The following is a 1,153,433-nucleotide window of genomic DNA, read 5'->3' on the forward strand; positions in this document are numbered from 1 at the left end:
TCAATTGTCTTCTTCTTCCAGTCTCGTTTTATAAGCTTGAATAAGGATGCCAACACAACATCTGGAGGCCAGAGAATTATGCTGAAATGTGTTATTCCCAGATTGCTTTGTGTTTTCAAAAGCATAGATACCCTGTTTCCCATGTGTTTTCTTACATACTCCTCTTTATTTTTAAAAAAAGATTATTTATTTATTCATAGAGACACACAGAGAGAGAGAGAGAGGCAGAGACACAGGCAGAGGGAGAAGCAGGCTCCATGCAGAAAGCCTGACATGGGACTTGATCCTGGGTCTCCAGGATCACACCCTGGGCTACAGGCAGCGCTAAACTGCTGCGCCACCAGGGCTGCCCACATACTCCTCTTTAAACATAAAGCACCATCTTCACCATTTTCAAATGGACAGATTCTGTTTATCTATCATTAAAAGCAAAGCCACCTGCAATCCCCTCCCAAGGTGGTTGTAACTGTTTTCTAAATGTCTGTGTAATTTATGTGTGTGTGCTATATTGGTTAGATTTTATAAAGATAATATTGCATAACAAATTTCTCTAATAGTGAATTAAAACAATAATTATTTATTATTGCTTATGTATTTATGGGCCTATTGGATTTCAACTGGTGGAGACAGCATTTTATTTTTTTTTAAAGATTTTATTTATTTATCCATGAGAGACACACAAAGAGAGGCAGAGACATAGGCAGAGGGGGAAGCAGGCTCCCTGCAAGGAGCCCAATGCGGGACTCAATCCCAGACCCCGGGATCACTCCCTGAGCCAAAGGCAGATGCTCAACCACTGAGCCACCTAGGCGTCCTGAGACAGCATTTTTCTTACTGCAAATGTATAGATTAGCACATGTTGTTCTTGTCTTCCTCCTTCTGGGACTATTGGATTAACTATTACCAGGGCTGCCCACATACTCCTCTTTATTTTTAAAAAAAAAAGATTATTTATTTATTATAGAGGACACACAGAGAGAGAGAGAGAGGCAGAGACACAGGCAGAGGGAGAAGCAGGCTCCATGCAGAAAGCCTGACATGGGACTTGATCCTGGGTCTGCCAGGATCACACCTGGGCTACAGGCAGCGCTAAACTGCTGCGCCACCAGGGCTGCCCACATACTCCTCTTTATTTTTAAAAAAAAAAGATTATTTATTTATTATAGAGGACACACAGAGAGAGAGAGAGAGGCAGAGACACAGGCAGAGGGAGAAGCAGGCTCCATGCAGAAAGCCTGACATGGGACTTGATCCTGGGTCTGCCAGGATCACACCTGGGCTACAGGCAGCGCTAAACTGCTGCGCCACCAGGGCTGCCCACATACTCCTCTTTATTTTTAAAAAAAGATTATTTATTTATTATAGAGGACACACAGAGAGAGAGAGAGAGGCAGAGACACAGGCAGAGGGAGAAGCAGGCTCCATGCAGAAAGCCTGACATGGGACTTGATCCTGGGGATCTCCGGAATCACACCCTGGGCTACAGGCAGCGCTAAACTGCTGCGCCACCAGGGCTGCCCACATACTCCTCTTTATTTTTAAAAAAAGATTATTTATTTATTATAGAGGACACACAGAGAGAGAGAGAGAGGCAGAGACACAGGCAGAGGGAGAAGCAGGCTCCATGCAGAAAGCCTGACATGGGACTTGATCCTGGGTCTGCCAGGATCACACCTGGGCTACAGGCAGCGCTAAACTGCTGCGCCACCAGGGCTGCCCACATACTCCTCTTTAAACATAAAGCACCATCTTCAATCACCTAATGCAATGGACAGATTCTGTTTATCTATCATTAAAAGCAAAGCCACCTGCAATCCCCTCCCAAGGTGGTTGTAACTGTTTTCTAAATGTCTGTGTAATTTATGTGTGTGTGCTATATTGGTTAGATTTTATAAAGATAATATTGCATAACAAATTTCTCTAATAGTGAAATTCTAAACAAATATTTCTGGAATGTGATGGTAGTATCCAGTTCTATGTATTTTTCTAAATCTTCACCCAGACTCCTCAACTCTTCCCTCTCTAGCTCCTTACCCCAAAATGTGTCCACCTCATACTAGAAGGCTCTGAAATGGTTCTCAGTGATCCTATCTCCTGGTATTCATGTTTTTTTTTTTTAAATCATCTGCTGCCTTAGAGCATGTTGATAGTTATTACATTTTATTGAATGGAATAGCAAAATAATAGGATGTCACTTCAATGTAAAGTTACAAAACAAAACTAATGGCTTAAATCATGGGTGCCCTCTTCCTGGATTTTTTTCACCTGCTTGATGTCAAAAGTCTAAGTAAGCATTTATGGTAAGTATGAATATGTGAATAAATTCCTGATAAAACTGCTAGAAGCATTTTTCAAGAAACAGTTTATTAACTCAGATTAATCTATTTTTTGTTGGGTATTTATTCAGAATAACAAAATGAAATGAAATATTTTAGGCAAGGTTGATGATAAGGGTTTAGGAGTAAATAAGAAGACTGCTATGCATTCACACATCTTCCCAGGATAAGTCTCTTTAAACTATATTCCTTCACATTCTCTACTTTTTTAATAAACTAAAGAAACCACAGATTTTTCAAGAGGATAAGTAAATAAACTTATCTTTGTGTGTGGTAGTGTCTATACTGGGTGTGGAGTATGGGAATTACCATTGGCTATCTTGTTTGTAAAATGCATGCTGAAGTTGAATATTAGATAAAAATATGCATTCTTTCCTCTTTTTTTGCTGCTATAACAAGATTTGTCTCTGAAATACCTGTTCCATTTGTCCTACCTAGGGCCCCACAGATTTAAGTCTGAGAACTTGCACCATTCTAAGTTCATATTCATTTTTCTTCCTGGAAAATTTTTTAAAAAGTAAAATAAGGTTATTCACCCAAGATCCTTCTTTCTTCTTTGTTGTTGTTACTTAAGTGAAGTAACTTTATAAAAACCTACCACAAATGGAAATGTAATATCAAAAGCCAAATAAACAATAGCTGTACCAGGTAGTGCTCTAAGTATTTTTATACGTTAATGCAGTGTATTCTCACAACAGATCTTTGTAACACTATTGTTGTGCCTCCTGTTTTATATTTAAAAAAAGGAAATGTGATACAGAGGGATGAAATGACTTGTCTTTGGTCATACAGCTCATAAGTAGTAGAATCAATATTTGGAAATAGGCTTCAGAATTTACTATTTTTAAGGACTGCATTCAGTGATAACACTTTTCACTATTCCAGTGTGTTCATCCTTCAGGGTTCTAAAATATTTCTTTATGAACTAAATAACTAATTTAGTAACTAGAATTCAGTTTTACTAATTAAAAAATATAAATTGAATGCATAGCAATGAACTAATGAAGAGACTTAAAGATAAATTGTGTCAGTATAAATAAATAAAAATAAAAATCTGCATCTAAAATGAGGAAAAGAGATACTTCCAGTTAATACATCGTTTTGTCTTTAACAGTGTTTTAGGAAGTTTGTACTATGGTGTCATTAGCACCCAGGCACTCAGGAAAATAAGTATTTCTTGTCCTCCAGCTACATGATACAACTCAGTCAAGCAAGGAATACATTTTAGTATTTTTATATCTAAAATGTAAACATTACTGTGAAGTACAAATGAAGTGTATTTTTAAGCTTATTAAAAGTAATGATCATTACTGAATCTGTTATGTAATGTTAACATGATGCTACATCCTACTTTGAAAGTACAAAATCCTTTCCCTGCTTGGAGAAGGTGCATTTGGAGCCCTGGTTGGCCTTTATGTAATTTTTAGAAGATTGGGCACTTCTGCTTCTTCCATTCATGATAAGAGAGGTAGTAAGCTGACAGAAACAATTTCTTTTTATTTACTGGCCATTATGGTTATAAAATACTGCAGACACAAGCTTAACATAAATCAGTTTCCCTCAGATGAATGTGCCTTCAGAGAGGCTTTCTGCCAAGGTTCCTCACCTCGACCATATCTCTCTGGAGTACTCTTGCTCTGTCTTTGGCAGCCCTTCTGAATTTATTTTGCTTTTAATTCTGAATAATCCTCAATCAGAAGACAAACAGAGGCTTGAAACTTTAGAGTTTAAAGGGACTTTAGAGGTTATATCAGTTAGATCATTTGTCTCAGGACTCTTTCTGCTTCAAACGACAGAATACATGACTCAAACTCACGTAAGTAAAAAGGGAATTTATGTTATGGTCTCTGGAAATTAATGATCTGAATATAAGGTAAGCATCAGGGAAGGCTTGATATAGTGGCTCAAAAATCTCATCAAGAACTGTATCACTTTCCATTTCTCCACTCTTTGTTTACAGTATGTACTTCATTCTCAAGTTTTTTCATGATTTCCTTCATAAGGAGTTGGAATGCACTGATTTACTTTAGTCAGAGCCCACCCTTTCACTTGGAGTGTAGAGCCAATACTCCCCAAATGATAGGGCTTCTCTACAAATGGAGATTCACAATGCTAAAAGAACTGGGAAAAAAATGGATGTTAGGAAGGAAGTCAAAAGATATATATACTATCAACCCTGTTATTTTATAGATGAGGAAGAGAGGTCTCTGAGCCACAAAATGGGAAAAGAAAAACATTTATTAGACAAACTAAATTTCTGTGACCAGAAATAAACATTAATTTTATTAAGCCAGTGAGATGTCAGGGTTAACTCTCGACTGTGGGGAATACAGATTTTGTCCATTTGGTCATCTTTTCAACATTAATTTTGAGTTTCAGTCATTAAACTAGGTACTGGGGATGAACATACTCTCCAGGATGTCACTCATCCAGAACACATGCTTTGAATCTTAATCTCTGGTTTTTAGACTTCTGAGTGATCAAGGTTTTTCCCTCAGCAAAATAAGGACAATGAGCAATGTATATAATGATGAAACAAACCATTCACTGGTTAGTTGGATAGCACATGAAGATATAGCTCCAGCGCATTTCCTCCTGTGTTGGGTACATTACTTCTCATGTACTCCTTGAAGTAGTACAAAGAAGCTTGTTTGTTTATTTGTTTTTACAAATGAATAATAGACTGACATGCATTTTCAGATGTTAGGTTACCCTTTCAGGAGATACCTTGTTCAACTAATGTCTGAAGCTGTCAGCTCTTTTGTATGGGACTCATTTATTCAATAATATTTATGGAGGGTCTGTTATATGTCAGGCAGTCATCTGGGCAATTGGAGATATATGTGAACAAAATGCAGATAAATTCTGCCCTTTCTTATATTTACATAACATTATAATGATATGGTACAGAAAGAACATAGATAAGTAAAATATATTTATATCAAATGATATGAGTGCTATAGAGATAAAGTCGGAAAGAGGGGTAAGGTAGGTGGTATGTAATAGATTTTGCTGTGGTTAAGAATCTAACTGACTTAAGTTTTCAGATTACTTCCTGGTTTAGTTCTATGATTCTGTAATTTTGGGACCCAGCCTCCCTGTTATGGGAATTTAGCACAATGAAATAAGACTTGAAGTGTTAATATGTGTCTAGGTAACCTTGCTTTTTAAGAAGATACCTTCATGACCTCGCTCCCCCTTCAAGTCTTTTTAAGATGTCATTATTTCAAGATGTGTATGGTGACCAGTTCATTTACAGTGGTATTACATTACCTGCCCTCATTCTCCTCAACCCCCTCCCCTGCTCCAATTTTATTCCATAGTGCTTATTACTTTCCAACACACTATATAACTTATACGTTTATTACATTTCATGGGTATTTTCTCTCTCTCCATATAAGAATTTAAGTTCCACAAGATAGGGACAATAAATTCCTTTTTATTGCTGCATCTCCTATACCTATCTAACATAATACGCACTCAATAAATACTTATGAAAGGAAGACCAGGAGAGACAGAGGCAGTGGAGTATAATAGTAGAAGTACATGTTTTGGAGATTCACATTATTGGTTCAGACATGCCCTTAGTTAGTCAATACAACCTCCTTAAGCTTTAGTTTATTGATACAATGTAATTTTTTCCTGAAAAAAAATCATTATAGGAATGACACAAAATAAGTATGTAAAGCTTGTAACTTATTTCTTACCCTAAATAAATAATAGATGTGGCTGTTGCTGTTGATCATATTGTGCTAATGCAATTGTTTTATTATTTGACAGATATTTGTTGGATATCTAATAATGTTCTAGGCACAGTGCTAGGCAAATGCGGACATCAGCATATGGTGAGATCCTCTCTTCTAGCCCTGTAGTTTTGGAGCTCTCCCTGTTCCAGAGTTCTGTTTCCAGTTGTGTTATCATCTAAAGCAATGAATCTAGGGCATCTGAGTGGCTTAGTCTGTTAAGCAGTCAACTCTTAGTGTTGGCTCAGGTCATGATCTCAGGGTTGTGAGATTGAGCCCAGCATCGGGCTCCAAGTTCAGTGACGAGTCTGTTTAATATTCTCTCTCACTCTCCCCTAGCCCCTCCCCCACATATTCATGTGCATGTGTGCATGTGTACACACACTCTCTCTAAAATAAATATAAAAAAATAAAGCAGCAAATCTTATATCTCGCTATGAATTTCAAGACCTCAGAGGATTTGCTAAATATGTAGATCTGTGAGATGGAGAAGCCCACCTGGTAATTCTAACAGATCAGGTCCAAAATGGAGAAGGGTAAAAGTGTGTTTTCAGCAGTTTAGGGATGGTCTGTTTTCAAACGTAGCTGATCTTTAAAACAAAATTTTAGGAAATCTAAACCTACCCTAAAACATACCTAATGATTGTTTTAAAATTGTTCTAGAAAGTTGTATTTTCAACCTGGCCATGAGCTTCTGGATTTTGATGCTTATTTGAAGCAAGGAATCAATCTTAAAGATTCGTGGAAATAGGGGAAGTCTTTAAGAAGATTTGAAGTAGGGAGAAGCAAGGTATAGAAGACTTTCTAAACCTTTCAAGTAATATTTGATAAAAGATCACCTTCTTCTATCTGGGAGTTAGTTAACTATCCATATCTTTTCCAATTTTAAGGGTTTTTGAACACAGGGGGGAAAAAAGAGAGAGAGGGGCAAACCAAGAAACAGACTCTTAACTATAGAGAACAAACTGATGGTTACCAGAAGGGAGGTGGGTGAGGGGATGGGTCAAATATATGATGGGGATTATGGAGTACCCTTGTGATGAGCACCTGGTGTTGTATGGAAGTACTGAATCACTATATTGTACACCTGAAACTAATATTACATTGTTTGTTAACTGGAGTTTATATAAAAACTTAAAAAAAAGAAAAGAAAAGAATCTATGATACCTCTGAAAATAATTCTGCAAAGAATTTGAAAAAAAAAAAAAAACCTTCCTGTTATGCCAAGTGGGAATCTTTCATGCTTACTTAGGCAATTTGTCTCTAGGGCTGCAGACACTATGGGCCCTCCTGGAAGCTGCTAAGAGCCAGAGAACTGAAGGGTGTTTACTTTTCATATCTTGGACTTGGCACGGTGCAGCCTTGGGGCAAATACATCACAAGTCAACCTAAAAGTTTTGGCTTAACTTTGGTGTCTTCCAAAATTGTATTTCAAGAGACTCTACAAGATATTTCTACTCAATTAAAACTTTTATCAAAGGGGATACTTCTGGGTAGCTCAGTCGGTTAAGCATCTGCCTTCGGCTCAGGTGTGAACCTGGAGTATCAGGATCAAGCACCACATCAGTCTCCCTGCTCAACTGGGAGTATGCTTTGCCCTCTGTTCCCCACCCTAATTGCACTCTCTCTGTCACTGCTCTCTTTCTCTCAAATAAATAAATAAAATCTTTAAAAAAATTTATATCTAGGGAAACTACATGGAAGGAAATGCCAGCTGAGAATTCTTTTTTTAAATTATTTTAAGAATAAGTTCTCTATCATCTGTCTACCTATAGATACAGATATTTAGATGGGTTATTACGTGATGAGAGAAGTTAGTAATTGGGCATTCAGCTTTGTCATAGTAAGAAAAAGGCAATTTTTTGGTGGAGCAAGAACCTATGAGCAGAAAAACAAAATGAATATGGGAATTTTGTCTCCACAGAAGAAATGGGAACTTTATAAAGAAAGAATAAGATGATGCAGGTGATAAGGAAATTAGGGAAACTGACTTGTAATGTAATTACAGAACCAAGAGAAATCCCACTATTGAGAGAAGAATCTATGGAACAAAAATTTGGCTAACATTTAGAAGATTTTTTTTAAAATGCCAGAAAGATAAAAATCTAATTATCATCATTGTGTTAGAAGGATTTAATAATGATAAAGAAACTTGATGCCAGTTTGGGAAATGCCACATACTCTGGGACCTTATTACACTGTGGAGCTCCAATTATAATGTTGTGCTGTATATCCAGAGATGAAATTACAGGCCCACCATCTGTTTTACTGGTGATGGGATTCATTTGGAGATTTTAGTTTATGCCAATGCTGCATATTTGCAAGGCAAGAGCTGGTGGCTCCTGTCTGTTTCCATGACCCATGCCAAGTCATTTGCACTATCTGGTTTCACCAATAAGAGATAACGTATCATGTGATAAAGATGGTGGCTTTTTAGGAAGGGCTTAGCAATTGATGATACATGATAAGTCTTAAACCATAAAGGCGTTATATTTGAGAAGCATCTATGTCTAGATAGAAAACTGAAAACACTAACTTTTAGCATTTTATATGCTGTGTGGGTTTCCACCAGTAGTTCTCAACAGAGTACTTTTGTCCCATAGAGGATATTTGGCAATGTATGTAGATATTTTTATTTTTGCAGCTTAGAAGAAAGATATGCTACTGTATTATAGCATGTAGAGTCTATGGGTGCTGCTAAACATCTTACAAAACACAGGTCAGGCCCCACACAGCAAAGAATTATTTGGCCAAAAATATATGTAGTGTCAAGGTCAAGAACCCTAGTTTAGACTAACAGTTTTTCTGAGTCTTCCCCCCTTTCCTTATATGAGGATAGTTTCTTACAGAGTTAATCAAAGAATTAATGAGATGACGCATATACAAATGCCTGAGAAATGGTAGATATTTACTGAATTTTGAATATGAACATTTAAAACTAACTAAAAAGTGATTCTGAAACTTTATGAAGTTGGTTGGAATAGGATTCTGAGTGTAGACAATGGGCATCATGTTGTAAGTGACACTGACCTACAGCATTTGGAGCAGAAGTGTATGAGGTATTTATTTTATGTATTTTATGTCTCTTTATTATAATTATGTAATTACTTCCTATTCTGTACCAGAATTTTTATAAGAAGTGTGTAGTTTTTTTTTAAATTTTTTTTAAATTTTTTATTTATGTATGATAGTCACAGAGAGAGAGAGAGAGACACAGGCAGAGGGAGAAGCAGGCTCCATGCACCAGGAGCCCGATGCGGGACTCGATCCTGGGTCTCCAGGATCGTGCCCCGGGCCAAAGGCAGGCGCTAAACCGCTGCGCCACCCAGGGATCCCAGAAGTGTGTAGTTTTTATAAAGAGAGGGCTCTCCCATTACAGTTCAAAGTGGTTTTTTTTAGTCTTATGTTTATGGACAATTTAATATAAATAGAATTATGACATTTTAGGGGTGGATACTTGACACTGCATTTCTCAAAACTCACAAAATTTTACAGCTCAAACTCTGAACTCTACTGTATGCAAACTTAAAACACTGATTAAGATATCAGAGTCACAAGATAGGATGCTGACTGTAAACAAAGACTCTGTATAATGAACATATAACCTTACTGAATAAGGTGGTGGGAAAGGTGCTACACTAAGTAACTTTGGAATTGAGAGACTAAGGACTAAAGACTGTACTACTAAACTGTACAGAAACACTGCATTCTAGTTGGTAAAGTTAGTTTCTACAGAGGCACAGGTTAATAATACTGAAATTGCTATACGTATATAGTTTGAACCACTAAGTAAATAGATGGGGAATGATTAGAGCCAATTTTTTCATTACTGTAGGGAAGGTTTTAGATAAGGAAGGGGAGAAGGCTGGAATGATCCATGGGGTAAGGAGTTAATGCTGAAGACATCCGCATGAGCTCATGTTTAGTTTAGTATAGATATATGCATATTTGTGGGTTAGTGATGCACACATGTAATTTCTAGCTCTGTCCTCTGAGACGTCCTAGAAGCAACACCACCTCAGAAGCAGTGGACACACTGTACTCCCGGTTGTTGATTTCTAATACCATGTGCTCCACTAAAAGGAACCGGAGCTTCTTAGAGAAATAGTTGACTATTATAAAAAACAAAATGACAGGGATGTGTAAAGGGGACAGAGGAGCCAAATGAAAGAGCTCTCAATAGCTTATCTTGCAACAATTAGAACAGTAAAGTATCATAATATTGGAGTATAAAGTAAATGTCCATGAGTCTGTACTGATAGAATTAAATAGCTACATGACTAAATGAATAAATACATACATACATAAATAAAAAGGGACAAACTTCCTGAGCAGAAGAATTCAAAATAACTTCTGTATATTCCACCTTCCAAAAGGTAGAACATAACTACTTTCTCTGTGTGGGCTGTACATAAGGACTTTCTTCTGAAGAGTGTGGCAACAAAAGTGGAAGAAGTTGTACTTTTATAGCATGAAATCTGATAAACAGTTATTTCACTCAAATGAATCAAGGTCAATGTCAACAGTAATGTCATGTTAATGACATATACTCATGATATGATGAGAATGGCACTTTACTTCTGTGGTTTTTCTCTCAAAAGCCTGTAACTTCAGTTCATTCTCGGAAAAAAAAAAATTAGGCGAATCTCAAAATTGGGACATTCTACAAAATACCTGATCAGTATTCCTCAAAACTGTCAAAATCATCAAAAACAAGGAAAATTTGAGAAAGAGAAACTGTCATAGCTGAGAGAAGCCTAAGGAGACATGATGACAAAATGTAATGTGGTTTCCTGGATGGGATCCTGGAACAGGAAAAAGGACATACGGTAGAAATCAGAAAAATCTGATTCAGGTATGGGCTTTAATTAATAGCCATAAATCACTTTTGGTATATTAATTACAAAAATGTATCATGTTAGTGTTAATGTAATATGATAATAGGGAATAGTGGAAATATATCCATTATTATAGATAATAAGAAGAGAAAGTGGGTGTGGGATATAGGGAGATTCTAAATTATCTTTGAAACTTTTGTTTTAAAATTATCTTTTGTAAATGTACATCTATTTTAAAGTTAAAAGTTATGTAAAGAAAACAAAACACCTATGTCTTAGGACATCTCTATAGACTCAGATTTAATTTGCTGGGGTGGAGCTTGAGTTTATCTATGTTTTAAAAGAGCCCGGGGTAGATTCTACTAAGCATCAAATGAGGATTAAAATCCATCAATTAAAAAAAAAAAATGTATCAAATCAGTACTGTGGCACAAATTTCCTTTCCAATAGATCCTAAAATTTGCCTTTTCAGTTCAGAGGTCTGCCCTCTTCCCTAAAGATTCTTTCAGTGATCAGTAAAAGCATCTCTTTTTTTGAGTCAGAGTTTGAGCATCCAAGCCTGAGCACTCTGAGAAAACTCCAATGATATTTCTAAATTTAGTAGTATGTCCTATGTCACTTAACAACAACAACAACAACAAAATGTGGTCTCTAAATTAGAAAAAAACAAGGTTTAAAATTTATTAACTGGGGTCATGGTCCAGAAGGATGAGTTAGTACCAGAATTATGGTGCCTCCAAAGTGGCAACTGAAATGACTACTTGTTGTCCTTTGAGTTACATGTGGAAAACTTGTTTTTTTCTGTGCATAAGTTTGGTTCTGAAGTCACAGCAGGTCAGTATAACAGACATCAGTTAAAGGGATAGGATCATAAACCTTTGAGATTATCTAGTCTAGTGGTTTTCCTCTGGGCCACATATATCTTGGGAGGCTTCCATGGTGTTTATGTAGGATAAGTTCCAACTGCTCCTCTGTATCAATCAGATCAGCTCTAGTATAACCAACTTTATTTTTTTCTGGTGTCTACACATAGTATTCCATTTTTAAAAAGATTTTTGATGCTAAGGAAAAATTAATCACCAAACTAGTCCAGGTACTTGCAGGTAAGTTATCTAAAATCCAAAAGTGTCAAGGTTACATGGTTCTAGTACCCAGTTATGTCTACAATATGTATGTAATAATGTCTAACCTTGATCTCAACGTGAGTGACAGTGATGGCAGCAAATCCAAACTTTGTAAGGTCTGGTATCTATAGCTTTCTGATAACCAGGTGAGTTCAGTTCATAAGCTCAAAAATATTCAAGCACTGATAACAAATTATGTTATTTATGACAATCTCCCTTCCTTCTCAGGTATCAGATGATGTTTTTGGTCTTCCTTTTAAAGGGCAGGTTCCATTTTGTTTCTCTGGCTGTAGATACCTGTTTCAGTTGGATCTTGAACCCATTTGAAGTGAGAAATACCTTTATGTGACTCCTGCATATCTGACTTTGCTGATTCCCAGTAAAACATGGCTTACCATCTTCCTAGAAGTGCCTGGGAATTGTGAGCAAGTGCTGAGCTCAGGTTATGTTCTCCATAAGGAAGTCTTTTCAGCACCACTTTTTTAAAAGACATTTAGACTAGACTTAAGCCAATTGGCTGCAAAATTGTCAGACTGTATTGCAGGAAACTCCAGGCAAGTGGCATCCTAGAAATATAACGTATTCAGCACAATAAAGTTTGAAGCTAATCAACTCCAACAAGATGATTCAACTACTTTTAAGTGTCACCTTGTCTTAACTTTCAACAAACATACCATTGCACACAGAGCTTTGGCCTGTCTGGCGGGTATACTTCAAAAAGCTTTAATGCTTGAAAAACTCAACTGCACAAACACAGGTATGCTTTTATTATTACCAGTTTCTGAATATGGCCGCAAAAAGAAAATGCCACTGTTATTTTCTTTTAAAAGCCTGTAATAAGATAGAACTAGCAGATAGAGTATGGCCCTGAGGTGACTTAACTGTATAACTCTTTTAAAAGTTCTCAAGACTAAATTACGCTTAGTGTCTGACTCAGCATTTTACAAGCTAATATCAGAACATCTACTTAGACCTTATTAAAAACCCTTGAGAGAAGTGTAACCGTGTTTCTGGAAATTTTTTAAAGAATTTAAAGTGTTTGGAAAGAAAAATACTGGGTTGTGTAAGTACGTTTTGTTGAAAATCTCATTCAATTTTATTTGACATGAATTGTGTTTTAACTTAGAAGTAAAAATTAGTGATCTAGTGGAGAGAAATAGCATTTTATTGATTAGAAAACATGTACCCACATATGTAGGTTTTCTGGCTAACTCAACCTTATGTCCTTATGCATTACCTCTTTTACCTCTTTTTAACACAAATAATTTTGTAAAGACTCTGCATGCTTTCTGGTACAAAAGATATTAATTAATCACAGTTATTCCATTAATATGTTGAACACAGCTGTCTGGATGTCTGAATTTGAATTCTAGTTCTGTAACTTGCTAACTCTCTGACTTTTGGTACATTGTTTACCTTCTCTGAGCATTAAAGTCCTCATATAAAAAAGGGGTAATAATTATACACATTTTACAAGTTTGAGAATCAGAATAAAATAATCCATGCAATCCTTACTGACTTGTATATAGTATAAAGGATAAAAGAAACATGTAGTAAATATTAGATATTATTGTTTGCTATTTTTATGGTGATAATTTAATACACAACCCATTTCTATTTTTACCTGTCTGTCAAACTGTCAACTATTGCTTTTCTTTTATTTTCACCACTTCCCTCCCCACACCTCATATCCTTTCCCCAAATCCTTCTATCCTCTACTTTTAATCTTCTGTGGACTGGAAAACTAGATAAGAAAGTTTATAGAGTATAATAAGCTACCAAAAAGTTAATAGACTATAAAGTAATAGTTATACCTTTGGCTTTAGCATAGGAGTTTGGAGCAAGATTTGGCTCTGAGTCAATTTCAGAATTTGAGGATCTGTTATATGGAAGTAGAAATCTGATAGACATATGTAAATATATAGAAATATATTTCTAAAATAGAAATATAGAAATCTGATACATTGTTAAATATGGTTAAATTATACATATTCAACCTAATTCTATATGCTTTCTCATACACATAGCCTACATGTTTTATTTTAGTAATATAGAATAGCTCATCATTTTCTTTTAATATACAATAATTACTTAATTATTGTTTTAAGGCAACTATTATACATTTATATAACATTACATACACATAAATGTTTAGGAATGAACATTTTTAGACTTTTGAGTCATATGACAAATGGAGTTTGTTTTTCATATAAAATCAATATTCCAACAACTTTTAAAATGGTCTGACAAAAGAAGGGGAAGACCTCACTAATTTCAGCATTCAAAGACATGGGTTATTTCCAGTTTTGTGCATTCCCATTTATTTATGTATTTATTTTATTTTTTTAAGAGAGAGTTACTGGGGTGCACAAAGTGGGGGGTTGTGTGGAAGGAGGAGGTGAGGGAGGGACCCACCGAGGGAGAGAGGAAAGAGAGCATCTTAAGCAAGTTCCTTGCTCAGCGTGGAGCCCAACACAGGACATGATCTCATTACCTTGATTTCATGACCCTGAGATCATAACCTAACCTGAAATCAGGAGTTGGTCACTTAACAGACTGAGCCACCTAGGCATCCATGTGTATTCACTTTTAGTAGTTAATTCTAAACACATATACTCTTATATCATTCTGATAAAAGAATAAATTTATAAAGATTAAGAATATCATGCTTCAATTGTTATGTCTGCAAAACTTTAACCTGGGCATAATAGATTTAAAAATAAAGAATTCTTATCAATCATGAACTCAATATTTAACCAGCAAAGAAACCAAGATGTTCCCTTCACAGTAGATGTATTAGTCAATTACAAAGAAAAAAGAAAAAAGAAAAAAAAAAGTAAGAGTGGGAAAGATATATATTAATTTATAGAGGATGATGATGACAAGTATTTCAAATGAAAGCATTTTCAGAACTTTTTCCTTTCCAATCATCTCCTCCCTGATTATGCATATTTTAATCACATACTACAACCCATTATCCGATAAAGAACCAGAAAATCATTTTTCTTGAAGGTTATCAGCATCAAGCAGTGTTTAACCAAACTATGAAATAAATTAAGATTCTAGGAAGTGATTATAGTCAGCACATATATACACACATGAACTGCAACCCTAAAATTTTAAATTATTTAAAGATTTTTTTAACCTAATAGAATTTTTCCATGACCCTTTTTTCCCCCCAGTAATCATAGTTTATTGTCACTGAGTTGGAAATGGATTTGACTTGAGTAATTGTGTTAATAACATTTTCTCTGGAATACTAAATATTCTAGAAGAACAAGGTCCTGAGCTAAAAATTCTCATATATGCATTAAATGGGAAGAGATTGGGTCATACTGTTGTTTTAGTGTTACAGACATGTTGTTTATAAGAACAAACAATGGAGGAAGTCTCATTTTTCTTCAGATATTGAGGTTTTCTTAAATATTTTATGGCTATTAAACAAAAATGTATATGATAATTTTATACAAAAACTGTGAATGATTAAGAAGAGTTATTAAGTAAAGTTTGTTTCATATTATTGTTAATAAGCCCTAAATATTTTTACATGTTGTATCATCTATATATTGAATATCATTTATTCTTGATTTAAATGTTTGTACCTTTAACAGTTGATATTTAGATGGCTAATATGGATCATTGATAAGATCCGTAATTCTACAAATTATGAATGTCTTTACTATTAGTGCTAAAGATTTCAGGGTAGGTGCCTTGTCTGCCCTGACTCTTAAGGACCACAGAGAGTTTGGGACTGAGAAGTGCTTGTTTGTATTAGAAGTCTATGAAGCACATTTTTTCCTAGGCCTCTTCTTCCAGGTTCTACTTTGCCCTTTTCCTTCTTGACGTCCATCTGTCTGACTACGGCCAAACTACATTGTCATGACCATCTTGATTCCTAATTGGGTCTTCAGTTAGTAGTTTTACTTCTCTGTTTCTGACTCTGAGTTGTTACCAAGTTACCCACTCATCACTGTTCAAAAAGAAAAAGCTTCAGCTCCTCTCTTTAGCAAATTTCTTCTTTAAGCTATTGGCCATAAATCTGTTTTCTTCTTTGGATAATAAAAGACATAAAATTCACTTGTATCCCTGAAGTTCACATCAATGATTTGCCAGTCCAGCTGAAAACGACTCTCTGGTTCACCATGATAAATCCATTAAGCAGGCATATTTCAGGTCACAAGTTTCTGATAAAGTGAGTTCACAATGAAAATATAATTAGATCTGAATTGTTCAGATTCCTGAGCCGTCCATAAATATAAAGTGGCTGCTTTCCCAGCTCCCAGTCTTCTACCTTTCTATATTGGAATTGACAGCTGCTATACAATCCACAAATGAAATAACCAGGTTTTGGTAACACCTATTCTTTTGAACTTTGTTCTAAAAAAGACGGCATTAAGCATTATCATTGGCTTGGCACTTAAAAAAGCTAAGTTGATTCTTTCTTCCAGGTTACTCTGCATCATCTTATCTCAGCCTTGACTTAGGGTTTACTAAAGGGATCACACTACAAGGTTCCTCTCCCCTTACATTTTATTTTAGAAATCATGGTTGTTAGTGGTGTCGTCAGCACACCTATGTCATGATTTCTTTCCATCTTAGGGACTTACTGCAGATTCTACTGGGTTTTAGTCTGTTGTCACTATCAAGCCATTAGTTTTATTTTCCATCTAACTTAGCTGCCTACCACTTCGCTGCATTCTTCATGTTAAGGTCATTTTAGAATCATTTATTGTATGTATGGTTGTGCTCATGCCAAGATAGAAGCTCATCCAATGGCAGAAAGGGGAATGCAATACATGACTGAAACTTAGAGGATAATGAAGCTGCTATTATTTGATCTTGTTCATTCAGGCTTAGAGACCAAATAGGTAGGTTGTGCCCAGTTGGTAGAAAATGCAAAAGTAAGAAATTATCAGAGGAAAATCTCACATCAAAAAGGTCCAGCATGACCATAACAAGCAAATCACGGAGGCTGGATTTGGAGGGTAGACTTTTGTATTTGGATTGAGCAATGGCAACTTTGCAGGAGAAACTATTCTCTCAGAATAAAGTGTCAAGATAGAATCATAGGCATGAAATAAAGTGTCATGTGGAAATTGATTGAAAAAACTCACCACAGTTGTTTTCTTCCATGTTTGCCCCATCAAGAAGTGGAGTCTATCTCTCTATCTCTTGAAGCTAGTCTAGCTTTGTGGTTTGGAACTTACTTTGGCCAACAGAATATGGCTGAAGTGACTGATGGAGCTGTTTTAAACCGAAGTATCAAAAGACCTTCCAAGTTTCCTCTAAATTTCTTGGATCCCTGCATGCTCAGCTACATAAGTACACTGGAGAGTGAAAGGCCATATGGAACAAGGGCAGCTGTGCCTGCTGAAATCATCATAGACCAGCTAGTTTTTAGCTGACCTGTAAGCTGATAACCTGCCCATTGGTGTAAATCTAATGAAAACTAGATGAAGCACCTATTCCAAATTACCAACTTACAAAATCATATGCTTAAAAAATGTTGCCTTTTCATATACTTAACAAATGTCCAGTAAACCACTAAATATGAAGATGATTTGATACACATAAATAGCCAACCACTATGACTCCATTTACTGAAATGGGTTATACAGAGTTTGGATTTCATGTTATAAGACAAGATGCATTCAGCCTCAATATAAGACTAAATTAATATTGATCAACAAAGATACTATTCCAGAAGTCCATTTCTTTTTGCATAACATGGGACTTATTATAATTTTGGTATGGGCTTTAGAGCCATAACTCTAGATTCTAACGTGTAGAAGAAAAAGAGGTTATTACTGGAAGAAATATTTTGAAAAAATCAAGTCAATTAAACTACTTTCATTTATTAAACACTATGTATTAAAAAGGGAAGACAGCCCAAAAGAAGTGAAATAGAAAATTTTCTCCAAAATTGTTAAAATTAACTAAGGATTTTGCTAATTAAAAATTCTTAGAAAACAAAAGATAGCAAGTTTTAACAATGATGTGGAGAAATTGGGATGCTTTCATAGTGTTGGGAATGTAAAATAGTGCAACCATTATAGAAGACTGTATGGGGAGTCCTCAAAAAATTAAAAATAGAATTGTCATATGATCTAGCAATCCCACTTCTTGGATTATATCCAAAAGATCTGATACCAGGATCTTAAAGAGATATCTGCCCTACCAGTTCATTGCAGTATTATTCATAATAGCCAACATATGGAAACAACCTAAGTGTCTAGTGGCAGAGGAATGGATAAAGAAAATGTGACCTATATATATTGTGGAATATTATTTAGCCTTTAAAAAAGAAGGAAATATTGCCATATGCAATGACATGGATGAACTAGGAGGACATGCTGAATGAAATAAAGCCAGTTACAGAAAGAAAGGATAGCATGATTCCACTTATACTAGGTTTCTAAAATAGTCAAGCTGATAGAAACAGAATGGGATTGTGGTTGTCAGAGATTGAGGAGAAGGGGAAATGGGGAGTTACTATTCAATGGCTGTATAGTTTTATTTATGCAAGAAGAGTAAGTTCTAGAGATCTGCTGTACAATATTATGCCTACAGTTAACAGTACTGCATTGTGCACTTAAAAATTTGTCAAGAGGATAAAGTTATATATTAAGGGTTCTAACCACAATAAAAAAAATTCAAAGGAATATAATACAAACTATAGTATAATTTTCAGTTGAAATTTTTCCAGATAAATTTAGATAGATGAGATTTAACAGAACTATTTAATCGTTAAATTTCAGAAGAGAAAAGATAGATTATGTAGTGCAGTTTTGTCATTTTTGTAGTTGCTAAAAAGGGTCTTGGATAGGTCCTATAAATAGTAAGCAGCAGAAATTACTGCACAACATTCATTCATTTCTTCTCATCTGGTGCTTTGCCTATTTAATGAGTTATTTCAAAAGTTATACTAGTAGGAAAAAAAAACAAAAACAAAACAAAAAAAAGTTATACTAGTAGAAAATATCTATCTTCAGGGCCAATGTAAAAACAGATACAGCTTTAATTTTATAAAAATTGTCTACCTTGAAAATTTTTGCATTTTTCCTTAAGCACCATTATTATTGGTATTCTGATGGCATATTCCATTGCTAAGACATTTTTTCCCCTACAATAAATTTAAGAGCCTGAGGATGTATTGCCTACTAATTGGTAAGAAAGCCACATTTAGATTAATCTTGGAAAGAAAGAACTAGGTAAAAATGTCATCAAACTTTTTATTTTCAACCTAAAGATGAGAAAGTTGATGGAGAAATTTAATAATGTTCTTACAAATCATAAAGAATTTCTACATTAGCACTGGTGATCAAATTTTGCTCATTTTTTGGTGGACATTAGCACAGTATTAGGCACAAAGAGCCTAAGAAAGGAAAATAAGTATGAGACTTGAGACTTATTTACTGTCTTCTGGTATTTTGTAAGTCAGTTACTGGCAGCATGAAGACAAACACAGGAAAACGTATGCTGCTGTCATCAGCAGTTCAGACTGATACAACAGAATACCATAGACAGCAAACATTTATTTCTTACTGTTTCAGACTCTAAGATGTCAGAGATCAGAGTGCCAGCAGATATGATATCTGGTGAAGGCTTGCCTCCTGGTTTGCAGATGGCTGTCTCTTCCTTGTGTCCTCATGATGAAGAGCAGAGAGAAGGGAAGCAAGCTCTCTTACCATCTTTTTAGGGCAAATCCCATCCATGAAGATTCCACTCTCATTACCTAATCATCTCCCAAAGACCCCACCTCCCAACTAAGGGAGGAGGGTTAGGATCTCAGCATGTGAATTTTGAGGATTCAAACATTCATTCCATAGCAGCTACTATATACAACTTTATGTATGGAACATTTATAGAGACAAAACAGTGCCCCAAGATAACATGGGATTGATATAACCTAGAGTGGCTTGTGAAATCTTTTTTTTTTTTTTTTAAGATTTTTAATTTATTTATTCATGAGAGACACACAGAGCAGAGACATAGGCAGAGGGAGAAGCAGGCTTCCCTCAGGGAGCCTGATGTGAGACTTGATCCCAGGACCTCAGAATCACAACCTAAGCCAAAGGCAGACACTTCACCACTGAGCCACCCAGGTGCCTGGAAAATCCCGTTTAAAAATGTGAGATTTGAGCTTGAAGGAAGGATGGAGAGGAATACTAATTAAGGAATAAAGACCAGAATGCAATTCCAGGAGAAGGGAAAAATAAATACAAAAGTTTGGTCTGTCCCTGCTGAATATTCAGTGAGGTAATATGGAGATCTGTGTGATTAGAGCAGTATAAGGAGAAATAAAGTCAAATTAGCTAGAATAGACAAGATTAATGGGACTATTTCTATGCTAGCATGAAGAAATTAGAATATTATTCTGTAAGCAAACATGATCCAACCAAATGGGCACTATAAACCAAATTAATCTCGTCATTGGCAGACTACTATCTTCTCATCACCTCTGACATACCCCAAGCTTCACTGATATTTTAGTCTCTAACCGTGAAAGACTATGGCATATGATTTTTTCACTCTCATCAAACCTATTCAGTCTAAATATATTAACTCAGTAGGAGGGTCACAGCTCCGAGGATAATTGGCTGAACCATTTCCCATAGTGGACCATGATACTTGCCGAGAAAGAGAGAACCCCTTATTTCTAAAAGGCCCCTGCTGGAATTCCCTTAATTTGGATAAGCTCTTAGCTTTGTCAGCCTAGGAAATCAGGAAACTCACTTTAGACTTTCCAGTATTTCATTGGCACTTCATATATTTCATTGACCTGTCAGTTCTTACTTCTTTAAACTCTAGTTTTGCTCTAAACTGTATCATTGCAGGACACTTGACTGGCTCAGTCCATTAAGCATCTACTTTAGGCTTGGGTCAGGATCCCAGAGTCCCAGGATCAAGCTAGCCCTGCAGAGGGATTCTGCTCCTCCCTATGACTCTTTGCCCCCCTTTCATGCTCACTCTCTCTCTCTCTTTCTCAAATAAAAAACACACACACAAACCCCCCCAAAAAACTGTAGCATTGTATTTGGTACAAAGGAGATAGTTACTAACCTCCCCCTATCTCACTATCTCTCCCTCAAATAAAACACACACAAAAAACTCCCAAAAAACTGTAGCATTGTATTTGGTACAAAGGGGATACTAACTGTTAATCAATGAATAAACACATGGACTCTTTTGATGGTGCTTTACTAAGAGTAGCTGATAGTAGTAGTAGCTGTGGTCTAATGTTATATATTTATCTAAGTAAAGTCCTATTATTAGAGAAGTACTGATGAAATTATCTGGTTTATCATGGATGCTTATTTCCTGACCTTCTTTGTCTTAGCTCTTTAAAAACACTCTGCATTAATTCATAAAGCTATAGAAACAACCTATGAGATAAAAATGCAGGTTTTATTGTAAAGACAAAGAAGCCAGTGTTTTTGTTGATCACTGGCTTTCCTCAGTCTCTTCACTGTGCTCTGCATTTCTTATTGCTCTCTCTAGACTCATGATTCAAATGTTCTACGTGATTTAGGCTACCCAGTGACTCTGAGTTTCTGAGACTGCTTAGGGGAAGCTGAGCCATCTTGTCATGTATTAACATTGTATCTCACAAACCATAAGTGCCAGCCTATAAATAACAACACCAAACTAGGTTCACTGGGCACTTGGTAGTTAATACTCACTCTTAATCTCAGAAAAATAGCCAAATTATACAAAGAAAGCCTTCCCTGATACTGCTGTGTGGCTACTGCAGTCGTATATAATTATCACACTACCTGTCTGGTGTCAGACTTTTTAGAAGCCACATTATAAGTATTATCTGATAATGAGGGCAGTATAGTGTCACAGTTAAAAATGGTAGTTCAAGAGTTAGGATCCCAGATGTCATTAAAACTGGACTTCAAAATATATTAGTTATGTGACCTTGAGTAGGTTGTTCAAATTTTCAGTTTTTTCATATCTATCACAGGTACAATAATAATTGTTGTAAAGACTAAATGAAGTGTTTGGTACATATTAAGTATTCAGTAAATTCCAGCTAGTACTGTTTTTATAATCTAATCTTCAAATAGAATTATATAACTTAGAAGTCAAAGAAGACTAGGTTGGAATCCTGCTGCTACTTTTGAACCTTATGATCATTTTTGCATTGATGGCAAAGGCAAAGGTGAGCACAGGGCGATTTGTATAATATTACCAACTCTCTTTAGAGAAACATATTACATGGAGTTACCAGTGTGAATATTTTAGCTAGGCTGCCCAATATATGAGTGGTAGATATTTACATTTAGCATCTATTCATTTTGGTTGGTCATTGCCCTTATTGTACTGATTATTTAATAGAATGTTACACCAAGACATAAAGTATCAAATTATTTGTTATTGTAGCTGTTTTTATATGGATATAAACAGAGATATTCAAGAAACTTCAGAGGAAGAATAAAGTTACTGTGAGGGTACCTATACATGAAGTTTCAGAAACTGGCAATTCTGTGAATCAGCTATTCTCATTTTTTTCTTGGACCATATGTGGATCCTTTCCATGGAGTTCTTCCATCTTGTTTACACACTACCTATGTGTCACAGCTTCCTTAGAGTTTTTCTTTCGTGTGTGTGTGTGTGTGTGTGTGTGTGTGTGTGAGTGTGTGTGATAGAGAAAGAGAGAGAGAGTTTTGGGGGGCATTTTCTGCTCTATCTTCTCATTTTATGCCTTTCTGTTACTATTAATTGTTCCTATTTCTTTGTGTGTCCTAGTTCAAATCCCTGAGGAGATAGATGATCAGATTACCCACCTCATTTCTTCTAGATGCTGACTGATCTACAGAAAGCTCATCTTTTGCTAACTACGCACCTCAATTCTGTAGTTGAGGCACGGAGTGGACTGTGTCACAAGCTATAAAACATGGCTCAGATATGATGAGGGTAGGCATGTGCAGTTCCCCTTAAAATTTGTGTGACTGGAACAAGCATGATGACCCCTGTCGATTGGTGATAATGCCCATAGATGCCGTAACTTACTTTTGTTTGACATTTCAGTAGTTTACTTATTGCAGCAGTTCTGAAGACCATGGTTTCTGATTCGTGTTGCAGCAAGGATATTAGAACCTAAAATAAGTTAAATCATGTACAACATAAATGATCCAGTGAGAGGAAACATCTAAGGAGGATTTGGGCCACTTCTTTTAAAACACTGTTATGTGTAATTAAATGAAACAGTCTAAGAATGAGCCTTTTAAGCTACAGTGGTGCAGTGACTGTACTGTTTACGGTATGGTGAGTGAAATAGAATGAACATGCAAAAAATTATTAGGATGTGCCATTAGATACTACAGTTTTGACCTGTGTATGTTTATTTACTGATTATTAAAGGATATTTTCAACTGTCCAGAAAGATTTAGCTATAGGTTTTCAGCATCTCTGAAAGATTATTGTTCTTCAATCATAGAAAAGTAACACTGCTATAGTCATATGCTAATGCAGCACAGGATAGTTAAATACTTAGAAGTATTTAATAATGAATACTAATAAAATAAATATTGTTTAAACCATGGAAGAATGAGAATCAATTATTTCATTCCTGTATAGTTCCTTGGGCAAGGCATTTGAGTTTGTTAAGAAATTTACCTCAATCTTTTTTAGCTTTAAATAATCTTTAGTCACCAAAGTGGATTTTGGAGAACCATCACAATACCAGACTTCCCTGTTTGACTTTCTAATATTCAACAAAGCACCAAGCAAGCTCCATGTTTTTAAGTTAATAAATGAATATTTATTTATTTATTTATTTATTTATTTATTTATTTTTATTTATGATAGTCATACAGAGAGAAAGAGAGAGGCAGAGACACAGGCAGAGGGAGAAGCAGGCTCCATGCACCGGGAGCCCGATGTGGGATTCGATCCCGGGTCTCCAGGATCGCGCCCTGGGCCAAAGGCAGGCGCCAAACCGCTGCGCCACCCAGGGATCCCTAATAAATGAATAAATAGCTCCATAAGGCAGATGGAAGGAAATAATAGGTTCTGTTCATTGTGTCAATTTATATAGGTCTTGGCCACCACTGATCTTGTTATAAAGATTTTTTTTGCCTTTTTAGAATTTGATTTTCCCTTATTCTAACTACAATAGTAATTACTTCATAACATCAGTATTTAAGATGAGCTTCTGTGGTGTCAAAGACCGACTTAGGCTGTGTCGGACAGCCTTGGAAAAACAGCAGACTATGAGTAGACTTGCTTTACCCACTGGAGAATAGCTGATTGTAGGTGACACTTGGTTGGTTAGTAGTTTTTGTGCTTCACACACTGACCTACAAAAATAGGGGTTTTCTTACACATATTAATTTTGAGAAAAATTGAAACTAAAAAACAAAACCAAAAGTCTCAAGCTAGTCTTGTTTTTGCATCTTAAAAACAAAGTTTTAGATACTTTTCTTATTTCATCATAAATGACTTGGGTTATTTAATATGCACTTGGCATTTTGCCAATTTAACTTCTTAAAATATTATTTTAATACTGTTTGTGTTACTTAAACAAAAAATAATATGTAAATCATTCTTAACCTTGTAATCTACTCATTGAAATATGAGATATTTAGGTGTTTTCAAATGTTTTAAGCAAAGAAAACATCTGGATTGTGCCAGGAGGATCACATGAAATTGCTGTGTGTAATAGTAGCAGGGCATAGCACGGATAGGTTTCAGCAGAGTTAAGAAGAGTAGAAGCATAAAATACGACTAAGAAACTTTTCCAGACATGATTTATTTGAGGTTTGAAACAGAGTGAAGACCTATGAATGGGGGAAAAAAAATGTGGTTTCTAAGTCTCTGTGCAGAAAATTTAGCATTATTTGCTGATGGATAGAGTGACCAAAGGACATATAAAGATTGCAGGTACTTCCAAGATACCAGGTTAAGAGAATCTCAAGCAATACCCATTAAGCATTTAGGGTAAATGTGTCATGTGTGTGTCTGTGCATGTTTGTCTGTGTGTATGTTTTATAAGATACGATAACTGATGAAAAGTATCACTATAGGTAAATGCTTAGTTCTGCCTTATCTGGACTCTGGTGTCTGGCAATCAAAAAGAGAAGGTTATGACCTGAGCTTGACTTTGAAGAAAATAGGATGTGCATACTTTGGGAAATGCTCCATAAGGCACCCCCCAATGAGTCACTCCTGTGTGATCCTATCCCTTGAGTGTGAGCAGACCTGTGACTCACTTGCTTCTAACACACACATACAAATATATTTCTCCACTGAGCAGAATGGAGTGAGATGTGAGGTGAGCATCCTCCCTTGCTGGATCTGAAGAAGTGGGCTATCATGTTGTCAGAGGAACTGTCACTGCCCCCTTGGAACTGAGAGTGGCGCCCAGCACATGGGCAGCAAGGATATGGCCACCTCGGCTCCACAGTTGCAAGGAACTGAATCCCACCACCAACAACATGAGCTTGGAAGAGGATCCAGAAAGGAGTACAGCCTAGCTGACACTGTTGTTGCCTTTTGAAACCCTGAGCAGAAATTGCAGCTCAGCTGTGTTTGGACTTCTAGCCCATGGAAACTGAGATAATGTGTTGCTTTAAACCACTAAATCTGTGAAAATCTGTAAAGTAGCCATAGAAACTAATACAGATGGATAAGAAAAAAAGGTGAATATATTCTAGATGTGTAGAGCCACATGCACTAAGATGCAGAGATCAAAATGAGGTTGATATATTATTTTATTTACTCATACATTGAACAAGTATTTCCTCAGTGCTGAATATGTGCTAGAGCCCTATCAGGGAATAAATAGGGAAACTGAAGTTCAGAGAGTTTCAGTGACTTGCCCAGGGCTACAAGGAGAGAAGTATAAGAATATAAGAATACTATTGGGAAAATAGTATTCATGTAGCGTGTTCATGTAGCATCACGACTAGTAGGGTCTTGAGCCCTTACTTTCCATCTCTGGGTATGCCTTGTTTTATTTCCTTTACGCTATAATTGAAATTTTGTATACAGGCTGCCTGAAAGCACTTGTTTTTCCCTAGTGTCTAGGGAAGCATTAGAATAATTAAAGAATAAATAACTGGGATTATCTCTGTGAAATATTTGGAGTTTTCTAAAACAAAAATACACTGTCTCTCTACTAAGTTTCCTAGAGGATAGAATAGAATATTGAAAATTGAGAAAATAAATAGATCCTGAAGAACAGTAGGAATAGGAGCTAAATCATTGTTTTGATCTTATAACTAAAAAGCTTAAATCCATAAAATATTAAGAACTTTGAACTTTGACTGAATTTGAAGCTGTTAAATTGTTTGCCTTTCTGGGAATTCTTAGAAACCTCTCTAAACTAGAGCTGTTGCTTCTTCAGCTTTGTTGACTTGTAATTTAAAAAAAAAAATGTTTTTGGCCTATTGTGCAAGAACAGGAAAAGTCCTTTGTGCAATTCAATATTTTGAACAAATGAAGAAATATTTGTAAGTAAAATAAAATCTGGGGGACCCAGATACCTTCTTAAGTGCTTGCTGAAAGAGTAAATTTATCAATGCAGAGTTACCTAAGTAATAGGCATAAAAAAAAAAGATGTTTTAAAATAGGTAGTTGACTTGAATTTTTGTCATTTTAATAGCATTTTTTTCTGAATAATAAAAGTAGTCACATCAGATGCTGAGTTAGAAATAAAATGAAGTGAATTAAATTATCCATACTTGGGATGCCTGGCGGGCTCAGTTGGTTAAACATCCTACTCTTGGTTTTGGCTCAGGTCATGATCTCAGGGTCATGAGATGGAGCCCTACATGGGCTCCATGCTGGGCTTGGAATCTGCTGGGTATTATCTCCCTCTGCTCTTCCCCCTACTCAGTGCTCTCTCAAATAAATAAATAAAATTGTAAAAAGAAATTGTCCATAGCTGTTGTTCATATCTTGGTAAAGGTGAATTTAGAAAAAAAATCTGCCTCTTGTGTGTGCAAAGCCCTAGTTTCTCACAAATCCCTCCCTCCCTAACATCCTTGCTTCTTTCTCAAAATATTGTCTTGGTATAAATGAATGGGGCAGATTATGTATCCTTATTTAAAATGTTTATTATTATAACCAGATTGTCCTACAGCAAGTTGCACTAGCAAATATTCAACCTAACAGTTTAGATATTTAGATATTTTTAGATAGCACTGAGTACATCAGTTTTTATATTTGTAAATAATTAACCAATTCATCTTTAATTTTAATAGTGCTATTTGCCATGTAGGAGTTTAATCCCTTTTCCTAAAAAATTCTTTTTTTTAATTAAATTGAATTTTAATATTATTTAATTTTATTTGATTCTCTTATCACTTCTGGCTTTTATTTCATTCTTGAAGAAGTATGCTTTCTCCAAATAATATATATTTTTTCTTTCAGTATTTTATTTTATTTATTTATATATTTATTTTGAGAGAGAGAAAGTGCACCTGCTGGTGCGCATGATCCCTGGGGGAAGGGCAGAAGGAGAGGGAGAAAGAGAATCTTTTTAAAAAATATTTATTTATTTTTTTATTTTAGAGAGAGTGAGAGTGAGGGGCAGAAGGAGAGGGAGAGAGAAACTCAAGCTGACTCTCCACTGAGCATGAATCCCAAGGCAGGGCTCAATCTCATGACCCAAGATCACGACCTGAGCCAAAACCAGAGTGGATGCTTAACTGACTGAGCCACCAGACTTCCCATATTTCAGTATTTTAAATTTTATTTTCCATCATAAATTCATCTGGAATTATATATGTGGAGGAGGGGGATGCAAGGTAGTCATCTAACATTTTTTCCCCACAAGATGACAATCTACTATAGATAATAACTCATACTACTGGATAGTCCATCTTCCACCTACTGATTCAGAATCACATATTTTCATTTAAGAATGTGTATGTATGTGGAAATTCATATATATGTATGTCTATTCCAGACTCTTCTCTGTTATCCTGATGTCTCATTTCCACTTCAGCACTGTACTGATGTTGTTGCAACTTTAGGATACATTTGCGAATGCGATAGGACAAAATCTCAGGCATTATTCTCTCACTTCAAAAGTATTATAACTAACTTCCTCCATTTATCTTTCCTTCCTGTTTCTGTTGTTCTATGTACCCCAGACCTCTTGGAGAAATCCATGTTTTCTATCTTGATAATCTGATTCTAAACTCAATATATTTGGAGATGTTTTGTAAGGTCTAGGAAACATGCAAATGTAAACAATGCACAGCTTATGAGTAGTAACATTTCTCAGATAATTCTTTTTTAATTCAGCTATAGAGAGAAAAATGCAACTTTCATGTTGTCTGTAACTATATTTGCCTCCTCCAACTTGATCTGAAAGTTATTAATAAAAATTTATTCAATATGTAAACCAAGGCATTTTGAAATTGTTTAGATTATTTAAACATAATCCCCTACTCTGTCTCAAAGACTGTTCTACTTCAAATATCCCTAGTTCTTTCCTAAAGATGATGTTTGGGTACAGGCGAGGGATTGCTTTTGTTTCGTCTTGCCACTCGTCTCTTGCCCTGGCTTCCAGAGTGATGTTCTTTGTCCATCCTGGAGCTGTCAGTCCTGTTGGCTTTTAGGTCTATAGTCAACATCTTTTCTCTGGTTGTAGATAGGGCCCTGTGATACTTTCTGGCTACCTCAGCAACATGTGAGCTCTTGCTGGTGCTTACCCATGCCCTGATTGTCTGACTGTGAATCCCGCTTGGTCTCTAGCCTTGGGAGCAGAACCCCTAATGTGAACTCATCTGCTCAGCATCCCAGCCACATGTTCAACTGCTCCACATATACCTTAGCCATATCAGATCGAAGGGCCACCCAAGAATAGTTTCTCTGCTTTTATGTGCCTGTCCTCCACATGGTTGTGAGAGCAGCCTACAAATCAGTTTCCTTCCATATTAATAGGTGGGTGAAAAACCAGAATCCCCATCACCCATAATTTCTTAAACTATTGAATGTGCTTCCCCAACTGGGACACCTGTATCTCCCCCTTTATGAACTCCTCTGCCCTGACTTTCTCTCCTTTTCATCATCTAAGTGGACAGGAGAAATTGTTTTCCTTGTATTTCCTTTCCATCTTCTTGATTCCATCTGTCTGACTCCACCTGACTTTAATGTGAAATAGAAGTATCTCCTTGAATGTTATTCAGATTGTATTCTATATAATGGCATCCTCTGGAGAAAATCTTTGAATATAGTGAGGATAGTACCTTCTTGATCTCTACACAATGGAGGGATTTTTGCAGTGAGTCCAACAAGGTCAGTCATGTGAAGTGAAAACAAGAGAGACAATAATTCAGCAAATCTCTTATGAAGACAGTAACATGTTTTTCAAGGCTGTTATCCTTCTGAATTTTGACTGTCAGTGATAGTGTTTCCTTTTGGCATTTTTTCTGTAGTAAATTGTGTCAGGCAGACTACTTAGAAAAGACTGGCAATAAGATGAAAACCAGGGCATGTGGGTGGCTCAATCTAAGTGGCGGTCTCTGGCTCAGGTCCTGACCTCAGAGTCCTGAGATCTAGCCCCACATGGGGCTTCCTATTCACCGAGACTGCTTCTCCTTCTCCTCCCCACCTATGTTCTCTCTGTCTCTCTGTCTCTCTCTCAGATAGATAGATAAATGAATAAATAAAATCTTTTTTAAAAAGATTAAAACCGGGTATGATAAAAAGTGTAAGAGAAATTAAAACAATTTTTAAACATCACCCTCATTAATCATACAGAATATGTAAGACAGTATCAGTATGAGAAGGAAAATATTGATCTCAAAGTCATTGTCACCCCAAGCCTCAGGTTTTATATATAGAAGAGAGTATAACATTACCTTTTCTAACTGTTCATTAGATTTTGAGATGAGCCTGCAAAGCACCATGTAAACTATAAAAAGCCTGTAATCGTATTTCTCATCATCTCCCCCTCCCTTTTGCATTTCATCTCAGAGACTGTTTTTTAAACTCAAATTAAAGGCAACAACAGTTCAATTAAAATCAATTCATATTTGTGCAGCCTCTAGAAGTTACAGTGTAGCAGGAGAAAAAGATAAATTAACAGTTTTTGGAAAGTTAACAGACATGCTTATATTTTAGCTTAGTTACATTCACAAGACTTATCTCCATTTTACAGATGAGGAAACTGAGGTTCAGGGGAGTCTGGAAGTCGTTCCAGATCACGAACTAGCAAGCAACAAAGAGCTGAAATCCAGCCATGACAAGCTACAAAGGTATTCATTCCTCTTTCCAAGGCACTTTTTACTATCAAGAGAATATGTTTCAAAAAATTAAAAAAAGGTGACTTTGTGCTTGTTAAAGAGCTATGTGAGTAAGTCAGAGGTCTGTGTGGGATAAATGTCATGCTGCTCTGTGATTCGATGTCAGTAGGTTTTTGGCAATTTCAATTCCTTTGGGTTTTGCCCTTATAATTTCAAGGTGAGATGTAAGAGTAGGCCAGTAAGTAAGTCAGACCGTGTTTTACAAGAATAAGTATCTATCGTTCTTTTAGCCCTGTTTTACTGCTGCCAGATGCCCCATCTTATCTCTTTCCTCTCAAATATACACAATGCCAGTGTTTCAATTTAATCATGTCCATGTTCTCACTTTATTTTTCATTTAACCTTGGATTAGATCTAAGTTATTTCCAGAGAAAAGGTGGCCCACATTTTAGGAATACCTAGATAGATTTAGGAATGATATATGGTACACTCAACCATGTTTAATATTCAGCTTTACTTGCCAGTTAATTCCCCTGTCATTTCCAAACACTTTGGGTGACTGGGACTATGCAATTTGTGTGTTCGTTTCACATTTTATATTGATCCTTCTGACCTTCTGTATCATGCTTCATGTTTTTATTTCATCTTATCAGCCCCTGTCTTATCATCAGACGTTTCATTTTCCTCTATAACTAAGATTTACTGTGTCCACAGGTTCTCAAATTCTAGAGGCTATTTCATTTTAATTTTGTGTCATTTTTTGAAATTAGCTCCATAATATATATGTAGCTTCAACCTGCCTCAAATTGAAGTTTATTATTAATTTCCTCTTGAAATTGGGGCCAGCTTATCTGATACCAGGTAAATGGTTACTTGAACAGTAAATTGGAATGTCTTATTTGTGTCCTAAAAAGCAAAACCTTTGTTGTAAAAAAAAAAAAAAAAATTGCAGGTACCAAAGGTCATAATGGTATTAGCTGGTGTTGTCCTTATATGCAATAGATATTCTATATTTACCAGCATTAATTTTTAACAGGTTTTTTTTTGTTTGTTTTGTATTGTTTTCTGTTTTGTTTTTTTTTTTTAATTTTTATTCATTTATGATAGGCACAAAGTGAGAGAGAGAGGCAGAGACACAGGCAGAGGGAGAAGCAGGCTCCATGCACCAGGAGCCCGACGTGGGACTCAATCCCGGGTCTCCAGGATCGCGCCCTGGGCCAAAGGCAGGCGCCAAACTGCTGCGCCACCCAGGGATCCCTTCTGTTTTGTTTTTTAATAGATAAGCCTTCTCATTGACCTCTGAGCTACCCTAAACCAGATCATGGCTGTTCCAACATTTAGGAGTTGCTGAAATGAGACTACTTATAAATTTAATAGATATACTTATAGGTCTATTTTTAAAGTTCTGGTGTAAATAATTTCCAGTGAAGTTTCTGCATTTTAACTAGCTGAAGGAACCCTGAGAGTACCCTGCTTTAAAAACAATGGCAGACTTTAAAAATAGATAAGTCAGGAGGAGAGATAATCATGTTCAGAATGGACCTTTGTTCCTATAACCTCAAAGTCTCATTTCTAGGAATTTAACTGAAAGGAATAATCAGACATACACTTAAGGATTTATTAAGGATATTTCTGTGGTCTTTTTTTATAGTAGCAAAAGGGTGAAACACAAAATACCCAATAATAAGAAACTAATAAAATATGGATTTTCCATAATAAGCTCCACAGTCTTTAAAAATTATGAGTTTGATGACAAGTAGTGACATGGGAAAAGTTGCACAAAGTGAAGTTAAAAAATAAAAGAACAGTAACATATGAAAAACTATTAAAATTATCTACAGATAGGATACCAGTAAAAATACTATTTTTATACAGAGATAAAGAGATTAAAAGGTTCACCCTAAAATTATAGTAGTGCAGAGGACATGTTGGTAGAATTAGGGCAATTTTTATTGACTTTTTATAAAATTATGAGAAAAAGAATTTTTAAGTTTTTTTTTAACATGAGAAGCATACTATGCACTTTCCAAAAATAGGATGATTCTATCCTCCAGAATAGTCTTAATTCTTGGTTTAAAATTTTTTTTAAAAAGGCAGAAAACAAAGGCTAAGAGAACACCAAAAGGTTGTTATATTATACCATTCTTGTCTACCAAAATAATACTTGTTTCATCTTCTGTGAGATGCCCTTACCACACACACACACACACACACACACACACACACACACATTTTCTCTCTGTCTCACTCTTGTCTCACTCTCTCTCTCTCTCTCAGGTCTGAATCTCTCTTTGCCTAAGTTGAATCCTGTAGTGCTCACCACAAGAGTCATTTGGTGAAAGAAGGGAAAAATTTGAGATTTTAAAAAAATCATTATTTGGGCTCGAGGATAAGTAGTGATGGCATTCAACCATTAGTACATTTAAGATGGCTCCACTAAATGACGCCTGAGTGGCTCAGTAGTTGAATGTCTGCCTTTAGCTCAGGGTGTGGTCCTGGAGTCCCGGGATCAAATCTTGCATCACGCTCCCTGCATGGAACCTGCTTATCCCTCTGCCTGTGTCTCTGCCTCTGTCTCTCTCTGTGTCTCTCATGAATAAATAAATAAAATCTTTTAAAAAAATTTTTTAAAAAAGATGACTCCACTAGGCAGGTCCTCCCCTGTTCCTTGGTAGCATTAATAAACAGTGAAGTGGCATCATTTGTGAACTCAGAATTCTTCCAGAAACCTTGGATGATTTATTCTTAATTGAATTTGTTGTATATAGTGAAATTTATATATTTAGGAAAATATGCACCATTCCTGATGCAACTTCCTTGAGAAACTTTGTTAGTTGCCAGTGGTTAATATTGTTCAGATCCAGTCTTCCACCCCTTTGGAGCCCCCTAGTCCTTCCACTATGCCCACTGGTGCTCACTGTCCATTGTTGATAAACTTGCCTATTTAGTTAGTCACATTTACTCTTACTGAAATCTGATGTCCCTGGGTCTCCCTGCTTTTTCTGTATTCCTCTACAGTGGCCTTCATTTTTCAAAGAACAGGACCTAGGAGTGGGATGGATAGGCTCCTTTCCTCTAATTGCAGCTGGACCGTCTCAAAGCCACTGTTCCTTCTCCCTTTTTGTTTGTTTGGTTGGTTAAGGGCATGTAATCTGTCTACAGCACCTGCTTCACCTGCACAATGTTTCATCAAAGGCTTTAGCAATTGTCCCTCATACTTTTCTTCCCCTTCCCCTTTCCAGTACAGATTTCATGGCCCTCAGAATACACATTTGTTTGCACACACCTGCAATTCCCTTGAACCTTTCTTTCTCTATTGTATTCTCTTAGCAAGATGCCAACCCTCACTGCATCTAGATTTCTACTTATACTGCGAGTACATCTGAGGAGGGAACAACTTGGGTGACTGATACCATTTAAATTTCTATCCATAGACCTCAACTAGGTCCTTAGCTGTCTTGTCATATTTTTTTGGTGATCTGTTCTTTCAGAGGACACACTTATATTTTCTCTTTTTCCGACTCATTTTTATAGAGAAACGGCATTTTATTTCATCTTCTGTGTCACTGCCTCCTCTTCTTCCACACCGTCCCTTTACCAAATCTACCCCTGCACCTGCCTCCCCTCTCATTATAATGAATGGATTTCTCTATGCTCCAAGTACAGCCAACATTAATACATTGCCCCGGTCCACTGTGCTTGTTCACAGAAAGCTGCAGACTCTCATTCTCTACTCCTTTTTCACTGCCATCAACATGCAATCACAAAAAAAAAACAAACAAACAAACAAACAAAAAAAAAACTCTTATATTTAAAAATAAATCCCATTTAGACCCCACAACTTTTCCAACTATTATCCCATTTCCCTGTTTTGACTGATAAAAAAACAAAAAAAATCTTGAAAATATTGTCTGTACCTGCTGTCTCTACTCATTTCTCCCCTTCTTTATTTCTCAGTCTCCTCCAGAAATGTTTTGGGATTCCCCATGCTACTGAAACCACTTTTGACAAGGCTAACAAATTTCCTTATTGCTGCAATTACTTCATTTTTAATTTTAGTGCTACTCCATTTTGTAGAAGTTATATATTGCCAAATAGGATGTTTCATTTAAATTTTACCCAGATTAGGGATGCCTGGGTGGCTCAAGCAGTTGAGTGTCTGCCTTTGGTCCAGGGTGTGATCCTGGAGTCCTGGGATCGAGTCCCATCTCAGGCTCCCTGCATGAAGCCTTCTCTCTCTGCCTGTGTCTCTGCCTCTCTCTCTCTCTCTCTCTCTCTCTCTCATGAATAAATAAATGGAATCATTAAAAAAAAATTTTACTTTTACTGGTTATGCCATTTGACCTGATGAATGGACACATGGCCCAAGGCAAAGGCCAGAAGAGTTTTTTCATATCAGAATAAGCACAGGAAATTTAGTTCTGTTTTGCACAATGAGTTCTTAATATGGGAGCCTGTAGTTCTTGCCACATGGAGATCATGGGAACAGGAAGTCTGAGAGGCAAAATCCAAGAGTTAGCAAGAAGCAGTGAAAGAAGAGAGCAGTCAGGGGGCAGTGGGATGACAAAATAGAGACAGAAAAGTCTGATGGTGTTTTTTCTCTGAATCTAGTTTCCCTTTGTTCTTTCAGTAGTCTAGTACATTAACCAGTAAATACTCATTTTTATAAAAGCCAGTTCCAGTTGGGTTCATGTTTTTTGTACAAATAGAATACCCTGACTAATGCAAGCTTCTTTATAAGGACCTATATTATAACATTACAACTTTTTATAGTACAACATTAAATATGAAAATCATGATGTAACATCCTATATTGAACACTATTATAAGTGGCCTAGAAGAGACAATTAAAAATATATACTTATACATAAAAAGAAGGAAACATATCAAACAATGAAAGATAGCTATCTTTGTGTGGTGGGTTAAAGGGAATAATTTTTTTGAATTTATTTTTTATTTTCTGTCTTGTTTTATATATATATATGTATATGTATATATATGTTTTTTTAAAGATTTTATTTGTCTATTCATGAGAGACACAGAGAGAGAGAGGCAGAGACAGGCAGAGAGAGAAGCAGGCTCCATGCAGGGAGTCCGATGTGGGACTCGATCCAAGGACCCCAGAACCATGCCCTGAGCCAAAGACAGACACTTAATCACTGAGCCACCCAGGTCCCTTGTTTTATATTTTAAAGACTATTTTAAAATTGAAAAATGAAATCATTAGTAGAAAAAATATGAAACTTTTTAATTTATAGTGTTGATTTTAATAAAGAGATATCCTAAAGCAATGATACAGAAGAGAATTACCTGGAAGTCACAGATCCCTGGGCTCCATCCCTAGCCTGCTCTGTTATAGACCCTGGAAATGGGGCCCGAGGATTCACATTTCTTCCCAGTTTCTAGAATGAGAATATCTGGACCTAGAACAAAGATTGTATAAGGTGAAGGCTGGGAGTATCGAGGTGGACATTTGACAGACCTAGATTTGAACTTTGGTTCTGCCATTAGTAACTAACAGTAACTTTGAAGAAGTTATTTGTTCCCTCTAAGCCTTGACTTTTTTTATCTCTAAAATGAGGCTAATTATTTTGATTATGAGCATAGATAAAACAATGTTTATATGTCATGTAACACAATAATCACTATGTAAGCATTCAAAAAAATAAAGTATTATTTAAAAACAAAAATGAAGGCAGCCCGGGTGGCTCAGTGGTTTAGCGCTGCCTTCAGCCCAGGGCCTGATCCTGGAGACCTGGGATCGAGTCCCACGTCAGGCTCCCTGCATGGAGCCTGCTTCTCCCTCTACCTGTGTCTCTGCCTCTGTGTGTGTGTGTGTGTGTGTGTGTGAGGAATAAATAAATAAATAAATAAATAATCTTTAAAAATGAATAAATAATTTTAAAAAACAAAAAAATATATAAATAAAAATTTTAAACACAATAAAAAATAATAAGCCCCATTAGCACTATTATTATTATCCTCTTATTAGCCTAGCATGATGATAATGCAAGTCAATAGAAAAAAAATAATTCAATTACCTGAAGTCATTTTATATAAAATTTTCAGGTTCATTCTGGGTGAAAATATTCTGTCATCTATCTCCAGGGCAGACTCCCAAATGGCATCATTTTCTCTCAAAAATCACCTCCTCATTTAAAAAAAAATTAGTAGAAAGGGAATTGAATTTCAAGAGTCAGTGCTGATGTACTAGTCTCAGAAACAAAAGCAAACAAACAAAAATCACCTCTGGTGTTCTTTGAAAGTAAAAAAAAAAAAAAAGCAGGAGGACATTACTAAAGTTGAATTATTAGGGACATTTACTTGCATCCCAGAGCTACAAGGACATTTCTAGATGAAGCCAGGTAGTCCAATACACAATCTGAGTTCCAGCCAGCCCTTTAACTGGCAGGAAAATTAAAATAATAGGCAAACAAAGCCAAGTAAAGTCATCTTAAGGAAATCTAGGTTTTTGTATCCTGGAGATTTGACAGCTGACAAATCAAAATGCATTAATATCTGATATGAAAAAATTATTATTCATATTATAGCTATTTGAATATAGGATACTTGAATATATTTCTTTTTTTTAAGATTTTATTTTATTTTATTTTTTGACAGAGAAATAGCATGAGCAGAGGGGAGGGGCAAAAGGAGAGGGAGAAGCAGAATCCCCATCCCCACTGATCAGGGAGCTGATGCAAGGCTCAATCCCAGGACCCTGAGATCATGACCTGAGTCTGAAGGCAGACACTTAACCGACTAAGCCACCCAGGCACCCTTTTGTTTCTTTTTTTTTAAAAACCCATACATTATTTGCTGTTCATCTCCTACTCTATGATTATTCCCTCTGGAAAAAATAACACAATTTTCAAAATTATTTTAAATATACTTTTAAATGGAGAAATGAGTTGCATGCTAATATATTTCTGACTGTTATTTCAAAGATAGATTTTTGGGAGATTAAATTGGAGTCAGGGATATTAATTAGGAGTCTATTACAGTATTTTTGCTGGACTAGTCTTTGTATGGGTGTGTTTGTAAATTTTCCTTTACTGAAACTATTTTATACAAGCCAAGTAAAATACATGGAGAGCAGAGGGCATCATGTAATTAAATGATTTATTTATGTTAATTAGCCATTCTTAGTTCATAAGGGCAGAGATAAGGGATATGTGTCAGTTTCATTGGTTTGTTGCTTTGTTTTTTCCTACTGCTCTGCTTTCCGCCACTAAAGAAGTGCCTGGCTTAGAGTGGTATTCAGTAGATGTGTTGGGCATTTTACGTAGGGATATCAATAAGATAATGTATACAGTGACAGACTGAGGATACCTCTGTTTTGTTTTGTTTTAATTTTTATTTATTTATGATAGTCACAGAGAGAGAGAGAGAGAGAGAGAGGCAGAGACATAGGCAGAGGGAGAAGCAGGCTCCATGCACCAGGAGCCTGACATGGGATTCGATCCCGGGTCTCCAGGATCGTGCCCTGGGCCAAAGGCAGGTGCTAAACCGCTGCGCCACCCAGGGATCCCCCTCTGTTTTTTTTTTTTTTTTATCTGAAACGACTCTGAAAACAAAAGAGACTAAAAAAGAACAAACTAACAGATACCTGAACATTTCAAATCACAAAATCATAGGTGATTAGAAAGAAGTGCCATGGGAAGAAAGGATCTGGTGAGATGCCAAAAAGCACTGAAGAAAACCACTCTTTAAAAAAAATCATTAATTTATTTGAGAGAGAGAGAGCAGAACGAGGGGTAGGGTCAAGAGAGAGAGAAGCAAACTCCCCACTGATCAGGGAGCTCTACTGATAAAGTGGGGCTCAATCTCAGGACCCTGGGATCATGACCTGAACAAAAGGCAGATGCTTAACCAGTTGAGCCACCCAGGTACCTCTTGAAGAAAATCACTCTAGCAGCAGAATGCTGCAAAAATTAAGAAGATATCAAATTCCCAAAGCTTGTGCAGACCAAGGGGCCTGAGCAGCAGTAGTTTGTAACAAAAGATCAAAATGCACAGTCTGCTACAAAGGCTCATCTAATTAAAAGTAAATAATATTGCAAAAGGAACCAGCATATTTATGTAAAGGTAAAGGACAGAGGTTGGGGGGGCGAGGAGGGGGGAGGTAGTTGGTGGAGAGAAAAGGAGAAATGGATTCAGAAAACCAAAGGCAAAGAGGGAACATACTTCAGAAAAATGTTGCTATGGGGTAGGTAAATATTGCAAGCAAACTTATTGCCATGGACATAAATAATTTAAAGAAAATCCTAAACTTAAAAAAAATGATGCATAGATATGATATCTAGTAAGAAATTATAATTATCTTCAACAGAAATAGGGGGAACTAAGTTGACAGAGCTCAGGAAATAAGTGAACAATAAAATTATCACATAAATGAAGACACTATCTGAAAGCAAAACAACATCAAGCGAACAAAACCTTGGGGACTATTTAAAACACAATAAAAATATAGAAGAGAAGACAGATTGAATAAAGTAAACACATAGACTAGAAACTGATAATGGATTTAATAGAGTTACTGAAAACAAGTAAAGGAATATCAATTTACGTTCAGCATCCTTGAATAAAATAACCTCCCACCAACCACCAACATGGAAACTGAAAACATTCTAAAATACCATTTAAGAATACATTCTAGAAATTAAAATGTGAAAGCATATCAGGACTAAAGAAAAATCAGTAAGGTAGGTTGAAAATCAAAACACAACCTAGTAAAATTATGTTTTAAAAGTAAGTATATAATTCTTTGAGCATTCCAGCCAGAGGTCAGATAACTTACAAGGGGAAATACCAGGCTATCCTTAAAAATTCCCAACAGTATATATGTCATTAGAAAACAGTGCTGGGATAAACGTACAATCATCCAGAAAATAAAATGTTAGCAAAATGTTTTATCTAGACAGGTTGTTGAAGTAGAAAGAGAAGAGTAAGGGACACCTGGGTGGCTCAGTCAGTTAAATGTCTGACTCTTAATCTCAGTTTAGGTCTTGATCTCAGGCTAATGAGTTCAAGCCCCATGTTGAGCACTATGCTGGGTGTGGAGCCTACCTTAAAAAAGGCAGAGGGGCAAGAGCAGGTATTTTTGATTATGCAAGTACTATGGGAATTTATTTCTTATAAATCCACAATGGCAAACAACAACAACAAAACAGAGGTGAACGTAAAATTCAATTAACTTTAAACTAAGGAAAGAACAACTCTTGGAATCACAATTTCAGTACATAATGTGAATAGAATGACAACAAAGAAATAATATAACTGGTTAAAGTTGGGAGGGGAATCAAACAGTTGTCTAAGAATATAAATTATTTCATGTATTATAATCAGAAGTTTAAAAATATCATTTAGCAGGTTCTCTTCCATCGACCACCTGAGTCTCACTGTAAGAAGCAACAAATTCTCCTCTTCCTCTCTGCCATCTGCTTGACAACCAAAAAGCAGCACCATGAGTGAATGAATCTCCATACATGTTGGCCAGTCTGGTGTTCACATTAACAATGCCTGCTGGGAGCTCTATTTCCTAGAACACAGCATCCAGCCCGATGGTCAGATGTCAGAAGACAAGACTGTTGGGGAAGATAACTCTTTGAACACCTTCTTCGATAAGATAGGTGCTGGCAAGCATGTGTGCAGGGCAGTGTTTATAGACCTGGAACCACAGTCACTGATGAAGTTCACACTGGCACTTCCTGTCAGCTCTTCTACCCTTAGCAGCTTATCATAGGCAAGGGAGATACTGCCAGTAACTACACTCAGGGGCACTACACCATTGGCAAGGAGGTCATTGGCCTTGTCTTGGACCAAATTCAGGAACTGGCTGACCAGTGCATAGTTCTTCAGGGTTTCTTGGTTTTCCATAGCTTTGTAGGGACAGCTGGTTCCAGATTCACCTCCCTGCTGAGGGAACATCTCTCTGTCTATTATAGTAAGAAGTCCAAGCTGGAGTTCTCCCATTTACCCATTACCCTCTGGTTTCTACAGCTGTAGTTGACCCCTACAACTTCATCCTCAATACCCATACCACCTTAGAACACTCTAATTGTGTCTCCATGGTAGACAACAAGGCTATCTATGACATCTGTTGTAGAAACTTCGATATTAAACACATAGCCTACATTAACCTGAATAGGTTGATAGATTGTATTCTCCATAACTGCTTCTGATGGAGTTCTGAATGCTGATCTGACAATTATAGAATTATAGATCTGACAACTATAGAACAACCTGGTGCCCTATCCTCCCATCCACTTCCCTCTGACTACATATGCTCCTGTCATCTCTGCTGAGAAAGCCTACCATGAACAGCTTTCACTGATGCCTGGGCTCACCTGGAACACAAGTTTGACCTGATATATACCAAGTGTGCCTTTGTTTAATAGTATGTGGGTGAGAGTATGGAGGGAGGAGAGTTTTCTGAGGCTGTGAGAATATGGCTTCTCTTGAGAAGGCTTATGAGGAGGTTCATGTGGATTCTGCTGAAAGAGAAGGTGAAGAAGAAGGAGAGAAAGACTAAAGTTAAAATGAATAACAGTGCTGCTTTTACAGGGAAGCTTATTCTGTTGTAAACATTGGAAAACTGTGCTCTGATCATTTAATTTGTGTGTAGCAGTGTATACTCTCATATACAATTACTGACCTGTGATTTAAAACATACTTTGTAACAGACTCAAGCTGTCCATTTCTCTGATGGGTTTGAAGTATTCCCTGTCTTAAAGAAATCATTTATAGCTAATAATTAGAACAGTTGGTGTTTGAGTATAGTTTAAGGTATAGAGTAAGCATTAGGACAACTAATGACTATAGCAATACCTACTAAACTGGTATTGGAGAAAAGGAATTGGAGATACCAGTCCATTATTGTTCCTAGTGTCTACAAAATAGAAGATCAAGTGTACAAAAAATGTTTTAGACATAAAATAAAACATTAAAATGACCCAAAAGAGAAAAGAAAGTTTCCAGAGCATAGTAAGCTACCCAAGTCATGCACAACAAAGTAAAGAAATATACAGAATACAGAAAAAATAAAGCAATAAAAGAGAAAACTTAAAATATGATACTGGAATGAATATAAATAATATATTTTAATATAAATGGGATACACTTATTGAAAGAAAAGTATCTCAGACTGTATTAGAAAGCACAAAGTAAAGTGGTACTGTATGTATGTGATAAATCCAAAGGAGAAAGATTAAAAATAAAAGGACTGTAACAGCATACTGATCTCACACATAAAAGAAAACAAGACTTATGCTCTTATTATAGACAAATATAAGTAAGGGCAAAATGCATTGAATGTGAATAAAGGTATTGTGGGTTGAATCATGTCCTCCAGGAAGATATGTTAAGTCCTGACCCCTGTACCTGTGAATGTGACTTTACTCACTGGAAGTAAGGTGTTTTTGGTGTAATCAAGTTAGGATGACGTCATAATCAATTAGGGTGTGCTCTAATCCAATGATTGGTGTCCCTGGAAGAAAGAATAGAGAGTAGATGAATATGTGAAGATGGAGGGCAGAGATTGGGTGATGCGGCCACAAACCAAGGAACACAAAAATTTGCCAGCAACCACCAGAATTTGGAACTAGGCAAGGATGAACCCTCTCCTAGAGTCTTCAGAGAAAGTGTGGCATTGTTGACACCTTGATTTTGGACTTCTAAACTCCCAAACTGAAAGGCAATATACTTATTTTGTTCTAAATGACCACATTTGTGGTACTTTGTTAGGCACCACAAAAATACACCAGGGAAACAATATTACAATTAATACAATTCATAAACAAAAAGTAGAGTAAATAAAATAAGGCTAAACACATCGGTCATAGGGAAGTCATTTACTCCTCTCAGGCCAGGAAAGATCAAGTATATGAAAGGTACCACAGAAGGCTAAAGGGCAAATTGAAGTAGATGCAGTAGATGTAATGTACCCTGAAAGAGAATGAACATAATTTCCCTGTGCCAATTAAATATTTACTAAAATAATAAATAACAAAATATAGAAATATTACAGACAACTATATCTAATCCCAATGCAACAAAACCAAAAATTAAGATCAAAATTATAAACCATGCCTGACTGACTACTAAAGTAAATGAGAGAAAGCAAAGGAAATAGAGAAGGAAAAAAATATAGCTGGCAAAGATGTGATAGATGGAAATGAATGAACAGAAAAAGAGATCAGGTGAGGATGTTACCTGAATGTTGGTTTAGCAAAAAAATCGAAGTAAAAATTTCAGGATATATAAAAAAAGTGATAAAGAAAATAATGGAATATATGAGATTCAAATAAACAAGTGCTCAGAGAAAATCTTAAAACATTTACATTGTAAACAGTTGGAATGAAAATCAATGCTTTGAACATGCAATTCAAAGTATAGAATTAGTATATGCAAATGTATCTTCCTCCAAAGTCTATATTTGTCCTAATTGGAAAATATTGTAATTTTCCAATGAACTTATGATCAAAAACAAGTATGGTGTCTATTAGAAATATAAATATGTCATTAAAGATTGGAAAGAAGAGGACACAGTATTATTATTTGCAAGGACTACAGTATGCCTTGAGAAGCGTAAGAAAATCAGCTGGGAACTTATACCAAGTGAGAGAATGCAGTAAAATGAGAACAAAATTAATATTAAAAAACTGTGTCCAAACAACTGTACTTTAAAGTGGCAGAAGAGATTCCATTTCTGTTAGAAACAAAGATAAAATACTATGGCTAAACTAAAAAATATACATATATTGAAGGCATATTTACTGAAGAAACTGTAAATGTTATTGATACCTAAAAGGAAACATGAATAGAGGGAAAGGCATACTGATTCCAGATAGGTAGACTCCGTGCAAGGAAGATTTCAGTTTGCCCTAAATTGGTCTATACGTTTAATGCAATTCCAATAAAAATACCAAAAAGCTATTTTTCTCTCTGGAATTAGAGAATCAGATTCTAAAGATCACATGGAAAAAAAGTCATGAGGTAACAGAAAAGTTCTAAAAATGACGACTAGACATAGGTGAAAATCAACTCTCCAAATCACACTAGAGATATTATCTAACTGATGTAATGTCAAATGCATTATTGAAACAGAACAGAGTCCATATATAGAACCAAACAAAGAGGGAATCTTTTATATATAAAAAATGGAGTGAATATTAAGGAAGAAAGGATAAATCAGTTGATAAACACCACAGAGAAAGTTGGATGAAATATAAAAAAGATAAAAATGAAACCATAAAAATACTTGATGAAACCATGGAAGTGCTACTGTTTTGGAGTGAGGTAGACTTTTCTTGGAATGGCTTAAGTCATAAAAACCATACCAAAGAATTGATCCATTCAACTATATAAACATTTTGCCTGGAAAAACACAAAGAAGCCCTATTAGCAGTGCTAAAAAAAAAAGAATACAAACTAAGAAAAAGATATTTCCAACAAATAGCATAAATATAACTAATTTTCATTTTTACTACCTAAAGATCTTTGTATGTATCAGAAAATAAACCAATGGGGGAAAAATAGGCATAAGATAAAAACAATTTAGAGAAAAATGAAATATGGCTTTTAAATACTTAAAAACATGCTAAGCTCTACTTATAGAAATGTATATAAAACTATATTGAGATACCATTTTCCATTCATCCATAAGGGGCATAGAAAAAGAAACATTCTTTTTCATTGTTACAACAGTTTCAATTGTAAAGCTTCTGCAGGAGGTCAGCTTGATAATAAATTCAGTAATAGGTACCAAAGTTTAAAAAGTACTTATGTTTTGATTTAACAAATTCTAAGTATTTTTTCTTCAAGCACTCTAAAATTTAATAGGTACTACAGAAAGGCATATGTATGAGAATAGTCACTCAAACATTGTTTGCGACACTTAGAACTATTTTAAGTGTTGAATAATAAGATACAGAATTCAATCTTCTGCTATAGCTTGATTATATCACCATTGTGCACTGGTGTAGGCTTAGATTGTATTTAGAAGAATTCATACAAAAATGATAATAGTGTTTGTATATTGGGAAGGATACACGAAAATAAAAAAGAGGGAAAGATTCTTACTCTCACTGGATGCACATTTGTAACTTTTGATGTATACTGTGTGCATGTTATTAGCCATTCAAAAGAAGCAGAAAAAATAAAATGGGGTTGGTGGGGCAAGATGGCAGAGGAGTAGGGTCCCCAAGGGGTCACCTTTCCCCACCAACTCACCTAGATAACTTTCAAATCATCCTGAAAACCTACTAATTCTACCTGAGATTTAAAGAGAGAACAGCTGGAATGCTACAGAGAGAAGAGCATGCGCTTCTAGCAAGTACAACTTGTTTTTAGCCACTCTGCACTGAGCAAAATGACTAGAAAGAAGAACTCACCACAAAAGAAAGAATCAGAAACAGTACTCTCTGCCACAGAGTTACATAATTTGGATTACAATTCGATGTCAGAAAGCCAATTCAGAAGCACAATTATAAAGCTACTGGTGGCTCTGGAAAAAAGCATAAAGGATTCAAGAGACTTCATGACTGCAGAATTTAGATCCAATCAGGCTGAAATAAAAAATCAATTAAATGAGATGCAATCCAAACTGGAGGTCCTAACAATGAGAGCTAATGAGGTAGAAGAAAGAGGGAGTGACATAGAAGACAAATTGATGGCAAGGAAGGAAGCTGAGGAAAAAAAGAGAAAAACAATTAAAAGACCAGGAGGAAAGGTTAAGAGAAATAAATGACAGCCTCGGAAGGAAAAATCTACATTTAATTGGGGTTCCAAAGGACACTGAAAGGGACAGAGGACCAGAAAGCATATTTAAACAAATCATAATTTCCCTAATTTGGGGAGGGATACAGACATTCAGATCCAGGAGATGGAGATTCCCCCACCCCCAAAAAAAAATCAATAAAAAGCATTCAACACCTCAACATTTATTTTTTTTTAAAGATTTTACTTATTTATTCATGAGAGACACACAGAGAGAGAGAGAGAGAGAGGCAGAGATACAGGCAGAGGGAGAAGCAGTCTCCATGTAGGGAGCCTGATGTGGGACTCAATCCCAGGTCTCCAGGATCACACCCTGAGGTGGAGGCAGCGCTAAACTGCTGAACCACCTGGACTGTCCCAACACCTTGACATTTAATAGTGAAACTTGCAGATTCCAAAGATAAAGAAAAAATCCTTAAAGCAGTAAGAGACAAGAGATGCCTAACTTATATGGGGAGAAATATTAGATTAACAGCAGACCTCTCTACGGAGACCTGGCAGGCCAGAAAAGGGCTGGCAGGATATATTCAGGGTCCTAAATGAGAAGAACATGCAGCCAAGAATACTTTATCCAGCAAGGCTCTCATTCAGAATAGAAGGAGAGAGAAAGAGCTTCCAAGATAGGCAGAAACTGAAAGAATATGTGACCACCAAACCAGCTCTGCAAGAAATATTAAGGGGGACTCTGTAAAAGAAAGAGGATGCCTAAAGAAATAATCTACAAAAACAAGGACTGAGTAGGTATTTGATGACACTAAATTCATATCTTTCAATAGTAACTCTGAACATGAATGGGCTTAATGATCCCATCAAAAGATGCAGGGTTTCAGACTGGTTAAAAAAGCAAGATCCATCTATTAGCTGTCTATGAGAGACTCATTTTAGACCTAAGGACACCTGAGCCTGAAAATGGAAGGTTGGAGAACTATTTATCAATCAAATGGTCCTCAAAAGAAAGCAGGGGTAGCAATCCTCATATCAGATAAATTAAAGTTTATCCCAAAGACTGTAGTAAGAGATGAAGAGTGACACTATATCATACTTAAAGGATCTATCCAACAAGAAGACCTAACAATCATGAATATTTATGCCCCTAATGTGGGGGCTGCCAAGTATATCAATCAATTAATAACCAAAGTAAAGACATACTTAGATAATACACTAATACTGGGAGACTTCAACACGACACTTTCTGCAAATGACAGACATTCTAAGCACAAAATCTCCAAAGAAACAAGAGCTTTAAATGATACACTGGACCAGATAGATTTCACAGATATTTACAGAACTTTACATCCAAACACAACTGAATACACATTCTTCTCAAGTGCACATGGAACTTTCTCCAGAGTAGACCAAATACTGGGTCACAAATCAGGTCTTAACCGAAACCAAAGGATTGTGATTGTCCCCTGCATATTTTCAGACCATAATGCTTTGAAACTTGAACTCAATCACAAGAAGAAATTCAAACACATGGAGATTAAATAGCATCCTGCTAAAAGACGAAAGGGTCAACCAGGAAATTAGAGAAGAATTAAAAAGATTCATGGAAACTAATGAGAATGGAGATACAACCATTCAAAATCTCTGGGATACAGCAAAAGCAGTCCTGAGAGGGAAATACATCACAATACAAGCATCCCTCAAAAAATTGGAAAAAAACTCAAAAACACAAGCTAACCTTGCACCAAAAGGAACTGGAGAAAGAACATCAAATAAAATCTACACCAAGCAGAAGAGAGTTAATAAAGATTTGAGCAGAACTCAATGAAATAGAGACCAGAAGAACTGTAGAACAGATAAACAAAACCAGGAGTTGGTTCTTTGAAAGAATTAATAAGATAGATAAACCATCAGCCAGCCTTATTAAAAACAAAAGAAATGGGATCCCTGGGTGGCTCAGCAGTTTAGCGCCTGCCTTTGGCCCAGGGCATGATCCTAGAGTCCCAGGATTGAGTCCCGCATCAGGCTCCCTGCATGGAGCCTGCTTCTCCCTCTGCCTGTGTCTTTGCCTCTCTCTTTGTGTGTCTCTCATGAATAAATAAAATCTTAAAAATAAATAAATAAATAAATAAATAAATAAATGGCTAATTAATAAAATCACGAATGAAAATGGAGAGATCACCACCAATACCAAGGAAATACAAATGATTTTAAAGACATATTATAAGGAGCTATACGCCAATAAATTAGGCAATCTAGAAGAAAGGGATGCATTTCTGGAAAGCCACAAACTACCAAAAGTGGAACAGGAAGAAATAGAAAACCTGAACAGGCCAATAACCAGCGAGGAAATTGAAGCAGTCATCATAAACCTCCCAAGACACAAAAGTCCAGGGCCAGATGGCTTCCCAGGGGAATTCTATCAAACATTTAAAGAAGAAACAATACCTGTTCTACAGAAGATGTTCTGAAAGATAGAAAGGGATGAAATACTTCCAAACTCATTCTATGAGCCAGCATCACCTTAATTCCAAAACCAGACAAAGACCCCACCAAAAAGGAGAATTATAGACCAATATCCCTGATGAACACAGATGTAAAAATTCTCAACAAGATACTAGCCAATAGGATCCAACAGTACTTTAAGATTATTCACCATGACCAAGTGGGATTTATCCCCGGGATGCAAGGCTGGTTCAACACTTGTAAAGCAATAAATGTAATAGATCATATCAACAAGAGAAAAAACAAGAACCATATGATCCTCTCAATAGATGCAGAGAAAGCATTTGACAAAATACAGCATCCATTCCTGATCAAAACTCCTCAGAATGTAGGGATAGAAGGAACATTCCTCAGCATCTTAAAAGCCATCTACGAAAAGCCCACAGCAAATATCATTCTCAATGGGGAAGCACTGGGAGCCTTTCCCCTAAGATCGGGAACACGACAGGGATGTCCATTCTCACCATTGCTATTCAACATAGTACTAGAAGTCCTAGCCTCAGCAATCAGGCAACAAAAAAGAAATAAAAGACATTCAAATTGGCAAAGAAGAAGTCAAACTCTCCCTCTTCGCCGATGACATGATACTCTACGTAGAAAACCCAAAAGCCTCCACCCCAAGATTGCTAGAACTCATACAGCAATTTGGTAGCATGGCAGGATACAAAATCAATGCCCAGAAATCAGTGGCATTTCTATAGACTAACAATGAAACTGAAGAAAGAGAAATTAAGGAGTCAATCCCATTTACAATTGCACTCAAAAGCATAAGATACCTAGGAATAAACCTAACCAAAGAGGTAAAGGATCTCTACCCTAAAAACTACCGAACACTTCTGAAAGAAATTTAGGAAGACACAAAGAGATGGAAAAATATTCCATGCTCATGGATTGGCAGAATTAATATTGTGAAAATGTCGATGTTACCCAGGGCAATTTACACGTTTAATGCAATCCCTATCAAAATACCATGGACTTTTTTCAGAGTTGGAACAAATCATCTTAAGATTTGTGTGGAATCAGAAAAGACCCCAAATAACCAGGGGAATATTGAAAAAGAAAACCAGAGCTGGGGGCATCACAATGCCAGATTTCAGGTTGTATTACAAAGCTGTGATCATCAAGACAGTATGGTACTGGCACAAAAACAGACACATAGATCAATGGAACAGAATAGAGAACCTAGAAATGGGCCCTCAACTCTATGGCCAACTAATATTCTACAAAGCAAGATACATCTATGAAGGCAAGGAAACAAACACAAAATGAATTATTGGGACTTGATCAAGATAAGAACCTTTTGCACAGCAAAGGATACAGTCAACAAAACTAAAAGACAACCTAGAATGGGAGAAGATATTTGCAAATGACATAGCAGATAAAGGGCTAGTATCCAAAATCTATAAAGAACTTCTTAAACTCAACAGCAAAGAAACAAACAATCCAATCATGAAATGGGCAAAAGACATGAACAGAAATTTCACAGAGAAAGACATAGACACAGCCAACAAGCACATGAAAAAATTCACCGCATCAGGGAAATACAAATCAAAACCACAATGAGATACCACCTCACACCAGTGAGAATGGGGAAAATTAACAAGGCAGGAAACAACAAATGTTGGAGAGGATGCAGAGAAAGGGGAACCTTCTTTCACTGTTGGTGGGAATGTGAACTGGTGCAGCCACCATGGAAAACTGTGTGGAGGTTCCTCAAAGAGTTACAAATAGAGCTACCCTATGGCCAGCAATTGCACTGCTGGGGATTTACCCCAAAGATACAGATGCAGTGAGAGGGCAGGACACCCGCACCCCAATGTTTATAGCAGCAATGTCCACAATAGCCAAACTGTGGGAGGATCCTCGGTGTCCATTGACAAATGAATGGATAAAGAAGCTGTGGTCTATGTAAACAATGGAATATTACTCAGCCATTAGAAATGACAAATACCCACCATTTGCTTCGACGTGGATGGAACTGGAGGGTATTATGCTGAATGAAGTCAGTCAATTGGAGGACAAACATATGGTCTCATTCATTTGGAGAATAGAAAAAATAGTGAAAGGGAATAAAGGGGAAAGAAAAGAATATGAGTGGGAAATATCAGTGATGGCGACAGAACATGAGAGACTCCTAACTCTGGGAAACAAACAAGGGGTAGTGGAAGGGAAGGTGGGTGAGGGGTTGGGGTGACTGGGTGACAGGCACCGAGGGGGGCACTTGACGGGATGAGCACTGGGTTTCATGCTATATGTTGGCAAATTGAACTCCAATAAAAAAATACAAAAAAAAATATGTATATAATGGGAGTGAAAGTGTTGTAGGAGGTATTTCATAAGTATTTTTATACTGACTTATACTTGGTGTGAAGTTTTCCTTTAAAACTTTAATATTATACTATTTTGTGTATTAGAATAGTTCTGTTTAATTTTTGGAGGCGAATATACACACTGGATTGTTTGACTACACACAAGCTTCCAAATATTTACACTAAGTTAGAAGTTATCAGTTTTTTCCACCATTGATCTGGTGCCCCATTTATGCTTAGTAAGGTAGGAAAAAATTAGAAATTATTTTTCCCCAAACTAGAGTTATCAAATCAGCATTTCCTGCAAGCTTATGTATTTAATATTTGACTCAGAGCTGTTGAATGCTGCCCATTTGCATAGGCCAGTTAATAGGTCCTCCAAATATTTAATTTGTATGTGAGATACATCTAACCCAGAGGCTCTCATCTGTCTTGATTTAATTTGATACTCTATTTCTTTATTTTAGAACAATCTTAATATTTACTACAAAGATATTAGTTTCCACTAAAATTTCATCATGGACCTTTTTATTCACTTTGCAAATATTTATTTAAGTTGTGAGTGTATAAAATACGAGGGGTGTGTGTATAGAAGATAGTGGAACAGAAAATTACATGTAAACATCATATTCTGAAGTGCCTTAATAAGCCTCTGATATTTTGCTGTAATGTGAAATATTTATTTACATTTGCATTCAACTTACATTAATTGGATGGCAAGCACCGGAATATAAAAATAAATGAGCCATGGTCACTGATAATCTAGAAGTGTAGAGATATATATGAATGATTAATTATAATACAATGTGGCAGATGAAGTATGGAAAGATATACATGAGCCAAGAGGAAAAACATATACCCCAAGGTGGAGAATGGAAAAGTAGAAATCTTGCTGGATTTGGTGACTCTGAGTCTGAAGCAAACAGTTGCCCTCAACAAGGGAAAATACAGAGAATATTGCCTAATGGGAAGCAGTAGTTTTGAATCCTAGAATCTAAAACATACTAACTGCATGACCCACGGGAAAGTTATTTAATCTCTTTAAAATGGTGATCATAATAGTCCATTTCTGTCAGCATTGACTGACAATTAAATGAAATAATTAGAACAGTAGTACCTGGAGTATAGTAAGAATAGTATAGATATAAACTACTACTTTTTTAAATTATTAATTGGAGGAGAAAGGGAGGAGGAAGAAAAGAGCCCTGCAGACAAGAAGGAGAAGGAGAAGAAATAAAAGTGTACTGAAGCAGGAGAAGAAATAAAAGCTCTGTTACAGGATGAAGTTCAAGGGAAGAATGGCAAATGATGTTGCTGGAGGCAAAGGCAGAGACCGGAACACTGTGGCCTTGAATATGATCTTTAGGCACTTGGAAATCATGCTGATGTGAGGATAGATAGTCTTTGCAGGGGAATATTGTGGAGATGTGATCCATGGGTCTCATGGATTCCTTCTTGGAACCAGGTTATTGGCAAAGAAGAAAGCATCTGTATAGCAGGGAGATGATAATTTAGGAAGTGAGGCATTATTCACAACCCCTTTTCCTATTTTTTGAAATCCAGAACCTCTCCTTTTAAACAGTTAAACCTTTCAATTTGCTAAAATGTCAGCTCAGTTGAACATTATGGAGAATAAGGAAGTATAAGAGTCTCTCCTGACAAATTATGCCTTTTCTCTGTTGATGTAAATGCTCCCTGAAATCACCCTTAAATTCTCCTCTATTCCTGAGGAACTGGTTGGGAACCGAAGCAGGTTATAATAATTTAATCTCTACATAAATTCATAAAATGGAAGTGACAGGACAAAGTTTCACCCTACTATATTCTGAATGTTCACATCTCATTTCTGGATGCCATTGAATCTTTATCCATTAAAAGAACATCAGATCCTTAAAAGTCTAGTAACTTTCTTCTTATTTGATTCGATGTGGCATTCTGAAGAGATTCAGGACATTTTCCATTTCTGCTTTTACACATTTGAATTCTGTGTAGATGCTTCCAAGGTCTTAGTTGCTGAATCTGCATTGTTGAGATGAAATCATGAGCCTTTTGATTTAATGTAAGAGCTTCATTATTCTCAGCTGTGTCATTTGGTGCCTGTATCTCTGCTGCCTGAAAATGCCATTAGGATTCATCTAAATAAACAAAGCTCTCCTAAAATTTACTTTCCATCTGAGAACAATAGGAAAAGTAGCAGGAAGGGTACAAAGAAGCTTAAAGAGGATGCACAATATAAGTGGGGGATTTGAATGAGAATAAAATATGTACATATTTTTTTGTCTCATGCCAACATTTTGAAAATTTATGATAAATTCAGAGAACAAAACCCCATTTCCTTCCCGTAGAAAAGTTAAGATTAAAGATGTTAGGATATTTTCTCTTTTAGGTCATGGTTATTTTGTATTTCACAAAGCTGAAATGGATGCTTAATCCTATGACATTCATGTTTATATTAATTATGTACTTTCTACAGATAGATTAAATTTAGTGTATCAGAGAAGGTGGAAAAAGTACCCTGTACAACCTTATCTGTGAAATCAGGCTTTGAAATAAACAATTACCTTTTCCAAAGCAAGACCTTACTACTAAAGTGCCAATTAAAGGGAAAAAAATGAGAGGTAGAGCCTGGGAGATCACCTAAGACTTATGTTTTCCAAAGTGGGGGACATATAGCACAGTGATAGGGTAATATAGTTTTGGACATAATACTACAATGGAATTAAATTACATGGAAACAAGTAATAAGGAACATGTTGCTGTTTCAGTTCTCTTTTTGGTGCTTCTGATTACTTCAGGGCTGTGTTGTGTTGAAGCTGAAGTTACCAGAGCTGATGTTTTGCCTCTTCTCTCAGTATGTTCAATAACGTCACCTTAAGACCTTGAAATTATCCATGGCATGAGTATTTACACCACAGAAATCATAAAATACTACAAGTCATCCTCCTTCAGTGGTTAGGCATTGACCAATACCTGTCTGATGAAAGGGATGACTGATCCTTCTTTAAAGACCAGGGCCTGAGGCTCAGAGCCCTCTGCACACACATAGACTCTCTTAACATAATTTTCCTTTCATTGTCTTTGATTTTAGAGTTGCCTTTAATTTATACCAGAATTATGCTGGCTTAAAGTAATGAGGTGTATGAAGTAATGAGGTGTATGAAGATATGAAGTATCTTTCTTTAAATATATTCATTTAAATCAATCCAATAAAAAGTATGAGACAGTTTTTAAAAATGGTAATAATATAGATGATATGTAAAGAAAACCAAATAAGAAAGCGGTACCGGTAAATCTAAATTTGGAGGCACACTGCTCTGGACAATTTTTCATTATTTATTACTGTACATTCAATGGCTTTTAGTTTCCAGTCATAATTTCTACCCTGATAAACTAACCTGGAGGAGTAGGGCCAGGGTATCAAGGAAATATGCTTGCTTTCTCTTTTATCTTTTGTTTTCTCTTTATCTTCACCCAATTCAAGGTTCTGTGAAAGCTAAAAGCTTTAAATGAGGATTTCTCTTTAGCTGAGCCTGGCCCTCTTTTGAATGGTCCTATTTGAATGTTTGAAGTGATTCTGTAGTTTTCTATCTAAAACATAAAAACTCTTGCCTCTTGGTTCTTCTGTTAGGTCTTGGATGTCTTCCCAGGACTTATGTTGTGAATATTGGTGAGGATTAATGGCTGAGGTGGGGGCGGGGAGAGACAAGTAGAAAACTTTGTGGCTTCAGAGACTTTATTTGTGGTTTGTTTTCCTATGTGTTTGAGAAGAAAGGGGAACAGATAGTATGGAGGCCGGAAGAGACTGTGGCAAGTACATTATCACTGTAATGTTGACTTTGATGGCCTTCTTTTGGCCATTTTACTGATATCTAAGATATATAAACAAGACCAATTCCTTCTCATAACTCAAACCAACAGCTGATTTATACAGCTCTATATAGTCTCTTGCTGACATGAACATCAGTAGTCAGAAAGAAATGTGCTCTTTAATCCCTTTTCTGACTGTCATTCTCTTCAAAGACAGTATTTCCAGGAAGATATAAAGGTGAAAATGTAAGAAAATGTGGAAAACAGTTTTAAAATTTGTCATTGTTCAATATTTAGAAGTCAGGAATTAGTTATTTCTCCTTGCTGAGGAATTTTTTTTCTTCCGTGTTCAGTCTCCTAGACAAGCCCAGGATGGAGACAAAATATTTTAGAAGATTTTAAATACAGGATAAGATTAAACCATTGTTCAAATGGTTTTTTGAAAGCAATAAGGTTTGCTCAAACATTTGATCTTGATTTCCATTTGCTCCTTATATAAAAATAAATCCAGGTAGATAGAAGCTGAGTCACCACTCAGGCAAAAGACATTTTATGTTGTCTTTCAAATACGAATGCTATTATAGTGACAATTACACATGTAGAAAATGCCTACGTTGCCTTTTGTTCCTGTGTAGCAGACAGCTGTTATGTGCATGCGTGTGAATGTGTGTATATGTGCCTATGTGTATATAGTACAGCATCATAATGTCCATTTGTTTTTCCACTATACCATGTTCTGTGAACCTCTGTCTTTAAACAGAACAACTTCCATTTCAAAATAAATATTTTGTTAGGGATAGCTCTCTGGACTGGAGAGCCTGTGGGGAGTCTCTGGAGAGACCCATGGAGGAGGCTTCCATGGTAAATCCATCCTGTGCCTTTATTTACCAGCAAAATAAGATGCCAGTCTCAGCGAGAGAAACACCTGGGCCTGTAGAAGAAGGTTGATAGGTGGCAGGAGGCAGGCCTAGGCCTGTGGGTGCAAGACAGTAGTTTGGGTATGAGGACAACAATGGGTAAAAGAGAGAATTGCTGGGAAGAAGACCTCTGCCCCTTATGGGGCAGCCCCTTTGTATACTAACACAAGTAGCATATACATAGATAAAAATGTAAGTGAAAGACTTAGAGTTCTGTCAATAGCCAAGCTTCAGGGACTTACAGCTGAATGAATGAATGAATGAATGAATGAATGAATGAATGAATGAAATATATATTTATATTATATATATATATACAATCAAAATATTTTTTAAAGATTTTATTTATTCATGAGAGACAGAGAGAGAAAGAGAGAGAGAGAGAGGCAGAGACACAGGCAGAGGGAGGAGCAGGCTCCATGCAGGGAGTCTGATGCAGGACTCGATTCCAGGACTCCAGCATCACGCCCTGGGCTGAAGGCAGGCACTAAACCGCTGAGCCACCCAGGGATCCCTACAATCAAAATATTTTATAAATGAATGTAGAGAAGTTATAAGTGGGCATAATTTTCAGACACTCAATGTTTTTTCCTAAAGCATTATCCAAAAATTCATATGCTTGGATGAAAATGTTATTTAGGAAAGGGAGAATGGAAACTGAGCAAGAGGGAAGAAAAGAAGAGGAATTAACTCTGTTTCTAGTATCATAAAATGTTACATCTGACTTCACAAATAATTACATATTGCTGAAAGAATGCGAAGTCATAGGTTCTTCTTTTTATAGAACAGGACACTGGGACCCAGAGCAGGATTTGAATAAGGCCACACAGTTCTTCTAGGCCCTAGACTAGAATCCAGTTTCCCTGTATCCTCTCCTTGTGGGCATTTTGCTATTCCTATATGTAAAAAAATACAATAAAAAAATACAAATTGACCACAACCAACAGCAGTTATATATATTACTTAGTCATCAACAAAATATATTTACCATGAGTATTTATCTGCTAAGGCATAAATTTACTTGATTTTATTTTACAAACCTTTGCACAAATGAATATCATTCAGAATGTATACTAAAATCTGTGTGTACTGACTCTACACATATTTTAGATATATTAAATGTTTCAATGAATTCATACACAAGGGTGGCCTTTCTGCCTTTTACTTCCCAGAGACTGTAGTTAGTGTGGTCTTGAAGGGATGTTTCCAACCTATGCAAATTTGGGCTCATATTCTCCTTCTGTTCATCGTAGAGAAGTGGACAGAAAAACACTAAAGATGAGATGGGTCTAAACAGAATCTTTCTACAGCCACACACCACTTCATCATGTAACTACCTCTTTCCTAAGCTCAACTGTAATTTCCATGGGACATCATTTCTGACCAGGTGGATACCTTCAGGCAGGTTAGATGATTAGATGACCCTTCCCCATTCTACAGCATCATGGTCTAAGTCTGTATTGAACTAGACTCCAAATTCCTTGACTATACCCAACTAGCTACTATAGCTCCAGACACAAGGTGAAACTCAGGTAGTGTTGGTAAAATGATTATATCTAAACAATATCCCCCAATATAAAGTTTCCCTATTCCCTGTCATCTTTTTGTCATCTTTGGAGAGACACTTGCACTTTCTAGCTTGATTTCTCAATATGTAGTCTTTAATTAAATGATATAATGCAAAGCTACTTGAGATCCAAATCTTTAAAATAAGTATTTTGAAATATAGTAACAAATATAAGGCCATGATAGTGCAGACACTTCATGGTTGCTGAAATAGATGTGTAGCTGAATCTTTAGTTAAGCAAGACAAGAACTAACATGGTAAAATCCAAGATATATTGTCCCTGTGGAAGGAGGAGGAAAAGTGGCTGAGAAACATATATGAAGGGGGTGGGGTGAGGAGGTGTGCTTGGCTAACAGAGTTAGAATTACATACTTTGCTACTTACCTGGTTTTACTTCAGGGGTATTTTTCAACCTAGAATTCCCATTCTAACCTCTGATTCTTCCATTCTCTGCACATTCACGTCCCACTACCTTCTCTTACTAGGTAGAAATCGGCTCCTTTGAGGTTTAGTCTAAGAACCACCTCCTGATTTATCCCTGGGTTTCTGAATTACTGCCTTCCAAATTAATCATTTCTTCTCTGATCCCACAACCCCTTGCTGTACCTCTATTTCAAGGTGTCTTAGTAGGGCATTCTTGATATTTTTGACTAGATAACTCTTTAGTTTTGAAGACCGCTCTTCATTATAGGATGTTGAGCAGCATCTCTGGCCTCTACTCTTTGGATGCAGTAGCACTTCCTTCCCTAGTAGTGGCAATCAAAAACGTCTCCAGACATTGTCAAACATCCCCAAGGTGGCAAAATCACCTTTATTTGAAAGTCATCAGTCTTTTAACTATTGTCACCCAATTTCTGAGAGGAGTCCCATACTTAAGCATATTGTTCCAGTTTTTACTTCGGAAAATATTCTTCTGTAACTCAGTATTTTTTAGATTTTATGAGCATTGTAGTCATCTTAGGGGCTTATTAAAACCCAAGTCACTGGCGTCCTCCTACTCTTCCTCTTGTTTCTGATTCAGGTAGGGTCCTTGTGTTGGGTCCCAAGATACTCCCTTTCTAACACATTTCTTAAAAATGATGTGTATGCTCCTTTTCTGGGGACCACACTTTGAGAATCATTGTCAGTACCATTGCTCAGCACTTCTGCTTCAGATTTGCTGGTTAGATTCCCATTAAGCAGGACCATACTTTCTATGTGGTTTCTCTCTGCTCCAACCCTATCCTTTGCACATAGTAAGCCTACATTGAATTGAACAAATAAATCAATGAATCTGAAAGTACTTTGCCAAAGATTAAAAGGATCTACAGATATAAAATGTCATTAGTAAGGTAATGGGATATGCAAGAATTTGGGGTCAGGTGAAGACAGTTCTGTTTCCAGAAGTGTTTTGACAGAGTGCTAAATGAAATGCCTCCAGTGAATTTGAATTCATTGTGAGTCAGACAAAGGATTGCTGTAAATTATTCTGTTGTCATGGCATATCAAGGAAGTTGATGGATAAAGGGACATGCTAATGAGACTCTAAGTGACAATGTGAAATGAAATCAATGGTCTCTGAGAGACTTCTTTTGAACAGGAGTTGGGAAAGCATCTATTCTCATCATTGCCAATTATCAGGATCACTAAGCTTTTTAGGAGGTGCATTAACTTGCAAAGAATCTGTTCTTCTGGACCATATCTGCCCAGATATTAGGAGAAAAGTGATGAGAAACGGTCTTGAGGAGTGTAAAAAGGGAGAAGAGTTATTATGATTCATGATATATTTCACTTCTATGCATTCTATAGCCATGCTTACATTTTCCAAATATATTCACAACTAATACCTTCTGCAATCCCATATAACACCTTGAAGGTAAGTAAGACAAGCATTTTTTTCCAAGTTTAAAAAGAGAGGTTGACACATAAACTTTGCTGAAATATAGAAACTCTTCTAGGTGAAAAAGAGAAACTGAGGCATAGGATCTTTAAGGGCAAAAATAAACTTATAAATGAAATACAGTGTTTAAAATAGAGCTGAGAAAATAAGTATCTCGAATCTTAGAAGGGGGTCCTTCAAAAAAGACTGTACCATGCACATTGAGTACACCTGCATTTTTTCAGCTAAATCTTTTATTCCTTCTTTCATTTGTTCCTGCTTTCTTTTCCTCGGGAATGCCCTTGTTTAAAGCCTGGAATCCTTTTGTCCAATTGTTACAAGACTACATTTTTATTCTTCAGGTGTTTCTCAAATGTTACTTCTTCCAAGAGGCCATTTCTCAGTACTCTCTTTTAAGTTATCCCCAACCCTCTCAGACATAGCACCCTGCTGATTTCATTCATAGAGCTCATCACAATCTGATACTGGCTTGTGAAATTGTTTCTCTATCTCTTATTGGTCTTCTTTCACTGGAATGTAAACTCCTTAAAGGTAGGGGCGTTGTTTGGCTTATCTATCCTTATATTGAAAGCACCTTAACACAGTGCTTCAAAATAACAGACACTTAGTGCATATTTGTTGACTGAATGGATTCATCGTTCTTTGAGTTCCTGTCATGGTCCATGTGCCAATAACAATAATAAACACAGTTTTTGCCTCAAAGAAACTAATACCCGATGCCTTGAGATCATTTGAAGCAGGGCCAATCTCTGTTTTCTCTTGGCTGCACATTATGAGTCTTTTATTACTGTTGCATTAATAGTCTTACAGTAGCTAAAAGATACCAATGATCAATAGATCATTTAATAAGAAGAAATAGAGCATAATTATTAACAGACTAGGTGTTGGAGCCAGATTTCATGGTTCCTTTCCTGGTTTTGCCATTTACTGACTGTATGGCTTTGGGAAAGTTACTTAACCTCTCTGAGGTTCAGCTTCCTCATCTGAAATACAGATAAAAATATCACCTTTGTTCTAAGGACTTAGTAAGTTAGTATGTGTAAAGTGCTTAAAGTAGTGTCTCATCAATACTAGGTATATTATTAATGTAAGTTATAATTATATATAGCCACAGGTGAGAATGCCACTCAAAATCAGATTCCATATAGATCAAGTTAGTGCAGTTCAAGAGATAACCCCCAAAAGCCATGATCACCAGTTGAGAATATTAAGGGATGCAGGGCAAAGTTATCTTAGACATATACATGTTAAGCTAATATATTTTACCTTTACCCTCAAACCTATTTAAATTTCACATGGAGAATATATTTCAATTTCTTTTTTTTTTTAAAGATTTTATTTATTCATTCATGAGGCACAGAGAAAAAGAGAGAGAGAGAGAGAGAGGCAGAGGGAGAAGCAGGCTCCATGCAGGGAGCCTGATGTGGAACTCGATCCGGGGACTCCAGGATCATGCTCTGGGCTGAAGGCAGGCCTAAACCGCTGAGCTACCCAGGGATTCCCCAATATATTTCAATTTCAAGGAAAACAGAATGAACTTAAGAAAATTAATAGCTCTCATAAGATATCATGTGATAAAGCATTAAAGCCACCTGTGATAGTCTGTGCTGAAAAGGGTGACATATGGTTCCACACATTCTAAGCATGCTTTCATTTAAAGGGACTTAAAATGTTTCCATACAGATCCAACAGCAAAGGGAGGAATAAGTAAAGAGAAGAGCTACATCTCAAATAGGAGTTATAGGTATATCATAAGTGCTGCCTTAGCAGCAATAGCTTTTGGCTCAAAGGATTACATTAGAATCACTAGAATCACAACTGAACAGAGATGAAATCAAGTTAGAAACTCAATATGTGAGAAGAAAGCAACAAGATTGGTGAGTTTAAAGACTAATAACCCCACACAAGCCAGAAATGATTCCATGTAAACAACTCCCTTTTAAAAAAATAGCAAAGATCTTTTTACATTATTTTATTAATGTATCATTTCTGTTGTGTGAAAATGTTTGACATCTCTAAAAATTAAGGATCTTAGGAAAAGGTAACAGCAGTAATAATTTAAGTTATACAATGCAATAACAGTGCACTTGAGATGTGTATGTTCATGTTAACCAGAAAGTAAATTTTCTGAAAACCTTAATTTTGCACATAAAGTATGTGTCTTTGGTTAAATGTCCCCAAAACCTTTTCCAGATTGTTTAAAGAAGTCATCATGCTATCACTTGAGCTATTTAATCTCGTTTATGTTCTCTTTATATAGCAGCCACTAGCTGTTTCCGCTTTCTCATTTCCAGACCTTTCACAATTATTGCCAAAAAGCATATCCATTTGACTGCTCTGTTGTAATTTTGCTAGTTCTTTTATTATACCGCTCAATCTTATTCCTGCTCCTGTAGAATTCATACTGTTAATCTGTCTTTTAGATAGTCTGTTAACCTACAGATGACATTATTTTTTCAGCTTTATGTATAGACTTCACCATCCTACTTATTGACTCCCAAATGTCATCTTATCTAGCTCACTGAAAAATCCCATGCTGTCACTTCTACAATAATTTAATATATAAGTATCCTAATGAATGACACTTTTATTTTCCTTGTTTATTTTTCAAAAACAAAAATATCAGATTATAAGTTCTTGGCATGAAAATATATCAGAGACCTAGTGTTAACAACAGTGACAACAGAAAGGCATTATGAGGAATATGATCTTGTTTTTTATTGAAGTAAAAGATGTATTTTATGCATAGAATAGCACTAAAGGGCTAGATAATCCATTCATTGATTATCTCTTAGAACTGAGGTTTTAGGAAGATTTCAATTTGTATCTATTTTATATCTGTACTTTTTCTTAATGGTCAACATCCACTAGCTTTATTATCAGAAAAAAAAAACAATAAAGTCTTGTTTTCCTATTGACAAAACAAAGAAAAATATCTATTTTACTGAAAGAAAGGAGATAGCTGTGAGATAAGCTTGATGGGTTTAATGGTAATAAATGTTTAGTACCAATTATGTGTAAGTCATAAGAGTAAAAGAATAGAAAAAAGTGAAAGATGAGCCTCAAACCTTAAGGTGCTTCACATTAACCTAGACATTGCAATAAATGATTCAAAAATCATGACACTCTATTTATTTTTTATTAAAAAATATTGAAACCCTTTTTAATCAGTGTCAGGAATTCTTGCATGGAGATATCTTTAAACTATCAAACCATTGTATTTTTGTAGCTAACATTTTAGTGGAAGAGACAGGCTACCAGCAAATGAACATCCTGCATGGCAGTAGTAAGTGTGAAGTAATACAATACAGGCTAAGCATAGAGAGAGTGACAGAGCGATGACATTTCAGATAGGACATTAAGGAGCATCTTCTCTTAGGAAGAAAGATTTTAGCAGAGACAGACATAAGGTGTCTCTCTCAGAGGACAGCAGAGGGAACTACCAGTGCAAAGGCCCTGAGGTAGAACATGTGAACAGCATTTGAAGTAACTCAAGAACCACTGTGGCTGCAGAATGAAATCAAGAGGCAATGTGATAGAAAATGAAATCAAAGAGTTGGGGTGAGGTGGGAAAAAAATCAATACAACCTTACAGGTCAGAGTAAAGATTTTTAACAACTTGTAAGAAGCAATTGAAAGGTTGAGGGAAATAAAGTGATATAATCTTATTTATAGTATAAAAGAATAATCTGGCTGTCCTATAAAGAATAGTGTTGGAAATTGAAAAGGAAGAAACATGACCTCTTTCTTGAGAGATGATAGTTTAGGCCAGTGGCTGGCAAACTACAACCCATGACCAAATCCATTCCATTAACTGCTTTGTGATTTAGTCTGAGAGCTAATAATAGTTACTGCATTTCTTAAAGATTTTATTTATTTATTTATTTATTTATTTATTTATTTGAGAGAGAATGAAGCATGCACAGGGGGAAGGGCAGTGGGAGAGGGAGAAGGACAAGCAGACTCCCCGCTGAGCAGGGAGCCTGGTTCAGGGCTCAGTTCCAGGACCTTAAGATCATGACCTGAGCTGAAGTAGACACCCAACTGACTGAGCCACCCAGGTACCTCTCTGTATTTTTAAGTGGTTATATAAGTACCAACATAAAATCCTTGGTTTTGCCTCTTCACTGCAAAGTTTAGGATATTTACTCTCCAACTTTTTAAGAAAAAAATTGCCCATTTCTGACATCAATAACAATGTTCAGCCTTAGGCCCATGCAGTATAATCATTTATTATTTCTCCATGCAAATTTTTATTCTGGAAATAAGATGACAGATGGAATGAAGGACAGGCCATGGGGAAGAAATACATAGTTGAATTTGGGAGGTCAAAGTGACAAGATTTGCTTTTGACTCAGATGTACTATGTGAGAGGAGTCAAGATGATTCCAGGAGTTTTGGTTTGAGCAACTAGGTTGGATGATGATGTCCACTTTTGAGCTGGCAATAAATGGGAAGGAAGATGTTGCCAGGTAGAGGGAATTGAGAGTGTTGTTTTGGACATGTTAATTTCAGGGTTCCTATTAGAGGTCCTCATAGAGATGTCTAATGAATGCCAAGAAGGTGATGCAAGCAATATGTGCCATAGAATTTCAGAAGAGGGCTGGGGACATGGGGGCTGCTACATAGTGTATTTGGCATATGAAAAAGACTAGTAATTATAATGAAGATAGTAATAATTATTTTTAATAATAATAAGGCCTTAATCTGTTTGAAGCATTGTGTATAGTACATGGCAGCCATGAACATGAATCTGGCAGACCTCCAACTATGAGGAACATAACTGATCAAGGGCCCCAGCTGGTGAGCTCTGAAATCCATTGCGTGGGAGCACTGAAGCTGCACCTCCCATGAATGACTCCTAGTGAAGGACTGAGCACAGCAGGGATTCTAAAGCAGGTGGGACTCCTTTAATGACTAACTATAACTCCAGGACACCCCCTCAGCCTTGCTGAAACTTTGTGAGACCGTATGGCAGTTAAGGGCACTTCCACCCAACATTCCTTCTAGAGTCAGGCTGGCATCACAGTCCTATAGCTCCAGTTTTTGAGTCTTGTCCCTTTATCTGTCACATGGCCATTTCCCATATCAAATCCATGCAAGTTTAATCTTCTCTGATTTCTGTTTCAGATACCTGAACTAAACCCAGTCGCTGATATATGCCATTGAACTTTGAGTGATATAGGTGTCAGGGACACTGATCCCTGTGCAGTTGAAAATCTACATATAACTTTTGACTTCCACAAAACTAAGTTGCTAATGCCACCTGTTGTCCAGAAGACTCATCAATTATGTAAACAGTTAATGAATATTCTGTTTGTTATACATACTATATACTGTATTCTTATAATAGAGTAAGCTAAAGAAAAGAAAATGTTATTAAGAAAATCATAAGAGAAAATATATTTATAGAACTGTACTGTATTTATTTTAAAAATCCACATAAAGGTAGAACTGCACAGTTGAAATACATGCTGTTTGAGGATCAAGTATATTATCTCACTTAAATCTCCTCAAGCATTGTTCAAAAACTCTTTAAAATAAAATAAGTTCTTTTATTATTCTCATATTAGAGACCAGGTAAAGAGGTAAAGTGGTTTTTTATAGTTTTCAGCCATTATGTTCACAAGTTATTTTTGTATGCCTGCTGTTGTCAAAACCCAGGGATGGAGGTGATTTTCCTATTCTAAAGCTTGTGGTTAACCAATATGTTATAGTAGTCTTCTCAGTTGGGAGCAGTTTTTCCGGGAGATATTTAACAGTGTCTGTAGACATTCACACAAGTGGGTGGGGTGCTGCTTAGCATCTAGTTGGTGAAGGCCAGGAGTGATGCTAACCATCCTGTAATGCACAGGACAGCCGAATCAACAAAGGATTATCCAGCATCAAATAACAATAGTTATTGAGGCTGAGAAATAGTTCTCAGGCTGAGAAACTCTACATGACAACAATCAAAACTGCTACAGATGAAAAAGTAGTCAGATCCCCGAGATTTATATGAGTATTAGGACAAGCAGGGCAGTGAAGGGTAGAAAAGTAAAAATAAATAAATGAATAAGCTCATTCTTCGTATCTAAATAAAGAAGAAGTAGCAAAAATAACTTTAATTAATTAAATTGTAAATGTCTGCTGTGTGAAAAATCTCACACTCTGCATGGCCAAGGAGAACGGGAGCCAGAAAAAAATAATTGGTTTGGGCTAATTTTAAAATAAGTTGACTTTTGCTGAGCAAGTACCATTTGAGCATTGCCTAGAAAAACAAAAACAGTTTATATGTAACATATATATTTGCATACTTAGTTATGGGCCAGGCATTTATGCCAAGCATTTTATAAGATATATATTATTATTGAGCTGACTTTAAAGATGAGAAAACTGAGACTTTTAAGTAATTGAACTACAGGTGGAACCTAGAGCCTGAACCTGGAACCCTGTGCTCTAAAACTTTATTCTGAATAAGAGACATGATGTGGTTAATAAGAACACTCTTCAAATTTTAAGAGAGTTGATATTAATAAATCATAAGCAAGCTGTCATTTAACTGATGACTATCCATTAATTTGATTTCTCTTTTTACCACCATTTTCTTTTCCTTTTTTTGGTTTGTGATCCTTGGTAGCTCTAGTACTTGAATGCAGGGTTTTATTAAAAACAAACAAGCAAACAAAAAAGCAACAAGGAACAAACAACCCCTGTAGGTTTCTTTATTTTGACATGTATATGTGTTGTGTTGTATATATTAAATATGAATAATAATGTGTTGTGGTTTGAGCAGGTGGTGCTAACGTATGGTAAAAGCACATTATGTTGATTACTTTTTTGTATCACGTGGACAATACAGATTGGCAGTTATTCTCATTTGCATTTTGGATATCAGTTGGTTAGCAGCAGCTTCACATTTAATTTATACTTTTGTAGAGATAGGTATTTTATTGATTGGATCCATACTTAAGAGTTTCATAAAACCATCACTTTCTGCAGGAAAGAGTTTCCCTAGAGAATTTTAAAATTCTGCTTTTCAGAACAATAAACAATGGCTTTGTCATTTCTTGTTATAGCATTTATATAGTATTCCATTGTAGAGAGAACTTAATAATCATTAATAGAGATATTTGCTAAGATTTTTCTAGAGAACTGAGCTGCTTGATAAAAATCAATATCAAGTAGCGAGGGAAATATTTTGGTCATTTTTTTCTGGGTACATTTTCCCTATTACATTGGTACTTAATTCTCTTGCATGAGTTTTATTGGATGTTGGAAATATTTCTTGGAAAATACACTGGAAAAAAATATACAAACACACACCTGGAAAATACACTTGGAAAAAATATGTATATATTCATCCTGGAGAAGAAATGAAAGAAATGAAGACTGGCAGTTTGCACAGAGAACAGAAAACATTCTGAAGAAAGTTCTATTATAGGCTATTTATTTAGAAATAGACTCGACTGATAAGGATACTACTAAGCACAGTGGCTAAAATTTATTAAGCATTATCTATGCTAAACATTTCATCTTTAGTGAGTCTTTACATCACACGTCCTGAGAGGTTGCTTCTAAATTTCCCATTTTACAAATAAGGGAAGAAATATAGTTAGGTTAAGTAACTTGTTCATTTAGTAAGTGGCAGAGCTTACTAACCCAGGTGATCTGCTTCCAGGTAGGAAAATCTTGGCCAAAAGAACTGCAAACAAGGTTGTCCTTGCTGCATCTCTCATTGAACCCCATACAATGACCATTCAGTAAATAAGCATTGAGCAGAATGACCCACTGCACCAACTATATGGAGTTAAGGACCCAGTAGACCGGGTGCTAACTTACAGTATTAAAAGTTTTGGAGAACAATTAAGTCTACCTCTTTGTGTTCATTGTAAAATTTAATGGACCACATTATATAATCTCTGCCGCCCTTCTTTACAAGCTCAACAAATACTCCAAAGGAAAATGTCGTTAGGTTCAGTATTGTTCATGTCTTTTAGGTGCATTCTGAATGCACAGAACTAAAGCCATTTCTTGAAACAGAAGTTTGAAATATGAGATATAAAGATCTTCTTTCATAGATGGGATGCTCTTCTATGCCTTCTATTTAGAAGCACAGAAATAAAAGTAGGTATCCATTCTGTGGGTCTCACATAATTGACCTGATATCAAAAGAATATATTAAATATGAGTTAGTAGGAGCAAGTTCAATAAGTATAATTTATTATACTTATAGTATATACTTATAGTATACTTATAGTATAAACTATTCCTGCATCTTCAGGATTAGTGCCACAGAACATGAATGAGGATGGGCATAGTAGAAGGTCAGGTTTATCATGTGAGAGAATCTTCCACATGCTGGACACCTGAATGTGTCTTATGGTGCATCTACATTTTCCTAAATTGAGCCATACAATAATTTAATATAGTGAGCTAATAAGGACATCAAAATAGTCTTATTATTTATAACATTTGGATAAGGAAAATTCCCCCTCAATGAAAAATAGTTAGAATCTTATCATTCAAAAACTGGTGAGTCAAATACCCTGGAAACTGATTTTACACTCCAAAATGGTGGAGTTGGTTGCACTGGTGAGAAGAAGTACTCATCTCTCTGCCTCACAGTTAGTCTTGATTTTTTGACATTGTCTGGACCACATCCTTCTTACAAAGGTAACACTCTCAGATTTCATCCAATTACAGCATGAGCTCCTGACTTGTTGCCCTGACTTGTTGCCTAGGAATTCTCTTATAAATACAAGGTTATTGTTTCTATCTACCTGATAAAGTACTAATGTAAATCTGTAAATGAAAATGTGTTTGAAATTGTGTATTTGTGCATGAGGTTCATATATGTAGGACTAGAACCCAACACTTGATATAGTCCAAACTGACTGCTTGAAGCTCCTTTTGAGGCTTGCACAAAGAAGCTTAAAGGCTAAAATCTTATAGGTAAAAAGTGAGCTACAGTGTAAGATTATTTTTTTAAGATTAATGGTGCACACCATATTCAAAATCACATAAAATTGCTAACTAAGAAAGAAATCTTGTAGCAACATTCTTATATAGTTTAATTTATCAGAAACTTTTCTCTGTAGGATGTGTGTTTGTCAAAGTATACATGCTTCTATAAAAACTACATCATCCTTTAAAGGTAGCTAATTAAAAAGAAAGTAGAGCCTTAATTTGTTATTTTTTCCATCTTCAATATTATTGACATAAAGTTAGGATGCTCGTAAAAATTGCTTTCCATGTTTCTTATGACTAAAAACAGTTTTTCAGCAATTGGATTAATCCTCATTCTCTGAAATGTTTTCCAGAATTCTGAGATAAAAGGAAAAACATTCTTGCTATGTACACTTCTTGAGAGAGCAGTAGAGGCAAGATTGGAGTCCAAAATTATTCATTTCTGCTTCATATCTTTCTTGAAACATTTTCCATGACTGTGATGTGCAACAAATAGCTGGAGAATTTTTATCTCCACCCCCTCAAGTAACACAAATCATCTGTTCCCCTTTTTCATACAAATATGAAAGAGGGAAACTGTCCATGATGATTTGTGGAGAGTAGGTGTGTGTGAGATCTGCTATTTCCATGGTTAGTTCTGAAGCTGATGTCACGATTGCTTCCTACACAACAATATGGGAAACCACATTAGCAGCAGGAATCCCAGTTGGCAGAATTGCCAATTGTACCTGTTAAGTAGACAGTTTTTTGGGGGTGGAATCCTCAGGACACCTTACAGAAGTCAGTCATTGTTTTATTTAGAAATTAGAAGCTCCTAAAATGGGATTATATATTTCAAAGTCTTTGAGAAGTGAGTACAGTATGACACAACAGTAAGTGATTACTATTAATATTACAGTGTTTGTTATTACTTTCTTTTTTTAAATGCAATTTTATTTTATTTTATTTTTTATTTTATTTTATTAATTTTTTTTTATCCATGAGAGACACAGAGAGAGAGAGAGAGGCAGAGACACAGGCAGAGGGAGAAGCAGGCTCCATGCAGGGAGCCCAACATGGAACTCGATCCCAGGTCCCCAGGATCATGCCCTGGGCTGAAGGCAGCCCTAAAACTGCTGAGCCACCTGAGCTGCCCTTGTTATTACTTTCTTACAGCTATGTGCAAGCCTTTCCTCAGACACAGAAGTTTGTCAGAGAGCAAGAGTTTTGTTAATAACCTCAATGTTAATGAACTTCAGTATTAAACATTTAACATTTCAGAAGTTGCCTGGAAGAAATTTGGGGTAGGAAATGACAATTTGAAGGTAGATTAGGACATGACGGTCTGGATTCTGAGGGAACCAAGGTAACTGTGAACATTCCTTGCCAGGAGACTATGTTACCAGTAAGGCATTAAGACTAAAATACTCATCTGAAATAGCTGGTACTATGTAGATGAATAATGGGTGTTAGTGTAATAGTAGCAGAGCCTGGCTTTGAAAAACTCCAGGGGCTTGTTCATTCATCTATTCATTTATTCCCCAAAGTACCATGGAATCGAAGATACTGCAAAGAAACAGTAATTTGGAAAGACCATCTTAAGAGATCCTTCATAAAATCAGAGTCCTGGTTTATAAGGTATGCATTGAAATCAGTGTCATTTGGTTCTTGTTCTCATAGCACTTCTGCACTGATGTCTTTTCTCCCTTTTTCTCCTATATCATAATGACATCAAAGTGGATTTTCCAAGGTACCAAGCTTCTCTATTCCTGTGGAGGCAGATTTTCTCTTCTTAGAAAGATGGCAGTTGTTCTTATCCAGTCAGTGTACCTGTTATAACAATAATTTGTTACTAATTTCACTTCCTATCTTATTATTCTAGTGGTTCCTTGGAGGCATCCCCTGAAACTAAACATGGGCTGAACTTGGGAACTACTCAGGTTCCAAATATAATGGCTTCCAGACTTCACCTTGACTGAACAATTCTTTGCTCAAAGAGGAACTTACAAAGATGCCCAGTAAATGAAGTAAAGAAGAGGAGCTGTTCTTGCTGAGATTGGGAACCTTGTCTGCTCATTGCCTACTGCTTGTTCCACAGTAGCCACTGAGATGATTCCAAGGACCATCTAAGGTTCTGTCCTATCCAATGTGAAAAACACTGCTTGGGAAAATGTATTCCATTGTCTTCACCTCAATTTCTGGAGGACTATCATCATGTTATTTGAAGATATTCTCTTCCCCACTCTAAAAGTAATCTTGGATTCTAACTCAAAATCTATAACAAGCAGTACAATATTGATCTCTGTCTGTAGAACTGTATATTCCAGGGGTCTTTTGGTTACAAGTGGCAGAAAATCCAACTCACTGTGACCTAACGGGGTTCTGTTGGCCGACATTATTGAGAGGCCTAGGGTTAGGGCTGAGTTTAAGCACAGCTGCCCTCCAGAATGCTGATAAAATACAAATTTCCATCTCATTCTCTGTCTCTTTTCTTATCATTCACCTCATTTTACTGATACTGGCTTTATTTATGTGCAGGCTTTCTTCGTGCAGTAGCCCCCACATAGTCTTTAATGTACTTCTCTTTTCAAGTAATTCTAACACAGTTTTTGGGATTGTGATTCATTGTACCAGTTGTTGTTTTTAATGAATAAACTTTATTTTTTTAGAGCAGTTTAGGTTAACAGATAAGTTGAACAGGAAGTACAGAGTTCTCATACTATTTCTCCCTACATGAACAGTTTTCCTATTAACATCTTGCATTGGGGATCCTGGGTGGCTCAGCGGTTTAGCACCTGCTTTCAGCTCAGGGTATGATCCTGGGGTCCCGGGATCGAGTCCCACATGGGGCTCCCTGCATGGAGCCTACTTCTCCCTCTGCCTGTGTCTCTGCCTCTGTGTGTGTGTGTGTGTGTGTGTGTGTGTGTTTGTGTCTCATGAATAAATAAATAAAATCTTTAAAAAAAACCCATCTTGCATTAATGTGGTAGATTTATTACAATTGATGAGTTAGTATTGTTATATTATTTTTAAAGTCCATAGTTTGTTTATATTATAATTCGCTTTTTGTGTTATAGGGTTGCATGGGTTTTGACCAATGCACAGTGTCACATATGTGACATTACAGTATCATGCGGACTAGTTTCACTGCCCTAAAAATTCCCTGTGCTCCACTTATTTACCCTTCCTTCCCTCCTGTTAGACCTCTGGCAACCAGTGATAGCTTCACTTTTACAGAATGCCGTATAGTTGGAATCATAGATTATTTAGTCTGTTCAGACTGGTTTATTTCACATAGCAATGTATATTTAAGGTTCTTCCATGTGTTTTTGTGGCTTGACTGCCCATTTCTTTTTATTGCTAAATTAGTATTCTATTGTATATACCAGTTTGTTTATCCATTCACCTATTGAAGGACATCTTGCCAAGTTTTGGCAGTTTTGAGTAAAGTTATTATAAACATTTGTGTGCAGTTCTGTGTAGACATAAGTTTTCATTTAGATAAATACCAAGGAGTGTAATTGCTAGATCATATTGTAAGACTATGTTTAGCTTTGTAAGGAGCTGCTAGACTATCTCCCCAAGTGGCCATACCTTTTTGCGTTCCCACCCTCAATGAATGAGAGTTCCTGTTTATCCATGTACTAGTGAGTATTTGTTGTTTCAGTGTTTGAGATTTTAGCCATCCTAAAAACAAACAAACAAACAAACAAACAAAAACGTATAGTGGTATCATTGTTGTTTTAATTGTCAGTGCCCTAATGAGATTGAATCAATTTGAATTGGTCATCTCTGAACCAGTCTCTGCAGTCAGAGAGAGTCAGAATATGTTGATTATATAGGTTTATGTCCTTGGTCTATCAGTCAAGGGTTGATAGTGATTTGCACTTACCAAATTCACAAAGGAGAGATGATTTGCAGTTATCTAAGAAAGTGAATCAGATTCCACACTAATAATCACATCAGATAGTACACACACATATAAATCTCCTGACAAAAATATAATAATATTAGAAGAAATGTTCATGTTTAAATAATTATCAGATGAAATATACATAGGGAATTTCAAAGGTCAAGGAAAGAGGCGGTGTCCATTTGCAACAGAGGTTGGGATAAGTGGTAGTTGGAGTATTGGGCTCAATTTCTACAATTTAAAGCAAAATAGAATAAAATACATGTATTTTCAACATTAATTCTTGGTTGTACATATTGATTCATGAGTATGTATAACTTCTTTCTGTGTGAAACATATCACATAGTGGAGAAGAAATAAACAATCCACCAGAGGTCTTTTATGATTTAAATTAAGCTATTATTCACTGTAATTACTAGTCTGAATGTTTTAAAGTTTCCTGAATAAGAAATATAGAGGTTGTTTACATGATGGTTCATTGCACAATTATGAATAATCAGCAATGACTGTGAGTTGATGATCATAGCCTATGTTTTACTTGAGAACATATTTTTTGGCAATGAATATATAATGGCTATTAATTCAGTCATAGAGCTTTTTACATATGTTGATTCAATAAGCGTTCTTTGAAAATGACTATATTGGCCAAATAACAGGTTTCCAGTCTAAATCCAATTGATGAGATGTAATCTTGCAGTATAGAAGGACTGAGCATGGGTTAAATGTACATAAGTATTGGCACAAGTTAGTGATGTGACTTCAAGAGAAAATAAGGGAGTTAGTGTAAACATTTCATAGTTTTATAATATTTGTCCAATGATTGATTTAATCCTGGGATTGATCATTAGCAAAAATGTGAGCCATATGGCAACTGACGTTTATAAATGTGCTTTTGTCTATTAGTTTTATTCATTGAAGACAACAATTTAATGATTCAACATTCTGTACATTTTTAATGCAGTGTTCTGAAGACTTCATTCAGTAATAAATAATTGTTGGAAAGATTCTACTATGTACTATGTAAGATCTTTGTAGTATCATGGAAAAACGGTGTTAGAAAATAATTTAAGTTGATAGACTGTTTTTATTTCATTCAAAGACTTGTATTTATTTCATCCAAAGTTCTTGTAACATCAGCAGTTAGTGTTTTCAGGAAACGCATTGGCAAAAAAAAAAAAAAAAAGAAAAGAAAACAAAAGAAAAGAAAAGAATATATTTAAATGGGGAATATAGATTTTTATATACTCCATGAAAAACTATATTCAACTTAAATGGCCAAGAAATGATGAGATCTGCTAAAGAGATAAAAATCTTATGTATTTCTATAAATTTAGTCAATTCTTGTCTTTGGTTTTTGATCTATTGAGGTGATAGGATGTGGAAAAGAAGGTAACTGATTTAGCCATTCATTCCACTAAAATCTGTCACTATTGCATAGGCCTATTCAGCCCACCTTTGTATTAGCAAAGAGACTAGCTATTTTTGCCTCTATAACAGCAGGTATAAGACCAAGGGCCATATTTCCTGACTATGAAATGGAGAACTAGGTTCTAATTCATTTATTCAAGTGGTTTAAGATTAAATCTAACTGTAATTTATCATTTAACTATCAGCTTCTGATAATGTAGTACTTTACCATAACATTGTATTTCATTATTATTTTCCTGATCATAACTATTATTGTTGTCATTTTCATCATCATCAACATTTAATTTCCATAGCATTTTATAATTGCCAGGTGAGTGGCACACTGCCCAAGATAATCAAATCAAACATGATGCCCTATTTTGGTCACAGTTATTTTTGGTTTTGAATTTACAGGAGAAGAGAGAAAAAGAGAGTCTAGATTGAAATGAATGGATTTAAAGATGAAGTCCATCAAATAGACAAAACTACCAGAATAGTTATTTGTATCACTGTGTTTTACTGTAGGTACAACACTGGATTGAGGATAGGAAGATACGGCTCAATTATTAAGTGATTTTCCAAAACCCACATATTGATTCTGAGCCTTCATTTCCTCAGCTGCAAAACTGAGAGAGGAGAGTAGAACTTAAGGTCAATGCAAATACTTAGTTTGTATAGCCACTGTCTTTCAAAATATTTGGATTGTGTCAGTGGAATGTCACTTCACGTCTCGCTGACACCTTTGTCACTATTTCAGTTGCCAAAGGAGTTGCCATCTCTCTACCCAACTTATTCTGGGTTGTGTAGCAAACTGGCTTTGGTTTTCTGTTCAGAGTAAGATCAAACTTTATTCTTGGGTGCTTTATTTTAGAAGATTCCTCCTGTGGAAAAAGAAATGTAAAAAGACATATCATCAGAACTTTTTTTTTAATGCTTCCAATCTTGAATGTTTCTAGAAAAGAGTGCTCTTAAAACTTGCTGCTCGTATTTGCCCAGATTCATTTATTCAGTTTGGTCCAGAAAGGAGGGAGGTAGCTATTTTAAGGACAAATATAGGACTCAATATTTCATTTATTCAGAAGGGGGCACACTTGTGCTTTTAATAGCAGACATATTTAGATTTGCTAGTATATGAAATTTATACATAAACCTTTAGGAAATGAGAGAACCATTACTGTTACTGTCAGTTTCTTAAATATATATATATATGTATATATGTGTATATATATGTATATATGTATATATACACACACACCAATTTAACACTTTAAAAATTCTTAAATATGGATAGAATTCAACATGCAGATTTCTTTTGGGAAAAGAACTGGTTTTTAATAAATCTAGAGTCCTATTAAGTTGAAAACTTTGCAATTTGGTCTGATGATTATTCAAAGTAATTAGGTTTGTTTTTCATAAATGCCTCTGTGACCATGGAAATAACATGCTTTTGACAAACTCTGAGAAATTTTAGTTTAGTTTCTGAATTTTGGCAAACATATAGCTCTAAAAATATTTTCCCCACTGGTCTTTATTAATAGTGTGTCATATTTTATATGTGAAGATGACACAAGCTCACTTGGCTGAAGAAGACTTTATGCAATGAGGTATCTTTCTACAGTTGGGCTTGCATTTTTGGACTCATAATCATCTTTTTTGACACAAGGTGGTCCTTGGGATGGTGTTTGCCTAAGATTAGGAGCTTCCTCTGAGGTTTTTGAAAATCATGTCTAGCACCCAAAACTTTGACCTCATGACTGGTACTCTCTACCTAATTTAAGCATTTGGTCAAGAGTCATAAAGCCCAAACACTTTAAATCATACAGGAATATCTGTGATACATAGAATACCAGAAGATAGGATATAATTAAATTTTGCTTTGAGATTTTGTTAAAAATTATGTTGCTTGTATCTTGATGACAATATATATGACAAAGGAAAGTCTATTTAAAATGTAAAGAGTTTTTACAAATTATAAAGAATATCTAAAATAGTTCACTACAAAAACTGAGCAAGAATAAAAATTGTTGTTAGACAATTTATAGTCAGAAGGATGAATGGGAAATTATTGTTATATATTTAATATCTATAGGAGAATCGAGTTAGTCTATATTGTAATCTAAAAACTACATGCCAAACAATGAGATTGAGTTTTGGAACTGTGTGAATATCTAAGATTATTTTAATATTAATAACCAGTGTTGATTTACATGTGATAAAGAGGTATATGTGTAAATATATAGACTTATACATAATACATATTATAAAGTAAAAATATTTCTCTTTAGTGTATGTCACAATCAAGACTTTTTAATTATGTGACCAAAAAGAGAGAGAGAAAGAAGAATGAGATTGCTTAGCTTTTGGTTCCTAGCTGAGTAGGAGTTGTGCATAAGTAATCTCGCTTTCTCAATTCCCAAGGCTGGTGTTTATTACCCCTCTCCTTCCTTCAACATTTTCTCAATCTTCTGTGTTCACAAATACTTCTCTCTAAGATTGATAATGTAGATTCACGTGTAAATTGGAACTTTCTTCCTAGATGGCAATCTGGCAGTATATATCACCAATTTGAATGAGTAAAACCCTTGACTACCATTCAACATCTCTCTCAAGGAAATAATTGAACATTTTAAAGAGGTAACTGCACACATGTTTATTTCTGTGGTTCTTAAAGTAGTGAGCAGTTGGCAACCACATAAGTGCCCATCAAAGTGAATGACCTAAGCAAATTGTGGTGAAATCCTTCAAATAAATATTTTGTAACTATGAACTCCAAAATTATTTTAATAATGACTCCCTTGGTGGGAACATATATTCTTATATAATCTATTTTATAATATCTGATATTTGAAAATCATGTTAACTTACATTCAGAAACTCACAAAATCGTTGCTTAAAACACAACTAGTCTTAAACTCAAATGACTTAAAGTTTCATTTAGTGAAAAACAAACCAAAAAAAAAAAAAAAACAAACAAACAAACCAAAAAACAAAATAATAACTTTGTAGTGATAGGAGAGATGAAGAGAATAGCAGTAAGACATATGAGAAGTGTAAGTAGGTAAGAATTTAAAGACCCTGATTCTAAACCTTTCTCTTCAATTTCCTCTAAACTCCCAACAAAATGAGAAGGTTGAATTTTAATGATCTCTAGGTTCCCTTCTAAGTTTGACTTCTGATGACTCTATGTATAGAAATTAGTTTAGTTCATGCATATTCAACATCTGTAATGAGGTCTTTTATCTGTAAGGAAAGGAGTAAAGATTCTTTGTGGGTGAGCATTGGTGTCTTCCATAGCCATAAAATAAAAGATACATCTCAATCTTTTAAGTTTCCTTCTTAAATCATAGGCTTAAATATATCTTCTTTTCAGGGTTCTTGGGTGGCTCAATTGGCTAAGTAAGCATCTGCCTTGGGCTCAGGTCATCATTCCAGAGACCTGGGATTGAGTTTCAGGTCAGGTTCCCTGTGTAACAGGCACCCTGCTTCTCCCTCTCCCTCTGCTCCTCCCCCAGCTCGTGCTCTCTTTCTTGCTATCTCTATCACTATCTCTCTCTCTCTCTCAAATAAATAAATAAAATCTTTAAAAAAATAAATATTTCCTCTTTTCCTACATAAAGTCATAAGTAACAGCCTCAACTGAGGTTAAGGAGTATTGGGAAAGTATCCATAGGTGGCATGATAGAATCTTCTGATACCCCTTTTGAAAGAGTCCGTTAATATGAAATATTGAAAATCTTATGGTCAGCATGGACTAGATCAACAAGATTCTAGATACTGGCCTACTTTATCTTTTCGAACGAGACCACAAGGTCCTTAAAGAGAATGACAGTCCCATATGCAACAGGTTATCTGTCACCCTCACCCTCCAGTACTCAGCAAAATAATTATTCAGTGAATGTTTATTGAATGAATAAATAAGTGAAAGATTGAATGTGTAAATTAGTGACTGATTCATTGAACCAATGGTCACATGAATAGATAGATGGATAAGGGGATGCTTTAAATTGGTGTGTAACAAACATATCTAATTCTGGTTATGGCATATACTGCTTGTATGTTGCAAATGAAGTCACTTTCTGCTCCTGAATTTCAGCTTCTTCAGATGCAATATAGATTGGTAGGACTACATAATTTCTAAGCTCTTTTTCAATTCTAAGATGGCAAGATTCTATAAATATATGTACACCAGGCAGTTTTTCTGATATATTTTCTCTCATTCCTCACAACTAGTCCATCGATCATTTCTGTTTTGTAAATGGGACCTGAACATTTCCTACTACTGCCACCATCTTGGCCTGCACCATCATCTTTCACCTGAACTCCCGCAGTTCACCTGCATGGTTTCTCTGCTTTATTACATTTGCTTCCACAGAGTGTATTCTTTACATACATAGCCAACAGAGTAACAAGTTTTAGAAAATAACTTGGATCATGTTTTTCTCATGTTCAAAACCTTCCAATATTGACCATAGCAATTTTAGTAAAATCTATATCTTGCCCTGGTTTATAAGGTCCTAGATGATCTAGATCCTGTTTAATTCTCTTTTATATCGTGCTCTTCTGTTGGTTATCATAGATCTTTCTGACCACTGGACATAGCAAACTAACTCCCACCTTTGGGTTTTATAATTGATCACTCTATTCTTCAAGTCACCTTTCTTAGAACTGTGCATTCCTCCTTCCTTTAATCACTTAGAACAGAACATAAATATTACCTAAAAAAAGATTTTCTTGATCATCCTAGTGTTGTTTCTCAAGACATCCTCATTTCTTCTGTGTCTCATTAAGCTGTTTTATTGCCTTCATGGTGCCATTTCCCTCTCCTAATGACCTAGTTTATTATTTAGGTGACGTGTGATCTTTCTCCACTTTCACTCACATGTAAGTTTGCTAAGTACAGGAATGTGTTCTCTTTTGTTTATTGCTCTATGCTTCTTGTGTACAGAATGTTGATAACATATAGTAGGTGCTCAAGAAATGTTTATTGCATATTAACGGATAATTTTTCCTCCAAATATAACCAGTCTTAAATGAGAGTTTTTGATGATGCAGTGATTCATATTCACCTCCCTAGGGTATTTGTATAACACCATTATAAAATTCTGGTGAGTGTGTTATCTGCCTCACAGGGATAGAGAATGTAAGAAGGATTAAAAATGAAATGTTTATGAAAGTTACTTTGTTAGAGGAAAAAAAAAGAAACAACCTTCTAATAGTATTTATTATTGCTATCCTGATTTCACAGTGAGGAACCTAAAGCCCTAGTTGGTATACAACTACCCACGATCATAGATATGAGCTCTTCTGTTTTCTACAGAACACCACAGAGGCACTTTTACATAGTTTTTTGTTTTTTCTTTCTTCTTTTTATTTCTTTTGGGCTGAACATCCCTTACAAAAAGGTCACAAAGATCACAAGGATGTCTCCTGAAAATTAGGAAGAGCAAAATAAAGCTACTCTTGATGAGGAATGGCATATAAATCAGTAAAAACAGCCAAAGGGAATATAGAATAAAAGAATCAGGGCAGAATTTGGCCTACTGGCCCAGATGATACAGGAATAAACTGCTTGTGATGTTTAATGTGAAGCTATAGAAAAGATAATAGGTTTGTGAACAAATGTCCCAAACTCTCAGTTCAGGGTATTAGTTCCCAATTCAAGAAACTTTTCTACCTTGAGGATAACAATTTTTAACTCCGCTTTTGTGCAAAGCAACTGTCACTATTTCATATTTTCTTTTCCTGTTTCCTTAATAAAAGTGTTCAGTATTACTTGGTGGAATTCTTCCCCGTTGTTTGATATCATGACACTTTCTTCCAGGCAGTAAATGTGTTAGAATCATTGGTGCTAACCAGAAAAGTGTGTGATACCAGGAAGTATACTAGTATATTAAGTTACGTCCTGTATTCTTATATAATTCGCAAACCATGAAATCTGTTTCAGAGCTGTGAGATTTCATTTGTAGCACACTTAAGTCACATTTCATTGTCCATTAAAAACGTGCATTATTTTACGTGCTTTTACATCATACAACTAGTAAGTGAAGGAACTCATTTTCCAGACTGCATTATTCGAATTTTTAAATTATTCAGCATTTATAGTAGGACAAACTTTATTTTGCAGCTATCTCATCAATTTCCATATCCAAATGGATATACCAGTGTATTCTGAAATTGTGCAGCTCTGATTTACCAGTATGTGGCAATGTAACAACACCTTGAATGGGATTTACTGCTCATTGTAATGATGGACAGTCTGATGGAGCTGTCCAGAGCTGAACTTGCCACCAGATGGCCACTGAGGGAAGAAGGAAAAGAACAGGCTCATAGGCTTTGAATACTTGATTTTATGCGTATCCAATCCAAGTTTCTAATTAAAGAGTCATCATGTAGCTTCCTAAGGAACTTGCTCTCTTGATTCCAAATACAAAAAGGTTCAGAGGGGTCTAGTTCCATTTTAAAAGTCTGCATGAAAAAATAAATGAAGTACCTTGAAATTGCCAGTGAGAGGTCACCCTGAAAACTACAGAATAAAAAGTGTAAGCTTTCCAGGAGGAAAATCTGTTTTCAAATAAGAAAATGGATATTACAACTTCCTAAATTCCATTCATTCAGAGAAGGTGAATCAACAAGGATAAAAGACCTTGAACAAGACTCTTTTTTCATGTCTATTTAAACAAGAATTTTATTCAATTTGTGATACTATTAAATAGCTTAATATTATATGGCATTTCTTGTTTCCACATATGTCAAGATGATTTTTTATATAATGTTTCATGGTTCATGCTGAGGTGGCTCTGAAATTGTGAACACTTTATAATAGTTTTGCCTAAAATATCAGTAAACTTATTCATTCTTAAATATTCAGATATTACATTAAAATAATAACCATACTATAATCCAAAAATCTAGAATGTAAATGTTCAATCTTGATTTTTATTCCAATTAAATAGGAGCTACAAATATGAGATTGTAACACTTTATTTTTTAGATAGTAGTTTTATTTAAGTTATTCACCTGTTGAATCCTTAAGGATTGGCACATTCAATAGATATATATTGGCACCTTCAAAGTTCTGGCCACTTGATTCCAGCCTCCGTTAAACCTACAGTCTACTGGAGGAAAAGTTAAGTAACCAAAGAGTTTAAATGCAGTCTAATAAAGTGCTCTAATGGCATCAGTGCAGCATATTATAATTACATATTGCAGGATCCTCTTATTTGAACTTGGAGCATCAGGGAGAGTTTCCAGGGAAAGTGACATAGAAGGTGATACCTGATATATTAGTAAGAGTCAGCCAAGCAAAGCAATGGAAAAGAATACTTTAGTTGCAGTGAGCATCATATGTGAAGGTATGAAAGCAAAAGAAGATTGATAATGTTCTTTGAAGAAGCAACAGAGTTTAATGTGACTAGAAGTTATAATTCTTGAACAAATGAAATAAGAACTGGGCATTATAAGTAAGGCTGAAATGATAACTGATGTTGCATCATGGAGGTCCATTATCATTTTAAGCAATTTGACTTTCCTTTTAAGAGCAGTGGGATTCTTAGTAAGATTTTTTTTTTTTTAAAGAAAGCAAACTGGTTCAGATTCACATTGTAGAAACATTATAGTGTGAAGAAAAGATCATGGGCATATGAGCGCAGAGAAACTGGATACTGAAGGTCTTATTTAGAGTCTGCTTTAGAATTCCTGGCAAGAGACACTGTTGGCCTCAACTAGAATACCACTAAGGAAGGATGCAGAGAAGTAGATGGTATCATCAGATTTTTTGGAAGATTAAATTGAAAGGGCTTTGGAGTTGTTTGTAAGTGGAGGAGGGTGAGGGTGAGGGGGCAGGGAACCTAACTTAGATTTCTGGAATCTACAACAGTGGTTACTGGTTCCATTTCCAAATATAGAAAACACAGGAGAAGCTTACAAGTGAAGGCCATGCGATTGCTTATGGGCATAAAGAGTTTTGTGTTTCTGTAGTATTCCAAATGAGATGGCCAGGAGAAATTTGGGTCTATGGATTTTGAAGCTCAGGAATGAGATCTGAACTTGAGATATAAATTTTAGACTTTTTAGCAAGTAGGTGGTAAGTGAACATATAGAAATAGATAATACTCAGGGAAGATATTTAAAAGGGTGATTCTCACTCAAATTTAATTCACTTCAGGTGAATTACCCAGGAGACCTGATGGAATTCAAGGTACCAACTCCGGAGTGTCTTACTGAGTAGGTTTTGGATGTAGTTACAAATCTATGTTTCTGACAAGTAGAGTCCCATCCCTTGATTTTGATCAGATGATCCTCTGACCCCACTCTGAAATAAGGCCTTAGTAGGATTAGCACATAAGAGATGGGCAAAATACCAGGAATCCAGAAAGAAGACTGTGAAGAAGTAACCAGAGGCATTGAAGAGAAACCCAGGAGAAACAAATGACACAAATTCTATGGAAAGATAGTGGGTACAAGAGAAGGAATGGTCAACAGGGTCAAAAGTGTTGACAGATTAAGTAAAGATGAAGGCTGAAATACACCCACTAGATGTAACAAAAAGGAGGTCGTAACAAAGTTGGCAAGAACAGCTTCAGTAGAATGTGGGCTGAAGCCAGATTGCAGTGGGTTGAGGGCTGAATATAAGATGAGGATTCAGAGACATGAAGCAGAGACAAAGTCTTTTAAAAGAAGTTAGTCTTAGAAAAGGGAAGGAGGTTGATGCAGCAGAGCACGGGGTGGAGGCTGAATGATTTAGGAAAGAAACAACTTGAGTAAAAGTCTTATCTCACACCTGACATGATCCATTCCTAATTTCTTGGAATTTTTTTAACAGATTCATTGAAGTATAATTTACATTTTATAGAATTGATTTAAAGTATACATTTCATTGGCATTAGTAAAATTACAAGGTTGTGTAATTTTTGCCATAATCATTGCCATAATCTAGTATTAAATAATTCCATTGCCCCAAAGATATCCCTCATGCCCATTTAATCCCAAATCCCACATCCAGCTCAAGGCATTCATTAATGTACTTCTTTTCTCTATAGGTTTACGTATTTCAGACATTCTGTATGAATTGTACAATATGTAGTCTTTTATGTCTGGTTTCTTTGACTTAGTATGTTGTTAATGATGTTCACTCATATTGTTGCATGCAATTAGTATTTCACTCCTTTTTATTGCTGGATTATATTCCATTTATGGATATACCAACTATTATATATACAATTTATATACATAAATTGATGGACATCTGGATTGTCTCTACATTTTGACCATCATTCTTGAATGGTGCTACTGTAAACTTTCACATGCAAGTCTTTTTTGAAAACCTATGTTTTCATTTCTCTCGGCTACTTATCTAGGAACGAGAATCCTGGATTGTATGTTAAGTTTATGTTGAACTTTCTAAGAAACTGCCACTTTCCTGATGTGCCTCCACCATTTTATATCTCCACATTTCTATAAGCTGATATTTCATTTACATTTGTAACTGGATTCGTTTATTTAGCCTAGAAGGAAAAAGAGCTGTGTTCCTTTAAAATAGTGGGGAGCAAAGTAAGTTGCTGCTTAATGTTTTGTGCATGATGTTAATACTTTATTTAAACTATTGAAATATATCTGAGTATCAGTGGTGGTCTAGATTCCAAGGCACCAGTCTTAGAAATGACTTTTTTTTACTCCTTCCATCACATGCTCTGTCACTCTACCTCTGTCCTTTCCTGCAAACACATGACAGTGGACAGCTGGTTTAACTACACCCAAGCAAAACTAGATGGTACATTCTGGGATCTAGTGGGGCAGGAGGATGAAGTCCCTACATCCTGCCATCACAGCTTAAGCATCACCAGCAAGGGATTTTGGGAATGACACTGAATTTCATTTAAGTTCAATGTTTTCATCTTTACAATGAAGATTATAATAATACCTACCTTATAGGGACACTATAATGGATTAAATGAGGTTGTATACGTAAAGCACCTAACACGGCTCAACCCAGAGTTGGCATTCAAAAAATGCAGGTGTTTGTATTTCATAGTGATAAAAATGATCAAAAAGGTAGTCAAATACTACTATGCAGTTATATTCATGAAATTTATTTGTTTTATATGGTTCTCATTTGCTCATATCTTATGTTTCAAATGGAAATCTTAAATTTAGAACTGGATTGTTTTTACTTGATATAGATAAAAATCATAATAGTAACAACCATAATGCCCTTCATTATTTTAGAGTATTGATATATCAGGACATTTGCTAAAATCTTCCTTATGTAAAATTTAGTGCTGAAACGGTTTTATGAGGTAGGCAAAGATCCCAGATGGTCTGTGTTGGAGAAAAGATTTTCAGCTATATCTTTTCTCAATATATCTTGACTACTTGCTGTGTGCTGGCCCAGCCAGTGGGAATGACCATATCATTATAACTGGTCAATATTGAGAAGTACGAAGACCAGAAAAGTTTGTGAGATGTAGCTCAGGCTCATCTCATGCATGTTTTTTTTGCTCTGACAAAGAGGCAAGACCAGAAATCACCTATATCCGATTATTATAATCAGCTATTTGGCAACATAAGATAACTCAATTCTCCTTCTCACCTCAGTTCAACACTATCTACTTTGCTTTTCACCTTAATAAGCTGAATTATGCCCTAAAATAGCCAAAGTTAACTTTTAACAGTTTGTCTATGTAGACTGAATGCTTATTCTTTTTTTCTCTTAAAATTACTGCAGACTATATTTGTTTAGGACTTATTCTCCGATGGCAGTTACTAAGTTGCTCATTTTACTGGGCTGTTTTATAACTTGAAAGGGAAAGCTCTCCCTTAAGCAAAGAGCATGCCTCTAATATGGAAATCAGGTGTTGGGAGAGAAGAACTATTAATAAAACACTTTGGATAGCCTACCACAGTGTTCAGACACACAGTTCCTATGTGGAAAATATGAAAGCACCTCCCTGGCCAGATGTGATCGGCACTATTGAGGCACATCACATACCTTGGGAGGTGTGGATTGTCTTCAGTATTCAGTTGTCTTGTGAGGGAAATGTGTAAATTAAAGTCACAGCCGTCATGTTGACATGTATGCTAGGCAGCAAAATAGATGGCATTGATACAGATGGTGTCATTAGTTGTTGTTTTCAATGTGGGTCCACATTTGGAAAATAATTTTTCCTTCAGTTCATCAGTTTTAATGTCATCTATTCCATCTAATTTTTAAATCTGTAAATATATTCCAATATTTGAAGAGAAAATCAAAGTGACCCTTAATGATGGCAACTAAAACTAATTTGGAATGCCAGCAAAATTAGTCTTCAGTTTATATGTATCTAAATACTCAACTAGAGGTTCACAAATATACCCACCCATAATTTAGGCTAGAATTTATCAGTTAATAGAAGCCAATGTAAGAATAAATTTGTTTCTCTGATATGATTTTTTAAAAGTCTATGGATACAAATTTAAATATCAGGGGATTCCATATAAATATTTTCACGTGGGCTTTTTTGATAAAGATTTGGAAGTCCTTCTTTAAACCTGAGTAGGACTATGGACAAATGATACACACTTAAACTCTCCTAGTTGTCCAAGTGCCCTTGCATACTTTTGACTTTTAATTAGTATAAATTCATATTTAATCTACTAAAATATTTTAATCCATCTTTTCCCATAGAAATTTGAACCTAAATTTAAAATGCCCTTTCTTTTTTTATGCACTTCAAGCAAAGCTATAATTAATTTAAAGGTAGTTTGGGGACTAATTTAAAAGTGTGTAGAGGGCATGGCAAACATTTATTTAATTTTCTGTGCTGCTATAGACATGATAATACCTAAGAAATATTAAATATTGTGTCACTGGCTGTGGTTTACATATATTACCTCATTTAATTCTCGCAATAAGCCCTAAAGTGGATGCTAAATGCTATTATTAGTTTAACAACAGCCTGAACCTTAGAGAAATAATGCACTTTGCCCAAGGTCACAAAGCTTGTAAGGAGTTGAGCTGAGAAAATCTTTTCTCTAAAAACCTTGTTCTTAACCACTCACTCTCTACTTTATCTTACTGTGACATTTATATCCTAAACTATTTTCAAAGGTATCTTTAAATTTTTAAATATTTTAAATATAGATACTTAAAAACATGACTATATAAATATTTTTCCTCATACTAAACCACGTGCTCCAGATACTCTGCATCCTATGTCCCCTTTAGGTCACAGGAGGCCCTCTCTTTAGGAATCACTCATCAAAGGGGTCAGGGTTGTGTAGCGTTCTCCCTCAGTATTTTCCTTTTTTCCCCTATTGTAAATGAATTATGTATACACCCTGAAGTAATTAGCAAAGACGCTGTTGTTTAGCTGAATTTTAAACTAATTAATCTGACCTAATTCCTGTCAAAAATAATTAGGATGAAATATGTCCTCCCTAAGCAACTCTTTTAAGCTAAGTTGCTAAAGCACAGTATCTCCTGTGTATTCACTTTGCTAAAATTGAGACGGCTATTTATTCAATGGTTTTAGAGGAAATGCTAAAATGCTACTCATGAAATGCCACCTGAGCATCACCTCCTCAGTTTCTGTATGTAAATAATAAACAAGAAGCTGAACTAACAATGAAGATTGTGCCATGCGCAATATCAGTGACCTCTTAATATGTTTGTTTGCAGTTAAAACTTAAAAACTAATTCCTCCTTTTCCAAAAGCCTTTTGGATGAAGATGTGTGTCCCATTCCTCAGCCCATTCAACTTTCCAATTCTAAAAGCTCTTCAATTGTCTTCTAACTCTCCCATTCCTCACCTGTCCATTTTTATTTTTTAACATCCTAAGTGTTCTAATGAAATGGGGAAATGTCTCATGTAGGAAGCAAGTCCTGAGCTGTATGTAGGAAGATAATTTAGGAAAAGTAAATAAGCAAGCTTTACTGACAGATGCAGTTTGTCAACATTTGAGATGATCTCTGGTTACAGTGACTGCAGGTTTGAATGTGATGATGGTGTTTGCTATTTACTGGTTGCCTGAAGCCTTAACTGCTGTCCTGTCATTCTATAGCAGCTTCTTCTGCATGCCCTCTAACCCAGCTCTCTGATACATTGAGGAGCTCTCAGGAGAAGAGAGCACTGTCGAACATATATATCATATCGCCAAGCAGTTCAGAGTTAATAATCTCCTTATTAAACCTATGAACCCTTCATGTTTTGTAGTCTTCCCTCCCCAACCCCCTTCCAAGTTAGTTTCTAGGCAACCAATATGCACTGAATTACATTAAGCTCTTTATTTCAAGGCTGCAGTTCAGGATTTTGCTGCATATTTGTTGGCTCGTTTATGGAGACTGCAGCATAAAATTCATTAATTCTATTTAATCTTCAGTACTTCAGTGATTTGGTTCTAAACCACATTGCCTGTACCTGTTCTTCATGTTTAAATCACCCCATGCTGTGATGCTGTTTTATATGTTGGTGATGTCAGAGGTTCTGCAAGTTCTAATTTGGCACCCCAGAAGCAGAAGTCCCAAAATTTCCAGTTCTTGGTGATCATTCATCATTTTAGGTAGCCTAATAGGAATTTAAAATTTTCAAAATCTCCTGTCTTGAATGGCAAAAGTGTCTACTGACTTCTAATAACAAAGAACATACAGTTTAGGAAATGCCTGAAAATGTAGTAAGCTTTTACGAAAGAGAAGGTATTTGTTTTAACGCACTAAGATTTTGATGTGGAACAGAGGTTCTTGGAAATATTCCTTTGTTGGTGTGAATCAAGAAATCAAGGTTATACTTTCAAATTTCACCCAGAACTGTGTGAGAATGAAGATTAATCTCTCAGCATAACTGTTCTGTTTTGGATGTTGAATGTTTTGAGAGTCTCTCAAAAACTCTAAGCAAGGCAGTTCTGCATGTGTGTGTGCGTGCATGTGCACATGCATGTGCATGCACGTGAGCACATGGGCACCTACATTTACATCCTCACAATTGAGCAAAAATATAAATGCTTGTTTAGTCTGGTTTCTTAAAACACAAAGTAATCATCTGCATTTGTCACCCTAAAGGATGGCTTGAAGAGGAGAAAAGTCAAATTCAAACTCTGATCCAGTCCTTTTCCCTTCATCTGCTTAGAGTCTAGCTAGTGGAATAGAAGGCTGGTTGAAAAAAATGAATTGAATAGTTTAACAGTAGGCTCTGCAAGTTGTCCACCTCAAGTTCATGATGAACAAACCTTCCAGAGAATCTTTTTTCCAAGATGGAGCTTTCGAGACAAGATGTACGTTGCCCAGTTCCCTTTGCATGTATAAGGTGCCATGTTACTGGATTTTCCTCAGAAAATGTGAGAAGTGATGTATGCCTTCTCAGGCTTGTGTCCCAAAAAAATTCCTCCATAGTCTTCTGTGTATCTTTCTTATCCCCCTCTGCCAACTGGATATCAGTAGCTACTCAACCTGAGGCACAATTAAATATCTTGGCAGACTCTATCATCAGTGACCACATGTGAACACCACCTCTCTAGACCTTGCTAGTAAGACTGTTACTAATCACTGAGAATCTGGGTGTATCTGTTCCAACAGCTATTATTACTTTAACTTATAAAAGTACCATGAGCCCTGAGATAGTAGGATCTTAGTCAATAGAACCACACTCTTCATTGCCTGTTATGTGCCATATACCACAGATGTCAAGGATGCAACAGTAACCATGTTGAGAATGGCCTCTAACCCCATTCAGTTGTTACTAGCAGACTATTCAAATTATTGCATTAAATCCATTAATTATATGCATGTATAGAAATAGAAAAGAGAAATCGAATGGCTATAGAGCACATAAGATAGTAAGATCTAACTTAGCACTGACAACTTTCTTTCTTTCTTTCTTTCTTTCTTTCTTTCTTTCTTTCTTTCTTTCTTTCTTTCTTTCTTTCTTTCTTTCTTTCTTTCTTTCTTTCTTTCTTTCTTTCTTTTCTTTCTTCTTTCTTTATTATTTCCGAAGAGTGTGGACAAAGACACATCTGGATTTAATGTTATATTCAGGGAACTGAATCCAGAGTAAAGTAATAGACTTAGTAGTTTAAACTCTTTCTTAAAATAGTTTTTTTTTCTTTCCTCCAAGTTGTAAGGGCACTTAGAAAATATTTCACTTACTCCTTCCTTTCACAAATGAGGAGAAACATCTTTTCCAAACTAATAATACCATTTGCTTTAATAAATGGGATATTTGCTGTTTGCCAGGAACTATGTTATTCTCTTTTTAACAATTTTTTTGTTAAATACTGTATCCATATAGATGAGTCTGCCTTAAATGTATAGGTCAGTAATTTACCATAAAAAGGGCTCCCATGTAATGCCACTCAGGCCTTAAATTGATAACTGCCTGCTCCCCAGAATCACTAAACAGCCCACCCTGATGAGGGAGCAGAAGGCAAGCTAAGGGCAAAGCACAAACTGACACCCCATAACCTACCACCCTCCCAGATGGGATATGTGTAACATTCCTCAGGCACTCCTGATTGCCCTAAAACTAAGGGGAAAAACAAATGGTTAATAGAGATCACAGTCCTGCCAGACAGGAGTCTCTATCAGTTTACCAATGTCTTAGTGATTTATAAGGAAAAAGCATTCTCATCAATAGCCTAACTTTAAAAGACCCATAACTCAATTTTCTGGCACAACATGAGCTTGACAATAGCAAGGCTTCAGGTATCCTGAGAGTCGACTTTAGCAAGTGAAAGTTCTTTTAGACACCTCCCTTTGTTCTTACCTTCTCCAATTCCCAAGTATGTAATCAGCCACCCCTCACCATCCCAGTGCAGAAGCTCTTTCTGCCCATGAGTCCTGGCCTGTGTTTTAATAAAATCATCTTTTTGCACAAAAGACATCTCAAGAATTCTTTCTTGGCTGTGGGTTCCAGACCTTACCAACATTCCAAAACTACATCAATTCCCATTCCAATTCCAATTCCTTTCCTTCTCACCTCTTTACTACCTTTCCTTGTAAGGTCATGACTATTACTTTGCTTTTCTTTATAGTTTGAGCACAGTCACATGCATCTAGAAATGATGGTTTATTTAGTCTGTTTTTAAGTTCAGGCAACCTGAATCATAATACTGTGTATGCTTTTATGTCTGGTTCCTTTCATGCAACTCTACATTTGTGATATTCATTCATGTTCTTGTTTGTAACATTACTTGGGTCATTTTCATCCTATTGTATAAATATGCCACAATTTATCCTACTGTATAAATATCCTAAAATGTCTCCATTTTAGAAAGAATAGCGTTTGGTTGTTTGTTATGAATAGCACAGTACTCTTGTACCTGTTTTGTGGCACACATGTACATATATTTCCATCTTTTAATTCTCAAACTTTGTTTGGTGTGGTGTTGTATCAGGCAAGCATGCTTCTGTAGAATTTAAAGATACTGTCTTATGAAAAGAGGTGGGAAGGAAAGGCTGAGGTAAAATAATAGAACCAGATATACTGAGTTAGTTCCCTAATGGCAGTCTCACAGATTTTTTATTTCAGTGATGAATGAATTAAGATGAGTTCTACTGTGTTTATTGAAAAATGAATATAGAAAATAGATGATCATTGTCTTCTTTAGAATGTCATTACTCATTGTCTGGTAACATGGGTGGGATGCAGGGCCAAACTCTTAAATTTGGCTTTTACCATTTTTATTGTATTATTTCTGTCCTTTTATCAAGCCAAATTTTTCACCCCACATCATGACATATGTTGATCCATTGGACTGAAATGTTCTTATTGTAAAATTCTGCATGACTGATTTTTTTGTCTTATTGTGATCATTCCAACTCAACTTAGGAGTCTTCTCAACTCAGAAGTCCCTTGTAACTCTCAGTTACATTACCCTTTATAATTGCTGTTAGAGTTCATCAATGTTGATGGTTATCCTGTTCATGATACCTTTTTCTTCTTCCTCTCTCTCTCTGCCCTCTCTTCCTTTTTCCTTTCCTTTCCTTCCCTACCCTTTCCTTTCTTGTGATGTCCTTTCCTTTCCTTCCTTCCTTTCCTTCCTTCCTTTTTCCCCCTCTCTTCCCTGCCTTTCTGAAATATAAGCACTAGACATCGCATCTCTTTTGCTGAGCAAGCCCAAGTGTCTGGGACAATACCTGATTCATAATAGGTGTTCAATAAATGTCTAATAAATAAATGGAAGGAAGTAAGGAATAGGGAGTGAGGGAGGGAGGCCAAGCAGTAAAGAGACCATCCACATTTATAAAAATTCTGTAATTCTGCATGACAGGTACAAACAAGAGGAGATTTGTGGGCTCAGATCTTATTAGGAGGCTATAAGCAACCTGAAATGTACCAAAAAATGAAGCACTAGAAAGACACAGTGAGCCCAATGCTTCTACACAATGAGGCAGACTAAATGCAACAAGGGAAACCAAAGACACAGGACAGTGTGTGACCATCATTCCAATTTTCTGTGTATATCTCTCTGCCAAGTTGTATATGTATGAATTCCTAATGGTCTGACTAATGTTCATCTCAAAGAAAGAATCTGAGTCTAAAGTGAACTCGAGGTTACTAGCCATGGAAACAGAGAAGAGAGAGTGTATCATTAGATGCTGTTGTCAAAGAACAAAAAGGGACAAAAAATAATAATAATAAAGAAAATAAAGGAAAAAAAGAATTCAGTAAGCAAGGGTTTGGTAGTCTCTCACATTCATTTGGAATAAATTGGCTGATATCCAAAGTTTAATGTGAGTAAGGCAATTGGGTAACCCTGGGAGAAAAAGTCTTGGAAGGCTTCACAAAATTGCTTGTCTTACAGTCTTGTGATAACAGACACAAAAGGTCAATATTTACAAAGGTCCATAAGGACTGGCCTCTAAGAAATCACAGAGCAATAAAGCTCATAACAGAGGTATAAATTCAAAGAATTTACCAAACTTTTAGCAATAAAGTAAATGTGTATTTGACACCATAAGGAAAAGAGAAGCACATGCTACTGGAAGTAGACTCAGCAAGAATGTAATATAATACTTGTGCTTCTGGACAGGGAAAATGTTTAAATATCTATAGTGTCATAGTGCCATATATTAACCCTTTAATTTAAAAAAATGTTTTCTACTCATTTAGGCTATTTTCTTCCCACCCAAAGATGGCAACTGTAATTTTACCATGAGCAAAAGAAATAACTCATTTTACAGACAACTTGACAAGAATATGAAGTAAGAAAAGGAGGGCATATGAACTGTGTCCTATAGATAACAAATTCCTTCTCTAAAGTCATTGCTGAGAAAATAGTAGAATGGAACAACCCAGGAAGCTCAGGGAAATTACATAAGAGAGTAGTCAATAGATTGCAGAGGGGGAGAAATATGAACATTTCTAAGAAAAAAAATGACTTTGATGAGATGGCTATGACACCTAAATGGAGCAGAGAATCTGGGACATAGATCCCTGTCTCTCATTTGAGAGAGCTCAACAGGGGAATTCTATGCTGAGTAATTCTGCTTGGCAATGAACTTAATACAGCCCTATCCTTCCCCCAATTAAAAAAAAATGCAAAATTAGACCAAGTTTAGCCGAGCTAGATCATCTCCCTTCTAAAGCTGACTAAGCATTCTGTAGAATCTATATATCAAATTCCAAGAACTAGAATATAAAAAGTGGAGTTCATTTTGCTACCTTGCAAGAGGAGCTTTGGCTTCCCATTTCTCCTACTTGTGGTTCACATGGTGAGGAGTCCTACGTGGGTTGTTCCTTAGGACCAAAGAGACCCCAAAGAGTGATAATGGCATCCCAACTCTGACCTCTTTCTGCCCTTACTGTAAACTGCCAAGCGCTGTGGGCACTGAGGACTTTTATATTTTCCCACCAATCGCTAAGAACAAAGGTATGACTCTTTCACCTAGATGTCTCTCAAGGATCCAGAGTGTATGATCTGTTTCACTAAAGTAGTACAGGAAATCCCCAATGCTAAGAAAAGAAGGCAGTCTCAGTACAATCCTATGAAATTTTATTATTTTCTAGTCTGGGGATAGGTAAAATTGAATGAAAATTCTTGGTTCCAGCTTTACTTAGAGGTGGTTCAGGTCAGAGAATGATACAATTTCAGAGCTGAAAAAGATATTTCTGACCATCAAGATAAACTGCTTATCTTCCCAATGAGGATATTATAGATTAGGGAGGAGAAAGTGACTTATATACTTCATTCTTTCATGTCTTTAGGTAATAATTATTTACTGGGCACCAAGCACACATGTGCCAGGCACTTCATTAGTGGTTACACACATAAAATGGCGACTAAGACTCAATTTTTGCCCTCAGTAACTTGCAATAAACTGGGAAGTTAAGATGAGTAAACTGATGAATAGTAGCCATCACCACTGCTCACCACAGCACAAAAGATGACAAGATATGCAGGCTTTAAGAATGTATGCTGTGGATTGAGGCTATCTGAATTTACATATAACACTATTATTCACATGTTGTATGGACTTGGGCAATGGAGTTCACTTAATTATGCTTCAGTTTTCTTTTCCATGAAACGTTGATGTATTTATCCTATAGGATTGCTTGATGGTTAAATGAGAAAAAATATATATTATATATAATTATTATGTTATATAATTATATTATATATTATATATGATGTTATATAATTATATATAATGCTTAGTAAAATATTTTATAATTAGTAACTGATCAATAAATGTATCAGTAATAATTGTTGAAGTAGCATAGTAGTATCATTATTATTAGAATCCAGACTTGGAAGTTAAAAAGAACTCTTCCCAGCAGTAGGATTTGTCAGTCATGATTACATGAAGGCTTAGGAAGAGTGTTCTGTCAAAAGACATTAAATTATTTTCTGGGGTTCTGGTTCTGGTTTCCTGGACTTTATTCCTGACTTTTTGGGGCTTTTTAAATGCCACATTTCTGCCTGGGCATAACTACACTACACATATAAATTTAGGGGTGGCTCTCATGTTCGTGATGATACTAGATTAGTATCTTGTATGCCCCAGTAAGTAACAGTGAAGTTCATGAAGAAGGAGTAGCTGTTTCTAATTCACACAAACTTATTGTTTCAGTTGGAAGTGTGGCTTCCAGGAGTCTAAGTTCTTATCCAATAACCCAAATATGGTACACTATATGGAAACATTATGTATATCATAGAATGTATTATAAATGAAAGTTGGTAACATTTTCTGTCTTCCATTATAGGCTATAAATGAAGTCTAAGATGTTATCCATTACCTACCTCTGAGTAATAAAGTGCTCCAAAACTCAGCTACTAAAACAAAAATAATTATTAAATCTACTATTTGGTCAGAGTTCAGCCAGGATGACTTGCTCTGCTCCATGAAGCATCGGCTAGGGTGGTTTGATTTGAGGCCTGGGATGCATTTACAAGATGGTTCACTCACTTGTCTGGTGAATTGATGAGAGCTATTGTAGTGAACTCAACCAAAACTGGAGGCTTCATTTCCTACTGGCTGCTTATTTGGACTTCCTCACAGTATGGCTGCCTCAGGACAGATTGCTTACCTAGTAGCTAGCGTAAGGCTTCTAAGTGAGTGTCACAAAAAAAAATCCAGGCAGTTAAAAATAAAAATCCAGGCAGAAACTGTAACTTTTTTGGTTTAGCTTCAGGAGTCAAATGACATTAGTTCTGGCACAGTTGCAAGCCCATGCAGATTTTGGGGAAAGAATATAGACCATAATTTCTATATAGGGAGAGTACCAAAATTACATAATGAGAAGGACATGTGAGCGCAACCACATTGAAAATATACAGTCTTCAAAAAAAAATGCTACTTCTGCTTTCCAGCATAGGGTCTGACACAATATTGGTACTTTAATAAATATTTGCTTATTGAATGAATAAATTCATTGAATGAAAATAAATTAAGAAACCCATGTGATTATCCTAGTTCCTGCTTTTTTCTGACTGACAGAGATTTTTGATATTAGACTTGGCTACCTGCTTGAAATTTATTTTTTTAATCTGGGCATTTACTTTTGTATGGCTTCAGTTGATATTGGAGTCTTAAACTCCTTTGGGGAATAAGGAAATGATTACAAAGAAAGATTGGTAGTGCCTTTGAAGAATAGTCATTTGAGTAAATGAGGTGGAATTTAATTGTAAAGATTTATCAAGTCATAAAAGAATATTATAAGAGAGGAATATAATTTTGAAGGAGGGAAATAATTGATGGTAAACCAATGTGGTTGAGATGAAGGACACAATTTGATGACAAGCTATTGGCAGCTTCTGGGAGAACAGCAGCCAAGAGAAGTATCAGCAGAACTATGTTTAATTAATGAACGGCGGCAGAAGAGGGTGCTCTAAAAAAGATTAGAGATAGCAATTGAGGCTGTGCCTCCTGGGAAATATTGGATGACTGAAGTACTTCTCTGTGTGATGTGATTAAAATAATCAACGAGAATGTTGAACATCGAATCATGAATTTAAAAGATTTAGTGCCCTATCTAAAGCTGTAGGAAACATCAAACAGTAATTTCCGATTAATCTTGGAGTATGGGGAAGACCACCGATACAATGGCTGTTTTCAGAAGATTTAGTGGAAATGTCTTATCCTTTGTCCATAACAACCTGGTATATTATTTGTCCATCAAGATTTTAGTTCTGTGTCCTTATTATGAAACATATTCAGAGCTGAAAATTGCAACTTGAACTCTGTCACTTAGTTTACCTTACAGGATAAGTTATAGGTTGTAGATTCCTCACCTGTATCATCTATAATTATTTCTATTTTTAATGAAAATAAAGCAAATAGTTTGTCCAATCTTCTTAATAAGTGGAAACCCTCAAACTTCGGAATAGGGAAAAAAAATGCTGCTGACCATGTCACTCTTGATTGTTTTGCATCAAGTGTTTCTTGAATTCTCCTATAATGGTTGACATTTTACCAACTTTGATTGAAATTAAAGGAAAAGGAATCTGATTTTTTAATTACCATTTTATCATCCTTTTCTAAATTTTGTTATAGGAGAATAACACACACACACAGGGATTTGGATACCAGGTTTCTGAGTATCATGAATTAATATGAGAGCAGTATCATTCCCATATCTTTTGACTGAACCAATCTGCCAGAATCCTATATTGTAGGAATGACTAATAATTACATTGTTATTTTTTACCATTATTTCACTGTACTTCAATAAATACCTGTGTTGCTGAATGTGTTTGATGTAAAATGCGTTTTCAATATGTGACGAAATTTACATTTATTTACATATTAATGAATAGGATTTGGACATCATAAGGTTATCACTGGCTTTAAAAATCCTTAGAATATTCTTGATTTAGCTTCATATTAATGGATAGGATTTGGACATTATAATGTTATCACTGGCTTTTAAAAATCCTTAGAATATTCTTGATTTAGCTTCATTTTAATGAATAGGATTTGGACATCATAATGTTATCACTGGCCTTAAAAAATACTCAGAATATTCTTGATTAATTTCAGATTTGCTATGAGAGATTTAAAATATAGTATTTCTAAATTCAAGGGCTGAGTAAAGACATTATACTGTATATCGTGCTTTCATTGACATTGCTTGCTAAGTAGAAAGTTAATTTATGTTTTGTTGTATGTAAATACATTAGAATTTAAAAGTAAATATATATATTTTCTTTGGCATCATTCAAACTCTCAAATTAAGGTATCTTAAGCAGGCTAGTCATGAATCTAGTGATGGAGATTCCGGATACGGTAAACCCTTACAACAGATAAAAAATGTTGCATACAAATACACTGGCTAAATCTTTAAAATGACATCAAATGTCACCACATAGTTTGTGAAGAAGATCTTATATGAGGGAGAAAAACATTCAGATGGGACTATGGCTACACAATGAGACACTGGCCCACCACTCTGAAGTAGTTTATCTTAGTGATTCTCACTAGCTCCTCACTTACCACATCCACCTTTGAGTATAGTCCTAGTCATCACTTATAATTAGATTTTTATTTGTGCATTAATATGCTTTAACATGTGTCTTCCTCACTACTCTGGGATCTTCTTATGGAATACTATGGATAAGTTGTGTTTCCCTTTGGATCCCTGGTTAGTATAGGATACTGCATGTAGTGGGCACTTCCATTAGGTTTTATTGAAAGATTAAAGTTACCATTTTGGGAAAGACATTTCTCATTTAATTTTAAAGAGCAGCACCAAGATCAGTCCCAAGCATAGTTTCAAGGCCTCAACTTAGGCTTAAATATATGTTAAGTCACCTGCATTGCCTTTTGTCTGGCAGCAGAGTCAGAGTTCAATTCAGGATCTGTGTTCATCTTTACATTTTCCCTCTACATGTCCCATAGAGATACTGTTCCTCTGGACAGCCTCAATATATCAAGGCATGCTATAACGTTTTTGATAGGGTCCTGAGGCATCTGGTAGAAAGCTATGACTAAAATCTAGCAATAAAATAAAATAAAATAATAAAATCTAGGAAATAGTTTCATCTTTCTGTTAGTGGCATGGCCCTCCAGGGCAAAGAGTAAACATTTGGCTGGACCAGGTTGTCAGTCAAAAAAAGGAGAATAAATCTCTGTTGATTTATATTTCTCTCGTTGGAGACTTCTGACTAATGTAAGTCTAGCTCCACCATTATTTGATTGTGCATTTCTTTTTTTATCCCCTGTTCATGTTCATAGCATCTGGCACTTAGTCCATGGAAGCCTTTCAACAGTATCCATTGACTTGAATTCAATCACTCTATTTAGTCATATGGTGGCTGAGGATGGCAGAGGTAGGCTAAAAAACAAAACAAAACAAAACAAAAAACCAACCAAATAAACAAAAAGGAATAAAGGAATTAGAATTTCCCGCCATTCAACCATGAGAATTTAAGGCTGACACTAGCACTTTTAGAGCTGTGTAATCTTGGTTTAGTTGCTTGAACTCTCAAAATCTTAGTTTCTTATTGTATTTGATAAAATGGTGCAATTTTTGTGAAGCTATTGGAATAGTACTAGTGTAGTGTGTGAATATGCCTTCTCACCAAAAAAGAAAAGAATATTTATTAGCCAATACAAAATAAAACTTAACCCTGCAATATAATCCCCTAAACCTTCACAAACTGCCAAAACCAACAGAGTCATAGTACACTAAACTCCTCCATAACTTCAGCATAAAAAGAAGATCAGATCTGGTTTGAACTAAATCATGGAAGATTTGCCAATGACATAAAGAGAAGGATTCAAATCAGAGCCCTTTGTTTCCTATAATGTAGTCTTACTTATCCTGAACAGCATTATAGAAAGACACTAACATATTTGTACCTCTCAGTACTTATTTAAAGGATGCCTTAAAAATGTCTTTTTTTTTTGCAATAGCCATAACACAAAGAAGGTGAGACTCTCACAAGCTTAACAAGAGAAATAGATCAGAAACTTTTTTTTTCTAAATAAAGATCTTATTTTCATGGTGTCTGCTCTCTCTGACCTAAATTGCAGTAATTCAGTATGTGTGAAATTACCTTTTCTAGGACAGGAAGATCACAGCAAAAAAAAAAGAAAAAAAAATGGTGGGAGAAAAGAGAATATACAATATAGGCAAGAGTTCAGGCTGTCTGACAAAGAGTCTGAGACTAACAAGAAACTAAATAGTTTTAAGAAAAACTCAGAAAATTTAACTACTAATAAGGACTAGCAATTATCTCCATTCCTCAGCCATGTTTAGGGGGGGTGAGAAGATCTTTTAAGAACTAAAATAAAATGATGTTCAGGCCAAAGAATGGCATCTAATTGAGTTTTATATTTTTGTGGCTTATTTTATTAAACTTTTTTATCACTTTCAAGTTCATGGTGATGGCATAGCAGATTTATTTCTGTAATTAAATGGATTGTTATTTACCAGGAGAAATAAAGCTGGCATAAAAAGACACATGATCAGTAACATAGTTTAGACTTTATGAATTATTACTTAGGGGTGATGAATGGGATCATTATTTCTTTCTGAACAGGTTAGCGTACTGTGTCCCAGGTCTGAACACTGGAAGCAAATCAGAAAAGCCCAGTAACCAGCAACTCGTGATCAAGCATGTTTCTTTTTTTCACTGCCTCCTTTGTGTCAGAATAAGTCATAAAAATATCACAAAATAAAATCTTTCATAATGCTGTGGTCAGCATTTGAACAACGTGAGTTACAGTCATAATAGTATTGCTGGCAGGTGTTATATTGTGGGTTGGATTTTGTAAACCAGGATTTGATATGTGGGAGCCTCCAATTTGGTGTTGGAGTCCCATATGTTAGGGGTGTATGGTATATGAACAGACAGGTTCTAAATGAGTCAGCATGATACAAGCTGGGCAGTTTTACATGCTTGAGGAAACTTCTAGAAGAATATAATGACTTGATAAGTCTAACACTCAAGGACCTGGGGATCATTACATCTAGAAGGATCTCTAATTGGGCTAAAGAATATTATAAAGGTGTAATTCAGTCTTCATGGCCAGAAGCAGGGATAAAAACAGGGGTTCTGGTCCAGGATCTACAATAAATTTCTGAGTTTTTACAAGCCATGCTGGACCTTCGGAGTATATGTTTAAATGATACTACTCATGAAGTCTACCCAAATTGACCAAATTCAGTTTAAGAATGGAGGATAAAAGAACATTCAATTTTCAGTTTGAGAAGTTTACTAAACCTCTGGCAAGCTGTATATATCATAAGATCAAATATCTTTTTTGTAACAGTCATGGACTTGTAGGAGTCAGCCTTTTGAACTTACATACAAAGGAGAGAGAAAACAAGATAAGATTTATGGGTAATACAGTTTGGGCAGGGTGATATCAATCAAGGTGGATATGTTTATGCTGTGTTAACAAACACAGAGGCTCAAAACAGTAGTCTTTCTCAGGTCATATGTCCATCTCAGGTCAGCACGAGCCTCTGCTTTTCACCAGCTCCACTCAAGCTACGCAGGTACCCTGTGGGCCTAACTTCAGGTGCAATCTGACCATACTTCCAGAATGAGACAAAAAACAAGCAAACATGGAAATACTTGGTAAACAGCTATAGTGACTACCACAGCACCCATCTTTCCTTAATTAACATTGCTCCTCTGAAAATATGTATTTTACTATTATGCATTGCCCTCCTTCCCTCCCTTACTGTTTGAAGTTACACCAACAAACATCCCTGGGGTAGATGAAGACTGTAGTTTCAGAAATGCTGAGTTTTGGTGTTAGAGAGATATTAAAGAATATATGATTTGTCCTCTCGTTTTACAGTTAAAATTGATGAAGAAAATATGACCTAGCTATGTTAAATTACCTACTTAACTTATAAACTAAGTTAATGTCTATAAACTAAGTTAAGGTACACTCTGATTCTCAGTTGGCATCTCTTCTGTTACATTATGCAATATCCTTTGGGATACTATAACAATAACTGAAGTTGTTGAATTTCAATTGGGATTTCAATAATATTCTACATAGAAAGGAAAGCATTTTCATTTTTTAAATTATGCACTGCATATGTTTCTCTTCTAGCACCTCATACCTTCTTTGATAGAAGTACACGAGAGTAGAACATTTGTATTTTATTAGCTATTAGATTACCAGTACCCATAAGGGTATCTGGCACGTGGGAGGTATTGAATTAATATTTGCCATTTTTTAAATCATCTGTTTATCTTTTGCATATCCACCTACCCAGCTATCCAGTGAGTTGAAGAGGAAATATTTCAATTTCATTGGTTTGTGTAGTTTCAGTGCTTAGCAAAATACGTAACGATCAGTAACATATAGTTAAATTTTATGCTGAATGGATAAATAAAATAAATGGTAATGTCATTAATTGTGCTAATTATGAGGACTACAGGGCAAATTTGAATTAGGGGAAGGGCTGAACTGCAATTTATTTTTTGAAAAAATCTGCTTTTATTTAAGTTCACATAAAAGATAAGAGAGCTAACAATATCACTCAGAGGATTCTCTTTCTCAAAGTTATAGCTTACGTGTAGAAATTTACCTGCCCACTTGTGAATTAGAATGAAGATGTCATAGATTTTCCAGTAAATCTGCTTTTTAAAAGTTATTGTCCTTATCTTCATTCTGAAATAACTGCCATGTACCCCATTTTAAATGTTTTTTAAGAGTTTGGAATGTTGCACCAGATTGATCATTGTCTAGCAAATATGGCAAGTGGACTTGATTTGAATTTATCATATTATCCTAGTAATGTCTGTCTTTAAGCTGCTGACTTACACATGCTTAAATGTAGCATTCTTAAGAAGTTACTACAATTCCCTTTTAAAGGAAATTTTATTTTCAAATGATATAAATTGCTCATTTCTTCAGCAAAACATTCAGACCCTAAGTCAAATAGCTCAAGTATTAGGTTGATGCATATACAAAAGATTAAAATATAATTGCAGGTATCAAAGCACACACTCCTTTTGGATGAGTTTCCTCCACCCCACCTCATTTTATTTAAAGTTTCTTGGACATCCAGCAGATTTTTTGTGAAAACTCTGATTGTGTTCTCTGACCAGCTGGTCCCTCTATAGGAATATGTTGGCTTAGTATTATGGTGTACTGAGATTTCTGTGTGTGTGGTGGGGTGGAGGGGCCCCAAGGAAGGGTGATTTAGTACTTTTTATTTCCCTATTGAAGAATGTTAAAAATCAAAAGAGCTGATATAAAAGGCACATGAGCTTGGCTTCTGCGGGATTGCCTGGAGCAAATAGCACTGTTAGCATCTATAAGCAGGATGTGACAAGCTCCTCACTCACCACCTTCAGAGAAGCAAAGCTCAGCATTTTGACATATCCTAGGAGCAACCAACTCTACATTTTATTAAAGAGAAATTGGTATTTTTACTGTTTCATGAAGACCCATGAAAAACAGTCTATATCAGACACCGCGTGACCAAACTTTAAGAAAGCATCCAAATTTCCTTCCAATTTCTTATTTTACCTCCCTTTTCTCCCACTCTTTCTCTGAGCCTTTTCAGTCAAGCTGGTTTCCACTTTCATTACCCTCCCATCTCTCTCCCAACACACACACACAAACACACACCTGTGTGCACATACAAATGCAAGCACATATCACACTCTACTTTTTCTTATCTGAAACAAATGATCTCTCTTGGCTTCTTTAGTAAGGATTTTGGTTCTCATTCTATTCAGTAATATAAAAGGTCTCTTTAGGAAGCAAGACTGTCTACAGCAAAGAATTTTTCTCCTGTCTCTCATATGGGAATTAGTCCACTGTTCTGTGTTCAACTTTTTCCTACAGTTGAACCAACATATTCATTCATTTAGTAAACAAATATTTATTGAGTGACTACAGGTGCCAGACATTTTCCAAAAGATGAACTCAATATTTAATAATGACTCTCATATTCATGGTTTGTTTTACTAAAACCTTCCTGTCATTCTCAGTAAATATTTACTGTGTAGTAATGGTCACAGAGCGTTACTGTAGGTGGTATTTAGAAGAAGAGAGAATGTTTATGATGCTAAGAAAAGGCAGCCAACTCTTGGACCTGTGCAAATGATAGAAGGAACTTTATTTTATTTATTTATGTATTTATTTATGTATTTATTTATTTTTAAAGATTTCATTTATTCATATGAAAGAGAGAGAGAAGGAAAGAGAGAGAGAGAAAGCATGAGCGGGGGAGGGGAGGCAGAGGGAGAAGCAGGCTCACTGCTGAGCAGGGAGCCTAATGTGGGGCTTGATCCCAGGACCCTGAGATCATGACCTAAGCCAAAGGCAGATGCTTAACTTGCTGAGCCACCCAGGGACCCCATAGAAGGAACTTTAGAAAAATGAAAACAAAGCCTAGGAAATGCACATCAAAACACAATGAAGTATATCACCTCACACTTCTCAAAATGGCCATTATCAAAAAGGCAAGGAATAACAAACTTTGGTGAGGATGTAGAGAAAGGAATCCTTCTACACTGTTAATGAGGTACAACTACTGTGGATAACAGTAAGTTACTCAAAAAAATGAAAATGAAACTATCATATATGAGTCAGTAATTCCACTTCTGGGTACTTACCCAAAGAAAAGAAAAACATTTATCCAAAAAGGATATATGTACCCCTATATTTACTGCAGCATTATTTACAATAGCCAAGATATAGAAGTAACCCAAGCATTCATCCATAGATGAGTGGTTAAAGAAGATGTTTGTGTGTGTGTGTATATATATATATATATATATATATATATATATATATATATATATATATAACTCAGCCATAATGAAGAAAGATATCTTACCATTTGTGACAACATGGGTAGACCTAGAAGGTATAATGCTAAGTGAAATAAATCAGTCATGGAAGGACAGATACATGACTTCACTTATATGTGGAATCTAAAAAACAAAAGAAAAGAACAAACAAAATAAGCAGAAAGAGACCCATAAATATAGAGAATAGAGGGAAGGGAGATGGGAGGATAGGCAAAATGGGTGAAGGTGAGTGAGAAGTATGGGCTTCCAGTTATTAATTGAATAAACAATAGCTACAGCATAGAAATCTATTCAATGGCATTGTAATAGCATTGTATGGTGACAAAGGGTAGGTACACCTGTGGCGAGTGAGCATAGATAACATACACAATGTTGAAATTGCTGTGTTGTACATCTAAAACTGATGTAACATTGTGTCAATTATACATCATTTTAAAAGATTTATTTATTTATTTATTTATTTATTTGGAAGAGAGAGAGAGAAGTCAAGGGAGGAGGAGAGGAGGGGAAAGAGAATCCCAAGTAGACTTCCTGTTGAGCACAGAGCCTGATGTGGGACTTGATCTCATGACCACAACCTGAACTGAAAACAAGAGTTGGACACACAACCAACTGAGTGCCCCAAGTACCTCAATTATACTTCAGTTTTTTAAAAAAATCCTAAATGGCCACTTTGCCACTGGATACTTACTTCTGGCTGGAAAGTAAAGTTTTACAGATCCAAGGGTAGATATCAAAGAGTAAGTGAGCTAAAGCATCAGACTAAAGAGGAATGACAGGAAGTCAGAGTTGGAATGGAGCTAGAAATATAATGTCCAGTGTCCTTATTTCATGTTGGTGAGAACTAGAGAGTATACAAAGAGAAGACAGTATTCCAAATCTGGTTAGGTCTTTCCAGGTTTAGAACATGCAATCATGGCTTCTCTTTGATTATTTGAAGATCTATTAACAATGTTACCTATCACCCTTCCAGGTTGAGCACAACTATCAACTTGCTTTTTCAGTAAAGCCTTTTGTGATCTTTCCCAACTCTTACAAAACATTTTGAATACGGTGGAATTTCAGTGATTTTTATTACATTATATTATATATTAGGTATTTATCAGCCTAGAACAAAAACACATCATCCTCCTTGGCTTTATAATTTTAAGCTGCTAAATGTCCAACACTTTATGTATTAAGCATTGTAATGTTGTACTTGTATACACATAACTACTGTTGATGTAAGCATTTACATTTCCATCTTATAAGTGAAAAAGGACTCTCAGAAAAGTTCAGGATCACATAGCAAGTAGAGTAGAGATGTCAGTACTCATACCTAAGTTCTTCTATTGCCAATGTTGGTTTACTTTGTCATAATCTATACTTGTTTATACAATAATGGTGAGATCACTGGGCATTAATCTTTCATATATATGCATTTATACATATATACACAGGCACAAGTATTCACAAGTATTATATACATATAAGTAATTATATACAAACAACTCAGTATTTATATGTAGAAAAATAATTTATTAATGTAAATAACTTGTTTTAATTTGTTTCATCTTTCCACATACTCTTCAGTTTTAAACAGGGTATATGGGAGTCTTATTCTTTTTGGACATCCAGCATCTCTCCTTCCTTGCTAGATTTAGAGAGACCACCCAGGTGAGGAAGTAGAGCCTCCTTTCTACTGTTTGCAGCTAAAATGTCTAAACACAAGCTTTGCCAGCTTAATTTTCCCCCATTGGGTGGCAGACTGATTTTAGGTGTCATTTCTAGTGTTACAGTCACTGGCCTGGATTGCCAATGTTCTAGAAGTCCTAGAAGACTCCTAACATTCTCGTAATAAATCATGTTCCATCTAAATTAACCAGAAAGGTTTCTGTGGTATGGACATCAGAACTCCCAAGTATAGAATATAGTTGAAAGGTTTTGGAATTTTTTTGAGGTCTGTTATTGACTTTTCTTTCTGAATCTTAGCTTTTAAACTATGGAAATTGGGATAGTAATAATTAGCTCACAAGGTAATAGAATTAAGTCATGTGATAATTGTCAAGTTTGAAGTGCTATATCTGGTAACAGAAGTAGAGTTGCATATAGTCCTAGGATCTGGTAACAGAAGTAGATTTGCATACAATCTACAACCCAAGGAATTCTTGGCGAAAAAAAAATAGGAAAGTCTTCACAAAATTTCAGAGAAAATAAAAATTAAACACTGACTTTATTTTGTAAGAAATGGATTACAAATCTCTTTCTTACTGACAAAAATCTGCTTTTGGTAAATGATCTTCCTTGGGAGACAATATGCCATTCTTAAAGTAATTTTCTCTACTCCTAAAAGATCATTTTTTAGTGAATAGAATCCTAGAGTAGAAATCAGCATTAAGAAGCATTTATTGTACATAAGTTTGGTTAACAGATATTTTACATGTTATTTTAATCAATCCCTAAAACTAGTATAAACTTGCTGAAAATACCCAATTATGAGATCCAAAGAGGTAAAAATCTACCAGCTGAAGTTTTAAAATCTGACGCACAAGCCTACTGGAAGCCGTATCTTTTAATTTCTTTTTTTTTTAAGTCTTTTTTTTTTTTTTAAAAAGATTTTATTTATTCATAAGAGACACAGAAAGAGAGAGACAGAGACACAGGCAGAGGGAGAAGCAGGCTCCAAGCAGGGAGCCCCATGCAGGACTCAAACCCAGGAATCCAGGATCATGCCCTGAGCCAAAGGCAGAAGCTCAACCACTGAGCCACCCAGGTATTCCTACCATTCCTTACAATAACAAAATACTCCTTCTTCCTCCCACCTCTTTCCCTGTGTGAGAGGCAAAGACCAAGCTTGCTGAATTCCTGAGAAATTAAAAAAAGAAAAAAGAAAGAAATGGGTGTTATTTCATTGGTCTTTGAAATGCAGTGTATGTTTAGTAGTTTGTTGTTGTTCCTATGTAGTAGTGCAATAAACTCAACATAAGTCAAATGGGAAAGGGGAAATTCATTTCAATTTTAAGTGACCCTCAGGTAGAAATGTTTTTGATACATGTAGTTTTCCTTCTTTACTATAACTTTTTACATTTTCTTGGCACTTCATTAGGCACATGTAAATGCCATTTTATTCCTAATAGTTAAGCAGATCACCTTTTTTTTTTTTTTTTTAAGCAGATCACCTTAAATTTCAACTCATCCAATATCTAGCTTTCTAAGCCTAGGCAAATCATTTAAACTTTCTGTGTGTTGATGTCCTCACCTATAAAATGAGGATTAATGTCAGCACAGACTTCATAGGGCTGTTGTAAGAATTAAATACTTGAAACTTTATATATAATGCAAAATGTCTGTAAAGCATGTAGTGCTCAGATCATATTAACTTGTGTTTCTAAAAAGAAAATATTAACTGCTTTCAACAAATAAATATAGTATGAAATATAAATATATTAAGTATGTAATTTGTATGTATATTAAATATATATACATAGTTGGTTAAATATTATATAAGAACATGTCTTATAAAAGGTAATATGTATATAAAGGTAAGATTTATATAAATATATATCTTATAAAAGGTAAGATATATATATATAAAGGTAAGATATAGATAGATAGAGAAATATACATAGCACCCATGACATCTTTCTAAGGCTACAATAAATTTGCCTCTGTGAGTCACAAAGTTTGACTTTGGGGTAGGGCTGTCTGTGTGAGTACAGTCTCTTTCCATCACTATCAGATACAATTGACTCTTGTTAAGCCGATTCTAGGCCTCAACCACACGTACCAAATTGGAATTCCTCAAGATAAATCTTGGAATTTGCATTTTTCATAAGAACCAGGTGATTGCTATACACACTTTAGTTTGACATCTCGAGATTTTTTTCTTGTCCTTGCTTTGCCAGTTGCCTTAAGCAAGTCATATAACCAACGCTTCTGTGTCTTAGGATTTGATGGGAAAAAAACTTTGGTCGTGGAGACAGAGACTAAAAGCCAATTCAAAGTTGAATCTGCCAATTTTTCATTATATGCCTTTAAGAGCACTCTGACAAATTTAGTCTCCTTCTTATCATATGTAAAATGTAAATATTAATGCCTGTTCAGCCTCACATGCAGGTGTTATGAAGATAAAATTAGATAATAGGAGTAAAATTTGCAAACTCTAAGAGCTATAGAGATGAGAATGTTTTCCTTTTCTGTAAAATAGAAGATAAAGATTTCACAGATGTGATGTGAGGGCAAATAAGATTATTTTGAAAGCATTTTGAATTTTTTCAAAGTTACGTGTTTTTAAAAGGAGATTATGACTTGGATGAGTTACCTATAATCCTATTAGGTTGTATTATTTTACATTGGACAATGGCAATAATGTAGAAAGTGGCTCAGAATTCTCAAATGAAGAATATTATAAATATCCCTATGTTTCCCTTATAATTATGTTCATAATTACTAACTACATAATAGTATAAATAAATGGTAGTGGGTTTTTTCTTTTTTGGATATAATTGCCTGTTAATGGACTGCAGTTTTTATGTACTGAAATAAAGGACAACCTATATATTATTACAACAAATAATAGCTTGTGCTCATTGAATGATAAATCCCATTTGCACATTATTCTACCCCCATTACTGTCTAAGCTTGGTACAGGACTGGAGGTTTATGGGTTCATTTATCAGAATGAGATCCAATCTAGCAACTAATTCTAATGATCTTTTGAACTAAAAAGGATTGTCCCTTCTATTGTTCTGATGATTAAGCCAGATTAGATAAATATTCCTCTAAATCTATTGTTTATACCAGGAACTGGACTCTTGATTCACAAAAATCCATTAGAAAGCACTGAAAATTGGAGGTGTTGTCCTTGCTATATGAATATAATCACCTGGACCTCTAATTCTATACCTTTTTTCTCATTAATAGTTTTTTACATGAAAACATATTGAAATGATATTTCAGATATATTAGGTTATTAAAACTTGTTTTATCTGTTTCTTTTTATTTATTTTTTATTGAAGTATAGGTGACAATACAATATTATATTGGTTTCAGGTGTACAACATCATGATTTGACAATTCTATGCATAATGAAATACCACGTTAAGTGTAGTAACAATCTGTCACCATATAATGTTATTACAATAATATTAACTATATTTCCTGTGCTCTGCTTTTCATCTTGATGACTTTCATTTTATAACAGAAGTTTGTGCATTTTAATCCTCTTTACCAGTTTCACCCATTTTCCACACCCTGACCTAGGACAACCACTAATTTGTCTCTGTATCTATGGGTCTGTTTTTGTGTTTTGTGTTTTTATTTTTTAGATTCCACATGGTATTTGTCTTTCTCTGTCTGATTTCACTTAGCATAATATCTTTTGCTGATTGATGCTAATGGTGAGGAATACCATGGCCACAAGGAAATTCAGGGTAAGGAAATCCCACCTCATTCTCAAAATGCATCTGAGATACTAACTGTGGTTGAGAAACTAAATGGCATTAGGACATGAAAGTTAATAGCATCACACTTGTCACTTATTTCATGCTTAAATTTTGTTTTATTTTGTTTTTCTCTCACTGAATTCTCTTTCTCTTCCCCTCCTCACTCTATTCTTTTTTTCTTTCCATTTCCCTTTTATATTCCACTACCTCCTTTCCATTCTCTATGCTTTCATTCATTAGAAATTAGGAGACAGATTCTTAAATGCGTTCTTAATACAAGCATATATTCCCTTGGCTGAGAAGACATAATGACTTTATATTACTGAATGATTAATAGCAACTCCTTTTCAGAGGGAAGATTTTTTAGGGTATTTAGCAAGTTAAAGGGGCTTTAAAACCAGCTTAGAATTAAGACAACTTCAGAAAAAACACAAACATATTCTTCTAGACACCTTTCTTGCAAACAGGGAATCTTTTTGAAGTTTATCTCTAAGTGACCATGAATGAGGTCTCTACCTCAAATACACTTGGGTTTATATTTTTTGACCCAAATTGTCATTATCTTTGCAGCATCCAAGGCACAAGTTCTAATGATATTGTGTACGTTATTTCATCTTATAAAATTAGAATGGCAGCCCATTTCTGGTGAATAGTGAAATTTTCCAGTTTCTAGTGGAAAACCACCCACAGAAACTGGGCTACTACTCTTTTCAACAAATGGAAGGGAATTTCTTTTTAAAAAAAAAAATTATTTATTTATTTATGATAGTCACAGAGAGAGAGAGAGAGGCAGAGACACAGGCAGAGGGAGAAGCAGGCTCCATGCACTGGGAGCCGACGTGGGATTCGATCCCGGGTCTCCAGGATCGCGCCCTGGGCCAAAGGCAGGCGCCAAACCGCTGTGCCACCCAGGGATCCCTGGAAGGGAATTTCTTAAACTTTTATCTCATCTCAGGGTTCATGACAGAACTAGGAATCAGAGATCAGAGTTTTGCCCAACACAGCCATCAAATGTTGCTCTACTCTCAGTGTCATATAGCCATGGCACCTAGATCTCTGCTTCTCCTGATTCCAGCCAATAGGAATAGGACTTGCTATAGTCAAGCCTAGGTGTGCAATACGCATTGACTTCCTATTGGCACCCATACTCCAAGAGAGTTACCAATGCCGACTTTGCTTCTAATGTGGTGGATTTGGGTTTTTTATTTTGTTTTGTTATTAATTCTTGACATGAATATTACTCACCCCTTACGATTTTTGGAATAACAAGAATCCATGATACAATTTATTTGGAACCTTCTTTAGAGATACATATAGATTGTAGAACAGACAAAAGCAACACATGCAAAGGACAGGCATGCTTGCTGGGGCTCAGAATACTATTTGCTCAGTTTTTATTTAATGTATTACTAATTGTAATTTCAAGAATATATTCTTCACTGCATATCTGAAATGAAATTAGCTTGGCTGAACTCATTCTAAGAGTTTGAAAAAGTTTATCTTCTGTTGAATTAAAACTTAAGCAATGTGCTTGAAGGAAAAGGAGGGGAGAGGGCAGGTCTCCCAAAACGAAATGTCTCCATTAGTAAAAGTTTGAGCTACCTCACTCATCCTTTTAGTATGTTGTAATCTGACCTAACAAAAAATAAATAAATAATTTAGTGAAATATTACTAAACTTCATGATTATTAACTGCAAATATAATTAATGAATACAAAGGTCTTTTGAAGCACATTCTATTTTATAATTATTTATAATTAGAATAAAGATAATAAAAACTTTGGATGGTTGAACTTTTATTAATTGTAAGATTTTATAGGCCTTGCAGTTATTAGATATTGTTTTATTTTTCTCAGAAATAGCTTGATACCTCTCATTTATTTTGTAAAATGCCAAATTTTACAGAAGGTTATGAAATCATCATGATTTGCCCCCCACCAGAATTTTATGTATTTCTCAGAAATGAATTCCACTTAAAACTTTCTGATTAACACAATTACTTCTGAGTGTTCTTGGAAGTAATTTAATAATTTCTGCTTCAGAAAAATGAGATTTGGAAAAATTTTAATAGTTAAAATCATTAAGTGTATGAAATAGGTTTGTTAGTGTACTTCAAAGGGTGTGGGAGATTGAACCACGGACTCAGAGTTTGTAACAGAGGAGGAAAAGAGTAATGGAAACAGGCATTATAACTACAGGGGTACACAGTTGTTAGAACCCATGGCCTGTGGCTATTATGGTCCACAATTAGGATAATAAGAAGGGATCTGGGAGGTAGACCAGGTGTGTGTCCCAAAGTAAATTTGTTCAACGGTATGTGCCCACACTCTTGGACCTCAAAAAATTCTTATTCCTATTGTATAAAACTATTATTGGCTGGAAAAATACATACTCTACAGTGCTTGTACAATTGTCATCTTTGCATTACTAGGAATTGATGGTAGGGACAGAGCAAAGTCAGACAGCTAGGGAAGTGTTTTATGATGGTAAGGATTTCAATAGTTTAGAAAGCAGCTGCCGTCACAGAATTCTTAAATCATCACAAAGAACTCATTACTTTCTGCCCTGTTGGACATTTGATATTTCAAAAATGAACAGCACTTATACTTTCGCAGTGACAACAAGGCCTCCCATGGCTATGATGTCCTGGCTACTGACCAACACTCCAACTTTGTCTAGTGTCACTTTATACCTTGCTTACTGTGTCATAGATACACTGTTTTTATGTTAGATTTTCTATGCTCCATACTCTTTCCAACTCCTAGTCTCACATTTTCCTTCAGAGAGAAGTGTCTTTCCTTCCTTCCTTCCTTCCTTCCTTCCTTCCTTCCTTCCTTCCTTCCTTCCTTCTTTTTTCTTCTCTCTTTTCCTGTTTTGTAATTAGTCACTTCTGGCTTTAAGGCTCTGCCTGACATGTTGCTTATTTAGAGTATGACCTCCCTGCCCACCTCATCTAAATTAGGTTTCTCCATCTCATCTTCAGGTATATCTGCCTCAATGTCCCATTTTCATCAAAGATCTTTTTTTTTTAAATTTATTTATTTATGATAGTCACACACAGAGAGAGAGAGAGGCAGAGACACAGGCAGAGGGAGAAGCAGGCTCCATGCAGGGAGCCCGACATGGGATACGATCCCGGATCTCCAGGATCGTGCCCTGGGCCAAAGGCAGGCGCCAAACCGCTGCGCCACCCAGGGATCCCTCAAAGATCTTTTAAAGTAAGAAATTATTATTATTTATTGTATACTTCTTTTTGTCTTTCTCTCCATTTGAATGTAAATTCAATAAGGACCAGAATGGTTCTCATTTCATTCAAGAATGAATTGGCACATAGTAGAATTAGAAAGCCTAACTTTGGGGTGGGCGGGGGGGGGGTGGTGGTGTTGGTGGTGGTGGAAAAAAAGTTATGATTGGATTTAACAGCTTTAATGAGAAGCAAGTCAATACAACAAAGCTATACTTTTGTGCTATTCTAGTGACCTCACAAGAAACCATGACTACCTGAGAAATGTAATATTGGTGAAAAAGTAAACCTTTATTTTCACATTAGATCAGGGAATAAACTGTGTGTGGGAAGAAAATAAAACTCAACAAGAGAATATTCTATCTACTATTGTCTAGAAAGATTGATAAAAACATAAAAGAGTGAACGAGCAAATCCTTCTAGCAAAATTAACTTTGTTAGAAGAACTTCACTCTCTTTGGATTTTTCTGGAATTAATCTTGGATATTCACTTATGTTTGATAGGGTGGGCAAAATTAGGAATTTTGAGATTCTGTTATTATTGTTGACATAGTCAAGGTATGAAGATAAGTTTTACCCATAGGGGTAAAACAAGTCCACAGCAAAGTCTTGAAACTACACAGTGACTGTGTTATTCTGGGCTGAACTTGTCCTATTTTTACCTGAGGTGATAAGCTTCATGGTCAAACCTTCATTGTAGAAATGGATACAAAGAAAGTAATCAGTTTAGGAATAAGGAGAAGTAATAGACTTCTCTAGCATACATTATTTCTGAATTTGTTTCAAATTCACTGCTGCATTTCTCTGATGGCATTGTATGGGAGATTTGTTTTAGAAAACAATGGGCAATTTTAGAAGAAAAAAAAAGAAAGTAAAGTTGGAAACTTGAGCATTGAAGTTCCACTACTATGACTCTAGAATAGAATTTGCCATTTTTGCTTTCAGATAGTCAAGAAAAATTTATTTTTGGGGAAAAAAGTCAAATTGTTTTGTACCATAATGATAGAGCTATTGTCTTGCTAAACATTTGGTTCTTTAAAATGTACTTTAGTGTTCTTGTGAAGACAGACTCTGATTCATTAACAATATGTTATACATTTCATCAAAAACAGAACTTTTCAATAAAATGCCTCCCTGTAATATGGTGTTATTCTTATTAAATTTATTGGTCTGATTCATCAGCCATGAGTTTTAAAAAATGAGAAAACAAGGCTACAATTAATCTCATACATAAAATAATTCTCCACAGCTCTAGGGCTGCCATATGTTTTTAGGCTACTGATATTTACATATATCAGAATAATTAACTCTGGTACATGAATTCTTATGACTGTCTAAAAACATTTTGAGGGTGTATACTAAAGAGTTTCTATTTTCTAAAACTGCCCATGAATCATTTTAATAAGTAAAATAAAGATGAAAACTACACACTTTCATTCATTTCAATTTTCATTAGAATCAATGGAACAAATCTTGCTTTCTCTGCAAAAAGACCAACATGGTTTCTTCTCAGGCAATTTCATTTTCTATTTTTAGATTTGTGTGTACATATGTTTGAGTGTGTATATATGTGTATAAGTTAAAATGTATATATAGACTTCTCGTAGCATACATTATGTTTGGTTTGGATAGAAGTCTTCTATTTACCATGATTGATCTGATTGGTCAATTAATGACGAAAATAACTTAAAGGAGTCATTTAAAAATGCTTAACATGTTTAATGCACTGCTTTAATTGCCATTTGTTTTCCAATACTTTGAAGTAGGGTTACATTTTTGTTGTTTTTTGTTTTGCTTTTTTTTTTTCTTATTTATTTATGATAGTCACAGAGAGAGAGAGAGAGAGGCAGAGACATAGGCAGATGGAGAAGCAGGCTCCATGCACCGGGAGCCCGACGTGGGATTTGATCCCAGGTCTCTAGGATCACGCCCTGGGCCAAAGGCAGGCGCTAAACCGCTGTGCCACCCAGGGATCCCTGTTTTGCTTTTTGAACATGAGTTTGCTGATTGAAGGACTATCTGTTCCTTATCTTTTATAAACTATAGCTGTAATGCATTGTCTTTAATTTCCTGGTTGTCTTTTTTTTTTTTTTTTTTTTTTTTTTTTTTTACTTTATTAAAATACTGAGTTTATTTCACATGTATATTTTTGTCTCCCCACCATTTCCATTTGTCTGACCACCACTACTACTATGTCCTATCATAACATTCCATACATACTTAAAACCAAGCAAAGGGTGGAGTTCCATCTTTAAAAACTAAACAGGCATTTTGGAGTGGACAGCACTTAGTAGCTGTAGAGGAAGATGCAGAGTCAGAAGATGAAGAAGAGGAGGATGTGAAACTTCTTAGTATATCTGGAAAGCGTTCTGCCCCTGGAAGTGGTAGCAAGGTTCCACAGAAAAAAGTAAAACTTGCTGCTGATGAAGACGATGATGATGACGACGACGATGACGACGATGATGAAGATGATGATGATGATGATTTTGATGATGAGGAAGCTGAAGAAAAGGCTCCTGTAAAGAAATCTATACGAGATACTCCAGCCAAAAATGCACAAAAATCAAACCAGAATGGAAAAGACTCAAAACCATCAACACCAAGAACAAAAGGTCAAGAATCTTTCAAAAAACAGGAAAAGACTCCCAAAACACCGAAAGGACCTAGTTCTGTAGAAGACATTAAAGCAAAAATGCAAGCAAGTATAGAAAAAGGTGGTTCTCTTCCCAAAGTGGAAGCCAAGTTCATCAATTATGTGAAGAATTGCTTCCGGATGACTGACCAAGAGGCTATTCAAGATCTCTGGCAGTGGAGGAAGTCTCTTTAAGAAAATAGTTTAAACAGTTTGTTAAAATTTTCCGTCTTCTTTCATTTCTGTAACAGTTGATATCTGGCTGTCCTTTTTATAATGCAGAGTGAGAACTTTCCCTACCGTGTCTGATAAATGTTGTCCAGGTTCCTGGTTGTCTTTTTTAAGTGAAATGAGAACTCAAACATATTTGCAAAACAATACGAGACAAAAACCTTATAGATTTTACAATCTCCTTCCCAATCTTTTACATTTGTGTTTTTCTGTACATAATTCAGAGCTTTTCTTTTTTTTTTTTAACAACTTGCTTTAAGGATTTTGAAACCATTAAGTATAGTGTTCTAAAGAACTGTTCTCTTCCCATGCTCATATTCCATTAGTTGTATAAATAATGAAAGAAGTAACAAAAAGTACACCTGGAAAAAAAAAGATTTGGGAAAAAATACAAATTATTCTAAGTAAGCATGAAGCTTATCTGGTAGTAGCAGAATTCAGAGAATATTAGACCATAATTTAGTAGCCTTGAGCAGTGCTTGGGTGATGAGCCTAAATTCTGAGTTTTGCAAAGGAAACTGGGATTCTTAGTTAATCCAGTAGGTTAGTTAAGTAGAGGCCAGTCAAAAGGGTTTCTGCATTTACACACTTTTTTTGTATAGTAATATCAATCACGCATATATTATATATTTATTTCCTTTTTTCTCATAGCTTAGTTGAATTCAAGCACTTTCTTGTGGACACATACATATTGGGAATATAAAGATGAATGAGGACTGGACCCTGAACGCAAAAAAGATCATCCAAAGGAGGATAGAAACGTTCATCCATCTTTTCCACCAAGTGAAAAAACTAATAATGTATGGCTTTACCTATTAGAAATAGGCTCCCATGCAATTTATTTTTATATCAGCTTTTCCCCCAGTATTTTCTGGAATGTTTTACTGTATAATTTAGAGCAAATATTAAAGACATAAGAGCAACTAGATGAAAGGGTGTGCCCTCATCACTAATTGTTAGCCTATATTAGTTACAGTTCTTTTAAATATTCTTCATACCACTGTGAGGAGGGTTAAATTTAAATCTTTTTCAATCTCCTGAGATTTCTGAATCATATATGTAGCTCTGAAAAACTGAGCAGGATAGCATTCAGTGCTTTAGCAGATGGCTTTTTACTTATGAACTTCTATATGCCATATGCCATATGCCCTATTCATAACCTCTTTTAACTGATAATGAGTAGATACCATTATTTGGCCTGCCAGTACTTCTGAGCAATATTTGGCCAATGTTATTTTTTTTTCTGATTTTCCTTCATCTTTTTGAAATTTGTAGTAAACACAAAAAGGAATAATTATTTGATAGTTAACATAGTACAATTTTTTAAGTCTTTGCCACTAGATTCAATTTTATTACATTTCAAAATTAGGAAAGTATTTTACCATTACAGATTTTTTTTAAAGATTTTATTTATTTATGTATTTACTAGAGAAAGAGAAAGAGTGTGAGAGGGAGGTGGGAGAAGGAGGGAGAAAGAATCTCAAGCAGAATCCTTGCTGAGTGTAGGGCTAATTCAGGGCTCAACTCTAATCTCATGACCTGAGTGGAAGGCAGACCCTTACCCAACTGAGCCACCCAGGTGCCCCAAGAGAACATAAGACTTTAAAAGGAAATATAAATCACATTCGTTAGCATTCGCATTCTGCTTATACCTAGGATTTTTTATTTATCTTAATAAAATTGTGAGTCCATTGCCTGACATATACTTGGAACTCAGAAAAGTTTGTTACATGAATGTAACTAAAGTTACAATTGCTTATGTAAGATTTCTCTTGGTTTAAGTGGCTTTTTAAATAAGATGTTTTCCATTTTTAAAGAGACATAATAGAGAATTTTAGAAACAAAAAAGCTTTGTGTTTTTTTTTAAAGATTTTATTTACTTGTTCATGAGAGACACAGAGAGAAAGAGACACAGGCAGAGAGAGAAGCAGGCTGCCCACAGGAGCCCGATAAGGGACCAGTCCCTGGACCTGAGGATCATGCCCTGAGCCAAAGGCAGAGACACCCAACTGCTGAGCCACCCAGGCATCTCAGGAACAACAAAGTAATGTTAATAGGAACAGCAGCAATTATCTAGTCCATCTTTTCCAATTTTCAGATGAAACTGACAGCCAAAGAAATTAAGTAATTTAACCAATGGCAAGTTAAACTGATATCAAATTTTTAGATATAATGGTTTATTTAGTTCAAAGTTTTGTTTCAGTCAAGATGTATGAAGTATGTATAGTGATGAAGGCACTCCATTTAAAGTCCTGAGCCTTAAAACCAAAACAAAACAAAACAAAAAAAAACCCAAACAAACAAAAAAGGGAGTGAAATACAAAATTCCTACCCACAAAGAGTTTGTAAACTCTGGACTATTTATTTGGGAACTACAGAAATTTAATTCTCAGACTCAGGACTGGAGTCTGGGTTAGAGATATACTGATTTGAGAGTTGCTAACATCCAGTTGTTATAACTGAAGGCATGTGGTATATACAATCACACAAAAAAGGAAATAAAAGAAAATAAATAATTGAGCTAAGGGTAGAGTCCTAGTGAAGATTTATTTATAAGCTGATACAGAATCAAGGGAGGGAAAGCCACTTAGGAGGAGGAGAATCAGGAGATAATAGTAATTCTTTGAAAATCAAGGGACTCAGAAAATCAAGGAGTGAGGGATGGGTGGTTTATATACATTGCAGGAAAGCTAATCAGGATGGAGACTTAAAGACAACATTGAAATCAGAAATTTGGAGTTCTCGAAGATTCTTGGAGAAGTGCTTCTACTACTGAGGGTATACAATGCAGGCCTGAAGGGCTATAATGCAGATTACAAAGAATTTTTAAAAGAAGAGAGGGAAAGGAAGATACAAGTCAAAGATCAACATTTTCTAGAATTTGTTCTGCTAGCTTTATAGGTTTGTTACTTTTTAAAAATATTTTATTTATTTATTTGAGAGCGAGAGAGAGTGAGAGCACAAGCCAGGGGGGAAGGGCAGAGGGAGAGAGAGAGAAGCAGACTGCCTGCTGAGGAGGGAGCCAGACTCAGGGCTCAATCCCAGGACCCTGGGATTATGACCAGAGCCCAAAGCAGACCCTTAACCAGCTGAGCCCACCTAAGTACCCTGCTTCATAGGTTTTCACAGTTATTACTTGAAAAATATAAAAGAGAAGGTTGGGGCAGCGTTTAGTTGTGAAATATCTTAAGGAAATAATTTAAAAAGTTAATTTTGCTGCAAGACTTTTCAGAAAATTTATTTGGCAGTGGATAATATCCACAAGAGGGTGTATTTGGTTATGTACTTTCTTAAATAAAAAAGAAAAAATAGGGATCCCTGGGTGGCGCAGTGGTTCGGCGCTTGCCTTTGGCCCAGGGCGCGATCCTGGAGACCCGGGATCGAATCCCACATCAGGCTCCCGGTGCATGGAGCCTGCTTCTCCCTCTGCCTATGTCTCTGCCCCTCTCTCTCTCTCTCTGTGACTATCATAAATAAATACAAAAAATTAAAAAAAATAAAATAGAAAAATAATACTTTTTGATACTAGTATTCTACATTAGTCACTTGGGAAATTTTGTTTTGTTATGAAAAGAAAAAACAAAATGTTTAACACTAAATGAGAGGGAAGGGAAGGAAAGAGCAGGACTTAGAACAAACTTTTCCTCAGTTTTATTGAGATATAGATGTGCAGCATTTAAGGTATACAGTGTTGATTTGATACATTTATATCTTGCAAAATGATGATCCATAGTGTGAACTAACACTTCCCTCACATCGCATAACTACCATTTCTTTATTGTGGTGAGAATATTCAAGTATGCTAAACAGTTTTATTAACTATAATCAGCATGCTGTACATGAGATCCTCAAAATTTTTTTATTTTATTTTGGTTTTAAGATTTTATTTATTTATTTATTTATTTATTTATTTATTTATCTATTTATTTATTCATTCATTCATGACAGACATAGAGAAAGGCAGAGATATAGGCAGAGGGAGAAGCAGGCTCCCTATGGAGAGCCTGATGCAGGACTCGATACCAGGACCCCAGGATCACAACCTAAGCCAAAGGCAGACAGTCAACCACTGAGCCACCCAGGTGCCCGAACTTTTTCATTTTAAAACTGGAAGTTTGTACTCTGGTTATAATCTCCCCTACCCCCTACCTCTGGTAACCACCATTGTAGTCTCCGTTTCTGTAAGTTGTTTGTTTGTTAGGTTGCACATATGAATGAGATAATACCATATTTGTCTTTCTGTGTCTGACTTACTGCATTTAGCATTATGTCCTTAAGGTCTATGCATGTTGTCACAAACTCTGGGATGTCCGTCTCTGTCATGACTGATTAATATTTGTATGTATCCACTGCACATCTTCTTTCTCCATTATCTGTGGAAGGACACTAGGCTATTTTATGTCTTGGCTATTTTGAATAATGCTACATTGAACATGAGAGTGTTGACATCTCTTCAAGATCCTGTTTTCATTTATGTATATATACTGGAAGTAGTATTGCTGGATCGTATGGTAGTTCTATTTTTAATTTTTTGAGGAGCTTTCATATATTTTCAATAGCAGCTACACAATTTATGTTCCTGCCAACAGTGCACAAGACTTCCCTTTTCTCCACATCCTCTCCAACACTTGTGATCTCTTGTCTTTTCAATATAAGCATTCTAATGTGCAAGGTGATATCTTGTGGTTTTGATTTGCAATTTTCTGATGATTAGTGATGTTGAGTACATTTTCACGTGCTGTTGCCCATCTATGTCTTCTTCAGAAAAATTTAAGATTGAAAACATATAAGCATCTTTACTGACGATAATAATATAAAACTAGAAATCAATTATAAGGAGAAAACTGGAAAATTTGCAAATATTTGGAGATTAAACAACATGCTACAGAACAACCAGTGGGTCAAAGAAGATACAAAAGAGAAACAAAGGAAAATCTTCAGACAAATGAAATTACAAAATACCAAAACATGGAATATAGCAAAATGCAACATATTATAAATTACAGTATGCAGTTCTAAGAAAGAAGTTTATGTATTGGGAGATACCCACAATAAGTAAAAGGAAAGATCTCAAATAAAAAACAACTTTACACCTTAAGGAACTAGAAAACGAAGAACAAACTATGCTCAAGTGAAAAGAATAAAAGAAGTAATAAAGATAAAAATAGAAAGAAATGAAGAAGAGACTAAAGAAAGAGTAGAAAAGATCAATGAAACTAATAGCTGGCATTTTGAAAATAAAATAAAATACACAAACCCTTAGCTAGTCTTATGAAGAAAAAAAGAGAGAGGATTCAAATAAAGTTATAAATGAAAGAGGAGACATGAGAACTGATACCACACAAATACAAGAGAACGTGAAAAGCTACTGAGAACAATTATACACCAACAAATTGGGATAACTAGAAGAGATGGATAAATTCTTAATAAGTGCCTTTGCTTGTCTTATATCCTTGCTCATTTTCTGGTCCTATAAAAGCTTATTTGCAAATTTTAGTTTAAACATTGTTAGAAAAATCCTGTTAACAGTGAAAATATTGTTTTGTACTTTTTTCCTTTTTTTAAAAAAAATCAGAAGTATTTTTTCTGTTTATGAGACTTTTTTTTTTTTTTTTTTTTTTTTCTATATCAAGTGGTTGCTCTAGGGAGTGACCTTCTATCACTTGTCTTTGTCTCTGGAACATCGTTTGCTCTGTGGCCTATCATTTTAGGCTTTTTGAGGCAATTCTTGAAAAAGCGATCTTTTCACATTATTTGACAGAAATAAAATGGTACCCTCACCTAAAATGTCACCTGCACTAGATGGGCATTATGCTTGAGATTATAAGTATTAGAATAATTCTCAGAGACCTCTCTGTATTTATCTCTAAAATATTTCTACATGATGGTACCTAAAAGAATAGATGTGGTTATTTTATTAGGTCAAACTTGAATCCCTGATAGAGAGCAAAAAATTATAAAAATGGGGCCTAGGACAGATAAATTTTGCTTTGTCATTCAACATTAGTGCTGGAAAGGAAAATAAAGTTAATTGAATTCTGTGGTGAGTAAAATGAATTTAGAAGAATCCACCTCTGGTACCATTGTGGAGGAAGGAGGTGACCTAAATTAGCAGGGTTCTTGGTTCCTCAATTTTCTTCCCCCATGGCATTTGTTTGAGTTTCTTTTTACATTGTGATCTTCTTTATAAGATGAAAAATTTGTTTGAAACCAATGATTTAATCTAAATATTTTATACTGAAAAGGTAGAAAATTAGTTTCTAAGGGACTAAATGATTTTCCCAAGTCATAAGTCTAATAAAAGACATAATTGGAACTAGGACCATAGTTTCTTGAGTTTTAGTGCATTGTGTTTTTATTTCATTTTTTTATTAAGGATCTAAGAACCCAATTGGAATGTCATGATGTATTGGACACGATGCCTTGAAAAAGAAAAAAAGAATAGAAAGAAAAAAGGAAAAGAATTACAAAGAAGATTGACATTCTTTCTCCATCTGTTTGAGTATATTATAGATATTGAAAGTGACAAAAAATTTAAATAATAAAATTTTGTCCAAAATCCATAGGCTATTAATCCAGATCAAGATTTCTCAACCTCAGCACTACTGAAATTTCAGGCTATATCATTTTTTATTTTTTGTTTTCCTGTGCATTGTCGGATGTTTCGTAGCATCCTTGGCCTCAACCAACTAGATACCAGAAGAGATCTCTCAGTTGTGACAATTGAAATTGTCTCTAGACAATGAAAAACATCCACTGGGGGGCAACATCACCTATAGGTGAGAACCACTGATGGAGATTATTTAGATCCAAATTGAGAGACTTAATTGAAATATGTTACCATATGTTAATTATTTTGTATGGACATTTGTTCCACGATTTTAAACAGTACTGTCCAATATTTTGGAAATTCTAGGGAAAATAATTGGGGCAATAAGAAGTGAGGCAGATGTGGGTGTCAAGGCTAAATGTAAACAGATGAAGTAGGCTGCATGTGAGTTGACTATATGCTTGGTGAGTATGGTGAGTCAACAAAAATATTTAATAGAACTCAGTTACCACTAACATTTGTGTGGCCCCACCTGGCAAGGCAGTCAAACTTGAGAGCATGGTGATGGTGATGGGATTTCCTTAAGTTTGCCATTTTGATGCATGGGTGTGTTTCAGAGTGGGAAATGGAAAAAGTCATGAAGAAAGGTCGGTCTTGAGGAATGGACTTTGATATTCTATGTAACTTCTGTCTAGAACTTACTCCTTTACTACCTAAAAACAAGATCTGTAAATTGGCTTCCCAGAATTACAGTAAAAAAGAAGTTATATGTTGGTTTCTCTTCTTCTGCCTCCTGTTTGTATTTAGTGAGCAACTGTTATTTCCAGTTTAATTTTGCTTTTCTGTTATCTACATAGTTCTATTGAGTTTTTCAATCACAGCGGCTGATCACTTCCTGCCTGATCTAAAACATGACTCAGTTTTGCTCAACATTATTACTTTCATGATATTTTTTGTATTTGTTTTATGGACATTGGCATAGTGATCTCTCTATTACTTCTGGATTTTGACCTTTAACAATCCTGTAGGGTGGCTGGATCTGTGATTGTCTTATCTGCCAATGCAAGAAGGCTGGCCCCAAAAGGAGAGAATAAAGCCAACAAGCAGAGAGACGAAAAGGCAAACAAACCCTGAAAGATGAACAGCCCCAAGACATTTTTAAGTACCTGGATCCAGCCACATCTGAAGCTAGTTTTTCCCTTTGGACATCCAACAATATGGCTTAACAAAATTACCTTTTTTTGCTTCATCTAGTTTGTGTGGTTTCCATCACTTAACAGTTGAAAGAGGTTATTTATTATAGTGAATATTCCCGATTAGCAAATGTGGGCAAGGAATTACAAATACAGAGACAGCAGAGTAGCAGCTGAAAAGATGAAAGATCAACGGCATAACAGCAAAGGGTAGAAAGCCCCCTGAACTTTAATGCAGGAATAATGAACACATAAAGAGTGAGTGTGTGAGTTATCTTGCAAGCTTCTTCCTCAAGGACAAGCAAGGCATCAGAGAAAAATGACCTCATAACAGATTGAAATAGAGACGATAATGGAAGAGGAAAATGTCCAGAATCAAACCAGCAACTTTGTCCTTCTATTCACCTATTCTCTGTAAAATCTAGTGGTGGAGGGCAAATAATTCAACTCACCTGTGTAAGAACTGTAAAATTTATTTATTCAACCAACATTTCCAAGTCAACAACCAAGACGGAGAGATTCTAACTTGATAAAGATTGAGTCTCTGGGCTACAGTCTTTATCAGAGATTTCCAGCTATGGAGGAAAAGAAGACAATTCAAGAAGTCATGCAAAGTATGATAGCTACTGCAGTATAGGCAAGCACAGAATGTATGGGAAATTCACTCTATGGTTTGTGGCTTCTTCGGTTGTATGTGACAGAAAACAATTCAAATCAGCTTAAGTAGGAAAAAAACTCTTGTGTGGGGGATGCATTCAGGTACAACAGAACTCAGGAGTTCAAACCATGACACTAGAACTCTGTCTCCTCTATGTCTCTCAGTTTTGTTTACTTCTGCATTGGCTTTACCCTCAAGAAATGTCTTTTCATGTTGTGGAAAGGACCATTTGTAGCTCTGGATTGACATCATTAGAAGTCATAAATTCAAAGGTAAAAGTTACCTCTCTTCCTCAAATGACTTTAGGTGACTCTGCTTTAGTCTAAGACCCATTTCTGGACCAATCGCTGTATCTAAGAGAATGTGTGGCAGCCTTGTCCATGTTCTGTTTCTGCAGTTGGGTGCTGGGGCCATGAGACTAAAAGACCCTCCAAGATAAGAAGTGAGAGAGTTATCTAAAGAAAAAGAAGCTGTAGAGTCAATATCATTTATTTTTGTTTTAATGTTACCATGTTAATTATCATCACTATTGTACATGTGCTTCAGTCTTAACACATCTTGGGTGGGACCTAGGAGATATTAGGTGACATCTGACCTAACTATTAAGCAGTATAATATTTATATTGGATTCGGGTGAAAAACAAAAGGACACATTAATGTAGAAGATGCAGTGTAATTAGGTAGGCATGTTTTGGCAAAATTCACTGATGTCTACATACGCACAAATACTATCTACAATTTACTATTGATCATGTGCTAGGAATTTACTAAGTAAGCTCTTTAATTTGATCATCTCATTCAATTCTTCCAAATTTTATTAGGTAAATATTCCTTTCCTTCTCAAATTGCAAATGAAGCTCAGTGAAGTTAAATTTACCCAACCAGTAAGTGGTATAGAATGAATTGAAACATGGGAAGCATGAAATAAGAACTTGAATATTTAATATGACTTTGTACTTAGGGTGACCATATATCTTAGTGCATGCCTCTTCATATAACTATTAATAGCCTCCCCTTCTACTCAAAAAAAAAAAAGTCCAGATTTGGACAGTGAATTATATGATCACCCTAATACTGCCTCCCCTATTGATATGTATGAACTCCCATATATTTTTATATACACATCTATTATTAAAAATGATTTTGGTAAACTTTTATTTTCGGAAAAGAGCTTCAGATTTTCAGAGAAGTTGCAATGTTAGTACGGAGAGTTCTAATGGACCCCACATCCAGTTTCCCCTATTATAAGCATCTTATGTAATTTTTCACAACTAATGACCAGTATTGACATATTTTTATTAACTAAAGTCCATCATTCATTTTTTCTTAGTTTTCACCTAATGTTTTTTGTTGTTCTTCTTATTGTTGTTATTACAAGATTCCATCCACGATCCTGCATTATATTGAGTTACCATGTCTCCTTAGGGTCTTCTTAATTTTGACAGTTTCTCAGGATTTCCTTGTTGTTGTTGTATTTATTTGAGAGAGGGGGTGGGCTGGGGAGGGGCAAAGGAGAGAGAATCTCCATTAGACTCTGAGCTGAGCTCAGAGCCTGATGCAGGGCTCTATCTCAGGAACCTGAGATCATGACCTGAGCTAAAATCAAAAGTAAGATGCTTAACCAACTGAGCCATCCAGGTACCCTGGGCTGTTCTTGTTTTTGATGACATTGACAATTTTGACAAGTACTCCTCAGGTATTTTGTAGACTATCTCTTAATTGGGATTTTTTAAAATATATTTTTCACACTATTAGAACGGGACTGTGAGTTTGGGGAAGGAAACCACAGGGGTTAAATGCCGATTTTATTACATCAAATCTAAGGTATCTACAATCCACATGGCTTATCACTATTGATGTTAACCTGGATTACCTGGTTGAGGTGGTGTTGGACATGTTTTTCTACTGTAAAGTTACTCTTTTAAAATTATTATTAAGCTTTTCAAGGTATTTGGAGAAAATGCACACATTTTAAGTGTATGAATCCATTATTTTTGACAGATATATGAACCCATGTAACCACTATCACAATCGAGGTGTGGAACATTTCCATTGACTCTAAAATTATCTTAACTTCGCTTAATTCAAGAATCCTTTCAGTTATAATTGAGCCAGAAATGTTCCAACTGTAGCAGACATATCACACAATTTTGAATTACTCTGGAAACAAATAGCTGGGTTGTTAACTATATTTGATTTTTACCAGGTTACTTTTTATAGACTGGCTATCTCTCCATGTATCTTTTCTGAATGGATAACTAGGACATGCAGATTTACCATTCCATGGTCTTAAAACTTTATTCCATAGTAGAAACATGAGCATGAACACATCTCATAAGAACAGAAGATTTAAAAAAAGGAAAAACCATAAGGAACCAACAGCTTCCTTTATAACTGCTGAGTGTATGACAAGATATGAAGTCTGATATGACTTTGACATCTCTGGCATAGAGAAGACTATTTTGGATAAAAATATGGGATACCACTTCCTGAAAAGTGAGGATGTCAGGCAAGAGAATCAGATGATATTTTATAGTTAAAAAATTTCTAACGGTAAACAGGTCCACTCCACTCCACAAGTAGAAGTGAGACTGTCAGTGTTGGAAAGATAATTTTCTAAAACACTTTTATCAATGCCTTTTTGAAAGTGTTAGTTATAACATTAACCAGTGTTTAATTTATGGGAAAATATTTTTTTACAAACAACACAAATATAAGTATAAAAATTCATGAGGAAACATTATGCAAGTTTATATTTTACCAATAATTATAAAAATAATGGGATATACTTAGAGCTGAGAGAAATGTTAAAATTCAAAGAGTAAAGACTCCTCAGTTTATACATGCTAAAAATAGATAAGAGAAGAGCTGAATCTAGATCATAGGATCTGAATCTGTCCAGATCATAGGATTTTTTAACCTTTTATATAAACTTTATTGAGGTATAATTGAGATAAACAGAAATGCACACATATTTAACATATATGTTGATGAGTTTATGAACATATAGACTAGGTAAAATTTTATATAGGAAACACCACCACAATCAACATTTCATTCACCCTGGAAATATCCCTTATTCCTCTGTATTCTGAATCTAGTCCCTGTTGCCAGACCCAGGCTGATCTATTACTATACATTGATTTTAACTCTTCTAGAAATCAATATAAAAGGTATATGGAATGCACTCTTTTTTAAAAAATCTTTCTTTTTTTTACTTGGTATAATATTTTTAAGATTTGTTTGTGTAGTCTGTTTCAATGGTTTGTTTCTTTTTATAGCCAAATCGTATTCCATTGTATGGAAATTCCATAGTATATCTTTTTTTTAAGATTTTATTTATTTATTAATGAGAGACACAGAGAGAGAGGCAGACACAGGCAGAGGGAGAAGCAGGCTCCCCGCAGGGCGCCTGACGTGGGACTCAATTCCGGGTCTCCAGGATCACGCCCTGGGCTGAAGGTGGCGCCAAACCGCTGAGCCACCCGGGCTGCCACATAGTATATCTTTTGATGGTCATTTGGGTTGTTTCCATTTTATAATTTTTTTAGAAAACACCATCACAAATGTAAATTTCTGTGGACATACATTTTAGTTCCTTGGGTAGAAGTGGAAATGTGGGACTGCATATTGAACTAAGAAACTGAGAAAGACTTTTCTAAAGTAAGTTACACCATTTTACATCCTGACTAGCAGTGGATGAACCTAGATGAACCTACCTCTGTGTCTTTGCCAACACTCAAACATCCAGTCTTTTTAAATTTTAGCTATTTTAATAGGTAGTAGGATCTCATTATGGTTTTAATTTTGCTTTTCCCTGATAACTGATGCTGTTGAGCATCTTTTTGTATGCCTGCTGCTTTCTGTATATCTTCTTTGGTGAATATTTGTATTTCTTATCCTGTGTGTGCATATAATCTTCTTTGTGTATAAGTTATTTATCAAATACGTGTTTTGTGAAACATTTCTGCTCCCTTCTTTTCTGTTTTCTGAAAAAGTCTGTGTAAGATTGATATTTTTCCTTAAATTATTGGTTAAATTCACTAGGAAAGCCATACAAACCTTGGATTTTCATTGTGTGAAATAATTTTTACATATTATTTTATTAATCTTACACAGAGTTTTCAAGATATATTTTACTTGTAAATTCACTAATTTCAAGCATATAATTTAATCATTCCTGGTAACTATACCATCAACATAATTGTGCAGCCATCAACATAAATCAGTTTTAGAACATTTTCATTTCCCTTATAAGATCCTTCATACACATTTCCAGTTAATCTTCATTCCTACCACCTGCCCCAGGCAATCATGGGAAGGTTTTAATCATTAAGAAAATTTAAAAGACACAAGCTTTTTTAGGTTTGCTCCTTCTTTTTGAGTCAGTTTTGTTGTTTCTTAAAATGCATTTATCCATTAAACTATCAATTATTTTATATAAAATTTTCATGGCATTTCCCTATTCTTTTCATGAGTCTAGGATCTAGAGCAATCTTTTTATTTTTATATTAATCATTTCTTTCTTCTTTTTTTTTTTTATCTGCCCACCTAGACACGTAATTTTTCTGATCTTTACAAGGAACAGCTGTGGTATTATTGATTTTTCTCTTTTTGCCCTTTTCTATTTAATTGATTTATGCTCTTTATTCTTTATTTCTTTCTACTTACTGTGGCCTTAATTTATTTTATTTTTCCAGTTTCTAATGCAAAATCTGATGGTTGAATTTAAAATATATATGTATTTTCTAATATAAGTATTTAAGTATTTAAATCTCTCCCAAGGGCCTGCTTTAGCTACACTCAATAAATTTTGACAGGATGTTTTTGTTATCAGTTGTTTAAAAATATTTTCTAATTTACCTGGATATTTATGTTTTAATTATTATTTGGAAGTGTATGGTTATTTTTCAAATATTAGGGGATTTCAAGATATTTTGTCAGTTATTTTTAAGTTAAGGCTTATTAGAATGAATTCAATACTCTACATGTACTGTGACTTGTTTGTGGAACAATATATGGTCTATCTTGATTGATGCTTTGTGTTTCTTCAAGTCCATCTCTCCTTTCTCATACAGTGTGCACCTGCTGTTACCCACATGCAGTGAAGTTCAGATAATGTATTCTTCAGCTCTAGACATTCCATTCGGTTCATTTTATATTTTTTCTATCTGTCTCCTCATTGCTTTCATGTTTCTCTCAAATTCTTGAACATATTCACACTAGCTGTTCATATTTATTTCTATTGTTGTGTCACAAACTACCACAAATTCAGTGGCTTAAAACAGCACTCATTTATTTCACAGCTCTGTAGATATGGGTGAGCTCAGCTAGCTTCTTTCCTGAGGCTATCACAAATCTGAAGTCAGAGCATCAGTCAGTAGGGCTGGTTAGTCACCTAGAGGCCAGAGGGAAGAACCCACTTCCAGGCTTATTCAGGTTATTAAGAGAAATCAGTTCCTTGCAACTGTAGGGCTAATGTCTCTCTCTTCTTGTTGGCGATCATCTAGTGGCCAGATAGCTGCTAGGGCCACTCTCAAGTCTCTATGTGGCTTCCTCCGTTTCAGCAGCAGAGAACCTCCATCATATGAAGCCCTCTCACACTTACAGTCTCTGTGATTTAATCTTTTACAAGTGATCAGATAAAATTCTCTACCTTTAAAGGACTTGTGTGATTAAATTAGGTTCACCTGGATAATGTTGAAGGGCGCAAAAGTTCATTTAGATGGCTATGTTCGGGGATTGTGAAAATAGAGCTGTCATAAAAAATAAAACACTCAGTTAATATTTACTGAAATATAGTATACCTTGGTAGATTGGGTTAAAGAGTACACTAATACCATAATAAAAGGGGTACTTGGGAACCAGAAAGGGGGACTCTTTTATAGGTTTTGCACAGAGTTTAAATGAGTCACTGCACATGTACTGCCCATTCTAACGCCTAACATTCTGCTTAATAAAACAGCATAAACCTCACACATTGGTCATAGTTGAGTCAAGAAATCCAGGAGATTCAACTGTAAGGTTCAAATGCACCATTGCTCATAGATAAGCAGTTGGGAATATATAGATGTGATTCTTCCAAATAAGCAAACTCTACTACTTTAGAATTACTACTAGCTATAGACAGGTAAAATAACACACCCTCTATGTTCAACACACATGCAAAAACTTGTACTGTTGCTATATATTTTATCATGAGATGAACATTATATTGTTTTTTGAAGATAATTTAAAAACCCATTAGTTATACTCAAGCCTTCTTAAATTTTAATTTTACTTTTCATTCAAGAGGTCATTGGAAATCACTGTCATTTGGAGTTTGGTATCATATGGTCAAGGTCTGGATTCCCATCAAGAGCTAACTCTAAAATTAATACACTTTCATATGAGAGTTCAAAACTTTCTATAGATTATTCTTATGGGTATTTAAGAATCAGTAGCTGTTTTTCTTTTAATTATGTGCTTACCTTTAAGCAGTAATGATTTAAATTAGCATCCTCAATTTTGAGAAACCCAACTAAGTTGAATTATTAGCCTAAGCAGAGAATGGGATAAATTGGGTGACTAATCCAGACATTGCTGGATTTAGGGTTCCAAATGATCTCATCATGGTTCTACCTTTTTCCCTACATCTTTAATCTGCTTCCCTGCATGAACTGGTTTATTCTCAGAGAGAGAATTCTTTGTTCATATGGTAGGAAAAACTGAGAATCCCCACTTTCTATCTTCATGGATAAGAAGTTAAGAGGAACAGACTTGACTTCTGTAAATATTATTCATCAAATCTCGGGTTCTTTACCTATCTTTGAGTTCTTTGACCTCATCAGGGGAAGGGAGAGCTCACCTCTGTCAACTCTAGATGTGTGCCCACATCCTAGTTTGAGTAGGTAAGGCATTATGATTGATAGTTCCATCTTGATTCATAGAGGCTGAAAGGGGTTCTTGTCCAAAGAAATGGCTGTGGATGTTACCAAAGGAACAGCAGGAATCTCTCCCCCTACCAACGTAGGGGGTGTACAAAATTAGAATTTCTTAAAGGATGGGATCAGGAAATAGATTCTGGGTGGCATAAGACATCTACTACAAATAAATATGACAGGAAAGTATAACAGATGAAAGAGAAAACTTTCTCTTTCTCTCTCCATTAAAAAGTGTCCTCCACTCAGTAGTGCAATGCAGATGTAAGATTGTATTAAAGAAACAAACAAAGAAAACAACAAAAACAAAAACACAACTGTGGATGGAAATTTAGATGAAGGATGGAAACTGAGCCAGAATATCTTAGCAGCAGCAGCAGCAGGAATAGCAGCAGGTAAGGGGAACAACTTTGTAAATTACAAATTCGGTTTAAATAGAGAGGGAATTAATTGGAAGTGGAGAAAGTGGAGAGACATTATTTTCTGCAGAAATACAATGGGCAAAGGAAAATAATAAAGCAAATAAAACTAAGATGATTAAGAAAACACAGTGTTAAAAAGATAAACTTAGGACTGAACCCTTAACTTGAGTTACACATTTTTTTTTTTATTAATCCTTGGGTGAGGACAGGTTAAGGACTACAAAAACCAAGCCTGTGAAAACACTTTATAATGTATGATCTTTGGGCCTAAAACTAGATTCTCTTCCCATTAAATATGGCGCTAGAATGATGACTGTTCCGGTTTTAAATCAACTAGTCTTACACAGAGATTTTTGGTTCATATAACCTCAAAAAAGCACATACTGTGTCACGTGTTAGGTTCCAGATCCTGTGCTCTGTAGCTAAAGATATAAAGATGAATTAGATACTGTAAGGCTTGGATGTCTGTAGATTTGGCAAGCTTAGCATCACTTCCCTGTTTCTCTGGTAACAGATCACTCTTTCCACTCAGTTCAAGTGGTGCTAGTGCCTGGCTTCTGCCCTTCCTCAATCAGCCTATGAGAAGGACCCAAGAATTAACACTTAACTCAGGAAGAACCGATGGAAGCCTCCCTTTATAGTTGATCAAGAGTTTTAAGATTAGAGTATTTCAATCCTAGGCAGTTTTTGTAAGACACAATTATTTCAAAATCTACTAATTATCTTTGAAGTTCTAGAAACTGCACAGTGTGACTAAGAGGGCAGCAACTTATCCGATACTGTTTCTGCTCTGCCCACTTTATGTTTCAGTCATTGTCAAATAAAGGCAGTGGGAAATGGCAAGACCAGTTTTGATTCATTCAACACATGAGTGCTTCCTAGGTACAAAACACCATTCTAAACATTGCCCAGGAGAAAAAGATAAATAATACCAACCCTTACCCTCAAGGATCTTACAACTTGGCAAGGGAAATAAGACATGAACACAGATGACTGCAATAAAAAGAAGACAATGATTGCTGCCAGATGTTTGGGGAGAATGAGCAGAGCAAAGAGAGAGCATAGAGTAAGGCAACATTCCGTAGTCAGCCAAGAAATATTTATTGAGCAACCACAGGATGTGAAATGGACATGGCAAAGTACCACATGGACTAGGACATGGGCAGGTGAAAAATCAGGCGACATTACTTGTTACCCAGCTTTCTAAATATTTTTTTTGTCACCAAGTTCCTAATAAATATTCTTAAATTAAAAACTATATAAGGATATAATCTCTGAGATACAGCCTGGGGCACCAATGCCTCCAAACTAGGATTGTAGTACTGGTATTCCCAAGTATGCCTTCCTATTGCTTTGCTTCTCTCTCCCTTTCCAAATTAGCTGATGGTAACTTAAGATACCCATTTCAGGCCTTCCACCCTTTTTGAGCCGGTGTTTTACAACAGGTGAATTAGAAAGGATCCTTTTGGCTTCAAACAACAGAAGGAAAATAGTATAAAACTGAAAAAAATAATCCAGAGGCAATCTTGCTGGCATGTCTGGATCCAAGAGTCCAGATGTTTAAATCAGGTCGCTATCTCTCTCTACCCCCACCCCAATTTCTCCTTTCCCTTTCCCCTCTTATGTCTTTTATGATAGGATTCAAATGTCTCTCTGTTTATGTGGAAGCTCCTGGCACAGCTACACACTTATATCCTTACTGCTCCAGAATGCCAGGAAAGAGTGGGGGCCATAACAGTGTAAGATTGTAGCACAGTCCCATCTAGACTGATTGATACTCACATTGTACATAGACACAGTATTAGTACATTAATTATAGCATGTTCTCTTGAAAAAGACTGTGCAATGTGTTCTTAGAAAATAAGAATAGTATATTTTCTAAAAGATGTACATGAAGTATTTTGAGGAAGAGGTAGGTTTTTTTTTTTTTTTTTTTTGGTTCTAACTCATTCACATATCGTCTGTTGGATAGTGGTAACCTTGTGTCACTGTCCTGCATTACCACAACAAAAGTCCAGGGATTGGTCCTGGATGGCTCTGGCTGGGCTCTATTCCCATCCTTTAACTCATCACTGTAGCCAGTCACCAGCCCTAACTTATAAGAAGTGGGTTCCATTCTCAAATCATAGGTAATGAAACATGGAGGAGGAGCTTATCCAAAAAGAATTTGATGGACTGTACTATCCCTAGAAGGAAGAGGAATAGATGATGGACAGGAAAAAAAAAGAAAAAAAGAAAAAGAAAAAGTCCTCTGTACTAGAATATGTTTGTAATGTTCTTTGGAGTTTAAAAAAAAAAAAAAAAAAAAGGTCTCTTACACGTAAAGAAATAGAGGATATTGGCCTAAAAGAGAGATCCATGGCCAAAGGGACATGGCTTGTTTTAAGAGGATTTGAGAGTTAACAGATGCCATGGAGAGCACCCAGTTCAATCTCATCATTTTACAGAGGGAAACTAAAATCCAGATAGGAAAACAGAAATGACAAGAGCATACAGGTAGTTGATGGCAGAGACAACCCACTATCTTCTGACTTTGTTTTGTGTGTGTGTGTGTGTGTGTGTGTGTGTGGTTTTGTTGTTTGCTTGCTTTTTGTCCAAGGACATTTTTCTTTAGTACATTAACAACAACAACAACAAAAAGCCTTGTTTCTGGTTTTCATCACTCTCAAATCTGTATAATACAGTTTTGCCGCACTCCAACAGAAAACCTCAGCAAGAGTTAACCAGCCTGAAACCACCCTGGTACCAAGGACAGAGACATTATCCTTCTTTTATATAAGAACTAGGGCCACCTGTTGCTTTAATAGCTCAAGTTTGGTCTCAGCCTGCAGGAGGGGACACCTTTGAAAATCAGCTTCCTAACTGCACTGCATCCTGATTTAGCTACCAAATCTCCAGCCAGAAAAAAAGAAAAAAAAAGATAGAAAGGCATCTGGATCATTGGGGAGACTTCTACCTGCCTCTCTTTCTTCCTCCTACTGTCACCTCTTTCCTGCTGCTTCCTGCCCGCGAAAACCTGTCACCAGCCCAGAAGCATCGCTGGAAATGGGTAGGAGGGAGCCTTGCACCTGTCAGCGCCAGAGAAAAAAGTGTGCTCTGCAGAGTTCTCGGGGGTTACATCTCTGGCGATGAACGGGAGGAGAGAGAGGAGCCCGAGCTTTCAGCCGCAGGTTTGCTGGAGACCGCGGTCAGCCGGAGCCATCCGCCCTGGCCCCAGGACCGGGCGAGGACCGGGGGTGCGCTTACGTTCCTAGCGTTCTCGGCGTGTTTTCCTAGGAGCCAGTTCAGTGCCTCGCCGCGGACAAGTCTCCGGGTAAAGGCTCTTTAAGTCATGAATCAGGCTCCCGCGTATACGCGTGCCTTTCTTCAGGAAGCCTGGCACAGACCTCTGAGCAGTAGAGAGCGGGGTCCCCGGGCATCCCTTCCTCACCGCGCCTCCCTCGCGCGCTCCGCTCTGGCAGCCAGGGCTCGCGACGTGAGGGTGGGGAGCAGGAGGCGTCCCGGCCTCCCCACCCGGCGGCCGCCCGTGCCTCCGGGTGCGCGTGGGCGCGGGCCCGGGCGCGCGCGCTGCAGGCTGCCCGCGTGGGAGCGGAGAGGGAGTTCATGCCTGGCCTGCGACCTGCAATCCCTCGATTCCCCGGGGACCGCGAAACTCCCAGTCGGAGGCACTCCCTGCCTAGCCGCCCACCCATTCCCCCCGTCCTCAGCACGCAACCCCTCCCTGCGTGATGATGCAAACCAGTGGGGAGGGCGGGCGCTGGCAAGGGTGGGGAGAGTCGGGGAGCTGGCGAGGGAGGGAGGGAGGGAGTGGGAGGAGGAGGAGAGGGAGCCGAGCGACCATTTAAAGCGATAGCAATCCTTGCCCTCTCCCCAGTGCTGGGCTGTTGGAGAGCGCGAGCGGCAAGCCGGGGAGCGCGAGCGCGGCGCGCCGGCCGGCGAACCCGGGAGCGCACGGAGCCCCGATCCGGCAGGCGCCGCGGGACCCCCGGTCCTCTCCCGCCGCCCCTCCCCGGGGGCCCCCACCCTCCGCGCCTGCAGGAGCCTCTGGGCTTCCCGGGAGGACCTCACCCCGAGGGGCCCGGACCCCGGCGAGCCCGCCACCGTCCCCTCCAGCGCCGCCGCCGCCGCCGCCGCCGCAGCCGCCGGAGCAGCATGGTCCAGCTGGGGAAGCTGCTCCGCGTCCTGACTTTGATGAAGTTCCCCTGCTGCGTGCTGGAGGTGCTCCTGTGCGCGCTGGCGGCGGCGGCGCGCGGCCAGGAGATGTACGCCCCGCACTCCATCCGGATCGAGGGGGACGTCACCCTCGGGGGGCTGTTCCCGGTGCACGCCAAGGGTCCTAGCGGGGTGCCCTGCGGCGACATCAAGAGGGAGAACGGGATCCACAGGCTGGAAGCGATGCTCTACGCCCTGGACCAGATCAACAGCGATCCCAACCTGCTGCCCAACGTGACGCTGGGCGCGCGGATCCTGGACACTTGTTCCAGGGACACTTACGCGCTCGAACAGTCGCTCACTTTCGTCCAGGCGCTCATCCAGAAGGACACCTCCGACGTGCGCTGCACCAACGGCGAGCCTCCGGTTTTCGTCAAGCCGGAGAAAGTAGTTGGAGTGATTGGGGCTTCGGGGAGTTCGGTCTCCATCATGGTAGCCAACATCCTGAGGCTCTTTCAGGTAGGGAGGCGCTCCCCCCGGGCAGAGCGCGCCTCAGCTCCCCGAGCACTCGATCCTAAAAGCTGGCTGGGACTCCGGGGGTGCGGGGTCAGGTCAGCCTTCGCGCATTTCCACCCCGGAGATCCGGCGAATCCCTCCCACCCCACCCGCGGAGGTGCCTTCCCCGCTTGGTTCATTCCCCTTCCATCTCTCCCCTGTCCGCGCTCCACTCCATCCGGCTTGACATCCTGGATTTATGGCCCCATTTACAAGAAGCAATCTGCGAAAAACAAGGCGATGATTTAAATGGGTTTGCATTAGAGTGAAATATGGTCCAAAAAACAGGCTTGTAAAAGTGCCAGGCTCCTGTGAGAGCCGGCTAGGCTCATGGAATATGAAAGATGAGAAGACGCCTGGAAACTGGGCATTTCTCAACTCCCCAGCTTCCCAGCCCCAAGCCGCCCCGCAAGCCGCAGCTCCCTTGGAAAATTTCGAGAAGAGCTTAGGGAGGCACAGCTTAACCGAGGGCTAGGTCTTCGCCTTCGTGTGTGGATGTTAATTGCCCGTCTCCCTCGGGTTGGATCCCCCGACCTGTACAGCCTGTCTCCGCGAGGGCGCGGGGCGGAAGGCTCGGGGACGCTCCCCAAGTGGGGAGGTGCCACCCGCAGCCGTGACCCCCGGGGGATTTGCCCTGGGCACTTGTTTGCACCGTCTAAATTGCATTTGCAGTCCGGCCACTGGCAGGAGCTGGGCGATCAGCTTTCCACTCCTGCCACTTCAGAGCCCAGAGATGAGCTCATGCTAACTGCGAAACAAAATCGCTTTCGCTGCCTCCAGCCCCCGCCCATCCTTTCCCACGACCTCCCTAACACGGCCCCCCAGCCCCCAAACGCCGCTCCGCGGACGATTCCCGGAGCCTGGCGAGAAGGCGCCCGGAGGGAGGCACTGGGGTGCGCGGAGCGATGCCGGCGGCCCCCCGGCTCCGGGCGCCAGAGGGCAACGGCGACAACGGGAGGAAGGCGGATCCGGGGCGGCCGAGCGGGGGGTTCTACCGCAGTGCTCGCTCTCCGCCTGCTCCTGCGTTCCGTGCCCCGGGGCTCCTCTGCTGCATTGGGTACAAATGGGCGGATTTGGGATTTTAAGAAATTGAGTCACAGGGTCTGTGTGATCGTGGGTTCCCTTGTCCTTATTTCTCCCGTCTTTCTCGTTCTTCCTTGTTTTTCTCTTTTTCTCTCCCTCTCTTTCAATTTCTGCTTCTTTTCTCCCTGTCTCCCCCCACCCTCAAGTTTTTTGTTCATCTGTGTCTTGAGATGGTCTTTTCCTAATGCACAGCTCTCTCCTTTCCCGATCGTGCCCAAACTCGATTAATCCCTTCTTCAGATGTGCTAGCTAACCCTGGTGCCCTGATGCTCCCCACATCTAAAGAACTGGCTCCCTTCTGGTTGCTTTCCCTAAGGGTGTTGGGTTTCTGCAGGGGATTCCTTGCGAGATTCGGGCTGTCACCACCTCAGCCCCCAGGAGTGTGAAGTTTGTGTGTGCACCAAGAGAGGTGTCTGCTCAAGGCTGCAGCCTGGTATGGCCCCTCTGATCTTCTGAGCACCCCTAACCCTTCTTAAGTGTGCCATCCTGGGACTCGCTAGATATTTGCAAACCCGCAGATGCTTTGGGGGCACCCTTAATTCCGAGATGATGCTTTGGGAAGAGGCTGGATTAATGTAAGCAAAACCTAGAAGCGTTTCCTTCTTGTCTGTGCTTAAAGCGAGGCAACTTCAGAGGGCAGTGCTGCAGGAGAAAGTGGGAGCAGAGATGACCTGAGAACCACTGGGGTGACTCACAGCCCTGTGAGCCCTGAGCCCTGGGGGTTGAAGGCACATTTGGTGTTTCACGTTTTTTAATTATTTTGGTGTGGGTTTCTCCTTCACTCAGCACACAGGCAGTGCTGCAGATGGGCCTGTTGGAAAAGAGTGAAATGCTAAAGTCAGGAGAGGGATCGCAGGCTTGGCTGAAGGACCGAGTTTGCTGGAAAAGATTCCAGGGGGAGCTGATTCTTCCTCTGGTGTGTGAACCTGAGGCTCTTGTGAGAAGAACGGGAAATGGCTTGCCTTATGCTTAGTTCCCCCGTTCCCTGGGCTGGGAAGGAAAGGAAGCGAATGCCAGTGTTAGCAGTGTGGGTTGGGACCAAAACCATTCAGAGAAAACACTGTCATTTTCCTCTAATTTGCAAATTGCAGCTATTCATGTTGGATTGAACAGCTGAGGGAAAAAGAGCCCCCAGTTCTCACCTGCATTTATGGAGAAGAGGCTGGTGGCAGGAGGAATGCACCAACTTGTAGCTTGTGCTGTGAGCTGGGTAAAACTGTTGGTGTGGGCATCCTGCTCAACCATTGCCCAGATAGATAGATAGATAGATAGATAGATAGATAGATAGGGATTCCAACAGCCTCAGCCTTTTTTTTTTGCACGTGATGGTAGGAGCTCCTGGCATGCCAGTCTAATCCCCAGTTTCCAAGCCTCTATAAGCCTGCAAAATGAATAGAGAGAATAGTGGTACACAGACCCATTGTTCAAAGGCACAATCAATTTAGAGAGAAAGCGGGAAAGAACCGTAGGTGACTCTTCTCTGGGATTGCAGGGTTCAGCTCAATTAAGATTGTCCTATATAAAGAAGCTTCTCTAAATGATTGAATTCTGAGCTCTCCAGAGAATTGAGTTTTCTTTTCCCAGGCCCTGTAGGTTGCTGCGGGGACCATGCCAAAGCTATCATTTGAGATAAAAATTTATGGTGAGATAAGCTTCTAGGCTGGGTGAAGGAATACTTGGTGACTTAAATGGGGGAGTGCTCCACACTTTGATGGGGTGGGACAGCAAAGAGTAATGAAACAGTGATAAATGTAGCATATGCTGTTGTTGCCAGCACAAACTGAAATGAAGTTCTTTCCTGAGAATTAGGATCTGGGCAAGAATGACTCCTCAGATGTAAACTGTGTCTATGACTTTGAATTTTCATTTGCCTGCTGGTGTAGAAGACCAAAGCTATGAACTGAGCAAGTCCTCTCCACCACCCCCCCTTCCTCTGTATCACACTGAATTGATTAGTAAGTGACATGTCAGAGGATAGGAATGATGTCCATTGGGTCTTTCAAATCTAGGAATTTGAGGCTAATGAAATTAGTGTGTGGCCAGGGCTCTGCCAACTAGAATTAAGTCACTGCAACCACCCTGCAATGCATTTTTAGCCTCAAAGAAGCATCAGGGAGAATTTCTGGAGATTTGTTTCTGAGCCTGTACAAAATAATACTCTCCTAATGCTAAGAAAGATTAAATGTAAATTAATTTTGACTATGAGTAACGTATTTAAAAAATAATCACAGAGTGGGGATGGCTTAAAGTGGAGAGCTTATATAATGTGGTGTCCAAAGGATAAATCTCCCCTGACCACTGTTTTATGAGCTATAAGTAAGATATATTAGAGTGGAAAGTAATGGTCATGTTTTTATTCAGAGCTTCTCTGTTACTGACTTGAGAGCAAACACTCTGAGCGTATAAATTACTCTTGCTACATCCTGACTCTGAATGAACAATATTTCATGGCCAGTGACGTGGTGTAAGCTATGGACTTGGAATTGAATGGTGTCTGTTTCAGTTGCTTTGTTTCTTCAAAAACAACTAGATGGAAAAAGTAGCCAACTTGACTCTTGTTGGGGCATATTGCAAATCTACACCTGTGGACCTTGTACCATCAGTGAAATACATTTGTAAATTTCTAAATGTTGTCCTTCTGCTCATTGAAGCTTGAATATAATCTCCAACTTTGGGGGCATTTTAGATATATGGACCTAGTTTTTTTTCCATCTTTCTTTTGCTCCTTCTCTTCTCTCCTTCTATTTTATGTAATTGGATAGAACTGGGCACCTAGAATGGTGTGGTATTACTATAGTGGGGCCTTTTTTAAAAAACCACTCTAACCTACTCTTTTCAAAATTTCATAAATACAGGTGTCAGTGCCATTTGGAATAGGCTCTATAACAATCTCTGCCTCCACATTTACTGTGTTTCAGGAAATTTACCTAACAGATGGTGAGTGGGCAATTTTTAAAGGGGCATTTTTGAAAAGAGCAGAGAGGGAAGGAATAGAGACAGGCACATACTATATTTGAAGATACCTCTACATGTATATTTTATGATACTTACCCATGATATAAAGATGTCTTTAGGGACTTTTCTCTTCAAATATAATAATGGATGCCTTTGCTTCAATTCCATAAGCATTGAGAGGATATTGAATCATAAATGCACCATTTCCTGTATATATGGGTTGTGTCATGGACTTAAAAGCCCATAGCTGAATGACACAAAGTACACACCAATCTCAATCCTGCCATTAGTTAGCTCTGTTACCCTGCATAAGTCACTTAATTTTTCCAGGTCTCAATTACCTCACCTGATTTTTTTTTCTTTAAAAACAAATGTAGTTTCTAAGTCTTTAACCTTTTTGGGTCATAATTTGCTTGGAGAAAACCCACTGTTGTCCAAACTCCTTTTCCAGCTGCCACTTTGAACTTTGAGTGAGTTTGAGGTACTTTTAAAGAATATTTTCACAGGTATCTTAGTTAATACCAGTGTAGCTGATTTCCCATATTCAGATTTTTTCCCCTGGTTGTTTTGCCAGTGTGTTCCTTAGTCATGTATATCAAGGCTGGTATGGAGAAAAAGGACCTCCTGGGTTAGCTTACTACATGGTGATAAGACACCAGGCAGGGAGTTAAAACTGTGGAGTTTATAGTAGCAGACCTTAACTTTCATTATCCAGTGTTCTGTCCCATTTCATCTTGCAAAAACACCAGACCTTCCCTTGGAAAACTGCCAGATAATGACTTTTGCCTCCTCCCTGGCCCCAGGGATGAAATTCCTGACTGAACTCAAGCAAAGCAGGTGATGATTTCAGGTGTACACTTTTGACTTTGACTAGACCTATCAGAATCTTCCCCAGGACTTTTTGTCAGAGGAAAATGGGAAGATTGACTCTTCTCTCTGGAATTTCAAAGCTGGGGTGATATGACTCTGGGACTCCCAGTGGCCATCCAACATAAGACTTTCTGTAGAATAAAGTCATACAGAGGCAAGCAAGGTTGAGTGATGGAGACAAAGCCAGAGAGCCCTGATGATATTCTGAAAGTCTCAAATCCAGCTATATCTGAATATAGCTGTGTCCCTGAATTTCCAGTACTTGTTCTTAATATAAAGTAATTAATAAAAATTTCTTCTGCTATTTTGCGTTTTGTTTCAAGCCACGTGCAATTAAAAGCCTCCTAGCAGATCAAGTGATTTCTTCTGTTAATGTAAGATTTGCTGATTGGTATTCATTAAGTAAAAAAATTAAACATGATACTTCTTTTACTTTAAATATAATCCTTCTAGCCTAGGTCTGGGATATTCAGAACTCTGCATTCTTCCCTACTCTTCCCAACATTTGCTGTATTAACTTTAAGCATTCATTATCACAGCCTGATGCCGTTGAGAGATAAGGTGAACACTTCTGACGTAGAGTGCAGCATAGAGGCCTCCTATTTGGAAGCTTTAGAACCATACTTGGTTCCCTTCATTAAAGCAAATCTTTTGTTGATGTCTCCAGGGCAGAGAAGCATTTTCCTGGCATAATGGAGTTCAAAGTACATTAAGCTCCCAGGTCACTCTACAGTAAGCATCAAGCCTAACTACTTATCTCCTTATACTTCAAGGAGGCAAAAAAGAACAGTCGGAGACACATTTTCCCAGCAACTAAATTGCATATGTGATTACTGTTTAGAGGACAGTTATGCAAACTATAGTCACTCTAATTAATTCATGGACCTTTTGCCATTCAGCACAGTAAATATATGTGTTTTATGCACTTAATAAAAGCAAACCCAAATCTTTCTATGGGTAAATATCTGAGAAAAACATTGCACCAGCCCTTACTATGATGGCATTTCCATGTTTGACAAGTAACCTCCTTTCAGTTATCCTTACGGCTACATGTTTGCTGGATCAAGTTATTAGATTATAAGGTCAAAAATAAAATAATATGAAGTTACAATAATACAGGATACATATCTCATTTTGTGAGAACAGAAGTCCTCATTTCTTTTCAATAACAGTAGTGACCACAGTAATAACGTGATCTTTGCTATGAGCCATTATGCCAAACACTATAAATATTTCATCTTATTTACTTCTTAAAGTAGTTCTGTAAAGGACATGTTATCATCCCCACGTATAACTGAAGAAAGTGATTCTCATAGCCCCAAGTCACATAGCTGGTAAGTGGCAAAGTCTAGATTCATACAGAGATTTGCCTGAGAGTACCCTGTGTCGTTAACCACTATGCATGCATGCTCAGTTATTGCACAAATGCAGAAATACTTAAAACAATTACAGATTCGCCCACCCTTGAAATTGTAGTTGTTTGAGGACATCAGAGTTGCTGATTCCTTAGCCACATCTATTTCCAGAAAGAAATAATATTTTATTTTAGTTCTGCAATGAGATTAATTCTGTAGGTGTATTGAAACTTGAGCACACAAATCCTCACCTCCAAGTAAAAGATGCTTGTTTTCTGTTATTCAACAGGTAGCCCCAAATGTAGGCAATAAATACATAGTAGGCTTTTCTCTCATATAAATAAGAAAATATGCTTCTTCTTGTCTTGATTCAGTATCCATCATTATGGATTATGATGGCTCTTCTTCCTGAACTTTATTTCATTCACTCCACATTTTCTACAAACCTCAAGTGGGGAAATCCATCATTCAAATATATGTGCAAAGTGAGAGGACTATATTAATACAATTGCCGAAAGTCAAGTTGATAGAGCACAGGAAATACATCCTAATAAATGCAACATTAATGTTTGTGTGGGCCGTGGAGTGAGGGGTAGGAGAATTTTCAGTTTAATGGATTATTTTGCCTCTTGCTATAAAAGTGCTGCAGCTAAATAGTTTTATAATTGGTCATTTACAGAACTCTCCATCTCTGGGTGTTGTGCTCTCTCCATTCTGCGGCTGCCAATTCTTTCTCTTGTTCCAGTTGGAAGATAGCAACGAAGCCACTTCAAAGGCTCAGCCTGCTTTTCTGCATTATTGTTTAGATGAAAATATTTCCATTTGTTAAAGTACTACTTAAACATTTTTGTCATGTTTTAAACTTGACTGTGTTCTGAATGTATTAGCACAAGCAGACAAAATGTGGGATGTTTTCCTGGAGAAAACATACTTTTATCAAAGGAATCATCAGAATTTTCATGTAGGGGTTAAGAATAAGATTCTCGAGTTAGGTCTGAATTTAAATTCATACTTGCCACTTATTGCCAGTCTCACCTTGATCAAACAGGTACCACACCTCTCATCGATTTTGTTATGTTTGAAATGGGAATGATACAAGTGTACTTGTCTGATAAAGTAATTATAAAGATTGCACAAAATATGCATGGAAATATTTTAGCACCGAGTTTAGCATGTGGTGAGTGTTCGATACATTTAAAAGATTTTATTTTATTAGCATTATGCTATTATTAAGTAACACTATTCTTAACGTCACTATTGCTAAATTTACTGTAAAATTACCATAATAATCCGTGCTGAACTTCACTCTTTCTGTTTTTGTTTAAATGGAAAATATTAGGAGCACCTGGGTGGCTCAGTAGGTGGAGCATCGGACTCGATTTCAGCTGGGGTCATGATCTCAGGGTCCTGGCACCTCTGGGTGGTAGGATCCAGCCCCATGTTAGGCTGTCTGCTCAGACTGGAGTCCTCTGGTCCTTCTCCCTCCCTCTCGGCTCCTCCCCCAGGCACTTGAGTTCAGCGTGCTTGAGCTCTCTCTAAAATAAATAAACAAAATCTTGTTGTAAAAAATGGAAACTGTCACACAGATTGAGAGAGAATGCTTTAATGATAGTATTCAGTGAAATGAGAATTTCTATGGCACTGATTAAGGTGAATCAGGAATGCCATGGACTTCGTGACATGAAGATACCAGACAGGCTCAGAGCAGTGGGTTTGAGGTTAGCCAGCCCCAAGTTTGAAGTCCACTGTGACCCTTTTCTAGCTGTAGGACATTGAGGAACTTAAACTTTTTGAACTTGACTACTTGTTTCCTCAGAAATACTTATTAAATATCCTTCTTCTGCATTATTCTACGTGGTTGGACATATCAGTGATGAAAATAGGCAAAGCTTGCTCTCTCCCTTTCTCTCCCCACTCTGTCCTTCCTCCTCTAGCCTTTTCCCCTCCTCCTATCTTTACTATTCTCTCAGCTTATACTCTCTTTTGGAAACAGAAGGATGGTATTAATGAGTCCTAGAGTATGTTAGAAGTTGAGGAGCCCTATGAGATAAGGAAAAGAATGGGAAGCACGCTGAAGAGTGTTGGTTTGGCAGAGTGTTGGTTTGGGAGTGCTGAGGAGTGTACAGGTGGCTCTATTTTTAACTACAGTAGTCGAGGTGGATTTCATAAGGTGGCATTTGAGCAGAGACTTGAAGTGAGGGAATTGTCAGAATGGATTAGGGGGAGACCACTCCCTGCAAGCGGGAACAACCAGTGCCAGAACTCTAAGGCAGAAATATGCCTGGCAGGTTAGAGAAATATCAAGGATGCTACTATGGCTGAGTAAGTCAGGAAGAGAAAGGGGCGGGGCAGTGGGAGGACTTGAGGTCAGAGATAGGTTGCGGCAGATAGATAAGTCCTTGGAAGCCATCACATGCGTTTTGTCTTACCTTAAGTGTAGGCAGTGTGCTAGGATTCTAGCAGAGGTTGGGCATGATCTGTCTCTTGGTTTAAAAGAATTAAGTTTCAGGGCATCTGGGTGGCTCAGTGGTTGATCCCAGGGTCCTGGGATTGAGTTCTGCATCGGGCTCCCCAAAGGGGAGCCTGCTTTCCCTCTGCCTATGATCTGCCTCTCTCTGTGTGTCTCTCATGAATAAATAAATGAAATCTTTTTAAAAAGAATTAATTTTCTCTGTAGTATTGAGGATGAGGGAAAGAGAGGAATCAGGGATGATCTCAGAGAGTGATTGCAGGTGTCTCTGAGATGGTTGTTGATGGCTTGTGCAGCAGATGCTTCAAGAAGTGATACATTTGGAAGATTGTGACAGTATTTCCAGGTGAATTGAATGGGAGATGTGAAAGGAAGAAAGGAGATAAAGCGAATTCAAGATGCGGGGCCTGAGCAACTGAAAAGATGGGCTTACTATCATTTCAGATGGCAAAGGTTTGGAGTGGAGCACATCTGGAGAATTAAAGATCAGATTTGCAGGTATAGGGTTTGAGAATTTTTTTTGACATCCAAGGAGAGATGTTGAGCGCACAGTTGGAAATATAAGTCTGCAGTTATGAAGAAAGGTCTAGAGTAGTGATATATTTTTATAAAATGGAGATATTAAGAATAATTACATGCAAGTGTTCTTTTAAGGTGCAATGAGATAATACAATTAATGTTGTGTATTCCAAAAACATGTACTAACTACTAGCTAAAGACAATTATCTGAAATGAAAGTAAATCCTATAGTTTGTTTTCACAATAAAACTGAACAAAATGATGTCACAGTTATTTTAACAGTATTTGTGACAATTATGTTAAGTCAAGACACCATAACTACAAACATCCTGATACTGTAGTGGTAACTATATTTTGTAAGGTGTAAGTTAGCTGTGATAGAGTATCTCTTTAATTAAAAGTAATTTTGAAGTACCTAGTTCAGTGCAATTTTACATATAATATAAAACTCAGTTGAGAATTTGCATCACTGATACACATTTGTCCCTTGAACAATGTGGGGTTAAAGGCACCGACCCCTGCACAATAGTAAATCCACATATAGCTTTTGAGTTCCCCAAAACTTAACTAATAGTCTACCATTGACCTGAAGACTGATAACGTAGACATTTGGTTAACACATGCTTTATATTCATATGGATTATATATTATACTCTTACAATAAAGTAAACTAAAGAAAATAAAATATAGTGAAAATCATAAGAAAGAAAAAAGATATTTACAGTACTATGCTGTGTTTACTGACAAACTCCACGTATAAGTGGACCCAGATATTCACACCTGTGTTGTTCAAGGGTCAATTATACATGAGAGTTTCAGCAATGGCCCAGGTATTCAAGGAAAAATAATGGGCTTGTCTTATAATGTCCTTTTGGGTACCTACTTTGAACAATGTCACCAGGCATTTCACATCTTCCATTCACTTTGCAATCGAAAACATGGAGGGGAAATTTTTATCTTACTGATTTTGAGCTCCCTGTAGGCTTTTGGCAAATCCTTTAACAGCCTTTGTAGCTTAACCAAAATTCTGTTCCTTATTCATTTGACTATCAGATACTGATCTAAGCATGTCCTTTTACTAAAAAATGCATAGCCATGTTGTCTCTACACATCTATAATTGTATTTTTAACACTGTCATTATGTAAGCTATATTTTAATTGTAATTATAACAAATTTTATATAAACACACATCCGTTTCTAGTGTTCAGAGGGAGAGCAGCATGTAGTAAATTTTATCAAAATATAGCATCTGAAGAACAGAACAGAGGGTAATTGTGTAATTCTGTATTCACTATAATTAAGTTCAGTGGAGTTGGCATAATAGAATTAAGATGAAAAAAAAAAACAAAACAAAACATTGAGGCACCATGGCTCCCTGTCATAACACACCCTTTTCACATCAGAGAACATACACTAAGCATCTTTCTCTACAGAAATGGAGAGACTAAGAATTTAAGAGATGAATGGGAGACACTAAAAGGGTGGGATTATGAAAAGCAACATGGAAACGACATATTGCTTGTAGATTTGGTAGATGGGGAAAATCTACTAGTGTGTATGTCTACTGAGACCACATTTTCTGGAACAATTAAACCCTATGTCAAATATGCAGTCTTACCTTCCTTGTAAATTGGGATGTACACTCAAATCTTTGTTTCCTGTTTTTTGAATGGTTGAGAAGATCTTCGCAAGAACTGTATCTCATGAGCAAAATACATTGTTTTGAAATGACTGACACTCTGTCAGCTGTCGCATTCCAGGCTTGCTGGCTCTTTGTCTTTGTCTTACTCAAGTTTGCAGTTTGGAAGTGAGTTATGGGAAAGATCATTGGAATTTTTATATCTTCAGGAGGCTGTATAGCATAATGGTTAAAATTGCAGGCACTGGATATAGTTCACATTCCTGCTTTCCACTTGCTAACTGTATAGACTTGGTCAGTTTACCTGATTACCTGCACCTCAGTATACCCATCTACTGACGGGTGATGTTAATACTCTATCCTCTTAGGACTGTTTCCGAGATTAAATGAAGTTATCCACGCCAAGCACTTAACACAATGCCTAGAGCACAGCAAAGTCTATTTATCACCATCATCATCACCGTCACCACCAGGCCAGGTACTATCTCTTCTATGCATTATTCCATTATCTCCTGATCCCCACCATTTCTGTCATGTTTCTGTACAAGTGTAGGGTTGTGACAGAGCATTTGTTTCCAATGGTATCTGACCCTTAGTCATCAAGGTGGCTGGACTTGGAGATAGCATTCACTGCTGCTCGTTGAAACAATTCCTGTTTTTGAAAAGGAAAGCTGGATGCTGAGGCCAAGAATTTTCTCTTTTCTTCATCCAGGAGACTGAGAGAAATTTTCAGGCCTAGAAGAGGAAACATGGAAAAGGCAAAATGTTTAATTTCACACTTCAGTAATGAATAATAAGTTAAACAGACTGAATTTGAACTCATTTCCCTTATGTACTAACTATGAGAATTTGGTGTTTTTGTAACTCCTGTGAGTTTACAGCTGACAAACATGTGACCTGCTGCATAGAGTTGTTGCAATAAACGAGTAAGGCGTGTAAACACATTGTTTGGCATATAGTAATCACTTAATGCATTCTAATTTCCGTGGCTAAGATAGTACTATCACTATTATTACTGTTGAGTGGTTGAGCAAATCTAATGTCTTTCCTTTTCTCAAATTGCATATAATCATTTGAATAATCAGCTCATATTTATTAAGGATTGTTATAAAGCCTAATGATCACAGAGGTCCTTCAACTCTGCTTCTTGTCAGAGCCCACCATGGGAGGGAAGGTGGAATCAATACCACCACTACCGCCACCATTACTGCCATCATTGCCACTTAACTGACTGTAGTGAGCACTTCCTGTGTGCCAGGCACCAAACTTGGCCCTGTATATGCACTATATCATGTTTGCACATTGAGGTGGGGGACCTGATTATCATCCTCAATTTACAGGTAAAGACACTGAGGTGTTGAAAAAATAGGCATCTTTGCCCACAGCAAGAGATTGAGCCAGGATATTTAAACCTCTGTCTCTCTGACCTCAACAGCTCTTAAATATTATTTTACTATATCCTGGTAAGAAAATCTGCTGCCAGCCACATAGGGAAGAAAAGATTCTCAATTCGCATATTCCTGTATTCCCCATGCTCCCCTAGCCTTGGTACTAGTACAGAGAGAAAGAGACTGTATCAAAGACCAGTCAAAGGGAAATTACTCCCTTTTGCCTTTCCTGAATCAATTAACTAGTATTTTGTTTCCTTAAGGATCCCCATATGTTACTTTTGGCACTTACCTTGGCCTTTTAGTATTCTTACATTCAGTACATGACTCATCCACTCTATCACATGTTCATTTATATGAGGTTAAGTTTAGGATCTTATCCTGAAACATGGTTTTAGGCCTGTAGCATCTAACTGTGCTTTTCTTCTTATAGTACATCTGCACATATTTATTTGAGTTTTGTTGAATTGTGTTCATCAGTTGTGCATTAAAAGTTATATAAAGCTTTCTTCTAAAGAAAACCCTCTAAATAATTTCTAGCTGGTTATTTTTATGGGATTATTGTAGAAGTTATAGATCTTCAGGGCTTTGTTTTATTTCATTTTTAGATTAAGTACTTCATATTACCTCATTTTAACATATAACAATATATCTATATTGTCTCTATCAAACCTATGAGTCTTCACTGGCTTGTAACTTAGCTTGTTGCATGTGTGTTGTTGACTTTTCCATTTACAGTGACATTATGTGATCCTGGCAGGGGTAGGGCTGGGTGGGAAGAAACATCTCCAAGCCACAAATTGGTTTTCTAGAGAACTAACATAGAGCTTGAGAGTTCCTTTCATATTTCTGCAGAGCTCAAGAATTTTAAGCATGTTTTCTATAGTCTTAATGGGAAGAAAGTAAGCCAAATGGAAGGTCATTATGACCATTGGGACCAGTGGGATCAGAGTCAGTCACTGAGTTTTGTTTTGTTTTCATCTCTGCTCCATGAGTTTGTGTCTTGATAGCTTACTAGGTGCAAGGTACTTAGCTGACCATTGTAAGTGGTTTGTCATTTAATCCCCTGATAGTCACATAGTAAGGATGTGTATTATTATGTCCCCCCCTCCCCATAATGCACACATGGAACAGAGCCTCAGAGGTAGTTATTTGCTCATTAAAATGTGGTAGAAATAGAACTTTGGATTCAAGTCTGTTTGATTCCCAAATCAGTGGTTTTCACCACTAAATTAAAGTTATATGACCTTGTGAGCATGGACTAGATTGTTTCTAAAATTTTCTCAGCTCTAACTTTATATAATTGTTTGATTGCAAGCTTAATAGGGGATGAGAAGGGGGAGAGAGGAATTCCAACTCATGAATGGAATTTTCCTCATGTAGGTATGGGGTCTGTTTTATGATACCAATTCACTTATTAATTGATTCAACATATATATATCTTTAAAGATTTTATTTATTTATTCATGAGAGACACAGAGAGAGGCAGAAACATAGGTAGAGGGAGAAGCAGGCTCCCTGTGGGGAGCCCAATGCGGAACTCACTCCTCGGACATTGGAATCAAGACCTGAGTCAAAGGCAGACACTCAATCACTGGGCCACCTGGTGTCCCTTATTCAACATATATTGAATGCCTACTATGTACAAAGGTATTTGAGAATATACCTATTATAGTAGAGTGAGCACTCCTTCCATAGACTCTCTCATGACAGAGAAGTCTTGGACAGCTTTGCCTACTCTGGGGTGGTGGTTGGTGCTAGGACCCTAGTTTGCCCCACTGACAAAACCAAGACATGCTTATATTAGTTCACAGGCATCTTGATGTCATGATAGAGCAGGCACATGAATCTTACTATTTTTGCCTGGGATTAATGATATAAGGGCTTTGTATTTGGATATAGAAAGGCTTGTTAGTTATACAAATATATGGGTATCATGTATCATTAGCCTGAGGCTACATGCCATCCCCTACTACAACTACTTTTTACAAACTCAATAAGTACCTTCTTATCTTTCCTATGGATAAGCTCTTCACAATGGCACTAGGGCCTATCATCCCCCAGTAAGTACTTCATTGGTTAAACCAATGGTTTTTCAAATACACTAACTAAATTACCCTGGAGGTTGGGGCACCTGGGTGGCTCAGTTGATTAAGCACCTGACTCTTAATTTCAGCTCAGATCATGATCTCAGGGCCATGAGATCGAGTCTGGCGTGGGGCTCTGTGCTGAGCATTGAACCTGTTTGGTATTCTTTCTCTCTGTGTCTCTCTAAATAAATAAATAATAAATAAATAAATAAACTTTAAATTATCCTTGAAGTAGACTGATATTTTACTACTAAGAGCAGAAAATGTAATGCCTTTAGAATTCATAGGGAAAAGAATAGGACACTAGGTATACTTCCTCAATTTAGAAGTATTCATTTATATCCATTTATACACACACACACACACATATACACACACATATAAAATTAGTCATATATGGGGAACAGTTTTAAATTGAGGAAATATATGTTTATATTTAAATTTTGTCTTCTGGGGATCCCTGGGTGGCGCAGCAGTTTGGCGCCTGCCTTTGGCCCAGGGCGCGATCCTGGAGACCCGGGATCGAATCCCATGTCGGGCTCTCGGTGCATGGAGCCTGCTTCTCCCTCTGCCTGTGTCTCTGCCTCTCTCTCTCTCTGTATGACTATCATAAATAAATAATAAAAAAAAATTAAACATAAAAAAAATTTGTCTTCTGCTAAACAGTAACAAATGTATTATTAGCAGATACACACACAAAGCAGAGAAAGAGCCAATCGAATTTGATTCAGTAGCTTGCTTTTTTTCTATAGATTTGTGGTTGATTTTCTATCTGCAGATATATTTGTTGAAGAAAATATTTCTACCACTTTTCACTAAATTAAATTCATTTAACAATAATACAGCATGTCTCAAATGTTTTAGTACATTTTTAATCTATAATGCCATCAGACATATGAATTACAAACATATCCCAAATAATTAATTTTATGGTTTATGGCTTACATTTCCCTTATACTTATTTAGTTTTGTGAATTTAAAAATATAAATATTTAATTCTATTTATCTGTTTCTATTTCTCTGATTGAAGGTGGAAAATACTGACAGAAACACAAAAAGTTAAAATTAAAGAATGTATTATCCAAAAGGATGAATACTAAGAAAATGACAAAGAAAGTCAAAGAATTAAATTTCTAAATGATGTTTTTTTGTGAGTGTGTAGTATTTCTTCTTCTGAAGGAATTAATCTTGAAGCTCTACTAAGACTTTTCAGAAACCTGTTTAATGAGCAACTATTTTGTGTCTGAGACTGCACTATGCACTAGAGATTCTAGAATAATAATAATAATAACAATAATAAAAATACAAATCTTCAGACCTTCCTTGCAAGGAAGTCTGACAGTCCACTGGGAAAACATAGCCTCACATTAAAAATGACAGTGATTCTCAAACATTAATAAGTTGAAGAATCATGATAGACCTGCTAACCATGTCAATTCCTGATCCCCTTCTCCAATTGGTCAGGTGTGAGGTCCAGCAAACTCTTTTTGACAAGCACATCCAGGAAAGTCTGAGATGGATGTTTTCAGTTGCCCTCAACCTTTAGTGAGCATCAGATTTGCTGGGCTTTACCCCCAGACTTTTTGGATCAATAAGTTTATATTTCTAATCAGTCCCTAAGTGTTGCTGACATTGCAACAGTTAGAAGAACTACTTTACCACCTGTTCATGGAAAACATCTTCAAAATTCTGCAGTATAGGATCTTGTGTGCCATGGAAGAGACATGCACAGAGACCCATGGAGGCAAGGGGACTCTACCCTAATTGGTCAAAAGTTACAACAATAGCTAGAATTGATTGACTCAGAAAGTGCTGTAAGAATTTTACTTGCTCATATAATCCTTTCAATAAAGTATGTAGGTGCTACTTCATGTCCCCAGAGGAAGTAATTAATTTGCATAAATCTTAAACCGGTAAGTAGCAGTGTAAGAGTTCAAATCTAGAAAGTCTGATTCTAGAACCCACATTCTTAACCATTCTGAGAGGAGTAAAGGTCATCAGTGGAGGCCTCCTTAGCCTCCACATGTAGATAGAAGGATGGGTGGACACAAATATGTTACTTATTTGGTGTGTGTGTTATGGGAAAGGGAGAGTGTCAGGGCTTCCAGACGAACCAGCCCTCCCCATATCCCTACCCTAAGCACATCTGATAATTCAGAGCGTAAAACAAGAGTATAACTATGGGATGCTGGAAAGTATTCTAGAAACTTGGGCTTAAAATTCTGTATCTTTTAGTAATGACTTTTGCCGAACTAACAGAAAGTAAGAGTGACTTAACCTTACTTCTGGCATGTAACAAGAAGTTTGGAGATTGTCCCTCTAGTGTTAATTCTGCTGCTGAGAATGTCAACAGGGGACTGGGTTCTGTCCATCTTTTAGCTCCCTCTAGGGATCCCCATTGTTGCAAGGTGACTATTGAATTTCTTACAGTGTTCTAACCATTCAGGCAGGAAGAAAGAAGAGGGAAAAAAGGGGGGAAAAAGGGACAAAGGCAGATAAAAAGAGTGTGTTGTGTGTGTGTTGTGGGAGGGGAAGAGTATCAGGGTGACTGAAAGGCAGTGTCTAAATCAGAGAGCAAATTGTCTCCTACAGATCGTCAGCAGATTTCCATTTAGGTCTCAAGCAGTTACAGCTTTACCCTTAAGAATAATGAGGTCCCCTAAACCAGGGCTCTGATAGTAAGGAATAGGGAGAGCGTGATTACTGATTAGAAAACAAGCAGTCGGGATCCCTGGGTGGCGCAGCAGTTTGGCGCCTGCCTTTGGCTCAGGGCACGATCCTGGAGACTCGGGATCGAATCCCACATCAGGCTCCCGGTGCATGGAGCCTGCTTCTCCCTCCGCCTGTGTCTCTGCCTCTCTCTCTCTCTCTCTCTCTGTGACTATCATAAATAAAATAAAAAAAAAAAAAAAGAAAAGAAAACAAGCAGTCTGCACAGAGTTTCTCCCCACTATCTCAAACAAATATCCAGCAACTCTATTTTATTTCATATATTTTACTTTAAAGAATGGTGGGAAACTATACTTATCTGTAAATAACTCTTAGAAAGGGTACAGTTATATAATTATGCAACCTTCTAGAGACCTCCCTTCTTCTAAAACTCTTTGAAAATTGTTCAAGGTTGAGGACATTTTGGTCTTAATTTAGTAACTTGCAGTTGATTATCCTGGAATGACATCCTCTCTTTGCAGATGTCTGTCAGTCTTTAGAAAATTCTGGAAGAAGTGGACAGAGAAGTTTTACAGTAAGTGATACGGATCTCTTCAAAAGAAATTCATTTAGGATCCAAAAAGCACTTCATGTCTGCTCTTTTTTTTCTTCTTTATATTTTCACAAATTTTCCTTTCCAAAGTGCCTTTGAACAAATGTATTAGATATCATGCATCCATTTCTCCTGATTGAATTCTTCATTACTAAACTTTCTTTGGCCTGCTATCTCTCACTCTTCTTTGTCAAAAGCATTTCTCTGGGTCCTCAATGCTTCTTCTTATCCCATATTTGGACTCACATCTCAAACTAAAGCAACAATCTGTTATGACTTCTCCATAGCATAAAGACCCTGCTTCTCTGAAAGAAAAGAAAAGAGAAGAAAAGAAAAGAAAAGAAAAGAAAAGAAAAGAAAAGAAAAGAAAAGAAAAGAAAAAGTAGACATACTGGTTAACTGGGAAGGTAAACAATATGTGGAATGTTTCTGAGAATTAAAAAGTAAGAAAAATGAAAGCACTGAAAGAAACTGAGAGTTGGTTTTGTTCAAATACTTTATCTTACAAATGAGAAAATTGAGGTCCAAGAGAAAAATGTTATTAAACTCTAAGTGATAAAAAAAAAAAAACTCTAAGTGATAAACCATGAATCTCAGTAGTGTGATTCATCGGAGGTTTATTACCCACTCACTTGGAAATTCAGTATGGACTTTTGTTCTTCCTAAGTCTTTTTTCTGCTCAGTGATTGAGGAAACCACCACATTCATCACATGGATTTACATTTGTCTCAAAAGGGAAAGGGGAGAGGAAGTTGCATGCTCAATTATTAATTCATTATCCTTCAGATGTAACCCCTTCATATAACTTTCGGCCACATTCTTTGGGAAAGAACTAGTAATATGGCCATATACCGTTGCAAGTGGGGGATGGACAATATTGTCCCCATGTTGGTTTTAGTGATGCCTCCATAATCTGGAGGAGCTAATTACAAGTTTCTAGTCTACAGCTGGTTATTTCTGTCACTGTGAGTGATCAGCCTAAGGCAGTGGATTAAGGTGTGTGTGTGTGTATATATATACATACACTTGAGTACGAGCTGACACTTGAGGGCTTGTATCAAAAAAGTACAGATCAAATTGCTTCTCTTTCCTAGTTCAAGATGACTACTCTCTATTTTCTTTGATCCTGCTCTTTCTCCCCCACTTCAGTACCAGATGAAAGCTGTGACCTTCACCCATTCACCCTCCACCCCCCGCCCTCCTCCCCTTCCACCACCCCTAGTTTGTTTCCCAGAGTTAGGAGCACTGGGTGTTATTCTGTATGTTGGCAAATTGAACACCAATAAAAAATAAATTTATTATTTAAAAAAAAAAAAGCTGTGAAAGGAATTATTCCAAAGTCTCCAATGCTTTAAAAGATAATAGAATCCCCAACCCCTAAAAGTTTTACTCTGCAACTTTTACCAATTTCAAATGATAAATTTGTGGAAGGTAAATTGAGATTGACCAAAAAAAGGGAGGGGGAGTAGTTTTTCTTTTACACATATACCCTGAGCCATGATGCAAAATGAATGGAAAATTAGAGAACTCTTCTTGTTGAAAATTAAAATAGTTTTGGTTGTTAAAGTAATACTCAGTGCAAAAACTGCAAAAATGAAAAAGATACAAAGAAAAAAAGTTAAAAAAAAAAACCTCAAATTCCCATTTCTGATAAATCATCTCCATAACATTTTTAAAGGTGTCTTTGAGACTTCTTTGTGAGGGAAGGTGCACAGAAACACGATGCTAACGTATTTTTACTTAATACTATATTATGATCTATATGTGATTATGAACTATATTATGATTCCATATCACTTAATACAAACCTGTATCATAATTTTTAATGGTTGAACAGTACTCCATGATTTATCTACCAGTCCTCCACTGCTTAACATTTTGATTATCTCTGTTTTGCCTCTCTAAACAATGAAAGAAGCATCCTTCTTCCCATTTCTTTGAGCAGTTGTACATTTATTTCCTTCGAATGGATTTCTGGAACTTGAATGGTTGATTGTCAACTTTAATGCATACCGACTTACACTACCCTACTTTTCTGCTAGCAATTTTACATCTTGTGTGGTTTTCACACTCTCACCAATACTACTATTATCGCTATTTTAAGTTTTTGTCATTCTGATAAGTAAAATATGACAATTGTTTTAATTATATTTCTTTAATTGATAATAGTAAAGTTGAACATATGTTCATATTTTAATTGGCTGTCTTTCTTCTTGTGACTTTATGACCTTTACCCATGTTTCTTCATTTGATTTATAACACCTTTGGATATATTAATGTGTTATTTGTTACATATTATATGATGCAGTTTGATTTCACTTACTAATTTTTATTTTATGTGTATAGAAATGTAATACTGTCAAGACTATTAAAAACCGGGGCAGCCTGGGTGGCTCAGCGGTTTAGCGCTTGCCTTTGGCCCAGGGCATGATCTTGGAGTCACGGGATCGAGTCCCACGTCAGGCTCCCTGCATGGAGCCTGCTTCTCCCTCTGCCTGTGTCTCTGCCTCTTTCTCTCTGGATCTCTCATGAATAAATAAATAAAATACTTTTAAAAAAGACTATTAAAAACCCCTTTAACCAACACAGACATGTAGAAAATCATCAGTCACCCTCTTGAATCTTTTAATGAATTTATTTCCTTTTGGGCAGTAGAGGACTTATGGTAGGAAAGAATCTACCCCTCTGAAGAATCTTGCCTTACTTATAAAAATGGTATTTGAAGTTGTGTGCTTGCCATCAGATAAAACAGTATTAATTTTTATTTATTTTATTTTTTTTTAAGATTTTATTTATTTATTTGACAGAGAGATAGAGCCAAAGAGTATAAGCAGGGAAATGGCAGAAGGAGAGGGAGAAGCAGGCTCTCTACTGATCAGGGAGCGCAATGTGAGGCTAGATCCCAGACCCTGAGATCATGACCTGAGACCAAGGCAGATGCTTAACTGACTAAGCCACCCAGGCACCCCAAGCTGTATTAATTTTTAGGGTGAAATGGTGATTATCAAGAACAGACTAAAATAGGGCTAGCATCAAGAAGTGAGGGGTTTTGGGATTGGGGGGCATCCTCTGTTCCCTCCAAAAACAACTAGGGGTTTAAACTCTGGGACTCTTGCTTGGGATGTCTTGGTCCAATCAACTTAGCTATTGTGTGCTGTCAGGTTGAGAAGTTGAAGCACTTATCCATGGCCCTTTCAGGAAATGAGCAGAGAGTATTGTCAAGCAGAGGTGGTCAAACCATGATCAGCAGACTTGGGCCCCCCCCCCCATAGTCCTTAAAGTCAGTGTGAGACAAAAATGTCAATATAAATCATATTGATAACATTATCAATGAGGTGACATTTAGTCCTTTAAATGACCTAACATGTTTTTGTAGTATAATATCCATTGGTAAATAGGCAAAGCTATCTGACAGATCTATTTGTTATAATGAATGAATCGGACACTTACATTTTGAAAAACTGAAATTGTATCCATTTGTCAAGAATAGTGGCTACTTGTTCTGTTTTATTCCCCCAGGTGGAACTAGATGACATTGGGAGCAGTAAGATGTTATTGTGTTTCACCCCTAGAGATGTCTAAAAGTTGAAGAAGGTGCCTTATTAGGTAGTTAGCTTTTTTGTCACCAAGAATAGTAAAGTAGATATGTATGATCAGCTAATTAAAGAAACTATAATCTCTAGAACTATCATATTCACTAGGGCATCCAAGCGACTCTAAAGAAATCCTATCAATGAGTTAGGATAGTTTTGAATATTTGATTAGGTGTACTCTCCTAATGATACGATCCATCACTATTTTGACCATTAAAGCATGCCTTTCTTCTCTTGTAACCCAGTTATGTGGTCTTGGGGAAGTCACTAACCTGCTTGAACACAATTTTGTAATGTGATATATAATATTATATGATTTGAAGGACTAAAGAAAAATAAGCAATACTGTTTGTGAAATGACTAGTATATAGCCAGGCCCATAATATATCCTTGTTTAATTATAAATATTGTTGATTTTATTTTTAATTTTATTTCAAAACATTAATCTTTATATGTGGAATTCTAAAATTTGTTTTGAGAGTAGAGGACCTTGGCAACTCAGAAAGCTATTTGGATTCCTCCAATACTCCACATATATAGCTCACTTCTATTCCTAGAATATTTGTATTAATATTAATTTATTAATAGAATATACGATAACTCCAAGGTGATGAGAAACTAAGGTTTAATATATACCTGGAAGTATGGATGGATTTCCATGCCCGATGCTAATGTGAGAAAGGCATTATTTCCGTATCTTAAGGAGATGGTGTGAAGAACAATCAACCTGAGGAGACTCTAGGGTGGGAAATGAGAGACCTCATGCCCAGCTGTGTTCGCCTCACAGCTGCCCACAAGGGCTTTTAAGTCATACAGCAGGAATTCTCACTTTATAGCCTTGTAGTTAGAAGTAAATTATAACACATAATTGATACCTAATAAGTGTTATAATAAAACCATTTAATGATTCCTTTGTGTTAAGCACTTTACAGTCATAACATCTTGAGGGACATATTGTAATGGTTAAGAGTACAGGCTTTTGAGCTAGATAATGCTGGGTTTAAATCTTACCCTCATTACTTCTTCTTTTTTCAGTTTTATTGAGGTATAATTGACAAACAAGAGTATAAGATATTTAAAGTATACATTGTGATGAGTTAGTACAGGTATACATTGTGAAAGGATTTTCTTCACTGAGTTAATTAGTGCATCCAACACCTCATTTATTTACCTTTTCTGTGTAAGAAACATTCATGTTCTACTCTCTTAGCAAATTTCAATTATATAATATAGTATCATCAACTATAATACAATATCTTCAACATCAGCATCAACCACCGTGTTATAATACATTAAATTATCAGACTGTATTTATCTTATAGATAAGCGTCTACCCTTTTAGCCACCTCTCCCTATTTCACCAAAATCCCCCAGCCCCAGCAACCACTTTTCTATTCGTGTTTCTATGAATTTGACTTTCTTTCTTTCTTTCTTTCTTTCTTTCTTTCTTTCTTTCTTTCTTTCTTTCTTTCTTTCTTTCTTCTTTCTCTTTCCTTCTTCCCATTCTTTTCTTTCTTTTTCTCACATTTAAATTATTCTATGCAGTATTTCTCTTTATCTGGCTTATTTCACTTAGCACAATGTCCTCCAGGTTTATTTATGTTGTCACGAATGATTTATGTTGTCACAAAGAAGGATCTCATTTTTTAAAGGTTGAAATATATTCCATTATCTCTTAACTTAGTGACTTTTGATACATTTTTAAATTCTCTAGGCCTTTTTTTCTATAAAAAACCTATACTAAGTTATTTTCTGATATGTGGAATATTTGCTGAACCAGCACATATTTAGTTGAAATGATGAAAGTGACCCTTAGCACTGTATTGACACTTATTATTACTTTCCTTGTTAATTTTATAATAATAATAATAATAGATACTGCCATCCACTATTTTTCCTTCAGAGGAATTTGAAGCTCTGAAAAGATAACTTGCTCCAGATATGAACTCAGGTCTGAATCACTATAAAAATGTGTTCTTAACTACTCTGTGTGTATAATTCCATGTCTGAATTTGTTGGATGTTTTTTTTTAACTTCCAAGTGTTTGATCTGAAATTCCTTTCTTTATTTGGGGAATCTTCCACTTTCTGAGTCTTGGTGAGGAACAGAGCCTCCCACTATACAAGCTGAAAATACCAGATACATTGTTTACTCTCTTAACCACAGTCTCCTTTACAGCTGGAAAACAGTCAAGTGAGCTAGAGTTGGCCAATTACACCCATGTCCTAGATTTTGAGTTAGAAATAAATGATGTGAAGAATCAAGGACACCAGTGCCTGTGTCAGCCTCCTGTATCCTATTCCTGCCGGGTCAGCAAGGCAAGTGGGGACATATAATATTGCTTTGCATGATTATTTCAGTAGTATGGACTTGGCTTCTGATTGCTTAATCTGTTTCTAGTTACTGAGACCTAACCAATAACCTTTCAAAAATTTCCTTTTCTTCTCAAATAAGCCATATCTGGTTCCTGTTGCTTACAAATAAGAACTTTCATGATATGCAACGGTGACCCACTTTTCCAGTTGGTGGTAACATATTCCTGTTGGGGGCACAGGATAGGAAAGTTCCCTGGACATCTGAAAGTGGGAAAAACAACCTAAGAAGGAAGAATTGAATCCTCTGCTTGTGCTATAATTTATCTGCCACTGCCTTTGTTGCACAGATCACACGCCTAAATACCATGTCCCTCACCTGTCACGCACAGGTGAAGTGAACCCAGTGCTGCCAATTCAGAGGTTCGTGGAGCTGAACCATGTACAGTCTAAGATGAAAAGACTTCACTCAATATCTTTGCCACTTGACACCACATTGGTCCTTTGTTTTGGAAGCAGCTTCTTCTGTGTGTGACAAGAATATGCTTAACCAAACCATAAATGGATAGAGGTAGAAGATGCCAAAACTAGCTATAGGGGAAAAAAAACATCATAGGGACTTATGTTTTTGATATTCGATGATGTTAGGACCCAGCATAGAATATGAATCCTTGAAAGGACAGATATGCATTGCCCAGGGAATATTGAATGTCCATGCACAATGTGTCCTTGATTTGCTATGATGATAATGATGATGATGGCCTCAGTAACACTTATCCATGTTTCCTCGGTGACAAGCACATCATTCTAATGACTTTTTACCCCCACTATATCCCTGTGAAGTAGGAGAAATTATTCAAGGTTCTTCAAAGTTCAAAAAAATTAGGAAATATATCCTAGATCACAATTGAGTAGTGGAACAACCAGAATTGAACACTAGCCTGTGACCTCAGCAATTATATGGCCTGAGACAGCTTCATTTAGATGTAGCCACAGCAAAGAACCATGTACCAGCTTTTGAGATTCTAACTCAGAAGCTGTGGAATTAAGTGGAGAGCAGTTGAGGATGATTGAACTAAGATGTCTGTAGACAATAGAGAATATAAAGGAAGTTGTTTAAAGTGTATTTGCATATTGCACTGCACTCTCATACTGCGATTGCTCACCTTTAGAGTAACTCACTAACACACAGTCCTCTCTTGCATAATATTTGACCAAATTGAGGTAACTGTCTTTGTTCATTCCCATAAACACCAATTGAATGTCCAAAACATGCTCACCATCTTATGAATATATTCCTTTACTTATTCAGGGCTGAAGAAGAGCAAGAGAGAAAAAAGACACACAGGTAAATCTCCCAGCACATGAAATATGGTTGTTTTTTATATCCTTTATATTGTTAATCTCTCTTAGCCTTTACTAACTTTCATTAACTTGTATTTTTTTCATATACAAATCTTATTCACTGCATTTTTACACATGGTTTATTATTTATATTCTGTTTTAATAACACTAATAATTATAGACTATTGAGAAACTCATCAGGCCTTATATTTTCATTCCAAAATCAGAAAATAAGGTAGAAAATAAGGTAGAGAGTGAAAAATCTACAAGTATCTTTTCATTGGTGGGATGAGGGACTAATCTAAATATCACTCCTCTAGCATTCCTTTTAAAGTGTGCATTCTTTCCTTGGTACATAATGAATGACCTACAGGACAAATAGCAGTCTTAAGGGCAAACTTTAAGCAAATGGAAAGTTTTTAGGTTATGGCAAAATCAGGCACATTTCTTTTCAGCAATGAAAGAATATTCTTCTTGAAATTTCAACTACCATTAAGTTCCATATTTCTACTTATAAATACAACTTCCCACAAAATTCTGGGACATTTCATTAGTAGAGACTCCTGCTAAGTACTCCTATTTCATCTCTCTGCCCTTTTCCTCCATCTAGCTATATTGACGTTAAATCTACAGTAGAATCACATAGTAAGCAGTTTAAGAAATTGATATGGCATTTGATCTAAATCTCCCAAGTAAATTGTAGATGGAGATGCTATGAAAGTCACATGAGGAAAAAAACCTAGGAATATTCTTATGTTATCTAATACACTAAACTAACAGAAGCAAATCTTATTTCTAGCTAGTAAAATATCATCCCGTAAGTGGTGTTATATTATGGTAGAAATGAAATGTATACATTTATCCTCTCTATCCTGAAAATGCTGAGGACAAAGAAACAAAATTAATTGTTTTGGATTCAAGTTGTAGTTTTTAGTGCTACCCCTTTTAGTGAGTTTTTTGAAGCAAATATAGTTCAGTTACCATCACTAAATATGCTATTATGTAAATTTACCACAAATCGTATACTGTATATTATTTTAAATCATTTCCATAAATCTATCTTTCATTGTTATTATTCTCACTAATATATTATACACTATGTTTGTCTTATATGGTTTAAAAAGGGAATGTATGTTCAAGCTCATTCAAATATTTATTTGGTGTCTACTAAGTGCCAGGCACTCTGCTAGGCAGTAGAGTTATTGCATTAGAGATGGAAAATGTCCTTGTCCTTCAGAACCGATATTGTTCTAAGAGAAATACTAGGTCAAACTGAGTGAAACAGTCTCTTTATTACAGAGCTTACTAAGAGTCTTGTGAAATATACCTTTCTGAGGAGATGTAGTGGGCAGCCAGTCACAAATTTGTTTGAAATGAACCCTTTCCTTCATGGACTTTCTCATAGGATTTGTGATTCACTGAACACACTTGAAGACATCCTAGTATTCTAGTTTTGATTATTTAATTACTTTCTGTTAAGCAACTCTAAACTGAATCTATAGCATTACTCTGGATTTTTGGAGGATGCAATGATGTATAATGATGAACACCAGCATTGTAAGAGTCAGGTTTCGTTGGAAGGCACAGCAGTTTTAACTCAACAAAGACACACACACACACACACACACTCACACACGTATTGATATGTAAGATACATTTTTATATAGTCCATAATGTTTTCTGAAGAAGATAAAATCATTTTCAACTCAGAAGTTCACAAAAGTTGCTGAGCAGAATTTCAGGAAGTTATTTGATTTGAACTATAAGATAAAATCAGGCATTTTCACTGATCAGTTTGACCTTAATGGAACAACATTCCTTCTGGAGGGAATTGTATGATCAAACATGTAGCTGTGGAGATTGCCATATTGTAATATTCTAGGGCTTAGAAAGTACCCAAACATCTGCTTTCTCTATGCTCTGGAAAGTCAAATCTCAAGCAAAATGCAAGTGTAACAGAGGCCAGTACTGTTGGTTTTGCATAGTGCTTCGATTCTTTAGTGTGCAACAGTACGGCAAACTGTTTAAGATTATTGTTATCCAAGATGGTTCTTAGCCACAGGAGTGGAAAAGAGAAACTTCTCTTCCTGTGTTTCTGCCCTCTGCCCATGAGGCAGAGAAGCTGCCAACATTGCTTGCTGACCTTGTCACAGATATCTACAGGGGAGATGTCAAGGCTCACTCTAGTGAAAGGTAATTAGAAGTCCAAAGAACTGCAAAGATACGCTACAATTTTTTGTACACCTTCAATACCTGTTACAATAGATATATCATCTCAGAGGTCCCCTTCCCTAGAAATGCCAGAATGGTTTTGTTTTGTTTTGTTTTCCCTCTATGGGGCAGAACTTTAGAGGTAAAACTGAAATAAGATTGGAGAACAGTCTTAAAATTCCAGTGCCTTGAACAGGGTCTAATACACAGTAAATTTTCAGTAATCTCAACAACCATACTCATAATAATGACTATCAAATTAACTGCTGTTTTGTGCCAAAATACATTACTACATTTATTTTTTGTTTTCAGATTTACAACTTGGGTTCTATAATTTCCATTTTACAGATTAGGAAAGCAAGGCTTTGAGATGCAGTCACTTGGCCAGTATTACACAGCTAGTAAAAGATAAATTTGCACCCTTTCTGTTGGATCCTATTGTTCTTCAAAGTATACCTAAGAACACCTGAATGAATTAATAAGTAAATCTTCATAGTCACACTGACCAGATCATTAAGGTCAGCAAAGTGGGAAAATGGCATAAGAATAGTTGGATAGTTAACACCTGAACTTATTTGCATTGAATTTTCTAAATGATATTTAACTGATGGCTTCTTGAGCACCACCATTTAATAGAAAAGGGTATATTTTGGTGTTTGGGATAAGATTTCACACTGAGTAAAGGTCTGTTTATTTCTAGACCAATATGATATGAATAACAGATGACATTGAGGTGCCATCTAGATGTACTCCTGTGTAGTTCATCATGTCAGCCCAGCCAATAATTTTCAGATGCTCAGAGTTGATAATATATGCAGCCATAAAGCATATTTCTAATCAATGCAAATAATATTTTTCCTATGCTAAACCCAGAGTTAAATTATAACACACAGCATAAGATTAATGGGCCATTTTTTTCATCATCACTTTGTTAAATTACATAGTTTGGAAACCATTCAGAAGGATGTGAATTGGAGCTCTGCTGAGCAGTTGCTATGAGGTTTTGTCTGTAATGAAAGTATTCTCAACTTTGACCCCTACTTTCAGCTTCTCAGGAAAGAATGGAAAATTTCTTCTAGAAAAAGTCACATGCCTAGAAGCTGGCTCTTATAATATATAAAGAAGAGTATTATGTCTTCTAAGCAAAGCCTATCTTGGTATATAAAATATTTTTTACCTACTATTTATAAAATGAATACTGCTTCTGAGGTGAGATCTTTTGCTATTTGACCCCTGGATCACTTTTGTGTATATATATTGCTTGAGACTAACTTTGAATCCAGTATATTTCCATAATGCAGTATATCTAACTGATATACATTATCTAAAATGCAAGCTCCTTGAGTGCAAGGACTGTATCTATATCACTGGTATAGTCATGATGCTGAGCTCAGTGTCTAGCGTTTAGGAAATGCCATTTTCAGTAAGTATGTGTACTGAATAATGTGTGGATCTAATAAGCAAAGTTTGGCTTCCCATTTTAGAGAAGCAGAGTATCTGCACTTGTATTCTGTGAACACAGAGTACAAGAATCTTGCAATGTTATTCTTTAGTTCTCTTTATGAGTTTCCTGAAAGGACATATCCTGTCCTTAGAATGCCCATCTCCTCCTGTTTTCCTGGAGGATAATTCTTCTTTTTAAAAGTACTTAGTCCCATTACTGAATATGATGGAATTTATTACCTCCCCATGAAGGAATTTATTTCTCCCTAACTGTACTCCTCCCCTGGTATATATACATACACACATACACGCACACACACACACAAACACACGAGCACCTATCATACTCTATTACAATAGTTATCATATTGCATCATACTTGTTTACTTACATTTTGCTTGCTCAGAACAAATCCTTAAGTGTGGTGCATTTCTCTTTGCATACATTTATCACCAGCTAATTATCCTAATATGTAAAATGGTGGCTGAATTGTATCACATTGTAATGATAGTATATAGACAATAATCCTTCTTTGTTCTTCTGATTTCTGGCTAGGAATTTAGCTGGAAACTGCTCTTAAAATTTCTGTACTTCATACTGTCCAACAGCTTCTTAAGTCATTTTGTATGGGAAAGTAGTATTTCCTAGACTAGTGGCTCTCAAAGTATGATACCCAGACTAGCACATCAGCTTGTCTGGGGAATTTGTTAAATGCGAAATTCTTAGGTCTCCTCCAGACCTACAGAATCAGACAGTCTGGTAGTGGGACCCAAGGTCTGTGTTTTAATAAGCCCTTCAAATGATGTTGATGCATTCTCAAGTTTGGGAACCCCTGGCTTAGATTCAGAACTTATGGTTTAGGCTTTGGACAGATCTGAGTCCTAAGCTCCACTAAGCCAGGGGAGTGACCATGAACTAGTTACTTCTGATACCTTCTTACTATTTTTATTCCTTACTTAGCTTATAGTGATTTAATTAAATTAAACTATATATGCAATGCATTCAGGAGAGTGAACAAAACATAGTATTTATTCAGTGAATTCTAGCTGTTATCATTTATCATTAATCAGAATTTTTGGACTCATCTTGTAGACACTCTTCTAATAAGTGTAATCATTCAGTTTGAAAAATTAACAGCTTAGTAAAGCATATTAAATTTTTCTGACAAGGTCCCAGCAGGAAAAAAAAATTATTTGAGCAGAATATAGAGAAGTGAGATAGTGCAACATCTTGGGTTTGGTAAAGGCTTGATGACTTTATCACGCCAAGGAGAGGAAGAGAAAGAGAGGCATTGCTAGAGAGAGAGGACTCCCTATAGAAGTTGTGTACCCCTCATAGAAGCTGTACATTAGCTGGCAGTTGTAATCAATGCTCAGGAACTTGGCAGGATGGAAGCTAGAGGAATTAACATCTTGACCTCACTCTCCTCCTTCCCTACAATCTTCTTTGGTGCTTTTCACTGGTAAACTCAAAGAGAGGCTAGAGCAAGGACACTTATGAAGGCAAGTCATGCAAGCCATCCATATCACAGAGTTGGAGAGAAAAAGAATCTAGAAAGGCAAATGGTATATATTTGCCACAGGTGGTGACTAAGCTATAAAATCGCTTGCCATTTTAACATAACTACCATTGTAGAAGCATTGCAGAAAAAATGGTTGGTTCTGAACTGGAAGATCCAGGATACTTCATTGCAGAACTCATATTTGAGTTGGACTGTAAAGGAAGATCTGAACTTTAATGGAGAATGCAGAGTAAGAATTGGTGAAGAACCAAGGGAAAGGGAGAGATTCGTTGCAAGTAGAGAAAAAGCAATGGTATAAAGACAAGGAAAAGCAAGATATACTAGAAACAGCAAATACTCTGGAGCAGGGAATGGGTTGGCAATGGCTGGAAATTAAGCTGAAGTCAATACTTGAGTAACATGAAAGTTCCTCTTTTAATCTCACTTTGTATCTTTTACTCCCTTCCCTAAGATTGGGGGAATGAAACTTGAGTGGGGGAGGGATCAATGGCAGGATAAAGAAAATAGAGAGGAATAAGAGTAGGAAATTCAGTAATACCTTAGTGCAGTACCTATAGCTTTCTCAAGAGCTGCTGTATCTAATGAGAAATGGAATTAAGAGGTGAGACTATTAGTGAGTTCTTAGTACATATAAACTAATATGATGATGATGATGATGATGATGATGATGATGATGATAAGAATTATAGCTACCATCTATTGGACACTTGTTGTGTGCCTGATACTGTACCAATTCATTTACATATCTTTTCTCATGTAGTTTTCTTCTCTCTTAGCTCTCTTTCTATAGACAAGAGACCATTGCTGGCTCAATAATGAGGAAAGTATCAGAGGGAATATATAACAGAAAATTAATTCTTGGGGCACCTGGGTAGCTCAGTGGTTGAGTATCTATCTGCCTTCTGCTTGGGTTCTGATCCCAGGATTCCTGATCCTGGGATCCTGGCATCGAGTTCCGTATCAGGCTCCCTGGGAGGAGCCTGCTTCTCCCTCTGCCTAAGTCTCTGCCTCTCTCATGAATGAATGAATGAATAAATAAATAAATGAATAAATGAATGAATAAATAAATAAATAAATAAGATCTTTAAGAAAAAAAAAAGAAATTTCTTAATGAACCTGAGAGCTTTACAACACAGAGTATGTAAAATGTCTGACAAAGACCTGTAGTTAAAGAACTCAATTAGAAAATCTTTGATAAAGTATTAACTTAATATATAGCCACAAACAGATTGGGGCTTTTTGGAGAGTATAGTAATTTAGTATTAGTGTGATTTCTTTTGAAAAGTCTATGACCAAGAAGGGGTGAGAAGCTCTGAAAGCTATTGGGGAAGGCAAGTCACTAAGACTGAACAGGGGAAATCAGTATGAGGCCAAGTTATTCATTGGCCTTCTAAGAATGAGTCCATGGAAATATTTACAATGATCAGGTGCAAGAATAAAGGAAAACATTTGCTTCATAAATGGTGATTTATTTTAAACATAGGCTAGAGCTAAAAATAATGACAATCTGATGTACTTTTGAGCATATCAGTAACCAAACTGAAACTAAAGAGCATAAACAGCAAGATATTCAGACTTTTAATCAACTCTCTTTGGAGTTGAGCAAAGAGAGCACCTGACACATTAAGGTGCTTTTATGCAGGGTGACACAGTTATCTAGTGGTGCATTCAGGACATAAATCCATTGCTAAAATTATCAGTCTAGTATTCTTTGAGAAGTCAAATATTTGCTTGTCAAAAATAGCTTGAATTTACTTCCAGGAAAAATGTCTAAGAACAAAATAATTTGGGCAGTACAACATACTGATGTCACAGCTAATTTAAGAATCCAAAAGTAGAAGTAAAAGGTGTGCTCACTTCGGCAGCACATATACCAAAAGTAGAGGTAAAAGGTAAAGCAATTATTAGTTAAAAGAATGCACAAGTTCAACTGGAAGAGGATATGGTCAGAGATGGCAGTTTGAAACAGTGAGTCACCAAAAGTAGAAGTTTAAATTATAAGCAGTTTCAGACCCTTCAAGAGAGATTTTATAGATTGAACAACAACAGCAACAAGTTAAGAATACAATATGAGGCTGACATGTGGACTGCAGCCTAGAAAGAAAGCATTACAGAAAATCCACATCAGTCTAGACTTAATATTTCTGTATATTTGAACTGGTAGGAGAGCAATAAAGCAGTGGTTTTAAAAGCTTATAATTTAATTCAATCAGCTGATGAGTAATATAAGGTATTTTTGTATTTACATTAATTAATGTCCATAAATGCCACTTTAAAAAATGAACAAAATCCATAATCCTGATAGTACTACAAGGAATGGAAAGATAACCTTTACCCTGAGAAGACAAGTTAAGGTTGAGGGGAGAGAAATTTCACATTTTTGGAAAAAGTATATTAACATTTATTGCCTGCTACGGTTTTGAAATGTGATGATTAAAAAAAGAGAGAGAGAGAGAAGTAGACTATTGATTTGTAAAAGGTAATGTGTTGGCTGAAGAGAAGAGAAACTTGTAGAGACCTAAAATGTTCTTTAAGAGATATATTTCAATGTCATTTCAAAAAATAAACACATTTCCCATAACAGTGCAGTGAGGTTAATGTAATAATGCAGGTGAAAGCTTTTTGGCCCAAAGAAGTACCATCAGAGCAAGGTATTATGTTTAACGTACCACGACCCAGACCTACAAGTACCAGAACTGTGGCTATTTTTACACGATCTAGTCCAACAGTCATAGTATTTCTGGCATTAGCACGGAAAAAGGATTATTCCACTTGTGTCTTTGTGATTGCCTCCTCCACTGAAACTGGATAATCTGTTCTCTCCTAAACTAGAAAGTAGATTTCTTTATTCAGTAAAACTCGTTATTCTCCAGGATGAGCTTCTCCAAATCTTGGAAGTCTAAAATTAATAATGTGAAGCACACTATATAATTGCTTTCATTTTTATTTAGGAGTGATTTAAGGTTATTTAAATTAATGTAATTAAGTATGAAGTTGCGTGGCAGATGCCTAAACAAATAAATAATCAACAGATTTTCTTTTAAGATCATACATATTATATGACAAAATCCACCTAAGAGCCAGAAATATGGATAAGTATAAAATCCAATTGTTTAAAGGGAATTTGTCTTCCTACCACTTTAGCAGAATACAGTTCATAGGACAGTTCTTGGGGTGGGGGTAGCTTCTGATTTTTTTTTTTTTACTGTAATTTGTCATATTTATGAGAACTTTTCAGAAGCCTTCAGTAATACAGCAAGATTAATGGGTTTTCAACTTTGTATCAACTGATATTTTTGTTATTTTAAATATTCTCTTTTGGCTCTTAATCTTTACTATATCCATTTTCTTATTCATTTAGAAATAAATTGTTCTCAAGACTGCAATCTCTTAACTTTCTATTTGTTGGACTTTCCCGTAGACTACATCAGCATCTTTGTCTAATCTATACATTTCTAGCTTTCTAAATACTTTATAGGAACTTTTCCATCTTAAGAACTCTTTATAGGGGTGCCTGGCTGGCTCCCTTGGTAGAGCATGTGACTATTGATTTCAGGGGTTGTGAGTTTGATCCCAAGGTTGGGTGTGGAGATTATTTAATAAGTAAAAGTTTTTTTTTTTTTAAAAAGAACTCTTTATGTTTGCCCCTTAGAGATGGAATTATGGGACTTTCCTTGGGTTTAACGTAGGAAGAAAAAATAATTTTTGGATGAGAAAGTAAAGGCTTTGTTACAAAGTGAGTTAACATTATATCTATGTTTGAAATAACTTATGGACTTCAACCAGACCACGGAGCTCTTAATCTTAGTGTCTACCTCAAAACACTTACTTTTAATACACTGCACTGCTTTGTATCACTTCACGTCCAGGTAAATTGTTTTGTCTTCTAGCAAAAGGCATTAAATTTTGCGCATTTTTTAAATGACAGCTATCCAAAAATCAAGCTGAATATTTGTATGTGAGAACACAAAAGGAAAATTTCTAGGCCGGTCCAACGTCTTGGTTACAGCATTTAGTCATTTACAGAGAAAATTTAAATCACAAGGTCAGAAGTTTTTAGGGTTTTTATAGTATATACCTCTAGTATATTTGAGTTGTAGAAAATCCAAGTTAAATTAGCTAAACTCTAGAAATAAATTTTACTGCCTTGAATGCTTGGGCATTATTGTTTTGTAAAATCTTGGTTATTATTATGGTATCCATTCTATTAGTTGCAAAACTGGGTTTACTGAACACACACACACACACACACACACACACCAGCATGTACCTACTCTAGAGCTTGGAATTTTAAGAGTAATAACTTTTTTGTGTGCTTCTGGATTAAATGGACTGTGCATTTAGTTGGCATGCTAATTAGAAACTCTGTAAACAGTTCAAACCAGCTTCTTAAAATTCTATCTTAAAGAAATGTCGTTAAATATTATCCCAAAGCAGTTCTGCTCTGACTTTTCAAATTGATTTTTCTCCTTTGGAGGAGTAAGCAGTTGGGATTTTTTTGTTTCTTTGCTTACCTTTCATTGTAAAAAAAAAAAAATTCTCTTAAAAGCTGAGTTCCTTTTGCTTCTTTGGCATGAATGCCACAGGAACAATGGTGATATTTCATCAGTCTTTTGTTGTTGTTTAAATTGAAAGGTTATATGTTTCTACTATGTACTGCAATAATGCTGTTTTGGAATACTTTAGGTCTTGTGATATTTTCTGTTTGTTTTTAAGGCACTTAGACAAAATGGACTGTGTACATCAACTCATGTTACTCTATCATCAATGCATATGGCCCCCTACCTTCTAATATTTTATTTTTTTTTTTTTAGTCTTGACATTCTTCTACCGGGTTTGATTCCTTTCTTCATCCATACTTAGCACCACTTTGGTCTTTTAGTATGTAATTTCCCAACTTACCTTTCATACTTACATATGTATGTATGTATATGTGTGTATATATATGAAAAAATACATTGAATTGTTTTGTTTCCTAATTTTTACAAAAGTAGTATTGACTGAAAATAACACTTTATGTTTTAATTTTCCCCATAGAGTTATAGTTTTAAAATTATCTATGTTGCTTTATATAAATTTATTGCTTATTGCTTCTAATACTTAACCATATGTCAGTACCATGTTTTGCTTCTCTATTACCCTTGTGATCCATACTTAGGTTGTTTTCAATGTTTTATGTCCACAATAAGGCATTAATAACCTATTTTTACATGTCACCTTGAGGAACAGCTCAGTTTCTCTGGGGATTATACTCAGAAAAACAGAGACCAAGGTAGAAGCCACATATGTATCTTATGTGATAGATAGCTCCCCAGAAGAGCTGCATCATTTACCTCTCACCCGTAGTACTTGAAATTTCTTTCTCACTGTATTTTTGCCACTATGATATATTAATTTGCTTTTTAACTTTTGGAAATCTGACATGTAATTCTGCAGTTTTCTGACATTAATAAGATTGACTCTTCATATACATTCCTGCTATTCATATTTTTATTCTGTGAATTGCCTATTCATGACATTGCCCATTTTTCTGCTGACTGTCCCATGTCTATCTAGATTTGTAGAAGTCTTTGTGTCTAAATATGAATCCATTATTGATTTTTAGGTGTTGTACATGCCTTCTATTCATCAATTATTTTTAACTTTGACTTTTATGTCCTTTATTGTACATAAACCTCTAATTTTAATTTAGTCAAATTCATCAGTTTTGCTTTGTACAATACACTTTCTTTAAAGACCAATTTTATTCCTTTCTCTGATTTCACAAAAATATTCTCTTATTTGTTTTATTTTATCTAGGTTGTATTTCTCACATTTCAATATTAAATCTTTTCTATTTTAGATTTACACATGGTATGGGATTATACAATATAGCCGTTAATACAGGGAGCTCTAGGACAGACTGTATGGGTTTACCTTCCAGCTCTGCCATGCACTTGTTATGTAGTCACTTTGTCTCTTGTGTTTCAATTCTCTCACCTGTAAAGTGAGGAAAACAGTTTATGCCACATGGGACTATTTGTAAAGATTAAGAGAGCTATGTAAGACTGAGCACAGTAGGTATGATATCATTAGGTTATGATCCAGTTCTCTCCCTTTATATAATGAGCCTGTTTCTCCAAAAGCTATAATTCAGCTTTATCTGCAGACTGATGGCATTTCTTTTGTGTGCCAACTTCCTATCTGTATATGGCTCTCTTTCTAGACAGCTGGTCTGGTTGAGTTTTCTGGTTTGCCACTTCTTGTAATAGCATTGCACTGTTTTCACCATCATGACGTCCCTGTGTATTTTAACATCTGGTAGGGCAAGATCTTCATTTTGGTCTTCTCTTCCAAAACTTCCTTAACTGTATGAAGAACTTTATTCTTCCAGATAAATGTTAGAACCACTTTTTTGTGTTGTCCCTAGAGGAAAGTATTGGATTTTTATTTTATTTTCATTGAATTTTTAGATTAACACAAGGAGATTGTTATTATTATTGTAAGTCATCTCACTGTTCTTTTACTTATGTGTCCTCTAATAGAGAGTTAAAGATTTCACTACGAAGATTTTCTGCATTATTTACTAGATGAAGCTGTATACACTCTAGTTGCTGTTGCTGTGGCAAATGTATCTTATATGTTATCTGGTTATTAATGCTATTTGGGAATACAATTGACTTAGGCATATTGATTTTTTCCTAGCACTTTGTTGAGCACTTTTCTTAGATTTAATACCTTATTGCAATTTCCTGTGTTTCCAAATAAATGATCAAAACAATCTATAAATATGACATTTTAATCTATATTCTTCTAGACCTTCTCTTTCTCTTTTTCTTGAGACACGCCTTGTTATTTTGGTCAGTTGTAATAGGTCATGTTAAGTGGAGGTGGTAATGTTAGAAATCTTTATCTCAATTCTCTCCTTAAGAGAAATGCTAACTTTTTTTTTTTTAATTAACTTTTATTGGTGTTTAATTTACCAACATACAGAAAAACACCCAGTGCTCATCCCGTCAAGTGTCCACCTCAGTGCCCGTCACCCATTCCCCTCCAACACCCGCCCTCCTCCCCTTCCACCACCCCTAGTTCGTTTCCCCGAGTTAGGAGTCTTTATGTTCTGTCTCCCTTCCTGATATTTCCCAACATTTCTTTTCCCTTCCTTTATATTCCCTTTCACTATTATTCATATTCCCCAAATGAATGAGAACATACACTGTTTGTCCTTCTCGGATTGACTTATTTCACTCAGCATAATACCCTCCTTTTTAAAAAAAAATATTAAGTATGATCATTTTTATTACTGTATACATGTGCCCTGACCTGTATTTTTCATATATACCCTTTATCAAGGAAAGATAGTTCTTATCTGGGTATATTTATATAAAATTTGCTTCACTTAATAGGTTTTGAACTTTATGGGGTACTTTTTAGTCCCTATATCTAATTAAATGATCATATGATTTTCTTTATTTAATTAATACAGTGAATTACATTGATTTTCTGATGTTTAACCATTCTAAATTCTCTAGGATAAAAACCAATTGATCATGTTGTATTTTCATACAAATTAGTTTTTGCTATGTTACTGATTTAGTGGCTTAAAATACCAATCACTTGGCAATTTAGGATTCATCTGGGTGGTTTTTTACTTCTGATTTCATCTGGGCTCACTCACAGCTTTATTCAGTTGATGAATCAGTTGAGTGAGAGCTGATCAGAGAAAGCCTCATTCACATGTTTGATGGTTGGCTTGAGCAATGGAAGAATATGGTGTACTTATCTTCAAAATCTAGTAGGCTAGTCTGTGGCAGCTGAGAAGTCAGGCTCCTTCACTATTTTCTCACTGTTTAGAGCAAGATAATATGCAAACACCCAGAGTCCTGTTGAAGTGGGTGATCCAGGGATGAGGCTGCAGGAAGGGGGTTATACCATCATTTTGAAACATTTTATCACAATATTGGTAAAACATTTTAAAAGTGTGGAATAATATTACATTCAGGTTTTGGTTTTTATTTTATAAAGCAAATCTGACTCTCTTTTTGTATTGCCTCTCCTTGTAACAATATTCTTATACCTCCAGTGTTATCATTCTAGCTTGAGGTATTCATATGTGTTGAAGAGAATAGAAATGAATATTATATTTTAAATCACATTATCTTGGACAGGTGGTTCTCTGCATGTTGAGGATATTCAGAAGGCTCTGCTCTCATCATGGATTCTTGAACCTATATTTCACTTGAACCTATATTTCATTTTGAAGGGACATAACCACAGAGTATATCTCATTTGTACCTTACTAGAATTTTCTCCTAAGTTTTTAGCTACTGTAATCAGTACCTATAAAAGTACACTAAAGATGTGCACCCTTCTTGTACTGGGTTCTTTTTATTTTTTTAATAAAACCCCTGGTGGCGCAGCGGTTTGGTGCCTGCCTTTGGCCCAGGGCGCGGTCCTGTAGACCCGAGATCCAATCCCACGTCGGGCTCCCTGCATGGGGCCTGCTTCTCCCTCTGCCTGTGTCTCTGCCTCTCTCTCTCTTTCTGTGTGACTATCATGAATAAATAAATAAAATCTTAAAAAAATAAATAAAACAAAAAGTAATAAATGCTTTGAAAAAAAACAAAATAAGAAGGAAAAACTCATCATCACCCTAGTCTTCCACCCTCAAAGGAAAACTACTATAAAGTTAAGATATCACTTTAAAAATATTTACAAGATGAAAACAGTTCTCAAATGTACTTATTTCAAAGGGTATATTGAAGAAGCTAAGTAATAGTTTGATCTCTAATCCAAAAGTTACTAGCAAAAAGTAGAAACAGTGCTCTAACAAGATGGTCCAGAGAATTGCGTTTAGATTCAAAGAAGAAGTTTGGGTCATTGGGTCCAGTTTCATAGTTTTCATACAAGGAACCTTGGAAATTAAGAATCATTGAATAATCTATAATTACTTCTAAGTAATTCCAAAACACTATTTTCTATTACAAAGAACGAGAGGGAATAAGACCATTTTGGTTTTAAGAAATCATGGAAAAATGAAGATTTTCATTTCATAAAGTCCTGGTGGATAGAGAACAAGATGACTCATTAAATTAGGAAAATACAGGACATTATCCAGAAAATCATATCAATCTAATTCCAGTGAACCCTCTTCTGGGAAAACATATCTTTAACTTCATTTGTATTACATAGCATTTTATTTTAAAGTTTATTTTTGGGACACCTGGGTGGCACAGTGGTTGAGCGTCTGTCTTTGGCTCAGGGTGTGATCCCGGAGTCCCAGGATCGAGTCCCACATCAGGCTCCCTGCATGGAGCCTGCTTCTCCCTCTGCCTGTGACTGCCTCTCTCTCTCTCTCTCTCTCTCTTTCATGAATTAATAAAATAAAATCTTTAAAAAAAAGATTATTATTTTTTTTATTTTTGAGGGAGTGGAGTGCAGGAGAGCAGAGGGAGAAGGAGAGAGAGAGAATCCCAAGTAGGCTCCATGCCCAGCCAAGAGTTTGACATAAGGCTCAAACTCACAACCCTGAGATCATGACCTGAGTTGAAATCAGGAGATGGACACTTAACTGACTGAGGCAGCAGACACCCCCTGTATTACATAGTATTTTAGTTAATGAAGTTGTTTTTGTCTTTTTAGGTCAGTTTCTTTTATCCATATTAGTTTGTTCTCTGTTTCTCCCTCCTTCCCTCTCTTTCTCCCTTTCCCTTCTTTTGGTGAATTTGAAAGAATTTTACCTTATATATGCTGAAATATGCAACAGCAAAATCCCAAAATATATTTTCTAAAGAAGAATATATTTTCTATATTTTTTTTTTTTAACTTTTGCCGTAAGATTTTTAATGTTCTCAACCTAACAACCAACTGAGAAAAAGGCACTGATGTCTTCATACTTCTCTCATTTTGAAAAAGGCCATTCCTGTGAGCAATGAATCAGATCCCGCTTGATGTTGTGGTCCTATCCGTTCCAGCTCTAACTGTTCAGCAACTTCCTGTAAACCACCTTTGAGATTTTTGCAGCTCTTCATGAGGTACTTCACATCATAAATGACAGGAAAAAATAATCGAAGGATCTCAAAGAAGTCAAGTTCTTCTTCAGGCAAGTTAGAGTTGGTCAGGATTTTGATTAAATAGCCAAAGTCATAACCACTATGAAAGGATAACCATTTGACCCCTTCGCAGAGGACCACTCCTGATGTCATAAGAAGTTCTGCAAAGTACTGGGTCTCAATTCCTTCCTCCTCATGTTTTTTAAACTGGATGCCAGATGTTGTTAGTAGCTCTATAGAGTCCTGAGCATACATGTCCTCCGTCAAATTAAATTTAAAATTAAACTGCCAAGTTGAAGTTCCTGGAGGATATTCTCCTTGCTCATTCATAAATGTCAGTCCTAGCTGAATTATCTTTAACAAGTCTACATTACATCGCAATAGTTGGTACTGATAGTCAGCATTGCTCCTGAATTCTCCAATAGGTCTTGCAACCACACCTGGAGACTCGGTGTCCAACAGTTCTCTCAACTGTTCTCTCTATATATAAAGAAAATATATATAAACATATTTATAAACATATAAACATATATGTGTGTGTGTGTGTATAATACAACCAAAGAATCTTAGGGAAGTAGAAGGAAATTTTGTGTCCTTTTTTATCTTAAAGTAGGTTTGGAAAATAAATTCCAAGTTCTTTTTCTAATGCAGGGATTCAAGATGAGCCTTTAATTTGTTTCTGAAAAACACAGTCAGCTTTCAGAATTCTTTTACAAGGTTATCTTTACCTTTAGACATTCATAATGGTAAAAAGAATATGATGCACTTAGGTGATGTCTTCCTTTTTCTCATGGGCTCAATGTACTTCAGTGTATGGTACTGACCTGTTTAATTCTCCATCAATCCTGAGAGAGAGCAAAAGAGCAGATGTTCTTTCCCTCATTTCACAGATGAGAAAACTGAGGTTCAAAGAGGTTAAATGATTTCACCAAGGTCATTCTTGAGGTGATGCCAGAGCCAGGAATAGCACCCCCGTTCTCTTCTCCTCTCTCATGTGATTCTCTGTCTGCTGGTCCACTCTGACTATAAGAATGCAATGTACCTGTCCTCACAGTCCCTGAGATGTCCTTTTGTTAGGACACTAAGACAATGACAACACTGACCAGACACAAAGAATGCTGTAAAAAAGATAGTCTTTTTTGTTGACTCCATACCATAAAATTCCACAGCCCCACTGCATAAGAAACATGAGACATCCATTAAGATCAAGTTCCCATTAGTTCTAGCTAGCACTAGATTTTGCAGAAATTAAAGATACATCTTGTGGCCTGACTGCTAAAATGAGTGTCTCGGGAATCAGAGATGCATTGCTGCTCAGGTAAGTCAAGAATGCCCTTTGCTAATTGTTTCTCCTCCATTTCTTAGAGAATTTAAATTTCATAATCAGTATCATCTATTATACTTCAATACTATTCATCATTCATCCTGCACATATTTGCAGAAAAGAAAGTTGCCCAAGTCATTAAATCCTCCCATGATTCAAAATCTTACGACCTCAGGTGGCAGCCCAGCAGGTAGCTTACTAGATGCATTAAATCATCTCTGTTATGGACATTCAAGAACATGACCTTCGACTTATCAAGCTGACTCTTCATGACATGAAAATGGAACTAAGAAATTAAGGAAAACTTTTGAAAGTGTCTGGCTCTTGTAGTCACCTAATGAGGTCTTCATTTCTAGCTGCTAATCCTGCCCCTTGCTTGGTGGTTTCCCAAAAATCAATGGTAATGAAACTGCCCAACTCTTTGGAGATATTTTTCCCTCTGTTTTCTATTTCTCAAGAGTGCAATAAAGGAAACCACTGATTCAGCCCATTATCTTGTGTCAGTTACTATTCAGGCATAACTTAAGTCTTCCTCTTTGAGCTTCATCAGGAAAAACCTAGGGCATTATTTTTCACCGCCTTTCAGAAAGGCAGATAGCATTATACTGAGCTACCTTAAGTTCTCAAAACATTAGTTAAATGCATGGATGGGTTGTCAGTGTCATGCAGCTCACCAACAACTAAACTAATTTTGTGATTTTACTGTAAATAACAAGGAAATTACTTTGGTCATGGAAATGTATGCCTAGCACACATGCTAATACTTTTCACTCTTATGTTCATTATCGTATTTGTTAATCTATCATAAGATTCTTCTTTTTGGGGACACCTGGGTGGCTCAGTGGTTGAGCACCTGCCTTGGTCCCAGGGTGTGATTCTGGAGTCCTGGGATGGAGTCCCACATCGGGCTCTCAGGATGATGGAGCCTGTTTCTCTCTCTGCCTACGTCTCTGCCTCTCTCTCTATATATATATCTCTCATGAATAAATAAATGCAATCTTTTTAAAAAAAGATTCTTCTTTTTGGGTCTAGATATGACTTTAGGATCCTTGTACAATATAACCTACCTGTACAATATAAACAATCCTACACTATTTGATTTGAGATGAGACACAAGAAGAATCCTATTTTCTATCAATGACACATACATGGTGAATAATAACTAATTTTTATGTAAAAATATAGATTTGCAGAATAACTGAAAAATAAATTTCAAGAAGTGACCTAGTATAGCCTTTGGGGGAAAATATATTTGTACCTGATTATAGAAATATCATTCAGCCATTTAGCTTCCTCCTTCAAAAGTCATACCACTTTCGATTTTAAGTCAACATATGAAGCCAGAGTATATCAAAACAAACCATAAAGCTTGCAGAGCAGAACCCTTCTAGGTATGATCTCCTTGTGACCTGGTCCTCCGTGATTATATCTCTATAGAAGGATAATGTCAGCTTCCCTATGGGGAAGTTGGGATGGAGAAAGAGACAAGGAGGTACAGTGGATAATTCTAGACTGACATAGTCATCAAGAAGTAGTATGAAGAATAATTTTTGGTAGATACAATAAGTAGGCAATAAGAAATGGCCATGGTTTGTACTGAATATACTCACCTCTGTTCCACTTGTTAATACCAACCAGTGTACCAATTTAGCAATTAATTAGTCAAGGTGAATAATGCTAGGTATTATAACAAACACTCCTTTAAGTCAAATGTCTTGACTCAGTAAATGTTGATTTGTCATGTCAGAGTCCAGTGTGGATCAGATAGTTCTTTCTTAGCAGATTGCCTTCAAGTAGTAAATCAAGAACCCACACCTTCTCCATCTTGTAATGTCATTGTCTTAAGTACATGACTTCCTAAATTATAGCAGAGGGGAACAAGGACAGTAATGTATAAGTTTTCTTGACCAGACCTCGGAGTGCTAGACCCATATCATTTTAGCCAGAATGAAAAAAACATGACTTCTATCCAGCTATAAGGGAGCTTGGAAAAGGTAATTATTCTTTGTGTGTCCAGGAACAGGAAAATAAAATGCATCTCACTGTTTAAGTCACAGTCGAAGACAAGTAATCTGTGGCAGAGGGCAATGTTTGCAGATGGTGATGCATGAAGGTTGAGGAAGATTGATTTCTTAATCATTGAGGAACCCTATCCCATCTAACTGAGTTCTGAATGGTAATAAATTAAATCATCCACTGAAAACTACCAATTTGGTTTGTGTAATAGATAGCAGAAATTATAGTCTTATCATTTATTTCATAAACCAACAAATATTTGCATCCATCAAGTACTGTATTGGCAACTGCAATCTACCTTTTTAATTTTTTTTTTCTGAGCCCCGGATGATTTCTAGTAGTTGGTATCAGGATCTCAGTAATTCACTTGATGTGGACACTAGCCCCCTACAGCCCCCTTGTGAGAGCTTCTAACTATCCTTGACCAAAAAGAAAGATTACTGCTCTTCTTACTAGAAAATTCCTCCTAAATTCTAGCATTTTCCTGGCCACATTCTAATAACTCCTTCTTACTTCATATTTTTCGGCCTACCGAACATATTTTCAAATTCTCCCTCAGTTTTCTTTTGGCCAAAGTATATACAACCACATTTCTATAGCCTTTTTATGTTATATGATTTTGGAATATCTCTTTAGATATTCTGAAATATAAATAAATAAAACAATTATCCTTAAAAATGATAGTGAAAATTCCTTATGGGATTTTGTGCCCTCATGCAACCAGTTTCAGAACTCTGTTCCCCTTTCTTTTTTTTTTTTTAAGATATATTTATTTATTCATGAGAGACACACGGAGAGGCAGAGACGTAGGCAGAGGGAGAAGCAGGCTCCCTGCAAGGAGCCTGATGCAGGACTCAATCCCAGGACCCCAGGATCACAACCTGAGCCAAAGGCAGATGCTCAACCACTGAGCCACCCAGGCATCCCTCTTTTTCCCCTTCTTAATCACTGTAATAATTTCTTATGTGTCCATCAGAAAATTTTTGTGGACACTGGCAAGTGTACATATATGTATATATGTTTCAAAGATTTTTAAATCAGGCAAGTGTACATATATGTATACATGTTTCAAAGATTTTTAAATCAAAAAGAAGAGATTTTTTTCAGAGTTAATGGAAACATCTTCTCTTTTAATTCTTGTTTCCACCTCTAATTCATTTTTTTTTAATTTTTGAAGATTGTCTTTAAGTTGGTTTAGGTTAGTACTAAACCTCCAAGGCAAAGAAAAAAAAAGGCATTTCTTAAGAGAGATTAGCTTAGACTTAGATCAATGGCTATGATGTGAGGGAGCATGTGACAATCATATATAAGACTTTTATGAAATGATTTGCATCATGGCAGCTACATGCAAGTACAACAGCTGGAAGCAAAAAAAAAAAATCTGATTATTAAAGCAACTTTGTAGACTGATGACACTGGATTATTAAATAAGATCTCAATTTTAACCCAAAATTCCCCCATCCCCAGCTATGATCCAAAGAACACTAGTTTATAGTCATTCTATTTAGATAGCTATCTGATTGTTTAGTGTCTTCACCCCAAGATTGTTAAGCATTGTGAATATCATTTATGCTTCCATGAGACATTAGTTGATATAAAGCAGACAAAAAATAAGAAAAAGGATTTTGGAGTAAAATAAATTTGTGAAATGCTGAATTCAATAAAATTAAACATGTTTTTTGACTGGAAGCCTTTTGACATGTAATGAGCTATAATGTGAATTTAATATTCAATTAATTAATATTAATATTAAGCAGGGTTTGGTGTGAAGTGTTTGTTCTTTGTTTTGTTTCTGTTTTTTTAGTATAGTTCACACACATTGTTACATTAGTTTCAGGTGTACAGCATGGTGATATGACAGGTTTATGCATTATGCTAGCCTCACCACAAGGGTAGCTACCATCTGTCTCCCTATATGGCTCTTAGAATACCATTGACTATACTCTTTTGCTGTGCCTTTTATTCTTGTGAGTTATTCATTCCATAACTTGAAGACTGTATCTCCCACTCTCCTTTACCCAGTTTGCCATATGAAGTGTTTTTAAACTTCACTTGGCTACTCAACTCTTTGTCGATGGAACATTTTAAAGGACTCTTGTTTCTAGCAACTTTGGAAAATGCTGTTCTAGTCTCAGTTATGCTGTTGAAATCTTAGCATTTGGAAGGAGGCCCACAGGCAAGCTCATCCAATTTCCAATATAGAAATCTACACTATATCTATGTACAGACTCATTTGGCTGTGGATGCATATTTTGATAACAAAATGCTCACTACCTCAAATCTGATGATTCTATAGTTGGAATGCTCTTCTGTTAGGAAGTTTTAGCTTTTGAAGTGCCTTTTACTATTAGAAAATTCTGACTTTTAATTTTTTTTTCTTTTGGACCTGCGTCTGATCTCTGGATTAAGGCAATTTCTACTCAGGTAAAAAATATTTCTTTTTTGTGCATGAAAAAACAAACAAATGCATACATTTGTCTATGAGTAGTGACCATAGATTAACTGAAAATGCATATAAAAATAATTTTGACTTGAAATTTATGTTGAAAGATGTCATTACATAAATAAAATCAGTAAATTTTCTCTTATATTTAATGAAATTTCGGCAAGGTTATAATTATGCACAGTTGCTAGAATGAAAAAAAATACATATAGTTTTGAGCTATTATTTCAAACTGGCTTATAGAACAGTACCCTGTCCTTCACCATATGTTCAATGTTAGCATCTCAATCGAACAGGATAATTCTGGTGAAAAGTCCTCTAAGGAGTTCATCAGTTTTCCAAAAGCCTTCTTTTAATCATTTGATACTCAAATAAATTTCTTTATTTTTCTTGTATGGTGTCTCTTTCTCTTTTAAAATTGTTAGCCATATATCTTTGCCAGATCCGCTTTTAGCAATGGCTTTGAATGCTTATTCTAGAAAATCTCTGGAATTATTTACAAAGGCTTTATGGTATTCTATCTTAAAATTTAGGATTTCACTTTGAAGTTGATTTGAATTTTATTTCTCTACTCTTCTCTATGATATTATGTTTATTTATGTATGTGTCAGTTACTTATTGAAATAAGATGGGTGGGTTACCAACTTAGAAAAGTTGGAAACGGGACACCTGGTTGGCTCAGCAGTTGAGCATCTGCCTTCAGCCCAGGGCGTGGTCCTGGGGTCCTCGGATGGAGTCCCACATCGGGCTTCTTGCGTGGAGCCTGCTTCTCCCTCTTCCTGTGTCTCTGCCTCTCTCTCTCTCTTTTATAAATATAAATAAAATCTTTAAAAAAAAAGAAAGAAACAAAAGCTGGAATCTATGGACAACTTAAAACGTAGGATGTAGATAATGAATACATGAATGACAAGACACTCCTCCTATGTGAAAATAAGTAAAATGAATTCCCTAAATCTTAACTTCTCTGTTTCTGTATTTCTCCAATCTTTAGTTCTGGGGGCCATAATTGTCTAGTCAATATTGAATTATTGGCTATTTGCAGGCCACTTCATCATCCTCCCTATTTCTAGTTCCAAGTTTGATGAGCCTTTTGGTTTCATTCCTTGATTTGTGAAGTGGTGTTCCTAGTCAAGCTAAAGTGTTGGTCCATTCAGGATCTAAGAGTTTTGGTAGTATTGGTAGTAAGGGAAAGAATGAGTTGTTCTCAACCAATCACAGTCTTCTCCTCAACCCACCTCCTGATCAACTTACTGTGATAGAAAAATAGATAACCAGAGTGAATGATTGAGTACCTAACTCTGACTAGCAGTTTACTTCTCAACCCCCAGGCTCTTGGTCATGACATTCTTTTGCTCAAAAATGATATCCAGGTATTCAAGATATTGCATATTTTAATCCCCCAAAACCCACTTCAAGTTTTGCTGTGCACTTTTTTCATACACTGAATAGCCATTCACCTGACTGATTTCAGTTATCTGGAATACAAGCTCTTTTCCTTCTCTTGCATTCTAACGTATCCCTGTTTCCTCTGCCTAGAAAGTCCCTTCAGATTCTTTAGAGTCCTAAATTCTACTTGGCCTTTACTCTACTACATTTGCTACTTGGCCTTAAGAAAACAATCCTTTCCAGAATCAGTAAGTCAATCACTCATTAAACTGTTAATAGGTTCATAGTTTGTTTCAATGAAGTCCTCCTCCTCAATCCAAATAAAGTTGATTTTTATTAATAATAGCTATATTGCTCCCATAGAAATGTGTTTGAACTCACTTATTTGACTGTATGCTATCTAAAACAATAGTATCATTTTCTTCATCAGAATGCTTATTTTCACATGGTTTTATGTCCCAATGACGGTATCAGCTCCTTGAAGTCTTGAAGTACACATTATCCTATTTTTAATTCATTAGTATCCTGCCCTGTTTCACACTTAGCATTTAGTAAATTTGACTTTGACAATTTAGAGAATGAAGGGAACTTCCCCCAATTCTGCCCATCTCTATTCACAACAAATGTGAGCCCTCTCTTTCTTTCCACAGCATTACTCGTTTTTAGCAGTTCAGCAGATGTGTTTGACAGAAATGTAAGAAAAAGTCTGCATGTTCCAAGATCTAAGCCAATATGCACAGCCATATGAGGCTCTTATTCATCATCATGAATATTCTTAAACACATACAATGGAGAATTGCACTTTTATGATTTTGTGATGAATCACATGTAAAATAGCCATTAATATTTTACATACTCTTTAGAGTGCAGTTTATAGTTTTATTTTTTTATTCATCTGAATATAACAATCATTTCACAATTAAGAGAAGCCAAAATATTACAGTTGATTTTTCTCGTTCTGTTTTATTCTATATTGTATCTTAGAAATATTAGGGAGATTCCTTATATCCTATAAAGTTATGATCTTATATATAATATATATTTTATATATATCTTATATATCTATATATTTTTCTGTACATATGTGTATAATGTTTTAAGAATCACATGTATAAATATTGAATTTTACTATCACTGCATGACAGATATGAAGAAATGTGATTCATTAAAATATTTCCAATTTCATGATTTAAAAATAGGAAGTACTTTCTCAACGTTCATCACCTCATAAAGTTTCTTACTTTAACAGAAGTTACTTAGTTCTATGCATGCCAATGAACTTGAATGTTAAATTTACAAGTTCATGCTAATATGTTCTCTGCTAAATTTGGAAAATTTCTTTCTGTGTATCCATTGATATTTCATTATTCACCAAGGTAGTGTAAATGCTTGGGTGAGTTTGACCTAAAGGCATCCAAATTCGTGGAAATGGATGTGGAAAATGTACAATAGGAATAAATATCACAACTAATGGGTTCGATACTTCTATTTCGTTCTTCACCCAAACATATTAAAAGTAGATTTTTTTTAACCTAAATCTCTGTTCTATATATAGTTCAGCCAGCAGTAGAATTATTCTAAAGCATCCTTTCAAAATATAACTCATCAGTTTCACTCTATATACATAATGACAAAGTCATTGATTGGTTTTTCTTTCTTCTAATTGGTAGTATAGACAGCAAACAGGAACCCAGTTTGAGAAGAGTTCTGGTTGTAGATCCAGAGTAAAATTTTTAATATGGCACTGCTGTTTATGTTATGATCAATTGAATTTATTGATTAAGTCATTTATTATTCATTCATTCAACACTTTTCCTGGATACTTACCACGTGTCAAATAGTGAAGCTGCAGTGTTGAGCAAAATAGACGTAGCCCGTGTAGTTATGGATCTTATATTTTGGAAAGCACGACTGGACTGAAGTTTCCCATAGGAAGAAAGGGTTCAGGCATTAAATAATGACACAGATATATGTGAAGTAAATAATAAGTATGATGCTGTGAAAGCGAGTAAATGGAAAACCAATATTTTTAAGAGGTTTGAGAAAGACTTCTCCCTTTGTCAGTGCCATTAGAACTGAGATCGGAGGCATGAATTAACTAAATGATGTAAGTGATGAGAAGTGTTGGAGAAGAGCAATGCAGAGAGATGAAACTTTATTAATTAATTAATTTATTCATTCAGAACCTCCTATGTGTCTATACCATTCTCAGCTGTGAGATGTCCAAGGGAAAAAAAACACTTCAGTTTTGGGGGGAAGCAGGGAGGGATGCAAGATGAGGCTGATTCAAGGTAACCACTATAAGTAACCCGTAGGACTTTTCCCAATTCAGACATGGTTGTCCCCTTTTGACTAGGAAAGAGGGGTTTCAGATACTCCTAGTGACTATTCAGAAGAATGCCAGCTATGCCAGTCACTAGCTGTGTGACCTCAGGAAGGTTACTTACCACTTTAGGCCTTGGTTTTCTCATCTGTGAAATGATAAGGTTAATAGCACCAAACTTAAAGGTTTTGGTGAGGATTTCATAAGCCTTTAGGACTATGTCTCTATATAAATTTTAGCTAACATATGATATTTTCACCCATAGTCTGCTGAGGAGCGGGTTAAAGAAAAGAAACATAATTAAATAATGGTGAATTTTGACATTGGATTCAGTCAAAGTCATTGCAAGTGATAAACAGAATTTTCTATATAATGTCAAAATTCAGATAGGGACATGGGGAAAATGTTGAAAGACAAATATGATGTGAACCTATTAAAATATATGCATTATAAAATGACACCTATGAAAATTGGAAATCAATGAAGTTTTGTTAATTGCCATTTTTTGGAAAGGGAAGATGGATGTTTGTAATAAACTTAAATGAAAGATTTTTAAAAATGGTTCCTTGGGAACACGGAGGCACAAACAAATGCTCATGATTTTGTGGCTTGGGCTGAAGGATTTCTCAAATGTCCTTGAAAGTTCCCAAAGACAATCTTTCCACAGGAAAGTATTTCTCCTGTGAGTAAATAATGTTCTTGCCTAGAAATGAAATGCAGTAATATATTATATTGCAATGGAACTGATAGCAAGACTGGCAGCAGAAGTTTAGGGAAAAAAAATGTCACATTGCAATCTAGAGTTTGAGGCTCTGTGTCTAACCTTCCATAGCTTCTGAAGGGATACCTTTCATATTAAATCAAAGTAGAGCAGAAAAGAATTTTGACTACTCTTTACTTAACCATCTATTTGAAATTATTATTGTATCAAAATGCCCTGCCTAAAATTTTGTATAGTTCAGCTGTGCAGTTGATAAACTAAGGTTTCTTTTTACCATAAAAAGCTCCTCTTAAAGGGTCCTATAGCAATGACATTTATAATCTCTGCTTGCTTTTGAAGAAAGCTTCATATTTTCCAAAGTGCTTTATATATGCGTCTCTGTGAGGCAGGTAGGACAAGTCCTGTCAACAGGATTTTTCAGAAGAAGAAACAGTTGCTGTAGAGGGAAGCTGCTGGTGCAAGGTCATTCAGTGAATTAAATGAGGGTTTCATCACAGCATTTCTCAAAGTTCATCAAGGAAGCCAGCAGGGGAAGCTTCAGCCTTCAGTCCATTCTTACACAGTATTTTCGTGTGAATGAAAGTTTATGCAAGATGAAGTTCATTAAGGTACCTAGAACCCTCTTTATGTTACTTAGAGTCTCGTGAGGGATTTAGACTGGACATATTCTATCCTGATGAAGATACCTTCAGTTATTCTCACAGCTGATCACATTAGAATTTGGATTCTAGCTCTGTTACTTACACAAAGGAAGTTACCTGATTATTCAGAGCCCGTTTCTCCTTCCATTAAGTGGCAATTTGAATGCGGTCTTATATGTTTATTAATTCATTCAGTTCACAAAGCACCTGCTCCATGTCAAGTACTCCGAATAGCCAAACTTCTCTAGAAGGCCAGAGAGCATCTTTCAGTGGATATCAGAGGTCAGGAGAGGTCAAGACGTGGATCAGGATCAGGTGATGAAGAGCTTCGACAGCAGAGACAACAGAAAGGACCGGTTCAAAGGTTAAAGAGATAAGCCTGAAGACATTGGTGACCCTGGATGCACCGCGCTTCCAGCCTGCTTCCACTCTTGAAAATGGGAATAATGATAAAGCATGTCTCACAGAGCTTATTCGGTAAGGATTAAATGAGGATTAAGTAAGCATGGAAATTGGCACAGGAAGAAAGTGAGAAACCATTATATATGGCAGTGTGTAGAGGTAAATCAATCTCCATGACCTCTTTCCACACCAAGTGGTCACGGCACTCTTTAATTTTCCAGCTGAGTCTGGATATGGGCTTGTAATTTTATTCAGCCAGCACATAAAGCAGCCCTTTTGATTGGTGGGAAATTCTTACCCTTCTGCTGTAAAATAACTTATATTTTAAATTTCGGTTCTAAAGGTATGTGGGTATCGGTAGAGGGAAACTTCAAGAAATATACTTCAGATTTTTTATTCAAAATTTATAAAAAACATTATTTCATTATTTGTCATTTTCCTTCTGGAAGCACTGCTCAGCTACTTTACTTTCTGCACCCAGGCAAAGGAGATTCTGAAGAAAACATTTTAAAACTTTGTTCAGATATATGATAATGGGGAGCCTCTCCCTACTTGATTGAGATTTTTGTTTTAGGAGTATAATATAGAGGAAGTCACTTTTGAGAAGATTCCAAATTATTTCATTCCTGATTTATCAGCGATAGGAAGTTAGAATTTTACTAAAACATCCCTCTTTCCTCTCTTTGCAACCTACCTTGTTCACAGAGGGCTTGTGCTTCTTTGCCTTGAGCTTTTTACCTGGATAAGTTGCTAAAATCATAGGTGAAGCTTAGTTTCTGCTGCTTTAGTTGACCCAAATGAAATGGTGCTTAATCAGCAAATGTTTCTGTGCCTTTTTTAAAAAAAGGTTTACAACATACATGATCTTATTTCCTCATGTTGCTTGGAATTTATATATATATATATATATATAGACACATATATAAATGTTTACATATACATAAATATCCAAGTTCTTACAGAATAGCTTCACCTCCCAATAACTGTTATTTTTTTCTAGTATCTCCATAGTTTTACCTTTCCCATAATGTCATATAGTTGGAATCCTACAACATTTAGCCTTTTCAGATTGGCTTCTTTCATTTAATATTATGCATTTAAGTTCCCTCCAGGCCTTTTCATACCATATACTTTTTATAGAGGGGAGTGCAACATAGTGGTAAAGAGTCAGTTAGACAAAGCTATGTTCTATTCCTTGACTCTACCAATTAATATATAATACATAGAACTAAAAGCTGTAGAGCATGATTAATAAATGCAAGGCATAAGTTTCTTATTTGTTTTACTTTAAATGTATTCATACTTTTCATAATTCAGAAATTTGAGATTGTTTAACTATAATTAATGATATCACAATGATACCTTTAATATATACTTATTTATTTATTTAGGGTAGTTTAGGTTCAGTAAAATTGAGTAGAAGGTATGCAGATTTCCCACATACCCATTGCCCCCACATAGGCACAGCCTCCTCAGTTAACCTCCTCCAGAGTGGTACATTTGTTGCCATCAATAAATCTACACTAATACAACATTAGCACCCAGGATCCACAGTTTACATTAGGGCTCATTGTTTGTGTTGTGTTGTGCATTCTGTAGATTCAGACAAATTTATAATGGCATGTATCCAAGTTCTTACAGAATAGCTTCACCTCCCAATAACTGTTATTTTTTTCTAGTATCTCCATAGTTTTACCTTTCCCATAATGTCATATAGTTGGAATCCTACAACATTTAGCCTTATATATATATATATATATATATATATATATATATATATATATATATATATATATATATATATATATATATATATATATATATATATATATATATATATATATATATATATATATATATATATATATATATATATATATATATATATATATATATATATATATATATATATATATATATATATATATATATATATATATATATATATATATATATATATATATATATATATATATATATATATATATATATATATATATATATATATATATATATATATATATATATATATATATATATATATATATATATATATATATATATATATATATATATATATATATATATATATATATATATATATATATATATATATATATATATATATATATATATATATATATATATATATATATATATATATATATATATATATATATATATATATATATATATATATATATATATATATATATATATATATATATATATATATATATATTGCCTCTTATGAGTTGTTGGCTTTATTCAGCAGCTTACTTTTATTGACTCTACTACCCATGATTGCCATCATTTGGGGCTGGGCCTACCTTTCCCTTTAGGTTTCCAGACCCAGTTGAGTTGTTCTTCATGTGCTGCTGATAGGTGAAAGCCCTATTCCTGAGGAGTGGTCTCTACACAAGTTTCTATTTCATTTTGCCTGAGTGATCAGACATGATCTCAGAATCCTACCTTCCCGAGGATACTATCAGTATGTTTCTATCCAAAAGATAAAGTCTGATCTAAAGGTACTTCTTAGCTGATGGCAGCTTTAGAAAAGCCTAAAGAGGCAGATAATTTTTAAATTATGGCTTAATTATGGCTTATAACTTCTAGAGACTGACATTCTCAGGTAAGCCAATGTGAAAATCACTTCCTCAGGTATTCATCACCTTCGCTTTGAGGAGTCTGTTTCTTCAGCAAGGGTATCAGCCCATGCTGTGTCCTTACTTTGGCTTATCTGTGTGGTTCAGTTCTAGCCCCCAGCAGGAACAAAGACTGCCGAGAGGCAGCTTGTTTGGCTTGGGAACCTGCCCAGTGTGAAAAGTTTGCAGGCAGAATCAGAAAGAGCAGCTGCAGGAGGAGAAATGGGGGTAGATGACAGCTAATGATTTAGAAAGCAATTTGCATGAGAGCCTTCTGCTTACCAGGAAGTGACATGTGCCCGGGTGATGGTTTACCCTCCACTGCCAACCTGGTTTCTATACCCTGAGCCCTCATTCAGTCAATACCAGTGTCCTGAGGGGATGCCCAGCCAATAGGTTCTACTACTTACCTGAGTTAGCACAACCTGCCATCTAGAATTTCAAAGAGCTTTTCATTTATTAGAACATATGGATCCTTTTAATCCTGAGACTGAGGATGCTCAGTCCCACACAAACTGATTTAACAACAAAAGTTTAAATATAAATCCAAGGCTATGTAGATAATATTCTTTGTGTGCCAGGCACGGCACTGTACAATTTATGTACTGTATCTTATTTAATATCAGACCTCTGAAGTGGATGTTTAAGGTTCCTGCCAATGGCTCTGTATATAAGGAATAAGGCAAGAAAAGACCAAAGTTTTATTTATTAATAGTGACCTAGACCCAGGTTACCTCATTTTGGAATTCTAAATTGGGCCCATTCTTTCTCCCTCTTTCTTCTCCCCAAATCATACTAGATCACAGGACAACTCCAAGCTGACATACCTTACTTCCTAAATCATAGGCTGATATCCTGACACATTTGTCACTTTTCAGTGTGATAACTTTACTCATTGCCCAGTTAGCTGTTCTGGTTACTGACCAATAATATTAACAATTCCTATTCCAGGAGTAGGAAGAAAGGAGAAGGCATCAGATCTCCTCTTTCCTCTCAAACCTGTGGAAGGCCTAAGCATGGCAGGAGGATAAGCATATCTCTTTGTCATATGTTTTATTCCCTGTTTTATATAGAAGTTTGGAAAGGCTGAGTAACGTGTCCATGTCACGTCGTCCATGCTTTTTTTTAACCTCTGTTATTCCATATATCCTTCTCACCTATCAATTTGCCTTTTATACTGATGTCCTGAGAATTGGATCAACTGTTCAGGGTAGAAATGAACAATCATAAATAAGATAGAAATGCACTTATATTTTCATTAGCTAAGGTGGTCATTCATTTCCTCTAAGTGAGTTTTTCCATCTTTTTAATGACCTGAGTGACTAATGATGTGCTTCAATTGATTAAATAGACAAGAATTCTCCCAGTGTAATACTCCATAGAAGAATTATATTCCTTTAAGCCCTATATATGCTCTTAGAATTTAGATTCTAAATCATATAGGTTTCTGTTTTTCATAAAGGAAAAGAACAGAGGATTCACTTATAAATTTAGCAACTTTTTCTCCCCAGTTACAAAGAGTGACTATTGTTGGGTTGTTGGACGTGGTAGATATAGCCATATCCTTCAGAAAATCCATTTTAGAAACTCTAGCATACATATAGCTCAGAACTGCAGGAGACCAGAGGAAGACTAATATGCTAGAAAGTATATTAGAAATCAATATTGAAGTAGAGCTTAGCACATAATTTACCTGGAAAGAAACTCAGAACATGATTGTCCAAGTTATTTAATATTCTGTTCAAAGACAATGGAAACGCTGTTGAAATATGGTATTTTGACTGTCGTTGGAATGGTCAGGTTTCAAACAGCAGTGCATTAGTTGTGCTCAAATGGGTAAAGAATGTTGAATAATTAAGTGAAAAGGAAATAGGAGACTTGCATTCTAATCTTGTCTGGGTCACTGACAAAAATAATGCTGACTTTAAGTCCATCATACGTTCATTTACTACCTTAGTTTTTTTGGTTTTTTGTTTTGTTTTGTTTTGACCTGTCAGATGAGGGTGGGACTATAGTTCTTTAACAATCCTTGATGATCTTCAATTGTGTGAGTATAGAAGCATCTTGATTTAATACAGTTTGAGGATTTATGTGCCTAAACTCTGGCAAGAAGACAAATGTTTCTTTACTTCTAAAATGGCCTTGACATTGCATTAACATAGCAACTGAAATCTTTTGAGGGTTGTTCAAAGAATCACCAATTTAGAATTCATCTCCACTGTTGATTTTTATTGTCTGTTTAACTTTTACTAGATCTATAGCAGTTTTATTTTTTTCCTCTGCACCTGGACTGGCAGACTGGGTGATTGGAGAAGTACATAACACTTATTTTAGATACTTTGTTATCAGAGCCAACTCTGTGATCTTTGCTCTATCTATGAATTATTTATTTAATTTGATGTGTTTGTCCCTGGATTCATAGAATTTCCTTTTGTCCTGATGTTTTTCCCCATTTATGGGGCTGTAAATACAGCTGACTAAACCTTTCTAATGGCTGAACACATACCAGGTCTTTTGTGTGAAGGATGCTAGCGATCTTCCTATTGAGAAGCCTGCTGCATTCTCACTTACTCACTTTTTTCCTGCTCACTCATGACAGTAGTGTCTGTGGAATAAAATAAAATGACACGTAATACTTAAATTGAAGTCAGAAAACCCTTATCTTTTCCTAAACTTTTAAAATTTGCTAACTTCATGGTAATATGTACTTCTCTTACTTTTTCCGAATCTCAGTTCACCTTCTGTGTGGGGATAATTATGCGTACCACACAATGTGGTAAACATAAAAGAAATTCTACCCATCTGCTAACATTTTGGGGAAAAATAATTGGATTGATTTTCACCAGCTTTGGAAGCACATGTTTCCAATGGTCTGTTTGAAAATATTGACTACATGGAATACATAGGTGCACTCTGAAGGCACCTCAACAACTAAGATAAAGTGAGAAGCATTTTGACTTCTCATCAGAAGAGAGGTCATCTATGATATTAGCTTTAGCTATGATTTAAAATCTTCTGAGGAGCTTTTAAAAATTGTAAAGACCAGGCTGTAACTTACACTAATTAAATATGAATTTCTAGAGAATTGGGCAGATTTATTTCTGGGTGGGTATGTGAGGATGTTTTCAGATAAGTTTAGCATTGGAATTGATAAATGGAGTAGATTGCTCTTCCCAATGCAGGTGGGCCTCATCCAATCTATTGAGGGCCTGAATAGAATAAAAAGGCAGAGAAAGGGAGAATTTACTCTTTCTACCTGACAGCTGGAGCTGGAACATCAGTGCTCTCCCCTCTTCTGGTGACCTACACCATGGGCTATCCAGTTCTCAGGCTTTCTCGGTCTCCAGTTTACATTTAATATGCATTTATATTTAACATTTAATAAAAATTTAATGTTATATGGTAATATATATGCATGTATATCCCATTGGTATTATTTTTCTGGAGAGCCCCAATAACTCAAGGTGATTCCAATACACAGTGAAGATTAAGAACTACTATATATCTTAAAATATTGTGGCTAATGTATCACAAAAGTGGATGCTCTGTCAGGGTAGCTCTGCTTCTTACATGAGCAACTCTATGAGAATGAGTAGCAATGTGTATTTTTTTAACTCATGGCCAATCAGATATATGGAACTACTTTGGGAGGCTACCAGGCACTAAGTAAAGGAATTTACAGTATGTTAGCATTAAAACCATATTTCTGGGAATTTTAGGGATTCCAGGCCTGTGCTATGGAAGCCTCCACACCTGGGTCATTGGGAGAAATGTAAGGAAAACCCCCAAATGATTGCAATTTTCAGCAAACTTTTGTTACCCTTTTGGGGGTCATGATATCAGAACTCATTGGCCCCTGGATCTTATTTCATAATATAAAGAGGGACCCACAATTATATCAAATTGATACCTGAGACTTCTTTTCATCTAGAATTGTAAAGGACAATTACGCTGAAGCCAGAAAAAGGGATATAAGTGGGGCAGACAGTGGAAAGAAAGAGAAAAGCAAAAGCAATCTATTTAGAGAAGACTTGCCCTTGGGGAAAGCCCTGGACATAAAATCATCAAAATTTCCTATTTCAGGATACATTGCGTGCTTTACTATATATAATCATTTCATGATTTGTTTTCGTATTTTAAGTTCCATTGAAGACATTCACTTTTGCTGGAAGTTTGTTCTGTGAGATCCCAGGCACTTAGAGCAGTCCCTCAATAAGTATCTGTTGAATGAATGAATGAGTCAGTCAGTCAATATGACTTCAAATTCAGTACCCTTCCCAAATCAGTTATTTGCTTTATACAGCGTCTGAGAACACTATACTGTAATATTGTTAGTATCAAAGGGAAATATGATTTGATTTCAGAAGTTGAGATCATTGCTTCTATCACATCACCCAAGGTAGAAATACAGACAGCCAGGTACTGGTCATCCAGCCTTGGGTTGAGCACTTCTAGTGATTTAAATGCTCTACGTGGTGAGCTAAATCTTTCTATATATGAACAGTGTAATTCCGATAAAGTACTTCCTTATATTCACCCCCCTGAAGTATCCCACCCTTTGGTCTTGGCTTGATCTGATGGACCTACAGAGAAAAGTATTACAGTTTTGAATGTCACATTGGCACTTCAGATATTTGTAGTCTATTATCACACCACTGAAGACTTCTCTTTAGGACAAACACTAGTATTTATTTTTTTTTAAATAATCCTGTGAAAGTATGTCTGGGCATTCCATCATCTCATTTACTAATGTTTACACTTGCTTTTGTTTTCAAAAACTTCTTCAAAAAAAGTAGTGCTCACAACTGGATCTAGTGCTCCTAATGTGGTCCATCTGACAAATGAGAAAAGTATACACCCACATATACACACGAGGAAAACTACTTTTTTTTATTTTAAAGATTTTATTTTAAAAAAAAAGATTTTATTTATTTATTTGAGAGAGAGAGTGGGAGAGAGCACAAGCAGAGGAGAAAAGCAGAGGGAGAGGGAGAAGCAAACTCCCTGCTGATCAGGGTTCCTGACTGAGGGCTCTATCCCAGGACCTTGGGATCATGACCTGAGCTACAGGCAGACACTTAACTGACTGAGTCATCCAAGTGCCCTGGAAAACTATATTTCCATTAAGTATAATTCTCATATCATTAAATATACATGTTTATTTCAAAAGTTAAAATACAGAATAGCATAAAATATGCAATATTGTATATAACAGAAGATAGAGATAGAGTAGTATAAAAAAGAGAACACTGGAATCATTTAAGATAACCCATTGCCCAAAGAAAAACTCTTACAAATTCTTTCAGATCCTTTCATCTATTTGCTTTTTCTCTACATTTCTGTGAACATCATACAAACATGCATACATACATTTTTACCAAAATAAAAATGGTACTTTAAACTCATCCTTTAAAATTTAACATACATATCGGATATTATTATATGGCTGTAGATTTAGTCCTACATCAAAGTTTGCAAATTCTTGGCTGATGGATTAAATTCAGTCTACAAATATTTCATTTTCTCCCTGATACTGCACAACATTTGAAAAACCTGGACATTTTGTAGCTTCTCTTGAAAATTGAACAATCTGCTGATACTGGGTGTACAGCTTTATGTGGATGTGATGAAATCTGAGTGGCAGGTGCTTGTTTTTCCCTGGGCAGGCGTTCTCCAGTGGGCATAGCCATCGGCATTGCCTATTTCATAGAAACTGGGACACCCCCTCTAGGATTGAGTTTGTGTTCCCCGAACATCATCTTTTTAATAGCTTTCAAGCTATTTACAATGGATATGCCATATTTTGGTAGGCTTTAATGTTGGTTCCATGTTTCTCTCATTATAAATAGTGTTGCAGAACACATCTTTGTACAGTGTGTTTACCCAGTTGCTTGATAATCTTATGATGAACTCCTAGAGTAGATGAGTAATTGTTTCGCCAAAATAGACTTAGAGGTTTTAGAGCTTGTTTTAGTCCTTTAAACATCATCAGAACCACACAAACAATGCATTTAAAAAATTTTTTTTAGGGTAGCCCTGGTGGCTCAGCGGTTTAGCGCTGCGGTCAGCCCAGGGCGTGATCCTGGAGACCCGGGATTGAGTCCCACCTGGGGCTCCCTGCATAGAGCCTGGTTCCCTCTGCTTCTCTCTCTCTCTCTCTCTGTGTCTCTCATGAATGAATAAATAAATAAAATCTTTAAAAAAAATTTTTAAATTATAGTATAGTTAACAGTGTTATATTAGTTTCAGGTGTACAATATAGTGATTCAACAATTCTATACATCACTCAGTGCTCATTATGATAAGTGTACTCTTAATCCCCATCACCCATCACCCACCTGCCTCCTCTCTCATAACCACCAGTTTTTTCTCTCTTTCTCTATATATATGTATGCAAATATATGTATTTTAAGTAGGCTTACAACATGGGCTTTGAACTCACAATCCTGAGGTCAATACCTAACCTGAGATCAGAGTTGGATGTTTAGCCAACTGAGGCATCCAGGGGCCCCTGTTCTCTATATTTAAGAGCCAAATAGCCTGCATTTTTCACTTAGCACTGTGTTAAGCAAAACCTTGATCACTCTATGTAAAAAAAATTTAAGAAATGGAAGTGTTGAAAAATATATAGTAATTACATTAATTTTATAATATATAATATAATAAATTAATATTTTATTGTAGAAAAGTTGTAAAATAGGGGTGCCTGAGTGGTTCAGTCAGTTAAGTCTCTGCCTTTGGCTCAGATCATGATCTCTAGGTCTTGGGATGTAGCCTTGCTTTGAGCTTCCTGCTCAATAGGGAGTCTGCTTCTCTCTCTCTCTCTCCCTCTGCTCTTCCCACTATTTGTTCTCTCTCTCTCTCTCTCTCTCACTCAAATAAATAGATAAAATGATTAAAAAATAAATAAACTATTTCTCCAAATATTTGGGACGGCTGGGTGGCTCAGTGGTTGTGTCTGCCTTTGGCTCAGGGCGTGATCCTATGGTCCTGGGATCAAGTCCTACATGAGGCTCCCCACAGGGAGCCTGCTTCTCCCTCTGCCTAGTCTCTGCCTCTCTGTGTGTGTCTCTCATGAATAAATGAAATCTTTGAAAAATTGTAAAATATATAAAAATATAAAGGAAAAAATAAACATACATATAGAACTTTCACATAATAGTTATCATCTTTTTCATTTTTACTTTTTTCCACATATATGCATATATTTACATAGTCATATTTTATGCACATATTATTTAATAACATTAAGATACACTGTTTATATAATTTTTATTTCTGTTATATTTTTACCTAACACTATACCATGATTATTTCCCATCTGATCTAATATTCCTTATTTAAGTAATTTGCAAATTGTTTAATATTTCAACATAAGGGATCACATATTTAAAAAATCCTCTATTGTCGAACGTTTAAATTACTTTCACATCATTCTTTTTATACATAATGTTCCAATTAATGCTATTGGGTACAGATTTCTGTGACTTCTATTTATACCCTCTGAATAAATTTCTATAAATGTAATCATTAGGTCAAAAATCCAACTTGCCCTCATACAAGTTTTAAGAGAATCTAAATCAGGCTTTTACATTCACAATTACATCAACTATATTTATTTGTTGCACTTCTTTGTTTTATCCTATTGATAGATAATAGATAGATAGATGATAGATAATTTTAATTTAACACACTCCTCACTGATCTTGTGGCCTCACACCTGTACCACGTCTAGCCACATTTGCACAGTCTAGGTATTAACTAAGCATTTTGGCCAAAAATCAGTTCAATTTTTTTCAAAGATAGTTGCTCAGTATTCAAAGTATTCAAAGATATTCAAAGATATTGCTCTGCTCAGGTACTGAAAATGCAATTCCAATGATTTGTTAACATTGATACGAGTAATCCCCACACTGTTTCTGGTGAGAGCTTAGTATTTGGGGCTGGATCCACAGGAATATCACAGCATTACTTGCACAGTGGAGTTGTATTGATATTTCATGTATAGCTCATGCATCTGAGGAAGCAACATCTGTGAAAGTATTTATATATGAAATAATTATGTAAATGATAAATACTATTTATTACTAAGTATAATTAATAGTTGTCAAGCAGATACTTTTCTGCCAAAGTGCCATGTACCTTTCAAAATGAATGCTTGTAATGAATAATATTTAGATAAGGGGAAAAAAGAGTTTTCACAACTTTTTCATCATAGCCCAGATATTGCCAGGCAAACAACTTTATAGAATCAATAGAAGCATAGTTAAGCAGGTGATCATCTCCTCTTGGCCTCCAATTTATCACTAAATGGCTTTTTCATGGATAGCAGTCATTGAAAGGTTGTAATTGTAGCCTTCTGCTATATTTATCATTAGAAAGTTTCCTTTTAAATGGGACATACTGTGCTAATAAGTAGTGGATTTGTGAGCACTTGCTTGTCATTCACAATTATTGGGTTCCCCCATATTTGAACTGGCATCTAAAATGCCAGTTATAGTATTTGGAAGTGTTTTTTCTATCTGCTTTGTGGGTTAGAAGCCCTACTCAGGTGTGTCGGTAATGTGTTGCACCACTTGTCCCTGCTAGCAAATGAGAGAGCTGCACGGGATGCCCACAGCCTGCTTGGAAAGCTAAGAAAACATTAGAAAGAGATGGTGGTATCTATACCACTGTCAATTTGTTCTGTTCTGTTCTGTGTGATATTGTTATTATAGCACATGCTGACTTGTCAATAAAAATCAAAGTAGTCCAGTAGGGAGGTGTGGGGAAAGAGGTCGTTTCAATTTTCTGAAGATGCTACATCTGGTTGGCAAGAGGGCTCATATTCATCTTGAGTAATACACAGAGCTTCCATTCTCTTTCTTGTCCCTATTCCTAATCTGTTTAGGTCTCTGTGCCTTCCTGACCGCCTCCCCCATCTTGCCAGCTGCTCCTCTCTGTACTTGCTTTGAAATATCTGCTGGAGACAGCACTGAGAGCACAGGGCCTGATCTCTGCAAAAATGAATCAGTCTTTTATGAGCTGCACAAAATAAAAAGAGAATCAGGAAATTAGTGAAAGGGTATATGAGCTAATGTTGAATAATTATACCACAGTACCCTGCTTGTAAAGATGATACAGCAGACTCCAAGCTGCATTATCACTCAGCGGGTGTTCGTTTGTTTTCTTTCTTTCTTTCTTCTTTCTTTCTTTCTTTCTTTCTTTCTTTCTTTCTTTCTTTCTTTCTTTCTTTCTTTCTTTCTTTCTTTCTTTTCTTTCTTTTCTTTCTTTCTTTCTTTCTTTCTTTCTTTCTTTCTTTCTTCTTTTTTCTTTCTTTCTTGGAAGAGAGATTGGTTGGATTCATATCTATCTATTCATGCTTAGGACTCACAGTGCATATTATCCATAATTGTGAAATAAAGCTAAAGGAGAATACAGATGGAGTATTTGGCACCAAGAAGGTGGGTGGAACAAAAAACAGGCTTTACACCTGTCCCTGTTTACAAAGAGAGACTTGTTAAAAGGAACATCTAGAAGAAGATTGAAAAAAAATTATTAGCACCATAAGCAGCCATAAAGAAGGTAAAAGTTGCTGATCACACACATTGTTTAGGTGCTGTCAGTGATTTCAGGGTTGATGGAGGGTACATGAGTCCTAGATCTTTCTAGCATCAGATGGGGACAACTCTATCCCTCACAGCTAACCCACTCTTACCCCTTCTATAAGACAGGCCCCTATAAATGTGGAATATAATTTTCTCTAACCCATGTGTGGCTGTAGAATAAAATAAAGCTAATGTGCAGACAAACAAAGGGTAATGAAAGTCGTTGGAACTCTGCAGTGGGACAGAACTACATTAAAACTCCAATATTACCATTCATTTAGTTGTGTAGATAAACGAGTTCCTTAAATTCTCTGAACTGCACTTACCTGTAGAATGGAAATAGAGTCAGTGTTTGCTGAGTTATTGTACACATTAGAAATAATATATGTAAAATGCACACTACTGACATGCAATAGACCCTAAAAGCAGTGACTATTACTCTAACCCAAGAAAAGTACTCTACCCAACTAAGGCAGTCCAAAAGCAAAATAATATGTAATAAAAACTTACAAGAACTTATAAGTAAGCAAGGGTTAGCTGATTGTGTGACTGGATCCTGTGGCTAGGTCTCAGTACATGAATTTATATCCAAGGAGATTCTCAGCATGGAGTGTAGGCAACATATTTCCAATTCATGTCATCATAAGAACTAAACCTTTGTATTTCTTTGGTTTCTAAATGTTTGATTTTTCATCCTTAATAATGCATTAGAGTACTTCTGAGTTTAGCTCTTACTAAATTATAAATGCTATCATTTTATACCTAACATGCATGGTTTGCTCAGTGCAGGTAGAGAAAAAATAAACATTTTGGTCATACTGACTCTGACTTCCTGGGTTCTGGTCCTGGTTTGCAGATGAAGGGGTGGAGTCAGCAAAGCTGAGGAGATGGTCATTTCTAACTGTACTAGGATTAGATCAAGTTGCTAATTTCCAACTGCACATCCTTTCAGATGGTCCCCTTTGTTTGAGTATAAGGATATTTCTTTCTCTGTATTTTTGAGAATACATTAGCTCAGTTGTCCCAAGTTAAAACTATGAAGTCTTTAAAGGACACTTAGTGGTTCGTTCCCAGCTGGTCATCTCTCTCATCCTCAGGAGCAGCCTCAGATGCTAACTCCTATCAGTTACTGGGATGCCCCATATTTTGCCAATTTCATTGCCTTCACTACCACTGTTATTATAATCACTCCTAACAATTCAGCATCTATAATGAGCCAGACTTCACACCCATTGACATTGCTCACTGCTTTATATATATTAGCTTGGTTTGCTAGCTCATATCTTCCTCAAAAGGATATCAAACCCTTTATTCTTTAGGTAAAAAAATGATATTAGTGACTTAAATCAAGGCAAAACAGTATCATTTTAAATATCCATTTTGAATGATCTGTACTGGCTGCCAAAGCACTGATTTAAGAAAAATTTCAAGGGTGTAGCCCTAGTGGGTTAAGAATACCATGAATGGGGGCAGCCCGGTGGCTCAGTGGTTTAGTGCTGCCTTCAGCCCAGGGTGTGATCCTGGAGACCTGGGATCGAGTCCCACGTCAGGCTCCCTGCGTGGAGCCTGCTTTTCCCTCTGCCTGCATCTCTGCCTCTCTCTCTCTCTTTCTGTGTGTCTCTCATGAATAAATAAATAAAATCTTAAAAAAAAAAGAATACCATGATTAATTAGCAATGTCTGCCTTGGAGAAAAGAAGAAATAATAGACATAGGATATGTGACACACAGGGCTGAAAGGTTGGTGATTTTCAGGCTCCATTTATTAATATTTATTATTTTCTTCTTTCTACCATACAACTTATATGAATTTGTAATTATTTATTGGAATATTTGTCTGTTTATTGTTTCCCTCACTGAACTCTAAACCCTATGAGCTCAAGAACTAAATCTCTCTCTTTCTTTTTTTTAAAGATTTATTTTGGAGACACAGAGAGTGAGAGAGAGAGTAGGGGGAGGCACAGAGGGAGAGAATCTCAAGCAGACTCCCTGTCAAGCCCAGAGCCTGATGGGGGCTCAATCCCACAACTCATGAGATCATGACCTGAGATGAAACCAAGAGTCATACACTCAACTGACTGAGTACTCAGGCACCCCCTCCAAATCTCTTTTTGACCAGACACCTTGTACCTAGCACACAGCTGGGATAGTAGACATTTAATATGTATTTGTTGAAACAATGAATGCACTAAATTTTGGAGATTCAACTTCATAAAACAAGAATCCTAGCTTCACAGAACTCATTTCAAAGGAGAAAGCCAATTAAGTAAATAATTATGGTGTGATGTGATAAAAGAAATATAGATGTAAGGGAATATCACTGCCCCAGGGTCAGGGACACATGTTGGAGAAACATTCCAGAGGTGATGTTGAGATGGATTTTGAAGAGTAAGGAGTAAAAATGGACCTCAATAAATCTGTTAAGAAAAATTGAACACTTTGATTTGTGCTATCTGTTTGAATGATACATTCCACCATTCGAGGTTTTTTTTTTTTTAATTAAATGCCAACTATATCAGCAAATACCTATTGTATGGCTCTGAAAGCATTTAAAAATAAAGATAATGAATATTTTACCTTCAGAGGACAAACAGTTATGCTTTTTCCTCAAGGCTATTCTTTCTTTCTTTTCTTAAGATTTTATTTATTTATTCATGAGAGACACAGAGACAGAGAGAGAGGCAGAGACACAGGCAGAGGGAGAAGCAGGTTCCATGCAGGGAGCCTGATATGGGACTCGATCCCAGGACCCCAGGATCACACCCTGGGATGAAGGGGGTGCTAAACCGCTGAGCCACCCAGGCTGCCCCCTCAATGATACCCTTGATATTAACTCTTTATTCTGCTTTTCCTGGCATATCCATGAATTAATATGATCCAGTGACCTTGATAGAAACTTTTGGTCCTTTTGCAAAGGGTCAGTGAGGATTATGTGACCACAAGTCTCGAGCGTCTTCTACAATTAGGGGGCATGGGGTTACAGTGGAATAATTTAGGGGAATGAAATTGCATTTGGCTTTTTAAATTTAAATATATGACTTGGGGGTAATAAAGGAAAAATAATGACTAGTACAGCACAGGATATTTAATATAAAAGATGGCTTTAGGTATGCCACTAACTTTCTTACAGCTTCAGTGATAAATTGTTAGGTGTATTGATTGTAGCGAGAGGTAACACATCCCTTTGCTGGTTGAAGCCTTTTCCGAAATAAGCTGGAATTTTCTGACTTGATGATTTGTTTATTTCTTTATTTATTTTTACCTATAAGCAGAGGTGAAAGAAGGGAGGGATAAATTAGGAAAAACATGAAGCAAAACATTTCTTTAAATCACATTTAACATGATATGGAGCTTAACAAAATAGAGGAAGTAAGGCAGAAAGGCAAGAGTCACTTAAAAAAAATGCTTTTTATAATTATATTACAGCACTTAAGAGAGCTGTAGTGCTTTGCATGGGCCTCTAAAATTTCCCCAAAACATGCTCATTCACCTCCAGTCAATCAGGTGCAGAGAAGAGTTTCATTGTTGGGTTGGTAAATCAGGAGCATATCCAGGCTCTAATTGGATCCTAACACTATATGCAGCTCTGTATGAATCCATATGTCATGTACAGATAGAAGCAGAAATAGTGTTTAAATCAAATGGATGCTGCTTACTTTAAGATGAAAGCTATCCAATGAATTTTAAATTAAAGTGGAAGAATTTATGCAAAGTCAGTGCTGTATTCAGCCCCTATTTTATTTGGAGTATAGGAGGCAACTGATGTAAAATGCATCTTGCAACTTGCTTCAGATCCAACTAAAATAGGAGCAGGGGGAAACAAAGTTAACTGTAAGTCTTGGCTTACAAGATCAAACCAGAAGTGTTAGTCCTCTTCTTAAAATAATAATAATTAATTCTGTGCCTAATACCTATTTTGTAATCAAACAGGCTACACTTTAGCAAGTGTGTCATTTCAGAAAAAAAAGTCAATAAACAAAAACATTGTTAATCATCTCAAAGTCAGGTACAAAACTGCCAAAAAGGTAATATTATTCAGAAAAGATTAAGCCAAAATAGTAACTCTTTTATTTATCAGCCAATATAAATGACAGGAAACATAGACTTACAAACCTTTTTTAGCTGAGGAAGTATATATAGAAAAAGCCAATAAGATCAAGGTGCAGAGTTAAATAAGCACAAGGTTGGGGCTAAATGGGTAAAGTAAAGAGTTTTCAGAGGTTAGCCAGTGCCAGTGAGTGGCTGGCAAACTCACTCTGACTATAGGGAGAACCCTTCCACCTGTCTGCCAGTAGACACCATGGTACATTCTACAAAAGCCAGGATAGGGTTGCCCACCGATTATGTCCTAGCCTGGTTGCAATCTATTATTCATTCACTCGGATGCTAGGTATTAAAAAACTTACAGCATGGAACATAGAACATATTAGGCACTCAATAAATATCTGTTGAGTGAATAAATGAATGAATGAACCATAAGAAAGTCTGTTTACAAAGAGACACACAGTGACATTTGTTCACTCATTTCTTCTTATTTACCATTCAACAATTTTTTTTTTTTTAATGCCATTTCTGTGTCAGGATCATGCTGAGGAAAGATACAACAGTAAGCAACAATAACAACTGTCTCCTGCCCTCCTGGAATTAAACGATATTGAAAAAGAAAATTACCTAGAGAATGAAGTATTACAATCCAAGTTTAGTTCATGTTAGAGACTGTGATACTTACCCTAAGGTTGATATGAAGAATGTTGAAGGGTTTCAAGGAAGTGTCTGTGAGTATTCGTAGGTCTCTGTAGAGGGTATATGACTAATTTTATTTTTGTGTTGTTTGTTTGTTTGCTTGTTTTTGTCTGGTTATATCTTTGGAAGAAATTTGACTGATGGTATTGTGGAGAAGAGAGATGGAGGAGGAATGTGTAGAGGAAGAGATTATTAGGTTATTGCAATGCAGGTGAAAGATGATCTAGTCTAGATGGGGATCGTGGCTAGTCAAAAGTGAGATATACAAGATTCGAGAAATATTTAGGCTATATTAGAGCAATCAGACTTGGTGAAGTTTGATTTAGTGAAGAGTTTTCAAGGAGGACTCCTAGATTTTAGCCTTACACAATGTTTATATTGTGCCCCGAAGGAAAAGGATTATTGAAAGTTGACAAAACTTTTTAGGGTGGAAGAGTTGATATAATTGGTTTTATCTTAGACATGTTGAGTTTGATGTGTGCTTCAGACATTCCAAAGCTTTAAGATACTGAGTAAGTAAATGGGGAGATGATAGATAGATAGATAGATAGATAGATAGATAGATAGATAGATATAGATGAGATTGCTATGAAGACAAAAGCTGAGTCTTTGACATATAGATGGACATTAAAGTTCTGGCCATGAGTAAGACTACTCAAGGACAGAAAGAAAAGGCCTAGAGATGCATTTTAATGAGCTCCAACAGTTAATAACTGGGCTACTGAATTGGGCTCCCCAAGAAAGAACTTTAGAATAATTGGAAAAATAGAAGGAAAGCTGGAAGGAAGATAACTCTGGGATGGCGTATTTCTTGAAGAAAGAAGATATCAGCAATACCACACACTGTTCTGATCCAGGAATAAGTCTAGAAACCAGATAGAGAAAATGGGAGAGTGAGTGGGAAGTAATTAAAGAGAGTCAATAAATAGAGAGAAGGCATGTTCTTTGTATGAGTTAGGCCTCTTTTGGCTTTACTTTTGATCAAAAGAGAAGCTCAAATATGAGGATACAGATGGTGTTTCAAACCCCAGGGCAAAGATGCATGCACATCTCAGGAACTTACAGAACCCCGGAATAGAAGCCTACTTGGAGACCAGGAAGTCCCCTCTCTCCTCACTAATCTGTCTACGTATCTGCTTCATCTCTAGGATGAATTTCTTTTTCTTGTTCATGCACAAGCTAGAAAGTAAAACTGCCATCACTTACAAGTTTATCTCTCCTTTCAAAAGGACAATCAGGCTGTTAGAGGAAACTCTCAGCCTTACTGTCACATACCCCAGGGCTTCTTGTCATTGGCTGAGCTGGATCATCCCTTAAACCCCTGCCATTCTTGCCTCTAAGTAGAGTTACATTGAAAAGGGTTAATAGGCTAACCACCACTTTTCAGATTCTCAAGGCACATCAGCATTTTACATACCTTGAGAAGCTCAGTAATATGTAAGCTTATTCCCTATAGCTTACTGATCATTTCCCAAAAGTATTTCCCCTTGTACCCAGCTTTCCATCACCCACAACACACTAACCAATATACCTAGAACATACGTTAAGCATAGATTATTTGGAGAACTAGAACTTGATCCATATTATTCCTCCTATTAGATGGAGTATTTTAGGTAGGAGAATGGGAGACAAGTTGATAGACAATTCAGTGATCCTTTTTTCTTGATTCCATAAAATGAGTAAGATTGAGTAGTCTGCCCCTAAATACGCAACTTCCACACTGTACTTTGTACTTATGCTTTATGCTGTGAGTAATTAAGTAAAAAGTCAACATTATTAAATGACGAGTAAGTTCACTGAGTAGCTGAGTTGGTAATTTTACTATTTTTTTTTTTGCAAAGGAAATCTATTTATTTACATTTACATTGCAGGAATTTGGCAATGCTCCAAGAAAAATGTGAAATTAACCTATCATCTCACACTCAAAGAGATCCATTGTTAGCAATTTAATATATACTGTTTGTGCCAGTTTTTAAAATTTATTACCTCTCAGTTCTAAATTCACTCTTTTTTATCTGCTCTGTGAAAATAGATGATAGGCCCTTTAAATAGTTTTTCCTTTGCCAACTGACGCGATTTTAGCCTTTACTAATAGATGGCACTGAAGAGACATTGCAGAAAAAGGTTTTGCTTTGTGATGCTGATGTTGTGTTTCCTTGGAAGTCTCCTGGTGGCTTCTCCAGCCTCCCGCATCTACGAGTCATGTCATTTTCCCAGTACCCAGCTCTGCAATGCAAGCAGTTTCCTCTAGCATTCCAGATTTCTCCAGCACCCAGCTCCTACAACACCAACGGCCTCCTGCGTGTTCAGCAACCACAGTGCACGCGACGTCTCCAGTAGCTGACTTCAGCAGTATCTGGCAGCCAGCAGCTTCCCCCAGCACCTCCTAAGGACAAGTTTTGTAGCCGTGTGCTTCTGGTGAGAAATCTCACGATGAATAGCTTTCCCTGGAACTACAGAAAGTGGATTTCCAGCAAGTTACAGAGGGCATATTTCCAGAAGGTTCCTCCATGAGGCCTCATAGCAACTTCACTATTATCCAGTAATCCATGGACATGCTGATGTAGTTTTCGAATATATGTAGGTAAAATTGGTGGGGTCCAGAGCAGATGGCCAAGAAAGAATTGTTGAGACATCTTCAGTGTAGAATGGTGGTTTTATTAAAGCTTGGGCCAGACCAAGGCCTAAAGAGCTGCTGCTCCTCCCTGCTGCTCCTGCTGCCCTAGATTGTGAGGGACAACTGATTACATACTTTGCGGGGATGGGATGGAGGAAGTAAAGAGAAGTTCCAAAAGGATTTTCATATGCTAAAGAAGACTCAGTGAATACCAGAGGCCTTGCTATTGTCAAAACCTCCAGCAAGACTTTACATTAAGACCATTAGGAGCTTCCTGGAGTAACATGTTCTACTTGCCTCAAGTATTTATCAATGGGCTGCAGGTTAGATGGCCATTTAATTTTATGTACATTTCCTGCCTTTGTTTCCCACATCAGTGCTGAATCTAACCTAGCCTGGACCTTAGTCCTATGAGGAGGGAGGAGAGCTTCTTTCTCAGTGGGAGGGTCAGTGGCTATTCCTTCAATCTGCTATCTGTATATATTTGAGAGTTCTCTTTACTCATCACTAGCCATGCCCTTATTATGATAATTCTGTCACAATAATTTATTATTATTATTATTATTATTATTAAACTTTCCCTGCTCAAATTACTATGTGGCTTTTTCTCTCCTGGTTGAACCCAGAATTAATGACTGGGTTACTATAATTTATTATATATATTATAATGAACCCAGAATAAGTTGCCCAATCTAATACTGGTATGCGTAGTATTTTAATTTTTAAAAGAATTGTGAACCTCTGTGTTCACAACATTCTTTGAGTTTCTACATAATGGTTGCATAGAGTAGTCTATATATAGTAGGAAATATTTGTAATTTTTTTCTTTCATCTATTTATTTAATATACACACAGATATATATACCCACACTGTTTTCGTTTTCAAAATTGTAAACAGTCCTCCAGTAAACATCTTTCGACACATCGTTTGCACATATCCATAATGATTTTATTACAATTAACTCTTGGTCATTTGGACATTTTAGTCAGAAGCAAATGATAACTACATCACATAAAATGCTTTATATATTTCCAGGAGAATACTGAACATATTATTTAGTGCTATAATAAAACATGAGAAAAAAGTGTGGAAGTCATGGTTTTTATTGTCTTCGGCTAAGCATTTGTAGCAAGAATCTGAAAAATCTCTCATGTAGCACAAGAACTGATACTAGATATGAGATTGAGCCATTAAATATCAATTATCACAAATCACTTCTAGCTGCTTCTCTGATTAAATATTTTCCTGTGTTATACAATTGGGAATGCACCTCATCAAATGATGAAGTAAATGATTCAGAGTATCTTGGTGATTCTTGGAGTGGTTTGAAAAAGCAAAGTGTTAACCTGCATAACCTTAAACAAAATGAACTTGACTGATTTGCAGTGTTTACAGAAAAGAAACCCTATAGCCTCAGCTGGAAACCCCAAATCTCTGGCTCCATTTTTTGTTTCTTTTGACATGACTATGTCCCAGGTATAAATAATTTTGAACACTGAGCTAAACGTATCTAAGCTATTGAGGATCTTTCAGGTTAATTTTAATTAAGGGAATGATCATGACTGGCAACCGTTTTAAGTTCCCTCCCACCAGGAAGAATATGGAAGCAATGCCTTCTAGAACCAGACATGTTTCAGAGACTTAATTCAATGCTTGCTTTCAATTTGACACAGATGTTTTCTGAATGAGCAGACAGAAATACTGGTACGGGGTGAGCCATTCAATGGTTTGCAAGTGAGCTTGTACTAATCTCAGAACATGGAAGTGTAACATGTATTTATGTATAATCACAATGTAAACATTAAAATAGATAGACACATGGCATCATTGTTTTCATGGTCAACAAAACAACACAAGCACTGTATAGAGCACCTACTGTGTAGACGAAATACCTCCCATCCATGAGTTAGTTTAGGTCATCCTCACGAAGCTCTTCATAAGTAAGTACCAATAATATCCCCATTTTACAGATGAAGATACTGAGGAAATGAACAGTTAGAAATTTGCCTCTGATCACACAGTTATCCATCCGTTCAGCCAGTGCACAAATTAGACTGTCTGACTCCAAGATCAGGTGAGTATGACGCAAGCAGTATGTTTTACTGCTTCCCGTGTGTTTAGAGCTAAGAGAAATCAAATAGTAGACTTTAAAGAGAATCTTTTTCCCCTTTTATTCAATTCCTTTCAGCTTTCATTTCAATGGAGTCTCTGTTGGACTTAATGTTCATGTAGAATTATCAAGTTAAATGACTGCATTTTCCTCCTTAATTGACCATTTTAAACTGAATTGCTTGGATTTATCAGATGTTTTATAGTGCAATATGGTCTAGCATAGCTATTACCAACTTCTTTCCCACCATCACCACACCTGACAAATAAAATTCAAGTATGACATTCTATCATGTGCTTATCCAGAATTAATACACAAAGCTGTGTAAGTAAAAGTCTGTGTAGCTTATGCCAGGCCAGCTGCAACTCCATTCCTTTGTCTCCCACTTGTCCTAGAGTCTGTAGTTAAGGACCTATAGTCTAGAGAAATTGAAAGAGATGTGATGGCTTGACAAGTATATCTTAAGCACCTATAATATGTAAAGAGCTAGATCACTGTAGTAGGTTTGTCAAGGACTTAAAAATAATAAGACAGCCAAGGAAAGACAGGTGTTGACACCATGGCCAAAAATCCCTTCAATCACAAGGCACTGAAGAAAGGAGCAAGATGGGGAGAAGAACATGTCAGCAGGGAGTGCTGAGTGTGGTCCATTCATGAGTTTCTTAATTGGAATTCTGCTTTTCAAATATGAGTTACTTCTGGGAAATTCTGTACCATGAAGGTTTTTCTCAGTGTTTAAAAAAAAAAAAGTCTGGCAGAAAAAGAAAGGGACTGGCGATCATAGGAGACAGTGCAGGTAACAAATCAGAAAATTGTGTCTCACAAATAGGGAGAGGTCAATCCAAGCTCTCAATCACAAAATATATTCACATCCCATAATATTATACAATTACTATCAGGACACTTGGTGTTTATTTATTAGTAGGCAACATGGCATAAAATCAAAAGAACTCAGTGTATAAACTAAACTCCCCCAGTCCATGTTTGAATTTATAATGAGAACAAATACTTCTAAGATTCTATACTTTTATTTATTTTTCCACAACAAGTCATACAAGATCACAAAAATCACAAGGTGCTCAAGGAAGCTCAATAAATATTTAACGTAAACCGTCATTCTAGAGATGAGGAAACTCCAGCTCAAATAAAAAAAGTGACTAGAGGGATCCCTGGGTGGCGCAGCGGTTTAGCGCCTGCCTTTGGCCCAGGGCGCGATCCTGGAGACCTGGGATCGAATCCCACGTCGGGCTCCCGGTGCATGGAGCCTGCTTCTCCCTCTGCCTATGTCTCTCCCTCTCGCTGTGTGACTATCATAAATAAATAAAAATTAAAAAAAAATTTTAAAAAAGTGACTAGATCCATGTATAACCAAAAAAATCTGAAAAAAGAATTTTAATCAGAAATGTTTAGTTGTCCTACCTCCTCATTGTATGATTCATCTACATCACCATCAATCAAGAAATCTGATCCTTCAAATACAGAATACTTTGGCCTGGCTTCATAGAGGAAGTTAAAAAAAAAAAAAAGTGGGCAAAGGAACAAATAGCAGCAATAATTAACTCTGGAATTTTTTAAAACCAGAGTTATTTGCATTGTTATTTTCAGCTCAAAGTGATAGATTGATACCACATTTAAATGGAAAACATTATCTATTCCATATTTATAAATCTTAAATTCTGCATGTGTCATGAAAAATGTAAGTTTTATGATACTGAGCTATATGAAATTAGTTTCTATCCTGTGTCAAAAAGCTCCATGGTAAGCAATTAATGCATCAAACACTGGTGATTGCTGCCCTAAGGGCTACATTGCCAGATGAAATTACAGATCTCAAATACCATCATTATCCTAGTATTTATTTTTTGTTTGTGTCATCTAGGGAATATATAGTCTAAAATTGAGTGTTTACCTAATCAACAGGCTAAAAGTGTCGTCTGATTTCTGCCCTCTTCAAATCTAGAACACAGTGTCTAGTTGTGAATATTAATACATTGCTCATACACCAGGGTATTAATGCCTACTGTTTCACTTCATGGCACACATAAAATGATAGTTATATGGCCAAACTAGGATAAACTGGAGGGAATCAAAATGGAGCTTGGTAAAAATTATATATCCTTCTTTAAATTAAACAATGGCAATAAAAATAAAATAACTATAATATAAATAAAAATTTTAAAAAATAAACAGCTACAATAGAATGCAAAGTATTTGGGTAGATATTAAATACTTAATTTACATAAAACCTTCAAATGTTTTTTACTAAGAAATTTGTGCTTACTTCCACAAATGTAGGATTTTCCATCAGATTTTACACTTTAAGTGATGACTGTAATTCTAATTAAGATGTTTTAATATTATCTTCCAATTTTTGATAATCACATTCAACAAGAAAATTTTAATCATTTTTACAACTATTCAAAGAAAATTTTTAAGAGTTCTTTTTTTTTTTTTTTTTTTTTTTTTTTAAGAATCTAGTTTTTCTCAGAGCACCTGGGTGGCTCGGTTGGTTAAGCATTAGACTCTTGGTTTTTAGCTCAGATCATGATCTCAGGGTCCTGGGATTGGGCTCTACACTCAGTGCAAAGTCCGCTTGTCACTCTCCCTCACTCTCTGCTCCTTGCCCCTGCTCAGCTCTCTCTCAAATAAATACATAAAATCTTAAAAAAAAATCTATTTTTTTCTATCACGTGCAAAAATTATTGAAATATCATCTTACAGTGTGTATAAGATTGAATTCAATCCAACTTGTTATTGCTTCTATGTCACAATAATTATGGTGAGAGGCCCTGCTGTGCTAAAGCCTTTGCATCTGGGAGGCAGTCATATCATTTTTATGTAAAGGCAGAGATATAGAGCAACTACCTAAAACCATGCTGACAAGTTCTCCCTGAACTTCCACCCTTGACATGAGGTACCCATGCCCTGGCACATGAGTTCTTCCAGCAATCCTACACTTTTTTTTTCATTATGAGCATTGGCATACTGTGCCACTGTTGCAGAAATTGTTGCCTAGTTGGTTGAATGTTGAACAAAAACTGTGGTGGAACCATAAGTGTGGATAATTCTCATTGTGCCTGCCATCTGTGATCACTCTGACCCTCTTTCAGACTCTGCCTCTCTAGGGACACCTTCTTAAGAGACCCCAGAGAGGCTACTCATGGCTGAATGTGAAGAGTTCCAGGATTTTGAGTAACCCAGGCTTTACCTGGCAGCCCCAAAGGTTAAAGGGATCATTGCCTCATGTCCCACTTACAAGCATTAGATTCACAACTATATACCTGAGCAGAATGGTTGGGCCCTCTGCTTAAGTATGTGACTTTAAATAGCTTTGAAAAACTTTCAAAGTAATACTCCAAATGGCAGATTTCTCTATTTTATCTTTTCTTTATCTAGACTAAACCTATAGCTGAAAAGTAGCTGAAAACAGACTTTTCATACTGAGAACACCCATTTATTCTTTGTCTACCACTTAAGACAATCACCAGGTAGGTAACATACTTTGAACAAAAAGTGGCAATTTGAGTTAGGTTGATGTTTTGCCTCAGCTGGGAAGGTTTATGGAAAGAAAGTGAGGAACGAGCAAAATAAACAAGCTCTTTCTGTTGGATTTAAACTCAAAGCATTTGACTTAACTCTATTATTAATGATTTTGAACCAATTTACACCCACATTTCAATATAACTTCAAAAAGGCTTTCTAAAGTCAATGAAGCCTTTTGTTTTTTAAAATATTTTATTTATTTATTCATGAGAGACACAGGCAGAGGGAGAGGGAGGCTCCCAGCAAGGAGGCCAATGTGGGACTCGATTCCTATCTTGGGATCACACCCTCAGGCTGAAGGCAGCCGCTCAACCACTGAGCTACCCAGGGGTCTCTCAATGGAGTCTTTTAAGTGGTTTTGACATAGAAATAATGGCTTCTTACCTCTGTATATTCCATCCTTTTATTTCATTTGTTCATACTTGTGTTCATCCATTAATATATTCATTCATATATTCACCAAGTATTTGTTTAGACTTTACCTGGTATTGATCTAGGTGCTGGACGAGAAAGGTAAAAAAACAAAAACAAAAACGCATTCTCATCACCTTGAAGGCTCTCCTAGCCTTGAAGGGAGTCGTAGTGGTTAACTAATAATTTTTATCCAATTGAACAGTACTACTATAGTCTTACGAACAGAATATTGGAAGAGAAAGATTTCATTCAGTCTCATTATATATTTGACTATTTACCTGTCCAAGATGGAAATCTACCGAATAAAGGTTGTGTTTTTATGGGTACTACCCTTGTCTTTTATCTTACCAGCGTTGCATGCGATGATTTGCACACAAGTAAGTATATTCCTATGTTTCTCATGCAAGAAACTGTATTTTCATTGAATATATTTTCAGCTATTTCTTGCAATCACTTCCTATGTTTCCCAGAAGGATGGATCTTGTTTTTGTAGAGTGGCAATACTACCACAATTTTTGCCAGTAAGAAAATGTGAAGATTAAAAGAAATAATGCATTTAAAGGCCTGATGTTTAACAGCTTTCTGAAGTATAATTGGCATAAAATAAATATGATTAGAATGCACAATATGGTAAATTTTGATGCAAGTATACATTTGTGAAACCTGTCACCACATTATCCAACACTCATAAAATGTTGTTCATGCATTTTTTTTGCTAGTATAGATTTGTTTGTATTGTCTAAAATGTTATAAGAATGGACTTATAAAGTCAGTATTTATCTGGCTTCTTTCACTCAGGATAATTGAGATTTATTCATGTTATTGCATGTACCAATAATTTATGTTTTTTAACTGCTAAGTAGTATTCCATTGTTTGGATATACCATAATTTGTTTATCCATTGACTTATCAATGGGAATTTTTGTTATTTCCTGTTAATTCAGCTTTTAAAAATAAAGCTGCTATGAATATTTATGTACAAATTTTTGTAGGATTGTATATTTTCACTTCTCTAAGGTAGATATATAGCAGTGAAATGGTGGACCATATGGTAAAAGCATGTTTAATTTTTAAAGAAATGGACAACCTGCTTTCCAAAGTGGTTGTACCATGTTATATTTCCACCATCAATGTGAGTTATAATTCTTTTACATTCCCCCATGATTTTGTATAGTCAGTCTAATTTCTGCCATTCTAACATGTGTGTAGTGATATCTCATTGTTCTGATTTGTATTTCCCTTGTGACTAATGATTTTGAGTAGGTTACTTTTTGTCATCCATACATCTTTGTTTCATAATGTATCTCTTCAGGTCTTTGTTCAATTGTTTTCTTGAGTTTTTGAGAATACTTCATCTATCCTAAAGATAAATTCTTTATCAAATATATGTTTTGCAATTTTTTTTTTAGGCTGAGGTTTATCTTTTCATTTTCTTAGCAAGACTTTAAAAAAAGCAAAAGTGGGGCAGACCCGGTGGCACAGCAGTTTAGCACCGCCTGCAGCCCAGGCTGTGATCCTGGAGACCCTGGATCAAGTCCCACGTCGGGCTCTCTGTATGGTACCTGCTTCTCCTTCTGCCTGTGTCTCTGCCTCTCTTTCTCTCTCTCTGTGTGTCTCTATGAATAAATAAATAAACAGTCTTTAAAAAAATAGCAGGAGTGTTTTATTTTAAGTCCAAATTAGTATTTTTTTCTTTGATGGATCATGTTTTTGGATAGCGTCCAAGAAATCTTTGCCTGACCCAAAGTCCCAAGATTTTCTCCAATGTTTTGATCTAAATGCTTTGTAGTTTTATGACTTGCAGTTACTTCTGCAGCCTATTGTGAGTGATTTTTTTTTTTTTAATTTATGATAGTCGCACAGAGAGAAAGAGAGAAGCAGAGACACAGGCAGAGGGAGAAGCAGGCTCCATGCACCAGAAGCCCGACGTGGGATTCGATCCTGGGTCTCCAGGATCGCGCCCTGGGCCAAAGGCAGGCGCTAAACCACTGCGCCACCCAGGGATCCCTGTGAGTGAATTTTTATGTGATGTTAGGTATGGATCAAAGTTCACCATTTTGCATATGGAAATACATTTTTTTCCAGCACAAATTTGAAAAGACTTTCCTTTTTCTGTTAAATTGCATATGTCAAAAAACTGTTGTGAGTTTTACAGAGAATTACAGACTCTGTAAAGTGGTTCATTTGGTTATCTTTATGTCAATACCACACTTCTCAGTTACTTTAGCTTTATAATAAGTATTGAAGTTGCATTATAACAACCATTTAACTTTGTTCTTTAAGATTATTTTGCCTATCCTGAGTACTATTCATGTCCACTTGAATTTTGGAATCAGTTTGTTAATTTTGACAAGATCACCTGCTGTATTTTGCTTGGGATTGCACTGAATTTCCTGATCACTTTGGGCCTTCTGTGGGCCAGAACCCTTACTGATTACATAGATAGTTAACACACATTTTATACGTTATATGCATTTATATGGTATTCTTAGAGTCAAGTAAGCTACGGAAAAGAAAATGTAATTAAGAAAATCATAGGGAAGAGAAAATACATTTAGAGTACTATGCTGTATTTATTTAGTGGGGCACCTGGATTACTCAGTAATTGAGTTTCTGCCTTTGGCTCAGGTCATGATCCCAGGGTCCTGGGATTGAGTCCTGACTCAGGCCCCCCCTGGGGAGCCTGCTTCTCCCTCTGCCTCTCTCTCTCTGTGTCTCTCATGAATGAATACACAAAAATCTTTAAAAAAAAATCCATGTATAAGTGGACCCATACAGTTCATACCCATGCTGTTCAAGGGTCAGCTATATATGGCTTTTCTTTTTTAGTATTTTAATATATCAAATTCCATTGATTAATTTCCAAATGCTATACCAGCTTGTATTTTCTGAATAAACCTATTTGGCGATGATATATAATGCTTTTTATATATTGTTAGATTTTATTTTATGAAACTTGGCTTAGAATTTTTCATCTGTATTCGTGAGAGATACTGATGTGTAGTTTTATTTTCTTATAGTGCCCTTTTCCCCCCTCATTTTAATATCAGAGTAATGCTGGTTTCACAGAATAGGTTAGGAAGTATTACCTCTTCTTCAATTTCTTGGAATTTATTTAGAATTGGTATTGAGTCGGGGATCCCTGGGTGGCGCGGCGGTTTGGCGCCTGCCTTTGGCCCAGGGCGCAATCCTGAAGACCGGGGATCGAATCCCACGTCGGGCTCCCTGCATGGAGCCTGCTTCTCCCTCTGCCTGTGTCTCTGCCTCTCTCTCTCTCTCTCTCTCTCTGTGACTATCATAAATAAATACAAATTAAAAAAATAGAATTGGTATTGATTCTGGATAAATACTTGGTAGAATTTGCCAATAAAGTCATCTCCCCTGTAGTTTTTATTGTGAGATTTTTTTTCTCTATTTGATTTCTTTAATAGATACTATCAGATTTTCTTTTTCTTAAGTGAGCTCCGGGAACTTATGTCTTTCTCCTAAGGTTTCAGCTTGCTGGCAAAAATACTTTTCCTAGTATTATTTTATTGCATAGTTAATATGTATAGAATCTGTCATTATGCTACCTCTCTCATTTCTGATCTTGGCAATTTATTTCTTGTCTCTTTTTTTTTCCTGATTCATGTGACTAGAACTTTATCAATTTCATTTATTTTAAACAACTTTTGGTCTCATAGGTTTTATGTATTATTTTTTCTGTGTTATTGATTTCAGTCTGGTTTTTATTATTTCTTTCTAAAGCTGATGTTAGGTATAATTTTCTCTTTTCTAGCCTCTTAATGTAGTACTTGAAGTCATTGATGTGAGATTTTTTTTTTCCTGATAGAAGTATTTGCTACTATAAATTTCTTAAGTACTGCTTTAGTGGCCTTCCACAAATACTAGTGGGTTGTGTTTTCATTGATATTTAGTTCAGAACAGTTTTTAATTTCCCTTTTGATTTATTCTTTGACCTATGGGTTATTCAGAAGTCTTTAAGTTTATAAATATTTGGAGATTTTTTTCAGAGACCTTTCTCTTATTGATTTCAAATTTGTGGAATTTGAATCTTTTTAACTTTCTTGAGGCTTATTTTTGGCCCAGACTATGGCTTATGTTGATGTATGTTCCAAATGCACTTCAGTGTGAATGTGTCTTCCACTATTGTTGGATGAAGAAGTCTATGAATAAATGTTAATTAGCAAGTTAGTTGACAATGTTGTAAAAGTCTAATACATCCTTACTGATTTTTCCATCTACTTCTTCTTTTGACTATTTTGCTTCATGCATTTTGTAGCTCTGTCTGTTTGCATAGATATTTAGGACTATTATGTCCTTTTGATGAATTACCCCTTTATCATTATGAAATGATTTTTTTTGTTCCAGTAATATTCCGTGCTCTAAAAATCACTTTGACTGGTCTTAACATAACCCCTCAACTTTCTTTTATAAGCAGTATCGATACCGTTAGGTTTAAGCCTATTATCTTGCTACATCCTTTCAATTATTCTAATCTGTTCTGAATCTTAGGTTTCAAATATTCTAGAGCTTTGTCCTGGGATGGATGAAGTTGTGTTCCATGAGACAGTTTCATTCTTTCTGGTCTTGCTTTTAGGCATCATTAGGAAGGACTGGATTCACATTTAGTGTCTACTTATTCCACACACCAAGGCTAGACTCTTTCAGGTCACCTGTCCAAGATCTCATGGATTATGAGATTATCTAGGCTGGGTAGTAGGAGAATTGGTACTCTTCCATGCCCTGGTGCACCAGGCGCTATTACCTCTAATCTCTTTGAAATATTCTTTTCCTGCTTTCTGATGGTTTTTTCACATGCATGTACTAATCACTTAAGGAAGACCCTTTGGAGTTCCCTTATATGCAGCTCTCTCCTTTCTGGCAATCTGTTATGTCAGCTCTAGTGGCCTTGATTTCTCCAGGCTCTCATTTCTGTGTCGTCAACTCAAGGAGTCAGCCAGGCTCTGCTTCATTTCCCCTCCCTGCCTTGTGGTCTGAAAATTCTCTTAATGCAGTAATCTGGGGCAATCATGGGGTTTGCCCCATTCGTTCTGTCTCTTAGGGATCTTCATTGCCTAATAGATACCTAGTTTCCTAAAAATTTGCTTCATATGTTCTACTTTTTTTTTTTTTTTTTTGGCTTTCAGATGGAAGAGTAAATGTCATCCTTGTATTACATCTTAACTGGAAATTGGGAGTTTGTAAGCATACCAAATTGAATTAATGGTACCAAATGACTTTCCTTCCTGTGTTACTCTACTACCAATATCCTCATGGAGAAAATGAAGTTTCACAGTTCCCTGTGGATTTCTCCAATGTAGTCATAATGCAAAATTCCAATGACAATGGATAATTGACTGCACAATACAACATCTGTTCTTAATGAAATAAAAAAGATTCACATTTCTATATTATATTAGTCAGGGTAATATGAGTTAGTACAACAACATATCTCTATTTGTTAGTAACTTGACATAAAAGAAGGTTTATTTCTTGTTCACATAATAATCCAATATGGTGTCTCAGATTTGCTGAGGGCTTTTCTCCATGAAATGAATTAGGGACCCACACTTATTCTGTGTCCTGACTCTGTCATTTCCTGGGGCCTCAAAGACTTTGAAATATAGCTTGAAGACAGAGGAGAAGAGGATATTGAAGGCTCAGTTTTTAATCATCCCAACCCAGAAGTGACATTCATTACCTCAGTCCTCATTTTGTTGGCAAGATCTGGATGCAGGAGATGCTGGGACATGGAATCCCGGCAGGCCAACATTTAGCAACAATTTTGTGCAAAGGAATCATCTCTTGATAAACTTAAGAAACTTTGTGGCCTCTTGCCTCCTTTTAAAATGTGTGTTTTATTATTTTTTTTCATCTCCCAAACTCTGATGATGGGCAATAGCCTAACTATTTCTTTATTGTTTTATCTACTCATGCTGTCAAGGGAATCTTCTTTTGCACAACAAGGACAGTACACTGGGTTTCTTTTCATACTACATTTCTCACATTTGGATAAAAAAAAAATCATGCATTACATTTATTGACTACTGAATAATTTCAAAACAGTGGTGTGTATATAAAGGAAAAGGCAATTAGTATCCAAGGCATTATGGACCGCAATTGTTTTGTTCCCCATAACCAGTTAGGTTAGTACCTGCTGGAGTTTTTTGGGCTTTGTAGACTGCTTCTTTGATTCACATAAATATATCATAGGTTGAATAGGCTTAAGTCATTTATTGGGATTAAATGAGATATTTTATATAAAGTGCTAACCATGGTCTAAGACACATACAGAAAGCAATCCATAATTGAGACTCTTATAATTATGAATTAAGGATAAAATGTTAAGCAAAATTTTAAGTGCTCTTGCTGTGGATGGTGGTAATATATAGAAAAATTTAAACTTATATTGTTTTCTGCAACTAATAATAAGGTTCCAGTGTGTGCTTGCTGTCTGATTTCTCAAGAGAATGGATTTTCCCCATCACCTTATCAGATAGACATTACCTGAATAAGGGCTGAATACCTTAAATCGGCTTTTAGAATTTCACCACCCTGTAAAAGGCAGCAAAGTATACTAACAAAGAACTTTGGTTCTAAAGTCAGTTTTTAAACCCTAGTTCCATTGTCTATCAACTGTATGACCTTGAACATCCTATGTTCTGAATTTGTGAATGTTAGCCAGTGGTGCTACCTTCATAGGGACATTACAGTGGGAATAATATACTATATATATATATATATTATATATATATATATATATATTATATATATATAATATATTGTGATTTATAAAAGTGATTTATATAGATATATATAATATATGCCCTTTTGTTGTCTAAGTGATTTATATATAGTTATATATAGTTAGTGCCTAATAAATGTTATTATAATTACTATGATGATAAAGAAGGGATAATCTACTCCAGTAAGCATATTGGGTTTAGGGTCGGATAATTTAAATTTACATGCATGCTTTGTTGCTTACTCTTCTCGAGCCTTGGTCTACTGATCTATAAAATACGGCTAATAATATTGCCCTCCCAGGGTTGGTAGAGTGATTATAAGGTATAGGAAAGTACATAGAACCCTGTTTAGAACCTGCGCAGTGCTAAATATCTGTGAAAATTCTTTTGTTTACATTATATGTGGCCTTAAGCACATTGATCTTCCTCTCACATAAATTATTCCTTCTACTTGGCCTTTTATAGTTAGTATAAAAAAAACAAACAAACCTCAAGCAACTGTAAGGAATAGTGCTATTAATATTTATTAACATTATTATTTAAAAGTAGAATGGCATCCTTTTCCTGAAGGATTTGGCCACTGGCATTATGGATGAAAACCATCACTGGATTTGTGTGGCAACATCTCTTTCTTTCTTTCTTCTTTCTTTCTTTCTTTCTTTCTTTCTTTCTTTCTTTCTTTCTTTCTTTCTTGATTTTATTTATTCATGAGAGACACAGAGAGAGAGAGAGAGAGAGAGAGAGAGAGAGGCAGAGACACAGGCAGAGGGAGAAGCAGGCTCCATGCAGGGAGCTCAACATGGACTCGATCCCGGGTCTCCAGGATCACGCCCTGGGCCGAAGGCAGGTGCTAAACTGCTGAGCCACCCAGACTGCCCTTGTGTGGCAGCATTTCTTAAACACCTGGCATGGCGTGGGTTGCTTTCATTACAGAGTAGGGGAATGTTAATATCTATGATTTTATAAGCCCTACCACCCCAGGTTAATTAGTGAAGGCTAATATCATGTAGAAATTTCATCTCCTGCTAGAGGCTCTCTAACTACAAATGTTATAGAAAACATAAAAAATAAATTCAGAAACAGATAACTGTAGTTTGTGCCATTGAATACCGTATTCCTAGACAGTTCAACTCTGAGGTCCACAGTCAAAAAAGGGTTTCAATCTATGAGTAATGCCTTCAATGGGCATTGGTGGGAGGAGGTGTGAACATTGCCTGTTCACCCTCCCTCTGTTCTGAGGTGATGCAGGTTAGATAATTAAGTCATTGGGGCACCTCAGTGGCTCAGTGGTTGAGCATTGCCTTTGGCTCAGATCATGATCCCAGGGTCCTGGGATCAAGTCCTGCATCGGGCTACCCTTGGGGTGCCTGCTTCTCCCTCTGCCTGTGTCTGCTTCTCTCTCTGTGTCTGTCATGAATAAATAAATAAAATCTTAAAATTAATTAATTAACTAATTAATTAATTAAAATTTTACAAAGATAATTAAGTCATTGAGGAGAAGCCCTGCTCTCTTGGATACTTTTCTTTGAGACTTGGACAAACTCAAGCACCAGAACATTTTTTAACAAAGAGGAAAATCTGAGAGCTTTCTCTGGTATCTCTCTTTTGCTCTTTATCCTCTTCTGTGTGGATGCCCTTCCTCGATCTGATATCACTTCCCCCAGCTAAGAACCCTTCAAGAGTAACCTCAAAGCCCCTCTCTTCTATGAAAAGTTACCTGTTTAGTACTGCTCATGTAGACCTCTCTTCTCTCTGAAGCCCTAGAAACAGTGTTCATATCTTTCAGTTGAGTAAAATTGTGGAATTTCTTTCATATTATTCAAATATTTTACTATGTCTTGTTCATAGAGCAAATTGGGGCAAGGAATGTTATTTGAAGGGAGGGGCTAATCCTTGAAGGCAGGCATCGATTATGTCTTAAATTACAATTTGCAAGCCAGTGGTACTGAACACACAGGCTAAATAAATATAAATTCAATTAAAATGACATCCAGTGATGGCTTTGCAAAGATGCTGTTGGGAATAACGTCAAGTTTGCATCAAATTGAATATCTAAAAATAGCTGGATGACTACTTAACCTTCCATTTGTAGGCATAGATATAGTACAAGGATTTGCCCACTAGAATTTTATTTTCCATGGTAGGTCATTTCAGATGCCTTAAGTGACCCTACAAGTATCTTTTTAAGATTACCTTAGGACCCTGGTATTTCATCTTAGGACTGCCACCATGTGCATTCCTAAAATTTTTCATAAAGCCCTACTCTTGCTTTCATTTCATGTGCTGTTTCCATTTAGTTAAAATTAATCTCTTGGCTGCAGAAATATCTCCCAGGCCTCAGAGCTTTCCATTCTCGATTAAGGTGTCTAACCTGCCAACTTGCTCAGGGCAGTGAGCTCTGAAGGTAGCTGTATGGCATTGGAACCCCAAAAGTGCTGCATGATATTACTTCATTTCAAAACAGGTGATCCCTGAGGGTTGCATCTAACATCTGGACAGAAGGCTCCTTTTGTACTTGCATTTCCAACACCAGTTGTAAAATGTAAGTATTATTCCTTGGTGTCCCATAAATAGCACTTTTTCCAAGGGATTTTTTTAAATATTTATTTATTTATTTGAGAGAGAAAGCACATGTGTTGTGAGTGGGGGAAGGGAAACAGAGAGGGAGAGAGAGGGAGAGAATCACAAGTAGACTCCCCACTAAGCAAGGAAGGAGCCCTACATGGGGCTGGATCCCACAAACCTGTGATCATGACCTGAGTTAGAATCAAGAGTTGGTGCTTAACCAACTGAGCCACCCAGGCACCCCTCCATGGGATTTTTTTTTTTATTCTGTTTTACCTCTGGGTAGGTTTTTGGGTTTTTTCCCCCCTGGTTTCTGTGTATGTCTCAAGTTAAAGCATTGTTTCTGCCCTATGTCATATTCACCATTGTTCACTCTCCATCTCTCACTTGCATACCATATCACAGTAAGTGGACACTTTTCCTCACATTCACCACTGATCCATCTCCTGTTGCCCTGTCCTTAGAGCATCTGATTTAACAGGAAAGGAGACTCATTCCCAGGTAGGTCCCAGCACAAGTGAGACTATCAATGATTCAATAAATAATGAGACTATCTACTTATTTAACATGTCAGGTATGTAGGAAACAGATCAAATAAGAGGGGCATATAATCTACCCACATGCAACTGACAATTTATTGAGGAAGAAAGATATTAAGCAAAGTGAAAGTTGTTAATGGTGGGACATAGAATGGGGAACAAGTGCTCACCCAATTTGGAAGTAAGTGATCAAGGATAACAGATGGACTTCTTAAAAAACTCAATCAAGGTATAATTTGTATCCAATACATTATTCTTATTTAAAGTATACTAAATAGTATGAGATTTGACATATATACACACACAGAAATTATCATCACAATCAAGATACCAAATAAGGGAGTGCCTGTGTGGTTCAGTTGGTTGAAGGTCTGCCTTCAGCTCAGGTCAGGATCTTATGGTCCTGGGATCAAGCCCAGTGTTAGGCTCCCCGCTCAGCAGGGAGTCTGCTTCTGCCTCTCCCTCTGCCTCTCGCCCTGCTCCTGCTCTCTCTCTCTCTTTCTCTCTCTCTCAAATAAATAAAATCTTTAAACAAATACAAAATATGTTACCACCCTTCCATGTTTTCTTGTGCTCCTTTGCCATCTCTTCTCTTGTCTATGTATTACTCACTATATATTCGTTTACATTTTCTAGACTTTTATAAAACTGGCGTCATGCTCTTTTTTTCTTTGTTTTTCTTTGGCTGGCTTTGTTTGTTGTCTGGTTTGTTTTATTCAGTGTAATGATATTGAGATCCATCCATGCGGTGACATGTATCTCTATTTACTCCTTTATTGCTGAATAGTATTCCATTATAAGAATATAGCACAATTTGTTTATTTGTCACCTGCTGATGGGCATTTGTGTTCTTTCCAGTCTCATCTGTTATAACTAAAGCTGCTATGAACGCCTGTTTACAAGTCTTGTGTGGACATTGTACTTTCATTTCCTTTGCGTAAATATTTAGAAGTGTAATTGCTGGGTATAGTATCAGAACTTTTGCCTGATGCAAGAAAACAGTACAAGAAGTTGGAGGACACATAGAAGTGGATTTTTGAAGGTGGAGAAATGGGACATCTGTTGGTCCCTGTCCAACTGAGTGACTGTATATTTCAAAGATACCTCAAATTTGGCAAATTTTGAAATTCAGTTCTTGATCTTATTTTTCATATGATCTCCTGTCAGTATCCCTTGGTTTAATAAATGATACCACCAACTGTAGAGTAAGGCAACACAGAAAGCCAGCCTTGACTTGACACCTGTTCCTCTTTTATCCCCTTTATTCTATTGGTCTTCAAGTCCTACAGTTTTCTTCATGAAAATCTTTACCATCTGTAGTGCTAGTGCTCTTGTAGGTCAGTGTGATCTACCTTCTGTACCACTGGGACAACATCTTCACTGGTTCCCCATCCCTTGACTTGTATGCTTCATCCATATCTGCAGCTAAGACAAAATGGCCTTCAAAAATTGTGTACTCAATATAAACCTGAGTATATCACCCCACAGATTAAACCTTTCACTAGCTTGCCATGATTCCTGAGGAAAAGCCCCCAAACTTTTACCATGATTTACGCAGTCTGCATATCCATGTTCCTGTTTAATGTACACTCTTAACATTATGACTCAGTATTATCTTCCTGTTCCATTTTGTTGTACCTATAATGAGCTTTTTTCAGGTCACATCAAATTTTTCAAATTCTTCCTTACCTCTGAACCTTTGTACTCTCAATGTCTCTGCCTTTCTGTCCATTTATTTGTTTAATTCTTACTTAACCAACTTAAATATTATTTCAACTGAAAAGCTCACATCTAGGCAAAATAACTTTTTTAGCCTGACACTCTATGCCAATCTTAAGCTATTATAATGTCCAAGATTCTGGCCCACCTCCCTAATTAAAGGTAGGGTATAACTCATTATGATTGCATCCCTAATACTTAATACAGCACTACCTCTGGAATATATAGAGTACTAACACATTCTTTTTTTTTTTTTTTTTTTTTAAGAGAGAGAGAGCCAGCATGTGCAAGCAGGGTTGCAGCAGGGGCAGAGAGAGAAAGAGACGGAGAGAGAGAGAATCTTAGACTCCATGCCCAGCGCTGAGCCTGACCTGACATAGGGTGTGATCTCACAACCATGATATCATGATTTGAGCTGAAATCAAGAGTCAGACGCTTAACTGACTGAGCCACCCAGGCACTCCAAGTCCTCTAAGACATCTGATAATTCAATAAATGGCTGTGACATTGATATGGACCTTTATGTAACAGATGCCTGACAAATATTTAAGAAGAAAAGTTGAGATAAATTAAATCCAAGAACTGTTTCCCAGTAACCAATATGGATGTCACCAATTTTATACATTAAAATCCATGATTTTTCTTATAAGAGAGGTTCTCTAGCTCTCATTCAAAATCTATTTTATACCTTATATAGTTATAGTAAATCAGGCATCAAGTTTCTTATATCAGAAGCAGAAAATCCGATGGCAAAGAGAATTAATTCAGATATGGGCACATATTCAGATATGGGCACAGTCTTCAGCAAAGAGTGAAGACTGACATGAATTCAAAACCACATAAGTCTTGGGCCATTTTGTCCAGAGTCCTATGATTTGATGACATCCTCTGATTAAAGTAGAAGCAAATTTTGTTGTTACCAATTAAAATACTGATCTGATGAGACTACTGATAATGATAGGAAACCTTGATTGTGTTTTATATGCCAGAATTGAAGCTAAGCCCTCTATTCATTATCTCATTAAGTTCTCATAATGACCCTATAAAATAGATATTAATTGATTTTATAAAAGAGGGAAAGAAAGTTGAGAGAGGTTAAATATTTTGACCTTAGTGACATAGCTTTTAACTATGACTTCAGCTTGCTTAGTCTAAGTAATCAAGAAAGGATTAAATGATGTTCTTTTACCCCATTTAAAGAAACGACAAATTTTTTAAAAACTCCATCAAAAACAGAATTTTTTCCTTAAATTTCACATTCTTGAGGAGAGTGTTTAGGTCATCTAAAATAGTACTTATGGTGGAAACATTTATTTCCCAATTATGCCAAATAAATGAAGTTTTTTGTAAATGCTTTCCAATGATTATTTTATACTTCACAATTATCGATGAAACTATGAAAAGACTCTAGTGAACAGGGAATAGTGCTTCCTGAAAAGTTGCAAGAACATGATGCTAATACTAGACATGTATTACCCCATATGGGCTCATTAAGAGCATCGGTTATCATCTTTAATTGCAAAGAGCATATATCCCTCAAATGAGTTTATAGTCTTTTTTAATAAGAGGTACCAGAAGTGTAAATAGAATCTATCACCAGATCCATTTAAAATCCATTTATCTTTATGACTATATGTGTTATGGATCATCAGCCTTTGATCATACAGCCCCTTCAACGTTCATCTTCCTTATGGTGAGTTTAAAATGCAGTGTCTGTAATAGGAAATTAATTTTTTTCATACTTGTGAGTGATAGACTTCTACATTCCTGAATGCATTTTGCTTGAAGTAATTAATTCTCATGTTGCGTTAGGCAAATATATACTCACCAGACCAGCTCTCTCTTTTAAGGTGAGCTCCAGCTTCAGACTATGACTCAAGGTCAGTGTGTCCTTAGTACATTCCTCTGCTGTCCCCAACCTCTTCATAATGGCCGATTCCCAACCTTCCCTCGTTCTGATATCTTGCACTCCTCGCATTCAAGAAGAACCTGAAGAATTGTCTGTGCTTCTGGTATAGACTTTCCTTTCTCCAAGCATGACTTCATTTTGAGCACCTTGGAAGCCCCATGGTGGGTTATACCCACAACCCTTTATATCTCTTAATCTGGCACAGTCTCAAAAAAAAAACTCAAATTGTTTGAAGTACATGCCAACAGTCTGTGCTATTCTGGTTGTCATAATCTTCTATTAAATCTCATTTATATCTCTTCATTTCCTGAATATTTTTGCTTTCAGCCTTCTGTTGCTCTGTCACTATTCTTTCCCTTATTTTTGGAGACTTCAAAAGTCACATGAATAATCTGCCCCAAATCCCAGTTCTTGACCTCTGTGCATTTGTTGATCTTTTCCATCTGACACTAGTTGCTCATTCCTTTGGATGTATCCTAGAACTTATCTATAAGAGTGACATTTCCCAAATTTCAGTTGTTAGCATCTCACATTCTCACAGCTGCCTTCTATCTTTCCAAATCACAAAAATAATCTCACTCTTACAATTTGCGTAACCCTTTCAGATCTCCAGTAGCCCCATGCAAGCCAATTCCTCCTTCCCCAGCTACAGTCCTTGTCATAGTCACTTCCATGCTCATGCTTCAACTCTTGCCTCTTTTCTGTCTGTTCCACTTCTGATAATTCCATTCTAACTCTCCACCTATTAGACCCCTGCACCTAAGCAGCAGGATATGGCTCGAGAAAAACGCATAGGTGTTCTAACTGGTCTCATACTAGTTCTCAATGGAAAGGAAAAATAGCTTAAAACCGCAAAGATAAAAACCGAGGAACATTAATATATTACACCTCCTTCAGTAGGAGTGATGCATTTAATGCAAACAAGAAGAGGTTAAATATGACAAGGATCAGTTAACACAAATAATTTGACTAGGGTTATTCAAATGAGTGATAGTATCAGGACAGGGGTTCAAGCCCACAACTGAGTGGAATGCTTGCTTTTAACCACTGTGCCACACTGCAGTAAGAATTACATTACCAAGGTGGTAGAGGGGAATAGTTCAGGTTTCATCAAGAAGACTAACAACCCATAGGAGAACAGAGAGGATTTCTTCCAACAAAACAAAACCAAACAAAGCAAAACAAAACAAAGCAAAACAAAAACCCGGCAAACATCGTGATCATTTTACTTTTTAAATTTAAGCTGCTTACTTGTCTCTAGCTATTATCAATCATGCAGTGATTGTGAGGAAGTATTCTTCAAGGTTAAATGCAGGGGGAAAACTGGCTTCATCTTTGGAAAACCGCCAAAGGACCCATGTTCAGTTTATTCCTCTGTAGTATGTAATTGCAGTTTTTCTAAATAAGATTAAAAAGAGCCTTGATAGTCTATGGGAGCCCTTATTTTCTTCGGGGATGTTTTTCAGGTGGCCAGTGTTCTGTACAGTGGGTATAGCTGCTGCTTCAGCATAAACATAAAGCTTTGCAATTTTTCCAGGAGAGAAGTAAATTATTTGCCAAAATAAGGCCGTGGAGAAAACTCAGAAGTTGAAGGTTCCTAAGAACTTTTATTGACTGATATTCCCACTTTCTTGAGCCCTGCAACTCCAAATACCTACTCTATAATTGAAACAATATCCATGTAATAAACCTGCCGGAATCCAGATGCTTCTGGGGCTATACCATGCATGAGAATGTATGGGTAGACTGAATAAAAAATATACCCTGCTAGTGATTTACAGCAACATAGACTAGAGAATAAAGGTGGTGAACCTAACACTAACGTTGTTTATCTATACACCCATTTTAGCATTTCTGAAATCAGGGTAGAACTTAAAATTGATGTGGGTTGTATTTTAATTAAAAGCTTTTTTTCCTTATGTAAAAAGAATGATGTGGTTTATGTGATGGCATCCAGACTTCAGTGAAATAAACACTAATATTAAGGGTATTCTTAGTATTAATTAGAGAATACAGGCTTTTTTTTTTTTCATTTCTATCGTGCGTATCAGATTTTGCCAAGCTTAAGTTCTATTGGAGTTTTCTCAATAAACATTTGTTTTTGACACTTCATTGCCTTTATTTTTGACTTCATTGCCTTTAGGCAACTGCCTTCATTTTACCACTTGGTTCCTTTCCTTACAAGGCCATCTACATTTGCTGCCCCCGTGTTGTCACCACTGATTTCCCAGACCCACCCCCATGTTCTTACATAATATTGAAGTGTACCTGCACTTTTCAAGGTCAGCCACAACATCTTAATAACCAAATTTAAAAGTCTCTTGATAGCTTTTGACACCATTAAGCACCCCCTTCCTTTTCAGACTCTCTTGCTTTCCAGGGTGACTTGCTCTACTTCAACATTTCTGATCCCTTCTTTACCTTCTTTTATATCCCTCCATAACCTAAACATACCTTAAGATTCAGTCTTCAACCCTCTGTTCTTCCCACCAAATTCCCCACCTTTCCGGGTATTCTCTATGTTAATAATCCTTAAAGATTTATTTCTATCACTTCTCTCTCCTAAGCCCAGATCTCTGATGACCATTTTCATGTGTTTTTTTTTTTTTTTCTGCTGTTATATCATCTGCAAACCAAACTCATTAAAGTTCTTTTATACCAGCTGTCCCTTCAGACTTCTTGGTATCAGACAGCAATATCATCATTATTTTCCTTGTCTACTGTGTTCAGTACCTTGGTGTCAATTTTGATGTTTGCCTTTTCTTTTCTTTTACCCTATGTTGGATTATTCCCTGGATGCTGTGGATGCTATCTTCCAAATGTAGTTTATTTGGGCTTAATTTTCTCCACTAATTGCTGCCACTCTGGTCCAAATCTGTGCATCTGAGCAATTTATCACTGAGGGAAATCTGAGTACTGGAGAAGCAACATGGCACCCCCCACCCTTGACCTTTGCTAGCCAGTTTGTGCACCCATTTGGGCTCCAGCCTAAACTCCATGTTTAGCATATAGGAGTCAGTATGCCATTTGTCTCACTGAATTGAATTGTGTCATGACAACCAAAAAAGAGGCAAGGAAACCTGGACTGGGGGAGGACAGTGGTAGGGCAGACAGATACACCTCCAGAAGTTTGGAGGCTGGGCTGGTGTGAAAAGACCATGATTTTAGGTGCAGGTGAAAGCAGTGAAACAGCTGAAAATGGTCTTCAGACATCAATTTTGAGTCAGAGAAGGACTGGACTCTAAATTCTGCAAGAATTTCACCCCTTTATTTTGCTTTCTCAATTGTGCTAATATCATTTCCTTTTTAACTTTCTAGAAGCCAAACATGATACTTTAAAAATTTCAAGTGTTTCAGTTTCAAGCCCTTTCAGGTTTGCAGACAACTTTAAAGAAATTTTAAGACAAATTTATGACAAGAACTCTATATTTGTAGTCAAAGATGTGAGATTTCACTGTCACTCACAAGCTAGATTTTATTTTATTTATATATTTTTTAGTAGGTTTCATGCCCAGCATGAAGCCCAGCATGGGGCCCAAACTCATAACCCCAAGATCAAGACCTGAGATGAAATCAAGAGTTGGACACCCAACCAACTGATCCACTCTGGCACCCCACAAACTGAATTTTTAATGTTATTTCAGCTGAAACTCATTTAATTTTGCCCCAGCTTTTTTGAGGTATAATTGACAAGAACAAATTTTATGTATTTAGAAGTACAATATGATGTTGTAATATATATATATATATATTGCGGAATGATTATTACAACCAAGCTGATTAACATATCCATTACCTCACATAATTACCTTTTTTTTTTTTTAATGGTGAGAATACTGAAGATGTACTCTCAGAACGTTTCAAGTAAAACGGTGCATTATTATTAGCTTGTGTCACCATGGCACACATTAAGTCTCTAGAATGTATTCATCTTATAAGTAAAAGTTTGTGCCCTTTAACTGACATCTCTCCATTTCTCCCATTTCTCAGCCTCTGGTAACCATTGTTCTATTCTTTCTCTCTCTCTCTCTCTCTCTCCTTTTTTATGGGTTTGATTATGTTAGATTCCAAATATAAGTAAAATCATGCAGTATTTGTCTTTTTATTCCTCACTAATTTCGTTAGGCCTAATGTCTTCCAGTTCCAACCTTGTTGTTGCATATAGCAGAACTTCTTTTTTTTAAAGGGTGAATAATGTTCTGTTATATGTATATATACCACATTTTCTCAACCTCCTTTAATTTATCTTAAAATGAAGATTATAAAGTCTATCATGCCTACTTTATAAGGTTTCTGTAAAGCTCTTCTCATTTAATAAATGTAAAAACATTAATGTGATTTCTAATTTTATCTTTTCTAATTCAGAGCCCTGTCATATGAGAATTGTGAAGCAGAGAAAGTTTATTGTTCATTTCTTTACCTGTTTTTCAAGAACCATATGAAAACACATGATGTTGACATTTTCTTTAAATCAAAATCCTGGGACACCTGGGTGGCTCGGCAGTTAAGCGTCTGCCTTCAGCTCAGGGTGTGATCCTGGAGTCCCAGGATTGAGTCTCACATCGGGCTCCCTGCATGGAGCCTGCTTCTCCCTCTGCCTATGTCTCTCTCTCTCTCTCTCTCTCTCTCTCTCTCTGAGTCTCTCATGAATAAATAAATTTTAAAAATAAATAAATAAACCAAAATCCTTCCAATGATTCTAAACACTTCTTCTCCTCTCTCCCCAGAAATATTTCTAATCTCTGTTGGCCTCATAAATGCCCCAACTCAATTTTGAACATTGGTGACATTGCAAGAAGTGAGCTGATATATTAATTCACATTAAATGTCAGTGGATGAAAAAAAAAATGTCAGTAGATGACTGCCGACATGATCTCCCAAGATATATACCCATAAACATTTCTTTTTGTTTAAATGCGATATATTAAACAGTATGATGAATTATATACAATCTAAATGTCATTGGGATGCCTGGGAGGCTCAGCGATTGAGCATCTGCTTTTGGCTCAGGGCATGATCCTGGGTCTGGAGCATGAGTCCTGCATCAGGCTCCCTATCTATGTCTCTGCCTCTCTTTCTGTGTATCTCATGAATTTAAAAAAAAAATCTTAAAAAAAATGTCAAAAATGGGGGTACATTCCTAACTATTGAATAATATTCCATTATATAGAATTAATTCAGTTTTATAAAACTTGATAGTCCAAAAATGGGGACATTTCTAATTGTTGCATAGTATTCCATTGTGTGAAGTTAATTTAATTTTTATAAAACTCAGAGTTATAAAACGTGGAGAGGGAGACTGATCAAATGAATTCTTTATACTGTAATACCACCCAGTCATTAGAAATTATGAGACATAGTGGTGCCTGAGTGGCTCAGTCAGTTAAGCACCCAATTCTATGTTGAGGCTTTGGTCATAATCTCAGGACCATAAGATCAAGTTCCATGCCAGGGTCCTCCCTCAATGCAGAGTCTGCTTGAGATTCTCTCCCTCTTCCCTTCTGCTCTGCCTCTTCCCTTCTGCTCTGCCCTCTACTCACATGCACATGCACACTCTCTCTCTTTCTCAAATAAATAAATAAAACCTAAAAAAAGAAATTATTATGTATATGTATATTGACTTGGAAATATATTTGTGAATATTATTTTTTAAAGATTTATTTATTCATTCATGAGAGACACAGAAAGAGAGAGGCAGAGACATAGGCAGAGGGAGAAGCAGGCTCCTCATGGGGAGCCCAATGTGAGACTCCATTCTGGATTCCAGGATCATGCCTTGAGCTGAAGACACACTCAACCACTGAGCCACTCAGGCGTCCCTGTTTGTGAATATTATTATTAAAATCATAAAAGTACTGTAACATTATGTAATATGATTTTGTTTTGTCTATGTAAATGTGCATGTGTTCATCTTAAAAGAATGCACAAACATTAATAATTGTTATTTAAAGTGGTAAAATTACTTTTATTTGTTATTTTTCTTCTCTGGATTTATAAATTTTCATATAGTATTCATTTAAGGTTATAATATTTAAATAAGTTAAATGCCATATATTATCAGAAAGAAATGCTTCACAAATGAAGAGAGAGATTTCATACATGATGACAAGAGGCCACAGGAAATATTTAGAAGGAGAGATTTCATGTTTTTAAATGAATGAATGAGTTCATTCATTCAGCTGGTAAGTTTATTGAGCATCTGCCATATGCTGGGTCCTGTGCTAGGAACTGAAGCAATGTTGAGCAAATAGACCCTGTTCCTACTTTTGTGCATGCCATTGTTTAATGGAGGAGACCAACATAAATCACATTACTAGGCACAGTACAAACACAAACAGTAAGAGCTATGAGGGAAGTGTGAGAGATCTTCTACTTAGGGCTCTGAAATATGCTAGTGTGTTTTTAAAGAAAGCTCCATTGACAAGTGTCATTTTGGCTGGGATCAGAGGGATATGAGTAGCATTGACTGGTGGAGAGGAAGGACATCTGTAACTGTGGGAACCTCCTGTCCAAAGAGGGAGGACAGGAGGGAGCATGCCACTTGCCACTTGACAGGAAGTGGTCAGAGCCAATGTAGCTGAAGCACACAGAGGACTCGAATAAGTTGCTTAAGAACAACCCAGGTCTCCTTGTCATGATAACCGGGTTGTAGACAGCATCTTCTTACCGAGATAGTTTTGTTAGCTGTACCTTCTACTCTCACTTCCTCTCTGTACCTGATAGCTCACATACGTATTCTGAGGAGATTCCTTTGAAATTTAAAATCCGGGATCCCTGGGTGGCGCAGCGGTTTGGCGCCTGCCTTTGGCCCAGTGCGTGATCCTGGAGACCCGGGATCGAATCCCACGTCGGGCTCCCAGTGCATGGAGCCTGCTTCTCCCTCCGCCTGTGTCTCTGCCTCTCTCTCTCTCTCTGTGACTATCATAAATAAATAAAAAATTAAAAAAAAATGAAATTTAAAATCCTAGGCTGCTCTTACTCCTCCTCAGCCCAAATTCTGCCTACATAGGAACAATCACTTTTCAGTGCATTCTGGGGGATAAGCGAGCGCTGTTCTGCTTGCGTCAGTCAAAGGTTCTGCTGATAATAAACAGGCAGGAGAAGGAAGTTTAGCAGCTCTTCAGAATATCCACAAATACTGTCACCCTCAAGTTGAGAAATACTCTCCATACTGAACAGAAATGGTGTTTGATTATCCATATTACCACACCCTGTGATTGGCAGAGTTATCAGAAAGATTTTCAAACCTGGGAGGAGAATTATTTTATAGGGATGTTTTAAAGGGAATTTAAATATCATTGGTGGTTGTATTAAAAATGCGCTTTAGGTTCTCCCTCAAACCAGGTTCCTGTGATAGTAATAATAATTTACTCTGATTCCACCAGTACTGGTTAGATTCAGGGAATTTTTTGTATTTCTGGAATTTATGTATTTGGGTGGCATAATTTTAATCTCCTTCTCTACCAGACCACATAATTAGAGTAGGCAGGAGGTGAAAGAGTTGTGACAAAATAATCCTCTTTCATAATTGATTGTTTTCTTCTACCGATTAAAATAAAATAACCTTAAAAAGAAGGGAAAAATGTAAAGATGCAAGCTTGAATGAGTAACACAGAGCCCTTCTAAGCTGGGGATTTCCTGAGGTCTCCAGCTATAAATGAAAGGTGTACTATTTTTGAAGTTTACGTTTCTTGCAATGAATACATATTCTTAGAAAGCAGTCCCCCCCCTCAAAAAAGAAAGCAGAATCAGATTTTGCAGACTAGTGAATGTTCTAAAGACTTCTCATTAGCTTTGAGTTGGGCAAGAGTTTGTACAACCATAGCCCTGTCTTCCTATCCTCACCCTGCAAAGACACTTTTAAAAACTGAACCTTCTGTTTAAGTTAAATAAATGTGATAAATAAGTGCATCTATTAGATAGTTCCAAGCTTTCCCATAATGAAAAAAATGGGTCAGAGTGAAGGGAGATGTTCTTTAAAGTTGGATATGGAAACTGTGGCAGTGGCTGGTCCGTAAAACAAGAGAGTTTCTGTAATTGCTAATAGGTGAAATAGATGGAGCCCAGATGCTCTACTGAGAGAAACAATTTTGGAGCAGAGGTGTGAGGGTGTAAAATTTGGCTTTGCCATTTATAATTTATGTGATCTTTTGCCACGAGGCTTAACCCCTTTTATCTTCAGGTGCTTCATAAGGAGGAATAATAATACTAGTTTACAGAATTACAATGAGGATTAAAGTTGATTAAGTGCTATTGGGCACATGTATGTGAAAGCACAGCAACTGGGGAATTTGACTCTCAGACAATATTATTAACCACAAGTGGCATTACTTTCGGTGGCTAAACTAGAATAAGACCTTACCAAGCTCTCTGTGAGTTCCTGTAATTAAGTGACCTTTTACACACAAAAGTCTTTTCACATCATTTACAGAAGTTGAAATGACTTTATGTTACCATACATTATAAATTATCATCTTGTTCAGTCTTCACGGAGAGGGTAGTAACATTTTGGGAGGAGTATTTTATCTTCATAATCAGTTGGAATGGATACTGTCAAGTACTGATGTAGAACAAATATAAAAGAGAAACTCTTGTGTCCTATGTGAAATGTGGGATGTCCATGCATTATCTTGAAGCTTGGCTGAGGGGCCATGTGGGTCTGGCCTGGAATCTTCATTCTCTCTTCATGCAGTGCTTCTCAAACCTGGCTGCACAACAGAATCCTCTGTTAATATCACATCAGGCCAATTAAATCAGTGTTTGAGTAGGGAAGGAGGGAAAGTAAGAAGATCTGGGCATTGGTATTCACTAAAAAAAAAAAAAAAAAACAAACACAAATTCATTGCAGTCAATTTGAGAATTTAATAGGTATTTGAGTTAAGGCCATTTCTTTAATCCTCTGTGAAACTTAGTCATTTGGGGCTGCTATCACAAAGCACTACAAACTGTTCGGGTTAGAATAACAGAAATGTATTGTCTCACATTCTGGAGGCCAGAAATCTGAAACTGAGATGCTGGCAAGCAGGGCCAAACTCCCTCTGAAGGGTCGAAGGACGAAACAGCTTCATGCTTCTCTCCTGGCTTCTGGTAGCCTTAGACATCACTTAGCATTCAGATGGTCATCATCTGCTCCTTGTCCTTTAATTATCATCCTTCTGTACCTGTCTCTGTGTCTCAGAGTCATTTATTGTGATATTTTGTTTTATTATTATTTACTTTGTCCTCCCTTATTTTTCTTTTCCCTGTTGAAAGAATTAGCCAATACTTTGGGGTTCCTTTGGCTTAGGGGTGGTTTCGATTACAAAGTCAAGAAGTAGAAGCTGACTGAAGAGAGTTCTCCTCTCCTTTTGAGACGTAATAAAAAGTGCCCCATAATAAGAAGCTACACATACTCCACATTCACCAGGAAACAATTGCTGTTAATCTAACAAAATTAACAAGGGCCCAGATCATCTGATTTTCTGGACCACATCAGAAATTCAAATTGTATGTGAAATCTACCAAATATTAAATGTTGACAACTAACTTGACCTCTGCTCAACTCCAACATCAATGATGTCTGTGGGTAGCTTGAAATTGGCCATGGTGGAAGTATTTACATCACTGAAATCAGCAAATACTATACATCAGAGTTTTTAATTTGTGTGTCTCTGGTTTCTAGTGAGCCAATACTTAAAAGTTTTAAGAACACCCCTTTTATTGCTGTGGTTGATTTTCTTCTTTAATTTATTAAAGTTATAGCTTTAAAAGTTGGCCCCATAGGGTGGGGTAGGTAGTTATAATGTCAGAAGAATTATATATATCCCTGCCTGACTAAAGACCGTCATTATATATAACTATAGCCCCTTGGCAGTTCATAGAAATATTTGTATGTACATAATCTGTTTTCATTTTCAAAATAACAATCGGAAGTTGTCACCATTATCTCCCTTCTATAGATAAAAGCAGTAACTACTCAGAGAGGTTTATTAAATTTCCTGAGGTCACACAGTTAATGAATGGTTAGTGACCTCATGAATATATACTTGAGCCCTAGACTTCTAGCTCTATACCAGTGTTCTGTCCACTGCGGCTCACTTCATATTTAGGGGAGCAATGGGAATATCGTAGACTGTGAGACCTCTTTTTCTGACCTAACACAGTAGAACATGAATGAATAAATGAATGGCTTGGAGAAAAGCAAATTTATCAGTTCTTAGGAGTTCATGGGAAATCTGTGTAACATCACCATGGTTTCACCCTGAGCACTTGTTCTTTTAGAGAATTGATACTTCTAACCCATACTGAGCTCTTCAGAGATATAGGATAGTGGTGGTTGGTTGAGGGCATGGTAGGTCTTCATCCCCAAATATATTTGACACATTGTATCTTTCTAGGCTACAAGAATGTTAGCAGGAAAAGTGAGTACTAGACAGGATTGGAATTGTCAGCTCTTGTTTCCTCAATGCCAACTTTAGAATGTGTAAAGCAGAAATGCAAATATCCTTTCCTACAGAGTCTAAGGAATTTCCTCCTGCCTGAGGTTAGAAGGAACACAACAGATACTCCTCTTACCTCTTCCCAAAACGGAGAAGAGAACTAGGCTGGAAGGTACTTCTTCTGGCAAAAATATAATTCTATATATATCTTTCAGAAGAGAAATTTCCTCTGTTCCACCTGGTTTTTAGCCAACAATGACTCAGGACATCTTTCAGCTCAGAAAGTCAGTGTCCTTTTCTGAAACCAGCTCCAAGACTTTTCCTTTTAATCTACAGGTTGTAACAAATGTCTAAATAAGTGCAGTTTAATTAGGGGATGTTAACTTAGCAAACTAGAGTTAGCTAGGCCTCCCAGCTAAATGACTGCCTTCAAACTGAATATTTTGTCTTCAAAGCTAATTGCTTGTGTTTAAAACAGACATCGAAAATAACAATAAGACACCATGTTAATTGGTCCTAATTTGGATGCATATGTAAAAAACATTTGCTTAAAACCATATGTATTGTCAAAAGAAAAGTAAAAAAATTTGATGGTATTTTAGCCTTTTTTTTTAATCATTTTGAAACAATTACAAGCTTACAGAAGTTTACAGGAAGAACTTTTCTTCCTATTCTTTTCAAATAAGTTTGAGGATGAGTTTGCCCACCTCATGCCCATCATCCCCGAGTATTTTAGTCTGCATTTCCTACAAACAAGGACATTTCTTTTACAAAACCTTAATACAACCATCAAAATCAAGAGATTGACAGTGGTACATTACTACTGTTCCCATTCAAATTTCACTGATTGCTTCAGAGGTATGTTTTATGGGGAAAAAATCTAGTTCAGGATCCTGCATTGCAAAATGTTTGGCTTGATACACTTTAGCCAGATGAATACCAGCTTTCATATACATATTTGCAGGTAATATATTTAGCCCCAAATTCTGTTTTTTTTTCTTGCCACACATTTCAATTCATTCATTTTCTTCAATGAGACAGAGATAATATGGGCTAAGAAACAGCTTAAAGCAATGAGAGAAAAAGTCCCATTGAATAAAATAAAAGCAATAATAATTTTCTACAAGGTTCATCACAGATATTTTACTAAACTAAAAGTACAACTTAGAAATAAACATGACATTTAAAGGACAGTTTTTATTGCATTTTTAAGAGTAGAAATAATAATAAGGGATCCCTGGGTGGCGCAGCGGTTTGGCGCCTGCCTTTGGCCCAGGGCGCGATCCTGGAGACCCGGGATCGAATCCCACGTCAGGCTCCCGGTGCATGGAGCCTGCTTCTCCCTCTGCCTGTGTCTCTGCCTCTCTCTCTCTCTCTCTCTCTCTCTCTCTATCATGAATAAATAAATAAAATCTTTAAAAAAAAAAGAAAGAATAATAATAATAAGTGATGTTTATTGAACATTATACGAATCTCTACAATGTATTATATCATTTAATCCCACACAACCTAACAAGTAGGCCTTATTATTATTACTGTCTCCATTTTATAGTTGAAGTGTGTGAGTGTCTGTCTGCCATTATCTGTGGCTTATTTGTAAAGGGGAAATTTGTAGTATCAGCACAAACTTCTGAGAGATATGTAAGTTGTATTAGATAGTGTTTCCTCACCTCATGGATATCAGAAGACTCAGGGCCTTTCCCTTTTGAAATGTGTTGGCTTCCTAGGGCAGGAAGGCATTCAATTATAAAAGGCTCCTGAGATTTTCTCTGAATTAGATTTTGAGTACACAGGTCTGTTTTCTTTCTTTCTTTTTCTTTCTTTCTTTCTTTCTTTCTTTCTTTCTTTTCTTTCTTTCTTTCTTTCTTCTTTCTTTCTTTCTTTCTTTTCTCTTTTTTAAAGATTTTATTTATTCATGAGACAGAGAGAGAGAGAATGAGGCAGAGGGAGAAGCAGGCTCTATACAGGGAGCCCGATGCGGGACTAGATCTGGGAACTCCAGGACACACTCTGGGCCGAAGGCAGCGCTAAACCTCTGAGCCACCCAGGGATCCCCCACAGATCTTTTCTTAAACTTCTGCAGTCCTCAGGTTTTTCATATTGAGAGTGTTCTGATTTTCTGTGTTCCTGAGTTTTTGGTTAGAAAGTGGAAGATGAAGATGAAGAAGAAAAAAATATATATCCTTGTTTCATTGTTGGGAGAAATATATGATAAAGTATATCTGGTGAAGTCTCTCACCTTTCCTTGCTTTTGGTCCAGTGCCTTCCCTGGGGTGCCTTGGGTATCATCTGTCCATGTGTGCTGGTTTGGATTTTCTGGCAAGTGGATGCTGAGATAAAGACAGTAGTTTAAACGGTTTATTACAGGGGATCCCTGGGTGGCTCAGGGGTTTAGTGCTGCCTTCCGCCCAGGGCCTGATCCTGGAGTCCCAGGGTCGAGTCCCATATCCGGCTCCCTGCATGAAGCCTGCTTCTCCCTCTACCTGTGCTTCTCTCTATGTGTGCGTGTGTGTTTCTCATGAATAAATAAATAAAATCTTTTAAAAAAAAATAAAGGTTTATTACAGAGGAACCTATAAGAAGAAAAGAGAGGAAGCAGGAATGGGCAGAGAGACCCCTTATACTGTGGCTTAGATCTGAGAAAGTCTTTGCCAGGAGTGGGTACCTCTAAAGCATAGGTGATTGCCTAAAAGCAAATATGTCCAGCAGAAATGGTTAGGACTTTGCATTACCACTTTGTTCAGTGCCTGGCTCCCAAAACTGTTTGACCTCAGATCAGAGGCTGAGGAGGATTCCAATGAAGCCAACAGCAAGGCTGTTAGCAATTCATACTCCTTCTGATTAGGCAGCAAGCCATTCCTTGAGGGGCAATCTCAGTGGCAAGCTTCTGTGTCTGCAGCAAAGAAATATGAAATATAATTAGGAGCCATTTCACGGGAAACCAGAACATGAAGGAGAGCCAGATAATATGGTTGTCAGTTTGGGTTTCACTGTGTACTGGCTTTGTCATGCTGAGCCTACTTTGATCTTCTGTAAAATGGGAACATAATGTATATCAACTATAAAGAGAGATAGGAAGGCAAAAATGAGATAATACACATGCAGAGGCTATTGTGGGTTATATAAATGCTTTAAATTTGTATGTAGTTATTATTATTACCACAAACAGAATAAATAATTTATTCATTCATTAGTTGAATAGCTCTTAATTGTGGACTTACTATGCAGCATGCTCCTTTTTAGCATTGAGATTATAGTAGTAAAAAAGTCAGACAAAACTGTTCACAAAGAGCTTACATGCCCGCAGGAATAAAAATGGACAATAAAAAATAATAAATATATAATATCTCAGGTGGTAATAACTGCTTAGAAGGAAATAAAGCAAGTTACAGGAGGAGAAATGAGGGTAAGGATAACATACTACATATGATGGTAAAGGCAGACCTCAATGATATGGTGATATCTGAGCCAGATAGAAAGGGAGTGAAAGTGAGTCAGGAGTATTTGGGAAAGGAACCGTTTGGTAGAATAGCAGGTGCAGAGTCCCTGAGGTGGAAACGTGCTTAGAAGTTTCTAGGACAACAAGGCATCACATGTTGTTGGAGTGAGTGAACAAAGGGAATGTAAAAAGGGAACAAAGTCAGTGAGGTAGACACTGTGGAGACTTATCAATGTCATAAAGACTTTGGTATTGATTGAGGAGACAGTAAGCTACTTTTGAGCAGAGTTGGCATGTATGTTGGGCTGTTGTGTTAAGAATGGAGTGTATGAGAAGTGCTGAATGGGAAGAACAGTTATATGGCCCTACGATAATCCACATGAAAGACGATAGCCAACTCTGTTAAGAGCCATAGCTATGTCAGGAAAGATGGAGACTGAGACCGGCCTATCAGATGTATCACAGTGAAGTTATGCTATAACCATGATGAAGTGTCTTTTGGAAGAGTAGAAGATAGAGGTGGAAACCTGATTGAACATGGTTTCTGGTTTTTGGTTTGTTTTCTTTTCAGAAGAGGGGAGGAAAAGAATTTGGGAAATTGTGTAACAGAAGTCATTCAAGGATTTCTTCTGGAAAGGGGAGGTTTTTGGTTTTTGGTTTGTTTTCTTTTCAGAAGAGGGGAGGAAAAGAAATTGGGAATTGTGTAACAGAAGTTATTCAAGGATTTCTTCTGGAAAGGGGAGGTGGGAAAGAGGTCATGGCAGAGGGAGAGGTAGAAAAGATGGTGCTTTGGGGACATAATAGGGGATATAAGTGCATGCTTACATATTAGTGTATTTGATCTGTAGAGACAGATAACCATGATGCCCAAGAAAATGGAGACAGTTTTAGTAGAGGAATTATCAAATAAGCAAGGGGGCAGGATTTAATGCACAAAGAATGGTTGCCATTAGGAGCGAAGGCAATTCATTTGCTGGAACACATAGTTGAGGGTATAAATGCCTGTTGATGAGTTGCTGCAATGGAACAATATGTGGAGAATCTCCAGATTTCTTCTGCCTTCTGAGTAAAAATCAATGAGTAGAGAATGGAGTGGTGGAATAAGTACTTGAGGTTTGAGAAGAGAGAGAATAATGGTCAGAATAAAATCTACCAGATGATCTCAGGTCCTTGCCTGAGTGATCTCAAGGCAACAGCTCTGATTATAGTTCCTTTCTGAAGAAAGATTCTGTTAGGTGATTTTAAAGGAGATGCATATGAATTTCAACTTGAGTTCCAATTCTCTCCTTTTCTAGCAGTGTGAGATTTGGAAAATGGCTTCACCTCTTTTGGCCTCTGACTATACCATGTAGGCCTCAGACCAAAAAAATCAGGGCTTTCATGTTTATTTGAACAGAACTCTCTTTACGACATTTTATATCAGACTCACTAAAGACACATGCTGATGTAGACATGTGTACTTACAAAACCAAAGTTTAAAAAAGGATTGTTTAATTCACATGTATGTGGTACTGTCTGATATTTTCTATTCTGTGTTAATCTATTTTGTCCTAATGTGTGGTTTGTGATATACTTTAATTTTCATTGGTTTGTATATTTGTTTTTAAATCTGGCTAATCTGACTGTGATATAGGTTTCATAAGCCACTAATGGATCATGATCCACAGTTTGAAAAGAATAGTTTTAAAAGACACTCCTGTAAGTGCCTCCCAATCTGAAATTATGAAATTCTGTGAACTCTTAAAGAGATCATGAGAGATAAAATCATCTCAGTCACAGCAAGCATATTAAAAATATGTGCTTAGAAAGTAAAACTGGACCCTAGGCTGATTTTATTTAAAAAAAAATAGTTATTGAGATTTTTAAATGGGATAATTCTACAGTTTAAATTTCTACATCTAAATTAGAAAACAAACAAAAAATAGAAAAATTCATGTGCCTGTCCTTACTTACTTAGTCTCTCCTGGAGTTCTGCAGTCTGTTTTTTCTCTCTCCACTTGAATCAAGTCACTCACTTAGGCCACAACTCTTCAGGCTATAGGCATATGAGTTTGTCACCCCTGCTGGAATTTAAGGACAATACCAACTGAGGCTTTTTCTTGACTACATTTCAAGAATTATAGATGTTTATTAGGCACTGAAAATATGCCTAGCATTTTGCTAGAAGTTATATAGAAAAAGAGGAGTTTTAAGTGAATTCCTTCAGGAAGATGATAATCCACTTTAGATATTTTAATGAGTGCATAAACTTCTCATAGATAAATAGGAAATCAGGTACCCTGTTGACTCTGATGCCAGAGAACAAAAATAAAACCAATACAACTGAGGAGGCCACACGTCATATAAATGAGGAAGCCGTACACCTCACTTTTCTAGGAACACTCTCACTTTGCACCTATTGTTCAAGTGTAATTGTTAGTAATAAGTCTCCTTTCACTCTTAAAAGTCTGGTTTGGATAACAATTTATATGGTCATTGTAACTATAGATTACTATTTTATTTAATTTTTCTAGAGTCAGAGGAGGCTGCCAGTTCTGAAATCAGCAGTCATTGATTTGTTCCCTCTGTTGGACAGAACATAAGAAGTCCCTCATGTTCACCACCAATTCTCCATTTCTGTTCTAATTGCTAAAAATCTGTGGTCCTAAGCTTATTAATTTACCAGTATTTTCTTTTTTTAAAGATTGTATTTATTTATTCATGAGAGACACAGAAAGAGAGAGAGAGAGAGAGGCAGAGACTCAGGCAGAGGGAGAAGCAGGCTCCATGCAGGGAGCCTGACGTGGGACTCGATCCCTTGTCTCCAGTATGAGGCCCTGGGCTGAAGGCGGTGCTAAACCGCTGAGCCACTCAGGCTGCCCTCTTCTAAGAGTTTTATAGTTTTAGCACTTACACCATTTAAAGCTTTTACTTTTTTTTTCTTTTTTCTTTTTTTTAAGATTTTATTTGTTTATTCATAAGAGACACACAGAGAGAGGCAGAGACACAGGCAGAGGGAGAAACAGGTTCCCTGCAGGGAGCCGGATGTGGGACCTGATCCCAGGACCCCAGGATCATGCACTGAGCCAAAGGTAGACACTCATTCACTGAGCCACGCAGGTGCCTTTTACCAGCATTTTCATCTTCATATCCCATGATTCACTTTTCCTCCTACAGGAGTTCTGAAATAAAATCTCCTGTCCCCACCAACCTATACACAGTTGAGATTAGTTGCAGTATCATTTAAAAGGATATTGATAATAGCACAAATAAATTCCTTTTGTGGGATCACATAAGACTCTTTGGGATCAGTCCTCTACCTCATACTTCTTCTTTGTCCCTTTCAAAGGCAGATAACCTCACCCCTAGAATACAGCCAAGAGATAATCTAGCTCCGTGCAGAGGCTGAGGCTATGATATGAACTGATTGTGAGCAAATTTATAGTCACTAATTAGGCAGCTGCTACATGGCATGATTCCTGGACATTTATTCATTGATCTATCCAAGCAATGCAATACATTTCCTCCTCCCCTTGGTGGCCAGCCAGGAAGGAGTGGTAAAACCAACTGCTAGCCAAGCAGTAGGCTACAGGGATAGTTGGGGACTAGCTAGCATCATAAGCAAGCAAAGGAGACTAGAAGTTAATTACCAAAGCAAGAGGGCTTTCAGGTTGCAATGTATATTATTTTTTGTGTTGTGTTGAGATACATCTCCCATATCTATAATGGCAGATGCTGAATCAGTGTGTGTTTGTGTATATGTATAGTTTATATGGGATGAATGATCGAAATAGGTCTTTAAGATTATTCTATAATGAAAATTAGAACCCCCTAATTTGTTCTTCTCTTCAATGTCAGGGGTTGCTGAAGGTTGGAAATTAGATCTAGCAATACCAACCCACCATTAAATAGAGGGAATCAAACAAATCCACAAAGAGAAGTAAAAACAAGCAAGCAAACCAACAAATCAGCCATAAATATGTTTAAGATCCAATCCAATATTCATTCCTTATGTCGTAGATGAGTACTTTGGTAGATTTTACTAGCAGGGGCCAAGGTGTAGACTGAAGGAGATATTAAGTGCACTGAAATATATGAGTGTTGCCAAATGCTGGGCTCAAATACAACTTTGGTGAATTAAGGACTTAAAATTCTTGGAAAAGTGCCCTTTAATGTAGTCCTATCTGTATCCTACCAGATAGTATTTGGTAAATCGCTGAGTGATTCCAGGAAGATAAAATACTTTTCTTGAAAAAAGAATTGGGAAAACAAAGTTTTGCTTTCACCCTATGTTAATAAACTTACTAGATTTATTTGAAAAGCTGTAGGTGAGCAAGAATAGTGGGTTGAATGGTAGCTCCTCCCACAATATATTCATGTCCTAACCCTCAGAACCCATGAATGCAAGCTTTATGGAAAACAAACAAACAAACAAAAACTTTACAGACATAATTAAAGATCTTAAAATAAAATAACCCTAGATTACCTGGGTGGGCCTGGATCCAATAATGAAAAAGAAGCATCTTCTAAGAAAAATACAGAGATTCAACACAGACAGCAAAAGAGACATACAGAGAAGAGGAGAATCCAAGTGAAAATGGAGAAGAGATGCAGTGATATGTCCACAAGCCAAAGAACTTCTGGAGCCACCCCAAATATACTCAAGGAAAGATTCTCCCATAGAGACTTGGACAGATTACAGTTAAGCCAACATCTTGATTCTGGATTTTTGGTCTTAAGAACGATAAGAGAATAATTTTCTATTGTCTTAAGTTACTGAGTTTTGATTTTTTTTTTAAATAGCTATATCAGTCAGAAACATTTGTTTCAGGAAAGACAGTGAGAATTATCGTTTTCTCTCTTATTAGATCCAGTGATTAACTTGCTGTTGGGCACTGAACTCTATTGTTTTCCAGAATAATTTTCTACAAGCAGAGACTTTAGTCAGATGAGTGCTGGGTGTGATAAAAGTGCAAAATGTGGATGTTGTATCTATTGCTTCCCTTGATGAGGGTGAGTGGGAGTAAGGATAACTTATCTACATTATTTTTCTTAGAGGAGAGCACAGTAGCATGACAGAAAATGAAAAGACCTCTGAGAACAGTTTTCTTAAAAAAAAAAAAAAAAAGAAGAGTTTTTTTCTTTATTAAAAATAATAGGACTTTGTTAACAAGTGGAAATTTAGTAACTCAAAGTTCATGTGTCTGTTAAGCATTTGTTAAGTATTGTTCTCCCAAGTTGGAAGGCAGACATCCAAACACTTCCAGAATAAACATTCATCCTTGATAGTGGCTTAAAATAAAGGAAGACCTAAAAAAAAAAGAGTTCACACATATCTTCTCACCCTGCTCAAGTTCTTTATAGGAAGAGCTGCTGGGAGGGTTTATACATGTTTCAGAGTTGCCTCTCTGCCAAGTATTAAGGAGATAAAACAGATTATTTCAATATAGCCATTGCATTCTTGAAAATGACTAATTGAATAGCAAGTATATATACTAAAATGTTTCCCAGGATAGGCAACCAAAAAGAGCCATCATTTGACTTAAAATTTTTAAATTAATTAATTAATTAATTAATTAAGTAGGTTCCATGCCCAATGAGGCTTAAAGTCATGGCCCTGAGATCAAGAGTCACACACTTCAATGACTGAGCCAACCAAGCATCCCAAAACATTTTAATAGGGAATTTTCTAATGTTTCCTATGAATGATAATAAGGGAATGAATCTAAACTTTAGCAGGGGAGATGTTTCTACAGCAGGGCATGTGAGTAGTCATGATCTTAAGTTACATTATGTTCAATAAGATGTTCAAGGGGAGAAGAACTGTCTGGACTACACTGAGAGCCAAGGTTTTTCTGCCAATGAGTAGAGGAAAACACCTGGTGTCTCTGATATTCACATGAGTCTTAGGCAAACATATCAATATCATGTTCTTCGCAAACTTTCTGATCCAACAGCCATATTTCCTGGTGTTGGGGAGGAAAAGTTTTTTTTTTCTACCCTTCAAAATTCTTTTGGGTGCTCTTAAGAATTAATTTGACATAAGAAAGATTAACAGGAGAAAATAAAATTTAGACATGTACATATGGGGAATCTCTATAAACATGAGGGTCCAAAGGCAGTCAGGCAAAATTAGGTATATATGTCATTCTGGACTGAGGAGAAGGGAGTAGGGATCTGGGGCTTTAAAGAGAAGGGAGACAATTCACAGGAGTAATGGAGAGAATCAATGTTGTAAACAAATGTTTGCTGGGTTTTCCAGCAACAATGGGAAACAGAGAGGAATTTCAATAAAAAGACTTTAAATTCTTCCCTGTTGACCACACCTATTTAGGAATATATTGTAGTTATCTATGGTAATATAGCTCTCTTTCAGGATCAAGTCCTCTATCTAGATAAATTCTTTTAGGTAGTTGGGGAAGGTCAGATTTTCTTCCTGAACCTGTTTCTTAAATATAATCAGCCTAAAATAATCCACAAGGCAAAGAGACACATTTTCAGGTGGCAAATACTGCTCTCCTACAGAGGACTAATGGTAAGCATGTTGATCCATGCAGATTTATCTACAAGGATGTTCAGCTATTCACTAATAGCTGAAAAGTCTAAACAACTTAACATCTGATAGAGTAACTAAATAATTGCCTGTCCAGATTACAGAATTATTAATCAATTTTTAAGAATTACAATTATTTATTGAAAGGGCAGATTGAAAAGTATTAATTACAGCATCATCTCACTTTTGTTAAAAATATATACATGCATGAAAAAAATAAACTAGACAGTTTTATACTAGACTAGGTGGGATATTGTGACTTATAATACATATATTTTTGGCCTTTGACCCAGTTCCTGGCACACATTTTTGAAAACTCTCGGAATTTCCTGTGATAAAGACCACGAAGGTATCTTCTGATATGTTAATGAGGGACTTTGGAAAAGCCTTTAGATAAGCTAAGGATGCTGACTGGTTGCTAGGTGAATCAACCACTTGATTAAAGAGTTGAAGTTTTGGGTACCCACCCTTCCCTCCAGGAGCGGACAGGGGCTGGAAGCAGAATCAGTCACCAATGACCATTGATTTAATCAATCATGCTTCTTTAATGAAACCTCCATAAAACCCCAATGGACAGTGTTCAGAGAGCTTTTGGGTTGGTGAGTACACAGGGGTTTAGGAGAATGGTGCACTTGGAGAGGGAATGGAACTCCAGTACTTTTTCCCATACCTTGCTCTATGTACCAGTTGCATCTGCCTATTCCTGGTTATAGCCTTTTAAAATGAACCAGTTATCTAGTAAGTGAAATGTTTATGTGAGTTCTTTGAGCCTCTCTGGCAAATTAATTGAACTTGACTAGGGAAATCTCTGATTTATAGCCAGTTGGTCAGAAGTACAGGTAAACAATCTGGACTTGTAACTGGTGCTGAAGTGGGACAATCTTGTAGGACTGAGCCCCCAACCTGTGGAAGCTGGTTATCTCTGGGTAGATGGTGTCAGAACTAAGTTAAAAAGAAGGAAATCCAGTTGGTGTCTGGAGAATTGTTGGTATGGGGATACTCTTCCTTCCCTCAATATATATATATATATATTGATGTGCATGTGGCTCTGTGAGAAGTAGCAAGTTCCACTTGGTAAAGACATGGGAATGATACATATAATTAATCATTATTATTGAACAACCCTGAATCTCAACATCTTTTATTTACCATCCAGCTTCTGGCATTTTGTAAATAATGCTCTGTAGGACCAAATGTTAAAAAAGAATATATTTTGCTAACCTTAACTTCATTTCATGTTTGTTCCCTTGTTTGTTTATTTAAGTTCTAATGAAGAAGAAACCTTGGGAAGGAAAAGCAAATAAAATCCTTTCCTGAATAATCATGTTATAATATTAATGTTGAATTCATTTATATGCATCACAGACCCATACCTAATCTGATTAAAACTATTCATCTTTTCTCCAGAAAAATGCACATACACAAAACTTCATATCCAATTTTGAGGAGAAGGTGCTATTCATGAACTATTTGAAGCCCATCACAAATCATTCTCCTTAGTTAGGGGTAGAAACTCCTAGACTGAATAATCTTTGGGATCCTTTCTAGTTGTGTCCGAGACTAAGACAAGTGTCAGTCTTGTATCTCTACCTGTTTATGGCACTGATCACCTTTTTATCTTTGCAACAAATCCTTATAATGAAGAAAAAAACTGAATTGCAATTCTTCCTATTTCATACTCTGGGAGCTTGAATATATACTCTATCTCCAGGGGATCCAACTAACTAGCTCATAAAAGAAAGAAATTCTTCATTTTTTCTTTAAAGATTTTATTTATTTATTTATGACACACACACACACACAGAGAGAGAGAGAGAGAGAGAGGCAGAGACAGTAGAGGGAGAAGCAGGCTCCATGCAGGGAGCCCGATTGGGGAACTTGATCCAGGGTCTCCAGGATCACACCCTGGGCCAAAGGCAGGCCCTAAACCACAGAGCCACCCAGGGATCCCCAAAGAAATTCTTCATATCTGAGAACTTCCACTGTTTGATTATGAAGATATGTATTAAATGGGTCATACATGTCTACATATCTATATCCACCTATCACATGTATATGTGACCACTTTCAGAGTTAATTAAACAAGCATACGCCCAATATACATGTAATGACATGTCTAAAATTCTCTTGGCCAACCATATCTAAATTTCTATTAGAGAGACAAGTTAGAGAAGCTTACTCAGGAGGGCATTGGGTGAGCTTCCCTGCTGGAGAAAGAAAAAAGAATTTGCTTACTATCCTACAGAAGGAGTAGGAATACAAGAGGGGAAAAGTGTAAAGACAGAAGGCTGGGAAAGGCTACAGACTGGGGGGAAATGACCCCTGTCCATGATCCAGCTGATGTAAACTGATGAAATTAGTGAAGTTACAAAATGCTAGGTTAGGAGGGAATTCCTTTTCCCTGATACCTAGACTCAAAGGAGCTAACTTTTTATCTTTAGCCTGTCTTGAGACAGGCTAAAGAAGAACTAAATTAGAGAGAATGGGCACAGAGGTGAAAACAGGAAATCCCGGCAAGAATTTACAGAAATTTTTGTAGGGCCTGGAATGGAATTCAAAGTTCCATCAAAACTCCGAAGGGTGTTGAGAACTAACTGATTTCTGGATTGCATATTTTTGATATTTAAATTATAAATGTTTGATTCATTTATAATTCAGATGTGTTCTTTTAAGGGAAAAATATCTTGGCTTTGAGAACTCTAATATAGTTACATGTTCTATCTAAATTTAGGCATATTATGTAATACACCACAACTTCTGGGTTTTCTTTGCTGTGGGTGTTTTTCTCCAGTAGTTGAAGGTGAACAAGGCACTTGGAAGAAGGCAATGGAAGCTCTCCATCCTTGTTCAAAGTTAGTTAAATGAGGCTTCAGGAGTGTCCTTGGTTCTTTTTATAATAATTGTCTCTATTCAGAGGCTATTGTTGGCTAAGGCCTATCCTTCTTGAATGTAAAAATTGTATTGCAGAATAATTACTTATTGTCCATTCCCTTGGCGGGGAGGTGGGGGGTTCATTTCCCTCACAGATGAATTTCTAGCCACTGATCATCCTTAAATTGACAACCCCTGATTCTGGGTTTTCTAGCTTGCAGGGAAGGACTGCCTTGGTTTCCACTGAAATCACATTTTGTTTTGTCAGAGGATGCTACAAGGAAGTCAGTGGGGAAAAATAGAATGTATAATATAAAAACAAACTACAAGATACTTATGACTTCTTTCTCTAATTTTACTGTTTAAATTCTCACACAATAAAGCCACCTTTGGTATAAAGTTCACTAAATTTTAACACATGTATAGATCTGTAGAAATATTACCATAATCAGGATACAGAACAGTTCCCTTATCTATCCCTCCCCTGCTCCCCCAAAAGTCCCCATGCTATTTATCCCTTTATAGTTAGATTCTCACCCAGCTGCTAACCAGGCAACCACTGATCTATTTGCCATCAGTGCAGTCTTGCTCGTTGAATATTATACATCTGGAATAATATAATATGAAACTCAGCATTTTTCACCTAACGTGCCTTTGAGATTCAGACAAATTGTTATGTTTATTTATAGCTCATTCTTTATTACTGCTGAGTAGTATTCCATTGTAAGGATTTACCACAGTTCATTTATTCATTGACCCAATAAAGGGCATTTGGGTTGTTTCCAGTTAGGGAATATTACAAATAAAACCATTAGAAACACTCATGTCAGGATTTTGTTTTAAAGATTTTATTTATTTATGAATGAGAGGCACAGATAGAGGCAGAGACACAAGCGGAGGGAGAAGCAGGCTCAGTGTAGTACTCCATCCAGAGACCCTGAGGTCATGAACTGAGCCAAAGGCAGACGCTCAACCACTGAACCAACAGGTGCCCCCATGTACAGGATTTTGTATGAATGTACATTTTTGTTTTTCTAGAGTAAATAGCCAAGAATGGAATCATTCATCTAAGGCTTTTGTGGAGAAAAAATGTAATGGTTGAAGATATTCACAAATTATCTGTAACAGGTCTCCACTTTTCTTCTAGAAATTCTACTTTTATTGATTTTTTATCTTTGCGCTCAATATGCAAAAATGAAAGATTGCGAAAACAAATGGAGAATTTAGGCACTATCACAAATCACTAAAAAGTCACACATATCTCTGATTATCCAAGAATATTTAGGGGGAGAATTGCCAATTTAATTACTGCAGAGGAGAATCAATAAATCAATGATAATGAATGTTAGTTTATTCTCAAGACAATAGATAAACAGTTTTGTTCATTTTCAAGAAAAAATTAGGTCTGCTATTTCCAGCCTAGAGGAGAGAAGGAACTGTTATAAATCACCTAAAGAAAATTTCTGGGGGCAGCCCTGGTGGCTTAGTGGTTTAGTGCCGCCGTCAGCCCCGGGTGTGATCCTGGAGACCCAGATCGATTCCCATGTCAGGCTCCCTGCATGGAGCCTGCTTCTCCCTCTGCCTGTCTCTCTCTCTCTCTGAATAAATAAATAAAATCTTTAAAAAAAAAAAAAAAAAGAAAATTTCTCAGGTTTCTGTGGTTAGGAATTTTTAGAGATTGGATAGAAGAAATGTTTACTCTACTTAAAGGTTTAAAGAAATTGATTTTTTATCAAGAACAATGAAGGGATACATCAATGATGTGTGAATTGGATGTTTTCTGAGGGTCTTTTTATTGTTTATCATAATTCTCATACATAAAATGAACTCAAGGTTTATTAAAAAGACATAACGTTTCAGGGGCACCTAGATAGCTCAGTAGGTTAAGTGTCAGAATCTTAATTTTAGCTCAGGTCATGATTTCAGGATTGTGAGATCAAACTCCATGTTGGGCTGCATGCTGTGTGTGGAGCCTGCTTAAGATTCTCTCTCTCTCTCCCTCTGTCCCTCCCCCACCTTGAAAAGAAAAGAATAAAAAATAAAAAGACAAAATTTCATGTTTGACTACAGCATGACAAACTTATAAATTATTCTGGGATATTTCTGTTTTCTGGCTTGACATTATACAATGCAATTCATCTGCAAAATAAACATTGTTGAAGAACCCAACTTTTACAAAAATTCCTATTTATATACTTATGTGCATTAAACTTTTTCCTGCAATCTTACCTTCCAATGACCTTTTCCTTCTTCCTTCTCTGCTCTTTTCTTCTCTTTCAGTTTTCTGAAAGCCAAAAAAATTGATAGATTTCACTGAAAAGACCATCTTATTTAACCTGTAAGATAACCAAAATAAGCCTCGCATGCATTGTTTTCTTCTGTCATCATAAAACAAAGGCTTATGTTAGATATAGGACACTGATGAGTCATTTCCATGGAATAACCTGAAGGACAAATCAGAGCTTACCTGCTGAAAACTATTTCTCCTACTACTCTGCCACATTTTAAACATTCTTTGAATGCAGACAGTACCCTTAGTTAATCCCTACTAAAATATATATGAGTTCCCTGGAACATCATCTTAGAGACAGTGGGGCCTCATGGTTAAGAAAGAGAACTGTGACGTCACGGGTGAAATGACTATAACTGTATTATTATTATTATCATCCTTATTCTCTCATCAATTAGTACCTATTTCATGACACAAGGCAGAGCACAGAAGAGTTTAAAAGGAACAATACTTCATCAGTGAAGTTAAAGCATCTTGCATTGATAATCCTGCTAAAATGGATCCCCCAACTCTTTTGCAGGCTGATATATGACAACAGTCCTTAATAAGAAATACCAGATTTCATTCCATCAATGTTTACCGGATTCAGTACTCTCTTTTTTTCATTAATGCTTGTTTGCCAGGTATTTCATAGTAATCTAGTAATCACAGTAGAGAGCTCCATATCTATGCAACAGCAGTTTATTTTTTCTTCTGTGAACATTGTAGAAGAATTTGTCATAACATGACTAGTATCTATATGTGTCTTTTGGTGGATCAACTGTTTCTGTGGATATTGCAGTCACACTGAATTCTACCTTAAACATTTATGGAGGGAAATTGTCAGACCACCCTTCTGATACGCTGACATATCCCAGTGACTGCTATAAGGTCTGTATTTGCCAGAAAGTGAACTGCAAGGAAAGTAAGGTCATAGACTGTTGAGAAAGGGTTCCTAGAGTATAATAATGCCATTTCCTCTTGGGACCTAGAAAGTAGGTTGCAGGCTTAATGCATTTCATTATGATAAGCATTCAGGTACCAAAACAAAAGTTTGTATATATGCTTCAAGTGAAGAGGCAATCCATTTCAGTGCCTCTCCTCTTTCTTCAGCTTCAGACAGATTAAAAAGGGGCAGCAGCTGGTGAGGGCACGGCCTCACTGTGTTTCTGTCATTTATCACATTTGCAATGTGTTGTTTCCAAACCATTTTCACAAGCATCACGTTGTTTAACCCCCACAACCCAGTTGAAGGTATAACTTATGAATCCCATGATACAGATGAAGAAATTGAGGCTTGAAGAGCTTAAATGACTTGGCCAATGTAACATGGTTAATATTAGGTAGACCTTGGATGCGAATCTCTATTTTCCAACTGAATTCTGTTTATCTTTCCACTATTGTACTGCTAGTGCTGAGCTGGTAAGAAAGGGATGCAGATAATGACAGAAGCAGTGTGGTCTCTAAGTAGCAAGGGTGTATTATGAATACTCAAAATCAGCTTGATTACAGAGGCAGTAAATGATAAAGGCATATATAGTACCTTAATATTTTTTTCTAAAATAATGTGTAAGAAGATAGCCTGATAATGTTATCAAGACTCAAATTCATCTTTTCAGGAGCTTTCCAAACTCCCAGTAATTTCACTACAAGCAGTAATTTAGTTCCTGAAACTTATTCCTAATTTTTCTAACTTATTATGATCACCCTCTTGAGGTTCATACTTGGCTTCTGCCTTATATCCTAACTTGTTATTTTATGATCTTGGAATGAATCATGATGATTTTCTAAGCTATCTTTGCCTCTTCCCCTCTATGCCCTCTGCTTGTAATAGACTTGCCATTTTTCACTTGGCTAACTTCTGCTTGTTCATGAGAATGCCACTTTTCCAGGAAACCTGCCCTGACTTCACCCATATATGAGAGTAGTGGCTTTTCTTCTGAGTCCCACTGCCATTCTTTGCATATTTCCATCTTAGCATTCAGCAGAATTTAGTATATGCTACATAAGTGAATCAATGAATAAAAGAATGATATATTTTTCCAAAATTTGATCTCAGTCTCTGTTATTCAGTTATTTCTTAACCCATTCAACAATAGTTCTGTCTACTGCACTTTTCTCATAAACTTTTTCTTTTCTAGTTCATGTCAAGTGTTTCCTGAACACTTATTTTGTAGCAGGAACAGATAGGAGTTCCAAGAGCAAAATGGAAAAAAAAAAAAAAAAAGCAAACAATTTCCCTGCATTTAGGGTACTAACATTCTAGTATTGGAGAGGAGATAAAAAATAAACAAGGAGTAAACTTATTAGTGTAAAAAAAAAAAAGAAACAAAATGTATTTTCTTTTATGGCAAGTGACTGGCACTATTTTAAATAAGATGGTCAGGGAATACTTCTTTAAGAAAGCGCCATTTATGTTGTGGCTTGGATGATAAGAGGAAACTGTCTTGCCTGGAAGGGGAAAGTGCAAAGGTTCTGAGTCAGAAGTGAGGTTGATGTCTTCAAGGGGCAGAATGAAAGGGAGCAGAACTCTTGAGATGAAGTTCAAGAGCTTTTCAAAGCCAGATTGTGCTAGTTGCCTCTAGACCACTGTTTTCTGAGTGCAATGGGAAGCCAATAGAGAGATTTTGACGGGAAAGTGGAATGATCAAACTCCCATATTTAAAAAATCACAGTGGGTTCTCTATGAAGAATCAAGTATTGGGTCCCAATACTGGAAGTTTTCTGGAAACAGAGAAAGATCTGACAGTGGTCTGGATCAGTTTGGTAGTGATGGAAGCAGACTCATCTCCTTGACTTGTGCTTATCCCAAAAGAACAACATATCATTAAAGGATAAATGCAGGCCCACAGAGTGAAGCTCTCTCCCTGCATGAATTATCCTGGGAGTCAGTCCAGCATTTAGGGAAACTGTGTCAGCTCCAGCTTTTGCTGGTCATCATGGAATACTCTTTCAGGAATTAACACCTGGACCTCTTGGGTGGCCATCAGAAATTCCAGCAGGCACCAGATGGAACCAATATTCTCCAAGAATGCTGGTCAATCACTGAGGGAATAATCCTTCTAAAAACACTATATTTATTTTCCTACTGACTAAGTCTCATAATGGAAATTCTTACTGTTATTCTTGTAATGATTAACTCTAAAGGCTTAGAGAATCAACACTCAAAACCCTAGCTCAGGTGTACACTGTGAAATATGCTTACTTTTGCTTTTTTATTCCCATGCCAAAACTTCATGGTATTTTATATCATATTTCCCAATTTCACAAGGTAGCACTAGAGATTGAGATCTTAAAATTTAATATTTATTTGCAAATCTTCCAAACAACAGGTACTTCCACTGTGCCAAATTTTTCATTGGACCAAAAGTTCCAAATCATTTCTATTTTCTATTCTTTAATTACAAACCATCATGAAAGTTGGCAGTTTCTTTATTCCATACACACCAAAGGTAGGATTTTCCTTAGGTCCTGTAAGTAAATCTTCCTAAGGCAATGTTTTCTAAAAGCTCAAGTTGATTCTTGACATATTAATGGTATTGTCAGGAAAAACTCCTGCTCCCCTATTTTTTTTAATGATAAGTTAACAAAATCAATTTTCTTTAGGATGGGATTTTGAAAATCCTTCAAGATGCAAATATGCCTTCAGGTTCTCTAACTGAGCAGGAATGAGTAGAATGTACCACAGTTCTCAAATCAAATTGGCAAGAGACTCTTATTATGCAAAGCTTCTAGATATAGTGGTCTGTGAATTACACATCAAGAGATATCACTTGAAGGTGCTTCTATGTTCAAATAGAAACTTGAAAGGTTATTTTTGGTCCAAAAGACATAATATGCTTTAGTGCTTTCATTGATGTCAAATACTTTAATACATTGGCTAATACTATTAGCATTGTATAGGTGAACATAGATTAAAAAATCCATGATATCTGGAATGTTTAAAAGGCTGCTCTCAACTTAGAAACAGGAAAATTCAGATCCATTAGGGTTAGTTGAATTGCCTGTAGCAACATAGCTGGTTAGGAGAGAAATCTGATATTCTGTTTCTTATCCCATATTTTTAACTGTGATGTTCATAGCTACCATTTTTGAGTGGAAAACCTACTCTTTTTTTTTTTTTTTTTTTTTTTTTTTATGATAGTCACGCAGAGAGAGAGAGAGAGAGAGAGAGGCAGAGACAAAGGCAGAGGGAGAAGCAGGCTCCATGCCAGGAGCCTGCTGTGGGATTTGATCCCGGGGTTTCCAGGATCGCGCCCTGGGCCAAAGGCAAGCGCCAAACCGCTGCGCCACCCAGGGATCCCGGAAAACCTACTCTTATCTCAGATTTCCTTTCAACTCTTACAACCCATCTTCCTTTTTTCCAAATTCTCATTCTGGTGCATACAAGGATGAAAAACCATGATGGCAAAAACATGAGACATCTGAATCTAGAACCAAAAAGTGTTTTAAGAGAAATTGACCAAACCTAAGAAGTCAAAAATGGTTGTAGGTGAAGGAAAGTTCCAGCTTTTGGGTTCAAAAAGTTGATAATTCAGATGACCTGAGGGTTTTGCAGGTTAGAAGGAGTTGACCACTCGCTGAACATGAATTTATCAGTGTAACATAGCCATGAAAAGAGCTAATGTTATCTTTGGATGCATGGACAGAAATAGAGTTTCCAAAATAAAAGAGGAAGACCCACATATGCTAATTAGTCTTCTCCTGGAGCATTGGCTAAGCATTCAGAAATGTACACAATTGCTTCCACTTATTTTCAGACCTTCTCTTCTCTTCCTTAAGTTCTTCAGATCCTGTGACTTTCGAGAGCACATGATGCCAACTGACTCTCCATATCCTCTTTGAGTTACCTTTATCCATTCCTCCATTTCTAAAAGGCCATGTCTAGTAGAGTTGCTTATTGTTCGTGTCAATCCAGGCCTTTCTGTGGACCTTCTGGATGTTAGATATAGGCAGCCTGCTCCAACTTCCCCTTTTATCTTGAACTACTTGAAAAGTGAAGACTAGTGGTAGTATTCTGAATCTGATCATTATTTTGCCAAAATTTCTGAAAGATACTGGTCCTCTGGACATATATTTTAATCCATAGCTTCCTTAACATTTAGAAGTTCCATGAGAAGAAAATAAAAACTTTAGAAGCAAGCAAATAAAACCTAATGGGAAAACTTCATGGACTCTTTTGGAGGTTCAGAAAATCTCTTTACTTCTGAAGGTCCATTAATCCTGGATTAGGAATCTGTGATTAGGAATTACATATAAATAGAAAAGAAACCTTTTTTTTTCTTCATTTTTCTTACTTAGTGAAACACCAGGCATTCAAGGCATTTAAAAGTTACAACTATTATCCTTGTTAATAAAGTTATTAGTGGGGAACGTAGAAATGTTAATTAACATTTGGTTTTCAAAAAAAAAAAATTGGTTTTCATAATTGTGCCATGTCCTGAGAAACTAGAAGAGGATTCAGAGGTAATAAAGCAGAAAGGTAGAGGTAGAGCCACAGGAAGAAAGACAAGTGAAAAGACAAGTATGGGAGGATAGAGGCACAACCACAGAGTGAGGGATAAAATAGTTTTGAAAATGGGCATTCACTGAGGAAGATTGCTCTTAGTATTATTCTTCTGCTCTATTATGCTGTGTGCACTTTGACATAATTTACTACTATTCCATAGACTCAATTCAACAAGTATTTATTGAGTCTCTACACGTGCCAGACTGGGTATTGATTATCTGGAGTCTGTAACCTGAAACTACTTGCAGTCAAGTGGAAGAGATGATATGCACATACAAATAACAATGCAGAATTGGACATGGGTCACAAAAAAACAGAAACAAATTGTGTTTGGGGGCTCATAAGTGGTAATGTCACCTTTTCATATTAATAAGACTACCAACAGGGACAGAATCTAATTTGAGTGGTTCAGAAACCTTTAATGAAGTACTATGTTCAGAGATGTGGCTAAGTTCCAAGGAACTAACAAGGGTTGTTGAAGTTACAGAGGCTGACAATCATGGGAAACAGTTCCCTTCAGCCCCAAAGAGGCCAGGAGAGGAAAGAGTTTACTGAGCCTGGTAAGGAGTAGAGGCATGAGTGAGAGCTGCCCCACAGGAGTTATAGTCATTGAGAAAAGTGACCACTACCAGAAAATATAGCTTTGAATAAGAAGAGAGTGAGGAAGAAATACCTCCAATTTTCTCTTTCTGAACCTCTTATCTCTTGCCATTGCTTCCTATTGGTCAAGCCAAACTCAAAGTCAACTGATGTGGGAGGCTGAGTAATGCAGTCAATGGGGTCAGCTTTCTGGGACACAGATCAGGAGAGGCAAGATAAAAGACAGAACTGAGGATGAGGAAGCAAATATAGATCCCTTGTTGGAGGTATCAAAAAGGAGCAGGTCACATAATGGTACAAGATTTGGAGCATAAATGATATGATTAATATCAGGGGAGGGCATTCCCAGGAGTGTGAACAGATTGAGAAGAGGCAAGGAAATGGAAAATCAAAGATGATAATTCAGATTGGCTAATAGAGGGCATGTATTAGACACGTGGTCTTGAGCGAGCTATAAAGGGAAGTGGTAGATGCCTAGTGGGATGGTTTGTTCTGTGGTGGGTAGTTGAATGGTTTTGATTTAAAAAGAATAGCATGCTGAAACAATTAACCTATCAGAAAGGATAGGTTGGATGTGATAGAAACTCTATGCAGAGAAACTACTCAGGAGCACATTGTAGTGTTCAAAGTAAGCAAAAATGCTGGCCTGAAAGGATGTTCGCCCTGGAGAGAAAACAGGAAATTCTGGTTCTACAGGGCTTAGCAATGGAGTAATTATGAAAAGAAATATAAAAATAAAGGCTTTGAATAGTCTCTGTCATAGTGGAGCACAATGAAGGAAGTGGGCAAGATATAGAACTGAAGGAGAAACTTGTTTTTAGTTACTTGTACTGGAGGGGGTGTGAAGGTTTGGGAATGGATTATGGGCTCAAGTTGTAGATTTGGGAGTCAACTGCATGAAGATGGTAGTTGCCTAAAAGTGAATAGAGTTGCCAAGAACAGAAAATAGGTTTGTTAGTGGATATTTGGTGAATCAGATCTTAGTACATGTGATTCTATAAAGGGGTTAATACAAGATTTATAGAAATAGGGAAAGAAAGGTGGAAAATACTGGAACATTAGAGTCCGTGGAAAGAGGCATTTTTAAGGTAAAATATTTTAAAATATTTCAAATCAGGGCAAAGAAGAGATTGTTGGATCGTTTAATTATGTAAATTACTCTTGCGGACTCTGATGGTCAAGGAACAGAATGAGTGGAGACCATATGCAGGGAGGTGGTTGGGCAGGAATGTGATTTTTTGTTTCTCTAGAGTGAAGACCTGAGCATCTTTGCAAGGAAAGGGGAAACAATTTTCTCATATTTTTTACCTGGTTTTATATAAATGAAACAGTACTTGTCCTTTTTTTTTTTAAACAGTACTTGTCCTTAAACAAAATTTAGTAACAATATGCTAAGAGTCCGCAGGATGGATGAGCTATTCTTTTCTAAGAGTGACCCAATGAGTAATTAAATTGCTATAATGTCCCAATACTTAAAGCAGAAAGATAAAACCCCCTTTTTTTCCTGTTGAAAATCTTTAAAAGGAAAAATTTAAATAACACTACTGGTTCTTTTATCCTGAACTTGCTAATTCTTTAATCTAAAATATATTTTTTTCTTTTTTAAGGACAATTTACTATTTGCTAGTATGATTTCTTACATTTGTAGATTTTAGCCAGTGATAGTAACATAAAATAGTTTTGCCAGTGATAGTAACATAAAATAGTTTTGCTATTTTTTTACTAGTCATATTCCCATATGGTAGATGCTTAAAAGTAATTTTTATTGGTTTTCTGAAGTCTTCCATGGTAGAATTGTATTATCTGAATGCCTGGAGTAAGTTGAATTTTATACATTTATGTTTGGAAGGAGATTTTATTTGAGGATATAGTGTTGCTATTTCTGGTCCTTCCCACCCAGAGCACACTGGTTACACTCCCTGTCTCCTTGACACTTGTTGGGGTCATGTGACTTGTTTAGCTAATAAAAAGTAAGCAGAAGCAATGTTTCTGAGTCATTGTACAGATCTCTCCATGCTCTTTTCTTCCTTTGCTAAATCTATGTTGCATCCTAAAGGGATAGAGATTCATTCTTCTGGAATCCTGTGTGACCCCGATGAGCATAGTCTCTCTCAGCCAACCTACATTCTTCATGCGGTATGGGTGGAAGTAAAATTTATTGCTATAAGCAGAGGTCACCAAACTTTTTCTGAAAAGGAAAGGATAATAAATATTTTTGGCTTTGCAGGTGATATGGTCTCTGTCACAATGACTCACCTCTGCCATTGTAGTGCCAAAGCAGTCATAGATAATAAATGAATAAGTGAGCATGGCTGTGTTCAAATAAAATGTTATTTATAGAAGCAGGAGGCAGCTATAATTTATTGGGCCATAATTTATTGGCATCTCCTTTAAGCCACTGAGTTGTTGAGGTTGTTATGGCAGCATCACCCAGCCTATACTGTCTTATGTAGCTATTACTACACTTTACAAAGAGACTGTGAGAACTGAAGAATCAATGGCATCTCATGCTTCTCTGGGAGAACCTTTGTTAAAATGAGACCATGTAAAATCACTTGGGGTTCAGATCTTTAATCTGAGTTAGTCATATCAGGAATTAAAGAAATAAGGACCTGAAATCTAATTATGACAGCTATTTAAGGAAAAAAAAAATGGGCCAAACATCTCCACTTTGAACACAGGGATAAAAAAAAAAAAAGGAAAAAGGAAAAAGAAAAAAAGGCCACTTTGAGAGTCTATAATGGCGGTCTGAGAAATAGGATATCTCAGAAAGGGTCTGTGGGAAGAGGTTTTCTGCTTCCTTCATAGCACTTAACCCTAATACAAATGGAAATTGCATTTAAATTATCATTATCCAGGTTTAAAAAGAGACAAAATTAGACTTTTGAGATACTCATAATTTTCTATTTCTCAAGTTCAGTACTGGTTGCATAGACATGCTCTTTGTGAGGAGCACTTTGCAAAAATGTGTCCTGCTGTACATCTGCAACATGTGGCCTTCTCTCGATATATGTTCTACTTCAATAAAAAGATTTCAAAACTAATTGTTTAAAAAACTAGAGTGAGGGAAATCGGTTTGAAATGCTACATAATAAATGCACAATCTGGTTTTAAGGGTGATTTGTAAAGTGTGATTGTTATGTCAGTAAACTTCAGCTTTCTATGAAACAGGAATGGCTCAGGCAATGCTGTCTTCGTGATTTGGCTCCTGATCTCCCTTATTTTCTAAATAATTGCTTCTCTTGGTAAACTTCATAACTATTGGATGTCTCTTTGGTGAGAAAACAGACCAAATTTTCTCCTCCCGTTAGCAGTGAGGGGCCACCTCAGACAAATTTATTACATCCCTCACATTTTCTGTCACAAAGGCAGAGGATATCTTCCTTCCCTTGAGCCTTTATGTCTTATCTCCCGTCATTCATGTGGCTGATTTCCTGTTCTGTGTAAACAGAAACCTGAGCCAAGGATTCCATATGGGAGCTGAGAGGATCTTATTCACCACAATCAAACTCGTGGCAAATAAATCTGGGGAAGAGGAGAGCAGAGAGGCAGTCTGGAAGGAAAAACTATCCACCCAATTCCCTGACCTACAAACACAGATGAAACCCTTCAGAATGAAAAATTACCATGTAGCGGCAACATAGTAAGAAGTTGTGATTAAAAACAAAAACAGATATGTTAATAACTTTAGAATCCTGCTTTTAGTTACTATTATCTGCTTACTGTATATGAGGGTAAAAAATCAAATATGGGTATATTTAATTCTTTACTCTATAGCTCTTGGGTTCTCTTGTTTCTCTTTTTATGGTTTATCCTTTTAAAGTTGGTTTTATTAGCTAATTGGACATTTATATTTTCTTGGTCAAGTGTCATGACTGGGGTTGCCTTTCTACAGGGATAACTTACTTTATCTGCTTTTAATTGAAACTTTGGCTTAAAAACTTAATAGCTTAAGTGAATATGATTACGGTATTTGAAATAAAAGGTGTATTAATTTTATTTTCAAATTAAACTTCACAACCTAATATGTACTTTCAATAATAAGCAGTATTAAATTAATTATGTGCTATATGTACATAGTAGAGTGCCTTACATAATATTTTTCAAGACTTACCTCTCTTAAGTTCAAGTATTCTGTAACCGTATTTTCATTAACATGAATGCAGCTGCAATGATAAGGATACAGGGCCGGACATTTTACAAAGTGTATTCTGAGGTTTCCAGGTATAAAAGGAAAAGCGTGGACTCGAAGTAGAGCCCTTTAGAATGAAGTTTAATTTCCTTCTCTCCACTTGTTTGCTCTGTGATTTGCAACATTTTAATTTCTACGAACCTTGATATCCATATCTCACCTTGCACTATCTGAATTAAATGGGTCAGTAGGCAGTTCATCGGTGGTCATATCTGTTGCCTTTTAAGGATACTGTCTCATTCAACTAAGATAATTTTGAAAGATGATCATTTCAGTCAACAGCTTTAATGAACAGTCCTCAAATCTCCGTGGATTACAACCACAAGCATATGTCAAATGTATCAGCAGCCTTGGACAGACTGCTGATGCAATTCCCTGTTTCTTCTCTTTCTGGGTCTCAAGCTCAAGGGTTGGCCACTATTTAGGACAGTCATTCTCATGAAGTGAGAAAAGCAAGAGAGAGCCAATCTTTTGCTTCAGCATGGCTTTATGTACCCCTGCTCATATGCCATTGGCCAGAACAGGTCACATAATAGAGCATAACAATTGTGCAGGGATATGCACTTTGACTACAAGAGTCCTTGAAGGCATACTTCAATAATGGAAGGCCTTGAGCTAGATCACTGAGGTGCTGGCCTGTCCCTTGCAAGGAGCTGGTAAGGGGCTGGGGGAGAGGGTCGAGTCTCTGCTGGTGCTTGGCCCATCTGCTGTGGAGCCTCTAGTCCTCTGCCAGTCTGGATGGCTCTTGGGGACACTCGTCCTTCTGTTCAGCCTCTCCCCTGAGCCTGGGCCCCATCAGTGAGGGATCATACAGTGACCAGGCAGGCAAGTAACTGAATTTACATTGTCCAAGAGTCAAGTTGGAAAACCAAAGAAATAAAGAGTTGTGGTACCCATAAAAAAAAAAAAAAAAAGGGAAAATTTTTTCCCCTGGGGCTGAAATGGGGAAATTGTGATTAGAAATTGTGTAACATGCCTCAGTGCTACTACCAATTGGGGGATACTCTGTGCAGTAATTCTTCAGAAAGTCCTGAAGTCAGATGATGGTGATAACTGGTGATCTAGCTTTCCAACGTAACCCAAAATGAAGTAAAGAACAATAATATCTTTTAAACCAGACTATTGGACAATTTATATTCATGCAAAGCTTTATTAAAGCTATTATTTTTTGCATGTGAATATGCTCTATTTTAGGAGAAGATGCATATTAACTTTATGTATATGTAATTTATAGGTGAACTAGTGAATTATGAACTTATTTGTAGATCTGTTAAGACCAAATGAAAAGCATATCTATTTGTAAACTGGAAAAAAGGCTCTTCCCCACATACAAAGAACAGCTTGTTTTAGAGTTTAAAATATAATAAGGTTAACTTTTAAATTGAGTTGAAAAAAAGAGTAAGTTACCGATAAATTGAGTTACTAGAGTGGTTTCACTTTTTAAAACTGAATTAAGGGCTTTGAAATTAATTTATTTTTGAACAAAATGTGCTCAATGTAAGCTTTATTAATTTGTCTTTGGACTGACTCTTTTGAATGAAAAACAAACTTATTTTAAAATTTTATTTTTCACATTTGTAGCCCTGCATCAAACTTTTCTCTGCAATAAACATGAATTATATACCATTCGCAGGTGGAAGTCCCATCTGTACATTGATTGACATTGCATGGTCTGTGTCTACAGTATGCACTAGGTGCTCCAAACCAATTACCAACCTAAGACATTTAATTCACTTTAATCTTTAACTATATACTTTGTATTAATGGTGGAAATAATCTTAAATTATAGCATCAACATTTCATTTCAATGGAAATATTCCGGACAAATAGAGAGACTTCCTTATATATCTACTGTTTCAACTTAAAAAAAAAAAATCAGAAGTATAAAATGACAGATAATTTGATTTGAAGATTGACTCATTAAGAATGATGAAGAGAGGCTAATACCTTGAGAATGCAATGATTAAGAGCAGGGGCCCTGAGTCGGACACATCTGCCTTATTTCTAATCTCATTCCATAACTTCCCTGATGAGTGTTTGGGGAAATTAGATAGTCTTTAGTACACTTTATTTTTCCTCATCTGAAAAATGGGATAATGATAGGGTTGTACTGATTGTGACATTAGCACTAATGTGCCTAGCAGAAAGGGTTTACTTGATAAAGTATAGCTTTCCTATTAGGCACCATTCAAGAGATTACACGATATTCAAACATACAGTCTACTGACAAAGGATCACTCATACACACATGTAAGATGCCTAAGTATATTTTGAATACAAAAATGAAAGGATATTATTGCATATCTACTGTATGCTGAGCACTGTGCTAGCCACTGAGCATACAGAGATGTGCCAGAAAGGAATGGTTCCTAGCTTAGGAGTAAGAGGATAGTGCACTGCAATAAACTTATATGATAGTTGCAGTATAATGATTTAAAATTTTTAGATGCTCCTCAAAGGATTATACTGTACAAAACTCATAGATATTGCTGGCGGAACCATGAGTTTTGTTCACTCTAAGACTGATATGTGGAGATGAGTCATTGAGCTAGTAAATGAGTCTAGATCTATGTCAAGCACATGCTCCAATTTTGTTTTATTTTGCAATTTTAGCTAAGTGCTGGATGATTGCTGCTATAGTAGTAATTAATGCAGTGTATTGCTATCCTAGTGATATAACTCAATGGTACATGTATCTATTCCGTGTAATAATTTACCCTTTAAATGTAACAGCTTAAAGCAACAATAACCATTTATTGGTTTTGTTATTTATTTATTTATTTTTAGATTTAAAAAAAAAAAGTTTATTCATGAGAGACACACAGAGAGGCAGAGGGAGAAGCAGGCTCCCTGTGGGAAGCCCAATGCAGGACTCCATCCCAGGACCCTGGGATCACAACCTGAGCCAAAGGCTGATGTTCAACCACTGACCCACCCAAGGTGGCCCTGTTTTTATTATTACTTCATGTAGGGTCTGTGAGTCAGAAATAATTGGAGCTGCTTAACTGCCTCAGGGTCTGACATGGGATTTTAGTGAAGGTGTCAACTAGAGCTGAAGGTTCAACTAGAATTGGAGGATCCACTTCCTAGATGGTGCATTCAAGCAGCTGGCAATTTAGCTTCGGCTGTAGGAGAGAGGACCCAGTTCGTTGCACATGGGCCACCACATAGGGAAGCTTGAGTGTCTTCACATGGTGGCAGCTGGCTTCCCCCAGAGTAAGTGATCCCAAGCAGCTTAAGGCAGAAGCCGCATAGACTTTTGTGATTTAATCTTAGAAGTCACACTCCATCATTTATGCAATATCTCATGGTAATATATGTTACCTCTATGCCATGAAGGAGGTGATTAAGTAGGTGAGTGAATAAAAGGATGTGAGAATAATTGGGGCACATCTTAGAAACTGACTACAAGAGTTAAATTAAAAACAGGAGTTACATGTTTATAGTGAACTGAGATAAACTGGAAGAATTTGAAGGTATACAAATGAGGTTTGGTGAAAATATTTATTTTTTTATATATTATACAATTTTGGTTAGATTTATAAAAGTAATGGAACAGATATGAAATATTGAATTGGGTAAAATGTTTAAATAAAATCTATTTAAGTTATTAATGAGAATCTTGAAATTTCTTTGAGGACAAAATTGTTTGAGAACTAGTTTTATGCTTGAAATGGTTACATGCAATTTCTGATCGAGCCTTTTTTCTATAATGATCTCTTCAAATTTTTGATTGGCATCTTTAACAAGAAACTTCATTCATATAAGTAGATACTAAAAGAATTAAAACCATTTAATACCCATTTGAAATTTATATAAAATTATATTTGAGATTGTAACAGGTCTTTCTTTTTAATTTATTGTGATAATGTGAATGGATTTCAAATCTAATCAAAATTTTTCCATGTCAAGTGTTTCAAAGTAATGATGAAACCCTAATTTATGAAATGCACTGTGTTATTGGATTAGGAATCCGACAACAAGCTTGGATGCCTGTTAAAAAAGAAAAAAAAAAAAGACAAATACCTCGAAAAAAACATGTTGACAACAGACAAAATCCAAGAGGGCTTAGATTTTAGGCTGTTGCCTGGAGTTGTGTACATCAGGAGTCCTGCTTGCCATCCCCATGCACAGTCCCCTCTATAGATTGATCTTTGTCTATACTGCAGGATTTGTAAAAAACCTGATTTTGTCCACATGGAAAGGCTCATTTTCAGTAGCCAGCCAGCTGATGAGATCGATGCCCAGGTGGTACTTCATGTCCCTGACCAAGCATATCGTGGAGGGTGGTATATTGTTCACCATTTTCACTGCCAGTTAGAACCATGATGGGCTTTATGCTCTTACTCAGGGCTACCTTCTACAGATGCTTAGACTATCCTCACAGGTGGAAAGTGACCCATCCCAGTGGCTCTGTCCAATTGGACATTGGTTGGCTCTAATTCCACCCCCAAGTACACGGGATCCCTATCTCTTGCCAAAACTATAACTCATTCATAGCACAGGGGTAATATATTTTAAGAGTCTGATAAATCATTTTAGATTACATATAGGATTACAGAATTCTGTAATCTAATCTTGGCATCTTTAAAGTTGAGAAAGCATCTCAAGCTTTTCAGTAATACTTACTGCATTTTATGAATGAATTTATATTTGTTAATAATGTACACTGATTTGAGTATGTGCAGATATACTAAGATGTGCATCTTGAAAACACTCCATGCACTGTTTATCTAACTTGGTTGATCATGAGACTCACCTGGGAAGGTTTGTTTGTATGATTTAAAAATAATGATGATTCGGCATTGTTGGTTATTACCCTTGCAATAGCAAGCATCAGTAATTGAATTAAATGTAAACATCCAGGATTATTTCAGCACCCAAATCCAGGAACACCAAAAATGGCATCAGAATATTCCTTGGCACTCAGTTTCTCTTTGCTGGCTCTATGTATGGGTAGCAGCAGGCTTACTTCCTATCTTCACGCTATGCTTAGCGTATAAAAGTTGCCTCTTTCCTAACAGCTCTCACAAAGGGCTTAGTATTGAGTCTCCTTTCCCTCTTGCTAAGCCAAGCAGTATGGTCAGCGGAGAGGACTGCTCTAACTGGCCAGAATTGTGTCACATGCCTACTTATGTAATGAAGGGTATAGAGCCAACTGCATTCAAACCACATTGCTGAGATATAGGAGAGGCCCTACTTCTCAAAAGAAAACTGAGATGCTATAATCAGAAGGAGAAATAGATCCTTGGCAGCACTTTTGCTCTCTCCACTCCCAAATACATTTCATCTGCTAACCTGAATTTCAAAAGAGTAGGGCTTTGAATTTTTATTTTGAAAGAGTTCCCTAGGAATTTAGGAACTACTGGTTTGTTGTGTGCCACAGCTTTTTTTCTAAATAGGATAACAGGAAACTAATTGGATCATTAATCCTTACTGAAATTCAGTAGATACCCTCAGCTTCAGAGTCATACCAATTAGATCACCAGGAAGTGTGTGAAGAATATCTCTATTTGTGAAGAACTGTAGTCTGAGAAATCCATAGTGTCATTCAGTGTGAATGGCCATGGATAAATTCCTGTTAATATCAATTCTTGATGAGTTCATGTGCTTCTTTCCATCAGATCATAGAGATTGCTTATCCAATTATCTTTATCTTTTTACTCTGGATGCAAGGAAGCTCAAAGGAAAAGGTATTGTTTTGCCATAGTCAGAATAGTAGTTTTGGTGGCTATTACATATTTTCTCCTTCCCTCATGACTATTTTCCAATGCTTGATTTTACAATAATAATATGAGCCATACTAAATCATATTGGGAGGAGAAGCTAGAAAAAATCTTTAATTTTCATAATTAGAAAAATATTTTATGAAGTTATAATATTACATGTAACTGTGTGTGTGAATATATGTATATGTATGTGTGCTTGTATATATAGATCTGAAAGAGCGTAAGAGATACCGATTTTAATTTACAAACTGGAAGTTTTTTTAATGAATTAAGTTAAATAAGCACTACCGAGCACCTCCTGTGTGTTAGGATCTGAAGGAAATTAAAGATAAAAAAAGAGGTGACTCTCTTTCAAAGACTTGACAAATAATACTGTTAAGAATTTGAATAACTTCAAACAGCTCGAATAACTCTAATATCTCTAATATAAGGTCTGTTTGTTAAGAGTAACAAACTTTGACAGGCAACTTGACTGAGCTAATTCGACTATTATTTCTGGATAGACTGAATATACTGGTCAGAGGTACTTCTACTTGTGTCTCCAGCTTAAAGTAAATTTCTCAAATAATTAGTGACAGTGAGGCTTATGAAGATAAAGCACAGGTGACCTTCTCTCAACTTCTTGTTCTGCAATTTAACAGCTGCTGTGTGTCCCTCATCAACTTACTTTGGCACTTTATATTTCTGTTTCCCCATCAATCAAATGGAAATGAAGGCTGCATCTAACCTAGGTAGTGGTTACAAAGATTAAATGGCACAGTTTATATAAAGCAATAGAAACACCAATACAAATATTAGCTCTTGATATTAATGGTCTTGGAAATCTTCTCTGCAATCTTAACTTTCCTGTAGCAGATACTATATCCCCCCAAATAGAGATAATATCTGTCATATTGTCAACTAACAATGATTCGAGTGAGTCTATGAACAAGTATGTCTCAATACTGGAATAGTTCAAGATCTCTAAGCACAGATTATCTCATGCTCTCATTACTTTCCCAATTCTGAGTAGCACCTATGCCTAGATGTGGCCTCATGGCCTAAAATGAGAAGTTTTGAATTATCAACTTCTGTCTGAGTTTTCTCTGCCCTGAAAAATTTGGCTTGTATTTTCCTCTTACGAGAAATTTTGATATAATTATAAATTATTTTAAGTTATCTAATGCTCCACAAAAAGTTCAGATTCATTCATAGGTTATTTCTTTTTTGAAACAGAAAACACTAAATGTTTTTATGTATGGTAGTTGGCAATGGCTTCAAATTAAATCCAAACTGAAATTGCACATAGGTTTGACAGATTTTAATATTGGGATATAGGCTTTTACCCATTAACTGACTATTGACGTCAAGGACATTTGGTCCTTTGCTCAACTGTTCCTGCAGAACTAGAAATACAAGTGTTGTCCAGAACACTCTTCTCTTTCTGTCCCACATTGAAATGAAGGTAAGTCATAATTTTTTCCAAGGGAAAAGTCCAACATGTCACAAGGAAATGAAAGATAGTACAGACTTGCTTGCAAGATGGTACAATGTTCATCTGGATGATGTCTATAAATAACAATTAGAAGGCAATTTTTAAAAAGTAAATATAAAGTGCTCATCTATAGTTATTCCTTGGCCTTTTTATTGAGGTCACTTTCAATGGATGGATTCTCTCCTTGAGATGAGATGGATCTTTGATATGGAGGTATAAAGTTGATTGACTCTGAAACATCTGTGAAATATCTGGTGCATCTGTGGGAGTTGTCTTTCCCCTTGTCTGTTGTCTATATTGTTGAAGATTCAAGCTCATCCTTTATTTAAGGCCTCGTCATTAAGGAAATTATGTGGTTGATTTGGTCCCAAGCAAACACTCATAACTAATGGGGATTCTGGTGACGACTCACATCATCTTGGGAGCCCTGGGAACACTTACTACCCTATTAACAATTACTATATGGAGGATTTTGTTTCTCTCAAATACAAGTTAATATCTAAAATTTTAAATGAAGTACTTAGTTGTTTTTACATCGTTTTAGGGCTAGAGGTATACTTCAATGCTTGAGTAGGCTTACCTAAAATCTCCTCCATGGCCCAGTCTTCCCTTCCTCCTCTTCTCCCTCCTTCCCTCTCCACCCTCCTTCTTTCCTTCTTTCTTGCTTGCAGTGAGCTTAGAACCAAGGAATTATATTCAAATTGTGTTTGCACTGAATATTAATAGCATGAATTTAAGTAAAACACTTCACTTATCTGAAACTCAGCTTTTCTTATCTGAAAAATGCAGGTGATAATAATTACTATCTCAGAAAATTTGTGTGAGAATTGGATGAAATGATGAATGTGAAAGATCTGCAAAATTGTCTTTATTATTAGGATCTAGCAACTTTTTTAAAGAAATAACTTTAATTTTTTTTTTTTAATTCTTGTGTCATGAAGCCCTTTGTTTATCTCAAGGCAAATAGATTCTGCTTTATTCAGTTAAACCAGTTTCCTATTATTCTGTGCTCAGAAATAAACAACTGGTGCCTAAACCCCTCCTCATCCTTACTTCTGTTTTTTAAGTTTTATTATGTCATAGTGATAATGGTACCTATATCACTATACATAATCACCATTTTGATAACATGTACTGAGCATTTACTGTGTGTTAAACATCAAACCACATTACATAATTAATTCTCCACAACCATGACACAGGAACTATAAACAAACTCACTTTAAAAATGAGGAAATTGGAGTTTGTAGAATTATCCAAGGTCATATAAGTGATAAGTGACAGAGAAGTTTCCATGTCCAGTTCTGTTTGCCTGACCTGTGCACACTGCCTGCATTTAGTGGTTAGAAATGATTGTCATCTTTTTTGACACTCTGTGTTGAGTAGTCATAAGAGAAGGAGTTCTTAACCAATGATCCATGGCTACCTCCTAGATGGGCTTTGGGAGCCTGAGGAAATCTCTGAAATTTAATGCAACATGTAGTTGGCAAACAGTTTACAGATTCTCAGATTGGATTCCAAAATGCCAGTGCACAAGATGGCACTCTAAATTACATCCAGCAACTTTGATTTTCCTCAAAGGGACCCTTTCTCTAGACTCAGCATTTAAAACAATTTGCTTTCCAGCTATACCTACAATCCCAGCTTGAGTCGAAGAGCAGAAATTTATTGGGAAAGACTGTGGATATTTGAGACCATAGAACTTCCAGAAAATGCAAAAGCACTTTCTGTGACATTGAACATTCAAGAAAATGATTATAGAAGCAAAGTAGGGGAAGAAGCGTCTCCCAGATCCTTCAAATTATATTATTGATACCTAGTTTAAGGAAAATGTGCAATGGGTAAGGCCAGGACTGTCAGCGTGCTTAGAAAGTCAAGTCAGATTTCTTAGCTTGGTATCCTGTTTCCCTTTGGGTTAACTCTACAGTTTGTAAGGCTTTAGCCTCCATAGACTTCATTCTCTTATGTGGGAAAGATGCTAGGCAAGAGTGGGTAATCACTATAATTAATTTGTAGGATTGTTATGTGAATTAAAGGAGATGATCTACAGACACGGCTAGAATGGTGCCTGGCACATATATTAACGTTATCAAGGAGAATAATAATTAAGAATACTATTAACATAGACATAATTGAAACCCTATACATAAAAGAGCTATTAATAAATGGAAGAAAATAGGGACACCTGGGTGGCTCAGGGGTTGAGCGCCTGCCTTCAGCCCAGGACATGATCCTGGGATCCTGGATAGAGTCCTGCATCGGACTCCCTGCATGGAGCCTCCTTCTCCCTCTGCCTGTGTCTCTGCCTCTCTCTCTCTCTCTCTCTTTTGCTGTGTCTCTCATGAATAAATAAATAAATCTTTAAAAAAATTAAAAATGAAGAAAATAACCTTTATTACCGTTAGTTTATTGATAAGCCTTTGATGTTCTTAGTGCCAAGTTTTCTCTTTAAACGCATTTATAAGTTGTTTCATTAAATGCCTTAATTTTAAAATGAGTGTTTTATATTTCTTTGGTGGCATGTGACCACCATGTGGTGCTTTTTAGGGCCACTTTTAGTTTTTGTATGTTCCACCTCTCACCTCCCACCCCTAGTTTAATGTAGAGAACAAAGCCAGAGTAATTATCTCCTATTTTTCATTTACATAGCTATCACTCAATGCCAGTGGTTTTAGCAGGGCAAAATCTGCTTAATCTAAAATGGAATCCATTTAATAACACCAAGAACTTATTCCTATAATTGACTAACAAGTGAAAGCAAACCTAGAAACAGAAAAAAAGGCAGTTACCTCTACTGAGAGCCGTGTATGTGATAATGGGAGTCTCTTTTCTTCATTCTTGAAGGATTAAAAAGAGATTTTAAAATGTTAAGTGAATTTGTAATAGAAACAGTAGGAAAGGTATCATTTTACATGTGAGCTTCTACAAAAGCCTTAGGAAATAGCATATCAGCCATTTTGGTGTACAAGGCTCATTTTTATTCTGTCCTTTGTCTTGCAAATGAAGATTCCTAGAAGAGAGCTTTCCTCTAAGATAAAGCTTTTGAATTAACCTTAGAAGGAGGTTAAACTGCTGAATCAGATTAACCCTGCCTCTGAGTTCTCTTGCTTGAGCTGCATTTTCTTTGCCTTCCACTAGAGCACCGAAGCACACTTGCTTTCCAGCCTGGTGCTGCAGAGAAGCCTAGTTTCCCAAGAGGTCAAAAGCGCTGAGTGCACAGGGGAACACTGTACATGGATGAAGCTGGTCAAATAAAGATGATAGGAAGTAGAGTGGGTCATGGTCAGGGTAAGGTAAGCATGGCTTCTCTAGGGAGGAGGTGCCCCTCTCAGTGCTCAGTAACAATTCCTTGTTGCCTGATACCTGGATATTTTAAGATTATTTGAAAACCTGGGATTTTATCTGAAATCCCCTAATTAAAAAAAAAAAAAAATCATTATCTATCAGACACAAATAAAGGCAGAAAATAGTTTTGTTTTGTTTTTTAAGATTTCATTTATTAATTCACGAGAGACACACAGAGAGAGAGGTAGAGACACAGGCAGAGGGAGAAGCAGACTCCATGCAGGGAGCCCGATGTGGGACTTGATCCCGGGGTCTCCAGGATCAAGTCCTGGGCTGAAGGCGGCGCTAAACCGCTGAGCCACCCGGGCCGCCCAGAAAATAGTTTTTAACAAAATTCCAAATACTGAGCTTCCAAATTGATCAATTCATGGTCATTCTTGTCCCTCTCGTCCCCTCTGCTTTGATTGTTTGAAGCATATTATTTCATCCAAAATAATTTCAGTGGATTTCTTTAAATGTCCTGGACTTAAAAAAATATATAATCAAAACATCATAATCCCTAACGATCAGTGAATATATAGTCAGTGTTTAAGTTCTGATATTTTCATAATTTCTTGAATATTTTAAGTGCTTATCTATTTTTGTTTCTTCATCTCATGTAAAAGTTTTCCATTGGGGATCCCTGGGTGGCGCAGCGGTTTGGCGCCTGCCTTTGGCCCAGGGCGCGATCCTGGAGACTCGGGATCGAATCCCACGTCAGGCTCCCGGTGCATGGAGCCTGCTTCTCCCTCTGCCTGTGTCTCTCTCTCTCTCTCTCTCTGTATGACTATCAAAAATAAATAATAAAAAAAAAAAAAAAGAAAAAGAAAAAGTTTTCCATTGAGAGCTAACTAAAAGTAATGCATTATAATTGATCCCTGAGCCTTTTAAGTATTTTATTTGTTCATCTATTAATATGTCAGTTATTTATTTATGTATTTAATTTATTTTTGTTGTAAAGAATTTGTAGAAGAAACTTACTTGTTTCTCCTGTGTAGTTTTCCACAACTTGGATTTTGTTCTTTGTGGTGTTAACATGTGTGTCCTTTCCTTGAATTCTCGATATATTTATAAGTATATTTAAAGGTTTAAACAAATTCTGGTAGTTTGTTTTAAAAGTATGTACACATACTCTTTGTGTGCTTTTGAGTACTTTCCTTTGGATGTTATGATTTCTGGATGCCTGTCTTTTAGTAATGTTGCATCTCTTGGTAATCAATGCTTACATCTATTAATCAATCTACTAAGGGATTAAAATAAACAAAAACTAGATACTATCATCACCAGTTTATGACGCTGCTCTAGAATTCCTTGCTTGTCTTGAACTTGGGGAGTATGTAGTTTGACTCAGTGTGATTAAATTTGCAAGATTAGCATATCTTTAAAACATTTAACATTAACTAAGGTTTTATTTACTATATTCTACCTCAAGTTATTTATCCTATATTTAGTGAATATTAATCTCTCTTCTTGCCTTAATTATAAACTCCTGAAGGAAAGGATCTGTACCGTGTTCAACCATTGTATCCCCAACATCCAGAAGTGATACTTGATAAATATTTGTGGGTAAATGGATGGTTATGATAGTGAATGAGTGATTCAATGAATAAGTGGATTAATACATGCTGTTCCAGGCACTGCGCTTTCAATCTATTATAGAACATAGATAAGTAAATAATGTACCTATCATCTCTTTAATTGTTGTTGCATAATAAATTAACACAAAAACTTGGCATCTTAAAATGAAAAAAATTATTATCTCATGGTTTCTATGGGTAAGGGATTCAGGAGAAACTTAGCTGGCTTCTGGCTTAGAATGTATCAGAGGTTGCAGTTCAGCTGTTGTTTGGGGCTGCATTCATCTGGAGGTTGGATGCGAGCCAGAGGATATGTTTCCAACATGGCTTCCTCATGGAGTAGTTGGCAGATATTATCATTTCCCTGCAGCTGTTGGTTGGAAGGAGCCCTCTGTTCCTTGACATGTGGGCCTTTCCATTATAACTGCTTGGGTGTCCTCCCAACATGGCAGCTGACTTCTCCCAGAATGAGTGATCTAAGAGAGAGCAAGAAGGAGGCCACAGTGCCTTTTATGCCTTAATCTCAGAAGTTATTCATTGTTACCTTTGCCTTTTTCTATTCATTAAAAACAAGTCACAAATTCCAGCCCTCACTCAATGATTAGGGTATACCTTTTGAAGAAAGTGCCAAAGGAGGGGCATCTGGGTGGCTCAGTGGTTGAGTGTCTGTCTTCAGCTTAGGTCATGATCCAGGGATCTTGAGATCAAGTCCTACATCAGGCTCCCTGCAGGGAGCCTCCTTCTCCCTCTGCCTATGTCTCTGCCTCTCTTTCTGTGTCTCTCATGAATAAATTAATTAATTAATTAATTAATTAATCTTTAAAAAAAGTACCAAAGGATGTTTGGACATTTTTAAGCCACCACAATTAAAGAGTACCATGATGTATAGGAAAGCTATAGCAGAGAGGTGTCCAAAGTGATCTAGAAGCATTGGGAGGCCACTGCAGGGGAATAAGCATTAAAGTAAGGGTTTGGAAATCTGAGTTGAAATCCTGGCTAGCTTTATTACAAGCTAAACAGGTAACTTTGAGCAAATTATTATTATTATTATTTTCCTTTGGGTCAACTTTTGATAACTGAAAAAAAGTTGGGAATTGAACTTCATTATGATTATAACAACAGTGAAATGAAGTAACATTTATGAGGTACATACTATAGCACTGAAATTCCAAGTGCTATACATGAAGTACTACCTCTTTCAGTCATCATGGTAACCATTACAGTTCTGTTTTAGAGATGAGGAAATGCAGCCTGGGGAGATTGAGTAACTTGGCCTATATCACCCACTGGTAGAGACAATTCAGACTGCAGTTTTGATTTCAGTTTATACCCTGGACTTTAAACCTGCCTCTTAATTTATTGTTTGTGGCTCTGTAGCATCAGCATCATTTAGAAGCTTATTGGAAAAGCAAAATCTCAGGCCATATTCCAGACCTATTGAAGCAGTATCTGCATTTCTAACAAGAGCCCCAACTGATTCAGATGCACGTTAAAATTTGAGACTCATTTTTTAAAAGGACTATGCTATTGATATCTCTAAGGAAACTTAAAGCCATAAAAATAACTTTAAATTCTATACATCTAATAACCACGTGGAAGATATCTACATAAAAGAAAATGAAACTTTTGACTTGATACTATATTGAGATTTCTGGTATTACCACATCACTCCTTTCCTGACAGTTTTCAATGAAATTAAGAACCATTCAGGGGCACCCGAGTGGCATAGTTGGTGAAGTATCTGATTTTTGGTTTTGGGTCAGGTCTGATCTCAGGGTTGTGAGTTGGGCTCCATGCTCAGTGGGGAGTCTGCCTGAGATTCTCTATCTCTTTCTCCCTCTGCCCCTTCCCACAATACACATGCACTCTCCCACTCTCTAAAATAAATAAATCTTAAAAAAAAAAAGAACCATTCCGAGTTTATAAAGAGGGAGCAATTTGATACTGTACTTTTAATAATTATAATGATTAATAATACAGGGACTTGGGAAAATTTTCTCCATACCCAAGAGAGAATGAAATTTATTGAATCCACGGAGTATCAACTCCTATAAGCACCAAGTCTATTTTGCTAATCAATATTGAATGGAATCCATCATACAGGAATTGAGGAAAATTTCATCTCCTTTAGTGCTCAAAAGTAACTATCTGGAAGGTAATGATACTCTCACAGTCTGTCAGTAATAGTCATTTTCCCCCTAATCTGAAGTAGATGAGATGTGCTGTCTAGACAGGCTTTTCTAGTGATTCGCCACCTGCTACACATTATAACCACACAGGAAGTTCCTGAAACAATATTGATGCCTGGGCCTTCTCCCTAGTGATCCTGACTTACTCAGTCTTCCATGAGGCTCCGTTATTAGAAGTTTTTAAAAAGCTGCCCACATAGATCTAATTTGAAATCTGATTTGAGAACCATTGACCTAGAGAATTCCTGTGAGCTCTAATCTGTCTTTGTACTTCTAGATTGTTCGGTTAGTGCTAGTAGAATGAGCATAAGTGGAGATAGAATGAAAAGTTACATAATAACATTTTATCTATTGTCCTACTAGAGTTACTGGTTAGGTCCTTAGGTTCCAATCACATATAAGTTTAATAAAAGTGAAGGGGAGTTTTCTGGAAGGATGTGAGTAAATCCACCAAGGTGATGATGGTGCTGCTGTCCAACACAAATGTGAGCCACATACCTGATTTTATATTTTGAGCAGAATTTTTTATAAGTAGACACATAATACAGGCAAGATTTTAATTTCAATAATATATTTAACAGATGAAAGGAAAAAAGAACACCTCCACTTTTTCCATATTTTTACTCCCTTCTCAGTACATTGGATATCAGATGTGTGCGGGTTTTTCACACGGTAAGTAATTTTCTAACACATCAAGTACCGGGAATTTAAAGTGTAGACCCCACAGGTTAAAGACCCCGTCCCACAAGACTGCTTCGCCCATGTACACACACTGAGGTGCCATTCAGAATCCACATTGTTGTCTATGCTTCTGATCTCTAGCTATATATCAGAGGCTACCAAACCCCCTCCTCAGGTTTGATAGTTTGTCAGAGTAGCTCACCAAACTCTGGGAAAAAATTTACTTATTAGATTACCAGTTGATTAAACAATGCTATAACTCAGGAACAGCTAGATGGAAAGGATGCATAGGGCAAGGTATGGGGAAAGAGTGTGGGACTTCCATGTCCTCTTCAGGCGTGCTACCTTCCCAACCTCCATGTGTTCGCTTGCTAACCTAGCAACTCTCTAAACCCTGTAGCTCAGGGATTTTTATGGAGGCTTCATTACATAGGCATGATTGATAAAAATCACGAGCCATTGGTGATTGAACCCAATCTGCAGCCCATCCCTCTGCCCAGGAGAGTGGGGAAAAGGGGAGGAAGCCTGAAATTTCCAACTCTCTAATTAGGTGGTTGGTTCCCCTGGCAACCAGCTCCCTTTGGAAGCTCTCCAGGGTCATGTTATTAACATAAACTCCATTGTAGTTAGCAGAGGCTTGTTATGAATAACAAAAGACACACCTTTCACTTTTATCATTCTTATTACTTAGAGGTTACCAAGGTTTTTAGGAGCTCTAGGTCCGGAATGGGGATGAAGACCAGATACATGTTTCTGTATCAATCAGAATATCACAACTGAATATATTCAAAATTTTATTTTCATATGTAATCAACATAATTAAGAAGATATTTGTTTTTTTTTAATACAAAGGCTATGAAATCAAGCATATATTTTATAGTTACAGTACAACTAAATTCAGACTAATAACCATTTCATGTTAGTTTATTTGGGAAATAATACCAGAGAGTTGGAATAAGGGAAAGAGTAGACATACAAAGAAGACAGCAAAGATGTGTTTCGATGTTGGCCACCCCTACAGGTGTCTGGTGTTTAACACTTTCTGAGGAGTCTTATTAAATCTATTTGAGAATTGTTCATCTGGGATGAAAGAAGAAAGTTTGATCCATCACTCTTTGGAGAAGGGTGGCCCCACAGCACTAAATGCCTCTCATTTCTGTGTTGTCAATGCCTGTGGGCCACGCAGGTTCTAATGTAGGAAATGTTGGGGTCTGAAGGCCAAGAAAGAATTCTTGAGACATCTTTGGTGCAAAAATGTGGTTTTATTAAAGCACAGAGACAGGATCCGAGGGTAGAAAGAGCTGCACTGGGGTCATGAGGAGTGGCCCATTATATACTTTTAAGTTGCGAGGGGGTTAGGGATGGCACAAGCCTCCAAGGTATTTGGAAGCAAGGTTTCCAGGACCTTGAGGGGGCTAGCTGTTGTTAGGAAAAGGTCATTTATTACTGTTTAGTAAAAACTCAGTCCTGAGACCCTTAGATGTATGTCAGTGGGTCACATGCTTGGGGGATGATTGCCAACATATATCCTGAGGGGGTAAAGATAAAGGAAGTTTCCAAAGCAATATTTATATATTAAAGTAGACTCACAGGATCCAGAAAGTCGGACAAAGGTGGTCTTTTGCCCTTAAGAAAGTATTAGCACAGAGGCAGTTGAGTTCCTATAAGAATGTGATGATGCCTATTTCACAGATTTGTCAATGGGCTTTAAGTAGTAAGGAAATTTATTTTGTGTATTTATTTTTGCCTTTTTTTCCCACATTAGGTTCCATCAAGTTCTTGCTGTCAGGGCACTCCTGAGGTAGGTAGAGCCAAGAATACTCACTCTATCAGGGGCTGGAGTGGCGGTGGGGCTGAGAGGCTCTGAGTGGCACAAGAGATGTCCTTATACACTGATAATACCAATTCTCCCAGGAAGTTAATAGTATTGCTTAAAAATAAATTTTTGTGAGTTTAAAATTGTGGCAGTGTTGTATGATTTGCCACAACTTCTAATATATTATATTCCCATGTATTGTGATATTTTCTTTTTTTTTTTAAGATTTTATTTATTTATTTGAGAGAGAGAGAGAGGGAGGGGAGAGCATGAGTGGGGTAAAGGATAGAGGGAGAAGCAGACTCCCCAATGAACAGGAAGTCCAAGGTGGGGCTCCATCCCAGGACCCTGAGATCAGGACCTGAGCTGAATAGCAGATGCTTACCAGACTGAGCCACCCAGGAACCCCTACTGGGTTATTTTCAAGAGCATGCTGTAGCATGTATCATTGGGAATGTTTGTTTGTAGCCAAACCAAAGTGAGTTCGCTTTGCTTCATGGTGAGTCAGAAATTGCACAGGGTTGATTTGTCCCAGAAAGAAACGTAATTGTAGTAAATAAGGAGATAATGGGGAATGGCTTCCAAAGCCACCTGAGAGAGGGTGAATGGATTCCTTTTGTTTAGGTTTAGGATGAATATTTAGATCAGGAAGCCTTTGTCGGTATAGGTAGAGGAGGGCATTAGGTCACACATGTGCCTTTAGGAAATATGCCTATACATACATAGTATGTTATGTGAATGAGGCTGAGGCCCTTCCTTGGGCAGAGATTTTAGTATTACAAAGAGGTAAAGGTGATTGTAGGTCATTCTAGAGGGCAATCCACAGTCCATCTGCAGGAGTGTGAGTCAAGTTTAGCTCAAAGAGTCTGGGTGGTTTGAGCCAACAGGTGGTCTTGTGAGGGCAGTTGCCATCACCTGAGGTATGGTTTCAGGCTTCATTTACCTGGGTTAAGAGGAAAGCCAGAAAGAAAAGCTGAGGGAAAAAAATGTAAGAGAAAGGTTAGTGAGTACTAGCAGGTGAGTAGTAAAGGCCAGGTCTTGGGGTCTAGCTGGTGACACAAGGAACACTTTTAGTGAGGTCTATCTTATGAGTGCATCATATATCACATTTTACAGAGATGCTGTACATCTTTGCTACTCAAGGTGTGTTTTGTGGACCAGCAGCCTCCACATGCATTCATATACATTGCCTAACTGCCGCTGGAAACATAAGGGAGATAGAGAAGTCATCATCCGAAGGGCCATAACTGGATATTTTTAGAACGCAGAGTCCCAGGCCCACCTCAGAATCACTGAGAGTCTGTGTTTTAACAAGGTGTTCAGTAATTCATCAGCACACTAGTTTTAAGAATAATGCATTGCACTAGGATATACTCAATTCAATGGTCTGTTTAAGACATGTGATTATTTCTCTGTATAAAATAGGAATATTTCTAAATAGTGAATTATGACCTTCAGTCAAATGCATCATAGGAGATCTCACTGTTGAGAACAGTGTTTCTCAAATTGTTTATCAGAGATTGGGCTTCATTGTTCAAGTAGTGGCACACCTCATACCTACTACAATTTCAATATCTGAAAGTAGGATCAGGACCCTGAATTTTAAAGAAGCTACCTATACAACAAGCATACCCATTAAGCTTGAAAACCACAGTTCAGAGGGGTGTGACTATAAAATCTGGTTATATAAATCTCTCTTTTATAGGTTGAATGGAAAACTATAAAAATCATCCCAATGATCTTGCGTATAAATATGGAATTTTAGTTTATTCATGCTTCATTTATGCACTGGTTTATTTATCTAATCTTTTTTGAGCATCTACTATGTATGTGCAAGACTGTTTAGATGCTAGGAAATTTATAATAAAATAAGATACTATCTCTTGTCTAAAAATGTTCAGTGTGGTTGACAGAACATAGATTATCATTCAGCTTGATGAATGTCAAGTCACATAATGGGAAACATGTTCTGAGAGTCCAGAAGTGGACATCCTCAGCTATGATAGGGCCTTTTAGGAAGGAAGGAGACCAGATCTGTTTTTAAAATGCTGCATGTGAGGTATTTAGAGCAAATAATTTTAAAAAACTGCAAGATTGTGTGTTTCCTAGACACAATTTTTTAAAGATTCATTGATAATATGAATATGAAAATAATGACCAAATCATTATTTTAAAGCTATCAACTAAATGCATTTTCCCTTTCTTCCCAAATAACTCTATTGGCCTTAAGCTGATGCAATCTCTATTTCCCCTATATGTTCACAGGGGCATTAGGGCAATATATATAAATGCATGCATTATCCAACTGACTCAAGAATAAATTCCTATAAAATGCACTAGAGCAACTTCATCTTAATTGAGGAGAAGCCATTAATTTAACCTGACTTTTCCCCCGTGGGGTGGGAATAGGTGTAACCTGCTCATAATTGTCCACTTAGTGCATCAAAAAGAACACTAAGTGAATGAACTTTAAGTTATCCTAGACCTCTGAGTGATGGAAGTGCCTCCCTTACCTAGGAAAGGTCACTTATGTGATAATTGCTAGCGGATCAAGAACCTGAACATCCAGAAGCACTATGGGACACCACCCTCATGTGCCCCTCCCCCACAGCTGCACAGTTCCTTGGGAGGAAGAACATATCTGATGAATGAACTAAAGAGGTGTACCCTTGTTTTAAGACAAAGTATGTTTGAATTTCTGAAGTTTTCTTTTTCTTTTTCATTTGTTTTTTTTTTTTTTTGCTTGTTAACATGGTGGACAAATATTTGTGGAATGGCTACAATTCACCGTAGATCGTTTCTGTAGCAATTAGCACCACTTGGCATTTGGTATGACCTCGGCGTTGCCAGATGCATTACAATACGGGGGGTTTTCATAAAGGAATAAATGATATACAATGCTAACTACATAATTAGCCAAATGTAATATGACCTAAGAGAAAACTATAAAATTATATATGTATATACATACATACATACACAAGATGTCTGTGTGGAGATATATTTCTCCTTGCACTGTCCCATCTCAGTGAGCTTCTGTCTTTTCAGGTGTAGCAGAGTCCACATACTTCTAGGGACCCAATAAAATGTTTTAATTTATTTTAAAATCAGAAGAAAAAAACTAAACTTTTCAGTTATAGAAAATGTTTGAATATATATTAATACATTAATGTACATATCAATGCAGTTGTAAAATATAATTTTATATAATATAATAAAGAGATTTTAATTTAATTAATTAATTTTTTTTTAAAGCAGGAAGAGACCCATGAAAGCAAAAGTGCCTTGAGCCCATGAATGTCATAATGCAACCATAGCAGCAGAAATGGGGGGTTTTCCCATCCTTACCCTACTAGGTGTCCTGGGGCTTCCTTTTCTTTTTTTGGCTTGTAAGCTTCCTTCTGAAGGATTGTGTGTTAGTTTCTTAGGACTACTGGACAAAGTATGCAACCATGGGTGGCTCAAAACAACAGAAACTTGTTCTCTCACTGTTCTGGTGGCTGGAAGTCCAAAATCAATGTGTGGGTAGTTGGTTCCTTCTGAGGGAGAACCTATTTCATGCCTCTCTCCCAGCTTCTTGTGACAACCAGTGATTCCTGCTGTCCCTTGGCTTGCATCTGCTTTATTTCAATCCTCTGTCATCACATGGCATTCTCCCTATATGTCTTTTTTTTTTAATTAATTTTTATTGGTGTTCAATTTACCAACATACAGAAAAACACCCAGTGCTCATCCCGTCAAGTGTCCACCTCAGTGCCCGTCACCCATTCCCCTCCAACACCCGCCCTCCTCCCCTTCCACCACCCCTAGTTTGTTTCCCCGAGTTAGGAGTCTTTATGTTCTGTCTCCCTTCCTGATATTTCCCAACATTTCTTTTCCCTTCCTTTATATTCCCTTTCACTATTATTCATATTCCCCAAATGAATGAGAACATACACTGTTTGTCCTTCTCCGATTGACTTATTTCACTCAGCATAATACCCTCCAGTTCCATCCACGTTGAAGCAAATGGTGGGTATTTGTCGTTTCTAATTGCTGAGTAATATTCCATTGTATACATAAACCACATCTTCTTTATCCATTCATCTTTCGATGGACACCGAGGCTCCTTCCACAGTTTGGCTATTGTGCCATTGCTGATAGAAACATCGGGGTGCAGGTGTCCCGGCGTTTCATTGCTTCTGAATCTTTGGGGTAAATCCCCAACAGTGCAATTGCTGGGTCGTAGGGCAGGTCTATTTTGAACTCTTTGAGGAACCTCCACACAGTTTTCCAGAGTGGCTGCACCAGTTCACATTCCCACCAACAGTGTAAGAGGGTTCCCTTTTCTCCGCATCCTCTCCAACATTTGTGGTTTCCTGCCTTGTTAATTTTCCCCATTCTCACTGGTGTGAGGTGGTATCTCATTGTGGTTTTGATTTGTATTTCCCTGATGGCAAGTGATGCGGAACATTTTCTCATGTGCATGTTGGCCATGTCCATGTCTTCCTCTGTGAGATTTCTCTTCATGTCTTTTGCCCATTTCATGATTGGATTGTTTGTTTCTTTGGTGTTGAGTTTAATAAGTTCTTTATAGATTTTGGAAACTAGCCCTTTATCTGATATGCCATTGGAAGAAAGACAGTCTCTTCAATAAATGGTGTTGGGAAAATTGGACATCCACATGCAGAAGAATGAAACTGGACCACTCTCTTTCACCATACACAAAGATAAACTCAAAATGGATGAGAGATCTAAATGTGAGACAAGATTCCATCAAAATCATAGAAGAGAACACAGGCAACACCCTCTTTGAACTCGGCCACAGCAACTTCTTGCAAGATACATCCACAAAGGCAAAAGAAACAAAAGCAAAAATGAACTATTGGGACTTCATCAAGATAAGAAGCTTTTGCACAGCAAAGGATACAGTCAACAAAACTAGAAGACAACCTACAGAATGGGAGAAGATATTTGCAAATGACATATCAGATAAAGGGCTAGTTTCCAAAATCTATATGACTTTGTCCAGATTTCCCTCTTAGAGGACCAGTCGTGTTGGATTAAGACCCACTTTAATGATGCCATCTTAACCTGATTACATCTACAAAGATCCTATTTGCACATCAGGCCATATTCACGGGTTGTGGGGATTAGGAGTTCAACACATCTTTTTGGGGGACACAATTAAACCATAACAGATTGTTTACATGAGAGTATCAGAAGGGGACCAAACAAAATTTGGTGTCTAAAGTCTAAAACTTTAGTAATGGAAAAACTAGTTTCCTCTCATTTAGGTCAAGAAGGTTTAAACATTAGACCCAAGAGGGAAGGGGACTATATCCTCCTCTGTGGCAAAGAAGCCAACTCCATCCCACTAAACCAAATGCAACCTCTGTGGTTCCAAGGTAAGGCAATCTGGCCATGTATATCCTGACATCAGCATCACACCACAGAGGAGAGAAAAAATTAATATTTCTTAAGAAAGAAGATGGTGAACATAGAAAGCCTCAAAGAAGAAGTGGTGTTGGGACTAGGGCTTAACGGACAAATAGAAGATCACTGGATACAGAGAGATAGCCTTTGCGATAAGTGGGTGGGGCGAGCATTCCAGGTAGAGACCACAGCATGAACAGAGACCCCAACTGTGACAATAGGTGACATGTTCACAACATAACTGTCCAGTGTGGCTACCGGCCTAGAGAGTGTGTAGTGGCAGAACAAGATTGAGCCTACAAAGAGCTCTTGGTTCGACATCATTTTACTGGGACTTTGTGTGGGGAGTTATTGAAAAGCTACAACTGCCTCTGCCCCAGGAATCTCACCACATGAAGGTGGCATTCTAGTGCAGATGCTCCTGGGTAGAAGTAGGAATTGTTAGTTTTCCATGACAGCTAAAAGCAATTACCACAAACTTACGTGCTTTAGAACAGAATATATTTATTATCTTATGGTCTGAACATCAGAAGTTGAAATGAATCTTAGTGGGCTATTGGCAGGGCTGTGTTTTTTTTTTTTCCAGGAGGCTCTAGGAAAGTCTGTTTTCTTACCTTTTCCAACTTCTAGAGGCTGGTCCATGGCTCTCCCCTTCCATCATCAAAGCCAGCAATGACCAATCCAGTCTTTCTCATGTTCCATTACTCTGACACTCTCTTCTGTCTTGCATTTCCACTTATGATGACCATTGTGATTACATTGTACCCACTAGGATCATCCAGGATAATCATCTCCCTTCCTCAAGATCAGCTGATTAATAATCTTAATTCCATTTACAATCTTTTCCCCTTGCCTTATAATAGATATATCTAGGTTCCAGAGGTTAGGATATGGACACCTTTGGGAGAGGGTCCTACCACTAGGAGATGCTAAAATACAGACTTTGGTCCTGCTATGTGAAGAAGTTAAAGGGTAGTTAGTTCATTTTAGGATTTAATATATAGCAGAGTGGATGTCAGCATTTCTCTGTTTATATAGGGCTAGGGGTTAGATCTTAAGAAACGTCTTATGATATGACATTTCAGTATCTCCAGAACTCTCCTCTCAATCATCTCTGTAAAGCCTGGGATGCCAACTCCCCGAGTCATGCCCTTGGGCACATGACTTTGTTTCAAGAACAGAATTACTGGAACATTTCCCTGCCCTATTTTTCTGTTTATGGCCTTCCTACATGTATATTTTGCTCTGCCTGCCTCTTGTTCTAACACTGACCTCCTGTGCTCTTTTGGAAGCCTCATTGCCCAAAAATGTAGTTAAAGGGGATTAGCAAATGACCATGATGGAAGGAATGACATTTGTAGCATCTGCATTTAAAAGGCAGAACCTATTCTGTATGAGATCTATCATTTGGTTATAAGTTCGTAGGAGTCTCCAGCAGCAGAATTATTGTACCAATGTATTTATATCCATTATATCTCATGACACATACCTTGCAAAGCCTTACATGGCTAAGAGAATGTAACTAGGTGACTACCTGTGACTATTTATCATCCCCCCACCCCCTGACAATGACTAAATTGTAGCTTCTCCACGCTGATCACTTGCTTTATACATTAAGCAAAAGGGGGCGAAGGTGGAGGGAGTGGATCCTGGCAGCGTCCTATCAGTCATATCAGAGAACATGATGGGCCCTGCCATAACCCGGTGAGTTTGGGAACATGACTCATGCAACCTCACCAGGACGAGCTGGATTGCACTGCAGGCAGCGGCCAAGGTTGTTATTTATCAGGACCACCTCCAAGTTGTCAGGAATTCTGTGGCCAGTAGGACCGGGAACGACAACTCAGTGCCGGACAGATCTATGCTGTTTAGCAGAAATACCATCATATTTTAGTCATTGCATTCAGAGGAGGATGACTGAATCCTGAATAGAATGTCTGTTTTAGGACCCTATTTTTTATTTCTGCTTATAGGAGACTCATGACATTGAAAGTTCAAGGGCTTCTTTCACATTGGGAGTTTTCTCTGCTGTTTTTGAAAATGAGGTTAAATTTACCTTTACTGAAGCACTTTGGAATATTTATCACCATGACACCTATATAAAAGAGAAATATCCTCCTGGCACTCAGGAGAAGGTGGGGGGAATGCTCATTTATGATAATGCGTGCCCAGAAATTATGCCCATGTAAGAATAATCGCTGATGATACCAACTCAATTTTTCTCTAGTCAGTTCTCTCTTGCCCTTTATTTAACTTGTTTTAACACCCAATGTACTAGTTGCTAAAGCACAATTGTTGAGTCATTACTCCCTAACTGTAGTTCTTTAGAAAATGTGGGATTTATTGTGACATTTTGGGATTGAATTCCAAAGCTTCCCAAATTAATGTATTTGACCCCAATCTACCTTTACAGCTGGATTTACTTTGGCACCGTTACCAAACTCTGGTGCTGGTCAGTTGACTCACCTTCCCCTGGACACCTATTATGCTCTTCAAAACTCATTGCCTTAGTTCATACCACAGGTTCTCTCGAAAATGCCTCCACCTTTCCCATGAAGCCATTCCTGACCTCCATCATCTATCTTGTGGTGAGCCCTTTATGTGAAGAAATCACAAAACTTAATATTCAGTCTTTCTCTTCCTGGGTATTGACATCCTGCCTTTAAACTTTTGTATTATCAGTTGATAACAAGGACCGAAAACTTGTTCCTCTGTAACCATTTATCTCGCAGCCATTTTGAGGCATTCTATACAGTAATGAGAATATCTTAAACTTTTGGATGTCTGGACTCTTGAAAAATTACAATGGCTGGCAATACTGGGTCTGTATTTAAAGTGGCAACAATCAAATAGAATTGAGTGGTAGCCATTCTCCGTGCATACAGATATTTATTTCAGTTTGCTAGACACTATTCCCTTTTGATTTTATCTAGCCAACTTTACTCATTTTTGTCATTTCATTATTATTTCTCCCAGGACCATGACATAGCACACGCATTGACCTTTACCCTTTTTTTCCCCCCTCATATTTGTTTTGCCTCAGACTGCTCACTCTCTATGTGGGAGCTGGAATGATCTTTTAAAAAGGAAGATAAAACAAAACAAAAAGTACATAAGTGATTGTTCTCTTTCCATTAACCTACCTCCCCCAATTATTTTCCAGTGAATTTAGATAAATTGCATATTCCTATGATACTGTCCCTCACCTAAGACCCCTATCCCAGTTACTCATTATTCATCAACCACATTGCCCTTTTTTCTCTTCCTCGAATGAATATGTCAAGTTGGTCAGTCTGTATACATTTGTTTTTCTTCCAAATCTTTTTTCCTACTTTTATTGAAATATAATTGACACACAGCACTGCATACATTTAAGGTGTGCAGTGTAATGACTTGACTAACATGTGTAATGTAATGATCACCACAATAGTTAACATCTGTCATCTCATATAGACACAAACAAAAACCATGTTTTTTTTCCTTGTGATGAGAACTTATAGGATTTAGTCTCTTTCATATTTCATATATACCATCCAGCCATGTTAACTATAGTCATCATGTTGTTGTACATTATATCCCTAGTACTTACTTATCTTGTAACTGGAAGTTTGTACCTTTGACCATCTTCATCGACCAACCCCACAGTCCCACCTTCTTCCTCTAGTAATCATTTATTTAATCTCCTTTTTCTGTGAGTTTTTATTTGTTTGTTTTTTAGATTTCACATATAAATGAGGTCATGCAGTATTTGTCTTTGGCTTATTTCACTTAACATTATACCCTCAAGGGCCATCTATATTGTAGCAAATGGCAGGATTTCCTTGTATTTTATGGCCAAATACTATTCCATTGTATGTGTGCATGTGTATGTTTCTTTATCCATTCATCTTTTGATGGGCACAGGTTATTTCCATGTCTTGGCTATTGTAAATAAATCTACAGTAAATATAGGGGTCCAGATAACTCCTTGGGAAAGTAGTTTTGTTTCCTTTGGGTATATACCCAGAAGTAGAATTGCTAGGTTATATGGTAGTTTTTTATTGTTGATTTTTTGGGAACCTACATACTGCTTTCTACGGTTTCTGTGCCAGTTCATATTCCCACCAACAGTACACAAGAGTTCCTTTTTCTCCACATCCTCACCAATGCATATTATTCGCTCTTATCCTATTGGTGATAGCCATTCTAAAAGGTGTGAGGTAATATCTCATGGTGGCTTTGATTGGCATTTCTGTAATGATAAGTGATGTTGAGGGTTTTCTTCCAAATCTTTAAATGGCTGGCTTCTTCTCATTATTTAGGTCCTAGGAATTATTTGATCACCCATATGAAGTCACCCTCAGTCTTCCTCTCAAATCATATTTACCCTCTTATCCTATCTTATTTTCTTTGATTACTTATCTAACATAATCCTATTTCTGTATTTCAATTCTTATTTTCTCTACTTCCTAACGATAGAATATAAGCTCCAGGACATCAGAAATCGTGTCTACCTTTTTCATTACAGTTTTCCCAGTGCTTACCACAGTGTTGAGCAATTATAGGTGGACGCTTACTGAATATTTGTGCCTACCTGACCCCTGGTTTATGTTATAAGATAGATATTTGTGCTTTTATTGCCAAATGAGTTTTGTAAGCATCTTATAAGTGGACATCTGTCTGCTAATTTCTTGAAAAGTACAACGTAGTTAGCTCTTTACAGTTGTTTAGTAGACATTTGACAATATGTTAATTGATTGATTCAAGAACAGATTTAAAGGGCCAGGGTGCAAAAATGTGCTAATTATGTTAGTTTTAAAGTTTTCAGATAATAACAACTGTGCCTCAAAAATGGTCTATCTAGACTTCCACCTATGGTCAAGATTGAAGTAACAGGTACCATATTTATCCTCTTATTTGAAACAACAATTTTTAAACAAAAACAAACTGAAACACTTAGGAAATAATGTCTTTTTTTCTTTTTTATTGAAGTATGATTACATACAGTGTTATATTAGTTTCAGGTGTGGTATATAATGATTCAACAATTCTCTACATTACACAGTGCTCATTACAAGTGTGTTCTTAATCCCCTTCAGGTATTTCACTGATCCCCTGATGATGCACCACCCTTCTGGCAACCACTAGTTTGTTCCATTTAAGAGAGTTTTAGAGTGCCTATTTAGACTATTAAGCATCCAACTCTTGATTTTGGCTCAGGTCATGATCTTAGGATTCTGGGATGGAATCCTGAGTTGGGCTCTGTGTTCTGTGGAGAGTCTGCTTGAGGATTTTCTCTTCCTCTGTTCTGTCCCTCCCTCCAAATATGGTATTTGTCTTTTGTTGACTGACTTATTTCACTTACCATTATACTATCTGGGTCTATCCATGTGGGAATGTCTCATTCTCTTTATGGCTGAGTAATATATATAGTATATCACAGCTTCTCTATCCATTCCTCTACAGATGGATATCAATTGTGGTGCTTCCATAATTTGGCTATTGCAAATAATGCTGCAATAAACCTAGGGGTACATATATCTTTTCAGATTAGTGTTTTTGTTTTCTTTGGTTAAATACTGAGTAGTAGAATTACTGGATTGTAAGATATTTCTATTTTTAATTTTTTGAGGAACCTCAATACTGTTTTCCACAGTGACCACACCAGCTTGCATTGCCACCAGCAGTGCACAGAGTTTCCTTTTTCTCTACATTCTTGGAAATAGTATTTTTCACGGTTTTTATTTTAGCCATCTTGATGGATAGGGTGATATCTCTGTGGTTTTGATTTGCATTTCCATGATGATTAGTGATCTTGAGTATCTTTTCATGTTTATGTTGGCCATCTGAATGTCTTTTTTTAAAGATTTTTTATTTTAGAGAAATAGAGAGAGAACATAAGTGGGGGAGGGGTAGAGGGAGAGAATCTCAAGCAGATTCCCTGCTGAGCATGGAGCCCAACTTGGAGCTCAATCCCATGACCCATGAGATCATGACCTGAGCCAAAACCAAGAGTCCAATGCTTAACTGACTGAGCCACCCAGGTGTCCCCTATATGTCTTTTTAAGACAGTGAAAATCAAGCAACTAAGGACAAAGATTCCTGAGGGATGGGAAACAAGTAAGGTGTGACACCTATGTTTGTGTCAGTTTATTGCACAAATAAATGCATGGAAAGGTGCTCAACAGAATTAGCCATTTAGAGAACTGCAAATTAAAACCACCATAAAAATACCACTACACAATGATTAGAATCATTAAAATGAAAAAAAAAAATCTAACCATACCATGTATTTGCATTGATACAGAGAAACTGGAAGTGCCAGTGAGAATGTAAAATAATGTAATCATTTACAAAACAATTTGGCAGTTTCTTTAAAAATTGGACAGTCAGAAGAAATTGGAACTCTTGTACATTGCTTGCAGGAATGTAAAAGTGGTACAGCCTCTGTGGAAAACAATATGGTTCTTCTTCAAAAATTGGAACATAGAATTACCATATAATCCATCAATTCCACTTCTGGGCATATACGCTGAAGAGCTGACAGCCAGGACTTGAACAGGTATTTGTATACCAATGTCAATAGCAGCAGTATTCAGAATAGTTTTTCATGATATGGGAAACATCCCAAATATCTACTGACAGATGAATGGGTGAACAAAATGTGGCATGTGAAATTCTGACATTTGCAGTTACAGCATGGATGAAACTTGAAACATTATGTTAAGTGAAATAAATGTGACACAAAAGGACAAATATTTTATTATTCTAGTTGTAGAATGAGGTACCTAGAATAGTCAAATTCATAGAGAAAGAAAGTAGAATGGTGGTTGCCCAGGGCTTGGGAATGGGGAAATAGTTTTAATGGGTACAGAATTTTAGTTGAGAAGATGAAAATGTTGGTAATGGATGATTGTGATAGTTGTAAAACAATATGAATGTGCTCAATGCCACTGAAATTAGAAGTAAATTTGATCTTATTTATATATTGCCAGAATAAAAAAAAAAGTCAGAAATTTCCTTATAATGTGATCTGGCCATTCTACTCCTAGGTTCTTACCTAAGAAAAAAGCAAAACAAGCATCTATACAAAGACTTGTATGTGAATGTTCATAGCAGTTTTCTCATAATAGCCAAATACCAAGGACATTCTAAACATCCATTAGCAGGTAAGTGAATAAACAAATTGTGGTACATCTACACAAAATAATGATCAGTAATAAAAAAAATGAACTAATAAGGCACACATCAAGTTTGATGAATATCAAAATAATTATGTGGAGTGAAGGAGGACAGGTGTACACTCTATGATGCCATTTATAGAAAACATTAGAAAATGCAATCTAATCTATAGTGACAGAAAGAAGAGTGGTGATGGCCTGCAGATCTGTGTGTGGGTGGGGGAAAGCAAGGGTGACAGCAAGACAAGGTGAGGTGGAGGCGTTTCAAAGAGCCACTAGAAGTTTTGGAGGAGGATATGTTCATTAACTTGATTGTAGTGACATTCTAATAAATATATACTTATGTTAAAACTCACAAAATTTAACACTTTAAATATGTGACGTTTGCTGAAGTTTGCTGTATTTTAATTATACCCAAATAAAAGGTGTTAAATTATCATAATATCTACATGCATAGGCTGACCCTCTGATCCAAAAGCTATTGTTATTTATGAAGGGCAGAAGCCAAGACCTGGCTCATATTCACAATAATTTAATCAGATGGATCCTGGAAACTATTGACTTTAAGAGATGGAATGCATTTGTTGTCTATGCATCTTAATGAAAATTAATGATAATGATTTAGAATTTAATGGATTCCTTGCAGGCTTATTGAAATGTAATAGAAAATGATATAGTATAATTTGAAATCAATTTAAATTATCCAAATGAATAATTAATATGTCTGTCATAAAATTGTCTAGCATCTATTATTTAGAAGCAAATGATTCAGAATCAAGTTCACCAAAAGCTTGAGGTCTTTTGAAGTGTAATGTTAAACTTCCTCCTTAACTGGCCTCTTTGGACAATTTTTGAAACAGATGAAAGAATATATTCTATGGTGTACTTATTGAAAAATATGTAGTAAGACAGACCTTATTTTGTATGACACTTGTATAAGGCATATTCATGAACACTATCACTTCTTCCTTAGGTAGAAAAAAAATATGTAGTAAATTCCACTGTCCTTATTTTAGAGATTTTAAAATTTTATTATCTGCAAAATAAACTCAGGATAAAAAATGCAACCACTTCATCCCATGCCCCTGTCCTCCTTGTATACTCCAGTATGCTAGCTTTCTTTAGAAAATTCTACATAAATTTACCAAATTAACTCTCATAGCATTCTTTGAAATGCTGAATTCCTTCCCACCTAATACTCCTAGGATACTTTTCCCTTGTTTGGATCTTACTTTCATGTCTTCAGAGTGACTGTCTTTGAATTCCACTGAAATTTGTACCCTCTTTTATAATGTTACCCTGGATACTTCTTCTGTATAGACATTGCTGATATCTTGTGTTAATTACTGTGTTGATTTGTTAATATTAACACTTTAATATCTGACTTTGCTTCATTTCCATCTCTCTATTGGACCAAATGCTCTGTTTCCATTGCATTCAGTAATTTATCCCTAGAATATAGAACAAGACCTAGCACACATAGGCTTCTAGTAACTCCATAGTGAAAATAAAGCAACTAATCAAACTGAAACATGAACTGGTGGTGCCCTGGCTAAGGAAACAGCTAAGTATACTACCATGATCTGCTAACCGGTGCCCTCTCCATTAACTCTCCCAGTCTCTAGCATTTGAAGGAAATGATAATCAATGCCTCTATGTCTAAGAGAAGGAATTGCAGATGAATATTACATTTGAAGCATCTGATCTCCTAAAATATGTAAAAGACATCTCACATAGCTGTCAGCCACTCTGGGAGTTAATTTGGTAAGCCAGCTTGTGAAACAATATGTTCTTATACTTTAAGTGATGATTTTGCTCTTAGAAATGTATGTAGGCCTTCTGCTGGAGAGGAATGTAGAATCTATACTTCATCCCCAAATGTATGACTGATTCAGGAGCTGTGGGAAAATGTGGCTTTTAGCCCAAACTGTGCTTATATGCTCTGGAATTTATCCTGTGAGTTATTCGGTTAGATGTGAACAGCATAGGTAGGCATTTCTATCATACTTTATTTCAATTTCATAAGGTTCTATAAGAGTTTCAGGGGATAATAGTTACAAATACTGTCATTCAATATTATGCATATATTATTATTATTATTCTCATGCTTCATAGTGTTTCCCCATAATTTTTCAAATCCATTTCCCAGGGGCATTTTTTAGAACAGGGGCTGGTAGATCTTTGGGGTTTCAAATTGTTTGCTCAGAGATACTGTTGAATGAGTTATGAGTAGGAAGTGACTTGTAAACCCATGTACAAATGATATAATGATGATACAACACAAATGATAAAAAAGATTCACTACACTCAGATCACAGATTTTTGGGGGGGTTGGGGGGAGCACTTTGAAAGTCATCTAATTTTCATCCATTCTTTCATTTTGCAAAAGACAAAATGAGAGTCCAGTGATGTGTTCAAAGTAACAAAGTGAATCAGAGACAATCCTGAGACTAGAACCTAGACTCTGTTCTCGTTCCAGGGGAGTACCCTTTAATATACTCACTTCTTCAGTGGATTCCTTCTCAAGGGCTACCATAACAGATCACCACTAATTGGGTGGAAATTTATCCTCACAATTCCAGAGGCTAGAAGCCTGATATTAAGGTGTTAGCAGAGGCTGTTCCTTCTGGAGGGTCTGAGGGATGATCCGTTCCATGGCTTTCCTCTAGCATCTAGCAGTTGCTGGCAACCTTTGAAATTCATTGCCTTGTAGAAACCTCACTCCAGTCTCTGTCTGTGTCATCACATGGTCTTCTCTCACTGTGTTTCTGTATGTCTGTGTTTCTCCTAAAGACACCAGCCACTGGAGATAGGGTCCATTCTAATCCGCTAGGAACTTAACTAATCATATCTGCAAAGACTATATTTCCAAAAGGGTCCCATTCTGAGGTTCCATGTGCACATGGATTCTGGAGTATGCTATTCAACTCACAAAATACAGAAAGTAATCATGAATTGTTAAAAAAATAAAATGAATTTAAAATTTTCTCTGTTTATAGTGTTACTTAGTGATAAACATTAAAAAGCAATCATATTTATGAAAACGACTTTCAAAATATAGATGCAAAACTATAGTTCCTATCATCCTAAACACATATATTTTCAGATTTATTCTTTTTTGAAATGTACTTCTTTCATAGGCCAGTCATATATAAAAAGTTTCTGAAAGGCACTAGCCTCTAAAGCTGCAGGTGGGCTTCTCAGTGTCCCCCTTACCTTTTCCTTCTTCCTCAGGTCTCTTAGTGTTCTTTCTTTATGCCTAAGAAACCATGAGCACAGGAGGGGGACCAGCCATTCCAATTTTCCCAGAATGTCCTGGGTTTAACATTGATAGTCCCGCATCCTGGGGAACCCCTTTCTCCCCAGCAAACTGGGACAATTGGTCACCCTGGCAGGGATGTCTTGTGGGCAGATGACCTGAGGGAGTTAAAGTGATGAAGAGGACTAAATAGTATTCATTAGTGAATTTATTATATTTTTTAGAGTGCATTCTTCTAAAGAATTGCTTTAGTTTACCTGTATGATAGAATTATGATTAAAATATTCAGGTGTGATTATCTGCAACCATGCCTCAGCATCATTATAGGACATGAGGTTTGAATCTGTTATCTAGCAGTCGCCTTCAATTTGATTAATACTTTGTTCCCCCTTAAGCTGAAGAGACATACAGCATGATACAAGAGCTAGCCAAGGGTAGGCTCAGGGGAGGATTTTCCTCTGGATTAGACCAAGTTTCTTGAGTGGTGTCATTCCATCATTGCTAGTTTGTTCCAAATTTGGGCTCATTACCCAAATCACTTAGGGGTTATTTTGGAAAAAAAAATCTTTCTGGTCCAATCGCCAGAGAAGTTTAATAGGTCTCTGGTGGGGCTTAGGAATTTGTTTTTTTTTTTGGGGGGGGGGTTTGGTGGGGGGGGGCTTAGGAATTTGTACTTAAGAACAGCCATTCCAGGTGATTCTGATAATGAACCAAGTTCAGGAAGAGCAGTTAAATACTGAAATATTTGGCTTAGATTTGAATTATCAATAAAAGAACCAGCACCAAACCATTGACTGGACAAATAACTCTCACCACTAGAAGCATCACAGCATTGCTACTTGATTTGTAGCTACTCTAGAATAAAGCATAAAAATAATAATAAAACTCAAATCTTGTGACTTCCTTCTAGATTTTATTAGTCATGTAATTTAAGAACTCTCAGTCCATCACAAATATTGCTCTGTTCTAAGCATTGGCAAATATAAACCAGCAGCCAGGGACAGATATTTGTGATGAAGAGCAATAAAAAGTCAAATGATCTGTGTACAGTAGCTGGGACCTCAAACAATTAGACGGTGCTTGTCTGAGTCCATTTCAGCCTGACAGTTGAAGTCTGTGTTGATTTCCCTCGCTCATGAAGGAAGGTGTTGGGATGGTGGCTAGGGGACAGTATGGCAGTATAGAGGGAGATCTCTTAGACATTCATAAAGGATAACAGCAGATAAAATAAAAGAAGCTAGAGATTACAGGTCTAAATGAGTCACCTTGTACAGAGCACATGGCTTCATAGGTGGTTGATCTTTGCTAGGTTCTGAGGAGGTCTGTGGATATGGGGTTGGCCAGGACTAGAAGAGCAAGTGGAAGTATGAGTGTTAACATTGGTCAACCTTTTTGGGACTGAGCAGATGTACCCTCTGAGGGACTGTGGGTGTACCCTCAGGAGGTGGAAGGTTACTTGTTGAAATAAGATTCTTCTCTGACCCGGGAGACATGTAGTGCCTGAGACTCCAGAGTCGTGGACTACTGAAATGGCTGCAGAAAAAAATGGAAGCCAAAGGGCCTTGTTAGGGTTTCTTGCTTCTTATTAGGGACGAAGATGTTTCAGATACTTTAGCCAGTAACTTAGAAAGAATCTCACTGGAATAAAATGTAGTCACATTAAGGGTGGGGAAAGCATGAATGCCACAGAGGAAAAGACACAATAGAGAATGCTGTTTCAAAGCCCATACAGAGTTGCATAAAGATGGTGCCACTTGTAAGAAACAACCTGAATGTCACATATCCTCTTAGAAATCATTTAAAAGAAGATATCAGGGGCCTCTGGATGGCTCAGTTGGTTAAGTGTCTGCCTTTGGCTCAGGTCATGATGGTAGGGCTTCCTGCTCAGCAGGGAACCGGCTTGTCTTTTTACCCCTCCCCCTACTCATGCTCTCTCTCTCTCTCTCTCTCTCTCACACACACACACACACTCTCTCTCTCTCTCTCTCTCTCTCTCTCTCTGTCAAACAAATAAATAAAATCAGTAAAAAAAGAAAAAAGAGATTCCACATCATAAAAATGATCTGGCCTCCCATGAGCCTATAGAAATGTGAAAGTGAGGAAACATCAAGGATGTGGGGACATTCCAGAGACTAGTCTCAGAACCACCTTCTCAGCCCTCTTGCCTTGAAGATATTCGTGGGTTGTTTTTGCCTAGGTAAAACACACGTGGCTTAAGCTTGCGTCAGTATTCTATGTTCGCTAACATTTTATTGAGCATGTACAATGTACCAGGCTCTGTTGCTATAGTTATGACTTTGTGGGGGAAGAAAAAGAATGTTTCCTCTGTCCTTCTGAGCTTTTAGCTGAAACTTCTGTAATAAAAGATGTATTAATGAAAAAACACAGAGATGTTGTTAACACGCATCCTTCATGTGTACATGGGCCATCCAGGAAAAGTAAGTGACTCTCAGAGAGGCAGCTTTAGAATTCAGGATTAAATACTATAATAGGGGGATCCCTGGGTGGCGCAGTGGTTTGGCGCCTGCCTTTGGCCCAGGGCGCGATCCTGGAGACCCGGGATCAAGTCCCACGTCAGGCTCCCTGCATGGAGCCTGCTTCTCCCTCTGCCTGTGTCTCTGCCTCTCTCTCTCTCTCTCTCTGTGACTATCATAAATAAATAAAAATTTAAAAAAAAAGATTTAAAAAATACTATAATAGGGAAAAGGCAGACCGTGGTGTAGGCCCCTCAGGGGAGAGGAAATGATTTTTAGGAAAGCTTGAATGAGCCCTTAAAAGAATAGGTGGAAAATTTGATAGTTTGTGACAAAGTTTGTCTGGGTGTGTGTTGTATGCATTTCTAGTCTCCTCTACTGTGATGAGTTGACCCTCTCTAGTTGATAAAATTTCTGGAGGGAGAATTTACGGCGATTGATTTTCTTTTGGAGGATTTGTCTTTTTAGGTAGGTAAGAGGAGTTCAGAGAATGCCTTTTCCCACATATGTTGTTTTTGTAGTGCCTAGAGCTTAAAATAATCAGTATACCAAAGTGGCATATGTGGGGGTGGTATGTTCTGAATTTCTACATTCATATATTGGGGTGGGATGTTCTGCTCCCTTAAGTGTGCATCATTTTGTTTATCCTTGACAACAAATATAGTATTTTTATTACTCCCATTTTACAGATAAGGAGACAGAGAGGTGAATTAAATTGTCTAAGGTCAGGGATCCAGAGGACAGAACTGGGACACGAATCCAGGTCTATCAAACTTCAATTGTGTAACCCACGCTTTTTTTTTTTTTTTTTTTTTACTAACAGTGGTTAGTATACTATGATTGTATAATAAATATTCCTGAAAAGGGCAGATAAAGAAGAGGCTGAGAACTGAGTTGTGGCCATTGGTTTGGAGTAAGGTTGAGAAGAAGAGGGAAGAGTAAGATGCATACTACAGCATTATGACATTGCAGTGCAATTTCCATAGCTAATTTTATTTATGGGAGCGAATTTACTTTATTTGCTTCGTGGGGTGAGAATACCTTGTGTTGCTTGACCACTGCCTGAATGATAGTTTTGAACATCGGAAGAGCCCTGGAAATTATAATCTTCAGAATAATATCCAGATAACCACGCTCAAAGATGATTATGGAATCTCTAACTTGTACATCTAATTGATCAAAAATATCATCTGGGAGACGGAAGAATGTGGAGTATAATCCAATTAGTGTTCAATGAAGAGCTAATTGAACTATAAAGTAGACATTTTATTTGGTTGACTTTTTTTTCTTTAAAATCTTATATACTTTAATTTCACTGAATGACTAGAAAGGGTTCCCTATTTAATACAGAAATTACATTAAACTCCAATTTCTTTGTTATTGCCCCACAGTTTTTTTTTTTTTTTTTTTTTTTTTTTTTTTTTTTTTTTTTTTTTTTTTTTGGCAGTTTAAATCACTGTTCTTCTAAAGATCTAAGACCAGGGATCCCTGGGTGGCGCAGTGGTTTGGCGCCTGCCTTTGGCCCAGGGCGTGATCCTGGAGACCCGGGGTCGAGTCCCACGTCGGGCTCCCGGTGCATGGAGCCTGCTTCTTCCCCTGCCTGTGTCTCTGCTCTCTCTCTCTCTCTCTCTCTCTGTGACTATCATAAATAAATAAAAATTAAAAAAAAAAAAAAGATCTAAGACCATCTTTATTGCTTTTGAGTATGCTCGATAGCAGTTAAAAAAACTCAGTCACAAGTTTTGAGTAAGATTCAGACAAATCATGAACTGTCCTGTGTTTCAAATCGCTCCATCCACAGATGGTCTGGCCAAAATATTTCTCCACATTTGTGAAATGAAGAGGGTGTGGCAAAATGAGTGATCCGTGGATGGGCAGCGTGTCTTGATTCTCAGGGGTCTCTATCCATGAAACAGTGTAACCATTATAACCTCTCTTACCTGTAATGCAGATGGCATGGTGGCGTGGGTAATCAGTAGAAGCGTGTCTTAGGTGTTGAAATGTTTATTGATGCTTCTAACGATGTTGCACTAAGTACCAAAGAAAACCTTTGGCCTTGGGTAAATACCTAGAAATATTGAAACAGCTGCATGAGGTTTTTCCCAAAGCAGGAGGAAAGACAGCAGTGTTTTACGTGCAGTTTGCTAGCTGACTCAATGGACGGGATGCTAGTGGGCTTTCCATTACCTTCATTTAGAACAAAATTATCCTTATCAAGTGGGAAGAAATACACTCTATACAATACTAAGTTATGAAGGAATCTGGATACCATACTGTGTGGGTTTTAGAAACTGGGTTTGCCACTTAATAGCAGTGCATCTTTGGACAAATTATTTAACCTGCTCTTGTCTCATGTTTCCTCATCTTAAAAACAAGAATAATGAAACTATGTCCTAGGCTTGTTTTAGGGATTAAGTAGACTTGTTTTAAGGATTAAGTACGTTCATGTACAGAAAGGTTTAGAATAGTGCCTGGCACACAGAAAGTGCTACATAAGCACTGCTATTACTTTTCTCACCTTAGTTGGAGCTGAGGTGTCTTTCTGCAGAGACATGCAATATTTTCCCACACTTCTTGAGGAACTGAAAAGAACTTTAAATATACCATGTCTGACTGAATGAAGGAACCAACAAGAATGTGATATATTTAATATTGTGCTAAATGCCTTTAGGAACAGGGAAAATACAGTTGGTACAAATTTTTTAATTTCTTCAAGAAATAGAACCTGTTACTGAAGCAACAGCTGTACATTTAACTACAATGAGTTCATAAAATAAAAGGGAGAGTAGTCATAGAAACCACAAAGGGGAAATTAGACTCTAAGCAGATTTCCAAGACTCTAGTTATTATATAAGAAACTGAGACCTCATAAGCATGGAAATGTATTCTAAACATAAAGTATTCAAGCTCAGCTATATTAATCTAACCAAAGTCTAATTGCTTTCCATATTAAACAGATAGCCACTATTTTATTTTCACCTTGCCACTTTTTTCCTCTGCTGATGAATTATAATAAATAGTATAATTTCAGTCAATAAAAAAGACATTTAAACTAAGAAAAGTTTTCTTTTCATATATATCAACTCCTCTGTTGACTGAAGATGGGTTTATCCAAAGTGACTTCATCATAGCACCATCCTTGAATAGGAACGAGGTTGTCCCTGCCTAGTGCCCTCATAACATGGGGCACATATTACTATTTTTTTTTAAATCTTAAACTCTTTTGGATCATATTTAGTTAAGATCTTTGCTTGGCACTTACACTCAACAACCACCCAAGAAGGGAAGCTCTAATGTATTCATTAGCACATAGTCTTACAGACTGGTCTTAAGAATCTCTACCTCTGGGACACCTGGGTGGCTCAGTGGTCAAGTGTCTGCCTTCAGCTCAGTGTGTGATCCGAGGGTCCCAGGATCAAGTCCCATATCAGACTCCCTGCATGGAGCCTGCTTCTCCCTCTGCCTGTGTCTCTGCCTCTGCCTCTCTCTATCTCTCATGAATAAATAAATACAATCTTTAAAGAAAAAAAAAAGAATCTCTACCCCCAAATCCTTGCTACTCTGTAAACTATTGACAGACTTGCTCAATTCTCCTTTACGTAGCTTTTGGCACTAAACTTAAGCAGATTTTATCAACAGGTAAGAGAAAGCAGAAACAAAGCTCACTTAGCTGATGCCCAAGAAAATCCTTCACTTTGAGGGTCAGAAGGGAAAAGCTTTATAGAGTAAAGAGATAGGAAATACTCACCTATTACGAGACTGAAAGCACTCTCCCCAAAAGGCTGCCTACCTCTATTATTCACTGCAATTAATGATGGTGAGTTGACTAACTTGCTTATGCCCGGAGCCTGCCATCCAATCATAGGTTTGTTACAGGCATTATTCTATATAATTCTCTTATCTGTAAAAGGACACTGATTCAATTATTATTTTTATTTTATTGATAAAAAAGCCGAGACTTAGAGAATTTTAATAAGTTGTTCAAGGGTGCTGTAGACAGATCATAAGGTAACTAATAAAGACCCAACCCCCTTTTTTGATACCAACCCCCATGTTCTTAACCTTTCTGCCAGTGATTCTTGAAATGCTGCCAGAAGGCAGCAACAGGATGTCTTGGGAATTACTAATGCAAAATCTCAGGCTCTATCCCAGAGGTACTGAGAGTTAGAAACCCAGGATTGGCACAGCCCTCCCATCTTTGCCTCGACAGTACTCCCAGGAATTCTGATGCACGTTCCAGTTTGAGGACCACTGCTTTGTGCCAAAAAAGAAGTCTCTTAGTTAAATGTCCGAAAATGACCTCATAGACCTGGCTGATCTTGCTGGGTTTTTTATAAACCTGAGATTGTGGAATTTGTGTGGTTCCTTTGATGAAAGAGTAAGTTGTCAAGAAAAATTTAGAAAAAACACAAACCTTCCAAATTTTTCAAATTACTGTCACCCTGTAGCATAATACTTATGATCCTAACTATGTAGGAAGGCAGATGACATGGAGAAAATTGGCTTAGTCTTAAATGAGAAAGTGTTTTTTATGTTTTGTGACAGGTATTATATGGATTAAGAAATTACATTTATGTCTTTATTTCTCTAATGAAGTGCACTGAAGTAAAAAGTAACCTCCTTTATCCTGAACATTTGTGACAGTTTATTCCCTTTCAAGGGATTAGAGCAATGCATATGCTAATCAATCTATACTGGCATCATTTGCTTGCAAAGATGACAATATAGCAAATGCTTGTTACATGTATAATACTGAAGGTGCCATGATAGGAGAAAGCCATAATTTCCACCCAGGAAACGTCAATCAATACAAAGTTGAAATTCAGTTCAGGGAAAGTGTCATTCTTGTAATACTCCGGCAGAATAACTGAGAAAAAATTCTTTGCGAATTCCTAGATAAACTAGAATCTGTTCCACTGACAGTGGATTTGATTGGCTATTGCTACTCTGTCTTTCCTAAGTGTCTCTTGTGAATGTGTAAACTGATTCTTGCCTATTTTACTCAATGTTTTGGAATGTTTACGAGTAGGAAAGCATATCTGGCTTCTCTGGTCCTATCCATGTCATTTTTAAAACAATGGTTTTGCCAAGTTCAGGAATGCCAGTCTTGCTTATCCACTGTATCCTCTGTATGAGGCACAGAGCAAGAGCTTAATAAATATCTGTTGGAGAGGTGGACAGTGCTGCCCCCACTAAGGTAATTCCTCAGCCCCACTGCCCTTGTGTTATTTTCATGAAGCCAGTATATCCTGTCTATGGCCATATTCCAAGATGGCCAGTTTATGAAATGTACTTACTTGAAGTTCAAGCTTGTGAATCATCTTATTTTAGCATTGGAAGGAAGCTCAGAAATGTCCTGATTCCAGCCTCTCTACAACATGGATGAATGCTGATGACTTTCAACACTTCTAACAAACCTCACTGCTCTGTGGTGGGAAATGTTTCATAACTTGACCTTCTATTCTCCTTCCCTAAAATCTTAACCTAATTTCTTAGTTCTGTTGTTTGAGGTCTCAAGTAAGACCCTGGTCCCTTGCTACTTAGAAGATTGCCCTGGGATCAGCAGTGTGGCCCTCACTGGGCAGGATGTGAACTATGCTTTCAGGCACATGTCAAACCTTTTAAAAATCTTCAAATTCATAAAATTTTCTCTACCAATCGCTAACCTGCTCTTAATCCTATCCAGAGTATTTTTCAAATTAGATATTAAAGTTTTCATCTCTAGAATATCTATTTGAATTTTCTTTGATCTTCCAGTGTCCACTTAGCATGTAATGTATTCTTCTGGCTACTTGAACATGTAGAATACATGTATAATACTTGTTTTAATGTACTTGTCTATTAATTTTATCATTTCTGCCATTCTTGTGTTGATTTTATTGGACTGATATTTCCCCTCACTAGGTCATATTTTCCTTCTTTTTGCATGTCTGATAATTTTTGTCCCATTTATTTTTGTTTTCACTGTTGGTATCAGGTTTGAAAAATCATTGCCAAGTTTGATGTCAAGAAACTTACCCCCTTTGTTTTCTCCTAGGACTTTTGTGATTTCAGTCTTAAGTTCAAGTCTTTAATCCATTTTGAGTTGATTCTTATGTATGATACATGATAGTGATACAGTTTCATTCTTTTGCATGTTTTCCCAATGTTACTTATTGAAAAATATGTTCTTTCCTTTCCCTATTGTGTATTCTTGGCTCCTTTTGGTAAAGTAATTAAATATATATATATTCATATATATACATAGGAATATACCATATATGTAAATATATATATTTGGTTTCTCTGGCCTCTGAACTATATTCTATAGATCTTTTTGTCTGATTTTATGCTGATATTATACTGTTTTGATTACTATGGCTTTAGAAGAGAGTTTGAAATCAGGAAGTATCATGCCTCCTACTTTATTCTTCTTTCTCAAGGTTGTTTTGGCTATTCAGGGTCTTTTTTTTTTTAAGTATTTATTCCACACAAATTTTAGGACTGTTGTTCTATTTATCTGAAAAATGCCTTTGGACTTTTGGTAGGAATTACATCCATAGATTGCTTTGGGTATTGTGGACATGCTAACAATACTAATTCTTCCAATCCTTGAGCACAGAATATCTTTCCATTTTATTTGTATCTTGCTCAATTTCTTTCATAAATTCTTATAGTTTTCAGTGTATAGGCCTTTTTCCTCTTTGGTTAAATATCTTGCTAGATATTTTATTCATTCATTCATTCATTCATTCATGGATGCAGTTATAAATTGAGTTGTTCTCTCAATTTCTTTTCTGATAGTTTATTAATGTATACAAACACAACTAATTTTTATATATTGATTTTATACCTTGCAGGTTTATTGAATTCATTTATTAGTTTTATCAAATTAGAGATAGAGTCTTTAAGGTTTTCTGTTTATAATATAATGTCATCTGCAAAAAGAGACAGTTTTACTTCCTCCTTCTCAATTTGCATGCCTTTTTTTCCCCCTAGTTCTGGCTAGGAATTCCAGTATGATGTTGAATAAAAGTGGCAAGAATGGGCATCTTTTTTTGTCTTGATCTTAGCTTTCAGCTTTACACCATTGAGTTTGATGTTAACTGTGGTTTGTCATCTATGACCTTTACCTGGTAATTTTTTATTGGTTGTCAAAAATTGTGAATTTATTTGCTGAATACTGGATATTTTTATATTTTTACAAGTATTCTTATGCTTTGTTCTAGGATGCATTTCAGTTACTTGAAGCCAGTTTGATCTTTTCGCATTTTTCTTTTAAGCTTTGACATATGGGACCAGATTGGTGTTAAGTAAAGAGCTAATTTTTGCTTCACTGCTGGGGAAAACACACTTCTTAGTACTCTATCTGATGCCCATGAGTTGTGAGATTTTCCAATTTGGATAGTGGGAATGAAACTAGTTTTAGCTTTGCGAGACCTGCTATTATTCTCTCAAATACTTTCAAGTGGTTCTTCTTTTGGCTTCAGAAAATGACCTCATATTAATGAGATGAGTAGTCCTTAGCTATGTACTGCAGTTGGGAAGTGCTCTGAAGATCTTCAGAGTTCTCTGTCTGGGTTTTCTCTTTTCTCTATGATACTCTGACCTGGGAACCCTAAGAGTCTTTGTCCCCCTAAACTCTTAGCTTTGTCTCTTCACTTGATGAAGTCTCCTGGGCTCTGTCTACATTTCTCCCCTGTATCACATCTTGGAAACTCTTTCCATCCAGTAAGCTGGGGCAATTGTTGGACTTAAACTCATGTTTTTCCTGTCTTTAAAAGTTCACTTTCATTACCAGACATCCAAATTTTTTTTGGGAAAAAATAGTCCATGTAAATAAATACTCCAAAGACAAATACAAAAATGAATAAACAAACAAAAAACAAAGATTGCCTCTCATCTCACTGCCAGGAAAAAAACTACAACTAGCACTTTCCTTAAATCCGTATTTTGATGTATTAAAAATACAAAATATTTCTGATGTCATTTAGGTTTTTGGTAAAAACTCAAGATACCTCTTGACATTTAATTGTCTCCTGGCAGTAAGATGGATCTTATCTGGTAAAGATCACCCACACTCATGAAGATCCTGATTCTTTCCATCTTTTCACTGAACTTTCATTGACATTTATTTTACTCAGCCCAATTTGCAGGTCATTTAAAAAATTATTATTATTATTATTATTATTATTACTATTACTTTTATTACTTCTTGTTAAACTTTTTGTGGTGGAATCAGTGGAAGCATTTCATTTCCATTCTGTTGATATTTATCATTGAAACATCATCACAAAGGCCTATTTTTCTTTTTCTTTCTTGTTTTTAATATAGAAACTCAATTGCATACAAATAGATGAAGTTTTCTAAAAGCTATTCTCAGATGTGAGTGTGACTACTGAAACAACGTGTTAGTGTGAGGAAAGGTGGTATGCTTTTGGTGTGTAGCCTCCCTTGTTCATAACTGTGAAGTGTTAGGAGTTTGAATAGCACAAGTTGTTGTGTTAGGTCTGTTAGCAGTGTCTGTAATAAACTGTACAAAATCTTCGTAGTGTAGCATCAAAGAACATACAGTCTAATCAGATGTTTGGCAGTCAGGTTTCCACACAAAGTTCCTTCCATCCCATCCAATTTAGGACCTATTTCTGAATCTTCTGCTTTGTCAGGACAATAGGCAAAGAGAATGGAAGAAGCATCAAATTTCAAGGTCCCACATTGCATGAAAGAGAGGCTGTGACGTCTCACTTTAACGCTATGAGGGAGAAAAAGGAATCAGTGAGCAGCTAGCCAGATTCAGCTACTGGAGAGGGCCTTCTTGCACACCTTCTAGCCCACTGCTAAGAGTTTCTAACATGTTTATATTCTTTGGTCATAATTGTATGACTCCATCTTTTGTTCATCTCTCCACTTCATCCTGACACTACCATCAGAAGTCACTAGAACTTCTGATGCAGGTAGGCACAGACCTCTTGGGCTTCCCCTCAACTGTCTGGCACTGTTCTCTTCCAGTTTGGTAGCTGGACAAACCAGTGTGTTACCCTCCTATTCAGATTCTAAGGCTACTGTGAACCAGGAATGCTGAATTTCACCTCATGCTGTGGAAATGCTATAACATCAACACACACACACACACACACACTGCATTTGTGCATATTGCTGCTAGCAGGGTGACCATGCTTTGCTCATGGTTTTTGATCATTTTGTTCATAATTTTTCATAAACTTGCTTCTTGATGGGAAGATAGCTGGGAAAGCATTCTCTTCTCTAATGAGCCTCATATGTGTTTCTTAGGATAAAATCCTTATAACTGAAACAAATTAATCTAAGTGTTTGATGAAAAACTCCCTAAAAATTTTGAGTAAATTCCCTCTTTCTTCTTTTCCTTTCTGTTGCCCCTTATGAGTGATAGCACTGCAGGGTTATTTTATTCTTGAGATACTAGAATTTGGGAGTACTGCCTTTGGCACTGTTAGTAGACATTTCTTAATCAGACTGTAAGGTGAGTTTAAATGAGTGAGGGTGAGCTGTTGGCAGTATTGGGGATCTTGGTGAGCTGGAGGTAGGCTCATTCCGAAGAACTTAACTAACACAGTGTCTATGCCTTCTGTACAAATATCAACGTGTCTTCAACATGGTAAACCACACAAAGTTGTTTGCAATTTGTTTGCCATTCGCGGTTGATATGGTAGGAAGGAGACTACCTTTTTTAGAATTTGTCCTTGCTTACTATCTTTTTCAGAATCCAGCAACAATCACATTGTTGCATTTTCTGGTTCACAATTTTGTCATTTTCAGGTTGTTTACACAAGGCACTCCTGTCCGAGGGACATAGACAGTGTATGTGGGTAACTAGGTGTTTTCCCTGAGGGGTTAATTTGGAGAGATAGAGTCAGGTAAATAACAGAAACTAGAAGCAGTCAGACAATAACGAGAGGGACAAAGGATACCTTCACAAGGGTCCTTTAAAAACTGTTATTTTGATTGATAAAACTTTAGTTTTTGGAAAGGAGAATCTGGTGTAAAGTCATTGCCAGAAGGTACTGCATTTTTGCCATGAACTGTGTTCAAAGTTCTGGGAAGTAGCAACTGTAGGGATAATTAAGTAGTTCTTATAAAGAAAGAGGAAGGCAGAAGGATAAGAAGAATGGAATTATTCATTAAATCAGTCCAAACCATTTGGGCAGGTCTAGGGAAAGAATTAAAAAGGTTTTTTTAATCTTGATTCCATAGTTGCAATTGCTGTGATATATACCAGGGGCTGGCAAAATTTAGTCTATGGAACAAATCTGGCCCACTACCCATTATTGTAAATAAAGTTTTTTGGAAAACAATTCTTTTAAGTATTCCCTATGGTACTTTTGCTGTACATTGGCAGAATTGAGTAGTTGCAACACAGAGATTGTATGGCCTAAAAAAGGACCATATTTATTTACTATCTAGCCCTTTACAGATAAATTTTGTCAATACCTGGTATACATAGTAAATGCATAAGCACTAGACAATTGTTTTTACCAAATCCCATATGAATGGCTACAGATACCTTGGCACTGGGAAATCATGTCTGACTTTAAAGTTGAGCTTGAGGGCTCATTAAAATCATCCAGTTTAACACCTACTTCTCCTGCCAGTAGAAAACCAAGACCAAGAAAGGTGGAAGGTGAAGTGGCTTGCTCTTACTTGCACAGCAAGTAAGAAGCAGGGTCAAAATAAACCACCAGGCTGCTGTAATTCCAGCCAATACAATTTCTAGAAATTGATAAAGAAGGCTTACATTATAAATATTAATAGATTAGTGGTCCCTTTTGATTAGTATTTGACACGAATCACTCACAGTTTGAAGCTCCTGCATAGTGGAATGTATGTTCAGGTCTCCTGGATATTACCTAAAGACAATTCAATCCTTAGTAATAACAGAAAGACTTTACTATAATATAGACTTGTTTAATGAAGATCCTAGGAGAAACTTTTGGGTCAGAATTATCATAAAGCGTGAGTGATCCTTCAAAGATTATTTTTATTGATTCAAAGATGATTTTGTTCTCAAAAATCTCTATATTTTGAAAATTTCTATGAAACCTCAAATTCCCAGTTCTATTAATGTCATTCAGACCAGGGTGCTTAATTATCTTTCTTTTCAGCTGCACTTTCTTGATGAGAAGTATTGGCAATGTGAAGATTTTGATGTTAAATAACTTCCTCCAACATGAACATAATTAATGATCTTTATTCAGAGTTCAACATTGCAGTGAAATGGAACACAGCCAAATTTATGCATTAAATTCTTGGATTATTAAAGTCCTCCATGAAAGTTTGATTTCCTATATTTTTAATTATCTCTGACTTACATTGTCAAGCATATGAGATAAGCAAAGTAACAGATTACATTCAAAGTTTTCTCTTCCTGATCCAAGCATAACTGAGTTATTGTCTTTTTATATGCCAGAGCACATAACTCAGAGTTTGGTTAGCATCTGATGTGAGAGAACTGAATAGATTTTTCATTCTTGTTTGTTGTGATTTTGTCTGCACTGAGGTGTACACGTACAATCAATACTTTGTCATTAAAATCAGTGTCTGAAGTTTCATTTTAAATAATAGTTAATTGAATTTTATGCTAAACTGATGTATGTATTTTTGTTTTGCTGACCAAAGGAAGTACAAGTTATCATGTTTAAAGAAAAAGAAAGGAAAAAAAAACATTGGGGAGAATACACTTAATTAGAATTAAATGAGGCTCATAGGTTTAGGAAGACAATCCTTACTCTCTCCATGTTTTATACAATATCTTTCTTTCCCTTAATGATTCTGTTTCTCAACTAGATTAAAGGAATATGCATCTCTGGAATTTAAAGAGTGAATTGTCATAATGTTATTACTCAGGGATTAAATAAACTTTAAAATCTTAAAGCTTCTTATTCATCCATGCCCATTTGTTCTTCTCATCCTTGTTCATTAAACCAGTGTTTATTGACAGTTCACTATGCTCCCCTCTTTTAGGCACTTGAAATAACTGGTGAACCAAACCACCCACTTGTCTTGTTCTCCTGAGGTATATAGTATTATATAGTGAGAGAGGCAGCTATTAATAAAATAATCCCACAAAAGTAATGTAGAGTGGCTCTTTGATAAAAATGTTATGGAGAAAAAGATAATACTTCTATGGTTCTATGAAAAACTATACAAAGGAAACTGGTTGTAAACTTGGGATCCAGGGTCCCTTCTTATTTTCAGAGTTTATTTGAGCTAAAAGCTGATAGGTAAATCTTAATTCAGGTGGGTGGAGGACAGAGGGATGATGCTCCAAGCAAAGCGAGCTGCCTGTACAAAGGTTGTGTGTGTTATGGAAGAGGAAGGATGACAGCTTGTTTACAAAATGAAGAACACCAACCTAATTCAGTATAAGAGGAAATGGACGTGGGAAGTAAAGATCACACCATACTGAAGAGTTTGGCTTCACCATAGGAACATAAGTGAAGAGTTCACCAGGGAGATTATGTGGCTGTCTTTGAGAATTGAAAATATCACTCCTGTTGCTAGGCTGGTAATGAATTGGAGCAGGGGTAAGAAGGAAAAATGCAAGGCTGTGCAGAGGTCCGTATTAAGTGACTTGTGTGATGGGATGTCTCTTCATGCTCCACACTTTCCTAACTATGGAATTTTCCAAGGAATCCACTGTTATAACCTTGCGTGAGATAGAAAATTTCTTTGTTAATGAAGGAGGAGGAATTTTTTTTTTAAAGATTTTATTTATTTACTCATGAAAGACACAGAAACAGGCAGAGGGAGATGCAGGCCCCCCATAGGGAGCTCGATGCAGGACTCGATCCCAGGACCCTGGGACTATGCCCTGAGCCAAAGGCAGATACTCAACCACTGAGCCACCCAGGTGCCTGAAGGAGGAGGAATATTAATATGCAAGTCTGCTCTGAATCAAAAGCCTTACGTACACCAAACTGTTCAACATCAACTTCACAAATATAAGAGAATCTTATTCTATACATGCAGAAATGAAGCTTTACAAAGTTCGAGTGACTCTTAAAGTCACCATAGCTTCTAAGCATCAGAACAAAATTTAAATCCATGATAGTTTCACCACTAAACCCACGTTTTATCCATATGATCACCTCATAATCCTCTTTTAATGTAAATATTTCAATAGGGATCAATGCCCAAGCAGATAATTTAATAAATGTAATGAAGTGAAACTTCAGAAAGTAAATCCATGTTTCTTTTCAGAGGTAGAGCTGAGAACCTAAACACTAAATTAAATCCTGAACTATGCCAATGCAGGGGATAAATCCCAAACATTCATTCCAGTTGACTATCCAGGTGTGTAGAAAAATGTTTTTGTTTTGAATATTGCTTATGTAATATGGTCATCTACTAGGATTTGGAATTGTGTGTATTGAGAAACACCCATAATCTCTTATTGTGACAGTAGGATTCAAATTACAAATTCTCCTCCTTTCCATATAGTGTTTGATTGACCATGAATTAGATGCCAGTTGGAAGAAAATTTAGCCGATCTGAATTAGAATTCTGTTTCTTTTATATTTGATTAAATGTGTTCACATGTGAAAACTTTTCAGAAAAGTGTGGTACAAAGTATTAGAACTTTATTTTCCCCAATCAAAAAAATTCTCACGTATATGTACACACACACACACACACAACACACACACACACACACGCCATGTGCGCGCATAGACATACACACATTTTTTTTGGAGTTTGGAGATCGGTGCTTTAACTTAAGGTAAAAATCTGACATGTATTTGCAAATGAGGAAACATGGGTTTACACTGTAAGGTCCAGAATCAGAAGCTTTGTCTTGTACAAGAAAGCTTATAAAGGCTTCTTACAACTTCAAAAAAAAAAAAAAAAAGAATTCTCAAACTCTTTTCTCATATAATCTTCCCTCTAACCCTATGAGATGGATTAGTTAATTGAAAACATGAACTTGAGATAGTTCATGTACTGTGACTGCAAGAATATAAATTTCTGCTCAGCAAGATGAGATTGTGGAGTTCCTAATGAATCGTAAAGGCAAATAATTGTGAAACTGAACCCAAGTGGCTGTGTGGCTTTCTATCTCTTGGGTATCCTTTCTCCACTCTGAAGAGAGTCTAGCTGCAGAACATATAAGCATTGAGTCTTGGGCAAGTTTTTTTGTTTTAACTGAAATAAGTTTTTCCTTTTAACATTTCCTTTGAAGTGTTTGAAAAAGTTCATCCAATCCCACTTAACTAAAAAGCATCCAAAGGTATTATTAGGTAAATAAGAAGCTCTCTCCTTTTTGCTGTCCCAGTGCCTGTTATTTAAAAGATGGGTTTCAGTGTCTTAGAGATTTAAATGAAGTCAGCAATTTAAAATGCCTTTTAAGGTGCAAGTGCATTTCTTGTATTCTGCAATAGCTTCTATTGATTTCAACCAGAACAATATTTTTAGAAGGATTCAGCGTAGATAATGAAAACAGGAAGAGAGGCTGACCTGTCAGATCAACTATAATCTCTACATCAATGGACAACTTTATTTAATAGTTTAGGAACTAAATAAATCTGATCTAATTAACTTGCTTAGCTGTAAAAGATATTTATGTAAATTAATTTTTAATTATTTGTGCCAGAAGGCAAGATAATACCAGCCTTCCCTCTCTTTATATAAGTACAGTCAGTTTTAACCTATAAATTAATAAATCATGTTAGCCAAGTCATCTCATTGCTTTAGAAATTCTCTTTTTTCTCATACTTTGCTCCAGGGGTCTACTTTTAGAGCTTCCAGATTACAAAGAAATAGCATGATATTTGGGCCAAAAAATGTATTTATGAATTAATGATTGTCTTTGAGTTTCATTATCTTGATTTTTAATCTGGGAACTTCATTACCTAAGAGATACCACACTGGTCTAAACTGTTTATCCATCCTGCTCAGTTTTATGGTAACAATAATATCAAAAAAAGTTTTCCTGTACCTGTTTATTGGACTCTTTGAGAATTATCCAAATCTAAGCATTTAAGAAAAATTGACTTGTAAATTTTTTCTATTTTTATTAGTTTAACTGAAATATAATTTAGATACAAAGTCACCAACATGCATGTACGATTCTGTAAGTTTTGAAAACTGAAATCACCACCACCAAAATCAAAATATTGAACTTTTCTACCATCCCCCAAATTTCTTTATGTTGTACTCCCTTTGAATTCAGGCTTCTTCCCCCTCCACAGACCCTAGTAACCATAGTTTGCTTTCTATTGCCTTCCAGCAAATTGTAGGTAATATTTCGTGTCTGGTTTCTTTCCTTCAGTTTAAAGCTTTGGACATTCATTCTTGTTATTGCAAATATCAGAAGATTATTTCTTCATATCACTGAATAGCTTAGATATACCACCATTTGTGCATTCCCTAGTTGATGGGCATTTGGGTTCTTTCTAGTTTGGGGCTATTAAGAATAAAGCTGCTATAAACACTTTTGAACACGTCTTTCTGTGGACATATGTCTTGATTTCTCTTGGGTAAATACCTAGTTGTGTTTTGCTGGGTTTTATATTAAGTGTATGTTTAATTTTATAAGAAACTGCTAAACTACTTTTCCAAGTGTTATTTAAGAGTATCAACTATTCTATATCCTCAATGACACTTGCTTTTTCTCTTTTTAATTTTAGTCATTCTATTTGGCGTGTGATGGTATTTCATTGTGATTTTAATTTGCATTTTCCTGAGGTTTCATATTAAGAATCTTCTCATGTGCTTATTTTCCATTCATATGTTTTTTTACTCTCTCCATAGTTTTATCTTTTCCAGAATGTCATATAGTGGGAATTACACAGCATGTAGCCTTTTAAGATTTGCTTCTTTCATTTAGTAATATGCATTTAAAGTTTCTCCATATCTTATCATGGCCTGAGAGCTCATTTTGTTTTAGAGTTGAATAATATTCTATTGTCTGAATGTACCACAATTTATTTATCCATTCACCTATTGAGGGGCATCTTGGCTGCTTCCAAATTTGGGCAATTATGAATAAAACTGCTATAAACACCTTTGTGCAGGGTTTTATGTGGAAGTAAACTTTCAACTTTTTTTTTGTGTAAATACCAAGAAATGTAATTGCTGGATTCTATGGTAAAAAGTATGTTTTTTCTTTTCTTTTTCTTTCTTTCTTGAAGTATATATAGTTAACATACAAGTGATACATCAGTTTCAGGAATACAATAAAATGATTCCACAATTCTATATATTACTCATTGCTCACTAGCCTTAAGTCACTTGGCAGAGTTCACTTTTCTAAGAAACCACCAAACCATCTTCCAAAGTATTCCTACCATTTTGCATGTCCAGCAGTAATGAATAAAAGTTCCTGTTACTCCTCATCTTACCAGCACTAAGTGCCATGAGTGTTCCAGATTTTGGATCCCTACTAATAGGTGTGTAATGATACTCATTTTGTATTAATTTGTACTTCCCTGAGGACATATGATGTGCAACATCTTTTCATATGCTAGTTTGCCATCTATATATCTTCTCTGGTGGGATATGTGCTAAGTAAGGTCTTTGGTTCATTTTAAAATCAGGTTTATTTTATTTTTATGATTTCAACTTTACTGAGGTCTGATTGACAAATAGAATCGTAAAATATTTAAAGTGTACATCCGGGTGATTTGATATATGTATACACGGTGAATAGATTTCCCCCTTCTATTTAACACATATATTATCTCTTATATTTACCTTTGGGGGTGGGGATGTGTGGGGGAACATTTAAGTTTTACTCTCCCAGCAAATTTTTTTTAATATACATATATTTTAAGATTTCATTTATTTACTTGAGAGAGAACAAGAGGGAGGGAGGGAGGGAGGGAGAGGGATAGGGAGAGGGAGAGAGAGTGAGAGAGAGAGAGAGAAAGCTGACTCCCTGAGGAGCAAGGAGCCCAACTCAGGGTTCAATCCTAGGATGCTGAGCTGAAGGCAGACACTTAACCAGCTGAGCCAACCAGATGCCCCTCTCCCAGTAAATTTCAACAACAAAATACAATGTTATTAACTGTTGTCACCATGTTTTACATAATATCCTCTGACCTTACTCATTTTTTAACTGAAAGTTTATATCCCTTTATCAACCTCTCCCTATATCCCCCACCCCCCAGGCCGTATTAACCCCTTTTCTACTTTCTGTTCCTTTGAGCTTGAGGTGTTTTGTTTTGTCTTTCAGATTCCACATAAAAGTGATACCCTGAATGAAACCACCCAGTGTTTGTCTTTCTCCATCCAGCTGATTTCACTTAGCATAATGCCCTCAAATTCCATTCATAGTGTAGCAAATAGCAGGATCCATTTCTTTCTAGTGACTAGATTAGATCTCCTTATTTTAGTGAGCCTCCACCTCTGGACTGTGAGTTTAAGAATTCTCATGGTTTTGTTGGTTTGTTTGCTTGTTTGTTTTTGTTTTTCCTTTCTTTCTTCTCTCTGCTTTAGGTGGAATGGGGTGGCTAGAATGGGCTGGGTTTTTTTTTTCCCTTCTCCCAGGTGAGTTGGGTTCTAATCACACCCCAACCAGTCAGTCTCTCTCTGGTTAATCAGTTTTCCCTTGAGTCCAGGCCTTGTTAAGGAACCAGTGCCCTGTTAGATTTCCTAGTGGCTCCTTTCCTCCTCTACTGCTGGGATTACTAGGGGATTTTTTTTTCTTTTGATATTTATTGTGATGCTATTTACTGATATTTAACCTAATGAAGCTCCAGAGGTAAATCTCACCATATTGTGGGCTTTCTCTTCCTCATCCCTGGGTTCCCTAGAGCTTCTGTTTCTTTTTTTTTTTTTTTTTTTGAGCTTCTGTTTCTGAGTTGTTTACCTTGATATTCCAGCACTTCTTTCGCTACAGCGTAGGTTTCCCTACCGTGGCACTAGTTCCCCCGGCAGTTCCATTTTAGGATCCTCTGCTCTGGTAAGTCATGACTATCTGTGTTGTCTGTCTCTCTAATCTTGGGGGGCTGGAGGCTTGTCTGTGTTCTTCCTTCTCTTAAGGATCCGAGAAGAATTGCTGACTTGTCAGCCTGTTCAGATGTTTTGCTTTGTGAGGCCAGAATGGTGACTTCCAGGTTCCTTACATGTGGAACTGGAAACAGGCTGAGGGTAGGTTTCTTTTCTTTCTTTCTTTTTTTTGGAGTAGAGATATTCAGATGGTTTACTTCTTGAGTGAGTTTTGGTAGTTTGGAGTCTTTAAGGAATGTGTCCATTTAATCTAAGTTTTTTGAGCTATTGTCATAAAGTTTTTACTGTTTCCTTCTTAGACTTATTTTAATGAAATTTAGTTCATAAAGGATAAAACTCTTAAAGTTCAGTGGATTTTGTGTATATTTCACTGCTCTTTTAAGGTCTGTAGAATCTGTACTGACTGTCATCTGATTCCTAATATTGGTAATTTTTGTCTTTTTTATCCCGACCCTGTTCAGTTTGGCTAAGGGTTTATCCATTTTATCTTTTCAGTGAACAAATATTATTATTCATTAATTTTCTCTATTTAAATTTATTGATTTCATATCTTATTATTGTCTTCCTATTTTTTGAGAGGGAAGGGCTAATTTGTTCTTTTTTTCTTTTTTTAGTTTCTTCTGATTAAAACGTAAATGCCATATTTGATACTTTTCGTCTTTTCTAAATTAAGTGTTTAATGCCATAAAATTTCCCTCTGGGCATTCATTTATTTGCATGTATCCTGCAAATTATAAATACTATAGTTTTACTTTCATTTGATTGAAGGAATTTTAAATTCTCCTTACGATACCTTGGTTGGCCTTAGTATCTTTTTATAATGTGTTGTTTAATTTCTAAATATTTATATTTTTTCATTTATCTCTTTGATTTTTGTTCCATTTTCTTATATATTCACAGTACATGTTTTGTATTACTTTGATCTTTTCAAATATATCAAGAGTTGTCATTTTACATTAACCATACAATTACAATTTTTAAAGAAGCTTAAACTATGAAAAGCCCAGAAGGACAATTGACTCAGCTAATGACATTGCCCAAAACCTTACAGTGACAAAGAAATCATATTATGCACCCTCCTGGAAAAAACAGAGATGTGGAAGAAACTTTATTACAAGTTGCTCATGATCCTGATTGTGGAGAAGTGATGAGACTAGGGCTTTCAGCGATTGTGAGACCTTCTAGTATGAAACAGAGCACCAAAGGCATTTTCACTGCTGGCATGAAGAAATCAGTGGTTTATAGTTCACTGAAACTACACAAAATGTGGAAAGGATGGCTGAGGAAAACATCCTGATTGTGCTTGCTTTTATATGTGTTATGTATAGATTAATAAAGTGATCCTTTTTGAAAGAAAAAAATATATATGTATTTTCACATATATATATGTGAATACACACATATATACACACACACATATATGAGATACAAACACACACACACACACATATATATATATATATAAATTTATATATATATAAAACTTAAAGAGCACATTTTCTGGTGCTTTTTATTATTTAGTGTATATACAGAGTTCCATTTGGTCTCATTTTTCTTCTGGCTGGGTTCTTGACCTTAACCGTTTTTGAAGTTTAGATATGGGAAATTAAATCTCAAGTTTAGTGTGTTTGAAAAAGTCTTTGTTTCACTGTTAGTTTTGAGATATTTTTTCTGGGTGTAAAATCTCTGCTCTCTCCCCTCAACACATGCTTATGTGCTTTAAAGATTTTACTCACTGACCATCTGATTACACTGTTTGTAAAGAGAAGTCTATTGTCATTCTTATTTTTTTCTGTACATAATGTACCTTTTTTCTATTGCTGCTCTAAAATTTATTGATCAGTAGTTTTCAACATTTTGCTGATGACATGCCTCTCTTTTCTTTTTGTATGTTCTGCTTTGGAGTTTTTTAAATTTCCATTTTATAGCTTTTATCAAATTTAAACAAATTTAATCATTTTTATCAATTTTTTTTTTTTTTTTTAATGAACTGGGTCTCCTCCTGAAGGAGGTAAAACATCACTCAAAACCTATAGATTTGTATTTGGTCCAAGCAAAAAACAAACAAAGAAACGAAAAAAGCCAGAAAAAGACAAAAAAAAAAAATACAAAATCAATAAATAAACTTTGACTTTGGGGTCATGCTGGGATAAGAAAGGCCAGATTTATAGTTTATATACTCACTTTAAATAAAGGAAAAGGGGATCCCTGGGTAGCGCAGCAGTTGGGCCCCTGCCTTTGGCTCAGGGCATGATCCTGGAGTCCTGAGATCAAGTCCCACATTAAACTTCCTGCTTGGAGCCTGATTCTCCCTCTGCCTGTGTCTCTGCCTCTCTTTCTGTGTGTCTCTCATGAATAAATAAATAAAATCTTTAAAAAAAAGGAAAAGTAGAATATGTATACAATTCTTATGAATATATGAAAATGTACACATATAATACATTATGTGTACACATGTTTAATATGAATGTGTACATATATATTTTTTTTTCAGACATTAAATAGAGGCAGAAAGAGGACAGTGATCCCTGAGAGATGGAAAACAAATTAGATAAACCCTATAGTCATCCCAGCTAGTTGTCTAGACAACAATTCTAGGATATAGCATATGGAAGAGTAATGTAAACAGAGCCTGGTGGGTTTTCTGAGTTGAAGAGTCAGACTTTGGGCTTCAGGGATCCCAAAATGGCTAGAAATTTAAGAACAGATGAAAGGAGTTGGCACAAAGAGGAGGGATATGTACAGAGAGGCAAGTTGTTGACAAAGACAAAGGAGTCCCCTTGAGTCTGGCCAAATAATGATGTGTCCATGAATGTGTGGCAACTAGCAAGATTGTGGAAAGTACCACGGGGAAAGAGTAGATGGGAAAGTATTCCAAGGTTACAATAGGACTCAGGTTATTTGTGTTCCCATCTGCACAGGATGCTATCAAGTAGCATCCTCAGACAAGTATTACTTTAGTAGTGGGGTCAAATTAGACCTAGTCTGAAGGCTACACAGGATCTGACCTAATAAAGCTTAAAAGCAAAGCTTAAGAGAATAAAACTCCTTTTCAAGTAACTTAACTGTGCATCAGAACAAAATCAGATCAGAACAAAATCCTACCATAATGAAAAGGATACAACAAATCTAGCAACCAACAAAAGTAAAATGTACAATGTCTAGCATCCAATCAAAATTGGGGAAAAAAAATAAGGAAAGCTTACCCAAAACTAGGAGGAAAAACCTTAACAGAAACAAATTGAGAAATTATGGATCTAGAAGACACGGAGGGGCTTGTTATACAGACAAGGACTTATCTATTACAAATATTCTCCACATATTCAAGAAGATAGAGGAAAGAATGAATGCCCTTATCTTGGGTTCTAGTTAATATATCAAACAATACATTAGGATTGTCTTTCTTTTTTTCTGTCAGCTGGTGAGGGTTATTACTTGTTATTAGCTATTTCTCAGAACTGTTTTTAAAACCAGTAACTAGGGGTGCCTGGGTGGTTCAGTGGTTAGGCATCTACCTTTGGCTCAGGGTGTGATACTAGGGTCCTGGGATCCAGTCCCTTATCAGGCTATCTGCAGGGAGCCTGCTTATCCCTCTGCTAATGTCTGACTCTCTTTCTCTCATTAATTTAAATAAATAAGTAAATAAATAAATAAATAAATAAATAAATAAATAAATATTAAAAAAAAAAAAAAAACAGTAGCCAGTCTTAGGTTGCCAAACAAACTAGGTGCATCTTTATTCAAATCATTTACTTTATAGGTAGTGAACCACTTTGTTGAATATATGCTAATGATCTTATCTCTTATGCATTTAAATAAAAAACTTAAACATGGTCCATTCACTATTATCTGGAGAATCATTAGACTTTGTTAAGTAAATCCCCACTGATACTCACCTCAGAATAAGTGTGTCCAGCTATTCAAGTGAGAAGCAGCTCTGGAGTTTATCAGTTTTTGAAGCTCTATGGAAGATAACAGCTTCTTTCTTTGAGGTCTGTTTATTACCCCAACATAATCATAATGAGGTCCTCAAAGGAAACTGTGTGTGTATAATATTACCTATATTTATTAGATATACAATCCAAATTTACTTAAAATTTTGTATCTATTTTCAGAGTGGGACAACAAAGAGACAAAAATCTTAAAGATTTTCCTCCCAAAATTAGTATTATATTTCATCACATCATTAATGTGAATTTGAATTGTTATATTACATTAATATTATAATTTAGTGCTTGATTTTACTGTAGACCTCATAGATGTCCTTATTAGTTGTAGGTTTTAAAAATGGTATTTTCGTTTTCTTATGTGATTAAATTTTCTAAGTCATTCTGCAGTACAATTAAACTTATTAATTTGGAATTTGTAGGGACAGCCTGTATAAATGTGATGTGAATTAATGAAAATATTAAAAGAAATTCAATTAAGTTCATTTCAAGACCATTTGGTGGGAAAAGCTAGGCTGACAAAGCAAGTGTTGTCAGAGATAGATCCCTAGGAACCTTGTTTGAATTGGTAGATTGGAATGATTTTCAATTAACATATGGGTTGTTTCTATGCAAATAAGGGTTTCTCAGGCACTTAAAGGAATGTTGGAGAAATTCATTTAATTAACAATAGATATGAGTATTACCTCTGAAATCTGTTTACCCCTGTATTTATACATATCTTTTGTTTGTAGATGATCCCTTATTTCAAGTAGCCTATTCTAAATTAGTATAGTACAAAAATCATGCAGTGGTTATCACTAGGTGTTAGGAATATGGGTCATTTACTATTTTTAAATTATATTTAATAACCTTTTCCCTAAAAATTAATTCAGATCCACCTTGCAGATAAAAATATCCAAGAACTTCCTTTCTAATTGAACATTTTCTTTTTCATAATTGAATTGTGATAAGTCATTGCATTTTATAAAGAAAAAATAGTATAACCTACAGCAAGCATATCTGCTTTAGAATGCTAGAATGTTTGAGTCAGATGAACTGGTCTCTAAAATCTTTTCCAATTTGAATTTTCCAGATGGAGAAATTGAGGCTCAACAAGATTTCAGGTTGGGCAGTGTGTAGTTTGCAGTTTAATGGTTCACTATATCATGAGTTAGGGTCACTTCACCTCTACTGCATACTTCATTGGTTAATATCTTGTTAGACAATTGACCTGCATAGGTAAATGAATGACACATAGTAAGGCCGTGGATTCATCAAGTTTCTAGATAGGATATGTTTTATGTAGTATGTGACTTTTAGTTCCTAGACATTCCATTAGTATCCGGTCAGTCCTCCCTCTGTGACCTAATTAAATTTCCTGGGGATATTATGATAGCCTCATTTGAACTGTGTGTGAATCACTCTGACTTTAACTTCTATGAGAATAAATAAGTGAAGCATTCTACATTTTGTAAATTCAGATGCCCTTTTATTGAAAATCAGAAGTTGAGATTTTTGGCCTTTATGAGTTGATCATATCAAATTTTCTTTCTTTAGGCTACCTGTAGTGCTAGGTAACTAGCTCTATGGAAGCCCATAAACTAATTCTAAACAGTGTGAATGAAATTATTTTCTATTTGCATATAGAGGTTTTTATGCATTTTATAATTGAAAAGTGTTCAATGCAAACATTACATTAAAGCTTTCTCTTCCATGTTAATTGGTTAATTTGGAATATCACATAAATTACTATTAAATGTGTAGATTTGGAAAGAATTGGCTCAATTTTGTTTCACTGGCTTTTTTTCTGTTTTTTTCATGTGCTTATGATTCCAGGTGCCAGTTGCACTGAAATTTTGATTGTTGGTAATAATGTCATTTATTTGGTTAGATTTTTATCTTTAATTATTACTGTTTCAGTAATATCTATTTTAAGTAAAACAAAGTGAATCTATACAGGACTGAGAGACTTTTATTTTTTTAATGTTCCAAAGCAAAAGTTTTCATACCAATGGCCTAGACCTAAAGAGCCAGTATATAATTCCTCTCTTTACACTGTTTCTTCTTCATTCCCTGCCATTGTTTAATTCACAGATTATTATGATTTGGAAAGGTCTTTGGAAAAGTTCCTACTCAATTTTATCTTTTTATAAGAGAAGAAAAAGAACATCTCCAAAGACTAAAGGATTTGTCTCTATTAGCTCTGTTGATCATTACTAGTCCTAAATTTTCCCCAGAAGATTGTTAGATTCTTGAAAGGAAACTTAAACCTTCCAAAAATAGTATATTTTTCATTCTTAGAACGGGAGAGAAAGTATATATGTTTAGAGAAATTCAGACTCAGTTCCCTCCCTGTATCCTGTAATTGTTTGAGAAAGGAGGAGGAGGAGGAAAGGGAACTTTTAAGAAGTTGGATGAAGCTTTTTAGGGGTTCCTTCCCATTGACCTTTATTTCTGTCTTTTAGAGTGAAGGCCTTACGATGATTGTCAAGGCCCTTAGGTTCATAATTTCAAGTATCTCCTTCAGTTTATCTATCTGATGTGATTGTGGCAGAGAGACCAGTGTTTACCAAGATTTAGGCTCTCTTTGCTGTGGTTTGGTATGAAGCTGCTGGAAATGACTATCCAGGAAGGTACTGACTTTACATCTATCACCACAACCACCATCGCAGCAACTGTGATGTCCTTTAAGTGGGACTGTATGACTAGTTTTCGTGAACTGACAAGAGCAGAAAGGATATATCATGGTCAGGGCAAGATGTGCCTTTTCTTCCTTCCCTTTTTCTCTTTATTGACTGACGCACAGAAGAATCTGTGGCTGTAGGAGTCATCAGTGCACAGAGTAGAAGGAATCACTTTGGGGAAGAAAGCTGCCTACGAATGAGGAACATCCTTAATAAGCTGTTACAGGGATGATAAATGAACCTTTGTTATGTTAAGCCACTCCAGTTTTGGTGTTTATTTGATACAGCTACCAACATTACAGTGACTCAAATGGCTTTCTGGATTAATCATGTCAAATAAAAATAATATGCTTATTCCTTTTACTGCCTAGATGTTTCCCTGTGTCTATAAAAGAAGAAATAGCCTTATTTTTATTGTGAAAAGTAGGAAAGAAAAAAATGTTATGAGGAAAGATAAAGGCAGTGTCTTTGAAGCATATGTTTATATTTATAAGGCATATCATTGTTTATCTCTCAAGCAATTTTCCCATCTCACATGAGATGTATCATCCCCTTTCACATGCCTACTGTCATACTGGGTGACTGATTTATAGAACACATTGCCATTGAATCTGTAAGCCTTTTCCCAAGCTATTTCTGTGAATGTAATATAATGCCCTTTAAGCTTTATTTAGAATTCACTGTCGTGTTAGTACAGGCATTTCGTGACATGCTTTCATAAAAATGTTAAGATTTATATGCAGGGAAGTCTCCTGAAAAGCGCATCCCTCATGCTAGGATTTGGGGTAAGATAAATCACATAAGGCTGTGCATGAAAATTCCACATAATGTGAATGCGTCACTTTTATATTGCTTGAATTGCTCTTAGGTACTTGCTGAACGATTTTGGTTATAAAATATGGCAATATGCTATTAGTAATAGTAACAATAATAGTAGCCTGCATTTTTTGAGGCTTTATTATATATTATATATTACTCAAAGTATATAACATATATTAATTCATTTAATCTTCATGGAAAATGGGTGAGGTATGTTACTAACATTATCCTCATTTACTGATGAATAAAAAAAAGATGTTAGCTAACTTGTCTAAGTTTCCACAGAGAGTAAGCTGGAATTCACACTTGAAGCTGATCTTGGTTAGCCACTAACAGGAACCCTTAGAGAAATTAACATAGTAAGAATCAGGTATCTTGAGTTGTTCAGAGTATGAGGATCTTAGCCTTAGCAAATAAGGGAGAAAGGCATGGGAATAAGGAGATGGGCTGGTTAATGGATGGGGGAAAACATTGTACTGAAGAGTTTATGTTCAGTGGACATGAAAGAGATGCAGTAGCATTTTAGGCAGAGAGTATGGCTGTGGATTAAATATTTGAGCACCCATCCACAAATAAAGGAAGGAATGAAGAGTCAAGAAAAAAGAGGGAATTTCATTCTAAGAGGAGAATCAAAACAAATTAAGAAATAGACTACCTATGGTGGGCCTGGATGGTAGAGTCAGTTAAGTATCTGACTCTTGGTTTTGATTCAAGTCATGATCTTTGGGTCATGAGATCAAGCACCAGGCCAGGCTGGTCAATGCAGAGTCTGCTTGAGATTCTCCTTCTCCCTCTGCCCCACCCACTTGCACTTGCTCTCTCTTTCTCTCTCTCATAATAAATAAACAAATCTTTTAAAAAAAGAAACAGAGTACCTATTATATGTACAACATTAAGCTAAATTATTTATTTATTTATTAAAAATATTTATTTATTCATGAGAGACACTGAGAGGCAGAGACATAGGCAGAGGGAGAAGTAGGTTCCTTGTAGGATGCCCAATGTGGGACTTAATTGCGGATCCTGGGATCATGCCCTGAGCCCAAGGCATATGCTCAACCACTGTGCCACCCAGGCATCACTAAGCTAAATTTTAGAATCAATATGAAGCAATATAAAATAGTTTCTGTAATTCAGTACTTTTAATTATGCCAGTCAATCCAGGGTGTTTGACATTTTGAACAAATGTGCCCTAGATAATGGGTCAGCCCATCATTTGGTAATGATAATGAGCAATGGAAATTTCCAAGTAAACAGTTGACTTTTAGCATAGTTGTCTAATCTTTTCTTTTCACATCTAAATTCAATTAAATTACAGATTTATAAAAATTGTATCAACAGTAGATGTTTGTCATCAACAAACTAAAAAATCTGGGTAATCTCTGTCAAACATGGTGTCTAAGAGATTAAATTTCAACAAGTATTTATTTTATCTGTGCCTCTTCCTAGATAGATCTAAACAGAAATAGTTCTAGAAGAAAGATAGTTCATGATTGGCAATATGACTAGAACTATCCTAAAAGTCATAATTGAAAGTAGTAACAATTGTCTGAGAGATCATCTGTTTCCTACTGGTATTTTGGAGAGGCATGATAAACACCAGAAAGTCATGAGAAAAGAGTACTTGGAAACATTTGATTCCTGCCTCCCCTCACAAAATAACACAGATAGTTACTTCATCTGGCCACCATTTTGTTCTGAACATGTTTGCTGTTATCTTTCTTAAACAGAAAGATACTGTTTAAGAAACAGTATCTCCCTGATGCATGACTATGGATCTTGTAGCCCAGCCCTCTTTGGTCATGACTAATCAATCTAGACAGTAACACATTACTAATCTAAGGACAATTAAGACATAAGTAAGATATAGTTTGAAAGATTCACTGAATGAGTGTTTATTTTAGTTTATCAGCTCCATCCATATTCATTAGTTTGCCTTCTGTCAAGAATTTGAACTCAGAGACTGTTGAGTGATGTTGGTAAATGCTGGGTTGGTGACCATGTTGAGCCATGAACCTAATGAGTAAGCAGGTAGAGTGCCTGGTTGAAGAAAGAGCAGAAACCCAATACTAGCTACACCTCAGAGGCAGTAGGGTCCTCAGTTTCTGACATATCTTAACTTCTTTGCACAAACTTCATTCTCCATGAATTCAATAAGACTTTATACCTTAAAATCATCTTTGTGAAACAGTTTTGATTGGTATATAATCCTTACTACCAAAAGCATCTTAAAACGTATCAACTGAAAAGAAAAACTGCTTGGTGTATAGGTGAAACTTGCTGCTAGAACAGCCCCCAGATTGTTCCTTATGCACTTTAGTGCTGGATTACAGGCAAAGTAACCCAAAAATTAAAAAAAAAAAAGCAACTCTTTCTTCCCCCATCTCTCTGGTTTTTTGAATAAGAACCTAGATGATGTCCAACAGAAGCTCCACATGTTAGCTAAAACACAAGCTGCTGTTACAGATGAATCTGGAAGTCCCTGTGACTTAACACAATGAATTTGTTTCTTTTCCATGTAGAGTGGTGGATGTGTAGAGTGGAAGCCTCTGATATACCCAGTCATTCAGGGGCCTAAACTGGTAGAGGGACTGCCATTTTTAGTGCATGACTCCAAAGAATACTCTGGTGACTGGTAAATAGTCAAGAGACAAGAGGAAGAGAGAAGCAGGAGACCAGAAGGGAGCTCCATGGTTAGGTTTGGAAAGATAATATATTAGTCATGCCTAAAGTCCGTTGTCCAGAATTTAATGATAAGGCCACACCTGATTGCAAATAAAGTTGGGGAGCATAGTTTAGTTGTGTGTGTAGAAGGAGAGGAAATAAGTTTGGTGAATAACCAGCCAGTTTTTGCCACAATATCTCAACTTTCAGTGTTTTATTGCCTGAAAAATACCTGCTCGGTCAAACTGCAATATAATGCTGATCATATAAATACTGAGTAATTAACCCACATCCAGCTTATTCAGACTGCCACCCTATGATGTGGGTATTGAAAATATAGGACATTTTAGATATGTTTTAATTTATAGTGTATAAAGATATTGAATCTAGATACTGAAAGAAGTCTTCATAACAAATCATCTGAGACTTGGAAATTGCACGGAGATGGAAAATGGATTTAGATGTGTTTTTAGAAAACTTAGAGATAATTACCAATAAAACAAATGCAACATGTGCATCTTTCTAAATTGCCAGTAGAACAACGAGCAAAGGAAAAAATATAGTTGTATAGGCCTATTGTCTATTCTGGGATGATGCATGCTTCTGTAGTGTGAATCAACCCATTTGTTATTTGTTTTGTTTTTTTTAAAGATTATTTATTTATTTATTCATGAGAGACCGAGAGAGAGAAAGAGAGGAGAGAGAGAGAGAGGCAGAGGGAGAAGCAGGCTCCATGCAGGGAGCCCTATGCGGTACCTGATCCTGGGACTTCAGGATCAAGCCCCAGGCCAAAGGCAGGTGCCAAACTGCTGAGTGACCCAGGGATCCGCCCCCCACACACCCAATTTGTTATTTGTAAATAGGATAATGATATCAGCATAATATGGAAGTCACACTGATTTCTATACTTTTCCCCCCCCAGCCCATTAAGGGTTTTTGTTACCAAGTAATAGTAGTTAAACACCAAGTATGTTAATACAGCTGATTGCGGTAAACTGTAGAGCAATATTCTGCTGTCCAAGATACCCATGTACTTCACCATCTTCTGCAAGGACTGTTTTTGACCATGTACTCTATTTTCTGTGTTGTGCAACATTCTTTACTATGGCTGATTTTACTGGAAATGTAGGATGAAATAACAAAGTGTATTTTTATTAGGATTGTTTGAGCTAGTGAGTGAGATACAGACTTGCAGTTGTGGAATTTTTGAAAGCTCTCTCAAACCTGCTTTTCTGTGTAAATTGTATTATTTTTACTGATGTTGCAGAATGTGAAGTTCTCAGCACTGCATATACTCACCTGCAGAAAGTACACTTGTCTTTTCAGTTGCAAATGTCAAAGACCAAGTCAAAACTACCTCCAAGGAAACAGAGATGTATTAATTCATGTAACTAGAATGCTCAGGGGTTTTGCTGGCTTTAAACCTTTAGCTATGACTTACAATAGAACAAAACAAAACAAAAATGAAACAGGTTTTTAGATATTCATCTCTTTTTCTTTATCTCTTAGCTGGACTTCTCTCAATGGACTTTAATTTGAATGCAGGCTTTCTCTATAAGGCAGATCAAGGGGCCTTACGCAGACTAAGGCTCACTCGTGGTGTGTGTGTGTGTGTGTGTGTGTGTGTATCAGTCTTAGCAAGAAAAAATACCATAGTCAAAGGGATGATCAAAGTGAATTTAATATGAAAGCTATTTGCAAGTTTCAGGGAGGTCTAGAGAGAGGCTACAAGGGATGGTGGAATGCTGGGCTGACATGCAGGAGAATGTTTGCACTCCTAGGCTGAAGAAATAAATGGAAGGATGAGTTAGTTATCAGAAACAATGATTGCTGTAGTTGTAAGGGAGGGCCACCCAGTGGGAGCTCTGGCCTTTAGTAGAAAAACTATAGCTAATGCCAAACTGCAGCCCAGAGAGAATGAACTAGAGAGAATAGTAAATATATCAAGCTTTCTCTCCTCTCTCTCTCTCTCTCTCCCTCTCTCCCTCTCTTTCTTGTCGTTACATACCTCCCATGAGCCAAACCTATCTAAATGTAAGAGAAGCCCGTTGTTGCAGTCCATAGAGGTTAGCTTCCAAGGGTACAGAGCAAGGTGGGCATTTAGTATTCAAAGGAGAATGGGGAGCATCTAACATGCCCAATTTAGCCCCTCTAGTAAATAGATAGGGTTTCTTCCTGTGGCTAGATGTAATTTTTAAGGAAAATTCTCATTGGCCCTACATGGACCATACATCCACACATGTAGCCAAGGAAATTTGGTGTTCTGGTTATACAGTTTTGTGAGTACAATATGATTAACAGCTGGACCAATAATTCATATACAGGGAGGGGTTTTCAAACAAAGCACTTCATTTAGGTGCAAGAAGCTAACAAAATATGACAGCAGCATAGAGGGCCCTGTGTCTGGTTTAGAGACCCTCATTTTTTCCTAAAGATAAGATAGCCCAGTAGATCCCAACTACTTTGTACTTTACAACCATTTAAAAAATGAACTTTTCTACAGAAAAGAAGGAAGAAGAAATACTGAGAGTGAAACAATGTTTCTCAACCATAGTATTTTCCTTTGGGATGATGAACTCAAGTTATTTTTAGGGAAATATATGGAAGAAGGAAGGAGATAGTAATTCCTCATACTTCAAAATATATTTATATTCTCAAAGTGTAACCCATCACTTTAGACTGACTAGTCAATAAATGTTTTATAAAATGGCTAATGAGAACAACAGTTTCTAAACTATATTATGTTTGCAATCCCCCAGGTAGCTGAGGAAAATGAAAGTTACCTTGCTGTTGACCACGTAGGATCCAAATCCACACTCCAAATGCTGAACACTTTTTTCCTTATGGAATGAAGATTCACATTTATTCCAAATTAATGCTCAACACAGAAATAGTGTTCTGCTAATATGTTTAATAGTTAACAGCACAGAAAAATGCAGTCATTTGTAAATCCTCTTGCAGTATAAGGACTTAAACTGTTTTTCAAGTGGGATTGCTCCTTTGGTTTGGTGAAAATAGCCAGCCATATAACAAAACAAAAAAGAAAGAAAACAAAGCAACCAAACAGTCACTGTGAGAATATAATGGACATCAGGCTGGTTTCTCTCCCTGTCCATTCTCTTTTATCACAGTAATTTTTACCTTGAGAGCTTTTGACTAGATATAGTCAATTGCTCATAAGTTCTTTTTAGTATTGTGAGAATGCAAGTTTAAATGATCGATTAAGTGGAAAAACTAAGAAAGACAAGCAGGGCTAATGAAAATTATGTATATCCAGTAGATAAAAGCCTATGATTTATATATGTATATTCAAAGAGTCCTACTGAAAGAACCAGTTCCTGAATGGTCATCTGGTTCAACCTCATTGAAATGACCTTTTACTCTTTACTTTGCTTTTTAAAAATTGTTGTCCAAGACTTCCATTTCGAGAGTGCTGGGCATTTTCTATTTGAGACCCTCTGGTGAGATACACTGTTTATTTTCCATACAAGAAAGTAGTGACTGTGTGTTCATTTGAAAAACTCAGCCTCCCATTGTGAGGGGCACAAAACTCACAGGCCCCACTTGAGTGAAGCTTAGCAAGGGATGGTTGGCTTTGTTCTGTTTGACTCTGCCTACACCAGTTTGTCTGTGCATGGATATTCGTTTTTATGGTGCTTTCCACTTTAGACTATCTCAGTCATAAAAAGAGTCTAGAAAGAGTTGATAGAAATGAAATAGGTGGCATTTTTAAAGTCGCTGTTAGAATAATTTTTCACCTCTTTCAAAGAACCATTTAAGACTAAGATACCCAACTAGTTTCATTTGCATGAAACTTTCAGATTCTGTCCCTGTTATTAAGGAAGAGCATACTTTAAACATTCCAGAGACGAGGGCATAATTTCCTCTACTTTCTAGACATTTTTTACTCAGCTTCTTTGTTTTCTCCTCAGTTATTGGCATACTCTAGTGACTTATTGTCTTTGCATTAGACTGATCGATGTCCAAGAAATAAATGAAAAACTACTGTTCCCCACACTGAGGAGAGAAAGACGTGTCATAAAACGAACCACAGAACAAAAATAGAAAGGCCCTTTTAGTGAGGCTAGGTGTTTGCAATAAGTTTGTAAAATACTTACAAATTCAAAGTCACCCGGTATTTACTTTCTTGACAATTATTTTATCATTTTTTGTACCAATTAGTGACTAAAGAAAATTCCTCTACGATCAGCTGATTTGTCAAGTTAGTGTCAAAATCATGTGGGGATGAACTCCATTTGGTCATGTTAAAACCACAATAACATTACCACTGATTTGTCATAACATTTAATATTTACTACATATTTCTTAATCTCAGAGAACTGTCTAACCAAAAAGAATGCTTGAGTAAAATGTTAAATTTGGTCCCACTGTTACCATGACAACTGCAAGGAAAGGAAGAAGTCTGTCTTCCCCTTTCATGGATGAATTCACATTATGTCTCAGTATTTGTCCCCCTAGTAGTCCTGGATAACTCCAGGTGACAGTTTCTATTGAGGAGAGATTTCTGTGTAGGAATAACCTGTAGCATCCCTTGTAGGAGACTGTGGCATAGGTGTATAATCCCTTCCCCCCAGGCAATAGCTGTTTCAAACCCTCACAACAGAGTTGGAAAGGACATCTGTCATAGATGGGTTTCTGTGAGCTCATGAATCCTGAAATATTTTTAAGGTATTGTCTCTATATTTATTTATCTGCCAAATTATAACATATCTACAGTTGTTACCTCAAGTTAACTGAAGTTGTAAAATTTCCCCTGTGTGTCTAGAAATTCTGTGAAAGAATATTGATGCTTTTAGGATTTTAAAATGTGTTTCTTTGTATGAAGGATTGTTATTTTCCTGAATCATACTATCTTGACTAAAGTCTGACTAAATTTAGTTGGTGATATTGAACACTCCTCAATGTAAATGCTGTCATATTGCCTTTGTGCAGGACCTATAAGAAGGATTTGCGGGTTCAAAAGTGGAGATTGGTGGTCCCTCTGTTAAGTAATCTTTATGGTAGTTAACTTAAAGGAGAGGTATATTTTCATATGATACCAAGGACTACAGATTTTTTTTATATTATATGTTTATTTCCATATAAGAAATGGTCAAGTGCTACTAGTTTTTATTCTAATGGCAAACTTACAAAAGGCACGACCAATGTGGTAAGCCCTTTCAGACTGATATGGTGGTAAAATAGTTAAATAGGTTTAAGATATGGAAAAAGCACTCAGAATACTTTGTCTCATACACAAAATAATTCCTCTTTGCGCCACACTTCATGCCTTGTCAAAATGGATGCTGATTAGCTAATGGCAATGCAGTTTGAAAATAATGGTTCAGGTACTCCATGAAATTTTTGGAGTTGAAAGGAATTCATAAAAAAAAGTCTGATTAATCCCCTTGTTTCCAGACAACGCTTGTATCTTAGTATTACTGACAAGGAGACCATCTTCTTTTTTTTATTTGAAGGTAAAAACAATTGTAATCTTCCACTAATAGCTGACTGTCAGGTCAATTTTCGAGACCTCTTTGAGTCCCTGGTGACTGTTGCATAAGCTAATAGTTCATCGGAGACAAAGAAACAGGCTGTGTTCATCTAATGTAAAAACAATTGTTGCTATGGATGAGTTTTGTCAAGCTTACATGATAGTCATTGTAGATAGTTTATGTTACAACTCCCAGGTTTGACTGGTTATTGGGACTTGAGTTCAGTAAGTATTTATTGAGCTCTAAGTTCAGGGTATATTAGGTTCTTCTGAGGAAGGTGAAGACATCATGGTTTCCTTGCCCTTTTCGACAAAGGACTGGAGCAATAAATAATGTGTATGTGCTTCCTTAGACACCAAAGTGCCCTGAGGGAGATGGAAAGGAAATGTCATTGAGATGAAACATTCCATAGATATTTTCTCATTGTGAGATTTCTAGAAAAAAACCTCACAGATAGGCTTAAGGACACAAAGTGTGGGGACTGAAAGAGATCACCAGATAGTGTTGACATGTTAAACAGCACCTACGCAGGCTGTACAAGTGGCAAGAAAGGAAGGATGGAGACAAAGGTTATGTTTATTATTAAGAGTAGCAACAACACATGTCTGAGTGTTTTCCACTGAACTTAAAATATATCCTAAGCACTTTACATGCATTGACTCAGTCCCCAAAGTAGCACTATGGAGTTGGTTCTATCATTGTTCCAATTTTGTAGCCAAAGGAAGGTGAGACTGAACAGTTCAAGCACTTGACTAAGGTCACACAATTGGTGAGTGGGAGAGCTCACCTTCAGATCCAATAAATCCTCTGAACATCAGCCCACAATCAAATCTATTTTGCCTAAATCACAGGATACAGAGAGGTTACCCATAGGAGCTAAGGGTGGAAACATTCTTTGTGGTGTTGTGTGTAAAACACTGTTCTCATATCTGTGTGATGTAGAGGGCACAGGTGTGGTCAGTGGATTTCTGCCAGTTGTAGTTGTTACTGTGATATGGTAATATACAAAATTGAAGAATCACTATTTCAAAACTCTTTGACAGTAATTTTATATGTATTGAATCTAATAATAATAAATCAAGCTTGCATCTTATACTTTTTAATTTCATATTTCTAGGACTTTATTTTTAGTGGATTCTATAAGTAACAATCAACAACAGATTGGGAATTTTAAAATAAGAACAAGACAAACTGGTATTTTGTTGTATGTAGCTTGAGAACCTCCACTGTGGAATAAGGGCCATCCTAGTTTCTATTCATTTCTATTATTCTTTCAGTGGGTTCAGTACCTGCCTAGTAAGACTGCTGCCAAATTTAAAAGCAGGAACATAGTAGCTAGCATCTTGCAGTGTGTTTAGCACATGGTAGATGTTCAGTCACAGCCAGCTAAGCATGTTACCGTGAGAATAAAAACCAAGAGTTGCTTTACAGCTTTTTCATTGCATCTCGCTCGAATGAACATTTTGGTCAGAGGAGGAGTCTTGAAGCAGAGCCTCCTTTTCCAGCAGAGCCTCCTGAGCTGGTCTCTTTCTGTGATTCCATCCTAGGGGAGAGGGGCAGTTGAGAAGAAAAAGGTCTATGTGAGGGATTTATGCAAACAAAAGAATTTGTGAAGAATTTAGAATCTGGTTGGACTCCGATCAATCCTCTGCAGTTTGCAGTGAGAATGGATCCTTTAGAATGATGACTCGGGCACTCGGGCACTCAACTGTTCAAGGGAAGTCCCTGGTGCCCCATTGTCCAGACTCTTCCCACCAGAGGCAAATAGGAAGATTTGGAGCAGCAAGGAGGCAGCATTAGTGAACCTCTGCCTTCAGGGATTTCAGCCTGAGATGCTGTTTTGTCAGGTTCACCTTAAAGGGCCCTTCTCTGTAATTTCTGTGCCTCCAAGACCTGCCTCTCCCCTCTCTCAAGTCCACAGGGATGGTGTCCTCTTAATCTCTTGCCCCTCTACCAAACTTCCTTCTTCTTAAGACTTGAATTTCCACATATCTTTCATAGAATACTGTAGAGTCTTTCATAGAATCTTTGGGTCCAAATGCCAGCCTATGTGAGCAGTGTTTTGTGCCACATGCCTGGAAGATTGAAGATTTTTTCCCAAGCTTCAAAAATGAGTTTTTGTTTTCTGGCTATTGCCCTCTGTCCCAGATTTTGAAACTATATAAAAGTAATCACATCCAGGATTTTAAAGTAAAAACAAAAAAACAAAAAACAAAAACAAAAAAAACTAAATAAATGAGTACTTTGTAAAGACCTACTGTGTGCCTGCTATGTACGGGGCACTCTCTTGGACATGAAGAGAGTACAAATAGGTCACTGAGTCTTTCAGTATCTACTGGGAATGTCATTATAATATGCATTAGGAAGAATTCTAAAACATACACAAAAGCAGAGTAAGACAAAATAAATATGAATAGAAGTTCTACTGTTTTCTTCTTGTACCCCAGTGGGTCATCTGGAATACTCCTCAGGCAAGTGTACTACTATAAAAACCACTGTTCAAAGGCGAGATCATACAGGTATTATGTACATACATCCCAAAGTAGAAAATAATGTATTATAAGAGTTATAAATGTAATGATAATAATAATAATAAATGTAGTGATAGATTAGCGCTATTACTGCAAACTAAGTGGATTCTAAGCATTTATTTCACAGTTCTCTCTATGCACCCAGTTCTGATAATTTTTTTTTCATGTATGTGACAACATAGTAAAATGAGTAAAAGCAGAGCTCAGCATACTTTCTCTTAAAAAAGGCCTGAAAGCAAATACTTGAGGCTTGCAGAGCTGATTGTCTTGGTCACAACCAGCTCAACTTTGCCATTGATAGTTTTCTTTTTCTCTTTTTAAGATTTTATTTATTTATTCATGAGAGACACAGAGAGAGAGAGAGAGAGGCAGAGACACAGGCAGAGGGAGGAGCAGGCTCCATGCAGGAGCCCGATGCGGAACTCGATCCCAGGACTCCAGGTTCATGCCCTGAGCCAAAGGCAGACACTAAACTGCTAAGCCACTCAGAGATCCCCTGCCATCAGTAGTTTGAAGGAATTCAGCCACAAGTGGCAGTAAAACCACTTAGCCTGGCTGTGTCCCAGTGCTGCCTGCAGCCTGTCACTTGCTGAACCCAGATGAAGAGCACAGGCTTTGGAATCACACCAAGTGAAGAATTCTGGTATGAGCGCCAGGTGTGTAGTGTTGTGCTGGTTCCACCAACTCTCTGAGCCTTGGCTTCCTCGGTGAGATCCCAGTAGGTGTCACCTGGGAGTGAGGCAAAAATGCAGAATCACAGGTCTTACGCAAGGAGTGTGGACTCGGAATCTGCTTTTTAACAAGCTCCTCAGAGTACTTTATTTTTGCATCTTACAGTTGGAGAAGCACTGTGGTAGAGGATGCTGATGGTATAACACCTGCTACATAGGGTTGTTTGGGGTGTATGATTAATTGAGATGATACTCTCAAAGTACTTACCATAAGGCTAGAACTAATCTAATCACTCCCTCAATTTTATACTCACTTATAGCTCTGCTACGATTTCTCAGAGAGCTCGGAATCTAGTGGGGTTTAGAAAGGTATTACATGAAATTGCCCTTGAATGATAAGTAGGATTTAGTCATGGGGTGGTAGAGGCTATAGCATATTAGTGCCACTGTTTAATCATTAAGTTATGACTGTATTCTCAGTAATGAATTAGTAAGTTATTCTGGGGAAATCAATTAGTGGGAGGAAGATAGGTGCTTACCTCCTGTAGGCATTTTCTTGGTCCTCTTGGAATCCTGATATATTTTTTCCCCATTACTTGGCTGTGGTAATTAAGATTCATAGATGTCATCGGAATGAGGTAACTGTCATCTTTGAAGTGAAAAAGGTAGTAGAGATATATTATTATGTTTGAGAAACTTTGCTTTAAAGACTTAAGCCAAACTATTGTTAATCAGAATTTAAGTAAACATGAACACTGCATTGTTTTAATTTTGTTATATGATGTATAGGAGTAATAATAAAGTGACTTAGGCTTTACATATGAATTTAACGTTGTGGTTTATGTTACAGTAATGATCCAGATCATAGCTTGAATGCCTTTTTTTTCCTGAAAAGCATATATTCTATAAAGACCTTTACATGGTTAGTTCACTGCTAAGTCAGCGTGTGAGGGAACACAGTCAAACAGTCCTTACACCTGCTCAGCGGCTTTGTCAGCCTTTAAATGAGAATAATGCCTTCCACAGATATGGTTGAGGACAGATGATAAAGGTCACTATGCCCTCTGAAAGAACAGCATTATATAAATCCAACATAACATTAAAATTGAAATATCCGATTTCAACCTTTTAAGCAGGCAGCGATGACTGTTAGAAGCAAAAATGGGAACTTGTCTAAATGGGAGTCTGAAACAGTTCACATTTTTTTCTTTAAAAAATTAATACAGAGTGACAGGGGAGAATTTTCCCATCAGAGTCAGGTGATTAAACATTCACCTGGTGGGCATTTAGTCAGTGATTGAGTGTGAGTACCAAGGAAAAGGCCGTGAGGGGACAGGAGAAGAATGTAACTGGTGGTGGATTAGGATAAAACCAGCCTGTGATTGTGGAGTTGATGGAGTAGGAGTTTGGAGATACATGTTAAATAGATGCTCTGGAAAGTAATTTTTTTCAAGAGTCACCACAATTAAGTTATGTAATGGTTTTGATAAAAGTGTCCATGTTGGTGAGGGGTTGTGAAAATCCCAGGTAGTCATGAACAAGCGAGAAGCTTCACATAATTCCTGATAGGGAACAAGTGTTCAAAGGTGTTTATTCATTTGTTCTTACAGTTGGAAAGTCTGATACTAGGATTCATCGAATGAGTGGCATTTGTGTGAAACAAAGAGGCATGGGTTTCCTTAGGAGAGCCATTTTAATTCTTTCTGCTTATTCCAGTGAAGTTTCAGAAGACCTGTCCAGCACATCCCTCAGCTCTCCCTCTATCACCTGTTTTGTGGTGTCTCTATTCTTCCCCTCCCATTCACTCTGCAAACTTCTCCAGACTGCCTTCTTCTCCACAAAACTCCAAAAAGTGGGATCACCAATGATTTGGTGCTTTGAGGTCAAAAGACATTTTTTTGAAGTCTAATCATATCAAGTCACCCAGTATTTTTGACACTGTTAAGTGTTCCCTTCTTCACGGAACACTTTTTCCCATGGACCCTGTAATATCAGAGTCTCCCTTGGTCATGTTTGGTCTCCTGCCTCCTCACTGTGTACGCTTTGCCTGGGTAATAGCATTCATAGTCATGAAGTTACTGACCAGCTATCCTTCAACAAGTCCAAAATGTGGACCTCACTTAGATTTTCATCCTGAGCTTCACACTGATGGGCAGTACTACTTACTTGGCAACTTTTCTCTTTTCTCAGCTGTTTCCTAGGCAACTGAAATATAACAAGTCCAGTCTAAATTCTTGAATATAACAGGATGCTCTTTGTTATAAACTGGACTTTCCTAGGACTCTAAATTCCATTTTAGCTTCGTCTCCTCTTATAACTAGACATTAAAATATATGGTGATTATATTATGTTTCCCCTTCTCCAGACTATAAGACAGAGACTTCTTTGCAGCCACTGCCCCTTCCTTCCTTCCTTCCTTCCTTCCTTCCTTCCTTCCTTCCTTCCTTCCTTCCTTCATCTTAAACTATCCTGACAAACCCTATACCTAGATAAAAGACTAGCATGTAATTGCACTCAAAATATTTAGCAAATTAATTAAGCTAGTTCAATTACAAAAGCGTAGGCTAAGCTAGAGTCACAAAAACTTGAGTTGGATTCCTAGACATTCACTCATACATTTAATATCTAGTTTTGTATCTTCTCTGAACCCCTTCTTGTCATCTTACTACTGTGTATAAAAAACTCTTGTCATCTTCCTGTATATAAAAACAGCTATAGTACAGAATCTTTCTAAGGCTATAAATGATGCTATATAGCACCTGATACAAAAGCTTGGTATATAATCTTGTGTTAATCTATCACTCCTTTTCTAGGCTTATATTCATTTGATCCAATATTGTGTAAGCCGTCACTGTGTGTATGGTACTATTCCAGAAGCTGAGAATCCAGTGATGAACAAAATAGGCTCTTGTGATTACTTATATTTTCACAGTGGGAAATAGATACAAAATAAGTAAATACATTTACTAAACTTTAACTATATTCTCTGTGAGTGCTAAGAGGAAATAAAAAGCAGCTCAGTTAAGGTGCCATTTGAACATGTTGAAGGAATATATCATGCCACAATGTGGAGGGTGAGTAGTGCATGCAGGCAGCATCGACAGCAACCTAAACAGCATTGAGGTAGGAATGCATTTGGATGTTCTTGGTGCATCCCCAGTACAACTGGAGAAGAGTTAGTGATTTTCTAGAGGTTAAAGGGAATATCAATGTTATAAGTTCTTTCAGGTCAATTATAGAGACACTAGATTCTCTCAAGGGTGTTTTCTGGAGCAACATGAACATTACCTAGGTCCCATCCCAGACTTTCTAAATTAGAGACTTTAGAAGTAGGTGGATTCCAGAAACCTGTGTTGTAACAAGCTTCTCAGCAAAAAGTGATGCTCATCAACATTTGAGAACTACCCATCTTGGGTATTAATAGCTTCGGAAGTAATAAGTGGTCCTATTCCTGACATGTGTTGAAGCTAGAGCTAACTGGATTGACTGATGATTATATGTGAGGTATGTGTGAGAAATGGATAATTGTGAGGTTTTTGGACTAAGGAACTGATGAAATCAAGTTACCATATTCTGAGAGAAATCCTGAGAGGACCTTTGGAATGGGGATCACTTTCATTTGGATATTTTCTTTTCAATGTGTCCATCAGGCATCCAAGTGAAGTTATGAATAGGCAGTTGGGTATTAATGTTTGGAATCTTATTTCTCTTTAATAAGTCTATTTCAGTTATAAGGAAAAATTAATTGCTATTCTGAATTTTTTTGTTGTTGTTCAAGAAGTAAAACTAGATGAGGTCCTATAGAGATTAAAGAACTATGTAGGGCAGCATTTTTAAAATTAGCTCCAAAAGAAAAGTGAATTCTTAAATTTTTCCTGAGACTAATTCCTTTAACCTGTCACATGCTGGGGATCCACTAATAGAATCTCTTAAATGACTACGTATTTTTTTTAACAAACCCAGAAATTAAAATTGTTCAGTTTTTACTTCGAAAGACAAAAGTGTCATGAGCATTTCATATCCTCAGGTAGTACTCTGTATCTGATTGAACAGCTTGCTCAAGGGCTGAGTTGCTTTAGAAGTTCACAGAGTCACATTTTTGTGGGGATACAACTAAAGATCCCGATTGTCTGTAAAATCTGTTTTACATCAGATATTTTCAGGATCTGCTAGGCCTAACTTGCACCAATCAATTTAATTTTGAACAGCATAGGCTCAAAGTTGTATCGACTGCTGATACATAATTTATTAGTTTGTAAAATTTGGATGTCTGAATTATGTATCATGTTATCCAATCTCCCCCTTAGAAGTATAACACATTTTTTTTCTACTTAAAGAATCAAATGTTTGCTATTTTTCAACTAACAATATACCTGAATTATAATGGGATAATTCGTTATATTTAGAACTGTTACAGAATTAAGAATCTGAAGTAATAGCAGTATTCTCTACCTAATTGTAAACAACAGTGGTTGCATAGCTCTGTGCTCAATTATGGTTTTGATATATTTTGATGCTTTAGAATTTCAGTGTGGCAAACTTAGAAGAAAGTGTTGGAAAATAGAGTAAACTTTCAAGCTAATTATTCAAAGCGTCTTAAAGATTGAACACAGATTTGTTCAGTTCATCTAGTATTTTTTTCTGAATACCCAAGTAAGAGTTGAATGGTTGGCATAATAGATGGAAACTATTAAGTTAAAAATCCTGGAACGACTTCCAAGGCCCCTTTAAGCCTCATACTAAGAAGACAGATAGCTGGACAAAATATCTACCTTCTCATCTAGATGTGGAACTTACCTAGTCCACTGAAATATGGCTCTTTTTCAGTTGTTTAAAGTCATTAAAGGCTATTCAAATCCAATAGAAATGTCAGCATATTTTACTGATGCAAATTTATGAATCAGGCATAAAAACAATGTGTGTTATGCATAATTAAATAAAATAAAGCCTACAATAAAAACTGTTGTGACAAACTTTGAGCTGTAATGACTTAACTTTGAGTTGGTCAGGATAAAGTTGCCTCCAGGGTGGAAAACCCGCAAAAATTACTTCTTTGAAGAGAGATCCATTGAACCTAGTATGTCTAATAATTGGCAGGGGTGTGTGTTCATGGGTGTTCACAGATCCTGGTTATCCTCATGTGTTCTGCAGTTGTGTTTCAGTGTCCTATTACATTACCATTCAGGTCCAGCCTAGCTCAGAGTTTCTCCAACTTGACATTAGCTGCTTGGACATGTAGCTGGCATTCTGGTTCATGTGGTGCAGAAATGATTGCTGCTGATCTGGCTCTGTTAGATGACTCTGTCTTGTCATTCAGTGTGCAGTGAAACTCAGAAGTGATGTTTGTGGAAAATGCTTCAGGTGATGGATATGCCTTCCATACCTCTTCCATGCTCTCTACTTCTGTGGACACGCAAAGGCTCAGTTTTAAGTTCGGTTGGAAATGTGAACAAGGACTATGGCAGGAGTGATTTATTTTAGAAGGGACATGTCAAGATATTAACTTCCACTCTTTTGGATGTGGTCTAGCACACACAAGGGACCATGGAAATTTTTTTTGCTGTTTTATAAACATCATATTGTCCACATGTCAGAAGAAGTTTTAAAATAATAACAGTACTAATAGTAAGTCGGCCAAAAAGATAAGTATCCTATTTTAGATTTCTTACAAATCCCCATAATGTAAAGCTCTCTTTATTTATTTGAAGGAACAAAGCACTGCTTAAAGAATACACCATAGCCTGAAATTACCCAAATCAATGCTTATTTTGGATGCTTGAGGATGTTGTATAGCAAGAACAAAAAAAATTAGAAAAATTAAGATAGATTTGACATGTACACATGAAAATATTGCCTCAGAATTAGAGGTATTTGGTGTCATTCAAAGAATGTCTTTAAATTCACTTTACAAAGTAGTAAGTAGTTATCTTATAGAAATCATGGTTATGTGCTTCTGGGGTGGATACAAAAAATGATATATTCTAATATCATGGAATTCCATGTTTTAGTTTGGGATACAATTTTTTAGGAATAGTATTATACTCAAATTGAATAAAAATTGTATTTCAAAACACGAAAAAAAGAAAATTTACTTCAGAAAAATGTATTATGACACATTGCTCTGGTGAAGATAAAGAGGCTAATGTTAAGGCACAAATATATATTTAAAATAAAATAAGATCATTTCATGAATCTCAAAGTATTAAGTATATATATATAAATAAATCTACATATAGATCTATAATAAAAATGTGTATTATGTACTTTTATATATGTTTTAAATATGCAGCCTTACATAAATAAGTACAAACAAGTATATATATATATATGTAGCATATATTGTGTGTGTGTTTATGGTATATATAGCTGAGGTGGCTAAGCATATTTTTTTTATTTTATTAAATTTGAACTCTTAAGGAAAAGAGATCAGTTTGAATTTTGGGTGATTTTTTTTTTTTTGTCACAGATGGTGCTCCCTTACTGCTTTCCACATTTTATCTATCAGTATGTATAGTTTACACTGCTGTGTTCCTTTTTAAAAATACATGTGTCCCTTGGGAGGACAAGCATAGAAGAGGTTATCCTTAAAAGCAATGTGTTTTCTTTCTAACATTCGGTCGAACAGTGAATATGTTAGTTTTTGCTGGGCAAAGCAGTAAGGGGGTACATGATATTTTTGGAGAAACATAAGGGATTAGAACTGAATATTAGCTTGACCACTATAGACTCTGAACCTTTCAATATTACTATTGAACTCTTTCTTAAAATGCTAAATAGGAATGAAAATCCTTGTTCTCATTTGCCTTAGTTGTTAGAAAAATCCAAATTAATACACAATTCCAGAATCCTAGGACTGTAATAAACCCTACAAGATTATCTCCGCCAATCCTCTCCCAATACCTTCAACACTCCTGATAAGTAGTTGGTAAGACTATTTCTTTACTGTTTTCAATGTTGGGGAAATCTTTCCCCTAAGCATCTTATTTACTACATTTATATTTTGCAACTACTTGGATTTTGAATTTGCCTAGAATGATCCTTCAAGTGACACTTTATCAGGATAAATAAAAAAATATGGGTGTGAGGAACTGTGTGTGTGTGTATGTAAATCTAATGTGTTTATAAATACATGTCTTAAAATTTAAAAAGCCCTTTAGGGACACAAGTTCTCTTGTGTTCTCTTGTATACATGTATTCTCTTTCTGACTATAGCTCAGTCAAATTAGGTTACCTTTGAGCATTCAGAAGTTTGGTTAAAGTAGAGGAATACAAGAGAGCATGGGATTTTTAGAAAGCAGAAGTGAGGGATATGAAGGAAAGAAAATATTTCCAAAGAAATATTTCACATACTTCGTGAAAGTTGCCTAATACCTTGGTGACTTCTATGCAGATATCTGTTGATATGAAGGCCTAGGGGTTGGCAACTAGATATTATTCTCTTGTTCAGCAATTTGTTTATTTTTTAAAAGGAGAAGTGGCCAAGGAACCTGGCCACTAGGCCTTCACAAGTGTCAGTGAATGGACATAAAGAAGTAGTCTCATTTTTGTCCTTTCTTGTTGCATTTGTGTAAGAAAAAGATAAAAGAGTGGGAAGAGGAAAGATCCAGGCTCAAGAACTCAGGAGTGGAAATTTTGCTTCACCTAGAGGTGACTCTCTGGCTGCTGGCGATGGTCAGAAGACAGAACCCATGCTACTATTTCTGAGGCTAATGAGGATTTCAGTCTCTGTAACTGCCATTCTGGTGCTTCTTTCCAAAAGTAAATAAGAACATGAAACAGACACATTTCCTGGATGAGGCAATGAGTGCTAAATAAAGGAAGACATTTCAGGAGGCCAAAAAGAAAGCAAATATAAGAAAGTAAAAAGTTCTCACTTTGAAGTTTAGGGACCATTTTTAAAATGCCCTCAAACATCTGATTGATAGCCATGCTGTTTCTTCTTATGATTAAGAGATCTATTTATTCTGGTGAAGTCCCAATAGTTTATTTTTTGTTTCTGTGTCCCTTCCCTCAGGAGACATACCTAGTAAAGTGGGTCATCAAGGGGAGGTGGGTGGGTTAACCAGGTGATGGGGATTAAGGATGACACTTGGGATGAGCACCAGGTGTTGTATGTGTTAAATAACCAAACTGTACACCTGAAACGAACATAACACTGTATATTACCTACCTAGAGTTTAAATACAAACTTAAAAAATAAGAGATCTATTTAATTATCAAAATATTTAGTTTATTAAGAGAGTTATTCTAAGTATGCTAGATGCATTAACCTTCCTGGGAGCTTAAACGTTGTAGAACACATCCTTCCCTTTCTACAAGTTAATTATTATCTTAATTTCATTAAGTTTTTGGGCACAGTTGATGGTTGTATCTGATGTGTGCCAAATTCTCTGCTTAGTGATTGTATATCTTTTAGTTTGGAGTAGACTCATTTTTTTCTACCCTAACTAAACAATTATTTATAGTTATTATGACCTTTTTCTAATTGATGGACAAAAACAAGCTTATTTATAGCTGAGAAAAAGAAAACTTAAAGGGTATATGGACTTGAGAGGGACAGCTGAGGGATGAGCAAGAAATAGACTTTTCAATATCTGTATTTTCTGATTGTGCTGATTCAAATAATCAAAATTTTAAATGCTATTATGAGTCAGGTCTCTGTTCTAAAATCTTGAATATACATATGAAAGAGATTAAGTAAGTGAATGAATAATCTCAGAGCTGAAAAGCTCCCCAGAGATAGTGTTTTGTAGCTGTGGTACAAGGACAATATAACATAGAGTTTATAAAATTAATTTCTCTAACAAACAAATGATACCTTGCCCACCTACTTCAAAGGTTGTGTGGATTAAATAATATATAAATGTGAAATGAGGGGTGCCTGGGTGGCTCAGTCAGTTAAGCGTCTGCCTTTGGCTGAGGTCATGACCCCAGTGTCCTGGGATCCAGCCTGTGTTGGGCTCCCTGCTCAGTGGGGACACTGCTTTCCTTTTCTCTCTGTACCTCCCCCTGCTTGTGTGCTTGCTCTCTTACTCTATCTCAAGTAAATAAAATGTTAAAAAAATAAATGTGAAATAACTTTATTAGTATTGATATGAAAACATTCTACTAGTTGGCCAACACTGGCTAATACTTATACAAGAGATAATATGGCATAGTGGACAAAACAATGGCATAAACCGTAAGTTTTGAGTTCAGACAGTAGTAGGTTTAACATCTCTGATCCTCAATTTTCCTATCTATTAAAATAATAGTGACAACCCCTAGTTAGCAGTCATACTGGGAAGATTAATGTGGAGACTCTAACAATAAACCTGTTCTTGATCCATGAAAAGTAGCTATTATTGTCATTCATTACTCAGTTCAGTTTCCAAGGGTTCAGCATCCTTTCCCCACTCTTCGGGCATAGACCTGGGTTGCCCCACAGAGGGGACTCATATTGGAAGAAAAAATCAGCTCTCCCTTTCTTGATGGTTGCCAAAATCTGGGACATGTGTAGAACTACTAGCCAAGAGAGATGTTGACTCAAATATATCTTGAAGATGAAGTTGAGAGAGTCTTCAAAGCATCTGTAAAATAAAGTCATTAATTTAAGATTTACATGGAATCAAAAAATGGCAAAAATAACACATTGATTATAAATAGGTGTTTAGCTAGAATAAGTGTTTTTGTTCATTTGTTTTTTAATAGCTATGATATACCAATGAGGATGGGGGTCAGTGATCATCTAAATGGCCTCAGAAAATTCTTGATTATAACTTCCACATTGAAAAACTAAATGTGGGTTGTTGAATGATCATTTGGTTCATTTTTTCCCTTAAAAGTCACCCAAAGCCTTGGTGGATCCCAGAAGTTTACTGATTTCTCATTCTATAGGAGGACCAATGTGCTAAGCAAGAATGCTATAAAGCAGACGGTTCCAGTGACAACCCCTTTCATGACCCTATCCTTTTGAGTCCAAAATTGAAGGATTGGAAACTACTTTTAGAGCAGCGTGTAGAATATGGAACAAGATTTTTTCAAAATAACTTTTTTCAGACTTCTCAAAACTCTGAACTTATTATTTGGTGAAGGTGATATCCTGAGGAGATGTATTTCAGTGTCCATGTACAGCCGTTCTTTTAAAAGCAGGATCCTATACCATTGCCAGTTTGTTATTGGCCTCTCTCAGAAAGAAGGAGCCAGCTTTCCCCAACTAAAATCAAATGTTAGTGACAAAAATCATATGTGAACTTTTCATTACTTCCAGTTTAACCTCCCAGTTCTCTCATGGTCTTGGCAAAAAAGTGTATCATTTGAGAAATTCCAGTTTCACTTGGTGCAGTTACTTTATCTCAAAGTATTTACCCAGGGTCTCACAGAATTCAGCAGTACCAGGGATAGCATAAAATCTATAAGAGAGACAGTAGGATTCACAATATAATGTGAATATTATAAATAAAACATCAAGTCAGAAAATCAATGAGAAAGGTATATAAGGTTATGATAATATGCAGCTTTCTTGCAGCAGCAGTGGATTCCACATAGGAGTGTTTTGTATATCCAGTTATTTTTATGGCTGTTTGTTTATTTTTCCATCATAATTCTCCAAACATATATTTCTCCTCATTTAATAGTATAGAGCCCACCAGAATGCTGACTGTGGGCTGTGAGAGAATCAGAAGTATTGTGTATATTATGTCTGTTCCTTAAGTACTATTTTTTTTTAGGAGGAGGGGTTGGTTTATGTATAGGAAAATTAAAACCGAAGGCAATAAATAATAAAAGCCCTGAATCATATAGGCATTCAGGAAGGAGGTTGTCAGTATGTATTGACTTATAAACTTTGTTCAAGAGTTTGGAACCTAAGCTACATCTTTGAAGACCTTTGTTTCAGTTGTTAGGAAAAGAGGAAGACACCAATAAAGAAGTAGTTATTAGAAAATAACTACATTTCAAGGGATGCTGGGATGTGGGCATGACCAGAGTAATGATGGAAAACATAGCTAAATATAATACTGAAATAAAAAGAGATGGATTGCAAGGTATGTAGAGTTTGGGGATTTTTTTTTATGGATAAGTAGAATTTGAGAATGATAATGTTGTAATGAGGATTTGCGATGGGGTGTGTGTGTGTGTGTGTGTGTGTGTGTTCAGATGGTTATGTGTGAACAATGGGCAGCCACTGAGGAAGATTATTCTGGAAAATGCAACTGTGGACTGAAGACAGATCAGTCTGGAAATGCAGACCAGTGAAGAGGTTGTATGAGTGTAATATTGGCTTGAGTGAAGTGGCATTAGGAATGGGGCAGAGAGTGGATATATGAAATAAGGAATGGTTTCCAGAATATGATGTTCATTCAAAATGCAAGAATGTTCACAACAGTGATGCTCTACTTTCTTCTTTCCAAATTGAAGATTTGATCAATTGTCACTCTACTCTGATAACTGCCTAATTCATTGATAATGCCTATTTGTTCTTATAATGTCAACAGGCAATTAAAACTTCTGATTAGTATGGCCACAGATAGTCAATAGTATTCCAAACCAAATATAAACAATTAGATTTAATTACCTTGTATGCAGAGAACTCTTGTGTCTGCTAGTTATTATTATTTTTTTTTATTTTAAAGATTTTATTTATTTATTCATGAGAAACACACACACACAGAGAGAGAGAGAGAGAGAGAGAGAGAGAGGCAGAGACACAGGCAGAGGGAGAAGCAGGCTCCATGCAGGGAGCCCAATATGGGACTCGATCCCGGGACTCCAGGATCATGCCCTGGGCCAAAGGCATGGTGCTAAACCCCTGAGCCACCCAGGGATCCCCTGCTAGTTATTATTTTTAAGGAACTCAGGCTAGGAACCAGTGATAGGTAATAAGTTAAAAAGAGAGAGAGAGAGAGAGAGATATCAAGAAACCTCTAAGACTGAGAAAGTGATTTCTTGCTTCGCCTGAGTGAGTAGCTAACTCAAGGTCAGCAATGAGTCTTTGAAGTTCTTAAGAAGATGCATTTGCTTCTTAAAGAATCTTAAACTATCATGAGATCCCATTACAGAGCTTTTTCAAACAACGACTTAAGAAAATTACATGGGGTTTAAAAAATAGAATAGTAAAGACATAGTGAGCTGAACAGTAAGAATTTGACTCTAAATGATTAGCATATTAAACGTACCTGTAATTATTTATTTGTCCCAAGATACTGACCTTGTATGTTTCCTATTTGAGAACATCCTTTGGAATGTGTGTGATGTACAAATTAATTGATGCAAATTCTCCAGGTCTGCAGAGGGTACAGAAATTTTACAGGTTAATGGGTATCAGAAGGATTTGTGTGTGGGTCCAGCAGTGACCTGTCAAAACGACCTACGATGGAACAGCCCGTGCATTTGTTAAATGTTGAGGATTCACAGCACTCTCTTGGGGCTGAAACATCTTCTAGGTTTCCCCAGCCATATAAAGAAATACTACAGCAGGGAGCAGAAACACACAGCATCATTTCCACCTTTGGATATAAGATGTTTATTATTTTCATCAGACACAACACCTAAAATACCTTATAAATGGCTGCAGAGCACACTGTGCAGTACCTCCTGGTGCGTTTATGTTTACACTCGTCCATTTTGAACATTTTCCTTTGCCACAGGCATCAAAAAATGACCTTTTTGGCAGCGTCTGTTCCCTTTTGGATTTGCGCTCTCATCTAGAGTCCCATTATCTCATTAAGTCATTTATGTGCAGGAGGGGAGATGCAGTAATGAATAGCAAAATCTCACAATTTGTTTTTGATATGTTCTGCCTTTTTGACAAACACATTTGGTATAAAACCTACATAAATAACTTAATTAAAGCCAACTATTTAAAGTCAGTAATGAATATTTTTGACAGGATGATGCAGACTGAGTTTAAAATTCAGAATAATTTTAGATGCTGAAGTGATACAGTAGCTACTTTATGCTGTCTTATACTTGTGAAGTTTTTGCCTTAGCACAATGTAGGAAAGCTCTTTCTTGATCAGTATTGCAGTTACCTAATTCAAAGCAGTCACGTGGTGTCACTTTGCTACCTGGAACTTCAATTTCCTTATTTGTAAGGTGGAAGAATGTATTGAATAAAATAAAAGTTCTTTTAAGCCATAAAACAAAGGAAGCAATGATACAGTGATATAGCAAACCGGAATCTAGTTAGGAGTCCCTGAATTTATTTTTTTCCCGCTGTTAATTAGACACCTTCAGGACAGAGATTCTTAACAGAATTAATGACTTATTTGATCTTAACTTAGGTACATTTGTTGATCTATCTACAATGTTAACAGCAGAGATTTTAGTTATAATTTCTTGGTTTAATCTGGAATCCACTACTTCCTAGTTTCATGCTTTCGGATAATTGATAATTATTTTGTACCTCTGTTTTTCTGTAAAATGGCATATTGAAGGTTTACATAAGATAATTTACATTAGGGGCAGCACCGATGGCGCAGCGGTTTAGTGCCGCCTGCAGCCCAGGATGTGATCCTGGAGACCGGGGATCCAGTCCCACATCGGGCTCCTTGCATGGAGCCTGCTTCTTCCTCTGCCTGTGTCTCTGCCTCTCTCTCTCTCTCTCTCTCTCTCTCTCTCTCTCTCTGTTTCTCATGAATAAATAAATAAATAAATCTTTTTTAAAAAAAGATAATTTACATTAGATGATTGAAGCTTACTGACACCTTATGAACAATCAAATATTAGGTCCTGTTGCTTCTTTGTGTTGTTTTCAGTTCCAATAATATTCCTTGAATGTGGGGATCTGTTATGTCATTAATTACTTGGGGTCCTGAAGTAGCTTTGTAGGTTCTGATGATTAGTACAACTGGGTGAGAAGAACTGGTAACGTTTGTGATAAAGGTGGCTGTTGTGTTGATAAAAGCCCCCTAGAATATATAAGGCTGGCCAGAAAGGTGGACCTTCTCCTACCATCAATATTAAACTTCAAAGAAATTTACTGAAGTTTTAAACTATGACTTAGGGGTGACACAGAGAACATTGGTAATCACTGTCCTTTGCTTGGAGACTTGAGGCAGTTAAAATATTTTTAATTTTCCAGTGAAGCGACTAAGATTACATTTGGTTAATTGGTTGTCCAAAGTCACACAGACAGACAGTTACAGGGAAGGTAAGTATTACTGAGTGGATAGAATAGGTGTGTGTGTGTGTGTGTGTGTGTGCGTGTGTGTGTTAGAGGAAAAGAGGGAATTCTTTTGTATCTATATATATAAAAGAGTATAGACTAATTAGCTTATGTCACCATCTTTACATTTTGTCATTGAATTTTTGGCCATTTTATTTTATTCATTTTTTTCTGGGAGTCTGGGCCCATCCCTGTTGTTTAATTTCTTGTCCATGCCCTGTAATATGTTCTTGGGTTGCAATAGTAGAATCTCTTGGTCTTTAGTATTGATTTATAGTTATGCCCAACCTAGTAAATGTAAGGAAGAGACTTGCTAAAAATAAAGGGGAGTTTTCACCTCCAAACTACTTTAAGAAATAATTAACTGTTCCTAAATCTCTCAAAATTAAATAAGTTTAATTATTTGACAGTTGGATAAATACAAGCAATGAGTACTTAGATTCTGTTCTTTTGCAAAGATTACTAAATGGCTTGACCTGGTCTATAAACTCATTAATTTGATACTTTGTACTTTCTATTTTTAAGGAATTCCTTAATGATAAAAATTAATCACCAAATTGATGCCTCTTTAAGAAATTTTCAAGCTTGGGCTTGGATTTAGCCCTGCCTTCGGCCCAAGGCATGATCCTGGAATCCCAGGATTGAGTCCCACATCGGGCTCCTTGCATGGAGCCTGCTTCTCCCTCTGCCAATGTCTCTGCCTCTCTCTCTCTGTCTCTGTCTCTGTCTCTTATGAATAAATAAATAAAATCTTAAAAAAAAAAGAAAATTTCAAGCTTAGTGTATGTCATTGCTTTGAATCTTTCTTTCTTTCTTTCTTTCTTTCTTTCTTTCTTTCTTTCTTTCTCTCTTCCTTTTTTCTTTCTTCTTTCTTTCTTTCTTTCTTTCTTTCTTTCTTTCTTTCTTTCTCTCTTTCTTTCTTTCTTTCTTTCTTTCTTTCTTTCTTTCTTTCCTTCCTTCCTTCCTTCCTTCCTTCCTTCCTTCCTTCCTTCCTTCTTTTTTAGTAGAACTAATTCACATTGAGTGCATTCTGGAGAACTTGGGACTTTGGGAGATGTAAAGCAACATTCTTTTTTCGCTGGTTGCCTGAAGAATAAGTCCATGTTTCTAATTTATGTGATATGGACATTTTTCATATTTCATTTGGAATGTGTTCTATATTATCTTCCGTATGGAATACTGAGGTGAGATAAAATGCAAAATATCATAAAAATGGGGTCAGCAATTTGGTTTCAGAGGAAGTTATTACTTCTTTATTCATTTATCCATATTTCTTTTTTGCTAAGAGTTGAATTTCTTCACTTCTCTTTGATCCTTTAAGATGCTCAATTTCTCAAGGAAAAATCGCAGACTTACTAAAGAAGTCTTGTGAAAGAAGACTTACCTAAAAATAATAAATAGCATGTAATTCTTTTTATACAAAATTCTAGAGTAGGTAAAACTAATGTATGCTGGATGAAAATCAGAATAGTTGTTACTTCTGGGACTTTGAAGAGAGAATTAGGACGTTGGTGTGATTGTAAGATTATGTATTTTTTGGATCATGCAGGTGTGCTCATTTGTCAAAACTTAACTGTCACTTAAGATTTCTGTCTTCCGGTGTATATGACCCCTACATAAATTTTGAAATTATTGAACATTAGTTAATTATATTCACTTTGAAATATTTAGAGAAAAATGTACAGATGTTTATAGGTTACGTTGAAATGCATTAAAAATACTTTAGACTGAGGGACACTGGAGTGGCATAGTCAGTTGAGCATCAGGCTTTTCGTTTTGGCTCAGGTTGTGATCTCGGGGTTTTGGAATCAAGCCCTGCATTGGGGATTGAGCCCTGCGTTTGGCATGGAGTCTGCTTGAGATTCTCTCTCCTTCTCCCTCTGCCCCTCATGCTTATGCTTTCTCATTCTAAATAAATAAATGAATCTTAAAAAAAAAAAAACTTTAGACTGAGGGATAGGTCTGTAATAAGCAGTATAATAAAATGCCAATAGTAGAATCTAGATAGTAGCTATATGAGTATTCACTGTGAAATTTCTTCTACTTTGCTACTTGTTTAAAAACATCCATAATAAAATATTGGTTGTTTGTGAAATAAGCTGAAGAATGAGGGATTTACAAGGGTTGGATTTCAAGAGGACTTAGGATTCAGAAGCTATCTACTCCAACCGTTTTATTTAACTTAAAAAATTGCTTGATAACTGAAATACAGATTTGCAAATTTTTGATTGCTTAGCAAAGAAATACTCATTATGTATAGGAAATTCTAAGCCACATGATTCTTGCTGGAAGGCAAAGCCTAACTTACAATAAAGAAGCTAAAAGAGCTTCCCTGCAGTTTGGTTGAAGACTCTTGCAGTTTCAAAATAAGAATTCAAGTCTCAACCAATCAGACTCATCCAATCTTAGGCTTTGAATTTCAAGCTCATAAATCAAAAATACACTACCGAGAACTCACTTTTAGCAGGAACAACCAGTTTTCAAAGACAATGTGGTCATAGTGATAGACAGCTGTGTCTGATGATGGTCATCACACTGGTGTAAGATATTATTTTGCAGATGTTGGTATCTTTCCTCATGTAATAGATCTATAAAATAATTTTGACATGATTTTGGCTCTCCATTTTCTAAGTCTTGCTCTCTGACTTTCCTGGCATTCCTGGAACTACTTAATATCCTATGCCCTTTGAGAATAGATGTGTGTGCATGTATGAGTACGTGTGCATGTGTGCATATGTATATGAATTTTGTATGTATGTGTATAGAGTTATGTGCATTTGCATAGGGATGTGTGAATATATATGCATATTTTATACACACATATACATGTTATACATAGTAAAATATAGTAATATATATACTATATATACTTTTCACATATATAAGATATTTGTGCATACACTTACATACTTGTTTCTGTTGCTTGAAACTAAGAATCTTGAAAACAATATATAAACTTTATCATGGGAATTAGTTATTTTGGGGGATCTCTTTCAAGTGTCTTCCCTATAAACTTCTGTCATGCCTGAAAAAATATTCTGGTCTTCCCTATCTTAACGGTACTTCAAGTCAGCTAGCTCCTTAAGGTTCTATTCTGTACTACCCCACTGGCCAACATCACATGGGTGTATAGCAATGCAATTATGATGCCAACCACCTGGACAAACCCCATAAGCTAAGGGCCTGGTGTTCCACAAGACTGCTCTTACTTCACATGCCAGCAGCACTTGGATGACCTCCATGCCACCCATATTTCCCATGTATTGGCTATAAATTTGTGGATAACCTAACTCTGTTAGGTTCAATAATTTGTGAAGATGACTCATAGAACTCAACGCAGTGCTATATTTAAGAGTACAGTTTTATGTTAACTAATTTTTTTAAATATTTTTTTTATTCATGAGAGACAGAGAGAGAGAGAGAGGCAGAGACACAGGCAGAGAGAGTACACCCGGGCTGCCCAAGAGTACAGTTTTATTATAGAGGGTACACATAGGGTAGAATCAGGAAAAGAGAGGATCCCTAGGTGGCTCAGCAGTTTGGCGCCTGCCTTCGACCCAGGGCATGATCCTGGAGTCCCGGGATTGAGTCCCACATTGGGTTCCCTGATGGAGCCTGCTTCTCCTTCTGCCTGTGTCTCTGCTTCTGTTTCTCTCTCTGTGTCTCTCATGAATAAAAAAAAAAAAAAAAAAGAATCAGGAAAGGAGCACAAAACTTTCATGCTATTTTCCATGAAGTCAGAGTATATCATCCTCCAGGCATATCAACATGTTAATTAACCAGGAGTTCCACTGAACCTTGATGTCCAAAAATTTTATTGGGGTTTCATTGCTTAGGTATAATTGAGTAAATCACTGACCACAAGATTGAGCTCAGTCTTTAGCCCCCATAGTTTTCCCAGGAGGTTGGGATGGTCCAGAGTTTCAATGTATTAATCACATTGTTAGTCTTTCTGTTGACCAACCTTTATTCTGAAGCTGTCCAGGAGCCTACCATGAGTCATCTCATTAGCATAACAGAGACACTACTATCTTTCAGGAAATGCCAAGAAGTTTTAATACTATTGCTAGGAACCAGGGACAAATACCAGATATAAAGAAGTATTATATGGAGAACTATAAATAGTCCTTAAAATATTTCTTTCTCCTATGGAGTAGTGACCAAGTTCCCTCTACTCAATGAAACCTGGATATAGGACTGAACTCATCTACTAAGAATTATCAGTAGAGTGGTATGAAATATAAAAGATTTAGGATTATTAAAATGATTAATGGAATAAGGAATCTTCCACTCACTTTACGAGTTATAGATAAGTAGAATCCTCTCCTTTGCTTCCTTTTGTTCATCATGTTACCGGAGCTTGTTCTCTATACTCTTGACACTCAATACTCGAGTTCTGTGAGAGGTCTATAGTACTTCCAGTTGGCAGATTCCATGGTCTGGTCACACACTCCAAAATCCTTCACTCCTCTGATTTATTTAACATTTGCAACCACCCTCATTGTATGGAAGGTTTTTCTCTTGTAATTATTACCTAGCACTGAATTTGCCAAGCCTATGACTTATAGAAATCAATAGGGAACCTTTGAATCTCTTTAAAGAGATGGGTAACTGATGAAAATCCAATATATTGTATATTCTCAGCTGTTATATCCTGATGACAAACATTAAAGCAGCAAAAGGACAAAAGCAAAATAAAGCCTGAAGTGTATAGATTTTGTGTTTTCAAAGCAGCTGTTAATTTCCAAAATTGAAACCGATTACACAGAATAATTTTTAAATCCTTTATAGAGTTCCCTTATTTCCCCAGTAACAGCTGTTTCTGTCTTCTAGTGATTCAACTTTGTGTGCCATGAATGTTGAAATGGTATGCCAGAAAATGGAATCCATGGCGCTTTGAATGGATTGATAAATGAGTTAACAATTTGACAAAGATCTAGTATATTTGTTGGGTCTTTTTCATGTTAAAATAACAAGAGTAAAAGCTACATTTGTAAATCCAGAAGGATGCGTTAGACTACCTTGAAAATCTAATTCACCGTTTGTATTATGTAACATAATTCCTTGGATCAACTAGTGGTTTCTAGGGTCATTTTGGGCTATCTAACAAATGAAGATGAGATCATTAAAAAATGTCTACCAACTCTAAAATTTAGAATCAGATATGACTTTTTTTTCTCATCTGTGAATTAATTTCATACATTATATTTCCCACATATTTATGCAGTCAACTAGATAGCAAGGATTACATTAGCTAAAGAAGAGCTTCAAGGGAAAAATACATGTCCTTAATTTTTGGTTTTATTGTTAGTAAGACTACAATTATAGCTCCAGTGGAGAAAGCTTTAGGAAATATTTTTAGGTGCCATTAAAAAAAGAAAAAAAAAACACAAAGACGTTTAAGATGGATAATACCTTCACTGGACTTCATTTGTTAGTACTGTAAGATGTCACCATCTGGGCTCCTTAGGTATGGGCTATGTTTATGATGAATTTTTCCATATAAGGAAGAAATGACACTTGCTGAACATACATGTTAGATGAACAATGCCTTCTTTCTCTCATTGAGACATAGTACACATGCACAGATGTAATTAAATAGCTGTGAAAAATGTCCCTGATGCTCATGGGCCTTTCTTTATTCCAGCATTCATTATGCAGTTTTAACATTATCTGTTTAATTATCCTTCATTTCTGTGATACTATGAGTTTCTTAAGGCCTGGACCTGTATATTATTTGCCCTTGAACTTGTCTCAGACCTAATATTCTTTTATAGAAATAGTTTAGTAATTGTTATGATTGATAGAATGAATGGACGAATGCATGCATGCATGAACAAAGAATGGAGAAAGACATTGGGCCTAGAAAAGTTCACAGATTTAAGTAAAAGAAAAAATTCTTTGTCCACAGAAAGCCATAGGCACTGACTCACTTAAATCTTCAATGTAGATATAAAAATGCAGTAGAAAAATGGGACAGAGTTAAAAACCTAAACTTTTACAGAGTTAAAAACCTAAACTTTTATGACATATTGGGTTCATGAACTTTTAGGTTTTGTGTACCTATTGTTTCCTTTAGACGACTGTTGAAATATCAGCTTTGGGAAATGATATGGTGTTTCATGGACTCTGTACTCAGTAATATAGGAATATCTCTCTGGGATTTAAGTTCAGATACTTCCTGAAACTGTGTTAATTGGCACCCCTGCAGTTTTAGAGTTTGATGCAGCCTCCCAAGGGGATCAATTGTTTGTTTGTTTTTTTTTTCTCCCACAGAAAGAAAATTGTACAAAAGGAAGATGTTGCTATTAGAAAAACAAAAATAGGATAGTTTTCATAAGCCAAAAATACCAACCGAAATCATAGTCTAAAATCCCCGACACAGTTTAATGTTAATGAGTGCAGTGTGGAATAGTGAAAAAAAACCATGAGACTTGTATTTAGATGAGCTCTACAATTCCAGTTCTGTTATTATTTGGAAATGTGAATTTTCTCATTGAAAAAAAATTGTATGCAGTGAAATTCTCAAATCTTAAAAGTACAGTTATATGAGTTTTGATAAATATGTATACCCACAGAACCATTTCTTCTATCAAGAGAGAGAACCACTACCCCCTTCCCCAAGATAAAGAACTCATCTTTCTAGTGCAAAAAGCTTTGTGTCCTTTTCTGACCAATTTCCACCCCAAAGACAAATCATGTTCTCATTTTTAGCAGAATAGATTTATTTTATTTGTTCTTGAAATTTACATAAAGGTAATAATGCATTATGTACTCTTTTCTGTCTTATTTGGTTTAACCTATTTTTTAAACATATGTTTTTGAGATTCATTTATATTTTTGCTTATTGGTAATTTGTTTTCAGTGCTGAGTTGTATTCCATCTTCTAAGTAGACCTCAATTTGTTAGTTCATTATGTAATTGATGGACTTTTAAGTTGTTTCCATATTTTGGTTATGGTGAAAAAAGCCATTACAAATGTTCTTTTTTTTTAAAGTTTTATTTATTTATTTTGAGAGAGAGAAAGTGAACATGAGTTGGGGGGGTAGCAATGGGAGAGAATCTTTCAAGGAGACATCCCCCACTCCTGACTGAGTGAGGAGCCCGATGCAGGGCTCAATCTCACAGCCTACCAGATTATGACCTGAGCCAAAATCAAGAGGTGGACGCCTAACTGACTGAGCCACCCAGGCATCCCATGAATGTTCCTGATATGTCTTTTTGTAGATAGTTGTTAATTTATTTGGGGGTAAATACTTAGGAGTAGAATTGCTAGGCCATAGGGCAGCTTTATGTTTAACTTTACATATATATATATATATATATATATATATATATATATATATATATAACTTTAGATATATAAATATATATGAGTGTATATATATATATATATATATATATATATAAAGGGTATATGTATATATAAAGCAGCTTTATGTTTAACTTTATATATATAAATATATATGTGTGTGTGTATATATATATATATATAAAGTGTATATGTATAATATACCCTCCCAAACTATTACCTGAAGTCATTATTCCATTTTTCATTCCAACAAGCAATGCATAAGAGTTCCAATTGCTCCATAACTTCTCAACTTTTATGTTGCCAGTCTTTACAATTTTAGCTTTTCTGAATAGTGTATATTTGTATCTCATTTTGGTTTTAATTTGCATTCCTCTGAGAACTTGTCAGATATTAATATAGCCTACCAGCTTTTATATGCTTAAGGTTTGCCTGATTTATCTTTTTCCTTTTCTTACTGTGTCTTTAAATTGCAGGCCCTGTAGACAACAAACAATTGTGTCTTTATTTTGTACTCAGTTCATTTGAGTGTTAAGGATAGTTACATGTAGTATAATCACTGATAAGTTTGATTTTACTGTTCTTTTATGAATCTGTGCAATGTTTTCTTTTTTTATTTAATTTCATTTTCCTCTTTTCAGTACCTTTTCTTGGGTTAATGAAATATATTTTTAGATTGTTGGGACTTAGGTAAACTGTTTTCATGGCTTTTGCCTATAACTTTTTGTATGTGTTTCAATGATTGTTTTTTTCTAGAAATAGGCATATGTATCCTTAATTTATCACAGTCCATTTAGAGATAGTATTGTACCACTTCACATAAAATGTGAGAGGCTTGCAAAATTATAAATTTATTTAACCTGCTCCCATCCTTTGTGATGTTTTTGTCAACTACTTAATAACTACATATATTATATATCCCATAATACGTTATGAACATTTTTGCATTAAACATTCAGTTCTCATTTGCAGCAACTAAAAAAAAAATCTTTATCCACTTATTTACAATTTCTGTTTCTATTCAATCCTTGTTGCTTTCAGCCTGAGAAATTTTTATTTTAGCATTTACTGAATGCAGTTCTGCTACTAACCAACTGTTTTGATTTTTATTTGTCTGGTAAAGTTTTATTTCGGTCATTGTTGCTGGTTTTATGTATTTTTTTTTACTTCTTATAAATATATTTTTTTCCCTGGATGTATAATTTTAGTTAAAAGTTTATCTTTTCTGCACTTTAAAAATGCTGATCCATTGTACTCTGGCTGCCATTGTTTCTGAAGAGAAGTAAGGTTGGTTTATTTGTTTTTTTTTTTCAAATCAGTGTTCATTTGTGTATAGTGTGATATTTTTCTCTAGCTGCTTTTCAGGATTTCCTTTTTATCATTGATTTTCACACTTTTGACTATGATGTGTGTAGGTCTAGTTCACTTTATATTCTTCCTCCTTGGAATTTGTTGAGCTTCCTGGATCTGCAAGTAAGAGCATCTTCCTTGAATTGGGGAATATTTAGAAAGTATTTCTTCAAATATATTTTTCTAGACAATTCTCTCCCTCCTTTATTTTTGAGACTAATTATACATGTGCTTGGCTGTTTTGGATTATCTCATGGCTGATAAGGGTTTAATCATTTTGTTTTTTCCATGTTTTGGTCTCTCCCATATTTACATTGTAGAAAGTCTATTTATCTGTTTTCCAGTTCAATGATTTTTTTTTTTAACCTGGATGCAGTGTTCTGTTAAGCCAATCCAGTAAGTAAAAATTTATTTCACATACTATGTGTGTCTGTGTGGGTGTGTATGTTAATTCTAGAATAGTTCTAGCTATTTCATATAGCTTCCTTTTTTTTGCCTGACTTTTCTTTTTCCCTTCATTTGACCATCTTTTCCCTTAAGTTTCAAGTAGATTTATAATAACTTCTCTAAAACTTTACTTGGTAATTTCACAACTGAGTAATTTGGGGGCCTATTTCTATTGATTTTTTTCTTTTGACTTTAGATCACATTTCATATTTTTTTGCATATTTTTTTATAATTCTAAACAGAAATAAAGAAGAGTATGTTGTAGGAATTTAGGATTTTATTATCCTTCTTTTAAGAATGTTGTGGGTTTTTCTCATATGCAGTTAAAAATCCTGGGCAATTAATTTGAATTTAAAGAGGCTTTACTTCATTATTATATTTTTGTCTTTCAGTCTGCTAATGAGCCCTTAACCTTGTGCCTGAGGTGTAATCCTGAAGCTTTTATCAAGCTTTTTGTATTTGGTAGGATTCAAACTCTAAATTTTGCCTGCCCTATAATGGGTTGAAACTGAAATCTCTCTTCAGCTGTTTTAAATGGCCAGCTATTGCTTTCTGTTGTGATCTTTAAGGATTACTCCACATTATGCTTAGCCCAGGGTTCAGTAAGGATTTGGGTTTCCAAAATAGGATGATTGTGGCCAATGTTCCCAACACACCTGGACCATTCTGGTTTCGTTACTGCTGGCTTTTGTGCTTCAACATTGGGTTCTTATGTTTGTCTAGTTTCTCTTTATTTTTTCTTATCTTCACTTTTATGATCTCGTTTCTTTCTCCTTTCCATATGTTTATAAACCTATATGGACATAGGGGCTTCCTAAATGGTTATTCAGTTCCTCCTTTGCAAGAATCCTCCTCTCCATTCATTTTTCAGCCATTCTATGACCCTTGACTTCTATTTTCTGACCCTCTAGCTGTTATTCAGTGCAGACTGGGGAGTGTCCTCACGTGATAAACCATGTCAAATGGTCTTTACCAGTAGAGTTTTCTTCTTTCAGTGGTTTAATGCTCTCTAGTTTCTGTCTGGTTTTGGTCACTCCAGTATGGCCAAATAGTTTTTTTGCTTAATATTTTGTCCAGACTTTTTTTTTAAAGAGGGAGAGAACGAGTATATGCATGTGGGGGACGGAGGGGCAGTGGGGGAGGGAGAGAGAATCTTAAGCCAGCTCCATGCCAGCACCAAGCCCATCATGGGGCCTAAGTCTCAGGCCCCTGAGATTGTGACCTGAGCAGAAATCAAGAGTAGGACACTTAACTGACTGAGCCACCCCTTATAATTTTGATCTGTGGAGAATGTAGTCCAACATAAGCTACTCTGCCCTTACTGGGATAGTATTTTTGAAAAAGCAAAGCTTCAGCTTTGTCATCTGACAAATCCTTAACAACTGGTAAGGATTAAATTATATAATTCTATTTTAATTAATGTTATTACACAGGCCTTTCCTGAGATGACCTATTTACTTAGAGACTGAACTTTTCAATGTGTGATACATCCCTAACTAACCTCATTCTAATTCTAGCTTTTTGAGATTTTTTTTAAGGCATTTTTTTCTTCAAGTCCCTCCCATTATCGTGGATACTTCAAACATTGTATGCATGTAGTTTTAAACGAAGGAAATGAATTTTGCTCATATAATTGCAACTGAACCAGCCTTATGAGGGTCATTATAACTTAGTTCTTTTAGAGATTAGTTGCTGACTAATCTAATTACTAACATGCACAATACAATTAGCCTGTTAGCCTGTATCTTTTTCTTCTTAACATTTTTAAAGTTCTCTTGTGGGGGATATAGTTAAACTCAGAGCACAGTCCTATAGTTGATGCCTGCCAGCTCAAGCTTCATTCAGCTTTGTGCTTAAACAAGTAAAATAATCCAATATTCATTTGTCCTTTAAAAGAAAATCAAAGTATTTGTTGAGAATGAAAAGACCTCAGCCAGGGAGGAAAAAAAAAGATGTTAATAAATCAAAAGGAGATCAAGACCAAGTTTAAGAAATTAAACACTCATACATACACACACACACACACACACACACACACACACACACACAAAACAGAGTAGAGAGGCAAAGTTTCAAACAGAGGCAAGCCCATTATTTCCTATGGGCATTCAGGGGCTTGGAGTACCAATAGCCTATCCTTCTTGAGTCTATGATAAACAGTTCTGTATCAAGGCACTCCTGTAGGGAACAGGGATGATTCCGTGCCTCTTCAATCAAATATGTACTAACATTTAATTGCCTGGTGTTTTCACACCATGTCTGTATAAGACTTAGACTTTGGTCTTTTTTTTTTCCTTTTTTTTTTTTAAGATTTATTTATTTATTGATGATAGAGAGAGAGAGAGAGAGAGGCAGAGACACAGAGGAGGGAGAAGCAGGCTCCATGCCGGGAGCCCGATGCGGGACTCGATCCCGGGACTCCAGGATCGGGCCCTGGGCCAAAGGCAGGCACTAAACCACTAAGCCACCCAGGGATCCCGATTTCCTGAGAGGTGACTATCATGATAATTAGGTCTAAGAATCCAGAACCCACCAAATTAAAATTGTTTATGGCCGGTGTTTTTAATATACTTGGTTATTGTATCATTGTGATTTGTTGCTCTGGGTTTTTTGATTTCTAACATTGAGTTCTTAACCTTTGTTTAACTTCACAGATTCTATGTCTGCGCAATGCACTGAATTCATATGTTGAGGTCCTAAATCCAATAGGATGGTATTGAATATGGGGCCCTTTGGGAAATAATTAGGTTTAGATGGGGTCATGAGAGTGGGTTCTTTATGATGGAGTAAGTGCCCTTATAAGAAGGGACAGCAGAGAGCTAGCTCGTTCTCTCACTCTTTTTCTCTGCCATGTGAGGATACAGTGAGACAGTGCTTGGCTACAACCCAGAATGATAGTTTTCATCAGAACCCAAACATGCTGGCACCCTGATTTCAGACTTCTAGACTCCAGAACTGAGAGAAAAGAAATTTCTGTTGTTTAAGCCATCCAGTGTATAGTATTTTGTTATGGTAGCTAGAGTTGACTACTAATCACTTCCATAATGTTTGCTTATCAATTTCTTTTTTCTGTTTATAAAAGTGTTACTCTAGCAGGTTCCATTGACCTACCTGTACTGCCAAAATTAATATCAAATCTTGGTGACTTCACAAAGCTACGTGATTTACTTCTTGTCCATTCAATGCACACAAATGAGATCAAACCTTTTCTAAAAGGAAAGAGTAAAGAAACAATATTTTGCCATTCTTTGATTTCTAGTTTTTATTTAATTCTGTATTTCCATCTAATGATGTATGGTTTCATAGTGTATTATCTGAACATAAAGACATTATTCTCCTTAAGTAGTAGACACAAATGATTCTCTATAAATAAATACTTATGTACTTAATTTTACTCAGGTCCATATTATTGAAATATCCAGATTTCAGAACATATTATTTAATTCAGGCTTAATATTAATCATAATGTCATAATGACAATAAGAAGCTTAACATATACAGAAAGTGAAGACTTTTCCTAGTTTAGGATGGCTTGAAAATTAGCTGTTGGCTTAGAATTTGTGGGCAAATTTATCTCAGGGCTCTGGTTATCCAAAATGAATGAAGAACACTGATATCTTTCATCTGTCACCATCTTTCCAGAGATCTAGCTACAAAGTTGAAAATCCTGGTAGCAGCTTTGCCTACTTTGGGTTTACCCACTGGCTCTTACTTCTTTCCCACATTTTGCAATACAATTGGTTGCAACATGCCCCAAGTTAATATTTTAGTAAGCCCTCCATAGTTCTCAGGGGTTTGCCCTGACTGATTTAATTGACTAAATTGACCTAACGTTTCGAGTTGTAGGAACTAATAAGCTCCTCTTAAATCTTTCTAAGATTTCTTTTAGAGAAACTATTCCCTCTCTTAATTATTTAAAAATTTTTAAAAAATCTTAGAAATATTGATTTTTTTTTTTTTTTTTTGCAAGCACAGGAGGGTTTACTAACAAGCTCAAGCTTGGGTCCAAGTATACCTGACACAGTGGAGCAGGGACTTGGACCACGAGGTGTGTTGCAGCTGGGTTTTTTTTTTTTTTTTTTTTTTTTAATTTTTTTTTATTTTTTTTTTTATTTTTTTTTTAATTTTTTATTTATTTATGATAGTCACAGAGAGAGAGAGAGAGAGAGGCAGAGACACAGGCGGAGGGAGAAGCAGGCTCCATGCACCGGGAGCCTGATGTGGGATTCGATCCCGGGTCTCCAGGATCGCGCCCTGGGCCAAAGGCAGGCGCCAAACCGCTGCGCCACCCAGGGATCCCATTGCAGCTGGGTTTTTATGGGCTGATCTAGGGGACCTCCAGAAGGGGTGGAGGAATTTCTTAAGCTCTGTTCTCATTCTGATATGGGGCTTTCAAGGGTGTTATCCAGAAGGGGTGGTTTGTGTCTGCCCCATTATGTCCCCAGTCCACACCAAGATACAGACAAATATGACGATTGACAAGAACACAGTAACACAGACAAACATTCCGGTGCGGCAACGGAGACAAAACAAAAGTAAACCGAAGGGCTGGCAGTTGGCCCTCCTTACAGATGAGGACCCCATCCTCCTGGTGGGGGCAAGGGACGTCTCCTTAAGACCCCCCATTGATGCTCCGCCAGTGCATCCACCTAAGCCAATGTTGACCCAATACAGATTGGAATTCCTACAGGTAAAAGTACAGTTTAGAGCTCTCAGAGAATATGCGGGCAAAAGGTAGAAAAAGTTGACTGCACTTTCCATGCGTGAAACCCTCTGGATGGGGTCCTGGGGGTCTCTTGGATCCCGGATGAGCCCCCAAATATTGTGCCCAAGATTGCAAATCTGAGAAACCATTGAGGAGTCGACACTGATGCAAGTACATGAGGGTTTATTCACAAGCTTGAGCTTGGGTTCAAGTATACTCAACACAGCGGAGCAGGGACTTGGACCAGAAATGTTGATAATTCTCATTCACTGATTCTATCATCTACTACATCTATTTTACCTTCATTTTCTTTGTTACCTTTGAATTCCATCAAGTATTTTGCAAAAAAAGTGGAATTATAAAGTTAGGACAAATTAAACTTAAATTATTTTCTATTTATAGTATTTGGGATTTTTTTAAATAGAAGGTTTTGGTTACTGTTAAATATGCACTAATACTATTTAAAGGACATTATTATAAATGTTTTTCTACTCAATAATAATATTGGTATATGTTAAATTTGCTTTCAAAGGCACCCATTTGGAATTTATGGTGGTATTTATTGGTGCTTTTCTCACAATTCAAATTATATAGTACAATCCTGCCTGGAATATCATTAACTTCTCAAAAACTCTATTTGGAAAATGTTTATAGCCTTTATGTTTTCCACTCAACTAATTCCTACTTAATTCAGTTCATTTGCTTCTTTGTCCATTCATTTATCCAACTAACGTTCACTTCCAACTAATGCTTTTAAATTAAAAATCACAATGTATATCTAAATAAAAGTATTAGGTATTTTTTTTTCAAAATTCAATTTTCTGAGAAAATTAAATTAGAAGAGAAGTTGGAGAAGGTCAGTAACAGCTTTAATAAAGTAATTAAGATTTTTTTCTTCTTTTGTCCTTTTTTGGCACCATTCTGCTTCCTTATTGACCCCATTGGTGGTCTAATTCTTTTTTCATCAAATGTCTGAGTTTTCAAACTTCTTAGACATTGCTATGTTAGGCAGTTACCAAAAAAAAAAAAAAAATTCAAATGTAGATGATAATTTTCAATAAAACAAAGCTCCAAATGAATGGGATGCCTATGTATTTCCAAGAATGGGGCAGCAATCAACAAATGAATAATGGCAACAGCTGAGTTGGAACAAATGCGGGATGATCCAGCTGAAGCAGAGGCTACAATTGGATTAATTTGGCACTACATCCATTTTTGTTCTGGCATTTGGACATTTGATTTCTGCTAGTGACCTAATTCCACCTGCATTTGTCACTGTTGCTTTCAGACACTTGACAAACTATTTGTGTGCTGAAGTTGGAATGGTGAACTGGACTAAAGCAAACCCATACTGTGTTTTTTTTTTTTTTCCCATTTACTGAATGGCTACAAGCAGACAGATTCCATATGTCTGAGAGGGGAGGAAGTCTTATCCACTATTGCAACCCCAAGACCCTATCCAACAAATGGAAGAGAAAGTTACTCCATTCACTGAACAAATGATTGAATGTCAAGTCTAATCTCAGGTGGTACACTAGGTATATAATGATGACCAAAACAAACCATTGTCAATGTACTGAACTTGAAAAGAATAACCCTTTCAAACTCACCTAAGACCCATGGGACGTGAGGCTTGAGGTTGGCGTGAGTTGAGACCGGTAGAACATGAAAGGCTCAGATCATACATTTGCTTTCTTTCATTTAACAGACTATTACTGGGCATTGAACAAATAGTGGGAGAGTATAACTCACAAACATGGTTCCTATTAATTCCTGGAGTCTACATTCTAGTTCTTTCACCAGTTAGATAGGTGCCCAGTGCCTAGCAGGAGCTTGGTAAATGTTTGCTGAATGAATATTCATGTAATATATTCTATAGTAAAGTACCAATTTTCTCAGGTGGTCATGTCCCATAAACCTATAATATGGAAGAACATTCTTGTAAGGGGAGCTTCTTAAGGATAATATACATGACAGTTGCCATGTACTTGGCCATAGATGATGTAAGGAAGGTATGTACCAGGCAGGATATTTGCCAAAGCAGGGGCCCTGGAAAAACATCATGTGGACTAGTACTAATCACACATGCATATTATGAAATAGGTGCTGGACTCAAAGTTCCAGCAAAGCCAGTGAGTTTAAAGTTTTAAATTTTAAGAAGATACGCCAGTAAAATCAGTTGTCAGTGTAATTTTAGTTCATGATACACTTACTTGCAAATAGATTGGCAAGAAAGGTTTGCAAGAAGATAACTATTCTTTGGAGAGTTTAAAGGAAAGGATAGTCATTTTTACCATGCTACCTAAAGGTCAGTCAAGATGGGAGCTGAAGAGATAAAAATTAGGTTTGAGAAATTAGGAGTTACTTGGCCTTTTACTATGCCATGTAAGTGTCAGGATATTGCCAAAAATTCAATATCAGAAAATTAGAATAAAAGACACAGACGAAATAGGACAGGTGCTGCATATTCATAAAATGCTTGCTAATGAAAGCAAGGTGGGCAGAGAGAACAATTTATGTGCAGGTAGAAAAGGGACGAATACATGCAAGCCTTTAAGAGATAGTAATTTTCTAATTGCTATTCACTGTACCAAGCAATAGGGTTGTTTGCTTGGATAGTGTGCCATTTTAGTGGAAATGATGTTTGTGCTATGATTGGGGCTTGTTTAACTTTATTTAGTAAGTGCTGCTTGATACAGTGTTCAGCAAACATACAGTATTCTACAATCTGTATTTTAGAAATAAAATGGACTGTGAGATTGTCAGCAGCCATGTAAGGGGCCTGGTTAGCTCTGTCTGATTGTAAGAAGAAGCAATATGGTCACGTGGCCTTAGGTGATGGAAGTTATCAAAGACTATGGGCAAATATATGGCCAGGTTCTGTGGAGAACTGACAAATCATTGATTTGTTATTGAGTATAGACCCACTTATGTGACTCTGAAGACCCAATGATTTTGAATTTCATTAGAAGCAGGCGTGATTCTACTGTGATTTTGCTTAGCCATTATTGTGTTTTTCTTTGTTTCCTGTCTTCTTGACATCCCTACAATCTCTATGATTGTACTGTTGTTGTTTTTTTCTCTGTATTTTAAGTTCAAGATAATTCAGGAGAAAATATTGGTGTAGTCAGTGTCCATCCCTTATGGACTAGTTCTTTTTGATTTCTTTTACAGGGCCAGATTAGAGGCTTTTGCATTTTGATAGCTATTTTGGGCAAGGGAGTAACTTACTGGCCCAATTCATTATAGCCAAAATGATCAAATCACACGCTTTACAGAAAAGCCCATTTCTGCAGAAGGGATAATCCAGGGTTGCTTTTCTCACAAGGAGGTAGCAGTCCTGTCAGGGACTTGGTTTCAATGCAGACAAGGTTCCAAGTTTCTACAGAGTGATGAGATTCAATGTAATAATAGAACTCATAAGCAAATTTGTTTCAGAAGTAGCATGTAATTGGGGATTTCATAATGTATTCTTTTACCACGGAGTAATTTTGTTATTCATTTTTTTAATTTATGAAATTCTCTCAGAGATTGGATAAGTGATAAAGGTCTGAGTTGACAAAACCCTCAGCAAGTGTGTTCAGCAAGCATGAACACAAGAGAGGCTGATATGGAATGGAAAGGGAGCTACACAAATGTTGCAATTGATTTTACTAAATTTTGTGCCAAATCTGATGAATATTTTGTGCCTCTCCCTCCATTTTACCCAACTGTGGTCCACAATATAGGTTTAAACTAAATCTCACAAGTTTTTATGCGTAGCTATTTTTTTTTTTCTGAGACATGTGATCATCTATAGGAAAAGTAATCTTTGCCAGTAGGCTTATTGTCCAGGAATTGTCTAACAGTGGCCCAGATATGCTACTGCTTGGCCTGGGGTTCTCTAGCATTTTCCTCTGCTGTTCCAGTTCATTATGGAGGACGTTGGGCTCTTTTCCATTTCTTCTGCTTTATTCAACTTTACATGCTAAAAATAAAGGCTTAATATACAAATGAAACAATTCATTTGCCAGTAAAAGGAAACTTTCATATGTATCTTTCTTTGATTATTTTTGAAATAGTATGCAGGTAATTTCAATTTAGAGAAAAGCAATACCATTGCAAGCAATTATTACAATTTCCCCATTCTACCCACCATTGTGAAGAGCATGTCTGTGATTCTATTATAAATGTAATCTTCTCATCTAGAATTGATTTTTCTTTTTTTATGTTTTTATCTCCCACTTTTAAATTAAACCTGTTTAGCTTCCCTTAAATTAGATGAACAAAAATCAAAGCCAAACTGTTCTAGCTACAAATGTACTTCAATCCTTCTCTGACTGTAAATAACAATATTTAAAAAAATTACATGGAATGTGAGGTTCTTCCACCCTGGAGACTAAGTCTCATTTATTTTAAACATTGAAGCTATGAAACTGGAATCCATTGACTGTGTAAAATTATTTACTGACCAAGTAATTTAACACACTACCTAAATCTAAATCAATAGGTTTTGATTGGGGTGAAAACTTTTCAAAGACTTTAATAACAGATGTTTACCCACTTCATGTTACATGAGTATTGATTATGTATTATTCCTTATAGGAACTATAATGTAAAATGTAATGCTAATTATTAGAAATGAATAAGAAGCATGCCAAAAATCTCACAAATACACAAAGTGAAGTTAATTATATTAGCTTATTTAGCCTCAGGTTAGTTGCTACAATTTGATTCTTGCTAATTGTGCCCTCCCATTTCAATGAGTCCTTTGGCATTTATTTCAGCTCATAAAATATTAGTGGATTGCCTACTAAGTGCCAGATGTTAGGTTAAGAGTGCCAGAATGAATAAGGTGTGTAGAAATATCCCTGGAAAGATTCTTCCAGAAATTAAGTCTGAGATACAAATGGAAGTAGCAGTAGGAAGCCTGGAGAAGAGATCTGAAGTGGAGAAGAGGCAGGCAGAAGAGCTGCAATGAAGGAAGGAACTGTAGCAGCATAGGAAGTAGCAAGGAGTCAAGAAATGTTCTGATATAGGGGAACCACATGTGTCAGGAGTTTGAGTGCAAGGCAGGGAGTGATGTTCACATAGGCTGTAGGGATTGGTCAAGGCCCCTTTTAAAAGGCCTTATACTTCATATTCAGGTATTCAGGTGCTGATCCTGTCTTGTGGATGGGGCACTGAACTAAGCTTTTACTCAGGAAGACACATGGCCTGACAAGTACCCCATGATACATGGTGACAAAGTAGACTGACAATAGGCAAGACCAGAAGCCAGAGTTGCTCTAAATGTTATTATATTGCAGAGGCCCAGGCAGTGAGTTATGAGGGCCTGATACTAGGAAAAGATAGATATAAGGACACTGAGTCAAGACGCCTGTACAAAGTGAAATCTGTATGACTTAGCCATTGATCAAAGATCTGGAAGTGGGGGGAGAATGGAAGAAAGGAACAGGAACCCATTTTTAATACGGGTGGCTAAAAAATGGTCCTGCCTGTAATCGACAGATTTGGAGAAGTAGAAGTTCCACTTAAAGAATCAATGTAGTGGGATCCCTGGGTCGCGCAGTGGTTTGGCGCCTGCCTTTGGCCCAGGGCGCGATCTTGGAGACCCGGGATTGAATCCCACGTCGGGCTCCCGGTGCATGGAGCCTGCTTCTCCCTCTGCCTGTGTCTCTGCCTCTCTCTCTCTCTCTCTCTCTCTCTCTCTCTCTCTCACTGTGTGCCTATCATAAGTAAAAAAAAAAAAAAAAAAAAAAAGAATCAATGTAGTTGCGACTATATTTATGATTAGTACAGGCATAGCTTGTTTTATTGCACTTCACTTTATATATTTTATAGTTATTGTGTGTTTTTGTTTTTGTTTTACAAATTAAAAGTTTTATGGCAATCCTGCATTAAACAAGCCTATAGGCACCATTTTTACAACAGTATTTACTCACCTTGTGTCTCTGTGTCATATTTTGGCAATTCTAGCCAAATTTCAAACTTTCTCTCATTATTATTATGTGTTATGATCTGTGATCAGTGAACTTTGATGTTACTATTGTAATTTTTTGTGGCACCACAAACTATACCTATATGATAGTAAACTTGATCAATAAATGTTGTGCGTGTGTGTGTGTACTCATTAGTCATATCTCTCCTTGTCTCTCTCCCTCTCATTAGACTCCCCAGACCCTGGGACACAGAAATATTTAAATTAGCCCAGTTAATAACTCTCTGGTGGTGTTTAATTGTTAAAGTGAAGGAGTCCTATATCTCTCATTTTAAAACAAAAGCTAAAAATGATTAAACTTAATGAAGAAGGCATGTCTGAAGACAAGACAAACTGGGAGTTAGGCCTCTTGCACCAATCAGCCAAAGAAAAGGTTTTCAAGAAAACAAAAAGTGCTACCCCAGTGAACTCTTAAATGATAAGAAAGTAAAGCAGTCTTATTGCTGATATGAAGAAAGTTTTAGTGGTCTAGAGAGAAGGTAACACCAGCCACAACATTCCCTTATGGCAAAGCTTAATGGAGAGCAGGGCCCAAACTCTCTTCAGTTCTGTGAAGGCTGAAAGAGGTGAGCAAGCTGCAGAAGAGAGGTCTGAAGCTAGCAGAGGTGGGTCATGAAGCATAAGGAAAGAAACTGTCTCCATTACATAAAAGAGCAAGGTGAATCAACAATGCTGATACAGAAGCTACAGCAAGTCATCCAGGAGATCCAGCCGAGATCATTAATGAAGGTGGGTGGTTGAACTACACAACAGATTTTGAGTGTAGATGAAACAGCCTTCTATTGGAAGATGCCATCTAGGACTTTCATAGCTAGAGAGAAGTTCATATTTGGCTTCAAAGGACAGGCTGACTCTCTTAAGGGCAATATAGTTTACTTAATATATTAAACCCACTGTTGAGGGCTGCAGCTTGGGAAAAAGAAAACAAAAATCCCTTTCAAAATATTATTGCTCACTGGCAATGCACATGGTCACCCAAGAGCTCTGATGGAGATGTATAATGAGATTAATCCTGTTTTCATGCCTGCTAACAGAATATCCATTCTGCAGCCCATGGATCAAGGGGTACTTTTGACTTTCAAGTCTTATTATTTAAAAATGCATTTTGTGGGGTTCCTGGCTGGCTCAGTCAAAAGAGTATGCAACTCTTGATCTTAGAGTTGTGAGTTCAAGTCCCACATTATGTGTAAAGGTTATTTAAAATAAAGCAAACAAACTTAAAAAAATGATTTTGTAGGGCTATAGCTGCCATGGATAGTGGTTTCTTTGATGGATCTGGGCAAAGTCAATTGAAAACCTTCTGGAAAGGATTCGCCATTCTAGATGCCATTAAGAACAGTCATGATTTTTGGAAAGAATTAAAAGTAGCAACGTGAATAAGAATTTGGAAGAAATTGATTCCCACCCTCATGGATGACTTTGAGGAGTTCAAAACTTCAGGGGAGGAAGTAACTACAGTTGTGGTGGAAATAGCAAGAGAACTCAAATCAGAAGTGGAGACTGAGACGTGACTGAATTTCTGCAATCTCATGATCAAACTTGAACAGATGAGGAATTCCTTCTTATGGATGAGCAAAGAAAGTGATTTCTTGAGATGGAATCTAGTCCTGGTGGAGATGATGTGAAGATTGTTGAAATAACAACAAAGTATCTACAATATGACATAAACTTAGTTGATGAAGAAGCAGCAGGGTTTGAGGGGATTAATTCCAGTTTTGAAAGAAGCTCTGCTGTGGGTAAAATGCTATCAAACAGCATTGCAGGCTACATAGAAATCATTTGTGAAAGGAAGAGTCCATCATACATCAGACTTCATTGTTGCCTTATTTTAAGAAATTGCCACCACCACCCAGCCTTTAGCAACCACCACCCTGATGAGTCAGCAGCCATCAACATCAAAATGGGACTCTCTCCCAGCAAAAATATTATGACTCAGATGAGAATTCAGATAATAGTGAGCCTTTTTTAGCAATACTTTTAAAAATTAAGGTATGAACATTGATTTTTTAAAATATAATGCTGTTGTATACTTAATACACTATAGTATGGACATAATTTTTATGTGTACTGGGAAACTGAAAAATTAATTTGACTTGCTTTATTGCAATATTTGCTTTATTGTGGTGGTCTGAAATAAGACCTGCAACATCTCTAGATGTATTGCTTGTAATAGGGTAATAAAATAAACTTATTATTGAATTTTTGCTATATTTTCACCTGTATTTTTCTTCAGAATATTTCAAGGTCTTTTTGTTTATATTTGTTTTATTTTTTATCTTTTAAGTGCATTATACTATGCATGCAGAAAAGTGCACATGTCATAGCTACCTAGTTGTTTTTACTTTGCAAACAACCACTGTGCTATAAACTTAAGATTATACACAGCCTCAGTTCTTATCCAAAATGAACACACCTATATAAACAGCACCTCAGATCAAAAAGAATATATCACTAGTTCCGTAGAAAGCCCCAATTCAGGGCCCTTTAAATTTAAGCCTGAGATTGACTTTCCATAAAAGTTGTATTTCTCAGGCTGCAGGGTAAGGGATAAAAATTGATGAAGTTGAAATTTAAGTTGGCAAGGGTTCAAAAGGCAGGGGATTCATCAGAGCTGTGAATACTATATATGGCAAGATCAGCACTCAAAAAAGGAAGGGTTATGCTGTTAGTCTAGGAATTGATAACAGTAGGGACCTGGATAGCCATTTTTATGGAAGGAGGTATATTTCTCTCTAATAGTTTGCCAACCAAAATCCCATATTTTATCATTTTTAAAATGTGTTTTTTTTCCACATTATTATATCTTGGACACTGAGCTAAACACTACAGTTGGTCCTGAATTATAGCCACCATCAACTTTGTATGTGGCAACTCCCACCCAGTTGCCCTTGTACTGGTCTGAGCTATGGGTGTCATCACGTCAGTGGAGTTATGTGTATTGCCACTGCTACATGTGTTGGTGCCATACACTAAGCAGGACCACCAGAGGCAGGAGAAATTAACCTATCCCTCATACTAGAAGATAGAATTGCCAAAGTCACAAGTGATTGGGGTGACTGATTCAGCAGGACTGTTGTTAACCCATCATACAATGGGAATAAAACTTCCTGTTGACTTTGAATTGAAGCTCCTTTGCTTCCAGTGGCCTGCAACTCAATAGAGGAAGAAGAGACCAGACCAAGTCTGATCAGGTAGGGGAGTGCTAGCCTTGACATGGGCAAGATGTGCTTGGAAGAACATTCTGCAGAAAATAATGGGGAAGAGATATCAATGGATCCTGGATGGAAGAGTGATTGAGAAAAGTTAGATCCTGAATGGGATGAAGTTTTTAGGAATACCTTAACCACTTCTTTGGTTTGGTTTTGATTACATTATCAAGCACAGACAAAAAATTATGTGATTAAAATGTTTGTTTTGATATATGTAAATGAGTTCTTTATATAAATGCAAAGCAATTCTACATAATAGGAATACATTGTATCATAGTTGCACTGTTTTATTTTGTTGTTTTATAGTTATGATTGTTCCTAGTGGTATATTAAGTACAATGAATGGTGTTAGATGTGATGAAACACAGTATGTCTCCCCACCCTCAACTCATGAGCCATCTCTGGAATTCTGTGCAGTCTTCAACAGATGAAGGCTAAAGGGAATATTAATAGCAGTTGGCATTTGAGTACTTATTAGTCATCTAGTATTCTGATAAGTGATTTATGTGTATTATTTTGTAATGTTAAGTCTGTAAATTGTTTTCTGATCTTCATTTTATAGACTAAGTCACTTTCGAAAGATTTGATAGAACCCTAGTGCCCAAGTTGGATTTTTAACCCTCATCTGTCTTATTCCATGTGCCTGAATTTAACTAGTATGTCTGAATTTAACTGCTATGCTTGTTGCCTCTTAGACGGTAGATGTCAGAATCCTTTTTTAAAATTTTATTTATTTATTTATTTATTTATTTATTTATTTATTTATTTATTTTACATTATTTTTAAAATTTAAGTTCAATTTGCCAATGTATAGCAAATAACTGAAGAGGGCACTTGATGGGATGAGCACTGGGTGTTATACTATATGTTGCCAGAATCTTTTCTAATCAGTTATGTCATATTAAGCCTAAGACTCCCACCTAATGGAGAGAAAGCTTAAGACTTTGGGAAAGCATTCCAAAATCTGAGGCCTTTCATAATGCCCTGGTTACTCTAGCTCAGTTGCGAACATTAGCACATGTTCACATGTTCACTACTCAGTGTCTGGCAGCTAAACCCTTAATAGTTTGATGAAGAACAGGGTCATCACAGAAGTGCAGTCCATTCTGACGATGCCCAGTTCCTTCACATAGCTTACTTCAAAGCCTACTCTGTTAGTAACAATAACAACAACAGCAACAGTAATAATACTATCAGTATTGTACTAAAACCTATTCTCCAGTGTGTGGCTAGAGTTCTTAAACTCTGGTTTATACATTAATATCTGGCTGCCCCTTGATAAATTGGGAGCCTTGTCTTAAAGTGCAGCAGAATAAAGTTATTATGTAAAATTTTATATAAATAAATGTACTAATTTATTTTTATTACTAAAATTTATTTATATAAATAAAATGTGCACACCTGGAAGATGCAGTCTCCTTCTACAAAGGAGAAGAAAGATTTCTTCTCTTTTTTCTAAGGCCAACAAGGAGATCAATCAATTAATCTGTCATTTTGGTCTAAACAGGAAGGACCAATTGATAAAACTACCCTCCTCTCCCCATCTGACCTGATTCTGAGAGGCACAACACCTCTCGCTCCACCACCTAAACCTGTTCGAAGAAGATTAAAATCAGAAGATGAATTAAGGCCAGAAGTTGATGAACATACACAAAAGACAGGTGTCTTAGCTGCTGTGCTTGCATCACAGCCTTCTATTCCTAGGTCTGTTGGGAAAGATAAGAAAGCAATTCAGGCATCAATTAGACGCAATAAGGAAACCAACACAGTTTTGGCCAGATTGAACAGTGAATTACAGCAACAATTAAAGGATGTTCTTGAGGAGAGAATTTCTCTGGAAGTTCAACTGGAACAGCTTCGACCATTCTCTCACCTATAAGCCAATTGCCGTTAACTGTGAACATACCCATTTTTAAGCAGTTTTGGGTTCAAGCCAATTTGGAGACCCAAACATTCAGCTCACTGCTTAATTCAACGTTAAATTTTATGATTCTGTTTTGCCCTATATGTTCACCTGTATTTAAGTATCTTTTATTTTTTAATTTCAACAATAAAAGGGTCAGGATGACTTTTCCTGGAAAAAAAAAAATTGCCACAGAACTTATATCCTTGCAATGTCTAACCTCTGTACTTTAGGGAAACTCAGAGTGAACCACTAATTAAATCACTTGTGAGGATAAGACCAAGGGTCTGGAGGGAAAGAATCAGGTTTGGATCAAGTTTTATGTTTCTAAAGATTGCATCAGAGTGATTTCTTTTTTGCTGATCTCAGGCTTGATTGGAGATCATTACGGCCCCAATCCATGCTTTGTCCTCACCTGGTGGCAGCATGCTGTATGTGGAGGTTCATGAGAAGGAAGTTGGATGAGATCATGAAAACCACCATTTGATGAGTATTTGCTGCATGCCAAGCACTGAAGGAAGGTGATGTGTATGCATCATCTTTGTTATTCTGTGATTTAGTCTATTGTCCTAATTTACAGATGTGGATTCAAAGTCAGAGAGAGGTTGTGCCTTTTTTTTTTTTTTTTTGAGGTTGTGCCTTTTATCCAGGATCACATAGCCAGGACATGGCCCAGGGGTGACCTGACTTCAACTCTTTCAGACTTCAAAGCATGTGATTTTTTTGTTGTTGTTGTTAAGATTTTATTTATTCATCTGATAGCAAGCACAAGCAGGGGAAGCAGCAGAGGGAGAGGGAGAAATAGGCTCCAACTGAGCAGGGATCCTGACGTGGGGCTTGATCCCAGGACCTTGGGATCATGACCTGAGCTGAAGGCAGACACTTAACTGAATACCCAGTTGCCCCGAAAGCATGTGATCTTAACCACTATGTTATATTTTTAAAAGCTTGGACTTTAGAATAGGGAAGTCTTGGTTTATAGTCTGCTTTAGCTTCTTACTATGCTTCTTTGTACAAGCTGCTTAACCGTTCTGTGCTACAACTTCCTTATCTGTAAAACTAGCAATAATAGATTTGCTGACCTTTTGTAAAGAACTTTCTTTTTTTAAAATATTTATTTATTTATTTATGATAGTCACAGAGAGAGAGAGAGAGGCAGAGACATAGGCAGAGGGAGAAGCAGGCTCCATGCACCGGGAGCCTGATGTGGGATTCAATCCCGGGTCTTCCAGGATCGTGCCCTGGGCCAAAGGCAGGCGCCAAACCGCTGCGCCACCCAGGGATCCCCTGTAAGGAACTTTCAAGACAACATACACCAAGCAACCAAACAAGTGCCTAAGAAATCCTAGATTCTCAAGCCATGTTTGCTTCTTTCCCAACTCTCTTTTCTCCTGTGGTTCTGAGAGAAACTTACCCCTCAAGCCAGCAATGAACTTTTGTAGATAGATGCTAAAAAATATTTCTGAGATTTTTTTCCTCATGGTAGAGCCAATAAAAGGCCAGTAGATGATAACCTCATGCCTGTTTTCCAACCCTAGGAAAGGGCTGATCTATTACAAATTTTAGTCTACCTGGAAACTGTATGGGAAGTTGTTCAGGAAAGGTAGCTATAACAGAGTTATTCAGATCATCTCATTAAATGGTGTCTGCCCCAACTACTCATGGAGAGAGCCCAGAAGAGAATGCAATACATTCATCCTACTCCAGAAAAATTCCTAATAATCTGAAAAAGTGGAAGGGTTGATAAGAGAACTTGAATCAGTGGCTATAGGTATGTCAGAGGGTTGAATAAATTTTTCAATCTCCAGAACCACCTAGCTATGGCAAATTAATAACCTGGTTTTGGTTTGCTTAAGTTGAAAACAGGGATCAGAAAATTACTTTTTTTATGCATTGCCTTTTAAATGTCATGGCCATTCCTGATATTAGATTATTCCAGAGGACGATTACACGAGGCTCCTGGCAGTAAAATGCAGACTTTACAAGTAAGGATTTAAAGATGTTGTAAGTCATGAGGTGTGTTCTCTGGATTTGTTATTGTCATCTTCTGAGGGGGTGTGTTTGTTGTGTTTGATAGGGTTACTCAAAGACTGTGCCAACATAGTGTGGTGATGGTGGTCAGATGTCCTGTTTCTTGTCGAGTTGGTCACTGTTCTCCTGATGACCACTAAAACAATTGCCCACTCAATTGTTACTCTTGAGGGGCTGCTGGTTTTCCCATAAGCTAAAAATCCTGAGTCACAACAACAAGGGCGATGCCGCTGAAATTGATGTAAGGCCATTTTATGAGCCAGGCACTATTCTAGAAACGTAGCTTGTATCTGCTCTTTGACTACATATAACAACCTGCCATCGTGCCCTTATGCAGATGAGGGAACTGAGGCACAGGGAGATGCGGGAAGCTACAAATTTGAATCTAGGTGCTCTTCCTCTGGAGCGTTAGGTGCTTTACCATGATCCCTTTCTATTTCTGTTTATATATTTTAAAAAAGTGGACCACCATTGCATTTGTTAAGAAGCGATATGGTTCCTTTCCTAATATAAGAAAGCAATACCTTCTGGAGCAAATAGAAAAGAGATGACTTGGAATGGTGCCAAGAAAAAATAATTCTACCACAGGTTATTGTACTTTGCAGACTTTGGTCATTGGGAGCAAAATCCAAATCTTCTCTTTTCAGATAAGCTCTATTTTATTTCCTCCTTTAAAAAATGTCAAGGTTTATTTTGCTGTAAAATAACATCATCAACACAGCATAATACTCCTACCTTGGGTACCTTTTGAAAAAGGAATTGGGCCATAAATGGGTTCTTCCTAAGTGTTTAAAATTTCAATTGCTTGTGATTGTGGAAATGGATAATTTGCCTTACCCAGCAACATCTGACCACTTTATAAGTTCAAGGCTTCAACCCATATTGGGGAATAAAGCTTTGGCTCAAGCAATTTGATTCTTTGCACGTAAAGGGAAATCTGTAAGAAGGGATTAGGAGTAGGTAGGATAGTAATGGGGGACGGACACTTTTATTTTCACATGCCAGGCAGCCTGATCAGCTCTGGGAATACAGGGAGGGATAAGCCCCTGTCCTGAAAGACCTTGAAATCCAGTAGGGAATGGGGAAGAACACCACAATGATAGCCTCGCAAGGAAAAGAATCACGTGTTTCGAGATGATGCTGTAGTGGACACTTCCCCTGAGATCTTCACCATCACATAGCTCAGATGTGGAAGGAACAAGTTCAAGTCAAAGTGCCCGATCTTTTCCCCTTCCCTGTCTTTTCTAACAGTATCTGGAAAGAGCAAATAACATCACAATTCTTGGCCTGTGAATCACTGGTCTCAGTAAAATTCTGAACCAAGACTTTGACCTTCTGTTCCTCAGAACCAAGTGATAACCCACTTGCATCTCTGCATCCATGGACCACATAAGAAAACATCCTTTTCTTGTAGCACTTGCTCTAGGTGGAAGGTGGTATCTGATTCCTTCATCAGGGTGGCCTAAGCCAGACTCTAATGCTACAGGCTTTCCAGGCATCCAAGGACTTGATACCGAGTCCAGCACCACTACCAGTTGTCCTCATCTTCCCTTAGGCAGTTATTTCACCATTTCAGAGCCAAAAGAGGAAAGACAAGGGTACCTGGGTGGCTCAGTTGGTTGAGCATCTGCCTTTGGATCAGGTCATGACCCCAGGGTCCTGGAATCAAGCTGCGCATCATCCTTCCTGCTCAGTAGGGAATCTGCTTCTCCCTCTACCTCTGCTACTTCTCCTGCTTGTGCTCTCTCTCTCTCTCTCTTTGTCAAATAAATAAAATAAAAAAGAGGAAAGACAATAGTTCATATAAGAAATCCTAGTTTCACCCTTACAGCTGTTGTGAAGTTGGACATATCCTTGGTTACTCCGGACCTCAGTGATGAAATGTTAAACTAAAGCCTTGTCGTTACTTACATGTTTGTGCTAGAAAGAAAATGAGTTTCTCAAATGCCAGACTCATAGAAATTACCCAGGAATAACGTCTTTCTTTCCTAAAGCTAAAACTTCAGTTTCTTGTCATCTGCAGAGCTGTAGGATGGTTCTGAATCTCCCTCAGTCAGATCCCAGAAAATCCTGGTCCTCATAATAACCATCCAGTATAGGAAAGAAACTTAACTATCACCATGGATTGCAAACAAGAGGAAATGTTTCTGTCAAAGGGAAAAAGTATTTTCCTTATGCATAATTATCTATAAAAAAACTTTTTGAGATAAGGAATAAATTTTAATCTCCCATAAAATATAAACTACAGAGAACAATAGTTTGCTTTTGATATAGCATTAAGTGACATTCTATATAATTTTGATATCAGACCAGTTTAATCCTTACAATTCCTATTTAAAAAATAAATGAAAACAAGAGAATGAAGAAAAGCTGATTCTTCTCTTCTAAAACTCCCATTTTCCCAAGTGGTTTCTGTGCTACCCTACCTGAAGGTAATGAGCCAGTTCCTTTGGAACTTCCTAGAGGTAGTTTTTGGCTTTTTTGATTTTAAAACACAATTAAAAAGTAAATGAGGTGGGTTGTTTGTTTGTTTGTTTGATTTAAATCACAAGAATATTATCCACATGCCTCACTCCCCAAATCTGTGCACATGTACATTGCATCCTACCTAGGAATTTATACTCATATCTTGGAAGTATCAAATTTATGATAATATTTAATCTCTCCTCTTTTCTCCCCAAATAACAATTAACATTGCAATTTCTCAGCTTTAAAACCTAGAAGCAACTTTCCTACTAAATTCTCATTAAAAAATGTTAAATTTTCCACTTTTTCCTTAGTGTTTATCTGTAACTAGAAACCATGTGTGTGCATGTGTGTGTGCACTTGACCGAATAGATTATTCTGGCAGTCCAGAGCCATGTATAAGTTTGCATAACATCCTCTCACATGTTCTTACAAATCCCCAAATCATTTTTCCATATGATGTATTCTCATTTTTAGGGATGGATTTTCTCCATAATTTCTTTTTATCTCCCTAAAACGTTTCAAAACTGGCCTCTTGAAAGACATCACATGATGATTTTCCTAAACATATTTGACTTGAAATTGTGTACTTACTGGGTAATAGTAGCTCTTCTTGCCTGGATGACTGCAGTCAGTGGTATTTCACGTACATGACGACACTGGTGGCAACTTTAAAACCTCACAAAGTGCTCTATCAAAACAAAAAACTATTAGTTGTCAAATATATACTTTGCAGTGTTCCCCATTATTAGATACTTGAGCTACAAAGCGAATATTTTGGATCAGTTGAAATATGCCCTAACATCTATAATCCAGGATTGGATACTTCCTTGTAGTCACACATCTTATGCCAAATCCTGTATATTAAAGGATTAGCCTAATTGTTTGTTTGCGCTTTTCCTCTATTTCAGAATCAGGAATTAGGTAACTATACACAAACACAGTTTCATTATTTTGTAGATTAATTCAGATTAGATTTATTCCAAGTAGAGCACAATCAGGTCAGTATCCGAGAAGGTGACCAGCTCACATTTCAAAATTATGGGTGCACCTGATTTACATTGCTCATTTCCTTCCATTATAAAATGTGTTTATATGACATTTGTCTTCTTTTCATTTAGCATGTTTTTTTTCCTTGTAAGTTTATCTAGAGAGGACAGTCTTTAATTAAGGTAGTGAATGATGACTTTTATTATCCTCCCCACCCTCAGTTTTGTAAATAAATCCCAGGCACATAAGATATGAAATAAACAAGCACAAAAAATCTGTGATAATGTTTAAGAACACTGAAGACCTCTGAGTTACTTAGCACTGGAGGAAAATAGGAAGAAAGGGGGGAAGCAAACCATGAGAGCTGCAGAAAGCTGATACACGCAGTGACTGAAATATTCATGTGCCAGAGAAACTGTAACAAAAACAAAAACCTCTGAGTGAAATGTTGAAAAATTGAGATTTTCATACAGACTTGAGTTCTGCATTTCTAAGATCTTAAGCTCCCACATCTTGCATTGGAATATAGTTGTCCAACTCTATCTTAATTGGCAGAGCATGTTTAGGGAGTAAAAAGCTGGAAAGATTTTGGTACTCATTCTTCATCACAATGATAGTCAATATTAATTTTAATGTTTCCTAGATGATTGCACAATATACATATCTTGCTATAGAAGTGACTAATACCCTTTGATACTAAACATTTTCTAGGGGATCCCTGGGTGGCTCAGAGGTTAAGCGCCTGCCTTCTGGCCCAGGACGTGATCCTGGAGTCCCGGGATCGAGTCCCACGTCCGGCTTTTCTGCATGGAGCCTGCTTCTCTCTCTGCCATTCTCTCTCTCTCTCTCTCTCTCTCTGTGTGTGTGTGTTTCTCATGAATAAATAAAATCTTAAAAAAAAAACATTTTCTATTACGCATTTGTAGTATTGTGGAAACATAAGATCTATGCAACAATCAACTCCATGGGCAAATTTACAAGATTATATCAGGATTCCACTGTATGTATTTAGATGTATTGCAAAAAAAAAAAGTTACATTAAATATATGAACAATTTCAACAACATATGTGGACTAAAGGCTATTTCCCATTGCTAAAACCAACCAAAATCTCAAATCCATAAACTTTTTGGAACGAAACTATTTATTTGATCCATGACATTGAAATTCTGGTAGGGGCATTTGGGTGACTTAGTTGGTTACACACCTGACTCCTGATTTTGGCTCCAGTCATGATCTCAGGGTTGTGGGATTGAGCTCCACATTAGGCTCCCTGCTGACTGTGGGACCTGTTTAATATTCTTTCCATTCTTTCTTTCTCCTCCTCCCTCTGCCCCCACTCCTTGCCCTTCACTATCTACCTTCTCAAAAAAAAAGAAAGAAAGAAAGAAAGAAAGAAAGAAAGAAAGAAAGAAAGAAATTAAGAAAGAAAGAAAGAAAAAACACTTATAACACCCTGCATTTCTAGAGCTAGTTTTACCCATAGGCCACAGTAAGGCTACCTATATAACTTTCTAGAATATATTTTTTATTTGTTCAAACAGTTGGAATTATAAAACTTAAATAGAAGAAAATCTTAACATTGTTGTCAAGCTGTGTCACAGCTTATGTACTCTTTACTCTGCCTCCATTGACATCCTGCCCTTTACTGAATCACAACACTTATCATGCTTTTTTATTGTGACTTTTTTGTCTCTCCAAAGCTACATATTAAGCCCCTTAGCCATCACATACTCCAAGCCCTAGCAGGGTTCCTGACACATACAGATCTCAAAAAGTATTTCCTGAGTTAAGCCATAAGTAGAGAGTATTATCATCAGGTCTTTCTGCTACTGCCATAATACTTATTTGGGCTCAGCCCAAAATTCATTGTACACTATGGCAGATTTCACTAAAAGGAAGTGACTAAATGACCATGTGTCCTAGCTGGACATATAGAAGGAAGAACCATTTGACCTTTGCTATAGTTTTAGATTATCTGTGTGGTTTTCCATCCATCCATCCATCCATCCATCCATCCATCCATTTTATAGAATTATATTTATCATACTGTAACACAGTCGATTTATTAACGAATTTGTGAATACCTTCTTGAGGTCACTTAAATACACTCTTTAAAAAACCTATGACCCATTCTTGTGTATCTAAGTACTGTCTTAGTCTATTTGGGCTCCTATAACAATACCATAGACTAGGCAGCTTACAAATAAAAATATTTCCCACCATATTGGAGACTGAAAAATTCAAGATCAAGGTGCTATCAGGTTTGAGGGCCTACTTCCTTGTTCTAGATAGCTGTGCTGTGTCACCACATGGAAGAGGGGGCACGGAAGCTCTCTAGAGTCTCCTTTACAAGAGCACGAGTCTCATTCATGAGAGCCCTGCCATCATGACCTAATTATCTCGCAAAGGCCCCAAACCCTAATACTATGTTGTTGGGGGTCAGGATTTCAACATATGACTTTTGGGAAGAACACAAGCATTCAGTCTGTAGAAACTACCAAATTTAGATATAGGTTGAGCTTCCCAGAGACTCTTACCACAAACACTTCAACACAATTCACTTTTCCTCCTGTTTCTGATTCTTTCTTATCTCCTACCAAGTCTCAGTGAAAGGACAATCTATCGCAAAGAGCTACTGAACATGCATTGGATATCTATGAACATAAGGCTGCATGAATCTATCACAGCATAGAGATCATAAAGACTGATGAGGGAGCAGAGATAGAATTTATGGGTGATGCTGAAAACAGTACCAATACGGTTACTTACCCATATTGGTTAACCTGAGTGTGATAAGAAATGGGTCCTAAATAGATGTGGGTATACATGGCTGGGAAATGAGGTGTAGCAAACTTTTTGCAGACATTTTGGCAGGTATTTCTGCAATATGATGTTATATTTACTGCCTTTTGCCCAAAACTTAAAGTTCTTTATCCTGACTAAAAAAGTAAAAAGACATAAACACAAATTACATAAATTTTGAAGGCTAACTAATGACTTAAAGTGTGCTGAATACTGTATATAGTAAACTTATAAGTTGTCAAAACACAGATTAAAAAAAAAGAAATCTTTTTTTCCTGAAAGATAAAATGACTGTTAAGACACATATTAAGAATTAATCAAAATATTATCTTTATTTTAATGTAATTAGCTCTTTGAATTATGTAAACTGATTTTGTAAAACTAAATATTTTACCAATATGACTTTTATAGAAAATGGTAGTAAAATGCCTTGAAAACCATTGCTGACTTGCCTATACAATAATTATTTAACTTTTATTCTACATTGAAAGTGCTCGTGAGCAAAAGATATTTTGGTGCTAAGATTTTAAATCATTGAAAATAGTAAGAGAACATTTTATGCATCTAGCACATGTTATTTAGCAAACATCTGCCAGGGTAGATACCTGCCATTAGGTACACATTACTTTTCAAAAATAATAGTTAGCTTTTAAGTCTAAGTAAATCAAATACTGAAAGCAACTAATAAGCTCTTAGCAAGGATTTTATCGTGAGGAGGGGCATCTGTTTAACCTTGAATATCAGCAGTAGAAACAACTTAGTAGCTATAAAAAAAAAGCATCCCTGGGAATTTTTGAAAAGGTTCCATTTTCCCTGTTGGGACACATATGGAAATTATGCACCGTGGCTCAAAGTGAATTGGTAAATCAGAATCACTATAATCAGAAACATCTCATCTTTGAATATGTCAGTGGTGAATGCATGATTCGCACAAATGATTTGCCCATCTTGTGTTCTTTTCATTTCTTTCCTCTTCCACCTCCATTAAAATGAGTACTGAGTAATGTATAGAGTTATTCAATCATTGTACACCTGAAACTAAAAATAATAATAGTTAATTTTTTTCTTCTGTTTATCATTATAGTAATGTTTGCCAGGAATGCTTATACAGATTTTTCTGTTCTTTCTTCTAGCTGCTTAGATGAGGACGACCAATGACTTAGGGGAGTTGGCATATTTGAAGAGTGGTGTGCCAATTACCGTAACTGAATGACTGTCATACACTCTTCTTAAGGAAGTAAGATGCTTCATTGTAGAATGCACAACAGTAGGGATTATCTTTCTGATTCATCCACTGCCCACTGCTATGGGACTTTTCAGTAATTCATCATCAACTTTGGGGATCAGTGCTTCCTGGATCTCCCTGTGCCTCTAAAACAATAGAAATGCCTTTGTACTGAAGCCTCCTTTGCTCCCTTGATAAAATCTATCTATCTTGGCCACTTAAATCTTATTTGCTGGTCCTTTGACCTAGTCACCAATTCTTGCAGATCAATGTGTTATCCTTGCCCCACTGGCCCCAAGTTTGGGGGTCTCCATTTCACTCAGTTCTACTTTGAGTATATTCACGGTCCATTCAGAATGGATTGTATCCTGGGCCCAGTCTTCTCCCTAGTGCCCTGCCCTTATCTTGACCTATTGCCTGTTCCAATCCAGCAAGTTTTGTCACTTTTTCCCTTTCCCCATACCCCAATTCTGCTACAGCTCATCCCATTGTAGTACATAATCACTTGCGACGGAGCTGCCATGGATACTATTGTTTTTATGGCGTTTTAAGGGTTTAATTGAAGAAAAATATACTATTAAATCAGGAGTTATAAACTAACCAGTAACAGTATTCTCTGATTCTGACAACTTCATGATTGACAAAACATTCCAACTTAAGGAAAGTTAAAATGTAAGGTATAGAAGCCTTAGATTTGAAGAAATGTGGTAGGTAGTGCATAGCCTTTTGCTCTATAGAGGAGAGCTATAGTAATCTAGACTTAAATGGATAAACCCAGACTGGGATGGGAAGTGATGGGTACCAGATTTGGAACCTGGTAAACCCAGAAAAATTTTGTTTAAAATTATCTAGTAATTAATAAGCTATTGATTACTTTGCCACAGAAGACACTAGCAATATTAAGCTTCTCCAATTACTCAATCACACCAACTATACTTTCCCTTAATAACAGGGAAGTGGTGCAGTCATTTGTTAATAGCCCCACTTCTCTTCAGGGCTCTTTCCCCTCAGAATGAAAAACTTTTGTGAAGAGAAAGCAAAATGGGTCCAAGAGAAAGATAATATTTTAAGATAATAATATGATATACCCATGTTTCAGTCCCATAGACTAACAATGGCTTTTGTATCTGAGACTTATCATGCAAGCCTAAGGTTAATGTCCTTTTTTTACTTCTAATATTTCCTTCATTTTTGGTCTCATCCTACCCTTGGCATATGTGTTTCACTTTCTGGGTTGATTTTCGTGGAGCATGTGTAAAATGAAGATAGCCTGTTGTAGGAAAAATTAATCTGAGATTTAAAAAAAAAATCCATTTGGCTAACAGATTTTTAGAGCTTGCATCCACGTGATTAAAGATAAGGTTATAACATCTCCTTAATCCATTCTGAGCTAAAATCTCACATGAGGCTGGGTTGAATAAATATTCCCACCGCAAGCTACACATTTGCTTATTTTCTGCCTTTTGAACACTTGCACTCATTTATCTCTGAGTGCTCTGTTGGGCTGCATTCAACATGCTGATAGGAGAGCTTTTAGTTAGCCTTCCTAGGGGTGCTTTGCAACATGGCTGTTTCGCGTCACTCCATAGCACTTTATGAAACTTGTTGGCAGTGAAAATATTTATAGTGAGAGGGTACTTTTTTTTGTTCACATCTCTGTTGTTGTAGTTGCTGTCATCTTTGTGATTGCTTCCTTCTCAGGGCAGTGAACCATCTAACAGCAGCATCCCCTAAGTATCTATTTTGAGGGTGAGAGGCTTGCCTTCTTTGTGTCGTTAGAAATGGGATTTATCCATGAAAATTGACATCTGAATTGTCACCTTCCCCTCAGGTGGTTTCCTAATTATAATTTGTTCTGTGCAGTGTCAGGAAATAGGAGAAGGGAAAAACAGAATCTCTTTTACTGCCGCCAAGCAGACAGGATCAGGACAGCCTGGGAGCCGAGGAAAGAAAGTCACGCTGGAAATAGCTCAAAGGTGCTGGCCGGTGGTGAAGATGTGCTATTTGGGAAGGTTACGCAGGTGCTTCAAATTGCCTCTAGCCTTAAGTGAACTTGACTAATGATGGGTTCGATGATTTCTATCCCAGAATAGGCTGGTGCTCTGGTACTTTGTTAAGATTTGAAATTACCTTTCTGAAAGCGCCATCTATTACTGTAACTCTGCACTCAAACTCCCATTTTTAAGTAGCCAGTGGAGGTCAAAAGTGTGACACTCAGATGGAGAGCAATGAATTAAAATTGCCCTGATGTTTTAATTACCATGCTCTAGACAGCATAGCTTATTTTAAATTGCTGTAGGAAACCACTAGTCACATATTAAACCCTGGTAGTTAGTCAACTTTGATGGGTGTGTGGTTTGGTGGTCGAAAAATGATCAGGCTTAGACATGCCTGGCCATCTGGCTTGTCAGTGTTTTGTTTCACACATAACCTTCCACTTTTTCCAGGATTACGTGGAGTTTGGAGGGAAACTGAGGTAATTACTGTTTGCATCATGGGAAACTTCGAAGAGTCCTTAATTCAGAAAAAGTTCAACATTCCAAGATAAAAGGTGCTGTCTGTTTAAAACAAAATTTGAGCTACTGCCTCCTCTGTCTCTCCCCCTCCTCTACCTCTCTTTTCTTCTGTCTTGTTTATTATCTGTCAATCTCTTCATTTCCCACCATCAGCATATCTCTTTCTGTCTCTCACCTCTGCAACTTTCTTTCATTTTTTCTCATGGTCAGGCTACTTGTACTTTGTCTTAAAAAAAAAAAAAAAAAAAAAGCATGGGCACCTGCGTGGCTCATTGGGTTAGGAACCAGACTCTTGGCTTCGACTCAAGTCATGATCTCCTTGGTATTGAGATCAAGCCCCTCCTTGGGTTCCACGCTCAGCAGAGAGTCTGGCTGAGATTCTTTCTTTCTGTCCCTGCCCCCACTCATTTTTTTCTCTCTCGTTCTTTCCCTCCCTCCCACTCTCTCTCCCTCCCTAAAATAAATAAAAATCTTTTAAATAATGCACCGGGACACTGTTTCTCAGATACTGGGAGCAAGATGCACACCGTTCTCTTTTAATAATTAAGTAAACCTCAATTATCTAAACGTGCTACTTCAAAGAAGCTATGTGAAGGTGGACAGTGGTCAGCAGCCACAAGCTATGCTGAATTGGCTTCATAATAATCTTAGAAGGAGTTATCACTTCACTGGGAAAAAAAGTGATGTTACTTGGGAAATTACCCAAAACTGGCATTTTACTGAGTAGGTGGAAGGTAATATTTGGGAAAGATACTCTTTTATTTGCATTTCTAGAGAGCAGACTCCTTTACTGTATATTTATAAGGTCACAGTTGTCTCCCCACTAAATGCCTAAAGAGAGATTATATCTCTTTGCGTGCCTGACATCTTCCACAGGATGGCTCCGGTGAAGTGTTAGGTGAACACAACCGATCAAGAAACCATCACTACAAAGAAAATAGATCAGAGCATCTAGCTCTAGTAACAGTGTGGCATCTCCTCAGACAAATTAGAGTCACTGCTGCATTCTACTCCGGTGTTAGTGGAAAGCCTCTAGTTAGAATATTCCCTTGGATAGATGCAGGTTTTTAGTTTTAATTTTCTTAATACTAACTAGAACGATGTATTCTTAAATCATAGGTGATATGTAGTATTTGTAATTAGTAATATCTACAGAGTAATGATAGTAAACATTATTTATACTATACATACGTGGGCACATACATAAATGGGAAATATACAAGTAATTTATTCTAAAACCTAAGAGAAACTATCTTGCAATTTTCTCACATTTTTGGTACTTCCTATATCATTTGCCTAATCCAAATGACCAATTTTCAAATCTGTAAAGTTTTCTACCAGAGGTGGGGAAGCCAGAGCTCCTTAATATGCTTATTGATTTTGCTGTGGAGATAGATTAGATCAGAATGAAAACAGAACTTTTTCTTTGAGGTATAATAATGCCAGCCTGGGTAAAGAGGATTCTTTTAAGTAGGAGCACACACAATGTAATTTTAGAGAGATAAAGGTGAAAGATGGCTAGGGGGAGACTAGAAGAAGTCAAAATTAAATACATGTATGGGATTCTTTGCTTTCAACAAATCTGGCATACGTAAAACAAAATGATCACTATCTGATAGAAAGTAGAAGAAATTTTCTACTTGGCATAGTAGTTCTTCAACTTTCAAAAAAATGACTTACTTGAGTTTCATTTAAAATTTTTTTTTTTCATTTAAAATTTGATTGCGACTTTTAAAAAAAAGTATATTTATTCACTATAAGAAATGAAATGCATCTTCATAGCTTTGCTTGAAGTTTGAAGCTTTACTTTCAGCTGGGAAATTATCTTTTTTATTAATTTTATTTTGCTTTCTATGTATGAATATAAACATGTGTGAGAGTCTGACTGCTGAAAACCTGACACCTAATATCTGTAACTCATTGCTCCATGATGCACGGGCTGAAAATGATGACACTGAATCTCATGGTTTCTTCATTTGGGATGATGGTTTACAGCTATAGCTGTTTTCCTGCCCTTGGTAGCACAGAAATCAAGAATTATAACTTATTAATTACTCAAAGCACAATAGGTTAAAGGAGCTATCTTTGCAATCCATGGAGGATCATTATGGCAAAAAAGAGCCCATAAATAAGCACAAAGTTGCCTTTAAGCTGAAGAGAAAACAAAATGAAATTTTTCTTCGAATGAATGTTACACTTGCTTATATTAAAAACATTTAAAAAGAGTCTTGGGTAGGAGAAGATTGGAAATTTTTGGTGAACTTTCATGGATGTTTCTAGCAGGAAAATTGGGAAATTATAAAGGCCATGCCATTAAAACACATCAATTTAGTGTATGGAATGTTTTCATGGAAATAGGAATAGTATTTGGAGGTCATTGTAGGATAATGTTAGTAGAAATGTACTCCCAACATTTTTTTATAACCTCTGGTCCATATATGGTTAATTAATTTTGACTACGACTTTGTCTTGTCCACAACTGTTTTGGAGATCAATTTAATCAGACCTAAATTGTCAACTGTATCTACTTACCAGTCCTCTGGCCTAGAAATGCAGATGGCTGACTCATCCATCCTTCAAGATTCAAGAATATAGACTCTGTCTATATTCCTTCTTCTTCCTTAGTAATAAACCTCAGTATTATTTGAGATGACAATGTACATGGCTGAAAGACTACATTAAAAGAATATTTTCTTGTAACTAGATGTGACCATGAGACTATTTTGGACAAAAACATGTAAGTGGAGATGTTATGTGCAAGATTGGGAAGGTGCCTTAGAAGGACTTCATCCCCCTGGAAAATGTGCCCGTTTGTCTTTTTCCAGATCTCTCATATTGTTGTCTCAAGTGAGTCTATCCTTGCTAGAGCTTTGATAGCATTTGAAATCATAGGTGATGTTGAAGATAGAATTGACATGCTATATGGTAGACCTCGTGACAACGGGACCGTCATTCCAGCTCTGGGCTGTTTACCTAGCAACTTATTGTATATGAGAGAGAAATAAACATGTTTTTGAGTAACTATTATTTTGAGTTTTCCATTTTTGAAACAAACCAATTCATAACTGGCATTGCATAAAAGCCAAAATGAGTTGTTCTATTTTGAAATGTAACATACAGAGGGACTGAACACTTAAAACAGTATGGATTTTTGAAACATCACTTGTAGGAACTAGTCAAAAGATGTGATTCTAATAATTTCTCATAACCCTGTGACAGGGTGACTTTTCATAAATTACATTGCTGGAATAGCATTTTTTTTTTTTAAGTAGAGATCTGATTCCATTAGTTCTAGCATCATATCCTTGGCCATTTGGAACCTGGCATCTGAAGAACAAGATCGGGAAGAGCATATGATGCCCACATGCAGCCAAGACTTGCCTCTAATAGGAATCCATGCATTATGGAGGGGTGTCAAATCTTTCCTGAAGCAACCTTGTTAAAATCCACCTGTGGTGCTGCCATTGGTGATATTCTCTTTCTTCCTCAATCTCCACAGGAAGCAGTCAACCTAAAATATAATTACATGTAAGAATATATGTAATCATGGTAATTGGATGATGATATGGTGGCAGGTGATGTGATAGCAGAAGTTCCAGGGAAGGAATATTAAAAATGGTAAATTCTGGAACAAATCAATATTTCCAACAATGTGCAGTGAAGAGAACTTACCAGGCTATTTCAGCCTGTGAAATATTTTGGAAATTTTGCAGAAGGTATTTTATCACACATGCTTAACCAAGAAATAGGCTCCTGGTTCCAGGTCCCCCAAACTGAAGATAACATAAAGATGGATGCGGTAATTTTCTTTCCAGAGGGAGATGTCTGGGTCAAAGAAAGATATTAGTGCAGAAACCAGTACAAGCTCCACTTATTTATAGCTTACAGTCCTGTTCAATATAAATTCAAATATTTAAAAATTATATAGAGACCTATTAACCCTGGATGAACTTCACCAACATTTTGGACCTCTGGCTGAACTTTACCCTTTCAGAATCTTTACCTTTTGTTTTCCCTTTTCTATTCTTCCATGTCGATCCAGGAACCAGGAGGAAGGACTAGAAAGAAAAAAATAGACAAATGCTTACCTTGGCTGCTTCTACCAACCCTTGAGATCTATAGCTGGGAGAGATACCTATTAACAAAGTGACCAAATTCCTCATTTCTCTGAACAACAGGGAATAGGTGTTAGGTGAAATCATGAAAAATTCTTGTCACAGAGACCTTGTTGAAAAATCAATGACACTTTCTCTATCTGACTCATTGTTGATTAAAGGAACATCTCAGTTACTACATTGCAGGTACCTGAGACTTGGTAACGCTGGATTTCTCCTTTTGTATTACCCTATTCTTCCAAGAGTGCAATAATAGTTGTTAGAAAGATTCTGTATATTTTATTAGTGTGTAAGAGTTATTGTTAGAAGAAACAAGATAAATTTAGATAGGTATTCATTTTATCTCATCCTTATGCCCTATCTTTTCTCCAGCTGTAAAGCAAGTGGAATTATGAATTCTGCCCTCAAGCCATACAAATTCCTTTGCTTTCTTATAAAAAAACAAAAACATGTCTTACTCTATGCATTGTTTTCACCATTCTTTTTCCCAGGAAACCCTTTCTTTTGCTCCATTGCTGGGATATATCTGCCTCTTGTCCTCCAATTAGTTTAAACAACAGGTCTTGGTCATATCTTCTCCAAATTTCCAATTTAAATAGATGTGTTCTCCTCAGTGACCTTTCAGTATTTCATTTAGACCAGTTTCCCCCACCAAAGTGGTTTCAAGTGTATTTACATAATAAATCATCATACCTCTAAAGCTGGTCTATCTCATTAATCCTTTTTTCTACAGTTCCTAAATTTAAAAATTAAAAAAAAAAAAGATCTGGTCACATAGTACCAGTATAGTATCATATTACCTGAATTAAATGATATTTATTTATCTCACAGGAATCTTATGAATCACCCTATTTGTATTAATAAATTCTTGTTTACTCAAAATATGAAAGCTAAAATAAACAGCAAAACAGCATAGCTTTTCCTCCCTTGTAGAAGAGAAAAAAAGTAAATAAGGAATTTTTGTCAAGTAAGCCTCTTTCAGGGAATCAAAGTATCAGCACAGATTTAACTTCACCTTCTGGAACATCTACATCTGTAGTATTATACAATGAGAATTAATATACCTACAGCACTGCCAGAGCCTGAAAGTGGCTTCTGAATCATTAAGCAAAGATTGTATCTTGTTCAGTAGCATTTCTGTTTAGTGCACTTCATTATGCCCTAACTTTTTGAAAACTGAAATTCATATAGACCGTGGCACATAGTGTGCTATAATATTTAATTAACCGTGATACTCTATTTTCAATACTCTATTTTGTTGAACTATATAATAATTATAAAGATAGCAATGGTTCTCAGAGAGAAAATAAGTTTGGTTTTTGTCTTACTTTCTTCTTCACATTTTTTAAAAAAGATTTTATTTATTTATTTGACAGAGAGAGAGAGAGAAAGAGACTGAGAGAGAGCCTGCACACACAAGCAAGGGGAGTGACAGTCCCAGGAGAGGGAGAAGAGGGTTTTCCACAGAGGAGTGAGACCAGTGTGGGACTTAATCTCAGGACTATGGGATCATGACTTGAACTCAAGGCAGATGCTTAACTGACTGAGCCTCCAGGTGCCCCTCTTCTTCACTTTAAGAAGTTCCTGGCTGTGTCCATGTGAAGGACTGAGCATTTCAGTAGCTTGTCTCTGTGCATTCTATTAAGAGACCAGATAACTGACGGTGACAGGGAAATGCACAGAGCTTTGATAATTGGGAAAGCTTGGCAAGTAAGAAGGGAAAATACGTAAAGCTGAGTTTACAAGACATTAAAAGTATCTCTTCATTTTTATTGTGTGACCATAGTGCTATAACCGCAGTTGTCCTTTTCCACAGACAAACCTCAACTGGTTCAACTGAAGCAATTTTGCAATCCCCTGTACCCCCTCCCCCGTACTCACCAGCACACACATACACAGGCTGGGATATTTTGTGTTGTCTGCAGTCATTTTTGACTGTGACAAATGCAGGTTGTGCTACTGGCACTTAGTGACAGAGGTTAGAGATGTTACTAACCATTTTACACTGCACAGGACATTCCCTCCCCCTACCACACCACAGGATTATCTGATCCCAGAAGTCAATAGCAGCAAGGTCAAGGAACCCTGTCTTACAGAGATTTGACATTTATATTGCTAGCGGAATACCTCAAAAGTTGGCCTCTGGTGTTTGGTAAACCAAACTCTAGGCATAAGACTGGCTCTCATGGCCTGAAAGAGATCTAGGATCATATCTAATAAACATGAAAAATGTTAAAGTAACACTTAACTTTGGTTACCTTTTTTTTTTTAAGATTTTATTTATTTATTTATGAGAGACACACAGAGAGAGAGAGAGAGAGAGAGAGAGGCAGAAACACAGGCAGAGGGAGAAGCAGGCTCCATGCAAGGAGCCCAATGTGGGACTTGATCCTGGGACTCCAGGATCACACCCTGGGCTAAAGATGGTACTAAACCACTGAGCCACCCAGGGAGCCCCACCTTTTTTTTTTTTTTTTTAAATTCATGAGAGACACATAGAGAGGCAGAGACATAGGCAGAGAGGGAGAAGCAGGCTTGCTGTGGGGAGCCCAGTGTGGGACCAGATCTTGGAACCCTGGGGTCATGCCCTGAGGCAGATGCTTAATCACTGAGCCTCCCACGCATCCTTGTTTTTTCTTAATATATGGTTGTTTGCAGGAATATTGGCCAGAGGTAACTCATAGACATGTAGAATCAGGAAGAACCCTGAAAGGTTATAAAAATCACTCCCCGCGCCCCCATTTTCTTCTATTTCTCTAGTAAAGTATGCTGATGATTTCTATGGTGCCAGGTCAGGGATAGCAGGGAGGTCTCCATTGTACTTTGTCACTGAATGCTATGGAGATATGGGTGGAGATGTTTCTCTGATCTGCAGGCATCCTCAGAGAGCCTATTTGTATGTTACCTACACATGCATCTCCAGACACACTTGTAAGTAAGATGCTTCTTTAAGCAAATACCAGCAGACAAAACAGCATTGTATGCCAGGTATGACATGTAAAATTTTTGTTTTGTAAATAATTTCACCTTTACCTTGTGATGTAACTTGGGCTCATTTGATTAACCCTATTTTATGGATACAAGAATAACCATGGAGAGCTTATCTAGCTTGATGGGAATTACATGTATTATTGCTATTTTGGTTGCTATTAACTGTCTAAAACTCCCAGTTTACTCTTGATTTCTTAAAAAGATTTATTTATTTATTTTAGCCGGGGGGAAGGGCAGAGGGAGATGGACTGAGAGAATCTCAGACAGACTCCCCACTGAGCTTGGAGTCTGATATGGGGCTCCATCTCAGGACCCTGAGATCATGACCTGAGCTAAAATGAAATGCTGGTTGCTTAGTCGACTGAGCCACCAGGTGCCCCACTCTTGAATTTTTATGGTTCATAAGAAATGTGGATAGACTTGTTTTGTTTCCCTCCTGCCCCTGCACTTTATACACCCATTTTTGAATCAGGATGTTAAGGATGTGACTTGGACAAAATTATGATGGTCTCAGGACCCCTAAGAAAACATCATCGCCTTGTTGCATCCATGTAGTTGTTGTGTACATCCATGGTAGTGCAGTGAAGGCAGTGAATATAGAAAATAGGTAGAAAAATAAGGAGAGGCTCCAATGTAAATCCTATTCCTCCCCTACTTTGATGCTTTCATGTGTATATAAAATAGGGTTCCCACTCAGAACATGGCTGGGAAGGTGGTTGGATGACTTGAAGATGAGAGTGGAGAAGACTCAGGAATTACTAAATCAATAAACATTTTCTAGATTTAGATGATTTTAAAATGAAAGTCCATCATAGAACCAAACACTGAGTCCCACGAAAATGTAGACCAGCTTGGTCCAGAGTTACTTAAAACTTCAAGGCATTATCTGAAGGAAAAAGAGCATGAACTGCCTTACAAAAATCTTGAATGTTGGAGGAACTTGTGTCAAGATAGAGTTTGAAGATTATTCGAACACTTGAATTTAAAATGCAGTGGAAAAGCATGTTCTAAATGACATAGAAAAGTTTCAAGGGCATCTCATAACCACTGCTAACATCTGCCAACTATGAGAGGTGTAAAATATTAGGTCGCCCCATTTTGCCTTGATATTGCATCTCACTTATTTACATTGGTCTAGACTGGATCATGTTGTTCCCCTTCAGTCAACTTTGTGGCTATAAGAATCCTATATTCTGTTTGGTCACATGTGTCAACATCTGGATTCTGAAATACAGTCATTTTTACATCAACTTTAGAAAGTTAGAGATAAGAAGGCAAAACAATGTTTATGATGGTAATATTTTACGTATTAAAGGTTGCTGCAAAAATTCATGAGGTTATATACGTAAAGTATCACACATCTAAAAGCCCAGTATATAAAGAGATTCAATAAAGCAATAGTAATAAAATCAATAACAGATACATTTTTTGTAACATATATTATACAAATTTGACTTGCAATCCACACATTGAACTCCACAGTTCTCAAGATGGTTATTACCACTCATAGAATGTTGAAGGTGTTTGGTTTTATGCAATTAAAGAAATGAAAGATGAAGGAAAAAAGAGCTGCAATACTTGATGATAATCTCTGTCATGAGTAATTTAAAGTTGAGTGAAACTCCAGATTTTAGACAAATTGAAAGTTTTTAATCATTATTCAGTACTTTGAAATAAATAAATACTATTAAAAATCAGTATTGAAGTCCAGCCATCCTAATTCAAGCTGAGATATTATCAAGGGAAGAAATAAGTATAAATTGAAGAGAATGATGCTTCAAAGAATGAACCTGAAAGGGTTATTCTTTCCTTTTCCCTTTTTTGGGGATCCATATCAATAAAGCTTAATAAGAACTAAGAGTGAAATTACTGCTAACTGTGAACTTAATAATGCCCCACTGGGAGTTCATTAATATCTCAACAGGTACACTGAAGCATTACCTTAATTGCACATGATACTTTCAAAAACTGCATTTTACAAGTTTTGTGGAAACTGCCCTCTGGAACAAGCATTAGTACATTTTGAATTTCCTTTCCTAGCTGTGAAGATTCCCAGGAACATGGAGCCATACACTTCATTCACTTTTACAAAAATAAGAAGTTCCCAGTCAGAGGCATTTTCCTTCTAATATAAAGACGAAGGAATTCAAAATGCATTAAACCAAGTTCAGGGCTTCCATTTTTTTCTAAATAAGTGAAATGGTTCTTCTATTTTTGTAAATATTGAATAGGAATAAGAATAGGAATTTATTTTGAAGAGAATCAAGTTTGTGTTGGAGTAGTGGTAACAATTTGGATTTAAAAATTATTTATATTAATGTAATCTAGTCCAAATCTGGACTTGGGTCTTCAGTTATTTTGGCAGATACAGACACTAAAGTGATGCTTAAAGGGGTGTTGATTCTAAGCCCAAGAGATCCCTTTGCCTAGAAGTATTTGACTTTGTAGTAATTATGGAATGAAATTAAATGTGGAGTTCAATCTTGTCAACACTTGAAAAGTGAAAGTGCATCACACACTCATTTGATTTTCTATTAAACATGACATAGAATTATTTTTTGTAGACTTGTTTAATGTATTCCTTCTTTTTCCCTCTATTTTAATTTGATAATGGCAATGTTAACATAAAGCAAAGGCATTTAACTAGAACCAAGGACCTGGGATGCCAAACACTAATTGCTTCTTGCATCTGACATCCAAGCCTGGTTGTGGAAAGGAGAGAAGCTAAGGAGACAGCAGGGCAGAATGACCCTATTTAAAATGATAAATTTAAGTGTATTTTGCAGAGTTAGACTGAACTCTGGGCACTGCCAGAGGTGCCCAGAGTTATCAAATCTTGGGCCTAAGAGAAAAAAAAAAAAAACAGAATGAACAGTTCTAAATGATTCCTTAGGTCCCTTTACCTTTGAACCCCCGATCAATGTCAGCTTGTCCTACATTCCAGTGATGAGGAAGGAAATCTTAGAGAATAGTGTGCCAAGGGAGGAAAAAAAAAGTGCAAAAGAAAGCATTTGCTTCCATGCCTAAAACTGCCAGTCATGGGTCCCCAAGGGAGGGATGATTTCCAATTCCTATGGGTCCCTTGGACCATACCAACAGAGAAGATAAGGGTTTCTGTTTTCTTGGGATTATTCTATTTCATTCATTTGCTGGCTTACTCATTCACAGTGCTATCCAGTGGGGATAAAATGAGGAACAAGGTCCTTGCTCTCCATGGGGTTAAGTTCTCCTTGAGAAAGGAGAGAAGGGATAAACAGAATGATGGGTTTATTGCTGTTTTTATTCTGTTTGCTTTGTAATATTTAAAAAAGGTCAAGAAAGTTAGCTTCTACATAGCTTTCCAATGACAATTTTCAGGTGTGAACTGCTCAAAAACTTGATTACTTGAAACTAGTTGCTATCTTGTGATTATTGTCACCTGATTCATACCTTGGGTGAAATAATTGGAGAAACTGAGATTTTCTTTGAAAAAGACCCTTGGTGGAGGGATCCCTGGGTGGCGCAGCGGTTTGGCGCCTGCCTTTGGCCCAGGGCGCGATCCTGGAGACCCGGGATCGAATCCCACATCAGGCTCCCGGTGCATGGAGCCTGCTTCTCCCTCTGCCTCTCTCTCTTTCTCTCTCTGTGACTATCATAAAAAAAAAAAAAAAAAAAAAAAAAAAAAAAGACCCTTGGTGGAGGGTCTTTTTCAACTCTTTGAAGACAGAATACTATTAGTTCTAGCTAAAGACTGTTTTATTTCTTTTTTTTTTTTTTTTTGCAAAATAAGATTTTAACTGATAGTCTGAATTCTTCATTTGACTACATTTTTTCAATATAAGAAATAAGAATAAGTACTAGTTGACTTTAAATGCTCACTGTTGAGAAATGTGAAAAAGGAAAGCTATTTTCGCCACTATCATTTTTGTTTTCCTGGATATTCTAGCTGATGTAATTAGAAAATAAAACTAAATTAATTTTTATAATATGACTTCCTTACCTGAAAATCCCAAGGAAATAAACTGAAAGCTATTAAAACTAATAAGAATTTTAACAGGGGTGTAAGTCACAAAGTAAATATACAAAATTAATAGATTCTCATATACCAGCAATAAATAGAAAACAAAATGAAAATGTTATATCATTCATAATGCAATAAAAATAACAATTATCTAGAAATAAAGTTAATACCAATTATCTAGAAATAAAGTTAACAGTGTGCAAGGCCTACATGGACGCAATCATAAAATTTTACTAAGAGAAAAGAATGAACAATAGAATGGATGAAGATAATTATTTTCCCACAGGGGAAAATAAAATATTGTAAATGTATCAATTCTTCCCAAATTAATTTATAAATATAATTCTCATCAAAACCTTAATGGAACTTTATTAGAAACTTGAAAAAATTATGCTAAAATTTCAGCTAGAAAATTAAACATGTGTGATTGCCTGTGGCCATTTTTAAAAGAAAAACTATGAAGAGAGGATACATTCCAACTAATACAGCCCTAAATACTCTACACTTACAAGAAATAAAATAGTAACTCTCCCTAGACTTGGAAGAAAGAAAGTGAGATAGTAGAGAATACACCCCAAAGATCCAAGGATATTTAAAAATTTAATATGTGACAAGAGATGGTCTTTCCCATCAGTAAAGAATGATTAATTATTTAATATATGGTGCTGGGGCAAGTAGTTAACCATTTGAGAGAAGTCACTGTAGATTGTTGGTCTACCTTCATAATAATCCCAACTAATTTCCATGTAGGGAAATATTTAAATGTAAACCTCAAATATTCCTGTCACATTGGTGGGGATAGAGGCTTGAACAAAATTTTAAGAAAATACTCGGACATCTACACAGAATTAACTTTGAAGATTCTTCTTCTTTTTTTTTTTTCTAGTGGCAAAAACTTGAAAAATGTTTAAACATTTAACAATGAACATTAGGTTTAGGTGAGGTTTAGCTAGGCATATTATGCAATATGAGAGAGAGAGAAAGTGAAATGAAAGGACAGGGAAGGGTGGGAGGAGAAGAAATTGAGATTCACAATTGCATAGTTTTTAATATATATGTGCATACCCACATGCACACACAAAAATGATAAAGAGAAAAAATGTTAACAGGGATGAAGGCATTAAAGTTATTTTCTTCTTTTTGTTTCTCTATTTTTCACAAAGAAATATACATTTCTAAGGAAAAGTACAGACTCATTCTAAACAATTACAATGGATTATAAATGTCTTTAATCCTATTTGAGACTCATCATTAACAAAAACCATGTTTATGTGATAGACAAATTTTTATGAATAGTAGAGAGTAATAAAAGAAGATGAAAATTAAGTCCTCTGATAAAGATTAAAAATGCTCAGGGTGCCTGGATGACTCAGTCAATTAAACCTCTGCTTTTGGCTTCGGTCGTGATCTCGGGGTCCTGGGATCTAGCCCAAAGTCCTGGCTCCCTGCTCAGTGGGGAACCTGCTTGTCCCTTTTTCCTCTGCTCCTCACCCACCCCCTCCTTATTATTTATCCAAATAAATAAATAGAGTTTTTTTTAAAAAAGATTGTATTTATTTATTTTGGAGAGAGTGAATGAGAGATAGCATAGACACAGAAGCCAGGGGAAAGATAGAGGGAGAGGGAGAAGCAGACTCCCCACTGAGCAGGGAGCCTGAAGCGGGGCTTGATCCCAGGACCCGGGGACCATGACCTGAGCCCAAGGCAGATGCTTAACCAACTGAGTCACCCAGGTGCCCCAATAAATAAAATTTTTAAAAATGCCTATTATTATTATTTTTTAATCAGAGAAGGGAATTCTCAAAGAGAGACGAAATATCTACTATTCTACAGCCAAAGTATTACTACACTAAATTTTCTTCATCAAAGGATCAATTCTGCATTTCCATCGAAGACTGGCAAGAAGAGAGGATTTCAATAGCAGGAAGAGAAAGTATTGCTAGGCTATCAAGCAGAATGTGGAGGCTAATTGCTGAAGATGACTAATAATAATTTTGCCAGTTATAGGTACCAGGTATAACACACACTTCAAAATAATTACATGGTGTGCTTAAACACTGTTTTAAAAACAAGTAACTAAATATGCAATGTGATACTTAAATAAGTAGCATCATATTTCATAGGTTACATAAATTCCTGCAGTCTTTCATCTCTTACTGCAAGGAGGCATGTCCTTATGCAGCTATATTTTTATCACAGAAATGAAATCCATTTGTTCTTTCGTTCCTTATTCTAACATATGCATAATGTAGAAATAACTACACTGTATGTAAGATATGTGCATGATCCTAAAGATACATATGAGTCTTAAACCAGGAGATGTCTTATTTATAATGAAAAGACAGACCGCAGATAGTGACCACTTTTAAAGGATGCATGGTAGTGAGGGAAGAAATCTATTTTACCAAGATTTTCATCACTGAATTTGGAGCACAGTATAGAAAATACACTTGTTTGGGAGGGCTTCACAATTCTGATATTTTATCTCAGCTATGTAAATGCAAATTCAAGTAGAGGGCTGGAAGTATCTTCATTAGCACAGTTTCAAAGGTAGAAAGGGATTTTGGCAGCAAAGGCATCTGTGCAACAGCATGCAGCTTTTACACTTCCACAAGTTGAAATTGATGGAAATGTATTGACATGCTTGGCTTCTTTCCTTTTTATTTCTTATGTGAAAAAGTCTCTCTCTCTCCCCACTCCTCACCTCTCTCTCTCCATTCCTCCCTTAATCCCTTCCTTTTTTTTCTGCCTGAAGTCTTTATTCAGTTGAAGTTTTCCTTACCTAAAATTTATAACCTTGGAACTATAAATGAAACATAGGGAGCTCATTCTGTTAAGATATTTGTATAAGCTTCAACAAAGCATTTACATACAATGTTTGAATAACAGTCTAGGAATGATCACTAAAAAAACTTTTAGTGGCTCTGTAGTCAATGCTGTGGGACTCCAGTAATCTACTTTCCTTCCTTGTTTTATTCTTATTAAAATATTTTACCAGCAGTTCAGCAAAGTGTCATAGGTAAGAGTTCAGAAGTTCGCACTGGGCAGTTTCAGGTGTGAGTACTACTCTCTGTCTTACAACTTTGGATTTGAGGCACGGTCATATCCTACTTTCAAGTCTCAATTTCCTCTTATGTAAAATGAGATAGTAATAGTTTAATATAATAAAGAATATTTACTGATGGTTAGATAAATTCCTGCATATGAAACTTTTAGAACATAACTGGCAGCAAGAAAAAGTTGGATAAATAATAGGGATTATGCCTAAAGCAATGATGACAGAAATATATAAAAATATGTTCTTCCCTTAGGACAGTAAAGGGAATGTTTGCAATAATGTGTCTTGGGAACTCAAATATGAGGAATGGGTAAACTTTGTAAGGAAACACACACTGTTCTCTGTTTTGATTATCATTACCTCCATGTGTGAATCAAGCAGTCTGTCCCAGCATTATGCTAAGCAAAGTGTAATCATTATTCTTATCCCTCAAAACAAACTTTTATTAATGATATTTCATTGAGGCAAAATAACTTCACCAAAGTAAACATTCATGAAGAGAAGCATCAGGCTTTGATTCCAGATCTTGTCAATACTAAATCCCGTTTTATCTCCACTACACCTCATGACCCCTATCACAAAGAGTTTCTTCTGATAGGGAGACTGAGGCTTTCTCACACTGGTTTTGGGCTTTGAATCAGTGACAGTGCCCCCAGGGTCATGGAAGAAAGTGCATCAAGGATGGGCTTCATGGTAGGTAATCAATCTACTCTCAGGGCCGTCTGACTTAGAGTAATGTTGCCAAGAAAAGTTGATAGAGAAATGAGCTTTACAGAGGTGGTAACCAGCTTTAAACAACAGTAAATAGGTTTATCTTGGCAAACTGCACCGGAAGGAAAGGAATAGGTAAACATTGAGTAGGATTTTTCAGGGCTCAAAGAATCAACGTGAGTGGAACTTTGGCATCTTTGGAGCAGAGTTGACAGGCTTGGCTTGAGCAAAGATCAAAACTGGCTTTTAGACACTTGAGAAATCTGTATGATAAAGCAAGTGTAAAGCCTGGGAGAGTGCGCAAGCAGAGTTTTGTGAAATTGCTCATTCTTACAGCTGATTAATGGTACCAATCATAGTCTGTTACATGCTAGTGTTAGGAGAACTATGGTAATAGTAACTGTGTAGAGGTCTTGAGGTTAGGGCCTAAGGCAGTATCCTAACTAGTGGCTACTTTGGGGCTTCCTCTTGGGTATTTGGAATCCCAAGCAAACATTTTTTATGGAGGCTCTTTAGGTATACATAATTTGATTGAGCTAAAATCAGCATGTCAGGCCTCTTTAGGTAAGCCTAATCTCATATAGTCTTAAGAAACAAGTACTATACTAGGTAAAGGGAGCAATCTACATGTTAGACTACTCTCCTGGAATCAAGGCCCTGCTATTGGGCCCTAGGATGATCCTCACAGGCATAAGTTCTAGAGCTCCTTGGGACATCTGCTGAATCCCATGAAGGGTAGAGGACAGCCCTGCATCTCTCAGCACCCAAAAAGGGGCTTAGGAAATTTTGAGAAAGACCCTCCAAACTGCAGGGACTGCGGAAGTGAAGGCTTTATGGCAAGAAACCCCCTGGCCTGGTTCTAAAGTGTTATTTCATAATATTCTTGTGAAGAATATATGAAATGATGGATGCAGCTTGTTTAGACATTTCCTCACAGATGATTAGTACTCGAACAATGTTAGATGACTAATGATATCCACCAATATTCATGAGCCATGTCAGCCAATCTCTATACAAACTCCAGCTAGGTAATTGTTTTTGTTGTGGTTTCTAATTGCTTTTGAGAAATAAAGCATGGGGGTACCTGGTTGGCTCAGTTTGTTAAGTGTCTGCCTATGGCTCATGGTCATGATCCCAGGGTCCTGGACTGCCCACTCAGCAGGGAGCCTGCTTTTCCCTTTCCTTCTGCTCTTCCCTCCTATTTGTGCTCACTCGCTCTCTCAAATAAATAAATAAATAAATAAATAAATAAATAAATAAATAAATTCATTCTTAAAAAAAAAAAAAGGAAGTAAAACATGATTCTGTTTATCAGAATGTTTACAAATTCTTTTCTCCTAACCACCATGACTCATGTGATTCCCTACCATCTTCATTACTTCTGAAGAGGAAATGAGAGGCCAAGGCACAAAAGCACATCTTTCTGTGCTATCTGAAAGTAGTTGGTTGCATTTAGGTAGGTTAGAGTTGCAGTGGGTTGTTTACTAAAACGTGCATCCTCTTTAGAGCTTGAGCCCTGTATTGTGAGTGAATTGTCATCAGTATAAGTGAATCTCTTACATCCTGGTGGTGTGCTCTCTCATGTGGTGTTTTCTTTTCTTTCCAGATCCCCCAGATCAGTTATGCATCAACGGCACCTGAGTTAAGCGATGACCGGCGCTATGACTTCTTCTCCCGTGTGGTCCCACCTGACTCCTTCCAAGCTCAGGCTATGGTGGATATTGTAAAGGCCCTAGGCTGGAATTATGTGTCTACCCTCGCATCTGAAGGGAGTTACGGAGAGAAAGGTGTGGAATCCTTCACCCAGATTTCCAAAGAGGCAGGTAGGAAGAGATTGCAATGGTCAAGATGACCTTCTTTGCATGTCTGTGGCTTATAGTGTTCTTTCCAATCTTCATTAAACCAACACTGTAGATAATCACTATATCCCTACTCTCATATTCCCTACTGCCTGTAAAGTAAATCTGTAAAGCCTTCATTTACAACACTTTGCCAGTTTTGAAGAGAATATTTTCAAAAGTGTGAAACAGCAGTCCTCTAAAGTATTAGTAGCAGAAAGGGAAATAAGAGAATATGTACTAAATTTGATATCTTACTTCTGTGTAGTGAGTAATAGTGTGGATTGCAGCCTGCACACAGAAACCTGAGACAGTATTGATAAATGTGCCTCTCCACACATGCCCTTCTTCTCTGCCCCTCTCCAAAATGAGCAAATTGTTTAGAATCATGAGACCCTAATCATGGTGGCTCTTTGCTTTGAAAAGGAATGACAGTGACACTCTGACTGAATGATCTAAAACCAAGTTAAATAAATTATCTAGACAGTAGACTGTATTTAGTCAAATAATCTTTGGAACTTTATTTTGAGAAAGATAGTTCAATTAAGTAGCACTTGTAATAGATTATTTTATAAGTTTCTTTAGCTCGAAATGGAATTAATGAGTTCAAATGCTTGGCCAGCTGGTTTTCATTGGACAGACTTTGAGAAATGAGATTAAAATCTTCACACTTAGGAATTCTGGCAATAAATATTTAGGCTTCCCCATATGGAAATATTGGATACAGTAAACATACATTTAAAAAAATGCATGCTTGGATATTCCTGTAAAGTTCTTAATACTAAAGTTAGGTTCTCAGTTTGGTTTGTAAGAATTTCATCTAATCTGAATGGTTATTGACTGGAATAGTTAGCTGACCATAAAGGTGAATACACAAGCAAGGTAATAGAAACAGAGGTCCTTTTCGTGAGGAAACATGTCATAAAGCCTGAAGACATGGTTTTGAATATTTGACTGTCATTCTAGAGATGCACCTAGACATGTAATGCATTAGGGTATAGATGGTATATCTGCAAATGGCTACTAAAAGAAGGGAGCCAGGGCTTATATATATATCCCATGATTTTAACTCAGAGAGCTGGGTCATTTTTATACTTTTCCATCTGACTGAAATATTCTTACTCTTCATCCCTTTGACTAGATAACTCTTGATCGTTGACAGGTCTCATCCTAAATGCCATTTTTAAATGTATAAATGTACTTCAAACTTTCTTCGGTCTATTCGCTTGGCCTTGTATTTTTAGTATCTCCTCCCATGGCACTTGTCACATACTGGTATAATTTTTGTTGTTGATGTTTTCTGTCTTGTCCCCTAGACTCTAAGAGGAGATTGTGTCTGTCTCATTCACTACTATAGTCCCAGAATCTGTGTTTCCAAGGGAAATATACTTAGTATAATTCAGTTAGAAATTTTCTGATTAGGAAAGAAACCTTAACTCTGGGCTTGTGTCAGACGTACTAAAATATAAGAGTCATTAATAATGGACTTTGTGAATCTTCAATGAAATACCTTATAAGTTTTGAGAACTACATTTTTATTTATTTCTTTGTTTCATTGACTCCTGCTTTGACCCAAATACTAGAAGCCAATTTAGAGCAATAACTAAAATATGAGCATAACAGCCAATAGATAAGATAAAGAGAAAATATGGGTAAAATAGAAGATAAAATTCAGAGATACCGTTCAGATACCATCTTATTCTATGTAATTGCTGCAAGTGGGTCTCAAATTTAATACTGGACAAAGCAAAGATCACTACCCATTTCATTACAAAATTTACAGTGTCCATAAGGTCAAAATCATGTTGATTATTCAGTAAAGGACAGGGAAAAGACAAATGTTTGCTTTGGAACTTTTATAACACTATATTTTATAGACAGGTCAGCGGTGAGTTTCATATGGTTATTTATTCCTGGTGCTACTTGGTGAAAACTTAAGATATAATATCAGAGTCTGCTGTATAATGACACTGCAGAAAGGAAAAGCCCTTGCAATATGGTATTAAACTCCTAGCTCATAATTTTAGCTAAACATATGTTGAAATGGCCCAGCGCAGAAATAAAGATTTTATCATTGGCAGCCATTTCAGATGAGGTTCTTTAGTCTGAGAGCCTTTGAATTTGAGGAGAAGAGTAACTAAAAAGCCAGTTGCAGAATTGCAGGAAAACACTGAGGGTTCAGGCAATGCCTCGCAGATTAGTTTTTTCCTGTAAGTATTATGATATTCATCATGTACTTATAATAAATTTCATATGAGCATCTTGCTACCCCGAGCCTGACTTCAGTAGACAGAGATACATATTCATATGCCACAATCTCTAAAATAATCCCACTATTTTCTGATATTCATTCAAAAAACAGCAACATGTTATAGTTAAGAAACATGAAAAAGGAGAAGAAAAAATTGCTTTATTGGAATTTCTTGGCAGTATACATGCTTAAGGAAATTTTAAGGGTAATTTTAAATGTCTGCTTTTTTCTCTTGCCTGATGACTGTAGACTCCGGTCCTCAAAGAAAGATACAAGTCCACATGCATTTGTAGAAGCGATGGAGGGGCACAGAGATAAGCACTAGGGTGCCAGGAGGAGGTGGATTTGAGGAACAGGCACTATTCTTTTCATGTTGTAAAACTTTGGATACATGATTTAACTTTTCAGGTCTCAGGTTCCTCATGTAGAGAATGAGATTAATACCTGCTTTGTCAGGTTAGTAATGTAAGTAATATCATATGTTGGGAATCACCTAACCCTCAACAATACCAAGTTATTATTAGTGTATCACACCAGTTGAGTTCTCCCATAGAGGAGTGTTGCAAGGTTGCAGAGTTTTTGTCTCACAGAATTGAAGAATGAATCTCTTGGACAATAGGGTGAAGTGAAGTGAAAGTTTATTAAGAGAAGGTGAGAAGAAAAAAGAAAAAGAAAAAGGTCTCTAGAGTGAGAAGGGTCCCAAATGCATTGCCCCTGAGCCCTTTTATGGTCTTTTATAGAAAACTGACCAGGGAACTTGGTAAATATATTTTCTATAATATTTATGACAAACATGGTAGACTTGTAAATATTATGAAAATATCTCACCTGTATTTAGAACAAACAAGGTGGATTTGTTATGTCCCCTTCTCTCTGGTTAATATCTTGTCTGTAACATTTTTCCACATCTGGGATTTCTGTGAGCCTGGTTGGGTAGCCCCTTACCTGTCTCTCCCTACCTAGCCTCACCTATCCCTTACTCATTAGTAGAGTTATTGTTTGAGTTTTAAAAATTTGAAAATAATGCAAGTGATGGATGACACTTGCCTTTAGGTATAACTACAAGGTTTTATATATTATATGTAGTTATATAATATAAATTATGTATTATAAGTATATAATAGCTGAGTTGGTATTTTTGCTAATATGCTTTCATTATATTAGAAGCATCAGAAGAAGAAGAGGTTAGCTATTCATATTTTCCTATGTATGTACTGAGAGAGAGAGAGAGAGAGAGAGAGAGAGAATGAGAGTGAGAGAGCATAAGGTCATTGATGTTTCTATGTACTGCTAGCAGGCTTGAAGGAGTTACTTCCATGCTTTCTGAACAGTTTGACTTTGAAGATTATGATTCCTATCTTTATTAATATCTTTAAGACTTTCCAGTGCCAGGGTAACTCAGTCAGTTAAGCCCTGAACTTTGGCTCAGATCATGATCTCAGGGTCATGGGATGGAGCTGGGCATTCTTGGCTCTGTGCTCAGCAGGGAGTCTGCTTGAGATTCTCTCTCTCCCTTTTCCTCTGCACCCCCCCCACAGTCTCACCCCCCCTAGAATAAATAATAAATACATCTTTAAAAAAAAAGTTGTACCCTTTAAGATTACTTTAGTTCTAAAATTTACTTTAGACCTTTAGACTTAAGTCCTGAAGCAGAGGCTGCTTAAGAACTAGAGCATGAGGTGTATCCACCATGCACATAGTCAAGAACATGAGTGAGCTCTCCTTTATCATGCTCTGGTAGAAGAAATCAAGACAATGATGTCTGAGGAAAGAAGCCATGCTTCATCAGGAGACCATATAATTTGTTTGGAACATGGAAACATAGGCACACTTTCTCTAAGCTCTCAAAGAAAACCTCAGTAATCATGGGAGATTTAAATATGCATGGATGCTGCTCCTTGTTGAAGAGTCCTTCAAAGAGGACTGTAACATGATTTTTTCAAATGATGAGATTTTTGTAAAACAGTTCTATTTGCATAAATTGCCCTGTTTATTTGAATGAATGCACATGCAGTATCAACAAAAACAATTTATTGCTTAATATCACAAGGAATAAGAGATTATTCACTCCCAATGTGCTCAAGTCAACATAGTAACCTAACTAGCCTAAATTAGACATATAGACTCCTCTTTCTAAAGTGAAGGTAAAAAGTAAATGCTTATGATAGTATATACAACCTTAATATATTTCAGACTTTTGAATCAAATTTGGTTCAAGGATTATGGGAGTAAGGGCGTATGACTTTTGAGTTTGCCAGACAATTTTCAGGAGAATTCCATGACCAATGTTTCACAATATAACACAAATAGTAATGATTTGCTACTGCGTATGGTATCATGACAGATGTCCACTTTTCAAAACCTGAAATAACAGTTGAATTATCTTTTTGGTATTTTGTGCCAGTTACTTAGTACAGATATTTTAATTGGTCTTATAAAGCAATTATCATTATTAGATAAACTATAGAACTTAATTTTATTTAATACTTTGTCTTAATCTAGAATATTCTTTCCTAGAATAATTAGGTGAGACTTAATCTATTAATAACTTTTTTTGCAAACCTCAGTCTCTTTTAGATCTCAAGAACTAGTTAGATTTGCTTATTATGGGATTCTGTTTTCTTTATTGGATTCTGCGCTTCTCCCTGTTTCAGAGATGCAATGTTTACTTTCATTGTGTGGGAATCATCAGTCTTCCCCACCGTACTTTAACCTCTATGAGGTCAAGGACTTTGCCTTATGACCCCATCATCTACCATAGTATTTGACATATAGAAGGCATTCAATAAGTATTTAAAAGAAGATGAGAAGAGAGGAGGAGTTGCATGTCTTCCTTTGCCTTTTAGAAAAAGCCTGTAGATGAAACATTTGTGATATATAATTTTATGATATGTAATTTTGTGACTTGTTCACAAAAAATTATATCCTACACCTGTTTGCTGTGGTTTAATACAGCTGCCCTTACTCTGACTCTACTGTCTTCTTCTCTCTTATGATCCCCTCATAAAACTTAAAGCAGTGTGATGTAGTAACATGTCTTTAATTCCATCTAGGTTGAATTGCAGAGTCTTCTTTTCCTTTTATTTTTTTTGTCTCTGCCTGTGTCATGGTGAATATAGAAAACTCAGAGGCATTTTCGAGCCTAACTGCAGTTTTTCCCAAATGAAGTGTTCAGTGGTCCTAGTTTAAATACAGGTATTAAACATTCAAAGGCTAACTTTCAAAATGTAAAATCACAAGAACTCCCATGATATCATTTATCTTCAGTTGTTCTTAAAACTAAACTGTAAATTCCCAAGAAGAGGAATTATGTTTTGTATTTTATTTTTTGGATTCTCAGTGGTTAGCACAGCATTTTATATTTTTACCCTGACTCCATTTACCAGCACATCTTGAGGGTGACCCCTTACCCACAACATCATTGCCATTTACTTCTGGGCAATGAGCTCCATTCATAGCTATATCTGTTCATGCTTCCAGATTAGCCCCTCTGATGTAGTATTCATTCAGTTATGATGATAATCTTTCTTAAATAGAAAGAAGTCTATTTCATTATTTATCTCTGGTCTCCCTTTCCCCAGAGGAATAAGTAAAAGATATCTAGCATGGCATATAAGTCCTTTCTGATCTAGTGTTTGCTTCAGTCATGAATCTCATTCCCATACTATCCCTATCCTCTTTTATTCTCACCTCAGGCCCCCATACACTCTTTTTACCCTACCAATTCAACCTTCTGTAAGTATCAGGATACTCTGTTCCTTTGTCAACACTATGCTTCTGCCTGGACCACCAGCTAACTCTAGTTTATTTTTTTCAAAATATGACACCTTGGGAAAAGCCATCCTTGACTTAATCGTCCTTTGTGATCCTATTTTGGGTTGCTGTGTATACATTTGTTTATTTTAACAGCACTCCATTTTAAGTCTACATCCCGGAATAAATTCATGGAGAATGACCAAGGACACAAGTCTTGAGGAGAAAACAAGACTGCATATCACTATAGAGCTAAAATGGCCAGATGTTCATGTTCCCAGCCTTCCTTGAAGCTAAGGTACAACCGTGTAACCCAGTCTTGGCTAATCAGACTTACCCATCATAGGTGATCCAAGAGCTGGGGGTACAGAGAAGCAAGAACAACAGAGAACCCATATTGTTGATGGTAGCTGCAGTGATATCCATATTCTAGGGCTAGAGATGGCAATCAGCATGAGCTGGCAGCGGTAGTACAATCTCCAACTTCTATTCCAAGAGTAGCAGCATCAGTGCCCCAGTTAACTTGGTTCTGTGGCACATGTTTTGGCTTTGATACCGATAGCTTAGTCATCCTTTGTTTTGGTTCATTTTCTGACTTTGGTTCCCAGGCTTCCCCAGTGATTCTGTGGATTGTCCAGCATAATTTAAATAATAATTTAAAGGGGGTGCCTGGGTGGCTCAGTTGGTTGAGGGTCTGACTCTTGATTTCAGCTCAGGTCGTGAGATAGAGACCTGCATCAGGCTCTCCACCAGGAGTGAAGCCTGCTTAAGATTCTCTCCCTGCCTCTGCTCTGTCTGCCTGCTTGCATGCACACACATGAACTCAATATCTCTCTCTCTCTCTAAAAAATAAATAAATAAAAAACAAAAACAAAATCCCCCAAAATGACACACACTATAAAACAAAACACTTTAAAGTAGTAATTTAAATTTATAATTTATTTTCTACTTAATCTAGACAGGCTTTAGTTGTTTGGCTTCTACTTTCATTAATATAATCGAGAATGTCTCTTCTGTAAGTTCCATAACACTTTTTATATAACTCTGTTGTAGAATTGATAGCATGTTATTGTAATCTGTCTAATTATCCTCTCCCATTAATGTAAGCCTATCGGGATGAGGCATTATGTTGTATTTGTCTTTCAACACTCTATATCCAGGATAATGTCCAACATAGATTAAGCTCAACAAATGCACATTTAATTTAAAAATAGTCTTTTAATCATGGAAGAGGTGATGATTTCATGGCTGTAGTCGGCACAATAAAACTGCTAGAGGTTTTTCCAATTTGGCTTTCTAAACTTATCATTAATCTGTTATAGTAAGCTGACTTTATAGAAGGAAAAAGATGGCATAAAATATCTGCTGATATGCCTTACATTCATATAGTGCATGTCTGAGTACTTTCTTTGTGTCAGATGCAATTCCAGAATAATAGTCATAAATAATGATTATAGTAGTAACAACCACAAGACAAAAATAATAATTATCTTTGCTTTAAAAAAATTTTTTTTAAGATTTTATTTATTTGAGAGAGCTCTCTCTCTCAAAGATAGCAACCAGGAGAGCATGAGGGAAAGGGAGAAGCAGGCTCCATGCTGAGCGGGGTGCCTGACATGGGGCTCGATCTCAGGACCCTGAGATCATGACCTGAGCCAAAGGTAGATACTTAATTGACTGAGCCACCCAGGCATCCCTAATCTTTGCTTTCTAAAGGTAGAAACACATAAGTAGACCCATGAAAACAGCCTCATTGGGGACATGCTGTAAGGGAGAACTCAGGAAGAAAATAGATGCCTAGCAAGCCTCAAAGGAGTTCACAAACAAGGTTGACCTATCTTGGGTAGTGAATGACATTTTAGGAAGAGAGGGTCATAGTAAAAACCCAAAAGAAAACTATTTAATGATATTTGAATTTGTAAATGGTATAGGAAATAGCATCACTTTGAAAAAAAATTATGCACGTTGAATTACTATGATGTAAAATGTTCTTCCACACAACATGGAAACTACTGCAGAAAATGCTCTGGCTTTCGAGCCAGGAACTTCTAATTCTGGCCCTAAGTCCTATAGTAAGTGACTGGGAGTCAGCCTACTGCTCCTTTGCATTGTAAAGTCATCACATACTTACTGAGAAAAACTAGTCTTTCCTGGTTCTGATGACTCTCAGATGCATATCACCCTGATTGCAAAGGATGGGCTTTTTCCAGGCAATAATAGACTGTCATTGTGGATGTGAGACTGGAAATAGATGATGACAGAGTGGTTTTGCTGCATGAAGGAATAGGCACTAGAAAAGACATCTCAGCAATTCCTCTTCACCCCTTCTACCTACCTTCATTGCAGTTGAGCATCGTGAAGGAATATGAAAGGACCTGAAGATAAGGTGAACTCCTCCTTTTCTCACCTACTTGCTATCATTACCATATGTTGCACATGCTTAGGAGAGGAAGGACATGGGATTGTGGCCCTGAGGTTAAAGATGTAGTTAAAAGGAACATAGCTCAACTTTAAATATAGAAAGAGAGATTCAAACTTCGAGGATTCCACTGAGCAATAGAATTTCTTGGTCAGTTGGGTAGGGGAGAAGAACATTGCTTTTATGGCATAGTTTACACTGGAAAATGTAAACCATGCTTTTATAATATACCCACTAAATTTCAGAGGCAGAAGGTTTGATTAATTCTCCGATTTTGTAACACTGCCTTCAGCTTTTAGCTGAGGCTTTCTTTTCTAGTCTTTACAAAAGTGTTTATTGGAAGAGACTCAGTTTGAATAGGTTTTGATGGATGTCAGCAAGAGAGAGAAATTGCAGTAGAAAAAAAAATAGAACAACAGCTTATAGAACTAGAAGAAAACATATCGAGTTCAAGTGTTTCTTGGGCGTGTGTACGTTTTGGTTGTGGCAAAGTAGGAACCTAGTGTGTGAGTCCCACTAAGGCCATGCACAGCGAGGAAGAGACATTTCTCAATGTAATTTCAGTGCTCCAGCCAAAAACTGGAAGTGGTCACAATCCAAAATGTGTCCTCTTTTTGGTTGCCTTTGCCAGAGGCTTCCCTGAGTTTCATTCCACTGGAATAGGCAAGTAAAGGGGGAGGGGAAGCTTGAACAGAATCCACACAGAAAAGTGCAATATTCATCACAATAGTGCGGAGGGGTGGGCATAGAATTAGTCAAATGGATCGTCCTAAAAAATAGATACTCTAGTACAAGAAACCTTAAATGAATAATTGGCTGCTTGCGAAATATCTATTTACTGGACTCCAGCTCCTTCCTAAATAATTTTGTATTTGGAAGAACTTGATGTGTGCAAATGTAGCCTCTTTGAGACCTGCACAGAGGGATCTGTTTTCCTTTTATTTGGCAAATGGATCCCTGCTGTTAAATCTTTCAAGAGATTATAGGAAATTCTACAAAGCCTTACATCAGTTGCATTAGCACTCTCAGGCGAACTGAAGGATCAGTAGCCAACCTGAACACATACTCCATTAAGACTTTGAAATACTTTGACGTTGGGTAGCTCCAAATTTGCCTATTCCTAATGCTTCACATTTTGTGTTACTCTTTTGGCGGGGTATCTTAAATAAGAAGCACTTTCAACATACTGCCAATAATCATTACGTTGTATTATTCTATTACATTAATATTTTAGAGTTGAGATTAACTGCCGAGCTAACTCCTTTTTGGATAGGTATCAATGGGTTGTCATCATTTTTAACAAGCCATACTGTTTGGGTGACCCTTTGAGAAACTAGTATAGAGTTACAACGTAGATATTTACATACAAGGGAATATATTAAAAGTAAAGTCATCATGATAATGATCCAGGTCTTAAGAGAAAACTTTGAAGTATATATTAGATGCGCCTAAGTAAAAAAGTGCTTACTAAAAGTATCCACTTACGAAAAAGGTTTATTTTTCTTAGGCTGTTGTTAGTGATCCTTTTGATTTAAATTAAAAAAAAATTAAACAGTCAATATTACAAATATAAACCTGGTATATTTTTTATCAAAAAAGATATGTTTCCTTGGAAATGCGAAGTTGTAGGATTATGACTACAGAAATTTCGACGAGTGATGACTAATTATATAGAAGTTTGTTGTTTTCAAACTCAATACTGGAGAGTAGAGAAATTACATATTCTCCTGGTCAAAGTTTTTTGGCACTAATGTTGTTAATACTTAGTTTTATATCAGGATGATGAGTGTTATTTTCTAAAATCGTGGTATATGGTAATGCACTTAGTACACATTCCGCTCTCCACACTTTTGAGTAATTAATTTAAATTTTGTTATCAATCTGTTCTTATGGGTATTTTGTTCAACAGTAACCAGTGAGTAATTAAGATAGGAAGTAGAAACTGGGGTTGCTTGCATTAGACTCAGATTGAATTCTTCTCGAGAGTTTGCCTCATTTATTTATGGGGCTCCCACTATATTTTTCTCAGCTTTATTAAGATATCACCTACAACACCGGGAAAGTTTAAGGCATACAATGTGATGATTTGATATACTTATATATTGCAAAGTAATTACCACAATAGGGTTAGTTACCACCTATTACCTCACATGATGACTGTTTCATTTTGTGATTAGAACATTTAAAATTTACTCTCTTAGCAACGTTTAAGTATGTAAGACGGTGTTGTTAATTATAATCACTATGTAGTACCTTAGATTTCTAGCACTTACTCATCTTCTAACTGTAAATTTGTGCCATTTGACTGACATCTCCTGGTTACCTATACTTCCTATAACCTCTGGCAACTACAGTTCTACTCTCTGTTGCTATGATTTATAGATTCCACATATAAGTAATATCATACAGTACTTGTCTTTCTTTGTCTGACTTATTTCACTTAGTATGGTGTCTCCAAGGTCCATCCATGGCAGCATTTCCTTCATTTTAATGACTGAATAATAGTTCAGTGTGTGTATATATAGATATATGTGTATGTGTATGTTATAATTTATATATATGTAAATTATATGTATTATAATTATATTAATATATATATATATATAATTTTCTTTATCCATTTATCCACTGACACTTAGGTTGTTTCCTATCTTGACTATTGTGAATAATGCTACAAGGAGCAGGGGAGTGTAGATATCTCTTTGCAATCCTGATTTTATTTCATTTGGATATATATCCAGAAGTCTATTTGCTGGATCATATGGTAGTTGTAGTTTTAAGTTTTTGAGGATCCTCCATACTATTTCCTTTGGTGGCTGTACCAATTTACATTCCCACCAGCAGTGAACAGGATTCCCTTTGCACCACATTCTCACCATGTGTCTTTTGTCTTTTTGATCATGCCATTACAATAGATATGAGGTGATATCTCACTGCAGTTTTGATTTGCTTTCCTCCGATATTAGTATCTTTTCACATACGTGTTGGCCATCTATTGTAAGTAATTTGTCTTAGGTAAGGACTAATGCCATTGTTTTCTGGCTGTTTTATAGTTTCTCTTGTTCCTTTCTCCCTCTCATGATGCCTCCCTTTGTGAATTGATGGTTTTCCATAGTGATATGCTTTGATTCCCTTTTGGTTATCTTTTGTGTATCTACTATGCTTTGTGACTACAATGAGGCTTACATAAAACATCTTACAGATATAACAGTCTGTTTAAAGCTGATAACAGGGATCCCTGGGTGGCGCAGCGGTTTGGCGCCTGCCTTTGGCCCAGGGCGCGATCCTGGAGACTCGGGATCGAATCCCACATCGGGCTCCCGGTGCATGGAGCCTGCTTCTCCCTCTGCCTATGTCTCTGCCTCTCTCTCTCTCTCTGTGACTATCATAAATAAATAATAAAAAAAAATTAAAAAAAAAATAAAGCTGATAACAGCTTAACTTTGCACACACAAACTCTACTCTTTTATTCCCCCTCACTCTTTTATGTTTTTGATGTCACAATTTACCTCTTTTTGTATTGTATATTCATTAGCCTACTATTGTAAGTGTAGTTTTTTAAATACTTTTCTTAAAGCCTTTACATGAGAGTCAAATGGCTAACACACCACATTACACTTTTGGAATATTCTGACTTTGATGCATCCTTACTTTTACCAGTGTGTTGTATATTTTCATGCATTCCGTTACTAATCAGCTGTTGTTCATTTTCAGTTGAACTTTCAGAATTTCTTGTAAAGAAAGTCTAATGATGATGAACTCCCTTAGCTTTTGGTTTTCTGGCAGTCTTTATCTCTTCTTTATTTCTGAAGGGCAACTTTGCTGGATAGAACTTTCTTGCTTGACTTTTTAATTATTTTCTCTCATCACTTTGAGTGTATTATCTCACTATCTCCTGGCCTTTAAAATTTCTACTGAGAAATTTGCTTATTGTTTTATGAGAGTTCCTTTGATTTTCATAATGGGTCTTAGAGAAGATCGCTTTAAGTTGAGTTTGGTGACCTATGAGCTTTACAAACTTGGATACCTAAATCTCTTCCTAGATTTGGGAAGTTCTCAGGCATTAATTTTTTTAAACAAGCTTTCTGGCCTCTTCTCCATCTCTTCCCCCTTTGATTCTCCCATAATGCAGAAATTGCTACTTTTGATGGTATCTGATAGATCACATAGGCTTTCTTCACTTTCTTCATTCTTTTTCATTTCCCTCAGACTAGATACTTTCTTCTTCTTTTTATTTAATTTTGATTAGCCATTAGTTTCAGACTTCAATTAGCTGTTAGTTCAGGTGTAGTGTTCAACAATTTATTAGTTGTGTATAACATCCAGTACCTATCACATCACGTGCCTTCCTTTATGCCTATCACCTAATTATCCCATCCTAACACCCATCTCCCCTCCAGGAATCCTCAGTTTGTTTCATATAGTTAAGAGTCTCTCATGGTTTCTTCTCCCTCTCTGATGACTTCTCATTCAGTTTTCCCTCCCTTCCCCAATGATCCTCTGTGCTATTTCTTATTTTCCACATATGAGTGAAACTATATGATAATTGTCTTTCTCTTATTGACTTATTTTGCTCAGCATAATTATATATATATATATATATATATATATATATATATATATATATATAGGCCCCTTCTTATTTATCCATTCATCTGTCAATGGACATTTGGGGTCCATTCATCTGTCGATGGACACTTGGGCTCTTTCCACAGTTTGGCTCTTTTGGACATTGTTGCTATAAACACTGAGGTGCAGCTGCCCCTTCAGATCACTATGTTTGTATCTTTTGGATGGATACCTAGTAGTGCCATTGCTGGGTCATAGGGTAGGTTTATTTTTAACTTCTTGGGGAACCTTCACACTATTTTCCAGAGTGTCTATACCAGCTTGCATTCCCATCAATAGTGTAAGAGGGTTCCCCTTTCTCTGTATCCTTGCCAACATTTGTTAGTTCCTGTCTTGTTAATTTTAGCCATTCTGACCAGTGTGACCAGTGTATCTCATTGTGGTTTTGATTTTTATTTCCCTGATACCAAGTGAGATGAAGCATTTTTCATGTCAGACTGGATAATTTCAAAGTTCCTATCTTTTAATTTATAGATTCTTTCTTCTGCTTGATCCATTCTGATATTAATACTCTCCATTTCATTTCTTGATTCTTTCATTGTATTCTTTAGCTCCAGAATTTCTATTTGGCTCTTTCTTATGATTTCTGTCTCTTTGTTAAACTTGTCATTTTGTTTGTGTGTTGTTTTTCTGATTTCATTAAATTATCTTTGTGTTTTCTTGTAACTCATTGAGTTTCCTCAAAACACCCATTTTGACTTCTTTGTTGGGTAAGTTGTAGATCTCCATATCTTTAGGATTATTATGGAAAGATTATTGTGATTCTTTAGTGGTGTCTTGTTTCCTTGATTTTCCATGTGCTTTGAAGTATTGTGTTGCTATCTTTGAATTTGCAGTAGCAGTCACATTTCTAGTCATTACTGAGAGACACATAGAGAGAGGCAGAGACATAGGCAGAGGGAGAGGCAGGCTCCTCGTGGGGAGCCCTATGCGAACTCCATCCCGGGATACCAGAATCATGCCCTGAGCTGACGGCAGACGCTCAACTGTTGAGCCACCCAGGCATCCCTATTTCCATTACTCCTGATAGGGAGTCTGAGGCTTTCTTAGTCTTTCTATGGATGTGTCTGCTTTATGTTTCTTGCTTCCTCTTGTGGCAGGATTCTTAAGCTTGTATGTCATTTCTTGATCTTTCAATGCACCATGTCCGGTGGTCATAGCTTGCCTTTTGCTTTCCCTGGGGGTGGAGCTAAATCTCAAGTTTGTGGTCTTTTCCTAGCCCACAGATTCATGATGGCTTTCTGTGCATTTTCACTAAATGTCTGCCAAAGCTGACACTTGCCATCTTTCAGAGCATGCATAGAGAACCAATCACAGGTTAGGAGAGTATATGGGTGAAGTGTACATAGCACTGGGGGTGCTTGTGGGCCATATGAGGGGATATGTGGGCAAGGTGTCTCCAGAAGTACACAGTTGTGTTTTTTGATGGAGTCCATGATGCAGTTAGTAGGATCTACATCTCTTTAATATCTTCTGAGAGTCCTATCTGCCTCTCTCAGAGTCTCCCCCCACCCCGCCCCACCCCATGAATCATGACTCCATACTCTGGATGGGGTGAGATTGGACTGAGCCTCTTTAGTAATGTCCAACATAGTGAAGACAAATATTCACTCCCATGCTCTCATTTAACCCTTGGGAGAAATCGTGTGCTGAGAAGATCTTATCTGACACTGAATTGTGCCTACTTGGAGGAGAAGTGATGCAAGTAAATTAAAACTCTTCTTCTTAACCCTCTCAATACATCCAAACCCATAATTTTTTTTTGATTCCTATTATATGCTGGGACTTCTCCACTGGAAACCTGAACTACCACAATAGCTCACTTGTCTGTGGGTGATTGCCTAAGAGAGTATTCTCCAACGACTTGTGAATCATGGCCAAGAGGATCAAGTTCACAGGCCACTGCAGGCACCACATTCAAGGTCTGTATGCCTGTTGCCTAATATATGGCAATATATTGGTGTATGGTATTCAATCCTATAGATCCTACAAAGGCACTTTTGTCTGTGAATGGATTCCAGTTATATACTGAAGGGAGATAAAACAAGGGATGTCTTTCTTATTCAACCATGTTGCTGTTGTCACTCCATCCAGTGTATTTTTAAAAGACAGAATATGAGTTATACTTGGGCATACAAAATCTAAATTGGAAAGGAAAAAGATAGAACAAGCATATTTTGTAATGAAAATATATGTGTTAACTAAGTAATTGCCTTTTTAAAGAACCGGACTGGATCAAATTTAATATATTTTACTATTATTCTATATGTTTTGTTCTAAATCAGTCTAAGGCAGTCAACCAAATGATAATACTAAATTGCAAACATTTACAAATTTCTAAATAAACTCTCTTGTTGAGAAGACAAAAAAGCTGACAGAAGATGTTGTTTGGAGGCCAAGCATTAGTGGTGAAGATTGTTGGACTAGTGTCAAGTTCACAGGATGCTCAGAATGAAGTTATGGGACAGAGAATAATAAGGAGATGAGGGTCTCTGAATATAAACTCCTTTACAAGTTTTCTTTGGGTTACAGTTTCCCAGGGTGCTCCCTTAATGTTACTGAGCAAAGGAAAGTTTCCACTTTCTTATAGTGTGAATTTTAGTTTAACAGTGGCTTATTTTCTCTGAACAAATTCACTCAGCCTTAGATTACTGCATCTATATTAGAGTAATGGCTTTGGTGGCAAACTGCATCGATAACACAGCAACACTTCTGCAGAGGTGTCTGATTCCTAGTTTGACTAGCTTTTGGCTGATAATGATTATTTGTTACCTTGCTTGTATCCATTCCTTTTAAAGGGGGAAGTCATCCTCATATCTATTATGTGAAAGCATAAAAACTTGTTTACAATTGAGTGTGTATAAAAAACAACTTCAGCCTTAGAGTCAGCCTTCTATGTACAATATGACTGGTTTAGTTCACAGAAAAATGAGTATATACATTTTTTATATCCTGACCTTGTCTTATCCTCCAGAAGGGCAGAACTAGTACCATGAGACATGACAGTAGACTTTCTAGTTACTTTAAAAGTTCTTTTGTTGGTGTTTTTATTTGTTTAATCTTATTAGATATGTAAATCATTTGGTCAAAAGTTTTGACAATTACTGTAAAAGAAGGAAAAAAGCATGCAAGCAACAACATAAATTAACTATGGGTGGTTAAGGAAAAAAAAAATTGTTTGGAAAGTTTATGAGCTATCTCAAGGAAATAGACGAAAAACCAAAGAACTAAGCTTGAAACAGGCAGGGAAAAAAAGGCTACTCTAAAAAGTCAGGTAGCAGGAGATAAAGAACTGTCTTCAGGAGACCACCAACAGCATGCATCAGTTCCAATACCATTTAACCTTCAGGTTTGTGCTCCAAACTCAGAGTCTAGTAGGAAGCATCGCAATACTCTGCCATATGCCCATCCTTTGGCAATTGATTAACAATTATACCAGCTAGGTTTTGGAATTACTGTAGACATCTAAGATAAAAATCAGATCCTAATATCCAAACAGGTGCTGGTGACAAATGTGTACTACCAGATGTGATATAATAGATTTTCTTCTCAGTCCCTGTAATGTCTTTCCTTGGACATTTGAAAGAAAAAGAAGAATTCATAGCAATGTAAAATGTTCTAGTTGAAGCAGTTCTGTTGAATTTCTAAAATAAAAGTAGTCTTCTTTTTTCCTTTAAAGAGATTCTCAAAAGAAACCATTATGACTTTAAGTACCTGCAGAACATTCCCCAAACCACTGGCTTTCTAAAAAGATAGGGAATACAATTTTCCAAGCTTTACACCTGTGACAGGATTCATTAAGAACCAGATTTAAATCGTCAGGTGATCCAATTAGTTTTACCTTACCCCATGACTTGAGATAAAAAGAATGAGAGTAGGGGGGAGATTTATCACCATCACTAGAAAATTTCACACATTCTGAGCACTCATTCTGATGATAGAAGGTCAAGAGGAGCATTTTTACATGATAAGAATGGCTTTTGCTCATTTGTATTGAGCAGTTTAGAAAAAGAAATGCGATTTCATTTTTGTACATCCCAGAATTCCAGCCAACCTCTGTGGCTGTGAGTTTTTGATAATGGGAGTAAACAAACCTCCTTTGAAATGTAGAAGTAACAGTAGACAGGCCTTGTTCCTGAGTTCTTCCCTGCAGGGGCATGAGTATAATAAGGTGACTGAACATCCTGTGTTGAAGCCCAGGAGAAACAAAACTTGTTGAGAAGGAAAATGATGGGGGCCCATTGCATGCTGGGATAGGGATGAGAAGCTTCTGGCTGTGTTTGCCATAGAGCCCAAGAAAAACGCTTTTTAGACACCATGTGGGAGACTGAAACATTTCCAGTAAAGCTAGCTTTAGAGAGCCTGCAGTTAATTGTTTGGGAAAATTCTGTGTGAAAGAAGAGTATTTAACACCTATATCCACTTTTCAAGATATGAATAATTATAACCATGTATAGAACTGAGATGCAAATAATATGTAGGTTATTACTCTGTTATGAAGCAAAGTCCAATGCATAGACTAATAGAAAGAGGATTAAGGACCCTTCATTCTGCTTTCAATCTATTTTCCTTTCTCTCAGTTTCTGTTTGACCCCTTGGTTAGTTTCCACTTTCTGTTTTTTTTTTTTCCTTTGGCAAACTAGACTCCAAATACCAAAAATTGCATCTCTCCAGGCTTTCATTTAACTAGTTTCCTCTGCCTGGTATCACCTCCCAAGCTCAGTTGATCGGTATTTATCTCCCTCAGGAAAGTTAGAGTATGTTCTTTTCTCCTCATCTCTACCCCTGTCTACTGTTCCTTGCACTTCTACATCTCTCTGTGGTGATATTTATTTTGTTTTGTCACTGTTATGACATGAAAGATTATGAACTCCATAAGGGCAGCTACAGATATTAAAAATGGTGAGGAGGTATTGAAAATTCTTGGACACCTCCCCCAGTTCAGATGCTGGCCAGAACTTATAACATGCTCCTATGGAAATATGAAATACTAAATAAACATTTGTTTATGTAGTGAAATGCTGGCATCTAAAATCCATAAATCTACTTGCGCTTTTCATTCAAATCCTTCTGTAAATCTCACCTCTCCAGAGAGCCTTTCATCCCACCTTGTGTAGTACTGGCGACAAGCTGCTATGGCAAATCTGGTAAAGAAACCTGTATTCCCCAATTTTCTTTTTTTTTAATTTTAAAAATTTATTTATGATAGTCACAGAGAGAGAGAGAGAGAGAGAGAGAGAGAGAGAGGCAGAGAGAGAAAGGGAGAAGCAGGCTCCATGCACCGGGAGCCTGATGTGGGATTCGATCCTGGGTCTCCAGGATCGCGCCCTGGGCCAAAGGCAGGCGCTAAACCACTGCGCCACCCAGGGATCCCTATTCCCCAATTTTCTAAGGTTGGTTTAGTTGCAGGTTTATGATGGATTAAGAAACTTACACAATGTTAACACTACTAGTGCACTATTAGTGCTTTTCTTTTTGTCAGTGCCATTGAGATTAACTAAGACCTAATCACATTCTTAAATCTTAAATTCATTCCGCACATAGATTAAAGGGTTTATTTTATGCATTTGACACATGAAGTGGTTTTTCTTAGATGTGTGTGTGTGTGTGTGTGCATGAGAAAGATTAAAATTGAAATAGAGACAACTGATAAATACTGGGAACCAGAAATTAAAGGCAAGTTGGTTTTGTTGAATTGGGAGATGAAAAGAAAAAGAATGAGGTTTTTTTTCTTTTCTAAATTAAAAAGAGCTATATGTAAAATAAACAAATAATAAACCACTAAATTTCAGAAGAAATATATTTCCTATAGTGCAGGACTACTACCTGGTTCAAAATAAACTTGCTATAGTTTTTGTAGCAATCAAGGTCTGAGTACATTTATTACAGAAGAAAATAAAAGATTATACTGACTTCCTTTTTCATATTTCCCTCCCATTTAAATGGGGTCAGTCTGAAAGATCAAGCTTCCTTCTAGTTTTTTTTGAAGGAAGACGAGGAAGACAGAGATTACCACCAGGAAGTGGGCAAATCCTCAATACTGGACACTCAGGCTTCCTTCCTTCTCTCTCTTTTTTCTTCTTTCCATTTTTCAACCTTTCCCCAAACATCCACAGAACATTTGAATATCCCTGTTTAATGATGATTAAGAGGATGTTTGGAAGTTAGTAGTACCTAGATTTAATATTTAGCTCTGCTCACTATAGAAATGTGTGGTCGCTTATCCTCCCAAAGTTTCCATGTCCTTATATATAAAACAGAAATAATACTAGATCCTTCTTTAAAAGAATTTTGTGCAAAATAAATGAACTAATCCAATGCATAAGACTACTTAGCATGGTGCCCATCACAGACTAAATACTTTATAAACATTAACTGTTGTAATGATTTTTACCTTAATGATAGGTACTACTACAATTTCTAATGATAATCCTTCCTTTCTTATTACTTCTATTGTTTTCATTTACTCTACAAATATCTATTGAGGGTCTACCGGTTTTTCAGCACAATTCTGGATGCCAGGGATGAACAAAATAGATCTAGACCTTTCCTGTATATTCTAAAGAGATAAGGAGATAGTAAACAATCAGATAGTGTTGAGAATGTATCAGTGAAAAACAGTATTTTTTAAAATTAAATTATTTTTTTTTGCCTAAGTTTTTATTTCAATTTCAGTTAGTTAACATACAGTGTTGTATTAGTTTCAGGTGTACAGTATAGTGATTCCACAGTTCCATACATTACTCTATACTCATCGCAATAAGTGCGCTCCTTAATCCTGTTATTTATATCATCCATCTTACCACCTACCTATCCTCTGATAATCATCAGTTTTTTCTATATAGTCAAGAGTATGTTTCCTAGCTTGTCTCTCTCTCTCTTTTAGTAAAACAAAGTCTTTTCATTTTTCTTATGCATCTTTGTTTTCATAAATGTCTAACTGAAATTCAGAATTTCACTGGATTATACATGTAGAACATGAACCATAGTAATAAGAACAGTTCTGGTAACTTTGTAAATGATAAAAGTCACAAATAATTTCATATCACAATGCAGTTATTGCACATACTAAAATATATCATGTATATTGGTATTACTACTTTGAAATTCTGAGTTATTTTATACAAAAATGAATTTTGTTAAATTCCTTTTATTTTGGATACTTACATTATAGTGGGGACTTACATAGATTGAAACAGGGTGAAGGGGAGTGAAGGGTGACAAACGCTTAGTTATATATATGAGGTGGAGCCAATACTGAGGAGGCGTTTGAGGAGTAGAGTGGAAATCAAGATCCCTATTTTGTCCTTGCGATGTTTGAAATGCATACAGTATACTCAAGTGGAAGGGTTGACCTGGCAGTTGAGAGGTCCACAACAGAGATCTAATTCTGAAGATTCATGAACATATAGATGGTAGGTAATGCTTTGAGATGGGATGTAATCAGTTTAGCAGAGAACGCATGGGAGGGCTGACCCAACAGAATATTTAGAAGCTCAGAATTGGAAATGGTTCCAGCAAGATTAATTAAGAAGTGCCTGAAAAGGTAGAAAGAAAACCAGTATTGTGTCCCAGACACCAAGTGAAAAAAGTGTAAAGTGTTTCATCATCAGGGATGATGAATGGAAAATCAAGTGAGTTGAGACCTAAGAATTGACCACTGGATTTTGTTACATGGAGGTCATTAATGGCTTTGAAAGAGATATTTAGTGGGAAGGTGAAGCCAAAACCTGAACAGAGGAAATTGAAGAATGGGGACAGAGAACAAAGTGAGTGGGGAACGTAATAGGGGAGAATCATAATAGAGATAAGAGAAATGGCTGTCAGATTTGGGAAGGGTCAAGGACAGCATTTTTGGGAGTCTGTTTTTCACACTCACTTCACTTCCTGTTGCTCCAATTTTTCTTTTTTTTTCTTTTGCTCCCATTTTTCTTCTTTCAACTTTTCTACTTCCTCCACTCCTTTTACTTCTGTTCTTCCTCTTTTTTTTTTTTTTCTCATCTTCTTCCTTCTCCGTATGTTTGCTGCTCTAGACTATAGTGGGCTAAGGATGCAAATATGAGACTACCTAGGCCTGTCTCTTGGAAAGTTCATTGTGTAGGTCCTGGCCAGGTAAGTGGTATAGCAGGTACACTGTTCTAGGATAGGCTCAGGGTGTCAGCAGAGGTGCCTAGACCTCTTACTAGATCTTTTAGGTCTCCCAAATTTGCAGCCAAGTTGTTGGAATCACTATTGAAGAACACTTGCTTTCTGATCCAGAGTTATATGGAAAAGTATACGAATTGTGCTCAGAAATTATAACCAGCAGCTCTTCCTTTCTCCTGAAGTAACAAGTGCAGAACTCAAAAAGGAGAGAGAGATTTTCATTTTATTTATTCATTCACCAAATGTTTAATGAGTGTATATTCTGTGCTCATCACTGTTAGAGTGTTTGAGTAATCAATGGTAAATAGTTCTTGCCCTGAAATGGAGTTTATACCAGTGAGTGAAGACAACAATAAGCAAATAAAGCAGAGTAATGGGAGAGAGTGAAAGGGTGTGTTGCATGTTATTTTACATAGATGGTTGGGAAAGCCTCTCTGAGGATTTGATACTTGAACAGTAAGATGAATGAAATGAGGTATTGAATCATTTGAAGATTTTGGAGGGATTATTCTAGACAAAAGGAAGAGCAGTGTTCAAAGAGCTTGAGGTAGGAATGTCAGATTACCTTCAAAGAAAGAATGTCATTATATGGAATGTCTTAGTGGAGATCATGCCTATATTGTACTTCATACTTTAAATAAAGTTCCTTTATTCCCTTTTGTTTATAGAATTTTTGAAAAAGAGACTAAATCCTGGGGTGCTAGTACAACCTCCCTTTTAACTCAGAAATCATTTTAACAGCTTCCCTGTCAGATGACTTCCTTATAGCCCTGTGGTAAACATTAAAATGGCCACCCCTCAGATCATCTTACTTTGCTGTTTATCAGAAAATAAAATCTCAACCTAGACTCCAATTAGTCTCCTTAGACCTCTGGACACTTGTAGAAGTAAGCAACAAAGAATGTCGAGACTTTTTCTCAAAGCTGCATTTCTATAATTAGTTATCACCTGTGCCCCAAGCCATGTGTCACATGACATCCCTAATTCTGTCTCCAGCATCATCATTAACAAGAGTCACATTTTCACCTCTCCCTTTCAAGTCCCATTAGTTGCTAGACCATATCCTGTTCCACTGATGTTGCCATAGAAATCAGACAGAATTTTTAGGTTGCAAGCAGCAAAACCAAACTATCACTAATTTAGCTGTAAAGAAAGGTGTTAGAATCAACAGGAGGGAAGTAGCTTGTAAGAACCTAATGCAGGGGGCGTCTGGGTGGCTCAATGGGTTAAGCGTCTGCCTTGGGCTTGGGTCATGAATCTGGGGTCCTGGGATCCAGCCCTGGTTAGGCTCTCTGCTCAGTGGAGAGTCTGCTTCTCCCTCTCCCTCTGCACTTCCCCCTGCTTGTGTGCTCTCTCTCTCAAATAGATAAAGTCTTAAAAAAAAAAAAAAAGAACCAAACATATTAGTAAGAGTCACCCACCTATTACTGGCCTTGCTATTGCAATGAATAAATTCAAAGATATCTTCAGTCCTTTTAACACTTGACCCCAAGACAAAATCTGGAAGAGAGGGTCTAGTTGGGCCCACTGGGTTCCTTGACCATCACAAGATGATAACAGTGTGATATGAGGACAAGCTAAAAAAGAAAATAAAGAACAAAGTCATATTGTTCCCATAGCGAGAAGAGAGATGTCTATATTTATTGCCCCACCAACACCATACATTTTCCCATGGATGTATCAGGATGTTACGCTGTTAGAGATGGGGAATGTATGCAGGAGCAAACATAACTAATATCCACTGTAGGCTCTTGTCATCTCTCCCATGAGATACTAAGGTAGCATTTTCCACATTTCATTTTTTTAAAAGATTTTATTTATTTATGAGAGACATAGGCAGAGGGAGAAGCAGACTCCCCACAAGGAGCCTGGTGTGAGACTCCATCCCAGGACTCCAGGATGATGACCTGAGCCAAAGGCAGACACTCAACCACTGAGCCACCCTGGTGCCCCATTTTCCACATTTCTGTGTTTCTATTCTTCCTACTTTCCTTACCACCCTAACTCTGCTGTCTGATGAGCCACCCCATGGCACATCCTAGCAACTACATTTCTTTATTAGATACCTTCAGTGATTCCATCAGTGAGGATACTATACATCCTCATAAGCCATCATGAGCTAGATTTGGACATAAAAGGCCAGTGTCTGGCTCCCTGGTGGTACTATGTATGATAAAGAAGAAAATAGAAAAGGTTTTTTCTATTTAGTAATTTAGAATCAAATGTTTTGTTTTCTATGGTCCATTCACTCTACTGTTTGAGTATATAAATGTATTTTAATGTTTGTTTTTAGTTGGACCATAAGTGGTTTACATTTTGGTTCAAAATTCCATATTATTTTCTGTAATAATGGACTCAATAGACATCAAAAAAGAAGAAAATCTTTTGCTAATACAAAATCACATTAGAATTGCAGTATATACTGAATAATTTTAATACAGTATACTTAGTAAATTCAGTATCTTACAGCTTGTCAAAATACAAGGACTTAAATACTTGTGATCATGATATTAGAGGAAAAATACTGGTTACCACAAGTCCCTTCAGGAAGCTTTACTTAAAAACATTTACTTAAAAATATATATTAATGGTAAACTCTTCAAAGTTCTATTTAAATATTTAAAACTTCAATTGAGCCATCTGGCTTTCCAAAATTACATGCTAATACCAACATTTGTATCATATATTTGGCATTGCCAATTAATTTTTTATTCTCAATGAATTTTTTAGTAATTGCAAATTTAGTTTTGCTTTTAAAGTAGTTTTAAATTTCCAAATACTTTGAAATATATTCTCAATCTAATGTCAAAGAGGAAAAGTTGATTTTCATCAATGTGAATGTTAACTTTTCTTTATCTTACTGTTATTTATAGTATGTTATCTGGAAAGTTTGTTGAGTTGGCTAAGGGTATCAGTGCCAATTTTAGAATTAGAGAAACTGAGAGAGCTCTTGCATAATTTTGTACTTAGTAGTCTCTCTACATGGAAGGCGAAATACTGGAGCTGGTATTTAAATTCTGAACTTTGTTCTTTTGAAGAAAGGAGTTTTCACTGAGTTTAAAGATTTTATTTATTTGTTTGTTCGTTTGTTTAGAGGGTGCATAACACTTGAGCAGGGTGAGGGGCAGAAGGAGAGGGAGTGAGGGTGAGAGAGAATCTCAAACAGATTCTGCAAACTAGGTGTGGAAACTGACATGGGGCTTGATCCCATAATAACCCTGAGATCATGACCTAAGCCAAAATCAAGAGTTGGATGCTTAACCAACTGAGCCACCCAGGTGCCCCTTCACTGGGTTTAAATAGGGAAATATATATTTTTTTAATTTCTAGTAGTGGCATAGGTGAATTATTCTTTCTATTCTTATGTCTGTAATATTGTAATGTTTTTTTCATGACAGAGGAATTATGTATCCACCTGGCCAATAGCCTAAATGAGCATTTTGGATAATAGCCATTGGTGTATTTCATATTAGAACTGTCCCCCACATTGGCTGATGAATGAATTAACTGATAGTTAATAAAGGATGTTTTCTCTCAGACGACAAATTGGTATGAACCCTCCCCTACCCCTCCACAACCACTGCCTCCACCCAAATTAGGAGATTGTTTTAGTGCCATATAGATTGAATTTCATTCCAAGGCAGCCTGAAGTGACAGTAACAGAGCTGGGATTGTCGCCCAGAAATGTGCACTCTCAGCCTGCTGTTCTAACCACTAGACCATGTACACTGAATCCCAGCATTTTCTAAGCCAATTCCAGGGCAGCCGCTTATTAACAAACAGATGTCACTCTATGGCATTGACATCCATCAGAGAAAATGATTCTGCTTGAATCAGTCGCTGGGCAGTGCAAAAGTCACCATTGTAAGCATTGCCCCAGGATTTTTGCTTACTGCTTTATTCATAATAAACACCCATGTTGCGTAGGATTTAGGAAATGAATAAAATTTGACTATTTGTGTTTAAATGAAATGTCTTGCAAATCATGGAAACCTTTGTGTTTTATTATTTTTCAGTTATTATGAAATAAGGTAAGCTTTGCCTAGCTGAATGGGATACTGCAAATGAAGTGATAAAAAAGATAGGAATAGGATTTTAATAATGCAGATATTATGGCTCTTTGCATTTTAATATTCACTATTTTATTAGTAATGGAACCTTAAGAAAGTGATTTTGTTTTCAATCAAATATTTCCTCATTAGCACTCAAAGCAAAAATACTATAGCAGTTTTTCTTTGTTTAAATTATTGCCCCAATAGAAACACCAAACCTAATAAGTATAATTCACATTAGCCATACACAGTAAGCATTCAGTTTTGAGACATTAGTTGCTTATGCAGCCTGTGACACACTATTTCTAATCATTATATTGTAACGATAAGTTCACTCTCCTTACCCCTATTTAGATTGAGGATCAATAGTTTTTCACACACCCCTACATGTGCTTTTGCAGAGGGTTAGCTAAAAGTCTTTTGGTTGCAAATAATAGAGATTTATTCTTATTAGCTTAAGGAAAATGATGAATTTACTGAAAGGATATTTGCCTATGTCATGGCATTCAAGGCAGACTAGAATAAGCAGCCTCTGGAAAGATCGGAACAGATCATACCCTTTCATGGTGGTTCCTCACGAATCTTCTTTGTAGAAATTGCCATATCAACTACAGTGACTCCAAAAGTCTCCATATCTAATTTAAAGTAGTAATAATAATAATAATGATAATAATCCAAATTCCTGGGATAATCTGGCCCAAATTATAACTAATATTCATTCTTAGATTGGGATCACAACATGGCAGCTCTGAGAGAGGGGGGATCATTGTGAGAGCAAAGTAATCTGCCTGGGAATGCCTCCTATACTCTGCCTCTTTAGTTTCTCAGAATATACAAACATTCCCTTTTATAGAAAAATACTTAGCTCAGTGCCTGATACTTTATAAATGTGTAGTTGTTTCCATTATTATTTTGGTGATTGTTATATAATTGTTTCATTGTTGTTAATTATTTGAACCATTCAAATATATTCATCTGAGCATGATCCAAATATCTGATACAGCACTAAACATTTATTTGACTTTCTCCAGTGTGAGAAAATACATGGTTATACCCGGAGGGTGCATTCAGAAGTGATGTTATAGAGTAACATTCCCTAGGGGGAATGACTAGCCTCTCTTTGGTGGAATTTTATCTTGTCCTGATAATTAGCATGTAGTAGACAAGTTTCCCATCTTATTACCGTAAGACATTTTTAGTAACTTTTCAAATATTACAAATAGAGGTATATATGCGGAAATGTTTTTCAAACTTTAGGCTGTATCAGAATCACTTAAAGAACATGTTAAAACATATTGCTTGGCCCCATGCCTTCAATGGATCTGGGACAGAGATGGAGAATTTGTGTTTCCCATTCCCAGGTATTCCTGGTCTAAGGACCAAGCTTTAGGAATCAATGACATAGGAACCTGTGAAGGCATGATTAATGACTGCTCTCTCCACCCCTGGGGGTTAGTAGAGCACCAAATCAGTTATTAGCATTCTTAGCTATAAAAAACAGATTTTAGCTATTTAAGTAAAAACATTATATGAAAAATAGATATTAAGCAGTTTAAGTGGAATCACCTCGGAGGCCAATTTTCCGGAAGCGATGACTCAAACAACACCAAGCAAATGGCTTAAAGACTAAGTGGCCTGTAAGACCTGAACAAGTTTCAGAACTTCCAGGAACTGCACTTTCCTGTAGTTGTGGTTTTGCCAGCATCGGTGGTACTTCTGAAAACTACTATCATCTCCAGAGTGTCATATATGTTTTCCCTACTCTTGGATTCTTTGTGGAGCCTTCTTCCTCAACTTGTTTGATTTTGTTGCATATTGTCATGAGCTCAAATCTGATTGGTGGTTGCCTGTCACATAGGAATGCTTTAGATGTGAAGGAAGCCAGGGAGTGACACTAACAAGCCTTGTCATATCTTCATACACAGCAAGATTATTCACAAGGGACTGAGCATGGAGAAAACAGGCACATACACTGCAGGGAAATTTTACAGATATTTGGCTGCTTCCACTCAGAAGAAAAGGATAAAGGTGGACTGTCTTTTTATCTGGGAGAAGATGTGAGAAAAAGAAAGAATATCTGTAATGACACATACATGGCCCTTTGCGATCAGGCTTCAACATCCATTTGCAGCCTCATCTTGTCTTTCACTTCCTCCTGGTTATTCATCTCCATGTATGTCAGTGGTCTTTCAGTCTCATATGTGCTGAAGTATGTCTTGTGTCATGCTGTCCCCTTCACCTGGACTGCTTCAATAATTTATTTTTGCTTGGTTCACACCTCGCTTTCAGCTCAACTGTCTCCCTCTTTTGTGACCCTCCACAACCTCCTCCACTCCCATGACAAAAGACCAAAGACTGAGTGGCTTAAACAACAAAAATGTATTATCTCACAGTTCTGGGGGCGTGAAGTCTGAAATTGAGATGCTGGCAGGGTTCCTTCTGAGGCTGTGAGAAAAGGATCTGTTCTGGGCCCCTGTCCATCGTTTGCAGACATGAGGCTTTTCCCCGTCTGTGTGTATCATTGTCCCTATATGTGTGTCTGTCTCTGTGTCCCAAATTCTCCTTTCTATAAGGACACCAGTTAGATTAGATTAGGGTTCACCCTAATCGCCTCTTGTTAACTTGATGCCCCCTATAAAGATCCTATCCCCAAATAATGTCACATTTTGAGGAACTAGGGGTTAGGACTTCACCATGAATTTATTTGGGGAACTCAATTCAACCCATAACAATAGGTTTCATAGCACCATGGATTTCTAATTTTAGAATAGATCATAGTTATCATGTTACTATTATTTATGCAATAATGCAATTGTCTATCCCCTTAGATCATATTTCCTAAGGAGGCAAGTTCAGGATCTTAGAGTTGCCAGCATGTATGTGCTGAATACATAAAAAGTAAGAGCCCTAAATACACATCTAAGTTGTTTGGTCTTTCTCATGTGGGCCATGAAATACAAGGCATGACTTGTTGAGAATTCAGATTTAGAAAATGAGAACACCACCTCCTTCCTAAACACCAGCACCAAGTAAATACCAAGTGCATCACATGTTTCCAGGCGAGGGTTATGGGCCATCAGGAAAACTTCACAGTTTAAAACATTCTCTCAACAACTTCCCCTAGGAAAATAATACATCAGCAGTGAAGTGAAAACAGCATACAAGGCTCCCAATGCACTTATTCCCTGGCTGCAGAAGTAGCTTTAGAATACATTCTTACTAGAAATAAGTATGTCTTTCAGCACTTCTGTGGGATAAGGACTTCCATGCTGACATTTGAAATTGTCAGTGTGTTCCATTTCCACATGCATTCTTTTAGCATAGGATTTTCAAAATAATGCAATATTGGTATGACATAAATTGCTACACATCCAGAGGATTTGCCAGAGAAACATATGAGATGCTCTCTGGGCTTGAAATGATAGAGCTCTGCTTTTTTTTTTTTTTTTTTTTAAGTAACAAAATTGAGAGCTAAATCTAGAGGGTAGAATTAGAAAGAATTAGAAGAGTGATGTAGTGGACACTCAAAATTCTTAAATAAAATAGCTATTCTTATCCCCCCTATCACTTAAGTATTAGCTGTAGTACTTTTGAAGATAAAGAAATGAACTAGATGATTTTTCCAGGCATGTTTGTATAAGATTGTGGTCTTAATTCAGACAATAGCAATTTCAGTAATCTGTACCCATTTTCAATAGTTGACCTGGTCTGTTTCTTCTTGCTAAAAGCTTCAAAAACAATGCTCACATCTTTCACAGCTCACAATCCCCAGGACTCCCATGAAAGTCAAGACATACTCTTCTACACACAGTATATAATATAATGTTGCATATTAATCCTCAGATTACATCTTTTACATCTTTGGGCCTGTGTCAGTGGCTATAAACATAATTTCTGATGTTTTATTTTGGGAAAGAACAACAAGTTCTGAGCATTTGGTAGCATGATAGTAAACATTTGGAGTTCTACTTGAAAACTGATACTTCTTTTGAAGGGTTACACCCAGTGGTACTATTATACTGAATTTAAACAAAAATGATATATGTATTAAACTATGGATCTTTGACAGACACGTATTGATTCTCTAATAGGTGCGGGTACTATGCTGTGTGTCAGCCCCACCTTTAAAAAATAGTTGTTTACTAGAGGAGGATAAATCATCTCCAATAACAATAATAAAACCCCAGCAATAAATACACACACACACACATATATAATGTTATCCTCATAACTGTTTTCTAGATGAAGCTACAGAGGTAAAGTCACTTTCCAGAGCTAGGAAGTGACAGAGCCACTATTTGAACACTATTAGTTAGTTTGGCTTCCTAGCTCCTGTCTTATGCTTCCCAAAAGAAAGACTAACCACTTTAAGAATATAGCCAACTACATTAAGGATCAAATTCTCTTGCCTTTATTACTCATGGTCTTCTTGGATTCAGCCACTTCTTTCCATTTCCACTGCTACTACCCTGGTCCAGATCAATGTAATGTCTCACATTACACTGGGCCATGACAATGGATGACAGCTACTTTTCCCACCTCCTCTCTTACTTCAATTCATTCTCCATATGGTGGCCATAATGATCTTATACAATGCATTGCATATATACTTCCTTCCTAAACTTGCCCAGTGGTGTACCATTTCTTACTGGGTGAGGACCAGAATTCTCAACATGTTCTCAAGGTTTTAAATCATCTGACTCCTATATGGCGCAACATGGTGTCTTGTGCCCCTCTCTTTTTTGCTTATTTTTTGTCCTAGTCATACTGGCCCTTTCTATTCCTTAAACATGCCATGATGCTCTAAACACATCTTGTCTCCTCTGCCTACATACTCTCCTCAGATTACTTCAACACTATCACCCATGCATTTTAGTTCAAATTTCACCACCCATGGTAGTCTGGCTTCTCCCCTCAGAGGGAAACAGATCTCCTTTTAATAACTTGACTTGAAAACCTGTATCTCTTTGTTAGTCTTCCTCCCAGTTGCTATTTAACCATTTATTTATTTTGTCTTTGATTGTCTCTCTCCTCTAAATGTGAATTCATGAAAGTAGGATGTATTGTTTTGCTTTTGTTTTTGTTTTTTTTCTATTGTTTCCTGGTGTAACCCTTATGCCCAGTACAAAATCTTGTGTGGTTGAATTTCTGTTGAATGACCGGAGGGGAGAAATATTTTTGTTGAGGCAGGCAGAGAAAGCAGCATTGAGAAGATGGCATTTAATCTCCATTTTAAAGGATGACAAGAATATAGATTACACTAGGTCTGGGAGTAGGGGAAAATTACTTACAGGTAGCAGAAATCTTGTGAAAACCTTAGTAATGGAAAAGCATAGTGTAAAAAGGTGGTGAATAATGTAGATTTATTCAAATACAGAATAAGAAAAGGGGATTATCAGAAAATGATTTTGAAAAAATTAGTCTCAGATAAAATTGAGTAGCCAAGAGTCAGACATTTATTCTTCAAATAATGAAAAGGACTCAAAATATTAGGGATTAGGATGAAAAAACAATGACTTAGGAAGAATTATTTGATATGAATGTACTTAAAATCCAGTGCTTGAAAGTCAGACATGTTGGGTTTTAATCCCAGCTGGTATCCTTACTTACTGTTTGACCTTGGAAATTATATTTAAGCCCTGTATTAGTTAGGGCAATGCTTTTTACATCAAACAAATTCTGAAGTTTCAGTAGCTCAATACAGTAAGTTTATGTCTAGCTATTGTTCCATATGGGAATACTTGGTCAGTAAGGAATAAAGTCCTTGGTCTTTATTCCTATATACAGTGGTTCTGTAGTTCCCTGTAAGCCTCAGCGTTTGCTATGTTCAGATGGCAAATAGGATATGAGGTCTACTTGCTTCTTTAAAGTTCTAGCTCCATCTTCCTGGGTGAAAACTATCAGATGATCACACCTCAATGTAAGGGGTATGGTGAACTATACTTGCTGACTGGGTAGCTGCCTCCCAGGACTACTTTACACTATGGAAAGAGGAATTTGAAATTTTGGCAGGCATCCCACCAATTCTGTTGCACAGTCTAAGCCACAACTTATTTTTCAGTAAAGCAATGATGGCAATAATAGCGAACATACAGATTTTTAAAGAGGAATAGTGACATGTAAAATGTCCCAGCATAGTGTCAAAAACATAAGTGACCCATTCCTTTGGATTAAAGAGAAAGATTAGGAAGGAAATTGCACTGAGGGCAGAGAAAAAGGAAAGGAATAAGAGAAACCAAGAAAAGTGTGTGTTAAACTTGGTTCTAAATTGATGTTTTCAGTTTTGCTTTTGAAACATGTATTTAAACTCTTGAGAACATGAATGAAAATGATAACTTTCCCATATTCAGCTAGAGACAACTGTGTAATGCAGCCAACAGCTGCTCCTAGCAGTCCTATTCTATGCAAATATCGTAGTCCTTCATCTTGCAAGTTAGCAGAGTATTCAAAGATTGCCACGATTTTATAATCTTCAGCAATTTTAAATCCTGAGTTATTTTTTTAAGGTTGACTTTGTTGTAGTGTCTCAATGAAACAAACATTGGGCTTTACTTGTGTGGAAAAATTAATCGAGTACTTAACACATTGTACTGAACAAATATAAAAACAATTTAATGATGAAGAACAACTTGAATCAACTTGAAATCATGCATTTTACCAATAAACATCATCAAAAGGAAAACAAATATGCTGCCAGAGAAATCAGCACAAAACCATCAAAAGTAGAAGTGGTATCTTCATTGTCTGCCTGTCTGTATCTATCCATCCGTCCGTCCATCCTTGCATCCATATATATACATTTGAAAGAGGTTATACTTGCCTTACTAGGTAAAACATTTTTAGCATAATTTATAATTTTGACTTTGACTTAACTAGGATGATAGTTTCATGTGCCATGAAAAACTTAGAGATGGATCTGCATTTGTAAATTAGATTAAAAAATCAAATAAATCCATAAAACCTGACACTTCATGTTACAATTGTGCAAGCTTATCCTTTCATCATTATTTTTTCAAAGAAAACAAATGCAATTGACCTATTAAACTGTCCAAAAATCAAATAATATGTCTCTCTTTTCTAAAGATACTAAATATTATGCAGTTTTTAATGACTCCTAGAAAAATAAGGTAAAGAATTAAAAATTACCCTACCAGGAGCTCAAACTGGAAACCTTGTAATATTTCTCTACTTGTGTCTCTTCCTTGTTTCTTTGAGCTATTTTATTGGTTGCAGCTTTGACCAATTATTATATTGGTCAAATATTTCATTATATTTCAGTCACACCCTATTCTTCTGGCCTCAAACTCTGTCTTCTTACCTCAACTATTATAAAATAGCCAATTAACCTAACTAGTCTTTCATTTTACTAGTCTTCCTCTGATTTAATAAATCATCTTCATTCATGTCACTCAAAGTTCTGTAACTATTACCTACAGAAGAACAGAAGCTATATTTGTGATTAAGCATTACTCTTATCCTTAACTTTTCAGCTAGTGCCATTCAGTGAGATCAAAGTTCAAGCAAGAGTAAGTTTGTCACTCTTTTCTACCCAGACCCCAAATTTTCCTGAATTGCTCTCTTTGCTTAGTCTTAACTTCTAAACTCTACAAATCACAATTCAACCAATTCTTCAAGAGTATGTATTCTTAAGATAAAGTCCCAGAGTTATAATTCCAGTATTGTTTTTGGTTTTCAGCAGAACATTGAACAGGTCATTTAAACTTCTGGGGCCTTGGCTTTCTCATTGTTAAAATATGCCCCCAAATGTATAGCCTCTAGAGCTTTTTGACATTGAAATATCAACATGAGAGTAAAAATCTCTTCCCTCTTCCTACTTTTTCTGTTTTTCTATAATGACAGGTAACACTTTACTTATGTTATATACTGGTGTTATTTCTACTACCTGAATATGAGATGTTGGAATATATAGTAATTAGGTTTAAGTCATCTTGGTATGTCTTTTGCCCCCACATTTTTTTTAAAAGATTTTTATTGATTTATTCATGAGAGGCACAGAGAGAGAGAGAGACAGGGACACAGGCAGAGGGAGAAGTGGGTTCCATGCAGGGAGCCCGATGTGGGACTCGATCCCGGGACTCTGGGATCATGCCCTGAACCAAAGGCAGACACTCCACCACTGAGCCACCCAGGTGTCCCTGTCCCCACATTTAATGATGGAAAGGCAGTGTCTGATTCATCTAGGTATCCAGTTGGTATCTTGTTTTTATTAACATAAATGGAAGGAAAGACGAATGAAAGGAAGGAAAAAATATGATTTTTGTTTTTAACCTTGAGACTGTGGACATATACTATGTTTTTAATACTACTGCTTACTAAACCCTTTGTCTTCATGTATGCTCTTAGGACTCAAGAGTGACATTTTTTCTTTGTTACCTATAATTCACTATTACTTAGTCCTCAAGTTTCATTAAATCCTATCACAAATGAGAGTACTTTTAAAACAGAAATTTTTCATCCCAATAGTAATGTCCTTTGCCTCCCAGAATAACTCTTTTTAATCTTGTTCAAAATATATAGTCCCATGTTAAATGTTCAAGTAGCTTGCTTTTTTACTTAATTTCTTTCTTGCTTTTGCTCAGGTTGCTGATTAATTGCTTTCATTATTAACAGATGACTCTTTAATGAATTTAACATTTTGGTTGAGCATATCTTTCAGCTAATATGAAAGCAAGATTTCTTAGAGAATGTTTTTTCTGTGTTTTTATTGAAGCCAGAGTCATATCATGGCATCAGGAAGTCTAGACAGAATGTCTAAGGACATTTAGTAGTTAATTGAAATTGCTCTAAAGGCAACACCTCTGATGTATTGGGCATTAAGACCAAGATAAAAATTGATTTAGAAATCTTCTTTTTACTCTTCTTCACTGCCTTAGTTGTGCCATTCTCTTCCTGACTTACTACGTATTATTTGTTTTATACTATGTAATTAGATTTTACCTTCTTTTCTGCCCTTTGATTTTTAAATGGCCCAATGATCTTGCTCTTCTGTTAGGTACATCACATTCATGTAGATCTGCATCTACATGGAAGCTGTATAATGAGAAGAGCTCAGTGAGCCCCTGTGCACACTGCAGCCCCCACTCTGATTCTTCTCTTCTAAGCCTTTAGGTTTGTACATGCATATAAAATGAGTTTAATGGTTAGGTTCAAGAGTTAGCCCATAATGCAGGAATTGCATATTGCTGAATTTATCCTTGAGAGTCCCATACAAAAGGTACAGATGAACATATCTTTCAACTGGTCTGACACAGTGGGGTTTTTTTCCTTAACTTTGAAACCGATATCCAAATCTTCAGCTGAATACCAAATAAATGTGTTGTGCTTTGTTTCAGGGATATTATATTTTAAACAACAGCAAGAACAACAACACAGCATACTTCTTTTTTTTTTTAAATTGAAGTATAGTTGACATACACCATTCCTCAAAAAACATAATATTCCTCAACAGCATAGCATCCTTCTTTTTTTTAATTGAAGTATAGCTGATATGCACCATTCCTCAAAAAACTCTAGAATTAATAGTGCATGCAGTTTAAACTTCTCTATACAAAGAGCTTCATATCTAAAGTCAGTGGAAGGAATGCCATATTCATGTCTCCACCCCTCAATCCACACCAACATTCATGAAAACATTTACCATAGGGCATAAGAAAGTAGAAATATCTGTAATATTTAATTAAATTAATTGCTATTACAAACCCAAAACATAGACAAGCTGTGACTATCCAAAATAGAAAACCGGGATCTAGTCTTTATTTTTCGGATATAATAGAGTTGCTTGGGGGTTGTAATATATCTAGTGCTGAATAAGAAATGTAGGGTTTATGTTAAACTTTTTACAGGACCCTACCTGTGTCATATTTAAGGGAGAATACACCTAGCTAGGGATTTAAGTTCACTTTGTGCAGAAATAACCAAGTAACAATGTGAAAAACATCATTTACCTCTGCTTTTTTTTTCCCACTCACACAAAATGAAAGTTTGGGCAATTTTTCATACCTTATTCTCTATTCAGAGATTCACTACATGTTAGCATATTAGTAGCTCTGTGAAGTCCTGAGTAGAAACCCTTTAACTTGGATAACAAGGCAATTTCCAAACTTAATCGACTTTGGAATTCCTTTTCTCCTTTGTTTTGTTTTGTTTTTTTGCCCTGTACTTGTTAAAAATCTCTTGACACTTAACAGAAAGTGGTTTTTAAAATGGTAGTCTACAAACACTAAAAAAAAAAAAAATCAATGTTTCAAATTTTTATTGTGGCAAGAAAACCTTACCATCTTAATTATTTCTAAGTGTACAGTTCAGTACCGTTAAGTATAACTACAGTGTTGTACAATCTTCATAACTTTTTCATCTTGCAATATTGAAACTGGTTATTCACAAAACACAAACTCCTCATTTCCCTTTCTTCTCTCACTTGGCATCCAACATCCTACTTTCTATTTCTATGAATTTGCTTACTACAGGTATTTCATATGAGTGGAATCATATAGTATTTGTCTTTTTGCAACCAGCTTATTTCACTTAGCACAGTGTCCTTGAGGTTCAACCGTGTTGTACCCTATGTCAGAATTCTCTTCTTTTTCAAGACTAATATTCCATTGTATGTATAAATAAACCACATTTTGATTGTCCATTTATTCTTTGACGGGTGCTTGAGTTGCCTCTGCCTCTTGGCTATTGTGAATAGTGCTGCTATGACATCATGAACAAATGTCTCTTCAAGATCCTACTCTCAGTTCTTTTGGAAATATACCTAGAAGTAGAATTGCAGGATCATATGATAGTTACATTTTTAATTTTTTTGAGGAACCACCATACTGATCACTATAGTGCCTTCACCATTTTACATCCTCACCAGCAGTGTCCAAGCATTCCAATTCTGCACATCCTTGCTAATCCTTGTTACTTTTTCTTTTCTTTTTTTCCTTTTCATTCTTTTTCCTTCCTTCCTTCCTTCCATCCTTCCTTCCTTCCTTCCTTCCTTCCTTCCTTCCTTCCTTCCTTCTCTTCTTTCTTTTCTTTCTTTCTTTCTTTCTTTCTTTCTTTCTTTCTTTCTTTCTTTCTTTCTTTCTTTCTTTCTTTCTTTCTTTCTTCTTTCCTTCTTCTTTCTTTTTTATAGCTAGCCTAATGGGTATAAATAGATTTCTCACTGTGGTTTTGAATTACACTTCTTTAATAATTAGTGATGTTGAGCATCTTTCCATATACTTCTTGTCCATTTGTATATCATCTTTGGAGGAGTATCTACTCAAGCCCTTTGCCCATTTAAAAAATTGAGTTATTTTGTTCTTGTTGAATTGTGGGAGTTCTTTATATATTCTGGATATTAACCTCTTAGCAGTTGTATGATTCTCAAATATATACTCCTATTCTGTAGGTTGCCTTTACACTCTGTTACCTGTGATCTTTGATGCACAGATTTGTCTCTTTTACTTTTGTCTGCTCTTTGGTATCTTATCTCAGAATTCCTGGCCAAACCCAGTGCTACATAGTTTTCCCCAGATTTTCTTCTCAGTGTTTTATAGTTTTAGGTCTTGGGTTCAGGTCTTTGTTACTTTGGGAGTTAGTTTTATACATATTATAAAATAAAGATTCAATTTCATTCAAAAGCATGTAGATATTTCATTTTTCCATATTTCTATTTTCAAAACACCATTTTTTGGGAGATAATCAATTGATCTTAAAACACATTATCAGAGAAATTAGTTTGGAACAACTAGCTGATATTAAAGAAGACTAGAGTCTGGTTGCAACCACTTTATTTTCAAAATATTTACAAATCATTTTGTTTATTTGTACTAGAGTCTTGCCTGCAATTATCAGTAAACAGATTCCATGTCACTATCTGCAAAGTAAATGATGGAATCAGTGTGCATTGTGCTCTTATGTGCAGGAAGCTTGTACATCTTAATATCTTTTACTGCTCATTTTTAAAAAGACTTTATTTATTTATTCATGAGAGACACAGGGAGAGAGAGAGGTAGAAACATAGGCAGAGGGAGGAGAAGCAGGCTCCATGCAGGGAGCCCAATGTGGGACTTGATCTTGGGACTCTGGGATCACGCCCTGAGCCAAAGGCAGATGCTCAACCACTGAGCCACCCAGGCATCTCTCTTTTACTGCTTATAGTAGCATAGTGAATCTCAAACAGTAGTCTGTGGACCTGCACTGACTGGCTACATATGAGTATAAGCCAGGTTGGCATTCAGGGTGATCTCTTTTAATGTACCCCAGCAGTTGAAATGCAGTTCAGACACATGACCCAGTCACCTCTGGCAGGTGTAACTCAGTCACATCATAGCTTCTAATTTGAAGAACTGGAGTTCAAAACCAGAGCCCAAAGTTCTGACCCTGAAGTTCACACTCTTTTCCTAAGAGAGGATTAGGATTTACTAGATAGTTCTTTCTAGCAAGGAAGCACATTAGAAGATGGTTGGCAAACTTACATCTTCCATTACTCTTAAGTCTGGTTTCTGTTCCAGTTACAGAGTAACAGCATATTCCATTTGACTCGGACTCTGTATCTAACACATTTTGCCTCCTATTATTTTTATTGAACTTTGATATCATATTTACTACCCTGTCGTTTTTTAAATTTTAAGCCAGTCCATTTTATCCTTAATGCATCCACTAGTTGACCTTCATTTCTAACAAGTCATTTTTATTTGAACTGAGCAAAACATCCCATGATAATTTTTTTTAAAAAAGTAAGTCCCATGTGGCAAAGTATTGATGATTGCTGAGATGATTTTCCTCTCTTGTGTCGTTCTCCACTTATTACTGATGTTTTGAGCATGGATATACAATTACAGAACATCTCCAATGTTATTTCACATTTCTTCTCAATCTTCCAGTATAAATTACCATAAAGATCTTAAATTAGTACCCTTTTCCTGTTGCCATACTTCATGGCCTCCATAATGATTGGGTATGTGGCATTCTGCTTTTATCATGCTCTATTTGTCCCCAAGCCTTTTCTCCAGGTTTAATTTAGAGACTCTTCAATTGGATTTGTCTCTTTTCAGTGTAGATCCATTTTCCCCAGTCTTTTCCTATATTAGAACCCATCACTTTTGAGCCTTAGCCAAGGTTTGGAAATCTAGACTCTGTTTATTGACCCTAAATGCCTGTACAATTAGTAATTTCCTATATTCTCATGTTTCTTAAAAACCCCTGAAAGTAGCTTTATAAAAGTAAAAGCCTGCACTTTATAGGCTATGCTCTGCCATTTCTTATAAGGGAAATACCTTTTCCTCCAACTTTTAAATAATATTAAATTACACAAAACTTAAGAGATGTAAGAATTTATCTATCTATATATATATATATATATATATATATATATATATATATATAATTAGCAATGGCCTTGATACAATGTCAATCTGTTATTTTCTTTTCCAAGCTCATGGCAGCAGAATAGCACAGGCCAAAAATAGTCTTGTTCCACTTATACCTGTTTTCTACTTTTGTACTTTTGACATCTTTTTTTTTCTTCCATTGTTCTTGTTCTTATATACCTTCAACATTCAAATTCATTGAATTATACAGGTAATAAAAACCTTCTCTCAGAATTTCCTGATAATGCAAAAAAAACCTCTACTTAAATAAAAGAGAATCCTAATATATTTTAACCTTTAGATAGCCTCAAGCTTTTCACCTTTTAATGTGCCATTATCCAAGTATTGTATAAAACTGAGCTGTAATCAGCTATTTTGTGTAGTTTGCAGATTTTCCTCCCTTTGCATCTTTTCTTATATCTTTTAAACATTATTGCTTCAGTAAAAATCTTTTGGAAGGGATTGCTTTTGTTTTGTGTATTGTATTTTTTTTTTTTTTTTACCTTTTGTTCCCCAATAAAGGAAGAAAGACCTCAGGGGAGAAAAAAAAACGTTACAACATGGTAAATCTAGCAGTTTCTGTTCTGTTCTTAGTTCTTGCTATAAAGGTCAAGTTCTGAGAGTTGGCATCAACTCCATCAAAGGGTCTTTGCATGTTTTATGTCTTTCCCCAAAATTCTCATGTAGAAAGGTTCAATTAATTGGAACAAGCATTTCTTCTGAAGAAAAACTTTCCTTAATCTCACCAATAGTAAAAAGCTGTGTCAGGGTGCTTGGATGGCTCAGCTGGTTGTGTTGGATTCTTGATTTTGGCTCAGGTCATGATCTCAGAGTCCTGGGATCAAGCCCCATGTCAGGCTCTGAGCTCGGCAGGGAGTCTGCTTAAGGATCATCTCTCTCTTCTTCCCTTCCTCCTGTGTACACATGTGCTTTCTTGTGTTCTTTCTCTCTCTTTCTAAAATAAATAAATGAACCTTAAAAAAAAAAAAAAAGTCCTGTCCAGGGTAAAGGAATTTTCACTGAAATCAATAGGAATCCTTTCATTGATAACATGTTCCATTCCTGAAGCCCATAGGAAAACAAAATTATTTTATGCAAACATATATGATTTTATTAGTTTTTTTGTGACCCTCATATGTGCCAGGTATTAGGTATGGGATGAAGGGGGAAATGGTAAAAAAAATTTTAAACAAAGACAATGATCTTGAATTTTCAAACAAAATACAGTGCAACTCATCACATCATGATGAGGATAGCAGTATTCTGCACAGCAGGGTTAAGTTTTGAATAGCTTGGATGTCAAAGTGAATTATAAATCTTTTTGAAAAATATATTTTGTTGGGGCGCTTAGGTGGCTCAGTCAATTGAGTGTTGGATTCTTGATTTTGGCTCAGATCACGATATCAGAGTTCTGAGTTTGAGCCCCATGTTGGGCTTTTTGCTCCATGGAGAGTCTGCTGTAGGTTCTCTCCCTCTCTCTCTGCCTCTCCCCTTACTTTTGAATACTCTCTCTCTCCCTCTAAAAAATAAATAAATCTTTAACATTATATATATATATGGATGGGAGGGATGAATAAGTGGAATAGAGAGAATTTTTAGGACAGTGAAAATACATTGTATGTTACCATAAGGATGGATATACGTTGTTATATATTTGTCCAAACCCATAGAATATACAACATCAGCAGTGAACTCTCTTGTAAGCCTATGGCCTTTGGGTGACTATGATGTGTCAATGTGAGTCCATCAGTTGTAACAGATGTACCACTGTATTAGTGAATATTGATAATGGTTGTGCATGTGTGAGGATCTGGATGTATATGAGAAATCTCTCCCTCTACCCCTGAATTTGGTTATAAGCCTAAAATGCCTTTTAAAAGGCAAAATCTTAATACCAAATAAAAATAAAATAAAAATGCTAGGCTTAGTTCAATGGGGAAAGTATAAGTGATACAAATCATCTGATTGTTGATAAATTCTAATTAGTCAAATAGAGCTTTTAAAATGTTTCAATAACTACACACACACACACACACACACACACACACACACACATACTCTTGCCCTTGCCTTATTTTAACAGATGCTGGTTCTGCAGTTATAGGTTATACCTGGGCATCCGTATTTCTGAAAGTTCTTTCCATAAACCCAGTGAGCTTTCAAGGATAGTTATCAATTTATCAATGTTATGGTCATTAATGTTAAAGACTCCAAGTTAAGAAAAAACATAATTAGGTTCTATCTATTACACTTCCCATTTGTGCACCAGGGAGAAAAATACTTTTCTTTTAACATGTATTTTAACTTATATTGTAATGGGGAACTGAAAATGTGATTTTTGGAAAGCTCTTTTTTTTTTTTTTATTTATGATAGTCACAGAGAGAGAGAGAGAGAGAGAGGTAGAGACACGACACAGGCAGAGGGAGAAGCAGGCTCCATGCACCGGGAGCCCGATGTGGGATTCGATCCGGGGTCTCCAGGATCGCGCCCTGGGCCAAAGGCAGGCGCCAAACCGCTGCGCCACCCAGGGATCCCATTTTTGGAAAGCTCTTGTCATAGGCTTGGCATTAAGTAAGTACTCACTAAATATTAATTTCTATTTGTACAATTGTATTCATTGTGGTTGCTGTTGATGCTATTAGCAAAGCAGACTAACCCAAATGTTACACCAAATGTATGCACATATATACATATACAGTTGTAAAAACTCAAAAACAAAACAATTCAGGGTGGAGAAATTAAGGAAATCTTAAGAAGATAAATTTAAGAGATTGCATGAAGGGTCGACTAGCAGTCTTTCAAAAGAAACCTTGACAGCTTCACAGCGAGTTTGGAGAGTTTGGTTATATGTCACAATGACACTATCCATAGGGATTTGAAAAATGATTTTTTGGGCCTCCCCTGTATTATTTATTATGTCCAAGAGTTCATCTGAACCTCCTAACTAATTAAAAACTTAAGAGAAAACATGAAGACAATTTATCCCCAAAAGAAAATAATCATTTGGCCAGTTTTCCTCAATTTTCAGATGGTCTCCTACTATATAACTCGATTTGGGCATTTTAATTAGTTTTCTGTGGCTGTTTTGCAGCTAACCAGTAGGAGTGAGCCCATTTAAAAGGCATACTGTTCAATATGAGATGCTAGATATGGCCTTCTCTCTCAACAAAGATACAAGTCAAGATCTTTAAGGTTCCTAACAAAATGCCAACATTGCCATGGGCATGTCTGGCTGCTGTAGTAGAGATGCATATGAAACTGCATTCTCTGCAGTTCCACAATGACCTTTAGCCTGTTTTTCTGGAATAATTGCAGTCTCTCTTGTACTACATTACTTTTCCATTTTTATTTTTATTTTAATGATCCTGATATTAGGCCTCTATGGTTAGTAATTTCAAAACTTTCCTAAAACTAGCATAATTACAAATGATGTTTTATTTTCTTCTAGTATACCCGAGAATATGAGATGCTTTTCTGCCCTTCATATAAGTATGCCAAAATTAATAATTGATTTGATCTGAATTCTTGTATCTCCATCAACTGAATGCTCTTCTGAAATATGCTCACCACTCAGCAAAAGGGAAGAACACACGCACACACACATACACATACATACACACATGTGCACATATACACAATCTTTTCTTGAGCTAGCAACAGGATGTGCCTTTGAAACAAAATAAAAAAGGCATAAGGCAAACTATTCACTATGTACTTTTCATAATGCTCTCTGATTCCAATTGTTAGTACTTACAACCTTGTATTGTCATCGTTTGCTGGTCTGTTTAGTCCTCCATAAATTTCTAAAGGGCAAGGGCTATGACATATATATTATTGCAGTCTTAGTGCCTAGGATGATACTGGTGCATAGTTAATTCTCAAGAATATGATTAAGTGCCAGATAGTATAGCACAGGATTCCTCTTTCAGGAGCTCAGAAGAAAAAGAAAACCAGAAGGACTGGACTTTACTAGTGAAAATTTATGGAGGAGGAAAGATGTGGAGTGGACATTGTTGACTGGTCTTATACCTGGCATTGATTTTTGGGCAAGAGCATGGATAAGTGCTGTACAAGGCTGGTCTACACATGTGACAGGGCTGTGTGTAAGTGGGGAATGAGGAGATGGATTTGTTTTGGAGAGTAGTTTGGAAGATGGGAAGTCAGCATAACCAGCCTGAGAAAGAGTCTAGAATCAAGGGGGAAAACTTCATAGCTGATAAAATAGGAAGCATAGATCCAAAGAACTTTGCTAGTGGGTATGTGATATAATATAGTTTGTAATTAAAATTTTATTCTGACAAAATATTCCTAAGTCAGGGATTGGTAAACTATGGCCCACATGCCACATCCATCTCACAGCCTGTTTCTATATAGCCCTCAAGTAAGGACCTAAATTTTTTTTTAATTTTATTTATTTACAGAGAGCTGAGGGAGCAGTTGAGGGAGAGAGAGAGAAAGAGAGTATCCCAAGCAGGGTTTATGCCCAGCATGAGGGCTCTATCTCACAACCCTGAGACCATGACCTGAGCTGAAGTCCAGTAAGATATATAACTGACTGAGCCACCCAGGCATGCCAAGACTTTTTAAAAAAATATTTTTAGGGAAACCTGGGTGGCTCAGTGGTTGAGCATCTGCCTTCGGCTCAGAGTGTGATCCTGGAGTTCCGCGATCGAGTCCCACTTTGGGCTCCCTGCATGGAGCCTGCTTCTCCCTCTGCCTGTGTCTCTGCCTCTCTCTGTGTGTCTCTCGTGAATAAATAAATAAAATCTTAAAAAAAATTTTTAAGAGTCATTAAGAAATAAAGTAATATATGCCACAGTGACCTTTTGTGGTCCTGCAGGTGAAAGTGATAGGAAATAATGAGTAAAGATATTGGAATAAAGGATTGTCTTGAATGTGTAGGGAAGGAAAGACAGTGGTTACAAGTAGATCTCTCCAAAGAAAATGCAGCCAAGAATACTTTATCCAGCAAGGCTCTCATTCAGAATAGAAGGAGAGATAAAGAGCTTCCAAGATAGGCAGGAACTGAAAGAATATGTGACCACCAAACCAACTCTGCAAGTAATTTTAAGGGGGACTCTTAAAATTCCTCTTTAAGAGGAAGTCCAATGGAACAATCCACAAAAACAGGGACTGAATAGGTATCATGTTGGCACTAAATTCATATCTTTCAATAGTAACTCTGAACGTGAATGGGCTTAATGACCCCATCAAAAGGCTCAGGGTTTCAGACTGGATAAAAAAGCAGGACCCATCTATTTGCTGTCTACAAGAGACTCATTTTAGACAGAAGGACACCTACAGCCTGAAAATAAAAGGTTGGAGAACCATTTACCATTCAAATGATCCTCAAAAGAAAGCAGGGGTAGCCATCCTTATATCAGATAAACTAAAGTTTATCCTGAAGACTGTAGTGAGAGATGAAGAGGGACACTATATCAAAGTTAAAGGATCTATCCAAGAAGAGGACTTAGCAATCATCAATATATATGCCCCGAATATGGGAGCTGCCAAATATATCAATCAATTAATAACCAAAGTTAAGACATACTTAGATAATAATACACTTATACTTGGTGACTTCAATGTAGCGCTTTCTACAATTGATAGGTATTCTAAGCACAACATCTCCAAAGAAACAAGAGCTTTAAATGATACACTGGACCAGATGATTTCACGGATATCTACAGAAGTTTACATCCAAATACAACTGAATACAAATTCTTCTCAAGTGCACATGGAACTTTCTCCAGATTAGACCACATACTGGGTCACAAATCAGGTCTTAACCGATACCAAAAGATTGGGATCATCCCCTGCGTATTCTCAGACCATAATGCCTTGAAATTAGAACTAAATCACAAGAAAAGTTTGGAAGGATTTCAAACATGTGGAGGTTAAGGACCATCCTGCTAAAAGACGAAAGGGTCAACCAGGAAATTAAGGAAGAATTAAAAAGATTCATGGAAACTAATGAGAATGAAGATACAATCATTCAAAATCTTTGAGATACAGCAAAAGCAGTCTTGAGGGGGAAATACATCGCAATACGAGCAGCCATCCAAAAACTGGAAAGAACTGAAATACAAAAGCCAACCTTACACCTAAAGGAGCGAGAGGAAAAACAGCAAATAGATCCTACACCCAGCAGAGGAAGAGAGTTAATAAAGATTTGAGCAGAACTCAACGAAATCGAGACCAGAAGAACTGTGGAACAGATCAACAAAACCAGGACTTGGTTCTTTGAAAGAATTAATAAGATAGATAAACCATTAGCCAACCTTATTAAAAAGAAGAGAGAGAAGACTCAATTTAATAAAATCATGAATGAGAAAGGAGAGATCACTACCAACACCAAGGAAATACAAACGATTTTAAAAACATATTATGAACAGCTATACACCAATAAATTAGGCAATCTAGAAGAAATGGACGCATTCCTGGAAAGCCACAAACTACCAAAACTGGAACAAGAAGAAATAGAAAACCTGAACAGGCCAATAACCAGGGAGGAAATTGAAGCAGTCATCAAAAACCTCCCAAGACACAAAAGTCCAGGGCCAGATGGCTTCCCTGAGGAATTCTATCAAACGTTTAAAGAAGAAACCATACCTATTCTACTAAAGCTGTTCGTAAAGATAGAAAGAGATGGAATATTTCCAAACTCATTCTATGAGACCAGCATCACCTTAATCCCAAAATCAGACAAAGACCCCACCAAAAAGGAGAATTATAGACCAATATCCCTGATGAACATGGATGCAAAAATTCTCAACAAGATACTAGCCAATAGGATCCAACAATACATTAAGAAAATTATTCACCATGACCAAGTAGGATTTATCCCCGGATTGCAAGGCTGGTTCAACACTCATAAAACAATCAATATGATTCATCATATCAGCAAGAGAAAAACCAAGAACCATATGATCCTCTCAATAGATGCAGAGAAAGCATTTGACAAAATACAGCATCCATTCCTGATCAAAACTCTTCAGAGTGTAGGGATAGAGGGAACATTCCTCAACATCTTAAAATCCATCTACGAAAAGCCCACAGCAAATATCATTCTCAATGGGAAGCACTGGGAGCCTTTCCCCTAAGATCAGGAACAAGACAGGGATGTCCACTCTCACCACTGCTATTCAACATAGTTCTGGAAGTCCTAGCCTCAGCAATCAGACAACAAAAAGACATTAAAGGCATTCAAATTGGCAAAGAAGAATTCAAACTCTCCCTCTTTGCCGATGATATGATACTCTACATAGAAAACCCAAAAGCCTCCACCCCAAGATTGCTAGAACTCATACAGCAATTTGGCAGTGTGGCAGGATAAAAATCAATGCCCAGAAGTCAGTGGCATTTCTATACACTAACAATGAGACTGAAGAAAGAGAAATTAAGGAGTCAATCCCATTTACAGTTGCACCCAAAAGCATAAGATACCTAGGAATAAACCTAACCAAAGAGGTAAAGGATCTCTACCCTAAAAACTACAGAACACTTCTGAAAGAAATTGAGGAAGACACAAAGAGATGGAAAAATATTCCATGCTCTTGGATTGGCAGAATTAATATTGTGAAAATGTCAGTGTTACCCAGGGCAATTTACACGTTCAATGAAATCCCTATCAAAATACCATGGACTTTCTTCAGAGAGTTGGAACAAATTATTTTAAGATTTGTGTGGAATCAGAAAAGACCCCGAATAGCCAGGGGAATATTAAAAAAGAAAACCATAGCTGGGGGCATCACAATGCCAGATTTCAGGTTGTACTACAAAGCTGTGACCATCAAGACTGTGTGGTACTGACACAAAAACAGACACATAGATCAATGGAACAGAATAGAGAATCCAGAAGTGGATCCTCAAATTTATGGTCAACTAATATTCGACAAAGGAGGAAAGACTATCCACTGGAAAAGAGACAGTCTCTTCAATAAGTGGTGCTGGGAAAATTGGACATCCACATGTAGAAGAATGAAACTAGACCACTCTCTTTCACCATACACAAAGATAAACTCAAAATGGATGAAAGATCTAAATGGGAGACAAGATTCCATCAAAATCCTAGAGGAGAACACAGGCAACACCCTTTTTGAACTTGGCCACAGTAACTTCTTGCAAGATACATCCATGAAGGCAAGAGAACCAAAGCAAAAATGAACTATTGGGACTTCATCAAGATAAGAAGCTTTTGCACAGTAAAGGATACAGGCAACAAAACTAAAAGACAACCTACAGAATGGGAGAAGATATTTGCAAATGACATATCAGATAAAGGGCTAGTATCCAAGATCTATAAAGAACTTATTAAACTCAACAGCAAAGAAACAAAAAATCCAATCATGTATTGGGCAAAAGATATGAACAGAAATCTCACAGAGGAAGACATAGACATGGCCAACAAGCACATGAGAAAATGCTCTGCATCACTTGCCATTAGGGAAATACAAATCAAAACCACAATGAGATACCATCTCACACCAGTGAGAATGGGGAAAATTAACAAGGCAGGAAACCACGAATGTTGGAGAGGATGTGGAGAAAGGGGAGCCCTCCTGCACTGTTGGTGGGAATGTGAACTGGTGCAACCACTCTGAAAAACTGTGTGGAGGTTCCTCAAAGAGTTAAAAATAGATCTGCCCTACCACCCAGCAATCGCACTCCTGGGGATTTACCCCAAAGATACAGATGCAGTGAAACGCCGGGACACCTGTACCCCAATGTTTATAGCAGCAATGTCCACAATAGCCAAACTGTGGAAGGAGCCTCAGTGTCCATTGAAAGATGAATGGATAAAGAAGATGTGGTCTATGTATACAATGGAATATTACTCAGCCATTAGAAACGACAAATATCCACCATTTGCTTCGACATGGATGGAATTGAGGGTATTATGCTGTGTGAAATAAGTCAATCAGAGAAGGACAAACATTATATGGTCTCATTCATTTGGGGAATATAAAAAAATGTAAAAGGAAATAAAGGGGAAAGGAGAAAAAATGAGTGGGAAATCTCAGAAAGGGAGACAAGAACATGAGAGTCTCCTAACTCTGGGAAACGAACTAGGGGTGGTGGAAGGGGAGGTGGGCAGGGGGTGTGGGTGAATGGGTGACGGGCACTGAGGTGGGCACTTGATGGGATGAGCACTGGGTGTTATTCTATATGTTGGCAAATTGAACACCAATAAAAAATAAATTTATAAAAAAACTAAGTAGATATCTCCATTTGAGCAGCTAAACACAGTTTATTTCTCACTTGAACAAAAAAAACAGTTTATTGTTTTTGTTGTTGGTGGTGATGGTGGTATATAGCTTTCTCCTGTGTGGTGATTTTGAAACTCAGGCTCTTATCATCCCAAGTCCCTTACATTCCATACGATCCCATCATTACTGCATCCAAATAGTGAAAAAAGAAATAGAATGACAGACATACCTCCTTCTTAAAATCCTTGGTTTTTAAGTGATTCCCATCCCTTCCATTTACTTTCTATTGACAATAACTCTTTATGTGGTCTCATCTAAAATTAGAAAATTTTTGGAAGTTGGACTTCCTGGCTGAGTGGCCCCTTTCCGGGTGTAGATCTGTGGTATGGCCACTAGCTCCATGTTAACCATTTCTGCCAGAGTGATAATGAACTCAGCTGCCAGGTATTTGTTTTTCCATAACAGTGAAACCAGAAACCATATAGTGATACACAGAGCTTACATATATAGTTATACATGATGCATATGTTCATGTGCATATACTCACTTATCAGCATCCATATCTCCAATACACACGCATGCGTATGAGGAGGCTGTGAATCAAGGGGGGTTGGAGATAAAGACTGATCTTTGCTACTTGCTACTTTCTAGATTTTTCAACTTTCTCTGACAACTTACTGGCTCTCTTTTGTTCCAGGTATGATTTTAGACAAGGTGTTATCCTTTCCAACGTACTTTTATTTTCTCATCTGTCAAATGAGGATTAGCTTTGTAGAGAGCGTTAGTGCTATGAAGTCTTTAGGTCCTTGTCTGACATATTCTAAATGCTCAATAAAAGATGTCTGCTATTGCTGTTGCTATCACTTAGGATATTTCTAGAGAATAACAACACTAAGAAATGTTTATAGAGCTTAGCAACAGCTGACTCTGGATAGATGGAAGAGAGGCATGACACACAATAACCTCAAACTTTTGTCTTCTGTAATGAGACAAAGCATACAGGGAAGATGCAAAGAGCTGGTTTGCAGGGTAAATTTAAAATATGTGTTCATCAACAAATGAAACCAGTGATAAAAATAATTCTTGCACCTATATGCTCCTCAGGGACTCAGGAATTTAATGGTTGTAAATCAAACATAAAGTATCACAGAAAAACATTGCAGAATGAGGAATAAATAGTGATTCCTCCAGCGGCATATTAGAATGACTAAACATTGTCTCTTTTGCTGAGACTGTTGCAGTGCATGCTTTATACACAGACATACACATGTACTTGTGGACATGCACTCACACACAGGTGCACGCATTGTCCACAAACAACTTTCATGATAAGCAAATTGTTCTTTTATGAGAGGTTGTTGAGCAATGATAGAGTCCTCACGTACGTATCGTTTCTGACTCATGTCCTAAACCAGGAGCTATGGTCATTACTATGATTATCCTATAGTCAAGTACCATGTCCTTGATGCTTTTTGTAAATATTCTCTCTCGGTGCTTTCTTGATTGTTTTGTTTAATATGCAGTTTTAGAAATATGTTGATCAGAGGAAAACAGGCATTTGACCTTCATTTCATATAAGTAAGCCAGGATATTCCTTGACCAATTTAAGGCTGTCAGTTAGTTACCTTCCACATACAGTGTCTCTTCTGGTAATGTTCCTTAAATGGATATTGTATTAGTCAATAATAAAGATTCAGAAGTGGATTTCAAAACATATGATTACTGGTTTTATACAAATGGACTTCCTGGGCCTATTTTTAAAACCAAAGAAGACTACAAGTCTCTTCTTTGCTTATTTTGGAAGCAAGATCGGATATCCCTTGATCCTTTCCTGCTTACTTCCTGGACAACTTTCCTTTCTTCTATAAACTTTTTCATAAAGAGTTCAATTCATACTAATGTGATGCTTTCTTTTTGCCAGTTCTGATTTCTGGCCTAGGCCAAGGTTCTAGAGACCATCATTTTACAAGCTTGTTAGTATGCTGTGGCTGCCTCTCCTTCAAGTAGTTTACTCTTGAGTGTTTTTCACTGCGGGGTCTCCTGTGTAGAGCATCTAGGTACAGCTGAACCCTCAGTTAACACATGCCATTGAGTGGAGTATTCTGCTAGACTCGGAAGACAAGTACAGCCACTGGACTACTTCAGCCAGAGGTAATGCAGACATCCTACAAAAGCTGTACCAGTATATGGGAATCTATTCCCCATCATCCACAAACAGTGATTTCACAATATAAACAATTATTAAAATGCATCTAGTCTCACTTCCTACAGTACTAACAACTTGTACTCTTACCCACCCACCTCTTCTGAAATAGTCATGCCCTCTGGCCCCCAGCATACATATGTATGCACGACTCATCTTTCTTTACCAAGCATTCAGTGATTGCATACTACATGCTAATCTTTTGATATAGTAGTGGGGAAAAATCAATGAAAGTTGTTTTGTTGTTTTTGTTTTGTTTTGTTTTTTTACTTGCTTTAGATTTGTTATAGCTTTCAAGCCCACAGGGTTCTATAATATTAGCTACAGCAATGAGAGGAGAGAGTGGGCCTTCCATCTTCATAACAGTCTTGAGGTTGCATATGTTGCTGTTCAACCCACAGTCATTGCTTCCCCCCATGAGTCCTTGCCCCTTACCCCATAGTTCATCCCTTTGAATAACAATGTGTATGTCTATTTCTTCTACTTCATGTTGAAAGTCATTCTGCATCTTATTCAACATTGTGATAATTCTTCTACACCTAGACTGTTAAAACTTTAATTTAATATAATTGCTTGATAACTATTTGTTAATGAATTAAGATTTCATTTTGTAGTAATCTTATTCCTGGATCTTTACACTAAAAAAAATGAAGGCTTATGTCAATGCAAAAATTTGTACACAATCTTCACTACAGAATTTTTCATAATTATAAAACTGAAAACAACCTGAATGTCTTTTAATGGGTACATGTATAAATAAATTGTAGTACACCTGTATATTGGAATACTATTCAGCTATAAAAAGGAACAAAATTTTGATAAAAGGAACAATTTGGATGAATCTCAGGGCATTATGCTGAATGAAACCAAGTCAGTCTCAAAAGGTTACACACTTTATGGTAATATATGACAGTGTTGAAAGGACAAGACTGATGGAAAATAGGTCATTTTTTTTTGCCAGTGACTAGGGGAGAATTTGACTGTAATACATAAGCAAGTTTTTTGCTTGATTCAATGTTTTGTTTGTGGTGATGATTACACAAATGTATAAATGTGCTAAAATTCTTACAACTGGACACAAATATGTTAAATTTACTTTTAAAAATCACAAATCATCTTTTGTGAAGTCATGCACCATTATTTTTTAATTTTTTAAAAGATTTTTATTTATTTATTTAAGAGAGAGAGCATGAGTGGGGAGAGAAGCAGAGGGAGAGAGAGAAACAGACTCCCCACTGAGCAGGGAGCCTGACATGGGGCTCAGTCTCAGGAATCCAGGATCATGACTTGAGCTGGAGGCAGATGCTTAACCGACTGAGCCACCCAGGCACTCCCATACATCATTATTAATACTCCTTACCAACTTCCATCACATGTGAACTTTCAGATCAGTGTTCTTAAACTTGACTGGTTCTCAAAAACATCCAGCCTTCTCATTAACAATTCAGACCCCCAGAACTTTCTGCAGAGAATATTGATTCAATAGATATGATCAGAGTCTAAGAATCTGTTCAAGAGCTTAAGTGATTTTGGGGACTGAAAAAGTTTAAGAAACTGTCCAGATCAGTGGTTACACTTCAGCGAGCACTAGAATCAATTGAGAAGATGTAGAAGGGTCTGGAATGGAATCACAAATTGGCATTATTAGCAGAGACCTCAGGAAAATCTAATTCAGGTGGTCTATGGGACAGACTTTAAGAAATGCCACTGTAGCTCAATGCTATGAAGTGAATGTCAAACTCAGATGACTCTTTTGTGTCCACTCAGTATTTCTAAATATCCTTTCTTTCCCTTCTCCAGAATAGGTATTTCATCCAACACTGGCCTCCTCAAATTCTCTATCTCACTCTCCCAGTAGTTAGTTCAACCTTGCTTTTGTCACCTAGAAAAGCAACATTTTTAGATGTGCTCTCCTTCAACTTCCTCTTATACTTTGAAAATATAGAATTGCATCTAATTTCATCTCTTTTTTAGTGCCTGAGGAAGAGGTGTGTCTTACCTTCAAAGGTTACATATCTCCTCTTCTGTGCTCTTGATCTGAGTGCCTCTTGACCCTTTGTTCTCTCCTGCATTTCCAATTTTTCTTTCTGCCCTGGTTCCTTCCACACAGCCTGTGAATGGACTTGTCACCTCCATTTTATACTAGAAATTCTCCTTAGACTTAGAATATCCTTTTATTGCTCACCCTTTCTGTTTTTCTTCACAGCCAGTCTCAAGTAGATAATCTCCAATTACAGTTTCCACTCAAGGCCTATCTTTCACTTGTCAATTCAGAGTAATAAGGCTTTTACCTCCAACCTTGCACTAAGATGTCACAGTGAAAATCTGCCAATAACCTCCTAGATACCTATGCCTCTGGGCTAATCTCGTCTTTATCTGATTTGATTTTGTCAACCATCGTTTTCTCTTCTCCTAATTTTCTGACCATTTCATCTAGGTTCCTTCCTAACTCATAATTATTTAGGCTCCACTGTCTGCTTTATCCAGGTGGAGGGGTCTGTCCCTGGCCCTCATTTTTTTTTCACTGATTTTTTTCCCCCTCTGGGAAATCTCTTCCATGCCCATGACTTTAGTCATCACATGTAGGCTCGTGATTCCTATAACTGTACCTCTGGTTAAGATCCTAGGCCTGTAATTAATAGGTGCTCATTAATGTTTATTGAGAGGATAAATGTGTGACTGCTACGATGAATAACTGGATTAATATCTGTGAACTAGAGAAACACCACAGTTGAAGTGACAGTTGAAGGTCACTGATTTCTGATTGTGTAGATTGGTTTATAAGCAGAGACAGACTCTAAGTTGTTTATTTGCTTTCACTACTCCTTTTTTCATCACTTGGGAATGATCAGAATATGAAATTGTGTTTAGCTTACAAGTTCCATGATGGAACATGAAATCTTATTGACCACTGGGCCACTTTGGGAAGGCCAAGGATTCAGTGAACCTTTTACTTCCTCTACTTCCATGGACCTGACTTCTGTTGTGCAAATTAATAACAAACATACAAAGTTTGAATTATGCTAAGGTAATGAATGGCAGTATGTGGGCACCACTTCTTTGAAGTATCTATGACAGCTAAGATGTTTTTCGACATGCCCATTTCTATTTATCTCTTTATCTCTCTCTCTCTCTCTCTCTGATTCTTGCTTTCATTCTTGTTTTCTCTCTCTCTTATTCTTTATTGCTCTCTCTTTCATTTACTCACATACACTCACATACACTCACATAACTTAAGATGTTGTAGTACTTCATTAAATTAACAGGTAATAAGAGATTTGTTTAAAATATGAGATCCAGCTACAACAAAGTACAGAAATTTTGGCACATAAATATACAATTAGAGGACAGACTTCTGACTTCATGGCATCACGCACTAGTGAGGTAGTGTACATCTAAACTTAGTACCTTGAGCTGCTGGTATTAAGCGATCTTGATTACTTCAAGTTTAAAAGTTGTAATTCACAGGCTCCAGAAAGCACTGAATACAGTGGCTAATATGTAACTGATAATCAATAAATATCAGTTCTGTTATCCTCCATTTCTTTTCAAAAAGAGGTGTTTTCTCTGCTTGAGACATCCTCTCTTGTAAGCCACATAGTTCATTTCCATTAATGAATAGAAAAATAAACTCTGTGCATAAAATATATTGTCTATTCACTGAAGTCACTCTTCTTTCCTCTTTCAGTTTGTGGTTTCCAATTTACTTTCCTTTACGATCACCAAAATTGTTCCTAGGCTTTGTACGATCACTAAATGTTTCACTCCTGGTCTCTTGCAGACTCAAGGCAAGCTGTCTATTATCTCTGAATTCCTGTTTTCCTCATTGAAATGGGGATGCATAGTTCTACCATATAGGAACATCAGGAGGACTAACAGGGATGGAACTGGTAGTAAGTACACTTAATACAATTTGACAACTAAAGAATATCCCCAAAATGTTAGATGCTACTGTTGTCTTCTTTTAGATGTCATATTTCTACTTATGGTTTAAGTCATTTGAGTCCTAGAATGTTTTGAGTCCTTGGGTTTTGGGGTTCTGGAAGGTTTTGAATCCTTAATTATTCTCAGAGCTACATCAATCCTCGGGGAAGCCTTTTCTGACTATTTCTTCTAAGTGTACCCCAGTGCCTTCTTATCATAGCCACCTGCCTATCATTGCAAATCAGAGACCCAGAGTTAGTTTCAGCCAAATTCATTAACCTCCTGATGACTACAGGTCCTAATCTGTTAAACAGATAAAAGCAGCACTTGTCTCATAGAGTTGTTGTGAGGGTAAAATTAGTTCATGTGAGTAAAATGCTTAGTGCAGATTCTGGCACAAAATATATGTTAAGTGTTTCTTCTTTTTATGATTATAGTCATAGCACTTATTGGATTCTGAAATTATCTTGCTTAATTATCATTTTATAGTCTATTTCACCCCTCCAGAATAAAAAAAAAAGGATTCAATAGAAGAGGGAAGATTCATGCTTCATGTTTCCTTGTTTACTGCTGCATCTGCAGAGGCTTGAACAGGGGTTGGCGTTCATCATTTTTTTGTTGAATGGAGAGTGTGTGCTACCAGTCATCCAATTCCTAATACCTGACATAGTGCATAGTAGGTTATAAAATATATATTTGATGATGAAATCCCAAATATCATTTATGATCTTTTTTTTTAAAGTCATGCAGGCATTGCTTAGTGAGAAAATTGAGAGCTATAATTGCTGTCTGAATAGTGTGAACTCTTCAAGAAGAATTCTGCTACCCCTCCATGCTTTAGTGAGTCAGTAACTTGATTTAGTTTGATGACTTCCCTTGGATGGAAGCTATGAAAATAAATTATAAGAAGACCTCCTTACTCTGTACCCCAATTCAAAAGAAGTTCTTAACAGATTTACTTCTAGAAAGGAAAATAAATTGTCACTTGTTTTAACTTGGAGATCTGGGCTGAATTTTTTTGCCATTCATTGGTATACACTCTGCATGCAAATTCTAGAGAAAGAATATTGGGATTTTGGAACTATGTATAGTTGATATGCTGGGAGCAATGGAGTTAAATTGGTTTCAAAGCTGCTTTATTTCACTGATTTCCCCAGTAAAATCTGGGAAAATAAAATAAAACAGAGAGTTGCAGAATTTTTGAGATTGGACTTTACGAAATAATGGGGGGATAAAGGAAAGATATAAAATGCATGGGAGAAAATATTAAAGAGATAAAGGGGCTAAGGGGAGACTATGAATCTTGTTAGCCCTTTTGAGAAGTCTATATATTGAGCTACTAGGACAAAAATATATCTACAAAAATTAAATATGTGATGACCAATATTTGCTAAAGCTGCTTCTCAGCAGTGGCTTCCCATTCTAATGTTTGCCAAAATAAAATATGCATTATAAGTTTTCCAACATTTGTTGTATTAGTCAGGTTCTCCAGAGAAACAGACACAAGAGGAGATATGTGTATATATGAAAGTCTGGCAAGCCACAGATTTGAAGGGTGAGCCAGCAGACTGGAAACTCAGGGAAGGGATAGTATTGCAGTTTAAGTCATAAAGCTGTCTTCTCAAAGAATTCCCTCTTGTTTGATGAGGTCATTCTTTTGCTCTGTTTAGGCCTTCAAATAGTTGGATGAGGCTCACCCACATTATGAAGGGTAGTAATCTGCATTATATAAAGTCCACCTACTTAAATGTTAATCTCATTCAAATCACCAACATAGAAACATCCAGGATAATGTTTTTTTTTTTTTTTTTTTTTAAGATTTTTATTCATGAGAAACACAGAGAGAGAGGCAGAGATACAGGCAGAGGGAGAAGCAGGCTCCAAGCAAGGAGCCCGATGTGGGACTCAGTCCTGGGACTCCAGGATCACACCCTGGGCCAAAGGCAGGCACTAAACCACTGAGCCACCCAGGGATAATGTTTGACCACATATCTGAGAACTATGGTTCAGACAAGTTGACACATAAAATCAGTCAACCCACTGAGTATGATCTAGCCCTTGTCTAACTATCAACTTCATCGTGGACCATATGTCTGCTTCAAACATACAGGTCTTCTTTCAGTTCCTCACAAACACAAATTCCTTCCTTCCACTTCCAGGTCTTCATAGGTGCTATTCCCTCTGCCTGGAATACCCTTCTACTTGTTCATGGCCTGAAAAATCACATCCTTTAGCTTCAGCCTAAATGCCCTTTTTGTTAGTGGGGATGTTTCTGACCTCCAGTCTGAATCAGGCTTCCTTATTAGCATCTATGCATCAAGCCATAGTTTCTCTTATTATACTCATCACAGTTATATGGCTTGACATATTAGTAATTATAAATTTGTTTTCTGTATCTGTTAGTTTCATGTCTTTTTTCCCATTCAATTTAGATACTCAGTGAATTGAGGGACCTGACTGGATGTGTTAACTCCATGTCAGTATACATGGTAGTAGCTACCCAATGAATATAGAATAAATAAATCAATAGATGGAACTTCAGGTAATGAAAAAATTTTTTTTTCCATATTAAGCTTAGAAATCCAAAGAATCCTTTGAATCCAGAACAATTTGAAACACTCTTCTTGTACCTTTTGCTATCAAAGGCAAATATTTCTTGAGATAAAGGAGTTGTTAAAGCTTGATAGGCACTTACTTAAAAATACATGTTCTTAGACACTATGGCCTATGTGATTCAATAGGTTAGGAAGTAGGACGAGCAGACTTTGCCTTGTAAAAAGTGCTCCAATGACTCTTCTGTTTCTAGTTTATATACCAACAACTGGGGCTACCTACAGTAGACCAAACTTTAACCTAAGTCAGGGCTCCCACCTCTGATGATGGGAGCTATTGTGTGCTGATGTTTTTATGCCATATTGACACACACAGATGAGACACAATTCTAGACTAAATGGAAGCACAAATAATGTTCTTTCAAATAATTAAGAACATCTTTCATCTCTACTATCACTTCGTGTTCAAAAAAATTACAATTCTGTCAGGTCAGTGATAATTACTTTTTCCTAGACTCTTAGCCTTCTCTGATGCCTTTAATTCTTTAGTAGATGGCCCCTCCAAAGCTATGTCTATTAAAATCAACCAGTACCCTTTCTCTTAACATATTTGTAGTTTAGAGGATGATAAGTTCTTCAAGATAATGTGGTTCTATTTATATAAATCTCTGTTGATTTATTTCTCTGAACCTCTTCTATTTTATGTATGGTCCTGATCATGTTATTTTTTGAAATATAAGTCAAATTTTATAGTTTGAGAATTTCTGCTTCTAATTGAGGTGATATCTCAAAGAAGAAATACTTTCTACCTCAAGGTTTTTCCAGGTCAGAAATAATCTCAATTTTCTTATGTTATTAGATCTCAACTGACCAGTTACTGGAGTGTATAGTTACTCCAGTGCTTAAAACTCAAAATTGAAAGCCCTGCCAACTCAAGTGAGTAAGGAAAAAACAAAAATGACAGAACCCTGAGAGAAGGTCCATTTCTCCATCTGGACCCTAGTAAAAGGCTGAGTGAAAACATGATGGACAGGGATCCCTGAGTGGCTCAGGGGCTTAGCACCTGCCTTCAGCCCAGGGCGTGATTGTGGAGTCCTGGGATCGAATCCCACGTCGGGCTCCCTGAATGGAGCCTGCTTCTCCCTCTGCCTGTGTCTCTGCCTCTCGCGCTCTCTGTGTCTCTTATGAGTAAATAAATAAAATCTTAAAAAAAAAAAAGAAAGAAAACATGATGGACATCAAAGATTCAGTGGAATCCAGTTGGGTATTTCTGGTTAGTAAGCAACGTAAGATTTGAAAAATAGATTGACAGGAGATTGAGAATGCTAAGCATTTAGATTTTATTTCAAAGTAGTAGAGATCCAGAGTTTGATGTGAGTTTTTATCAGAAGAGCTGTAGAATCACCTTTTATTTTTTTTTTTTTTTTTTTTTTTTTTTTTTTTTTTTTTTTTTTTTTTTAGAATCACCTTTTAAAAAATATTAATGCAGCTGAGGAATATAGGGTGAAAGAGAAGATAAGAGGTGGAGGGTAAATATACCACTCCAGAGGAGGTAATAAGGGTCAGGCTTTCCATACAATAACACAAATGAATCTTCCAGGTACGATATTGAGCAAAATAAGCCAAACACAAAAGGATGATATTCTATAACTCCATTTGTATGAAACTGAAAAGTAGGCAAAACTAATTCACAGTGATTGAATTCAGTGGTTACTTTTGGAAGGAGGTAATGACTGGGAAGCTCTGGGGGTGCTGATAACCTATATCGTGGTGCAGAATATAAAAACTCATCTAGCTCTACAATTTAGTTATGTATACTTTACAGTATGTAATAATTCAAGAAGTCTATTTCCCAAAATGGGAATGAGGTTGGAACGAAGGCAATGGAATTGGAAAGGCAAAAGAAATCCTTTCTACAATGTATCTTTTAGGAGAAAAATAAAAGTCTAATGGAGTGTACAGACATAGTTTGAAAAGATGCTCAGCATCACTCATCATCAGGGAAATGCAAATCAAAACCACAATGAGGTATCACCTCATACCTGTCAGAATGGCTATAGTCAAAATCTCAAGAAATAAATGTTGGTAAGGATGTGGAGAAATCATGCACTGTTGATGGGAATGCAAACTAGTGCAGCCACTGTGGAAGACATTATGGAGGTTCCTCAAAAATTAAAAAATAGAGGTACCCTATATCCAATAATCAGACTATTGGGTGTTTATAAAAAATGCAAAAACACTAGTTCAAAGGGGTACATGCACCCCTATGTTTACTGCAGCGTTATTTATAATAGCCAAATTATGAAAGCAGACCAAATGTCAATCAATAGATGAAATAAAGAAGACACACACACACACACACACACAAACACACACACACACACTGAATTATTATCCAGGCATCAAAAAGAATGAAATCTTGCCATTTGCAACAACATGGATGGGTCTAGAGAGTATAATGCTAAGTGAAAGAAGTCAGTCAGAGAAAGGCAAATACTTTATGATTTCACTCATATATGGAATTTAAGAAACAAAACAAATTAACCAAGGATCCTGTAAGTTCATAGGGTCCCTGTGCCTCCACTAGGATCTGGGCTGCCTTTGAGATTCACTTTGATCCATAAAATATGGAAAAAATGACACTGTGACAATTATTTGCCTAACCATTAGGAGGCCTAGAAGCATTTGCTTTCTCTCTTGGGAATCTGTCCACCATGTTTAAAAGAGCCTTGGGTTGGGCTGCCAAATGCTGAGCCATCATGTGGACAAAGAAAGCTCTAAATGACAGATATTAGGTATTTGTAGATCATCCGGTTCAGCTGCTAATAGAAGGCAACCAAGGGAGTATCAGGGGATGATGGCACATGAAGCAGAAGAACCACTCAGCCCTGAATTCTTGGGTTTTGAGAAAAACCATATGGTTATTGTTTTCAAGCTCCTAAGCTTCAGAGTAGTATATTATAAAATAATAGATAACAGTTGCCTTCTAGAGTGGTGGCTCTCAATGGAGAATGGGGGGATCCCCCCCAACCCCCAGGGGACATTTACCAATGTTTGGAGATTTTCTTTTTTTCTTTGTCATGAGTGGAGAGACTGCTACTGACATCTAGTGGGGAGAGGCCAAGGACATTGTCGAACAACCTACACTGCACAGAACAGCCCTTACCACAAAGAATTATCTGGCCTGTAATGTTTATAATGCCAAAATTGAGAAATCTAATATAGAGGAGTGACTCATAACTTAGGTAGTCCCTAGCAATTTATCTCCAAAGCCATATTTCCTAAACTTTGCTGATAATATTAATTACCTAGGATTCATGTTATTACATATAAAACCTTAAAATCATTCCAGACCCTCAAAGTCAGAATCTCCAGGGAAGCAGCTTAGGAAGTTATGTTTTCACTTTCACAGAAGTTTGAAAAACACTGGCTTAGCCCAACATTTCTCAGATTTTAATGTGCATAGAAATAATCTGGCCATCTTTTTAAAATTTAAAATCAGAGTTACTTGGACAAGGGTGAAGCCTCACATAGCTAAAGCCATCTTGGGAAAAAAACAAATCTGATGGTATTGCAATTTCTGATTTCTAACAAGCTCCCAGGTGATGCCTAAGCATTGCTTCTTGGACTGCACTTTATATAGCAAGACTCTAAAGCAGTAGTTCTCAAACTTTTGTATGCATCAGAATCACTTAGAAGGCACATGCTCAGGTTTGATTCCGCAGGTCTGTGGTGGAGCCTGAGATTCTGTATATCCGACAAATTCCTAGGTGATGCTAATGCTACTAGTCTGAATCACACTTTGAGAACCAACGCCCTAGATTATTATTTTGCACATCTAAGTGTACATAAAAATTTACCTCCGGCGACTGCAAAAATGGAAGGTTCTCAGAACCTCTCCCCACTCACCACTACATTTCTTCCCTCAGTCTGGGCTGGGAACCAAATAATTTGCATTTTAATAAATCACCTCGCCTGGGGTGACTCTAATATTGGTGGTATATGACCATGGTTTATGAAACTCTGTCCTAGGGGAATGTGTTAGAATATCTAGTGTTTGTGGGAGGGGCATGGGCAAATCATAGAAAAACAGATTTAATATAATAATTGATTTGTGTCTGATTCTCATTTTTAATTTATTTTGAAATTTCAGGTAGCATTGAAAGAGTAGAGAAAATTTTTCAGACAGTCATGGGTTGGATACTAGAAGCAGAAGTATTGTATTAGAAAGGGTATTTTCTTCCTGTGTCAATTACTCAGTTCTTCTTGAGTCCTGCACTTACTTTCTCTGCAGCAGCTACAAGTTATATGCTGCTGCCAATTTAGAGAGAAGATGTTAATAGCAATGGCCAAAGTTTAACTTTTTTGGATTTTTGCCATGTACCAGGCATTATGTAAATACTTTGCAAAAGCTATCTAGAATATACGCTAGATAATCTCTTTATAAGCAGGTACTATTCTCTCTAATGCATAAATTGGGAAATTAAGGCATACCAAGATTAAAATACTTGCCCAAGATCATATAACTTATTAATATCAAAGCCAAAGTTTTTACATTGTCTCATAGGATAACTGATAGATGAATAAGAGGCAGGATATGGGCATCCGTGTTTAAATATAATTTTTTAAAAAGAACAATTCTTATGTAAAGCAATAGTTAAAATGGAATGACCTCTCTGTATAACATGTAAAGGAATTTTGGGACAAAATTTAACATATTGCCTCAACAGGATGTGGCAATACCTTAAGTTTGTACAATTTTCTACTATTAATTACATTACCAGGTATTTTTAAAAACCCTATCAGAACTTTAATGTATGCTTCTTAACTTTCTACTAGGATCTGATGGTTTTGGAGCTATATAATCCCTAGTAGTACCTGCTGGCTTGGTTTTTTTTTTTTTGTTTGTTTTGTTTTGTTTTGTTGGCTTGGTTAATGAAGAAAGTCTGTAGTCATCTTGTCTCAAATCAAATGTATTTCTAAGAGTTGTCTTGTTCACTCTTCTGGGATACATGTGGGAGATAAGTGTGTTCCCCATTATGTTATCTTCTTTCATTAAATACCTGCATTCGGGTAAAGTTTCAAGTAGCCTTTTGCTGTTGCCATTACTCAGTTTCCCACTCCTGAGTCAAATATACATTTTTCCCCCACCTGCTGTGTCCCAGGCTTCTTTATTTATGAACAAAGTGATGAGTGATGTAGGATTAAAAACAAGAACATCCTTGAACTTCACCTTCCCTCCAACCAATTCCCCCAAACTCTTTGCCCCTACAGCCTTTGTGCTCCAAAATCCTTTCTTAGAGAATGAAGAACTTTATCCCAAAGTCCTGGTACAAACCCCAGGTTCTCTTTCCTTACCTACCCTTCCTCCCCCCTCCCGCCCTGCATTTGGAAAGCGTGGGAGAGCCCAGAGTGGCGACAGACACAGAGGGAAAGGGTTCACCATCTGGGAATGGGACTGAGGAGTAGGGCCTAGTGAGGTGAGGGCCTCCATCACTGGGAGTACCAAAGTGGGGTTCTGGGGCCAGAAGAAAGTTTCCTGGTGCCCCTGAAAGAGGAGACCCAGCGGCTTCAAAATCCTCTCCTTGCCCTGCTGGCAGAGACTGCAGACCCACCCTTGGGCCACATCCTTCTGACACCCAAGCTGCTGGGCCGTGTGGCTGATCTGCTGCAGGGTGGGTTTCGGGCCCTGCAGGGACACGTTCTCCAGGTTGCCTTTCACTGGTTCTCCATGCTTGTTCGCTTTCTCTTCCGGGCCTGCCCAGGGAAGGGTCTTTGCTTTGCACATCTGTAGATTTTCATTGTTGTCAGCTTCCTCCAACCCCCTTCTGCAGCAGGGGCCCCAGCTTATGCATGTTCTTGAAACCGAGCTGCAAAGCCTCAAAAGGGCAGATGGTCATTGGACTGAACACCTTCCCAAAGAGAACCCTCAGCGGATGCCCCACTGTGACCTGAGTATATTCCAGGGTGACCCTCTTCTGCTTCAGGAGCTTGTTCCAGATTGTTCAGACAGTTTGTCCAGGTCTTTCTGCAGAACTTTGATGTTCCGGGACTCCCCTGGGATTTACTCCAGCTTCTCCTTGATGACTTCACAGCCCCTGGTGGCAGCGCAGACCTGCAGGGAGGACCCCTCAGAATTGCTCTCTGTCTCTGCTCCCAGCTCGCCTTTCAGCTGAGAGATCTAAAGGCCGCCTTGGGGCACTAGCCGCATTCCAACCTGAGATCCACAGTATGAAATCCCCCCAACTGAACTCAAACTGCAGGGGCATGAAGGAATCCCTACATGCCTCAGCACCTGCCCCAAGCCCACCCCCCCATCCTTCCCCCCCACACACACCGGCCTGATCCTGATCTGCCAGGAGGGCCTTGGAAAGCCAGCAAGGCTCCAGCCTTCCTGGCCTATCACCTTCACCCCGAGTGGGAGCAAGAAGGCCAGGTCTGGAGGCAGTTCTCTCACCATGGGTAACAGAGACTCCCCAAGCTAGGGGCATTGAAAAGTATACAAAATGTTTTTTAAAACTACAGCAAGCACGCAAAGTTTTTCTTTCTTTCTTTTTTATTTATCTTTTTATTTAAATTCAATTTTCCAACATAGAGTATAACATCCAGTGCTCATCCCATCAGGTGCCCTCCTCAGTGCTCATCACCCAGTTACCCCATCCCCCCACACACCTCCCCTTCTGCAACCCTTTTGTTTGTTTCCTGGAGTTAAGAGTCTCACAAACTTTCTTTTACTACTTTTAAAAATACCATTCCTGATTCTCAACTCTGTCAAAGATATACTTGCCTATCTTAAATACGTCCCAGACCTTCTGAGTTTGAAATCTCCAGTTTAAGAGACTGCTTTTTTTTTTTTTAACCTTTCTGGTAATGTAAGCATCTGCATTTACCTCTATTTTCATAATCTAGACATTGAGCTACAGTAGTTTAGAAGGCCACTGGTATTTTAGAAACTGATTCTTATTGGAGGCTTCTATCATAAGGTGTATTTTGTTGTTGTTTGTTGTTGTTGTTGTTGTTGTTGTTTTTGAGTCCAGACTATTTTTTAAATTGTGAAACTTCTGAGTATATTAGGCATGATGTAGTATACAAACATATTTTGTCCTGGGACACCTGGGTGGCTTAGTGGTTGAGCATCTGCCTTTGGCTCAGGGCAAGTCCCACATCAGGTTCATTGTAGGGAGCCTGCTTCTCCCTCTGCCTATGTCTCTGCCTCTCTCTTTCTCTGTGTCTCAAATAAATAAATAAAATCTTTTTAAAAAGCATATTTTGTCCTGAGATGTACAGAAAATACTCATTTATGTTCATAACTATACCCCGTGCTGCCCTCCCACCCCCAGTAAATTTAGATATTTGAAATTAGATTGATTTCAGATAAAGCAGGAAACACTTGCTGGAAAAAATGAATTTAAGCTGTTAGAAGAACAGAAATAGGTAGTTGTGAGTTGACAGGCCTGTTAATGTGTGGAGGAAGCTAGGATATAATACTTGAGGAAGTATTATGATTATGACTGAAGAATCTGTCAAAGTGTTTTTGGTTATAGGGAACCACTATTCTGCAGACTTCTACAAACATGGATGAGTTTGTCTGTTTTTGAACTTAATATAAATGTAATTATAGGAAACGGACTCCATTGTATTTGGCCTCTTTAAATCAAGGTCTGTGAGATTTATACCCATTGTTTCATGTTGCAATACTTTGTTCTCTTTCATTGCCATACAGCATTCCATCATTTGAATTTTACAGTTTACCCATTCTACAATTTGTGAACATTTGGGTTGTTTTTCACTCTTTGTGTATTAGGAAGAGTCCTGTAAAAAACATTCTTGTGGCCACCTGGGTGACTCAGTGATTAGCATCTACCTTTGACTCAGGTCTTGATGCCGGAGTCCTGGGATTGAGTCCCACGTCGGGCCTCCCCCAGGGAGCCTGCTCCTCCCTCTGCCTATGTTTCTGCCTTTCTCTGTGTGTCTCATGAATGAATGAATGAATCAATCAATCAATCAATTAATTTTAGCAAAAAAATTCTTGGACAGGCCAAAAAAAAAAAAAAAGGGGGTTTTGGGTCATATATAATAGGAAGGAAGAAAATTCAAATTAACAAAATATGTAATCTGTATTATTCACTTAAAGGAAAAAGTTCAGATGTGGGACAGGAGTCAGAGCTTGTTTGCTCAGGTCTCCTGCCCTGTTCCCTGAATCAGTCACTACTCTGTGCTGTGGCAGTTTCACCCTTAGACAGGAGGGCATGGCTGTGGTATTTTTAAGCCTCATGCCACTATTTGAAGTTCAGAAAAGGAGAGATGATCTCTTCTAGTGGTTCTCTATTAAAAGCAAAGGTATCTCTTTTTCAGTGCCCTGATCAATAATTAATTATGTTTTACTGGCCAGTAATGGGTTACCTGCCAACTGTTTAATGAATCCCTTTAGTCAAGAACATTTCATGAAAGTGATTGACTTAGCCCTGCATTATTGAGTTCATCAGTGACAAAGAGAAAAAGGGTCCACTTAATCTAATCAGGCCTGGAGGTTATATCAGCTCTCCCTGAAGCACATGGGCTACCTCATAGTGAAGGGTGAACACACACATGAAAACACTGGGAAATGGGTAGGGTGTGCAAAGAACCACTACAGAGATAGAAAGAGGGTCTTGTCCTAGTGTTAGAAGTGTTCTTGACTGCACCAAATGTCATAGCCTCACTTCTCTGTTGTGAGTGCTGGGCAGTCTGTTGCTTTTTAACAGAAATGGAAAAATACTGGACCAAACACTACATTAATTGTAGAGCAGTGTTTTTTCCCTCCATTTGGAAATGAACACATTAATAATTGCTCATATTAAAAATAGCTTTGTAAGAGGAAAAAGATGTGCAATTTATGTTCTAGGTCAATATGTTGGGAATTTCTGAGCTGTTTTTCATTTGTAAATAAGTAATTTAGTGAAAACTAAAAATGTTTGGCTCCAAATAAGTAAATAATTAATAATCATCTTGCTTTCTGGGTGATTTATTGAAGTACTATCTCTAAAAATAAATAAGGAAAAAGGCTAGCAGTGTGGCAGAATGACTATGTTTTTACATTTAAATTGAATCATATTCTTATGAGGACTAGGGTTTTAGACTCCCAGATATGTCATTTATCATTTATTTATTTATTTATTTATTTATTTATTTATTTATTTATTTATTTATTTAACAGTGTAAGACAGCTTTCTCCAAACATCATGTTATGCCTTTATAAATTAACATCAATGTTCTTCTGAATTGGGTGAATTGGTTTTGGTTTTTAGTAACACATTTTTAAAATAACAATAACAATTTCAAAAAAGCTGAAGATCTGGGGACTCTTGCATTATGGATGTACGTTAGATTTAGTGATACCCTTTTCTTATAACTTTGAATTAATAATTTGGAAAGATCTTTAGGTATGACCATAAAATTGTTCCCTTCATTGTTTTTTTGAAGATTTATTTATTTATTCATGAGTGACACAGAGAGGCAGAGGGAGAAGCAGGCTCCCTGTGGGGAGCCCAATGTGGGACTCCATCCCAGGACCTCGGGATCAAGGCCTGAGCCAGAAGGCAAGCTCAACCGCTCAACCGCTGAAACACCCAGGCATCTCAAGTTATTCCCTTCAACTCCATAGCTCCATCAACTGAGTAACACATATTCCTCGTGTACCAGGAAATGGAAAGTCTGCCTTTCAAGGCTGTCCTTAGTTCAGAGGCAAGTAATCCACCCAGAATCATACACAAAGCAAGATTTTCAAGCTATTTTTATTTAATAGTCTTACATCATGTTTCCTTTTGGAATTACTTTCCAATATCAAGACTCATTGACTTTAATATTCTCAGAGATAGTAAGTCTTTATTTGAAGATGGATTCAATATTTGGAAATACAACAAAACCATTCAGAATAGTGGCAGGTTAAGGTTATGTGAGTACGGTGACCCATCATGTGCAGGTAGGGAAGGCAAAAGCAAGATATGACTATGGAGTTGACAGTAGTAATTTTTACATGCTGCTGATAAACTGGCCAAAAAGATGATTTTTAAAAATATAAATGTATGTTGATCATCTGCTCATTTCTACCACATGGAAGAAAGATTCATTTGAACAGCCTTAACTTTGATATTTATTCAACACCCTGGCTAAATAAAATTGGAATGAATAGAATTGTGTTGTGTCTTTAAATCATTCTTGAATTTCCCCAAGGTACTCAGTGTACTGGACATGATTGTCTTTGTTGTGACATTGTATTAGCACTCTAGTTCTCAGACATATGACGAAGTCTTATAATAAAGAGAGGAGATTCTTAAATAGTGAGTAGGGAAGGAAATGCACTTAGGTCTATATTTCTTAGTCCTTTTGCTTTTACTTTCTCTCTTTTTCACTGCCTCCTCCTGGCCAGTTCTTTGCTCATTAGATCTCTCATTAGAAGGCAGATAGGGAAATCAAAAGGTAATGAAACTTAAATCTGCTAATTTTGCAACTTGTTAGCAGCTCCTCTTAAATGTTCAGTGGTGGAAGAAGCTATCATTTTTAGCTAAAAGGAAGCTTAGGGATAATCTATGGAATTTATTTATCTGTTACTAATTCATTAATAATTGATCATTAAATTAAGCCAGCCAATTTATTGCACAACTAAATTATAGCAAATGTGCTTTTTCTTTGCCCACAGTTAAACATTTTTACTGGAAAAGAAATCAAGTCTTATATATTTAATAAAATTCAAATTTAATAAAGCAAGAGCCATGACTTCACAAAGCCAACCTCCTTTATTCTCTAGGATGTATAACAGCACTAATAATGGCTATATTGAATCATCTTGGACAAAGCAAAAATAACCCTGTTGTTTCTGAGGTGCAAGACAAGAGAGTCTATCTATATATCTGCTAAACCTTGGCAAGAAAAGCAAAAGGAGAGATAGCATCTGAGAATATTCAGAGGTGTTGGTAGCTCTTGGGGCCCATCTTGTGATAGTGTGACTATAATTGGTTTAAAGAACAAGGTGATGTAAAGGAAATTTGAAGCCATTTCAGCCTTCTTTTATTTATTTTTTTTTCAGCCTTCTTTTATTTATTTTTTTTTCAGCCTTCTTTTATTATTCGAAGTGCTCTAGTGCATGCTATGGCTTCCAAACAGCTGGCTTTGTGATAGAATCTGATCCCCAGGTGCTGAGAGTGCTCAAGTGAGGGAGTGCCAAGGAAGGTTTTGGGTTAAAAATATGGACAAGATGTATACATGTAAAATGAAGTAGGGGTTTTGGTTAAAAATAATTTGCACATGGACTGTTTGGATGGAGAGAAGGTAACGTGGAGAAAGAAAGCTAGCATGGGAAATTAAATGTATCCTCAAAGAGCAATAGAAGAAAATACAAAGGAACAAAAGGCTTGCTGGGGAGCCCATAGAGGATGGAGGAATACAGTTGACCTTGTTCAGATGGGTGGCTGTGACCTCCGCTTCTGAACAGCTGTGTCTGCACTAGAGACACTGGAACAGTGTTTCTCAAGCTTGGTTGGACTTTGGAATTACCTTGGGAGTTTGAAACTGTGCTGATGCCTGTGTCCCACTCCTGGAGATTCTGATTGAATTGGTCTAGGACAGGGCTTATACATCTGGTGATTCTAATGTAGTCCACTTAGCCAACTACTGCTCTGGAATATGAAGATATCATTTAATGCCATCTTCTCTCATGGCTCTTTCCTCCCCATCTGCAGGCTCACTTTTCATATCCTGCCCATCACCCTCTCTCCTCTGCATACAGAGTCTCAGCCATGACAGAAATCTGTATAAACTGATAAAATAACCTAACACTCAAGCTGTAGAAGTGAATTCTTTATAGCAGTGTCTCTTTAAATGAAGGTTTCTCTTTCAAGCTGAGGATCTCCTCTCCTTGTCTTCGGCTTTGGACACTAAATTGGTAAGATGTTAAAATCTGTAATAGGAAACAGTAGAATTACAGTAGATACTTAACATTTTTAAGATACTCCTAGCATGCATTTCAGAACATGTTGCTATCTTTTGCAAATCATGCTGGCTGCTATATCTGTTCAAAAATGTGATGAAAATGGCACATTTTATCTTTCAGATGCCTCTGCAATTATAACCATGAAAACGATTTATTTACTAAAAAATAAATTTCTGTTTTTCTTTTTTAAATAAATGTATGAAGCACCAAAGAGAAACGTCATTAAATAGGTCAGTTAGAGATCTTGGGTCTTCTATATTTAGTTCTGCTGCCTTAAACCCAACTGTGGCGAGAGAAATCCAGAAAGCATTTTGGAAAGGCAGTGGTACTTTTGACAACAGCATATTCAGCCACAGTTACTCCTCACAATCAGAGAAAATAAACATTTCACCCCCTCCCCATTTGATCTCTCTTTCTAAAGATACATTCATTCATTCACTCATTCTTTTTTTTTTTAATTTTTTTTCAAATGTCAGTGATACTGGAAGAGAGCAAAGTAGACATGGCCCTAGCCCTTGCTGCGTTTAGCCTTCCTAAATTATGAGTTGACACAAACAGTATGCATTCAATGTGATAGTCTGGGACTGCTGGGTGTCTGTCCAGAGCTGCAGCTCTCACATTGGCATTGTTGGCTTGTACCTGCTAGTGTATGACCTTGGGCAAGTTACTGAGCTGCTTTCAACCTCAGTTTTTTCATCTGTGGGATACTCATTTATTTGCCAGATCTACCTTAGCAGCTTCTGTGTGTTGGGCATGGTGCCAGGTGATGGAGGTGCAAAAGGGCATGAGACAGGACGAAGCTTCGTCAACCAGGTTTGTTTTTTACATAGCACCCACTACAATAAACACTAGTGGTCATCGTTTTATTATTACAGGACTGTATTGGGCTCTATAGGGGATTCAGAATGAGGATGATTATTAATACATTGATTTATAAAACATGTTTTCATTTCATTTTGCTTGACCAAATTTGTGGCATCACTTCCTACAGCTCTGCAATTTGTCTTTGTTAGCAGCCTCTAGGAATCTGGGTGTAAAAGCAAAGACGATAAATATTTAACACGATCCTGGACAGAATTTTCCAGGAGGATGTGATAGATAAGAGATGAAGTGATTCAGGGTTCAGCAAGAGCATGGTTGGATGTAACTTCCACAAGGTCAGGTATCTTGTCTTTGCTATTTACTGCTATATTCTCAGGGATGAGTAATGCAAACACCAGGAAATCAAGAATTAGTTGAATGAATAAATGAAGGATCTAAGTTGGCAAGATAAAGGAATAAGGACATGAGAGGAGGGGCCCTGTGGAGGGAGAGAAAATAGGGAGGTGAAACATCCAGAAACAGAGTGCTCTGAGTGAGGGAGTGTGAGAGTTAGAAGAACAGGAGGTCATTGCCAGAGGGCCAGGCATTTGATTTAAAGCTTTAAAAGATGGCACAATTCAGAAAAGTGTCAAGAGCCAGGTAGAGACTGCCCTGTGGCAGGTAGAGCTAATGTGGAATATACAGGGAAAACAAAGGGACCTGAGGAACTGTTTGTTGACTATGGAGTTCAAAGGCCTGTAGAAATCATCCAGGAGCCAGAGGGTAAGATGAAAGAAAAGAGTCACCCAGAAGCAAGGTGTTGAGTGAGTGTAGAGATGACGTGGGGCTTAGCTGACAGCCCTGTACTATGGGGCAGGAGGTGAGATGGTAAAAGTAGAGGAAGGTGTAGCCAGCCAGTATATGCCTGGAAGGATAATTTTTCTGTTTATTTTTTACAGGAGGGTAGAGGAGTAATGATTTGAACTCAGCAGGTGAGATTCCTATCTTACCTCTCAGGAACAAAGGGCAGAGGAGTGAAGAAGGGAAGTGAAAAGACCCAGGCAGTAAAACTTTTAAGCCAGATGGACGCACAACTCGTACTAACTCATTATCATCCTTGCAGAGAGGATACTTTAAGCATGATAATTAAGTGTTTCCTTTCGGTCTACTTAGGAGCCTAATCTTCATCAGCTGCTCACAGTCTGATCACATAAAATACCTCTTTGCATTCAACTATTGCCACATTCTTCAAGGTAATTGGAAGTGGCTTGGGTGCTGAGTCAAGGAATCCTTGCTAAGGAACTTCACACACAGCTTTTGCTGTACAGATCTAGCAGAAGTATTATCAGCTTAAACAAATGGAGGATTTATTCAGTTCTCATCTATTAGCTGCAGTGGCTTCACAGCCATTAGAAATACACGGAAGAAGTGAAGAAGCGCCCCCACCACTTCCTTATAAAACCTTAGCATGCCATTCAGCATATGAATGAGGCTTGGGTATCTTTGGAGGATTTGTTATCCTGAAAGTAGAGACTTATTATTTTTTTAACTGATAAGCTCTAAGGAGTGCAGGGATGTGGAAGTATAGGACCAGGTGTTACGGAAGGAATGTTTTTAAGAATCAAGTCAAGAACAGAAATGCTAGAAGCACTACAGATGGGATTTTAATGGAAGTTTCCTTCTAATTTAAGATCTTGGCTGTATCCAAAATAAAGGTAATATTCAAGAAAGGTTGTATAAAGGAAATATCTGAATATCTCAGTGTCCAAGTGGAAACTGAAGACGGGGGATGCCTGGGTGGCTCAGCGGTTGAGCGTGTGCCTTCGGCCCAGGGAGTGATCCTGGAGTCCTGGAATCAAGTCCCATATTGGGCTCCCACATTGGGAGCCTGCTTCTCCATTTGTCTGTGTCTCTGCCTCCCTCTCTCTCTGTGTCTCTCACGAGTAAATAAAATCTATATATAAAAAAAAAAGAAACTGAGGACAGTGTTCATCATGAAAGACTTCAATGACCACTCTGCCCTCTGCTCACACACTCTAGGTATACAGTGTGAAAACACAAAATTACACAGCAGTAGGGATAATTATGCACATGTTGTGTAGCAGGTTTTTGAGGAATTACAGTGTCCTGTTTGTGCCTTATAAAATTTAAAATGATGTTACTTCCGGAGGAGGGATTGGTATGATGAATAACTGTATAAATAATAAATAAGGAGGTTGCACAATATTAGAAATGGGAACCACTTTATTATTAAATCGAGAAGTTTCTGCTTCCTGGTGGTACTAAATCATGTGATGTAATATCTACTAGTTTTAATCCCAAGTGAAAAAGCAACTGCACAGATAAAAAAAAAAATAAGCCACAAGGTTTTTATTATTGTGTTTATTAGTGAGGTTGTCAGACTCTGACATGATGGTATTTATCCTAAGTAAGAAAAAAAGTAGACATTTCTACTTCACCTTAGATTAAAGCATTGTACCTTTGTTTAAAATATATGTATAATTTGATCACATTTTCTAAAAGACAAATGCACAAAGATGAATTCTGCATAAACTCCAGTGTAGTTTTGCAAACTGTGGTATGCATCCAGAATTCCTCAGTTGCTCGTTACATTTGTAGAAGCTCCTTTTTGGACTTCCAAATCAGATGCCTTACAGATAAGGCTAAGTACCTCTGGGATCTGATTCAGGTAGGAAGAGAAACAGACATTGAGAGAAACTGGATTGGGGTCATGGTTATCTCAGGGTCCTGAGTGAGAGCTCTGTAGCCTTGAAAATCTAAGTGGCAAAGCCTTGCTCTAGTTCTTGCTGGGTAGGATGAGGTAAACCCATCGTCTATTAAGTATCAGCAGATGAGATCTATTTTGGGGATTTAATTTTATGTAAACCTATAAAAGGAGCCAATAAATTCCCAGTATTCCTTCTGTACATCCAGAAAAAAAAAAATGGCATCCCAAATGGGAAACACCTTCATTGTGCATGTCAACTAGGAATACCTGTCAAAGACAAGTATAAGCAGAAATTCATCTGTACTTCAGAGTTTATGTTGGATTTAATAGCACAAATTATTAATGAGGACTGTAAGGGAGCCAGCTCTCTTCCCTGAACCCTTTGCTACATTTGACGTGACCAATGGTGGTTGCTTTTATTAAAACTTTCCCAGGTCCCACTCTTGACTTCTCTGACTTAGAATTTTTTAGTCCTACTGCTGGCTCTGTGACCACTTTTTGGCTGGCTTCTTCTTCTTGTCTTTTTTTTTTTTTTTTTTGGGCTGACACTTCTTTCCCAATTAACAAATGTTATGTTATTCCCTCAGGCTCAACACCTTCCTTAAATAGGATCAGCTGTTAACAGGACTGCACAGCCCCTCCTAAACTACTTTCTCAGTCTTGACTTCACCAGAAGTCAACATTCTATACAATTTCTAGTCAAAATATCTTGTTCATATGTCAAACCATGGAATTCCTTAATGAAGCATAGTTTCCCCAACTTCTCTACAGCTTCTGTCATTCCCTTGGATCTTTGTTTTTGTTTTGGGGGGTCTTTTTGCACTGAGATTTAGATCTTCCCCTACTTTTTCATTTCCATTAAATGGTAGGAAAACAAATATCTACATGTTTTCTGTGATTCCCCTATCTCTTTCTCTTTCCTTTAAGTTTCTGTCTCTCTCTCCTTTCCTATTCATTTACTAAATATCTACCTATCCACTCATTCATCCATCCATCCACCTATACAAATATGTATTAAGTGTCATCTATGTGTCAAGCATTGTGCTGATTTTCAGAGATACAATAAAGGAGGGAAAGAGAATCAGTCTAGCATATATGGAGCATTAATGATTAAAGATTAATGAAGTAATCACACAAATATATAATTACAAACATTGATCAACATTGGGAAGGAAATGTTTAGATTCTCTCTGGAGAACCTGATCTCATGAATGGGCAGGAAGGGATGGGGGAGGTTATTTCTGAGAAAGATAATTTCCTCCTAAAAGATAGGAGAGGACATATGTGGCTAAAGCTGGGTGAGAGCCAGAAAAGAACATTCTTAAGGTTTATTTATTTTTTTATTCTTCATTCATTCCTTCATCTTCCAGCTAATAATATTTGAGTGAATATTTGGTGCCTGGTCCTGACCTCAAAACAAGAGATTGCTGGTAAACAATACCTTTAACAATTCAACAGATTTTGATCACATATCTTTTAGGTGCAGCCACTTACAAGATACTGTGTATTGAGTTTCCATTCCTCAAGCATGCCTGTGTGTTCCTGCAAAGACACATACCTTCTCTCTGATGGAGATCTTACAGAGTCTTCCTTGTATAACCAATCCAAACTTTCTGAAAGAGGCTTTTTGGGCTACACCAATCATACCATGTTTGATTACCTATTTGTAAGTAAAGTGAATCAGTTTATGATCCTTCATGACACACATTAAGTCAGTCTTTGTACAAGTCTTTGATACATACTTGTTTCTTGGTGTGTTTCCTTGCCTTGGAGACTTCTCCCTCTAGGACACTGCAACCCAGAGTGAAAGAACAAAAGCTCTGGTGACAGAATCAACTTAAAACCTAGCTCAGGCAGTGACTAGTCATGGAATCCTGTGCTGGTGGCTTCACCTCTCTGACCTCTGACTCCATTTTTATCACCAGCAAGAAAGGAGAAGATAATATATGTGCCAAGGAATAGTTCATGTGAAGTAGAACTAAGTATAATGTCTGGCATGCAGCATATGTCCAGGGAATGATGGTTGGGAGGACATAGGTGCAGGTTGAGGAGGCTGCTGGAAGCATTATAGTAACAATGACTTTTATTACATCACAAAACTTGGTACAAAACTATTTGGAAGCCTCAGAGTTTCACCATCCAGATTCTGCTCCATTTGCATGTTTACTTCCCCATGTTGCCATTGAACTGCAAGTAAGATACTTACTAGCTAGTTCTATCAATCCCTGCTCAAGGCATCAAAGACTCTTTTAGATACCAACTCAACAAGTCAGGAACAAAATTCTTAGACTGTTCTTTCCCAGAGGAGAAAAAATAAAGTATTGTTGTGTCATTTTGATATGAAAATTTGTTTTGAATAGTATTATCTGCATTCTGCTCTAAAACATTGATAATAATTATGCGTTTCTTTTTCCCCCAACATCTATACAATTTACCACTTGTTTATCTCATAGTAGTATCACTGGATAGTAGAAGCATATAACTTTTCAGGTAGGAAGGATGGCCCTTGAAACTCACTGGGTTCAGTATTTTAGTGTTGCAGATAGATTAAAAATGAAGCCCAGGAATGTTAAGGGAGTTGATCATAGTTATGCAAATGCTGTACATACTGTAATAATAAGGTATCTGAAGATGAGTTATCTGGAATATAGGTCGTGAAAGATGTGTGAGCAGGTTTACTGGGGAGAACTCTTGGGAACACCTGTGAGGGAGTAGAGGGATGAGGAGGAAAGAAGAAGGCATTGAATTTCCATGCAGTCACAATAAAGGCCTCAAATGATCCCACAGTGGACTCTAGGCTGGGATGACCAGTTAGAGTTGTCCTGCCTGAAGGCACATAAATACGTTTTTGAATATGGGCTACCCCCCTGGGGAGGGTCTATGACTTTGGACAAGGGCAATTCTAGGAAAGCCATCACCTTCCAACACTCCCAGCACCTGATGGAATGAAGGCCTTGTTCCCAATGGGGATCTGAGCAGCTCACAACAGCAACCATCACATAGGATGAAGATGATCTCATAAAAATATCTCCCAAGTAAAGATAGACAAAGAGCTTTATATTTCATTCCTTACTAGGTTTCTCATTCCTGGGTGATGTCTCAATTCCTTATTTTATATAAAAAGTACTATTTGGAGAAGTTACATTCACCTGAAAAACCTCATTCAAAGTTAATTTCAGATGTCCATAAAGTTCATCTGAGCTAATTGTCAGAAGAGGAGGATGTACCCAGTGATGATTCTTGGAGACAAAACCTTACAATTAAAAGCATCAGATACTGTTTATTTTTTTAAATTTCCTTTTATTAACCATTTATAACACTTCCATCCAGATCACTACAGCTTGAAATAGATCACTACTGTTTTGCAGCTATTTAGTAGCCAAGAGCAATGGATAAGATCCATACAACAGTTCTGAAAAGTTCACACTGTCAGTTCAGAACATCTGCTTCACCAAGCCTAGCTATTTAAAAAAAATGATAAGAAATTAAGCATCACAAATAAGATATTTTTTTATTTGTCACCATTAAATGTCTGAATTTTAAACAGATTCTTAGACTGGTGCTTCATATCCATCAGCTTGTTCAACTTTAGCACCCGTCTCATCCCGGTAGCTTTTCCAAAACTACTACCTTCACCATGAAGTTCCATGAGTTTTCCCAATTCAAACTTGGGCTGCTTCAGCATTTTTACTTTTCTAATGAAGACATCATGGAGTGGACAAATAGACTGACAAGCTTTTTCTATATCTTTCCCAATGCTGTCTGGAATCCATTTATTGACCACTTCTTTCAAGTCATCTGTCTCCGCCTCTCAGGTCATGATTTCCATCATCTTTTTCTGGATTTGGCGGACCTGTTGGTGCTGAACATAAGAGGTCTTCCGAATCTGATTATTGCATTTTTTAGTAAAACCAACACAAAATAGATGAAGCAAATAATCATCAGTCATCTTTACATCAACATGAGCTTCAATCATGGTCTGTCATTTTTTGACCATGGAGCACATTTTGTCATGAGTAAGATCCATGCCATGGAAATTAGGCAGTTTTTGCCCTGCACATCCTCAGTAATTAGCTTGAATTTTCTAAATACAACTTCATCATTCTACAGATCAGCAAGGCTAACTTCAAAAATGTGACCCTTGAGATCATCAGATGCATTTTTGGTTCCTTGAGTTCTTGTGACTAGTGTTTTTCCGATATTTCTTATATTGAACATAGCTGGGGCTTTCACATCATAACAATCTTCCTTAGAAAATGGATCAACCACTTTCTTCTTGGCTCTTTTTTTGCTGCCTTTGGTAAGGCGCTTGTTCTTGCCGACCACCATGGCACTGCTCTGGGAGTCAAAAGGGTGGAAGTGCATCAGATACTGTTTAAACCAAGATTTTTAAGGTCATTTATGGTGCAGTACAATAAATATGGAGGTCATAAATATGCACCTACAGAAAAGTAAGAAAATAAATTTTAGTAACTGCCTGATAATTGGATTAAAAAAACATTATTTTTCAAATTCCTAATTCAGCAGATATTTCTTGTGCCCCTGTCTGTCCCAGATGATATTTTAGGCCCTGGAGATTGAGAAGCAAATGTGTCTTATAAACCTGAAAAGCTAGACAAATGTCTCTGTGAATGAAGTTTTAAAGAACTAGACATTATACCTTTTTCTGAGTCACTACCCTTAACACAGCTTTTGGAAAATTAGACAAAACTCAGCTTTCCCACCAAGAGAATGCTTGGTGTCTCCATGGCAATCCCGTCCAATTGTTTCACTTTGTTTTTTTGTTTCTTTAAAGATTTATTTATTCATTAGAAACACAGAGAGAGGCGGAGGAGACACAGGCAGAGGGAGAAGCAGGTTCCTCACAGGGAGCCTGATGTGGAACTTGATCCCAGATCCTGGGATCAGGCCCTGAGCCGAAGGCAGATGCTCAATCGCTGAGCCACCCAGGCATCCCAATTGTCTCTCTTTGAAAACCCTCTTGGCAAAGATATGCCATGTCAAAGGACAGGAATATGAATTGTCAAATATTCACCATTTAAAAAGACAATTAGCCCTAGCTCTACAAAAATGTTTTTTTAATTTTCTAATCTTTTTAAAATAATAAGGTGAATGTTTTCCCAGGTCTGATTCTTTTATTTCCAAAAGGTTTTAGAAATGCCTTGGGAAGTTGCCTCTCTCTGCTAGTCCTTTCACTTCAAAAGAGCATACCTGGCTATATGCCTATACTTTTATAATTTGGAAGCTGAGGAAAGCAAAAGTGTGAATTTTCTATAGAAAACATGTCTTTGCTTTATTATCCTATGTTAATGTAATCATAAGCAACAACAATACTTGATTATGAATTGATAGGAAACAATTATGTGTGTGTGCATTTGGGTACATATAATGTCTGTGATAGGCTTTGAGTGTAGCATTTGTAATGTATTTTGTAATTTCTATTCCCTTAGAATAATAAAAATACATGCTAAAATTGATGACAGGGTATTTTAATACTATCTTTGCCAACCCTGTGAAATGATGAGATTGTCTCAGTTCTACAAAATACAGAAGGATTTGAGATTGCTTTAGATGCTTATTTGCAATTGGAAAATAACAAATCTTTTGTGCCCACATCCTTATATGTGCACATTACTAATATCACTGCCCTTGAAGTCCCTAAAAATACCTGAAAATCCAACTCTTGATTTCAGCTCAGATTATGATTTCAGAGTCCTGAGATCCAGCCCTGCGTCTCTCAGCATGGAGTCTGCTTAAGACTTTCTCTCCTTCTCCCTTTGCCTCCCTCAAGTCAATCAATCTAAAAAAATTACTTGAAATACTCTGTTCTCTATTACTGCAGAAATTTACTAGCAAATATTTTTATTACTCAGATTGAAAGGGCACATCTGAAGAATGTTTAGGATTTTGTTTTGTTTCATTGTGTGTGTGTATGTATTGTCCTCTCTGCTGGCTTATTTTTATTTGAGACACAAGTGACCCAACTTGACAGCTTTATAGGGGGTGTTGAATATGCCAATATTAAACTCTGCTGTATCAACCAATTTTCAGGTAGTCGTGTAAGTGCAAACCTCTGTCTTTAATATGTGATTCAGGCATCTCTGTAACCAGCCAAATGGAAAGATTTCTAGTAATTTATGTAATCACATCATTGGTTTTTGCATCTTGAGGAAGCGGTTCCTTTTTTTTAGGCAAGCTGGTGTGTCTCTGAGGTCATTTATCTGCTTAACTGTTGCTGAAATTGAAAGAAGGGGAAAAATAAACAAAATGACAAGATATCTTTCTTAACAGAAGGGAGCTAATTTGAGAGAGGAATGAGGGATTATGATGACCAGATTGAGGAAGGATGTGATGAAGTACAAGTGAATTACAAATGGGCCACCAGTGACCCCGATGATGGGATTCAAGTAAATTATAATTTTGCTCCAATGGTCGACTTAAGTGTGTGCTGACTGACCTAATTCCCACTCAACTGGAAGAGTGTGGAGCTGTTATTGTTTCCCTGTGGCTTCCTAGCTGTCCTCTTCAGCTTTATTACCTACAATTGATTTTTCCACTCTGGTTCAGATTCTTACTATAGACTTTTTAAATGGTAATGATTATCCAGTCCTAAAATCTGAAGAAAAAATATTACAAATTACCAAGGCTGTCTTACTTTTTATTTCATTTAAAAGACATTTCAATAATAATAAAGAAAAATTAGAGGAAAACAATAACCCATGGTCCTTTGTTCATGTTTTTTGAGTTTTTCTCATCTACACACACATATACACTAATTGAAAAAGTAGTATGTGCACGTTTTGAAACCCTTAAAATTTCTACAAGAAATTATCTATAAGATACAAATATTTTGTAGCAAAGATTATATGTAGTATTTTAACTATTTAAAAATTCCTAAACACAGAAATAATCATTGTTCATATATACATAGGGATATGAACAACAGCTGTGAGCATGTAACAATGGGGGTGTGACTAACATTGTAGCAGTTTTACAGCTAAACCTCCAGAAATCCCAGATTATTTCCTTAGCCTGAATTACTAGCAGTTCAGTTGTTGATTAAAAAGTATGTATGTGGGGTGCCTGGGTGGCTCAGACATTTAAGCATCTGCCTTTGGCTCTGGTCCTGATCTTAGGGTCCTGGGACCAAACCCATGTGGAACTCCCTACCCAGCAGGGAGTTAGCTTCTCCCTCTGCCACCTACCCCCTCCTCACTCATGCTATCCCCCTCTCTCTCAAATAAATAAATAAATTCTTTAAAAAAATAAAAAAAAAGTATGTGTATGTTGAAATATTTGATAGATATTTTCAGATTCCTGCAGAAAGCTCTTATTGAGTTCAAATCTAAATAGTACAGGATTATCAATATTTTTATCACTGAAAATTCCTTAGGTGATGCAAGATACTGCCTTAATTAATAATACTTTGATTTCTAGTAAAATTAAAAATGTCTCATTGTTTATTTTCAATTTGCATTTTTTCTTTGAATTGCCTATTCCTACATGGTATTCCTATTTCTGTTTTTTTTTTTTAATAAAAATACTTTTGCTTGTCTGATTATGTAAATAACGCATATTTGTTGTGGGGGAGGATCAAACAATATGTACAAGTTTAAGAGAAAAAATATCAGTATTTCAGTTTCTATCCATTCATTGGCACCCAGGGACATGTAATTTTTAATGCGTTTTCCTGATTACTTGGGAAGGTAGAGAATCTTTTCAGATATGTTCGACCATTTGAATTTGCTCTTCTGCTAATCGCCTATTTATACTCTGTATCTACATTTCTTTTGTGTTGTGTTTTCATGTCAATCTTAAGCTTTTTTTTGAATATTATTGCTATTGATTTGTCATGTACATTACTAACTACAAAATTGTTTTTCAAAGTACCTTTTGTCTATTGATATTGTACTTGCAATTTTTGCCATTAAAGTAAATTAATGATGTTTATGCTATTGATTACATGGTATTTTTGGCATTAGTGCTATGAATTAGGTTGTATTTTGATCATTAAACAAACATATATGGTCACAATAGGTTTTCTTTTCCCACTGAAAAGTGTTTAATCCTCCTGAGGTCAATTATTACATACAGATTGAGGAGAAACTGTATTTTTTTTCCCTAGCTCTTGAATTTCCTTCTTTAGTTAAAAAGGCCTCTCTATATATAGGTTTTTCAGATAATGTCTAATGATTTTTTCTTCAATTTCTGTTATTCATCTTTTATTTGCTCATCCATTTGTTCATTAATTTATTGAAACCTATCACTTGGGGAACTTTTCCAATCAGACAGTATAGCACTTATATAAAATCTACAGGTGGAATAAGTTTATTTAATTGATTACCTATTTATGGTTTAGTTATTTTCATATCTTGACTTACAAACTGTGCTAGAGTGAGTGTATTTATACATGTCACATTGTATATGTGTCATGTATAAATACAAATATAGATGTATGAGTTGGTCTGCATAATTGAAAGTGTTGGATATGTGTCTTTAAAAGACATTGTCTTAAAAAAAAAAAAAGACATTGTCTTAACCGATGGGATAGATTACAGTAAATAATAGGAAGGGGTTATATTGATTTCTGTGGTTATGGATTAGAGATGGAGGCATCAGTATGAGTTCATGTTTAGTTTGCTATAGGTATGCATGGTTAGATATAGAAATATTGATAGATATTTGTATTTACATGGATTAGTGTATACAAATATACAACAAGTACACTTGGCACCTAGGTTTTCTGTTCCCGTTCCTAGTAAATGGAACCAGGGCTTCTTAGAGAAATGGTTGCTTTTATGATTGCGAGAAGAAATATGCAAAATGAGCCTGGAACATCTTATAGCTCTAGAAAATAAAGAAGTACTCAAAGAAAAAAGAAAGCCATGATGATGAAAATAACTCAAAGGTACATAAATACCAACTGAAAGAGTTCTCAATAGCCAAAGCTAAAAAAATTTTTTGATCAACAAAATAATGTGTTATCAGATTATACCCTAAAGTATAAAATAAATATCCATGAGTCCACACTGATATAAATAAGTGACTAAATAAATAAATAAATAAATAGGAGAGACTAGACAAAGCTCCCATAGGAGAGAGTTGCAAATAATTTCTGTAGATATTCCCTCTTCAAGAGGATAGAGAATCTTTTGCCATTCCTTAAATACAGGCTATGTAGAGTGATTGCCTTTTAAAGGGTATACTATGGAAGGAGGAAGGTAACTTTCCAGTGGAGAAACCTGGCAAACACTACCTTAACCAGGTGATCAAGGCAAACATCAATAGTAGTAAGTTATGTTGATAGTACGTACCCTTGATATGATTTGGGGAGACTGGCAATTTACTTTTGTGGCCTTCCTTTCAAAAATACAGACTGAACCTAATCATGAGAAAAATATCAGACAAATCTTAATTGAAGGATGCTCTATAAAATATCTGGCTGTCCTCTTCAAACCTTCCGAAGTCATAAAAAACAAGGAAAATTTAAAAATGCAATAGCCAGGAGGAGCCTAAGGAGGCTTGATGACTAAATGTAAAGTTGTTACCTCGATGCATTCTGGAACAGATAAAGGACATTAGGGAAAAAAAACCTTAATAATGTATGGATTTTAATAATATATCAACATTGGTTCATTAATTGTGACAAATGTACCATACTAAGGCTAGATGCTAATAACAGGGAAAATTAGGTGTGAGGTCTCAGCAGTTGTCTTCGCAATTCTTGTCAGTCTAAAACTCTAAAATAAAGTTTCTTTAAAAAGGGATATATTACCCAGTTATATTTGGTACAAATATTACTCAATATAATTATTGAGGTTATATCCATCTAAACTTCTACTAGCATTTTAAGAGATGTTTCCTTTGCAAAATATTTACCAGAGATTCTGTATGTTGGTACTCTGAATAAAGGTAGAATCTCAGTGTTTTTTTTCTTCTTAAAATGTATTATTCATGTATAGTTAACACACAAACAATATTATATTAGTTTCAGGTATACAACCCAGTGATTCAACAGTTCTGGACATTACTGCTCACTATGATAAATGTAGTCATCATCTGTCAGTGTATTAATTTTAATTTTTCTTGTGATAAAGTTGAACAGCTGTTCAGATGTTCAAAAATATTTGTATGTTTTTTTGTCAACTTTCAATCATAATTTCTGCTTATTTTTCCATTGGGTTGTTCTCTTTCTTTGATTTTAGAAACCATGCAACCAATAGTTTTCTACTTTTTTATTTAATTGTCTTTTGATTTGTTGCTTGATGGTATGTGGAAATATCTGTTCTTTATTTAGTTGGCATAGCCAATCTCTTCTTCCATGGATTCCACATCTTATAAACATAAGGGTTTCTCCCTCTCAGGTTGTATAAATAATCTTCCACATTTTCATCTAATACTTTCTGGGGTTTTTTTTTTTTTTTTGCATTTATTTTCACCTTTTATCTTTACTAATGTAATTATTAATTTTATTTCTTTTTAATCTTTTATTTTACTTGTTTCCTTCCTTCTACTTTCCTTTGCTTTATATATTTTACTACATAAGTTTTCTTTTCTCTTTTCTCTTGAGTGACTTGGAGGAGATACATCCTACCTATTTTTACATTTCCTAATAATTACATTTCAGTTTTAAAATAATCATATTTGAAGTTGTATTTATGAGTCATCACCAACAATATGACAGTGTTTCTGAATGCTTCCTTTGCTAAGTAAGTATGGTAGGCAGATTTTCAAGTTATCCTCCCTAGGCCCCCTGCTGAAGGTTCATGTCTCCTGGTTGCTTAATCAAACAATAATCTATGTAATGCTATAAAGAGATTTTGCAGATGTCATAAAATATTAAAATATATTATCCTAGATTATCTGAGTAGGCCCCTTGTAATCATAGGAGCCCTTAGAAGTGGAGGAATAAGGTAGAAGAATTAGAGAGACAAGAGGAAGAAGGAGAGGAGATGAGGCAAGAGGGAATGTCACAGATTTCAAGTGCAGGGGACACATCCCATGATAACTGGTTTTGAAAATGGAGGAAGGGATCCATAAGGTAAGTAATGCAAAAGGTACCAGAAGCTGAGAAAGACTCCTATCTGACACAGCAAGGAAACAGGACCTTGGTCTTACAACTCCATAGAACTGAATCCTGCCAAGAGCCTGATTGAGTTTGAAGTGGAATCATTCCCAGAGACCCCAGAAAGGAATACAGCCATGCTGACACATTGATGTGAGCCTGTGAGACTCAAGCAGAGAAGCACTAAGCCCACCAGGCTTCTAACATGCAGAGCTTTGAGATAATAAATGCATATTTTTTAAGTCACTACATTTGTGATAGTTTGTCATGGTGGCAACAGCAAACTAATACAGCAGGCAGTGAAATTAGCTCAATCTCAGTTTTTCTTTACACACCATCCTATCATAGATTTATTGGTGTGATCTTGAGATTTGCATTACATTTCACAAATGTTAATTAGAATTAATTTTATCTTTAAATTATTTTTTTTGTTCAATGCCAGTCTGTCAGTAATTTTATCCAGTTTGTTTTCTTAGCACTTGAATATGTAAGAGTATTTATCTTTGCCATCAACATAAATGACGGCATATCTGGAAAGTGAATTTTGGAATCACACATTCTTTTTCTCATAATTTTATTCACATTACTAAACTAATGTTGGAGAGGAAACAGAATGTTTTCCCCCTTTTCCCATGCTGTTTTCCTATCTAGATAATTGTTCTTGTAATTTGTATAATTGTTCTTGTAATTTGTATATTGACTGAACTATGTATATATATGTGTGTGTGTGTGACTATGTGACATATATATACATGTGACATATATATGTAACATATATATGTGACTATATATATGTTATTAATTTTGTCAATTAATTGGTAAAGTCTTCACATCGGTGCTCAGGAATTTTTCATGTATTTATTTGACTTTAAGCATTGATTGGTTTCCTTGTATTCTGGTCTTTGAGGATTCTAATTTTCTCAATTCATTTTATTGTAGTGATATCCTATAAACTATTTTTAGGAGAGATTCTGAATTTCTGAAACCCAAACACTGGTTTGTGGATGGATCTGGAATATCAACCTCATCTGATAATTCACTTATGATGATGATTTATCTATCTATGAAAATTAAAAGTAAGTTGTGAGAAATTTAGGTTTATATCATATCCTCAGATCTTCATGTTTTTTGGAAATACATAGTACCAGTGTCTTTTATTGGTAAGACAGTAGTCCCAGTTCTGGCTTTAAAAAAATGACTTTCACATCTATAGTCAACACATATTTACTATGTACTTAGTATATGACAGGTCCTGAGGTTCATCAAAAATAGAGAAAAACATGAATTTCAAAGCAGAAAGTATATTGATTTTTCTATTACTGTTTCACGAATTGCCACAAACTTAGCAACCTAAAACAGTACTCATTTATTATGTCATAGTTATTATAGGTCAGAAGTCAGGGCTATGGTACAAGTCAGCAATTACTGTATCAGCCTGAGCTGCAGTGTCATCTGAAGCTTGACTGGAGAAAATCGACTTTCAAGCTCATTCAATTTCTTACTAGAATTCATTTGCTTATGGCCTATAACTGAGTGTCCCAGCTTCTTACTGTGAGGCTAAAGGCCACCCTAGGTCCTGGAGGCCTCCCATGGTTCCCTGCCATGTTGCTCACTGTATGGCTGTTGCTTTTTCAGGGTCAGCAAAAACATTTCTCACTCCAGTTGGCTAAGATAGGGGTCCTACATAACATAACAGGAGCAATATTCCATTAGCTTTGTCATATTCTATCATTTAGAAGCAAGTCACAGGATTCACCTGCACTCAGGGGGAAGGAATTATACAAGGGTATGGATCATTCAAGGTGTGTCTACTGAAGAAAGTAATCTGAAAAGTGAATTTCCTATTTGAAATTGTACAAAACAAGCTTTCTGCCCTGTTCTTCATTATGTTCAATTGATTCTCTCGTTTATCTACTTTGTAACTGTGAATTTCCTCATGTTGTGTGATACTCTATAGTCAGCTCCTAGGGAATTTGCATGATAATAAAACTCTATTTTAAGGGGTTTTATTATTTCATCACAAACATTTGTTTCAGGATCAAATCATACAAAGCTTAAAAGTGGCATTACTTTAATTTGCTTCCATAAATAAACTTCACTTACCATTAAGCATATTCAGAAAGCACTCTCAAGGGCATTCTGATTTAGCTAAGACTTGATAGAGGTTAAAGAGTCACCTAGAGATTAGAAGAAAATAGATTTCAACTGAAGTATGTGATATAATTTTTATTTAAATTATTTTAATATTAATTAAGGTATTTCTTCAGTATTCTGTCTATTTAACTGTAGAAGTCTTACTCGGTCATATATTAATCATTTTTTATATTAGATATAATCTCTTTTTGGATTGCCTCTTGCCATTTGTAATTTTACCATTTTTATGAATCCATGAGAAATCACAAAGATTAAATTCACATTGAACGAATGTTTACAGTTTAGACATTTAGAAAATAAGGGGCAATCATTTATTTGAGAATAATTGGGCAACTCTGTACAATATGGTTTTTAGAGTTCTAGCAGATAATAGAATAACTATTGCCTCTGCAATACTTATACTACTGTGTTTGACATCTTTTTCTTTTTTTTTTAAGATTTTATTTATTTATTCATGAGAGGCACACACACACACACACACACACACACAGAGAGAGAGAGAGAGAGAGAGAGAGAGAGAGAGAGAGAGAGAGGCAGAGACACAGGCAGAGGGAGAAGCAGACTCCATGCAGGGAGCCCAACGTGGGACTCAATCCCAGGTCTCCAGGATCACACCCTGGGCTGAAGGTGGCGCTGGGCCACCAGGGCTGCCCTGACATCTCTTTTTCAATAAATGTACTATATTGTCCCAAAGAATGTAGCACATTGACTTCTCAGAAACCTATAATAGTGTCCTTTGCCTACCTTCCAGCATGACTTTGGATAAAGTATTAAACCATTTTCTCCTTTGATTTTCCCATCTGCCAAATGGGAACAATACCACTTACCTTCCTTGTATGGCTCTTACTGTTAAAATGAAATGGCAAACATTAAATATTTATCAAATGAAAAAAAACCCACCCATAATAAGAAATCAACAAGTAGATTTTATAAAATTATAGTTAGTTCTAAAAAGCATGAAGGGGCAGTATTACTACCATGTGTTGGTTAGCATCAGAACAAAATTGTGAGAGGAATTTTTGCTGGTTGTCGTTTTGGATGACACCTTTAATTGCAACTGACAGAAATACAATTCCTACAAACAGAGAGATAAGCAACATAGTGGCTTAGATGATTTAAAAGTCCGGGACGGTTCTTAGCTTTAGGGATAGTTGGGCCTTTGGGCTCAAAAACTTTGAGAATTAGGTTTCCTTCACTATCTGCTGCCTACTTTAGTATGAAAATCTTCACTGAGTCACTGATTCTCTCAAAGCAACCTGGAAGGTATTCTTTCATAATTTGTTTCACAGAAATACCTGTGGTTAGTTCTGATGTTATGAATTTGTGTCATGAATCTGTCACTGAGCCTGTAATTGTGATGAGGTGAATTTAATGATAGGGTTGCCCAATCTCAGCACCTGTAGGTAAGGCCAACCTAAACTGAGGCACATGTGCTATGAATTGCCGAGGGGGATTATTGCTATCATAAGGCGAGAAGGGTCAGTGCTAGCTATTATATCAAAAAATTAAAAAGGAGATGTCAATACGACTAGTTTAAGATGAATGCCTATATTTGTATAAGTTAAAACATTTTGGTAGTGAGAATTAGATCTTGATCCTTGGAAACAGTAACAGAACACATCTATTAGAAGGATAGAGGATCAGAAATAAAACCCAAGAAAATAGGTGGGAAAAGAGGATTCAGGAATTTCAGGACACAGCATCTTTAGGAATTCAATTTCAGGCTGTTGCTTAAGGAAACTTTGAGAACTTGCTCCAATTTTTTTTCAAAAGAATCAAATTCTAGAACAAGAATGAATTATTCTCTTAGCTTGGTTCATGTCTTCATCCTTTTAGTTGGATTAGGGGAATTATGGAAGTATATTGTACAGCAGCCCTATTAGTAATGTGTCCAGTGGGAGAAGGACAACTTCCCAAATAAAAATCTGAGAAGCTGTTACTGACAGACATGGAAATAGATGTTTGGCACACGAGAATAACAGAGGGCTCTACAGCTATATTCTTCATTCTCATGGTAAAGTCCCTTCTGATAGAGGTTTATGGAACTTGGAATCAAATGTACTAGGTTTTAACCATGGCTCTACTCCCATGTGTGTGATATTAGGTACATTACTTACCATTTCCATTCCATGGCTTTCTCAGTGTGGATAGTGTTGATACCTGCATTTTAGATGTCTAGAATGGGAAAGGATAGAAACTTTAATAGTAATGTCATGAAGATATGATCAACTACCTATTGATTAGCTAATGTATTAATAGTTTTTTTAAAATAATATGACAAATGTTGACATAGTAATGAATATTTTTACACAAAAGGAAAAAAAATCAGGCTTTTTCTTTAAAGACCTCATGGTGTCATGCAATGGAAAGAATCACTGAGTAAGAAAAAGTAGACTTGAGTACTTTTCGCTGATGTCCACTGTGATTGATTAGAGAACCATTTAAAAGTGACTTAATCTTTCTGGCTGTAGCTGAAAGATGGTGTGGAGGAGAACTCATGGATCTTATATTTACTTTTCAGTATCAACACTCATGACAATAGAACAGAAAAAAAGAGAGAAGGACAAAATGGTTACTCTCACAGAAACATTTTTATCATTAGATAACTTTTTGAGCATTGATCATAGAACAGGTACCAATTTTAGCACTTCTTTGTATTAACTCATCTCCGACTCACAGCAACTTATAAGGTAGGCTTTTTAAATTATTTCCTTCTTAAAGCTGAAGGAACTGAGGTACAGAGAACTAAGAAACTTGTCCAGTGTCTAATACCGACAAGTGCTGGAACTAGGATTGAAACCAACTACTGTATGCATATATTTTTTAAGTTTTTATTTATGATAGTCACAGAAAGAGAGAGAGAGAGAGAGAGAGAGGCAGAGACACAGGCAGAGGGAGAAGCAGGCTCCATGCACCGGGAGCCCTATGTGGGATTCGATCCTGGGTCTCCGGGATCGCACCCTGGGCCAAAGGCAGGTGCCAAACCGTTGCGCCACCCAGGGATCCCTGCATATTTTGTTACACGGCTTCTCACTGCACATGAAGATATTACTCATTTATCCATTATCCTGTTTAGTAGACTGTAGGTGTTTGAAAATTTTTGAGACAGTTTGAATATTGTATGAAAAAAATTGAAAAGTAGATAGATTTTAATGTGAAATATTCTCCGGAGAGTGCAAAAAAAAAAAAACCACAAAAAACCCCAGCAAAACCAAAAAACCCAACAATGTGAAAGAAAACAAGAAAACAAATGAGCTTCTTCCTTTCCCTAATTCAGCTCACCCTAGACACATTTTTTTTGTTGTTGTCAGATTTTTTTTTTAGATTTACACATTTATTTTAGAGAGGGGGAGGGGCAGAGGGAGAGAGAGAGAAAGACAGTCTCAAGCAAACTCTTCACTGAGCATGGAGCCCAACATGGGGGCTCTATCTCTCCACCTTGAGATCATGACCTGAGCTGAAACCAAGAGTTGGATGCTTAATAGACTGTACCACTCAGGTGCCCCTTGTTGCCAGATGTTTAATGCTTCTTTACATTTATAGACTTTGTGGATTTGCAATTCCCCATCTTCTGCTTGAACCCTTGTGTAGGAAAAAAAAAAAATTATCTACTCTAATTGATTAATTAATAGTGGAATAAATATATGTTTACAAATGTTTTGCAATAGAAACTAATAAAATTTTATACCCAGCATTTGGAGGAATTAAAAGCTAAAATAGAAAAGGCACCATGGAGATGCTTATCATTTTGAAGGATTATGTATCTTTTTTTTTTAAAGATTTTATTTATTTATTCATGAAAGACACAGAGAGAGAGAGACAGACAGAGACAGAGACAGGGACATAGGCAGAGGGAGAAGCCGGCTCCCTGCAGGGAGCCTGACCCAGGCCCCCAGGACCACGCCCTGGGCTGAAGGCCACACTAAACCTCTCAGCCACCCGAGCTGCCCTGATTGTGTATCTTAAGAGTAAATAGGATCACATGGTATTAGACTTTCATACCATCTGTTATGGGTCAACTGTTGCTATTATGTGTAAGTGACTTGAATTCTAGTCATCTGATTAAGTATGTACCAGCAACTGTTTCTTAGTGTTCAGTTCTGAGTAAAGGTTCATTTTTTAGTAAGAGAGTCATTTGGTGTAACTTTGATTCTTCTCTTGGAAATGTCCAAGATTCATCTGAATTCAGTGAGAACAGTGTGAAAGGTAAGGAGAAACTTGGACATAGATTACAAGTTGGATGTAGGCCAGTAATTTAAAGAAAGCTTTCGAAGAGATTTTATTTGTGTAAGAACAGATTTTTTTTTTTTTTTCTGAACAGCATTTGTGAATGGAGAATGACATAAGCTTAAAATCTATGTGTTAAGGATTTTTTTGCAAACAGTATTAAGTGTGCTGCAGGGAAGAAATAATGGAGCAAACCAGAGTCGTTCATGTCAGAGCAGTTCTGGGAATTAGCTGTTGCATAAGACCCTGTTATGTATTTATGAATTTTGTAGTGGTGGAATAGTGATATAGGTCATTACTGCCTCAACTGGACCACCAGCCTACCCATCCATTGACTTGCTCACAGAAGCATTGAAAGACTACCCACTCAATAGGCTTAAACTCTCAAACCTGGAGCTATTACAAAAAGTGTATATATGAGTTTGTATATGTGTGTGTGTGTTATGGAGAAGATAGAAAGACAGCTAGAGGAGAAGAGGAGGGCTCTGTGCACCAGCTCTGTCTGGTCCAGATGTCACTTTCCCTTGAAAGGCTCTGTGAGTGAGCCCCGAACACTGAATTAGGCACTAACTGAAGCAGGATATGAGTTGGTGATTCCTAGACACCAGTCGATTTCTTGTTACATATAATCCATTTTACGAACATGTGCCTTACAAAGATGACCTGAATACGCTTGGTGCTCAATCAAAAGGTGTCTAATACCACAATGTCAAACACTTAAATATGTTACTTTAGGATTTCATCCAATTGGTCATCTCTAACAAATGAACAGATGGCATTCTATAATATTTTTATTTGAAATATATTTTTAATTGGGAGCATATAATTTTTTTCTCAGAAATACTATTTATATTGATAAAGTTCCAAGGCTAACCAATAAAATCATGTTTGCTGGGAGGATGATGTGACAAGTCTATGGACAAATCACTATAACAATAATAACAGTGAAAATCATCACAATACCTAGCATCTACAGAATACTTAACTCTGTAGTACATACTGATGTGAGGAATTTCCACGCACTGATTTTTTTAATCTTCACAACATCTCTATGAAATATATGATTATAGATGAGGAAACTAAAGCATTTAATGTTTGAATAATTGCCCAAGGACCCCCGATTAGGAAGAGGTAGATCTGGATTCAAGCAGGTAGTCCAGCTCTAATCTGTCCCCTTAACTACTGACCTCCAGTGGGGCTTCAGTTCAACATGTATCAAGACTTAGTTCATACTGGGGACTGAAGGAGGTGCTGATGATGCACAAGGAGTCCCAGCCATGGGAGCTGCTAAGAGAGCAGGATGTGAACAAATAATTATGTACAGAACAGTGAACATAAGTGTGTCAAGGATAACAAATAGGAGAGAGAAATAAGTGATTAATTTTGAAGAATCAAGAAAGAAAGTATTCCATGTTTATGACAACGTCTGAGATACCCTTTGATGCATGAGTAGCAGTTTTGACAAATGAATGAAAGGGATGTAACAGGGGAAGTAGCACATGTTCACAGTATGGAGTCATGAGACAGCTTTATTCTGTACATGGGAAGACTCTTCTCCAACATCTTTTCTTACTCAAATCTTGTAAAAAAAAAAAAAAAAAAGTCCAATTCACAGTTGGATTGACTCAAAACATAGATCAGTTTTTTTCCAAAATGTAGGTCAACTTTTTAAAGTCAGACTGAGCTTTTTAAAATTCTTATAATGCTTTATTTAAGACTTTGTTAGAACAGTTTAAGGAGTGTACAGAGATTGAAAGGAAAATCCAGAGATTTCCCATATATTCCCCCCATCCCACACATGCCTAGCCTCCCCAGTGATTAAACCTCCCCACTAGAATGTTACCATTCTTAATAATCACCACCCAGAGTCCATAGTTGATGTTAAGGTTCAGCCTTAGTGTTATGCAGTCTATGGGTTTGGACAAATATATAATGACATGTATCTGTCATTACAGACTGAGTTGGGTCAGAGATATGATAAAAAAAAAAAAAACAGGGGGATAGACTCTGAACCTTCGTTTTCCCTTATGTCCATCATAGACTCCCATCTAGACCAGTCCAGGTAACAAAAAGCTGCATGGAAGTGGGGGAAAATGGACTGAAATATCATCTGAGAGGTGGAGAAATGTAAAACAGGGAAAAGTTTTCTTGGGATTGATCCGTAAGACAGGATATAACTCAATCCACATCTTTTTGAACTTCTTATAATTCCTTAGGGATAGATGAAGGGCATTTACAGTATATAGTGAGAGACTATTTAAGATTTTGGGCCATATTTTCCATGTGCCAAGCACTGTGCTGAATGCTTTGCAAGCTTGAATTTAAGTGATCTACTCAACAACCTGACTACAGTAGCTGCTTTTCTTCGAAATATTTGGCAGATGCAGATAATGCACTTGCTAAGAAGCAGAGCTAAGATTCCAACTCAGGTCTGATAGACTCAGTTACAAGTTGCTAAAGAAAGATGTACTTGAAAGTCTCCTGACATAGCCTTCTCATGACCCCTTCTAGATGGCTTTCTTCTGTGGATCTTCAGGTGGTAGTGAAGGATGGATATTTATGGATACTTATAAGTGCCCTGTTGGGAATGTTTGGTACATTGAGAGCCCATCTGAAAACAGACTCTGTTTTATTTGTACAACCATAGAGAGAGTGATATTAAAATAGTTCTTTGTGTTGAATGAACTTAAAGCTGTTAACAAGTTTTGATTTGGACTTTTTTATTTTTCTTCAAAGGATTTTTTTTTCTTTTGCTTCAAAGACTGATTATATGTTCTTGAAATAGAGAATGGAATATATATGTCCTGGTTTAGAATTCTGAAAAACTTTGTAAGTAATTGAAGTTACAGAATTACATTTTGAATTGAAAAAGCCCAATTTATTTAATCTGCTTACTGCAGCTTTCCAAGATAAGATCTGTCAGAAGCTAAAAAGTCTTCCTGACCACTGGCAAGTTCTTCTAAATGGGTACTTTGATTAATTATGATCCTTCCACTGATTAAACATCAGTGACTAATCCTCTAATATAGTGGGAAATAACCACTGCCATAATTGTTAGGAAATACAGGAAAAAGGATGCAGAGAATAACATAAAGTTCTGATTATGATATCAGATTGCGCCAGCTATTGTAACTGATGTTTCTGAAAGTCTTGCAGTTTATTTAATCTGAGCCGTGAGAATACATGTCTATAAGAGCTATTGTGAAAAACCATATAGTCTTTATAATTGTACCAACCCTAAGCAATATAGCAATAAGCATTTATGGAATACCTACTCCACGTGGGACACGCTGCTGGGGGAAAGAAAGTGTCAGATGACTGGAGCTGCTCTATTTTGTTCATTTAGTGTTCATATAGACCATGACTTTTGAACAGGTCAGAACTTTTTTTTTTTAAACAAAATGACTCCAAATGGCAGTGAGTAAACCCAATTACTGGATTCTCTAGGTTGGAAGAGAGACCATCTAATCCTCCCTTCCATAACTGTTGTTAATACCCTTCACCTGCAGCATTCCTTCTGCGTGACTACCTCCTTTTGAGTACTCCCTGCTGTGAGTGTTAATATCCTGAAGCAGCTCAGAGCATTTTCAAGTACTTTGGAACATTCAGTTTTCTTCCTGCAACTTCTACCCATTTATCCTAATTTTAGTTGTTCCCTACTCTACTATCTTTAACACAGTTTTAGATGTTTAAAATATAACCTGTATGGTGGTCAAAGAAAAGGGATTCTTAAGCAAATTGAATGGGATTGGAGAACACGAAATTATGCCCAGCATTTATGCAGAAACAATGCTTTGATAAAATACTAAAATATAAGGTAACTTTCAGAAATGGAAACCAAATTTGACATTTTGACTTGGATTCTGAGGTTTTTTATAAAATGTGTACCCACCTCTTCACTGTTAATTATTACTTCATCTGGGGAAAGGAAGATAGTAGTTAATATGGATTCCAACTGCATGGTTTGGATTCCCATATCTACCACTTAGTAATCATACCACTTGTGACAAGTTGCTTACCTCTGTGGGCCTCGGTTTCCAAACCGATAGTAATAGTCCCTACATCATAAGATAGTTGTATGGTTATGATACGACAATGTTTATAAAATAGTTAGTGATGGGCCTGCTCCATAAAAACACACTGGATAAAATCGTCATTCAAAAAATATCCATTGATGACACATAGATCAAGTATCTTATCTAAGGAGTGATTTTTTCCCCAAGTTTTTATTTAAACTCTAGCTAGTTAACATACAATGCAATATTTGCTTCAAGTGTAGAATTTAATGATTCATCACTTACATACATCACCTGGTGCTCATCATCACCATTTGCACTCCTTAATCCCTATCATCTATTTCACCCACTTCCCCTCCAGCAGTCATCAGTTTGTTCTCTGTAGTTAACAGTCTGTTTCCTGGTTTGCCTCTCTTTCTTTTTTTTTCCCTTTGCTCATTTGTTTTATTTCTTAAATTCCACATATGAATGAAACCATATGGCATCTGTCCTTCTCTGACTTATTTTGCTTAGCAGAATACTCTCTAGCTCCATCCACATCTCTGCAAATGGCAAGATTTCATTTTTTTTAAGATTTCATTTTTAATGGCCAAGTAATATTCCATTGTATATGTACGCCACATCTTCTGTATCCATTTATAAGTCGGAACATTTGGGCTTTTTCCATAATTTGGCTATTGTTGATAATGCTGCTGTAAACATTGGGATGCGAGTATCCCTTTGAATCAGCATTTTTGTATCCTTTGGATAAATAGCTAGTAGTGCAATTGCTGGATCATTGGTTAGTTCTATTTTTAACTTCATGAGGAACTCCATCCTCATGGAGTTTTAAGGAGTGATTCTAAAAATAACACTGTGTGATAAAACTCTCAGAAAATATTTTTTAAAACTTGCATTTTTCCACATATTTTTCTAGCAAGTTTTTTTTATGTTTTAGAATAAAGGTCATTAGTTTACAAATCACTATTTCATTGCAAAATACTCTTATTGAGAGAGAATTTGTTAACTAATGGAAAGATTTGTGATTTTTTTTTTTTTTTTTGTAAAATATACTCTCCAGTAGACATGCTGTTTTGCTTTTACTATTTAGTATTCTTTATAGGTGCCAGATTAAAGATTCCTTCATTATACTCATTAAAGTTTTTTTTTTTTTCCTTTTGAACTATATTAGGACTCTGTAATATGACATTCATCTATCTTTTTGTTGGCTTTTGTGAGTCTGAAATCTTTATAATATTTATTTATATCATCCTTCTGTAGACTCATTTGGCATCTAATTATTATCTAAGCACTTCCCACCTTAGAATAAAGATTCCAGGCTTAAAGTTAGAAAACTAGTTTTAACGCTTTTTGACTTAAACATGCATTACCTTGCTTGTTATCCCTAATTCATTAGATAATAAACAACAGAAATGGTCAGTGCTTCCTATCCTTTCTATTTGCATTTTCTGTGTCCTGGTATTTGTATATAGTCCTTCATGCATTGTGCCTCTGCAATTTTCTGCTCCTGTAAATAGCATTTTTCAGCTCTCAGTATGTAAGTCAAGTTATTCATTGTATTTGGTACAGCGATTTTTGTGCATGGGTAAGTACAGTCCTTTGCTTCTTAACCTTTTCTGAAGAGATCTGTTTATCCTTATAACTTGACCACCATTTGTGTAAAATTCTACAGTACTGAGAAATACTCCTAGGTTCTCCATTATGCTCTAATATTGACCAGCCTTTGTCTCCAACCTTCAAGGACTATGTTCATGCAGAGTTACAGCAACACCTCCATGCATTTGGCCTAGGCCACTGAGCAGATCCTCCATAGCAGGTGATAGCACAACCCTTACTTGGCATTTATATCTCACTTCTTTATTTAACACATCCCAGAAAAGATGCAAATGCATTCAATGCACAACGGAAACACATCCTATTTTTGTGCTGCCTACACATATAATATTTTTCATTTCTAAACTAGATGTAAAGAATATAATGTACATGTAATTTGTTTTTCATCCACAATTAAGTCTATTTGGAGTTTACTTTTTCTTTGAAAGAAAAACACAAGCTGTAGATAAAATGTTTGATTGAATTATGGTGCATAAAGTAGATTGACACAGCAAAAGCTGTATCAGGTGCCTAGGATGGGACATCGTTCTAGGTCTTTTAAATACTTTGTCTCATTTTATCTTTGCCACAAACATGGGCAAACATTGTTTTCTCTCTCTTTCTCTCTCTCTCTCTGTTTTTTGGAACAAGGAGATGTGGTAGATTGGTTGTGATCTTAGTTTTTTAATGCCTTCCTATATCCATGCTCTATGCAGTACTATTAGATAGCAACCTTTTTAAAAATTTAAATCCAACTAATTAACATATAGTGTATTATTAGTTTCATAGGTAGAGTTCAGTGATTCAGCAGTTGCAATAACACCCAGTGCTCATTACATCACGTGCCTTCCTTAATGCCTGTCATCCAATTACCCGATCCCTCCACCCACGTCCACTCTAGCAACCCTTAGTTGTTTCCTATGACTAGGAGTCTCTTATCATTTGCCTCCCTCTCTGCTTTCATCTTGTTTTATTTTTCCCTCCCTTCACCAGGGCTCCTCTGTTTTGTTTCTTAAATTCCACATAAGAGTGAAATCATATAATTGTCTTTCTCTCATTGACTTATTTTGCTTAGGATAAAATCCTCTAGTTCCATCCATGTCATTGCAAATGGCAAGATTTTATTTTTTTGATGTTTGTGTAATATCCACTGTATACGTATACCACATCTTCTTTATCCATTCATCTGATGATGGACATCTGGGCTCTTTCCATAGTTTGGCTCTTGTGGACGTTGCTGCTATAAACATTAGGGTGCAGGTGCCCCTTTGAATCACTGCATTTGTATATTTTGGGGCAAATACCTAGTAGGGCAATTGCTGTGTCGTAGGGTAGCTCTATTTTTAACTTCTTGAGAAACCTCCATACTGTTTTCCAGGGTGGCTGCACCAGCTTGCATTCCCACTAACAGTGTAAGAGGGTTCCTCTTTCTGGCCAACATCTTTGACAGCAACTCTTAACAAGAAACAGAGTTTTCTCCTACTGCTTGAATAGGGACTATACTTATGACTTGCTTTGACCATTAGAATGTGCCAGAAATTGGCCTGCCTCCTTTTGTTTTCTGTTTTTATGCCCACATGCCATGGCATAAGCCCAGGCTAGCCTGATGAGTGGTAAGAGATCCAGGACCCAGTTTCTATCCTTGCCATAGCCAAGAACCAGCCAGCTAACCCCTAGACACTCAAGTGATATCTTTCCTAGAACCCCTGGCCTCCGACCCAGCTGACCAGAGTCATAAGATCCAGCTATTAAAGGTCAGCCAATTCTGGCCCAGACAGGCAGAACAACTCATACATTCTGAGCAACAATAAATTCATACTCTTTCCAACCACTGTGCCTGGGGGCAGTTTGTCCTACAACAATAGCTACCTGATATAGCAGGCCTTCTTCCTTTTATTACTCTTTCTTCAGTGACCCAGTACACTGATGCTGCTAATGAAAAAAAGGGAATAAAATTATTATTAGATGCTTCTTGATGTGCCACTCTGTGAGAACAAAAGTAAACTCATTTGGTCTTCAGCAAATTTCTTGTCTCCAGAAGTATCTTATTTCCATTCACAGATGGAGTTGTTCAGAAGAGGTGCCTTGCACCAAGTCAGTTGGCCATTAAGTGGCAGTGCCAGCATTTGAGCACAAGACTGTTCTTTTTCTTTTGGCCTTTCTCTTGCCCCCATCCCTTTTTTTGATGATGATGTTTGCCTTAAGAAAGCCTCAACTCCAAGTAGTCACTCTTAGGTGCTCTGGGAAGCCTACAGAATATCTTGTAGATAATTATTATGTTTTTGGACCTCTCACATATGGGCCTAGCCCAGGTAGTAAAAGCGGTAAGTGGTCTGTGGGTCATGGTTTGTTGAACGGCTGATCTAGAGTTCAATATGTTGCTGACTGTTGTGTATTAGTTTTTCCTTTCTTCTGGCTTCTTACTGATTTGGCTGGATTTCTAAATACTGAAGAGCTCAACCGGAGGTGTCTTCCTGAGATTTCCCCTTGCAATTCAATTCAGGCAGGCTTTCTTCCCTTTCTGCCCCTTGCAGTTCCTGCAGAGACCCTTGTGACTGTCCCTAAATCGCCACTACCATCTCTTAAGAACATAATTTTAGGGGCTGGCCATGATGGATAGTGTGAGATATTTTTGGCCTGGAAAATTTTCCTAAAGACTCTCAAAAAATCTGCTTGTTTAACTGGTTTCCTGAAAGCAGAGTTCTGGGAGCAAGAGATGTAGGGGTTAAGGCTTTGTGTTCCTTCTTCCAGCATCAGGGTTTTCTCACAAGGCTTTAATTCACAAGTTAGTTCTGCCCTTCTTCTAAAATCGGAGCATCACACACTGTACCAAATGGTCTGGCTGTAACTTTTGATCACAGTTTCAATTACTTTTGGCTGCAAGCAATCCTTCAGATTTTAACAAGCATTCTAAGAGTAATGGCACTCTATCATTTTATCAATTAATTTTCCATACCTGAGCAGAGATAATGCCCAACAATAACAGATATCCACTTTCCTCAGTTATTTCCCATCAAAAATCCATGAGTTAGGAGTGGCAGCAATTTTTTAGCATGTGTAGGTTTTGGCTTGGGTTTTGTTTTTTTCTCATGGTTAAATTTTCATTTTAGTTTGACAATCTGCAGAGGCAGATCCAGGTGGTATGGGACTGAAGCTTACTGAAACTTAGAAGGTACCTAAATGTGTAAAATTAAGTACGGGGCAGTTGTAAGGATTTGTGCAAGTGAGGGGCCCCTGAGCTCATTAACTTTGCAAGACACTGAGACTGTCTAGAAGTATATTAGAAATCAATGGATATAGAGTGCCTGAAAGGACTGACCAAGTCATATAAAGCAGTGAAGTGAGGTAAGTGATTGCTCACTCATCCTGGAGTGTATAGTGGGACCCTGACACCTTGAGTAAGACAAACCTTTTTTTCAAAGAAAGCAGCTGCTATTCCTCTTTAGCTGATCATGGTCCTGCAGGAATGAAGGCCCCACACTGCAACAGCCTGCACTTGTTTAAAGCATCTAGGCATATGGTATATATTTTAAACCTGAAAGCTCCCAATTTTAAAATGCTCCAAATAAACATGTCTGTTGTGAGTAAATTCAGCCCACTAACTTAGAATTTGTGACCTATAAAATAGTTTATTTATTTATTTATGTTAGCAAGAAGACACTGAAAGTCATTTGAAATATGAATGAGGGAATTATATAACTACTAATATATGGTTAGATGTTAGCATAATTGGAAGATCTAGTTGATAAGAAGAGCCACATATCCCACTCAGCCCTCAGCCCTGGAAGATCCATCAGCTACCTAAGTCTCCCATTTGTAACATTGATATGGGAATAAAAAGTCTGGTTTTTACATTGCTTTTCAGGAAAATTTTGGTCCTGCTTCCAACAGCTTAGTCCTTCGCTCACTCTCTCACACAAGATTCTTTTTTTTTTTTTTTTAATTTTTTTTTTATTATTTATTTATGAGAGTCATACAGAGAGAGAGAGAGAGAGAGAGAGGCAGAGACACAGGCAGAGAGAGAAGCAGGCTCCATGCACCGGGAGCCTGACGTGGGACTCGATCCCGGGTCTCCAGGATCGCGCCCTGGGCCAAAGGCAGGCGCCAAAGCGCTGCGCCACCCAGGGATCCCATCACACAAGATTCTTCACACAATGCCTGGCACATAAATGAGCATCCAGTATGTGGTTATTAAATTAATTAAGTAAAATATAATTTAGCCAAAACTTACTTCAATGTTGATGTTCTTTGCTTGATCTCAAATTTGAGAGAGCCTTAATCAATGAACAAAATGGCACGTGAGTTCATTTGCTCAAAAATTTTGGCTTTTGGTTTCTATGGGGCTTGTGAATAAAGGTGTCTATATGGATTACAAGCATCTAAGTGGTTACAATATTATTACTACTAGTGATAGTATTAACAACAATAACAACAACAAAGATAACAACAGTTAATGTTTATATGTGTGCCATGCACTGTGTTGAGTGCTTTACACATACCAGTTCACTTCATACTCATAGCTGGCGTTATTTACTATCTGTAGAGGAACTTACTTTTTAAAGTCTAAATTAGGAACTTAAAAACAATTGTAAAATAACTGAATAAAACCCCATAAACCTGAGGTCAAGAGAAGAAAAGGATAGGGCACCTGGGTAGCTGTCAGTTAAGTGTCTGGCCTTTGCTTGCAGCTCAGGTCAGGATCTCAGAGTCCTGAGGTCGCCACTTTCAGTGAGTGGAGTGCCTGCTTGAGATTCTCTCCTTCTGCCCATCTCCCAACTTCCCTGCCCCCCCCACCCTCCTGCCGTGCACATGCACACATGTCTTCTCTCCCTCTTTCTTTTCTCTATAAATAAATAAATGTATCTTTTTTAAAAAAGAAAGAGAAAGGAAAACTTAAAAGAAAAGATTATTTACTTTTCTGTTAAACATATTCAATCAAGATATATTGGTTATCCACTCTGAGCTAAATGCTTGGCTAAATGCCAGGCTGCAGGCTTGGGTGAGCTAGCAAGTGAAGGCATGAACACTGATTCTGAATTTGCAAAACCATTCCAATCTTGTATCAGCATGGAAAATAGGGGACTTAGGAAGCTGATGGTACTTCAGGTTTGCCAACTGAGTAAGTCACATGGTTCCTCTAACCAGCTTTCCAGGGCACCCCTCCAGATTTCTATTTATGCACAGATGCATGTATTGGTTGTTAGAACATTCCAGAGATGTGCCAGCTTTCGAAGGTCCCAGCTTCGTCATCATGCCCCAGGAGTAAGTTTCTCAGCAATGCTAGCCCATAGTGACAATAACTACACCTGTTTTTCCTGTGTCCCCTGCTGAAATTCTTGGTTTCCACCCATGGAACTTTTATACAGCTTCAATGACATGGAATGGAGGCAGCATCTTTATCTCTGAGAAAGCACAAGAGCAAGTACCACCAACTGAGCCATTAACTTATGATCCTTTCTGTGCTAGATAGTTTTATCTGATTCCCTGCAGGATATATCTTAGCATCAGGAGAAGCTTAAACAAAAATGTCAACTTAAATAATGATTCTCTGACTGGCAAGAGCTAAATGGTCCAGAGGGATAGCACATGCTGTTTACTTAGCAGGAAAGGAACCCCATGGGTTCATAATATGGGATCTCTTACAGGGTGCACACCTCAAATTAGATGACCATGGTTGAATGCAACGTGGCAGGAGAACCTACTTGGTTTATCAGAAAAGATCAGATTGGGCATAGTTTTTCTCATCTTTAAAATGATGCAGTTGTCCTAGAGGATGAGTGAGATCTCTTCCAGCATAATGCGTGCATCTTTCTTTGAGAAACTTGATGTGTGCATGTTCAACCTATGTCTTGTTTTCTGCTATAGACTGTTAGAATGCCATTGCTTTTTTGTTTGCAAATTCAGGCAGTTTTGTTGCGCACGTGAATGCAATTATTGAATATTGAGTAGTAGTCAAATGATGGAAACTTTAATGTTAATAGGGCCTTTAGACTCAACTATCTGTTTCTATTTTGACATGTTTGCAGTTTTATTTGTTTATTTTTTTAAAAAAATTATTTATTCATTCATGGGAGAGAGAGAGAAGGAGAGAGAGAGAGAGAGGCAGAGACATAGGCAGAGAGAGAAGCAGGTTCCACTCAGGGAACCTGATGTGGGACTCAATCCCTGGACCCGGGATCACACCCTGAGCCAAAGGCAGATGCTCACCCGCTGGGCCACCCAGGTATCCTGATCCTGACATGTTTGCAGTTTTAGATGTAGGATTCACTTAAAACTGGGTGCTGCCATAAACCATCTATGTTAAAGATGAAATGATCTGATCTGTTTTACTACTCTATTTTACTTTTATGCACACTCATCTCTAATGACCCTATATATCCCAGGTTTGTGCATTAAGTGTCTCTCCATTTGTTAGTTATGCCTTTCCTTTTGTTTATTTCAGTTTTAGCATAACCCATTTCCATCATGATTGTACAATATGGCTTTGGACTTGGCAACTGGAATTTTGCAGCCAAAATTGACAATGTGGATTTATAAAATGGTATAGATTAAAAATCCCTTAAGTAGCCTTTTACAGCTTTCTTATTTTCCATATGGCAAAAAAATGAAGTTTAGAAATATTAAATAGTTTGCTTAAGGCAATTCTTTCCAGACATTTTCATAGCATTGCACAGATGGAAGATAATGATATGGCCATGACAAGCTGGGATAACCTTTTGAGGTTATTAGTGGATATGTTGACCATCCCAATGGCTCCAGTGGCTACAGACCTTTCTGCCTTCCTAAAGACTGAAAAATAAAGATTTTGCATATTTTGTACTCATTTATAGCACAATGCATAATTCACCATTTTCAAAGCTCTGGCCTAAATTCAGCTGGTATTAGAGTTATCCAGTCTCTATCCATTTAAGGTAAAATGCCATGGTTTCTCATGCAATATAGGCAAAATTGAAGCTTGATGTACTAGATAAGACTTCACCTGAAACATCTTCAATTCTTTAGCTCAAGTTGTCTCCGGTCTCATTGTATGTTGACCCCATCTTCAGGAGGTTGATCATCTTATGATGTCAAAATGGTTTCAGCAGTTCTGGACTCTTTTCAGAGTCCTGGGATAAAATCCTACAAGAATGAGAAGTTCTTCCCCAGGATTCCTGTAGAAATCCTTCTGATATATCATCAGTTATGAATGAAACATGAACCTATACCTAAACCAATGAGTTTGCTCAGGAGACTGTAAATCACTGATTGCATTAAAGCAAAGGTCATGCACTTTACTATTGAGTCAGTGTGAGTGTACATAAAAACCACACCCCTTAAAGTACAAGTAGTTACCCAAAAAAGGGAGAATGGATGGTTAATAAAATAATAGATGTACTTTGTATTCTGAAATCTACATTTTCTGGTTTCTATATCACTATGATTTTTTATTACATTATATTCAAGAGAATTGTAAAAATACTTTAAAAATGACCAAATGGTGATCCAGAACTGAAAAATACAATAAAGTCACATATTTATTACATGAGAGTAACAGCTTATTGAAAATAATGGATTCTTTGATCAATCAGCTTAAAGAAAGGTAAATAGCAATCATCTAACTGAAGCTCAGATTGACTGAAAAACAAAACCTCAATTACCTGTGGCATAACATCCAATGGCATACACACACACACATATATATACACATACATGCAAACACACATATGTATATGTACATATATATTTATATTCCCAACAAGAGGATGAGATATAAAAAGGGACAAAAAATTTATTAGAATAAATAATGGCAAAAATACCTTAAAATGATAAAAAACAATAACTTCTAAATCTGGCATCATATTGAACCTCAGGCAGGATAATAAAAAGAAAACCATATATAGGCACACCATAGTCACATTGCTGAAAACCAAAGAAAATGAAATTTATTGAAAGTGGGCAAGGAGAAGAGAAACATTAGAAAAATAAAAAAGAAGAATAAACAATGTCTTACTTCTTTTGAGAAACAATGAAAAACTCCTTAAAATGCTGAATTAGGGAAGAAAAGAAATAAAAGAGATAAGAAAAGCCATAAATCTAGAGTTCTCTATCCAGGGAAAATATCTGTGATGAATAATTTTATGTGTCAACTTGACTGGGCTAAAGGATGCCCAGATAGCTGGTAAAGCATGATTTCGGGGTACATCAGTGAGGGTGTAGATAGAAGAGATTTAGCTTTTGAATCAGCAGACTGAGTAGAATACTGCCCTCACCAATGGGGGTTGGAACTGTACAGTCCATTGAGAACCTAAATTGAACAAAAAGATGGAGAAGGGAAAATTTGTTCTCTTCTTGAGCTGAGATAATCATATTCTCCTACCCTTAAAACATTGATGCTCCTGGTTCTCTGGCCTTTGGCCTTGAACTAGGACTTATACCATTGGCTCCCCTGGTTGTTAGGCCTTCAGGTTTAGAGGAAAGATAATTGTAAAAGTTAAGGCTATCAAGCTTTCAGGAAAAACAAAAATGTGTAAGAGTATATAATTAAGCCTTGAACAACATGGGCTTGAACTGTGAGTTCACTTATATATGGATTTTTCTTCCAATAAGTACTACATAGTACTGTAAATGTCTTTCCTCTTCCCCAAGATTTTTAAATAATATTTTCTTTTCTATAGCTTACTTTATTATGATAATGCAGTACATAATATATAACATACAAAATAAGTATTAATTGACTGTTTATATTATTGGTAAGGCTTCTAGTCAACAGTAGACCAGGAGCAGAAGGCATATGCAGATTTTCAACTTTGTAGGGAGTCAGAACTCCAAATCCGGGTGTTGTTCAAAGGTCAGCTGTATATATGCATCATCTTAGTGTAAGAAAAGATTTCATATGGCATAAAAAGTGCTAATTAGAAAGGGAAGAAATGGGTAAGTTAAACTTTGTCAAAACTAAAAGTTCTGCTCAACCGAAAGGTAAACTACAAACTAGAAGGAAAAAAATATAATACATATACCTTGTATATTTGTTGTTTTAATATATAAAGAATGTCTACACACCTGCAAATCAATATTAAAAAGACAAAGAATCCAGTGAGAAAAGGTCAAAGACATAGTAAAAACTTCATAAAAAGGAAATAAGCATTTGAAAAAGTACTCAATGCCATTATCATTGAGGGAATGCTAAATAAAACTGCAATAAGATACTACCATGCAGCCACTAGAATGACTAAAACTAAAACTAAAAACAAAAACAAAAACAAAACTAATACTGACAGTATCAATGTAGTCCACAAGCTAGCTCTTGGGAACACAAAATGGCAGTCATTTTAGAAATACATTTTAGAAATACATTTGGTAGTTTCTAATACATTTAAATTCATACCTGGACTGTAACCTAGCAATCTCACTCCTGGTTTTTATTAAAAAAAAAAAAAAAAGAAAGAAAGAAAGAAAGCATAAGTACACTTAAGGACTTGTGCATAGATACTCACTGCAGCTTTATTCATTATGGCCCAGACTAGAAGTTACTCAGCTGTTCCCAAAGAGCAAAAAGGATATTACAAATTGTGCTGTATTCATATGAAGGAATACTATTCAGCAGTAGAAAGGAATGAATGGCCAATACACACGGCAGTATAGATGGATCTTAAAAACTTGTCCAGTAAAGAAGGGCAGACACAAAAAAGAACATAGTGAATAATTTCATTTCTATGACATTCTTGAAAAGTCAAAGCTGATATGTGGTGCTGAAAATCAGAACAGCGGGATCCCTGGGTGGCGCAGCAGTTTGGCGCCTGCCTTTGGCCCAGGGCGCGATCCTGGAGACCCGGGATCGAATCCCACATCAGGCTCCCGGTGCATGGAGCCTGCTTCTTCCTCCGCCTGTGTCTCTGCCTCTCTCGCTCTCTCTCTCTGTGACTATCATAAATTAAAAAAAAAAAAAAGAAAAGAAAAATCAGAACAGCACTTATATTTGGAGGAAGTGGATTAACTGAAAAAGGAATTTGAGAAGTAATAGAAAGTCTCCTTTATGATTATGTTGGTGGTTATGTATTTGTCAAAGCTTGTTGAAACTCTAAAATCTGTGCATTTTATGACATGTAAATTATTCTTTGACTTTAAAAAGTTGATTGGGAATGAAATTAATTTGTATTGGTTGGTCATATCCAGCATAATAAGGTGGTTTTGAGTTCTGGCTTCATATAAACAGTTTTAGCGTCAGATAATAGCTCTGCCACTTTCTATGGGAGGCCTTTGACCAGTGATACAAACATTCAGTGTTCCAGATATGCCATCTAGAGTAAATCACCTATGTAAGAGACTTATTTTGAAGATTAAATGATAGAAAAAGTGCTTAGTTCTTGAGGCATGGGAGATAATCAATACAAGCTCCTCTTCTTGTTTCAGTTATCCACTTTATCATTATTTCTAAGTAGAGATCACAGCAGTTTATTAAACACTAAATCTATTAAAAATCCGGGATGTAAGGGATAGTTAGATAGACATAGATACAAATACAGATATGGGTATGGGTAGATGGATATCAGTCTTATGTCTAGGATTTTACTCTGGAATTCATATATAGTTTTCTAGAAGTCTTTGAAGTGACTTTACTGAATTATGTGTTAAATATTCATGTATATTTATATGTATGTTGCTTGGGATAACTTTCTTGAGATTCTCAAAGCTACTTTGTGACCTCCCCCAAAAGATTAATTACACCTATTCATGGAATTATCTTTCCTGACATGCTCTTATTTCAGGCAGTTACCTAGCTTATGAAAGTAAAAGCAAAAGGGCCCTAGAGTATACATGTGAATGTGAGTGTGCCATCTGTAGATCTCTTTGCATTTTTTCCCTTGGGCTTTGTTTAGCTTTTACAGTTCCCCATCATTTCTTAGAGTGAAGGTAAATGAGGAGGGAAAGGAAAATAATTCTTAGTATTATTTTGGACAGAATAATTTTGTGTGCTACCAGCCATATACTGAGAGACAATTAGAAAATGTGGGTAGGAAGCATTTTGAATGCTTATTTTCAAAACCATTGTGTTATACAATTTTAAAAATTAAATATGGGTCAATAATGTAGAAACTGACTCTGACAAGGGAAATGAAATTATATTTAGAGGTAAAAAAGAACATGACTAAACAAATCACTTTTTAATCACCAAAATGAGACGTATTGGCATAGACAAATCACCACATTAGAATGAAGTTGCTTCCTGAATTTGCCATGTGAAAAATCTTTGGGAATATACAAAGATTTTGTGTTTCTGTATTTGTTATAATAGAGCTATGGCTGTATGCGAGAGACAGCAAAAATAACACAATCAACACAAGAGAGAAGCATATCTCTGTTTCACTAATGTGACTCTATCTGCAAGTCATCAGGTACCCAAATTAATTCTGTCTTCTCTACCATGCCCGGGCATTTCCCATACCTGCAAGAATCAAAATGTCACACCACTATGTCTGCACAGAGAGAAGGAAGGAAGAAATGGGAAGACGAGGAAATGCTCTTTCCCTTTAAGCCATGGGCAGAGGTTGTTGGCACTCTTGTGCTCATAGCTTTTGGTAAGATATTAGTCACAGTATTCTTTTAGGCCAAATGCCTCACTAAATATTTTGCAGTAAAAGAAGAGAGTAGATATTGATGGAAAAATATATCTGAAACTAGGTATCCCTAAAGAATCAGCTACAAAGAGGGAAAAATACCTGAAGATTCCTTTTCCTTTATGCAGTTTTTTCCAAAAGATTGTATCATACCTTGTAATTGGTAGCGAACATTATGGGGAACCAGAAGATATCATCTTTTTCTCTTCTATTTTGGCAAGAAGTACTTAGAAGTGGGGCAGCCCGGGTGGCTCAGCGGTTTAGCACCGCCTTTGGCCCACGTCCTAATCCTGGAGACCCCGGATTGAGTCCCATGTCGGGCTCCCTACATGGAGCCTTCTTCTCCCTCTGCCTGTGTCTCTGCCTCTTTCTCTGTTGTGTGTGTGTGTGTGTCTCTCATGAATAAATAAATAAAATCTTTAAAAAAATATATAACAAACCCTTTCTTTGTTTAAAAAAAGTACTTAGAAGTAGATATAAGAATGAACTTATTTTATAATATTATTTAACTGTAGAAATAACTCGAGCTGATAAGTAAGGATGTTTGTAAAAACTAAACATTCACTAATATTTAAAAACTTAAAAATAATTGGCAGCCTGGAAAATATCTTTAAAACTTGCATGGTAGGCACTCAGAAAGTTGGGAGTAAGTCTACTTCATTTATGAATGCATTAGATAATGTACTTGATTATGAGTGAGAGAAGCCAATTAAGGAAACTTAAGAAAAAGAAAGATGGAGAGAAGATTAATTTGGCTAACACGGAAATACAGAGTAAAGGTGGAAGATTATAATGGCAGAGAGGTTGACTCGGGTTAGATTGTGAAATGCCTTCTAAAGCTTGGTAAGGAGTTTGAATATTATTGTGTAGGCAATTGGGAGACATAAGGTGAATGTTATGTTATTAAGTCTTCACTAATGATATACTGAAAGAAATGTAGCCATAGTTGATGTAGCTCAACAAGGGCTGCTAAAAGTATGAACAACCAGGAAGAATGTTAATGCTTTGAAAGCAAGAAAAAGGGAGTGGTTCATTTCCTGAGAAAAGTATACTTGGCTAGAAGTCAAGAGAATTAAGTTATTCTCTCAAATGCCTGACCTTACAGTATCAGCATTACTGGGAGGCTATCTTTTTCACAGAGATAGCATAGGCATATAATGAAAATATATGAAAAAATACTAAATGCTGTTCAAGTCCCATTTACTTAAATAATTTGAACCATTGCTCTGAATCACTATAATACAGCAAACAATAGAGGATAATATTAAAGTTTTGCATTGGGCTATTACGATCCTTGTATTTTAATACTTGTTATAAGACAGGTACCATTATAGGTGACTGTTTGGTTCAGGTGGTAGCAGTACAAAAATATCCAAAGCACGTTGGTCACCATGCAGTTCAGTTCCAAAACATTCAGTCCTTCCAGTGAACTCAATCTGTGTACCCAATCACTGTAAAACAAATTACAAATATAGTGATTCCCTCAAAATATTCCCTAGCAACTATGACTTCTATGCATTAAAAGTCATACAGATAACCTGCAGTCAAATGCAAATTATCAAAGTTATTACTATTCCATTTCTGCTGCTTGAGTGAGAGGCCCAGAATGGATGAGTAAACTCCATTAGCCAGAGGACAAAGGCCCCCTCTTGCTTTTTTTTTTTTAAGCTACCAGAAATAATATGGTTAAATTGTTGGGAACATGGAGAATCCATTCTACGTGTAGCCTCCTATGCTAAGATCCATGGGAAATGGAAGATATCTGACTTCCATTCACATTAAATTATAACTCTTCCCTGGGTTGACTTTTGATAGTGAAAGAGGGAAGAGAGATCCTAGATAGGAAACCAGACAGGGAGACTAGAATTCACTCTAAAAGGCAGGTGCATGAACTCCAAACCCCCTGTGTGGTGAGGATAATTGGAGATGGTTCTGGTGTTGGCAGGAGAAATGGCTGCCTCAAAGAGGGTAAGTTTTATCTTCCTGTTCACTTCTTCTTTCCCTTGCCATTGAGTCCTTTTGGACACACAGCTATACAACTTCTCAGAAGATCTCCCTAAACAGAATGGTCTGCTCTGGGCTAAGATATGGGGATGGTCTGTTGATTCTCTAGAATGGGAATTCTTATCCTTCGGGGGAGGCTCACACTTCTGTGAGAATCTGATGAATGCTGCAGAGCTAAGTGTGCAAAACATTTGGCTGGAGGATGATCTTAGGTGTTGTTCAAGCTACTCAGTCATTGTCAACACTGAAAATTTGTGAGATTTCTTGTAAATATTCAAATTTCTGTTTGTTTTTCTTCCTTGGGGAAAAAAAAAAAAGAGAGTCAACTGCACTGGAATGGTGCTGGCAGCAACTGGCTCAACCTGAGTGGTAGATGGCTCTTCTGATAGGCATGCATTCCTCATTTCAAATGTTGCCCAACACTGTTTTAAAATACCAACTTCAGGGATCCCTGGGTGGCGCAGCGGTTTGACGCCTGCCTTTGGCCCAGGGCGCGATCCTGGAGACCCGAGATCGAATCCCATGTCGGGCTCCCGGTGCATGGAGCCTGCTTCTCCCTCTGCCTGTGTCTCTGCCTCTCTCTCTCTCTCTCTCTCTCTGTGACTATCATAAATAAATAAAAAAATTAAAAATAAATAAATAAATAAAATACCAACTTCATTCATTTACATTAATCCCTTGTTAACACTTGCTTGCCTAGGTAGATATTTTAATGTGTGATTTCTTGCTTATAGCTCCACAAAGGAAACAATAATAATAATAATTAATAATAATAATAATAATAATCAAACTTATATAGTATTCAACATTGCCAGATGTTGTTCTTAGTATTTTATACATTTTGACTAATTTCATCTGCACAGCATTCCATTTCTATTCTTACTCAGGAAACTGAGTCACAGAGAAGTTAGGGAACGTATCCCAGGTTACAGTGCGTAGATGTGATGGAGTAAGGATTCAGGTGTAGGCATTCAGAATCTGAAGGTGGGGACTTTATACTATCCCTATCCTGAATGACCTCCTGAACATATATTCATGGATTCACCCACCATTACAGACTACATTGATGAACTGTACCTCTTTAAGGAACCCCACAAAGATTTCTTGGACGCTGGCTTACAGCCTTCTCAAAGACTGCTTTATAAATGCTCACTTCAAGTTCATCACGAAATAGGTATTTATGGAAACTAAAAAGTGAGTTGTTTCATAATCCTATTGTATGATGTGTGATTAAATCAGAAAGTGAAACCTGAAATTGTTTGGCATTTATGCAATCTAACAAATGCTTGATGCATAAGTATTGCTTGAAAGGAGGATGAACAGTAAGTTTGTGCTAAGTATAAGGAACACAGCTTTGTGTACTGTTAACCCCTGTGGGATGTGACCCATTTAGATAACTACACAGCCCTCCCCACCATCCCCAGAGGTCAACTAGGTGCAAGAAGTAGTACAGTGTTCCTTCCTTATGCATCAAGATTATTTTGTCAGGCTCTCTTGGGCACAACTATATCATAGCCCACGCCAGCAAGCCTATATAAGGAACAGGGCTAGCTTCATGGGCACGTGACCTGTACACTCCCACAAGACCCCATACCTAGAAAAGGCTCTTTACTTGGTGTGATGCTCTGCTATTGCCATTCAGAAAGAAGTATTATTGTTGTTATTATTATTATTATTATTATTTTAATTAAGGTTCCCCATTTTTATTTTTCATTGATCCCCAGCCTATGTTAGGGTAGAGCTGCAGAAGGGCAAAGATCTTCATCTGTTCTCTTTACTGGACCTTCAAAATACCCAGAGCAGTGCCCCTGACATTGTAAGCACTCAGTAAACATTCTTGAAGATGTTAAGAGTACAGGATCTAGGTCAGTATACGTTTTGAGAGCCAGATAGTAGATATTTTTGGCTTTGCTAACTGTATGATCCCTGCTGTAGTTACTTAACTATGCCACTATTGCATGGAAATAGCGATGGCAATAGAAGGGAAAATGAGTGTGGTTGTATTCCGATACAATTTTATCTGTATTTGGGCCTCTGGGTGGCTCAGTTGGTTAAGCATGGGACTCTTGATTTTAGCTCAGGTGGTTGATCTCAGAATCGTGAGATGGAGCCCCACCTTGGGCTCTGTGCTCAGTGGATTTTCTGTTGGGGATTCTCTCTTCCTCTCCCTTTACCCCTCCCTGCACTCATACTCGCTCTTTTTCTCAAATAAATTTTAGAAAAAAAAAACAAAAAACCTTTGTATAGTTAAGTAATGGGCTTGATTTGACCAAAAGGGTATAGTTCACTGATCCTTGCTTATAGTCAGATTGCTCAGATTCAGACCCTGACTATTTACTCTGTGACTTTGGGCAAGATGCTTAATATCTCTGAACTTCAGTTTACTTTTCTGTAAAACTGAGATAATACAAGTGCTTTGTTCATGGGGTGACTGTGAGTACTAAATGAGTCAATGCGTATAAGACACCTAGCATGGTTCAACATGTGATAACTCTTTGAACTACTACATATACTATTTTTATAATCATTGCTTTGGCTGCTTGACTCTCAGAGCTCTATGCATTCCACAGATAATAAACACAAAAGAGACAATTTCATCAAATCCTTTGCGGGATAAATCTTGAGAAAAGAGCAGATATTCCCTTAAATATCTCAAATAAACAATCTTTCTCTGCCTTTCTTTGCAAGTCTTCATGGTAAGGAAGTAACAATTTGGTCTTCATTAGAGGATCCATGTTCACTGGAACTAATCCTCTAAGAGGCAAAGGCCCAGTTTATTCTTTCAAGGGAACTACCATCTTCAAACCTCTGTTTCTCATCTACAGAATGAAGGAGCTGCTCTGGAATCACGCCCAATACCTCTTTTAAACTGGAACAGTTCTGCTATGTAGGTAATCAGCGCTTAAACTCTGAGACTGCATTTGGCTTTAACTCCTGTCTCCATTGGTCTCCAGCTTATGATATTCATTTGAGACTCAGAGGGGCCACTGTTTTTCCAGGTCCCAGAGTAAATGGTCTACCCACTTCCTTCTTAGTTGCTGGGTTCTTCATGCATAAAATAAGGAATCAACATACTTACTTTTCAATCTAATCTGACTCTGAATTAAAGCTGATGCATTATAAAAGCACACTCAGAAATGTTCCCATTTTATTTACGTGCTTTAGCAATACCATATATTTGCTTCAATTTTTTTATATAAGAATAAAACCCAAAGTGGCCTAAAAACAATCATTCTACTGATTCAAGATGTTTAAACCATCTTTTTTTTTTTTTTTTTTTTTTTTTTAATAAAAGAGATGGTGCAGAGGTTGTTGGGTGAAAGTCTAAACCATAATATTTTGCCTTCTCCCTTCAAGACACTGTTGGTGACAACTGTGTGATTTTCTTATAATTAACAGAGATTCTATCTGGGTTCCACACAGCACACCAACCAGCAATGAAATGTCATCCCCAAGTGGATTACCACAATAGCCTCCCAAGGGGTCCTGTGTTTCCACTCTTGCTCCCCTGCCATCTGTTTCCCCACAAAGCTGCACAAGTCATCTTTTAAACCTAGAAACCGGGCAGCCCCGGTGGCGCAGCGGTTTAGCGTCGCCTGCAGCCCGGGGCGTGATCTGGAGACCCTGGATCGAGTCCCATGTCAGGCTCTCTACATGGAGACCCTCTGGCCTCTCTGTGTTGTGTCTCTGCCTCTCTCTCTCTCTCTCTCTCTCTCTCTCTCTGCATCTCTATGAAAAAAAAACAAAACCCAGAAACCAAACTCTGCTACTCCCCACCTCAAATTACTCCATTAGTACTTGGAGAAAATGCACATCTCTCAACAGGTCGCAGGCCTGATACAGATGTTCCTGCCTTGTACACTCTGCCCCTCATTCACAATGCTGGCCATTTCTCTATTTCGCCAATGTACCATGCTTAATTCACATTGAGACCCCCTGCTTGGCCATTTCCTTCATCTAGAACAACACTCTTCCAGAATTTTGCTTGCTTGTCTGCTTGTTATTCTTCAGGGAACAGCTCAAACATCAAATAACACTTGACCAATAGGCTATAGTTCTATTATTAGGAAATTATTTGTTTTATTCATTAGTTTATTGTTTCCCCTGCCAGAAGGAAATCACTTTGAAATAGAGGATTGTCATGTTTTGTCCAGTCCCTAGACTCCTGCTGATGCTGTTAGATGTTCAGTAAATAAGTATTTTTTTTAATAAGTATTTATTGAATGAATAAATGAATGGATGAATAAGAATGATTTTTGTGTGTAGTTTGTTTGAAAGAACATATTTCAATAAGCAGAACAGCTTTCCTGCTCACCATTTTAGTGTCATAGAAAATGCTGGATGGTTATTGGTGTGTCTCCATGCATTTCTGTTGTTACACTCACAGAGTTTTTATAATTAGGTGATCCCTTTGAAGTAGTATGCTGGCTAATTTATCCGTGAAACTATAGACTCCCTCTGCCACACAAAATGTAAGTAATGGCAAATCCCTAAAGGAAGGTGCTCAGGTTCCATTAACTGAGCACCTGCTATATCCCAAGGAATATTCTAGGCACTGGAAATGAAAAAAAATGATATAATTATGGCACTTACCCTTGAGGAGTTTTTTTTGTCTAGCAGAGGATAAAGATAGTTCAATAAATGTTTTAGTAGAAATTCTTAAAAATTGCTGAGAAGACTTAAGATAGAGTGATGACATTTCTCATAGGTATATGAGAAGCCTTGACTAGGTAGCTAGGTCTCCAAAGGGAATAGAATTTGCCAAGCTGGGAAGACAATATCATTTCAGCTGAGGGATCTGCTTAAGCGAAGATATGAAGGTGAGGTGGACGGGGAATTTTCTTTTCCATACTGAATGGTTGCCCACTCTGATTCTGCCTTTTTTTGGATGTCCTAAACAAGGGAGGCTTTGAAGTAGGCTCATGTTTTGTGAGAGACCTTGTAAAGTGTACTGTGGACGGCAACTCTACCAGTAAGTAATTGACTCGAGAAAGCCATACCTCCCCCCCACTTTTTAAAAATCATTGTTTCCATGTTGGCCATTATATTCCCCCTTGCGACCAACAAAGGCATTCTCTGGGGTTATCTTGATGACTTAAGATCAAAAAAGTCTTTTTGATAAAGAACAACTTAGCATTTTAAGTAGCAGAGCGAATCTCTCTGAATGGCCCTTAAAATCTGCTTACCCCATGCCAATTGACTAAGGAAGCTCAGTGCCTCAGGGATGGAGGTGTCTAGAGAGCTCTGATTTAGCTTTAACTCATTTCTCTTTCTCCCACAAACATATCATAAAGATTGAGCCAGGAGTATAGCTTGCTCATATCTATTATATGTGTTTATTTATTCTGTCCAGATGATCTTGGTCCTAGCAATGGCAAGCAAATTTATTTCTCACCCATGCTTAACTAAGATAATGATTGCTTTTGCAAAACCATTCCTGTCAGTAATGTTTAGGCTTTCAGCACCTCACATGTCCACCTCTTCCATAAATTCCATCACAGTCTTGGAAACTTTTACTTAAGTTTCATTCATTGGCCCTCATAAGAGATTCCCATAGTGAATGGTTAATGTCTGTAACATGTTCATGATGTTTCCCTTTCTTTTCCTAATTTGCTCACTGGCCATAAGGAATTATGGGGACTATTTTCCAGTTACTTCTCATGCATACTTAGGAGTTTCCAGTGACTAAACCATCCATGTGTTGAGCACTGTACTAAGCATTTCATTTGATCTTTACACTCCAATCCTAAAAGTAAGGTAATATTTGCAACATGTTTTTTTGTTTGTTTTTCCTATTGAGAGTACTCAGATCCAGAGAAGTACAATAGTTCACAAATTACATCCAATAGATGACAATACCCTGATTCAAATTTTATTGTTTAACCACTATGTTATAGTGTGCAGTATCACACTTTTACTCTTTTTTCTCTAAGGTTAAACCTTATTCTCCCTCTGCTTTCTTATCACCCTGTTTCTTGGCTAGCTTTTTTTTCTCCTCATTCCACTTGTACCCCTGTCTTCAAGGGTCATTGGAGGTTGGAGAGAGCACACTTAAATCTAGATCACAGGGGACTGAGGAATGGGTGATTGGGTTGAGAAAGTAGGCATTATGTCAAGATTCAAAACCCTGAAGGCTTAGGTTCTAAGTATGTAACATTATCAAAAAAGCAGACAAGATATGAAAGCAGTAAGAGGTAGTATGATCAAAGGCGACAGAAGAGTACACATCCTTGTGAAAAAGGAAGCTGTTATTTAGCCCTGGACACATGGATCCATTGTGGCTAAATCCTCTGATTCTCCAAGGAAAGCCAGAAATACAGATCCTAATAAGAAAATTCCAAGTTTTTAAATGGTGGCTACTAGCTTAAATCTTTTAAAACAACATGTAAACAAAAGATTCCTTCAGTCTGTGTTTGGACCAGGAGCCACAACTTTATTCTCTTGGTTCAAACTATAGGCCTATGAATGTTTGCCACAATCCATCATATCCTTCTGATTTATTTCAAGGACATCTGTGCTATAAATTCTCAGTACACTGTTGCCATCCCAGTAGCTTGTGAAGAATCAGAAGGAAAAGAAAATGACAAAAGGGTAGTTGGGGGAAGGTGGTAGGCTTGAGCATATACATGGGTACTGAAGGAACAGAAAGGAAAGGATATCTAGATGTGGCAATCTAAAGTGAGTACGGAAAAGTCCAAGAGTTTGATAAAACTACTTTACCAGAGTCACTTAAGGTATGTGTGCAAAATGTGTGCACCCTGCAGGACGTTCCAAATGAATGCATTGGCTTTGGTCTATTGCTAGCTTGGAGCCAGATGGAGCAGTCAAAGCTGACAGTGTAAATGATCCGTTTGTGGTCACAGCTTTTCATACACTCATGTGAAATCTCTTTCCTATCTCTTTTCTGCTATACACCATTTGGCAAGCAAGCCAACACTGATTAATTAGAATTCTAAAGCCCATATTGGCTGCTTGATAAATTTTGAAAATTTTAAAGAATGTTGCTTAATATGTAAAGTAGAGGTCTTGAAAACACTCAAGCCACATAGAAGAGCCCTATGCCTCATAAAATGATTATAAATAAAGTGGATATCATGGAAACATGTGGGCCAGGAATCTGTAGGGAAGTTGGTGGTGGAGGTACTCAACAGCACTGCTCACTGCTTCACTGTTTTACTCAGGAAAGGTTCTGGTCAGAGATTTTGATTTCCAGCAGTTACAGAACATTAGTCCCACAAAAGCCCCTTGAGGTCCTTGGTGCGTTAATCTCATTTTGCTGATGAAGGGCTGAGACTCCAAGAGATTAACTGAGTTGCTGTGAGCAAAGGCTGAATCTGTTTCTTTGCATTCCTAGGGCAGTGGTTAAGTGCATGCTCTGGTTATAAATACCATAATCATTGGAGTCTCCAGGACTAAAATGCAGATTCTACCAGTTATTAGTTAAGTGACTTCTTGGAGTTAAAGAGTACACTGTTCTGTAAACTAAGGATTGCTGTGAAGACTAAGTGTGTGAATAAGCAAAAAGCACTTTTAACCTCAGGGATGTGTCAAAAACATAATAAGCTCACTCTTCTGGAGTCAGTTTCCTCACCTTTGAAATGAAGATGGACCAAATAAGCAATGGTATTTAAAGCGGTTTGCATTAAAGTTGCCATTGAATTGAGAATCAATGAATAATTAATTGATTTTTAGTTGACTTTTAATAAGTTTATTTTCATTGGATCTCTATGCACCTTGCTCCATGAGGATCTATGGTTAGTGGTTAGTCGAAACACAAATATTTATATTTAACTTTCAAATCACAGGTACACTTCTTAATGGATACCTTTTCTGGTTGAGTGAGCAGCGGGATATTTATGAATTCCTTCCCAGGGACTGGGGCTGCATTCAAATTTAGCCTATGCTAGGAGAATATTAGAAATGATACAGCCCAGCTCCCTCTCTACTAGCATCTAACATTCTATCTCTGAGCATATTTTGGGTAGAATTTTTTTCAGCTTAGAATCTTGATCCATTAAACTTTAAATTAAGGGCAGACATTTGGAGAAAATATCTATGTAATTTAGTTATTTAAAAAATAGGTATAGAGCTTACCATGTGCCATATTCTTTTTCTGTGAGCGTTACAGATTATAACTCATAGCAATCCTATGAGATGATGAGATAAATATTCTTCTTCACATTTTACCATTAGCATTAGTAGCAAAAAAAGATTAAGTAACGTGTGGTGTGTGTGTGTGTGTGTGTGTGTGTGTGTGTGTGTGTTGGAGCAAAGCAGTTTTGTGACCTTGAGAGAGAGTTATAGATGAAGGTCACAATTCTCCTCTCTAGAGGTGTTTGATCCAAAGACAAAGGGGTGATATGTAATTTAAAGTTATATCCACAAGAACGCAAAGGCACTGGAGAGAGATAACACTTCAAGTGCAGATTTCACCAATTTGGGTACTGTACAAAATGTTTTCTGGAAATGGGGAGGGTGGGCAGAGCTTAAGGAGGGCGAGGGGACCTTCTCTTCTTGTTTCCTGAAGTCCTGTTAGAACTGTGCTTTGTTTTCTGTCTGCCTCAGTACAAAGCATACCAGGCTATCTCTCCTTTCTTAGCTGCCTGAATTTTCTTTTTTCATTTTCTAAAGATGACCTGATGAGAAGGTACAAGTCTTATGATGGTGTTATCTCCTTAATCCTCCTAAGTGCTCTGGAAGGCCAGGTATGGCTGTAGAGAAGGGTATATGGCCATCTGATGCTTCTTTAGGACTGTTCAGCAAGTGGTCTTGCTGGGCATCTAGCAGTGTCTTCATCCTAACTCCAGGGGAGCTAGGTGAACCCCAGAGCTCCTTGGTCCCCCAACAGTGTTGAACGAAATGGCTTTAAAAAGAGAAAGAGATTTCATTTCAGCATTTTACCATGATGAAAGGAACCAAATGAAGGTATCATAAATATAATAATATACCAGAAGAAAAAAAAATCCTAGTCAATTGTATTAGAAAGGAAAAAAGAAATCAAAATATAGGTTAAAGCAGGTACTCAGTGTTTCTGGCTAGAAATGGAAAGATTCAGTATATCAGAGTGTTACTTTTCAAAAGAAAGCATTTAGCTTTAATACATATGCTTGACAATCACCTAAATTACTGCATGAAATGATAAGAAATGGTCTTGGAAAGTAAAATCATGTCATGCAATCTGGAGCTTCTTCTTGTAGGTAGAGATTGCTGGAGATTGCTTCTTGTAAGGTAGCCCAAGTGACATCAGAAAGGATTGTTTCTGTGTGGCCAGAGTTGTACACAGAAATTATATGCAAACAACAAATATCTGTGTGTTAGCAGTGCTTAAACTCGGATGCTTACTCACCCTTAAAAACCTCAAGTAGAAAAAAGAAAAAAAACCTCAAGTAGAAAAATAAATAAATATAAATAAATAAATAAATAAACTTCACATAGAGAAAACATTGTGCCTACTTGTGTTGTTTTTTTTTTTCATTTTAACCAAATGGAATTATTTTTATTTTATTTTTCAACCTAGCAAAAACATCTAGCTTGGGATTTTTGGTATAAATCCAATATAATCCAGAAAAAAATGTATTTATTTAATGACAATCTATATAGAAACTGTGTGTTGTATCACATTTCAAGTTGCTGAATGTACTTGAACCTACAATCATAAAATCACATTCACTTTTTAAACTTGGATAACATATTTATTTTTCAACAGAGATAGCTAACCATGTATTCTAAAATAAGTTTTATTCTGTATTTAGATGTGACTTTAACTTATTTTTTGTCCACTCAACTGGCCCTTGACTTTGCAGTTGCTTGGAGGCCCTGTTAAGGTTTTCATTGGCCATTTATTTGATTTTGTAACAGCATTTGGTAGTTTTCTATAAAGAGGGGGGGATATTTGCTGATACGAATCTCTGGCACTGCTGTCTGTTGTTTTGGAGAAACTCTCTGTAAGTATTTTTGCACATTTGGAATTGTGGTTGACGGTCTTCATTTTTTATTAATTACTTATTTGTTTAGTAAGAAAAAAGTAATTTTCTTACTAAACAATTTTCCTTCTTTGGGGAAAATTGAAATGCACTGATTGATACTGATTATAGAAACTCAAAAGCCCCAAGTTGAAGGTGTTATATATTTTGGCAACTATTGATTAGGCCCAAACTCATTCTCTCTGGTTGGCAAAGAGAAAAGAACGCTGAGGTTTTGGGGTTGATTTTTCTTTTTGTTTTTTGTTTTGTTTTATTTTTCTCTGCTCTATTAGTGAAAAGATGTTCAATAAGAGGAAGAGTATTCTATGTTCTTAATGAAAGCATGCTGTTACCATAAGACTTTCTTGAAATGCTATTGATTTAATTTACTGGAATAGGTTGAGAAAAATTGTATCATTTGGTATTCTAATGAGAAGTTGGGAGGCAGGGTGTTAGAACTGTACTTTTGTGATAGTTTAATTTTGCAGACCCAGGGAAAGAATGGAGTAAATGCCCAGTTAGTGACTATTATAAATACCCCTTGCTGCTTTTCATTAGCCCTAATAGAGAAACCCTATCATACTTCCACATTTCTCAAGTGTCTTCAGCACTAATTCAGAGTCAAGGTTGTGTCAAAATATAATTCTTCAAGAGAGGTAAAATTATGACTCTCATACAGATATAAAATGAACTCATTAAAATTTTTATTTAACTAATTGTTAATGGAGGAACCAAGGAGATATTATCACCAGTTCAGAGGAAAATCCAAAGAACAGACACATTTGTAGGTCAGGAATATTGAAATGTACTGTAAATGGATGCAAAATTGGCTCAGGGGAAGGGTAGGCAGTTGAACCTCCATCAGAATATATTTGCATGTCTTCAGCCAAGAATTCTTTCCCATTGCTATCAGTTATCTACAACTTATGGAGTTGTTATATAGCTCAGAGGTAATGAAAGGACAGGATCCCCACAAAATCAGATATCCTAGAAGGAAGAGTGTTCTTTAAATAAGGCATAGTTTTTCATGGAAGCACAGAATTCATATTACCATATGTGGTGAGATCCATAATTCATTCTGCTCATGAAAATGAATCTATAGTTTAACAGAAAACCTTTCTAGTGTGAACACAAGGGGTTTGAACTAGTAAACCAAGAGGTCATTCCTATCCTCTTTCCTTTTTTTTTTTTTTTAAGATTTATTTCTTTATTTATGAGAGACACAGAGAGAGAGGCAGAGACATAGGCAGAGGGAGAAACAGGCTCTTCACAGGAGCCGGATGGGGGACTTGATCCCAGATCCTGGGATCACGACCTGAGCCACCCAAGTGTCCCTCCTATGATCTTTCCTGCCTTAAGTATCATTGGAAAAAATCTACCAGAACCAATATTTTGCTGACCTTTTTTTTTTTTTTCCTCAAAGAGAGTAGTGCTCAATCAACTCTTGCTGTATGTTAGAACAGCCTGGGGAACTTTAAAAATCTGATGCCTGGACCTATCCCCAGACATCCAGTTTAATTGTTCTGGGTTTACCACCTGCATCTTATATTGTTAGAGCTCCTTGGGTAATTCTAATAGGTAGCCATGCTAAGAACTACTGCACTAAAGAGCTGGGTATGACTTTCTCAACTACTTTTCCTGTGATGATTTAGCCAAGGTTGCAAAACTTAAGGCCTTTGGAGGCCAGGCTAATGGTGAAAATGCAGGAAGATCCTGCTCCTCTTACTTATTCAAATTAAACTTGTTTTTATCTGCTAGGTAAGGAAGATAAGACTGAACAAATTCATTCTCTGGGCTGCCATTTCATTACCCACCACCTCTTGCTGTTTCTCAAACTAAGAACACCTCCTCACTCTCTCATTATTAACCTCATTACCCTCAATCTTCTGCGTGGTAACTTCAACACTTCCTTTAGATGACTGTTTCTCAAACTTTAGTATGCATTCAGATTGCATGGAGGACTTGCTAATGCACCCAGTGGTGGGTCCCACCCCTAGACCTTTTGGGTCTAGTAGACATGGGAAAGGCCAGAGAATTTACATTTCTTTTTTTTATATATATTTTTAATTTTTATTTATTTACGATAGTCACAGAGAGAGAGAGAGAGGCAGAGACACAGGCAGAGGGAGAAGCAGGCTCCATGCACCGGGAGCCTGATATGGGATTCGATCCCGGGTCTCCAGGATCGCGCCCTGGGCCAAAGGCAGGCGCCAAACCGCTGCGCCACCCAGGGATCCCAGAATTTACATTTCTGACAGGTTCTCATGTGATGCGGGTGTTGCTAACCATAAAAGTGGCCCACACTTTGAGAACCACTGCTTTAAATCTTAGCTTGCTATCCTTTCTTCTCCGGTGGTTTTAAATACTGATTAGCTCTCCACTAGGCTCTAGGTAGGCTGCACTTCACAGAGGGCAAATCTGGGTGTGCAATTAAGTATTGAATGGTGGGTAAACTTTTTATTGTTAAACATTCAGCTTAAAATGTATTTTTTTTTCTCAGTCCTCCCCCTTTTGAGTTTTTTTCCCCAATTTCTAATGTATTAAGACCAGGCACTTGGAGGTCTTTCCTGTGACACCTCAGCTTGGCTTAAGAATGGATCCTTCTCCAAGTTGCATATTCTTTATCTTCAAAACATGATTTGGGAACCAGCAGCATCAGCATCACTCAGAGCTTAAGAAATTCAGAATCTCAGGCCCCTCCCTTTGACTCACTGAATCAGAAACACATTTTAACAAGGTCCCTAGCTGATTCCTCTGCACATTAAAGTTCAATAACCACTGTTCTCTCCATCAGCCTAAGTGCATCCTCAGTCTGTCCCATCTTTTGTTTTGTTTGATTTATTTATTTATTTATTTATTTATTTATTTATTTATTTATTTATTTTTTGTTTTGTTTTATTTTTTAAAAAAACACCTGCCAGTTGAGATAGCTGCTTCCTGTTTTCTCAGGGCCTTCTTAGCTGAGTGCCTGTCGAATCTTGTCAACACATTTGTGTTGTACTCTTGGCAGCTGGTAACTGCTTCATGTACCCTTCCTCAGAGATCAACAATTCTGTTTTAACAAGGTCTTTCCGTCCCATCTAAAAGGATGAAGGAAACAGAAATCATAAATATTGTGACAGATTGTGGAGGAGAAAGACCTATGAGGGAACTTAAAATCATATACACATTTCATGGGAGAAATCCATTTCCATGTAGTTAGGATACTATCACTTATTCTCACGTCCAGTCTTCATATTATTTCTCCGTTGTCATATTTTTGATGGCTCATCCTCATCTATTCCCTTCTTTCCTTCAATGACCCTTTCTCTTCCTCCACTCATATTGTTAGACATTTGTATAGCATCATTTTATAATGTAAACTATCTCATTTGGAGTCTCAACTTCCATATAATGCAGGCCAAAGGACATGCACTCTCATTTTCCTCATGAGTAACAGAGGATAGAATCATGCAGGCCTCTGATGCCCAATCCAGTGATCTTTCCTCTATAAATAGTTTGACCTAACATAATCTCTACTGAGCATGTGTCCCTGTGAAATAGGACTGCATGGGGGAATATGTTGTAGGTGATAGCAGAAGTTTACACACCACCACACTGTGTATGAAATGTTTCTCATTATAACTGCTACTTCTATAATGAAATATATGTGTGAAATTATTTCTTTATTGTGAAAACATTGCCTCAATCTAAGAGAAAATGAAAAATCTCTAAATTTTAGTGCTTTTCTTCCAAAATCATGACTTCCATCCCTAACCCAGTTGATAGCAAAAGTATAATTTGTTTAATATTCTTATAATAACCTGCTAAGTTACACACTGGTTGCTTAGAGAGGCATTGCATGGCATTCTCTTCTAGGCAAGAGAGAATAAAGGAACAAACTGGATTTATTCCTTAGAGTTTTTCCCATTCTTCATCTAGCCCGGTACTTAGTATTATTACATGCTCCATAACTATCTTAGATAAAAATTATTGCAGGTTCAATGACTAATATAGAGGACTAGAATTTACCCTTAGAATTCTAACTGAGGTCTTCATGGGTAATTTTTCAGACTATTCCAAGCCATGCATGATGCCAGGTGATTACTAATTCATCTTTTTGGTCCAATGAATTATATACCCGTAGCCCTTGGAATCAGTAACACCTAAATTTCCTTTGCCATTTTTTTTTTGTTGTTGTTGTTTGTTTGTTTGTTTGCTTATTGTACAGTGAGAATCATTTATGTGCGCAATATCATTTATATAGGAAAATGCTTTGTTAGTACAGTAATATATTAGTTATTATTGTTGTCATTATATGTTCAGTGACGATTGATATATTGTGAAAGTTCAGTTACTTTCCAACTTTGTTAAGTTTGTTTTAAGAGTTGTTTATTTTCAACTTGAAATAATGAAAAGCAATGCTATAATTGGTAATTAGTCCAGTCAAGGAAAGGGCACTTAATCTATCACATGACCACACTTGTCATTGATGGTTTGTTATCCATTTTACCCTTGTGTTAGTCAGGGTTTCCACTGAAATAGAGTGAATTCAAAAGCAATTGGCTCATGAAATTATGGAGGGCATGAGAAGGCCCAAGATCTACCCTCTGAAAGCTGGAGGTTTAGAAAAGCTTGTGGCATAGTTCTAGCCTAAGGCCAAAGGCCTGAGAACCTGAAAACGTAAGGAACTGATAATGTAAATTCTAGTCCGAGTGTAATGGTATGAGAGAAACAATGTCCCAGCCCTATTGTCAAGCAGAGAGAATGAATTCTCTGTTTCTCTGCCTTTTTGTTTTATTCAAGCCCTCAGTGGATTGGATGAACCCTATCCACATGGGATGCTTTGGGGAGGGGTATCTGCTTTCCTTAGTCTATTGATTCAAACGTTAATCTCATCCAGAGACACCCTCAGGAAGAATGTTTAATCTGGCCCAATCAAGTTGATGCATAAATGTAACTATCACAGTCCTAGGGCCAGTTTTAACCTTATATTTTCTCCCTCCTAAAGACATTGTCCCTCCACACTGAACTAGATAGGTGATTTCTATAATGTTGGATTTCATAGACCAGTTTTTGAGTTTTCTAAGAAAACAACAAACTATGGGCATAAGATTACCAATACTTTATTTTCACATTATTTTATAAAATATGAATGTCTCATATTGGCTACACTTGATCACCATTACCATTCTGAACCAATCACTAGTGGTCTAGGGTACAGGTACATATGGTACTAATCTAGGTGTGCTGACCTACATTAAGAAGAAATACTTGTTCCTATACATTTGCAATATTTTCATTGTGTTGTCTATACTCATAGTTTTGTGGGTTTTTTTTTTTTTTGCCTATAGCATGTTAAAAAGGAAGAGCATTATAGAAAATAAGATGAAGGCAAAAGAAAATGGACAAGAAAGTGTACTATTGGGATATATTACATTTTTCATAGTTATTAGCTAAGAAAGATGGTTTTGGTACCTATATGTATTATATTTGAGTCTATTTCTTCCTTAGGCCACTATGAAACTAAGTAATAATTGATGATTTTTCCAGATGTTAAAAATTCTAAGTCATATTTTATTGCTAAGAACAAATACTTCTAGCTTTGATATCTTATCTTTTCAATATTTGCCTTTCAATTGCTTTATCATTTTGATTTTTAAATTAAGTTTACAGTAGCATTTCTATATCATAGGGAGTTTAATCTAGTTAATATGATAAAGTATTCCTAGCAGTGATGAAATGTGTGAAAACCATATTTAAGATACACTCAAAACTATAAGACCATGTTTCATAGAAGGTACATTAAAAGCAATTTCTGGTTACAAAAATCTTAATTTATTAAGGATTAGTATTGGGCTCTCAGTTTTATTTTGTCTTTGACTTTAATTTTATTAGGGCTTAACTAAATCTAAGGTAAAAATAAAAATTTGATAAAGCTGGAACTCTGTGATTTGTCTTGTTTAAGCAAATCAATACTCAGGTAAGTGTAAACATGTATTTAATTAACAACTGCATAGTATGTCCATATTTTAAAGAAGTGATGTCATTGTTTTAATTCACTTGTTAAGCTTTCTAAGAGAAAAGAATATCTGGTTCCCTTTCTTCTACTCTTCTTTCTTCTTAACTTATTCACTGATAACTTAATGTATACATTTTTGATGTATTTATTTATTGATTTGACAATGTTTATTGAGCACCTATGTTATATAGGTATTTATTTGGTATTAAGGATAATAATGATAAGATGTGATTCCTGGTATCAACCACTCACTATGTAGTTGTAGTTGGTAAAATAAGTACATAAGCAAGCTTAGAAAGTATGACAAAGTATAGGATTGAATCTGCTAGAGGATTAAGATAGAAGGACTGAGATATAATCAGAATACAGAAACTTCTTAGGTCCTTGCTGAATGTTAGGTACAGACTAAATCTTTTCAAAGCAAATAAGAAATATCAAACACAATTATCATTTAGCTTTTTCATAGGCCTAAGATTAGAAATTTCAATATTTTTGAAACCTCACTGTGAAAATAATATCACGCCCAATATAGATAATTTCTATAGTTCCTTTTCAAACCTGACAACTTATAATTCTAATATCTACTCTGATGCAAACATTAAATATTGCATGGTAATGTTTTAGTTTTTCAACATAGATAAGAAAACATTACAGATTTACTCACAACTGAGTTGATATAATGGATTTGTTGAGTTTCATCAAATATTAGAGTGATTTGTTAAATCATTTTATCTAAAAGCCTTTTATTATAAGCAAAACTCCATTTATTCTAAATGACAAAGGTGAGGCCATACCCGAATTGGTTTTAACATGATGGGAGTAGGCAAATTTTGGCTTGACCACACGGCCAATATTTCTTTCAACTTCAACCATTGTCCCAACTGGAGGAAACTTGAAAAGCTGTACACATATGCGAACTATGTATTTATATATGTATGTATATAATATATATAGTATGTTGCAAGAAATCCTCCTTTCCCTCTCTGCACAAACCAATTTGGACATTTGACCAAACCATATGGTGCAGTACTAAGAGATGGAGCCAATTAGTTTTGGTGTTGGCTCTAAGCACTCCAGCCACCAGTGGATGTGTTCAGGCTAATGATGTGAAGGGGTAGAAACCATGTGGAAGCAGAAGTTCTCTGTGGGAAGTAGGGTACAACAGATGAATGGAAGTAAGAAGATAAGAAATCAAGAAACTGTAAAAAGAAAGAGTAGATGAGGAATAGCTGAGACCTTCATGCCTTTCAGCTCTACTACCATAAGACCCGGCTGAACAGTTTCCATGGTGTACGTGCTTCTCTGGGAGCCCATAATAGTGCGTGTCTGTGTTTGTTTGTCTGTGTCTGTCTGTGTTAGAGACAAAGAAAACTTGGGTTGGTTTGTAGTCCTTGAAATCAAAATAACTGCTATTCTAAAGTGCAAGTCATGTTGTGATTATGATTTTTCCTACTGGGAGACAGTTTTGCCAAGTACATGGTCATATTTGGACTATTTCTTTTGCTTCTGAGAACAGTGTCCCATGCCCTTCCTTATAAAATTTCACTGTAGGCTGGATGTCAGGAAGGGAGGCTAGTGACCACAAAGGAAACTTACCAGCCTGAGTATTTTTCTAAGGCCTATGACATATTTCCATCAGAAATGGGTGTTCTTGCTTTGTTAAAATAAAAGGTAAATTATTGTTTAATTTGAAAGCCAGAAATATTTAACATTTTATATCCTCATTAATCATAAAAAAGGTTTACCTATCCATTATTCTTATGGGCAAAATTGAATCTACACTACCAAAACTTATTGAAAGGTAGCACTTTGAGCCAGTATATCAGGACAAGTTGGAAAGTACTTCATCTCTGAAAGCAGTGCTGCCTTCAAATATGACTTTGCATACTTTCTGTGTGATCTTTGGCATATCATGCTCCCTAGGTGTTGGTTTTATCACTTGGTAAGTGCAATTTTCTATTTCTTGGAATTGTGATAGTTATGTCCTATAATTATTAAATGAGTGTGCTCTGGGGCCAGTCTCCTAGATTCAAATCCTGACCTCTCTACTGATTAGCTTTGTGACCATAGGCAACATATGTGATGTATTGGAAGATGTGTGCTGCAGCTCATGCATCTGCAAATTGAAATAGCAGTACCTATTTATAGGCTGTTGTGAGAGGTAAATACAATAAAACACATAAAGCACTGATAAAAGCCTGGTAGTACCCAGCACATACTAAGAGCTCAGAAAACTGTTTATAATATGTGTTTACGATTACAAAATGCTTTATAAATTCTGCAGTACTGTACGTCATGTGATGATATTTAAAGAAAGGTTTCTTGAGGTACAAAATGGTGTATTTTGGATTAATCTTCAACTGGCCACTTGCTAATAGGTTGTCTGTAATTTCTGTCTCCTGTATAAAGACCAGTTAAGTAGAAATGGTCTAGAAATGAGCTCTTCTGCAGGACTGAGCAGGTATATGAAAATGCTTTTATCATCATCGCCAGACTTGCAGGAACGGAGAATGCATTTGTTTCTAGGGACTTTAACTTGGCACCTTTCATTAACACTAAATTTACTCTGAAAAGAAAAAAGAAAAAACATCTGTTCTTTTTGTGCTGGCAGAGCTAGTGGAGAATGGTTCTCTTTGGCACCCTCAAATTTACTTAAGCTCTTTTTTCCTCCCCCCAAGCAGGTAACAGGTAAGATAATTGATGATGCTTCCTGGTTCCATGCACTCAGATGCTTCTAGAACAAGTATGAAACATTGGAAATAAAATTTGTTTTAGAATATAGTTTTTAAAAGAGAACAAGTCAGAACTCTCCAGATTTTTTTTAATTTATCATTTTATTCTATAAATCTAGTTCTTTTTATAATGCTAAACCAGGTACTTTATATGACTTCGCTGTCACATCAGGAATGTTTTATAAAACCTCCTATTGGCCTTTTACTTCTTCTGTCTTATTAGGGAGGCAGGTTGTTTCTAAAATGTCAGAGAAGGGAGACCTCAATGAATTGTGTGTGACTTTTCTCCTCTATCCCCCTTTCCTTAGAAATTTTTCTTTGTCATAAATACTGATGGATGGGGAAGTACTTACAAACCTATTTCCATGATCATTTTTAACGATTTTATTTATTTGAGAGAGAGAGCAAGAAAAAGACACACACACACACACACACACAGAGAGAGAGACAGAGAGAGAGAGAGAGAGAGAGAGAGAGAGAGAGACAGAGACAGAGACAGAGAGAGACAGAGAGAGAACAAGAGTGGGAGGAAGTAGAGAGGCACAGGGAGAAGGAGACTCCTCACTGAGCCCAGAGCCTGATGCAGGTCTTAATCCCAGGACCTTGAGATCATGACCTGAGCTGAATTCAGACACTTAAGCCACTGAGCCATCCAGGCACCTCTATTTCCATGATCATTTATCTGCAGCCAGACATTTTCTTTGTGAAATTTCATGGGATTACTTTCACCAAAGTTTTCCTAAGAAGCCTAGAGACTTTTTTTTTTCAGACATTCTTTAAACGTTACTACTCTAAATGTGAACATCTGACTAGTATCAGCAGCAGGATCACCTTGGAAGTTGTTGGAAAAACAGAATTTGGGGCTCCACCCAAGATGTACTGAATCAGAATCTGCATTTTATAAATGTACCTACACAATTGCTACTCATATTAAAATTTGAGAAGTACTACATTAAAACCATCATGATTTCATGACCCCTAAGCTTTCAAGATGTGTCTCTCTTCAAGCCATTTAGAAAATGTCTTTCCTGTAGGACTTCTCAAGATCTTTAATATATTAAGGTCACATTAGGAAGCCCTGAGAATGAGATATACTATGTAATAATCCCCAATGTATTAGGCCACATTGCTATTTTATTGACATCTCCTAGAAGAGGGAACTTTGGGAAATATGGATTAGAGGAAAGTATATCCTTTCTATTCTTTCCAAGGCTTATCCTACACATTACATAGCCCTGAGCTTGGAGATTTGGAGCTAGGTTTTCCTTATTGGACCTAATCTCAAATTACTTTTAATTGTAGGCAGATTACTCTTCTATTTCAATTCTGATTGGTTTAGTGGGAAATTTACATTCATATTTTGGACCAACCACTTATTCTTTATGTGGCCTTGATTTTAATCTCTCTAATTCCAAGTTCTGAGTTTTGGGTAAAGTTAATAATATGGATCCTAGAGTCAGACTGTGGGGGTTAGACTGCTGATTCTATAACCATGTAACCCAGAAAAAGGTATTTGACCTCTTTGTGCTTTAGCTTTCACATATGTTAGGCTAGAGTGAACCTCATAAAACTGTGAATTTAAATGAGACACTGCACTTAAGATACTTGACACAAAGCCTAGCACACACTAAGTACTCAGTAAAAATTTTGATCAGGGTTTTATTTTTTAGTTATTACTATCATCATCATTATTATTATCAATAGAAAATAAATATAAACACTAATGTCCTATGCAAATAAATAAATACTATTTATTTAGTATAAGAAGGATAAGTCCTGTTCTTCATGGGGATATTGGTTTAATGGGTATGAAAGAGTACTTTAGACTCTAAAAAAAAAATTGAGGGAAATTCTAAGATTTACTTTTTTAAGTGCAAACCAGAGAAAAGAGTTTAGAGGCCATTTGGTTGAATAAATAAGATTTAGGTTTAAAGGCTTTGGTACATTATATGGCAGAAATATTTTTACCATATTTTATCAGTTAATAATCTACACAAATGTAGCCTAACTTGAGCCAAATCACTGAAATATTGTTTCAAGTTCTACACATGGATTTGTAAAAACTTCACAAAGAAGAATTATCGACACACATAAAATACTTCAGCAGGTTTCTTTAAAAAAAATAAATGGGGTTCCTGACCTGGTATTTTATTTTAAAATTCTAACAAAATCCATTTATATGAAAGCTGATTCCAGCAGCATATTAATCAAACCAATTCAGAAGATTAGGTCTTGTAATTAAAAGTGTTATCTATACCTTTCTAAAGTGACAGTTCAAATATAACTGGAACTACAGTGTCAATATCTTCCCTGAGAGAGAAAAACATAATCGGGAATCTTAATTTGTCTCTATTGCAGCCTAATAACTCAATTAGATTGTGATAGAAAAATGAGCTTTGAAGGAAATTGAGAGAAACACACTGATTTCCCCAGGTTTAATTAGCTAAGTTGAAATCACAATACTTGCAATCACAGATACACATAGTTACAAAACGCTGATTACCAAAGTACCAGAGTGGTTAGCTTCAGGAGTGGGGAGTGTGTGGTGTATGATGTGTGTGGTATATGGTGTGTGTGTGTGTGGTGTATTTGTGGTGTGTGCTGTGTGTCGTCTTTGTGCATGTGTGAAGTAAATGTGTGTGATGTATGTATATGGTGTATGTATGTCTGTGTGTGTACATTTTCTCTCAGATCTTCATGCTAGTTCAGAGAACCAATGCTAACTGTCAATATGGATATGTTAACAGATATATTAACAGATATAATAACAAATATAAGATATATTACCAAAATATCAGCCCTACCTCACATAATTAATAGATGGAATAAATCATCTCTTTGAATAGGGGGATCTAGTTTGGAAGAGGTTGGAGCAGGTGAATTTAAAAGCTTTGACCCCTTCTGCCTCTTTATTACAATCTAGATGTAATCAGCTCTCAGTCAAGCACTGATTTAGAATTCTAGGGAAACTTTTCATCTTCTAAGTCGGGTTTATTCTAAGCCATAGTCATTGTTATATGTTGTTTATAATGAGGTAATGGGATAATTTTGTTATGTAATTAAGCCTAGTTTTGAAATACATAAAGCCCAAAACATAAAGCCTTTACCTCCTGGCTGGTCTTGGACAAATCACTTTCTCACCTTTTCTTCCATTTATGAAACAAAACTACTGTTTACCAGGGGACTCCTATTTGAGTCTCAAAGTAAGTAATTTTTTAAGGAACTTCTTTCTCTGCATGGCAAAGTTATTTTCTAATAATCATGAAATGAAAAATAATAATAATACCAATAAGGAGAAAAATGCAAATGGTAGAAATTTTATTGCATTTCATATGTATGTTCATGATGGTAATAAGATTATACATAAATAAATATATAAAAAATTTCAGGATAGGAAAATAGGAAGAGATACATTTTAAATAGATGATCTTTTTTAAAAAGGAAAAAATTATACCTCCAATTAGTTGTCCTGTTGCAATGACAAGTAATACCACAGTTTTTGTTTGTAGGATTTGACTTTTGTAAATTTGTCAACTACTTTGTAGAAATTGATCTTTGCATATTGCATGTTCAGTGGAAAACTTAGCAGGATTTGTCAATTTATATTTGTTCAGAGATGATCAAAGAACATTTTTTATTAATTTTATTTCAATGGTGCCTGGATGGCTTAGTTGGTTAAGCGGCTGGCTTTAGCTAAGGTCATGATCCCAAGGTCCTGGGATTGAGTCCTGCATCAGGTTCCCTGCTTTGGGAGGAGCCTGCTTCTATTTCTCCCACTGCAGGCCACTCTTCCTGCTTGTGCTCTCTCTTTCTCTATCTGTCAAATAAATAAAATCTTTTGAAAGAATTTATTTCAAAAAGATTTTTTTTTATAAGAAGCAATAGCAATACACAACTTGGAAAATTCTTGAAGATAGGCATAAGTTTGTCCAAAATTCAGGAAATTCCTATTTTATTATAAATGTTGGGAATTATCATAGCATCTATGCCTTTATTTCTTTGGAAATGATTTTGCAAATGTCTCCATATTGGGAAAAATTTCTCCTTTGTCAGTAATTTCATCTTATATGCCTATTATATTTTGTAACATAAATGCCGATTATTCACATTAATTCACGGCTTTAATGCAACAGAATCAAAGTATTCGGTATTGTTTCTTCATCTTTGCAATCATCGTGCTATCCTTGATTACTGCAAATGCACTGTTTAAATGCAAGCATATGCAATACTGTAGGAGATGGAGGGATGAACTATGCCTGACGTGAGCATGAATGACTTCTAGGCATTATGAACTTACTCTTGAAATGAGAGTGTGTACTGAATCTGCACGTGTCAGAGGCCAACTGCATAATTGGGTCTCTGAGTTCACTTACATGTTGAGTACAATGCTCGTTAAAGGATAAGTCATACAAATGGTGGTAATTTAGAACATACACATACACACATATCTACATGTATATAAAACTAAAAGTCAATAGTAACTATAGCCTTTGTTTAGAATTTGGACCAGGATTCAGGAAACTTTGACCTTCAGGCCAGATTTGTCCAGCTGCCTGTTTTTATAGATATATATTTTTTTAACTTTTTTTTTTTTAATTCATGAGAGAGAGAGAGAGAGAGATTCAACCTATAGTGTTTTTGTGTCATCTTACTGAATAACGATTATACATGAGTACCAAATAGAGTCTAATATACCATAAACCTGCCATGATTTTCAATGTGCTTTCCTTTCAAGAGCACAACACGATAACTTATAAGGGTTGGGGTGGTGGTCCAAAAACGTTCAGGTAGTAGAACTGAGGATAAAATGTCATATGGCACAATGTACATATACTGGCAACATCTATATAAACTCCTATTCCCAGAGGGCCAGACTGGATTAAGTGTAATTCCAGGGCCTGCTGAAATTCTAGATGCCTCTAGTTTCTAGATAGTGCTTTACCTTTTTAAATTGTAGTGTGATATCAATCTCTTCTTGGTAAGACAGTACTAACTTTGGACTGAGAGGAAAGAGCTATTGATTCTTTATATATGACTACCTTTCTAGTTAGCATCTTGCCTTATAGATTTTTCTTCTTTCCTCTTACCTGTTAGAGTAATTCCTGAAGCCCAAGAGTGATTTTAGTGGGATACAGCTTTTGGAACCTAAGTCCATTATGATGTTTTTTTGGGGGTAACATTGGTTGAATCCACACCATGCGTGAATATACCATATCCTCTAGATGTGTTTTCCTTTGGCTCCTTTAAGTCACAACACTGTCAAAAAGGTAGCAACCTAGATCTGATCCTAACCTCTAATTAAATAAGGTATTTGAATGAGATAAAATATGTACCTTCCCCTCTAGGGAAGATAATTTGCCAGAGCTAGCTTAATGCTCAGAGCTCATAAAATTACAAAGGTGATTGCTTGATTCAACCTAAATTAAGACCCATATTCACTGTTGCAAGATTACATGTGTTTTCTTAATATTTTACTCTAAATATTTAATATTCAGTTTATTAGACTATATTTTGTGTAATAACATTTCAAGATCTAATTTGGCATTTGTCAGACCAGTTGATAATGCTGAGGGTCATGTCATTGCAGACTTCTCAATCATGTGATGTCTATAAATATTCATTCTATACCACCTTTCCTATGGGCATTGCTCTGATACCAGCCTGAAACTCAGTTTACCAGAAACAATTAATTTACAGGCCCAGCTTCTTCAGAAGCATTGGTTCTATTTTTGTGCATAGAACATAACCTGCTTATTAATTTTTATTTATTTTATTCACTCTCAATAACCCTTTAAGAATATACATTGGCAAAGGTGAAAATGATACATTTTTTTGTGTGTGACCCAAAACATAAAGCCTTAAAAAATGGTCATGTTTTATTTAATTATTCCTGTCTCCTTTTAGGATTTGAGGATCTGCGTACATGCCTTCTTTTCTTTCAAGACTTGCAAATGGTTGAGCAAATTTATATTGAGGTCATTAAAGGTGTAATTTTTGAATTTATTTATCTTTTGAATATACTCTGTGTCTGAGAATGAAAAATTTTTCGTTGCTAATATCAAATCACAATAAATATGACTATGTCACAAAAGACAAATATATTTGCAAATACAGTAAGAAAAAAAAACATGTCATTTTGGTTTAAGAGTAATAGAACCTTCTCGGAATAGCACCTTTTGGATGAATCACGTGGAAGATGATTGTAGAGAAATCTGTTGTCTGATTTCTAGATAGAGGGCTTATACCCCTTCTAGAGCCAGCATGGTTGATGCTGTAGAAGGAGTTGAGTAAGGTCGATTTCCAGAAAAATCCTATCAGTAAAGTCTTATTTGCAAATGATACACAAACATTTCTGGAGGATAAATTCCTCAAACTCTTAAGTGATCTAAGAATTCAGAAAGTACTGAAGTTTCAAACTTGATGGATTATTTTGTGGTATAACCTCTTGTGGGAATTCTCTAAAGAAAACATAACACAAGGGAATAAGACTTCTCCAAAGGCAGACCAATTGAAAGATGAGAGAATCTACAAATGTGTTGTTCTATCCAAATCCCTTGGAAAACTCAATGAACTCATTGCTCCTTACTGTCAATGACTCACTTGATCTCCTGGGCCTTGGGAAGCATTTATATATCCAGCTACCTGCTTTGGTCACATAGATGAAGACTGTGCTATTAACCAGCATCTTCATTTACTTCTTGTGATTAAAGAAGTGTCAGCTGGCATAAATTTTTAACTACTACACTTCTTAGAAAGGAGAGGAAATAATTTTTTTCTGAGGTTTGTGAAAAATAGTGAGGGTGGCACATTTCTAAAATCATTAAATGTCAGATTGTGTTTCCACTTCTTTGCTTTGGACATAAATATTAATAAATAGCAAGAATTATTTAACAGCGATAGATGCTCAGATTCTTTAGAAATGTATTTTGTTGATATGTGTACTCTTCCAAGCCTTAAAAGAATGGCAGTTTGCTGCAGTACTGATCTATCTTAGCAGAGACACTAAGGGGCAGAGGGAAGAGAGCTGCAGAAAAAGATGAGAAAAATAGCACAATTCTTAAAGTTTAATTTGTCTTTCAGCATGCAGAGGTCACTATTTCAATGACAGCTAATCATATCATATAATTGTAATTTTGTCATCCAGTGTGGCAAACTGTTATCCAAATTGATAGTGTTACTCATATCAAAGTAATGCTTTCTTTATATTTCTTTACCAAGTTGAATTATGTGTATTTAAACATTTCATCGACCATGAAGAACAAGCCTAGAGATTGGAGTACAAATTATTCTTTACCTATTGACAGGATGAAGGCTCAATCATTTTTTTATCCTCTAAGGATATACAAAAAGAGATATATTGGTTTGTTTGAAGATGTTGAGTTAAAATATCTGCCACTAATTCATTAAATGAAGAGACACTACTATAAAAAGAGTTAACAAAAATGTTTAATATTCAGGAGAGTTTGATAGGCTAAAAGGTCACAGGAGTTATAAGCATTCCATTTCTTCTATTTGATTGATTCATTGAGAGAAATGTAATAGAGGAGAGAGTGAAGGACCAGAGGTGGAAGAAATCTCATCAGAATTCCCGAGAACAGGTAAGGAAATAGTTCTGGATTAAGGGTCAGGAATTCTCATTTTTACCCCCAGTACTGTATTTAGCTATGTAGTATGCAAATCAGCTTCATTTCCAAGTTCCTGTCCCCTCATCTATACAAGGGACCGGTACTCCTACTTCTCCCTATGTCTTGTAGTACTTGGTGGTATTCAAATAAGAATGGATGAATTAAAAAAGCTTTGGACCAAAGGATCATTCCAGGGTAAGACCATAACCAGTTAGTGAAATAACCAATGAAGAATAACAGAAATCACTTATTAATTTATTCATGGAACACAATTGTATGGAAATGATTCTTTTTACATTACTATAGTGTACTGCAAGAAATGCACACACAGATGACTGAAAAATTCACAAAGCTAAGAGTATATCTTTAGAACCACTGCCCTGAGAACATAATGAAATAGTCTGTATCTGTGTGTATGTGTGTGTGTCTATACCTGCTCTAAATCTCCACTAAATTTGAATTCTCTGGATGGGTTCCCACACAGACATGATATCCTATTACCTCCTTATTTTCAAGATTTAAAATGAATCGTAAAATCGGCCTGCTCCATTTTGAACACTCACATCCAAGTGAGAACTGAATAAATGCAAACAGTAGTTTAGAAATATCAGTCATGTTTTAGACTCATGAGTTGACCTCCTTTTTTATTGTCTGGGGATGCATAGTGGGACATCCTTACAGAGATGCTGCTTGGAGACAAGTGACAATTGATTCTGACTGCTGAGGCTGCTCAAGCCACAGGGAAAAGCAGTCACTGTAAAAAATCAGCCAATTTCTTAGTTCTTGTTCAGGGAAAGGAACAGCTTGCCTTCTAAAAGCTTCCTGAATCAGAGCACTTTCTTGATTAACCCACTCATGACCTGCCAAGACACCAGCTGTTGAGAAAAACTTGATGTTCCGTATTGGGATTTTGGTTGTAAGCTAAACTCAGAGCATTCTCAGAGGCCAGCACAGTTCTGAAAGAGAATTAGAATGAAAAGTTGTCTTATTAGCATGTATCCCCATGGAGTGAGTAGGATATTAGTCTTTTGTTTTTATTCTGTATCGCCAGCAACTGAAAGAGTACTTGAGACACGGCAGATGCTTAGTAAATATTTTTTTTTAATAGAGTGAATGAATACATGGCTGTGAAAAAGGCAAAGAAAGCAACTCACAGAGTGGCATCACCAGCCAGAAGAGTATCAAATCAGGAATCAAAAGACTTAATTGCAGAGCATCAGGTTTGGTGCTAAGTTGGTCTGTCATTTCCTGTTTCTACACTATTTTCACCGTCTTTACAAAGGGAGGGTTGTTCTAAGATCAAGTCAGCCAGAATATACATGGTTCCGATCAAGATTGCTTCCATCTCCACTTATCCCAATATAAGATGCAAATTCTTCTCAGACAAAATGTAGACATTGAAATTCCTGTGCATATTTAATTAAGTAAGACTTGCTGTCCGACATTGCTTGGCTGAAAGATGTGATGGAAAAATAAACTCGAATTAGTGTGTGTAGATAGTGCATGAGTCCTGCTCTCTCCTCACTGACAGGCATAAGCAGAACATTTCTTGCCCAGCCTCTACTTTCTGTTATAAAGTCTTTGGCATATAACTCCAGCCCCACCAGTTTACTGCATTTTATTGTATTTTACTTCAGGCAAGTTCATCTCTCCATGCTCCCCAAAACGTTATTTATACTCTGGTAGCTGAGCATTTTTCTTGAGGTGTTCATCTGTCCTCGCTTCCTGCCTTTGTCCTTTCCTCCCTCTCCCTTCTCAATCTTGAAAAAGGACAGGGATATCTAAAATATTAAATACAGGAAAAAGATTAAATAGAGAATAGATGAGTAAGAAAAACAAGAACCCTGAAGTCCTAACTCTCAGGCTTCCACAAGATACGCTTCCATCACCAAAATCCTTGCTAAGCCCTCCCCCAGTCCTGGGTACCATTTCCAATTTCCACATGACTTCTCACTCTTTCACTTTGTCTCCCTCTCCTACTCAAATATTTTGTCTGCAAATCCATGCAGGTGCTTAGCAGTCCCTTTTCCCCAGCTTCTCTGCTGCAGTGGTGATCCTTGGTCTCTCTTCTCCTTTATATGTTTCCTTGAAATTCTTTCACTCTCAGGAATTTTCTCCCCTTTCTATATTGGGATGAGAATTCTTGGAAGGCAAGGATAAAGTAAGAATGTATTCAATTGCAAATAACTTAAAACTGATTGCTGGTAATTCCAATAAAAAGTGGTTTGTTGTCTCACATATCAGGGAGTCCTTAAGTAAGTGATTACTTACACTCACATGACTTCAGGGACTCTGGTTCTAGCTTTCTGTTTTACCATTTTTAGCGTATTTTTAGTTTTCATCATTTTTTTGTGTGTCCCAATGATGCCAGAAGGACAATAAATGCTCTAGACCTGACATCCAAAATGCTGGAGGAAGCACAGGGTCCCTCTCTCTCTCACCTCCTCTATCCCCATAGCCCCCCCAATTATAGTTTTTCAGAACTATCCCCAGAAAATTTATGACTGTTTCATGAGTAACAAGGTCATTCCTATTTGGAAAAGAGGCTGGAGATTTCAAAACAGAATTGGTCCCTTTGATGGTGATCAATGATGAGTGTTGCTTGGGAATGGCCAGCTGACCTCCCTTAACACCAGGTATCTGTCAGGAAAGAAAGACGGGGTAATGGAGAGTCCAACAGTTTTATCCAAAATAACCTTACCAGTCGGTCTCTCTCTTTCATTACATATTCTTCCACTGATGCCCACCACCCCCAGATGTGAAACAATCCATGTGAGATTAAAGTTCTCCCATAAAGCCTTTGCTGATTCCTCTAACAAGATAATAACATTTGTCCTCCTCTTCTCTCTATTTGAAAAAGAGTGTTGCATTATCAATAAGCATGAAGGTTAGGAATATAAAAATCCTAGTACTTCTCTGCCATTAAATATATGATCTGGGGTGAGTTACTGAACTTCAGAGCACCTCCATTTCCTCCGGTCTAAATGGGGATGTTAGCACATGTACCTCATAGGGTTGTATGACCATGGACCCCATCAGTGATGTAAAGCTCTTGGAATGGTATCTGACATATAGAATCCAGCGATTGCCAACTCTTCTACTATGATTAATATTATCATTGTTAAACCCTCTGGACTTTAGTTCCCCCCCTCATATTGGGGAATTAGATGAGGTTATTTCTCAGGCGCCTTCTGCTTTCATATATCATTCCTTTTAAAAAACCTAGAGAGCCTTTCACATAAGAGTCTCAATAAATATTTTCTGAATTGAATTGGCAGTTCTAAATAATAGAGCAAATCATCAATAGAACTGTATCATGTATAACCCCGACAGGATTGAGCTGCAAATGCTAAATGGTTTCCTATTGCTTTTGCTTATTAGATGGAAAAGTATCCACTCTCATTTGAGAGAGAAAAGTATTTTTAATGGAAACAATTGGTGATCTAACTCCTGACATTCTTCTTGCTGTTACAGATTACTAGCTACCATGGGCAGACAGAGAACTGACCAGTTTTCAGCTTCAAATTGAGAAGCAGATTGATTTCTGGGACTCTGAAATTCTTTCCATTACTTCCATAGCTTGTACCTCCCCCCTCAAGCCACTGAGAATGGGCTTTCTTAGATACAGCTGACATGTCATGAATGGCGTTACCCTGTCTGTGACATGCCTCTTCATTTGGAACATTTATGATGATACTGTTCAGTTTTTTCTATATATTACACCCCACAGAAGTGAAAATTAATTTGGCAGTTGCAATGCCAACCTGCACCATAAAACTCCAGTTAGTTTCCATGTGCAAATGAAATGCCCTCAAAAGTGATATGCTTAAGCTCTTGACATTGAACAGGTTATTTTTCTTGATATAGGTTGTTTGTATACAGGGGTGACCAAATTGCATCAGAGATGTAACAGCAGGCAGGCTGAATCCATTGTGAGGGTCTAAGCTGAAACACAAACCATAGAGAGAAAGTTAGTGTTCAATAGGGCAGCGGTTTAGGATGAAAAGATGGCTACAGGTCAGAGGAGACAGTAGTGTGCGGAGTCACCACCATTGTTGAAAAATAAGCTAACTGCTATCAGGACACCTCAACTGTGTGGGCGTGTTTGTGCATCTGTGTGGACCATTCCATACCTTGCTGGAATAGAAATAACACTTGCATTATTTTCTCACACAGACACATTTCTACTGTGATACACTTTGGGTTGAATGCTTGAGGCAAAGTCATCTATGTACAACATATGTAAATTTTTCAACCTACCACTTTCTCTTAGACCTGAAGCAAATGAAATGACCATTTTTCCGGGAGACACCACTCAAGACTTCCAAGAGCAGAAGATCAAAGCAGTTTGTTTATCTCTTATCCTTTGTTTTCCAATCTTCTCTCTCTCTCTCTCTCTCTCTCTTTTTTTTAAGATTTTAGCTTTATGAAGATGTTCATTCCCATTAACATGTTAATAGCCAGTTTCTCTCTTCTGTTGAGCTGTTTGATTTTGCACACCTGTGGACTGTTCTCTGTGAGAGGGGGCGAGCAACTCATTTCTGCAATCATAAAAGTCCATGCATGGATTCCTCCAGTGTGCACTGGGTGGGCCCTAAATCTGTGAGTGCAGACCGCCCCTCCACTAATCACATCACCAAATGGAGTTTGCTCTAATTTGCTTAATCACTCAGCTGTAATTGAATCCTGATGGGAAGCTGGGTTTCCATCCAGAATTATTCCCCGTCTCCTGCCGAGAAGGTGGTAAAGTAGCCATTTCTTCTCCCCAGCAGTCCCAGGACAGTTTGCAGATGGTTTCATTCCTCCATACTCCATGTTGTTTTCCTAGAGTTGGAGGAGTTATGTCATGGAGGCTGTAGTCCCTATTCCCAGGGATATTTCTCCTGTTGTTGTCTATTTGTATCATCGTAAACCTTATAACAAAGCATAGTGATCCATCTCTTCCTTCCTTCTCCCTATCTCACCCTCCTAAGAGCTCTTTTAAAAAGTTTAACTGGGGATCCCTGGGTGGCGCAGCGGTTTGGCGCCTGCCTTTGACCCAGGGCGCGATCCTGGAGACCCGGGATCGAATCCCACGTCGGGCTCCCGGTGCATGGAGCCTGTTTCTCCCTCTGCCTGTGTCTCTGCCTCTCTCTCTCTCTCTGTGACTATCATAAATAAATAAAAATTAAAAAAAAAAAAAAAAGTTTAACTGGAATGTGTGTACAAGTGTGCTACTTCTGAATGAGCTGGCTACAACCAATTTGGAGTGCCCAAGCAAATGCTTCTCAAAATCTGCTCCCCTAGCCACATGCAGCCATATCACCTAGAACAGTGGTCTTGGAGTGTGGTGCCCAGACCAGCAGTACCAGAATCACTTGGGAAGTTGTTTGAAATGCAAATTCACAAACCTTACCAAACCCACTGAACGAGAATCTCTTGAAGTGGGGCCAGAAATGGGTGTTCTAACAAGTCCTCTAGGTAAACTAATGCCTAAGAATCACTGACCTCGAGATCTTGCTAAAAACTCAGATTCCTGGGCCTGCTCCACTACTTACTAAATAAGTGTTCATGAGAGGTAAGACCTGGGCAGGGATGTGGGGAGTTAGGTAGAGTGCATAAATAGATGATAGACAGTTAGATAACTATATATATATACACACACACACACACACACACACACACACACACACATAGACATATAGACATTTTTAAAAAATCTAGATGTATAAAGGAGTTGCAAAGATAGAATTCCCCTATACCCAAGTTAGCTCAAATGTTAATATCTAAAATAGCCAGTGTACAATGTCTCAATGTGTACATGTCTCAATGGAAAAATACTACTACCTCAAGTACAGATTTTATTCAGATGCTGCTAGCTTTTACACAAATGTCTTTCTGTCCCAGGCTCCAATCTAGTTTTCAGTTCTCAGTCTTTTATTTCATGATCTTCACAATTTTGAAGAGCACAGGTCAGGTGTTTTGCAGTGTCCTTCAGTTTGGATTTTTATGATATTTTATCATGATTAGATGATGGTTAGAGATTTGGGGGAAGAATAAAACACAAATGGAGTGCCCTTATCATCACATCATACCAGGCAGGACATGAAACCAACGTGACTTAATAGTAGTGATATTAACTTAGTGACCCAGTTACAGCAGTGTCTGCCAGGTGTCTCTACACCTAAGTTACTCTTTTTCCTTTTATATATTCTTTAGAAGCAAATCACCACGCATGGATTTTACTTAAAGGTAGAGAACTTAATCTCAACCTCTTTGAAGGAAGAGTATCAAAGAAGTTTTAGGCATATGTTAAAAACCACCAAAGTAATTAATAAATATTTTGGGAGAAATAACTTTTAAGCCATATAAATGTTCAGTGTCTCCTGAAGCTATATAAATGTCACTGTTTCGCACACTAATGTTAGCATGGATCAGTGGCTCTTATGAGCAGCAATTATTACTATCATGTCCTAATGGTGATATTTCATTTTTCTCTTTCCTTCTACATTTATTATTTGGAGTTCTGTACAGAAAATTAATTACTTCTCTCATTTATTAATTTAGTCTTTTGTTTCAGTATGGGTTCATAAGTATGTATAGTATTCTTTGGATAATCATTTAATACCATCATTATTTATTTTGTTGTTCATATTGTTCTAGCTTTATTCACTGGACACACATTTAGGTGGCTTCTGTATCCTGTTGACATGCCCCTTCATGTACTTCTGACTTCCTGACACTGCAGGCTTGTCTTGTATATGCCTGGCCTCAGCCATAGAACCAACCATTTCTTCAAAGAGAACCGATTCTTTTTTGTTGAAAGATGGTATTTTGAAACTAACACCTGGGTAGTAGGAGTCCTGGTTGCTCTGGAGTATCATTGTTTTTAGGATCCCTCAGTGGATAGTGTGTAGTAACCCATGCATACAAGCATCCTTCTAAAACGTGACTCTATACTGATATTTCTGACCCTTTCTGGTACCACATGATTCATTCTAGCCTTATTTTTCCGCTTACTCATAAATTATTTGAAGGTGAGAATCTTGGTTCCCATTATCTACAATTTATTTGCTGTTTTGTTCAACTCAAGTATGGAAAGCAGTTCCAGAATTGCTAACTCACATTACTTTGAAAAATATACAAATCAGAGTACCATTTTATGTTCAGTTCTTTTAGTCTCTAACTTTAGAGTTTCCAGGCAAAACACAATTTTTAAAAATTACTTAGGTTAACTTATTTTCTACTCATCTCCATCAGTAAAATTTACTCATACATTAGTAATACAGTTAGATTCATTTGTCACAGTCTGCATTATATTCTAGGATCCCCTGACAATCTGGTTGATTTTTTTAAGTTTTGCTTACAGTAAGTCCAGGGTGGCATGTTGTTCTTAAGGTTTTGACAAGCGTGTGGAGTCATGTTTCTACTACCAGAGTACCATACAGAACATTTCCATCACTTCCAAATTTCCCTGTGGAGTCCTTTTGTACTCAACCCCTCCTCTGAATCCCTAGCATCCATGGATCTATTTTCCACCCCTGAAGTCCTGCTTTCTCTAGAATGTTGTATGAACAGAATTATACAATATATAGTCTTTTTGGTTGGGCTTCTTTGACTTAGCAAAATGCTTTTAAAATTTATTCATGCTCATCCACAAATCAGCAGTTCCTTTTGGTTGCTGAGTAGGATTCAGCTATATGCATGTACAGTTTGTTTATCTATTCACCTGTTGACAGATGTCTTAGTTGTTTCCAGTTTTAGTGATTATGAATAAAGTTGCTCTAAACATTTGTGTGCACATTTGTGTGAGCACAAGCTTTCAGTTCATCTGGATAAATACCTAGGATTGGAACTGACTGGCTGCTTGTTATGTTTTCTCTATATTTAACTTTGAGCGCCAGACTGGTTTCCAAAGTGACTGTATTGTTCTACATTCCTCCCAGCAATGAGCAGAGATTCCTAATGCTCCACATCTTCTCTAGATTTTGATATTACTGGTTTTTGAAAAGCTGTTTTAATAGCTATTGTAGTGATATAAATTTGTGGTTTTTTTTTTTAACTTTGTGGTTTTAATTAACATTTCCCTAATGACTGATGTTGAGCAATTTTTCCTGTGCTTATTTGACATCTGTTTTTCTCTGTCTATTCAGATGTTTTGCCCATTTCTTTTCTTTTTTTATTGCTGAGTTTTGAATCTTTATATATTGTAGGTACAAGTCTTCTATTAGACATATGATTATCCCCAGTCCTTGGCTTGTGCTTTTATTTTCTTAATGCTATCTTTCATAGAACGAAAGTTTTAATTTGCATAAAATTTGATTTATTAATTTTTTCTTTATGTTTTGACTTTTTTTTAGAGATTTTATTTATTCATGTGAGACATAGAGAGACAGGCAGAGACATAGACAGAGGGAGAAGCAGGCTCCATTCAGGAGCCCTGATGTAGAACTCCGTCGCTGAACCCTGGGATCACGCCCTGAGCCCAAGGCAGACCACTGAGCCACCCAGGCGTTCTTGTTTTGGGCTTTTGATCTTATATCCAAAAACTCTCTGCAAAACCTAAAGCCAGTAAGATTTCCCTTTGTCTCCATCTAAATGTTTTTTAGTTTCTTATTTTAGACTTAGGTCTATTGATCCATTTGAAGTTAATTTTTACATGCAGTATGAGGTATATGTCAAGATTCATTATTTCTATGTATAAATATCCATTTGTTTCAGCATCGTTTGTTGAAAACTCTAGCCTGTCTCCGCTTATTGCCTTTGCACCTTTGCCAACAATCAGTTGGCTGTATTTGTATTGGCCTATTTCTGGACCTCTTTTCTGTTCCAATGATCTAAGTGTCTATTCTTTTTCCAATCCCACACTGTCTTGACTACTGCAGTTTGGGGTTGATAGTAAGTCTTGAATTTAGGTAGTTCAAGTTCACCAATGTTGTTTCTCTTACTCAATTATTTTGACTAGTCTGACTAGTCTATTTGTTCTTTTGACTTTTGGTACAAGTATTAGAATTAGCTAGTGATACAGATTTCAAAAGGCTTTCTGAGATTTTGATTGAAATTGCACGGAATCTGTATATGAAATTGGGGAGAGTTTATTTATTTTGGGGGGTATTTACATGATTAAAAAATTCTTTCAGCCATGTTTTATAATTTTTAGAATATAACTCCTATACATATTTTGTGAGATTTATAAATAAGGACCACATTTTTGGTGAAATTATTGCTGGCATTATTTTAATTTAAAATTCCAGTTCATTGTGACTTGTAGATATATGATTGACCTTTGTGTTTTGAGTTTATATCCCACAATTTTTCTTAACTCTCCTTTTAGTTCTAGAATATTCTATATAGACAATCACATCATCTGCAAATAGAGACGTTTTTTTTTCTTTTGCCAACTGTTGGCCTTTTGTTTCTTTTCTTTTCTTTTTTTTCTCCTTATTCCTCTGACAAGGACATCCAGTACAATGTTGAATTGGAGTTTTAAGAGAGGACAAAATTGCCTTGTCATTTCTTACTATTAAGTGTGATGCTTATTGTAGGCTTTTTTGTAGATGCCTGTTATTAGGCTTAGAAAGGTCTTATCTAATCCTAGTTTATAGTGTTTATCATGAATGTTTATTGAATTTTGTTTAGTGCCTTTTCCACATGTATAAAGATGATCACATGACTTTCTTGTTTAATTTGATCACATATCAATTATAATGATTGATTTTCAAATAATAAATAAGCTTTGCTTTCCTTACATGAAATCCACTTGATTAAAATGTATTACTATTTCTTATATATTGCTAAATTTATTTTGTTAGTATTTTTTAGGAGTTTTGCAAGGATGTTCATAAATGATACTGGTCTTTTTAAAAATAATATCTTCATCTGATTTGGGCATTAGGTTAATATTAACCTTTTGAAATGAATTATTTTCTCTCCCTTTCTATTTTCAGTAAAAGATTATATATAGATCATATTTTATTTCTTCCTTAACTGTTTGGTAGAATTTATCAGTGAAACCTCGATCTTTCTTTTTTGGAAGTGTGTGTGTGTGTGTGTGTGTGTGTGTGTGTGTATGAATTTGATATCTTTGATATATAAAACTATTCAGATTATCTACTCTGCCCTCAGTTTGGATAGTTTGTGTCTTTCAAGGGATTCACTCATTTCATTTAAGTTGCTGAGTTTATTGGCATAAAATTGTTTATAATATTTCCTTACTACCTTTTGCTATCTGTGGGGTCCATCAGTATGATTAGCCCCTCTTAATTCTGATATGATCATTTGTGATTTCTTTCTTTTTGGTCAGCTTTGCCTAGAGATTTATCAATTTTATTAATCTTTTCAAAGAAGCAACTTTTGATATTATTGATTTTTTCTCATATTTTCTGATTTGAGGTTCATTGATTTTGCTCTTTTATTATGTCTCTCTGCTTTTTTGCAAGGATGGTTAGTTAGCTCTTTTCTACCTTCTTTCTTAAATAGTGGCTTAGGTTGCCATTTTGGCTATTCCCTCTTTTCTAACATAAGTATTTGATGATTACATATTTCTTGCCAAATACCACTTTAGAGGATGCCTGGGTGGCTCAGTGGTTGAGCATCTGCCTTTGGCTCAGGTCTTTATCCTGGGATCCTGGGATCAAGTCCTGCATCAGGCTCCCCACAGGAAGTCTGCTTCTTCCTCTGTGTATGTCTTGGCCTCTCGTGGATAAATAAAATCTTTAAAAAAATAATAAATATCACTTTAGTCATAATCTATACATTTTGATGGGTTCCACTTTCATTTTCATTTAGTTTAAAGTATTTTAAAATTTCCCTTGACGCTTCCTCTTTGACCCATGGATTATTTAGAAATATGTTTTTAAATTTCTAAGTGTTATTGATTTCTAGTTTGATTCTGTTAGGCATGATAATGTACTTTATACAGTTTCTATGCACTTAAATTTGTTATTTTTTTTAATGGCCAAGAATATGAACTGGTTTAGTGAATGTTCCATTTACACTTGAAGAGAATGTGTACTGTTCTATTGTCCTGTGGATTGTTCTATAAATGTCAATTAGGTCAAGTTGGTGATACTGTGATTGAAACTCTACATTTTGAAAAAGGATCATCAGTGATTTTATGTACACTGAAAATTAAGAGTCACTTATACAGAGATTACACTGGTTGGGATAAAAGTGTAATGGAGCTCAACTTTGGAATAAAGTTGATATTTTTCTGTTTGTGGAAGCCTTGTACCCTTCACCCAATTGTCCAGGCTCAAGGTATAAGCTTGATAATAGCTGTTTCCCAAACACATTACAAGAACAAGCTTATCCTTTTTTCTTGGCCTCTATGTCTTCTGCCCATTGGATGGCCTTTGTTGCCTTTCCTATAAATATTCTCTCTACCCCTTTCACCTACACCAGCCTTTCTTAAAGTGTGTTATATAAAATACCAGATCTAGAGGCTACTATGAAGCAAGAGGTAGGATAGTGAGGAGTGTATCAGTTGCTTAATTAACTACTGCACATTTTCCTGTCTTGAAATGCATAATGAGAATTAATATCATCACAGCTCTGACAAGTCTGGAGTCACAAATCTATTTTTCTATTTAATCCCCATCCCTTGAGACAGAACATAAAGACTCCTAACTCTGGGAAACGAACTAGGGGTGGTGGAAGGGGAGGAGGGCAGGGGGGTGGAGGGGAATGGGTGACGGGCACTGAGGCGGACACTTGACGGGATGAGCACTGGGTGTTTTTCTGTATGTTGGTAAATTGAACACCAATAAAAATTAATTAAAAAAATAAATAAAATCTTTTAAAAATTAAAAAAAACAAACAAAAAATCCCCATCCCTTCTAGCAAAAAAAAAAAATGTGTATTACTAACTATCTATTAAAGTTTTTAAGATGGGATAACATACATAAAACATATTTGAGAGTTGGGCACGAGTATGAGGTTATTGCTGTGATTTACAGTAGTTGGTGTCCTTGCTGTTGTTTTGTTTTCAGATTTATTCCATTGGTTCTGACCTTTAAAAGTTGGGATGGATATGAAGTTGAAAAGAATCCTGGGAATGCAAACACCAGAAAAGCCACAGAAATTAACCTGAGCTTTATGTGTTTTAATATGTTTTACCGTAGATTGACAGCAGTTTTCTTCTTATTATTATTATATTATTATTGATTGCATTCATTTTAAAGACCTTATCCCACCCAATTTGTCAACCTAAGTCTACCTCCCCAGGATCAGTATCACTGGTGTTCTGGGCATCATTAGCCATTTACAAGTGCAGTGCTAAGAAAATCAGGTTGTGCAATGTCATGGAAGATGCACCAAGTATGAACACCAGCTTAGGACTTAGCATAATGTCTTAAGCCTTTCTCATTCAGGGATATCACCAAGGAAATGCTGTGCACTCAGAATTCAAAATTCCATCCTCTCTAGCTACTGACCCTGGTTCCTTTGGTATCTCCGAGGGAACTTTATTGACACTCTTCTTTCTTTTTTAAACAGGTGGGCTCTGCATTGCGCAGTCTGTGAGAATCCCCCAAGAGCGCAAAGACAGAACCATTGACTTTGATAGAATTATCAAACAGCTCCTGGACACCCCGAACTCCAGGGCCGTCGTGATTTTTGCCAACGATGAGGATATAAAGTAAGGATAACTGGTAAAATTCATTAATATGCATGCTGCAACTCTAGGAGACCAGAAAGATCAGGATACCTGCAGAGAGGGGAAAAGATAGCACAGAAGCAAATCTATAATTACATAGTGGCAAAGTCTGTACATGCTTTCTCCCCTACATGACTAGTTATAGCGAACCATGGAAGCAGCGCTGTGTTGCTGTCATGTCTTCCCCTTCTATTAGCAAAATAAATGTATTCAATTACTTGTAAAAAGAGAAAACCACTAGACCTTTTAAAGGTTCTTTTATTAAAAATATATCCAAGTGTAACAGACTTTTATCCAAAGAATGGTTCCTCCTAATGTAAAAGAAAAAAAAATTCATACAATTCTGGCTGTATTGCTACTGCTTTAGTCTCAGTATATTCCAAACCAAGCTTGTCTACCAATATGCCTCTAATCCATTTCTTCTTCTCCTGTCTTACCTTGATCTTCCTTGGAGTAAAAAATCCAGTCGGAATCTTAACTTCTTATTTTTCCTCATTCCTTGCATTCTTGGCCAAACCATATAGAGTTAACCTTTGTTTCTAGAACATAATATGCCCAAAATGAGTTTCTAAGACACAAATGTGTCCTGATTTCTTCTCTGACCACTACCACTTTGCTCCAGAATAATTATTTATTTAGAATATATGGTAATTATACCTGCTTAAAAAAACTATTTAAAATATCTAGGTTTATAAAAAAAAAGTTCCATTCATCCTGACCTTAGCTAACAAGTTCTCCTCTTCAGATGCAATGGCTAATGACCAGTTTCTTATATACTCTTCTAGAGACAGTCTGCATACTTTTATACAATGGTGGCATACTGTGTGTACAGCTTGTTCCATTCCCTGTAGCCTTTGCTTACCATTTTATCATGGATGTCTATGAATGTCAGTACCTATCTCTTCAGTCTTTTTAATAACTGTGCAGAATTTTATATCTGTGCTGTCATTTATCTAAATGCTCCCTTATTGATTGACATCTGATTACACACTTTTGCAGTTATAAATAACACTGCAATAAACTTCCTTTTCCACAAATCTGTGCACACAAATATATAGAAATATAAATATTAATATAAACATGCAACAGGTGGATACATATTAATATAGCATAAATATATAATAATATGCAATTATATTATTTTATAAATTTACCTTTCAAGTGTTTTTAACATAAATTCCTGGAAAAGAAGTTTCCAGGACGGGATATGTCCCAATATGATTATTGTTTTCCAAATAGATTGTGCTTGTTAACATCTCCATTGATGTGAAAGAGCTGTATGGGGTTTTTTAGTCCTTGTCTTAGATAAAATATATCACTTAATTTGAAGGTGAGTCTCCTTTATTAAGAAAAAGTTTAAGGGCCTGGGCCATTACTACACCCTGCTTGGAATACTGTGCTGTCATCATCATGAGCCTCCCAGTTTTGTCTCTCCCCTCCACCTGCACTCTGAATGCTGCCTCTGAGTCCATCCATCATTTTCCCAATAGTAAACTCTGATCACGGTGGCAGGACTATTAAACAGAAAGCATATGAAACCTGACATTGAGATACCTGAAGTGTTTCCCTAATGACTATTGTGTCACCTTGGGAAGTTGCCCCACTGTTGCCCCCTTTCTGCTTCCCAACTCCCAGGCCTTGGTCCTCCCATCAATAAAATGAAAATCCTTCTTGAGCTCTTTTTGTGGTTATCCAGCCTCGTCCTTCCTTTCTAGTCTTATTTCATTCTCTGCTCCTTTATGTTTTGTTTCCTCACTCCCTGGTCTTTGTGTGTTCTTCTCATGTGCCTGAAATGCTTTTCCTTCCTTGCTTTTTCATTCCCATGCCATCTTTAGTGTGGTCTTCTGAGGGAAGATATCTCTAAACACTGCAGCATTGGCAAATTCTTCTTCATAGTTGAGGTCAATGATGTTATTATACATTGCTTGATGATTTGATTAGTCCACATTCTCCACTAATCTATCAGCATCCCCGGGGCGGAGGTGATGCCTCATTTGACTTCCTTCTGTATCCTCCATACCTATTGCAGTATTTTGTATAGAGGAAATGCTCAAGGAACAGTGCCGAATAAATGAATGATTAAAATCACTATGCCAATTCACACTATTTAATAATTCAAATATAAGCTTCTCTGTCTGGGGCAGCCCTGGTAGTTTAGCGGTTTAGCGCCGCCTTCAGCCCAGGGTGTGATCCTGGAGACCCTGGATTGAGTCCCACGTGGGGCTCCTTGCATGGAGCCTGCTTCTCCCTCTGCCTGTGTCTCTGCCTCTCTCTCTCTCTCTCTGTATCTCTCATGAATAAATATATAAAAATCTATAAAAAAAAATAAACTTCTCTGTCTGGACTTCAGAATGCTTTCAAGTGTGTTCCTAATTTAACATGTAGACCTCACCTCCCCTAACCCCTTCTATATGCAAAATGCATGGCTCTGGTCCTCCAGCACTCCTGGTTGCTCCTCCTAATAGCCTTTATTCATAGAGTCTTTTTCTCTCCTTCTCTATTTGCTGAAATTATCTGTTTTTCAAAGTTTATCTCAAACATGCCCTTCTTGATGAAACTTTCTGGTCACCCCTTAAATGTATTATTTTTCCTTAAAAATTATTGAGTATTGCTCTTAAGGCATGTTTCTTCTACACTTTGTGTTGTAGTTATTTTAAAAATTGTGTTTTGGGATCCCTGGGTGGCGCAGCGGTTTGGCGCCTGCCTTTGGCCCAGGGCGCGATCCTGGAGACCCGGGATCGAATCCCACGTCAGGCTCCCGGTGCATGGAGCCTGCTTCTCCCTCTGCCTGTGTCTCTGCCTCTCTCTCTCTCACTGTGTGCCTATCATAAATAAATAAAACAAAAAAAGTTTAAAAAAATAAAATAAAATAAAAATTGTGTTTTAATACTATTACTCTTGGTGGTTTTTTTTTTTGGCTTATCTCTTATTCATCTTTGTTGATATCTTTCCTAATTTTCCCATAAATGTTTTTATACATATTTTCCAAATACATAATACATTGATAAAATGTGGCTTTGGGTTTATTTCTAAATACATTGTACATGTCACATACAACATTACTGCAAATAGCCATGGTGACTAATTCATTATAGTACTCCTGCTTGTAGGTAATGTGAGGTTTTAATTTGAGATGTAAAAATACATACAGTTTGCTCAATAACTAGGCTCATTCTTTTTGCTTTGGGGTTTGTTTGTGTGCTGAATATTATTGTATACTGTGATTCATAGCAGTGATAGCAGGAGTAGTTCTTTAGCATAATAATAAAATTTAGGTGCATATAGAAGTTTCTTCCAAAACATGATCTTAAATACACTGATATCTGAAGAGTACTCTTAACTCACAATATGATGTTATTTCTTTTTTCAGAAGATTTACACTGTAAATGGGAAATTTTGAGATTTCTTAGAACATTAACTTCAAGTACTTTGTCAGAGAATAGCAATGAGAAAACAGTAATACGTAGATTTTAAAGCTAAAATAAATGAAAAGTAAGTCATGGGTACCAATAATTTGGATTTTAGACAAGAGTGGATCCTTTTTCTGGAACACTTTATTCTGATTATAAAAATAATACATGACTAATATAAGTCCACTGGAAAAGGTGGAAAAGTTTTTTGTGGTTGTTACTCTTTATTGAAGGAAGTCCTTAAGTTTTCTTTGTCCCTTGATTATCTAGAAAAAATAAAGGTTTGAGAGACTTGTCTAGAAAAAAAAAAGGTTAAATAATTTCTTATAAAATTTGCAATTCCAAAACTCAGACGTAGCCTAAAATTCTGGTTTAATGTTTGCCAGCACTTTTTTTCCAAACGTACATAGGTTTTCCTCAAAAGAATCTCCTGGTTTTTATCTCCTGCTTTTTGTAATTCACATGTCACTTTGGATGCCATAAGTTTTTTTTTTAATGGTTTACTCTTGTTTATCATAGTTAATAAGCCCACACTTTTACATTTACATTAAAGTGAACATCTACTTTTTGCATTTATATAGTTTTGTCTTTTTCCCCTTATTTTACTTGGCTTCTGCCCACCTTTGCAACCTCTTCAACCTCAGTAGTATCTTCTCAATGAATTATTAGGTTAACAATACATGGTGTATTACCCTTATCTTGCTGTGCTTTCAGATGGCCCTGTACTTCTAACTGTGTGTAAATACACATGCCCAAGCAATGTTTAGCCAACTTTTCTCATATATGAGTTGAACAGTCTTTTGCAGTTCTTTTAATTGATTTTTCTTTTAACAAGTGCTTGTGGAAATCTAAGTATATTCTGAATTGCTTTCTAATCCATCCTCTAGATGCACTGTCATTTGTTCAGACAGTTCCCTATTGTTCTACATATAGGTTATCTGAAGTCATGAATGTATGTTTTTGGCAGTGTATTTGATCATTTCCTTTGCACAGATGATTAGAAATAGTATCTCTAGGCCAAGAGTATAAGTAATTGATTGTTTATTTTTATTAAAATAATAAATGCACATGTTAAAAAATTAAAATATGACGGAAAACCTTTGATGCAAGCAGTGGTGTCCTATCCCTTCAGACTTCAGGATCTTGGTGGACTTGCCAGATATCCAAGTTGCCATTCCATTAGAGGATCTCTCTATGTAGGTATATAGAATTATTTTCCTAAGGTGGTCCAGATTTTTCCAGGAAAGCTATTTTCTGCCTAGGGTGACACTCCTTAGTTTCTAGCATTCTGTAAGCAGAAGTGTAAGTTTCCTAGAGGGCATTACCATTTCAATACTTAATGGTAAATTTAGCTTATCTTCCTCTCCCTCATTTTTAACTCACCATCGCTCACTCATAACCCTGTGTTATTTGGATGTTTATGATATGCAGAACCTAGTCCTTAAAATTTTATTAGAAAATTACCATTCCATTTTCTGCCTGAAAGAAAAAGAAAGAAACCTGAGTTTTTGTGATTTTATATACAACGTTTCAACCACTTCTCCTTTATTTGTCCAAGTACCTATGTGATACCTATGTGATACTTGGTACCTCCAAGTCTTGAGAAACAAACAAATCACTTTTCCTATGGTATAACCCACCAAAGGAGTTATAGTTGTAGCTTTCTCTCTTCTACAAATGCAGTTACCTCTTATCTACTTCTTCTTTCAAAAATATACTTAATAACTTTATTATGAATAATTAGTTTCCCTTTTGTTTTATTTGCCTGTTACCCTCATTATTTATATGCTATTTTTATTTATGAGCATGGGCTGTAAAATTTTCAAGTATAACATACTTGTTCATTTTAATAAATAACTTAAGACACTTAATTTAGATTGACATATTGCTTCCCAGGAATTATACATACCACCAGCAGTGAATGTGAGCACTCATTTTTCCAGCCACACACCCAAACTCACAAAACAAATCTTTTGGCCAACATGAGAAGCAAATGTGATATCTTCCCCTAATTGACATTTTCAATCCTTTTAGTCTGTATGAATATGCATCTCTAGTTTACTGGTTATTTATATTTCTCCTTTTCTCTTTTGACTTTTACTGTTTCTTGCCTATTTTCCTCACGCTACTTTGATAATTTTTCTTAGTGATTTATAAAATCTCTTTATATATGCAGGATATAAATCCTTTGACATACTTTTTTTTGGCATTGATAACTTACTTTTTGAGAACTGGTAGCTTGCTTTCTTTCTGCTTCATTCCTAATATATATGTTCAGCAGCTGCTCCTTATCACTAATATAACTTTTCATGTTCTTTTTCACAGGCAGATCCTTGCAGCAGCCAAAAGAGCTGACCAAGTGGGCCATTTTCTTTGGGTCGGCTCAGACAGCTGGGGATCCAAAATCAACCCACTGCACCAGCATGAAGACATTGCAGAAGGAGCCATTACCATTCAGCCCAAGCGAGCAACTGTGGAAGGTATGGGTTTTATCCGTTGTAAAATAGGCTAAGGGAGTGGTTTGTGCCATGTGGGATGACTAAATCATGTGTCCCAGTGAGGGCTCAGTGTTTTTACATAATTTCTGCAGTATCATTTCAAACATGTAGCTGTGAAATGCAAATTAGGCCATATACCTGCCCTCTTCTCTTAGTTGATATTCCTCTTTTGAAGAGATCATGTATTTTCATAATAATTAGCATATTTTTTTTCATTATGGTACCAGAGCTCTCTGCAAGAAGAGCATTATCATTAATAAGTGAAATAGTAACACGATCCAAGTGTGCTTAAGTGAACTGTGTTTTCTGAGAGAGTATTTTCCCTTTGCAATTTATCCATTACTTCTACAGCAGGATAACTACAGAGATCCTTTCCCTCATTACCTGTGGGGTTTCTCCCAGCTCCCACGATGGCACAGCACACCACTTCTCCCAGGCACCAACATCGCTTTGCCTTTGCTAGCCTCTTTTGTTCTTGCTCTCTTTCTCTGTCTCTTGCCTTCCTAAATTACTGCCTCCTTTCTTTTCCTTTGCCTTCCTTGCTGCTACGAAGATACTTTAAGAGGAAGAAGGAGGAGAGGGCGTTTATTGGCATGCTTCTGATCTAACAAAAGTTGCTGATTACAATTTACGTTCTCTTTTATTTTGAAAAGAAAAGTTATTTCTAAAAGAAGATACTGTAAAGAAAAGGAACTCCTCCGCTGGTATCCTACTTTGTCTTTCTTTTCTGATGGGCCAGGTCTCCAGATTCCCTAAAACATGCTTGCTTTGCACATTAAAAAAGCCTCTTTCCTCTCACTCAAAAGGGGATCAAATATTTGCATTTCTTTCCATTCTGTCTCCACTCCAATATAATTAGTTATTCTCCCCAGAAGGCTGCATGGTCTATGGAGACCTTTTTAAACATGCCAGGTTGTGGTTCTGTCACTGTTGCCTTTCTATGTTATCTGGGGGAGATAAAGATCCCATGAGTCACCCATGTGTTCCTTGGGAGTCTTTGAATTCATTTCATTCCCCAGTATGTGTCCTGAGAAGATCGCTTATCTTACAACACAGACCAATGCATTTGCAGATGGGTTGCAGAAATAAAAGACAAGGTTTTAACTATTTCCACTCCTTTTTACTTAAAATTTTGAGTACACACTGTGTATCTTGCTCTAAGAGTAGAGAAAAATAAGATAAGGACAAAATCCTTACCTACAAAGCATGCAGAGCTGAGAGGTGTCAAAAATAGCCAATGACTATGAAACATCAGAAACTGTTTAAGTGCAGTATGAAATAGATACCCCAGGGCACAAAGGAAACACTGTGGATGTTTCTTTTGGATGGTGAGGGTGTGTTTAGAGGATACATCAGAGAGGGTAAAGTAATAACTTAAAGTTCATCAGGCAGCCGATGAGAAGACCATCTTATACTCTCAACTCAGAGGATGGGAAGAGAAGAGTGAAGGGCACATGGGGGTAACAGTAAATAATTCATTCTGCATAATAGCCCTGCATTATGATTCTGAAATTCTTACAGTTCTTTGAAAATGTTCCCATTTATAGCATGTTGGGAGAACTCTTTTGTCTCCTGGAGTTCCAGTCACTACACCATTGGCCCGACTGACTCCTGTCTGCTCTTTAGGTCTCTGCTTAGATACTAATTTTCCTTGGAAGCTATATGTGACCATTCAACCCCAGCCCAGTTTGCATTAGAAGCCCTTTCTATTGCTTCTGCAGTGTCCTACATGACCTCTACCATAGTAGCACCTCTTTACTTGTGTCTGTCTGAAAACATATCTGTTATGAACCCCCTGCATGTATCCTTAGCACCTAGAACTTGGCCTACACATGTCCGGTCCTCAAACAGATTGTTAAGTGGTTGAACGCTAGGATGGATAGAGGAGTCACAGACTACCTGAGGTCCTGGCACAAAATATAGCAGCAAAATGGGCCTGGGTTGGATTCTGAAGGGTCTTGAAATTACACTAAGGAACATGTTCTTTATTCTGAAAGTTTGAGCAGCAGCTGAAAAGTGGAATGTGATCAAAGTGGGTTAGAAAGTTCACTCAGGTGACTTTATGGAGAGGTGAAATGTTAGATTTGGGTGAGAGCCAAAGAAAGCAAGAAAAGACTGGGGTCCTTTTTCCTTAGCTGTAGATGCCACATAGACATAGATGCCCATACTCCATGGGTACTAGCTCCAGTTTGGTGATATTTAAGAAAATATACTAAGTATCTTGAAGTTTTTATAAATTCTTGAAAAAAAATTCCTGCTATACATTTATGTATTTAAGGATACACAAAGTTCTTTTTTTTGAATGTACAAAGTTCTTAAATCAGACACAAAACAGGCTCCCTGCATGGAGCCTGCTTCCCCCTCTGCCTGTGTCTCTGCCTCTCTCTCTCTCTCTCTCTCTCTCTCTCCGTGTGTGTCTCTCTTGTATAAATAAATAAAATCTTAAAAAAAAAAAAAAAAACTCTCCATCCCTAACCAGATAGAAATGAGGATATTTTGGTAGCTGGTGTGTGTGGCTTCTGTCTAACCATACTGTCTGTGTGCTTTGCTACAAAGAACAGCCTAGATTTGTTCATGCAGTAGATGAAACATCAAGATTGTGGCTATGCATTTACAGTGACACACTCCTGAAGAAGGGAAAAAAGGAATGCATTCACTTGCACTAAGTTTTCTGAACCAAGCTATGAAATATCACAAATGAAACTAATAATTGAGCATATCCTGCATTGGCAAATAAGTTTTCCTCTGCTGTCTAATTTCTTTTTCTTGCTGATGAATGTTCCATATTGATTTCTACTGCCGTAGAATATCCTCCAAATATTTATAATACTGCTATATCCCTGTATCTTTGTGTTTTATAATGCTGTATGTACAAATATAAACAGGAAAAAGCCAAGCAATAATCAACCTGTTTCATTTCTTTAGATTTATATTTTGAACATGTTCAGCAAAGATCTAAATTTTTGGCTGGTCTTTTCTCTATCTGCATGAATAATTAACAATAAATTGCTTTAGGCCAGATTGCTAGCAAGCACATGGCCTCTGTGAAAGTAGTGCTCATCTTCTTTTATCTTTTATCTGTATCTATTCTCCATTTGTAGAATAAAGGGCCTCCATGTTTGCTAGCCAAGTGTGTTGTTCTTCCCCCTTTCAATTTGGTGATGATAGAAATTGTGCCCGAGAAAGGTCAGCCATGGCCCCGATGGCTGCCCGACATTCACAGGATATCTGGAGAATGTCTCCACAACTTGGCAGCTCTCCTCCAACTCCTGAGCCAAAATACTTCTGTAATTTTCAGTTTCTCTGAATTGTCTGATGAGCCAAGGGATCCCTGGCATTTTCCTCTCTTCTGTTGTCCCATTAACTAGGATTCTCTGTCATCCTCTCTAGCCCCCAACAAGTCCTTGGAGCAAAAAAATGCCCACATTGCCTTCAACTCTTTGCCCTACAAAGTGCTCTGCTTCTCTGAGAATAGGCTGCCCAAGACATCCTCTAATTATAGTCAACAGGGATCATGGACCAGCATCTTTTCATCTGCTATAATCATTAACATTAGGGAGCTAGTGTAATGAAGGGTGGATTTTCAAAGCTACCTATAATGGCTTTGACTATTGGTGATGTTTTCAAATGGGTCTGTAGAGCAGCTTGGTTCTTGAATTAAATCTGTGTTTATGTAGGAGAGGCAAAAAGTGCTCTGGACCTGGCATTAAAAAGTTGGTTATTTCATGCCTTATTAATTCAAGATTGAAATGAATTCTTTATTTTTCCTAAAACCAGAGATCAAAGCTATGAAGAGCTGAACTAAAATATTTCTGGCTCCTATTTAGATGTGTCCTACTTTAGCCTTCCTTGAGTACCTGGAATGTTTCACACATATCACAAGGTTTTGTTAGGAGAATGAGAGAAAAACGACAAGGAAGAAAGCATTTCCTTAAACCACAGTGCAATTTCTGAGCAATGCACCTACTTTATAGAAAGAGCTATGACCTGTGTAATAAGAGAGCAGTGCAAGTATTGTCTGTTCAGTGTCATGACAATTTCGTTATTGAAGCTTTTACAAATGTTTATAAACTCTAGTAGGGTATAGGGCACCAACCTGTTTAGTGAGAGATAGCAAGTGGCAGACTAGACTAGGTCCCTGCTTTCATGGAATTGCCTACTTAATTTAGAGGTGACAGGTGATGAAGAAAAATATAAACAAGAAAATATCATATTAGAATAATTTCCATATTTTTTCCCGTAAAGACCAGCTTGTAAATTATGGAGATTCAAAGAAAGGACACAGTATAGGCCAAAACAAAGATTGGGCGGATGTGGGTACAGACCAGTGGCTCAAGCCTTTCTAGCCTACACTAGATTCCTGGCTCACATTCATATCAGATTCTTTCATTGCTTAAAATCCACCAGTGTTTCCCATTTCCCTATTTCTTACTGATCTGGAAACTAATTTTTTCTTCAATATAGATCAAATAATTAATCTTTTCAAAAGACTGCCTGCTTTTCCCAGACAGAGTTAGTCTACCCTGCAGAAAGGAGCTCATTGCTCCCCAAGTCCAAAATGTGCTACATATCTCCTGTACAGCAAGCCCCAAACACACCAAGCTCGTCTGTGGCATTTAGAACTAGAATCTGAACCTTAAGGGCAGTGCCTACCACCCCTGGGTTCCCTGAGATTAGCCATCTTTGCTTCTATTCCCTTAGCGTTTACTGGAGGACCTAACTCTATTACTATTTAATAGTAAATTTTTAAAAGCTAAATTTGTATTTTTATCTCTTACATCTGAAACTATCTATAACACCTGAATATGCAAACAACTGCATTTTGGTATGAATGTGGAGTTCTCTTGGGATGGGGAAGATTTAATCCAAAATGGTTTCTCTCTGAGTTTTTATTCTAAGACAGTTAGTAGAAAGGCCACAATCAAGAACTCCCACGGTTCTCATTCAGGATCGCTCCAGGAATTTCAGTGTGGTTTTACACACTTTTCCTTTTGCTTGCTTTTGAAGCACCTCTTGCCTTCTTTGTCATCTTCCCTTTCTTTTCTGGGAGAGTCTCTGGAGAAACTTTCTGGGCAGGACTGGCACCATGGCTCAATCAGGTGACTTGGTTCAATGTTCTAAATACACAAGGGAAGCCTCAGCTCTGACTCCGCAGAAAGGAGGAAGCACAGATAAGGCTGTATCTGTTCGTCTTAGACATTCCAGTGGGAACTTCCTTTTGGACCCTCCTGTTTCTACTAATAGAACAGACTGACAGAGGGTGAGCAGGTCACAGGGGTGAGAATAGATATGTGAAGAGAAATACTATCTTATTTTTCATCTTGTATTGCTTAAACTAGAGATTATTGACCTTGAGCAAGTGGTTAGAAATGTAAACAGAGGAATCTGTAACTGAAGTAACTAAGGAGAGCTGAAAACAATTCACTTTATGTGTATAAAGGCCAGGTATTGAGTCATGCTGTCTCTTGTCTCATAGGATAGATGCTTTCCTAACAGACTCTGTTTAACTAGCTACCCATCATTTCCTACCTATCAAATATGTAAATCAACAAGAAAATATCCACTTGTTTGCACAATATGCTATCTGTTGCCCCCAACACCCTGTACACTCATAGTTAATAGTTAGATCTCTAGTATGTCCCACTGGGTTGAATTTTCGGCTGGAAGAACTAACTACTTTTGATTATAAATGTATTTACTGCAGTGATATGTGTTACCATAATTGTTTCACGTAATTAAAATTGTATAAACCAATGAAGTGCAGAGAGAGTGAAAGAGAGAGAGATGCTGTTTCAAAGAAGATAATTTGAATTCTTTGGAAAGATTTCTTAAGCTTGTCACTGTTAGTTGTGGGATAAATTTGGTGGGGATTTTGGAGGGAAATAATAAATACTAGAAACATACTACACTTAATTACAGTGTAATTGCCTTTAAGAATTTATTTCATTTTAAAGACCATGATACTGGGCAGCCCGGGTAGCTCAGTGGTTTAGCCCCGCCTTCAGCCCAGGGCGTGATCCTGGAGACCCGGGATCAAGTCCCATGTCAGGCCCCTTGCATGGAGCCTGCTTCTCCCTCTGCCTGTGTCTCTGCCTCTCTCTCTCTCTGTGTCTCTCGTGAATAATAATAATAAAAAAGACCATGATACTGAAATTTATTATAGTTGATACTTTTTCAAGATTATGTCTGGGATGCCAACCGTGTGATGCATATTCACAACAAATATCTTGATCCTACATCAGAAGATTGACAAGTGAGTGTGTGTATGTGCGTGTGTGTGCATATGGTTGGATGGATTTTTGAGTTAAGACATTTAATATATGTATGTATTTTCAGTGATTCATTGTCAAGATCAAGATTTTTGATTAATTGACCAATCTTGTATCCAAATTATATTTAATTCCAAAGTTTCTAGTGTACTTTAATTTGAGCTTTCCCTCTCTAGGACTAAAGTATTTCACTTGTAGATGAAATTATATCACCCCAAAGTTTTCTTCTAAGAGGAGTATTGTGGGAGTGGTTATTTATTATTTCTGCCTACCCCACATCCATTTTTTCTCTCATTTCGCTCCCCTCATTCTCACTTGGGGACTCCCAAACTCTACTGTCAGCACATGTGACTCAAGTGACACTGATTGAAACCCTTGACTCTGAGATAGGGCACAGAGGTCATATTACTACACTGCTGGTTCCAAGTCTGGATCAGGACTTCCATCTTTATCAACTACAGATTCCTGTTATTTGTATAAGATCCTTCAAAATGGGTTTCTGTAACTTACAACTCAACTGACTTAACAAATATGATTGCATATTAGGACAGCCTTCTGCTAGGCCTTTCATTAAATCTTGTGTCTGCTCTGAGTTATATCCTTTCCAAGTGCTATTTACCTCATCTGGATGTCCCTGTCTGCCTTTTCTCCCCTTCTTTATTTCCCTCCTGTGAAATCTGTACATTCTTTTCTATGAGACCATTTGTCTCATCAACCCCGTGGTGTTTTCCTTCCTTTGTCACCTCAGCCTTATTCCTACTCTCATACTCTCAGATATGTAGTGGTTCTGCTTGTGAAGCATCTTAGCACATTATCAGTTATTCTATGTATGTATCAGGATAATGCTAACTGGAATCTAAGTGTGGCTTCAGATATTCCTGGGAAATACAGATGAACTATTAGATCACTTTCCAAAAATATAACTGTTACGGAATTCAGGAGACCCTTGAGAGAGAATCCTTTCTAAAGGAAGAATGACAAAATGAGTCTGACCCAGTAAGAAATCTTAATTGTCAGAAGAAAGAGACATATTTCCTCTTCCTAGGCCAGAACTCGGTGAGTTCATACGCAATTTCCACAGGGGATAAGCAGGCTATACAAAAATATAGCTCTCATTTGGATAGATGAAGCCATGCTATGGTAACAAATAAACTCTCAATGACTAGAACAACAAACAATTACTGCTCACCTATGTGAAATCTGCTCTGACTCTAAGAGACATTCCAGGGCAGTTGGCCTCAGTGTATTTGTTTAGCCTTCTAGACTGTTTCTATCTTATGGCACATCCATATCAACATAATTTGTGCAGCACCACTAAACAGAAAGAGAGTGACACACTCACAAGCTATTCTTAAATGTTTTTATTTGGAAGGGATGCACATTATTTCTCCCTTAGTTTCATTGGCCAAAGCAAGTTTTCTCTTCAAGGGAAATTCTGCATGGAACTAAAAGAAAGCTGAATATTACTGAAACTAATTTGTGTCTATCTCAAGTTCCATTTGACTAAAAACTATGTCAGCTATTAGGACACTCATAACAATATGTTAGTATGTCCTAACAACAGTGCAACATGTGAAGAGAATAGCATTTTCTGCTACTTTGCCCTAGACCTCTGTATAACTTTGACATCACAAGCATTGCCTTGGCAGCAGTGCAAAGCAGGGGGTCCTGGTGTCAGTGGAAAACATGGTGCTTGGCAGAGCCCTGGAAGTTCCACTGAACCCAATAGATACCCAGAGGAAATAGTAAGATACTTGGCATATTTGTTCATGAGAATGTATGTGACACTCTTGAACAGATATTGTGCATGAACCCCATAGGAAAATGTTGGTGGGACTTGTGAGGGCATAGATAATGTGATTCCATTTATTCCTACAGGCTGTGAGGCTTGGGGAAATCCCAGTTACCTCTGGGAATGCAAATCTGTCATGGATGACTGATGCTCTTGACTGTTTACCCAGCAGTCATTTTTTCACCCATATTTTTTGGCCAGTGGAAGCCTCCTCAGGCTATGAAATTTTAAAATGCCAAATACCCACTGACCCAACTTCCCCTGCAGTTAGGGGATGAACAGGTGACCTAATACTACCATTGGGACCCATGAAAACATTTTCTGAAGGAACCACTCAGAAATATTTTTCTGTCTTGAAAAAAAAAAAAAGAAAAAAGCATGTTATACAGCAACTATCCAACTTATTATCCAATCCAGGACAAATTAGAAGGAAAAGAAGGCATAAAATGTGATTGTCCTAGGCAAAGCAAAGTATGTGATCACCCCCTCACAAGGAGAAAAACCCCTGCCTTCTTCTCTTCTTGTGTTTGTCATGTTATCTTGTGAGGACAGGATACTTAGAATGATGGCAGTCATCTTAATGAGGGGAGCACATGACAACAAAGGAAAGCACAGAAGACATATGGAGAAACCACCGTTGAGGTAGATATTCTGTTACATGCATCCTAAGGTACCCTTAATCATGCATCTGTCTTACTCACTCTGTATACCCAGCACTTGAAAAAGTCCTGTAAAATAATCAACTCTCATTAAATATTTGTTGAATGAATGGATTTTACAAATTAATTCTTTTTGCAAAGACTTTATGTTGTTAGAGCAGTTTTAGGTTTACACCAAAATCGAGAAAGAGTTGAGGGATTTCCGAGTTTCCCCTGTCCCCATACATGTGTAGCCTTCCCCATTATCAATATCACTTACCAAAGTGGTACATTTTTTCCTAGTGATGAACCTACATTGACTCAGCATAGCTACCCAAAGTCCATCATTTACCTTAGGCTTCACCTTTGGTGTCATATATTCTTTGGGTCTGGAAAAATGTATAATGAAATAATTTATCATTATAATACCAAACAGAATATTTTCACTGCCCTTAATATACTCTGGGCTCTGTCTGTTAACCCTCCTAACACACACACAAACAACCACAGATCTTTTATTGTCTCCATAGTTTTGCCTTTTTTAGAATGTCTTATCACTGGAATCATAGTACTAAGTACCCTTTAGTACTAAGTACCCTTCTTTATATTACTTAGTAATATGTATTTAAGGTTCCTCCATCCCTTTCATATCTTGATAGCTCATTTCTCATTATCTAATATTTCGTTCTCTGGATGTATCAGTTTATGTATCCATTTAACTACTGAAGAACTTCTTGATTGCTTCTAAGTTTTGGCAATTATGAACAAAGCTGCTATAAATATCCATGTGCAGGATTCTGTGTGGACATGTTTCCAACCACTTTGGGTAAATACCAAAAAGCACAATTGTTGGAATATATGGTAAGACTAGATTGTTTTATAAAAAACTGTTGAACTATCTCTCAAAGTGCCTATACCATTTTACATGCCCTCCACCCATTAATGAGTGTTCTATTGTTCTACATCCCTCCCAGCATTTGGTGTTGTCTGTCCAGGAGTTGGCTAGTCTAACTGTGGTGTCCCATTGTTGTTTTAATTTTCATTTCCCTGATGACATGTGATATGGAGCATATTTTCATGCACTTATTTACCCTCTGTGTATATTATTTGGTGAGGTGTCTACTTAGGTTTTTGGCCCATTTTTAAAATCAGGGTTTTTTTGTTAATTGTTGAGTTTTAACTGTTCCTTGTAAACTCTTGGTAAGAGCCTTGTATCAGATGTATCTTTTGCAAATATTTTCTCCTCATCTGTGGCTAATCTTCTAATTCTCTTGATATTGTCTTTTGTAGAGATGAAGATTTTCATTTTAATGAAGCTTAATGAAGTCCACTTATCAGTTTTCTCTTTCATGTATTATTACCTTCATGTTTTATCTTAAAAGCCACCAACATACCCAAGTGCATCTAGATTTTCTCCCTATGTTATCTTCTAAGAGTTTTATAATTTTGTGTTTTACATTTAAGCCTATTATCCATTTTTGAGTTAATTTTTGTGAAGGGTATATATTTGTACCTAGATGTGATTTTTTTTTTTTTGCACATAGATGTCCAATTGTTCTAGTACCATTTATTGAAGAAACTATCTTTGCTTCCTTGTGTTGCCTTTGCTCTTATGCAAAGATTAGTTGATTATATTTATGAGGGACTATTTCTGGGCTCCCTATTCTGTTCCACTGATCTTTTTGTGTATTATTTTATAGATACCAGATTATCTCAATTACTATAGGTTAGTAGGGAGTCTTGAGGTTGGGTAAAGTCAGTCCTCCAACTTTGTTCTTCTCCTTCAATATTGTGTCAGCTTCTCTGTGTCTTTTGCCTCCCTGTGTCAATTTTAGAATTGGTTTGTCAGTATCCATAAAATAAATTGCTCAGATTTTATTGAGATTGAGTTTCATTGGGATTACATATCTGTAAAGTCGTAAAGAATTGGTATCTTGCTAATATTAAATCTTCCTAACTATAAACATGGAATATATCTCCATTTTTGTAGATTTTTTATTTCATTTTTCAGAGTTTTATAGTTTTCTTCATATAGAACTTATACTTATTTAATAGATTTATACCTATTTCTTTTTGGGGGGAGCTAATAAATGTTACTGTTTTTAATTTCAAATTTCACTTTTTCCTTGAAGGAAAAATGTAAGCTAGGGAATGATCTTATAATTGTGAAATCAGTACACCTTCTGGTCATTGACAGCAAAATTGTAGAATGGGGGGAAGAAGGTAGAATTAGTATTGCAAACACCCTTCCATGTTGAAATTATAAATATATAAATATTGATAGCCTAATTTTAATTTTGATTGGAAAAGCAGAATGTGAACCCATACTAATAAATACTTTTTCAGGTCAACCAAATATGACACTGATGATATTTGGGGGTTTCATTGAATTAGCACCTACTACACGTTAGAGAGTATTTCCTTAAAATAAATCATGACTGTTACATAATCTTTGCCTGGCTGAGAACTTACTATTATGTATTCTCAGGGCTACAGACAATTTATCCAACTATATAACTACCAGGTTTCCTCCCTAAGTTATCATATGTAGGAACTTTCACTTTATAAATGTACCTCTTTTTTTTTTTTCATATCCACTCCAAAATTGTTATCTCTGTCATCACATAATCACTAATGTTTCTTTATCACAAAACTATAGTTGTATGTGGAAAAGACCATTAATTGTCAGTTAATAAATCGTGGCTCTCTATTAGCCTCCAGGTACAGATTAGTTAGGTGCTGGTAACCAGAAAAAAATGACCCTTGCCCTCATGGATTATGCACTAGCAGAGGGAAACATATAATATTAAATAAAAAAAATACCTTTCATGGTAAATTAGTTTGTTAGGGCTCTGATAGCAAAGTGCTACCAAACAGGTGGCTTAAGCAACAATAATTTATTATCTCACAGTTCTGGAGGCTGGAAGTCCAAGATCCAGGTGTTGGCAGGTTGTTTCTTTTCAGAGGTATGAAATAAAATCTGTTTCATGCCCCCTTGTGTAGTTTCTGATAATTTGCTGAGAATGTTTGGCATTTCTTGGCTTGCCTTCATTTTTCACATAATGTTCTCCATGTCTCTCTCTATCCCATTTTTTTTTCTTTGTGTAAGGATATGTGTCATATCGGATTATGGCTCACCCTAAGTACCTCATCTTGACTAATTATATCTGCAATGGCCCTATTTTCAAATACATTCGCATTTGAGATGCTGATTAGGACCTCAAGAGAACCCAAATAGGATGTATTACCCAGTCTTTATGGATTGACTCTATCCTGATGCACTCCTTCATGGCTTGACCAGGCCATGTACCGTTCTGCCTTAGCCTTTACTTCCTGCCCACATTGATCTTAGAAATTAGCCAAGGATGAGAGATTAAGGTCTCAGGTCTTTCCTGAACACCCATCCTGTCCTGGGTTTTTATGTGGTTTTCTAAATTCCCCAGTGTAGATATTTGTGAATGTCCTAATTTCCCAAAGGGACTATATTTTCAGATTTTTCTCCCAGGATTTAGGCTGCCTATTACATTTTTCAATCGTACTCTTTTGCTCCAGATGGGTATGGGTTTTCCATTGACCTTATATTGTTTATAAACAACATTTACCTCTTTTCCACCCTGCATAATTTCCAAGTTAGGCAAAACAGAGATGAGTATGTTGTTTTAATCCTTCCAGAAAAGTTAAAATAAAGAAACACAATACTTTTCTAATAAGATCTGCACTGCTTTCTCCCCAGAACCAAGTTTGAGAGTATCACTCTAGGAATGCAGGCTGTGGTCTTCAGGTTTTCTTTTCTTTTTTTTTTTTTTTAAGATTTTATTTATTTATTCATAGAGATGCAGAGAGAGAAAGAGAGGCAGAGACACAGGCAGAGGGAGAGGTCTTCAGGTTTTCAAGACTGCCATTGAGACAGGGAGTGGGTGGGATGAAAGCAAATAAAAAAGTCACAAAGCTTTTCTTACATTTTCAAGTTACTTTTTTCTTAATTTAGCATTAACTTCGTAGCTGTAAACCTTTTAGCATCTTCAAATTTCTGACAAAGTTGGTTTTGATATTTTTTGCTTGTTTTTGATATTTTTTTCGAGGGACAAGAGTTTATAGCTGCCTACAGAAAACAGTGCACTTGTCCTGGGGGAGGAGCATGCCTTGTGTATGTGAGGAATAAGGAATCTGATGAGCCTGGAACAGGGTGAGAAAGAAGGAGATGAAGTAAAGAGATAATGGGAAGGTCAGATCATATAGGATCTTGCAAGCTATTGTAAAGATTTTGCTATTTATTCTAAGTAGAAGAGCTTTGAAGGTCTTGAGCCCAGGAATAGAATGATATTTCCTGCACATTAAAGGATATTGCTCTTCAATTGAATATAGAATGTAGAGAAAAAAGGATAAAGTTTAAAAGTCTGATTATGATGCTCTTATAGATTAAGTGAGAGATAATAGTAGGGTGAGCCAGTGGGTGACAGTGAAGGTAAGAAGTGTTCTGATTTAAAATATAATTTGAGAGTGAAAGCCAATAGGATTTTGGGCAGAAAAAAAAAGTCAAGAATGATTTGTTCTTTACTTGAGCAGCAAGAGAGATGGAATTGTCATCAGCTGAGATGGGAAGAACTATAAATAGAGCAGGTTTTAGGAAAACAAACAACAATATCAATTTTGGATGTGCTGAATTAGAGGTACTTAGACATCCAGGTAGAGATATGAAATGAAAAATTCATTATAAGAGTCTGAATTTTAAGTGAGACTTCTGGAAACTTCTTAAGTTCTTGGACTCAGTAAAATATAGATGACACTTAAAGAAGTATTTTAGAGAATAATAAGGTACCGAATAGTGATTGCTGGAACATTCTAGCATTAAGAGGCTGGAAAGAGAAGAAATTAGATTGACCAATGAGGAAGAATACAAATAACATGGATATGGTTTATTTGGAAACCAGGTCAAGAAAATATTTTAGAATAGAGGAATGTCATTAGCTTCATCAAAATAGGACTCTTTAGTCAGGTTTGACCATTCAGTTTGGCAAAGTGGAGTTCATTGGTGATTTCTGAAAAATTGTTACATGTGAGTGGTGTTTACAAAAACCTGGATGAAACAGGTTCAGGACAGTATTGTAGGAGTGTGTCTATAGTTAATTAATACCATCCTGTAGAATCCCCAGCAACTTCTCCCCAAATGTATTGCCACAAACCTAAATGAAGGAGAGTATGGTCACCTAGACATTTGGAGTATCTTCAAAGGATATGCCATTATCAATGGCAAAAGGGCATCCATGTTTAAGATAAGCAATAATCCTGCCACCAGATATCAAGCTAATTTTGTATCTGAGACCATGTCATAACATGCAGATAGAACAAAAACCTTTGAGGAACTTAACAAGGTAGGTATTTATTATCTTAACAACATGATGCATTTACTTGTAGGTATCTTATAGTTATATTTTGGCAAACAGAATATTGTGTGTGTGTGTGTGCATGTGCATATACATGCTATAATCACCACTGCCTGTATTGCTAAATGCATACACAATGGGTTTGAGTACAGAACTAATCAACATCAGTTCCTGTGTTGTGCCATCAACTAGTTAGGTGCTGAGTAAGCACAGCAAAATTTTTTTTTTTACCACTTTAGTGTTCTCATATAGAAAATCAGAGTATAGGATTAAGTGATTATTGAGAACTGCTAAAGCCCTACTGTTCTCTGATTATCCACTGCAAAAAAATAAAAAGTAAATGTGTGTGAGTGTGTGTGTGTGTGTGTGTGTGTGTGTGTGTGTGTATAATGTAGACAGAAAGAATTGGGACTCCTGCTATGAATAAGCACCCGTGGGAGACAATAAAGAGATGAAATCACAAGTATAGCAAAGTTTTTGAACAGTTGTAAATTGTAAAATAGGTTGAAAAAATTTGTTTAAAAATACCCATCTTGATTTTACTCATGTAGAAGATAGAAAACAATGAAATTATTAGAGGAGACACTGAAGAAAAATAGCAAGAAAGGGAATCTGAGAGAAATGAAGTCTAATATCAGAAATTGAAAGGAAGGAAGAAATGTATATATTGATTCAGGAGAGGAAAAATCACAAATATTGTAATTCTTTGAAAATCCCTTTTTCGAAATTGAGGTGTCCAAAACTGACTTTTCTTCTCCTTCCAGAACCATACCTATTTAGTTCCTTAACAGAAGGAAAGGGAAACAGTTTGTTTTCACCATGTAGGAGAGAATTGACTTGGTGCACTGCCTAGAAGACAGTTAAATCAAGACTGAGACTAAGGCTTCCCTTCTTTTCTGGCAGTGGGTCATCACAGGAGCCCACAGATTCCACTAACGGCTCTGAAGAGCTGCACCTACTGGAGTTAAAAAGTGTCGTGCATTTGGATTGCGTGTGAGTGGAAACACTTGAAACTATTAAACTCAGAGCTGACTATGAAAGCAAAGCAGTAGTAAGAATTTAAAGGGTCATTAAGTTAGCCAAATGGATGGCAGGAAGAAAAATCATTTACAAAAATTGAGAAGTTTAAGGGGTTTCTTTAATGTTCTTAACAAGAATTAGATATTTGTTAATCTCTCCCCATTTGGAGAAGAATCAGATAAGGGCTTTTTCAGGCTCAGTATGTATGACATTAGGTGTGTGCTATTAGGTTAATTGGAATTTTCAAGTTAAAATGACCTTCTTCTAACTTTAAATAGAAACTTTTTTTTTCTCAGTCAGGTGTTAAAGGGGATGCTTTGCAGTTTCCTAAGCACTAAGTCTACTGTCCTATTTGTAATTTGACTTGGAAAATTATCTCCCTAACCTCTAATGCTTAAACCTTTTTAATATTGCTAAAATTGCTGACTACTTTCTCTTAGAATTCACAACTCAGAAAAAATACCACTTTGTCTTGTTGAATTTTAGGAAGTTTCAGCAAGAGACATGGGTGGGTAGGGACACCCTGTGAGGTATTTTGAAGTCCCCTCATTAAACTTATCTTCAACAGCCCAGAAATTCTGATAGGCTTCAGGGATAAGAGCTAGGATGCTGTCCCTAGAATATACTCATAGTGTATTTGAGGAATCAGCCAAAAGATATCTGACTATCATCATAGCAGAGGATGAACTGTGCTTGTGAGATAAGCCTGGAGTGTGTGTGAACACCACCTGGTAGTGGGCATAAGCTGACAAAAGTAGGTGTCAAAAGGCAATCATTAAAGAACAAGAACTTTCTTGAAGACTTGCAACAAAATAGACCAATCTGAACCTTTGAGATTTTGGTTCCGGAATCTGATGTCAACATAGAGCTCAGACTGATCTTTCTTAAATTTCTTACAGACACCAAAATTTATCCCTGGGGAACCAGAATGCCCATGGTGGAGCAAATTTTGGTCCACATCTCATTAGCTATTGGGTATTTAGTTTCAGCCTGCCTGAAGCTACTAGTGAACTTTTTTTTTTTTTTAAAGATTTTATTTATTTATTCATGAAAGACACAGAAAGAGAGAGGCAGAGACACAGGCAGAAAGAGAAGCAAGCTCCAAGCAGGGAACCCGATGTGGGACTCGATCCGGGTCTCCAGGACCATGCCCTGGGCTGAAGGCAGGCACTAAACCACTGAGCCATCCAGGGATCCCTACTACTAGTGAACTTTACACAAAAATCAACAAGCTTCTTTAACTTATTATGACTAATGAAAAAACTGACCTATAATACAGCATTCTTGTTTTCTCACTATTCTTTTAGATGCATTTCCTGTTCCAAACCTGATTTACTTTTGTATTCTATTGCTTTTTTTTAAAAAAAAATTATTTCAAAATATTTTTATTGGAGTATAGTTTGCATTGGCTTGAATATGTAAATCTTAAATGTACCATTCAGTGACTTTTTACCCATGTATACACCAAGGTGACCACCATACAAATCAAGGCATAGAATATTCTCATCACCCCAGATGAATTCCCTTGGTTCCATTTCCTGTCACTAATTCTCCCGTCTTCGAAAGGATTAATGTTGTCTTCTCTTTCACTTCCTATAAATCGATTTTTTTTTATCTCACAGATCAGTTTTGCCTCTGTGCATTTCATAGAATCTTACATGTAAGAATGGAATCATACAGTGTGTATGTTTGTGGGTGTCTGATTTCTTCATTCAATATAGTGTTTTAGGGATGGAACCCTATTGTTACATATAACATTGTTATTTTTATTGTTATGTAATATTCTATTGTACAAAACACTGCAATGTATTTATCTACTGATCCATCATAAACATTTGTTTTATGGTGCTCTGCCAGTGTAATTTCTGATCCTTCCAATTTCAAGCTGAAAGACTGTATTAAAATTCAAATATCCCTGTTATCTTTTATTACTTTTTGAAGAAAAATTTTCTGGGTAAATTCATATTCCTGCACATTTTTTAGCTAATGTGCCATTTTAACAAAGTATCTTAGTGCTTTTTTCCATCGTCTGTTTCACTGTCATTGAACCCCCTTGATGAGCTTTTGATGCATTCATAAAGTCCCAAAGAAAAACAATATATATTGATGGAAGGGAAAGTCAGAGAATGCAGAAATATATGGCTTATAATGTGGGAAGTATTAGGGTTATTTATGATCTAGGCCTCAGTTGTCATACAAATATTACAGAGTTCATGAGGTTCTGAGATTAATATTGATACTAACATGTTTTAAATTTAAATGAGATTTCTATTTGCAGTTCTACTTTTAGACTCAAGTGCTTCATGCCCTGTGTATATTCATACCAATATGTAGGTAGAGAGTTCAATTCTTCAGTGAATTTGATGAATATAGAAACCAACCTCTGACTAGTCCTAAAAAAGTAGAATGATTAATCACATAATTTTGTTTATTAGGAAACAGATATTATGTTAGCTTTTTATGATATCTCTGCTATATTTTATTATCTGTTTTTAGACAACAACTCATGGTGGAGCAAAATTCTTTTTTTTTCTTATTCACATTTTACATAGTTTAACACTCTTGGGTTTGTGTCAGTTTTTTGTTTTTGTTTTGTTTTTTTTTTAAATCAAATACCAGTTTGCCAAAAGCCAATCACTCTGACACTGACATTTGGAACACTAATTTATTCTAACCTCAGGGAATTTACTTTTTAGGAATAAATTGAGCATTAAAAATTTCTGTCTGATGTTTTTAAAAAGGTTTTATTTCTTATACATAAGCCAAGTGAAGCACAGCATGTTGGCACATACCCAATACTTTTGGGTACCATGGGATTCCAAAAAAATGTTCTTGCCTTGAATTGATTATTTCAACTCTCAACATCATTCATGCAGATGTCAGTGACTTATGCTGTGCTTAGATTATATCTGGCCTCCATATGTCAATGTCAGTGTGAGTGGCCTCTAGTAAATTAGTATTTGAGTCCATGAAAGAACCCAAGAATATTAAAAGCATAATCAAGAGTGAAATAAAAACAGGATTTCCTTGAAATTTGCCATATAATTAGAGAAAAAAAAAGAGGCAAATGGAAGTTTTGTTTTCTTTTTCTCCATAGATAGTGTGAATATATATAATTATATGGAGATATTTACCATAACAATGATGATGAGGTGTTGGTGTTGACAGGAATGACATTAGTAATGAACTTCTGTTAAACACTTATAATATGCAGGAATTATGAAATACAATCTTGAAAGTAAGAACTATTTTTTCCCACATCTTATAGATGAAGAAATGGATGTTTGGATTAGATAACTTGCTGAGAGTTACACAAGATAACATCTGCAGAAACTGGGATTTTACAACAGCAGCTATTCGATTCCTAACACTTTTTTCTTAGCTACTATTTTATATTCTATTTATTGAAGGATAGATTGACCAGTTGGTGTATAAAATTTATTATTATTTTCAAATGGAGCTTGGGAAAATATTGAAAGTGTCCTTTGGATGTTAGAAATGTGCCCATTTTTTTAAAGCCCCCCCCCCCCCCAAAAAAAAATGTGCCCATTTTAATGGCATCAGTGTCTTAGGTTAAATTCCTTAGAATCAGAGTCTGAGTCAGGGATCCTGATGCATATGTTTTATTGTGGGAATGCTCATGGGAGAAAGGGAATGAAGAAAGCAAGGCAGGGCAGAGGAAGGACATGACAGCCACTGGAGCATAGTTTCAGCCTGATTCCAAAGAGATCTCCAAAGTATGAATTTATCCAGAGAATCAGTCCCACTATAAGGCAAGAGGAAGGGACATTTGTATTCCCAGGTTAGTTATTCATTAGCTGCAGGCTGCCCCTAGGATTGGATATAAGTAACTTCATAGAATCAGTCCCTGGTTAGCCAAAGAAGAAGGAAATAAGCTGTGCAGCTTATCATGTGTCTTAGTCCATCTGGGATGCTGTAACAAAATACATTACATTAGGAATTATAAATGACATAAATTTATTTTTTGTAGCTCTAAATGCTGGGAAATCCAAGATCAAGGCATTGGAGGGATTCAGTGTCTGGCGAGAACCTACTTTCTGGTTCGTAGTCAGCCATTTTCTTACTGTGTTCTCGTGTGAAGGAAGGGAAGAAGAAGCTCCCTGGGGTCTCTAATCATAAAGACACTAATCCAATCCATAAGGGCTTTGCCCTCATGACCTGATCACATCCCAAAGTCCCATCTCCAAATATAATCACAATGGGCATTTGGATTTAACATATGAAATTGGGAAGGGGAGGCCACAAATACTCAGTCATATATCATGAATCATTTTTAGGAGTAAGATGAATTAAGGCACAGACTTTTTTCTTACTTTGAGGGGTTAGTCTCAACATGTCCCAAACTAGTAAGCCCCTCCAAAATTTTACTGACATAACATAATCCTAAATCTTCATAATATGCATTCCCTACCATCTGGTGCACATCTGTCTTACTAAGACATCTGCAGAACTTGCTAGTTATTGCCCAACATGTCTGATGAACATGATATTAGTATTGTGGGCACATTTTATTTTCTACAGAATGTCTATAATATTGAATAAACTGTAGGGTAAGAAGCTTCTAATCCTGCAGCAGTGTTAATGTATACTATTTGTTTCTCTCATTTGAAAGCAAACTGCTTCTGACCTTCTTGCTTTTTAGGTATTGGTAGCAACTTCTGTTAGAAAGATTGGGGTATCTAACTTTTGTTAGATCAATAGCCATGACCACATATCACTTTTTGCTGTGGCACTTTGGTATATCTACTTCTAAGAGCCATTCCAATACTGTAAGGATGGAACCCATAGGATCTTTGTCAAGAGGCCAAATAGGTGTCCTCTATAAATAAGTCCTCTTATGTACCTTCATATTCTGGCCACTTCTCCTTTGACCTAACACCCTGAGGTCCTATTTCCAAATACACTCTTCTAGTTCCTAACAGTATATACTAGCCGAGTCCTGCAGCTTTTCCAACATATAATTTCTCCCATCACTTAGCAGGCCAGCACTTCTCTGGCCAGGCTATGCTGAAGTTGCTTCTGGTTATTTTTTCAATGAACAGGAAGGGAGGGGAGGTAGAACATGAGGCCAAGCATTGTCTTACAAGGCACCTGCCTCAGTTTATGCTTTTTCAGAATCTTCAAACAAGAATCCTGCACTGTCCTCTAAAAAGGAGTGGGCCAGAGCATTCAGGGGAATCTTGGTATTGAAGGTGCTTAAATATACCTACCGAGATACCATCATGTCAGGTTCCTTGATGGGAGGAAAGAGGTGATTACTTCTTTTGATAGGCCTTGTTTTTTTTTTTTTTAAAGATTTTATTTATTTATTCATGAGAGAGAGAGAGAGAGAGAAAGACAGAGGCAGAGACACAGGCAGAGGGAGAAGCAGGCTCCATGCAGAGAGCCTGACATGGGACTTCATCCCAGGACCCCGGGATCGCACCCTGGGCCGAAGGCAGGGCTAAACTGCTGAGCCACCGGGCTGCCCAGGCCTTATTTTGACCTAAAGGTAATTTTCTGGAGCGGTGTTTCTCATACTTTAAGTGTTTATCAGAATTACCTGGAAGGCTTATTAAAATACAGATGTCTAGGTCTCAACCTGAGTTTCTGATCTGCCAGGCAGGTCTGAGGTAGTGTTGAAGTTTTTGCAAATCAAGTTCCCAAGCGATGCAGATACCCTGGTCCAGGGTCACATTTTGAGAAGCACTTCTATGGGGAAAGGGTCAGCTCTGAACCATGATCAGCCAATTGATGGATAGATACACCAGCCTGCTAAAGGGAAACTGGGGGGTGCCAAATCATCCAGGACACCTGATGCTACATGAATCTAAATAGTGTTGAACCCACCATTATAATCAGATGTGACTTCAGAGCAGAATTTCTATAAGAATCTCTAAATATCGAGTCATTAAAATATTTGTAGTGTTAAAAACTAATATACTTACTTTTATTCTTCTAAATGATGCAGCAGTGTAAACTTTGGTGGATTCTGGGCTTTCTTCCCACTTAATTAATTCATAATGTTTCTCTCTCTCTCTCTCTCTCTCTCTCTCTCTCAGCAATGAAGGCGTATTTTCCTAAACCCATTTTTAGGTAAGAAACAGCACAAAAACGATGCTTCAGCATGTGTTTCATCCTAATGAGCCATTGCTTAAAGGAACATCATAGTAAAATGAAATCCAACTTCTCTAAAGAAAGTAAATGAGCCCTTCTATCCTCCCAAAAGCATGAGTACCACCTCATTCTTAGCAAAGAGAAAAGAGCTTTGAAATTAGATTTAAGTGACAACCATAGTAATTAAGAGTGCCAACATCTGTCGAACAAGAGTAGGAAAAAAATTACTTTTTTTGAGGGGAAAACAACAACCTAATCATTTGGTTTCATACAAGAAGACCTACTTAAAAGTTCACATAATTACTGGATAGCAGTTTGCTTTCTGTCACTGTTGAGCTAATTCTGTCTTGAGAACTCATTAGACGCAACTGCAGGTGAGTTACTATGATCTTCTTTAGAACTGTAGATGACGATGCATCTTAGTGACTCTAGCATTTCTCCTGTAGAGAGCTCAACATTAAAGAGCATTTCCAGGCAATATTTTTGTCAGTTAGTGGTCATACCACTAGGTAATGAAGTTGAATTAAGCACTCTCTGTGTCAAGGAGAAAGGAAGACACACTGGGGAGAAGTAGAGGACATTTAGAGGGAGAGATTGGAACTGATGTCAGGGAGGCAGAATGGGGAGTTAAGAGAGCAGGGTGAGGACCTGGAGGTGTGGGGCTGTGGAGGCAGCTCCCAAGGGGAATATGGAAAGATAGAGGGGGAGAGGAGGATGAGAAAAGAAAGAAGGAGAGCGATGCATGGAGTAATAAACAGAGAGAGAGACAGAGAAAGAAAAGAAAGAGACATAGAGACAGATGGAAAAAGGTAGTGTGGGGTGGAGATAGAGGAAGAAACGTGTGTGTCTGTGTATGTATATGTGCTTTGAAAGATTGAGGAACTTTTCTAGATGAAATATACATTATGAACCCAGTTGCAGAGCAACATAATCATCACATGCAAACCACCCTTGTGGAGAAAGAATAACATTTATTTTTATCTTTACATGTTGGACTGAGTCTTTCCTGGTTAGCATGAAACTACCCTTGGGAGGCTGAGACCTTATGAACCTCTCCTCTCTAGTAGTTGCCTTACCTTACAAGACAACCATGCAGCTTGGTCCTGCTGCTTCACAGTGGCCTCCAAAGATGGCAGTGTCATTCTGCAGCCAAGAGGGGCCCAGTCCTCATTTACGCAGAGAAATGGTTTCCTCTAGGCAGCTTTATAGAAACATTACTGTGATCAGCTCTATTTGGGGGATAGAGGGGCCCTGGGAAGTAATAGGTTAGTAGTTTGTTGTTGTTTTTTACCTGTCTGTAGTAGTAACCTGCTTGTTGTAGCTTATCAGCTTAATATGCACACAGCTTATACATGTAAAGTGTGCAGGAAAAGTGCCTCGCACATAGTAAATACTCGAATGTTATTTTTATTGGTGCAGCTACCACCATTATCACTGTTATAACTGCATCATTTTATTTCTGCAACTACTCACCCACACACCTGTGCATCCATCGAGTTTTTCATCATTCTTCATCTCTCTGGAGGTTTGCACAGCACTCTCAATATCTTTCTTTTGTCTTTGTCTTCTTTGTCTCTCGCTGGTGTTTGAGCACATATCCTTCTATGCATACATAACAATTAGTATTTGAAATAAACTTTACACATTTACTGTTGTGAAATCTTTACCAGTTCTTTTGCTTTCTGAAAAGGACACATTTTTTTTTTCCTTCCTTTCTATAATTTTTATGACATTTGATTTGGGACATGAAAGTCACTGAGAAGAGAGTTGTCAGAATTGGACTCCTCTCCTGAGGCCAAAGGAGCCTTGCAGTGTTTGACCTGCCTCCCCTCTGCCCCAAATATGGCCCTTTTAGTTATTGAGCTCCACATATATTGGCCTTCCCTGGAGTTTGTAAGTTTCTCTCTGGTTCCAAGATGGTACACCTTCATATTTACTCATTTACATTTTAGCATTGGTCTATATTGTTCCCGTAGCCTTCGGGGTTTCTCCTACCATTTTTTGCCCATCCCTCCTTGTTATGATTTATCAAAGGGACTTACGTTTTTTCCTCAATACAATTATTACATTTAAATATCTGTTTGCACAAACATTTGTAGAATGTCTGTCTGTGTCCCTAGAGTTTAAGCTCCCTGAGAACACATAGTGTGTCTCTCTAGTTTATTCCTAACATGGTGCCAGGAATATAATAGATATTGAAGAAATTGTCAGAAAAATTGATTGGTTAATTAAAGTACTTTGCTATACCAGCCAATATTTCAGAATATAAAACTAATCCTGAGAATACTTGTGAACTCATTGTTAATTGTTCAAATTACCTTTTATCTAATAAGGATAAACTTATTGGGAGGAAATATCTTATTGTGAGTATTTTAAAAATGGGCTTGGAGTTAATAAATTTATTCCTTCAGTGCCAGTTCTTAGGGATTCATCTCCTCATTATTATTTACCATTCAAAAATACTGATAACTCCCCTCTGCCTATTACAAGAAGGAGAGAGAATGAGAGATAGAGAGGGAGAGAGAGAAAGAGGAAAAGAAGAAGGAAGGAAGGAAGAAGGAAGAAGGGAAGGAAGGAAGGAAGTGGTATTCTAGGTTATTTTTCCTCAGATTGAATATCATTCAGTGATACAGAATTCAGTTGGGGCATACTAGGGAAAAATGATTATAAATCTCAAGATGACATATACATCTTTATATTTACTTATATATTTAAATTTAAAATTTGACCTTAGTATTATCTAAGTGCAAAAGTATTTTTTTCTATTTAGCCTCAAAAAGTCATCTTGATATTCTCCTGTAAAAAACATTCTTACAATAGAAAAGCAGTTGGACCTCTTTGATTTTTCACACCAAACTTTGTGCTTGAACCTCCAATGAAGCCTATTAAAAAATAAAGATTCCTGATTGCTATCACCTGAAATTTGGATTGACCAAGTCTAAAATGTCATCATAATAACTTTTTAAGAACTCTCTCAGGTTGGGGATCCCTGGGTGGTGCAGTGGTTTAGCGCCTGCCTTTGGCCCAGGGTGTGATCCTGGAGACCCGGGATTGAGTCCCACATCAGGCTCCCTGCATGGAGCCTGCTTCTCCCTCAGCCTGTGTCTCTGCCTCTCTCTCCATGTCTTTCATGAATAAATAAATCAAATCTTAAAAAAAAAGAGAAAGAAATCTCTCAGGTAACCCTGATGTGTAACTCAACCTGATCTTAAAAGCAGAATTCCAGAGGCAACTATTTATTGATCTGTTTGGAGCCAGACACTATTCCAAATAATATACGGAAATATTATAACTCCTACAAGACACCTATGGAAAGGTGATGTTTTGTAGACGGGGAAAGCAAGGCTTTGAGAGGGTGTGATTAAGGTCAGGGCTATTAGCTAACAAATGCCAAGACAGGATTAGAACCCAGGGCTCACCAGTGCTGAAAAACCTCCTTTGCTATCACATCATAGAGCTATCTACTAAGACGCAGTCTTTGTGGCTCATCTACACTCTAGAGTTCACAAAGATTTGCCTCTGAATAGCCTTATACATTGTTGATTTACTGAGGATGACAGATTGGGAAAAATTTACTAACTCCCTGTCAAGATTGTTGTATCCTGTGCTACTTAATAAAAAAAAAAAAAAATTACTGATACTGGGCACACCCTGATCACGTGGCCTAGTTCAGAATTCTCTGAAGAAAGATTTGGTGTAACAGAAACTTGATTTGTATGCCCCTGAATCATTTCTAATCCCTTACTGGTAGGCTACCTTTTACTTAACAGTTTAGCTTCTCTGTTGCATAAGGGTGGCCAGGTGACTGGGTTTTGGTCACCTTAAAATACAAGCAAGAGCACAGCCCTTTGCACCTTGACCACTCTCTGTGCCCTACATGCAGATGTGGTTCTTGGAGCCACCATCTTTCATCTTTGAGTCAAATAAGCCAGCTTCGTAAAGACAGCACAGTGGTCATTTAAAATAGACCTGAGTCTTGGATGACATTGTTGAGCTTTGACACTGACCCTAGACTTCAGCTTTCAGAGTACTTGTTAGGAAACAAAATTGCACCCTGTTTATGGTCTTCAAGACATTAATGCTATTACTTTATGCTAAATGCATTCCTTTCTTGACATGAATTGTGCTAGATACAGAAAACTACATGGTAAACTCCTCACAGTTTAGGTTTATTACTTATAAACCTATGGTGCCTAGAATTGAGTTTTTCATATGGGAGAAACATGGGGAAGTTTATGTGGGGATGGGTATGTGTGAGGTCTGTTTTTAAGTTTCAGGATATCTACCTCCTGTGGTACAGACCCTCTTGGTCTTTTTGCAGATGTTCTTCCTCCTGAACATAAATTAAAGTTCTGTAAGAGTTAGCTTTGATAAAGAACCTAAAATAAAACCAGATCCCAGGCCCTCTGATTTTTATAACCTGGCCTGTATTAAGAACGTTAGCTCTGTGACATTAGTATTAATCATAACTTGCCTTCTGCTGCAAAAGACATCATCAAAGTATTCAAACCAGGGCCACAAGTCACCAGAGGAACATTCTGATGACAAATTCTCTCCTAAACTTTGTTACTTTGCTATGATTTCCACGAGGAGAAAGACAGGTTCCCAAGAGGCCCATTCTAAGAGAGATAGCTATACTGAAAACTGCTCTATCCATCATTCAGCAAGCAGGTCCCTTCAACCATGCTTCACCAGAAGTTACTTTACCTCGCCATTCACTCACATTGGACCTTGGAGAAGCTACTTGACCCATGATGGACTAGACTGTGTTGCCAGTAATTGAGAAGTTGCAGCTTGATTTATCCTCTGACTGGGTACTTGTAGCCAACTGCCAATTAGCTACTCTTCTCCTTGCCCCATTTTGAGGAGTTGAAACTCAGGATATTCAGAATAAAGCCAAGTGGCTTGATTAGACTATAGTTTCTAAAAGAATGATATGTACAGCATCAATGAAATGATTTGGGGTATATATAAATGAACATTTAAATTTTGTTTAATAATCATGCATTTTAATGTAATTTAAAATCATATTTAGCCTATCACATCCATGATTTCATGGATACTCAGTATGTTATGTGTGCATATGAGTGTATGTTATTTTCTCTTTAACATATGTTTATCTGTGTGTATTCATGTATGTATATACAAATAGATATATACCACTCTTTAAAATAGGCTTATTTAATTTATTCAAAGTATTTTGTTTTAGAGAAATATATTAATTATTCAGTGGTACAGATGGTACATAGATTTAGCAAAAAATCTGAAGGTGCATGAATGACTAGTGTTTTGTAAACACTGGGTAGTACTAATTACTAAACTCTAAGAATACCACTGGGAAAAAGAAGATGTAATTTTGCAACACAGAGGATAATGTTAATGTTAGTCAGTTGAGAGTCTGTGACATGGAGTATCGACTTCAGATAAATGGAATCCTCCCTAAATGAACTTGAAACATCTCAGTTGCACTTCATAGCCTGTCAAATATATGCTGAATTCCTGCTATTTGTAAGATATTGTCTTAGTCCTGCTAAAGGCACAGAAATGTCTAAGAAATGATTGATGGTTTCAGTGATTCTCTACTGTTATATGGAGGAGCCTCACTTGAAACCCTCCACCAACTTCTGTCCCAGTTGAAGGAAAACCCAACTTTCTGTGCTGGCTTAGGAGGATTACAAGCTGACCTCCATCCTCATTTTCTAGACTTCTGCTCTCTGCCACTTTGTACCTGTTATGCCGGTTCACTTCCTTTCCTCCAGTGCTCTATGTTCATTCCCACTCCAGGACCTGGAGACAGGGTGGTTCTTCTACTTTCTACTTGGTATCTTGTTTCTTCCATTTCCATAGGTCTGATTTCTCCCAGTCATTCAGCTCTGACCTGAATTGTCACCTCTTCAGAGATGTCTCTCTTTGTTGAGCCCCTGTAAAAACTTACTCTCTGTCTTGCTTACTTTCTGTATAACACTTACTACTGTCAGAAAATCACCTCTATATTCACTTGCTTATTACCTGTCTCCCCCCGTAGAACACAAACTCCACAAGATTAGGAACTATGTCTCTCTTAGTTAGCACTATCTTCCCTCTGAGCTGAAATTTGAAATATTAGGTCTAAACACATTAGGTGTTCAATAAACATTTTAAAATAAATGCATACAAAACAGTTATGATGGCCCAACTACAAAAATACATAGTGGAGTAAGCACATCTGTTGAGGCAACCAAGAAGAATTTAATGATGGACTTGACAGAATTTTGACAGGCAGAGTTGGAAAAATGGAGAATTTTCTTGAAGAGGTGGATCATAGTATCAAAAGACTAGGAGAAGGAATAGGACAAATTGGGGAAGATTCTGAAAATGTAGCAGAAGCAGGGAGTGTGTCTACTTAAGCTAATGGGTTAGGAAAAACATCACACTCAAAGTATCATACATTTCTCTTCCTGTAAATACTTAACCAGGCTCTGTGAGACTGTGGCATGGACTCTATAGCTGAAAGTCCCAGAAGCCCTGCAGCTTGAGTCATAGATGTATGTTCCTCATCACTCCCCAGTCTTCTAGGGGCTTTTCCCTGCACAGAACAAGGTCCTCCTGTTGTGGTCCTGTCTAGTGCCTCATAATTATTGTATGACATAAAAAAGAAGTCTCTTGTCTTAATGAGCCTCAGTTTCCCCAACTGTAAAAAAGTCAGAAGTAGCTCTCTAAGGTCTTCACCAATTCTGCCATTCAAAAATTTGGTAAGAATCTTGAGCACTCGGGTGACTCTTTGGGTTCAGCATCTAGCTTCTGATTTCAGCTCAGGTCATCATCTCAGGGTTGTGGGACTGAGCCCTGTGTCAGGCTCCCCACTCAGTGTAGAGTCTGTTTTGGATTCTCTTCCTCTTTCTTTCCCTCTTCCTCTCCCTCTTTCCCTTCCCCTCCTTGGCATGGGCTTGCACACACACACACACACACACTCTCTCTCTCTCAAATAAATAAATAAAAATCTTTTTTAAAAAGAATTAGGTAAGAATCATGGTATTAAATTTCAAGAATATTTTGTGAAGCTTTCTATGTAATACCACACTGACAAGTGGACTGACCCAAAGCAATCCCATTGGGTATGCCTGGAAAAGGATGTTAAAACTTAAAGGACGTAAGAGATGATGGTGACTCAGACTAGGTTGGTAGCAGAGGTAATTGTGAAAAGTCATCAGATTATATTTTGAACGTGTAGCCAAAAGAAATTTCCCTTTTGTCTAAATCCTGGTAGCATAAATTCAATGACACCATGACATGATAAAAGTGAAAATCAACCCAACATTTCACTAATTACTGCTGTACTGAGTTTGTATAATGTTTGGAACTTACATAACTCTTTCCTATTTGTTATCAAATGTCGTCTGCCCAACAACTCTGTGTGGGGAGAGGAGATGGAGAGAGTATATATAGTTCCTCTAATTTAAAGGAAAATAAATAAAACTAAGTATACTTAGAGTCAATAGTGAGAATAAGGGGTACCTGGATGGCTCAGTTGGTTCAAGCACCCAACTCTTGATTTCAATTCAGGTCATGATCTTGGGATCATGGGATCGAACCCCACATCAGGCTCCGTGCTCAGCACAAAGTTTGCAAGAGATTATCTTTGTCTCCCCTTGCCCCCTTCCTAGCCATGTAAGTAAGTAAGTAAGTAAGTAAATAAATAAATAAATAAATAAATCTTTTTTAAAAAATAGAGTCAGACTAGAACTGAAGCCTCCTGTTCCATACAGTCTCTTGGGACCAAAGGAGGTAAGCTATGCTCAAAGAAAATCGATATTGAGACAGGCAATAAACTACCTTCACTGTATCAAATAGTCTTTCTAAGTCTTTGTTTTTAAGTAAACTTTAAAATCAGGTATTTATGTCTTTGTCCAATTCCCCTTTGGGTCATATATGAATCTACAACACAATCAATAATAACCAAGTCTTCAAAGATCTCTTCCTTCAATTAAGAACACATTTCCCTCACATGAATCTTTAAATGCATTAAGAACCTATAGCTGGTATTTAGGGAATCTGAATAGCATTTCATGACTACATGGAGAATATTTGCCTTTTGAATTTCAGTATCATGAATGCTGTGTGAAAATGTCTATATTGCTTCAAATCACTGGACCATGGGCATTAAAACTAGTAAACTATCTTCATTTGATATCATGATTGTAGAAATAACAGTTGATCATTGTCCCTGAATAAGCTCAGTATTGAAACCAGCAAATTATCTCTTTGATTTTATAATTGTAGAAATAAATTATGGCCTATAGTGTAGCTTGGCATTCTATTGTACCTGTCATAACTTCATAAAAAGAGACTCCTGTCTAGGTCAGAAAAGCTCCTGATATCAACTGTCCATAATATTATCTTTTCACATCTACTTAGTTCAGAAGAACATCAGAATTTATAAAATAACATATTATTTATTTATTTTTTAAAATACTTTATTTATTCATTTTTGTGAGAGAGTGCAAGAGCATGAGCAGAGGAGGGGCAGAGGGAAAGAGAGAGAAGCAAACTCCTTGCTGAGCACAGAGCCTGATGTGGGGCTCAATCCCATGACCCTGAGACCTTGACCTGAGCTGAAACCAAGAGTCGGATGCTTAATCCACTGAGCCACCCAGGCATCCCTCAAAATGATATTTTAAAAATCAAAAATCTTCAAGCCACAGAAAATTGTATTTAGCAATAATTTGATAATATAAATTGGATCATAAGAGTCATATCTCAAAGATGTGCTAGGCAGGGATACAGTTAAATATTTGGAATCTCTCTGAAGAAAAGCTCTGGAAAAATCCATTCATCTTTTGTAAACTGCCGAAGTGACTGTTCCAAGGCTACTGGGTTGGCATATACTATAACAGATTGGACAGCAATCAAAAGAACAAAGATTAAAGCAGTTAGTGGGTGCCAACTCCTACACTCCATTTCTAGCTTGCTAACTTTTCTTTTTATCAAGTAGGTTCAACTCATATGAGGAATACGTTTTTTCTGTAATCACAGTAATTGGCCACAGGGTATAACCTTTAGCTGACCTGGCATTTTATGTGAATACAATACTTTAGATTTGCTGGTCTCTGATAGATTCTATAACACCCCCTGTTGAGTTAGGAGATTGTTAGTTTCCCTATGGCACTGTCAGAATTTCACAATGGCCTCCTAAAGCCTTTGAACTCCAGCATCTTTGCCTTTTAGAGTCAGCTGAAACAATAGTTATCCAGACAGCACCTAGAAGATGAGTGTGCTTGCTGTGCAGTTTTCTTGTTTTAAGGGAATTGACTTAAAGGAGAAACAGGTTACTTTGTGGCAAGAAGCAAAGTGAGTCTTACCTCATTAAGGATGGGAGGAATGAATTAAAGAGCTTTGCCGAGTACTCCCTAGGTGTTTGGAAGGACAAGCTATGGGACTATTTTTCCTAAATAACTGGCTAGTTGAGTTTATTCTACTATGTCAAAGAACACTTTCTACCAAATATGAAATGCTGAAGTGACTGTCCCAAGGCCAAATGGGTATAGTCAGTGACTGCTGACTATACCCATTTGGAAAGCAGGAGAGGAAAAATATTAGCCAGGGAACAATACATGTTTTGGCTCTAAAGATCATTGTCTAGAAGTCCAGATCTTTGTGAAACTGAGAAATAACTTTCCTAAAGATAATTTTAAATATTTAGGGATAATGTAATATTTGTCTTCTAACACTCAAACATTTAAGATACGTTACATGTTCGGATGCCTGGGTGGCTCAGCAGTTGAGTGTCTGCCTTCAGGGAGTGATTCTGCAGTCCCGGGATTGAGTCCCACATCGGGCTCCCTGCATAGAGCCTGCTTCTCCCTTTGCTTATGTCTCTGCCTTCTCTCTGTGTCTCTCATGAATAAATAAATAAAATCTTAAAAAAAAAGACACATTATATGTTGAATAAATCGTCTCACATTACAGTCGCTGGGATAGTTTTTTTTTTTTTTTTTTTCGCTGGGATAGTTTTTGATCTTCTTTCTCTACAATAATCTTCTGAGCAAGAATGGTATCACATCTTTTTTTTTTTTTTTTTTTTGCATGCTTTACAGTGTCCAGGGTCAGACTTCCATGAAAGTACAACATTCTCCGTCAACTTCTCATATTTCTTTCTCATATTTCTTCCTGGTGAGAAGGAAGGCATCCCAGAAGTGAGAGCTCTTGCCTTCAACCATGGTATTATCTCAGTATTAGATCAATCATGTATGCTATTTTATTCTGGAGAAGTAAAAACAAACAAACAAAAAAAAAACACACACACACACAAAAAACAAATAAATATCCATAATGAGCAATAGAATTAGTAACTGCCAATTTCTGACCAAGAGGCTTAAGTAAAATAAAGGTTTTTCATGAAAGATTTTTTTCATAAATCTCATTTGTGTTTACAGTGAACTCAGACAGCTCAAGGATGAGAGCTGTGTGGTTGCATTAAGCTTCGCATAGGGCCGAGGGCCAATACTGTCTCAGCAGAGGCAGTCTGAAGCTCCCACAGCTTTCTGCAACAAGAAAAAAAAGACAAAAAAAAACCATAAACACAACCAAATGCTAGAAATAAACTCACACTGATGGATGATTCTCTTTATTCTTCAGCATTGTTAATTTTGGCAAAACTTTTAGCTAGAGAAGAATCACTTACCAAAAGATATCCAATATCTCTATGAAAGCCAAAGGCAAAGAACATTTCCTCAGATTTGAGAACATTTCTAGAGATCACGTTAGGGTAAAAATTCAATTGATTTAACTTCATGCATCAATAGGAGAATATAATTTAAAGGAGTTTGTGGCTTTGTACAGGGGCTATAGAGATATTACTGCAAATAAAGGTAAAATTCAAAGCATGTTTTCCTTGTTTAGTTAACATTTATTCAGCATTTACTATGAGTTAGACCATTGCACAAACTGAAAAAATATTGTCTGTCTTTTATAGAAGCTTATAATCTAGCAGATAGAAATAAACTTTAGTAAATAATAGACTCTGTACATTGATTAGATTAGCAAAACTACCTTGGGCAGAAGATTTTGTCTTTTCATTCTAAGAGCACATGGCAGGATATTTGATTTGTCTGTCCCAGCAATGAACTCATTGTCCCAGCAATGAACTCATTGTCTAATTTTAGAGGGCTAATATTTATTGAGTGTTTACTATGTATTTTGCATGTGTTTAACTTTGGATAAAACCTTATGGATAGGACTTCATATTTCCTCAAACTGAAGCTTGGAACTAACTAAAATTAGAGATAACTTAAGGGATTATAGGGGAAAGGAGAGAAAATTAGTGGAAAACATCAGAGAGGGTGACAAACCATGAGAGACTCCTAACTCTGGGAAATGAACAAGGGATAGTGGAAGGGGAGGTGGGTGGGGGGTTGGTGTGACTGGGTGACGGGCCCTGAGGGGGGTACTTGTTGGGATGGGCACTGGGTGTTATATGTTGGCAAATCGAACTCCAATAAAAATATACATATAAAAAAAGAACTAATTAAACTTAGAACTAACTAAAGCTTAGAAGTTTAAAACCTTGTTCAAGTTTTATAACAAACTAAAAAGAAGAGCTAGGATTTAAACTCAGGCTGTCTGAATTCAAAGCCAGTACTCTGAACTATTAATTTATTGCCTCTGTCCTTGAGGAGACAAGGCTATACTCACGAATATGAAGGTGAGAGTGAAAATCATGTGGATATGAGGATCATTTAGGAGAGGTAGATGATACTAGGCACCAAGCTTTCCTAAATAATAAATATGTGAGAATATGAGACATAAGAGAAACAGCATTCCTTTATTTATTGTACCCTTTTTCTCTTTAATTCACAGTCCTCTAAATAAAGTAGGGTAGGATCTGTGCCCTACCTCCCTGTGGAACACTGAAATCAATTGTTTGCTTTAAGTGACATAGCGATGAAAAAAAAAGTGACATAGCGATGACTTGGGGAGGCAGAGATGGTATTTTCCCTGACTCCCTTGCATGGTGATTTATAAGACAAACTCTAGGTTTATTCACTCTGCCTTCAGTTGCTTTTCATAGATGGACCCTCAGTCCAGACCTCTAAAGTTGCCAACAAATATCAAAAGTGTCTACACATTCCTTACTGATGCTACAGAGTGGAAAGGATGCAGTCTGCATACTACTCATCCATCCTCCCATGTCCAAGTCTAGGATACCATAATTTTTGTTATTGGCATAAGAAATGTAATTTTATTTTCTACCTCAAGAGTTTATTGAGAGCATAATGTGCTGTGCTCAAGTCTGATCACCTTCTATACTAGTCATTTTCAGCCTTTCACCTGACTGCAAATTACCTGCTGAATGTTATTACAGCAGATTCTGGGGCTCAACCCCAGAGCACTCAACTCCTTATGTTTGCACTGGGACCAAAGAATTTCTGTTTCTAACAAGTTATCAGGTGATGCTGATGCTGCTGGGCCAAGTGCTACACTTTAAGAAGCACTGCTGTTTAATTAGTAGCATGATTGGGATCATGGGCTCTTGAGCCAGTTTGCTTGCTTAAATGGCCAGCCCTACCACTTACAAGGTCTGTAGCTTTGAACAGATTATTAAAGTTCAAGGTGCCTATAATCCCTCATATGTAAAATGTAGTAATAGCAATACCCCCATGGGGTTTTTGGCAAAGATTAAGTGAGTTTAAACATGTTAAGTGCTTTAAAGGGTACTGGAACTTAGTGGGTTCATCAAAATGTGTTAGCCAGTATTATTTATTCATTGTATTTACTTGTTTAGAGCTCTGTACATTTCAGGTACTCAAATGCTCAGTTTATTGGCATTCAACATCCAGATCTATCTGACATGGGATTGCTGTAAGCATCAAGAGGCACTAGATGTAAGAGGTTACAGCAGTTCACAGCTCTTATTGGAGACTATTTTCAGTTGGAATACTTATTCATAGACTATGTCACCCATGGATTGAGTTTTTTGATTATCAAATTGATGAACAAACAGGCCGATTTTTGCACAGATTGATCCTCAGAACAAAAGCAAACTACTTGTTATAGAAAAGAAAGACTAAATCACTGAAACATCCTAAGTACTGCCTCTTGGTAAAGGTAGAACAGGACACCTCTTTCCTGAAACTCCAAGAGCTCGGAAATAATTGTGTTGTCACCAGGCCATGGCCTGGTTTTATGACTGTCATTTCCTATAATGATGATTGAAATCTGTCATCTGAATTACATTGCTCTTTTTTAGCAGTCCTTCATATGTCTACAGTCATTCATTGCCATGAAATTCCTTCATAGCCTCTCAGCTACATACAGCAGCTGGAGGCTACAGCTAAAGGGTTGACTGTCTGAGTCTAAAATCAGAACATTCATATTAGCAAAGCCTTCTGTCCCCTGACTTATCAGGTTATCTATATATCTATATGAAGTTATATATACCTATATAACTTTAGTTGTATATTTATCAAATTGTGTTTAATGAAAATAAAATGCATAAAATGGGGAGTGATGAAAAATCTAGAATAAGTGATTGTTATAGAGATATACTGATCTACTATTGAAGTGGCATTTGAATTTTCCATTATAAATATTCAAGTCTGAACTTGATCTGAACTCATATCACATGCGGTTGCCTATCAAATAATGATTTCCACTTGTGACTATGTTCAGGTCTTCATGATTGCTCTTTCTGATGACCAGCAGGACTTTTTGCAGCCTATTTTAGATGCAGTGTCTAGAATATAATAAGCACTTGAATAAATGTCAACTATTATAGTATATGGTTAGTCACTATAATGGGTGAAGATCAACCCAGATTTCAGATGCTTCCCATTTTTCATTTTTATAGCTATTGGGAGAAATTGAGACTTGCAGGAGGCTGAAATAAGATGTATTTATGCACAGAGAGTTGCAAAAACTGAATCAAGTTCAATTGGGAAGATGTTTATCAACCCTAAGAATGCTGATGTATTAACGCAAGGTACAGTTGCAGCTTTTAAGCAGAGTATACAGATGTTATGATCAGCAATACCATTATAGAGAAGTAATTATACATTATGAATCAAACCATACCCCTTTACCTCAAATATATTGACCACATATTGTGATAGCTACAAATTAATAGCCACCAAACTTGCCATTTATGCACCTAGCATACATGTGACAAAGACTCTCATGTTTCATTTGAATTGGATGACAGTTACCATAGGTGGGTGAGGACCTGCTTATAATGTGGTTTTTATCATCTATGCTCTGTGTGCCTGTGGGATTTCAATAATGTGAAACCACAGATTTCAGATTTTAACAACATATTTGTCTGCAAATGGTACATACCATATCAACTCTGATATTTTCCAGAATTAACTGTAGCAATTCTAATAGCCCACTTCAATTTTCTGAATGCTGCATTTGGTGAATTTCAGGAGCCAGCTGAAGGTCTCCATGTTTTCAGTCTGGAGAATAGATGACATGACTTCTTTAGAACTAGGCAATAATTGAAATACTAATAAAAGTTCCATGAATTTCATTGGGATTGCTTGTTTGATTACTCCAGTGAATCATTTCCTTGTGAGAAAAACCATATTCTGTGGGGATGCTAAGAGAACAGTTACTCCCAGGAATGTCTAGATGCAAGTGTGGCAGTGTGGGAGAAAAAGAGAGAAATGTTGTTTCATTTATTTTTCCTCTGGAAGTGAATAATTATAAGATTCATATTTCCCTTACTCTCCTTACTCTCATTCTATTATCAAGTGAATATTAAAAGCACCCACTGGTACATGCATCCCTGTGAACTAAGGGCACATACTATTATTACTCTTTATAAAATATCTTTCCCAATTATTTGTGATTTCATCATGTAAGTCATATCCATTATATCTAATCTGATACTTTCTAGTAATATAGGAATTCTAGGTGAGCTCTGGCACCAAGAAAGGCCATAGGTCTAAAACATGAAATCTTAAACATGTATGACAGCCCCTATTATCTGCTTTGGAATTTTTGACTTAGGTCAGAACTAGTGAGATCTCATGCTATGCCTAAACTTTCTGAAAGAAACCAGACACATAAAATGGTCAGACAGATGGGTTAGGAAGGGAAAATACTATAATGAAAATAAACAGGACAACCACCAGGGAAAAACGCCCTTGAGGAACTTTTAGTATTTTAAGCTTCCCTGAGTTTTCAATCAATCCAGGTTACTTAGCAAAATCGATAAAATGTCATCGCAGTTCCAAAAAAAGCCTTCAACTATGTTTAGAGAGAAGAATGGCTCTGAAATTTAAATGTAGTGTTATTGCTGGAGTGCTATCACAACATGCTTAAAAATATTTCAAGGCTGATCCTTACAATGCCTTTGAGTCTAAGACAACATGCCGACACCTTTGACACACCTTCCCTTTCATTGCGTAAATGGATTATTTGAAGCTTACTGGACATCAATAGATGACTCCCCAAGTGGATCCTTCCACCTTCTGAACTCTTCTTGGGTCACCTGCAATATTTGCAGGTATACCAACAAGATATTTTTGGGAATGAATCATTTAACTTGGAAAAATCTTCTCTCCAGTGCTGCAAATGCAATTTGAAGTAAATCTTTCAATCACAGAACCATCCAGATTGTCATTCAATGAGCTCTTTCAAGTAAGTAGGCCAACCATGCCATATTTTGTCCATATAGTTGTTTGGATATCTGCAGTATTCAAACATCGCAACAGTCTATTTTTTTCAAGGGCTTCCACAAATCTGCTTTTGACCGAACATGAATCAGATATAAAGGAGTAAAATCAAAAACAAAAAGATACAACACTTCATTGTCTTGTATCTGCCTCTCTTCAGTGTTTTTCTCTATCCAACTCTTTAAGGGTGTCCTAGGTTGGAAATAATTGACTCCTATCCATCCCTTCTTCAACACATGGTAATTGGTTACAAAGTCCTCAAAGTGCTTCTTTGATATTGTCCTTTGGGTTTATTATTTCCTTTCATTTATTTCATCTTAATTCTGGCCTTGTAGTTCATAGTTATTGTGGGTTTACAGCAAAGCATTGTACTTTCCACGCACACGTGCATGTACTCCTTATAATAACCCTGAATGCCATCATTCTGTTTCACAGAGGCTTTGATTGACCAAGTGATGTCATTATAAGGTCACTCTGCTAGTAAATTTGTATGATTTTGAGGGATGGTAATAGGCTTCTACATTGCCCCCTGAGCTCCACGTCCTCAGCCCTTTAATCTAAACTTCAGGCAATCATTCTTTTGTAAGCTGTGACATTGACAGCCTGGTTAATCTATTTGCTTAGGAACTTCCTTTTGTTCTCTCCTTTTTACTTAAATTTTCTACTCAGTCTAGTATTCTAGGCCATATTACCAGGGACTCTATTTTATATTATGAGAGTTAGATCCCCATTTTTTGTTAATGTAAATTCTTTACTCCAACTAAGTCATTTTCCTTATTGATATGCCCTGACCACACAAGGATCTCCACACTCAACTTTATTTCACTCCTACCCCCCCATACTAGTTCCTATAACGTTCTTTATCCATTTACTCCCAAGCAAATAGACTGCCAAATATATAAAGTTGCAAATATAATAGAATAATATATTGATTATCAGCAAGTGGCTCTTGTTCACATAGCGATTCAAAGCCTCAGACACCTCTCATCACATGGCTCCTCCCTCCCTCACAGACTGGTCCTCCTGCCAGGAACATCACCATCACCTGAGAGTTAATCGGAGATGCAATTTATAAGGCACTCTAGTGCCATTCCCAGAGGCACTAAATCAGCAACCAAAGGGAAAGGGATGAGAAATATAGTTAGACAAGACCACCAGGTGATTCCAATGCACGCCAGGCCTGAGAATCACTATTCCACAGCCTCACAGTCATATGCATCCATTCTGTGGAAATTCAGAGACTGTGGACTAGATAAACCTGCTCCTTAAAGTAGTATCAAGAAGAGTGCACATCACTGCCATCCACGTCTTATTGGTAAGTGCTAATTAAGCAGCTATGCCTCCTTGCAGGGGCGGGTATGACCTGTGGTCTCTTCAGCCCTCTTCTCAGTAATGTATTGCATAGACAAATGTGAGCATGGTTCTTTTAAGAAATTATCTTCTGTCCCTGGTTTCCATATAGCATGCTTTAGAATGTAGCCTGACAGGTTCTTAAAGTCTGTTTCAATGGCTCTGTCAATTTAGTTCCTCACAATGAACATTTTTATTCCTTTCCCCTCTTTATTGTACTTTGATTTTCTTCATCATTTTGCTTGGCTACAGCCTGACATACGTTTCTTTCTCTATTCATTAAGAGACTGGCCATTGCAAACTTGCAGTTGCAGGTTGCTATAACATGTCAGATTATTTCCTATTAGCATAGAGTGGCCCAGCTGACGGACTTGTCATGCAGAACTTTGAACGTAATGCCTAGCTGTTCTTCAAGCACAGTATGAGCATTTCTACTTTTGAGTTTGTCTTCTCCACATGTATTAGCACTGATATTCATTGGCACTCAAGTCCTGAGGTTTTCCCTGAACAGGAGTTGTGTTTTTTTGTTTGTTTGTTTGTTTTAAACAAACTTGGAATCAAAGTAGGTGAACTGAAACTTCTCTGTCTGCCTGAGCCCTGTGCAACTTAAGAAGCCAAGATCATTACCATGACTGGGCTCAGTCCCTGGGAACATTCAATAGAATAGGGAACGACCAAATCAATATGGAACCAGATATATTATCTACTCCCTAATTTAAAGCAACTTTCCATTTTCCTTATAACAAGATTCAAAAAGTTTATTTTTGACCAATTGTATGTGTAACTGCTAAGGACATAGATGAAAATCAAGTATCTATTTATGCACTATTTATAAATAATCAAATATCCATATACTTTATGCACTTCAAATAATCAAATATCTCTTAGTCTACTAATTTTATATGCACATTTTTAATTCACATGAGAATGACATAGTTTAGAATTATTCTTTTTTTTCACAAAATAATTATGCTCAAATGTTTCATAAGCATGTTTCAGTCCAATTCCTTTATCATCTCTAGAGCTACTTTTTGAGTCATCTTATAGTTTTTCAGAGCATATCATCTTGACTCTCTCTTACGTTTTTGGAAATACAGTCATTGTTCCATGTAGGCATGAAGCCATAGATGAAGTTGTTGGTTCTAGTCCTATAAGTCTTTAATCACAAAACATAAGAACAATGTTTTGGATCATTTAAAGTTTACTTCACTCTTTAAGCATTCGGGGTGTACTTCTACAATATAGTCATGTATTGTACTGCTTTCTAAAATGACTTAGAAAAGCTTATTTTTTGGGTTGCTAATCCCATTTAGCTCATACCACCTAAAGTAATTCATAGCTATGTGCTACATTTATTTGCCTTTTTTTCTTTTAGTGGAACTTAGTAATGTCCTAAACTAGCATTGATTGAGATCATTACAGGTTAGTCTTTTCTGATGCTATCCTGACATTCCAAAGACAGTAAGCCAGAGCATGCTCAGTTACATGGACGATTTTATGTGAATTCAATCATAAGCAAATTCCCTTTGGTATAAGACATAGAAGTAAAAGACAATAGATGATCAAATGATAAAATTTGGGGGATCCCTGGGTGGCTCAGCGGTTTGGCGCCTGTATGTCATGAGGATGCAGAAACTCTTGAGATTGAAGTGATTTTCACAGAGTTCCCAGTTAGTAAAGGATGAAGCCAGGATTAAAATCCAGGTTGATCTCGCTGTATAGCCCATGACACTTAATCCCTTCTTCAGCCCATGATACTTAATCCCTTCCCTTCTTCTCACGAAAGAGATCTTAATGCAAGGAGGCTCCTTTCCATCGGAGGAAAGTGATTTCCCTCTGATTGCCGTTGGATATCAGATGGAAAATGTTCACCTTGTGTCCCAGAAAACTAAAAAACATAACCGGGATTTCATGCTATCCTCTCACCACCTTCAGGTCCTTTTTCTCCAACATCCCGCTGGCTGCCTTATAAGCTAAACCAGCCACTTTTCCATCTTTGTAAGAGTAGCACCTTTAGGGCAGCCCGGGTGGCTCAGCAGTTTAGCACTGCCTTCAGCCCAGCATGTGATCCTGGAGACCCGGGATCGAGTCCTACGTCGGGCTCCCTGTATGGAGCCTGCTTCTCCCTCTGCCTGTGTCTCTGCCTCTCTCTCTCTCTCTTTCTGTGTCTCTCATGAATAAATAAATAAAATCTTTTTTTTTTAAAAGAATAGCACCTTTATATTCTTGCAACCAACGTGATACTGTGGTTCAGTGCTGCTGAACTGTCCAAATAGGCAAAAATAAACAAGGAATTTTACTTTTGTACATGTGCCCTTAAGTTCACGAAGCCCTGTGGCATTACTCTCCCTCCATTTTTGCCACTTTTCTTTTGCCAAAAGCTCTTCAGAACTGAATTACAACAACTTTATCAGGATCATCCTTGCCATAAGATTTTCATTTCTCCTCTCACCTTCTTCACCTGAATTCTCCAGGTTGCGGTCCCTGCAGACATGTTTTCTTTTGCAGGGTGCTATACAAAGATTGAGACAATATTTCAAAACCAGAGATTTCCCATAACATCTCTATATTTGGCATCTTTTAAAATAAAATCAGGATGTTGTGCTACACTGCCTCTTTTCTCAGCAGGTGATAGTCACAGCTGAATAGCTATCTGCAGCAGAGAATACCATCTTTTGTCAGGATATACATCGTCTCATCTACCTCATGCATCAGTGTCCTTATCCTTGTGGTCTTTCTGATGCTCAACCTGACTGGTTACACATATCCTAGCTTTTACACCTTTGTTCTACCTCATAATGAGGGGGTCTTTCTTTGTGCTCATCTCTTTATAAAAAAAAAAGGGACATCAAAAGGCTAACCAAGAGGATTGCAGTTAATAAGAAAATTAGTTATTCATGGCTATGAAAAATACTGCTTTCTACCCAATAAGCCAATACTCAGACTGCTTAACTCATGTCAGCTACCTATCTGGCCCCTGTAGGCACGTGAACTTATGACCCCAATATAGATCTATGTAATGTTGTGGTACATCCCTCCCCCCTCACTTTCTTTTCCTCTTTTGCCCTAATCCTCCCCCAACCTCTTCTGAGATTTCACATTACAAACAACTCTCCTGAGAGGTTTGGAAGTTGAAAATCAGATTCATAATTTAGGGATGATATTTGGAGACCTAGGGGAAGGAGACAGATCTATAAAGATCCTCCCTACACACACATCAAGAGTAAAAAGAAGAGATATTTCATATGTGGGGATTATTACTCTGGAGTCCAAGTGATGGTCAGGCAAGAAAGGCCAGCATCAGCTTATTATCAGAAATCTAGTTAATTAAGTCCACAAACAGGAATACATTAATCAAGTCCCAGGAGGTCACCTCCCAGTCTTTCAACTAACAACATTCTTAAAAGTTAAAGGAATGTGAGGTACCTGGGTGGCTTAGTTGATTAGGTGTCCACCTCTTGGTTTCAGCTTAGATCATGATCTTGGGGTCCTGAGATAGAGCCCCAAGTGGAGCCACACTGGGCTCTGTGCTCAGAGTACAATCTCTTGTCCCTCTCACTCTGCTCCTTTGCTCCCTCCATCCCCTGGAATGAATAAATAAAGACTTAAAAAAAAGTTGAAGAAATACAATAATTGTATGGACCAGAATTTGTGAAGTATCTTTCATAGAACACTATTCTTGAAAAGCTCTGGACTGAAAGGATCCTGTGGACAAACATATTGGAAAATGTATTTTATATTTGTTTTTTTCTGGAAGATTAAAGGTATATTTTAATACTATAAAGGCTCTGATAAGTTCTGCAATAAAGAGAAAACAATTTAACTTGAACCTAATGCTTCCAAAATTTATTTCTCCATGGCACTCTTCTTGCAAATAATAATTTTTAACTTCTTGTGGAATTAAAGTTCCACCTAGTGCCTTTTGTGATAAGCTTCTTTATTGAATACAGATTATTTTTATAGGTGATTGCCTTTTTTATCATTTCTTTTTTTTAAGATTTTATTTATTTATTCATGAAAGACACACAGAGAGAGAGGCAGAGACACAGGCAGAGGGAGAAGCAGGCTCCATTCCATGCAGGGAGCCTGATATGGGACTCGATCCCAGGATCCAGGACCATACCCTGGGCTGAAGGTGGTGCTAAACCACTGAGCTACCAGGGCTGCCCTATCATTTATTTTTATTTATGAGCCTGTTCTTCACTCTACTGTATAAGTACTTTATAAACTTGAACTTAGAGAATTTCTTTAGATCTATTTTATTTCAAAGTGACTTTGCCTTTATCATTTAACAGGATGTGTGTGTGTGTTGCAGTTTTATAGTCAAAGTTTCCTTTTTATTAGACACTAAAAAATAACAAGCATATCCCTTTGAATGTCTCCATCTAAGAATTATATTTTCTATTCTCCGACTTTCTTTTTGTAACCCAATTTCTTTTAGTTGACTTGTATCTTTATAAATGAGCTTGGCACGTGGCATATGATAGCTGTGAAGAAAATATTTGTGGAATTCTACTGAACTGAATATAAACTTCATGCTAAGTGAGGCACTTACTCTGTAATTCTTGTTATTTACCCAATATTTATCATTTTCCCCCCTTTTTTTAGAATTCAATCTCAAACAGGGATTCTCCTCGAGGTTTCTTCTTATCTCTGATAAGTGAGTTAGTCAGCTAGACAAGTAAGGTCTTTATCAGTTACTGAGTTTTTTTAGCAGACATAAATTGCCAGCAAAAATCTGGCTGTTGATAGAGAACTATTTCACAATGATTGTTATTCTTCTTTGATGTTGGGGAAAACTTGTTTTTATCCTGAAATTTCAATTATGTAATGTTGGCAAGCATGAAGATGACTTTATATTTGTGTGTGTGCACACGCATGTGCTCACTTGTAAAAGGAGAATAAATGAATGAATGAATATATCTTTGGATCAGCCTGCATGTGTTTATTCACAAGCCATTTTTATCTGAGAAGAAGGTGACATCAGCAATATTCAAAAAATAAAGCTTAGAGTTTACATTTAAAAATCTGTATGCATTTAGATTATTCATAACAAAAGGCAATTAAAATTAATTAAAAGTTATAAAAATATGCAAGTACACTCTTTGGGGAAATAAAACATGACAAAGTATGAACTTTTTAAATTACACTTTAATACATCAGATAAGAAGCATTTGGGATTACCATAAAAATTCTAGTTATGTAAATGTTTCCAAAGTTTTACAGAGCTGTATTTTTTGGTCATATATACTAAATATTTTCCTAACATTACTTATCACCATATCTCTATTATTCACTTCCTTTGCTTAGTTCAACTACAGGAATTCCAGTCCATCTGTGACAAATATTGTAGCCAAACAAATAGGGTTTGCTAAACTATTTGTCTGCATAAATGAGTGCATGCTGTTTTACCAATCTGTGAAGTTTCCTGGTGGGCCAAAATGTCATGTGGATGTCATGATGATTAGCACGGCTAGAAGTATGTAGGCTGATTAAGGGTAAATAATCATCAAAATGTAATAGAGAGAATTCATGCATAGCATGCTGGATTGAACTAATATCACTAGTCTCCAAAGATTTTCTTTACTTTTCTTTTTAAATTTTCATTTCTCAGAAGTTCCTATATTTTGAAACATCAGACATTCTCTACAGTTATGTAGAAAGACAATTCTGTCCTGAGCATGCTTTTTGAGGAGTTCTTGGATTATGTCTGACATGTGGTCTTTGTCAGGGCTTTTAATGCTAAAATTCTATTCTAAAAAGAATCTCCTTTGATGATTTCAGTAATTAGTTAGAATGCCCAAGTACCGTGATATAACTAGTGTTACTGGCTATTTATTTAAGTGTTTTATTATCCACTTGTTTTATTTGTTATCTATCCTCTGACCCAAGCAGAAATTTGGTATTCTAAATAGCCACTTCAGACTTATAAATAATAAGTGTATACTTTTTCCATTAAAATTTTTTTGAAAATAACTTTTAGAATTCATCAAGCCACCTCTACCCTATGCATTTTTGTTATCCTGAATTCTGAACCCCAACCAGCTAAAAACTCCAAGCCTAGATCCAAAGTCACTCAAGGTCATCCTTGCTTTATTTGCTAGCCATATGTGATTACAGGCTAGTTTCTCTTGACCCCAATTCTTTGGCTGCCTCCTGTGCATGATTTCATCCCTATTCTTTGCAATTGACAAGACTATTTGGTCATTTGAAATTGATACTGATTTCCTTTTTCTTATTGGTTAATTTTTCCTTTCATAACTTCTTTACTATTGTTAAGGATTTTCTTACATGTTGTTTTGTTTCATATATGAGGGTCTCTCAATTTTAGTTGATACATTTCTCAGGGTTTTTTAGTTATTAAAATAGGGCTGCCTGGGTGGCTCAGTCATTTAAGCATCTGCCTTTGGCTCAGGTCATGACCCCAGGGTCCAGGTCTTGAGCCCTTACTGAGCAGGGAGCCTGATTCTCCTTCTCCCTGCTCATGTTCTTTCTCTCTCTCCCTCTCTCTCTCTCTCTCTCTCTCTCTCAAATAAATTTTAAAAATCCTTTTTAAAAAAGTTTAAGATAAATTTCTTATAAGCAGCAGCTATCTAGATTTCTAAAAATGCATTTGAGAATAGTAGTAACTTTACTTGTGTTCTCTTTATTATGATTACTTGATGTATTTCTACTTTCTTTTGTGTTTTCTACATTCTAGAATCTTTATTTGCCGTTTAATCCATTTTTCCTCCTAGTATATTTAACTTTTTCATTCATTTTTCTTCCTTATGTTAGGAAACTATGCATTTTATTTTTCTAAAATTATAACATTCACTTTGACAAAAAGAAGTGTGTCTTTTCTCCACTCAATCAATACTAGGTTTTTTTGAAGGGCTTAATTATGCTCATCTAGTTCCATATTCCATTGGTATATCCACTTCTATTAAATTTCAGGGCTTATAGATTACTTAATCCTTTGACTTACCATGGCTAATGTTGTTTATAGCTGAAATTTTATTTAGATTAACTCACATAATAACATATTTCCTTACTCATCATTTCTTTTTGCATCCTACTTGTTTTTCTCTGAAGAATAGCTTTTAGTGTTTATTTTGATAAAGGTGCATGAGTAGTAATCTTTGTCTAAAATTGCCCTTACTGGGGATCCCTGGGTGGTGCAGCGGTTTGGCGCCTGCCTTTGACCCAGGGCGCGATCCTGGAGACCCGGGATCGAGTCCCACGTCGGGCTCCTGGTGCATGGAGCCTGCTTCTCCCTCTGCCTGTGTCTCTGCCTCTCTTTCTATCACTGTGTGCCTATCATAAATAAATTAAAAAAGAACCATTAAAAAAATAAAATAAAATAAAATTGCCCTTACTTTGCCTATATTCTTGATGGACAGTTTAGTTAGGTATAGAAATATGAATTAACAGTTGACAGTTTTTGCCTCTCAGCACCTTTGAAGATACTATTTCACAATTCTGGATCTTCTATTGCTAGTATCTTTATATTTTAATGTGATTTACTATTCTTTCTGATTATTTTTTAAAAAGATTTTATTTATTTATTCATGATAGACATAGAGAGAGAGAGGCAGAGACACAGGCAGAGGGAGAAGTAGGCTCCATGCAGGGAGCCCAAAGTGGGACTCTATCCCAGGTCTCTAGGATTACATCCCGGGCCGAAGGTGGCACTAAACTGCTGAACCACTCAGGCATCCCCTCTTTCTGATTATTTTTAAAGCAGCTGCACTCCCCACCCCCTACTTTTTTTCCTGGTCTGTTATTTCTCCATGATAAACAACTAGGTAATTTATATGTATGAATAAGTATGCTTTTTAAACTGAAAGTGATTGGTAAATCCAAGAAAAATACCAGCCATTTTCTCTTTGAATGTTGACTTCTCTCTAATTTCTTCTTCTGGAAGTCCTTCAAAAGTTCTCCTCTCTATGCTATTTTCCTTTTCTCCTCTATTCATCTCTTTATGCTGAAGTCTGTGAAATTTTCTCAATTTTCTCTTTATCTCTTTGTCTCTATGTCTTTGATAAAAAATTATCTCTGTATCTAATCTAATATTTAACTCTTTGTTATGAGCTGCTTTGTAAGTATATTTGATTTTCCATATTTGTCATTTCAGATGATCTTATTTTCCCCTTAGTATCTCTTTCTTCATCCCCACAGATTTTATTATTGTACCAATACTTTAATTAATCTCCTTAATCATCTAGGTCCACTATATTACTCCCTCCTTTACATGGATTTATTACCCATTTCACTGCAGGTTAGTTTTCTCTGTTTGATCTACCCATTATCTCTCAATCTCACTTAGATGTTGATAATTTTTGTTTTCAAATTTCCCTTTTGTAGGGACTGCTCTTTGTGTATAGGGTTGAGATGACTTGCTTTGTGGAAATGTGACTACAGAAGTCTAGGACCATTTTTTTTTTTTTAATTAAGTCTTCAGTGTAAGACTCTTACACTACACTAGTAGAGTGAATTGTGACCACAAAACAGTATGGACTACAAGCTGGAGATGTTTTCCTTTGTTTCTTTTCTGGACTGGAAGGGCCATTTCATTTTGTGTTACTGTAATAGAGGGAACTGTCTATCCTGAGTTCTAGTCTATACAGTGGTCCCATTGACTCCCATGGACCTAAAGTTGTATCTTTCATTCCCAAAAGGACTTCAACAGTTCTGGCCAATGTCTGGATAATAGTACATTTTCTAACTCTCCCTACTGGCCTCTGTGGATTTATAGGTCTTTCTTTAATTTTCATTGGTAATTTTGACCCTCTCTTTACACTCTCAAATTATCTATATGTCTAAAAATGTTAAGTTTTATGCCATCCACATTTTCTAAGTGTCTTTTTTTAAAAAAAATAAACTATCAGAAAGTTTGCATATTCTCAGTCCACCATGTTGCTAGAAATAGAAGTATAGTTCTTTTCAATGTTTTTTTGAGTAAAGAACATGCTTAATTAAGTAATGTTTAATTGATGAATTTGGGAAATGATACTTTCTTACTCATTTTTTATGTTAACTCCGATCGGAAATTATCTAAAATTGCTCTCCATATTTTTCTCTAAGTGCATACCACTTAATAACCCTAATCTTTCTTTAGTGTGAAGATTCTTACAGTGTCTCAAAGATGCCATTTACAACATCATCTCTCACTGTATAAAAAGAAGATTGAGTGAGCTATTTGAGAGCTGGCTGCATGAATTCTGAATCACAGTAACTAGAATTTTCTATATAATACATAGCATCACCCAACTCTTATCATTTTTTGAGTCTTTCCTCTAAAATAGAGAGATGTGTTAGCAAAACCCATGGGCAATTGAGATTTCTATTAACCAAAATAAATTTTAATAGGAATTGGTTGGATAAGTTACACTGGTTGATTATGACATACTTATTAATGTTTTTTAATTAATGTTAATATTAAGTTGGAAGTATATTTTCTTACTGTTGTTATGAATCTCCCTAAGGATACTTATAGGAACATAATCAAATTATATCCTAAGTGGCTTACAGGTCATCTCTGCAATTCCTGGAGTTGGTCCATCTATTTTTATATCATATGGCTCTATCCTTACTCCACGAGTGCTGACACTTTTTTTCTATATGTTTTTTCAATAAAAATTCTAAAATTTTGTGGGAGAAGGATCAGAAATATATTATATTGCTTTTTCCCCTTCCTATTGCTCTGTTTTTGTTTTTAAGTCTTTTGTCTGCATGTATATAGCATCATTGCTATATATCCAATATTTGTTGCCCATAGTTCATCTTGAAAATGGATTTTTATATCACTCGATTTTTTGGAGCTTTTTGTTATTGTTGTTGCTGTTGTTTTGTTTTGTTTTGCTTTGCTTTGTAAGCATTGTAATGGTCTAAAATCTAAATACAACAATAATCAATTGTCTATATACAAATTCCATTGTTAAAATATGTTAGGGATTACTGACAATATACTAGAAAGGATGCTTTTAGGTTTTTAGTAGAATACGAATATTATTTATCCTACTCTATCTTTCCCTTTTCCCTTCAGGAAGAAGGCCCTGAACAATAATCACATCTGACCAAAAAGCAACCAAATAAACAAACAAGCAAAAAACAAAAGCCCTGCAGTCCAAGCGTATCTTAAAAATATTGTGTGGAATACCACAGAGACTAAAAGGGAAAAAAAAAATTAGTACTCACAGTTGTAAAGAGTCTAGGTAATAAAATCTTCTTGTGATCTTTCTGTCATCCATCTAGATGAGGCCCTGTAGACAGTTCATCCAAACATTTCTCCAAAGCTTCACATTCTACATTGCTCCCTTTGCAGTGATTACTCCCCAAACCTGACTATTAAGGGAAACGGAACATAAATCCTTAAAAAAAAGAAATAAGCAATAAATAAAATAAGAATTCTAACAGGGCTTAAGAGAATCCAAGAAATAATGTCTATTTGGAAAAAATAAAACAAGTGTAAGAAGTGCACATAATATACAAGACCATCATCTTAGAATTTGTGCATTAACAACAGGTAAAAATGAGACTCAAATGGTTTTATTGGTAGTAATGGATAATTTACTTTGCATACTTTTCCATTCAAAATGTAACTCAGACCTTTGGATTGCATCAGAATTTACTTTGAAAATAGAAATGATATATTTCCTACTTTATTTTCTGGTATTCCACAGGGAGTTGCATGATCTAGTTGAGAAAGTATGGGCTGTAACAATAAAAAAAAAAAAAAGCTAGATTTGGATCACATTATCTAAAAATCCTCTGAGCTTCCTCTTTCCCATCAGTAAGTGTATGATGATTATGATGATGATAATAAACATCACAGTTTGCCTGTAGTGGGGATCATATGGACAATACATAGGACAGAACTGCTTTTGGTATAGCTTTATGGTGTCAGAGACTATGTTTCTTCTTTATTTTCATTATATTTGTTACATAAACATAGTGCTTGGCACAAAATAGTCTGGTAAAAAAAAATGTGTGTTGAATAAGAAAATGAATAATAGTAATCAGTGTTTTCCATGCTTACTCTGAATCCACCAACGTGTTCCCATTGCTTTTAAAATTTTGACTAAGTTCCAGCCATGTTTAATTCTCACTTATTTTGACTTATCTTTCCTAGTGTTCCCTCTCCATATTGCACAGTACAACCAGAGGGATCTTTCTAGATAACAGTATTAAACATATTATACATTAATCTCAATAAAAAGTTCAAATTTCTTGCCTAGCTTCCCGACCCAAGATGGCACATTTATACTCCAATTTTCTCTTTAGCCACAAGCTTCTGCATACTCTGTTATCTTTCACACTGAATGTACCCAGAACCCAGTCAGGTGCCCACGCTAAACTGTATTAGTTAAGGTATATGTAAGCTGCTGTAACAAAGAGACTCCAGAATGAAGTAGCTTAAACAGTATAAGCATTCATTTCTGTTATGGAGCTGAATGGAAGTAAGTGGTCAGGTCTGGTGGGATGACTCAATGTCGTCAACATGTATCTTCTGTGTCTGGACAGTGGTTATGTTGAGTCAGGAGAAGGGAGTTAAAAGATGTCCAGGAAAGGGGAACACACATGGATTCCTTCCCAGAATGGCAGTCTTTACTTCTCTTAGTAAATATTCTTGGCCAGAATTTTGATCCATGGCCAACAACCAATTACAGGGAAGCTGAGCTCCCATACTGATAGCTAAAATATGATTATTTTATTACTAAAGGTGGGGGCATAGATGTCAGGATATGATTAGAAGTCATTCCCATGTGAATGTTCATAATTCCCTCTTACATTGCTATTTTCCCTGAATAGTAATTGTCATTTCATTTTGCTCTGTTTTTCCCACTGCTATCTAGAGCTCTTGAAGATAGGAAATGCATTTTATCCACAATTTTGACATTGATGCTGATCATAATCCCTGAGATATAATATATGCTCAGTTAATATTTGTTAAATAGGTGAACAACCCCCAAACCAAGACAAAATTCTTGGAAATACATGGTAAAAGTTTTTGGTTTTCTATTCATTTATTTGTTTTGATAACATCATTATGCTCTGATTTATAATATTTTTTTCTTGTATTTTCCTTATCTTATTCTGAACTAATTGAGGATCCTAAAGATAAAGGAAATACCTGAAAAGATATAAGCATCCTGTACAGGAAATTTCTCTGGGAAAAACAACAGCAAGACAAACTTTGATCATAGTCACTCTGCTGGGCATAGGCTATGGGGTTGCTGCATAATGAATGAAATGATTTCTGTCAAGAGCTCCTACTTTTCTGGGTGAAAAATAAAAATTTCAAGTTATCTCTCTAAAAGAATAAAAAGATTTCCTGGTATCTGCAGCCAAGACTTAGTAGTTCATAATGAAGGAGTTTTTTTCTTCAAATTAGTCAATTAAAAGTGCTTTAATAAGTTTCCCATAGTCTATCAGTATCAAATGTAGATATAACAGCTCTCTAGATCCATTCCTTATGTCCACATAGCTTGAAGGTTGGTTGATCTGAATTCAGGTTAGAGGAAGGGAAAGGGCTAAGAATGTCTTCAGAAAGATCCAAAAACTGAAAGGCAGATGGTAGAATGTCTGCAAATATGACCAGAAATGCCCCACCTCCCCTTATGCTGTGCCTTCCTACCTACCTTTCCTTGTGGAAGAAATCATGAGCATCAGCCTTACGGTTGACATTTCAGCTGATGTATTTAGTGTTAGAAGAATTAGAATCAGAGCTCACATCTCCCCTTCCATTCTTTAGCCATTGGTGCAATAGTGTGCTTTACCCATGGTAGAAGAGGTTTTAAAATTAATTTTTTTAAGTTTGAAATTCAGACCTCAATAAGTTAGTCTATTTTGAATCTCAACTATTGAATTTTATTTCAGAACCTGATTCATGGGAGATCCATATATGCTGCTAACTTGAACAAGAGCAGAAGTCCCAAGTAAAACATCATTTTGAATATTTTTTTTCTTCATTCAGAGCATGTTAAATCTCCAGTGAGCATCTACTATAGGTCATTTCATGAACTATACAGTCTAGGACAGTATAACTCAAAATCTTTAGCAAAGAACTATTTATTTAAAAAAAATTAACAGATTACAGACCAAAACGTCTTTAAAATAGAATTAAAATGTTGTTGCCGTGGCATATTGCTAAAAAAAATTCCTAGAAGCTGACTCAAGTTCTGGAGCCATTTTGCTGTGAATCTCAGTAGCAGGCAGTTTGCAGAGAGACCACACTTAGAAAGCACTGATCTAGGAGATGTAAAAAAAAAAATATTTTTTATGTTCTTAAGTAGCTAAGAACTTAGGAAACTTAAGCATAATTAATTCGCAACTAAAATAGGTAATAATTGCAGTAAATGTTTTATAACACTTGACCTGAAGATGAGAGAAGCCACCAAAATGGAGTTTGGTTAAGCTAGATGTTTTTACTACCAGTAGCTAATAATTCTTCATTGCTCCTGCTAAACTAGGAGGTATACTAAATGCTTTGTACATGTACCAGATTATTTACTTATTAACTCTGCACAAGGTGGTAGATATTATTGAATTGGTAAATGAGTACTATAGAGGAGAGATAGACATGTCTCTGTCTCTCTATGTCCCTATCTCTTTCTGTCTCTGTCTCCTCCTGTATCTTCTGCACCACCACCGCCCCCCACCCACACACACACACAAGACACACATACACTAGTAATAAGTAGATCTAGGATTTGTACTGAGGCAAGTTTGTCTGACTCAAGCAAACAGCCCACAGGCCCAACCTCTTTGGTATAATGCTTAGAAGGAATAATTGAATTTTGAAAAGGGAAGAGGTTTAGGTTATAGGAATAGCAAACAATGAGCAAAAGTATGAATCAGGGAGTTAGTGAGCTTGGTGAATGTAGACTGGAGTTCTAGAACAGAAGACACTGAAGATATAGTTGGAGATAATTCTAAAGAAATAGAAGATGCTTAGGAATGAGAAGCAGTGGAATCTCCTAGGAAGGCAGATATAGGGAGGTATAAGAGTCTGAAAGAAGAGATATCCAGTCAGATATTCTGTAGCTGTAGGTAAGGGCCTCACCTAATACTACAGAAGCTATAGAAGTAGGATGGAAAGGTGGGCAGGAGCATGGGCACTGTGATAGGAAGCTGCTGGCACTAACTGAAGTAAGGGATGGCGGTAAAGAGCAGTGGTGTGGGGGCAGGAGATAGTGTACAGGTTAGGAATTGGTGGGTTTGAAGTGTTGGCAAGGCAATCACATGGAGATATATACACGGGTTTGCTCAAGCTCCTCATATGCATCAAACACTCTTGGATGCTAGAAGTATTTATCTTGTGTTCTCAGGTTGCATACAACCTAATAATGTTCAGCAAACATTGAGAAATTCAGGGGAAGAGTCTAAAGTGAGTCTTATCTTTAAGGCTAACTGGACCTTAGCAATCAGAATTGTAGAGGGTGGTCTGCATGCATAGGATTTGCTCCCAGTTAGCCCTGGGCCTATAAGCATAGAGAATACTACGTAACCCCTAACTGTATGCCATTCACTTTGGTCACAGCTTAGATTCTTTAATATTTCAGCGACTAATCATCCTTCCCACATGTAGCAGGATGACTCAGAATAAAAGCTCCCAAGAGGTAGCAGGTATTTTTGAATCCTGCACTTTGGTACAAAACAGGTAACTGCTAATACTTAAAATCTTCATCAAGGACAGTGAAGATTCCATCATTTATTTTAAGCTACATTATATCTTACACAGCAATTTTTGCCTGCGTCAAATTTTATGTTTTGTGTGTATGAGAGGAGTGTGTTAAGGAGGGCGGGGGATAGAGGAGAAAAAAAACAGCAGAAAGGCTTTAAAAAAAATTACAAGAAAATGTGTCCTTGGCAATGAAGGACTTGTATGAGATATGTTCTCTTTTTATTTTATTTATTTATTTTTAAAGAAAAGCCTTATATAATGTACCACTAAGGCAACACAATTCAAATTGCCATTTGGGAAGCATAATTTGAGCAGTATATTTGAAATCTTCCTGGATTTTGGAATTATGATCCAGCCATTTAAGAAATCTAAAGGCACTCAAGCTGCTTTATTCTCTCTCAAGGACACTCACATAAGGACTCATAGTTCAAAGGAAAGCTACCACTGTCTGCTTAATACCTTAATTATTTGTGGTACCTTATCTTTGTTACCACTGATATCCTGCTTTCTAAATCCTGTTTGCCAAGTCTGTCTTTCAGAACCACAAACTGCTTTTATACTCGGTACCCAAGAAGTTGGGTCATCCATTTTTTTTCGGAGCTGCCCAGTTTGGTTAACTCAAGTTTATTTGTGGTATTATCCCAAATGATGCTAGTTTGGCCTATTTTATTTTCTGTACACATGGGAATAGAAATAAATCATATTATGAGGCTGCTTAAACTGAGCTCTAATCCCCCATATCACGTCTATTAGGTAGACCTTACTTATCAGCCTCCTTTAGTTAATCTGGAGTTTCCATTAAATTGAATTAAGAAACATAGCACCAAGAAGCCAGTCCTTTACAAGAGACACTTAGAGCATCAAAAACCAAAGCTCTTCTTTATTACTCACATCATGCTTTCTTCTTGTTTATGGTGGAACTCTTGTGTCCACAATGGGTCTCTGCTACTGAGGGATGAAGAGAAAATAAATAAAATGGAAGCCATTCCCCTTGTCCCTGGATTTGTGACATCAAATGCCTGCTCTGAGTTTTCTACTTGGACAGTTTTGAAAGGTGGCATACACCTTTGGGATTTTGTATTCTAAAGTAGCCCCACTATTTAATAGAGCTTCCCACCATGATGAAAGGCACTCCCTGTGCTGTGTAATATGGTAGCCACTAGTCACGTGTGGTTATAGAACACTCGAAATTTGTGTGACTGAGGAACTACATTTTTAATTTTATTTATATTAAGTAATTTATTTATTTATTTTAAAGATTTTATTTATTTATTCATGAGAAGCAGAGAGAGAGAGAGAGGCAGAGACACAGGCAGAGGGAGAAGCAGGCTCCATGTAAGGAGCCCAATGTGGGACTCCATCCTGGGTCTCCAGGATCACGCCTGGGCTGAAGGTAGCGCTAAACCACTGGGCCACTGGGGCTGCCCTATATTAAGTAATTTAAATTGAAATACCCCAAGTGACTAGTGGCCTATGTCAAGGAAGTACAGTTCTGAAGAGTGGTCACCTCAGTGCCACCTTCTTTAGGAGACATAACACAGTGTAGTGGAAAACCAGCCTCTTTCGTTAATCTCTCTGGGCCCTTAAGCATGCTGAAATGTTACTTCTGTCCCTGAACCTCAGTTTCCCCACTAGAAAAAATTCAAAGCAAAAACTCTCTCTTGCATTAGGCATTAATAAGATATAGCATGGATGAAACAGATGTTCTTTTTTAAAAGATTTTATTTATTTATTCTGAGAGACACACAGAGAGAGGCAGAGACATAGACAGAGTCCCCACCAGAAACCTGATGCAGGACATGATCCTGGGACCTGGGGATCACACCCTGAGCTGAAGGTAGGCTGAAGGTAGATGTTTATCCACTGAGCCACCCAGGAGTCCCATGAAACAGGCTTTCTTGAGGTGTAGCACATGTAGACACTTTTTAAATATTTTAAAAATTATAAAACAGAGAGCATGAGATAGAGGGCTTGGATGAAACCTGATCATCCATATCTGAAACAGTGAACCAATAACTTAAGATTTCTGATTTGTCAAAGGAAATAATTCTTGCTCTGCCTATTTGAGGAGACTTTGAAGTTCTGAAACTCTTACCCCCTCATGTTTCTTGAGTCCATTTCCTTTCCTCCTTACTCAGTCATAACCTAATCTCTTGTGTGAATGACACAGCAGCCTCCTACCGGGTCTCATTCCCTCCACTCTCCTCAAATATGGACTTTGTATCAGGACTTGAGTTTTGAAATTCTCCATCACCTAAAGGATCAAGTCCATACCCCTCCTTGACAACCAAGGACAAACCATGAACCGGCTCTCACCTATTTACTCTTTACTTGTTTTCTTATCCAAATAATAAATTATTATTAATTATAATTTATTAATAATAAATATATAACATATTAATAAATATAATTTTATATTATATTATATATATTATATTATATTATATTATATTATATTATATTATATTATATTATATTATATTATATTCCAGATATAATTCCCCATAGGGGAAATCCTCTGGCTTCCCCCAAACTCTCTGCCATGCCCCTGTGACATGCTCTCTGCCCTGCTGTTTTTTACCTCTGTGACTTTGCTTTCTGTGTCTGCAGTGTCCTCTTCCCCTCCATCTCATTTCAGCCCATCCCTGGATTGACTAACTCTTCATACACTCCTTCCCTTTTTACCTCCCTCCTCATCCCAATATCTAGCTTGACTTCTCTTTATTTTAGCACTCAATTCAAGCAAGACAACCTGAAAAAACCTTCCTGACCACATCTACCCTTAGCTTTACCTCAAAGCCAGGCTGGGTCACCATCCTCTTCCAGATGAAGATCTCTTTCCTTTAAAGACATGATGGTGTTCTGTGTCTCCCCCTGTCTTTGTTTCCCTTTATTACACTAAGATCTTGAAAGAAAAAGCTCAAATCTCACTTGCCTCTGTAACCCAAATACCTGTTATTTATGCCTCAGAAAGGCTTACTAAGGAGATGAGACTGTCCCAGGGATCCCATGAACTAACGCAGGTGAAAGCATTTTCAAAATGGCAAAGCACTCCAAGATATAAGGCGATACTGTTTTAATTAAACTTTCCTGCTGACTTGGTGTCTGTATCATGCTGACCAGCTTTATGACAGGCGAACTGCTCACACCCCATGGTTCTAGCTGTCTGGATGTTTCTCACCATGTGAGCCAGACAACTCTATTTCAAATAGGATGCTTCCTCTCCCTTCTGATTCTCACTTGTTAGTTCATGGCCCATTGCTACCAGCACTCTGCTGTTGGTCTCTTCTAAATGCTATAATCTTCAGACCGGGTTGTTTTCCTAATAAATGCCATGTGCATATTTTCCCCCTTCTTTTGCAAAATGTCTTTAAGTTCTTTAATGAGAACATAATGGGGGATTTCAAACAAGCTAGAATTCCTTGATACCCTGAGACAGGATGATTACTTACATTAAAATAGAGTATTCCTCAGAATATCATCATAGAGCCTTCAGCTACCTTTGGGCTGAGGTAGGCAGTTCTAGGGACACTCTAGTCCAAGGTTTAGCAAATGTATGTCCCTCAGAAGAAACCTCACTGCCTTGTATATCTGCATATGTTAATAAAGTTTTATTGGAACACAGCCTTGCCCATTTGCTTAAGGATTTTCTATGTTTGCTTTTCCACTACAACAGCAGAGTTGCTACTTGCATCAGAGACCATATGGCTTGCAAGGCCTAGAATATTTACTATATTGCCCTTTACGGAAAAACTTTTTTCTAACTTCTGTTCTAAAGCAAGGTTTCTTAACCTCAGAATTATTGCATTTGAGGAAGGATAAGTGATGTGGGGGCAGGGAAGTCCTCTACAATGTGGGATATTTAATAGCATCTTTGGCCTCTACCCACTAGATGCTAGTGTGGTATCTTCCCCATTTGTAACAGGCAAAGATGTCTCTAACTATTGCCAGATGTCCCCTATGGGTCAAAATCACTCACAGTTGAGAACTACTCTTTACACACAGTAGACACAAATACATTTTAGAAGAAAGCAAGAGCAAATCAGATAATGACAAATGTAAAGAAGTCCAATGTAACACCTACTTTCTTTCTTCTGGCAAACTTGTTACACAAGCTTCACTGACCTAAAAACAATACAGCTCTATCTGTGTGGTTAGGAGGGGGAAAATATTAAGATTCTTCTAGCCACACTCCTATTATCTTTCCACCAGAAGTTCAAGTCAATTAGTATATGTGGATTGGCAGTATGACCATAGGGTATTGAGCACATCCTGTGGCATCTGGGAGAAGTGAGTTTAAATCTGAGCCTTGTCAACATACAAACTCTACAAATTTGGGCAACCATATTTTTTTCTCTGATTCTGAATATCCTCATTTGTAAAATGTGGTTAGGATTAATATGAAATCATGTTTTTATAAAGTATTTAAGAGAGTGCCTGACACCTAGTGAGCACTCAGGGGTGACAGTGATGGGAATGGTGGTGGTAGAAATGGGAGGGAAGGAGGAGAGAGAGTGGAAGGGAGAGGGAAAGGAGGGAGAAACTGATATGTGCAAAGCACTACCTGAAGTAATAAAAAGAAATATTAATACCATAATATGTCAAGGTTGATGCAGCATTAAAGGGACATAGAAATCGCTGCCATACTTATGTGTTTGAAGACAATGCTTGCATCCCCTAAAGATGTGAACTAGGTCTTTTGATGAAAGACACAGTGCAGTTCTTCAAGCAGCTTCTCTATGAGACCAAATAGAAATACTTACATAACAAGAAATTATATAAGAAGAGACAAAAATACTGGATACTAGTTGTGTTAATAGAACATGAAAATCTTGCATATAGAGTCTCAAAGACATCGGAAGTTGCTGCTTAGTGCTAAAATTTCTTTGCAAAAAAAAATCTCTGGTTTTCTGTGTGTGTGTGTGTGTGTGTGTGTGTGGAGAACAAAATGGTGGTTCTCAGTTTTATGGATCATTGTTGCTTTCATTTCTCAGAATCTTGTCATCTACTTTTATCTTCTTCTAGAAGCCTCCCATCCCATCCGAATCCACGTTGTTTTAATTTCAATTCTAGGTTAAAAGCACCTGATGTCAAGCCTAAGCATTCTACACAGCCTCCTGGTACCTGGGTATGGAATATCAGCACAACCTAGGTAGAGCCAATACACTCACGAATTTCTAGATAAAGAGACTCTCCCTAGTATCTTCTTGTCCTGAAACTTGAGAAGTTATGGAGGTTGGAGTCATTCTCACCATCTTGCTACCATAGATGTCTGAATCCAAGAATCCAGAATAAAAGGCAGAGAGGAGAAATAGAGAGAAATTGATCCTGTATGATATTTTGTGTCCTGACTCCAGCAAGCCGAAAGGTAATTGGAACACGTGGACATGTAAATTTACATGAAGTAAAAATTTTCTATTGGCTTAAGCCAGACCAGGCTGGATTGTCTACCCCTCAAAAGAAAAAAGTTTTGAGTTTTATATCAGATACTGGAATTAAGGGGTCTTCTCCCTTTAGATGGATCAACTGCTCGGATGAATCTTTCATCTCCTGTACTTCTCTTTATAGAAAATGTCATGTTAGAATACATGCTACATTAGAATCCTATTTGTGACAAGAGGGACAGTTAAGATTTTAGAGGCACTTAAAAGCTAGTTATATATTTGATAATATCATATTAGCTAATATTAACTAAATATTAATGTAATAAAATACTGCAATATAACACAATATAATATATTAACTAATAATGATTAAACTTATTTTTGCTATGAAAAGTTACACCAAGTCAAAGTAGATAAAATAATGCAATGAATTCCCACATTTAAATTACCTACTTTTAACAATTACAGGATTTTGCCATATATGATTCATCTCTCTGTGTTTTTATGCCTTACTTAAGCATGTCAAAGAAAATCTGAGCCATCACACATTTTCTCCCTTAACTGTTTCAATATGCTTCTCTAAAGATCAGGAATATTCTATTACATAAATGCAATGCTATTCTCACATCTAACAGAAATAATATATAGTCCACTATCAAATCAAATATCAAATTTCCTGATTGGCTAAAAGATATCTTTATAACACAGCTTTTGGATAAATTATACTTATTAAACACATATTATGCCTCAGACATCTGGGCATTTTATATGCATTGTCATTGCAACCTCTACAGATTAGAGATGTTCCATGACTTGCCTTCACACTGTCAAACTCAATATCCTGAGCCCTATGCAGCTAACAGTACCACCTCCTTTGTTTTCCTAAACTTTTATTAGCATCTTTTTTTTTTCTTTTTTAATTTCTTAAAAATTACAAAAGAGTGGGTTATTCTGTTTCTCTCAGATATTTTTACTCCTCTTTTTGGTGTGAAATTGACCAAATGTTTTATAAATCTGTAAAAAAATGCAAGTATGTTAATTTTCAGGAGGAAATGTATCCTTGGTGGAGATTTAAAATTTAAAGCAAACCCTTTTTGGGAATCTATTTTACATATGTTCCTTCCGTACCTAGGAATATGAGGTCGCCCTACATTCTTGTTCGGCATCTCCCAGCTGGCTCCTTCTTGCTCTCTAAATCTTTATTGCTCCGAGGGCACAATTTCCAGAGAGACTAAAGCTGATTTTTCACCCTTACCTGTTTCCTAAGTACAACCTCCAACACTGTAGCCTTCTCTTTGGTCCTCTCCCCAGGTCTCCAACTCTGTCAACCTTCTTCTCACCCTGCTTTCTTTTTCACTGAGAGATGACCCTGTACAACAGCAGCTTATACCTAATTTGTGTCTACTTTAGCTCTAAATAGTATTTCAAAACTAATCAAAGCAACTTGAGAGACAAGCAGGGAAGGCTGGCGTGACTTGAAATGTGGGAGTCCATATTCACTTATAACAAATGAATGCTGGTAACACTTCAAGAGAAACAAAGAATTGTTCAGAGATGTCTTATGTGTCCCATGTGAATGCAGTCAGTGGTCTGAATGACCTAGTTTGGACACAGCCTTAAGAAGTTTTAATATTCCACTGTGGAAGATCTGTGCTATCGAGGCTAGGAGTTTAGTTTAGAACAAGAGGAAAAGAATGAATCTGTACCCTGCATATTATATTCTGTTCAGAACACATGTTCAGAAGATATTTTGTGTCCATGAGAGTTGAAATATTGGATGGATGAAAGTCCTGATCGGGAATGAATTAGAGCATCATCAGATTGGTTCTGTACACATACATTCTCTCTCAACCTCTCTGTTCCTTTTTTTCTGTCTTGAGATGTAAGCACATGTTGACAGTATAAACATGTGCTTTATACATCAGTGGATCATTAACTATTTGGCTCTGAAGATGTTGCATCAGAGTTAGAAGGAGGTGTTGAGGACCCTAGGCCCCTTCTAACCTAGAGGGGTCGTGAAATTCAATCTTTCAAAGCTTGCTCAACTTTGAACATACTAACTTACCTGGAGGTAGCAGAGTTTAGCATATCTCTGCACAGTTCCAGCTTAGGAAGATTCAGCATCAGAAGTCAGGATTTCACCATGCCCACTGGACCTATTCAGCCAGATCCATTTCTGTTCCCCCTGTTTACATTATTCTTTCTAGGATACAACCCTGGGGAAACTGGTGTTTTTCCATTGTAATATCCAGGGGCTCTGTGAAAATTTTGTATTAAGGTGAAGAATATGAAAGCAAAGCTGTGTGTTTTGAGGTCATAAGACAAGGTGTACAAAAATGGCAGATTATAATGCAGGAGGTATAAGGTGATGGAAAAACTCAAATTTGGAAGTAGAAGTAATTCATCATTTTTTGTTTCTTAGCTCTGGGCCAGAGGAAAGCTCAGAGCCAATTTTACTTTCCCCACATACATATCTGTGGTCCAGCTGTATCTACATTCCTTGCTTCATTCTATTATTTAGTATATTTCTTTTTGATGCTCAAATTCATTACTCTTAAAATATGTTTTTTACTTTTTAAATATGTTTTAACACTTCATTTACAATGTATAGCACTCTGGGATTGTGCAGACCTGGACAGGACTTCAGGCTTTCCTACTCAAAATCTATGCAAATTTGGACAGGTGCATTATTCATTCATTCATTCATTCATTCATTCATTCATTTTTTTAACCTATTCATTAATTTATTCTGCCAATATTTGTCAAGTGAAAACCAAGTCCTAGATAATGTTACAGTGGTGAACAAAACTAATAAAGGTTTCTATTCTTGGAGTTTATGGTCCCATGGGGGAAGTAAGCATTAATCAAATAATCATACAGAGGGGTATATAAATATAAATTGAGATAAATTCTCTAGAAAAAGGAAAAACCAGTGATAAATCAGTTAGTGTTTTGAGAAGCTATGTCCGAAGAGCCTGACCACACTGAAGTGTGCTATTCTTCATCCATAAGGTAGAAATAGTAATAGTGACTACAGCACAGATACATTGTAAGGATTAAATGTTATATTGCAGATTACGTGCTTAGTACACTGCCTAGAAAGAGTAGGATCTCATTAATTCAAATATTCATTGCTGTTGTGATTTTTGTTGTATTCTATTAATATTGTCTTAGAACAATAATGAGATAAACAATAATTTTAGAGTTGGTGGGGCACTTGAGATTACACAGTTGAGAGTAAGTGCACATCAGAGGCTGGTCAAACACTCAAACACATTTTCCATTGGTACATTCATTTCCAGGATTATAAACCACAGGCTATATTTAAAAAATTAAGTCTGTGTCTCAAAATAAGTTAAGATTACTAACCATCAAACCCTTCACCAGACAGATGAAACAAAATGGGTGTAAAGCAGGAGGATGTTGTCTCCTACTTTCTAATCCATATGTCTGTTTCTTTTTCTTCTTTTGTTATGTTAGGGAAGTTCCCCATTATAGTACAGGAGAGGGCAGTGGTGGTACTTATCTTTGCCTTATTCTAAAACTTTACTGGGAATCCTCCGTTAACCATCAGAATTTTACTACCACAAGCAACAGAATCTACTGGCATCCTTTAGGAATGTGAACTCTACAGAGCAGAAATTTTCACCTGTTCTGTTCACTAAAGTCTGAGTTTTGAACGATAACTAGCTTATAAAAGACACTCGAGTTTGTTGAATAAAAAACAAAAAGCAAGAGCAGAGATTGATATCTAAAAATAAGTTAGTCTGAGTGTTTGTTTATAGTTTAGAGGTCAGTAACCTAAAATGACATTTGATGAATGTTGGCAGACTAACAGACCACTTGCTCAGTTACATTAAGGAAGCAGACCTTAAACATGGCTGGATTTCACAAGTCCAAGTAACCATACTACAATGCACCATTTCAACTCACTCAGGGACTTTGGAGCAGATCATTTAATCTTCACTTCACATATATTCATTCCATCATAACAAGAGATACCCTGACTTTACCACTCACAGACTATGACTTTAAAGAAAGGAATTTGCCTTTGGTTTTTAATCAAGGCAAATCAATACTGTTTGCATTGATCTTATGCTATTCATAAATGGTCTTCAATATCAGCACAAACCAGATTCAATGTCAAGACCTTCCTGTCCAAATTTCAGATGGAAGCCATTGGTTACCAAAGCATTGATCCTCAACGAGATATCATATCCTCTTTTTTTTTCCCTTATGGGTTTCCATGGAAAATGGTTTAAAGTGTTTCATTTAGATATATTAAAAACTGCTGGGTGTGTTTTATCCATCTGGATCCTTGTTTGGTTTGTGGAACTGCAGTAGTTGAAGGGACATAGTGCAAATAGAAATGGGTGTAAAAATGGTTTATGGAGAAGTGGAAACTATAAACTTTGTGATCCAAAAAGATAAGGAGGAAAATGAATTTTTATTTTATTTTTTAAGATTTTTTATTTGTTTATTCATGAGAGACACAGAGAAAGAGAAGCAGAGACACAGGCAGAGGAAGAAGCAGGCTCCATGCAGGAAGCCCAATGCGGGATTCAATCCTGGGGCCCCAGGATGATGCCCTGAGCCAAAGTCAGACACTCAACCACTGAGTGACCCAGGCATCCTGGAAAATGAACTTTTAGACCATTCTCATGGTATTAGGAAATAACTCTCATGCATGTAACCGTGCAAAAAAGGATATACACATTTAGTCACTGCTTGCATACATACTTAACTATTGAATTATTACAGTGTAGTATTTACCTGTTAAATAAGATGCTCTAAAGATGAACAGCTTTTGGTAGATAGTTTTAAGACTCGCTATCAAGAAACAGGTCACCGTGAAATATAGACTCCCCCAGAGACTTCTTAAACTAATCTTTTGGCTTTGTCTACTACATTGGAAGATAAAGATACACAAACAGAAACACATCTGCTTTTAAGTCATCCAAATATTAACCCAATGAAATATACATAAGTGTACCCCTGGCACAGTGGGAATAGAGGAAGTCTACTTCAAGATTTATTTTAATTAGCATTAATGTTTACCTTTTTAAGTAGAACTATAATTTCCCTAGTGTCTCTCGTGACGTTTAATTTTTACAACTAATTATAATAATAATTCTCACTAGGAATAAACTAGCCACCTAGTGGCTACTCTACATGTAAAAGTGAACTTTTTATGACATTATAGGCCAAAAAAATTACATGCATATCCGTTTGAGGAGTATCATGAAATAAATTCATGAATCTGAAAAAAATCTATGAACTTTTGGAATATTTTATTTTGTTAAGGATCAATACCAGTGCTGTCCAATAAATATATAATGCAAACATATTTATTTTAAATTTTCTAATATTAAGGAAAGTAAAAAGAAATAGGTGAAATTAATATAATATATTTTATTTAACCCAATATATTCAAAATAGTATCATCTCCACATATAATGAATATAAAAATTGTGAATGAGACCTTTTACATAATTTTTTCTTGTATCAAGTCTTCATAATCCTAGATGTATTTTCAATTTAGAGAATATCTAAGTTGCCCTAGCCACATTTTAATTGCTCAATAGCTGCATCTGGCTGGTGGCTACCAACCTGGACAGTATGAGTGTATATAATCACAAAATAGCTAAACTCTAACCACCCTGTAGAGTATCAGGGGATATTTAGGAAGGTATGATCTTTGCGTGTTTCAAATTTTTGATTGTCCATTCCTTCCCTTCTCTGTTTTCTCTAGTAAGTGTCAGAAACTTGAGGAATGTACCATGAAGATCAAATGTCTTACCAATAGATTATAAACAATATATATGACTGATAATTTAAAAAATAATAATATATTTCCTTCCTTTGTAAACTGCCTTTAAATAGAGAATATTTCATCTGTAAAACTTCTAAACAATATTCAGAGCTCACCACCTTAGGGATAAAGAAAGAAATTAAAACCTCCCTTTAAAAAATGCATACAGGTATCTTAAAAATACTTTCTCATCAAGATAAAGGAAAATGTATTTCTAAGAAATCTAATCAAGTTCTATTTGACCATATTGAATGTGACTTTTATTTATTTTAATAATTTTATGTTTTTCTGAAAGGAATACATTAAACATATTGATATAAAAAGCACTTTTTTGTGGTCAAGATATATCTCTGAACCTTAATTCATAGAAACTATGTTCAACTATTATTATAACTTTTCTCAAATGTTGTTTCTACATATATTCTTATGTGCAGAAGTGTCAAAAGAAGAGACTTAACTTACATTAATTAAATTGTACATGTTTAGTAATGGAAAATAGAAAAATAAATAGTAACTTTAATATAATTTTCATGAATACTTTTGTATGTGCACACAAATGTACTCAAGACATGAACAAAAATATTCATAGCATGCTTTTGCCAAAAGCCAACCATTGGAGGCAACTTAATTATCCATCAATGATAGAAAGGATAAGATACTGTGATATATTCATATCCTGGAAACTATACAACAATGAAAATGAATGCATCAATAGGAATGACTGTTCATATTGAAACAAAATGTTGAACAAAAGATGTAAAGCACAAAGCATATGCAACATGAATTCATTTATGTTAAGTTCAAAATAGTATTCTGTACTCTTTAGTTGGGTGTATAATGTGCTAACACTAAAAAGAAAAAAATATAGAACTGATTCTAATAAAAAACAAGATAATGATCAACTCATGAGAGGCAGGGGATATGATAGTAAAGGGGAGAGCTTCTGGGTCCTAACAGCTTTCTGTTCCTTAATGTGGTTGTTGGTTGCATGGTTACTTGCTTTATAATTATTCATTTTATGAGTGGGAAATATCAGAAAGGGAGACAGAACATGAGAGAATCCTAACTCTGGGAAACGAACTAGGGGTGGTGGAAGGGGAGGTGGGCAGGGGGTGGGGGTGACTGGGTGCCGGGCACTGAGGGGGGCACTTCAGGGATGAGCACTGGGTGTTATTCTATATGTTGGCAAATTGAACACCAATAAAAATTAAATTTATAATAATTATTCATTTTACCATGCAACTAAGTTTTATGTAATTTTATTTATGTGAATTATAACTCACAATTAAAATGATTTTGTATGTATGCACATTTGCTTCACTAAATTCCATTTCATCTATTACAGACTATTGTGTGTCTCCTGTCACACTATTAACTTTCTTCTACATTTCAAGCTGAGTAGGAATGTGGTATTTATAATGACTAAGTCTCCATTGAGCAAAGTGTTGATTAAAACCATAAAAAGTTCAGCAGTAAGAAGAGTCCCTGTAAGCACACTACTTAGATACCTCCGATTAGATTATCATAATAGTGGTGGTGGTAGTAATATTGGTAGTTATAACAATAATCAGACAGTAACATTTTTTCAGCTTAGGCACTCTGCATATCTTTTACATATATCATTTTATATAATGTTACACAGCATTATTATTTTAAATCCTTTCTAAGTCATTATTGATATCCTCCCATCTTAGAGCTAAATGAACCATGATTAGAAAATTTGAATAGCATGCCCGAGGGTGTACAGCTATAAGGAAATAGAACCTGAATGTGAACCCCAATATATCTGATTTGAAAATTGTACTTCTTTCTCTCTCGTCTTGCCTTCTTTCTGTCTTAAGTCATTGTTCAACAATCTTATTTCAGTCAACTATAAATCTACTGGACTCACATTTCTCCAAATGATGAAACAGCATTTTTTTCTTTGTTCATAGGATTTGTAAAAGATGATAATTAAATAAACCTGCCCAATAAGGACATGTAAAGTTTTCTAGATTCTTTGTTCATGTAGCCTGGTCACTGAAAGAGAGACTTGATGTCACCTTGTTTATGTCAAGACACATTAGCAATCTCTCAATGATCATTGAATTCATTTCTTGTATTTGCTATCTCTTGTTATGTAAGTACATGGAAATCTTCCAGAGAGTGGCTTCAATGTTTATCATTAATCATTTCCCTTTGTCCTCCCCTTCTTAAGATGGGGAAAACATGAGACCTGATAACACTTTCATTTTTATAATTTTCATTGATTTCTGACTGTCTTCCTTTAGTCTTGCAAGAATCTTCATAGTAGAGTTGGTTGGACCTGAACTGAACCCATTAAGAATGACAAGATGCTCTCTTTCTCTATCTATCCTAATTTGTTTGAATATTTTGTTCCCATTTTATGATTTTTTTCTTCTTCTTTCACTTTATGTATATTCTCCTTTGAACAAAAATAGTCAAAATAGATCTTAAACAGCCTGATTTATTTTTCTGCCATCCATCCATGTGAGTTACATCACATTCACCAAATAGGGTACATATTAGTTCTCATAATAAATTAAAATAAATTCTCTTGCTTACCGTTTCTTCTCTTTCCAGTCTTGTATAGACTTTAATTTCAGATATCATCCCTTCTCTACATTTTCCACCCAATGAAAATAAAAATTAAACTCCAAATATTACAGTTCCTTTTTATCTATGATTCTCATCTCTGGATCCATCTTGGCCAAAATTATTTAAGTCATCAGTGAGACACAAGTAAGCTCTAGAGGAATTGGGGGATAAAATGAAAAATTTCCCAGTAATAGCTTTTTATAAAATCCTTATAACCAGACATTGGATTTAATACATTTATTTGTGGTCCAATAACACTTTTTGGGGGCCTTTGTAAGTTTTTATTTTAATTCTAATAACATACAGTGTTGTATTAGCTTTAGATGTACAATATAGTGATTCGACACTTTCATACAACACCCGGTGCTCATCAGGATAAGTGCCCTCCTTAATCTCTGTCACCCATTTAATCCATCCCTTAGCCCCTCCACTCTGGTAACCATCAGTTTGTTCTCTATAGTTAAGAGTCTGTTTCTTGCTTTCTCTCTCTCTCTCTCTCTCTCTCTCTCTCTCTCGTTTCCCTTTCTCAGTGAAAATTTTTCACACGCACACATGTGCACACCTGTGTTTCTTGAATTCCACATATGAAATCGTATGGTACTGTCTTTCTCTGACCAACTTACTTCACTTAGCATTATACCCTCTAGCTCCATCCATGTCATTGCAAATGGCAAGATTTCATTCTTTTTCTGGCTGAATAATATTCCATTTGATATATATATAAAGATATATTTAAATCCTCACCACTTAACCTGGCATTATTTTTTTTTAATTCTCATCTTTTGCATTATGAATGAGCATATTGGAGATTTTCTGATTATCTGTATTTGTTAAAATTAATTGTTATTATTTTGGTATGAATGCCTATGTCATGTTTTGGGAAATGCAAGAGTAGTGTTTCAGGCTCTATCTATCTACAAGTATATCTATATCTATTTATATCATCAAGATAAAAGTTAGGAGTTATTAAAGAAATATATTTTAGATGCATGGGTATGTGAATGTATAAAAGGAATTCAATCAGGGGCCTATTTCTCAAGAAATTCTCAAGCCCCCCTTGTGCATGGCATCTGATGCCAATGGCACCATTTTTCTTTTCCTTAGGAGCAACTGTGTTTAGGTGTGGCTAATTCTTCATTCTAAAGTACTATCCCTGACTTATTGTATCAACCTGCTTTTCCTGTGTGTTTATAAAATAGCTTTGAGTCATAAAGTAGAACTTTATGGACTCTATTATTATTATTCCCATTTCCTATAAACTCTAGGATATGGGTTCTTGGGAAACAAAGTAGGGAATGTCTGTCTTATGAATTTTCCTTATATGTGTCTATACCTACAAGCTCCGTTTCCTTACTACCCACATGTTCCTTATTTGATTTCAAAAGGAAAACACTATTGTCTCTGATTATAAAAAAGCATTCATTCTAATTGTTAGCAATTTAAAGAGTGTGCAAAGTGAACAGGTAATTAAACCACAAAAAAAATATAAAGAAGAAACTAAGGTCCATTCTCTAGGGAAGCTTACCATAATGAAATTTTCATTACTATCTTTTTAAGCATCATAATATTAATAAACAACATAAATAGGGGCACCTGGGTGGCTCAGTTGGCTGAGCATCTAATTCTTGGTTTTGGCTCTGGTCATGATCTCAGAGTTGTGGAACAGAGCCCTGCAATGGACTCTGCTGAATATGAAGCCAGCTTAAATTCTTTCTCTCTTTTCCTGTGCCCCTCCAACCCCTCTACCCCACCCAACCCTACCCCTGCTTATGCACATGTGTGCTCTCTCTCTCCCTCTCAATAAATAAATAAATAAATAAATAAATAAATAACTGTGCCATATACTACACACTAATCTTACATTCATTTTTCAATGTCATTAAAAGAAAACCCTGTAATTTGCTGAAACAAATAACATGCACCCAGTTAGAGCTGTCGTGTAGTTACTATACTTTAAATCAGTGATTTTCACAGGAGTGTGATTTTCCCCTCCGTAAACATTTAACAATGTCTAGAGACATTGGTTTGTCACAATATGGAGTGGAGACGATTATAGTGGCAAGTGGGTAAAAATCAGATGCTGCTAAATATTCAACAATGCACAGGATAGTCCCACAACAAAGAATTACCTGGCCTATTGTGTTAATAGGACCAATGTTGAGAAACCCTGCTTTAAAGTGACCTACAACATCTGCAAAATTGGACATATTCCAAGTTACAGTTGACCCAAGTGATGAAGAAACTTGCCTAAATTTTGGGAAGGTTGAAAGAGAGAAGATTCTGTGTGAATATGAACATTGCTTTCTAAAGTTTTCCCAAATTACCATCTGGGAATTAATTTAAATTTTAAATTACATATTCAGAAATCTTAAATCGGGTGGCTTGGCCCATAAGTACCTTTTAATATCTTTTCTGACTGTGAACTACCACCTAGGATATATGATTCTGAACCACTGTAATTCATTAGTAGTTACTGAGTGCCTACCATGTGCTAACCACATTCTTGGCAATTGATAGTAGGCTTTTTGGGATGAAACATTTGAAATCTAGTAAATCATGAAAGTTAAATATAAAATGGCAGCACAATTATACTGAATCTTTGTTTCCTTCTTATCTGAGAAGGCAACAGGCTATCCCTGAGTTCTTTGTGACTGGATAATTTATAGAGAAATTTGATAGTATATGGTTGCCAAAATTTGAAAGGAAATGTTATCATTGAATGAAGAATTGAAAAGGTGACCCTTGAGATCTCCCTAGAACTGGCTATATATTTTCTGGAGGCCCAGTGCAAAATAAAAATTTGAAGGCTGTTGTTCAAAACTTAAGAATTTCAGAATGGTGACATGAGAGCTTTAAACCAAAGCATGAGGCCCTTCCACAGTTGAAGTCCTGTGTAAATGAGATTCATTCAAATGAGGAGCTCTGAGACCATATGCCAATAAAGCCAAATTTAGGACTTAAAGAACTATGGGATTTTACAAATATCCTGTGGCCTCTTTCTATTTCTCTGACAATTTCCCTACCATTTCCATTGATGGCTTCTTTGTTTCTCTTTGATATCCTTAAATATGGGCATTTCTCATGACTCATCTCTTCATGTGCCTTTCTCCTTTATATGTTTTCTTTGTTTATCTTCCTGCTTCTCCTCTTTCTCCTCCTTCTTTTGATTTATCCTTTTTCTTAGTTCCAAGTATCACATGCATTTCTTTGACTTTTGAATATATAGTTTTATACTTGAGAGCATTCTCCTTCATGGTTCAACCATCACCTAAAGTTAAGTGATTGGGAGATTACACCATCTTTCTATTTAAAAAGAAAAACAAACAAAACCACAAAATTATTCCTTCAATTTTTTTTCCCCAAACTCTAGATGACCAAATCTCCTTTTTTCTCCATCAGGGTCCTTATTTTCAACCTGTCCTTATAAAACTTTCTACTCTAGTTAGCATGCATATTATTTCTTAGTCACCTACTGTTGTAATTGAGAGGCTCTAGGAAGAACCATGAGCACAGGCTGTAGAGCCAGAAAAATCTGGATACAATCTCATCTCCCTCAGTAATGACAGAATGACTTTTCCATCTCCATGGACAAATGTTCCATGCTATGTCTGCTTTACTTTTCTCATCTGAAAAATGAGAATAGTACAGTACCTATCTCAGGGGTATTGGAAGGTATAAACTGCTTATTTGCTGTAAATAAGCAAATAGAAATAGTAATTGCTTAATAATGTTAATTATTATTACTCTTATAGCTTTGAAATGTCTCTTTGCTTAGAGTTTTTCATATTGAATTGTTAAGTGTATGGGATTTAAACAGACAAGACTAAAATACTATGTCTATGTTTTCACTTGGTGACCTTGAGAGGGCATTTTCCCTGACAAGCAAGCATGGACATGGCAGTTTCTATATTTCAGAATGTTGTAAGAACCACGTTAGACCACACAGATGAATGCTTCTCTCACCATGTCAGTCAGCAAATGTGAACCTTCCTTCCAGTCTTTCTAGTGTATTCTTACTCAAGTACTTCTGTTACTAGGCATTCTTAACCGACTCTCAAAGACTTCACAATGCCCATGAAATAATATGGAAACTTCTTATACTTGAGACATTCTGCAGTTCCATCATACCTTTCCATAAGATTCTTCTGTGCATAAAGCATCCCATCTAGTCAACACCCAGAAACACATGATATGATCATGTCACTCCTTTATTCTTGCTATCATCTTCTACTCTGTTTAGTTCTTCCTGTCTGTATGAACTCTGCATTTTCAAGGCTAAATTCAGATCATAGCTCTGCCATGGAATAAATGCATGTAACTACAGACTGCCATTCCCTTTCATCCCCTGAATTCCTGTAACATTTAGAGTACCTTTGAAATTTTTATATGGCTTTGTTCTCTTATTTCTTTTCACATTGTGGTTAAAAGCTTACCCTTTGGAATCAGGCAAACTTTGTTCAGGTTCCGCCAATTAGGAATGAGCCTTTGGGCAAGTTATATATACTGCATAAATTTCAGTTCATTCAGTCACCGAATGGAAATAATAATGATGGCTAACTCACAGGATGTTTGTGAAAATTGTATTAATACATTTAACACCCTTACCCCAGTATAATAATTTAAATTTTTTCAATAAACATTAGTCAAAAAAAAAAAAAAACATTAGTCAATTTTACTGTTGTTATTTATATTTTCTCATCTACCCTTAAAAACTGACAGTGCTTTGGAGATAGTGATTGTGTATTATGTTTTCATAATCTAACTACCATGAGGCCTTTTGCTTTAGTTAATTTAATTAATTTTGCTGTGATTAATTGCTCTGTCATGTTTTTTTTTCTTTTTGTCATTATTCTTGTTTTTTGTTTTTTGTTTTTAATTTCATCCAAGACACTTGAAATTTGGGTGACAAAGAAGCAATCCCTGGTGAATGAAATGGGACTCTATTTCTTTGGATAATCCAGTGACCTAGGCAGCAAGCACAGGCTCTGCTAGTTACTACCACAAGATTCTCCTCTGGTACTCTGTACTGCCTGCTGTAAAAGAGAATGTTATCAGTAAGGCTGTGGTACAAACAATGCTAACTATCTTTTGTTGTTGGAAATAGCACGTCCAGGACAAAACCATATTTATTATGCTGCTGTATGGTTTTAATAGCAAGTCCATCCCAATGCTTATGCTAAAATACACAGAGCATGAAGTCCCCCTATGAGGTATTCCACATTGACAGGAAAAAAAAGGATTTCTGTGTCTGAACCAAATGGCATAAAATTGAATGTGTACTCCTGTAACATCAATTACCTACAAAAAATATTGTTGGTCATCATTCTAGACCTTTTCAAATGCATTGAATATCATTGCTCTGAAAAACTTTTTTGTCTGATCCACCTTCAGAGCCAATAAAGTTTGCTTTTTCTTTAGAAAAGATTTATTTGTCATCTCTATAACATCTAAAACTCTCCCCTTTAAAAAATATCTTTGTATATTCTACTTTTGAGCAATTTCCTTGAGAACAAGATCCATATCTGACATGACCCCACATCAATATTAGTTACAACCCTTATAGTTACCAATTAATAGCAGACACCCATTGGGATTTGCCTAGGCACAAAGGAGGGGGATAACTTATTAGAGAATTAAAGAAATTTCTTATAAAGTCCAAAGGCAAGGAATATAACCAAATCTTAGAAAAAGACTGGAACTTGATTCCTGTAGGAAATGCAAGATATTTCTTTTTTTCCCCCTCCATGTCTCTTCTCTCTTGGCCTGATTAACTCATTCTTTGCTCTCAATGCAAACTGACCTTTTCTACCTCCCAGTCTACATGACAGCCGCCAACAATTCCTAGGTTTATGTCTCTACTCTTAAAGTGAGAAGTTTCAGTTGATTCAGGAATTTCATTAGTTCCAATTTCAGGTTCCCAAGAACAGGAATTTGATTGACACAGATGGAGTTAGGTGCTTACCCCTAACTTAATCAGTCATACTTGGTACAACCATATAAATGTGTAAGTGGATTCCTAGAGGATAGGATATAGTTGCCCAAAAGTGAAAGATAGAAGAGTTCAGAGCAAATCATCATTCCTATGACAGCACCTAATGCAATATTCTCAATTCCAAAAATAGCTTGGTAACGTGGGTGGTAAAATAATTAAATAATCTGAATTTGCTTCTTGAACTTGGTCTTTGTATGAAGACATTGGGGGCATTTATTTCAGCTTGGTTTTACATTTCTGAAATGTAAATGTAAATGTAAATGTATGATGTCTTCATTAATATGTCAAATAATACACAGAGAAATAATATACATCAAAATAACATGCTTTAGGAATTGCTGGAATAGGGATCAAAAATCCAGGTTGTTAGTTCTAGTCAAATCTGAAAATACCCTAAGAAGAGATATTTGTTATGCCATTGTTAGGTGCTATTTTAAAAGTCTATTTAAGATTTTCAGAGTCTCTAAATTTTTTTTTCTTGATTTGTATTTCCTTGAAATTGAAATAGTACATGGCCAAACATTTGGGATACTGGTATTATTTTTTAAGGTTTTTTTGTTTGTCCCTTATTCTTTTCTTCTTCCTCTCAGATCTGAATAAGAAAAGTCCTTCCTTCAAAATTTTATTTTATTTTATTTTTTTATCCAATCTTTAGGCAGTCGCTGAATCTGTGATTAGGAAGAAAATGAAGTATCATTTTGGTAAAATTCCTTCTGGGTTGTTATAGATGTTTGATTATATAAGTTTAGGTATTGAGCTCACTGAAAACTTCTGGCTGCTGAGACATTTTTAGATCAGGGTACAAAATGAAGATGGTAACCAGGCAACGTGGTTTTGTACTGTTATTAAAAATAAAACGTGAAGCTTCCACAATGCAGAATAATTCTCTGACAAGCTTGTCTGGTTTTCACTCTGTTGGTGGCTGGAAACACGGTTAAGTTCCAGTAGTTAAAGTTCAATACCTACTATTATGAGTTAAATTCTTTACTTTGTAATGTTATGGTTGGAAAATTATAGGCACACATGAATGTAATCATAATATGATCTTAAAAATTCTTAAACATTTCTACATAAAAATCATATATTACAAGTGTTCACAATATTTACTATGGAAGCATAAATCTGACCCTGCATTAATTAGGATGATATCAAGCTTGAATGAATATATGTACACTCTCTATATGACAGAGTTTATTAATTAAAATTTTGATAAGTTTTCGTATAATATATAACAATTTTAAAAGAATGGCACTGAGATGCAATCAATTATGACAACACACTCAATCTTTATTTGATGTTTCTAAAGACATTTGAGCAAATGATATTATCAGAGTAATCGTGATATATATATCAAGAATAGATATCTTCAAGGTAAAAGGCCTGGTCTTCTGTGTTTCTGGTGTTCTTGGACAACTCTTCTAGGATGATGTGTAAAATGTACATGTGAGTGATACAATCACATAATATTCTAGAGCAATATTCTAGACTACACAGCAGAATATAACCTGAGAAGTTAAAATGCTAATGCCTAGGCCCACCAACAGAAACTCTGATTTAGCTATTCTGGCCTGGAGTCCAGGCATAGGGGTATGTGTTTGCATCTGTGTGTGTGTGTGTGTGTGTGTGTGTGTGTGTGTGTATTTATTAATGTTTCATACATGATTCTGGTATATAGCCAGGGATATGAATGACTGTTGCAGAGATAGATATTCTGCAAATACCTCATGTAGAATAGAGCCTGGGATTCCTGGAAAGAGGAACGGTACACATGAGTATTTGTGGGCCATTAGAGCATAGTCCTTAGGGAGATGCATCAGGTCTTGGCAAGTGTTCCTCTTCTTATCTAAAGGCTGTCTCTTATGAAAGGCAGATCTCAGCTGGGGAATTTCCTGGCAGATCCTCAGTGATTGTTTTGGATTTAACATGACCTTCTCCAGCTAGGTAATTGGGCCAACAGCCTGTCTGGAAACTTACTATCATGTTCCTTCCTGGATGTTGAGAAAGTAATAGAAGCTAAGATGGGTCTTGGAGTTCAGGAGACAGAGAAGAGTTCCTCTTCTCTGACGGATTCTCAAAGGCATGATTATTTTAAAAATAAAGGAACTTCCCTGGAATCTACTGATCATAAGGTAGGTTTTCAACCCTGATGGCAGCAGAAAGGTAATACCAGGATGTGTGTTCTATGGAATATAGGATATGCTCCCTTTCATCCTTGCTTTTCTCTCCCATGAGGAAGCCTCTTGGTGGCCTAGTATAAAGTCATAGAGAATTCTAAACTCTTTTGAGTCCTACAGAAAAAAAGAAAAAAGTCTTTGTAATACAAACACCAATATTAAGCCACAGACACTGACCAATCAATAAACAATGTTTGCAGCACACCCTACTATTCTTGTTTTCTATAAAGACAATCCCTAACATATACCATATTTCCTTTTATGAAAATGTGAACAAAAATACCATATGTTTTTCCATGTTTTAACTATTCCTTCTAAACTTTTATGGTGAATGGACATTTCAGATGAAATCCCAGACATAAGGATTTCTCACCTAAAATTTTCAGAATGTATTTCTAACTGGAAAAAACCTATTTACATATCATGCCATTATCACATCTGATAAAATTAATGATTTCTTAATACCATCTAGTACTTCATCTTTTCTAAAAAATGCATATACTTATTTCATTAGGTAGGTATCATGAAGTAAAATCACTACATCAAAGAATGTGTACTTTTTAAATGACTTTTGACACAAAGTGCTGATATGTGTTGCAGTCAAGATTGCACAAATTTACCACCACAATTCTTAGGTTCATTGTTACTGGAGAGGAAAGAAAAACACGGAAATAAGAGATATCTTGAAAATAACATAGTATGGAAGGATGAAGGGAAAGATGAGAGAGGCAGGAGGGGAGGAAGGCAAGAAATGATAGGACTGAAAATAAAAATCCAAGGCCAAGTTAATGCTGTAACCTACCTGAGCGATTGGTGAGTCAGGCTCTTGACCAATGCTCTGTATAGAACATTTAACCAGCTAACACAAGGGTTTAAGCTGAACATCGTTATGAAAGTGGGGTAGAAGAAAGAAGAGCAATAACCTTCTACCCCACCTTGTGGCCTCCAGGAAGTTGGCTTTAAATCTCACCTCCTAAACCCTCACTTGAGGGATGGCCTTCTATCTTTCTTCTCTACTGACCTTATACATCCTGAGCTGCCACAAAGCAACATCTATTCCAGCTGTTAAGTTCACAGATAATGCACATGACATAAGAAATCAAGGAGGGGCTTTCTCAGAGAGAAGGCAGTTGATTATTTTATACTGTCTGGAGCTGCTACTATAATTGCTTATATTAACGAGAGAAAGGAACCTCCAGGTACTGAGCAACTTTAAGATATTAGCTGGGGTAGCCTTCATATTTTAAATCTTTCCATCCATCTCTAAGGTAGGTACAAGCACTCATTTAATAGATAAAACATAGACATATCTTTAAATTTCTTCTGGAATAAATGAGAAAATGAATGCATGCATGTGTATAAATGAATAGAGAAGCGAATGAATGAATATCCAGTTCAACAACAAAACATAAACAGTAAGTAATCCACTTAGCAAAAGAGAAGTTAAATGAAATAGGTGGTGGTTGGCAAAGTCAGGATTCAAACTCATGTCTCTCTGACTCCAATACCGGGACCTTCATAGATGACTATTTTATTTTATTTTTTTCATAGATGACTATTTTATCAAGACTTTCTGGCGTTCAATTTCAAAGTTTTCCAAATTTCCTTTTCTTGTATTCTCTTTCTTGTTTTTTCTCACTTTACATGTGTGTCTGTGTTCACTTTCTTTTAATTCAGTTAACATCTATACTCTTATTATGTGCCATGCATATTCTCAACACTGCATATATTCTCACATGGAAGCTTCTTAACAATCTTATGGAGTAGGTATTATCATCATCCTCATTTTATAGACTGAGAAATTTAGCCTGGCTAGGTCATTTGTTCAAGGTCATCTAGCTAGCAAGTGACTAGAATTGAACCCTAGAATTCTAGTTTAGGAGTCTGCTTTTTAACCATTCTAATGCTAAAACTATCAATTTAATATGTATTGTTTATACCCATATTTGTTCCCATGTAAGTGTACCCAGATTACATAAAATGCCCTTCTGCGTCCCAGACAGTTTAAGAGAGTGAAAAATGGCAGGCATTCTAGCATTATATAATATACAACAGCCCTTTGGAGGCATTTTGTGGAATAATATTGCAAACATTATTCCTTCTACCTCATCCATAAACACTTCCCATGGGATTTTTGTTCTTTGTGGGATAATTTCCATTGCAGTAATTCTTATTTTTTTCTCAAAAAGAGTGGCAGATTTCCAGCACTCTCATCAATAGATACAGCCAGCAAATTTGGGGGTGCATCCAAGAGCCTAACTTATCCCACTGTATCAGTAATGATTTTCTTGCCAAACTGATTTATATGTCTCCAATTTCAATTTACTTCAATAAATGTTTACAGGCACTTGGGCAGTCTTTGCCCACTAGGACTTCAGAGTCTTGAGAGAGAGAGAGGCAGACAAGGGCATGATCTCCCACAGCACTGGGCAAGTGCAGTCAGAGCCACATGCTCAGGGTATGGGGAGTATGCCACATGCCATGGATCCTACAATGGATGTCCTTCAGCAGGTGGTATCACACCAAGGGTGGAGAATCTCCAGTTCCTGCAATTGTATAAAATCCATATTCTTACAGAGATGGGAAACCCCAAATTCACTTACTATTGTTAAATCCACGCAGTGCTTCCCATATTTTTTTTGTTGGTTAATGCAATGTTAGTTTCTGAATTGGGATGCAATTTGATCAGTATCCAATTATCCGATGAGTTGGTGTTTATTAATATGATTATTAAAAGGTTAACATGACTCTAGTGATTTGAAACACTATCTTTATTCTCTATTATGTTAAATTTACACATGCAGTTAAGTCTTACTGGACTTGCTATTGTATTCCAACTGCCCACTGATCACTTTATTCTTGTATCAGGACTCTTGAATTAATCATAGAGAATTTATAATCTGTTGTTACAATATCTTACCTGATAGAGTTTGCCCTCCTCATCTTCACCTTCAGTCCTCAGCACCACCAAACACTCATGCTTCATTGTTCTTCTTTTTCAGAAGGTTCCGCATTCTGATACTTTTTCCATATGAACTTTGAAGGTAACTTGTCTAGCTTTAGGGTGGAAAGATGTTAACATTTTAATTAAAATAATGTAGAATGTAAAACTTAGCTTCAAGAGAATTGACATAAGGAGAACTTTAAAAAAATAATTAAAAAAAAAAACTCCTAAAGGACAAAAGTCAGCTTGATTACATAGAAGGGTATAGCTGTTCTTTAATAGGTAGTCTTTGTTGTTGTTATTCTTTTAATTCTGGTCTTCTCTTCTGCTACATCTTTTAAGTGATTATTGTTTGTGTATATGACAATATATTTCTCTGCATTAATCTTTTTATAGAGTGCGGGGCAGAGGGAGAGGAGGAGAATCTTAAGCAGTCTCCATGCCCCACACAAAGATTGAGGTGGGGCTCCAACTCACAGTCCTGAGAACATGACCTGAGCCAAAATCAAGAGTTGGATGCTTAACTGACTGAGCCACTCAGGCACACTCTGTGTTAATTTTAAATCCTGCTTCTTTCCTAACTTCCCTCTGTTCTTAGTAACTTTTTCATGTATACATTCTTAAGGGCCTGAGGTACTCAAGAGATTATATATGTTGCAGCAAAGGTGTATTGAAGTAAGGGGAGATGCATTTCCTGGGGGTAGAAACTTCAGTGTCAACCATGACGACATACATCTTACAAATGCAAAACAGGCCCAGTTGAAGCCATCAGAGGTGGTGGGGAAATACTGAGCTGGAGAATGCAGGCTACCTGAAGGGAATAGCCATTCTTCAGTATCCTATTGTGCCATGTGAGAATGGGGTCTGTGTTAAAGGATCTTCTGACTTTACAAGTGAAGCCAAAAATTTGAACTTACAAGTGAAATCTTCTGATTTTTAAATTAGTTTTAAAATACTCTTGGGAAAAAAAATAAAATGAAATACTCTTAGGAGAAATAGAAAGGACAAGTCCATAGGTTAAATGTGTTCTACAAGACATGAGTTTGCAACATCTGAGAACCAAATATTGTCATTCAGGTCAGAGAGAAGCCGTAGAAAGGTATCAACCAATAATACTTTTTACTTATCATGAGTGCGTTAGTTTATCAAAGGTTCCATAAAATTGACCACAAATTTAGTGGCTTAAAAACAATAGAACTTGATAATCTTACAATTCTGGAGTCCAGGTGTCTAAAGTGAAGATGTCAGCAGGAAGCTGCTTCTGAAAGCTCTTGGGAAGGATGTTTCCTGCCTCTTCCTTCTTCAGGTGGTTCCAGGTGTTCCTTGGCTTGTGGCTCTGTTACTCTAGTCTGTGTCTGCATCTACTCATGTCCTCCCCCATGGCTCCTGCTCCCTTTGTATCTTATAAGGATACTTGTCATTGGATTTAGGGCCCATACAGACAATACAGGGTGATCTCGTTCAGAATTTAATTTAATTCCATTTGCTATATAATTTCTTGTTATGTATTATCAAAATATTTTTCAAATAAGGCCAAGTTCAGGGGGTTGGGATATGGACATATCTTTTTGAGGACCATAATTTAACCCACTGTGAGTTACATCATAGACATAGAAAAAGGGGGTAAAACAAATAAACAAATAAAATTTTGTGCTCAAAATTTTTTCAGATTTACCCTCTTGGTAGCAGACAATGTGAGTTCCCCTGGTTCTTACTCTATTCTGTTCTTGCCTCTCCTCTGCTTATACCTAGTCCCCTCTCCTCTTCTCTTCTCTTCTCTTCTCTTCTCTTCTCTTCTCTTCTCTTCTCTTCTCTTCTCTTCTCTTTTCTCTTCTCTCCCCCTCCTCTCCTTCTCACTGTCATTCTCTCTCATTTTCTGTCTTTTTATTCATTGATTCATATATTTATTCTGTTAGCATCACATCTCTATGATGTGCCAGGGCCTCTGTGCTTCTAAACCATTAACCCATCCTTCCTTAGTGGAATGTAGAATGTAGGTGGCTCAGGAGGAGCTAAGAACCTCTCCATTAGGGCTGGTAGAAGGAGGCCTTCGGTGCTCCCTGCCATTTAGGCTGACAGTGATCTTCTAACCCGCAATGCATGACTTGTGTGGTTAAAGCAGCAATCAGGGCTACTTACTGGTCACTCTCTTATGCTGCATGAAGCCACATTAGTATCTGTCAGCATCCCTTCACCCTGGCTGAACAGGCAGCTGTGTCCTCTAACCCCCTCTTGACACTCTGATAGCTTTCCTCTCATGCCACACACTTGTGAGAGCTTCTTCCTCCTCAGCTGGAAAGGTCACCTCCCAAACATCCTGCCCTGGATGAATTATGTGTCTATTGATTTGCACACTCTTGTCTCCGCCACATACTTCAGGGGGCATTTGAGGGCAGCACCCCAGTTAAAGAAGGAAGAACCGTATAAATGTGGTTGTAATGCCAGCTAAAACCCTGCTTATTATTTCCATGTTGTTTTAAGTTTACTTCCAAGGTTATGTGAATTTTGTTCAACATGTACCCAGTGAGACATTTGCCATACAATCACCTGTAGATTAATTTCTGAAATTAAAATAATCTGTTCAACAAAAGGAATAATTTAATACTAAGAATTTCATCAGCTCTACATACAAGAATGACCTTTCTCTTTTAACATAATTCTTATTCTGTTTTCTGTCAGATGAAATCTTGGTCTTGGTGCCTTTGGGTTAAATTTTAAAACTCTGATAATTTAACCAATATAAAGGCATGTGTGTCCAGATCACTTTTTTTCTGAACTCCTATAAGAATAGGAATAAAGTCTCAATTCACTGAAATACACCTATACATGCCTGTATACATATATTATTAGATGCGAGTTATTCTACATTCTGCTTTTACCCTTGATCCTGTTGTACCTTGGTGATTAATTGCACATCTTGTATTAAATACCTTATTCCTTAAAACAACAACAACAACCAGTTAGGGCTCCTGGGTGGCTCAGTCGATTGTGCATCTAACTCTTGATCTAGACTCAGGTCTTGATTTCAGGGTTGTGAGTTCAGGCCCCATGTTGGGATCCACACTGGGTGTGGAGCCTACTTAAAAAAAAAAAAAAAAAGGTAAAATCACTAGGCTACAGAAACTTTAATGACAGATAAAGAGTGTCAGGTTAGTGCCTGCAGCTAGATGGAAAGTTTTGGACCACCCCATAGCAGAAACTCCTTATCTATTAATAAAGCAGAGGTATGGGGCACCTGAGTGGCTCAGTGGTTGAGTGTCTGCCTTTGGCTCAGGTCATGATCCCAGGATCCTGGGATTGAGTCCCATATGAGGCTCCCTGCAGGAACCTGCTTCTCCCTCTGCTTATGTCTCTGCCTCTCTCTCTGTGTCTCTCATGAATAAATAAATAGAATCTTTAAAAAAAATTTGTTTTACTCTTCCACCTATTGAAGTGTCCAGTTGCCTAGTGGAATTGATGTTTGATGTACTAGTTTGGTGATAGAACATTTGTTAGAGAGAAGAGGTAGGGTAATAAGTGGACCACAGCAATGCACTATAGTCAAGGTTCTCAACCTTTGGAATATGAGAATCTCCTGGGAAACTTAAGGGGAAAACAATAGGGCTAATCTGCCTCCATGATCTGTTTTCTTCATCAGCTCTCTAATGACTGTGATTCCCACCACAGTGTGTGAATCACTGCTCGATGTATGGGCCTGAAAACCAGGGTCTCAAAGCAGGCTGATTTGGGTCCAAATTTCTTTCTCAGCCTTAGTTTTTAACTCAAAAGTGTTGGTATGATTAGTACCTACTTCTTAGGATTTATGTGACACTCATTGAGAAAATGGATCTGTTATCTTTGTAATTGTAACTATTAGTGCAATTTTTTTGTATGACCAAATGGAAATCTCACAAAGATTTTGACATCTGCTCACAAGAATATCTTATTTATACATTTATTCATTCATTAACATTACCATTTATGCCATTGGTTTATTAGAATGCTAGGAGAAAGTCTAGATTATGTATACATAGGAGATGCTCAGTGACTTCAATATTCTTAAGACAAAGCACATGCTATTCCATCTGAATAAATGCCCGGTGTCTTTACTTCCCCCACTTCCAGTTAAAACCTGTTTTTTCCTTTTCTCATCTGTCTTTACTCCCTCCGGGAAGCCCTCTCTGGCACTCTAAGACAGTTCTTTCTCTTTGTGTGCTCCCTAAACATTAGGTATCCTTTCTCCATAGAAACCATTACAGGTAGGCGATCCCCCGGGTGGTGCAGTGGTTTGGCACCTGCCTTTGGCCCAGGGCGTGATCCTGGAGACCCGGGATCGAATCCCACATCGGGCTCCAGTCCATGGAGCCTGCTTCTCCCTCTGCCTATGTCTCTGCCTCTCTCTCTCTCTCTGTGACTATCATTAAATAAATAAATAAGTAAGTAAGTAAATAAATAAATAAATAAAAGAAACCATTACAGGTATAATTTTATATTTATTTAAATGATACTTGCCAAAATCTATCTTCTTCACCAGGCTACCTATCAATCTGATGAGGGGCCATCTGTTTTAACCCAAGATTAGTGAGTATAGAGAATAGTGCCTGTCACAGGGTAAGTGCTCAAGAAATATTTAATAGATGAATGTGGTTATTTTACAACTAACAGTATTTTACTTCATCAGATACAATGATGAGTACTTACAAATAATGGCTCATTTAATCCTTCTAACAACATTAAGGTAGATATCAATATTAATCCTCTTTTACAGATGAGGAAACTGAGACACAAAATAGCTGAGTAATCTGCTCAAAGTTATATAGAAAATGCGAATGTTGGAGTCAACCCCAGACAATGTCTGATGTCTGTGTTCACCAGTACACTATGTGGCTTCCTTACTGACAGGAAGGAAGTACAGCTCTCAACAAACTGTTGAGGTGTTCAGGAAACCACTCAAAAGCAAATATATGCTGCATTACTACTTGACTAAGAGTTTTGAGTTTTCCCCTCAGGGTCCGTGGACCTTCAGTGGAGGAAGTGAAGACACAGGGCTATTTCAGGTTACCTTTTCAGCAACATTAATAAAACACAGCAACTAGATTAAAATACCAGGCTGGAGAGCCCAGAGTGATCACAGGGCATACAGGTGAGAAACAGCTTTGGAGGCTGCAAAGAGGCCCAGAGCAGCAATGCTCAGGAGTACACAGACAAGCAAGCACATCAGGAAAATTCACCGGCAAGTTCTGCAGCACGTTCTATCTTCCCGGGCCATCTACAGGCAATAGGATGGGAAGGCAAAGCTCCTGCCATACTGAGCCAGGTACCAAGTAAATGTCTCAACTATAGAAGCAAAGCAAAGGTCCTCTCATCTGAACCAAGGCATAAATTTGAGGCTGAGAGGGTGATAATACTGAGATCTTACAAATCGGGCTGGAATTGCTCAAGTCCCACCTATTGAAATTTAGAATTTGTTCTAGAATCCTGCTTCTCAAGTATGAACAGTAGAGTATCACGTGTTAAAATGCGAGATTCACCCTGGAGCCCTGCTTCTTAAAGTAGAAGCAGCATGATCATCACCTGGGGTTTGTTAAAAAATGTGGCATATTTGGCCCTACCCCAGACCTCAGAATCTGCCTCTTGGGAGATACTCAGGAAATTCATATATATATATATATATATATATATATATATATATATATATATGCACTTGGGAAGCAAGAGCCATTCCGGCTTATAGGTGAAGGTAGCCACCAGGCCCACAGGGAGGAGGATGAGGAGGCCACTAAGCACCAGCTATATATATGAGTGAAAAGGACAGGGGTGGTGGTTCACAGATCCTGCTCCTTTTCTGCTTTTTGCTGTAGTGCATACAGCCTTCCCAGTGCCTGCTTGCTTTCTCAAAATCTGTTTGTTCTCATTTAGAATGGAAGAAAATTCTGACTGTGGCTTTCCTTGTTTTCTTCTCTTTTAAATGTTCCACGGTCACCTACCTACCTGTTAGCACAAACTAATCCTTCCTTCCTCACCAGACTTTTGCATTTCCAGCAGACACAGGATGGAGAGAAGTGTTTTGAAGTGATAGACATTTTTCAATAATGAGATTTTCTTTAAAGATATTTTTTTTCTGAGCTGGGGCATGTATATATCCTTGCTACAATTTGAGCCATTTTGGTAGTTCCTATTCTGAGGAGGTTTGGAATTCAGACCTGTGGCATGTGGCAGAAGAGTTTACTTCTGAAACTTTGACTGTTCTGTTGAGGGCACTTCTTCCTGAAGGGTATGTTGTTTGGGGTGTTGGGCAGAGAGAGGCTCAAGGTGCTGTGATAAAGGAGTGTTTCAGTTGTCTGGCCACTTTAAAAATTACCTCAAATGTTACTGGCTTCATAAACAACCACCGCTGAGTGACTCAAGCTGGTCTCCGCTAAGTGGTTCACCTGCAGTCTGCTGGAAGGCTGCAGTGTCCAAAGAAATTTTGCAGAAAGTGACTGGGCTTTTTCCACATGATCTGCCATCCTCCTGTCAGTCATCTGAGAGCATGGCAGCTGGATTACAAGAAAGAGAATTCCACAAAAACAAGCCACAGTGAGCCCAGCGCTTCTCAGCCTCTGCATGTATCACTGCTGTCAATACCCCACGGAGAAGGGCACGGTTCATAAAGCGGGATATGGGTATAAAGCCCTGTAAGCATGGTCTAATCAGGGACCATTGTCACAATCTACCACTGTTGATTAATTTGTGTTTTGGGGGGGGCCAGATGGGAGGGGAGAACATGAGGCAAAATGGTGAAGAGAGAAAGCTCATCACCAGTCACCATGTTTGGGTGTACGTATATACATGACTAAATGCATACATTTAGTGTTCATGGAAACATGGGGGACTCATCCATATTTCCCCCTCAGAAGTTTCCTTTGCTTAGGAATATTATGTTATGCATACTCGAGCCAGATTACTTTCAAATCCATTAAGGTAGTCATATAAAAGGACAATTGGCCCACATGTAGTGACAAAAGCCTGGAAAATGACCTAAAAGATGCCAAATACTTCTATTTTCCCTAAAACATTGTGTAATGCCTTGTGCTTTATGTTTCTTTTTCTTTTTACTCTATCTCATTTACTTATTTCATATTTTCCATTTATAGTAGGTTTAATATATGTCGGGCCATGAATTTAGTATTGGCCACTTAGTGATGAATAGAGCTAACCTGATATGGCCTTCTCATGAAATTTAGAGTCTGTAGCTATTTTTTATGGCCTTAAAATGAAGGGAAAACTGGGTAATTTAAATAATGTGAAACCAAGTCCATCTCCTATTGTGGTTAACCCTGAACTCTGTAAGTTTCCAGCATCTTTTCACACCCTCAAGGTGCTGTGAGGGAAGGGGAAGGTGGTAGTGCTGACTTCATTTCTGCAGAAAGACGAAAGGAAAATGAGGGAAATGTGCACTTGCTCATGTTCCCCTGACTTAGGGAGATGAGTGAAGCTAGGCCTCAGGCCCAGCCTCAAGTTACTGACTCCTGTCTGATTCTCCTAAGACCTTGTGACTCCATTGGAACCTTGAAGCCTGCACTCCTGAATACATAGGAAGGGATTTCCTGGAGACTTGGCCTCTTGGGTTTCTCATCCATGCACTCAGTGAGCAGCAGTGAGCTTTATGTTAGACTCTGATTTACTTGTGGCTGTTTCAGAAACTTCCATTTTGATTAGAATATCAATTACAAAATAGGATGTCCTAAATGAAAGGGAGGTGTTAAAATGATATTCACACGTCAGTAGCTCACATAGAAATACAGAATCGGCCTAAGGGTTGACTTTGAGCATGCTTCTATTTCATTGAGCCTCTATTTCCTCAATGGCACAATAGGAATGATAGAGGTTGCTATATAGGTTGTTGAGATGAATAAAAGAATCTGCATGAAGCACAGAATCTTATCCATAGTAAGCACCAAAATGATCAATTATTATCTTGAGGAGGAGGAGGAAGACAGTTTGTCCCTGGTCTAGCATCACTAGAGATGCAAGACATGTTGTGATCATCATGTCATCTCTAAGGTCATTGTGACTATGTCATTTATAGGTCACATCTTTGCTTGACAGATTGAAATAGGGATTTAGCCATAGGATAGCACTAGAATATTTTTTTCTTTCTTTCTTTTTCTTTTTCTTTCTTTTTTTTTTTTTTTTTTTGATGCCACAAAAGAGCATCTAGTCTACTAAAATAAAGAAAACCCAGTCACTGGTATTTTTATTTCTAAACATTCCAGCAATGCCCCACAAGCAATGACCTTTTCATTTAACTCTGTTTAGGGTTTGATGCCTATTTTACATCCCGCACACTTGAAAACAACAGAAGAAATGTATGGTTTGCCGAATACTGGGAGGAAAACTTCAACTGCAAGTTGACGATTAGTGGGTCAAAGAAGGAAGACACAGATCGCAAATGCACAGGTAATTTCGTTCTAGTTGTCCTTCTCCTGTTACTCTACGTGGCCAGCATTGAAATGTCTGCATAGCTGACAGAAGGAAGCTTGGCTGGAGACAAATTGAAAAAGTAAATTGAATTTTACTAGATTGTTCAGAAAATGGAACAGGAGCATAAGTCTTACAGGACAAGAGAGGAACGGACAAAATTGTATTCTTTTCTGCCTGTCCATCTATCAGTAATTGACATTTTCATTGATTCTTGGAATTCAAAAGGGTCATGTTGCTTTGAATGCTCTCAGTGATAAATATTAGTTCATGTTTTAGCTAGGAGTTGGAATTCATTTTCACATAGACAAAAATCTGGCAAATCCCCTATCAGCACCAGATTTGACTGTTTTCATGGACCATACCATCTATTTGATTAAAGAAACAAAATACTTGGGTTTAGAGTAATGAGAATTCCAGTGGATTTCCATAACATGCAAGTTAATGAGTCATCTGCTATTTAAAATATGCTTAAAAATACTTAAGGGGCACTTGGCTGGCTCAGTCATTAGAGCATGTGACTCTTGATATCAGGGTCATGAGTTGGAGTTAGAGTTTACTTAAAAAAATATGTAGGCAGCCATGTAGGTAAACTTGCATAATTATTACAAATTAAAAGACATGTGTAAGCCAATGCATATATATGTGCATATATGAAGTAGTCAGAAGACAAAATTAAACATTCACTGGTGCATTTACAAATATTTATTGAGCAACTCCTTCCTTTTCAGAACAATTCTAGGTACCATGATCTGATGGTAAGCAAGCCAGGTCAAAACCCAGCTTTCATGCTGCTCAGTGGGGGAAAATTGACATTATTTTTGTGATCTCTCGATGAATACATAATTATAAACTGTTATAAGTGTCCTGAGGGATATATACATATATAACCAAGAAATTTCACTTATATTGGAGGCAGAACTGTCTCAAAAGACCTCCATGAGGAGCAAGTAGGCATTGGCTAGTTTGTAAGGGAGAGAAGGACAGACAGCAGAATTTCTCATGGAGGAATAACATGGCAAAGGGCTTATAGCAGGAGCAATTATGGTACCTCTGAGGATATAAAAAACAAAACTACCTGACTGAAGTACAGTGGCTAGGATGAATGTGTGAGCTGAGGCTACTAGTGTAGAGATGTGGACAGGGAATAAGCTGTATGGGTACATATGTGGAATTTGGTCTTTACCCTAAGCATACTGGAACCAGGACTGGGGGTGGTGGTGGTGATGGTGGTAGTTCTAGAAGCATGTGATGTGTTCTACTATCATATTACCTAGCCCTAGATTATAGAGCAGTACCCAACTTCATACTACAGTAGTCTTTATCATTTGTAGTGATGACCTTGAAATACCACAGAACCCTAAAATATTATTCTGAATGATCCAGAAGAGGCACTCATGTCAGATATACTGATACATAGTATATCTTTGCAGTGTGGATCTTTAAATATTGGTCATCCAGATACACTAGATTGACCCATTCGACAAACACTTATTACTGAGTAATACATGCAAACCATGGTCCTAAAAACATCACAAATGGTATAAAGATGCTTAAGTTTAAGGCTTTTTCTCAAGGTGTTTTTGTGAATGAGAAATAAGCTAGGAACAGAGCTATGAGTAAAAGTAATGATACAAAATTGATGTTACATGATTAGGTAAATAACTCAGTACATTACAATACCAGAGAACTCTATTCTCTATGACATGGTATATAGCAGCAGTGTTTTCAAGGATGTGATGTTTATAATATTGAAAGGAGGGATGAAAAAAAGTTATTTCAATGTTGACTAGGCCTGGGTGAAACAAAGTTCTCAAGAGGAAACTGAAAAAAATTAGTTTGACAGCTGGATAATTTGTCTATATGACAAGGAACATCCAGGTATACTAGAAGTATCTATATGATTGATGACAACAGTTTTTTGGTTCCTTCTGACATTTTGTGTTTTGTAGAGTCTAGAAGCTGGAATGGGTTGTCTTGTGGCCATTAGGATTGTCCTAAGACAAAGCCCCACCCTTTTAACATTTTAACACCTTGGTTTTATCTGTAGTTGCATTTTCATGCTGATCATCATGAATTGGGGTTCATAAAAAATCAAGTTCATTATCCAAATCATTATCTTTCAAAAATATACAAAGGGTTTTTTTTTCATACCCCACTCCTTCCATGTGAAAAATCTGTAATCATATTTACTAAATTATCTGTGACCCAAAATCATTTAAACATTGCCTCTTCCCTCTTTCCTTCCTTAACACTTTCACAGTTGTAAGATGTGCCATACTGAGTGGAGATAAATAATATTACTATGATTGTGTCTCTTATTCCTGTTACTGGGTTTGAGTACATGAATGGTCATATATTTGTTTCTTGTATTGCCATTTCCCAAATCCAATTAAACGTATATTCTGATGTGGAAGTATTCACAAAATGCTATTTTAAAGACTGTGACCCTTAAGAACAGTTGACCACTGAACAACATGGATTGGAATTGGTCCACTTAGACCAATTGTTTTTGATAAATTTAGCACTATAAATGTATTATCTCATGATTTTCTTAAGATTTTTCTTTAGCTTACTTTATTAGAATACAGTGAATAATACCTATAACATATAAAATATGTTAATTGTGTTATTGGTAAGACCCCCTTTCAACAGTAGACAGTAAAATTATGGGGAGTCCAAAGTTACAGGTGGATTTTTGACTATGAGGAGATTGGCAACCCTGACCCCTCCCCCACCACATTGTTCAAGAGTCAACTATGTGCTTCAACTTGGAAGTGGAATAATCAGAGAAAAAGCATGCTGAGATTTGGTACATTAGAGTGAAGGAAAAGATAGAAGTTACAGAATGAATTGTATTGATAAGAATTCTTGAAACCATGGTGAGAAATTAAGTTTTAATAATGGAAAAGAATGGATGGGAAGAGGAAAGTGTTGATGGGCTTAAGGATATAGATGATAAACAGGAAAGATGCTTTGGTAACCGGGTTTATTTTTAAGATTTTATTTATTTATTCATGAGACACAGAGAGGCAAATATGTAGGCAGAGGGAGAAGCAGGCTCCATGCAGGGAGCCCGATGTGGGACTCAATCCCGGGACTGTGAGATCACACCCTGAGCCAAAGACAGAAGCTTAACCGCTGAGCCAACCAGGCATCCCAAGTAACCAGGTATTGAAACATAAAAAAAAACGGTCGCATTGGAAAGAAATTTCCAGATGAGGAATCAGGCTAAGTCTGGCATTACAAACAGCAAGTCTGGCTCTAGACAGCATAGATAGTGGATATTCTGAAGACTGCAGAGAGCCTCCCACCTTACAAATCTCTCTCTGACTGGGCTTTGCTAAAGAAATAAGAAAGTCTTAAAACTCCTAGGATTTGGGCATAAAATAAAATGCCAACTTGTTTTTCTATATTTTTTACATAACCTTTTTAGCCATAATGAGGTATTTATTATATATTAGCTCCAAGTAGACGACTGATAAGTCAATCACCTGGCCAGACAGGTGCTTTGAAGATGAGGTGTGGGTCCCATACTATTTAGAGAGAGCAAATTTCTGCAGTTAGGGAATAGCAGTGAGTTCTGAGAAGCTAAGGTGGTAAAAGGTCATAGAAGGAAGAATAACTGATGAAAAACATGATATATTATTAAACTATGTATACTTCATAATTTAGCTTGGAGCTTGATCTGCCTGAATTCTTATAGAAACTTACCTGAACAACCAGGCAATTCTTATTCATATAAATTACCCATAGCATTTAAACGCATGTGTTCATCTCCTTCAAAACAAGGAAAGCTGCCATAGCCTTTAGCATTTTTTTAAATTTATTTATGATAGTCACAGAGAGAGAGAGAGAGAGGCAGGCAGAGACATAGGCAGAGGGAGAAGCAGGCTCCATGCACCGGGAGCCTGACGTGGGATTCGATCCCAGGTCTCCAGGATCGCGCCCTGGGCCAAAGGCAGGCGCTAAACCGCTGCACCACCCAGGGATCCCCAGTCTTTAGCATTTTAAGAACATCCAACTTTGCTTGATACCCAATTCCTAGTTCTTTTAACCTTTAGAGCTAGTCATTCTTTATCCTACCTTCCCTGGTGTTTCACCAATTTTCACTGATACAGCCTAAGACTTGCCGTTGACTCATCCTGTTCATGGGTTATCTTGACTGCCATCCCCCAAGAGGACATGTAGTTAAGTTCTTTGGTGGTTTAAGTTTTCTTTTCTTTTTTTTTTTTTTAAAGATTTTATTTATTATTCATGAGAGACACAGAGAGAGAGGCAGAGACACAGGAAGAGGGAGAAGCAGGCTCCATGCAGAGAGCCCGATGTGGAACTCGATCCTGGGACTCCAGCATCAGGCCCTGGGCCAAAGGTGGTGCTAAACTGCTGAGCCACCCAGGGATCCCCTGTTTAAGTTTTCATAGAAAACACAAACTCTGACAGATACTATACTGTTTCATAATAGACCTACATATTGTCAGGGACATAGTGGTACTTACATACACAATAAAGTAAGTTCTTCTAGATACTTCCAGAATAAAGTAAATTCTAGATACATTACAAAATAAAGTAAGTCCCTCTTGATACTTCTAAAAGTATACTTCCAGACTATTTGTTGTTTGGGGGCAGAAAGATCAGAAGTGATTTTCTTTTTTGTGCTTCCCTGCTCCCATCCCACTGGCTAAATATGTTTAGTTTATTCCTAATGTTTACTAGTATATTGTTGACACAAGGACCAGTTGTGAATCTGATCTTTTTGGGAATGACACATTTTTAGGGCAGTACCAAGGTTAAGGAAAGAAGGAAAAGTACACAGGTGGTGATATCCCTTAAAAAGGCATTTGAGGCCATCTTGGAGTCCAGAAAATCACTCTACCAAAATGTTTAAGAAACCAGTTTTTGGCATGAAAGAGGCCTGGGTTTGTGTTTTAGAGCTATCCCTGAATGCTCCTGTGAGAGACCGGACTTTATTTAACATTTCAAAGCCTTTTCTCATCTTTGAAACGGGAGTAATAAGTCTTTCCACTTTAAGTTTTTGTTGGGATTGTATTAGATAACTTACAGAGGATCTAAAATGACACTGGCGCATTAAAGCTCAGTAATGGTGGGATGCCTGGGTGGCTCGGTTGGTTAAGTGCCTGCCTTCTCCCTTTGGTGTGCTCTCTCTCAAACAAATAAATAAAATCTTTAAAATAATAAATAGTAATGGAGCAATCACCTCCTGTTTGGAGCTGAATGCAGTTGCCCGTGAGGGTTTCATGAAGATCCTATTGTCACATGTTTGTGCTATAGAAAATCAGGGTATATATCAAATTCTAACAGGAAAATAAAGCTATGAAATTGAGTAGGCATAAAGTATGGACAGGAGCTTTTCATTGGAGTATACATTGCACAGTGATAATGAGGCATCAAAAATTATAGACAGCATGCAACTTCATGCTATGATGGAATATGAAACTCAAGGCTTAAAGAATTTCAGTGCCAAGATGTAGAGTATGTATCCAAGCACCCATGAGCCTTGGACTTGACTGACACCTCATGTGCCAACTCTTGTACAATTTATCTCTGACATGCTGTATCTTTATGTGGTTGGTAGCATCCCTAAGGTCTTTGCTCTCAAACCCATCTTTTAAACTTCGAAGGATGTTCTGAAAATCTAAATGTGCTTGCCTCTTGCAGCTCATAAAAATTACCACTCTGTCATATCTTACGACTTACACAGAACATTTGTCTAACTAACATTACTCTTCCGCCAAATGCCATTTTGTGGATACTGATTCATCAGAGTTACCTCTTCACTGAACAGAAGGAACTCAGTATTTAGAAATCTATCATCCCATGAAGGGACAATTTGACTTTCAAAGATATGTTTTCCTTTTGAGATGACAGAGGATGAATAAATTGATGACTTTTTTAAAAATAAAAACAAAATAAAACATTGTTTTCTGTTGCTAGTGCTTGCAAGTCACACAATAAGCAAATTTGATTTTTATTTGAGTCCTTAATCAATCAGTGTGTACTGTGGAAAGAAATCAGAGGCTTAAGAGCATATTCTGGTAAATGTTCACATTTTGGGGGAATCCTTAAACTGTCTTTTTCTTTTCACCTCACTTCTCAAAGCTAATAGTTTAAGTAAAGGTCACTTTAGGGTGGAGCCGAAAAAGTCTTTTAAGAAATGCTGTTAATGAATAAACCAAAAAATAGTAAAATATAAAAATAAAATAAAATAAAATAAATAAAATAAAATAAAATTAAAATAAAAAAATAAAAAAAATGAATAAACCATGTATTTCTCAAGTTTTCATTCATTTCACATAGGACCCAGGCCCAGGCCCATTGGAGCCTATATAATTTAACAAGTCTATCAAAACAAAGGAAGAACACTTAAGTCAAGTGCTTTGAGAATATATGTGCAAAAAGCATTTATGACTGTACTAATTAATTTTCCTGCCATTTTACTTTATTCTGAATTGACATTTAATTGTTATATAGATATTCTGTTGCAGCACCTAATTTACTCAGCATGATTGAGGAATGCACATCAAAATGTTACAGATAATGTCTGACCCTTTGGTACTCTGACTTTTTGAAGTCCTTTTGATGAGAAGCAATGTAAAATACCATTTTTATACCTTTGTGCTTTTTTAAATACAAATTCAAGGCTGATTCATTGTGATTTAGTCTGCATGTAGCAACCACTATGGAATTGTGTTAATATGTTCTTTGTTAAAATTTTTATTCTGACTTACCTCTAGAAATCAAAATATTGGTTGTTGTTTCTCTTGCTACCATCACCCTTATGTCTGCCCCTACCTCCTTTCTAAATGGCTGGTTTCTGTCTATATGGGAAGTGGAACCATATCAGTTAAAACAATATTTTTTAATTCATTAAAAAATAATAGTAAGTATTAAATTTCTCAGAATCATCACAGAAAGGCTAGGGTATTACTGTTTTTGCCTTGGTTTCAACCTGTGTTGTGAATGGACAAGTCCTTGTGGTTTTTTATTTTTTGGAAGACCTTCTGCAGCAATCATCAGGAAACCTTGAAAAAGGTTTATTACTTACAAGACCTTGAGATTACACACCTGGGGCCACCTAGCGGGGTGGTGGGTAAAAAAAGAAAACATGCTCATGGCCTTGTGGTTCTATTTTAATTGAGAGCCAAGGTGGGGCTCTGGTTTCACCTGCTTATTCTTGGTGAGATTGAAAACACAGTAGTGGGAATTTAAAGTGCAGAAAGAGAAAAGGGAAGTGGCCCAAATCGTCCATTATTGACATCTATCAAGATCTAAAATAAAGGGCTCTCACTGGGGAAAGGTCCACAGAACTCTTTATGTGTTCCTATGGCTGGCAATATGTTAAAAGATAGCCCTCTCCATAAAGGATGCCTCTGCAATCAAAGCTTAAGGTAGGTACTTGCATTACAAAAACAAAAACAAAAAACTATTAGGGCTTATACTACAATCTACCCTATGATGCCAAGGGATCAAAGTCAATGAAAAGGAAATTAACTTCCTGAGTAGCTGATAAGCTGAAAGTCAGGGATAGAGTACATTGTAACCCAGAGGGGTACACACCCAAGTAGGATTATTATAGCAAAACCTTCAATAATTACAGAGCAAGAGTCTGAAATCCAATATGTAACCATTGTCCTCAAACAGGAAAGGTCAGCCATGAACATAGGTCCATGATCTCAGGGGCCCACCCTGATAATTTGAAGGATTTGAGTAATACTGGGAAATGTTTTATCACCTTGGGCCACCTGGTATAAGTAGGTTTGAACCTGTCCTGAGTTAGTAGATGTTTCTATAAATCAACACATGAGTTTCTTAGTCCTAAAAATAGGTCAATTCAATTAAAGGAGGGAACAATGCAGTTCGGTTACCCACATCAGGCATATATGATTTAATAAGCAGCATTTCTATGAAAACAAAAGAAAAAAGTGACAGTTAAGAATTGGGTATACCAGAACTCTACTTTTTGAGTTCTGAATGCACTTAGTTGAGAAAATTTCATAGATGTCAGGCTCAAAGCAACTTTAGATGGAGTAAGGGCACACAGTGGCAGTCTGATAGATTTTGCCAATTTGTGGTTTGTATGTCTCCACTGATTTTTCTAAGTGGCTCATGTGATACCATGTGTGAAGACTGTTCATATATGAGCTATTGTGATTGCTCTGAAGTTGGTTATCAGATTGTTCCACTTCAGTCTTAGTTCTCAACGATTCCAAGTCAGAAGGTTTGGCAAAAATTGGAAACCTTAGTTTGGAAAATTGTGATTAGATATTGGAGGAAATGACAAGAGTTTGGTATTATGGTCCAGTATACAGGTAAAAAACAAAACCTCAGTGATAATTAAAAGAACCAGAATCTAATATCCACAGGTGTATATTATAGTTCCTACTGACCTATCTTTCCACCTACAATTATCCCAGTATCTATCAAAGATAAGCATAATAAGACTAACTTGTTTGCAAATTAAGTCCAGTTTCATTCAGTAAACTTGGCTTGATGATGTAAGTGCATGTAAGAATAATGATTGACCATGTAAGGCTTTTATTTATTTATTTATTTTTATAAAGATACTTCTTTATTTCTTTTTAAATTTTATTTTTTTAATTTCTATTTATTTATGATAGTCACACACACAGAGAGAGAGAGAGAGAGAGAGGCAGAGAGAGAAGCAGGCTCTATGCAGGGAGCCCGACGTTGGATTCGATTCTGGGTTTCCAGGATCGCGCCCTGGGCTAAAGGCAGGCGCCAAACCGCTGCACCACCCAGGGATCCCGATGTAAGGCTTCTAAAAGCTTGCCTTATTGGAATCTATTATAGTGAATTTCAGACTGAACTTTTAACAGCCTCTTTACAGAATACCTATAGATATGAGTGGATTACTATCTTTTTGAGGTCCCCAAATATCCTGAGGTTCCTGGGTCTGTCAGGAAGTGGCCTGCCTTTCTCACCTGGTAAGGCTGCAGGGAATCATGAAAGCAAGGTACCAGCCTATTTTTCCAAGGGGCCTTATTGGCTTCTTCATGTCAACTTTAGTTTCTTAGAGCTATCTGGTCATACCTGAATCTCTGCAGGTCTCTCTCAAATAAGATTTTCTGATCAAAGGCTTGGTAATACAACCAGTGTTTCCAATGATCCTATTACAAGGAGAGCAGATTCTTACTGAACTAATGCAAATAACTATATTACCATGAAAATAAGAATACTCACTGAGAGTTCCCAAATTCTGGAGGGATCAGGGGAGAGAAGGACATCAGTGTTTCATCTTCACTCACAAAGATGTGTTCTAAATCACTGTAAGTTATAAATAGCTTAGGAGGAAAGGTCTCTTTCCTCCTAATTAAGTAAGGTTAATTGTTGAGCTATCTTTTTATATCTGGAAAACAAAAGATTAAAGAACCAGCAATATTTCATACAAAAATATTTTCATGAAAGTTATAATCATCCTTAGTTCATTCAGTCCCATGTAATTCTTGTTGCTCTTTTGTTAACAGTTATGAATGTAGTTGTTTCCTTAGAATTTTGTAAATTCTTCCCTAATTCTACTGGTATGATCCACAAGTAATAAGAAATTTACACTCTAGGGTACATGTCGAATTCTTTCCATGAACTTCTCTTAAGAGGAAACGAAAGCTTTTGCCAAAGCATCACACTGTAACAATGATGGTAAATGATGAAGTCTTAAAAATGGCCATGGTTAATGAGGAGAGTTCATTAACAAGGAAATAAGGCTATTTCTGGGACACAAACATTTAAAGGTGATAACTAGAATTATAAGTGATAAAAATATACGAGGAGATGTCAGATTTTTAGGAATTTTGTATGATTTCTGGGATACTTACATTAATATTAATAACATTTGCTCATATAATACAACTTAAGGTTTATCATCCTTTATTTGACAACTTCCCATATAATTTAACATATCAAATAAGCCTAATTAGTGTAACATTCATCTCTGTCTTTCTCTCTCTTTCAATTCTGATAAGGAGAAGACATTGTGACACATTCCAGGGGTTCTCTGGAAAACCCCAAATTCATTTGAAGGTCAAAATGATTTAAGTTAGAATTTTATTTGAGTGACGTTTGTCAAAAACATCAAAAGGTTTGGACACTTGGTCAAACAGGATCATAGATCACTCTGAGACAACACTTAGTTATCCATTTAACCAAAGTGACAATAGAAGGCTTTGCAGGCAAATACAGAAAGTTACATCGTTGTGTGTGTGTGTGTGTGTGTGTGTGTGTGTGTGTGTTTTAAAACAACATAGTTCTTCTGATAAAAAGGGCCAGCCTTCTTAAATAATCAAAGACCTGTTAAGAAACACAGGAAAGTTAAAAAAAGAAAAAAGAAAAGAAAAAAGAAACACAGGAAAGTATTTTGACAAGATAAAAATCTTTGTTTTACAGGCAGGTACTTCGAAGGTAAAGAAAAACCTTCCTCGCACAATATCTTATCAAGAGCAGATCAGTAGTCTAAGAAAACTTGTCCTTTTAGCAGAAGAAAATTTTACATGAATATATTTGGTATTAAAGCTTAATTTTATTTTTTTAAGATTTTATTTATTTATTCACGAGAGATCCAGAGAAAGAGAGACAGAGATATAGGCAGAGGGAGAAGCAGGTTCCTTACAGGGAGCCTGATGTGGGACTGGATCCCGGGATCCTGGGATCAAGCCCTGAGCCAAAGGCAGGCGCTCAAGGGCTGAGCCAACCAAGCGTCCCGAAGACCTTCATAATAACAATATAGTTTTTAGCCAATTTGACCACACAAGGTGAGTTTTTTTCTTCCTAACTTTCTATTCCATTTTGTCCTTTGTTTCCCTATTTCCCATTGTAAAATAATGTTTTCTTTTAGGACAAATTTACTTTTCTTTCCTCATAACAAAAATGTACCTTCATATCTTTTCTTTTTTCCTTTTTTTTCCTACACCTGTTCTCAGCCAAAAATATATCCTACTTTCCTTGCGTACAGCTGTTTCCCTTATTTCCAGTAGCTTTAATGACGTATTGGAATTTTTAACACTCAAAAATCCTTTATTTCTAATGAAAACTAATTGTGTTGTGAACTGCCTATTAAACCAACATTCTCTGGATTGACGAATATATGAATACACTCATAAGTTCTAAAGACTTACAACATGAACTTGAAAAACATTTGGGTTAGTTTCTCTTATATAACTGGGATTTAGAAAGATTTAATCCATGAGCACTTATTTTTAAGCCATTAAATAGAGCTCTTTTACAAATTTGGGAAATACTTCCCAGAGGTAGGAAAATACCATATGTGTAACATACATACATGGACCTACAGAAGCAGACAGACACCGATCTCTTGCTTTCATTCCAAAATTGTAGCCATGAAGTAGGCATTACCCAAAACTCACCAGTTTCTAAGAAATTGTGTCTCTGGCAGACTGAAGGAGTTAAAGTTATCTGCTTAAAAGCTTTTGTTAATGTTCGTGGAGAAGACTTTTAAGTTTTTAATTTATCCTTGACAAGTAATCTTGAGGAAACTGTGATCAAGAGCCATTCTATCAATTTGCATTTTTAAAACTTTTATTTAAATTCAAGTTATTTAGCAAAGAGAGTACAATATTGGTTTCAGGAAAATTCAGTGATTCATCACTTATATTCAACACCCAGTGCTCATCTGGGCAAGTGCCCTCCTTAATACCATAACTCTTCTAGGCCATTGCCCACCCACCTCCCTCCATCAACCCTCAGTTTGTTCTCTCTGACTGAGTCTCTTAGGGCTGTTTCCTTCTCTCTTTTCTTTCCTTCTTCTCATATGTTCATCTATTTCGTTTCTTAAATTCCACATTTGAGTGAAATCATATGCCATTTGTCTTTCTCTGATTTATTATCAGTTTGTACTTTTATTTTTTTAATAATAAATTTATTTTTTATTGGTGTTCAATTTACCAACATACAGAATAACACCCAGTGCTCATCCCGTCAAGTGCCCCCTCAGTGCCTGTCACCCATTCACCCCCCAACCCCCAGCCCCTCCTCCACTTCCACCACCCCTAGTTTGTTTCCCAGAGTTAGGAGTCTTTATGTTCTCAGTTTCTACTTTTAAAAGGCCTCTTTGTTTCTGTTTCTTTTTCAAACCCCAACAAGCTTTAGTTGCCTCCTGGGGTGTTAACATTCCAAAGACAAGGTAAGATTTTTATCTTCAAGAACCAGAGAAAGGAAGTGTAAGTTTTCTTCTAGGAGTTTGAGTGACTTTTGAATAGTTTTGGAAGTCCCAATTGAAAGGCAGTAGCTGGGTGATCCCTGGATGGCTCAGCGGTTTGGCGCCTGCCTTTGGCCCAGGGCACAATCCTGGAGTCCCAGGATCAAGTCCCACATCGGGCTCCCGGCATGGAGTGTGCTTCTCCCTCCTCCTGTGTCTCTGCCTCTCTGTCTTGCTCTCTCTCTCGCTCTCTTTCTCTCTCTCTCTATCATGAATAATAAATAAAAAATATTTTTTTTAAAAAAAGAAAGAAAGGTAGTAGCCTTGTAATTAGGAGGAGTACACTATAGAGAATAACTCTCTGGATTGAGGGTCAGGTGGGACCTCTTCAGGGTGGGAAACAATAAGGGGTTCTTTTGGATCACTCTAGTCATGAAAATGATAAATCTCTTGGACCACAACAGTTCTGCACAGCAGGACATAGCCACTTTATTAATGTTTTTCATTCACTGTAAGCCATACCAGTGATCCCTCTTTTGGAAGGATTGACAAGAGGCCAGACAGTAAATATCCCAGTGAAAAGAGGGAGGGCCCTGCTATCACTATCAGTGGCCCCAGACACCTTTGTGTTCCATTTCCCTTCTTCCTCTCTAGAGGTGTCCCTAACCTGGTCAGATTTTCCTTTGGTAGCAGGAATGATTCATGAGGTGTGTTTCTTAGTTCTGCCTTGATCAGGGGAAAGCCAAGGGGATTCAGAATGTGCTGTATCTTGGTGGAAATGAGCAGTTAATCCTGGTGGATCTTTAAGAAAGTTACAGGGGTGCCTGAGTTGCTCAGTTCATTAAGGATTTGATTTGATTTTGGCTCAGGTCATGATCTCAGGGATGTGAGGTCAAGCCTTGCATGGAACTCCATGCTAAGCAGGGGGTCTGCTTGAGATTCTCTCTCTCTAGCAGCCTGGGTTTCTCAGCGGTTTAGCGCCAACTTCAGCCCAGGATGTGATCCTGGAGACCCGGGATCGAGTCCCACATCAGGCTCCCTGCATGGAGCCTGCTTCTCCCTCTGCCTGTGTCTCTGCCTCAGACTCTCTCTCTCTCTCTCTCTGTCTCTCATGAATAAATAAAATTTAAAAATCTTTAAAAAAAAAAGAGATTCTCTTTTGGGGATCCCTGGGTGGCGCAGCGGTTTGGCGCCTGCCTTTGGCCCAGGGCGCAATCCTGGAGACCGGGGATCGAATCCCACGTCGGGCTCCCGGTGCATGGAGCCTGCTTCTCCCTCTGCCTGTGTCCCTGCCTCTCTCTCTCTCTCTCTCTCTCTCTCTCTCTCTCTCTCTATCATGAATAAATAAATAAAATCTTTAAAAAAAAAAAAAAAAGAGATTCTCTCTCCCCCTTCTTCACTCATGTACTCTCTAAATAAATAAATACATACATACATAAATACATAAATAAATACATAAGTAATAAAATCTGAAAAAAAAGATTATTCTAAAAAACAAAGAAAAAAAGTTACAGATTTTAGGGTCTTAGGAGATACTAGTCAGTTGATACATTTTGGCAGCCATACCATTCAGAGCCTATTCCAAACAAATAAGAAAAACTGAACACCAAATTAGTTCCCCTCTCTTCTTGTTGCCAAAAATCTTTAAGAGAAATTTGAATTTTGCTTCAGATACAGTTTGTGTATGTGGGGTTTTTTATTTCTTATTTTCTACTTCTTGACTTTTCTCCTATCTTAATCTTACATGTTATTCCTGGATCATTTTAGATAATGTCAATGTGAGAGCTTTCTGTAGGCAGCTGCTTTCTTTCCCAGGGTGTCCTGAGAGACTTCTCTGGGACTGAGATTTTCTTCACTACTGTAATATGCACAGGGTCTTTGGGAAAAGCCCCCAGGACCTCTGGAGCATAAACCAGGGTCCCAGCATGTTTGTATGCATGGCATTGAGTGACACCCAGGAAGTGTCCCTTGGGTTTTGCATTTATCAAAGAACTGGTGTACCTCCTGGTGGTTCTTAGAAGCCACTGGCACAGATGTTCAGGATGTTTATATTTGACTATTAGGTTTTTTGGATTGTCATGCCCTGGGTGGATTAAGACTCTGTCATCTGGTCAGAGGACAAAGAGCAATAAATAGTAGTTAGTAAAGCAGTGACACAGAGACCATGAGGCCTTTGTTAGGTTTTCCCTTCTGTGGTGCCATTGCATCCTGGATGGCCATTTCATGCTTCTGGGTAGGATACATAGTTTGGGCATGAACCACAGTCAGTGGTTGCAGGTGGAGGTCTCCTGTCCTCCATCTAGGGGAATCTTTTCCTCAGGCCTTTAGCCCAGCACCTCTCTCTGGGTGGTGACAAAACCCTTGCAATCCAATCTACCCTCCTTAGCTCTCCTTGGCCTTCAGACTTCGATGACCTCTACACACATTAATAGTCAATTAAGTCCTTCTAATTAGTAGTATAACAGTCTCGTTAGACCATATGGCCTTGATCACAGTGCTCTGCGGAGATCATTGGATTTCTATGACAGCTATAACCTCTTGGGTTGGATATTGCAGGTAACACATGACATAGGCAATATGCAAGAGCACACAGCAGCAAAACAGACCCCAAGCAAATGGTGCTCCTTTCCCAGATGGCAGTAACCACCTGAGTTAGGTGGTTAGTAAGCAAGTTGCAGGTACAGGGCATTTCCCTCCATCAACTACAAGAGCAATCATGCAATCCTGCCAATTATACCAACTGTTTTTGTGCTGCTATCAGACTGCCAATAAGCAATGTTACGATTGGACTGGACTTTGGGGTTCTTACTATAATTTCAATACACCCTTCATCAACAACCATCAGGAAACTTTGAATAGATACGTGTTTATTACTTAAAAGACTGGAGATTATACAATATATCTGAAGCTACACAGCAAGGTTTCAGGAAGAGAGCAAGAGAAAGAACATGCATACATCAGCCCAAAGTTCTGCTTTTATTAAGGCTGAGGGTGGGGGCCTAAGGTTTTATAGGTTCACTCTTTATTGTTGAGTTTAAAACATAAGAGTGATCATTTAAAGCATGAAAAAAGACAAGTGGCCTAAATGGTCCCTTCCCTAATCAACCGAGATCTCTGAAACAAAGCAGCCTCATTATAGGTGGCCAGGCTCTTTATTTAGTTGTGTGGCTGGCAGTGTGTTTATTGGAGATAGTGGCTGTCGAAGTGGGTGCCTCTGCAGACCTTATATCAGGAAGCTTCTGTTTTGAATTACAAAACAAAAAACCAAAATGTCAAGACTTATACTGTAGGTATATAACTTTGTATGGCATTTTATAGCATCTATTTGAGTGAATTTACTAAAAGAATTTAGCTAGTTGAAACAATAATTAATATAGAATTCCCCAAATTAGAATTATCTGCATGTTACATCTGAAGTCCTCACTATTCTTGGAAAACTTCTTTTAATTCTTTCTGGAACAGGAGTATTGGATAAAAATACATGTCTGTAAAAGATGATTACATTTCTAGACATTTGGTTCCCATAATGTAATAGTAAAAAAAAAAGGGGGGGTTAGTGGGTGGGGGGGGAAGGCTTTAGTGTAACACTAAATGCCATGTTAGTTCTATGGCTTTGTCTTTAATGTGCTTAGATGTGAAACTTTATTTTCTTATATTAAAATCAATAGTTACCTTTTAAAGGAATTTAAGAACAAAAATGTGGTTTCTTTTTGATGAGCAGTATCTCACTAACTATGTCAATTATTTCACCAGGTAAATTTGAGAGAAGATGAGCAAGATGGTGGCAGTGCTTGATTCTGAGCAATTAGTGTAGCCTTTCCTATGGTTACCTTTTTTTTTTTTCCTAAGGTTTTATTTATTTGAAAAAGAGAGAGAGAACAAAGCAGAGGGAGCAACAAATAGAGGAAGAGGGAGAAGCAGGCTCTCTGCTTAGCAGGAAGTGGGGCTCCATCTCAGGACCCTAGGATCATGACCTGAGCTGAAGGTAGATGCTTAGCTGACTGAGCCACCCAGGTGCCCCCTATGGTTATCTGTTAAAGTAGGTACAACTCTCAGGCCACAAAACTGGTAGTGTAGAAATACTGTAACTTCTGATTGTTTTCTATAGTTTCACTTAGTTTTCAAGACTCTATTCTAATAGTTTATCAAATTTAATCCATATTTTTAGAGGCCCTCATTCTACCCAATCACTAAGGTTAAGCCCTAGTTACAGAGGGCTTTTCAAAGCCAGAACATAGGAGTTGCTTGCAAGGTCCTTTTACTCTGTGCCTTTGGCATCTCTCCATGACTTCTTACTGTGCGTGAACCCACGTCCAGGAATGTACCTTGCCTGTGCTGGCCCATAACAGAGGAGATGTCAGCTGACTACAGCTGATTCTTGATCCTGGCCTCAGCACCCTAGGTTCAGTTCTGGGTTTAATTACTTCTGTAACCCTCCTGTGACCAGGATGGAAGAGATTACAAGCTTGGGACCCTTTCCAGGTGCATGGCCCAGCGTTCAACTCTGTGCTTCCCTTTAGTCTCTTCCTTCTCCTCTTCTATTTCTGAGTGTCTTTGTTAGAGGTTGGGGGAGGAGGCTACCTTAGATCCAGTCTAATCGCTCCAATCCTCTTGTATATCGTGTACACAGTATATCCTGAATCCTTCAGGACTTCAACTTTTAAAGAGGAGCGTAGTACCACATGATATTGGCTTCTAAAACCCAAAAGTCAGTCTTTTTTTTTTTTTCCTGTTCTCCTGTGTTATATTATGAAGTCACTAAAAATAGTGAATAAGAGCTATAGCTTCCAGGGCTGAGAGACAGTCACAAGAAAAGCAGGAAGGAAAAAAAGAAGGAAGAAGGAAAGAAGGAAAAAAGAAAGGAAAAAATGAAAAGCACATTAAAAATAGCATTAACATAGAAGAATATTATCATACAACACTAGATTAGCACAACCCAAGTAGAAGAGGTACAGATGGCAGGCCAGGTCCTTGTCTTCACTAAACAGTGTAAATGTAGCACTAAACTCCTAAAGCTCATTTTCCTAAATCTTTATCAGACATGCAAGGTGTGCGGGCTGGCTATCCTCAGCCTTCTGAAGTAGATGTTTATAGGACCCTGTGGTAAATGAATTCTTCTTTTTTGCCACCTGCCCTTCAAAGCATACAAAAGGGTCTCCACCACATACCATTTTTACTTCAAGCCATGTTCCCTCAAAGTCCTCTTGCCAGACAGCACACCAAAGCCTCTCTGGGAATTGTGCTTAGTTCTGTGCAGAATGAAGCCAGGCAGTGGAACACCAAATTGAAAGCCCAGGGGTATGCAGGAAAAATGGGTCCCATAAATGTTAGAAACCACAATTATTTGAGCTGTGTGTCATTTCTTTCTCATTAGCTCTGATAGGCAATGGCTTTAAAAATGGTAGTTATGGCCTTTCCAGATTCAGAAAGTCTGTCAGGCTAAGCAGTTAATGAGAAGGAGTTCCTGAACTAGGGGAATCGATGTGTACGTGTCTTCTCAGCATCAGTCCTTGTAAACAAAGTGCCTCTTCTGAGCAATAAAAGTATTATAAATTGGATGCTTAGGGTTATTTTAGTAGGTATGAGAAAGGGCTGTTGAATGACTTATCAAGTATCATCAAGCAACTTAGAATGGAATATAGCTATCTTTAGGAAGAGTTTCTAATAATACAGGTTTTCTGCTTTTTTCTTTTTTTTCCTCTTTTCCTTCTTCCAAAGAGAAATATGGATACTAAAAGCATTTTTATAGCATGTGCAGCATCATATTCATTTTTTTCAAGAATAAAAATGTGTTCCCTGGATAAATCCCTACCATATATATAAACCCAGATAAAAACTTGGAAGAGCAACTTCTAACTTTGTCTCACTATTTCCAGTAACAGTAGATCAGATATGTGGATGAACACATGGGGAGGCTTCCCATTTCTTCATCCTCAAATAGTATTTATTTTTCCCCTTCCTGGGCACAGGTAGCTGTATGCTAACTAGAAGGATAGTGACTATTAGGTAGAAACATGCTAGTCAGGCTGCCTGCTGAAGTCCTACAAGATGACTCATTGTGTCACCATGGGCTGGTGACTCAAACATCCTGAGCCTCTCCTTTCCTCACGTGTAAAATCAGGGTAAAAATAGTCCCTACTACACAGGATGATGTATAAGGTTAAGCAGAATGGTGCCATCTCAATTTGCATGCTCAGTGGGTTGAGCTTCCATTGTTCTGCTGGTTGGTGGTGATGACAGACGCTATCTTTGGCAAAAAGAAAGAAAGAAAGAAAGAAAGAAAGAAAGAAAGAAAGAAAGAAAGAAAGAAAGAAAGAAAGAAAGAAAGAAAGAAAGAAAGAAAGAAAGAGAAAGAAGAAAGAAAGAAAGAAAGAAAGAAAGAAAGAAAGAAAGAAAGAAAGAAAGAAAATCCTCCATGAGTTACAATTGCCTGTCCTTTCTTTATTTTTATACCCAGACTTTGTTCTTCCTTTACATGTCCTTTGCCTTATATATCATTATACACAAATTAAAACACTTTTATGTGCTTTTATCATCCAATATGATCCCCGTATTGATCTTGTAAAATAGACAATGTATGTATGTATCATCCCCTTTTTACAGATGGTAAAACAAAACAAAACTGAAGGTTGGAGAAATCCTGTGATGTCCGAGTGAGCATGATTGCTAGTAAGAAAAATCTAATAATTCCAGCAGCGTACATTGATTTTCTCATGAATTCAATCACTCCTTCACTTAGCAAACGTGTATGGAGTAGCTGCACGGGGCCAGGCCTGTGCTGGAGGTGAGGACACAGGCTTTGCTCTCAGGGGCATCTATTCTGGTACAGGAGGCAGACAGAAAGCCAAAAGAAAATGAATAAAATGATTATAGATTGTGACTAATACTGTGAAAGAAACAAATAGGTAGCCAAACCAGAAGCTCACAGTAAAGAGTTATTGCAGGAAAGTGGGGTTGGCAAAGATCACCGCAACGGCGCTGGCTGTCCTTGAAGGATTATTATGCCCATTTCACAGGTGAAGACATTGTGTCTCACTTGGAGCAACTAAGCAATGGAGGCAGCTGATTTCTCCCAGTGCCCTTTGTCCTAAGACCTACTTTCCTTCCAGGCCTCCTGGAAAACATAAGTGTGAATAGGCACTTGCTCATTTGGGGTAACTTCATGGTTTTGTTTATAGATCAATTTCCTTGCATTGAGATACCCAGCCACATAAGGACTCTTAGTAAAACTTATTTGAAAACGATCCTGGATTGATCTGCTTGTCCTCCCTTATAAACAGTACAATGCAGTGGAGAAGCAAGTTGACCTCATTTCTTTTCTCCTCTCCTGAACTCAAAATAAGGCAATATTTTCCAGTTTATGTTCAAACTTTGTTATATTGATGAACAAGCTAGTGCAGAGAAAAAAAGACACAGGATTCAAACTTCTTGTCCCATAATTATACAACAGGGAATTGCAGCCACAACCATAAAATTCTCTCCAAATATATCTCACCCCTGTGGGATTCCCTGTCATTCTAGGGTGGGACAAAGGGACCTGCAGCCTTATCAGAGCAGATGGTAGAGACTGAAGGTGAGAAATGGAGTAAGTATAAAATAATATCTTGAAGAGGATGCGTACCAGGATTGGAGAAGCAGTTACAAATTGAACTACCAAAGTTGTCCCATACTCTGACAGAAGCAGGCAATTTGCTATGGAAGGAAAATGTTGAATTACAATATGATATTGCTTTTTCATTTGAGAAAAATGCAACTGTCATGAGCAAGTTTCAGGCAAGTTTGTAACAAATGGCTACATTTTAGAACCAAATTTAAAAAAAAGAGAGAGAAAAAGAAAAATATGCCAAGAGCCAATCCGGAGCAGTTCTCCTGGGGATACAAGTGTACACAAATCATTAGGACACATAGTTATTGGACTTGTAATGTCTGACAGCCAGGCTGTTAACATGACTACATAAATCATGCTTCCACCACAGACTATATTTTAAGAGATTCTCTCTTTCCTTGGATAAGTTTTGAGGTTGCAGAGAAAGTGTTAACTGAATTTTAAGAAGTGCTCACAACCTAAATTGGTGCTATTTTTAGCATTTAGTAATCACTTTACATCAATATCTATGACATTTCAATGCCCATATATTTTTCATTGAAAGAAGACTAAAGCTCTAAGCCTGGTCTTCAGGGCACCCTCTAGCAGGGTTCCATCTCCTATTTCTGCAGCTCCGAACTTCTTATAGTTCTGTGAAGGCACCTGGATTTTCTGTACCACAGGGCCTTTGTATGTACTGTTGCATCTGCCTGGAATTCTCTTTCTTCAGTACAATGGACTAGTTTGACTAGTTAACCCTCATTCATGCTTCATATCTCAGAGTGTCACTTCTGTGAAAAGCTTCCACTGATTCTCCTACCACAATGCCTGTCAGGTTCTTCATCTTCTCCCCCATTTGTTTCCTTTGAACTGTATTGTATACGTTTGTGATGGTGTCCACCTTAGGTGGAGTATGTGGTGAATGTCTCTGTCTTGTACTCAGCAGCAAGCTCAGTGAAATCAGGCCCTCACTTCTCTGGTGATGACTTCCTTCACGCTGCCAGCTCTAGTTCACTCAGGGATGGAGTAGGAGTTGTCAAAGAATTAACTTTGCTTCCCATCCTTAAAACAAAAATCTGCTTTGTATAAAACATGTCCATGCAGTTGATCAAATAGGGAGGGGGTAGGGTCAGGTGGCATGTGCCTGTGTGGCCCTAAAAGTGCCCAGCTTTTTGCACTTAAGAGAACTGAAGCACAATCTCTGATTTGTGGAGTCAGCTTGGGCAAATGGATTGAATCAAGGGCTTTGTAGGATTTATTGGCCTGCACGTTTTAAATGTTTTATAAACCTATTATGTTGTTTTTTTACAAGACACAAAAAGGAAATAGCAAGATCTGCATTTATCTGAGTTGACAAGTGTTCCATTTTAAGTAAAAATGTGAAAACTCCAAAATCCAATAAACTGTAATATATAAACCATTACTTCCTTAAAAAAAAGAATCGCAGGAGCAGAGGAATAGGAACACATCAGCCTCTCAGCTTTGATCATGTCCTTCCCTCTATTGATTATTGCTATTCTCATAACTGAAGAATTGCTGCATTTTTTTTCTGAATTGCTGCATTTTTATATGCTAGGAGGAAGAAATTAGATTCTGCTCTAAAACCATAGTAATAAAAAGAATAAAATAGCCAATTCTTCTTAGATATTTATATGACAATCTCTCATCCCGCGAAACTCATCAGTGAATACATAATGAAATGTAAAAACTCTTTAGCTTTTAGCAAGTTTTACACTTAAGATCTTAATTTTGAGCATATTTTTTAAAATAATAAGCAGAAATACTATTTATTGTGTACATGCCATGTAAAGCTCAAGCACTTTTCATAGACATATTGAGCATATTTTTTTAAATAATAAGCAAAAATACTATTTATTGTGTACGTGCCATGTAAAGCTCAAGCACTTTTCATAGACAATGGTAATCCTCAAAATGAGCATTGCATTTTTTGTCCTCAGTTTTTGGTTGAGGCAAATGAAACCAATATTAACTCTTTTTATCCCCAGGACAACCCTCTGAGATAGTTATTTCACTGTTTTGTGAAGGAAAGGATGGAAGCACAAGAAGCCACAGTGACTTGCCCAAGCTCACAAGGCACAGGATGGCAGCTAAGCCTTCAGAGAGCTTCATTACGCCACATTCTCATGGTCATTCAGTTCGAAGGTGGCAGAGACAGAATCCAAAGCCAGGTCTGGCCACCACCACAGGCTTATGTCACTATTTGTTTTTGTTTTTGTTTTGTTTTGTTTTGTATTCTGTACCAAGCTCTCCTTCTGAATAGAGACACTTCCTAGTAAAAATGCTGTAATGCCAAGACATTCAGGATCTAGCAGTAGCCACTACTATGACTAAAGAGAAATGGAGTGCCATGTGTGACCACATGCTTCTGGGTCTTTTGAACAAGTGCTTTAAACTTGGGTGTCCAACAGGAGCTCTGTACTTTGGGCTTGTCTACTATTGAGTTGGCCCACCAAAGGAGTATGTGTCTATCTTTTAATAATTGAGTTCCTTTTCTATCCAGGGGTAGAGAAAGGACATGCACAAAGGAAAAGCAATTGTCCTTGAAAGGAGTTTCGCTTCTCTAATGGAGAAGATTGTAACATAATAAACTCCAGACAAGTGTTCCATGAAGACTATTTCCCTTCTCCTGGGACAGCCTCTTGGAATGTTCATTTGTATCTAATTTTCTTCTGATTTTAACACCAGAATGTGTGTTCTTTCCTTTAAATAGTATATTACATCTCATTGGTTCTTTCCTGTTGACTAGAGCTCATGGAAACACAGAATTCCTAATGATGTCACTGGGATTTGTGACTCTGGTCTTGTCGTAGAAAGGAGACAATTTTGTGCTACTTTATAGTTCTTGAGAAAAGTTACAATGCTAGCGTGGGCAGGCCAAAAATTCTGGCAATCCAATAATCCTAATACGGTGACAAGAAATCAAGATTAAAATTCATTTTGTTTTAAAAATTTCTAGATCATAAATACTGTACTTATGGCTTTCTTGATTATTTTAAGTGTTCTGTGATAGTTCTATGAAATGACTTGATATGCCATCACTTGCTGAATCTCTATGTACATTGCTCCCAACATTTGCGGGTATATACAAATACATTAGAAAATATATTTAGACCTTGCTTTTCCTTCTTTTGGACTACTTTCTTAAGATGAATTTCTAGAAGTTGTCTCATGGAATAGTAATGAACAAGGACTTTGAAGCCAAATCACCTAAAATCACTTTCCATCCCTGCTCCATAATTGCATGAAGCGTAGCCTAAATGATGTTGCATTTCTGTGCCCATTTGCTACTTTGCAGAATGTAGATGATAACAAAACCTGATAGAGTTTGGTTTTGTTTTATGTTTTAAGCAGAAACACTAAGTTAACATGAATAAAGTTGTGAAGTGCTTGGTACAATGCGCAACACATAGAAAGCATTTGGTAAACAGTAAAATAGTAAAATACACATTACTTTTTTATCATAACAGACTCAAAGTATAAATATTTTTGGACACTTGAAATATATTGCCAAAGTGGTTTCTTTTTTTTTTTTCTTTTTTAGTTATTTATGATAGTCACACAGAGAGAGAGAGAGAGAGAGGCAGAGACACAGGCAGAGGGAGAAGCAGGCTCCATGTACTGGAGCCCAACGTGGGATTCAATCCATGGTCTCCAGGATCGCACCCTGGGCCAAAGGCAGGCGCCAAACTGCTGCGCCACCCAGGGATCCCGCCAAAGTGTTTTCTGAAAGGATTTATGCTAACTTATTCAGCCACTGGAATGACTACTAAAAAGTTACTTACCTCTGTTTTTGTACTTCTTGGAAAACTTGCAAGATTGAATATTTTTTCCATATGTTTGGCTCCTGATTTATCTTTTTATATGAAAGCACTTTAGAGTCTTTAAGTTGTTTTAATATCCCCTGTGTCATATGATAATCCCTGCAACTCAGCACAGTTGGCAGAGCTGATGATATATATTTACAGTATACAGAAGAGAAGGATAAAAGCTAAGTTCCTAGAGATTTATTAAGAGGCTAGTCCAGTCACTTGGCTAGCATCTGGCAAAGCTGTGATTTGAACCAAAGCATTTTGCTTTACTCAAGTAAACAATGACTCATGGAAATGGCACCTCCTGGCATGAAAGGGTTAATGCCACATTGAGAAAAAACAGCAACAATAAACAATGCCTAACTTTTCCCAATTAAAAGCTTATTTAAGCTTATAGGGGAATATGATTTAGACATCTGATAGCTGCTACCGGTAGCTTACTAGAAAACCAGCAAAGAGACTTTATGTTCTGACCTTGAAAAATGTACTAAATGACAAAGGATTAGCTACAAATTACAACTCAGAGGTAGTTATCTTATGAAGTATTATTTGGTCGCTGCAGCCAAGACGATAGTTTTAAGATAAATATAATTCAACCATAATCCAGATATTAAACTTGTGGTCTCTTGGACTGTTGAACTAGTCTATTAGAGAATTTGCACAGTGTGGGATGCTGAGCTGCTCAGATGCTTGGCAAAAGAGGCTATGAGATCTGATACAAATGGCCATTAGGCATGTGAAAAAGAAGCACCTAATAATAGTTCACCCATAAAATGCAAATTGTAACCACAGTGAGAGTACACATGGATAACATGAAGAGATAGATAAAATCAAGTGTTGAAGAAGGTAGGGAGAAGCCTGCACTTTATACATGTTGTTAGAATATAAAAAGATAGGATTACCTGGGTGGCACAGTCAGCTGAGCATCCAACTCTTGGTTTTGGCTCAGGTTTGATCTCAAGGTTTTGAAACTGGGCTCTGCAATCAGTGGAGTCTGCTTGAGATTTTCTTTCCCTTTCCCTCTGCCCCTCCCACATGTGTGTACTCTCGTGTGTTCTCTCTTTCCTTTTTTCTCCCTCCCTCCCTCTTGCCCTCTCTTTTTTCTCTCTCCCTCCTTTCTTCCCTTTCTCCCCTCCCTCTCAAATAAATAAATGAATCTTTAAAAGAGATGTAAAATGGTATAACTGCTTTGGAGCCGGGTAACTTCTCTAAAAGTTAAACATTCATGAGCCTATGAACTATTTACCCAAGAGGAAGAAAAACACATATCCACAAAACATTTATGAAGAAATGCTCATAGTAGCTTTATTCATGATTGTCCTATTGAGGGACAGTCCTCTGTGGGTCTGTTATGTTTCTGTTTATCTTGAGAACAGAGGCACTGGTATCTTTTCAAGATCATTAGCACTGTGATGGAGAAACAACACTACACATAGACTACTTTTTGCAAGAACCTATCTCCTCTTCTGGGTTACCATCCCCACCTAACAATGTGTTGCCCACCAGCTAGTGGGGTAACTGGGTCTTTAATAAGGTAGTATGACACTTTATTAGACCACCACTTCTAGTGTAAGGGTATGTGGTAAGATAAGTGAATCCCGTCCTGTTGTCATATTATGTTGCTGTCAGGAGTTTTTTAGTGAAAGTAATGTGAGTGATAGTATGAAAGTGAATGACATTTAAGTCCAAGGATGATCCAAGTGTGTTTTCAAGTATCTTCCTAAGGTTTACAACAAATAGTATTATTATTTTTTTATAATTTTTTAAATTGAAGTTCAATTTGCCAACACCCAGTGCTCATCCCATCAGGTGCCCTCCTCAGTGCCTGTCACCCATTTACCCCATCCCCCCGCCTGCCTTCCCTTCTGCAACCCTTTGTTTGTTTCCCAGAGTTAGGAGTCTCTCATGGTTTGTCTCCCGCTCTGGTTTTTCCCACTCAGTTCCCCTCCTTTCCCTTATAATCTCTTTCACTATTTCTTATATTCCCCGTATGACTGCAACCATATGATGATTGTCCTTATCCAATTAACTTACCTCACTCAGCAGTTCCATCACCCTCCAGTTCACCCTCCAGTTCCATCCACGTCAAAGCAAATGGTGGGTATTTGTCTCTTCTGATGGCTGAGCAATATTCCATCGTATATATAGACCACAGCTTCTTTATCCATTCATCTGTCAAAGGACATCATGGCTCCTTCCACAGTTTGGCTATTGTGGACATTGCTGCTATAAACATCGGGGTGCAGGTGTCCCGGCATTTCACTGCATCTGTATCTTTGGGGTAAATCCCCAGTAATGCAATTGCTGGGTCAAAGGGTAGCTCTATTTTTAACTCTTTGAGGAACCTCCACACAGTTTTCCAGAGTGGCTGCACCAGTTCACATTCCCACCAACAGTGCAAGAGGGTTCCCCTTTCTCCACATCCTCTCCAACATTTATTATTTCCTGTCTTGTTAATTTTCACCATTCTCACTGGTATGAGGTGGTATATAATTGTGATTTTGATTTGTATTTCCCTGATGGCCATTGATGCAAAGCACTTTCTCATGTGCTTGTTGGCCATGTCTATGCCTTCTTTGGCGAAATTTCTGTTCGTGTCTTTTGCCCATTTCATGATTGGATTGTTTCTTGAGTGTTGAGTCTAATTAACTTCTTTATAGATCTTGGATACTAGTCCTTTATCTGATATGTCATTTGCAAATACCTTCTCCCATTCTGTAGGTTGTCCTTTAGTTTTGTTGACTGTTTCTTTTGCAGTCTGTGTGTCCTTTTATATTGATTAAGTCCTAATAGTTCATTTTTGGTTTTGTTTCCCTTGACTTCATAGATGTATCTTGCAAGACATTGCTGTGGCCAAGTTCAAAAAGGGTGTTGCCTGTGTTCTCCTCTAGGATTTTGATGGATTCTTGTCTCACATTTAGATCTTTTACCCATTTTGAGTTTATCTTTGTGTATGGTGTAAGAGAATGGTCTAGTTTCCTTCTTCTGCACGTGGCTGTCCAATTTTCCCAGCAGCATTTATTGAAGAGACCGCCCTTTTGCCAGTGGATATTCTTTCCTGTTTTGTTGAATATTAGTTGGCTATAGAGTTGAGGGCCTATTTCTGGATTCTCTATTCTGTTCCATTGATCTATGTGTCTGTTTTTGTGCCAGTACCACACTGTCTTGATGACCACAGCTTTGTAGTACAACCTGAAATCTGGCATTGTGATGCCCCTGGCTCTGGTTTTCTTTTTCAATATTCCCCTGGCTATTCAGGGTCTTTTCTTATTCCACACAAATCTTAAGATTATTTGTTCCAACTCTCTGAAGAAAGTCCATGGTATTTTGATAGGGATTGCATTGAACGTGTACATTGTCCTGGGCAGCATTGACATGTTCACAATATTAATTCTTCCAATCCATGAGTATGGAATATTTTTCCATCTCTTTGTGTCTTCCTCAATTTCTTTCAGACGTGTTCTATAGTTTTTAGGGTATAGATCCTTTACCTCTTTGGTTAGGTTTATTCCTAGGTACCTTATGGTTTAGGGTGCAATTGTAAATGGGATTGACTCCTTAATTTTTCTTTCTTCAGTCTCATTGTTAGTGTATAGAAATGTCACTGACTTCTGGGCATTGATTTTGTATCCTGCCACACTGCCAAATTGTTGTATGAGTTCTAGCAATCTTGGGGTGGAGTTTTTTGGGTTTTCTATGTACAGTATCATGTCATCAGCGAAGAGGGAGAGTTTGACTTCTTCTTTGCCAATTTGAATGCCTTTTATTTCTTTTAGTTGCCTGATTGCTGAGGCTAGGACTTCTAGTACTATATTGAATAGCAGTGGTGAGAGACATCCCTGTCGTGTTCCTGATCTTAGGGGAAAGGCTCTCAGTGTTTCCCCATTGAGAATGATATTTGCTGTGGGCTTTTCGTAGATGGCTTTTAAGATGCTGAGGAATGTTCCCTCTGTCCCTACACTCTGAAGAGTTTTGATCAGGAATGGATGCTGTATTTTGTCAAATACTTTCTCTGCATCTGTTGAGAGGATCATATGGTTCCTGTTTTTTCTTTTGTTGATATGATCTATTACACTGATTGTTTTATGAGTGTTGAACCAACCTTGCATCCCAGGGATAAATCCCATTTGGTCATGGTGAATAATCTTCTTAGTGTACTGTTGGATCCTATTGGCTAGTATCTTGTTAGAATTTTTACATCTGAGTATATCAGGGATATTGGTCTATAATTCTCCTTTTTGGTGGGGTCTTTGTCTGGTTTTGGAATCAAGGTGGCCTCATAAAATGAGTTTGGAAGTATTCCATCCCTTTTTATCCCGTGGAACAGCTTTAGTAGAACAGGTATTATATCTTCTTTAAACGTTTGATAGAATTCCCCTGAGAAGCCATCTGGCCCTGGACGTTTGTGTCTTGGGACATTTTTGATGACTGCTTTAATTTCCTCCCTGGTTATTGGTCTTTTCAGATTTTCTATTTCTTCCTGTTCCAGTTTTTGTAATTTGTGGTTTTCCAGAAATGCATCCATTTCTTCTAGATTGCCTAATTTGTTGGCGTATAGCTGCTCATAATATGTTTTTAAGATCATTTGTATTTCATTGGTATTGGTGGTGATCTCTCCTCTTTCATTCTGATTTTATTAATTTGAGTCTTTTTCTTTTTAATAAGGCTGGCTAGTGGTTTATCTATCTTATTAATTCTTTCAAAGAACCAACTCCTGGTTTTGTTCATCTGTTCTACCGTTCTTCTGGTCTCTATTTCATTGAGTTCTGCTCTAATCTTTATTATCTCCCTTCCTCTGCCTGGTGTAGGTTTTATTTGCTGTTCTGTCTCCAATTCCTTTAGCTACAAGGTCAGCTTCTGTATTTGAGTTTTTCCAATTTTTTGAGGGATGCTTGTATTGCAATGTATTTCCCTCTTAGGACTGCTTTTGCTGTATCCCAAAGATTTTTAATGGTCGTATCTTCATTTTCATTAGTTTCCATGAATCTTTTTAATTCTTCTCTAATTTCCTGGTTGACCCATTCATTTTAGTAGGATGCTCTTTAACCTCTATGTGTTTGAGTTTCTTCCAAATTTCTTCTTGTGATTGAGTTCTAGTTTCAAAGCATTGTGGTCTGAAAATATGCAGGGGACAATCCCAATCTCTGGATATTGGTTGAGACCTGATTTGTGACCCAGTATGTGGTCTATTCTGGAGAAAGTTCCATGTGCACTTGAGAAGAATGTGTATTCAGCTGTGTTCAGATGGAAAGTTCTGCATATATCTATGAAATCCATCTGATCCAGTGTCTCATGTAAGGCCCTTGTTTCTTTGGTGATGTTCTGCTTAGAAGATCTGTTATTGCAAAAAAGGGCCATGTTAAAATCTCCTACTATTAGTGTATTATTATCTAAGTGTCTCTTTACTTTGACTATTAATTGATTGATATACTTGGCAGTTACCACACTAGGGGCATAAATATTCATGATTGTTAGGTCTTCTTGGGGATAGACCCTTTAAGTATAATATAGTGTCCCTCTTTGTCTCTTACTACAGTCCTTGGTATAAACTTTAATTTATCTGATATGAGGATTGCTACCCCAGCTTTCTTTTGAGGAGCATTTGAATGATAAATGGTTCTCTCCCCTTTCATTTTTAGGCTGGAAGTGTCATTAGTTCTCTTGTAGGGACACCTGGGTGGCTCAGTGGTTGAGTTTCTGCCTTTGGCCCGGGGTGTGATCCTGGGATCCAGGACTGAGTCCCACATCAGGATCCTTGCAGAGACCTGCTTCTCTCTTAGCCAGTGTCTCTGCCTCTCTCTTTCTGTGGCTCTCATTAATAAATAAATAAAAATTTTTAAAAAATAAAAATAAATAAAATGTGCTTCTTGTAGACAACATGTAGATGGATCTTGCTTTTTTATCCAGTCTGATACCCTGTGTCTTTTGATGGGATCATTTATCCCATTCACGTTCAGAGTTACTATCAAAAGATATGAATTTAGGGATCCCTGGGTGGCGCAGCGGTTTGATGCCTGCCTTTGGCCCAGGGCGCGATCCTGGAGACCCGAGATCGAATCCCATGTCGGGTTCCCGGTGCATGGAGCCTGCTTCTCCCTCTGCCTTTGTCTCTGCCTCTCTCCCTCTCTCTCTGTATGACTATCATAAATAAAGAAAAATTAAAAAAAATATATGAATTTAGTGTCATCATAATACCTATTCAGTCCCTGTTTTTGTGGATTATTTCTTTGGGCTTCCTCTTTCATTTACAGGGTCCCCCTTAATATTTCTTGCAGAGCTGATTTGGTGGTCACATATTCTTTCAGTTTCTGCCTATCCTGGAAGCTCTTTATCTCTCCTTCTATTCTGAATGAGAGCCTTGCTGGATATAGTATTCTTGGTTGCATGTTCTTCTCATTTAGGACACTGAGTTTCTTCCAAATTTCTTCTTGTGCTTGAGTTCTAGTTTCAAAGCATTGTGGTCTGAAAATATGCAGGGGACAATCCCAATCTTTTGGTATTGGTTGAGACCTGATTTGTGACCCAGTATGTGGTCTATTCTGGAGAAAGTTCAGGACACTGAATATATCCTGCCAGCCCTTTCTGGCCTGCCAGGTCTCTGTGGAGAGGTCTGCTGTTAATCTGATATATCTCCCCATATAAATTAAGAATCTCTTGTCTCTCACTGCTTTAAGGATTTTCTCTTTATCTTTGGAATTTGCAAGTTTCGCTTCTAAATGTTGAGATGTTGAATGGTTTATATTGATTTTTTGAGGGGGTTCTCTCTATCTTCTGGATCTTAATGCCTGTTTCCTTCCCCAAATTAGGGATGTTCTCAGCTATGATTTGTTCAAATATACTTTGTGGCCCTCTCTTCCTCTTGGCGTCTTCTGGGACACCAATTATACATAGATTTTTCCTTCTCAGGCTATCATTTATCTCCCTTAACCTTTCCTCAGGGTCTCTTAATTGTTTTTCTTTTTTCCTCAGATTCCGTTCTTATCATCAACTTGTCTTCTATGTCAACCACTCTCCTACCTCATTAACCCTAGCAGTTAGGACATCCAATTTGGATTGCATCATCTCATTTAATTTATTTTTAATTTTGGCGTGATTAGATCTAAATTCTGCAGTAACAAAGTCCCTAGTGTCCTTATGCTTTTTTCCAGAGCCACCAGTCCCTTTATAATTGTGCTTCTGAATTGGCTTTCTGACATTGAATTGTAATCCAAATTCTGTAACTCTGTGGCAGAGAGTACTCTTTCTGATTCTTTCTTTTGTGGTGAGTTCTTTTTTCTAGTCATTTTGCTCAGTGCAGAGTGGCTGTATGAGCAGGCTGAGTCAAGAATATCAACCAATCAACCACGACCTAAGTAAATTTCACCCTAGATGATTCTGATGAGGGCAGAGACCAGAAATTGAAAACAAAGATCAGAACAAAATAAAACAAATGGACCACAAAAGTGAAAAACAAATTTTAAAACAACGTAGTAAAAAATAAAAGACCAAGAATCCCAAAAAAGAAGGGAAAGAAAAAAGAAAAAAAAGGAGAAGAAAAAAGGGGAGACTGGGAGTGATGGTGGTGACGAAGCTGTAGTGGAGGAAGAATGTAGTCTACCTGAGAGGTTTTAGAGGGTGATCCTCTTGGCTCTAAGTATATTAAGTTCTGTATGTTAGAAGATGCTCAGTCCCAAATTTATATAAACCAGCAATGTTTATAGAAAGCCCCAACATTGACCATCAAAACATATACAATATAAAAGAAGAGAGCAGAATGGAAATGAAGAAAGAATATAATCACACAGAATGAACAAGCATGGTATTCCACTTGGTTCTGGGTGCATGCTGGTCATGTTTTAGAAAGTATGCTTCCACCACTGTGGAACAAAATGAGGCAGAGAAAACAAAAAACACAAAACAAAAACCCATTTCTTATATATCTCTCCAAATTAAATTGAATATGTTGAATGGAATCCAGAAGTGAAAAATATATCTAAGACATGTAATTGTAGAAATATGAAAGTCAAAAGGAAAAATCTTAAAAATTAAGAGCTGATATAATATTGTAGTTAAAGTGGGAAAAGAGAAAAAATATTGGAAATTTTTAGTATGGTATAAAAAAGAGTGGTAATGGAAAAAAGAAAAAAAAAATTAAACAGGGGACATTATAGTTCTATATATTATATTCCCTCAATTTTCCCTTGGTCCTGGAGCTTTGCAGTGCTGCTTGGTCAAGAACTTGCTCTTCCCCTGTTCTTCCAGCTGGTCTTCTGGGGGAGGAGTCTTCTGTGCTGATTCTCAGGCATCTGTGCCTGGGTGGAATTGTCCCACCCCTTGCTTGGTGCGGGGCTCAGTGGGAGCTATTTATCCTGTGAGGCCTCTGTTCCCTGGCAGCCCCACCTCTCCCAGGCACAAGGTGAAACGAGGAGGAAAAACAACAATGCAGCGGCCAGATCTCCAGCTCTGCAGTCAGCTCCCCACGAGTAACTAATGCAGTCTCCCAGTCTGCACTTGCTTACATGCCTCCTGGGGGCTGGTGTGGGTGCGCTGATCTGCACAGCTTGTGGGGTGCCCAGCGGTAGGAGAGTACTCACTGTCCTGTGCCCTCCCCGGTTCCACCTGTCCCAGGGGGAATGCAGGATTGTGGGCTTTGTTGTTGCTTGGGTTCCCTGGGATCGAGGGCCCTGTGCTGCTGGAACTGCACTCCTGGGGGTGCTGCCTCTCCCTCAGGGAAAGGGGCATAGACACCTCCATCTGGAGCCGGCCCACCTAACTGACTGGCTTCTCCCAAATGCCCCTGAGGGCTGCGGCCGTCCAGCCCTTTACCGAGATCGGCCTGTGGTTTGTAGTGAGTTTTCCCCCCATGCTCCCCTCCTCTAATAGTGACTCCGGGAATCTCGAGTCTTCACTGTCCCTCCTAGGATTTTGCCCGATTTCCCTGCTAAGCACTTTTCCATCTGGGAAAAATCTGGCATGGATTTTTAAACTTCCTGCTTCTCCAGGGCTGGGCTTTCCTGTACTGGAGGTTCTTGCCACTCTGCTTTAGCTCTGCTAGTCTCTGTTCCCCTCCCACACTTTATTCTTTTTTATTTACTTATTTTTTTTTTCTGCCTTCCTACCTTGTTAGAAGTAAAAACTTTCTCTCTGTAGTGTTCCAGCTGTTCTCTTTTTAATTCTCAGGTCAAATTCATGGTGTTCAGGTGTTCAGGATGTTTTTGAAAGTTATCTAGGTAAGTTGGTGGGACCAAGTGAGTTGAGGACTTCTACTCTTCTGCCATCTTGCCCCCCATCCAAGAAATAGTATTAAAAATAGAATTTTGTTATATAGTGATGAAACTGCTCTCATCCTGTCACATCTGTTGTTTTGGGTACACCTTCAAATGAGACCAGCAACAGGGATTCATTGCAATTACACTGATTCCGTACATCAATTTGACTGGACATTTTAATAATATTGAGTCTTTTCATCCACCAATATCCTATGCTTCTCTATTTAACTGTTTTCTTTCTGTATTTTGTATATATGTTTGTTTAACCTTGAGATTTCATATTTTTATGCTACTGAAAAATAATAACTTCATACTTTTTTCCAATTTTTAGTGCTACCATTCTGAAATAAAGTTGACTTCTGTATACAGACTTGAATACTGCAAATTTGCTGCTTCCTTACTAGGTATAGTAGCTCCTTTGTAGATTTTTTTTAGGATTTCCTATGTAGATGATTATGTCATCTGTAACATGATACTTTCTGATCTCAGGGAATTTTGTTAGTCTTATTGTAGTGCACTGATTAGAACTTCCAATACAATTTTGAGTAGAAGTAATAATGAAAGTATCTTACCTTGTTCCCAGTCTTATGGTAAAGCAGCCTTACATGAGTGAATATGATCATAGCTCTAGGGCTTTTTGCCAATGTTTGTAGACCTACTTGAAAAGGTTGAATAAGTCCCCTTCATTCTAGTTTTCTGAGTTTTATTATCACTAATAAATTCTTCAAATGCTATTTTTGCATCTATTGAGACAATGTAATGCTATTTTATAAAGTTATCATGAATTATATTGACTTTTAAATTATTAAATCAAGCTTGCAATCCTAGGATAAACATGCTTAATCATGATGTATTTTTTAATGTACTGATGCACTAAATTTGCTGATATTTTGTTAAAGAGTTTTATATTCCTTGTCATCATGGATTTTGGTTTGTAGTTTGCTTCTCTTGTAGTGTCTTTTTATGGTAGAGATACCAGAGTAATGTTGGTCTTACAAAATCAGTTGGGAAATGTATTCACTTCTACTCTCTAGAGGACCACACCATCCTCCTGCCCTCCATTCTCCTGCTTGTGATCCCCATTTGCAAAATCAACTGGATCTCAAGAGGCAAGAGAGCTCTTTGATTCTGTCTGTCAAAGTGAGGTTTTCAGAGTATAGAGAATGGTGGTGATTGAATCTTGGAAGAAAAACAATATATTCCAGTGTAGGAATTCTCATGTATTTAGGTGGGAAACATCTGGAAGGTGGGAAAGGCAAGAGTTTATTTCATTTTGAACATGTTGAGTTCAGTACAGCAATAAGGCATCCAACTAGAAAGGGTAGGAAGGCAATTCAGTGCATATGTGTAGAACTCAAAAGTCTGTGCTGGAGGTACACAGCATGGATTTGTCACTAGATGATAATTAATGTCACTTGAATGAATATTACTTCCCAGGAAAGAGTGAGGGTGAGGAGAAAGGAAATGTGAGTCTCAAACCCAGAGATTGATAGTATGATGAGAAGAGCGAAAATGGTCAGGAAGAGATTCTCTCTGGGTTTCTCCTGTTTCTGCACATTGTACAAGCAGAGATACTAAGTGCCTTTATTCCAGACTACTTTTTGAAAGGATGTTTATTTAACAAACCATCTTGGAAGGTGGAGGTAGCAACTGAATTCTGACAAAAGTTGGGCATGTTTTATGGCCTGGTATAAAAGACCAGGTTCCTTTCCTGTAACACAGCCCAATGTGTCACTTGCCCTCTTTCTGTCATCCTGTGTGTGTGAATCTGAGGTTGGAGAACCAGAGCCTCCAATTACTACTCTTGCAATGAATAATGAAGACCTTTGTCACTGACCCACGAGTGTCCTGCCAACATCTGTGTAACTTGTAGGCTTGCAGGTATTGTAAAATCTCAGACCCTTCCCAGTTTTTGACAAATAAATCAAGATATATAGGGGGTAAGACTCAAAGGAGCAGGAGGTTTTTTGTTTGTTTTTACAAAAGGAGAAATGTTAGAGGATGCAAGTGGTATTGGAGAGCAAGAAAGACAATAGGGTACATGGGTTATGGAAGAGGAAAAAGCTGATCTCCACTTAATAGAGCCGCAGGGGCAGCAGTGTTCTCAGGAAACAGGCAGATTTTAGCTAAGGGAGTATTTGAAAACTTGCATAAGATTACATAGAGGAGTGATCAATATGGATTAAAAATCCAGAGAGCACAGTCAAAGATGTGAAGATGGAAGGAGCTGGTCATTGAAGAAGGGACAGGACATCATGTGAGGGTGAATAAAGGATCAAGGGCAAGTAAAGCCATCAGAGAGGCTTGTCCCATGGGCAGTGCCCAGTAAACCTTAGATGAACACATGAAAAATTTAATTCTGAAAATATTCTGGAGGAGGGGGATCATTTGACCCTATGAAGACTCAGGTGAACTTTGGAACCATCAGTCCCAATTAGGGTTAAGGTAAATCGTGATCTCTATTTTGGTAGCTTATTTCTGGCTGCAAGCTTGGAGGTCTTGGAAGTGATACAAGATTTCTCACATTATCAAGTCACATGGAGAATGTAACCAGTTTTTCTTTCATAATGACTACCTTTTTATAGACTATGAAACAAGCTTGAAGAGGTTATGTAACTTCACTTTAGTCACAACTATAATACATAGAGAGGAAGAACTTCAACCCAGGTTTGTCTGATGCCAGCCTACCTAACTCTTATGCAGTTGTTGGGCTGGTTGGAGGAAAGATGGAAATGCCATCACATACTGGTTTCAAAATGTCAGTGTTTTGTCTTTGCTGCAAGTAAGTTAAACTGGCAACATGTGTGTTTCAAACTAAGTATGGACTTGGATATTTTGCATCAAGAACTTCGTTGTACTACTCTGTGAAGAGGTCCACTCCATTACCACTGACTGACTTTCCTTCTACAGGTAGCAATGGATGTGGCTAGTTGCTCCTCAGGCAAATTACCCAGTGTGTCTGGACTGGCAAACTGTCAGTACCAGCCTTCTGGTTAGCAGTAGGTTAAGATGTTTTCTTTGTCAGGTTAGTTGTTTGATTTTTCTTAACACAGATGCAATGTGGCATTGCTAAGCAGAGCAGTGTCTTCAGAACATCTAAGTTCGCAATCCTACGACTATTTCTCATCACTTAGAAATATTGTTAAGGCTCAGCTTGAAGAAACCGGTCTTATTTATGACAGGTTAAAAGTTTGTGTGAAGAAGTATATGTAAACATATATTTTTTTTTTGCTTAGTGTAAAATTAATCTTCAAGAAAAAAAAAGCTAGCAGTATTTTTTTAATTAACTTTACTTAAATAATTGAAACCAGTGAAAGCAATAAGTGAAAGCAATAATATCTTTGGCCACATAAAAACCCAGTTTAAGAAAAGATCCCAAATATCAGGGATCTACTAGCAATGCTACTTTCTTACCCTTTTCATCTTTAATCCTCTTGCAACGAATTAAACTCTCCATCTCCACCATCAGCTGCCCAGAGTGAAGGATCATTACCTTCCTTTTCTACTCTTTTACAGAAGGTACTTGCTCATTATTTTGTTTCCCTTTCCAACATATTCATTCATTGTTTCATCCTTTATTCAACACACATGTAGTGGCTATCCACTCTATCCAGGCCCTGTTTTGGTTCTAGGCATATAGCAATGTTTAGGTCCCTAGCCTTGCTTCTGAGGAATTAAGACTATATGTAGGTATATTTGTCCATTTTGTTTAGAGTCACTTAGTACTGGATGTGGAGTACAAATCTAGTTAAACAATAGCTTTTTCTTTTTATATAAGCTTTCATTGGACTGATGACTTTGAGAAGTTTTCTTAAACCCTACAGTGGGACGAATTCCCTTAGGACTTATCTCTGTGTCCACAAAGTGGAGGGTCAAGGTGCCATTGAGGTTGAACCACTCCATCTCATCCCCGCAACATGGCCTTTGTTCTTCCAGGAAGAAACTTTAGACAGGGGTAATCAGGTAACCTTGCTCAGATGCTTGAGCATCTATGGTGTGCTCCTGAACAAACACCTGGGAAGCAGAATCATTCTGTAAGACCTGAGATGAGAGGGACTCCTGCATGGCTCAGCAGCTAAGCGCCTGCCTTCAGCCCAGGGCATGATCCTGGAGTTCTGGGATCGAGTCCCACATCAGGCTCCCTGCTTGGAGCCTGCTTCTCCCTCTGCCTCTGCTCTGCCTCTCTCTCCCTCTCTCTCCTCATGAATAAATAAATAAAATATTTACAAAAAAAGACCTGAGATGAGAGATGGAGACTCTGCCTTTCAGCAGGAGCATTTGAGTGGGGCTGTGAAAAGTACCAGCAAGAAAGGGTATTCTGTATTTATATCTATATTCCTTGTCTCTGGTAGGCTGTGTGGCATGCAGTAGGTGCCACTTAAATGCAACTAATCTGCCTTCCTGCCTAGCCCCATTTTTCTTCATCCCAATATTCTTTTCATTTTTTTTCCTCTTTTTCCTATCCTTCCTCCACCCCCTCACCTGCCCCTGCCACCACTGCTATTCTTCTTCTTCCTTCATACTCTTTCTCTTCTCCTTTTATATTTATTTTCATTAGCATGTGATTGTTCAGACAAATGCAAAAGCAGAGAGAATAGTATAATGAATCCCTGTAGCATCCATCTCTGCACCTCAATAGTAGTCCATGTGTACCAGTGTATTTTATTTTCATATACTCCACACATGCCTTTTCTCCCACCACTGGCCAATTTAAAGTAAACTCAGGCATTTAATTTATTTTAAATACTCAAGTGCACATCTCTGAAAGAAAAGGTCTGAAAAATATGTAATAAATGCATTACACAAGTAAGAAAACACTAGTTCCTTATCAAATAGCCTCCTCCTTCTCTCATGAATGTCTTTATGCTATTGATTCAGTCACCTGGGTCTCTAAACAAAGTCCATATGCTCCACTTTATAAATCTAAAAATGTTCCTCTCCATGGGCACCTGGGTATCTCAGTCAGTTAAGCATCCAACTCTTGATTTCAGCACAGGTCATGATTTCAGAGTCCTGGGATGCAGCCCCTCATTGAGCTCTGTGCTGAATGTTGGAATCTGCTTGGGATTCTCTGTCTCTCTCTCCCTCTTCCCCTACCTCCACTCGCACTCTCTCTTTATCTCCGTAAAATAAACAAATAAAATCTTTTTTAAAAAAAGTTCCTCTCCATTATTTTACTTCTTGCCATTTACCTGTTGAATAAAACTATTTAATTACTATTTCTTTAAAAGTTCTCACATTTGGATCTTGCTCTTTGCCACTCTGCAATGTCAATGTCACCTGTTTCTCTATTTTCTGTATTTTCCCTAAATTAGTCAGTAGATCAGATTCAGATCTTTCCCTCTTTCTCTGCTCTTCTCTTTCCCTCTTACTCTTTTTCTTTCTTTCTCTATGCAGCAGCCTTTTCATATATTTGACTAAATGTTTACCAAGCAGTACATTTATTATTGCATCATTCAGAGGACATGTAATATGTTTTTTTAATTATTATTAATGTATATGATGTTAAGATGAGAGGTGAGAGTGGAAAAATAGAAATTTTGGAAAGAGGACAGAGGAGATAAGTTGACATTTTTTACCCTAAAATTTGTTTTCTGTGAAGTTTTTAGTTTTACATGTTCGATCTCTTCTCACATATACATAAACAATGCCACTTTCTAAATTAAAACAATAGATTGTGAAAGTCTAAAGCCAAAAAGAATAAGGAGGAGAAGGTTGGGAAGGAAGAGAAAGGAAAAGATTAAGCAGTGTACCATTGTCACCAGATTTATTCATTGTAAAATTCTCATCAGGCTTTCAACTCACCTTTTCAGCAGCTTTCGAGGATTGTTGCAGATTGCATCTGGTACCTAAATGTATTTTTAATAAATTGGTTAATTAATATTCTAAAGGTTCAACTAGAGTACAGTTCTTGGAATGACAAACAAAATTTCAGAGGGGCTGAACCCCATTACTGCAGCAGCCCTGCCTAAAGAAGGGGTTAAGAAGATAGGAGCATATATTTTGTTGATCTTTAAGTCCATTCTGGAAAGGAAACATCACCAGTGTTTTTACAGTGTACATGAAGAAACAGTGAAAAGTGTATAAACAGAAATTCAGCTTAAGAAATCAGAGGAGAGGAAACCTGCGTGAGGAACTGAAATGGATCCATGCTCGTCTTTAAGAAACTACATCTTATTCTTGTTTGCTATAGCAAGTTGCCCAGTGTGAGTTTCAGAAGCAGTGTTCTTAACTTTGCTGAATAGGCTCACATTATGTACAACAGGCTGCTCTTGGCAGTGAGGAAAGTCCTTGATTGAATCCTCTTGGAACACCAGTTACACATTTGGGTGAAGGGACTGAAACACCCCTCCCTTTTAATCCTGTGCCCCAGTGCATCATATGAAAACTCTCCCCCACCCGGCACTGCCCTGTCCCCTGCGCACATTTATTCACTGCATGTATCCTTATTTGCACTTACCTGGAAACTGGAAATGAAATTGCAGAAGAAAACTCAGTTTTAATTGTCAATTAAATAGCCCTCCAGGAAGCATCCTACTCGGAAAATGATTAGAAATGAGGATTTGTGGCTAGACATTGTGTATCTCCCTTGCTGGAGCTCTTTATGAATCTATAAGAAAGTACTCTGTGTGTATCCACTGCAGGACATTAAGATGTTAATGGTTCATTTGTAATCAAATTTTGGTCATCTAAGGAATCAGTTGCTAAGTTGTGTGCCATTTCTTCTTCGTTTTCTTTGTTCCTTTGCCAGCATGTTGGCCATTTCTCTGAATGCTAACTTTTTCCACTCAAGGAGGTATCAGGGAAGGATAGGATGGTGTTGTCAAAATCAGCCATTTCTTCCTTGCAGGAAACTTCTACAGCGAAATATTCAGTGGGAATAAGAGGATGTAAAGTCACGGGTAGCAGAAACTTGGAGATTATTTGTGATTCTAAAGTTAAAAATGAAAAGAAATAAAGAAAAATTCTGATTCCTTACTTGACATGTGCATGTATGGAAGGAACCAGGTAACTAATTATCCATAATATTTAGTAAATTCACAGAGGGGCAAGAAGTGGATGGTAAATGGGAAAGATAATAGTACCTACCACAGAAAGTGTATGGGAGTTAAAAACTAAGCTATGGAAATGCTCAGACTAGAGCCCGATGTATAGGAAGTGTACATGATGCCTGTAGGACTATGAACCCCCATTCCTATCAGGAGTTGCTTCTCCCATTCTGTTGTCATTCAGCCTCACCTACAAATGGAAGCACAACCACAATGAAGGCGTTTTGATTCAAATTAAACCTTCTGACTTTCCTTCTACTAATCTGTCTTGTAGGCTACGGGTTTTCACTTCTGAGCTTCTGTAAACGTGATCACTCAAAAAGATGGCAACAAAGTAAATCTCAAACACAGAATCTTATTTTGCCATTAGCATTCATCATATAAGGAGAAATGTATACCCATAAGGGGGAAAATATCCAGTAAGTCAAGTTCTTTATTTAATTTTAAATTATGGAAGCGATGGCAGACTCGTTTTAATAAGGCTTGCTGGAGAACTGTAGCATTTTCCAGAATGCTGTAACATTTTCTATCATTCCAGGAAACCCACCCTGGTGCCCCTGCATCCTCTTTACCCAGAATCTAGCAGCTTTGTTATAAACAAAATCTGCCCTGACTCTGTTTTGAGTTCCTGTGACAAGCTCTTTTCCTGTTGATTAGGGTATTTGTCATTTGCAATAAATCCAAGCATTAGTATTATAGTTAATTATGTAGCATATTACTCAGGACTTCAGCCTCAAGAAATACTTAAGTTTGAGGCTCTGTATTCAATAAAATAAATTTGTGTAATGCATGGTTTAAAAGCATGGTCAGCACAAGCATGCATTACTTAGGTCTTTTCAAAGCAAATAACTTCAATCAATATTTGAAATCAAAATAAAGATGACAATTTTTCGCTCTTTTAGAAACATATGGTAAACATTAGACCAGTTGTTCAAAGCTGCTGAAATTTTCTCATAAATTTTCAGACTACATTTATAAACATTTTCTGTGTCCTATCTTCTCCCCTCCTCATCTTGTGTATTTCTTTTGGTTTCCCCATTGAAATTGGATTGTTTATATTACATAATTTCAAATATATAATTTCTTGCATTTTCAGTTGCTTTCTCCTAATTTGTTTATGCATATTAACTAAGACATACATTCTGAGAGAGAAGTATGCTTAAATGGGTAATTTAAGCAGGTCTTTCAAAGAAATGACTTCACCAGCAGAATGAGCACTAGAAATTTTAATAGTGGAAGAGTTTACGGATTATTTTTGTGTAGAGCAGCTGAGGATTCATTCAATGGAAGGTTAAAAGATGTGCATTTTGAAGATAAATACTGGACTCTTAGGGGAAAATACCAATATCAGTAGACTTTATTATTTTCATTTAAGCATTTTTAATATAGTTGACACACAATGTTACATTAGTCTCAGTTGCACAACATAGTGATTCCACAAGTTTATATGTTATGTATGTTCATCATAGCTACTGTGTCACTATACATCACTGTTAGGATATCATTGACTGTATTCCCTATGCTCTATCTTTTATTCCCATGACTGATTCAGTCCATAACTGGAAGCCTGTAACTCCCACTCCCCTTCACCCATTTTGTCCAACCCCCTCCTCCCCTCTTCTCTAGCAACCACTAGTTTGTTTTCTATGTTTATAAGTTTGATTCTCCTTTTTGTTCATTTCTTATTTTAGAATGTACATATGAGTGAAATCATACGGCATTTTTTTCTCAGTCTGATTTATTTCATTTGCCATAATGTTCTCTAGGCTCTTCCATGTTGTCACAAATGGCACAATCTCATCCTTTTTTGTCTCCTCATTCATCCTATGGCTCTATAATATTCCTCTGTGTGTGTGTGTGTGTGTGTGTGTATGTGTATGTGTATGTGTATGTACACACTATGCATCCTTATCCATTTATCTGTTGAAGGAGACTTCAATTACTTATATAATTTGGCTATTATAAATAATGCCACAGTAAACATAGGGGTGCATATATCTATTCAAATTACTGTTTTCAGTATTGGGGGAGCAGTAAATACCCAGTAGTGGAATTATTGGATCATATGGTATTTATATTGTTAATTTTTTGAGGAATTTCCATACTGTTTTTCACAGTGGCTCTACCCTTTACCATTCCTACCAATAGTGCACATCCTCACCAACACTTATTTCTTGTCTTTTTGATTTTAGCCATTCTGACAGGTATAAGGTGCTATCTCATTGTGGTTTTGATTTGCACTTCCTGCTAATTAGAGATGTTAAATATCTTTTCATGTGTCAGCCATCTGTGAGTCATTTTTAGAAAAATGTCTATCCGGGTTCTCTACCCATATTTTTTAAATCGAATTGTTTTGTTGGTGTTGTTGTATACATCCCTTACATATTTTCGATATTAGCCTGATATACATATTTGGATATATTACTGATAAGTCCCATATATCACTTACAAATAGTTTCTCTCATTCAATAGGTTGCATCTCTTTGTTGATGATTTCTTTTGCTTTGCAAATGCTTGTCATTTTTATATAGTCCCAATAGTTTATTTTTGCTCTTCTTTTCCTTGCCTTAGGAGACCTATCTAGGAAAATGTTGTTATAGCTGATGTCAGAGAAATTACTGCCTGAGTTTTCTTCTAGAATATTTATGATTTTAGGTCTCATATTTAGGTGTTTAATGCATTTAAAACTCCTTTTGTATATGGTGTAAGAAAGTGGTTTAATTTCATTCTTTTGCATGTAGCTGTCCGGTATTCCCAGCACAGTGTATTGAAGAGATTGTCTTTTCCTCATTGTATATTCTTGTCTCTTGTCACAGGTTATTGACTGTATAAACAAGCATTTATTTCTGGGCTTTCTGTTGTGTTGTATTGATCCTGTGTGCCTCTTTTAGTGCCAGTACCGTACTGTTCTGATTGATACAGCTTTGTAGTATATCTTGAAATCTAGGATTTTGATACCTCCAACTTTGTTGTTCTTTCTCAAGATTGCTTTGGCTATTAGAGGTCTTTTGTGGTTGCATACAAATTTAGTATTACTACTTCTAGTTTTTTGAAAAGTTCTGTTGGTATTCTGATAAGGATTGCATTAAATCTGTAGATTGCTAAGGGCATTGTAACAATATCCATCCAATTCATCAGCATGGAATATCTTTCCAATGGTTTATGTCATCTTGAATTTCTTTCATCAGTGGTTTCAGAGTATAGGTCTTTTACCTCTGTGGCTAAGTTTATTACAAAGTATTTTATTCTTTTTGGTGCAATTGTAAATGGAATTATCAAGCTCTCTTTTTGCTACTTCATTATTAGTGGATAGAAGTGCTACCAATTTCTCAGTGTTAATTCAGTATCCTGCACTTTTACTTAATTCATTTGTTACCTCTAGTAGTTTTTGGATGGAGTCTTTTGGATTTTCTCTATATGATATCATGTCATCTGCAAATAACAACAAGTTAGCATCTCTTTTTTTTATTTTTTTTTTAAATTTTTTAATTTATTTATGATAGTCAGAGAGAGAGAGAGAGAGAGAGAGAGAGAGAGAGAGAGGCAGAGACACAGGCAGAGGGAGAAGCAGGCTCCATGCACCGGGAGCCCGACGTGGGATTCGATCCCGGGTCTCCAGGATCGCGCCCTGGGCCAAAGGCAGGCGCCAAACCGCTGCGCCACCCAGGGATCCCAGTTAGCATCTCTTAACCTATATGTATACTTTTTATTCTTTTTCTTCTCTAATTGCTATGGCTAGGACTTCTAGTACCATATTGAATAAAATGAGGTGATATCTTTGCTTTGTTTCTGATAGTAGAGGAAAATCTGTCAGTTTTTCACCATTGAGTATGATCTTAGCTGTGGTTTGTTTGTTTTTGGTGGGTTTTTCACATATGGCCTTTATTACACTGAGGTATGTTCCATCTAAGCCCACTTTGTGGAGAGTTTTTAATATAAACAGATGTTGAATTTTGTCAAATGCTTTTTCTGTATATAATGAGATGATCATGTGATTTTTATCCTTCATTTTTTGGTGAGGTGTGTCACATTGATTGGTTTGTGAATATTGAAACATTTTTACATCTCCAAAATTAATACTACTTGAGTATGGTGAAAAATCCTTTTAATATTGTTGAATATAGTTTGCTAATATTTTGTCAAGGACATTTTTACCTATGTTCATCAAAGACATTGGCCTGTAGTTTATTTTATTTTTTTTAAAGATTTTATTTATTTATTCATGAGAGACCCAGAGAGAGAGAGAGAGAGAGGCAGGGACACAGATAGAGGGAGAAGCAGGCTCCATGCAGGGAACCCGATGTGAGACTCGATTCTCGGTCTCCAGGATCAGGCCCTGGGCCAAAGGTGACGCTAAACCACTGAGCCACCTGGGCTGCCCTAGTTTCATTTATCATTTTGTTGCTGTTGTCCCCTTGTCTTGTTTTGTTATCAGAATAATGCTGGCCTCCTGGGATGTATTTGGAATCTTCCTCTTCAGTTTTTTTGGAAGAGTTTGAGAAAAGTAATTAACTTTAATATTGACTATTCTTTAAATCTTTGGTAGAATTCACTGGACTTTATTTTTTGATAGTTTTAAAACTAGCAATTTAATTTCATTACTGGTAATTAATCTGCTCAGATTTTCTATTTCATTCTGATTCCATTTTGGAAGATTCCACTGCTAGGAAATTGTCCATTTCCAGAAAAATCACAAGACTTTAAAAGATAAGCTTCTTTGCATGCTGGAGAAATAAAAGATAGTACTTCAGAGTTTTCTTCATTTAGCTAAACCAGAGGCCCTTTTCTGGGAACATGTTGAGAAGGATAAACTCCATCCGAGAAAAGAGTATGACAACATCTCAGCTCATCAGAAAGATGGGAGGGATGAGCTGTTAACTAACAATTAACTGAAAATGTTCTTATTTTCAGGACACCTAGGTGGCTTAGTTGATGTTTGACTCTTGGTTTCGGCTCAGGTCTTGATTTCATAGGTTGTGGGATCAAGACTCAAGTTGGGCTCTGTGTTTGGCAGGGAGTCTGCTTAAAGATCTCCCCCAAACCCCTCACTGGAAAATGTGCACTCAAGCTTGCTCTCTCTCTCTCTCTAAAATAAATAAATCTTTAAAAAGCTGCATTTCATGGTGGTTTGGGGGGAGGATGCTTAATGCTAGGATATTATAAAGTGCTATATGAATAATAAATGTAGCATTCATATGAACATGAAAAATATTGAGTATTAAGCTTCAGTTAAGTGGACAAACTACTTAATATGTCACATGGAGAAAACATAGGGTGACTTCAGGCTTGACTAACTCAAAACTGATTTATATTTTCATATATCTACCACATTTTTATGCTGTTATTTGTTTGCTGTGTAATTTCCTTAGGACCACAAAATGACCAGAGTAAATACAGGGTATGTATTCGGGCTTGCTTTTGATGAAATTGAGTACATCTCTTTCTAAGAGCAAATAAACTTTCTCAAGACTTCCCGATCAAATTCCTCTTATATCTCACTGGCTAGAATTATGCACCATGCCTGTTCTAAATCAGTCCTTGCAGAGGAAATTCTGCTTGGCTTAGGTAAATCAGAACCAATTCAAAAAGGCTCAGAGAATGTCCAGAATACATGTCTCTCTTTTTCTCTCCCTTTTTTTCTCCCTCTCCTTCTCTTTATCCCTGTCTCTCTCCTTCCCTCCATTCCCCCTCCTCCCACACACATGTTACTGGTGTCAATATCTGAAGAGAAGAGATTTCACTTAAAGAAGGAGAGGAGATAGTTGGCAAATACTTGTGTCTGTGACATTAGAGAAAATAAATTTTTTAATGAACTTTACATTTCTGATACTCTTGATTTATGGTTATATTTTTCAAGTCCCGGTAGCCTGAAAGAAAAACTTATCTCTTAAATCTTCTTAGAGCCTTGAATAAGCTAATGCGCCTGGTGTCTCTCCAAGAAAGACATAAAGCCTACAGTGTTCCACAAATAATATTATTTAAAATACTGCTATTATTTTTCAAGATATTCTTTCTGGGACAAATGTCTCTATGAATGCAATATTGAAATGATCTCCTGAATTATTAGTCTGAAACAGTTCCATAATACACATTTTATAGTGGTCATAAGGCTTTCATGACTGCCTTTTTTAAGTACTATAAAAAATAACAAATTTGTGAAGTAGCAGGTTATAAAGTTAATATGAGAAAATGAATTGCATTGTAAAATAAGTATTGTAAAATATGAATGTAAGAACCTAGTTGGTGGGTTCACTGTAAAGTTCTTTCAACTTTGCACTATGTTTAAAATTTTTCATGATAGAAAGCTGAAAAGTAATAAAACCACAACAAATCAAAGAATAGCTTTTACATATACAACCAAAAACCAATGAGAAATACACAGCACAGAAAACTGTATTTAGAATAGCAAAAATAAGTGAAATATCTAGGTTAACTTTTCAAGAAACACTCAAAACTTTTGAGAAATAGTTAAACACTGAAGGAAGCAAAATAGACTTGACCAAGAGGAAAAAGAAAGGTAGAGACTCACCTTCAAAAGATTTCTGTTCTAGTTTATTTATAAATACAGCATAAATGCAATACATATACCATCAAAGTTTTCTTTTTTCTCAAGTTATGTAAGTGATTAATAAGCTCATTTCAGTAAATAAAAACTACTGGGAAATTTGGGGTAATTATGTGTAGAAATATCTAACTCTACCAGTTATTCAAGTATTATCCTTTATAATTGGTGCATGAATAAACAAACCAAGCAATGAAATAGATTTTTAAAATCTAGAGATAGAACTAATTACATATGGAAATTTAGTGTAGAATGAAGGCACCACCTCAAATCTATGACAGAAGATAAGCTGTTGTATGTTGAATGATATAACAAGTGAATGGCTATACTGAAAAAGATAAAATTTTGACTTATTCCTCACTCCGTACACCGGAATACATTCAAAATGGGTCAAATATCTCTTTATTTTTTTAAGGGAAAGAGAGAAAGAGCATGCATTTGAGCAGAGGTGGGGGAGAAAGGGCAGAGGGAAAGGGAGAGAGAAAATCTTAAGCAGGCTTCACACTCAGCAGAGAGCCCAACATGGGGCTCAATTTCACAACCCTGAGATTATGGCTTGAGCCAAAATCAAGAGTCAAATGCTTAACCAATTGAGCCAGCTAGGCACCCCTCAAATATCTAACTTTTAAGAGCAAAGTTATATAAGTACTAGAAGAAGACATGGGTGGAATCTTATTTACTCTGAGAGCAGGAATTCATAATCTAAATGTTAAAAAAAAAGAATACAATAATATGTTTAGAAGAAAATTTTACATCTACAAAATTTCATTTGGAAAATAAGTATGTAAAGAAAGTAAATGAAAAATGACCAACTGGGAATAAGATTTGAAACTTAATCTCAAGGAGTTCAAATCTCTAATTAATAAAAAGCTTTTAAAAATAGACAAGAAGAATGCCTGGATGGCTCAGTGGTTGAAGTTCTGTCTTTGGCTCAGTTCCCACATTGGGCTCCCTGCAGGGCATCTGCTTCTCCCTCTGCCTCTCTCTCTCTGTGTGTGTGTGTCTCTCATGAATGAATAAATAAATAATCTTAAAAAAATGGAAATGACCAACTTATTATAAAAGTTGGCTGGATAATAAACAGTTTACAGAAAAAAGAAATACAATGGCTCTTAATCATATGCACAGATATTCAACCTCCCCTATAGTAAGAAAAATGCAAATGAAAATACACTATAGAGGTATTTCTCGCATATCTAGCTGATTGACGAAATCAACTTTCATAATACACTTTGGTTGAGGTCCTTAGGGAATGAACACTCTTACCCTTTGTTGGTAGGAGAGCAAATTAGTGCAGTCTCACTCTAGCAGAGAATGTGTTAATATTTAGAAAAAAAATACATATATCATTTAACAAAATCCCTCTTCTCTGATTCTACCACCAAAATAGGCAAAAAATTGAAAAACAATTTTCAAAAGTCTATTCATATACTTCTTAGACTGTTAGGCAAGATATTCTAAGAATGTTATCGGTATTATGGAACATAAGGCAAATGAATCATTAGAATAGTATCATTAAGAACCAGGAATTTGGGATCCCTGGGTGGCGCAATGGTTTGGCGCCTGCCTTTGGCCCGGGGCGCGATCCTGGAGATGCGGGATCGAATCCCCCGTCGGCCTCCCGGTGCATGGAGCCTGCTTTTCCCTCTGCCTGTGTCTCTGCCTCTCTGTCTCTCTCTGTGTGACTATCATGAATAAATAAATAAAAATTTAAAAAAAGAACTAGGAATTTCCTCATAAAAGAAAGGAGATAGGAGTGAAAGTGTGCCAACTTTAATAAAAAAAATTATAGTCCTGAATTTCAATTGGAAGTAGCAATATGAATTTTTAATGAATTTTGTCTTACTCAAAGAATAGAAATCCTGTACACACACTGAAAAGACCTAGATCCAATGATAGACAGTAAGCATATATAAAACAGAAGTATCTGCCCTGTGAGATACTAATGTGTTCTCCAAAAAGGAAAAATACAAATTGAAGCAAATTTGGAAAATTGTGAATTTTTTTCTTATAGATTATAATTTTTTCCATAACAGTAAATGCTTTGGAAAAGTCTCTCAGTAAAGAAATCTAAAAATATTTAGTGCAGTGTCTATAAGGAACCTTGTATTTTGCAGGGGAAAGGTTTGGGGTTGTATAATTCCTCTTTTTTTTTTTTTCACTATAGAAATGTACCATAGAAAACAATTTGAGAAATACAGCTATGAAAGTGAAATGCGATTTGTGGATAATTATTCCTCCTAAAGGATCAAGAGGTCTAAAGAGAGTTCTTGGTGTTATGTACTTAATGAATGCATAAGTTAATACGAATATTGTTTAGAATCTACTAAATACTAAATGCTGTGTTTGCTGTTGGGGATATAAGGGGGAAGAAATAAAAGAAAAAAATCTGGTAAACTGGTAGAGCATTAAAATATAGTGCTACTATTTTATAATACTTGAATTTTTTCATGAAAATCCTTAAATGGGACTGAGGGACTGGAGTAAAGGCAACCATTGCATTAAGCCGTGAAGAAAGAATGAGATTGTGATGAGTGACAGCAAGGAGGCAGGATGTTTCTGGCAAAGTCAAGAGCATGAATAAATATAACTTAACGTTAGAGTTAATGGTGTATTCAGAAAAAAAAAAACCCACACACCATATCTGTCTGGAACAACAACAAAATATAGGGAATGCTTTGTGTAGGGCCAATGTAGTAAGAATGTGAGCTTTGGACTTGGACAAACCTGAGCTACCATCATCAGTCTACTTGTTTTTTTTTTTTTTTTTTCATCAGTCTACTTGTAAATGGTCTTGGGAAGTAATTTAATCTCTATTAAGGCTGACCTTTCCTATGTGTATAGTGAGGATAAATAATATTTAACTCACAAAGTAAGAATGAAATAAAAATAATATATGCAAAGTTTCTAACACAATGAAGGGCACTTAATGTCAGTTTTTATTATTAGGCAGATGTGGGCAAAGTGATACATACTCTTATTTGCCAGGGGAAGGAATTTGATTTTTATTTTATAGGTAAAGGAGAACCATGGAAGAATTCTGAGCATGAGGGTGAGGTGATAAGCTCTGTTACTTGGAAATATGAATATGGAAGAATGAATAGATGAAGTGGGGCATCTAGCATTGCATCCTGATGGAAGATGAGAAGGGCATAAATGGGGCATTGATAGTGTGGCTGCAACTGTTCAGTGTTTACAGAGCTAGAATTGATAGAACTTAGCTCCTCATTAGATAAATGTGAGGGTGGGGAGTAAGAAAGGAAGGAAGAAAAAGATGACAAAATTTCTAGCCTGAAAACCTAAGTTGCTAATAATACCAGCCATTGAGTCAGACAAAAGATGGAGTAGGTATATAGAAGTGTATTGAAATCAGGTGTAGAATTCAGTTTGTTTTCTATCATTTTCCTTTTGGTCTATCACCTCTTTAGAGTGAGTAAGCTCTGAAAATTCAAATATTACAGTCCAGCCTCTAATCCCAGCAACCCTTTTATTCCATGGAACCACTATATTTGAACAGTATGTTTATTGGCTTTACACAAGACATCATTGTGATTTTTTTTTAATTTTATTTATTTATGTATGATAGTCACAGAGAGAGAGAGGCAGAGACACAGGCAGAGGGAGAAGCAGGCTCCATGCACCGGGAGCCCGATGTGGGACTCGATCCCGGGTCTCCAGGATCGCGCCCTGGGCCAAAGGCAGGCGCTAAGCCGCTGCGCCACCCAGGGATCCCTCATTGTGATCTTTTGGAGTGTCATTCTGAAGTTTGTCTAATACATGAGACAGGTTAGTCCTACCAAGTCAAACACGAAACACTATTAAAACAACTTAATATGGTAGCCAAATGTAGATATGTAGTTTGCACTCTTGTATTCCCCCAGAACATTGTTTGCTTTAAGCATAGTTGAAAGTTAGTGCAAATTTAAATGTTTACTCAACACCAGTCTTTGTGTGTGTGTGTTTCTTGTTTTAATGTGCAGGACAGGAGAGAATTGGAAAAGATTCCAACTATGAACAGGAAGGTAAAGTTCAGTTTGTGATTGACGCAGTCTATGCGATGGCTCATGCCCTCCATCACATGAACAAAGATCTTTGTGCTGACTACCGAGGCGTCTGTCCAGAGATGGAACAAGCTGGGGGCAAGAAGTTGTTGAAGTATATCCGCAATGTTAATTTCAATGGTGAGTCTCCAAATATACATGATTTTTGGAATTCTAAGTGTTGATATTCTGGGTGTCTTAAGTAGTTAAATTATTGATTGCAAGGACCTGGTCATTTTTATGATTTCAAATGGTTGAATCAACATATGAATGATGAGTTAATGAATGAATGAGTAAATGAATATTGAAAAGTTATGGTTTGTCTTCCTTTTCCCAAAATAGAGAGATACTTGCAGAAAGCCAGATTCTTCCTCAGTGAATATTAGGAGTGAGAGGGGAAAGAGGAAAGAGAAGGGACAGTTTCTCCAGGTGTCTAAGTCAATTGAAGTAATGAATATAAGTTGCTACAACAACCACATCCTAGATTATGCAAATTTCTGTTAGAAATTAATTGTTTACCTAAAAAAGGTAGTTAAAGATGGGTGGGGAAAATGGGCAAATAGAGTAAAAGGCATGAAGGAGAAATACTACTTCTCTGATAATACCTTTCATATAGTGTTGACTCTTATAAACCTTTGAACATTTCACATATCAAAAGCTAAAGAAATATTTAAAATAAACCTGAATGTGGGTTGAATTAGTCAGAGTTTTCCAGAGAGACAGAACCAATTGGATATATATGGATATACAGAAGATATTAATTTATAGGAATTGGCTCACACCTTTATGGAGAGAGAGAAGTCCCTCTGTCTTCAGTTCTACAACCTGGAGAACCAGGGAAGTTGGTATTGTAGCTCAGTCCAAGTGTAAAGACCTAAGAATTGGAAGGCTTCTGCTACAAGTCCTGATCTGAGTCCAAAAGCCAGACAACTGAGAGCACTAGTATCTGAGGGCCAGAGAAGGGCACCCCTCTGTCAAGTAGAGACAGTGAATTGGCCCTTCCCCTGCATTTTCACTCTAGTCATGCCCTCAAGAGACTGAATGATTGCCCCCCCCCACCTTGAGGGCCACCTGCTTTATTCAGTTTACCAATTTGAATACTAGTCTTTTTTAGATACAGCCTCACAGACACACCCAGAAGTAGTATTTTACAGGCTATCTGGGCATCCCCAGTCAAGACAACACGGAAAATTCACCATCACATAGGTATAACACAAAATTCAATTCTATTCAGACAGTAATAAATAAACTTCACTGTGTTACAAATAAGCAATGTAACCACCCTGAGGGGTTTGAGGAACAGAAAATGAGCTCAGGTATGTTTGAAAGATGGTATTTGACTCTAAGCCATATAAGACTAAAGACAAAAATAACTATACACAATTATTGTACAATAGCTAGTAAACTTGTGGGTTCACAATTAGGAAAATAATTTATGTGAGAGGACTCAGAGAATAATGAAGTATATTATGGATAATTAGAGCCAGGTTTTTACTGCCAGAGAAAGAAGTTACTGGTAAGAATAAGAGAGAACTAGAAGAAACCTTGTGTTGTGTTTTGGTAGGAGATACCTGCATGAACTCATAGCTGCCTTTTTTTAAATATTTATTTATTTAGAGAAAGAGAGAGTGCTTGAATAAGGGGAAACGGGCAATGGGGGATGGGCAGAGGGAGAGAATTCTCAAGCAGACTTTCCACTGAGCTCAGAGCCTGATGCAGGGCTCTATCCTAGGACCCTGAGATCATGAACTAAAATCAAGTTGGATACTCAACTGACTGAGCCACCCAGGTGCATCAGAACTCATAGATTTAAATATGCATGCAGATAGGTAGATACAGGAATAGATATGTGTATGTTATATATGTGTACATACCTATGTTGCCTAGTTCTCTCCACTGAAAGGGCTAGGAGCAATGACACCTTGATAGAAAAGATGATACCTAGTATCCACATCTTATTTATATATATACATTTTCCAGTAAAAAAAAATAATACCTCTTTATAGTAACTTGATTTAAGGACCAGGGCAGCAAAAGTACAAGACGAGTTTGAAGCATCATGTTGTGCCAGAAAGTAAGAAAGTGCTCAAAAACTGATGGGATCATGTTGAAAGAGCACTGGAACGAACTTGAGGGAGACCACACTTGCCAATTTGAGGGCAATAATGGATTAAACTTACAGAATGAAGCAAACATCAGTGAGTCTATACTGATATAAATAAGTGATTGAATTGAATACGTAAATGCAGAATAAGAAATATAATGTCATGACAGGCAGCAGTACAATGTTACCATTAATATGGACCTCCGTATTAATTGTTCCAAGCAGGAATCATCAATGGATACTAAAATTATTAAGATAAATTATGATAAGAAACAAGATATCTGCATGCTCTCAAAGTATCTTCCATCAAGAAACATTAATTACAAAGGGGAGAAGAATAACTCAAGAGTGGAGAAACTTGGAAGACAGCACCTTAACCAAGTAATCAAAGTTAACATCGCAAAAAAAATCCCACAAAGTTAATATCACCAATACTGAAATTTAGTGACATCACTTACCTTTGATACCCTACGGAGGTTACAACATCATTTCTAAGGTCTTATTGCCAAAAATACATAGCCTCAGTCTATTCACCAGGGAGCATCAGACAAATCCAAATTGAAGGATGTTTTCCAGAATAAATGGCTGGTACTCTTTAAAACTGTCCAAGTCATGACAAAGTCAGAAGGAGGAATTATTCCAGACTGGAGGAAACTAAGGAAATATTACTATTAATGTAATGTGGGAACACTGATAGATCCTATACCAAAGGACACTAATGAGACAATGAAGAATTTTTAATATCATTTTTTTTATTATTTTAATCATGATAGGTATACTCTTTAATTCCCATCATGTATTTAACCCATTTCCCCTTGTCACCTTCTTTCTGGTAGCCATCACTTGGTTTGTGTCTTTTTTTTTCTTCCTCTGCTCATTTATTTTGTTTCTTACATTCCACATGAGTGAAATCATGTCAGAGAAAATTGCAAATAGCAAGATTTCATTCTTTTTTATGGCTGAAAAGTATTCCATTGTATATACATACCACATCTTTTTTAACCATTCATTTATCAATGAGCACTTGGGCTGTTTCCATAATTTGGCTATTGTAAATAATGCTGCTATAAGCATCGGGGTGCATTATCTCTTTAAATTAGTATTTTTGTATTTTGGAATAAATACCTAATATTGCTGGATCATAGACTGTTCCTATTTTTAATTTTTTTGCTGGGCTTCCATAGTGTTTTCCACAGTGCCTGCACCAATTTGCATTCCTATCAACAGTGCAAGTGTTCCCTTTTTTCCACACCCTCACCAATACATGTTATTTCTTGAGGTTTTGGTTTTTGCTTTGTTTTGTTGTTGTTGTTTTTAAGGCCATTCTGACAAGTGTGAGAAGTTTTGATTTGCATTTCCCTGATGATGAGTGATGTTGAGCATCTTTTCCTGTGTCTTTTAGTCACTTGTATGTCTTATTTGGAGGAATGTCTAGAGTTCATGTCTTCTGCTCATTTTTTAATTGGAATATTTTTGGGGTCTTGAGTTTTTTAGTGGTTCTTTATATATTTTGGGTTCTAATCCTTTATCAAATGTATTATTTGCAACTATCTTCTCCCATTCCATAGGTTACCTTTTAGTTTTGTCGATTGTGAGAATTTTTTAAATTGCATATATTTCAAATAGTATTTAATCAATGTTAATTTCCTGAATTAGATCATTACATTTTGATTTGAAAAATCATCTTCTCTTCTTGTAAATAATAATCCATTTAAACCCACATTACTGCATCAGTCATTTAGGAGTTACCTCATAGCTAGATGGAGGGAAATCATAGCCAATTTTGAAACTAATAGTTTCTTAGTTAATATGGAGACAAAAATGACTATATATAAAACCAGAAAAACAGTTTAACTACAAATAATCTTTTTTAATACTTTCTTCTGATTCTACAGAATCTCCTAGAATCCATAATTAAATTCCCCAGAACTAAATGCATATAAATTTTATGATTTATCAAGCAGTACTGTTTATCATATGTGTTATGGTCAGTTTGGGCTTTGTATTCTGGTCTGTGGTTATGCATAGCCATTCTTACCCTAGTAACAAAAAAAAAAAAAAATGATTTTGAAAATGGCTTTGGTGACTTTGCCCTGACTCTTCTTCCAGATAATGTCTGTGGACTCATTTGGCCAAGATGATCTTTCCCACTGATGAGCCAGAGTTACTGAGCTTATGACTGGATGCAGGGTTCATTTTTATCAAATGATTTTTTATCAAATGATTACTATGTGTCAGAACCTCTGCTAAGTACTTCACTTGCATTGGCTTCCTTAACATTCAAAACTCCAAATTGTTTAGGTTCTCTTATTTTCCCTAATTTTTTTAAAAGATTTTTATTTATTTATAGAGAGAGAGAGAGGCAGAGACACAGGCAGAGGGAGAAGCAGGCTCCACGCAGGGAGCCTGACGTGGGACTCAATCCAGGGTCTCCAGGATCCGCCAGGGCTGCAAGCGGCACTAAACTGCTGCGCCACCAGGGATGCCCTAATTTTTTTTTTTTATAGATAAGGAAGTGATTCATAGGGAAATCAAGAACCATGATGTTTTAAGGCACATAGGTAGTGATGATGCTACATACTTGGTACCTGGGGTACCTAACTCCATAACTTTCTCCCTAGACTACTGTTTAAGTATCTGAGAAGAAGGGTTTAGTGCATCATTCCTGCTGACATCTTAGCATGGAGACTTTTTTTGCATGTTTTAGGGAGGATTTTGATTTTTCTTTGTCTCAATAAGTTTAATTGTCCTCTTATATTATTTTAGTTCAAAGTTTTTTGTACCCCTGAGAGTTTTGTTCCAGACCAGTAGAGTACAATTTAATAACTCTGAAATTCACATTTACCGAAGCATCATTTAGGAAATAAGAAAATGCCCTAAAAGTATTGTTATAAGTTCATCAGGTACTTAACCTCCTTTTATGCACCAAGAGAAAAGGTGGCTAATTTTGTCTTCATCACTTACAGCCATTTTTTCCTGCATCCCAATGAGTGCAATGACCTGAGCCTAAATTTGATTTCGTTATCTCTGTGTTGGCCCATCCAACTAGATGTCACTACTTGCTGATGTATATTTAACAAATTTGTAATTTCACATATCTAATCTTAGAGAATTGCTACATAGTGAAGTAGTTAAGTGTATCTGTATCAAGATTGGTTAGTTTTCAGAGAACAAATTGGAGTGGGGTATGTTTTGTAAGGAAGACACATCTCATGTGTTATTCTTGAAAAATGAAGTTAGCTTTCCTGTGTTGAGAGGTGAGATCTAGGTCCCCTCCCCCTTAATTGTGTGTAAGCCTGTGATTAATGCCAAAGTGACATTACGTGACTTACAAGGCATGAAAGTAATAGGGCCTCTGCCTGGTACTCTGGGGACATTAGTATTATGGAAACAGCTACCATGTTGGGAGGAAGCCAAGAACTGAAACAGGCCATGTGAGGGTATTCCAGCCATAGCCCCAGCTGAGATCCCAGCTGACAGCCAGCATCAATTATCAGGCATGTGAGCTTCAGGCTGCCCCCACTGACGTGAATGGACCAGAGAGGTGATGTCCCTGCCGAGCCCAGCTCAAATTTCAAAATACAGGTCGTCATTATTTTGAGCACTAATTTTGAGGGTGGTTTGTTGAGCAGCAATAGATGATTAAACACAAATCAATGCTGTGTTTCTGGACTCTGTTTATGGAGTGGTAAAATGAGAGAAAAATACTTCTAAATACCTTGATGCAAAGGACTCTTTCGTCATCTGGGCAGTCTAGATCCCAAATCCTTCTCTGCCCTGGAAAAAAGGAATTTCATTCAGATACTCTAATTCAGTAGAGTATATTGAAGACAAATGCCTTCTGGCATCGGGCTTCCTCTCAGCACCCCAGCTTGGTAGGTGGTTTTATTTCCTTCACGATGATACCTGTGGAAATTTCTGCAGGGAATCACTTCTCTCTTTTTTTTTTTTTAAGATTATTTATTTATTTATTTATTTATTTATTTATGAGAGATACAGAGAGAGAGAGAGAGAGAGAGGCAGAGACACAGGCAGAGGGAGAAACTGGTTCCATGCAGGGAGCCCGACGTGGAACTCGATCTCAGGTCTCCAGGATCAGGCCCTGGGCTGAAGGCAGCGCTAAACCGCTGAGCCACCTGGGCTGCCCTAACTTCTCTTTTGATAACTTTTTTTCTCTTCTCTGGACTTCCTTGATTTTTTCTTTTAATATAGTCTTCAAGTCTTTGTTGAACATAATCCCCTTTATTCTCTTTCAAGAAGTTCAGGGATGCTGTTAAATAGGAGCTATGGCAAAAAAAAAAAAAAAAAAAAAAAAAAAACACACAAAAAACCATGGAAATAATAAGCCAGTTGCATTATAGAATTTATCAAAAAGGTCAAAGCCACACAATATGCTATTACAAGCCATCACTTAGATAAAGTATTCAGCTCTTCTGCCTTAATTTTTTTTAAGCATGAACTTTAATGAGAATGGAAAGGGCATGACAAGAATCATTTCTCCTAACAAAGATTGTAAGAAGAGAGAAAGATTAGGCAGTGTGTCCCATTTTGATGAATATTTAGCTGGTAAGCTAGAGATCCTTTGGAGCCTCAGGCCTCCAATATTCTTGCTCTCTCCTCTCAAAGACTAAGAAAAGCTCAAGTCATATTATTTAATGAATAGAAGCTGTAGAATTACAGCAAAGCATAACATGAATCCTAGTATCCAATGTGAAAGAAAAGAAAGGTGAGCATATGAATATTAATATCTTCCTGCAAAATGATAGGATTCTCATTTTCTTGCTAATAACCTGTGGAATCCAGATTTCGTTTCTTCTCCTTATACAGAGAAGGCTCATTGAAAACAGAAAGCCAGTATTAAAAAGCTGTTTTTGTTATTGATGTTGTATGTGGTTGACTTTTTTTTTCTTTCTCCCTCTCTATACTGGAAAAGCTTGTGTTGATTAGCATACAGAGAGGACTTAAGAGCTTTTTGTTGTGATAAAATTGGGTACCTTTCTGGGCTCTGGGGATAGGGTTCAGGTAAGACGTAGAAGGAACAAATAGAAATGGTGCCCTTGGCCACACAAAGATGCACCCACTCACTCAAATTAGTGGGACCACAGCAATGTTCTTCATTGATCAGTGCTTATCCTCAGAATGGGCTCTAGGCTGCTCTTTAGAAAATACAAAAAAAAAAAAAAAATTACACTGATGGAGAAATTCAAGATACCAGTTAGGAGAGACAACTTTGGTGAATTAAAAGACAGTCTGAATATCTGAAGGCAGATGTTCTGGTCTTGAGATATCAGCAAATAAAACAATGATAAAAAGGAAAGTCTTTCCTTTTTCACTCTCAGCCATCTTGGCATCTGCTCTTGGTTGGGGCCGCCTCTAATCTAATGCAGAAAGATGGTGGCTGCGAAGAAGATGAAAAGGTCACTGGAGTCGATCAACCTAGGCTTGAATTTGTTATGAAAAGTGGAAAGTGCATGCTGGAGTACAAGCAGACTCTGAAAATGATCAGACATGGCAAAACAAAACTAACCATCCTCACCAACAACTGCCAGTCTCTGAGGAAATCTGAAAGGAAGTACTATGCCCTGTTGGCCAAAACTGGTGTCTATCATCACTACAGCAGTAATAACATTGAGATGGGCACAGCATGTGGGAAATACTCCAGACTATACACACTGGTTATCATTAATGCAGGTGATTCTCGTATCATTAGAAGCATGCCAGGACAGACTGGTGAAAAGAAAATGACACAAAAATTCTCTTTAATAAAACTGGTCAGAGCTTGTTTTAAAAACAAAAACATTAAAAAATAATCATTACTATCTATTGAGCATTTGTTACATAAAACCCATGGAACTCTGCGGTTTATATACTATATTACTATTACATTTAATCCTCCCTAACCTTATTAGAAATGTGTCCTTGGGGACAGTCAGAAGCTGAAGGAGAGGGACACCTAGGTGGCTCAGTGGTTGAGCATTTGCCTTTGGGTCAGGTCATGATCCCAGGGTCCTGGGATTGAGTCCCACATCAGGCTCCCCATAGAAGGCCTGTTTCTCCCTCTGTCTATATCTCTGCCTCTCTGTGTGTGTGTCTCATGAATAAATAATTAAAATCTTAAAAAAAAAAAAAGCTGAAGGAGAATGAATAATGTGATAAAGATCACACATAAAAGGCAGTTCCTGGAATTTAAATCCCTTCTTGGGGATTCCAAAGCCAGTTACTAAGCACTACTCTAGTTAGCTGAGTCACTCAGGCAAGGAACTTCCCCTTTTGAACCTCAGTATACTTTGTCACCTGTAAAATTAGGAAGTTTGATGTTCTATGTCCTCCAGCTCTTTATTAGATTCATATTGCTACCTTTAAAAATGCCATAAATTTAGTGGTTTAAATGAAATAAATTTATGATCTTAAAATTCTCTGGTTTGAGAACCACAGGTCTCACTGGGCTTTATTAAGGTGGAGACAGGGCTAGTTCCTTCTGTAGATTCTGGGAAAGAATCTGTTTCCTTGTTCTTTCTAGCTCATGAGGGTCACTTGTCCTCCTGGGGTCATAAACCCTTCCTCACATCACTCTAACATCTGCTTTGACCATCACAACTCCTTCATTCTTTGATTCCTGTTCCCTCTTTCCTATAGGGACCATTGTGATTGTACTGGGCTCACCCAGATAACCCAAGATAACTCTTCCCCCATCTCATGATCCCTAGTCACATCTACAAAAATCTTTCATTCTGTAAGGTAACGTTCACAGGTTTTGAGGATTAGGACATGGAAATATTTGGGGAGCTGTTATTGAGCTTACCATGAGCTCCAATTTTTATTTTCATTTTCAATACCAAAGAGTCATAAAATCTTATGCTCGATTATTGTAGGATAGTATGGAGTTCTTTAGCTGTTCCTGTATCCTGCCAATATGTTGGACTCCCTTTTCCACTAGAGGTAACTATACCTCTAGTTTGTAATTTTGTATGTCTCGGATGACCTAATATATTGTCACTCTGTCGGGACCCATTTCCAATTTTGTTCTTGTGTTGAGTGTGTGGCCATTCAGCATCACACCTGCTTCCTTAAGTATAGGTGCTTTTTTTTTAAATACTGTTTTTAGCATATTTTCTCTTTTAGTTAACATGCCTTTTTTTTCTATCCATGTTATTAATGTAAATAGCATGTTGGCCCAGCCTTTACAGAAGCTAATGACTTTGCTAACCAAATGCAGAATTTTGCCATCATTAGGATCTTAAATTTATAATGAGGATTCTCAACAGGGCTTCATGCTCATTACCTGACTTTACCCTACCCTCTCCAACAAAAAACAGCAAAATGAACTTCTGTTCTTAGTGATTCTGTTTCAGCTTATAAATGATCCTTAACTTCCTTGTGAAAGATGGGAAATAGATCATTGTTTTCTCTGGAAAATATCAATCCAGTATTAACTTAGAGAGCAGATACCAGTCACTACCCTGAGGCCAGGTATTTGACCTATTTCCAAGGGATCAGGAGAGAAACAGCACTCAGCTTGCCAACTTTTGATGAATCCTTTGTTACTGTTGCTGAAAGTAACCCAAACCCACATCTTTCATTCTCTGTGTACGATCTGTCCGTTCTTCCATTTGGCCAATAGTAAGGAGCTTCTCACACACATCTTTCAAAGGATTCTCTCTCTCTCTCTCTCTCTCTCTCTCTCTCTCCCAATAAATTTATTAGTCCTTTAAGTTGACTTCAATGTCCAATTCTGCCAAAATAATGGGTTTCATCTAAGACCCTCATTTTAAAGAAGACCCACATAGCAGATTAAGAAAAAAAAGTAATATCTACTAAATACTTTCCAGGTATGTTGCTATGCATTTTGGACTAGTTAACATATAAATGAGAAATAATCAACAACAAATATGTTTAAATGCAATCAATAGCCAAGTACATATTTAAGTAAACTTTTTCCTTTGGTTGTTTTTTAATTCTCTTAGATTTCCTTTTTAAAATGTATTATCTTTGAAATGGTTCTTTACTAACCACAATTGATAATTAGGTGGAAACTAAAATAATAACACAACTTAGGATGGCCTCATTTAACGCATTTAATGTTCTTCACAAGGAGAAAAGATTAGCATGAAATACTACAAAATATAGAGAAATAGAACAGTTCAAAGCAGGGAGCAGCTCACCTTTCAACCTTCCCTAGGAAGCATCCACTGGCCATAGTGATGACTTGCCCATGAGTTACACATTGCCCATTTAGGGGGAACCTATTAAATAATGGGGTATCTACTAGGTACCTTGCTCATCAGCAGGTCTCCAGACCATCACCCACAGCATAAGAGGTAGAAGGAATCTCTATTATAGAAGCTGGCATTTTTTTTTGTCTTCCTCAGGGAGTGCAGGCACCCCAGTAATGTTTAACAAAAATGGGGATGCACCTGGGCGTTATGACATCTTTCAGTACCAGACCACAAACACCACCAATCCCGGTTACCGTCTGATCGGACAGTGGACAGATGAACTTCAGCTCAATGTGAGTATTACTTGGTCCTCTTCCTTTGCTGACGTGATGAGTGAACAGGCTTCTAATATGCTCAGCCAAATGTTCTTGTTTTTATGGTTTGTGTGGATATACATGTGCATATGCATCCTGTTACAATCATGTGTAGGGCTTGATAATCCATAATAATAAAAGGATGATAGTGATGATGATTGTGATGATAAAAACGTACTTTGAATTTGTGCTGGGCATTATACTCAGCATTTAGATGAATGGTCTCATTTGACCTGAGGCTTGAATTGTGTAACAAACAAGTTACCTGTTAGTACTTTAAAATATCTTTCTCTTTAATGTCTGCAACCACCCCCTCTTCCTGTCAAATGTGACCTTGAGTAAGCAGCCACTTCCTTGTACAAAGTTAGATAAAAGTGCACCAGCCAGAGATCATCAGGAGCTCTTCTGTAGTCAGACACAGGTTTTACACTCACACTCTCTCTCTCTCCCTCTCTCTCTCTCAATAAATGTATTCATCCTTTTAAGTTGACTTAAAAGTGTCCAATTTTGCCAAAATAATGGGTTTCATCTAAGACCCTCATTTTAAAGATTGTCATTTATTTTATGTTGGGGGCTGAGGTGGGTGATTTTAAGGAGGTTTAGGGAAATGAGAGCTACTTTTGGTTTTGGGTCCTCTTAGGAAATAGACACAAGTTGATAGTAGTATGTCTTGATGATTTTTGCATAGGGGATGAGTCACTTAAAACAGAAATAATGGGCACTTTAGAGAACTGAAGAAAGGAGATGCTATTTTTGTGGTTGCCAAGTATCTTTGTTTCTGTCTAATTTCAGACCCAGTTGTGGATTGACCTTGCTTTTGTCTCATTCCACCATATTTAGTCATTGAATGGCTTTGTCTGATTATCATTTATATTCTGCTGAAGTTGTTTATGTTCTGTTTGGAATGTGTCTGCTTCCATGTTAGCTAATAGCCTCTGGCCATTTAAAAAATGTTTTAGTTTCTTAATATTTCAGGTTCAAAATTTAACGGTGTGCTTCTCGTAATATTTGCGCCCTACTTGAAATCATTGTTAATTTAAATAAATACATTAATCTTCACAGAGAGTAAAGAACATGAGCTATGGCATCTCCACCCTTGCTGAGCCAGACATAGCTGGGGCTCAGCACACTATGCATCCCATGATTTTCCTCTCCTGAAAGGGATCTGAAATAGGTCAGGCCCCAGCCTGGTGGTTGGGGTCCTGGACCCTAGAGCAGCAGAAGTCAGAGAAGGAAGGGTGTTGCAGGACCTCTGTGCTGAGGTGTACATGATAGGGTTACACTTCCAGAGGTTCTGCATCAGGTCCCTTCCTGCTGCGGCATCATGGCTGATTATACTGGGCAAGGCTTATAAATGAGTAGAACATCCCAGCTTCATAAATATTATAGTATATACAGACACATGATTTTCTTTTGTCCAGAAGGTTCCTGAGTTACTCTGGGTTCTTCAGAGAAATGGGACCAATAGGATAGATGATAGATAGATAGACTATAAGGAAATGGCTTCTTTAGTTACAAAGGAGGAGAAATCCCAAGATGTATAATTGGCAAGCCAGAGACCCAGGAGAGCCAGTTCTGTAAGTTCCAGTCTGAGTATGAAGTTGGGAAGACTGATGTCCCAATGGGAAGATAGGCAGAGAAGATTCTTTCTGACTCAGCCCTTTGGTTGTATTTCAGCTTTCATAGTTGTTGAGGTTGTTGCCTACTTACACAGAGGAGGGCAATCTGTTTTAATCACTGTACCAGCTTAAATATTCATCTCATTCAGAAACACCCTCACAGACACACCTAGAATACTGCTTAACCAATGGTTAGGTACCCAATGCACATAAAGTGAACCATCCCAGGCCCTATCCCAGGAAATTCCTTCTAATACCTCTTACAAAGCTGAGAATTAGGCTGTTAGCTTTTATCAGTGTATATCTTTAGAAGGCACTTTGGAAATTATTGAGAGCAGGGCTTCTTGAGAGTGTAATACAGAATTAATGTCATAGTGGTAGGGAGTTTGGGCCATGGTTTCTCAGAGAGCATTGTTAATAAGTGGGGGATGAAGAGAGGGTTGTTGAGGCCACGGCAGGCCGGCTACCTCATTTGCACATTGCTCTGGCCTAGTAATATTTATACCTGTCCAGTTCTCCCTCTCCTGAGATCTCCCATCCAAGTGAGCTCACATAATTATTAGGTCCAAATGATTGTGATCTGGCATCCAAGAATGGATGGGACAGACAGCAAGTACCAGCCATGGCTGGGATGAATGCTGAGTACTAGAGGCAAAGAAAAAGCTAAAATTATCCTGAGCTTAAAGCATACCAAACTTGTGAGCAAAAAGAGGAAATGAAAGCAAAACAAGCAAACAAAATTCAACAGGTAATCTCAAGGGGGTAGTAATCAAGGGGGTATTAATCAAAAGCAGAATCAAAATAGCAGAGCCCAGCTTACATACCCAGAGTGTGTTTTGAATGGGTGTTGCCTGTGGGTTACAAAGATGGATCAACCAGAACTAAAGAGAATCAAGGTCTGTCATATACATGTGAACTGCTCAAGGCTAATTGTAAGACACACAAGATTATATAGGTGTGCTAATCTTTGCTAGCCTAACCCCCTGCACCAGTGTTAAAATCCTGGCATGTGTGATTTGTCCACGTGCAAAAGAATCCCAACCAGGTTTCACCAACTTCAGATATTACCTGGGAATTCTTAAGCCCAGTTTTTAAGAACCAACATCAACACCAATTTTATTTTTCTTTAGTTGGTTTGCATTTTATCCTTCATAAGAATTGCATTTGATTAGTCATTTAGCAGGTTTTTGTCTCTTTGTATGTATGTATGTATGTATTTAAGGTTTTATTTATTCATTAGAGACACACAGAGAGAGGCAGAGACATCGAGGGAGAAGCAGACTCCATGCAGAGAGCCCCATGCAGGACTTGTCCCAGGATCCCAGGATCACACCCTGAGCTGAAGTCAGAGGCTTAACTTTAGCCTCTGAGCCACCCAGGCGTCCCTCATCTCTTTGTTTTTAATGCATCTCTGATGCGATAAGCATTTTAAGTGGCAGTGGGTACACAGAGGGGGGAAGAAAACAAATGTGGTCCCTGTTCTCACAAAATTGATGATCTAGGATTGGAAGTGCACGATACACAAGTAAATAGATGTGTATACGGAAATTTGAAAGTATAAGAGGCATGGAGCAAGGAGTATAATAGGGGTTGGAGAGAAACCTCCCGGATGAGAAGCCAGCCTTGTGGAGTGATCCACCAAGCAGGTCAGGAGGCTGCAATGGCAAAGGCATGACTAAGGGAGAGGAGGAGGTGTGGTAGGAGAGGTCAGAGTCATTGATAAGACACAGAGTGTGAAGTCCCTTGCAGGCTATGCTCAAACATTTTTCAATTTCATTCTGAGTGCATTTAAAAGCCATTGAGAAGTATTAAACAAAGGAATGACTGAATCAAATTTAGGAATAAAAAATTATTTTGTCTGCTAGGAAGGTGATGAATCGGGAGGGGCAAGACTGGCAGAAGAAAACCAAGTGAATTGATTTCAGCTGGCCAGTAAAATATGGGGACTAGTGAAGGCATTCTTAAACTGCAGCATATACCAGGATCATCTGGAGCCTTTGTGAATACACAATTTCTGGGCCCCACAGTCAGGATTTCTGGTTCATGTGATGTCTTTCTCGATCGAATGGGGGCAGCGATGGAGAGGAAGCCTGCTGAAGGAAAGGATTCCCCAGAGATAAAACAAAGGAGATAGAAGTTTATTGCATACACCACAAGGGAGTGGTGGTTAGGCCAGCAAAGGAGAGCCTGTCTGCAACCAGGCAGTGGGTAGGTGGGAGTTGTTTTTAAAGGGGAAAGGTGAGGAGGGATGGGGACATATGGAACCATGCCTGGTTGTTAAGTAACCCATTGATCAGGTAGGGCCTATGGATATCTTGAGGTGGGTCCCCTGATAGGCCTGTCTCTATTCCCCCAGGGACTTGTTGGGGGCCCTTTTGCCTTGATGGAGTTTCGATTGTTCTGAAAAGCATCCTCTACTCAGAAGGTCTCCGAGTGGGAGGAGGCTCACATACTTTCTTTTCTAAGAGTCCGTGTGTGATGCTGATGGCACTTTGGGATCCACTGGCTTAGAGTATGGTAATGGCAGTGCTATGAAATGAGTAGAAACATGTGAGGGTTGCACATATAATGTATGTGTGTATATATTTACATAGACGTATCTTAGAAGAAGAATAATGTAGTGTCATGATGCATTTGCTGTTGGGATTGAAGGAAAAATAAGAATCAAAAGTGAACCCCATGCTTACAGCTGAAGTGGCTGTGTAGATGGTAGCCACATAAGATTAGGAAGGCTGCCCAGAGTGGGCGGGAGAAGGGGATAAAATTGAGAAGCCTAAATTAGTGTTCTTAAGTGTATGAGAGCTAAAATGAGCTGGATATAAGTCTGAAGCTCAGAAAAGAGTTCTCCTTTACAGTTAATTAAAAAAAAAAAAAACCCAACCAGTTGTTAACCTATAAATAACATTTAAATCCATTAAAGAAAGAGAAAAGAGAATAGCCAAGAACCTAAGGTCTTGAAAGCCTCATAGGAAATGGTACAGTTCCATTCCAACTACTCATTCAAATGTTACCCAACTTAAAATACTATTTCATTAGCCCGGAAAGTTAGAGCAAACATACACTTTGGCTTTTGTTTTTGTTCATGGAAGCTAGATATAGCATTAGGGGGGAACGTTTTTTTATTCTACTTTTTCATGCAGAAAGCGCTGTGTTCTGAAGAGCAGACGAAACACCTGAATTCTCACATGGATCCAGTAGTGTATGCTTGATCCTATATGCAATTGAAGGTATAGATAACTAAGCCAGGAACCTGGCGGTTTTCAGAATGAGAGCCTGGGTTAATTTAATTTAGGATGGCTGCTAAGATAACTAACTGGCCTTGACAGGCAATTGAATACCCTCTTAATGCCTTTTATGGGATCCTTAGGATATCAGTAAGTTGAATTTACATCACAAAGGAAAGACAGAAGAGAAGTACCCAGAGGGCACTCCTACACCCTATCCCGGACAGCTGGACAGCGGGAGCCTTGGCCCAGGCAGCCTAGGCGATGCTTGGTGTCTTACCCAACATCACCCTGTCCATAAAGTTCCTTTTGTTATAATCATTCTGACTCAGTTAAAAATTCTATTAAGAGTGTAATTCAGGCAAACTTAGTTTTGTAGGTTTGCTTTCTTCCAGTCAACAGAACAAAACAAAGCATTTCAAGTGACAAGTGTACTTCTCCTCATTTACAAAGACTCAGGGGTACTCTTTCAATCCCCAGTTAGATCATCTCTAGCAAATGAAATTTTCACAAGCACTTTCTCTGTGGTCAGTAATTGCAAATGATTTCTGAGCCAAGAAATCAGAGTTTTAAGAAACCAGCCTATCGACCAGACTGCTCTGCTGTTCTGTATCCAATCCTCCAGAGTTAGGTGCCTAAGACTGCGCGGTCTGTTAGAGAACGCCATCGTGCACCCTCCAGCCTGCCAGACTATAGCCCCAGGGTCTGTCTCCTCTGTGGGCTAAGAGATGACGGCACAGGCACAGTTTGCTACTAGGATATTTCTACATGAACAAGAATTCATTGGAAGGAATTCATAAAGAGCAGAGCCATTTACTCTCCCCATTGTGACCTCCACTGAAATAATCCACTTATTTTCTCAGGTTTGTACTCTACCACACTAGAGATTCTGTGAAACATTATGCCCGGTGGAAAAGCAGGAAAAGGGAAAATGCAACAAATAGACATCTGCAGTGTGTCAGAAAGGATGAGAGCTAATGGATATGCTAAGATAAGGGAGGGGCAGGCCCTGCAGCTGGTGTTCCCTGAGTAGGATAAAGGGTCCCTAATGAATATATTGCATTTAAAGGGCTTAAATATTATATAATTTAATTTTTATATTTATGTTTGATTTATATTTGAATTGGACTTTGAAAGATAAATCGTGTTCCCAGGATGAAGAAGAAAACAAAATGCTTTAAAATGCATAATGCATCACCATTTAAAAATTGGCATATTGGGGGACACCTAGGTGGCTCAGTGGTTGAGGTCTGCCTTCTGCTCAGGTCTCGATCCCAGGCTCCTGGGATCAAGTCCTGCATCAGGCTCCCTGCATGGAGCCTGCTTCTCCCTCTGCCTGTGTCTCTGCTTCTCTCTCACTGTGTCTCCCATGAATAAATAAATAAAATCCTTTAAAAAAATTGGCATAGGGGAATATGTCAGGAACAAGGCAAAAATAAAAATAGGTGCTTTTACAAATTCTAAATGTATGATATGAGGTAAACTCTACATTTGTTATGTGTATTGGAAATAAAGGTAACTTTTGTCATCTTTCATTTATTTGCAATAAGTAGGGAATTACATGTGCCCAAAATATTAAATTTTCAAGTAACTGAAATGATTTCAAATCCCAAAATGTTAGAGTCTAAAAACAACAAGCATTCTTAGTAGGCATCTTCCTACAGGCAATTTTAATCCTTTTACATAAAAGGCTCTGAATGGATATACTTAAACTTTTCTGGATCCACAGTCATCTGCCATTCTGTAAAGTAGTCCAGTTTGGTGATCTTGTGAGGTATGTGAGACTTGTGAGCTTTTTAAGTGATTTGTTCCCTGTTGAACTTATTTTCCACCTAGAGACTAAAAGCTCCTGGAAGGTAGAATCCAAAATTTAGTCATTGTTTTACATATCTCCTTGCAAAGTACCTGCCACATGGTAGGCATTTGGGGTCTTTGTTGATAAATAAAACCATGTCAAATGAGTATGAACTCTTTTTAATGATGGACATTACCTATAGCAACCAGCAACTTCCTCCTTATGGGAGGAGCACCCAAGTTTCCTTTTAGCCATGTGGTTTGTCCTGGAGAGTTCCCAACACCAGGGGTGGGATCTGATTCTGTTTAAGCCAATTGCCAGGGCCATCATAATGGGACGGGTGCCAAATTAAGCCTGTCCAATAGAATGAACCACTAGACATCTGCTGGCTAATCTGGAATACCAAGAAGCTCGTGTCTATGTGGGTGTGACCCTCCAAAGCCACTGGGAGCCATTTGGAGGCCACAGTGCAGGAGCTCTAGGGAAAGAATCAAAACTTGGACAGAAAAAAAAAAAAAAATTAAAAAAAAAATAAAACTTGGACAGAAAAACTAGGTCTAGCTCACAACATTTGAGCCCTAGGAAACCATTTAAAATGTTCTCTGAAAAAAAAAAAATAAATAAAAAAAAAATAATAAAATGTTCTCTGAATTGTTTCATTATCAAGACGTTAAGGGAATTTAAGTATGATACTTTTTACTTGCAATCTCATTCACTGTAGCCATAAAAAATTTTTTAAATACTTTTTTTATAAATATGCCCAGATCAGAAAAGAAAAAGGGCCTATCCTCAATAAGCAGAATTTTTTCACATTTCATTAAATTGAGGTGATCAAAATGTAATTTTCAATGTTGAGCTTTTGTTAAATATTGACTCTTCCATAGCGCTTAGAATTTTGGCTCTCAGAGGCATCTGAAGACATGAAAAGTACGGTTGATTACAGAAATTATTGTTTAATCAAATTATATATGCTACAATCAATACTTACTTACACCTGCCTATAAAAGTACTAATCACACTATTGTTTCATAATTGCAACAGTAAAAATGTTTTAAAAATCTAATCACACTGATAATTTAGAGTATTGCATGAGCTGTGAGGTAATGGATAACCATAATCAAAGCAATGTTAACAAGGAAAAAATATATATATATATAAGTTGTCAAAACTTAGAACTTCTTCAGCTTCAGTTTACAGTCTTCTTTTATAAAATCACCTTATTGCTCATCTTAATTAATAGCACTCATCTTACAATTTTTAGTTTCCCTGTTAGGACTATAGGTTTCGAAGCAGACCTGATTAAATGGATCTGAGTGTCTGTTCCACTACTTACTAGCTATAAAGCAGGGTTATAGTAGCATGAATTTCATAAGGTTATTGTTAGAATTAAATGTGTGATATATGTAACATACTTAAAACAGTGCCTGGCACTTAGTAAATATTCAGCAAATGTTAGCCACAGCAGCAACAATAATTTAATATCCTTAGTTTATGACATCATCTGTAACTGCTCAAAATGTCAGTTTCTAGTGCATAGCTACATTATTTTTTATACCCCAGCAGCCAACATAATGCTTGACATATAAAAATGGCTTGTTCTATATTAACTAGATGAGGAGATGAACAGACCATTGAATTACACTATAAAGTACCTAAGAATGAGGATTATCATTTTAAATGTAGAATTCCCAGTGTCTGTTGGATGAATGGGTAAGAGGATTTATCCAAAGTTCTACCCTAGTCAGCAATGCCATATGATTTAGGGGTCCATCCAAGAACTTGATTTACCAGACAGGTTCCAGGTTCCATTTTATAAGTGGTATGTAGGCTTGTTCAAATTGCAAAGATAGACTATTTTCCTCTCTTTGGAGAAAGGGAGATAGAAGATGGTTTTAGATTTATTTCAGTTGATCTTTAGTTTTGAAACCTACCAGTGGCTATTGAGAACATGGGGTGACATTACTATCCTGAGGAATGAGGTGGGACAGTCACCAACTACTTTTGTATTGCTGAAAGTAACTTAAAAGTCAAGCCGTTGATGCTGGTCCCATCTGCCACCTGCTTCTCTACCCTTTAATGCTACCTTAGTGAAGGAGTCATAACAGCAAAGGATTTGGGATCAGAGGATCTAGTTTATAATCATACTCTTTGCAGTTACTAGATCTGTGACCAGGACACAGAAGGCTTCCCCGAAAAGGTGACCTTTAACCTGAGACCAGGGTGATGAGGGTTCTTTGCATTTGTGAGCATCTCTGAATCTTACAATAAACTATAGTTCTCAGCTAGCTTAAGACAAGAAACCCCAAACTGAGTACAGATAGCATATATGTTTAAAAAATTTATCACTTGGCAATATTTTAGAAATCAAGAAATGTCATAAGAACTATATTTGGGGCTGTTCTTTTAAAAATCCGAAAGTCTGGCAATACATGCCCTTATCCCATGCTGTAACAGGTGTCTGGACCAAAGCAGCAGCTGCCCACTTCAGACAAGGAATATAGTCTCCCAGGTTCCCACAGAGCCCACCACTACCTTACTGCCATTGGCATTGTGCTTCATTCACCTAATCTAGATTTAGAGTAGATTCTGAGTTATTTCCACTAATTGGGTTTGAGCATATGCTTGCCTTTTTTCTCTGAAAATTGTTTTTTTTTTTAATCAACAATGATATGTCAATAGTATCAATGACCCAAAACACCTGTAAGTATGTAAAAACGCCTTATATAAAGGGTCAGGAAATGCAGCTTTCAAGAGAAGGTGTCTCAGGAAAGACAGAGCTTCTGTTTGGAAATGTGTATTTGTATATATTCTGAAACATATTGAAAATTAAAGAAACAGTTCATCGTTTTGTCAGCATTTTTCTAGTAATCGATGGTGTATAACTGTGTTCAGTCTATGAACGTCTGGAAGATTAATAGTATTTATAATTATCAATATGGCTCCACAAACATGTAAATAGAGAACTCTAAACCCCTATTTTTTTTCATTTGGCATTGTAGGCATTCATGCAAATGACTTCATGTTTCTGGATATACAACTCTGTTCTATAGGGAAATTGTGGAATTTCATTAGTATATGCATTTTGAACTCAGGCATTATACATAGGCAAGAAGTAATCAGGAGAAGTGAAGATGGTTCAACTGTAATACCGGGGGTGGGGTGCAGGGGGCGGGGACTCTCAGAAATTGCTATCAATCCAAAAGTACAAAAAGGAAAGAGCTGAGTTTATATATGGTCTGCCCAGCTTTGCACCCTATGAAGCCAAAAATTCTAGAATGACCTGATTATGTTAAAATAAAAATATAGGAATTAGATTTGAAATGTTTTCCAACAAATGGGAGATAGTCTTATAAAGGGAGGCAGTGTCAGAGGGCCTGAGCTAGAGTCCTGCCTTTGCCACTTATTGCTTAAGCAAATCATTTAACATCTCTGAACCACAGTTCCCTTATGTATTTAAAATAAAGTGAAGTCAAGCAAAACAGCTACTTCACAAGAACACTTTGAGAATAAATTGCAATAATTTCCCTGATATAAGAAAGCCTGTGACATTTGTGGTTGTGCTTCTTTTATTAGTTTTTTTTTATCAATGCCATTAATAATAACCAGAAATTTAGTGGCTGAAAACAACACAAAAGAATCCTCTTAGAGGTCAGAAGTCAACATGGGTCTCACTGGGCTAAAATCAACATGTCACCAGGGCTGTGTTTCCTTCTGGAAGCTCTAGGTGATAACATGTTTCTTGCTCATTCATATTGTTGGCATTTAATCAGTTCTTTGTGTTATGGGACTGAGGTCTCTTTCTTCACTAGCAGCTGGGGGTTGATCCCACCTTCTAGAGGGTGTCTTGATGCATTGGTGTGTGGCCCTCTCCTTCCTCAAAGCCCACTAGGGCAGCTCGAGCCTCCCTCCCTCGTGCTTCCAGTCTTTCCTGCCTTCTCTATCAGAGTTCTATGTCTCTCACTGATCCTTGTGCCTTCCTCTTCCACTTTGAAGGGCCAATGTGGGGCCCATCCAGATAATCCAGAATCATCTATTTTGAAGGTCTGGAATCCTATTTCATCTATAAGAGCCCCTTTTGTCAGGTAAGGTAACATATTCATAGAGTTAAGAAATTAGGTTGTAGAAACCTTTGGGTTAGGGTGGGGCAGATAATTTGCCTAACCACAGTTCTTTAACTGCATAACTCTTTCTATGAAGTCTATAACATCCATATTAAATTCCCATTATTCATAAATAGGGAGTTAATGTAGTTGTGTACAGGAGTTTTATGGATAGGAGTTTTATGCAGTTCTGTATACTTCAGCACCTTTGGTTTCTAATTGAGCTTATCTGTTTGATTGATAATTTTTCTCATCATAATTCTGGAAAAGTCTGGGAAAGAACCCTGAATTAAGAACCCTGAATTAATGGGTAGAAGACCGAATCATCCTCAAGTGAGGAGGTAAAATCAAAGATTAACAGGAAGGGTGAGTAATGGCAGCACAACAAGAGACTTAGCTCAGCTCCAAGAGGGAATTCTGTGACCTCTAACTTTTTCTTAAGCAGATGACATGGCCCAACCTGCTGAAATTAAGTGGAACTCCCAAAAGGGTAATGAGAGAGGAGGCTTCATCTTACATCAACCCACTTTCTTTTTACATTTGTCGGGAGGTAATAATTTGACAATACTGATGTTTCCTGGCCATCCTACCCCCAATTAATTCATCTTTTAATTCTCAGTGTTAACCTAGAAGATTAATCCTTTTAACCTTTTATTCTTATTTTAGCTCCTAAATTCCTGGGCATTTTGTTTTGATTGCATTAGTTCTCTTTAAGTGGTAGAGCAGAAATGCAGAGAAATAATAGATGGGCAGTTCTTTATGATGCTAAACATAAAGTTGCCATATGAACTAGCAATTCCACTCCTAGGTATATATCTCTGATTTTCTCCGGCCCATGAAAGACCATGAGGCAGTAGATATACAGTAGTAGCCTGGAATGTGGGGTACTAATTGCCAGCTCCCTCACAGAGTTACCAACATAGCCTGTTGATACAACAAGGTCACATTTACCATTTACTGCAATAAGGAGGCCACCACATTTCTAGAGTCTTTGTAGCCTCTCAAGAGAGAAAGGGCAAGGGCAGATCCTTCTATAATTTGGGTGTCTGAATCAAAGTACTTCTTTCAGAATTGAGCAAAGTGTGTGATATTATAGCTTCGTGTTGGTGGACACAGCGAGGAGGGTTGGGGAGTGTGTCTCTTTGAGTAAACAGTCGTTTAATGGGAGGATTTGAGCCCATAGAGTGATATGTGATCCCCAAATAGGACAACTTCCCCTATGGCAATTTATTTTCCTGGTAATAGGATGATCAATCTTATGTTCAAATAGATGGATTTTTAGGAAGTTCCTGAAATAGACTACAAAAATATCTGCAATTTTATCTTCCTGATCAAGATTTTCTGGAATTACAGAACCATTATTAGTGTAGACAGTTGGAGTGTCCTTGATCCTTGCATGCAAGATGTCCTAAAGAGGTGGACTAAGTTAAGATGTTTTCATCTGCAATAAGCCAGCTGTGTGCAGTTATCCTCAGTGGAGTTCGGTGACACCTAGCAAGGGGCTGTTTGATGGCATCACTTCTGCCCACGTGTAGGGATAATTCTTGCTCAAATGTCATAGGCCATGCTAGAAAGTCTGCCTTTCCCATTCTCTCCCAGTCTTCAGAACCAGAATAGCACAGACACTAAGCTATGTCATCCCAACCTACTCCACTTGCTTAAGGAAACCACCTCCATAACTGATGCTATTAAAGTCATCCTCTGTTTAAATTAGTGTCTGTGTCCTACAGAAGGGCTGTAGTCTGAAAGAGTTCACTTTCCTGGTTACTGCCCTGGAAGCCCCCACCCCCAGTGTGCTCAGGTAAGCACTGCCATCCACAGGGATGCGTTGCTAAAGCCATCTTTCTTTCTAGCACTTTTTGTGGCAGCATGTCTACAAATAGCTTCTGCAAAAATCCTACAGTTGAGAGTCACAAACCCTCCCCACACAAAATGTGAATGAGCAAAGACCCTCCCAAGCCCTCAGTAATTTTGTGCATGTTTACAAATGTGTTTCCCATGCCTGGGAACAGATTCTAGTTAGTCTTTCCATGGCTGCACAGATTATTTCCCATTGTTAAGAATGAAGTGGCTTCGGTGGGTTTTTGACCGCAGAGCTTACCCTCTTTCATTCGATTCATTGCGGAGCTCGTGAGAAATCTCTGTTCTTCTTGGAAAATGAGGTGTGGAGAGCCTGGAAGTGGTGGTCTTCCAGCTGCACCCTTTGTCCTCTTTCTTCAGAGTTATCTTGCCTGCCACTCAGACACAGTTCTCTAGCCAATAGGTGTTCATTCTTTCCAACCTCTTCAACAAACACTCAACTATTCAGATGTGGGTGGTGTTTTCAATTGCCCTACTTAATAATCCTCCCCAATATGACAGTGAGAAAGAAGTAACAAGCTCAGAACAAGGAGGGCAGAAAAGATGCGGGAGGAAAATACAAAGAACTCTAAACTTCTCATAAATAACAAATGCATTCTTGATTTATTGTGTGGTGATACTGTAACAGAGCCTTCACAATGACTGAATAGGACATGAGGGCCTTTATCTTAGCAGGGAACATGATGCCTGCCATTTGAAATCACGCTCTGAAAGCCGACTTTAACACATTGATGGATATGCGTTGGAAAGGTAAGTGGCTCTTTGAAATTGCCCTGAAATCATTTATGCTTCAATAAGAAGCTAGCAGCGAAGTTGGTAAATAGTCGGTTACATGATTTGTGCGCGTATTTCCCAATAGTTAATTTTTGCCATTAAAGGTATAGATCACTTTGGCTATAAATGCCAGTTTACAGGATTCAATCTAGAGTGGCAGATTAGACTGTCAGGAGTCTGGCAAGAAGGGGTGGAACCAATAGCTCTTCTTTCTCATCACTGTTATTGTTACACAAATGAGTGTCACCGCCACTTGAGGTGACTGCCTATAATGAAAAGAAGCTCCAGAGGAAGACTAACTGATTTGCCTTATACCCATTAACTTGCAGCATTGTTGGAAAACTGTTGAAGATTTCCTGGATGCCTTGCAAATGTCACTGTCAAGCATCTTATTAGGCATATCCAGTATTGTGAGTGTTTTTTATAAAGGAGTAGTCAAGATTTAGGGACTCCTGCTGAAATCAGCCTACTTTCACTGGTCTCTGCTCTATGTTTAATTTTCTTAAAAAAACACCTGGAGCTAAAGTGACTGATAGGATTATTTTTAAATGGAATATACAACTGATGCCTCTGGGTGACCTTTCCTGAAACAGATTTGTGTTACCTGCCTTAATTTTCCCTGCTGAAAAATGGAGAGGAGTAGGTCAACATGAATGGGAATGCTAGCAAGGATCATTTATGAAGAGGCAATATGGCATAGTGTTAACAAGCATGGGCCATGGAGGACTGTAGGTTGAAACCTGAGCTTCCCCCCTCCCTAGCAGTACTTGCATCATCTCACTTGACTTGCTCACTCTATCTATAAGATGGGACTGATAAGGGGGATCCACTGCTGAGGATTGTTGGGAGGATTGCCTACATGAAAAGTGCTTATGATGGTGTCTGGTACGTTCAATATTTGCTAGGACTACTGCTGTCATTGCAGCTTTTCTTTTCTTTTTAAGATTGTTTATTTATTTATTGATGAGAGACACACAGAGAAAGGCAGAGACATAGGCAGAGGGAGAAGCAGGCTCCCTGTGGAAAGCTTGATGCAGGACTTGATCCCAGGGCCCTGGGATTACAATCTGAGCCAAAGGCAGACTCTCAACCACTGAGCCACCCAGGTGACCCTGCAGCTTTTCTTAAAACCCCATTTGACCTTGTCATTCCTCTGTCCCAGACCTTTACCCTATCCTCTCCTTCACCTGGGATTAGGTTAGGCACTTCCCTCAGCTTCTACCTTCTCCTTGGTAACCTGGGTTCTAGCTCTGGCCTGTCCTCCTGTCACCTAGACTTTCCTGACATGTCCTGAATCTGCCACATTCTCTCTAACATTTCTGTGTCTTACAAAGTCACTTGAAATGCCATAGTCCACCATGGAACTGAAACACTGGCCCCTGAACGTATTCCAACTTCTTTGGGAAGACCCTGCATCAAGTATTTTCTCTTTCTTCCCCCCCCCCCCCCCCGCAGGTGGGACTATCCCTCTCCCCATGGCAGCTTCCTTTCTCTAACCAAATCCACGAAGTCCTCAGTGGCACTGGACCTTCCGGGGCCCCACACAGTGTTAGGAACCAAACTGCTACTTAAGAATGAAACTATTGGGCAACCCAGTGGCTCAGCGGTTTAGTGCCGCCTTCAGCCCAGGGAGTGATCCCAGGGTGTGATCCTGGAGACCTGGGATAGAGTCCTGCATCGGGCTCCCTGCATGAAGCCTGCTTCTCCCTCTGCCTGTGTCTCTGACTCTCTCTCTGTGTCTCTCATTGAATAAATAAACCAAATCTTAAAAAAAAAAAAAAAGTTCGATCATAAAAAAAACGAATGAAACTATTAACAGTAAAATACGGAAAATTTGAATCTTTTCTCTGCTACCAACTTCCTTTTTGTTGGAGAGCTCTGCAGTTGCGGTATAGATGGAAGGGTCATTATTGAAGCTGGCAAAGACACCTCTGGCCAGAGTTCATAGAATGCACTCAACAGAGCAGGATGCCCAGCTGCCGAGCGCAGTGTATCACCCAGACCCTCGGAGTTCAGCCTCACCCCAAGAGAAGTCTTCTGTAGACAGAGACTAAGGAAGCATTAGCCGCTCCTCTACCACCCTTCCTAACTCTGGTGGATACTTCAAACATCTTACCTTTTTTAACTCCCAAATACCAGCTGGCTTTCAGAATGAATAGATGGAGACCAATTACTGTCCAAGATGGTTATTTTCAAAAAGGCATCCATGGGTACGTGGCCAGAGATAACAGATTGAGCTGTGTTAGGTAACTCCTTTAAGAAAGAACCCTTCAAGGACATGGAATTGGGGCTATTATTAGCTTGCCCCTCATTTTGGTTGTTTCATTCTGAGATGTGGATCTTTATTACTTTTGTTTTCTTCCTCTTTGCTGTGATCACGACAAAGAAAAATCATCATATATTCCCTTTTAAAATAAGCCTTTTGAAATCTAATTTGAATGTTTTTGAATCCCTTCTTCCAGCCATCTCTCATGGGATTGCTAATTTTCTCCCTCTCCTGCAAACTCTGTATCCTCCAATTAAAAAGTAAAATTACATACAAATATATTCAAAACCTTAGTGCATATCAATTTCTAATCTAGAGCATGGTACAAAAGGGCATCTCATGCCCATTTGTTAAGTTGTAAAATCTTTGTCTTTAATCATGACCCTTTGTTCCTTCCCCTTGGAAGATGGAGTTCAGAGTGTCAGAAGAGATGACTTCATTCGTGAGAAGTCAGCTTTCCAACTTGAAACATGGCCTTGGCAGTCCTTTTTCTGTTGTTCTTGTTCTCTTGTAGTTATTTTCCTTTCCTCAGCTCACCGAACCTCACACTGACAGCATTCTTTGGTAACCATTAATATGCAAGTTTAGTCTTCCCAAGCCAACTGGAGGGAAGTCTGGGGAATTACTGGCCTGTTCAAAGACCATATGTTTCTGACATCATAAGTGGAAGTCTTCACAGTTAAGCTCTGGGCTCTGTTTCATCAGCTTATGTGCTTGGGGAAGGTACTGACTGGGTAATTTCTCATGGCATTAAAATTTTATGTTGTCCAACGTATCAAGTAGACATTTATTTTTAAGCTGTGAGATGAATGGGGCACTTGGAAAGGAAGAGGGGAGAAGGAACATTGGATTTGAAAAGTAAATATCTTTGCTAGTGTTCTTCCTTCTGCCAAGTGTGTTTATTACAAATATTTAATAACCAGTAAGATCTGAGACCAACTAGTCAGTACAGTCACCAGCCCTTGCTAGACTAGAGTCCTGGAAACCCCCTACTGCGTTATTCCATAAGTTTCTGGATCATGGGAAGTCATCCCAGGGTCTCTCATGGGAAGTCTTTCCCTTTCATGGGAAAGCTGTATGAAAGCTTCACCAGCTTTCACCAAGCTGTATAAAAGCCTTTTAGTATTTTAACAACTGACAAGATTATTCCTGTATAGTAATACTGTCTTAACTGCCTGTTAAGACATCTTTGACCACCTCCCCCAGGCATGCAATTGCCAACTCAGCTTTGTAGGTAGTTCAAATGTCACTTTCTCTGCAGAACCTTCCCTAGTTTCCAACTGATTCCAAATGAGTGTCCCCAGAGCACTGTTAACCATGACTTTAGGCAACTTGAAGTCCTATGCTAAGGACTGGAAGACAATTACATCATAGAAGAGAAAAGAGGTTGGTCTCTGGAGTGCAATAAAATTCTCTGGCTTCAATGTATCCGTGTGTAAAGTGAGGACATTTGTATTGTCCTAGTCTACTACATTCCTCCAAAGGCAGCTTATGACACAAGGATTTGGATGCAGGCATTTGGGAGATGATCCCAGCAAACATGTAAGGAAGTAAGGGAATGAGGCAAGAAGGGGCCAGTACAGAGTGTGTTGACAGGCAGGTTATCACTGAGAGCATCCGGAGCTAAGTCCCACTAGAGACTCCAAGTGAGTGTCCAGAATAGCCTCAGAATCATGGCAAGGAAGCTGGGGGGTTTATCTACAACTGTATTGCTCATAGGTTGAGGGCTGTCCCTTGGGCGTTATCTCCCCAGTGCTTCAACCTAAAAATGACCAGAAGTCACTCTCAGACAGGGCAGCAAAGAATGTCATGTTAGCATGTTGGGAAATAATCAGCATGTACTGAAACTATCCACAAGGGAGCCTCTGAAGTGGGCCAAGTTGGTATGAGTAGAGCACAGACAACACCTGCTACAGATACCTCCTTCACAGAGTTTTTGTGATAAAATATACAGAGGAACTAGCTCCTTGTCTACCCCACAGGGCTGTCACAATAAAGATTTGATTAATAATAATAATTAGGTAACATTTTTGATCACCTATAGTGACTATATGCCAGTCACTATATACATGCAAACTCATTTAACTCTCATAGTTAACTAATGAGGATATTTTCATTCCCACTCTGCAGATGAAAACCCAAGGTTCCCAACATTTGTCAGGGTTCCATAGGTACTAAGTGGTAGTGATAAACAAACCCAGGCAATCTGGCTTCATGGTTCTGCTACTAACCCACTGCTAACCACTATGTGTTACTCCTCTCTCTGAGTAAAAGAAACAAAAAAAGAGCTGAAAACATCTTTAGAGTCACAGAAATGTTAACTAATTCTAACCCTTACTTTACTTTGTCACTCAGGCAATTTATATGACCCCAGAAACAGACCTTTGGGATAAAAGGACTTGACACTTTGCTTAATTTAGACCAGGCCCATTCATTTGCTGCACACAATGGATGCTCTGCTTGTCAGACACAGATGCCATCATTAGTCAAGAGCATTTACAGAAGGTTTCTCATGTGCAGAGCTTTGTTCTCAGAGCTGCTGGGAGTTGGAGAGGAAGTAGGGGAGACAGTCTCATCCATCACTGAATCTAGCCAGGTAGTACAGATGCCCAGAATGCCCTGCCTAAGAGGCAGAAATGAAAACTAAGCATGCAAAACTCTGCCAGGCCCCTTAAGTTAGCAGAGACAGCTTCTTCTTCCTCCTCTGTAATATGTTCTCCAGATACCAGCTGGTAAAAATGCAGATTTAGAGCAACATAATAAGAAAAAAGTCACAAGGGGGAGGGACCAACCTCTTCACTTATGGTAGGGAAAGTGGGTAATATATAAACATACCTCAAAGCAATTCAGACCAAACTGGGCTTTGGGTTTGGAGCCATGTTAACAATGACTTACGCATTCTAAGATTGAACTTCAAAGTATGAAGTAGGCCCCATAATATCCACTTTACCAGTGTGTTGCAAGGTTAACTAAAAAGCAAACTAGCAAAATGATGCTCCATAAGTGTTATTTTTTTTTTCTTTGCTTGCACTTTGGGAACAGTAATTCATTGTGAGTATTGCAGGCTAGTAAGGAATAGGGAATGTGAAATGTACAGTTTAGAGCTGTGAGTTTCAAACTTTGCCATACATTCCCATTACTGGCATGAATGTTGAAATGGAGATTACTATAGGCCGCCACCACCTCTGAAGTTCTGATTCCACTAAAACAACATTGTTTAATGTTAGAGGTAATTCTGGTATACTTGGGGAATAGAACACATATCAGAAAGACTGGCCCATTAGCCATATTTAATGAGGGATCCAAGATTAAGCTGCATAAAATTTAATAAAATGATCAATTAATTGCTTACCCATGTAATTACAAAGTACATTTAAAAAAGGAGATATTTTTTAAAAGATGAGATTATGTTACAGTCCAGAATAGTTATTTAGATGGTAGCAGTGCAAAAGTGTGTAAGTGGGTGGGCCTGAGTGAAGGTGTCAGACTACAGGATGCATTGGTCTTCATATTTTTCAAGGCCAGTTGAAACTCATTCTTTAATTCAATGCAAATGTAGGCAGCTAGTAAGAAAAATACGGAGTTGAATCTCAGGTATGTGAAATAATGGCTATAAGGCTTTGAGCAACTTATATGGCTTCAATTTCCACAGTAGAGAATGGGGGAATAATAATTGCCAGCTAGCTGAGTTGTTTCAAGGAAAAATCGTAATTGTTATCACTATGTGTGACATACCCTCAATATATGTTATAATGACTTGGTAGAAAGAACTTGTCTCAGGGAGGCAAAAGGACTTATTCATGTGGATATTGAATCTGCACAGTGCCTCCCCAAGGTTCTTAGAGAATATGGAGGAAGTATTCTCAATGTTGTTGATCTGAGCATCTGGCTGCAACCATGCAGAAGCCCTGCCATGAGCTACAGAAAGCATTGAAGGTGTGAATGCACTTCAGAGGTCAAAGCATTTTGCTAATTAGAAATTAGTATCTCACACCGTGGCAGGCAAGTTGCGTCCTATAAACCCGATGGTTTTGATTAAACGTTTCTCAATCCCATAGACAGTGCTCTAGACAAAAAAAAAAAAAAAAAAATCTGTCACTTGATTGATTCCAAGTAAACTCACAAGTCCTGAAGAAAAGTAGCCACCTCATTTAACTGCAGATAGGAAGAGAAATGGAAATATAGGTACCTAGTTTCTATTAATGTGCCAGCAATTTAACTCTGCCTGAGAGAACTGGGGAAGGTCAATGGTAAGTCAGTCCATAAGGTCCTGAAGGGAGACGTAGCTAGGATGGAACGTGTCCTTCAGTCATGAAATGAGAGGCTGGAATGAAACAAAGGTGATGCCATACACAAGCCAACTTTTAGGTCCAGTTGTAAAAGACTCTCTCTACCAAGTTAGGGTAGCTGGATTCTTTTTTGGAAGAAAGTAGATCATAGAGGTTTTTGTAGAAGTTTAAGGAGAGAATGTGGGAGAATGAGCAGTCTTTACTAATGAGAGGTTAAGAAAAGAGCTTTCAGAAGTATTCTAGGAAAAGGTTGAAGATGTGGTTCCTCTGATTCTGAGGATTCATGCGCTCTGTTGTGTCATGTGATGATTTTTTTAAAAATAAGTGACATTAAGAGAATTATGTGGTTTTGAAGAGAGAGAAGGAGAAGTACAAACATTTATTTTATGCCTCTTGTGTCATCCTTATTACTGAAAATTTACTTTTTTCATCTATAATGTTCCTAACAAACTTAAGAAATGTGTAATTCTTGAATTGCCCTTTTTCAAAAAGGAAATGAGCAAGAACATGAGTAACACGACTGTCTTCCTAGCTTATTCATTGATTCATCCAGTACATAGGCACTGAGTGGCTATTGTGTACCAAATGCTTTTCTAAATACTGAGGATTCAGCCTTGGGCAAGAGGAAGTAGGTTTATGCTTATACGGAGCATGATGTTCAAGTGCAGGAGATGGCAATAAACTAGTAAATAAAGAGATAGCAAGAGGTACTATGTAAGAATAAAATAAGGTGATGTGACACACAGGGATACTTTAAACTGGAAGGCAAAGCCCCTTTGAGGAAGTAGCAGTCAAGTTGACATGAGACTGACAAGCAACCAGGGATACTAATCTGGAGACAGAATGGATTTGATAGATAGAACAGAGAGGAGCCAAGGAATAGATCCCTCAGGAAGAGAGGACACTAGTGTATCCTGGAAACTTAAGAAGTCATTGGGATTGTAGAAGGTAAACAAGAGTTAGGGTGACAGGGACCGAGGTCAGTGGTAGGCATGGGCCAGTGGATCTTGATTCTTGGGAAGAGCTTGGGTTTTCTTCAGAGTGCCAGAAGTCATTTGAGGATTTTACTTAGGGAAATGATATGATCTGAGTTATATCTGAAGTTTGGGGACTGAAATTTGTAGGGGACAGGAGCAGTGGGAAGATAATTAGGCTGATTGGTTTTACTATTCCAGTTCAGCGGGCCCATTTATAACGTCCTTCAAATGGAAATTCCAAAGAGTAAAAATAAATTTCAGCATTCCCAATCTCTCTTTCTGGACATAAATAGATACAAATATATGCTTATATCTATATGTACATATAGTTGTGGATATATAAAAATATATGTATTATAATGGACCAAATATGGACTACTGTACTATTTAGGAGTATTATAAAACATAAAAGAGACATTAAAATCTGCTAAAGAGAAAAAATCTGCTAGAGAGGAAAGAAACTTTAAAAATAATTTTTTGTATTAAAAGTAAAAAAAGTTAAAAATTGCTCTCACTAAATGTTTTTATTAAAAACACAATTAATATTTTAGTGAAAGTAATATAATTAAATATAATTTATTACGTATTTAAATGTGGTTTAGCAAATGCTGACACTAAGATTCAAAGATCTGGCTCTAAAATCAGTTTATTTCCTGAATTGTTTTAAATAGTTGTCACAACTGAGAAAGCACCTCACAAGGGAACAAAATGTAAATATAAAATAAAGACATGGTAAGGTATGTTCTTAACAAGAGTGGAGCAATCTTTATTTCTAGTTGTCTTTCTGATGTAGTTCATTGTATGTGTGGACTTTGTCAGACCTAATTGGATCAGAACATTTTACATTCTTTAATTGCACTGTAGGACAAGAGAAGTGAGAGCTCTGCCATTTTCTTAATGTTCACTGGCACCAGTGAACATTATTATTTTCATCAATTCAAGGTTCTGTTAAATCCGTTTGTCCATATTGTGAGGGTTGCTTTACACTGGATGATATCAATATACTGTAAGTGGCAGTCCCCGTGATGTGTGAAAATAATGTCTCCTTCAGTGTCCAGAGCTGGAAGGATCATAGAGTGGAGATTACACACTCCAAACCTCTGATTGTGAAGATATATAAATGGAGGCCCAGGCAGGGGGGATGACTCGTGCATCCTCCGCATCTGACTTCATTCAGCCGTGTGCCAGGTACTGGTCTCAGAACTGGAATGCAATTGGAACAAAACAAACAAAAACTATTAGTATTAGTATGTTTGTATGATTTCCTTATAATTCTACTTTTCTGATTTGTCTTATTTTGAAAGATTTATTCATTTACCTTGAGAGAGAGAGTGGGGGAGGGGCAGATGGAGAGAATCTCAAGCCAACTTCCTACTGAGCACAGAGCCCAACGCAAGGCTGGATCCCATGACCCATGAAATCAGGACCTGAGCTGAAACCAAGAGTCAGAAGCTGACTAAGCAACTGACTGAGCCACCCAAACACCCCTACTTTTCTGATTTTTAATGTTGGGAAATATATGATTAAATAGAACCTTTTAATTTCTTGTGATACAATCTCTAAAATGGCCCCAAGTGCTCCTCAGCTCTTGCTTTCATACTCTTGTGACCCTCTTCTGTGTGTGTGTGTCATCCAAAGCTAGAGATTCAACCTGTAACAGATAAAATAAGCAAAGGTGGTGAGCTGTTAATAGCTTAGAAGGGGATAGTCCCTCTTTTGAGACTTGAAATTAGACTCTGTCCCAGTTGGCACCTTGGTTATAGCAGTATGAGAGACGGTGAGCCACAGGACCCAATTAAGTTGTATCTAGATTTCTAATCCACAGAATAAACAAGAAAATAAATGTTTATGTTTTGCAATCTTCTTCTTCGCAATCCTCTTCTTCTTCTTCTTCTCCTCCTCCTCCTCCTCCTCCCCCCTCCTCCCTCTCTCTTCTTCTTCTTCTTCTTCTTCTTCTTCCTCTCTCCTCCTCCTCCTCCTCCTCTTCTTCTTCCTCTTCCTCTTCTTTTTTTTTTCAAATGTGTTCATTCTCCAGGGAATTAGAACTTACAGTGAAACGTTCCTTAATGAGCTTCTCAGCACACCTACTGAGACTGGTCGAACACATCACTTAGAACCACCTAGTTAGGAAAGTGTTCAGTATATCACCTGAGTTCTAAGATGATTATTTCTCAAGTTTCTGGAATATAAATCTGTTCATAATAGTGCCACATGTCTTTAGTTTGTACTTAACTTTTCCTGTTTGAATGGTTGAAAAAAAATTTTCAAGAAATGTAAACACAAAAGATTTTAAATTTGAACTGTAGGATAAACATTAAATCCTCTCAAAGTATCAGAAAGTATTAAGAAAGTTTAGGAATTGCTGATTCTTTAACCAGTGTGACAACAGTCCTTATTTTCCCAGAAAGCCTCTTTGCTGTCTTAATTTTTGCTTTTTCAAAGATTACAAAAAATTATTTATTTAAGTAGTCATTTCCTACTCTTTGTCTCTTGTCACATCACCAAGAAAATTGCTGGTGCCACTGTATAGGAAGGCAAGGGTACAGATTATTAATCTGTGTTTACAAACTGTGCCCACATGTACAAATGAAAGTGAAAACTGGAAGAACTTAAGTGTTTGTTTTTCTCCAGCAATCCATGAGTAGATTATAGTAGAAACAGTAACTTGAGGCACCTTTAACAGGTAAAGACCTAAGTGAATGCATAAGTTAAGTGTATACATATAGAAACAGATATGTTATATGGGATTATATCCTCCAGAAATAAGCACCAAATCTCACAGAACTTGAGGGTATAGCTTTGAAGTATGAGTCCAGGGATTAGGAAAAATGCAGACCTCAAATGCTGCCTCTTGTACTGACTCTGATCTAGGAATATGTTTTACTTTGCTCTAAGGAGGTACACGTAAAATATCCTAAGATTTTCCATAAATTTGCATTTGTGTGATTAACTTTTTTCTGGGATTTTTTTTCTGTTTTATTTGTTAAGTATTTAAATGTTTGTGGTTTTAAGGGATGGTGGTGGTGGTAATAATGATAAAATGTAGGAAGATTTTGTTGTTGTTCTTACGTCCTTGACAAAATTAGAAGTTGTCTTATTTTAAACTTCTCTCCACTGTTTGCTTTTGTTCCATGTTCTAGAAACTAGTGATGCAGAATGGTTTTCCTATGCTCTTCTAGCAGAAGGCATGGCATAGTAGACAAAAAGTTAAAGTACATATCAAATTACACTCTTAACATGGATGGAGACAGAGTGACCAGATTACTGATACCAATTTTAACTATAGCAACTAGTTATATTTGCTAACACTTACCGGTTGTTTACTTTGTGTAAGTGTTGCTTCAAGTACTTTGTCTGCTTAAACTCATTAAATAACAACCCTATGAGGGGATCCCTGGGTGGCTCAGGGGTTGAGTGTCCACCTTTGGCCCAGAGTGTGATCCTGGAGTCCCACATCGGGCTCCTTGCATGGAGCCTGTTTCTCCCAGTGCCTATGTCTCTGCCTGTCTCTGTCTCTGTGTCTCTCATGAATAAATAAAATCTTAAAAAAAAAAAACACATTTCATATGATAACACATACACACACACACACACACACACACACACACACACACAAACACACCAAAAGAAAAATATTTGAATTCTTTTTCCTTTTTTTATTTTTTTGAAAGATTTTGGTTTTAAACTCATAAATGCTGTGCCCTTCCTCCTCTTCCTTCTCTTCCTCCTTTGCCATGACCACCATTGGTTGAACATCTTTATACAATGGAATTTACTTTACATAATATAATTTAGTAACCACAACAGCCATTTTTAAATGCGTGTGCTGTTTCTTTTGCAAATGTAGCTCAGAAAATTAAATCTTAAATTAATACTTACAACCTAATAGAAAGCAGAGTCAGGATTTGAACCCAGATATATTGCTTTTAAAACACAAGCTTTCCCCATACTATATTATAAAGCCATGGCAAACATGATATCCATTTATCAAGGTTGATTTTTTTGGGTGATGGTGTAGACTGCTATTGGTTCATAGCCCCCTCAAGAACTTCCCCAGGTATAATCTGAAATTGGCCTTCATACATGGATTGTAGGGAAAGACTGAAGAAAGAGGTAGGGTATTCCAGATACGTAGGTGGGAGGTTTAGTGAGGAAGAGAGCTGACATATGACCCCTGTCTTAGGCAGCCACAAGAAGAGTTGATCTCTTCACCTGCCCACGAAATATTAAAAGCTTGTATAGAAGCCTTAACTGGGTTCCATCATGTATACTGTCCAGATGTTCTCAACATCACAACACTATCTCAAGGTGCTGTCCTTGCAGCAGTTTCTGGGAACAAGGAAGGCAAGCACAATGCACTTTCCAAGAACAGGGGAGGGGTGTAGACCTTCTGATTGTTGAGGTCTAGCTCACGGGGCAGCCTGCAGCAATGTCCTTTTAGTGACTTCCCATCAATAACTACTATGCATTGTTCCTGTGATTTAGCCAGCTTCTTTAGGTTTAATGCACTATAGCACCAGAATCCTCTGATTGTGTGTGTGTTTGTGTGTATGTATATATGTATGTAATTATCATTAGCAGTAAAATGTATAACATATATTATTCTCTATAATACAAATTATATACATAAATGCACACAGATAATATTATGTTCCCTATAATATGAAAAATATGCTGAAATCAATCCAAATCACAGGTTCTTAAATGATTATAACAGAAAGATACTAAATGAACAATAAAAACAAATTTGTATAAACAGCCATCTGAAAATCGATACAAAAATAAAATACAATGAAAATCTATTCATTATTTTTCTCTTTTTCTGAACCATTTTCTTTCTGAATATTTTTTTTTCTTGGAATCACATAGTTACTTTACACTTAAACTTGAAACATATGGAAGTAGAGTAAGTGCTGAATGAACTCAACTCAAAATACTTTTCCTCAGGGCACCTGGGTGTCTCATTTGGTTGAGTGGCCCATTCTTGATTTTGGCTCAGGTCAAGAGCTCAGGATCAGGAAATCCTGCCTCATGGCTTCTTCAAGTGCCCTGCTCAGCAGGGAGTCGTTATCTCCCTCTGCCCCTCCCCTACTCCTGCCAGCTCTTTGTCTCTCTCTCTCTTTCTCTCTCTCTCTCTCTCTCACTCTCTCACTCAAAGAAATAAATAAATAAAACTTAAAAAAAAAATTCCTTCTCTAAACCTTCCCCTTGGCATAAATATGCAAAGCTACATTTTGGGTTCACCCAGATGTAGCATGCAATTCAAATTTTCTCTGTGTGATATTCTCTAACTAGAAACTGACTTATTGAGGAAAAGTTTGGATTCATCTTACCCTGAAACTATAACTTGAAATATCACTTGTAGCAATTTATGTAGGGGATGTTGGATGAAAAAAAGTAACTCTCTCCCAACCCCACTCCAATAAAAGAAATACTTCAAAAAATGGTATGTAATTGTTGAAATGAGTATCTTAAAAGTCTCATTAAAAATGTTTTTAAGAATCTCAGTACCGGGATCCCTGGGTGGCACAGCGGTTTGGCGCCTGCCTTTGGCCCAGGGCGCGATCCTGGAGACCCGGGATCGAATCCCACGTCGGGCTCCCGGTGCATGGAGCCTGCTTCTCCCTCTGCCTGTGTCTCTGCCTCTCTCTCTCTCTCTCTCTTATTATCATAAATAAATAAATTAAAAAAAATTAAAAAAAAAAAAAAAGAATCTCAGTACCTAGGGGCACCTGGGTGGCTCAGTTGGTTAAGTGTCCAACTCTTGGTATTTGGCTCAGGTCCTGATCTCAAGCGTTGTGAGATCGAACCCCATATCAGGCTCCATGCTCAGAGCTTAACACTTTCTCTCCCTCTCCCTCTGCCCCTCCCCACCATGCTCACTTGTACTTTCTCTCAAATAAATAAACATTTTTTTTAACTCAATACTTAAGTTTGCTACTTATATGATAAAACTCAATGTATCTTCCTGATAGTTGAGTAAAGTATAGACAGCTGTTTTAGAAATAAACTTGGAAATACGTTTGAACACCATAAAGATATGCATATTCTTGCAGCCCCACAGTCCCACTTTATGAGTCTAAGGAAAAGAAATAATGTAAAGCAAAAGGAAAACAAACAAAAAACTGTATTATTACCTAAAATAGTAAACATTGAGAAACAGTTAAAATATTCTACATTTAAAATAAGCAAACTGTATTTCACCTAAATAGAATATGTTTTGATAGCTCAGAATAAAATTATATGGACATGTAAGAACATCACTTTGATAAAATAATAAAAATGGATTCATCACTAAATGTCATGAGGATGGAAAGACTTCTTTTGCTTTTCATTACATCCCCAAAGTCCAGCAAATTTCTTAACTGATATGAGGTGCCTAATTAAAAGTATGAAATGACGGGGAAAAATTGTATAAATATGACATTGACATATAAACAGGGACTGGAGAGAAATATGCAAAAATAACTTTTTAAAAAGGTAGTTTTTAGACATTCATGTGTTGTACTCCAAGTGAATTATTTTACATGTTTGGCTTCTTTTGTTTTTATAGTTATGTGTGAAATAATATATTAAAGAAAATTATTGAGATAGTATGTGCAGTCTGTAGAAAAGTTAGAGTCCCTCTAGTTTGTAATTTGTATGAAATATTTGTTTACTGTGTGCATATGATGTTGCCTTGGGATCCCAGGAAGGAAACCCTGAGACTCTCCCTCCACTTCTCATTGATAAGGTGAGGAAGTTGGACCTGTTTCTAGGCGCTACCTACTTTGCTTCCAATTTTTAAAATGACCAGATTTTGTGATAGCCTTCTTCTAGTCACCAGTGGAAGGTATAATGAACATAAGTGTTGGATTTAGACATAAGCTCTTCTATAAAATAGCTGAAGGACCCTAGGCAAATCCTTTTTGTCTCTTTGAATCTGCTTTCTCATTTGAAAAGTGAAGACAATAAGGATTATATAATATAAAATATGGAGACACTAGATAAAAAGCTCATACCTGGTAGATGTTCAATAAGCACCTAAATTACAAAGAAACTTTCATAAAGACTCTAGTGTTAAAAGGATATGCCCCTTTTCCAGAGAACCTCTTGAGTAGCCCTGGCCAATCTGGCCAGGACTCTGGCACTAGGACAAAGGCAGTGGGGAACACAGACATAAGATCATGTCATCTTTATTCTTCAGCTTGTTGATATGGTGGATTACTCTGATTTATTTTCTAATGTTGGACCAGCCTTACATACCTAGAATAAATCCCGCTTAGTTATGATGTATAATTCTTTCTATACATTGTTAAATTTTATTTCTAATAATTTGTTGAGGACTTGCATTTGAGTGAATGAAAGATACTGGTCTGTTTTGTATTTTGGGTTTTTTTTTATGTGCTGTTTTTTCTAGGTTTTGGTATCATAGCAATATTGGCTTCATAAGATGAGTTGAGAAGTATTTCCTTCTCTTCTGTTTTTTAGAAGACATTGGATAAAATTGGTGCTAGTTCTTATTTAATGGAGCCTGACATGGGACTCGATCCCGGGACTCCAGGATTGTGCCCTGGGCCAAAGGCAGGTGCCAAACTGCTGAGCCACCCAGGGATCCCCTTTCAGGAGATTTTAAATTATAGATTTGATTTACTTGATTATTACAGAACTATTTATATTGTCTATTTCATCTTTTTATTGTTAAAGATTTATTTATTTTAGAAAGAGAGCACATGCTGTGCTGGTGGGGAAAGGAGTAGGGTGAGAGAATCTTCAGGCACATTTCTTGCTGAACTGAGAGTCACCAGACCCTCAGTATTTTCTCACTACCATGAGATCATGACCTGAGCTGAAACCAAGGGTCACTTAACTGATTGAGCCACCTAGGGACCTCTAGATATTTAAAAACATTTTAAAAAACATTTTTAATGAGACTTTTAAAACATAAGAAAAAATTAGAGAGATAGGCACCTGTCTATTTCATCTTTAATTGAGGCTAGGAAGTTTTTAGTTTTCAGGGAATTGGTTTATTTCTTTTACATACCTGAATCCAGGAATATAAAGTTGTTAGGCTTATAAAATACTCACCATTTTAATGATGGCAGGAATCCTAGTAATAAATCTTATTTTATTCCATGTTGGTGGCTTATGACTTCTCTCTTAATTTTCATCAGTGTTACTAGAAGTTTATAAATTTTATTGATTTTTTAATTGATTCTTTTTTGCATTGATTTTTTCCCCTCCTATCCACTCCCTGTTTTCAATTTCAATGGTTTCTCCTTTTATTATTTCCTTTGTTCTACTTGCTTTAGGTTTATTTTGTTCTTTTTCCAATTTTTGAGGTAAAAATTTAAGTTATCAATTTGAGAACTTTCCTCACTCCTAAAGTAAGCATTTAGTAAGCAATTTCCCTCTTGAAAGTGTTTTAGCTGAGTCCCACAAGTGTTGATATGAAAGTCTTATGTCCATTCACTTTTATAACTATGATTTCTTTTGAGATTTCCTCATTAGCCCGTGAATTATTTAGAAATGAATTGTTTAAATTTTATATATGTAGAGATTTTCCTGTTGTCTCTTTGTTACTGATTTCTAATTTGATTCCTTTGGTATTCTAAAACACTTTGAGTGATTTCAATTCTTTTAAATTTGTTCCAGTTTGCTTTATATAGCCCACTAAATGATCTAAATTGGCAAATGTTTGGGTGCACTTGAAAAAAAGTGTATGTTTTTCTCTTGTTGGTTTGAGTGTTCTATTTATGCCAATTAGATCCTGGTTGATTGTTCATATCTTAGTACCCTTGCTGATTTTCTGTCTAGTTGTTTATCCAGTTGCTGAGAAGGGAGTGTTGAAGCCCCCAGCTGTAACTGTGGATCTGTCCACAATGGGTTTCAACTGTATCAGGTTTTGCTTCATTTATCTTGAGGATCTGTTTTTTGGTGATTATATATGTCAGATCATTATATCTTCCTGGTAAATTGATCCTTTTATCATTATTGTAACATTTTGCTTCATCTCTAGTAATTGTCTCTACTCTGAAGTCTACTTTATGAGATAATAAATAGCCATTCCTGCTTTTTAAAAATAATTAATATTTGCATGGTACATCTTTTTCTATCTTTTTTATTTTCAACCTAGCTATGTAGCTAAATTTGAAATGAATTTCTTGTAAGCAGCATATATTTTGGTAATTTTTAAAATCTATTCTGTGAATCTCTGTCTTTTCTTATTAATTAATTAATTAAAGAGCACGAGAAAATGAGTATGAGTGGGGGGTACAGGCAGAGGGAGAAGGAGAAATAGATTCTCTGCTGAGCAGGGAGCCTGATGCAGGGCTCCATCCCAAGACCCTGGGATCATGACCTGAGTTGAAGGCAGACACTTAACTGACTGAGCCATCCAGTCATCCCCCAGTCCTTGTCTTTTCATTAGCACAGTTAGACCACTTACATTTAGGGTAATTACTGATATATTAATTCTTCAATCTGACATTTTATTAATTTTTTCTCTAGTTCTGTTTTTCTTTTCTTGTCTTTCTTTGGATTACTTAAACATTTCTGATGATTCCAACTCAATTTAGTTAGTATTCATGAGTGTATCTCTTTGTATATTTTTCGTAGTGGTTGTTCGGGGGGTTAAAATATATATACATGACTTGTAACAATTTACTGGAAACAAGAATTTACCACTTTGAGTGAATTATTGAATCCTCACTTTCATTTAGGTCCCTTTACCTTTCCCCAGTTTTAAAAATCATTATCTTGGGTAACAGACAGTGTTCAAATTTTTGTTTTAATCATCAATGATGTTTATGAAGCTTATGAATTATTGCATATACTAATATTTCTACTCCATCTGTTCTTTTTTTAAAAAAAAGATTTTATTTATTCATAAGAGACACACACACATAGAGAGAGAGAGAGAGAGAGAGAGAGAGAGAGAGGCAGAGACACAGGCAGAGGGAGAAGCAATATCCATGCAGGGAGCTGACATGGGACTCGATCCCAGGTCTCCAGGATCACACCCTGGGCTGAAGGTGGTGCTAAACCACTGAGCCACCTGGGCTGCACTACTCCATCTGTTATTAATCAATTACTGATGTTCTAAGTTTCCTTCTTCCATCATTTCTGTATGAAGAACTTCTTTTCAGGGTAGCTCTTCTAGCAAAGAACCTTTTTTTTTCTTCATCTGAGAAATTTCTATTTCGCCCTTCTGAGTATAATTTCACTGGATAAAGAATTCACAGTTGACAGTTCTTTCCTTTTCACACTGGTAAAGTATGTCCTTCTGGCCTTCATCATTTCCATAAGAAAGTTCCTGTCATTCAAACTGATATCATCCTACAGATAATGCTCCTTTTAGGAATTTTTTTTTTCTTCATCTTTAGTTTTCAGAAATTTAATTACAATGTGTCTTGGCATGTGTTTCTCTTGGGTTATCCTGTTTGAGATCAGTTCATTTTCTAGATCTGTAGGTTTGTGTCTTTTTTTTTTAAGATCTATTTATTATTTATTCAGAGAGAGAGAGAGAGAGAGAGAGAGAGAGAGAGAGAAAGATAGGCAGAGACACAGGCAGAGGGAGAAGCAGGCTCCATGCAGGGAGCCCGACGTGGGACTGGATCCCAGGTCTCCAGGATCACGCCCTGGGCTGCAGGTGGCGCTAAACCGCTGCGCCTCTGGGGCTGCCCAGTTTGTGTCTTTCATCCAAACTGGGAAGCTTTCAGCCATGATTTATTTTAATGTTCTTTAATCTCATTCTCCTTCTCCCCTCCACTGGGACTCCGAAATACAAACATTGTATCCTTTATTATTATCCTACAGGTGACTGAGGCTCTCTTCATTGTTTTTCAGTCTATTGTCTTTTGTTCAAATAGGGTGAACTGTATAAATACATCCTGAAAGTTACTGATTGTGTATTCTCTATCATATCCATTCTTTTCCTGAGCTAACCCAATGAGTATTTTTTATTATTATAAATTTAAGTTCTATCATTTCCTTTTTTATTTTTTAATAGCTAATTATTGCCCTTGATGAAGCTTTAATTTTTTTCATTTGTTTCAGGAGAATCTATTAGTAATCACTGAATAATTTTTATAATGACAGCTTTAAAATCTTTGTCAGATAATTCCAACATCTGATTGACTCAGTGTTAGCATCATTTGGTTATGATTGTCTTGTTTCTTGGCATGACGGGTAATTTTGACTTCTATCCTGCATATATTATTTATTGTATTAGTAGACTATGGGACCTACTTGAATCTTTTTTTTTTCTTTTTCTTTTTCTTTTTTTTTTTTTTTTTGGACCTACTTGAATCTTTAATTTTGGCAGGCAGTCATTGTATTAAACTTTAGCAAGTGAGTCTTGGCCTACTTCTGTGAACTGTGGTTTCAATGATTGCTTAATTTTCGTTGTCTTTGAAGTATTCTTTTGATCTGCTTGGTTTATCAGGTGTTACTTCAACTCCCACTGCTCCCTGATAGTGCTTCCTGAATGAGTAGAACAGGTTTCCAGAGGCCAGGTTGTGGGTGTCTTGGTGGAAGAGAGCTATGGTGAGCTCCTTCTACTGCTCCCCACTCCTCTTGATTTTTCTGTGTAGGGGAAGAAGGAGGAAAGTAATGAGTCTGCAGGAACAAAGAGGTTCCTTGGATCAGGATGCTTGCTATAGCTGGGTCCCTCCATTCCCCAATTCTGTGTGTCTGGATGGGAGGAAATAGTCTCAGGCCTATAAGGGCAAACTTGCTTCCTGGTTACAAATCCTTGTTGGTTTGATCTGTTCTGACCACCTTAGTATCTCTCTAGCAAAAGGAGAATCTCAGGCTTAGTAAGGAAAGAAAGGATTTCACCTCATTGCTAGTTTCTGATGCGAGTCCTAATAGATCTCCCTTGTCAGTGATGTCAGAGACACTCCTGTTTTCTTGAGAGGAATAAAGCTACTTGGAAATTTATTACTAGATCATTATAGGGCAACAATGGGTCTGGATTGACTTCAATTGCGCAGGGGATTGCAGATCACCTTTTTCTGAACACTTTCAAAGCTCTCTCTTAATTATCACTTAAGCTACTTCCAGAGTTGATAGTTATGATTAGTAGGAAAGAGCAAGGAAAAATGGGCCTATGTCAGCTCATTTGGAGAGGAAGTATAAAATATGTTTTTTTATTGCTACCCTTTCTTATATCAAGCAATGCCCAAATGTTTGTTCTGACAATCATTTGCACCCTTCTTATCAGTAGAGGGATGTGGAAATTTGGGGGCAGAAATTTATAGGCAGCTGGGGGGTCTGACCCTTAATCATGGACTCAAAAGAGAGTACTACCAAAGTGTTTCCCCCACAGATCACATATTCATGGCAAGAAAGACAACATCTATCCAGGGGAGAAACCCAGTATCTTGACTGAGTGATCATTAATATCATTAATAAATGCAGATGGACACCATGACTCTTTGGATACAATACAGTGAGAAAAGATATATCATTTATCTGTATTCTGGTTAGAAATGCCTAGCCAGAGTTTTATCATGAGGACACATCAGAAACACTGAAAATGTGGGACATCTATTAAAAAAGAAAAAGAAAAAAAAACTGGCCCTTATTCTTCAAAAATGACAGACATGAAAGACATTGGTGTTGAATTTCCAGATTTGGTAACTTACCTGTAGTTATGTAGGATAATGTCCTCATGCTTAGGAAATAGACACTGACATATAAAGAGATACACATACACAAACATACCTCTATGCATGTGTACACATAAAGGAGAGAGAGGATGAGATAAAGATGTAACAAAACGTTAAAATTGTGAGAATGTCTGAAGTTTTCTGTACTGTTCCTGGAACTTTTCCATAAGTTTGATAGTGTGGTGTGAGCTGATTTCAGTCATGTGTGGAATGTATGTCACCTCATTAGATAAACCCTGCAGTGCTTCAGAGGTGTCCAAGACACAGCAAATCATGGCCATACCATGACATGAAGCTATAAATGGTAAATATGACAGAGTGTCTCACAGAGTGTTGCCAACCACATATAGGTCTCTCATGCAGCATAATCCCACCTGTTGAGATCTGTTTATGCCTCATGAATCCTTCTTTCTTACCAATTGGTTTTGATCCTAGATTTCTTTCCATATAGCCACTGCTCAAACAATGTATAGATTTCAGCGTTTGTCTGGATTTATCTTTTATGTCTCAGAGTCATGTTTTCTTGAAGATTACATGATAGTGCTTTCCAGTTTACAGAACATGTCCACATAATCCATTTCATGTAATTTTTTTCTTGTATCCTTTTAAAGAAGAGATAGAGAGTCAGGTGTTTGATATAGCTATTTATCCACATATATAGATACATATAAGTAAGGTGTTTGATATATCTATATTTATACATATATATGTATATGTATCATATATATATGAGTCAGGTGTGTGTGTGTCTGTGTCTTTGTGTGTGTGATATCTATATGTAGAGATATAGCTATATCAAACACCTGACTTTTCAATCTTTTACATATATATATATACATAGATATAGATATAGATATAGATATAGATATAGATATAGATAGGCCTTCTGTGTATAATTAAAGGGAGATAATTTCACCCCCAAGACCACTTATGTCTCTAAGGAAATAGCATAGATCAAGGTTAGTCATTGAATCTCAGATTTAAATTCTGTCTTTTCCATTTATTAGTTAGTTCTATGGCCCAGGCAAGTGTTAAACCCATCTGATCTTCATTTCCTTATAAGCACAATGCAAATACTAATGATAAGATGATTGTAATAACTACATATAATATTTTTAAGTGTATGTTCTCATTCATTTGGGGAATATGAATAATAGTGAAAGGGAATATAAAGGAAGGGAAAAGAAATGTTGGGAAATATCAGGAAGGGAGACAGAACATAAAGACTCCTAACTCGGGGAAACGAACTAGGGGTGGTGGAAGGGGAGGAGGGCGGGTGTTGGAGGGCAATGGGTGACGGGCACTGAGGTAGACACTTGACGGGATGAGCACTGGGTGTTTTTCTGTATGTTGGTAAATTGAACACCAATAAAAATTAATTAAAAAAATAAAAAAATTAAAAATTAAAAAAAAAAGAATTAACATCAAGCCCAGTGGCACTGCACCCAAGCAGTGGGGTGCCAGGGCCCAAAGGGCTTCCCAAACACCAATCTTGTGATCCACAAGTCTGATCAGCATGTAGCTAATAGGTTAAATTTATCTTCTAAATATCAGTATCTATGCTCAAAACAAGAATGGGTCCAACCAACAGTGGAGAAATTAGAACATGGAAGTTAGTGTCCCACCAATATAACCCAGGGCCATAATATCAATGTTACTAAAAATGTTATTAACTAATTAGGTGAATACCATTGATCAAGTCATGATGTAACATCATTGACAGTATTGTTGTCCTATAGATCCATGTCATTACTCTGAGCCTGGACTCAGAGCTATTATGCACTCATGCCTCATAACATAGGCAGGACCCAAAAAGCTGATATTATTTTCCCACATTCTTATAATAATAATAATACTCTGTTTTCTGTGAATAAACTAGTCTTTTTAAAAAAGAAAAAAAAAGAAAATTTATTATTATAATTTCCTTCCTTGTAACATAAGAAAAACCTATATATGTCTTCAACAGCTTAGGAATGGGAATAAAAAGGAAAATAAATCAGAAGGAAGTAGGAGATTTAAGTCCTTATTTAAAAAACACAACAACAAAATAAGAAAAGGGACAATTTCCAGCAAACGTTACTAGGAAAAAGGTCAACACTCACAATGATCTAGCTAAATGTAAACCCCCTGTACCTGCTACCAATGTATAAAATTGTTAGCACTGAGTATATCAAGCAAAATTCTGCTGACTACAATTTTATCCTTTGACACAACCTTTGTCTATTGACAGCATTGTTAATCCCAAATACCAATATCAGTAATATATGTTTCACAGGGTTCGGGAACATTTTTAAATTCTTTAAATCCTTGGATAAGCATTATCAAATCTTCCAAGATGTCTTTTGATCCACTATGACCTCACGATAGCCATCTTCAGGAACAGGAGCAACTTGGGAACATTTCCTCTGAAATGGGTATAATTTTTATGAGCTTTCTAAAGAAAATATCAACTTGACAAGAAAAATCTCTTAATAAAAATAAATTTAATTCTAAAAAAAATATTTTTAAGTTATTATATGTTGGGGACTTAATAAATAGTGTTAACTATAAATCATATTGTTAATGACTATTCTTCTGGTAAGGGTGATCCTTTGGAGAGATTCAATTAAGAAATATAGATCTTCATTTGAGGACCTCTTCTAATTCTGTTAATGTCAGATTTCCTCAGGCTGTTCTTCATCTGAATTCCTCTACCACTCATTGTCTCTGCCCATACACATGAAACAGCCCTTTTGGGTTCTATACCTTGCTTGGAAAAAAAATTTTTTTCATGGCATTTCCACCAATAAACTTCACCTCTCTTCTCTTATTTCTGAGTCCTCATAGATCACTGCTTGTCCACTGGAGAAATTAATGTATGTAGATAACTTAATAAATTATTTCTCCCAAGTAGCAAAGCCTTTACCCAAAAGAATGTGTAGTTGGGGTCAATGATTTGGATTGGCAATATTTTAGAAGCTGATTGTGCCATGTAGCAGACACTCAACTTACAAGTACATGGGGCCCTCATTCACAACTTTCCTTAAGAAGCATGAGGACTGTTCCTTGTTAAACAATATAGCTCAACTTAGTACTTGTGATCTAATTGGAAGTATAGGCCCTGAGATTAGAATGCCTGGGTTCACATTCTGCCTGTGCTGTTTCACAGCTGTTTGACCTTGGGCTGGTGAGCTTAATGAGCATTTAATGACTGATTGCATATAAAGCACTTGCACAGTATATGTCACTAATAGTACATATGCAAACATTGTTATTATTTAATATGAACTTATTTGAAACTGTGGTTCTAGAAGACATTTGAGATAGTATCTAGTTCCATGGTTTTCAAACTCTTTTCTTTTACCAGTAAAAGTCTCTTTCTCCTTTAAAATTAAAAAAGAAAAAAACACATATATTTATATATCTAGTATGTAAAGGAGAGTTATTCTAATTGACATAGAAAGGGTGAGCCATGGAAAACTCAAAAAAAAAGAAAGAAAGAAAGAAAGAAAGAAAGAAAGAAAGAAAGAAAGAAAAGAAAGGGTGAGCCAGAGCCCCACTTTCTCTGGCATATGGAGATGAGGCTGAAATTTTTCTCATCCCAAGGTTTTTTCAGCTAGACTAAGAATTAAATTGACATGAGACAGCTGAATAGAAAAAAAAGACAGTTTTATTATGTGTGCATGGAGGCCCAATAATGAAATTGATACCTGAAGAAATGACCATGGCAGGCAGTTTTTTATACTTCTTAGACAAAGCCACGGTAAATCTAAGAGGACAAAGCAAACTTCACTTTGGGAACTTCATTTAGTAAGGAATTCTAAACAGAATTTGGGCTAGGTCAAGAAATTATAAAAAGTAACAAGAGCTGTTTATATGATGTTTTCAGCTCTAAATGTCCCATTTCTGGTGATAAGGATGTCTCTTTACCTCCTCGTACAGGGAGGGTACCCTTCCCATTGGATATGTATTTCCTGATTTCAGGGAGGAGGGAGGAAGTTCTGAGAATCCTTCTTGCACAGGTTGTCTCTTAAGGAATGTTTTATTGAAAATAAGCAATATATCAAAGTGGCACACTTTGGGCGCACCCTTCCCTGAGTCTCTTCACATTATTGGTTCTCTCCTTCCACTGGGGCACTGCAGGATTACTATAATCTGGGTATCTACTGACACATGAAAACTCGTGGGAAAGTAGTGACCGAAAAAAGTAATAGTCTCTGATTTTGCCCCTGACTCTGAGATCGACGAGGCCCAGTGAGGCAGTTGTCACTCAGATTCCACCATGCAATTGCAGTCACTTGGTGGTGGCTGGGGCTGGGAGATCTTAAAGGCTTCTCTGGCTGGGTCTGGGTGGACAAGCTGAAGCACCCCAGGCATTTCTCATTCTCCATGGGGTCTTGGGGTATGGTCTTGCCACATGGCAGCCTCAAGATGACTAGGCTTGTTACATGGCACCTGAAGGCTCCCAGATAGAAGGTCCCAGGAGCAGAAGCAGCAGGCCTTGTTCTAACCTAGCCTCAGGAGTCACCTGGAGTTTCTGCAATGTTGTTTCTCCAAGTCATAAAGACAGGCTCAATTTCAAAGAGGGATGGCACAGAAAATGCATCTTGATAGCCAATGAATTTGCACTCCTCTTAGAAACTCTAGCATTCTGTAACATAGTGATATTGTTTTGAAGGTCCTTGGTAGAATAAATTCATATATACTCTCATTATGTATATAATGATGAAAATGCTACTTATATCTGTAAAAGCTAATATTTGGCAAGTGATTACTCTCCAGCATTTACAAATGCCCACAAAAGTAGAAACTTATTTTCAAATGAGGAAACCACTTCAGAGAGAGAGTGACCAAGATTGCACAGATAGTAAGGTTAGGAATTAAAGTTCAGCTCTTGACCACTCTCGAGATAAAACTGCTCAGGCTAAGAAAACATGGTTTCAACCATCACAGCACAGATGAATTGTAGAGGTGGGTCTGGATACCATGCTTTCTCACTTCACTACACCATACACCTTTCAATTCTAATTCCCACATTATTCCTTATGAGCTATTTTTACAAGCCTATTTTGACAAACTAGGGTAAGGTGTCCCTTTAAATTCACTATGAAGCTCATATGAGCTCTTGTCTCTGGTTTTAAGCCTCCTTTCGGTCCACCGTTATATGAAGTAGTCTATTGCATCAAATGCATAGCATTCATATATCAGCTGTCATCTGATTTGGAAAGAAATCGTATTTCTTTTGAGATAGATTGAAGGTGTCATCCCCTCTGATGGTAATAAGAGTTCAGAGTTGGTGTATGCTTCACTATGCAGTGCCTTGAGCTCTAGCTTTTCTTATTTGGAATTCCAAATGCTGCCTTGCTGCCAGAGGGCCAGTTTTCTTCAATGAGTCTGCAGGAAAGGATCATGGGATAAAATTAACCTGATCTTATCCAGTCACCTACATCCTTAGGTGTGGGTGTCCAGAGGCCAGAGGCCAGGAGGGAAGTTTATTTGATAATCAATGATCCTGATTAAATTGGTCTAACTCATGAATATTTGGAATCTAACTGTGATGGATTTGATTATTATTTATCAAATTTTCTTTTCTGTCCTTCAATTTTTGGGGCAGATACACTTCCCTTCCCTTCCTCACTAACTTGGGCTAGGTCATGTGACTTGCTTTGGTCAGGGAAGTATTAACAAGCATGATTGCAGCAGAGGCATGGTTTGACTTATGCCTATACCCCTGACATTCAAATGAATACAACGTGCCCTGGGGATCCACTATTACAAGGAGGTGAGAAAAAACATTGATCAGTTTCAGACTCAACCTCAGCCTGCATCCACATCCAGCTATCCCATTTGATGAAACAGAGTTGCCCAGCTCTGCCCAACCTACTTCAGCCAAGTCAGTCAACCCTGCAAATTTGTGAGAATGAGAAATACTTGGCCTTGCAAGCCACTGAATTTAGGCTTTTGTTTCACAGCATTAATGAAACAAAACATAACAAAGGTAACAACTAACATTTATTAACTACATAACTGTGATATTGTGATTTATAATAACAAATTTATATTTGGTCTTTATCCTGTTTCTGGCACAGAACTTCTAAAACCTTTGAAATTTCCTAAGTGATTAGAGCCATAAAGGTATCTTTTGGTATATTAATGAGGTGGTTTTAGGATGGGGGGGGGAGGTTGCCAGTGCAGCCAGTCCAATCCTAAGATTAGACGGTTGGAATTTTTAGTATGACCTCCATCCTCCTGAGAGAGGAGAGAAGCAGAGACTGAGTTTAATCACCAGTGACCAATGAACTAATCAATCATGTTTATGTAAATAAGCCTCCATAAAAACTCAAAAAGACATGGTTTGGAGAGCTTCTGGATTGGTGCATATGTGGAGGTGTTAAGAGAGTGTTCCACTCAGAGAGCATGGCAGCTCTATCCCATATTCACAAACCTTGTGCTGTGTATCTCTTCCATTGGGCTATTTCTGAGTTCTATCCATTATAATGAACAAGTAAAATAGTAAGCAAAATGTCTCACCGAGTCCTGTGAAGCTAACAAATTAATTGAATCTAAGGAGAAGGGCATGGGAACCTCTGATCCATCGCAGTTTGGTCTGAAGCACAGAGGCTACCTGGACCTGGCCTCTTCAGGTTAGGGGAGCAGTTTTATAGAACTAAGTCCTTGATCTGTGCTGATCCCATGCTATCTTCTACTAGATAGTGTCACAATCAAATTGAACGGTAGGCGCTGGCTGGTGTTGGAGAATTGCTCAGTGGTTTGGGGGAAGAAAAAACCCACACCTTTGAATTGGTATGTCAGAATCGTAATCGTGTTGATTGTTTTAAAATTATTAAGTATCTGATCTGTGGTATCAGGCACCGTCTAAGCATATTTCATGCATTAACTTTTCATTCTAAAACAAGCCTAGGAAATATATAATATTATCTCTATTTTTGAGTCTTAGAAAGGCCTTTAACTTTGATGAAAATGATTAGAATAATTCATCAAACTTACCCCTTTGAACAAGGCACCAAAGTAGATTTTGAAAATCCTTATTAAGATCAGAAAAGCAGATGCTTCTGAAATTCTCAGGGAACACTGACAACTTCTGCTTTTTAAGAACAGGTCTTGGCAAAATCATGCTGGAAACCACTGTCACACGCGTAGTTGGTAAAAGCAATGATCAAGGGTGTCATTTATTGACTACTGTGTCAGACTCTATGCTTTGATCATATCACTTAGTGCGCAATAGCCATGTGAGGTTGCTGTTTGTTTTATCTTCCTATATTATAGATGAACAACTAAAGTTGAGAGAGGTTAGGTAAAGTACTTAAAGTCACCCAGCTTGTAGGTGACTAAACTGGAATTCAGATGCAGCACCTGACTTCTAATCTACTACACTAAGCCACCTTCTATTCAGAATGCAGACTTTCTTTGCTGCATATTTTACTACTTTGTTCACAAGCATTTTCTTTGTAGAGAAATATTTGATATTTGATTGATTCACCATTTTTTGCAATTGTTCCTCTAACTAGTATTGCTTAAGAATATATGTGCCAAACATACTGCAATGAAATGGAAGTGAATAAAGGAAAGAGCTTGGGACTGGGTATCAGAAAACATCGTTTCTGTTGCATATAATCATAGAACCTGAGGGTAGATTGGGATCCACATGCAACTTCCATTGAGACTTTTGTCCTCTGGAACTTGTTGCCTGATTTGATGGACAATGAAGCATGGCATAGCGGTAAAGACCACTTGGTTTTGGGGGCTCTTGGGTGACTCAGTGGTTTGAATATCCATCCAACTTTTGATTTCCACTCAGGTCATGATATCAGAGTCCTGGGGTCCAGCCTGCATCAGGCTCTGGGCTCAGTGGGGAGTCTGCTTCTCCCCCTCTTTCTTTCCCTGTATTCCTTCCCCTGCTTGTTATCTCTCAAATAAATATTTTTTTTTTTAAAAAAGAGCACTTGGTTTTGGAGTCAAATAAAATTGGACATAAATTCTGGCTCTGCTGCCTGCTACCTAAGAGCTTGGCTAAGCTATGTCAGTCACCTCACTAAGCCTCACTATCTTTATCTATACAATTGTAAGTGTAGAATTTGCCTTACATTGTTGTATAGAGTCAAGAATGAACATGTATTAAAGCCCTTAATTCAATGACTACCCCCAATAAACAATTAATAAATCATAAAATAACAGTCACTGTTGTCTTATAAGGAATTGGCCTTGTTCACTCACCATCTGGATCATTCTAATTTGCAATTATTCTCATTTGAAGACATTAACTTAACTCTTTAAAACATCACAGAATTGAACACCTTCCTCTAGTTGACTTTCAACACTAATTGGGTAGATATGAGAAACTAAATAAGTCTCTTCCTCTGCCTGGGCCTCAATTCCTTAATATTAAAATAAGTTGGATTAGATCAATTTTTGTTCCTTCCAGATATAAAACAAAACAAAACCAACTAGTAAACTGAAGTGCATGATTCAAGAGTAAATAATCTGAATAAATATTAGTAAATATGTGTTTTGTGTATATGTATATATATGGCTGAATGCTCCCAATTGGCTATATTGAATAGGCTCACGGTTACCTGTCCCATGGAATGTTGTATGTCCTAAGAAGCTCCGAGAAAATGTATGATATGCTGGTATTCATCCAGAAAAATCATTCTCTTCTAGTCAATAAATAGTTACTGCTATCCAAGTAGGTGAGGATATTGGTTGTAATAAACCACAGACAGAATGTAAGGTCATTATATTTACTGTAGTAGTAAGTGAATATTCATCAATATTCATTTTGATTCCAATGCAGTTCTTGATGTGTGATAAATCCCATTTTCAGATGAAACTCTGAGAGTTCACATAGCTAGATACAGTCCATTCAGTGTTACAGTAAATTATGATTTGTGATACTCAGTTTAAATTTCTGCCCCACTTCTGTGCCCATACAAAAGTAATAACTAATATATGTAATTTGTTCTATGGAGGATATTACTATGCTTAAAACAATGCTGTGTCTAATTAGCATCAGAGGGAGTGTCTAGAAAGCAGGGCAGGATAAAACCATTCAGGGCTACCAGTTGCTCTTTAGGGACAAGTAAATCTCCCATATCGTTATTTTTTTTTATTCTTTCTAAATATTTTTATTTACTTATTTAGAGAGTGCGGAGGGTGAGAGGAGGGATAGAAGGAGAGAGAGATAGAATCTCAAGCAGACTATGCACTGAGCCTGGAGCCTAGGTGGGGCTCAGTCTCATGACCCTGACATTGTGACTTGACTCTAAATCAAGAGTCCTATGCTTAACTGACTGTGCCACCCAGGCGTCCCTCCCATATCATTATTTTGGACAAAATCAAACAGCCTAAAGAATTCTAAAATTCATTAGCAAATGAAGACTTCCTACTGAAAGACAAAGATGAGATAAAGTTCATCTTCCTTATTTGCCTCTATCATCTCCCCACTATGTAGCTTCTCATTGCCATGGGAACAAATGGAAAGTACAGCAACTTGTTAGATGACAAAGGCCTCCCCACCAAGAACAAAAAAATAATTATTTCCTCCAATTTTCCTGAAACATCTCTGCACATCAACATCAAATGTAATATATTTCAGTTCTTTCCACTTCCAGAAACATTCCAGACAAATCACTTACTCACCATTTGGCACATCTCTGGTAATTATTCCCTTTTTTTTTTTTTTTTTAACCAATTATGCTGGAAACATTATCTTTTAATCATCCACTACAGAGTGGATCCTCCACTTGGTAGTATACCGCATATACTCTCTGTATATGGTGTTAATACAGTGTATTAAAGATGATTATTTTTGTGTGTTAGCAGGGATTGGAAATGTCCGCATGTTTGTCATTGTTTGCTAAATCCTCTAAGTCAATTGCTAATTATAAGAGCTTGTAACTTTAGGGACTTAGCTGATGAATCCAATTGAACTGTCAGCTTTTTCAGGCTAGACTGGATATATGAAGAATCTCTATCCTAATTGCTTTAATTAATGAATGCTGAAATAAGGCAGCCCATAGAGAGAATGCTGCAAGATCTTTACAGCATGATTGCCACACATGGTAACAGACTAACAATAATCTGCTCTTGATGAGCACTTGGAATGTCAATTGCTGCACTTTTATGGGATACCTATCATTCCATAATGCATGGGGATAAAAAGAAAGTGCCTGACATGTCCCCAATTCTGGAAGGGCTTATAATTTTATGGAGAAACAAGCCTCAAATGTATGAAACAAGTTGCGAATAAATAGAATTTTATGGTAAAATAATTTTAGTGAAAAGAGATATCATTTTCAGAGTAGGGTTGCTTCATAAGCATTTTATAGCCACAGGGGCTTGGGAGGGCATTTAAGGAGAGACCAGGGCCCTTTTACCTGAATCAGATGGTTCACCCTGTTCTTGGTAGTTTTACATAAGCACCTTTGCCACAAACATTTTTGCCTCATAACTAACTGGTTATAAGGCAATTTTGCTGTAAAATATAAAATAACACAAAAAAAGAGCATTGATTAAAAAGGGCATAGTGAAACATAAAATGTGAATAGTTTATGGCAAAATACAAAATACTTGAATACATTTATAATGTATAGTATAGTTTCATGGCACTTCTGCACAAATAAGCGATTTTATTTTATGGATTATACCTAAGTGCTCATCTTCACAGTTGTTTGTTCATAGTAGTATACTTTTTTTTTTTTTTTGGCAATTGATTTGTCTCCTTATTCAGCATTGTACTTTTTGTTTTTCCACTAAAATTTCTTCCCTTGTTAAGAGAGTTACCAGTGTCCAGATACTAGGATGTGTACTTGTCACTGGGCTTTATACTGTATCATGAAAGCCTTATTCACTGTGGTTTTTTTCCTTGGCGTATTGTCACATGTCCACTGATGGACATTGCAACATTCTATGGGAAATGTGGGTTCAAACCTGTGCACCACAGTGAAGATCATTATGGGAGCTAGGATAAATATAACATTAAAAAGTGGAGAAATGAAAACAAACTCAACCAGTTATTTTTTTTTCTCTTTTATGGCAAAATTACCATACAGCCTGTTAATCATGCAACAAAAGTATTTGTGGTGAAAATGCTTGCGGCAAAGATGTCTATGGGAAAGATGCTTGTGATGAAAATACCCAACAGAGGTTCAGCCACTCTGCTTAAAACTGCCAAGTTCTTGGATATGAAGGTGATCCAGCAGTGACATGTCACCTCATTGATTGCCAAGGTTGATTTGAGTGATCTGACTGGCTAGACAGGTGTCCTCTTCCTCCTCACTTCTCCAAGTGTGTCCCTCCCAAAGCTGCAGGTTCAGGCAAAGAGGACAACCATCACCAAAAGAGGAGGACTATTCTTCAGTCAAGGGAATGTGAGTAGCTGTGCTCCCCTGCTAGAACCTCCAAACAAGCTCTCAAGGAAGGTCCATTTGTAGAACACAAGGTAGTCAAGCCTCCAAGACTCCAGACACATCCAAGTGAGGCACTGCATGAGGCAGTCTGCCTTTCTTTAAAACAAAACAAACCAAAACTACCAAGTTCTTTCCTCCATCGTTGTACTTATCCCTCCCTATGTGAGGAATGTTCTTTCTCTAGATCTTCAAACATCTGCCTTCTTCTCTCCACTTTAGATCTGAGCTCTAAAATTAGGCTCAGAAAGTCATCTCTCTATCAGCGCATCTAAAGGGACACACCATCCCTCTCACACATTGTACGTTTTTCATTGCTATTCTTCGAAACCCCCCTTCTATGGTGTGAGCTTCTATGAGCAGAGACTTGTTTTTACCCATCATTGAAGCACAAGAGCCTGACAGATCATGGGCATTTTAAAAACATCAGTTGAATAAATGATGTGTCAGATAAGGATATTTTACTGGTAGCAGCAGGAATTGACTCTGGTTAATTTAACCAAAGGGGAGTTACATGAAGTTTTCTTTTGTAAGGTTGGAGAACCAGGCTGGGGAGCAGGCAGGAAACAGTCTAGTCTAGAGACCTTGGAGATGAGAACTGCAGCAGAGAGCTCATGGCAAGAGCATCTGGTCAAGACACAGCTGTGGGGTCAGTTAACACAAACTGCATATGGTCCTTGAACACTTAGGGGACCTTTATTTCCATAAAGAAATATGAGAAGATAGGAATCAAACAAAATTCTGACAGAGAAAGCAGATACAATACCATGTGTTTGTATTATGGGGGAAGCAGCTTCTGGGAAAACATGCACCATTCTCCAAAGATTGGTCACCTGAAGGACAGCCATGGTTCTGATAAGGCGTGTATACTAATTGAAGCCAATGAACCTATCAACAGATAAAGGCTGAGGCCAAGTTCCCTTATAAGGCATAATGCAATTGGAGAACTGGTGTAGTTCCACTAACTTTAGATACTCGGGACAGATGAAGCAAACCTGCATTGACTATTACCATATAGTTAATTACGATTGAGAAAGCACTATGTTATTGCAGTTGTTTTGATTCTTTTTTTAAAAAAAATACTTATTTTCAGTCTTCTGTGTATTTTGTTTTCTTAAAGAACTCATAGTGTACAAGGTAGGGTTCAGTTTTCTTTCAAACAAGTAGTAATTTCTAATATACTTATGCCTCAAGTTGGTCAGGAAAGATACACAATTTCTGGTTAACATTTGCTTGCTCAATACTTATTTCCATTCTTCTAGTGACAGCTCTTTGATTTTTCCTTTGGGGAAATCACTCCTCTTCCCATATCCTCATCCACGAATAGATTTTAGTATCTGAGAACAGAAACAGACCATATGTATTATTTTCTTACATACAGTATTCAAAACTAAGGCACTATTTTGAGAGACTAGGGGCTGAAAGCTCTGGCTTGCATTTTTTTTCCCTCTCAGATACTTGTTAAGCAATTAATCCTGGCCAATCTGGTGGTAGAGGTGGGGAAGCCTCTAGCTGTAGTGAGACCTTCAAAACCAGAATATGTGGGCTAGCCTTTCAGTGATAAAATAGCATTAGAAGTGGAGATCACATTTACAATTAGCCCTGTGGGAAAAATATAAAGAAAGTGAGGCTTAAACCTGGAAATAATCAATAACATTTGAGATATTGGGGAGAAGGCAGTGATCTGTGCCATGAAGTTATATTTCTTTAAATATTCAAGTGATGCCTTATATTTAAATGTGAACACAAAGAACTTATGTTCAACAAATATTTCTACACTAAAGAATATTAGTATATAATTTTATATGCATATATATATATATATATATATTTACACATACACAGAGAATTATAAAAAGGGGTTAATTTGTTATATACTACTCTAAATACTTATAAATGAATTCCTTACAGCTGTTTACTCTTGATAATGAGCAATATGATGGTGAGGCTGGAATGTATTTCTAAGGGTATTCTTAGGCATCTATGTTTGGCCAGTTTTCATTTTCATGGATTGAAAAGTTGTTTTTGGAAAAGTGGCATTTCCCTTGAGAGAATTAGGAAAATGAAACAAATTCAGAATTTACAAAATCTTGGGAAGGCAGCAGTAACGTCATATTAAAGTCAGCTCAGAATATTTCTGTGAATTTGCAATGCATTTATTGAGCTCTTGCTACATGCCCCGTTCCACCTCCACTTGACAGTATATCTGCATTGGCATGCCAAGTCTGAAAGAGGCACTACATTGGACTTCTCTCTTCCATATTAGGCAGATTGAACCTGTGCTCTGATAAACCATTTCATAATGGGCTTGAACTATAATCTCTTCTCCCTTTGGAGAGAAGAATATTTACCCAGATTAATTAAGCCCAGGAAATGATGGTCTTAAGACCAACCTAACAAAATCTTAGTAGCACTTCAGAAAACCTTAACTGAGAAGGCAACCACAGTTCACTTCTGAGTATATGACAAGTAGGGCCAGGCATACATGTTCAACTGCAGAGATTTTCCTTAATATTAAGAGAGACCTCCTGAACTTGCTTATCAGGGGATAAGAACAAGATGAGGTGAGAGGAAAGCATATGGAATCATGGAGGATTTGAAAAGCCAAAACCCCAGTTGGGCTCATGGATTACAAACCATCTTGGAAGAAGAGAGCTAGACTAGATTACTTTTTTGTGTGATTCCATCCATACTGGACAAATTATGAAAGAATGCCAGTGTCATCTCTACTATTTATTGTTTCCTTTTTTAGCCACAATAAATCCACAATAAACAAAATGTGTTAAATATATCTTGCTTACATTGATTTTCTGAGACTTTCTTTGATTGCTTATTCTTCTTCCGTCTCTAAATGAGAGCTATAAATTCTTTTGATGACCTTAACTTGTTTTCCCCTCCAAGAATCATTTCAGAGTTCAGTCATCCTGACCTTCTCTCTCTTACCATCTTGGATTTTGAAATCCTTTCTCCCCGCAGCCCTCCCCACCTTCCTATCCCCTGAATATGCCTTTTGAACATCCAGGCTCGCCAGGGACTATCCTGTGCAGCCAATGGTGATTCTTTTAAATCCCCACCTTTATTTCTCATCAGGGTTGTCCATACCATTTACACAGGAAAGCTCCCTCAGGAAGGCAAAATGGTGTTGGCCTAAATTATAGCTGTATTCTCAGTGCCTGTTACATTCCCTGCAGCATAAAATGTGCTCAACGCAGATTGAATTCGTGAATGAGCAAATAAGTAACTGAATAGTGTTGGCTGGGGAACCTTGTAGCCAGTGTCTCTTGGATACAAATGAATTCAGTGGGCATTGTGGTCAGTCTTCTTCCCTTGCAGACAACAGAAACTGACTCAGGTTAGATTAGGTAAAATAAAGGAAGTTATAGGGAGGAGATGGGTTGTCAGGGATAGTTAGGGGACAGGTCAGTTTGGTTCTGCTGCATGTTTTTGTACAGCTCATGCACTAAGAATTTTTACATTTAAAAATAGTTGAAAAAATCAAAAGAACAGTATTTCATGACATGGGAAAACTATGAAATTCAAGTTTCAGTGTTCCTAAATAAAGTTTTATTGAACACAGCCATGCCCATTTGTTTATGTATTTCCTATGGCTGTATTTGCATCACAACAGCACAATGGAGGAGTTGTGACTGACACATTAGCCAGCAAAGCTTAAAAAATTCACTACCTGGCCCTTTACAGGAAAAAGTTTGCCAGTTCCTAACTTAGCTCATGATATCCAAGCTGGGCAACCAGAGCTTAGAAAATTCAGAAACCAGGGAACTATTGGGGATCCAGATAGCAGAAAGAAAGAGACTGGCATTTAGGGTGCCACCATCAGACTAAATCTGTTCCCCCTCATCATGATTTCATTGAGCTCTATTTTCAAATTCTAGAAAACGTGAGCCTGAAGGGGCCTTGCTTAGGTTACATGCCCACTCGTTGACTGTAGGGATGGGAATGGAGGAAACCTTGATTAATGTCTCCATCATATAGAAACTTAGCAAAAAGAGCAGATGTTCACTACAGTACTTGAACAGTGATGCCAAGATAAAATCATAGCTGAACCTGTTCCCATATCCTTCCAAAGATAAACAAGCTGTTTGCTACCTGGTCACATTCAGAGGCTGCTGAGCAGTGGTAGGCACACACATGACACTGTGACCTCTTGTCATTAAGATTGAGTGGCCTCCTCATTACCTAGTGTGTTCTCATTCATCATAAGTGTCAACTTTCATCCCTTCAACTGCATTTTGCCTAAGATGATCATACCTACTGATGCACCATCTCATGCCAAAGTAGCAGAGCACCAAAGGAAGCATGGGTACTAAAAAGAAAGATTTACTTTTATTTTTCCAATCAAGTTTTAGAACTGCTATAAATCACATTTTAATGAAGCTAAACTGGAGATGTCTAAATAAGGCTTCAAAGGAATAAGTGCCTGTCTGCAGAGGTGAAAGAAAGTGGCCCTGGGGAGAATGAGGCTTATCAGCATCATGTCTTCAGTGTGTGTCCAGCTTCCACCCTCACGAGTTATTGCCATGAAATTAAGAGCACCAATCAGTGACCACAGAAAGGCCTATGAACAGCAGTTTTCAGCACAAAAACCATTTTACTCTTGTTCTTGTGAGAAGCTCATGTTAAGCAAAGTTAGAAGATGTAGGCAGTGCCCAAACCTGAAAAATGTGAAATTCAATTTTACTAAAAAAGTTAATGTAATAAAAAGTTAGGAGGTTGGTAAATTACCTTTCAGTGTGAGGGTCAGTTTCTCCCCCAATTCCTCCCAAAAAGATACAACTTCTCTAAAGCTCATATGCAATAGTCGGAGAGAATGAGTCTGCATGTATATGTGTGAGCAAGCACATGTGTGTCTTGCACATAATGATGTAAAACATGTGGCATTTGATGTGAATGTACTAGAACTCAACCTTTGTTTTCTTTGTTTCTGAATTCCTGAAGAAGAGAAACACTTTCAGTATCTTTTTATGGGAGGAAGTGAATATACATCTGTATGAGGGGGTATCTTTTTGTCTTGGATTTTCTTGTTTGTTGATTTATTTGTTGTTGTTTTCATTTGGATGTTTTTGAACAGAGGAGCATCTTTTGAAAATTCGAGGGATTGATGCAAGAGTGTTTTTAGGTATCATTCCGTCAAATCAAGGATATGAAAGGAAGTATAAAGCTCTTTCAAAGCTAGCAGTTGAGACTGAGGGAAATATTTTTACCCAGCTTAGAGCACACTTGGAAGAGGCTTCAGCAGCTACTACTCTGAAGAGAAGCCAAGTTAGACATTCCAGAAAAGGTTGGGAGACAAGAAGGGAGCCTCTGAGTCTGGACTCAGAGGATGTCCTTCCCCTCCCAGACACTAGAAGGAGTCGCTGTGTTTAAAAAACTCATCAATGTGACAAAGGCAGGAATACTAATTAAGTGTTTTTAGCATAATAGAAAATCAATTTTAATTGTCCCAAATGGAACTATTGTTTACAGTTACAGATGGCTGCCAGGCAGTACCTGGAGAAAATAAATGAGTCTAGGGAGTAGGGAATTGCTTTTAATTCCTAGGAGCATTTCAGGGAAGGCGTTAGAGAATTCAACTTGAGGGTTGTACAGAAAACAGATTACCTATAAAGTCTGCAAAGTGGTGTTTTTCATTAGGACAATGAAGCCAGGAGTGTCATCTGTTTCCACATTCTCTTCTCCCTCCTGGTGTTTCCCCAGGATGAGTGCATACTCAGAGGAGTTGTTACCACATGGATCAAAAGCAAAACCAGGAACAACCACCACAAGCTCCCCCAATAGCCACCAAGTTAAAATTCCTTGTACATACCCAGGGCTTTCTGACATCTAAGCCAACTTTTACTTTGTCCTGGGCTATATCTTCCTTGAGAATAATGAAATAGAGGCACCTGGGTGGCTCAGTCAGTTAAGCATCTGCCTTTGGCTTGGGTCATGATCCCAGGATCATGGGATGGAGTCCTGCATTGGGTTCCCTGCTGGGGGCGGGGGAGTCTGCTTCACCCTCTCCCTCTGTTTGCTGCTCCCCCTCCTTGTGCTCTCTCTCTCTCTGTCTCTCTCTCTTTCTGTCAAATAAAATAAAGTCTTAAAAAAAAAAAAGAATAACGAAGTGGATGCCCAGCTATCTTGCACCTACCTTTGCAAATTAACATTGCCTTCTTTTAGTGAGCCTGTGAAGACCACACTCAGTCCTCAAGGCATACCTCAAAGAGTACCTCTGTCCTGATCCCTTCCTTCACTGGATATTCTTTTGATTCTCTGAATTTCCAGAGCATAGTGGGTCTATAGTAAAAGAAAGCTTTTACTGGTCTTCATCCTTCCTATCTATAGTTGTATGAATATTTATCTCTTAACTAGTCTAGAAATTTCTCAAAAACAATACTTCATTTTAGTAATGTGCTAAGCCCAGCTCTTCACTCCTTATTGTGTGCCTTGAGTGACTGACTTAGTTTCCTCAGCAATAGCATGGGGTTAGTGAGAGTGTCTGGGGTGAGTATTAATAAGTTACTCTAAATGAAGCTTCTAGCAAAAGCTTTTGTGTGTACTTTGAACTCAAGGCAGTTGCTAATACTATTTTATATTGGATTATAATTGACATATAAATTACTTTCAGGTATATAAGAGAGTGATTCATTATATTTATATATTATGAAATGTAAAAATAGATCTAGTTAACCTGTATCACCACTGCAAGTTATTTCATTATCATTGACTATATTCCCTCTGCTATACACTGCATCCTAGTGAGTTGTTTATTTTATAACTGGAACTTTGTACCTTTTAATCCCCTTCACTTGTTTTGCTTATCCCCCCACCAACCTCCCCTACCTCCTTTCTGGCAACCGCTAGTTTCTTCTCTGTATCTAGGAGCTGGTTTTTGTTCTATTTGTTTGTTTTGTGTTAAAGATTCCACCTGTAAGTGTAACCTATCAGCATTTGTCTTTCTCTGACTTAATCTCACTTAGCATAATAACCTGTAGGCACATCCATTTGCCAAAAATGGCAAGGTTTCATTCTTTTTGTCTTGCTATAGAATATTCCCTCTGTGTGTGTGTGTGTGTGTGTGTGTGTGTGTGTCCCCTTCTTGCCTCTTTTCCACCTTCTTCAAGAATGTCTATCTTAGCTTCTCCTCCTCAAAACACACACATACCACATCTTATTTTTAGACTCATCTATTGATAAGCCCTTAGCTTGCTTCCATATCTTAGCTTAGCTATTGTGAATAATGCTGCAGTGAACATAGTGGTACATAAATCTTTTCAAATTAGTGTTTCCATTTTCTTAGGGTATATACCCAATATTAGAATTAAAGGATCATATGGTAGGTTTTTTTTTTTTTTGAGGAACCTTCATATTGTTTTTCCACATTTTCTCCTAACTAAGGGTTTCTCAACTTTTTTTTTTTTTTTTTTTTTTTTATTTTATTTTATTTTATTTTTTTAGGGTTTCTCAACTTAAGGACTATTGAGTCAGCTCATTCTTGGGGAGGGTGGGGATGGGGAGACCAAGATTTGTTCTCTGTATTGTAGGAGGTTTAGCAGTATCCCTAACCTCTACCCAGTAGATGCCAGTAGTGCCCTTTCCCCTGGTTGTGACAATAAAAATGTCTCCGGATGTTTCCTGGGAAGCAGAAATCACTAAGAAGTTCTGTCTTAGCTCTTTGTCTGTGATTTTACGACATTAAAGGATAAAATAAGACTAAGAAATAAATACTTGCTAATACTTTATCAAACTAGCATCAAAATGGACACTAAAATATTATCTAGTCAAAATGGTTATCTGTTTTGATAATTCTTCAGAATTATGAAGAAGTCTCATAGTGCTATTAGGGACTAGCAAGGGAAGCTGGCACATCACCTGAAGAAGTCACATGCAATGGATAATTTAGCTACATGAAAGGATTAGATTCTCAGGCTTGAAAGACCATATGCTCTCAGGCTTACTTATCTTCTAGATCTTACTGAACTAGGGCCAGATGTTCCCTGTTGCATAAACTGGGAGGCAGTGACTCTTTCATGAGACAGATATAAAATTAGATGGTTAGTTCATTCATTTGTAGAGAGAAATAAAATCATCAATGCCACCTTCATTCAAATTGGTGTGACTAGTACAGTTGATCCTTAAAACAATAGTAGGGGAGGCCAGATTTCTGAAGTTATCTGGTGAGTATGCAATGAGAACAAAAGGCATGCACTGCAGAACTGGAGCATTGGATGACATCAAGCCACCTGATCCCCATGTATGAACCCAACAGTAGGGATGTGAGGGGTGTGTACTAGAGAAGCACTTGTGAGTTCTTTGATGGGTATTGCCAACATTTGTCTCAGCAATCTCTTTTGTTTCTATTGATGACTAAGCCTCCTTTATAGTGACACGGCATTTTAACATTTTTCCATTCAGATTTAACCTGGTCATATTTAACTTAGAGCTTTGGTATTTGCATTGAGATGCCTTAGTGAATTTCCTGTTTTATAAGAGAACCTTAATTTCAGGTTACTGCAAGGCACCTCTCTGCAGACCCCATTCCCTACCCACCACCTCTATGTGACCAGCCTCACTGGAGTATACCGATTCTGCCCAAAATTTCTTTCCCAGGCACAGCTATGGCAACTTTCTCACTCTGTGATTCTCTTGGCAACATGGTCACAAGGCATAAGACATGAGACAGTGGACATGTCAGGGCTGCATAAATTACACTGAGACTCCAACTGTCCTGTTTCCTTTACTTTTGGTAAAACTGAGGCAGAGCCTACAAGAGTTTTGTTGTCGTTTTATGTTTGTTTTAATTTCACAGAAGTTGCTTTGCACTTGCTTTACATGTAGTTAGTAAACATTAATAAACATATATAGAATGGAGAACAAATTGTATAAATAAATTAATGCTTTGTTTTGTTACAACAGTAGTTATTATTTATTGATACTAGTGCTGCCTATTTTTAGGGCTTTTATGGGTCAGGAATTAGCATTTTGCCTGAATTATTCTAATTCATCTTAACAGTGGTTCAATAATTCAGAATTTCTTTTATCTTCAGATTTTAAGTTAAGTAGCTGTCCCAAGCTTACCTAACTGACATGTGACAAAGGTGGGGTCTGAACAGGTGCCCAAATGCAAATTCAAGATGATTCAGGACCTTTGCAGCTAAGCCCCAAGAGAAGAACAGCTTGGTGTGATCCTTTCTTCAGAAAGAGGTCTCACAGTCTTCCCCTGGGAGAGCCTTTGCAGCATTTCCAAGGAGTGAGGGAATCCTTACTATGCCAGTGGAAGTTATATAAAATCAAACCCTGGGTGGAGATAACTCTAAGTTAATATGGATCCATATATTATATGAATATGATATATAAGTGGATAGTTCCATTTGATAGCACCTGTGTAAAGTGCATCAGAAAGCATCATGAAAAGGCTTTCTCATTCTTCCTGGAATGGCCGGGGTGCTCCCTGTAACCTTATGTAATTCAGGCATGGTAGGCTTTAAGCAAGAGCATAAAGGTGCCAGCCACAGTGTTCTTTCCTGTCTCCCTAGGAAAAGACTGTACATCTAAGATTCCTCTTCCTGACTTTACCTTGCTCCTGTCATGAAGCCATTAACTCATTGACATTAAAATGCGAAGAAAAATACCTCAGAAAAGTCCAACCTCAGAACCAGTTGGACTTTTCAAACGTCAAAATTATAATATTGCAGCTGCCAGCTCTGGTTTCCTATAGCTTATGTTTTGGCTAAAAGACCCACATCAGCCAATAAAACTCTGAGAAGCCAGGAGAATTCAAAATGATAGCTGCCCAAGTATAAATTAGTAAGATGATTTTCAGTATATGGAAAATAAGTTTCATGTAATACCTCTGAATGTAAGTTAATGAAATAGTTTTTAATTTTCCCTAGTGAAAAATGGACCTCTGATTAATGTTAAGATTTAGATGACTATTTTTAACATTAGTCCTTTTTTAAAAAAATCATTAAAAAACTGCCATTCATGACTCTCATTCATGTAATAATTTTGAGCACTTTCCCTCTATTAACCCACTTAATTGAATCTTCACAGAACTTTGCTAAGGAGACATTATTCTCAGTCCAGTTTTTCACTTAAGGAAACTAAGGTCTGGAGAAATTAAGTGCCTCCCTCAGCTAAAAAATGACAGTCTGAATACTTCAACCCAGTTTTTTTCTTGCTATAGATGTGCTACTCTTCATGAAACCAAGCTACTTCCCAGAGTGTAAAAGTTTTTAATAATGAAACTGATATTTCGCCATTATATTTCCCTTCCTTTTGAAAATTGATATACTTATTTGTAACCTGGGCTGAGTCTAGAACCTTTGTTGTTACATAAAAAGTATAATATTACTTTAATATCCAACTCAAATAACAGCATTCATTTACTCTGGGTTACCTGGGATAGGGATCAGAGAGGCCATAGATAACTCCAATTACCAGTGAAGCAAAATTAGGATCATTTCTTGATGGCCCAGGAATCATTCAATTATTTTGTGCTTGAGTAATATTAGGCATTTGTATTTGTTGGCATGTGCTGCCATAACAAAATTTCACAGAACATATGCTTCACACAACAGGAATTTATTTCTCATAGTTTAGGAAAGTGAGAAGTACAAGATAAAGGTGCTGGCCCACTTTCTCCTGGTGAAAGTCTTCCTGGCTTGCACATGGCTACCTTCATGCAGTATCCTCACATGGCAGAGAGAGAGCATGCTGGTGTCATTTCCTCTTCTTATAAGGACACTGATCCTATTATGAGGCTTTACCCTCATAATCTCCTCTAGTCCTAATTATCTACAAAAGGCCCACCTCTAAATGCTTTCACACTGAGTGTTAGGACTTAAACATATGAATTGGTAGAGGTGTGTGCGTCTGTGTGTGGGGGGCAAATTCCAATCTATAGTTGCACTTGAGACATATTCATCAGTAACAATTACCTATAAGCAGTATACAACCTACTCTGCAACTTAATGGCTCAAAACAAGCTACATTTATTATGCCCATGAATCTGTAATTTAGGCAAGATTAGGGGCAGAAAGCTCAACTCTGCTTTACTTTTGTTATCAGCTGGAGCAGCTCAATGACTGAACCCTGGAATCATCTGAAGCCTCATTCATTGATTTAGCTGGTAGTCTTCTGGCTAGAGACCAAAGTTCTACTCCATGTGAGCATATCTATATCCCTACCTGTGGGCTAGGTTGTGCTTCCTCAAAGTATGGCTGCTGGCTGCTAAGGGGCAAGCATCCTAAGAGTAAAACTGAGAGACAAGTGGAAATGATTTTGGGCCTAATGCTAAGCTTGAGGAAAAAGCATAGCATCATTTCCACCAAACTCTGTTGGCTTTGGCAATCCTAATCCCCACCCAGATCCAAGAAGAGGCCTTATGTCTCATAAGGGATATACATCTTATGTCTCATAAGAGGAGTACATGACATGGATCATCTTTGGAACATATCATCTTCCTATAAGAGCTTGGTAATCTGATTATTCGTTGTTGCTAGAACCCTGAAGGAAAGGTAAGAACACAAAAAGGAGGCAGGCAAATACCTGTTGAACTAATAGGTTTAAGAGCCACGTTTGTGGTTAGCCATGCATGTGTCTGGTTTAGGCACAGAGGAGTCCCATTTTACTTTATTAATCCACTTAATTTCTGATCTTCCTCGCATCCCTTAGTTCTAAATTCTGTCTTCTTTATGTCCCATATTCAAATGACTCTCTGGATGTAATAAAACACCACCATGGGACTCTTAACATTTGTCCATTCAGATAAAATGCATCTAAAGCCCAGAATCAACTGAGACTGACCCCAATGCAAATTCACGTTCTATGGATTATTTCCCAGGGTGGATGAGGGTGTGAAAAACATGTTTCCTGGGCCCAATTCATAGCTTGCCCTTGTCTGAGGCTTATGCTGTTACATAGACAATTGAGCTATAATTGTAGCATTCAGATTCCCATTTTAAATAGATTTCATTCCCTGGGGGAAATCATCCCAATGACCTACTTTCCAGAGTGGGACATCAGAAATGTTCCTGTCAGCACATAATATTGCACTTGATTGTAAAGGCAACTTGAGTTTCCACATCTTTGCTTCTCATCTCTCCAATATATTTAAAACTTGGGGATTTCCCTTCCTAACATATTCCAGATTCTGTTTTCCTCTCACCCCTGTGCCCCTCCAAATTCTGAGTAGTAGGTGGGTTCTGACCCTGGTTTCATTTTTCCTGAAGAAGACAGGAGGAGGTGGGAGGGTTACATTGATAAAAGGATGATTATCCAGCTGTAGTGGGTGGAAGGAAGTATCCGGCCAAAAATTCAGGTGTGCAAAAAATTATTTTTGAATTAATAAACTTATATACTCCTAGTTTGGGCCCCATTTCACTGGGTGATAGAACCTGATGTCAAGCAGGCCAAAGTCTCTCTGCTTCCCATTTTTTCCTAGATTTCCAGTGACATATGGACAATGACCTCAGAGCAGTGGTGGTGGTTGGGTGTGGCCTCAGTCCTTGATCATCATCCCTATACAGAGGATACTCTTCCCATCTGTGGGTTCATGCCTGAGGAACCTTACCATGAGATATACTTAGGCCTACCCTCCTTTAGATACTGCTATTTTGGGGGATCCCTGGGTGGCTCAGTGGTTCAGTGCCTGCCTTCAGCCCAAGGCGTGATCCTGGAGACCCAGGATCGAGTCCCACATCGGGCTCCCAGCATGGAGCCTGCTTCTCCCTCTGCCTGTGTCTCTGCCTCTCTCTCTATCTCTCTATGTCTATCATGAATAAATAAATAAAATCTTTGAAAAAAAGATACTGCTATTTCCCCTTAGAAATAAAAGAAGCACTGAGCTGCCCTCGAGCCATTTGAAATACCTAGGAACTCAATGGGGATAACGCTATTCATCACTTTCCTGAATAAAAGTAATTTAAGGCTACCTAATTCTCAATGAATCAGTGGAGCTGGATGAAGCCCTCCAGAGTCCCACCGGCTTCCATAGGTGACATGGACTTTTATGTTCTCTGATTCCTTCTTCACACTGGAGTGTGGAACCCACTGTCTCACCCTTGGACTTTATTCAGGGAAGCCGTTTATACGGGGTTATTACTGTCTTTCCCCTCTAGATCATCTTGGAGGTCCATAAACCTATTCAGGTATGACTTGGACTATAGCTTCTGGACTCTTCATCTAGCCTAGTGATAAATAGAAGAGGGTGGGATAGACTGGCCCTTTCTGATAAAATTCATTTTTACATGACTTGTCCTTAGCTTTTAAAACCCAGAAAATTTAAATCTCCTGTAATGTTGTACCCTTCCTTCCTTATGTACGAATAAAATCTAAGGTTTGGAAACAGAAACAGGCCAAAAAACAGCAGTTACAATTTCTTGTGCTACTTTCTCCACTTAACCCATCCTCCCAGGATCCTGAAGTGTCCTTGGCCTTGTATTCCCATGTATAGCATCTTATCTGCTCCTCTGTCTCTATCTGGAGACCCAAAGCTGCTGGCCCTCAGTGCTATAAAACCTATCCTCCTCTACATCTCCTTTGGATCATTTTACTGACTCCCCACCAACAACTATATACACATGCATGTACTTGGCAGTCAGAAATTTCCTTTTCAAACATTTCTGGGCTATGGTCACATTCAGTACTTGTAAAATGTTTTTACTTCTCAATTTCCATTCTTTGGATTTATAGAAAATGACTCAGAGAGTTCTTGTAATGTGTCAAGTTTACAAGCCAATAAATGAGAGGATGGCCTCTGAAGTTCATTGCTATAGACTGAACTGTATCCCTCTAAAATTCATATCTCAAAGTCCCAGATGCCGAGTATTTGAAGATGGAGCCTTTGGGTGGTAATTAGGGTTAGATGAGGTCGTGAAGTTGTGGTTCTCAAGATGGGATTAGTGCCCTTGTAAGAAGAGAAAGAGAGACCAGTCCTCTCTTCCTGCCATGTGAGGACACAGCACAAAGGCAGATGTCTGTAAGCCAGGAAGAAGACTCTCACCAGAAGTGAATGGGCCAGAACCTTGATCTTAGATTTCTCAGGCTCCCTAAGTGTGAGAAAATACATTTCTGTTGTTTAAGCCACAGTCATTGACACTTTGTTATGGCAGATGGAGCTGACTAATATCCAAATTCTTCTCTGCTGAATGCTCTGGAATCTTAATTCAAATGCAGTGAGAATCCTGTATAGCAAAGGAGAGATTCTGAGTGGGAAGGGACTCTCATCCTTTTGCATTAGTATAGAGTATACCTTTTAGTAAATGTTAAGGCTCGTAATGCCTACACTTGTGTATTCTCCAGGTAAAGATTACATATAGAGTTATTAATGATAGTTATTACAAATAAATTTTTAAAAATAGGAAAAATGTTTCTATGTTCCCATGGTTTTTTGTTTTGTTTTGTTTTCCCACTTATCACAGTTCTTTCCATATTTTCTCATGAGAGAGCTATTTGTCATCAATTATTTCCTGGAGTGCCTTTAAACAAAGAGGTAGGTCAGAGAAGGGAAAGGAGTAGTTGACATATAGAAGGTGTTTTTTTTCCAATATGAAACTGTCCCATTCTCTCTCCTCCCCTATATCCTAATTAAACCTTGAAACCACCTGAGCAATTTCCTTAGTTACCTGTAACAGGTAGAGCCTAAGAGAACCTGAAGTGTTTTTCTGGTCTTGTGTACTCCATTCTGCTGTACTGGACTTTATAAGAACAATGTGGTGAACAAAGCATTTTTGAGCTGGTAGCAGGGTGCACTCCTGCTGTATTCTCTTGTGTGCATGAAAAACCAGAAGCTAATAGCACTTAAATAATAAATGTGCCATTTGACAGTGTTTGTCATTGAAATTTGAGGGAAATAAGCAAATCTGGAAAAACTGCAGGGGGACTCCTTTCCTGACCATGGAACCATTGGAAAAAAGTATTGGGGGAAAGGGAGGAATTTTTTTAAGATCCCCAAAGGGACTGTATTAGAAAGGTATGTTATGTAATTCTGGCCTTTGTGGCTGTCATAATCACATTGTCACATTAGCAGGTGATTGGATTGGGGAGATACTGGGGAATAAAGGACTTAGTCATGGAAATGCAACGATGGGGAGACAGAGGTTTCTAGGAATTTTTCTGGCTTTAAGAACAATAAAGGATAGCTAGGGGTGATTATCTTAGCACAGTGTTCTGGGTTCTACTGCCAATGCTTTTCCAGGGCAGTAAACTCTAGGTGTCTCTCTTCTTCCATCCTGCTCTCATGGAGGTCAATGAAATGCCAGTAGGCTAGATGGAGTTTAGTTTGGATCTTAAGTGAATTCAGGAGATGCTTTGAAGCACTGCTCACTGTTTCTCAGAAGTAATCATGAGCTGTGGGTTACTAAGTCTTTTGGTGTTATTCAAAATGCAGCTTCATAATCCCAGCCAAAGTGGATTGAATCAGAATCTTTAGGAATGGAGTCTGGGAAACTGAATTTTTAGGGAGAGTTGGAAAATTGCTATGTACTAAGATTGAAAAAACCCTTTATCCTGGGCATTTCAATGTCTAGTACAGTGCCTATTTCCTAGTAGTCACAAAAATAATTAGTGCAGTGAATTAACACATCCGATTATGTAGCATAGTTTGTTACTCAGGATAGTATTAAATTAATCTTGTTAAGTAAATCTTTAAGAGAGCTTCTGGTCCATAAGAGGTGCTTCCGAATGAAAGAATCTATCTATCCACTCCAATAGCTAGCCGTCTGTCTACACACATTCATTCAACTTCTAGGATTTGGTAAGGCAGCAAACCACTGGAAGGAGAGTCAGTAATATGAATTAGAGCTGAAAGACAAAGACCTGAGTTATAAGAAAAGGGATGCAGGACAAAGGTGGCAGCAGAGAAATGAGGTAGAAACTAGACTTGCCTTACGGCCCTCTATGTGCCCTGCATGAATAGCCAGAGCACTCACGTAATCAGCAATAGCAGAGAGGATATTGCTGGAGCTGTTGGGGCTGAGTTGGAGTGACACTGAAGTACAAATGTGAACATGAGCCAGATATGGTCATCCAGAGTATTCATGGCAGGAATAGTAGTAGATTGGGCTGAATGAGCAGTAGAAGTAAGTCCTATAATTAGACTTGCTCTCTTCTATCAAAGCTTCTGACCATTCCCCCTCATCCAGATCTCCAAGAGTTTTAGGAGTGTACTTACAGCACTATTTGAAATTTAGGGAATACAGGAGAGAAAGCAAGACAATGACAACAAAGATGATAAAGAAAATCTGCAATGTTGTTGAGTACTTCTTTACCTCATGCTCTCGCGCCAATCTGGAGGTAGAATAAGACCCAAGACCTTGGGATGCCTGGGTGGCTCAGTAGTTGAGCATCTGCCTTTGGCTCAGGTCGTGATCCCCGGTCCCAGGATTGAGTCTCACATCAGGCTCCCTGCAGGGAGCCTGCTTCTCCCTCTACCTATGTGTTTTCCTCTCTCTGTCTCTCTCATGAATAAATAGATAAAATCTTAAAAAAAAAATTCCAAGACCTCTTCTGATCCCAAGAGTGGAGTTTATAAAGAGGCTTTACCTTGGAATCTTATTGCTGAAAATCAAGTAAAAGCTTTCTCAGCACATTTTTGCCATTTTAATTGTAATCCATGCTTATTCTGGGAAATTTAAAAAAGTAAACAAAAAGAAACTTTTAAAATAATGCCTGACTCTACCTCAGTGTGCATTTTGGCATTTTTTTCTTTGGTCTGCTTGCTGTATACATCCTAGATGGCTATTGCCATTGTGTATGCATGCTTTCCCATTTCACCATTTTGTTTTATCTAACTTTGCACAGTAATCTGTTACTGCGTGGTTTTGATCAACAGTACAGCAGAAGTTTAGAGCATGAACTCTCTCTTGGTATGAGTCACATGTCCACAGCTCAACCCAATAAATCTAAGGATTATTTCTTTAGGACAGAGCAGAATTACTCTGAGTGGATTCCATTCTAGAGCAGAATCACTGTCAAGGTCATTAACATTATAGAGACTCTCAGTATATACATATTGCCCAATTTTCTTGCTCCATGACCTTTTGCAGACTTTCCTCAAGTTCTCATACCTTGGTTATCCCACTGTCAGCGTGATGCTCTGGACTTCAAACACCTCTGCCTGATGCTCAGGATTGATCTTCCTGCCTTCATGTGTGCTCCCACCCTCCTTTGTATGTTTCTAATCAGACTCTGGATCCTGATACTTCTGCTCAGTGCTATCCTTAGGATGTCAAATTCTGGCATGACAAGAATAATTATGGTTATTCTCTAAACCTTAATCTAGGGAATAGACTGATTTTTACAATTAGGATCGGTAGGAATTAGGTTCTTGAGAGCAATGAGAATGGTTGATTTACCTCTACCACGTAAACCATACAGCCTCACAAAAGCTCTCAAAATCTAGAGGGAGTCCCAATCCTGAAGGAAGAACAAAGTTTCCTGATATTTATCGAGTGTCTGTTTAGTGATTGACTGCCATATTCTACTCTACCTGTTTGGAATCAATAGGAGACTTAATGAAGTGAAAATGAAATCAATATTTAATTCCCCCAGGGAAGAGATACTTCCATGGCCTAAGTCACCTGCCAACTTCCCCCAATTCCAAAGGGTAATAAGAGCTGGGCCATCTCAGTCTCACAAGGAAGACTTAAACCTGTAATTTCTTCCCTAGTGATTTCCTGCATTCCTACTATGCATCAGGTGCTGTGAGTAGTACATTTTATCACATTCACACAATAATCCCAACAAGTGATTTACTCACTAAATGTTAAACGTGGGGCATATAGAGTGCTAAATAAGTTAAATATACTATATTGTTTAAGCCTCATTGCCACACTTTGAGATATGTCACTGATTCTACAGATCAAGGAACAAAAGCACACAGATATGAAGAAACTTGCCTGTTCCAATATTACAGAGGTAGGATTTGAACCCTGGCTAATTCCACAGCTTAGGTGTTTTACCACTGTTTATTATCATCTCCCATTTCACAGATGTGGAAACGGAGGCTCAGAAATAACATGACAGGCCACACACAACTGGTCAATGGCCCCTTGTACTTTCTTTCACCTTCAAAAGTTCCTTTGACGTATGAGGTAGAATTTCAACTGTCTCATTTGTCCTATTTATTAAGGAGCTACAGTGAATAAGGCACCATAGTCAGTCTCTAGGGATTCTATACTTGAAGACACAATCCTCATCCTTACAGAATGTATGACCTAGTTAATGGAAGTATGACAAGGGCACACACAGCATAACATGTGGGAATCCAGACATAGCTTATGTGGTGAAACCCCTGAGCTACCTTTGGCTAATAGGAACAGAAATCCAAGATTCAGATTGACAGAAACCATAGGAAATGTATTTCCTTACATATTGTGAAGACTGCAGACAGGGTGGTTTGGGGGCTGGTTCATTCAGCATCTCAACATCCGCATAAGGATGCAGATGTAGATCATTCTTTCCCTGTTTTCACTCTTCCACTTCTGTCTTTCTAAGAGTGAGAAACATTTCCCAGATGTTCCCCCACAGATCCCTGAGCATCTTTGGCCAGAATTGCATAATATCCATCCCCCAGATTATTTATGTCTAGTAAATGGAGCAAACATAACTGATTTAGAGGATTCCTGGGACAGGCATGCAGGAGCTGGAGGAGGATGGATATCTATTATTAAATCTATTATTAAATATATATAGTGCTTTACTAATGAATCAGACCCTCAAAGTAGTTCTAGGGGCCAGCTCACATGACCACTGTTAGATGTGGGAATGCCTTGGAAGCCACAGGAGACACATAGGAAGCTGAGGAACACGAGAACGAAAAGCACTTATATAACTATCTCTTTTGGGACTCACCTGGACTCTCCTAGAACAGTTCAAATGATGCCTCTGCTATTTCTCCCTGTGTGCTCTTGGGAAAATTGCTTAACCTCCATGCACTCTATTTCTTTGATTGCATAGTAAGATTCTTTATCACACATTAAAGATTTGAACTTTCTACTCTCCATGTCCAAGGAGCCCAACAATAAATATTCCTCTAAGCATCAAATAGAACAGAAGACATCCATTCGGAAATTTTTCTCAATAAAGATATTGTGTAAGATTATCCAAACTGCAGAGGGTCAAAGGGAGTTTAAATCCAGTCAGGTTTCACTCACCCAGCTGTGCATCTTGGCAGATGCTTGTACCATCCCAAGAAAGGCATCATCCCACAGGCATGTCATCACTTGCCATGTGAAAAGTCTAGGCATCAGCATCTGCACAGGGAGAGTAATATCTTTTAAAAATTGGCACCAAGTGCCATGTGGCTTAGCAGCAGCCCAGCAAATCAAGATGCTCACAGTGAGAACTGGTGCTTCTCTGCTGGGCCTTCATGGGAGACAACGTGCAGAAATGGTAGGCACATGATTTTAATCCTTCTTTGTAGCCCAGAACCTAGTACCAAGAAGGTATGACAGCTATGAGCATGGACTGGGGAAATTTAATGTTGGGGCTTTCCTCCCATGTTGGCTTCTTTGTTATTGTTTTAGTTTGTGCTTCTGAGCCGAGGGTTTGAGGGCAGGTACCTTTTTGGTAGATGATCCTGGGAAGCATGGTAAGGTGATAGGGAACAGAAGAAAGCTGATACTGATTATCACTGTTGGCAACTTGGCCTTCATTCTACCAGGGATCATATGAAGGACTTTACAGGAAACAACTTAGAATTGTCTCACCAAGGAATGAAAACTCGGGTATTTAATCTAATGACTCCTACTTCCCATAGATGATGGTTGATCTGGGGAATGTGGTAGTCAACTAGAAAACCTCCTAGTTATTATCCCTGCATTCTAGCATTTGTGTCCTTGTGTGGTCTCTTCTCACGGTGTGTCAGGATCAGTCTGTGTGACCAGTAGAATATGGCTGAATGATGGCTTGCTACTTCTGAGGGTAGATTATTAAAGACATTATGTCTTTTGTTTTGTTTTCTCTCTTGCGTCACTCACTTGGGGAAAGCCAGATGTCACTCAGGAAGCCAGGTGCAGAGGCTCATGTGGTTCCTGTTGGCTTCCTGCCCAGAGCCATGTGAGTCAGTAATCTTGGAAGTGGATCCTCCAGCCCGAGTCAAACCTCCAGGTGACTGTAATCCTGGCCAACACCTTGATGCAGTCTCATGAAAGAATCTGAGACCATATCAATAAGCTTTTCCCAGGTTCCTGACTCTCAGAAATTGTGTGAGATAACAGAGTACCTAAGTTCAGGGTAATTTGCTATGTAACAGTAGTAACCCATACATGGCATCAACTACCTAACACTTCTGAGCTGTTTCTTACGTGGGCCAGGCAAGCTCCTGTGGCCTGAAAAAGTCATCAGGAAGAGGGGCACAGGTGACTGAGGAAGGAAGTTTATAGCATGTACTGCAACTGTCCATGGAAGCGGCAGGTGACCTCTATAGAGGATGTGTCAGGACAGGTCACAGCCATGCCAGCTGTGCAAATGAGCAGGATCATTCATGCCTCTGAGCTTCAGTTTTCTCTCCTCTTTCTGCCCACTCCTCTTCTCCACTTTCCCATTTTTTCTCCTTTCTTCCTATTCCCTGATGGACTGATCTTTGAAGACATCTATCTTCTTGTTTAAAACCAGGGTTCTGGGGCACCTGGGTGGCTCAGTAGAGTAAGTATCTGACTTTGGCTCTGGGCATGATATCAGGGTCTTGGGATGGAGCCAGTGTCAGGCTCTTGCTTAGTGGGCCGTTTGCTTCTCCCTCTCCTTCTGCTCCTCCCTCGCCCCCCTCCTTCATGTGCATGCATGTAGTCTCTTTCCATTAAATAAATAAATAAAATCTTTAAAAATAAATAAAACCAGGGTTTTTACCTAATCTGTCCGACCTTTGTTACTTTCTTCTTTTTGTCCATTCATTTCCAGTTATATTGACCTCTCTGCTGTTCCAAGCACACACAAGATATGTTTTTCACTCAGCTCTTAGTACTAATTGTTGTCTTGCTTGGAACACTTCCCACCTGTAACTCCCTCACATTCTTCAAGTCTTTGTTCAAATATATTGTTCAAATATAGTCTCAGTAAGGTGTATCCTGATCACCCTTTTTTGCAGAGAATCTATGCTTCACTTTGCTACTGAAATGGAAGATACCATAAGTTCAGTAGAATTTTTAGAAAAGCCAGATATTCAGTTTTTTTTAACATAATTGAATTCCCTGTTAGTCACCACAAAGGGATATTTAATATTTAATTGTATTTATAAATCTGAAGTTCAGGAAAAGTTAATCAGAACATACACATTTTGGAGTAGTATGTTTGAAGGATATTTGAATCATTGGGATCATGATGTTACTGAGGGACAAGGGTGTGGGACTGGGGGGAATGAACAAACATAGAGAAGAAGACCACGAACTGAACACTGAGGTAAGCCAATTTCAAGAAGCTAGGAAGAAGAGAGAGAGGTCAACAAAGAAACTGAGAAGAATAAAACTAATGGGCAGGAGAAAAACCAAACTCTCATGTTGATCTGGAAACCAGTGTACTAAAATGCGTGAAGAAGAGAGTGACAAGCTGTGGAAGATCCTGCTTAAAGTTAGTGGGAATATATGATTTGTTATCAAAACTAAGACACTTGGAAAAATAAACATAAGCCCCAGGTTGGGAAGCAGTTTTAAAACAGAACTATGTTGGGAAGCCATGGCCATGTGGTCATAAGTTAAGTAAGATGATGAATGAGAATTGACAGATTTAGCAATGTGAAGGCTGGTATGGAAATGCAGATAGTGCAGGGTAGGGAGTTGGGAGAGTGGAGTGAATTGGATAGTGTCCCCCCAAATTCATGTCCGCTGGAACATGAGAATGGAACCTCATTTGGAAATAAAGTCTTGGCAAATATATTAAGTGAAGGAATGAGGTGAAATCAGACTGGATTGGAGTGGGGCTTAAATCTAATAAGAAGAGAGGATGCAGTAAAAGGCACTCATGTGAAGACAAAGATGTCTTGATGTGAAGATGATCACATGAAGACAAAGGCAGAGATGGGAGTTAGGCTGCTCCAAGCCAAGTACTGCCTGGGACGGCAAGAAGCTGTCAAGGAAGTCAAGGAAGGATTCTCCTCCAGAGCCTACAGAGAGAACCTGGCCCTACCAATATCTCAATATTACACTTTTGGTCTCAAGAACTGTGAGCGAACAACATTCTGTTGTTTTAGGTTGCGGTGTGTTTTGAGACAGTGTTTTGCAGCTCTGGAGATTAATAGAGGAGGTAAAAAGCAAACTGCAAATGAGTTTAAGAAAGAATAGGAGGTGAGAAATTGGAGGTAGATGGTATGGAAGATTGCTCCTAAACTGTCTTATGAACTGATTACCTATGTTGAAGGGCAAGTGTTTTTTTTTTTTTTATCTATTGCATAATGTTATTTCTATAAAATGGAAATAGACAAATTACTCTAAAAATGAAATAAAGAACCCAAAACATGCAACAACAAAAAATGAAAAATTTAAAAAAAAGGATAGTAAAACCAGAGTTCTTGACAGTCAGCCCAGTTGAATGGACTGATGAATCTTTGGTTTTTATAAGAAGCTGTTTTCAGAATTGAGTGTTGAATTCTCTGGCTTGAGGTGAACAACAGGGTCAATCACAGTAGATTCATGAGACTTGGGAGAGAACTCAAAATAATGAAATAAATGAAATGAATAAAATAATAAAATAAAATAAAAAATAGTAAATAAATACATGGAAAGGCAAATGGGTTTGTTCAGTTTAAACCCTAGTCTCGGGATCCCTGGGTGGCGCAGCAGTTTGGCGCCTGCCTTTGGCCCAGGGCGCGATCCTGGAGACCCGGGATCGAATCCCACATCGGGCTCCCGGTGCATGGAGCCTGCTTCTCCCTCTGCCTGTGTCTCTGCCCCTCTCTCTCTCTCTCCGTGACTATCATAAAAAAAAAAAAAAAAAAAAAAAATTTAAACCCTAGTCTCAATGCAAGAGGCCCCAGGCCCCAGGCTTTTCATGTTGAGTAGCCCACCCCCCCAATAGCTTCAGACTTGAGGTCAGTTGCAGGAAATGCATTGGAGGTCTGATTATGCAGGCCCTGTGCTATCAGAGGTTATTCCTCAAAGAATTCCTCAAAGAATGCTTATTCCTCAAAAGGTTATTCCTCAAAGAATGCTTAAGCTCCCTTTCCTCTAGAACTCAGGCAGGAGGGGAAAGTGGCCCAGGGAGGGATCATTTTCCTGTAAATGCTTCAACCAAGTGTGCAGATGTCCATTGTTAGAGGAGAAAGTCTGTTGCTTTTGACAGATTCTTAGAGGCCCCCCCAAGTGTGAGAACTACTGATCAAGGCTGGTATGCTATGCAATTTGTATCAACAGGGCAGAAAATAGAGCTTTAGCTAATGGGTTTTTTTTCCCCAAAACTAGTCTTGGCAAGATGAAAATAGTATTTGGAAGGAATATGCTTGGAGGCAGTGTCCAAAATTTAACTGCATTTAAGCTTATCTTCTTGATCCTACTGGTTCCATGACATTAACAGGAGTTTCTGCCCATGTCATTAATGCATTTTGATACCTGGGCTTCTCTGTGGCCCTCCTTGGCTGTTACTGCCCCTGAGCCAGAGCGCCCTGCCCCCTCCCTGGCTGGAGAAAGTATATTAGTAAATGTACAGGCTGAAAAATGCCAAGGTTTAATTTAATAAGCTCTGTTGGTTGATGAAAGTGTAAGCATATTAGCAGTTTTTGTAGTATTGGCAAAATTATATTCAATTCAGTAAATATTACTGAGTACCAGCTAGATGTCAGATTCAGGGCTTATAAAGCATTGCAATGCTCCAAAGCAACCAAAAAAAAGAATTTAATGTGATGAAAAGAATGTACGATTAAATACAGCTTAATCATGTTTTGAGGATTCAGAAGGAATATCAGCTGTTCTTAGGAGCATTATTTATCATGGATCTTGTTTTCCTTCTTCTTGTTTTTTTTTTTTTTTTTTTTTTGTTCTTTTTCTAACAAAATCAAGTAAATAGATGCTAGGTAAACCTGGGTTACTAAGCAGCTTATCAGAAGAGGGACTTGGCAAATAGGATGTGATTTTATGCTTGACTGCAGCTAATAAAAGAAAAAGTGAATTTTTGCTCCACTGTGCCTTTGTATTTCAGAGAGGAACTCACAGCAGCCTCCACCCCCAAACTAACTGTCCATTTGCCAAATGATGCAAAATCTGGTTCCTCTTCATGGACCTCTAAAATTAACTTTCAGATGGTTGATTCTTATAGATGAGAACTGGGATTCTAAATACTCAAAGGCCATAGAACATGTCTGTTGAGGTGATTTATTGTGTCCAGATCAACAGGAAACTGGGGGTGCACGGTAGCTGGGTAGACCACACCACTCTTCCCCAAGCCTTTTACCGTAACATTTATTTCTCTGGTCTCTGGCAAAGTTTTATGCAAGTTGTGACCAAAAAAAGTCCCTACTACAATCAGCACGTGTCACGCCCTAAAAAAGAAAATTTGCCTTTTGCCTTCAAATCAGGAAGTTCTTCTAAATGTCTTGATGAAATTTTTCTTGCTTTCTTTAAAGCCAGTCTCTCATCTGTCACTGACAGCCTGGTCAAGGCAAACCACTGGAATGCGAGAGACATTCAATGTTTCCAACTCTAGGGTTTTTTCCGCGTTGAGAGTTCATTAGAATTGCAAATGGAATTGGCACTGAGTTGAATTTCAAAGATGGCTTGTCTGACTTAGTCATTAAAATAAAATATCTTGTGTGTCTCTGTGGCACACTAAAGAAGTACTATCTGTAGCTCTTTATTTTCCTTGATTCCATCAGGTTATAGGGACACCTAGCAATTTAAATAGCATTCGCATACCTAATATCATATTTGTTTCTCTTAATAGCTTTGCAAATGGGTTTTTGTATTATATCCCTATTTTTAAAATGAGTAATTATCTGTAATCAAAAGGCAAATGATAATAGATATTAGCATCTCTATGGAAAAAATGGAACCCTCTTCATTGCTCATGGGGATATGAACTGGAGTGGCTGCTGTGGAAAACAGTTTAGCATTTCTCAAAAGGTTAAAAATAGGGTTATGTGATGACCTAGCACCTTGGCTTCTACGTGTGTACTGAGGAGAATTAAAAATGTATGGCCAAAAAAAAAAATTAAAAAAAAATGTATGGCCACACGGAAACTTGTACATGACTGTTCATGGTAGCATTGTTCATAATAGCGACACAACCTAATTGTCAGCTGATGCGTGAGTAAACACAATGTGGTATATCCACCCAGTGGGATATTATTTCACAAAAAGATGAAGTCCTGATTCATATTACAATAGTGACGGAACTTGAAAACATTATGCCGAGTGAAAGATGCTACATGCACACACGCACACATACACACACACACTCTGCATGATTCCATTCATGTGAAATGTCCAGAAATAGCAAATCCATAGAGACAGAAAGTAGAAGAGTAATGATCAGAAATGGAGTAAAAGCTGCATGAGGAATGACTGCTAATGGGTATGAGGCTTGCTTTGGGATGATGAAAATCTTCTAGAACTAGTCTGTGGAACAAGTTGGTGAATATATTTAATACATTAAAATATATTTAAAGCCACTGAATGTTAAACTTTAAAATGGCAGATTTTATGACATGCAGATTATATCTCCATTACAAAAAATGTATGAGAAAAGAAAATTAGGAAACAAGATTACCGAAAAGTGATTTAATTTATCCAGCAAGTGATGCCCATTGGTGGAAGAATGGATTATTTAAAACATTTGCAGCATATTCAGCATAGAATATTACACAGCACTGAATGAAGCAACTATAACTAGGCTAGGACATGGATAGACCTTAAGAACATATGCAGGTGGGAAGAAAAAGCAAGTTGAGGAAAATTACAGATTGTTCAATATGTTTATAAGGCTTAAAAACACATACATTCACTGTGTTAAATAAGAATTTCAACCAAATAAATCTGAAGATCTAATTGGCTTTATTTAATGATTCATGAATCAGCCAGCCAGCATCCCATCTAGAAAATAGAAAGGAGTTCTGCTGAGCTGCAATCTGGGAAAGGTTTTTAGAGGCAAAGAAAGAATGGGAAAGGGAAATTATTAGCAAATTATGTAATCTTTTAGGCAAGGTGGCCCTTCTAAAAGGAACAGAGGGACTCTATCAATAAATTCACTACTGTTGCCCAGGAAATTCCATGTTGTCTGATTAAAGGTTATGTTCCTGGTGGGAGGGGAAAGTAGGGACTTCAGTTGTTAGGTATTAAGTCTTGGTTTGCTGACATAAGGCCTTCACATACATGCCTCCATTTCGAGCTTGTGGTTCTCATTTTAATGGTTGATATATTTATAAGAGAAAAAATATATATTTAGAATTAAACCAAATGATAGTCATCATAGTGATACAGGTTCAGAGAAAGACAAGAGTCTATCAATATACTGGTTCTTGAATGACAATATGCTAGAGGTCAACACTTATTACATTATTATGTAGTGTAAATCTTCTTTTGTGTATGAATATGATATTTGGTTATACCATCAGAAATTGAAATTTTTCTTGGTCAAAAACAGTGAAATACCAGAAATTTCCTATTCAAATATTTTTTTTAAAAAAACTAAGTAGAAGAATGGAGATTTGGACACAAATTTTCTGACACTAAATTTAATATGGTACACACTTTTGGGGCCAGGTTTTGTACCAGCCTTGTTTCTGATATAGTAATATTAACAGTAGCAATAGTGGCCAGCTCTGATTAGATGTCTCTTATGGGCTGGGCACTGTGTAAATCTTCACAGCAAGTCAATGATTCATACTTTACAGAATAAATAATGCATTTGTTTTAAGAACTTACCCCTGAGTGACTTAAGACACTTTCTGTGTCTTTTCTACAGTCCTGCATAAAAATACTAGCTTCAATATCAAAACACAGCTAGCCCTTCGTCTTCATTTTTATCATGACAATCTTAGTCCACACAACCACCAATTTTTCTCTTGGCTACTGCAAGTCTCCAGCGTTACCCAGCTGCCTGTTTGTCCTGCTTTTGGTCACTTGGAATGAGGTCTGGAGTCCTTACTGGCATCTACAAGGTTGTATTAGTTCCCCAGTCCTGCTGTAACAAAGTATCACCTACCTGGGAGCTTGAAACAAAAACAGAAATTTGAACAAAATAATTCTGGAGGTTTGAAGTCCTAAATCAAGCCATCAGCAAGGCCATGCTCCTTCTGAGTCTCTGGGTAGAATCTTTCTTTGCTTCTTTTTAGCTTCCAGTGGTAGTGGAAACCCTTCGCTGTGCCTTTTTCTTTTTTTTTCCTGCCTTACAACTGCATCATTCTAATCTCTTGCCTCTGTCATCACTTGGCATTCTTCCCATGTGTGCCTCTATTTTCTTTTTCTTACAGGATTGTATTGGAACAGGACTCACCCTAATTGAGTATGACCTTCTTCTAAATTGATTGCATTTGCAAAAACCTTATTTCTAAATAAGATCACATTGGAAAATACTGGTGGTTAGGACTTCTACATATCTTTAGGGGTGATATAATTCAACCCATAATAAAGGTCTTTCAAGACCTGCCAGCTGTCTATTATCCATTGCCTGTCTCCCACTATGCTTCTATGCATCCTACTTAGTTTCTACCACAGACTCTTTGCATATACTGCTCTCTGCCTAGAATATACTCTTACAAATTGCTCTGCCTAGAATCTACTCTCCTGATTTTTCTACAGCTTTCTCCATCTCTGTTTTTAGGTCTTAGTTTTAAATAATAGCTCCTCTAAGATGTATTGCCTCTCCCAACCTCTCTTAAACAAGACCTTATCCCTCTATTGTTCTCTTTTTTCTTTGATAGTTTCCTTCATAGCAATTTGTAGATAGTTATAATTAAGTTATAAATAAAAACAATCTGCGAATATATAACTACTGACTTTCTTGGTCTTTGCTCCTTGTCCCACTCTCCCTAAATAATACTCTGTGAGGGCAGGCATCTTGACTGGTTCTGAATTGTGGCACACTGCTTGATACACAGAAAGTATCCTAAGTTTTTGTTCAAATGAATAATTGAATGAACAAATGAGTGAATGAATAAACCAGAAGCAATTACGGAAACATACATTTCTGTTGAGAAGTCAGTCTTACATAAAAGGTTCAGAGCAGAGAGGTTAATGGGAGATAGACCTTTCAGTTTTACCACTTATCATATGACCTTTGAACTTGATGTCTCTAAGTCTCTGTTATGTAGTCTGGAAAACAGGGGTGACTACTCTACCCACTTGTCTCAATCAATGAGAAGGAGACAAAATACACAGGCATAGGTGTTAGTAAAGGCAACAATGGAAGGAGAATTTGGGAGTTTATCAAAAAGCAGTGATATAAGTTGGGACCAGCCAGGAAGTTCCCAAGGAACCAATCTTGTCTCACTCAGCCAGTGGTCCAGCTCCAAGAAAACACAGAGGACAGTACTATCGTGAGGCCACTTTGTGTATGCTTTTTTTTTTTTTTTTTTGCATTAAGCTAATTGCTTTGGCAGCAATTTTGCCACTAGGCTACAGCCCTGGGAAACTGCCCATTATGCTTAATGGTTCAAATCCTTGAAGTAAGATGGCAGTGCAGGAATTTGGAAATTTGGAATCTCCATACTTGTGACTTTATGGAGGAAGATTTTAGTAAGAAGCTGTGAAGAGAGAATTGGCTAGAATAAAATAGAAAAAGAAAATCCTATGAATATATTTTTAGGAAGCCATAAATCAACACCAACTCTGCAGCCACGGTGAGCACTTGCTGCAAGGGACAGCAGACAAAATACAGATCTGGGAATGGCACTGCACTTGAGTTAGCTTTAAATGAGAGGCACAGATTCATCCCTGGGCTTATGCTGACCCAGTGAAAGCTGAAGCTTGCTGCTCTTTGGGCAAAGACATTACATTTTCTTTAAATCAGAGGTTTTCACTATTAAAAGCCAGTTGTATGGATTCCACAGTTGCATTAAGAAGAAATCTAGACATGAAGCTCTTAGTTGATTACAGTTAGAAGGCAGCAAGTTCACAGCTTGATGTCCAGAATAGACAGACCTAATATAGAATCTCAGTTCTGTCATTTATAGGACCAGAAAGCATATGTGTACTTGGCTTGGAATCAGGTGGAAAGGGCCCTGGATCTGAAATCACCTCTGCCTCTCAGTTACAAGGTGGGATATCTCAGATAGTTGTCAACCTACCTAAACCCCATATCTCATTTGTAAATTCAAGATTGCAGTTGTTCTAAGAATCCCTTCAGGTAGTACCCTGAGGTTACTTCCAAGTCATCACCTGCAAGAACTCATAGCTACCTGTTCTCAAAGATCCCTGTATTTCTATACTTCTACTACTCATGATCTATTATGCTGTAGTTCTTCCCTCTAGACAAGCACGTCTTATATGTGTTTCCTTACTGTCCCTTCAGGATTATTTTTGACATTTTTCCCCTTCTAATTGTACTCTCCTCTCCCCATTGTATTTTAATATCACAGATATTCTATCAGTAAGTGTACTGTGGTCCCTTAGAGGGCCATAAAACATTGTCACACTTAATATTTTTTGCCCCCGTCCCACAAGAAATTCTTGGCCTGTTGGGGGCATTGTGGCCCTCTGTTGAGAATGTGTGCCCCAGACTATAATAAGTTATAGGCTAGCAAAAAGTATGTGTCTTATTTACAAAAGTATCCTTAGTACATAGCACATAAGAAATGCACAATATTTATTGGATGGGGGTGGTGGTGAATGGTTGAGGATTAACTGAGAACAATGTAAAGAAATTGCTTAGTCTTATGCCTGCTACACAACAAGTAGGAAACATATCTGTTCCCACTTATGAAAATCAGTCCAAACCTTCCAACAGCACTGTTTGAAATCACTTCAGATCTTTGTTTTCATCTCTAACCTAATTGTTGACACATTGAGGACACATGTCAATTTACTATTGCTCTGTGTCACTAACCACGTGTTAACTTTTTAATGAACAAACATATGAAAAGAGGAATTAAAATATAGCTTTCAACTCATCCTGGGTTGAAATAATTCCAAGACTGTAGAGATCTCTCCACTAGTGAAGGAGTGAAACATGATACCTTTGCTCATAACCACCATTTCTGTCTCACTGAAGTGATTTGTTTCTGCACCCTGGAAGCCCTCTGGAGGCAGAGGACAAAGAAAACCTTGCACTTTAGAGCATGTTCAGCTCACTTTTAAACCAGAAATCTTTGGGATGAGAATGCTATTACTTGCAAAAAGAGAACTTTGCCCTGAGAATTTGGACACACCAAGAAAAAGGACAAGCAAATTGAATCTAGGGCATTAGAAGTTAGGAGAGGGGGTAATTTGAGGCCTAGGGGCACTGATGGGGAGGGAGAAAGAGGGAGTTTTGAGGGCTCTGGGACCTTCTGTTTCCTAATCTGGGTGCTAATTACATGGATATGTTCAAGTGGTGATAATTCACAGCTTGACACTTATGATTTGTGTATTTCTATGGATGTGCATTATAATTCAACCAAAAGACAGAATAATAAAACCAAAGAATGAGGTAGGTCTGAGCCTTCTAAAGGTTACTTGCTTAGGCAGGTAACTTTTCTTCCCTGAGCTTTGAGTTCCTTTTTCGCAAACCAAAATAATACTAGCATCTACCTCAAGGGTTTGATAGTAGGATTGAATGAAATAGAGTATACAAATGGCTTAGCACAGTGTCTGGTTCATTGATTATTAATAATTATGAATTAGTTGTTATTGTTTAACATTATTCATTTGGCTCAAATTTACTGAGATAGAGTTAGAAGTGTCCATCACTGTCAACTCAAGAGCAATAGGGGTCCAAGTATAGGAAAGTAAGATGTAGACTCCCCCTGACCCTAACATTTCATCATGAAAATTTTCAAACACACAGAAAAATGGAAAGAACTGTACAGTGAATTATTTTAGGCCTAACCTCCTGCATTCTACACTCAACATTTTGGTAGATTTGCTGTATAGTGGATTCATTCCTCAGATCCTGGTTAGATCTTTTGTTAAAAGAGACCTGAAAATGGCCCTGGGTTGAAGCTGGTTAGGGAAACTTAGTAAGGAAAGCAATAGACCAGTATCAGAAAGATATCTCAGGTGAATTCACCTGAATGGTGCTGTCTCATGTTGAATAATTCAGGTCTTTGTATTTATACCTCTCAGCAGTCCATAAACAAAAGAGCTTGCTGTGGGAAATGGAGGTAATATAGCTTCAAGGCTGCTGTGTCCTATGCAAAAGCAAATGAAAAACAAAGCCTTTGGGTGACCTTGGCTTGGCCAAAGGCATATGCAGCAGAAGATGTAAATTCTTCCCAAGAGCTTGTGAATTCATGAATTAACACTGACCTTGAATTAGTCATATTTTCCACTGGATGGATACTGAAAAGCCTAGAGATATTTTTCTCTTACATACATGCTGAGTTTTTATATTCTAAATTTTCTATAATGACTATGGATCATTTGTACAATAAGAGCATTTGTTTTGGTTCCTGCTTTAATAAATCATGATTCTGCTTTAATGAACAAAAACAAATAATTTATAATTTGTCCATTAATTATTTGCATGTAAATGCGTCTGTTAGAGTAACTTAATAAGCCATTGAAAAACATTCTCTACTGCCAGCTGAGTTACACTCTGTTTAGTAAGCATCTCTTTTGGGGGAGAGGTTGTTTTGTTTTATTTTGTTTGAAAGCAAGGAGGTGCTGGGAAACGAAATCAGATTGCATCTCATGAATTTGAAATATCTTGAATCCACTAGGCCTAAGGTAGAAAGAGAGGTCTCATTGAAAATTTAGTTAATTGAATTGTTAATTAATGGACATGTCCTATACCAGATTGAAGAGAAAGCCCTTTGGGAGAGTGGCCTTTCTCAGCACAGCCACCCAGAGGGTGAATTTTGAATAGCTAGTGTTTGCCAAATTGTGCTGCACATAAGAATCAAAAAGCCACTTCAAAAAATCCCAATGCCCAGGCCCCACCCCTTACCAGTTAAGACATTCCAAGATGGGACCCTGATGTCAGTATTTTTTTTAAGATCCCCAGATGGTTCCAATGTGTAGCAAGTTTGGCAAACACCAGCCTAAGAAAGATCCTCCTACCCTATCCACAGCTACTTGTACCCGGGGAGGGGGAGGGGACTGAACAAGAAGACAAAAACAAATAAACAAATATAGGATCTAAACTGCTCCTTAGCCACATATATACTATAAGAAGTGTCATTCCTTTGGCTTTTGAAAATGCAGTTGAGGGGCGCCTGGGTGGCTCAGTTGGCTAAGTGTCTGCCTTCAGCTCAGGACATGTTCCCAGGGTCCTGGGATTGGTCCCTAGTTGGGCTCCCTGCTTAGTGGGGAGTCTGTTAATCCCTCTCCCTCCCCCCTCTCCACTTACTTGAACTTTCTGTCTCCCTCAAATAAATAAAATCTTTTAAAAAAGAAAAAAAAGATACAGTTGACTTGAAGTCAGGTGAGTCATTTGGCTAACAACATCATTTCCTTAGGAGCTAGTTGGAAAAGAGAATGGTTAGACTGTAGATCCCAAAAGGAAGCCCAAGGAAGGCAGAGTGTTGGAGATGCATAGAAGAAAGATGAAGGGATGGGTGGCAAGGACAAGGAAGAAAAGCAGAATTAAAGGTATATCAAGTTTGGATTCCAAGAATTTCCAGAGCATGAGGTGAGAAAAATAAATGCTGTGGGAGAAATCCAGACTACATTTAAATGGAAAACCTAATGAAAAAAAAAAAATCTTCAAAAATAGGAACAATGTGTTTGCTTGGAGGGTGGGAGGCAGAGCCACTTATTACTCAGTCTAAATATCTCTTCAGTTCTTGAAACCTTGACCACTAGGTTCATTTGTCCAACTCAGTTTAAATCCTCTCTTGAGGCTGTTTCCAAGGAGTGGAGTATGTCTTCAAGAACAGGCATGGGTCCGTCTGGCTTGGTTGCAATGCTAGGCATGCCTCCTTTCTAAAATCCTCTTTCTCCATTTCTTAATGGGAAATGATATTTGAAACTTTGTAAAGTTAAGGTGAAGATGAGGTAGAATCATGATTGAAAGCATTTCCCATAGTATCTGGAACTTTGTAGGGCTCAATATTTTACAGCGATTGTCAGTAGCCCATCGACCAGCATGGGTTGTCTTATTCAATTTCCCCAGAGTTTGCTTCATAAGCACAGTGTGGAAAGAGTACATATCCTTGAAGAGAGCTTTGGGGTATGGCAGTGGCATGCCAGACCTGGTTCTCACCATTGTGTTGGCTCACAAGAGCTGACTTAGATTTTTAAGAAATGTGTGAGGTAGTTTTTAAACAAACATTAAAATTAAGTGTCATAAACTGACAACTCAATAAACTAAAAACAAAAGTAATAAATACTTGAAACTTATACTTCCTAATTATTTTATTGCATTTTACTGTTATCCCCATGCTTGAGGTCATGTAACATCTATTGAATCTCTGTAGTGGAAATGCTCTATAATTATGTGTGGTGCTGCTCCATGACATCCTATTGCTGACTTGATATCAGCCACTGTGAGTATTCATAGCATGGAAATCATCAACTGATAAAAATTAAGGCTTTTTTTTCCCCCTAATCTACCTAATTGTGAACTTTCCCTGCATACTTCTGGGGTAGAGTCAGTGTTAGGGGAGAAGGAATGGGTGCAGCTGAAGCACCTCGATTATTATAATGAAGGACAATAATGGGTAGAATCTGGAACTTTTTCCCAAAAGGTCTTAAGAAACTGGGTGGGGAGAAAGAGCTTTCAGTATCTTATACAAACCAGGCAGGATACTGAGAAAAGACATCCAGGAACTAGCAGTAGAATCCATGCTCTGCTTTCTGATGGTGAAATCAATCCTGCTTTCACAAGTGACAATGATGCCAGCAGCTTATGAAACTGCCTGGTGAAATCCAAGAAGACCAACTTTCCCAATCCTGATCTTGCAGAAGAGCTAATCCTTGATCATAAATTTGTAGTGTTTGCATTTTAACTGAGTTTTTAAAGTATAGTGAAGTGGTCCAAACAACCAGAAGGTATAGAAACTCATGAAGTGAACATAACACCATCTTTCTAACACCTCACACCTTCTGTACCCCTCCTGCTCTTTTTACATACACTTTGTTTCTTTCTTTACATCCCAGTAAATAGAAATTTTTTTTACCACCATTCTCCCCTTCATTGCACAAAATGTGACATAATATACTCACTTGCTTTTTCTTTCTTTTTTTTTAAACCATTAATGATAGATTTCAGTTATCTTCCCATATGAGTGCATAAAGATCTCCTTCATTTTTTTTTTTGTTTTTTAGATAATAGATGAAGAGTGTTCCATTATATGAATGGACTCTAAGTTATTTAATCAGTCACTTCCTTGACCCCTTGATTGTAGCCAATTCTTTTTGCTATCACATAATGCCGGAACGAGTAACTCTTTGTAATAGTAGCAACATAGGGAGTGGCTGCTTCCTGGCAGCCTAGCACACTGAAGGAGTGGTCAGAGTGTTGGATTTTGCCAGACTGACAGCTGAGCAATGGTGTCTCCATGGGATTTTAGTTTGTGTTTAATTTATTCACCTACACTCCCAGGATGAATACATCTCCCATGACTGGTGAGATGTATTTGTTGTTGCCATGTCACACTAAGCTTTCAGGTAGCTGGGGCAAACATAATGTGATATGGTGCAGCAGGTGAGCTCATTTGAAAAGGAGAGGTAGGTCTGTCCCCAAAATATCTGCCTATCAAACACAGCACCCACAACCTTCATTTCAATTACATGGCTGCCCAGAACCTACACAATGTAAAGTAGAAACCAACCTTCAAACTCAAGTCCAATCATACCTTCTTAACTCCTTTTTCTTTCTCTCCCCCTCCCCCTTCCTCTATCCCTTTTTCTCTTCTCTCTTCCTCACCTCTCTCTTTTTATTCCTCCCTCTCCCTTACCCTCCCTCTCTCTACCTCCTCTCTCTCTCTCTCTCTCTCTCTCTCTCCCTTAACCATGATGAGGCCACCCCACCTCACCTGAGTAAGCTGTGCTTCCCTTTCTCTTCACACCTTTCCTTGCTTTGTTCATTTTGCCTGGATTGCCCTGAGTCCCCAGCAAACTCATGTGTGCTGGTGTCTGTTTGGTCAGTAGCTATGGGGTAATGGAAAGACTACTGGATATTGTCCACTCAAATCCCAGATTCCTCACCTCCTTCAGCATTAAGGGATTTAATCCTTAATTCTCTAAACCCTGGTCTCCTGCTTAAGAAAATCTGGTGGTAATGTTGCATAGTAGCTAGGAATGTGGCTTTTAGAGTTAAGAGGAGAGTTGGAATCCTTGCTTATCTTCTTCCCAGTTATGTTAGTTAATTGAGGAAATTACTCTAAGACTCTAGACCTGTTACCGTATTCGTAAAATGGCAAGCAAATCTCCATGGATCTGTCACATTTCTGCAGGTTTTGTGAACAAATGAATTCAGCTTTTCTATACTGTTTTTTTTTTCAAAGATATTTATATAGTGCACACTGTGGAAGATATAAATTTCTCCTTATAGAGGAGAGGACAGATTTGTTTTCTATCCAGGAAAATAAAAATAATGTCTGTCTGTGTCAGAGCTTAGAACATGTATGTGCAGGCCCTGTGAATTGCTAGAATTTCTTAAACTCAAGGTCCTTCACTTGTAATGCAAATTACAGTGTTTATGGAATCTATCTGGCCCCTTTTCACATCAGTCTGTGGAAATTGGGACTCTAGAAACCAGTACAAATAATGTGACTCTGGGTATAGGTATTACTGTGAACAGTAATTGGTCCTTTGTCACTGACCCAGACCTTACATATCTCTGACCCAGGCCAGCATCCACAAGACCACGACAAGCTAACTTGCTGGTCTGAAAGTAGGGTAAATATCAGAACTTTGACATTACTTCCATATACTTCATAGATTTGTAGCAATTATTAAATGTAATAATGGGGCACCTGGGTGGCTCAGTGGGTTAAGCATCCAACTCTTGGTTTTGTCTCAGGTAGTGATCTCAGGGTGATGAGATTGAGCCCCATGTCAGGTGCCAGGCTCAGAGAGTCTGCTTGAATTTCTCTTCCTCTGCCTGCTTGCAGAGTGCTCTCTCTCTGTCTCTCAAATAAATAGATAAATAAATAAATAATCTTAAAAACATAAAAATAATGAAATATAATTAAGTCTAAGGCACATATGACATTGCTATGCCTAGTCCATGATAGTTTGAAAGTGATAGAAGCTAGAATTATTATTATTATCGTTATGGTTTATTTCATTGCTTGCTCTAGAGGATTGATGTAGGATTAGGCAAATCATGTTAGTGCCTGGTGCATGGTGGGCTCTCAGGCAAATTTTGTTTTCCATTCATTTAGTGTATCATCCTGGGGAGGCTGTGATAGCATGGAAGGACCACAGACCCTCCTCAAAGGTATATTAAGTTCCCAATTTGTTTTCTCCTCTCACTTTGTCTATAAGTCAGCTAAGCAAGGGGTGGGGGAGGGGCTCATGCCTCTGTGCAGGTTTCTAGGTGCTACATCCTAATTTTATACTAAGACCTCTCTTGGGGAAGAATATATACAATCTTTGAATCTAAAGCTTTCACTTAAGAATATGCTTAAAGATATTAGCACAGTTCCCATATCACTGGCAGTGGGAGCAGTTTGTGACCATGTGCCCCTGATCACTTAGCTGCTTTCACTCCCCACCCTTCCAGGATTCCTTTAACAAATATAACCATATTTGTTATGGTAATATTGATGTGATGGCTGCAGGCTGGGCATTCGCTACTAGCTATGGTGGTGAATGAAACAGACTTGGTTGCTACTCTCAGGGAGTTTACCATCCAGCAAAGAAGACAGAAGTAAATGAATAACATACAAATAAAATTGTAACTGTGATCAGTGGAGGACACCAACAGTGTTGAATTAGTTAGGGTAAGTCAGCCACTCCCAAACTTCAAATGCTTAGCGTAATAATAGTTTCTTTCCTCTCTTAGTCACAGGTCAGTGTGGCTGGACAGTGGGGACTGGGGCTGGTGCAGTGATGGAAAGACCTAGGCTCCATTCAGTCTTTTAAGTGCCCAGACTCTCCATTCATCTTTGTGGCCATTTCTAGCACCTTCTCCCTTATTCCTCAGGCAGACAACACACAGGCAGTTTTGGAGTTCTTACACTGCTCTGCTTACAGCATAAATACAAGGGAGACTAAGCATGGAGTAGCTAGGTATCTGTAAGAATCTTCCATTGTTTTCTGCCTCAAGGGAGAAGTAGAGAAACAGGGTGGTCAGGTACAGTGTCATCCAATAAATGACTTTGGTTAGAAACTCTGGCTCTGGAGTCAGCCTGCCCAGGTCTCCTCCTGCTTCTGCCACTGGCCAGCTTGGCAAGTGATCCAGGCTTTCCACACCTCACTCTTCTCAAATCTAAAACATGGATGACATAACACAGCACTGTCTTGTGAACAGCGAAATGAAATAGCCGATGCACTCTATAAATAACATTTAGTACAGGGTCTGATTAGTTTATTCCAGGCATATCATTATAGTGAAATTATTGGGATTGTCATTAGTGATGGTAAGACAAGACAGACAAGACCTGAAGGAACTAGAATTTTAATATGATAGTCACAGAGAGAGAGAGAGAGAGGCAGAGACACAGGCAGAGGGAGAAGCAGGCTCCATGCACCGGGAGCCCGATGTGGGACTCGATCCCGGGTCTCCAGGATCGCGCCCTGGGCCAAAGGCAGGCGCCAAACCGCTGCGCCACCCAGGGATCCCACAGAACTAGAATTTTAAGTCAGAGAGGCAGAAAACACTACACTACCTTTGTTGCCATATGTCCACACCCATGTCAGTGTGAAATTTCACCTGGTCCTTGGCTAATAAGCACTGGAGTAGCACCTCATCTCCTACCATCCCTTTATATCAGGTTCCTCGTGCCTGCCTCCTAACCAGAAGTCTAACAGGAGAGATGCATAGTTTTCATTTTTACTCAGATTTTGCAAATAGCTGTTGTGGCTTTTCTCTCTTATAAAATGATAGTTACAACTAGCTTTTCTCCAAGGTTTCTCTTAGTCCTAACAATCTGTATAGTTTTAATGGAAAAATAAAACATTAATATGACTGCCTGAATCCCAGCTCTTCTGTTTGGCAGGAAGAATCTAGAATTGGCAAGTATTTGCACTTATTGGTACTCATGTCCAAGGCAGACAGCTGCAGTGAAGGAGCAGAATCCTTGCTCAACACAGTGAAAGAACTAGCAGCCCCTCACTCTATCAGTGTGAAATGTTTAAAGGGGAATCAACATTTGAGATAATTAACATAGAGTAAGCTGTATGTTTGAGTTATCTTTACCTCTTTAAAGTAGGGTTCAAGAGGTATAATACTTGTTATAAAAATCTATTATGATCCAGTCAAAGTGCCTAGCACATAGTAAGCACTGAGTTATTCCTACCTGCGGTTATATATAGTGATAGTTTACATACTGATTTGATGGATATGTATTGCTTGTCTGTGTTATGCCAGGCCTTGTGCTGACTGATAAGGACACAGTGGTGAACCAATACACTGCCCTTACTCTCACTGAATGTGCTACTTGGTAGGGGGGACAGATGATGATCAAATGCTCACTCATATACCATATTAAACTACATTTGTGGCAATGCATGTTGCTCTAAGTCCATTAAAAGGAAATTTCACCAAAAGGGAAGATGAGGAATGGGTTCCTTGAAGAAGTGATCTGGGAGCTGAGGGCTGGAGGGTGGAGCAGAAGCTAGCCTAGGCGAGAGGAATCTATCAGAGGGAGCCAAATGTGCTTGAAGAACTCAGATATGCATAAGCCTTTGAAGAAAGCTAAGGGGATCATGTGGGATGAAACCGACAAAGCATGTCTTGAAGGCCACAGTTAGAATTAGGGTCTTTTGCTTAAGAGCATTGAAAGCACACCCTTTTATGAGTTTTAAGCAGAGAAGAGTGGGATTGCTGTGACTATATTAGACTTGCCTTTTGAAACATCTCTCTGTATCTGGTGGGTAGAGTTGAGCGTATGTGTACCAACCAACACAGGGTTCCTTCTAAGAATCTAGGGTTTCATGAGAAATGAAGAGAGCTTACTCTCTGGGGATAAAGATGGAGAGTGAGAAATGTAAGTGGCCAGAATGGGCATTTAGAAGTTAAAATCAACAGGATTTGGAGATAGGTTAGATAACAGAAGGATAATACGGAGGGTGGCTCCCCAAGGATTCTTGTTTCCTCAACTGCATGGATAGCCATACCATTCAGGGAGACACAGGTGGATCCAGACAGATCCTAAATTAGTTTTGAAGGTTGAGGATGTATTCTATAATTAATTTATAATATAAATTAGAATGGCAATATTTTTCAACTCAAAAGAAAAATAACAGGTATTGGAGGAGGAGGAAAAAAGGAAATAAATTACCATGTATTCATCACCTTTTATATTTCTCGCACCTTTAATTTATCTTCATTCCTCTTTCTAGAAACTTCTATCAGAGACACTTTCTTCACTGATTGAATCAGATAAAGATTCTGAAAGAACTGGTGACTTGCCTAAGAATACAAAATTAAAGATAAGGAAAATATGTGTTGGGTCTCAGATTTATATGATACCAAAATATACTGCAAGCTTTCCACCACAAAATATTTCCTCTGTACCTACTTTATGTTGGATTCCAGGTCTAGGAGAATTTATAGGAAGATATAAATGAAAATCTCAGGGAGATAATGGTAATTCCACAGTGGAGGGTTAAGCAAGACATCCTGTGTCCATAGAGGAGAAGTTCTGAGATTTCTCTGCCTTCTGGCAAAGAGAGGCCCTGAGCTGGGTCAGAGAAAGAGATGTACTTCGGCCAGGGTCAAAGATGCACAGAAGGGTAGATGTGGCTGGCCTCTATACAATGGAGAGATTCGTAAATGGAGAGAAAGAAGAAAGAGGGCGTGGAAAGACATGTTAGAGCTATTAGAACTCTTGGACATCTTTATAGACCCAAGTTTGCTCATGAAAACAGTAGCCAAAGATCACATTAAACACTTGATAACAGTAAAGGACTTAAGTTCATTAACCATCTTCAAATAATTTATTATTACTATTACTAAAAATAATTTTGAATGGGGCGTGAAAATGCAAAGTTCCTTTCTGTTCCCTTAAGCTAGCCATTTACAAATAAGGCAGCTGTCTTTATAACTGAGCATAACCTCAGCCATAGAGTCCAGTGAGGAAGGAGCAATGCTTAGAAATAAGCAGGATCAATAATTAATGATTGGTGTTTTGAACCCCTTGGAGCTTTTCTTTCTTTCTTTCTTTCTTTCTTTCTTTCTTTCTTTCTTTCTTTCTTTCTTTCTTTCTTTCTCTTTTCTTTTCTTTTTTCTTTCTTTCTTTCTTTCTCTTTTCTTTTCTTTTTTCTTTCTTTCTTTCTTTTTTTCTTTTCTTTTCTTTTCTTTTCTTTTCTTTTCTTTTCTTTTCTTTTCTTTTCTTTTCTTTTCCTTCTTTTCTTTTCTTTTCTCCTGAGGGAGTGTGGGAAACACATGACAATTAACATAGGCACTGCAATTAGTGAAGATATTTTTACAGATTCCCTGAAACATGTGCAAGAAACTGGTAAGCGTGATTGCCTCTGGGAAGTTGGCTGCAAGAATAGAAAGGAAACCATCCTTTAATAGAATGTGATTATGGGGGATTCCTGGGTGGCGCAGCGGTTTGGCGCCTGCCTTTGGCCCAGGGCGCGATCCTGGAGACCCGGGATCGAATCCCACATCGGGCTCCCGGTGCATGGAGCCTGCTTCTCCCTCCGCCTGTGTCTCTGCCTCTCTCTCTCTCTCTGTGACTATCATAAATAAATAAAAAATTAAAAAAAAAAAAAATTAAAAAAAAAAAAAAAAAAAAGAATGTGATTATGGGGGATTCCCGGGTGGCTCAGTAGTTCAGCATCTGCCTTCAGCCCAGGGCCTGATCCTGGAGACCCGGGATCGAGTCCCACATCAGGCTCCCTGCATGGAGCCTGCTTCTCCTTCTGCCTGTATCTCTGCCTCTCTCTCTCTCTCTCTGTCTCTAATAAATAAATAAATAAATAAATAAATAAATAAATAAATAAATAAAATTAGTATGTGATTATGTACCTCTTGAATTTTTAAAAGATTTGTAACTAAATACATTTTTGCATCCTGAAAGCTACCAGGGTATAAATAGAAACATTGTAGACTGGGACCCTTAACACCTGAGCCCCAGTTTCCTCATTCACCAAGTCTAGGCACTAATTCTTAGCTTGAATGGTTTATAATGAGGATTAGAGACAGTGTATACTTAATGCCTAGCATTCAGTGGATGTTCAACACCAATAATTATATTATTGAAGAGTAGAAAAGCCTTTATGATAGGTCATACATAGCTAAATAAATTTTTTTCTGGCTAAGTTTTAGGTCTGAAGAGGTTTTGTAAGTAAAAATATTGATCTGGTATTTAAAAAAGCAAAAGAAAAGATGTGAAGGCCTCCAGGACTGATAGAGTACTCGTGGGACATAGGAGAATTCCACAATTCTAGCACCACTGCTAGTGGGATGGAAGAGAATAGTAATCAACGACAACAACAGCAGCAGCAATGAATTTATTATTATTATGCTCAGGTCCAAGCTAACTTCATCTTCATCTCATATATTTCTTAAGAGAATTTAAAGTTTGTCTATTTCAGGGGATTACATTGCCTAAATGTTACTGACATAGTCTGGGCACTAAACTATTATCATTTTCAGATTCTGGATTAAGAAACTAATTACAAGGCTTTAATAGTTAAATCCTAGCTGCCAAGTTTTATGAATATTACAGTGCTATCTATAAGGCTGAATAAGTGTTTGATCTGTCGACATGGTAACTGTTTTGTAAAAGCAATCTGTAAGGTTTTTTCAATCTTCTGAGCAGTCCTTAAGAACTGCATTCAGATATGGCCATTGAAATCTGGGAAGCTTGTTGTTAAAAGCATGACCAACAAAGTAGTTAATTTTCCTCGGAGAAGATGTCAATTAACCCTAATAGAATTATTTTGGTACTGATTTTGTTTAATCAAACATCACAAAATAATTGAGCTCTGGATAAATGGCTTATTATAGAAATGTGCAGGTTGGCAAGAAAGATTGGAGAGTGCATTTCAATAATGCATATATATTAAAAGTTACTTTTTTCATTAAAATGGGCAATTACTAAGGGGCCTGATGTTCCAGGCATTGATAGGATGTGTGGCCCTTACAGAACTGCTTGGCTTCTCATCCCATAGAAAATCAGGTGCTCTGACAGAGGGGAGCAGTTAGAGGTTTGAGAGGAAGGGAAACTGTGCTGTTTTTTTTTTTTTTTTTTTTTTTACCTATCAGGTCTGAGGAGGACAAAATCCAAGGTTTTTGACCCACATTTATTTATAGATATCTTACATACAATCCCTATGTCCAGGATCTCCAGAAACATCTTTAAAAATATAATTTAAGCCACTCTTTCAAACCTTTGGCTGCATAGAAGAATCATATGGGGAGCTTTTAAAACCTACTGATGTATAGGCCCTGAACAATTCAATCAGAACCCTTCTGGCTAGGGCCTTGACATGAGTACGTTTCAAAAGCTCCCAACATATCCTGAGCAGAGTACGACTGCTTTGAGCCATCATTCTATCTACAGGGTTATTTTGCAACTTTTGAGTGCAACAGAAAGGATTAGATTGTCAAACTGGATTTGCACACATCAGTGATTTTACCCATTGTATTAGTAGGCTCAGGCTGCCGCAAGAAAACACCACACTTTGGGTGGCTTTGACCTCAGAAATGTCTTACCTCACAGTTCTGGAGGCTAAAAGCCCAAGATTAAGGTGCCAGCAGGCTTGGTGTCTGGTGAATCCTCTCTTTCTGGCTTGTAGACCCCACTTCCTTGCTGTGTCCTCACATGGCCTTTTCTGTGTACCTGCATACACTCCTGGTGACTCTTCACTTCTTACAAGGACACTGATACTGTCAGATTAGGACCTGTATTTATGACTTTATCCAACCTTAATAATCTCTTTTAGGGCCCGTCTCAAAATAGAAGAGTCATTTGGCAGTGAGGTTAGGGCTTTAACTTATGAACTTGAGGGAGAACATTATTCAGTCCGTAAAACCCACTAACAGGCTTTTTACTCAGAATCCCAGAGTCACTAATAATTATGAGACACAGGTAAAGTAGGGAGAGATCTGGAAGTCCCAATGCCATTCCCTGGGTCCTTTCTTACCTTCAGGTCATACTTTTGACTCAGGGCAATAAATTAAGTTCGTAAATGATGTTTTCTAGGAAATCATACCATATAAGTCAATAGATGCCAGCAGGTTTGTTTAATATAAGTAATGTCACACAGGCTAGGTACATCCTGCTACAAACATTCCATAGATAATAATCTTAAACTACATTGGTTTGTTTGCAAGGGATTATGTTGTTAGAAAAAAAGGAAATTTGGGATCCCTGGGTGGCGCAGCGGTTTGGCGCCTGCCTTTGGCCCAGGGTGCGATCCTGGAGACCCGGGATCGAATCCCACGTCGGGCTTCCGGTGCATGGAGCCTGCTTCTCCCTCTGCCTATGTCTCTGCCTCTCTCTCTTTCTCTCTCTGTGACTATCATAAATAAATAAATAAATAAATAAAGGAAATTTGACTCAGTAACTTTTCTTTTCTTTTTTCTTTTTTTCCTGGAAGATGCCCCCACATTCACCCTCCCCCACCACTCTCTTACAGGAGAGAAAAAATTGTAGTCCTGCTGGTAACCATAGCCTTCCCAATGGGACCTGTGACAGACCTGAGCGGACCTCTTTCTTCCTCTCCACTCTTATGGACAGTGTTAATCTCACCACGAAGCTTTGGGCACAGTCTTGACTTCAGTTTCTTAACATTTTGTTTCCCCAGACCAGCACTGTCACCTAGGTGCTTGTTAAAAATGCAAAATCTCAGGCCCACTCCATGAAGACTGAATCAAAATTTGCCTTGTAATAAGATTCCCAGGGGATTTGTTGGCACATTCAAGTTTGAGGGCCACCGCCGTAACATGCCAGTCTTGTCAGCCTCAGGATCTTTGCAGTTGCCCTGTTATTTCCCATGCTTGTGTCCTCACCTTTCAGGTCATAGCTTAAAAATCACCTTTTCTGTTTCGTCTGTTGAGAGGAGCTGCCCCCATGTTATTCTTGCATTGGCATATTATTTATTTCTTGCTTAACACTTATAATATATATTTTAATTGTTGTATTATTGCTTTGTCTGTCTTCCTAACTTAAGCAACTTGAGGTAAAGAATCTTACCTGACTTGATCATCAGCCATATCCTACCGAACATCACTCTGTGCATCCTGGGTAGCCAGTAAATAGTTGTTGAATCACTTAGCAGCAAACTGATTTTCCATGATCTGATGCCTGCCTGTGTCTATCTCTAACATTATCTTTTCTCTTCTTTCCTTGCACTCTAGATTTCAGCTCAACTTAAACTACTTATAGCCCTTCATCCTCATCCCCGACCCTGAATCAAATGTTTGCATGTTTTCTTGCATTTCCTCAAGCTGTTCACTCTTCCTGAATGCTTTCTCCCCATCTTGTCCCACTAAAGAGCACATATTCATCCAAAGACTCTGCTCCAATATTCTAGAAAAGGCACCTAAAGAACCACTTGGGCTACAGTTGTATCTTGAGTTACATTGGATTTTAGTGACACTTAGGTCCAATTTTCCAGCATGACACCAAAATCCAACTGAGAAAAAGGAAATAGATGTTTCTCATATCTGTATAGTCATTGCTTAATGCAGTGCATGAGCACAGGAACATCTCAGTGAATGGCCTTGGAGTTATGAGACAGGAGGAATACGGGATGATGTCTGGAAGAGGATTTAAAGACCACTCATGTCTACATCAAAATGTTTCTATGAAAGATCCTTCCCAGACATCATAGTTTCTTTAGTCCTGTATTTGCTTCTCATGATGAAAAAGTACTTTTCATATCCCTTTATTTTGTGGTCTAGCAGTCCTGGAAAGATAAGCTGAATCATATAAACACTTCATTTGTTGCACTTTCTGAAGATAACCTAACTTCTCAATGTAAAAATAAACAAATATGCTGTCTTCGTCCGTGCAGGCTATTATAACCAAATATCATTCACTGGGTAGCTTGTAAACAACAGAAATTGATTTCTCACAGTTCTGGAGGCTGGTAAGTCCAAACTCAAAGCATCAGCAGATTCGTGCCTGGTGACAGCCTGCTTTCTGGTTCAGGGATCTCTGTCTTCTCACTGTGTCCTCATAGGGCTGAAGGGATGAGAGAGCACTCTGGGGTCTCTTATATAAGGATGCTAATTCCATCCATGATGGCTCAGTTTAAGGACATAATTACCTCCCAGAGCCCACTTCCTAATATCATCCCATTAGGATTGGGCTTCAATGTAGGAATTTAGGAGAGAACAACATATCCTATTTGGTTTAGAGGCCACTTGTCTCTCAGCTTTGTGGACTTGACTTTTGTGACATCACACACTCCATTTCTCAAATAGTCTGACATCTCAACAGCCTTCTGCAAAACTCCTTATGGGACAGAATTCAGTAGCAAAGGGTGGCTACTTACTTAGATGTAGTACAAAGTATACCAAAAGGCTTTTTTTACCCAGTTATGTCACTTGCATATCTTCTGAGCTGCCAACTGGGCCTGTAATTCCAATTATTTGAGTTGTTGCCTTGGTTTATTGTGGGGGTGTCTGTTAAAGAGATAAATTTCCAATTCATCATTGGAAAGTATATGCTTTAAGAGCAATACTAACTGAAGCTCAGTTTGTAGGGAGCTGTAACTCATTTCCTTGTAATAGGGAGGCTAACTTTTTAGTTTGGCTTGCCTGGTGTTCACCAGGAATTCATATTTGTCTCAGTCTTGCTAACCTGCATAGGGAAGAGGACATGCCAGTTAGCAGGGCTATGTGGTCAAAGGTGTGAAGGCATTGAGAAAGAGAAAACTAAAGACTGCATGAAATAGTAGCTTATTCTCTTTCTAATGAAAAAAAAATTAGAAGAAATAAAATTACTTACCTTAATTCAATATTAAGTCTTTTAAAACACTCTCCTGTGTACAGTCTTACTTGATTCTCCAGTAACTAACTCCATTTTACTGGTGAGGAAATGAAGCTTCACAGAAGCCAAAGATGATCTAGCTAACATCCTTACAGTTGATAATCCAGTTCATGTTCTCTGACTTGCCATGACCAAGAAGGGGAAAAGATGTGAAAAGTGATGCTAGAATCCCAAAGTATTAGCCAGGAAAACGGTATCGCTGTCTTCCATAGTGTTATGGACACTGTGTGTTATTGGACAGATACAGATTCTGCAGGATGTTGAGATAATCAGTGTTACAGAGGAGTAAAGAATGTTTGTTCTGTACTCAAACGAATTAGAAGCCATCGGCTTAAATCAAAACATAGTCTCTCTTTAATAGCAAAACTTCTCAGGGTCCTTAATAAACTGTACTATGACTCCTCCTGACATGTCAGTGTTTAATGAGAGGCAGTGGGGGTGGGGGACCGGTGTTCCTATGTTCAAAAGAATATATTACAAGGCAAGTATTCATCAGAGTGAAATGTGGGATAACTATCCTTAAAAATCTGTATAAAAAGTTTCTTTCCTCTCCTTTAGAAAAGGGAAGCAAGAGATTCAGAGGCTAACAAAAATAGAAAGGAGAGAAAAGGAAAGAAAAAAAAAAAAGGAAAATCAAAAGCCCCTTTTGTGTCAGATGGTAAACTGACTGATCAGCATCCTTCCTCACTTACCTGGCAGAGAGCATGACTCACTCCAGGTGAGTGGGTGAAAAGCAATTTGCAAGCTGTCTGGTTAGAAAAGAAGATTTAGTAGCAGTGATATGAGGACTTCTATTGTTCTTGCTTGTATACTTTGTCATATTTAAGCAAGTCAGAGCTGGGAGGCTCAAACAGAAAGGAAGAACACAGAGCGTTCAAGGGCATAACAAGAAGCCATGTCCCTCCTTCCCCCAAGGACTCATCTCTTTACATCCTAATCCTGGGAATTCTTTCTTGGGACAGAATTTACTCTGGTTCTGATCCACCCTTTAGGCTCTGGAGGGTTTTAAAAAAAGATGTGGTGGCTCCGGTTTTCAAAGTGTAAGAGGTAGAAGAACAGTACAGGTCAAAATGCTAAGCTATGAGATGTCCACAAAGGGAGAGGGTATTTATAGCGCAGAGGCATCAGGGAATATTTGGGGTATTTAAGCCAGTTGTTGAAGAATTAGGAGAAAGCATGACAGCTAAAGGACAAGTGTGAACTGGATAATGCAAATAGGGAATCAAAGGGTATTCAAGGGAAGCATAAGCAAGGCCCTTTGCTAGAAGAGGAATTTAGAAAAAAATATTTAAAAAAAGAAGAGGAATTTAGGATGTTGGGGTGGTGAATGCTGATGAGGCTGGAGAGGGGAAGGTCAGGGGTCTGCTTGGGAGGGACTCGATGGCCAAAATGGGGTGTTTGCACTGCCTTCAATGGGCAGTGGATTTGGATCCACTGTGCCTAGTCCCACACTCACCTTCCAAGAAGGCACTCTGGCCCTGACATGACAAATAGTCTCTTTGGGCCACCCTTCTAGGTACAAGGCAAGCATAAGGAAACAACTCAGAAGTACTCTCTTTGAGCAGAAGGAGACAGAGAAGTAAATACCTAGTTGTTTCACTGCAGATTGTAACTGCTATAAAGAGAAATACCAGTGTAAAAGAATAAGAAATGAAAGGGATGGCCTAAAATCAGAGAGAGCAGTTAGGAGAACACAGTAATGGTAATTTTAGTGGATCCTTGTCATTGAGGACAAAGACAAAAAGGGGTTCACAGATGACTGAAACAAGCTTTGCAACTGTTATTTTTTGAGGGATGCAAGGTGGAGAGGGGTATCAAAAATGAAGAATATTGTTAATCATAATGATTTGAATGGATATAACTCATTTAGCTTTACCATGTGTATTAATAATGTGTATTCACATGTATTAATTTTCTCAGTAAGTCTAGGAGGTACTCGTACTGTCTAAATTTCAAAGATTAAGAAAAATAAAGTTTGGAGAATATAAATGACTTGGCCAAGATTCCTCTTAGTATTTGAGCACATGTCCCTCTGAGTCCAACACTCACATTAACTACTCTGGTATACCAAGACAAGCCAGAGGGTGTGGGTGACATCGAAAAAGGGAAGGAAAATGATGTGTTCAGGTTTTGATGCTGAGTCTGAAATGGTCCAGTGGCATTAATCACTGGTGATACTCCATTGGAAGAATCAGTGCTCAAGAGTGTAGGGAGAATTGGGAATGGCCATCCTCGGGTTGTTTACGTGGATTAAGTGGCTCATTGAAGGCATAGAATATTCTAATGACAATTATTCAGGCAGCTATGATGTGTCAGGCACCATGCTAATTCCTTAGACATGTTATCTCAATTAGTCTTCAGAACAGATAAACTTGGCAGGCACTCGGATTGCCTATTTGCTTTTGCCTTTGGGTACAATGTCTGGAGGTGATGAGGTCTGTCTTTGAACCCAGGAAAGTCTGACTTCCCAGATCATGCCCTTTCTATTTTGAGCTGTAGGTAAGCTTACTAATGCAGAAAGTGGTATTCAGAGAAAATTTACTACCTGAAACTGGGTTTGACTCTTGGGAGATGTCGAGGCAAAGAATAGGAAAAGGTAGGGTTTTTACCTGCAAGAAAAGGAGCACCCTGGGGATCTTTCCCAAAGCAGTGTCTTCCTGAACAATAGAATTGGGGAGGTTTTAAACTAACGGTGCTTGCACGATAGGTAGTTCAGCATAGAATTGGGGTAAAAGTCATCTTAAGGTGACAAAGTCCAAGTCAAGGTCACAGGATCCAGGAAGGGTCAACATCATCAATTCTCTGGCTTTAGTTGGTTTGGTATTTGAGTGCTCAAAAGGGTTTAAATCTTACAAAGATAAAAAAATGAATCTTACAAAGATAATTCAAGAATGTACATCAGGTCAATCTTTACTTTTGAACCAAACTAGGACTTTTACCACTGATTTATTGTCCCTGATATGATTAGGTTATCTCCTAGCCCAATAGAGGCTGTTCTAACATTCTGTTGTTCCCTTAAAATCATTATCTACTGGGGTCTATCATTCCACAATTTCAATGTATCCCAGGAAGTTCTGCAAGAAATGTGCTTTGGGCAAATAGTACTGATCAGGGATAGATCACAAGATGGCTGGGAGTCTAAAATGATTTTTTTTTTTTTTTTGAGAGGGAGAGAGCGAGCATATATGGGAGCAGAGGGAGAAAGAGAATCTTAAGCCAGCTCCACACTCAATGCAGAGCCTGATGAGGGCCTCGATCTCATGATCTTGAGCTGGCTCAGGAGCCCAAATCAAGAGATGGATACTTAACTGGCTGAGTCACCCAGGCACCCCCTAAAATGGCTCTTTTTATGTCAAGAAACCTATGCCTTGTCTTCACTTTCCCAGGGACCCCTAACTCTTTCTGTTTATAGAGTCAAGTGCAAATGAAACAGGAGTTTTCTCCTTGGTTGTGAGTCAGAAACTGCACTAGGTTAAGTTGTCCCACAAAAATAACTTTCATCTGCAGCAAATAAGGAGGTCACAGGGAATAGCTTCCAAAGTGATAGCTTCCTGAGAGACGATGAATAAGTTCCTTTTGTTTAGTGTTAGGATGAATATTTAGATCAGGAAGCCCTGTCATCCTATGTAGAGGTGGACATAAGGTCACACAGGTGCCTCAAGGAAACATGCCTGTGTATATACAGTATGTTATGTGACTGAGGCTGAGGCTCTTCCCTGGGCAGAGATTTTAGTATTATAATGAGGTAAAGGGAATTATAGGTCATTCTAGAGGTCACTAGGTGGTCCATCTGTGCAGGCATGGGTCAGGTTTAGGTCAGAAAGTCTAGGTGGTCTGGATCCAAGGTAGGTCTCATCAGGGCAGTTGCCATCACCTGAGGGTGGTTTTGAGTTTCACTGGTCTGAGTTACGGTGAAAGCCTGAAAGAAGAGCTTAGGGAAAATGTTAAGATAAAGGTTAGTGATTACAAACAGGTGCAGTCAAGGCCATGTCTTGGGGTCTAACTGGTGATACAGGGATCTATTCAATTCAAGTTCTGTCCTTGGCTTTTGATCATACATGACTTATTTTTCTGCCTTTCTGTGATGTGTTTGTTGTGTTCATTTCCCCTCTACCCAGGAGTTCAGTGCTCCATATTTAACTCCCTTTCTTCCCTGAAGAAAATGCCAAGGACTTTTCCACTGTAAATTTTCACTCTATAGATATGTAGTAAATGACCGGAAAATAAATGAGACTCATATAAGTAGTTAGGGATCCTTTCTTTTTTCTTTTTTTTTTTTAAAGGTTTTATTTCTTTATTTGAGAGAGAGAGAGAGAGTCGAAGTAGGAACTGGAGGGGGGAGGGGCAGAGAGAAAGGGAGAAGTAGACTCCCCGCTGAGCAGGGAGCCTAACTCAGGGCTCCATCCCAGAACCCTGAGATCATGACCTGAGCAAAAGGCAGACACTTAATTGACTAAGCCACCACCCAGGCACACCCCAATTAGGGATCTCTCATTCCTAGTTACAATTAAACTCAAATTTTGGCTAAGGAAAATCACTTCTAGAGGATTGGTCAGTCTTTTCTGTCCTTCACACTGTCATTCACCCATTCAATCTAACAATGCTATGGAGCCTCCTCCCAGATTTTGAGTTTCCAACAAATGAATAAAGTGGACAGAAGCTCTGATCTCAAGGAGCTAACATAGAAACTGGAAATTGAGACCTTAATGAAGTAATATATTTGCATAATGACAAATTGGGTTAAGTTCTTTAGAGTTTATTTATTTATTTATTTTTAATTTTTTTTTTTTTATGATAGTCACAGAGAGAGAGAGAGAGAGAGAGAGAGAGAGAGAGAGAGAGAGGGGCAGAGACACAGGCAGAGGGAGAAGCACCAGGAGCCCAATGTGGGATTCGATCCCAGGTCTCTAGGATCACGCCCTGGGCCAAAGGCAGGCACCAAACCGCTGTGCCACCCAGGGATCCCATCTTTAGAGTTTATTAAAGGAGGATCCATTCTGGTTGGGTAGGGAACTCCTGAGCAAGAATTCAGTGAACTGAAGAATCGTAGAGCAGCATATTGCAGCCCCATACTCACTGAGGGTAGTGAGTAGGAACCTAGCTAAAGCCAATTGATGTGTGTCCCTGCTGGATTATGCAGGATCATCTAGGATGTTTTGTGGCAAGATGTCACTGAGACTGAGGTGCTTAAGCATAAAGGTAACATGATCAAGTCTGCATGCTAAAGGATCCTCTGGCTTTAGTATAGCGAGTGGGATTGGGAAGTGGCCAGGAGGAAAGAGAGGTGGGGAAATTCCACAGGAAGATTTCACAGAAGAGCTGTGATAGCAAAGATGAGAAAAGAAGATTCATTTTTCTAAGGCACTTTTTTTTTTTCTGTTTTGTTCCCAACAACTAAAAACTATTGGTGTAGCACCCAATAAGTTAGCAAGTGTACCTCAGAGATAGTGCGGGTTCAGTTCCAGACCACCACAATAAATCAAATATCACAATTAAGATTGTCAGGTGAACTTTTTGGTTTCCCAGTGCATATAAAAGCTATGTTTACACTGTGCCATAGTCTGTTAAGCATGCAGTATAGCACTATGTCTTTAAAAAATGGTACATACCTTAATTAAAAAGTACTTTATTGCTAGAAAATATTAAGCATCAGCAATGTCCACAGTAGCCAAAGTACGGAAAGGGCTCAGATGTCTATCTACCGATGAATGGATAAAGAAGACAGTATATATACACAATGGAATATTACTTAGCCATCTAAAAGAATGAAATCTTGTCATTTGCAACAACATGGATGGAACTAGAGGGTATTATGATAAGCAGAATAAGACAGAGACAAACACCATATGATTTCACTTATACGTGGAATTTAAGAAACAGATGAACATAGGGAAAAGGAAGGAAAAAATAGAATAAGATAAAAACAGAGGGAGACAAGCCATAAGAGACTCTTAACTATAGGGAACAAATGGAGAATTGCTGGAGGGGAGATGGGTGGGGGGATGGGGTAATTGGGTGATGGGCATTAGGGAGGGTGCTTGATATAATGAGCACTGGGTGTTATATATAATTGCTGAATCACTGAATTCTACCCCTAGAACTTGTAATACACTATGTTGTATTATACAGTGTGCTATATAGTGTATAATATGCACTTACAAAAAACAGTAGTATTATATAGTGTGTTATAAACACTAAATTGAATTGAAATACAATTTTAAAAAATTGTTAAATGTTAACGTGTTGAGTTGTATTTTTTTTTTTTTTCTGCTGATGGGGAGGGTCTTGCCTTACAGTGGCTGCTGACTCATCAGGGTAGTGGTTGCTGAAGGCTAGGTGACTGGCAATTTCTTAAAATAAGACAACAATGAAGTTTGCCACATTAATCTTCCTTTCACTCGAACACTTAGAGGCCATCATAGAGTAATTACCTAATTTCAGTGTTGTTGTATCTTATGAAATAGGGAGGCCTGAGGAGAGGGAGAAACATGGGGAAACGGCTGATGTGGCAGTCAGAACACACACAAGATTTATTTATCAATTATAATTTATAAGTAAATTATCAATTAAATAAAGCCAGTTGCCATTTTGTATGGCACTGGTTGATGGTACCCCCAGAACAATTACAATAGTAGGATCAAAGAGCATGGATCACAGAAAATAACAGATATAATAATGTGGAAAAATGTAAAGTGTTGTGAGAATTACCAAAATATGATACAGAGACATGAAGTGAAAAATGCTCTTGAGAAAATGGTACCCACAGCCTTGCCCAGTGTATGGTTGCCACAGACTTTCAATTTGTAAAAATGCAATACCTGCAAAGGGCCATAAAATAAAGAACAATAAATCAAGGTATGCCTGTATTTAATATGTAGTTTGCCATATGAAATAATTAATTTCAACCTCATTTCAAGAGGTAAAACCTACATGAGTTGTTGGTAGAGGGGCCAAAGGAAGGAAAGTCCAAGGACACAGAAGGTGTGACAGATGACAAAACTTGTGGTTTATGGGCAGATAAGGTTGCCATGCAGGAGGGCTTTGTCCTTTTGTTTTCTTTGGATCTGAGTCAGTCAATATTTTCTATCTTTGACCAGATAGTATATAGTTTAGGCTTTGTGGTACATGCATCCACAGCTACTCAACTTTTGCCATTTTAACATAAAATGGGCCATAGACGAAAAGTAAATGAACAAGTGCCAAGATGTTCTGATCCAGCCGCTATTTGCAAAACAGTCAATGGGCAGGATTCAGCCCATGGGCAGTAGTTTGTCAATCCCTGAGCAGATCATGACTTCAGTTTTAAACAAGTGTAATTGGTGGTAGTTTTTGAGACATCCATATGAATGTGTTTACATTATTAATTATTGTTAAATATGGGTGTTAAAAAATATTCCAAATGTATTTAGTAATTAGGGATGCCTGGGTGGCTCAGCAGTTGACCATCTGCCTTTGGCCCAGGGCATGATCTTGGAGTCCCGGGATCGAGTCCCACATCAGGCTCCCTGCATGGAGCCTGCGTCTCTCTGCCTGTGTCTCTGTCTCTCTCTCTCTCTCCATGTCTCTCATGAATAAATAAATAAAATCTTAAAAAAAAACCCACAAATACATTTAGTAATTAGAACAAGATGAAATTTATAACCTTTGATTGGTAAGCATCTTCTAGTGAATTGTGTTCCAGAGGGCGATTAGATGAGTGGTCATTTGCAGTTAACATATACATTTTAAGGAGATGGCTCCTCTTGTGATGATGTTGTTTCAGAAAGTGACAGCTAGCTAATGTCAGCAGATGTGCATTGTTTGGTCCTCAGAAAATACAGGATATCTTTTGAAAGGCATCAACTTTAAAAAAATCAGAGGGTTCCACATAAGGCTGGTGGGGGGGTGGGGGAAGGAAGTGCTGAGACCAAGTATAGTTATCCCTTTTACTTAGAGGTATAGTAGAGTTTCATAAAGAATAAGAAACCTAGATTGACCTTAGGAGCAAACTGTTCATTTAATCTTGGAGGTTTTAATTATGTACATTTAAAAACAAGCACCCACCCCACTGTTTGTATTTGAGGGAAATGCAGGCATTGAAACAGTGAATGCAGATCATTTAGGCAGAACTATTATGAAATCTGTTCTTGATGTATAATTTAACACATATTTATAAGTATGCATAATTGTACTGTGTTCCTTTAAACTTGGTTGTTTTGGGAGCAGAAATGTCTTACTCTCACCCACGTCATTTGTTTACTTTATATGTTCTGCTGTCATAGGTATTTTAAGTTGTTTGGGCAATAGCATTATAAGACATAGTCTAGAGACTTTACTGGCTGTGCAAATATGTAATACATGTAATTTCACTACAACTCCATACTTTCCCATGAAATCATAATAGAGTATCACTGAACATTTCTGTCACTCATTCAGACTCATCAGAGATACTACATCATCAGGTTGAGAATAGTAGTCCAGGTAAGCAATTCTCTGTGGTCAATAGCTTCCGTGAACAACACAAAGATTTTTTTCCAAACCTCAGCCCTTCAGAAAGTACAGTTCAATAGTCCCCCAATCTGTCTACATTTCACCTGAGGAGCTCTAAAACACACTGATGCCTATTTGAAAATTTTAGAGGATCCCCAAGTGATTCATATCTACAGGCAAGTCTGGCAACCACTGGCCTAAGTCAAGTAAAGTCTAAAAACAGCATAAATGTATCTACATCCGGACTTTATGGTGAGATGAAGCCCTGGGTCCTTCCATGGATGCCCAGGGTTGGCCATAGTAAAAAAAGCCATTCCTAACAATATTGGGGAGCCACTTTCTTCCTAGAGTACATTTAAAAAGTTATTCTTACAAAGTTTGAATAGATAGAATCTGAATTAGTAAGTGGATTTTTTTTAGAGATTTTATTTATATGACACACAGAGAGAGAGAGCGCATAAGTACATAGAATGGGAGAAGGAGAGGGAAAAGCAGGCTTCCCGCTGAGCAGGGAGCCCGATCCAGAGCTGGATCCCAGGACTCTGGGATCACGACCTGAGCTGAAGGCAGACGCTTAACTGACTGTGTCATCCAGGCACCCCTTAATAAGTGTTTTTATTGTAATATAGCAGCCCTGAAATTCTGTTTCATAATCTAGTCAGGCTGCCTAAGGTTTAAAAATAGAGGCTCAGTCTTAAGGGGAAAAAAAGAAAAGAAAGGAAAGGAAAGGAAAGGAAAGGAAAGGAAAGGAAAGGAAAGGAAAGGAAAGGAAAAAAGAAAGAAAAGAAAAGAGAAAAGAAAAGAAAGAAAAGAAAAGAAAAGAAAAGAAAAGAAAAGAAAAGAGAAAGCCTGAGCAGCACTGAATGCTGCTACAGAATTCCTTGTGAAGCTCTTGGTAACCCCTCCACCTTGCCCACTCCACCTCCCTCCTACAACTGAAACCTCGCTCTTCTGTAGTATCAAAAACTCAACATTTCTGTGCATTTTTTCTAAAACCCCTTTTTCATAAATTAAGACAAATGTATTTTAATGAACAAATGGTGTTTTAATAAGAAAGTTCTTTTTAAAATTAGCTCATTCTATTAGGGTTTTAATAAGTTAAAAAATAATAACAATACTGTAGAGAATTATGCAATAAAAGCACCAGCCAGCTTGATCTGCAGAGTAAGCTTTGGAAGCATGCAAATGGATTTTCACTAAAGAAAATATCCCTGGAGTGACAAAATTTTCTTTTAGATAGAAAATGTCTGTGTGGGGAAAAGAACAGATCTCTTCTAGATAAAAATGATGCACCAAACCATGTTTATAAAAAATTTATCTCTGTTTGAGTTCTGCATTTGGCAGTAAGACAGCAACTAGTCTGGTTTTATTTTAAAATTCCAGTGATTATAAGGTCTGCACATTCCCTGTGGAGTAGCTAACTCTCTACTAGAGCCAGACCCCAATTTTTCTTTGCCAATCACATGTGCTAGAGAACTTTAGCTGACAGGTGCTTTTCCATTGTTTCTCTCTGAGCCAGAAGCAACGGAGTCACAGTTGATGTTTGGAGTCTGGGGCTTTACTTCTCTCTTTTAGGAGCATCCCCAGGAGACAAAATAAGTGCTTCCGATCACCCGTGTTTCAAAAGTCCCTTTTCTTTCTGGAGCTACCTACTTTCCCTGTTGGAATTTGAATTATTGGCTAATTGTCTAATAGTCTCAGAAGATCTTCACATACCAGATGCAGAATTAAGAAAAAGTATTTGTTAGAATGTTTCATTGCAAGTAGTAGACCGTCCAGGAAATATTGGTCACCCACTAAGGAAAGTTCATCATTTCATGTTCGGAATTCAGGAATACAGTGGTACATGTGATGGTTAATTTGCTGACATCATTATGTCACTGTTAAAGAATGGTTAATGACAATTTCGATGCTACAAACTAACTTATAGCACTTCATGAACTAGACAGTCTTCTCTCAGAGAACCACAGAATGGGGTGGAAGGCAGAGAGCTTTTTATAGGATGAAGAATTAAACAACAAGGAAAAGATAAACAGAAAATACCTGATTGGCAGGGGTCATATAATCAATCTTGTTTGAGGTGAGAAGGCTTAGAGTTGGCTTGGCATTTGGGGGACTGGCTGACTGAATACAGTCTGTGTCTGGTCAAGTGGAGCCTGTTTATAGGGACACCTATCCAAGTATGGTTTGCTGACTTGGCACCTTGGGAAGGAAAGGCTCCATCTTGGGCCTAGAAGTTATTTCAACATCATCAATGACACAAATTTTTTTTTTTTTATCTTTTTTTCTATCCTCAGTATATTGGCTTTTTCCAATTTCTTGTCTCTTCATGGTTAAAGATTGGCTGCTGCAGCTCCATATATTACATTTGCACACATCAAAGTTCAAAGGCTAAATATAGTATATCTCTTTTTTGTGTCTCTTTTAAGAATGGAGAATATTTTGCTAGTACTCTACATCAGGCTTACCTTTGCTTTCATTGGCTAGAACTATATATTATCTCTTTCCTAAACCATTGATCTACCTATCAACATAATCTATGTGCCACACATGGTGTTAATTGACAGTACCATCGATACAGTTCTCTTGCTAACAGCTAGGATTTCAACATCTCTTCCCCATGAGCCAGCTACTGAGCAGATCCAGTATCTAGTACCCATAAACATTGGTGTCCGGGTAGGAAATTCATCCTTATCAGATAATTTAGAACTGTATCTTCTAAAGAAGATTATAGTAAACATCCTAGCCCTTTTTTCTAATCTTTCTGCATCTTAACTTTGGCTTTCCACCTAACTGAAACACGGTTTTGTTGCAGGATTCAAAAGAAAATTGAAATTTATATTCCTACTAGCCTCTAGCAAAGAAAATTGACATTATACTTGAGTTTTCATAACCCTAAATGATTATTCTCCCTTCAATAAGTACCCATGGGTGTTTGTAGCTGACTATTTCTTATGAAACAAGTCACTGAGTTTGTGTGGATGGGTATAAGATTAATCAAATGTATCATTTAAAAAAATTCTCACTAGAACTTTTAAAGTTTATTTATTTATTTTTTTAGAACTTTTAAAGTTTAGTTGGTATCTTTATTCAACAGTGTATTTTCAATAATGATTTTTCTTGAAAAACAAGTAAATTAGACATTTGTTCATTTGTTGCAAGATGCAACTTTGTTGCTGTAATATATACAATTAAACTGAGTTGAGATGTACTTTAAATGAAAATTGAAAACAAATTAAGTAATCAATCAATGTAATGTTTGTGGTTACAGCTCTTATATATATTTGGATAAGTTAAGGAGGGGAGGGGAAAGCTATTCAGCATTGCTGGCTATTTTATTTTATTCCTAGGATAGAAAAATAGTGAGCTGACAACACTTAAAATAGGCTATAAAATGTTAGATAATGATAATTTCTTTTTATATTTGTATGAGCCCACATCTATTCCCATAGATCAAGTTTAATCATATGGTATATTACTATCTACTAGTGTTGGAATCAGGCAGTTTCAAGTTTTAGCTAATGAAATTTATTTATAGGGTTTTTTTTTTTGTTAATCTTTCTTATTAACCATGAGTAGGACCTTTTAATTTGACATTTGGAAACATTTGTATTAATAATAGCATTTTTTTAGGTTCCAACTTCTCGCAATTTGACATTTGTAAAGCTAATGCATATCTTTTTCTCTCTTATTACAAATTATTTCCTTAATTTTATGACTTTGGGATGGCTGCCAGTGACTTACTGCCTCAAAAATGATGATGTTGAGAAAGAGATGATTATGTTTTATATTTAGTAAGATTTATTAGTGCTGACTTGGGCTTTGTGTTCAGGCAAATGAGTTTACACGAGTCATCTGAAGATTCTTGGGTCTCTGCTTAGAGTTTAAATTCAACAATTAGAAGGTTATATTTTATGAAGCTTAATCCCTGAGCCATTTCCCCCAACAGTTTTACCTACATTTGATTTAGGTTTTGAATATAGTTTTCACTGAAGTTTTGATGGAAGTATCACACCCTGCTATACATTGCATCACGTTTTAATATGGTGCTAAACTTCCAAGAGCAATAAATTCATTTTCCTTTCCCTTTATCTCTTAAAATTATACATTTTTTAAAAGCCTCAGATTTTCCAGTATTTTTCTAACCAGTTTTTGGTCCAACTGTATTAAAAAGGTATTGGGAATGTCACTTAAATGTGTTCATTGGAATTTATTATGTAAGTTAATTTGCTGACTTAAGTACACCTTTTACAACTTGTAGATGCTGCAATTATTTATTTAGTAAATATGTTTTTCAAGACTGTTGATTGCAAGTAATAGAAATGCCACTGAAAGTGTGTCAGCATAGCAGAATTTCCTGTCTTGCATAAGGGAGAAGTCTAGGGAATCATGCTTCAGGCATGCCTATATCAAGTAGCTCATGCAGTTTCCTCAGTAATCATTCTCTTCTCCTTCTCTTTTTCAGTAACCTTTTCCTCTGTGTTGACTTCTCTCTCTTACAAACCCCTTCCTTCTTATAGCCATGAGCACTGACATCCTTATATCCTAGAAACTGCCAGGCCAAAAAAAAAAAAAAAGATGTTTATTGAATGTAATCTTAGTAAAAGTAAACTTAAATTTCTTTCCATTCCATAATTATTCCATCCCTGACCTATATTCTGTGCCTAGGAGTTTGGAATGTATCTGTTTATGATAAAGTATGGTCCCTAGAGAACCACCAGCAACATCACCTACAATTTTGTTAGAACTACATACTCTCAGATCCCGTCCCAACCCAAACAATCAAGAGATCCTACTGTCAGGCCCAGCATACGGGGTGATAAGGAATCCTCCTAGTGATCCTGATGAGTGCTCAAGCTTGAGTGATGGTGCAATACACAATAATTGGCCGAGACTGGGTCATGTAAACAAACCTCTCCTCCACCGCTCCCCAGTAACTTACGCATCTTACAGCAAACACATAGGAAATAGATCTGAGGAGCTGATGTCAGGAAGGAGGAAGAGTAGATGCTGTGCTGGCAAATGAGAGATCTCCGCTACAGTGCAATTTCAGCCCAATAGTACCCTTTCTTTGTTTCTAGTGATATTATTTCTCAGAACACGGTTGACTATGAATTGCCCTCCCCAAACCAGTATTTTCATTAAGCAAATCCACATTCATCCTCCTCTAGGATATAGTATTTTATTTTTAAATTTCATCTCCAAATAGGTACATGGCCAATATTGAAATGTTTCCAGACCATATTATTTTCTTTTTTTATCAAATGCTTCCTAATCACTTAGAGTTGACTACCATTATAGCCTTCAATAATGAACCTTGTCATTTCTAAATGATAAATAATAGACTAGACTGAATTTGCTTCAAAAATTCTCTTTGACCATGGGAGTGATGCCTACAGAATTTTAGAGAAGATGGTCAGCATTGTAATATCATCCAAAATAATTTTAAAACAATTTTTTTGAAGCTAATAAGGGAGATGCATGAAACTTTTCACATTACTTAAGATTTTTATTTCTATTTATCTAATCATAAGACTCCTTTGGGCATTTGTTAAAGATCCAAAGGTCTTTTTACTAATTTTTATTTTAATTATTATTTTTTAAGTTATTTTAAAAAATATTTATTTATTTATTCATGAGAGACACAGAGAGAGAGAGAGAGCGAGAGGCAGAAACACAGGCAGAGGGAGAAGCAGGCTCCATGCAGGGAGCCTGACATGGGACTTGATCCCGGGTTTCCAGGATCATGCCCTGGGCTGAAGGGGGCACTAAACCACTGAGCCACCCGGGCTGCCCCTACTTTTTATTTTTTATCATATTTTTATTTGGCAGGTCTAAGGTAGGAATGGGAATTTGTATTTTTAATAGTTGCCACGGGAATTCTTAGAACCAGGCAGGTTTGGCACATTTCATAGTGTTGAGAAGTAAGGATGCTAGGATGGAATGGTTGGGGTCAAATCTTAGTTATAGTTCATACTGACTGGGGGATGGAAGAGGTGGATAGTTCCTTAATTGTCAAGTCTTAAATGCCGCTATCACTGTTATTCTATTCTTTCCTTTTTCTCTGAACTAACCTGCCAGTTATACCTTCTCATTTCTCATGCTGCAGATAGAGGACATGCAGTGGGGTAAAGGAGTCCGGGAGATTCCCCCCTCAGTGTGTACGCTGCCTTGTAAGCCTGGACAAAGAAAGAAGACACAGAAGGGAACTCCATGCTGCTGGACCTGTGAACCTTGCGACGGCTACCAGTACCAGTTTGATGAGATGACATGTCAGCATTGCCCCTACGACCAGAGGCCCAATGAAAACCGAACTGGCTGCCAGGATATCCCCATCATCAAACTAGAGTGGCATTCCCCCTGGGCCGTCATCCCTGTCTTCCTAGCAATGTTGGGGATCATTGCCACCATATTTGTCATGGCCACTTTCATCCGCTACAATGACACGCCCATTGTCCGGGCATCTGGGCGGGAACTGAGCTACGTTCTGTTGACTGGCATCTTTCTTTGCTACATTATCACTTTCCTGATGATAGCCAAACCAGATGTGGCAGTGTGTTCTTTCCGGAGAGTTTTCTTGGGCTTGGGTATGTGCATCAGTTATGCAGCCCTCTTGACAAAAACCAATCGGATTTATCGCATATTTGAGCAAGGCAAGAAATCAGTGACAGCTCCCAGACTCATAAGCCCGACATCACAGCTGGCAATCACTTCCAGTTTGATATCAGTTCAGCTTCTAGGTGTTTTCATTTGGTTTGGCGTTGATCCACCCAACATCATCATAGACTATGATGAACATAAGACAATGAACCCTGAGCAGGCCAGGGGAGTTCTCAAATGTGACATTACAGATCTCCAAATCATTTGCTCCTTGGGATATAGCATTCTTCTCATGGTCACATGTACTGTGTATGCCATCAAGACTCGGGGTGTCCCAGAGAATTTTAATGAAGCCAAACCCATTGGATTCACTATGTACACGACATGTATAGTGTGGCTTGCCTTCATTCCCATTTTTTTTGGCACTGCTCAGTCAGCGGAAAAGGTAAGTGAAAATGCACACCACAACATGCATTTCAATAATATGTTTGTTTTTGTAAATACTGAAACCAAATTGATTGTATAGAGAGAGAAGGTTTATTTTCTGAATTATTAGACAACAATGCTACAGAAATCTAAAACCTGCAGGGAACTGTTCTATGTTCATTTCACTGGAAACCAACCAGAGGTAGCTTTTTCAAGTTAATTTATGATAGAATTATTCAATATAGCAAGAGATTGGAATGCCTGGGTGGCCCAGCGGTTAGGCGGCTGCCTTCAGATCAGGTCGTGATTCTGGGATTGAGTCTCGCATCAGGCCCCTGCGAGGAGCCTGCTTCTCCCTCTTCCTATGTCTCTGCCTCTCTATATATATATCTCTCTCATGAATAAATAAATAAATCTTTAAAAAATATAGAGAAAGATATTATCCACTAAAAAATTGTGTAGTCTATCCAAATTAGACTCTCCTGTACATTCATTACCCACCCTCTCTTCTTACACATATGTTTCCTTGGGATAGGAAGAAAAGGCCACAGTCCTTCATTAGGATGAGGATGGTCATTACTAACTTTCTCTTACCTTTCTTAGTGACAGTCTTGGCTATCACTATGGATTGGATCTACATGTGAGTGACACAACATATTAGAGTTTCCCATTTGCATATTTTATTTGTTTGTTTGTTTATTTATTTTTTTATTTATAATGGATAAATATAGGAGGGTTTTGGTTATCATTCCACCCTAGGCTTCCTAAAGCTAGATGTACCTTAATCACATCAAGTGATTCAGAGTGATACCAGAAATTCAACTTTCTAGCAGTGGGAGGGACAGTATGCAGTCGAGCAAGTGTCATCAAACTATGGAAATTCAAGATTAGTGGGCCTTAACATGTTATCCTAGATATGGTTAGTATACATGCTCCCCTCATAGTTATGCATTTTTACAAATCTGTAAATTAGGCAGCCCTAATGTGTTGCTTTGTGTGCCACTTAGATGACACTAAAACATTGATAAAAGATGAAATTTATATACATCTGACTTTTATATTCACTTGGATATGGTTTGTATATATGCAAATTAGGCAGTTCTAATATATTGATCTTAATAAGCTGTGTTGTGCTTCATGCGGTGAAGTCAGCTTGGGCAGGGTGGTACAGCTAAAGCCAGAACTGAGACCTAGAGCCCTAACTGGCATGCTGTATAGGAGAGAGTGGTGTTATGGCTTGATTAGAATTTAGAACACAGGGAGTCTAACCTGATTCCATGTTACTTTGAACAAGTCTCTAAAACATTCAAGAACTTAGTGCCATAAATGAGGAAAACAAAGATTAAGGTAGGAATCTCTACAAATTCATAAGTCTGTGCCTCTAAGAATTAGTCAAATCTGAATTTTTCATTGTTACTTTTATTCTCATATAATCATATAAATAATTAATGACATTTGACTGGTGTTTTGAGAAGATGCCTTTCACCTAAATTGTTTGATTCAGAAGCTATTAGTTTAGACTGTGTGGGTTTGGGGGCTTTTTTGTTTGTTTCTTTTTTCTTTTCTTAAATGAGTATTTCATAAGACCATGGAGAATTCTGAAACCAAGGACAGTGAGTGGTTCAGATATGGTTTTAGTAATAAAATGTCTTAGAGGAAGTTCTAAAATACATGCTCAACAAGCATAGTATGTTTCCAACAGTATGTTTCAAATTCATAATGCATGTTTACTGTCTGTGAAACCAACTTGAATTGCATTTTATTGCTTCTATCTATCCCTGGTCCAGGGGAATAGTAAAATATGAGTTAGGGTAGTGAAATGCAATAGAGAGAAAAAGAAAAAGAATTTCCCAAATGTATGCTGGTAAGTTGATAACCATTGAACTTTTTATGGGAAATGATGTGTATCATCAAAGCCTATGAAGATAATAATTATTTTTTTTATTAAAACACAATTCCCTTTGTAACAGGTTAAAAACATTAAATCCTTTTCTTGTAAATTTATTCTTGGGGAATGTAGTATTATAGAACAGCCTGCAATTGTTTTATAGATGGGCCTTGTTGTAATGGTGTTTGATAATATAAGTGTCTTCCATTTCATTTGTCATTTCCAGCCATTTCTAGTCATGATTATGAATCTTTTCAGTAAGGTCAATAGTATAATTGATTCACTGAAAAACCTGAAAATGAGGGGCACCTGGATAGCTTAGTGGTTGAGCACCTGCCTTTGATTCAGGCTGTGATCCCAGGGTTGAGTCCTGCATCGGGCTCACTGCAGGGAGCCTGCTTCTCCCTCTGCTTATGTCTCTGCCTCTCTCTGCATGTCTATCATGAATAAATAAATAAAATCTTAAAAAAAAATACCCTGAAAATGGTACAGGGTTTCAAGAATTGAATTCACTTATTCCAGTTGTTCTAGAAGACTTTGAGCTGATAGAACTGTACTACAGGAAAAATTAAGCTGTTTTCAAGCAGTGTGGTTTGTATCCTAGAGTTTAGAAGACATGTATTTTTTCTTTGTATACTCTCAATGAGTTGTGATGTTTTACATGCTTGATTGGCACAATTAAAGGTACTAGATTGCCAAACGGGAATAGTGAATTTTATATGGAAATTCACATACCTTAAAGATAGGCATATGGTTAGAGAAGCATGAGTGATAAATTAAAAATAGCTTTTGTACATGAAGCCATGGAATTTAAATTGTGGAAGGAGGCAAATGCAAATGCAACAGAAATCACAGAAAAAGGCATCACTGCCAAGCTAGCAATATTCAGAATCACAGCCTTCTACTTTTGTTTAGATCAAACAATTTAAGTATTTTAAGTGGAAGAATTCCATTGTAACAGGGAAAAAAAAAAAAGATCTGGCAGTGAGTTCAGTAATAACTATTTACTGTCTTAGGAAATTGAATTCATTCTGATTATGCTAGGGATATCTTTGTGAAATTTCTTATCACTTGAGTTCGTTAGCACAGAATAAAGGGTGAGAAATGTTTATTTTCTTGTGAAACATCAGCCCTCATATATTTTTGCTTTTGTGAAGAAGGATGCAGGAAATTACGGTTATCTTGTTTTATCATTGCTAATCCTGTGATTATTGGAATGAGAATCATGCACCATGGTCAAGGATGGAAGAAGTAAACTTGAGCTGTAAGAGAACAATCCCTGGTTTTAGGAATTCGATTTAGATGGCTGAAATGATTCAAGGAAACACTGCAAATAGTAGAGTAGTATCACAGTAGGAGTTAGCTTGTCTAGTGAAGTGTGTTAATGTCTCATTGCTATATACTGGCAATAGCTATCAGAGGACTAGATTGTTTTCCACAAAAACAAAGGCTTGGCCTGTGGCTTATCTATCTTTTTTGCATGCAACCATGAAAAGAGCATGCATCAGGTAGGGAGGTTATAATCTACCCTGCCAAAGTCTGAGAAACACTGTAGATCCTTTACTTATCCAGATCTTTTTAGCCAGTTGTTGTCAGGAGAACTTTCTAGGTAAGCCAGTATATAATTTTGTTGTTGTTGTTTTTATGCATTGATGAGGAGACAAGCTTTACACCACTTGGCTCTCTGCAAAGGCAAAGTAGACTTTGATATAAAAAGTAGGGTCAGAGGGTCTCATAGGTCTTCCTCTCTGTGTATATGTATGTATTTTGGTAGGAGGTTGGTGAGAAGAAGAGAAAGAAAAGAATTGAAGCATTTTCTTTGGAAAAAATGCTGGAAAAAGAGTAGTGGCTTAGAGAAAGGCATATGTCTTCTATAATGCTACCCATAGGCCATTCCTCTGCACATATACAAATAGAACAGCATGAATTACAATACTTAAATAATAGGATTCTTTGGTTTTCATTGAAGAATTACTCCACTATATGACAGAAGTAGAGCAACTACTAGCAATCTCTGAACCATGGTCCTTAACTCTTCTCAAAATTATGTACAGGATAATCCCAATTGGAACTTGTTTTTTAAAATATTGCATATCTGTCCCTCCCAGCTGGTTCAATAGGACACTAGAATGGGCATAGAACTTTAGACATTGTAATGAGCATGCTGGAAGTATGTCAGTGCAAACCAAGCATACTTCTTAAAACTACCCGAGCATTTTTTTTCCTAATCCACAGAACATGTACAAATATTTCCTGATCTATAATTTTAGATTCTTTAGGAGTAAAATAATTCTCATCTCAAGCAAATAGGAGTTCCACAGATTGAGAAACCAGGCAATCAGAAACACATTATTCACAATCAAAGACAAAGTCTAGATTCAGAAGGTCTGAATGAAGTTTCAACTCCAAAGTTATGAACAGAGATCTCATGGCAGGACCAAAGCATTGACCCTGCAGCCAGAGGTAACAAGAGGACAGACAGAAAGGAAGGCTTCTCGGGAGTATTTCTAGAAGGGTTTGGACTATAAGTCAACATTTTGATCTTCCACATGTAGCAGATAGGCTCTCCAATATCTGAACACAAAGCAAACTAATCTAGGCCTGATATTAGGGATCAGAAATATTTGGCAGGTGGGTAAACATTTCTTAATCCATGCCCTAGGCAGATCTTGGTAATCAATTACAGTGAGCTTCCCCTGAACCCAGGTGTGGTCTTAAAATCCTTACCAACACAGTCTTTAGGCAGCCACTACCAATGAGTCAGAACTGGAAGGAATTTGAAATACGGATGTCCTTTCTGATTAATTCTGGGCACTGACAGATGACCTTTGATCTCTCTTCCCATTCCCCTATTTGTTGTCCTTGTGCAAGAGCCACTGGGTGCCTTTCACTGAAATTAATCTGCTTAAATATAAAGAATAGTCATGGAAATGGGAGTGTGCTTGAATTAGTCTGTGTTTTGTTTCTGATTACACATCTCTCCTTTTAAATTTTCAAATGCCATGCAGAAAAGAGCAGTCCTGGCTTTCTTTGGGAATAATATATTAGTTTATGCCTCTGCACTACTTGATTCGATTAACATTTTCTCATGGTCTTTCAGCGTTTTAACAATTGTGAAAACCTATTATGTCCCTAGTATTCTCTGAAGGACTGGGGTGAAGGAGAGGTGAAGAAGGCATCATTTTTGTCCATCAGGAATTCATAAGCTAGTGGTCAATGCAGGCTTTCAAACCAACTTTGAATAGTGTGAGGCATGTTAAGTTGTCCAAGGAAAGTAGGACAGGCACCCAGAGACAGGAACTCCACTTCCACTTCATGGAAAAGTGATAAGTGGACTGAAGTTACCAGGCAGAGGAAGCACTATGACAACCAGTGAGAAATTACACCCCATGCCCAAAAGTAGAGGGTGGCATTTTCAACACATGGTATGGAGAGTGAAGAGACAGATTGCAATTAATGCAACTTTGACTCTTGCAAATATGGAGGTGTAAGAATAAAATTTAATAAAACTGCATTTTATGGGGAAACTTTAAAACAACATGAGCCCCATCATGTCATCCCCAAATTAAACTTTTGGCAAGAATCCCATTTTTTCAAAGTGATGGGCCACATTAATTTTAAATACTATAGCTTGTAAGCCAAAAATACCTGTTTTCCTTTCCCGGGATGATATTCTCCCTTGGGCATATGTTGAATTATGCAAGGTCTTCCCTCTGATGCAATCCCCCCTCTCTGATTTTGGGGGCCTGGGCCCTGTGACAGATATAACAATGTAGTGAAGAGCAGCAAATCCAAATTATGGGGGACTGTGTTTGGACTTTATTCCTGTAAGCTGTAGAGAGCCAGCAAAAGTTTATATAGGTGGGAGGAATATCAACACAGGATATTTTAGAATGTGAATTCCAGGAACAGTACTTGAGGATAAGCAAAGGTGAAGCAGCCAGAGTTAAGAAAACTTCATTAAGTAGCTCTTGTAATAGATGGAGAAAAGATAGCCCTGGTTTAAAGAAGGCCTGAGGAACCAGAAAAGATAAAGGAGGTTTGAAAGCTGCTTTGAACATTAAAAGAATATGTGAATGTAATATGCCTTATCTTCCCTTTTGTGTTCTGCTGCTTTGTTACTGAAATAGAGATATGCTTATAGATACTTTTTTCTTTTTTGAATTTTGCAAGTAGCATTGCCCACTATTTAACATGCCCACTAAGTGAGGCAAGAGGAAGGACTCCCTCCCGTCCTCTGTATACAGTCATTGCCAATAGGCTGATGACTCTGTTTCTAGATACATAAATACACACATATTCATACACAAATGCAAATGTCTTTTCAGACAAAAATCCTTACTTTCTTTGCTGGGATGCTTAGTAGAACCTCCACTTTGCTTTTAAACACAATTGAGAGAAGTGTCCCAGGGCATAGCTTAGGCTGAGGCCATTTATTTGTGCCCCGACGCTGTGATGGGCAAGCATACTGGTGTTTGAGGTTTTGCTTCTGTTGTTTAGTTTTGTCTGTTCAAATTTATATCAGAAGCATATGAAACCATCTCCTTTCTGCTTCCTGCTGTGACCTTGATGATAACTGAGCTTCTCTCCAAACAGCGCTCTGAAACCAGCTGTTTGCACATCTGGTGTTAGTCTGTGGCTTGGTATAGTGCCGTCCTGTACTCCCCTCATGATGTATCAGCTAATTTCAGGTGCAGTCACCTAGAATAATTGGAGTCTTCACCATCTTAGTCCCTTCCTTTGGCCAGAATAGCTAGTTCAGCAGGTAAAATCCAAGAGCCTGTGTAAAACTGAACTGAGTGAGCACTAATAAGGAAATAGCTTACTATATTAAGACAAGAGTCCCCACCATTAAAGATTTGAACAGAGAGGTTTTTCAACAAAAAGAAATTGCTGCCAAAGGGAAAAACTCAGCAAGTCTTGCACTAGTCCCTTATAGGGTATCCCCAAGAGTCCCACCTTTCCCATGAAGTGCCTTTCACTTTGAGATCTCAGCCTCTGAAGGACACAGTCACAAGGACCCAGGCCTCACCTTCATAACTAGCACCAGGATATTCAGACAAATCTGTTCTTTGGCATTTCTGAGAGCAGCACAGGCCACTTATCATTTTCAGAAACAACTCTTCTCAAAGCACAGGAAATTATAACAGGATACAGTTGGCCAATAAGCAGCCAGAGGGCTGCCAAATCCAGGTTTGGGGTCCTGAGATACCCACAGTACAGACCATAATACAGGTCTACTTAGTATTTTGCCAGATGCCTTGTGGTCCTAGAACACCATTCCTCCATACCCCATCATGCTGTGCTGCTCTGAATCTCATCAGTGTGCATCATGGATATGTGTCATTTAACCTTTTTGGTCCTACGTTCTTCCATCTGCACAATGGGTATAATCTTTCCAACTTCTAGGTTTGCGTAAGAGAAAATTAGATCTTTACATTGCTTAGTACACAGCTTCTTTATCCATTCATCTTTTGATGGACACCGAGGCTCCTTCCACAGTTTGGCTATTGTGGACATTGCTGCTATAAACATTGGGGTGCAGGTATCCCGGCATTTCACTGCATCTGTATCTTTGGGGTAAATCCCCAGCAGTGCAATTGCTGGGTTGTAGGGTAGCTCTATTTTTGACTCCTTGAGGAACCTCCACACAGTTTTGCAGAGGGGCTGTACCAGTTCACAGTCCCACCGATAGTGCAAGACAGTTCCCCTTTCTCCACATTCTCTCCAGAAGCTGTGGTCTATGTATACAACGGAATATTCCTCAGCCATCAGAAGAGACGAATACCTACCATTTGCTTCGATGTGGATGGAACTGGAGGGTATTATGCTGAGTGAAGTAAGTCAATCAGAGAAGGACAATCATTATATGGTTTCACTCATACGAGGAATGTAAAAAATAGTGAAAGGGATTATAGGGGAAAGGAGAGAAAATGAGTGGGAAAAATCAGAGAGGGTGACAAAACATGAGACTCCTAACTCTGTGAAACAAACAAGGGGTAGTGGAAGGGGAGGTGCGTGGGGGGTTGGGTGACTAGGTGACAGGCACTGACGGGGGCACTTGATGGGATGAGCACTGGGTGTTTTACTATATGTTGGCAAATCGAACTCCAATAAAAAATATAAATATAAAAAATAAATTGCTTAGTATAGTTTTTATAAAACGATTTCAGGTGCTGGTAAGGGTGTGGAACAACTGGAACTCTCACATAATGCTAGTGGGAATGTAAAAGTTAATCAGCCACTTGGGTAAATGGTTTGGCAGGTTCTTGAAATGTTAAGTATCTACCTTATGTTCTGCTCTAGTCATTCCTCCTATCTCTTTACCCACGCAAAATGAAAGAATATGTCCATATACAACTGCACATAATTTTTTTGGTAGATTCATTTTTAATACTCCGAAACTGAAAACAACCCAAATGCCCATCAATAGCTGAGTAGATAAACAAGGTGTAGTGTAGCCATAGAATGGAATACTACTCTGCAGTAAAAAGCATTGGATTATTGATATATCCAACGACATGGTTAAATCCCAGATAATGCGGCTCACTGGAAGAATACAGGCAGGGAATGTACCGTATAATTCCACTTTGACCAAAATATTTTTAAGATTGAAATTACTCTCTAGGGAGAGAAAGCAGATCATTTGTTCACTGGAGATGGATGGGAGGCTAAGAATTACAAAGAAGCACAAGGAAATTTGGAGGGTGATGTATGTGTTCACTCTCTTGATTGTAGTGGTGGCTTCACAGATGCATGCATATGTCAGAGCTGATCAGATTTCATACTTCAAATATGTGCAGTTTATCATACGTCAGTTATATATTGAGAAAGCCATTAAAATCTCTCTGCCAGAAACTCTTCCTTCTCTGCTCTTCTATTTTCTTGACACTTAATCATAAGTGTTCTTACACCTGCAGGCCTACGTGCCCAGTACTGAAACTATAAATTGTATCAGTAATGAAACTAGAATTACGTAAATGAGTTAACAGTATAAGAGGGTTTCAAATACTCTATAGCACATGGTAAATGCTCAGTAAAGTGAACTGCATCCTTCCACCCTCAGTTCTCCTTAGCAAAAATTGCTTTCTAGGTCAAGCAACAGAGTCTACAGAAAGTAAAATAGTCCTATATCTGAGGACACTGAAAGCAGAAGAGTTAGTATAGATTAGGGGGATGACAGAAACTCTCTCTGAAGAGGCACGTAGAGGTGAAATCTTGGAGGACCCTGTATGCTTGATTTTATTTTTTGGCAAGCAGGGGGAAATGTTCTGCAATGAATTTTAGGGCAGGGATGTGTGGGACATTGTTGGATTTATGCTCTCAAAAGATTCTTCTTTGCTTATGAGTAATGGTTTGCGTGATAGTTGTGATATTGTGATTTATAGTAAAATATGTTTGGGCTTTGTCCCATTTCTGGTAGTGAGCTCCTAGAACCCCTGGAATTTCTGAAGAGATGAAAGCCAGAAACGTATCTTTTGTTATGTTAATGAGGCGACTCTGGGACCCTACTGAAGGATGGGGCATGGTCACCAGGAGATCCAACCATGTAATTAGAGAGTTGGAACTTTCAATCTCACTCCCTGACCTCTGGGAAGGAGCTGGAGGTTGAATGGATTGTCACTGACCAGCAATTTAATCAATAATGCCTAAAAAATAAAACAAAATGAAATCAGAGAGGGAGACAAACCCTAAGAGACTCTGAATCTTAGGAAACAAATTGAGGGTCACTAGAGGGGAGTGGGGGGATGGGATACAGGATGAAAAGCATTAAGGAGGGCATGTGATGTAATGAGCACTGGGTATTATATAAGACTGATGGATCACTGACCTCTACCTCTGAAACCAATAATACATTATATGTTAATTAATTGAATTTAAATAAAATAAAAAAGTAATTCCTATAATGAAGCCTCCATAAAAACTTAAGAGGACAGGATTTGGAGAGCCTCTAGGTTGATGAATACTTTGAGATTTGGAGAGAATGGCATGATATGAGGGGAGGGAATCTCTGTGCCCTTTCCGCATACCTATGCACTATGCATCTCTTCCATCAGGCTGTTCTAAGTTATATCCTTAAAAACAAAACAAAAACAAGGATCCCATGGGTGGCTCAGTTGGTTAAGTATCTGACTTTTGGTTTCAGCTCAAGTCAAGGTCTCAGGGGTTATGGGATCAAGCCCTGTGTCAATCAGGCTCCCCACTCAGCAAGGAGTCAGCTTAAAGATTCTCACCTCTGCCCCTCCCCACACTTGTGAGCATGTGCATGCTCTCTCTCTCAAATAGATATGTCTTAAAAAAAAAAAAAAAAAAAAACGGGATCCCTGGGTGGTGCAGCGGTTTGGTGCCTGCCTTTGGCCCAGGGCGTGATCCTGGAGACCCGGGATGGAATCCCACGTCAGGCTCCCGGTGCATGGAGCCTGCTTCTCCCTCTGCCTGTGTCTCTGCCTCTCTCTCTCTCCCTGTGTGACTATCATAAATAAATAAAAATTTACCAAAAAAAAAAAAACAACAGAAAGAAAACAAACCAAAAAACTCAGTAATGTAGTAAGTAAAATGTTTCTCAGTTCTATTAACCACTCTAGCAAATTAATCAAACCTAAGAAAGATGTTGTTAGAACCTCTAATCTATAGCCTATAGGTCAGAAGCACAGGTGACAACCTGGGCTTGAGATTGCATCTAAAGTGGGGGTAGAACGGTGAAGTCTTACGGGACTGAGCCCTTAACCTGTGGAGTCAGTTGCAGTCTCCAAGTAGAAAATGTCAGAATTGAGTTGAATTGTAGGATACCCAGCAGGTCTCAAAGCTTTGCTTGGTGATGGGTGTGGGGGTGGAAATCCACATATCAGAATTGAGTGCAGAACCTTTTATAATTAATATGTGAAATTTTATCCTGGAGTGACAGACAGTGGTTACCAGTGATGATTTAATTTTCCTGTATTTAGACTTTTAGATCCATGATGTTATATATAACCCAAAGGATGAAGAAGACAGAGACCAGTCTCTTGGAGAAAAACATTGAATCAGACCTGGTATCCAGCTATCCCCCTCCCCTTTACTTCCCTTTCAGTAAAGGAGCCAAACAAATCTCCCATACCAGGAAGTGTTAGCTGGGATCTGAGAATTGGGATCCTGCTCCCTTCCCTGTTCCATAGGATGGTTGGTGAGGAGGAGACCTGGGAACACTGCCTCCAGTCTACACCCTCTGTCTTGGGGTAGGGAGAAAACTACAGGAGAGACTACAACACAGTAGCTGTTGATTTTTATTATGGGTATTGGTAAGAATGGCTTTGAAGGGTATATACTATAAATATTGTCTGTACACAATTTCCCTGGTTTTGCGTATCCTTGGTGTGTTGCTGTCCCTCTGGTTTCTTCCAAGGATAATAATGGGTTTCTGGCTTTTGAATTGTAAGCATTTCCCACTGAATAAAGCTGTCCTCAGCTGACTGGCTCTTGGATCTTAGAATCAGGGTGTATGCCATCTGCTGTGGAATTGTGCAATCTCAGATAGCCAAGTTTGTTCACCTGTGCCTTTGGTAGCTTTCTACCCTAATTTAGTACCACATTTAGCTCTCTAGGTATGGCTGAGTTTGACCATAAAGTTGTTAGGAAGTCAGTGCATCAAGAAGTGAGCAACCTGGGGTACCTGGCTCAGTGGATGAGCATCTGCCTTTGGCTCAGGTGGTGGTCCCAGGGTCCTGGGATCAGTCCCACATCAGGCTTCCCACAGGGAGCCTGCTTCTCCCTCTCCTTATGTTTTGCCTTTCTTTATCTATAATGAATAAATAAATAAAATTGAAAAAAAAAGAAGTGAGCAACCTCAAAAAAATAAATAAAAGAAAAAGATCTAATTACAGACATTAAAGAGGGATCATGTGGAATTTCTCAACTCTGAACAAAAGTCACACTGTTGTGTGACTCATGCACATGGGATGGTAAGGAAGAGAAGGATATACAGCAGACAACAAAGAAATTACAGGGCAAAACTGAGAGTACACCACAGCAAGGAATGTAAAGGACAAATCAGTACCACTAAATTAACAATTCCTTGAGATTCTCAAATATCCCTATGCACTTGAAGGAGGAACCTCAGTCAGGCAACAGTGGGTTACCAGTAAAAATCTGTTGATGGCCAACTGAATGACTGAAACAGGAAGTCCTGTTTTCTTTCTTATACTGCAGGCTCTCCAATTTCACATTAGATTTTAATGTGAAAAAAAAAGATTTTAATGTGATAACACTTTTCTGATTTATCACTTTCAGGAAGCTAATTTGTTTCCAATGAGGCTTGATTTATATATAATAAGTCAGTTGTTCACACCTGGAATATTCTGGCCAACCTCCCCAAAGCCCCAGATCAGCTTGTAGTGATTGAGTTTTCACATCAAAGACTAGATATTTAAACTGGCTAACTCTTCCAATTCGATCAAGTCCATTGTGTTTCTCTGGTAACCTTCCCAGTGTCCTGTCAAAGTGACTAGGTTGGGCCGCCACAGCCAAATTGCATTGTTGTTGAGCAAGGGCCACTGTCTGATGCTGGACCAAATGCAAGCTGAATGGAGTGCTTAGTTTTAACCCAGAAATTAAGATAATTAATTATCTCTTTGTTTAATGTTCCAGATCTTGAGTTATAAAAGTATCCTGTGCTTTTTTTTTTTTTTTGGAAATTTAACCAAGAGGCAAGGAACCACATAGATAATTCCAATTTGCATAGTGAATTTCAATCTAATTCTTCATTTCTTTTTCCCAGAATCCTTGCTGGGTACACAGGAGTAGGGATAAGTGTTTTATCTGAATTTGGCACTTGTGTGTTAATTTCAAAATTGGGACATTACCCAGTTAGATTGTAGTGGGGAACAGGCTCAGAATCTTCAGATTTTCCACTGTTGAAAATATGGCACAAAAGCTAACAAACAACAAGCAGAGGCAAACAGCTGACAGGAAATGAACCAGATACTGTAGGAATGCTTAGGGCAGAGGAAACCCACCATCTGATTCTAGGGTTAGAGCTGTGTGGATGATTGGTAAGTGAGCTCGTTAAATTTTAGATACTAATAAAGAGCTTTGGGAAATGGAAGGGGCTATTGTTTCATTTTGTCGTAGAAATCCAGTTTCCCACTACAGCTGTTAGGAAAGGAAAATGTGAGGGAATGATTCCTTAACAGTGATGCTGGCAATCAGTTGGCCTGACACAAAAGCACTGGTTTCTGTAATGGGTCCTCAGGTGCCTACAATTGAAAATTGTCTCTCTAACATGTCTGTGTACTCCCATTCAGCTTTATGTTCCAACTGATTGCTTGGCTTATAATCAACTGTCAATTTTTTGATCCAATGCTTCCCATTGCACAGGTCTAAAAATACCAGGTTAGTAGATGTACCTACACAGCAAATGTGAAAGATTTTTGTCCCCCATAACAACACTATCTTTTTTCTTGCAATGCCTACCACCCCTGAGCTAGATATTCTCAGAAAGAACGTTTTTATATAGTTTCTTAATCTTTTAGAGTGACCCTTGTTACTTAGGAGTTGATTTTTAAGTGCCTGTAATATGTCAGGCCCTGAGACCCCAACAACTGGGAATCATATGCCTCTCTCTCTTTTTTTTTTTTTTTTAAAGGAATTCTCCAGTGGCTTTCCATTGACATCAGTAGTAGTAGTATTAGTATGAATATTAGTATTGCCTCTCTGTCACCATCTAAATTATAGCATTTAAACTCTTCCTTAGAGTCTATGAGATCTAGAACAAGGGTCACAAACTACGGCTGGTGGGCCAAATCCAACCAGCTGCTTGTTTTCATAAATAAAGTTTTATTGGAACACCCATGTTCATTCATTTACATGCTGCCAATGGCTGCTTTCATGCTACAAGGACAGAGCTGAGCAGTTGTGGCAGAGCTTGTATGGCTTGCAAGGCAGGAAATACTTACAATCTGGACTTTTACCAAAAAGGTGTGTTGTTCCTGCCTTAGATGATGGGGTGCCTTCTCATCTTTCTGACTCATTTCCTATGTTTCTCATGCTTGCTGATTTCTCTTCATCTTGCTGATATTAACTCCTGCCCCTGAATATACTGTGACCATTTTCTTCCCAGGACCTTTATACAGGATGTGCCATGTGTCAAGGATGCTATCACTGAAAACTTTTCTTTCTCATCATTCAGATTTCAACTTCTAGACTCATCTTGGAGGGGTTCCATTTCAGCTTCTCTCTGAGCTCAGGTTCTCTCCAACTTAGTTACATCCTATTTCTTCCTGCCTTCCATCAATAACTAGTGTCAGTAATTGTTTTGTTTACGTACTTTTTGCCTGTATCTCTTCATAAACATAAGTACCTTAAGTGTAAGAACTTGTTTTTTCTGCTTCTACTCTGGATTCCTGAGGCCCCAAATAGTGACTGGCATTTGTAAATACCCAGTAAATTTCAATGTGTGGGATAAATGAATTAATCTATTTTGGAGTAAGATGCAACCCCTGCCTTCAATAAAAACCATCGGAAAGTAGCTCTATTGCAAAAAATGAGGGAGATTGGTCTTGCTAGAGCAGTATGTTCATGAAGACTGCACAGACAAGGCAAATTTTCAGAGATGATAAGCACTCTCAGAGAGGCTTTCTAAACTGCAGGAACTGATTGTGGAAGCTATTTATGGAAATTAATTACCAATTCATATATAAAAATATCCAACCTCAAACCATTTTTTTAGTCTTCAGGATACTAGAGATGAAAAAAATCCAATAATATACATAGTGGTGAAGGAAAGTGGACATTATTATTAACTATCATTAATGGATGATTAAATCTGTTTTTCTTTTTTCTAATTGAAATATATTTGACTTATAACATTGTGTAAAGTTAAGATACACCACATGTTAATTTGATATACTATATGTTATGATTGCAATTTTAGCAATATTTAAGACCTCTATAACATCACTAAACTGATCAAGTCATAAGGAGGGCCTGTTTAATGCTATGCACCAAAGAGCTTTTATAATATAAATGACTTTTGACCTAGTAGTTCCATTTCTAAGGAGTTTAGGATAAGGAAGGAATTGGAAACATTCTCAAAGATGGAGGTAACAGAATGTTCATCAGAATCTAAACGTCTGGCTATCAGGAAGTTGTTAAATGCATTGTAGATCTTCCATGCAATGTACTTCTTGGGAGTGTTAAAAATTATGATGCAAATTATTAAGTCTGGAATACCAAAGGTTGAGCATTCTCTATGCATCAATTTCTAGACTGAACACTTTGTATATATTTTCCCATTAAGACTCCATACCAAACCCTAAATAGATGTCAACATCCACCCATTTACAAATGAGAAAACAGAGGCTTATAGAGGGTAAGTGACTCTGGTCCCAGAGATGGGAAAGGTCAAAGAAATTTATTGATCAAGGCCTGTCTCACATAACCACCATATTCAGGAGTGTGGACACTGACAGCAGATTATAGTCATTTCTGATATCCTGGACAAATTACTTAATTTTTTCGCTCCTCAGTTTCCTTTGTTGTAAAATGAGAATGACTAACATTTATCTCAAAAGGTTACCATGAGGATTGAATGAGTTAAATAATCACATATGTGCACATGTGTCAGGCACTATTGTATATGCTGAGGAGGCAGCAGGAAATGGAGGAGATGTATTTCCCAGTCTATACTCCAGTAATGCAGTGGAGGGAGGAAAGACTTTAAATAGACGAAAAAGAAAAAGAATGTTAGACTATGGCAAATAAGATGAAGAAAGCAAAGGGAAATGGAAGTGCCAGGATGGGGGACATGGTGTTTGCAATTTTGAATTGGTGTTCAGAGAAGTCTCCATTGAGAAGATAACCTTTGGGCAGAAATTTAAAGAAGCAGACCATGAGGTGCTCTAGAAGAGCATTCTAAGTAAAGGGAACAGCAAGTGCAAAGATCCTAAGGCAGAAATATCTCAGGAATAGCTGAAAAATAATAAGGAGGACAATATAAATAAGGAGGAACATAGTAGTTGATGGGGATACAAGAATAGAAAACAAGTCACCAGTTCATGTAGAATCAGATTGCATGAAGTAGGAAGGCTCTAGAGAGTTATGTATGGAGGCAAAATGATCTGACATCAGTTTTGAAAGGTTCAGCATAACATACGTTTATTTCATATAAAGTACTCAGAACAGTGCCTGGTACATGTTAAATGTTCAATAAAGAGTAGATATTTCTATTTGTGTTATTAGCATTATCATCTATCTACTAGTTTCAATATGTTTTCCAAAATCTCTTTAGGACTACTATATGTTGTAAAAGAATCAGAAAAACTTCATCTTCACATATCCCCTTATCTACCTGTGTACATGCCATTTCCTCATTGCTCAAGAGAAGGTAGTTAGTGCTAGATATTACAAGGAAACCAAAGTCTTGTACCAACCCTGTCCTGATTGGTGCCTAGGAACATGTAAACTTGAATAGACCTCACCAGGCTGGTAACTTCATTCCTGGGACCAACCATTAGGGTTGCCATATGTAATTATGCAACAATGCAAATATAGGATCTAGGAAGACCACAGAAGAACTTTTAAAATGGCTATATCTTCCAGATCTGATTCAACAACAACAATTTCGCATTCAAAATACAATTTTGATGAGATCCTTGTTTGTGGCAACTGCCCCACAAGATTCCTCCTTTGGAATTTATAAAGTACAACTTAATCAAGTGGCAGCTCATGAAAGAATGGTTCCATATTTATAGACTTCTTTTCTCCTGACTTTCTGTCTTTGTCCAGTTTGCTGTTTCTGACAGTTTCCAATTTCAAACATTCATTGTTTGGATGTTCATTCATCCATCCACAAATATTTATTGAATGTCTAACAAATGTCAGATACTTTTCTAGATGTCAGGGATGGAACAGTAAGAATAAGACAATTCTGTGACCTCAGGGCAATTCTACTCTGATGGAAAAGTGAGACAGTATTCAGATAAATACGTAACAACAGGAAGAAATGGAGGAAATAAAAGCATGCCCAGAATAGACCTTGCAGGGGCTCTTGTTTAAGATAGGAATAGTCAGTGAGGACTTCTTGGAGGAGGCACTATTCAAGCAGAAATCTGCATGAAATGAGATTAGCAGAGGCCAAGTTGCCAAGGAACAGCATGGGCAAAGTTGCTCAGAGTATGATTGGCTGGAGAAATAGAAGCTGGAGTGTGGAGAATGGAAGTAGGAAGTGGGGTCAGGGAGGGAGACGAGGATGTTCAGGCAGGGCTGTAGAATCCATTCAGAGCAAAATGGAAAACAACAGGAGACTTGAGAGTCTGAATGATGTTTTAGAAAGACAACTTGGGCTGCTTGTAATGAAAAAAACTGTAGAGGGATAGAAGCAGGGTCAGAGAGGCAGATAGCAGTTTGAGAAGCACATGTACATTTGATAGAACTTTTGCAACTATGTTCTTGACATAATCCATGGAATAAAAAATCGAAATGAAAGTGGTTTATAGCATAAGTGTCTCCCTTTCCTCCCTTTGGGGAACCCACTTTATCAGATCAGTTCAGTAGGCAAGGTTCTGTAACTTCCCTGAAGTAGGCAAATTCTATAGGTAATGACCCAGGGTTAAGAACCTTAATCCCTAATCTTTTTCTTCTGAAAAGAGGTGAGTTTTTAGGCCCCACACACCTGCCCAGTGGCCATCTGAGATAGTTTCTGACAGCAAATGAGCCTCCCATGTATGTCCTCCTCCCCCATTCATTCATATTTTACAGAGAACCTTGATGTTCCACATGCCACGTATCAGGATCACAATATTGGGTCATGCACAGTGCCAGGGCTCTGCTATTTGTACAGACTATGATGGAAATGTCACTCCATGGAGTTGTACAGTGTGTAGCCTGCACAGCTGTACCTTGTAGCTTGCCACTGTGCTAGCCATTGGAAATAGAAATGACCAAGAGGTAATCTTTTCGGTTTACTGAGAGCCTATGTTATAGTGATTATCCTTGTCTTGGCTTTCTAATGAGTCCATTTGCTTATTAGCACCTTTTCTGTAAAGACAAAATTGGCTATACTGACAGCAGGGTGCATTTTCAAAAGGCAAAACCTCTAAGCCTGTCTCTTAGACAGGCCTCCAGCAGTATTCATTCTGAAAACCCATCAGAAACATTTCAGATCAAAGCAGGTAACAGAGTTGAGTTGCAGCCAGGGCTGATCTGAGATTCTAGACGCATCCCTGAGCACCATCTGGGCCTCTGCTGAAACATCTGCAGGCTCTTCTCAAAGCTCAGGGCCCTCACACCATGAGTAAGATGAGATACACAATCTAGGAGAAACCAGCAGATGGTGAGTTGCCTGACCTCTCACGGGGCTAAAAGTGTCAACACAACATCATTGTAGAAGGAAAGGTAGAGTCATTTTCTATACCCTGACCTTTCTTTCTCTCCCTTTATCTTTCTCTCTCTGTGTTTCTGTTGCTGTCCACATTTTCTTATTTTATGTTCTGTGGTGTCTTCTGCAAAGGAATGATTTATTTAGTCATTTGGCTTATTGATTGATTCATTCATTCAATATATATTTAGGACTATCAACACTATGGCTGGCATTATCTAGGCCTTGAAGGGGGAACAAAATTGACAAGGTTAGACCTTTCATTTTAGTGAGAAAAATACAGTTGACAGATAATTTCAGATAGTCATATGTGCTCTGAAGAAACTAAAACAGGTGAATGACAATGAAGAGTGGCTGGGGAAAGCAGTTCTCCTTCAGGTTGGTAGTCATAGAAGGCTTCAGTAAGGAGGTGACAGTTGCACTGACTTAGCGATGAGAAAAATCCAGACAGCAAACATAATCTGTTAAACTCATTCACACTGAGGTGCCCAGATACATCCTCTCCTTTCTGCCTATTCCTCCCCCCTCTGCCTTTTTTTGGTCAAATACTTGTTGAGCATCCACTTTAGGAAATAAAAAAAAATTAAAGAATCGAATTTTCTCTTTTTATGGCACTTTCATGCTGGTGCAGAGGCCGATATTTCATTAGCAAATGAACAAGTAATATCAATTGCTTAAATGTTGTAACATGATGGGTTGGAGACAGAGCAGGTGATCAGGGAAGGCTTCTGTGGGCAGTGTCATTTGTGCAGAGAACAAGAAGAGAGCAAGAAACTATGAATACATTTGGGAGTGGGGGTGGACAGTGGGGAGGAGGGCTCCAGACAAAGGGATAACCAAATGCAAGGGCAGGCGCTGAGGCAGAGGAATGATTGGCAAGAGAAAGAGCCAGGAGGCTCATGTGTCTACTGTGCAGCAGGCAGGAGGGGATCATAGAGGGGCAGGAACCTGATAATTTAGCCCTGGGCCATAGTGAGGAATTCCAATTTTGTTCTACATTTTATGGGGAGTTATTGGAATGTTTTGAGCAAGAGAATGACATGATCTGATCCATGGTTTACAAAGACTACCTGCCTGTTATGAGTAGAACAGACTCTGGGTGTAAAAGTAGAAGCAGAGAGGTGAGTCAGCAACAATGACTGCAATCCAGACATGAGTTGATGATCTCCTGGGCTGGACAAATACAGGTTGAGGTGTTGAATGTGGCTTGACTGGAGACGAGAAGATGGCCTGGACAGAATTTGTTGACTGCCTTTATAGGGGGTATAAACAAGAGAGAAATCCAAATGAGTCCCATGGTTGTGTTGTGAACAGCTAGGTGGGTGGCAATGTCATTTCCTATAAAGGAAGAGACTATGGAAGAGGCAGATTTGGTGCAGGGATGGTTTGATTTTGGACATGTTAACTTTAAGATGACTGTGAAAGATGGTGAATATGTCAGTTAGGAGTTGAATTTCCAATTCTGGAATTCAGGAGAGATGCTGGGAGTTAGCAGGTTACAAATGATACATTAAGCCTGAAGATTCAGTGAGGTCCTTTAGGCATGATGGTAGGCAGGGAAGGCAGAGGAATGATCCTGAGGATGATCCCATATTTAGAACTAGGGAAAGAGGGAGAAGTGGCAAAAAGCCGCAGGAGAACCTGCAGGTAGAGAGGAGGAGAACCATTTCCCAGATACCCAGAAAAGAAAGGGTTGGGAGGAGGAGGGAATCACTGAATGCTACTGAAAAGTTGAGAAAGATGCACACTGAGAGGCGAACATGGGCTTTGGGCAATGAGATCATCACAGAAAGCCTTGGAGCAGGGTTGGCTGGAGTGGCAGGTGTGAAAGCTTGATTAGAGTAGATGTGAGACAGGATGGGAGGGGAGAAAGTTGTGTCAGCGAGTATAGTAATGGCTTTCAAGGGGTTGACTATAATGATTCTATAAACAACCCAAAAGTAGCTGCAAAGACCCGAGTGGTAGGTAGTGGTTAGAAGCTTAAGGGAAAGTATTTTCAAATGTTTGGATGGTAAAGACAAATGATCTTGCAGAGAGAAAACTTAACCCTTAGTAGAGTGGTATGTATTCATTTGCTTACTTGTTTTATACAATCTTTCAAAAACGTAAAGACCATTCTTAGCTTGTGAGCAATACAAAAATATGCAGATATGGCCCACAGGCCATAGTTTGCTGAGCCCTGCAATCCAGCTGACTGCTAGGCTATCTCCCTTGACTGGAATTGGATATGCTGCTATTAGCACATCAATTCCTGGGACTGTTGTGTATGTGGAGGTAGGATGCCTCCAGCCATTAGGTGGGATATATTGTAGGGCTTCTGATCTAGGATCCCTTTGTGTCATGGTGGAGCTCAGTTTTTTTTTGTTGTTGTTGCTTATTTCCACGAGGATGAGATTTTTAAAAATGTGTTATCTGCTTCGGACCACGGATAGTGTGAGAAGTTAGAACTGCAACTGTCATCGAACAGATCCAATAGTGCTTGCAGATACTAGGAAAGGAGGAAAGCTAGCGCAGGAAGCAGCATAATCTCCAGTCAATCAGGACACATCACAGGTGAGCAATGAGGCAGTCTGGGGATAGAAAACACTCTGAGACAGCAAGGCTCTCCCTTCTGTTTCTACTTCCTACTCCCCTGAACAGACAGAGTGAGGGGGAGTTCACTTTCAGGAAGTCTAGAGGACAAATTCCCCTGAACTGTGGGATGCATGTGTTTGAAGTTTGAACCTTGTTCAGCCATGAAATTTGCCTGCAAATCGGAACCTTCTCTGAATCTCACAAGGCTGTTCTTTAGTTCTAGGTATTTAACATATCACAGATAAAGAACACAAAGCTGGGGGATTGAGGGAGGATCAGTGACCACAAAACGCTTGGCTAAATGTCAGTGTTGACTTGTATTAGTTGGTATAGGCTGGGATATGATGCAGTAAATGATGAATCGCCATATTCTAGTGGCTGTTGACGAGGTAAGGTGTGAAGAAAGGTTGGAGAGCCCTTTTCTATCTTCCAGGGCTGCTATCTGTAACCTACAATTTCTGAGATTGCAATAGCATGGGAGAGGCGAGAGAATATCTGAGAGATGTGATGTCACCAATAATGTGTCCTTTGGTAACACAGGCACACTCCACTTACAAGCTCCACCCATTTATCTAGCATTCTCCCTTACAAAGACACAATGTTCCCAACCCCTACAGTAGAGGAAATAAACTTTCTTTAAATCATTTTTATCAGTTACGTAGATGGGGTCTCATGTTCGTGAGCTTTGATCACAAGGGTATTGAAGTTGTCCTTCATATGATATTAAATCAAATAGGGCTTTTTAATCCTTGAAACAATTGTAAAATTAATCTTAAAAGTTGTGACCTTTACTCAAGCTTCTGAAAATCCTATTGGCAATTCTGCATTTAATGAGTCACACTTCAAAGTGGGCTAGACACAGATAATTTTTGACAGAGCAGAAGAGTTTCTCCATGATGAAAAAATAATCATTTGCGTCAGTAGTGAAATAATCAATAATTGACTTTGGTGGATTAAATATGGAGCAGTGACGACTTGAAACATGAATTTGTCTTTTCAGAAGGATTCCAAGATTGGATATAATAAAGATATCTGGAGTTAATCAGAGCAAAGGGCAAGGGGGCAGGGACTTAATTTTTTTTCCTTAAATTTTATGTATAAGCCTCTTAGAAGAGACCTCCCCACTCACAAGATATTTGACCTGGAGGAACTGTAGATAGATCTGATTCAGCTCTTTTATTCTACAGAGCTGAGAATAGAGGCTCAGATTTGAAGGGCCTGCCTAGGGGCCCATCATCAGTGGCAGCATTGATTTCATCTAATGGGACACATGCAAATTATGTTTCTCACAATGCACTGAGATATGCCACAATGCCACAATATCTTTTCATATGGGCTTTTTCTTTACTCTGAGATGTCCTTCTTGACGTTTTTATTATAAAATTAATGTTTGCCATACAAAATTAAACACTGAGAATTTTTATTCTTTTGTGCTTTCTTCTTTTTTTAAACCATGAAACTAAAATACATTTACTTCCTACTGGTTATTGTACATACCCAGAGAGGTTCAGAGCATCACTTAATGATATATTATGGACATCTTTTGAAACTTTAGTTCCTGTATTCTGAGTGATGAGACATCCTGGTCCTCAAAACATTAGCTTCAGTTTTTGCACTGACATCTGGTGTGCCAAGTTTTAGTACAGGGAGTCTGTGCTCTTATATCCAGAGGTGGACACACAGACATGTATGCTTACTTAAGTATCAAAAGAAATACACCCTCAATGGCTAGCAAAGCACTGCATTGAGAAGCAGTCTTTGTGTAACTCTGAAAGCATTTTACAGGTTCTTTATGGAGGAGGGGTTGTCAGAAGTTGAGATGAGAATAACCAACAAAGGATCTTGGTCTCCCAATGTTCAAGGGATTAGTGACAACCTCAACTCACGTAGCCCTAGGTATCTGCTGTTGTTTCGGGAACACACTATGGGTTCTGGGTTTTAAGACCCTGAAATACATGGTTGGAGGGTTTCTAGTGAGGACATAAAAGTTGTTGAGACACATTTTAAAGTCATTCTCTTTTACTGAGTGATAAGAGTGCTATATTCCATTAACTGTCTTATCACCTTGGCAACATGTCAAGCCAACAGGTCATTTAGCATCATTCATGCAAATATATCTTAAAGACTGAAGTTTTTACCAAATCTCCTGAACTGCCCTGAAATGTTGCCATCATAGAGATAGAATGGCTGTCTCCAGGAAAGGAATCCATTTTCATAGCTAAATTGTTGAAAAGGCATACAATGGCACCATGGTTTTTATGCTTCTTATTGTTATTTTTTTTCCAGTGGATACTTAAAAATCAATTTATTTTTATTCTGGTGTGTACCAGGGGTATAGTGTTTGTTAGGATGAAAAAGCAATTTTAATTTAATGGGAAATGGATTTTCTTTATCACAGAGAAATGTTGACTAGATGAGAGACACATCAAATAAAATTCTCATTCTCGATCCCAGGGGTTGAGGTGGGGAGATGGGGCTGGCAGGAGGACAAGTTTAGATTTTGATAATTCTGTTTGAATTTCTCCTTAGAGGTCTTAGTTGTCAATAAAAGCTCTTGGTAAGCAACACAAATGACCTCGTTATGCCTGTTGTGTTGAACTGGGGTGTTCCAAGGCAACAGAGTAACATGAATTTGAGTGAAAGGACCAGAGCTTGCATCCAGCTCTGCCACTGTCCACCCATGTAACCTCGAGTGTGTGTCACTTTGTCCACTCTGGGCATCAATTTCCCTATCCACAAAATGGATTTTAAAGTCACCTCAAGTCTGTGATTCTTAACTGTAGAAATGTCTTATAATTTGCCCATATCCTCTCAATGAAGGTGTTCTTTTCATTATAATTGACTACAGATTATAGTATCTCTGGGAAAATTCACGTTTCACTGAATTGATGAATGGGCCCATTCATTTCAAAAGCTACATCTGCAGGTCCTTTTTATAGTTACTCCATTGCCATTTTGTGTGCTATTTCAGCCAATTCATGTGCTATTTCCTTACTATACTTGGGTGTGTGAGTGCATGCACGTGTGTGTGTACAAGAGACAGGAAAAGAGAGAGAAAAGGAGAGACAGAAAAGCAACCCATCTTCAACTAAGCGAACTTATTTATATCATTTTTTTGCTAACTCTCTCAATGTGACCCAGTCACACTGTCCTGAATCCCCCATAGTTAGCATACTTTGTCCTGCCATAGGGTCTTTGCACACATTAAAAATCACACACATAATCAAATCACATTATAGTTGTATCTATCTTAAAATATCCTTTATGCTCATCATTACTATTAAATTAAGCTGGCTGTTAGACCCTGCTGCCTTGACCTTGTTATTTAAAGCATCAATAGAGAAGCATGTGTGTGCGAGTATGTCACAATTTTTAAAAGCATTTTGATAACTGTATATATACATATGTGGCTTCCTTTGTAGTGTGATTTTTTTTTTTTTTTTTTGGTCCTGTGCACCTAAAGGCAAAATGCTGAGAAGGGGTCCAAGGTTTCACTGGACTATCAAGAGGTCTTAGGCCTCTAAGAGCTTAAGATAATCTACATTAGTTGATAAATTAAGAGCAGGGGCTATCGCTGGATTGGTATATTCAAGTTTTTGGCAGACTGCAGATGTTAAATATATGCTGAGTGAATAAGTGAAAAAATAGAAGGCTGGAGAAGATAACCCTTCAGGGATCTAGCTACTTGATATAGACTGCTCAAGTTTAATTCTTAGGAAAAAGATGCATAAAAAGTTCAATCTTTTAAAAATGATTTGGGCTGCAAAGAACAGAAACCTGACTCAAGGCGGTTTGAATACCAAGGAGATGTGTGCTTTTGAAGTCCAAAGGTGGTCAGTTGTAGGGTACAATGTGGTCAGTGTCCCCGAAACCTGGAAAACGGAGGCTCTTTCTACACTTCTATTCTTCTGGCTGCAGTGAAGCTTACAGGACGCTGCTAGTAGCAACTGGGGCCATATGCTGGAGCTCTGTGTAATAAAAAGGAAGAGACCCTTACCCTCAACCACTGGAGATGTATTCTTCCCTTCAGTTTCAGTGGGCCAAATTAGAATGAATACCATTCCCTAGACCAAGAATAGATGCCAGCATAATATCATGTATTGATGGGGTAAGACTGACCAGCATCCTTGTCAGCAGATGAAAGGGACTGATTGAAAAATAAACAAACAGGAAGCCACGCCACAAATAAGAGGGAAGAAATGCAGTGTGGGACCAGCAGAGTCAACCACACACATCTCTTCAGGGAGGCTCATCAAAGGTCACATCTTAGAAAAAAAAAAGTTCATTCTATGTTTGTTAAACACTTATCCTCAGTAAAAAAAATGGTATGAGAGCAAGTCTAGGAAGCCATGATGTTCATAAACAGCCCACTTTTTTCTGATGCCTTCAGAGTAGAATTTCATACAAGAATATGCAGGGGAAATAGAAGCATCTCACTCTTGTTAATAATCAAACCCCCTTCCCCACAAATCAGGTGGCATATTGTGAATCAGGCTTTACACACTGTGAAAGAAAGGATACAAAATGAACATCAAAATTTAACACAGTTCTTTTCTGTTGTCATATTTTATACTCATATTCATTCAGTATCTGTCTCTCTGATTACCATCTACAGAAGAGATTAAAAAAGAAAGAACGGAAAGTCTCTTCTCCCTGTAATTATGTACAGATTCATATGCCTACCACCAGAAGGAGAGATACTATCTCAGAGAGGTAACAATTCACGTCTCTCCAGTCCTGTCCCTTGTGTCTCCGCTTTCAGCATCAGGGACTACTCATGCATAATTAGCTCTCCATTGATTTCCTGAAATGTTAGCTCTTGGAATGGAAATCTTTATGAAGATGCAATTGCGGTTAATTTGCCTGCTACTGTTTCATAATAAAGAAAGTTATTTCAGAAGAAATTACTTTTTTATAAGTTATATTCTCTAAGGTAGGCTGGTAGTCAATGTGGAATTCTATGAAGACTTGCAAGTTTGGTCTTTGATGTTCTTGTAGAAAATCGAGGTAGTCTACAATCACTACCACCTATGAGTAAGTATTCTAGACACTTGTACTATTTCCAGAGGATGGTATATTGAGTATGAGTTAGTAAGTTCAGTTTTTCAGTGTTGTTGGTTATGACTGGTAAGCAAAGCATCTACTGTCAAAAATGGGGGCAATCTCATGAACTCATTGTATTAGGGAATCAGACATAAAATTGTCACCATCTGATTTCCTACAAATCTGTGATGTAGACTGTACCTCATAAAGTCTGTCTAGCTCAAGCTGCTATTGAATATTGCACTAATGCGTAGTTACGTGCCTTTCAGTCAAACTTGTCTATTTTCAGTTGGTACAACAGAGCTTATATTTCTTTCCCAAAGACCTGACATACATGGTCAAGTGCAAATCTTATTTAATGGAAACAAAAATCAATCTCTCTGTCAAATCAGCACTCTAATTCACATGCTTGAGGCGGCCTTTTGTAAACTAGGGGAAAGAAGGTGGTGACTGGTTAATACAGCGTGTCACTTATTCAAAGCTGTTATTTTTTTTTTCTAAGTGCCCCCAGCCCAAAAACTTCTGCTTTTTGATTGTATATGTCACAAAAGTCAAGACCCCAATATGCCAAAAATGGTACTAGAATCCAAAGATTTATCGTTCTAGGTTTTGTTAACTCCTAGAGAAAAACTGTACCACTGAGTTAAATATCCAGAATAATAGCTCATACCAATGGTGTCTTGTATTTTTTTCATAACACTGTCACTTTCAAATGTACTAATTTATGGACTCATTTTATTTGTTGCTATCCCCTTTTGGTACTCATTTTGTATCCATTCTTTCAGAGTGTCAGGTCTAGTATGATAGGATTTTTGTCTGTTTTATCTTTATTATTATATTTATCATAGGTTTGAGCTATGGGGGGAGGAGGGATGCAAGGTATTTTGATACTATTTTTAAAAATCCTGCTTTGCAAGTAATTTTGAAAAGATGTTAATAAATACATGTTTAAGATTTTTTGAATAACTAATAGCAGTTATTAATGAGGACGTCAAGTAGATATAACAGCTAATTCATAGGAGAAATTAAACAAGGACAAATTTATATGGAATAAAGAAAAGCTGAAATGAATGTTTAAGTAGACACAAAATTGGCTTTTGCTACTAGGTTGGGACAGAGAAATTAGTTTGACTCCTAGACATACTGAACAAAATTGATATCTAAGACAAGAATTATTTAGCATTACTATGAATTAACTACAAATTATAGAGTACAAAAGAGCTCAAAGTCAATGAAAGTTCAAATCAAATATTCTAAAAGGGCTTGCTCTAAAAAAATGCCTAGTTTTCCAATAGAGACACTTATTAATTATGCACTTATTCCCAATTTTCTTAAAATCCTACCTCCTTTTGACCATAAGTAATCTCAAAAATAAGATCATTCTTGATTGTAAAATAAGACTGGTCTCATGAGGCTTGGCCTAGTTATTTATATAGGTGCAGCAAGTGTTAATTTGTTATCTAGGACAGCCTAACTTTGCTTTGCTGGAAATTTTCATAAGAAATCTCATATCGGACTTTTGAAGGCTCTCTATCATTTGTCATTCAGAGGCTAGGAAGTCAAGCCCAAGAAACTCTCCCAGATTTCCCCTGCAGTATCTAGATATTTGGTTAAGTTTTTCTCTTCTCAGATTTTTCAAATTACTTCAATATTCTTGGATTCCCAGGGTATGGCATTCCTTACCACCTGTTACCTGAGACCCCATAAATCCAGGTGCCAGAAGAGTTTTCTATAAAAGTCATTCTCAAATGTGGTTTGTTATACCTGATTAGATGAATATCATCCTCAAATATGATACACCAGGCAAGTCTTCTGTTACATAACCAATATTTCCTATTCTGGTTTAAAAAAATGGGGGGATGGACTCTTATTGAATCTATGCAAATAACTACACAGTCATATTAAGTAAGGAGATTCAAAAGAGTTTCTGAGTGGGGGAGGGTGGGGAGGGGGGCAGAAGAGTCAGTAAAAAAAAATGAAGAGGATAGCATTTGCAAATATTTCATTTCAGTTTAAAAAAGCAGAACCTACCAAATAGTTATGAGTTACAGATAGGTTAGAAGGAGAAGAGTCTCCTTATCTATTCATACTAGGATATTAAGCCACATTAACAGTATTGCTAACAAACAAATAAAATTGCCCTCATTAGTTCATTGAGCTCTACATAATTAATTCTTGTTCCATTTGGACTCTTGGGAGCAGTTTCATGAAGCTGCCTTTTTTTTTTGACTAAAAAGAGTCTGGGAAATCCTGGTATGGTCTAAAAGTTGTCCAAACCATGCCATCTAAGTTGGCTACAATCCTTTATGTTAGGGCTCTGAGAGGGTCTGTATCTGATTGCAAAGCCTTGAGGGAAGAGACAGAGTAAAATTATGAGTAAAATTAAAATTATGGTGGCTGTGTTTAATTTATTACTGGCCATTTTCAAATGTGAAATGTCTGATGAGAGTTCACATCAAGTATAATTCAATGACAAGGAAATTTGGTTGTTTCTGTGGCATGCAAAACCAGATAACAAAGACAATCCAAAAAATGTTTTAGACAAAGTGTCTTTAAGAATAATGATTAACACTTCTTTCAAAGGTAGGGGATGTTATATAAAATTTATAGAACTTCATGACCAACAGCTTTTACATACAAGTGAAATCTTAGTGAATAACATATAATAATCTAGAGGCATAGCATATATAGTATACCAATAGCATACCAAGAATATGGCAAAAATGTCTTAAGTCATTGTATAGGCTCTAGATATCTGCATCTTTATAAAACTGCCTAGGTAAGGCTGATGTGTATGTACCCCTGGTTGTAATCCACTGTCCTAGAAAATGGTAGATTTAAGTAAAAGGAGTGGTTTTGGCCAAGTACATTTTACATTTTAATAATTTAAAATTATGGCTAATGCTCTACCAGGCTTCAGCAAACTTATTTTGTAAAAGGCCAATTGGTACATCTTTTTGGCTGATAGGAAGTAAGGTCTCTGCCACAACTACTCAACTCTGCTATTACAGTGTAAAATAACCATAGACAATACATAAACAAATGGGCCTGTCTGTGTTCCAATAAAACTTTATTTATAGAAACAGGTAGTGGGCCATATTGGGCTGGTGTGCTGACCATATGGCTGCACTATACTATTATTGTCTGCTATCATCAGAGCAAGCATAACCAGGAGTCTGAGAAACAGAAACACACCATGCACAGTGAGGACACTGACAAATTTCTAGGAATTTTCCATATAGCATATAATTTCTTAATATTTATAACATCTACCATATAAAAATTTAATCTAGGGAAGGCTCAGCACCTCTTCTATTTTGACTTTTCCCATGCAACCCCATAAATAGAAACATAGCAAATGAAACTAATCACTTCTACTTTCTCTCTTTCTGTAAGGTCCAAGAACAAATCTATGATTCCAGGGGTCCTCTCTGTGAAATCTTAAAGAGAGTTTTAGAGATAAAAGATATCCTGAATGTTTTCTTTTTTTTTAAGATTTTATTTATTTATTCATGATAGACACAGTGAATAGAGAGAGAGAGGCAGAGACACAGGCAGAGGGAGAAGCAGGCTCCATGCAGGGAGCCCAATGTGGGACTCGATCCGGGGTCTCCAAGATCACACCCTGGGCTGAAGGCAGTGCCAAACCGCAGAGCCACCCAGGCTGCCCCTGAATGTTTTATTATTTCTTATTAATTAAGAATCTCCTTTGAGAAAGGCAAAAAAAAAATCAGAGGTGATTTAGACTCTTAAGATGTGACAGTAGGACATAAGAATAAGCATAAGAAGTAATACAGTTGTAAAGAACTTTGGCCTTTTAATAAGTGAAGAATCATTGTTCTTCTTAAGGGCATAATAACATCAAACCGAAGTTTATCTGGTAAAGCAATACCTTTGTTACCTAAACAGATTACACAGGAAAATTTAATTCTTCATATTGCAGCTGAGGTAATTAATTAGTAAATTAATATAATAAGTCCATCAATATGGAAGCTTGGCTGATACTTGCTCACATTTTACAGTTTCTCAGATTCAGGTATTCTAACCAAGACAAGTAAATTTCATTCTCAGAGTTGTGTCTGTCATGTTCTTTGATGTTCTGGAACAAATTGACTATTTTAGAACGGATCTCAGGGGTCTACAAGGTCAGAATTAACTTTATACTCTTACTAAAATGTTTTAACGTACAATGTGTTCATTTTTGTCATCTTCATATGAATCATTACATAAGCATCATAAAACTAGTTCCCTTTACATTTCCACTATGGTAAATACTGATCATTACAACTTACAAATAAACTCTCCTTGGAGTCCTTAATAGGTTCTAAGAATGTAGGAATGTAAGGTGTGTAAAGAGCAGAAAGGAGGCAAATACAAGAGGAACAAAAGAAACCTAATTGCCCACTGCTTTGGTATAAAATATTCTTTTCCTTGAAAAAACACAGAAGCATACACATGGTTTTATTTCCCTGAAACTACTGGTCCTGAGCATAATCTCAAACACTTATATTATAATTTTTAATGGAAATAAGTAGCCAGTATTTCATGGAGAAAACTGGGGCGTAGATAATTGAGGGCTGCCAGCATTTCAACAAGCTCACAGAAATTATTAGCAAACTTTTAACTCTCTACCACCCCATCCACCCCTCATACAAGTTCTCAAAGTGGCAAAAATGAATACGTATATTTACATGGTCCAAAGATAGAGCTTCTAAGTAAGAAACAAATGTATATGTCAAAAGTACACTATTCTGTTTTAATTAGAAATGATCTAGATATCTGAAACTATGGAGAAGCTAGGAAACAACGTTTTAGTTAGATCAGTAAACGAAATTGAATGTTGGGCGAAACAATACCACACATGCATATAGATGAAGATCTAGTAAACAGGGGGACAGGGAGAAACTGATGATGCGTGGTGGGGGGCCAGAGATTCCTGGAATCATTTTCTTGAGTAGAGGAGAGTAGATGAGCTCTAGAGAGCCAGTGGAAAAGGGGACTGAACTGAGGACTGATGTTTCATCTGTATCACCAGGAGGAGGCAGAGTGCATGACAAAGATGTGGGCAGGTGGGTGAATGTGGCCTGGGAGTTGGTGGAAACTTCTTGGCTTCTTGTCTATTAAACAGAAAGCAAGGGCATCGAATGAGTATTGGGAGTAGAGATCTTGAGAATTTAAGGAGAGGGGACAGTGTATGACACTGTCATCTAGAGAGTTGGAATAGGTAGGACTAGCAATACAGTCTGATATTTAGGTGACATCAGAAAGCCACTTGAAGTTAGTAGCAGTGAATTTAAGGTGAAACCAGCCAACCTGAAAAACCCACTTGAAGAACCTTAACCAAGAAAACTAAAACAAGTGATACCAGGAAGAAATTGGTTCTAAATGTAGCTGTCCCACTTAAACCTGGGTATTCGTGTCAAATAGATTCCTAGTCCTTTAACTCTTTCTTGGTTGACTTGATTTTACTTAAAACAGACTCAATTATTGCTGTCCTATGCTTGATGTTTATGTTTTAATTTTTTGGAAAGAGGGGTGGTATGAGTAAACATCTACCTTGCCAAATATAAGGCACTTACAAGATTTCTTAGCTAACTGTGTTATGCTAAAAGTTTTTTGGATTTTAAGTCTCAATTCTTATAGGATTTTAGTCTCTAGTGGTGGTAGTTATCTCCAGGGATCATCTCTTTAAAAATGTGTAAAGCCGTTCATGAATTGTCTACTGAATAAAGAATTAGCTGTAATAGAGATGCTTTTCAAAGTAATTTGAACCACCACCCCCACCTCCAACACACACACCAATTGACATGACAGTCCATTACAAGAATTTCCAATAGCCTGCTGACAGTGGTTTCAGTCCAGTCAAATGAAGCAATTACCCTGCAGATGAAACAACCAGATAGGATTTTTTTAATTTCTGCAATGTCATAGGACATTTTCATTTATGTTCTCATTTCTATTAAAACACTGGGCTATGGCCATGAAACTACTACTTAGGATTAAATGACCTGCAATATATTTGGGGGGAAATTTTCAGAGTTCAGTGGGTAATTGGCCTAACAAAAAGAAGTACACCAGAAAAATACAAGTCAGCTATTGCAAAGGTGGCAAAATTAATTAGGTATAAGATATGTCCAAAAGAACAATCTTGGGATTTTGTTTCTTATTTTCATGACTCAGGTCATTACATCTGGCCTATTCTATGGTTCCTATAGCAGTTGAGATTGTAATCTTTCACAGCCTCCAGATAATCCCAAAGGCCACATTTTCCTTAGAGGCTAAAGATAGTTTTGTTTTTGTATTTTGGGTTCTCCTGTAGTTATCACACTATGCATTGGAGTGGAAGATTATAAGCAAAGGAATATGATTAGCTCAGACTTTACATGGATCATCTTTGGTCCACTAAGAAACAAACATCAATAAGAAGATATTTAATATATAGTAGTGGTTTTTTGTTCACTAGATACAGTTGAGCCCATGGAGTGTATTATCAAGCCTCAAATATCTATACGCAAAGCAGTCTTAGAGAATATGTAGAATTGACTTATACATTCCCTCATAAGTCATAATCAATTTAATTCTACAAATATATATGAACATACCGAGCCTTGCACACACTAAAGTTTGCGGAGCCTCATATTTCTCATTTATGAAGTAGAGATGCTAATACTACTTAGGTTGTTTTGAGGATTAAATGAAACACATCACGTCCTGGAAACAGTACTTGACCAATAGTGATCAGTAATTATTATTAAAATACTGTTGCCTTATTGTATATATCAGGATCCCTGACATTTGGTAGAGAATGGTGGGAATGAGAACAGAGAGCTATGATACATTGATGAATGAGTTACTGGTGGTGAGGAGGAAACATGGAATTTAGGAAGGAAACATGAGGATGAAAAAAATCCCAATAGGAAGAGGAAATGGCCTCCTCCAAAGTATGTTTGTAATCCCTCTTTCCTTCTGGTCTCCATTGCTAGCATCTCCATCCTTCCTTGACATTATGACTATCTCTGGACTGTTTTTTTTTTTTTTTACCTCCTGTTCTTTTTTAATGTGAAGGATTATGTTTTTACCCAATTCAAACTTTCAACAATTTGCATCCACTACTCTGTATAGGAACCTTAAAATGTAAAAGAACCACATGGTATCATCCTTGCCTCTATTCTGACCAAGCTCATCTATTGTATTGTCTTTCTTGCCAAGCTTCTTCTTTCTATTCTTAGAACACATGATGCTCAACCCCTATTGTACTTTACTTCTGTATGACCTCCTGAACAGTACAGAATCCTCTTTCTTCACCTCTCAGACCTCTGGCCTGAGCACAAAAGCCACCTCCTCAGAGAAGCCCTCCATGACTATGCTACACAGAATGGCTCTCCTTCCATGGGCATTGCCTCCCAGGTCCCTGTAGATACATTGTTATGGTTAGTCAGTTGCATAGGATTCATCAGTGGATGAAATTGTGTTTGGTTATGTGGATTCTGGCCATCGGATTCAATTACCACCTATATAATAGGTCCACTTGAATTATCCAAGCTCAGGAGACTGATATACAGCAAATGAAATAGCAGACTATTAGTTCGCAATGTCAAACAGAACGACCATTGGAGCCAGCATATCTAGTTCAGCATAGCTAATAAGTCCTCTCTCCTATGGTTAGCTAAATAATGGTGGGAGTCAGATGGATAAGTGGTTAAGAGCTTTAGGCAAATTAATTTAGTAACTCTCTCCTCAGGATGCTCTTGCCAGAAGAACCAGATATATCAGCATCGGACAATTAGAAGGTACTTTGCCTAAGTGCTTTGCCTGACAGACCAAACCGCTTTCTCATTCTTACTTTGGTCTTGTAAGACTTCTTGAACTTTAATTTTCTGGGAAAGGGCCACTCTATTTAAAGGTGCATCTTTGCACCTTTGCATCTTCTGACCCCCTATTATTGACTTGCAGATGAAAGAGAAGCACCTTTTTTTAGGTATAGTAATGAGAGAGGGCTCTATATCCCCCCAGATAATGATAATATTTGGATAATGGAAAATGCTAATAACCTATAAGAAGAGGTTTTTGAGAAGGTAAGTGATGTGATTGAATGTGTAACATATTTGAGAGTGGTGGTGGTGAAGCAGAGGAATAGAAAGAAAGGTCTGTTGATTGCCACACCAGGGCAGTGTAAACAACAACTAACCTCTTCCCCCACTCCAGCACTCCTTGTAACCACTCTGTAGGTAAAGGGGTTGTAGGCATTTTGCAGATGAGGAAACTGAGCCTTAGGGAGGAGTTCCAAGGTTCCAAAGCCAGGATTTGGAGAAACAGGTCTGTTGAGAACAGTTTTTCAACCTAACCTACATACTGTAATCACAGCTAATAAGCTGGCAAGTCAGCCAAGAGGATAGAGAAATTAGGAAAGAGGCCAGAGAGAAATAAAAGTTGCTATATACTTAATGGAGTTGGAAGGGGTCTTTGTGATTATCAAAGCCAAGCTTTCCAATGACTGGAAATGGAAATCGAATCTCAAAGGACTAGAACAGTTGCATTCTTGCTTGTAAATTCACAGCCATGTACTGAAAACACTGGCATCATGTGGGAGCACTGAAGAAATATAGAATCTCAGACCTATTGAATCAGAATCTGCATTCTAACAAGATATGCAGGGGATATGCATATACCCATTAAAGGTAGAAAACTATAGCTCTGTGAGGCTACTCTTGCAAAGAGAAGTCTGGAGATGTGGAACATTGAAGTTAATTCAAAGTTTGATGGTGCATATCATAAGTTAGTAAAAACAACAACAACAAAAAACCACTATGGACAATTTTTTTAATAGAAATTCACAGTGCTCATGAGGAATATTGTGGAAAGAACTTTGGACTGAAAAGTAATAGTCTGGAATTTTAGCACTAATTTTGTCATCTTAAAGTCCCTTGCCCTATTTTGGATGCACTCCTTTTTCTGCGTGGCTTTTCTAGATCTCATCATAGATCCTTCTGAAAATCTTGAATATTAGTTCTATATTGATGGCATTAATAATACAGCATGGTAAAATGGTTAAAGACTAGCATTACAGAGCCTGGACTCCAGAGCCAGAATTCACAGGCCCTTGCTAACTCAACACCTTTGGGTTATATACCCTTAGTTAGGTTTCTTTAACCTCTTCTCAGTTTCTTCATCTCTAAAATAGGCATAAAAACAACAGTAGCTACTTTCTTGAGTTTATTTTCAGAATTAAATTGAGATAATATTTGTAAAGTGTTTAAAACCACTGAACAATATGCATTTCATATGTCAGGCCCTGGGCTAAGATATGCAGCAAAGAAGAATCCCAGCTTTTGAGGTTTATTTTTTTTTTTAATTTATTTATTTATGATAGTTACAGAGAGAAAGAGAGGCAGAGACACAGGCAGAGGGAGAAGCAGGCTCCATGTACCGGGAGCCTGATGTGGGACTCGATCCTGGGTCCCCAGGATCGCGCCCTGGGCCAAAGGCAGGCGCCAAACCACTGCACCACCCAGGGATCCCCGAATCCCAGCTTTTGAGGAGAGAAATGTGGGTTGAAACTGCTGGCAACTGTTGGAATCAGGGTGGGTCTGGATTTAAGTGAGTGGCCAAGTTCAAAAGGATCATAGAAAAACTAAGCTCTAATTCAGGGAGGAAATGGGATATATTTAACTTGGAGAAAATAAGACAGCTACATTGGACATAACAGCCATCTTAAAATATACAGTGGGGCTGTCATGGAGTAAAGGTTCAGATGTCTCCATGTGGCATCAAAAGGCAAAATTAAGAGGGAAGATAAAAGAGATTTTGGATAGATGACTACTAAAGATTGGGGAAATAGCCATTTGTATTTGCTGATACCTGGAAAGGCTTGGGTTTAGAGGAGAGATTAATTTATTGGGTAGCAAGAAAGAATTCTTAAAGACAACTTCTATAAAACTGCATGAATTTGAATTAGTTTGTGGAGAGGCCCAATTAGATTCAGTAGAAGATCCATTGCTTATCTTTAAGGAGACAGATTTCATTTCTTTCAAATATGCACAGTAACTTGAACCAATTACTCTTTCAGAGTAAATTAATGAGCTGCTTTAATGAACAGATAATATGAACATATAATTATCAGCAACGTGAATATATAATTAGTGTTTCCAAGTCTTTAACATATTTATGTGATGTAAAGACCTTAAAAACAATCTCCCAGTGTATTTACCCTCTCAGTTTGCCTGGGAAATACTCTTCATCTGCTGAGTTAAATTCTTCCGGTTTCACTTAATCTGAACAAATGGGGATTTGGAATCTGTAACTACCAGATTAATGAGATCTCGCTTAGATAGTAAAGGTAGAGATAGTGAAGTGTTGTGTTGACCAATAAAAGATTTGTTTCCACTGTTGCCCTATAACTGCTGGATAAGGCTCAGTCTATGCATTCAGCATTCCAACCATAACATACATATGTCCAGCATATTTCAACAAGATTCAATTATAGCTGACAAAACATTTGTAAAAGCGGCTAAATTTCAGCCCAGATGGTGATGGGCATTTGAGGAAAACTCTAAATATGTGGCATTATTCATCCCTGACACTCAGAATATAAACATGAGGCAACCACCTCTCAGGGCAGAGACGTGGAGAAGGAAATGTCCACATCTTCTGAATGTACAAACAGAGTTGCTGTTTTCCCCTGGAAGTTGAAGAATATTTACAATTTAACAAGAGATAACATCTTTCAGCATTCCCCCAAACACATAGGGCATATGTTTGGGAAAAAGGTGATCTGGGCCCTGGTTTGCTTTCTATAACCACTTCTAAATGAGCTATCATGCGATAGCATGATCTAAGCTAATTCAAAAGATAGTGATAGTAGGTCTCAACTTCTGACATCAGGGCCTCATGTTTGGTATTTTTACTGATATTCCTAGTGTGCATAACTAAGTCCTGGAAGAGGGAAAGCTGGGGGAAACTTATTATTATATTAGAAGTTCTGGTAATACTGCTATTCAACTTGTGGAAACATGAATTAAATCAACTAGTTGATGAATTAATTTAAATAAAGTACCTGAATAATACAAGGATATCTCAGTGAATTTTTCCCCATTCTCACTTTCAGTTTATACTGAGACTCAAGTTTAAATAACTAAAATGTCTCAGTGAATCTCTTATTTTATTTTTAATTTTCTCTTTTTGGTTATTTTCTTCTGACACATCTTCTAATCTTTTGAGCTCTGCCCTAATCTGCCATTAAATCTATGCATTAAATTCTGAGTTACTTTTTTTTAACCATCATTTTCAATCTTGTTACCTTGAATACCTAATAATGAATACCTGCTGACTATTATATAGGAGAAACTGAACAGATAATTTGATGTAATAGAAAAGATTGACTTTTGCTTCTAAGCGAGTCTAAGCCAATCTCTGTGAGGACTGGTATATTTCTAGATAGTTCTTATTCCTAGCTTATGACCCTTTGAGGTCTCAAACCAAAGCCTGGATGAATATGAAGTTTTCTAGAATAAGCAGGTGGCTTTGGAGAAATACAAAATAAAAAAGAAGGCAAAACAAAACAAAACAAAACAAAACAAAATCCTTACAAAGTACAAGGATTACTTTTTATCTTCTTTCTTAGGATCTTCTTCCTACAATTCTTCAAGGTCTTCTTCTAAGACCTTGAAATAGATTAGAGAGAGAGAGAGAGAGAGATTTTCAATTTTCCTCAGTTTTTCCAGGTGTTCTTATTGGGAAGTTGATCTGAAATACCTACTATGCCATTAACAGAAGTGTCTTGAAATCCAATTTTTAATGATATTTTATTCAGATACCACTTTACTTAAAAGTCAAACACAAAATATTTATTATGATAAAATGCAATGTCTTATGCTAACAGACTTTGGCAACATTTTGCACAATATTTGAAGCTTCTAAAATGAGAAGCATTGGGCTCTTTCAACGCTAGCTGCACCCCTTCACCACCAAAATATAATGTATGCTGCATCTGCTTTAAGCACAGTACGATAATATCACTACTGAGCAAAACTTTCAATAGGTGTATCAGGAACCAGCTAATGTCCCCATCCTCTATGCAGATACCCTTCATGACTCCAGATATACTGAATTTTCCTGCTATCATACTCCAGTGCTCATTATCTTCTAAGCTATGTGTTTATTTTCTGTATGACATGCTTTCCTTACCACATGTGGAGAGTTGGTTTCTCCTATGTATTTATAATAAGCTTCTTAAGCAAGGACCCCCAAATCTGTGGATTCTAACAATGGAAAACCCTGAAGTTACTGAAGAAAAGCACCGATTAATTTAGAAGCCCTGCCATAGGCAATAGGTTTACTTCTGTTTTAATTGCTGTAATTAATGACTTCAGAAAGAAAAACTTAAAGGATGCCTTAATGAATTGAGAGATAGGCTTTGGAAAGGAAGATTATCAGTCCCAAATTAATGTATGTAATTCTGGTGGGATTGTTTAAACCATTTCTAAAGGTAATACAGGAGAAAAATAAATAATAAAGACAAGTTTGGAAAAGTAGTATTGGTGGCTTACCCTAGCACATGGCAAGATATCTATCAAGGCTAACATAATTAAAGTATTGTGGTATTGTTATAAGGGTGGATAAATAACTCAGTAGAACATAATAAAGAGTACAGAAACAAACTCCTGTATATGGGAATTTGCTTTATAATACAACTGTCATTGCAAATCATGAACTTAAGATGTTCTGCTCAATGCATAATGTGAAATAAGCTAGATATTCTTCACGAAAGGAAAAAATATTTCAACCTATGTTTCACATCTTGCACAAAAAGGAAACCGTAGATAAAGAAAATAGCTAAAATTAAAAAGAAAAACATCTATAAATATAAATTCAAAAAATATTAGAATTGGAAGAGCTTTCTAAGAATGGTAACCCAGAAACAATAAAGCAAAAGAATGATAGAATGGATGAAAACTTTATTAGCAAACAAAAGAAGCAAGAAAATATAAAGGATTCCTGCAAGTAAGGAAAACAAAATAAGTCAAGGAGAAAGAAAAAAGTAAATCAGAAAAACAATGTCTATGACTTAGGGCTGATAAAGTCATGTGAAGAAATGACAGAGGAAAAACAACAAGACACTATATTACCAGAGATAGGAAAATGTTTAGAAGAGATTTTGGGGAGTCTCCATGGCAAGCAATTCCAGATGTTCACCCTTGATTAGAGAATAAGGATTTGTTTTTCAGTAAATCAAACTGCTTCAATCCAGTGATAAATACCTTAGGACAACATGTTGGATGCAGGGGGATAGAGGGTTCCAAATGCCTGTCCTGTGTTGTTGTCCCTGGATATAACTCCTGGGCAAATCATTTAACCCATCTTGTACCTTAGTATTCTTACATGCAAAGTGAGGGTGGCAGGGTAGGAATGCCCATAGCACAGAATTGTTAAAGAGAAGAATAGATAATGCCTAGCTCAGTGGCAGGCACACAGCAAATGCATAATAACTATTGCCTGATACAGTTTTTACTTTCATTCCTTCATTTTGAGTCAGGAATCAAAACCCATATCAAGGAGCTGGAGGTGATCTTGGGTAATTCACTAACCTTTCTGGCCTCAGTTTCCTCATTTGTAAATTGGAGAAATAATAGTGCTTACATGGTAGGGTTGGTATGGCTATTCAGTGAATTAATACGTAGAATGCACATTTGCCTTTGGAACTTGTGTGGTATACATTAAATGCCATTTAAGTGTTTGTTAAAAGGGTACTACTGGGTCTACCTCGCCAAAAATACCTTTGGCAATCAACACTGTTCTTAAATGTCAGAAGGAACATTTGGGAAATGTGACCACTTTTAAAGTGATCTGAAAATAATGTGGGCAAGGGGAGCGAGGTGTTTTTTGTTTCCTCTTCCTTTAGTTCACGTAAGCCTAAATAGTTAATTTTCTCTTGCCAACTGTGACTTAATTTTTTTTTAGTTTTAAATATTTTATTTATTTATTCATGAAAGACATAGAGAGATAAAGGTAGAGACATAGGCAGAGGGAGAAGCAGGCTCCAGGCAGGGAGCCTGATGTGGGACTCGATCCTGAGACCGCGGGATCACACCTGAACCAGGGGCAGGTGCTTAACTGCTGAGCTACCCAGGTGTCCTGCCAACTATGACTTTAAAGAACCCAGTTAAATATCACACATAGAGTAAGAGCAGACTCTATTGAATTGTGTTCGGATGAACATGGCTTCAAAAAGCCTATTTTGACTGTATGTAAATCAGAATCCCCTGCATAACTAACCAGCACAAAGACATATCTCTTTCACAGAAGCTGTCAGGCAACTGATCAACCCACTTACTCGTTTAAGAAAACACACCTTGAAAGGTACTAATTACAGAGGGCTGGACATGTCAGCAATGGCTTCCTAATAATAATGCAGAAAAGCCATTTGAAGATCCAGTTCTCTTGGCCATAGGTATCCATCTGCAAGCAGAAATTGTCCACTTCCACTCCCTCAGGAAAATGCAAATCTGTAGTGAGTATTGCTTTATCAAAGTCTTTATCAGCTGAGGTCCAGGGATCAAAAAAAAAGGGATAATTTTTAGAAGACAGCCATATCTTTGTCTTGAGAGTATGTGGGCAATTTTGCCTTTGACCATAATGCTAGAGAGGACAATAACTAGACACAGATGAGAGAGGTGGAAAAAACCCTGGGATGTTCAGGAAATGAGATGCACCAGGCTTATTTTAGTCTGCCCACTTTGCAAATATGTGTCACTGAATGCTATCATCCTTAATGAAGGTAATTAAATGTAATTTGAAGGCAAGTTTCTCCTCACTAGTGGTGGCACAGCTTCTGCTAATAATTTAGGTTATCAAGGTAATGTGAAGACTAAATTGGCCCTAAATGATGAAATTGAGGAATTGGGATATTACTCAAATGTCAGGTGTCAATAAAAGTCTACACTGGAGAATATAATGGCTCTACGTCATTGTGTGGGCACCTATGTGAGAAAAATGCATGGATCTCAGGAAAATACTGGCCTTTGCATAGAAAGATCTGCCTCATCTCAGTAGGTTGAGTGAAGCCCAAAAGCAAAACATGAAGGATCTATTTACTAAACAGTATGACTTGAGTTAGTTCAGTTTTAGAACCAAATAAAAGTTTCAGAGATGCTTTCAAAAGTTGCTGAGAGGGGGATCCCTGGGTGGCTCAGCAGTTTAGCATCTGCCTTCGGCCCATGGTGTGCTCCTGGAGGCCTGGAATCAAGTCCTACGTCGGGCTCCGTACATGGAGCCTGCTTCTGCCTCTCTCTCTCTCTCTCTCTCTCTCTCTGTCCTTCATGGATAAATAAATAAAAACTTAAAAAAAAAAGTTGCTGAGAAAGGGTCCTCAAGGATCATTGTCATCTGCTGTGTTGTCCATATGTCCTCTGAGAAGTACAGTAAAACATGGAAATTATCCAGGAAGTTCTTTTTAAGGAAGCATAACTAACCATGGAACATGTGTCTACATATGGCAGGATTGAGTATGTGGAGGGATTACTCAAGCTAGATTTAAAGAGTACAACTTCTAATCAGAAAGTTCTCCCTCAGAACAGGTGGCCTGGAGTCCTAGGCTAATGCTGTGTTTTGTAAACAGTCTCATGACATTTTATGTCTTCTGTTCTAAAAGTTCACCTTGCTCAGCATTCATCACTTCTGGCTTCTGGTAGTCCATGATGAGTGAGACAGCCACTGGCAAAATGTCTCAGCCATCCAATGCCATTTATTTTTAATTCTGCCTTTACCCTCTTCTAGAAATGGCAACCAACTGAATATAAACCACAAAGACCTCCTACTGTAGAGGCTGTCTTCTAATCTCATTGCCCACTCCCCTTACTTGCCTGGCCTCTGCAGGGAGCTGAGTATTTATCACTAGAAGGAAGAAATGCAAAAGGAGAGAGACTTTTGACATCATTAAGAGAGTTTAGGACTGAAAAAAAAAAATCACAAGCCTGTTGCTTCTAGAGTTGCCAGGTTTAGCAAATAAAAATACATGACACCCAGTTAAATATGAATAATAGTTAAATTGAATCATTTTTGGTATAAAATATGTATTATTTGGGAACACTCATATTAAAAATGCCTCTGTTGTTATCTGGAATTTAAATCTAAGTGGGTGTCTTCTATTTTTTATCTGGCAACTCTGTTTGCCCAGCTAAATAGAACACCTTTGGAGGAAAGAAGGTGATGTTCAGGATTTCAGACACATGAGGTATTAAGTGACTGTCTCAATGAACTATTACGACTTAAAACTACAGTTTGTTTTCAGAAACAGAACTGCAGGAAATGAATAGAATGGCAAATACTCTTGGTTTATATTTACAGCATACCAGGCAGTACAGTGGCATTTAGGCCCAGTGCTCATATTACATATATATGCTACACATAAATATATATATATATATATGTGGTTTTATTTCAAAAACAACTTTGATATGCTGGTGGAGGAATGTAGCATGTTACCCTTCTCTTCATTTTTATAGCCAGTTACAGAGTACAGAAATTGCTTTAAAATGACCCAAATTGCAACTTACCATTTAGCAACTCCTATTCGGGAATAGCAGAGTCCATGTCCTTGCCTGTTAGGTTCTGGCAGCCTTGTCCAGAATTTCAATGGTGTACTTCTGTTTTTTTCCCAGGAGCGGATCAAATCCTAGTAGCAAAATTACAGAAAGTAATATTCTGACACAAGGGGGTGGGGAGAAAGCCCATATTAAAAGAGGAGGTGAACAATTAATTTCAAGACTGTCACAGTTTTAGCCCAACACACAATTTTTATCTCCCCCTTCTTATATTGTAGAAAAAGAGACATGTTTCCCCACCCCCACAGTGAATTCATATCTATTTTTATGGACTGCAATAACTCCCTAATTGAACATAAATATGAGGGATCTGGGAATGATTGGAACTTGGCAAACATTAAGTGAAATGACAGACTTCTTATAATGACATTAGTTTGGAATGAGGAGCTCCACATTGCATTCTGGAGTGACCACATCCCCATTTAGCAATAATCATAAATGTATACTGCAGAGAGCTGTGAATTTGATGGGCTCAAAAGTAAAGCTATCCTTGTTTTAGGAATTATGACAAAGCCATTGGTTTCCATGGCTACTATTTGTTCTAATTGTGATACATTAGAAACAACAAGAATTGGATGGTTCAAGTCATTTAGTTAATTAAACAGAAACTTGGACTCTGCCAAAAGAATTATGGATGAAATTAGCATCCACTGGAATGCACCTGTAAAATGTGTATTGCTTGAGTTTCATCAGCTTAGGGTGAGAGGGAACGGAAGTGCTTGTGTATTTTAAATATGTCTTTCTTGGCCTTATCCCATTACAAGACTCATAATTTATTTTTAAAATATGTTCTCAAATGAAATACAACAGCATTGATCAATGAAACGTGTTTTTTGTTGCTGTTCATATCAGGAAAATATGTGAGATGTCACATGGAGGGAGGCAGTAGCTCACAGCAATTACAGAAAATGATGAAACCACAGAGTCTCCACTAACACACTGAGCTCCTGAAAATAAGAGTCTGTAATGGAAAAAGCTGACATAAGAGTAACTGTGGCATCCCAGCTATGTTTTGATATCACTGAAAGCCTGGCAGGCTCTTCGCAAAGAGAAGCAAGAACATGATAGATTGGACTGAGATAAAGTAGGATGGGGTTGTTAAATTCTGCTTATGAATCTGGGGAAATGCTAGAACAACAGCTCTCTCCTCATCAGACATCGTAAATATTTGTCTGTATCGCTCTTACTATTCTGTCCTGGAAAGGTGATATGATCTCCATTTTTCAGTTAGAATTAACGCTTGGAGAGGTAAAATGATTTTCCCCAAATCACTAAGCCAGGGCAGGGCTATTCTTGTCCTAAAGACTGTAGAACAGAGCTTCATAAATAGCTCAGGGATGGATTTTTAGTGTGTCAGTTTGTTAAGTCATTCAGCAAACATAATTATTAAGCACCCACTCTGTGGTAGGCATGTGGGATAAAAAAGTGAGTAAAATCTTGCCATGAAACTTCCCTTCCCATATCATACTAACCCTGCCATGTTGCCCTTTCTTTCAAAATGCATCAGACCACCTTGACTATATATATTTTTTTTACCACCTTGACTTTAAACAAACGTGTTCACTGCCTGTACATTGCAGAGATATCAGTTGAATGGATATACATAGTGCAAAAGATATGCCAATGAATGAAATAGACATGGCCCTTGTTTTTAAAACTGTGGTCTGGTGAGGGAGACAGCCATTCCTTTTTTTTTTTTTTTTAAGATTTATTTATTTTAGAAATAGAGACTGGGGGAAGAACAGAGGGAGAGAATCCTCAAGCAGACTCCCCACTGAGCATGGAGATTGATGGGGAGCTCGATCACAGTACCCTGAGATCAAGACCTGAGCTGAAATCAAGAGTCGGACACTTGACTGAGCTACCCAGATGCACCAGGAGGCAGCCATTCTTTAAGTAATCCCACAAATAAGTGGGAAATTGCAACAATGATTAGTGCTTTGGGAAAGGATATTGTGCTACGGGGCACAGACTAGGGTGAAAATGCTCCTGTTTCAAGCAAGGATGGAGCTGATATCTGAAGAAGACTTGGCTGGGGTTCAGTATGACAGGCAGTATTACAACTACTACAGGTATTGTGGGAGCCTGCAGCACAGAGTCTATAAGACTATCATCCTGGTGTTTGATGCTAGAACTTGGAGCCCACAGAGCAGGAACTTGAAGAGGGAAGAAGGATGTAAAATGGGAGAGAACAAGGACAAGCTAGAGCCTTTAAAGGCCAACTGAAACCTGTGTCAATGTGTGCTGTCTCTGACCTGATGCTGCATCATCTGAGCTAAAAATACAAACACACCTGCCCATGGGTCAAAGAAGCTAAAGAAGGATCCAGGAAAAAAGTCGGGTGGGTGTAGGTTCAGAAGATAATTTTGGACAGTTAGGAATGGTGTCGTTTCACTTCTGTCTGCCAGCGTTTGGCAGACAGAAGTGAATCAGGCTCCCACATAGAAAGTTGATCAATTTCAATCAAGACTGGTTTGGCTAGAATTTGACTTTGTCAGACTGTCTTAGGGGACAGTGGAAGGAGCATCCATGGGCCCAGTTTATCAGATTGCGGTTAGAATCTTGGCACAAGTCACTACCACCCTTTGGGCTTCAGTCCTTTATAATATAGAGGTGATGTTAGTAGCCGGAGAGTCTGAGTTGTTTGAATGGAGGCCTGTCTTGGATTCCCCACATATTTACATGAGTATTCAAACACAAAGCATTTTATCAAGAATGGTACACTCTCAAGGTAGGAGAGCGGGCAGGCCCAGAGGTGGCAACTGCATTGGGGTTAGGGGTGTTTTTTTCTTTTTATGTTTGCATAGGCTATGGGTTATAGCTAGGGCTGACTCGAACAGAGGTTGTTTCCAGTCATTTAAGGGACTCCTCCCAACAGTTGGGAAGCCGAGTTTTGGGACTTAGGAGGTTCTTTCAGACCTGTCTTGGCCATCTTCCCACATGGGGGTGTGCACTGGGGGTTGAAAGTGCAGTGTAAATCTTATATAATGAACTTATAGGTTATTGCAGGACACAGGCTGGAGAGTGTATGCTTGGCACCTGTTGTTCTGTGTCTGATAGCCCCAGGAGATGAAAAACCACAAAACCACTGTTGGCCACCACCCTTGCCTCCAGCTCATATATCTAGCTAACCACCTGCTCTATCACTACTACTCTCTACTTGACGAAGTTGTTTTGGTGACAGGTATAATAATGATCTAAACAAAGTAACTAGTCTTAGAGGTTACACCCGAACTAAGATATAGAAAGTAAACTATTAATGATTGGTAAGAGGAGAAATAAAGCAAAGTGAGGGATCAGAGTAAAGTTGTTGGTGTCTCATATATGGGATGAAGAAGACCTCTCCCAGAAGAAGCTATCTTAGTGGGAGAGATACCATGTGGGCTTAAGGAATTGAGGATTATGACTCTCCATAGGAAATCATAATTGTATGAACTTAATACACTCAGGAACTGCAAAACTACAGATTACTTACATTTGGCTTTGTAATAACTATACAGTTACATTTGGATATTAGCACTGTAGCATCTAGCATCTGGTAACACACACATTTCTAATGACATTTTTAAAAAGATTTTTATTTATTTGAGAGAGAGAGAGAGAGAGAGAGAATGAGAATGGGCAGGGAGAAGGACAGAGGAAGTAGACTCTCCATTGAGCATGGAGCCTGATGCAGAGCTTGCTCTATTCCAGGACCCTGAGTTCATAACCCAAGCTGAACTCAGATGCCTGACTGAGGTACCCAAGTGCCCCTCTAATGACACTTCTTAATGAAACCTCTACACTGAGTTCATCTATAATGTTTCTCAAAACTATAGAATCTTAATGTATGGAAAGTTCTAAAACAGATTGTGAACGTTGATACTAAAACTGTCAATTATTTTACCAGCAAGAGTGGGTTCATTCAAAAATAACAGAATTGTAATTGAGCCATATGCAAGGTCTGGCAAAACCATTGATGAATCCAGCAAACAAAGGAGAGGAACATTATTTTATGGAGGAGGATCAAGTTGGAAGAGGTTGTTTTGAATGAAAGTCTACTGGAGAACACAAGAGTTCATGGTGATGATGGTTTCTCACTGGCTGAGTTGTGGGGGTAGTCAATTTCTTGTAGGAGATGCAATGTACATCTTCTTCCTGCTGGGACCTATAATTATGTAATGATTTTTCCCTCTTTTGTTCTGTTGGGTCTGTAATTGATGGTTCTTCCTATAATTGACATTGGGTGGTAAGCATTCCCACTCTGTGTTAGTGAGGTTTCCCTTGACTAATTTTCACAGTGGGTTCTATGAATTTAGCTATTAACAATTATCTCTACTAACTGTGATATAATCTATTGTTTCTGAATCCTTATAAAAATTTAATGAGAAAATGTACACAAAATACCTAACTCAGGTTCTAAAGAGTTTTAGAGCCTCAGTAAACATTAATTTGCCTTAGAAATTTCCCTATAGATGAGATTAGTGACAATCTTTTGGTGGCTCCACTTTGTCTTTCCTAAGTTTGAACTACACTTGGTTAGCCACCTTGGGAGGATTTGAGCAGAAAAGGAAAGCAAAGCTTTAGGAAGGCCGGTTTATAGACAACATTGAATACAGTGGGCAATGGGAACAGGTTTCCAGAACAGAGAAACTCTTTAGAGGCCTCTTGCAGCTGTCAGACTGTGATAAGGACCAGCTCTGACATGGTGCATTTAGAATGTTGAATCAGATGCCTGCAAAAGACCTAGCAAAGAAATAACAAACAAGATTTGTTGGAGAAAGCAAGAATGAAAAGAATCCAAAGTCTATAGTCTGGAGAAGAAGAAAATGTAATGGAACTCTAACAAAAAGCATGGCAAGTAGTACGGGAGCTAGATTTTTTTTTTAAATCTCTGAATTTTATACCTAAACAAGCACTTATACATCATTTGCTTCTTTTGTGGATGGGAAAATTTAGGCTCAGAAATGGTTAAGTGTTATAAAACTCATGTGGTAAAGAAATAAGAACAGGAAGATACCCTCCCCCCATCTGCTCATGTTGTATACAGGCTGCCCTTATAGGTTCAGATTGAAATAATGACTGGACATCCAAATGGAAATGTGCTATAGATATTTCAAATATTAGGACTGTCAAAGAGAGGTCAGGTCTGGACAGAGGCATTTTATTGACAATATTCACAAAGGGAGAAAGTAGAGAAAAAGATTACCAAAGACACAGAGTTAAAAGAGAACAAGGAATGGCCTAAGAAGGGAGAAGACATGCAGGTTTCAACAACATGGAAAGTACGTTATTAAGCATCATGGAGCTATTTTTTTTAAGGAGAAAAAGAGCGTTTTAAGGAAATGGAAGGTCCAGAGGTTAGAGCACAAGAAGTAAAGGGGGGTCCATATCAAGAGCTGGTGTCCCAGGCAGCCAACTTTGAATAAGGCTCCTCTATGGGGGATCCCTGGGCTCAGCGGTTTAGCACCTACCTTTGGTCCATGGCGTGATCTTGGAGTCCTGGGACCGAGTCCCACATCGGGCTCCCTGCATGGAGCCTGCTTCTCCCTCTGTCTGTGTCTGTGTCTCTGTCTTTCTCTGTCTCTCATGAATAAATAAATAAATCTTAAAAAAAAAAAATAATAAGGCTCCTCTAGTCTGAGCCCTAGTCTGTTCCTCCCAGGGTCTTTCTTTGACAGCATAGCTGACAAATTGGTGGTTAGTAGAAGCTAACCATTCTACTTGGTAGGAAATAACAGCTTTATGGTATAAATGGATAAATTGGATCCTTGAGGATAATATGTCCAGAAGGCCACTGGAGTTCCTGGGCCAGACACTGGCAGATCCTCTCCTGGCTCAAAAAAACATCACATTAGAAGTGTTGGTAACAGGACTGTATTAGTTTGCCGGGGCAGCTATAACAAAGGACAGAAAATTTTTAACAACAGAAATCTATTATCTCACATTTCTAGAGGCTAGAAGTCTGAAATACATGTGTCATCAGGGTTGGTTCCTTTTGAAGCCTGTGAGGAAATAAAGGTATTTTCCATACCTTTCCAAAGCTTCTGGTGGTTTGCTGATAATCTTAGGCATTCCTTTTTGTTACATTATTCCAACCTTTGCCTTCATCTTCTTCACATGGCATTTCCTCTGTATCCAAATTTCCCCTCCTTATAAGGACACTAGTAACATTGGATTGAGGCCCACCCTGCTCCATCCAGTTAAGACTTCATTTTAGCTAATTATTAGATTTACAATGACCATATTTACAAATAACATTACTTTCTGAAGTAGTGGGGGTTAGGACGTCAATATATGAATTTGTGGTGAGGGAGACACAATTCAGAAGTACCAAAGTCTTTCTCATGTCAGAATCTGCCATTATCATGGTCTTAGTTACAACAGCTCAGGTCTAGAAGCCTACACAAATACCTCCTTTCATTTTTACTTTTTAGAAATTCTGAAATAACAACTATGTTCCCTTTGGCTGCCTCAAAAGTGTCAGTAGTTGGGTAGGGGGGAAGGATCCTTGGACTGCAGTCCTGCCTCAACTGTTATGAGGCTATGTTCAGCTTGGTGTAAGTCAGTGAGCCTTGGCTTGCTTGTCCACAAATTAGAAATTCATCCTTCCAAGCCAGGATACTGCAGTTCAAATTAAATAAAATACAAAAAGAGATTAGAGAAGCTGTAAAGCACACTCAACATTATTTTTATCATTCCAAGTTTATAAATACAAAACCAAGAAGAAACCTAGTCATTTTTATTTTTCCTCTTATTGATCAACAAATCGTTGAAATCAAGCACATGGCCTTAGGTGGCAAATTAGTCTCAAAAACCGTACCTGGAGTACAAATTAGCACTCCAGCTTTCTGTGGATGTAGAACAGAGATCATGTCCCTGTTTCAGATGTTCTTGTTAGCTTATTAAGGTTCAATATCTCAGAAATAATTATTCTCTGTTGGAAGAGTAGCATCTCATATTCATAAAGACAATAAAAAATTTTCCTTTATAGGTGTAGAAAGGTCAGCATGACAGGTATTTGCATAGCATTAGAACTACAAAATCTCAACTAGTTAGAGTTCAAAGCTTGTCACTGTAACTTGCTGGAAAATCCTTGTATTTCAAGGTATGTATTTTCTACTCTAGGACTTTGTTCAGTTGCCACAAAGTAAATACCACAGACTGGGGGGTTTAAACAACAGAAATGTATTGTTTCGCCAAGTATGGAGGCTAGAAGTCCAAGAACAAGGTATCGAAGGGCTGACTTGATTTCTTTTAAGCCTCCCTCCTTGGCCTACAGACAGTCATCTTCTCCTTTTGTCTTTACATGGTCTTCCCTCTGTGCAGACACATATCATGCCCAAATTTCCATCTCTTATAAAGATACCAGTCATCTGGATGAAGGCTCACACTAATGACCTCATTTCAACTTAATGAACTCTTCAGAGACCTTATCTCCAAATACAGTCACACATTCTAAGGCACTGAGGGTTGAGACTTGAATATATGAATTTGGGGGCACACATTCAGCCCGTAACATTCTGCATATTGATCACTCCAGATTCACACCTTCCTCACAAGCAAAATATATCTACCATTTTACTTTAGAACTCCAAAGCATAGCTCCCAAGATTTTTACTAAAATTGTGGCAATTTTTTCTAGAAATAGTAAGATATTAGGGCCATCTTTCCTTCCTCTTACAATAGGTGGTGTATACTTCAGTTATGTTATAGATATCAGCTCATTCACTTACCACCCTTCTCTTGAAGGCCTACTGTGTGCCAGGCATGGGAATATATATTGTGCACCTACCTTCATCTATCCTGTACCTAAAGCTTACAATAATCTAGGAAAAGCAAGATGATCCTAGTGGGCCAGTGGATATTATTTGTAAAGGCTCTGTTAGGGAAGCAAGTGACCTCTCACAGTTCAAAATACATGGACTTTGGGATAGCTCTTTTCATTACTTAATACTGGGTTCACCAGTTAGATGTAATTACACAAGAAATGGCTCTCCTTGTGAGACTTTACAGTAACACAAAGTACTGGATGACCAAAGCAGAGAATTAGGTAGAATTGTTTAGAAGCTAGCAGGTTGGATTTTGGTGTAGTCTCTCTCTCTCTTCTTAGTTTGCTCATGCCCTCTCATGGTGTCCTCATGTGGTCTTAAGGCTGAATGTGCATAGAAAGAAAGAATTGCTCAGTCTCTCTCTCTCTCTTCTTTTTAAACAAACAGTTCCATCTGATTAGAGCCCATCCTGATGACTTCACTTAGCCTTAATTACCTCCTCGAAGGCCCTATTTGCAAATACAATCACAGTGGGGGTTAAGGCGGCAGCATGTGATTTTGGGGGTACAGAATTCAATCTTCAACAAGTTGCCACAGAGCTTTAAGTACTTCGTTTTGCTAAGCATCATATGGACCAACCAACCAGAGCTTGTCATCTGAACTCTAAAATAGTACCTCAAAAGCCAGCACAATTCTGAAAAGATAACCAAGTTTAATTCTGTCGCAAAGATAAGATTATTCTATGTTCCATTTTTTTTTTCTCTCAGCCCAGCACATTTTAAAATAGATTTGAAACCCAGGAAATTAACACCTTCAATTTATTCCCAGAACAGATAGCTAATAAGTAGGGAAAATTAAAAATTTTCAGCCAGTTTGCATCGTGTTTTATAACACATACCACTTTGGCTGTGGAGTAGTTTAATTTGAATTAATCATTAGATTCTCTTCAGAGTTAGAAATGAGGTGGTATTTAAAGTAAGTTACATTGTTAGTACAATCTGACAGCTAAAATTTAGCCTGAGGTGCAATCAGTTGTATGTATGCTTGATACTTTGTACTTTTTTGTCCTCAAATCTTTAATAACAAGGATGATTTCCAATATAAAGATTACATGATTTGAGGGTAAGGGAAGATCCATGAAAGAAAGTTCCTTTAGGAACACAGATTACAGGGTAGGGGGATAAGAATTTTCACCTGCTCTAACAGACTACAGAATCTTCCCTGAGATGTTTGATCAGACACAAACAACTATGACAATAGAATCACTGAGCTACCTCAATATTTTTAGCACATGGCCAATGTTGTGCAAATTTACAAAAGACTGTTGATTGCCAAATCAGATTTCACTGGTGACCTGTACCTCTATTGAGCTCACTCGCCACACTGACAGCATTGCCAGATGTACTTCCTCCTGACCAGATGGAGGAAAGACAATGAGGGGACAGGGATGGATGGTTACTATCCAAAAATGTATTATATCACTTTATTTTTTTTATCTCACTTTTAGAAATAACTTGGAACTAAGAAGACCAGGTTTGGCTGGTCCCTTACAGTTCATTCATATCCTCACCCTACCTCTGTGCTCTGCTAAGCTGATGACCTCTGTTTCCAGTGACAACATTTGACATTAGCAGTGAAGTCAAACAATTCCTTTATAGGAGAAAACCATAACACTTTGCCAAGAACAGTTATGCTTATGTCATATTTCTCAATTTCATAGACATATGAATTTGGGATGAAACTCTTGACCCTCAGGGAGTAGCTGCATATTTGACATTATTTGGCGTTCAGGGCCATTTGATGTATGTTACATGCTTTTAACTTTTTGTCTTATTATCTATGGAACCACCAAGTGTCTAGTCCAATAGGTGAAGGAGGAATTCTTATTTGTGACTTTTCCAGAAATGCCAAATATGATCATCACTCCAACACTTAGATGTTATAAAAGGGAAGTTACTGTGAAGCTCTCATTTTAGTCCCCTGTGGATCTGTAGTCTGTTTCATGGTCGACTGCTTGCTGTACAGTTAGACTTCTGGGTCAGAGGCCATCCATTTTTTTTAACTCTGGGGACCAGACAACAGGAATACAATTGGCCCCTCCTGTGACCCATGTAGTATAGAAGGTGGGTGATGCTCTGCTGCACCAGACCGCCAGTGGACAATCAGCTGGCTAGGACCCATTGTGCTTTCTCTTTGTGCCCTGTGATCCCCTTTGGGGAAGTCTGTCTCTATTACAAATCTCTGGCTTTATACATGACAAAGATTCCAACGGAGGGATACTTGTGCCTCAGGTAGAAGTAACCTGCAATGATGAGTGTTGAAGAATACAGCTGAGGATACTTATTTCAATGGAATCATCACAATGGAATGGGATTCCTGGTGGAATCTGAGATCTCTGCATTGGAGAGCCTCTGGGTATTGGGAATTTGCCTCACTTTTCTTCCCTTCTAATCCATCCAGTAGGATGATTTGCTAGGTTGTGCGACCACAGTGATGAACAAGCCAGAGTAGGGATAGCTTTCATGAAGATTTCAGTATAATGGGGGAACTAGACCTGGGTTTTTCAACTTCAGTATTACTGACATTTCATGCTGGATAGTTCTTCTGGGAGGTGGGGAAGAGTAAAACTATCATTTACATTATAGGATGTTTAGCAAGATCCCTGGCCTCTACACCCTAGATGGCAGGAGCAACCTGCTTACTTGATTGGAACAATACTTGGTCTCCAGACGTGGCCAAATATCTCCTGGGTAAGAGGAAAGACAAAATTGCCCTTGGTTGATGTAGGCTAACATATAAGGAAACTAAGAAATAAAAAATATATATGTTTAAGTTATAAGTATCACAAAGGAGACAAATATGGCACTAGTTAAGAGAAATTCTTAGAATGGGATTTAATTTAGGTTAAAGGGTTAGAGACAGTATCTTTAAGGGGGTGGTATTTAAGATCAGACCTAAAGAAAGATCATAGTGAATTCAGGAGTCTTCCAGACAGAGTAAAGAGCAATCCCTAGGCCCTGCTTGAAGTGGATGTTGATCTATTCATGGAACTGAAGCAGGCCACTGTCAGTGGAGGGACTAGAGAGGGCAAAAGTCGCATCATAGAGGACCTTGGGGGCTGTGAGAGGAATATGGATTTTATTATAAGTGTGGTAGAAAGACTTTGGAGAATCTCAGGCATGGAAGATACATTACTTGACTTACATTTTAGGAGAAACAGATTTCCCCTTATGGTATAGAAAATGTATTTGGTAGGGGTAAAGTAGAGTAGAGGGTAAGTCAGCATTATTAATCATACTCTTGTGGGAAGGCCCTCTGAATGTTCGACTTGTGCTTATAAGGGATATAAAGTTAAGGGACAGAGTCCTATGGACAATCTGGCAAGAACCTCATCAATATGGCAAAATTAATTTACAGCCATACCTGATCTTAGATTCTATTTTATTTACAAAGAAATGATGATGGTATAAAATCAAAATGGCTAAGTGATAAGATGTGTGTGAAATGTATTGAAGACTATTTTCCAATCTGTAAGATGGGGATCAAAATAGAATGTATTAAATACCTATTAATGAAGATTAGATAGTTAACTAAAGCCTTCTTCTATATGAACATAATTATTTTAATTACTGTTATCAAAAGCAATAACATTTACTTCATTAAAAATAAAATTCAACTGAGTAAATTTTAAAGGTCTTTTTGGCTTTATTCAATGATTCATGGGTTGAGAAGCATACCATATTGCAGATGGAAAGGTGCTCCAAGGAGCTGTACATAAGCAGAAGGGGATAAAGAAGTTATACTAGCAAAAAGTGGATTAGTTATAGTATAGTCACTTTCCTTTAGGGGATGTCAGGGTTCTATCATACTGATTAACTGGGAGAGCTGAAACTGCAACTGAATCTCAGTTTGGTGACATGGAGATCAGCAGAAGTCACTCCAATTTGGGCCTACTGTCTTGTTTTTAACAACTTCTTCCATGTTAAATATTGTGTTTTATATACTATGCATATCTCAAATTCATCTGCTCTTCCTGACCACTGTCAGTCTATAATCTATTGCCCAGCCTGAACTTAGTTAGAAAAGTTTGCATTTAACTTGTGTTAAACTTATGTTTTAAAAAAGATCTTAGTGAATCTGTTTTTAAATAATGATAGAGCAAGAAAAGTCTGCAGTGGAACAATTTTATTCCTTATGTCATATATAGTGTTGAATAGCCAAGTGAGTTTTACAGAATAACCCTAAGAACCATAAATAGAAAATAAGATGATTATGCTTTGATAGAAAGACAAACAAAGTGGGGGCACATGGGTGGTGTAGTAGATTAAAGTGGCTGACTCTTGGTTTCAGCTCAGGTCATGGGCTCAGGGTCATGAAATTGAGCCCCGAGTTGGGATTCAGGCTCAGTGTGGAGTCTGCCTAAGACTTTCTCTCCCTTTCCCTCTGCCCCTCCTGCCTGCGTGCTCTCTCTCTAAAATAAATAAACAAATCTTTAAAAGAGAGAGAGAGAAGAAAAGCATACTCGAATTCTGACTTATCACCCAGAGATGGTGGATTCAAGCAATCATTCATCCATAAATCTGGATTGAGCCTACTATGAAGAAGGAACATACTAGGTGCTGGGATACAAAAATCTAGAATGGTCCCAGCCAATGCAAGAATAGAGGACACATGCCTTCTTATAATGATCATGTGACTAAAATGTGGATTTGGGGATAAGAGCCCTCAAGCTTTCCTGAAGACAGCACATTTCTGTCAGCACATGCATTTCTTATGTGCCAGGAACTATTCATGATTATTCGGATATTCATTTATTACTTTTATCAACTTGATATAGTAGGTATTAATAGCCTCATTTTGTAGACGAGGAAACAGAGGACTTAGGATTAGTAACTAAGCCAAAAATACATGGCTAACAAGTGTTGGAGCCACCTTCATTCCAGAGTCTATGTCTTAATCAATAAAATATATTGCCATAAATTACGAAAACTGGCATGCAGAGCTGGGTGCATATGAATAAGGATGAGGTGGTTAGGAGGAAAGAGGAATAAAATAGGAATTACTGTAGTCCTCAATACTGAAGCCTTTTGTGATTCTCCACTATTCCTGGCAGCTTCTACAAACCACGCTAGTTTCATATTTTTGTGGTATGCATAATAGCCTACTAGATGGTGCAACCAAAAATTCCCAAATGGTCATTGATGTTCTTTCCCTGCAAGGCATTCCCATTATTTTATTTTTTTGTATATACCCTACAATTTATCAACAAGACCCTTTCAAGCTGACCTTTTCCTTTTAATTATTTTTTTTTGCATCTTTTGTTATAGCTCATTCTTGTCAACTTAATTACATTCCAATAAATAGGGCAATTTCTTAATTAGCGATGTCCTACTCCTTGATCTTGGGAGGTATGTATGACAATAGACATTACCAGCAGCCTAAGAGAAAATATCCCAATTTGTCCTATGCTTTATGCTTTCTTTTTGTTCACAAAGCTGCTGCTATTAATTTAGTATTCAAAAAGCATGGTAAATCTCATTCCATGGATATGTGGAAACTCCAACATTGTGCTTAGCACATGGTATCATACCAAATGGCCACTTCCTGTTTCCCTTCCTTCTATGTATAGAGGGACATTTAGATGACTTGGCTGATAATTTAATAGTAATCTGAAAGAAGCGTAGGTTTCAGCTCAAAACTGTATAACTAATTTTATTCTATACTAAGGTTACCAGTTTACCAAACTTCTGATCTGTTCACCACTACCAACTGGTCATAATCAAGTAATTTGTTACATATTGTCTTGCTCTATCCTGGATCAATTAGGAAACTATTTCCTAAGCAAACAGCAACAAAAATATCTACATATCTTTTTCCCATTGCAGACTGAAAGAATATGCTATTAAACACATTGTCAAATTTTGATTAAAGGTGGGAATGGTTGGTTTGGATTTTGTGCTTAAAAAATATAAAACAATTGTAGATCTTTCAAGGTTAATAATAAATGGTCCAGATTTTGGATATCCTATTCACAAAAAATAATAGTTTGTAAGAAGTACAAAAGATTTCTTGAAGAGTATTACCGAATACTCTTACAATATGGCTAAGTGGGATTAATCGTGGGTATTCATTGATCAACACTGCCCAATAGAATTTTCTGTGATGATGGAAATGTACTATATGAGCATTGCTGAGGATAATAGTCAGAATCTCGGGTGGCTATTAAATACTTGAAATGTAATTGGTATAACTGAGGAATGAAAAGTATTTCATTATTTAATGAATTTTATTTATTTTTTCATTTATTACTTAATTATTTTTAATTAAATTTAAGTAGCACATCTGACTCCTAGCTACTATGTAGCATAACACAACTATAGTTTCCTGGAATAAAAGTGAGAGGAAGAAGCCAGAAATTTGTAACTCCTAAAACAACTGTCAGTGAGTAGATGGGACTCAAAAATTCTGAAAAGTGGATACAGCAGATGTACATGGCTTAAATCTCCAGTGACCAGAGGAAAAAGAAGACTTTGGCTGAAGTCAAGCAGAACTTGAGGGATGTTAAACACCATATCTGTTTCATCAAGAACTTTGAGGCATGGGGCTGTCACACCAGCCTAATTCTTTAATGAAATGGCATCTTTAATTAACTTTTCTAGATGATATCGTCACTAGTGTTTAAGATGAAATTCATTATTTTTCAACTGAAAGCTATAGACTACCCTGCTGCGTGTGCATGTAGCATCTTCAGTAGATAATTACTTCAAACCTTGTTGGGAGTTAACTGATCCAAGGACCAGAGTCCTCTGTGTAACACTATCATGGTCCAAAGCCAAATTTGCTGCAAACCTGTACAAGCTAATTTACCCTGCCACAAAAAGTACATCTGACATATTCATCACTCTAAATATATGCTATGTTATCACAACCCCCAAATTTTAGAAAGGGAATTTCTTCAAAATCTGTTTAGGGCAAATTTTAATTATACATGTTTTATCCTCCTGTGTGCTTAACTGTTGGCAGAAATACCCTTTTTTATCTTGTCTACTTGGGTAACTCCTATTCATCCTTCAAGATTTAACTTGAGCCTCACTTCCTTTATAATGTCTTTTTCTTTTCCACTTCCCAGGTCCTACACTTTGTGTCAATCATATTAACAGAGGATGTGGGAGTGAGTGTTCTTGCCTTTCTCTAACACTGGACTTCAACCAAATGAAGACAGACTCAGTCCTAGTCATCTTTATTTTCCTGAATGTCTGATGGGGCCTGGGCATAGTAAAGACATTGCAAATGTTTAGTAAGTTAATGCATATTCATTATCAAAGTTATGAGAACACTTCCATGAAGTAATGGTAGGACATCCAAGGGTCAGGTCTCAGTGAGGTTAATAAGCAGAGATCTGCTTATCTATATCAGGACAGCAACCGGAGACATAGACTATACTGATTCTTATAAAAATTCATTGCTAAAATGGTATCTGTGATTGCATCTGGACCTATGTATCTTAAATGCCAGGGATCTAATGTACATAAAGAATATTTCCACACATAGTAGGTTTGTGTAGATGCAGAGAGAAGCCCAGATTCATGGTGATATGAGTGCCAGTTAATCACTTCACTCATGTACAAACTGATGGGATCGTGTACAAACATCAAAGTGCCTGAGGCTCACCATGGTACTAGGGCAAAGTGCCAAACCCCTACCCCAAGTTGCAAAGCCTGTCAGAGTTTCTGCCAAATCATGAACACATTAAGCATTCTATCTACTAAATGCAATGGTTTCTCAAAGAGAGATAATAATTTCCTCAAAGACCATACTCCAAAATGATTTTTTCCCTTGATTGGAAATAACCCCTAACCTAGGGTCATGGGATGACAATTTTCCAGATTGAGATATCCCAAAGTGTAGGACTTTAGGTCCATGTTTTGTTTTGTTTTCAAATGGCTTCAAAAGAATCTTTAGCAGAAGTGCATGTATGGAGGCAGGGAGGATGCAGAGCATAGAAAGAGGAATAGTTGCAGACATGCCATCTCCAAACAAGAGGATCTTAACTTCTAGAAGATATGTATTAGGTCTGTTTATCAGGATATGTTCCTTTGCAAAAGACTCGATCACATTCAGCCAACCATTTAAGTAAAAAACAAAAACAAAAACAAAAACAAAAAACATGGTTTTCCTTTACTGTTACTGTGTACATGTCCCTTCTGACATTCCAGGTGCCATCCCCAATTAAAGAATCAGCCAGACACAAGCTGCTTTGCAGAAATTCTCTCTGCTAGCACTAAGGCAGAAGCATGCCACCTATTGGGTACAAAGGAGGCACACTAGGATTTGAAATAGAGCTTGAAGTCATTTGACACAAAGGCACCTAACTGAGGCAGCCCTCATAACAGACCACTCTCTGTGGTGACAGGGTTGGTCAACCTGAACAGTGGTGTTGCTCTGTCACTACAGCATGTAAACCTGATGCAACAGTGACAGCAACAGCTCATGCAAAGTCAGCAGTGAGACTTAGAGGCACATACTGACAGGCTGTGGTGCTGCACATCCTCTCCCATGGGAGCCTTTGCAGCACTCTTCTATCACCAGCCACTGTCACAGAACCTGCTCTGACAATTCTGACATAGGTCTCTGAAGATTCCAAAATCTGTGTTTGCCCACCATCGGCACTGCAGTGTCCAGGGACTGAATGTCCCCTTGAGCAAACTGGATAACTTCTCTCTGGCATATCTGAGAGAATTGAAACACAGGATAAGAAAACAAGAAAAATAAAATTGCCCTGAAAGTGTATTTGGTTTTGAGTTCCACACTTCCTCACTCTAACAGACCCATACCCTTTTGGCAGGGTAAAAGGTCAAGTTATAAAATCACAAATTCATTTTTACAAAGACTAATCTGCCTTCAAAGTATCCTAGGAATGCATACAATGATGGAGAGAGTAGAAGCTCCACAAAATATAGGGACTTCACCATTATGAAATGGAATGACGGCTACTCAATTTTCTTCAATGATTTGCAGTTTATAATGCATTTTGACACCAATTAATTGGGTTGATACTCAAAATAACTCCCTAAGGCAGACATCATTATCATTTTCAGAAGAGGAAGCTAAAGCTCAGATTAAAAGATTGCCTCAGGATCACAACTTGAAGATAATAGAGGTGGGATTTCCACCAATTCTTCGGATACTGTCCCACACAACCCATGCCAAATGCAGGGAGGCCTCCCAGAGAAATAACCCCATTTTCTTTCTGAGTAAAAAATGGATACAGTGTTTGGATATCTCAATTCTTCTGATATTCTGGTACAGCACTATTTTTTAATTTTACACACACACACACACACACACACACACAAACACACACACATATAACGGTTCAATAACAAAGTGAAATTCACAGGTCTTATGTTTATTTGGGATGAATTCTGACAAATATGGACCCTTTTATAACCATCATTCACATCAAGATAAAGATTTCTAGGAACACCTGGGTGGCTCACTGGGCGAGCATTTGCCTTTGGCACAGCGCATGATCCCGGGGTCCTGGGATCGAGTCCAGGGAGCCCGCTTCTCTCTCTGCCTATGTCTCTGCCTCTCTCTGTCTCTCATGAATAAATAAGCAAATAATCTAAAAAAAAAAAAAAAAAGATTTGCATTACCTAGAAAGTACTCTGTCTCTTTCCAATTGGTACTAACTGGAAAGAACCATGATTCTGACTCAGTTATCATAAAGTATGTCTGCCTGTTCTTGAATATCATATGGATGAATTTATATAATATGTACTCTTTTGTGTCTAGATTGTTTTACTCAAAACTTTCCTTAAGACTCAGTCTTATCTGTATACACTTCTGAACTCCTAGAGCACTTTGTTGCCACATCTTAAAAAAAATCCTTGCCTTTATCAATTTTTTTGTCCCACCCCTAACAAGTCATCCCTTATAGGCTCTATGCCAATTTATGTCTTGTCTCCCACAATATTCTACAAGAGGTTTGAAGTATATTTAATACAGGATACATATTTGTTGAATTAAGTGAAGCAAATGATCAATTCTTTCCTTGAGTCATTAGATGGTTTCAGTAAAAAAGGTCAGATGTAAGCAGGATAGCATGTCCTGTGTGAAACCATAGGCCACCGGGACAGGTATTTTATAGAGGTGATGGTTTTACTGGGCATGATGGAAAGCAGAAGGTAGAGCAATACTTATGGCACCTTATTATATTTTGTGAGAACTGATCAAATATGTAATGTCTTGGGAAGTAAAATTCTGCATTTTGACATGACCATATGCCTGGGACAGGTTACCATGCCCTGGATTCTGTGGACTCTATGACCACAAATTTCAAATGAAAATGTCAAAAATTTTGCTTGTTCTCAAATAATGGAATGTGATGAAGTCGAAAATGTCAAAAATTCCACTTGTTCTCAAATAATAAAATGTGATGAAGTTGAAGAATTCAAAGTCTGAATGCCAGTCAAGCAAATATTTTGAGGGAATATGTATTCTGCTTGCCCTTTTAATTTATGTACAAAGTGAGTGTAAAGAGAGACAGAGATATTATTTATAGCAATGACAAGAGCCTGGTACTCCAAGCTTCTAAAGTCTTAGGACTGAGTGCCGATTTAATGGGGCAGAGAAAAAAAATATGGAACAAGGGGAAAATTATGTGGAGGCTGTAAAGCCTTCTGCAGTGATGTCAGCTGGCTTTTATGCAGAAAAGACATATTATTTTGTCTCCAAGCTGAAGTGAGGACTATCCAATGCAATGTTAAGACCTTTGACTTTTCAACTAAGCCACAAAAATGACTATCATAAGATGTGTCTGCCTCTGACAGCCACTTTGTCCATTCAAAAACCACCTTAGGCTCAGTAGAGAAATCCTATTTGTAGATCAACTGTTCAAGAGTATAATTTTAGAGCCTCTGGAATGACAGAGAAGGAATCACGGCTGGGCCTTTCTGGTGATTATTGACAAGACTGTTGAGATTTTCTCAATCATTAACCAGTTTAGTCAGTGAAGAACTAATTTTCCATTAGTGACTATTCACAAATGAAGCAATAAACCAAATTCCTTTCTCCTTCTTCCTAAAACTCTCCGGGACCAGAACTTTCTTGGACATATTATTTCTTTGATGTTACTTGCTCACCCTTTACTACTGCAGTAATAAGTCCTCTCCAGTTTGATTTTGAGGCCAATTATATGTTGGAATGGAAAGGGAAAAAAAAGAGGAATTAGATACAGAAAAGAGAACTGAGAGTATTGAAAGAGTGAGAATATGTCCTGGGTTGGCCCCAAAATCATACTATATAACTAACTGAAGAGAGAAATAAGTAAAGAATAAAAAGTACTCACGGGTGAATGTTATCTGATCTTGCTATATGGAAGGACTTGTAGGCAATAGTTCTCAACCCTGACTGCACAATAGAAGCACCAGGGGAGCTTTTGAAAATCTTGATGCCCATCAAATTAAGACATTAGGGGTAAAGGGAAGAATACAAATTACAGTAGTTTTCAAAGCTTCCCAGGTGATTCCACTATGCAACCATGGTTGAAATCCATGTTTCTCAACATAATAATAAATAATGAAATAACGTCCACTTATTTGAATACATAAAACAAAGAGTTTGATAAACATTATAAATATCAGCAACATGTATAAAACATACAGTAGTAATGTCCTCAATGCATAAGGAATACAAAATTATAAGGAAGTATTTTTCTGCATTGTCCTTTAATTTTCCTTGTGCCCACACTCTCTCAAAAATGTTAACTTGATATCACAATGATAAAAGAAATGTCCTTAAAAACATGAACATTTTCTAGAAAGGGCAGTGTGTAGTTACCCCATAAGACTTTCTACTTCTTATTGCCTAGCTTTCTGTATCTAAAAAGGCATTATATAAATGCACATACCAAAATATCTACATCTTGAGAACTGTACTTTTTGTTTCATTCTTCCAGCTTTGGAAGATATAATTCTGAGATATAACTGACCTATAACATTGTGTAATATTAAGGTGTATAATGTGATGATTTGATATATGTATATGTTTTAATATATATATCAAATACGTTATGCATAAATAATATATAAAGCATATGATTTGATATATGTATAAATGAAATGATTACCACAATGAGGTTAATTGGAAAAGCTAACAAGGAATGTAACTCAGCACTTACCAGACTTTAATGTACATAGAAGTAATCCAGGGATCTTATTAAATGTAAATTTAGGCCTAAGAAACTGCATTTGGATCAAAATCCCAGTAGGTACTAATACAGTGAATTCTGGAACCACATTTTCAGTAGCAAGTACTTAGTGAACTTTCAGAATTTTAGAGAGGGCTAGAGCTTATATTCATCTTTAGTTTCTCTAACGATCTCAAAAAAATGGCCAGGGGTGTGTAAAATATAACTTAGGTATGCACATCTATATATTCTCCTAGACAAGAGCAAATATTACAGCTGTTCTCAATCTCATGCAAACAAGTGAAATATTTACAGTTAAAACTTGGCATTTGAGCAATTGCCTACCTTTTTTAATGCTTTGTCTGGATAATGAAATCCTGGAGTTGCTTTTGAAAAAGAAGACTTTTAGTTCAGTGAATCTGAATATTTGAGGGCCACTACAAAAGGATTGGGGTCATAGAAATGTATTAACCATGTGAGTTCAATGTGGACTTGGATAAAGATTATGCCTACCAACATGAGTTAAATACTGAATTACCTTCTGTATAATACACATACAGAGCTCAGCCTCACTTGGGTTTAACAATTGGAAAGCTCAACTAAATAACCACTTCTAAACTGTGATGTTGGATCCCCACAGCCGAGCACAGTTCATATAACAAGGAAGGCATTCAGTAAATAGTTGATGAATGGGTAAGTATGGAAAATATCAATACCCAAATGGCAGAGAGAAGGCAAATATTATCAACCCATTTTAGAAGTAATTAGTGAAGCTAAGGTCCTAAAAGAATGACATCATCCAGAGCCAGAGAACACAGTGTTCTGTGGGTGTCCAAAGATTTAATGATTCAATGACAGGCAGATTAGTCAGAGGACCAAGGAGATCCCCAGGTCTTCAGATTCCTAAGGAATCTGAAGTTGCTTCCTAAGGAAGTTGCTTCTTGCATTCAGTCACATCACATCCCAGATGCTTATTCAAAATTCAGATTCTTGGGCCCCATACCTGGGATTCCAAAATCTAAATCAGGTCATTATGTTTGAGAGGAACTCCATAGAAATGGAAGCCAAGATAGACTTAGTATGAAAACTCTGATTTCAGTTTTCACTTCTACCATTTGATCTTAAACACATTTCTTAGCCTTCTGGAGAACTGGTTGCCAACTATAGTATCTACAGGGATGGGATATGGAGCCTACTGAAAAAACAAGGCAGTCATAGGTGACAGGGCACTGTGGGGACAGGATGGTCATTCCTACCAAATTCTATTTAAAAAGTGGCCAGATCTTGAGATTTTAAAAGAGAAATTGGAAATCTAGTGTTTTATATGAAAATCTGTGACTTTTAAATGTGATTCTTTCATGAGTTTTAAACATGCTGTGCATACTGCAACATAGGTCAGGAGCTGTCCAGTGGCTGCCAGGTTATGGACTCTGTCTTAAAGCTTTGTCTTTAAAAAAAAAACAAAACAAAAACTGTCAAATGAAGCTAATAACACCATGCAGTATTGTGTGGCAGGGGTCAGAGATAATATAAGTAAAAAGCACTTTATAAATCATAAAGCGTAATAGAGGTTATTAATATCATTATCATCACCATAAGCATTGTACCCCAGTGCCTAAGTGTTTTTCATGTCGATGAGGAGAGAGAGTAGGCTATTTCTTTTTAAAGTCCATTTACCCATTGATAGTAGATGCAGTACATCCATCCTTTCTATATGAGAAGTGACTGGATGGTCATCTAAGGGGCAGGGCCACTCTATGGTCTGGTCTTTCTATATTGTGGCCTTGAAGAGAAATGTGGCCGATTTTAAATATGCCAATTATGACCTTTATTATGAGGGCTCAAATACTAATAGAACACAAGAAAGAAGACATATGAAACTGTAGATGTACTTGAACATGTTTCTGTGACTACAGATCTTCCGATAATGTAATTTGCAGAAATGGCTAGTTTTAATAGCACAGAACTAATCCCTCAGTTAGTTATCTCTTGGCCACCATTTGATACACATTATATCAGAAAGTAACATGAGTTTTCTTTATTCATTTTTGTCAAGTTACCTAAATAATTCAATTGCCTTCTATACAAGTTCCCAGAATATTAAAAGTTATGGAAACTGAGGAGCAGTTCTTTATTCTTAAGCCTTTATTCCTCACCATGCTAAATACTGCAACATGGTATCTCATTTAAGAGTCTTTGAAACAGTATTCCTGGGAATGCCAGCTGGGGAAAATGACAGCATGAACCCTTTATCCTGATAATTTACCACAGAAACTTAATTGGTGTCAGTTATCTGGATTTTTCCAGGTAGTTTTAGATCTGTATGATCTGGAAAATTGCTCCCACCAGTTCTCCATTCTATATGCAGTCTACACAGTTTTGTTGGTTTACAAGGACAATGATTTCTTTATCCCAAAGGAATTCACTTGGGCTTCACTCTCCCTTCTGGGTCAGGTCTAGAGGGTAGAAGTCTCTTCTTGGTCCTTGCTCACTTTCTTACTGATCCACGTCCTGCCTGGATTTCCATTCCTCTAGTACTATCTTCAGCCTCATTTTCACCAGATGTACCTTTCTGCAGAAGCCCTGTTCAACTATAGATTCAGCCAGGAAGAGAAGGATGAAAAAGAGCAAGGTTCCATGTCCCTAAAGTTGCATCTTCCCCAAGGCTGGCTCTCCCTGCCAAGTTTCACCCAAATGAGTCCTGTAAATAGCATTAGATGAGAAGAATAACTCATACCTTGCCTCAAGAACTAGTGACTACTTCTGAACTGAGATAGATGGATCAAAGAAGTCTACAGAACTTTGCTTCCAACCCCTAAAATTATAAAAATAATAATTAGGAAGTCTATATTTTCTTTCTTCTAGACCCATGAAAACCAACTGACCAGCCAGTCTCTACAAGGCTTCAAGTCTTAAGATATGCAATCTTAACTTGGCTCCTATTAAGTGTAATGCTGGAAAAAGCAGCCATGGCTCTGGGTGCTGCTGGGAAGGAGAATTGAAAATGAGCCCTGTGGCCCCATTTATGACAGAGCTATCAGACTTTGCATTTAGCCTCTGCAGGTGGTAATCTTCCCCAGTCTGACCCCAATTTTCCTTTCAGTGTCCAAAACCTCCTGCTATTTAGGAGTACGTTGAAACAATTTATCACACCCAGTCCCTGCATAAATAAGCTGTTTTATTTTATTATCATCTTGGGAGCATCTGGTTGGTTGATTTAAATCAGAAGGTCGTTTGGCTAAGGTCTTATAAACACATTTAAAAATCTATCAGAACATTATATCTCTTTCTCTTTCTCTCTTGGTTTTGGACTTAAATCTAATGAGCAGTTTCCCAATCTAATGAAAAAGAAAAATCTTTGTGTCAATGCAGGGTCCATGTTCCACAGCTGTCACAGTGGTTGCTTTTTCCCTTCTTCCAATGTATGTGGTTGGGTGGGCCACAGTCTCTTTTTAAGCTATCAGAAGGCACTTTGTCCTGTCAGATGCAATATTCAACTTTTTGAAGGGTCTTGTTAGTGTCACATAGTATACATCGGGCCAAAGACATGCTTGTAATTTGTTTTCATTAACAACCTTTGCCTGGTTCCACATGCCCAACAAAACCAGCTGCACATCTCTCTCTGCTTCATAATTGTGTGTGTGTGTGTGTGTGTGTGTGTGTGTGAGGGGGTTGGATATGTTTCTATGTGTCCATATAAGGGGGAGGGTGGGCTTAGAATCTCTGATGAAAGTAAATGGTTTGAGATTGAAGCCCGCCCCCCCCCCTTTTAGTAGTCAAAAAAGACCCTTTCCTAGGCTAAAGAAGTTTCAGTCTACAGCTCTTTAATCAGGGAGTCATGGGAAGTCTGTATTTTTGAGTTTATTTTCAAGGGCTGAGACAGGGAAAGGGCCTACGTCTTGGTGCTACATCACCAGCATATGTTTTAAGATAAGCTAGGTCCAGCCAGAGTGCTGTCCATTTGCATTCTTCTTTGGTCCTAATGTTTCCTTGGCTTTTCTTTCTGTCTAACCATAGTTAGTGCCCCATGATAAGTTTGCTAAATGGAGAGAAGTGTGATTACATAAATGGAGTAGAAGAAAACCCCCAAGTAGGTATGATGAGGTGGATATGGATACCTGTCTTCTAAGAATCAGCCTAGAAAACCTCTTTATATTCCCCCACTCTTAAAAAAAAAAAAAATTCCCCCACTCTTGCTTCCAAATCAGAATGTCTCTGCCTGACTCTAGCCTCCTACTTGATCACCTTTGAACCACCTCTTTCCTTGCTCTTAGGAAAAACAAGTGCATAATCTTCTCTTATCTTTCTCTTCCCCATGTCTCAAAACAGTTTTTTCATAACACACCCATCTGAACCTCCTTGACCAACTCATTCAACCAGAGGAGAGATGGAATTTTTAGGGAAACTGCAAGGAACAGATTGTGCAGAAGCAGTGTAGACTATGTTGCAGAGTCTGGAATTTATTGCAGTCATAAGAGAAAGCCAATTGAAGTTTTTAAGCATGAGAGTTACATAAATTAATTTAAAGTAAAAAAAAAAAAAGTCCTCTTTGCATTATATAGTGGGAGCAAGAGTGCAAATGATGACCACTTAGGAATCTTCTAGGTGAGAAATGATGGTGGCTATCAAGATAGAGTTAATAGACAGACATAGGTTTGGAATCAACAGACATGATATGCTACAGGTTGAAGGTGAGAAGGGGAGGAAGGGAGGGTAGAAAGACCATCACTGGCTTAAGCAAATGACCTTGCTATTGAAGGAAATGGGGTAAATCAAGGAAGAAATGGATTTGTGAGATAGCAGAAAAGAGGACAAATTCAAAGTACTCAAGTCTACTTGAAATTATTATTATATTTGTTGCCTTTTGTTTATTTAGCTCTACAAAAAGAGAATTTCAGCGCAAGGGGAGTTATTTGGCTCTTGAAGCTCACTAGGCATAACTGTCATTTCGTAATGATGCCCCAGTAGCTCACTAACCAACCTAGAAATAAACTGGGACAAAGCTTAATTGTATGGCAGGATCTCCAAAGCAATAAATCATCTTTCTCTATCCTTTGAGTGTGTTTTTGGATTCACAAAGGAGGTTTTGAGAAAGAAAGAAAGAAAGAAATGAGAGAGTCCTTTAACTTCCTTTTTAAATGTGGCTATGATTTTAAATTATTAACTGTGTCTAGTTTATTTTTGATGTTTGTAATAGGAAAATAGTTCGGGGGTTTTGTGGGGAAGGGGGTAGAAAAGAGGGAAAATGCTTAATAGAGAAAATAAATATATAGAGATCTGGAACACAATGAGAATCAAGAAGAAGCTGATTTCCCTTAACAGCCAAAGCACAGAAGTTTCATGCTGCAAAGGTAACCAAAGTTCTTCAGATTTGGTTAAACTAAGCTTCATAAAAAGTGTGCTTTCCTGCAAGGTGACAAGTTTAGCAACATTAGAAAAAATAGGTCTTCTGGGAGTTGATGAGAATCAGAGTGTGGTGTTCATAGGGTTTTTGCTTAGCCTCATGCCAGAGTCCCCTACAATTCAAAGTCAGAGAGGCCTGCTCTTTGGTTAATGGAACAAACCAGAAGTGGCACTTATTCTCCTCAGCCCAGCCATGGGGCACTGTGTATTCAGTTGATTAGGCCAAGCTCACTTGTCAAGGAAAGGGACTGCTGGTGAAAGTTTCATTTGGCCCAGGGGGGTAAAACCAATCTTTTAGATACAGTTTTTCACAAAAGACAAATTCCCTGCTTCCTAGTTGAGAGGCAGGTGTTTCTTCTGTTTTGCTAAGTGGTTCAAGGTAGCAGAGATACATGAACAAAGTGGGTGAATGGGCAGTGCAGTATCACCACCACCCCTCACACCCCCAACCCCCACCTGTCTTGCTTGCATGAGACGATTTTTACACCATCCCATTTTTTAACAGATTTATGTGCCTTTCTTTTGGGAAGATGAGCAGCATTGACATTTAGGTGAAAAATGATTGCTGAGTGAATCCAACTGTTTACCATCCTCCTTCCCAAAACTCTTCCTCATTATATAATATGGCCTATATAATTTTCCACACAAATTTATTTCTACTACAGTCAAAAAAATGGGGTATGGGGGGCACTACTTTAACAAGGAGAGATGTTCCCAAGCCAATATGAATTCTGTAATAATTGGTAATTTCATAGTGGTAATAATAGATTGTTATTTTTATAATAATTACACCACATCATTATCTAGGCTTCAAATGGAAAATTTGAGGACTTAATTAGAGGGTGAATTATTTGTTTTTATGTTCTTTCCTGCATTATTTTTATTTGAATGCTTACGTCTGCCAATCCAGTTTATTCAGTAAAGGGAAGGAACCGTTTATTCTACATAAGAAAAAGAGGGCAATTTGAAAAATGATTTAATGATATTTTGAAGTCTGTGACATTAAGTAACATTAGTGTTTCTTAAGGCCTTGTGTGCTATAAATACATGAGCTATGGAGTGAAGACACTCCCAGGTATGGATTCTGGTTCTGCCATTCCCTGGCTATGTGACTTTGAATAAGGATAGGAGTTCTCTGAGCCTTCCTTTCTTACTGGACATCTGGTGGTATTGATGGTACCCATCTGCCCAGCACCTATGGTGTTCAGGGACTAAGTGAGACATTGCATATAAAGCACTGAGCAGAGAGCCTACCATTGGTTATTATACGAAAAAGATGACAGTTCTTCACATCGGTCCCTATGGAAATTTCTGAATAATTCTTTCTGCTGGTAAAGAAAGTATCCCTTTCACCTTGCAGAAGGCATCCTGCTTGTCACCTATGAAGGCTCCGGCCCTAACTTGGCTTCAGATGTGTAAAATTATTAATTACTGTAGCACTGAGTGTGAAGTATGGCATTCATTTCTGTCTTACTGAGAGGAAGCAGAGGTCATTTTCTTAGAAGGGAATGAGAAAACTTCAAGTCCATAGTAATTTCTCCTCATCAAAAAGACAGAGTCAGAGGGTCCTTAAAACATTATAGCAAGGGTGCTAATGAAAATTCATGAAAACAGTCTCCTGATCACACCCCAGCCGCCAAATCTGGCTTTAGATCCTGGTGTTTGAAAGAAAACTGAAGGGAACCAAAAACACCTTCTTTATCATTCAACACATGCAACTTCATAGCACAGGGCGCTCACGTCTGCTCCTGATAAATGACAGGGTCCCCTAGTTCAGGGACCCAAAGGGTTTCTTTCTTCTTCCTAAAGTTTAGCTTCAGCATATGAAATGGAGATGCTAGCCATGGACCTTATGCTGGGGAAGGATTTAAAGCCACACACTGAAGCAGGATGGGCAGAGGGAAGGGGGTTGCCTTTTGTTCCTCAAAACAAAAACAAACAAACAAACAAAAAACCAACCTGCTGCTTGCTTCCAAATACATCACGCAAGCCTTAACCCCCTCAATATTCATTTGCATTGTCTATGAACTGCCAATTTATTTGTTTGCAGCACCAGCCTCTCTGCTATTGCAGAGATGTGGGAATAAGATGATTATTTATAGGCTTCTTAATGCCTGTTTTGCTGGACCGGAGAGGTGAATTTCTAGAAGTCGGGTGAATTGGCAAAGCTCCGGTTCTGTAATTGAGGAGGCTGGTGGCAGGGAGAGCTATTTACATACATCTCATTAGACCTTCTGGGGAATGAATCCCCAGTCCTAGCTCTGTGCATGCAGAGAATCAGTGTTTGGTTCCATGGGGAGGGGGAGGGAATTTCAACCAAGGACATTTGGTCCAAAGATGTGCTCATTCTGTGTGGTTTCAAATACAGATATGCTGGGCGGTGGCGTTTAGAGATAACAGAGTCCAACTCTTTATTTTACAGAAGCAGCAGCAACTCAGAGATAGGAAGAAGCTTATGTTAAGTTCATGGCGGAAGCAAAGCTCCAGCCAGCAGAACTAAGAGCAGAGGTAGGGAGAGGAATTTCATTTCTTTGCCCAAGCAAACCTACATGGCATACGGTCCAACCCATGGGCCCCTGCCTACAACGGTAAATAGTTTGTGCATGGCATCTGCCTCCTCCTGCCTCATCCCTTTGGACCTGGATCAGATCTTAATAGGATATGTTGACCATTTGAGCAAAAGAATATAAAATCATGGAGGGCAGTGCATTTACCTGGGGCAGTGGAGGTCTAGGTCAGAGTACCAGATCAGTGCATGACAGCTGACTTACTCTGAATATATATATAAGTAGACAAAAGCTGCATCTAAAAGATAGGGTCAGGGCTATAAGAGAAGTGTGGCTTCCAGGTACTCTTAGCTCTGAGAGTGCTCCCCAACCACCTTCCTTAAATCATCCTGATGTGACATTGCTTCTGTCTGCCTTCCCTGCCAGGAAACTCAGAATCATGCTCTGAAAGCTGATGAGTAGGAGCTGTTATCTCTTAGATCCCTCTTCAAACCATCTCTTCCCTTCCTCTAAGTTTGCTGTTCTCTGATTTTTTTTCTCTGACCTCACCTAGTTTTATGGCAAGTCCCTTAAAAATGTCTGTGAAAAAAAGCCTTTGGGGAAGTATAAGGGAAACATAAATAAGTTGCAAGGTAACTGCTACTGTGAGAATGCCCCAGAACCTGCACTTCAGTACGTCCTTTGCACGAATCTGCCCACTTAACAAAATAAAGGGAGGTGGAATGAGCTTCATCTATCACTCCCACATGTGTTGGGTGACATCTTTAGCCTTTGTGTGATCACCACAATTAAAGCATCACCAACTCAAATCAAGATTTCTATTTTACTCTTTCGCTTATGACTCAAAGACCCCAGAAACTTTTTTTTTTCTTCTTAATATGGTATTTAATACAACCAGAAGCTGCCTTTCCTGGATTAGTTACTGGAGTGGCACTGCTTAATAAAGAACACCCACATTTTATTACTTAGGCTTGCTCTCAGGTCAGTGAAGAGGTTGAGACCTCGGTTTCAATCGCCCTCTTCCATAGACAACAGTGTGAGATCACCTCTATGGGCCTCATCTGAGGAAATAGGGATTACCTGAAATGAGTGTGAATGAGCTAATGTATAAATCACATTACACAGAGCACAGTGCTGGGCTTATAGTAAATGCTCTAACATGGTAGCCATGAGTTATTTGTTGTTCCTATGAAGAACTGTCAATTACTTGACTACTAACTCTGTGTCAGAAAACAATCCCACAGGGTTGCCCACATATACGTTCTATTTATGGTCATCGCTATTATGTATAGAAGACTAGAAATTTGCCTCATTTACCTACCTTTGTCTCTCTCTCTCTTCTTACAGTGAAGTATGATGTCAATGAACATGCATAGGGAAACCTCTTACCAGCTGCCTCAATTGTCCTGAGTTCCAGATCTGTGCATTGACCCATTTAAACAAAATAGCAGATAGACTGATGTTAGATTATTGTCCTAAAAAATATAGTAGCTTTGCTTTGCCTAAGTTTGACACAGAGGAGCAGGAAGTTTAATGTAAAATCCTTAAAGCTGAGAAAAGCAGGTCTATTCTTTAAGCTTCTCAAATAAATCACCCTCATGTTAGCTGAAAGTTTGTTTCCAAAGCCTCCAAGGAGTAAGTCTCAGAGCCCCAAGTCTATGGCATCACAGTTCAACCCTAGCTGTGTTAGCTTCCTCCCCTTCTGTATCCTCAAAGCCTTTGGCCCTCAACAGACTAAATTGGGTCATCTCTTTTGTCTGTTTCTAATCCTTGCAGGAGGGCATGAGGGGAAGTGCAGAAGTCAGCTTTTACAGCTCAGAAGAGAGAGACACCATCATTTTGTCTGAATAATAGTAACCAAAACAACAATACCTATTATGTATTGACCATTTTCTAAATGCCAAATGCTATATTCAGCCTTCCATCTGTATTATTTAAATTATTTCACAACCAACAATCCTCGAGGGTTCTCCCCACAGCCATTTACAATGAGGAAACAGACTCAGAGAAATAAAGCACTTGGCCACAGCCCAACAGCAAGAAAGTGGTAGAGCAGGGTAAAAGATAGCAGGTGGAAATCAGAGAGCTCACTGAAAGGAAATGGTAACCTTTCTTTTCTGGACACTTGGGAATGGCTGCTCCAAACTACAGGAAGCAATAATTTAATTACTAAAACTGATTTCCCATCACTGATTTCTATCTGCCTTGATTTATCAAGCACTTACTGTTTACAAAGTATTTTTCATAACCTTGAGGAAAGGCCTGAGTAACAGATCAGATTTATCTCCTGTTCTGCATAAGATTTCAAAGTTAGAAGAAACCTGGGAGCATCTAAGCAAGCTTCTTTCAAAATTCAGTTAAAGAGCTACCAGTCTAGAAATTAGACATTTAAAAGTACAAAATTCCAGGTCTTGTTCCAGACCTGCTAAACTAAAGAGAGGCTAGGAGTAGATCTTCTTTTTTTACTTTAGTTCCTGAGTGACTTGTATGCATGCAGATTTAATTGTGAACCACAATTTTCATGTTCAGGACACTAAGAACACTAAGGCATATTACCTGGTATCCCCTATTCATGAGAATCAAAAGCATACATTAAGGTTGACTTGAACAAATATGAAAAAAAAAACTGCTCACAAGATGTCTATATGGACAAGCACTAATAAGCACAAGGACCTTGGATGGATGATTGGTACGTCCATTTTCTTACGCTGTGTTGGTCCAAAGGTCCCAAGTTATCAACTCTTAATCTAAGAATGAAATGAAGCATGCAGCTCTCTCTGGTCTTTGAGATAACTGAAGGAAGAAGCTGTGCAGGATTAGAAATATAAAATCAGTCCCAGAAATGGAAATTAAGATCATAATGAGATACTATTACACACCCACCAGAATGGCCAAAGTTAAAAACAATGATAATCCCAATGTTGGCAGGAACATGGAGCAACTAATACATTCGTGCATTACTAATGGGTATGCACTTAATTAAAGAGTTTGGTGGGGGATCCCTGGGTGGCACAGCGGTTTGGCGCCTGCCTTTGGCCCAGGGCGCGATCCTGGAGACCCGGGATCGAATCCCACATCAGGCTCCCGGTGCATGGAGCCTGCTTCTCCCTCCGCCTGTGTCTCTGCCTCTCTCTCTCTCTCTCTCTCTCTGTGACTATCATAAATAAAAAAAAAAAAAAAAAGAGTTTGGTGGTTTCTTATAAAAATTAAATACTACATGACAGCTATTCCACCCCTAGGTATTTATTCATGAGAAATTAAAGCATATGTCCTCACAAAGTTGTACATAGGTATCCATGGCAGCTTTATGTATAATACCACAAACTGTAAACAACCCAACTGTTCAGTGGATAAACAGATGGTAGTATATCCATACATTGGAATGCTAATCTACAATCAAAGGAAGAAACTATTGACTACATACAAGAACATGGATGAATCTCAAAAGCATCATGTTAAATAAGGAGTAAGACGCTAAAAACATACTGCATGATTCCATTTATATGTAATTGTAGAAAAGGCAAAACTGTAGTGATTAAAATAAGCAAATCAGTGTTGGCCACAATGTAGGGAGAAAGACCTGACTGCAAAGGGGCATCGAGGAACTTTGTAGGATGACGGAAATACTCTGTACTATGATTGTAGTGGCAACTACGGGACTGCAAGCATTTAAAATTGCTGATTTCTATGTTTTATCATTCTACCTAGAAGAGGAGGAGAGTAATAATGGGCTATGGACTAAATGTTTGGACTCTCCTCCCAAATTCACATGTTGAAGCTGTAACCCTCAATGTGCTGGTATTTGAAGATGAGGCCTTTGGGAGGTGATAAGGGCTAAATGAGGTTACCAAGGTAGGGCTATACTGATGGGATTAGTGTCCTATAAGAAGATGCACAGAGAGCTTGTTGTTTCTCCCTGCATGCAAAGAATAGTTCATGTAAATACACAGTGAGAGGGAGGCCACACTATGCCACCTTGATCTTAGAGTTCCCAGACTATGAAAAGGAAATTTCTGTTGTTTGAGCCACTAAAGCTATGGTATTTTGTGATGATATCCCCATACCTGACAAAGAAGGAAAAGGGAAGAGGGATAAGAAGAAGGCAGATAAAACTGGTTTCCACTAGCGCCCAGACTGGCTGTATTACTTTCCAAGGGCTGCCAAATTATCAGAAACTTGGTGGCTTCAAACAACAGGAATGTATTCTCTCACAGTTCTGGAAGCCATAAATTCTGAATGCAGGCATTGGCAGGGTTGGCTTCTTGTAGAGGCTCTGGGAAGGGCTATTTTAAGACTCTCCCCAAAGTTCTAGTGGCTGCCAGCAATCCTTGGCTTCTGTGGCTAGTAAACATATCACTCCATTCTCGGCTGTCTCGGTCACAGCACCTTCTCTACTCTTCGCTTCTCATTAGATGTGAGGCACCCTGATCCAAGGTATTCTCAACTCAAGTTCCTTAATGTTAACCTCTGCAAAGATGTTTATTTCAAAGAAGGTCACTTTCACAAGCTCCAGGCAGACATTATATGTATGCGTATGTGTGTATATGTGTGTGTTTTGTGTGTATATATATATACACACACACACACATATTCAATTCACAATTCCTTCTTGACTTCTTGGTGGTTTTAAAATGTACCTTTGTGTCTTGGAGTCTCATTAAAAAAGGGCATTAGCCACTGAATGGGATTTAGGGGTGAGACTTCCCCCTTATTATCACCTCAGTTTAGGTTTGCTTGTTTTCATGGCTATTAGATACTGAAGATTTCAGAACAAGAAAGAGACTAGGAATGAACTTCTGCTTTCCCATTGCAGCATATGGATTCTAAGAGTGGGAACAACTTCTCACCCTGAATAGAAATCTGCTCATCCTTGCCCTCTTCAAAAATTTTGGACATGTGGAAAAATCCAAAAATAAATGCATCTGTTTTCAGGGTTTCTTTATAAAGGAAGCATATGTAAGACAGATCTGGGTTCCACCACTTACGTGCTATGTGACCATATTTATGTTACATAAAGTACTTGGCTTATAGTCTATAATATGGGAATAACATAAAAGCTCCTAGCACCATGCTTGGCATATGACAGCAACTTAAAGAGATCATTTGGTGGTTCACCAGTGATGGGTACATGTTTTTACTTTTCTGGATAGGATAAAATGCATGCCTGATTGTGCATTTCTCAGAACATAAAAAATTATATAAACTGAGTGTGTGTCAATAGAGAAGCAGCAGGATACCCTGTGACAGCCAGGTTAAACTCCATCTCTCTGAGCATCAGTAATCATTCATACTTGAGTCAGGCTCTTTGATGCCTACACTTAAGAGTGTAAATTATACCCTACCTCAGAAATGTCATTTGAAAAATAAAGCATCCAAAAAGAAAAAAAGAAAGAAAAACCAAATGGTCAAGAAGAGATCCGAGAAAAACAAATGAAATAATTGGGGTTTTCAGACTTTGCCTTAAAATATCAGGACATCCCTATCAACTGAAGTATTAGGTCACCTAAAATGGGCATTCTCTACCAATTGAGCTGGTGAGTGAATTCACATTACATTACCTAGTGCCACTTGAACATTTAGGCTACTGAACACGTAATAAGTGTTTACTTTAGGTGAAGTGCTAAGACCTTTTGAAATCAGCAGGTGAAAATCTTCAGTGTTTTTATAAGAACTAATGAAGCTAACCAGGTAATGAGTGCCAAAGGAATGGCACATTTGTGCTCCGGAAAGTAAAGCCTGTTTTCTACACTTCCTGCATATGTCAACAGAAACAGTGACCAGAATATGTGGTTATAGAGTTCACAATTCCCTAGTAGGAACAGTGCTATTCTGAAGTCCCCCATATAAGAAAAATGTTAAAGTTGGAAAAAATAACAAGAATTAGGGGATAAATAGGTTATTCAAAGGATAGTAATTACTTGAGCAATACCTTTTGGTGTCAGAACGTTTGGGGTAGAAACTAACAGAAATGATAAATCTTTTATCAGATATAAACATCTAGGCAGGGCTTATTTGTGATGGGCTTGTGTTGTTGTGTACCCAGTCCACGGAATAAGAAAAGTACTAAAGCAGCTAGAACATGCCTCCGAAGAGGAGAACAGGTGTCATTTGATGTTCGTTTCCATCAAGGCAGAGTTTGTGAAATATCAAGACAAAGAAAGAGGTCATAAGAATTTCATTCCCTCTCCTTCCCCAATTATACATTTAGTGAGTGTCCATCACTTTGAAAATCCATTCCCTCTTATGGATGGCTAGCAGAGTAAATGATATATACTTCAGAAAACTCCAAAGTCCAGTGTGGTAGTGTCTGGGATGGGGGAGACAGATACATAAGCTATTAATTATACTAATTATAGTAGAAGGAACACCTTACTCTGCCAGGGAAAGTTAGGAAATCTTGAGGGACACACTTGCCCAGGGAGAGCAGGAGCACTGGTCACAATATACAGAGCAGGCTAGAAGTTACAGCAAACATAAATGAATGTTTATCCAGAGAGCTCTCCAACTAAACAACTAAGTGAGGCCTGGGGAAAACATTTTGCTCCCAGGTACATGTCTCTGCTAGGTCATTAAGGACTTTAACCAAAAAATAATGATGGAGCCAGAGTTGTTAAGGATGAAAAACATTTACATTTCTCTAAAATACCCAGGTTCATGTGCATCCAAAAGCATCCCTGATGAATGCTTGAAGGAAGAATGAATATGTGTGTACCTATCCATATAATCACACCCTAAGATATAAACTAATCTTGGAGGTGTTAAATCTTGCCAGGTGTCATGGTGAATTTTATAAACCTAGTTCAATAAATTTCTAATGAATTTAGAGAGCACAGAGGCAAAACCCCCAAGAAACACTCCCTATATATCATTTCAATAGGGACTATACCAAAAAGTAGGGGAGGAAAGCCATTTGCGTGAAACTTGAACTGTTTGGTTTGAGGAAATGCAGACTAGTTCTATTGTCATTATTTTGTAGCCTTTTGTCTAGACAGAAGTTGCATGTCGTGCCGACTCATTCTCAGTCTATGACATTCAATAAAAGCTATCCACAATAAGAGGTCTCAGCAAAAAAATGTCTGAAATCCAGTGCAACTGACCCATGGTCAATTTTTAGAGAGCTGCCTGGTGTAGAGCAAGTTACTGATGCCCTTTGTGATAAATGCTGTATAAACAGTTTAAACAGAATATTTTGGGGGGTGGGAGAGTATCCTGTTAACAGTAATGACATGTCTTAGAATTATCTCTATCATTGTTTATAATATAGTTCACAGAATAGCAAATCCCAACTAAATGAAATCAGCAAAGTTATTTAAAAGGAGTCTTTCAATTCTAACAATCTCCCATCCGTTTTTGTTGTTGTTGTTGTTGTTTGCTTGTTTATAGGCATTTCAGCTTTTTTCCTTTTGCTACATTTTTTTTAATTTATGAAAGTATAATACTGGATGAAGGTTTTAAAAGACCTAACATTCATATTTTAAATAAATACAGTGTTGGGGGTATTCCATGTCAAACGTGTCTTTGCATTTTAGGCATAGATATAAAAACCCTGGTTTGCAGAAATTTTAAAATAGTAAAAGTAATTACTATTTTCCAACCCAATAACTGAATGCTCTTTTGTCTGAGTTGCTCATATTTCTGTCTAGCCATCTCCCTTCAAGACCTACTCTGATCCAAGCCAAATGAGGTGAACATTAACTGTAACTTGCTGAATCTTGGCAATTTTCCCCATGAGCAAAAATAAATATTGCTGCTTGCCCATAAATCTCAGTACACCTGTTTACTCAGGTTTTCATGGATGCAAAGGAATGAGGAAACATCACATAGTACAGTATACTGTGTATTTTAGAGAAATATATTTTCCAGCTAGGGGAAATGATGTCTTTTGAGGAAGAAAGAGAGATGCATTGGATTTAAGCAAAGAGTCCAATGTCCATTTAAAGGTAATATCCCTTTCTGTGACTCCAATAATGGTTCGCTTGTGACTATTTTAAAGCAATCACACATGTAATGTCCCATAGCACCAAGCCTGATGTAAAGTAGAATATCAGTACACAGGAATTCTCCTCACAGAATATAAAATATACCCTGCCTGAAAGAAAGCGATCGCCTACTGGAATCCCCATCTGTTTACATGTAATGCACACCATTATGGCAAGACACCTGTTTTTGTTTAATGTTGATTGAGAGTCTATATAATTGATTTAGAGCTTATGAACCTACAGAATTGATCAAAACCCAGCTGGCTTCCATAGTGACAAGATCTCACTGAGATAGGACCTGAACTTGTATTGTCAACACTTTGAGAAAGATTTTCTTTTGCCATATCCTCTTGTCTTAAGGGCTCATCTCTGATTTCATACAGACTAACCTCACCCATCAGTCATTGGGGTTAGGCAAACCTTTCCTAGTAACCCATTATTTCTAGTAGTAAATTATTTTAGAATGAGGATAGGGTAAGTATTAGCATCTCCTTTCTAATACCTTTCCTAGAGAGAAAATTGGAATTTGGCTCACCGAAAAGGAATATTAGATAAAAACTATCACATATCAGGAGTGACCAGGTAGCTCAGTTGGTTAAGTGTCTGCCTTTGACTTAGGTCATGATCTCAGGGTACTGGGATCAAGTCCTGAGTCAGACTTCCCTGCTCAGTGGGGAGTCTGCTTCTCCCTCTCCTTCTCTCACATAAAAACATAAATAAATAAAATCTTTAAAAAACAAAACAAAACTATCAAGTCAGAGTAGAAGTATTAAATAAAACTCATATTTTAACTTTTTAAAATGATTTTATTCCCGTGTACTTCTCCTAAATGATTTTCCAAAAACAAAGGTAAATTCTACCTTTATAATGGTGAGATCTGGTGGTCGCTACCTTAACCACATGATCAAACAGCATCACAGTAGTAGAACACCCTAACATTATGACTCCAATTGAATCATGAGAAAATACACAAATCAGAATGTGGGACATTTTATAAGATGTTGGCGTGGGCCTGGGATCTTCTAAAAAGTCAATGTCTTCAAAAATAACAAAATTTGACAGACATGTCTATTGAAAACTATACAATATTGCTGAGAGAAATTAAAGTACACCTAAAACATGGAGTGATATATAGTGTTGATGTGATGGAAGACTCAATATTGTTAAGATGTCAGTTCTCCACAAATTATTCTATAAATTCAACCCAATGTCAATCAAAATTCTAAAAAGCTTTTTATAGAAATTGACAAATTGATTCTAAAATTCATATGGAAATACAAAGAACCTGTAACTGCTAAAATAACTCTGAAAAAGAACAAAATTGGAGGGGTGGCACCATCTGATATTAAGAGTTATGATAAAGCTATAATATGATATTAGTGTAAAGAAAGGCAAATAGATCAATGATACTGAATAGAGTCCATTAAAAAGAAAACACACATGTATAGACAACTAATTGTTGACACAGGTACAAGGGTAATGCAGGAGAGAAAGGATAGCCTTTTAAACAAATTGTGCTAGAAGGATATTCATATCCCCCCAAAATGAACTTAGATCTATACCTAGTACCATATTTTAAAATTAACGCAAAATGTATTATAGATCTAAATATAAAACCCCAAACTCTAAAACTTCTAGAATAGAGAGGAGAGAGTCTCTGTGGCCTTGGATTAGGCTAAGATTTCTTAGATATCGCATCAAAAGCACAATCTATAAAAGAACAAATTAAAAAATTATACTTTACCCAAAATAAAAACTTCTACTTTTCAAAATACAGTATAAGATAATGAAAAAGACAAGCCATGGACTAGGAGAAAAATCTTTGCAAAGCACATATCTGGTAAAGGTCCTATATCTAGAATCCAAAACTCTCAGATTTTAGCAGTAGGGAAAAAACCCAATAACAAACAAACAGCCAAAAGATTTGAACAAAGCATGTCACCAAAGAAGATGCACAAATAACAAATGATCCTATGAAATCTGCTGAATATTACTAGCTACTAGGAAATTGCAAATTAAATTGACAATGAGATTTTACTAAACCCCTATTAGAATGGCTATAATTGAAAAAGACTGACCATACCAGATGTTGGAGAGGATTTTGAGGAACTGCAACTCTCATACACTGCTGGCAAGAACATAAAATGGTACTATCTTTTCAGAAAGTAGTTTGGCAATTTTTAAAAAAGTTAATCATATACTTACTCTATGGTCCAGACATTCCTCTCTTGGTTGTATACCCCCAAATAAAGTGGAAAAATATATTTACACAAAATCTTTGGTATGATGTTCCTAACAGCCTTATTATAATAGCCAAAACTGGAAATACCCAGTTGTCCATTCACAGATGAATGATTAAATAAAAGTGATGTAAAAAAAAAAAAGTGATGCAACCATACAGTGGAATACTGCTTAGCAATACAAACAAGTGAACTATTGAAACATTCAACAATTTGGTTGAATCTCACAATAAGTATGCTGAATTTAAAAAGCCTGACAGAAGACAGTACACACTATATGATCCTATTTATATAAAACTATAAAATGCAAATTAATTTACAATGACAAATAGCAAATCAGTGGTTGCCTGGAGATGGAAGGGTGGGGATGGAGGGGTATGGAGGCGTGAAGGGGAAAGATTAGGGGGAGGAGGACACTTTTGGAGCTGATGCATATGTTTACTACCTTGATTGTAGTAATGATTTCACTGGTGTACATGTGTCAAAACATCAAATTTTACTCTTTAAATATGTCAGTTTATTGTTTATATCAACAAAACAATTTTAAAAACAAAGACAAAAAGGCTGCTCTAATTTATAAGAATCTAGAGAAACGTACTCAAATGCAGTGCATGAAGCTTGACTGAATTTTGGACTAGGGAAAAATCTTAGGAGACTTTTTCATGAAGAATGCGGGAACTTGGCTTTGTTATCATGTATTACATGATACAGTGTATTTGCTAAATATATTAGATGTGATAACACTATTGTGGTTATGTAGCAAACACCCATTTCCTTAGGTGTTACATATGGAAATAAGTGTCTGGCAGAAAGAGAAAACAATGCAGTGGAGTATCAACAAGTGGTAGACCTCAATGAGAACTGTACAGATATCCTTTGTCCTCTGTCAAAGTTTCTGAAAATTTTGAAGTTTTTAAAATAAAATTTGGGTGGGGGGGAACATATGTAGTCTATGTACTTACATGTGTCTGGATGTGAAAAGTGAGAGAGGGCAACGTTTCTGTTCATAGATACACAAAGAAGTGGAGGAACAAGTTCTGGGGAGGAGCTACATTTTGTCTGAGATCTGCTGGTTTTGCTTAGTGCATGCTATAAATGTTGTAGGTAAATGCTGCAAAACGGGCTGTAGAATAAATTGTTTTGAGAAAATTCTTAACTGTGATTGTAACTGAGATGCCCAGAATTCCAACTGATATGCCAATCCTCAGGTTGGCTTCCTTGGGAGCCCAAGTGCAGGCTTATTTTGGAGTGCCCCTAGTATCAACAACAATAGGTAGAAGGAAGAGAAACAGGTTTAGGATAAAGGGAAAACTTGGGCCATGATGCAGAATCAAGGTCTCAGCTGATGCCTCTTGAGAAGCTCTGAAGCTGCCCCTTCAGAGGGACGGTTCGTCCCTTCCTGGGCCAAGATGGATAAGCTTTTATACCCCGGCATGTCCCAGTGATGCAGGACAGAACCTTAGGCAACAGGAGCCTCTTCCACCCCCAGCATCTTGGGAAATAAGTCCCTCACTCCTGATGGGGAATTCTGTTGGGTGGTGTGACACGGCATCCACAATACCCTGCTTTGTGTGGTTCTTTGAAAAGTTCTTCATAGTTTCTCATGCATGACTGTTTATAATGCTTCTAAAGTAACTGGTATATTGTCCTTTATCACTTTTATAAATTGTGAGTATAGAAATGATTTCAAAATTCTAATTTTAGTCAAAGGATGGCTTAGCTTTCCCAAGTCATGGCATGATATGGAGACTATGCGTTTCGTATTGTTTTGTTTTAAATGTAGTTAGCTTAAGAGAACAGACACTTTTCTGAGGCTAAAGGTGACGATGACAATACACTGTCACAAATATATTTACAAATGGCTTTTTCCAAATCCTATAACTATTAGGTGGCAGAGCAGAATCCAGGTCTGCTGACACCTGAAGTCCAATGACTTCATCCCTACACCATTAATAACCTAGTTGCTCTAAGTCTTAACAAAAAGAGTAACACTTTTCTGACCACAAGGGCAAGACACTTATCCCAAAACATCTCCAACATATGTAAGACTCACACTTACAGCTTCACCATAGTAGAAGTAATAGGTGGGATAGTTCATTTTTAAACACCATATATTCAGCCAGTCAAATATCCCAGAGTCCAGAGAGATGTACATATAGTCCATACCTTAAGGTTACAGCCGTATTTCCTTTCCCAGCCCAAGGAAGGTCTCCTCTCTCCTAGTCAGCTTCTTGACATGGGGAGGTCTTTCCTTTGGAGGTCACCCCCGACACTGCCTCTTTATTGTAGTCATGGGGAATAAATCCCCTTTAGTGCCCTTCCTAAAGGTGCCCTTCCTAAAGGTGCCACTTCCTGGTTCGTATCCTCAGGTATGGGTACTCCATGTTTCAGATCCATCCCATATGTTCATAAAGGGATCAGACCTATCCCACTGCAGGGCCCTTTAAGCATTAGCTCTTTATGTGTTTTTATTCACAGAATCTCTTCCTGGAGGGAAATTGCTAACTGCCCTTTATTTATTCCATCTTATGTATATGCGAAATAGTTAGAAAGTGAAAGGAGGGAGAAGGAGTCCTGTCCCATCACTAAAGGAATAAACAAAGATATTGCTTGAAAATCAAAGAGTGTGGGGTCTTGGGTGGCTCAGTCAGATAAGCATCTGCCTTCCCTCGGGTTATGATCCCAGGGTCCTGGGATTTAGCCCCATGTCTGGCTCCCTGCTCAGAGGGGAGTCTGCTTCTCCCTCTGCCCCTTCCCCCTGGCCCCACTCATGCTGTCTCTCTGTCTGAAATAAATAAATAAATACAACCTTAAAAAAAAGAAAAAGAAAAAGAATTCCAGTTTACCTTCCTGATAATTCCCTTCCTCTCATCCCTGCAGTTTCCTTGGTCTACTCTAGCCCTTCTCAAATCAGCCAGTCATCACATAATAAACACATGTCAGCAGAACCATTAGACATTGCAACCTGTTCATGCTTCAGATAATATTTACATGACATTTGCATATTACTTATTTTTCATTTCTTTTATTCCTGCCTGCTCAAGCACACCTTTTATAATTTGGGCCATCTCCCTGAGTGTAAGCATCTGCACAATTGAGGGGAAGACAGTAATGCTGCATCCTCTTGACAAGAAGCTGGATTTGGCATGGAAATTGGACATAGTTTCAATCACATGCAGATGATATTCACACATTATTCTTAGTAGGGAATATGGACTTAAATATAAAACACACTTATACAAATACGGAATCTATGGTAAAGAATGGGAAATTTGTCAGTTCCTTTAGAAATACTTAGAGCTGTTTGTTTTTCTATGCATTGGCAATTAAAGCCTTGGAGAATAAAAAACTAAACAGTTCTATGATTCATTCTTTTATTAAATAAGCTTTTTAGTTGAATGTGAATATAGTAGAGTGAACTTTGGTGAGGCCAAAAGACCTCAACTTACATCTTAGCTTTGCTCCTCATCACTGTGATACCCTGAACATAAAATTAAGACCTTTCTGGAAACTTGGGATTTTGACTTAATGTCTTCTGACTATATTCACTCTAAGAACAAACATCTACCCAAAATATATTTGTAGCACCACTAGGTTTTACTCATTGGGATGTTTATATTTGCACCTTACTTTAGAATTACATTTTTTTAACTGCTATCCTTCTTCACTAATTAAAAAATATATATACTTGTGAAGTCCTTTTTTTGTGACAGGTGCATTCCTGCCACTATAAAGCTTAAATTCTAGTAGGAGACGAAGAGTTGGGATAAATGAATCCATAATTATGTTGACCATTACTGATTATAATATGTACAATGAATAAAAAGAATAGACTGCAGTGAAAGAACATCATGGAAGGAGAAAACTCAAGTTCGTAGAGCAGCAGGTAATCACAGAAAGTGTCAGAGATAAATGCATGGAAGTTGAACCTAACAGATGAGTTAAGAGTTATCTGGGTGAAGAACTCAGGAAAAAAAAATTCTGGGCAGGGAGAATGGTGTGTGCTCAGTCCCTTTGCTGGAAATGAGCTCAGGGCATTCAAGAATGCCAATGTAGATTAATCATATTCAAGAGAGACTAGTTAACAAGTTTGAAATGTAGCCAGGCCAGGTACCAAAAAGCAATGGAAAGTCTTTGAAAGATGTTTTACTGGGGACTGTGTGATCTGATTTGCAGTCTTTATAAAGACATTCTGGTTACTCTGTACAGAGTTGGTCAAAGGGAGCCAAAAAATGAGTGTAGTAAAACCAGTTGGGATGGTACTATAGCACCCCAGGAACAATGTGAAAGTGCATCATATCCTCATTACCATCATCATTGTTGCTAAATTTGAGAACTTACAAATGGCAACCACTGTTCTCTGTACTTAGATGTGTTAATTGATTAAACATTTAAGATGGGGTAGGGGGTCCAGGGGGAAGAGAAAGGAAAAGATTCTAGAAATATTTTATAGATAATATTAGCCAACTAGCTAATGGCCTTAATATAAAGGGTACAAAGTGAGGGAACTGCAAGTATTCAAGAATAACCTAATTTATGCAACCAGGTAGATGGAAGTAACACTTCCCTGAGATGAGGAAAATTAGGGCAGAAACAGGTTTGGCAGAGAAAGCTCTGCTTTCAATGTTACGTGAGATGTCTGTTTAATTGTGTCAGCAGCCCCATGAGGATGGCAAAGGTGATGATCCCTACATTAAAGATAATAAACATCTAGTGGCATATAAATGAGAATAACCTTCTCAGAGCCCTCTGCTGCAGGGTACTCTGACATGTGGGCCCGAAATCTCTGTAGACATCAATGAATAAGCTATGGAGGAGACCTTTCATGTCTTACTTCCTTCCCATAGCATATGGTGATTCCATAAGCTAAGACCGAAGAGAGAATTTCCTTTAAAAGTATGTTTTAAGATTTCATTCATCCATCTTTCTTAGAATTATAATCAAACTGTGACACAGTTTCAAGACTCAGATGAAACAGTAGACTTTAAGATTTTTTTTCTTAAATTATTATACATGAACCTAGATATTTTGGAGGGTGTGGAGAGATAGGAATCCACTCAGATGCTTGTTGCTTAACCATTTTATGGAACTCTTTTGTGGTTTCTAAAGAAGAAAAAATGTTTTAAGGAGTGATTTAGGAATTCCAAGTAGGAATAAATGCAGGCTAGAGGCTTGGAGAGGAAATCTTAACCACAAAAATAAATGAGGGTGAAGGACTGGCTTTTGTGTGGTCAGCTAGATTTAAATCAGAGCTCATTGGCATTGAGAGAGATGAAGCTAGTATAAATAAATGCCTGTGTCCTACCACTCCCAAAGGGGTCCTGAGATCTAAACAAGCTAATATCACTTCAAATCTCTTAGAAAAATTTTTAGCCAGTCTACCTTTTTTTTTTTTTTTTAAGATACTTCAAACTCACTCTAGGGTTTATGCATTTTTTGATGTTATTTAGAGTGGTACTCTCCTGGGGTTTTCTTAAAATGAGGTAAAATGTAAAAAATGATCCCTTAGTTCCTCATTCCTCTTATTTCCTCCCACCCAACCCATCCCATGTCCTTTCATTTCTCCTTACTAAAATTATCTCTCACCTGTCCTTTTTTTGTCTTGTTCATTGCTATTACACTTTCTAAAGAAGGTGGATTCATTAAGTGATCTTTAGTGATACTTCTGAAAAATCCCAGGAAAGATCAAAATTGCAAAACTAAAATGCACATATGGTCTGAGTTAAGTCAAAGTCATCAGGTTTTGTCAAATAAAAACAAAAACAAAATGCATGCTTCACTGCGTTGTCATAGCAACCATTTCTTTTTTCTTTTTTCATTAGAAAGAGACAATTAGATGTTAGCTTCGTGTTAGGGCAGCCCCGGTGGCTCAGCAGTTTAGTGCCGCCTTTAGCCCAGTGCATGATTCTGGAGACCCAGGATTGAGTCCCAGGTCAGGCTCCCAGCATGGAGCCTGCTTCTCCCTCTGCCTGTCTCTGCCTCTCTCTGTGTCTCTCATGAATAAATAAACAAAATCTTAAAAAAAAAAAAATAACCTGGTGTTAGTGCAAGCTTTTTAAAAGAAAAAATCTTTCAAAAGGGACGGTGTTGCTGATTTTCATTGCTACTTCTGGCTCCAATGGAGTCATTATTGGCAATTATTTTACTTACTCACTTATTTATTGGTGAACACATGAAAAAGGGTTTAAGAAATGTAGGTGGCAACCTCCAGGACAACATAGTCATTTCTTCCCTTGGGCCAATTTGGAAAGTACATTTTATAGACAGTGTAAGTCCATGAGAATGTCACATTTGCTCCTTCCTGCCAGGTACCCTCTTGACTCTCTGCTCTATGGAAGAAGGACAAGGGATGGAGCCAAAGACTGCAAATACAATGTCTACTTCCTTATCACTAAGACATACTTTCCTAACAATATCATTATCAACTAAGTCATTTGTATTGCCCGCCCATTCCCCCCCCACACACACCACAGTGCCAGGCAAGGATAAAATATAAACAGACATGCTTCTTGGTGGAGGAGACAGTTATTTATCACACACACACACACACACACACACACACACACACACAAATATGAATCTTATGGTTGCTTTGAGAGTTTATAACATGATGCTATTACCTAGTTCTGATTAGAAAAAACTTGGCTGAAGAAGTGATACTTGCATGAATCTTTAAAAAATAAATAAAACTAGGTAGGTGGGGGTGGGGAAACATTCCAGGGAAAGGAGAAAGCATATACAAAGGCCCTGTGGCAGACTAGAGCATGGCATCTTAGGAATATGAAAGTGGCTAGGAGGCAGAGAGAGATGATGAGCTGTGAAATAAAGATGAATACATTCCTTTGAATTTGGCTTCAGTTTGTCAAATGAATGAAGACCATCTCATTCATCAAACATATATTGAACCTGTTCCTTATGCCAGGCATGATGGTGCAAAGATAAATGAACCATGGTCCCTGCCTTTGATTTGCTCACTTCTGACTATTCTTTTTCCTCCTTGATTTCCACAAAATATTCTGGTTCTCTCCCTATTATTTGAGACAATTTATCTCTATGTTTTACCTCCTCTATTTATTAGCTCTGAAATGCCATGTCTAGGCCAGAGGAGTACCCCAGGTCCAGGGCTAGAGAAAGAAGTGAAACCACTGAAATTGCTAGAGGAAAAAGTATTTGAAAAAATGGAAAGCAATTATGATTGTTCAGAGACAAAGAGCCTCTGGACATGGTTACATTATCCCGTGCTACACAGACATAAATTTTATCAGCACAACACTCCGACTGGAGCTTTAGCGTTGAAGAAGTATGACCACTTACAAGTCATTTCTTCCTTGTTATAGCTGGGGTAGATGCCATTACTCACCTCATATTGTAAATAGCAATATTTAAGCTTAGAAAGGCTAAGGGAGGTGGTCAAGATCTCCCTGGTATTAGTAAGCAGCAGAGCCTGCATCCAAATCCAGAATTCCTGACTGTAATTCCAGTGCACTAGTCACACATTTTACTGCTCTTGGCTGCACAGTATCTATCTCCTGCCCTGTATTTATTCATTTGTTCAGCTGTTATGAACTGGACACTTACTATGTTCCAGGACCTATAGACCTATTGAAGGGTATGGTTCATGCCTTCATTGGCAGGGGGGAGGGGGGATGGTTGGGGTGGGTGGAGGGAGGATAGTCTAGTGACAGGATACCTATGAAATAAATACTTGAATGAATAACCACAAATTGTGATTAATGTAATGAAGTGGCATGATACGTTCTATGAGCAAGCAAGAGAAGAAGGTCACCATTTACATCTGAGAGTCAGAGGAGGAAGACTGAGACCTGAAAGGCAGGTAGGAGGCAGTCAGGTAAAGATGAGTGGGAATAGCATCTGAGGCAGATGGAATAGCATGTTCAAAAGCTTTGAGGATGGACAGAGCATTGCATATTTGAAGGATTTCCTACTTGCCGATTTCCTTGGACCATGTTGAGGATTTTATCTTTATTCCAAGTATGATGGGAAATTAAGCAAATGTAGCAGGATAGCTGAAGCCACTAAAAGTACTGTCCTCAGCATTGAGTTGTAAAAAGAAATGACACCTGGGAAAAAACCTCTCATGTCTGACAAGGAGCCTAAGAAGGTTAAGAGGACAAACTTGGAGCAGGTGATTATAGAGGCCAGACTATAAGCTCTAAGAGTGAGTAGAAAATAGCAGTTTGAGGTCTCTGACACAAGACTTTGCAAGTAGAGGCAAAGCAAAAGGGATCTTGTGAAGTCAGGATTAAAATCATGAACCATCCAGTTCATACTCCTTAGCCAGGCTCACTCCCTTTCACAATATTTCTCTTGACAGAATGGTTATTATTTCCCTGCCCAATTTCTGAGCCTTCATTGTTCCAGTTAGGGCCATAGGTTGAGCAAATATTTGTTGACAATTTTGAGTAAAGTTTCATTGTAGTTATTTGGGCTCCTTTGGGGCATAAACCATGACACAGCTAAGGGCCCTGATGAGGAATTCAGAGCATAAGATACCCTTGGATGGGCCATTCAGCTGGCCTAAGTTCCAGCTATTGAAGTGTTTTGTCCATCAGCCAAGGGCAACACTTGGCACATACTCTAATGGGTGCCGCAACATGCTACACAGCATGGCACTGGTTTGGAGGCCTGCATTCACCCACATGCCCATCACCACACTGGTGCTGTGCAAAAGCAGGGAGCTAAAGATGGTACATGTTAAACTATGAGTGAATGGAAGGGGAAATGAATTTCAAAAGCAGAAAGAAAGGTTCCACAGCCCAGTCCAAAAGGAACAGAGGAAGAGCAACAAAAATAACAGCCAGCACTAGAAAGATAAAAGAGAAAGCTGTATGATTAAGATAATCAAAACTTGTCAAAGTTCAACAGAAAGCCATTGTCAATGGCTTTGAAAACTGAGATAAGAATGCATTTTATTTTAGTTAAGAGCCTGACTTTGTCTTCTTGTCAATGACATTCTTGGGTCCAGTTTCAACAAACACTTCACAAATCCAACTTAAAACACATTGACTATACCAAGTAATGCAAAGATTATATCTTTCTTTTAGTTATTAATTTGACATCAGTTTTTTTTTCATTTGATTTCTATCTCATGTTCATTAGAACTATAAAGATGACTTTGAAAGTTGGCAAGATGAGACAGCTTTGCGCTCACAGAAATGGGAGTATTCCAAATGACAACATTAGAAACAGAATACTTTAGGGGCACCTGGGTGACTCAGTCAGTTGAGCATCTAACTCTTGATTTCACCTTAAGTCATAACAGGGTCATGAGATCAAGTCCCTCATCCGGATCTGTGCTCAGCAGGCAGTCTACTTTAGATTCTCCTCTCCCTCTTCCTCTGCCCCTCAACCCCTCACAAAATGGAATAATTTTTTTTTAAATAAAGCAACAGAATAGTTTAAATACAACTTTTTAAAAGTCTACTTGGGGATCCCTGGGTGGCGCAGCAGTTTGGCGCCTGCCTTTGGCCCAGGGCGCGATCCTGGAGACCCGGGATCGAGTCCCACGTCGGGCTCCCGGTGCATGGAGCCTGCTTCTCCCTCTGCCTGTGTCTCTGCCTCTCTCTCTCTCTCTCTCTCTCTCTCTCTGTGTGACTATCATAAAAAAAAAAAACCTTCTAAAAAAAATAAATAAAAGTCTACTTGGTTTATTTGCAAAGTAATATAGAACATCATCATATTTTACCTAATGTATTCCCCAGCAAGGTGCAAACATTTTCACATTGTAAGAAAGAATTTGAGGTTGCCTCCTACAAAAAGGCTGTTAGGTTTACTCTTGATGAATGTGGCCAAGGGTTCAAGGGAGCCAATGGAATTTGGCAGAAGTGTGTCTCTCCAGGCTGACTGTGGAGAAAACACTTTGCCTTTGTATGTTAAATCACTGCAAGGTAGTGACCTAACAATTGTAGGGCTCTCATCCCAGCAGGAATGGTAAATATCCTTCTAGATAACACAACAGGGTGAACAACGTCAGTATTGGCTTTATATAAAAGAGCAAATCTTCTGCCTTGTAGTTATAGGGGGAAAATATCTTGAAATCAAAATTGAGGAGTCAGATGGCCGGTGGAGGAAAGAAATTCATATGCCCAGCAAAATCATAAGTGACTGCCTGGAAGAACTGGCTATTGAGGTGGCCTGGACCTCTTGAGGATGTTATAGGGAGCAAAGCAGTGAACTTCCCAAGCATGTGGTCAGTTTTATTAACAGCATCTCACTGGAATAGACACAGCACCAGGCTTCTCCTCAAAAGAGCAAAGAACTGAGATGTAGGTGATTTCAAGCATGATATCTTATCTTATACTCTAGAAACTGATTCACATTCACCTGGAGTGCATGTCTTATGTCTATCCAAATAAAGAATGTAATTGTGTATAGATATAATACCAAGTCTGCCTATAAATACTAAATGACAAAAAATACAATAAAACTAGGTCTTGTCTAATAATCACCTGGTTGCCTTCATTATTTATAATTCTATGCCAGACATCTATCTACTAAATGTGGCCTATACTATTTGGTGTGTATATCTCGTTAGATATATCCCACTTCCCTCTATCCTTCCTTCCCTCTCTCCCTCCCTCTTTATTAGCTAATTACAGATATGAGGTCTAAAAAGAAGAGCATGAAAATTATCTACAGATGAGGGGGCCATCTACTTTAAAAAATACACTTATATTTCCTGAGCACCCACCATATGCTAGGCACTGTGCACTACTTTTCACACACAATACCCTTTAAACTTCAAATGGTGAGATGATCTCCATAGTAGTGGTAGAGTGAAGTGGGTTTATATATCAGAGACTCTGGTAACAAACTGCTAGGGTCTGAATTTTAAATCTGTCACTTGCCAGAGGTGAAGTAGCTTGCCCAACATCACCAACCAACCATCAGAGACCAAGATTTGAAATCAATTCTAATAACAACACTTTCTAGAAGATTAAGCTCTCTCTACCCCAAAAAAACAATATCTTTCCCTCATAATTATAATGAATCCTTTTGTCATCATGCATTACTTGATAACTAAGCCAAGAGTCCTCAATGTCTCGACCCTCCAGATGTCTGAGAAGTCCTAATTGCAAACATTCTGTCCCATTCCCAAATATATGCCATTATTTTTTTCCATCAAAAACATGGTTACTCTAATTAGAAAGCAAGGGGTACAGGTGGTAAAGATAGAAATATTGGTCTTACCTGCCAGGAACTTTCATTTCAATTCAGTCATATGAATGTTGCAAGCATCTGTCAGGTAATAATGTACCCTTCCTCTTTTCTGGGACTCATCAGACATACTTTTCATTTTTATTACCCAGACTTTGGGATGTCGTGAGGATTATGAAACGTTCCCTCCCCACCTGAAGATTCCATAAAGGCCTTCTTGTCCCAATTCTCAACTGTCACTTGGGGATGCACAAAATTTATTATTTCTCATAAAAGAGTCAATGACATATAAAATGGGAGTTTTAGAATCCTTTCAAACAAAAGAGAAGCAAATTTAATGAAATGCCTCTTCTTCAAAAGGGCTATGATTCAGATTTCATAAGAAAGATCATCATTTTGAAATGTACTATGATAATATGAAGGAAAATGGCATAGAACATTATTTTATGTTATAGCCAATTAATAAATCAGTGGTACTAATACACTTGATCGAGTAGTTGCTACATGCTATACACCCTTCTGTGTCTTTCACAATGGTCAACCCATTTGGTCCCAAAAACTTGCTAAGAGAGGTACTATTATTATCTCTACTCTAGAAATAAGGAAATAGGGGCACACAAATAATCACAAAAATAATGGTGATAATATAGACTACAAATAAGAGCTTTTCTCAAAATAGTGTTGAATTCCAAGGGTATTTATGGTACCTAATACTTGCTTCAAGTGCAGAACTTTTTATTCAACCAGAATTTAGTAAGTGTACAATTTGTAGCAGATACTATGTTTATTATACAGTTGATTCTGCTATAATGTGACATAAGTGTTCTCAAAAATCACCATGCTATACAAAACTGTGCAATAAAAACACAAAATTTATGGAAAAATTGAGTTATGGACAAAACACTCAAAAACATCACCAGTGATATTTTTTAAAAATCTAATAAAAATGGTGGAATGGTTTTCCACAAGTTAAATGGCTAAGCAGTGCATAAATGTTACAATAAATATGGCATTTTACCTTAAGAAAAAGGAGGTAAAGTTTGCTTGTGGAAACAGGTGCCAGAAGTATTGCTCCTTGTGATTTATTGTGAAATTGTACAAGGAGAACCAAGGCAGATGTTTGGGGGTGGGATGCATGCATTTTGTGTGTTCCCACATGGCTTGGAACAGCCAGATGTAGTTTACTGTGCTCATCTTGGGGAAGAAATCACACATGTGCAAACATGAACTTTGGGTTGGACTTAAATTGTTCCCTAACATATCATTCTGCTAGGGATGCATTGCATTTTCAAAGCAAGTGTTAAAGCACAAATAACTGGTGTACTCTTCCAAGCAGACCAAGTGAAATGCTCTTTGGAGCTGTACCTATGAGAAGGGCCAATAGGAAAACTGCCCTGACAGGAGACATAGAGAAGGGACCTCTGGATTAAGCATCAAATATAAACAAGGTGTCAGAGGTAAAACAGGTCAGCAAAGGAAATGACAAGAGGAGGAGAAAACATGGGCCAATATACATTGTGTGAAAAAGGACATGGTGAGCAGTTGATGCATGAAGAATTAGTTAGTCCTTGATTGCCACTAGAATCTGGCTCCCTGAGGGAGGGAAAATGCCTCTCATCTTCACAATGGTGTACTTAGTGTTTGGGCCAATGCAGGCATTTGGTAGTATCTCCATAAAAATGGAGAACCAATATGTGGATGAATGCACTAACAGTGGAAAAGTAAGTCTTTCACATAGCCTATCTGGAAAATACAACAGTAAATTCACAGCATGTGGTCATGAGTGGGTCTGACACTATGAGATAGTCCCAGGATGATTCTTCTTCTTCTTCTTCTTCTTCTTCTTCTTCTTCTTCTTCTTCTTCTTCTTTTTAGATTTTGTTTGTTTGTTTGTTTATTCATTTATTTATTTATTTATTAAAGAATGAATGAGCAGAGGGAACAGCAAGCAGAGGGAGAGGGAGAAGCAGGTTCCCACTGAACAGGGAGTCCTGTGCATGGCTCTATCCCATGACCCCGGGATTATGACCCAAACCAAAGGCAGCCACTTAACTGACTGAGCCACCCAGGTGTCTCCCCAGGACTCTTCTAATACAGTATTTTTACAGATAAAGATGGTAATTCATTAGTATAAATACATTATTAGATCACTTGTGTACTTCTAAGGACATCAGTGGTGATGTTGAGAGTATTTTGATGAACTCAAAAATCTGAAATTAAGCTTTTCTTGATCCATTTTTGTATCTGCCTCTATGACGTATAACTTTTTTTCCTTACTTCTTTTTCTCATAATTCTTTGGACAGTATCTCAAATACCATGATGTTCAAAGCCTGAAGCCTGTCACTATTACAACTATTAACAGCTTGCCTTGAAATCTTTCAAAATAGTGTTTAATTACACTGATTCTGAAATTTATGCAGAAAAGTTGACAAATTTCAAAGTTTCTCAAGAGCACTATCTAACCACTTTTCCAATTTCTAACTACCTTAGCAGTAAAAAGTTAGACAAGGAGAGCTCAAGTAACCGTAGTTGCTACACCATCTTACAGAACAATAATGGCATCTCACAATATGGGTTAGCATTTTACCCGATAATAAACTTAGACCAAGATGAGGAAGATTCAGGTAGGCTTTGTCTGGCATTAAATTAAGCATATACTTGTATATTCAACAATTGCTTGCTGGTACATTTCAGTCAGACCAGAGGTGAATATGCCTGGTGTTTTAGACACTACAACCTAATTAGTCAATAAGACATGAAAATGTTTAAAATATATGAAAATGGTTACAGAGGAAGTCTCATCTTGAGATGTACCCCCCCAACAACCTAATCTAAATAAATATTAAGCAGAGTATAAATAGTTATAGTTATAATAATAAGTAGTTAACATTTCATGGGTACATATTTCCTAGGCATTATGCTAAGCATTTTCCATATATTAATCAGATCTTAAAAACAACTATATGAGGTAGGAATCATTATTGTCTTCATTTTATAGGTGAGGAAACCGAGGGGCAGAGAGAAGAGCTATAGCCTTAAATTCTATGGATTAGAATTTAAAATAACCACTGTTCTATAATATATGCAAAGCTCCTTGTTGGCTTGTCTGTGAATTCCTTGCCTGAATGCTTTTTGGCTGTATAAGCTGAATTATATATGATGGGTGTTAGAAAAGCCACATTCAGTCAAGGAACAGAAACTAGATTCTGGAAATTCACTTAGGATGATGATGAAGTTAAGGCTTAATTTATCAAAACACATGGAAATTCCAAGGTAATCTGCGTCCTTCGCACAGGCCTGAGTCATTGAGGATTGGCCTAGGTGGGGAGACTTAACTCCACTGGGGATGGTCCTCAGAGAGCCAGAATAGAATGAGGGTTAGTTGAATGCCAGCCCTGGGGAGAGCTTGATCTCAGTAAAACTATGTATCAAGGGCCTCTATCTCTTGATGGAAAGGGACCAACAAGGATAACCAATTCTTTGACATTGCTAAAGAAATTATAAAGAAGATAAAATATTTTCAAATACCCACAGTTAAATACACAGGGTAATGTATTTTACAATAAGCATCAGGTAAAACAGAAACAGCTTCAACACTAAAATAAATACATTATAATTTGTTAAAAGAATGTACTATAAGTTGATGGTGGAATAAACACAGTCAAAAGGTGAGCCTCCCACCAAAAGCCAGAGAGACAGTGACTTAAATCCTCTCCTAGGGCTTGGTGGCATCAAATCCTTGTGGACCAATACCTGTGTGATCCCTATAGACGAAAGCCTTCATATCTTCATACCTATATACTTATTCCAAAATACTTTTATTGTATTGCTGGGTCTGATCCTAAGTACTTTACCAACCCTTACTCATTTAATTGTCAAAGCAACATTATAAGTAGCTACTGTTATTATCATTCCCATTTATAGATGCAAAAGCTGAGGCATAGATACCCAGATTATTTGCCCTGGGTCACAGAACTAGCAAATGGAAATTGAACTCAGGCTAGCTTCAGAACACTCATTTTTAAACACTATGGAGTATAAAGAGGAAATGTGGGAGTAGGAATTTGGTCAGTGGCATTCATGTTGGTTTTCACATACTTCTGAAGTGTCACTAGAGACTGCAAAACTTTCAAAACAAAATATCAAGTCTCTATGGGCTCTAGTTTGAGAATAATGGAATCAAACACTCCATAAAATGAACATCATAGCTTTTGAGGTCTTAAGTTGCTAAGTAGTCTTGTTAAGAAAAAGTGTATACACACACATACATAAGCATATGTACATACATAATTTACAGTTATGTTTAAATAATAAACAAACTATGGATTATTTATTCAACTGCAAAATTTGCTCATGAGCAGAGAAACAAAACTGAAGGTCACATAAGTCAAATTATATTATTTTCTTTTTTGGACTGCTAAACCATGGTTTGCAAAGTCCTCATTAGTAGGATGACAGCAGGGATCATGAAGGAAGGAAGGAACAGTGCCTAGCTCCATAAAGCCATGTGACCATGATAAGCCTTTCTTAAATACCATAGGTTAGCATAGTGGAATGGAGCTCAAAGTCTAAAAGTATTCCAATAGGAAAAGATGAGCTTTTAAAATATGGTCTGATTCACAACTGAAAGGATCATTAATTCAATATTGTTTTGTCTTTCTATTTTACATTCATTATGTATTATACAGTTAGCCGCTGGCAGCTCCTTAAAACCATTCAAAGACATGCACATTCAAATTAATGTTTGTTGGAAAACTGTATTCCTTCCACACAAGATGGCAAAGTGTCTTTTAATTTCTTTACCAGAGCCTCAGCTTGAAAAATAATACAGCAATATCCAGGCAGCTAAGAGGTCTGATAGAAATTCTTGTATGTTTAGAGAAAGACTGTATAACCACTGAGTCACAGGTAGGAAAAAGGCACCCATTATACAAACAAATGAGCTCATCTATCATGTTTATTTAAGTCCTATTGTTTGTCAATACTGTAGGCACAACCATGCACCACAGACACTTATTCCTGCTTTCATGATCAGAGAGAGATGGGTAGTCAAATGATTAGGGCAAAGCATATAAAATTACAAGTGGAGACCAATGATATAGAGAAAACAGTTCTTTGAGTGTATAAGTAAAGAAGCTGGCCTAGACTGGGGGCTATTGGTGAGGGAAGCCTAGGATGGATGTTCTAAGAAGCGGAGAAAAATCATTCCATACAGAAGAAAGCAAAAATAAAGAAATATCACATGTATGAAAGGTTCTATGGTTGAATGAATACATCTTTAAGACGTAAAGGAGTGCCCATATGGATGGTGGCCTGGGGAGAAGAGTAGGAGGGAAAAGTGGTGGCAAATTAGTCTGAAAAAATTGCCAGGGGACAGACCACATGGGGCCTTGTAGACTCCATCAAGGATGGGGATTTTATCCTCTGATCAGTGAGAAGGCATAGTTATGGAATACCATGATTGAATAAATGTATCATCAGCTTTCCACTGACACAAAAGGCCACGGTATCTATTCATTTTTTAATGTAATAGAAGTTCTATTAATGAATGAATGTATCCATTTATTTATTGCATTACTAGGGTATGATTAACAAAAACTATATATGTTTAGGTTCATACAACATGATCCTTTTTAAAGCATACAATGTGATGTTTTAATGTTTGTATAGTTGAGAAATGACTACCACATCAAGTTAATTAACACATCCATCACCTCACATTTAATCTAGCCTTTAGAAATCATGTAAAAGGCCCTACCTAAATATATAGAGGTGGGGCTCCAGATCACAAAAGAAGGCACTTCATAAACACAACTGGACCAGGCAAGTTGTCTATAGCTTTCACCTTACTGATCTTACAACTCCTCATACCCCTCAACCAACATCTTTTGAAGTTTATAACCAAGGTAGTGATTTAACACACTGCACAGTAAGTGAATTGTTGTTTACTGATTTTTTAAGGGAGCAAAAGGAGACAAGGACAGTTATGGAGACACCATCCAAACCACAAATAACACAGTGTCAGGAGAGTTGTGCACCCTATTGGCAATTTGTCAACCTAAAGAGACTGGACAAGCCAGCATCACCAGATCTTGGGCCCTTGCTATCAGTGTTTTGTAAATGAGAACTGAGCAAGAAGGGCTTACTTTTCAGGGAAACCTAACTCACTATTCTGTAGGTATGGTGAAGGTAAACAGTTAAAAAAATACAAGAAGGGATATATACTAACAAATTTTCAAAGGTCCCAGAGTGTGTAGCAAGAAATCACGTGGTGCTAATTCTTTTATGTATATACGGAGGATAAAAAATAAGCAGCCTTACTTAAGATTACACACTTCTGTGATTTTCATGTCTTTATATTCATCTGCCATTCTGATTGAAAATACTTCAAGTCTGCTTACTACTATGAACTTCTATGTAAGAGACTTCTCCAGGGCAAGCATGTACACAGATTCACCCAAAGGCATTCAATCAATTAATACATGTAAACACTCTCAGATAAATCTGCCCAGTCGTTCTGATTTCCTTTAATGAGAAGGCCCTAGAAAGGGCTATGATTTCTCTCCTAGCCAAAGTCATTCTTGATGTCACGTTAAGTATTCAGACTTCTTTTGCAGTCATTTTATTTGTAATAGTGTCTTGTGTGTTGTGTCTCCTAGCTCTACATACAAACTACCACACTTACAATCTCCATGAACCTAAGTGCATCAGTGGCTCTGGGGATGCTATACATGCCGAAAGTGTACATCATCATTTTCCACCCTGAACTCAATGTCCAGAAGCGGAAGCGAAGCTTCAAGGCGGTAGTCACAGCAGCCACCATGTCATCGCGGCTGTCACACAAACCCAGTGACAGACCCAACGGTGAGGCAAAGACAGAACTCTGTGAAAACGTAGACCCAAACAGTAAGTAACTTTCCTTTCCTTTCAAATTGCCCTCCTACATCAGGAAACTCTAGGAACTGTGGTATGAACTTGCCTTTCTTTGAAGAAATATGACGTCCATTCTTGTCTTTATGGAGTGGGTTCCTGGGTGAATGCTAACTTTTGCTCTTAAGAGTTTGTCTTATTCTTGCCCCCATTTCATTTTTGCTGCCTTTTAGGAAAAAAAAAAAACTTTCAGAGGCTCTGCTTCTAAAGTATGAAATCTCCCTCTTCCCTTCCTTCTTGTTCATTGGTACCAAACTGTCCACTTGGCATAAACATACCTGTCAGGTTGTGAACAACCTTTCTTGCTCTCTTCATGTCAGGGGAACAACTTCCCAGTAGGGAAACTTTAACACCTGATTGAACTGTAGCAGTGGGAATAAAACTAGAATATTTAATAACTTAGAAAGTAAAACTTCTTTTTACTGGAACATGAATGTGGAGAAAAATTATGATTCTATCCTAAGCAAGCTTTCTAGAAACAAGAAAAGCCCCAAGTATATAGATTGTAACAACCCCACATGGGAAAAACCTCTACAGCAGAATTTCATCGCATGAAAGACAAAATATTAGGGAGGAGATTAAGGGTGAAATGTTATATATAATATGCTATATCGCAGTATGTTGCATATCTGCAACCCCAGAGTAGCCTCTCGTCACCCCTGAAAATGACTCCAAAAAGATACAGATACCACTTTGTAAGAAATCAAGACAGTTTAACTAGAGGTTAAACACAGAGAATTCTCACTTGCCAATTTTACTAACAATAAGGCAATAGGACTGCATTTTAAATTAATAATACTACTTTCAGGATTTGTTTTCAAGGAACAAGTTGACCAGTTCCAAATAGAATGGCAGATTCAAGTGTTCATAATACTTTCTGTTTTAGAAAGTAGAGGAGGATTCAGGTTGTCCATCAAATCCTGTAAGACATTTTTCAGTTGTTATGAACTGATTTTGTCACAGCAAAAGCTTCTCGCCAAGCAGAAAGGAATCCCTACTCTAAATACTCTGAGGTAATCTTTTATGCTCTGCAAGTAAGAGAGAGATCTTTGAAGAGCAAGAGGTAACAGAGTTTGTTCCCAACAAACACTGTGCAAAGATCCATGATCTTGACTCATCTCCATTTCTAAACAGTTGGCTGAGTGACTATTGTGAAACTCTTTGAGAATATGTAGACAGGGGCACAAAGGCTTGTTGACAATATTGTGGGCTTCACTTTGAACTTTTAATAGAAGAAATTCTGGGACAAGGCAAGAGGAAGGACAAAGACTATACAAGACAAAGGAGAAGCAGAATGAATGTGTAGGGTATCTTCCTGTGTTTTCAAAGAAAATGGTCAATTGAGAGGAAGGAAAGTGGATGGTGAATCCCGTGATATTTGATGTGACGTCAGAAGAGGCTTTGGGTTAAGACAGACCTGGGTTCAAATCCCAACCACTCCACTTCCCAGTTGTGTGGCTTTGAGAATCATTGAGCTATCCTAAAGCTCAGCATCTTCATGTTTAAAATAGAGATACTAATATTTATGTCATAAGTGTGTCATAACATTATGCATCTAGAAAATAATACATCAACCGTTATTTCCATTTTATTCTTTAAAAGGTAGAAATTTACATTTTAAGGTGATTGATTACGTAGATGTGATGGTACATTTAGAAGCTGTATGGAGGTAGATGGAACTGATGCCCAAAAAGAAATATTTCCATGATTATTTTATGCATAAGCATCTATTTTTATGCATATTTCTGTTGATAAATATACCTGCACTTTTATACTTCTCTAATGTTTTATCCTAGGGCCCCTTACCAGACTTGCATTTTATAGAACCTTTATCCTAGAGACATTCCTTTAAGTGTTTTACATTTATATCTGAATACACACACACACACACACACACACACAGTTTAGCTAGATATGCCTAAGAATCAATAAGCAGAAAATACAGTCAAAAGTCGGTATGTATTGCAAAGAATGACCAAGTTAGAAGTTTTGAATTTGGAAAATTCAATACTTTGCTACTTAAAAATAGTTTTCAAACAACATTTCTACTATTATTAACTTTTAATGATTAGGTCCTATCCTTGTTGAGGCTGTTTTGGATATAATAATGGTTGTAAAATGCTAATACTGACACTAGTACTAATAGTAACACCAAATCTACTAATAATACTTGCATAAGCTATTCTGAAATAGGCATTATCCAAAATGCTTTGTGTGAAAGATCTCTTACCACTCACGGTACCTCTGTAGAAGGAGAATAGAAACCCAGGTTCAGTGAGATTGAGTGTCATTACCAAAGTCACACATCTACTTAGCAGCAAAGGTTGGACTGAATGAAACCCAGGTCTGACTCCCAAATCCGTACCTGCTTCTCTTTGCTGCTCTGTTCCTTAGAATGTGTCATGTCATAATTCCAAAGCAGAAATTACACTTTTGGCTTCCTCCACTGGTGATTCAGGTTGCGTATGAAGAATATAATGATATGTGTGGTAGACTCTTTAATTAAATGTGTTGGGAAATGTATTATTGCTGCTGTGTTGTCTACATGATAGGAGAAACTTGAACTCAAAGAAGGCTGCCCAGGTAGAGGCCTCATCTTACTTACTCCGAAATTTAAATAACTTATTGTCTGTGTGAATCATGACAATTACTCCATTTGGAATTCATTTGGTGCCTTTCATGAAAAAATTTTGTTGGGTTTTGTCAATGATGTTTTGGTGTCTACACAGAGCAAAAATAAACATTTCAGGGGAAAAAATGAAATCAAACAGAGTCCCTATCTTATAAGCAGTCCAAAATAATTTAAAAATTGTTTTGGTTCTTTTGATTTTGTGTAGACACTCCCTAAAACACCATAAGTAATTTGAATAGATATTTGCCTAACCATAGGAGGAGATTCATGTACCTCCAAACATTGGTGTTTCTGATCATCCAGCTCCCAAAGGTCCCCTCCAAAAAAATTAAAAGACTTTATCCACACAAAATCTGTCCAATAGAACCTTCTATAGTGGTAGAAATGTTCTAATCACATGTGGCCAATCAGCACCTGAAATATGGCTACTTAACTGGGGATAAATGCTCTTTATTTTAAATAATTTATATTTAAATATCCATCTGTGTTTGTGGCTACTATACTAGAGAGCTCATCTCTAGAAATTGATATGTCTTAATAGGCAAGGATTTTATCTAGGACACATATTGGAAATGTCTCCCAAAGTTTTAGTAGTGATGTTTACCTGGGATAAAGTCAACTTAAAGGGATGAAATATTTGAGATGAGACAAAAATGCAACCAATTAGTTATTTTAAATGATCCAAAAGGAGCCATTAATCTGGTATGATAGTGGTATCATAGTTAGTAATTATATTCAGAAAACCAGTCCTGAGCAATCCAAAAATGTATGTATGTAGGGAAAGAACAGTTATGAAAAATTTAACTCATGAAAATAAACAGTAAGATTATGTGATGTGAGAGAATATTACTATATTCTATTTAATACCAAACATAGCTCAAATATTTTCATATTTCTGAGCTTTGGTAGCAGAGACAAAGGAATTATTTGCTGAAATTAAGCTGTCTAGTTAAAAAGAAACAAAAGTGCAGACCATGTACTTGAAAAAGGAACACATCTTTCTAAAGGGGAAATTCTGTACACTATTTTCAGAGGGAGGGTATCAGAGAGGAAGTCGGGTTTATAGTATGAGCTATAAAATAAATAATGAAACAGAAATGTCCCCTTATTCATTGTTGCTCTAAACACTTAGTCTCAATGTATTTCAATCTTGAGTGTTTTCATTCTTAACAGCCCTGCTCCATCATTGCAGCTTGCCATCTGGTGCATGCACGCTTCTACTCATCCAACTGCACACTGCAACTACATGTCTACATAAATATGAATTTGCTTCTTGGCTTACTATAAGCAGAAATTAAAACTGCCCCACAACTGCCTGAGTTTTCCCCAGGAAGCTCAGTTTTCCTCTTAGGTTGCTCCTTCAGTTAAAATTTTCTTGTTTAAAAGAAAAACTTCTGTGTGGAATGCACAAAAAGTAAATCTTCTTAAAATTTTAATGTATCTATACACTACCGGCATTAGATATTCAGAGTTGGGCAAGCACTAGTTGGCTTCTGCATGGGATTGAAAAGCAGTAGGGGGTAGAGGGGATATAGCTCAGCTACTTGTTGAATTATTATTTATACAAACAAGATTTCTGTTGCTAGAGGATCAGAAGAGCTATACTTCAGATAGCTTTAGGTCTGGCCAAGATGATGCCTTCTCAACATTTCTTTCTGAGAAGAAGGGCACCTCAAGCTCTGGTTCTCACATCTGCAGTCTGAATTCAGCATGTTTCCCTGTACTTTCTATTGCTGACTTGGCAGATGTTTGTTCATGGCAAATGTGTAGATGCCAAATGAACAAGAGGACCTGGTTGTACTTGGGACATGGCTTATCGATGGCCACTAGGACTCTTTTCCAGTTGGATGAATAATATTAACTGAGGTAGCATGGCTTTATTAGGATGGGTGAATAAGAACTGCTGCCTTCCTTACCTGGACTGGTTAGAACCAGAAGATGCTCTGCAAATTATCTTCTGGTCAGATGCTCTCTTTGTAAAGGATTGCAGTACACAGTGATAAACAACCCTAAGCTACCTTTGTCCTAAACTACCATCCATTTTCTAAGCCAATGTCCCCAGGTAGTGCAGGGAAAGTACCTGCATGGATTAAAGATAGTTTAGATTCCAGAAGGTCGGTAGAAACGTTATCAGTCAGGTGGACAGCTACTCCCCCTTCTTGGATGTGGGAATGTATGACTGATTAACTGACTGACATAGAGGCTAGACATATACTAGACCAATGAGTACATTGTCTGATGAAGCATATTTTAGAAAAATAAAAATTTGTACCTAAAATAAAAAAATTAAAATAAGATATTTTAAATATAAGTTTGTATTCTGATGCTGTTTTTTTTTAAATTTTTTTACTACCATTTTTGCACCTACTATAAGGAAAACACATACATGAAATCTTGTGCTGTTCTCAAAGAAGGTGATTATTACATAAAATAAGCTGTCAATATAATGAGGTGTTTGATTAAGAAAAGAAAACTGCTCGAAAATGGATGTGGGCACCAAACCCTACATAAGTAATGATACCTAGACAATTCTGGAACATGCTCCTGCGCTGTGTTAATTTGTTATGGTTTTTGTTTTGTTTTGCTTCTTCATTTGTTTGGATCTCTAACATTCTCAACATTATGTTATTTGTTTCATCCTGCTGGACTAACCATACAGGCTGGTCAGCATGGCTGGACTAGGCTGAGGAAAAAAAAAGGGATGATAAAAGGAAGAAAAGAAAGCTCTGACCAGATAGATAACTTATCTGGGAGCTGGTTCCCTCAACTGCAACAGCTCAAGCAACTAAAACCCGACTGCCTTAAATCAAGAGGCACCAGCACTCCCATGTTCAGAGGTACCTGAATTGTGAACTGGTCTACCAAAGGCTATTGAATCCACTGAAAGAGTGGGCATAATGTCTATGGTCTCTATCGCAGCCTCTTCTCCAAAAGGGAAAAAAAAGAATAAAAGGAATATTGTGTGCACATTTATTTTATACATACCTATATATTTACTTTTCCTGTAGACTGTATACCACCAGTAAGAAAGAGTGTACAAAAGTCTGTTACTTGGTACACTATCCCACCAACAGTATAGCTTTTGCCTGCTTTCTAAAAGGTAAGAAACAATCTAATTTTTACTTGTTTGTATGTTCTTGTCTCTACTGAGAAAAGAAGTGTTTCCATGAAAACTGTGCATGATTACCTGTAAAGCTATTTATATGATGAAACATGTTTTCAAAGATGATCTGTTTGCTAAGCATAGTGCAGACAGTGGCTGTGGGTCACATGCTTGGTTTCTTTTCTGGAGAACATGTGTGTGGGTGTGTGTACAGTGCCTTTCCTAAGCAAGTAAACAACAATGGTGCTGGTCACTCTGTATATGGCCTACTTTAAAATTACTGATGGTGAGAGATTATTTTTAAATGTGTATTGTCATGCTCTGGTTTTAGAATGTAATGTGGAAACTTACAGTGAAGAAAGGGAGATATTTTACAAGCCTAGCAAAAATGTTTGTTCTGGTTTATTTTTAGTAAATTCATTCCCAGAAATGTATTCATTCAAAAAACAATGAATGGCCTTACCATCTCAAACCCAAAATAGTCTTGGTTCCTTCTTTACAGCAAAGGAAGAGAAAAGGCTTTGCTAGATGAGCTTGATAGTGTGTTGAAGATGATCTGTGGCTCATAGTTCTGCCTTAGAGAAACACCGAACCAACTTCAGTCATGTCACTGAGCAAAGAACGCATCAATAAAAGACCTCAAGAATCTATAATGAGTTTAACATTAGTCAAACCCAGGAATTGCCAATAAACACCAAAGGTATTCAAACTAATAGCTTAGGTGAAATGGTGAATGATGTGGTATGTGAACTAGATACGGGAATGAGCAGACATAAGAATAATGATTGATTCTTTACTGATGTTTAGTATTTGGGGCTCTCAGTAAAAGATATATGCTATGTGTGAATGTATTATTATTGTTATTCATTATTATTTCACTACCTCCCTCCTTTAGCCTACACAATAGTATAACGTAATGGAAAAGAACCCCTCTATCGACAAGCATCCTTATCCAGCTGAAAGTCAAAGTATTCCCAACTGTGGGAAAACAGACAGTGGGAAACATGGTGTAGAGTTATTAAAATCATGTGGTGGAGGGCAGCCCTGGTGGCTCAACAGTTTAGCGCCGCCTTCAGCCCAGGGCATGACCCTGGAGACCCAGGATCTAGTCCCACATCCGGCTCCCTGCATGGAGCCTGCTTCTCCCTCTGTCTCTGTCTCTGTCTCTGTCTCTCTCTCTCTCTCTCTTTGTGTGTGTGTTTCTCATGAATAAATAAATAAAATCTTAAAAAAAAAAATCATGTGGTGGCGGTGAATAAAAGGTTGCCTTTAGATTTCCCTTAAACTTGCTACTATGCTTACAAAATAGAGAAACCTATCTGTAGAAAGATTCCAAGAGAGAGCAGACAGGTCCTGTCACGGGAGGGAGAAATATTGCTTCGTAGTGTGGGCTAGTCTTCTTGTTTTCTATGTTGCTAAAGTGGAACTTAGATCAGATCATTGCTAGGTGCCTAATCCACTTAGCACTGTAAGACAGGGCAAGAGTACTTTCAGAGTAATTATATTTTTTGTTGATTTTAGATAGGCCTACAACAAAGTCTTTAATTTGGGATATATTGTTCATACATTTATTTCCCTTTTCCATATCAACATGATCTGTCCTAGTTTTTTAAATAGGGCATTCTTTTCTCCCAGTGAATATATAATGGTATTCCAGTGAGATTTTTTTAAGTTTTTATACTCCAAGGGCTTGTCAAAACACTGCAGCTCATCACTTGAATCGTCCTTTTACATGAGACTCTCTGAGAATAAAAGAGAAGGAATTTTCCCTGGGTAAAGATGATAGATTTAATCTCAATGCATTAAAAATTCTCTTTAGTTCCATTCTAAGTTGATTCCTTTTGGGTTAAAGAATGCAAGATGAAAATGTTCTAAGTCAATTTTTCAGTTAAAAAAAATACTTTCAGGGTGTGCTGTTTCAAAATATACTTTTGGCTAGGATTTTCTTGTTTCAAAGATTTTGATTGTTTCATGCTCTCCTTTTCTGCCAATGTGAAGGTGGCTTTACAAATTAATTATAATGATCTTAAACTGCTGCTTAAAAAATAATTGGGAAGTTAACCTAAGTTACATTTATTCTAAGAGGGTAGGGATTTACCTCGTTCAGGTTACAATAAGACAAGAAAGCTTGGTAGAACAGTGAAGTATGGTACGTAAAGTTGGGTGTTCAAATCCCTTTGTATATTGTTTTTAGGCAGGCAAAATAGTAACAGAAAATTTGTAGATTTGACTAAACTTTTGTGCTTCTGGGCTAGTACGACTTCAGTTTCGTCCACCACACCTCAACAAAGGTGGAATGCACAAAGGATATCAAGTACCCACTTGTAAGGGGTTGAAGGAAGCAGGTTCAAATTCAGACAGACCAGAACCTAACTTGCTTTAAAAATGCATTCCATCTCCTGCCTCTGTTGAACAGCATTCTCTGACAGACACCAAAGGCCAGACATGAGCTGAATCAGCACTGCCTGCCATCTCTTGTCTGAATGTTTGTAGATTTTACAACTCTGCAGAGGGTTATCAATCTAATGACATTTGTTTTAAAATGCAATTAAGCAACAAAAACACAATCAATCTGGCATCATTACCAACATTCTTGGGCAGGAAATAGGCTGTTTTGTTACGAGGTAAATTTTCACACCACAGGATGGTGTTCTCATTTTTTAAAACTTGAACAGTTTAATTCAGCCTTGCAAGTCATAGTCCTGAGTCTTGTTTTTACAAGGTATGTTCTTCTTACAAGCACATTGGTTATAATATTATTGACATTTCACTAATTTATTAAATGGTATTGTAAAAAAAATCAATAATCTCTTGTCTTTTATAATTACTATAGTGGGGTTATCTTATATTTTAAAGCTTTGCATAACTGTGTAAGCCAAGTTTTCGTATCATGTTGAGACTCTCTCTCCTCTTTAACATTCAATGTGATATGTCTAACTGGAGACTCTGTCAATTTAAAATCCATCTTGAAAAACTCTGTAAGTATAGCATAGCACAGAATATATGTTATGTGACCTTTGACATAGAATCACCTTAGAAATAAATGCAGCTGTAAATCTTGTTGGCCTATTTCTTTCCACCTAAGAGCTCTGTGAAACACCATTATTTCTCTCATCAGGGTTTGATATCTCAGCATCTTCAGAAAACAGTATTTGCTACCTCGGTTCAACAACTTCAGTTCCACTTACAGAAAGAGATGAAAGTTCACATGTCTGGAATTTATAATCTCTTTTAGCATAAAAGAAACATATACATCATGCCCCAAAGCCATCATCATTACGTCAAGTTTTACATTTTATCATGACACCACTGCATCTGGCCAGGATTTATGAACTCTAAGCGTATTCTTAAATTGTATCCATCAAAGACATGTTTGTCAAGCACCACTCTTCTGGGCCAGCCCTGAAATGACTAGGAAATGGGGACAGAAGTGAGCAATACCCACAGAGAGCCCCGACCCTATGGAAGACTCAAAGGGAAGCCATTATAATTCAAGGTGACAGGAATAGGTCTTAGGAGAGGTCTTTACCAAGTGCTAGCAAGCTACAGGTGGACAGCATCACCCAGCAGGTTTTGGGCTGGTCTTAAAAGATGAAGGACTCCAGGCAACCATAAAGGAAAGACACTCAAGGAAGAAAACAAGTATGCACAAAGAACCAGAAGTAGAAAAGAATATGGTATATGCTGAGATTAGAAAGGAGTTCTATGAGGCTGAAGTATTGTGTTTTGAGGCATAGTTGCAGAGGATGACATGCAGGAAAGCAGCCTGTGTGTAGAGGGACTGAATCACCTTTATTTTTGTGCCTTTAGCACAGGGTGTGGCAAATACTAGGTTCTCAGAAAACCTGCATGGAATGATTGGAGTATATATAATACCTCACATACCAAAGCCCCCAACCTTCCCTAGAACATACTATGTACACATTAAATAATAAGTATTTATTAGTAATAATAAAATACTGCATCTACAGACTGAGCAAGTAGAGTTGCATTCTTCCAGATAAAACCTCTGAAAACTACAGACAGCTTTGAAAAGGCAATTTTTTGACCATGGTATCACAAGCTTCAAACTATGTTGTGGTTATTACATAAGACTCTTAAAACGGATGGTTAATGCTACATCTGGACATAGGCAATTAACCAAGATCTCTCTTGGTGAGCTACCCTGTGTAAAAACCAACAAAGTTTTATGCCTATTTCTTCCCTTCTGTGGCCCTTAGATATCTGCTCTATTTTTCTTTCAAAGGGCATGTGAACTTCAATATTACCACTGGAAATGGATCCACTTGATCTAAATGGTTAGAGCTTCTAATTTGATAAAAACAAAAACATAATCTATTTGGTAGTTTACTGATTGTTAAGTACTTTTTTTTTCTTTTTAAGAAACTGATATTTAGAACAGATTTTGTCTTTTAGGCCCCATGTATCATTTGCATTTAAAAGGAAAACAGTGTGTATCCTAAACCAAAGTCAGTTAATCTCTACAATCTTTCTTCTTCCCAATTACTATGAATGAGCATCCTCTCAGGACGCAAGTGATGGTGACTCTTATTTCTGCCTCCTAAAGACATGTCTCAGCTTCGCAGAGTTTTTTGGTTTTTTGTTTTTTTTTTTCTTTTCTTTTTTGGCTGTACAATGGAACTTGGATGCATTTTAAATTAACTTTCTCTAGGAATCAAAGGTAATCATTATTTCTCTTTATGATCCACATGAATATTCTCATTATTTTTTTCTTTTCAAGTTTAAGATTAGTTTTGAATTCCCTTTATATCTCTGCCTTCTTTCAGAATAACCTCCAAGGACATGAGCTCGCACTAAGAGGATTGAGGAAATGTGTCCACAGCCTGTTCTTGCTGAGCTGACCCAAACACTTAGAAGAACACGATATGAATCAGCAGCCTCGCTTTCCGTAAGTGTTGGTCCAAGTATTAGTTAATGACCTTGTGTGTGCTCTTTCTTTTCTCTGGCCAAGAATAAGGAAAACTGCACTAAGGTCCTAATGCTGGCTCTGATATTTGAGGTAGCATAAACTTTATCACCTCACAGACCGCTAGGAGCCTGGATAAGTCATATCCTATGTGATCTTCAGTCTCCCTTGTATAGATGGGAGCATGCTTTTCTCCATGGGATACCACAAAAATGGTATGGAATCATGTAAATAAAAGCCTTCCTTTGCAAAGGCTGTGCATATATGAGGTAGCATTGTTAGCCCCTGCTCATCTCTCTGTCAGATTTTAATTGGCTTTGCTTTCTCCTCCTTTTCATGGTTACATTTTTTTATTTCCATAAACCATCAAAGTTTGAAGGAGTGACATCTAGATTGCCAATGAAGTCAGGCAACCTTTTCTCTAGGTACAACAAACTCTGTTTCCAAGATGGGTCACTTTGGTCTTTTGACGGTCAGTAATAGTCTTTCAGCTTGGTGAAATTGATAGAGAAGGCTATCAGTCACTCAGCAAGGATGCTGTGGGACAGATAGGCTCATACTGCCTGATACATGAACCACTCCATATGATTAACTTCGACAGGTAGTTCCACGCTGGCTGGCAAGCTGAAGAGCATTTTAAGTACAAATAATCGTTCTAGAGTATGTCTTGAGTGACAGAATAATGAATGAGTGGAACAGAGTCCCTTAATCTTTGCTTGTGAAAACACATTTTGCTTCCTTTCAAGGCCAGGATACGACCACAAAATCAATTAACAAAACCCCTCAGAGATCTTTGTTGATGCTTTGAAGTTTGGTATTTATCAAGCTTATATCAAATACAGAACTTCCTTGAAGGGCTGAGCTCATTTATCTCAGTCTTCAAAGGGCCTCACTTGGTGCTTTATAGCAATATAATTAATAATAATAATAATAATAATATTTATGATGAGGATAATAATTGGACCATATTATCGCTATTGCTAAAGACTTACAAAGTGCTCAACCATCCATTGAGATAGGACTCACTGTCCCCACATACCATATGGAGAAACTGAGGCTCAGAGCAGTGCAGCAACTTCCCGGTGACCCACAGAACTGCCCAGTGGCACAATGCATGTCTGAACACAGGCTTCTGGCCAGAGTCCTATTTAATTGACTTTTCTGAAATTAAATAGGATGGGACACAACATTTCAGTCTACATAATCTATTTCATCACATTTATTGCTCTCATTGGTTGATTGTAGAGGTCCTCAAAGGCTTCAAGGCAGAAAGCATAATCTGAGTTCAGGGACGTTTTGAAATGAGATGGGCCCTCTTTGGTTTTTTTTCCTTCCTGGATGGTACTGCAAATGACAAGACTATTTGGTGTTCTTTCACCTATTTTTTGGATTCTTTTGGTGGTCTGAAAAATTAAAGAATGTAATTGTTTCCTCTAAGAACATGGTTTTCCAGAGTTGAAAATGTTTAACTCTTGAGAACTCATTGAAATCCACTGAATAGCACACTCAAGGCCTACTGGTCATCCTGAGCTCTGGGCAACCTGTTCAGAGTTGAAATCCCAAGTCATCAGATATCGATGGCTGCAAGCAGACTCTGCCTCTATATTCGGTGGCATGAGAACCTCAGCAAATGAAATTAAGCTCATAAAAGGATTTGCTCATATTAAAAAATGGCACTTCCCTGTAACAAAAATGTGGAAAGCTAATTCCTACCAGTTTCATCACCTCTTCCTTCTCTCTCTCTCTGCTTTTGCCAGAGTGAAGCTCTATAAAGAAACTGGCCACCAGAGTCATTATCATCTGTGTTAGCTAAAAATTTGATTAAGCTGGCCTCCCAGGGTTAGCATGAAAAATTCTAGATTTTTGTTTTAGGAACTTAATTTCCCTTTTCCTCATTTTGGTCATGTTTGCAAATTTCATTTGCATTTTAATTTGCGGTGGTTTGCCAAAGTCCAGACTGAGACTTTAGCTGTTGTTTCTATTCAGGTGAAAAGTGCAACCACAACTGGCCATCTGCACTGGCATACAGTCAGGCAATTGTCCAAGGCAAGTATCATTTTGCATTCTTCTGAGTATCCTAAGGAAGCTTTGCTACCCAGCCCACCAAGGAATGTGATGAAGAGACCCTGTCCAATTTCTAGGACAAGATTAGCCCTAGGTGGTCCTCCACATACCAGCAATGTCCTCTTAATATTCCAAAATCAGGAAAAATTACACTAAAGAGTCTTAAAGCCCATTAGAACCTTTTCTGGGGGTCTTATTTAGGAAATACATTAATACTAGCAAATGGGGAAAGAGATCTCTACTGTGATCTACTTTGATATGACTCTTTCAAAGCCAGCCTCTCCATGAGTATTGGGCTCTCAGTCCATCCTGGGAAAAGTGGGAGGTATAGTAGCGTTGGTGGGGACTCCTACTTGACTCCTTTACAAAGTAAAAGAAAGTGAAATAGGATCAGCCTGTGAGATCCTGCTGTTTGTGCCAGGTGGGCAAATGCTGACGCTTTACTTTAGAAAAGGTCATCTCTCTGTGCCTCAGTTTCTTCATTTGTAAAATATAACCTCATAGTTCTCATAGTTGTGAAAACTACATAAAAGTAAAGCACTTAGAAAAGAGTTTGGGGGCATCCAGGTGCCTCAGTCAGTGAAGCGTCCAACTCTTGATCTCAGCTTAGTTCTTCATCTCAGGGTTGTGAATTCAAGCCCCTACTAAAAAACAAAACAAAACAAACAAACAAACAAAAACAGAAGAGTTTGGGACAGTAGTTATTCAAATGTTAGCCATCAGTGTTGTTATTAGGTCACCTAATATTAACTGAATTTTTCTATTTGTGTTTCCTCTAGGAAAGAATTTGGAGATTCCAATCTGATCCTTTTCCATGTGATCTTTTGTACCCATTCTATTTCTGTACCACACATAATAAAGTTTGAGTGTCAAGTAATCCATCTGTATCTGATTTTTGTCTGGAAAGGCTTGAAGGATTTTCAGATTGAAATATCAATACATCTCCCATCTTGTCTTTCACTTGTTTAGTATTGATCATTTCTGGTGCAACGGTGTCTTAAAGCCAAAAGTTCACTGCACTATCAAGAGAGAGACCTGGGAAACCACATTTAAACACACTTTGCTTCCATTTAATTTCATAACACAGCACATATTTTCCTTCCATAAATACATTCAACACGGTCACCACCATGGCAATGTTACATTAAAATATTACTGTTTGTACTCAGATATTTAAGGAAACACCAAGATCAGTTTTAAAATTCTATTTATGGCAGAAAATCTGCCAAGGAGAAATCTTTTGAAATGCATTTCAGTTTATACTTCGTCTAATTTACATCTTTTGTTTTCTACCCTGATGCTCATCAAAATGTCACGGAGTTCCTCAGGGTTCTGATACACATCCAGGTTTAAGATCTTTCTTTTTATTTTTTCCCTTTAAAACCTTCCTGATAATAGACACAGACAATATGATTTTGATGTGATGGTGATCATTTATACAGCGGGATGTTTTCCAGGATATTAAAATGACTGATTTAAAAAAATTATTCAGGTTTATCATACACATAGCATCGACCATATTCCCAGGAACTCATCTCTAGCTGTCTGCTAGCAATGTGAGAGCTATTTCAAGGTCTCCTCTCAAGAGAGTCTTCCAGACTGGTGTTGCAAACTAAATAAAGATGAAGCTAATTGCTGAGCTCTATTACTGGAGTCAGAAAACATAGCGCCATCTTTGTTTTAGGCTGAATCTCCATGACAACCCCAGAGAAGAAGCTGGGTCAGTGTTGTTCCTGCACAGGGCCACAGGTCATGGCCTTTTGTAGGCACAGTGATGCCCACGTGGCTTCTGTAGGCACGTCTTTATGCAATGATTCTAAGCTACTCAGTAGGTCACCTCTAAATTTAATTAGTCCAGAAGTCTATAAAGAGATGAAATATTTTTTAAAATTTTCATTGATGTTTCTTCTGCCCAACCTGGTAACAAAAAAGGTCAGGATAACCATTGTTTCAATTACCATTGCTGTTAATGAATTCAATGTGATCTTAGAGTGAGGCAACCTGGTGTACAGGTTAAGGCTGAGGGTGCCCAAACACTTATTCCTGGATGCTAAATCCAGCTTTGCTCTGCACTAGATTGCAATGTGGGTGACTTGCTTACTCTCTGTGCATTGATTTCTCATCTACAGAAAGGGTATAATATTAGTAACTACCTCATCAGGTTGTGATTGGGATTAATGTGCATAATATGCTTAACACAATACTTTGTATATAATATAATGCTCCATAATTACATATTATTCTTCTTATGAATATCACCAGCTAAGCTGTAGCTGCTCAGTTCATATGGTAACCACTAACCACACAGAACTATTTACACTAAATAGAATTAAATAATATTATTTTGTTCTTCAGTTGTACTAGCCACTTTCCAAGTGCTCAGTGGGCATACCATATTGGACAGCAAAGATACAAAACACTGCCATCATCACTAAAAGTTCTGCTGGATAGTGCTCTGAGCCATAGCCTAGAGAAAGTAAAAAGGAGGTTTGGAACATCCTTTGAAGAAGTGATATCATTTGTTCTTAGTACTCTCCGTTGACTGTGAAAATAGTCTAAAGATTCTCTGAAAGCATTGGAATCCATTTCTTTTGTAGCATCTAGTAAAGAGTGGCTTACACTGCGGAATATACAATAAATACTGTGAATAACAACAACAACAAAATTTCCATAAAAGTTTTTTTCTCATTTGGGAAAGTTCCCCATTCTTTTCTTATACTATTTACAATGTTCTATATTTATTGATTCTCTAGTTACACATAATTCTTGAAAATCAAGCAAAGTGGCAACTCTGTAGTAATCACATGTCTTACAGTAGAACCCTGTCGTTAGTGGAGAGGATGATTTTCTTAATCACCACCCAAATGGAAGCAACGTACATATTCATTTGCCACACCAGTGTTGCTCAACAGCGGAAAAGCCTACTTAAATATTCAAGGATGTGAGCACAAGCCTTCACCCAATCCCAAACAGCACATTTCCAGACACTTGTGATTACTCAACTTTGCAATTCTGGTGTTGGCTGAAAAATGATTGGTCTTCCCCATCAGAGTCAAATTGATATGGCCTACGATTGATTTGTCCCATGCACTGATAATTGATTTGTCCTATGCATTGGGTAGTCCTTGGAAACAGTGTCTGACAGGTGCTTTTTAAATGTTTGAGAGTAAAAGGAAAAAAAAATACAAGCAAAAAACAAAAGATGTCTATCATTTTCAACAAGCAGAAATGTTATATGAATGAGGAATAGGGATGTGATGCATTATATAAGGGAGTCTGCTATCAATTTATATTCTACAGAACTTTTACTGCAAAACTAGCATATAAATCTAAGAACAAGAGCCCATGTAATACACTAAATCCCAGAGCAGCTCTACCAACTGGTTTAGTATGTATACTACAGCTGAAGAGAGACCTCTCCTAGCTTCTAGGATGCTCATTCCAAAACTCAGGATGTCAAATGGCTGCATAAGGGAGACTGCCTCTTTCTGTTTTTGAATTTTCCAGACAATCTATATATTTTCCAATGGAAAAATATCACAATTGATTATATTGATTGCTAAATATTTGCTGCAGAACAATATCGATGAGTCAATGTTCCAGAAGTGCAGAAAAAGTTAAAAAGAAAATCCACAGAATTTTTTAAAAACTGCATCATCATCAATTAACTGTCACAATCAACTGCCCCTTATATAATATTTTATAGTTTTGTTTTGTCGGGTGCTTGCATATACAGCATCTCATTTCATACTCAGGCCATCACACTGAGGTAGGTGGCATCATCTTCATCTATAGATGTACAACCTACAGCTCATGGTCGTTAAGAACATCATCTTTGCTATTAGTGGCAAGGTAGCTTTAAAAGCCACTCTGACCCCATTTTACACACACCTGTGTGTCTCTTTAAAAATTTTTTTTTAATTTTTATTTATTTATGATAGTCACAGAGAGAGAGAGAGGCAGAGATACAGGCGGAGGGAGAAGCAGGCTCCATGCACCGGGAGCCTGATGTGGGATTCGATCCCGGGTCTCCAGGATCGCGCCCTGGGCCAAAGGCAGGCGCCAAACCGCTGCGCCACCCAGGGATCCCTGTGTGTCTCTTTAAAGAGCAAAAATATCTTTAGACTAACAAGTTTATTTTTAAGCTGGGAGTCAAGGAGGAGCAAAAATCCCTCATTATGGAAGACTCAGATTTACAGCACGGTCTGGACAACAAGACAAACAACAACCAAACTTCTTTTCCCTTCTACCTGTAGATGATCATCAGCAATGAGTAGCCACTGGTCACCTTATTTAGGGAAAAGTAAACAGCTCAAGCCATAATGGGAAATAAAGATAGACAGCTACAGAGGAAGTAATGAATTATTAATAACAGATAATGACTTATGCTGCATATCTCCCCAAGGCCAGGAGGCTGGCATGGCTGGAGATGAGTGTGTTGTGTCTGATGGAAGGGAAGAGGATTCTGTGTTACATTTCATTTAGCTTCTATTAAGTGGGTTATAAAGAGGAATATGCCATATTTAAATCCAGACTTATTTGTAAGCTTGCAAAGCTTACTAAAGAGGTTAAACCAAGTCTGTAAAGAAAGATAAGTTTACTGTTTCTTTTGTCTACTAGTCTTCTTGTCAACAGAGCCTGACCTCAAACCAGCCAACATGATTTATGGAGTATTTACTAAATAGTATTTACTATTTTAGGGCCTGGACATATAACGCTGAGATAGAACAAGCTACAGCTCTTCCAGGAGGTCACAACTCAGAGAAGAAGGAAAAACAACTCTTTGTCAGGCATGATTTGTTGATGCATTACTAGAATTATAAGATTAGGACTGAAAGTAGCCATTTGCTCTCATGGGTGGCAAGGGGACATTCTAAATTATCTTAAACAATGAACCAACATGGAAGAGGGACCATCCTAAGTAAAATTCAAGTACATGAAGTGGTGGCTACATTATTGACAGTGCTGGGTAGCCAGTATTGATTACCTCCCATGCACAAGCCACTATTCCAAGTACTTAATATTTAATTATCATTTAAGCATAATCATTTATGTATATTATACAATATGTCCATATTACAGATGAGGAAACTGAGGCACAGAGATTTTAAGTAACTTTCCCAAAGGCACACAGCTGACAAGCAGAGGAACTTGCATATATGCTCAGTCATCTGGGCTCAGACGTCCTGTTCTGACCACTGTAATACCTTTCAGTGATAGGTATAATGAGGAAGATTAATTTTCCAGCACAGCTAGACCACAAGGTTTCTCAACAATGGCATTAGTGAATAAATCTTTGTTGCAGGGGACTGTCCTATGCACTATAGAATGTCTAGCAGTATCCCTGACCTCTACTCAGTAGCACCTCCATCCTACAATTGTGCACATCTACCAGAAATATCTCTAGACATTACCAAATGTTCTCTGAGGCCACAATTTTCCCAGGTGGAAACCACTGGACAATCATATGATGTGTGAAAATGAAGAAAGGCAATAAAATATATTAGAACTGTGAATATTGTCAAATTCTATTCTGAAGGCTGTGGGAATGTACCTTTAGAAAGGAAGATGCCATTTGGGGTTTATAAATTGAGGAGCAGCAGAAGAAATAACTTGCAGAAGCATTACAGCAGTAGGTTCTGTGAGCTACAATATACACTGAGTTCTCAGTTTAGGAACAGAATGTAGTCTCTGATTTTATGAACTGTATGTTAAATCATCTTGAAGTTAAAGATAACAAAGGATAATCTATAAGAACAACCCAAAAATTGAGGCAATCATTTCACCTGGTGAAATGGAATGCAACCAATCCCTGATCTGAAAACTCAAAACTCAGTTTTATTTCAGGTAAGAAAACTCCTGGATTTGGGGGGAAAAAAAAACTGACCACTCAGCTTTCTTAAGAAGCTCCAATGTCAGATTCCATGTCATTGCGTTAAGTGTGAACATAGTTATGTCAACTTCAGAGAGGCCTTTTCTACAACAAGATTTACTGGACACTTGGCAACAGTGGAAAAAAAAGGAAGTATTCTCCTTGCAAGTCTCTATATGGACAAAATTTCAAACCAACGGGTTATGTGTTCAGAGCAGCTCTTTTATTAGCAGGAAGAAAGATCTACACATTTTCTAAGTATCTACAATAAACATATTATCAAACAAAAGATGGTTTTCAAATGATCAAATTCAGAATTGTGCCTCAGGCAGTGAATAAACATTGGCCTAATTGTACAATTTCGTCTATTCTTCAAACATCAGCTTACTTTTTCTATTCCCTGTTTTGACTCTCAGTGCATTACGTCACTGGGAAGGATTAGAAAGGAATATTTCCTGAGTTTTCTTTATAAGACTACCATGGCCATCTTGAATCTAGTACAACTTCAAGTTTCTAACAAACTTCATAGTGTCAAAGATGGATTTCTCTTAAGAAGAATAACTTGATTGCCTGTGAGAGGTTATCTAATCCCAGAGGAAGCAAACAATGCATCTATGACAGAAAAAGGCAGCCTTCTGGTCAGAGTCAAGACTTTGGAATTAGACATAGTGTTACTTTGACAAAAGCATCTTCCCACCCCAGCTGTCGTGTCTGGCAATAGGAGGATTTGAGTGCCGTCATTAATGAGGCTCTTTTGAGGTTGGGTAAGATGACACAAGCTAAGGTCCCAGGCTATGGTTTGATCTATCTATGACAGAGGTTCAGTAATTAATATTACTCTGCATCCAGAATTTAAGACAATCATTTAGGACTTTGGCAAGATCAGACCTTCTTTGGAACCTCCAGGAGATTCTTCTGTTCGCATGGGGGAATGACCTGGCTTCTGCAAGAGCACATCCCAGCCACTTTGTGAATCTCCCTCAACTCAAGGCAGGAAGCTGCCCCCACAACCCATCTCACTGTGGTCTTGATGCTAGCTGGGAGAGGCAGGAGGCTGGAAACTGGAACCCCAGCCTCTCTGTATCAGCAGTTCCCTTGGGAATAACACCAGGCCCTCAGCTTGCATTATAGTGGGGGAAAAGACGTAATAGTGTTGTCTTCAACAGCTTTGTTTTAAAAGTGGTACCCAAATAGTATGTTCAAGTCTAGATAGGCATTCAACTAATGATCTGAAATTTTAAGCAGCTGTAGTTTCTTCAAGCTTTACCATTTGTATTTGAAGGAGACTGCTAAGCTTTTAGATTCTTCATAAATAGTAAATAAAGTTAGACATAAATATCCTGTAATATGTGCTTTGTTCCTTTTATTCGGAGGCAAGTTACAATTTCTCATTAAACATGATAAATCATTACACAGCAGCCCTTACGTGGGAAGAACAGCCAACAAGAAGTACAGTTTCTGTACTGATGAAAGGCATGTAAAGACATCAAACCCAAAACATCTGCCAGCCATTGTTGGGAAAATAGAACACTGAGCAATGCCTTGTGGCATTTTAAGGACGGCAAACATCTGGCATGAATGTAAGTAGCTTTAAGATCGTGGGAAGAAATTCAGATCACAGGATTAGGTGATCAGCCCTCATCTCACAGGTGACTCCTTCCTTCCCTTCAGAAGTCAAAAAAGCATTCTTCTCCAAGAAAGATGTTAACAACAGAAGGCAAGCAGCCAGAAAGTGCAATTGATAAAATCCCAAGAGAGCAGGGAAAATGAAGCATTTTCCCCCTCTTTCCTCTAGAAAGCAGGAGCATGAAATGATTTAGAGTATTTGGGGACCACTGATAGAGGGTGCAGGGTGGGTGCTGACAGCAGCCCAAGACGTTTTCAGGACTGCAATAATGAGAGGCACTGGCAGAGTGACAGATGGGACCCTTGCTAGTGTGCTGCCCAGCCTCTCTTAAATGATTTTTTTCACAATGCCATTGATTCTCCGTGACCACGAGAGGCCTGGGTCTGGAAGCTCATATGCGCAGTTGCCTTTACGTCAAGCCATCCCTTCTGGCTTTTGTATGAGTTGTAGAAGGAGTCTAATTAAACTGGTGGTAGGTGCCTCACTGAGAAAATGCCCTCTCAGCCTAAAGAGTGGATGGTCAGTTAACAGGGACTCCTAACAGAGAGAGTCTTCATTAAAACTATTTGGAAACCAAACACTGAATTGAAGAGAACACAGTCATGTATTATTCATGTAATAAGACCTGCTAATTGTATCTCTAACTGGACAGTTTCAGACACTAAGTAAGGTCTGTTAAGATGGGAGCTGATTTTTCCCTCCTTGCCATAGTAGCTTCAGTAGTTAGCATGGTTCCTGGTGCATGCTAAATGGGCACTACATTTTTTGATTTAATGTATAAAATACAATGAAAGTTGCAATACATGTATTTTCAGGTAGCATTAATTCAATTGCATAGATTCTATAGAAAAAAAAAGGTAGGAGGAGAGGAGGAAGAGAAGAAAAGAATAATTGCTCTCCTTGCTTTTCTTGTGCAGTCTAGAGGCAGGCGTCCCCTCCCAGGGAAAAGTGAAGCCTCAGCAAAAATGCAAAGAGAATCCAAATAAGTAATTCTGGACTTTTCAGCTTCTGCAGTCCCAGGCCTTAGTGATTAATGAATAATTTAAGGCAGTGCTCCTCAAATTTTAATGTCCATGTGATCATCCAAGGATCTTGTTAAAATGCTGGTGTGGACTCTAAAGGTTGCTTAGACTCTGTGTTTCTAACAAGCTCCTGGGTGATACCCATGCTGACAGACGTTGGTCCACACTCTGGGTAACATGGATTCAAGGAACTAGGCAGGAAAATTTTGGCTATGCCAATCTTTTACTTGGCATGCTGACTTTAAAACCTAACTCCTGTAAACTATTTGAGTCAACTAGTTGCAAACATTTTAAGCTAACCTCACACAGTCACTATATCATCAGTGAGTGTGAAAACCTGACCTGATTCAATTGACTATTGCTATTTAAAGGTGTTTCATCTCTCTGAGCAGAAAACATAAAAATATGGTGAGTTATCATCTCACTTGTGAGTCATTTTAGGTTATTCTTGCAAGTACAATGGTTGAAAGCACCTCAAGTAATAAAAAGATAAATAGTAAAATATTCAAATCCAGCTTGCACTGTCATATATATTGATCTTAATTACAGACTGTAGATTTTCATCTAATTGCTAACAGTTGAGTTGGCTGTTGAATAATTAGGAGGAAGGGGTGTGACTTATGGTTGAGAACAGCCTCAGAGTACAAAACATTTGTTTTTCAAATGCCACTATGACATTTCAAAAAAATTCAAAAGAGAGATAGTAATGACAAAAACAGTGCAAATACTAACCCAACATGGAAGTCTAGTGAAAGGGGCCTTGTGATTACCCGCTGAAATACAGTCTGACTCTATGCTTCTTGGTGCTGACTGCCCTTTGGAGTTAGCTGGAGTGCCTGTGCCTAGGCCTCACCATCCAGCACTCTATCAAATTACATCGGCTGGGGTCTAGGCAGCTGTGCTCCAAATATCTCCCCAGGTGAGTCTAATGGCAGCCAGGGCTGAGAACCCTTGCTCTACTACAGAGATTCTCAACTCTGATGCCAGGACCAGAAGGAATAGCATCACATGAGAATTTATTAAAAATACAGATTCTCACCCCTGTCCTCTGACATGTTGAATCAGAAACTCTGGATAGGAGTCTATCATCATATGCTTTAACAAGCCCTCTAGGTAGGGATCCCTGGGTGGCGCAGCGGTTTGGCGCCTGCCTTTGGCCCAGGGCACGATCCTGGAGACCCAGGATCGAATCCCACGTCGGGCTCCCTGCATGGAGCCTGCTTCTCGCTCTGCCTGTATCTCTGCCTCTCTCTCTCTGTGACTATCATGAATAAATAAATAAAATATTAAAAAAAAAAACAACAAGCCCTCTAGGTAGACTCATGCACGCTACTGGAAGTTCTTTCCTGAGAAGAATGAGGCTCCTTGTCAATGTTCTTTCTCAAGAGATCCTTATGAGGTACCATTGCAAGAACTCACGTTAGGACTTCTCTGTTGGATAGCCTACAACCTGGGCTATAGTGTTAATTCTGGAGTTGGTTCTGGTATTTCCAGTCTGAGTCTCAGCAATGGAAGGAAACTTGATGTCATTTAATTAAAGATCTAATTGTCACTATGCCATTTAAAGAATGTGTATAATATGCTCTAATACCTCTAGTAATATGAATTCACTACAGCATGGCCCAATCCTTTCCATCTTCAGATGCTTACTAGGTAAAGATTCTAAGTATTTTAAAAGATGATTCATTTATTTATTTATGTGTGTCAGTGACCCCTGGGATGGGAGCTATAATCTGCATTTGACCCCTGCACAACTGAGGCTTATAGAAGTTTCACAGTTGGCCAAGGTCACGCAGTTTCTTACAAAATTTATGCCAAGTTCTTTGTCTTGAGGCCCTATAGAGAATTCATTTTCAGAAATGATAATCAATAATCTGTTGTTAAGAAAACTGAACTGTTGCTTTACATTCTCTTATCTCTAAAATAAATATTCCTTGTTCTTCACAGCCAATATCTAGCCCCTTCATCATCCCTGCTGGGTCCTATTGATCAGCACACTAAATAGCAAGGCTATTAATAGACTGTTTATGCATTCCATCTATCCATTAGAACAGTGTTTTTTCATGTCTTGGCAAATGTAAAAAATGATAATACTGGTAAGTTGGTAAGTCATACTTGATAAACTGGATAGGATTTTGGGGGAAATCTATGTAAGACTTGATGGAAAAAATGTGCATGTTATTTATAAGGATATTACCAAATAATTAAAAGTTTCAGAGAAGAGACTGAATATTTATCTAACTTCAAAACCTAGTATTTCCCTTTTTTAAATAATAATTTGGACTTAATTCCATGAACAGATATTTCATATTCACTTATATGCATGAAATGAGTACAAACATTCCTGGTCAAGACTATTTGATGATGATCTCTTCAAATTCTTGATAGAAAACGTAAGTGAAAAACTTTGTATAAGTAGGTGATAAAAAGTTTGAAAGCTTTTTTACAATGATTCAAAACTGTATAGAATTTGAATTTATATTTAGAGTCCAGTAGCTTCTCCTTTATTGATAAAAGTAGTATTAAAATGTCTTCTGATAATGTGAATGGATTTTGAATCCAAAGCAAGCTTTTTCTCTCAAGGGTTTGCATAATGATAATGATTTAATTTGCTGACGCGTATGTGCTGTTAGAGCAGTTATCATGCAGATAGACAGGTTGCCACCAACAGGGTACTTCAATCAGAAATGGATAAAAGTATCCACTTTATGTGAATGCAAATAAATGGAGTCACCAGTTGGATGTGGACCTGCCAGGAGGCCCACCCAGCCATCTTGTCCTGCTATCCTCAACTCTCTGGTTTTCTAAGCACATGAGTGAAGTCTTCTTAAAACTCGTGGGGCTCTTTGTCCATCATGGCAGTGGAACACACTATATTGAACCTTATATCCAGACTTCCAAATTCACCGTGGAAGAATGCCAAGAACTGGATCTCATTCATTGTGCCCTTCACCTACAGAAATAGTCAAGTCACCAGTTTCTTCTCTGTTTAAGAAGATTTCAAGGGAGTCCTAAACCCCCCAACAGTGTTCCTGATGGCTGGACATGGTTGTCCCAAGCTTTAAATAGCTGCCCCAAGGTCTAAAGGGATCAGTATCTTATAACACTCTACATTACTGGACACCAAGATGGCAACAAGTTGGCCAACTATCATACCCATGCATATTTGGACATCAAAGGCATTTTCTGAAAAGAGAGGAAAAATTCACTAGGGAAAAACATCTGCAAGCACCTCCTAGAGGCAAATGATGATCTTGAGTGCCTATATTTTTTCTACAGTCATTCATTCCAACCAACATTCAGTCCCAAAAGGACAACTGCCAGCATCCTGTCAGATAATTGTTATCTGAACAAAGTTCAGTCTGAAACCCAACTACCCCAAAATGATCTGGGGCTCTTGGGAAAAGTACAATACCATGGATCTCCCCAAATTCAAGGAACTCAGTCTACTAGAGATAGAGATTATAAAATAATAGCTAACAGAAATGAAACTGCAATTGTAAAAACACTCTGTGAACAAGAAGTACAGGGAACATGAAATTTATCTATGGAGACCTAGAATTACTTTCTTAAGAAAGATTTACTTGTGTGTGTGGACATTAACAGACAGAAAGTGGTAGGCAAACCACCTAGGCAAGGACATGTACAAAGGCCCTGTTATATACATGGAAAACAAGAAAGGTTGAGCAAAGGCCAGTGTGACCAGAGGGAAGAGAATCAGGGGGAAGTGCTGTTCAAGAGAGCCTGGGAAATAAATCAGTGTCAAGTCCCACAGATACTTGTAGAACAAATGAGACATTTTGCCCTTGTTCTAAAAGCAGCAGGAAGCCATTGAAGAGCTTTAAGCAAAGGAGGTGAAAAATAAGGAGCAACACGATCTGATTTACATTTTTAAAAGAAATCACTAACTGTATAGAGGAATGGAATATGTAAACATCTAGAATTCATTTTGGAGATATTTCATTAGTTGAGGTGATAACATTGGCTTTGGCTATATAGCGGGTAGCAGAGGCAGAGAAAAGTGGAAGTAATAAACTGTGTTAGAAGTGAGAGCAACAAGATCTGGTGATGAGTTGGTTTTCCACTCTGAAGAAAATTCTAGTGACTTGGACTGCAGTGCTTGCCTAAGTACCCACTGACTTCTGTGTCCCCAGACATGGCAATACAAAGTAGTTTGGTTCATCTTAACAGAGGTGTTTTATTTAAATTCTGTTGTTTTATTCCAGATCATTTATCTGTACTATGAAGTAAAGGGCAATTTCTCCAATGCAAAAAGCCAATTAACTTTGAGATCTTTATGAAGAGATCTCTGTGTCCATATATATTTTATTCATGACTCTATGCAGGAAGTCAAAAGTAGTTTATATGTGTGATGAGTTTAGGTCAGCTACAAAGTTAAGAGGGAGCAGTCCTCAAGATTGTCCCAGTTCTGACACCATCTACAAGCTTATAAGGTTCCCCAAACTACCCTTGGATTCAACAATTTGCTAGAAAGACTCACTGAAAGCATTTATACTGAAAGTACAGTTTATCAAAGGGAAAGGGTACAAATAAAAGCCAAGAGAAGAGGTGCATAAGACAGAGTCTAGGAAAAAGACCCAGACGTGGAGATTTCACTATCCTTTCCCCCAAGGAGCCAAGATGCATTACTTTTCTGGCACTGATATGTGAGAATACACACAGAGTATAGTCAACTAAGGAAGCTCACTCAAGCCTCAGTGTTCAGAGATTTACTGGGGCTCCATTATATCCGCAAGATCGAGTGATTGACTGTGCATGTGAATGAACTCAGTCTCTAGGTCAACCAAACATACCAAAGCCCCCACCCTAAATCACAATGTTACTTTAGCTGGAAGCATCAAGACAAACAAATATTACATCCCAGGGGCAAGAGCAAAAGGTCACACTTCTTTTTGGACAAGGTTAAACTTATTACAGCATAATATGCCAATGACATCAAAAATTGTTGATTGGGACACCTGGGTGGCTAAGTGGTTTAGTGCCTGCCTTTGGCCCAGGGCTCCCCAAGGGGATCCTGCTTCTTCCTCTGCCTATGTCTCCTCCTCTCTGTCTCTCATAAATAAATAAATAAATAAACAAACAAACAAACAAACAAAATATTTTTAAAAAATTGATAATTTATGTCAAGAGCAGTAGAAATGGAGTTAAAGTCAATATTGTGTTGAAGTAGAATATGGGCTTGTAGAAACAGGTAATTTTTCTCAGAAGCAGCAGATTAAATGAACTAAGGGTCGATTCTATCTTGCCCAAAACTAGTTTTATATTTGTTAGTTAGAAAGCTTATTTTACAGACTTCTCTATCTGTTCCTCCTTAACTGCACTCACAATCCTACTACCCTATGGTCGACTGGGGGGAAAATGCATGCTTTGACATTGCCTAAAAAGGAAGTTGGTTCCCATTTCAACATTTTAGTCTTTCTCCAAGTCCTGAGTTTCTTGGTTGAATCATTTCTGGCTGAGTCAGTTAATGGGCCAGATTCTAAGATCTTCGCCTCATCTACCTGAGGAAAATCCACAAGAAACTGAAGAGGCAGGACAGTTTCCTGTCCAGCATACTGTATAAACTTTGCCATTCAATAAAATTGAGCAGTTTCCATGGAGGTGATACTTGACATAATGTATAAATATGAGTATGATTATCAAGAGCACTATGTTAAGCTAGCTCTACGTCAAGTTGGCATCATTGCTGACATGCCATATAATTAATAATGATTATTATAATTAATTGCCATTTAATTGAAGACATCTATTTTATTTTTTTATTTTTTGAAGATTTTATTTATTTGAGAGAGAGAGGAAGAGAGCACAAGCAGAGGGAGTGGCAGAGGGATAAGGAGAAACAGGCTGCCCACTGAGCAACCCGATGTGGGGCTCAATCCTATGACCCTGGGACCATGACCTGAGGTGAAGGCAGCTCCTTAACCAACTGAGCCACCCAGGTGCCCCTGAAGCCACCTATTTTAAAGGAAGATGAAAATATTACTTACAAGACACCAGCAGATGGTAGAGCCATTATGGTCAGCAGAAATTTCTAAAATCACTTAGGCCAGATGCCTCCAAAGCATTCCCAGGAACTAATTTGACATTTGCTATCTCTGTTGCAGAAATTCTGAGTCCCTTTATCTTTTCTATTCCCATGGGCTCTCTCTCCAAGATAGAGCCATTTTAAGTGGCCTCTGACAGTGGGCTCCTGTGCTGTCTGTTCCTGGTTTGGCCCTCTTGCCATTTAACTTTATTCTTGGCAGAATCTGGTCTTTATAGCACTGCAATAGAACATCATCACTATAAAGGTTTTAATTTTCCTGATTTTCCATGCTCTGTAAAGCAAGCTTGTTATTGACTTCCAAATTCAGGAAATGGAAGTTTGGGGGATATATAAAATTGGGAATCTCATGGAGCACTTGTCTGGGCTAATTCCACATAATTAGAGGATTTTACAGGACATTAACAAGTCTCTTCTGTCATTTTATTTCCCTCACCAAATCCCTTTCTTTTATGTTTACTTCTAAACACATATATCTAAAAACATATATCTAGTTTTTATTTCAGTGATTTTTGGTTTCTTTGCTTTTCAATGTTTTCATGTATACTGTTATCTAGAATGAGGCCTAGTTTTTTAAAAGTGAATTGATATAATATTGATGTACAGAAAGCAATGAACAAATACTACAGCTACTAAGCAAATATGGCAAAAAATGAAAAAGGTGGAAGAATGGCTGACTGTGTGGAAAATACAGAGTGCTATAGGGGCAGAGAGAAGAAATCTAATTGTGCCTGGAGAAATCAGGGAAAGCTTCCTGGGGGAAGTGACAGCAATTCAAGTCTCAAAGGTTGATGAGGTATAAACAGGGTAGAGTGCACAAGTGCTCAGTCTATTGGATAAGATGGAAGGAAGGAGCTAAGTACAGTACATTTTTGTTTATAGATATAGGAACAGGTACTTTTAGAGTATGGAGACCTAGCCCAAACTTTCAGTCATAGGAAGAAAGGCATTTATCAGGAAGAAGGATGATTGGGATGGAAGTTATGATGTCAGTAACGGAGGCTAGAAACCATTCATTTTCAATAGTATGATGCCTGACAGCCTGAGGTTAGATATATCTCCCATCTCACTCAGCAACCTGTTATGGATCCAAAAAATTACCTGAGGCCGGGTGTGAATTAGTTTGGGCTCAGGTGTGAGTTAGGTTGGACTTATTTTCTCATAAAAACACATATAGTTGATATATAAATGTAAAATATAAGTATTATACATATATAAAAATTGTATCTAACTTGAAATCATATGTGTATGTATGTGTATCCGGTTTACAAACCATGCTCTAAAAATGGCCCAGGGACACCAGGAGGTGGCCCAGAGATTAAAGGTGTGGGAGTGACTGTGTGGACCCAAGCAAAGCAACCTCTCCATGACCTGGTATCTACTTGGACTTCCCAAGCAGAATTCATTTAAGTTAGGGTTCCAAACAAGTTTTAAAAACTAGTTTCAACAAACAGCTCAGTGTTTCTCCAATTCCCTGCATCTGGAAAAACTTAGGTTAAGGATGTCTGCCCATGATTTCTGGAACCCCTTTTCTCCAGAACAGGAAGCCAGCATCCACAAAGGGCAGTAAATGTGTTGATGCAGATGGGCCATTGGACTGTCCTGGGTCCTACTCTCATTCCCCATATTCCAGCCTTAGGAGGCACATTGGCTGTTTCTCCATATCCACCTGTTCTAAGCTCCCTTTTTCCCCATGACCTATAGATGTTCTAAGAACTCAGACAGGCCCTGGGATGGGATCCGTGGAATCTAATTTCTGACCCATTCCACTGAAGTATAAGGATTTATATTATTGCATTCATTCTAACTTGGATTTCATTTTTAAAAGAGGTTTGGAAAAAAAATAAATAAAAGAGGTTTGGTGTATCTCCTCATATAGTATATTAAATATCCATAATCAGCCTCATTATCTGGGTAATGTGACGCTAAAGTTCTGAAGCTATTTTCATTTTGGGAAAAAAAAAAAGCAACTCTCCAACTTGAAAACCCCACAGGACCCATTTTTCCTGCAGCAAAAGGTTTTGCAGAAAGTGCAACCCTGTCACTCATACACACAGTAATCGCTGGAGATTACCAGTCATTTTCATTATAGGTAATTTCAGGGTGCCTTTTTTTTTTTGCCTTGTCACTCACATTCCTGGGACCTTGCCAGAAGGTGCCACAAGGAGTAAATTAGGAAAGTAACCAGGGCTGTAGCCCCACAAGATAAACCCAAGTCTTAACTGAATTTTCCAGGCCAGAAGGCATCTACATAAGTAAAGACAAGGTAGGGGAATGGTGGGACATTGGTCCTGCCTAGATAAGCAAACCACAGGAGATCCTCAGCTCTTGCCTTTACATATTTCAGGCTTCTGTCACACTGTGTAGGATCTGTTTGTCCAGACTCATCAGCATGGGGAAACAAAGCTCCTGAAAGATCTTGCCCTAGTCTCATCTCTCCCAAACCCCAATGTCATAATCTACCCCACATTCATGCTGAGCAACATTTAGTTCCTCAGATGCCCTGCTCTCTACGAAAAACTTTCCCCCCTCTTCCCTTATCTCTATATCAACCTTCTCTTGGCTCCAGTACTCTACTGATCCTCACCTTTCCTGAGAATTTCTCTAAGACTGGAATGACCCTCCTGTGTACCCCATAGCCCTGTACTGGACTCTCTCACACTTTTATGTGGTTGCCCAGTTTCATTCACTCACAAACCCATCCTGGTGAATGATTCCTAAGTTTCAAGCACTACGGTATCCAGGATAATTCCTTATCCATGCAGAGTTTACATTTCAGTGGAAAAGAAAGGCAGAAACAAAAACAAAAACAAAACGGTTATGTTTAAAGAAAATCATCATGGCACTTTAGTAAGATAGAGGATTGCTATTTTAGATAAAATATCCCTACTAGAGGTGACACTGAGATAGGAATGTATGATGAGAAGTCATAGGCCATGCAAAGATCTCTGGGAAGGTATTCAAGACAGAAAGTCAGAAATGGCACAGCGAGTGTAGCAACTGTAAAGGCCCTGAGGTAGGTACAGATTTGGCATGCACCAGAATGGCAAGAAGGGTAGTGTAATAACTGAGCGGGAGAGTGGAGGGAATAAAGTCAGAGTTGCAGGTAGCAACAGAGCATGTGGCAGTCTCTAAGGGTATCATCAGCCATGTGATATGACCTGAAGTACCTCTGACTCTGCATTCAGAATAAGATTTATCAAAAAGAAGATGCCTCAAAGACACAGAAGGCATTCAGGAAGCATTCTGCTCATTTGCTAAAGGGACAACACTTCCCTTCCTGGATTCTCTTGACACCTCATCTGTGTGTCACATATCTGAGGCCATTATCACCCTCACAGGTGACTATGAAATCACATTGCTTTCCAAAAATCAACTCCATCTAAATAGCTATGACTGTGAAAAGCATAAACTGACAAGCCATTCTCAGACTTTTAAATATTTTATTAAAACAGTGAGAACAAAAACCGTCTATGTACTTCCTGCTCTTTCTGCACCTACTTAAGTTACATAACTAAACATTGAACAGGCGCATGAGAATATTTCAAGCCTTTGACAGCCACTTTCCTAAAATGAGCATTTCTGTATGCTGACATATGATCAAGCCCCAGGAGACTGCACTGTACCCATAGCTCCTCTGCCTCCAAATTGTGGGCTCTCCAGGAGAGCCTCAGTCTCCCCAAATAGTGCAGGCCTTCTTGGCCATCATGCTATAGACAGGAGATGGGACTAGACAGATGGGACTCTGGGCTCCACCTTTTATGACCAGGGTGACTTTTGGTAAATTAATCTCCTTAGACCTTAACTTTTACATTTATAAAATGAAAACAATGGAAGTTATTTTTCTTATAGATTCTCTGTGTGTGTACATATATGTGTGTGTGTATTATCTGAAATAGTACTTATGCAGTATTTAGACTTGACACCATTTATTTATTTATTGGATACATTATGCTGGTGCTCCAAGTAGGTGACCCCTTGGGCTGAACTCTGCATGAAGGTCTATTTTGTTAGGACAACACAGTCTCACTCTCCCCCTTTCTCCCTCATCATTTCTTTGTTCCTCCCTCACCAAGACCCTATTTCCATAAGGTCACATTTACAGGTACTGGGATTAAAGGCTTCAATATATCTTTTGGTGAGGGACACAATTTAACTATAACATGTCCCTTATGAAACCCCAAGTGGTTACAAGATTAAGAGTTAAAAGCTCTGGAGCATTTAAAAGTGTGATTTCTAAATAATACCAATAGTAATAATAATAACATTACAATTTTAAAAAGTGTGAGTTCCAGTTCTACTCCTGATTACTACTGTGACTTTGAATAAATTATCTTAATTGTTATTTTCTCATATGTATAATAGGAAAATAATACCTGGATCAGAGAATAGTTTAGGCATTAGTACCAAGTAAAGTTCTTAGAATAATGTATGTTAATATTGATATTGTTAATATTGATCATTAAAACTATTAAAGAAAGCTGTCAACACGGAGTTTGTCCCTGGGCTGTGGGGGTAGCACCAGCCATGGATGCTGTTTCCCTGGCAGTGATGTGAGTTAGCCTTCTACCAGCCTGACCCAATGCCTAATTTCTGCAAAGCAAGCTGAGAACTTGGTAAAGAAGCCTATCCGGACAAATGGAAGGGCATTTCTAAAAACCATTCCCAATGTCTCTATGTTTTTTCTGGAATTAAGCAGAGGGGGACCCTGTTGTCAATACTGTGATATAGAATTTGAAGTCAGGAAAACCAATCTCAGCTAAGCATGCAGATCTTTGTTTCTGAATCTCATTTCCATGAGTATGTGTTGCCAACCTTATTTAGTGAATGAAGCCAGAATACAAAACAAAACACACAACTGATCTGTACCATCCAGAAAGCTTAGAATTATTTTGAATGCCTTATTAAACAAGCCAGACTTGGTGAGAAGATGTTTGCATAGGCCATCTTTAAATATATGCAGTTTAGAACAGAAAACTGAGACAACCATTTCAGTATCTCAAACTGAAAAACAGATCCAACTCAGGTCTATTTCGGTTATCTCAACTTTTACAACTTGAATAGTCTTGTAGAAAGTGCCAGTATTCCTTTTAATTGTGTGTGCCAAGAAGTCCAGGAGTGATAAACAGAACATGACAGGGATGTAAATTTCTAGAACTGCTCCCAATGCCTTGCTCAACTCAGTGTTTGGTGTGTGAGCCAGCAACAGCAGCATCACCTGGGGCTTATCAGAAATGCATCAATTTAGGCTCCATCCCACATTAACGGACTCAGACTCTACATTATAACAGGATCTCCAGGTGATTCATAGGCACATTATAGTTTGAAAAGGGCTCTTTGGCAACAGTCTGCTCTCCTAGTCTATCTCATGCTGATTCACGTGTGCACATATCTACTCAGCAGCCTGGTTGTACCAGCCAAGGACCACCAACACATAATTCCCTCTGCAAAACTCCTCTACTAAAGAACTGGTTGGATCTTGAGAGACTATACCTAAGTCCATCTATTCCTAAATCCAAAGAGACACCATCACAAGCCACAGCTAACCTCACTCATTGGTGGCAGTGATGTTGAAGAGCATCTGAACTGAAGTATGGCTTTGTTCCCACCTATGAAGATTTGCAGGTGTAAAATGCTAAATCAGTCTTGTTCCCAGGCCAGTGGCAAATCAACAGCCACCCAGCTGGTGGCTTCTCTTCTCAGCCAAACAGCAGCTGAACCTAGGCTTCTCCCTGCCAAAAACATGGCATTCAAGGCTTCCAGAGGACAATGAACATGGCTTTCGACTTCAGAGAGAAATAGCCCATTTCTCTTACCTTCTGCCTCTGTGGGTTTTAAAAGGATTCTCACTGCAGGGCCAACAGGGAATTTCGCAACCTCAGCTGCCAATATCTAAGTCAAGTTTGAACTGGTTGCTCAAGGGTCAAAGTGCTTCCCATCCACTCCATTGAGACTGGACACTTTTTTCATTGAACAGGTTGACACTATGTTGTAGAACTTTAAATAAACATGTCTACAAATACAGATAAACTAAGAATTAAAGGCAGTCTGATTTCCAACATGCTGGTCCCTTGCTCCATTCCACTGGTGAGGGAGGGGGTGAAGGGGAGGAGGTCTTGCTCTAATCACAAATGATTTATGGTAACTAAATGGATGTCAAATATTGCCCCTCCCCAAATGCAGTATTTTGAACTTCCTAAGGACTGTATCAGTTGAACATGTACGTTCTGTATTTAAACCCTGACATCTAGCTGAGACATTTATCTTTGATCATAATTCATACTATCCATGTATTACTGACTGTGCCTTCAAGCACTGGATGTGCTTTTTATTCATTTATTTTGTTGTCTATCCTGCAGTTTTGATCTTCTATTTTTCTTACTGAGCTATGCAATCTTTTGGAAAAAAACAATTAGCAAATCAAAACGTGTTTATAAGAAGATTGTTTCTTTTAAAAAAGTCCCTTGCAAACTAAAAGGAACAGTGCATTGCAACAAATTTCCATGTAAGGGGGTTAGCAAAATAGTGCATATCCTTTTTGGGGAATATCTAAGGAATTTTGGGGGGGAGTATTTAAGGAATTCTGAATATAAATAAAGTGCTTCAGCTGTAAGTGTTACTTGTGACCTAATTGCTCTGTATGGCAGTAAATAGTTCCTTAGGTGTAAGAGTCTCAAGGAGAGCCATTATATAATTTACTAAAGTAGGTAAGCAGCTATATCTGCAGAGTGATTACAGCCCATTAAATATGATCAATATTCATTTCCAAGGAGGCATCTTAAGGGTCTCAGGACCTGATATACCACCTATTCAATGTCAGTTCTACTTGTACTCAGAGATGGTATTGTGTGCTATGCAACTTTAGGGACTGTAACAAGGAAATATTATTTGCTCTGTAGGGATAAAGACCTAGTTGACCGTGACTGCCAGACCATAACATCTTTTAAAGCAAGGAGAATATTTTGTCTCAGAATTAAAATGAGGTAATGGCTAGTGAGAGAGATGAAGGCATCATGATGATCATCTGGACTCCCTGCAAGGTCCCTAAGGGAAATGTGTTTGTATAGATTACCAAACAGCAGGAAAACAGAATTATTTACTCTTAGCTGGATCTTTATCACCAACCCATATGTTAGGATTGATGTAAAAGCACATGAAATGTTTCTTTTGTCAAAGCTAGAGGTGAGGAACACACAATGATACGAGGTATTTCTTCTTAGACCTATGATAGAACTAGCTCTCTTGTCCTTCCTGGGCAGCAGCCCTTGGTCTACCTTTTCTGGATGACATGAGGGAAGAGTAAGAAAAGCCAAAGGCAGAAGAAGAGGGCTATGGGCTCTTGGGAAGAGAAAAATCGGAAATGCCACATTCCTAGAGCATGATGATCTTTCTGACAACCTTTGGAAGCTCCACCTCTTGGGTTTGTGATTCTGGGGGATGTAGAAAAATAATACAAATCTTTATTGGGAAGTGGCAGACGTTAAGATGGGGTGGAGAGGAGCCTTAGGATATATTCACAGAGTATCAAAACCAAAAGCTAGATGCTCAATAAATGTTTCCTGTTGAATCTGAGCAGCTCTAGCAACACACAGCCCGCAAGCACCTGCTTCTGTAGGGAAGATGCGTAAGAGGCCCTCTTCAGCTGCCTAGGCAGAAAAGCCAATACCACATTGTGGCATAATTTACAAAATGAAACACCGCACATGCCAAAGTCAGGAATACAAGAACAACATCCCAGACCTAAACGGTCCAGTCCCTTAATAAGCAGACCTGGATTCTGGAATCCCTTATGACTCCAAAAGAAATTTATAGAAGATTTTATCACACAATTCCGATTAAATGGGTGGCTAATCTCTTATAATTAAAATAGTGTATGCCTATACCATGTCTGCAACTGTTTCTCTGACAAAGATAAAGCAATAGAAGAGACAGAAGGGAACCAAGAAATGCTCAGCAGACCTGGTGACATGATAGCAAGTACATATTCAATGTTTAGTAAGTACTTTACTGACACAATCTTTGGAACCATACAATGAGTAGGTTGTATCATCATTCTTAATAAAGAGTTAAGGAAATTGATGTACAGAGAGTATCATCAGCCTGCTCAAGGTCACACAGTAAGTGTCAGAACAGGGATTCAGATTCCCACAGTCTGGCTCCAGAGACTCATTCATACTCTACTCATCCATATTCTGCATATACACAGAGAAGTAAGAGAAATTAAAGGTCACAAATTCAGCCTTGTTCATTTTTAAAAGACATTTGTTTCTCTCTTATTCCTTCTTCATCTCCTTCCTTATTCCTTATTCCTATCCTTATCTCCTCTCTTTATTCCTTCTTCATCTACATTGTGTGTGAGTGTGTCTCCTGTCTTCCTTTGCTTGTTTCCACCTCCTCCTGTAAAAAGATTACATGAACTCAGCAGCCCTTCCCTAGATCCCATCCAGAGTAGCCTTTCTCTTCTCTGATCCCTGATAATATCCTCTCTGGTACCACCAGGCAGTCCCCTTCCAGGGGACCCATAACATGCCCTGGAAGCAGGAGCATCTGAGAAAACCCAGGTCTATCTAATTCAAAGGTCTGGAGATTTGACCAATATAGAGCTTTTCAATACACTGTGAGGGGTGTTTTCTGAGTTCAGAGACACATGAGATGGACAGATAAATGTACATTTGCATCCCACTCCTGGCACACAAGCTGTCTCCTTCTTGGGATACATTCTGAAATGACTACTCCTTTGGCCAGCAATTCCCCCATTCTCATTGCATAACTACCCAAGGGCTGGGATGCATTTATTGCCCTCATGATCATTTCTTTTGCCTACAGAGAAAATAATAGTTTTCAGAATACAGATTAGAGTCTGTAAATTGACCATTATCCAATTCCATTTCCAGCAAAAATGATACCAATGTTTACCACTTTACATGTCAACATCTCAAAGCCTAGGGCATATATTAAGAAGAGGAAAACATCTGTAGGCTTTTATGAAAAAGGAAATATATGGTGTGGACAGAGCAGTGATTGCCTGATTTTGCTCACAGAGAGCCATGGAGGACACAGAAATGGAATGACATTAATGGCCCCAGTCCAACTTGAATACATAATATGGTTCATTTGAACATCCTAATCCTGCGGCTTAAATGATGCTGCTGATTGATTTTATTTTTGTGGTTGGCTTTATTACAGAAACTGATATTTGGGCTGTATTTACAGGATATCAAAACAGCCAGTTGAAAAGTAAGTGGATCCATTCAAACTGATTCCAGTAACACTGATTAGGTAGTGAGCAAGGGAAATCGGATGCTTGAGGTTTATTGAATTTTCTGGTTGACTTGGGGTTACCTGATAACCTCTCTTTGTTTCATCCTTACAGTTGAAATTCTTATTTTCAAAACATAGCACTCCACTGTTTATTTGGTGAAGTATGTTGAGATTATTTCATCTTTTCTTGCTCAGGTAGGAGTTCTGAGATGGCCGTGAGTTCATATTTCTGATTGTTGGCATTAACTATAGAAAGACTTGCAAATGTGAAGGTCTAGAATGCTGGACATCTTCCTGGGATTGTCTTACTTTCCTAAATACAGGTTGTTCTTTTCCATTCCTCTTCAAAATGGTGATGGGTGACCTGATTTCTTCTCCCTCATATAAAAATGGATGAATTATAGATGGGTCAATTTGAGTGTTTATTTTGAGATCATCAAAAAATGGATAGAAAATACTCTAAAACTTTGATCTTAAAAAATATCAAAATCAAACCAATTTCTTTGCCAGTAGACAGAGGCAAAGCATAGCCCACTAGCATGACTGTAGTCTTGAAAAGGTGAACACATGTTGACTGGAAAATTATATAAGTAGTTATAGAAGGTCTGGAAACTACTGGTGCTTTTTTTTTCTCCCTCAGAGACCAAGAAGAGTTAGGCATTCAGCCATAGGACTTTCTTACAATGTATGTTTCAATCCATCACCTGCTTTGGTCTTTAAAGAGCAATGGATATATTGTCCAAAGGTAGAAATGATAGCAAGTTAAATGCAAATGTAGATTCAAGCACAAGAGCCCAAGATAAATCATTTCTGTCCTATCAAAAACGGATACATCTTTGTTTCTGGATGCCTGTTAGCAATCTGCAGCTCATCAGGTATAATGGCCCATCAGCAACAGGAGGGGAAGGGCTTAAGTGCTAGACAGAAATGAGATTCTATTTCCAGGTATGAGCTTTTTCAGAAACAAGAAGGAAAGAGAAGATTACTCACGACAGCAAATTCTACCCAAGATGCTTTACTATGGGTGTAACTGCTCTCGCTTTTCACAATCCACTACTACATTTCATTAGTCTTCTGCATGGCCCCCGAGTATGCAAGAGCATGCCGGCAGAATGGACCTACATGTTGTCACACCCTCCTCATTCACTTTCTCCACTCTCCTGATTTGCAGTAATTCCATTTTCTAAGATGAAGTAGATGAGCAAGAGCAAAGTTTCCCATTTAAAGAAGAGGTTCATAGTGGGTCACACATGAGTTTCCAGATCAAGCGACCTGGCTCTCTTAGCTCAATGGTCTTGGGAGTTAGGCATAACCTCTTCTCTTTAATCAGCATTTCAAATTATTCCCTTACTTTGAATTTTCTAACAGCTTTTGAGACATGCTCACCCTCTACCTCTCTCCTCTGTACATTTTTCTTACAATAGACAAAAGAGCCATTGAACATCATAAGAGGGTGGAAGGTAACCAAAGAGAAGGCCTTAGAACAAGGGGACACCAAAAAGAGTAGAGAACAATTATCCCCAACCTCCAGAAGAACTCAGACCTGAGAAGATGGCGTTAATGGAAGGTAGCTAACACAGAAAATGATGAACTTAGATACCAGTTGGAAAGTGAAGCAGTTCATCAATAGCACACCAAGAGTATGACTGGAAATGGAAATGAAAAAAGCCAGACATCTGCCCACACAGAAGACCTAGGGAGGATACCTGCCATTGGTCAATAGTCCAGACTACCTACTTAGGAGAGTGGCATGAACATCTGTTCCAGAAAACAATTCCCTGGGGACAAGGTCATGTAAAACTGACCGATGGGAAATGACTGACTTTAGAGTAGTAGTCTTTGGTGACAGCTCTCTGAAAGTTGGCAAACTTGGTGTGCATATGAGTAATGTAGGTTTTCTGCCAAGTTGGAAGTTCTTTGAGGGTTAAGGGTGATATCTTATATGTTTGTATACCCATCACAGCCCTAGAATCTGGGATGAAAGATGGTTCATGTTAGGGACTTGGTAAGTATTTACTGACTGTTCTATCCCCTCTCAATGAGACAGGTAGTTGTGATGGATGGAATGGTGTGAGCATTATGACAGCCTGAGGCAACATATCCCTGGGGACTGTAACTACCTTAGAGAATAATAATTGTTTGGAAACAATCATCAGAACAAAAGAGTGCTATTCTCCATAGCAACACAATAACCCAGATTTTCAAGACAGCTCTGATATTAAGAATTTCCTTAAATTAAATTTATTTAAGATATTTAAATATTTTTAAGCAAAATTATTTCTTTAGCCAAACTCTATTGGCTAAATTAAAATTGAAGTATTTCTTTAGCCAAACTCTATTATCTAGAGACCACTCTTATTTTCTGAAGTGATACAAAAATCTACCTTTTAATTATGCACCCACGTTTTCTTCGCAAAAAATATAATCTCCTTACACACTATACATAGACTGGGAAAGCTCCTCACCAAGGGCCTAACAGATTGCACTGAAGAAAGAATTGAGAGTTGAACACTCTCCAGTATATAATAGTAAAACTGGTAGTTTCAAGTCTCACGTCCACTTTTTGTTTAAATCACATCCGGGCAGCCCGGGTGGCTCAGTGGTTTAGTGCCACCTTTAGCCCAGGGCATGATCCTGGAGACCCAGGATCGAGTCCCATGTCAGGCTCCCTGCATGGAGCCTGCTTCTCCCTCTGCCTGTGCCTCAGCCTCTCTGTGCGTGTCTCTCATGAATAAAAAAATTAAAATCTTAAAAAAATAAAAATATAAATAAATCACATCCTATGAGACATATTCATCCTGTGAAATGAGTCACCAGTCACCAGATATGACCGTTCTTCTGAATTCCACTGACTTGGATAGATGACTAGTTTTCAGTGATGATAATTATGATGGTCAGGCAGTGAAAGAGATGGAGGTGATTGTGGTGGGGGAAGGGTGGGGGTCAGGGGGGATGGTGATGATAGCAGTTTCTTCGTAGGTGTCCTGTACTGGGTGTGCATCACATACATCATTACGTGGGATCCTCCCCACATCCCTATTATCATCCTGATTTCACCAACAATTTAAAGGCGAGGAAGCTGAGGCTTAGAGGTATCTCACAATATCCTGGTTTATAGAGCAAACCTCAGATTTAAATCCCTCAAGTATGACATGAGAGACCTCTCCTTAACCACAAATTCACATGTCCCCCACATCACTCACTTAGATGATACCACCTTTCTCTTCTTTTGGGGAGGCAAAGTCTGAACATTTGTCAACTTTTTTTTTCCTTCTAGTGGCAGCCTTTTCTCTGAATTTAAAATGGACTGGAATCGCATTGTCCATTTTGGATCTACTCTTCAAGTCTCTACAAACACTGCATTTCTTTCTCAAAGTATTTATTCTGCACTGGTTCCCTGGGGAGAAGGAAGGTGATTCTGAACAAAGGGATATTTATTGCCTGCCAAGTTTTGCTGTTAGGGCATATCACTGTCTATAAGAGTGCTTCTCAGTCTCCTGAAACCTAAGCATCCATGGTGCCAATTCAGTCACTCAGACTTTTAAGCACTTCGTGGGATTCAATGCCTCCTACAATAAGCTGGACATTCATGGGGAATGGGGAATGGGATTCTGGGGAAGCAACCAAGGCAGGACAGATGCTAAAATAAAATGGAGTGAGCAACAGAGATGTCTGGACTTACTGAAGCTGGCTATCCAGCCCTGCCTGGTACATGCTAGATACTTGGAAAATGTCTGTTGAATAAGAAATATCTGTGGCCTCTGACATTAATCTCACCTCTCTTACTCCTTTCATGCTTTATCAAAACCCATAGTTAGGAAAAGGTGGGGATATCTGATATGACATTGGATGTGTTTGCTAATCCATCTAATCCTCAAATGTCCTTTGGTAAAGTAGGAATGATATTGGTATCAGTCTCACAGGGCTTGCTGGATGTATTAAAAGGGTTTGTAAATACCAAATGCTCAGCAGAGTTCCAGGACACTTTTAAGTGTCCAACAAATACTACTACTGTCAGAGTACAACGGTTGTACTTTTTGATGCCTCATCCAGGATCCATATGTTTCTTAACTTCAGGGAAAGAAGAACTATCGAGAATTTTTAAAAATTTAGTGTTTCATCATCTCAGCAATGTTAACTGAGATTAAAGATTCACCCTACACAGTTTGTGATCAAGTTGTATGACTACCCTTTGAGATGCAACAGGTGGTTTTGAGTATGGAGTACATTAATGCTCTCTGGGAAACATGGAATTTTGAGTGGTCACAGCTAAGTCTATTTGCTAACCCACCTGGATCATATGGACCCAGTGTGCCTATATATTCATGTATCATAGACATGCAGAGATAGCTTCAGCCTCAGTCTTTTGGATAGAATTGATTTGGCAGTTGCCCCAGTCTTCAATTTGCTTTATCAGTGTAGACAAAGCTCGATTCTTGACTACAAAGTTGAGGAGTGAATAAATAGAGAATAACTCATCAGCTCATCTAACTGACATTCATATGGCTCTCATCAGTAGATATCCAATTACTAAATCAAAATAGATAAAAGCACTACATAAGTAAATGCACATTTACAGGCTCTACTAGTTGATTTTGCCAATAATATAATGGTTTTATACAATAATATAATGGTTTTATACTACAGTAAAGGTTCCTGGAATCGATGAGTAGCAGTTCTATATTGCACAAAAATGACAGGGACTATATGTAGGAGTAGAAACAGCTATTGATTATGTGTACAAGTCTGTCCACACAGTAAGAAAACTGTCATTTTTGCCATAATAGAACCTGCCAAACTCCTGCCTCCCCCCTTGGCTCCAGTGATAACACAATCTCTCAAAGTACAAGAGTTCAGTGTTACACTTTTACAGAGATGAAGCAGTGGCTAATGATGGCAGTATGGCTGGATGGAAGTGGAAACATGCTGACAGTAACCTGACAGATTTCCTTTTCCAATGAATGGATGAAATGCACTAGGTGCTCTGACAACGCCTTAAGCCTCCTCAAGGAAATTTGTTGGCACCCTAAGAGTATCCAAAAACCAAACAACTAATTTGGTTTTATTTTACAGGCAGCCTGATTGCTGTGGAAGGATCCCTTTCTTCCACAGGAAAGGCAATACACACACAATGAGTCAGTGGTGTGTGTGTGTGTGTGTGTGTGTGTGTGTGTGACATTCTCCAAGTACATCCAGTTAAAAACCCGATCATAGCTAAGATACACGGTTTAAAATCATACCAAATCCCATTCTAAGTGTGTTTCATGCATTAACACCTTTAATCCCCATAACACCATTGGTACTACTGTTATGTCCATTTTTCAGGCAGGAGACAGAGGCACAGGAAGATAAAGTAACTCGCTCACGGTCATACAGCTGAGTGGTGGCTATCCTTCTGTGTCTGCCAGTCCATCCTCTCCACTGCTCTACTTTTTATTCTGGTGACTGTTTTGATAATCACTCTTGAAGGAGTTCATTGGGGTTCTACACCCGGCCGCAGAAACAACTGCAATTTGTTTTCTTCTCTCCTCTGAGATATAAAACTGTCTTGAGGGCACTGCTTCCTGATGGCAAATGGTATGAGACAAAGGCAGGGCTAGCTCTCAGCAAAGTTGTGAAGCATAAATTTTGTTTTGGAGATGATGAGTCTCATGCTTTTTAATCATAAACTTCTCAAACATTCAGAAAAGTAGAAGGAAGAGTAGCATAATCCACCACTGAGGCTGAACGACTAATATTTTCCCCTACTTGCTTCATCTGTACCTATGTATTTTTACCTTGAACCACTTTAAAGTTAATTATAGATACCATGATTATATACTCTGAAATATTTCAGCTCATCATAAAATGTAGACATTCTCCAACCTTACCATCATATCATTATCCTATCTAACCAAGGTCACAGTAATTCTCTAATGGCACCCAGTCTCTGGTCTCCTGTCTTCAGAGTCTCTCAGTCTTTCCGGATAGAAGGCATTCTTCTGCTTCCTCCATCCAGTCTCTCCAAACCCAATCCCTTGAATCCAGCTAAGTACTCATTTCCACAAGACCTTGCTGAAATCTAGGGATGGGAATTCCAGTCTCCTGTCTGAACCCCTGAAGTTACATAACAAGTGGTCTGACCTTGAGTGCAAAAAGGAACAGGTAGTGTGGACAGGTCCATTAGGCGTTAGTGTGGCAAAGAAAATATGTTTAAGTGAAGACTGTAAACCATCAATTTAAAATTAGGAATTACATAGGTATCTCTCAGGATTGTTAAACCATCTTAAAGTCCTTGAGCCTAATCTATACGCTGAAGGGCCATTATCAATCCACCCATTCAAAGTAACAAATTGGTGATGTGTGAGACAAAAGAAGAGAAGAGAAACACTTCTAGACAGAACACTGAATGTGGAAAGTATGGAGCTATGAGGCGCCTGCTGTGGTTGAGAACAGGCTGTGTTGCTTGGCCATAAGGCCCAGAGTTTTAAGGCCAAGTTTGCTAATATTTGTCCTAAGCCATAACCAATTTCCAGTGTACTCCTCCAGTGTCTCTAATAGAAGCCATTATCACTACTCATGCATGGTGTGATTAGGGGTTTATTCCATGCATCTTTTATCTGAATACAAATTCTCTTGTCTGTTCCCTCAACTAATAATGTGAGGACTCTGTCCTACATAATCTTAATAGCATTTCATGTGCAATAACTTTAGTATTGATGCAATGTTACCACTTACTATAAAGGCAAAATTCAAATGTTCCCATTTTCCCCAATACAGCTACTATTTTTGGATTTTGTTTGTTTCTAATTCACGGTCCAGTCAAGGATCGAGCATTGCATTTAGTGTTTTTGTCTCTCTAGACTCCTCTAATCTGACAGTCCTACACCTTATTTTTGTCCATTCCAATATTGACATATTTGAAAAGTTTACCAGCCTTCTTTTAGCTTTTAATAATTTGATACATTTCTTTCCAACTTTCCAGTACACAGTTTTAATTATAGAGCACTCACAATTCTGTAACCTATTCTTTGTACTAAAGATTATTAATGCTATGGCATAAGCATTTCCCAAATTGCTCCATCATCTTAATAACCATTACCTTTGATAGATTTAAATGTCCTGCATTAAAGAATGCTTTAGAATTTATTTAACCTCTGTCTAGTTTTAGAGATTTAGATTCTTCAAACCTTCAAATAATATTATACCTCTTCATGAACATCTTTATGCATATAACTTGGTCCTTTTTATTTTCTTTCAACATTAGTAATACATTTTTTGTCTGAATCCGTATTGTTTACCTAATACTAATTCATAGGATTTACTATTTTACTTTTTTAAACGTTTGTTATCTTGAAAAACAAAAAAAAAAGGGGACACCTGGGTGGCTCAGTAGTTGAGCCTTTGGCTCAGGTTGTGATCCCGGGGTCCTGGGATTGAGTCCCACATTGTGCTTCCTGCATGGAGAAGTCCCTGCTTCTCCTTCTGCCTATGTCTCTGTCTATTTTAAAATATTTAAAAACAAAAACAAAAACAAAACAAAAAAACAAAGATAAAGTGCCTTGAAATTCAGTATTGTTTATTATTAGTGTCTTTGGTCATAAAAAAGTTACTATTGTTAAATAAAGGAGCAAATTAATATGCAAACTTTATAATAATGAAAAAGGAACTTTCCATCATCACAAAGTTCTGATGTTGAAACTGACATAATAGATTCAGATCTGAGTGTGAGCTGGTCAGTTTCATACATAGTGGAAGCTGATGTAGAAAACCTATTATATACTCAATCAAGCTTTACAATCAATACCCAATTTAGCCACAAGGGAATCTGGTTCTATTAGACTGAGACCTCTTTGAGGTCCCCAGCAACCAGTGTTTTACACTTGGCAGACATCTGCTTTACATTTGCTTCAAACTGAAGTTTGGGCTAACTTCTGTTACCTGTAGTGGATTTCAATCCTTCCATCTTACAAAGCCAGTATCCCAAAAATACAGCCTATGGGATACTGCATCTTTATTCCTGGACACAGCTTCAGTTCTCAGGCTCTTTTTCTTGCCAGGTTAAGATGAGTTGGATTCCAAGAAGGGAAGGAAAGCTGAGTTTTCCTTCATCTCTTTTCTTTGCCTTGGCAAAGTCTTCTCTGATTTCCTCTCCTTGAGCCTCTTGGATTCTCTAAGATCTAGAGTTACATTAGAAAGCACCTAACTGAACTTAGTAACACTTAACTGCCATGTCACATACACCCCCCCCCAAATTAAATATCAATCAGTCAATCAAACAAACAACACAGCTCTGGTTTCAAGACACTTCCCTATGACAATGGCCCCAAAGGCTCTTTCCCATGTTCTCATGCCTAAGAGAACAAAATGTTAGCATGGGCATTGCTGGTACTATGAAATGCTTCCTCATCCAGAACCCCACTGCAGTACTGTTTTGGAACTCCACTTACCACAGTCACAATCACAATCCTAATCACTTCATGCTGATCTCTCTGCCTGCACTTACTACCCACCTCTCCTCCATTTCCAGTTCATCCTTCAAGTTTCTGTTGGAACATTCTCTCCTTTCAAATATTGATGATTTTTTCAGTTCTTCTTCATAACCAGAACCCTATACATAACATAAAATGTCCTTGCCAATCTGAGATTACTCTCCCTAACCATCTTCTCCAGGATTCTTTATTCTCTTCATGAACCCTGTCCTCCTTAAACACTCCACACTTTTTGCCCTTCTCTTGTCCAAACCCTCAGCTTTTTCACAAAATATGCCTTTGCCAATATCATGTCCTTCACGTGGAATCTTCCTCAATACCTGTACCCTTAACTCCTGGGTCCCCTGGCAAAGAAATGTCCACAATTTACTGCTCAAGATACACTTCCATACTCCTTCCACTTTAAAACCTTCTCTGAGTTTATTATGGCACATTTAGCCACTCTGGAATTCATGCATACCACAATTTCTGCTCACTCTCTTTATTCCATCCATCCTGGCTTTTCAGATGCCAACCTCAGGGCTTTACACCTGTTGTTCACTCTATGATCCAAGAATTTTCATAGTTTTTCTCTTATCTTCTAGAAACCTCTGCTCAAATGGCCTCCTCTCTGAACCTTGTCACCTTTCCTAGGACAGCAACCTCAGCCTAATCCCTGTCTAGCCCCTTAGTTAACTTTTTTTCATAGTGTTTTGGATTGCCTGACATCAGCTTAGAGTTGAATCTCATTATTCATGGTTTCCCTATTTACAAACTCCTTTACTTGCTGAAAATGATGTGTAACTCCAAAACTGTTACTTGTACTTTTATAGTCATTTGCAGATAGATACATATGCAGAATAGGGAAATATTTGAGTCATTCGATACACACAATCTCAGCTAAGGCTGAACAAGGTGATGCTCTGCCTTGTTTGAGTTTGAGTTTGAAGGGTGAATTTGCAATCTGTTTAATATCTAAGTTTTTCATTTTTGCATTTTTGTCAGTGATTTTGCTTTTTAAAACAGTCCCCAAACTTAGTGCTGAAGTGATGCCTAGTGTTCTTGAGTTCAGAATGCATGTATTTTTAAACTTTGTTCAGGCATGTGTTATAATTCTGTTGGCCATGAGTTCAATTATAACCAATCAACAATATATGTTAAATAAGGCATCTTCAAACAGAAACAAACATAAAGCAAGGTTATGCCTTGATTGGTTGATAAAATGTTGTGCTCAGAGTCTTTAGGAACCTAACCCTGTATTTTCCCTAGGAACAATGGTTCAGTATTTACTAACTCAGTGTTTATGGCAACTTTATAGAATATAACAATGAATAAGGAGAATTGGCTGATTTTACCTTTTAAAAAAGTGACCTTTATCCCCAACAGGATGTAAGCACCATACAATCAGGGGCTATAATACTCTGTAATATGGCTAAATTTCCCTGCCTATAATAGTGATTGACACATAGTAGGTGGTCAATAAATATGTGTTGAATTGCACCAAGCCAGGAGTTGTTCAAAGAGACTATTTTTCCCTACCTCTGTACCACTGATTTTTAACTAAACTACTATTAGCACCCTGTAAGCTCTTAGTGATAGTGGAATAAAGAAAATAGAAATGAATGAATGGACGGTGAATTTCCTACCTCAAAATAGCAAGGCCCAGATTTTAGCTAGAGCTCTTCATCCAGGAATACTAAGTACTACTCTGCTACTATTTTGTCACTACTGCCTTATTTGTAACATTATCCTTAAGACAGGATTTCATGCACAGCTTCATTCTTGGATGCACCATTGCACTGCATCTATAATATGCTCCAGAATGCTCGCATCTGTAATAGGTTGAAATTGCAAAATACACAAAAGCTTTTCAATACCCAGGCAAAGTGCATAACAAGAAAACATAGAAATCTTTGATGCAGTAATTTAGTGCATCCTTTTTGTTTCTAGGGCAAAACATATACAGCCTCAATCAAAGCACCCAGATTTTAAGTTGGCCAAGCTTAAAGATGTTTCCTCACAGAGACTTAGTCTATTTGCTTCCAATATATCTTCTAAGAACCATATAAACCTCTGCTTGATGCTTTACATCTTAAAAACAAATTAGATTTTTTAAAGAAATACTAGAATGTTCATTGACTATTTTCATGGCAGAATTGAAAATTGATTTCTCAATTTTAGCCAGGCTGTTTTGGGCCTCTGTGGATGCTAAAAGGGGAAAAAAGAATGTTGTGATTTAAAAGTTACAAATGAAATCTAAGGAGTTACAGAAATTGTTAGCTTTGTGTACAATAGCACCAAGTGGACACTGAGGGGGGAAAAAAAGGTTGGCAAAGCCAATGAAGTTCCCCTATATTTGGGGGCAGGGCTGGGGGCTTTCCTCCTCTCCTACAACACTCCAGGATCTGACAATGACTTCAGAGAGCAGAAGCCCCTCTACTGTGATTCATTCAGTAAATATTGAGAACTGACTTTATATTACACACTAAGCACTAGGAAAAGCAAGGGTCTCTTCCATTCTTACACCTGCACCCCTAATATCTGAGCAATATGTGATCCACCCTGGCTGTGCTAAGTATGCCAAAGGAAAAGTAGAGAAGCCATGAGAGAATAGAGCAGGGACACCTAACTAGTCTGGAGGAGGTCAGGAAAGGCTCCCTGAATCAAGTGACTTTGAAAACTATAAAGAGAACAAGGAGTAGGAGGTAACAAGTCTAGGAAAAAGCTAATTAACATTGTAGAGTGGGAACTATAAGTTGAAGATTCTACTTCAAAATCACTGATGGCCTCTCCATGGCTTCTCAACTACCATTGCCTTACCTTGGCATTCAAGGCCTTTGACAAGAGACTCCATTAGGAAGCTAAATAACCCTAGGGACTATGTATTGTTCATTAATATTTCAATTATGTTGAATTTAGTATGGGAGCATGTATATTTATTTAATTATCTGGACCCTTCTACTCTGTCAGCCTTCAGTTCCAGAACTTTCTGATTCCCCTCTCCATGTATCTCAATAGGAACATGGTACACTTTTAGATTACCTGCATCCTTCCTATATTCTCACATTCATCATCCAGATGAAGTGCCCATTTCACTGAGAAACATTCTTGGGCTTAGTACAAAACACCCCCATCTAAGACAGAATTAATTAGCTTTTGTCAAATACCTTCAAGCACTTATCACAGGCACTGGAATCATTTCCCCAACCATAAAACAATTCCTTAACAAAAGGGACTATACCTGAATCATCTTTGTCCCTGATGAAAATGGGGCAAATACTTTGCACATTTTTTCTAAGGATTTCTAGGATTCTGCTTTTCTGTTTTCTTGAACTGGGTTACTATTGCCTGCAAATAGGGTAGACTGGTTCCAGCAGCTTCAATGCCCCATCATCCATTGAAAGGCTTCCCTCATTCCTTCACATTGGTGAAGGTGCCAATTTGCTGTGGGGATTCCTCCCAGTGTGAGTCTGACCTATGATATCCTGCCTTGTACCAATCATGTTACAGAGGGAAAAAAAAATAGGAAATTCCTAGCCCTTCTGATGGCACATGGAAGCCCTCTCTAAATAATCAAATTGTCAAATAATCCAAATTTACAATGAATGAGAACAAACAGCTTGCAAACTTCCAAGCCCTGTTTGCAAGATTACCACACATTAAAGTGACTGTTATTTAACAGGTGCTAATAATATTTTGTTAGATGGATGGTTGGCTACATGGACAGAAATTCATATTTTTGGATCTTTGGTGACTAGATTAGAATTACTGGTGATGTGGAACCCTGACGTATTTAGCTGATTGTACTTTGACCCCCACCAAGCCCTTTGTGTCAAGAAGTCCTGCTAACTAACATAAAGACAAATACTTCAACATACTTCTGGTAAATTGTTGTAACAGAACTGGGGGTGGGACAGAAAAGATGTATAAAAGTCTCATATTTTCTTAGATCAGAGTTCAACTTGCACAACTGACAATGCCTCATTTTTCTTTTCTTTTTTTGGCAATCATATTCTCCATTCTTAGGTTTTCCATCTTTTTGGATGAGTAATGTGCTACTTATATATGACAATCAATTAAAAAAAAGATTTAGGGAAAATCATTAGAAAATGATTTTCAATAAAGTATAGTAAGTTTGCTAGCTTCTTTGAAATTCTGAGTGGAAATTAACAATTGAAGGTAACATATACTCATTTGCTATTAAGTGATGGGACTAAGGCCATTTACTGATGAAACCAACAGGCAGGAAATCAAGCCGATGACCACAGAACTAATTACTAAAAGTATTTTCTTTTAGTAACAGTGAACTATAATATGAAGAATCACTCCCATTTAAAGTATTTTTAACTAAACAACTGTGGATTGTGGTTGACAGGGAAGCAAATGGCAGGGAAGGCACAGATATCATTTAGAATAGGTTCATAGAAAAGTCAATTTGTGCCATGTTTCATCAGACAATAAACCAGTATTCCAGAGTTTGTAAGCTTTACAAGGGATAGAAGTAATAGGCAAGACCAACATTTAAGAAATAACCGAAAGTATTTCCAAAAGTATGTTCTTGTGTAGTGCAAAGAACCACTAAAAGGTATGGGGAGAGGGCTAGGCAATCAAATAAATTTCAAAAAGAGTATAGATAGCATCACAGAGTCACAAAGTGGCTGCCCAGAGACTCAATCTATCCCCTAGTTACTTTCCTTTGACTTCCTCAAGGTTTTAATATGATTTTGAACTTGGTACTAAAAAACAGGCATTTATAATGCCTGGAATAGAGTCCAAGACATAATCTGTGCTCAATAAATTAAAAATGAATTTTGAAAGAGATTTCAAATAAAAAGTGAAATTTTACCTAACAACACAGAAGTACAGGTCCACTTTTAAAAATGAAATATATAAAAAAAAATAAATAAATAAAAAAATAAAAAAAATAAAAATAAAAATGAAATATATGGGGGATCCCTGGTGGCTCAGCAGTTTGGCGCCTGCCTTTGGCCCAGGGTGCAATCCTGGGTCCTGGGATCCAGTTCCACGTCGGGCTCCCAGCATGGAGCCTGCTTCTCCCTCCTCCTGTGTCTCTGCCTCTCTCTCTCTCTCTCTGTCTATCATGAATAAATAAATAAATAAATCGTTAAAAATAAATAAATAAATAAATAAAAATAAAAAATGAAATATATGACTAAATTAAGCTAACACCCTACAGATAATTATGCTCTCACATGGAGCAAGTGTTCATATTGTTCCTTAATATCTTACACTTGACCCACTTTTCTCATTTGTTTTATATGCTCAGCCCCTGAGAATTCTCTCTTAAAGAATCACAAAACACAACATTACATTAATGGCTTTAAGAAGCCCCACACATATCCAGGTGCACATGTGAAAACGTGAATCAGATATATATGTAGAAATACAATTCCTGAGTTAATGCTGTGTATATCCTCTGCTTTTCTAGGTACTTCCAGATGATTGTCTCATGCAATTATACCAATTTCCATTCTTACCAGACTAGTCTAAGAATCCTCACTTCTTCACACCCTTACTAGTTTTTGGTATCAGTGCAAATAACCTCTTTTTGTAATGATTGGGCATGAAATGCCATATTATTATTTTAATTTGTATTTTTCTAAGTGAGAAAGTTGAGCAGTTTTCATGTGTTTTTTTGTCTACAAATTACTTTTTGATATCTTTAATTCATTTAAAAAATAGATCTTATTAATTTGTATATGTTAAAAAATTTGTATAACAATCTATCAGTTACATACACTACAAATAAATTATCCTAGTTTATAGACTTTTTCTCATTTAACTTTATAAATGGTATTGTTTTTCAGATCCTATTTATTCCAGCATTGTTTGCTATTGGTAATAATTATAAAGTAAGTAGAGTCCATGAGTTAAAAAGAATTAGAAATTCTTGCTATATCCATACAGGAAACTATATAGTAACTATGATTACCAAATCGACATAAATATTAAAACCACAATGTTATATGAAAAACAGGTTGCAAATGGATACGAACAGAATGATATATTTGTACAATTTAAAAGACACAAAGCAAAACTCTTTATATTTTATGGGCAGCTACACATGCTGTAGCAGCATGAACCTCTTTGGGAAAAATGCATCTCCATCCACATCAGACTAATAGTTTTGGTTGAGAAGAAGAAAAGCACTGGCAGTGGGGTTGGGGAGGTAGGGAAGACTTTGACCGTGTTTTATTTCTTATGAGTAGATGGAGGGGCACCTAAAGCAAAGAGGTAAATATATTAATGCTCTATTTTCAAGGCTGAGATATTGTCTATACTTTCTCTGGATATTTGAATCACTTCATACATACACTGATATGTATATATATCTACATACACATTCTTATTAAAAACAAGAGCTCACAGAAATATATGGAATATTGTCAATGAGCTACACGATTCCTTACTATTTAAAAAACAAATATGGAATAGAGAAAAGAGCCCTATTTAATGTTATTCATTCAAAATTTTATATTTATTTATGTTTCCCATAATTCAGTGTTCCTTATACTATCTATGAGACTCTTTCTTCTTTATCATTTTTTTCTTTCTTTCTTCACTTCTATAGTCTAGGTTATATGTGTTCCATGGAACACACTTGAGAAATGAAACTTTCATGAAACAAAAAGGCTCATGAGAAATTAAAGAAAAACAAGTAGTTCATTGAAGTTAATGCCAAATCTAGTTTGATTTTGACAAAACACCAAGAGTAAGATGGAATGTCTTAACATTTTCAAATAGCAAAGTAATTCATTCCAAAAATCAGGATCCATTATACTGCCTCATTATAAACATCAACTCTACAAGATACTTTGCTTTGAAAACTACTGATGTAGGTAGGTAACTTTTAAAAATTCTATAGGGACCATGGCATATACCCCAAATGTTACTTAAAACTTGTAGCTTTAAAGAGAAGAAATTCTATTTTAAAATACAATAAGTTTATTTCCTTAAAAAGTATTTCACTGCACAACTATTTTGAGCTAAGCAATTTTCTTTTCTAGGCCATAAACTACATTGCTATTCAAATAAATGGAATTATCAGACACCACTGGTACTTATCTTATTTACTCATAAGGCTAGAATATTTTAAAAATAAACATTTTAATACATTGGGCATTGCTCTGAAAAGCATATAAATCACCATTCTAGGACCTGCACAACTCCATTACCATTTTTCTGCAATGTTCCCCAGATATTCTGTCAAGAAAGCATGGATTGAGGCTAATCATTTGTATAGAACTTTTAATTTAAAAATACCTTTATGCATTACGTTATCAGATGAGAAACTGGAATAGTTCATACATTTATGCCATCAACAGGCCACAGAGTGACAATTATTCTACCAATTTTACAAAGGCTCAGAGAAGTTCAATGTCATTGGACTGGTCTAGGTCACACCTCAAGTAAGTGATAGAGCTGGATCAGAACCTGGGTCAGGTGAATCCAAAGCAACATGGTCTTCCTACTGTGGTATGGAGAATGAACTGTGTAGATTCAAACGTTAGCTTCATTTTGGAATGTTGGTCCCTCTGACACTCAGACCCCTCCTATGTAAGGTGGAGGTTATGAACAGCATTCATCTCAAAGCTTACAAACACAAGAAGATAATCCATGCCAAGCATTAGTTAATTTCTTTTTTTAATATTTTATTTATTTATTCATGAGAAACACAGAGAGAGAGAGAGGCAGAGACACAGGCAGAGAGAGAAGTAAGCTCCATGAAGGGAGCCCGACGTGGGACTCCATCCTGGGGCCCCAGGATCACTCCCTGAGCAAAGGCAGACACTCAACCACTGAGCCACTAGGGCATCCCCATTAGTTAATTTCTATTACTATTATCATTTTGAATATTTTACAACATAACCTCATGTTAATGATTGTTTAATACAAACCAACACTCGGCTTTACAATATATGGACAATATTTTCTAACTTACTTATTCTTTGGGTGAAGGCTCTTCCAGAGAAATTGGTGTTTTCAAGTAACCTGTTTGGGGAATTTCAAATATGTTTTGCTTTTTTTTCCCCACTAGACAGCTATGCTTATATGGAAAACAGTCACATAATAATCACACAATAGAGATAAACTCAGATATTTTTGTCATTATAAACCTCTGGGTTGTTTCTTTGATTCTGCCCCGCCTCTTTGTCCTGAGAATAATTAATACATTGGCATTTGACAAGGCAGGTTATGATTATTTCTTGCAACTATCTCCTGGAGTTTTCTAGCTATGACACTATAAATAGGCTTCAGAGTAAAGAAAACATTTCTAGAATATTTTTCTCTTTATACTCAAACCAAACATATCAGTGGAGGCTATGTTAACAATGGGAACCTTCTTAGAAGTCTGGGGCATTATTGACACCATGTATTTATCAAGGAGGATGCAGCATGACCCAGCTCATGACCGGATTTTCCAGAGGACCCTTAATGTCATATAACTATATTTTCTCCTCTAATTTCAGTTAATAAATGCAATGTGATTTAATAAAGAAATGAGTCTGAGTCTTCAAATCAGAATTGCCAGAAGGAGTGTCTGAATTTTTAATCCAGAAAATGAAATCTGCTTTTTTATATACTATACATGAATATGTGTGTGTGTGTGTGTGTGTGTGTGTGTGTGTGTGTGTGTGTAATATACTGGCTGCATTACATACTCAAAGTTCAAATACAAACTCTCTCTCAGTATTATTGTAGCTTTTCCATTCCTCTAAATTCCCATATGAATCCCTACTCAAAAGTCTAGAAGAATTCTTGTTATTTGTGTATGTTAATTGAACAATACTACTTAGCATAAAAAACCGTGAGTAAAATAAGCCGTCAGTAAATGCTATGCGACAATTACTTTGTGTCCAACAGAAGCTGATGCAAAACTACTAAGGTTTAATGAATAAAGAACATGTCACATCACAGCAATTGTATTACTTGGTATTGAGAACTAGAGTATAATATAAATCAGTCATACTTCAGGATCTTGGTGTCCTTGTTTCCATCATGAGGACAAGAAGGGGTCTGATCTGCTCATCGGCTGCTCATCAGTGCCTAGCCCCGTGTCTGGCATGTGATAGGCAACTGACACATATTTGCTAAATGAATGAATGAATGAATGAATGAGTAGAGCTGGGCTCTAGAATCACCGTACCAAATAGAAAAGTAATTTATTCTATCTTTAAAGAAAACAAATACAGGGTATGTATGTAAGATTTAAGTGAGCCTCAAACTTTGATGGAAATAGTTCCACAAATTACCATTTACAACTTACTGATCACAATGCCGTGCAAGTCAATCACTAGTAATTTGATGGTGTGAATCCTAACTGAAGAAGGCGCTCTGGTTGACCTACTCTGTAGTCAAACTGAAATTAATCACAATGAACCAGGACAGACCCGTCCCGAGCAACAGCCCATTTATTATGAGAAGGTCTCAGAGATCACACAAGAAAATATACTGCAGCATGGGTGGGCCCTTTAAGCTTAGGGTCGGCTACTTACAAAGCATGGCATCCACTAATTAATTTGCTTAACCATTGCAAACCATAAAGGGGGAGGTTGGAGACATCTCAGAATAGAGAGTACAGATGGTTTGAGAATTGCTGGGCACTGCAGATATTAGTAGACAAAACCTTAGAAAGGATCCTAGGAATCTGAAGTGATTTGTGTGTTCCTCAGTGGTGCGCTGTTCCCTCTTGACATCATGATTTGCCCCCAAATCATCCCAGATCTGATTCCGTTTCTACCTTTACCAATAAGGTCACTGCTACAATAGACTCTTTTGCTTTTTTTTTTTTCAGGCCCTGCTGCAAAAAAGAAGTATGTCAGTTATAATAACCTGGTTATCTAACCTGTTTCATTCCATGGAACCAAGGAGGAGGAAGACCCTCAGTTATTTTGTCACCCAACCTGGCATAGGACTCTTTTGGTCCTGCCCGCTGCCCATCACTGGAGGAGCATCCCCGGCCAGGAGACCAACGTTAGAGGATCCAAGTGTCCTACACAGCTGCTTTATGAAATATTCTTACTTTATCTTGGCTTAATAAGTCACTGGCATCAGCACTGCCAACTTGGCTGCAATTTCGGACCTTCCCTAACACAGGGAGTGTTGAGACTCAAGTCCCACCCAGGCTCTTTAGGATGAACCATCGAGAGCCACAGTGAACGTTTTGGGGCTGACTTGTCTTTCTACGTATGTACTTCCAGACTGCAAGGTTTTGAAATTTTCTGTACAGTTTGTGAGGACTTTTGCACTTTGCCATCTGATGTTGTACCTCGGTTCACTGTTTGTTTTCGAATGCCTTGTTTCCATAGAGCCCTATTCTCTCAGACAGCAGAATATGTGGAAAAAAATTTGAAACAATTCAAATGTTAAAAAGATCTCGGCAGACTAAAAAAAAAAAAAAAAGGAAATTAAAACCACATATGTAATGACTGTATAATTATGATTATTGTACCACTGCAAATCATGTTATTTTTTTTAAGACAAAAAAGATAATTAAAGACCAAAAACTGTGCTGAGAAAGTATGCCCTGCCTATCTTTGGTATAAGGATAGGTCCCATGAAAGGAAAGTATTGGCTGAACTGAATAGAGGTCTTGATCTTTGGAATGCATGCCAGTAATGTATTTTACAGTACATGTTAATAATTTATGTTCAATATTTGTATTTGTGTTCTCTTTTGTTATTTTAATTAAGGTATATGGATATTTTGCAATAATTTTAATAATGATTAAGCTATTTGAAGAAAAGAATATGGATTTTTCATGTCTTGAGGTTTTGTTCATGCCCCCCTATGACTGACCAGTGTGATAAGGACTTTAAAAAAAAAAGCATGTATGTTTTTTACTGTTTGTAATAAGTACTTTCGTTAATCTTGCTGCTTATGTGCCAATTTAGTGGAAAAACACCCTTGCTGAAAAATTCCCCCTTTCCATTCTTTCAATTCTGTGATATTGTCCAAGAATGTACCAATAAAATACTTTGGTTAACTTTTTTATTTCCTGAAATAAATATTTTTAGTTGTTTATCCCCTTTTAGTTACAGCTTATTTTATAAAATCTTAAGTCAGGGAACAATGAAAACAACTCAGCTTGTTGAAAGAAACAAGTCTTAGCTCACAAGTAAAGCTCTATCTGAAATGCAAATGATAAACCCAGAGGTACTAAATGCTCTCAGAAACAAAAGAGTATCCCAAAACCCATGCAGTTAGTTTCCTTAAAATCAGAGGCCTGACAACCCTCAGACATTGACTCAGTAAGTTACTCATCAAAAATAGTCAGTGTTGGAAGAGAAAATAAAGAAATATTAGTTTCTTTTTTTTTTTTTTATTTTTGAAATATTAGTTTCAATGAACAATCTGGGCGCAAGTGAGTACAAAGACAAATGTCTCTGTGAAACTTAACCTAAGCACCTAAGTAAAGATTACTAAAATAGTACATTTATCTATACTTTCAAACAAATATGGTGGCTATGTTGACAGCAACATTAAGACTTGGGATTCCCCAAACACTCAAATATAGGAAATACCCTCATGGATAAACTCACACTAAGTTGGGTGTCAGGAGCACAAAAGAATGTCTGTTTACAGAGGGTGACACTGGTGTTTAGCACTCAGGGAAGGACCCCAAAATCCATTTAAGTGGATTTAAATGGCCCATTGTAGATCTACTTGTGACTAATTTTCTACTATCTCTAGAATCCACCAACGTCTTGCCCAGAAAATGTGTATACAAAGACTAGAAATCTCTTTTCAGTATCACACTGAGGAAAATTAAAATATCTCCCACCTTTCTTATCCCTTAAACATCCTTCAAACAATAGACCAATAAGATAAAGAGCTAATCACAGCACATGTGAGTGCTCTCACATTTTCAAGTGATAGAGCCAGACAACTGAATGTGAGACCTGGCTCCCCTCCTGCTAGCTATCCTGGGGGAAGTTACAGAAACATTCTGAATACTCCATTTCCTCCACTGGAAAACAAACTAATACTACTACATATCACATAGAGTTAGGAGGATTAGTAGAAAAAAATCCACGTAAAGGGCTCAGAACACTGCTTGGCGCTTGGTTAACTCGCCACATGTGTCAGCTACCATCAGCACCACCATGGATGTTAATCTTGCCTTAAAAATAAAATGAAGTGCACAGTGCTTTCTCATTCCGGACATGCAAACACAATCTGTAAAATAGCACACGGACAAGCCAGGCTGACTTCCGGCCATGTAGGAGAAACAATTTGTTTCACAAAGAAATCATGTAAGAGCCTTTCCCGATGATTCCAATGTACAAACAAGAGTGCAAGAGAAATAGCAAAAGCAATTTCATTTAGGATTGGAAAGAGGTACTGCCAAGGACTTTTGCTCTGCTCCTGGATCCTCACGGTAGGATTGAGATAACATTGATTAAGATAATGACAAGGATAAAAATTAAAGCTTCTATAGCCCTATATAAGGAACTATTTACATATATTATCTATACATTATGTAGATTATATATACATATATAGACTATATATGCATATATACATTTAATATATATTGTATACTTTGTATGTATTATCCCCATGCTCCTGGGACCCTTCATGTCTTCATCTTACAACATCAATAGGACATGGATTCAGGTCTTTTCATCCATCAGGCCACTCTATATGAACTTGCTCCAAATATTAACTTTGTGATCAAAATGTGCTACCCACGTCTAAACACAATAACCTACAACACTGCTCCGGTGGAGTGGCTGGGGTCCAAGTAGGGAAGAAGTACCACTTCTTTGCTGTCAGAATGATTAATGCCTAAGGTATCCAGCAGCACTTTTGGCCACCACTTCACACAAATAAAAACAATTAGGCTCCAATGGACTAAAATCCCTCAATCCCTCCTCCTCTAGTTGCTGCTGCTATATTATTTCCCATCTGACATTTTTCTTCTATAAATTATCCTTTTGTAAAATTTGCTTTATCATGCCCTCAATTGAATGTCTGTTTAGATGCTGATATTTGTATCTGTTCTCTATCCTTCCAACTGTCATGGTAGTGATAAATCTGCTTTACTAACTCTCAGTGAAGGTAGTGCTAATATTCTGGAAAATGATAAAGCCTAGAGCAGGGCCTTGGAGGCTTCTACCAGAGACCCATGACGAGGCTGACTTTGGTGCATTAATCAGCATTAGGTAGCTATAGGTATGGCTATTGCTCTAATGAGAAAGCCGCCAAAACAGCAGGAACAATCACCCTGTGTTATTTTCTTGTGCCTAATAAAAAATAATAAGAAATGAACCAAAGCAAAGGACATTTGTCATGTCTTGGGAAAATCAACATAACTACGTTCACACTGTTTCTCTATCACAAAACCTAAGACAGACCAATAATCCTATTACTTCATGAACCATGAATGGCTTCTAAGGCTGTCTTTTTTCCTCAGTATTAAGAAACAAGACACTGGCTTGATCATCTTCCCTGCAATCCTACCACAGAATCAAATCAAGTTCTTAAGTTATTCCTAAGGTCTTCCTCATTTGAAGTTCTGGCCATGTTGCACCATCTCCAGACTTTGGTCACACTCCCGTTCCCCAGAAGTCCTCCAGGTGAGAGGGGAGGACAGGGCACACCTTGGAACCTATGGAATAATTCTGATATCTTTACACTCCCAAACTCATCACCACACCCTGGGATTACACGATGGTTGCCAACCGGATTTTGCCAACTTATTTTGTTGGGCTATTTTGCTGGCTAATGAATAAACCAAATATTGTTTTTTGTTGTTGTTGTTGTTGTTGTTGTTTTATTCATGAGAGACACAGAGAGAGAGGCAGAGACACAGGCAGAGGGAGAAGCAAGCTCCATGCAGGGAACCTGATGTGGGACTCCATCTCAAAACTCCTGGACCACGCCCTGAGCCAAAGGCAGATGCTCAATCACTGAGCCACCCAGGTGTCCCCACCCAAGTATGGCTGAAAGTGGTATATGGGCAATTCAAGCACTCAAGGCTTACAGAATACCTATTTCTCTCTCACAAGGTCTTCCTGGCGTCTTGGCTGAAAGTGGTATATGGGCAATTCAAGCACTCAAGGCTTACAGAATACCTATTTCTCTCTCACAAGGTCTTCCTGGCGTCTTTTTCTGACCCCAAACCTTTACTAAGCATCATGTCTCATGTGTCAATGTGTTTATCCTTTATTTTGTCTTTTTTTTTTTTTACCTCTTTAAAAGAAATTAGTAAATCAATAAAGTGGAGGCAAGGTACAAATTCTGATTTCTTTCCTTTGTCTTATATAAATGCTTTCCCAACATTAATGTGCCTATCAATCACCTGGGGATCTTTTTAAAACTATAGATTCTTATTCAGCAGGAGGGCCTAGGGCTCTGCATTTCTAATAAACTCCTTGGGGATATGATGGTATCTGGTATCTGAACTGGAGTTTGGTTCTCAACTCTGATTGTACATTCACTTCACCAAGAGGCTTTAAAATATATCCGTGGCCAGAGCCCACCACAGAGAGGCCATTTAATTGGTCTAGGGTAAAGCTTGGTCATTATTTTTTCTCCACAAGCTTCCCATGTATAGAGTGGAGGATTAATGTTCTAGTCTAGTGTGTCTTGAGATTTAGTGAGCATCAGAATTCCCTGGTGGCTTTACTGAAACACACAATGCTGAGCCATTCCCTCACCCCTGCCCAAGTTTTAACTCTGTAGTCCAGGGTGGGAGCCGGTAATTTATATTTGTAACACTTTTCCAGGTGATGCTGGTGCTGGTGGTCCAAAGAACATACTTTGAGAACCACTGGTCAAATCTAAGTGATGATGCTACTATTCCCATGTTCTGGTTTTGCACAGACAGAAGGTTAAAACAAAGCAAAAGATACTTTTATTGGCTCTAATTCATTTTGCACATCACTCATTCTGGACTTTAGGCTTCAAACACTACTCTTATAGGTTACCGTTTTGTGGTAGTTTGCATTTGCTCATTTGCTCACTTTCCACCTTTTGCATAAATTTGTTGCAAACCAACTCAATGGAAAGTTTTCTGTACACCCACATTTGTCTCTTTAAATCATTTTTCTCTCCTTTCCTGAGATCATGACCAGAGATTCAGAATTCTAAGTGTCTTCTCCTGCTCTTGGGTCTGCCCATCCTATTTCTGATCTTGGGCTCATTACCATATTCTGACATTTTGAAGTCTATTTCTCCCAAGACTCATCTGCTCATTTGGCTATGGGCAGGCTACTATCCCCTGGCTCAGGAACTCAGATGATATTAACACTTTCCCCTGTCTTCTTCACCAGGCCTTCCTTCCTTGCTGATCTGAATTTGGTTCAGAAAAGCAATTCTTTTCTCTTCATTGTCTCTTATGAGTTATAATAGGCAGTGCTAGAACATTTAATCAAAAAATAATTTGAGCACCTGTTATATACTGGGCACTGCTCTAAATTCCTAGGGACATAGTGGTAAGAAGCCAAATCTTCTGTCCTCAAGAAGTTTGCATTCTAGATAAGGTGCCAAGCATTTTGCAGATGCTGCACTTCTATCCAGAGATGACCTCTTCAGGATGTGCAACCAGATATACTGTAGAACACTCCAACCCGAATCTACACTTCTCTCACTGCATTTCTTCTTTTCCTCCACTGCCCCCTCTTCTACTTAGAAAATTTGGACATGCTGACTCTTTATTTTGCTTGCCGTTACTTTATGTTTCATGTTCCTGTGGGCTCCAAGAGGATATGGACATCCAGGCAGGCAGATCCCCAGCTGTGTACACGCCTGGTTCCATAGCTGAGAAATTGCATTTGCCTCACAACTGCAGGGACCTATTCACTACAATAAAAGGAAATCCGAGGGAGAAATTATTCTTTTTTTTTTTATGATAGTCACAGAGAGAGAGAGAGAGAGAGAGGCAGAGACATAGGCAGAGGGAGAAGCAGGCTCCATGCACCGGGAGCCCGATGTGGGATTCGATCTCGGTCTCCAGGATCACGCCCTGGGCCAAAGGCAGGCACCAAACCACTGTGCCACCCAGGGATCCCAGGGAGAAATTATTCTAACTTTGAGTCAGCTAGCCATCTAGCAGCATCCATTGTTAGAGTAACTGGCATTTTTTTTTTTTTTTTACCTTCTCCTTTGAACATGGCTTTCCAGCCCGCTCTGCACCTGGTTATTGAGCTGGACAATGACAAAGACTATCTTGGTGACTGTCATCCTCCCAGTCGGCATTTCCTACCAGAGAGATTAGGTCAGGCAAATCACACTGGTTCTTGAGCCAAGGGGGCAGGGCTGCCCCTGCTACTACTCAGACATTGTTTGCATAGAGCTAGCACAAAGTTCATGAGGCACTTAGGCTCACACCATGTTAAGCAATTCGTATTCACCTCATTTAATCTTAAAAACAGCTCTATGTGGGAGGGGTTGATATCTTCATGTTAATGTGTAGTAAAAGGAAAGAGATAGTAGTAGAATAATTTCCCTAAAATCATGCAATTGGTAAATGACAAAACTGAGATTTGAACCCAAATCTCACTGACTCTGGAACCAGTACTATTAAACACTAAATTTCAATGCCTAAAGTATGCTTTCTTTTCACCCCAACATAATAATTACAATCACCATAACAAAATAAATCCCTAACCAGAATGAAATAATATTTTTACAGGATAAATGTATGAACAATTCATAATAATTACAATAAGAGAGACTATTAAGCAGTTTTAAAAGTGATTCAGAAGAATGTTGTAGAAAAACACTCTTAAGAGCACCTGCATGGTTCAGAGGTTGACTGTCTGCCTTTGGCTCAGGTCGTGATCCCAGGGTCCTGGGATCCTCATGGGGAGTCTGCTCCTCCCTCTGCCTATATTTCTGCCTCTGTGTGGCTCAACCACTGAGCCACCCAGGTACCTAATACTGATTTATTTTTAATTCCCTCCCTCCACAGTATAGTTTTTATTTTTTTCAGATTATTTATTTATTATTTATTTATTTATTTATTTATTTATTTATTTATTTATTTATTCATGAGAAGCACAGAGAGAGTCAGAGACATAGGCAGAGGGAGAAGCAGGCAACTTGCAGAGGGCCCGATCCGGGACTGGATCCCGGAACCTGGGATCACGCACTGAGCAGAAGACAGATGCTCAACTGCTGAGCCACCCAGGTGTCTTTCCCTGACAGTATAGTTTTGACAGAAACACAGATGCCAGGGATTAGGACTTACCGGGATCCTAGGAATTAGGAATGATGAACCATCCCACCTACCACAGCACCAGCCTCCCACTTGTCCCCAGCACACACTACCAAACTGAGAGACCATACTCCCAAATGCGCCGAATGAGAGCCTAGAAATGAAGTTATATACATGGGTCTTTTCCAAAGAGATGAAAAAATCATTGTCTATGGAATAAAACTGAAACATTTGTTCATATTATACACAACACAATCAATTCCAGATGGATTAAGGATAAAAATGTCAGAAGTAAAAAAGGCCTTTATGAGAAAATATAGGGAGATATCTTTCTAATCTTGAATGTAAGGAACAGTTTCTTAAGAACAGAGGCCTAAGGACGCCTGGGTAGCTCAGTGGTTGAGTGTCTGCCTTTGTCTCAGGTCATGATCCTGGGGTCTTGGGATGGAGTCCCACATCAGGCTCCCGGAGAGTAGCCTGCTTCTCCCTCTGCCTATGTCGCTGCCTCTGTCTCTGTCTCTCATGAATAAATAAATAAAATCTTTAAAAGAACAGAGGCCTAACCATAAAGAAACAATTGATGTTTTTTGATTATATTAAAATTAAGACTACTGTTAACCAAAAGATTCTTGAAAGAAAATGGAGGCAAAACTATAATCTGTAAGAAGATATTTACAATGCATACCCCAACAAAGGATTCATGTTAGAAATAGGAATAAATGTACACATGCATATTTGTGAAATACACATAAACATAAATAAAATGACACGTATATCCTGTAAGTAAGATAAAGAAAAACAACTCACTATTGGAAAGAACAGACATTGCACAGGAGAGGAAATCACATGACTAATAAACAGGAAGAGATGTTCAATTTCATTAATAATCAGAAAAAAGCAAATTGAGATCACAGTGAGAGAGCATTTTATACCCCACACTATTCAACTAGCAATGCCAGAAAAAATGTGAGTAAAAGAGATCTCATAAATGCTGATTTGAATGTTAATTGTACAACCACATGGACAAACAATTTCCATTTGATAAAGCTGAATATCTATGTTCCTTATCACCCGGCAGCTCTACTACCCCATAATGACTCAAAAAGCATTTTTCTGCAGGTGCCCCAGGAGACACGTAGAGGATGTTTATAGGAGTTCTGTTCACAATTACAAAAACCTGGAAATACTGCAGTGTCCGCTGGCAGAAAAAAGGACAAACAAACCACAGCATAGTTGTACAATGGAATATTAAGCAGCAATAAAATCCACAAAATTACTTTGATAGATATTAATAACATAATATTGAGTGAAAAAATTAAGTTCTAGAAGACAATTTACAAAATTCAGGATCATAATTACCTCTAGGGGAAAACAGGGGAACAAGATAAGGAAGAAGGCCACAGGAGAAGTGAATTATTGGTAATGGTGAATTCTTTTTTTTTTTTTTTTTTAATTTTTTTTTTGGTAATGGTGAATTCTTAGGTGACATATAGGTTAGCAAGTGCTCATTATATTATTAAACATAAAGAACGGTGTGCACGGATGAATGATGATGGTGCTTCATGTATCAAGGATGACAAGTACCTTTATGGCTACATACAAAATATGCACACTATAATCTCAACTAAGATCCTAATCTTTCTACTATATGTCTAGAAATGACCTGATTAGTGTGCTGCTTAGCCTATGTGATGAGCCACACTCCTCTAATAACACCAGAGTTAGCAAAACTCCATTGTATAATAATTTTCTCAGATCAGCAACTTTGTTAGATAGGTGGCTCTACTCCCATTTCAGGAGGACAAAACTAAGGAGTAATAGAGCTAATTAAGTCAATTGCACTAGTCTTATTTCCATCCTCATGGATCAAGAATCCATGAAGAGTCAAAGCTACAGCTTTTCTTCATGGAAGACATACCACTTTGCTCCTTCATAAGATTCAGAACTTGGTTTAATTAGCCTAATGTTCTGCTAAGTCCCCACTTAGAAACATGAATCTTGTGCTTCTATCTGGTAATGACAAAAAGTTAAGGTCAGGGGAGCTTTCATCACCATTGTTGCTGCCATGAGTCGCAGCTATAATGATGAACTACAGTTCTTGGAAAAGATCAATAAAAACTGAAGAATCAAGAAGGGCTTCATGCCCAACATGCAGGTGGAAGGTTTTCTATATGAATGACGCTCTGGAAAAATTAATGTTTGAGGAATTAAGAAATGCCTGTCAAGGTGGTGGTGTTGGTGGCTTCTTACCAGCCATGAAACAAATTGGCAATGTGGCAGCCCTGCCTGGGATTGTTCATAGAGATGTTGGGCTTCCTGATGTCCATTCAGATTATGGGTTTGCTATTGGGAATATGGCAGCCTTTGATATGAAAAACCCCGATGCGGTGGTATCCCCAGGTGGGGTCAGATTTGACATCAACTGTGATGTCCGCTTGCTAAGAACCTATTTAGATGAAAGCGATGTCCAGCCTGTGAAGGAGCAGCTTGCCCAAGCTATGTTTGACTATATTCCCGTCGGAGTGAGTTCAAAAGGTGTCATCCCCATGAGTGCCAAAGACTTGGATGAGGCCTTGGAGATGGGTGTGGATTGGTCCCTGAGGGAAGGCTATGCCTGGGCTGTGAACAAGGAGCACTATGAGGAGTACAACAGGATGTTGCAGGCCAACCCCAATAAGGTCTCTGCAAAGGCTAAGAAAAGAGGCCTTCCTCAGTTAGGGACCCTGGGAGCAGGCAACCACTATGCAGAAATCCAAGTTGTGGATGAGATTTTCAATGATTATGTTGCTAAGAAAATGGGCATCGACCATAAGGGACAAGTATATGTGATGATCCACTTGGAAACAGAGGCTTGGGCCACCAAGTAGCCACACTGGTAGCTATGGAAAAAGCCATGAAAAGAGACAAGATTATAGTCAACAACCATCAGTTGGCTTGTGCTTGGATTGCTTCCCCAGAGGGTCAGGACTATCTGAAGGGGATGGCAGCTGCTGGGAACTATGCCTGGGTCAACCACTCTTCCATGACCTTCCTAATCCATCAGGCTTTTGCCAAGGTCTTCAAAACAACCCCTGATGACTTGGACCTACATGTGATCTACAACATTTCTCACAATATTGCCAAAGTAGAACAGCATGTTGTGGAAGGAAAGGAACGGACAGTGTTGGTACACAGGAAGGGATCCACTTGGGCTTTCTCTCCTCACCATCCCCTCATTGCTGTGGATTACCAACTCATTGGTGGCACCATGGGCACCTGCAGTTGCATTCTTACTGGCACCGAGCAGGGCATGACAGAGACCTTTGGGACGACTTGCCATGGATTAGGCCATGCATTGTCCTGAGCAAAATCTCATTGTAATTTAGATTTCCAGGATATCTTGGACAAACTGGCAGATATGGAAATCACAATCCAAGTTGCCTCACCCAAACTGGTTATGGAAGAGGGTCCTGAGTCCTATAAGAATGTGACGGATGTGGTGAACACCTGCTATGATGCTGGAATCAGCAAGAGGGCCAATAACTGAGACCAATCGCTGTGATCAAAGGATAGAATGCTGACTGCAGCCACCAAACTCCAATGCCCCTCATGGGATGGAGGTGGACTGAAACTCCTCAGACATCAAACTCAAGACCTGACAGGTTCCAAAGTGCACAGCTGTAACTGCCCATTCCAAAGTGGCTGGCGGGCAGCTGCTGCCTTCAGGAGCCAGTGGTGTAACATTATTTTTTGGGAAGAGTAACATTGCCCTCATTTGGAAAGGGATGTATGTACTTCCTCTCTATCCCACGTGTTTTAGGAAAATCTGTTAGGGGGTGAGGATAGATCAAGATACTGCCTAACTCCTTATAGAAGTCTTAGTCATCACAGTGATATTCTTTACACCAAGCTCTGTTTATATTCTGAGAGGTATCTGGAGAGCTTTCTATTAAATAAGAAGGTTTTGAAATGTTTTCTTTCCCTCCTCTTTTTGTCAGTTTGTCCATTCATCCATCCATCCACCCTCTTCCCCTGAACCCAGCAAAACCCTAAACACCACTCTCACTTGGAAAGTAGCCACTAAGTCCTATCCATACACTAGAGGAAAGGATAATGGGACACGTTGAGGAGGGAATGTGTATGGAGGTGTAGAAATAGGGGCCCAAAAGAGAGCAGTTTTTCATAGACTTGCTAATTTCTCATCCTGAAATATGAGGCAGAGTTTTGACCTACCTGCACAGCAGCACCTGTTGGTACCTGTCATTAATTAGGCCTCGTCTGATAAACTGACTTGTTTTTGGATGATGTCTTGCACAGCAGGAACAGAGAACCTGCACATGATACTGAATATTTTTATGTTTATGATTGAATTATAAAAACATGCAATGACCACAGCTGTGATGTTAACAGTTGCACAGGCTGACTGCTCTTGTGCCATCTAATCACATTTTGTGTTCTGTACTATGACACCTGAAGATGTTAAAGTTACAGGTTTCCTAAGGCCTTTGTTGAGTCCAAACAGCCAGTAAAATAGAAAAATCTAATAAAGTTGCAATGTTTAAAAAAGTTTAAAAAAAAAAAAGTTAGGGTCAGCTATCTTGGCTTCTGGGAACCTCATGTTCAGAGTAAGAACCCATTATAGAGAAATAGAAGATTTTAGAAACCACCCATTTTTATACAGTTTTCTCATTTGACAGTGACTGGCCATTCCAATTTTTCCTGGGATTTTGCTGGTTTTAGCACATAAAATCCAGCTTCCTGGAAAACCCTCCAATCTCAGGAAAATTGAAATTGTTGGTCCCACTAACCTGACTTACTGAATCATCTCATTCTGATATCATTGGCTTTCTGCTCATTCTCTCTTAAATGGAAGAAATTTAGAATAGGTCAAAACAAAGTATAAGGATTTCATATCTGGATGAATCCATTTCTATCTCTCCAAAGGGAACTTGGCAGAGTTGTGTATGAATCTTTCTCAAAGATTCCTTAATACTGGGGATCCCTGGGTGGCGCAGCGGTTTGGCGCCTGCCTTTGGCCCAGGGAGCGATCCTGGAGACCCGGGATCGAATCCCACATCAGGCTCCCGGTGCATGGAGCCTGCTTCTCCCTCCGCCTGTGTCTCTGCCTCTCTCTCTCTCTCTGTGACTATCATAAATAAATAAAAAATTAAAAAAAAAAAAAAGATTCCTTAATACTTCCCATGTTCCCATTTTCCAACTGAAGACTCTGATTCCACATTAAGAATGACTTGTATGACCCACTGGGGTATATGTGCACTTATTTTGAACAAAAGATTCCAGACTAAAGCTTCTGACATTATAAGGATTGGAATATAAATATTATTGAATCCTACAATTACACACAGATCATTTCCTCATTCTTCTTGGGGAGAAACTTGAAAGTAAAAAACAAAGGTCAGCAAGAATTCCCCTCAATTGTCATGACAGGAGAGAAGTGTCACATCTATCCTCAGTTCTTCAACAATGGAGGCAGTTTAAATATTAATTTGTTCATCTGTTGCTTTACATTTTATCAGATCAATTGTACTAATGAAGGTAATCAATATCCACAAAGACCTGACAGTCGAGGTGAACTTGATCTACAACAGATCCACTGGCCCTGGTAAGATTGTACACATTTACCCATATTATGGTTAAAAATTTCCCCATGTGATGGTGTTTTTAGGAAAAAAAAAGGGGGGGGGGGAGGTGGTATATCTCAAAGAAGATGAACTATAAGAAGGAATGTGTAATAACAAGCCCTCAACCACCACCACCTAACACTGTATAGCTGATTTCTGGAAAATACTAGTTCTCAAACTTTAATGACAAAGCTTGTTTCTAGCAACTCTCATTTAGAAGCACTGAAACAGAACCAAAGAATCTGTATTTCCAGCCATGTCTTATTCCTGATCCTGCCCAGGACAGGCCATACTTCAAAAACTGTGCAAAAAACAAAAACAAAAACAAAAACAAAACAAAACAAAAAACCTGTGCGTAGAAGGCCCCTGAACCAAAGGTAAATTGAGAATATAGGGAAGTAATGTTCTTCCCTAAGCTTAGCAGTCTCACATCTAGACATCTCCAAGTCTGTATCTCTGGAGGGAAATTGGCAGAGCTGCACATAATTCTTTCTCAAAGATTCCTTAATAGTTATAAACACAGAATTTTACCTAATTATTAGAAATCACAAATAAATGATCTCAGATCCCAGGGTTAACAAACAGAGTTATGTGATGAAGTAAATACAACAAAATGAAAACTGCTGAATTTATGTAATGTATAGGAGCTCACTATATAATTCTTCCACATGTGTATGCATGAACATTTTATAGTGAAATTTTTAAAAATCTAATTTCTAATTTTTCAGTCATATTAGGGATTACATGGGAACTCCTTAATTTTAAATGCATTGTAATTTCCCCCAGTATTTTAAGTGGTTACGTATAACAAATGAAATAGGTCTGACACACAAAAATGTTTTAAATTTTTAAATTTTCAAATTAAAATTAAATTAAATTAAAATTTTAATTAGGGTATTCATCAGTGGGTTCAAGTGGAGGCAGGATGTGTTAGGGAGAAGTGGATGAGGCCCTATGTCACTGAAGGGTATCCACATGAGAAAAGAAGAATCTGGGGGGAAAAATTAAAAATTCAACAAACAGAAAACTACCATTAGGGATTTCTTTTTTTAAATTTTTTTTATATTTTTAAAGATTTTGTTTATTATTAATTTATTCATGAGAGAGAGAGAGAGAGAGGCAGAGACACAGGCAGAGGGAGAAGCAGGCTCCATGCAGGGAGCCCAACATGGGATTCGATCCTGGGTCTCCAGGATCAGGCCCTGGGCTGAAGGTGGCGCTAAACCGCTGAGCCACCCGGGCTGCCCAGGATTTATTTTTCTTAAGAAACAAAGTCTGTAGGCAGACAGTTGTGGCCTATTATAGCTGATCAAGGATGATATGAAGAACTTGAGTTGTCTTCTCCTACATTGCCTCCCAACCTTGATGTATGATATTCATCCTCACATTAACAAAATGGCTGCCATATCTCCAGGCTTTACATCTGCACTTTAAGCAGTAAAAATAAAAAAGCTACAGATCTCCTCCTGAAGCTCTGTCTTTTTATTGCGGAATAGAAACCCTTTTCCAAGAGTCCTGATAGTTTTTTGGCCAGAAACTTGCCATTTGGCCCCCTCTGAAAAGTAGCCTCTTCAACAAAGAGTAGAGAATAGGAGTAATATACTGGGAACGTATCCTGGCTGAGAAAGCAGAATCTCTCAAACTAGTGTTTCAGGAGATGTCATATAAACTCTTTCTACTTCTAGCACCTTCTTTCATATAAACTCTTTCTACTTCTAGCACCTTCTTTCAACTGTTGAGGACATAAAATCACTACTACCAACAAGACAAATCCATGAGACCTTCCAATAACATTAAATTCTGGAAAATCTGTCCCAAATGTTCAAAGTAAGGGTAAAGAGAGACCCGTGTCCTGATTCTGGAGGAAATCACCTGGCTTACCATTCCAAACAACTGTCTCTGGAAGGCTACATAAATGTGCACCATCATGAAGGTTGCTTAACTAAAACTCACCATAGCAAACATCAAGGCTGGCAAGGGCCACTTCAATCCATTTTACATAGATCATTAGGTTGTTGCAGAAGCCTGTTTGCTCTCTGGGTAGCAGCAACTGTCCCCACTTTCACTCCCATTCTGGATTGTATTTTAAGGCAAATTATCTATTCAGCCTCTGTATGCTAGCACATGAGGAATCATAATGAGACATTCCATTTCAGGCTGTAATTTCTGTGCCAAACTGACTTGGAATAGACCCAAACCTGTATCTAATTCTGCCCCTCCTTGCTTTATTACATTCTCATTTGCTTTATACCCAAACTAAAAGTACGTGTAATTCCAAATTGTAGGGATATGTTTCTCGCCACAATGCAGGCAGAACTAATCAGAGACGCAATAAAAAAAAATATTTTCTCTACACCTTTCATCAGCCTTTGCCGATAGCACCTACTGATTGAAATTTTTTTTCAGATTTCTTTTACTGATTCTCATTCTCTATTCCCATTTATTAATCACCTTATTAGATTTATGACAGCCCTTCAAAATCAAGACAGAAGCCATGAAATCATTTCTTCAGTTTAGCCCACTCAGCAAACTACTAAAATATTATGAAAATATAAAGGTATCATGATGTTTATGTTTATGGCCAGGTTCAATTGCCATGTTTATATTCATCTACCCATTCCCTCCAAGCTCCATGTTTGTTCTGGAAAGCCTATGAACACATAGAGTGATTCATGCTGTATAATGAAGATAAAGAAAAGTGGGGAAAGTATCACAGCTGTGTTAACTCACTATGTGTGCTAGACACTGGAGTTTCTCTCTCAAAGACCTCGCATGCTTCTTCTGAACAGAAGAGTGGAAGAGCTGAAAGACACATTTCCCAGATGCCTCTGCAACTAAAATTCTGGGTGCAATTTTTTTGTGCTATTTAAAAGCACATGCATGAGATTAGCAAGGAAATCCAACAGATAATAAATATTTTGTCCATCCAGAAGATAAGAAAGAAGAGGGAAAAAAAGAGTAGGACAAATAGAAGACAACTAGAAAGATGGTTGTTTGAAACCTAAATAAATCAGCATTTTTGTTAAATGTAAACAAGCATGCAAATTAAAATATGGAGAGTGTCAGATACTTTTAAATGAATTGTTTAAAAGAGACATACTTTAAATACAAGGCACAGAAAGGTTACAAGTAAAAGAATAGTGGAGTGGACTGAATGGTGGCCTCAAAGAGAACAAGTCCTGATCTCTGGAATCTATAAATGTTACCTTATTTGGAAAAAAAAAAAAAAGAGTCTTTACAAATGTAAATTAAGGATTTTGAGATAAGGAATACATGGGTAGCCAGAAAGTGCCACTATAGGCCTCCTTATAAAAGGAAGGCTAATGGAAAGGGGGCAGGGGGGCTTGGGTGGCTCAGTCAGTTAAGTGTCTGACTCTTAATGTCAGCTAAGATCATGATCTCAAGGTCATGAGATCAAACCCTGCATTGGGCTCCATGCCCTGCATTGGGCTCTACACTCAGCATGGAGTCTGCTTAAGATTTTCTCTCTCTCTCTCTCTCTCTCTCTCTCTCTCAAATAAATAAAACCTTAGGGATGCCTGGGTGGCTCAACAGTTGAGCATCTGCCTTTGGCCCAGGGAGTGATCCCAGGATCTGGGATCGAGTCCCACACCAGACTCCTTGCAGGGAGCCTACTTCTCCCTCAGCCTATGTCTCTGCCTCTCTTTAGTGCCTTGTCTCCCATAAAGTAAGTAAGTAAGTAAGTAAGTAAGTAAATAAATAAATAAATAAATAAATATCTTTTAAAAATAATAAAAATAAAAATAAAATCTCAAAAGGAATGCTAAGGGACATTTGATACACAGTAGGAGAAATCCATGTGATCAAGGAGATATGGGGGTGATGCAGCCAAGAGCCAAGGAATGTTGGTGACCATCAAGAGCTGGAAGAGGGAAAGAAAGGATTCTCCCCCAAGAGTCTCTGAAAGGAGAGCAGCCCTACAGATAACTTGATTTCAGCCTGGTGATTTCAGATTGCTGGACTCAAGAACTGTGAGACAATGAACTCCATTGGTTCAACCCATCCAATTTGTGATGACTTGTTATAGTTGCTTAGGAAATGAATACACATGATATGCCTTATAAAACTAACACAAAGAAAGCTGATGTACCTATACTAATACCACTAGTACTGCTTCTTGCCATAAAGGGGAACATTTCATAGAGGCAAAATGAAAAGAAAATGAAGCTATCTTTCTGCTCTATTTGCCTTTTCTCCTGGAAAGTAAGGTTATAGAATCACAAAGTTTTCTATAAATGACTTTTCAGTGGCTGTTCTTATTCCTGGGTGCCAAGAGCCTCTACTGTTCACGGTGGTAGAGGCCACTTCACAATTCTGGCTAGTTCATTCTTGCTTTGTGATCTTTGTGACTGTGGAAGAAAGATCTTAAGCTCCCAACTCCAGTAGTGGCTCCATAGGTAGGAGCAAGATTACTGGTCCTTATTGTCCTGGGACAGGGACCAATCCATGCTTTGCTTGGCTGATGCCTACTTTTAATATAAAAAGGGCCCTTTAAGAAAAAGAATACACATTTTCAATATGAAATTGCTGGAGCTCCTTCCAGAGCCTAGGTCATGGAAGTGAAGGGCCCCATACCTATTGTAACTCACAGTGAGGGAGCCATTCCTGGGGCACAGTCTAGAACCACAACTTCAACCCCAGCCAATGAGTTTGTGCCCCCAGAGTAAGTTTTTTTTTTTCTACCAAAACACAGGGATTTCAATACCAAAGCCTAAATGATACAGCTTTAAAATCCTCTTCCCTTCCCCAGGTCTCAGCATCTTTCCACCAAAGAACACTGCCATTTTAAACATTCTAAGAAGACCACCACTTAAAAAAAAATCCATCCAGACAGCTCATCTTTGGGTTCTTGGGTGCTCCTAGCTGTGTTTTTTCTTGTCTTGGCTCCCACTAGCTCCTGCTATTGGAGGCTGTGGAATTCCCCAAAAGAGTCATTCATATCACAAATTCATATTTCAGGGGTGCCTAGGTGGCTCAGTCAGTTAAGTGTCTGCCTTCAGCTCAGGTTATGATCCTGGGGTCATGAGATCAAGCCCCATGTTGGGCTCTCTGCTCAGCAGGGAGCCTGCTTTTCCCTCTCCCTCTGCCTGCTGCTCCCCCTGCTTGTATTCTTTCTCTGGGTCAAATAAATAAAAACTTTAAAAAAAAGGGAAAAGAAGAAACACAGCTAGATAGCTTTACATGGGAGAGAGGTAAGAGAAAAGGGGAATAGGGAAGAAAAGAACGTTAAGCAATCGGTGGAGAACTGAATCCTGTGTGTAGAAATGACTTAGGAATGGTTAAAAATAGGAATATCTAACACTGAACTTTAAATATTTTTAAAATGCTGTGGTTTAAATATTTTCATCTTTCTAAACCTTTAGTCAAGTCTTTATGAACATAAAAGCCTTGTAAGTATAAGTCTGGGACCATCCAAAAGGGATCACACAAATTTGGGGAGAACATTATGTTTTGACAGGCAGGGGAACAAGTTTCTAATAACCTGAATTGGCAGGAAAATCTTAATTCATATAGGGTCACATTTAAATGGTGTATTCTATGGGGCACCTGGGGGACTCACTCAGTTAAGTATCTGCCTCCAGCTCAGGTCATGATTGAGCCCCACATTGGGCTCTCTGCTCAGTGAGGAGTCTACTTATCCCTCTCCCTCTGCCATTGCTCCTGCTTATGCTCTCTCTTCCTCTCTATCTCAAATAAATAAATAAAATCTAAAAAAACACACACAAATAACCAACAACAAAAAAAATCCTGTTTTCTAAACTAAAACCTGCCTTATTACATTATCTGCTATGGATCCTAGTTCTTCTGTACAAATCCACACAAAAACAAACTGTGTTCTCTGACCTATGGCCATTCATCAGACAGTCTTCTCGTTTCCAGGCCAAGCTGCCCTTTCTCAGAAGACCATTTTTTTCTCTGCCATTCAGCATGCTCCCCAGTAAACATGCTCCAGTTTTTCAATTGTTTCTCATAAGGAATAAGAAAGAAAACTGAACAAAATACTCTAGAAACCACTCATCAGTTCTGGAAACACCAAGGATGTCTCAGATAATATTTACATTTCTGCTGCCATCACACTGATGAATCAACATTGGTAGACGAACAGCAAATTGGAACCCCCCTGTCATTGTCCAATGGGCTGCTTCTAAATGATGCCCTCATCCTTATCTGGGTTTGGTATTTAGAGTATTTTGGGGGTCTATCTCATGAAATTATACTCATCCTTTTAAATTTAACCTTCCTAGATTAGGCTTATTATTCCAGCTAGCTGAAATTATTTACAACCTAATTCTAATATCTAATATTTTTGTATTTCCTTCAAAATTGATGGCATTCATTAATTTATGATTCATGAAGTCTATAATATTACTCAAGACCCTGTGACCCAAGCCTAAAGCAGGTCACTTCAAGTTAAAAAGTAAATGCTACACACTACAGTGCACCTGACCTCAATATTTGCTTCCTATTCTCATTTTGCTCTGAGCTGGCTCTGAGCGCTGGGACCCTTAGAAGGTTCTGGAATACCTACTGTGCATTCAATCCCTGGACTTGACAGTTGCTACATCAGTGTATCAAGTATCCGAGCTTCCCCAGTGATTAGAACCATGCCTTGTAAGGAGAAAATGCTCAAACAACCACCAGATTAATGCTCCATACTTGCCTCTATTTTCAGCCTCCGGGAAATTAGCAGGACTGATATATGAATCAAGCTTAATATTATCTCCACCCCAAAATAATTCACTATCATATGTGAGGAGACAACGTAAGTCTAACAATTCCCAACATGTCCTTTACTAACCCAAAAAGCTTTTGGATTTTGCCCAATTTGTTTCTTGCAATGCAGAACTGATACTTATGGTCCTGCCATTGTCAGAATGAACCTTTATGAGTTTGATATGCAGAATCTGAAGAATCAAAAGCAAGTAGCAAACTGAAAGGCTGGGAAAAGAGGACAGGAGGCATTAGGCAAACTCCTGGAGAGAATGAAATTATGGAATTTGGAAGATAAGGAACAGGGAGCTAGGTCATGAAGGAAATGAATGGAAAATGAAAGAAAATTCTAAGAATTAATACAATGGACTATTTCCCTCCATCATGGTAATTTAGAAAATACTCAGGTGAAAAGTTTAAACTATTTGGGCATCATTTTTTGATTTTTGGACTGTTTCCTTAACAATGGTAGTACCCTTAAGCTGTATCACATGAGTCCCTAGCTTGTAAATACCTCCCCCTTCCGGAATGCCCATGTAAACATTTCATAATGTGGTAAAAGAAACTCATCCCCAACTTTGCTTTTCATCTTTTTAATTTTGCCAAGAAAATTACTAAAGAAGAGAAATGGGCTTGCAGTCCAATACATACAGTGCCTTAAATTAATTAAATTGAAGAGAAGACCAAATAGGCAATGGCCTTCCTGATATAATTACATTTTAACGGGATACAAAAGGCTCTGTGCCCAAAATCCGTTTCCACAAGGGCCGGCCACTTTGCTTCTAATTTATATCTTTTGAATATATGTTTTGGATTTATGAATTATCTCCTAAAATCATCTTATTGGGAAAATGAGAAATTCCTGGGGTCTACTACATGCCAGGTGTAGCATATTTATTACTCCATTTCTTTCTCATGACAACCCTGCAAGCATTCATTTCAACACTGTAATGATTACAGGCTGACGTCCTAACCTTCAGTACCTTAGAATGAGATCTTATTTGGAAATAGGGTAATTGCAAATGTAATTAATTAAGATGAGATCCCACATAGAGCAGGGTATAGGAGTAGGATGGGCCCTTAATCCAATAGGCCTGGTGTCCTTATAATAAAAGGGCTCTTTGGACAGAGATGCAGAAACAGCTGACAGACTGTAACAACATTAGAAGACACGTATATGGAGTGATACATCTGTAATGCAAGGAACACCAAGGATTGCCAGCACACACCAGAGGCTGGAAAAGCAAGGCAGGATTATCCCTACAGGTTTAAGGAGGAGCATGGCCCTGCTGACATCTTGATTTTGGATGTCTAGCCCTCAGAAGGGAGAGAGGATAAATTTTTTCTAAGCTACCCAGTTTGTGGTTCTTTCCTATACCAGCCATCAGAAATTAAAACAATAAGAGGTCGGGTGGTAAAACCCAGCAGAGCTGGGTTTCAATCTTAGCTTTTCCATCATTTGAATAACTTTGTAAAAATTGTCTCAAGCTTAGTACACCTCACATTTCCTCATTTGTAACATGCAGGTAATGCTGTCCACTGCCACACAGATTTTTCTAAGAAAGTAATTAAATGGTTACCTCTGTGCTCTGCTTACCCTAAATCCTTGCATTAGATAAGCATTTTAAAAACAGCATTTTGTGCTAGGATCATCCTAACAATCAGCCTTTCTTCCTCTTTGTGAATGAAGAAACCAAGAAATGGGTTAAAAAATATGCCAAATGGCAGAGCTGCAGTTCAAAATGAGGTCTGCCTGCCTCCAAAGAGGATGTCAGATTCCAAAAGAGCCCTTAGGAAAGAGATTATGTTTGCTCAAGAGTCTGTGGTGTGTGCTGAGGAGCTGGACAGTGAGAAGTAAGCCCTTGAACATGAGTGAAGAGGAGAGACAGAATACAGCACACAGGGTGATGTCTGGGGTGTGGCGGGGGTGGGGGGGGGATCTCTCTAAGGTAGTTGGGGAAATCAGGAATGTGGACATCACTACTACATCCTCCCAGCTCCAGCCAGCACTATGTCTTACACTGTCCCTCACTGCCCAAGTTCATATAAAAACTGCCATTTCTTACATGAAACAATGTTTCATCCTTTCAGCATAGCCTAGCTCCTTGGAGGTTTCCAAATTCACAAGACTATCCCCGTTACTTGGGAAGACCAGAGGACTGGCTTTTTTTCATTCATGTGTATGCAGTCCCTGTCTAGGCAGTACAAAAGGAGGCTCTCAGGGCAACAATAGTCTGCAAACCCAACCACATGTGGCCACTTCCGCTTTACCTGCAAAAGCAGTCTTTATCTCCAAGCCAAGAGTTGAGCAATGCTAGATATGATCTAATAAATCTTTATTTATTTATTTTAAGATTCTATTTATTTATTCATGAGAGACGGGGGGTGGGGGGGAGACACAGGCAGAGGGAGAAGCAGGCTCCATGCAGAGAGCCCGATGTGGGACTCGATCCTGGGTCTCCAGGATCGCACCCTGGGCTGAAGGCGGCACTAAACCACTGAGCCACCTGGACTGCCCAGAAGTCTTTTTTTTTTTTTTTTTAAGTAATCTCTACACCCAATGTGGGGCTCAAACTCACGATCGTGAGATCAAGAGTCATGTGCTCTACCAACTGAGCTAACCAGGTACACATAAAATTCAAAAAAAAAAAAAGATAGGTGACTGAGCTTCATGACTATTATTGCACAGATTCTCATGAAGTAAGGATAAGTTAAAAAGAAAAAAAAAGAAGAGATTAAAGACAGACAAACAAAAGCTACATTAAGAAATCAAAACCCCTGTCTAGTTCAACGCCTACATTACAGAATTTTCTATGTAAGAAAAATGAGTCTGAGACAGAATCTGGTTCTGGCTCTGTCACTATTAAGTTGCATGTGCCTGAGCCCAGAGCATGCACAACTAGTTAATGACAAACCACGTGTAAGAATCAGTCTCCCGCCTGTCCCTTCAGCATATGCCCATTCTTCCATAGCAGAAGATGACACATAAAAATGAACATATGCTGTGAAAAAGAAAACAATTTTGAAATTGCATCAGTAAACATAAAAAATGTATAGACTTCTGCTCTTTGTTCTTTCCTTAATTCCAGTTTAGTCAATGGGATCTTGTGCTTACCTAAGAGGAGGTCTTACTCTCGTGAATATTGCATCCTTTTAGGTGCACTCCTTGCAAAGCAATACCATAGGTTTTTAAAAAAATAGAACAATTTAATCTCTCCCTTTTATGCCATAAATTCCAGTTAATGAAATTTCTGAGGCAAATTTTAAATACTAAGCTGCATATTCTTTGACACGGGAAATACCAATAGGCTTTGAGTAAGCAACACTGCATTGGCACATCTCCATCTCCAAACGGGGTACACAGAGTGCCCTGCACATCCTACTATGCCATGAAAAATAGAACAAGCTGTGTAGATGATGACTAAATTTGCACGTAAATTCAAGGACAGTTGAAGTAAATTAAAAGAAAAACATCTTTTAAAACTCTGATTTCTTATATTTAAAAAATAGAAAAAATGTTCTCAAAGTTGCCTATTATAGAGGAGATTTGGAATTTAAATGCAAATAAATCTTTTATGACAGACCCAAGGCAAAGTTCTCTCTCTAGACTCAAACAGGAGGAGCTTGCTGCCTGATATGTTAAGGCAAAATTTGTTCCCTAGTCTACTTTTGTTCTTTTCTTTATTCCCCTCTCTCTTGGACATTTCTTTTCTGTATTCACAATGTTCCAGGTCATATACAGGGCTTCTCTAAGGAGAGCTAGGAGGCTTGTGCCTAGACTATATACCCACCTCTCACTTCTGGCTAAGTCTGCTCTAACATCCAAGAATTCTCATGTGTCTCACAGAACCTGATCTGACACAGTGAGGTGTGGAGACCATGAAGAACCAGATATATCTGAAAGTCTCTGCTGGGATGGAGGTGACAGCCCCTGGGTCAGTGGATCCAGGATCCAGGAGGCACAGCAGGGTTAGAGACAGAGGAAGCTATCTTTGAACTTCACAGTTGCATGACATAGTGACAAAGATGACAGGAGGCACTTCAGTGGGGTTTCTGTGGAGGCAGAGAAAATAATACGAAAACAATACAAGTTGAAGCAACATGGATAGAAGAGCCCTGGACCTAGAAATCTAGGGCTTCAATTAAAAGTGTCTCTCTCTCCATTTAGGGCCCTTCAGAAAGGGACCTATTACATGAGGTTTTTGGAAAAATCAAATATTTCAAATGAGAAGATAGGCACAGCTTACTCAACAGATGTTTGCAGATCTAGATTCTCTATCACTTGAATTATAGGGGCTGTGGGATGGTATTAAATATTGGACTGAATAAAATCTGAGATGAAAATGTAACACTGTTTCATTTCTTTTTAAGCATGGACAAAGTCATTTTCTTACTCCAAGGTCATTTGCAGTTGTGGGAAGGAAGGAGAAGGAAAAGACAGAGAAAGGTGGGAAAATGAAAAGGTGAGAGCACAATGAAATGAGATATTCTAGAATATGGTTGGACCCTATATGCTCAGTCAGAGGAATTGAGCATTCACTGCATATTCTAGGCTTAAACTCATCAATGGGGGGACATAGCTGAATAAGTCATCATTTCTATCTTCAAAACCTCTCTAGCCTTGTGGTAGAGGCAAATGCACTGACAGTAATACAAGGTTAAAACTAAAAGTTATGGTCAAAGGCTTGAGGAAAGACTGAAAGGGTGTAATTGATTCTTCCTGGAGATGGGAACATCAGTTCAGTGTGCAGAGGGAAGTGACACTTAGCTGGAGTTTGAAGGTTAACCAAGAGCACACCAGAGGAGAAAGAGGAGGATGGGCACCTTGTTTAGGCAGAAAAACACCTACTCCCCAGATGTGCGTGTCCTAATCCTCATAGACTACAATTGTGTTACTTTACTTGGAAAAAGGACTTTTTAATTAAGGCTGCAAACCTTAAACATGAAGAGATTATCTTGTGTTGCCTAGATGGGTTCAGTCTAACCACAATAGCCCTTAAAATCAGAGAATTTTTCTCTGGCTAAACTCCAAAAGAGGAAAGATAAGAGGAAGTTGAACCGATGTGAAGCTTTAATAAGACTCATTGCTGCCAATGCTGGAAGGGAGCCAGAGTGAAGCATGAGAAGAAATGTGGGGGCCTCTAGGAGGAAAGACTGATCAAAATGGAGATCTCGGTCCTACATCTGCAAAAAAATGAATTTCCCCAACAATGTGAATTAGCCTGGAAGTGATTCACTCTCAGAGTTTGAAGAATGGAAACATCCTTTCTAAAACTTTGATTTCAGCCTATAAGATCCAAAGCAGAGGACCAGATGTGGCATGTTGTATCTAGGCTTCTGACCTACAGAACCGTGAAACAACAAATTCGTGTTGTTTTAAGTCCCCAAATTTCTGATAATTTGTTTATAGCAGCAATACAAAACTAACATGTATGCCTAGCAAAAGACCTAGAATAACTGCACGGGTCATGAGAGAACACAGTATAACTCCACCCACAAAGGGTATTTGGACAACAACTAGGATTAATGCAAGAACATAAGCAAAAACTTGGTAACAGTTTTATAAAAGGTAGCCAGGGCAGCCCGAGTGGCCCAGAGGTTTAGCGCTGCCTTCAGCCCAAGGCGTGATCCTGGAGACCCGGGATCAAGTCCCACGTTGGGCTCCCTGCATGGAGCCTGCTTCTGCCTCTGCCTGTGTCTCTGCCTCTTTCTCTGCATCTCTGATGAACGAATAAAATCTTTAAAGAATAAAATAAAATAAAAGGTAGCCATACTGAAAGCAGAAGGGAGTCTTAGGAAGCTTTTGTTCAGAGGAATGGCAAGTGTGATTTGAGAAGGGTAGGTAGAAAATTAATAAATTCCTAAATTCATCAGAATTTACAAATAACAAAAATCCTCTTACTGCAAAAATAATTATCACAATAGTTTGCATTTTGATCTAAATGAGATTGCCAAGGTCTGAATATCCAGGAAATTTCTCTTTGAGACTTTAGAACCAATTTTGGAACTCTAGTAGTTTTCATATGTTTTACAAACATAAAAATTTGGGATTTTTCATTCACCTCCCAGGATAATCTCATTCAGTTTATCAAAGGCTTCCATAAAAATATAAGGGCTCTGACTGGCTTGTCTATCATCAGTACTGACCAGTCCTTTATTTTCTAAGTACTCTTTTTCCCTTAGTTTCTATAATACAGTAACCTCTTGGATTTCCTCCTACCCTTCTTGTTGATCATTCTGATTTCTTCCTATACATTCATTTTCCACTATCCAGCTAATAAATATGAGATTTCATCAAAGCCTGACCTAAAGGTCTTTGATCTCCTCACTTTTATATACTATATCTCCAAATTATCCATTGTCACCTATTTGCAAATAATTTATAAATTTGTCTCTAATCAAGATCTTTCCTCAAAAGTTCAGAACAAACATATCTAAAATATACATGTCACTTTTCTTCTTGGATCTCTCAAAGACACCTCAAATGCAAAATGTCCAAAACCAAACTCATCAATATCATGCCTCATTTGGTCTTTCATTGCTCTCTCTCCCTGTGAATGATCCCACCAATCACAAGCTAGAACCCCAGCATTATTCTTGGGGTCTTCTGCTTCCTCATTCCCCAGATCCAATTCTACATGTTCTCTTCTGCCTGGAATCCCACCAAGAACAAACCATAAACCTTCCTTGCATGCCAGCAAAAGAAGAGCAAACATCACATAGGACAGATGATGAATGAATGAGAAGTCAAAAGTCATTTTGGCTAATAGCCTTCCAGTAGTATAAATAATAGAAAGCCTGACCCATAGAAACTAGGGGATTCAGAGGGAAGGACTGTAGGCATAAAATACATTTGTCATCTCTATCATTAACCCTGAGGTTTACTTGTTTGAGTGTACTCAGATGCCTGACCCCAGAAGACTCTACAGGAATGGCAGGATATTTGGGGATCTCAGTAAGAATCGTGACTTTGCTTTTGTTTATGCACACATAATTAAAAAAAAAAAAAGATCTTAAGTAATCTCTACACCCAACATGGGACTCGAACTCACAACCCTGAGGTCAAGAGTTGTGTGATCTATGGACTGAGCCAGCCAGATGCCCTACACATCTTTTTAATGAAAAGTAATAAAACTTTTAGTTTTATGGCATGTGCTGAAATTGCCATTTTTAGCTTCTAATCATCTCTGAGGGACCAGGCAGATGTTAGGACAAGGTCTGTGCTTTTGTATAAAGACACCTTTTAGAATCACCAAATAAAAACAATCACTTAAATAAAGCCTCATCTTTATAACAAAAATCCCTACTAACCACCTTACTAATTAGACTTAACTCTAAACATCATTTGATTATTTCTAATAACTGATTCATCCCCATAAGACTCATAATTTCCAAATGGCTAGAACTAATTAGAGGCTTGCTAGAAAAGACAGTTGAATACCTGGTGCCCTAACAACCGAGAGAGGTGCAGCCCAATGTAGATTTCAGCAGAATTTCACACTTCAGTATCATTTTACAGACCACTGTATTGGTTTTGTATATTCCACTTAATTCATGGAGTCTCACTTTAAGGGAAATTAAATATAGAGAGGTCTATAGAGAGAGATACAATGAAAATGACTCATAAGCAGATAACCAGGCAGGATTCATGAGCAGATTACCTGAAAAAACAGCTGAAAAATAAAGTTAATGTCTTTTCTCAAAAGCAGAAGATTAAAGGAAATGTAGCTGAAAGGTGGATCTGGTGTGAGTCTCTCTTTTTGTGGGGCCTGTAGAATGTAGTAGAATTAGGATGGATGAACTGAAGCTATGGGAAACCAGAGGAAGGATTGCTGACTGGGATAAAGGGAAATGGAGAGAAGAGTGCCCTGGAAGGGAACAATGGCTCATTTATTAGTTATGTTCGAGTTTGTTGGAAGGACACTTGATTAATTCAAATAGATACTAAGAAAATATTTACTTTTTTGCATATTATATAAGAGCACATCTGAGAGATGGTTGAAGCTATGAGATGGATATTTGGGCTAGAAGATCCCCAAGGTTCCTCCTGAAACTGAGTTTCTGTAATTCCATGTCCCTATTATTAGGTTCAAATACCAAAATGGAAGTTAAAATTCTTTAATTTTGTCCAATAGTAGAATGTGGTCTCTTTAAAAGATGTTTGTTGTACCTCCTCCTATCACCATGTGTATCTTACAAACAAAAGAGATTAAGAGGGAAAGGAAATGCTGTACAAACTCTAAGTTTGAGCCTTCTTAGTATTGGAAAGGTAGTATCCCACTTGCCAACTACAGGGTACCAGAAAGATCCAGGAGATTATAAAGGTGGAGGATCTGATCCTGAGAAGGAAACTATCTGCAAAGCTACTCCAAAGCAGTGATTCCACAAAGTTTCTAGCTTCATAATTAGCTATATTGGGGGATATATTAGTTCCACCAGTGCAAATTCTTGGATTTCTTCTAAAGGTTAGTATCCTAGTCATGCCATCTTTTCATGGGACCTCTCCATTTAATTTCTTTGGATTCTGGGATCTCTGCTAAGACACTGGACCCTTAGATGAAATTTTTCACTGAGCATGTCTTGGTTTAGTTTCCCTCAGCAGAAGATCCTGAGAAAATAATAAAAGGACTAGTTATTTACTTGGGAGAAAATTCACTAGTGGATGGAAAAGAGAAATAGAAAAGCAGGTGGACAACAGAGGCATGTCATCAAGAAAGTTACCTCTGGAAGTAATTAGAACATTATTTCACTAGGAAACTCTTAACACCAATATAGAATTGAGTCCCATAATTATCCCAGCAGAGAGGCAACAGTGTCTCTCTTACTCATTTGTGGGGATTTATCTTGTAAAGCCTTTCCTTTCTGGTACTTCTGTCTGCCATGTACAAAAACAGAATGGACCCTATCACTAGGAAAAACTCCTTACACAGAGAAACAGATGCAGATGTCTAAAGTCAGCCAGAGTTGCCGCAATGGCAGGGCCCAGAGAATTTTGGCAGAGCACCAACATCTTCTGCTATAGGTGCTGTGTTTAGAGCTAGCACTTTTTTCTGGCATCTTCTTAGCTGATTTACAGATGTGAATATGTGCTTTGCCACTATTAGAAATAACTTCCTGCTTTATAATACCAACATTCAGCAATCCATATAGATAAATTATTGTGTAACAATGATAGAAACTGAAGGCAATAAAACAGTTATAGACAGTTAAATAAAAAATAGAAAATGGGAGAGAGAGCTTCAAAGATTGAGATTATTCTTTTAAATCTATCCTTTTTCTGGTACCTTTTCATGGTACTCTTTTAGGTATAAAATATTAAATTGCTTATTTTTTCAACTGGATATGGATAATTTGGACAGATTTTTGTAAGGTAAGTTAAGAGGATGAGAGATATTTCACTGATCATCTTACTTTGGATTTGTAGATACAAAACAAAAAATACATGTGGAGACAAGCAGGATCCAATAAACTATCCCAGGTTCCTTCTCTAGGTTGCTCGGCAACAAGCTATCTGGGTCATTTGCTCTCCCATCTGACCTGGAGGGACCATAGCCAAACTCAACTTTCCACAGTATTGTGAGCCATCAAGCAGCCATATTACTTTAATGGGCCTCCCTGCTGTAGGATATTTTGGCCTAGGTTTCCAGGGGCTAAGCAGCTGGTATCCCATGGGACTTGCTTAAATATCTGGGGCGTAAGTCCCTGCTGCCTAAAGTCCAAGCAAAAGGGAAGAGCCACAAGGAATGGGATCCTTCTGCTTTTTCATCCAGATGCACTCTAGCCCAACCACTCCTCTCTGAAGGGTGTGGAAGGACCAGAAGCCACATATAGACTATTAGCCTTCTGCCCACCAAACCAGGTTGTACAAAGCTATTCTCACTGGTGTCCACTCTAAGTCATCATATGACAATGAAAACCAAAATATTATAAATAAAATCTCAGCTGAGTTCACAGTAAACTACATTTGAAAAATGACTTAGCATCTCAAAATTAATTAGCAGGGAGGACAATAACCTCTAAATGAAACCATATCTCAATCTGTTGGTTTAATATACAGCAAGTAGGTGGGAGAAACACAGCAAGCAATAATAAATCAAAATGAAGATTCTTAAATTTGATATCTGCAAGCAATGTGAGTACATTAAGTCTTCTATGTTCCCTTTGTTATAAGAAAGACACTGAGTCAATTTGGGGAAAAACTGGGACTGGATCTAGGTTTGTCCTTGGCTGTCCACCAAGAAAAAGTAACTTAGAGCACAAATGGACTTATATATAGTCACCACCAATGGAGATGGACAAATGACCATACTTAACATGGTGTTTCCTGCACATTATAATGTCACAAAACTAAAGGAAGCCTTTTGCAGCTTTTTTTTTTCATTTAAGTATTTTTTCACAGGTGACTAGTTGCCCTCACCAAAAAACTGTAACTAGTCAAAGTAAATGAGAAGACTAGAAAGAACTACACATATGACACTTACCTACCAAGCACCTGGTCTTTGCCAGGAACTGTGAATAGGATGGTATCAGAGGCACAGTGCCTACATAAGACCACTCAGGGTGTGCTGGAGAAGTTCGAGAAGGGGAAAACAATCATCCATACAAGGAGAGTGAAAATGAAGATTTACAGTGAGATTTTTTTTTATTAGCACAGGCCAGATGCCTACATATACTCCAACTTGTTTAGTCTTTACAATAAGCCTGTAGGGAGGCAGGGTATTTCCATTTCATAGATGAAAACAAACAAAAAACTGGGGCTTAGCAAAACAAAGCTCATCTCTGGAAAATAAACTGTAACCAATGTGGTAAGAACTTTAACAGAGGTATACATGTCAGGACAATATCCCTCTGGGGAATCTGAAAAACATATCAAAGGAGATCAATTAGGAGTTGGAGATGGTGTGGTGAGAAGACATACGTTACATGGAAAAGCAAGGATGTGCATTCAAGGAAGAGGGAATAGCATGTGCAAAGTCACAATATATAAGAAGACATGATGTGTTCTGGAAAAAAATCAGTGACATTAAATTTCAAGCAGCAGATGGGGAAATAAGCTAGGGCTAGATTGTGGAAGGGCATATGGGCACAGCTAAAGAAATGAGGTGTTCTGCAGACAGTGGGTGTATTAAAGACTTGCAATAATGAGTGTGAAAAGTTAAAGCAAGCCATCAGGGTATCTGGCTGCTGACACGGTACTTGAGCAGTGGAATTGTCAACAACAGGGAGAAAATGTCAACCATTCAGGAGTGAAGGAATAATGCCCTCCTGAATTTGAAATGAACATCCACAAGATACTATCACTGAGCATCTGTTATGTCCTGGGTTCTGGTGCATATGTAAAGATACTTTCTTTTTTTTTTTTCCCCCTCTTGATGTGATCTTACAACTCCCTAAAGAGATTTTGCTACAACTAAGATAGCAGAGGTTTAGCTGTTTGAAATCTCCACTCTTAGACAGTAGTAGAGGCTGTAAGATATAGTTGGAGATAGGAGATTAAGTTGCTTAGAGGTTTGGGCTGCTATCTTGTCTCAGCAGGTGTGTATCAAATCTGACAAAGTCCTCTGCATATAATATTTGATAAAAATAATTGTATCACTAGGTTAAACCTTACTAAAATACACCATTTGCAGTATGGTGTGTAATTTAATAAAAAATACCAAATTGTGAAAATGCGATTACATTCCCAAAGTCAGATTTTCTCAAAGTGAGCATCTTGAGATGTCAGTCCTGGAGACTGTCTACAAAATGATGTTGGCAATGATGAAGAGGAGCACGAGATTATTCCAAACATCTATTGCTATATAATAAATTACCTCCAGAGGCTTAGTAGCTTAAAATATCAAAAATGTTTCTTATCTCATGATCATATGGATCTATTCAGTGCTCAAATGGCCAATTATTCTGCTCCACAGGGCATCAACAAGTGTCACTTGTTGATAATCCACTGAACTCTGACCTTGTCTGTTGAGTTAAGCTGGTTTCACTCTCACCTTTTACCTTGATGGGATGGCTGGAAGACTGGCCTCAGTAAAGCCACTCACTCTCTCTCTCTTCAAAGAGTCTTATGAGCTATCAATGTCATCTCTCTAGCAGGGTAGTTGAATTTTTTACATGGTGCCTCAGGATTACAAGAGACTAAGGAACTGCAGTTTCTTAATAGGTCTAAAACTGCCATCATATCACTGGTGTCATATTCTATTGAACAAAGAACTCTCAGGCCAGTCTAGATTCAAGGAGTGGGAGAACAGACACCACATATGATGGGTAATTTGCCTGCATGTATAAGAGGGGAAGGAACTGATGATGGCCATCTTGGAGATAAGTGACCATGATGGTGGCAGTGATGGGGGCATTGCTGTTTTTTGTTTGTTTGTTTGTTTTGTTTTTTTGTGTTTTTTTTTTAGGCTTTGTAAGCCATACAGTCTGTGGCATATTCATTTTCTTTGTTTTTTTAAAACTCATTAAAAATGTAAGAAACATTTTTAGCTTACAGGGTAAACAAAAACAAGTCACAACTGGCTTTGGCTTCTGGACTATTGTTGCCAATCCCTATTCTAGGGAGTTCCATGGCCAAATAAACTTTATAAGGCTGTATGCTTTATCTTTTCAGAGCTTCATAGCACACATTAACATATGGAAGGCTCTAAAAAGTTTTAAGTAAAAAGAAACTAATGCCACATTTTACAAAGGTTTAATAATTATTTTCTACCTAATACTTATTTTAAGTAATCTTTCAGAAAACATAGCTCTATACCATGTGAAAATTAGACTGTGACCAAGAAGTAGACTCAGGATCTAAAGATTTTGTTGACTTAATAGATTTAACAAACTGATTCCTATAAAATTTTTGATGGATAGAGGCAATGACTTCTCCAAAGTGCCCAAAAATATTCTGTCCTTCTTTGTAACTTAATCTTTCTATTTATAGTGATTTTTAAGCTTATATGCATTTAAAGAATGCCTCTTATCCTAAATTATAATATTCTATTCCAGCATATGTCTAGAATCTCACAGACTGAAGTTAGAAAAACACAAATCAGTAAGTCAGTGATATCATGTCAGCATAGCATTGTCAACAGAGTGTGGAACTTGGCCTTGGACCTTTGGATTATGTCAAAATGCTGTCATTTCTTAGCTCTGGAATTTAAAATAAATGACTGAATTTCTCCAACCTCTGATTCCCAGTACATTGGAAAATGGAGGCGATTTACCTATCAAGATTACTGTGAGGACTGCAGTGAATGAGAATGCACATGTGGAAATGGTTCACAAATTCCTGAGTATGATGTAAAAGTATGTTTTCAGTGTTCTACAGAAATGGTATTATCAGTAAAAGTGATCTCTTATGTTAAGTGACTTCTAACTTACTACATTTTGTATCTGTTATGGTCAGTCAGAGCTAGAAGTGGATGTTGTATTGATCAGGCTGCATAGGTTTGAATCCTGGCTTACTGTCTATGCAAACTTGGGAAAGGTTCTAAACTTCTCTGATACTTTATTGTCCTCACCTGTAAAAGGATAATAAGCTACCTACCGCACGGGGTTGTAACAAGCAATAGTGTTTAGCAATAAAAAGTGTTTTAGCACCTAGTCTGCTACAAGGTAAGTGGTCATTAAGCCCAAGTATTATTATTACTAAAATTAATAATTATTAATGACCCTACTATAAGAATTTGATAACCAACCTTAGATTCTAAAATGGATTTTCTATTTTGCTCAAAATTATGTGACTAACATGCAAGACAGGAGTTATTCTACCTCAATGGTGCACAGAAATGCAAAGTGATTTGCCTTAGGCCACACAGATGGTTAGCATTGAACTCCTATGCCAATTCTGGAAATCAGCTTCCAAAGTGAAGATGCTCAACCACTATAGTGTATCACTTCTGGAAGAAGAAAGATTGAGAAGAAAATATAACAGGCAGCCCAAAGAAGAGACACACTGTTGGGAACATTCAGCCGGTAGAAAAGAACACAACCAGAACATAGCATTTAATGTTCTTCCCTAAGACAAACCATACGATGGGATTTCCTTCTCAATGCATAAAACGCAAATAACATTAACTATGGACAGAGTTTCACAGACAATAAATTCTTTGGAAAATATGAAGCCCTATTTAAGATACTTAATGTCTTTAAAGTATCTCCCCAACTTCCCAAGTTTAAAGAGCAGCCAACGCAGTGGACAGAACTTGAGACTTAAACAAAATGTGACATGACCCAGGTGGGACATCAGGCATATGGGTACACTGCAGTTATCATGACAGGTTCTGTGCACCCAAGGCAGCTTATTTAATCTCCCAAGCCAGCATCTTCCAGCAACTCATCATAAACACTAGCCACATCCTACTAGCTCCCATTACAGACTTCCTGAGAGCAAATTTTACCACTCTCTAATAATAAGTCTTAGGAAAATAGGACTAGGAAACTACATCTCTAAGGGATGAAATGTATTTGTTGATTCAATAAATATTTGTTGAGTGTCTATCAGCCAGACACTGCCCTGAACACTGGAGATTCATCAGCAGACAAAACAAAAGGAAACTCTAATCTCAATGTATTTACATTCTTATAGAGTTAAGCAAAACCCAGTTAATTTCAGATAATGAGAAGGAAACAGAAGACTATATACAAAATGGTGAGGTAATAAAGGCAAAGCCTTTTGAAAAAAATAGTTTTATCAGTTAGCTATTGCTGTGTAACAAAGCACAGCATACACTAATTTGAAATAGCAAGTATTTCTCTTAATATAGTAGTTTAAATAGCAAATATTATTTCCCATAAATTGAGGGGTAAGGTAAGCAGTTCTGCTGAGCTGAACCCAATATGACTAATCCAGGTTGGGTTCACTTATGAATTTGCAGTCAGGTGATAGATCACCTTGTGCCTGGTTATTATCAAATGGCTTCAACTCTTAAGTCTACACATTAGCTGTCAGTTAGGATGATGAAATGACTGGACCACATGTCTCAGGTCAACTAGGAGGCTGGACTGGTCTTGTTTATATGGTGGGGGCAGGAGTCAAAAGAACAAGAAAAGTATGCAAGGGCTCTTAAGTCCCATAACTAGTACAATGGAATTTTGGTTGCATACTCTTGGTCAAATTATGCTTATATGGTCAGCCCAGATTCAAATGGAGGGGAAGTAGACTCCACTTCTTGATGAAAAAAGCTGCAAAATCATAGTGCAAAAGACATGGATACAAAGAGGAGTGAAGACTAGGGAAATGTTTGTCATAAATCTACCATGATACTCAAGATAAGTCCTCCTCAAAGAGGAACTTTTGAGCTGACACTTAAATGATAAGAAGAATCAAATATACAAAGAGCTTATTCTAGGCAGAGGGATGTCAGTACAAATGTATGCATGAACTTGTATTTAGTTACATGAAATATACTTGTAGGTACATGCATGTGTAAATGAACATGTATGTGCAGGTACATATGATAAACATCAGTGGAACATTCTGTCAGCTGAACGTGTCTATGTACCTTTTTCCCCTACTTCCGGTCTTTCAACGTAGGAACATTCACACATCAACAGAAACAATATGACGCAATATATTCCTTTCTCACAAATTAAGTTGCATAAGAACCACCTTCACAGATTCTCTGGGACTTATCCCTACAAGTTCTCACTCAGTAGATCTGAGGTAGGACCTAGTAAATTTGAAGCAGCGGATTTGTATCTAATAAATTAAGAAACAACATTTAATTTTTCTCGAGCTTTGGATAATCCACACTTTTCTCCCTCTCCAGATAACTGATGCCTAAATGGGTATAATTTATATCACCTTAACCTATACTATCTGAAACTTTCTCCTTAAGATAATAGAGGGAATATGGACCAGCTGATAAGGAAAAAAAAAAAAAAGAAATGGATACACAGCATGGGCATTGAAAATACAAAATCATATGCGATTTACTTGTTCCTCATCCAAGTGAAAAATTTTTAATTTTGCCTGCTTCCAAGAATACCATAATTCAAGGGTGTATGCCTTCAAATATCAAGTCCCTGGCAAAGCATTCTTTACAGAGTCTATCAATGCTGCCTCCACCCCAGAATAATATTTTTTTAAAAAATTAAATGAGCTATTAATTAAGAGTAGTGCTGGACTTAGATATTTCATTTTTCAGGGCTCCCATATGATTGTAATATACAGTAAAGATTGAGATCCATTGAGTTAATGGATCAAATTGGAAATTTTAAGGCAACACAAAATACCTACTTGAGTGAAATATTTGGGGTAACAAGCACCTCAAACAAACAAACACATACAGGTATGCTTCAGGGGAGTCCAAACTCAATGCCCAAATTCCCACTGGGCAGACAATTCTCTCACTGCCTACCAGTCAAGTCTCAGGTGTCCTGCAAAAAGCATGAGCTAATAAAATCCACTTAGCTGGTAGTATAATCATTTCATTAACTTAGCAATTGCCATAAAACATAATTTACTTTTAAAAGTAAATATGCCATTGTGATGTGATTATCCTTTAGGGGACCAGTTCTCCACTTTAAAATGTCACTTTATTTTGTTCAAGGGAGGAAAAAAAATGTCACCATATTAAAGTCCACTACATTACTTTAATTAGGTATGAGCCATAGACTTAGCTCAATTAATCAGAGATAATACAAAGTGTGAATAACAAAAATTTAGGAGGCTAACAGACCTTAATTTGGATTCCATCTCAATGGTTTGTATGACTTGGGGGCATGCTTCTCTCTGAACCCCTATTTCTTCAACAATAAAATGTCATCATAATGCTAACTCTACAGGCTGATGCCAGGAACAGAGGAACAGGAACCAGAGAAGAAATCAGAAAACTTCTTCTGTAAAGGCCTCAATAGTAAATATTCTAGGCTGTGGAAGTCAGTTTCTATCACAACTACTAGCTCTGCTGTTGTAATCTCCAAACAGCCAAAGAAACATAAGAGCATGCCATGTTCCAGTGAAACTTTGTTTACCAACATGGGACACAGGTCATATTTGCCAACCCTTGAGTTAGAGAAATATAGTTAAGCATTTAACACCATTGTGGACAAACTATGAGCTCAATAACTGGTAACCAGCAATGTGGCTAATGAAGATGGTGACAATGGTGATAAAGATAATATTGCTAGTATTGTTACCACCATCGTTGTCAGAAGTGAATGAAGAGACATGGAAACCTATTCTACTTCTGGCACTAAATTTCTTTTCTTTCTTTTCTTTTCTTTTTTTTTTATCTTGTCATGTATTTACAATATTTTTTAAATCTTTTATTGGTGTTCAATTTGCCAACATATAGAATAACACCCAGTGCTCATCCCATCAAGTGCCCCCCTCAGTGCCCATCACACAGTCACCCCCACACCCTGCCCACCTCCCTTTCTACCACCCCTTGTTCGTTTCCCAGAGTTAAGAGTCTCTCATGTTCTGTCTTGGCACTAACTTTCTATAATTTTTAGTCAAGTTATTTCTCCCTTAGGAACATTACCTTCAAAAGATGCCATCACCAGAATACATCCAGCATTTCTTCCCTGGCTATAGATATCTTTTATAAATCAGTCATTTAGAAATTTACTAACACCTGCAGCACTTTCAACTTCATTACCTGTGTTCTGCCTTCCACTGAGGAATAGCAAAGAATCTGGTTGATAGAAGGCATACTTGTCAAAGCTAAGATGGACGAATATCTTTTCTCCTGAAAAGAGAAGTCCTGCCTCTCAATCCTGTTGTTATTCAGAATTTGATTGCAGCTGTCAAAATAGATGAACTATAAACACACCATTGGATTTGATTTTCATCGTGGGTTTCAACACAGACATGACAATTAGGTTCAGACACAGGTACTCTCTCAAGAAGGTATATTTAAAGACAATTTAAAAGATGCCCGATGTCATGGCCACTATTACTCACAAGTTAAAGAAAACGTTAAGAGCTCTTGAGTTATAACAAGAAAAATAACAATTTCAAGTTTTTCAGAAAAGTATTGATGCATTATTACTAGGGCAAAAAATTACTAAAACCTACAAAAAGAACACCATTTATATAGGACAGTGAGTCTCAAACTCTGAGTCCCAGACATTAGCATTCACCTTAAGAATTTGCTAGAAAAGCCAAATCAAATGTCCTCAGCCCAGGGCTACTGCATTCAGAAACTAGATAAGGAGCCCAGCAATCTGTGTTGTAATAAGGCCTCTGATATATGCTGAGGTTTGTAAACTGATTTAAGTTATAAATGGCCCCTATGAGTCCACTCAGAATTTTACAACAGTGGGTCATCCTCTTCCTTCCTTTGGGTCATACCATACTTTTCCTTTGAATAGCTATTCATTCCCCATTGCCTATGGCCTTGAAGAGTCTGTCCATTAAAGTCCCTGTTCTCCTGCAGCCAAAAGGTGACCCACACTGGGCCAGAGTTTCTTCTCTTGGGAACATGAGTTTTGAGTGAAGGTATAGGGCACAAGAAGGTTGGAGTGGCCTCATCAATAGCTGGACTCCCAAGAGCACACCCACTCATTCCTGCCTATTAGCCCAAGAGCTGCAAGGATCCTGCCCTTTCCAATTTCTGACGATTCAGCATTACCCTTCATTTTATAAGCTACTATGTATCCTTTAATAAAAAATTCCTTTTTCCAAACTATGTCAGGCCTAATTGCTATTCTTTATAGCCATAGGATAAATTAATACATATATTTTAATTGCACAAAAGGACCAAGTTCCTGAACAATGAAGGTTGTTGATAAGCTGCTCAACAAGACCAATATACAGGGAAACATCCAAACATAGACCAGAACCCTGGGATCCATGATATAGAGGAAGGAGGCCAACAGTAACTCTCAGCAGTAGAATGGGATGGAGGCTAAAGTGGACAGTATGAGAGTGAGCCTAGGAAAATCACAATGAAGATGGCTGCAAGTGGAGAAGCTACCATAAATTCCTTTGCTAATTGGTGACTGAGGGATATGATTCCCCAAACTCTCCTCACTTAAGGAAACTGACAAGTAACTATGTCAGGACAAGTCACTGAAGACCCATTACATTGCCTGAACCTGGTTCCTAGTTCAAAGTGACTTAAATGACAAAGAAAGTTATCTGTTTATACAACCACAGAGTCCTGAGGGTGGGCAGGATTCAAGTCAACTCTATGATTTTGATGGGTTAGGAATCTGGCTCCAATTCTCTAAAATTATTTCAAGGTTTCCCTCCATTTTTCAGCCTTGATTACCTCAACAGCTCCTGGTTTAAACATGTCCACATTCATATGCAAGAGAAGAAAGTTAAATTCCTCTACCTTCTTCAAACACTGAACTCTAATGGCTTTGAAAGTAGTAAAAGTGGCAAAGGCCTGGGGTCAATTTCATTCAAATAGGGATTGGATGGGTAAAAGCTGAGGAACAGCTTCTTGCTCCTCAAAAACAGGTTGGAAGATTAAACCTGCATGGCACACTAAGATCATTCGTAACAAAGAATGTGTTGAGGAAAAATGAACAGATGGATACTGGGGTGTTGGTGGCAGTTTGGAAGGACTGTTGAAGATTCTCTGAGTCACATACTGGTGTAGACAATGATGAAATGAGGAAGGGTCAGTAAATATTTTCTGCTAAGGGCCAGATGGTAAATATTGTAAATTTTGTGGCCCATATGGTCTCTATTGCATCTAATCAGCTTTGCTATTATAGCACAAAAGAATAATATAAAAACGAATATGTGGAGCTGTGTTGTAGTGATACTTAATTTACCAAAATGGAGGGTGTATTGGATTTGGCCTACTGGCTGTAGTTTGTCAATTCCTGAAAAAGAGAACCAAACTTTGTGTTTTGCTACAATAATTAGCAGGTGAGAAGCAGCGCCATAAACCAGCAATCCTGCCTATCTTTCATCAGCAACCAGAGTTCTTTGGCATTTGCCTTAACATTTCTTCACTGAAGACCTCCATTATAAATAACAACCTCTGTTTTTACTCACTTGAACATGTGCCATCCTGGAAATGTTCAGAAGCCTGATAATAAAGGTTCATCTTTGTTTAGCTTGGTGAGTCTTTCCTACTTAAATCTGGTATCCTAGGCCAACATTAAAGATGAAGAGCAACATGTGCAGTTTACCTAAGCACATCCTCACTTGCCTTGACTGCTGTATTGAGGACATCTTTTGGCTACCACTCCGTGCCTCCTCTTTCCTGTCACTATCTTGAAGGGGTAATTCCATTTGTCTCACCCACCACCACCTCTATCTAAACATGTCCCAATTCCAGCTGCATCTTTCTACCTGAACCTATTCCCTATCCTACCATGCTTTCAGCCCTGTTTCTACCTTTATTCTATGTCCTCTTTCTGTTAGCCTCCTTATTCTCCATGGCTCTCTACTTTCAATAAGCCATCTGCCCTGTTGATTTGTCCCTCATAACCTAACTTGGGATGTCCCCTGCCCCCCTTCCCTATAGTCCCACTGCTATCACTCTAAATCTGGCTTGCAATTACCCTATACCTTTGCTATTGCAATCAGCCTCCCCACAGTTCTCTTCCCTTTCCTAATTATCCTCCCTCCATTCCACTGGGCACCTTAATCCTTAAAAAGCTTGGCTAATTGGGCACTTTCACTATGTTGCACCCCCTTCTTGATTTTAGGGGAAGTTACAGGATCAGGATTATCCCTGGGCACAGTTCAAGTCTCCTAAAACACTTGTGTTGGCTTCTGGCTGTTCAGAATCTTCTGATTCTGGAGTAGGCTGGTCACAGGTAGATATTTCTAGTTTTCTCATTGATGAATCAAGCTCCACTATCAACTTTAGAGTCATTTTAACCACACATTTCTCCTCCTATCTCTGGTACTGGGGACTCAGAAACTCCTCTCCTGCATTCTAATTCTTATCAATTATTAGGTGGTGCCAGTTATATAATTTAAAACTTCACATATTCATCCCCCCATCTCCCTTTTGAAAGACACCATTATAACCACTCTCCTGGATGAGTGCAATACCTTCCTATATATTTCTTTGTTCTCCATTTTCATTCATTTTCTCACTAGAGCCAGAGGGATTTTTAAAACAAAAATCTGATCAAGTTATATCCCTGGTTAAAACTTTAGGTGACTTTCCATTGCCTTTCTACATTGGTTCTCAACCCTGGATCAATATTGCATGACCTGGGGTTTTAAAACAAATATGATGCCAGGTTAAGAAAATCTGAACTGTAATTTATGGATTGCTGGATGCTCAGTGTAGATAATTTTGATCATTGATAACCTCAGGGAGACCCAGTCATTTGAGCCCATACAATATTTTAAAATTTACTTTTGAGATCTTGACCAGGTTCCCACAGTAAATATGGGAGAGAAAAAACCTTCCCAGGCTTCAGGAAAGAGAAGAAAAGGAACCATTTTAAAACACACCAGGACACTCTGCTTTCTTAAGGTTTGCCCTATGAGGAGCTAATTAACGACAGCCTAGTTAGGGCTATTATAAGAGTATAATTTACCTGGGAGAAGGGAAATAACCAAATCCAACCCACTCTAGCCATCCTGCTCCACCTAAGAGGACAGAAAAAACTGAGAAATTCTTGCAAGTTCACAGTTCAGAGGCACAGGCTTACAAAATGTCTGAGACCTAAGTGTTCTTATTTCTGGGGCACCTGAGTGACTCAACTGGTTGAGTGTCTGACTCTTGATTTCAGCTCAGGTCATGATCTTAGGGTAGTGAGATAAAGCCCTGCATTGGGCTCCACACTCAGTAGGTAGTCCGGGATTCTCTCTCTCCCTCTCCTGTCATGCTCCCTCCCTGTCTCTTTCTAAAATAAATAAATAAAATATTTTTAAAAAATAATATAGAACATTTCTTTTCCTCACACACATCACCATCACATTATTAAGGCCTATTTACAGCAGTTTCTTTTACCTGCTAAAGCATGTCTGGCTACCAAGAAAATATTATAAGGCATACCAGAAGGCAAAACATAATTTGAAGAGACTGAGCAAGCATCAGAAAAAAAACACGGCAGGAATGTTGGAATTATCAGACCAGGAATTTAAAACAATTATGATGAGTATGTTAAGGGTTCTAAAGGATAAAATAGCCTGGAAGATGGACAATGTAAGCAGAGAGATGGAAATCCTAAAAAAGAATCAAGAAGAAATACTAGAGATAAAAAATTAAAACAAACAGAACCCAAAATACTGTAACAGAAATGAAGAATGCCTTTATCTCTCTGATGGGCTTATTAATAGACTGGACACAGCTGAGCACAGAACCTGAGTTAGAAGACCAATAAAATCCTTGATAACCAAAGAGAACAAAACCTGAAAAAAATACAGAATAGCATATCCACAATCTATGGGATAATTGTAAAATGTGTAAAATACACATCATGGGATCACAAGAAGAAAGAGAGAAATGGAAATATTTGAAACAATAATGACTGAAAATTTCCCCAAATCATGTCAGGCACCAACTGCAGATCCTAGAATCTCAGAGAACATTCAACAGGATAAATGGAAAAACAAAAATAGAAATAGGAACTACATTTAGTCATATTATCTTCAAACTACAGAAAATCAAAGATAAAAAAAAAAATTCTGAAAGGAGCCAGAGAGGAAAAAAGACTTACCTATAGAACAAAGACAGAAATTATATCTTCCTGGTCTTCAGAAACAATGCAGGCAAGAAAAGCGTAGAGTGGGGGATCCCTGGGTGGCGCAGCGGTTTGGCGCCTGCCTTTGGCCCAGGGCGCGATCCTGGAGACCCGGGATCGAATCCCACGTCAGGCTCCCGGTGCATGGAGCCTGCTTCTCCCTCTGCCTGTGTCTCTGCCTCTCTCTCTCTCTCTGTTACTATCATAAATAAAAAAATTTTAAAAAAAAATTAAAAAAAAAGAAAAGGGTAGAGTGAAACATTTAAAGTGTTACAAGCAAAAACAAAAACAAAAGAAAAAAAAAACCCTAATCTAGAATTGTGTACCTTGTGAAATTATCCTTCAAAAGGGGAGAATTAATAAAGACTTTCTCAGACAAAAACTGAGAGGATCTGTTGCCCATAGATCGTCTTGCAAGAAATATTAAAATTCTTTGAACAAGAAAAAAATAATATAGGTCAAAAATTCATATGTAAACGAAAAAAAAGGAAGAGTATCTAAGAAAGACAAGTTAAAGTAAAATATTTTTTTTATTTTTTGTATTCTTAATTAAGCTAATAGGTAAGTTTGTTCAAAATAATACCAACAATGTATTTAATTATATAAGTGTATGTTTGCATCTTAAGTATGTGTATATATATGTTTATTTATGTTTATATGTAAATAAAATGAATTGCAGCAATGAAACAAGGGCTAGGAAGGAGGAATTAGTATTATTTTAGGTACTAGAAAGTATATTACTTTTGAAGCAGTACAGAGTTATTTGAAAGCAGATTTGGATTAGTTGTAAAAGAACAATGCAAACTGTAGGGCAACCACTAAAAAAAAAGTTTAAAAATGAAGAATAACTGATATGCTAAGAAAGGAGAGAAAATGAAATTATATAAAATGCTCAATTAAAATCAAAAAGGCAAAAATAATAGTCAAAGACAAAAAGAGCAACACAGCACATGAAAATAGTAATGAAGTGGTAGATATTATTCTAAATGTATCAAGAATGACTGAATGCCAATGGTCTAAATGCACCAATTAAAAGAGAGACTGTCTGAATAGGTCAAAATACACAACTCAATTTTGCTATCTACAAGAAACCACCTTAAGTATAAAGACATATATAAATTAAAAGTAAATGATAGGAGAAAACCTTGGTAACAACCAAAGAAAGCAGTTAGTTATATTAATTACAGACAGAGCAGACTTCAATGTAAGAAAAGTAAGGACAGTTATCAGGTACAAAGAAGGGTATTACATAATGATAAAGCAGTCAATTCCCCCACAAAACCATAATAATTGTTAATGCACAAGCACCTAGTAATAGGGGATTAGACTATGTGAGACAAAAACTGATAGAACTACAAGGAGAAATAGTCAAATCCATTATCCTAGTTAGAGACTTCAACACCTTCTCTCAGAAATGGATAGATCCAACAGGCAGAAAAATCAATGAGCACATAGTTGAACTTAACAACCATTAATCAACTGAGTATGATTGATATCTATAGACTACTTCACTCAACAACAGGAGAATACACATTTTCCTCAAGTTTACATGGAACATTGACCAAGACACACCACATTATAGGCTAAAGCCCACCTGAATGAGTTGAAAAAATTAGAAATCATACAATGTCTACTGTCTGGACACAACACAATTAAATTAGAAATGAATAACAAGAAGATAACTGGAAAATCCCCAAATATGGAGATTTAACAACACATTTCTAATTGATGTGGGTCAAAGAAGAAAGAAATTTCAGAAAAAAAAATTAAAATATTTTGAACTAAACGAAAATGAAACATAATCATCAAAATTTGTTGGATGCAGCAAAAAAGCAGTGTTTAGAGGGACAATTATAGCATTGAATGCATGTATCAGAAAATAATAATATCAATAATCCAAGTTTCTATCTTGGGAAATTGAAAAAGATGAGCAAATTAAGTTCAAAGGAAGCATAATAGAAATAATAAAAAGAAGAGCAGAAATCAATGAAATTAAAAACATGAAATCAATAAAGAAAAATCAGCAAAACCAAAGCTGTTTTTTAAAAAAATCTATAAAATTGATAAGCCAGGCTAAGAAAAAAAAAAAAGAGAGAGAGAGAGAGGACAAATTACTAACATCAGAAATGAAATGGGGGGAGTCAATACACATCTGAAAATTAAAAGGATAATAAAATAGTATTATAAACAATTCTACCCATAAATTTGATCACCTAGATGAAGTGGTCCAATTCCTTAAAAGACACAATCTACCAAAACTTACACATAGAAATAGATTATCTGAGCAGGCCTATATTTCTTGAAGAAATTGAGTCAATAGTTAATAAACTTCAAAGAAGAAAGCACCAGGTACAATGGATTCCCTGCAAACTTTCAAGGAAGAAATTATAAAAACTCTCTACAATCACTTTCAGAAAATAGCAGCAGAGGGAATATTCCCTAACATTCCATTAGTTCTAGTAGTGCTCACTGAGTATCAAAACCAAGAAAGACATAAAAGAAAACTACAAAATAGTATCTCTCATAAACATAGTTGCAAATATTCTCAACACAGTACTAGTAAATTGAATCCAAAACTGGATAGAAGGAAATATACAAAATAACCAAGTGGGATTTATTCCAGGTATGCAAGAATAGTCCAACATTTAAAAATTAATCAATTTAATCCAGACCTCAACAGACTAAATTTATGTGATCATATCAATTGATGTAGAAAGAGCATTTGACAAAACCCATGATTCATGATAAAAACTCTCAGTAAACTAGTAATACAGAGGAACTTTCTCAACAGGAAAAATACTATCTACAAAAACAAAACAAAACAAAAAACAAAAAAACCCTCCACAGTTACTTAATGGTGAGAAACTGAAAATTTTCCCACTAAGATCAGGTACAAAGTAAGGATATCCCCTCTCACCACTCCTTTGCAACATAATACTGCAAGTCCTTGTTAATTCACTAAAAAAAGGAAACAAAATGTATACACATTGGGAAGGAAGACATAAAACTATCAATCATAAAGTTGTCTGCAGGTAAAGAAAAATCCAAGATAATTAACAAAAAACTCCTGGAACTAATAAGCAATTATAGCAAGGGTGTAGGATATAAGGTTAATATACAAAATTGCTTTGCTGTATACTAAAAATAAACACGTAGAATTTGAAATAACACATGATTTACATTAGTACCCCCAAATTAATATTTAAGTATAAATCTAACAAAATTTGTACAAAATCTATAGAAATAATGCTAAAAAATCTGATTAATGAAATCAAAGAAGGACTAAATAAATGGAATCAAAGAACAACTAAATAAATCCACCCTCGTTGTTCATGGATAGAAGACTCAAAATTGTCAAAATGTCAGTTCTTTCCAACTTAATTTATAGATTCAATGCAATCCCAATAAAAATCCCAGTAAGTTATTTTATGGGTATCAACAAAGTGATTCTAAAGCTTATTTGAAGAGGCAAAATACCCAGAATAGCTAACATAATATTAAGGAACAGAGCTGAAGAACTGAGACTACTTTAAGACTTCCTGTTAATCTACAGTAATCAAGGAAGTGTGGTATTGTTAAAAATACAGAAAAGGAACTTAATACAACAAGAATGGAGAGCCCTTTAATATAGTCAAATGAGCAAAATTTTTTGACAAATGAGAAAAAGCAACGCAGTAGAGTAAAGATGGTCTAACAAATGGTGTTGGAACAACTAGACATCCACATGCAAAAATATCTAGACAAACTTACACCCTTCACAAAAATTAACTCAAAGTGGGTCATACACTTAAATTTAAATGTAACAATGCAAATCTATAACATTTCTAGAAGGTATACGAGGAGAAAATTTAAGTGACCTATGGTTTGGAGATGCCTGTTTAGATACAAAATTTTAAGTCAAGATCCATGAAAGAAATAATTGGTAAGATAGACGTCACTAAAATTAAGAACTTCTGCTCTGCAAAGGACATTATCAAGAGAATTAGAAGATAAGCCAAAGCTTGGAAGAAAATATTTGGAAAAGAAACATCTAATAAAGGACAGTTTGTCAAATAAACATTTGATAAAGTATCCAAAATACTCAAAAAAGACCTCCTAAAATTCAACAATAAGAAAACAAACAACTGGATTCAAAAATGGGCCAAAGACAGCTCATGAAAGAAGATATACAAATGGTAAGCAAGTATATGAAAAAATGCCCCACATCATATGTTATCAGGGTAATGAAAACTAAAACAATGAAACACCACTACACACCTAGTAATGACCAAACTCCACAGCACTGACACCAAATGATGGAAAAGATGTGGAAGAAGGGGAACTCCCATTCACTGCTGGTGGGGATGCCAAAAGTTACAGCAATTTTGGAAGATAGTTTGGTACATTGGCTCAGTGGTTTAGTGCCGCCTTCAGCCCAGGGCATGATCCTGGAGTCCCAGGATCAAGTCCCACATCAGGCTCCCTGCATGGAGGCTGCTTCTCCCCCTGCCTGTGTCTCTGCCTCTGTCTCTTTCTCTCTGTGTCTCTCATGAATAAATCAATAAAATCTAAGAAAAAAAAACACTAAACATTCTTATACTATACAATCTATCAGTCACATTCCTTGATATTTATCTAAAGGAGTTGAAACTTTCTGTCTACACAAACACCCATACATGGATGTTTACAGTGGTGTCATTCATAATTGCTAAACTTGGAAGTATCTAAAGTGTTCTTCATTATGTGAATGGTTAAATAAACTGTGGTATATGGAATATTATTCAGGGCTAAAAAGGAATGCACTACCAAGCCATGAAAAGACATGAAAGAATCTTAAATGCATATTACTAGGAGCAATAAGCCAATCTGAAAAGACTACATACTACATAATTTCAACTATATGACCTTCTGGAAAAGGCAAAACTATGGAGAAAGCACAAATATCAGTCATTTATAGGGGTTGGGAGTGAGGGATTGATGAACAAGTAGACTACAAAGGATTTTAGGGCAGTGAAAATATCCCATACATTATCATGATGAATTTGTCATGCATTTGTCCAAACCCATAGAATGTATAACACTAAGAGTAAAAACTAAGCTATGGACTTTGGATAATTATGATGTGTTAATGTAGGTTCATTTCTGGAGAAAAAAGAAAAGAAAAGAAACAAAAAACAAAACAAAACAACCAGCTCTTCTGGTTATGATATTAATGGGACTGTTGTTACTGGGAAACGCTATGCATGTATGGGGACAGGGATATAGGGGAAATCATAGGACCTCCTTCTCGATTTTGTAAACCAAAAACTGCTCAGAGATACAGTTCTTTAAAAAAAAAAAAAAAAGAAAGAAAGAAAGAAAGAAAGAAAAAAAAAGATGCTTTGGCTCTACCCCACCCAACTGATTGAGAATCTCCAGGGTGAGGACCTGTTTATGAGAGTTTTTTTTTTTTTTTTAAGCCCTTTAAAGGCTGATATCGCCACCTAAGTGTTTATCAGACTCCTAAATTTACTACTACCTATTCCTCCAACCGAATCTCCAGTAATAATGGCTTCTCCTGTATCTTAAATCTTCCAAGTTCTTGTCCTTGAGCCCTCACAGGTATTATTTTTCTGTTCTCCTGCCTGGGTTGCTTTCTTCTGCCCCACACTCGTCAGTAACCACCTACCTCCATGGCTCTCATACTTTGTTGAGAGGCAGAAGGCCCTGAAAAGCCAGCAAAGCACGCAGAGACCCAACATCACTAGAATAGGAAAAGCCAAGATCTGTGCATTTTGGGGGGAATTTTTAAATTGAGATCATTGTAAATTCATAGGCTATTATAAAAAATAATACAGAAATCTTTTGTATACGTAACCCAATTTCATCCAGTGGAAACATGTATAATCTATGGTAATAACTGATATAATATGTCATCCCCAGGATACTAACAGCCACCTTATTTAGATTTCTCCAGTTTTGCTGGTCTTTGAATGTGTGTATTCCATTCTATACTATTTTATCCCTTTGTAGGTTTGTTTACCCACTGTCATAGTTAAGATACTGATCAGTTGTAACACCACAATGATTCGGTTGGTCTTTTAGATTAGTGGTTTCCAGAGGTTAGGCAATGAGGGTGGGGATACAGGAGAGAATCAGACTTTGGTATTGCTTACCACTACTCTAGCAGAGTCTGATACTCTCCAATAACGGAGAGCCACTGACCCAACTAATTCTCACCCATCCTCTAATATTTCATTTTCTCGGGTTCAGATCACTTCCACTGATTGCCCACTATGCAATCTCATAGCAACCTCACTTTTTAAAAACACTTTGTACACTTGTAACTCTTTATCTAGCCTCTGTCTTTCCTAAATAAGCGATTTTCAAGCAGGATCCCTAGTACTTAGGCTGACCAGCCCCAAATACTTTTTAGGGAAGAAGACAACCCCAGATTGTCTGAATCTAAAGCATGTGTTATCCACTACAGTTCCCACGCTGTGGACAGCCAGTGGCAATCTCCCCAAAGTCTTCCCCCATTCACATTTTAGTTTTCTATATGGATTTCATTAGCACTTTTCATTCCATACCCTGAAACTTTTTCGGCTTGGGGAGTTTACATCAACTGCCCATAATTCCTATGGTATATTCCACAGCCTTTTCCCACATACACACATTTATGCACACCATATGTATATGAATATGTGTGTGTGCACTTAAACAGGGAAATGAATATACTAAAACTAAGGACTATGGAGTAGACAGTTCCATATCACTTTTCCAAGGTGAGTAATAAAATATTACTCATCTTGTAAAAACACCTTTCCATGGCTCGCATCCTTTACAGCATAAATAGTCTTTCCTATTCTAACCAGAGTCACACTCCTTCCTCCCATCCTTCTTTAGTGCACATAGCAGAAAAGATAAGAGTCTTCATACAGATTCTGCATAGGCTGATTTAACTGGTCTGTCAAGATTTAAATAGTGGATGTGAGACCCAAACAAATTAAAGTGCTACCACATCAGCACAACTTTCCCTCAATCGGGTTCGAAACTAGGTTTAAAAGAAGGGTCTGTCTCTCATGCAACTCTGTATTTCTATAGACTGATAGCTGAGTTGAACTTTGATGTTATGATTTCTGTTTTGTTCTATTTGTATTCCATAGGTTCTCTCTACTAAAATGGATTCTCTCCATGGAATGGGAGAAGGAAAGGACAAAGACATCTAATCCAGGGGTTCTCAAACTTGACCATGCATCGGCATCACCTAGATGGCTGGTTGAAACATAAATACTGGACCTATCCCCAGAGGGCCTGATTCAGTAAGTCTGGGCCTGAGTGAGAAATTGCATTTCTAATGGATAATATTGACACTGATGGCCCATCTACCATACTTTGAAAACCACAGATCTAATCTAAACAGCAACCAATCAGAAAACACTAATATTTCTAACTTGATTCCAAACACACCGGTTGCAAAGTATCAATCTAACATGAATTCCCAGGAATCTATGTATTGTTTCAAAAAAAGTTTGAGACAACATTGAATTAGGAAATGTCACAGTGTAACTCAACCTTCCAACTTCCTTTTTTTAAGAAAGAAAAAAGAAATACATCTGGCCACAGGGTCCTTCCTCCATGGTTTCAGTGGGATAGAGCTGATCAGCATGCCTTTTCTCTAGCTATGCTTCTTCATCTTAGGTTCACATTTGAATAACCTGGGAAGCTGTTAAAAACTGCAAATCCTAGGCTGCAGCCCAGCCCAATTATATTAGAATGTCTGGGGCGGTACATACTTCCTGTATCAAATGGTAGGTGTAGAACTCTACCTCATAAAGTATCATGAGGAACAAATGAAATAGTAAAAGCAACATATACTATTACATTATTTATTAAGCATTTAAAGTGTGTCAGGCACTGTATTAAGTGATTTACAAACATTAGTCCATTTAAGGCTCATTTAGAAAATAGTACAGAATAGGCATCAAAAATCAAAGGAGAAATTTATACAGTGAATCTCTTGTATAGAAAGAAGAGAATATATTAAGATTACATAGTAAAAAAAAAATAAGTTGAATTAATTTAAAACTTGGCTCTATCACTGACCAGCTGTGTTATCATGGGCAAAGACACAGTCTATTTACATAGGGTTTTAGTTTCCTCAGTTGTAAGATTGAGATAATAATATCACTGACTCTTTGGGTTGGAGGATTAACTCCTCTAATTTAACACATGTGGGCTTCCAAGGGTTAGCTGTGGCATGATTAGAGCTTGTTAGTCATCACTCCCAGACTTACAATAAGAGAAAGCTAGATGCATTAACTATAAATGGCTTTTTTTGGACCCATCAGAGAATGGAGGTTACAGGGCAAACTGCCACCCTGAAATCTGGAGAGTCAGATGCATATCCAGGGTCACAGTTAAGATCTATCCACCCAAGTAGAAATGTTGAGGAATTTCTGGAGGCCAAGCTTTTCACAATATACCGGCATCATAATAACAGTTGGGAAGTGTTTCCTTCCCTCTCGCTCTTTTTTTTTTTTTTCTTAAAAGAGTTTCTGTATTTTCTTGCTAGTATTCCTTTTTCAAATGTGTGATAGAATTTGTCAGTGAATCCCTCTGGGCCTAGACATTTATTTGTGACTTTTCAAATTCCTTATGGAAGGCACACTTTCTGGGCTCTATTTCCTGGAACCTATAGCTTCTCAACTGAAGATCCAAGAAAGCTTCTTTCCTGGCTCTACAACAAAGCGGGGGAAGAATAATCATTGTGAGGTCCATAAAAAAGACTTACTCTTGAGGAGAAATGATTTTAGGGAACTTAGCTTAGAAAAAGACATTTCTCCCATTCAAGTACCCTCTAGCTATGCTGCTTACCTACAGGGGCAAAAATACTTAGTAAATGTGGATCACAGATTGAAGGGAATGGTATAGAACTCTATCAGAGAAGGAGTAAGGGTAGGGTGGGAATAAAACAGCTATTCCACTGAATGAACACTTGAGAAAGTCACAGCCCAGGGACAGGGCTCACTAAAAGACTAGACTTAATTGGAAGATTAAATAATGCTGCCCTTCCCCACACCTCAATACTATGACAATAGAGCTCTAATTTAACTTAGTGTATTATGGATGAAAGAGCTGCAAGATGCACAGTCTAAGTGGCTGGATTTAGGGAAGATCAAGACCAAAACATGGACACTAGGGGAACTTCAATCCTGAAGAAGTACAAAGCACAGCCCTACAACTAGTCAGATTAACATAACATATCACATTAGAAATCTATTGCCTTCAATTTCTAGTGCTCAATAAAATGTGTCTGGATTTCAAAAAATTATAAGGCATGCTAACAGATAAGAAAAAATGAAACAAACATCAGGATCAGTCTCAGATGTAATACAGATGTTAGAATTATCAGAGAATTTTAAATATTGATGAGTATGACAAGGGCTCTAATAGAAAAAGTAGACAATATGTGAGAACAGATGGAGAATGAGAATAGAGAGATGAAAACATTTGGAAAGAATCTAAAGGAAATGTTAGCAATCAGAACCATAGTAATAGAAATGATTTAATATACTGGAAATTTATTATGTTCAAAATATTACCTGGAACATAGTAAGAGGAAGATGATTGTTGACTATATAAGGTAAAGCTGATAAACCCTTTTGAGGAATAACAAGGCAAGGAGAAGCGCTCAAGGGTTCTTTTGATCACAGAAGTAGGAGAGACAAACAGAATAGAGGTTTTATCAGAAAAGGTACATCTTCAGTACTATGGACTGAATTGTTCATATGCCCCCAAATTCATATATTGAAGCCTAATCCCTGATGTGATTGTATTTAGAAATAGGGCCTTTAGGGAGTATTTAAGGCTAACTGAGGTCATAAAATAGGGATCCTGATTCAAGAAGACTAGGCTCCTTAATACGAAGAAGAAAGATCAGGGATGCAAGAAAGCTATATAAGAACACAATGAAAAGGCAGCATCTGCAAGCCAAGGATAGAAGCCTCAGGAGACACGAACTCTACCAACACTTTGATGTTGGACTTTCAGCCTCCAGAACTGTGAGAAAGTAAGTCTCTGTGGTTTAAGCCATTCATTCCATGGCACTTTGTCATGGCACCCCTAGCAGAGTAATACATTCAAGAAAGGTTTAAATATCATCCGTAGTTGCCCTGGGTCCCTTCCTTAGGATGATGATTTACAAGTGATAAAGAACATGCAAACAAAGTAAAGAGACATCAGAATTTGGTCCATATTCAGTCTAACTCCATTTGAAGGGATATTTGGGGAGAAGTGTGACTGATGTTTGTGCTGAAAAAAATATAAAGATAGAATGAGCTGAAAAGTTAAATAGTGAAATTGATCCTGAAGAAGAACAAAAATACAAACAATGGGACAAAATGAATATTTAAAACAATAATATAATAAATTTGTCCAGAAATACAGGATTTTAATCTACATATCCAAAGGCCCCCAACAGGGTATCTGTTAAATTTAACCAAAACTAATCAACTCTAAGACATATCCTAATCAGAAATAATCTGATGGGATTTTGATATTGACTGCATTGAATCCATAGATAAATTTGAGAATTGCCATGTTAACACTACTGAGTATTTCAATCCATAAACACTGTATGTCTCTATTTATTTAGATCTTCCTTAATTTCTTTCTGCAATTTTTTGAAGTTTTTAGTCTACACATCTTATATTTAGTTAATCTCATTCCTATTTATTTTGTTCATTTTGATATAATAGTGAATTGAATTATTGAGTTCATTTTCAGATTGGATTTTTTTACTGGTATATGGAGATACAGTACTTTTGTGCACACATCTGGAATCCTGCTATCTTACTAGGCTTGCTTATTATAGTCATTGGTAGATTCCTTAGGAAGTTTCTTCCACACTGTATGGCTTTAATTAATTTTTCTTGCCTTTGGCACTGACTAGATCCTCCAGTACACTGTTTAGCAGAAAGGTCAGGGTGGACAGCCTTATTTGTTTCTGAACTTAAGAGGAAGAATTTCATTTTTTATCATTAAAAAATGTGTTAGCTTTTCATAGACATCCTTTATCACTTTGAAGAACTTGCTTAAAAGTTTGTTGAGTTCTTTTTTTCCCTCTCACCATGAATAGGTTTTGGATTTTTTTTCAGGTGCTCTCTCTTTGTATATTGAGATCATCATGTGTTTTTGTTCTTCATCAGTACATTTTTAATACATTAACTTTCAAGTGTTCAATCAACTTCATATTCTTTACGTAAATTCATTTAGCCATAGTAAACCTTTTTATCTATTATGGGCTTTGATTTGCTAATTTTGTTAAGAATTTTCATCTATGTTCATGAGTAATATTGGTCTGTAGTTCTCTTTTCTTATGATGCTTTAGTTTTGCCTCCTCAGTGAGTTAAGAAGTGCTCCCTCCTCTTTTTCCTGAACAAGTTTGTGCAGGATTAAGATTCTTCCATAAGAATGTGTATTCAGTTGAGTTTGGATGTAAAGTTCTGTAGATATCTGTGAAATCCATCTGGTCCAGTGTATCATTTAAAGCTCTCGTTTCTTTGGAGATGTTGTGCTTAGAAGACCTATCCAGGGTAGAAAGAGCTAGATTGAAGTCACCAAGTATAAGTGTATTATTATCAAGGTATTTCTTGAGTTTGGTTATTAATTGGTTTAAATATTTGGCAGCTCCCACATTCGGGGCATATATATTGAGGAGTGTTAAGTCCTCTTGTTGGATAGATCCTTTGAGTATGAGATAGTGTCCCTCTTCATCTCTCACTATAGTCTTCGGGGTAAATTTTAATTTATCTGATATAAGGATGGCAACCCCTGCTTTCTTTTGAGGACCATTTGAATGGTAAATGGTTCTCCAACCTTTTATTTTCAGGTTGTAGGTGAATGGATAAAGAAGATGTGGTTTATGTATACAATGGAATATTACTCAGCAATTAGAAACGACAAATACCCACCATTTGCTTCAACGTGGATGGAACTGGAGGGTATTATGCTGAGTGAAATAAGTCAATCGGAGAAGGACAAACAGTGTATGTTCTCATTCATTTGGGGAATATGAATAATAGTGAAAGGGAATATAAAGGAAGGGAAAAGAAATGTTGGGAAATATCAGGAAGGGAGACAGAACATAAAGACTCCTAACTCGGGGAAACGAACTAGGGGTGGTGGAAGGGGAGGAGGGCGGGTGTTGGAGGGGAATGGGTGACGGGCACTGAGGTGGACACTTGACGGGATGAGCACTGGGTGTTTTTCTGTATGTTGGTAAATTAAACACCAATAAAAGTTAATTAAAAAAAAAAAAAAAAGATTCTTCCATAAGAAACGGGGGGAAAATGATAGATTTCAACAGGAAAACCATCTGGGCCAAGACTTCTTTTGTGAAAAGGATTCCCATCCTCCCCATCCCCCACCCCGACTTCAGTGTCTTTATTTGATATGAGTCAATTCAGATTTTCTATTTTTTCTTGAGAGATTTTTGGTAAGTTGTGTCTTTCTAGGAAATTCTCTATTTTGTCTTAATTGCCTAATTTGTTATCACAATTTTTCAGAGGATTTTTCTCATCATTCTATTAATATCTGTAGGATTGAAAGTAATGTCCTAATTTTATTCCTATTTTTTGGTGATTTGGGCTTTCTTTTCTTTTTCCTAAGAAGAGAAGGGATCTAGATAAGAAAAGGAGTGATCCTAAAGTCAGCCAATGGAGAAGAAATAGACACAGGCATACGGATAAGAGAAAGACTTAGGGATAGTAATAGTCAGCAGTTGTGAGGAATCACATGAAGAATGGAGAGAGAGGAAAAGTCAATGGTATTTCCCAAATTATTGCATTGGCTTTCTGGGCAGATGGTAATGCCATTTGACAATCTCTGGATCCCAAAAGAGAAAGTCAATTTGAGAGCAAAGACCGGTTGATTTTGATTTTGCCTTCAAATTGCAAGATCTTAATAGAGAGAGGTAACAATTTAACATAAAATTACAGATTATGCCACTTTTTTTTTTTTAACGGGGAGTAAGTGATGATAACATTTTAATAGTTTAGTCTAAAGGATATTTTGGAAGGGGAGTAAACTTGAAGGACATCTGTAGGAATCAGGATGCTTGACTATCCCCAGTAGCTTTTCCCACATTTCTATTCCTGGCATCCACATTTGTGGCATTTTGCTCTTCTCTATTGTTGACAGTTTATTAAATCCCTCATAAAAGGTCATGAACACATTTTGTTCACCTGAGACCAAGTCACACCTAGGGAAATAGCACCATGAAGAACACCATTGTATTAACCATGTTCTTTTATTTTCTGTATTCTGCTTTGATATCTGACCCTCTCAAGGTAGCAATTTCCTAAGAAAGCAAAGAAAGTGGTAAGCTCCTTTTTCATATGCAAACCAACCAATCCAGAGCCTGCACCCACCCTACACACCTCCTTTATCAGGCTATCAGATCCAGGCCATTAGCCACCTGCCATAATTACCTCAGGGCAGGAGTGGAACAACTAGGGAGAGGCTCTACACTCCAGAGCCCACTGAAGTGACTCAAACTAGCCAGTTTAAATCTTGCTTATTGTGCCTCATTTCTTCCTTCCCACAAAAACCTTAATAAAGGCTCTAACACACAGTTTCTCCTGCTCCCTCTGCCTTCTGATCTATCCTCCCTCCCAGTCCTTTCCTGTATGGACCCTCAGGGCATGGTGTGCTCCCTCCTCTTGAGATCTTTGAAAAACTATCTCTTCAAAGGAGTCATCTCCTGATCTACGGACTTTGCTATACCTAAATAAACACAAAACCTGTATTTTAAAACAATCAGTGAGCAATCTCACATACCACAAGAATAAATTAGGTCTATGTGTGCCTGAGGCACAGAGGAATATGCCTGTACATATTCAAGGCAATTTTTCCTCTATTACTAACTCTCCACCATGGTTGTATCCGGGAAATTTGAAATAAAATGGTTCCCACAACAGCAGAGTGTAAATGACTTTTAGAAAAGTATTTGGGATCTAATTATTTCTGTCAAATCCCATGAGTGTTAAGAGATTGATTACAGAAAAGCTACCCTATTGCCTTATTTGCTGGATTCGATCTCATCTTGTTCTCCTGTGGCACAAGACTAAGGAGGTAGGAGCTAATTTTCTTCCATCACTGTGTGAATACCTTCTCCATCCAAGCATTATTTAACATATTTGATGAGGTCATTTGACAAAGCATTCCAAGTACAAGTGTGTGTGTTGGGGTGCAAGAAAGATGAAGGGAGACAGGTGATTCCTTCTGATCAGGTCAACAGAATAAATGTCCCACTAGGAGGATGAGATGAGAGGTTATCTGCTATATCTACACTGTCAGTTACATTTCCTGTATGCCTCTCCCTAGAGAAACAGGTATATGTCACATGCTAGGTAAAATATGTTTATAAATGACAGTGTATATTTATTGTACAAAGGTCCATCACTTGTACCTGTTAATCAAACAAAGAAGTATTGATTAGGTATAATGTAGCAGGAAAAAAAATTGCCTGAGTGAGCTTACATTGGATAGCAAATTATGGGCAATTTAAAAAATCAAGGGTGATTTTGACTATCCTGGATGTTCACCTTTCAACTGACTTTAGTACCTAAGATTCAAGCAAGACTAGACTTTGCTCTACATGGCACTCACTGTGGACCAAAGACTAATATTACAGAATACAAAGAAGTATGCAGGCTACAGGCCCTCTAAGCTCATTTATGCACTCTTGCAGAAACATGAATGAATAAAGAAAATAGCTAAAATCTAGAGTGAATATCAAATGAAAAGACTATCCAGTATATGTCAATTGAATCTTGATAAACAGAGTGCACAAGAGAGAAGAATAAAGGAAATCCTACATCTGTAAAATGTAAGGGAGAAGAGAAAAAAACATCTGAGAAATGTCTCTCTGCTCACTCTATTGAGGCATGTAAGCTAGTAAAAGGATAGGGAGATGTTGCAACTTCCATGAGCACTCAGAGCATGTAGATATGATGACCCTGCAATATCACTTCTGGACACACAAGAGAAATACTTGTACAGGTACATGAAATACTATATTCATTTTCTCTGTAGCTTTGCAAAAATGTGAAAATTATAGCAATGAATCTGAACTACTTGGAATAACATAGCTAGATATCCAACAATTATGATTAAGGGAGAAAAGAAAACTATGAAATAATACACACCATATGATGCTATTTATGTAACTAAAACAAATGTAGAAAAATTCCATATATTATTAAATCAACATTATGCAATGAAACCAAAAGTTACTTCTGGAGAAGCTGAGAGAGAAACAGGATTGATTAACTGATTAATCACTTGTGTAATTTTTTTTAAAAGAAATATAACAACAGTAATTATACATAGACATCTTTAGTAACTGGAAGCTATATGACAGCTACCAAGAAGGATTAATTACAAAGAGGAGAACTATGAATGCTATCTTTGGTTTTGTACTTTTCAGATTTCTTCTCCATCAATCAAAACTTTAACTTTCCCTAACCAAAAAAAAAAAAAAAGTAATTAAATTTTGAAAGCGCAAAGCATAGCTGGGGGTCAATAGGGAGGACATTTGGATTGAAATACCATAAAGAAGATACTAGAAGATGGACTCAAAAAGACAAATTGGTGCTGGGCTCCAGAAACCTTTAAATGCAAGGTTAAGAAGTTTGGACTACATCCTCCACCCACTGGGAAGCATTACTTTTTTCTGTGTGGGAGAATGTCATGGAGCAAAAGGATAAATCCATATCCATTCTTCACCCCTACCTCTCAAAGGGTATCTTTTCACTATCATCTCTGACTTGATAGAACTCTGAAAGGTTTAAGAGGCTGGGTAGGAACTTTAAAGACATGTTATCTCCTCTCCAAGGGGGTGACTCTTTAAAGAAGGATTTCAACTCTTAAGACTTTAAAAAGCACATTAAGAATTGCCTCCTACCTCTCCTGGCTCACCTTTATTCCATAGCATGAACGCTCCTAAAAGGCACTTGAAGATGATGATGCTTTTTCAACTGTAAGTAGCAAGCATGTTCAGCTGTCAGCAGGGAAAAGTGTGATCATGTTTCTTTCATCTCTGTGGCCTCTTAGGTCCTGTCTTTCAAAGCAAAAGTGAGCAGTAAACCCTTGGTGAAAGGAAGAAAACAATCATGAATACGATAACTGGAAGAAAAAAAAAAAACAGTTAACATCCTTTCTGAAAGCCTGGCATGTTGCTGAGTTAAACTACACGGAATGGTGAAAAGCTAGGGGACAGATCCAGTTAGATTTCTAGGATTCATCAGGTACCATGTTCCTATGGCTTAGCACCAAAGCACATGATAATGAGTGAATAAATAAATTAATGATCCACAGAAAAGGGTTAAACATAATATGTCATCAAACAGAAAGGAGGAATGCCTTGCCTCTCCTCTACTCCTCTTCTAAATTTTGGCTCAGAATGGCCAAAGAAAGCATCACAAGAAAACAGCCCAGAGAAATAAACCTATAAAGATAAAACAAAAAGTAAGTAAGCCAAAGGAGGAGAGGCACCATCAGGTAGTTAAGCCTGAAGACAACTAGCAATTTCTGTAACTGATGGGTTTCAATCTGCACACTTTACTGTCCATCCCTTCTTCCACCATGTGTAGTAAAGTGCCTCCTACGTGCCCGGCACTGCTCTGTGCCCTGGGGATTGGTAGTGAAGCCAACAAAACTCCTACCCTCATGGAGCTTACATTCTGGTAGGGGTAACAGAGAAGCAAATACATACCATCCTGTTAAACTCATTTCAGGGGTGAGGATACCATATCCTGAGTGTAAGCGACTTGCCTAGATTCCTGGGCTCTTGATGATCTCTCTTGTCATCTGGAAGGTACCTCACTAGCCCACAATAAAGACACTTTACAGAGGTCATTGTTGCCTATGCCTTTAGTAGTCATACACAAAATTTGCCTTATAAACAGCAAATTGTTTTATGTAGGAGCCAGTCAGTAGCTTGTTTTCTGAATTTGAGTGAAATACAAAATACTGTCACTAGAGGGCAAGTTGACATATACCTTTAGAAAGGAAGAAAGAAAGAAGAAAGAAAGAAAGAAAGAAAGAAAGAAAGAAAGAAAGAAAGAAAGAAAGAAGAAAGAGAAAGAAGGAAAGAAAGAAAGAAAGAAGAAAAAAAGAAAAAAAAGAAAAGACAACACTACAACACTGGAAACAGAAAGCCTTGAATCAGCCTCTATTTACTACAACCATCTCATTTTTATTAAAATTAAACGCAGAATTGTGACTAGCAAGTGGTGTCCTAACATACTTCTTACCAAACATCATACAAAGTTTAGTTGTCAAATTACAGCAGATAACCACCTCTTTCCGTCAAGACTACAGACACACTGGTTCTTCACATTTAATTTTAATAATAAGGATTATAATATATTAGGCTTAACAGAAATCGGATTTTGGTCATTCTCTCTTTTGTCTACCTGAGGAATGCCCACTCTTCTTCCAAGGATGAGCTCACTCTGCTTTTCACAGACTTTTCATCTCCTCTTTCCTGAGAGTCTGTGTTCCTCCACTCTTTCACCTGGTGTACACTGTGGGCAGCTGCCACTTACCATCACCCTGTAAGGAGGAAATGATGACTTCCCCATTAGACACATGGAGTACACTGAAGCCCAGAGTGGTTGGGAGGCTACAGTTCTGCCACCAAGAAACCAGTATGGTCATTAACAGATGCTTTGTTAACAGATGCTTTCACTAGACTTTATGTAACTTGAGGGCAAGGATCATCAACACATCCCTGGAGGTCCTAGGATTTTGACTAAAATAGGTTTCATGCTCCATAAAGAGCAAATACTCTATGACCTCTCAAAATATCTCCTTTGCAGGTCTGTGGTGAGGGTGGGATGACATGATGTATGAGAAATATCCAGTTGCACACCTGGCACAGAGCCAATACCTAAGAAATTCTGATTATTATTATTATTGGCATATTGTTGGCCTTATGATATGATGTCAGTCAGCTGTTATTGTAAGTTAAAATTCAAATTTCCCTCCATGGCTCAGCAAGATCTGTCCTCCGCCTGAATCTCCAACTTGGGCTTTTGCCTTATCCCCAAGTCCCAGGCCACACTGCTCACTCTCTGATCCTTAAATGTGCCAAGCTGGTCCCCACCTCAGGCCCTTAGTGCATGCTCTTCCTTTAGCCAGGACCACTGTTGTCCGACTTTGCATGGACATCACTTCTGTTCTTTCAGGCTCATTTCAGCTGTAACCCCCTCCAGGAAACCATCCTGGACTAGCCTGCAGTATCATTCTCTTCTCCTCTTGCCCTTCCTCAACCATTATCTCCCTCCTTCCTAAAACTAAGCATGGTTTGAGATTCTTTTATCCGTTTGTTTTTGTGTCTCTTTCAGATTTATGTACCAGTGCTTACATGCACCGTTACGGTCTCAGTGCTTTTACACACTGGAAGCCATCACTAGCAATTTTTTGTTTGTTTGTTTGTTTAGAAGGATGAATACATAGAGAAAAGAACAAATAATTACCAAATGTGAAAACTTGAGGCCTGGACAATGAAAAGGAACCAGAGAAAAGAATAGGTGCTGTTACAGGTTAAATTCTATTCCCCAAAATGGTATGTTGAAGTTCTAACCCCAGGTAACTGTGAATGTGACCTTATTTGGCAGTAAGGTCTTTGTTGATGTGATCAAATTAACATGAAGTCATTAGAATGGGTCCTCTGATATGATTATAGTCCTTATAAGGAGAGGGACATCTGGATACAGACACACACACGTACACATGGAAGAAAGCCATGTGAAGACACAGACAGAAAAAAGACAGTAATATAAAGAAAGGGGCAGAGATTGAGGTGTGCTGTCACAAACCAAGGAACATATGGGGTTACCAGAAGTCTGATTCTCCCCAAGAGCCCTCAGAGAGAGCATGGTCCTGTTTCTAGCTTCCACCAATGGGAGAACATTTTTCTGTTTGTTTGCTTGCTTGTTCTTCAGCCAGCCTACATGTGGTATTTTGCTATGGCAGCCCTAGGAAACTGATCAAGTGGACAAAATGTTGGAAGGGAGATACACACAGGCTTGGAATCACACACACCAGATTTGAACCCCAGCTGTGATAATACAAGATGTTTGCTGCTAATGTCTTTACAGACTAACACACACTTTTAGAAAAAGAAATTCTTATATTTGTTTCCCTGTCCCAAAACTCCCATGAAACAAGCAACAGAGCTCTAAAAGCCAAGATACTAGTGGGCTTTCCTTCTACCACCAGGGTGACCTCTGTTGATCTCTATCCTTGGGTCTGGGTGAAATGGGGACTCAGGTAACTCCCCACTCCAATCTATGTAAACTGGAAGTGGCTCTATATGCTTCCCAGTCCTCTGACCAACTCTGCTGAAGCCCTGTGAGTTCCTCTCACAGCTTTACTGCCACACCAACCCTTGGCAGTTCCTGGGCTGGGAGGATTTCTGGAACTCCAATTCAACATTTAAAAGGATAAGCACCCAAACCTGCTCTTTCACCAAAGCTCTGGCCCTACTACCAGAAGCTAAGCCTGAGGTAGAGTCGGTTCCTGGATTTTTGTCTTATTCTTTATTCCTTATTAGCCACACTTATAATTTATATGGAATCTACTGTACTACTCTGAGCAGAAAGCAGGAAAACTTAGAGAGTCATACACTAAAGTTAGACATGACCCTCACTTCGTAGAATTGCTGTAAGCAACTGGTGTATGGCTCAACACCAAGACCTGACACTGGCATTCTGTTGTGCTCTTGCCACTCCTCCTAATGGCACTGAAACCTCAGCCTGAGAGCTCAGAAATATTTATTTTCACTTTCCATTTAAATAGACACCAAGTGCTAATGATTGGGCATTAGCATAGCTCAGAGTTGGCTGAATATGGTAAACCAAGTACTCATTCAACATGCAAGATGAAAGGAGAGTCAGAAGGGAATATCTACTCAAGCACCACTCAACTTTCCCAGATTCAAATAGGATACCTACTCCCTGCAAACCAGCTTGATCCCCAAAGTGGAAAACAAACAAACAAACTGTCAAATCTGAAAATTTGAAAATATATGTCACACTTCACAATGCATCAACTTTGGCAAAGGATACACATGGGTTTGGAGGCAAAGGATCTAGACACCACTTTTGGACCTTGTATGCAACAGCTGAACACCAAGCAATAGTAACAACAAAGGCAGCATTTACTGAGCCAGTCCCTGTTCTTAGCACCTGCTACAAATTAGTTCTTTTACTCCTCATAACACCTCCATGAGATTGGCATTATTTGTCCTCACTGTGTAGATGAGAACATTGAGGCACAATCCACATGATACCTGAGTCCTTGGTCTTAGTCAACCACCACCAACACTGCCTCTCTAAGACCAGTTATAGGTTTGTGAGCATCTACCTATACTACACAATGTGCTTTCACAGCTTATCTCCCTGAGGTAAACTATAAAAAGGTATCACTAATCTGTCTGACAAGTTTGAGGTGATGCTCAAAAGTAAATATTTGTAAACATTTTGTAAGCCATCAAGATTTTTACAAATATTATTTCTCTAAGGACATTTGGAATTAGCAAAAAGATTACTGGACTTTCTAATAAAAAGCACTGCAGTGTTTTGAGCATACTCTTCTGAGTTATCTGCTTTTAGCCTTTCATTGCCCTTGAACTCCACTACAGCTCTGTAAGTTAGATATAACTGGTAGCATTGCAAAACGAGACCTATGGCCGGGCAAATATATTGTTTGGTAGAGGTCCAGTTGACTTCACTCTTTTCCCATGGTGTCCATTTGCACCCTCATTTCAATCTTTTCCTACTTCACATAAATTTGTACCTCGTAGACTTTTCCTGGGAACCTGTTATAAAAAATGTCTGATTCATCCTCTAATAATAAGCTAAGAAAAATATTTAATGTGCTCATATGTACTTTTTTGTATTTGAAAATTATTCTTTAATACTATTTATTATTACTAAGAAAGACTTTAAAACTATTTTGGCCTACTAATTATGTATGTACATGAGTCATCAATGCTTCATAAACACACTTACTTCCCTTTGCATTATATTTAATAGTGGATGGAAACTGGTAGAGTGCATACCTTGATTTACTTTCACATACAGTTAGCATGCATGTATAATACTGTAGAGTTGCTGCATCCTGGGTTAAAAAAAAATTGGTCAGTCTGCGAAGAGGTGGAGATTTTTTTAATTTTATTCATTTTTTAAAAAATTTTATTCATTTATTCATGAGAGACACAAAGAGATAGGCAGAGGCACAGACACAGGGAGAAGCAGGCTCCCCGCAAGGAGCCCCCCTGCAGGACTCTATCCCATCCCTGGGATCATGCCCTGAGCCGAAGGCAGACACTCAACTGCTGAGCCACTCAGGTGTCCTGAGGTGGAGATTTCTATGAGAATGCAGAAACATATTAACTGTCAAAAGATTTTGTCCTACAAATCTAAACAACAACAAAAAAATCCCCTCAGTGTAAATGTCAGGGCAGATGACACAGGAACAGGTTTCAGAGCTAGCATCTAAGCAAATCTGTACTGACTAGCTGGAGAAAAAAAATCTAAGACAACAAAGCCGCCACTCAATACACAAGATGGCCAGATGAGATACTGAAAAGAAATCATCTAATAAAACACAGCTTGAACTAGAAGAATGAGGTAAGAGAAATGGGTGAATCCATGCTATCAGCAGATAGCTGATAAACCCAGAAAGAGAAGGGCAAAATTCTGAAGAGATGTTCCACAGGAAAAAAAAAAAAAAATCAACTTAGAAATGAAAAATAGCACTGAAAGCCAGAGTGGTAACAATCTAGCTGAGAAAGACAAGAAAAATAGGTGGCTGAGAGATGTACTTGGTCTAAAAAAATAAAACAGAAATGGTTGTGATATTATCTATTTTACTTGCAAGGAATATGCAAGCTCAAAGCTATTTTCAGAAGGCTTTAGAAAAGACATATAATTTATCCCTTTCATTTCTTTGAAATGGGAATACCAATAAAGCTGCAAAAAGTGGGCGCCCAATCAAATACACACTGTAGGCCCTTCTACAAAATACCTAGCAAGGGGTGCCTGGGTGGCTCAGATGGTTAAGCATCTACCTTCAGCTCAGGTAGAGCATCAGGTCATGATCTTAGTCTTCGGTTGGAGCCCCACATTGGGCTCCCTGCTCAGCTGGAAGTCTGCTTCTCCCTCTCCTCTCCCTCTGGTCATGCTCAATCTCTCTCTCAAATAAAAAAAAAAAAAAATCTACCAAGACAACCCAATGCCCTTAAATAAAATACAGTTCACAGTGAACAGAAACTAAAGCAGAGGTCTTGGCTGCCAGCAGATACACCTGAGGAGCTTCAGAAATACTGATGCCTGAGTTTCACACCCAGAAGTTCTAAATGACTTTGCGTCTTCTTCAAAGATTCCTAGGTGATCCTATTATACAGCCAAGACTGAGAGTCAAGACTGTACACTAAAGCAGTGGTTTTCAAACCTTAGTGTGCTTCAGGATCGCCACCATAGATGCTTGATCTCATCTCCAGAACTTTGGATTTAGTAGATCTAGGGTGAGCTTGGAGAACTGGCATTTCTAACAAGTTCCCAGATGACCTGAGTGCTGGAGGTCCAAGGGATGACATTTTGAGAACACTGGACTGAAAGAGGTAACAATCAAACACAATGTGTGAAATTGGATCAGATTCTGATTTTAAAACAAACAGCAAAAGATGTTACATGGACAACTGGGGAATATTGAAGGTAAATTAGAAATCAAGTATTATGATGGGATTTTTCACTCTTATAGGTTTCATAAGTCGTTTTGGATCATGGATAAGTAAGCCCTTATTCTGAATACTGAAAGAAGGTAACCAATGTTTCCTGAATTTTTGACCATAAGACTAATTTCTAACTATTTTACACAACTCAATTGCTGTAACATTACTTTGAGATATAATTTAACTCTTCTATTATGTAATTTAGGAGCGTTCGTTTTATACTCCCTCTAAAAAACAGTCCATTTTTTAAGTTTGAGATATGTCCATTGAGTTCTTTTTTTTTTTTTTTTTTTTAAGTAGTTTCCATGCTGGGCTCAAACTCAGGACCCTGAGAACAAGACCTGAGCTGAGACCAAGGATTAACTGACTGAGCCACCTCACTGCCCCCTGTTGAGCTCACTTTTTAATCATAAACACCTACTACCGATATGTAGTACTTACTGATTGTTCTTGAATATACCTTATCACAACCAGAGGCCCCTGAGCAGAAGAGAAACTCACTTGTAAGTAGCATACAATTTTTTAACTCTAAAAACTGCAATACAGAAAACAAATCTGTTCATATTTCAGTAAAAAGAACACTTAATTGAAATGAGATTTTTTTCCCCTGAAGTCTGGAATTTCATATAGAATTTTTCCAGTTTTGCATCATTAATAGGAACATAAAATTGTCTGGGCTTTCATAAATCCTGAGGGACATCAGTAACAAAAGCTGTCATATCCAGAAAAAAAAACCAAACAGACTAAAAAACGAATCCTCCCAAAATGTGTCCATGAAAAGTCATGCTTTATTTTATTACTTGACGACCCAAAACCCATCCAATATTGATGTCAGCTCTGCATATTTTATCTATCCTGGTCAAGTCCTATCATTTCTGCTCCTGCTTTTGAATTCCCAACCTTCTGCCATAGTCTAAGCATTTATCAGCTTCCATTGAAACTTATTCCACTTACTGGGCTACCTGTCTCTAATCTCCCATCCATCTTTTCAATCCATCTACACACTATTGCCAGAATGATATTTCTAAATCAGGAATTGGCAAACTATTACCTTCGGGCCAAACCCGAATTTTGTCTTTTTTTAAATAAATTTTTATTAGAACACAGACATAATCATTCATTTATGTATTATTCATAGCTGCTCTCATGCTATAATAGTAGAGCGAAGCAACAAAAAGGTGATGCACAAACTTGATAATATTTGCTCTTCTGGCCTTTATAAAAAAAAAAATTTGCAGATCCCTGATTTAAATCCTTGGTACAAAAAGTGCATATCCGTTGCACATATATAGACAAGGATTATTTTGCATTACTGTTGTTATAATCGCTTCTCGGCCTTTTGGCTAAGATCAAATGTACTGTTAGTTATAATTCACTGAGTTGCAAACTTTCACCTGTAAGGTGATATGCATAGTTTTCCATTGTAGTCATCTAGGATTCTTTTCTGCTTATTCCAAATTTCCTTTCCTGGTGAGACTTGTTCACCTCCCCAAGAGCAACATTAGGAAGCAAGTCATAAGTTTCCACTGTTCACAAGCTCTGAAGACCCCTGCTCTCTCTTTCCTCTGGAGGCATCTCTCCTTTTAGCTTGGCAACATCTCCCTTTGCTAATGCATCATCTTTATAATGACTTGGCCTTAGGGGAAATAAAAGCCCAAAGGAAAAAGGGAAAAGGAAAGTAAACATATGCCATTGTTCACTAACATAACCTCTCTTCAAGCAAAAAAGAATTAAACAAAAGGTCTGCAAAGAGTGTGGTCTGCAGGGAAAAAAAAAAACACAAAGTAATACACGGATAAATGATCTCAGCATGCTGAGAAGTCTGTAGAAGAGAAGCAACTAGAAGCAAGTTCTGACAAGAATCCACCTAATAGCTTTACCCCTAGGTCCCCTGAATTCCTTTTGGCCAAAGAGAGATTTAGGAGACCTAGTTCATAGTTCATGATAATTTATTCATTCTGACCTGACTGCACAGGATAACTGAGCTTCTGCCATTTTCAAAAACACAAGTCTCACCTGGAACCTTAACTTTAATAATGAGTTCCAGCTCTTTGCTTCCCACATATGCCCTACAAATTCTTTCAACGATTAAATGTCATTACTGAGTAGGAGTCGAGGGGTGCTTATCTTCCTCTGGCTAGAATTCCTCCCCAAATGAAGTGCATTCTCCTAATGGAGTTCTGGGTCTTGTTGTAGTCTTACCTGTTATTTTTCTCCCACTGAACCTGAGCTATCCACCCACCGCTGGCACCCAGTGGTTTCAAACTTACTCCCTCTTTGTGGAGCTCCACTTTGCATACATGCTAGACTTCCCTTTGCCAGCCACATGTTGTACCTGCCATCCATGTCTTTCATGATGTAGTGTTCTCTCTTGAATTCCCTCTGGGACCCCTGCCACTCACTCCCTTCCCTTTCCCTTAGCTCCATCTACCTGTGCCACAGGGGCTAATTCCTCAGGGTCAGCTCTTAGTCAGTCCTTCTATTCTCAGCAACACTGTTGAGATGGGCATAAGCCCATCTGTACACAATTCTGAGGTCTATTTTTGGTGGCTGGCACTACCACTGGAAGATATAGGGTGGTTGTCAGCTACCTACCTATAACCTCATTATCAATTCCCAACAAAAACGAGTCTCAGATCAAATTTTTCCTTATTCACACATTTTTAAACAAAAATTTATTAGCAAATGGGAAAAACTAGTTCATACAGCTGTTCTGTACATTGCTACAGCCCCAGTTCACTATTCTTTTAGAGGTTGTATTCTAACCACTAGGTTGTCATAAAAGGTTTACTAAAAGTAGATATGACAATATCCCAGAGGTATTATGAGTGAGCCTCAAGTCAGCATTAGCAACCAGAAATGTCCTGGGTCTGTGCCCAGGATCATCTTCACACCTTCCCTAAGGATTCAGATTGGAGGTCCCACTAGAGTATTTTTCCCCCACTAGACTATTTTTTAATGCAGATTTTAACACACATATAAATGCAGGAAAATAATCCCTATATGCCCATTGCCAACAACTATTTGTATTTTACCAATTTTGTATCATCTATCTTCCTAGGTGATTTGTCTTGTCTTTTTATTTTTGTTTTTTTTTTTTTTTTTTGTCTTTGGTAGATGTGGCTGGAATTTATAAATGCAAGTCCCAGATTCAAGATATGTCATTTGATCTGTAAGCACTTACATGGGTATCTCTACTAGGTAAGGGCTTAAAGGAAAATTAACCACAATACCATTGTTGCTCCTAGCAATTAATATTTTACTATCATCTATGACCAGTTTATATTCAGATTACCTCAAATGCCTTAAAGATAAATTTTTATAGTTTATGTCTTTGAATGAGGACCCAAACAAGCCTCACTGAGATTCTTATGCTCTGGCTTTGCAAGAGGAAAGACTGTATGTATACACATAGACACACACACACACACACACACACACACACATAACATATATATGTAGTGTGCCTTGGCTGAAATATCACAATATGAGATGGGTAATAGATATCATACATATGATATTTTAGTCAAGCCACACAATCTGAATTCTGTTAATTTCATAGAGGAGAACTCCTTTCTATCAACATTCTGCTGATTAACAAGCAAACTTTCACCAGTAAACTTATTTATTAGGCAAATTGGCAAAAAAAAAAATGGGTTACTCAGAGCTAAGTGTAGCTGACGACCTTGTAGTAGGCATCCTTAGAGTAGAGCTTTTTCCAGTAATGATACTACCTGACCATCATAGAGTCTAAATCTTTAATCAAAGGATGCATGGGTGGCTCAGTCAGTTAAGCATCTGACTTCTGCTTAGGTCACGAGTTCAGGATCCTGGATCAAGCCCTGCTTAGGGCTCCCTGCTCAGCAGGGAGTCAGCTGTCCCTCTCCCTCTGCCCACTGACATGCACATACTCTTGCTTTCTCTCAAATAAATAAATAAAATCTTAAAACCTGTAATCAAAATTCTAGCTATACCTAATATGTTACTTATGCTAACTTACACACAGGGGATATTAGGATGTCTCTGAAATATTTCAAAAGGAATCACAGGTCCAGTACAAAGCATCATGGGATATGTGGCTTCTTCTGCCATCAGTCCACCTGACTGTCTAGATGAGAACATCAAGAGCCAAGACATGGAAAGTCTCTGGTGGCCAGAACCTGTGCTCCTCTATAAGAGAGCTGAGAAGAAAGAGGTTTTCTCAGAGCCAACTAAGGGCCGGGCTCGACACTCCCTCGGGTTCTCATTGCAACTCCCACCCCAGGGAAGGCAGGAACATCATCCTCACATGGACAAGAATACTCCTACACAGAAGGGTTAAGAAAAATCAAGCTCTGCCTGACTCCAAAGTCGTTGTATGTAGCTGGTTCTGTACAAAAATGAAGAGGAAAGAAGGAAGGTCATTTCTGAAAAGAAGAGGACATGTAAAGGCCGTGCCATTTCGCATCAGACAGTCTGCAGGAGCCATCGGTCCTGTGCCTGCTTCCACCTCACCCTGAACCACTGCCTGTGTGTGCAAAGAAAAGTGAAGGATCTCTCATATCTCATCATGCAAATACTGATGCGGAGAAAACAACATGTATGAGAAACACCCCAGCAACAGAGGCTAGCTAAGTGGGCTGCTGGGAGTTGTCTCACTTACGTAAAGACCACCCAAAAAACACTGGGCCTCCCAGCAGAACTCCTAGCTGAACTGAGTTCCATGCTCAGCCCTACTTAGCCATCACAACAATCCTGCCAGGAAGATTCTGTTTCCAGATAGGAATTATTCTCCCATTTAACAGAAATGGGTGTCAGGAGGTGCAGTTGTTTACCTCAAATCACTTAACGAACAGGCACTAGAACAAGGTTATAAACATGAAAGCACAATTCATTTATTTCCCCTGAACTTCATAAGAGGCTTGACTTCGACTCACAGGCAGTGGGAGGCTGGTCCCCACACCACAAGCCTAAGTCTTCCTGCGCAGTGTACCGTATCCTCCATTCTAAATCCTCTCTCGTTTTCTGCCAACTTCCTTCATTTTCACAGAAATCATCGAGGGTTCTGAACCTACATTAGGCCACCGATTCAATCTCATGCCTGGTTTAATCTTATTTAAACTGAAAACTCCTGTTTTCTTTTTTTCTTTCTTTCTCTCTCTCTCTCTTCACTGCTTCCGACAGAGGCAGTATTTTAGCTATTCCAACCAATAATTTGGGAATCAAAAAAGTAAATAATAATCATTTCTTGACAGAGCAATGTTTTTTGTTTGTTCTGTTTTCTTTTGTTTTTGAGGACATGAAAAGAATCATCAAAAGAACAAGCTAATCTATAAAGGTTTTCTTGAAGTATTAATAATTGGTGTTTTCCCCCCAAAATGTGTAATGAGCTTAAACTGTCAATAATTAATCACAAGAGAAAAAGCTCAAATACTATTTTGCAGTCATTTTATGGAGCTCATTTCCCTCCATTAACATGGCACTGGCATTAAAAGTAGTAAAAGGTTTACATACTTCACCTCCATTATCATAATTAAATCTGTTTCACGGTGCTGCACCTCCATGAGGCATTAGAGCACTACCTGCTAAGAAGGTTGAATCTCTGGCCAAACTCTGAGACAATATGTCTAACCGATGAATTAAAGCATAATTATTCAAGTGACAAAGTTTTATTAGCCCTCAGTGCCAGGTTCCATGTTAGACACGGAGAACTCATGTACCCAAATACTGAAGGAGTATTCACCATCTGCCAAGCACCATCATAGGCATTAAGGTTACAGAGGTTCCTGTGCCATAAAGAACTTCACTGGCCTTTGTCCTCAGTTCCTGGGAGGGAGCTTCTGAAACTTTGGAGTTTCCCAAATGATAGGGATGTTTTATTAATCATGGTGGGCCCTTTAAACCACACTCAGCTCTATGTTAACAAAGTGACTTGTGGTGAGGCCCTCATAGTTTAAGCTAACAAAGAAACTCAAGATAAGGATGCTTAGAGGATGGAGGTTTTCAGCCATGGGGTATCAGCCAACCTCTGGGGAGAAGGTAAGGAGTTTAACCTCATGTTCAATTGAGTTTGTCCTGTGTGCATAATGAAACCCCAGTGTAAACTCCAAACCTGAGGCTCAGGAAAGGTTTCCTAGTTGGCATTACACTCTGAATATCATCACACATTGATGTACCAGGAGGGTGACTTGTCCCTAAGGACATAGAAGCTTCACATTTGGGACCCTCTCAGACTTTACCCTATGTGTCTCTTCTTTTAGCTGGTTCCAATTTGCAACATTTAACTATAATAAAACTGTAAGTATAGTGCTTTCCCAAGTTCTGTGACTCATTTAGAAAATTATCAAACCTGACAGTGTATTGGGAACCCCCAAATTTTTAGCCAGCTGGTAAGAAGTGAAGTGCCCTGAGGACCCCAAACTGGTAGCTATATCTGAGGGGAGTGGGACTATACTTTTATCTTGGGAAGTGTGGCCTAGCTTGAATGTAGTTGGTGTCAGGAATCATTGCAGAAGTGAACAAGGAAATCTCTTTGTCCTCCTGGAATTTGCATTCTAGCGGACAAAGAAGGTAGACAACAAGCATATAAAGCAGCTATAAGGATTTCAGCAAGAGAGACATGCCATAAATATCAGGTTAATGTGATGGGGAGAGACCGGCTGGAATGAGTGAGAGTATGGTCTGGGAAAGCCTAACCCATGTTAGAGTTGAGACTCAAAGATGAAAGGGGAAAAATGATGAGGGTGGAAACCTCTCCCTGCCCTTCTTTGATAATCATCAAGCAGGAAAATGCAGAAGCAAGGCAAGTCAACATCAGCTACAGAAAAGTTTTGCTTTTCAAAAGAGTTACTCTTAAAAAGTTGACCATAAAGTGAATTTTCTGGTACTTGAGTACATTTTTCCCCTTAATTTCCATTATAAAATCATGAACAGGGTATCTTGGAAGGTCTATGTGGACAATGATAATGTGGACACACCAAAGAAACAAAATCAGAATGGCATTACAGATGAGACAAGGGTACTTTCCTCTTAATCAGTTCACTCTACCTCCACCGCACACAGCCCAATGATTCTCAAACTTTAATGTGGATATGAATTAACTGAGAATCCTGTCAAATGGAGATTCTGATTCAAGAGATCTGGGGCAAGGCCTGAGATTCTGCATTTCTAATAAGTTCACAGAGGATGCTGATGTCAGTGGTCTGAGGACCTCATTTTAAGTGATGCAAGTCTAGCCCAGCACTACTTGAAAGAAAGAAAATGTGAGTCACAAATGCAAGCCAAATATGTAATTTTAAATTTTCTGGAAGCCACATTAAAAAGTTAAAAAAAATCTTATGAAATATAAATATTTAACCTAATACATCCAAAACATTATTTAAAAATCAACATAAAAATATTTTGAGGTATTTTCAGTCTTCCTTTATACTAAGTCTACAAAATCCAATCTGCATTTGAGACTTTATAGTACATCTCAATTTGAAGTAGCCACATTTTAAGTGCTTAGTAGCCATCCGTGGTTAGTGGCTACCACAACAATCAGTGCAAATGTATTGGAGAGCAGCTCTACCCAGTTTGTTATTCAAAGGATTGTTATGGTAGTTTATTATTGGTACCAAGTAGGAATTTGCACAGGTGTTTCTGCTAAGCAGGGTAGCTGGACACAGAAAGTGGATTTTTTTCTTCCAACTGAATTCTCCTGATTGCTAGCCTACATTAACAGAAGTCAGCAGGTGATCACTCAAATGACCTAGTCTCCCAGAACTGCTATCAGCATCTTTCATCCAAGTCTCCTAAGCACATTAGAAGCACAGCTAAAGCTCCAAAATGCCCTGTAACTCAAAAAGACGCAATTTACAAACAAACTGATGAGACAGCCATTGGCTGAATGATTTGTTTTCAATCCCAAGACCCACTCCAGTGGATTGATAATCAGAAGTCTTTGCTTTGGGCACCATCTACCATTAGTCTGGCCTCCAATGGACACTGCATTTTCTCCCCTGAATTGATTTTTCCAAGTCACCTAAAGCAATGGTCTTGTGAAGAATGATGTTGGCAAAAGGAAGAAAACGAGCTGTAATGATTATTAAAATAATGATTTTTCAGATAAAGTCATAGTTGTAAGTAGTATCTCTGTACACGAGAATTATCGATTATTTCCATAATAGAAAATTAGGTTACCACCCATGGTAATTAGGCTCAGAGCAAAATTGTAATGTGTTTTTATAGACAGAAGGGAAAACAGATTTTTTTACTGAATTGCCAGGGGCAATTCTAACAGGGTGGGAGAAAATCTCCAATAGCACAGACAGGTGTCATCTACCCAGGAACCATGTGAGTATTTGTATTTTTTACTGCCTGATATTTCACCATGTTGTTCACTGAGGCCTTCAGTCAGCTCCAAGCATATAGATATTTTTATTATTAATTATTAAACATTTTGAACACTTATCTTGTCAGTCACTACAATGAGAATTTATATATATATATAGTAGAAACAAACATTATATATATATATATATATATATATATACATATATATATATAACATGCAGCCAAGAATACTTTATCCTACAAGGCTCTCATTCAGAATAGAAGGAAAGATAAAGAGCTTCCATGATAGGCAGAAACTGAAAGAATATGTGACCACCAAACCAGCTCTGCAAGAAATATTAAGGGGGACCCTGAAATGAAAGAGGAAGCCCAAAGAAATAATCCACAAAAATAGGATGGAATAGGTATTATGATGACACTAAATTCATATCTTTCAATAGTAACTATGAATGTGAATGGGCTTAATGATCCCATCAAAAGATGCAGGGTATCAGACTGGATAAAAAAAAGCAAGACCCATCTATTTGCTATTTACAAGAGACTCATTTTAGACCTAACAACACCTCCAGCCTGAAAATAAAAGGTTGGAGAACCATTTACCATTCAAATGGTCCTCAAAAGAAAGCTGGGTTAGCAATCCTCATATCAGATAAATTGAAGTTTATCCCAAACACTAAAGTGAAGTGATATAATGAAGAGGGACACTATATCATACTTAGGGGGTCTATCCAACAAGAGGACCTAACAATCATGAATATTTATGCCCCTAAAGTGGAAGCTGCCAAGTATATCAATCCATTCATAACCAAAGTAAAGATGTACTTACATAATAATACACTAATAGTAGGAGATTTCAACACGGCACTTTCTGCAAATGACAGATTTCTAAGCATAACATCTCCAAAGAAACAAGAGCTTTAAATGATACACTGGACCCCAGATGGATTTCACAGATATAGACAGAACTTTGCATCCAAACACAACTGAATGCACATTCTTCTCAAGTGTACATGGAACTTTCTCCAGAATAGATCACATACAGGGTCACAAATCAGGTCTCAAGCAATACCAAAAGATTAGGATTGTCTCCTGAATATTTTCAGACCATGATGCTTTGAAACTTGAACTCAACCACAAGAAGAAATTTGGAAGAAACTCAAACACGTGTAGGGTAAAGAGCATCCTGCTAAAAGATAAAAGGGTCAACCAGGAAATTAGAGAAGAATTAAAAAGGTTCATGGAAACTAATGAGAATGAAGATACAACCATTAAAAATCTTTGGGATACAGCAAAAGCAGTCCTAAGAGGGAAATACATTGCAATACAAGCATCCCTCAAAAAAGTGGAAAAAACTCAAATGCACAAGGTAACCTCATACCTAAAGGAACTGGAGAAGGAACAGCAGGTAAAACCTACACCAAGCAGAAGAAAGTTAATAAAGATTCAAGCAGAACAGAATGAAATAGAGACCAGAAGAACTGTAGAACAGATCAACAAAACCAGGAGTTAGTTCTTTGAAAGAATTAATAAGATAGATAAACCATTAGCCAGCCTTATTAAAAACAAAAGAGAAAAGACTCAAATTAATAAAATCACGAATGAAAAAGGAGAGATAACCACCAATACCAAGGAAATACAAACTATTTTAAAACCATATTATGAGCAGCTATACACCAATAAATTAGGCAATCTAAAAGAAATGGATGCATTTCTGGAAAACCACAAACTACCAAAACTGGAACAGGAAGAAATAGAATCCCCGAATAGGCCAATAACCAGGGAGGAAATTGAAGCAGTCATCAACAACCTCCCAAGACACAAAAGTCCAGGGCCAGATGGCTTCCCAGGGGAATTCTATCAAACATTTAAGGAAGAAACAATACCTATTCTACTAAAACTGTTCTGAAAGAGAAAGGGACAGAATACTTCCAAACTTGTTTTATGAGGCCAGCATCACCTTAATCCCAAAACCAGACAAAGACCCCACCAAAAAGGAGAATTATAGACCAATATCCCTGATGAACACAGATGCAAAAATTCTCAACAAGATACTAGTCAATAGGATCCAACAGTACATTAATATTATCACCATGACCAGTGGGATTTATCCCCAAGTTGCAAGGCTGGTTCAACACCCGTAAAGCAATCAATGTGATAGCTCATATCAACAAGAGAAAAAACAAGAACCATATGATCCTCTCAATAGATGCAGAGAAAGCATTTGACAAAATACAGCATCGATTTCTGATCAAAACTCGTCAGAGTGTAGGGATAGAGGGAACACTCCTCAGCATCTTAAAAGCAATGTACGAAAAGCCCACAGCAAATATCATTCTCAATGGGGAAACACCGAGAGCCTTTCCCCTAAGATCAGGAACACGACAGGGATGCCCACTCTCACCACTGCTAGTACTAGAAGTCCTAGCCTCAGCAATCAGGCAACACAAAGAAATAAAAGGCATTCATATTGGCAAAGAAGAAGTCGAACTCTCCCTCTTTGCAGATGACATGATACTGTACATAGAAAACCCAAAAGCCTCCACCCCAAAATTGCTAGAACTCATACAGCAATTCAGCAGTGTGGCAGGATACAAAATCAATGCCCAGAAATCAGTGGCATTTATATACACTAACAATGAGACTGAAGAAAGAGAAACTAGGAATCAATCCCATTTACAATTGCACCCAAAAACGTAAGATATCTAGGAATAAACCTAACCAAAGAGGTAAAGGTTCTATACCCTAAAAACTACCAAACACTTCTGAAAGAAATGGAGGAAGACACAAAGAGATGGAAAAATATTCCATGCTCATGGATTGGCAGAATTAATATTGTGAAAATGTCAATGTTACCCAGGGCAATGTACACATTTAATGCAATCCCTATCAAAATACCATGGACTTTCTTCAGAGAATTGGAACAAATAATCTTAAGATTTGTGTGGAATCAGAAAAGACCCTGAATAGCCAGGGGAATATTGAAAAAGAAATCCAGAGCCAGGGGCATCACAATGCCAGATTTCAGGTTGTACTACAAAGCTGTGATCATCAAGACAGCGTGGTACTGGCACAAAAACAGACACATAGATCAATGGAACAGAAAAGAGAACCCAGAAATGGACCCTCGACTCTATGGCCAACTAATATTCGACAAAGCGGGAAAGAGTATCCACTGGAAAAAGGACAGTCTCTTCAGTAAATGGTGCTGAGAAAATTGGAAGGCCACATGCAGAAGTATGAAACTAGACCATTCTCTTACACCATACACAAAGATAAACTCAAAATGGATGAAAGATCTAAATGTGAGACAAGAATCCATCAAAATACTAGAGGAAAAAAAAAATCCTAGAGGAGAACACAGGCAATACCCTTTGTGAACTTGGCCACAGCAACTTCTTGCAAGATGCATCTTGGAAGGCAAGGGAAACAAAAGCAAAATGAACTATTGGGACTTCGTCAAGATAAAAAGCTTCTGCACAGCAAAAGAAATAGTCAACGAAACTAAAAGACAACCTACAGAATGGAAGAAAATACTTGTAAATGACATATCAGATAAAGGGCTAATATTCAAGATCTATAAAGACCTTATTAAACTCAACAGCAAAGAAACAAACAATCAAATCATGAAATTGGCAAAAGACATGAACAGAAACTTCACCAAAGAAGACATGGTCATGGTCAACAAGCACATGAGAAAATGCCCCACATCACTTGCCATCAAGGAAATACAAATCAAAACCACAATGAGATACCACCTCACACCAGTGAGAATGGTGAAAATTAACAAGACAGGAAATAATAAATGTTGGAAAGGATGTGGAGAAAGGGGAACCCTCTTGCACTATTGGTGGGAATATGAACTGGTGCAGCCACTCTGGAAAACTGTGTGGAGATTCCTCAAAGAGTTAAAAATAGAACTGCCCTATGACCCAGAAATTGCACTGCTGTGGATTTACCCCGAAGATGCAGATGCAGTGAAACGGCAGGACAACTGCACCCCAATGTTTATAGCAGTAATGTCCACAGTAGCCAAACTGTGGAAGCAGCCTCGGTGTCCATCGAAAGATGAATGGATAAAGAAGATGTGGTCTCTGTATACAATGGAATATCACTCAGCCATTAGAAACGACAAATACCCACCATTTGCTTCAACGTGGATGGAACTGGAGGGTATTATGCTGAATGAAGTAAGTCAATCAGAGAAGGACAAACATTATATGGTCTCATTCATTTGGGGAATATAAAAAGTAGTGAAAGGGATCATAGGAGAAAGGAGAGAAAATGAGTGGGAAATATCAGAGAGGGAGACAGAACATGAGAGACTCCTAACTCTGGGAAATGAACAAGGGGTAGTGGAAAGGGAGGTGGGCACTGAGGGGGGCACCTGATGGGATGAGCACTGGGTGTTATGCTATATGTTGGCAAATCAAACTCCAATTTTAAAAAATATTCCAAAAAAATGGGCAGAAGTTATGAACAGACATATCCTCAGTGAAGACATCCAGATGGCCAAGAGACACATGAAAAGATGCTCAACATACTCATCATCAGGGGAATGCAAATCTAAACTACAATGAGATAATACCTCACACCTGTCAGAATGGCTAAAATCAACAACACAAGAAACACGTGTTGGAGGATATGGAGAAAAAGGAACTCTTCTGTACTTTAGTGGGAATGCAAAGTCATGCAGTCACTCTGGATAATAGCATGGAGTTTCCTCAAAAAGTTAAAAATAGAACTAGCCTATGGATCCAGACATTACAGTACTGGATATTTACCCCCAAACCAAAAACACTAATTAGAAGGAATACATGCATCTCCATTTATTGCAGCATTATTTACAGTAGCCAAATTATGGAAGCAGCTCAAGTGTCCAATGATAGATAAATAAAGAAGATATGGTATATATACACAGTAGAATATTATTCAGCCATAAAAAAGAATGAATTCTTGCCATTTGCAAGGATATGGATGGAGCTCTCTCTATATAATGCTAAGTAAAAAAAAGTCAGTTAGAGAAAGACAAATACCATATGATCTCACTTGTATGTTAGATTTAAGAAACAAATAAAAAACATGAAGAGGGAGAAAAAAGAAGGAGAGAGAGAAAGACAAACCAAGAAATAGACTCCTAGAGAGAACAAACTGATGGCTACCAGAGGGGAGGTGTGTGAGGGATGGGTTGAACAGGTGATGAGATTAAGGAGTGTACTTGTGATGAGCAAGCACCTGGTAATGTATGGATTTGTTGAGTCACTATACTGTATGTCTGAAACTAATATAACACTATATGTAAACTATAGTGGGATTTAAAAGAAAATTTTAAGAAATTAAGTAGAAAATTTTAAAAATGAAAACAAAGTTTTATTAGTCCCATTTCATAGATGAAGGAGGTTAATTAACTTGTCCAAGATCACAGATAGGAAGCATAAGAAACAGGAATTGAGCCCAGGCAATCTGACTCTAGATTTATCAGGCTTTTAGCTACTAGCTAAAATCACTCTTTTCAGTTTTGAAAAGCCCTCACAGTCTAAAAGAATTTTTTTTTTCAATATAAATGACTCTTTTTTCATAATATGACTCTTGTAATTTCTACCTCTTGGTACTAGCTCAGCATTTTGGGGCCAAATAAAACCAATTTACTCCTTACCTGATTTATATCTGGGGGCAACTGAGCTTTGTCTGAGACATCTCTTCCTTGAACTACCAGATACTAGGTTCTTTCCATTGCCCTTCATACTTTATAGGTCCTAATCCCTCCACCATGTCAAGAAATTATCTTCTATAATTTTCTTTAGAGTTCTGCATTTGAGTCAGTGCTTTTACATAATCTGCTACTGCTCTGATGGGTTAGAAGAAGAAGGTTGAAATTATGGTAGGATCACCATTGGGTATCAAGGTATTACGAAAAGGGTTGCTCATCTCGTAAATGACAGTCTTTGTCTTCTTCAACCTCTCTCTCACTCTCCAACCTGAAAAAAGAAAAGAAAGAAGCAAAATCTGATAGTATATGCTGTGATAGAAGAAACCTGTTGATGGTACTAAAAACGAACAGGAAAAAAAGAATATTAGCTTACAAGACAGCTGGAAGGCTAAATGTGGTATACTGCAAAAATGGCCATTCATCTCAAACCATTCCTGTATCTTTGTATTTTCCAATATGTATTTGCAGTTCTTCCAATCAAAAGATGGAGTCTATTTACCTTTCCCTTGATTGTGGGCTGGTTTTGTGATTGGTCTTAGGCAAAACAATGGGGTAGAAATGACACTAGCAAGTTCTAAGGCTAAGCCTAAAGAAACTTGCGAGCTTTCGGTAGGTCTTTTAGAAACCTGCCCAGCTGCCATGTGAAAATTTCAAGCTAACCTGCTAGAATAAAAAAAGACTACGAACAAAAGAGATGAGCTGTCAGTGTTGAGGCTATCTGCGATAAACTAGCTGAACACAGGAGACCAACTGAAACCAGAATAACCACCCAGTTAAATGAAAACCAAATTGCCAATCTGCAGAGCCATGGACTAAATAAATAGGTATTGTTTTAAAGCTATTAAGTTTTAGGGTGGTTTGTTACACAGTTAAAGTTAAATGATATACCTTGTCTGCAGCTAACATATAACATCCTCAAAGAACTACATGCAGTATGAATAAATATACAAAATACAAGTAGCACAGAAATTGAAAAATAAACATCACAAACATTCTTTTAAGAATAACAGGGACTGGTGTTCTCACCTTTGTTTGCAACTATCAAAGAAAATGTAAAGCACAGACCACATAGACCAAAAAGGAGAATTTCCTTTTCCTTAGAGACTACACAAAAGGCCATAGACTAAAGCATTATCTCAACAAATCATACCAGTTAATGTACCCTCTTATATTCAAGAACTTTCATACGGGTGGCCATTTCTATCATATTTTTTGACACAAAGACATTCAATCCTGCCATATTCTCACTCTGCTGTCCTGTCTTGGTCAGTTGTTTAAAGCCAATGGGGCACGTGGGTGGCTCAGTGGTTGAGCACCTGCCTTTGACTCAGGTCATAATCTCAGTGTCCAGGGATTAAGTACCCCCTACAGGGAGCCTGCTTCTCCCCCTGCTTTTGTCTCTACCTCTTTCTATCTCTCATGAATAAATAAAACCTTAAAAAAAAGTTAAGAAGTCCTAACAAAAAGAAATAAAGATCCCACAATAAACTGTAAACTTTCCCTTTGTCCTCATTAATAGATGCTAAGTTTTGACATCTATCACCCTTGGAAATTCTCTGGTGAGTCTTCAAGATTTGTGTTCCAACTCTTCCAAAGACTTTTCTGAATTTCTTTTATATGTAATATTCACTCCATTGGTTTCTCAGACTAAAAAATCTAAGTGATGGACTGACAATGGACCTAGTTATTATAAATTAATCATTGGTGAAGATAGAACATTTTCCATCACATTATGGATTCAGAAGAACTAAATTCCTACGTGTATTTTCTGAAATTCAATGCACTCTATGCACTTGTCAATCTTCCACAGACTTAAGAAGACATAGTGGTAGTATTTGGTAAAAAGAGCAGGGGATATTAATCAGAAATCAAGCCAATTTAGTATGTAATTTTCTAAGCTGTAGCAATTTGATAATAACCATTGGCAAATTTTAATTTGTACATTATCAACACTATGTTAGTTGTAGCCATAACAGTCATACTGTTTAGAGCAGGAATTCTCTAATTAAACTATCTTAGCAGGAATACTGACCTTACCACTTATTAGCTATTTGTCTTTGCACAAGTTCATTGTCATCTCTGCCTGAGTTTCAACCTCAAAAGTGGGGACAATAATACTTCTCTGAGGGCTAATACGAGGATTAAATGAATTACCACCTTTCTTTGACTGTAATATACCAGAAGCACTGATATTTTATATATCAATAGGAAGAAAAATGGCAATGAATTACACACTGATTTTGGAGAGATTAAATGTGGGGAGAAATGTGGAGTTAAAAAAGAACATCTTAGAATTGATTAGATTTAGTTAATACGGGCAAAATTCATGGTAAGTATTATTTAAGTGCATTTATATATGTAGGTTTGCTGAAACAAATATATGCAATATTTCCTACGTTTGATGAATGCTCATACCTTGTTTTTAAAAATCATAGAATTCCCCAACTCTGAGTTGGAAAATTATTTTATACAAAGTGCCATAAATATGAATAAAGGGAAGGCTATGTAAACTTCTTATGTTTGTAGAACAGAACTTACCCAACTCTGAAATTAAATTAATAAAAATTGAAATAAAACTATGAAACTACTACAAAAACATTCTGTTGTTTTCCTGAAAACAACTTGAAATCAAACAGTGAATGTGGTACTTAGTGCTGAGATACAGGCTCAAAAGAGTATAACATCCTTTAAAACAGGGCTTGCCAAGAGCTCTGATTTGTCTACCACTCTTTTTCATTCAAATATTCATAGGAAATCTATTTTCATAAACTCCTGTGATTTCATTTGCCTTTCACTGGGAAAAAAAGACACAGTTTTTTGATGAAGTCCACCTCTGTTGTTCTTTAAATATCACCATGAAAATTTAAATTATCATTTCTTCACACTAATACCATTCAAATACAACACAAACACAGACCGATATAACATGGGAGTTTTCAGATAGGAGTTGGTCATTCAGGCAAAAATATACTTACTTAAAAAAAGAGAGAGAGAATATGATAACAACCCAGAAATTAAAATTTATATCTGTCTATATTATCTACATATCCTCTAGACCTCAAGCACAAGTCAGCCAAGCCATATTTTAATCTTTTTTAAAGAGAGAATGAGAATGAGCAGGTGGTGGGGGTGGAGGGGCAGAGAGAGAGGGAGAGAGAATCTTAAGCACAAAGCTATGACATTTTTAGCATTTCATAAAAAACAATTTAAAAAGTGTGATTACAGCAGAAAGAGAATAAGCTTTGGATGATCACTTCCTACCAATGATGGGGACAAGTCATACAACTATCTCAGTTTTAGTTTTTCCTTTTTAGAACATAGAGATAATAAAGATGTGCATTAGAAGCTCTTAGGTGGCAGTGTTCAACACTCCTCAAAAATTTGGAAATAAAGGTGGTAATTTTAAGTGATAAACTGAAAAACGGATGCAAAATGGATGAAAGTCGATAAATGAATAGTGATATTATTTGCATACTTTGCTAATCAGAATTCATTTCTCAGTTTCCAGGGAATAAAAGAGAAGAGGAGTAACTTCAATAGTCATTATGCAGTGATTCTCCACCTGTCAATTCACTGAATGAACACATTCCATTGAGTGAAAACTGGATAATAGACCCCAAATTGCCCAATCCTATAGTTAGTGTCAGTTCCTGCTCGTTTTTACATTACCTGGCCCCAGAGGTAAACCAATAACTACATCTGGTACTTGTATGAAGAAACACAATCAGTCCTAATTCTGGGAAAATAGGCCGTTGGGTTAACAGAGAGACATTAAGTTCTAATATCATTTATAAATGTACATACTATATTTTACATGCAACTTAATGTATATCTGATATTATTTGGCAAAAGTACTTCCTTTTAAACTTAAGAACCTAACCCAGCTGAAGATGTGGTTCTGTTGTAACTAATGAAAGGAAATGTCCATGAAAAGAAGATGGTCAGCTTTGGAATGGAGAGCAAAAATGGTTCACAGAGCCTTTTGTGTCCTAGGAACAGGACTCCAAACTGCCCACCCGAGAACAGTCTGCCTCATTTAAACAGAGAATATATCACACTGCCTTCATTCAATTCCTAGCCTCTAAAATCATGTACCTCACTCCCCCAACTGAATCTCAACCTTCACTTTTGGAAAGAGGTGAAGCAACCTTCCAAATACTTTGGTCTCACGGGTGTGTTTCTATAGGGAAAGACACCTGGTATCTTCTTATAAGTTAATTTACCTATTATTCTTTGATCTTTTTAAAATTAAGGCTATACCCTGAGAGATGGAGTTCCTCCAGGAACAAATGAAACTAGCTTCCAAGTTCATGAGATTGAGTGCTCAATGCAAGACTGGAAAAAAGCAACAAGGCTACAGATGCCATCTTCCAAGGATACTCAGGAGGCAGCTAACTAACGATGGACAATGGTGTCAGAGGGATCGGTATTCAAATCCTGGCTTCAATATTTACTGACAACAGGACCATGAACAACTGTATAAACTGGATAGCCCTTGGTTTTCTCATTTGTGAAATATGGATAACAGTAAGTACCCAGATTTTAGTATGCACTAAACGTAATAAAGCTTGTAAGGCATTGATCACAGTATGTGTTATGCAGCAAGCAGTTAATAAATGTTAGGATGTGGTGCTGCTGGAATGACTAAGCACTCCTTCACACTATCACCATGCCTTATGATAATAAGATCTTTCCTTTCTTATTTCAATTTCTACAAAACCATTGGGAGTGATAATTATAATTGAACAAAGTTTCTATCACAAGTGACTGGGACATAGCAGCTGCACAATAAATTTTAACTGTTTTACAAGAGAAATGAGTATTATGATGGTCAATCTTATCCTCTAAAGATGTGTTCATACTTCAGCCAGTCTAAGAATAAGCAGTATTGAGATGAGGATACATTTTATGATAATTACCATAAAACATTTCTCCCTTAAATGCAACAATGTTCTTTCAACTAGCATTGTAGATACTGAACTTGGACTCAACAAACATTTGAAAATAATAATATTTCAACAGACCTCTGGAGCAGAGGAGGTGATTCCAAGGTAAGCATCTGCATGAAGGAATGGTTATTTGTTAAGAATACTCACATGCCTGGGGCTGCATTTCTTTACCCATTCCTCTAAGCACAAATGGAAGTAGATGATATAATTTTACCAATTTTACAGATAAAGAAATTGAGACTAATAGAGTTTACTAATCTGTTTAAGGTAAGGGGCAATATCTGAACACAGCACTATGTCTGTCAAAGGCCCATACAGTAAGCCACAAGACAGGTGGCACTGTTAGGCCACATTATCCTTTCCTTATATAAGTATTCACACTTAACTTTCTTGAATTTTAACTTCCTTAACATGAGAATGGAAAAGATCAGAGCAGGAATCTTTTAGCCAAATGGTTCGGTGAGGCTTTGAAAAAAATATGGAATAGCTAACTATGAAATATCTTATACATTCCTCATTGCTATAGACCAAGAAACTTATAATGAAGTAAAAGGAAAACTTCAGAACCTAAATTGAAATCAAGAAGGCTTGGAGTCTGGGCATTAAGTAAGGCACGTGATGAGATGAGCATTGGTTGCTATACGCAACTGATAAATTATTGAAAACTATATCTGAAACTAATGATCTACTATATTTGGCTCATTGAATCTAAAGAAAAAAAAAGAAGGCTTGAAGCCTGTCCTGTTAGGACAGGCTGAGAAGATTAAGGCTTTTATGATTGAGGTTTACTTAATCATGAATCATTATGATTTTCTAAATTCTTACCTATGTACAGCAGATGGCCCATATATGCATGACAGGGGTACTTTTAGAGAATAAAGCAACACTTTGCACTATGGAGAATAAAGTGTATGAAGTTATCTCAAGAAGTTGAAAACACAGGAATAATTCTGCATATACCGAATGCCTATTATGGCCAGACTGTGGCAGGTGCTTTGTATAAACTACTTTATTAGTTCTCATACCCTGTAAAGAAGACTTTGATTCCTTTTATGGATGAGAAAGTTGATGTTCATGAACAGTCAATATCTTGCCTACAATTACAGAATAAATGATAAAAGTCTGCATTTGAACCCAGGTATCTAATATGCAATTCTATGCTAATACTTGGCTTGAAGAGGGTTAGATTAGCATTCTCTAGTGTCTTCCTAGTAATAGAGGCTAGATTTTTTAAAAATTGGGGAAAATTGTGTTAAATAAAATTAGACAGGCTTTCTCACTGTGGAATTTATCAGAAGCTTTGTTAAATTTCAGAAGGAGGAAATAGCCTGTATCTTTTCCCAGATGGAATTTGCTTTTCAAGGGAAATTTCTTTGATTATTATTCTGAACTACAAGTTTAGGGAAGCAATGGCTAGATAAATTTCCAGGTGAAATATTTATTAAGGCTACATAGAACAATAACATAACCTCAGGGAGAATGAAAGCTGCCCTATTCCAGGGCAATGTGCTTGAAGAAGGAATCGTATTTTCTTAATACTTAACATTTAAAGTATGTGACTGTGTTTTCCAGTCCTTATGTTTTGCTTGATGGTCATAATGACAGGAGATTTGAAAGTTGTTTTTGTTTTTAACCTTAGGTAATGCCATGTGTTAATGAGTATGTGGGGAAATGAGAAATCAGAGTGGTGTAAGTATAAATTTATACAACCACTTCAGAGAGCAAGTTGGCAATTTCTAATTGAATTCCACTTCTAGATGAACAGCTTAGAGACACTTTTACAAAAGTGTACAATGAGACCTGTGTAAGTATATTCAGTACATGATGTTTGAAACAGTGAAAAAATTGGAAATGATCTAATTCTCTATAGTGGGAAATAAAGAAATGAACATATTATTCCTATTATTCATAAATTGAATCTTATAAGACAAATTAATCTCAAAAATACAGGATTAATATTATTAACAAATTGACAAGTTTCATATAGCATCACAACATTTATACAATTTTTAAATCGTGCAAAATAATACTATATTATTGTGCACAGATATTTGCATGCCATGAAAATATAAAACATTCTCTATGTAATATACAAAATGAAAAAAAATACATATTATAGATGTTTAATAATCACTAACCTTAAATAGTTATACCTAGGGAAGGAGGAAGGGACAAGGCATAGAAAATGAATTTTGCATAGAGTAGGTGATAGATGTCCTTTATTTACATTTATATATATATATATATATATAATGTACATCATGTATATTACATACATACTCATATAAATTTCTTGAACCTCAAAATCCTACCAAGATAATCAACCTGGTGTTTGTTTCATGAAAAAAATTAAAGTGATTGAGGAAAAACAAGGGTTAAAACTTTCCCTTTTACTTTTTAAAATATTTTATTTATTTATTAGAGAGAATAAGCAGGGAGAGCAGCAGAGGGAAAAGGAGAAGCAGACTCTCCACTGAACAGGGAGCCCGATGAAGGGCTCAATCTGGAGTCATGACCTGAGCCAAAGGCAGACACTGAACCCTGAGCCACCCAGGTGCCCCTCCATCATACTCTTTTAAACTATTCCACGATGGGCAGGATTTATTTAGCACCACTTATTTATAAATAATTATAGGGGTACCTGAGTGGCTCAGTCATTTAAATGTCTGCCTTCCACTCAGATCATGATCTCTGGGTCTTGGGATCAAGCTCTGACTCAAGCCTTGCCTCATGCTCCTTGCACAGCAGGTACTCTGCTTCTCCTTTTGCCCCACCCCCTACTCATTTTCTCTCTAATAAATAAATCAAATATTAGGTGTAAGGAATAATTTATTTAAAAGATTGTATTTTTGATGGATGCAATATATGATTTAATAATATAGCTACATTTATATATTGGCTGGTGTTTTTCTTTACATACCAGAGTATTGTAAAGTTCATTATAAATACCTAACATGACAAAATTCCTTCAAGAATTTATTCATTCTCTCAGTGATGCACTTTTTATAGTTTTACATAATCAGATAGTCACATTTTCTACTAACCTGTTGGTGCTGTGTCCTATTCCCATCTCAGTCAGCAATTTCATATTTATGTCGATTTGAGCTGAAGTTAAAGCATGAGATACATCATCGCTAGCTTTAAAAACAAAATATCGATAACAGCTCGGCTGTCAATCCCATTGTTGAATCTGTCCCTTATCTATCAGACTGTAGCATATAGCAGCAGACTATGTAATTACAATTCTCCATAGCTCTACAAACTTCCTCTGACATCAACATGATTATTTCCTGGGAAGCTATAACTTTAAGCAATTCTCTGAACTTCAAACTGCATGAATCAGCAACTTGGGTTCAAGATTCGAAGTGTCAGCAAATCATCTTTTAAAAATGGATATTTCCTGGAACACTTGGTTTAAAAAAAGAAAGTCATGTGGTTCTCCAAAATCTTCACAGGCCTGTGTGGATTTTCTTTTTTTTTAAACACCAGGCTCTCTGCTTACTCAAAAAGATTTCTAAAACCTCAAATGGTACTAAGAAGAATAACCAGAAAAATAACAGTGGTGCCTCACCTAAAAAAATATGAATCCTCAAAATGTATACAAATAAGAGGCTATTCAATTATAAAAGGAAATTTTACTCCATAAAGCGTTTTAATTACTTGCTTTAATGAAAACCACTCCTGATGAAATTAAATGCAATGTGACTTCCTGTGAAGGCTTCTACCTAACCTTGGGTGTCTCCTTATGCCTCAAATTTAGTCAGCCTAATCTTTTCGAAAATGATGATCTAACGACCTGATGTGAATTAATGGGCTTAAAGTTCTCCACAAGAATATGGTACACAGATCTTTCATCTCTAGCAGACTAGATTGGAATAGAACAATTATCCCACTGAAAATAAATAAAGATTCTAGATAAAATACTTTTTAAGTAATATACTTGAAAGTATTAAAGAGCAACCAAAGCAGTGAACATACAGGTGTCAAGATCTGCAGAGAAGACATTATGGAGATGAACCTGACACTGGAAACAGCTTTTGCCTCAGGCATTTGCCGATTCAACTTGGCAGCATACAAGTCAAAAATGGGAGCAGCAGGTACCAATATAAAGATACAAGATAACAACGATGAGAATAAAGCAATAGCTGAGAGGCTGAATTGAACACCAGCTAATCTTTGCTGGAGAACAAATATTGGAGTTTTTTAGGGGACAACAAAAATAAGAGGCCCAGGTGAACATTTCAGGTGGGATATCTGAAGGACTACACCAACATAGTAAGGGCTAAGTAGAAACAGACTAACATTCACAATGACCAAATCAAGTTGAAATCAGCTAACCCCCAAATCTATTAAAGTGGTATATCTCTAGCTCAAATGACTGCTAGAAGCAAAATTAGATCTTATCTCAAGGAAGAGAACATCATCAGATCATCGAATCATCTCTGCAATTCTTCTCGCACAATATTTGACATTCAATAAAATTTTTAAAGAAATTATCATTCAACTTACCAGGAATCAAGGCTAAATGTCAACAAAAATAGAAAATAAAAATAAATGGTTTAAAATAAAATAAAATGCTCAGAAGACTCAGGTACTGGAGCTCTCAGACAAAAAAATTTCAATATCCATAATAGTAGAAGATACGATGAGTAATTTCAGGAGACAACTGGAATCTATTAAAGAGAATCAAATGGAAATCATATAATTTAAAAATAGATGAACTGAAGTTAGAGTTAATAAAGCTGAAGAGAGAATTTATAAATTGGGAGGTTGGTCAGTAGGAAACACTAAGACTAAATCATAAGGATATTTTTAAAAGATGAAAAAAGAGTAAAAGCCATGTTGAGATTCAGTGAAAAAGTATAATATATATATTATTAGAATTCCCAGAAAGAGTGAAGAGAGGGAAATTCACAGAAGTGATACACGAAGAGATATTGACAAAGAATTTTGCAAAATGAAAGGCATTAAGCCACAAATTTAAGCATCAGTACAATCACTAAATTAAACAAAGATACTGAAAACTACTCCATAGGACCTCATAGTAAAAATGCTGAAAAACAAAGAAACAATAAGAGATTAATCCTAAGAACACCATCCCTGATTATTTTTAAAGGAGCAACAAGAAAAAGAGCTGATAGTCAAGAGAAATAATAGAAGTCAAAAGAGAATGGAATATATTCAAAATGGTAAAAGAAAATAACATCCAAAGTAATATTTTATACCCTACAAAAATATCTATCAAAAATGGAAAAAATAACAATATTTTCAAACAATTAAAGAGAGGGAATTTCTCACTGACAAACCCACACCAAAAAAAAAAAAAAAATACTTCAAGAAGTTGTTTGAATGGGAAGGCAAGCAGAAATAAAAATAAATAGACAAATCTAAACAAAGACTGACCACATAAAACTACTATAACATGGGGAGTTTAATGCACATACAAAATTAAAATGACTAACAATGACACAAAAGGCGAGGAGGGTTAAATGTCTTTAAAATATTATAAGGTTGTTATATTTCCTAGGAAATGGTAAACATATCAATTTACACACTTTAAAGAGATAAGTATATATAGTCTATGCTCTAGAGTTACTACTAAAAACATAGTAAATAACATAATATACTAGTGAGAGCAATAGGTAAAATGATAAAAACCTATTTGAATAATACAAAATGAGAATAAAGAAATATAGAATAACTGGCAAATATGAAAGTAAATGGTAAAATTTCAGGTTTACATGAATATCTAAGTATTTACTTTAAATGTAAATCAATTAAATAATTTAGTTAGAAGACAAATATTGAGGTGCCTGAGAAGCAAAGTTAATGAACTGTCCAACTCTTGGTTTCAGCTCAGGTTGTGATTTATGGTCATGAGATTAGGCCCCACAAATGGCTACATGCTAAGCACGGAGTCTGCTTTAGATTCTCTCTTCCTCTAACCCTTCTGTTCATGCTTTCTCTCTCTCTCAAATACATAAATAAATATTTTTTAAAAAGACAAATATTTCCGGACTGAATATCACTGACTTGAAAAATTGAACTCAACCCTATGCTTTTTAAATAGACATAAACACAGGGATGCAGAAAGTTTGAGAATAGAAGTAAGAACATGATATATTAGATGAAATTAACTGTTATGGATTTAGTCATGTCCCTACAAAATTCAAATACTGAAGTCCAACCTATAATGTGAACATATTTAGCTATAGAGCTTTTAGAAGATAATTAAGGTTAAATGAGTCATACGGTAGGTACTAATTGGACAGTACTGTTGGCCTTATAAGAAGAGGAAGAGAGAGATCACTCTGCATACATGCATCCAGGAAGGGCTGTGTGAAGGCATAAAGAAAAGGCAGCTAACTGCAATAAAAGGAGAGATGTCTCACCTGACACAAGCCCTGCTGACACCCTGGACTTCCAGTTTTCACAACTATGAACAAGTAAAAGTGTGTTGTTTAAAGCCACCCAGTCTATGGTATTTTGTTATGCAGATGAAGTTATTAACAAAAAGAAGGCTCATGAATTCACACTACTCTCAGCTAAACTTTAAGAAAAAAAAAATTACTACAGCAAATGAGGATAGTGTGTAATAAGAACAGATTCTATCACAAGGAAGCTTAAACACCTGCTCTATTATTTTTATTTTTTTTGGCAGTGACTACCTCACCTCAAAATATGAAAAAAAAAAGTGATAGAACTAAAGGAGAAAGGGACAAATCTGTAATCAGAGAAGGACGTTTCAATATGCCTCTGCAAGTAATTGATAGAATATAGAGAAAAAATGTAAAGATATATATTTGAAAATAATAATTAATAAAACTGACCTAATTGACATAAAAATGCTGTACTGAATAATCGTAGATCATATGTTTCAAGAACACAGGAAATATTTACCAAAATCATATATTATGCCAAAAAGGAAATCACAACACATTTTAAAACATTTAAGTGATACCAAAAGGTTTCTTAGCCATCATGTGACTGAATAGAAATCAGTAATAAAAAGATAACTAGACTATCCCCAATTGTGGAATTAATCACTTCTAAGTTTATGGCTTACATGAGAAGTCATAATGTAAATTAGACAAGATTTTAAATTGAATGACAAATATACAACCAATTAGAAGTTGTGGGATTCAACAAAAGCCAGGTCCAAAGATGTCTGGGTGGCTCAGGGTTGAGCACCTATCTTTGATCTAGGGCATGATCCTGGGGTCCCGGGATCAAGTCCCACATCAGGCTCCCTGCATGGAGCTTGCTTCTCTCTCTCTGCCTATGTCTCTGCCTCTCTCCCTCTGTGTCTCTCATGAATAAATAAATAAATAATTTTAAAAAGCCACATCCAGACAATATTTATAACCATAAATGCATATTTAAAAAAGAGGAAAGACTGAAAAATTGGGAGCTGAGCCTTTATTTCAAGAAATAGAAACTGAAGCCCAAGAAATTAGAAATGGAGGAAGTAAAAGTTTAAGGGGTAGAGCTGATGAACAAGAAAATGAAAGTACAGGGAAATCTGGGTGGCTCAGTTGGTTAAGCGTCTGCTCAGGTCATGATTTCAGGGTTCTGGGATTGAGCCTATGCCTGGATCCTAGCTCAGCAGGCAACCTGATTTTCCTTCTTCTGCCACTCATTCTGCTTGTGCTCTCTTGCTCTCAAATAAATAAAATCTTAAGAAAATCTTAAGAAAAAAAGTACAATGAAAATAAAGTAAAAAATTGGTTCTTTGAAAAAAGTTATAAAATTATATCTAGAAAAAAGGGTAAATCAGAAAATTAATAATAATAAATAACAATAATAATGTTGCCAGAAAGAGAACTACAAAGCTCAAATGGCTGCTTCATTGGATCAGATACTTTACTGACCTAATTATGAATAGCCACCAAAAACCTAGAAGAAACTATGTTTAATGAGCAAATACTATCATCTTCCATTTTAAGGTTGGAAATGAGACAAGGGCATTTGATATCATCATGCTCAGTTAATACTGTTATTTGAAGTGCAGTACAGAAAATAAAATAGATTAAAAGTTGGAAAACTTAAAATAGTCATTATTGGAAATAGTTTAAATGCTGTACCTACCAAATGTGGAGTAAAGTGGCAGCTGCTGGATTTGGGAACTCTCTCATACCTTATTGAAAAAAGACCTTAAAATCAAAAACACAAATCACACATGAGCTCTGCCTTCAATTTTAGCAGGAAATAGACATCTTTATTATAATTATGATTACCTATAAGTAGAGAAGAAAGGAAAGCCAGCAGAGTTTCTCTATTCACCTATCACAGCAAGGTTGTGGAATTAGAAAGCAATCAATAGAGGACATTGGGGAGCTTAGACAAGATATACGTTGAAAGTGCTCCTACTGGCCAAATCTGGGATAATTTGAGCACCGAAATAATTAAATATAATAATAAATTATAAAACAATGAAAGAATGAGAATTTTTAAGTCCAAGTGATAATACTTTGACAAATAAATAAATGCATTACAAATGGAGGAGAAAGGAAAGCTCTTTCATACTCTGGAATGTTGAACACCAAGTGGTAAATATGGAGAAAATGCTAGAAATGAAAAATGATCATTTTTCAGCTTTTATAGAAAAGTCTGATTCAGGCAAGAAACCCAGGGGAAATTTTTGACAAGGATCAGAATATCTGAATGGCCTTAAAGTGTCTCCCTAAAGAAATCTTAGTAATTGAAAGGAAAAAAACAGTTAACTGTCCTGTGGAAAAATTACATTCCTGTCCTTGACAAGATGATCAAAATTAACATTAAGAGCAAGAGACACATGAATACCGTATGCCTCCGGATGTGATACTGTGAGAAGCAGACAACTTCTCTTTCGTTACCTGAATCTAATCGTGAAAAAACATCAGCCTACACAAAATGAGAAACACTGCTTCAGAAAGTAAGAACTATATCCTTAAAAATTGTCAATGTCATAAAAGACAAATATTATGAAAATCTTCCATATTAGAAGAGGCTAGAACCATAGGGATCCCAGGTGTTTTCCTGATATTAGACTGGATCTGCTGGAGGAAAAAAAAATGCTATCAATGACCTGTTTGGGACAATTCACAAAATTGGAATCAATCAGCAAATTAAAAATATTCTATCCTCTTATATGAGGTAGAGTTGATAATTACATTGCTGTACTTAGGCAAAGCAATGATGCCTATTCATAGGAAATACACATAGGAAGTATTCAGCCGTAAATTGCCATGATGTGTGAGTCACTTATTCTCAATTTGACCAGAGAGAATTATACACGTGTATCTAGGGAAGAGAAATGGGGAAAATGATGAAATAAGTAAAATAAGGTAAAATGTTAACAAGAGATGAATCCGGATAAGGAATATTATTAACGTTATCTGAAGAAAAAAATGTTCTCTGTATACTTATTGCAATTTTTAAGTTTCAAATTATTTCCAACTAAAAAGGTTAAAAATAGTTAAAAAGTCATTATGTACAGATGATAGGTTTGTGGGCCTAGAAATTTTAAATATCTCTACAAATAATTTATTAATAATTGAATATATCTTTATTTACATACACATAGATACACCTAAGCACACAGATTTGCCCACATGCACAGAAAAAATAATGCTGAGTAAACATATATTAAGTGAAGTTAAGTGTATTTCTGTATACCAGTGACAAAAATTTCATTAAAAACTTTAATAGCACCAAAGAGTTCTTCATCAAATAACAAAGAGTAAGTCTAGGGAAAAAATTACAACCTATACATAAAAAATGCCTACAAATCAAACCAGAACAAAAAATGAACATTATCAGAAGAATTAAAGGTCTAAAGTAAGTGGAAGGATATTCCATACCATGTTCACTAATTGAAAGATTTAATACTGTTATGATGACAATTCTCCAATTGATATATAGTTACAATGCGATTATAATCAAATTTTGGCAGAGTCGGGTTTGTATATGCAAAGTGAAAAATGATTCCATTATATAGATATGTAGAAGGCCACAGGTTTCAAAACAATTTTCAAGAATAAAGTTGGTAGATATATATGCTAATAACCAGAGTTATAAACTTCAATAATTAAGATATAGAATTGGTGCAAGTTTGGACAGACCAATGGATCAGAATGTAGACATGAATCCGTACAAAACTATACATTTTAACTTATGACAAAAGTAGCACCGTTAGAGAGAGGTGACAAAAAGACAACCCTTTGGATAAATGTGACTGGCTCAGTTAGATATTCTTATGTCAATAAAAAAATCTTGATTCATAGTTTTCTATTTCTATACACAAAAAGCAATTTGAGGAAAATATATAATATTTTCTAGATAGGATTGACAAATATTTCTTACACAGGACACAGAAAGCATAAACACAGAGAGAAAAGGTAGCTTAACTGTACTACATTAAAGTTAAGAACTAATACTTACCAAAAATCCCATTAAGAGAGTAAAAAGTCAAGTCAAAGTGTAAGAAAAGATGTAAAACGTGTAATTGATGAGGAGCTTATATTCAGAATATGTACAAAAATCTTATGAAAAATAAGAGCTACAATCCAATGAAATAATGGGCCATAGACTTAAAAAGGTGTTTCACAGAAGCAGACATCCAAATGCAAGTAAGTATGTAAAAATATTCTCAACCTTATTAGCCACCATGGAAATGAAAATAAAGATGAAATACTACTCATACACCCACCAGTTTAGCTAAAAATACAATAAACAGCCAATGCCAAATACCGATGAGGATATGGAGCAAGTGAAGCTCTCACACATTACTGTTCAGAATATAAATTTGTACAACCACTTTGGAAAACGATTTTGCAGTATTCACAAAAGCTGAACACAGGCACTCTCTGTGATATTCCTTAGTACATACACAAAAGAAATGCATATACAAGTTTTCCCAAAACCATGAATATTCATAGCAGCACTGTTTGTAATAATCAAAAAGTTGAAACAACCCATCAACAGTAGAATAAATAATTGTGATACATTCATAAAATGGTAAACTATATATCAATAAAATGAAATGCTCTACATGCAACGGGAATTAATCTCACCAACATTACACTGAGTCACAGAATCCAGGCACAGCAGAGTACATAATGTATGTCTTACATTTATAAAAGGTTGAAAGTAATTCATGGCATTAGAAATCAGGATAATGGTTATCTGTAGGGAAGAGGATATAAATGAAAAGGAGAGATATGCAGAATATCTGAGCTGCTAATAATATTCTACTTTTTAAGTAGGATAGACATCATATGAATATGCTTCTTTTATTATAATTCCTCAGTCTGTACTCATGGATTCTGTACATTTCTATTTATGCTATAACTCAATAAAAGTGGGTATGTATGTGAATACAAAAATCTCAATATTGCCCATCAAATAGTCTAATATGACTGTTACAGTCAGCTTAAACCAAGTTTTGCTGTATTAACAAATGACTCCACAAATCTCAGTGACTTACAATAATAAACTTTTTGCTTTTTTTTTTTTTTAGGATTTTATTTATTCATGAGAGACACAGAGAGAGAGGCAGAGACATAGGCAGAGGGAGAAGCAGCCTTCCCATAGGGAGCCTGATGTGGGACTTGATCCCCGGACCCCGGGATCATGCCCTGAGTCGAAGGCAGATGCTCAACCACTGAGCCACCCAGGTGTCCCAATAATAGACTTTTCTTTCTCATTCACTTATATGTTGTTTGTGGATTGCCTTCTGATAGGACGCATATGTAAAAGAGAGATGGCAGGATCACTGAATGCCTTTTAATCCTCCTCTCAGATATGGCTTATTTCACTTCTTGCTCACATTCCTCTGGCCATAACGATTCATGTGAATGAGCATCAATAAAGTGGGGTACCCACAGTGAAGGACACCAAAAGCAATGGCTCACAAAGACCTCCATTATCCTGCCCTGACTATATCAGCAGCCTTATCTTTTGCACCTAATACTTCAAGCTCCAGTCACAATGAATTCTATTGTTTTCTGTCATTCTGCTATCTCTGAGCATCAAGCCTTTGCTGACCCCATCTTCCTGGCCTGGAACATCCTTTTATGCCATACTTTTTAACCTGGCTAAATCCTGCTCAGGGCTCTTTAAGACTTAGTTCAGATAATCTCATGCATGAATTTCAAATTATTTAAAACCGCATGTGCCATGGACAGAGATGTATCATCATGAATATATCTGTAAGTGACAGGTAAACTTAACATTGCATAGTGAATGAGATTTCTTGATTTGTCCTTCTCTGTGAAACTTCATTGGCCACCTTTGGACAATGTAGGTCCCTACTCTGGATATTTACTGTGCATCTCTATCATTGCACTTACTTTAGTGTATAGTTTTCAATTATAAATTTGTTACCCTGACAACAGTCCACTTGAACACAAGGATAACGTTTCAGTCTACACTGTTTCCCTAGTACACTGTAGGTGCTCCATACTTATGGATTGTATTATAGCCTATTTCAATTTATAATTGATTTTGGGCAAAGCATGTGATTTATAGAAGGCAAAGGTGACTCTTATAACCCGAATTGATCCATCTACAATTTCTACTGTATTAATTTCCCACTTTCCTAAAGCACCATTCTTTTAACATCAGGCTATATTCTGCTAGGGTTTGGGTCTAGTAAGAACAACAATCTATGAATTGCATAGAAGTTCACTGTGTATAAATTAATAGAATACACATTCTTGAAACATTGGAGGTAGTTATTCACCAAATGTGTATTAAAATGGAGAAATAAATGGAGAGATGTCTGGGCTATTAGCACCTCCTCTATATAGCTGCTAAGAAAAATCACTCCAACGGGAACAGTTAAAACAGATACCATAGTAAGTGTGGATATAATAAGCCCTTAAGTATTAAATGGATGATAAATGACCAATATAAATATTTATCTCAACTCTCCTTTGAGAGTTAGTGAATCATTTATGTTTTCCAATATATCTCCCTAGTTTTGCCCCTTAAGATGACAGAGAAATGATCTTTAGAAAAATACCACTGTACACTTCTTGATGAAGGGATTAAAAATTGTTTATCATAGCCACCCTAATTATACAGTAGGAGTTTTTCAAGTAGTTCTGAGAAAAACTAATGGATGGTGACATGTCTTGGGCTGTCCATCCTGATCCTGCCCTGGAAATGCCTCGTGGTGCTCACTTCCCCAAAGAGACGACCCTCCTCCCTTCTTATCTCAGCTACCTCAGGAAATGATGTGACTTTTCTCACTTCATCCTATTGACATTCTCCTGTAACACTTCTATTTATGCATTGTTCCTGTTTACTTGTTCAGGCATCTAAAAATGAGCATATATACTGCATTAAGACTTTTATCTTCTTACTGACTTGATTTTTCTCAACCAATTTCCTTAACTTCTGAGGATGCCTGTCAAGTGATCAAGAACAATGTCAAAAACATGTCAGCTAATATCTAGTGCTTTCCATGTGCTACATACTATATTATGTTAAGTGCTTTAAACACACACAACCTCATTTAAAGCTTACAATTAGCCTGTAAGGTCAGGGCTTTTATAAACCCCGTTGGCAGATGAGGAAACAGACCTGGATAAGTTAAGCCATGAATTTAAAGTCAGCCAGCTAGCAGAAAAAATGTTCAAGCATTAGATTTGGTTTTGAAATCAGAGTTTGTCTTCTTATCTGCAGCACAATAATACCTTTTGATCTTTTGATATTTTAAAGAGTCTCCCCTAAGTAAAAGTCTTTACAGATTTGCTTAAATTAAGAAATCATATGTCTAACTATATTGTAGTACATCTATTTACACAACAGAACAATCTACTGGCTGTAGATGAACTTGGTCATTACTACAAGATAATTTACCTACTGTTTATCTAAGTCCTTCATGGATGAGTTTTTTTTTTTTTTTTCTATTTTATATATTCCTTGGTGTCTCAAAAGAATATTTGCAAATTAGAGATTGTCTCTGTTAAGGATTTTTTTTATCTTTTACAAGCCCCTCCAGCCAAATTTCTTGTTCCTACATTTTGGACTTACACTAATAAGCCTGATTTTCCTTTGTGTATTCTGGGAGCTTTTGTCCTATCTCCAGTCAGTCTTGAAGACTAAAGAAATCTATAATTTGTATACATGTCAAATCTACTCCTTTTATGGATCTTTCAAACTAGCAGTAATTTTTCATATGAAGATGGTTCTAGCAAATCCTTGGGAAAATACAGTTCACTTGACAAAATTAACCAGCAATATTACTTCTACTATTATTTATTTTGTAAAATGTATTTTGAGAAGCAGCAAAAGAAGCTAGAGCTCAGTATCCTGAGCTTAAATTTTAAATACACGAATTTTAAATAAAAATGGCAGGAATTAATAATCTTGTCTACTCTAACTACACACCAGGTTCTTGCTAAAGATCTTTCCATGTATCATTATTATTGATTTTTAATTTGATTTTTAAAAATTATTACTGATTTTTTATAAATTCATGGCTTCAGTCTTATTCTGAGTTTCACTTTCTTATAGGTATCCCATTGTTTTACACTGTTTTAGATATTTCAGAACATTTTTGATTCTGACATTTTTCTACTTCTGAGTATTAGGTCAAAACTGGTGTCATTCTCTCTCTCTCTCTCTCTCTCTCTCTCTCTCGCTCACTCATGTGTGCATGCACTCACATAATTTTTTGGCCTAACAAAACCTTGTTTGTTCTTGAAACAAAGATAAAGGGCATTATGCCCTTATCTAATTACTGACATAGTAAGTATATTCTTGCCTCCCAACCTGCTTTTATACAAAGTTATCCCAGTATAATTTGGAATGTAAAAGAAAAGAAAAGAAAAGAAAAGAGAAAAGTTTTGAAGTTTTAAATGCATTCAATGTAAGATTCACTGAGACTTCACAGGGGACACATTCTTCAGAACATCCTAACAGTTGAGAAATGCTTTCACATTCTGTTTTAAGCACATAAGCTGTTTCTGGTTTCCTTTCGGGGTCATTATGACTGATACTAAAAAGAATAGCAATGTCAAAAAAATCTATCTGTCCATTTCAAGCTCATACTCTAACTCAGGATATATTGGTCTGCATGGAATTGTAATATCAGTGTTGTCAAATATATGACATTCAGCTAACCTTAAAGAAAACTGGTACTTTCTAAAGGAAAGATTCTTACCCCTCAATTCATAGATTGCCTTTGAAGGATATCTGACATATAGAATTCTGTGTAAAAGACTGTGCTAATGTGCTTTTGGGGAAAGATAGCGTCCATGATTTTTGCTCTATTCTCAAAGGGGTCTATGACACAAAAAGAGATTATAAACTACTCTTCTTTTGTATACTGCAAAATGGTTACCGCCACGGCATTAGCTAACATCTGCATCATGTCACACAATTGCCTTTCTTTTAAGTGATGAGAACTTTTAAGATCTACTCAGTAATTTCCAAATATATAATACAGTATTATTAGCTTATAATTACCATGCTGTACATTAGATCCTGAGAACTTATTCATCTTATAACTCTAACTTTGTGCTCTTTGACCAACATCTCCCCTTCTCTTCCAACCCTTAGTACCCACCACTCTACTCTCTATAAAACACTATTCTTGGAAAAAAAAAAAAAAGTAGGTATTAGGATTCTCATAATGCTATCAACTAATTTTTCTTCAACTTTCTACAATATATGTGCATAGGCTGAGAAAAGATCTCTACCCATTTATTCCTCAAACTTAGATGATGTACTAAATTGTTCAAAAATTCTGGATAACTGATAACTGATCCATGGTCATTTGTACCATCTTCGAACAGAAAAGGTACAATGCTGTGTAAGAGAAAAGTTATCATGGGAATTAGGGAAATAACATATCATGAGTCCTTACTCTATGAAGGGCCAGTCTTAGGCACACTAACTATGCCATCTAATTTTAGTCTTACAATAATCCTGTAGGACTGACTGTATTCCCATTTCACAAATAAGTAATCTGAAACTAGTAAGGTTAAACTCTTGCTTTAAGTCATACAGCTAATGAGTTGCCAAAATGAGATCCTACCTAAATACAAACTGCTTTTGAGGAAGTGGACATCTTCAGTGCATAGAGTGATATTTGGACCACTTTTAAGGGAGACGTTGGGAAGGGAACATAGACTGTCATTCAGGAGCATTCATTTTCATTGACTGACAGGGCCATTAACCTGTAAGTAGCAATTTGAAGAACAAAAAGAAGGGCCTTTATCTCAAATTACTTCTTTCAAGGAATGAGTGAGCACAGATAAAAATGAGAGAAAAAAAGTACAATATATAATTTAAAATCACACAGGTAGCAACTAGAATATCTAAAAATACTAATAATAAAAAAGATTAATGACTAAAGTAGAAAGAAGGAAAGAAGTGGAGATAATACAAAATAAGCTAAAAACTCAGTGAAAATACAAAGCAGTGAAAAATTGAAGTAATACTGACTAAAAATAAATAAAAGAAAATTTTGTATTAGGAACCATCAAAAAAGCTTCCTTAAAGATGCATCAGGAATTATAACTATACATATGAGCAATTCTAGGATACTTTATTTGAAAACAGACAAAAAAGATATTTCTAGAAAAATCTAATTTAACAAAAGTGAATCAGGAAGGAAAAGATCTCAATATTCCTCTATCTGTTGCAGACATTTTCAGAAGAAGTATTTAAACATTCTTACCAAAAGAAAAATAAATAGGCACAGGTACATCCATAGGCAAGTTTTAATGAAAATTTGGACTGATAATTCCAAGATATACATATGCTCTTTAGAGAATAAAATGAAAGAACACTTTCAATTATTTTTGTTTGTATAACCTTTTCTAAAAAAAACAACTTATTAAGGTATAATTGACATGTAAAATGCTATACATATATAATGTATACAACTTTATGAGTTTTGAGGTAAGTATACACACATGAAACCATCACTCCAATCTATACCATAAATATATCCATCACCACCAAAAGTTTTCTCTTACCCTCTTATTACTATTATTGTTGTTTTATAATAATAACACTTAATATAAGGTCTACCCTTTTAGCAAATTTTTAAATATATGATATTGTTAACTGTAGGCTCAGCACTGTACAATAGACAGTACCTAAGTGAATTTCTATGACTTCACATTGTATAACTATAACTCTGTACCATTTTGCAAATATCTCCCCATTTTTCCATCCTCTTAGTCTCTGCCATCTACCATTCTACTCTCTGTTTCTGTGAATTTGACAATTTTAGATTTCTCCTGTAAGTGGTGAAATGTAGCATTTATTTACCGTAGTGTGTCTCACTTTTTTCACTTGGCATAATGACTTCCGCACTGCTCCATGTTATCTCAAATGTGAGGACTTCCTTGTTTTTTCAGGGCTGAAAAATATTACATTGTATTTATATAACATATTCTCTTTATCCATTCATCTATTGATGGATATTTAGTTTGGTTCCATATTTGGACTATTGAGAATAATACTGCAATGAACATTAAGTGCAGGTATCTCTTGAGATATTGATTTCAATTCCTTTGGACATATACACAGAAGTGGGATTGTTGAGTCATATAGTAGTTCTCTTTTTGTTTTTTGAGGAGACTTTGTAAGGTTTTCCATAGTGTCTGAATGAATTTGCATTCCCACTAACGATGTACAAATGCTTTCTTTTTCTCATATCTTAGCTAATATTTGTTACTTTTTTTGTAATAATCATCCTAACAAGTGTGAGATGCTATCTCTTTATGGTTTTGAGTTACAATCAGTAAAGGAAGAGGAGATATTATAACTGATGCCATGGAAATTAAAAAACAATCATAAGGGACTATTTCAGTTGTTATACACCAATAAATTGAATAACTTAGAAGAAATGGATAAACTCCTAGAAAGATACAACCAAGACTGACTCAAAAGAAACAGCCTGAGAAGACCAATAACCAACAAGGAGATTGGATTGCAAAAATAAACAAACAAAAACAAAAACAAAAAAACCCTCCTCACAAAGAAAAGCCAAGGATCAGATTGCTTTACAGGCAACTTCTACCAAACATTTATTTATTCATGAGAGACACAGAGAGAAAGAGAGAGAGAGAGAGAGAGAGGCAGAAACACAGGCAGAGGGACAAGCAGGCTCCATGCAGGGAGCCCGATGTGGGACTCTATCCCGGGTCTCCAGGATCACGCCCTGGGCTGAAGGCAGCGCTAAACTGCTGAGCCACCTGGGCTGCCCCTACCAAACATTTAAAGAATTAATATCAATAACTCTTAAAGCTTTTTTAAAAATAGAAGAGGGAAACCAAGTTCAATTTACAAAATCAACATCACTCTTATACCAAAGCCAGATAAAGATAACACAATAAAAGAAAACAACAAACCAAATATATATCCCTGAAGAACATGGATACAAAAATCGTCAACAAAATATTAGTGAACTGAATTTAACAGCACATTAATAGGGTGATACATCATGACCAAGTATAATTTTGATAATACCAGTCTTGAATAACAAGAGGAAGGAAGATTATTGACTAATCTCATTCAGAACGTATTACAAATATATTTTCTTTTAATTGGAAAAAAAAATGGGACTTCTGGCGGCTCAGTGGTTGAGCATCTGCCTTCCACTCAGGGCATGATCCTGGAGTTCCAGGATAGAGTCCCACATTGGGCTCCCTGCATGAAGACTGCTTCTCTCTCTGCCTGTGTCTCTGCCTCTCTCTGTGTGTTTCTCGTGAATAAATAAATAAAATCTTTCAAAAAATAAAAAATAAAATTGGCAAAAATAAGGCTAACAATGCCTATAAAAAGACAATAGAGCACTACCAAAGGGGCTTATCAGAAGAATGTAAATTGAGTTTCAACTATCTGTTAATAAAATGTACCCTATTAACAAAGTAAAGGAGAAGGATCACATATTTATTTCAATAGAAGGGACAAAGAAGCACTCAATAAAATTTAACATCTACTCAGGATATAAAGGAAAAACAAAATTAAAAACTTCACTACATTAAACACAGGAGGGAACTTCTAATCTGCTAAAAGTTAACATTAAAAATAAATGTGAAGCATAACAACTTTATTTCATTCTGTTAAATCTAAGATACCATTTATTGTAAGGTGCACTACAAATGAAGAAAAAATACTACTTATTAAACTACGGTAATCAGTGGTGTTAAAGCTTATGATCCTTTTGGACTTGTTGAAATGTGAAAATTCATGTGCTATAGAATTCACAAACCATGGTAACAAATATTAAAACATTCTCTTAAAAGTTAGGACTGCAAGAGGTTGTTCACTAGCACTTCTTCTAGTCTTTATCCTAGTGAAGGTCTTAGTAGTGGATTGGATAGTGTCTCCTCAAAATTAATTTCCACTTAGAATCTCAGAATGTGACCTCATTTGAAAATGGGGTCTTTATAGATGGTTATTTATCTTGAGAAGAAATCCTCCTAGTTTTACAATGTTCCCCCAATCCAATCCCTGGTATCCTTATAAGAAGAGAAGTTAACACAGAATGATACACAAAGAAAGCCAAGTGAAGAAGAGCATAGATTGGAGTTATGCTGCTACCAGGCAAGGCATACTGAGGCCACCAGATGCTGGAAGATACAAGGAAGCCTTCCTCCCTAGAATCTTCAAATGGAGTGAGACCCTACTGACAGTCAAGGACGTCTAGTATCCAGTTAATGGGAAAATAAATTCCTGTTTTTTTAAGCCACTCAGAATCTGGTAATTTGTTACGGCACTTTTAAGAAACTAATACAATCCTCTGATACACTTGTACTAAGACAAGAAAACAAATAATACACAAAAGGATTGGAAAGAAACATATTGTTATTATTCACAAATCATAACTGTATAAAAAATCATGGAAAAAAATATTTTTAAAGAATGAATTTGGCAGCGCAGCTGGATATAATTTAATATATGAAAATCAATTGCTTACTTATAAAGTAGCCACACAATGTTAGAAAGCAGATTCTCTAATGTATTTTTAAAGACATCATTTGCAATAGTAATAATTTTATAAACCACCTAGTAATAAGTATAAAATTTATACAAGAATTTTTTGGAGAAAATTATAAAACTTCATTCAAAGTTTAAATACTTAGTAAAACAAATCATGCTTATAGATAAGAAAGAGGACATATTATTGGAAAGATAAAAACTTTCCCTAAATTGATAAGTAAGTTAAATTCTTTGTGAACTCCTACATACCAATTCTATAGTTTACAAGGAAGAGCAAAGGGCCAGAAATAACCATGATACTCCTGAAAAGGAGGGTTGCCTCAGAGGAGATGGTGTCACCATAGCTGATATTAATACTCATTATAAAATCATAGTAATCAAGACAGTATAGTATTAGCACAAGGGTAGACAAATAGACCAGACAAGCTGAACAGAATTGGAAAATTCAGAAACAGATCCACGTGTATATACAAACAGAAAATATACAAAATTGAGACCACACATTTAGAAAGATATATTGCACTCTGGAACTGCCACAGCATTCAAGCTCATGACTTCCTAAGTCTAGGTCCATAATAGATTGAAAATTAAAACAAAACCAAACAAAAAACTAGTCCTTCACTATTTTCTTAAGTATTGGCTTAGAAACAGAATTGCAATTTAAAAGTATTCAGTAGTCCTAAATAGTCAAACTGATGCTTCCTAGATATACCAAAATAGACTAAATTTTGCAAATCAAAATGAGCCAAGCTGGATGACAACCAAATCAGTTTTGAAAAAGTAGATCAAATTGGAGAAAAACTCAAAGGTCAGAGTGGATTGCAAGCAAACCTAAACCTGATGTTTATTGACCAGGATTGGTTGTGTGCCCTCATAATCTACCTACACTGTGAAATATGAACATGGAGTCACTGACACTCCTAAGATCCCACTGTGGTAAAGCGAGGTACTGTGCTGTAACAATCCCCCAGACATGCACCATATGTTGGACAGCTCCAGGGAAATCAGTGCATGTTTATAGATTCACAGAGTACTAAAGCGGGAAAGGATCCCAAAAGCCATGAAATCTTGTTGTTTCTACAGTAAAGAAACAAATACTGTGAGGTTGAACAACTAACTTCAAGATCACCAGTGGCCTTATGAAACTAGGTTAAAAACAATCATGCATAGAAATGCATTTTATTTATTTATTTATTTATTTATTTATTTATTTATTTTATAATATAAAATGACAAGGTTTTTTTAATACATAAATAATAATGATAATAAATAATGAATCTCATCACCTCACTACTGTGATTACCTTTGTCTCCTTGGGTTCTCTTGCAATCTCTTGGGATCTGTATGGACATTTCTGTCATGTCAACCCCACAGTGAATGCACAATTTTGAGAGCTGTTTTTCTCATTTAACATAATGCAATTTTTTAGCTCTTTACCTTAAACATATTCACCAATATCTTCATGATTCAGAGGTGGATTTTGTCAGTATATTAAACAATCCTTAAAAGAAAACATTTCGGGATCCCTGAGTGGCTCAGCAGTTTAGCGTCTGACTTCAGCCCAGAGCATGATCCTGGAGTCCTGGGATCGAGTCCCATGTCGGGCTCCCTGCATGGCGCTTGCTTTTCCCTCTGCCTCATGAATAAATAAATAAAATCTTAAAAAAAAAAAAAACACTTCTCAAAGAACGCTTCCTTAGGGGCAAAGGAGGGATTGGTTACTGAGCAAGACCTTGAAAGATGGATACTACTTGGACAAAGGACAAATTTGAAAAGGGCATGAACAAAGCCAGAGTGACAGAAGAGTATAAGGCATAGGCTGGGAAAAGTTGGAGTTGAGGTGACAAAGGATTTGGGGCGGACTGCATGAACACCATGCCAAGAAGCCTGAAGGTCACACGACAGGCCATAGATGGGTCATTGAAGAAAAGGAAAGCAAATGCCACTTTCTGAGGACTTATGTGCTGGGGACCTTCCACAAGGCAGCTAACAGCCCATGGATGAGAACATAAGGGCATTGATTCCCTCTCAGTGCATTAGGACAGACACCTGGGAGATGCTTAATCAGCTGCTAAGGACAAGATTTACCCTCACTTAGAACCAAAAGGAAAAAAAAAGTTAGATTTTCTTTCTTTCTTTCCCCCTTTTTATTTTCTGGCCTATTTACAAAACTTAATAATGCTTAATATTTTACATTAAAATTATTTATAATTTTAATAAAATAAAATTATTAATTTTACATTAAAATATTAACTTAATATTTTACAATAAAAATAAAAATAATTTCAGGAATTAGCGATCTTTTTTTTTCTCTGAAAAAGAGAAAGATCAGCATTCTTTTTTCTCTGAAAGAGTATTTCTTCTGCAAACATTCCAGAAGGCACATGTATCAAAGGAGAAAGAAGGTTCATGGTTCACTCTCCTTGCTTTGCCAGACTGAATTTAGAAGGATGAACACCAGGTCCTGAAGCTGGTTGACCCTCCCAGAGGCCTGGCATGGCCACTTGTCATCTAGAAACTTCACTTCCCCACTTGGAGGGATATAGCACAGGGGCCACAGTAGACTCTGGACGAAGACTTGAATTAGAGTCCCAGCTTTGCCACCTACCAACTGAGTGATTTTAAGCAAATGACAATGTTTTCGTGCACAATTTCCTCAGCCATAAAATGTGGACAGAAAAGCACAAGGCACCCCTCTCCCTGGATTTTCTGAGGGGGTAGAAATATATAAATAATTCATGTTTAAAGCAGACAGTGTCTGGCTGGTAGGAAGCTCTTTCCTGTCATATTCTGTAAAATGAAAAGACCATATTAGTTAGCCAGGCTGAGAGATCAATTGAGAGAAGCTTATAATGTTCTGTGACCTACTAGGTGCCAATTCCATATCCCTTCTTGTGCACACCTCCCACACAGCAACTATCATATTTTAATGTCATTTTCTTCAGGTTTGTTTGACTTCTCAAATCCATTAGGAGAAGCCACAAGAAGGGGTCTTTGTTCTTTGCAATCCATGTACCGAGTATTATAGTAGATCAGCATGAAGATTTAATACATGTTTGTTAAACACCCATTTAGAATGGCAGCAAAATCCCAGCAATACATGCCTACCATCATGCAAACTAGAGATACTAAAAAATAAATGTTATCTTATCTCCTTTAAACCTACCAGTCTTCTTCCTTTAAAAAAAGTTCCATGATTTGTCTCAAAAAAAGCAGGGTCAATGTTAATAAATTTCCTTGGCAGTGTTTTATAACCTTCATAGAATTCCCCCCCTCCCCCCAAAAAAAAAAAAAAAAGAAAGAAAAAGAATATTTATTTCCTAAATATCTCTTGACAAGTAAATTTGCATATACAACCATATCCATCCTTGCAACATCTTGCTCCTCTCAAAGGACAGTGCTGGGTCAGAGAGGAGGTAAGGAGACATCTAATTTACCTGTGTTCTTTGTCGCCACTTCCCTGGCCCTATGCAGGCATACATACCCTGGACTGTCTTATTGCTGTCATATTTGAAAGGTTCTTTTTCCCTCCCAAATGCATTTGTGCTTTCTGGTTATAAAAGAGATTCTGCTAATTGTAGAAAATTCAGAAAATAAAAATAAGGGGGAAAAATTTTGGCTGTGTATAATATCTGAACATAAGAAAAACCTCTCCTAAGAGTTTGCAGTTTTCCTCCCTCTCATCTTTTTAACATACAGTTAACCCTTGAACAATGCAAGGGGTTGGGAGCACTAGCTTCCTTCAGAGTCAAAAATCTGCATACAAATTTTGACTTCTCAAAACTTAACTATGGATAGCCTACTGTTGACCAGAAGTTTTACTGAAAACAAAGTCAATGAACATATATTTTAGGTTATATGTATTATATGCTGTATTCTTACAATGAGGTAAGCTAGAGAAAAGAAAAAGCTATTAAGAAAATCATAAGGCAGGGCAGCCCAGGTGACTCAGCGGTTTAGTGCCACCTTCAGCCCAGGGTGTGATCCTAGAGACCCAGGATCGTGTCCCACATCGGGCTCCCTGCATGGAGTCTGCTTCTCCCTCTGCCTGTGTCTCTGCCTCTCTCTCTCTCTGTGTGTCTCTTGAATAAATAAATAAAATCTTAAAAAAAAAATCATAAGGAAGAGATAATACATTCACAGCACCCTACTGTAAAAACCTATGTGTCAGTGAACACATTCAGTTCAAACCTGTGTTGCTCAAGGGTCAATTGTACATATAATGGCATAGTTGTTTGTCGTAGCTTGAGATTATTTTTTATTTTTTTCAAACATCATTTTCTGCATGTTTTGGTTTTGTTTTTTTTTTTTTTGTTTTGTTTTGCTTTGTTTTTTCTCATGTCTGGGAATAAGATTTTTTTTTTTTCATCCTCTGGGCTGGCAAGTCATGGAACTCAGTATTCCAAGGGATTTTTTTTTAAGATTTTGTTTATTTATTCATGAAAGACACATACAGAAAGGCAGAGACACAGGCAGAAGGAGAAGCAGGCTCCCTGCGGGGAACCCTATGCAGGACTCAATCGTGGGACCCCAGGATCACCACCTGAGCTGAAATCTCAACCACTGAGCCACCTAAGGGCTCCTCTTCCAAGGGATTTAAACTGATTTATCCCCAGGTTCAAATTCAGAGAACAATCTTGGGGGCTACTGGTTGAGCCAAACCCACTGCTATAGGAGAAAGTTGTTTCCCTTAGTGTTTTGGCTCCACTAATGTTTTCAACAGGGAGGGGCTATAGCATAGTCACACCTCTGATACTCACTTCTGTTAGTGTCAACACTATTAATTCAGGATTTGGACCCAATCTGTGGTTGTAACTTAAAAGCAAGAGTAAGTAGAAATTGAGATTTCTGCCCCTCTGGGAGAATCAAGCAGCTGATAATTATGTGTGTTTCAGCCATTTGGGCAACATACGCTTTTGACAAAACCAGTCTTGTCATTTCTATAAAATAAGTAGTGCCACAAATTCTTAAAAGGACAAATGCCTCTCAGACCTAAGCAAATCTCCTCTGCAGAGACACGAGTGCTGTTGATGGCTCAACCCGAGTCTCTGCTATGGTATTAAAAATGAATTATTTTCTTTTCAGGTTGTTTACTATTAGCAGAGGTTTTAGTCCTCTCCAGCGAATGTTTTCAGTGGCACAAATTCAAGCCTTCCAAACACCTCAGCAAGCCCTGAGTATAAGGCTGAGGCGAATATTGTTGCTGATGGTAAATAATTAAATGGCCTCCATTGCAGCTCGGTGTAAAAGATTTATATGGGACGAAGAAATAAGAAAAGAAGTAGGTAGGCAAAGTCATGGAACAATTATTCCTACATGAGAGGGTCTTCCCTTGAAGTCCCAGAATAACCCCCAGAATTACAAGCTGGGTTGAGGCTTGGCCATTAAGGATAACTGAAGGAAAAAGAAAGGAACAAAAGAGAAAGATATTAGCATTTATTCTATGCCTTCGTACAAGGCACTGTGCTAGGATTTATGTGGGCACAATTAGCCCTGTGCCCCTTAAGCGTTACGGAAGGAAGCCACAGAAAATAGCACTTTATAGCTTGAGCTTTGAGGTCAGAAGGAGCTGGATTTGGCTCTACTTCTGCCTACCTGTAAGGCCTTGGACAATGATCTATGTAATCTATGTTGCAATTTCTTTATCTATAAAACAGGCATTCTATTAATACTTAACTCTCAGCAAGCTTTTATGAAGATGACTGAGATGTGCCAGGCAAAGCACTTAGCACAGTGCTTAAGATTCATAGGAGACATTTCTGAACTGTACTTATTATGACTATCCCTACCTTAGAGACAAAGACCTATCTCAGAGAGATTAACTGACTTGATCTGAACATACCCATTGCCCTTGATCTGTGCTCATAAAAGTTAAGCTTTTTCATTGAAGCCATATCATACACAACCTTGTAGTGTACTTCTCCGAAGTCTTACTTAGAGGTAGTGTTTTGGAGCTGCAGCCTTCCAATCTTGTCCTCACTTGTTTTACATTATAGAAGGCTTTACATTTAGAGGAAGAGTTTATCTTCAGAATGTAGCCCATTGTTTCAAGCTGCCACAATCTTTTTGTCTTCAGCTTTTGTCAATCTAACATTAACCATGCCTTCCAGCTCCAAGTCCTCTGCAATGTTAATTAGTATGCCTTCCACATCCTCTTGGCTCAGGAAAATGTTGGGCAGATGGAGCTCCACAGGGCATCTCTAGAGACCAACTTTCCTCTGATGCAATATCTGGTCTTACCACCTTATTTTACAAATGAGTACACAGGTCTAAAAAGTTTAGATGTCTATATCACAGGGCCTGATTCAGTGAGTGAGCCAGCATGCTTTCATTCAGATGCTTAATGAAGGAATAGACTATTTTTTTTTTTTTAAGTGAAGGAGTAAAAACACCAGTAAGCATTTCTCCTCTCTCTTGGAAATTACATCTAACAGAGAAAAGCACCAGGTAGTCAGTGTTTGAGAAGGTACCATGCTACATTCTGGGACAGATCCAAAGATATACAAGAGGAAAGACCCTTGCCCTCAAAAAGGCTACTACTACTCGGTGAGGGGAAATGGTATTTCTTTGGATTTTATGTTTCTTAACATAAAAGGCAATATATCTTTAATGGTTAAAGAGTGCCAGGAATTGCAAGAGGGAGAGAATGCCTTACGCTGCTGTGCTGTCCAGTGGTCTCTTCCCAGAATGAAGCACTATTGAGTGAATGAGCCATAGACTGTTCAGAAGGTCTTTGCAAACTGTGTGTGTGTGAAGCCCAGCTCTTCCCTGGCCCTTTGTAGACAGATTTATATCAGATGATCTATGCAAGAAAGATATTTTAAGCGGCTAATGAATGGGCCAAGTCCACAGACATTTCCATTACAGACATCTGCATTTTATTTGCAAGTGTGTAGAGCTACACACTTATAAGATCTTCATCTTCACCTGTAGAAAAGGAACCTGGGGAAAAGACATCAAACTCTAATGGAGTGGTATCTGTTAGAGGAACACTGCAATCCAATACTCAAATGTATATGGTGGTCATTTCAACAGATCAAGTGGTATGCCCACAAGATATTAACATTAACATGGTTTACACTTTCTGTGGGTTGGCAACCTTGAAGTTTTGGGATAACATTTTTTTTTTAAATTTTGGAATCTCTCTTATTTCAAACTTGGGGCATTAAGTTTTTTAAAACTTTTTTTGGATTAAGCTAATTTCAAATGTGATCATTAAAATCTTCATAAAAAGCAATCCTACTATAATTTGGGTTGATTTGGGTTGAAAACAATGTTACAATTCTGAGCACCCATAAAGATTTATAGAAAAACATTAAATGCCAGTATTCCTAGGTACTATCTTGGGTGTATGTGTGTGTGTGTGTGTATATGTGTGTGTTGGGGGCACTTTTTCCTCCAAAGTCCAAATCAGGAGGCTGAAGATCTGCACCATCTACCCATTAAAGGCTCTAAATGGCAAACCCAATGTCATTGAAAGGGGTCTTTTCTAGACTTCTCTTCCCAAGCCACTCTCTGCTCCAGATGGGTCAGTGTGATCTTGCTGCCTTCCAAACATTTGCCATTTGCTCATGATTTTGCACCCGGGATGCCCTTTCAACCTCTTGGAATGTCTCCTATCTATCACCACAAAATTAACCATCCCTAGTTCACATCAATATTACTTACTCCAATCTCTTGGCACTGAAGCATGTTCTGTTTTACCAGTACTTCAATCTTTCTGGCATAGTGAATAAATTTCCCTAATGCATTAAAGTACCTATATCTGGTTCTGTGAAGAGCAAGTCCACACAGGATCACAAGAGACCATTGCTAATGTTTTTTCATATGCCATGAGTATACCTCAAGTATACTGTAAGGTAATGATACAATGCAGTGATATAGTTTGAAATCAGCCAGGTTGGGGATGTTTATACCACAGAAATTGGTAAGTGCTACAAATTCCCCACCCCTCCACCACACAAAATAGTACTAGTTGATAAATATATAACAACATGCCATTTATTATAGACAATAAACGTAAGGACTTTGCAGTCTGACTACCCATGTGTGAGCCACTTACTAGCTTTGTGATTGTATGTAAGTTATGAAATCTCTCTACACTTGAAAACTTACTTGCTGTGTGACTGTATGCAAGTTATTAAATCTCTCTATGCTTCAGGGTCTTTATCTGTCCAGTGAAGGTAACAAAAGAGTCAGGCTTACAGGGTAGAAGTGAAGACAAAAACCAAACATCATGCAGTGTGGTAGGTAGAGAGAACCTGGCACCATGTATCATTCCGTAAGTGTCATCTGTTATTATTGTTATTATGATTCCTTTTATTGGGGAGTGGGAGAGGAACAGATACCTAAATCTATAGTCAGTCTTACTTGGATATACATTGTCAGTTTTGATTGAGATATAATTAAATAGAAAGATTAAAAATCTAGCAAACATCAATTCAATAAAATCCCAAGATATTTTTCAGTAGTAGAAGCTGGGTTTGCTATACCACAAGAGGATGGGAAATCATATTCAAAACTTAGATCTAGCTACCAGTACCGCCATGCGCTAGCTGAGGGACATTCAGCAAGGATAATCTGTGAGACTCAGCTATCTCACCTATAAAATGAGGATATAAATACATATTCATAGCATTATTGAGAGTGTTATGTACGTTACATAGTGACCGTGAATGGCATCGTGGCTGGCTCATTGCAGGTGCCTGATCCTGATTAATTTCTTTCATTTTTCTTATTTCTCCCACAAGAAAATAAGAAAGTCTATACATTAGGTAAGCTTTGTGAACTTTTCATAAACCTTTGCCCTTTGTTATTTGTCGTGAGGTCCTAATTTCAACTAGATTTGGTTTTTAGGACCAAGAGGTAAAATTTAAAAGAAATATGACCATTATTATTAATGACTTAGATGTCAAAGAGGAAGACTGATATTCCCAGTAACAGAAAATTGCCAAGTTGGGAGGCTGAGCTGGCTTGGAGAGAATGATGATGAATTTGGTTTCAGACATACTACGTTTGAGCTAAGAGAGCCCTGTGATCCAGGCAACTGGAAATATAGGGAGGAATCTAGGAGAGCAAAAAGAGTTGAAAATGTAGATTCCTGAGGCATTGTCAAAGAATAGTTAATACTGTCTTAGGAAGGAAGAGTTAGGGGATGAAATGACAATGGAGAACTGCAGGGATAGATACTGTAGCTTCTCAAATGTCCTTACTTGCCCTAGAAAGGAAAGGATAGGAGAAAAGAAACTGCTAAAGGAAAAACCAAAGGCACTTGTATAGAGCTAAGAGAGCCCCTTCATGGGAAGAGCGAGTACAGCAGAGGTTTGTGCATGCCTGCAGGTACACACCTGTGGATCTACTGATTGAAATACCTCAGGATGGGATTCCAATGCCTAGAATTTTAAAACAAGAGTGGGCAAGATTTTTCAAGAAAGGATCAAATATTCTATAAACATTTTACATTTTGCAGGTTATATGATTTCTGTCACAACAACCTCAACTCAGTGATTATAGTTCAAAGGCAGCCATAAATAAAAATGCATAAATGAATGGCTGTGGCTATGTTCCAATAAAACTTCATTTACAAAACGAGGAAGCCCTCTGGATTTGAACCAAGTGGTTTAGTTTGCCAATGCCAGTTTTAAAAAGTTGAGAGCCATTAAAATAGAAAAGTTCTACAAAGTCGGGAGCCATGTCTCTTTGGCTCTCCACATTTTCCCAAGTGCCTAATCTGGTACCTGGCACAACTCAATATGTACTTTCAAATTGCGGGTTTACTGAGTGGAGAATTGTTCTGAAGCACATTTACCCTATAGTGTAAAGGACCAGTAAATAGCTTTCTATCAAAGCCAGATGCATTGTCACTGGCACCAAAGCCTTGAGTTAAAAGAATGAAGATGAGAAGCTAGAATTACAGATTCAGCCAGCAGATGTTTGTGGAGGAGCAAGAGGAGTTTTCTGGCAACCCTGCAAAAACACCAAGTAGGAAATTGCCCATTTCAAGATGCTTTATAGGGTCTCAGGAACTAAAACATATTAAAACCCCAGAGATATCACAGTCACAGTGCTGTCTGAAAGTCCCAAATCCTGGAGTCAGAGAATCCTCCTTTCTAAAAAATCTTTGGAGCTGCTCTCTCCCTAGCTGTGCTCAGAAGATGGCATTGCTGTCACATCTCAGCAAGACACACAGAGGTATTAACCACTCAGCAAGAACCAAACTCTTCCAAGAAATCTCATCTGATTAATATACACAGCTCATGCTGTAGTAAACAAATTTTTAAAAAAATGTAATGATAACATGCAACAGATTCTAGAGAGAATGTGATGTTGCCACAGAAGAAAATGATCTTGGTCCATGATGGGTTCCACTCTTCTCCCTCCTGAGGGAGGAGTGTCTTTGGGTAACTTGACTTCTGGTAAAGATTCAAGACTTTTGCTCTAGACCCTAGATTGAAGAACTAATAGTCCTTCTGTTATTTAAATTCTGACCAATTGGAAAGGCCCCTATTTATTGATTTATTCAAGCTCTTAATACTAAAGTTTCATGTGTTTTGCAGTTTGCTAGCTCCTAGTCCTCACTTTCAGGTTTATTGTTTCTAAATTCTCAGCTTGAAAACATTTGGTTTTTAAGAGTCCATGTGCACGTCCTTTGTCAAGCTTCCTGGTTGGGAGCTAAGATTTCTCCTAGATTTGATAATTCACTTCTCTATCATCCTTGCATGTAGTTCTTGCTCACCTGAACAATGTAAGGGGCTCCCATCCTGGGGCCCCCTGATGAGATGAGATAAACAAGAGATGTTTAGAACTTGTGCCCTTCTCTCTGCACGGAGCTTGCTTCTCCCTCTACCTGGGTCTCTGCCTCTCTCTCTTTCTCTCTCTCTCTCTGTCTGTCTCTGTATCTCATGAATAAATAAATAAATAAATAAATCTTTAAAAAAATAACTTGTGCCCTTACTCTCTCTCTGGATCATTTTCCCTTGCCTGGTGAGCTCAGCTGGCTGGGCAACAGAGAATCTCTGGACTCTATTAGTGATCAAAGGTTTGTGTCCTAGAGACCTGTTATACCCCAGGACCTGACACATTTTGCTAATTGAGCCACCATGGAAATAAGAAGCAGCTCTTGGGTTCCTCTCCTCTGAACCCACTCAACTTCCTCTAAGCTCCAGTCCCAATGGTGCTTGCAAGAAAAAGGCATTTCTGATCTAAGTAAGAAAAAAAAAAACTCTTATTATTCTCAAGAAACTAAAGTTCCACATAAGCAGGCAAACTCTCCAAATTAGAAGTCCTAAAAATCCCCAAAACTAGGCCAAGTGTCTTCTCCTAACCTTACATTCTCTTCTCCATTCCACAACAAGTCATTTCAGCCCTTTGCCCCATTTGAGAGTCTTACATACAGTTTGTTGAATGAAAGAAGTTCATTGGTTTGATGGATAGATGGATGGATAGATGGACAAACAAAATGGGGAAATAAAGGGAAAAAATGAGTCAAGCCATTCTTAAAAGTTCTCTTTTCTTTGAGAGCCACCATTTATATTAGCATAGTAAGGGTTTCCCTAGGTCCTGTAGCAAAGCTCTCTATTAAAGTAAGTGAACTCAACACTTGTCCAACTCACTTGCCCTTACACTTTATCCTTCATATAACTTTTTGTCAATTCTTTGGAACTAGTGTTTTTAGGGTATATTTTAGACATTGCTGATTTCCAGATATTTTTCCATGTTCAGGGCAAATGATCTCCATCATTCTAACAGGAAAAGAAATTAGGAGAGGAAAAGCACTATAAAGAAGCATGTAATAAAAACAAACAGAAAAGTATTGTTTTTTAAAAAGTGCATAGTACATCAACTCTATAGCCATGTGACAACAAAGAGGCAGCAATTGCCTTTCTAACCCCCTGCAAAGTTGGATATAAGCCCTTGAGTTCTGATGGAAATCAAGTCCCCATTCAAAAACTGCTTCTTCAAAGTTTCAGGGCCCCCTTAGGAGTCCTGGGGTGCTTGTTAGTCCTGGAACCACCTTTGTCTGGTTCTGACATTGTGTTCTTGTTTTGTCTTTCAAGCAAACTATGTACTAATTGGTTTTTCAAATGTTAATCAATATACAACTTTATTTTTCCCCAACAATTCAAACCAAGTACAGTGTGAAAATTGCAGCCCAATTGCCTTTGTGCAACTGGGAAGAAATCAATTTCAGGCTCTTTCCACAACAAGCTGGTATTTATATTCCTTGATTAGCTTTAGTCTCCCCTTTTGCAAAAGTCTATGTTTGCTTCTGCATTACTGCCTTACTGTCCTCCAAAGTTAAGGTTTTGGGTCTTACTGCTCTCAAAATACTTAGAATCTAGCAAAGGGACGTCCCCACTATAAATCGCTCTTAACTGAAAAGCAACATCAATGCACTTCATCCATAAGGAACCCACAAACAAGTTCAAAACCTGAAATTAGATAGAGATGTCAGAGAACTAGACAGTTCTAGAAATGTGTTCATATAGCTATTTGTGGAGCACAGGGATCAATTAGAAAGGCCAGAGTCTCAGTATATAATATCCAATGATTTATGTTAGTAGCATGATGTCTTATACAGGTAAGTCAAAGCAGCAGCAATTCAATTTATGAATCATGTGTCTGTGTTTCAATTTGACATTACAGATTTGAGGAGATATGATAGTTGTTTCCAAACATTTGAAGTACTATTATGTGGGATAGGGTATTTTTTAATACGGCACTTTCCTTCTTATTAACCTGTGAGGTGCAGGAAAAATTTGCTCAGGAAAGTATCTAAATTATTTTTTATTCTGATATTGACAGCTTTAGTTTGAATTTGGATTCCAGATTTCCATCTCTTGCCCTGACTGCCTCTATAGTCTAGAGTCCTGAACAAAGAGTATACCCACAAGAATGGACAGATTCATTTCTCTATCACATTCATGTCAATGTTTTGCTTTGTTTCCTTGTTAGTCTCACTTAAACAAATCAATTCAATAGCAGTAATTTGGGAGTAACAACCATAAAGCAAATTCCTTTATCAATGCCAAATACAAAACTCTGTCTTTTACTTGAGCATGTATTTGAAATGCAAAATCACAAATACTTATTTTATGCAAATATGCCTAAACTGATGTCTATTAAGATGTGTGCTATTGCTCAAGGATGAACTGTAGTAGCATTTGGCAGTCATCAGACTCATCTGCTAATTTCAATCCAAGTCAAGGCCAAGGAAATGCCATTAATGTCACCATCTTTCTTACTTCATTATATTAAAAATTATTAATAATAATAAAAATTTAAAAATAAAGAAGCTCCAACAACTCACACAATTCGAGACTCTCAGAATCTGCCCCCAAGCAATCATTTCAGTCCTAAATCCCACAATTATTTACAGTTTAACTTCATGTTATAAACATATTGTACCATACCTGCTTCTAGAAAATGAGCACTAGACATTGTCTCATAAGCTGGCCCTGCATTTATCCCAGGGCAAGACTGATTCACATCCACACTAATGTAAGCTCCATGAGAACAGTGATTGTTGCTAGTTTTCTGCCCTGGTTCTAGCACTGGGCAGATGCTTTATAAGTATAATCAATAATTATGCACTGAATAATTGTAGTTAACACAACAGTATATACCTAATAGATATCAGAAAACCTCTCTTTCTCTCTCAATATATATTATATAATATATATACACATTGAACCACAAGTCCATAGATGGGTTAAAAGATAATGGGCACCAAAAATAATAATCATAGGCACTAGAACTACTGCATTATAGGCTCCAGATGGTACCATTATCATGTTGTTAGGTGTGGATTTGGGATGGGCATGAAACAGTTACTGTAAATTACTGCTACTGGACAGGATGACAACTAGTATGTTACACATTTCCTGGTGCTTTTCCCCAGGGGGTGGGGGAGACAGACATATTTGAAGCTTGGATCCAATCTCAACTTACTCTTTCCACCACAATAAATAGGCACATAACCATTCCCTTGGCACGGGTGTCTTACACAACTCACATATTGCCTCAGAAATTGAATAAGAAGCCATTTCCACAAAATATATGCCTAGCAGTGGGTACTTCACAGCATATGACTGGAAAAAAGTATACTCTGTCCAGCAATACAATTGATCAGAGTATGTGCTTAAAATGTGCTTTGGGGAAGTCAATAAACAGAGATTAAGAAAGGAGGTTTACAATTCAAGAATGTGACATCTGAATGCACACAAAAGAGGACAAGAATAGCATGATGTGATCTAACAGTAGAGGAATAGTGGAGGGTCAGCAATGGAAAACAAAGAAAATTTAAATCCAGTCAAGACAGCTCCCACTAGTCAATGCCAAAGGTTTTCATCCATTTGTACTGAGTAGGCAATTGTAAATGTTTTATTTTTCACATGGATAATTAATTATCATATTGCATAATGAATCACATACATTTGATTCCCTAGTAAGAATTCAGCCACTTGCAACTAGTCCTTTTATTATACCCATTATACCCATAAAGTTGCACAGTTAATGTGGTGAACTTCTAATTTGATCATTAGAACCCAGATTCTGGTGCCTGCCCTGGGAAAGTAATTTGTACCTCTCACTTAACATGCTTATGAAGAAAAGTAAAGCCCCATTATAAGAAGAATATACTGTTCTATGGGGGATGAATGCTTGGGCAGCCAAAACAATTCTTTTAAGTGCCCAGAATACAGACTGTCCACTGAAAAGCAAGAATTTGATTCATTTCAGAACCAGCACAGAGGCTTGCAAACTGCAAACGCTCACTCTATATCAAGATTAATATATATATTTACATACACAACTTATATTCAGGCACAAGGGAGGAATACAACTCTGAGCAACTGCAATAGGGAAGAGTCCAATTAATATTGCCTACTGCATGTCAGCTGGCATATTTAAAGATAAATCAGTATAAAAATTTAAAGACATGTTGGAGTGTCAAGAATTAAATTTTAAAGTATACATTGAAAGGCTATTATTAGAAAATCAAGGACGGTACTCTCTTCTCAAGTGGAATATGTAGTTTATCTTTCTTGTCTCAGATTTGTCATTGAATCTTCATTATTGTGACCCTCGATGGATGCAGGCAGACAGGCAGGGAGGGTGCAGAATTCTATCATCTAGTCAGAGGAAACATGTCTTAGTCACCTGTTGTTTCACATCACACTGCCTTGTAGCATCAGATCTGCATAGGAGCAGCATTGCTTTGGCAGGGTCTTCATGCTATAAGGTTGATCATACTGATCCATTGCTATTTCTAGGTGTTCACCCATTCTTATGTCATGAGAACTCATTTTCCCTATTAAGTTCATTACTACTTGTATTAATCTTCCAGGACTGCAATAATGAATACCACAGATTGGGTGGCTTCAACATGAGAAATTTATTTTCTGAGTTTTGGAGTCTGAAAGTCTAAGAACACGCTTTTGGCAGGGTGAGTTTCTGGTGAGATCTTCTCTTCCTGGTTGGTGCATGGCCTTTTCTCTGTGTACCCACTTCTAGTGTCTCCTCCTCTTCTTACGGAGACACCAGTCCTATTGGATTAGGACCCTACCATTATAAATTCATTTAATCCCAGTTACCTTTTAAAAAAAATTTTATTTACTTATTCATGAGAGACACAGAGAGAGAAAGACAGAGACACAGGCAGAGGGAGAAGCAAGCTCCCCATGGGAAGCCTGACGTGGGACTTGATCCCAGGACCCTGGGATCACGACCACAGCCAAAGTCAGATGTTCAACCACTGAGCCACCCAGGCTCCCCTCCCAGTTACCTTTTTGAAGGTACTACTTCCACATATAGTCACATAGGGGATTAGTACTTCAACATACAGATTTGAAGGGAGACAAAACTCAATCCATAATACTCTGTGCAAAGTGGTAACATCGGGGGCAGCCTGGGTGGCTCAGCGGTTTGACACAGCCTTCAGCCCAGGGCGTGATCTTGGAGTCCCAGGATCGAGTCCCACGTCGGGCTCCCTGCATGGAGCCTGCTTCTCCCTCTGCCTGTGTCTCTGCCTCTCTCTTTCTCTCTCTGTGTCTCTCATGAATAAATTAATAAAATCTTTTAAAAAAATGGTAACATCGGAGATCATATAGAAGTAAGGTTTCTATCACGTGCTATTTAGTTCTACTTTTGATAAAAATGTTTCCAGAGATAATACTGGCTATATTTAAGAAGAAACATAGCCTGGATCTTGATCAATCAGAATAGATGCTGGAGCAAGGATTTGGGATCCTGATGGTGCAGAACTATGGTGGGCAGGCGGGGTTGTTGGGAGGAGGGCCATGGGGCTTGGCGGTAACAGTACAGAAACATTTCAATATAATGAAAGCTAGTGTGCTTCCTTAGGTCCAGAGGGCTTTGTTATCACTGTCCATTTTTAAAATGATTATATTTCTCTTTTTATTTTCTCACTAATACAATAATTTAACCTATAAAAGAGCCAAATTATGGTCATATGGCTTGGAAGGCAGTCTGACTTCCTGTACTTTTTTGTTATTATATATGTATTTTGCTCTCTGGACCTGATGCTGCTGCACTTTCTCTTTCCTCCTGCCACTTTTCTGTCATGATTAGAAGGCAACCAAAAGGAGCAAACTTTATGAATAACCCTGACATCACAAATGAAGCAATAGACACAACATGAGGCCAAGTAGAGCATTCATCTTGGGTTAGTAGGTTCCAATACTGTCTTGATTCTGAGACGTCATCTGTGTTCTGGTGTACTTTGTACTTTTGGGTGAGACAGGCTTTCATGTCTCTTCATCTTTATTGTATTTTTATGCATAATTGTGATAAGGTCACTCTTCCCTAAACTGAGTGCTTTGTAAATCCAGTGAGCAACTGTATCTCCTTGCCAAGAGGATGACAGCGTCCCACACCCTAACTAGTCCTGCTATACCACACGACTGCTAAATGCTCATACTGCATCCCTTGAACACCTCCTATGATCCCATGTACCTTCAGCACTGGCCACCTGAGACTCCTGAGAAGGTACTATTGATGGATGCTAAGCTGAGAGGCTAAGCAGACTACACTTGAATTCTCTTTCTGCCATTTGCTGGCTCTACTCTGCAACACCATACCACTTAATAAATATTTCTAATTTCTGAAGACATGGCAGTAAGTAAGACAAGCAAGGTTCTTACCCCTGTGGGGTTGAAATTCTAGTGCTGTTTCTATTCTCAGACACATTGCTAAGTTCCAATGAGTTTCAGATATAAAATGAAATGAAGACTTGCAGGTCTTCTCACTACAATTACCTAAATATTCTCCATAGTCCGTTTTTATATTTGTATGTTTGTGTTTAGATTATTAATATATTTTTCCCAGCTCACATCTACAGTGTGAGAAATGGACTGTAATTGTATTCAGTGAGGTCATGCCACACCAGAAAGCTGTGGATGGGACTAGGATATTGATGGTGTTTCAGGTGATCAATGAAGTAGTCACAGTACCCTTTCCCCCTTCTGAATGTGGGACTATATTCAACAGAGTCCAAGCAAGAAAACAAAACCTACCTCTGTTTAGGTAACTCAACAGAGAGGACTAAAAATGGGGAATTAGTTATAATGATGTCCAAAAGAGGAAAAAAAAAAAAAACATGGAAAGGGGCTGCAATCTAGACATGAGTATCCGGAGGACGCTCCTACCACCTCTAGGATTGGATGGACAAAGGAACAGAGTCAGAGGAACCCATGAGATGGTGCCTCCAGCAGAAACACTGGAGCTCTCTGGAAGGCACCTACCCTAAGCAGTTAGACACAGAAAAAAAATATCCTGGCTTTCCCTCTCTTCCTGCCCTCCACCACCCTGCTAAGCACCTATCTTTTCTTGAGTCAGCAAGAAAGTTGGAAATGTAGTTAGAAAGGTCATGCCTCCTGTAATGAAGAGAGAGTAATCAGCAAGCTAAAGGACATGAGGAAACAAACAAGCAAATGATCAGATAGGAACCAAATGAAAATTAAGACAAAGGAGACTGACAGATGGAAATCAGAATATTGAATTTATTGCTGAGAAAGCTCTTTGGAGAATATGACTTCAGTCTGTGGGCAAAACTGTTCCCTATGATTGCCCTGAATTAGATAGATTTACCTACCCTGTGTACTGGGCTGAGCTGGACCTCCAAAGGCCACCCCTCAAGGTGGGTGGCTCATTTTGTTGATGAAGTGTATGTTCGTTAGAAGGATATGGTTCATATAGTTCTTTTCTAATGCATGGAAATTAATTCACTATCTTTGCCAATATCACAGTAATCACCTTTGGGAAATTGCAAGTATAAAAAGACTAGACTTTCAATCACAGGTTATGATGTCTGTCAAATCAAGGCAAAGTGCAACCAAAAGCTTTTCTTTAGAAATAAGAGAAAATTATATGATAATTTTTAAAAGACTTGTTTGACTTTGTGTTTCTATGGTGACTGCAGGGAGATGTTCAGAAGCAACCAATTTCTTGAGAATGTACTAGAGAATGACATTTAATAGTGAAAGGAAAGACAGCCAAGTATTTGTATTATGAGCTTAAACTCCAGGTTGCAGTCAGTGGGAAGTGAAATGATGAGAGAATAAGCTGGTGGAGGTGTGGAGAATGAACTGAAGGGGGAGGAAATGGAGGGTAGGGGATTTATCTGTGCATCGAGAGTCATGAGGACAGAGATGACAAAGCATCAAATGGAAGTGGTGGCTCAAGGAAGGTTCAGTTCCTTGGATTTATGTAACCATTTGTCCTTCAGGGATCTTGGATCTTGCATGCATGCAACTATTCACATTTTCTGTTTATTCTGGGATCACATGTCATTCCTACTATTCTCCATTCTCTCCATTCTCCAAGCCCATGCCAAATAATCATACCATTGCTTTCCAGAGAGCCAAGACATGGTCTCACCATGCTCCCCACAGAGCACTCTCACAGCTACTTTCATTTATTCCTATCAGCAACTTGCTAAGGAACATAAATTTTATCCCTCTATTGCTACTCAGGCATAGCTTCTTTCTTAAATGGCATCTTTGTCTCACCTATTCCAACTCTCAGTTTCTTCTTCTAAAAACTAGGTATGCTAATAACAGCCATCATAACAACTATAGTTGTTAAAGTCTTAAATGAGGTAAATGGTGTCCCTTATGCCAGGCCAGCTAAGTAGTAGAAATTTTAAAAATGGCTATTATCACTATTCTTTGGGCTGAAGCCTGTTGGACATGGGAAGTCAATACACGCTGGTTCCTGTCCTCTTCCCTTCTTCTTCACCTGATCTGCTTTCTCCTCTCTTCAAAGTCAAGCTCAAATTTGGCTTCCTTCTATCTACTTGGTTCCCTCCCCTATCCCAAGCAGTATCACGATGGATCTATTTACATGTATGTGTCTTAGACTAGCTGGAAAGTCACCAGAAGTTTGGTTTCATGACTTGCCTCTGTATCCCAGTTTACTTACATATAGCAAGTGCTCAATAAACTGTTTCACAGGTGAGAACATATATTTGCTTGGTGAGTGAATTCCCAACACAGAATCTAGGAACTGTAGACATTCTTTATGTGTAAAGGTGTGGTCCGTTAAGACAAGAAAAGCAAATATTATGAGCAAGGGGGTCCTTATTTCCACTGCTATAACAATAGAAGCCTTTAGAAATACTGAAGGGATTTTACAAGATAACATGCACACAGTATTCACCACTAAGCATCAGGCTAGTAAGCATTCAAGAAACATTAGCTCCAGGAGCTTAATCAGAAGCTATGTTCTAGTGTTGCCATCATAGATGGGGCCAAATTAATCTCTTTTCCTACTAAATCAGATGAGCTACCTCCATTTCCTGAGGGCTGGACAAGCATTCTGACAGCTTCAGGGAGAACAGATAAAGTCCAGACTGGAGACACTGCTCCATGCAGTCATCCCTCATAATAGAGCGACTTGACCAGGAGGCTAAGAGGAAATATGACTAAAAATTCTAGAAATCTAGATCCCGGGAAGCAAGATTCTTCTCACAAAATTTCCTGTTCTCTATGTTCCAATGAGTGTGCACATCCTTTAAAAGTAAATCAAAAGCATCATCTATCAAAGTTATTGGAGGTTTTGTCTGTTTGCTTGCTTGTTTGTTTACTTAAAATTTCTGCAGTGCAGATGGAAGTTGCCTTAAGAGGACTGTATAAAGTAGCCCAAGACTGGATAGAATTCAGCCAGTCAGGAAAGAAATCAAACTGTGCCCCAAAAAAAGTACATAGAGACGTAGATACAAAAGTTGTAAGGAAGGCTGATCAGTTGTTTCTGAAGTCTATTGGAAAAGCAAGATAGTACAGTTCCATGTTGCCCAAAGGACAGCTCTAGAAAACCTTCAGTTGTTACCATATCCTTATGCCACCTCTACTTCTTCCTTCATATTTTTCTTTGAATCAACTCACTTAACATTTTTATTGTAGAAAGGAATCTTGTGTAGCTACTGCAAATAAAAAAGAAGTAACACTTCTCATAAGGAGAAGGCAACTGTGAAAATAAATTCAATGGAAACAAAGCTACGTTATTAAATGCAACAAAATTTAATGGGGCTCAGTGTCTCTGTTCAACAAAGATTAGCAAGCCTTCACAAAGGCCCAGTTGGACACTGAACCAAGACCATCTCCTTGTTGGAGTGTGAAAGCATGAAAGAGAATGAAGAGGGAATGACTCTTCCAGCGTGAAACCCTCTAAAATCATCTCAGGGCTCACCAGTAAGAGTCCTGCACTTTGGTGTTGGCTCACCAGAAAGAAGAGAAAACGAAAGTAGGTAGTTACCCCAGTTCCACCATTACTAAATCACAGTTCCACCTCATGAAGGAACTTTCTCTCTTCCTTGACCTCCTGACATCTGTTTCTGTTAAATGGGAGAATAATTCCTATCTGGAAATAGAGTCTACCTGGCAGGATTGTTGTGATGGCTAAGTAGGGCTGAGTATGGAACACCCACAGTGTCTGGCTCTGAGCTCCATGAACATCAGCTCTCTCCCTTTGAATCTGCAAGGAATGTGAATGGGTGCACAAATCTCTAGAAAATTCATGACTGCAGAGTTCTGCTAGGAGGCCCAGTGTTTCTCAGGTGGTCTTTACGTAAGTGAGACAACTCCCAGCAGCCCACTTAGCTAGCCTCTGTTGCTGGGGTGTTTCTCATACATGATTGCTTCTCTGCATCAGTATTTGCATATGAGAGATCCTTCACTTTTCTTTGCACACCAGGCAGTGGTTCAGGGTGAGGTGGAAGCAGGCACAGGACCGATGGCTCCTGCAGACTGTCTGATGCAAAAAGAGGCCTTTACATGTCCTCTTCTTTTCAGAAATGACCTTCCTTCTTTTCTCTTCATTTTTTTGTACAGAACCAGCTACATACAACGACTTTGGAGTCAGGCAGAGCTTGATTTTTCTTAACCCCTCTGTGTAGGAGTATTCTTGTCCATGTGAGGATGATGTTCCTGCCTTCCCTGGGGTGGGAATTGAAATGAGAACCCAAGGGAGTGTTGAACCCGGCTCTTAGTTGGCTCTGAGAAAAAAACCTCTTTCCTTCTCAGCTTTCCTAGCAGAGGAGCACAGGTTCTGGCCACCAGAGACTTTCCATATCTTGGTTCTTGACGTTCTCATCTAGACAGTCAGGTGGACTGATGGCAGAAGAAGCCACATATCCCATGATGCTTTGTACTGGGCCTGTGATTCCCTTTGAGATATTTCAGAGACATCCTAATATCCCCTGTGTGTAAGTTAGCATAAGTAACATATTAGGTATAGCTAGAATTTTGATTACAGATTTTAAGATTTTATTTATTTATTTGAGAGAGAGCAAGAGCATGTGCATGTGAGTGGGCAGAGGGAGAGGGACAGCTGACTCCCTGCTGAGCAGGGAGCCAGACTTGAGGCTCCATCCCAAGACCCTAAGATCATGACCTGAGCCAAAGTCAAACACTTAACAGACTTAGCCATCCAGGCACAACTCCCCCTCACACACACACACACACACACACACACACACACACACAACCATGCTTTAGAAGAAAAATCCTAAACTAGATATATGAGGACAGTGAGAACTCTGTGTCATCTGATCATCTGGGCTCAAGAATAAGCATGACACTGTAGGAAAACACATATTTGTAAACTCTGGGCTTAAAAATCCAGGGAAAAAAGTCTTGATTAATTTACCAATAATAATTCAATTCAGGCTTAAAATCCCAAAGGCAGCTCCTGAGGAAATGTTACATGTTAGACTTCAACAATACAAGATAATAGATGGTGTTCATTTAGTTATATATTATAAGGGCTCAGATTTTAATTACAGATGGTGTTTTCAATAGGTTTAGCATATAATTTCTCACTGATCACACAAGGCAGCACAAACCGGTGGCCCCAAATTAGTCTGGCAGATTTCTCTAAGGCACAGTCATTAAATGGAATGCTTGCCACCAAGGCAAGATGGTCACACATGTGTAGATAACACACACTCCCTCCGCCAGGTGAGTCTAGTTTCATGTGCTTCTCAAGGTAAAAACAGGTCTGGGATTAGGTACAAAGCAGGGTTATATTTATGTAAGTGGGATGGATATGTAGCTCTATTTGAGATTGCAGCTTTAGTTTTTATCAAACCTCCTGGGAACTAAAATGGGTAATGATGAGTCTTGTTTGTAAAAGAAGATGAAACAGTCACTTAGTCTTTGCTATAAATCAAAAGGTGACGCACAGGATGGCTTTGGCTTCCTGAAAGACAAGTAAAAAATAAAATCTGCCTTCTTAATATAGGACAGACCAAACCCAAACAAAATAATCTTTCCTTTTATTCCCAGAAACCTTCTCAGTGATACCTGTCCATAACCTTTTATGTTTAATTACAGAGGTACTAGCAACTGTGACAGGTTGGGGAACTTTCTGGAATTTTAAAGATAAGGGAGGATGAAGTCCTAGTGGGCACAGGTTGTGTTTAGCATTTTTTTAAAAGATTATTTATTTATTTATTCATGAGCGACACACACAGAGGCAGAGACACAGGCAGAGGGAGAAGCAGGCTCCATGCAGGGAGCCCGATGTGGGACTCGATCCCGGGTCTCCAGGATCATACCCTGGGCTGAAGGTGGTACTAAATCGCTGAGCCACCCAGGCTGCCCTCTGTTTAGCATTCTATCCTTCCTTTCCTTTTGAGAATCATACACTCTTCTCCTCCTATGATAATTTCTGACGGTGCCAACAGAGCACTATACACATCACACTAGGAACCACTAAACCTTTCCTGAGTATCTTCAATCCCATTTCCAGTCTCCAAAGCTTACTTACTATCGCTGACTGAATTTATTCCTAAAATCCCATGGACCATCTTCCCCAATCCACAAGTTAGTAAATCCTCTCAATCTTTCTCTCTCACTGGTTCTGTTTTGTTTTGTGGCTTTAAATTTGTCAATATGGAAGAGTTCTTTTTTTTAATTTTTTTTTAATTTTTTTTATTATTTATTTATGATAGTCATACAGAGAGAGAGAGAGAGAGAGGTAGACTTAGGCAGAGGGAGAAGCAGGCTCCACGCACCGGGAGCCTGACGTGGGATTCGATCCCGGGTCTCCAGGATCGCACCCTGGGCCAAAGGCAGGCGCCAAACCGCTGCGCCACCCAGGGATCCCGGAAGAGTTCTAATATAAAAGATTTGGGAGAAGTGAAATGGTTTGTATATGTATACTCTATAACCTGACATACATACAATCCCTCTTGGATTGGCCCTACTGCCTTTCCAGACAAATCTCTTTTAAGATTTTATTTTTTATTTATTCATGAGAGACAGAGAGAGAGAGAGGCAGAGACCTAGGCAGAGGGAGAAGCAGGCTCCCTGAGGGAAGCCTGATGCAGGACTTGATCTCAGGACCCCATAATCACAACCTGAGCCAAAGGCAGGCACTCAGCCACTGAGCCACCCAGGTGTCCCCAAATCTCTTGATCCTGCAGCCCACTTCACACCACCCACATGCAAGTGCAGGATTTTCCTTGCAAACACTTTCTACTTCTTCTTAATATGGGCCTCTATATATACTGTTTCTAATCTCTTGGAACTCTCCTATTTCCTACAAGTGTTCTAAAGAGAGGAAATAACACACACAAAAGCCAACTTTGCTTGACTCCTATTCAAGCTTGGCATCTGGGTTTCAGCTTAGATATAACTTCCAACATGACTGGGAAGTTGTCCCAGCACCCAAAAAAGAAGCAAAATTTATCTTCTGCAAGCTCTCACTCTACCATGCTTACCTTATTTTTTAACATGTATCTCCCTGGTTGTAATTATGTATTTATTTACTTACTTCCCCAATAAACAAGAACCGTGTTATGTTCATTTGTATATATCTAATGATGATGCCTGGAAAAAGACCTCAAATATTTGTTGAATGGATGAATGTCAAACATTACTAGCTAGAAAATAAATATCTGGATCTAGAATCTATAAATTCTAAGAAGTGAGTACTTCCCCTATTAGTTTATTTAAAAATATTTTAAAAGTGTATTAAGTACCATAGAGTTTAACATTGTCAAAGGGCTTCCTTTTACCTGAACCAACTTTCTGACTTTCAAAAGAGGAACTGAAGATGGAAGAAGATTTTCATTGCTCAGAGAATATGGGCAAATGCATACTTTTATCTTCTTTGAAAATTCTAGATTATTTAAATTTGTCCGTTTTTTCTAATTACCTAAAAATAGGTAAACATCATGGTAAAGCCACTCACTTAGGGAAGGTAGGCTCCTATGGCTCCCACCATAGTTCCTTGCTGGCGGGACTTCCTTTCTATATGGGAATGATAGTTTCAAGATGCCTTTGCAGTGAGTTCCTTAGGTGACCTATGATCAGTCAGGTTGAGACACCTCCATGAGACTCAGAACCTAATTATGAGCACTATGATAAGGTAACAGCCTGCAGGGAGAGTGGAGCTTCTGCCAAGCATGATGGGGAAGGAGTGTATGGTTCTTGTGAGGGAAGCTCAGGAGCAAGTCCCCAAGTAGCTGGTACCAAGTAACATGAAGGTCAGAAGAGGGATTTCATTCAGAACATTCCATGCTATGACTCCTGGTCATATGATCTTGGTTATATAGATCCAAGCTTAGGTCCTGGTCCTGAAAATGCTGTAAACTACCTCATGGTCTGTGATCATTTCCTCTCTGCCTAACCAGCATAGGTAGATTCTGTTATCCGCAAGAACCTAGGTCTTCCTCACCACTTTTCACAAAATAACCTTAACCTTACTACCCACATGGTTTATCTGTGAAGTAGTGTAATCTACCTGAAATAATAGTGTTTCTGGAGATGAGAAAGTCAGGGTTTGGGGAACTGCATCAGCCCATAATTAGTCATGTCAAGTAAAGAAGAACTAATTTAATGAAGTGCTAGGATGAAGGTTCCCATTACAACCTATGCATCACCAAGAAACAGATTAACAGGGTGTATTATTTCTATTATATTTTCCTCATGGAAAGGTTCCCCCCCCCTTAAATTATTATAGAGCATGCTACCTGGTATATTTGCTTTTGAAGGAATGATTTTGAAACCAACATTAGTGATGGGGAGATTTATACTATGAGGGGCAAAGTATTAAATTACATTTGAGTTAAAATGAATGGATAGAGAATGTCAACATTCTTGAATTAGAGCTTGGAGGCATTTATCTCACTTCCCAGAGAATATAAGCAAATGCATATTTATGTCTTCTTTGAGGATTCTAGATTATTTAAATTTGTTTAATTTGGGGCTCCTTTTACCTCTGAACATGTGCTATTTATTTCAGGCCCCTGACAGCAGCCCTTTATTTAAAAATTAATATCTTAAGTAGCAGCCTTTACATAGGTTCAAATAAAAAATAGGTGCTTATCTACTTAATTTAGTTTTATGCTGCAATGAATTTCAAATACCTTCCCTATTTTTAGTGCATCATTACAGCAGTATGTTTTTAAAAACTTAATTGTTTTAATGTTAGATAGTTGATCAATTTTCATCTGACTTTTGCTTTTGCTGAGAAGGAAAAGGAATACAGAACTAATCAAAGCACTGAACTGGCTGTTTACCTAATTGGAAGTAGACATTTAAATTTAATGTGAGTGGTGAATATGTAGGGTTTCTAAGCCCTATTGTTTCCTAATGCACAGGTTTATATACATAGTAAGCTCATTCTCTCTCTCTCTCTCTCTCTCTCTCTCTCTTTTTTTTTTTTTTTACTTCACAGTATGTCCACAGATGGGACATGCAGAATTATTAAGGGTGAAGTGCCTTAGCAATCATCTGGATTAGCCTGCTCTTTTAACAGATTAGAATCTCAAATACCAGAAAAAAAAGGAAAAAGTCATCGAACTAAAGTCACATAATGGGCAAGTATCAGGTTCTTGTCTCTCTATGCAATGATTTCCAAAGATAGACCCTCAATTTCCCCCTTCTCTCCATCCCAGAAATCTGTATTTTCTTTTCCTTCCAAAGTGATCACCACCACTTCTCTTCATACCCCTTCTTATTTCCTCTAAAATTTTGCTAAGAAGAAGGAAGAAGCCAACAACCTCACCTATCCTCCTACTGGACATTACTGACAATATTTTGCTCAGGTTTAGGACATGGTTTTTCCTATAAGGGCACATATTTTCATCTGTTTTTCTCTTTTCTATTTTCAGAACCTAGAACTGTGACGATTATTTAATAAATACTGAATGGAGGACTTAATTATTAAATGAATGAATTAATGAGTAAATGAATAGGTGGATGAATGAACACATGAATGAAAGAGGCAGAGACAGATAAATTAGGGTAGGAATAAAGGATCCACACATAATCTGGGTAAGACTTCCAGGCACTAACCTCACCCATTTCTAACAAGAGAAAGGCAAGGACCAAACAGGGTGGACTCAAGAACCTACATAAGTGCTAGCAAAGAAGGTTGTCACTGGGGCTCATTTCTCCATTGAGCATCCTTTTCCCCCTCTGGTATTAACTTTCTCCCTTTGCTGAGAAAATTATCTGAACAATTCATTTGATTCATCTCCTTGTAGTAGACATTAATAAATTCTTAGACCAAAAGGATGAACCAAACATACTTCCTGGATTGGAGAAGCTTCCCCCTTGGGGAGGAACTGAGATCCAAAACTAGACTATCTGTACTCTGATGTCATAAAGACTGTGCCTTCAGTCCATATGGGATAAGGCAAGTATACATACATATGGTCATAAATATAGAGGTAGGAAGTAGATAGGAAAAGATATGAAAATCTTAAAAAGGTCAAAAAAAGAAGCAATATTTAATGTGGGCCTTGGGAGATGAGTTAAAGTTAATGAGATGAATAAGAAAAGATAAAGGAGAAAAAAGCATTCTAGGCACTGTACACTCCTTGAACCAAATCACAAACACGTGCTCCACACACCTGTCCCTGGCCTCTCTCAGTTCCTCCACCCAGCCCTAGACTCATGTAATATCAATAATGTTTGGTAGTTTCCCAAAGTTGAAATCAAGGATCTGTCACATCCTCCTTTTGCTGGTGCTCTCCCCATCAACATGTCAGATCCTTTGTAGCTTCGGATGACAACACCTCTTTGAATCTCTATCACCATCCTGGTCCTTGCTACACTAAACTTTCTTTTTTTTAAGATTTTATTTATTTATTCATGAGAGACACACACACACACACAGAGGCAGAGACACAGGCAGAGGGAGAGGAAGGCTCCATGCAGGGATCCCAATGTGGGACTCGATCCCGGGTCTCCAGGATCACACCCTGAGCCAAAGGCAGGCACTAAACTGCTGAGCCATCCAGGGATCCCTACACTAAACTTTCAAGTGGCCTTCCAATCCATACTACAGGGAAATCATCTTGCTTGAAAATGAACCAATTTATTTCCCTATTTCAAACATTTCAAAGGTGTTGTGGACTGAACTGTAACCCTCCCAAATGCATAAGTTGAAGCCTTAACCCTCAATGTGACTGTATTTGGCAACAGGACCTTTAGAGAGGTAATTAAGGTTAAAGGACATCACAAAGGTGGGTCCCCATATAATAAGAGGAATATGACTGGTATCCATATGAGAAGAGGAAAAGATGCCAGAGGTGCGCATCTATAGAAGAAAGGCTATGTGTGGTCACAACAAGAAGACAGCCACCTGCAAACCAAGCCAGTCTTGATGGCACCTTGATCTTGGACTTTCGGTCTCCAGGACGTCAGAAAATAAATGTCTGTTGTTTAAGCCACTCACTGTGTGATATTTGTTCTGGCAGCCCTAGCAGACTAACACAAATAGGTTTCCATGTTTTTTACCCAAATGCATCTAATATCCAAACATTTTATATGGCCAGCAAGGTCCTACATGATCTGACCCTCACCTCTATCTCCTGCCTCACCTCACACCACAGTCCCCTCACACTCTATTGCCTCCAGAAATAGGAGTCCTTTCTACCCCCTTATGTATTCCTGACTTTGTCAAGTCTCCTGATTATCGGTGCTCTGTTCCCATTCTTTTCCATTGAATAAGATGTCTGTTTGATTCACATCTGTTTCCTTCACTAGGGTGCAAGTTTATAACAGTAGGAACCACACTTGTTTCTACTACCACAGTATCTTGTGCCTAGCATCTAACTTCATACTTTGGCATGAAGTTTCTGCTAATATTTGCCGGAGCAATACATTATACTTGTAGGTATATTAGGCCAGTTTAATCAATTTGAGAATAGGATAGTTGGTTACAGCATAGGATTAGGGGAATAGCTGGAAATGAGAAAAGATGGCTGTGGTTAAGTTGCCATACTAAAGAATATTGGCAAAATTTCAGAAGTCTGAAGATACCAAGTATCACAGAAAATATAGAGACATAGGATCTTTTTAACATTCCTGGTGAGCATATCAAATGGTATAATTGCTTTGAAAAACTAGCTTGGCTTCATCTTCTAAAGCAGTGCTTCTTAACCATGGGTCATTTTGCACTCACTGCCCCTAGTCATATTTGGCAATGTCTGAGGTTATTTTTGGTTGTCACAACTGGGGTGCAGATGCTACTAGCAGGCAGTAGGTACAGGCCAAGGATCCTACACTGCACAGGACAGCTCCCAAAACAAGGAAATATCTGGCTTAAAATGCCACTCGCTAGTGCCAAGTTTAAGAATCACTACACTATACAAAGAACAATAGTCCTCTATCCTATGACATAGCCATTTCACATCTAAATTCTCAATGTGTTTTCCACATTTACAAGAGGAGACATTACAAACTGTTTATCTACTCAAAGAGAAAAAAAAATTGAACTATATCAGACACCCATTAATAGGAGAATAAACAGTGGCATATTCACCCAATAGAATATTATGCTGCAATGAAAACAAATGAACTAAAAGGGTATAGGACAAGCTGGATGAATCTTAGCAATATACTAATAAGTAGGAAAAAATTACACTTTTCTATAATGTTAAAATGAATTAAAAATATGGGTAATAGTTTTATAAATATATAAAAGTATATTTTGTAGAAGTGTAGAGAGGCATTAAAATTACCCCCCCCCCCAAAAAAAAGTAAAAATAAAGGAAAGGAGTGATGAGCCCAAGATTCAGGACAGTGGTTTTTCAGTTTTCAAATGACAAGAGGATATAGTGGGGTGGGAAGTCATGTGGTTAAAGTGCTAGCTTTTGCTTGGGGTGGTAAGTTTGTGGGTGTTTATTATATTAAAAATCACTATCTAGATACAAAAGCAGATCATGCACAGCTTAGGAATAACAGTGTGTTGTGAATCAAGGAACAAGATAAAATAAACTCCAACCCAGGACCAATTTAAAAACAGAAAATTCCCAGATAAAGACTGGTAGTTCTTACAGAATGCTCTGAAAAACTGCCTTACACTAAGGAAGAACCTTTTATATGATTTAAATTGGTCTTCTGCCTATGATGTCATTTGAAAAAAAAATATCTGCCTCTAAAATAAAATAAATGAAAAGTTTGAAAACACTGCTGTAAGTGAGAAGTCACTGACTGTTGTAAAAAGGAGGCTGCAATATCCCAAGATCTGTGACATGAAAAATCACACACTATAAAAAGGAGGCCCCTCTAAGTGATATTCACATTTCAAAGAAGAGGGTAATGGTAGACTCCAAAGAAATGACTCACAAATGCTGTAAACTCAAAAACTAAAGACAAGAAGGAAAGGGAAAGAAGATACTTTAAGGTACCTCAACCCCAAACACAGCATGGAAGTAAAAAGAGATTGGAAGAGCCAGATACAGACATGTAGTCAAATCCCTAGTAGTGCAGTGCTTTTATACATCAACATATAAAGAAGCTAATAGCCAGCCATCTTTCAAAGAAAAATTATCAGCTAGGTAAAAGGAGTTTGAGAGGAGACTTGGAAGAAGTGACAAAATAGACCACCAACTGTTATGTGTTATATCTAATTGTTTTTCTTCATAGAGTTTACCTAAAAAGAATCCATTAATAATAAGCTGTCATTTCTTTCTGTAACCACTTTGCTAACAACAGATTATTCCCCTAAAATTGGGGGAGGAGAAAGTTGAGATTATGTGTCTACCCTTTTCCCCATGAACAATCAGAAAACTCTGGAAATGCTTATCTCCATATAAATAACAATGAAAGATACACATAGCTCACATTCACCCAAAGTCTACTTTGGGCCAGATGCGTTCTATAAATCATCCTATTTAGTACTTCCAAGAGTGATGAAAAGTAGGTATTATCCTCCTTGTTGAAATGAAGGGATAGAGGCTCAGAAAGGTTAACAGACTTATCTAGAGCCTCAAAGAGTAGGAGTAGAGACTTATTGTCAGTCTTATCTTGAACTTCATTAATCCTCATATCTAAGCCTTATGGCCTACATTTCACCATTCCCATGTTATAGATAACAGTTTAAATCCATACACAGTTTGGAGTCTTGTGTTCTTTTCACCTATTTAAACTTTTTCCTTTAGTAATATCTGAAGTTTCTAAATATCACTTTTGTCATAACTACAACATGACTATTTGCAAAGCCATTTGTAGTTTACAAATGTTTTTATGCGTCCTTAATTTCCATCTTCTCAACAGTCAAAGAGAAGGTTATTTTTTCTCCCAATGTTATAGATATAGACACTGAAATTCAGAATAGTTCAAGGAAGAGCTCACAGTAAAAGTCATGACTGGAACCTGGACCAGATGCAAGTGATGATGCTATAGGAAAAAAAGAGCAGTTGAATGTATTGTTAAAGCAAATCCTATACACAAGCCCCTGGATTAAGCAAGAGATAAGCTGAGGAACTGACACTATAGTAATGCTGAGAAGACAGGCACAAACAGCAACTGACCAGGGTTTTTCTGGATTTAAATGTTTAGTTGGTCTTCAGATGGAGCCAAATGATTAGAGATACAAGAACATTCAGCAGATTAGTTGTCAGTGAGGTTTCCTAGTCGGTACTGTTTCAGGCTTTCCAATTTCCGTGAGCTTCTAGGATTCTGTTAGTCCCACGGTTCTGCTTCTGGAACCTGTCAAGAAATGAGCCTACTTGCAAAGGATCATAAATGAAAGAAAACCACTTCTGGATCTCCTCCCATGGATTCCTCTTCCCTCCCCATCCTCCGTTGGAGAGCACTGGAAAACACTCTGCACTGATAGCCTGCTGCTTGGACAAGAACAGAGCCACATGCAAACATGCCAGGCAAATGCTCCATGGCTGGCACACACAGCCCAGGACCATCTGCTGAGATGGCTTCCAGCCTGCTGAGAAGATAGTGAGCTAGTTCCCTTGAGGCAAAGAAGCTAAAAATGAGCTTGTAAAGTCTTTGTCAAACTAAATATAATAACTTGTCTCCCAATCTTCCTAAACAAAGAATAATGAATCATACCTTGCTGCATCATCCTTTCAAATTTCAGAGCCCTCTGTACTCTCCTGAGAGAATTTCTGTTCTCTGATTAGCCTTTTTAACTTCTGATTCCTAGTGTTTAAATGGGATTTATAAGTTTTTTTGAAGGGTGGGGCACCATCTTTCCTTATAATTATGTACCTAGGGTAGTATCCAGCACATTGTAGCAACTGTTTAATAAACATGACAGGTGAACGAATATAATATGATCACTTAATACAGCAAAAGATGTCAATACTGAGCTTATTTCAGACTAAATACCTAAATTTCAAAAGAGAATGAGTAAGAATTAGTAGCAATGCTAAGATTTCTTAAAGCATCACTTTCTAATTTCAGAGAATGTACATTCTCTACCTATGTATTTTTGGTGGGAATAAAGGGGACTACCAGGCATCCAAATTATTTTTCTAAATTTGGAGAATCCCAAAAGAGAGAAAGATAAGATTGGGACATGGGAAGGATGGGCCAGTTCATGGTAAAGACCCAAGAATTAGGGTAGCCAGTCAGATGTCCCCAATAAGGATTCACATGTTAAAGAAAACAAATACCCAGCCACGGTAAAAATATTTTCAAGGTGATGGCAGCTGGCAATAGGAGAGTCAAAACTCTTGTGATGACATCACCATGAGTGTCCTGCAGTAAACAAAGATTAATGGAGAAGATGCTGGTAATAGCATTTTAAATGAATCAATGAAAACCATTTACTTAGAGGGATCATATGCATACCTGTTTTCTGGTTATATCTTGGTTCTGATCCATTTTGCAAACCTCCTCTTCCCACTGACTCTATGCACTATACAATAGCCTTCCAAGAGATCCCCTTCCAAGGTCATTTAATCAAATTTGGTTTCAATGATTCACAAGTAAGAGCATACTCTGGTAGAGGGAGTATTGCCAACAAGCAGAGTTCCTTGACTTCCTATGGGGTAATACATGCTTTGGAGAGGAAGTAAGGGAAAACTATAGTATCTCGTGCTTGAGAAAGTTTTACCTTGCAGCCTGGTAATATGAGGGAATCAGGCATTGTATGCAGCAATTTCTTCACTTATACACAAATTCTGGATGACTTTGACCCTGGGCCCAGTTACATCAATCATTTTTTCTTTCCTCAACAACTATTAATTGAGTATGCACCATGTACTATGATCTATGCTAGATACTCAAGATGTGAGAATAAGGTAGATGAGGTCCCAGCTTCCAAAGGTTAAAAATGTCAGTCCTGAGATCCAGCTGCTTGGGCTTGAATACTGATGTTATCACTTCCAGCTATAAGACCTTAGATAATCAATTTAACCTCTATATGCCTGTCCCATCTTCCAGTAGTATTAACAGGACCTGCCACATACCATTGTTGTAATAATTTTAATAATACCACCACATAAATTCTTTGATTTGATTCATTTAATACTAACATGTAAATCTCTTAAAACAGTGACTCACATAAAAAAAGCAGTTACTAAATGTTAGTAGTAGTTCTTGTTATAAATGTATTATTAGTAAAATGATAAATGTTGGTAACAGAAAAGGCAAGAGGGAAACATTCTACAATTTGAAAAGTGACATAAGCAAGGATATTCAGAAGCATGTTGAAAACCTAAAAAAGTCATCCCATAGCAAGTAATGTCCAAATTAAGACATGAATACTGAATAAGAACAACTAGTTTGAGTAGGAAGGGTCAAGGCAAAAGAGAATAGAATGTGTACAAGTCTGGAAGATCAAGAGGCCACATCAGGTTGACAGGCATGAACTGCATTCAGAATGGGTATAGGAAAAGCCAAATGATAAATAGAGTGGTGGGGTAGAGCAACAGAATAGTCGGCCCTAAAGCTGAAAAGTAAGCAGGAGCTAAGGTCATGTTGAAGACCATGTCCAAGAACCATGAACATTCAACTCCAGAATTTTAAGCCAAGGGGAGTTATTATCAGATTTGCACTTAAGCAACAACAGTGGACACAGTCTGGAGAACTGTTGGGAGACCCAGGAGGAGTAATTCAACTAATGTTTCACTAACGGAGTCAACTTACGTTGGTGAGGAGTTGGGGGGGTGGCAATTATAGGGATTTCACTCACTGAGAAGTGATAGGTATTTAAGATACATTTGGGGAGCAGAATAAGGAGACCTTAGCCATCTATTCAAAGTACTATTCAAAGTAGTACAGATGACTTATTATGAAACCATCTACAAAGTTTCCTTAGTTTATACTTCTTTTATATTTTTGTCATTATTTGATAATGGGATTAGGAAAGGGAAAAAGCACACATAAAATCCCAGATTCCCTTACCGACCACGTGGTGAAAGGTGGTGCCACTTGGAATATGAAAGCAGAAGGAAGAAACAGATTCTGGGTTGAGGAAAATGGAAGGTAAATTCACTTGGGGACAAATGGAGTTAGGTGCCCTGGATTCATCTAGATGGTTAATTCCAGTAGGATTTTGGATATATGGGTTTCAAGATAAGGAGAGAAGTTTGAGCTGGTTATTTAGAAATGAATCTCCATAGCAGAGAGAGAATCGAAGATTTCATTCAAGAATAATATGTTGATTGAGATGACAGCCTAGGACAGAACTCAGAGGGGTAACTATCATTGAAGGTCCAGGAAAGCCCATAAAAAAAGAGTAAGAAGGAACAGGAAGAGGATTAGAGGAAGCCAAGAAAAGGCAGCAATATCAAATCCAAAATGTAGAGATTTTAAAACGAGTTAGTCATCAACCCTGTGGAATGTTGCTGAAAGCTTAAGAATGGAAACTGTCAGTTGATATAGTGGTATCCAGTTAGAAAACCAGTATAAGTGATGCTGAAGATGCAAAAGCCAGGTAATAGGTTGAGGAGGAGTAATTGCAAGATGAGGAAGTAGAGACAAGGAATATTGACAATAAACTTTAATGATCTTGGCTATAAAGAACAGGAAAAATACACCGGTATTTGAAGGAAGGAATGGTATGGAAGACAGATATTTGATTTGTCCCTTGTTTTCTCACAACCTTTTCTTTGACTTTGGCAAAGCATATACTTATGCCAAGTCCAGCCATTGCTCAAAGACATTGTGTAAGCTATGTTCAAACATAGTTAGGAGGCCACATAGGAAAAAAACAAGTCTACCTTGGGCCCAGAATGGTGATCTGGAATACATCATGATCTTGCAGACTTAAAGCTTGTAGATGTTCACGTATAGCCATAATACATTTAAAGTGATAGGGTATTTATTTCATTAATTTTAGTACAGATGACTTATTATGAAACCATCTACAAAGTTTCCTTAGTTTATACTTCTTTTATATTTTTGTCATTATTTGATAATGGGATGCCAAAATATTTGACTATAAAACACATATTTTTATGTTTCTTGTAACATGCAACGTTATTCTCCTTCATGATTCTTATATTTTCTTATTTTATTATTAATATGTGTTTGTGCTTCAATATTTTGAAACCAGATGATTTAGTTTCATGAAATCCATGTTTGGGGAATAATTAGACATGTATTAACATCGGACGCCTGGGTGGCTCCAATTGGTTGGGCGTCTGCCTTCGGCTCAGGGCGTGATCCAGGGATCCAGAATCGAGTTCCACATCGGGCTCCTTGCGGGAAGTCTGCTTCTCCCTCTGCCTGTGTCTCTGCCTCTCTCTCTCTCTCTGTGTCTCTCATGAATAAATAAAACCTTTAAAAAAAAAAACACGTATTAACAAATATATAATAATATGTAATTGAAAATTATTTTTAAATTAAATATACCAATAGTGTTGCTTTCTGGAGAGATTAAATGAATAAAATCAGTTCAAATTTATTACAGAGGAGATTTCCAAAAAAACAACAAAAAAGTTGGTTGAGATTTTCCTATCTGGAGTGTACTTAAAAATCAACAACTTCTTGCAAATTATCAAGATAAACAGCTAGATCAATGACTTTTTTTCTGGAAATGACAGCAAATGACATCTATTTGCATCTGATGAATTTAATTCTAATGGTAAAACTTTGAGGAGTTTTCTCTGTTATCAGAATATGATACTAGCTCAGAAGCCCAGCGTTGAGATAATGAATCCTTTTTGAGATCACTGGACAGAAAGCTGGATCTCCTAGATGGAAGTTTCCATCTCTACATTCAATGAGTAAAGTATATTAGCTCAACCACCTCTATTTCAGGAAGGACTTTAAAAAGCTTGAATGCACTTTTTTAGTTAATTAAAATGTTCTAGTACTATTACAAACATTAGCAAAGATGTTTTGGAAAGGCAAGGTCTTAATTCATAAATTAAATACATTATAAAATTATACAATTTTGGTAGAGCACATACAGGTATTCATTGTAAAGTTCTTTCAACTGTACTATATGTCCAAATGTTTTCAAAATAAGGCATTGGAAAAAAATAGGAAGTTTGAGATTGTCATAAATACAACAGTTCAACTATGAAGATAACCACTAACAAAATGCAAATATATAGTTGAAATACTAAGTTAGCAGGAAATAAAAAGATTATTAATCTTATAAATGAAATGGAAAACAAAGCAAATGCAAAAAAAAGAAGTAATAGACATAAAAAAACGTGGAGGAAATAAGACAATATATCACAATAATGTTGAATGGCTACATCCTTTCATTAAGACAAAATAATAGCTAGCTATATGATGCTTAAAGTAAATACAACTAAGATGACATGTAAAGTTTAAAACAATAAAAGAAGAAACAAAGAAAAAGAAATATTCAATAATTCTACAAAAAAATGAGTTATTTAAATATGTGGGTTTCTTTTGAATACAAACCAAAAAGGGATTAATTCCTTCTGCCTTTACAGATGTTTCCCTTTTTTTTCTTCTTCTTTAAGCAAGTTAGGAATCAAGTTGAGTACAATACCAAGCAGTAACTTAAAAGGCTGGAGTTAAAAGCCTTAGTTTACTCTCAAGTGAATTTTATGGGCTTTGGTGTATTTCTCTCCGGAGTCGGGTTTCCTTTTTCTGCATCCTCTACTGTGAAGTGCTGTGTCTTAAATCTCAAAGGGAACAACATGTTTGATTTCCATTTCTTAAAGGACTTCCAACATTTTGCATTTAGGATGTTAACAGCTTTCATGCTATAGCACATCGATTTACCAAGTGCTCAATCCTCCTACCAACCCAGAAGTGTGGGGATAATCCCTTGCTATTGAACACCAAAAACAACCAGATGGAAGGTGGAAGACCCAGCCAAGTGGCCCTTTTGCTTACAAGGTATCACAACTACCTAAGAGCTTCCGGTACCAAAGGTATTCTCACCAAAAACCTCAACAAAACCAGAGATCTGCATGTGTCTCCATCTCTGACCAGACCATATTAACTCTATGAAGGCTGTGTGGGATCAGGCTAGTTAACACCAAATCTTGTAAAAAAAAAAAAAAAAAAAAAAAAGGGAACATTGGCAGGGTGTGCCTGTGAAAACCTTTTACTCTAGAATACATGGAGCTATTACAATTTAGTTCAGATGTCAAGATAAATGTAACATACATCTGCTCATAAATCTTGATGATGCACTAATAGAGGAAAAAGAAACAGCATTAATTAATTTTCAGTGGGTATTACATGTTGTTCTTAAAAAAAAATAAGACAATAGTCTAAACATCTAAGATGACTTCCCAAGATTTATTAGGATTGAAGGACTGTTCAGTACTAATAATTATTTTCTGTACCAAAACATAAAAATATTTAAATGTTTATTTTATGCCAGACACTATAATGATTTAGAAAGATTGTGTTATTTGGTCTTAGTGACCTTCTCACCAGTGAGTAAGCCCAATTGTTATCTCTTTTTATAAAGGAGGAAGCTGTAGCTCTGAGAGCCTCAAGAATGGACTTTTTTGTGACCTTAACAAGTTTTAGGGCCAGGACATGGAGCAGATTCTGTTTGACACCAATCAAGTGATTTTTCCCATCAAGCTGTATAGACTCCCCAAGAATGTCATACTGGCTTATAAAAGTTGTATCACATACAGGGTTTGTCAGATATTAAACTTTCTCCTTCTAAATCCTAGCACAAATAATTTCTGAAAAAGAATCTTTGTAAAATATGGCATACTGCCAAAATTTCATAACCTTGGAATTAGAGTTGAAAGTATGGTAGGTTCCATATCTACTTCATATAATAATTTTAAAAAGTTTTTATTATTATATATAATAATATTCTATTATTAAATCAGTGCTTCTTATATTATTTTTTTCTTCCCTGTTAGTTTTTCTTCTACTCAATGTCTTTTTCCCCAATGACTACATTTCTTTGGACTCCTTAAAGATAGGGAGATAATACATTCACAAATAACAGTGAACACCAGGGCATTTTTGCCCTTAAGTTATTTCTGATTCCCTTGATAATTTAAGAGAACAAAGAAAGCTTAGCTCTTATTTCCAGGTTACATCAAAACAAATCATTTTAAAAGAGCAAATCAATTTTATGAATTGGGGATTTGTTCCAGACTTAAAAGAGTAAACAAAATGTAACTAAGTGCAGCCATAAGTTTCACAGTCATAATTATGATCAATATCATATATGTGGAAAATTCTGAAAAGTTATTATAAGCACTTGAATTATCCAGAAACTGCTTATCTGGCAAACCCTATCTATTCTTGAAACAGCCAAGAAAGGAGAAATAAAGACATGTGAGCAACCAAAAGAGAATTCTGGAAGTTACAAAATGCAGAGGCAAGGCAGGTGCTGCAAATGAACACAGGAGGATGGTGGAAGCCAATGGAACTGGGGGGAGCCATGAGAAAGTTACATCTCAAGGGGCAACAGTGATTTAGCTCCAATGGATTTCCACCATGTAGGAATAGGAGATAAAGGTCATTGGATCTCCCAGATTCCAAACAGAAGCAGGACTTCTGTGAAATTTCCTCATATTTAAAACATGGCGCAGACCAGAAAAAAGTCTTCTCCACCATCCAAACTGGAACCAGGATAAACCAGTGGATGACTCTGAGCTGGATTTCCTACCCTCCTGAAGAATTGAAGCCTGGGCAGTACAAATAACTCACCCAAAGTCAGATATTTAGAAAGAGACTGAACTAGAAATAGAACCCAGGTTTGCTTATATCATCCTTATTTATGTCACAGTCTCAAAGGAGAAAACTGATGCAATTTTTACTGTGACTGTTTCTCCAGCACAGAATGGCAAGGCCAGAATTGGGCCACCATAAGGAATGAGTACAAGTCAAGCAATCTATATAGAGTGCTCTCTGCCCTGAAGCCCTCCTCTGTCAACAGTCACAGCTGCATTATTTCCACCTTTGAATGGCATTTTCTACTCAGGAACAGTCTTTTAGCAGCAGTCAAGGGCATTTTTACTGAGGCACATTCACCACTAAGTAAATCCAGAACCAGGCCTAGGGGAAGAATCACTGTTCATCATCATTGAGACATTATGCAAGGATAAAAGGAAAAAAATCTACATTTATTATTATCAAGTCATATGAAGACATTTTTCTTCTCAAAGTGTTTTTCTAAATTATTTTAAAATACCAATTCTTACCTGTGATCTTATCTCATTACAAGTCATTGTCAATTCATGCCTCCTTTGCAACTTGAATTCAAGATCTGAAAGCACTTACTCACAGCCACTTAAGCACTTACAGCCACCCAGATTAAGAATATCTCATATGCTGAAATTCTCCAAAGGAAACTTTCACGGTCTGTCATGTACAATGACTTTTGTCCTTCCACCACCAGGCCTTGGCCTCATCCCAAGCCCATGGACTCAAGAACTTGATATATTCTCCACATTTTCCCTCAAATATGTTAAAATAAGTTCAAAATTAAGAAAAATAAAGCCTGTCCTCATGTCATCCAAAAATCCTCTTTTTTAACACACCCTTTGAGAAACTGATATAAACAGAGCTATTAGAAGCTCTAATGTTGTCACAGTTCCCTGATTCTTGACAATGTTACTTCATTATAGTAATATATCAAGAGTAAAAGGGAAATATGTTTCATTCATTATTGCAAATATTAAAAATAATAGCAAAAACACATAATGTTTAATATGTGTCAGACATTCTCACCATGACCCTATCAGACAGCAACTACTATCTCCATTGTACAGAAGAGGAAACTGAAACACAGGAAAGTTAAGTTGCCCAAGATTATCAAGCTAGAAAGCAGCAGAGCCTAGGCTTCAAACTGGGCATCTATCTTCAGAGTCCTAATGCTTACTAAGACCATACTGTGTCACCACGAAGCATCAGGAAGCTCTGAAAGTCTGGTTCCCTCATATCTGCCATGGTAAACAGATACACCATGAGGAAGCCAGAGTCCTAGAGGTCCACATGGATTTGCGTCCTGTACTTGAGGCTCTACTCGGGTCATACCGGCCATAAGAACAAAAAATTCAGGGCCAACTCTAATCAAGGTCCTGTGAACTTTGTCTTATTCCTGAGGTCACTTCACTGAAAGGCTCTGGGAACAATTCCACAGTGAAGATGAAGCCTGTCTGTGAACAGAGAAGATTACTCTGCTAACCCCAAAATACTCTTTTCCATCTCCAAATAGAATCCTGCTGAGATGGGGGCGGGGAGTTTTTAATATAAAGCAGGCAGGGGCAAGAGCAGGACACTTTCCAGCCCAGCAGGCTACCTGCCAAACTCAGGCAGAGAAAGGGGAGAATAGGGCAGGGCAGGGGGCTCATAAAATGTCCAAACTCAAGTTATATATATATAGCAAGCAGTTCTCAGGCTCTCTCTTTTTATCCCTTTGGTAATCCCCTGAAGTAGGTATTATTGTCATTTGACACATAAAGAAATTAAGGTTCTGAATAGCCATGTCACTTGACTATGATCAACTCTGTTGGTAAATAAGACAGCCAAAGAGCAGAACCTGAGATCTGTATGAATAAGTCCATGCTCTACAATATGAGGAGGGGAAAAAAAAAAAAAAAAACTGCCAGTACTCAGTACTCCCAGACTTCAATCATTCGTGAAAAAAATGAAAACAATATTAAGCCCAGAGAGTATGAAGGCATTTTCTCAGGACTCTGTTTATCTTTAAATCTGCATTTACATTGTCCATATGGCTCTGTGAAATGATCTCCATTTATATTCAGAGAAAATAAATATGTTGGTATTAAGTATGTTGGAACCACGAATTATAGCATAAAAAGAAATAAAGCACTGGCCCTAGAGTTTCTCAAGGCAGGTACCCCTCACACTCCAAATCCCCAGATTTATAATACATCACTTCTCAAAATGCTAGGAACAACCATGAGCAGAAGCCAAACTCAAAGCATTGGATTACAAATCTCAAAACTTGAAGTTTCAGAGAGTATTTACCTCAATTTGCTTCCCACCCAAGGAGGTCAAAGGGGAAATCAGAGATTAACAAAGTGAAGTGCCCAAGGTCAAATAGTAAGTCTGTGTGACAAGGACTAGAACCCAGGCCATCCTTCCTCTATTTTGAGGTTACAGTGTAGGAATTGTTAACTACAGTGCAGGGCTCTAAGCTCAGATGAGCCAGGTTTCAAGTTCTGATACTAATGCTAATTTGTGACTTTGAGCAAGTTATTTAACCTTGGGTACACCTCAGTTTCCTTGTTAGCAAAATGGAGATTGTACCGGTGCCTACTTAATAGAGTTATGAAGCCTAAAAGCCAGAGTTTTCCCACACATAAACACTTAGCACACAGTTTGACCCAAAGTTGTGTTTAATAAACGTTAACAGTTTATTATGATGCTCATGAAAATGCATTATAAACTTTAAAGTGCCAATGGATGTTATTTATTACTGCAGCCTAATTTCCCTAACAAGGTAACATACCATTCTATATAAATCTTTTCTTCCTTATACAACCTAACAGCATTTAGGCAGTTACAAGGTAATCTGTAAAGCCATCTTGTTTCTCATCTTTTTTAATGTAAGAAATGCAAACTGCACACATAATCATTTCTAATATTCCTACATACTGCAGTCCAGACTCAGATAGTAAATGTCTCCTTTCACTATACTGCAGATTAGTCAATAAGACGAATGGTCTTCTTTGACAATAGTCTTTATTTAAAACAAAATTGAAAAATGTAATGTAAGGGAAAAAAAAAAAAACATGTTTTGGTCTTTGTCCAGAGTTCCTAGTATACAGCATCTAAAATGCTTGGGATTTCTAGAGTGACAGAGGTGTCTTTTGTTACTTATAAAAAGTATAGACCACACTTGAGTTTATGTGCATGAGAGGACCCACAGTAAGGCCCCCAGATAGCCTCAGATTAGGGGCTGTTCAACCAGAAAGATCAAAGATGATTCGAGAGTTGTACTTTTAGCACCATGCCCCCAATCTCCATCCAGGTAGAGGGGGCTATAGACTGAGTTCCACCACATGACCGATGAGTTCACCATTCATGCCTCTGTAATGAAATCTTGATAAAAACTCTGAAATACTGTGGTTCAGAGAGCATCCAGGTGGGCAAATACATTAATATGCTGGGATGGTGGCCTACCAGCAGAGGGCACAGAAGCTGTGCCTCCTCATGTCTCCCTGTCCTAAACTATAATGGTGTAACTCTTTCCTGAGTTTCGTTAGTTGTTCTAAGAAATTATCAAACCTGAAAGGAGGCCATGTGAACTTCCCAATTTGTACTGAGCCAGGCAAGGGTGGTGGTGTGGGGCACCTGGGATTTAGGGCTGGTGTTGGAAGTAGGGGCAGTCCTGTGGAACTCAACCCTCAACCTTGGGGTGTCAGAGAATTACTGTTGGAACGATGCAGGAGACAACTGCCTTGGTTCTGAATTTTCCTTCACATGTTGGTAACTAGACTATGGTATGAACTCTAGTTTTTCTACCTCCTTTGTGATTTCTAGATTCCCCAACTGGAACAAAAAGAGAGACTGTCTACCCCCTATGTCCTCAGGCTGGGTCTGAGATTATGAAGATACAAGGCAGTCACTGGATATGGTAACACGGAGACAGAATTTGAGAAGCAGTGCGAATGACCTCCTAAGAACTTTTCTTGTTTGAGTCATCCTTGGTTTTGGCAAAACCCTTCTAGTTGTAAATTGAGCAAGAAGTGTTGGCTTCCAAGGTATTGTATGGGGATACAATTTAGCCAGAGACCCAGGTACTTCTAAGGCAGTGTGTGGGTGGGACCAGATCACTGGGTTTCAGTCTTGGTTCTGCATCTTACAATTTAAATGACCTCATCAAGGTCATACAGCTAAGGAGCCCCCATTTCCTAGTTCATGCAATGAGGCAGTTGCAGTTGCATGGATCTTGAAAATGTGTTCTAGGAGCCACCTGTGTTTGACTCACCTAGGTTGTTTATGAAGGCAGTTTATGTTCCCTCAGAACTGATGGCTCAGAATATCTGGATTTGGGACCTTTTATTATTTAGAATCTATTATTGCTGACAAGTACCCCAGACAATTTTGATACCCAATAAAAATGGGCAACTATAATACTTAACCCCTTTCATTATATTATGGCATTTTATTGCATCTACTTTATCAAAATGGTTCTTAATTAGAGAAATGATTTATCATTTTGGTGAGGATATTCACAAGGTAAGCATCATTTATTGTAATACTAATATGTTTTGCCAAGTAGTAAGGCCAATTAGATAAAATCAACTCTTCTACAATGTGTCAACCTAGAAATTCTCTCTGATGAGTCTCCAGAATCTCCTCATACAACTTCATCTTTGGCATGGCTTCTTTTGTGGGAGTTTTTTTTTTTTTCAAAAAGTGGCATAATTTTTCCATTTAATTGGCCCACATAATTTCAGTCTCAGAAGTAAATGTCTCTCACAATTATATACAAAGCCAGGTGCAATCTTGTTGACTGATGCAGTAATTTCAGACAATGAGCAAATGCACTTAATGTAGTTAATGCTATGATGCATTAATTCAAACACCATAGATGTGCTCCACAGAGTAACAAAGGAATTTAAGTGATTTTGATGTCATTAAAAATGCAAACACTTCTGAATCTAAAGATTAGCACTGACTCCTCAAATCTGTATCTTTTGAAGCCATCTGCTCTGCCAATTTCAGATTCTTGTTTCTTCTTTCTTCTTCCCTCCCTCCCTCCCTTTTGTCCTTTATTTCATGCAGTTTTTAGGTTGTTACCTTAATCACTTAGAGGAGGTCAGTGGTCTCATGTTCATTTTAAAGTCCCTGGCTTCTACACAGACCTTTTTACAGGTAGTAAGTATACTTTTTGAACCCTCTCAAATTGACATGTTGGGAAAACATAGAATGACTTCTATCGTCTGTTGGATCTGCATTCCAGCCTGTCTCATTAAATGGCCATTAAACTGGCATCCCAATGCATTTTATCTATGCCATTTGTCATAAGGTAATTTAAGGCAATTCCAGTTGGCGAGGAAAATTTGGTGAATCCCAGATTCACCTAAGATACCGTGTTGGGTAACTTAACATCAAGACTGTTCTGGATGGTAAAAGTCTTTCATTTTCATTATTACGAAAGAAGTCTCCTTAAGCTCTGATTAGATTTTTATGAACAAGAATATCTTTTTTCATGGTAGAACAGACTTCCCAAATGTGGCCCTAACCTCTTGGGACAGGATGGATAGGATGGAGGCACTCCCAACTTTGAGAGTATCATCACAGCGACACACCATCACCCTCCACCATAAAAAGGGACAGTATACACTGGACTGAGAACCTTCCTACATATGCTCTCAATCAGAGCTACTCAAACTGTGGATGGATAATAGGGGTGGTCTGTGAGTTGCTTGGTACTGGTCCACAGAAAGGTAAGTACTGAAATTGAGCAGAAATCATACAGAAACTGTAATAGACTTGAGTGGATAGTTTTATGCTTGTTGAATCTAATACTATAAAAAGGAGCTTGTACTTTGTATCTTCTGTAGTTTCATTTTTAAAAGCTTGTTTTGTTGCATTTTAAAAGTATATTAGTCTGCAATGGATTCAAAATTTTAAAAACAACAAAACTGACCCTTCCCCACAGTTAATTTGGGAAGCCTCTCTACATAGGAGCTTGCATTCCCTTCTCATGAGAAGTCTCAAAAATAAGAGAAGTCCCAGGCCATGATATGCCAATCTGTAGAAAATCTATAGGCCTAGCAATCCCATTTATAGGATGTAGATAACCCATATAAGAGATGCAGCCACAGAGAAGTAGTGGGTGATCTTGTGCTAAAATTTGGTCAAGAGCCAGAACTCAGAATCTTCAGGATGAAAGAAGTATTCAGATGGCAGGAGACATAGGGCAAAGGTGAATTATACCAAAGTTGCAGGAGCCAAATGTGAGCCTCAGGTTGTTGAGCTGGATAAGTCATTCACGCCTCTGAGAGATGCACTGGACCCTTTGAGGAGATTGGTTAAAATGCACTTACAAGTGGAAGCCTCCTGAGTTCTAATACCTTCGCTCAGAAGTCTTTAGCAGTGACTACTGTGTGGGGGCAGAGGTTTGGGGCTATAGAGACAATGTGTATCATGGGCAGGGGATGTTGATGTGCCCAAAACTTCTCTAAATGGAAACTCATCCACTGTGGGAGCTGAACATCCCAAGTATGGGGAGGCTCCTGATAACACACACAAATACTGGACCCAGTCCAGGAGCCTTAAGGGCTTTCTAAAATGAGTCCAGGGACCTCCCCCTAGACCCTTGCTCACAGCAGTGATTCTCTAGGGGTGGGGGCTAACAGAATTCACAGGGAGGAGAACAGAGTAGTGCCCTTCAGCAGGACATGTCACATGACCAAAATCAAGAGCAAATACTCATGTGCTGAGTTAATACCCGTTGCCTACCTCCACAGCCTTTGCAAATTAATCAAAATGCAGCTCTGCTAATGATGAGGATTACTATATCCTCTAGGTAAGTCACACGAACACAAAATAAAGTCCAGGAGAACACTTGATTTTACTGCTTTAGATATTACGTGCAAACACGCAAACATGCCGTGCAATGAGAAACAGTAAAGCAGGTTACCATGCTGTCCCCACCCATCAATCTACTGCCCTCCCCCTGAGATGCACACTTCTCTTCACAAGCTTCTGGATAACTTAAAGCTCCAAGAAAAGATCACTTCCCCACTCAGGGTCTGAAAAGCTTACCCAAGGCTACACAGCTACTTTTAAGAATCCTCAAATGACAACCAGGGTCTTCCAACCTCAAGCCTCACACACTTTAAGTGTCTCTGATCTATTTTAAAAGTAAACAAATTCTGTACTTACTGACTCCAATTGAAGGCAGAAATTTCTTTAATTATTTATGCTCAGCAAATGCATTCCATGTCTTGGATCCTGTGAGAAACCTGATGAAATGTCAGCTTCAAATACACTTTTTTCTCAAAATATTAGAACTTGGTATTGCAATTTAAGTGTGTATGTCTGAATAAACAGGCCAATGGTTAATAATAATTATATATTCACAGAAACAAGCACAGAGATCAGTAAAGGAAAAATAATGGATCCAACATAGTTTCTCATTAAAAGCTGGGTATCTTCCAAGTGGTTATAGGACAGCTCAGGAAAGTGTAGGACTGATAGACATGGAAGGAGTTGATGCTACCCTAAGCTGGTACATTGGCTTCAAAATGCCAAAGACTTGTATGTTTTCCAGAACCACAAATCTCTGACAGACCTATTGCTGGGTGGGGATTTCATTGGTGGCAGGGATAAAATGTCTACTTCTTGAGTATTCTTAGTTTCTGCCCTACTCCTTCCTTCCCCAGGGAAAATTTAGTCTTTGCTTTCCAGGTCTGACCCTTCTGTCTATTGTTGGCATGGACTTTTGCCTAGCATAACCTTTTCTGACTTTAAGGATCATTAAATTGATCCATGATAGGAGAAATTGTACAAACCTGAAGATCTTGTGGACCTAACATTGGGAATGGAAAGAAGTACCGAGCACGAAGAAGTAAGAGTAAGGACTCAGGGAGGGAAGGGAGAAATTTAATTGCCTATACAGGCGTTTGAGTCTGCTAACAGTGTGTATGCGATCAGGACAGACAGGGTCTGGTAGGTGAAGTATATTTAGAAAAATGCAAAAAGTGGGCAGCCTGGGTGGCTCAGCGATTTAGCGCTACCCTCAGTCCAGGGTGTGATCCTGGAGACACAGGATTGAGTATCACGTTGGGCTCCCTGCATGGAGCCTGCTTCTCCCTCTCCCTGTGTCTCTGCCTCTCTCTCTCTCTCTGTCTCTCATGAATAAATAAATAAAATCTTAAAAAAAAAAAGAAAAATTCAAAGAGTGATTATGAAATTCTATTGTGATGATGACCTAGAACATGGAAATCTGCTTTATTATTCAAATCTGTAACATAAGATGATAAGGAGGAACAGAGGCATTTTTAACCAATGTATGCGGAGACATGTCTTGACAGGTCCACTCCAGGATTAGTTCTCTGGAAGACTGTACCTGTTTGACATTGCTATTTATTGTTTGATTGGAACCCAGGCACTGTGACATTACACATTAACTTGCAGATTTATGTCAGATAGAAAAGATATCCCCCCAACACTCAGGTTTTAAGGTTTTATAGCCTTATTGGACCTCAACCAATTTTGTATCCAACCTAGCAAACTTGGGCTAACATTTTTTAATTCCTATCAATGCTAAATTCCTTGAATATTCTTATAACCAGCCTCATCATCTCATCTGTTTCCTTATTAATGAGTTAAATAAATTTGACACATGTTCATACTTTATTTGTATTACAGTCATGTTTTTAACATTTTGAAAATTGTACTTTGACAGAGTTAATATTGTAAAACTCCTTCCGATATCACTACCATTTGCTTTTATATTAAAGTCTCAAATTTTTTTCGTTATTTTTTCAGCTGCTAAACCATTTCTTTAAACACCAATAAAAAAAAAAAAAAAGGCCATTCCAGTTGCACGTAAGTTATAAGTCCTTTACATTTTTCCCAGCATGGGAGGCTGCATTTGGGGATGTCCAAAAAATAGGGGGTCAGGAAGCCTCATTTCTGGTAACTGCTTTGTCTAACACTCTAAGAAACACTCATTCCTTCTCAGAGGCTCAGTCTCCCCATCTGTGTAATAATCTTGACGTTACTCCATTTCTAGATGTTCTCTGCTCTAAAGGCTTTTATTGTGGCCCTCTTATCTACATGATAATGCTTCCTCAGTTTCCCCTCTTCTTCCACAAAGTTGGAAGAAAAATCACCTTTGAGCCTCTACACCAACCAGCAGAGGTTGTACTGTGTCCTGACTAGAGAAGAAATTTCTCAGACCAGAGTGAGGCCCAGCAGAGAAAATCACAGTGAATACACAAAAAAGCAAAGAAAAGTAGCTGAAGGCTCTCCCAACCCTGCCAATATGTAAACCCCTTAGCAGCTTGCAAATGATTTTATATTCACATCTGGGAGGGGGGAATAAAATGAAAAAACATTTCCATTGCCATCACTGATAAATATCGTATTTAGGTGCCAATATCAGCATAAACACATGTGGATCTGTACTCATTTTCCAGTCATTTAGAGTGTTTATATCTGTTGAATATGTATTATTAAATTAATGCTGATTGGAGTTAGGAGGCAATTTAGATTGAAATATATTTCATTGTGCTGTAGGTAAAGCTGAGTGTGGGAAGCAAATTATCTGGCAAATTGAACTTGCTGCACTCCAAATACCCATTCCTGGTGAATACTTGATTTCCTGATTATCTGCTTGGTTTCCTTCCCAGTGCTGACAGGCTTCTTCCAGAGCTGCCTTGTGGGGAGGGAAACCAGCGTGAGGGGTGGAAGAGGATACAGGGGATGTGCTTTGGGTCCTGATATAGGGGCAGGGCACTCTTCATGGTCTTTTAATAAGTAAGTCATGGATTGAGAGACAGGGGGCCAACTACCTGTGGGTTTAAATGAAGCCAGAGTTTTTTGTTTTTTTGTTTTAATTAAGTCAAGGGAATAAGAAGTACTTTTAATAGAGAAGGAACATGGATCCAAAACAACTTGGTAGGGGCAGCCCTGGTGGCGCAGCGGTTTAGCGCCGCCTGCAGCCTGGGGTGTGATCCTGGAGAGGAGGGATCGAGTCCCACGTCAGGCTTCCTGCATGGAGCCTGCTTCTGCCTCTGCCTGAGTCTCTGTCTCTCTCTTGCTCTCTGAATAAATAAATAAATAAATCTTAAAAACAACAACAACAACAAAACAACTTGGTAGGGAAAAGATAGAGAGAGATAAGACAGCGTCAAAGCTCAAACAAACGCAGGTCTGATATAGCTTAAATGGGGGAAACTGGCAGATTTTGCCTTTTAGCAAAGACTCCTACAAACTGCTAGGGTTTCTTGGGTATGACCCCTCCAAACATTCCTACTGTCCTTCCTTCCTGTGTCTTCTCACATCACAGGAGGGCAGGCATCCCAACAATGCTTCCCAGAAAGCTGTTCTCTGGCTCAACCCTAACCAACACCCATGGGTGGGGTGGAATGTGGGAGACCCAGAGTCAAGGAGACTCAGGCACTTCTTTAAGCTTCATGGTAAGAAACATGTTCTCTGCATTGAGTTCCATGCCCCATAAATGGAGGCCTCTGTTACAAGGAGGATCAGATGCAAGAAAGAATCAACACAATAGCCAGTCCCCACCATGATGCTATGCCTGCCCAACAGTAAAAATAATACTATTTGATCTATTTGCAGTGGAATTTGCCACATTTTCCACCATTAGCCATTAGCTTGGTGGCTGCATAGGGTCATCCCAAGAAAAAGAAGGAATTGATAGAATGGCCATTTCGAGAAAGTCCTATTCAATTATCTAGATAATTTTTGGCAAATAGAAATACAGACAACAGAATCTTCTACTTTCTTGGTAGATTTTTCTACTTTTACTTGAGGATTTTAGGTTTTGCCTAATTTGACCCGGTGGTCTGACCATATATTAAGAAGAAATAGAATAAGCTCCATTTTTATAAAGACCACCTGTGGTTCCATTAAAAAAAACAAATAACCATGGTACAAATGACAATAGCTATTTTCTCAGTGCCTAAGATGTGGCAGGCACTGTTAATGTTTACACAAGTGGGATCCCTGGGTGGCGCAGTGGTTTAGCGCCTGCCTTTGGCCCAGGGCGCGATCCTGGAGACCCGGGATCGAATCCCACGTCGGGCTCCCGGTGCATGGAGCCTGCTTCTCCCTCTGCCTATGTCTCTGCCTCTCTCTCTCTCTCTGTGACTATCATAAATAAAATTTAAAAAAAATTAAATGTTTACACAAGTTATCCTCATTTCCTTCTCAGAGTTCTTGAGGTATTCTCTGTTCTCCTTTCCATTTTATAATTGAGGAAACTGAAGTGCAGAGAGATAAATTATCCCATTCAAGGTCATATAGGGGGCATTTTTGTCAAGAGACTAACAACTGTAACAGGTAATCCTAAAATCCTTGTAATGTAACACACTGAGGAGGTAATTCTTTTTGCAATAAAGCCCAAGTCAAATATTCCAGGTCAAGTCACCCCCACTCCTGTTGGGTGGCTCTTTTTCAAGTAAGGACTCAGGAATCCAGACTAGAGGCATTTGTGGAGCTAAATGTCCTGTGAAAACATCACAGGGGTACAATAAAATTGGAGAAAGCAAACTATATTTTTAGAAGCTTCCTAGGTCAGGATGTGACATGCATCATTGCCTCCCACATTTTATTTCCCAGCATAAAATAAAATGGTCTCACCTAGATACAAAGGAGCTCAAAACTGTAATGGTTGGCTGGGCAGCCACTTTCCAGCAACAATTCACCATTCTGAGCAGAGGCCATCAGCTCTGGCAATCAGCCTCCCTCTCTTCCACAGCTAGCACATGGTAGAGCTTACACTTGAAATTCAGCTCTTTAAGCCCCCCACTGAATCAGTTTTGGGCACCAAACTTTGGGAGACCAGCATTGTTTTTAAGATACAGAAGTCTATTTCCAAAAGAAAATTTCTAAGGAAAATGTTGTGCATCACAGGTGCTTGAAGCATCAAGCACATAAGTAAAACCAGTCAGGGGAAGAAAAGTGAGATACACTGGTTAAGGGCAACTGCTGTTCAGGTTCAAGGCTGTGGGGGTGGGTATGTTAGTATGTTGGGGATTACAGAACTGTATCTAGGAGCAAGGACAAATACAGATCTAATATGGTTGAATTTTTTGGAGGGGGCAAGAAAGAGAAGATAGAGAGGACAGCAATGTGAACTTTTATGAGAAAGCTCAGATTTTCAAATGTTATTTCTGCTACCATCTCATTATCAGAAGAATTAGCATTGAAAGAGAGGTAATTTTACAGAAATGGGCCTAAGGGATTGCAACTGGTGTCCTGAAACACCTGGTGAGAGGCCTTCTAGCTAAGAGGAGGGGACTGCTCTGTGGCAAAGGCTGACCCACAGTCTTCCCTCAGAACACTCTTTGGCTCTATCTAGATGTCCCATCTAACATCCTTCAGAAACTCCCTCAAAAACCACTCTTCCCTCCATGAATCCCAATGCTTAGCCAAGTTTTGCCTCTTAATATTCTCATCTCTGTCTTTTCTTTTCTTCCTCTTCTCTGCCCATTGGAGATTCCTTCCACTCCTGGTCTCAAATATCATTCTAATGATGACTTACAAAACTTTGTCTTTAACTCTCCTTCTCCTTTAAGCTATAGGATGACCTTTCCAGGAAGCATCATCGCAACAAAATTCTTCACCCTGGCCCTCACCAAAACTGGTTTCACATCTTGATTTCCTTAATTGCATCACTTTGACTAGTGCTTCCCAAACTATTTTTCGGGGAGGGGGGCACCTTTTATGTTTTTAATTCTCTTTTCTCTCTCAGATTAATAATCTTCGGAGTTAATGCTCCATGAATATTTTTATATTTTTGCTTGGCTTAAGCTTTCTGTAAACTGAAAAACTTGGGTAAAAGATGATTTAATGGCAAATAGACCCTTGGAAGCTGGAAATAGCATATTGCTCCAAAGAGATTTAAAGTCTTATCTCTCATGGAGCCATTGACTTTCTTCCAAGCTAGGGAAGCTAGATATCTCATTTCCTTTGCTTCCTAGAGAATATTTACTTATGTTCCAGAATAAAGGTCTCTCTCTCTCTCTTTCTCTGTCTCTCTCTCTCTGGAGGGGAGGAGGAGCCAATATGTCAATCACCATAAATAAACTCAAAGTCTCATAATTTCTGGGTTCCTCTCTTGCCTTCATTGTATCACCCCAAGAGGATTGGGGCTCAGGGAATGGGTACTAAGATACTTTTTCTGAGCAATAAACAATATGTTCTATAATTCAGAGACCCTGTTTTTTTTCTGTAAGAATATTATATATATATATATATACACACACACACACATATATATATATTGTTGTTATATACTATATATATATAAACCGATACATGTATGAAATGAAAAAAAGAATTGCATGCTTAAAGAATAGATCTTAAAATTTCTCATCTCAAGAAAAACGTTTTCCTAACTATGTGTGGTGATGGAATTTAGCTAGATTTGCTATGGTGATCAATTCACAATATATACAAATACTAATCATTATATCATACACCAAAAACTATTATAAAGTTATATGTCAACTATAACTCAACTGAAAATAAAAGAAGCAGCAGCAGCAGCAGCATGCACGAACATCTCAGAAGTACAACGGTCCAAAATGTGAAGCCAGACAGCCCAGGTATGAATATTGGTTTTGACATTTATCATCTACCTGTATACCCATCAGCAACTTAAACTCTGTGGCTCAATTTCTTCATCTATCAAGACTATGATATCACAACTTCACAAATACGTTGTGAAGATTCAAGAAGTTGGCATAGGTGGAAAACTTAGAAAACTGCCCACATACACTAAGTGTTCAACAGAAATAAGCTGTTGTTATCATCAAAGGCTATGAATTTTAGCTCCCAGGCCTCTTCTCTCTCATAAGGGTCATCCTGGTCCCTTCCAGCTAATTTGGGACAAAGTCCAGATGAAGTGGGCCCATAATTATTTGGGGAACAGGACTAGGAGCCTTAGGTAGACACTCAACTGTCCTGAACCCAGGTAAGCAGATTCATATGTAGTATCAGTACTCCCTAGAGAATCTTTACAAAGGCAGCCCCCCTTTGCCAGTTCTTAGATTAGATTATATTAGATTAAGCTCTTTCCTTATAGGCAAAAGTGAGTGAAGTTTCAACATGCCCTTATTATTTATACAGCTCCCTCTAAGCGTCCATAAGAATTCTTTGGAAGATTACTCTTTAAAAATGTGAAACAATTTGATACTTAAGAAGAAGGGCGTAAGGCAAAAATTATTTAAATGAGACCCAAGAAGTAGTAGCACTGCTATTACTACTTCTATAGACTAAACAAACTAACTGAATTTAGTGGGAGAAGAAGGCTTGAAACAGCCTCCAGATGCCCCCCAGAAATGAACTATGTGAAATATAAAATCAAAGGCATAAAGCACAGAGACCAAATTTTATTACATAAAGTCACTCTATCAATTTTCCATAAAAGCTTCTAATCCTTATCCTTACTTTTAGCTTCTCTGCTCACTGTGACATGGATCACTGCAGTTTGTGGGCCTACACACATCGGAGGACTTTGAGTGGCACTAGCATGTACCACCAGCTGGCTCCAGTCAAACGTCAACATTAACCTATTTACAACTCCTTAATGGAGATAATATGGGTAGAACCTGGAATAATGCCCAGCACATAAGTAAGGGTTCGATGAATGTTAACTATTATTGCTATCCAACTCCACCCTCTCCTTCACCCTTTCTTTATAAAGAACTCTCAAGTCTCGTTAAAGTCATCATTTATTTTCTGTACTTATCCCTCCTTCCCCATTCCCATAGTCAGAACTTTAGTTCTGTGTCAACATACCCTTACTATCACATAGCTATACTATTTCAATAGTATTCTAATCAGAAGCAAAAGCAGCTCTCGAATATGGAACTTGGGTGTTTGGATTGTCAGTGATTGCAAAATCACCAGAAAAAAATAAAGATGTATGTATGGTCTGTTTGAAGAAAACACTGAGTTGAAGCAGTGCACAGCTAGAAGCCCACTAGATAGATGACTAATCCACCAACTTCCCATGGGACCGTGTCCACAAAGTCTAAGTTATGTCTCATTTTCTTCAAACACCAATTTCCTTCATTCATTAGAGATGACACAGGAAAAGACCAAATAAAGGAGCATATCATGACTTCTTCATACATTCTCAGGCTGTAGCTCAGAACAACATAGAAAGGTAAAACAGGCAGAGGGAAGGAGTAAACATATTCCATTAAGGATAGGCTGGGTAAGGCTGAGCCCTCCTCTGCAAATACAATGATATATCCACTGGGAGTAGTCACAGTGTTATAATAAATATATACCTGTCTCTGCCTCACACTGAACAACTCCTGGAATCACTTTCAGTGACTTTGCCCAAAATCAATCTAGAAAGACTGTTGGAGTAGTAGAGGCCTCTAGGGGCAGGACTACCAGGTCATGGTGCTCAGAGCCCTAGAACTCAAGCCCCATGATGTTCCTGATCTACAGGTGGAGATTTAAAAGACTGAGATATAGAATAGCATGGTCCAATGGCAAGATCTCCTGAGGAATTTAGCGGAGAGATTTCATAAGTTCTTAACAGGTACCAGATGGACACCTGGATGCAGATGTCTATTACAGTGCTAGAAATACAGCTTAGTACAGAATCCAGCCTTGGAGAGAAGGTATACACAGAAAAATGACATGTTAGGAGATTGTCAAGTCAAAAATATAAAAACAAAGAAAACATGACCGAGGGCAGATCCTAGTGGCATCTTTGTATGTAAGTGGGGAAGACAAGGAGAAACAACATTTAGAGAGGAAGAAGAAACCCACAAAAAATAATCAAATAATGAGAGTAAGGTATCAGAGAATTTATTTTCAAAAATATTATAAGAAGACAGGGATATTTACCTGTAGGAGAAATAAAAAATGGTGAGGAGCAGGAAGTTATTGAATTTAATTATTAGGAGGGTATCAGGGACCTTTGAGAAAGCAGTTGTAGGAAACAGGTAGTTAAGGAGTAAAGTGAGCCGTAAGACGGATGACTTAAAAATGAGATAGAGGAGCACCTGGGTGGCTTAGTGGTTGAGCATCAACCTTTGCCTCAGGTTGTAATCCGGGGTCCTGGAATTGAATCTCCCCACAGGGAGCCTTCTTCTACCTCTGCCTATGTCCCTGCCCCTCTCTCTCTCTCTCTCTCTCTGTTTCTCATGAATAAGTAAACAAAATCTTAAAAAAAAAACTGAGATAGAACGATTTCAAGATTGTAGTGCTAAGAGAAACAAAGCAAGTACTCAATAATAACAAAGTTACATAGCCAACGAACTGATTTACTTTCAACTGTTATCTCAGTTTTTCCTTTTATCATCTATAAATGCTATACTTTACTACTTGTTTTAAGAATAAGTCAAAGCCTCAAATACACTATTTTTAAGGCAATTATCCAGGTAATTCAAATCAAAAGGTACCTATTGGTTACCTAGCTGGATAATACAAAGGAAAGCATTCTGTGACTTGAATTATCCATGATAACCCCTCAATCTTCCACTTTCTAGTAGAGAAGGCTGCAGGTAAGAGCAGGATGGGAGAAAAGGATAAGTGGTATCAGTATCCTCAGCTGGTCCATAATGAGACAAGAGCTCTTATCAACAAAGGTGAGATTTCTGGAGACTGTGCTATTAAAAACTTCGAACACAAATGAGGACTAAAATTTAAAGGTGGAAAGAAGATAGAAAGATAATCAACTGCACCATCCATTGAGTCCCTAATTGTGCAGAGTACATGAAAGAGGCCATGCATAGCAGCTACATTCTCCTTAATAACCAGCTCCAATGCCAAGCCAGTCAAGCCAACACTCCGCTGCTTTTAGAGTGTTACTTACTAGACATTATTCTCCTACTTAGGATGGAACTTGGAGCCAAACCAATTAATCAAACCTCTCCATGTCTTCAAGAACAAGAATTTTGGCAGCTTGAACTAAATGTTAGATGAGAGCTTAAAATCCTGCATATGAAAGTTATTGATTTTTTATTCAGTGAGGTTAAAAGAATGATTATAGTTAGACAAGTCTTACTCTTAGAAAGCAACCTGAACTGCTTTGCCTACTCTTCCCTGACTCCTACTGGCCCCTTTATCTGGATAGAAGGGACTCACCCCCACCTACACATAATTCTGTTGCATGTAGCTCCTTTTCAATTTTGGCATTTCTGTATAAAGGTCATCTTCTTAACAAGACCATCCTCAATTACCATGTAAATACCACTTCATTTCCTCTGATCCCTGCTTATTCCCTTCAAACCAATTGTGTAAGGCATTTAACATTTTCTGCCTCCTTTTTTTTTTATAGCCACCCCCCGTCCATTCACATATATCCCACATAGGCATAAGCCCTGTTTTTTCACTACTGTGTATTTTGAGAAATATTGTTGGAGGGAAATGGACAAGATGAAGTGAGGAGAAGAGGAGATTAAGGGAAACAGGAGTTGTAGTTGAGAGAGAAGGAAGGGGAATGAGGTTGTATTAACTTCCAGTGTCTGAAGTACCAAGTTAGTACAAACCCATGAGCCTAAAATAATAGATTTATTATCTTACAGTTCTGTAGGTCAGAAGTCCAACGTGGGTCAACATGGCTAACATCAAGGTGGCAGCACGGTCGCATTTCTTCTGGTGCCTCAAGGGTACAATCTGTTCCTTGCCATTTTTAGCTTCTTCCTTCCTTGGCTCCTGGCCTCCTTCCAGCAATGGTAAAACCTCAACTTCCCCTTCTCTAACTCAGATTCTAACTGCCCCTTTCTTATAAAGATCCTTGTTATTACCATGCACACACCTGGATAACCTAAGGTACTCTCCACAGCATTTCAAGATCTATAATCAAACTGCATGTGCAGTCTCTTTTGCCATGTAAGATAATTTATTCACAGATCTGAGGATTAGGATATGAACACTTTTGGTGGTTCATTATTTTGTCTACCACAGAGGAGGAAAGGGAAAGGAGAAGAAAAGGGAAGGGAGAGGAGAAAAGGAGGAATGATTCTCTCCTCCTAACCCCTCACTCTACCTAAAACCTGATCCCTGAAAAAACTTTCCATTATAACACTATGTATTTGTGAATCTGTTGGTCACTCTTGCCTTCAACCAAATTTTTTGAGTTCAGACTGAGGTTAACAAAATACCTTGATCAGTACAAATTTTTATTCATTCTTTATTAATTAAATATATCATCTTTAATTATTTCAGACGTAATGAGCATGTTTGGTGTATGCCACAGCAAAATGAGCAATTGTCCATTCAAAAACAAGATAAAAGTTATGTTAGAAGCCTCTGGGAAATAGATCAAGTGGCAACAACTGGAAGTTATTCTATGTTTCTAAAGGTAAGTGGCATCTACTTGTTTTTATGCTTGACATATTAATAGCTCAACTCAGTCGAAATGGACAATCCAAAAAACTGTCCAACATGTTCTTTCCAGTCTAAATAACACCAAACAATTATTATTATTGCTTTTCCCCCTCCATGAATTCCCCTATCTGCTTATACATTATGTAGAAAAAGCAATCAAGAGCAAAACTTTAAGAGATCCCATAAATATAACTGATTAGAAATGGGTACTAGTTCTTCATAAAACAAGGGATTCTTTAACAATATCCAGCCTAAGTACTGAACAAGTGTTATCTAGTAGGATAAGCATCCCTAGGAGTCTTATCTTGAAATTTTCTAACTTATAGCTAGCTAACAGCTAATTTGCTAAATAGAAATTCAGACTTTTCTTAAGATTAAATTATCTCGATATCGTTTTTTTTTTTTTTTTTTTTCTGAGGCCAAGATTCTCCTCAAAGCCTCATGCTGGCTTTCAAATTAGGATGTGTTCTACATCCAGCAATCTCAATAAAACTCTCTCCTGCCTTTTCAGACCGTGGGCTCCATAGTTGATGGAGTATTTCATTATGTTGCCTGCAATTCTTGACAAGAGGTAGGAGAAAGAGGAGGAGGAAGACACTCTAAGAAATAATTGAAATGAGAAATGTCACCTTGAGTTTAGTGTCAGTGAGCTAACAACACTCAGTCTTGGCTGGAAAGTAGACAGTGGAAGTAAAATGGCATTTACAAAAAATACTAATCTTGTGCACGAATAAATCTATCTTTCATTAATATTTGATTTTTTTTTTGTTCCTGTATTGATTGCCATGACATGGCTGTCACCCAGCTGAGTCCCATAACTTCTATTGCAGGCAATTTCCTTACAGAATTACTTTCCTGAAAGGGCTGGATGTTATAGCAGACTTGTCAAACTGCACACATGTCAACAGCATTTGGTAGTGACCGTTCAATAATTAATTTACTAGGCTGACTGTCAGAACAATTTGAAAAGTCCCTGTTTGCTGTTCATGCTTCTTGAGGCCAACCAGCCCAGAATCATCATGACTGGGCCATGACAGCCCAAGTACTAGGCTATGCGATCTGATAAAAAAAATCAACTCTAAATGTGTCCTGAAGAAAATGAGTTAAGAGTCATGGAGGTTTAGAGCTCAGAGGAATCATTATCCGTTACTCACTTTATGAATGATCCACTAACCATTTAATTCTTCAATTTTATAGAATTTGGGGCATCTACATTTGTAAAGCACAATTAGAAAAGTTTGTTAGCTGGGATATGAAAACACAGTTTTTATATACTATCATACACTGTGTGAGAAGGAAACAGCAAAACAAGACGTAAAATGATGAAGACCTGCTCAAGTCAGCCCTGCAGAGTTTGCTCTGCCTCATAGCACATGTGCATAAGACTGAGAACAAGCATGCTTATTTTTTTAAAATAGTCATTCCAGTAAAGTCTTGCTGACTGGATAGTATTTCTAGTCCTGGAAGACTTAAAACATGACTGCAAATTATTTGATACTCCTCCCATTGAGAGGTGAGTCTAAGTCCTTCCCCTTGATTCTGGGCAGTCTTTTGGCTGCTTCAACTAATTAAGTACAATAGGAGTAACACTATATGACTTCTAATATGAGGCTATACAACTTCTACTTTGGTCACTGGAACACTATGGTCCCTGGTCACTGGAACTGGAACTCAGTACTGCAGTCCTGAGCTTATTTAAGAAGCCCAACTACCCAAATGGTACAGCCTGTGGGGAAGCCCAAGTCACCTGAGGAGTCCACATGTAGGCACTATGGTTAACAGTCCCAGCTGTGTTTAGCTGTCCAGAATCATCCCAGTTCAGGTATGTAAATAAGAAAACTTGTAGATGGTTCTAGCCACAAGCCATCAAGCCTTCCCTGTTGAGGTTACAGACATTGGAGAACAAAGACCAGGCCCATCTCAGAAACCTAGTAGTGGGTTGAACACATTTACCTTCTCAAGGAAAGATTGTGGGGTAAAGTGGGGGTACAGATAAATGAAAGGGGTCAGGAAAACAATTGGCATTCATTCATAAATAGAATAGTTAGTTACAGATGCCCAGAAGAACTCCTGAAGAGAAATGAGGGATCCCTGGGTGGTGCAGTGGTTTAGCGCCTGCCTTTGGCTCAGGGCGCAATCCTGGAGACCCGGGATCGAATCCCACGTCGGGCTCCCGGTGCATGGGGCCTGCTTCTCCCTCTGCCTATGTCTCTGACTCTCTCTCTCTCTCTCTCTCTCTCTCTCTCTGTGACTATCGTAAATAAATAAAAATTTTAAAAAAGGAATAAATAATCTTTAAAAAAAAAAGAAATGAAAGTATCTTTGAAGGAGTAAAGTATGTGGCATTTCACAGCTACTCAAATACCTGCAAATAATTTCAGAAACACTACTTGAGGTTCTCATTTTGAGACACAATTTGTTCCTTACAACAGCTTTTCAACTGAATATTTAAAAGTCCCCTTCAGTTTAGTATATACATAGGCTATGTGTACACGAATCACTATACAATGCTAAATGGCCTTATAAGATGTTACATGTCAGTCACAAAGCTATGGTGGAAATTCATGAAGACTTGCTGCCTGCCCATATTTACCATATTTACTATGCAAAGCACCTGGATCATCCAGGATTGCAAAATCCTTCACAATGGTGGAAAAATCATGTTATAATTTAGATATTACTGATCTGCTGAGAAGTCCCCAGAAGCATTTCATTGCCTGATTACTACAGTTTAATTCGTGTATATTACCCTTCATGGTATTCTATAATCTTCCTCTAACTTACTCATCCATATAATACTTGCTTTTATTTTCATTAACTAAAAAGAAGAAGACCTGCCATGTGTCAGGACCCATTCTCAGGACTCCATTGGTGAATAATGATAGAGAAAGTCCCTGCTCCAACTAAACCAATATTCTCGTGGGAGAAGTCAGAATACTTAGAAAATAAAATACTTCACAACATTGATTCGTGCCATGGGGAAAAGAGGTGATAAGATGGATTTATTGGCTAGTGTGATTATGGAAAATAATAGATTTTTCTAAATTTCTATTAAAAAACTTTTTGAAGACTCAGCAAAGAAGAGAGAACATTACATATGCTATCATGTTTTTGTTTTAAAGTAATTTACAGATCTACTTCAACCCTTCAATAAAGTAATCTTGGAAAAATGAGAGAATTTTCCTACACAAACAGCACCATAAACACACTAAATAGAAATGATAATTTCTTAATGTCAAATTCCCCACTATATTCAATCCAGTTATTCTCCAAAAGTCTATTAGGACTGATTTGTTCAAAACAAGATGTTAATAAGGTCCCATCTTTACGGTAAGTTCTATGTTTTTTAATCTAGAAAAGACCTGCCAGTCCTCTCTCCCTCTTTCCCCATGTTATTGACTAGTTCAGGATACTGGGCTAGTTCTGGATTTGCTTAAAGGTTTATCATGGTGTTATATAACATGTTCTTTCTTCCCTGTATTTCATTAAAACTTGAAATTAGGCATAAAGGCTTGATTATATTCAAGTTAGACATTTTTGAAAAGACTATTTAACAGAGTGCCTTGTGCACTTCATATTATGTCATGTCAAAAGACACATAAGATCTAGATGATCCCTCAACCTCCTGGGGTAAGGCAGTGACAACCTGATTCTGCCTTCAAAGAGTGACAGTACCTGACTTGCAACCAGCAGGTGGTACACAAAGGTAGTATGGCACCATACACATATCCTTATCAATCTTTCATTGATGAAACAATTTAATTGATGATCCCTGAGTAACTCAATTATTCCATTAGGTAATTTTAAAAAGGTCATTTTTCTAATTCTTTTGTCTTCTATACTTATTAGCCAAGCAATCTTCTAAGGAGACCCTTCTCTTATCAGATGGAGCTATGTGATCACCCTGACATGTAGCTTGCAGAGGAAAGCCAGAATAAATACCTCTTTACCTTTACAGCACTAAGGAATTTTTTATTTTTGTCATTATTTGGCTTTAATTTGGATTTGTTTTTTGAGAATTACTATGGACTTATAATTTTATATATTAATTATGATAAAATAAATTATACTTTTCTTACTGTTATTTAAATTGTGACTGTGAATACTAAGATCCCCTCAAACAGGCTTCTTATCCTTTTTCTTTCTTTCTTTTTTTTTTTTTTTTTTTTGCTTTCTAGCACATCTATGAGATCTCAGTGACACCCAATGCATTCTCTCCATAAGAAATCAGCCATTTCTCTAAAAAGGCCTTAAGTATTTCAGTAAGAAATAGTATTTAAAGAATAAAATCTAAATTCCATGCATTCTCAATGGTCCTGGGAAGTTATTGCTTCCAGCCTTTTTAAATGCAGAGATAGCAAAATTATCTTTTAAAAATTATGAATACATACTGAAACTTCCAAGTCACATTAAGCCCTAAAAGGTTTACTTAATATTATTTTATAATTGTACTTCTTTTCTCTTGCATTAGAAATCATGGTTTCTAATTATAATAACATAATTATTTACTTACCCTGTAATTTAAATATAATGGTTTCAAGATAGCAAAACCAGCATTATTCCTACAAACACAACTGCTCCGTGCTGTTTAAAATTACCTTGCAGTTATGGTCCTTAGGATATATCTCAATAACGATACAGTCATTCAGTTGCTACTTTATCAGAAATCACTTCAAAGAGTCTCTCTTTGGGATGCCTGGGTGGCTCAGTGGTTGAGTATCTGCCTTCAGCTTAGGGAGTGATCCCAGGGTCCTGGGATTGAATCCCGCCTGCATTGGGCTTCTGCATGGAGCCTGTTTCTCCCTCTGCCTATGTCTCTACCTCTCTATCTGTGTCTCTCATGAACAGATAAAATCTTTTTTTTTTTTTTTAAAAAAAAGAAGGTGTCTCTTTGTGGATATATTATGTTTTTTATTTACTTGGATACATTTGCTCATATGTATGTTTAGTGTTTTATTTGTTTAGAAACCTTAAAAAATATCCCACTAGCCATGTGTAGTTAAACTAATTTATTTTAAAGTCATTTAATAAAAATAATTTTATCTGTGTGGGTTTTTCACAGCTGTAATCATCTGCAATATCATCTGTTATGTCTGGATTTCTTATCTTTGCTAAGAGATTTTTCTCATGGTTGTAGGTTAGATTTTCTTGCTATTTTGTATGCTTTGTATTTTTGATTGGATGCTGAACACTGGATATTTCATGTTGTTAGTTGTCAGACTTAGCTTTATTCCTTTAAATAGCATTAAACTATTTTCCAGCTCTCAGTTACTTTGAAACAGCTAAATCTATTAAAACTTGCCTCTACCCTTTGTTAGGGAAGATATAAAGCTGCCTATCATCTAGGGCTAATGTTACCCTGTCCCTTAAGGTTACAACCTGAAGATTCAAACCAATTCCCCATGTACTAGGAGACTTTTCAAACTGGTTGTTACAACAGAAAATATTCCCAACTTGGAAGCAGCTGTAGAGTCATAATCCTGCCTCTGCTCAGCAATTCTCTCCCTGACCTTATCCATAATTTTCTGTCATGCACACCAATAGAGAAAGATGAATACCATATGACTTCATTTTTATGTGGAGTTTAAAAACCAAAACAATAACCAACAACAAAAAGAGAAAACAGACTCATAAATGCAGAGAACAAGCTGGTGTTTGCCAAAGAGGGGGGTGGCGGGGTTAGAGGATAAGCAAAATAGGTCAAAGAGATTAAGAAGTACAAACCCCCAGTTATAAAATAATTAAGTCAGAGGGATGAAAAGTAATGCATTGGGAACATAGTCAATACCGTAATACACTTATTACGGTGAGCATTTTGTAATGTATATAATTGTTGAGTCACTATATTGTGCCCCCTGGAAATAATTTAATGTTGTATGTCAACTATACGTCATTTTAAAAAAAGAAAAAAGGCCAGTACTCAGCCAAAGATCAGAAGGGATACCTCTACAAATCACCAGAGCTCTCTCTCTGTTTAGCACCATCTTCTCTGATATCCTGCTCTCACAAATTCTTGCTTCTTTGGGGTCCCAGAATTCTCTCTCCTATGTGTTGCTTGAAAATGGCCTGTAGCAACTGGGCTCACCTCAATTTTTCCTCTTCAGGGATCACAGTCTTGTACTATCTGTTGCACAATGACTTGAAAACCATCGTTTCAGAAATTTTGTGTTTCTTTGTCTTTTGTCTTGTTATTTAAAGTGGCACAGTGAATCTGGCTCTTCTTATTATATCATCTCCAGAAGTAGAAGTCTTTATAAATGCTTTTTTCCCCTCATTTTCCCATCATTTATTGTTAGTAGTTTCTGCTTGTTTTTAATTTTAAGAATTACAATTTTCACTGTTCTTAAATTTACATGTTTCAGAGTAAGAATACTAAAAATAAACTCATAGTAGTTTCATTTATGCCATTATGTCCTCACATCTATCCTCTAGATAACCATTTTATTAGTTTTTGATTCATCCTTTCAGTATTCAGAGTTTTCTGGAATTGTCTCATATGATGTAAAGAGACAATTCTGCAAAGACCCATGGAGATAGCATTCAAAACAGAGACATTGTCAAATACAAATTCCCTGATACTTTAAAGAGCATGGCTTACTAAAGGAAAAAAAAAGGAAAATTAAACCCCATAGTGTGACCAATGTATTATGGTGAGGAAAGAAGAGAAACCATTTATTTAGGGTTATAGAAGTCAGTAGAAATCTTACCAGGTTGGCCCTTGTGTTTGAGAATAAGAACCTTAGTTACCAATCTCAATCCAATAGGAGACAACTGAAGCATTTTAACCAGAAGAGTGATAGGATAAGGTTTTCATTCTTAAATTGTAACTCTGATAAAGGAAGTATAGAGAATAGAAAGCTAAAAGGGCAAGAATACCAGTAGGGAGACAAGTTTGGAGGCCATCGTAACATTAGGTGACATGATAATTTTATCCAGGTAAGTAACGAGAACACAGAAAGTAAACAGTAAAAGTCTTCAAATTACATATTTGCATCAGGACAGGAAATACTGATGACTTACATGTAGATGGTGAAGAGAAGGAAGAAATAAGGATGATAAAAGTGATTTTTAGGTACTTGGCTTGAGGAACTAGCTTGAAACTTGGTTTAAAATACCTCAAGGGGAAACAGGCTTGTGGGACCAAGAATTCTATTTGGGCCATGTTAGAGGTCGATAAGATTTTCAAGTACATAAAACAAGTAGAAGGTTGGAGATACTGGTCTGGAGCTCAGGGACTAAGGAATATAGAAAAAATTTGAGGGCAGCCCAGGTGGCTCAGTGGTTTAGCACAGCCTTCAGCCCAGGGCCTGATCCTGGAGACATGGGATCGAGTCCCACATTGGGCTCCCTGCGTGGAGCCTGCTTTCCCTTCTGTCTGTGTCTCTGCCTCCCTGCCCCGCCTCTGTCTGTCTCTCATGAATAAATAAATAAAATCTTTAAAAGGAAACTGAGAGGCAATAGGCACTAAGTCAAAGCTTTCAGGGAAATTGTATTCAGACGTAAGAGGGATTAGACCCAAACCCTTAAGACATATCAATATTCAAGAGTCTAGCAGAGGAAAAGAATACAGGAAGAAGAAGAGGAAGGAGGGGGAAGGGATGGGGATGTCAGTCAGATGGGAGAAACCAGGAAATTATGTCATGGGAATCAAAAGTAGAATGTGTGTCAAGGAGATAAGGTTAATTTTGCCTAACTCAGACCTGCAAAGAGCAGAACAGAGCAATCTCAAAAAGTAAATATGCTAGAATGGTTGATCAAGAAGACGGCCTAGAGAAAGAGGTCACCTGATTATTTCCAGTTCCTGTGATAGTAAGTTATATTTATTACAGTTGAGATCCACACTATCCCCAATGCTTCCTACAAATTCTCTTTAACTGATACATTCCAAGAGGATTTCCTTTCCTGATACTTATGAACACTATGATACCACTTTAGAAGAAGGAAACTGATCATTCTGAAACAATACATCCTATAAAAAAGATAAAGAAGGATCTGATGATGATTATAATTGGTAATTAGAGTCATAGGTGATTTTTTTAAGGTATAAAGTGAAAGGAATGGAGCACTGGTTATATGCCAGACATAAGATATACTTTACCATACTCTAAATCATTTAACCTTATAGCAACCGTGGAAAATTAGAAAAGAAAGTATGGCTCAGTAAGTTTATCAAGTCTCTATTCCTTGATCTAAAGCAAATTTGTGGCAGAATCAACTCTCTAACAAAGTTTACTTTAAAGCCCACTGCACCTGACCTTCAAAATGATAAGTGAAGCCACTGTTTTAAAGTGCATGAAATATTCCTTCCTTTAGCAAATCCCATTTCTGGTGGGCAATGCCCCATCATCAGACTTTATCTATGGCACTGAACCCTTATGCAATGCACAGAGAATTGGCTGTCAGCTTCATTAGGAAAGGTCAATGACAAACAAAAATCCCTCCCCCAAACAACAGAAACCCAGGAAGTAGGTTTTTTGAACACCATGCAGACTAATCTATATGAGACATCATGCATACACACACAAATTCCCAAAGTAAAGGTAGTTTTAAAATAGTATAAAATCATGAAAGGAATGCATTGAATTTAGGGGATAAAACTTGCTAAGCACAAGGAAAAAAATCATAGCAGAAGAGATTCTATGAAATTCATCATCTCAGTGTGGGGTAAAATTTATAGATATACACACATATATTACAGAAATTATTATGCAAAAGAAAAAAAATGTTGGGCTTTATTTAAATGACATTGAAATAGCACTACAAAAGGAAATCTCTGAGACTGGAAATCCCAAGCGTTTTATTAAACAGATGTAGGTACTGTGACCCAGAGAAGTTTAATGACTTGCCCAAGGTCAAGTGTTTGGTTAGTACTCAAAAGTAGAAATCAGGTGTCTCTCATTCCATGATTGAGCCTTTTCAAGACTTTATAGTCTATGAATTGAAACCCATGTGTATGCATAATTGATGATATTCATTTATAGCTCACTATAGTCATGCAGATTTAATTAAAATATAAAATGAGCTTCCTTGATTCCTGAATATCTACAATTCTAACTTCAAAAGGGAAAAAAACATTCTTTATTTCCATCACTATCACTTTTTTTTAACCAAGCCAAATAGAAGACCCCACATGTTCAGGAAGAATTTTTTAAGTGTTTTGTAGTTTAAATGGATGTGATAAGGCATGGCATTATCAAGGGAAATTACTGTAGACCTACAGTATGGAGAGGCTGGAATGCAAAAAAGATATATTCTCAAAGGGGGGACAATCAAAGGAGGTCAAAGAGCAAGTGTGCACATGGGTAGAGTTTTCCTGCCCTTTTCAAAGAACACTTGGCTTTTGAACTGCCCAGTTGCACACTACAAAGGTTTTAGAGTTGTCTAAAATCTTTGAAGGTTTACAAGAAGTCACTTGGCACTAAGGACTGCATATTATGAGCAAGTCACTGAAGCAGGCAAAGCTAAAAGCTTTCAACTACTCCAGAACAATGGCACTCATCCTACTGACCTTTAGTTGAAATGCTTCTATGGAAATCAAACAAAAAGTAGGCTATCTGAGAAACCCCCTCAATTTCATTGCGAATCATGAGACAAAGTCAGTGTAGCAACAAGACAATGGCTGAGTAGAGCATCAGGTACCTAAATTCTATGCTCATGTCTGTGACAGTTTGATATGTGATCCTGTGCCTTTTGTGATCCAAGTGCCTTTTTCTCTCCAAGTAAAGTTCCTAATTACCAAAATAAGGAGGTTATATCAACCTAGTAAACTGGTCACACTCTTTGGGCCACTCTAAACAGTGGATAGGTTTATCCAATATCAAGTCCTAATCTCCTGCTGTCTATCAGAAATGCATTTTAAATATAAAGACACAAATAGGTGAAAGTAAATGGATGGAAAAAGAGTACGCAAACACTAATATTGAGAAAGCTGGATTATCTGTTTTAGAGAGAGATATATTAGATTGTGGGTTAGTTATATTGTCAGATAAAAAAGCAAAGTTTTTCATAATGATAAAAAGGGTAAGTTTATGAAAAGGACATAAAAATCCTAAGTGTGTATGCACCCAATAACAGAATATATATATATATATATATATATATATATATATATATATATATAAAACTGACACAACTAAGAGGAGAAATAGGTATATCTACAATTATAGTTGAAAATGAACACTTAAAAAAAAGATAATGAACACTTAACTCTCTCAGTGATCAGTAAACAAAGTAGACAGAAAAAGTCAGTAGTAATTCTTATATATACAATGGAATATTACTCATCCATTAGAAACGATGAATACCCACCATTTGCTTCGATGTGGATGGAACTGGAGGCTATTATGCTGAGTGAACTAAGTCAACTGGAGAAGGACAATCATCATATGGTTTCACTCATATGGAGAATATAAAAAGTAGTTAAAGGGATCATAGGGGAAAGGAGAGAAAATGAATGGGAAAAATCAGAGAGGGAGATGGAACATGAGAGACTCCTAACTCTGGGAAATGAACAAGGGGTAGTGGAAGGGGAGGTGGGAGGGGGGTTGGGGAGACTGAGTGACGGGCACTGAGGGGGAGCACTTGATGGGATGAGCACTGGGTGTTATGCTATATGTTGGCAAATCAAACTCCAATAAAAAATATACAAAAAAAAAAAAAGAGTAGAACAACACTATCAACTAACCTGACCTAGCAAATATGAAAGAACATTGCACACTTAGCAGGTTATATTTTCAACTATACATGGACTATTCACCAACATTGATAGATAATAGTTGAGAATTTTTCACAATTGAGAAAACATGGAATTGCTGATTTAGGAAGGACAAGGAGTTTTGAGAAAAATCAATAACAAATTCACAAATATTTTATAGTTAAACTATAGGATACTAAAGGAAAAAAACAGCTAGAGAGAGAAAAAAAAAGATCACTTAAAAAAGAAGAGTAGTAATTACAAGAACAGGAGACTTCTCTGCAGCAAGAATGGAAACCAGACTACAGTAAAATAACATGTTCAAAGGTCTGAAAGTAAATGGTTGTCAATTGGAATTATGTATCCAGCAAAAATCTCTCTCAAGATAAAAATGCTATTTTCAGATAAACCAAAATATAGAGTTCACCGTATAAACCTTTCTTAAAGGAATTTCTAAAATACATACTTTTGGAAAAAGAAATATTGTACCAGAACGGTTTGAGATATAAGTTATGAATGGTGAGCTGGGTAAACTGATGATTATGTGGGTGAATCTAAACAAGTAATGACTGTGTAAATGGATAATAGTGCTTGAAATTTTAAAACAGGTTAAGATTTTAATACTGAACAGTAGCAGTATATAATCCTTGCAAAGGTGATTAGAGTTTAAACATCCAAAGGTCCCTGTGTTGTCCAAAAGAATAAAGCTCTCTATTAGTTTACAGATTCATAAAATTAAGAATACATAGAAAAATGTCCAATTGTAAAATACAAATAGTTTTCTCTAAGTTTCTAGGCCTCTAAATTTTCTCTAAAGTACAAACAGTTCTAAAATTGATGTTGAATCTGAAGTTTGCATGGGTCAGCAAGAAAGGAAACTTTGGAAAGGAACTTTGGAAAGATCACAGAGTCCCAAAACCTCATGGACAGCAGAGAATCAAAGAAATTGAAGAAATAAAAATTGGGGGTTTAATTTATATGAAGATTTGAATCATACTTAGGGGTAAGTTAACTGGACAAATATAATAGGATGATCACAGCAAAATGGGCCTATGTAGGGAGAGGATGTTAGAGAGGCAAGTGAAAGAATCAGGATAAAAGCAAGGAAAGACATGGTTATTAACTGACAAACTGGACTTTGATCTAGATGCTGTAGATTCAAGAAGGTAACAAATGAAGACTTCAATCTCACTTGGGTTTTCTGGGAGGTACCTTGTGGTCTGTGGAAAATACAGGATAAGACTAGTGTTGGGGAAGATCGTTGAAAAGACAGGACTGCTGACTGACCTATGAGCTAGACCTAGACATTAGGTAGCTCCTCATTCCTCTGTCCTAGAAATGTGGGTTCCGCTTGCCTTTCCCATTCCCAGAGGCTGCTCCAAAGGCACAGCCTTGAGATAGTGATGTGGTATTGAAAACACCCGCCCAGTATATGAGCCTACACCCAGTTAGTGCCTCTTTGTAAACTTCTAAGATTTGGCACATGGGTACAGGGATCCCTTCACCCTGCTGCTCAAGACAAACCTCAGATGTAAGTTTCCTTTGCTTATTAAAACTGCCACCTACCAACCTGGAGTGACTCGTCTCCTTCTTGGATCTCTCCCTGGTCTCCACCATAGGGAGGACCAGTTTCAGATTATACGTGGGAAGTTCCCAAAAGTGTTGTAAACCAACAACCAGGCAAGAAGCATGACCTCATTCATCCCTTCCGCCTCTGGAAGGCTGTCTGTGATAGAACCCACCTCTGTTTGTTCCACCACAGTTCTTAAACTCCAGAACCACCACTTCACAAGAGCCAGGCCCTAAAGCATGACAAACCAAGTTTTATTTCTAATATTAATAAAAACCAGGAATGGCTAGTCCTCATCAAATCCTCAGGCATATTAATGTATATTCACCCAGAATCTAGTGCATATTAACCCATGTCAATGCAAACTAAATAAACATTTTAGAATCTCTAACGGTAAAAAGATAGTTTTACTCGACCCCAAGTTAGGACACTTGCCCAATAAACACACTATTCACAAGGAAGAAACTGTTAAGAAGAATGAACAGTTTTTACAGAGTTATAAAGGTTTTCTATCTTGCAAAAGCTCAAAACATTACAGATTAGCAGATAGGCAGGAATTACGAGTTTTATCATAAAGAATGCAGGGAGTAGGAGTATTAATCGATATCTCAAAGACAAGATAGTTTTCCTTTAGGCCACTCATACACAAAGCAGATGTTCAACGCATGCATGTGTGGCAGGCCATAAATCAGGCCTTTGGTTTAAACAAAGTTTATCAACAGTCACGTTGACTTAGAGACCTAAAATGGCATCCCTTGTATATCAGGCCTTTAGAGAGTTTTTCTCTTACTACCCAGAGAACCATTAAAACACAACCGTGACAAATCAGAAACAATTCATATTATACCTAACACATAAAAGACTCAGCCACCAAGGTCTTTTTTAAAAGTTGACTAAAAATTGTCCCTTTAAAGTCAGTTCTGAGAACTTAAGCAATAAAAATAGTCACTACAGTCATCAAACCCCCACCCTTTACTCCCCTAAAATACTCTAAGCACCATAGGTATAAACTGCCTTAGAGAAAAAAACTACCAATTCCACAAAAAGAATATGCAAATAATAGGAATTCCATTCTGTTTTAAATATTTGCAAATAGATTCAAATAACAATGTCATGGAGAGAAAAAAACCCATAATAAGTTCAAAAACGATGTTGACAAGTTGATTATTTTAATAGTGAATGGGATAGTTGGCTAAGCCATTTGCTATATTCACTCAGTGCCCACCAGATACCACTGATGTCTGCTGCAAACACTCCATTAGCAGAACCAAAGGCCAGAAAACTCTACTACTGCCTTTTTACAATATACCCGATCTAAAAACCACATGGCAATTCTCATAATGCAATATAAATCTGTGGTGACATATGCATACGTGCACCATAGGCCAGATAGGAGAGCTCGAGGAGGCTCTCAGCAGAACTCTCCCATAGCATTTAATTACTCCTTAATCAACTCTATCATTTCCTAATCCTACCATCTAAACTGTCCATAAAGTAGCAATTTCCTAAGAATCCTCTATGCCAGGGGTCAGAAAACTGTGGTACATGGGCCCTATCTAGCCCACCACTAGGTTTTGTACATAAATGTTTATTGGAGCACAGCCAGGACCATCATTTGTCTACATCATATTGCCTACAGCTGCTTTCCTTCTACAAACTGAGTTAAGTAGTTGCGACAGACACCATATGGCTCCAAATGCCTAAAATATTTACTATCTGGAGGTTTATAGAAGTTTTTCCACCCCTGGCTTACACAACTGGGCTATGAAAATGATGGAGGAGAGAACTTAACAGCAAAGGACTAGGCATTGCTCAGCACGGCTTTGCATTTTCATGCCACCAGCCACCCTCAAGATGAAAAAGTAGGTGGTATATGGTATTTGTGAATGTAATGCTGGTGCTATATGGAATAGAGTTAGAGAGCATCTAACCTAGCAAACGTGTCACAATTCATCTCTGGGGAGCCCAGACAGAACTTATGAAATAATCAGAAGATGCTTACCTCTAAATACTGCTGTCAGCTCAGAACCCTTTCCACACAGTTGTCTAGGCAGCCAATAATTGATTGGGATTAGCATAAAAGAGGAAGGGTTTTCACCATCTCTGGTCTAATTAATTCCCATGTTGTTTTTTTAAACCATTATCCTTTAATCTGTCCACAAAACTCTGACTTCCACTAACTTCTGTTGGGGCTCATTGGCCTGTAAAAAGTTGAACTCTTCTTAGAAATAGCAGTTTTACCAAAATCGGGAAAGTATATGTGTGAATGTGTGTATATAAAAACTGAAAAAAAAAAGGATTATAAGTGACTAAAAAGTTGATACGGAAGCAGAGGGGATTATTGGGAAAGTTCTATTTTCATAAGATAATTTCCAGTTATGTTTTTGTGTAGATTTTTCATTTGTTTGTTTTAGAGCAATAAGAACTCAAGGCACGGGTTACTGGTATGACAAACACTAGGAACTCTAGAAATGTGTGATCTTTCAATGAAGTTCTCGGGCTAATTATGAGTCGATATGGCTGTCTCCACTGGGATGTACATCTTACCTGTCTGAAACTTGCCTCTCGTGCTCCTGAAGGTGGGACATGCTGTGGGAAGGTCACTGCTGTCCTCCACAGGGTGAACACATTTCCAGCACAGGCACAGAGTACTGAGTAGCTTAGGGCTGCCCTCAGGTGCCTCCTGATGGAGCCTCTTGGGTTCCCTTCCCATTCTCTCATTTACTCTTTATTTCTTCTTCATTAATCTACGCATATGCTCAAGACTCCTCTTCACTGCTTTTGATTCTAGGCAAAATGTTTAATCTCACTGAGCCATAGATTGTGACATTGTAAGGATCAAGACTAGGAAAACCAAGTCTTTAAAATCTGAGTCTCGAGAAGGAGGAGCCTTGGAGTCCATGCCTTTTCACTGACAACACATTCTAATGATGGGGCTAGTTTGGAAAACATGGCATTGCTAATGCCACGACCTCAAGTATGTATTTGAATCACTTGAATGCTTATTAAGTAGTCTCAAACCAAACCCAGTGACACTGACTCTCTTAGTGTTTGCACATTCTGGTACAAGTCATCTGCAGAAAGCTCTTTGAGACTAAAGCCTCACCTCAAGCCCTGATGCTCACAGTGTGGTCCTTGTTCACCAAGGTCAGCATCACCTGGAAGTTTTTTAGAACTCCACAAACTACTTAGGCCCTGCTGCTTCTTAATCAATGTGGACATTAATAAGCACCCCAGGGCTGCTTTGGACCTAATAGTTTGTGAAGCACTGACTTAAGTCCAACACTGAACCATAGAACCAAATTCTAAAAACTGTTCTGTACTCAAATGTTCTAGCTTGATTTAAAATGTTACCTGACCCACTTAATCCCACTTTCTAAATGAAAAAATTGATACACAGGAAACGTTAACAGGGAAAAAAGATGTCTGTCTTCAAAGCCAAGGCTGGCATGGCCAGGTGGTGTGACACCTGCTCTGAGAACCCACTTCAACAGCCCAGGAGCTCTGACTACTTTCTGTTTCAAGATGCCTATGAGAGGAAACATCACCCATTTGGAAGTTGGCAGGAACAAGTCCTTGAATAGGAAAAATGGCTTCTTATCCTAGGCCTTAGCTTCTCTATTTGTAAGAGGGGGACACTAGTGCCCACTTCAAGTTTGCAGAGAGGAAAAAGATGATGCATATAAAACAGAGCATGGCATGAGGCAAAGTCTTATTGGAGAAAGGGAGTCAGTAAACTACGCAGAGGGGCAGTAGCAAAGGCCCCTGAACTTATAGTTTTAGTCCTCACTGGCATGCTTGTCCTGCCTACTGTTGTCTAAGAAGGGGGAAAATACTTCTATTGCATTTGTATCACATCTGGAGATATATAAAGGAGGATAAAAGACAGGATCGTTTATGGGACAGGACAAAAGACACGATCATTGAAAATATTGTTCCTAGAGAAGCTACTTCTTATTTGCAGCCTTGTTGGCCTCTTCTTTTATTGTTCTTGATCCAAACTCTGAAATGGCCTCACATTTACTAACAACCTGAAATAATAAGTCTCCGACCCAAATCTTAATGGTTAAGGATTTTTCAATCTTAAACACTTATAACCAGCAGGACTATTTTTTTCTTGCCCTCTGCTTCCTTGCTTTTAATAGAAAATGAACACTGAACTACAGGTACATCAACACTTTTTCTTCCTATATGAATTCAAGCATGCATTGATCAAGCACTTATTATCTCCCAGGTACATGCTAAACTCTATAGATGCTTACTGTTTCATTATTTCGTTTTACCTTCATTATAACCCTATATATTAAGAACTCATTTTATAACCTTTCTGTAGAGGAGAAAACTGAACCATGGTTAGGTAAAAAACAAACCAAACAAAAAAACCTTACAAAGATCACTCCACTTAAGTGACAGGGACAGCTATTAAGCTGAGTCTGACTCCAGACCCAATGTCCTTAACCATCAAGTGGGGCAGCTACTGTGTGCCTGGAATTGAGGCCATGAAAAGGGTTTATGCAGCTTTTGCCCTCAGAAGCTTGTGGCCTAACAGAAGACCGCAAATGCTAATTTAAGGATGGTAATTCCTTTCACAACTCATAAGCATTTTTACTTGCCTATAGGAAATATAACTAACTAATCCTAATTGTCTTTCCACTGAGTCTGGACTTGGTCACATAGGACTCCAAAAAAAAACCACCAGAAATCACTTGAAGTTGGAATTTGAGATGGCACTTTTTTTTTCCTATTCTTGCTCCAGTGGCAATAAATCTAAACTGGTTTATCATTATTGCATGCCACGCACATTTGACCTATAATAGAAGCATAGGAAGGTATTGATAGTATATGCAACTAAACATATTAGGTATTAAAGATTCTTGGTACACAGGCATAAACCTGAAAAACCTAAATATTACAATATTACTTTCATTTTCTTAGTTTGTCAGGAAAGATAAGTTTACTTTATCCAAATTACAGGTACATAGCACCTCCTAAAATCACTAGAGTTCATGTAAATCACTTGCTTGAATTTTAACTTTTCAGGAATTAAAAAGAACAGGTTAAAAAAAAAAACACAACAAATATGGGACTAAAACTAAGGCTGAAATACGGATATAAGACAATGGCATTTGATGTCAGAGCCAGTAGGCCAACGAAGCGGAAATCTACCTTAGTGAACATATTATAATCCACCTTTCACCAGTTAATTGAAAATGAGTTAATGCACAGGTGGGCTGAGGTAAAATTAGCATAAAAGAAAATCACTTTTCTGTTTATATAATTTGCATGCCTTTGTAATCAGTGAAATGACAGATCAGACAAGGAGCCTACCTGCTGCGATGCAATCTTTAATCTCTGTCATATATTAATCATCCCCCTGTAATATAATAAAGCTGCTTCTGTCATGATGGCATTGAATGTAAATAGTTCCAATTACTGGTAATTCTCAACTGTTTTGCAGAAGGAACCATGTGGTATGATCCCTGGGCTTTAGAAGGAAACAAAATAATAAAAGAAGGTAACTGAATTTTGCATCCAGGTTGAAACTTTTCTGGTGTCTCCCCAGATTCCGTGCTTACTTTTCTTGGATTATTTTTAAAAGCCAGAGCAACACAGATGCAGACCCATGGGAGGAAAACATCCTCTGGTTTACAAGGTTCAGGGTGATTTTAATAGGCTGAAAATGAGTAAGCAACTTGTGCTGTTAATTTCCTCCAGGCATTTTCCACATTTTTACCATTATAGCGTGAGGCCTTTGAATAAAAAGGTTCTATTTGAACCAAATATTCTGCCGCTCTTGTGGCACAGAAGAGAGAAATCAAAATATCTCCAGCAGTGAAAATGAGTATAAGACATGAAACTAATGTCATACCTGCCTAGCATCGTGATACGCTTTCCTCAGAGGTTCCCCCAAATTCCATCAGCATTTAAACCTTCTGACATTCTCAGAAAATAAATGTTTGAATGCTTCTTGAGAAGAAGTTCTTCAAAGAGAGATGACTTCTGGGATTCCAGAGAAAAGTTGTCATCCAGGATGGAAGGCTCAGATAAGGGTGACAATACCATTGCATTAGCTCTTCTTTCACCATTGGCAGACCTCACTAATGGATCTCAATACTTTTTCACATTAAGCCTGGTGGCAGAGATCACTAGTCATTTTTAATGCTTCCCCTTTCCCCCATTGGAAGCCACTTTAACCTTCTCCCCTCAACCCTCAGGATAACCATTAACAATTAACTGAAGTGGAAGTAGGAAGTGAAAGACATTTGCTATCTTTCTCTCAGATTGAAATTGCTAACTAGAGACAATATTCCTGCGGCTCTGTTTTGAACCCCTTTTTCATTTGAAAGGGTACAATATCACCTTCTCAATTAGATAGAGATCAAAAGGGGCAGGATGAGATTTTTTAAATGTTCCCACTTCTCCTGCTCCTATCTGCCCCTCATTTTCTCTTTAAGAAATAATAAAACTAATTGTAGAAACTCAAGGCCGGGAGTCTGAAATTCACTACCAATGTTTACAACTGAAGATATTCCATAAGATTTTTTAAACATTGTTTAGTTTTCCCTTATTTGTTATTTCTGTAACCCTGTCTCAGTTAACTAAACCTTCCATAGCTTGAAACATATATAGTATGTTCCAACTTCTTATTAAAAATATTTATCTTAGTTAATTTCAGGATTTACACAGTGAATATTTTGGTGGCCTATTAATGGTATTACAGCAAAGGACTTAAACATTACCTTACAAACATTTCCCCTCAAAATTAAGGACCCAGATGTAGACAAATGCAAAGCAGAAGGCAAATCAGATATTATTATCTAAGTCAGCATCTGTCATTGAGTGTCTCTGATAAAGACCAAGTTAGAGCCTCCAGAGAAAAATGTTCTATTATTTCATCTCCCCAAATCCAAGAATGCTCAATTATTCCTGCAAAACACATGATGAGAGATGGACCTCCTCATAGGACTCCCATGTCCATTTATCCAATCAATTGCATAGACTAAGAGTAAGATAAATGTGGCATTTGCCTTTTTGTCACATGGTAACCATAAATCCAAAGGCCCATACGGTTGAGCTTAATTATGACCAAACATATTAGCAAATCTTTTTTCTTTGAAGAAAAAGACTAGAGTATCTCCTCCTCGGTGATTATCCCAGTTTGAAATCTACACCTGCATCCCAGATAACCACTATCCATCATTCAACCTCTTGCATGTCCTGATTCAATGCTGGTGTGCACCACTCAACTCAATATTTCATCATTATTTTGAAGTCTCTGATTGATTAACATTGATTCAGTATTTCCATCTAGTTTGTAGTGTTTTTCATGGTAAAGACAACTTCCTTCTGTGTATAGCACAGATTTTATTCATACTATATATTTCAATTGGCACTTATTACACGATAAATATTTGCTGATATGATTAAGATTACCTGCCATTAATAAATTAATTGCCATTAATAAATATGTGAGTTATTTAATTATGCCTCAAAGGACCTAATGAACCTAAACATATCAAAGTTCCAATTGTTCTAAATTGATAGAGTTTTAGAAGGGAGTACAGCTAACAATATCTTTAGAATATCATAATGAAAATACTGAATTTGTCTAATTGTAAGACCATCATGGAAAATTTAAAAATTATGTTAAGCTAGGGGAGGTCTTTTACTGAAGAGAAATAAAATCACATATGCACAGAAAATCACAAATGCACACAAATGTTTAATGAAGTTATATGCATAAGAGTCAAAAACTGGATATACTGAAATGTGCATCTGCAGGAGAACGGATAAACAGACTGTGCTGTCTTTATAGAATACGATGTAAAGAAGTGCATATATATATGCATATGTATATGCACATACATGCATATGTATATATACATATGCATATATACACACACATACAGACCCATTAATACATATATGTATACACACACACACACACACACACTCATATATTCAATATAGATAAACTTTTAAAAAACATGATATTGAGAGGAGGAGGCCAAATCCAGAAGAGTAGATCCTCTATGATTCTATTCATGTGAAATTTTAGGACAAGCAAAACTAATCTCTAGTAACAGAAAGCAGATTAGTGATTATCTTCAGCAGAGGATGGAAAGGGTGACCACGAAGGAGCTCAGGGTACATTTAGGGGTAATGGAAATGCCCCATATTTTACTGTGGTGGTGGTTACCTGTGTGTATACATTTGTCAAAATTAATTGTACTGCGTACTAAAAGTTTGCACAATTCTTTGTATGTGAATTATACCTCAACAATGTTGATTTAAAACATCATGCTAACCTAAGAGAAAAGAAAAGCCTATAGTCACAAATGTTTGTAGGCCTACCAAGCAGGATAGAACCGCATGCTTTGACAAATAAGACTCATCTGGGAGTAGAAACCCCTGTCTCTCCTAGAATCATATTCAGAGAGTTGACTGATGGAACCAAGAGTAACAGCAATCATTTTTAATTTGTCTTGTGTCGGATTCTAGCTGCTGTTTTAAAAATAGAGAGAAGCCGAATAAAGTTTTCAAATGGGCACATAGTTTGCAATCACACTGAGGTTTACAACCCTCTGAGTTATTGTGACACATTAGCAATTTTAGGGCTTGACAAGTGGAAGCAAATACTCCTAGCTCTATTTTCTGGGAAAGTGAGAGCCCTTGGAACACCTTGGGGAGGTGGTAGAAATGGCCTTTGTATTTACCTTATTTTGATTGTAGTTTTATTTGGAAGAGAGGAGAATGGCCTCATGTGGCATCCACGATGTACACCAGAACACTGGCCAAATGCACTAGAGCCCAGGGAAAGCAAATTAAAGAAACACTAGACGAGTCTCTCATCCCGGTGGCCCTAGAATGTAGCTTTATGTAGAAGAGCTGCCCATGCTCATAAAGAGCTTTGTAGGCCTTGTTAAAAAATGAAATGGAAAGCCATTTAAGGATATATAATCTAGAGAGAAGCTTATTCATGTCTGCATTTTTTAAAAAAGAATGACTTTGGATTTTGCATGAAATAGGAGATGAAGAAGAGTGGATGCTGGGGAGACCATTTGAGAGGCTATTGAAATCATTCCAGGGAAAAGATTGTGGTTTTAAAAAGGTGGTAGCAGTATTGTGGAAAAATATTCATAAAGTAGAATTGACAGGACTTGCTAAATTAACTGAATTAGGGAGGTGAGGAAAAAAATGTTAAAGATGATATCTAAATTTATAATTCCTATAAATGGAAAGGTGATGATGGCATTTTTTACAAAAATGGAGTGGAGAAAAGGAGAAGAAATTTTATGATTATGTAACCTACTCATTCCAGTGAAAATTAATTAAACTGATCTTATTATAAATAAGATATATTTTTTAAAAGACCAAGATGATGTTACTCAAAGTGATAGTCTACACCAAAGATAAATATTAATTCTAATGATAATAACAATAATACTTAATTTTATTGATTTCTGAACACCAAGTGTGCTAGGCAGGCTTTTTGCATTCAGTATTTCATTTTCAATTTCATAAATAGCCCTATGACATGGGTATTCTTATCCTCTTTTTACAGATGATTTAACAGTGGCATAGAACAATTAATTTTACCTGTGGTTGATAACATCAATGTTCATCAATATATAATTCTCCTTTAATCAGGTCCTCAAGGATTACCATCCCTTGCCCACTTGAAGTGTATCAATGTGACTTGCTTTGACCATTGGAATGTGAGTGGAAGTGAAGTACCATTTCTGAGTGGAAACATGGAAGAGCCTCTATGTGACCCTGTATGTTCTCTCCTCCTTTGCTGGGTTGACCAAAGAGGCCATGTGTTTAGGTGGTATAGCTCTACATGGATATAGCTCCTGTGAGATTGTCCAGTAAAGACAATATTGACCTGAGTCTCCCCTGAACCTCATCAACCCGTGTTGGACATGGAACATGTTGTGTTAAAACACTAAGACTCTAGAGCTATTCCTTACTGCAGCATAATCTAATTTATTCTGACTTAAATAAGTTTTACAGATTCAGGAAATAGATTAAGTTAGTACTAGAAAGCAGCCCTTTAACAACTAAGGCATGTTTACAAAACAAAGAAATTATCTCAACAATGAGGCAGCTTATTATCAGATCATAGACTTAGTAAAGGAGATGAAAGCAAGGCAACTAAGCAGCTTCAGCTTGCACACTATAGATCCTCCCCTATGAAAGATACCTTCTTTTATCTGCACTGTCTTTATCTACCTGCATTGGACTTCCTGCTTTATTTATGGAAAGCCCACATTAGTGTGAATTCAAGTCAAATAAACCAGTGGAGAGCATTACTAGCCCTAGACACCCACTCTAGATCTAGATCAGAGGAGAAAGCCTAGTTACCAAAGGATCATTTGGCCAATATACAAAATTTGTTCACTGCTCACCACCACCACCCCTTTTTTTTGCAGAGCCATTGTAATTTTTTAAGACTTTATTTTTTAGAGCAGTTTTAGGTTCATAGTGAAATTGAGGGTAAGGTAGAGAGACTTCCTATATATCCTTGATTCCAGTATATACAGCCTTCCCCATTACCAACATCTTTCACCAGAGGGCACATTTATAACAAGTGATAAATCTACACTGACACATCATAATCATCCAAAGTTCATTGTTTACATTAGGGTTTACTCTTGGTGTTATACATTCTGTTGGTTTGGACAAATGCAAAATGATATGTACCTATCAGTATAGTGTACAGGGTATTTTCACTACCCTAAAAATCCTCTGTTCTCCAACTATCCATTCCTTCTTCACCCCAAACCTCAGGCAACCATTCATCTTCCTGTTGTCTCCATAGTTTTGCCTTTTCTAGAACGTCATACAGTTAGAATCACATAATATGTAGCCTTTTCAGATTGGTTTCCCTCAGGAATATGCATTTTAAGTTTCTTTCATGTCTTTTTATGACTTGATAGTTCATTTAATTTTAGTGCTGAATAATATTCCATTGTCTGAATGTACCACAGTTTATCTACTTGTTCACCTGCTAAAGGATATCTTGGTTGCTTTCTAGCTTTGGCATTTATGAAAAAGGTGCTCTAAACATCTATGTGCAAATTTTTGTGTGGACATGTGTTTTTAACTCCTTTGATTAAAAATTAAGAAGTACAACTACTAGATCATATAGTAAGAGTATGCTTAGTTTTCTAAGAAACCACCAACTGTCTTCAAAAGTGGCTATACCATTTTGCTTTCCTTCTAACAATGAAAGAGTGTTCTTGTTGCTCCACATCCTTACCAGCATTTGGTTGGCAGTGTATTCATTGTAATTTTATAAAACTTAATGAAAGATTCAACAGTTTTAACAAAATGTTCAACTTTGGCTATTAAATATAATATTTAGAAACATATTAAATATCTTTTATCATTTGGAACTAAAATCTCAATGTTGATATGGTAGTTTTCTTTTAATCCTAATTTATCTATTATATGATATACTTTGGCTAATTTTGATTTGTTCATACATTTTTTAATTTAAATTAGAATTTACAATTAATTTTTAACAAATTGGCTTTCAGTAGACTACTCTTGATAAAGTGACATTTGGGGAATTAATTTTTGGAAGTTGTTTACTTCTACCATCCTGAAGGATGCTCCAAAATTAGAAATAAAAGCAATTCATAAATTTAGCTAATGGTGCAGTGATGAAGGGGCATATGATGTGGATGAAATAGATACCTTTGTTTTTTTCATTTTTGTCTCTTGGAATGCTTTCTCCCTTCTCTGATAATAGAATAGTCAGTAGTTTAGGTGGGAATAATTCCTCCTACTGTTGGCCACAGGATTATGCTAATACTTCCAGCCAATCAACCATTACACTTCTGATTCCAAATCCTGTATTTGCTCTTCATTTATGAATGACCAAATCTCAACTCAAAGAAGACTAAACAAAAAAGACATTTACTGATTTATAAACCTGGGAGCTTAAAGGAGCATCTAGGTTCAGATATGGCTGTATCCAGAAGCTCAGATGCCTCTTTCTTTGCCTGACTTCCTTCTGAAAGATGAACCATGAATCTGGAGGTATCAATAATAAACTTGGCTCCCAGGTACCATCTGTTCTGCAGCATGGTTCCAGCCTGTCTCACACAGTTGGCAACAAGACCCACCAAGAAGGATCGGTGAGTTTAGGGAGGGAAAGCCAGCTTAATGAGTATTCTAGGCCCTACACTCTCATTTGTAAACTTGGAGGAAAACCAAACAAACAGTAATAAGTCATTAAATATGAGATGACAGACATTTTTACAAAACAACTCAAAAGCAAAATAAAAGCCTTATTTATTGAAGAAAAAGGCAGTTCTCTTAAGAGTGGCTGTGATAAAATTCTCACCTGCTAAATCTTCCTGATAAAATGGGCATTGGGGTCATATTAGGCAATTGGTCAAATGTCTCTCTGCTTCTGATATCCTATTTTTCCCTTAGCGTCTGAGTTTTGTCTGTTTGTTCAAAGTCATTGGGAAGGGATGGAGCTTCCCCTTATGTAATTAGCATGCTGTCAATGAATGAGTTAGAAGATCTTCAAACAAACCTCGAGTAGGAACCAACTAAAACTCAAGATATTTATGGAATTCCTACTGAATGCTAGGCAATGTGCTAGGCAGTCAGGATCAAACAGTAAGCAAGGTAAGATAATAGTTCTATGTTCTGAATAATCTACAGCAATTCTGATAAAGAACTCTAAATTCAAGGAGAGGGTGCAGGAGGAACAAAAAGCAGCCACTGAACCTATGAGGTACATCAAGGAAGGCTTCTCAGAGGAAGCAACAGCTGGAAGGATGGCTGGGAGTTATCAATGGAAAAAAACATATGGAAGGTGGGAGTAGAGAGATCCAGAGAGAAGAAGCATGTACCAGATTCAAAGGCAAGTTTGCTTAGCTCTGTTGAAGAGTGGAATAAGTAAAACAGGAGTTTCAAAGGTAAATTGGAGGAGTGGCAAAAATGGGGATAGGGAGAAATCTGAGATCAGACTCTGAGAGATTTTCAATGGCACCATAAGAGCTCTAAACTTTATCCCAACACAGTTGAGATGGTACTGACAGGCCTTAAGCAAGGGAACACATTCAGATTGTACTTTCCAAAGATCTCTCTGTTACTCTGTGTAAAGTAGACTGTAGGAGGGAGCACAGGTACTCAGTTATTCACTATGACAGGCCTGAAGTGCATTTTTAAATCTTGTGGTGTCTTCAAATATTGTCTCAAATTTTAATGCAAGTTTTTCATCTTTAATGCAATATATTCTTCTTTGTTTTGCTATTACAAGATATTCCTGATATTTACTGTAGTTAACCTCATTAATTGAGTAATCAAAGTCATTTCTCTCCTCATTAACAGAATCAGAATTTCATTCAAGATGACAATGTGAAAAGCTCCAAGTACAGGATCATAATTAGTCTAAGCCAATTGAGACAATTGTGAATTCTGATGTATAATTGTCCCTATCTGTGAGGACAAAATATTGTCTATTTTCAGCAACTGAGGGTAAAATGGAATATTTAGGGAGAGGATCCTGGAAAGATTTTTTTTCCCAGAGGCAACTAACATTGCCCAACCACATTGTACACAGCCTTGTCCATTGAAATACAGCAGCTGTGTTGCGATAGTAGGTGCAAGACAAAAGACAAAAGCTGAAATGCAAAAGAAGGTGAAAGAATGGCTACTAGAGTAAAAAGACAGACAAAAATCAAAGTCCCTAAAAGTACCATCTAATGCTGGAGATCTTGTTATGTAAGCAAATTATACTATTTATTTGTTTAAACCACTGGTTTTGTTACTTGCAGCTCAGCGTATTCCTAATTAATATACTAACCCTGAAGTGGAAAAAATGCTCCACTACAATAGATCTAACTTTATTGTGAGGTTTGATGTATTACCAGACACACTAGGCCACGATGTCAGGGACCACATGTATCCAAGATAGAAAAGCATAGTCTGGGGAAAACATCAACATTTCAAAGACTAAGAAAAATAAGGGGAATTCTTTTATCCTATGTCTGAGTTTACCTGAGCTCTCTGTTTAGGGAATAGCCATGACATTCATACATGCAAAGTGCTTTTTAGATTGAAGGTAAGAGGTAGTACACCAGCACAAAGAATATTTAACATTCTTAAAGAGTTTTTCTATTTGTTTCCTTTGGGGCTCATGTACTTTTGTTCAAGAGCCTCTGAGTGGCCTGATGTATCAGCTTTCAGTTTTTAATATAAGTTATGCAAGCCAAGACAAGAAGGAAGGGTGTCCTCTCAATGTGGTTTTCCTTACAGCGTTGACAACAGAGCAGGGTACTTGCATCTAGTGGATGGACCAAAAGGGGTAGGGTGGTGGGGTGGGAGGGATGAGTCTGTTCCTGTATTTCTGTTATCTGAACATTCTTCCACTGCCCAAGAGTCCTAGAGGTGACTGCCTTTTGGATAGCGCAGGCATGATCATTTGATAGCTACTTATGAGCGAGTACTGTCTTTTCCCAGACTCCAGACAATTAATCTATTTCTCTAGTACTTAAAGACACAAGTACAACCATTAGGAGGAAAGGGACTGTTTACATGATAAATGCAGAAATGCTGCAGCTTCATATGATTTATTATAGATGAATGTGAGAGGGAATATAAAAACTATTCCATTAATTTCATTTCCATTTTAGTGGTTATGTAGGCTTAGCTGCCTTGAAAATTATCTTCTCATTCTCTCAGGAGAGTGATTTGCAAAACTATACAATGGCTGGATGTGTTTTGGCATTAGCAATGGAAACATCCTTATGAAGCAAGTTCTCCTTGCTCCCTAAGCCCCAAACTCCTATAATGATTTCTGGGCAGTGAAAGATAGGTGTTTGGAGCCTTCTCTAACTCTTCATATCCCTGGTCTAATTACAGTGTCATTATCCCTTCCCACTAATTATACCTACGTTATCACTTCATTCATTCACATTTAAGTCCATCTGTTCCTTGAAGGGGCTCAGTAATGTCTATACATGGAAACACTAATATTCTGGTTATGCTTTCATATCAGTAAAGCTCTTTTTAATGCCTTCATTGCATTTCAAAAACCCAGATTTGTAAACTGGACATTTAGAAGGAGTTGTTTTAAATTCATATCAATTCTACCAATTCCCAAAAATATCTTCATGCCAGAAATTCCCAGTCATATCACAAGTTCTCACTCTATTTTAACATAACTGGCAGAAAAGCATTTTGCACTAAGCAAATGAGTAATAGTATTAAATTTTTGTTTTACCACGAACTTTACACTGTCACAAGATTTATAAAACATTTTTTTTTATTTTAACAGCTATACAACACTTTGTGGTAGAGATAATTTTTTGTATCTCTAGTATATAGGTAATATAACCAAGAATTTAAATTTCTTAAGATAATACATCTGGTAAATGGTGAAATGTGAACCTGGACACAAGTGTTTAGATCCAGAGTCTAGGCTTTTAACTGAACTATGTGTTGCCTCACATGGATATTTTCAAGAAAAGCTCTGTTTTCAAATGTATCAGTTATTGGTCCTGTATTTTCTGTGGTTATTTTGAAGAACAGATGGAATTTGTAGGGGAGTCGACATTTTTGGTGATCAGCCCAGCATCGTTTGTACCCCCCTCCTTCCATTCAAAAGCATTATTTTATCCAGGTATGCACTCTGCTCTCATGACTATAACTCCATCTGCATCTCCAGAAGTGATCCTTGATTAATCCAAGCCAATTGTGGTATTCCTGTCCTCTTTGATGGTAATTAGATTTCAAGCTTGCACTAGTCTGCTGTGGAAATTTGCTTGGTAATCATCCTTGGCCCAGAGGTGGGCTCAACATGTAAGGAAGTCTAATAAGAGTGAGGGAAGGAAATCCATCCTATAGTTAGATAAATTATCCTTTCCTACTAGAACAAAGCAGTGCTTTGCAGCTAGGGTTGCAGATGGCACCCATCTTATAACCATGAAGAAACCCAAGCTGAGAATGAAATTGATACAGAGGAGGAAAGAATCAAGAGAACAGCAGGGAACAGCTAAATCCCTCATCACTGGAACCTGGTCACACACCTCTTTCTACTAAGGCAATTTGAGTCACAGTATCTTTATAGCTCAATACATCCTGATAACAAAGATAGCCACTCACTTGGTATCATTTCAGAGGCATTGAGTGGCAGACTGCACCTATGCACCCTCTCCACCATCTACTCCAATACCTAAAGTTCCTAAAACTAATAGGATAGATAACTACAGGCAGTCCTTAATCTCCTGATGATGCTGATAGTCAACTAGGTCAAATTAATAGCTTATTTGAGGGGGATATTTAAGTGCATTAGGTTTACGGTTTAGTTCACGTTAACTTGGCTCTGCTTGACATCTTACCTCCCCATTCTCTAACCTCATTATACCCTGTTCTCTCCCTAACCCCTGCACTTCTGCCTTACAGCCTTCCTCAGATCTTCCAATTTACCACATCCTCCTCTACCTCAAGTCCAGTGCGGCTACCATGCCACACACACAGGCCTTTTGTTCATCTCAGCTGTTTGAGCTCAGCTAACACTTCCTCAGGGAAAAATTTCCCTGGTCTTTCTTGTGTAGATTACCACTCCTTTGTTTTTGTTTTTGTTTTTTTTTAACAATAAATTTATTTTTTATTGGTGTTCAATTTGCCAACATACAGAATAACACCCAGTGCTCATCCCGTCAAGTGCCCCCCGCAGTGCCTGTCACCCATTCACCCCACCCCACCTCCCGTCCTCCTCCCCTTCCACCACCCCTAGTTTGTTTCCCAGAGTTAGGAGTCTTTATGTTCTGTCTTCCTTTCTGATATTTCCTACCCATTTCTTCTCCCTTTCCTTCTATTCCCTTTCACTATTACTTATATTCCCCAAGTGAATGAGACCATATAATGTTTGTCCTTCTCCGATTGACTTATTTCACTCAGCATAATACCCTCCACGTTGAAGCAAATGGTGGTATTTGTCATTTCTAATGGCTGAGTAATATTCCATTGTATACATAAACCACATCTTCTTTATCCATTCATCTTTCGATGGACACCAATTACTACTCCTTTGAACCACTCTCTGGGCAATAAGGTAGCAGAGACTGTGAGTTGTTTCCTTATACCTGTTCTTTTCCTCTTTCTCAGAAGTAGTACCCTAGATTTTTAGCTGAGCACACAGATGACCAAACTAAAGACTATATCTCTTGACTCCTTTTCATCAAGGAGTGGCCACATTTTAAACTTCAAAGCTGATGCTGTCAGTGCTTGGTCCATTTATGCTCAGCAGCCAGCACTTCAGTACATTCTAACTTCATCTTACTGCAGTCACCGCATACTCACTGACTTGAGGGCATGTGCCTGGAGCTGGCTGGAAATTCTGGGGAGTTAACAAAGCCAGGAGCAGCCTTTAGTCATTGTAAGATTGAAATAGGAGCATAAATACCTCAGCTTCCTCACCTTGTGCTTGGTACAACTCTGAATCATGTTCTGTACTACCTTCTGGAATCTCCCATGGGATTAAGCCTTAGATGTCTATAGTGGTGACCTGTACTAGAACATGTTCTTTATTACTTCTCTCCTCTTCTCACTCCCCCATAACCCTACCAGTGCTTTCTGGGATCACTTCCCAAATAAATTATTTATACTTGAGTCCTTGTCTTAGGGTTTCTTCTAGAGAAACCTAATCCAGGACACAGTACTTTCTCCCTCCAAAGTTTTCCCTGACCTTACCAAAATAAATGTGGTCACCTTGCTTTTCTGGATCCATTTATACTTATTTTGTATCTGTCCTGTGACATTTTTATTGCTCTCCATTTTGTTGGCTCATAGTTAGAATCTAAATTCCTTGAGTATCACATTAAAAGCTTAAGTTTTGGGATCAGACAAACTTGAAATCTCAACTCTACCTCTAACTAGCTTTGTAATCTCATACCATATCTCTCTGGGTATGTTTCCTCATTAATATAACAAAAATAATGATGGTATCTACCTTTCAGTATTTTCGTGAGGTAATCCAAGTAAAGTATTTACAAAAATGCCTTCAAGCTATCAGTCAATAAATGTTGGCCACTACCATATTATTAATAATAGTATTAGTATTTGTTTTGTTCTTGGCATCTCCCACAGTATATAATACAAGACATATTCAGCACATAGTAAACATTAAATTTATATTTGTTAATTAAATAATAAAATGGTGAAATAGAGTAGCACATTTTATTTCCATAATCAGCCTTGAGACTTGATTTGACCAATGAATTTTTATAGTACATACAACAGAAGTACTGTTAAACCACTCAATCCTAAAGATTTCTCACAGATGTGAATATAAACTACAAGTGATCTTCCATCTGCTCCATGAGCAATATACAGTTTGTCATTTTCCTGAGAAGTTCAAAGTCACAAAACACATGTTAGAGATCTCTCTTCTCCTTTTAATATACTCAGGATATGTTTAAAGGGATATACAAGCTACAGTTAGCACCTCTATAGAGATAGTGGGTTTGGGAGCAATGCTGAAGCATATATCTTTCACCTAGCCATGCTCTGTATCATGCCAGAGTGAGCTTTATAAACCATACCTGACCAGGTTACTCCTCTGCTAACACATCCTCAACAGTTTCCTATATCCTACTCTAAATATGGCTTACGATGTTGTCAGTTCATGGCAACATCTCCAGTCAACATCATTACAGCAAGGTAACTCTAGCCAAGTTAAACTTCTTGTGATTCCTCTTAAGACCATTTCCTACTTATATGCCATTGCCCATGCTAACTATTTTGTCAGAAATGCCCTTCTCCACCCTCTTTTTCTTTGGGGGAGGAGGAGAGAGTGAGTTGGTAAATACCTGCTTACTTTCTAAGATTCAGCTTGACCTCCATCAAGAAGCCTTCCTTATCTCCAGACTGCCAATCAGCAAAATTGACCATTTCCTTTTCTGCCTCCTCCAAAAAACCTGTCTTAGGACCTATGATGCTGGATGATATATATATATATATATATGACTTATGTCCCACAATAACCAGGTAATCTCTACTATAAATAAATAATTCTTAGTTCCAGCCAAGTTCAAATGTACTTGGCATCTAAATCAAAGGATTTTTCTACTGTTCACATGGAATCATTTCAGACAGTACCCACTTTAGATAGATAAACCTGAGTCCTTCATTTCCCTTCTTAAATCTACCTCTTCTGCCTTCACCCAACTTCCTGATTTCATCAAACCACTTCCTCACTCTCTGTGTTTCAGAACAGCAAGAACCCTGGCCTTAGATCTCTGAGGCTGGCAATGGTTGAGCCTCATATTGACAAGATCAATTCTCTTATGAATTATTTTTTTATTATTTATTATTTTTTCTTGTGAATTATTGAGCAAGTTATTTAACGTTTCTGTGTCTTAGCTTCCTTAACTACATATAGGATAAAAGCACATACCTCATAAAGAAGTTGTGAGGATAAATGAGGTACTATATAAAAAGTGCTCAGAAGAGTTCCTGGCAAATAGTGCTCAATAAATGTCAGCTGTTATTTGTTTTGATAATATTATTATGATGAATAATTAATCAGATTAAAAGCAGTACAAATATTGATCACCTCTCAAATGATAAATTCCATGGATTTTTATGTTAAAAGATACTTACTTCCACCAAGCAGAAGGATGGAGGAGAATGGAAAGG

At 37.3% G+C, this 1,153,433-nt stretch overlaps 3 protein-coding genes and 4 pseudogenes across 9 annotated transcripts; 4 read left to right on the forward strand and 3 right to left on the reverse strand.

Moving 5' to 3' along the window:
- Window positions 1-40,700: 40,700 nt before the first annotated feature.
- LOC121495142 (nucleophosmin-like) lies at window positions 40,701-113,032 on the forward strand. The gene is made up of 2 exons (XM_041762419.1): window positions 40,701-40,758; window positions 112,310-113,032. Exons 1-2 carry the CDS (start codon window positions 40,701-40,703, stop codon window positions 112,903-112,905), a joined length of 654 nt encoding a protein of 217 aa, XP_041618353.1. The 3' UTR covers window positions 112,906-113,032.
- Window positions 113,033-132,528: 19,496 nt separating this feature from the next.
- Window positions 132,529-961,504, forward strand: GRM7 (glutamate metabotropic receptor 7). Of its 7 annotated transcripts, none has more exons than XR_005989125.1 (13): window positions 132,529-133,355; window positions 399,126-399,342; window positions 546,804-546,945; window positions 552,699-552,853; window positions 638,947-639,087; window positions 689,553-689,753; window positions 700,086-700,225; window positions 805,913-806,848; window positions 905,195-905,441; window positions 911,106-911,197; window positions 915,718-915,881; window positions 915,988-916,109; window positions 918,971-919,063. XR_005989125.1 is itself a non-coding variant. In XM_041764565.1 (11 exons), exons 1-10 carry the CDS (start codon window positions 132,837-132,839, stop codon window positions 911,174-911,176), a joined length of 2,769 nt encoding a protein of 922 aa, XP_041620499.1. In that variant the 5' UTR covers window positions 132,529-132,836; the 3' UTR covers window positions 911,177-911,197; window positions 911,703-912,229. The 7 variants fall into 7 exon arrangements, 4 of the variants coding, with proteins under 4 accessions (XP_041620499.1, XP_041620500.1, XP_041620501.1 ...); XR_005989126.1 differs by lacking the exon at window positions 918,971-919,063 and adding an exon at window positions 918,114-918,143; XR_005989127.1 differs by lacking the exons at window positions 911,106-911,197; window positions 915,718-915,881.
- Window positions 173,259-188,276, reverse strand: LOC121494523 (CCR4-NOT transcription complex subunit 7-like). Its single transcript, XM_041761066.1, has 2 exons — window positions 188,208-188,276; window positions 173,259-173,959 (listed from the first exon to the last, which is right to left on the reverse strand). The coding sequence occupies exons 1-2, from the start codon at window positions 188,274-188,276 to the stop codon at window positions 173,318-173,320; spliced, it is 711 nt and encodes a 236-aa protein (XP_041617000.1). The 3' UTR covers window positions 173,259-173,317.
- Window positions 461,214-462,350, reverse strand: LOC121494528 (annotated as a pseudogene).
- On the reverse strand, window positions 474,908-475,685 carry LOC121496208 (annotated as a pseudogene).
- Window positions 697,108-697,526, forward strand: LOC121494533 (annotated as a pseudogene).
- An 8,236-nt stretch (window positions 961,505-969,740) lies between the features above and the next one.
- On the forward strand, window positions 969,741-971,227 carry LOC121494481 (annotated as a pseudogene).
- Window positions 971,228-1,153,433: the final 182,206 nt, after the last annotated feature.

This window comes from Vulpes lagopus, chromosome 7 (genome assembly GCF_018345385.1).
Source record: "Vulpes lagopus strain Blue_001 chromosome 7, ASM1834538v1, whole genome shotgun sequence".
Classification (NCBI taxonomy): Eukaryota; Metazoa; Chordata; class Mammalia; order Carnivora; family Canidae; genus Vulpes; species Vulpes lagopus.

What these genes read in the sequence shown, in the direction of transcription:
- GRM7 (XM_041764565.1), top strand. Translation starts at nt 132,837, where the DNA reads ATGGTCCAGCTGGGGAAGCTGCTCCGCGTCCTGACTTTGATGAAGTTC. An exon ending in ACATCCTGAGGCTCTTTCAG is followed by an intron (nt 133,356 to 399,125) that starts GTAGGGAGGCGC and finishes TTTTCTTTCCAG; the next exon opens with ATCCCCCAGATCAGTTATGC. An exon ending in CACAGATCGCAAATGCACAG is followed by an intron (nt 639,088 to 689,552) that starts GTAATTTCGTTC and finishes TTTAATGTGCAG; the next exon opens with GACAGGAGAGAATTGGAAAA.
- LOC121495142 (XM_041762419.1), top strand. Translation starts at nt 40,701, where the DNA reads ATGGCTTCTCTTGAGAAGGCTTATGAGGAGGTTCATGTGGATTCTGCT. An exon ending in GGATTCTGCTGAAAGAGAAG is followed by an intron (nt 40,759 to 112,309) that starts GTGAAGAAGAAG and finishes CTTAAAACCAAG; the next exon opens with CAAAGGGTGGAGTTCCATCT.
- LOC121494523 (XM_041761066.1), bottom strand. Translation starts at nt 188,276, where the DNA reads ATGAGTAAAGTTATCACACTGAAAAGTGACAAATGTGTCAGGATATCA. An exon ending in CCTATGATTTAGGAAGTAAG is followed by an intron (nt 173,960 to 188,207) that starts GTATGTCAGCTT and finishes CTTTATATATAG; the next exon opens with AGAGAACAGTTGAGAGAACT.